Here is a 1,131,693-nt window from a genome sequence, read left to right as displayed (position 1 = left end):
ACAATTTTTGGAACTCAATTGGCTCTGAGTGGTCCAGCCGGCTCTGAGAGGTCCCTGCCACTATGTCCCAAGGATTCCTGGTTCGAGTCCCTGGTCATACTTGCTGCCATCAGCAGCTGGAGCCCAAGAGAGCACAACTTTTGGGCTCCGGCTACTGAAGTCAGGCAGCATCAAACTGAAGCAAAGTAGGGAGTGAGGGAGGCCAGTTGCTAGTAGTTGATCTGCTAGCTGGCACAGGCATCAGAGCTTGTTGTTTGCAGTTTGGCGTCAGTTCGAAAAGAGATGGTGACTGGTTGCGCATGTGTCGGAAGAGATGTGTGTTGGTCCTCACCCTACCAGTGCCGGGAGCCTTACATGTGATAGGGGGAGAAGGTAAAAAATTATACAAAAAGAAAACTTAGAACCATTAGAAAAATGACATTGAATTTGCATCCCTTATGGTTCACCGTCTCATTTTGTTCCATTTTGGAGATCTAGAAAGCCCTTATCATTTGTACACTGGATTAAGGATGAGTTGATTTCCTGTGCACCACAAGGATCCTGTATAAATGTTTCACCCAACTTTCTTCCCTTTTATTAAATATCTAAAGCATATAAAGTTATCAGGATTGAGAATCATATACGATTGGAAATTGCATCTGGCACAATACAATGGGACAGAACAATGGAAAAGTCCTCTTAAACACATGCAGATTCAAACATTAACAAGATTTGCACGGTGTGTCTATTGCCAAAGAGACCCTAAGCATAGAAGAAATTGGTTTGGATGGTCAGGAACAACCCATGAATCACCACTGGACTGGACTGCCATGAATTGGAATCTGCTGGAACACCAGTCTCACTGTTCTGCTCCAAAATCAACATCTTCAAGCTAGACAAAAGCTGACAGTTGACTGCAAGGGGGAAAAAAACCTTTGGAGACAGAGATTGAGTTGGTATGTTTAGTGGAGTAAAGATGAGCCATGTAATCCCAAGAACACTGTACCTGCTGTAAAGCATGGTGGTAGTAGCATCATGCTCTGGGGCTGTTTGGCTGCCAGTGGCACTGATACACTGCACAAATAATGGATGAAAGAATAAAGCAGGACTTTTCTTTAGCAAAAACTCACACCACTTGGACACAGTTGTATATTCCAACAGGACCTTTTCCCTCAACACACCGAAAAGATGGCTGTGAAATGGATAAATCAGGTTAACATTAGGCTTTTGGAATGGCCTTACCAAAGTCCTAAACTCTTTCTTTCTAAAATATGCGGACTTTGCTTAAAAGTCATATCCATGCTTGGAAACCAACACATTTTTCTGTAAGGAAAAGTAGTCAGATATCCAACCTGAATTCTTCCAGAAGCTTGCTGATTGCTACCGAAAGCATCTGGTCAATGTGCAACTAGCTAAGGGACAATTTTATTATTTATTATTATTAAATATTATGTATGTATATATATATGTTTGTATATTATAATGATTTCTGAAGAAAAAAAAATCTTGTGCACCAAATTATGTTTTTTATGCATGTTATGTCCCCTCATTCTGCCCCAGAAAAACAAACAATTAATTAAAGGCCCAATATTGTAATAATTTTCCTGAATTTATTTAATAATATTTGCCCTGAATGTATGTAAACGTCCAACCAACTTTTTTCTTTCTTCTAACCAGTGCACCCAAATCACGCTGTATTATGTTGTTTTCCTGGTTTGTTTCCTCATAAACCTGTTGAATGGCAGTCATAATATTTCTTTTGTCCTAATACTTATTGGCCAAACATTCATTATACTATATAATGAGCGCATTCAATTCACAAGTCCATAAATAATAAGAAGAATACACAGGGGTGTTAATAGTGCATCACATACAAAGAGCATAAGAGCAATGAATAAAGTGTATACATAAATACAAGTGTATTCAGTTAGTTCATCAGACACTCACAGTGCCATAAATTACCGCTGTCAGTCACTTACAGTTGCTCCATACTGTTTAATCGTTTATCACTACGGCCAACATTCTTCTGAATGTTCTCATCATGGAAAAGTCAGACCTCTTGCATCTTCCCCAGCGCTCTACAGCAGGCCTCTCAAATTTCACCTCTAAATCACAGTTGACCCCAGTCATAGCAGGAAGGTAGGCTGAACATATTTAAAATCACCAGGGGCCACTGCTTTCCAAATGTTATCCCGTCTAGTTTTTTGGCCTGTGAATTGGCTAAAATCCCTGAAATACCCAGACAGCATGATTCAGCCCGAGTCCAGAGCCAAAATCCAACAGGATAAAAAAAAAGACAAGCTTGTGGCCTTTGCTAGCACCTCCCTGCCAATATTTGCATGCAGTGTTGTGCAATCCTTCCACAGTGAGCGGATGGATCGAGAGAGCAAGGCGAGAGGGGAGGAGGGGGTGGGGGAGGAAAGTCAAGTCAGCCTTTCAAGCCCCTCAAATGACGGTTATTCAAATCAGGTAATAACAGCTTTACAAGGAGTGCAGTTTAGCGTGGAAGAGAGGCAGCTTGAGGCATGAAGGACATGGGAGAGAAAGGAGGAAGCACCTGGCTCAGATTCAAAGCCTCTCCACCTGGGGGCATCACTGTCTGCCCTATCTGCCCCCTCCAAACTGGTGCTAAGTGAGTTAATCCTTTGAGTTTAAAGTGATAATTTGGACCAAAATCAAATGTACATAGTATTCCCTTTTATTCACTGGGGTAGAAAACAGCAGAACACTTTGGCACGGGAGTCACACCCACAAGCAGGGCAGATTTTACTGCTTCTGTCTAGAGCCGTATACTAAATACTCCTTCACTTTAAACATCAGAACTCAACTTGTGACTAAAGCATCACAGAATCGTTCATGTGGATAACACTGTATGAAGCAGCGCACTTCTGAGGCACCAAGTGCTTACTATATTATCACTAACAGCTCCCCCTTGTGGAGAATCTTCAGTCTGCTAAATGTGAGGGGCTGATACAGCATTCGTGGCATCTGGAAGTTTGTCATTTTCCCACTGGGACTCTCCTACTTCCCAACTAAAAATGCTCATGCAACTTCAACTATTTGAAGAAAATATTCTACTAAGAGGTTGGAAATGTCCCAGTTTCCATTTGGTCATGAATGCTGCATGGTTACAAGCCATTAGAAATTTTGCATATTTAAAAAAAAGCAGGTTGCCCAACAGCTGACTGTAGTATCTAGTTTCACACTCTCATATTTTAAGATAACAATGTGCCATACAGTGTCAGAAACCACATAGACAAGTTTATTTGAGATTACAGAACAACTCCACACAGTTTGAGACAATCATGCTAAATGATGAGCTTGTTAGCTACATTAGGCTTCAGTTTAAAACTGAAGAAGCAAATGTTGGGCAGTTCATGATCAACCTTAAACCAATACATAAATTAACCAAGTCATATTTGGTGTCTGAAGTTTGTTTCTTTAGTTTTGCCTCTGGAGCTACAAGTTAATGTAGTTAACAAGCAAACTGTGTGCCAAAATTATTACAGACTAGTTAAAGTGCCCATGTTCTAGACTACATTTTACCCCCCCCCCCCCCTGTCCACTTTTATTATTAAACAGACTTTTGTTGTGTCTTTAAAACTGATTTATGTAAATGAGTTCTGTTCTGATTGGCTGTACTGTGCCACATTCAGAAAGCAGTCTGGGCTGAAATACTACATGTAGCATGGATTAGCTAAACTACTGTATGCCATCACAAAAACACTGCATTCTAAACAGGCTGTTTACATAGCTTAGTTTCCAAAATTTGGGTTATATGGACAAGGTAGTGAAACTAACAGTGTTTAGACACTCTACTAAACTCTTTTATTAAAAGAAGCATAATAAATGTTTGATTTCAATGATATCAGCCCTTTAACTAATCTCAAATATAAGCTTGATTATGTGGTTTCTGACACTGCATTATATACTATCTACATGTTTTAGTAATTCAACTACATCTGGGATAAAAGGGGAAATTGTTTAAATTTTATTTCTGGCCAACCCATCCCTGTATGAGATAAGGCCTGGTACGCTCTTAAAGTTTTTCTTTGCTTTGTTGTGTCTCTGGTTCTTGTCACTAATGCAGGCCCACACTGTGGGCTGTTAAAGGAAAAACAAGTCTTCTTCAGGGCTGAAATAAAGTAATGGGATGTTTCGACATGTAGGCTGGTGTACTTAAAGGAGCTTAACTTAATTGTTTCTAATAGAGGTTAGACTGTAGAAGCCTGTGTGGATACAATGAGTGTTGTGAAAGTTGGAATGCTGCAAACCAGTGCTTGAAATGGTAAAGAAGTGCGTTATTCACATGTTGGTGTGTGCATTGGCCGATAATAGCAAATCAAGTATTGCATTCAGAATTTGTACAGTGAATAAAATATACTAGGAGATATTCCAGATTTTTGCCTTATTTTAATAATAATAATAATAATAATTATAATAATAATCATCATCATCTGTATGATACTGTATAGCTTATTATGTATGAATGTGTGTACTGTTATGTGTGTAGTGTTGTTTTTGTATGTGTGTGTGCACGTGTGTGTATGTAAATGTAAATATGTAAATACTCACTACACTCAGTGGACAGCCTCAGTCATGCTATAGAATGCTGTTGTATATTTTGCAGCAGTAGCTTGTCTTGTACTAGACTTGTTGAGAGAACTGGAACAGGTGAGCGTTTAGTAGTACCCCCAGGAGGTGCAGATTATATGAATCTTTATTATGAATCGTCCAGGACTTGAATTGGAGTGGGCAGAAAAGAGCTTGTGAGAAGTCCCAGTACGCAAGAAAGAATTCTTGGTACAGCCAAGAGTAAAATGTGGAAGTGCCTGACTTCAAGCAATGTTCATATTGGCTTCTCAAGATGCAGTATATTCCAGACCAGAGATCTCAAAGTGAAGCACTGCATTGGAACAGAGCACAGAGAGAGACAGTTCACATTTTCACATTTGACAGTCTCATATGTTCATTATTCTTCAACGCTCCAACCATTGGAATGAAAGGTGTAAAAATTCACAAAATTTCAGAATTTGATTTGTCACAGTGATGTCTCAGTTCTCTATTGGTACAGCAAAAATGAAGAGCAGGTATAAACATGCTATATGTTAATGTGTCCATTTTTAGTTTTTTATAATATTTCACATTAAATTGCAAAAACAAATATAGAAATTACAATAAAAACACTGTAGCTTATATATTAGCCACAAAGCAGCTTTACATAATTAGTAATTAGTAAAAGACAGAGATAAAAAAAGAAATAATGTAAGACTTGAAGGATCAAAGACCCCCAGTGAGCAAGCCAACAGCGACAGTGGCAAGGAAAAACTCCCTCAGAGCTGGAGGAAGAAACCTTGGGAGGAACCAAGACTCACAAGGGGGGCCCGACCCATCCTCCTCTGATCAGAACTATTTAAACATTACTGATAAAAATGACCAAATCAGATACAACAGATAGTTAACAATGGTGATATTAATAGTGGCAGATACTTACGAGTCCATTTAAGTTTTAGCATGGTCACTACTAACAAGCTAGCATAGTCATGATACCATATAATACTCTTGCAACTCCTTAACTGTAACCCACATTTTTTAGAGATCAGATAGCTTGGTGTTGTACCATAACGTACCTTTACTTATCATATTGTATCGATGTGTCATAGCTAGTGTGGTAGTGTGTCCCAGCCAGCAGTGTTAACATTCTTGGCCCAAACCTGGTTCTCATCCTCAGCATGCTAGTACAAGACCCGCTGCTACTAGAGAATACCAAGTACCTTAGCTAAACTGGATACATACAGTAGATACATGCTGGGGAACAGAGTCAGGATTTACTGCTAAATGCTATCTTACTTATTACTTATATATTTATTTCATATATGAAACACCACTTTTATTATGTAATATAGGAAAGTATATTAAATATAATTTTATAATAAATCTGAATTGTATCTTGACTGCTTTACATAACAAAAAAACTGTTAAATATATCAAAATAATGTCAGAAATGATAAGCAAGTGGAGGATACTTATTATTATTATTATAATCTTGCATTTCTTTTTTTTTTATTATTTATTAATTATGTAAGAATATTAAAACGGTAAATATATTGTGAATCTTTTTTCATTTTATGACACCATGTTGTTCCATACTTATAGTAAAAGCCTTTTTACTATAAATATTACAACAACAAAAAAACAGTATGAACAGTATGAACAGTATGAACCATCCCCCAACCAATCGGATTGCGGAGTGGGCGTGGTTCGTCCGAAAACGGGCGGCGAAAAATGAGTTCACACTGGAGCTTCAGAGGCATTAGAGAGGAGCGAGAGGGAGCTGGAGAGTCCGGAGGCACAGGCAAGAGGGGGACTACAGCTAGAAGACTGAACATTAGCTGTTTTACCGAACTGGACATTCAATCAAACAGGCAGCAAACAGCATGAGGGTTCATTTCTCCACCAGCTGGATTTTCCGAGGATGGATCACTTGTCTGATCTTCGCCTTATGTGTCCAAGTAGGTGCTTCAGCTTTCCTCACAGAGTGTGTAGTGAACGACATGTGAGATGTGACAACTGGAGGTTTATTATCTCAGAAATGTGGAGGACCTGTATGTGTGCTGCAGCAAAAGGGCTTCCACTATTCTTGGGTGTTGGAGAGGCCCTTTAAATTCTTTATTGAACCTGTATGGTTCCACTTTTTTGTAATCAAATGGGGTTCCATCCTTTTTCATGCTTTGTAGAACCATCAAAAAGATCCTTAAAAGAACCACATGCTACATTTCTATCATAGAAAAGTCCCATTCGACAAGGCAACCATAATTATGCAGTTGTGAGTGATTCTGGTTCTTCATGGAACTGCTGAAGGATCTGAAGGATCACGTAGTGCATGTAAAGCATGTAGTGTGCAGAAGTGAGTAGAGTAGCCTGGACCCATACTCACGCTTAATGCCTCTCCAGGGAATTGATGACTGCAGTAAAAATACTGTTCCAAACAACAGCTTGAGTAGAAGAACAAAAACAGAAGCCCATAAAAACGTACTGAGCAGCCTCTGGCTCTACAGTGGAGCAAACTTCTAGTCCATCCAGCATCTCTCAGGACAGGAGCTGAAGTGTGTTAGGCTCTATTCCTCTCATTTTGACAGAGATGGACAGATAGATACTGCAGTATCGGTAGGATTAATATTGAGGAATCTATGGAGTACTGAAAAGAGGTACTTTGACTTGTGTAATGAAAGTGGAAGCATTTTTGATGTGTTACAACTCAATGCAAAGCTGTATTTCCCCAGAGTTTCTCTTAAAAAACAGATAAAATCACCAATGTGAAGAACTATTTAACCCTTTAACACAGCAAGCCTTATTACACACTATGGTGTATTACTCAGTAACTACAGGGTTGTCTGTACACACTGGTGGGGTTATTTTTTGGTAATGCTGGTCTTGCTGGTGGGCCATAGGCTGTTTAATGGGTTGATAAGGCAAAGAACCATTTAAGCTTCCAAATGGCATATTTCCATTATAAGGCCTGTATCCAAAATTTCTCTCAAAGTTTAGGTCTTAAAGGGTTCTTTAGTTACAGCGGTTGTAAATTCTGTATCTTCTTCTGTATGATGTAAAACCTGTTGAATGTGATTTTTTTAAACAACCTTTCAGAAATGGTTCCACTATTGCTATGAGCTAAAGGGAAGTCCAGTCCTGTATAAAATCCTGTTTGCTAAGAGTATAACAGTATTTAGAGATATTATTTAAAATGAAAATCAATGACATGCCTACTCTTGTGCTCTTATGCACTCCATAATACAGTAGAGCTCCAAAGTGTGCAGTGAGACTGATCTCACAGCAGTCCAGGTGATGACCCCCCACAGCAGAACAAAGTAAAACACATTAAAAGAATGAAGTGATTAAAAACTAAGACTAAAATGGTTTTAAGTGAAAGTAGATTGCTTTCCTCACTGATATACTTCACTAGCAGTTAAAGTATTTGAAAGTATATTTACACAGACAAAGTATAAAAACCTCATAATTGCGCTTCCATACATGTCACAAGCACTACCAGCCTCTACTCAGCACTGTCAGACTGTCTTTTTTATAATGCATGTCAGGATTTAGATGAAAGATGTGCTGAAATCTGTGATCTGTGTACTCTCTGTTTACTGGAAACAGTGGATTTTGGTTTCCCTCCAGGTCCCTTACTCCCCTCCTCTTCACCGCAGAGCCTGACTGCTCTTCCCCCTGTTCTCTGCATCTCTTATGCTCTCCCTTCTCTCTTCTCCTTCAGCTGGAGCACATTTCTTTAAAGGGCTACTCTGTCTTTTTTCAACTTAAACTCCATCCGCTGCTCTGTTCGTAACCACAGCATGTTTCCCTGTACGTAGTAAAAGAACAAAACAGGGATTGCTTGTAGTGAAGTTCAGTTTTCAGTCTATTGCTGCCTGTAAGGGGAACGTCTTATGGACTGGACCCTGGTTAGAGGGTGAGTGTGTGTGTGTGTGTGTGTATGTGTAAGAAAGAATGTGAGTTTTCACTTTTAAAATGGCCTTCACTACAGTCGTGTGAAAAGGTTTAGACACACAAAGCCATGTTTCATTGATGTTCGAGCTGTTAATAGGTCACTTCATTTACGGAAACCACTGTAGCTCTTTTTTATGGAATTGAACATATTGGGGAAAATAATAAACAGAAAATGTGACGTATTTAAAAGTTATGAGACATTTAATATGTTTGCTTTTTTTCCCAAAATGATAAATTCAACAAATGAACTGTAACTGTGCTCTACAGTGTCTATTTTTTTGACATTTGCATTTCCCTGATCTCAGATGGAACATGTAGAGCACCCTGGAATCACTTCCCAAAAGTGTTACCTATCCACCTTCATGTGTTCTTAGGATTTTCAGTGGTATTTATTTATATTCAGTGGGTGTGGGTTCTGTTTTCAGCTTAACGTTATAGTCTCAAGTGGGGACTATCTTGCAAAATGTGTTCAGGCTACGAATGTATGGCCTCACATTGACTTTGGTAAAAATAGAGCTGCCAAAAAGAGTTCTTTGGAGTCACGCCCTAAACCAGTGGTCACCAACCCAACTCTTGGAGAGCTGCATCCCTCAGACCTCAGATCCAGCCCTAATCGACAATGAGCAGTGCAATAGATCCACTTTTGGTTCCATAAAGAACCTTGCTTGTAATGCAGATTTAACTTGCAAAGGCTTAAAGAACCTTTAACATAAGCCAACATGAAGTTGCTTGACCAATTGAAAGGTTAATCACACTTATATCCCAATTACAAACATGTTTCTTTATGGACCCTAAGGTGCTTCTTCTATAGAATTGTCTAGAATTGTATGTCTTAAAGTTTGTGGCTAGAATGTTAAAATGTTCACATTACCAGGCTGAAATGACTCAAATCAGATTCAAATGTGACACAGATCTGATTTTGCCAGGACTGTGTGGAGATGTCAAATCCGATCTTTTCAAATCAGATTTATGTCACTTTAATATGTGGTCCGAGATCGGATATGTATTTGATTTGTGGTCATGCAACATGAAAGTGAACAGTCAGACTGGAATTCATAAATGTCTACGTGCTACTGCTATAGCTCCAGATGGCGCTCTCTCCCCTCATCGCTCTATAGGGAAGTTGGTCGGCACAGGTGTCTGTTAGCCGGTGCGGCAGAGCTGGGAATCCGGTGATTTCCTCAGAGCGCGTCGGCTGCCTGGCTGTGCTGCATCGGAACATAGATCTTCAGAAGGAGGTTTGGTGACCACTGCAATAGAAGAACCTCTTTTGCCTTCCTAATTATTAAAGTCCACTCCAGCCAATGAATAGACACTGGAAAAGGACATTGGTTCAAGAATGGCCACTATAGCTTATCCACAGGGAGGAACAGTGTCATACTCAGAATCCTCTATTGCTGCACTCCTTTAGCCATGCTATTTGTTTATCTCTTTCACCATCTCCCATCCTGCTGAGGGAAAAGTGTTAGCATGCTGAATGTTGCGACACAGACCTACAGGTCACAACTTGTGTTTTGAAAGGCAGAAACACCTTGGAGCATTGCTCTATAAGCCGAGAGAACAATTCCCACAGAATAATGGGATTCATTCATTGTGGCTAAATTGAAGGCCGTTGAGATCCAAATGTTCCAACTCATTTAGATTTCTACACATATAGCAATTTAGTCTGCTTAAAGTCTGTTTCAGCCCAGACTGATTTTGAAAAGAAGGTGCTAAACAGGGCAGCCTATCAGAGTACTTTTACTAGTAGTATATCAAATTAAAAGGAAGCAGTGAAGAAAGCTCGTAAAATGGTCTTAAAAACATAACTTATTACTGTGTATGGTCCATAAGCACCCCCCCCCCCCAAAGGGAAGAAAAAGTAAGATATGGTAATTGTTTTGAGTAGCACTAGTGAGCTAAAATCACCCGTATGTGTGAAATTGAATTTCTAGTGAAACCTTTTTAATATGTTGTGAAAATACTGTCAGATAAACAGGTTTTGTTTTTTTTAAACATAAGTCAACTCAGCAGGTGAAAATCTTCATCCCGGCAGTTATGCAAACACTGTGGTTTCAGGGAAGTTCTGTATAACTAGTAACAAACTGGTTTTCAAAACACATTATTGTTCAGTGTTCCTGCAGGAGTCGCTAAACACAGTTTACGTTCACAGTTTACTCAAATACAACTGCCAATGTGGCATGATTCTAATAGCATTATGTTCAATTATCATTATAACTTAATTATGCATGTTTTTTTTCTGACATCTAAAAAGTATCCATGACATACCGGCACATACGGTAATGATAAACATTGTTATATTTGTCAGCTCTAGTGAGCAATATGACAGTATGTAACCATTATTGTGATAAATTATTAAGAATGCACTGTCAGTGATATCGTAATCATAACATTATCAGCAGATAATTGCTTAACTTTCTACACATTTCCATTGGACATATGTTGGACAATGACTGATATTACAAGCTAATATGTGAAGATGTAATTACTGAACTGCAGAGGAGCAGAATGTTAAGATGATGCTGGGCTGCTGCACTAAAATATCTGCATTGAATTAATTTTACTTCATTTCATACCCTATTTTTATTAATGATTAGTACATTCTACGTATTAGGCCACAATACATTTTTCTTAGTGTATGCTTGTTGTGGTTTACCTGCATGGGTCGTAACACAAATTTAATCAATGAACAATCAATGTAAATGCATTCTTCTTCTTCTTCTTCTTCTTCTTATTATTATTATTATTATATTCCATGTTATTGTATTCCATAAAATGAAAATTGTTTTCAAGTATCTATAGTTATTCTATATCGCTCCAATTTGAAATGTTCAGTTCCGGAGCTGAACTGTTTTAAATAACAGATGGATCATGAAGGAGTGCACAGTGCTGGACGTTAGGACCCATTTGCTGGGCATATTTTCTAACCTGTAATTATCCAGGGCGTCACTGACCATAATCTTATATATTTAGTCCATGAAAATATTTCATGTCGCTGGTGTATACTCTCTTGTTCGGATGCAGAGGGGCCAGAAATGAGTTCTGGACATTCCTTTGGGTTTTCGGTGTCCTTTCTCACGCTTCATTTAAAGGAGCTTTATAAGCCCAGGCTGAGTAACCCACATGTACAAAAGAAACATCCTACATCCCTCAGCATACTGATGCAACCACCAAGCAACAAACTACTATTATAAAATGTTATAAATATTGTCACTCTTAGGACAGAATCTCAGAAACAGTAACTTTAACTGTAACTGTAACAGTAACTGAAGGCAAATGTTCTTAACTTTTATTGTGGGCTAAAAGGAACCGTATCCTACATCTGCTTTTCTGTATGCTATTTTTCCCCTGGCTTTGGGTTTATTTACCAAAAACAGTCATATTGTCCTATTGAATTTGTCCTTAAATATTTTCCAACCTCTCCTTACCGGTTAGAAGTTATTAAGCAATTCTTGGTTGTTGAATAATAAATCTTTAACCAATATTTCTGTCAACTGTTAAGTTTACACAGCTACTTACTATTAATGTAGTCAATCAGCCAAGCTATTTAGTCCTGTGCTGGAACTACAAGGCTAAGCCAGCAGCCAAAGAAAAACATTTATTAGCAAACGGTAATCCTTAATTTGTCCCTTATACATCATCACAAATGGCGTTTGTATTTGTGCTAATAACAGAAATTAATTTCTACATAACCATTTTCCTACTTTTCTTTATCTGACAAACAGGCTATTGTGGGCTGAAACACTCTTAAAAACACTTGTAAAACTTCAACATGAATAGGATAGAAATGAATACAAATGGTTGCTGTGACATCACAAAAACACTTTATTAAAATATGTACCTTTTTAAGGTTATATATGAAAATTATGGACTCTAATGTAACAGCTGTTTGTTATGTTCCAGTCATATAGACCACTTATATTAGGCCATTTCTATTGGTCTATTCATTACTATTTTTTTAAGTTTTTGATGTGAAACGATTATATGACTGTAATGCTATTGTATAGATTTAAACTAACATGATGTACAATACTCTCATTACTAAAGAGTAATACTGTGAGAACGAATCTTTAAGAAATGGTCTATGTATTGCATAGATACATTGTCCTTACATGCTGATCTGAGGCTGAGTTTTGAACTTTAGGCAATGAAAGAGTAAATATAGTATCATGCACTCAGGTGTTGCTAATAATAAGCCTGTATATGGAGCAAAGTGGAAAGTATAATTTGAATAAGGCTGTTTCTTCTGGACGCTCTGTTTGGTACATTTGGCTGATGTAAAGAGGAGATGTTTCCCTGTGGATTTCCACAATATATGTGATTTTCCCTCCTATATATTTGACTATAAAACCATCAGCTGTGGTCAGCCACAGAGTAATTGAATTGGAACTGGGAATATCCACTTTTCAGCGGGATTATTTTGCTTCTGTTTCTGTCATTTCTTAAAAACACTTCAGATGATAAGGGTCTACAGAGCCAGAGGCTGCTTTCTTCATATATCATGTTCTTTGCCTAAAAACGTTTCTCTGTTATTTTCCTGACAGGCAGTTGAACAGATAGCTGATGGTGCCAAACCATTTTGTTTTCTGGAATAAAACTGAACCCCAACTGTATCGTTTTCAGCTTGCTGTGAATAGACTACTAAACGAATTGTTCCTCTGCTGCTTTTCGCTGAGCTTGCCACTTTGCTGGTGACAGTTGGACTTTTTAGACCCTACCTGTGGTTTTTTACGCTGCAGATGAGAAGAGTTTTGCGTGTGAAAGCTGTGGAATGGTTTGGTGTATCAGCAGGGAAGTGGTTGGTGGCTTGTATTTTGTGAGGTTGTGACCCCTCAGGTGTTCATTTTTGGACTCTACAAGTTCTTCAGGCCATAACCTAGAGCTCTAGGGCTGTGTATCAAAAGGAAATGCTTTTATGGTCTACGAATACCATAACCATAATACACAAACAATCAGACTTACCAGCATCAGTGAGCCAAAGAGCATGTTCTTTTTCAAATCAAGACAGCTGATTGGCTGTCTGTGCTGACTGGCATGTTACTAACGTCAGTGCTTTTTAAATTCGGAACCTTTAATAACCCTACAGTGCACTGCAATATGTGCAATGAATTAAATTTTTTTATAAATAAATATTTTTTAAAGAAAATATTCATACATTTGGTTCCCCAAAAATGTTCAGTGGATGGTCCTTTAGAGAACCATTGCTTTGAATGAGTTAGTAGTAGTATAAATATTTTTAAAGAAAAAGAAGGAAAATACATTTAAAGAAAATACATAATGTATTCTAGAAAAAAACATTAAATTGGTAAATTGAGGTTATTTAAACCTTCAAAACACTAATGACATTTTGAGGTATCAGTATCTGAACATTTGAACTGATACTCTGCCTTATTAACAGTATAATAGCAGAGCTAAACAAGGGTCTGGAGGTGTACCAATACACATGTATTAAATTCTTAGGTAAAGATTAAATTTTCAATATTTGACGTGTTAAAGATGTCTTGATAATACAATGCTATATAAAATATATAGATAATTAAATATTCTTTCTTTCAGTGCCTTTCATGCCACGCTCTGACAAAACATAACCTTTGCAACTGTTGAGGAAAACTTTGAGGGTATTTGTGGCTTTGCCTACTTTACGCTGATAAACTGCACCTCGTTTTGCATTGGAAGTATATATTTGACAGATAGTACTGTAAGATAAGTATTATATAACAATGCAAATATGGCAAGTGATTCCAAACCTTAAGCCTTTCTGTGCTTCCTACTCTGGACTGAACAGATAAACTGAGCAAAACGTAAGATGCGTGTTCTACACTGCCCTGTCTATACTGTTGTAGTATGCACCAATCAGTCATCACAGTTAAACATCCTCCTCAATACTGTAGGTCCCCCCCAAAAAAAAAAAAAAAAACAAAACCCAAAAAACCAAAAACAAAACAGACATTCCACAAGACATGGTCAGCATTAACTGTTTTTAGTAGCAGTAACCAGACTGGCTGGCCTTCACTCCCCACACTCATCCATGAGCCTTTAGCAGCATAGTATGTATATCCCAACCAAAGCTCTGTATGAACCTGTTCATTTTGGACTCGCTTTGGAGCGCCCTCTAGCATCCGAACAAACTGGAGTAACAAGTGGAAGTGGTAGTTCTCCTTGCCCATCCCTCTCTTACTCACTATCACTGACTGTGTAGATATCAGATGGAGATTTGTTTGACATGCTGATGGTACAATACAGTAAACGTGTATAACAAGTATGACAGGCCTACAAGGCTAATACGCAGACTGAATGGTGTTATTGTTAAAGCTGTGTATTTTCAGCTCTGTAGGTAAACTGTGAAGGATCTGAGTGAACCTTGTTCAAATGATAGCTCATAGACAGTGTTTCCTTGTGGGATTTACTTGGTGATCCTTTTTTGGTTGCAGCGGAAGCATGCCAAACCAGCCTGCAACCCGAACCAGTACCTAAAGGACAAGAAGTGCTGTTCCAAATGTGAACCAGGTAAATAAGCCTCAGTCTTCAGCTATGTAATATTGCACACACTTCTTCTCTGTTTCTTTTTTATCTCTGTATATCAGCTGACATGGCTTTGGAGAGCTAAAAGGAGACTAATTTGAATGAAAGGATGAAATTGCCTTGCTGTGTTTTCCTTGCTGGGTTTTAAAGGGGAAGTGTGTGTTTGTGTGTGTAAAAGGGGAACACACACTGATCCTCAAAACCCGGTGGAAAATCTCAGTTTAGTGTCTGCTTCATAGACAGAGCCGTGGGTCTGCACTGATTCTGAATATTGTCAAGATTATGTGATCTACCATAGGAAGGTCGCCTTCTTCATGGGCTTGTTAGTTAACAGGAGACCATAGAAAAATGACATTTCTATTATTTGCTGAAAAAGAAAGTTGATTTCTGTTTAGACAGCAGAGTATTGCGTTACAGCTGTCGTTCTTGTCTCCACTCTGCTGCTGCTTTTGTTTGTTTGCCGCTGGTCGGATTTGAAAGCTGAACTTGAACGAGAGGAGCTACAATCGCCAATTGCATAAGAACATCACACAGTGTAGGATGCTAGACTTCAGCCCAAACTACTATGGATGGGTGGTCAAAGCTAATAATACAGATACCTGCCTTACTCAAATGAATACATGTTGTCAAATTGTGAGGAAGAGGGAATGAGATTGCACTTGAAGTAGACATTTACATTTTAACCAGGCTTAAAATAATAATAATAATAATAATAATAATAATAATAATAATGGAAAGACTAATAAAAGTTACATCAAAAGTTAATGACCATTAAATAACAGCCACTAATGAAACTCTTTCTTCTGCCCACAGGAATGTACTTGTTTAAAGAGTGCACTGGAAATGCAGACTCCATTTGCCGTCAGTGTGGAAAGAACGAGTACCAGCCAGAATACACTTCTGACACAAAGTGCATTCCACATAAGTTCTGTGATGACGGTCAGTCATTCCTCTTTATCACACCAGACATACTTTGCCCAATTTGGGATGCTCAAATCCCATTGATACGTTTGATAAGAAGAGAAATATGATGATATTATCTTAGCTGGGTAGAGTACAACAGATGAATTGACATATTTAAGGTCCACCCGTAAGTGAGTCTGTCCTTTTATAACACTTGTTGCTCAATCTCTTTTTCTCTGTCTATGTTCCTCTCTCTGTCTCTTTTTTTCTGCAGGGAAAGGGTTTTATCGCCCCACTCCCAGTAGCTTCACTGAGGCGGAGCCGTGTCAGTGTAAAGAGGGATTTCAGTGTTCCCCCCTAAACTGTGAGTTCTGTGTCCCGATCCCATTATGCCCTGCAGGCCAAGGACTTACAGGCGGTAAGACTGTCCTCTGACTTATTTGTTTAAATTTCACGTCAATGTAACAGCCTAAACTCTAAAGTTTAAACTGTCACAGTACACTGTTAAAAGTATAAGATCCTTGTGGATCTTCAGTTTAAAACTGTGGAGGAATCTCTTAAAGGTGCTTCAAGGAACCTTCACAGAACTTTTTTATTGAAGGTTCCTTAAAGCACCTTAGTAGGTTCTTCCACAGTTCCAAATTGAACGACCTCCAACGGTGTAGTTACAGAATACTGAACTGCAATACTGAAAGTATATAGGTTATTCCCTGGTTCATTTATGTGGACTAAGCTGCAGAAACAGCCGGTTTTGAAATTATGTTTGTGATATCACAACCATAGGTGCTTTTACATAGCACTTTAGCTCCACCCATTTCCACTAAGGTGATGTGGTGCGTTGTTTACTGTAGAAAGTTTGTAGCTGAGTTGTAGTGCAGGAATGTGAAAGATTCAGAAAAACAAATGTTGCTCTTTTCCTAACTGTCAGGAGGCAAATGGATTATTGCAGAAACATCAAAAAGGAGTAGCTTTATACGAAAACGCCTGAATACAAGAGCCTGGACTTGAAGCAAAGGGCATCAGTAACAAACAAGTCATTTACATACATCAGCCTTAAAAGCAGAGTACTAAAACTGTCTGTTAATTGGATAAAGCGAGGTTGGAAAATGGTTGTGTAGAGAATTATGACTGTTTTTGGTACAGGAAACCACACAAACGTCATAAGTAGAGCTCAAAAAGGAATACAACAAAAATGTTAAATATAAAAATATTATCAGTGCGCGAATAATAAGCCTGCAATTTAAAAGGTCATTTATCTATAAAGGAGAGGAGTAAAAGAGTGCCTGAATAATTTGAATATAATAATGGTTTATAAGCTAAGTTGGTTTTGCAATTTTTTTTTTTTAGTTTTGATGTGTCGCCACTGTGGTCGAGACCAGCATCAAATCTGAGCCTTTAGGTCTCATTCCTTTTCAGCACAGGAAGATAAATATGAGCGTACATGAGTCATAACTAAAAACTCTGTAAAATTAGTGCCTTCCCTTGGTTTGCGGCTGGGCGTAGTAGTTCTACACAGGAAAGAAGATTATAATGTAGCGTATAGACTCTTTAACCTCTTTCCTATTTTCAGTACCTTGACATATGCATGCTGCAGTTAAGGCTTAGTGGAGTACTGAATTGATCCAAATGTACAGGCTTACGGAAATTGTATGTCTTATGATATGTCCTATGACAGTTAAGTTCAAGAAGACGTTCTGCAAAACATCGCATTAACTCTTTAATGATATGTTTCTTTTTTCGGATGTTTTTTATTCCAGAACCAGGCAAACAGTTCTGTCAGGAGTGCAGTTATGGATATTACTCTGATGTACATTCGGCAGAACCCTGCAAGGCATGGACAGAGTGAGTATACGGAGCCACTATTTAAAGTATTTGGACAATAATTAGAGTTGTGCATAACCATTCCACCTTATTTTGTCCTGCCCATGTTTAAGAGTTTGTTTCTTCTGACTTTGTGTTTGAATTTCCAGTCATTTGGTATCAGGTCGTACTGTATCCAAAGTAAAGGCACTCTACAGTAGGCTGCTGCTGTAGTCACTGTGCTGACTCCACATTCCAATTATAACTAACTGGCTTACCAACACAACACAAAAATAAGTTGTGTGGTTGAAGGTGCTACTTTAAAACATCCATACGTCTGCTCTTACCATTTTTGTGAGGCTGTCAGGTAAGACGTTAGCCTAATAACTAGCCTTAGTTAGCCTCACAAGCACCAAATCATTTCTCATGATAAGGATGTTCTGGTGGTAAATTTCTCCTTCAAAAAATGATTAGAAATGAATCAAAGTGTGGACGTTATGTGGATTATGTGCATTATGTGGAGGTCCTCTTCTTTGGAAGGCGGTGAATATAGGTTTTATGGTGCGCCACAGCACTCATTCATTTTGTGTTGTTCAGTTCTTCTCTTTTTTCAGTGATTGTTTTTTTTTGTTTTATGTTTTTTGGAAAATCTCAACGGAAGTTCTAACACAAAGTAAATAAAGATGGTTCCCCCATTTGTTTAATGGAAAATAAGGTGGATATTGTTTGCTAATAATTATCATGGTATTGGTTTTTGCAGTATTGGCGTCACAGAAGGCTACAAAGCCCTCTAGGAAATCACATTTTGTAAACTGTTCTTATTAAACTCAGATGATTTGATGAGTCAAGGCGTTTCTATTATCAAAAAATGTAACAAATTGTAGCCAAAGTAATGCAGGCCACAATTTAACCCTGTCAGACATACTGTCTTGTAGATGAATTCAGTCTCTAGCAGTATAGCTACTAGTACTAGTCCCTGTACAATATTCACATTTTAAATGAGGCTGCTGCAACACCAGAGCAAAGTAGGCAGAGTCTGTACAGGTTATGTGGTGTTTAATGTTCTATTCTTGTATGCACATTTTGCTTACCAGACATATTTTAAGCACAGACAAAAGAAAACAAGTGTCAGCAAGCATATATATGGGAAGTGGTGTTCTGTCCTTCAAAGGCAGTAAATAGCTTTTCAGCGCTTGCATTTCTATGCACACTTTGAAACACAAATGACTTGTTTAACAAGAATACATGGACAATTGAAAGTGGTGGGTGGAGAGTGTATTGCTGCAAATTTAGCCTACCTGGGGGCATTGCATTTACACATTAGGGCTGTCACAGTACCAGAATCATGTCACATCAAGGGACTATCCAATGTGTTAAGTTGCAAGACGTGTTGCAGTGTGTAGCAGTATAATTACAATATGGCTTTTGCTCCTGACAGTAATTCAGAGCATGAGCCACAAAATGTTGGTCCACACATAGAGGCACATATAAGCACACCCACACACATACACGCCCTTTTTTCTTCGAGCTCAATTTGCGCAATCACAGTAACTCATTCTCACGAGTGCTGTTTGTCTGGCACTGCTCTCAGGTCACAGGCACACATAGTCGTTTTAAAAGCCCCCACAGTCTTACCGCACTGTGGTATTATGACTAATTTCTCCACCACTTCCCCTGGAAAGAGCCTATTTTCCTTAGCTGGCCATATTTGTGGTGAGCGTTTGCGGAGAGGATCGAGACGGATCAAAACAGAAGTATCCGGACAGCTGAGGCGTCCCGTACTGATAGACCTGATTCTTTTTCAGCTGCAAAGCCATTGGCAAGACCGAGGAAAGGCCTGGCAGCACTAAAGCAGATGTGGCATGTGGACCGCCCTTCGGTATGCCATCAAACATGTTTATGCTCTTGGTAACTTTTGAGTTACACTGTAGCTGATAGAGTTGTACTGCTACAAGCACTGACCTATCCATGATCTGCTGAAAAACGCGTTCTTTTAAAGCTACTGTCGCGAGGCTGGAAAAGCTTAATGAAATGCTGGCAGAAATTGCATTTGCACATCTGTGTCAGCAATGGGTGCCACTTCACGTAGCTGAATGCATTCATCAGAAGGGGTGTCCACAAACATTTGGACATATAGTGTTTTATCTGCAACCAAATTGATTTGTTTGAGTATAAATACATAAGCTGATTCCAAACAGTAGTGTATTTTGTATGAAAGTGTATGAAAGTTAATAATAATAGGCATTTAGTTCTATGTAGCCTATGCAAGCATCCATGATTGAAATGCTAAACGGGTGCTTATTATTTTTTTTATTTTGTCCAAAGCAATCACAGAGGAGCTTGGGACGTCATTCAATTAATTAGTTAAAAGAAAAGCTACATTTGATCCATTCTAACAGTATGAGCTTTCACACACATACACAATGTAAGTCATTTGAAATTGAGAAAGACTAAAAAATGTAGGTATTTTACCATTATTCATTTCGCAGAATGAGATTTTTTTTCTTTCAATTTTGTACAGCAGTGGCTATGAAACACTGTATGTCTAAGCAGAGCATGGGAAGGTCAAATCTGTAATGTAATATGTGCTATTCTTGTGGAATTCTCTTGTTTGTGTGTTAAAAACTTCTCTGCTAACTTTATTCTCTAGAGCCCACCACTTCCTGGGCCGTGGTGGCGGTCCCCTGTGTGATAATCGTAATATTTGTTGTCATTCTTTCCTGCTATAAGGACAAGTTGAACATCCTCTCAGGTAAACCTAACTAAGAAATGTGTTCACTTACCATGTGCTGTTGTATTTTATTTTTGAGCCACTAATAAGGTATTGTTGTCTTTTTTTTCTTGCAGTCAATCTGCGATCCTGCATCCAGAACATTAAACGGAGCAGAATTCAACAAGTGAGCTTGAGTGTCTGACAGACATTTGATTAAGACATCAACCCTTATGGACCCTAGGTTTATTAACATTAAAGTTCAGTGAATAATATTTTTATCTGGAGCCTGAAGTTCAACATTATGCAAACTGCATGCCTTGTTTCAAACCTTGCTTGGTTGCTATATAATCTCAAAAAATATCATGTATTCATGTGGATAAAAGGTCACATAGCTAAAAAAAATTCTAAATGTCTGTAATATTAACATTAAGTTAATAAGTGGCTATTATACATTATTCCGTAGCTACTACCAATGACTTAGTTTTCACTAGGAATTATTCAGTACTATAAATGACTTAGTTTTAACTGTAAATGTTACTGTATTTGCTATGAATTATTCAGCATCTACTGTGAATTATTCATTACTTTGTATTATTTAGTATCTAATAAGAATTATTGAGTGTGTACTAGGACTTTTTCAGTCTCTACTATGAATTTTTCAGTAACTATGTGACTATTAAGTTTTTAATTAAAGCCACAATATCTCTATTTTCTTTTTCAAGGAGACACTGACACCTCCATACCACAGCAATGGGTTACAGAACTGCTCTGAGATCACCTCCCACCTTATCCGTCAAGACGACAGCCCTCCAGAATACCTCAGCCTGTGCTCGAAGCCCAAGCCAGTTGGAAACCTCAGTGTCTCAGGCCCCAACGAGGACCAAGAGCCTCACTCTGTTGAGCCAGTTCGAGACAGAGCGGATGGGTCATCAGGTAGCTCCAGCGAAGTTTCTGAGGGAGGCCCAGCTTCTCCACTGTCCGGCAGCTCCTGCAGCTGCTTACCATCCATGAAGGAGCCGATGGAAGTGGGGGAAAATGAAGACTGCAGTCAACTGGTGGCCACAGGCCTGGCTGGCTGCTGTTCTTGTGGCCTGGGGGAGACTATGGAAGCCAAAGATTCCACTGCAAATGCTGCCGTGTCCCTGAAGGAACCGCCGATGTGTGGGAACTGCTACTCTGACAGTCTGCCTGGATGCCTGCAAGGCTCTCAGGAGCTCTATCTGGACTACAGCAGCCCAGTGGGGAAAGAGACCATGTCAGAAGTCAGGGGTTTCCATAGTGACGGCAGCCTGTACAAGCACAACGAGCCACGCTGTTGTAGCATAGAGTCCACTGTTCCTCCCAAGTCAGCATTTAGCGACACCAGCAACGGAGGCCTGTCGCTTATCGCCAACAACAACCTGTTGGACCCGGAAGCAGACCTGGAGGTCCAGAGCCAGTGCTCTGATGCTGCCCTTGCCTGTGGTAAGACGGCCATTTCACGTGTTTTATAAAAACAGCTCCACAGACTTTAGGCTACGTTCAGGTACTGGCACTGGCATATTAGATGTTTGCAGTCCAAGTTTTACATTAATAATTGACACAAAAATGCAAAACATTCACATACAAACTGTTGTGTTGCCAAATTTCTGCTTTGGAGAATCAGCCGAATATATGCATATTGCTTGAATATCCATAACTCAGTTTTAGTTGTTTTTAGAGATGTTAGCACCTAACACACCTAACTTGTGTTTGCAAAAAAGGTTGCACTCTCACAAAAAAGTAGTTGTTTAAGGGCTCTAAATACTCAAAGGTATGACAAAGGTATTGGGACACCTTCTGATTATTATTTTATTATTATTATTATTAATATTATTATTATTATATTTTTATTATTTTAAGGGTATTAATAGTTTATTCTGCTTGGAGTAACTGTAAGGCTTTAGATTTTTGGGAGCATTGATGTGAGAATTTGATTGCATTCAGCGACAAAAGCATTAATGAGGTCAGGATGTTGGATGATCACCACCCCACCTCATCCCTAACTCATCCCAAAAGTATTGGATGGAGCACCATTACACCTCAGTGCTGGGGGGCTTTATACCCCTCTAGCACACACCTGCCATTAGGCATGGTGCCAATAGGTAAATTTTTATCTGCTCCAAAAAGTCCTATCGGCAGTACTTCTCTACAGGGACTAGACGAGCTGTGTTAAAATAGCTGAATGCATTTCTCCAGCAGGGATGTCCACAAACATTTGGAAGACATTGGGTCCTTGCCTGGTTAAATCCTTCTAATATAGAATTGAGATCTCATATGTGCCCCTGCGATCTGAACGGTCATATCAGAACACATGCATGCTTTCCACATTTGGCCTATGATGAACTGTGTGCATACAGGACACAGGTGTGTTAACACTGATAACAGATGTTGGTCTTGTAAACCCTCAAAGTAGAAAGATCTGATCTGAGCGGAAAAAAATTGCAGAATTGTTTACAGAATTGAGCAACAAGTCTTGTGATGTAAACGCAGCCTCAGAAGAGTTTTGCAAACCAAGCTGATTATCCCAGAAACACTGTGGACACACTGGCTATGCATCTGAGGTATTTCAAGGCCAGTGACTTCAGTTTCAGCAATGTGCCACTTATACCTGGAGGGGACAGAGAGATGCCATCCAGGGTGTTTATCCCGGATTCTTCCGCATTTCAAAATAACCCCATTTAAAATTGAAACAAGATGTGCTGTAGAGTCCTGCCTATTGAGTAATGCTGCTATGCGGGGGCAATTTCTCCAGCCTCTGGAGTTAGATTGGGCAGCAGATGGCCTAACTAACGAGATGATAAACAGTCATTTCCCACAGCATTTACTAATCCCGTCCGGAAGCTGTTACAGTCTATATGCAGTGGGTGCTGTCTAGAGTTCATGACCTTTTAACTCTTGGATGTTTTAGGTAGGGAAAAAACACCCCAAAATGAAGTCCAGATGACACGACACTTACAGTAAACTTAACAGCCCAACATTTCAGAGCAGATCTCATGTCTGTGTGTGCTGTGGCATTTATATGGAGAGTTCAGGGATGATCATTAAGAAAACTCTGGCACCCGAGTAAATTATATTCCAGTAAACAGCACTGTTAAAAACGTGGCTCTCCAACACGGACAGCGGGTGTCTGGCGCGCCATAAATCACGGTTTAATGACTAAAAGATGTGTGAAATGTGATTCACTGCCAGTCTGCGTCTTTGCCGTTATGCTGGGAATATGGAGCAAATAGTTCACCCCAAACGGGAACTGCTCGAAACGTCTGTTGAAATGGCCGGCGGAAGGAAATGGTTAAGTTCTTTTTTCTTTTTCAATCGGCTGTACCCGAAATAACAGCCTTTTTTTATGCCAACTAAGCGCTTACGTAGCATTACTGGACCCAGATTTGAGCTACAGTTGCAAACTTGTAAAGATGTGAAGTTAATAAACTAGATTCAGTGCAGAAAGGAAGTGTCCCCAGTTTCTCTCCATTCAATGGAGAGCATGTGAGGTCTAATCTTGGTGCTGGTTGTATGTTAGATGAATGTGATCCTGCTAGTGGTGCGACTGTGAGTGTAATATGCAAAACATATCACACACCCCCACATTACATGTCTTATTTGACTACAGGACAGGAAGTGTTTTTACTAAAATCTATTTATGAGACTGTAGAGGCTTTATCTCTGTTTCCCATTAAAGGTGCACGTATTTGTCACTGTACAGTGTACAGCGAAATGTGTCCTCCGCATTTAACCCATCTGGTAGTGAACACACACACACAGCGGTGGGCAGCCAACTCCAGCGCCCAGGGAGCAGAGAGGGTAAAGGGCCTTGCCCAACAGTGGCAGCTTGCCGAGCCCGGGAATCGAACCCACAACCCTGTTATCGATAACCCGGCGCTCTAACCGCTGAGCCCCACTGCCCCTAACCTCATGGTATTACCTCATGGTATTCCTTGCATCATGCCTGGTATGATGTATTGATTATTAAGGGATCGAATACACATAATGCTAAATCAGATAATGTATTTATAGTAATAACAAGGTTGTTTCTATATTAAACATTTCTGTAGACTGCTGTTTTACCCTGATTATCCTGGTAGGTCTGGTGGGGTGTTGGTCAATGCATGGTTGTGATTATTTGCAGTTTTCTGTAATGAAGGGCACACTACATCCACACCCACACCATGAATGAAAACTGACTTAGCTCCAGTATTAGTCATAGTTATCGTCCAACATCAGGTTTTAATGTCAATGCTGCTGGTGGAATTGAACACATCTAACTACTACATGACCAATATTGGCACCTATAGAGGCCTATTCCCACAAGCGTTAGACTTCTAACAGTAGTAAGTCTATACAGGATGATATTAGTTGTCATGAAAAACTTGTGTAGGTGTTGTGTAGCCTTATGAAACCTGCCCATCAGGTTGTGTTGGCAGTTATTTTTCATTTATTTCAATACTTCAATACTTCATGACTTTAATATTATATATTGATTATTGATTTTATTTGGACATTTGATGGGAAACTGTGATATATTCCACTCCTAATAAATAGAGTCTGTATAATCATCCATCTGGTTTCTCTAATAATAAATAAAATAATAATAATAATAAAATAATAGAATAATAGTAATAATAATAATAATAATAATACAATTATTAATAATAATTTCTTAATAAAAAAAAATGATAATCCTAACTGAAAGAGATTGACACCTCTGTTGTCTTGTATTTGGCAGGTCAGGTGACAGGAAACAACAACACCACCTTCATCTCCACTGGCCAGGTGATGAATTTCACCGGTGATGTCATCATGGTGTACGTCAGCCAGACATCTCTGGGCAGTGGCTGCGGAGGTGACGAGCCCTATGCTAGTCCGGTTCAGGAAGAATCCAGCGAAGTCCAAAACGCGTTCAAATCCAACACACACACTCCGCAGCACGATTTCCCTGTGCAGGAGATGGCGACCAGGCGCCTACAGCAGAACATCTCCCTATGAGTTTGAGCTGGATTTTTTTTTTATTATTGATTTATTAATCAGTTTACGGCAGTGGTCACCAGCCCGACTTCTGGACAAGTTTAGCTCCAACCAGGGGTTAAAATAAGATTAAGAAGGTTGGGGAGCCCAGCTTATTCCATGGGTCCCAACAATACTGTTCATTCAGTTCAGTTCTAAATATATTTCCTAGAAATATGATCAAAACTATTTTTATTTATAAACAGTACTGGACAAAACTGAACCCAATTCTGTAAAAAAAAACTATTTCTCTGGACAGTGAGTGTTTATTTGCTTAGAAAAACACTAATATTAGAATAAATGCAAATAATATCATTACAGTTAGTAGTGATTTTATGTGTCACTGTGTTTGTTTATGGATTCCCAAAGCTCCAGAATTAGTCATAGTTACAAATCTGTGTGCTGGCTGGAGGCGTCTGAAACCAAGCTTGGTTCTTCTTACTAGCGCAAAACATGTCAACTGCTTTTTTTTAAAAAGTATATAAAGTTATGTTGTGTTTAACCAGCAAACCACAATTATTGCCCAGATAAACCCAGACCTTTGCATAGGTGCTGTACTTGCATGTCCCAAAACCGGCTGTTTTCAGATGAAAAAAAAAAAAATACTAGCAACAGCTGACTGGCAAAACTTCATTAACATCATAATCACACAAGTGACTGTCTGATTCAGTAGAAATGTATTCATGTCAAAAGGCCTACTGTATGAAGATGTATGACTTAGCTACCTCAGTGGTGATCATTTCATCTGCCTGTGTAAAAGAACGCTATGGAATTACTTTGTATTTCGTGAAGGTAGAGAAGATAATAAAGATACCAAAAGTGGTTCTTAGAAGCCATATAATACAACACCCACTTTTGATTCAATGAAGAATTTAGGTTCTGCAAATTACAGATATCAAGTTCTGTATGGCCATGCCGAGAACCTTTCAGCAACATGGTTTTCAAGCCTGTATTAGAAGATTGAGACATAATGAAGTTATTTAACCCCTGGTTATTCCTTCAGAGGACCTTTAAGAAAAATCTGGGTTGGCAAAAAGGACGAGGGCTGCTGACCACTGGTTTACTGATTTTAGCATCCAGAGTGCTATTTCATAAAAAATGCTGTGCATTTGTTGAACATGATATATGTTTTCTTTCTTGTTGTTTCCTAATCAGAAGTCTAACATGCTATAATTTTCTGAATGTCTATGATTTCTGTCTGTCATTTGTGTTGGCTCGAACTGTGTAATTAGCACACAATGCCTGTGTTGTCAAGCCAAATAAAAAGAGCATAAGAGCAGATCGGTGGGACCAGAAGTCAAATCTACTGTTGAGTAATTCTGGCCAAACGAAATCAAAACCCATCCAGAGAAAGCACAACATGCAGCCGCTGGAACAAAAGCGTGCTGTGCTTCTGTGCCGAGCCCTGCGGTTCCACCCCCTCTGTTTCTGGGCCTTTTCTGGAGAGGAACTAGTGCACAACATCTCACAGAGAGATTGCATTATGGACCATAATCACAGCTCCTAGCAGAGACTCTGGGAATGCGGAGAAGAATCAAAAAGGGCTGTTTTGCTTTTTGCTGTTTTTCATAAAAAGGAAGTTTGTATTTTGTATGTTTTTTTGTTGAGGTCTGGGGAAACGCTGATGCTCTAATTGTGTTCATTCTGTTTTTTATGGTGGCATTATTAGCCACTAATCTGACTATTCAGTCTAACTGAAATAAAATGGGAGTGTAGCCATACACGCATTACATTTGTGTGTGTGTATATATATATATATATATATATATATATATGATTCAGAATCAATGTTTGATATCTTATTGAGTTGAGCTGGAACCACCTATTACTGGAAATAAAGATCATTTGTTTGAAGCAGCGGTGAGTGTGAGACTCAGAGGTGTTTTTCTGTTTTAAGATAAGCTGTTTACAGTGAGGGCTCTGCTAATTGAACATGAAGTAAAACCTCAGTTTCTTCCCTGCACCAGTGTGTTGATGTTAAACCTGCAATTACAAGCTCTGAATGGCTACCAGCTGTCATAAGGTCAGTGAGAAACGTGGGCTGTAGCCATTGTGTTTTGCCACATAAAAGATTTCATTCTGATTACAGAGACAAAATCAGTCCACTTTTCCACAGGGATGAAAAGCCAACTCAGAGAAGTGTTGACTTTTCTGCCAAAACTGGAATTTGTGACTGGACGGCCCGTTGTTTACTTTTCTACAGACCATAGAATCCAGTCGGTGTGTGGGAGATAATGAAGATGGAGACTGTCTGCCCTCTAGAGGGTGTCAGGGTAAAGTACTGTTTGGATGAGAACTGTTCCTCCAGCACAACCCATGACTAAATGGGAGGTCTACATGGGATCTTTACCCAGAGATGTAAAAAAAAAAGAAAGTCAGAATTTGTTCATTTGTTCATGACCAGTTTCCAAACTCTCTTTAGAATTACCTACAGGCTGTTGTTGCTACTGTGAAACCTTGTATCTCAATTTTATTTATTTATTTACTTTTTATATATTTGTGTCAAAAATCCATGATGAAGGACCAATAGAAATGCTCCCAAAGAACTGTTTTGGAGATACGAGCGACGAGCAGTCCCAAGTGCTGACCCTGTCAAACCCCACAGCTGGTGGCACAACCATTGCGCTCTCTGGGTGGGTATAGGATGATGCTCCGGCTCTCTCATCACTCCCCCTGCACAATGCTGGCCAGTGAGGACATCTGTTAGGTGATGCACTAATCATGGCCGGCAGTCGTGTTCAGCTGTCTAGTGATGTTCAAAAAGAAGTGGTTGGCTGGCATGGACATAGCAGTTGGAAAATACTTAGCACTACCTAAATGTGCTTTGTGAATGTATTTAAGTTTTATTTCAGAAGATTTATTTTACTCAAATATGGTTAAAATGTAATAATGGCTTTTCAGAGCTATATGATGTGTAAATCTTTAAACCCTAAATGCTTGAGGGCCCATACTTCAATTCCTCACTCTTAAATGACTGAAGTTACAGTTTCACTGCAGTGATCCAGGGTTCAATGGGTTCTTTTTTCATTACCTGCTATTAACCTGCTAGAAAGTCTAATATGTTGTTTTTTTTCGTGTCTTTTTTTTATTGTGATTTATGTGTAATATAATATAATGTGTCCAAATGAAAAGAGAACGTTTCATTTGGTTTTTACCCCATCCAAATGACCTGTTACTGGGCCACTCACTGGGCCAATCACTTCACTGGGCCAATCACTTTTCATGGTTTTGAATGGATTGTTTTTTAATAAAACACCAAACAACATTTCAGAAGTCAGTGTAAAACTATTCTGACCATAACTACACTTATACACTAAGTACTGTCCAAATTCATCTATTGCTCCACACTTAAATGTTTAACTAACTAAGATTTTAACATGGTTCTCACGGATGTCCCTAACACGTCTACAGTGTAACACTTAATCAGTGGTCATCTCCCACTTGGGGGAAATGATGTAAACTGAGAGATCACCAGGGGGGTCATTAGTGGGGTGCTGGTACTCCTTCAGCTCGCTCTCCAAGTCCAAACAGATCATATGGGATCGAGTATCAGGGAGAAAACCAGATACGGACACAGGTGCTCCTCCTGCTTGGCTGGAAACCACCGGATTTTTTTCATGAGAAGCTGTAAAATTAAGAGTTTCCCCATGTCACCTGAGATGATGTGACTTTAAATCGCCTTTCTGAAAGGTTTGTCACATGGTCAGTGCAGGTTTTAGTTTTTTTTTTTCTCAGACAAGGCGCTAAGACTTTCTCACATATCTCCTGATGGATTATTTCCCTCTGGATCAGTTCCTTTATGGCCTACAGATGATTTCATAGAAAATTGAATTACTGAGAAATTCCATGATTGTGGCAATAATGTGGTTTGTGTCAGATGGGATGATTTGAGTATTTCTAGAACCGCTGATGTCCTGAGATTTTTTAGCACAACAGTATCTAGAGTTTACTCAGAATGGGGGAATAAAGAAAAACATCCAGGTAGTGGCAGTTCTGAGGACAGAAACACCAATAGCCAGAGCTGGCCAAAGGCTACAGTAACTCAGATAACTATTGCAGTATACACAACACAGTCTTGAGGCAAATGGGCTACAACAGCAGCAGACCACGTTCTATCAGCCAAGAACAAAAAACTGGACAGTAGAAGACTGGAAAAAAGTGCCTGGTCTTATAAACCACAATTTCTTAATCAGTGGACCTAACCTGTCTTCATTATTATCCATGGCTTGAAGGCAGGTTTAAATGGCCTTTAAATGTCTACTTCTAACACGATAATGCACAATGTCGCAAAAAAAAAGTCACCTTACATTGGCTTCATGAACATGACAATGAGTTCAGTGTTCTTCAGTGGCTTTGCAAGTCACCGGATCGGAACCCAGAACACCGCCTTTGGGATGTGGTAGATGCTGTATAATGCTGTATAAAAGTACCCATGTTAACATGGACTAGAACCTCCAACATCTTGTGGAACCTTTCCCAGAATTACCTCTTATGAAAGCCAAGGGTTACCTAGGTAAAATACACTGAGCTCTATATGAACTAGTATCTTTGTGTCTTTGTCGCCCTTAATGAAAGACGCAGATTTGCAGTCACACTGTCTCCTCCGTGAGCTGGAATTTCGAGCTGGTTTTGTGTATTACACACACATGTGTGGAATACAAAAGCAGCCCAGAGTTTATGCATAACCAGGCCGAATCCATTTGTTCTGACATCAGGGAAGGCAAAGGGGGATTTCTAAGTAACAATTTTTGGCTTGCATATAAGATGAGCTCTGGCATCATAAGACTCAATAAGTTTTTAAGTTTCCCAGAGCACAGAGTAGATCTGTTCCAGGTTGAGCACTTTCACAGACAGAAAGCATTTCAGTTCATTTTAATATATTATTCTTATCATTAATATTATTCTCACAGTGTTCCGGTGGACTTAAGTAAGAATTTAAAGGAAAATGAGTGGTTTAAGGTAAGTTTTTTTTACCATAAATTCTGGTTTTTATAATGCCAATATTATGGTATAATATATTAAACTATATTGCAACAGTAATTAATTTTCTGTCTGTTGTGGACAAGAGTTTTTTCATGTTTGTGTGTGTGTGTGTGTGTGTGTGTGTGTGTGTGTGTGTGCATATGGATGGATGTTCTTGTTTAACATTTAGGAAGCTCATAACCAAAAGCTGGTCGTCAGATGCTCGGTTAGATGGGAAAACTGCTATAGTAACTGGAGCAAACTCAGGGATTGGCAAAGAAACGGCCAAAGATCTGGCGAAGAGGGGTGAGTGCAAGCAGTGGCACCTGAATAACAGGTGGCTGTTGTTGCTTTTTCATGAAATGTTTACATCTTTTAATGATTCATAAGATGCAGTCTTTTCACGTAATTCTCCCAGTGGAGACATGTAGTCAACACCTTACACCCTTCATCTAAAAACAACTCATAACAACTTGCACTGTACTGTTGTACAAAACAACATTCCTCTTTTTTTTGAGAAGCTCCATTTGAATGGACCAATAGAAATGCTTCAGAATTTCTTGGGATCTTTTTGGGATCACTGCATTATGGGCAGTGTGCGCTGTTTGGCTGTATCAGGCTTAGTGGGCAGTGTGTGTATGTGTGACTGAAGTGTATGGTTCTACTTGGCCTAATGGCCAGTGTGTGTGTGGAGTATTTGGCTTTACTTGGCTAAACGAGCAGTGTTTGTGTTTGTGTGCGTGTGTGCATGTGTGTGTTTGTGCAGGAGCGAGAGTGATCCTGGCCTGCAGAGACATGGTCAAAGCTGAGCAGGCAGCCAGTGAAATCATTCGAGAAGTGGGCGTGTCCTCAGTGGTGCCACGCAAACTGGACCTGGCAGACACCAAATCTATCTGCGAATTCGCAGAGCTTATTTACAACAGTATAACCTGATTCACTGTCACTTTCAGACACACTCCACAAAAACACGAGACACATACACGCAGTCTGTATCCCAGTTTGTGATGAAATATTTTTCTCTTTTAGCTGAAAAGTCTCTGAATTTCCTGATTAACAACGCTGGTGTGGCAATATGTCCATACACTACAACAGAAGATGGCTTTGAGTTGCAATTTGGAGTCAACCATTTAGGTGACGTTTCAGCTGTCCATTTACTGCAACACTCTAATAAACACTCTACACTTCAAAAGTTCTGACCAATGCTTTTAAATAACATAAAACCACTTCAGCTGCATAGAAGGATTCAAATGATCGTTAGGACATTAAGAAAGATTCCTTTAGTGGCAGGAATGATGAACAAAACTGTAAAATATTGTAAAATGATCTAAGATAAAGTTAGAAGCTAATTTTAATTTCTCAAGGCTGACAAATTGACAAAAATTAGAGTAAAAAGATGATTGCAATATAGAATTTATCATTAAATCAAATTACTTCTTGTTCACAGTATTGAATAAGACATTTAAAATATTTTAAGTAAGAAAAATAGTTCATATAGCAAGCATTTTTTGTTTATATGCAAAATGATCTAAGCATAATTAAATATGATGTGATAAGTGACAGCATAAATATTTACCCTCTTCAAGTCAGTTTTAGTAACTGCACCTTGAACTGCCATGATCACAGTGTGAGTCTGTATGGATAGTTCTCAATCAGGCTTGCACATCTGGACACTGCAATTTTACTCCATTCCTCTTTGCGAAACTGCTCAAGCTCTGTCTGGGTGTGAACGGCTCTTCCAGGCACACATTGTCTATTGGATTGAGGTCAAACACATTCACCTTGTTGTCTACCATTTCTGTGTAGCTTTTGCTGTGTGCTTTTGGTCTTTTCTACCAAACTGTAGTTCTCCTGCAGACTGAATCAGATTTTCCCTATTTTTTGCTGCATTCATTTTACCCTCTACCAAAAACAAGCCTCCAGGCCACAGAATGATGCTACATCCATCACCTTGCTTAACAGTAGGGATGGTGTGTTTGTGGTGATGTGCAGGGTTTGGTGCTTGACAAACATAGCGTCTAGTCTGATGGCCATAAAAGCTTTATTTTAGTCTCATCAGACCAAACAACCTTCTTCCAGTTGAACTTTAAGCTCACCTCCCATGTTCCTTTGGGTGAACTGTAGTCAAGATTTCATTCTCCGAGAGCTGCAGCTGGTGAAGAAGTCAGGTACCATTTGTCATATGCAGAGTCTTTCCCATCTCAGCTGCAGAAGCTTTAAACTCCTTCACAATAGCCATACATGTCTTGGTGGCCTCCCTAACTAGTCTCCTTCTTGCATGGTCTTTCTTGCGCAGTTTGTGTGGATGGACTGCTCTAGACAGATTCACACATGTGCCATATTTCTTAATGCTGGATTTAACTGATCTCTGGGGGATGCCTGGAGTGTCCTTTTGTTGTAATGGTGTATTTGTATCAAGGAATATTGTTTGACCAATGACTGGACTGTCCAGACAGGTGTCTTTATACTACAATCACCTGAGTCACTGCACTCGGGTGATCTCCATTTTTCTTCACTAATTGTAAGGCTGCTAGCACCAACTGCCTGGACCTCTATTGAAGTCCGTCAGTCAAAACTTTCACTCTTTGGCCTTATATGATGACATTGTTTTTTTGTTTGCAGAAATGGCTTCCTGTACAAAGACTAAGTTTCATTTTATACTTGTTAGGTCCTACTAATCCCAAATAGGAGAAATTAAAAATGCAAAAAAAAAAGCAAATGCCCAGGTCTCAGGAGGTTAAAAGTGGGTGAATATTTATTCAGTAATTTATTTTACGTTATATATTTTTATTTATTTATTTTTTGTAAAGTCTTTTGTAAAGTATATATGGACCTTGATTCCATTTATTTAAAAAAAAAAGTAATAAAGGGGGACATTTTTATAGCCACTGTAGATACCTTCATTCAACAGAATACCAACAGAAACAATCACTAGGAGTGTTTGTAATTGGTCAAGATGCTCACAGCTCAAAAAAGTGCAATACCAGCCAGTTCCAGCTCACTGCAAAACCAGTATTGCAATAATAAACAGTGGTAACAGCTAATAAACACCATAACACATTAACATATTTATAACACATTTTCCATCCTGTGCAGGCCATTTCTTCCTCACCTTCCTTCTGATGGACTTGCTGAAACACTCAGCTCCCTCCAGGGTCATTAATGTTTCCAGTCTGGCTCACTTCATGGGCAAGATCAACTTCGAAGACATCAACAGTGAGAAGAACTACCACCCAGTGAAAGCCTATGTGCAGAGCAAGCTGGCTAATGTTCTCTTTAGCAGAGAGCTAGCCAAAAGAGTGGAAGGTAAGAGCAACACAAACACACCTGTGAAACCTATGGGCATTAACAATAGTTACCTATTAGATCATCGCTGGTCACCACATTAGTAGAACCTCTTTCTGAGGTCAGAAATGAGGTAGATAGGGGCCAGTGAGTGTAAGTACAAGGTAGAGGAATTATAATGTGACCACTGGGAGGATATACAAGGTCAAGTGATCTAGTGAATTGTTTGTGTTTGGTACGTGTAGAAGCTGTACGTTGGAATCTGACCATGACCACTTGGTACTTCATTGTGAGAAAGCCTTAAATGTCTGCTAGACATTACAGAGTATTTTTTTGTTTTCAGTGAAAATGCATGGCTAATGGATCAGTCTGATGCTACAGTGCAAGTGTCTCGTGTCTAAACCAAAAGTACTCAGAGCAGGACTAAAAAGAGGCTCTATTTATACACATGACAGCAGCAGAAGATTTAAATAGCCTTTTCATAAGGCATGGAAGATTTCATTATGTAAACAAATAATACACAAATAATACAAACATCACATGGGTACCAAGCATCTAGATGACAAATTGACTTTTACATCCAGAAAATGATGTTAAAGTATGTCTTTATTATCCAAAAAACAAAAATATATTTTAAGTTGCTGCTGATGTTATTTACAGAGCTCCTCATATGAACTCTTGCAGGACGGACAATCAGAACAGATCTTACTTACTTATATTAACCAAAGGCTAATATAGGGACTAGACAAGCTGTGTTTGTGTCTATGTCAGCAATAGATGCAACCTAAAAAAGCTGAATGCAGTCATTAGAAAGGGTGTCCACAAACATTTGGACATATAGTGAATGTAAATAACAATATATTAAGTGTATTGATGATGTACATGATCAATGATTCTTGATATTTATATAAACACTGTGCATTTCATCTCGGTAGATCTTGGAGTGACCGTGTGCGCAATCGACCCCGGGTTGGTGAATACTGCATTGATCCGACACATGAAGAAATCCTTCCAGTTCTTTATCAAAACATTTGGCTTTCTGATTCGAACTCCTGCAGAGGGAGCTTACACCAGCCTCTACTGCGCTCTGACCCCTGACCTGTCCAGCGGGGGCTACTACAGGTGAGTAAGATCAAATCCACATGCTAAAATCAATTTACTTTGTACTGCCACTCATTGCCCACTTTATGATAAGCCCCTGCTCAGTAGCTCCATTATACAGGTTGACTACACTACACAGACTGTAGTCCATCTGCTCCTGCACAATTCCTCAGCCTCCCTTTACCTCATTCATCATTGGTCAATATCTAACCACTGAGCCGCTGTTTTTTCAGATATTATTTAGGTGGTAAAATGAGTATATCAAGCACAGCAGTGTTGCTTTGTTTTTTACACATGTCAGTGTTGCTGTTAGGTTGAGAGTAGGTTCACCACCCAAAACAATCATCAGCATAGATAATGTGAGAGGACACAAAGGGAGGGGAACTCCAAGAACTTTGGGCTACAATTCAGGCAGTCTCTGCTTCAAGCTAGAAGACCAGACCCCTCCCTACTTTACATGAGCTAGGAGTGTGACAGATGACTTTGACCCTTTAAAACCTGAACCATCAAATCATTGTAATTCTTCAAAACTGTGTTTATTTGTGTTTATTTGACCCTCTGATCAATTATTTAAAACTTAATTATTAAACGAATTTATGTATTTAATTAATTATATATCATTGTGCTATATTTACATATTATTTAAAAAATATTTATTTATTAATTATCACACTGATGTTGCAGAGAGCTCAAAAACTCAAATATGATACCCTTGGCTCTAAAGGGATAAGGGGAGGAGATGGGGGGGGGTATAGAAGGTATCAATGGGAATTTGTAGGAATATCATTGGAAGGAGGAGGGACTTCAGACATGTTGCTATGTCCAAAATTCATGTCTGAACTCTGAACAGGAGAAGTCCTACTCCATGGTAAAAGATTCTAGCAATAAAAGCTTCTGCCCACTAACCTTTGTGCAAACTGCATGCCTAGATCATCACACACTCTCCTCAAATTGTGTGAAGTTGTTCAGCAACCTTTAACAGACATTCTTATGAGTTTTCTGACACTGTATGACAGTGTATGTCGCACAGCTAAAACAGTAGCACAAAATATCGTATCTTGAAGCCTGAACGACCACTTCAACCCTGAGCATCTGCCTTTTATTTGTCTCACTATGTAAGACTAAACATTTCTGATCTCATAGAAATTGACATGCAGAGTAATAAACTTGCTTTTTCATTGTGTGCCACAGTAACTGTGCCCAGGTGCCATGTTCCAGGGCTGCCAATGACGATGCTACTGCTGCCAGACTCTGGGCTGCCAGCTGCCATCTGCTGGGCATCCGTTGGAGATGAACTGCACTATGAAGGCCTGCCACTGCTGCATGTCAAACAGAAACAGAGCATTCCTAATGTGAACTTGTGATCCAAGATTTTAAAGACGTATTATCCCTATAGCCTACCACACTGCACAGTGTCTTAGGAGTTGAAGGTAAAGGGATGTGGAATGGAGTGCAGTGAATAAAGGATGTTGTATTAATGTTATATTAATTTACTGACTGTAAAAGCTTCTCCCCATTGGCACTGTTTACATGATTGGGGTTTATGGGTATCACAAGGTGAACCAAATATGCAAATAAATAAACAAACATGCTCAAATTTGAATGAAGGCTATCTGACTTTTTCTCTGAACCACCATGGACCAAAGGAATTGAAGGGCTTATATCATGAACCCTTATTTCTAAAATAAAAAAAGACTTTAATGTAGTGTGTCAACACTTAAATAAATAGCCAAATCGTTCTCCATGTGGTGCTACTGTTCATGCTCTTATCAAGCATTACCCTTTTTGTAGGACTTCCATTCAGTCTCAAAGCATGCACACAATACACATATATGCACCTACTGTAGTCAGAGACTGTAGCCTATCTGTTGATTCGCAGTTTGTGTTAGTCATCCTCTAGCCCTTCATCAGTGGTTAGTTTATGACTGCAGGGCCTCTCTTGTCTGGATTTGTTCGAGTGGTGGAGTCACTCTCAACCTAGGAGTTGCACTAACGTGTGTTAGAAACCCAGCAATACAGCAGTGCTGTGTAAAGGACAGCTTAGTCATACCCTTAGTTTCACATCAGAAACGTTCAAATACAGTACCATATAACTTTAAAAGGAAATACAGCTAATTATATGTGATTTCCACTTAAAGGGCTTACATGTATATTTACATTTAAGGCATTTAGCTGCAGAGGTGTCAAGTAACACAGTACAAATACTTAGTCACCTTAATTAAGTAGACATTATGCTTATCTATACTTTACTGGAGTAATTCTTTTTCAGTAGACTTTTTACTTCTACTCCTTACATTTTCACCCAATTATCTGTACTTTCTACTCCTTACATTTTAAAAATAGCCTCGTTACTCCTATTTTATTTCATTTGTTTAAAGAACTCAAGTGAAATGTCCCACCTAAGCCCCACATTTACATTCCAATAAAGGTTTTTGACATGCCTCTAAAGTTTGACTTTTTGACACATAGATGCTCCTTTAATATAGATGATATTACTAAAATGCATTCATTTTCAATGGGCAGATCTGCAGCTGAAACAGGCAGCCTAGTGTATCCCAACATTTTTCAACATTAACATTTTAATAACATTATAGTCATTATGGCTTTTAGAAAAATGTGTGTTGGGGAGGTGTGGTAGTGCACTATAGACCCCTGTGGTGCGGCCTAAGCCTTTGGCATTTGTTCAATACATTACTTTTACTTTTATACTTTAAGTAGTACTTTTAAACTTGTACTTGAGTAAAACGCTTCAATTGATACTTCAACTTTTATAGAAATCTTTTTGTCCACATTTCTGCCTGAGTAATGAATGTGAATACTTTTAAAACCTTTTGTTTAGACTAGGATCCAAACATACCTCTAAGCCTACTAACTGCTGAACATAGAAGTTAACATGGAGACCATATTAATTCTTGACACTACACTTCGCCCAAGTACTCTTGGTAGAGGGAGGATATATTTCCTAAAAAATGCTGTAGGCTGAACAGGCTGTTACTGTGTATGTAAATACATTAGCTTTTGTGAGATAACAGAAACAATGACCATTTTGAGGCTTAATTGCCATGTATAGACTGAATAGAGCACTACGCACTACAGTGCAGCTTGTATAATGTTTACACACCAATTCACACACATATATTATTCATTTTTCCTTGATTATGTTAATTTGATTTAAAAAAACAACTGAATATTACATTTTGTCACTACTGAAACAATCAAATCACGTCCAAAACTTTGCCAAGCGTTTCAGTGGTGACATTTTAACCTTTTTTCAGCACATTTTTAAAAAACGAACTAGCCAGTACATGGCGAGCAAACCCAGCTTTGTGGGTAAGAAAACATCCCACACATTTCTGCACTCTTGCATGATTGCTAAATTTGATTTATTTCTGAATTTAACATATTGGAGAAAAAAAAAATCTATCATGTAGAAACATTATGCACATTTTATAGCCTATGATATGTTTTATTTACCAATATGTTAAATTCTTATGTGGGATTTGTTCAGTTTATTAGAAGCATGGGATCCATTATTATAAGAGCATAACTGCAAACGTATTAATAAAGTATTAGTATAAAGTATAAAGTATTATTAGGTAGATATTAGGATGATACTGTGGAGCATTATTTCGGAGGAAGGAGAAGCATTAATGCGGTAATTGCGACATCTAGTGTCTATATCCGGCACACTTCCTTCAGTAAGAGCAATGAGTTAACTACGTTAACTTCCTCCACTGAAATTCTTTTGTGTGTGTGTGTGTGTGTGTGTGTGTGTGTGTGTGTGTGTGTGTGTGTGTGTGTGTGTGATTAAGCCCTCCTGTGTCTCCCCCTGAGCGCATTTCTTTAGCTGAGAGTGATTCAGTCGTAGTGACACAGCTGAAAGGGGCAGTGCGAAACTCTCAGTCTCATTCATCTACTCGTGGAGTGAAGATCACTCCAAGCTTTCTGGAAGGACATTTGAGGGATCATGAGCTCTGTAAGGTGAGCTGGTTCTCTTAATCCAGGCTGCCACCAGCATACACACATCTAACAACTACGCTTTAACCTGTTTATGAGCACTTTAAATTCAGCATGGGATCATTTAATGAGGACATTATTCCAGTTAAAGAAGTGACCCTGTATGATGCATAACCAAATGACTGTGCAGGGATGATGATTGCACAGGACATTTGGCTTGAAAAGATAAACTGACCAGAAACTGTCTCTCAAAACTGAATTCATGGACTCCAGAAGGTGTTGGAGATTCTGGTCCATGCTGATGAGATTGTATATTCAAGCTGATTTTGTATGAGCACTTTCATGCTGCAGTTTTACCATTCTACCACATCCCAGAGATGTTTTATTGGATTCAGATGTAGATATACATACATACATATATATTTTTATGTGTCTCCATTTATATATAAATGCTCTAAATTATGTAAAAAATAAACTCCATCCATAGAGCAGTATTGCCTTCTCCTGTAAAGTAACCATTTTAGAGTTTTTTCAATAGACAGCGACTATATATATATATATATATATATATATATATATATATATATATATATATATATATATGTTTTGTAGAGTTTGTAGATTTTGTAGAGTTTTAAAGTGTCTTTATGTGCTTTAGGTGCTTCTTCTATAGAACCTGGTCCTCGCCAGTGAGACTGGATGGGAAAACAGTGATAATCACTGGTGCTAATACCGGAATAGGCAAGGAGACAGCACGGGACCTTGCCAAAAGAGGTACAGAACATCAGTGTTATTGTTGTTACTATATAAAGCAGCACTAGTAATGGCATTAATGGTAAAATCATAATCTAATCAGCAACCCCCCACCATTATGGATTTAAACATATATTTTAGGCTGAAAGCTTACTGCAGTCTCAGAAACTGGGCAGTGTATTCATAATGATATCATATTTAATAACTATTTCTAACATTTTCAAACGTCTATTTTTGTTCACCACCACTGCAAACAATTCTGATTCTGTTTCTGATTGTCTAAAACCAACCACAACTCTTTTTTAAATACATCTAATAGTAGTAGTAGTAGTACAGTAATAACAGTAGCAGTAGGACTAGTAAATGTTGTATTAGTAATAATTGTACTGATGATCTCACAGTAGTAGTAATGCTGGTAATAGCATGCTTTACCAACAGTACTACTAAAGCTACTATGGTTATAGTAGCAATACCAATAGAAGCTGTATTGTAGTAGTTCCAGCAGCAGAAGACCTAGTAGTAGTAACAGTAGTGTTAGGTTTTAATAAAGGTTCAGGCTTTGTAGACAGATAATGTTTTCTCCCCACTTAGAGATCCAAGGGAAAGTAGTGAATGTTGTGGGGTGCAGGCAGTTAATGGTTGTTATAGTTACAGTATATTACAGTAGTCTTTTTGTGTTCTGTTTCTCTTTATTTTGTTGATTTCAGGAATTCTAATGTGATTTGGCTCATTTCTGATGGTTTCCACCTACAAGCTGTGTATTTCCCATGTGTATGAGACAGACACCAACAAGGGACTTTGATGCATGCCATACAAATAATTCTATATGGAATAATAGAAGCTTAGCACTGTAATTACGAGGCAAACAGCTATTTCGTCTCCCCATTTGTCTTTCGTCCAATAAGATTACAGCATTCATTTGTTATGCACACGGTTTACTGCCACATGCAAACTCAAAAACAACACTTACCTCATGCCCTGTGCCATATTTGTGCGAAAAAGAGTGGAAATGACTGTTACATTTTCTCTTTGTGTTGTTGTCAGGAGCTTATGTTATCATGGCCTGCAGAGATGTGGAGAAAGCAGAAGCAGCCCGAAAGGAACTGGTGGAAGATTGTGGAAATCCAAATATTGTGGTGAAGAAACTGGATCTGTCAGACAGCAGATCAATCAAAGAGTTTGCAGAGATTATAAACACGGGTATAGGAAATATGTTTCATTTCTCTTAACTTTATTAAAATATGAATAGCAGTAGTCTTGGAGAAGCAGTAACACTAATAGCAGTAGCAGAAGCAATAACAGGAGTATAGTAAATGTGTATTAACTTTGAATGAAAGTGAATGTAAAATAGTTTATTCCAAGTAATTTAGAGCATTTCTATTTGTCCATTCATCCAGAATTACTTACACAGTATACAGAGAAGCTACAAACAATAGAGAAAACTACAAACGGACAAAAATTGAGAGGTTTTAATTATATACATAATATTTAGGCCTACTAGTATGTTAAATAGGATATGCTGGTGTATAATATCATAGATAAAAAGAATGTAATAGATTTGGTTATTATAGTAATAAATAGATGATTGGTATTTTCAGCCTCTGGTCCTGTAGAATTCAGTTCTAACCTCGGCCCTGGAATACAACGCCTATAAAGGCACATAATGAACTTTCATTGCCCCATTTACTCCAGACGTTAACTAGCTTCATGCATTCACATTTAAGGGGCACTGATCATAAATTTTTATGTCCGATGCTGACGCTGATTTCTTTATAGCCAAATTGGCTAATTTTATTAACCAACCAACAGGACATGCATGCACTCAGATGAAGCATTCAGAGGGAACTGGCATTATCCTGCAGAAAAAAAAACAGCACAGAGCATCATGAAACCCATGCTGGCCTAGGCTGGTGTATGCTGGTTTATGCTGAGCTGGTGCTGGTTGACCAGCATTCCAGTATTAAAAACATAAAAAATGCTGGTGTTTTTTTTCAGCAGGGTATGCTAGCAGACAAAAAAATACTTATGAAGAATTTCAACATTAAAAAAAGATGCTTAAGAGAATGTTCATGATTATGTGACAGAGAATCATGAAGATCATGAACAGACCCAGTGGTCCTTTGAAAAGCAAGAAGGAAACGATATAAAACAGTTTTTCTTTCGGATTCTCCAGCTGGTCTATCAGCATGGCTGTTGTCAGGCTGATCATACTAGTTGACTAGTTTGGTAAAGTTGCAGTAACTGGTTGACTTAACTAGTTGACTTACTGATTTGATATCTTGCTGGTAGACCAGTTAAACCATTAAAGCTAAAGGAAAACATTCCCTATACTGGTCAAGTACTAGGTATACGCAATTAACCAGCTTGATCTAGCTGGGCAGTTCTTTCTCAGCAGGCATGGCATCTTTGGTAATGTTTGTAATGGTAGTTAGTCTGTGACTGTGCAAGAGTGTTCATAATGTAACTGGCTCACATTATGTAAATGACAAAATTATAACACAATCAGCTTATTTTTTTATATATTGACTGATATATATAATATATATATATATATATATATATATATATATATATATATATATATATATATATATATATATAATAATAATAATATAATATAATATTATATTATATAATATTATATTATATAATAATAATAATATAATATAATAATAATATATATAATACAGTTATACACAATGTTGATTGTTGCCAGTTACAGATGTGCAAAATGTTGACTTTACATTTCAGAAGAGAAACAACTTGACATCCTTATCAACAATGCTGGCATCATGATGTGCCCTTACTCAAAGACTTCAGATGGCTTTGAGATGCAGTTTGGGGTCAATCACTTGGGTAAGAACCTTTTGTGTGCACTAATTCAAAAAGACAGACTAGCTGCAGGAGGCCCTGACCATCAGCAAAATCAAATTTACTGCATCCTGCTAGTTAATCAGGTCTTTAGCCAAGTCTGTGCTTGATGAAATTGCTCAAACCAAGCAGCCACTGTGGTTAGTCTAAGTTATTGGGTATGAATAAGAATAAAGTCTTCTTAAGTACCTTTGTTAGTGAACCATGCTAATAGGAAGAGCAGCTTGCTACTAGCCATCCTTTCCCATCAGCACGGTCACATGTTTACACATTTCACATATACATCCCCTTCCATGCATTTGTGCTGTTTGGTAAGCAACTCTAAAGGAGGATATGTAAGACAATGCATTCCCCAACATGCTCCTGCCCATGTCTCTTTATTTATTTAGCCTACTGCCTTGCTCTTCAGGCCACTTCCTGCTCACCTACTTGTTGCTGGACTTATTAAAAAGGTCAGCTCCAGCCAGGATTGTGAATGTGGCCTCTGTGGCCCACACGTGGGGCCGCATCTGTCTGGACGACATCAACAGTGAGAAGAGTTACTCTCGCAGGAGGGCGTATGGACAGAGCAAACTGGCCAATATCCTTTCCACACGCTCACTGGCCAAAAGACTGCAAGGTATGTCAGGGATTTATTATTTATTTCACCTTCATATAACCTCGGTAATCCCATGGCCAAAAGAGCACTGAAAAATGAGCCCTGTTCAGCACACAAAAATACACTCCCAAAACAGTCCAAAACAGTTTTGTGATGTCACAAAAACCAACATACATTCAGTAAAACCATCCATTAAGCCTCCATTCATTTAAGTATTTTACTCTGGAATGCTTTCCAAACGAGGCACAAAGCAATACAGCAAAATAGAGGGCATTTACATATTCACTTAAAGGCACAGTAACAAAAAACATCCAAGTCTAGAGGGATTAGAAAAGAATCAGGTAAAATTCAATAAAAGTGATTTTGGTACAGAAACCCACACAGTTGTCATAGGTGGAGAAAAAATAACATTCAAGAAGAATGGTAGGATATGAGCCCTTTAAAACATCATCATTTAAACAGGACATCATTTACACAGGGTTATTTTGGTAACACTTGTGTTGGTGTAATTCATTATATTCATGTGGAAATGATGTACACTTTAAAATAATAAATTCTAAAGAAATTCAGTGCATTACATTACGTTTCATTACACACATTAGTGGAAGTATGTGGAGTCAGACATTCTGTCTATGTTACAGCACAGAATGTTTTTAAGTACTCGGAATCTAATCAAACTGAACATCATGTCACTGTACTTCTGATCAAGAAATCCTTAGTACTTCTAATAGCCAGATAATAGTTTTTCAGCTAAATATCTTAGGGCTGCATAAGACATACAGAAACTTGTGCTGTGATTATTTTACTACTTTTATTACCTTGCAGTATATTAAAATACATTAGTGAAGCACTGTGATATGGTTAATCTTGATTCATTATTGAGACCAAAATTATTGACTTCTGTTGGTTTACATGGACACCATGATTCAAAACACCCACAGAAATAGTCATTTGAAGCTGTGATTGGTCAGGATGCTTGTTTGCATATTACAGCTTTCTGCATTTTCAATACTGCAAAGGCCAGAATGGCAATAATGGATAACACATTATATATTAAGCAGGTCTACTGATAAGAAACAGGGAATTAAGGTAATGAATGAATAGTATTAATAGTTTCAATAGCGGTTCCTTGGGATATTTGTCACTGGGAACCATTTAAATTGGCAGGGTAATACCGGTCCAAAAACAACAGAGAAAAAATAAATAATAGCAATTAATTAATGCCAAACCAGAGGACATACATTTTTATTTCTTATGATGATGATGTGTAGTAATACTAAAGTGCCTTGTACTAGAGGATTCCTCTAAGAATCTTACAGTAAATTCTGGCACTTCTAGTTTAATACAGGGTATAACACGTATTATAAATGACAAATGATAAGACTTGCAGAATATTATACAGAGGAGAAACCATTAAATAATACAAATAAATGTTAATAAATGTTATGTTATATATAAATATAAATGTATTAATTTATATAAATTTAACAGTATTTTAAGATGTTTTATTCGATATTTCAGGCATTTTGATCTGCCATAACATCAGTAGAACACTGGGTTCTATCAACAATGTGCTGTCTTTGTGTAATTGTGTGTGTTGGTGTGTGTTTGTGCTGGTGTGGTGTTTTAGGCACTGGGGTGACAGTGTATTCACTCCATCCTGGCGTGGTGCGGTCAGAACTCTGGAGGAACCTCAGTAAACCCATACAGACTGCAGTGAAGATCTTCACCCCCTTCACTAAAACAACCACACAGGGGGCTCAAACCTCCATCTACTGCTCTGTGGAGCCACAGCTGGAGAAGGAGAGTGGTGGATATTACAGGTACAGAGCACAAGATAGTGTAACATGAACTAAACAGAGGCATTTGGTTTATGACTGCTTGAATCAAAATTATATTTACTGATTTTATTTAAAGGAAACCAGGAATAACTTTTTCAACAAAAAGTGTAAGCAGAAGAAAACTTTATTTATTGATTTAGTTAAAGATATTTTACATTAAGTAATATTATTACAATGCTGGAGGTATGGAATGACTAACACATCGACCATTTAAGACTTTTTTGCATAGTCTATCCATTAAGTAATTGGACAATTGACTGATAAGCAGTGCCATGGCCAGATGCTGGCTGGTCCTTCAATATTTCATGACAAATGAAGGAGATAAAATGTCTGGAGCTGATTCCGTGTGGTGAATTGCATTTGGTAGCTGTTCATGTGAACTCTAAATTTGTGGTCCACGTTTTTAATACATTTGATCATCTGGACAAATTAATCCAAAGTTGAATTATTTGGACACAGTAACAGAGGGCATATTTGTTGTAAAGCAGACAGCATTTAAGCATATAAATCCATATCAGCTGTGAAACATGGTTTGGGGCTTCTTTACTGCAGCAAGGCCTGAAAACTCTCCATTACAGAATCTACTAGGAACTCTTTATTTTATCGGAGCGAGCTTGAGGAAAATGTTCTAATTCTTTTTACATGACTGTATCATTTGTCTATGATGGTGGAGACACTGTAATGGCATGGGCATGAATGGCTATCAATGGAACTGGATAATGGTATCTGAAGTGTATAGAGCTATGCTTTCTGCTCAGATTCAGTCATCTACTGTAAAAGTACAAGCATGGCACTTCACAGTATCATTGAAAAGTTACACAAAACATTCTGTGAAAGCAAAAGAAATGCAACGTTCTTATTTCAGTACGAGTAAAAAGGGAGTAATAGAGGTTATATGAAGAAAAGGGATGTGAAAGTTGCAGTAATAATTGGGAGATAATAGCCATTAAACAGTGCTGAGTTTTATTCATCTTGTGGATCTTCTGTGTTTACAGTAACTGTGCACCAGGGAGGTGTTCCAGAGAGGCTTCTGATGATGAAATGGCTCAGAAGCTGTGGGAGCTTAGCTGTCAGATGCTTGGCATTAACTGGGACTGACACACGTTAAAAGGCAATTTGACAGTAACAAAATGGGAAATGGTTTCTTAGCATTAATATGAACATGAGAAAACACTTTTTTTGCACACATCATTTACAGTGTATTACAGTGTATTACAAAGTGCACATCAATATGTAGCTGATGCTCAAAAGATGCTCTTTTTCTTTGTAATTTGCTGCTCCATTATTTCCTGTAGTACATGATAATACTAAACTGGGATTAAACATACCAGCATATACTGTGTATTGGCACTATATCTAGCAAATAAGAGTCTTATTATTGTACAATAGCCTTATTACACAAGTAAATGAGGGTTCATTTTAACCCCCTCCCCCAGTTTATTCCTCCTTTTGGAACATTCCACAGGATTCAACAATGGATTGAAGATGGGCTTGATTGCATTGCTGGTTTGGTGGTATGTCAGACTTTTTAAGAGCAATTTGCCATCTGTGTCTTACTTAAGCCTGTAATTCACACAGCACTGACATAACTCTTAATAATTGCAAACTATATAAAAAGGGATGATTTGAGGAAAACTTATTTAGCCTGATGTCCAGTGGAATCGGATGTGTCCCTTTAGGCCTGGAGTCCATCACAGTTTGGTGATTTCCCTGCTTTAAAACATCCAGATAACCTGGCACTTGAGCTGAATCAGGTGTGTTTGAGCAGGGAAATCACCACAAAGCTGCTGAAATACGGTTCTTCCTTCCCCTGCTCAGCTGGGCTCAAAGTAAATATTCAAAATATGACGATCTTGTTCAAGTCAGTCTTGTTAGAAATCAGTAAGACATCAGTAACTTCAGTAAGTGTTTCTGAAATTTGACTGTTTGGATTTTCTCACGTTCATCAAAACATCATTATGAGCTGAATACACAAGAAAAGCTCTCATCATTTGCTTGGTCACACTTTAGAAACCCTTCAGCAGTCTGTTAGTGTTTACCTCCAAAACTTTATATTATTAATGCTCATACAAATCTCTTATTCTTCTCCTAAGGCAGGGGTGTTAACCACAGTCCTGGAGGACCTGAGTCACAGTCACAGTTTGCTCAAACAAATCTGGTTTAACTTACCCACCATGTTTTACTGGGGAAAGCATCAAACTGTGTTGGAACTGGTTCTCCAGGACAAAGAGTGAATAGCCCTGTCATAAGGCTTTTTATAATATCATTTAATTAGTAATCCCTCATTGATACAATATGCTTTATTTCTCTTGAAATAACAAAAAGTTGATGATTATAAGAAAATCATGTTTCCTTTGGACACACACACACAACAAACCTTCTACAGTCTGCAGAGAGCAGTGTTGGATGGAAGTCTAAGGTGGATTTTTGTGCTGTATGTTCTTGTAGATGCAAGAATGAAGGGAACGGATGCACCATATTTTAAACTATAAGGATATTTATCTAAAAACATCAAAATAATTCTTTTTTTTTCAGGGAAAATGTTGTTCCTTTAAAGTAGGAGAGACTTTCAGCACAAAACAGTAATGACCCGTCAATGAATCAAACATTTGATTCAGCGATTCACCGTCATCAAAACATCATTCTGAGCTGAACACTATTTACACCAAGAAATCAGATACATGGTCTCATCTTTTGCTTTAATAACTCTTAACTCTTGGTCACACTTCAGAAAACCATCAACAGTCTGTTAGTGTTGAAGAAGATCTAGTTTATCTCCTGAACTTTATATTAAATACTGTATTTCCAGGAGAGACTTTCAGCACATAACAGTTTTGAACCGTCAATGAATCAAACATTTGATTCAGTGATTCATCTTCATCAGTCTGAGCTGAATACTATTTCTACAAAAAAAGCTCTCATCATTTGCTTTCCTAACTCTTGGTCACACTTTAGAAAACCATAAACAGTCTGCTAGTATTGAAGAAGATCTAGTTTATCCCCAGAACTTTGCATTAAATGCTGGATTTCTTTTAAAGTAAGAGAGACTTTCAGCACATAACAGTTTTGAACACGTCAATGAATCAAACATTTGATTCAGTGACTCACTGATTCTTACGCCCATATAAAAGCTATTTTTCCGCGTCTTGGTCTCCTCTAGGGTATTTTTTGCGCAGTATTTTACTTTATTGACAGCTAAATAACAGAAAACAGTAAATGTTTGTCTAACATGCCTCTAAAACATGAAGAAAAGCGTTTTTCGTCGAAACGTTGTTCTCGTCCTTTAAGACAGAGGGATTTACAGTACGTAGATAATTGAGGCGGCGCCGTCTCCCGTTGAAGCACCACTCTGCGCATGCGCGCCTCTACGCTACGTCAGCCTTTTCCTCGGGTTTAGCTCTACGTGGCTTTAGAGAGCATAAAGACTCGCAGCGCCGACCTCGCTCCAGACCTTCATTTACTAACACAGGTGGGTTCGTCTGACTGCTTTCTCTTGCTCTCACAAACTGTTCTAGATACAGTATCTGCTCAGTGTGGGTGGTTTCGTATGTGGTGTCGCAGTGTGTTTAACGCGAACTGTTAGCTAGCTTCGTTTTTCGCAGTTAACGCTGGGCTAAGCTTCTCTCGACCTGAAATTCACCACTGTATAGTAGCTAGCTAGCTAGCTAATATAGTTGGTTAGTTTAGTTATTTGTCGTTAGATTGATGAGTTACTTTGGTTTAGACCCATTTTTAACGTCTTGGTTTTCTCTAAGACGAGCTGACGTTGTGAGATTTCCAGGCTGTACAGAAACCTCTGTAGGCCCAACGACAACCTCACGCTCAGGCCTCAGTTATGGGTGTTTGTTCACGGTGTAGGAGCTCAAACTTCAGTCTGAAGTACAGAGCAGAAACTGAAGTCGATACTGATACCGTGAAATCTCGTATGTCCCCCCTATTCGTTGGTCTGGGAGTAAGGTTAGCTGGCTAGCTATAGCTAATACTTGGGCTGAGTCTCGAATGGCAGCCCCTCTCTCCCTATGTAGTTATCCTAGCTAGTGCTCGACGTGGGTCTTCAAAGTTGGCTCTTCCGCCCAAATACCATTGAATGTTAACCTAGCTATTTTAAGACTTCATTTTGAGTATAATTTGTAGGTTCTGTCACAGAAACAACTCCACAGTCTTTACTAAATCAACCCAAACAGCTCTCTGGTAGAGATTTGTGGGTAAATATAATGTTTAAGGTGGAAAAGGTGAAATATAAACAAGTCAAGTCCCTTGACTGGCGGCTTTACCATCAGTCATAATGATTCCATAATAATTCCTGTTTGCTATTTAGATGAATCTACCCAGGTGAAACTTTCCTCCCCTGAGGGTTTTGTTGATGCCTGTGTTTTCTCCCCACAGCCAAAGCCAAAATGGATCAAGTCATGCAGTTCGTGGAGCCTGGGCGCCAGTTCGTGAAGGACTCCATCAGACTCGTCAAAAGATGCACAAAACCAGACAGAAAAGGTCAGTCACACACTGCTGAGAGACAGGAGCTCGGATTCCCACTTTTGATCACTCTTGTGTCCTGGTTCGGTCACTTCTTATAATTATTTTTCCTCAATTTCACCTTTATTAAGCCACAGGGTAGGGTAGTCGCAGTGTGAAAATCTTTTTACAAGTGAGCCCTGCCTGCAGCACACAAACACAGGCTACATAAACAGACAGGGCTGATCTGAGACACAAGCTAAGCTGCTTGGTCTTAACTGAGGTGACTGATGTAAGGATTCTGGGCAGATGCTTTTGGGCATTAAAATATGGCAGTGTTGATGGAGAGTTGTAGCTTGTTTGTTTCTGTAGAGTTACAAATACAGTAAAATGTAAAAATAATTTACCAGCGTCACCAAAACGTTCTGCTCTTGTGGAGTTTAATAATGACCTTAACTGTCTTTGTTTTAAGCAATTATGTGCAAAATCAAGTATGATTCTGATACCATGGTGCATCCCTAGACATTACACAGGGTGTGGGCATTTAGAGTTTGGGACTAGACTTAATCTGGTCTGCAAAAATATCCAAACAGCGTTTGACATTGTTTGATTAGATGGAATAATTAAATTACTTAAAAAAAAATCTTTCAATGTGTTGATATTAAATAAGGAACCGCAAGTTGGTGTGAAATGTAGTTTTGCTGTTCATTAACACTGTATCTGCCATTTCTACACTGTAGAATTCCAGAAGATTGCCATGGCAACAGCGATCGGATTTGCCATCATGGGTTTCATTGGTTTCTTCGTCAAACTCATCCACATCCCCATTAACAACATCATTGTGTAAGTTACACTGTCAATAAACACACACTTGGGAGTGGTTTCAGATTTTAATTGTATTATAAAGTTAGACAAGGTAAATTCGATTCATCTATTAAAGTGCATTGTACAGAAATTATGAATATTAAAATACAGTACACAGTTATGATTCAAAGTCTTGTTAAACAATTCACACTGTCCTATGGCATCAAGTGATTTGATTTTTGCTTTTCTTTCTTCAGTGGCGGCTGATTCAATCGTGTGCTGGTGCAGTCTTAACCTCAAGAGCAAGAAACAGTGTTGGGTGCTGGGATGGGAGTGAATTTGTAAATTCATTTTTCTTTTTGTTGTACAATGTTTTTGGCTGTGTTAATAAATCAAAGGAAACTGTTAATTTGTCTTTTATTAAAAGGCTGATGGTTGTGGTAAGGCACAACTAACAATTTGTCTGGATCTCCTGCAAGGGATGTCCTTTATTTTTTTTAATTTATTTTTTTAATCCCCATACTCCATAAAAGAGGCCTGTCTGTTGTAATGGTCACAGGTTTTCTCCCTTCCTGAGGGTCATGGTCCTCAAAAGTGTTTGAGGTGCTGACGATCTTTCCAAACTCGAGCACGGTGTTGTCTGAAAAGGACAATAAGCAGAATTATTATTATATATATATATTTTTTTAGTCCGATCACACCATTTCAATGATGAGTGTTTAGTCTAAATGGAAATCTGCTACACTGTAAAATGGCACTGCTTGTTGTACTCAACTGTTTGAGCTTGTGAAATCGTGAACATTAATGTCCATTCATTTAGCAGCCTGCTTAGAGGATGACTCAGAAGTACCTTGTGCCTGTTCAGCTCCTCTATAATGGCTTCAGCCATCTGGAGACAGAACCATATTCTCTCTGAGCACTGAGCAGAAACTGACAGTTGAAACAGGTTTGCTGTCACACAGACCAAGAAGAAAAAGCCTAGGGGCTGAAGTTTGTTGACCGTTACTGATGATTCCTCACAGTGAAAATGAGGGCTACTGAACCACATTAAAGACAGACTGCCATATAACAGATTAAGCCCTATGACAGATCTGTTATGGATATGTCTTTCCAGATCATACATATATAATATATTCTTGGTTTTGTTCTGTGTCAAGAGTCCAGCATAATTTGGTTTGGACTTAACTCCTCAGACAATTTGCTTTGGTTGGTGTGTTTAAGTAAGGAATGTGCTGGACCCCTTGCTTCATTTTATATCTTGTTAAGCACTGAGTAGTGCAGCAAAGTACCAGAGCTTTTTAGGGAAAATAGCAATTCCTGTAGAAATAAATCACTGGGGAAAACAATTCCATGGTGACATCTGCTGGCAAGGCTGGGTACTGCACCAATCACAGCGCTCTCAATCAGAATTTGTCTGTATAAATACACACTAAGGGCACAACAGTCTGAAACTGTGAAAACGCTTCTGTTTTTATGACGTTTAACTGCTGAAACCTAAACAAATTATCATTTGGTATGTCCTTCCCTTTTCTTTAATGATGACTTGCAAAGGTATCTGATAAGCAGATCAGATGCACCTAAGAGTCTTCTAAACACAAGCCTCAGTGGAAAAAAAACATTTAATGAACATGATTTATCATTTAAATGAAACATGAAATAGAAGATTTTCTGTGTCAGCACCACATTTGCACTAGAAATAGGCATAACAACAGCAACAAGCGAGTTTAAGAAAAGATTCGGTAAATATAAATATATAAATATTTAAGCTGAGATTGGTTACTCAACATAGCTTTTCCCCACCCAGTTGATTTCTGCATTTACAGACTGAAGTGTGTAATCACAATACATTTAAAATAAATATTGAAAAGCACATTACATATACATTTACATTTAGGGCATTTAGCAGACGCTCTTATCCAGAGCGACTTACAAAAGTGCTTCGCTATTTACTCAAGAAAACCTCAGCTAGTTTGAATAGACTAAAAGTTCAAAGATACCTCTAAGCTCTAAGACACTACGAAACACAAGTCAATATAGAGACCATAGTACTCTAGTCTTTGCCCAGGTACTCTCGGAACAGGTGGATCTTCAGTCTTTGTTTGAAGATAATAAAATCTGCATTAAATATGTCTTTATTAAAACACTCAATCCAGTTTCCGGTCTTGGATTTAGTTTTTACTGGAAGTCACATGACATATTAACAACTACAATCTTTAAAAACACAGATAGCATACTTCTGATTTACATATCACTTCAGGATTCAGGTAACTTGTAGCCACATTAAACAACACAGAATTTGACAACTTACTTTTATAGTTTTAAACACTGAGTCCAAGCACCTACAATATTACCACATGATTTTTTCCCCCATGCCCGTTAAATATACATTGTGTGTACACTAGCTTTATATCACGGTGGATTGTGGGCTTGTTACGGCACACTGTAAACTTGCCATGTTTTCAGACACCAGGACAAAATGGCAGAACCCCAAAGTAGTAGTTAGGGTGCCCAAGTGTTTTACACAGGCCACATTAATGGTTTAAATATTTATTTATTTAAAAAAAGAAAAGAAAAAAAAGAAGCCAAAATGTGTCAATTGGCCAAGGGTGCCCAAACTTTTGAATAAGACTACATATGGGAAATATCCTTATTCAAGAGAATGAAGAATCCGGAACTACAAACCTGATCATCTAACCATCCTGACTTCAGTTTCTGGACTGGCTCTCATACACAGATGCTCCTGAAGGCCTTGATGAATTGGCCCAGGTAAGCTGAATTAGGGTTGGAACGGCAGCAAAGCTTGTGACAACCTGGCAGTACATGCTGGTTAGGCTGACACTGGTTGTACACTCAATTAAATACTTTGCATTGTATGTGAAAATGTTAATGTTCATAACTATAGAAGATTAAGAGCAGCATCTAGCCAGACAGACTGTGGGTAAACAACAAAGCGCTGTCAGATCTCTGCCTCTGAATTTTTCTTCGCGCACACAGTCTATGTAAAGGGCAATGCTAATAGCATCCTTGTTTTAGTATAATTCCTGAGATTGTGTGCACTATGGAAACAAAGATAATGCAATGAAATATTAGATGAAAATCCTTAACATCTAGTTACTCGAGGCCAACGAGAGCTCACAAATAGCTCCTGCACTCCAAGGCTGTTAAACAGACTTCAAAGCCTGACAAAATGCCATTGGACTTCAAACGCTACTGTGATGAGCAAATAGCCACAAGTGACGCCAGAGTTCCGCAAATTGCTTTCTATCACTCAACCTTTCACTATCTCACAATGACCTTCATAAGTTAATCAAACGTGATGAGCTGGAATCAATTTGAGGCGAACAATGGTATCAAAGATCAAACGTCCAAAAGAAAATAAAAACTCTTTCTGATAGTTTAGCTCTGCATCCTGTTTAAAGCACACATTTGTAGGGTGAACTGAATATTTCATCAAAAAAAAGCCCTGAACCAGAATGTGCACACATCTAGGGGGCTTTTACGAAGACTTTTTGAACAGTGTCTGTTCAACAAACTCTGCTGGCTAAATCAAAATGTGGCTCAAAATGTAATACTTGAATTTTGAAGACCACAGAGTATCACTGTCTGTTTAAATGTAATATTATCTCACTGTAATAGCAATAATTGAATAACAGTATTCATGTCATCTGCACTGAATGTATTGAATATATTGTGGGAATGAGATTGGGGAGAGTAAAACACCACACTCTGGTTTTGATAAAGCATAATCATTTATACAGAATACACTGTATACAGATGTTACAACTTAGTTACTCAGTACTTACAGTAAGCGGTTGTTTGAGCTGCTAGACTCAATCCCTCTACTCTAGTTGCTGAGTGGAAAGTTACTTTTGCATTTCCTGCAGTCATTATTTCACATAAGTTACGATACATTTACTAAAGCATGGATTTATGCTGCTCCACACATCTGTTCATCTCTTTGTTCTTCCACTGTAATGCTGCCAATCTGGTGATGTGCTTATAGTGCGAGCCGTGTTCAAAGCTGACGTTCCTTCCTTTGAATACTCTGACAGAGGGCAGCATTTCCCTTTTGAGAATGGCTGCAGGTTTGGCTGCAGCTTGTTTCGATTCTCACTTACTTACTTCAGTGAAGAAGAGCGTCTTCATAAAGTGATGCCTTTATTCTGAGGGGAGATGGTGTTCTCTGAGTTATAACCAGAGGTTGTGTAGAGTAGGCTGAACCCATACTCCAGTACAACTTGTGTTACAGTTACAGCAAAATAATGACTGCAGCAAACATATCTTTCCAAAAGACAAACTTAAGTAGAGGGAAAAAAGTAGCAGCTCACAAAACTACTGTTCTGACTAACTTCTAGAACTGCAGTGGAGCTCCTTAGTCCATGCAGCATCTCTCAGCACAGGAGCTGCGGTATGTTAGACTCTGTGCTTCTTTCTTGAGGTCCTTTTGGTCTAAAATAAAATCATAAGCCTTGAAATGCAGAGGTGGGAGTACAATAAGAGAATGACATTATACACAAAGAGGAGTGAATGATTCAGTGTTACTGACTAAAAATATGGCAAAAATACTCAGCTACCTTAAGTACACAAAAACTGAGTAAATGCAACTAGTTATCACCACAAGGCCGAACGCACCATGCTGGTTTTCTATGCGTTTTTACAGAGCAATCCTCAGGTCCAAAGAAACTCCTAAAGTGCATCCAACTGGCCTTGAACTGGCCTATTTTGCATGAAAATAGCACCAGTCAACAAGGGTCCAGCCCAGTTCACTTTGCCTATTCTCATATTAACTCCAATTGCTAGAAGATTTAAAAGCTTTAAGGCTCACTATGATGTGTTGTTGTCATGGGTGAGTGTTACTTCTAGTTCAAATAAAACTCAAATCACATTGACATTTAAAATCAAATGCAATGAAATGAAATGATTTTGTTTCCTGCCTGCTCGCCCGAGGTTAACATTTACATAATACATAGTCCAGTTAAACACTTACAACAGAATAAACACAAGTAAACAAAGCGGTTGTGATTGTTGTATATGAATGTGTTAGCTGAACTATTTCCTGCCCTCTCCTGGAAGAAGGCCAGAATTTCCACTCACCATCTAGTCAACACCTAGTTTACATAATCAGTGCTTCTTTAAAGCAAATCAGGTGAGCTGCTGGTGAAACTGAACAAATCCATGCAGTGTACGCCAACACCTAACCTGTGATCATCTAACTGTGTTCTTCTAAACATCATATCAATAACTTTTTAAAGACCAACAGCACATTCTGACCATTCTGTGGACCACTGACTTTATGTTCATTTGGGTTTATTCTAATGTATTATAGGTTTATAGCTTTACATCTGTCAAACATGGTGGAGGCAGTGTTAGCGCATGGGCATGTATGTCCGCCAATGGAACTGTGTTACTGGTGTTTACTGATGTGACAGATTTTTTAAAATGATTTTTGAGCCTGTGAAAATTAAGATGCTATGCAGACTAACTGTTAAAGCAATTTTTAAACCCCCCTGTGCTTAAAAACTATGTAGATTAAAAGGTAGACATCTTAATCATTCTTTTCAGATCCACTATGGTGATAAACAGAGGCAAAATTACAAATATTGTGTCACTGTCCAAACACTTTATGCTGTCTATGACACAGGCACTATGACTGTCCAAGTACTCATAGATCTGAATGTCTACTGTTCAATATTTCTGTTCAATGCTACTGAATCTATTGAATTTTTAATAATATAAAACCATGTTAATGTAAAGAGACTGTATTTTTGGCACTTCTGTTGCTATAATTGGTACATTAATCCTAAATTTGATACATAATATAAAGAGAAGCTGGATTTTTACATATATACCCACAAATGAATTTTGATCAGAAAGCACACACACACTCCATGCTTTAGTGTTGTAAGAAATCAATTCTGGGGCTGTTCTATAATCCCTGACAGAGACCTTTTGAAGATGATAGAAGTTCATTCAAATTAAAGCGTTACAGTTTGTTAGTCCTTCAACCAAACCATTTGAACTTTTCAACAAACTCTCCAGGCAGGACTAAATGTATGCAGGATGTTCACTGTAGCATAGTACAGATAGTGAGGGAGTTTCCATGCGTGTGTGAAGTGTGGAACCAATCAGATTCCCATCCGTTTGCATCCGCATGGCAACGGCACCTGATTCTACTACGGCATAGTGTTAAGGCTGAGAATATTCATGAGCATGTAAACGCATCTTTCACCATGGAAGACGACGGCACTGGTGGAGCCGACTGCGCATGCATGCAAAGTAGAAGGCTGGCTTGACAGGCAGATGAGACGTCGACAGATGGGTCTTGAGGCATTGCCCACAGACACACAAGAGGACGTGCTAATATCTTAGCGCTACAGCTAAGCGCCAAGTCACATTAAAGCAGCAGTCAGCCTTTCTGAGGGCCCCTCTGAAGAGAGAGGGAGAAAAAGCCCAGACAGGCACGCATGCAGGGATTACAGCACTCCTTATGTATTACGCTGATTTATTCAGTGTGCTGTTCTGCAGTCACATCCTCGCCTCTTCAGAGAATCTGAGACATATGGAACAGATGTGACTTCAGCTGCATTGAACTACATGTTCTCTGTGACTTCAGGTGCAGAAGTGAACCATTAGGCTGAGATCAGTTTTGTGCACTCAGTTTTTTTATAAATAGATGGTTCAGGACGGCTGATGCCATAATCTTAAATAAGGGGGTTCTCAAAGGGTTCCTTAGTGAAAACAACAGTTACATACAATACCACTGTAAGCAGAACCATCTGACAGCTCAGCTTCTGCATTGTTCTGAAAAAGCTTATTTTTTAATGAATGTCATTCTAGCTACAATTGTCTATTCAAGGTTATGATGGTCAGTTTTGCATTAAATACAATAACAAAAACAACAACAGCAACAACAACAACAATAATAATTTATTATTATGATTATTATTATTATTATTATTATTATAAGTAGTATACATTTATAATACTACAACTACTACTAATAATAGAATAATAGTTTAATATATGACATTATTGACTATATGTTACTACTATCTTCTATATGGTGTCTATTATTATTATTATTATTAAAAGCAATCATGCTTGCAGCTCCAGAGGGCACAGTTAAGTGTGCACTACTAACTGAACTACTACTTGTGGCTGTTAGGATACTCCACACTGCTTAACAACAACAACAACAACAACAACAACAATAATAATAATAATGAACATTGTTATTACTATTATTAGGGAAATTAATATAATCACCTTAATGTATAATTATATTCAACAGCCAGGTTGTCTTCTGTTCTTTGAAGTCAAAGTTCTTCTATAGGTCTTCAAAGTTACTTGATGCTTTGGTTTTTTGGTACTAAGTAGTGCCGTTTTGTACTGAGACCAAACCTCAACATAAAGAGATTGGGACATCACAAAAAAACCTAATTAAGAATCTCCTCAGCCTGATTCCGATCAATATCCCACACTACAGTGGGAACAGGGGTGATCGCTCAGCTGTTATCGATAACAGTGGAGATGTTTGCATGCTGTAATTACGTTTTCAGCTCCAAACAGCACGCTTAAGTACTCAATATTTGCCGGACAAATTACTTGCAGCCCTAGAGATCCTCAGAGAGGTAAGAACACGCCATGGCAGTCAAGCTGCTTCAAGGTTGATAGTTTTGATGCAAAACTGCATCAAAACTCAGCTTCCTCCTCTCTTATCGTCTTTGGCGGAGGCGTGTTTGTGCTAGCCATCTGGTGCACATTGATAGCGCTCCTATTAAATGTTTACGGCTTCATTGGAGGGGGTTATAAGGCCGGAGTGACAACGCGATGCTAATTCGACCTTCAGATAAGAAAGCCTCCGGCCTCCGGTCCAGAGGGGCTAAAAGCCTCCTGCTTTAGCCAAGCAGGCAGAATGTAATGGATACGACAGGGGCTCGCAAAGCCAAATCACTTTTCCTCAGGCTGCCATCACTCGCCGTCATGAAAACCTCCAAAAATAAAAGAGTCACACTGGGGCTGTGGAGCTGAATGCAAATGGTCCATTTGAGGGTTCGGTGATGTGGACGAAGAACTATATTGCATCATGGTGCAACTGTGATATGAAAAACACATTAGTGAAACCCTGATGAGACATGGTTGGCCTGGCCTGCATTATGTTTAACTGTTGTATTATGAGACTTTGTGATTACTCATAAACTGCAGTAACATTACATTCTTCTTTCTTTCTTAACAGCAAAATGGAACATCATGTAGCACTGAAATATCCTGTGTTTATGAACTCCACTCCCAACACCTTATGGGAGCAGGCGTGGACTTATGGGTGGAGAAGCAGATTTAGGAGCAGGAGGACGCTGGGTCAAATGCCCTGGACCGCCAGGGACTACTGGTAGGGGAAAAAAAGCAACTGTGCTTTCTTGTCCCTCAACATTCACTGCTGAGGTGCCTTTGAGCACCTATTGTTATCTTAGCTGTATACCAGAACTGAATTGAAATGAATGAACATGTTAATTAATAATGAAAACAAGCTCCACATGCAGCCTTAATTTGAGGGTATTTACATTCAAATCGGGTGAACATTTTCATACATAACACCCCTCCGTTTTATGCTCTTAAAAAGATTCGGAACGTCTGCATCTTCAGATCCAATATATTGTTGTAGACAGCTAAAATAAGTGTATGGACCTGATTATTAGTGAAAACTGTCTATTGTATTATTAACAATAGAATTAGTAATAACAACAGTAGTAATTTTTATTGTCCATTTGCTTCTGTATTTGCTTGTCCTGCAGCATACCTGGTATCATTTGGTGCGAGGCAGAAATGATTAAGAATGATAAACAATAAACTTACAAACTATACTTACACTTTAATTGCTTGGTCTTCCTATGTAACATGCATGAGGTGTCCTCCTGCTAAACTGGAATAAAAACCTGCAGACCAGCAGCCGCAGTGGCCCTCTGCAGATAAAGCTGGACAGCCGTACACAATAATTTCTATGACCATCAAGTACAGCATAATAGAGACAATGATGGAGACAGCAGTGGGCATTATGGTGGGGAAAAACTATTTTTGTTGTCGTTCTAATTGTCTACATTCAAGCTGTTTATGTAATGGATTTGGGTTTTTCTTGTAAATTGTCCTTGAGTATGAGGAAGGCGCTAACCAAATAAATTATTAATATTAATCAATGCAGTCAGTAAACTATAGACAACACTATACAGTATTACCACTGAGTTCAGGTCAATACACACAGTAAACAGTGGCCAATAAGGTAGGAGAAAACAACAGCTAGCTCCAAGCTGCAATGGCTATTTGTGTATGTACTATTATCAGTGCACACTCATAGTAGGTTTTATTCCTCGGCAGCAGGTAGCATTGTTAAAAGTGCAGTCATGGCACATTGGCTGCAGGAAGTATAGTGCAACAAATGAACAGATGTCCTTCAGGCAGATCTGTTCAACAGCCTGGCTGCCTGTGGCATTAATTGTCCATGAGTCTGGATGACTGGCCAGTTTGTATGATGGACAAAAGACCAGGTTTGGGACCTGTCAGTCTATTTAATTTGCTATTGTAAGTACTTGTGCCTGAATGCAGTTCATTTGAAATGTGGACACTGACTGACTTTGATATCTTAAATACAGGAAGAGACTCTGGAATATTCATGCTGGCACGTCACTGTCTCTGACATAAACAATCCTTTAAAAAGTGTGTGTTGGGAGACAGTGAAGGTCATCAACTCATGAGTGCCTCAAGAGGAGTCAATATGCTTCAGTGAACTTTCCGATGAGAAAAAGAAAGAGAAGAAAAGAGCGAGAGCGTGAAAGGGGCTGATACATCCATTACTGAAGAAAGCGCCCATGTGATATTTGCCTTTGAGAAAAAAGCTATCAGAGGGTCCACATCTTTGTAGCTCTGTTCTTTGAAAGAGCAAAACTAAAAAAAGAAAAAAAAAGATCCATTCTCTACCCCGAGAAATAAAGACGACATCAAAGAAAAATATACGGTTTGTCTCTAGCACTTTGAGGACAGAGGACCTTTTTGAACAGGTTAGGACAATACGTCTAGACATGAAAAATGGCATTGCCTTCTTGTTCTGGCTATAAGGCAGAGAGGAAGATAACTGAAAGAAAAAAACACACTATTAAGTGAGAAACAAGACTGCAAGGGACTGCCAGATAATTACAGTCACATACACAAACAAACGGTCAAGAAGTGACCCAATGCTGACTAAGGCATCATTAATGTCCACATACTGTATACAACACAATCGCAGACCACTATCTAAGTGCTGTTATTAAATAGTGTTTAATTTTCTGCAAATGATAACAAACATGCAAAAGTTTGGGCACCCCAGTCAAGTCAAACCAAGTGTGTTACTGTGAATAGATAAGCAAGTAACGGATGATTTGATCAATTAAAGATGACATCATTCTTTAGTATTTTACACCATCTTACTTTTTCATTTCCATATTTAATATGTCAGTTTAAATGTGCATTAAGCAGACTTTACTTTCTTACACTTCTAAATCTTTTTGTTTCTTGGTCTGTCTCGCATGCATTGCTCTTTTGAGGTCTATCCAATAGTTTGGATAGATGTTTAGGTTGGGGGTTGTGAGGGCCCCAGCAATACCTTTAGCTTGCACCTCTTGAGGTAAGTCGTTGTGGATTTTGAGGTGTGTCTAGTCTCATTATCCTTCCCAAAGCATGATTGATCCAGCCCTAGGCCCTGTACTAGTGCTATTTTAATAAAATTCTTCCCTTTTTTTCTAAACACACTGTACCCTGACTCACTGTCGCTAAAGTTTAAGATTAAACAGTCCATAGTGTTCTGATGCTTTATTTTGTGACGAGGTGCAAGAAAGGTTTTTTTTTCTGATGACTTTTCAATGAAGGTGGCATTTGTACAAGTGCTGCTGCACAGTTGAAAAGAGCACCACTACACCACACTAAATCTTCCTGAAGTTTGCAGTTAAACAGGAGTTTGATTTGTCTTTCTAGCAATCCTACAAGCAGTTCTCTATCAGACCTCATCTTAAAAATAGCCACCAGAAAATGCCTTGTACAGCCCTTTCTTGCTTTGTGGGCATCAATTATTAGTATTCATTCATTTTTAGAGTATCTGGCCACTGCTTAGAGGAACCCATGGCTGCTGTTGGGACAAAGTTTATTCCGTGTTTATTCAAGTCAGAGTATTCATAAAGCATTAATATTTACATCATATGGCTTTTCTAACACCAACTGTATTAAAACCATAGTCCAAACAAGCTAATTAAGTCTAGCTAATTAATAAGTCTAAGACCTTGGTCAAGGTTAGCTCAAATGACTTGAAGTAGTCAGGTTTTGCATGGCGTTGCTTTCCTTATTTTACTCTACAATTGTACAAAACAAAAAAGAATGGATGTTTCATCTTTCGCTTTATGTTATTTGGAGACTGGTTGATGGTCTACTCATTTAACTATTTAAAGTAAATTAAAAGAAATTGAGTGCCCAAACTTTTGCATGCAATTGTAGTTCACTGAAGCAAACAAAAATATTTATAAAGTGAGGACTGCACCTTATTTGGATTGTATGTTTGTTTGTATGTTTGTGCACGAGTGTGTCCAACAGAGTATGTGCGAGAGAGAGGTTTATGATTGACACATTCCATGATGGAATCAATAACGAGTCCATGTACCATGCTGTTTGATCGTAAAACCTTTCATGGATTTGTTTTGCTCATAAAAAAACAATAAACCCTTCGGATATAGGTTTAGGATGTGGGAAGCTGCTTTCAAGCAGTTAGCTGCTGAGGTGCTGAGTGTGTGTGAAGGTATTTGGCCTGGCATAGGATTGATATCAATACAATTCAATTACGCTATTGTACATTGTACATATTGTACATATTGTGCTATAGGCGGTCAGCACACCAGTGCCAATATCCAAATATTAGCACAACTTGGAGTGTATTATTTCAATTACACCACAGTTCTAGTGCTGATATTTGGTGAAAAAGTGTTGAAAACAGAAAGGCATCAGCTGGCAGAGGGTAGAACTTCATTTTCTTTAATGGAAAGGTTTGGATTTGTCATCGATGCACACTCATGTCACTTACTGCTAGCTCATGGTGTTATTTATTGTAAGTTACATTTTTGTGGCAGGCTTGTTAACTTGAATTTTGAACTCGACTGTTTCGGCTTCTGGTCGCTGCTAGGTAACGGGTGTGCAAGGCGGACTGATACAGAGAAGTGTCCTGAGTGCTTTTATTGGGAGGCATTAAGGACTTTAAGCAGGAATGGTTGGAGGGAAGACTATGGCAAGTGCGTACAAAATTGCATTAGCACCTTATGTATGGAAACCAAGTCCCTAAGCAACAACTGTAACACAGTGGCAGACTGACATGTTCCCTCACTGGACAGCATACGCTCTCAAAAACAGGAAAAAGGAGTAAATTAACGCCCGTCTTTGAAGCTTTGAGATGAATTCACTAAAAGAGCAGCGTTTTTATCTAGTTTGGATAAAAAGTCTGTCGAAACACAACAGGAACGAGAAACTACAGTAACTACAGTAAACTGATGTCTCTGCTATGGTAGAAATGCAGGCTATGACGGCAGGAAGCCACAAGTACAATTTGCACATTGCCGTTTGTCTGCCAATAAAATAACTCACTGTAAAATAAAAATAAAAAAAATCACTGAAAAACATATTTTCTTTTTTATGTCAACTTACGTGTTGTTGACTATTAACTCTGAATGAATTCAAATGATATCTAACCAAGACCAGGATGCTGTATTTCACTCTCACTGACGATGCCGCTGAAACCACCTCACAGACACCCACACACACACACACACACACACTCAAGAAACAATAAGATGACAGACCAATCTCACGCCTCATTTCAAACCTCCCCCCAAGACACCATGGCTCAGAGATGCAGACAAGAGTGCTGATGACCAACTAGACAAAGACTAAATAAGACAAGGAAGCAAACCTTCATGTTGGCACACGTGGACAGTGATACTTAATGAGAAACATCCAACTCAGTTACTTCTTCTGACGTTCTTTTGACAGTACACTGAACAAAGTCTATATGAACATAGGCTTTGCCCTGCATCGCCAAACGCTTGTGGACGCCTTGCCTTCATTCAGCTTCACTCAGTGTCTTCCTTGATATGAGGAGCAGGTTTTGTCCTAAGTGGTAATTTGACACTTTCCCACACTATTGTTAAAAGCACAGATTGAAACTCTATTGGCCCAAAGGCGGTTTAAACACCTGGAAGGTTTGAGCACTGAGGAATGCTGACATTACAAAAAGGTTGTGACATGTTGCTTCTGGCTTTATTCATGAGGTAGCCCTTTTAGGAGATGTTCCCTTGCAAAGAAAAATAGCAAAGTAAGCAGTTACTTTTACCCTTTACAAGAGTGTTTTTTTAACAAAGTTTTTTCATAGAAATCTATTTTCGTCTTTTCAACAAGTACCTGTGAAGTTATTTGGGCGTTAGGGATGTCATGGTCCAGTTTCTCGTCCCCCTGATTCAATTAGACTACTTTAATGCTGAGTATGAGCCGATAACGATGCAGTCTTTCTGTTTGCATATAGCACAGCCACATTGTTTAGATTAGATGCGCCAGCCTGAGAATTCTCCTATTATTTTTATACACTATATGGACAAAAGTATTGGGACACCTGTTCATTTATTGTTTCTTCTAAAATCAAGGGTATTAAAAAGAGCTTAATGTCTCTACTTTACGAAGAAGGCTTTCTACTAGATTTTGGAGCACTGCTTTAAAGGTCTGATTGCATTCAGTGCAAAAGATAGTGAGGTTGGATGTTGGACGATCACCATCCCACCTCATTCCCAACTCCACAACTTTCCACAACTCTCAACATCTCTAAAGTATTGGATGTACAGTGCATCCGGAAAGTATTCACAGCGCTTCACTTTTTCCACATTTTGTTAGGTTACAGCCTTATTCCAAATTGTATTAAATTAATCTCTTTCCTCAAAATTCTACACAAAATACCCCATTATGACCATGTGAAAAAAGTTTTCTTGAGAGTTCTGAAAATGTATTAAAATTAAAAAACAAAGAAATCATATTTACATAAGTATTCACAGCCTTTGCTTAATACTTTGTAGAACCACCCTTGGCAGCAACTACAGCCTCAAGTCTTTTTGAATATGATGCCACAAGCTTGGCACACCTCTCTTTAGGCAGTTTTGCCCATTCTTCTTTGCAGTACCTCTGAAGCTCCATCAGGTTGGATGGGAGACGTCTGTGCACAGCCATTTTCAGATCTCTCCAGAGATGTTCAATCGGATTCAAGTCTGGGCTCTGGCTGGGCCACTCCAGGACATTCACAGAGTGGTCCTGAAGCCACTCCTTTGAGATCTTGGCTGTGTGCTTCGGATCGTTGTCCTGCTGAAAAATGAACCGTCGCCCCAGTCTGAGGTCAAGAGCGCTATGGAGTAGGTTTTCATCCAGGATGTCTCTGTACATTGCTGCATTCATCTTTCCCTCTATCCTGACTAGTCTGGCAGTTCCTGCTGCTGAAAAACATCCCCATAGCATGATGCTGCCACCACCATGCTTGACTGTAGGGATGGTATTGGCCTCGTGATGAGCAGTGCCTGGTTTCCTCCAAACATGACGCCTGGCATTCACACCAAAGAGTTCAATCTTTGTCTCATCAGACCAGAGAATTTTGTTTCTCATGGTCTGAGAGTCCTTCAGGTGCCTTTTGGCAAATTCCAGACGGGCTGCCTTGTGCCTTTTACTAAGGAGTGGCTTTCGCCTGGCCACTCTGCCATACAGGCCTGATTGGTGGATTGCTGCAGAGATGGTTGTCCTTCTGCAAGGTTCTCCTCTCTCCACGGAGGAACGCTGGAGCTCTGACAGAGTGACCATCGGGTTCTTGGTCACCTCCCTGACCAAGGCCCTTCTCCCCCGATCGCTCAATTTAGATGGCCGGCCAGCTCTAGGAAGAGTCCTGGTGGTTCCAAACTTCTTCCATTTACGGATGATGGAGGCCACGCTTGGTGTTTGCGCTCTGACATGCAGTCAACTGTGGGACCTTATATAGACAGGTGTGTGCCTTTCCAAATCATGTCCAATCAACTGGATTTACCACAGGGGGACTCCATTTAAGCTGTAGAAACATCTCAAGGATGATCAGTGGAAACAGGATGCACCTGAGCTCAATTTTGAGCTTCATGGCGAAGGCTGTGAATACTTACGTAAATGTGATTTCTTAGTTTTTTATTTTTAATAAATTTTCAGAACTCTCAAGAAAACTTTTTTCACATGGTCATAATGGGGTATTTTGTGTAGAATTTTGAGGAAAGAGATTAATTTAATACAATTTGGAATAAGGCTGTAACCTAACAAAATGTGGAAAAAGTGAAGCGCTGTGAATACTTTCCGGATGCACTGTAGCTCCATCATTCCAGAGACATAGTACCACTGCTCCACAGCTCAATGCTGGGGGGCTTTATACCCCTTAATATGCCTGCCATTAGGCATGGTGCTAATAGGTTCACGTTTATCTGCTCCTGAGTCATGTCCCATTATCGATACTTGACACTGTACTCGGCAGGAAATAGACAAGCTGTGGTGTGTATTTGTGTCCACAAGTATTTGGCCATATACTGTAATGCTATAGACTCTGAAAATATATCTTTGGATTTTTTGTGTAATGTCATGAATATGCTGTGATTTAAAAGCACAACAGGAAAAAATACATCATGGAAATGCTACTATACATCATAGAGAACTGCCATTTATTCATTAATTAATTATGATATCCAGTGCAGTCTCACTGTTTTACCAGTAAACAGCAAAGCAAAAACATACAACTCCAATAAAAACCACACTCCTCTTGTCTTCCAGCTCTAGTCTTATTAGTACATTCCGATTATTTTTATCTGATTTGTGAGAATGATGCTAAAATAACAAAGAATCAGAACTGGACTGTGATTAATAGTGCTGATAAACAAGCCATTACAACAGGGTGGTGCACACCTCATTTAAGTATTGTTAAAACAGCCATGTAACATTTGACTAAATCTAATACCAAAGGTTTGAGTGTTTAGTGTTTATCTAATCTTTACCTGTATTTTAGGTTTTATTATTTTTAGAAATCTGTAGATTGTTCCACAGTCCAAACTTCAGTCGTTCCGTCTTCAGGAACGACCAACTGAGGCATCCCAAACACATTTAATGATGTTGCAATCCAGCCTCTGGGTTGGTCTAAGAACAGCAGCAGCTTCAGGAGTTTGTTTTGCTTCTACTTCTCAGTAAGAACTTCTTGATCAAGTCCACATCAGACCCAAAGTGTTGAATTATCTTCTGACAGTGGAAAGACGGACGCAAACACTGGTGGATTGCTTTTATTCTAAAGCGAGAGTGAAGCTTGATTTTTACTCCTCTCTTAAAAAGTACTGTTTATCTGATGGGAGCACTTTTGATTGTCTATCAGGTCCTGCAAAGTTGTTAGTGGTAATACTTTTTCTGTACCTTATTATAATGTTTTGGCGTCCAGATTTGTAAACAACTTTGTTTGCTTATTTTCCACTGACTTTAGCCTTCCTTTTATATTCATATTCCTCATAAAAAATGAAGATCTTGAACTTACTGGAAGTTTGGACTGACTTTTGCACAGTCCTGTATGCCTTTGGATTAGGGGCATCCCTAATGACTATCCATTAGATTCGGTGTAGTTCTATCAAAGCGAAAAAAAAAAAAGTAAAAAAAAGTAGGCCGTGTTTTCACTTAACACGTCTCTGTACGAAAGTATTGCTGAACTGGGCCTGGCAGGGTTTGCAGCGCATTAGCGCAATGAGAAAAGACTCTTTTGGGACTTCCCTAAGCAGCGGCCTCTCTGAAGTCATTCTATCTGTGATTCAGCTCCTCGCTGTTTGACAGCTTAATCTTAAAACAGCTCTGCCTGCATCCCAGGCCGTTCCCGGTGATCAGAGTTACGGTGTGGTTTTAAAAAGCTGCTGAGTCATGCCCGCTTTAGCTTAACAGTGAGCATAATGCAGAATATCATTTAGCCCCTTCTGAATTACTGTCACTGCGCTGCGTGGCTGTCTGGGAAGGAGAAAAATGGGGGAAAAAAGGAACAAAAAGCTGTCAGCCCACTGCTGTATGGAGCCCAAGGCTTTCCCCCCACCTCGCAGTCAGTCTGATATGCAAATGCAGAAAGATCTGACACATTGCTCCATTAAGGGACCCTAAAAGGGGCCTTGGGGTGCATTAAAGGACAAACTGCGATTTATAGTGCGACTGCAACAGTGACAGCGCTAGAAATCGATGCTACACAAATCAATAGCACTGCAAGTTTGTTTGCAGTCATCATAGTTCACGATAACGCGGCATAACAATAGCCTGCCAATTACTGTGCTTCTTAAACAGAAAATTACTGTAGCATTCGCCTGGTAATCATAATAAGCTGTCCATTTGCTGCAGCCCATCATCTCTTAGCTTAAGCGACAGTGCACTGAAGCGCTAACCTCAGCAATTATCACCAGCCATGACTCACAGCTGTTTACCAAACAAGTGAGATGTTACCTGAGTTACTGTTATTAGATGCACTAAAGATACCAGGTAGTGTCTAGAGATTTAAATGAGCCTGAGCTTTATTTCCATCTTCAGATGTACACACAAAATAAACCAACAACTGATACACATTCTTGTGCATCTATTTTAAGCCTAAATGGTGCTACAACTCAGAATATATTTGATGTGAATTATGCTGCCTTCAAATCAATTTAAAAAAAAACAATCAGTTCCACTATTGACCGAGGAAACTTGATGTTCTGCAGGATTCAGCCAGCTTCTACATTTATTGTGCCTGTTTGAAGCCCTGTCTATGATAAGGACCCACTGCGGAGAAAGCAGCGGGGCTGTAACGTTATTAGAAACATCATGAATTTCATTCTACCTCTGGAATCCGCTTTACTGATTATATGGAAATTCCACCTGTTTGCAAGGTGCTTAGGCCGACATAGCTCCACCTTTCAAATCCCTCTATAAACCTCTCAATGTGATTTAGACTAAAAAGGATCCTTTATCAAGCCTGCAATTCCAAAACATAATCCCTGACTGTGTTATGGCGAGCACGGCTGGCCGTGAAAAAGTTCAAGCACAGCAATGTTCACTCCTGCTAAGCCAGAAACAGGGAGAAATGAGATAATCATCAGGCCTATAGCCAGAACACCTTCAAACGACCCTTTAAAACACAATGACACTAAGGAGAGGTGTAAAGCTAAGTCAGAAACCATGCTGTATTTACTGGCTGTGTTTGAAACTATTCCCTATTCTCTACGTAGTGCACTATTTTCGGGTATGTTCCAAACTACACATAATTCACTATATAGTGCACTGTTTTGGGTTATGTTCAAAACTATCAATATCAATGGTCTTTATATACATCTGAAACTATTCCCTATTCACTATATAGTGCACTACTTTCGACTGTCATATTCACTGCATAGTGCACTATTTTGGGCTGTGTCTGAAACTGTCATATTCACTGCATAGTGCACTATTTTGGTCTGTCTGAAACTGTCGTATTCACTGCATAGTGCACTATTTTGGGCTGTCTGAAACTGTCGTATTCACTGCATAGTGCACTATTTTGGGCTGTGTCTGAAACAGTCGTATTCACTGCATAGTGCACTATTTTGGGCTGTGTCTGAAACTGTCATATTCACTGCATAGTGCACTATGTTGGGCTGTGTCTGAAACTGTCATATTCACTGCATAGTGCACTATTTTGGGTTGTCTGAAACTGTCATATTCACTGCATTGTGCACTATTTTGGGTGTGTCTGAAACTGTCGCATTCACTGTATAGTGCACTTTTTTGGGCTACGTTCAAAGCTATGCCGTAGTGCACTAAAAAGTGCACTATTCTGAGCTATGTTGAAAACGATCCCATGTTCACTGTACAGATCACTCTTCTGGGCTATGTATAAAACTATTCACTATATAGTGCACTAATTTGGTATATGTCTGAAACTGTGCCATATTTACTGAATATAGCACTAATAGACCTTTATCACTTTATCACATCCTGCTCTGAATAGTAGTGTTATCGGCCTTCCACCTGCACCGTTTAACAGCGAGCTCACTGGTCTTCAACAGCCCTTAAAAGTCCTCATTGCACTTCAGCACAACAGGAGGGCAGTTAACATGGCTGGAAGTCTCTCCAACATGAATGAAAGGTTAGTTTGTGTTAGCTGATAACCGCTGCATGGAGTTAAGGTGAACGTGTTAAGTGTGGAAAGCAGCACCGTTCAGAGCGTTTCTTAATAACACACCTGACATCTTGGAATGGATGGACTAGCACTTACTGAGCTTCATTCTGGAGGAAAAAATCTGGCAGGGTTAGTTCCTTCCACTTAGTCCATGTTAACATTGGCAACATTAGCTAGCGCCCTGAACTAGCAAAGAGATACAGCCTCGTTTTTCCACATTAAACTACTCTGAGGGGTCTGTTTCTCAGGTTTTTAACCAAACCTTGCTAATAACAACTGAATGTTGAATGAATGAACATTGATCTTCGAGTTTAGCATTTTTAATCATAAGCATGAGTAAATCTGCTCCACCATTTAGTCCGCCTTGTTGCCTTGTTAAAAATGACACACGATGAAAAAGCTGTTTAACGGTACTACTGACGATTCCGCATTAACGAATCCGTAATAATGATCTATTGTCAATATCAATGGTTTTGATATGTCTGAAACTATGTCATATTTACTATTTACTGCACTATTTTATGTCTTAAACCATACCCCATTTACTACACTGTGCCCAATGTTTGGCTATGGTTGCAACTATCCATGACTCACTATACAATGCACTACTCTGGGCTGTAATTATATTTAGTTTCAAATACACAAATATGGGTGGGATAATTGTTCTTACTGCAGGGTCAATATAAAACATGTTTAACACACAAAGCTTTTGTTGTTGGGAATAATATGATGACAAACCTTTCTGGATGTTATTATAACTAATTAGAATGGATTATAAAATTCTCATATTGATGCTGTTAAATCAGCACCTGATCAATGCATTTTTACTCTCCTAATACTGAGGCATTTACCTGGCCTCTGCTCAGTAAACTGCTCTAAAATCTTAAATAACAAGGCTGGTGGTACATTAGAATGTCTGTTTCTCGATAGTATTGGCCCAGGACAGGTGCTGTGGGCATAATCGACCAGACAAAGCCATTCTGAGCTGAAAGGTGAAAAAAGGTATAAGCAACTGTCTTTAAACCCCTTAAAAAGCCTATGGCCCGCCAGAAGGCCAAAGTGCTACAATATTCAGTATTACAGCATTTCAAACTTCTATTACCAAAGAACAACCCTACCAGCTTGTACAGAAGTTACTGAAGTAGTTACTGAATAATACATCATAGTGTGTAATAAATGTTTGGTGGTTGGTGTGGCGCAACAGATAACACCACTACCTGCCAGTGAACTACCACACCATGTGGGAGATTGGGGTTTGATTCCTGGCTACACCAATAAGAGTCCTTGGGCAAGACTCCTAACACTACATTGGCCCAACTCTGTAATTCGAGAAACCTTGTAAGTCGCTTTAAGAGCGTCAGCTAAATGCCATAAATGTAAATAAGCCTTTTTACGTTAAGAGGTTAATCAGCCAAAAGTTTTAGGCTACATCAGTCGTGCGCAATATATGGGTGGCCGTTTAAAAAATATACACATTTATTATCAGTCTAATATTGGAAGTAGAGCAAAAAGCAAGTTGGAAATGCAGTTAATCCTATTCATATAATTCCCTGAATCAGCCACTTAAAAACCCATCAGTCCAGTGATTTATATCTAAAAAAAACATTAGACAGATAACATCAGCTTCACAGACATTTAACCTGTTTTACACTCACAGCACTTTATGGCTGTCAACTTTGTCACTCACAAATTAAATTCAAAACTTGCCCTTTATTTGTTTGTCAAATATTGAAATATATTTGAATTCTGAGTGCATATTTTTAAGAAGATAACATTCATGCAGTAAACAACATTTGTTTCCAAGTTCTGCGTCCTAAATGCATTAGTCAGCGCTCAAAAATCCCTACAAGTGTAGATGTTCTCAGCCTGCAGATGTGAGATGAGATTTTTACATATTTCTAAAGATGAAGATTTGTTTTTACTACAGGCCAGTGATATCAGGCTCAACATAGGTGGCATTCACCACTCGTAGTGCTTAGTCTACTTAGTCATAGCTAAGTAGAATATGCTTCTGTAAACTAACTAACTGCTTATATGTGCTTATCAGCCTTAATATTAAAACCACTCACAGGAGAACTGGATAATGTTGATTCTCTGGTTACAATGGCACCTGTCAAGGGGTGGGATTTACATATTAGGCAGCAAGTGAACAGTCAGTTCTTGGAGTTGATGTGTTGGAAGCAGAGAAAATGGGCAAGTACAAGAATCTGAGGGTCAAATTGTGATGCTAGATGACTAGATCTAAGCATCTCCAAAACATTGGGCAGGTCTTATGAGGTGTCTGGTATGCAGTGGTCAGTACATCCCAAAAGTGTTCCAAAAGACACCCGTTGAACTGAGGCCCCGCTTCCCAACTTCCTCTTTTTACTCTCTCTGCCTCTCTCTGTCACATCTGCAATCATTGGGCTGTAGTTGTGCAGGCATGTACTTCAGTGGATTTCACTGCGTATATGTGCGCTGTTAATGAATATTCAGTTTTTATATTGCTATTAAATTCTTAATTTTTTTTAATGATTTCTTTATATATATATATATATATATTTTTTTTTTTATATACTTTTTAGATATATATTTTATTGTTGCACCTGACTGGGCAGTTATCACAATTTCGCTGCTAGTTGTTTACTATGTGTCAAATAAACTTTGATTTGCTTTGAGATGGTGTTATGGCGCTAACAGAGATTGGTTATTTCATATGAGCAAAGTCACATTATTCCCTGTCCGGGTTGAGCTGGGCAAAGTGCATACGTGTGAAATCCCCTCTAAAAGTGATGGAGTCGTGTCAGGGACGATGTGACGGGGTTAAGAACTGCTTGAGCTTGCAATCTCACTTCAAATAAATTAATTTGCCCTCAGACAATCGTCCTTTAAGGAAACACAGAGAGGAGGAAGATGGGAAGTGTAATGAAAGGAAAGCGAGAAAAAAAACAACAAAGGAGGAGAAGAAGAAGAGACAATATATCCTTGACGACTGCTGGAGAACATCCACCTGAGGTAAAATAACATGCTTTAGGTTTCGTCCTTCACACATCCCCACAGCAACAACGCAAATCTAACAGCTAAGCTGTAAACTCCATACCCCGAACATAGCAATCAGAATAAAGAGTAAAATAAGCAGACTGCATCACCAGCTGTTCTACACCACCCCTGCTACGAAGCTTATTATAACACAAGTGATCACACACAGTGATGACCTTAGAGAACAGACTTTACACTGTAGTACAGCACTAACAGGACTTCATCCTTATAAAACCTTCTCTGTCTCTGAAAAGTCTGCTACTGCCATCATCAGTTACATGATCAATGAAGATAAGTGAGCCAGTACTGTACTGTGGCAACCATATAGGCACAGGCTGTAACACTCCCACCACCATGTTTTACAGATGAGGTGTAGGCCTTGTCTCTTTTTATCTCAAAATATTGCTCGTCATCACTCTGAAGTTCATCTAGACTTCATGTGTCTACAAGAACTTAGCAGAACGTGTCTTTATAAAGTACTTTTTAGCTATTTTTTAGCTAACATCCTGTTTTGGTGGCTAGCGGTTTGAACCATGCTGTGTAGCCTCTGTATTTTTGTATATGAAGTCTTCAGCAGACAGTAGCCATGGACAAATCCATGTCTGCCATCTAAAGAGTGTCTCTGGTGATCAGATATGCAGGGATTTTTCTTGTCCTTATTTCCTCATCAGCTGTAAATGTCTTCCTTGGCCTTTCACTCACTTTATGGTTACTAAATTCTGCTTCTTAACAATGTTCCAAACAGTTGCTTTTAGAAGAAGATTTGTAGATGCTTAATTACAGTGGTTCAAACAAAAACAGCTCATTTCAAAGACTGGTAGATTTCAGAAAAGAAATATTGGCCCAGTATTGGCTGCCCTCTGTACTTGGTTTTGACAAAAACTCATCTCTAATGGCTCCAGATTTGCATGGCATTCAGCAAAAGATTTCATTCAGTTCAATTGAGGACTTCTTCAATAACAGCACTGTATATAGGAAAAAAATCTTCTCTTGCCTTATCTCATATCCGTTACGCACACACATTTATATCCATTGAAGCATTCTTGAAAGAACAGCATATGGGCCTTTCTGCTTCATTCAGTTTACAGTGCCCAGCCGGACTGAAGTCTACAGGCTTGACCTGAGTCAGCTCAACATGCATACACACATACACACATTTTATCTGCCAAAGTTGCATCAAAAATAACAATGGAGCAACAATATGCAATTTGAAAAAAGGCAAGTTGTTCAAAAGGAAAAATGTGAGTGCAAGAGAGAGCTGCTCTGCAAGCTCTAATTCACCCTCTAAACAATAGCCAAACAGCTAAGGGTGGATGTTGTGGCTGATACTCAGATAAGAAATTTTCATGATACACAAGATGCATCATAAACAAACAATAGCCCTGTTTTATATCCTGTGATTTTTTTTTTTGGGGGGGGGGGGGGGGGATCAACTACTGAGGAAGGAAGAGGAAGACAAAATAAAGGTAAAAACAAATGAATAAAACAGATAATGGGGAATCCTGAATGGTGCACCCATTGGCTCAGTATTGTCCCTATCACTGGGGAAGATAGCAGGTCAGTCCATTTAGCATGTTGCATTTGCTGCCATTCAAAAATAAGCAGTGAAGCTTAATGTGACTCGGAGGAAGCATATGCTTGACCTCACCCTCCCAGCACTGGTAGCATTGTGAAAGGGGGAGAGATCTAGCTATAGTGTGGGAATTGAAAATGACTACATGAGTATAAACCATGAGTAGAGGGGCAAAAAGGCACCAACACGTTAGCAGCAGATCCATTAAGTCCTGTAAGCTGTGAGGTGGAGTCACCATTGATCGGACCTTTTTTCACAATCTCAGCAGATGCTAAATTGGCCTCAGATCTGGGGCATTTGGAGACCAGGGCACCTTGGACAGAGCATCAGAGCATCACAATCCCTCCATCAGTTCTATCTTCTTCCTGCAGTGAATTCCGGTACCTTCATTTCCCCAGGTAAATGGCATACACATTTCCCGCCATGACTGATCTTCAGCTACAAGCAGAGGCGCTGCATGTGTCTTGTGACCAGTATTAAACATTTCTGTGACTTGTGCCACAGTAGCCCTTGTCAGTTCAGACCACACAAGATAGCCTTCATTGCCATAGGGGGTTGATGCTCAGCTCAGACCACCGGGAGGTACTGGGAGGCCACCAGCAAGTCTTGTGTTTCAGGAGATGCTCTAATCTAATGACCGTCCAGCTATTATAATGAGGTATTTACCTACAGTACCTAGATTTTGTAGAAATATGTCATTTTTCTGCACACTGCAGACACAATTTCAATTTATTGGCTGAATTTAATGTTGGTCAACAATAAAACATCGTATTTAATGTACCATTACTTCTAGCCCCTGCCTCACTGCAAAACTCAATTCCAATCTGGATGTAACTTGAATATGGATGAAGTGATTCAGATTGATGAATGAGTCATGTGTTGCAGGGCCATTTCCAACAGCTATCACCCAGTAATTACCGAACTGGACATGCAGTCAGAGTGGAGTATTAAGGGACTAAGCAGGTATAAATCTTTATTGACCTCTTAAGTTTCTGCTGGGAGTCTTATTAGGTGCTCTACAGGCTTCTCATCAAAAAAAAGCTCAAATGCCACTATGATTGCCCCTCTCTAAATGCCTTTCTCTCAATGGCCCAGTGACAACCTTTAATATTTGGCCTTGATGTTCACCCAACAGCAGTCTCACAGGAATAAAACACCAATGGGCCATAAAGTCATTCCATTCCAGCTTCTATTACTAAGAATGAGAGTCAGGGGTACTAAATCACTAGAGGCCATGGTGAATGTCTATTAAACAGTGCTTTAATGAATCATCCACAACCTCTATGTGGCTTTCACCATCAATGTCATCTCTCACACAATGAGCGTTTCAGCCAATACATAATTTGAACCTGCTAACCACAAAGACTGTTTGCCAATAACAGAGGACCATGACCAGGGCAGCTTAAGAGCCATCACTGTATTGCTCAGCAATGGACACAGAGACATTCAGGGTTAAAAAGTGCTGCTTTTCCACAGAAAAATTAGTGTACTGTACTCAAATAAGAGTTTGATGGAAACATCTGGAAGCTGTTATAAAAACCAACACATTACCATCAGGCATTACTATCTGCCTGTTCATAAAAAGTAAAATAAATATATAAAGATAAAAAAAACAAAGTATGCCTTAATGCATAAAACTACACAAATGTGAGGACCCCAGGGAAAACACCTGATTTTCACCTCTTGAAACTGTAAAAAACTGCATGTGGAGGTAAACGAAGAAGCTACTAATGTGCAATAGTTTTTGTACAATCTATTAACACTGAATGGCGTAAAAGGTTACGTTAAATGGGGAAGTGATATGTACAAGTTCAGTTATAATGCTGAGCTTCCTAGGGGGACACTGGAAGCCCAGCCATTTTGCATATATGGATAAGTCAAATGTCTTCACATCTCTCTAAACTGACCCACAAATTCACCCATCTCAGACCCCATCTTCACTCTAAAAGCAGGTCAATCCATTGCAGCTGGTTCCTCTTCAGGTTCAATTTAACAGAACTGAGTTTGATTCATTTTAAAATGAACTAAATGTGAAAATACTCTTAAGTAAATAAACATGTACTATCTTTTCTGAGATCTTTATATTATCTCATCACTGTCTAGACTGGAAAATATCATGATATAAATATTTTCCGCTCATATCGTCTGCCCCTGGTGTCCGCTTGAAAATAAAGTCTTGTTTAAAAAGCTCTCAATCAATATTGTAGCGATGAAATCTGAAAGCATAGGAATTTGTCTTTATAAGCAATGTTGATTTACTTAGAGCCTTCCAGAGTCCTTCTCTTTAAAGCCCCAATCAGGATGCTCTGAGTATTGATCGTTTTTCTTTTTGCTCACGTTGCCGTAGGCATGATGTTTATCATGTTTCTCAGAGCAGACTGCAGAAGTGACAGCATCTTTGATTTGTTTGTTCCGGACCGACTCCAGCGCAGTCATTACTTATCCATGAGTTTGCTGTGATCTTCAATTCTTTTAGCCAAGGCTTGTTTTTTTTTTTTTTTTTTTTGATGCATATGGATTAGTTTGGATGATCAGTCCGCAAGTCATTTAGCTCTGAAAACATGCTGGTTAGAATGCACACTGCATTTTGGGGTGCAGTATATCCCACCCATATGAATGAAGAATATCCCATCAATATGAATAGTAGTAGTAGTAACAGACATTCTGTGGTTGGGCTCGTCGAGCCCATATTAGGAACTCTAAGCTGGTATTTTGTGTAATGGAAATAAATCGTATTATCAAAAAATCCTCATCCTTTTGCACTGTATAGCAAACAAATGTGATTTTCCTGCGTACATTTTACTCAGACATATCGCTGAATCCTCTCAATTCTGACAAGTCAAACTGCTTTCGTGAAACAAGTGGCAGCATTTTTTTTTTTTTAAACGGAAACTTACTCAGGAACTCTATGATGAACTTGCTTCTAATAGAATCCAAGTACTGGATGATAACTACCAACAATTCTGCACTTTAGAAATGGTTAAAGGAAAAGTATGGTGAAACCTCTATTGAACATGAATTATTACTTATCCTAGATGCAGTTGATCAGCATCAAGACACTTTTTGTAATCTTATCTTAGTCAAATCTCTCTCAATCCATTTAAAACACATCCAGACAAACACATTTTTTCCCGATGAGCTAAACATGTATGACATGTATGATAGCACTCTGCACGCTGTGTTCCAATTTGAAAGTTGAATATTACAAAGCGGAATGTGTGGATGAAACTGTAGTTAAATGTTTTAGCTTGTAGCAATGTAGCTTTTTGATTTCTGACAATGTAGCCTTTTGATTTCTGACAATGTAGCTTTTTGATTTTCTTTCATACATATAAAAATTTATTTTTGGCATGTGTTGGCTAATACAACATTGATAACAAGCCTAGTCCAGTGTTTCTTAGCAGCACTGGCCTAGCATCTCTGGTTGTTAAACTAAAGAAGTACATGTCAGCAATCAATCATGTTCATTATATTATTTGCCAATATAACCTTTAAACAAACACAGTGACACGTTAAACCACTACTTTCTGAATGAATGTTATTTGTATTTATGCTAATATTAGTTTTTGAGCAAATACACTTACTGGTCAGATAAACAGGTTTTTAATTCAAGCTTTTTTTTTAACTGTAGCTTTTTGGCAGGTGCCTAAAATGTTTGCACAGTACTGTGCGTACAGTAATGTGCTTAGTTAATTAGCTGGCAGTAGTCTATAATTAAGAGCATTATTTATTGTATATATTTCCAACGGACCATTGATTAGAATGATGGTACAAATGGAACAAATAGAACAAAATGGCAATGTCAACACATTTAATTATGCTGATATTTGACAATAACAGTTAATGGTCCAATAATAAAACACACACACACCCACCCAAAGGCATGTGCCTGTAGAATTCCACTTGAGCCATTCATTAGCGCGCACATGCACATATGCACTCCTACACACACATAATCTCAAAGGAACATGCCTCTAGGGCTTCACTCTACTTGAGCCACTGACATGCATTTCATGCATTCTCATACGTGAGGGATTACAGTAGGTGCACGTATTTGTCACTGTACAGTGTGGACTGTACAGCGAAATGTGTCCTCCGCATTTAACCCATCTGGTAGTGAACACACACTCACACACACACATGTGTTAGGGGCAGTGAGTACACACACACCCAGAGCGGTGGGCAGCCAACTCCAGCGCCCGGGGAGCAGAGAGGGTAAAGGGCCTTGCTCAAGGGCCCAACAGTGGCAGCTTGCCGAGCCCGGGAATCGAACCCACAACCCTGTTATTGATATCTCGGCGCTCTAACCGCTGAGCCACCACTGCCCCAGTATGTGTGTGTGTGTGTGTGTGTGTGTGTTTGAGTGCACATGTGAATCACTCCTGTTGTCTTCAATATATGCACCATATGGTGATCCATATGATGAAGCTTGTATCTTATCAGGCTGTGGATAACACACTGCGTGAACCCTCCATTACAGTTCTGCATGTCTAGTGAAGCAGCAAAGGAAAGACTAGCAGTACTAAAGAGCCACACACTCCTTCACAGCCAGCCTAACAGCAGTGCCTCCAGCTATGGTGAACAATAACACATCCTCAGGCAGCTGGGGACTAATTAAGACTGACTTTGCCCAACTTAAATCTTAAACCATAAGATGTGACGAAAAAAAAAAGGTTTTTATGGTCTTAACTGAATCTCATGAAGTGAAACAAACTCTAGCTCAAGGCGTTGCTAGTCCTGCAGAGAATTCCAATGTAACTCAAATATTCATACTGTGACTTTAACATGTAATCTGATTCAACACCATATGTCCAAACATATCCACACGTCGTCCAAAAGGTGTACAATCTCCTTAGCAAAGCACGGCCAAGGAAGTGCAATTTTTTGAGCCCAAAGTCACTTTTCCCTACTCTGAGCAAGAGCTAGAGGGGTATAATGGCCCCTGGGCCTGGGCTCTGGAGCTGTGGACCTGTGTTCTCTGGAGTGATGAAGCTCCATCTAAATCCTTTAAAATTACCTAAAGTGGTAGAACTAATTATCCAACATCAGAACTAGGACTAGGCCTAATCCATGTCTAGGAAACCGTCCCATAGTGTATTTCTGTCTCTTTATTAAAACATAATAATATGCAAACCACACTTTTGTCATTCAGCCGTAATGACATTCACACCGCAGGATTTATGAAATCTTAACTGATGTAAATGTAAGACACCCCACCCAACTCCAGCGTCCTTAGCTGTTATTCAAGCATCACAGCCTTCAAGATTCGACAGGATTTACCCAGAATTAAACACACATTTTCAGATCATGCTGACCACCCAAATGCCCTGTCTCCAAGAACTTGAGATTTCACATAATTACTGGAAACACAAAGTGACTACAGATCAAAACAGATTAAAACCGATAAAATCAATACACTGTTCTACTACACAATACCAGTACAATACTAAAGGGCACCATTTAATATTATTTAAGAAATCATAAAACTTTACAGTAAGATCAAGATTTTATAAATAGATAACACATAGAATATAGGAATATTTGATATCACATGTGTTCTCTTACTGTTGGACACTTTAAAAATGAAGCCCCATTGGCGTAATTCATTGAAACGCATTGAAGCTTTATCTTCCCCATACAGCTCTTGTAATTATCCTAAATACCTACTCTTATTCTATAGCAACAATAGAGCCCACTGGCTCTAAAATACCCTTAATCATGTATAAATTCCCCAAGGCTGTGTAATTGTAAATGATATGGGTAATTATAACTAGCGTGACGGAAAATAACAGGTTTATGTTTTATACCATCTCCTTATTATATTCAAGAGGCAGAGAGCAACAATATGTTAACAAATCACAATCACACAATCAGACTGCACAATCAACGTACAGTGCTGAAGATGCTGGCCTGCAGTTTTGCAGTCTATGATTCATATTCTGCTGTTTTGAAACTGCAAAGGGTCCAGTTTTGTGCTTTACATTTTTACGTGATTCATTAGTGTGTGGATGAGAAAAATGCAAAAATGTGTAATTGCTATGGAGTAAGGGTAGGTATTTAGGGCATTTATGAAAGCCATGTAGGTGAGATACATCCGAAATTAATTATGCCAGTGGGAGTGTATTTCTAATAGCATCTAAACACGCAGATATGTATTAACATTCAGCTGACAGCTCCTAATTACAGTTGGTGATATGCCTCAGACCTGATTTGGTAATCAAGGTCTGAGACCTTGTCAAAGAAATCTGATCCTTCACAATGCTCGGGGTGTCCAAACCTTTGCACAAGCCACATTGATTATTTTAATTTTTTATGTTATGATACATAGAGTGTATGTACATTAGGATGTGGCAGAAAATGTATATGTCTAAATAAAATACAAACATATATACACTATATGTATAACTATTGGGACACCTACACATTACACCTCCAGGAGCTTTCATCCCATCCTATTCTAAAACCATAGGCATTAATGTGGAGTCAGTTGCTCTTACAGCAGGTTTAGAACTGTGCAGTTATTGAGTCAACAGAAACTCAATGGAGACTTCTGTGACCCCACTCTGTAACTCTACATTCTGTGTTTCCTAAAGGCTTCCCCTTTTTAATAATCCCACTCACAGTTGATTATGGAATATCTAGGAGGAAAGGGGTTTCACCAACTGACTTGTTGCAGCAGTGGCTCCTATTACAGTACCACACTGGAATTCTGTGAGCTCTTTAAAACCATCCATTCGTTCACTAATGTATGTAAAGGCAGACTGCATGGCTAGGTGCTTTATACACCTGTGCCAATGGGACTACGTGAAACACCTGAATTAAATGATTAAGAGGTGTGTCCCAATACTTTTGTTCATGTAGTGTACATTCTAATATAGATTTGTGCTTTAAGCTTTTATCAATCCGCTGAGCTATAATAGCATCTAGTCTTACTATGAATCTTTTCTGGAGATCATTCTCCTTATTCTTGCATTTGATTCTTGCTTTTATTTTTTTTTATTGGTGTAATCGGGGTACTCTGCAGTTAGACTTTGTTGTTTGGTCTACTGTCACTGTTCTCACTAAAACCAGACTGGATGTAGTTGTCAGTTTTAGTTGATTTATGTGAGTAAAGAGTGAACTGGCATTGTAGCATCTAAAAAAAATGTTGAGCACCGAGTGTGCCCCGTGAATGAACCTAGTCAACTAAGTCATCAAAGCAGAGATAATAGCACACATGTAGCTTTCCTTATTTTCTCTCTCTTTTGTTTAGCATGTGGTCTAAATGTATGTATCATGTACATTCTCTTAAACAAGACATTTGACACATCTTGTCTGACAATGAACGCAATGAGAGAAGTATAAAAAGTGTAAACGTGAGTGATACCCTTCCTCCAGTCGCAAAATCCAAACGCAACTGGTCACTGGTCATGCCTTATGGAAATGTAAGTTGATGTCCACTTGTGATCAGATCCTTTGAGACAGATGTTAATACAAATCGGATATTACGCACTGAACAGTCCCTCAAGCCTGTATACTTTTTGAGGCCAAGTTCAAAGGTGATTAGCCCAAAGCATTCACAATTAAGTCAATACTTTCACCTTAAGCGCAGACTGTGAACTGGCAAGTAAACAAAGCGCAGATCCTGTATCATCCAGGGCTGCTACCTCTCCCTCCTCTCCCTGCGTAGGATTTTGTGATTTTGCGGGAGGATCAGAGAGCCTAGCTCTGCCTCCTGGACACGTTTCGAGTGATGTAAATTCCTCAACAGGACCAGCCTCCGCAGTTCCCTTCATGAAAAGCTTTCCCTGGGAATCCGGCAGAGATTATTCTAGGTGACAGCCCATGTTAGCAGATCAAAGACAGACACTCAAGCAACATTACTATTCTTTCTAATGTCTTCAGTCAACATGGCATGCTGGCGCACCTCTAACATTTAACACACGTAGGAGTCAACCTACGACATTACAAGCTGGCGTAACAGTCGTTGCTCACTTCCCTTTAAGAAGTTTATTAAAGCGAACGGTTAAAAACATGCTAGTTCTTCACTACACACATGGGTAGGATATAAACAAGGATCATTACGAGTATGTAATCTCTGGAAAATATCTGTGTAAAAAGGCATGAAATTGAGTCAAAGGACTTGCCTTAATATGAGTTGTGTCTAAATGTAGGAAATAAATAAACAAATCAAACACCCCCAGTTGATGCATCATTGGCGGTTACCTTGAGATTTAAGCTGACAGAGGAGATGCATGTTCCTGAGGCTTATCTAGGCCACTGCCATGCAAATAGAGCGAAGAGGGAGACACTCCACAGAGACAGGTCAGAGTTGCCCTGTGTGTGTGTGTGTGTGTGTGGCAAACGAGTATTCAACTCACCCAGGTTCCATTTAAGTCCAGTGGTGGTGGTGACACATGGGCCGCCCACTGGGACCAAACTGCACCAGCTGCCCTCCAGCCCCGTGTTTACACATAGCCTGTGCTGTCTGCCCTGAAAGAGTAACCCAACAGCATCACTGAGCATCACCTATCACTTAAACAGCAGCATGATTAATTATCACTTTTAGACTTTTTCAAACGTAAGACCAAACATGATGCTGCAACAGTACACAAACAACCGCTTTTCAGAGTAACAGAAGGTAACGTCAGTTTAACAGATCTTACTGACACTCAGTATGTTTATTTGTAATGTGATGTTATACTGACACTTATAGGGGCTTTATATTTGTATAGCATTATTTGAAACATGCAGAAACCTTTGTTCTAAAATTGTCAAAGTAAAGAAGGCCAGAGAAATTAATAATTTCACAATTCATATGAAAGATTGGGATGCTTTAGTTCCACAGAAAATATTCATAGTTTACCACAAATCTTGTCAAACTCTGGCAACTCTGTGTTATTTAATATTATTTGGTGACCAGCTCAAAATTAAATCTGCCCCACAGTTCTCTAGGTCTCTAGCATTGTTACTTAATGCAATTTTTGGATAAATACAATAATTATTATTTTACCATTTAATTACCATTATGTTGCCATTGCTGTTTGTACACACGTGGACAAAAATGTTGGTACCTCTTGGTTAATGAAAGAAAAACCCACAATGGTCACAGAAATAACTTGAATCTCACAAAAGTAATAATAAATAAAAATTCTATGAAAATGAACAAATTAAAATTTGATATTGATTTTGAACCATGCTTCAACAGAATTATTTTAGAAAGTAAACTCATTAAACAGGCCTGGACAAAAATCACGGTACCCCTGAAAATAATGTGACCAAAGGAACATGTTAAATCAAGGTGTGTCCACTTATTAGCATCACAGGTGTCTACAATCTTGTAATCAGTCAGTGGGCCAATATATAGTGGGCTACTGGTAGTCACTGTGTTGTTTTGTGATATGGTGTATACCACACTCAACATGGACCAGAGAAAGCAAAGGAAAGAGTTGTCTCAGGAGATTAGAAAGAAAATTATAAGACCATCTACACTCTTACAGAAATAACTTGTTTTTGTGCTTTTTTATCTAAATTTAGCATGACACTGGTAATTTTTCTAAACTGAATACATCTCTAGTGGACTTGCTTATTGTTTTTGACACGGTACAACTATTATCTATAAACATGGACAGAAGTATGTGGCAAAGCTAACAGCCACAGTGAATTTTGCCTGTTACTATTGTGTTTTTATTGATTGGGTAGGTAGGGTACGGTGGAATAAGGATCACTGGCTTATACTGGCACTAGCCTCTTAGTTACAGTGCAAAACCAAGCAGCAAACTTCAAACACCAAATTTGTCCCGGATGATCATTTTGGAATGTTTTTCAATTAACTATGACTTTAAACCCATCTAGCAGCGCTATTGGACAACACTAAATATCATTTTTAACACCAAGTTGTGGCACCAACCATGTCATGGAACATGTATATAACAACCATATAACAACTTACAATTCTTCCATCGCTGTGTAATATTAGCCCGTCACACTGTGACATTCCTGCTTCGTGTCAATCATTCAGTCAAAGAAGTGTAAACATCAGCTTATTCACACCTCGTCTTCCAGCGCCCCCCAAGCAGTGGCTTAATTAGCCATGCAGTGCTGCTCACCTGTGTGCCCCAGCATTTAACACAACTGCACTGTAACACACAGAGACTTCACTGTCTCACCACCCCCTGGAGTGCTTTTCACCACACATCTCTGAATAACATTAAACAAAAGTTCAACTATGTGCTAATGCAATTAGCACTTAGGAACACCAGCACACATGTATACAAACACAATGCTAGAAGATCAGAAGATATTCTGAGATCCTTACTAAGTTAAATCTAATTAACACCTTTTATAATAGACCTAATCTACAAAGACACACAGTTTATGAGCAAGAACAATGTTTGCCTCAAAAAATGTTCTAAAAAGATCTCAACTACACGGTTATACTGAAACAGAAACAGGCAGATGAAGTTGAAAACGACCAGGTCACTTGTAAAGATGTAACAATACATCGCAATGCAAAAATCTTAAAATAAGCATCACAGAGAATTGGCTTTATAGGCCCCATATCCTACTACACCAATAACGTGTGTATGGTCTTGTGTAAGATTTAATGTCCTCTGTTCTGATTGGCTGCCTTGTATTGTGCTTCATTCAAAAAGCAGGTCAGGCTGAAACACTCCTTATAACTTCAGTGTAAATGGATGTGGCTTAACTGATGCAGGCTGAATAGGTAGATATAATCAACACAGGCTGTTTTGCAGCTTAGTTTCTCCCTATAAACGTTATGGCATGGTGTGAAACCTATTTCATAAATAAAATAATTTCATAGTATATCAGATTTTTTTTATTAGGAACGTTCAGTTTCCCATGGTTCCCTGAAAAGAGATGTGTGGGTTTTCTATACTTTTCTATAACAAAAAAGGTACTGAAGAGAAATTATTCTTCTATGGCATCATTCAATTACCATTTAAAGCACCTTCCTTTATAGTCAGTATGAATTCTTTAATTAGGATATCTAATGTCATTTTATTATTTGAACACCAATGCAAACTTCAGCATGGTACATGTATAACGCCATTGTTTTTCCATATTAAAATTTTGTTCAATATATCGTTAGAATGTCAATCTGTCAAACCCAGAGAAGCTGTCAGGATGATTACATTTTAAAATGCAATATGTTACAATGCTTGATGCCAAACGATACAAAAACACTCATCATTGACCAAATATAGAGTACAGTTTAAGTAGCTGCCCTGTTCTATAATAGCAATACTCAAAATATGACTTGTTTAGTGACATAAGGAGAACAAACTACACAGAACAAAACACAGAGTTTGGATCATGCTTAATTACCACAGGGTGAGACAGCAGTGATTTTCAGTGAAAATCCTATTCATGTCTGTCTGATCCAGCTTCAACAGGACCTAATGTTAATTAGCTACATTGCTTGCCTAAATGAATGTTTACTGTGATGTTTGTTAAAAACTAATTAAACACTGGTGAACTTCATTAAATTACATTTTTCTTAACTGCTGTAAAATCTGTAATAATTTACATAAGTAGATAAACATCTTTCAAATAGCTTATACCATATCTATCTGAAAGAATTAGGTGAAATGCAGTGGATGAGCACAAACTAAACATAGAGCTTTTACATGATCAATGCATCTTTATGGCATCTTTCTCTGGAGTAACACAATTCATTTCCCTTTTCCGATGCGCACCACAAAACCGGATCACACTGAACCGGATGTGGGAGAGGTCATGACAGCATTTTTTCTCCCAGGCTCGCATTGTTTCGATAGTGGCCCCATGTTTGAGCAGACTGTGTGCAGAAATATCCATTTAGAAAGCTTCGGACTGGCTGGCTTTCACAGACGGCCTGGCTTCAGCTGTCTGTGTCCTTCTCTCTGCACAACACTCAAAATCACACAATCAACAGTCTGAGCATGCAGCAGAAAAGGAGCCAACAGCTCAGCTTTTGCACACAAAGCAAAACACATAGACACGCTTCTTTCCATACCTTGCCAGGACATAAGGTTACACAAAAGCCCTCCCCCCACTATATATATATATATATATATATATATATATATATATATATATAGTGGCTTGAGGTTTGAGGAAAAACGCACATAAATAGAATGTGATTAATTTAAATAACCTTATGAAAATCATTTAAACAATATTACTGTGGCAAATCATTCTAAACTAATTTTTCTAATTTGAAATGAACAAAATCAAAATGTTATTGAAGTGTGCAATTTTAATTAGGAGTATAGCAATAATATAAATAAGTACGAAAAGAAATTACAGCCCATTTTTTACATCCAGACCAGTTGTATAGCGGTAAAGGCCTATGAAAGCATTTCAAGTCAAGAGGCTTTTATTGTTGTTTCATCTGTGTACAAGCTCAGTGAAACGAAAACACATTCTTCTGGCACCATGGTGAAACACAGAGCAACACAGGAATATACAGTGTATCACAAAAGTGAGTACACCCCTCACACTTCTGCAGATATTTATGTATATCTTTTCATGGGACAACACTGACAAAATGACACTTTTTACACAATGAAAAGTAGTCTGTGTGCAGCTTACATAACAGTGTAAATGTATTCTTCCTTAAAAAAAACTCAATATACAGCCATTAATGTCTAAACCACCGGCAACCAAAGTGAGTACACCCCTAAAAGACCAAATTGAGCACTGCTTGTCATTTTCCCTCCAAAATGTCATGTGACTCGTTAGTGTTACTAGGTCTCAGGTGTGCATAGGGAGCAGGTGTGTTCAATTTTGTAGTACAGCTCTCACACTCTCTCACACTGGTCACTGAAAGTTCCAACATGGCACCTCATGGCAAAGAACTCTCTGAGGATCTTAAAAGACGAATTGTTGCACTACATGAAGATGGCCAAGGCTACAAGAAGATTGCCAACACCCTAAAACTGAGCTGCAGCACAGTGGCCAAGATCATCCAGCGTTTTAAAAAAGCAGGGTCCACTCAGAACAGACCTCGTGTTGGTCGTCCAAAGAAGTTGAGTGCATGTGCTTAGCGTCACATCCAAATGCTGTCTTTGAAAGCTGTCAGCATTGCTGCAGAGATTGAAGAGGTAGGGGTTCAGCCTGTCAGTGCTCAGACCATACGCCGCATACTACATCAAATTGGTCTGCATGGCTGTCACCCCAGAAGGAAGCCTCTTCTGAAAGCCCACAAACAGTTTGCTGAAGACATGTCAACAAAGGACATGAATTACTGGAACCATGTCCTGTGGTCTGATGAGACAAAGATTAATTTGTTTGGTTCAGATGGTCTCAAGCATGTGTGGCAGCAATTAGGTGAGGAGTACAAAGATAAGTGTGTCATGCCTACAGTCAAGCGTGGTGGTGGGAATGCCATGGTCTGGGGCTGCATGAGTGCAGCAGGTGTTGGGGAGTTACATTTCATAGAGGGACACATGAACTCCAATATGTACTGTGAAATACTGAAGCAGAGCATGATCCCCTCCCGTTGGAAACTGGGTCGCAGGGCAGTGTTCCAGTATGATAATGACCCCAAACACACCTCTAAGATGACCACTGCTTTATTGAAGAGGCTGAGGGTAAAGGTGATGGACTGGCCAAGCATGTCTCCAGACCTAAATCCAATAGAACATATTTGGGGCATCCTCAAGCGGAAGGTGGAGGAGCGCAAAGTCTCGAATATCTGCCAGCTCCGTGATGTCGTCATGGAGGAGTGGAAAAGCATTCCAGTGGCAACCTGTGAAGCTCTGGTAAACTCCATGCCCAGGAGAGTTATTTTGAGGGAAGAATAAATTTACACTTATATAAGCTGCACACAGACTACTTTTCATTGTGTCAAAATGTCATTTTGTCAGTGTTGTTCCATGAAAAGATATACTTAAATATCTTCAGAAATGCGAGGGATGTACTCACTTTTGTGATACACTGTATCAATTCTAATGTGCAAACTTGTGCAAACAAATGTGCAATTACTCAACCATACAAACATAGAGCAAAAAACAACTCAATAAATATGGGTGGTAAAAGCATGGCAAAGACATGTATAGGTATTTTGCAGTCAGTTTATAGTTGGGTTATGCAGCAGGACAATGATCCAGAGCACACAAGCAAATCCACCTCTGAATGACTCAAAAGAAACAAAATGAACGTTTTGGGTTTTGGAGTGGCCAAACAATCTCATTGAGATGCTGTGACAAGATCTTAAACAGACAATTCACGCTAGAAAACCCTACAAGGTAGTCAGATTCTGCAAAGAAGCGTGGGGCAAAATTTCCCTACAGACTGACTGCAAGTTAAAGGAAAAGCCCATGGGTTTACTTGTATTGTTTTTATCTTATATTAAGAGTAGTTGGATGGTTTGAATTGTTTAAATACAAATACAAAAATAGAAGAGACTGGAAAAGGAAATACTTTTCACAGCACTGTGTATTTATGTATATATACTTATCAGCCACAACAATAACACCACATGTCAAACATTCAGTAGGTCCTGCTTGTGCCACCAAAACAGATCTGACTATTAAATGCATGGACTCCACAAGACCTCTAAAAGTCCTATAAGCGGTGAAATGGGATGGATCATATTAATGAGCCTTAGTTGCCCATGTACCCTGTTTCAGTAGTTCAGTCCTTGTCAGAGAAGCCTTGGTCCTTGTTATGCATGCCCATTTGGCTGGCTATTCTATTTTCTATTTTTGTCTATTTTTTCTATTTTCTATTAGTCTATTTTTGGTTCACACACACACACACACACACATATATATATATATATATATATATATATATATATATATATATATATATATATATATTTATATATATATACAGTACAGGCCAAAAGTTTGGACACACCTTCTCATTCAATGTGTTTTTCATAGCTATTTACATTGTAGATTCTCACTGAAGGCATCAAAACTATAAATGAACACGTGGAGTTATGTACTTAACAAAAAAGGTGAAATAACTGAAAACATGTTTTTATTCTAGTTTCTTCAAAATAGCCACCCTTTGCTCTGATTACTGCTTTGCACACTCTTGGCATTCTCTCAATGAGCTTCAAGAGGTAGTCACCTGAAATGGTTTTCCAACAGTCTTGAAGGAGTTACCAGAGGTGTTTAGCACTTGTTGGCCCCTTTGCCTTCACTCTGCGGTCCAGCTCACCCCAAACCATCTCGATTGGGTTCAGGTCCAGTGACTGTGGAGGCCAAGTCATCTGCCGTAGCACTCCATCACTCTCCTTCTTGGTCAAACAGCCCTTACACTGCCTGGAGGTGTGAGGTTGGGGTCATTGTCCTGTTGAAAAATAAATGATGGTCCAACTAAACGCAAACCAGATGGGATGGCATGTCGCTGCAGGATGCTGTGGTAGCCATGCTGGTTCAGTGTGCCTTCAATTTTGAATAAATCCCCAACAGTGTCACAGCAAAAACACCCCCCACACCATCACAGCTCCTCCTTCATGCTTCATAGTGGGAACCAGGCATGTGGAATCCATCCGTTCACCTTTTCTGCGTCTCACAAAGACACGGCGGTTGGAACCAAAGATCTCAAATTTGGACTCATCAGACCAAAGCACAGATTTCCACTGGTCTAATGTCCATTCCTTGTGTTTTTTGGCCCAAACAAATCTCTTCTGCTTGTTGCCTCTCCTTAGCAGTGGTTTCCTAGACGCTATTTGACCATGAAGGCCTGATTTGCGCAGTCTCCTCTTAACAGTTGTTCTAGAGATGGGTCTGCTGCTAGAACTGTGTGTGACATTCAACTGGTCTGTGATCTGAGCTGCTGTTAACTTGCGATTTCTGAGGCTGGTGACTCGGGCGAACTTGTCCTGAGAAGCAGAGGTGACTCTTGGTCTTCCTTTCCTGGGTCGGTCCTGGTGTGTGCCAGTTTCGCTGTAGCGCTTGATGGTTTTTGTGACTCCACTTGGGGACACATTTAAAGTTTTTGCAATTTTCCGGACTGACTGACCTTCATTTCTTAAAGTAATGATGGCCACTCGTTTTTCTTTAGTTAGCTGATTGGTTCTTGCCATAATATGAATTTTAACAGTTGTCCAATAGGGCTGTCGGCTGTGTAGTAACCTGACTTCTGAACAAGACGACTGATGGTCCCAACCCCATTGATAAAGCAAGAAATTCCACTAATTAACCCTAATAAGGCACACCTGAAAACCACCAGGCTATTTTGAAGACACTAGAATATAAAACATGTTTTCAGTTATTTCACCTTTTTTTGTTAAGTACATAACTCCACATGTGTTCATTCATAGTTTTGATGCCTTCAGTGAGAATCTACAACGTTATTAGTCATGAAAATACAGAAAACGCATTGAATGAGAAACTTTTGGCCTGTACTGTACATATATGTATGTATATATATATATATATATATATGGTCAAAAAGACAGACAGACACATCCTTTAAAAATAACTTCAGCGCCTGTTAGCTTCAGGCTGAATACAAAGTGGTCATTTTTCTGGTGTAAATTAACACAAAGCGTAACTGTTTCTAATTGCATCTCACAAAGGCTGCAAGAAGTCCCAGGGCACCAACATGTCCTGATTTACCAATTACTCAGTTTCTTATTAGAGAGGGAAAAAGGGAAAAAAGACAACCAGATAAGAACAATAACAAATTAAAGCCATGCACTAATTTACTGCTAAAAGGTCATAAATCGAATGAGTTTAAAACTGAACTCAGATAAAGCTTTACAATACAAGATGTGCCTAATTGTTAATTTGAGTATGCAATAGCCATAAGAAGTATACAAAATGTACAGTTTGTGGTAAAAAAGAGTAGGCGTGATACTTTCTTCATAAGAAAAAATCTAAAATGGCACCATTACCGAAACAAATGATTTTATTTTATTAATTATTTTAATTATTAAACGAATGATTGTAAACAAAATGCAAGAAATTCTGTGTGACTACACACTATGCATTCTGGGACATAAATTAGTACAACTGATATAAGAATCAGTTAATCAGGTCCAAAGGTTAGGATTATAATCGTCATAAGTTTGGAGGAGACAGGAACAAATTGTAACACGTAAAAACTTAAACAGGAACAAAAATGAAGCTCCAGACTGTCAATTTTGAGATTGAAGTGTTAAGTGGTGTAATCAGTATGTCAGAAGTATGCTGTGGAGGGAAGGTGGAGTGGTGATTAAAACATCGCAATGAAATATGTGATTACCTCTTGGAGAAGACAGGCCAGAGATGAACCCTGAATGACCACCACAGGGAGTTCAGTCATCTTCTGGGCATGAAAAAGAGTTTGTACTGTGGCCATGATCTGATCAAACCGGCCCGCCAGACCACCCAGGATGACTATAGTGTCCACCTGTGAAAAGATGACATGTAAAGATGTCAGAAATGTCAATGTCAAAAATGTCAGTGCCCCCCTCTTCAGTTCTCCTTAAACACACTACAGCAACATTTTTCAATTAGAGAAGCAGATCTCTGACTATGTTGACTTTATAATGCAAACACAAGGAACCACGGGTTCCTCAAAGCAACTGTCTAAAGATCTAAAAATTATACTAATCGATATCCACAAGAATGTCCTATGAGAAGACTGACAAATGTTTCCAGCTACAGTGTCAAGTAGTTTCTGCAGTGTGGAAGATTAATAAGAAATGGCAATTGAGGGGAATTGTGGAGGTCAAAATGAGATATGAAACAACAAGGAAACGCAATTCAAAAAAACCCTGTATGCCTGCCAAGAACCTGCAGGAAGGTTTAGCTGAATCATTTTGCCAATACTGATATCTTTCATCTAAAGAACATGACTAGATTGTGTCTTACTCTTTACCTTCAGCAACCAAAATCTGTATTCATGCCTTTGTCACTCAGAATAGATTATGGCAATGCTGTCTTTAATGAGTTCCCTCCCTGGCTCAGCAACTTGTATGGAACTCAGTTACAAGGGCTCTTGCCCACACCAGATCATGAGAATATATAACTCCCACAATTGAACATTTACACTGTACTGTACTGATTCATATACATTACAAAGCCCTGCTTCTGGTCTTTAAGGCCTTGCATTGTCTGGCAGCTTCTTACCCCTTCTTTACCTCTCCTTCGTTCCTATTCACCCTCACATACGCTCCGGTTCTCAGAAACACACACTTATACTCCCTCTAGGCTCTGCAGTATGAGAGACAGGGATTTTAGTGTAGCTGGTCCTAAACACTGTAACACTGTTCTTTCACAAAGCAGCTGACAACCTTTTTCATTCAGTCTGCAGGATTTAATAATCTTTTTTTCTGAATTAACATTTTATTTGAATTATTACCACTTTATTTTTTGTCTATTTTATATTTTCGTCTCTACATTAATCTCACTGAAGAAGAATGGATACAGCAAAGCCTGTATGTAAATGTCAGGCCAACTGTTAAAAAGCTAAAGTTTCACAGCGAATAGCTTCTAAAACAGGAGAATTGTGCAAAGCAATTGTACTACTATGACATCACAGTTACTCTTCTATGACATCACAATTGCACTACTATGACATCACTGTGACACTACTGTGACATTACAGTGACACTACTGTGACATCAATGTTATACAGCTGTTACACCATTGATATACTACTGTGACATCACTATGACATCACAAAGACATCACAATTGCACTACTGTGACATCACTGTGACACTACTGTGACATCAATGTTATACAGCTGTTACACCATTGATATACTACTGTGACATCACTATGACACTACTGTGACATCAATGTTATACGGCTGTTACACCATTGATACAATACTTTGACATCACAGTTACACTACTGTGGCATCAATGTTATACAGCTGTTACACCATTGATACAATACTTTGACATCACAGTTACACTGCTGTGACATCACTGTTATACAGCTGTTACACCACTGATACACTACTGTGACATCACTAAGACACAACTGTGACATAATTATGACACTACTGTGACATCACTGTGACATTACTGTGACATCACAGTTACACTACTGTGACATCAATGTTATACGGCTTTTACACCATTGATACAATACTGTGACATCACAGTGACACTACTGTGACATCACAGTTACACTACTGTGACATCACTGTTATACAGCTTTTACACCATTGATACACTACTGTGACATCACTAGGACACTACTGTGACATCATTATGACACTACTGTGGCATCACTATGACACTACTGTGGCATCACTATGACACTACTGTGACATCACTATGACACTACTGTGACATTACTGACACTACTGTGACATCACAGTTACTCTTCTATGACATCACAATTGCACTACTATGACATCACAGTTACTCTACTATGACATCAAAATTGCACTACTGTGACATCACTGTGACACTACTGTGACATTACAGTGACACTACTGTGACATCAATGTTATACAGCTGTTACACCATTGATATACTACTGTGACATCACTATGACATCACAATGACATCACAATTGCACTACTGTGACATCACTGTGACACTACTGTGACATCAATGTTATACAGCTGTTACACCATTGATATACTACTGTGACATCACTATGACACTACTGTGACATCAATGTTATACGGCTGTTACACCATTGATACAATACTTTGACATCAGTTACACTACTGTGACATCAATGTTATACAGCTGTTACACCATTGATACAATACTTTGACATCACAGTTACACTGCTGTGACATCACTGTTATACAGCTTTTACACCATTGATACACTACTGTGACATCACTATGACACTACTGTGACATCATTATGACACTACTGTGGCATCACTATGACACTACTGTGGCATCACTATGACACTACTGTGACATCACTATGACACTACTGTGACATTACTGACACTACTGTGACATCACAGTTACTCTTCTATGACATCACAATTGCACTACTATGACATCACTGTGACATCACAGTTACTCTACTATGACATCAAAATTGCACTACTGTGACATCACTGTGACACTAATGGGACATCACAGTGACACTACTGTGACATCACTGTCATACGGCTGTTACACCATTGATACACTACTGTGACATCACTATGACACTACTGTGACATCAGTTACTCTACTATGACATCACAATTGCACTACTGTGAAATCACTGTGAAACTACTGTAACATCATTATGACAGTACTATGACATCACAATTACACTACAGTGACATCACAATTAAACTACTATGACATCACTATGACACTACTGTGACATCACAGTGACACTACTGTGACATCACAGTGACACTACTGTGACATCATTGATACACTACTGTGACATCACTATGACATCACAGTGACACTACTGTGACATAAATGTTACACTACTGTGACATCACAATTGCACTACTGTGACATCACAATTGCACTACTGTGACATCACAGTTACACTACTGTGACATCACAGTGACACTACTGTGACATCACAGTTACTCTACTGTGATATCATGATGACAGTACTGTGACATCACAATTACACTACATTGACATCACAATTAAACTACTATAACATCACTGTGACACTACTGACATCACAGTTACACTGCTGTGACACCACAGTTACACTACTGTGACACTACTGTGACATCAATGTTATACAGCTGTTACACCATTGATATACTACTGTGACATCACAGTGACACTACTGTGACATCACTGTCATACGGCTGTTACACCATTGATACACTACTGTGACATCACTATGACACTACTGTGACATCAGTTACTCTACTATGACATCACAATTGCACTACTGTGAAATCACTGTGAAACTACTGTAACATCATTATGACAGTACTATGACATCACAATTACACTACAGTGACATCACAATTAAACTACTATGACATCACTATGACACTACTGTGACATCACAGTGACACTAATGTGACATCACAGTGACACTACTGTGACATCATTGATACACTACTGTGACATCACTATGACATCACAGTGACACTACTGTGACATAAATGTTACACTACTGTGACATCACAATTGCACTACTGTGACATCACAATTGCACTACTGTGACATCACAGTTACACTACTGTGACATCACAGTGACACTACTGTGACATCACAGTTACTCTACTGTGATATCATGATGACAGTACTGTGACATCACAATTACACTACATTGACATCACAATTAAACTACTATAACATCACTGTGACACTACTGACATCACAGTTACACTGCTGTGACACCACAGTTACACTACTGTGACACTACTGTGACATCAATGTTATACAGCTGTTACACCATTGATATACTACTGTGACATCACAGTGACACTACTGTGACATCACAGTTACTCTACTATGACATCACAATTGCACTACTGTGACATCACTATGACACTACTGTGACATCACAATTGCACTACTGTGACATCACTATGACACTACTGTGACATCACAATTGCACTACTATGACATCACTGTCACATCACAGTTACTCTACTATGACATCACAATTGCACTACTGTGACATCACTGTGACACTAATGTGACATCACAGTTACACTACTGTGACATCAATGTTATACGGCTTTTACACCATTGATACAATACTGTGAGATCAGTGACACTACTGTGACATCACAGTTACACTACTGTAACATCATTGTTATACAGCTGTTATACCATTGATACACTACTGTGACATCACTAGGACACTACTGTGACATCATGACACTACTGTGACATCACTATGACACTACTGTGACATCACAGTTACTCTTCTATGACCTCACAATTGCACTACTATGACATCACTGTGACATCACAGTTACTCTACTATGACATCAAAATTGCACTACTGTGACATCACTGTCATACGGCTGTTACACCACTGATACACTACTGTGACATCACTATGACTACTGTGACATCAGTTACTCTACTATGACATCACAATTGCACTACTGTGAAATCACTGTGACACTACTGTAACATCATTATGACAGTACTGTGACATCACAATTACACTACAGTGACATCACAATTAAACTACTATGACATCACTATGACACTACTGTGACATCACAGTGACACTACAGTGACATCACAATTAAACTACTATGACATCACAGTGACACTACTGTGACATTGATACACTACTGTGACATCACTATGACATCACAGTGACACTACTGTTACATAAATGTTACACTACTGTGACATCACAGTTACTCTATTGTGATATCATGATGACAGTACTGTGACATCACAATTACACTACATTGACATCACAATTAAACTACTATGACATCACTGTGACACTACTGACATCACAGTTGCACTGCTGTGACACCACAGTGACACTACTGTGACATCACAATTGCACTACTGTGACATCACAGTTACACTACTGTGACATCACAGTTACTCTACTATGACATCACAGTTACACTACTGTGACATCATTATGACAGTACTGTGACATCACAATTACACTACAGTGACATCACATTTAAACTATTATGACATCACTATGGCACTGCTGTGACATCACAGTGACACTACTGTGAAATCAATGTTATACGGCTGTTACACCATTGATACACTACTGTGACATCACTATGACACTACTGTGACATCACAGTTACTCTTCTATGACATCACAATTTCACTACTATGACATCACTGTTATACAGCTGTTACACCATTGATATACTACTGTGACATCACTATGACACTACTGTGACATCACAGTTACTCTACTATGACATCACAAATGCACTACTGTGAAATCACAGTGACACTACGGTGACATCAATGTTATACGGCTGTTACACCATTGATACAATACTGTGACATCACAGTTACACTACTGTGACATCACAGTTACACTACTGTGACATCACAGTTACACTACTGTGACATCACTGTTATACAGCTGTTACAGCATTGATACACTACTGTGACATCACTAAGACACTACTGTGACATCATTATGACATTACTGTAACATCACAATCCCATCACAACAAAAGTTCATCTCAATACTTTGTTATATATCCTTTGTTGGCAATTACAGAGGTCAAACGTTTTCTGTAAGTCTTCACAAGGTTGGCACACACCGTTGCTGGAATGTTGGCCCATTCCTCCATGCAGATCTCCTCTAGAGCAGTGATGTTTTGGGGCTGTCGGCGGGCAACACAGACTTTCAACTCCCTCCAAAGGTTTTCTATGGGGTTGAGATCTGGTGACTGGCTAGGCCACTCCAGGACCTTGAAATGCTTCTTACGAAGACACTCCTTTGTTGCCCTGGCAGTGTGCTTGGGATCATTGTCATGCTGAAAGACCCAGCCACATTTAATCTTCAATGCCCTTGCTGATGGAAGGTTTGCACTCAAAATCTCACAATACATGGCCCCATTCATTCTTTCATGTACATGGACCAGTCGTCCTAGTCCCTTTGCAGAGAAACAGCCCCAAAGCATGATGTTGCCACCCCCATGCTTCACAGTTCGTATGGTGTTCTTTGGATGCAACTCAGCATTCACTCTCCTCCAAACACAACGAGTTGTGTTTGTACCAAACAGCTCTACTTTGGTTTCATCTGACCATAAGACATTCTCCCAATACTCTTCCGGAACATCCAAATGCTCTCTAGCAAACTTCAGACACGCCCGGATATGTACTGGCTTAAGCAGGGGAACACGTCTGGCACTGCAAGATCTGAGGCCCTGGCGGCGTAGTGTGTTACTGATGGTAGCCATTGTAACGTTGGTCCCAGCTTTCTGCAGGTCATTCACTAGGTCCCCCCGTGTGGTTCTGGGATTTTTGCTCACCGTTCTTGTGATCATTTTGACCCCACGGGCTGAGATCTTGCGTGGAGCCCCTGATTGAGGGAGATTAGCAGTGGTCTTGTAGGTCTCCCATTTTCTGATTATAGCTCCCACAATAGATTTCTTCACACCAAGACAATGTGATTTTCAGAATTTCTTTCTCATTTTGTCTCTCATAGTTGAGGTCTACCTATGATGTCAATTACAGGCCTCTCTCATCTTTTTAAGTGGGAGAACTTGCACAATTGGTGACTGACTAAATACTTTCTTCCCCACTGTATACTGCTGTTACACAATTGATACACTACTGTGACATCACAGTTACATTACAGTGACATCACAATTAAACTACTGTGACATCACAATTGCACTACTGTGACATCACTGTGACATTAATATGACATCACAATTGCACTACTGTGACATTACTGTGACACTACTGTGACATCACTGTGACACTACTGTGACATCACTGACACTACTGTGAAATCAGTTACACTACAGTGACATCACAGTTACACTGCTGTTACACCATTGATACACTACTGTGACATCACTATGAAACTACTGTGACATCACAGTTAAACTTCTGTGACATCATTATGACACTACTGTAACATCATTGACACTACTGTGACATCACAGTTAAACTTCTGTAACATCATTATGACACTACTGTAACATCATTGACACTACTGTGACATCACAATTACACTATAGTGACATCACATTTAAACTACAATGACATCACTATGACGCTACTATGACATCGCTATGACACTACTGTGACATCACTGTGACACTACTATGACATCACAATTGCGCAACTGTGACATCACAATTGCGCAACTGTGACATCACAATTGCGCAACTGTGACATCACAGTTACACTACAGTGACATCACAATTAAAGTAGTAATGTATCAATGGTGTAACAGCAGTATAACAGTGATGTCACAGTAGTGTAATAATAATGGTCAAATTTTCTAGTTTTAGTAAGGACCCTGGCTGCAGCATTTTGAACCAACTGAAGTTTAATGAGGTTCCTGCTGGAACAACCTGACAAAAGTGCATTACAGTAATCTAGCTAATAAAAGCGTGTACTAGCTTTTCTGCGTCCTGTAGAGATAAGGAGTTTCTTAGTTTAGCAATGTTCCTAAGCTGCATAAAGGCTGTCCTACTAATATCGGCTATATGTTGCTCAAATGATAAATCTGTGTCGAATGTGACAACAAGATTTTTAGCTGCTAGACCAGAAATAATGGAAGCATCAGCCAAGTCTAACATTAAGTCTGATAGTTTATTTCTAGTGTCTTTTGGACCTAAGAGGAGAACCTGGGTTTTGTCACTGTTAAGAAGAAGGAAGTTATGTGTCATCCAGAGTTTTATATCCTTTACACAGACCTCCATTTTCTGTAATCTAAATTTAGGTTTGGACCACTGTGATTTGAACCACGATAGGGCTGTTCCTGTGATTCCAACCATTTTCTGTCTTCACTGTGACATCACAGTTAAACTTCTGTGACATTATCATGACACTACTGTGACATCACAGTTACACTAGTGACATCACAATTAAACTACTGTGACATCACAGTGACACTACTATGACATCACAATTGCACTACTGTGACATCACTGTGACACTACTGTGACATCATAGTTACACTACTGTGACATTACCATTGCACTACTGTCACATCACTGTCATACTGCTGTTACACCATTGATACACTACTGTGACATCACTATGACACTACTGTGACATCACAGTTACACTACAATGACATCACACTTAAACTACAGTGACATCACTGATACACTACTGTGACATCACAATGACACTACAGTGACATCACTGTGACATTAATATGACATCACAATTGCACTACTGTGACATCACTGTGACACTACTGTGACATCACTGATAAACTACTGTGACATCACAGTTACACTACTGTGACATCAATGTTATACGGCTTTTACACCATTGATACAATACTGTGAGATCAGTGACACTACTGTGACATCACTATGAAACTACTGTGACATCACAGTTAAACTTCTGTGACATCATTATGACACTACTGTAACATCATTGACACTACTGTGACATCACAGTTAAACTTCTGTGACATCATTATGACACTACTGTGACATCATTATGACACTACTGTAACATCATTGACACTACTGTGACATCACAATTACACTATAGTGACATCACATTTAAACTACAATGACATCACTATGACGCTACTATGACATCGCTATGACACTACTGTGACATCACTGTGACACTACTATGACATCACAATTGCGCAACTGTGACATCACAATTGCGCAACTGTGACATCACAGTTACACTACAGTGACATCACAATTAAAGTAGTAATGTATCAATGGTGTAACAGCAGTATAACAGTGATGTCACAGTAGTGTAATAATAATGGTCAAATTTTCTAGTTTTAGTAAGGACCCTGGCTGCAGCATTTTGAACCAACTGAAGTTTAATGAGGTTCCTGCTGGAACAACCTGACACTGATATCACTGATAAACTACTGTGACATCACAGTTACACTACTGTGACATTACTGTTATTCGGCTGTTACACCATTGATACACTACTGTGACATCACTATGACACTACTGTGTACTCTCTCTACTCTCTCCTTTTAATTAGGCTGTTATAGTCAGACCTGCCGGAGTCATCAGATACACTCTGATACTGCTCAACATTCTCTACTCTCCATAAAATTCCTCTCAGAACTAACTCTCTCTTTTTACCTTCTCCGAGTAAAAGGCCACCCAGTCTGACCTGCTGGAAGATTGCCCGCTGAGGTCCCCTCTACCTGTGTCAAAACAGCTGCCACCTACCGGTCCAACCAGCAGGACCCCCACCCACCAACACCCATAGCAGACCAGCGGCTCACCCGCCAACCACTGCTATTTGTTTAGTGACAATGTTAAAACCTTAAAAAAAAATGGACACTGCTGTGACATCACAGTTACGCTACTGTGACATCACAGTTACGCTACATTGACATCACTGTTATGCTGCTGTTACACCATTGATACACTACTGTGACATCATTGTGACACTACTGTGACATCACAGTTACACTACTGTGACATCACAGTTACTCTACTATGACATCCCAATTGCACTACTGCAACATCACCGTGACACTACTGTGACATCACAGTTGCACTAGTGTGACATCACAGTTACACTACTATGACATCCCAATTTCTGTGACACTACTGTGGCATCACAGTTATACTGCTGTTACACCATTGATACACTACTGTGACATCACTGTGACACTACTGTGACAGTAGTGTCATAGTGATTTCACATATATATTTATATTGGTGATATTAATAGTGGAATATAGTTACGAGTCCATTTAGGTTTTAACATGGTCATTAAACAGGTAGCAGTGGAAGGAGGGTGTGCACCCATCTCACAACTCCAAGCTGGGAAACATTGCTCTAGTCAACTACAAGAAACTTTCTGCACCAGAGCTTTTGTTTTTCACAGCGGATTCAGCACTGTTGAGCCCTTTATTCCATAGCAAAAAAATAGGTGTGTGATATAAAGTGTCTTCCTTATTTATTTATTTATTTATTTATTTACTCGCTTATTTATGAGGGGACAGTCTAAGAAGAGAACGGGAAAGTGTTGACGTGGCAGAAACACAGTGATTATTACACTCGGCTCCACTCGTCTGACTGATGCGCTCGTGGCCTATCCCTGGGAGCTTTAAACACTCAGTGTGACACAGAGCTGTTTAAAATGCAGGGACGATAATCAACACATCACACATGCCCCCCTCCCACAGAGCCGTTTAAAGAGCAAGTCATTACGAGCCGGCCGACACATAAATTGTACACATTACAGTGGTGAGGTAATTACGCTGACGTTTAGGGGAAATTACTCAAAATATGAAGTACATCTCATGATGCGAGTCCTTCTGCATTCACCTAAAACTGCCTTTCTGAAGTTTCCTTTCAACCTTCTGTGAAAGTAAAGAGAACGACCTCACACTGAGTGCTGAAGAAACATCTAAAGATGCACATGATGTACTTTCAGAGATTGCTTTGCTGGAAATTCACGTTATAGTCTACCCTTAAAAGCAGCAGTTATCATCAGCATCAAGCAGAGAATTTTAGCAGATTATAAACTACGAATCTTTACCACATTTGTTTTTTTAAGTAGAAAACGTATTCAAATAAATAAATAAATATTATACGATTTCCACCAACAGATTATTTGACTGGCTTGAAGAGATAATGCTTAAAAGCAGCATTATGCGAGAATTTGCATCCATTTTGCTCCTGGGCTCCCCCTACAGTCAGGAGACAGATAGTCTAATCTGAGCTTTAAGCCATCCCTAAAGGGCATACTTTAAAATATTTGGACAGGTGTGAGATACAGAAACAACACTGAAAGTGAAAGAAGCATGTGGACTTCCGAGGTAGAGTGGAATTAATAGATTTCACACAAAAATTTTATTTCCGTTATGAAGAACCCCCCAGTTCTTGCTAGCGTTATCCAGTCTGCTTCCATAATGCAACTGCTGGCATGCCGAGCCCAGAGTAGCAATGATTGAGACGCTTTTCTCTTTAGTACAGGTCAGTGGACCATCACAATAATTTTGAAGCTGCAATTTTAAGGTTAAATGCTGTCAATCTACAAAAATGTAAATAGTATTTTGGACACTATTTTACTGTCTAATTTTAAAATACTGAAAAAAACCCCAGAACATATGTCATAATATGTACAAACATATAATTGGACCAAGAAGTCCAAAGTTTTGCACACAACTAGGTTGAACAATCTTGTAATAGTCTTACAATCTCATAATAACAAAACAGAGATGAAGTAAATAAAATAAAAGGGTGTGTGCTCTGGGGATTAGTACACACACTCTCACACAGCAGAGCAAAAGGGCATGGGCAACTGAAGGGGAGAAGGTAAGTGAGAAAAACAATAGGGGGGAAACAAGAAAAGTTAGAAAGGAAACAAAAGGACACGGTGAGTGTATGTGTCTGTGGGTGTATCTGATGGTCAGCAGACTGAGGCCCTTCAGACAGGCTGTCAAAGTTCGCAACCAGACAGAGAGCAGAGGGTGTATCTCTCATACACCCACACATAAGCATCCTCTTTGACAGCTCGCAGGACGCAAATTCACAACTATGCTAAAGTCGACAGCTCAGACACACACACACAGGTACGGATGTTAGGCGTTGCAAACACACACTTTTCTCCCAGCGGATGAAAAAAAAAAAACATTCTGGAATCACAAAGCAAACTGCCGCTCCACCTCCGGCCTGACATCTAAGCTCCTTCAGAATCCATTCTTCCACACAGCCTCTCTCTGTAGGCCCTTGGTGTACATCTTTATTTCATGTCTCTGCCCCACGGCCATCTGCTCTGATACCTCCCTGTACAACAGGATATCCAGGCGAGTGAAAGCATCTTAAATATAGAGAGTAGATCTTATATTTCTCAACATGAGATTTCCAACTCTGTCATTATGAAAACCTGCATCTTTGAAATGTGTAACATTTCGGGAGAGAGGAAGAAAACACATCTTCATGTTGTTTTTTTATCGTGTTCATTGGGCAATGTTCACTTCTGGCAATTTTAAGTGGTGAGAAAAAACTAACAGAAAGAAAACAACAATTGAAATAGAATTTCAAGGTTTTGATTAGATAGCAACAACACTTAATACACTATATGGACAAAAGTATTGGGACACAAGCTTATTCGTTGTTTCTTCAGTTTATCTTGCTTTTGTCGGAGGTCTACCAAGTGGATCTCTTTCCTTTTGACTCTTCTCCTTCATTCTCCTTAGTGAACAGTTTTATATCTCAACAAAATTCTCTGATAAAAAAATTACAAACATGTATGCAGATTACATGAATAAAGGCTGGGCTCTTACCTCTGCATAGTACTGTATTTCTAAAAATGTTCTGATATAATAAAATTATTTTACTGTACTTGCGGACAAAGAAAATCCACTAATATTAATTCAAGTTTAAATGATCTTACAATATGTGTACTTAAATATATGGTTATTTAACCTAAATACAAAGCCATACAAGATAAGATAAACTCTATGTAAGATATATTCAGTACCAGTTTTTCAGAAAGGGATTAAGCCTGGTTCTAGACTAAATTCTACTTTCAATGAAGAATCACCATTAAGAAAGCTCAGTAGTCCAAGACTAGGCTTAATCCATGTATAGGAGATCACCCCATAATGTCTATTTAACGGCAGCATTTTGTTTTTTGTTGTGTAGAAGTTATGAATGAACTACAGGGTTTGACTGGACATAAACAGAAGGTCAGGTGAGGCAGGCATTTAAGTCCCCCCGCATCACACACACACACACACGCGGTGCAGTTGGAGTAGGCGGTGACTTAGATTAGAGACAAATCTACATCATCAGCATCAGCACATTGATTTCCCACTGTTGAGCTTTGTAAAACAAAGGCAGCGCTGAGAGCTGACTGAGAGACTGAAGTCGTACCTGCACTTGCCGTCCTTTGATCTCCTCCACCATAATGGCCAGGCACTTAGTGAAGTCTGTTAGGTCCTGGTCAGCCGTTTCGATCAGCCTGCACTTCTACAAGCATGTGTGGTCAAGGAAATGGAAAAAAGGTCAGTGTTAAAACAACTCATGTATTTACCTTGGCATAGTTGAATAATAGCAGTTCTTATGACACATACAATGACACTCAGGCACTGTCCTTGTTCAAATGGAAATTGGGCATAACCAAAACAGAGCTGGTGGTTCATCTGTTCATCCTCATAAAATTACTTCATGTGGTAAAAAGCAATTGAACTGGGTTTATTCAACTTGAATAAATACTTGAAATGATACAAAAATGAAAGCTGAATAGGGTGCCTTCAGAGGTCCTGTAGAGTCTGTGCCTCGAATGCTCAGATCTGATTCTGGCACCAACTTAGGACTTGCTAAATGACTTCATATGGTGACAAGCTTCATATGAGAACAAGCAATTATTTCATTTAAAGTATTCATTTGAGTTGAATTAACCCAGTGAGCCATAATGGTGTCTTGCTGTAATCCAGCCAGTGAGAGCAGTGGTGGCTCAGCGGTTAGAGCGCCGGGGGTGGTATCGATAACAGGGTTGTGGGTTTGATTCCCGGGCTCGGCAAGCTGACACTGTTGGGCCCTTGAGCAAGGCCCTTTACCCTCTCTGCTCCCCGGGCGCTGGAGTTGGCTGCCCACCGCTCTGTGTGTGTGTGTGTACTAACTGCCCCTAACACATGTGTGAGTGTGTGTTCACTACCAGATGGGTTAAATGCGGAGGACACATTTCGCTGTACAGTGTACACTGTACAGTGACAAATACGTGCACCTTTTAAATGATTCATAAACCCACCACACAAGGAAAATCAGTATGTAAAACCTCAACTGGGCATTGTTTTTTACCCCAAAGTCACTCTAAGCAAAGGTTCTCTTACAAACAAGAGGTTTTTCCCTTGTAATCAACGCTTTATTCGAATGACCAGTACTGACTGCTGATGTTTACTTGGAAAAATGTCACAATGACTGTAAGCAACAGCAGAATACATCACTGAACACTAACGCTGTTACAGCAAGTTCAGAAACTTTTTTTAAAACTTAACAAAAGTGAAAACAGTAACCCCCTCCCTCCCCCAAAATAGTGTTTTTTGCTGTGTGTGTGTGTAAATGGTTTTGTCTCATTGGGGGAGCTGTTCAAAGTGTCAGCGAGGACTGAGGGGAACACTGCTGCTCTGTTCTGCTTCAATAGGGGCGTCTTCACGCGCCGATCCAGGTGACTTCTCATTCGCAGCAGGTAGCACAAAGCCCGGCTGGCGAGTGTCAGCTGAGGAGCTTGTTCGTGGTGCGGTGTGATCTCCCCTTTATCCCCTACAGAATACCGCTGGCTCTCTGCCTGCTTTTCTCTTCATTCACATTCAGATATGCAGCCATGCACCATCGCACTCAGGCTCTTGCGAAAGTCTGTAGACAAAATGTATCTTTGTGGGCTTTCTTGCGACGCTAAAGTGCTTCGCCTCATGTGCCCATGCCATTTTTCTTCAGAGCAACGTGCAGTTCCCACAATCAAATTTGCTGCAAGTGGAAAAAATGGCAGGGGGGATCAACCTGCGCTGTGAAATCTCCATTTCAAACAAACTGCACGCAGCTAAAATTAATTTGGCAAACAGAGCTGCGAGTGTATCTTCAATATTCAAAAAATGTATGAAGGATTATTCTAAGTAGCAGTATAACTCTGTATGAAATATTATAACGATGTCTTTTGTTTATAAGTAATTCATTACTTTTCTCTCATTAAAAAATCAGCTGATTGAAAGATGAATTTTAACGACTGTTCAAAATGTCTGTATAATGAAAACTCTCATGTGATTCTCAAGTCATTCAAAGCATTTTGGTGAAAAAGATTTTGTTCTAGACAAACTCCCCAAGTCAGAATTGCTCACAGTGGTGGTAAATGGAAGCAGAGGTCTGAAGAGATGACTGCCTCTAAAATCTACCGAGCAGACAGCAACCTAACCTAATAGAAAGTCTGCTTAAGATCACTTACAGTAGTCGTCAGATTGTTGGACTTTTCTTTGCACCACCCAACTCGTCTTGTTATCAGGAATCTTTTAGACAGTGTGGTTTGCACACTACACGACTGATCAGCGATATGGGGTTATTACACATTACAAGATCTTTTCCCAGCAAGAACAAGTATGGTCAAGAAAACAAATGTAAGATCTGATGCGCTGCCATGTACAAGAAATATTTTGTCTTTCAAAAAAACATGAGTGACGTAAGTTGTCTCAGATCATGTCTTGAATGCTCCAATCTGTTGTGGTGGCACAAGGGGGACCTAGTCAGTATCAGGCAGGTGGTCTTAAGTAATACTATACACATACATTCAGTTCCATGACAAACTCTTCTAGTACAACTCAGCCATTTTGAACGTATTTACGGAATATTAATCTTTACAGTGTAATAAGGAGTTAAAAACACTTTTGTAAATTAACCTTTGAACGTTTACAGAACCCCCACATAAAGCAAAATGTATCAGCAAAGGAATACATACATCTCAAGAAAGAACTATCTGTGGACCCTATTTTTAAAACTAAGAAGAAAAAAAAGAGAAAGCATGTTGAGGACAGTAACAATAGCAACAACAAAAAGGAGGAGTCTGGAATAATACCACAAACTAACCACATGGAAACCCTGAAAAATCTTTCAATGAAAGATCATTTAAAGAAAAACTGTTGTAAACGAGACGTGAGTTTTTTTAAAGTCTAAAGACCCAGCACATGACAAAAGGTTCTACAACAATTAAAAGATTACTTTGGAACATTAAATTCAAGTCAAGAACAATTAAGGAACCTTTTTTAAAAAATAAACAAGACAACACTTTGAAGAACCTTTCATTGGACAGATCTTTAAAGGATTGTTGCTCAAACCCACCTCAAACCACATAAGTCAAAAACATAAGACATAGGACATAAGAAGTAAAGCTGCGGACTGTCTGCAGGCTACTGAGGAATGGTTTGAGAACCACTGCTTTACAGAACCACTGTTGTAAATGATGAGATCTGTGATTCTGAAGAACCTTTTTAAAGTCGAAAAGTCCAGGACATAATGCAGTCCTATACCTATTAAACGATTTTATATAATATATATACATTCAAGCCAAACCCAATTAGGTATAATTCATTTCTAAGAATGAAGAAGGAGATAAAATACCTTTTCTGAGTAGAAAGTCTTGACATCTGACGTAATGGAATCAAAATCGCCACTTATGTAGTCTGGTAGAAAACTATACAATATGAAGGAGAGAGAGAGAGAGAAAGAGACAGATAGAAAAAGAGAGATAGAAAGAGGGGGTGGAAAATAGAAGTAGTTAAAAAAAAGTACAATTTGGGCAGTCATCAGTTCCTTTATTTAACCGGAATGAATCCGTTGCCGTGACGAGGCCGATGGAAAGCTTCAGTGACAGGCCTCCAGTAAAAGCCCTTCAGGGCCTGCCAGTCACCAAAGCTATCTGTCCTCCGACGTGACAAAGGCTGCAGACAGCCTGCCTGACACACACTGAATTGATATACACATGCTTGTCTACCTTTCGCCCCCAAATATTCACAAATGGCCATGAATGTGAGCCTGTGTAGATGCGCAAGATTTCCAGGATGCCACAAGATTGGCTGCACTTGGTTGAATTGAATATTTTTCAGAGAGAGCATGTGTAGAGCAGGCTGCAGCCTCCTCCCCTCCCCTACCACCCCGCAAAAGCTAGAAAAGAAGCAGAGCAGGGCGATATAGCTGTGCTATCTGGAGGTATTAAAGCATCACTGTTGCGATTTCACGCTCGAGTGGCTGCTGTATGTAGCCGTGAAAGGAGCAGGCCTGCAGTGGCAGGCTGCTTAAGAGTGATACCGTACAGGATTACACCGCTGCCCGTGTCTGCTTCGTGTGGCTCTGCGGCTACTCATGAGCAGCACAAAAAAACAAACCTTTGCGTCCCAATCTGGAGACAACTTTAAAGGAATACTTTCTTGGGGGATCATTTAGATGTGGGTATATATTTCCATTAAATGTTAGTAACATTAGCCTTAGCAACTACACAACTTTATTTACTTGTTTAATTATATTGGTAAAGTTAAAAATATCTTTAGGATCTCTAAAATACCTCTGAATTGATGCTTCTGTAGAGAACCATTTTGAGTTTACAAATCTAGACTCTACACACAATAAAATATCTACCTTTTCCACATGCAAACACTAAGTGAACATTTACCAATGGGACGGCTGGTGTCCAGCAAGGCAATTTAATAGCTCAAATACGTCTACCTCACTTAAGAGTTCAAATCAGGTGCATTTGATCAGATAGATCACCAAACCACTTCTTAAGAACAGCTTCAGTTCACCATGAAAAACATCAAACAATGAGCTGTCTTTGATACACAACTGCTGAATGTGTTGCCTACAGCCCAAAGCTGGGCCGTATGAACGGTTGATATGGCCCATTCAATTTCTAAACAGCTTTTTAAACATATTTAAGTAAAAACCTTTATATGTACTGAATTTTATCCTTTTTACTTTTTTTTTTCCTCAGCCCACCATAAACATTGCATATTTTGGAAAACCCTGGTTTAACACAACACTAGTCCATGTTAGATCATTCCTCAAAAAGAAATTGTTCTTTAAGGAATGCATATGGAATAACTGTGGTGGAAATAACTGGTTTCCTTCTTTACATAAAGGTCCAGTAATGTTAGACTGGGTGACTAGACCAGCCATTTAAAATATCTGACTTCACTGAAGCGTTCCTAAACCTGCTCTTTAATGCTTCAGCAGTGTTTGATGGTATTATCATCCCGGAATATGGAAATACGTCAAGGGAACAGTGTTTGCGCTATAGGGAGCTCCTTGGCCATATAGAACATGCTCATATTCCCTAGCTGTTACATTGCTATGCAGAGCAATCATCAAACCTAATGACTTTGCTGAGATGACTGCCCATGCCATTATCATCCAACATTAGTTGGCTAACATCACAGTTGGCAAGAGCCGTCTTTGGCTTTCCTCAGATGTAAATATGTAGGGGGAATGAGAAAGACGACTCATAACGGACCATATTCCTTTTCACTGCTCAGTTGGTCCAGGTTTTGCAGTCCTTGCGCTAGGTTATGAGATCTTTGTATGTTAGTCAGGGATATCAGATGCTTCCAAACAGCAGCTCTGCAAAACCCTTGTACCTGGGTAAAGTGCACAATATGGGTTCAAAATAGTGTTCATTAAATTTTTGAACATTTTGAAGATGGAATTTGCAAGCACTCTCTTTTTCTTTGCCAATAAAGCATATCCTAAATGATCCCTTTACAAAGGCTTTTTTGACCAGTGTAATTTGGCCATTGATTATTTGGCCTATTTGGAACCACGTTAGATACCTCATGGACTGCACAGCTGCCTTTTTATAGGGTGTTTCTGTTATTTTGTCAATTCCCTGTGCACCTAGATCAGAACCACTAGCCAGAAAAGTACACTTAATGCCATTCAAAGCATTTACATCAGTGTAAGGGTTTTCCCTAGTCTACAATCCAATACTAATAAGAGACTCTTTATAATATGTATTAGAGCAAGTAAGAGATTTCAACTGGTAAATCACTGCATCACTGATTTCCCATAAGGTCTTTCACCTTATTGGTACTGGTTCAGAACCATATGGTTAAACAGTTGGTTGTTTTGAAGCAGCTGTAGTGTGATAAGACTCTTTCCTTGTGTATTGCCCTTCTCATCTCACAGCTGGATGAGACAACATAAATAACCTTCAGCTCAGACAGGTCAGTGGCCACTTTAAAGTGGAGTTAAATGAGACCTTTCCTCTTGACATTTTAGCAGCAAATGACACTTCCCTCTGAATGCCCGCGAACCTCCAATTGGAGTCCAAACATGCCTTTCTCCCATTCAAATTAAAGTGTCACTTAAGGTTAATAGTAATGTGAAGACAGGACCGCCCCTGTAAACGAACTCAATTTGAGGCGGAGCAGCCCAAATTACGATATCGAAATGGAGCCGTTCCAAGAGATCGGACTGAAATAAGGCTTAAGAGCGTGACCAGAACATCTGTCGCTTCTGATGGTTGATGCTTTTTGTCACGGCACAAACAGACAGAATCAGAGACACTGGCTTCGGCTTGCTTGTTTTTCTTTGTTACTCACCTGCCAAAAGAAAGACGCAGCAGAGCAGCTATATAGAAAACTTTCCGGCCAACACCTGGGATCACATTTCAGCACGCAACTTTTTCATTTCAAGCTCATTATAGGGAATTCCATTGCTGTTCATATTGAATCTGGCTATTTTCAGCAACAGTCCTGTAAAGATTATTTAAACAGCACACAAAAAGGGTGTCCATTCCCAATCTGAGAGACTTTCATTTCTTTACAACAATGCTTCCCAACCGTTTTTCTTTGTAGTATCTAAGAAAATCTGTGTGTGGATGTAGACAGCGTATATATATATATATATATATATATATATATATATATATATATATATAATGTTTGTGTGCCTGTTTGCGTGTATATAAATATATGTAAGTTTGTATGAATAAATGTCAATAATTACTATGTTGAAAAGGAAATCATATGAATAAGATTATAACTCATACAATACCCAAAATGTAACCTAAAATGTTACCTAAACGAGCTCGAACTTTTCCAAATACCGATTACGTCACGGCAGTGCGACCAGACTGTCCTATTTTGAAGGCTCCTTTGTACAGCTATCATGTTTTTTCTAGTGATGAAAGACTTATCATTTACAGAGCAATTCAAATGTAGAAACCCAAACCTAAGCAGGGCTGGATGCCACAATAACCTTTCTGTCAAACTTAATAACATACCATTATACATTTGTTTTTGTAATGTCCTGTGCTTTGTCTCTTAGGATGAAATATACTTGGCTTTTTGGAATCAACCACATTTACAACACTGTGGACCTCATGAGCATCTGCGACTCTGACACATGCAAAACTACACTGTTTAGCTCAGTGTCATTAGCAGTGTTTGCTAGCTCTGCTGATACTCACTGTACTGGGTGGAGTGAAGTACTCTCAAAAGGGATATCTGGTAAGCAGTGTTTAAAGTCCCCTTACTCTTACTCTACTTCTTTGCCCATGAAGGTGAGTCAGATATGGTAATAAATAAATAAATAAACAAACAAACAAAAAAAAAAAAAAAAACCCTGGCTGGCAACATTCAGCACTTAAAGTTCAACACTGACTTCAATAGACTTCTGCGGTGGTGAGTGAGGCCCATATTGCCTTCTAGCTATTAAACGAAGAACTGCAGCAACTTGTGTTATATATATATGTATTCTCCCCACACTACACCCACTATACAGCTATACATGGTTATTATAAAACAAAGCACACACTTTGACACACATCTGTAAGCTCTTAAATTTTCCAACCATGGGTCATCTAATCTGAAATGCTTGAGAATTGCTGGCTTAGAGCTTCTTAATCATCAAACCAGACAATAAGGTTTTGATTTTGCCTTCAGATTGATGAGAAGCTCCTTCCCAATCAGCAAAGGTCACTGAAAAAGAGTCAAATCAACAACAAGCCTGCACCAAACAACAATTCAGAACATAAAATATGATTCAATTGTCCACGTTTGCAGGTCAGTTTCAGAATTAAGGTTAGAGTCACATGATATAACAATATTACAATATGGAGATATAAAATATTAAAGAGGATACATTAAGATGAACTTATTATAATAATAATGTATCACTCTCCAATTAATGTTAAATAAAGCTGGATCTGGGGTAACATGGTGCAATACAACATAAATAATTCAGGGAACATGGTGTAAGCCACAATATCTCTACATGCAAAATGCCTGATGTTATGGATTTTGTAACAGGATAGCATTTGGAGGAAGATGGGAGTAAGAATGAGAGTGCACAAAGATGATATACAGACTCATTACTGAATGAACAGAATGCAATAAAATAATACATTGGATTTTTGACTAGGTCATCTGAACACCGTCTGATAGGATATTACCCTCTAATGTTTTAGCGTTCCTTATGCAGCACGTTTCATTTATAGCTTCCCACTTTCTGTGCCGAGTTAATTAAACCAGATAGGAGCTCTTGCCCGTCTTCCAACAGAATGGATCTAATTCAGAGATCGAACAGCAACTTTTAGGTATGTTCACTCATTTGTCAGTGTTACTTTAATAAAACATTCATATGTGCTAAAATATTTATAACGTTACTCTCTAAGCAATTTTTAGTGAATAATCTTGGATCACTAACAAAACGATGTGTTAATTAACAGCACACTTTTTGTGCTAGCGCTATTTTAACACTTTTTGCATCAGGCCACATTAACTTAGCATATCTCTGAGAGAGAGTGTGAAATTTGAAATGTCATTACAATACCAGAATACTTAACTTTAACACTGATGTGCAGTGTAGTAACACAATGTTTCTACCTTACAGTGGCAAAAAAATCTGCATACAGTGTATACACCGTCTAAAAAGCCTATTATTGTGTCACATTTTCTTGTGGCCCCTCTCCTCCAAAGTCCACTTAAAAAATGTCATTGATTTATCATAAAACATTATTTAGAATTTCCAAATACGTGACACATTTCCAACCTTAATCAGTCTGTTTTTTGTTTGTGTGCCTTTAAGACTGATAAATTACCTTACTGATAAACTACCCTGGACTGCAACTTATTCAAAAAGCAGTTTAGGCTGAAACACTTTTCAGTTTTAATTTGAATGGGTGGGGCTATACTGCTATAGGCCGAACAGGTAAATGTAAATATGCTAATGTAATTTTTTTGTGATATCACTTTAAAACTGTTATTTCAGCTTAATTTTCATAAGTGGACCGTATAGACTGGAAAGTGACATATCACATCAAAATCTATTTTTTAAAAAATTATAAAAGTGAAACTAAAAGTGCATTTTCTATGATTTGGGACCTTTAACAGAACACTCCATTCGCTAAAGGCACATTGAGCATCCAGGCACGTTTTAGCAGGCCGCAGTAATACAGTGTTTACAGCTCCTACTCCAATAAAGCCCGGCACTCTAAAACTAATCAAAGAGCACAGAGAAAGGTCACTGCATTAATTACATTTAAAGCAATGTGAGATAATGATAGGATACGGCTCAGTCCAAGAGCAGAAACCATTGAAGATTTCCCTCGCCGTCAGTCTGCATTCGCACATAATCACTGTGGCTGGCTATAATTGGGCAAGGTTAGGGGTCGCCTAGTCTCACAAAAGGCCATTACGCATTCTCCATCGTGGCGGGGACTGGTGGGAACACATGCTAACGACAGACAAAACAAATCAACCACTCCTCGTGTGCATGCAAAACAATGGCTCGAGAGTAGCTTGATTTACAAGTGCAATTAGCAGCACATTGTGCTTTGGAGAGGGGGTCCGAAACCCGCTTGATCTCGACCATCTCTGATTGCGCTTTCCTCCCCTAAAGAGCAATTCTGCTTGGAGTGAAGCTGATTCGTTCCAAAAGAGCCTCTCCTCCATTTCCACATTATCCCCCACAATGGAGGCTTTTGTTTACTCTTCAGAACTGTTCAATCACAACAAAACCCCCTTTCCCAGTCCAGCCAGTGACGACGCGATGGAGACTGTGCACATGGCTAACTGTCAAAGAAAAAAGTGAAGGCGCAGTTATGACAGCTCGAAGGAACATTTACTGATGATGGAGGCATCAGAGGAATTGAACTTTGACAGGTACAAGTGATTTGATGGATGGTGACACGCAAGGAGAGCGGCCACGCGCACATATTCAAAACGTGGTTTGTTTTCGGGAGCATCCTTTGAGGCGTCTTTGGCAGCGCTGCAGCGAGCTGATAAGAACGACATGGATTTTTTGAGGAGCTTGCTCTAAGCGAACCTTGCCGCTAATGTGCTCAACGGATCATTAGGTCCCTTATGAATGCATCTCACACTGTTTTGATTCCCTTTAAATACTGCGTGTCCTCTATTACAAGAACACAGCTCTTTTGGAGACTAAAAGCATGTTGCTACATGTTGGACAAAATGCGCTGAACTATTTCAAATGATTGTTTTTTTTCCACAGTTTGTTTTGTTTAAAGTTTAACTGCTGAAGTTTAAGTGGTCATATTCCAGTACATTTCACAAGTATATTGTATATTTTCACATTATTTCTGTAAGTTTTACATGTGCTTTTATGAGTCTGAACAACTAATTCTCCAGTCTGGTTTGATGCTGGTTGTAGACTGACCTGCTTCCCTACATTTACACACACACACACACACACACACACACACACACACACATATATATGTGTGTGTGTGTGTGTGTGTGTGTGTGTGTGTGTAACTAATTACTATTGTTAAATGTGCCCTTTGCCCAAACAGTCAGGAATTCTAAACAAGTGGTCAGTCAAAATTCAGCCAGGTGTAAATCTGTAAAAGTTTCTTTATTTTACTTTGTTTTCCTCAAAACTTTGGAAGACATTTAACCCTTGAATCTAATCCCATCAAAGTCAAGAATTATGACTTTCATTTTGCTATGTAATTACTTATTAACATACATGCATAACTCCATTTCGAATCATAATTAATTATTATTTTGTATTAAATTACATTTAGAATCTGCATTTTCCATTCAAAGTTATTTCTCAGTTTCATTGAGCAATGAGTGAGAAATCATCAACATCAAATTATGCCATGCATTTCTTATTGCCAGTAATAATTGTGACTTCTCAGGGTTTTCTATTATTTCTATGAACGTTGGCTTTTCAAGATGCTTGACTATTACAGTTGTGCCTAAAATCAAACAAAAACACATGTAAAATACGCTCTCACACATGTTCCTACACTTCTCAATTTGGGAGCTAAGATTTCAGTCTTATTACTGGCAGAATGGAGCCACAGGGCCTCAGAAGAGAAGAAAACAATTGACAAGTGGGGCGCCAATTTAAAAAGGGGTGTGGAGATGAATTTGGCCTGTCAGTGAATGACAACAGGTGATGGATCTGGAGCTGAAGCTACAAAAAGCAGTCTGGCAGGTCGGCTCCCGCAGCAAAGCCCTATGAGTTTACCCTTCCTGAGAGTGCTCTAATGTGCGCCATGACATCAGGACCTTGACAGCACCAGATCCATCTCCGCTCAGCAGCGGCTGCCCAAGGCCCCAGCCTTTAGAGGAGTTAATAAGGAACCAAACTGGCTTACCATTCCTGCTGACCGTCAGTGAGCCGATAGAGATGGTTGGCTCCTCCGTCTGCACACGCCCGGATCGCGGCTGCAACGACACGGAAAACCCATATATGACCATTTTATTTACTATGCAAAACAACCAGTGAATGTCTTATGTCCATTCACCACCCATCACTATGAACAATTCAGATGGTCTATAAACCCACTATAAACCCACTCAGAATGACTGCTTACATCTTAACAACTGAATTATGCAGGACCTTTGACAGACTGATGGAATTCCTCTTAAAGACAGAGCATTTCCTACAGCTGCCCTTAAGAAGGAAGAGCAGAATGCAGGGACATTGTGCTGAAACATCTTCTTGGTGTTTTCCAGCCACAGACTGAGAGTATAGGACCTTGTAGTTGCAGAGCTACGGTCATTTAGGGTCATTTCAGGAACAAAGTCGGGGAAAAAAAGGCTCAGTCATTCCAAAACAACTACCCTTAACATGCTTTATTAACATGCGGAGGTGTTATGCTGAAACCCTCATTGCAGATGCATTAAAAGAGCACACAGTGTGATGGAATTTCCATCTCAGCAGGTGCCAACACATGGAAATAAAAACAAATAGATTGTTGTAGATCATGACCAGGCTGACAGTAATGGTCCCCTCGCGCTGTTCACAGAGGCACTAATCATTTGGTATGAAGGTCAGCTTGTCCTGTCAGAGTCATCATCACACTGCGGGTCCCGTCCCCTCAAGGTGAATGGTAGTGAAGGTAAATTCATGCCACAGAGTTCATAGCTGCAGGTAGTACAAGGGAGGGGGGAAGCAAGCAAATGTCAGTTTTGACTCTTTAACACATTTTAAAATGGCAGATGATGGTATTTGTTTGTCCACAACAGAGTTTGTTTTTAATATTTCAGGTATTTCAGAGGTATCTTTGAATTTTCTGTCTATTCAAACTTGCTGAGGTTTTTCTTGGGTAAATAGCAAAGCACTTTTGTAAGTCACTCTGGATAAAAGCATCTGCTAAATGCAGCTATGAATCACCTTCTTAACCATAGAAGTGTCCCTGCAAATTGCTACTGCAGCTTTGCTATACTATTCATATGTATACAATATTTAATTGCTTAGTGAATTTACACTCGGTTTAACTCGGTCATGCAGATTTCTCCTGTACAAAATCCAGAGAATTCGACCCTTCCTCTCTAGAGAGGCCGCCCAGGTGCTCGTTCAGTCTCTCGTCACTTCGAGACTTGACTACTGCAACTCTCTTCAGGCACACCATCAGAGCCCTGCAACTTATCCTGAATGTAGCGGCACGGGTCGTCTTCAACGTTTCTAAATTCAGCCACGTCACTCCACTGCTGCGTATTCCTCACTGGCTTCCTGTAGCTGCTTCCCGCATCAGATTCTAAACCCTGACTCTTGTCTACAAAGCCAAGAACGGGCCAGCCCCTCCGTACTTGATGGCAATGGTCAAAAGCCGATCCGCACCTAGAGCCCTTCGAGCTTCAAGTACGGCTCGGCTCGACCCGCCATCCCTCAAAATCCATGGAAGACAAGCGTCCAGGCTTTTTTCTGTCCTGACACCAAAGTGGTAGAACGAACTTCCCCTGGGTGTCCGAATGGCAGAGTCGCTCGCTGTCTTCAAACGCAGACTGAAGACCCTCCTCTTCCGAGAATACTTGGGCGAATAGCAGAGTGGTCTCCTTACTAACTTGTGTTTAGTAGTGTCTAAACCTAGAGATACCTTTAAATATTTGGTCTATTTAAACTAGCTGAGTTTTTTCTTGGGTACATAGCAAAGCACTTGTGTAAGTCGCTCTGGATAAGAGCATCTGCTAAATGCCTTAAATGCTAAATATACCATATGGGCTGTAAATATAGTCAGATTTTATTCTATACACATATTTGCGAAAACAGTGTGATTGTCATCGATTACTTGATTTGAGGGCAGATTTTTTCAGCGAGAGACTGTGTTTGCATTCAAAGTGCTGTTCAGTAAGTGCTTATTATTGTTGTTTTAAATCAATGTAATGATAGAGTGTGACTGGAATGTAAAACATTTTCCTGTCCATAGGTTTTTTTAATAGTTTGCACACATACAGAATAAAAAATGCTTTTTAATCACTTGTTTGAACACATTTATTACAATTATTACAATCAAAATAATTAGAACAATTTGACACCTTAATGGTAGAAATAGCTATGTTTTTATGTTTTTACATGTAGTCCTATAGTTAATATAGTAAAAAAAAAAAAAAAAAAAAAAAAAAAAAAAAAATATATATATATATATATATATATATATATATATATATACACACACACACCAGAAACAAAATTGTAGACCTGCACCAGTCTGGGAAGATAGCAAGCAAGCAGCTTGGTGTGAAGAAATCTACTGTGGGAGCAATAATAAGAAAATGGAAGACCTACAAGACCACTGCTAATCTCCCTCGATCAGGGGCCCCACGCAAGATCAGCCCGTGGGGTCAAAATGATCAAAAGAACGGTGAGCAAAAATCCCAGAACCACACGGGGGGACCTAGTGATTGACCTGCAGAAAGCTGGGACTACACCATCAGGGACTCAGATCTTGCAGTGCCAGACGTGTTCCCCTGCTTAAGCCAGTACATATCCGGGAACGTCTGAAGTTTGCTAGAGAGCATTTATATGTTCCGGAAGAGTATTGGGAGAATGTCTTACGGTCAGATGAAACCAAAGTAGAACTGTTTGGTATAAACACAACTCATTGTCTTCATATTCCGACACCTTAGGGAAAGAGGGCTGAAAAGTGGGCCACTATGTGCAGACATGTCTGAACAGTCTCAGAACCAGAAATGCCACTTTGGGTTTAGAAAATATTTGGCTTAATCATTCCAGATGAGGTCACTCCGCCCGCCAGGCTAACCACACACCCCGCTGAGAAGAGAGCAGCGCTATCTGGTAGGACCCACTGTGGTAGCCTGCATGCCTACACTAAGGCCAGATATATACTCAATGCAAGGAGGCAAACAGAAATGACAATGCTCTGCCAATGCTCAGCAAATCCACGGTCCTGCCGTACAAACTTTACGCAGGTTCTTACATTACCGTGGTGGTTAAAACACTCAGTACTCAGGGGGGTAACAGAGGACTAATCAACATCTAAAGTGGTCCGCCATGACAGCTGACTGGAAAAAAAGCACATTATGGGTACAAGACAACTTGTTGAATGTAGTTTGCGCTTGTGAGCGCTCAATCACTCCCAAATCCCAGTCTACATAGCTCGAATTTGTTTACGTTTCATTTTTGCTTGAGATATGTTTCAGGCCTAACTATTAATGGTGCATTAATAATTACAAAAAATAATCAGAAAAAAGTTGTTCATGTATTATCCATCAAAGTCCCTCAATGAAAAAAAACAAACAATCAAAACAGAGCTCATCAAATTATTCATGAGCTCACAAAAAAGGGAAAACAGTTAAATCACAGGGCTGTAAGTGGGCATGTAAAACCACATCTAGGTATTTTGGCTACAACACACTTGGATGAGAATACCAACTTCCAGTTTACATCAGCTAACAGACATCTGCACTGCTAGCATCGTGCTGAGTGATGGAGGGGTTAGGGAGGACCACCCAAGACAGCAAGACTAGTTAAAGCTCACAGATGGCTGTGGATTAAACTCTCGGCCACCTGATTGTATGGCCAACGCATAGACAATTTTGCACCAACCAAAAATCACTGCTAATTAAACACCAAAAAATCATATCAGTTAAAACACAACTAGATCTCACCTTAAAAACAAAATGTGGAGCAGAGGTTCCAGTCTTATCTCTGACAGGAAGAAGCCACAGGGGCTTCCAAAAAGATGAAAACACTTGAGAAAAGGGACATCAATTTACAAAGGGCCAAAAATAGCTCTTAAATGGCCACTGTACTCTATATTAGCCTTTTTCCTGATAGATCATCAGTCTGGTGCTTTCGTAAGGTTTAAAGAGTCTGTTGTATTGGTAAGCCAATTGTATGAGTCTATGTTCTATGAGCTATTTCAGTGCCTGAGTGTAGCGGACTGATGAGTTTGGTTCTTCTGTCATAAAACACACAACTGTAAAAAGCTTCAGGAACGAGGTTTGGGATGTTTTGGATATAAACATCAAAATGTATGTTTCCTATTCTGAAACACTATGCTTGATGTTTAAATCATAGTCCACAGTATTCAGAATACTTCACAGAAAGTTTTTTTATTTATTTATTTACTTTTATTTTTCTTTACCAGCTGAACTAAACACAGTCGGTGAGGGATTTGCTCTCAAGACGATAGCAGGTGGTTGCAAACATGAATTTTCCAACTGTGTTTCTCCACTGAATACATTAGTGATTTTAAACAAGGTATTTTGAGAGAAACGCTGTTCCTTTGATGTGTAGAAGTGTTTTTTTTTTTACCTTCATCACAGGGACATGGGGAACGAAATTGTTAAGTCTTCTATTCAATTTGAACCAAGCATTCAAAGCAGAATCCAATAAGAGTTTATTTTTTAGTGTCATTTGAATGAAAAGCAGGGCCAGGCTTTCACGGATGGATGAAACAAAAAAATAATTCAGGTGAAAATCGAACGGGTGCTGCAGGGGTGACAGCAAAGAGCGATCATTAAGCTCACGTCAAGACAAACATAATCTCAGTTAAGCTCGCTGAAGGGCTGACGACAATGGCATTGAATTTCATCATATAAGCCATGATTTCACATCCACATTTCTTAACCTGTGTGTTTGTGCGTGGGTGTGTGTGTGTATTAGTCTTGTTGGAAAGAAGAAAAATAGCTCATTATAGTGAACAGAATGAGCCTAGAAGGAACAAATGATCTAGAATGGTCATTGTTGACTGTGTTAGTATTGGAGTAATCGACAGATGTTTTTGGTTATTAGTGAGTAATAAGAGATTTATAGGATAAAACTGTTACAGTAATTAGCTTTAAAAAAGGTAAAACAAAAAAAACAGGTCTAACTAAACCATAATAAAAATTTGGAATTTGAACAAAACTTGGAAGACCTCTTTAAAATCCATAAAAACAACACTGTAAAAATACAGGGTATTCATAGTTCTTCGATAAAAGTGGCAATCAGGGTTCTCTGTGTAATGCCATAGAAAACCTGATTAATTACAACAATCTTTTCAGTCAGTCACAGTGTTGCATTTTCCATTATAAATCGGTCCATGTGTAATGTGGCCCATTACCTCAAATGAGCTTTTTAAACTGGCACAGTATCATCTACACTCCTAACAAAAGGAGCCAAAAGGGTTCTTTGTGGGATGCCACAGAAGTCCATTATGTTTTTTCAGGCAGTTCCTTTTGTTTGAAGGAAGATGCAAGTACAGTATATAAAAAAGCCATTTTTTCTCCTTCCATTTTCCCATTCTTACTGCAAAAAAACCCCAAAAAGTCCCACCGCCCTCCCAGATCCACCCCCTAGGACGTTCATTTTAAAAAAGAATGCTAAGTGCAACGACAGCCTACATGATGTACACGATCCAAATAACACTTGATTCGAGTAGAGCAAAGTCATATATATGGCAGTTAAAGTGTTAGGGGTATCAATCAAAATGTAGGCCTTATCTAACCTACCTCCAAATTTGTTTGGTTCCTCTACAGAATTACTTAAAGAATCACTTGTATAATCTAAATTACAACAAAGTGTGGCATACACCTCCACATCCATTATAAATAGAGGCCATTCTAAAAACCTTTATTATTTAGCCAATTATTTATTATTTTATACTAGCTCCATAATGGTGTGTGGTGTTCTTGGTTGATTGTCACGTGATGTAATCTGTAGACTGTGACTAAGCTTTCATACTGGTTATGGCAGTCCACAGAAACATAGAGCTTACTGTCTTGGTTGCAAATTATGATAATTTACACATATTAACCTTTTTTGCCCACTGTTATAAATCTATCGATGAAACATGGCTTTCTTCATGATTCAACACTGACATAAAGCCATAAACATGTCAAAACAGATGTCATATGCTGTAACAATCACCAGGTCTCATCACAATCACCAGGATGTGCTACAGATGACAGGTGCTACAGTGTTTGATGAACTGACTTTTACCAGTACTGGTAACATGACACTGTTTAACTATAGGATACAATCTGTTATGACAACTTTATGACATGTTTATGACATGGCTATGTCAGTGTTATGTAGCAAGGTTCAAGTTAAGAGTTGCTAGAAATTTAATTCTGCAGTTCAATAACTCATAAAGACAGCATATTCATCATTCAAATAGGCAACAAGAAGTTCAGCAAAATCCTAACTGTAATGCGGACAGCTTACAAACAACATACCTGCTACACGCCCTTCTGTTTTCTGTACATGATTGGCATGTCAACGATTGAAAAAGAGCCTTTTCTTCCGGCTCCTGAAAAATTAACGTGGCAGCTATGGTGCACTCCATCGCTGCCTATGGGCTTTTCTCTTTCTGTCTTTATAAGAGTGACTGAAAGATGCCCAGAGTCTCTCTACAAGCCGATCAGACTGACGTCCCACTCCCACAACGTCTACACAAGTAGAGACCGATTAATAATAGATTAGAATAGATCCTGAAGTATACTCAAGGTTCTGCCATTCAGGACTCATGGCCTGGTTCTTCTGGCAGGACTGACACACTCTAAACTTTTCCAGGCTTGTTTGTCCTAAGCCTTGAATGCTAAAGCAAAACGCAACAATTACTGCTTCTTCTACTATTTTCCTTTAATAGCATTTCTTAATGCTGTTGTCACACTTGCTCAATCTAAAATCCATTGTCTTTTATTTGATCAATCTCAAAATACAATTTGGGCAAGCAAACACATGAATATGAATATACTTCACACTTCAGTGGCCTTTTGGTACTCTGTTGAAGATACAATAAGCATTTCCGTAGCAATCTGAGTTGCATCCTAAATGTGTGCCATGCATGCTTAGAAAGCACTGCAGCGCAACCAACAATAAAAGCAGCATGGAGATTCTTTTATACAGTAATAGACACACAGAAGCACCCAGAAAGCTCCAATTTCACTTCCAGTTCCATTTTAAAGATCCATTTTATTTTGACCAACCATGCAGCTCAGACAGTACTCATATTTATCTGTTAAAAAAGGGCAAACACTTTAAATAGACCACTGACAAATTAGTCAAGATAGGGTTGAACAAAATCTTTGACTGGCATAAATGAAAGGGCTTTGTTTACGCACCACCTTTTTAAAGACTGCCGCCTTTTAAAGATAACAGAGGGCATCAGATAGATATAATCAGGAATATGATTCAATTTCTTTCTTTTAAATGTCTGGAATATACTGATGGAAGATCTTTTTCAACCAAAAAAAGTGTCAAGTAAGGAAAACTGCCATGTCCTCCTGGGTTGGTAAGATGGTAGAGGGTGTGACGGAGAGAATCCAAAGTGAATGGATTCCTATGGAGCTGTGTGTAGAGCTGTGATTTATTACTGGGCAATTAATATTTACATGTGGACTTGTTTTCTTAACACAAACAGAATGCAATATTTCTATGATATCTGTGATATGATCTGAACACTTTCAACTGAACACTTTCAAGGCTAATGTCAGTGGGTTTATTCAGTAAATAATTCAGCTCTCAGTAATAAGCTGTAATGCCTGATCCTCAATGCACAAAACCTGGTCTCAAAAACTGGAAAGATACTGGTATGACTTTGGGCAAGATACTGATAGATTTTCTTTTATGTAATATATTCTTCTATGTTGCAATTAAAATGAAAGCATTATTGGTTTAAACGTGCTGAATTGTTTTGTTTCTGCCATTTAGGTTCATTCACCTTTATTCATTTTGGACTTGTTCACAGATGCCCTCTAGAGTCGTGCTGTCAGTATACTGGGAGAAACAGAACTGCCAACTACTCTCTATGTATTGTGAAAGCTTCATTACAAACAGGCCAACATAAATGGTCCAAAAATGCTTAAAAAAAACCCCACTATATTAACGTACACTTTAAGTTCCAGACTTTTGTTTCAACTGTGGCAAGTTAGTGATTCCATCTAGGCTTTTGACATCTCTGCTATGTTCTTCAGAAGTGTAGCCACCAATAGGAAAAACCCATTCTGATGAGATGTAAGGCATCTGATTCTGTTAATAGTCTACCGTATTGAGCCGCTGCCAGTGGTTCCATTATCCAAGTGTTGTCAAAAGTAAGTTGAGAGCAGAATCAAAGACAAATGCTCCTATATAAAGATCTGATCAGAGGAAACGGCTCCCTTAGCTACCGCTCAGAAAGGAAAACATGAAGTGATTCGCACAGACAGTGAACACCTGCTGTGAAAAAGACTCAGAGAGACTCTACTGAATGCAAATGAATCATTAATTTTGGCACCATGCAAATTATATCCATGCCACGCTACCTGTAATTGTAGAGTTGGTAAGAACATGGCGTGTGATGCACGAAGGTGTGAAGTTGGCACACCCTTACAAAGGCACAGGTCTATTACTTAACATTAGCAGTTCTAAAAATAAGGTGAACATTTGGACATGGAACCTTTACTTAATTTGAGATGCAATTTAGTCTCACTCATCTGAGCAAACTTTCTTGTGATATCCCACAGAAAATCTCAGGTAAGAGCACAGAACACTAGCATTTTTAAAAGGGCCAAGATCATGGAAAACTTCACTTTAACTTCAATTTCCTTCACTTTACTGAAATGAAGAAGTCTGGAGTAATATGTAAACACTGCAAATGTTGTAAAAATGTACTGTTCACTCCCCCAGTCTAAATAGTCCATATCGCGAAACTATACTGTAAAGGCAGCCTCTGTTTTTGCTGTTGTCACTAGACCCACCTCATTTACACAATACCCCCTCTTCAGCCTACCAGATTAGCCACGTCCATTCATACTGCAGTTCTCAAGGGGGGTTTGAATGAGTCTCAATACAGAACAGTCATTCAGAAAAGAGCTCATTGATCTAATCAGAAACAGCCACTTTAAATCTAAAGGTTAAAATGAATTAGGACTGTATTAGGAACCACACAAATGTTGTAAGCAGACCTCAAAGGAAGAAAAAGTGAATTCACAATGTCAAAAAAAACAATCTTACACACCCCCTTAGTCTAAATGCAGCCAACACATGTTGATAGCAGTATTCCGTATTTAGTTGCATTATATAATGTTTGGTAACAATTTATTAGAAAAGGCTTTCAACACAGGAACAACACATGAATCAGACTTTCATTAAACATACTCACAAAGCAGTATTTGAATATTCATGAACATATCTTGACATTAGTTGATGTAAGATAAGATGATGTAAGATGTTTCATGACTTAAATGACACTGTATTGATAAAAGGGCCCTGACATATATTTGATAAATACATTAAAGTGTAATGAAGCATCATTTCCAAGTAATGAAACAAATCATATTCATATATATGAGGAATGAGTGTGAAAATTAAAAGAATTAATGAAATTCTTAGATCATCAAATTGGTTCTTTAAGGAAGTATTAGTTGAACAGTCCCAGTAGAACGCTTAAAAAAGGCTTTAGTATCCAAAGTGTTGTCTGTAGAGATTCACTGAGGCAACTTTCTGATGCATCTGAGGACACTGGAGAAGTAAATCACTCAGATCACAACTGTGCCCGCGGCCCAGAGCAGGATAGATAACCTTGTAAATAAACATTTCATAATCCCAGCGAGGGATGCTTACTCCATGTGTCAGAAACCCAGGCAGGCTGGGCAGTGTTTTATGGACCAGGGTATTGATAAGGCAAGACTTTGCTCCAGGTGATTTAACACATGCTGGCGGAAAAAATGAAGCCAGTCCTGTGGCCTTTTTAAATCACCAGGGGCCGAGCAGACAAATAGTGGAATGAAAAGTTAATTACTCTTGATAAAGGTTAGTTGATGACTGCACTCTGGCGAGAGGTGACTTGAAACAGTGGTTCTGGTTGGATGGGTACTGACAATGGACTACTATGGTGCTTGACCTCACTGCACATGAACACATGCTCTGTCACTTCCAGTAACCAAGCTTGTCCCAAATTTGGTCTCTACCATGGCTGACAAAATTCTTTACACAAAATGTCCTACATAGAGCAAGGAGGAGGTATCATCAAACACTGCATGTTAGACATATTGTCTAAATGATCAGGTAACCACACAGAAAACTATGCAAACTGGCTTACTCTCAAAGAGGAACGCCACTAACCTTCTACAAATTGAGCATAATTCAGTGGTTGAGATGTAAATAAATTAATTTAGAGTTGGTTTGGTGTGAAATGGTTGATTGTAGAGAAACTACTGACTTGTGGTGGTGATGAAAACCAGGCGTTACCATGACTACAGCACAAACAACGTCATTTTATTTACTTCCCAAAACCTCCAGTGAACCTACTGTGTCATCTGAGTTTTCTTTGGGGACTATTCTGCCACGCAATGCCCTGCATGTATTCCTCCACCAGGAAACGACTTTTACAATAATGCATTCTGAGCTGAAAGCTTATTGCAAAAATGTCATAAAACGATTTCCCAGACAACAGACAGGGTACGCATAACCATCTGGTGTATTAACTTTCTATGAGGGAACTTTAAGGTGCATTAAACTCTTCAGACATCTGGTTCTATAAACCACCACTGTGAAAACAGAGTTTTTGCTATACTACAAGTATCCTTTGCTCCCAGCATACTTGATCCAAATAATCAGCTAATTAACAAATAATGCCTGTGCTGAAGAGGGTATTAGGGCTGTTTTCTGGCAAAAACCTGGCGATAGGGTATGTATCACGATACAGGGGGTAACAATTTATTATATTGCCACACTGTAAGCAAGACCATATACTGGAATTTTGTTTTATCCAATTTAAGAAAATGGTCATAGTATAGAAAACACCATCATATTCACAAAAGAGTTAAAGAAAAGTTGACTTTCACTGCAGTCAGAACAGTGGGAACTAAGGGCAGAGTACAACACTGGTGATATAAACACTACACAAAATGAACCAGTGTCTGACACTAGTCTTTGCATGAAACTATTCATTAAAATTGATACTAAGTTATTGAGAATCAATGCAGTATTGCAAAACCTAATTTTACAATATTCTGATACACCATTATTCTATCTCCTAGTGGACAAGTTACAGCAAAAAACCTAAAACATGTAGGTTACGAACCTGTAAAAACATTGTGCTCTCTCTGACTGGGGATTTGAACTCTGCAACCTCCAGGGCATAGTGACAGTGCTTTAGACCGCAGAACCACTCAGAGCCATGTTTGAATGTAAAACATTACAGGGTTATGAACCTATGCTCTAAACAGTGCATTTCATGCCAAAGATCTCTAAACTTGCATGTGCATATTAAGCATTTAATTATGCAGATATTTTGAAAAACATTGAATACCCCTTTAAGTTACAAAAGTGTGAAGATTTTACTGCTGACTCCTGGTCTCTTGAAGGGTTTTACAGTAACTTAATCAAATCCCTTAAACTCTAAAACCCCTTGCGGCAGCCTGGAGGCAGAGCTGCTGCCCCCTAACCACGAGCAGAGTGCTCCTCCCCCTGATTAGGGACACCTGCAGGGAATCAGGGGAAGAATATGGACTTTAAAAAAGGAGCTTCAAGCCAGTAAGAGATAGATCTTGGAGGGAAAGCAAAGACACATTGGGAGAGAAAAACACTTCAATCAAAGTCAGCTACTTTCAATGATTTCAGTTTAGTTGGTTTTGCAGTTATGTATGAATAGAGAACACTCTGTTTTGCATTCATGCTAGTCGGTGTACATATGATCCAAACAACCAGCACTAATTCTGATCTTTCTGTACATTTTCCTTCCCTTTCTTTGTTCCCATGAGGTTCTCTTCTTATGACGCATGTATGAGGGTTTTATAAGATGTATCAACAACAGTATTAACAGGGTACAGTATTCCCTAAGAATTAAAAAGGCTGTTTTGGTACTCTGCCTTTAGGAGTAATGTACATGATCTCTCTTCTGATTGGCTGCCTAGTATTCCAACTTGTTAAAAAAGCATCTGGCTAAAACACTCCATATAACTTCTGCACAAAAAAAAAAAAAAAATCAGGGTGTATTCTTAAACTAAGTGTCCATTTAGGGACTGTACAAACTGTAGTAAAAGGTACTATTCATTTTAAGCGTCAAAAAACATTCAAACATGGCTCTGAGTGGTTCTGCGGTCTAAAGCACTGCCACTATGCCCTGGAGGTCGCAGAGTTCAAATCCGGAGTCAGAGAGAACACAATTGGTAACGCTCTCTACGGGTGGGCACATGGCGATCTCTACCCGGTATAGGCATCTGTTAGGCTAGTGTGGTGGAAGCCGGTGTTTTCCTTTGAGCGTTGGCTGCCTGGCAATTCTGCGCCGGTAATGGTTTGATGAGGGGAGATGGTGGCTAGCTTTGCATGTGTGAGGAGACATGTGTTAGGAGTCCTTAACCCCCTAGTGTCGGGAGCATTACTAGTGCTAGGGGGAGTTACAAACTGGTGGGTTAATTGGCAGTACAAAACTGAGGGAAAAGGGGATAGCAAACAAAAAAACAATGTTCACAAATTCCAACAAACTCTTTCTAAAGAAAAAGTGAAAAACTTACCATGAATCTCAGGAAAATGAGAGCAGGATCAGCGGGGTAAGCCGATGAAACCTCATTACTAATATGCCACTGTGCTCATGCACATGAGCCTTTGATTTAGGTTGGTTACTTTTTTTCCAGAATAATTCTAAGCTGTGCGTCGTTCCTGAACACTAGAAAATGTGGGCCCTACAAAGTTCTTCTCTGTAGCTGAAAGAAACAATGCATATGATGACTTTTTCCTTAAGTAGCTGACTTAAATAATCTACACACACTGTCTTCTGCCACGCTGATGCAGAGCAGCTAATCCCCACATGACCACCGCTGGGAGACTGGGAACTGAGCTTGAAGGAGGCAGCGGCGGTGGACTGTGTCCAAGAGCAGTGCCGCTATCTGAAATGAGCTGGCTTTGATCATGGGGCTCCAGTGAGCAGGCGCCGGCGGCCACACTGCCCCACAGGGCTTCACTTCTGAGGCTTTGTGAGGCGGGGCGGGGCCCCCTGCCCCGGTCCCTCCAGGCAAACCATCTGGAGAGCTGCACTCTGCTCCCAGTTCCACACACCTCTCACACCTGCTTCACCATCCACATGAAAAATACACAGTGCTTCTGAGCCAGAGAATGAATGGGTTTGGTGGGGTTTTTTTTTACTAACAAGAGCTGAATTTCGAATCATGAATGCTAGGGGTGTAAACATTCATGACTGCATCGTGATGCATCATTATTAAGCACTTAATTTACATTGAAATTTACAGCATGTAGCAGACACTTTTATCCAAAGCAACTTACCAAAGTGCTTTGTTGTTCACTCAATTTATATATTACTAATTAGTGTAAATAGGCTACACTTGAACTCAGGTACTGCAAAAACTAGTCAGCGTTGATACCCACATACAAAGACACATAATATTAGGCATATTTTTGTAAAGACTACAATAAAGAGATGCCTTCATCAATGTAAACACAGAGGATTTACTTTAAGGGTGTGTTTATACTTGGTCTGGGACAAGCAAGGAAATTATACATTGTTACAACTTGGTCCTGATTTGCTTTGCATTTTATATATATATATATATATATATTTAACATTATATATATACACATACACATATATTTTAAAACATTATGTATAATATGTATAATTATATTTATATAATTATTTATTATATTAAATATTAAATTATTATGAGTTTTTGAGTCTCTAAAACTACAAATTAAAATTTTGTCACTGTCCAAATACTTTTAGACCCAAGTGTATTGTACATATAAAATTCAATAATAAATTTGATTTGATAACTACAAAGACAAGTGAGTTTTGTAGTTTTGTATTTAGTTTATTCATATTAACTGGAGAATGAATTGCATGAATTGCATAGTTGAGCAAGTGTGAAGAGCCTATTCACAATTGAAAGATCCTTCACATAATGTAAAGGTTTTATACTAATGTTTGCAGAGAAACCAAACCAAGAATCTTTCACAACACTTTTTTAAACAAAGAGTTTAAAATCTGAAGGAGTATGAAGTTGAACATTCTCTACAGAACCTATTTTCAGTTCAAAACTGTGAAGAAAATCTGCTCACAGCCACAATCTTCAAATGGTTCAGTTGATGGCCAGGCAGTGCGCTTCATAAGGCTGAAAACACCACCAAAAAGGTCTGGCAGCTTCCAGCTGAGGTACGGCTTCTAGATATCAGACTCACCCATAGGATTTGATAGCCAAGCACCAACTGCAGGTCTGCAATTAGTCCTACATGCCATTCTCACACTGTGTTCCACTGGCTAGCTCCCCTCTTAATGTGAGCCGTCTATCAGCATGGGCATCAACTGTCACGAAGAGTCAGAGAGTTAGAACATTCCTCCAAGCAAGGCTGTGGAACACTCCTCTCTTTGACTCTTGACTTGAATAAGGGCTTATATCCTGCTAATGGCCTTTAATTTTCTAAAAAAAAGATTTCTCTAAACATTTTAACTACTTTTTATTAACTACTTTACTATTAGCCTTGTAGCATTGTTGGAAAACTAAAGAAGACATAAATTATATTCATGTTTTTTAATGACCTACTCCCTAATCTACTTAATCTGAGAATCTGTTCCAAATAAGAATAGTCCTGAAACAAAAACAGTTTATTTTGAATTGCTATGAATGTTTTTTGGAAGCTTAGAAATCTGTTTAATTAAATGTAGAAAAAGAATCACGTGTTAAAAAAGTTAAAAAAATAAACATTAGAAATCATCTTGCTATCATTTGTCTGTTTTGATCTGAAGTTTTATTTGTGCCGAAGAAATTTCTTAGATTCGAGAGGCAGGACTGCTGGATGGGAGGTGTTTCATCCTGGCTAAATCTTGTAGTATGTGTGTGTATAGGGGGCACTGATGAATTGAGGACAACTAAGGACAAAATAATCTGTGAAGCGTGTCGTTATGTGCCAGGAATGTTTCATTTCCAACACTGGTCAAGATTTACAAAAAGTGTGGGCGGAGTAAGCTGAGTGGTTCACATGGGACACAGGCTTCAAACAGCATCATATGTAAATGCAAGGCTATGAATTGAAGTCAATTACAAACAGTGGGCTTAAAACAGGGGAGTCATGTTATTTTGGTAAAAATCAAGAGTCTTTAAATTGGGTAGTGCTCCTATCACTAATTAGGCCAAGCTGACCTTTCAGAGAAACCAGACTGTGCTCTCACCTTTCCGATCTGCCAAATAGAACCAAACAGCCAAACAAACAGCAAACCAAATGCCAATGTTTGATATGCATCACAAACTGATACCTTTTCCCCACAGCGCATGGAAGACATGTGGCTCCAGAGGCTGATTTAGGATAACCAGGCAAATCTTCTGGGTTCCTGTGGGAAATAAAAACATTGTGTTTTAAGCTACATGACCATTCTCTCAATCTCATGTCAAAAAACACAAAGATTCTGTTTTCTGCAATGCTATTTTTTCTCAGTAAAAGAACAGAAAACCCATTGATTCAATACACACTTTCAATAGACGAATACATTGAATAACAAATTGTTGCACTTATATATTATTTTGCAGACAGTGACAGCTGATTTCTAGGTGTTCTGAGATCTACAACATTCTATATGAATGTCTCAGAAAGCTCGTTTCTAATTTTAGAAATTTTAAGTGGTAATAAATGTGGGGTGGCTACCTTTTTTCTCACAGGAAAACATTTTAATTTTTATTTTATTCATTAAATTTTACAAATGTAATGACATTTCTTCTGTTTTATGTGGTATATATATTGTGTATTTTAAAGTGTTATGTATATTAATATTGTGCAATATTGTTTGATGATGTCCATATGTATAAATATATTAAAAAAGACAATGACTTTCATAAGGGTGTCCTAACCTTTTTACATGATCCTATAAAAAGTGTAGAAAATGTTTCTCCAAATGCAACACAAAATGCCACTAATAATGATGACTGCAGTGTCAGAATTAGTCAACCTCTTCATGACAAGCACCTTTAGTACTTAGTGGAGCAACCATTTGCTGTTATGACCTTCTGCACTAAGTATGCTCTGTACTGTGCAAACTGAAATTTCAGTGACTGCTGCCACCAGATCTTGCTGCAAGTCTTTTGCAGACAAGAGTTTTAATCACCTGCTTCCTCAAAAATCGGGTGGCAGCTGGTAACAGGATCCTCTTTCCGCCATGTCCAAGTAGTGTAGCCAGTGGTCCTTTAGTGTAAAAACTGTGTTTCTGTGGCAATGATCTCTTCTCTGAAGCTGTTGATTTGCAAATGTGCGCTCTTTTGAGAAATTCTATTTGACATGTTGAATAACTCTGCAAAGACTGCAGCAGTCATTAAAAGTGGCATTTTGTGTTGAATTTGCAGATATTTCTTGTTAAATTATTCTTATTTGATTGGCTTATTGCAAACAGCTGAAATTCGCTAATAACATTATTTTGCAATGGGAATTTAATCATTGTGATTGCTGTGGTAATGGTAACTAGTGTCCTAATACACACTGACTGTCTATAGATGTCAGTCTTTTGATAATAAGTGTGCAGAAACAGAGACATTATACACATAAAATGAACTGCTTGATTCAGAATGATAAACCTGTATTCTGTTGCCTATAATCACAGAATTCATGTATTTAGAGATAAATTCTCATTCTCCAAAATATGCCATGATGATATGCTACTTCAAACCTTTCTTTATCGTCTGAGGTAAATATTCTGTAATCAAATCAGTTACACGTTCACTCTGCCTCCTAACCAGCAATTCACCCTGAATTTGTACATGCAAATGAACAGAAACCGGGTGAGAAAACACTGCCTCCATTTCACAGAAGTAATCAAAAGGACTGAGCTGAATCCCCAAGAGGCAAAAGCAGTTCTTCACTGTCCTACTGCTGGGATCTTGGTTGGAGTATGATGTGCAATCGGTGGGAAGAGGTCCAAGGACTCAAATGACCGTGTTTTTGCCAAAGCCTGGCAGGAACTCCTCTCCCAAGGCTAACGGAGGCAGCCTCATCGGACATCTGCATGGTCATGTGGCAGAATATAGCACACATTCTCCTCTGATCACTCTGCATAGCCAGTTAGGATGATTATGCTAACCAGTGCCTAAGCAGCCTTACATGTTATCAGTAATATAAAACCAAATAATTCACAGTGTAGAACATATCCCAAACCTTTTAAAATAAGACTAGGAAACTGTATAAAAACTACAGACAAGGTTTTATTACCATTAATGTCAAAAATGAAGCTGTAATTGCACTGATATCCAGAATAAAGTTATATTAGCATTGATAGCCAGCATGAATATCTAATACATTTTACACTCAGAATAAATTTCTAAATAAATTAAATATCCAAAATGAAGTTATAATAAAATGAATATACACAATGAAGTTATAAATGCACTGACATCTAGAATGACGTTATAGCAGTATTACTATGCAGAATGAAGGTATAACAGCAAATAATATCCAGAATGTCTCATCATTTAAACAACAACATTACAGTACATCAAACACAAAACACAAAAACATGTCTATTTGTGCATGATTATAGCCTGTAATAGTAAAATAATACATATGGAAAACAGTAATATGACAGTTTTCCAAGTAGTATGTACATAAAAATGTACATAGCATGTACATAAAAAGTTATTCTCAAACCTTAGTCTTTAAGAACACCATAGTTTTACATGTTCTTTAATATAACACAGCAGAATGAACTTGTAAGCCAATTATCAAGCCTTTCATAAGATGAATCGTGTGATGAAGCTAAACCATGCAGTGCTACCGTGGCCCTACACCTTGAAAATTTAACACCCCTGTTCTATATTAGGCAAGTCTTTAGTTAATGGAACTAATGCTTCAAGTTTGGAGGAAAAGAGACGCAAACTCATTATTAGCAAAAGTAGTTAGAGCACAGAAGAGACAAAATGTCAGCACTGTCTTATCCAGATGTTAACACACCTAAATATCCAGATGTTATCTATCTAAAGTATGTATAATACAAATTGTCCTGTCATGCAAAACCCTTGCATCTCTAAAAATAATAGTTTTACAGGGGAAAGAAAAATACCTATTAATTTTCAGCGGAAATCAATTTTAAAAGATTTTATCCCACAACTTTTGACACAATGTTAATAACAACTGCTAGATCCAAATTGTGTCACTGTGTGAAAAAGAGTGAAAACTGAGATTTAAGGATTAAAATATCATAATGTTCCTGTTCTTCAGGGTTCAGTGGGTCATGCAGGTTTGCAAGAACATTTATCGTTTCTGAAATGAGCATCTGCATATTTGCATTTTGAGGCAAACAGTTGTCCAACATCTGCATTCAGCATTTCACTCACACACTGCTGTTATGCTGGAATTTGTTAACAGTAAATGTGCAAATCTGTTACCATGCGTTTTAATACTGGATCTTCCCACACGTCTCTGATAGGAACAGCGAATTATCAATTAAAATATACCAAAATTACCATACAGCCAATTAGCCAAGGAGTTGCTGTTCATTAAGATACAACAAATTTGCAATTCAACGTAAACAATTTGGAATAAATAGGACATGAAATATAATTTCTTATTCAAAACAGAGCTTCATTGAAATAAACCTGAGCAATATTGAAATGTATTTCTTTCCAAAGTCATAAATATGCATTGCGTAAAAAAAACAAAACACTAAGCTCACTTTTATCTAATTGCAGAGTCTTTCAAGCATCAGGCGATGTGATCAATATTTCATATTGTACCCTAATTAACCTACCCTGCACTTTATTTTCATTAATATATTTGTATATTGTGTATTTTAGTATTCAAGCGTTGTCTCTAAGCCATTTTCATGCATGTGTGACAGTCAGAGCAGTTACAGTAGTAAGCATTCTTCGGCTGTGAAAGCAAATAGAAAAGTCATTCCCCCCGGCTGTATTGACAGCAGATAACAGTGATTTACTAGATGGCTTAGCTCACAAATAACTGCCTACCTGCAGAACAAGGCATGAAGTACATCCTACACCTTCCATATCTTCAACTACAACCCCTCAGCACCCCCCCACCACCACTCTGTTTTTACTCTGAGTGGTGCACCACATTTACACCCTCTCTGGAGAATGGTTAATAGGTTTTAGTTTAAAGATTGCCATGGTGAGTTAACACTATCACAGACCAATTTCAGTGCTTTAGCAATTCAGGGTTCAGAGCTTCTAGCAAGTTTGTCCTAGATACATATTCATAAGTAAACCTGTCAACACATCCTTTGCTCTCTTCTGAGTGACTCTCATTTAGGGCCTATGATGAAAACTCCAAAGAGTGACCTGGAAGGCACGTTTTTTAAAACTATTTACAGAATATACACAAAAATGTTTAAGCGCGAAAGACAAACAAATCCTTCACAGAAAAGATAAAATATGATTATGGTGCACTGCATATGTCATATTTAATTATTATATTATTACAGTGGCAAGGGAAAGTATGTGAACTCTGGAATTTTATGTTTTTCTGCATTAATTTGTCATAAAATGTGATCTGATCCTCAAGTCAAGAATACAGTGTGTGCAGAATTATTAGGCAAGTTGTATTTGAAAGGATTCTTTTTATTATTGAACAACAACTATGTTCTCAATCAACCCAAAAGACTCATAAATATCAAAGCTTAATATTTTTGGAAGTTGGAGTGTTTTTTTTAGATTTGGCTATCTTAGGAGGATATCTGTTTGTGCAGGTAACTATTACTGTGCAGAATTATTAGGCAACTTAATAAAAAACAAATACATACCCATCTCACTTGTTTATTTTCACCAGGTAAACCAATATAACAACACAAAATTTAGAAATAAACATTTCTGACATTCAAAAACAAAACCAAAAACAAATCAGTGACCAGTATAGCCACCTTTCTTTACGATGACACTCAAAAGCCTTCCATCTATAGATTTTGTCAGTTGCTTGATCTGTTTATGATTAACATTGCGTGCAGCAGACACCACAGCCTCCCAGACACTGTTCAGAGAGTTGTACTGTTTTCCCTCCCTGTATATCTCACATTTTATGAGGGACCACAGGTTCTCTATGGGGTTCAAATCAAGTGAACAAGGGGGCCATGTCATTATTTTTTCTTCTTTTAGACCCTTACTGGCCAGCCACGCTGTGGAGTATTTGGATGCATGTAATGGAGCATTGTCCTGCATGAAAATCATGTTTTTCTTGAATGATACCGACTTCTTTCTGTACCACTGCTTGAAGAAGGTGTCTTCCAGAAACTGGCAGTAGGTCTGGGAGTTGAGCTTCACTCCATCCTCAACCCAAAAAGGTCCCACAAGTTCATCTTTGATGATACCAGCCCATACCAGTACCCCACCTCCACCTTGCTGGCGTCTGAGTTGGAGTGGAGCTCTCTGCCCTTTACTGATCCAGCCTCGGGTCCATCCATCTGGCCCATCAAGAGTCACTCGCATTTCAGCAGTCCATAAAACCTTAGAAAAATCAGTCTTAAGATATTTCTTGGCCCAGTCTTGACGTTTTATCTTATGCTTCTTGTTCAAAGGTGGTCGTTTTTCAGCCTTCCTTACCTTGGCCATGTCCCTGAGTATCGCACACCTTGTGCTTTTTGATACTCCAGTAACGTTGCAGCTCTGAAATATGGCAAAACTGGTGGCAAATGGCATCTTGGCAGCTTCACGCTTGATTTTCCTCAATTCATGGGCAGTTATTTTGCGCCTTTTTTTTTCAACACGTTTCTTGCGACCCTGTTGGCAATTTGCTATGAAACGCTTGATTGTTCGGTGATCACGCTTCAAAAGTTTGGCAATTTCAAGACTGCTGCATCCCTCTGCAACACATCTCACAATTTTTCAGAGTCCGTCAAATCTCTCTTCTGACCCATTTTGCCAAAGGAACGGAAGTTGCCTAATAATTAAGCACACCTTATATAGGGTGTTGATGTCATTAGACCACAGCCCTTCTCATTACAGAGATGCACATCCCCTGATTTACTTGATTGGTAGTTGGCTTTCAAGCCTATAGAGCTTGGAGTAGGACAACATGTATAAAAAGGATGATGTGATCAAAATACTCATTTGCCTAATAATTCTGCACACAGTGTATTGACAAATATAATGGGCCTAAGATAATAATATAAAAAAATTCTGATCATTCATGTCTTCATTGAGAACAACCATTAAAAACATCATAGTGCAAGTAGATAAAGTATGTGAACCCTTGACATAATGATCTTTAAAAAGCTAATTTAGTAAGCCACTGCTTACTAAAAAGAACATTGCTGCACAGCAGAAGTTTGTGAAAGAGTACTGGCAAAATGTTTTGTGGACAGATGAAACTAAGATTGAACTAATTGGAAAGAACACAGCGCTACATCTGGTGTAAAAATGGCACTGCACATCGCCACGAAAATATTATCCCAACCATAAAGTATGGTGGAGGGAACATCATTATTTGGGCCCGCTTTGCTGCATCAGGGTCTGGCCAGGTTACAATCATTAAGGGAGAGATGAATTCCAAAATGTATCAAAAAATTCTACAGGACAATGTGAGATTCTCTGTACGTCAGCTGAAACTGTGGCAGTTGGGTGATGCAACAGGACAATGGCCCAAAACACTGGAGCAAGTCCACAACAGAATGGCTTATGAAAAACAATTAATTGTTCAATAATTAATATCAATTCTCTTACTGTTTCCACTAACACTTTGAATGTTGAATAATTTTGTTCTATAAAGACTTGCTAGATCATATTTTATGTGTTATTTTAGGCACATTACATTTGTCAATACGCTTGACTTGGATGAGGATCATATCACATTTTATGACAAAATAATGCAGAACACAATAAAATTCCAAAGGGTTCACATACTTTTTTCTTGCCACTATATATGTTTCTTTTACTATCATATTTAGTAAATAAATGGAAATTGTGTTAAAAATGCAGAACAAATGCCCTATTTTCACACTGTATATAAATACACTCAACAAAACATGTTACTTAAACAGGGTTGCCCCTTTTTTCCATACAAAGAAATGTACCCAAATTAAAACCTGTAGGTCAATGCATTTGCAAATGACATGAGCTCACACACAGTCTTCACACTGTCAGGCTTTAAACTAGTAATAAAGAGCAGTAATAGAGATTATGACCATAGCTAGTTTATGTAGTTAAAAATAAGAGATATGTGGCAATTATTGCAACTTAAACTGCATTTTCAAAAAACAATAAGGTGCTAACAAGTGGGGCAAATTGCTTAAAAACATTCTGATGAAGTTGCTTCAACTGAGGCATTTAAAGAACCACACACTGATAGGAGCAGGTGCTAAGAGTCTAGAGTTTAGAAACACCTGAATCGGAATGTGTTTATTTTGTATAAGTATTAATATGATCGGTAGTAATATGATTTGTATATATGATAAAATTTGAATTTTGAGGTTTGCAATGGACATAAAAAACTGATAATTATGTAAGATGGAAATGTAAGAATGAAAATGTATTTTTATTATATTAATTCATATAATAATTCACAAACTTTTAAAAATAACATCCAGGGAACATCTGCAGAAGCACTTATTAAGCCACACATTCACATGTTTTAACAAGAGTAAATTTAATGAGCTCATTTGTTGCTTTCTGGGGATTTATACTCATTAACACGATTTAGTTCCCAGAATAACACAACAATTTATTGAGATCTCTCTTACACAGATATTATTTTGAAACTGAATATGAAAATGTGAATTTGCAGAAAACTAACCACTTCAGTTGTACATCCTTAAGTGCGAAAAGGTTTATATATTGGTATGGCACAAATTCAAATGATATATTTGTGCATTTTGCATGATTCTAGCTCCATATCACACTTTCAGAAAGAATGGTAATAGATCAAATCAAATCCAATCAAATAAAATGTATTTGTATAGAGCTTTTTACAACTGGTGTTGTCACAAAGCAGCTTTACAGAATCAGTAGTCAGTAAAAAGACAAGAAATCAACTATATAAGAAGACATGAAAGACATGAAATATCATTCAGGTACACTTGTGTCTCCTGTGGCATAACCATGCCCTAAAGGTATAACTGTGAACTTTTACATTTGTAGACTGCATGAGAAATGAGCAGATAAGTACCTTATCTTTTGAAAATAAAAGCCTGGAGCCAAGAAAAAAACCTTTACTTGAACCCAGCTACATAATATTGACATAACCATGCCATAAAAAATGCCATAGCAGATGTCACACGTTGTCAAGACAGATTATGGCCAGTAATATATCAGTGTCATTACCAGTAACTGTCATGACAGATGCTACTACTGCTTGATATAATGACTTCAAATTTGCATGTGACAAAATCAGCCGTATGCTTGGAAACTTGCATGGAAATCATGTTATACAGGCAACTGAATGTAGTGATAGGGGTCTTACCCAGTACGGCATATGCCATTAGATGTTAATAATATTGTTATGTCATGTTATGTGGCAAGGTTCAAGTAAAACGTCAACCAATTCTGCTCCCTAACTAAAGCCACTGAAGACGTACCCTTGGAGGGAAACACTCCAGAGATAGTTAAGTCCCTTCTTTCTTAGTAAGAGTTATTGAGAACAAACACAGTTTTTGAAGGGTGCAAAAGATCAGTTACTTTCACACAGAAATTGTGTTCAAGTAAAAAAAAACAGCACTCTACGTCTATTAGTCTATTCAGAGGCAAACACAGAAAAAGGTACCTGGGGACAAAAGGCAGTCTAAAGGCGTGAATTCTTCGTCCATGACCCCGATTCTTCTCGGCAGAGTCTACTGGCTGAAAAGAAAGAACACTTATTTAGAGACACTGCAGAGACACAGCATTCATAACCCTTGTTTAATTTATAAAGGTCCTCAATATTTCTGGCTGCTTTATTATTAAAATTGAAGACTTTACTGAACAGGAACTGAATACTTCTAATAATTCTAAATATAGTCCATGAAATAATGACAGTAAAATCTTTCTTTGTAGTAATTAGCTAATGCCTGACTGACAGTGCTGGCAACTAGAGAAATGAACATGCCAATGTACGTCAGATAACCTAAACATAAAGAATATGAAGGCAGTTAACATTACTATGGGCTGCATGAACTGAACAATGCCTAGCCCAATGGCAGTAGAAAACACTGGCGCCACGAAAACTGTCTGCCATGTTGTCAAATTTGCAACCAGAATCTGTGCACTAGAGAGCAGACGCAACCCCCTTCACCCAGAACAAGCATATCAGACCGCCTTCATTGAGTTCACAGCGCAGCCCAAAGGACCAGAAGCAAAGCAGATTTTAATGTTGTAACAGTAAAAGTGCAGTTTAGTATTTTATCACAAAATAATTTTTTCTAGTATTAATTTCTCCAAGTATTTGGAGGCGGTCCAGGTCAGAAAATATATTTGCCGAAAGCGCAGTCTGAGACCGAGTACAAATAATGTTGTAAATGTCTAGTAATGCAACCAACACCACAACACAACACGTATTATAGTATGATTATCTAGCTAGTTGCCTGACAGCTCGTGGCTACTCAATGTAAACAGAAAGGTCCTGCAGAGAGGGTCTCTTCCAGCCTAGGTTGCCAATCACTTAATTCCTAAACGTAACCCTGCCTTCTTACAATATAGAAGAATAACATTTTAAATGTAATAATTTTGCACCTGATTTCTGGGGGGCAATCAAACATTTGACAAAATTAGCACATGGCAAACTAACTGTTGGAATTAGACACTGAAAATAAAAAATGGGCTGTTCTGTCCCTGAAACATACGGGGATGGGTGGAGCTACATATCATCCTGGAACCAGTCAGCAGACCTGTGATGGCTTCACTTTTGAGAGACGTTGTGTTGTCTATGCGGTTCTGCAGTCACTGGCTTAGCCTAGTACAGTCCATGTATTGCTATTTTACAGTGTAATATGGATTAACACTACCAAGCTTATTTCAGATAAAGATGTTTATCTTATTCAATTTAATATTTGTATCTGTAAGTGAATTTTATGTTAACTGCAAAGCAGAAGTGAAAAAAAAGTGTAATGGCACTGGTATTATTAGACTGACAAAAACAGTAGCAAACAAGTTATTTAGTTTATTTAGTTTAACAAGTTTATTATAAAAAAAATACTGATTTTCCAAAAGCTAATATATTTGGTCACTGCAAGTTAAACATGTTTAATGGGAAGGTTTTTGTTTTGGATAAGGCTTAAGTAAAGGCTGCCTCATCAGAAGAATGTTAACGAGCTAACGCTAAAATGAACTGTAGCAGGTTTAGATAGAGATGTGCTGTCTGCAGAAGGTCTTTTCGCTTCTGCGGATGACATGCCAGCATGTTACTTTTTTGAGTTAGACAGAATGAGAAACTTTCCTGCAGTGACTATGGCTGTGTACACAAGTCCAAACTCCACAGGTTCAGTGAGAACACTGGCAGCAGCCTTGTCTTCTGATTAGCTTCAAGCTGCTGCAAAGACAGCTGATCTTTTTTCAGTGACATTTTTTTTTCACACCAGGGCTTTAGAAAGGGCAGCAAGTTCTGTGTGATGACTAAGAAGAACAGATGGGCAAAAAAGAAACAGAAAAGGCTCAGAAATGGAAGAATTGTATCGACAGCCCAACAGTCAGCGTTGGAGCCAAAGCCAATACAGCATTAAAGACACTCTTCCATTAATCCAACGGAAACGTCAGAAAAGCAACAGATCAATGCAGCCACTAAGACACACCTGTAACACTCCATTGCAAATGGATCAGCATAGCAAGTAAAAGGTGCCAATCCATCCCGGTACATGAACACATATCGACAAAATTCCCTCACTGCTAAACCACATAGGGAGGTGGCAGAAAGTGGCTACAGACAGCTTTTTCATTAAGGCAAAAGCGTCTTATAGTTGTTTAATCCCTTAATTATAATCAGGACCCTGAGGGAGGGGAGTGCTATAATACAAATATAACATTACAATATTCTAAGGTGTTTAAGTACAATATATTTATTATGAAATTTGGTTTTCTGAGATTTGTGAACAAATTCTGAACATTATACATTGTATTGCATCAGTAATATGAATTACTTAAAAGATACCAAACAACTGCATGCTTCATTGTAAACGATGAAACGATGAACAATTTTAATACAAATCACTGTGTTAAAAAAACTCCCAATAGCAGTCTTTAAAACCCATGCATTTGCCTCTATATTAAAATATTATGATACACATAGCGCATCATGGAAATGACTCTTGATATAATGCTTCTGCCATCTTGCCCACCCCTAGTTGTAACACTGGTTGGTATAACATTTGAAATGTTGTATCGGCATGAAAATTTATTAGATTTTTTTCCACTGGCAAAACTAAAAATTGTGTAGAAAACCAAAAAATGAACAGTGGCACTATAGAACAATTTAACACTAATAAACTAATAAAAGTGCTTTCTTCAAATTCAACACAAAATGTCACTTTTAATGACAACTGCAGTCTCAGAATTATTCAACCCCTTCAAAACTAATGTTTTTAGTACCTATTAGAGCACCCTTATTCTGCCCACCCCTTAATTATATAGCTCACTAGTCTTTTAGTGCACAGGATAACTTCACTGGCTTCCAGTTTTTTCAGCTGGCCGATGAGGCACTGGCCTAGTTATCTTAAAGCATCTTTGCTATATTCTGTTCATCATAAACTGCAGAGTAAGCATCAAAGTTGACAGTTTACCTTTTCAAACATAGGTTCACATTAAAAAATGTGTCATTAAAACATACATTCACACCATGAATGCAGTAAATCTAGAGATAGCCCTGATTTACACAGTGTTATGAGGGTTGAAAGTGTTCTGGCAAAATTGTTTGGGACATGCCTGGTGATGAGCTCTCCTGAAAAAGCTGCTGTTCACTCCTCCACACTTCATTAACCCTGCAGCTGTCCTCACCAGCCCGAAGTGTCCTTCTCTAATAACACAACCTGAGCAGTTCTGCAATTCTATGTTCTGCAACCTGCAGTGTTCTTTAATGGCTAAACCCATTAAGTGAAACACACCTTCAGTGTATTTGTTTAATCATTACTTATTTACTACTCCCACCAACAATAACAATTTGTGGATTTTCCATTACCTGATCAGAATTTCCAAATCACACTATTGTCAAGACTGTAATAATTGAATGGGGGTAAGCTGCAAGTACATAGCAGCTTCTTTAGGGTCTACCCAAAACTCATCGCCATTAAGGCAGGCATGCAGGGGTTAAACATCAGGCAGGCAAGTATTTATAGGTAAATCCATATTAGAAAAAAAGCAAGGGTAAAGACAGGAAAAAACAAAAAAGGAAAGCAGAGTCAGACTCAGAGCTCAACAGAGTACCAATAAACAGCATATGGGGAATGTGGGGCGGAGCTTAAAGGGCTTGGAAGTGAAATTACACGTTCCAACATACACACTGAAGCACATTGTTTGGCCAAATGCAATGCCTAGTTGAGTCAGGAGGAGGAATTACAACTGGGAAAGTCAAAAACGAAAATTATTGGATTTTATATCGATTTAAAATTGAACTTATTTGTATTTTCTAACCATGCACTTTCTTAAAAAATAAAAATCCAACAAAATCATCCTCTCAGTTCCATAGTGGAACTGGACAAGTCTCATTTTCACAGTAGTTTAAAAAAAAAAGTGTTATTATAAACCTCTATTACAGAGGTACAGTCCAGAAGTCCATGTAGTTACTGAATAATAAACCTTAATGTTTAATAAGCCTTGGAGTGTTAAGGCGTTGAAAACAGGGATATCAGAGTCATATTGATATCTGTGAAATATTAATAATCAACACTGGACAACATTAAACTAATCAACATTGGACAGTTTATAACCCTACTGACATAAATTTGTTTGTAATGCTGATTCTGTCTCTATTTCAAGATTTAATTTTTTTTTTACATCTCACCATAAGTTGATATGTACACAATAAATAATGGATATCAGCATCAGCCTCAAAAAATAAGCCTTAAATCCATTTATACATGCTTCTGAATCACATTAGGAATTAGAATCACATTAAAATCACAATATACTGAAATAATATTTAGATGTATGCAAGACAATGTTCTACAGTACATAATTTGTCAAAATAATGAAGTAATGATAACCTCATAAGCTTTGGTTATACTGGCAGCTCAGATCTGATTTATGATACTAAATGGCAAAAAAGCTGCATGGAATCTTGAACTTTTCCCAATCAGTTTCAAATCTGATTCAAGTCAGATCTTTTCTGTGTGCTTATCGTTCATCATTTAGGCCATGCTGGTTCTTGATGTCAGAATGTGTGACAAGAAAGTCAGTAAATATGGCAATCTGATGATATTTTATTGTGATAACAAATACATCACAATACATGTTTCCGGGTATTTCATGAATTGAAGGTGCTGAATAATTGCACAGTTCATTGCAGAGACCACATTTAGTTCAATTTATTATTGTTTTGTTGATTTGTTCTTTAAAATTGTAATCATAGTCCTTGACATATGATTATGTGTGTGTGTATATATATATATATATATATATATATATGCAGAGACCACAGAAATGATGCAGAGACTGACCTTCAGTTCACAGCCAAATAAACCTTTCATTACACACAGAACAATGCAAAGATTTCAAGTGTTTATGTGGCTGTAAACACTAAAGTGACCGGTGCTCCCATCTAACTCTAGTGTTTCTAGACATCACCAAGCCTACTATACACACATATTCAAAATATTCAGCCTAGATTCTAAACAGTAAAATGTTTAGTCGCATGTGAGCGTAAATGTAAAGTGTTTGCGAATCTGCTGGAGATAAACTTTGCAGTGCAGTGGACCTCCAGTCTCTGGATTCAGCACCCCTGTGTAACAATGGTCATATTAAGTGATGGAATGACAAAATGTGGTTTGTCTGATCAGACCCTAGTCGCTTTTGCTCACATGTCCACTTTGTTTTCCACAGTAACAACCCTGGGACTTGGTACAGGTAGATAAAAAAATTGTAAACCGTATTTCTGGGCTTAGATGTTACCTGCTGATACTCAATGACAATAACCAGCCAACATAACAGTCAGGCCATATTTCAGAGCAGCATCAGCTACAGCTCGTTTTGATCTTCTTACTCATATACTGTATAAAATCCCCATAGTTATTACAAAAAACAATTACACAACTCGAGGTTGGAAAATTGTCATGTAAAAATAAATTATGTCTGTATTTGGCTCATAAACCCACACAAGTGTCAACAGTGAACCTCAGGGGAAAACCAGAACACAGGGAAAAAAGGTATGATATTAGCTTTTTAATAATAATACTGAATCATTTCATTTCCTGCACTCACAATGTGTCTTACAATAATAATGAAGATGCCAAAAATCCACAGTGCTAAATAGTTACTGACAAAAACTTAATGATTGCCTATTTAGCATCCTTTCTCCTCTGCACTTTTGGACTCCTGAGCTTTCATTTTCTACAAAAACACTGAAATAGCACCATTTTGGTATCAATGCATGTAAAGCATAAAACGATTAAAAGGGTTCTACCACGCTCAAAAATACAAGCACACACACCACACACACACACTGCTGATCAGGCGAATCAATACTAAAGTATCAACACTTCCGATCCTGATGATTTTTTTCAAGAATGAATCTTTAGACTAAAAATATCAATACCATCAATGTATCAAAGTATCTTCTTTACTAACCTGAACTGAATAAGAGTTATCTGTCTCAGTTACGGAAATCTGCATCTGATGCTGAATAATAAGTCACAATTAAATGTGTACAACAGAGAATGATTAAACTCCACAGAGAATTTAGTGAAGCAACAATTGAGGCCTTCAAACCACATTCATTACATATTAGTTTCACAGCAGTTACTGAATAACCTGTCTCAGAATTTAGACACTAAATAAGCCTGGGATTACGAGGGTTAATATGATAACAAAGTAAGACTATAAGATTATAATTAGTATCATAATTAATGCTGATACAAAAATGAATATTTATAAACTTGTAGACCCACAGTTTTATCAGTATTGGAGAAAATGTCACAATAATGAACAAATAATCAGCTGTTCTTCAGTCATGTTTTGGGAAATCAATATAAGCCCTCCAACAGACATACTGTCTGACCTACTGATTCTGAACAATAAAATCATAAATTCAAATAAAACCATGTACAGTGTAATCAAACCAAACCTTCAGCACAGAAATACTATTAACAGAAAAATGACCTTTTTATGAAGAGACGTAAAAAATGACTTCGAGGAATTCTGTGTATTTCTGTCAGCTAAGACTGTGAGGTACTAGCTATTTGTTTGAGAAATGGGAACTGACCATCATATCAGTCACAGTCATATCAGCACTGTCTGACTGAAAACTCTTGCAATAACACTGAACACTTTCACAGTACGACATTATAGTATAAAACAGAAACTTTGGGAGGATTGGTCTATATGATCAGTTCCCAGAATCTGTACCGCCTAAAATCGGTGCTGTGAGGCTATGATCTAAATTACCTTTAAAACATCTCATTTTTGCTGCCATCAGGTTATGATTTGTGATTCAGGCTGATGTTAAAAGTTATTGACCTTTTAAGAAGGTATCACCTGATATCAATTTGATAAGAAAACTAGTGTTACCCAGAGATGTGTAGTAAGCAGCTAACGACTGCAATGTGCCCAGTTATGTGTACCAGAGGGTACTCTGGACAGATCTTTAATTTCCAGTGTTTATAATTCATAATGCTGAAGTTCATTAGTGAGGAAAATAATCTACTATTCATGTTTAAGATCAAATGTATTGTGTTGTGTTGCTGCAGCTGCAGGCCTGCTTTGTGCTTTCACCTTTACTGCAGTTCAGGCAAGTGGTGACAGACCAGACTCCCTCTGCTGCTCTGAGTATGAGTTCAGGCTAGCAGTGGTCTCGTCCATCCTTCACACACACACACACACACACACAGTCTGTCACTCCGATGCTCTCTACTAAAACACACTAGCTACTCTCTTGCAGCGAGAACAGACCGCGCCGAGCTCTAGTCCTTAGTCCAGTCGTCCGCTCCACCTTAAAGGGTGCAGCAGTGGCAGGAACAGTGGCGGAGGCGCCTGGATGTAGCCCCTACACTTTTAAGGTGGACCGACAGACTGGAATAAGCAGTGAGCTTCAGCCACCTTAACAGCGCGCTATTTTCACACGTAGTTAAAATAACCCACCGCAGTCCCCCCGCCGTAACTCATCTCTGACACTGTCGTCAATAAATAAAACCTAAAATAAATTAATAAATTTTATTTGATCTCACTTTCTCAACAGCAGCTCCGCTGGCCGCTCCAGAAGACAACAATAAGCCGAAAAGAGGAGCGGAGCCGTGCGGAGAGACAGGAGGAGTTTCATAACACCGCCCCTAGCGTAGACCACCGGTACTGCACACATCAAACTCTTAGACCCAATAAATCAATGTTCAGTTAAACGATTGACCAGAGAATAAGAGTCAGCACGAGGAACTGTTTTCTGTGGAGGAAAAAGATATGCTGAATATTACAGTCCTATGCAAAAGTTTGGGCACCCCCAGGCAAAATGACTGTATGTGTTGTTGAATTTCACATCATTCACAGAAAACACGCTTCTGCAGATACTAAGGCATGATTACAGTTTATTTGATCAATTTGACAAAAAAAAAAGTGGAGTGCGCAAGAATAATGGCACATTAATTATGCTTTTTTACCTTCATTGGTTAGAACATGAATAAGAAATGTTGGAAAGTTTGTTCACTGGTGATTCATTAACGTATTAATTCTAATACAATTCAAAATGAATAATGAAATAATTATTATAAATAAGTAATTGTTGTAAAATTACACTTGGAAAATCAAGATCAAACTTAAATTTACAAGAAATGAAACACAGAGCCCAAACAGATACTGCTGAAACTGTTTATAAATGAAATCAAGACTTTGCAGACACGTTATGACAGTTATAATTAGGAAACTGGCAATATTAATTTATAATAAATAAATATACAAACAAAGTTGAAAGACCGCACAACGGAAAATGTATTTGTTTTATTTAAAAAAATAAACAAACTTTGCCACAAGAAAATATTTTGCAAAGTATTAATTCTTACATTTATATTTTCTCTGTGAGTAATATTGATACAAATGCCAGGACTCTTAATCCAAAATGAAGTATAATCATCTAAATCTAAACAACAAAAGATAATAATAAATAATCTCTTATACCTACAACTTTCCATTTCTTAGTTTTCCCTTTCCTGGAGTATGTATTCCACAGTTGTTGCTCTGGAGCCAAAATCCCCACAGTGACATACACATGGATTGTGAGGTAGTCTGCTGTGACTGTCTAGACAGCACGTCTGAAAAATATTTCTAACTCACACGTCTCTTGATTGGCTGTGTTTTGTTTCTGATAAAGTGGAAACAAAGTCTAATGTCCAATTTTTAACACAAAAGTGGCCTAAAATCAACACTGGGAATGCTGAAACATTTCCCTGCCAGAAGCTGATGAGGAAGATCAGGTTAAGGAGAGCAGAGCACTGACTAAAGCAATTTGGTATTTCCATATTTGCTCTTCTACTTTGTAATAATAATAATAATAATAAAAAAAAACGCTGTCACGCAGGACAACAGACTCTTTTTACTAATCATCAATTTTGGAGGCAGATTGTTTGTATTTATTTTGTAACAATAACTTACACCTGCATTGATTTACTAGACTTGTTAGTGACTGTTTCAATTAGAAGTTTCAAATAGAAGCTACAGTGAATCCACTTAATAATAGAATTTATATGGTATACTTTTATAATAATTTAACAAAAAAGAAAATGGCAATGGCACCTTAGCAATGAAACAGTGGAGCACAAGAATCATCACTTTCTTTCTTTTTTTTAATGTCATTATCTCAGGATTTTGAGTATTGTTATAATGGTATTATCTCAGAATGTTGGCTGAATATATCATAATATTGGCATTAAATATGAGTATCATATATATATATATATATATATATATATATATATATATATATATATATATATATATTGGCATTGTACTCATAATATTAGTATTATGAGTATTGTAATAATGGTATTATCTCAGCATTGTGAGTGTTATAATAATGGTATTATCTCAAGATGTTGACAGAATTTGTTAGAATAATGGCATTATCTCAGGATTATGAATATTGTTATAATAGTATTTTCTCAGGATGTTGACTGAATATGTCAGAATAATGGTATTATCTCAGGATTTTGAGTATTGTAATAATGGTATTATCTCAGGATGTTGACTCATTATATCACAACAGTGGTATTTATAAAGGTAGATGAGAGAAGAAAACATATAGTTAGGGATTGGGGTGGGTTGGTCTTACTCCAGCTGTAGCATACACTGAATCTAAACTACATATATATGTGAGGCCCATAGGTGTCTGTTTTTCCCAGAGGGTGTTTAAGGTTGAGCAGAAAACTCAGTGAAAATAGCAAATAGCTAACCTGAGCTCTTTGGCTGCAAATGCATAAATCACGAGTTATACACCAGCTCCCCTGCCAGTCACTCTCACTCGGAGGAAAGGGTTCGTCATTGATAGCACTCTCAGTCAGTCATGAGTAAACAAGAGAGGCTTTTAATTTGATAAGGGACACCAAGGTTGAATCCTGGCGGCGCAGGATGTGATTTAGGGGGCAGAGAGACTGTAAAAAGATGCTGCAGCCCAGCAGCTTGAGTAAGACTGATAAGACTCGCTTCTCAAAATGCGCTGGTCAGAACAGAGCAAAGAGAGAAAGTGCTGCTTAAAAGAACTGGTGTGCACTAATACACGGTTAGGCCATGGCACTTTCCATTAGGAAGCGTACACATTACTAGTGAAAAATAACCCCCTAATGCATTTACAGGCAATTCTCGTGCCACATGTCCTCGTAATCCTTGACTGACATTTGTGAACTAATAAAAAGCAAACAAAAATTATTTGGTATGGTGAGAGGGAGCTATCTCATCATGTCTCCATCCAATGGTGCAAACATGTAGTTCTTCTAAGCAGATTCAGCAGTTTGATTCGCCTGTTTGCTTTTCAGTACAAGATTCTAGATCAGCCTCACATCCTTTCTAACCCACAGAGTCATCTTCTTACAGTGGAATCATGGACACAACACCTGTGGATGTTTTCAGATCTGAAGCGTGATCAGAGGTTGATTTTCTCCTCTCTCTCAAAGATGAAATCTTTAAGTGCTGTTTATTAAATGGGGGCAGTGTTTGTGGTCTACCAGCATGGTTGTAATTTTTTTTTGGATCTTTGAAACATTCTTTGAATTGCAAGCTGTTGATGAATAATGAATAGTGAAAGATCAGCATTAAAAACCATGGAGTTGTGTGTCTGTGTGTCAACATTCTTACTGTTGGAATTTTAACTAATTGATTATTCATTAAACCCCTTCAAGATCATTTGAAACTCCATTTAGATTTATCTCACAGTGTTGAGATGTTTCCTGATGGTGGCAATTCTTATCACCATCAGGCTGCTATCACAGCTTATTACCTTTTCCATACTGATTGCATTTCTAATACTGTAAAACAATGCTGAATGTTGGAAGCCTTGGAAGGCCTTCTGTAAAAAATCAACAAGCAATATTTTATAATATTTTATAATTATATAAGTTTTGGGAACTGAAGAACATTGAATGACAGTGGCTGGGATCATATATTTAACACCTGGAGAAGCCTAGTGTCATTAAATGATTTTACCTGTTTTATAGTTTATTGAAGTATTGGTTAACCAAACCAGGCTCAATTCCATTCAATTAAATCAGACATGCTGATGGTATATTCAATTTCTCAACAATTGCATCTGATATCAGTTGTTTCAATGTTTAGTGTGTCCAGCCTTTATAGCATACTGTTGATATACAGTCATGCATGCATGATTGTAGTATGATTGTGGAAAGCAGCAACAATCTGGGTTCTACATTTGATTAAAAAAATATGGAAGTATGATAAATATTTAAAAGCATGATTGTGAGGGGGATTTTTTCAGTTCAGTTATTTCAGTATTGTATGTATAGATTATTTTCATTTCATTTGTTTTAGTTTTACCACATGCTAAACATGGAACTGTCTTGGGAATAGGAGCAGACAACACCTTGAAACATTGGGGTCTATCAACTTCACACCAGCCTCACCAGGGGGCTCAGGAAACCAGCCTTATTAGCATATGGATTTCGAAGGCGATAGAAACCAACTGATTTAAAGTGTGAATGTCACGTAATGCACGTTCATCACGTACTTGTAGGGTGTAAAAAGTATAACTGGCATTGTACTGCAAGGTTTTTGTCACACGCAGTTCTGAAGCATTCCACCGGCGTTAGGTTTACTGCAGAATTAAAGTGTGTTTTTCTACATTCCTAAGACTGACTGATTGAGTTGATTCTTTAAGTGCAGAGAACCAAATCCAACTACCACAACTAAAAGTAAACTTCCAATGGCATGTGTGTGTGTGTGTTTTGTTTTATTTTTTATGAACAAGTGAGTATTGTTTGTCAAAATGTGTAACCCACATCCTACATTTTATTTGCAGCTGTCTATCTATCTACAGCTATGTTGTTTTAAGTACCAAAACAGTACTAATAAATCTTCATATGACGATTTTTTTTTCACTCTTTACCATTTCTGTCAAACAGGCAGTGCCCTTAAGAGTGGCATATGTAAATGGTCTAATGTTCTGATTGGCAAAAGGCAAAAGGCTGAAACATGCCTTCACTGTAACTCCAAGGCTTATCTGCAAATATGCAGTATTGTATTTGTGTTATTTGTCATCACAAAAGTAGTGATTTCTAAGTGGGCTGTTTTTCCACTGCTTAGTCTCCATACATGCACTGCATGGACTGGAAAGCACACTGTATGTTTGAAACCCCAGTTTACTACAGCAAACTTTTATAGGAAATAGTTATTATTAGCTTTAGTAGTTATTCGTTTAATAGTTGTTATTAGCTTTTATATAATAGTTAATATGTCTTATTAGAACAGTCCATGATTAAAATGGTTGCTGTTCTAAATTCCTTACTACAACAGTTTTTAGATCAATGTCAACGTCTTTGTGCCAGAAAGCTGAAAACAAGGATGGACGCAGTCTGCTGGGGCTTTTGAAAGCTTTTCATCAGGTCAGTTCTGATTACTGGGAGAAGAGTGAATCTGCATGTGGGAGAACTATTTTGGTGAACACTGTCTGTGACTGAATCTTAAAAACCAATAAACAAGGCCCTGGCTGGAGAGCTTGAAAGTAAATGAAACAGGCATAGTAATGCCTCAGAGGATTCACTTTTGCAATAAAAGCACGACTGAAAATCATTTCAAAGCCCTTCTCGGCATGGCTTTTTCAAATACTTTTGCAACATTCACTTCAGAAACTTTGATTTGTTTTGTGTTACTTTTGTCACTAAGCTCAGTCCAACCACTAAAAATGAAATAATTGGGACACTCTTCAGTGCACTAGTGAATATCATCACAGACGATATCATAAGAACTCCAATTGTTCAATTTAGCACGCCTAAAGAAGTGAGACTGAATTTGCTCAGTCTATAGCTCTGAAATAACATGGGACTCTGAGGCTCGTAATGAAAATTTGCTGCTTGCTTATGTGTTCAAGAAGGCAAATTAGGCTCAGGTTAGGTGGTTTGTTTGGCAGCAAAATGAGAGTTACACTTATTGCATTTTTGCTTTCATAAGATACTTAAACACTGTGGGGCAGATTTACTAAACACTATTATGGTGTTAAAAAGTGAAGTTCTGAAGTACTGAAAACTTATTTAATGTGATGTATGTGACATTTCCAAATAAAACAGAACATGTGACCAGGAAATCATTGGGACAAGATTTATTAATTGGAATTTGACTGAATGATGAAAAGCATCATTTTTAAACATGCTAGTCTACTGTCAAACTTAAATAAGTACAAATAGTGCAGGAAAGAGGAAGGAAAAGTCTGGTTTTGTTCCAGGAGTTAAGACATATACTGTTTGAGCAGAGTACCCATGAATGGATGGAGAATATACACTTGTGATGCAACACAGTTTAGAAAAAATAATGAAGAAAGAAGAATTTTGTCTTTTGAATGAAGTGACCCAATTGATTAAGCTTGATATGGCTATAACATGACTTGACAAAAGGTCAATTCTGAGTTCAGGTTTACTTCAGGTTTAAAAATGGCTAAGACAAACTTTATAGGACGATTTCCTAGGATTTTGAAAAAGAAAATTATACAGTCTTTTATTTCCATATCCCAACCACCTGCTACGACTCTTGCTTACGACGATGCTGCCTAAGCTTGGAGGGTGAAGGCCATGTGTCAAATGAAGCCAGACAACTGTATTTTTCCAAACTGCCTCTGACACAGTGATATTGGACAGGTGAACAAATGTGGAGGAGAACACTATCTGCCAGTTCTGTTACATTAGCTAACAGATGCCTGTACTGGCTTGCATCACGCTGAGTGAGGGGGGGGGGTGTCTGGGGCAGGGATAGAGAGATCCTACCTTCTTAGAGAGAGTCAGTTCTCTGGAACTCACTGCCACAGATGGTTGTGAAAAACCATCGAACCTGCAACCTCCTGAGGAAAGGGCCAATGCTTAGGTGGCTTGCATCCATATGAGAAATGTAAATAGCACATCTTTAATTTAGGTCAGGCTGACCCACATTTTCGTATCCATAATCAAAAGGGCGGTTACTGCTTTTTTGCGGTTTCGTCTCATTCATAAGACAGTGTTCCACTCTAAGCTCAAAATACTGGGAGGAGATTAGTATTATAATCAAACTGCCACTCTGATTTATTCAGGGAGAAAGAGAGTAAAGAGGGAGAGGTTCTAAACGTATTTGTTTATTTATGATAGGGAAAAAATATGTCTCACAGAAATGCCACACACTTTCCAAATGCACTTGACATGGAGCTGAAGTTTAGCTCAAATCCGTATCCTAAAAATACTTATTTATAACTTTTTTGACTTATTATGCAGGAATGATTATGATGAAACAATCTCATACTTCATATCTCATATTTCAAAATAGAATTATATGAAATATTATTATATTTTTAAAAGATATGAAATATCTTTATATAATATATATTCATATATGATATGTTCTAATTTGAAAGATATTACATATCTTTATATGATATTTATTTAATATCATTCTATTTTGAAAGACAAAATCTCAAGAAAATAAGCCATTCTTATGACCTAATCAGTCAACCAACAGTTTGAGCACTAAATAAGCAGGTGACACAATCTTCCCCTGCTTCCTTTCTGGCGGCAAGGGGCTTCCATATGAAAAGCATGTGAGAAAACATATGCTCATATTTTGTTAAGAATATGTTAAGTTGCACCTATGCCCAAAAAAGTCAAATGTATCCAGACCTCCCTCTAACTAAGGTATAAATTGAAGGCACTTATTACTGATACAGATATTCAACTGCACACACAAAGTTTGAATAATCTCCACGCATATAGGCTGACCAATAAAACAAGATGCTCTGGAGCGCACATGAGCCAAAAATCACTATGCATATCAAGCGAGGGCTATAGGGGTGTAAAATCTCTCCGCTTTGGGCTGTGGAGCAGTGGTACTGAATTCTCTGAAGGGATGGAGCTCAAGTACAAGTACAAGAGGTTTCCCTTATATAGGAAGAACAACTGAAACGTGGCAAAGATCCAGTTAAATATTTGAAGGCTTCTTTGAGTCCTAACAAAAAATTAAAGAACCCCCATTTAAAGGTGTACATTTGGGATGGGTTTGAGTGGCATTTTGAGATCCATACCTTAGCATTCAATCTGACCTGTCTGAATGCAATCAAATCTTCACAAGGGGAGGGGAGCACTTTTTTTTTTATTAATACCTATTATTTCAGTGGAAAAACTGGATGAACAGCGCTCTACAAGTTTTTAGACATATAAGTGGAGGAGAAGTGGTTAATATATTTATTATGGATTTATTATATTAGGCCAAATCTCTTTTATGGATGATTTCTTCCATTATGGCCCAGACAATGTTGGGTCGAACAATCTCAGCTGAGCTTACAAGGTCATTCTGTTTTCATTATAGGAGTTTGCTGAAACAGCGCTTATAGCCCACCATTATTGCATTAACATAGATAAGAACTTGAATGTATTTGGCTTTTATAGAACATTTTACATTCAATTTGTCTTGTCACTCTCCTGATCATTTTTTAAAATGATGTATTTTACATGTTATAGTTTTGGGGATTATAATCTCCTTTTAATTTATTGAGGAACATTCTTTCGTACAATAATTGACAGTATTAAATTGTGTAATTTCATTTTCTGTCTAAATACACATAAGAAGGGACTGAATTAGGCGGTTGATGCACAGCTGCATTTAAGGAGACAATGTCACATTTTAAACACCACTCAGTAGTGATGAGACTGGATAATTTGTAATACTACCAGCAGATTATCACATGTCCTCTTTCTGAGCTTTCTGACAGTGGTTCTTAAGTGCTTTAGAGATTTGTTAATCTGGTGTTTTAAACCAAATAAAATATATAAAGGCAGAGTTCAAAGAGTTACTGTATTCTAGTACTGATTACTGATTACCCATTGTAACCTAATCTAAAGGTTTACCATTATTCATGACATAATACAGTTTCAGCCAATAAAAAATCATCCAATCAAATTTCCCACCCCTGTGAAATCTAGGGTAGACAGAGCCAAGTGAGCTCTACCATTAGTAAGCCCTTTTTAAGGTAAACTGGTGTGTTGAATCGTCAGACTAACCACCAACATAATCAAGACCTTACAATGAAATCAACCAATCATCTTTATTAGTTGAGACCAATTTTTATCTGAAAAACACTCTATATCATCAGGCAGTTCTAGATACATATTTCACTGTGGATATGAGCTGGAGCCTATGAACTGGGATTAGACTTAAGGTAAACCTTACCTCAATAATTCAGTGGAAAATGGTGGAAAACTGGCAGCGCTCTCCACTGAAAGACTGACTATAAAAGTGCCACAAGCTTAAATCAATCAATCACACACTGAGTTGAAATAAAAAATGAAATGTCGTCTATGCACTTTAAATGTTTGTTCAACAAGTTTCTCATCAGATTCAGGTTAGAAATTATATTATCAGTAACAAATGCTAGCATTATGATTGAGGTGTTCTTCATAGTTAATTTAACTGAGTTTATTGCTCGAATTGAAGGACTTGCTCTAATAGCCATGGTTTAGCACAGGGTTTTAATCACTTCACTTTCAGTTTTAAGATGAATAAGATAATTTCATCAGATAAAATAGCAAAAACAAATAAAATATGACAAGAAATAAGTACAGTAGTTTTATAATTAAGATCATTTACTTGCTAACATTCTGTATCATATTTGTAGTGTTTCAATACATCACATTTCATTCTTTTGACGTCCCAGTTTTAATATAACTTATGTAGCATTAGCATTTCTTGTTGCATCTCAGTGTGAGAGTGAGGTGTGAGAATTCTTATTAGGCTTTGCATCCACAAGCAAGTTGAAAAACACTTGGAATCAGAAAATCAATAACAACCTCAGATTATTTACTTAAATAAAGTGTTTGTTTCAGCCTTGTGAATTTGGCCTTCCTTTCTAGGCTTGTTTCTAGTTGCTAATGATTTTTTTAGGCTATTTATACTAAACTAACATAGCCTCAGAGTAAAAGTCATTAGTTGAAATGCATTGTTCTTTCTAATTCAATAAGGTCTAATTATAAGATGAATGTAAAACAGTAGTTAGTCTTATTGGGGGACAAACCTCTATTACACTGTCTTTGATTTAAGTTTTATAGTTTGAAGGGAACAGAAGTAACAGGTCTTACTCTGGAAAATAATGCAGTTTGCACCATAGGGGTTCGAGTTCAAGTTCAAGAGACTTTATTGTCATTTAAATCATGTGCAAGTACACAAAATATCATTCCTCCAGGACCATGGTGTATCTTAAAACAACACAACATCTATACAAGACTGCATACAGTGCAAATGTGAATACACAGTAATGAGCTGCACTGGGCTGTGGAGCAATGGAAATGCGCCCTGTAGAGTGATGGAGCTCCATACAATACCTTTAGGATAAGTTGGAATGACATAACCAATCATCCAACACTAGTGATGCTTGCATAGGGCTGAATGCAATCAAATTATCACAGCAATGTGTCAGTATCTAGTGTAAAGGCTTTCACCTCTGGGCATTTATAAGTTTGGTATAATTCATCAGTAATTTGTATTGGTCATGCATGCATGCGTGGATGTGATCAGTTTACTATTTAACTTGGGGACAATGGTAAATGTACCCTAGGCAGAGCTGTAGTGTATGTAAATGACTAATAGGTACAAATGTGAATTAACAAAATCATATGAATGAGCTAGTGTGAAAACCAAGATGTTGTTCCAGTGGAACTAGAGTTAATGAGCATGGTAAAGGCTTTTCACAAAAAGTAGTAGTATTTGCCTTGTATGGCAATGTTGTCCCTAAAACAAGAGAGTTGTGAACCTAAGTAAAGTTTTATACCAAATCCTAGAACTGTATGTCTTGAGAACCACCCAGGAACATTTACACTGGCAGTCAAAATGAACATCAGTCATGCATTGGCGTGCAGCAGCTGTGTTGGATGTGTAGGATCTATCTGTTTTTTATTGTCAGAATACCCTCAAAATATTGTCTGATTTTGATTTATTACCACTGTATTTTAAGAATGTAAGATGACTGTGGGGAACAGACCCAACAGGCTACAAATTCAATAAGTGTAAATTACATTTTTGGCAAAAAAAATGTTTAAACATAATTTAGACATTATTTTTCAGCTTACATTCACATTTTGATCCATAATTTTACACATCATAGCTAATCTGTATTTCTTAAATCGTCCCCACTTCCCAAGAGGTTAAGTTTCTGTGGCCTTCGGTTGATCTAAATCGAACTTACGATCAGATGTAAATAATGACCCACACATTCATCCTCCCACGTCTCCATCCATCTGCTCTTAGAACCAAAATGCTGACACCACTTTTCTCCAAATTGAATTTCAAAGCATAATATATTCCTCTTTTAATGTAAGCGCTTAATCATAGGCTGGAACAAGATCTTCATTCGGAGTGAACTTCAGAACCACTGCAATTACATATCTGGCAGACTTTTTTAAAGAAAAGCTGTTTAAAATGGTGAAAGACTCAGTAATCAGCAAGCTTGTAGTTCCAGTGCAACTAGTCTGATTTATTATTTAAAGCTTATCAGAGCTTGGTTGAAGCTGCTTTAGAATTATGGGGCACTAGTGACAAAACTGTGCAAAGCAGAAGGGTTCTACTGTAAAGTTCTTGTCACTTTATATTTAAAAGTTCTTTTGTCTTAATGTTGAGTTTTAGTTGATATGTAGGAGTTCATAAATACACTCTACCAACAAAAGTATTGGGACCCCTGCTTCTGAAACCAAGGGTATTAAAAAAAGAGTTTATCCTGTTTTCAACTGTCCAGGAAAGGGGTTCTAGATTTTAAAGCACAGCTGTGAGAATTTGACTGCATTCAGCTACAAGAGCATTACTGAGGTCAAGATGTTAATTGATCGCCACCAGACTTCACCCTCAACTTCCTAAACTCATCCCAATGTATTGGAGGATGGAGCACCAACATTACAGCTCATCCCCATCATTCCTCAGCTCCAGCTTAAATACTGGGGGGCTCTAGCCCACACCTGGCATTAGGGCATAGTATCAATAGGTTCATGTTTATCTGCTTCATAAAATCCTTTTCTTTTGGCAATACTTTTCTACATATACTAGACAAGCTGTGTGTTGTGTGTTTGCACATCTGTGTCAGCAATGGTTGCAACATAAAGTAGATGAATGCATTTATTACAAGGGGTGTCCACAAAAATTTGGACATAGTGTCACAAAAAACAGACAAAAATGGAGATACATGTTTTTCATTGGACAGCAGTGATGTAATGTACATCAAATAGCAAACTGCACAAAATAACTAGCTGGTTTCAACATATAAACAATATCCTTATGCAATTGTGCCTAATAATAAGACCATTAACTTCTGGAAATCAGTGACTTCTGGCATGATGCAAGGGCTTTGCAGCTAATAGTAATGTTTATACTGCTTCACTTTGAGTTTTATGCTTGCCCTCAAATAAATTGCGAAACTTAAATGCCTAAATACACAGGACTAAACTGGACCCTTCTACCTACAGCAAAACAGACATTATCGGCAAAAAGTATCTTTAGCCAGCATGATACAATGTAAAATATTAGTATACAAGAATTTGTATTTGAATGTTTAAAACATTAGTGGTCACTACAGAAGGAAGCCAACCAAACTGCTAGAAATCCCAATAGATGTTACAACCCTCATCATTCCAATGCAGAAAATGACAATAACTCATTGAGTAGCACAACAAGCTTAAAGCTAAATTTAGCAATGTAGCTAGCAGCTATCTAGATACTCTAGCCTCATTCCTCCTTTATTCCTCCCTCTAACCTCAATCCTCCTTTATTAGTGTCTTTTGTGAAAAAAGGGAAAATAATCTGCTGAGAATTAAGGAGCTTTGCTTAATGTAGCTTTGTTGTATTTGTTAACCTATGAGCTATCAGTTGAGCTATTGCTTGTGTGTCCCATGGATTTCCAATGGTTGTGTGATGTATCTAGGTAATGCACTCTGAGTAAAACATCTGTTGGACTGGAGTTATTTACTACAGATTGTTATTAGGTGGCTACATATTGGGATATGACCTGTGATATCATCACACACACTGGTATATAATGTAGTGTAGGACAAGATTACATAATTGACAAAGTACATGACAACAAATTATGCATGTTTGTTATGCTGTGTGAAAGCCTATGAGTCATCCGCACACTCTGAGAACATCTGAGACTGGTTGATCTGCACAAACAGTACATAACACTGTAACACGAAGTTCTGTCATTTGTGCTTATTGTTGTATAATGCTATCTTTTGCAATATCAAACTGCGGAGACAAATATTGCAGTTACAATCATTCTCTTTACCCTTAAGCTACAGTTTACACTTGCCACCAACACAAAGTATTTAAAAGCTCCAACCCATTGAAACCATTGGCAATTTAGGGTAAAGCGTATGTGCACTATTGGGTAACACTTATACCCTGCTATGGCAGATTGACAAAAAAATGCCATAACCCTGTTCTGGAAGATGCCATATACTCTCATGAGTTGTCATTAGAGATTATGTCCAGTAATATTACTGTGTCATGTTACCATGACTGGCAACTGATAAATGCTAAATTATCATGCATAAATGATATAAAGGTCATGGCAGTAATACACATTATATGATCTGTCATTACAGTTGCCAGTAATGGAACATGACACGTTAACATTTCTGGTCATAATAAGTAACAACAAATTATGACAACATATGACATCTACCATAACATGTTTATATCTTGGTACAAATCAAGTGTTACTTGAATCCTGCTACATAACATTGACATAACCATGTCATACATGTGTTATGTAGCAGGGTTTAAGTAAAGGGTATCCTCCTATATAACATGTTTACATCATTGTTATATCAATATTGTGTAGCAGGGTTCAACAGAAGGGATATCTACTATTGTTGTAGGACTTTGCTTTAATTATTTTTGGATCTTTATTTTGTGTGACTGTTTAAGGATGTACCAATATGGAAATTCTGGGCTGGTGTTATCTAATATGTGTATGTCTGCTATCTGCTATTTTATTTAACTAAATACCATTTATTTGTATAGGGTTAAAAATGCATATGTTTAGTGCAGTAGTCCAACGTCACTTAAACATTATGCTTTTCTGAAGGTTAATACATTTTGTCCCCTCCAAATGTATTGGAACAGAAAGTCTTGAAGTAAAAGTAAAATAACACTAGCCAAGCTAACGTGTTAGTCACAATGCAAAGATACACAATGCAAAGGGTTGGCACGATACCACTTTTTCATGTCTGAAACTCATGCCAGTACTGCAACCTTGAGTATCTACTGATACCAATAGCAATCCAATTCCCCTTTCTTATCCCTTAGACCCCTATACCAATTTTGCATGCGTTGTGAAAGTGTGATGTAACTTTATTCGCCTACAATTTCCAAAGAAATGTATAAGAGACAGCCACACATGCCATTTTATTTTTAGCAGATCCTAAGCTAGCTAAGTATGTCTAAATTTGAGGTGTAAATATTACCATAATTTAGATATTGGTACAAATTTGACCATGGTTTGATCATAAATTTACTTCAAGCTTGAAAATTGAGTTGTTGCTTGTAAAGACTACAAAAACATGGTTAGGTAGGGTACATATTGCTGCTTGTTATAATATGTATATCTGTCTGTAAGTTATACTCATGCTGAGTTATGAAGCCTTTGTAGGCTTGAACCAATTTGTAGTCTTGAACCATGCATTTACGTGCATGATAGTTGCTAAATCTTTTCATGCTAGTGTTGCCTATAGCCTTGTTCAGTGGCTAAGCAGTAAGTCACATTGTTTGCATAATTGGGCAGTTTTGAGAAAATGTAGCTGCCTGAAAATTAGTTTTTAATGTGTTTGTAATGTGTTCAGCCACAAGAAAAAGCCTAATTGAGCCCTGTAAAGTGTTTAATCGATATAAGCCCAAAGGTTAACTCTTTTTGTTGAATGAAATGTCTATTTACTGTAGTGCAGCTTTGGTACTGTACTGGTTAATGCAGAAACAGAGCTGGGCCTTTAAAAAAACTCAACTGCTTCAGCAACTAACACAGCAGATCAGTGGAACAGTGGAAACAAGAGCTTTTAATTAGAGTTTAATTTCTCGAGTTCAGAGGAACCACAAAGAAAAGCAAATCTTTTCCATTATATGAAAAAGATTTGTCTTTTGTTTGAAAATAATCTCTGCAATTAAGTAATGTACTCTTGCGACCATATTGCAAATCTGCTGTCCTCTTTTCATTCGAAAGCAAGTTGCATCCAAGTTCTAATATTTTGTTGCTGTGATGTAACGTACTCCTTTGTGATATATATATTTAATTTCCTTTGCAAAGCGCTGGTTGTTGTGCTGTCATTGTGCTCTTTTTCCAGTTCAGCTTATTGAAAACACCATTTGTAAGTAAAAGAACAATCTACAGTTATGGAAAAGAGAGCTTGAACATTATTCTCCATTACTGTTTATGTCCTCAATACTATTGAGGGTCTAGGACTGGCATTATTATTACAGGCCAAGCTCCTGTTCAGCTACTTTTGCTGCAATTTATCGCATTTATATGATCAAATTGCTAAAAAAATCTAAGGAAATGGCACTAATGTGCCAGGTTTTAGTGATCACAACTGATCAGCCAATCACTCTTAGCTTCAGGCTAAAAAGCCTCATTAAGATTTTCTTTTTTATTGCTCTGCAGTTTAGCAACAGTGCTGACTATGGTGTACTACAAACTATATTTTAACATGCCCTTTCTTTTATGGTCTAGTAGATCATCCCTGTCTTTGTCTCGATTTGTATCTCTGGTCTTGAAAAAGGTAATAAATCTCAAATAATTTTGAGATATACAATGCAAGGAGTATCGCTTGTTCCATAATGCAACCCTCCATGGGGTATTTTTTAGGAATTATATTTTGTTAATTAGATGAACAGATAAAGAGCCAGACAAAGAACCTCCAAATAATAATAGTATGTATTTACCGGTTAAAGTGATTTTATGGACCAAACACAGTCAGGATTCATTTCCCAACATTTAAGAATCACTCAGAATTCAACTGTAATTATTACTATACCTTTTCAGCCTGCTGTATATAAATAAGCTTTGTTCTAAGAGTTCTCTAAGGATGTTGTGATGTTGTAAATTGTAAATGGGCAGAAAAAAGGTTTTTGTGAAATTCTAAACATGCCATTGCTGCATCTTGGGTTTCCACATACTGACTATGGAGTGAACAGTATATTTCACTCCGTATGAAACATAAAGAGAGAAAGGCTTTTAAAGTTTTAAAGTTTAAAGCCCTTTAAAGTTTTTTTTAATCATACATCCAGGCTAAAAAAACATTCAGCAACCTTTATTTGTAAGTGTACACATTTTTGACAGCAAATAACATTATGTGCTATTAAGGTAAAAAAAAGTACAAATCTGCTTATTCCCAGATCCCAGATTCCCAGATCTGACATTGGAGTAACAAATGATACAGCATGAACAATATTAATGGTGTTCTATCTTCCTAAAATCCAGGTCACAGCCCTAATGCTCATTCAGAATGCAGGATCAGCCATCGACTGCAGCATCTCCAACTGTGTATTCAGCCGTTATGAAATATTTGCTTCTCACGCCCCACTGAGTAGTCATGTCCATGGCCAGCTGCAGTAATTGATAAGTCTTTTGTCCAGGCTTGTTGGGTCACTGTAGGACAAAACATATATTATAGGCACATGGTGGGTAGAGGAGAGAGCAGGGCACAACCGAACACATTTAGATATTTGCTAAATAATAACAATAATAATAATAATAATAATAAAGAAATGTAAAGAAATAATATTTTAATACAAGCAACCTGCACACCTTGACTGGGGAGGGGTTGGTTGCAATAAAAGTAAAACAATCAATGCAACTTAATTTTCCCACCTTAAATATATAAAAAAGAACATATACACATATAACACATATCTGCCAAATAAATATAATCAGTGAAAAGTGAATGAATACAGAATATAGAATAAAATGCACAAATAATATTGCTTTGAGAATAACATTATTTTACATTTACGGTGTCAAATCACAGACTGTTTTCATAAAACCCCAACAAAAGATGATGAAAGACATCAATGTTTAATATGTTATCAATTGTTAATAATTATCACACAAAACAATTCTTCCACCAAGCCACAGGGTTTGCTAACAGAACGCTATGGTAGCCAAGCAATGTAATGGTCAAAGATTATTTTACAACTGAAGTTAACTAATATATTATAAATCTGTGTCTTACAGCAGCAAGTGCACTCTCCTTCTCCAATGTTAACCTTTCAAAGCCCAAATGTGTTAAATATAATGAATTTAATAAAAAGCAAGAATTGACAAAACGTGAAGTTTGAATAATTCACAAGACATTGTTTAATGTCCAGAATTTATCTGAGGATTAAATATTAATTATTATTATTATTGATGGGTGCATGCCTCTTCAGATCTAACTGAATGTTGCTATACACTGTGTGCACAATTATTAGGCAAGTGAGTATTTTGACCATACTATTATTCTTAGGCATACTTTCTAACTCCAAGCTGAATAAACTTGAATGCTTAATAGATTTAAGCATAGCAGGTGATGTGTGTCTGTGTAATGAGGGTGGATGTGACCTAAGGAGATCAACAACCTAAATCAAGGTGTGCACAATTATTAGGCAGCTTTTTTTCTTTAGGCAAAATGGGCCAAAAAAGAGATTTAACTGACTCTGAAAAGTCTGAAATTACCAAAGGTCTCTCAGAGGGATACAGCACTCTTGAAATTGATACGATGTTTGAGCGTAATCACAGAACAATCAAACGTTGCAAGTAGTCAACATGGTCGCAAGAAACGTGTTCAGTAAAAAGACGCAAATTAACTACCAAGGATTTGAGAAGAATCAAGCATGAAGCTACCAGGAACCCATTATCTCCCAGTTCTGTCATATTCCAGAACTGCAACCTACCTGGAGTACCAAAGAGGTACAAGTTCAGTGCTCAGAGACATGGCCAAGGTAAGGAAGGCTGAAACCTGACCACCACTGAACAAGACACTGAAGCGTCTAGACTGGTCCAGGAAATATCTGAAGACAGATTTTTCAAAGGTTTTATCGACTGATGAAATGAGAGTGACTCTTGACAGACCAGATAGATGGGCTTGTGGCTGGATCAGTAATGGGCACAGAGCTCCACTTCGAGTCTGACACCAGAAGGTGGAGGTGGGGTACTGGAATGGGCTGGTATTATTAAAGATGAGCTGGTTGGACCTTTACGAGTTGAAGATGGGCTCAAAATCAACTCCCAAGCCTACTGCCAGTTTTCAGAAGACACTTTCTTTAAGCAGTGGTTCAGGAAGAAGACAATGATTTTTATGCAGGAAAATGCTCCATCACATGCGTCTAAGTACTACTCTGCATGCTAGCTAGTAAAGGCATTAAAAATGAAAAACATATGACATGACTCCCTTCCTCACCTGACCTGAACCCAATTTACAGTGAGATTTCCAGTGAAGGAAAACAGTACACCTCTCGGAACAGTGTCTGGGAGGCTGTGGTTGCTGCTGCACAAAAAGTTGATCATCAACAGATCAAGAAACCGACAGACTCCATGAATGGAAGGCTTATCACTGTTATTGAAAAGAAGGGTGGCTTTATCGCTTACTGATTTTTTATATGTCAGAAATGTTTATTGGAAAGTTTTAAATCTGTTTGTTTATAGTTCTCACTCGAACAGATGAAAATAAATAAAAGTGAGACGGAAAAATAATAATAAAAGCACAATAATAGCTGCCCAGTAATTGTGCACATATAGGTATTCTCCTAAAAAAAGCCCAAACCTCACTTTTACTTTCTTGTTTGAGGTTTATTAACATTTTAGATTAACCGAGAGCACTGTAGTTTAATAGATTAATAAAAATAATCCTTAAAAATAAGACTTGCCTAATAATTGTGCACACAGTGTACAGTAGTGTCTTTGGCACACATAGATGTCTAGTAGTTTTGTGCAGTTCAGGTTGTACATGATCCGCATATCAAGATCTTGTAGAGTATAACTGGATGTAAGCTGTCACAACTCATTTTAAACTCTTCGCCTGCTCTTCTGTCCCTCTGTCCTGTACCTCCTCCAGATCTCTGACAGACTTTAACATCAGCCACTGACTTATCTCTCTGAGATCTCTTCTCTGAGTGATATCAGTGCCTCTGTATAATCTTCCCTATACACCTGTAGCATAACTGCACTGTCCAGAGCAGCCCTTAGTGCTCATATACACATCATCCTTTTGAATCTTGATTCCTCTCAGTGGATCTTCCTCATGTTTTTAGAGTTTCTGCTTTTGAGTCTTGGTTCCTCCAGTGGTTCTTGAGTTTCTGATTTTGAGTCTTGATTCCTCCAGTGGTTCTTGAGTTTCTGTGTTTGAGTCTTGGTTCCTCTCAGTGGTTCTTGAGTTTCTGTGTTTGAGTCTTGGTTCCTCTCAGTGGTTCCTCCAGTGGTTCTTGAGTTTCTGCTTTTGAGTCTTGGTTCCTCTCAGTGGTTCCTCCAGTGGTTCTTGAGTTTCTGCTTTTGAGGCTTGGTTCCCCCAGTGGTTCTTGATTTTCTGCTTTTGAGTCTTGATTCCTCTCAGTGGTTCTTCCTCATGTTTCTAGAGTTTCTGCTTTTGAGTCTTAGCTCCTCCAGTGGTTCTGGAGTTTCTGCTTTTGAATCTTGGTTCCTCCAGTGGTTCTTCATCATGTTTTTACAGAATTTCTCTTTTTAAGTCTTAATTCCTTTCTGTGGTTCCTCCTTATGTTCATATACAGCTTCTTATTTTGAGTCTTGGGTCCTATCAGTACTTTTGGTGGCATTTATCAGGAGGCAACACCCAACAAAATATACATATAATTGAATTAACAGGTTTGTTAAATTTGATTTTAGTAAGCAGCCACATAAAGTGTTAGATTTTGTAGTTTCACTACTTGAATGTTTTGCTTTGTTGACTTTTGTATTCATGTCTTAATTAAATTTTCTTGTTTGTAATAACAGCAGTTGCCATGCACTTCTCCTAACATCACTGGGTTTCTAAAAGACAAACATTCTTCCAGCATTGTGGAGACACTGATATTGCTGGTTTATAAATAAACTATTGCTTCATGTAGTTAGCGGCTGTGAGAACCTTGGATAATGCACAACTCTGCTCCTTTTTGGTGGCACAATTTGCCCTTAATTTATAAACCAACATTCTCCACTCAGCGCCTGAAATGAAGCAATAGATAAAAATGCCCTATAAATGATTTATAGTAGAAATCATTACCCTTTTCCAAACCCAATCACCCAACCCTCATCTTATACAGACATCAGCACTGCACCTACACTGCTCCTGAAGACTGATACTAATACTAATATGGACATGTTGCTTTGGACGATGACTGCTGTAAGCCTAAAACACTACTACAACTAATGACATTCATGCTGTTCTAAAATATTCTGTCCATTTCTATTGTTCTACAATGTTCTCTTTATCTACAGTGTCATCGCCATTCACAATGTTCTAGAATGGCAACTTTATTCATACTGCTCAGCAACGTTCCCCTCCACTCAGGCTTTTCTTGAATATTTTCCTCCATTCCCATTCACACTGTTGTAGAATGTCCTCCCCCATTTACACTGTTCAGTTGTGTTCCCCCTACATTACCACTTCTCAAGAGCACACCATCACATACTTTTATAGAATGTTAGCTCCCCTGTATACTGTTTTAGAATGTCCTCCCAATTAATGTTCTCTCTCGTTCATTCTGTTCTTTTCTCCCAATGTATACTGTTCTGGCACTTTCATTCCACACTGTTCTAGGTAATAAACTACCCACACGCCATCAGGTTCCTGAACAAGATGTGAACCTTTCACCAACACCACTGCACTCGGACACTTTATTATTAATACTATATATATCACTGCTATGGACAAAAACACTAAGTCACTTTATATGACAGGAAGACATAAACATACATATTTATATTTAGCTCCACTCTCTCTCAGTCTATACCTGTCTCATAAATGTACATATCAAAGAATTTCTACAAATCCCTTCTGTCTTTGTATATTCTGTATTTTGTGTATGTTTTGTGTGTAATTTGTATGAATTTAATATAATTTATATAACTTTATTTTTAATATGTTTTGTATGTATACAGTTTGTCTTCCTGTAGAGCATAAACCTGAGCCTCACCACAAGCATTTCAATGCATAAATGTCCTGACATGTTGTGCAGATGACAAATAAACTTGAAACTTGAAACTTAAAACATATTGTTTAGACTGCTGTCCACATCTATACTGTTTTAGGAGGTTCCCTCCTGGCACACTGTTCCAGAAGGTTCTATGTCACACTGGACCGAACATTCTGTCCATCCATATTGTTCTAGAATGTCCTCCTCTTTCATTCTGTTCTACAATGTTCTTCTTATTCACACTGTCATAGAATAGTATCTCCCATTCATGCTGTTCTGGAAAGTTTTGGGATTTTTTTTACGCTACTCTCCAGTTTTCTCCTTCATTATTAGAAAGATCTTCAGCATTTACATTGTTCTTGAATGTCCTCCCCATTTACACATTTTTAGAATGTCCCCTATTTACACAGTTCTTGGAGCTTCTCCGTTCATTTACACAGCTCAAAAACGTTCTCCCCATTCATACAGCTCTACAGCATTCTCCTCCATTCACGCTTTCAGAACTGTCCTCCATTCACAGTAAAAAAGCCCCCCCCCCCCCTTTCCCACTGTGTGTAAAATAAAAACTGTGGAGAGAAATTTCTGACGGGTGTAAAACAATTTGAACTCAATCTGAACACCAAACAGGTGTGGACCTTCTCTAACATGTAACTGGTTCCTCTGTCCAGCTCTCAGGTTGGTTTCTACTTTGTTTATCATTTGTTAAATGAAATGTTAGCTGTGGGCAGGTTGTTTTGGAGGACATTCATCTTTGCTGTACCTCCCTCCATTACTTGTCAGCCCTGGCTGGAGGAGATGTTATGGGCAGTGTGACAAATTGGCCAGACAATTGCTTTTAACAAGCTGGAAGGAAAGTGGGGCAAAAATACTAATGCCTCACCTTGTCCATTTATTCTGCCCAACACATATTTTTCTCTTTCAATAATTCATATCATGCAGCATCATGCACAAAAAAAGCAGCTGCAGAAAACCTGAACCCCCATCTTGTTTTTTTTTTGTATGATAAATTCCGCTTTCTCTCTCTCTCTCTCTCTCTCTCTCTCTCTCTCTCTCTCTCTCTCCTCACCTACCTTTTTTAGTATTCTTGTTCTTCTCTCCTGAGAGTGGAGACAAAGGGCGATGGAGAGACACCCCTGCTCTGTTTGTAGCACACAACTGAAGCTCTGATTTTATGAATGGACCGGCTGTCCCAGGCTTGATCGTCATCACCCCAAAACCCTGCTGTCCCAGCAAGAGAAAAACCCAGCAGGCCAAATTCTCATTTTTCTTTTTTTCCTGGCTATTCTTTCTTCCCCACACCTGTGGTTTCTGGTCATATATGTTAGCCTTTCTGTGTTAATGTCTGGCAGTGGCGGTTCTAGGGCGGCCAAGGGGGTCCAGTGCCTCTCTCACAACATGCTTGGACCCCCCATTAGGACAACAGTTTGTGTTGCATATTAAGTAAGTAATTGTACAAAGCTATGTGTTTAATGTTCAGCTAGCTAGATAGATACTGTATTGATCCCGTAGGAAGTTAAGGAAAAGTTAACGCAGCAATGCCTTCATAGCGGTGGCTTGACACTTGTTTTTTGCTATGTAGTTATTTTCAAAATAAAAAGGAAAAGAGATATTTAGCACTTCTTCCAAAAAATGAAAGACTTGTGCAGATAGAGTCAGAGCCAGGTGAACATGATAAGAGTGAATATAAAAACAGTGTAAACTGTATAAATAAAATGTTGAATTAATGTTTCTTAATGCCTTCAAAGCACCATAAGCTAGAAAGCAATCGTCCATACATACAACATAACAATTGACCCCAGACTGGCCCCCCTAGTTGAAATGATCTAGAATCGCTACTGATGTCTGGATGTTTGAAATTCTTCAGTCTTGGTGTGAGTGTATTAAACAAGTTATGCTTTAAATGGGTTAAATAGGGATACGGGAAGGCCCAACATGATATTTAGACAAACTGTTTCTAAGAATCTGTTGGCTGTATTTTACAAAATATCATGAATATAATAATAGGACACAATAAACAATAAGTCAATTAGAACTGTGTAGAAAATCATCATAGAACTTTGTCAATAAGGAGAACATTGTAGAGTAATATTAATGTAGAAGACAGTAGAAGCACGTCACCTTTACATTCTAAATGTGGATTAGAGATCAGTGTGTTTAGTGTATTAGATCACATTGCTTTGAGATGCAATACTGCTGATCAAAGAATGAAAAGGTTCTTTAAAGAGTTGTAAAATAAATATATGAAGAAAGTAAAACAATGTTGTGTTAAAAGTGTCCGTTTAATTAATATCTATCAGTAGCTGGTGCCTGTGGTAAAAAATGCTTAATCTTTAAAACAATATATGTATTTATATATATTTAAGTATTTGAACACCTACACATTACACCTTTAGGAGCTTTAAAGATATCCCATTTTGAATCCATAGGTATTAATATGGATTTGGCCCTTCTTTGCAGTTATTGAATCAGCCGAGCGTTGGTGACTTGTGCACTATGTGCCTCGGCAACCCCACTATGTAACTTTACGTGGTTTACCACTTCATGCCTGAGTTGCTGAGCTTCCTAAAAGTTTCACTTCCACTTTTCAATAATAGCACTCACAACCGATCACAACTGATCATGGAGTAAGAGGAAAGAAATCTCTCCAACTGTGAAAATTCAGTAAGCTCATCAGAACAACCCATTCTTTTACTAATGTGTGTAAAGGCAGACAGCCTGGCTAGTTGCTTGATTTGCTTTTTGACACTTGGAAGCACTTTTATTTATACAATCTTTTATATTTTTATGTAACCTGTAGGCTTCCTTGTGCAGTTTTCCATTACGAATGTATCAGAATCACAGTATGATGAAGCAACACATGCTGAGATGCATCTGAATGAATGAACTGCTGTCAATTAGGATGCAGGAGGTGTGATAGCTTGCGATCATGCCAGTTAAGCCTAAAAAAAAATGTGAAAAAACATGCGCATAAGTGACATTAACTGCGGGGTGCTCTTAGTATTATCAGTGTCAGATCAGTATAGCATGAAAACACTTATGAGTATATATATATATATATATATATATATATATATATATATATATATATAATCTGACAGTTATACTGTCAGAATATAAAGCATAAAACAATGTGAATTCAGAATCAGCAGTACTGCCTAAAAGACTTAATTACATACTTACTGTTGGCAGCAGCTTTGACTGATGATTTCTATAATAAATCATTTATGTTACCACAATTATATCCACTGTACCTTTCAGATAAAATTCAGAGGACTAGAGAATGATGATGCTTATGTTACTGGAAAGTGTCAAACAGTACCATGCAGAATTGTAGTATTATCCAAGGGTTTCAAATCCCTCTATGTTATATTGTACTATATTAAGCAGTTGTTTATTTCTGAACTCATTTATCTGTATGTTCCATTTTTGCTGGGATGATGTTTGCCTTCTTCACTGTGATGTTTCAGCAACAACACCTGAAAGTTGTTCTTCATGAGTATGAAATGTCACACAAATAAAATCAAAAGAGTGAAGGATATTTTGTGTGATATCCATCATTTAAAGGAACCATTTCAGTGTATTTGCAATGCACTAAGGAGTTTTCCAGAAAATTGCATTAGCCCCCCTAATGAGAGGAACTCATTAATCTTAAAAGGTTTACTCACTCTAAGTATTATCATGTATCATTTGTAAAGGGTTTTATGTACAGTAGAATCATCTGTAAAGTTTTTTTTCAAGACATGTTGCAAACGTAACTTGGTCATGCAGATTTCCCCAGTACAGCATCCGGAGAATTCGACCCTTCCTCTCTAGAAAGGCCGCCCAGGTGCTCGTTCAGTCTCTCGTCACTTCACGTCTTGACTACTGCAACTCTCTTCTGGCTGGTCTCCCTCTGCGCACCATTAGACCCCTGCAGATGATCCAGAATGCAGCGGCACAGGTCGTCTTCAATGTCCCTAAATTCAGCCATGTCTCTCCACTGCTGCGTTCTCTTCACTGGCTTCCTGTTGCTGCTTCCCGCATCAGATTTAAAACCCTGACGCTGGCTTACAAAGCCCAGAACGGACCAGCCCCTCCTTATCTGATGGCAATGGTCAAAAGCCGATCCGCACCGAGAGCCCTTCGAGCTTCAAGTACGTCTCGGCTCGACCCGCCATCCCTCAAAATCCACGGAAGACAAGCGTCCAGGCTTTTTTCTATCCTGCACCAAAGTGGTGGAACGAGCTGCCCCTGGGTGTCCGAACGTCAGAGTCGCTCGCTGTCTTCAAACGCAGACTGAAGACCCACCTCTTCCGAGAGTACTTTGAGAGTAGTAATAAATATGAGGGGTAATAAATGTTTCCTCACAGGAAAATAGTATTTTTAATAGTTATGTTTTACAAAATATATATAAAAAAATCTTCAGTTTTAAGTGTTTAGTTAAATTACCTCCATCTTCAAATATTGTCCTAGTGAAGATTAAATGTCCATATGTTTAAATATATTAATATTAATATATAAAGACAAAGGTTTTCATTAGGTCTAACTTTTTTACATAGTCTGTAAAGTCTAAATTCTTCTTCTGCTTCTCTTTTTCTTTAACATCATGATCATCATCATAATCATCATCTGCCTTATCCTCTCCTTTTTCTGCCTCATCATCTTCTTCGTCTTCATCATTATTATTATCATCCTCTTCTTCTTTATGATCTTCTTTTATTCTATAATGAAGTTATTGTCATCCTCACAAGCCTCTTGTTGTTCTTCTTAATAATTCTCTTCCTACTCTTCATCTCATCGTTTTCTGTATTTGCAAGGTTTCCTTCTCTTATTTTTCATCTTATTTTCATCTTCCCATCTTCCCTTTTCTTTCCTTTTTCATAATCTTTTTCTTGTTTACTTTTCATCCCCTCTTTTTCCTATTTGATCTTCCATGAGTTTTCTTTGTCAACTTCTGTTTCTTTCTTTTTTTGTATTTATTTCCTTCTTTCTTCTTCTTCTTCTTCTTCTTCTTCTTCTTCTTCGTCTTCTTCATCTTTGTCTTTTTTATGTGTCTCCCCTGTTGTTTAATGTGCTGTGAGAGGTATTGGCTCAGCAAAGTCATTCATGCTGGAACATGGAGGTAAGGCAGCTTTAGGGATTTGATTTCCACCCAGAGGATTTGGACCATGTTAAAGAGAAAAACACTCAAGTACTTTGCCTTGAATTGCTCCAGAGCCCCGGACTATTGTGAAGAGCATTCAGTAGCCTTAAGCTGATTTCAGACATTCAGATCTACTAAATAACAGGAAAGCACAGGCAACGTAATGAACAAATCAGTGAAAGCTGCTTCTCCTTTCTCAGTTTGCGTGATTATGACTAATTTAGGCAATCTTTTCATTTGACCTACTTGTCAGTTTCGTAATGCCATTAACCAACTAAATTGGACAATTTACATGATGTATTCACAGTCCTTTACTCTAGTTATCATTAAATTATTTCCAAGTGGGCTGAAAGATGTTTTAAGCAGAATGTGAAGATGTTCACCATAAATGAATTTTATTAAGATGTTGAATGCAAGTGTCATTATCAATGAAGGTCACATAATAGGGCCTATAAAAGACTATTCCTCTTCATGAGCCATTATTAATTATTAGTCTTTGAATTGTTATCAGTATCGCAGAACAATGAAAAAAAGGAAAAAAACTCATACAGCTTCAGGTCCTGTCAAAGTTATGGTATTGCCCCTGAATGAATGGGTATCAAAAACTAAAATTCTACAAATACAGTGTCAACAGGATGACCCCCTCTTTTATCATGTCAAATCTGCCTGTTTAATTCATACATTAGTGTTTTGCTTGCTTTTTAAATGAATGTAAAGTTTATATCATAATGGGTACTGACTCTCAAGCCATTGATATAAATGAAAGCTGCTTTCATTTTTGAACCTCAATGAGCTCTAATAAGATGATCAATAACCTCAATGTCAATTTTAAAAGAGCCACACTGTATGTACCAAGGATTTTTCAGTTTTGTGCAATTTTTAAGTGGTTGAGAACAAAGCTTCTGTCCAGTACTTGTCTCAAAGGGTTTCCCTTTTTGCTTTGTTCTCCATTTGTCCAGTAAAAGGTACAAGACTTTTGCTCTCGGATGCTTTATGGATTTGATATAGCATTTAATTTACACTGTGTGCTATTAGGAACTCTCGCAATAAACTCGGGCTAGTGCAGCCTTTAAAGGTAGAGCTATGAAATATCACTCACTAGAACAGCAAGTTTCTGCACACACTGGAGTTTATCAAGTTACATCTGTCACTTGGTTCTCATTCAAGGACCCGGGCAGGCCGGCAATTACCTGCAATGTGGACTTGGACCAGACAATGCAGCAAATCCAAAAGTTCAGACCCATGTATAGTGTGCTGTACATGTGTCTGTATCTGTATCTGTCATTATCTGAACAAATACCAGGCTTGAAAACACATCCAGGCAGATAAATCTTGGAAAGTCAGGGGCTAAAAGAACAGATGAAAGATTCTATGTGAAAAAGAAAAATGGAAACACAGGAATCCATATAAATTAGAAAAAAAACATTTAACAGATTTTCTTCCAATTTTCTTCTTACTTATTGTTGCTTGTTTAACAAATATTTAATTTGCAGTAATGGAGGACATAATTCTGTCAGGTTATATTCAGGTCTAAACAGAATTTTGTCAGACTACAGCCTGGTTCAGACAGAAGTTTGTCAGACTACAGCCTGGTTCAGACAGAAATTTGTCAGGTTACTGTTGGGTTTACAATTTTGTGGGTCTACAGTCTACAGAGAAATTTGTTGGGATGTCGTCAGTTTGATACAGAATTGTCAAGCTACAGTCAATTTTTCTGAGGAACGTTTGATGTGTGACATATGGATTTAGTAAAGCTATTTTGTTGGGCCATAGACTATAGGATTTTGATGAAACTTAATAAAAGCATTTCCAGTGAGCTTTTATTATCTCAGACAAATTTGTCAGGTCATAGATGTATGTGTCCAACAATGTTTTCAGGGTATATTCAGGTTAGAATTCCAAACTTGGTGCTGTGGGCCAGGTCAGATTGAGGCAGAGAATGTTCTTGGCCCATTTTGATTTCAAACTGTTAAAGGACTTACTGTACAGGTGGTGATTAGTGGTGGAATAGTTAGGGTTAATATGGGCCAGACAAGTTCACATGGCATGGAGAACATGATTGACTTGATGAATGCATTTCCAGCTTTTCAATGTGCTCCTTCTGAATTCCTTACACATGGAGAAATGCCTGTACGCTGTGAGAGTCCTTCTGAACAACCACTGCTGAAAATGTATTATAGATGCTGTCATGGCGGGTTTGTTTAAGAGATGTGATCTGTGATGGTACACTCCTCCATCTCCTGCACTGGCTGACAACAGCACAGGCTGTGTCTATTGCTGCAGAATATTAATAGCATCCAGTCCTTTTCTAGGCTTTCTTAGCCAAAGGAGCAGCTCATATGGAATGGACATGGTGTTGAAAGAGCTTCAGTGTTGTCTTTCATATGTTCTTTGAACAGTGTGTCCGTTTAGATTATGCAGTATAACCTGCAGCTGGCTGTGCTAGGGTATTCCCCACAGTACAACATGTTGAACTCTGTCTGATCTCTTAGAGCTTTGGCTACAGTTTTTTTCCCTTATTTGCTGAATTAAATCAGAAAACATTATTATTAGCATCATCGGAGGTCTCTTGTGCTGGAGTAATTAAAGCTCATATCAAAACTGCAGTGAATATTTAATGTGAACAAATAATCAATTAATGGGCTATTACTAATTCATATTTGCATAGCTACAGATAGTCTGCATTGCCTGTATTTGAATCAGTGTGAAAGGAGCAAAATAACTACAAAACCATGTAGGCTGCTGCTGTTACAACTTTACATTTCTATACAAATTTGTCTTATAATGATGCAGCCCCATGTTTTGTGGTTTTTGTATTGTCATCCTATTGAGTCTGATATTAATGGACCACACTGAAACATTTGTAAAAAGAAGATCAAGCGTGAAAGAGCAATAACTAGCAGGAAGTCATTTTTTTTTTTAAATCTGCACTGTTCCAAAACAAACTCATTGAGCTGAAGCTCTGTGATTATGTGGATAGAAATCCAGAATGTGAAAAAGACCAAGTCTGATAATAGAAAATGTAGGCATGTATCTCATCAGCCAGTGCTGCAGACAATGATGCGCTATATTTGACTTCAGACTATGGTTTTAACTCTCTTTTGGGGTCCATCACTTACCATGCAACCCTGCTGAGCTTCTGCTTTTGATGCAGTGTTTTCTATGTGTTTCTCTAATGTCTATATATATATAAGCTTTAGTGTGATTAGGGCCAAAACAAATAATTGACATTGTTGATAATGTCACTAATAAATGTTTATAACTCCAGTTAAAGAATCAAATGAAGTATAAACTTCAGCTTTAATTTAATGGGCCTAACAAAATTACTGCTTAATAGTGTGGGGATTACAGCCATTTTTTAAATAGTCCCATTATTTTCACAGGCTGAAAAGTAATTGGACAATTGACTAATAAGCAGTTTCATGGTCCCTCATTATTTCATAAAAAAATAAAAAGATAAAAGGTCTAGAGTTGATTTCAGGTGTTTTGCATTTGGTAGCTGTTCATGGGAACTCTCAATATGTTATCCAAGGAAGTGTGCAAGTGAGGTATGCCATTTTATTGAAAAAATAAAACAAATTACTAATACATTAATAGTGGCCAAAACAGTTGTGTACATTTGTTTAAAAATGGAATACACTGGTGATCTCTGGATAACAAAAGTCAATGATTGCTGATTTTCTCCTTGTTGAAGAAAACCCCTTCACAACATCTAGTCAAGAACACTCTCAATGAGGTGGGTTTGTTATTGTCAAAGTCTTTAATCAAGAGACGCCTTCGTGAATTTAAATACAGAGGTGCAAGGTTCAAGATGCGAACCACTGGCAAAACACTCAAGAGCAGGAAGGTCAGATTAGATTCTTTAGATTCTTTTCAAATATCACCAAGACTTGATGATCTGAAGCATGCCACAGTGATGATCTGAAGCATGCCACAGTGATGATCTGAAGCACGCCACAGTGATGATGTAAAAGAGGAAGCAGAATTACTTTTGAAATGTACAGAGCTATGGTTTCTGCTTTGATTCAGTCAGCTGCAAAACCATAAAGTACAGCTGGATTAGGAGCCAAAACATACAAGGAAAGTAACCCAAGTGCTTAACATGGCTGAGTCACAAATCTGACCTTAACCCAATTGTTTCTTACCAAAGAGAATTTTGAAGGCGTAAAGACACTCAAACAATCAACAACTGAAGGTGGCTGCCAAAACAAGACCTGGCAAATAATCTCAACAGAGGAAACTAAGCATTTGGTGATGTCCATTATAATGACAGCAGAAGATTTAAATCCAAGTGGCATTGAAAATTTTTTATTTTGCTGTCCAAGTTCTTATGTACATAACTGTATGTACATATGCACACTCCAGTAAAATGCCATGTGAGTCGGGGGGCTAAACTGTGGTAGGCTGAATAGGTGGAGATATGTTAATCAGTTGGTTCTTGTGACATCAGTCATATGGTAATTTGAAAAATGGGCTGATTCTACAGCATATATGGATTGTTTGGGCTGGGGGATGTTTGAAAGATGTTTACATATTACATAAAACGGCTTTATTTCAATAGAACAAGGCAAATTCTGTTTATTATGACTTTAATATGTCTGTATTAGGTCTGTCTATACTGAAGTCTCATTTATGCATATATTTAACACACTGGGTCCAACTGCTAATAAAGTCCAGCTGCAAATACTCTCAGTGTGAACTGATCCCTACTGAATACACACTTGCCTATGGTCCTCTAATAATGAGAGCATGCATTAAATATGGAAGAAAGAGACAGAGAGACAGATAGAGAGAGAGAGAGATAGAGATAGAGATAGATAGAGAGAGAGAGAGAGAGAGAGAGAGATACTGGAAGAAATTGAGAAAGAGAAGGAATGAGCAAGAAAGGAGATCTGAAAGAGACAGAAAAGGGAAGCGTCAGACAAAGGTAAAGGTAAGTGAGGGAATGAGTGAGATATGAAAAGGACAGCCAGGCAGTAAGAGAAGGAGGAAGAAAGCAAGACAGAGACAAACCTGCTCTCTTTGTTTTTTCATTTTTCTTGCTGTTTTCCCAGCAGTACTTGCGGTTTGTTGTTTTCCTGGTACATATTCTCCAGTGTTTGTTGTCCTCTTGTTCTGTATTGCTCTATTCTGTGCTCTGGACAGATTCATCGCTCATCTTCGCTGCATAAACACAACCGATTCAACCTAGAACATCACCTTTCCTTTACATTACTATTCACAGCAATCTTTTAGTCAGTATTTTTGTTAAATAAATAAATATTGTTTACCCCAATAAATATTTTATACAGAACATATGTTTGGCAGAACTTATTCTATATATTAGAATATCCTTCTCGCTCTTTATCTCACACTGTTGTGTTTTTTATTCTTGCACTCTTGCTCTGTTACTCGCGCTCTCTCTCTCTGTCTCTCTCTCTCTCTCTCTCTCTCTCTAACACTCTTTCTTGCTTCTCATTTGCACACTCACTAATAAATATGATTTATGCATCTCTTTATTCAAGTCCTGCACTCTCTTTTTCTCTCACTTTAAAAATCAATAAAACATAAAATTGTTCTAGAATTACTACTACACCGTAAGCTCAGAAAGTTCACCTAACCTAAAAACTTTGAGGCAACAACATTAAGCTTTGTTGAATAAATTAAGTTACATTTATTTAAGATGCTTAATTTTGTATGTTAGAACAACTCAAATGCATTAGATCAGAATAACTCAAGAGTCTTACTACTTTTTTCTTAGAGTCTTTCATTCCTTAATTGAGTAAACATTAACTGCCAAACCCCCCCCCCAAAAAAACTGACAGTATAATCTTGTGGTAATACAAGACTGACCACTGCAGTAATTGCACATAGTTGCACTCAGCAACATCAAAAATAGTAACTTGCTTTTATGGCCTTCAACACTGAGGCCTGGCAGTTAACCACTATAGCATATAACTACTATAACATAAATGTAGCCCCAAGAGAAGGTAGCCTGCAGAAATGAGTGACTACACACTGATGGTGAGTGAGGGGGTAGGACACATCCAGTATGCCAATGGATGAAGCCAATGGGAAAAGAGTAAGTTTTACTCATCAAGGTTGCACCACCCACACCCTAAGTCACCATTTAATTGTAAAAGAGTATACTCAGTCAATACCACACAACTAAATAAATGTACTTTAACTCAAAATATAATAAAAAGTTGACCTCACACAAATGAACTGAGTGTTTCTATCAACTATTCATTTTTGCGTTAGTTTGGCTTAATCATTTTAAATGATTCCAAATCACAAAGCGCTACAACAGAATATCACTACTGTAATGAATGAGGGTTTAAAGCAGAATGTTACTTCGAAGCAATCCTTTTAATATCATTCCAGACAGAGGTCACAAAATCAAGAAGAACAGAAACATCCATGCTGGAGAAACCCACAAAAGAAAACCCAAAAACATAAGCTAAACTAACAAAACCGAGAACAAAGCAGGAACACCAAAATGACAGAAATGCAAAGCAGAAGGAAATGAAACTAATGCGAACACAGGGACCAAACACCATGAACATCAACAAGGCTAGACAACGAACAGAGCAAACACAGGGGTATAAAAGCACAAGACACAAACAGGAACACCTGGAGAGGATAACAAGAGAGCAGGGCTACAAAGGAGACACAGGTGGGAAACTAATGACTAGGCAGGGCTAGGGCGGCAACAAGAACACAGAACAGAGCTGAAGAACACATGGGGAAACCAAACCAAAACATAGACACAGACCAGGAAAACAATTCATGGGCAAGACAGAAACATATAACAACTACCAGTAATAATAGTTTTTAATACAATTTCGCCAGTAGTAGTATCAGTACTACAATTTTGCTCTCACTACTATTAGTATTACAATACAGTACCTCTACTAGAAATATTAGTATTGTTATACAAGGTCACTAATATTAGTATTACATCAGAATATTGTTAATCCTAATATTAGTATTACATCAGAATTTCGCTAACTGTAATATTAGTTTTGCCAAATAATATTGCTACTAGTAATTTTAGTATTAAAATACAATATGGCTACTCTACTAATAATATTAGTATTACACCAGAATATGACTACTAGTAGTATTAATATTAAACTACAATATCGTTACTAATAATATTAGTGTTACACCAGAATATGACTAGTAATATTAGTATTAAAATACAATATCACTACCAATAATATTGGTGTTACACCAGAATATGACTACTATTAATATTAAACTACAATATTGCTACTAATAATATTAGTGTTATACCAGAATATGATTGTACTATTAAAATACAATATCGCTACTCTACTAATAATATTAGTATTACAATACAGTTTTGCTGCTAGTATTTGCTGATACAGATATTACATAGAGCACACATAGCCTGTATCTCCATAGAAATAAAATGATCGTGGACTACTACTAATATTAGTATTAAAACACAATATTGCAACTCTACTAATAATATTGGTATTACACCAAAATATGACTACTAGTAATATTAGTATTAAACTACAATATCATCACCAATAATCTTAGTATTACACCAAAATTCTCTACTAATAATATTAGTGTTACATTACAGTTTTGCTGCTAGTAATTGCTGAGACAGATATCATGTAGAGCACCCACAGCCTGTATTTCCATAGAAATAAATTGACAGTGGAAAGGGATGCTTTAGAGCTGCCACACATGAGACTGAGGTCACGGTTGCTAATGCATGGTCTAGAGGGGTATAAACTGCCCCACCATTAGGCTGTGAAGCAAAATAACTTGTCTTTATAGTGACAAGCTCTAATACATCACTGGCAGATTCACTGTTTCCAGAAAAAAGTCAGATAACCTTATAATTATCAACAGCCCCAGAGTATTAAAAAAATCACCATTCACTAAAGAAGTGATTGTATGCTCTTTACAAGAGAATAATTAGAAAAGAAAATACATGGTCTAGTGTGAAGAGCTCACACATACACACACAATACTGACATGCTATCTGTGCCACCATCTCATTAGGTCTGTAAAGGCTGCAAAAAGATGCCAAGGTCTGATGATCTTTTTTTTTTCCTGCTATGTTTACATTTCCTTAGCTACTAGTAATAACTCAATTCTTTAGACAGTAGAAAGTGGGATTTCACAGTTTTATTATATTTACACATCTGTATTCCTTAGTTTTAACTTTACAATGCCATTACTACTAAAAGCACTGTGGACTGAGAATAATCCTCCATTAATACATTTCCTTCTGGATCAATATCTATCTATCTATAGAACTATGGAAAGCATCCCTTTGTTAAAAATGTTATAAGTTTGGGTAACATTTTGGGCAATCATCAAATTTCTAAACAGTAATAGAACATATGGATGCCACTTCTGGCCCACAGAGCTGGTTCCACACTGAACTTGACTGTATTTTATCTTTGAAAGCTGCAGCTGTCTTACTCCTACTCGCTGCAACAGGAGGAAGCTTCCTGTGTCATAGTTTAATGATGTCCATCAAAACACCATGTGGAATGCCTGGCTTGTTTGTAGATTTAGCTTTACCTTGCCTAACTGCTCCCACTGCACTCATTTGGAACTGAATCAAAGTGCTCTGAAGAAGTAATGGATTCCTAATGATTTCTATACATGTGTTACATGTGTTACATGTGTTACATGTTTTAAACTGCCTTAAACGTCAAAACAAATATTTAAGACTGAAAACATAAGACTGAGAAACTGCCTCATCACACCTAACCTATTCAATCTTGTTACACATGTCTAGGAACATAGAGCACTAAAAAATAGAACCCCCAGTAACACAGATCCCTGAAAAAACATGACACAAGGAAACATAAGATCATGGGTACAAATAGCCCTGGAAAGATGAGCTTGGGAGTATAGGGCCATGGGAACATTGGACTACAGAAACAAAATCCTGGAAACACAGGACCATGGGAATATGGAACCCTGGCAACATAGCAACAAGGCATCAAAACATTTGTACATGTACCACTAAAATGTGCCCCAAGAAATCTGGAACATTTGCAGACGTTCATTAATATTTTAAGATTCACAAGGAGCTCCTGTCGCTGGTGACGCTGTTTTGTCAAATACACACAAGCCGTGCACTCGAAGAAGACTTGGGAAAACAGGAGCACCACAGCATTCTGCTACACTCCGTTATGGAGCTTCTACAAAAGGGAATAATGAAACAGAGGTCCATGGGAACAAAATTAACCTTGGAAACAGAACCCTGGAAAAATGGCTATGGGAATATAGGAACATGTGACCCTGGGAGCATAGGGCATTGAGAACATAGCACCCTAGGAACATAAGATATAACATTGGATATTATAGCACCTGGGAACACTATAATAAATACATCATAAAAGGCCACTGGAACCATATACTCCATAGGGCACTTTGAACATAAGGACTGGTCCAGAGTGTTGGGGACCAGTGTTTGTTCAGGGTTCGTACATGTGCTGGAACGCAATTTGTTAGCCTGAAATCACTTTATTAATATGTTAAAAGTGAGATGATCTGCAATCTCATGTCTGAAAAAGAGAAGGTTGATGCCAGATTGGCAGAGCAATCCAAAAAGAGACTTTTAGCTAATTAGCTAATTAACTCTTGTACTGCTACCTAGCTGGCCTTTTAGACAATCATTTGCCCAAATAGAAGCCTTTGAGAAAAACAATTTTGTGCAATCCACTGGAATCCAGCATCAGAATGAATGCTTGTTTGGTTAACTGCGACAAAACACTTGTCTGAGTGTCTACTTTGCAAAAATAATGAACATTCAGGATTATAATAATCATCATCTTTACCACACAGCCGGTGGAAAGAAAAGACAGATAAAGCAGTGGATGTTTTGGTTGTTTGGGCTAATAATGTTCCTGCAAAGTTTATATCCTCCAAAGTATTAAGGTTTCCGTTTCCTATCACCACCAGGGGAGAAGGAGGCTTAGAAATCAATGAAATAGCAGGAATAAAGTAGGCTTAAGGAAGTTATGCAAATCCAGTCAAATCAGACAGCAAGACGCTGCTGTTCTTGAAGATTCAGACAAATGCTTCCAGCTTCCACCACTTATTGTGCTTGGGCAATGAGAAATACTTTATTCTTACATTTTTTTTTCAGCTTAATCCAGAATTTAGTTTGTGTCAGGTAGTTTTGTCTTGAGTCAGTTGTTTCAAACTTTGGGAAAAAGTTTTTTTTATTTTTTAATGTGTTCTTTTCGAATGAAATATGACTCATTGCCATTTTAATGGGCTGTTTCTAGTTATTTTATTGAGCATACAGCTCACGCTCACATCTGAGCTCACACTGTTCATTTTGCCTGCTGTGTGCTGTTGACACACTGTGGCACGTGAGCTCAGGGTGTTCTGGTGTGAACACTGCTGTTTTCTCTCTCTCTCTCTCTCTCTCTCTCTCTCTCTCTCTCTCTCATACGCTCACTACTCTGCCTATTATTTGCTTTGTAATAAGTTTAACTTTGTAACTTGGCAGACTAATCTGAACCGCTTATAAATGCATCCCTTGTCTCCTTTCTAACCTTAACCTGAAATCTGCTGGTACTCATAATTGGTTCACCTACAGTAAAGCAGGCAGGAAGCGTAAAATGGCTTTGTCGAGGTCCCTTTGCCCCAGAGATGGACTAATGGCCAAAACTATCATCTCAGCAGCCTTGCCTGTAATGCTTTGCTATACTATACTGGCCACCTGACAGTACAATATGGAATAGAAGAGACCTGCTAGAGTTGCACAACTGACACTTATATAATTTATTTATTCATCCTGGTTTTTCATTGTTTGCTTGTTTATTACGTAATCGATTTTTACATTTTCAGGAACTTTTCAGTTTCCTAACACTAGAAACTCAGAAAAGGAAGAATGAGCTCTGTGTTCCTATTAGCTGCCTTTCCAAGAGTGGCATTTATTTATTTAGAATTTTGCATTTATTTGTGCTCATGCATTAATTTTTTGATGTGATGACAGCGCTATCTGCTCCTATGCTATGGCCGCTGAAGTGCCCCTGAGCCCGAGGACGGAGGCACTGTGTGTTCTGCTGTGCTGGAGATTAGGGCGGCCTTTCCTTTGTGTTGATTCAGCACATTGGTAACCCCCTGCAGAGCAGCGTTTGAGCTCCCCTTACGGCCGCTGTTATCAGATTTGTGGTGCCAGTGGCCTCTTGCACTCTATAGCACTGCTTCATCCCAGCGTAATTTCTCAACGTCAGACTTTCTGCACTGTTGAACTTCTCTGCTCTGCTTCACTTTCAGCTCTTTAACTGAGCAATTGTGGACGCAGAGTTGGACTCTCTTGGCCTTTATCATGCCTGGCAAGACAATAACTGGCTTCAGTAATGGAGCCCACAGTGCAGTAACACACAACACATCCATGTGGCCTTTAGAAGTATCAGTATCAGAGTTTGGTCCCTAAAGTACGGACTTCTATTCACAATCAGGAATAAAGCTAGAGGTCTGGTATTAAAAGTGCCATATCCTACATTATTCTTGTATTTTATTCGTCTCATGAGGTCCACTTGCACCAACAGCAGTCAGAATTCATTTCTGTAGGACCATTTCCCAAACTCTCGGTTTCCCTTATAGCTAAACAGGCTGGTTTTGTTTTTGTGCACTTTAAGACTGATTTGTGTGAATGAGGTCGGTTCTGATTGAGTGCCCTGTGTTGTACCTCCTTTAAAAAGCAGTCCAGACTGAAACACCTCTTATACTTGCAGTGTGAATGGGCGGGGCTAAACTGCTGTGTGCTGACGATTTCAGATATATGCAAATAAACTGGTTTTGGTGGCGTCACAAAAAAAACACTAAAGAGAATTGAAAGAGGGAGAAAAAGACTCTTTTACACTGCCATTGTTTCTAAGCACCTGTTATTTAATGCCTCTTTACTGGTGTTGGAGTCAGCAATCCATTTGTGTTGCTCCTAGTGGTGTGAAAACAGAAAGAGAGAGATGGAAAAAAATAGAGAGTGCTAAAGAGGGAGGTAGGGAGGGAGAGAGAGAGAGCGTAGGAGTGGAAGGACGAGATGTATGCTTCGTTTTCCAACCCCAAGGCCTTACCACCAGGTTGCTCTCTGATGGATAATACCCGTCTAAAACTCCAGCTCAGTTTTAAGCGGTAGTTCAGCCAAATGTACACATTTACCCCAATATTCCAAATGCAGACAATCCGCCAATCTGCCTTTAGTTTTGCACCCGGGAGCGAATTATGTAGCTAAGTGAAACCATGCTAGTAGTGTGCCCCGCCAATTAGCAGTGTAAATGTACATTTGAGATATCCTAACAACTATACACAGATTGAGGAAAGTATGTGATGATTCAGACATGCAGCTTGCTAATTAGTGCAATTTGTCCAATTGCAGAAGCTAATGAAGCAAACTGCACGTCTGAATCACACGGTTGCCTCAAACGGTTAACCCAGAACTCGACAAGAGCAGAACCTTCACCAAATTATTGCTTTAAAGCAAACCCTGCTCACTGCAGCCAGCAGATGACAGGTAGTCCATGCATCATCGACACACTCAGACATGTGGGGCTCCTCCTAATGAATTTCACCAGAGGGACCAGGATAACTGGAGACAGTGCAGTTCATCGTGTTATGAAGGAATCCTAACAGGATCTAATTGCTCCCACAAGCACAGTTAACGCTTGATTGCCAAGCACGGCTGCATTCTTTCTTTCTGTTCCACCTTGTTCGATGCAAACAAAGGAGCTACAATATCATTTAGAGCTAATGTGTACCTTTTTGAAAATGTAAACATGAACAGATACCAAACCATTCAAATAAACATTATTTTGGGTCAAATTCGCCAGTCTGGGCGTGAAAGAGCATTCTTGAGATGGTTTCCTCTCGGAAATGGTCTCGAGTCTCATTTCAATTCATTTAGTTTTTAATGTTTTTGTGCAAAAGAAAAGTAAGCTCTTGGGCTGGTTGGTTTATACACAGAATAATTGGCTTCTTACAGTATCACTGTTCCTTAAAGAGATTATTCCAAATCCTGAAGTGCACATTAATGTCACACTGTCCCCTCAGTGTGCGGCCATCATCCAGTAATGCAACTGCCGCTTTCCAAATGGCAATGTGGGGTTGAAAAAAAAAAAGGAAAATACTTGAGATGCAGAAAGATATCTAGATAGCAAGTTAGCTAAATTAGGCAGTTTTTACATGCAGCCTACCTGGAAATGACACTTATATATGGTTAGGTTTATACATAGTAGCGAATAAGGGGCCCGTAACAATAGTGGAACTCTTTCCTGTCTTTTTCTACCTTTTTGTATACTATATGGACAAAAGTATTGGGACATCTATTATTAAATATGAGTATTTAAGTAAAGAGTTTATCCTGTTCTTTTTTTTGGAGTAACTACCTCTACTGGCTAGGGAAGGCTTTCTACTCAATTTTGGAGCATTGCTGTGAGTTTTTGATTGCATTCAGCATCAATAGCATTAGTGAGGTCAGGGTGTTGGATGATCACCTCCCCATCTCATTCCCAACTTTCCAACTCGACCTGATCTGATACCAGAAGTATTGGATGGAGCACCATCATTCCATAGATCACACTTCCACTGCTCCACAGATCAATGCCAATAGCCTCATGTTTATCTGTTCCAGAGTGTCCTGTTCTAATGGCAGTACTTCTCTACAGCTGTGTGTGCATTTGCACATCTGTATTAGCAATGGGTACACCTTAAAATAGCTAAATGCATTCATTAGAAGGGGCTTCCACAACTATTTGAACACATCGTCTATTTGAAGAACAGTTTTACCAGTAACCATTTAAGCATTTAAACACCCCCTAAAGTCAGACAAAAAATGTTAATTTATAACGAACTGTGAACTTTTTCCAACATGGCCGAATAGTTCATCACCTGTAAAATATTGAATAATAATGTACAATGTATATATTTATTCTACATTCAACATAGTTTTAAATATCTTCAATCACTGCACATGTTATTTTGCAGAAAAAAATATAGACAAATATAGATATATAGACAAATATAGACAACATAAAGACATGAAAAAAGACACATATATACATGTTGTTTACTTCTCACTCTAGCCACATGAACGTGACCAAGTCGGGTGAATGAGTTTAACCTTGGAGCAACCACACAACATGCACTTTAAAGCACAGTATGCTACAGACGCTATAGCTGTACTATTACATGCCAACCACTGTCACTGTAAGCAGTCCCTCCAGTCCACCCTAACTACAGCATCTCTGATGTTGAAGTTTATATTTCAAAGGAACTGAATGGTGCTTGTAGTTGTCTAAAAAATATGCGCCCACTCACTATAACCATGAAATCTGAGTCAGAGTGCCACTGTCACTGTAGGTGGCTGGTATAGATGAATTTATTTCCCAGGCCAGCGTACACCCTGTACCCATTTGTTGTTGTGCAATTTATATCAGCTACATTTAGTCGTTTCTGACTGCAGAGCTGCTCTTGGCTGGGGATGTTTTAGATGGTGGACCCACTCTAAAAACTAGCAGTGACACTGACGTGTAAGCAACACTGCAGTGCTGGATAACTACTCCACATACACTACCATGTCAGCTACAGAACAGTCCACCTCCAACAGCAGTCTTGTGGTCAGAAACTAACCAATGATGGATAGGATAAAATAAGCAGGGAGATGATTTTTTTTTTTTACTGATTCAGTATACTAGTTTGTTTAGAGTTTACACTGAGATACAGCAGCACCAAGCTCCAAACTTCCATTCGCAGGAGTATCTACAATTCTGCAAAGACAAACTGTAGAGTAAATAAATAAATAAAAAAGTAAATAAATAAACAACACAATGAATGAGATTAATAGACAGACATACAGTACACTAATACTGTTACTATTAGACTGTTATCCCTGGTCAAAGGACACATATTGTTGATTAATGCACGATTACTTTTTGTAATTTATTTCACATATTAGGGGAAAAAGCATAAAACAAGGCATCAACAAAGATCATGACACACTTGATATGGTGTTTTACATTTTCCCAACATGTTCAGCAAATACTTGTGCTAGTCTAATATATATATATATATATATATATATATATATATATGTGTGTGTGTGAATATATATATTCACATATATATATATGTGTGTGTAGAAATGAACACATAGATGTGCACAATCAAGTCAGTTCAGTGTCTCACATCTTTTAGTGCTACAGTTTCTTTGACGTTTAGGCATTTATGCATGTATTATGAGACTAAATCTGTCCAATTTAACAGCCTCTGGAAAAAGCTGAACCTGACTGCACCCTCATCTTTAGAGAATTTTTAAAGTGAGAACTGTTTTTGTGAGGCATCACTTCTTTTATGAGAAAATGTGCGTCAAGGGATCTATCGAACACCTTTATGATTTGACTCTCAGCTACTGAACCACAAAATGTGAGTCAATTTTCTTTTGTTTTTCATTCTTCCCTGTATTCACATACACACACACAAACACAAATAAATACTTTTTTTAAGTGAAGACAAGTCCACATATATCAAATCCATCAGTAAGAGGCTGTTGGAGAGTTTATGTTATTAGAGTTTATGTTATATTAATTAACATTAGATAAAACACTGGCAGTCAAAAGTAATTGTTTAAGTAAGGTGTTGCTATGCAATGATCCCTGACACACACATATTAAGAAGGAGTAAATGCTGAGATTAAACTATCTGCCAGTGGGGCAACTTTTTGTATGTTGTCTTGAAATAAACAATAATATTTAGTTATTCACCTCACCCACCTAATTGTTGAGTTCATGTGTTTCTGCCACACCCATTGAAAACAGTTGTAATGTAATATCCATAGACATACACTGGCTCAGAGGCTTAAAACTAGATATTGGATGCCCCATTTGCAATAAGTCAGTTGATGGAAATTTAGCCCTGCTAGAGCTGTCCTGGTCGACTGTAATTGCTGCTATTGTGAAACAACTGGGAGTGTCTAGGAGCAACAGCAGCTCAGCCACAAAGTGTTTTATGACCATACAAACTCAGCGAGCATTAAAACATGTAGCATATAAAAATCACCTGTCCTCTGTTGGTCTGCTTACTTCAGAATTTCAAACTGCCCTAAAAGCAACATCAGTGCCAAAAAAAAAATTCATTTCCGGCTTTTGGCTAACATTCTTATGCAAAACTGATACATACAAGCTATATTAACATATATGTTAATATTTGTTACAAGCTTTAAATAAAAGGAATGTTGTGTCTTTCACAAGCTTAGAGCAATTGTGCCCAAGGACTCTTATTGGTATCGTGTGGTGTGCTTGCCAAGCCAAGGATTCAAACCCTAGCCTGCCAAGGGGAGGGCAGGATTGTTTCTCACTACACTACACTACAACTGAGAAACTGCACACATGCCTAGGATCACTATATGCAGTGCCGAGTGCTGGAGCGGTGTAAAACCTGCTGCGCCTGGACTCTGCAGCAGTGCAAATGTGTTCTCTAGAGTGATGAATCACACTTCAGTATCTAGCAGTCTGATGGTTGAATCTGGGTTTAGCAGTTGCCAGGAGAATGCTACTTGCTGGACCTCAGAGTGCCAACAGTAAAGTTTGGTAGTGAATGATGGTCTGGCATTGTTTGGGCTCAGCCCTTTAGTTCCAGTGAAGGTTGATGGTAATGCTACAGCACATGAAGACATTTTAGACAATTATATGCTTGTAACCTTTTACAACAGCCTGGGAAACCCCTTTTATAACATAACTAAATGCTTTTCCTTTTTGTACAGTCATTAGGACTAGTTTTGAAAAAAAAACAATACAACATAGTCCTTCTGGAAGTTCTGGATATGTCACTGGCTGTAAATGTGAGCAGGTTTCAGTTATTCATTAGAAATTGAGAAACAATGGCGGCAGCTCTGTCCCAGGACATTCTTATTGAAAGTGTGACTGTAACTAATAGATGAGCAATTACATATCTATATTTTTTCTGAACCTGATGAATAGACCAATAGAAATGCTCAAAATCTACTTCCATTGAAAGTTATTTTTCCCTCTCTTGTAAAGTTGTAAAGTTTTGGAGGTTTTTGTCATATTGACAGTGGCAATATGTTAAGGCAGTGAGGGCAGCCACACCCAGGGGGTTATCTGTCTTGCTCAAGGGCATGTCAGTCATCAAAACAGTGACCTTCTGCTGCTGCCAAGACTGCCCCATACATACTAACAAAATTATTACTATTGTACAAGTGTGTTTTTTCCTCTTTTGAGTGCTTGAGTTTCAACATTTGTGACCTGAATACCTAGGTCTAATAGACAGGGTTGGGGGTTTGATACCCAGACTTGGCAAGCTGCCACTGTTGGGACCTTAAAAAACTTTTTTCATTGGCAGATAAAACAATATTTCATTTAAGCATTATACCTTGAATCAAGAAATCATCTGCCAGAGCACAACAATCTCATTTACATTTATGGCATTTAGCTGACGCTCTTATCCAGAGCGACTTACAAGGTTACTCTATTACAGAGGTGGGCCAATGTAATGTTAGGAGTCTTGCCCAAGGACTCGTATTGGTGTAGCTCAGCATAGTCAACCAGACCGGGAATCGAACCCCAGTCTCCCACGTGGTGTGGCAGCTCAGCAGCAGGTAGTGGTGTTAGTCAAATCAGAAGTATAATGTTAATTAATCTGATTAATATTACATTAATTACAATATTCTTACAATAATCCGATAATGAGAAATTTTATACATATATTTTAGTTGCAGATGTATAATTTCTTTCTGTGCAGTTTTCCTTAGTCACGTCTTATTGCAAATGTACCCATGCCAGTTTTTTTGTCATTAAGACTGAGACTAAATGCAAGCCTCTGATTAAGGTCAGTGACTTACCTCAATAGCACTTGCATTTAAAGCGAGAAGTCCTTAATTGCCTTGGGGTGTTGAGAAACTCTGTCACTTTTGTTCACTTACGCTGGCTGACTCCTTACGTTCTGCAGTATATTAGTTTGAGCGCCAATCCAGAAGAATTTAGACTAGATTCATTTGGCAGGATATAAACCTTCATGCTGTAAATCACCTATTCTACCACATCCCAAAGATTCAGATCCAGAGATTGGGAAGGCCACTAAACAGCTTACTGTACTCAGCTTACTGTTATTGGCAGACAGAAATGGAACCTGAGATGGTCCTCTGCTGTTGTAGCTCATCTGCCTCAAGGTTTGATGTGTCGAGATGCTTTTGTGCTCACCACACTACCAGCACTACAGAGAGGTTATCTGAGTTACTGTAGCCTTTCTGTTGGCTCAGACCAGTCGAACTCTTCTCCCAAAAACAAGGCTCTGTCTCCATCCACAAAACAAATTCCACTATTCTAAATAAACCATAAAGACTGTTGTCTTGAAAATACCAGGAGATCAACCATTACAGAAATACTCAAATCAGCAATAATAATGATCTGAATGTTACCTGATATGTCTGCTCTGTATCTGCATGGTTTGATGCACTGCACTGCTGCCACATTATTGGCTGAATATATAACTGCATGAATGAGTCGATGTACAGGTGTTCCTTATATGTTGCTTAGTGAGAATATTTAAATATGCTTTTTGTTTTAAAAACAATGAGCAAGTTGACACACTACATTAAACTTTATCATTTAGGGGAACGAAATATTTCACTTGAGCCTTTTAAAAAATGAAATAAGCAACTAAACCACATTCAACATGTTCTGAAGCGCAGATTAACAGTGAGGCGAGAAAATACAATATAATGTAGTATTAGTCACACTGTTTAAAACAAATGCAAAGAGTATAATACCTTATGTTGATGGTTTATGGGACCATGAGGTTACATATATCACTGCATAAAACGCTTAACTTGTATGTTTTACGTATGCTAATGAGCATATCTCTGCCCATCTGATTTAAATCAGCATTCACAACTTAAATGGGAACTTAAATGCCTTGTCAAAGTAATGTTAACTAAAAGATGACAGCAATTTGGACAATTTGGAAACATACTGTAATTTCATTTCAGACAATAAAAATAATATTTCAGTCGTTAATAAGAATGTAGGCTGGATTTGGAGGAGAAATGATGGAATGATAATCTGCTTTCAGATGGAACACCTGTTCCTCATTTCAAGACTCATTAGGATTAAATACCTCTCTGTTTGACTGTGACGTTAGCTAAGACCTGTTCCAAAAACCCCACAGCCCCACTCCAGGACTGCACTTTGGTGACATCAACAACATGTAGCCAAACAGGGCAAGCATGCTCGAGGGCTCGAGGACAGTGAGATCCTTGTTTTTTTTAATAACCTAATTTGCATACAGATCATTTTGATAACAAGCCTGCATTTTTCTCTCACACTTCTTCTACACCATGTTGGCCAGAGCTGTAAACAAACCTGTCCGCTGTGACTGGTCCTCTCCTGTATCTTCAGACATTTTGGAGTAAGAGTACACTGCTGAGGACCCCTTTGAACTGCAAGATGATAAATGGGACACTGCGGCCTCACAGTCCTCACAGGCGTGCACTATTGAGGACACCAGGACTGCAAGTGTGCCATTTGGGACAGGGTATATGTCTTTCTGTGTCTAATCAAGTTACTGACCTGTTCTTTATCCTCAATGTGGGGTTAGGTTTTCCTGACCATCACCTGTTCGTAATTTTGCCCTTGACCTGTTGCTGGTGTTTGAAGTTGGAGATCATTAGGGGTCATTTACATAAAAATGTGTCATTATGGACTTTAATGTGATGAAAGATGAGGAGCATAAACAAGCTCTGACCAATCAAACTCAACTGCTGGTGGACCCTGTGGACTTTATGAAGATGTAGATGTTCTGGTTTCAGTGACATCATAAGGTACATTAAAAGTGAAACAACCAAGGTTTGCAGCTTATTTTCCATATATGGACTTAATTTCAGTAAATCAAATTAAGCAACTACATCCTTTAAACTTGTCCTCATTCAGCAAGTTCTGAGGAACAAGAACAAAAACAAGAACAAGCAATAATGTGATATTTGTCCCACTGTTTAAAACAAATCCATCATACATAACCTTTATATCAAACCTACTCCCTCTACTCTACTCGCTTTCTGGACCAACTGGGGTGTGTTTTTCTGAACAATGACTCTGCTGAACCAGCATGCTGCAATTGACTCCCGGCCCCACTTTCTATTGTGCCTTCAATAACTGTGTATTTACTCATTAACAGTCCATATAATAAACACTATTAGGAATGTAGTCACTGTTATAGATGGATTGTAATAGGATTCCAGTAGCTTATGTAATCGTCATATATTTACGCAGGTCTATGGCAATAACTAACTGCATACACCCTTATGTGATTATACGGATATAATAAGGTTAGTGGGGGTAATTTTTTTCATTTGAGCTGCTGTTTTTCCTGTTAGGTATAATGTAACTGCAAGAGTCCAAAATAAGGCTAATTCACATGTGTACTTACAGAAGCTGTATAGCTGTTCTATAGGAACAACTAATGTCCTACTAATGACTGTTCTCCAAAACCATTACACCTCAGTTCTATGTGAACCACCACACCTTAGTTTGAATCTCCGTAGTTTACCTTTTGTTTTTAATGCCATTGAATAAACAGTCCACATTTATATGAACAGCAGCCCAGTATCATAAACAGGCATGGGCATTTAACAAACCTATAAATATTGAAAGAATAATTGTGTGAATACTAATTCATCTTTATCAAATATAATAACAAACATGCAGCTTAGTAAAGGCTGTGTTGTTTAATCACAGCACCACAGTAGTTGCAATGCTTAAGCTATATTTGACCATTATTGAGTAGGGCTGGACTGGAAACTAAATTCGGCCTAGACTTTTGTCCAGACCATCCCACTTCCCCAGTCCAAACCTCCCACTATTCTTCCAGATTAAAAGTAAAACTATGGATAGACCATGTTTAAACATTTATGCTAAAATTAAAAAGTTTACTCAACATGGCTACCTCGCTCTTGAGCTCTTTTGAGATGTTTATTTTTGTGTTTACAGACTAAAGTAAGTTATCCTGTGTCCTAAACCACATCAACCTATCTGCATGACACAAATCAGTTCTGAATGTGTTTTTTGCAGCATGAGATTGATGTTCACAGAATGTTTGTTATCAGTTTTAGCCTAGCATCTCCTGTTCTAAACGAAGAATGCAAACTTTAGATATCAAACATGTCTTGGCTGACTGATTACACCGGGAGTCAGTGATCGATAGATGTTCAGATAGATGTTCAGATGAATGTTTTGCCACACTATTCTTTAAGCTTTAAACTTAAGGTGTTTTGCAGAAGGTTTATATGTGGTTTGAACACTGATTATGCCCATAGCCTCAGCTAATGCTGAAGATTCAGCACACGCAAGCACACTCACACAAAATCCTGCCGATTTTAATGGTTGCCACTTAACTGTTAATGAGGTCAGCAGCCTTTGTCCTGGTCTTGGCTAAAAAAAGGAATCATGCTGACTGTTTATGAAAATATGTGCAAAATGTACTGATATGTTTTAGCTTGGAAAAAGTGAAAGAATGTTACTATATTACGATAGAGTGTTAAAGAAGAGAGATGGTGTGCAAGATAAGATCTAATTCATTGTGTTCATAAGTCTCAGTTTAGAGGATCTACATAGTTGCTGGTTATTATAATAAGAAAACTATATATATATATATTTAAGCCATTCAGCAACTGTTTCCATTTTAGTTGGAACAATGAAGAAGGCCTCTCTTAGACACCCGCCTACTCACATAACCAGGCAGAGGTTGCATCCCAACTGCGCGCTACACACTAATACTTTAAGGTATAGACTATAGACTAATGTAATAGTGTGGGTTTGGCTGGTTAGTATGTGAAAATATTAATATCTACTAACCTGTTTTGTACTAAGAGAAAGTGATGATGTGTTTCTATTGCAACATATGTCACTGCAAGTTCTTCTGCCGCCATTGCTGCTGCACTTGCATCATTATCCACCATATTTTTATTTTTGTTTATATTTTTCGAATTATTCCAAACTTCAGCAACTGCTCCTTTTCCATTTTGCATTACATTGTGGGATAGTAGTGTGCATCATAACTACACTGAAAAAAATACTGGATCTCAGTAAGCATATTTGGATATTTCTTGGCTATTTAAATACACTATGGTAAAAAACTAGGTAGTATTATTAATTACTATGCAATTGGGACACACCCAAAGAAAGAGGGAGGAAGTGCTTGGTCAGGTGACCGCTCCCCATTTTCATCTTTGGTGTTGAGCTTGCATTGTGTGTTTCTGGTGGTGCTGCCACCTGCTGGCTGGTTTGGAGCCTACATGTTTTTCAATGTATATGTTATTTTCCACATCCCTGGCATTCATCAAGTCATCAGTGTGACTGTACATTAAAACATGAACAGAATTTAATTTCACTGATTGAAATGTATATATATTTGCTTGTTCAGACCATGCCATCAGCATATGGTAATTTGGAGGGAGACTGTAAGAGATGGGAAAATTCTGGAGAGTTTGGGCTGATTTGGGCTGATTTGTAGTAAAAAGATAGACCACCACTTACATCACTGGTGGTAGTGATGGAAATTATAGGATGTTAAATTAGGAGGAGGGGCTTTAGTCATGTTCGCATAACACAGATTTACTTGCTTTTAGCAATTTCTATATTGACATTATTATTGCTGTGATACACTGTTAGAAACACGGTTGCTGTATATATATATAATTTAAAAGGACCCTTTTACTTTAAGGCTAGTGTTACCACTGGTGTTGTGTAGAATAATTTTTAAAAGGACCCTGTACCAAAGGTCATTTTAAAAAGTCCTAAAAGGGCCTTTTGTACATGACCCTTTCCACCAATAGAAAGAACACTTTAGCCAGACGAAAACATTTCAGCATCCAAATGGGTCTTTGACTTGTCAATTTACTAAGAAACCATTAAAATACCCCTTTAAGCGTGTATTAAAACTGTCATTTTTTAGGGCATTTCATATTAAAAGGGATCAGTAGTCAGAAATTACTAAATCGAATCTTGTTACTTTAATGTTCAATCTAAGTTATGGGTGATGCTTTTTTCTCCTGTAAAGATATTTTTTAAAGATATTTTTGTATATATATGTGGAAATGATGTACACATTTAAATCAAATGCATTGAAAGCAGCTTTTTTTCAGTGTGTGAAACAAAAAAATAAAACTTTCTGAAATTCATGCAGAAAGTGTGGGTAACAGTGAACTGGGCAGCGGGACCCCACATCTGTGTGGGTACCCTGCCAGCCCCTCAGTAGACCCATGCTGGGGGTTCTGGGCTAGAGCCTCGTTCGTCTCTGAACAGCTGTCACCAGCTGGAGATGAAAACCCTCACGCATACACACACACACACAGCTGTCATACACGATTAATAGCAATGAGCACAGACACAGTCATTCTTGCCAATAACAATATGTTGTGATCTCTGGTAATACACAGCAAACATCATTGAATTAATCCGGGTTCACTATAGCGTGCTGTTGGAGGATGTTTTTTTATTTTTTTTTTATACAGAAGTAAATATCTTGTGTGTGCTGTTTACATAGACATGATTGTGCAGATTTGGCTGTAGTTTGAGATCTAGAACATGCTGTATTTTGTCTGTTATGCAAATACTGGAATTCATATTACTGTAAGCCGAGATGAGTTTAATTAATTTTGCACCAATTTGCCCTAAACAACAATGAGGGTAAACTTTTTAAAACTTACAAGTTAATGTAATCAACTCCAACACAGGTAGGTCAGAGTAGCTCATAGGGTTAATACTTCAAATTGAACTTTTAGAGTTAATATACATAATATATAATATATATATTTTTTATGTTTTTTCATTTTTTAAACTTTTATTGAGTTAAATGACCAAGTCTTGCCAAAGCTGACAGTTTAATGGCAACATAGAGCCTCAGTCAGAAGTACAGAAAATTGTAACTTGCTTATACAGCCTACAACACTGAAGCCAGGCAAACTACAGAATACACAAAATAGAGAAAATATGTGTATGCCCAAGAGAATGTAGCCTGGGGGGAACAACAAAACACTGATGGAGAGTCAGGGTGAATGGCAGGCCCAATATGCAAATAGATGATGCCTGGAGCTAATGGGAAGATGTAGGTTTTACTTAACAAGGTATTATTGCACAACCCCAATTCACATCACTGTATATCATCGAAACAGCACAGCTGACTCTGTTGCATGTGAGAATAAGGATTAAATCCAATGTTAGTGTACTTCCTTTTTCAGTGTCTTTACGTGCTCATGGGCCAATCACTCTCCAGTTGCCAATGGCAACAGATTAACTAAATCATAAGAAGTGGGATTAAGCTCAAAGATCCAGTGTTTACATGGAAAGTCATGTCCAACTAGTTCACAATAGTGGTTATATGGGATGTTTCTAGTATTTTTTAGATCTATTAAAGGTCCTTCACACATCTCTATTACAAACATGGTTCTTAATAGAAACAAAAGGTGTTCTTCTGTGAAATTATTTAAAGAACTATTTGAAGCACATTTATTTTTAAGGGTGTAGCAGTGCTGTGTAAACCAGAAAAGCCTTTTATCTTATTTTTATATCTTAGAAATGGCTTTCTGATGGCAAATCAACCTGTCAAACCTACAACTCCAAGCCTTCTTTTCAGAGCTGAAACTGAACACCAGTGTAAAGCTAAGCTACAAGGTGTTGTCATGTGAGCTGCCTGTCACACAAGTTGCTAACTCCTAAAAACTGGTCTTCAGATACTGTTGTGGATTTGGGTTTGCTAGACCTCCTCTTGTCAGAGTTTTCAAAGGGCTTTTTAAAGGTTTAAGAAACTGTCCTTACTGACATCTTGGCTTTCTTTGCAGCTTTTCTAAAGGGAAGAGCTGTACTTTTAAGGGTTATAATGGTCTGTCTGTCATTGTTAATTGCCTTTTTTCTTGCCATGATGAGAGCTGTCCTGATGTGCAATATTGTCCAGATCCTGTCCCAGGGACTGCAATTTTACAGTCTGTTCCAACACTGCTTTTATAGAGAGGGGTTTTAAGTAATCAGCAAAGGTTGGTACTGCTCACTTATTTGCATCAACTTTAAAAGCTTACTTTACTTCCATTGCTGTGGAATTGCTGTACGTTCTCATCCAATGACTTGTTCCCTTAAAAAACTTTTTCTTTAAGCCCAGACAGTTTACCACTTATTTTTGTACCATTTCAGTTTATTTACTGGACTTGAGCTGCTTAAATGTCAATAAAACTGGAATCATTTTTTTTTTCAATTATAATAAATCCCTTTATAAAAAGGCATAAAACTATTTTAAATGGCTCATCCTCTTCAACATCACAGGACAATAAACAAACATAATTAAATGATTTCATATAGTAGTGAGAACACTATATGTCTTAAAGTTCATGGACACCTGCTTGTGCAGAATGTCCTATAAAATCCAGATAATTAATGGGGAAATTTACCTCACTGCTGCAGCCTCTACTCTTCTAGAAAGGCTCTTCACTAGAAGTTGAAACATTGCTGTGAGGCACTGGATTGCATGCATTTTTTTCCCCAAAGTCAGTTATTTTCAGAGAGGTCAGGTACTGATGTTTACTTGATTAGTTCTGCCACTTTAACTCATCTGAAAGGTACTGGATACAACTTCATCACTCCAGAGGACGCTGCTTTTGGACATATATTGTATATGTATATATAATGCAGCCCTATATATATATAATTCCATGGTCATCAAACACTCAAACTATGTTTATAGGTAGTGTCTTATAGGCAATGTTTTTAAAGCAGCTCTATGTGAGAATTGGTATTTCTCACTCCTGAACTCCCCCTACAGTCAGGAAGTGTAATTCTAACATGCATTTCTAGACAAGGTGAGAGAGATACAGAACCATCCCTTTTTTTGCCTTTCCAAAAAAGTAAACACAAAAAAGAAACATGTACTTAAGTACGGAGGTCTAGCTAAATACCCAGAAACAGAAAGAAGTACACTAATAATAAATAAACATTTTTATTCTTTGCTCACTTTGTGTGTGTGCATGTGTGTATGTGGCAGTGTGGGGTGGAGGATTTCCACCAGAAGCATCACCGAAAGTGAAAGAAGCATGTGGGCTGTTACTAGTGCTCACAGTCATTTCACAGGATTTTACACCAATATGACTCAGGTTACTCTGCATTACATAGTTGTTACTAGTGTTGTGCAACAACAATATCTCATATAATTTGTACATATACGAATGATGTGTAGCCCCAACACATCCATGACATTTGCAAAGATATTTCATACATATTTAACAATTCACAAAAGGAGCTCCTGCCCACCGTTGGCGCTGTTTTGCAGATTTTCTCACATATTGCAATATTCGCACTACAGCTCCCATCCACTGGTGGCACTGTTTTGCAAAATAACACAACCAGTCTGCAATGTAAATTTGAGAAAACATGCTGCCTTTTTTACATTGTAGAGCTTCTAAAAAAGAAACAAATAAACAGAAACTTTATACTTTATATTCTTTTATGGTGTAGTGTTAGTATTAGTGTAAGGGTTAGTGTAAGGGTTAGGGTTAGAGTTAGTTTAGGTTATGGTTATGGTTATGGTCAAGGTTAAGGTTATGTGAATAGTTAGGTTAAAGTTAGAATTAGGTTTAAATGTAGAAGTTCAAGATAAGGTTTAGGTGGAGGTGGAGGTTCAGGTAATAAAATTTCACTGGTTGCTTTGTAACATTCTCTGTTCTGATTGTTGAATCATGTTCGGTAATTTGTGCAATTTAGTACTCATTGTGTATGAATCCTGAAGTGGTCTTTTAGTAACATATGTAAAAAATTCTCATTTCTCATTTCTTGCCCGCTTCACCAGAGTTACATAGTGTAGTTAGCAGCATGCCAAGCCCAGAGTAGCAAGGCTAGAGATGCTATTCTCCCTTATACAGACAGAGGAGTATCAACATGAATTTAAGCTATTTAAGTTATTTTAAGGTAAAATTGCTTTATAATGTTGCCTTCAAAAGAGGAATACAGAATACATTTAGTCTTGAAATGATGAGTAGTGTTTAGCATGACTATGGAGATAAAATATCAAGATGAAGAAAGGTCAGTCTTCATTTTAGGTTGAATTCTAGCATTTGTTTTTAAAGTTGTGAGATTTTCTGTTTTTGTTTTCATTTATTTTTAATATTTAAACTGTTTACATTTTCATTTAGACTTATGTGCCCTATGATATATTGGTGCCCTGTCCAGTGGGTATTCTTCTCTTGTATCCAGTGATTTAAAAATTAGAGTGTCTTTTATACATTTCTAAATGTTTAGGCCATTTGTAGTACATTACCCAAGAAAATGTTATAACAATATTCCTAGAAGTGAATTTAAGTCCGGGTAGCTCCAGCATACATGGAACAACAAATGCAATTATTAACCACAAACCCTGCGTGCTGTTCAGTCGGGAGTGGGCCTAGGGTGCGTGTTTTGAGCTGTCAGGGGGAAGGTAGTAATCAATCCATCAGTGTTTCGGAGAGAAGATAGACTGCCACTACTCATCTGATGCAGCTGAGGAAACCGAGCCGGCTTGGAGCTGATAAACTCAATATCAGCAGCGTTGCCCTTTCCAAAAAAAAAAAAAGTCCATCATCGCAGAGATGAGAAGGAAGATAGAGGAGAATATTTTGTCAGGACTGTACCCTCATCTAAACTGGAACTTTCAGTTTCCATTATTTTTTCGTCAGTGTGCTTTGAGCTTAGATGGTAGAAAATACTGGAGTTTTCCCCCTGTTTTTGTGGCGTGCTGCTCTTAATCCAGCAGTCTCCTTTTTAAACAAAAACATTTGTGGCACGCATAATGCCGAAACATCTATTTGGACCATCTGTGCTTTGTCCACATGCCAAATAGCCCTCCTGTGTCAATAATGTCATTAATTACAGTGTGGTGTCTTGAGAAACAGTTAATCTTTGTAAAAGTCCCAGTATTCTACATTTCTCCTGTGATGTCCATTTTCACACATGACTATATTCAAAACCTCTACTTGTATACTGTTTTTGTTACTGGGCCTATTCAAAAAGAATTCTTGGAATCAATTTACAATTTAGACTGAAATCTTTAGGACAGTGAAGGAAAATAAACTTCAGCTGCTCCTTTTGGATGTGTGAATACTTTGGAAGCTGCAATTTGCCTCCTAACAAACAGGAACAGAAGAGCACCCCCCCCCCCCAAAAAAAAAAAAAAAAAAAAAAAAAAAAAACAGTGACACAGAGTGCCTGCAGAACAACAGTTATTCAGACAGGTTTGGGATGAAATGGTCTGTTCTAAAGACACCACATGAGAAAGAGTTTGATACCTCTAAAATCTCCCTCACAGAAAGCCATTAAACAACATTTTAGTTAGGAATGTGTTCCCTGATGCCTCATTTACATTGTATATAAGACATTATTATTAGACAAGTATTATTTGTAATTCTTTGACATATCATGTATACATTGGTAAGAAATGTCTCGTTTAGGCCCAGAAAGCATGTGTACATTCACTGGTGGTTTTGGGTAATAAAAAGGTTATATTTGTTTTGTAGTCATGGTGACTAGGTTCCTGAAGAAATCTTAGTTGGTAATTTCTCTACAATTAAAAGTTTCACAGCAAACCCACTTACAATGACTGTTTACATCTAAAATATCACAATATGGAGATATTTAGCAAAATCAGTAGATTTCCCTTTTAATTAACCCAATACACACAGTTGTGTATGTCTCCACAAGCCCAAGCAAAGGCTTCCTTCTGCTTGGTTGTAAGCAAGCAGCTCTACACATAAATCAACAGTTTGTGTTTTAAAAGCTGCAGCTGTTGCAGTAAAATGCTCAGTGACTGTTTTGTTGTTCAGCTCAAACTCGGAAGCTTCTTCTTTTCCCCTCACACACCATGTCTTGAGATTTGTCTTCTAATGGTATATGTCTGAGCCCTGCGTCAATCTGAGATATCGTTGTTCGGAGCAAATAGTCTGTGTGTTTGGAGACATAGTCCTTTACTTTGCCTTGATTCTGTTCTCAGTCAAGTGCGACTGCTGAAATGTTGTTTGAGACTGGCGTTATTTGCCAGAATGGCCTTGAGAAGAATTTCCTCCTGACCGGTGCGCTTTTGATATAGCGAGCATTGTGCTATGATGGTGGCAATTTAACTCTCAATAATAAGGAATCTGCAGACCATAAGTTCCACGATACTTATTATTATCATTCCTACTTTATCAGAAACCTCCTATTTGTAGCTCAGTTAGAGACAGTAGCCCTTCTGTTGATGCACAGGTTGGGTTAGCTATACTTCAGCCAAGTTTCTGATCAGAGAGCTGCTTTTTTCTGGCTACTTTTATGTGGTGGACCCACTCTCAACCTAGCAGTGACAGTGATCTGCTATGCTAAAAGGACTTTTCATTTGAGCAACCCAGAAAAGACAGTCATTGCCCAGCTTTCTTTTGGTAAACCCACCATCTTTTAGAAAAGAAATCCTTGTGGAGAGCAGCCAAATGTCCCTGCAACCACTAAATGTTCATTCTGGGAGGATCTGGCCCTCACAACGAGCTAAATACACACACACAAACACAAGCGGCTAGTAACCGAATGTGTGAAGATTAGCTCTTATAAACCCAGATTAATGACAATAACCTCTCAGCAAACAGTGAAAGTGCTTCTGCTGCAAATCTGCGACGCTTAGACAAACACACAAAGAGATAGTAAAGTGTTGCTAGCATTGCGAACACATCCAGACTGTTGGCCTCTGCTCAGCTAAATCCCCCTGTGTTGAATCAACACCTGCAGCTCTCATTTGGGTCCAGTTGGAACCAAATGAAACACTATAAGAGTGACTCCAACACTGGGGGATTTTGCTTGTGGAGCGCTTGTGGATTTCATTTAAATTCCTTCTCACAGCGCTTTGGTGTCCTGTTGCTTTTGGTTGTGCAAGAAATGTTGCTGGACATGCAAGCACATGCTCCAACTCAATGAAACATGGCCTGTTAATGTAGATGAATTGTCTCAAATGACCAATAAGCACCATTGGAAATATAATGAGGGTGGTTCTGTTAGAATTTTGCAAACAAACATCCATAGTCATAAAAGCTGCTTTTCATGTCTTTTCACTACAGAATGACACCTGACACCTTAACAAGTTATCATGAAAGGCTTATGTAGGTGTCATCAATGCAGTTCCCTTCAATAAAGTTTTAAGAAACATTCGGACCTGGCCATGAACATAGAATTATTAGTATTAATGATGAGTCTTAGCTCGTTCCTGCTGCTTCCAATGCACCACAGTGTGAGCAAGAATTTGAGCAAGAGTTTGTCTGGGAAGATCTAACAGAGGGTCTAATGAACTGGATCCCTCTGATTTGTTTACCGTGTGAATGAAAGCACCTGTAGAATGACCTTGGGAGCCCCAGCAGCATCAGAGGGATGGAAATAACGAGGATGATATTCAGCGGCATGGTATTTAAAGGCCAGCAATGGAGGCCTGTTATGCGCCTCTCTCTTCAGAGAGTGTACTGCTTTTTTCTTTTCTTTTTTTGGGGAGAAAATGCTGTTCTACTTGAATGCCTTTGAAATCGCTCATTTCAAAGACAAATATGTTTGTCCTCTCATCTGAACCTTGTGTAATAGGATGTAAACAAGTAAAATGAGCCACCACTGACAAAGGTGGTAGGGTATGGGAAAGAAAATGCACCTTATTAAATCACTATTGCCAAAAATCTTTTACTGCTGTCCTGCAGTAATCAAACTAAAAACTTGCAACTTTAGAATTTACAGTACTTAAATTAAAATGAATTAAATTTCAGTCAGAACTGCCTGACTGACTTATTTTCCAACAAATTAAAGATACTTGTACGATAAATAAAGATAATGGGACAATCAAAATTCGTGCAGGGCCTGGTTGACCCCAACACTTCTTCCATCAGAAAAACAGCATATAAGGGGTTAATCTGTGACAGAGAGTAGAAAATCAAGATCCACTCTCACTTCAGATCCGAAAACATCTGTGTGTATGTGTGTGTGTCCATCCTTCCACTGTGAGAAGACGACTCAACACAGTGGGTCTGAAAGGATGTGAAGCTGATTGAGAAGCTCTTACTGAGCAAAGCAAACAAACAGGTCAAACTGATGAAACTACTGCTGTTCACAGAACAATGAACTGACCATCCCAGGCTGAATGTGCTTGGGAGGACTTGGACTTCTAAAACTGAAATTTAGAGGTTTCTGAATTCTGAAAGGTTTTTGTGAAGAATGGAAGCTGCAATTAAGGTAAACAATACTGATATTAAATTTAATAGTTTTTCTGATGCTGAAAACTAACTAACAAAATAAGGGGCATTTAAGAGAGTGAGGGCACAGTAGTGTATGCTGTAGTGACTATAGCATATAGCACGTATTTTTAAAAACAGTAGGGACCAATCTATATTTCTAATCAGGATTGATCTGGGCTGTCCGTTAGAACTGGGTCAGTGATTTTGATGACTTTGTCTTCCAAGTCCTAATTTAGCAAGAAAAGTCAGCAGTTTAAAGAGGCTATGCATATCTTTCCAATTTAGCATTTAAAAGAAACCAGTTAAACAATGAATAACAACAGGTATTACTTTTGGATCCATGCTGTGCTTATAAATATGTTCTTTCATGTCAGGATGGACAGGCTTGACAGAAAGTATCCAGTTCAACCTAACAAGTAGCACACAGCTCAGTAAGTGTTGTTGTAAATGTGTCATTGCATGTTTTATCCTTTCTAGTTTAGATAATGTACACTCTTAAGAAGGGTAAAAAAAGGTAACACACAGATGCTTATTCTAGCAATGCCTTAGAATGAGCACTTTTGGTTCTTGAACCAGTCCTCATGAACCCCCAAATGGTCCTATTTTTGCACTGTCCCCATGTTATGCAAGTTGGGCTGTAGCACAAATCTGGACTTTCAAATGATTACTTTTATCAACATCTAAAATGTTTACACACACAGCTCATTTAACTGAATGCATTTGAAGGTTCTTTAGGGAAGCAAATATCACACACAATGCCATCGAAGCAAAAGTGTCTGAAGGACATTTTGCCTAGAAAGATGTTTTAATTGGAAAGAAGTATTAATTGGCAGAATTATTTTTATTTAATGTGGACAATCTTTGACCTGGTGGTGGACTAACTTGACAACCAGTGCTTGAAGGACCTAAGTGTGGTTCTTCTATTCATCCCAAGTACCCATCTATAAAGATCCTGTTAATCCAAGTTTGTGGACAAATACCACTGTGGCCTCATGAACAGCAGTGAGGAGTCTGCCTACAAAAAGAGCAACTGGTCTCTTGGTGCAGCAGCAACAACCTCCTGCTGAATGCACAAAAAAGACCCCCTGCCCAAACAGAGGCTAAAGAAGATCAAGAAGATCTTATTCTTATTACAATTAAAATAATATTAAAATATTATTAAAATATTAAAATATTAACAGTTCAGTAGTCAGTGTTTGTGTCAGCTGCCAGTTTTAATCCGGAAACCCAAGGTTATATAGCAAAGATTGCAACTTTCAGAATTTCTCCACAGGAGCTTTAAAACAATGCATTTTTTGATGCAAAATGGACACAGGTCAGCTGATGGTCCAAAAAATTTCTTAATGCAGAATTCCCATTGCAAGAATGGACACAGCATGAGAACTTGTTAAAAGTCCCAGCCAAAGTTTAACTCCGAGCTGAAGTGTGTGATCCTCAAGAAGGTGGAGAACAAACGTCAAAAAAGTCTTGAGCTGAAGAGCAAAATCTTTTATGTCATACCCCACTGGCCTTCACTCACATCTAAAAGAGTGGCTGAAGAACAGAGGTGTGAATTCCGACAAGATCAAAGAAAATGAGAGAAAAAGACCAAAAGACATCAAAAGGTCCCAGTGCCATTAATTTCATTTGAAGGCTACAAAATGCAAAATGTGGACCTGCTACTAAACATAATGTCATACTCTCCTACAAACGTCGGTGCCCAAAAAGAACTCTTTAGAAGAACCACATTTGGATAGTTTTGCAAACCTTTCCAATGGATGATTCTTTAAACGCTTAAACGTTTGAAAAGTTTTAAAAATTTTAAGAACCTCTACATAATGTAAGAGCACTAAGTAATTATTCTGCTAGAACCATACATCCAAGTCAAGAACCATTTAGTAGCCCTTATGGCTGAGCGTAGATGGTATTGGCCTATGCTTTATTTAAGTTGTCAGGATTTTATATAGAGCTATTGCCTTAATCTTCTTAATGAACCCTTGAAGAAGGCTCAATATGGTCCTACACTGTATGAATGTTTAAAGGTTGTAAAGGTACATCTTCCTGTTGGAAAGCCTCTTGTAGATGGTTCATTAAACAAGGTATTACTATTGTTATGTGTCAATAGATCCTTTTGGCAGCTTTGTTTTTAGCTTTGTCCATGAAGGAATGATGACACAGGTGTCAAAGATGAAAGGAAACTCACTCACAAGTGAATAGTGGGCAAATGCTCTGCCTAAGGTTTCAGAGCCTCCTGCCCTGTCAGTGGCCTATAGGTCTTCTGTTCTGTCTAAGGCTCCTCCACCAGTCCCTGTTCCCTGGTCAGTTCCGGTTCATCAAACTGTTTCAACTCCAGTGCCCGGATTCCTCCAGTTCTATCACTCCTGTGCCAGCCCAGTAGTTTGTATCGGTTCATACTGGTTTCAGTTCCTGCTGCCCAAGTTGATCTGCTCCCTGCTTCTTTGGCTGCTCCAGTTCCTGCTGCTCAGGTTACTCCAGTGCCTGCTCCTCTGGGTGTTCCATTTCTAGCTGTTCCAGTGCCCCATGATGTCTGCTGCTGACCAGGTTTATGCCCTTGGCCTTTTCTCTGCCCCTAAGAGGAACTTTTTCTCTTTCTCTCTGCCTCCAGTACTCCACTGGTCTCCTGTTCTACACTGGTCCCTCCTTTTTCACTTGGGCCTATCTATGGACATTCATTAGGACACTCTTATAAGCTCCAGGTTTTGTGTGTTGTTTCTGAGCCTTGTTATCTGCATGGAATGTGTGTGTTTTGTGCTTTGCATTGTTTGTTTGGTTGGATTATGGATTTACTTTTGTTAAGCCTTCCTGCCTCTTCTCTGACCCCCACTTGTCTCATGACAATGAGTATTGGTTTAGCCCAAATGAAAACACTCTGCACTTGCTGTTCGCCTCATTTCCTCATATGTTACACCAATTAAGTGTCCAGTAAGTGGAAATACGTAGGAGATGCTTCTAATAATAAAAGCCAGGGAGTGCAAATACTTAGGAGGTTTTTCTGTGCCCAGTATGTGGAAGCACAAGGTGGGTGTTTCTAATAAAGTGGCCAGTGAATAGAAGTATAAGGTAGGGGGTTCTAATAAATTGCCCAGTGAGTGGAAGCACAAGGGAGGGGTTTCTAATAAAGTGTCCAGTGAGTGGAAGTACAAGTTAGGTGTTTTGGCCCAAGTGGCCAGTGAGTGAATATACAATGTGGGGGTTCTAATAAAGGAGATTTTGAGGTGCAATTGATTTGTATGAATAAATTGAGATAATTATATGATGTGTGATTCATTGTGAAATGAATAGCATATTTCTGCATGCTCTTGAACAGTCTGTTGCTTTGTTTATTTGAGAAACTATTTGGAGCTTTGAGATGTAATTTGATGCACATCAGTTTTATTTCTTGCTGATTCATGCTACTTTCTCCTGGACCCATTCGTTAATTATGGCTATGAAACATCACAAAGCCATTACTCTCTCCAGCTAGTAAATGCTTGCATACACCGCAGCAGCAGAAGTAATTCCTTCCTTTTGGGGAAACTTGCAGATCACAGAGTGAATCTATTCAGCGTTTATAAATCCATGACATAAGCATTTTCTCTCTGCAAAAATTGGATCTTCATTCTTTGCTTCCCTCTGAATTATACGGGGCTTTATATTTAAATGCAGGGACAAGCAGAGTTCAACTTTACAATAGGTGCATTATTATACCTTTCATTATTTGATTATCAAAATGTTTTAAAAAGCACAGTGGAAATCTCTGGGCAGCTTTTCTCACTGGAAAAAAGGGTGAAGAATTGGATTTAACATTGCCACATAAATACAATATATATTTCATAAACACAATTGCCAAAAGTAAGTAACTTGAAAAAACATAACAGTGTTGGGACAAAAGGTACAGTTTTTAAAAAGACTTTATAGTTTATTTGCAGAAATAACTGAAATTATGTCCATATACAGAGTATAAACAGGGGGTCTAGATATACAGATGAATACATAGAAACACACAAAGGAACATATTCCACATAAAAAAGAAAGAAAGACAGACATTTATTCACATTGCTCACATTGTGGGATTGTGTATATGTGTGTGTGTATGCATGCATATGTGGTAGCGTGTTGTGGGGTGGAAGATTTCTAGCATGTGGTTTGGCTTTGAGGGGTTATGACTGGTAATGGTGTTTATTACTGAAGTAGCTTAATGTGGAGGCTCCAGACTGAGTTTGGTGGAGTCTGTTTTTTGTGGATTCTGACACTGAGATTGTTGGAAATGCTTTTTTTTTTTTTTACTTCCAAGTTATTAAAATGTTTTTTTTTTTGGCAATGATTAGAGCTATAGAGTATTTTGACTTGAGTATTTTGATCATTTGATTGGTTGCTGATATGTCTCAGCATGGCAGCATGATGGTGATGACTGGATAAGGCTGCTTAGGGAGTGAGAAAGGAAGGTGGTAATGTTTTGCCAAAACATGGCATGGGTATATTTATCTACTGTGTTTTGGGTGCAGTGTGTACATATTGCTGAGCCTGTAAATCCCATTTTAAACATCTTGTGGGTGGTGCTCTATACCTTTACATACTGAATGAGTTGTGGAGTAGTGCTGCTGGTTATGTGATGATTAGTATTACATAACTGAATCCAGATATCAGCATTAGGAGCCAATGATACGTCTTCACCCATTGTAAAAATCTGTGCTCCTAATGCATATTTCTGGGTTAATTTTAATTTTAATGTAAGTGATAGAAGATTAGTGTTATGAAATGTGTGTTTGAGATGTGTGAATCCATTTTCATCCAAGATTGGAAGTGTAATTTCTTTTATTATTAATTAAATCCGAATTTCGGATTGTTCCAGATGTGTGTAGATGGTTGGTGAGAATGTGGAATTTGTTAATCCACCAGGCTTTCAGAAGAAAGGATGTTTTTGAGTGCTTGGCTAATAAATAATGGGAAACGTTTGGGGCTTCTAGACCATCATAGGACTTTGAATTGGGTAAAGTGGAGAGTTTGGTTCTGGGTGGTTTATTTTTCCAGTGAAATCCAGTTCTGATAGAGATTTAAACCAGTTAGGTGGAAGTTGAATGGGAATCAATTAATATTAATAAAATGAAGGAATTATTTTTTAAATATTGTAACTGCAGCTATAGAGGTATTTTTGCCCAATGATTAAGGTTGTGGCGTTTTGAAAAGTTAAGCTTGACCAACTCTGACAGCTACAGGGATATTTTAATGACTAGATATGTGATGTAACTCAGGGGAATGGGAGGTGTTTTGATTTAAACATTATATTTATTCATATTTAATGGAAGGATTGTGGATTTTGTCCAGATGATAGAATACTCTGAGATTTTTTAATCATTTCCAATGGTTTCAGTTGTTTCTGATGTGAGTGTTTTATTAAGAAAAGTAGAATATCATCTGCATAGAGACTAATTTCATATTCCATGTTTGGTGGTTCTATTCATTTTATGTTGCTGCTTTGATATAATGCTGCTGCTAGAGGTTCAATGAAGACAGAAAAGGACCATACAGATGGAATTTGATCTCTGCTTTTAACCCATCAATGCAGGGAACACACACACATACACACACTGTGAGATGATGAGCACTAAGTAAAGGGACTACACTCTTTTAAAAGGGTTTATCAATTGTTCTGTAGAGAAATAGCAAAAAGGGTATTTAGATTAGGTTAAAGGGTGAAGAATCCTTTGTAGATGGTTCTAATATGAATCTTTTAAAAAATGGTTCTATATAACACCAAACACATGTCCGGCTATGGAGGAAACACACTGTGCTGCACCTGTATCTGCTCTGTATTGTGTCTCAGAGGTGGCACATTCTTGCACTGCCTACGAGTTGACTGAACCAGGAGAAAAAGTGAAAGGACCGGCTGTTCTCCTCCTCAGTTTGCACAGATGGTGTTTCTTTCAGGGTCTGCCGGGAGAAGGAGGGGTTAGCTTATAAAGCATGCGGGCAAAATAGCATGCCAGAATCTGCGTGTTGAATGAATAAGTCAAAACAGTCTTTTGAGAAACTACCACAGGTAACTCCCTCAGGAGGGCATCACTGAAGTGTATATTTGGTATTATGCTATTTTGCTTAAGAGCCATTTAGTCCATTAATAACACACCTAAATGAGCTACAGCAGCTCAGCTTATGGCCATGTTTCTCATATTCTGACTAACCACACAGATGAAAGTAAGCTTAGTGGAACTGTTTGAAAAGCACAACACAGGAAAATTCATATCTGACTCAGTTAGAAAGTGTTTCCATCTGTTGATGCACAGCCTGTGTTATCCTCTAGTCCTTCATTAATGGTCAGTTTCTGACAGAGCAGCTCTTGGCTGGATATTTTTAGCTGCTGGATAAACCTTGTAGCGACACTGCCATGTTTAAATAAATGATGTACCTGATACACACATTCCACCATCCCACATACAGCCATGCAAGTGTAACAATGGCAGACCACCATCCAAGCTAATAGCTAGTCAACAATATGTGAAAAATGACCAACAATGAATAAGGTGGAGGGGTAAGGGAAGGGGATAAAGTGTGCAGCAAGAGATGGACTACAGTCTGTAACTATAGAGTGGAACTATGAGGCAGGTGTTTCTAACACCTCTGGCCAGTCAGAGGAAGTACAATGTATAGGTTGCTAAAAAAGTGGCCAGTGACTGGAAGCACAAGGTAGGTGTTTCTAATAAAGTGACCAGTCAGTGGAAGTACAAGGTAGGAGTTTCTAATAAAATGACCAGTCAGTGGAAGTACAAGGTAGGTGTTTCTAATAAAGTGGCCAGTGAGTAGAAATACAAGGTAGGTGTTTCTAATAAAGTGGCCAGTTAGTGGAAATACAAGGTAGGTGTTTCTAATAAAGTGGCCAGTGAGTAGAAATACAAGGTAGATGTTTCTAATAAAGTGGCCAGTGAGTGGAAGTACAAGGTAGGTGTTTCTAATAAAGTGGCCAGTGAGTGGAAATACAAGGTAGGTGTTTCTAATAAAGTGGCCAGTGAGTGGAAATACAAGGTACGTGTTTCTAATAAAGTGGCCAGTGAGTGGAAATACAAGGTAGGTGTTTCTAATCAAGTGGCCAGTGAGTGGGAGTGCAAGGTAGGGGTTTCTAATAAAGTGGCCAGTGAGTGGGAGTGCAAGGTAGGGGTTTCTAATAAAGTGGCCAGTGAGTGGAAGTACAAGGTAGGGGTTTCTAATAAAGTGGCCAGTGAGTGGGAGTGCAAGGTAGGGGTTTCTAATAAAGTGGCCAGTGAGTGGAAGTACAAGGTAGGGGTTTCTTATAAAGTGGCCAGTGAGTGGAAACACAAGGTAAGTGTTTCTAATAAAGTGGCCAGTGAGTGGGAGTGCAAGGAAGGGATTTGCAATAATGTTAGTGGGTTCTAGTCAAGAGGCCAGCAACTGGAGTAAAGTGGCCAATGTATCTATGAAATTAGATAGAAATGCAGGTAGCAGCACTGCTGTAAATTTGTAGTGATGAGTAGAGCATTGTTCCTTTACATTGTTCTAACAGTTTTACATAAATAAAATATATCACATCAACACAGCTCTGTCTTTTTCAGTGTACTATTTATTACTGTGCGATATCAGGTTTTTATTCATGTAGAAATGGTGTTCTGAGTCAGTTCAATGCTGAGGGGAATCCCAACCAGTGTGAACAAAATCTATTTGTTTGCTGCCCATAAGAAGGCGCTCAAAGCTGTACACACCCCCCACCCCCCCGTCCCGCGAGGACTGCACTACTGTTTAGTGGACTGTACCAATGTGTGTGAGAGAGGGGTGGCTGGCTTTTGCTGTCTGTATATGAGCGGAGCGTTGGGGGAGACAGCAGCGCTGTAACTTCAGCACCTTGGACAGCGACCTCTCTGCTAGTCATGGCTTGAAGTATCGTGAGCTCATTTCTGAAAGTGGGGGCTGCCAAAACGAGTCGGGGTCTGTTTGCGCTGAAGAGTCCTGAGCTCTGAGCTCCACGTTGGCTCACCAGCGTGTTACACATCTAACAGCCCGACTTTGGAGACACTCTGCGCTCGTTTCGCTTTGCTCGACTGGTCTGGGAGGAGGACAGTGCGGTAAAGAGCCTCGAGCCAAGGCTGGAGAGGAAGAGAGCGGAGGATAGAAGGAAGGCGAGAGAGAGAAGAAGAGAGGTTCTTGGACTTCGTTTCGTCCTCGGGAGCGAGTTATAGTTATAGGCAAGGATGCAGCGCGTGGATGGCAGTCTGGCGATGCTGATGTGGATCTTCAGCCTGATCGGCAGTTCAGCTGCGGCTCTACCGTCGTCCCGTAAGTTGCACACTTGCTTTGCTCTTTCACGCGCAGTTTGCAGAGGCTGGGCGCCGGGCACTGGGTGCAGCACTGCTAAACCAGCTCGAGTTTGGCTTTCTCTGACTTTCCCCCTTTTTGTGGGTGTTGGGTTTCCTAGCGCGCCACTTTCTATAGGGTTCTTACACACAGCTTTGACTAATAACAGCCTCGCAGTTTGGTGCTTTGGCTGCAAGACCAGCTCTCGTTTGGGGAGGATGCTTGTTTTAGACTGGAAGAAAAATGCTTAGGGTGATAAGAAAACAATGACAGGCTTATGGGTAGACAGTCTATATAAACCTGAATGGATCTATCTATCTATCTATCTATCTATCTATCTATCTATCTATCTATCTATCTATCTATCCATCTATCCATCTATAAATAATGTATGTCTGTGTGTGTTAAAGTATCAATAGACGATATAGATATAGAAGGGATGTAGAAGGGATGTAGAAGGGATGCAATAATAGTACTCCGGTTTTAAGAAAGAGAGATTTTCAGGATGTTAAACCTTCAAATTTTTGTTGTACTATTTTTAACATGATTCTTCGTGGTTCACTTGGTATTGCCCAAGAACCCTGACATTCTTATATATAGAAAGCAAGAAGCATACTTGCCCTGACAACCTTATAACATGCTACATGTTCTGCTATTCCTCATTGTGTTAAACGAATCAAATAGACCATTATTGGGCATGAACATATGCAGCAGTGTGCTGTCTGTACTATGCGAATATACTTTTTTCTCATTGCATTCATGGGTGGGTGGCAATGTGCTTACTCTTTTGAGCGGCTCTTTAGGAGTTTAACAGACGTCTGCAGGCTCCGTCTGAACCAGTTGCATCTGCTGTGCCAAGTTACTGCCATGCCTAATTTCTTCTTTCTTTTTCAAATGTATCAAAATATGCAGGGTGTTTTGTGCTCAAGCAAATGACTGATAACAAAAACAATAAAATGAATGAGGACTGCATAATCACCTCATTTCTTTTATAGCCTGCAGTGTTGCTAATATAACCAACTATTTCTGTTTCTCGCTCCCTTGGGCTAATTGGAGACCTGAGAAACAGAAATGGAAAAAAGAAGAAGAAAGAAATCCACATGTTCTTTTTGAAACGCCTGGCCTTGGCTCTAGCAGTCTTCTCTTAGCTTGCACCGTGATTTTTCTTCTTTTTTTTTTTTTTTTTTGAGGTGAAATCTGGAGTGTAGCCTAAAGCATCCATCAGTTTTAAGTTACATTATTTCTTGACTGGTCTATAATTGCCTTGCAGCCAGCGAGAGAGAACCAAGCAAAAGCCACAGAGTCGGGCATGAGTGGACTGTTTTAGGTAATTGGATGGCACTTTTGTTCACATATGTAAATCGGAATCCAAGTCTGGCATGAATCCTTCCTTTAACTGCTTGACAAAGCACACAGGAACCCTGGAAGTAAGCAGTCCTGCTCGCGAAGTCATGAAAAAAAGAAAAACAACATGAATAAAAATCACATTTTGGGACTATTGACTAAGAGCTCTGTGCTACACTGATAAATGTCGCAGAGACAGAGGTGAGATGAGTCAGAGAAGTTGCCTAATAGACAGGCAGGACGCTTGTCAGGAATAATGAGATTAAGGCTCTGGAATAGTTGTCTGTTTTTTTTTTTTTTTTTTCATGGACCAGAATTAGAAGTAAGTCCAGTCTACCATGCCTGAATTGACCCGAGGCGATGTGGATTACCTTCTATATGTGTTTTAATTCCTGTGTTTATTTTGTGCTTTGTGTCCCTGAGGGATCTTTTGACAGTTTTTGTATGTTTATGACCTTTACAGTGCATTACAAGAGGTGTTATTCAAGGGTGTTTCAGTTAAGCCAATTATTTTATATAGGACTACGACAACTAGAAGAACCACTTGAGTTCTGGTTAAATCCTAAAGCTTTTTATTCAGTATGTAATGAAACTCTTGAGTTATTCTAAGGCCATAGAGGTGATAGATGGGAGCCTAGACTCACTGGAAGCTTTGGACTGCTCAAACGGTTTGTGGAAATAGTTACGTTTACAAACTCTTTCAGTCTAACATAGAACCGTTCTTTTCTGTGGAAAGAAAGACACTGGCACAACAGGCATTTTGGACATTAGCTAGTGTTTTCTCACTCCCTATGGGAGGTGACTGTAGCACTGACTGGAGGTTTCAGGTGCTAATTAAGCTGCCAGTTTTGTTTTGTCTCCCTTACTTTCCGTTCACTTACTTGCATGTTTGATCAACCTCAGTGTAACTTAAGTTCAGGTTAGCAGCAGGAAACAAAAGGGTAAATGTAAAGCAAAAAGTATCTTATTCAACAAGCAAGAAGCAAGACACCTGGAGTTTGCTTTGAGAAGCTTCTACAATGAATCAGAGGCAAAATGAAGTGTTTTTTGGGGACAACTGCCAAACTGTGGCAAATGAGACAAGCTGTGTGTGTGTTTAGCACTGTATTGGATGATGCCTTGCATACACATCATATGTGCTGTTCACGCTCCTGTGCAAAATCTGGGACTTGCTATTGTAGATATGTTATATTAAGATAAAGAAACTAACCTACCTTAATAACATATGATAATAGTGTTACATTGTGTTACATTTATTATTTAATATGCAATAACATTTACGTTATAAAGCACCCAAGGCTTGAGGTTGTTTACTTTCCCAATTTAAAGGAATAGTTTGATCAGGAGTCAAATGAAGATGATGAAATAAAGATGATCTCCACGGTGCGTAATGATGGGCAGCTGGTTTGAGCAACCAGAACCACTTTTTTTTTTCTCAAAACAATATGTGGTATAATTTTGCACTTATCACTCTTAAGTGCTTAAGAGTTTACCAGGGACCTTATTTTTGTGCTTTTATTGTTATAACTTCTAGCTAACTGCTTTACATTTTGGAAGCCCCGGATATGCCAACAAACAACTGTGGCACCTGTTTAGTGATGATCTGACATACAACATGTCCCCCCCCCCCCCCAGGTAAAGCATAAAGGTACACTGCAAATTTGTCACTGTTAAATTAACACTGATAGTGTTTACACTCACTTACACTAGTGTTAATTTAACACTATGATTGATGTATAATGGTACAGTAGTATTACACAGTCAGATGTCAATAAGATGATAATGTGGTTCCAATTTTAGCTTAAATATTTCTACTCGATAACAGAAAAACAAAAATGTCATTAACATAAAGTAAGCAACCTGCTACGGCAATAAGTGATTAGAGCAGTTCTGAGTAGCTCATGATTTACAGGTTTTCAAAAGCTGGAAGATGACCACATTAGATTAGATAGCGCTGCATTTTTCCCAAAAAATCACTGTCAATGTTTTAGTGATTGATGGTCAATTCAGGCACTAAAGTAAAATGACTGTAGAATTACAGAGAGTATGTTTTCAGTCTATATAAACAAATAGGAGTCTAATAATGGCAGTCTAACCCTTTGAGTAAAACAAGTTCTTGATACGTCTCAGGAAAACCATCAAACTGTCAGTGGGGCAGTATCTCAAGGGGACTTCAGTACCTTCAGTTAAGGAGCATAATTTGTACAACTTATTTATAAATCTGCACCTCTCTGCTGCAAAAGTGGATGTATTGGAAGTTTATACCTTGTCTTCTTCTTTGACTAGTAGCAATAGTGAAATCCTTTTTGATGCTGCATAGAAAGTTCTCCTTTAAAAGAACAATCAACCAGAAATTATCCACAATTAACCAGACAAACAGCCATTGAAACTATTACTATCAGTTCTTTGAGGTGAATGGGACCACTTTTTATACAGGTATATGAGAATAAAATGTACTGACAGTATCACTCTTTTACAACTTTATAGAACCCTATTTGAACCCTATGAGTATACATTTTGTAAAAACGTTTTATATTTAAAATCAGTAAGATTGAAAATGAAATAGCAAAGTTAAGACCCCAAACCCTTCTGTACAGTCAGGAAATGACATTGCTCCAATTTATTTAATTGCACCCAGCACACCACCACTTCTACTGGTCTCATCACTGGGCAGTGAAAAAGGAGCTGACGTCCAGACAACCTGCTCCAGCACAAAGTTATTTTAGCGGAATGTGAATGTGCCAGTGTGAATTTGTCTCAGTAGAGACACTCCTCAGAGTCCGCCGGAGGATTAACATTCATCAGCAAGGGACATTCCTATTGGGCCAGACAGGAATCAAAATTGTGTTAGCCAGGCAGTGGCCATTTCAGACTCTCCGTCATTCTGCATTGTCTGAGATTTGTTCGGTTTAGGTGTTATGAGTCATGATGGAGTGCTACTATGAGGTGGCATGTTTTGTTTTATAGAAATTTGGTATTTTTAGTTAAATTGTGGTGTGATTGGAAAATAAATACTGTTTTGACTTAAGCAGTTCAAATGTGTACATCTTTGTTATGTAAATAAAAATATAAAAGGGCATAAATTATTTTTTTTTGTTTTTGAAAATTTTTATTCAATCAAAAAATCTAATTAAAATTTGAGTTTGAAGAAGTAAACACTGCTAAGTTCCCACAATTAAGAGCGGCCAAGCAGAATATTCATTGGTCTTTTATGCAGTAACCAAAAAAAACTTTTTAATTTTAAGGGATAACAAAGTAGATGTGTTGTATGCAGGAAAAATGAGCAAGCATTTGGATCTAAGTGAATTTGTCAAGAACCAGATTGTGACGGCTAGACGACATCTCCAAAACACCAGAACAACTGGTGAATCGGCAACAGGGTCATGGGCACCTAAGGCTCACTGATGCACATGGAGGACCCACCCCACAACTAACAGGACTTACACAACTTAAAGGACCTTCTGCAAACATCTCGATGCCACATATTACAGGATGCCTTTAGAGGTCTTGTGGAGCCCATGCCTCGAATGGTCAGATCTGTTATGGAGGCACAAGGGGTTTATTCAGTATTAGGCAGGTGCGATCAATGTAATGGCTGATCAGTGTAAACCCATGCCAAAGTAATCAGACTTATATAAATTTTAAAGTAAGAAATCTGCTGAACCGTAAAGTATTGCTTGAATAGGAGTTGCTTGACTCTTTATGTTGACTTGTACATTATTTTTGTGCTTATTTGAGGCAAAAAGTACAATCAATGGTCCAATGTAATCAGCCAGTCCTGTTTTACCCCTGTGTATACTACCCGATCTCTAGTGGGGAAAAAAATCAGTCGCCACGCTTGATGCATCACTGACAACACCGAGCATGTGTGTGTGTATGTGTGTGTGTGTGTGTGTGAGTGTGTATTTGTGTTAATTAACTACTCTCCTGGTTGCCGCTGCTGGTGGGTGGATTGAATGCTGGGGAAGAACAATGAGCCTCTAAAAACGCACAACATTAAACATCCGGCTGATCAGAGCGGTCATTTATTGGTCAGATTGTCCTATTAGCTATCTTGTACCCAATGTATCATCAGTGATCCATCCACAGTCCTTGTCATTGTCCTCTGATTAAATCTTCCCTCACAGGATCAGTGTGTGGAATTGGAGCTTTCTGTGAGTTAAAGTGTTTCTATCACTGTATAAAAGCTGGACAAGCGTCCAGGCTTTTTTCTGTCCTGGCACCAAAGTGGTGGAACGAGCTGCCCCTGGGTGTCCGAACGGCCGAGTCGCTCGCTGTCTTCAAACGCAGACTGAAGACCCACCTCTTCAGAGAGTACTTGGACGAATAGTTCTATGGTCGCCTTACTGTATTGTGTTTAGCAATGTCTAAGCTTAGAGGTATCTTTTGAATTATTAGCCTATTCTAACTAGCGAAGGTTTTCTTGGGTAAATAGCAAAGCACTTTGTAAGTCGCTCTGGATAAGAGCATCTGCTAAATGCCGTAAATGTAAATGTAAATGTAAATAAAAGAAGCTCTATGCTGCCTTTATTGTTGGATGATTGAGAAGCATGATACATTCTGTATTTCAAGGGTAGGAGTAGATTAAAAAGCAGGTAAAGACATGTTTTGCACATGCATTAAAATGATAATCCCCCATTACTCTCAGAAAGATTCATTTTCCCCATTCTTTTTCATCCACTGCAAGATTTTACAATATCATGACACTGCGCTTTATTAGTTATGATTAAACCATAACTAATAAGTAAACCCCATTAAACCATTCATTCATTTTAGCAAAATGCCCTTTTAGCAATCCCAAATGGATGCTTCCTTCTGAAATTGTGTATAAATAAAAGACATGACATAAATCCCCATATATCCACAGATATGCAATCATTAGCACAGTTAGTGTTTGAAAATAAACTAAAGTTTACAACTTAGGTCAGTTGCTTGGTGACATAATGCATCAGATAGTAGTAAGCAGCTTATTTTCATAGCTTTTTTGAAATTGATGTGTGCACAGTTCATGCACAGTTCACTCCACAGTTTATGAATTAAACTACAATATATACATACACCCACATTTTCAGCCTGCAGCAGTTCAGCCCTGCCTGATAGCTGAAGTTATAAGGGATGTTTCAGCCCGGACTGCTATTTTTGGGCTATATGTATGTGCACAATTCAGGGCAGCCAACAGAACAGAGGTCATTTACATACCGTAACAGCACAGTAACCAAACACATTATGTCCAGAGATAACTGTTCATGATACAGCTTATAATGTGGTGGCCAGGTGACTTCACATCACTATGAAGGTTTTTCATTAGGCATCAGGGTCACTAATACAGTATGTATATCTAGGTTCATGTTTATGCGTGTAAAATGATCCAGTGAAGAGTTTTTGCTTCCTCTCAGCCACGGCTGAACTTTTAAACCAAACTGGCCTTTTTAAAGGTCTGAACCACTCTCAGAAAAAGATTAATTCAGTTAATCATAGTGAGTAAATTGGGTATTCAGGCAGCTTAACAAAACAAATTGAATGCATGGACGGGGTGTAATAACAGCATTTGTCTCAGTTGAAGCACGCTGCCTCTCTTCTTTTGTTTCAGACCAGCCACTTTAACGGCATTAGTGGCCGCAGTGAGCTGAATTCAGCTTGTGTTTTGGGAGACTCTGGCCAAGAAGCCGCTTCAACCATGCAGTTTGTTCCACATTAATCATGACAGCGCTGTATGTAACAACAGGAAGTCAATCTGACCTTTGAGCAGTCTTTGTAGAAATCAATCCTCCTGTAGGTTTGATGGTCTTTTGACATTAATGCAGAACCAATGGCTGTGATAATCAGGACCAGGATACAAATTAGCCTCACCAGTCCAACCACAGCAGAAATGTGAAGACATTAGCAGATTGGTGGCACACAGTTCATTAGCCTTTAGATATTAAGAGGTATTACTGTCATTTTGATACTGTCACATAACACATAACATAACACAGAACATTTTAAAGGTCTAAAGAACCTTCATTTGGTGTCAAGGTTCTTCGTATTCACTCATTCCCACACGTCTCAATAACAAACTCAATTTTTCCTCATGGAACCATAAGAGGTTCTTCTATGGCATATTACCTTGAAATGTGGGCACTATGAAGGGTTCTTTGAGAAATTCCATAGATTAACCATTTTTGGTTTCATTAAGAACCATTTACATTAAAATTATTTTTTTTCTTTATGTAAAACAAGAGTTCAATGCACACAACAATAAGTTCAGAAATAGTAAAAATAGTAAACCTCTAAAAACCAGCGTAACTGGGTGATTCCATAATTAGGATGACTAAATAAAGATAAAGGGCCTTTTAAATTATCTACAACTTGACCCAACCTTCTAAACTACACACTATCTAATTCAATGCACAATAGTATAAGCAGCATATTTTACATACTGGTAAACATAAATGAAACATGCTGAACCCACTGAACTGTTTTTTCAGTTCTCTGCCAGACCCAGTACAGATACAGAATGCCCTGTCAGAGGAGTAAAACACGTTGTAAACCTGTCTGTCTGTGCTGTCCTTATGTATATATATATATATATATATATATATATATATATATATATATATATATGTCAATGAATACCACAGAAACACAGGAAAATCTGGCAGTGTTTAGCACTGTAATACCAAGTGTGTCCCAGTACAAAACGGATTGTGTAGAAATGTGTCCCATTTCCTAGCTTCCAAAAACTGCTGTAGGTTCATCAGTATCAACAACAATGATGCGAGGAGCATCTAGTTTGTCCTGTGAACTATTAATATTTTGTCTCAGTATTTTAGTAATTACTCACAGCATTACTGAAAATGTTATGTCTGCACAATGCTCTTTGCAAATAACTCTCAAATCTTAAATAACTTTCATGATTGTTGTATGCAAAGCAACTGCCAGTTATCCACACAGAAAGTTAATTGCTAATGTGACGTAATGTTGATTTGTCCTATATATGAAACACTTTAATAGCTCATGTTTGAAACATCCCTTTTCATGAGTTCCCCATTATCGGTTATGACATTTTCAAATTTGAGTTGTCTCCCATTTCAGTTGTCCCTCAACATTCTTCCTTTTCAACCCAACACTGTTATTTACTGAAGTCACTGCAAGCATGCAAAGACATCAGGTAAAAACCAAAATATTGTAACTAATGTGACATAACACATTTTATAGTTAAAAATAGTTTCTTTTATTAATAGTAATCTTTTATAGTTAAATACAATTTTGTAGTTAAATTGTCAATTTGCTGGTGAAAACTGAAAACTGTTTTCAAATGAAACAGCATATTTTAGCTACAGGAGCTAATTGGCACCCCAATTGTGGAATTGCTCAACTGAGAACAGACACGTTCTAATAGGGGGAGACATTTCAGTGGCTGAAACTGGGAACACTCCACATAGCAGCTGTATTTTGGGCAGTCCTGTTATTCAACAAATAGAACTAATCAATTTGTTTGTAAACCCAAGGCTTAGTAATGCTAAATTCACACCAGTCGTGACATGCCAGCATCATGCAAGCGACTGCGTGTCCAATCCACCCAGCCTTCGACTCAGTTCCATCATGTAAGTGCTTTAGACAGGAACATCAGCTCTTTTATCCTCCTTTTCTTTTCTAATTACACTGTTTTTAGTCAGTTTAAAAGTTGACAGTCTGTTTCTTTTGATGAAATCAAGTTTATACTGCTGTTCATTTCAGAAAAAATGTCCTCTCCACACACAGCTGGTTCTGCTCTTTGATAAGATTTTCACATTGTAATGAATCATCATTTTAAATGTAGTTTATAATGCTGAGGAATATCTATCTATCTATCTATCTATCTATCTATATATATATATATGGACCTCTTGCATGAACTGCGTAATGCGGTGTAACCCGAGTCTTATTGCTTAGTCCTTGTTAAAGTGGCTCAGCATCTTTTGAGCTTGCCCATTTTTCCAGCTTACAACATTCCACCTTCAATAACTGACTGCTTACTGCCCAACACGTAGATCCTACTGCTTGACAGGTGCCATTGGAACCAGATATTCTACGCTTGCTAATTACTCCATTAGAGATTCATTCAAATGTTATCTTGATTATTTTATTTGGGAGGGATCTCCTATTTTAATATGACTCAATCCTACTCTGGTTCATAGGCCTCTGTACATACACAGAGATAAACCCTCACACACAGACATAGTACACACTGTACACACACACACATTGACATACTTACCCTATGCTCATGTGCACACACACATGCTCTAAAACCCACGCACACTCACAGTCCACGCATACTCTTAAGTGCATGTTCACAAACACAGTGCACATATGCCATGCACAAGTACACACACACACACACATTTACTGGTACACATGCATGCAGCTCCACACACTAGCACTCAGGCAGAAGCACGTATACATACACACTCTCTCTCCTGTGTCTGACTGAGGGAGCTGCTGTAATGACTGCAGGAGTGCAGTAACGGAGGACTGCCTCAGTGGCACTCTGGGAGGAAAAAAAACAGATAGGAAGAAGCAGAGCGGCTCATGTGAAGGTGCAGGGCGGCTATATGGAGGATGGCCTTGCTCTCAGTGTTTGTGCCGTGCTGTACATGCTGCCGAGGTGGCGGGAGAGGCTGTTTGTTAATCTCTCTTCCATGTGGAAGCATGTCATGTACTGTCAAGTCGTTTTCAAATATGTGACATGTTTTCTTATAGTTTATATAGTGTGTTTGTGTATGTATGCGTGTGTGTATATAAATGCAATTAGGTGTGTTATGCAATGGAATTATATTGTATTTGTATCGGAACCAGAACTGGACATGATCTAATGTTTAACATTCTTTAAGGAGCATTTTATTATGACTTTCCAATTTAAAAGTAACATAATATATGCAGCTGATGCTCCGCCCACTTGTAATAGTGTTAATAACATCTATATCTTTGCTACTCCAACTTTGACATGCTGCTAACCGCACTAAATAACTCTGTATCTGTATTCAACTTAATGACTCTGTATATCTCACGTCCAGAAATGCATGTGTAAACTGTGTGTCCTGTAGGATCACTTTTATTGGTCCTATTGTCATGAACAATTATGTATAGAGTCATAAAAGATCAACAACTATAGAGATACAGAACAACCATAGTATGTTCAAATCAGAGACAGATTGTGTTACTTATAATTTATAATATAATTGAATAACTTTTTATTACATTATTTTGGAATACTACATAAAACATAAAAAGCTTTTGGCATCTAATTTAAGAAATACTTATGACTATGACTATGTATGACTATGATTCTAAACTGTGGTGTGTGTGTGTGTGTGTACACTACTGGTCAAACTATTAGAAAATGTTCTAGTTTTAATTAACATTTAAGCACTTTTAATTTCAGTGTAAAAATTCAAAGGTACAATGTCCAGTAAACCTTCTGGACTTTTGAGGGAAATAAATGGGGTTTTGTATTGAATGAGTCATTGGTTACAGCTCACAGCTGGTCTGTGTCAGAGAGGGTATCCTTAATCCTGCCCTAAAATAATTACAATTTCCTTGTAAATCTGTCTGTATAAAAGCATTGTTGTAATAGACTGTGTTCCTGCACTCACTAACACAACATTTACACAACATTGCACAATCAGATTGCTACCGTTATTCTACTGTAATGACTAGAAAAACACGCTTACCAGAACAACACAGGTAGAGTATCGGAACTCTGAAACCTGAAGAGAAAACTGAAGAAGTCTGACAGACTCGAATCCACTGCAGCATCAGAAGACACGCTGCTGAGAGTCAACAGCTTGTGTGATAGGCCGCTCATATGACAACACCTTGTAGCAAAGCTCAAACACTGGACCGAGTCTCAGTTTCAACTCTGAAGAGAAGTCTTGGAGCTGTAGGTTTGACAGGCCGCAGTAAGAGAGTCATTGCAAATATTGGTAAACCAGAAAAGCAGGCTTGACATGGGGTCATGCAACTTTACCAGTGGACTACTGAAAAAACTGGCTATATCCTATAACTCTTGACCAGTAGTAGTATATATGCATGACTTAATTCTGAACTTGTAAATGAGATTAAAAATGCATTTCAAACTCAAATTCTGCATTTCTAAATCCAGTCCACTCAACAGTGCTTTATAAATATTAAAGATATTACAGAGTAATTACATATTCCTGATTCGATATGACAGCTGTGTATGTGGCCTGAAAGCCACAGTTTATTGAAGTGTGTGTTAAATAGTGTGAATAATTTGAAAGGCTAAGTTGACAAGAGTCAAAATACTTTAAATGAATTTAGGGGCCCATCAGCACCAGACTGCATTTTTGTGATAGCTCTCTCAGAGCTTAGAAGATAAACATGTCCAAAACTGTAGGCTGCATCAAAAGCGCAAAAGGACTGGTTGCATTGTGCGGCTATAATCCTGTCCGCAAATCTGAAAGGTTACAGCTAGAAAGATTAAAGTCTGTGGTTCTAGGGTGCCCTGTTCATCACCCTGCAGAAGGACTGGGACGTTTGTCCATTAAATGCAGATTTAGCTCGTTAACCTCTGTCTGAATAGAGTGCTAGACCTTGAAGTGACGCAGATACATCGAAATGTCTGTGTGAGACAAAAGCTCTTGGGCCTTCTGTTGTCTGGCTGTTATTTCTGAGAGCAGGATTTATGCACTGAGCTCAAACGTGCAGGTCAAATCCTGCACACGGTCTCTTTAGCTTTACTCAGTGCTGATGCTAACGTCCACTGCTACACTGGATACAGGCTTGCACTGTCTGCTGTCGAATAATGACCATGGATTAGAGGGCTCTGTCCCAGATGTTGATGGGGATTGGCCAAAACCCCCGGAAGGCGTCTGTGTGTGTGTCCTATAGATTTATATATATATGATCCTATGTCCTCACATTCTACAAAATGTGTGTGTGTGCAGGTTGAGGAAGTGAGAGAAAAACCATAGCTTCCATTGTAAAGAATCTGTCATGCTGTAGCTGTGTTCATTCAGGCAGCACGCTTCTATACCTCTTGGGAAATATGCAGGCTCATTTCCACAATCATAATCTGAGTGTTCAACGGGAGATTATCCATATCATTGTGCAGGAATGTCCTGCCAAGCCCTTTATTACATTCATACGGCTGCATTCGCACTCGCAATGGTATTGAACCTGCATTGAGTTGTGCCCAGCTCTGTAGCATTTTCCATTGCGCTAATACACTATGCGTTCATCCAGTGTTTGTATTTTCAGCTTTTATGATTACAGCCATGGTTCTTAATGATATTAAGGCATGTTTTGGCAACCAAATTTGGGTTACCAACCAAATGAGGAATAAAAAACTGATTTTATTCATAATCTGTGTCTCAGGCGAAATGGCTTTTCCTGAATTTCTGAGCGCCTCAGTGCTTCCAGGGCAATTTTAATCAGTATTGGGAAAACGCCTCCGTGCTGCTTTGACACGGTGTTGTGAAAAAAGGCGAAGACAATCCACTAATCCTCTAGCACCTAGTGAACAATTCAGCCGCTTCAGAGCAGCAGGCGGATGTTGGCTGGACAGGAAAGCTGTGCGGCATCTGAAATGAAGTGCTTCTAAGTGGTTACAGTGTAATCAACAACTTCAGTTTACATGAACACACTTTAGTGCACATACTGCAAACGTCCATGATGTATGCACTACTCATATCTTTAACTGTATGCTTTATATTTAAAATGCAACTGCAGATACCTCCCATTACACATTAGCATTGTGTATTATATCATTTATAAGTGTATAAACGCAAGGCAGGCAAACTGCAAATGAGCTTTGGCGAGATATCCTATATACACTATGTCTTGTAAGCATTTATTTGTGTTTTGCAGATGACAGTTGTTTACAAGTAGCTTCATGGGACTCTGAGTCTCCAGTCTTTAATAGAGAATTTCAGTTTAGCCTTATTGCTAGCTGTAGGCATTGGGCAAAGTAAATCCCTACTAAAAGCCTGTCAAGTTCAATGCAGCTTCAAATAACAAGCCTTTCATTATGGAAAAAACATCAATCTGAAGGACAGAACTGAGGCACCTTATGCAGTAAATGCTGTGCACAAAGAAAAGAGGTTAAAGAAATTTGAAATGGTTGGCTAGCATGTAATTTGGATTGCAAGTATGCTAGTTAGCGCAAAAGCTAATCCAGCTTACTACTGATTTAGTCAAAGTCATAGGCATACGCTTAGAGGCAAAACATTTAAAAGTTATTTATGCTTCCTCCTCAGATTACAATTTTATGCCTTGATTTATGTCCAAGTTGTTGACCCAGGACTTCATTTTTAATAGACTGGTGAATGGATGAATAGATAGATGTATGGGAGATGGATGAAGAAACAGATGCATGAATGCATAGATGGATGAATAGATTAAGTATTGGATGGACAGGCAGATAGATCATTTGCAGGAAGGATGGAGAAATGAATGGATGGCAGATGACTGAATTAGAGATTGTGCAACCCATTTGAGCACTAAAGATTGCTTCAGATCTCGCTGATTGGAAATATATCAAAAGCAGTTTATTTTCTAAGCACATTCCCAGCTGCAGTTTTAGCTGAATTACTTTTATTTACAGGTATTGCATAACTTAGCTTAGCGAAGTTTGTAGGCGCTGCCTGTAGGTGTATCAATTAGCTAGATTGATTTAAACTTCTTGATGATGAATGATGCTGGAGGATGTTTTGAGGATGCATGTATCAGATTAGCACTAAAAATGTATTTCTTCTTATCCCTGCAGTGTTCTCAAAGTTCTCAAGATATTTTTTTCACCTTGGAGGTTGTTCAAATTCGCTCAGAATACCTTTTAATGCAAACTTCAAGGTGTGCGTGTGGTCGGGTGTCTGGGTTATGGGGAACAAGGACAAGGACATTTTATATTGTAGCATAGAATAAAACATTGATATGACTGTGAGCATCTTGCAGAAAACAGGGGAAAACCATTCCTCTTTCCAGAGAGATATTCAGAGCTTCATGATTATCTCCAGCGATTTCATGGATGCAGTCAAATTAATCATGGCTCAGCAGATCAGGGACAGCTTCTAGCAACACTGAAACTTCTAGACAAGGTGAAGAGGAATTGTGCAAAAATAAAGTGGGCAAAACAACAGCTTTAGTGAGTTTCTGCTATAGAAAGCAGAATAGAAAGTCAATATATAATAAACATGCCTGCTTGTTCAACTGCTAGCTGGCTTCTTCGCCTTGGTTTAAAGCAGATGAGAAACAATAATGGCTTAGATTCAAAACGTCATTACAGCAGTGTATCAGACATATTTCAGCTGCTTGGCCTTTGCATCTATCTCCAATGAGTCCAGAGTCTTAAAGGGCCCAAATTTACATTGCAAAACTGTTTGTAAACATTCACTCATCCCAGACCATACAGTTAATATGGCAACTAACAAACACTTTATGAATGAACTGTCTTTGTGATTTCACAAAATAAATACACTTACATATGTTCATATATTCAGTTTATGGTAGCTTAAGCTCACCCATTCACACTAAAGTCAAAATGCATGTTTTATGCTGGAGTGCATTTAGAATGAGGCACAATACAGGACAGCCATTTAAACAAGAGGCCATTTACATATGTCAGAATGAAAAGTCTTTTCATTTTGATATATAAAGACATGTTTGAAAACAGTCATGTATAACTGGACTACAACTGTTTTGGGGACAAAAAATAAAATGAACAAAATGTAGGATATGAAAAATGTAAGGATTTTCAGACAACATCCACAGATCACCTATGTCATATTGCACTTTCTTTGAGCGAAGTATGAAAATAATCCAAAAATAGGCCCTAGTTTGCAGACTGCTGGAGTAGTGCAGTGCTGCGTATTGATTTTTTTAAATTGTACTGTCACTGGACGGTGATATCACCAAGGAAATGAGGCATCTCCAGCAGAAAGCAAGCGAATGTCAATGTGCGATATGTTTAGTAAGCTGGAGAAAACTCTGGGGAGCACAAGATTAGCCTTGCTTTTCTTTGAAACACAACTGCTTCGATGGTGAGCTTTAGAGGCAAAAAAGTCATCATGGATTGTTGAACAAGGGATCTCTAGCTAAACCTGGGGTAGACTAATGACCATTAAAAAGACCATTTTTAGAGACCTCAGTAAAAAAAAAAAAAAAAAAAAAAAAGCAGGCACAAATACTGTAGAAATACATATCCACTCTTCATTAGAAATTCCTCCCTTGTAGCTTCACCCTGCACATGTACAGTTAGATATTGTAGACCATAGGATTATGAGTGTAAGCTCTTCATCAATTACAATTGTAAGCTCTTGGCTGGATATTTTTGGATGGTGGAACCTTCCTTAATAAAGGAGTTTCCAATAAAGTGACCAGTACATGAAATTAGTCAGAGGTTTCTAGTAAAGTGGACACTGAGTAGAAGTATTAGGTCAGTGTTTCTAATAAAGTAGACATGGTACATAGTAGGGGCTTTAATAAAGTGGGGAGGTAGAAGCAAGGGCTTTCCGGGGGGGGGGGGGGGGGGTATCCAGTGATTAGAAGTACACAGCCATCACATCCAGTAAGCGGTAGCACAAAGCAGATGTGTCTAATAAAGTGGTCAGTGAGTAGGTACAAGCAAGGGGATTCTAAAAAAAAAAGGTGGCCAGTAAGTAAAGTAGCCAATGAGTGGATCTTCACAAACTGATTTATTCTGGAATTATTTCGATTTGTTCAACTCGAGCTCTGAAACCACTTGCAAACTCAAGATAACCCGCCTGGTTCTCCATTTGGAGGCGGATCACCTTTTACATTTCAAAAGGCCCTGGAAGCAATATAACAAAAGCGCTGGTTGTTTGTTTATAGACTGCCCTGTCCCCTTCATGAGTGGCTGTGACAGGGTCCCGTTTTCGCTCTCCTGTAATAATGCCTAAAGCGAGGCCCCCGCTCCTCAGCAGATGCCATCCCTGTACACAGGCCAGGGACTTTCACTTGCAAGTGGCTGCTGTTTGAATGCCAGTCCCCACGCTCTCCTCCTCCACGTTGAATGTCAGCCAGCCTTCAGCCAGAGCCGGTTTGGTTTTTTTTTCTGGGCAAGTGGAGGAAACCCGCAGACTTCAGCTCAACTCAAACTAAATTGAGCAGGGAATTACCAAACTGAACTGGAATGCAACCGTCCAGGACCAGAATTGAAGTACCCTGTTTTAAACCAGTTCAATGTGTTTTCCCTGAACTGCACATCTAAGCCAAGAACCCTTTAGCAACCTTTATTTTTAACCTTTATTTTAATTCTTTTCATCTTTAACTTTTGTCCGACTGCAACATATAGTGTCACCATGAGGGAGAAAAATGGAGCATTTGCCCTCGGCTGTACTGCCCTCATGCTGAGTGACAAATTAGCTTTAGCCAGACAATTAAGTTACCTCTTGGATTGCACTAATGATACCCACTTTCATGAAAGTCATCAGACCACTGTGATATTTTGCGAATACTTGCGCAGCATTGACAGATTTTTTCACATGCCTCTGTTAGCATTCCATGGACAGCCTGCCCGTATAAAAGCCACTTAATGGCTTTGTATCACTTACTGGGGTGGCTGGCAGGCTAGCTGTCCATTAGCTTACTGACTAATTTGCTAAGTAAACAGTGCTTTCCTGCTTGTGCCCTCCTGGGGGCAGGGAAGCACAATTCAAAGAGAGCTCCTTGACCTGTTTTTGCATCCCTGGCGGCGTTGTCCAGTGTTAGGTATTTTTAGCACTGTGGTGAGGTGGTGATAGGTTAGCATGCTGTGACTGTGCTGCATTAGAATGTAATAGGAGGTGGAAAGGCTCTTAGAGAAGTGTGGGAGTACCAAGTGACACATTTGGCCTTAGAGAAGCTCCTGCACCTCTTGATGCTAATGCTAGCTAAAGCTGCTTGACTTACTTACTCTTGCTTAACCTTCCCAGTCCACCTTGTGTAATTATGTGTAGTTTATTGAAATAAATAATATGAGGAGATATTTTATTAAGATATTAATTGAATGAATTATTGGAGAGAATATTGATTGTGATGTTATGGTTTGATTTTGGAAATATTAAAGCTTGCACACCAATTTTTTTGTTTGTTTGTTTTTTTTTTGTCTTTTGGATGCTTGTATTGTCCCAGGAAATGAACAGATTAAAGAAATCATTGAAAATATCTCCAATATGTCAACAAGGGGGGTTGTGGGTTCAATACCCGGGCTTGGCAAATTACCACTGCTGGGCCCTTGAGCAAGGCCCTTCACCCTCTCTGCTCCCCGGGCGCTGGAGTTGGCTGCCCACCGCTCTGGGTGTATGAATGCTCACTGCCCCTAATTCACTAGTGTGTGTGTGTTCACTACCACAGATGGGTCAAATGCGTAGGACACATTTCGCTGTACATAGTACAGTGACAAATACATGCACCTTTACCTTTACATGCTGGCACATTATCCACTGAGAAGAAAAGATCTTGTGTAGAAGACCTGTTAGCTCATCTGAACAAAAATTACAGATTTTCTTGAGCTAGTGCTAGTGCTATCATCTCAAAAACAATCCCCCCCCTGCAGTTAACTAAATATCTGTTCATTAACTCTTTCTTAAATTCTTAAAAAAAAAAACCCTCAAAGATTATTTTAATGTATATCAAAATTAGAGTACTGACTAAAACTGTAAGTGTGATTTCCTGGCACCAGCATGCTGTATGTGTACTGATATTTTCATGATACAGGTGGAGTGCAGACCCAGATCATATACACTACAGCTGAAGATTACAGTGATGATTTGCTTTTTGCATTTGGCAAGCTGCTCGGCTCCCACGCAGTTTCCCCTCAGGATTTTGGCTTTTGTTTGTGATTTGGAGTGAAGGCCTAAGGGATGGGGGGAGCTGCGGGGGTGGATGGATGGATAGACTCGGGATAGGATGGGTGGGTATGAAGCAAAAATCTAAAAAAAAACAAGTAAAAAACAACAAACGGTAAAAAAGCGGCAGTTTATTCACATGTACGTTTGAACAGCCTTGTTAACGCTGCAGCGTGTGGCCTGCCTTAAACCCTTTGTCTTGCTTGGCTTTTGAAGGAAATTCTCAAGGGTTCTCTTGTATGAATTGACTCGGAGGTGGCCCATTGATTGACAGATGTTTCCCTTGTATCCTGTCTCCGTGTCTGCTATCTGGCTGCCTCACTCCTTCTCCTCCACTCCTCTGTCCTTCTTTCCTCTTTTCGCTTTCCACTCTCGTCTGCCTGATCTTCTCTCTCTTCTCCTCCCCTATCTGTCTCCTCAGTCTCTCCCTCAGGGGCTGCTCTGCCCCGTCGTCCTGTGGAGTAAAGCAAACCAGTATAATAGTGTTTGAAATCTCTTGCTGTTCGTATTGTTGCTTTTGTCGTGTAACGGCCATGTTGTTCGCCAACCTGGTCAGGTATTTGCAGAAGTCGGCTCTTGTGAAACAGCTTCCTACTGTGCTTAATGTTACTGGTTGTTTTTGGTGGACACTGGTGAGTTAGCTCTTGACCAGAGACATTGAAAACAGGGGTGCAGCAATGTCTAGTGGTGGGTGTACTGTGGAATTGTGTTAGCAAATTTACCACACTTGGCAACATTAAAAGGTAGGTCATTATAATGGCCTCAAAACTTGTGTACTTGAGTACCTATAAAGGGCTCATATCATGAAAAAAAGAATTTTCTTTATTTAAAAAAATGAATTTAATGTAATATGTGAATGTTGCTCTAATCCATACAGACCAAAAAACAACAATTTAATATGTTGTTTTTTGTGATGTCATCAATGGCAACACATGTACGTATCTGTCTGTTCTTTTGTAGCCTGCATCTCCATTTGTAACGTAAATTTCTATGACAGTCCTGATGGGTTTTTGATTGAGACAGCAAGGCCAGTTTGGTCTTTAATAAGTAAGTCTCAGATTAATTTAATATTCTGCTTAATACAAACTAAAACAAATGTTTTGAAGAACAAGAATCCAGTTGCAGTCTAAGAAGTGGCCTGTTTTTGAAGATCCACTCACTGGCTACTTTATTAGAAATGTGTACCTTGTACTTCCACTCACTGGCCAACTTTTTTAAGAACCTCTTTGCTTGTTTCTATTCACTGACCACTTTATTAGACACATCTGCTTTGTGCTTCTGCTTTAGCCACTTAATAAAAAAAACATAAGTCACAGCGTAATTTGGCTTTATAACATAAAGCTTGCTAACAGCTCACGTTGTAAAATTAACTTTCTGAAAGTTGTGTCTGTAGATGGCTAAAACAATGGCGCAAGCAACTTGTAAACTGCAAAGGGGATTATATGCTTTGTGGTGAGGATCATTTTACATGGCAATTTGTAGAACAAAAGCATGACCCAAAGTATGCAATAGCAAATAAATTACACTTTTAATTTTCTCAGTGTTGCTGTAACCGTATCGTCTTTACAGTGGCCATGTAGTATTGTGTAAGCGTTGTTTATTGATAGGGTCAAACCGGAGTGTATTTAGTTTCTGCTGAGATAATCAACTATGCTGGACCATTTTCACAGAGCTCTGCCTTATTAGTCAAATTCATCCCTGTGTCTAAAAACCAGTAAGGGCCACAGAAAACTGAACGCCTGTTCTGTCTCACTCTAAAAGAAAAGCAATGAATAAACACTTGGGTGCATGGGAATACATGTCACCCCCTGAGTGGATCTGACCCACATGTGGCTCGTTAGATGTTATGTATTACTGTTAATATCACCAAGAATCCACAACAGAGCCACAGGCCACATCTGAATATGTAATCAGCTGGCATTTGTATATGTCTAAGGTAATATTTATACCAGTTATTGCTGTTTTTAAGGTGTTTCTTTCTCATAGTTTTGAAATCCAGGTTGCACAGTGGGAATTGTGACAGGAACAGGTTCAGGACACAGCTGTCAATCACACCTTCACTGCCAGCAGTGCAGGCATACAGGCATAACATATTTGTGCATCAGGATTCAGGTGTACTGCCTTTGCTCTCTAAGAGAATATTAAGACAGCAAACTCAATCTAGATTAAATACACAAATGTTTAGACTGGTTTATACTATTACACATGACCTTGAGTGTTCTGTTGTTTTTATACAACGGTTAAGAAAATAAATAAATGAGAAATAAATAAACAGTGTCGTGAAGGTAGCATTTATTACGTTTTAATGTTAGCATCTCCTTCTCACAAATTATAGTTTCTTAACAAGGGGCCTGTTGCTGTGTTACAGTAATGAACTCCACTCACTTACTGCACAGTCTGCAGTTCCTTCTCCACCTCCTTACACAGATCAACACATTAAACTCATTAATAGTTTCATTTAAGATCATTCTTGTTTTCTTTTGCTCTGGGTATTTACGACACTTCTTTAGTTTAATGGCGTTACAGTGATACAGTGTTTCTGAAAAAAAGTGATTGGCTGAGTTAACTGTGCTTTTATTTCACCACAACAGTACAGGTAAAACTCTTCTCACACACACACACACACACACACACACACACACACACACACACACATATATACAAAACTGACTCTGGATGGATTCCACAACTTTTATAAGCTGCTGGCCTTCTGTTCAGGAAACTGCAGTTGAAGACATGGCATATTATTATGCTGAAAGTAGCCATTCAAGGAAGGGGAGATTTTGGTCAAGAAGGGATGCACATGCTCAGCAACAATACTCAAATAGGCAAATTCCAATCATACCATCTGTGTGTCTCAGCAGAAATCACAATCATCAGACCAGGCTATGCTCTTTTCAATCGTCAACTGTCCAGTTTCGCAGCCTCAGCTTTCTGTTCTTGGCTGACAGAAGTGAAACCCAACATGGTCCATTGCTGTTGTAGCCCATCTGCCCAAGTATTTGAGCTGTTGTGCATTCTGAGATGCTAATCAACTCACCACAGTTGTACAGAGTGGTTATCTTAGTTACAGGAGCTCCTCTGTCAGCTCGAAGCAGTCTGGCCATTCTCTGCTGACCTCTCTCATTAACATGGTGTTTCTGTCTGCAGAAGAACTCTGGAGACTTGGGCTCAAAACCCCAGGAGATTAACAGTTATAGAAATACTCAAAATAATCTGTCTGGCATCAATAATCGTGCCATTCTTAAAATCACGGAGATCACATTTTCCCCTTATTATAAAGTTGGTTTATGACATTACCAGAAGCTTTTGACCTGTATCTGCACTACTGCAAGCAGTGAATTGCTGATTAGATAATTGCATGAATGATTTAAAAATAATTTTATAGTGTCATTAAGAAGCTCTGGATTCACATTTTACACACAGGCACAGTAGTCTGCCCCTGTCCCCTGAATGTGTTATTTCTGCTAGTACTAGTTTAATCTTGATGTGGTCAGGGGGAAATATGTAGAGAGAGTTTTGTATGTGTTCCTGGAGGCATGTCGCTGATGGTCGATGACCACGTTGTATACACCAGCTTTACTGATGTAAAGCTCTTTATAATAGCACTGAGAAATGTAAAGCTAACACTCTGCATACATTATATATGGCCAATACTCTGTGGACTCTTATTCAGCACTTTTATAGGCTTTGTACTTAAAGTTAGAACATGAGTGTGAAGATTTTGTTGTATTCAGTCATGAGAGCTTTAGAAACATACTGTTATTGGATGATTAGTTCTGGCACCCAGCCTGTCTCAAAAATATTGGATGGAGCACCATCACTGCAGAGAACACAGTCCCACTGCTCCTCAGCCTAATGCTGGGGGCTTTACACCCCTCTACCTGACACCTGGCATGAAGCACAGTGACCTTTCTCTCATTTGTGGCTGCTCCACAGTGTCTCATGCTAGCTGTGTGTGCAAAACTAAACACCTTTGTCAGCAATTGGTGGCATCTTAATGCAGCTGAATTCGCTAATAAGAAGGGGTGTCCACAAACTTATATAATGTCAGTTTCCTGGACAGGGATTAAGCCTTGCACTGAACTACACAGAATTTGAATGGAATTTTTTCAGTGAAAATAAGATCAGACAATGAGTAGATCCCTGTCCAGGAAACCGGCACATTAAATAATAATTTACCCATGTTGTCTTAAGGGTCAGAAATGACCGGCCACTATGTATAACAGCAGTATAAAACTCTGCCTTTCCTAAAGTGACCCCAACATTAGAGAAAGTAACACTACTTTGTTCATACCTCCATGAAAGCTATGCACTTTGACTTATTTTCGACCCTTAGGACAAGGGGAGTATACAGAATATTAAGACCACATGGGTTAAGTAGAGTAATGCTAAAGCTAACATAATGATTAAAGATGAACAATACATCTTTTGGGCCCTTTCATGAAGCCCAAGTGTTTGAATCCCATCCTGGCTATCGGCCGTGTAAAAAAAGTCCTGATGAATCTGAGGGTTTTGATTTAGACAGCAAGGTCAGCTTTGTAATTAATCAATACCGTAATCCCAAATGTAAAGTGATTAAAATATCTCCCTAGAAAATATAGATTTAGTCATTTATAACGAGCAGTTCTTTCAAGAGATAATTCATCAAACATGTTATTCCAATTATATCTGAAGCGCTGTCATTTCAATTTATTTTACGCCTTGGGGCTTCATTCTTAATTATGTTTAACTATAACACCTACAGGTAGAGCTAATGAAAATTAATCCAAGCAGTGAGGAGCAGATATCCAGCTGAAGGTTATCTTTTCTCTGTTGGACGAGTGTGTGGGAATTCAATTTCGAGAGTTAAAGTTAATACACTCCATTAATAAAGCTCGGCTTTGGGAGGGCAAATTTAGTCAACACATTATTCACAGAGTGTGTACCAAGCTAAAGGTGTCCAATCCCTCTGCATCGGCATGTGGGAGTCTCTCACTCTTACTCTCTTTCTTTTCAAAATGCTGCACCTCGTGAAGCGTCCTATGGCATGTCCTTATAGAATTCCATCCTGTTCCAGTAAGCGCCCACATTGTGTGTGAGTGCATATGCAATTATTCCTATGCCACAAATGTTTCAGTCACTGAGTTCTCTATCTTTGCGTTTGAACATTACTTTGGCTGCTGAGGCTGCCAGTCTAATTGCTGCACTGCGTTAATTGCAGCATTGTTTTTTTTTCCCACATTTTGATGTCAGCCTTTCCATGTCCCTGCAATTATTGCATGCTTTTTTTTGCCTGTTCTCCTTAAACCTTCTCCTTGCAAAATATGTGGACTGCTTACAGCTGAGTAAAGGGTACAGCTAAATATAAACCAACCTGTGTCAGCCTCTAGATGGTGGAGGATTGTAGTTATGGTGATTTTACATGATGAAAAAAACTTTTTTATTGTCATGGTTTTCACTGTCCTGGGTCCTGGGTCCTGCAAGACATGGTGCTTATAGCTTTACCTATTTTATTTACCTAATGAGTTAGATGCAGATTGTCAAAAAGAAAATGGTTGCAAAATTACAAAAAACTAATTTGGTTAGTCCACACAGGTTTTAAGTCATATTTTGTAATGCAGGATCTGTAAATAAGAATGTACTAATGTTGGATGTGTCCATAAAGATAACCAGAGCTGTAGATAAATCTAAAATGACTGAGAAAGCTGCATAATGCAAAATACTTATCCAGCTCTATGTTGTTAAAAAGACGCTGTTCACTATGTACGTTTTTGTTTTTTCGAGTGGGTGAAAAGACGTTGTGAGGACTTATTTCCTATGTATAGTTTTGGTAGAAAGTGAAAGTTAAAAAAGACGTCTTTTCAGTTTTCACCTTTAAACTTTAATGTCATTTTAACGAGTGCTGGGTGGGTTAGACACATGTGGGAAAGATGTAAGTACTAGTAAGTACAAGTAAAGAGATGAGTACAGTACATTATTCATGTTGAGAATGACTTCATTCACTACATATTTTTGGAATGGTTATGTCAGTATAATATAGTTAGTAGCAAAAAAAAAGCTAAATGGCTAAACACTAGCACCAAGCTAAATGGGTTCATTTCTGAACTGAATGCAAATTCCAAAATTCGAACTTTGACTCATGGGAGCTCTTTAAATGTTCTGCTTTGCACCAAACGCAACTTCGGAGGACATTTCACTCATTTAAATGACTCCTGCCACTGCCTTGCCCCTCCATTCAAAGGACCTTGCTGGGGTTCTTGGACTGCTTGCCACTGGCAGGTAGCCGATGCTCTGTTAAGCCCGCAGTAGACCCCCTCCCGTGAAGGGAAGCCGTGCAGTTCAGGCCTAAAGGCCCTGTTCAGTCCCATCCATTATTCAAAAGCAAAGCTCAGTGGAGACTGCCGTTCATTTGATAGCATCTGACTGGCCAGTGGAGCTCTGACATTAGCATGATAGACTGCTATTGTCTCTTGGTGAGAGAGAGGAAAAGCTGGGCTCTTAAGGTGGAGCCATTAGTGAAGTTGAATAGAAGCAGTGTTTGCCCTTTATATCCTGGTCAAAATTATTATAATTGATCTAAGGTAATCAAGCCTCTGAAAAGATAACCATTTCTAGAAAAACAACAGTACTATGTAGCATAATGTGTCTGATGATAGCAAGAACAATGGGCACATCTCAAGATGTTTCGGGTATTCTTTGTCAAATATTATTAGTAATATGCTTGTAGGTGTGTGTGTGAGTGCTCACTTCATAGTACAAGCTCCTAATAGATAAACATTTGACAAGCGCCTTTTGTCTTTTTCTCCTAAGCTAAGCCATACCCTAGAGTATTGTACTTCAGACATGTCAGCAAGTTGTGAAATTTCAGCTTCAACTAGGTCAGATTAGACAATGGAATGTCTTCCTCTCACTGTGAGCAGAACAATGTGTAATATTTACTGATAGTGCTGTTTTATTTGAAATTCTCTTTCCAATTCTTTAGCTGACGGCACTTCTGCATTATTGTTCGCACTTTGAGGCGATCAAGCGAACCGTGCTTGTGTGTATCTTAGCGTTCTTCACAGTATAGCACCATGGCGAAGGCAGAGGGTTTTCAGATTAGGCCCAGGGCGGACACATGAGTTTCTAGGGTAATTCTAAAGGGATTTATGTTCAAGTTAGGGATGCGCACCGTTATTTAAATACTCCATTTTACCAATAACCATTTACGGTACCAGTATTTAAATGGTAAAATCACTGCTCATGTGTTGGTAACACGGCCATTTGAAATCACATGAACCAAAATGTACATACCAAACAGAAATGGACTGTAAAATATGGTTATGTATTGCTTCAGCAATACATGGGTGCCTTAACATGAGCATATTTGCAAAGTGCTGTTAAGGATATGGCTGAGAAGGTAAAGATTGTGCAGCTGTAGCTCCTGTAGCTGATGTTTGATGGGTCTAGAAACAGAAAAACTTGTTGGCACATTGTTCTCTAAGGAGAAAAAATCTCATACAAGCCTGTAGTGTTAGCTCATTAGCTCGTTATCTGAAAAGGCAGCCTCCGTTAATAGTTACTTATCCAACATGAAAACCTACCATTTTCTTGTATACTGTTTTTGAATAATACTATAAAAAATCACCAGAAAAAGTCTACTTTATAAGAAGCCTTTTTTATCCAAATTACTACTGTGCTAGTTTTAATTTCCATTAGCTGAGACTGAGATGTTGAATATTGCACTAGTGCCAAGCTAACAATGCTGTATCATAATTTATTCAATACTTGCTGATTTAATTTTGTAGCAGTTCTGTTTTGAATGTAAAGATTGAAACCGACATATTGTTACTTGTTAATTTATTTACACTTGGTGGCTTGTTTATTAATTAATCTGTCAATAAATATAGAATGCCTTTTTTAGAATGAACCTTTTAAATTGTCCTGTTAGCAATCTGCACCTGGTCGATACAGAAAATTATTAATATGATTTGAGATATTTTACTTCATGTACGTTACATTTGTGACTGCAAGCATATATGCATTAGTGAGATTCTAATTTCTTTTCCTCTTCCATGCCTGGATGGGTGTGAGTTTACATAATGATAGTGGAAACACAGAGCCTAAAATCACTATGCACATTCTTGCTCCCCAATACCTCAGTGATAAGATTATCAGGTATGTTCCCTCATGAGCCATCAGATCAGCCACCAGAAACATGCTGGCAGCTCTGGGCTTCTGACTTGAAAGTGGCAAGGCAGCCTTTCCCCATTATTGCCTTAATCTTTAACACTCTATTCTGATCTGAGAACAATTTATGGATATTTAAGAGAAGGGTTGAGACCTATCTGTTTTATCTGTCTTGATCTTGTTGTTACTGTTATGCACCTATATTTGGCTTGCATCTTATGTTTTATTTCATTATATTCTACTCTACTTTTTCCTTCTATTTCTGTTTGTCTATATTTATTTTATTCTGTCACATTGCAAAACATAAAAAAATAAAGCCTACAAGTATTATTATTATATGCAAAGAATATTTTCACAGCCTCTAATGCTTAGTTTGCATGCTAGTTTTGGTTACCTCGCAGTGGAATTTTTGTTTATAACAGATCCTTACATTTTTTCTATGTATTGATTTACTTGATATTTCTTTCTGTAGGAGCAGTCCAGCTAAAGGCAGTGTGGCCTTGCATATCTTAGAAAAGGCAGATACACACAAAAGACAAATGCAGAAGATGTACATGCACAGTTGTCATTGGCTGTTTTTTTGAAGTTCATTTCAGATTGCAACTAGACTTCTTTTCCATGGCTAGCGGAGTCGCATATTCCCATTGTGTGATTTTGCAAATGTCAAAGTAGTTTGTTATGGGAGCGCATAGTTAGTGCCATAAGAGGGAATGTTAAATGACTGGCAGATGATGCTGAGATCTTTGCAAACTGAGAGAATCTAAAATTAACAGCACAGTGTGATTATCTCTGTTTGTTTAGAAGCTGCATGTGTGTAAATATCAGGGCAGGAACTCAGGAGGATTGGCAGTTAAATCTTTTGTAATTCCATAACAAAAAGCATGTTTGAACTGATTGCCCAATTTCTGGGTTTGGACAGTGTTTTTTTTTTTTAATGACTGCCTGTTTTACACTACAGAATGTCTTTGGACAAAGTGGTTTATAACCAAATAAATAAAAGAATAAAATAATAATGTAAAGTAAAAAATGGTTTGTTGTGTAACTCAAAAAAAGTAAAAACTAAAGAGGTAAAAACTTTAGAGGTTCTCTAGAACACTTTAGAGGTGGTGAATAGAATCAGATGTCCGAAACGTTTAATGCAGTTTCTGCACCAGATACTTATGCATAGTAAGACACTGCCTCATGCCTCATGAGACAAGATTTGTTATGTTCAGATTTGTAACATTTAGAAGACATATGTAGATTCGCTGCTGGTTTTGGATAGTTAATAAAAAGGCTACATTTGTGTTGTATAGTCCTGGTGACTGCAGGTTCCTCTCACCACCACTGTAAAGAATTTGTCGGTAAGTCTGTAAGTTTCTCTACAATCAAGCTCTTCACATCAAACACCACTCGGAATGACTCGGTTTGACATTGTGTGAAATTGCCCTTTAAGGAGTTACCCTGAAGTTCAGCAGATGGTTCAACAATTTGAGCATCTGGAGACCATCGTTAAGGGACTATGAAAATAAAGTGAGCCCAACTTTTTCAAACTGATAAAAAGACATATTACATATTGCACATTATGCAACAAGAGACACAGAGGGCCGAGAAGTTAGCTAATTAGTGACTCCACAGTTGAATCTTTTGATTAATGGAACTCAGTCAGTTTTTCTCTGCCAACAGGAAAAAAAAAGTTACCAATGAAAATAATGTTTTAAGTGATTCCAATTACTGCTGATTAAAAATGCGGCCTTTCTTGAAGAGGCGCATCTGTGGGAGAACTTGGTAGCACTTTGAACACACATAGCAAACAAATATGCTATGAAACTGTAATTATATTTAGCACATATTTGAACAGTCAAAAAAAAAAAAAAAAGATTACAACCTAAAGTGTTCTGACATGTGTTTTACAGTGTATCTAATGATCCAAACAGTTGATCAGCCTCAGGTAAACATGCACACACTGTCACTCCTTTAAAAACACATTTAAATCAGTAAAGATAATAACCAAATGACCTGTCGACTACATTGCCAACTGGTAGAAGTAGGGGGTAGTGGAAAAACGTTATAAACACAAAGCATGCTGCACAGTCAAGAGGAGTGTTTTTCAGTGGCAGTGACTACCTGAAGTCCAACCAAACAAAATCTCTCCACTAAGTTCCCTGAATAAACTGCGCCTCGTGCAAAAACTGTAGAACAAAAAACATCTGGAGCAAAGCTACATTTTTAGAAACATTTCTCCACTGAACAGATTGGCCAAATTATCAAACTGTCGGACAAAATTGGAGAAAGCCACATGTGTGCTGTGTATGAATCACCTCCCAAAAGCTGTTTCCTGTTTAATCAGCTTCTTCCAGATGTAAAGGTGTAAATAGTTATCGTGAATGTGTTTCAGTGCCATATTGTCCTGATGGTCTTGTCTTTCCCAATGTCTCGCTTTTTTTCTTTCTGTTTCTGTCAGTCTTCAAAGGCTTCTTGGTCCACAGAGTGACATGTAATACAGAAACTTTCATTTAAAGAGCCCATATCACTGTAAAATCTTTTTTTTTATTGAGAAATTATTGTACTTTGTAATTCTTAAAGTTAAAGTTTTAAAATATACCATATATTTACTTCTCAGACCATAGAGTTCATATATGGAAATATATATCTAAATATATAACAATACATATGTATATATCCATCCATATTCAGCCTACAGCAGTTGAGATAAGACTCAGGTTATCATGATAAGGAGTGTTTCAGTCATAAAAGCCCAGAAATAAAAAAGAAGTCTGTTTAATTGTACAGCCTAGAGTGGCGACAAATGGGCATGTAAAAATAAGGGTCAAAATTTGCGTACGCTTAGAGTCACTAAGGCATTTTTTCACGTGAGCCTCCGTTAAAGATGTTTTTAGGTGCGGTTGATTGAAGAAATGAATCTCATTCAAATGCAATGGCTTAGTTTTTGTACTGGGGAAACCCGGCTGCAGTTACAGCACATGTTTGCGCACACACACACATGTACTCCGTAATTTCAGGCGAAAGAGCAGGCCTCATAGGCAACTGCACAAACTCGCTTAATTAATCAGCATACAAGTAATATGCTGTCAGAGAACGTAATTACTTCCTAACTTCGCAGTGTGTGAGGATGTGCGTTAGTGAAGGAGAGGCAATTATACGAATTTGTGAAATGAAAGCGGAGCATTTTTATGAAAGGAAAATGATTCCCAGCACCTCAAAGCCCAACTGCTGAGAGAAAAGACCACTCCGGTGAACATCAGGTGGTTCAGAATGTTTATTTTGATGGATAAATGGACCTACTTATACACACACACACACACACACACACACACAGCAAGCCTCTTGCTTAGCAGTTGTCTGCAATGTTTAAATGGAGTTTCCAATGGTTCCTTTTATACATGCACAGCAATAAACCCATCTATTGTACCCTGTAGCTTCATTCTTCAGTAATGATGCCTGTTAAGTCTGAGTCGAATCTCTGGGATGTGAGTCTGAATCGAATCTCTGGGGTGGGAGTCCAAATCGAGCTTCTGGGGTGCAGGTCTGAGTCACGTTTTGAGTCTCTGGGGCAGTAAAAAAGGGGGGGGCACGAGTCTTTAGGGTGTGACTCCAAGTTGAGTCTGTGGGGGCTAGTTGAGTTTGGAGTCTCTGGGGTTTGAATTTGAGTCGATTCTTTTGAGTATGAGTCCAACCTTGAGTCTCTGGTGTGTTAGTCCTAGTCAGATATCTGGACTATGAGTCCAAATTGAGTCCCAGGGGCCAGTCGAGTCTTATGTCTCTGGAGTGTGAGTCCAAATTCAGTCTCAGGTGCAAGTCTAACATGTGAGTCTGAGTCAAGGCCAAGAAACTATGGGCTAAAAGTTTCCAAACCATGTTTGGAATCTATCTATCATGTCTGTCTCTATGAGTAAGATATCATTCATATGAAAGTTCACAACTGCTGTTTATGTATGAGAGTGTTAAGAGTTAAACTCTTCCCTGCATGTTTTTTTTAGGGGAACCGGAGTGAATTTGAGTAAATTAGTAGTCCATAGATGATTACTGAAGTTGTGCTGCCATTAAATTGCCTGGGTATCAAGATTCAGTTCATGTTAAGGTTGTTTGTTTATTCCTTTGGCTTTTAATTTGGGAATAAATTGCTTTAAGGTCTTTTTAGGTCACCTTTCACGGCAGGATTAATTGTTAGTTGCCAAATTAAATTGTAACTTCAATTACATTCGATAAACATGCCGCTCCCTCCACCAATCCGACATTCAGTCATGCTTTCTTGTTTCAATTCATTTGAAAAATATATATTTCTGGCTTTTTTGTTGCTCTGTTACACATGTGTAATTGCCTAAGACAAAATATGCAGCAACATTTTGACTCTGTCATGCAAAACCCATTTTTCTGCATCCTACATTTGTACTGATTTTTTACTGTTTTTTTTACACAGGGTTAATCTGGAAGTTGTTCTTTACATTGTGTCATACGTTCATGATAAACTGACCCATGGAAATGCTTCAACATGTCTTGGAATACAATCTTTGTTGCATTGACTTTCATTAAAAATGATTTGAAATCAAATTAAAATTGTTAATTAAGCCTTAAGATCAAGATACAGTCATTTTACACTTGTTTACTGTGTTGTACTTGTATGTGTTTGTAACATTAAGGTCTCCTTCAAGTCTACTCAGCAAGTTGTGTAGCCATTGTGGGCCATTCATTTCAATGGTGCAAATGAGATATTTTGCTGACGCAACTACACAATACACCATACACAATTAAATGCTACCCCTTAGTGTACCCTAGCACCCCTGTTGCTGCCCCATGTCTAAAGTCCTGGGCAGACCATTGATCCTGTAAACACAGTCATGCTCCAATTAAATTTACCATGATTATTATTATTATTATTTTTTTTTTTTTTTTCCAAGTAAAACTGGACATGGGATTCACATGTGACCTCCGAATACTCTCTTATTGGTCTAACGTAAGAGTGGGTCTGGTTAGAGCGACCTCATGTTGTGGCTGTATTCGTATGTCCAGTGCTTTTGTTTGGCCTGTGTTCCCTTTCAAGAGTGCACTTAAGAGAGCTGTGTAACGCACAGGAGTCCACACATGCTTTCCATTGTTTTCCCCATGTTAGCTGTGGTGAGGATGGAGTAGACACCCGCAGGCCAACAGAGTGGGCAGGGCGTGATGCACTGGGAAATGTACATCAGCAACTTTTATTGTTGGCCTGCTAGGACACACACAGATAAATGGACTCCTGTTGGTAAAAACGTTGAGCTATGCTACTGTATGTGCTCTTTGCTAAAGGGGTCAGCTGGGGCATCTGGATGTGTTGTCTGGTGTTTAGGGACACCGAAAATAAAGTTTGAAGCGTGGAGACTGTACACAAACTGTAGAATAGGCATTTCTGGACAAATCAGCTGCAGAATAAGCCCGTTCTTGGCCTTAGCAGCCCACTGTAATTAAAGGGACACTTCAGCACCTTTCAGACTTCTACCTACCTGGTAGAGGTAGCATAGAGTCAGTTACAACAGACAGTAATTTACACCTTTCCCTTTAGTAAGAAAAACACAGAAAACCCGCTGATTCAGAAGTCACTTATATAACTCCCTGTTGGCTTCTAAAACAACAACTGTATCTTACATGGCAACAGACATTGGCTGTAGACTCAACCAGAATTAACATTTAAAGGTTTAGAAACACCTCACATACTATTGGTTGCAATATTGAGTAATAATACAGCATTGATATAAATAATATAAATGGTCAGACGCCCAACAGTACCCAATAGATACACCATGTGTCAAATGCACACACAGACACAGCTTGTCTTATTACCTGTAGAGAATTATTGTCAATAGAATAGGACTGTCTGGAGCAGATGAACATGAACCTGCATGCCTAATGCCACGCATGGGCTAGAGGGCTGTGGAGCAGTGAATCTGTGTTTAAAGTAACGATGGAGCTCCGTCTTATACTTTCAGCTGAGTTGGGGAGTTGGGATGAGGATCATCCAACATCCTGACCTCACTAGCACTCTCATTACTGAATGCAGTCAAATCCTCATAGCAGTGATCCGAAATCTAGTAGAAAGCCTTCCTTAAACAAAGAAGACAGTTGTTCCAAAAAAAAAAAAGAATAAACTCTTGAATGAGCAGGTGTCCCAATACTTTTGTCCATATAGTGTAGTTTTTTTTTTTGTATTTGTAGAATTGTCTTGCTAGTCACTACCATGAGAGCTCATCACCACTTTCCAAATATACATGTTGGGCCTAATTTCTTAGTCATTTGCTTTCCCTGCAAATTAATTTGAAACTTCACAAAGTACACAAAGTAGGTGTTTCTAATAAAGGGGACCAGTGAGGGGGCGCACAAGGCAGATGTTTCTAATAAAGTGGCCAGTGAGTGGATATAGAAGGTCAGTGTTTCAGCATACAAGATAGGGGCTTCTATAAAGTGGCCACTTCTTGGAAGCACAAGGTGTGTGTTTTAATAAAGTGGCCAGTGAGTGGACATACAAGGTATGTGTTCAGCAAATGTAGAAATGGATCTCTGTTTCTAAAGGCCTCCATTCAGGCCAAATCAAGTGGTGATTTGATGTGTCCAGCTGTTGAGTGCTGGTATTAGCGCAGCATGCTATAATCGGGAGGAGGTGTGTGTGTGTCGGGGGGGAGTTTAGACACAGGGCAAATCTGTGCCATGGTGTGCCATTCTGCACCAGTAGGATGAGAAATGGAGGCCAGACAAGCAATCAGACCTCGCTAATCCACCAGGAGGGAAAAAAGAAAATATATAAATAAACTGTGACACCAGACCCGGAGACAGAGCACCCCTGCTTCCCTGTGCCACGCTGCAGTCAGCGGTGCCAGGTTGTTATTTCGTTCTCTCCAACCTGCCCTGGACCTGTTGACTTGCTTTTTTTCGTCCTCATCTCTCCACTTTAACTCAGAGTGGTGTAGAAGGCTGTTTTCAGTGCCACTTCCGTGCCTTTCTCACACCCTCAATGGTAGGCGAGACAGAGAAAGCATTTGTGTCTCTGGTTTCGGTGTGGTGTCAGCAACAATGTGACATGGTGTTGTATTGTTGGGTTTTTTTTTGTTGTTTTTTTTTTCATAAGTGCAGAAATGTAGGCAATGGTCTGAATTTGAGATACCATTCCTTTCCTCCTCACACGTGCACTTTTACCTGGAGATTTACTGGTAAGATTTCCATTGGGATCAATAAAGCATGCATCCGTTCATCAATCTGATCTAATCTAAAACATAAGGGGCTCAGTGTGAAGGAGGCAAAAGCCAGGTAAAGCTACAAATAGTTGATGTTGGCTGGTCACAGGTCCATTCCGAAGAACACACCACAGTACAGGTGTGTATCTTACTAGTCTAACTTTGGGTTGAGCGTTGGAGGAGTTAATCAGGACCTTCAAAGGTTGTTAAATAACTCCATATGTACGTACATGCAAGCAAGTTGTGATCATTGTGATCATTTTCTGCAGCACAATCGAACTAGTAAAGGACCTTTACATCAGGGGAAACCTTAGGTTCTTCACACTCACAAAAGGCTGCATCCTAGTAAGTGCTGCGTGTGTGTGCGTGAACAATGCAAAACCTGAACATTAATGGCAACAGTAATGTTCGGGTAATGTTTTGTGTTCTCAGTGTGAACGAGGTGATAGCAAAAGACAGATAGATAGATTTTAGGAATGCCTTGAGGGCATTTTAAGTACTATAAGAGCAATATGTAATATGTTATACACATATTAGACATAATTACACATATATGCATGGTAAATTTAAACACAACTAAAAATCTATTAAAATAAGTAACAATGAACCTGGATACGTATTTGTTTCTGCATTTATGCTGCATTTATTCAGAAACAGGCACTTTTTTGCTTCTGGATTAGTCTTTTGGGATGAATTTTGAGCAGAGTTTCCTTTCTATTCACACATTCAACTATCTCCACTGCATTCCTTCACAAACAAGTAGGCAACTCCCCCACTCATACACACACACGCACACAAACACACACATACTGACAGACACAGCGAGAGAGAGGGATTATAGACATTCTCTTTTTTACTAGAGCCAGCTGTCACACCCCTGCCCCCTCTTTCACTCTGTTCTTTAGGGCTTTTGCTCCCTCTCTCTCTCTCTCTCGCTCTTGCTCTCTCATACTCTTCCTCGTTCTCTCTCCCCCTCTCTTTTCTGATGGACAGTGCACACACAGGCAGCTTAAGCACAGTCTAATCAAGAGGGCTATAATCTCTCCACTTATTAGGCCACGCTGAAGAGTCACATTTTTACTCCCAGTTTCTCTCTCTCTTTCTCATTCTCTCTTTTTAAAGCTGTTTAGAGATGTGACATAGAAACACACAAACCCAGTAAGAGTAGTTCCTTTATCACTGCTCTGCTTTTTCCTGGGAGATTAACAGAACTGTTAGGCCCTGCTAGCATGCAAATAAAAGGCTGGTTTGGTGAATATACTGCATCACTCAGTCCACTGAGTGATGCAGTATATTGCACAACCAGCACTGCTCCCAACGGACCACATACACACACACTTAACTACACACACATGTTCATGTTCAGGGAATACTATGTGCAATATCCCATCCCCATGTGCAATTAAGAGTCTTTTACTGTAAATAATATTGTTTATTGCTTTTTTAATTCTTATTTATATTGTGTGTATATAGTGTAAATTATTTATCCAAATTTTTTGTAACTGAGTGTCCTGCTATCCCTTTCTGCTGCTACACTGTGAATTTCCCCACTGCGGGACTAATAAAGGATTATCTTATCTTATCTTACTGCTGGAGTCTGGTAGGGGTTTCTAATAAAGTGGCCAATGAGTGAAAATACAGTGTATTGGGTTTCTAATAAAGTGGCCAGGGAGTGGAAGTACAGTGTATGGGGTTTCTAATAAAGTGGCCAGTGAGTGGACATACAAGGAAGGTGTTTCTAATAAAGTGGCCAGTGAGTGGATGTACAAGGGAGGTGTTTCTAATAAAGTGGCCAGTGAGTGGAAGTACAAGGTATGTGTTTCTAACAAAGTGGCCAGTGAGTAAAAGTACAGTGTATGGGGTTTCTAATAAAGTGGCCAGTGAGTGGAAGTACAGTGTATGGGGTTTCTAATAAAGTGGCCAGTGAGTGGAATTACAAGGTAGGTGTTTCTAATAAAGTGACCAGTAGCCAATGGATGGAAGCACAAGATAAGTGTTTCTTATAAAGTAGCCAGTAAGTGAAAGCACAAGGTAGGTGTTTCTAATAAAGTGGCCAGTAAGTGGAAGCACAAGGTAGGTGTTTCTAATAAAGTGGCCAGTAAGTGGAAGTACAAGATAAGTGTTTCTAATAAAGTAGCCAGTAAGTGAAAGCACAAGGTAGGTGTTTCTAATAAAGTGGCCAGTAAGTGCAAGCACAAGGTAGGTGTTTCTAATAAAGTGGCCAATGAGTGGAAGGATGAGGCGAGTGTTACAGTATCAGTGAGTGCATATTTTACATTACTTCTACAGCCTCTGTTACAAATTCTAACCAACATGTTTAGAAGAGCATGTGACTCAGTTGTGTTTTTTCTAATCATGGCGGTTGTTTAAGTCTGATGCTTGGCTAACTAACCTCATCGGGCGAGACAATGAAGTAATTAAAGGTAGAATGAAGAACAGGAGAGAAAACGTTAGGATCGTCTCTTGTCAAGCAGTCTCTCTGTGTGGCTGTAAAACGTGTAACATGGTGTTTATAGATCCTGTATTGACCTTGTATGACAGCAGGCTCATTTCCTCTCTTCAGTGCACCAACAGGATCTGAGTCAGCAGCTTTTCAGCACATCCATTCACTCGAAGGAAGAGTAATTGGCTAACCTGATTCTACAATGTACAGGATTGTAGGGCATTATCTTGGGGCTGTCCAGTCACCAAAATGGCTGAAGAACTCAATAAATTGTTCGGTATATGCTGTGACACAATACAATACTCTACTGTTAATTGTATAAGAAAGTATTCTAATATCTAAAAACATAATTTTATTTGAACAATATCTATCTATCTGTCTGTCTGCCAATACGATGGAAAATGAATACATCAATCAGCCATAACATTATAACCACTTACCTAATTCTGTGTTGGTCTCTCCTCAAGGCATGGACCCCCCCAAGACCTCTGAAGGTGTGCTGTGGCAATTGTATATGACATTTTATCCCTTGAAATTGAACAGGCTATTTTGTTACTGTGCCTTTAACCCCTTATGCTCTGTGTCTCAGGATTGCTTATCGGTAACTACTTGCAAAGCAATGCAAGCGGGCTAAGCTGTTCCTGAATGGGGAAAGAAGCCAGGAACCACCAGTGATTCCAAGGAGTTTAAGATTGATATTAGAGTTGAGTTTAATATTGATTGATACATGCAGATTAACTCTGTTCTGATTGGCATCCCTACATCGTTCCTCATTTAGAAAGTTGGGCTGAAACACTCCTTGTTAGGTCAGTGTGAATGGGCGGAGCTAAACGGTTGTAGGCTGATACTGTATATTGTATGTAGATGCACATACATGTAGATGCAGAGGTTTTGTGAGCTGATATGGTGGCAGCTGTCCAATACTTTTAAGTCTCAGTACTTTCAAGATGTCAACAATGTTATTTTTCCGAATTTAAGGTTTTATAGAGCAAGCCTCCAACTCCGCTTAGAGGCAGGCTGACCGCTGCATGTGCATAAATGGTCCCGTAGCTAGAGCCAGATTTTAATCAATAAATTGCTTTCCATGAAGTAGCTTCAAAGTAATCAGCTAATTTTTAAAAGCAGCTTTCATAGATTACGTTGAAGCTTAACTACTTCCAGAGGAGGGTAACCTCTCAGTTAATTGGAGTTTCTGGCCTGACATTGCTGAAACTAAAGCAAAGTATTTTCCTTTCTACCATATTTTATCACATGTATGTGAATGTAGTAGTAAAGGTAGAATTGTATCCTATTCATGTCATATTGTACATCTTCTGGGGTGGCACTGACCACTATAGGTGCCCCCTCCTCACTAGACGCTGATTAGTTATTAGGTTTGTCAGCCCTGGGTTAGGTATCGTCTGTCGCTTGTTTTTGCTACAGGGTTCGATGAGTTTTGGTGAGGTGGTATTGCAATGGTCTGTCCTGACCGCAACCCACTGAAAACATTCAGCAGTGTCTGGCAGCAAAAATAAAGTTTTGACTGAGGAGGCTCGAATTATGACATTATGAATTTCAGATTTCATCGGAGGGGGGGTGGGGGGATGTTGGGCAACTCCACATCCATGGTTTTGGAAAGGTCCAAATCTTTTTTGCATCATCAGTATATGTACATTCATCAATCAAAAATCAATCAATGATTTAGCACTTCGTAGAATGATCAGTGTTTGTGGCATATTTATTTTACATTATTTTATGTTAAATAAATCCAGACTTTTGCACGTTTTAGATGATTTACCATCAGTTTGTCCCCTTTTGTTGTCCTTCTCTTTAGTAAAGCTTGCATTTTCCTTGATGTTACTGGGGATCTCAATCAAGCATGCCCATTTGGCTATCAGGCCGTGCCCAGACAGTGTTCAAATAGGTCTGATCAGTAAATCAGTTTTTCTGAGCTTATGTTTTTCATTCAAGCCTTGATGGATGTTTAATCTAACACTCAGGATTGGTATCACACAAGCCTCTTTAACCCTTTAATCCCGACACAAAAATGCAGCTGTTTCTGCCTTTTAATCTGCTCTTCTCCATTAGTAATGTGGCTTCATTTGCGTTTATATATTTATTTGTTATTTATAAACAATCCAGCAATAAAATCCTTAACATTTTTGTTGTGTCCCAAATGTCCGATTACTGCATGCGGTCAAATCAATAGGCATGCACAGTACTTTACTCTTCAGTGTGTTTATTATTACTCTAATGAAACAGATCAGTAATACGTGTTTCCATAGCCATATGAACTGTATTCTGAAATTACAGAGGCAGCATGGAGCTTCTTTTATACCGTGATAGAAACACAGTAACTCACAGAAAGCTCCAATTCCACATGCCGATCCATTTTACTGTGACCAGCAAGGACATGCAGCTCACACGCTGCTCTGGGGGCCCATTTAAATCAGTTAAACCAGAGACACACATACACACACACACACACACACACACACACTGAATTTGAGCCATTAAGTAAGATAGGATTAATATTGTGCACTATTTGCTTTGGGACATTAAGGGGTTAATTCTTATCATTAATCAGGCTGTATTTCGGGGTGGGGGGTGAGAAGGTCCGCTGTGTGCAGGGGGAGGAAGCTCATCGCTGCTACAGATGGCAGCGCAGTGTCTGTGCAAAGATTAAAATAGTGCAAGGCATGATGGGCCTGCCAGGCCAAGGCACTGAATTAGCACCCAGTGGGGTGAGAGAGGGACCTTACTCTACCTCTCTCCTGCTCTCACTCTTTGCCTTTTTCTGTCTCTCTCTCTCTCTCCGCCTTTTTTTCTTCTTTCTCTCTCTTGCTCTCTTTTGAGGTAAGCACTGTCTCCTTCTCTCTCCCCCCCTGTGTCTCTCTCTACCAATGCACTGAATTAGCAGCCACTTGGACAAGAGACTTGCTGCTCTCTCTCTCTCTTTCTCTCTCTCTCTCTCCCTCTCTCTCACTCTCTATCAACACGTATAGCGATTCTGTTCTCCACCTGCGTGGAATCTGACAGACTTAGCTAACGATTTCTTTTTCTGGCTTTATCTTCTTTCTCTCTCTCTCTCTCTCTCTCTCTCTCTCTCTCACACACAATGTTTTACTCTTTTTCTCTCTCTTACCCTCTTCTTCTCTCTCTCTCTTTCTCTCCCTCTCTCCCTCCCTCTCTCTCTCTCTCTCTCTCTCTCTCTCTCTCTCTCTCTCTCTCGCTCGCTCTCCCCTGTCATTCCCTCCTATTTTCTATTTTCTCTCCCTCTCTCAGGGAGTCCACATGAAGGGGTTCAGGTCAGTGTGTAGGAGATCAATGGAGTTGGGTTCATGCAGTGAGAAGCAACAGCTTTAAACTCACTCACTTATTTATTTATTTATGTTATTTTACAGGTTGCACTACAGAAACCATGAAACTCCTATTTTTGATCTTTCAGAGAGTTTCTGTCTTTAAGACATCACAAAAAGCTGATTTTTCTGCTGTTCCATGTTTTTGTTTTTTTACAGTGCCTTCTACAACAATACTCTGTGCTACACCGAGACAAAACACACAACACAGAGGAATCATGCCAGTGCTGTTGTTGCGTCTCAGTAGCAAACTGTCTAGAGCAGCCACAACAAATGTAATGCTGTGAATCATAGCTTGTTCACCACATTACATTAGGGGCATATAATTTCACAACCCAAATTACATACTACACCCAATCTGTCCTATCTATCAGTGTGACCTGCATATGTTTATATCAAATGTAGTGATAGGATAAAAAAATCTATTGCTCATTAGTACGATGGCCTGAACGTGCAAAACACATGAACAGACAATAAAATCAACGTGACCTCACATTGGAACGTCCATATAGATTGATTGTTCTATTCCAAAAATAGAACATTGAAATCGGAACATTTTTTCACCCGTCCACTGGTAGTGCTGTTGAGTAAAATACACACAAACACTCACACAACCCGTCTGCCATGTACTTGAAGAAGAATTGAAAATATAGCGCTGGAAGAAAAGAGCTGCGTTCAAAAGCCAAGGCTGTTCAAAGTGAGGCACCCTTCGTAAAAGGGTACAGTAAAAATTATTAAGAATAGGTTTAAGACAAATTCAATTTAACACACTACCACTTCAGTTGTTGTATTTTAATATTTGTTTGACCATTGTACATTAGAGCTGTACATTTTTGCCAATGTTTTGTTAAATCTGTTTAGCCTATTGCTGCAAAAGAATGTATTTCTGGCGGGAACCTGAAGCATGGATGGGTCATTTGTGCTATAACAAGACAGAGATGAGCAGCCGCCCAGCTCTGCTTGGTGCTCCTGCTTTACAAGCATCAGCCAGCTGGAGATGAAGCTGGCAAACACAGAATCCCAAATATGTGAGTAACACCAGCCGAAGAAAGGTGCTTGAGCAGACAGATATTGATGTGCATGCAAAGCATTGAGGGTCAGGCCACGGTTTCATGGGGAAATGTCGCTAATTCTGCCAGTTAATTTTAGTCAGATGTGCAGGAGGAGCTGCTCAGGTGATCAGGTGAGGCTTGTGTTGCACGATAGTGAGGCCGACTTAAGCAAAAATGTTTTTGTTCATTTGCAGATCATGGAATTCATAAATTCATGTAACAGTGTTTCTCAAACGTGTCCTCAGGGCCCTCCACATTTTGCTCTATCCCTATGTCCTGGGAGTTGAATGGAATTGGATTGGGTAAAAATGTGTCTGTAGAACTGCTGGTTTAGGGTCATATGTGGGATGCAGGGATCACAGTGAAGTACAGAAGAGCTTTTTGCTGGTTTAGTTTTTGCCAATTCCCACCCACTAGCCTGGACTCCTGTACCGCATGATGCTCTAAGCACTTGGAGGGTAAAGGCTAGTATATGCTGCCACTAACACAATATTACTGGATGATAGAATGTGCTTAAATGATACCACTTAATGCCAATTCTCTCATGTCACTAACCAGTTCCCCCACTAGTGATGGCAGAGGACTGTCTTGGACTCTTTGTCATGGTTGGGTGTAGCATCACCAGGAAACCAAACTCAAGCTCAAGATCTCTCATCATAATGCTTAGATAGGTGCGGCACCAACATACAGATGGGCAGTATATTTGATTGTAAAACTAAATCACTAAACAGTATAACTAAAAGTGTTCTTCAGATCAAAGAGTCTTCAGACCTTCTTGGCAAAAAAGAGAGAGTTTCTGAGCATAATCCAGTGAGATTAAGCTCTGAATAAAAGTTTTAGCTGCCTATGTGGCACCACATTCGCCAATCTGACTTTTTTGACATCTGTTAAAAAATGTGTGTAGTTGCTGGGACAACACTGATCTGTCATCTTGTTTGTCGCCATGCAAACATCAAAGTGAACCATAAATTCAATTTGCTAATTCATCCCATTCCATCAGCATATTTTTATGATGTGGAAGGAGACTGTATGACTGCTTTTACTTTGAGCTTAAACGCCATACCTCTCTGATAAGTGGAGCTAGAATTGAGAGACATGACTGAGTTAAAGGGAGAAGATGGGGTGGTGGTGAGGTGCGGAAACTTTGTCATGGGAAATTATAGAACAGTAGTTTGGGAGGAGGCGCTACCGACCCCTCGCTGATCAGTGGAACTAAAACCAGGAGACATGACCAAACTAAAGGGATAAATAAATTTTTATGGATATTTTATGGATTTCTTTTGGAAATTGATAATGGAAATGGAACTTTTATTGTTTATTATATTGTTACCAATAAAAGTTATCCTAACCTATTAGAAAGTTTTATTTATGAATGTGTCTGCTAGTGATAATTCTTTTGCCATGTTAAACAATATATAGGCCAGGCCACAGCTTGGGTGTCCCTCCTGTAACATGGTCAAATGGGGGTCACAAAAGGATACTCACCTTATCATGAATGCCCATGGGTCTGCTTTAAACATGTAGTTTTTGAGTGCGTATATTAGACACGTTCTTTTCATAAAGATTAGTGTTAAGCCCCCTGCATTTCTCTAGAGGTAATTGCCCCACTGCTCATCTGGGAAATGCATCCAGTCCTGCTCTTTCCCCTTTAATTGGTAATCAACAGAGACGTCCGCTTTGTTATTAAGTGCTGTGGGTTGGGTCATTCATCACGCCTGGACGTGGCCTAGTTTTGAAAACCAGAGGGGCCGCTTTGGCCTGCTAGCCGTTGGTCAGGTTAACCTACAGCAGTGTTATTGAACCGGGCTCTTCCAGCCACAACAAACTGTGTTGCTAAACACTTCCTCAAGCTACATGGGGTGTCCGAATGCTGGATGTCATCTCAGACCATGAGGTGGGTGATTGTTTAATTGTTAATTCAATAATTCCTCTCAAGTTTGATCTTTTACTAAAATCCATGTGAAAACAAGCAAATATGTAAATGGAAGAACACATATGAATGCAAAAAGAAATGCAATTAGCAGAGTGGCAGAACAAGGCATACAGGGGTGGGGGTTTGGGCTTCATTGGGCATTTCACATGTAGATTACTTTACCCTATCTGACATGCAGACCATACCTGTTATTTCGTCTCTTTCGTCGTGACTTGGCTGCACACCTACTTGCTGTGACATTTAAAACGTGGTGGTAATGGTCAGTGTAAGTGCTTTGCTGAGTGAGGGATACCACCCGCTGGTTTATAACCGGCAGTTTTGAGACAAAACACACTGCAATTATACGAATATGAGCCCTCCACAGGGCTAAAAATGTCCTAAATGGACTTTATGTGGAGAATTTTAACATTTTAAGATAAAGGATGGCGGACATTATTGACCCATGTGTGCTCTTTCCACAGACAGTAGCTCCTCTCTCTGCTCAGGCACTGTGGATTCTGCCACAATGTCTTATATCCCTGTAACTATAACGGGTACACTTTCCCTCTAATGTGTGAGGACTGCATTATTTGACTGTTTTTACTGTTCTTTTGCTTTGTATTCTTTTTCTCACTTTTAAAAATCTGAATGTTTATAAATATATAGGTTTGCAATACCGGGTGGGTAACAACCCACTCAAAACATTAGCATTTGCAAGAATGGTAAAATTGTGGTGTTTTTGGGTTGCCAAATTTCTCAGCCCAACGCACCCCCATCTGCATTTAAAAGCTGGAAAATAAGAAACTTTAAATAGGAATAGGACATTTTAAATCTAATGCTGATATATACTGAGGTATTTGTTGGTGAGTGCCAGCACCTTGGGTTTGTGTTAATGACAAATCCTTCAGTTTAATCATTCAGTGCATTTTAAAATTAAATGTAATAAAGTGCACTGATGATTAACATCTAAACAACATTCTTGCCCCTCCCCCAAAGTTAGTTTATTGGTTTGGTTGCCAGTGCATGTTTATGGGACATCCTTCTTGTTCCTCATATCATGTTATAGTTCACTTTAAATTAACTGGTTTTGTATTATTACTGTAAAGTGGTTCATTTATTATGGTAAAACCTATGAAATATTAATTTCTGAATGCAATCTGGTTTATAATAACTGGCCCTAATAAACAGCAAATTATGATTATGTTCATGATTTTTCTAATTGATGACTTATTAATGATCATTACTTTAAATTGTAAAGTATTCATTATTTCTATAATTATAACTATATTTTCTTTATAATTTTTGTTTTTATAATTTCTTTAATTCTAGATAAATGATGATTTAGAATAATGTCACTGAGAATATTATAATCAATATGCAATTTAAATATGACTTCACAATTAGAGTTATTCATTATGCTACACAAACCTATCCTTAATGCTTGTCAACCATTGTTCAGGGGTCAATATGAACAAATATACATGTATATAGTTTTTTAAGATTAATAAACATTTAATCTCCATTTGCAATGCTGTGACTGGTAACAATTCAATACTAGATTATATAAAGTATTTACACACTAATAGACAGTGATTAACATTACAAATTGATATCTATTATTATAAAATATATAGATTCAGAATTTAAGATTTCAATGTAGTGTCAAACAGGCATTTTAAAAAGTATCATTACTTGAATTAAAGTGCAGTTTTTGCTCAAAGTATTCACAGAAATCAATGATGGTCAAGTTCTGTGTGAGTTGGCATGAAATTACACATCACCCACGTTTTACAGCAATTAAAGGGATTTCCTAGAAATGTACAGTTCATATCAAGAACACTTCTTGAAGTGTGTTCCTGAAAAGTGTATGTTAACTTGTGTGAGCACGTAGATCATGCCAATGAAGTTCTTCAACTTTCTAAGTGTTCACAGCAGGAGTTTAGTGGTTGAAGTTAAACTGGGTCAAGTCAAGCCCTACACGTCTGTCAAACGTCAAGACGCATTATGTGTGTCTTATAAATGCATGAGTAGATTATTCATTGGTGCCCATTTTTGTTGTCGGTAACAGGTTTATACTGCCAAATGTGTCAATCATAAACGATGCACGACAGCATTCATCTCCATCTCGGAACCCGTGCCCTCGTCGGGATAATTGAGCGTCTCTGGACAAAGTGTGGTTCACTGAGAGCTGAGTTGCATCATCCCTGTCTCGTGGTCAATCTTGTGCTTTGATCAGGCGCTAGGCTTCAGGCTGTGTCTGCAAGAGGCCAGATCTGTGCAGAGTTGGTTATACAAAGGCCTGATATAATCAAGATCACAGCATGCAGCCGGAGGACCGTGCTCTAATGGTGCCGGATGCACAGCTCTTTAATTGATCACCCAGAGCTGTGGGTTTTTAAACTGTGTGATATAGATATCATCAGCAAACAAGCAGGTCTGCAAAGTACAGTGAGTCCAAGAAGTATTTGATCCCTTGCTGATTTTCTTCGTTGGCCCACTAATAAAGACATGATCATTCTATACTTTTAATGGTAGATGTATTCTTACATGGAGAGACAGAATATTAAAAAGAAAATCCAGAAAATAAATCTAAGGAATATATATTAATTGATTTGTATTTCATGGAGTGAAATAAGTATTTGATCCCTTAGTATTCATTAGCAGTTCTGGCTTTTACAGACCAGTTAGACACTCCCAATCAACTTGTTACCTGACCTGAAGCCACCTGTTCTCACTAATCACTTGTGTGAAAAACACCTGTCCACAGAATCAGACAGATCACACAGATTTCAAGTCTCCAACATGGGTAAAACCAAAGAGCTGTCACAGGACCTCAGAGTCAGAATTGTTGACCTTCACAAAGCTGGAATGGGCTACAAAAAGATTAGTAAGGTGTTGGATGTGAAAGTAACAACTATTGGTGCAATTATCAGAAAGTTTAAAGAGTATAACATGACAATCAACAGACCTCGGCCCGGTGCTCCAAAGAAGATTTCGCCTCGTGGGGTGGCAATGATGCTGAGAACAGTCAGAAATCGTCCTGCAACCACTCGGCAGGAGTTAGCAAATGACCTGAAGGCAGCTGGGACCACAGTTTGCAAGGAAACAATTGGCAACACTTTGCGCAACAATGGATTCACATCCTGCAGTGCCCGAAAGGTACCCCTGCTGAAGAGAGCACATGTGGAGGCGCGCCTCAAGTATGCCAATGATCATTTGAAAGATGAACCAAGTTATTGGGAGAAGGTTTTGTGGTCAGACGAGACCAAAATTGAACTTTTTGGCCTCAACTCCACCCGCCATGTGTGGAGGAAGAAAAATGCTGCCTATGACCCCAAGAACACTGTGCCCACCGTCAAGCATGGAGGTGGAAGCATAATGTTTTGGGGGTGTTTCTCTGCCAAGGGTACAGGGCTACTTCACCGCATCACTGGGAAGATGGATGGAGCCATGTACCGCACAATCCTGAGGGACAACCTCCTCCCCTCTGCCAGGGATCTGAAAATGGGCCGTGGTTGGGTCTTCCAACATGATAACGACCCTAAACATACAGCAAAGGCAACAAAGGATTGGCTCAAGAAAAATCACATTAAGGTCATGGAGTGGCCCAGCCAGTCGCCAGACCTCAATCCGATCGAAAATCTATGGAGGGAGCTGAAGGTCAGAGTTGCCAAGCGACAGCCCACCAACCTTCATGATTTAGAGAGGATCTGCAAAGAAGAGTGGGCCAAAATTCCCCCTGGTGTGTGTGCTAAACTTGTGGTTAACTACAACAAACGTCTGTTCTTTACAACAAAACCGCTGTGCTTGCAAACAAAGGCTTTGCCACTAAGTATTGAGTGTGTTTGGCAAGAGGGATCAAATACTTATTTTCCTCATTGAAATACAAATTAATTAAAATATATTCTTTAAAATTATATTCTGGATTTTTGTCTTGATATTCTGTCTCTCCATGTTAGAATATATCTACCATTAAAAGTGCAGAAGGATAGTGTCTTTATTAGTGGGCAAACAAAGAAAATCAGCAAGGGATCAAATACTTCTTGGACTCACTGTATATAGGGGTTGGAATCAGTTTTTTTTTTCATATAAAACACCAACTCTATCACTGATAAATGAATACGGTGATTGTAATATGGGAGATGTGCATCTTTACATGCTTTAAATTATTGAAAAAAATGATTGAAAGCGAAAAAGAAAATAGAAACTAGCTTGATCCAGACTGTCTCCAGAATGAAGCATAGCATCAGGAATGCCTCGTGTATTTGGTTAACCATCCACAGGATTGCCACATTCCTCCTAGCTGAGCATCTGGTTCAGGTGTTCTACATTACATTTTATTATTGTAATATAAAACAGTAACAAATTAACACTCTGAAAGTGATTCCAAACTTCTGAAGGGTAAAGTACTCTTCAAGCAGAGATAGATTAAAATGATGATGTAAATAAAGTAACATATTTGAAGTACCCAAATATTACAAAAGTATTGCCTTACTGAGAAAAACACACACTTTTCCCATTTAGCCTAGCTTGAATGTTAGCTTGCTTTATCTAAATTAGCCAGCTGAATATAGGGTGAATATAGAGTGAATATAAAATAAATAACATACATAAAACATACATAAATAACATATATAAAATAACATCAATTGTTTGGTTACAAATGGTTAGCTTGCTAATTTTGCCTTCAGGGTGGAGCTTGTCATGAAGGTTTGGAGTTTGTCGTCTTATTTAATTCTGTTAATGATGATTTCCAGTCAATCAATAGTGGAACCTGTTTTGGTTAGTTGCAGCTGTGTGTTAAACTAACCCCGCAGTGTGGAGGCTGTACTTTTACCTGGTTAGCTCTCACTGTAAGTTGTTGATCTACTTCAAAACAGTGCTCTATTACAGCCACCACAATGAAGGCTCAGTATAATACGGAATGGTGAATTCTACACAAAACCCCACAGTAGAAATAAAACTATAAATAGTGAGATTCCTTTTTCCAACATGTAACGAGCAAAGTACCTCCATAGCACTATACCTGAACCCTGCTGCATAACCATCATGACATCTGTCACAGCGTGTTTGTGGCATGGTTGTGTCATGTAATCTCATTACAGTTTGAGAGAAGTAATTAGTCATTTTGTAATGGCTTACTTCAACACTGCTGTTGAGAGAGGAGGTAGGTGTGTTGCTTGGCTCAGATTGGTGGGGATGCAGATTGGCTGGGGGTGGTCTCTCTTTCCCCACACTGGGATCTTGAGTTCTGCTGCATCCCACACGCTGACATTCACTCTACCCTTGATGCTCAACAAGCTTGTTAGGACAATATTCTTCGGGATATTGAATGCACTCGCCTTCTCCAGCTAACGACAACTCCGGCGCGCCCGTCTCTCTGCTTCTCTTTGTGTACACCTCGTTCAAATCCACTCTCTCGCCCTGACGGGAGACAGAGTCAGTAAATGAGGGGAGTTTTTATGATTTCTGCAGTGTGTGTTTGTGTGTGTGTGTAAGGTAGAGTCTGGAGGGCAGTGCTGTGATGAATGATTTATGAGTATGGAGATGAGCAGACCCGTCTGCTCTTTTCTAAGGTCACTCATAGCTGCATGCGGTGGGTGTCACAGTTTTTCCCCCAAACCACAGAAAAATCGCTGCCAAAAAGACCCCCTGCAGCTTCAGCCCACCTCCAGGGACGGAATAGGATTTGAAGAATTGGCCCTGGAGTCCAAACTGTTCAGTTGTGGGGGCCTCTAAATTAGTTCATTGTGATTACAATAGGCTTTCGGTGGCTTTGAGTCGTTTACTTTGTTAAATTGATCACATTTAGACTACCTTTATTATTCACTTTCACTTCACAGTTCCCAATATTTCCATCTATCAGAGGTGTCTTTTATAGCTTTGACACACTACACGACTTGTAGAGTTGTCAGGTCGCTGTACTGTTCAAACTACACAGCTTGATGTCTTGTAATTGTGAATGTCGTTGTGGTTTGGACATTACATGACTGTTCAACGACAGCAGGTCACACATTACATGACCGCTCCAAGAAAAAATCACAGTCTAGTCTGTCTGCTCTCATTTTGTCACAAAATCACATGCAAGAAGTGATGGAGGATGACACGATACCATGCGTGAGAAAGTCTTTTTTTTCCGAAAAACATGGATGTGGGTGTCTGCAAGAAGTGAGCGGAAAAAAGAGAAAAGAATATGGGTGAAGGAGTGGGTTGGGATGCGAGGCCAGCAGGGATCGTCTGCTCTGCAGAGGAAGTTGGAAGTTAATAATTCATTTTGCAATGAAAACGTAGGTATTATGGTTGAGTGTATGCCAATGTGTTCTGATAGAAAGTATATTATTCCCCGGCATCACACACACACACATGGATGCATGATAAGGCTGGATTTAAGGAGTCCTTTAGCTTCTTCCTCAGCTTTCTTCATCTCCTCAGTCCTCCTGCACTCACTACCAGCCATAACGTGGTCGTGACACTTTTCACACTACAGGATTTCGACTCGCAGACAGGTCCGGATATTTAACATGCTATATATTTTTCTTTACTCAGCGAGCGTTCGACAAATATGGTCGGTCACGTCTTTGAACAATTCACACAACGCGATCTTGAGCCCCGAGCAAACACGATTCTCAGCGACTTCCAAAACCTGTCAGGAAGCGGTAAAGCAAGGCTAAAAAATTGTGTAGTGTGAACTCGGCATTAGTGATGTCTTTGTTCACTTTAGTTTCAGGCTGAATATAAAATAAATCACATAAAAAGAAGCGTATAAAACAAAAGCAGTTGTTGGTTACGAATAGATAGCTTGCTAATTGTGCCGTCAGGGTCATCATGAGTGTTTTGAAGTTGTTGTTTTATCGAATTCTGTTCCCTTTATTAAACAATAAAACAGCCAAGTGTAACGCTGTGGACAAGCTATACTCACTAAGATGCTCCACAGTTTTCCCAGTGACCAAATCAGTCCAGCCCACCTCTAGCCCGAAACCTTAGCTTGCACTTAACTTTTCTGGGCTAGTAAACTCCTTCACTGTAGGTTATCTCCTTACACAGTCTCCCCGTGTGGATTTTCTGCTGTCTACAGCGCAACCTTTTGCTGACTTCAAAACGTAAGCCATTGTGTTTTATCTGGGACATCTTCTCTCTTTTTTCCAAGCTTTGAAAGCTCCATGTTCCTTGGGGAAATGTGAGGGGGGGAAAAGTGTCAGTGATGGTCATTGCTGGGCGCTTCTGACTTGAGGCAGCAATCTGTCTAAATGAAATGAAACCAGGCTCTGCCTGATAGGCCACTAATGAAGGTTGATAGAGATACAGGTTAACACAATGCAGGCTATAATTACAGCCTGAGTCTCATGATGGGGGGGCTAATGCCTGTGGGGATTAAAATAGGTACAGAACTGTGAAAAGAAGGCTAAAGTGTAGCGATGTAGTCAATCAGTCAAGGCATGTTTGATGTCTGAAGTTTGAGTCTTCAGTTTTACACTGTAGCTACGAGGAAAGTGCACATCTCCAGGCCCCAACGTTTATATATTTATATATTTTTCTCCCAGCATCTCTCTAACGCTCTCTCTCTCTGCTGATGATGATGTTTGGTGTGGTGTCCAATGATTTAGGTATGCAGTTAGCTTTAGCACTTTGCTAAATCATATTGCTCTTGTTACGTATTAGCTACATTGGCTATGTAGTTTCAGTGTAAGGGTGTTTGTTTTTTTTAGACTTGTCCTGAATACATGACTCTGCACTCACACTGAAGAATGCCATTCGGACAATGGATTGATTGCACAGTTTAAGCGAAGCTTAAGCTGAAGCGAAGAAGTAACAAGCTTTCTGGAGGCATGGCATTTCACCATGCTGGAAAGAGCCGTCCCCACGTAATTGAACGAGCAACATGACGAAATGAACCAACCACGCAACTCCACAAGGGGCACCAAGAGCGGGCAGCTTTCACACATGCAGCAGACCAAACCAGAGTCTGTTAGAAGCAAACCACAGACCACTGATTTCAGGACGACCAGAGATCGCTTGAAAACAGCTTTCACACCTGACCAAACGTTCCCAACGATCAGAGCAAGTGCTTGACAGACTTAAGTGCTTTTCTTCCAGATGAATATGTTCAGTCACAGACGATTATTTTAGAAGACTGATCCATACAGTTATTTACATCCGTAAATGTCAAGTGTTTGCGTGGGGGGAAAAAACTCAGCAGAGATAAGGGCCTCAGCTGTTGCTGCAACATTGAATTCATTTACACAAGATAGTTTAGCTGGATTTAAACACTCGCAGCCTCCTTTTGCAGTAATATTATGTTCATTTTCCACCATAGCCACCTGGTGTGTGTGTGTGTGTGTGTGTGAGCTGCATTCTCTCGTACCTGTCAGTTGTCCAGCATGGGCAGAATGAGTAATGAGGTGTTAATAAGGGCTAGCTCACGCTGGGTTTAGCCTGGTGCTCCTAAGGTGCTCCTGCTGGCTTCCCCTACTCTTTCTGCACTCTTTTATACAGTTTTGCTCACTATGGGCACTTTATTGCAATGTTGCTCAGCTACGGCTGTTCAATGCAGAGTTGCTCACTCTTTATTAGATCTTTGTTCACTACGGACTCTTTAATCCAGAGATGCTAACTACAGGTTTCTTGATGCAACTCACTGAGAACTCTTTAATTCAGCTCTGCTCACTACGGCTGCTCAATGCAATTCTGCTCACTACGGGTTTTTCAGTGCAGAGCAGCACACTGTGGGCTCTGCAGTCAGTCACGTGACAAAATGAAGCAATCCTGGGTCCGCTAGTGTGGAAAAAATAACAAAGTAACTACTGACTGCCAGCGCACTATGGGCTCTTCAGTGCAAAGCTACTCACTACCGTCTCTTTAATTCACTCTGAGTTTGTTCATTCATCAAGTGTTGACAAACCAGTGGCACTGTTAGACTGACCACTCTCTCTCTCTTACTCACTCTCACTCTCTCTTTCTGCTGATAAAGCTGTTTATAGTTGCAGTGGGATGGCTGAGTGTGTATAAGGAGCGGATGCTCAGTGTTTATGTGTGAGATGTGTCAGACAGCCAGTAGGTCTCAGACGATTCAGAGAAGAATACCTTTGAATGTGATGAACTTTATTTGGACTTGTCAACCAGAGACGTCCCTGGACATGTAGCAGTGTAACAAATACCAGTTCAGTCATGTTTAAGGTGAGGGTCATGGTTAGAGCCAGGGTTAGGCTTTGAAAGAAGAAAATTAAGAAAATGAAACTTCTTAATGTCCACTAAAAAGTCTGATGTAAACATTATTAAAGTTTCATAACCATCAACTTTTTGTTGCTGTGATATGAAAATCAGCACATTAACAATTATAGTATATCCACCCGTTCAGCCTATCACTTTAGCCCTGTCCATTCACATTGAAGATAAACTAACAAGCTTTTCAGCCCAGGCTGCTTCTTGAATGGCACAATACAGGGCAGTCAATCAGAACAGAGGCCATTTACATATATCAGTCTGAAGGGCGCAGTAACAAAGGGTAAGGAGAGGTTGGGAAAAATGAAGTGTGACTGTTTTCGGTACAGAAACCCACACAAAGTTCAACCTCATTTATTCAGCCTAGCAGTTTAGCTCAGCCCAATCATGCTGAACTTCTAAATCCATGCTCTCTGTTCCGCTGTAAAATAATTAAGCTGCCTCAAAGATGTACAGATCAGACTCTTCTCCAATCGTGTTAAAGGGCAGGATATGATCAGTGCAAACACACATTTCAAACCTCATCATAACATTCTTAACTGCAGGCACTTTCATTAAACTCCTGTTCGAGATACTTGACCAAAATGTATTTATGTCTCATTGATATTTAGAGATGGTTTAAATGGCCCATATCCTGCATTTCTCTTGGATTTTATGTTAAATGGCATTTGTGTGACTTTATGAGCCAGTAGCAGTCTTTATTAATTTCTACATAACCGCTTTCCAACCTCCTTTATAATCCTTAGAATTAAACAAGCTGCTTCTGTTATTGTCCTTAAAGACAGTGATGTTCTGCTCTGATTGGCTGTCGTATCATACATTATATTATTGCTGCTGACCAGTGAAAACCATGTATGTCCAGTCTATTTTTAGTTTTCTCCATGGTTTGAACACTTTGTCAATAATTTTGTGACGGTTCACCAAGAAAAGGCACGATGTGACCTACCTTGGGCATCAGACTACATTAAACTTTAATCATGTCAAGTTTATTTAAAATGGTCTTTATCGCTGCTAACAAGTTAAAACCATGTATCTCCAGTCTATTTTTAGTTGACTCCATGGTTTGAACCCTTTGTCAGTAATTCTGGATGAATAGACCAATAAAAATGCTTTAAATTACTTTAATAACTTTTAATAAACTCGAATTTTACATTGCTTTCCCTCAGAGGCTCAGAGGCTTTTTGCTTTCTTCTGTAAAATCACCAATGTGGAGATACATGTTTTTCACTAGACAGCGACGATGTGGAAGTTATGATTTGAACTACATCAAACTGTTTTATTTTTAAAAACCGGTCCATTAAGGCCATCTTCATTTGGACACATCCAGTATCTGAAGGAGTTTGGAAACAACCTTTTTTTACCCTCTGTTTTCACTAATGCGAGCTGGAACTGAAATCTTCCTTCACCCATTCGCGTCCTTTACCCTGAACGACCTCCTGCACAAGCAAAATGGACTCAGACCCAAGACGAGACAGCAATTTCTCTGCAGCGCTGAAAAGCTTTTATTGTTGTACTTTTCTCCCTGTGGCTCGCAAGCAGAAATGTTTTCATAAACACTTCCATTGGGTTTTTAGAGCCATATTCTTTAGTATAGTGGCAAAGCCCTCAGCACAGGCTGAGGCTGTGCTTTTAGGACACCCTGCTTGTCATGAGAAACAGGACACTCCACACTTTTTCCTTTTGTCGAGGCCTCAGAACGCTTTGCCACCTTTGTCGACTTGAACAGCAAACTACAATGTCTTTTTTTGCCACCTGTGGCTTCTGACTCAAGATAATACAGAGGTTTAAACTGATAGGTGGTCACAAAATGAAAATAATTGTTTATTTTAATGCACTTTTTGCTGCTTAAAATATTATTGTAAAGGGACGGGGTGTGATGGCATACTCTGGCATTATTGTGTGTGTCAAAGTCTGTAGCAATAGCATGTCGACTCAACATTGCAACCATGATGTTCCTACTGTGCCGGCCACTGGCCTCGCCCAGCATCACTACCATGCTGTGCTTGCTTCTTTACTTGGGTTTCATCTTTAGCTTAGATCCTGCTAATACTCTTGTATTTTGGGTTAACATAGAAGCGAACAGGATTCGATAACAGGATTGTGGGTTCGATTCCCGGGCTCGGCAAGCTGCCACTGTTGGGCCCTTGAGCAAGGCCCTTTACCCTCTCTGCTCTTCGGGCGCTGGCGTTGGCTGCCCACCGCTCTGGGTGTGTGTGTGTACTCACTGCCCCTAACACATGTCTGTGTGAGTGTGTGTTCACTACCAGATGGGTTAAATGCGGAGGACACATTTCGCTGTACAGTGTACACTGTACAGTGACAAATACGTGCACCTCACCTTACCTTACCTTTAAGCTTGGTGCTTATTAGGTGATTGAGGTGCTGGTTCAGGTGTAGTTTCAGATCAGCTAAAAGTGTGAATTGCAGAGGAGGAGCCAAGAGTCTCAATTCTTGATAAATCAGGTGTGTAGTCACTCATAAATCAGTGTGCTTGCTTCTTTACTTAGGTTTCATTTATAGCTTGTAAGGTAGGCTGGTTTTCTGAATACGGTACAAAAAACATAATAGATGTCCTTTTATGCCACAGCATCTTTTTTCAAAAGGTAATCCCCATTGGTCTCAAACTCCTCATTGTGGAAATGCCTTTGACAATTCTATGCAGCCAGTGACGGTTCTGGAAAACTAGGTGTGCCTGTGTTTCTTGTGTTATACACACCTTCATCTGATGAATTAAACAGCTTTAATTAATAAAAACTTTAAAAAAACACAACTCAGATGTTGTGGGATATCAGAAGTGTGGGTGTTTTATTTAATGTAAGGTACATTAATAAATGTTAATGGTCTGGTTTGATGTATTTGAGGTTTAAAGTGTGAAATAGTGGGGAGAATTTTCCCACTGTGGGACTAATAAAGGATTATCTTATCTTATCTTATTTGAATATGCTATGAATCAAGTTATGAATATCTGTAGATAATATGAAAAATATATGACAATTACTTGCTACCAAGGTATTGTTCACAGTTTGTAAGAGCTATAATTATATTAATTGCTGTACTGGTGGGTTAACCATTAAAAATTTTATTGTTAATGGTAAAAAGTGGTCGGTATGTCTAATATTTTATGTTATATTATTTAACTTATTTCTAGATGGTTTTACTAACAAAGCTGTTTTACCTAGCTGTGAGATCAGTTTGCTTGGTTTAAGTATGATTTCTTCAAAGATCTCGACCAACTGCATCAAATAACTAAGTTTCATATTAACTAATCGTACACAATTCTTAGCAAGTAAATAACTAAGAATTGTATTATATTCTTGCAGTAATCTCACAATTAGAATGGTAAATCTATATTTTAGTATGTTTTAAATCGTTTCTCCTGACAGGATATAATTATTTGTGCTATTTAAATGGAATAATGAATGGATTTGATTTTGTCACGGTTCACCAAGAAAAGGCATGATGTGGACTACCTTGGGCATCAGACTGCACTAAACTCTAATCATGTCCAGATAAACTTTGTCTTTGTCAGTGTGCACATTGTGTCAGATAGTTTATTAATGTAGCTCTGCTCTGCAGCTGTACTGTGTGTATAGAGCTGGAATGCTGTGTATAGAGACATGGAGGCAGTGGAGTTAATGAGGAATCTGTCTGCGGTGCTATCTTTAGTAATTGCTTTGCTTTTCTGACCGTTCTGAAGGCCAGGGCCAAACACTATTCTCTTAGCTATTACAATATCTGTCCATCTCTTTCTCTCCCTCTCTGCTGTTTCTTTTTTTCCCTGTTTTGAGATCTCTCTCTCTCTCTCTCTCTCTCTCTCTCTCTCTCTCTCTCTCTCTCTCTCTCTCGGTCTCTCTCTCCATGCTTCAGTCTCTGTGCAACTGACGGCCCTGTCATAGCTGATGGCTGTGTCAGTTTCTGTCTTTAATATGCAGGCTTGGTTTGATGTGCTGAAGTTTGCGCCACCGATCTGCCTTTTAATGTTTTTTAACAAAGCCCCCTTCAGTAAATCACCATCAATAATGCAAGTGACAGACACATGAACTTCACACAACACAGGTGATGAAACCAGGCCAACAGCAGGGAGTGTGTTAGGGTGTGCGGTATCCGTTAGGACTGAGTTTAGACCTAAACTAAAATGTCTACATACCGTAATTATTTTTATGTGATATTAGGATGGTAACATTAATGTAAAGAATGAAGTGTTTTTGAATTTACTAAAATTAATATCCAGAATGAAGTTCTAATAAAATAAATGTTAAAATAAGTATATAACAAAGTCATGCTCTGCGACTTTCATTACACCCTAAGGATTACTAACTAGCTGCAGTAACTACATGCCAAGCAATGCAAACTGTCTGTTGTTCCTGCGTTAGAACAGTAGGGAGAGAAGCCAGTTTAAGGTTGAGTAAGTAAGACTTATTTAATATTTTATGTTCAACGACATTAATATTAAGTTAATAACAAGTTATTACAGAATTAATAATTGATATAATGTAGTGATGTCTATATTAACCACAGCACAAAGCTTGTTTTCAGCACTACAGGTATTTTAGGTTAGGGGTCACTAGGCCCAGTTTACTAACACACTGTGAGTGCGTTAATGAGTGGATAAACTACACAACACAAACACCACGACCAGGTCAAAATCTGCCCCATAGCGTTGGCCACTTTTTAACCACTTTTTCCCCCCAATACTGATTTTGAAATCTTGAGTATGGACTGCATATATATGCTATGGATATGCTTAGACTACTCAGATACTCTACTACCCTATAAGGAGAAACACACAGCTAACAGTGTGCTCCCCACAACATCCGTTCCAGGATTTTCTGTGGATATCCACTCAACATCCACACCATCAGTGCTGATATGCCACCTGTAGCGCATGTGTCTGTTTCAACTCTTTCAGTGTCTATGAAATCAGGCTGTACGACAACAACTCTCAGTGTGGAGCTAGCAGTACCATTGCACGCCTTCATACACACTCAGACACATACGCAGTCACACAGGGTCCACTGTAGCACATATCTGGGCTATAAAGAAATGATACGGCAGTAGGCTTGTTGCTTGTTGCCTGGGGAAACTGGTGCCGAGCGTATTTGAGTATTCTCAGGCCGATTTAAGTCTGCAAAGTCTGCATCACACATTAGCGGCGGAATTAGAGCAACTAATAAGCTTTGATTCATCTTGACAAAATTAGTTGTGGTGTTATTGTTTCACTTCCGTGCCTTTTCTCTTGACAGAGCTTTCAAATCATAAAATGCCCTCAGGTATTGTTCTAGTTTGAGAAATGTTTGGTGCATGCAGAGAGAAACTTTGAAGACGGCTGGCTGTGTGTGGAGACATGGGCTTGTTGTGATAGCTTTAATAATGAGGTCTTTATGAGGTCGTTCAGGGCAACCATCGCGACCTTTCTTAAGCGGTGGTATTATTGCTTTGTTGAATCCTTTGAAGAAACTCTCTTAAAGTAAAACTGAAATTCATATGTTTTTTTTTTTCACTTTGATAGTTTGTGTCCTTGGTAAAATTAAATGTGAATCATCATTTCATACACTCTAAGCACAGTCCTGAAAAAGGGTTAATTACTCGTAATTAGAACTAACCATTGTTAAGAAATGTCTACATATGGTAGACGGTCCTCTAATTTGAAGAAACCTTTGACCAGGCAAAGTGCCATCTAAACAGCCAAATGTTTTTTTTTTTTTTTGTATTGTCATGGTTCTATATAGAAACACTATATGGATAAAAGTATTGGGACACCTGCTCGTTCATTGTTTTTTTTTTTTTTTAAGAGTTTATTCTGCTTTTGTATCTGAAATAAAGTCTTTACTGTCCAGAGAATGTTTTCTTCTAAGATTTAGAGCATTGCTGAGTTTTTGCATTTAGCCCCAAGAGCGTTAGTGAGGTTATGATGGTGGATGATCACCCCCCCACCTCATCATCCCCAACTCCCCAGCTTATCTCAAACGTATTGGATGGAGCACCATCATTCTACAGCTCAATGCTATGTCCTATTCTATTGGCAATACTTCTCTAGAGGGACTGAACAAGCTGTGTCAGCACTGGGAGCAACTTAAAGTAGCTGAATGCAAAAATAGCTCTATGTTTACAGGAAAATAGTATTTTACAAATGATTTGAAAGGTTTCTTTAGTTGTATGTGTTTAGTTATGTTACCTCCATCTCCCAATATTGTTAAATGATGATCAAATGTCCATATGTTTAAATACATAAAAAATACCAAGGTTTTCATGGGTTCAGTGTGTTTCAGGTCTGCCAAGGTGACATAGTGCTTGTGATGTGACATAGCCTGCCAAGCCAGGCTGGCTGCAACATTAAACCTAAGTAAGCTCTGTATGGTTTTCTGTGCTTGATATCATTAACCTCCCTATGCTTCCAACCTCCACTATCTATCATTGAGTGAGAACACTCAGCTAACCCTCCCTGTAACTGGTGCAACTATCTCATCCACATTGATTAATAGAAACCTGGGTTAGCCTTACTTTATTTTTAATTTTTATTTGTTCATTTTTTTTTTCTATTGTTTTTAGTCCCCACAGTTCAGTACTGAAACTGAACTGTTCGGTCCAAACTGCGGTGAGCGTTGAACTGTGCTGTGTGTATCGTTACACCACTACATTCCAGTGCAGTACAAGTTTTCATTCTGTATGTAAACTTTTATGTATTTTTAACTTTTGAATGTTATTTATTTTATTTGCTTTATTTGCTTGTGTTTGCAATAAAGTGTATTATTGTCACAAGGTCCCTTAACACTTCACACAAGTCACAGTTATCATCAGCATCACCAAGGAGATGCTGGAATGGAATATACATAAGTTTATTCATTTATTCATTATTACATTTATTGCATTTGACTGACTTTTAAATCAGAGCAGCTCACATTTCAATAAGGTTACACAGTTAGTCAGCTCAAAGACTCTTAGTAATGTGTTGTGACAGGTCAGGCAATAGAACCCTAGTCTTCCACAGAGAGAGCAGTGTTGTAACCCACCGAGCTACACCAACTGCTGGCTCATGGCTCCCTGAAACAAGTGGAGAAATGGTGTGGAAAGTGCAGATTCTAATCTTTCAATCCATACCATATTGTATTTATGTCTGTAGAAAGGAGGTCCTTTACTTGAATTCGATGGAGAGTCAGTGTTGTGTGTACAGTCTTGTTTTGCAGAAAGAAGGCCATCCTTTACAGTTTGCTGAAACAAATAGAAGTGCAGATGCAAAGCTGCCAATACAGCATGCAAATATCATTTGTTATATAAATGTGTTGGATGTGTTAAATATGTAATGATGTATTTGCTTTTAAACAGTATTGCAAAATGACAGAGTACAAATGTACAAAAAGCTTATTTAAGTTTTGTGAATCCTGCCCAGGGTGTTATCAGAGCTTCAGAGCTCCTTCTGACCCAATGCTTACAGGAATTCTTGTCCCACACCTGAGCACCAGTAGTACTTGTTTTAAGAGGTCGAATGATCTGCAAAGGTTCAAACGGTGTTTAATTGCAGGAGGTAAAGAAGCATAAAGCAAAATAGAAAACTCAGCGAGTTCTAGTTTAACCAGAAATTGCTTATTACTCTCCAAATTTTCCAATTTGTTTATGTAATTATTCTGTGTGTTCCACTTTGGCTTGGGCTGGGTTCACGTGCAGGACCAGTTAATAGAGTTGCACAAATCGAATTTAGGTCTCCATTTTCCACTGGGATCAATTTATTGTGAGGTATTCAATCATGGGCTGCATGACAAAAATAATTATGTCCTGGCAAGTGAAATCACCTTAAAAACAGGCAACATACAGTATGTAGTGTTTTTCCTTATGAGACTGCAGCAAGAATATTGTATGGTTATTTCTGACTATTGTTTTAGGTAAATTTAATATAGCTATCTGCCAGTGGAATCATTTCATTTGATAAAAACACTTAAAAACAAAGAATTAACAAGTTTGACTTCACTTGCCAGTATATCATTTCTTTGTAATGAGGACATGAAACGTGTTGGTGCTGAAATTGTCACACGCAAATATGCATTCCTCTGCCAAACACTGTTTGCCTTTACATTTCTTTTGGCAGCAGTGCAGTATGAAGCATTAAATGGATGATTCCATTTGCTGAAATGTGAATAAATCACTAACTTTGTATCACAACCATAACGCAGACACAGTCCAGACAGCGCAGAGCATTCCCCACCATTGGTATTCCTCTCAGAGGACTGATGGGAAATGTGTGCGAAATAAGGTGTTTTAAAATGTGCCAGAAAGCAGCTTTAAATACGGCATGACCATTTTATAAGTCGCATCGGGGAGCCGTACAAACAGGGATGACAATTTATTCATGAACAGAACCTGTTTTAGCCTCCATCTCTTCAGGTCGTGCTTCGAAAAGTGATTTGAGAAAGTAATGAGAAAATAATTTGTCCAGTACAGTGTGTTCACGTTTACAGTGACCAAAGGTCCCACGCTCCAATTTGAGGCTTAAGGCTTTTGGAGATCAGAAAGTTTTGCTAATTAATCCCCTGTTTTCACTGTTAAATATCACTGCATAAGTGTTGATGCCTTCAGCCAAACGTCTCCGAAAAAGGTGCCACGCAGAGTTCTTAGGGTGGAACAGAAGAACCACTTTTGGTTGGAGTCACTGAGGACTGGTTTCAGAACTATCGTCCTAAATATGAAGAACCTTGTGTTCAGTGTCAGCTTCAGAGCATTAAGTTAAAGGCTCTGTATATGATTTGAATCCAACACACTTTTAGAAAATGAATGTGTCCTCGCGGTTTGCTAGTGGGCTAGGGAAATATCCAGTTTTGGTACTAAACCCTGGCTCTGTAAATGGGAAACAAAGTTTGGGTTGAGTGGCTTGGGTTGAGCTACACAACATTATTCAGGCCAATCAGCCACAGAGAGTGATTGTGCTCATGCACAGTACAAGGGAAGGTGAGGGGAATTGGAGAGATGTTAAGGAGAGATGTCTGAGAAACAAACAAAAAGGAAAAGATCTGATGAGCAAAAGCTAAATAAAAAGGTCAGGCAAGGGCGAAGACACATGTAAACACTGGTGAGACCTCCGAACATTGAAAAATATGAAAAGGGATGAATATTTTGCTGTATTCCTGCTCGATCATCACAACTGGTTTGCTTAGAAGAAGCAATTGTAGCAACAGTTTGCTAACACTAACCCAGCTAAAGCTATGTTGTTGGATGAGGCCTTTAGCCGGCACGCTAAGCATACAGGAGAGTAGTTGGCCGTGGCCATTAGCCAGCATGGTAACACACAGTTGGATGCTGTGTTTGTGTTCACTGTTTTGGTCCACAAGCCCAGTGTTGGTACCTTGGCACTGCCGATGTATAACTTTTGGGGGGCGGAGCTTTTGAAGGAGAACCTGGATGGAGGCGTGTATTTGTTTTTCTGTAGAGTTAAAATATAAACTTTTTAAATTGTGACTATCAACTTTAGATGGAGGTTCTTTAAAAAGGTTCTACATACGTAAACATCTAATTTACAAAAACATTTTTCTACATCCTTAAAAAAGAGCTTCTTAAATGTCTAAATGGTTCTTTGCAGGATTTAAACGGTTCTTTATGATAGAAAAACTAGCAAACATAACTAGAAAAATAACCTTTTTGTTACTATACAGGAACTAACATTTTCAAAAGAACAATTTTCTGACAGTTATTTATTTTTAATGTCTAGTACACACTTGTATAATCTATATTGAAAAGCATTGACCAATAAAATGATGTGCTCTGGAGAAGCCATACATGCCTGATGCCAGGTGTGCGCTGAAGGGTTATATGGCCCTGCCACCACTAGGTTGTGAATCAGTGTTCTCTGGAGTGATGGAGCTCCATCCTTTAGGATGAGTTGGAGTTGCCGAACTAATCACCCAACATCAGCACCTGCCCTCACTAATACTTTCATGGCTGAATGCCATCAAATATCCACAGCAATGACGGTTGCTGCATGTTGCATAAGGCCTTCCTAGAAGAGTAGAGAATGCTATTGCAGAAAAGTGTGACAATCTCCCTATTAGCATGAGAGTGTCTACAAATTTTTGCACATGTATGGAGTGTATGTAATTATGCAACTAGGCTTCTAGGTGTGAAAAATACTATTAAAATTAAAGCTGTTATAATAAGATCCTAATAGCAGTAGTATCATGCCCCCACTCATGAAGAAGCACATTAGTGAATCTTCTTCAAAGCCCAAATTGCCTAAGCTTTGTCTTGCCAAAGCCTGTAATGCTGGTGTTGTTTACAGAGGGCTGCTGCTGGACGCCCAGTCTGTAAGCTTCAGGCATTAATCTGTCAGTGTGTGTTATACACTCCCCATAAAACTATTCCCCCCCCCCTCTCTCTCTCTCTGATTCTCTGCTCTTTCTGGATGGAGGAGGCTCTTTTCTTCTTGTCTACTACGTGAAGATTTGATATTTCCGTAATCAACTCAGCTGTGAGGCAAAGACGTCATTATGCAAAGGCAAACACTCAATCAGAATCATGGGCCAGATTTCCCAGAGCTTTCCAAGAAACAAAGAGGTGATAAAGAGGTTCATGAAAACCTTCAGATATTCTTTTTTTAACATCTTTAACAACTTTATTTAGCTATTAGCTATTAGATTACGAATCAGTCATTTATCGTTCAAGTCAAATATAAATAAGGTGTCCAGAAGTCCAGATAAATACAGCTCAATAAAAAAACCTGTCTCTTCTCAAACATTATTATTATTTTAATAAAGTCTAAAATTTACAATTACATTTACGGCATTTAGCAGACGCTCTTATCCAGAGCGACTTACAAGGTTACTCGTATTACAGAGGTGGGTCAGTGTAGTGTTAGGAGTCTAGCCCAAGGACTCTTATTGGTGTAGTGCAGCATAGTCACCCAGACCGGGAATCAAACCCCAGTCTCCCACATGGTGTAGTAGCTTAGTGGCAGGTAGTGGTGTTATCTGTTGCGCCACACCAACCACCAACCACCAAAATAAGCACAGTGTAAAAAAGTCATTTACTGTATTAGCGTAAAATTAAAAAAAACATGACTGCCTTAGAGTCACATGATGCCGCTAGTGTTTTAATGGTAAAAGACAGTATGTCCTCAACATCTTCTCAAACTGCCGCTAATCCAACTGCTAATTCTGGCTGGCTAGCATTGTGCTGAGTGATGGTGAGGAGAGGGAGGGAACTCAAAGAAAGGGAAGCCACTTGTGCTTACTGGGACTCCTGGCCACGGATGGCTATACCATCACCGGGGATCGGTAACATTTTCTGTTGCTGCTCCGCTGAATAACAAGGAATATCTGTTTTGCTGCCCTGTGTCTACCATCATAATGTGAATTCAGCATGCGTTCTGAAATGGCCCACAGTGTAGCTTACTGATATTTATTACATTTCACTCCCTGTCGGTGTCAGTGGCATAGGTACTCTCAATCCAGACCTCCTTCTGATGACTTTGAAGTTTGAAGGGGGGAGAAATTTGAAGAATGACATCCTTAAATATTTAGAAAAAGGCCAATTCAAGACCATTTCACTTCTATTTCACTTCTAATGGCACAACTACAAAACGGAAAAGCAATATTTCTTGGTGTTGTGGTCAACACAACACCAACACAACACCAACACAACACAACACAACACCGGCCAGGAGTCCCGGTGGCAGTGGTGGCTCAGCGGTTAGAGCGCCGGGATATCGATAACAGGGTTGTGGGTTCGATTCCCGGGCTCGGCAAGTTGCCACTGTTGGGTCCTTGAGCAAGGCCCTTTACCCTCTCTGCTCCCCGGGCGCTGGAGTTGGCTGCCCACTGCTCTGGGTGTGTGTGTGTGTACTCACTGCCCCTAACACATGTGTGTGTGTGAGTGTGTGTTCACTACCAGATGGGTTAAATGCGGAGGACACGTTTCGCTGTACAGTGTACAGTGACAAATACGTGCAAATACGTGCACCTTTACAACACAGTATAACTAAGATGTAGAGAGAACAGTACGAACGGATGCAATGTTTAAAAAAATGGACTTGCATGTCTTATGAAGCCTTTTACCTTCTTTTTTCTTTTCCTTTCATTCACACCAAACTGTGATTTCTGTTTTAGCTGGCTGTAGGTCAAGCACACACAATTTACTCATTTGAATTTCATAATCCTGAACAAAGCAATTGACAGAAGCCCTCCAGTAGCTCCAGTGTTGACTGCCTTGGGTCGGCCTCTTCTTTCACAGCAAAGAAAGAATGGATGAGTGCTTCTCTCATCCACCCGATGAGGAGCTAGACACTCAAAGTTCAAGTTTATTACCTTTTCATTACCATTTCCGCATCACCCACACAGGTTAAGAAAAAAGTACAATTTTAGAACTTTTTTTATTACTTCTGTGCTCAGAAGCCAACTGAAATTAAGGACATATTGTCAGTTATAGGGGAAGTGGGAGGTACCGAAATGGGCCTGTTGCATCCCCAGATATCATGGACAGTTTTACTGAAACTGCCTAAAATAATAAAATAGTCATAATCTCGACACAGTGTGGTTTGCATTTTCTTATTTTTACTTTATTTATACATGTTTAAAACCTGCAGTAGCTGCACAGTGTTTAAGTGAAGGCTGCATTTTCATCACATTAAGCTGAATCACGTTCCTTGTGGAATCACTTCCCTGGCCTAAACACTTCCCTTGTGGAATCACTTCCCTGGCCTAAGCACTTCCCTTGTGGAATCACTTTCCTCGCTGAATCACTTCCCTTACGGAATCACTTCCCTCGCAGTCAATATATAGAGGTTTAACTGCAGGTGGTGTCTATTCCCCATTCACTATTAGATTTTCACACATTGTAAAGTGCAGTTTACAGCCTTTTCAAGTTATGTCCAAAAAATGACAAACGTAAAAACACTAAGTCGTGCTTCATCAGTGATGATACAACACTAAACAAGAACCAAGAACAGATGGTGCTTCTGGGTGGATAATTTGGACATTTGGTCAATGGTGTAGTTTTATAGGTCTTGATATTTTAAGTAGTGCCAAATATAAAGGAAACCGACTAAACTATGACGGTGTAATATAGTAGGAACTATTATAGCGTTGTAAGGTGGTCCCTGTCAGTCCCAATAGGGGGTGCTAATAATTTCAGGAACAAAGATATACCACGTGTACCAGGCCTACATTAAACAGATACATTCTTGGACAGTGTCATACAAAATGCAAAATGCATTCATGCAAAAAATGTCTTTGCATATGGGATGCTACCATTGCCTTTCTTAAGGAATGCACAGGATGGATGGTTCTTATGTCTAGTTTTCAGCTTCCAAACAACAGTAGGGCTGCTGTAGTGCTGAAGCCAGTAAAAGAAACCCAGCTATTATGATACAACAATATAGGCTAGCTAAATAGCGTAGCATTGCAAACTCAATTTCATAAGATTTCTGGTCAGTGTTCTATAAAGCAACCTCTCAGCAAAAACTGCCAAAGAATGTATTAGTGGACAGAGCATGAATAGGACAATTAAAACACTTAGAAAGAACTAGCTGGTTTCAAACCTTACAGTAGCCATTTAATGGCTTGCCTAGTGAGCTGGAGGATACAGGGAAGGGTTTTACACTAAGAGCACAGCCGTCTTCACAAAACAACAGTGTTAAAACAAGAGAAGGATGCACGATTTGTTTTAAACTGATTACAGGAAAATCATAAAATGCTTTCTACTAGATTTTGGAGCATTGATGTATGAATTTGATTGAATTCAGCAACAAGAGCATTAGTGAGATCAGGATGTTCCCAAAAATATTTAATGGAGCACCTCCATCATTCCAGAGAACACAGTTCCACTGCTCCACAGCTCAATGCTGGGGGGCTTTATACCCCTCTAGACCACACCTGGTGATTGACATGGTGACACACACCTATTCTATTGCCAATACTTCTCTACAGTGAGACAAGCTATTTGGTCATATAGTGTACAGACCTCTTATATCTTAACTGCCTGCACTTGAGGCTGTCTTGAGGCAACCAGGTTTGCTTATTAGCTTGAGGGAGGCAAGGGGAGATGGTATTTTTAATGTACAACAGAAATCTGTACTCTATTGGTTGTGATGTCATCTGTAATAACGTGCAAGAAAGATGTCTCAGAGCTTGTATGAAGTCTGAATATAAATGTGAGCTGAGCGTGTGTTACTGTGAGCCGTAGAATGGAAGCCTATGGGAAGATGTGGCAGGCTGTGGGTTTTACATGTTTCAGCACATAAAGATGTGTTGCCTGTTGGTGACATTTCATTATGCAAGATGATGCACCTTTAGAGTGTGTGAACCTGGAATGTAAATTTATAAACACACACACACACACATGCACACCCCATACACATACATACAGTCACATGTGCACACAAAAAGCACAAACCCATTGTGTGTATAAGTTTCACTACTGTTTGGAATTACTCACCATATTTACAGTTAATATGCAGGGCTGTGAAAAAGTGTTCACCCTCTTTCTGTCCATTTTTTACATTCAATTTTTTGTGGATTACAGTTGTAAAATGCCCCCAAATACTCCCCAAAATACAACCAAACCAGAGAGTTAAATAGAACCAGTGATAGGTAGTGATTTAGTTAATAACCAGTCTTGCGCCAGAAATTATGATCAAAATCAGATTTTGAACCACTAAATCAGAGTGTATTTGGCACATTGGCACAGTGCACATGATATCCAGTTGTGCACATCACGACTTTCCTGAAGACCTCAAAAGAAAGTTGTGAAAAGTCAGTCTGGAAAGGTTACAAAGCCCTTTTTAAGGTTATAGAGCTTAACCTAACTACAGTCAAAGCCATACTGTCTAAATGGAGTAAGCATGAAATAGTGGTCAGTCTTCTCAACAGTGGATGCCGGCTCAATATCTTTCTAAGAGCAAAGCAGAAAGTCATCCAGGAGCTGAAAACACCCCAAAAATAACATCTAAAACTGTGCAGGCCTCTCCTGCCTCAGCTAAGGTCAGTGTTCATGACTCAAACATCAGTTGACCAAAACAACACTGGGAAGAAATAGGATCCACAGCAGAATAGCATGGTGGAAACCAAGCGTAGTAAAAAGAATAAAAAATACTTGTCTCAAGACTGCCAAGCAACACCTAGTTGATCCCCCGGAGCTCTTGAACAGAGTGTTTTGGACAGATAAAGTGGAGCTTTTGGGCAGACACAGTCCCTATTATGTTTGGCGAAAGCGTAATCCTGATTTTGAAAGTAAGTACTTCATACCAGCTGTAAAGGATGGCAGTGGTAGTGTGATGGTTTACGGATGCTGTGCTGGACCTGGATGGCCTGCTACCATCGAGGGGACTATGACCCCTGCGTTGTTCTTCAAGAGAATGTCAGGCTATCTGACTGTGATCTGAAGCTGAAGGGCAGTTGGGTCGTTCAACAAGAGAGTGATCCAAAGCAAACAAGCAAAGTCTACCTCACACCAGTTAATATATATGAAATCTGAACTTTTAGAATGGACTAGTCGAAGTCCTGACCTGATTTCCATTGAAATGTTGTGGCAGGGCCTGAAATGCACACGTTACTGAGCTGAAAGCAGTTCTGCAAGAAAGAATGGACTAAAATCCCTCCATGGCATTAAGAGACATTAATTAACAGCTACAGAAAGCATTCGGTTGCCATTATTGGGGTGACCAGTTTTTGAAAGGAAGAGGTCAATCACTTTTTCACACAGGGGATTGAGTGTTGAATATCTGTTCTTAATAAATACATTAAATGTCTATCACAATGTTGTGTTTCTTGTTCCCTGAGGAGCCCATTTTATGCATTAATAGTTTTCAGCTATGACGTCATTTAACATTAAAAATGCCTTAAAGGGCTAATGAGGCAAAATGTGCCAGTTTGGTGACCGAGGTGGTCCTCCATCAACTCCCCCCACACACACTTGCAGTGCTGGTCCCCTTGCCATCATAGATGCTGTTCTGTTGACTGAAATCACTCGCATGGATGCCTGCACTGCTAACACGTATGTCACAGATGAAATGGCTTGAAAAACATTTTTAATTTGCTCATCAGGGTGCTGCTAAAGTTAGCTACAGGCAGCTGGTGAGTAAACTAACAGTCAGAGTAATACCAGGTATCAGTCTGGAGAGAGCATTTGGGCGAGCCACAGCTCAGATAGCAGTATGATCGGGTTTTGAACCAGCGATCCTCTGGGAATAGTGACAGCTTCATTATGCTGGACCATATATACCATATGTACGCTATTCCCTACCATTATACACAGTGATGTGGGAAAAAATGTCTTTGCCCCTTTCTGTTTAGATTTTGGATCTTTGAATCAGAGAGAACTTGCCAGTGCCTGTAGGTTCACTGGATGGGTTTGGATGATAAAGAAAAGGCTTTATTTGTGTTGTATTCATGCCAACCCCTGGATCATATCCTATCACTACCACTGTAAAGAAGTTGGTAAGTTCCTCTATTATTAGCCATTTCATACCAAAATATGCTGAATGACTGCATTAAACATATATATTCAACAGCACTGTAGATTAGACAATGTCAGTGTGGCCCAGCCCAGCAAGTAGTACTGCTGAGGTCACCACAACGAATGTGCTGGTACTGCCTCTGGCATGATGCCACTTGCAATAGCCTGTGGTACATATGCCAAGGACCACTGCTACATTCACTATGCCTATAAGTGCACACACACACTCACGCATACAGATAATCTTATATATTCCTAGCAGAAGGTGCAGTGGATGTGCTGCTGTGCATTCAGGGCAGCAGGATCAGCATCGTTCAGCCTGGAGAGTTTCTAATTTTCTGTTATTTCTTGCACACACTCTAACCTAGACTAGGGTGCAACTCGCAGCTCTGGTGTTTACTGTATTACACACACACATCATTGCTCGCACACAAAAACACCCTGAAGCCACACATTCCAATTCTAACACACTGCTTCACAAAAAATGCTAATGTAATTTCAAACAATACAGGGCCCTTCTCCCTCTTGGCCTGCTCTCAGCACAGCTTCACCCGCAAACTGCTCTCACCTGACCATGTTCCAGTAAACACCAGTGCCATGTACTGCATATGATTCAATGAAACCCTTCGTCAGAGCGAGCTGTTTACTCTCCAGACTCGCCTCCTCCCAAGCCTCTTAAACATTTTCCTCCTAACTGTAAGCATTTCTTAACTCTGAATGAGCCACCAACCCGGTATCGAATCTGCTGTGTGTCGGGGAATTATTCATAATGGAACCAAATGAAAAGGCTAATCAATAAGTTAAAAGGCTCTTGGTTTATTGAATTTTGCTCCCCGTTGAGGTGCAGCACTGAATGACACGTAGTGTGTGTGTGTGTGTGTGTGTGTGTGTGTGCACAGGGACCAGCAGGCATATCCGTAGAGGATTAGGAGAATCGGTGTAAATGAGTTGGAGTGGTCTAGGAGTGTGGCAGCGGCCCACAAGTTTCTCCTCGCCCCGCCCATAAAATCATGTCAAAAATTGACTTTACAGGGACAATATACATTAATCAGTATTATTATTCATAAAGTACATGTGCTAGATTTAGCCAAAATGGCTAAATTGGTTTATGAATGGTTCTGTATTGAGTTTTATTGAGTTCCATAAACCTATTCTTTAATTAATCAATCATATAAGTAATGTAATAAATCAAGAAATATATATTTTATGATATAGTATGAGTATGACATAATATGAGTTTAACTGAAATATGCTACTGTTCAAATGTTCACAATAACTGCTTTAATTCATAGAAGAAAAAAGAATGCAGATATTCTTGACAATACAATTTATACATAAGTACAAAATACAATTTATTTTACCAACTTTTGCATACTAATAGGCCAACCACAATGGACAAGCTTTAAGCAGCAAAACATTTTTTTTAGGTTCAGATTAAAAACAAAACATTTTGTTGGTTTGAAACATTTGTTATTTAGGCATTGTGCTTTCAATAATGATCTTATAGTGGATAGTGCTGCCATTTAATATACAATAAATAAAGAAAAACTAAATTATTGTTGTGGGCCATTTCCATTAGTCCAACTGCTAAAAAATGACAGGCCACACCGTGAGCAAAAAATATTCTATGCAATGCTAAAACAACAAGCATTTACTTTTAACGGTAGTAGAACTATTCCATCTACAAAAGGATTCCCACCATTCTCTTTAACCAGGCAAATAACCACTTAAGCGCCCACGGTTTGAGCGGTCATGGGTTATTGCCTTTACTAAAGAACCCTTAAATAACCCTTAGTGTACTCCATTGTGTATTAATGTCTACCAATTAATTTTAAAAAGGTGTTTTGCTCACCAGATAAGGTTGAGGTTGTGTCTGTTCTAAACATTTAATGTGGAACACTGGACTAAAGAAACAGGTCTGTTTAGTCAGTTTTCTGGTCAGCCTTCACCTGGCACTCTGCCCTCCTCCTGTAGGCTTTGGCCTGGCTCCAGCCCAGCTGAAATCCAGCCGGCCTGCAGAGAGTAGGGCCAAGCACAACTTAAATCAGCTCCAATGAGTTCACGATAGCCCTGGAGAGCTGCATCACTGCTGAATACGTTTGCCAGTCTTTTTCCTTCAGTCAGTTATATGCTCCGATGGCTGGCCAGTATCTGTCTGATATGCTAATAGTTGCCTAATGTGAGTCTGACCCTGCTTCTCAAGAAGGGTTGAAGACCAGGTCGTTGGCCTGGAGGCTGCCTGTGTGCAGCGCTCAAGTTCTGAACAGCTCTTACTTTGAAGCCTTCATAGAGTTATTAAAGGGATACTTCAGCATTTAAAACTAATTTTACATGGCAATCAATATTACAATTTTGGACATCAGATCTTGGACAGCTTGCTCTTGTATTCTTAGATTCACAAAGTTAACTATAAACGTATGGATTGTTTTAGATCAGCTAGCCTTTAAAAAACAATGGGCCTTATTCACTAACCATTCTTCGGAAGAACTTTGGAAGAGCCCCCCGCACCCCCCCCGTGATTCCGAGCCGCCACCAACAGGCCCAAATAAGGCCAGCTTCTGCTCGGTGTTCTCATTCAGGAGCATGTCACCCTGCTATCCACGTTATCTGCAAGGTTCGCTTGCTCACTGTCAGGATTCTCATGGTTACACACGTCCCAGCTAGGCGACCCTCGCTCATGGCAGCATGCTGCGGTTCCAGGTTTGGTTGGCCTAGCCGTTGTAGCTCAGTAGCTGGTCCCCCAGCTCTCCCCCCTTAGTCATTTTAGCACCATTCGAGCGCAGTTTACGTTAACCCCTGTTTAGTCCAGGTTCTGCCAGAAGGATTCCTTTCTGGTCCCCCTTTGGTTTTGACAGCTGTGAACAGTTCTACAGTTTAAACACACATCATGAATCGGACATAGACTTTATGTTTGGACTTTTCTCAAAAACAATTTAAGAAAAATTCTTCGTAGGATCTTTGTAAATGAAGCCCCCTTTGTCACACATTTTTATTTAGCCAAATCAACTGGTTATGCAGACTCTGCAGAGTCTAATCTGTAGTCTAACCTTTTAGACTCTAATTTTATCTAAATTATAAAATATAAAATATATAAAAGCAAGATGTTATCAAGATTACTTAAATCCAGGATTTCCTGGTTATTTTTTCATGTTACATTATATTACATTTAGTAGATGCTCTTATCCAGAGCGACTTACAAAAGTGCTTCACTATTTATCCAAGAAAAACCTCAGCTAGTTTGAATAGACTGGAATTCAAATACCCCTCTAAGCCTAGCCACTACTAAACACAAAAGTCAATATGGAGACCACAATACTCGACACTACACTTCACTGAAGTATTCTCAGAAGAGGTGGGTCTTAAGTCTGTGTTTGAACTCTGCCGTTCGGACACCCAGGGAAAGCTCATTCCACCACTTCGGTGCCAGGACAGAAAAAAGCCGGGATGCTTGTCTTCGATCTTGTATGGCGAGTCAAGCCGAGCCGTACTTGAAGCTCGAAGAGCTCTTGGTACTGATGGGCTGATGTTCTGCATTATGCCCTCATGAGTTTCTGCATTCTTTATTTCTGTCCCCCTTTTTATCTCTTTGAAGAACAACCGGACGCTTGTGGATAAAACTGTTAAGTGAGGTTTTATTAACAATCAGTAATCAGCTGAGATCAAGGCTACGCACATATGATACATAGGGGAGATCCGAAGCCAGGTCAAAAAGCCAGAACCAGAGTAAATCCAAAAAACCAGAGAACACAGCCAAAACCAAAGAAAGCCAGAAATGAGGTCAAACAACACACAGGGAATAAATGCTTAGGGTACTCTGGAAAACAATGGCAATACTTTGCACAGAACATGACTAAACAGTTATCTATTTATAATTAGACTTTGACTGAAGCTTCACATCAGGTGTGGATAGTTAATATCCTGTTGACTCAGAATGCAGAAGTGACTTGCGATAGGCTGACTGATGAGGCGATGACGTAAGAAAGAGTCCAATGACTCAACGGAGTTGGCAGGTGAGGTAGATCCAGAGCGGAAAACATGACGTTATCAAGCATCTATTTCCATGCATGTGGGGTTTTCTACCCCCTCATTATGTAGAACCATTCTACTCATTATGTAGAATGTGCCTTAGTTAATTACAGTTACAGCATTGATTTAAAAAGGTAAAACTTCTATAGTGTTGATCTCGAATTTGTAGGCATTTCCATTTAACACAATTTCAGATGAAAATGCATAAAATGACTTACATTATTGAAATATTTACTGATAACATTTTGTTTTCTTAATTTTAAATAATATTTCATCATATTACCATATTGGCAGCTAAGATGCTTGATTTAATTTCCTTTGGTTTCATTTGACTTGTTGTTTGATACTGGATTGTTTGCAGTCTATTGTAAAGCAATGCAGCAAAATGGCTCCTTTTTCTGGGATGATTTCCTGGTACCAGTGGTAGTCAGGCAGTCTGAACCTCTGCAAACTCCACCCATACCACTACACTGGTAACGTGTTACACACTTCAACGTCACTGTTAGGTTGAAAGACGTCCACTAGGCAAGAACAGCTCTGTCGTCAGAAACTGACCGCTGATGAAAAATGATGCATCAGCAGATGAGCTACAGCATCTCACTGTACACCAGCAAGGTGGAGCTGACAGAAAGTATTTTCTCAAGGTTGCTAGTGAGTGTGTCCTAAAATACAATGTCCACCTAAATGGGCCCTATTTTAGCAATCTTTCAGCAAGCCGTCACTGCCAAGATAGCAATGAACGTCAATGCCAAAGTTGTCTTTAGTCAGTGGTGCACCTGTGTTCTCTGTTGCCAAGATAGCAATACGCCAGAAATTGACCTGAACACACCTCATTTTGAGACCACCACGCCCATCGGTGTAGATATATTCGCTAGCATCGCTGCAATTTAAGCGGAGCAGGCAGAAGACGTGGCAACAGACTATTGGCGGGGTGTAAGGTGGCACTGAGCATGGCTATGCACCTTGCGCAGGGTGTAAGATAGGGCAGTCTGAGTTAAATGACCTTCTTACAGTATTCCAACAGTACAGCACCAAGGCTGACCTACAAGGGAGGCGTTTCTAATAAAGTGGTCAGTTAGTGTACGAGGTATACTCAATTGAATAAAACTAGGCTAGGCCCCATAGGGTTAGCCTACAGAATATTGAAATGGATTTATCCTTTGTTTAACTTGATGTAGTCAATATAGGCCAAGCTGTAAGACAAAGCCTAGGTTTTCTATAAATATCTAAAGCATTCCTTGTGTGCTCTTCTTACAGCAAGACTGATGATCTAACATTGTTTTCTGAGAGATCATCTTGCAGTGGCATCTGTCCCTATGCAGCCAAGCTTACTGGAATTTGATCGCTGTATTATGGCTTGTCCTAATGATGCTCTGCCTCAATATTGCCAGCTGTTTCCTGGACGACAGAGAAGATGGGAATGCTAAGCTTTCCAGGGATGTAGGCCATCCTACGTATTACACAGCCTGGCTGTCGTTAGAAAACCTTCAAAGGGTGGTTTTGGGGCGGACAGATTGTGGCTTTCTTGTCATTTTGTTATTTTTCCAGCAGTGTCACTAAAGCCATGCTGGCGTTCTGGATCTGCAGTCTGTGTAGTTTTTGCTGTCTCACAGTAATACCTGTCACAAGTGACAGTATTAATTGTGGAGTGATTTTAATCCAGCATCCGGTATGAATCTGCATTGTATATAGTTTTCAGTCTGACAGTAACAATTTCAATCCTTTATAAGTCTGAAGTGTATGCACTTTTTATTCCAGTATGAATCTGCAGTAAATACATGCAATGATATAAGAATATTGTGAATACCCCAGTTTGGAATGAACTCAGCCCATTATATCAGCTCCACTTACCACAACACTGCTGTCTCTGACCCACTCGTACCAGAACAGCACACTACTAACACATCACCCCCATGTCAGTGTCACTGCAGTTCTATGCATGACCCCCCACCCAAATAATAGTAGCTCTGTGGTGGTCCCAATGACCAATGAAAAATTTGACTGGAATTTGTTCTGTGGTGAGCAGACTATTATCCTGATACATGCATACAAAAATGTCTTCCCATGGAATGATGTGACCATATTGTCCAGCCCTGCGTTTTGTGAAAGCTCTCTGAATGTTCCCTATTCTTCACTTTCCTTTTGCTCCCTCACTCTCTGTCTCCAGCCCTATCCATTAGCCTCGCACTCTGCTCCGTTTACATTTGTTTTGGCGAGCGGGGAGACGCTGCTTGCTTTGCCGGAGGCATTTGCGAAAATGTATCTGTGATTAATCCTCATAGTTCAGTTCCTTCCTCGGCGCAGGGCCGATAAGGCAGCCATTGTTTGACCCCTTGGTGTTGGGAATTTATGTTTTATGACCTGCGAGGTGTTGCACGACAAAGTTACCTGGCTTAGATTTCCCCTCTCTGTCTCACTTATTATTAATGGCACAATGAAAGTTCCAAATGGTCTTTTTATGAGCGTGGAGAGGTATCTTGTACAGCACTCTCAAAACACTCACACGCTGGTTGTGAGGACTAGAGATTTGTGTGTTTCTCTGAGAGAGCAGTGTGTGTGTGAATGCAGGGAATAGGTAGGCTGCAGGGATGCACCGATATAGAATCTCTGAGCTGATAATTTATACCATTTTATTGTTTTGCACTTAAATAATAGAAGACTGGTCTCAGAGCTGCCACATGCTGTCTTGTAGTCCCTGTTGATTGACTTGAACAGTCTGATTCAGTTTAGAAATCGCTTCACGCCTGGCCCTGAATCAAGTTCAGGGATGCACTGACAATGTAATGATAAGCAGTAGCTGTGTTCCAAAGCCTAGGCTGCTTTTCTCAGCCGCTACATCGTAGAAGACTGTTCCGAAGCGTAGGACCCTTCGTTGACAGAAATGCAGCCTACGTTCGGCGCAATTTAGAGGATGCAACTCATGTGTCCTTCCCCACCCTCAGTTATCTACAGTTCTCGGAGTACATACAATGCAGGAAAAAAGGAAAAAGCAGCATCACAAAAATGGCAGAAAATTAAACCCAAAACAGAGTTTGTTCAGAAGTGTTAATTATATGTGTTCATTATGATTCATTTCTGTGAAGAAATGAAAGAGCACAAGTTTTTGCAAGTGGTGGGACCTTTCCGGTGATATCAACACGCAGCCTGTTTAGGCTGTTCCATTTGTGTCACCAATAGGCTACTAGGAATGAGAGCCGCCCTACCTCGGCTGCAGGTGGAACGCACCTAATATGTAGTTTTGGCTGATTTTAAATAATCAGTCTTTTTGCTTTTTATATTTGAATCCATCGGAATTACAGTGAGCATAAGACAGGTTAAAACTCTGAAGATACTAGCTCTTCCAAAGCTGCCTCATTTTCTATGTAAAAATGATTTGTGAAAACCACTAATTATGTCAGCAGGTATAAGTATGCAGGGCTGCAGCTCTCGCGCACTGGCCGTGAGACTCCTGGCAAACACACCATTTCTCACGCATTTTTAATGGCCTGACTTATTCAGATTTTACACAATGGGTTTTATTATTGCTGCATGTAGCACAATGTGAGATGACCCAGGATAATCGACAGCATCAAGGGACCAATGGCATTATGTTGGTCAAAAACAAAGATACCGCTACACCGAGTAGTACTGATTATGCAAAGGAGATTCCTGCAGTCTTTGGAATTCTGTTCCTGGGGCCTTGCTTACAGTGCTGACACCAATGCTGACAGTGTTACAGGGAACATTTCCATAGCACACATTTCTCATGTATGGGCTTATTCAGGCCGTAAAGGCTTTGCTGTCATTTATGAGTGCCCCTTTAATTAGTGGCTTGTCTGATGTATGGGGCAGAATGTCTTTAATGCTGCTAACAGTGTTTTTCTACCTGTGCCCCCATCTGTCTGATTAGCATGAGCCCATGGTGGTATTTTGCCCTCCTTTCAGTATCTGGAGTCTTCTTAGTTCCATTCTCTGTTTTAAATTTGCATATGTAGCAGATATTGCAAAGGAGCATTAAACAAAAAGCACAGGCGATAGACTGGTCTCAGCATTTTGCTTCAAGTTCAGTCACAGACAAGTTCTTGGAAGTAGGTTGACCTCTTTGGTGTGAGTTTAAAAAATGTAAATTGTTTTAGAAATGTTATTTAATGATCAGACATGAGAGTTCAGGACTGCATTTTGTTCAAAAGCGAGATTTTTCATTGCAATGTCATTTCTTCCCTGTTTTTTTCTTTATCATATTGTTGTATTGTATATTAACTCTTAGGGCCCTATCTTAGACCCTGCACAAGGCGCGTTACGATGCTCATTGCTATCTTACACCCTGCCAACAGTCTATTTTCCGCCTGCGTTGTTTAAATAGCAACGGTCCTTGCCAATACATCTATGCCCATAGGGCGTGGTGGTCTCGAAAAGAGGTGTGTTCAGGTAAATTGATGATTAATTAAGAGACTTAGTCCTTCCCTTTTGCACGTTTTGAGCTAAAAGACACGGACACGCTGCCGGCTCGCCTAAAGATCGCTTAAACAGGGCCCTTAGTGTTCAGACTATATGGACCTGTGTACTCCCTGTAGTAGTCCAGTCCAGTGGCTTATTGTTCCAATTGTTCCCTTTCACAGTCTTTGAGGCAGGTGGGTTAGGACACCACTGCTATGTTGCTACCACTACTGCTGCTGTGTTGTCACAGTGTTTCTGTCAAGCTTGCCAGAGGCAAGTCAGCATTCCAGGTTTTTTTGTACACTTGAGACAGGTCAGTAAAACCTGAGGTACAGTTTAGATGTTTTAGGTAAAGCAGTTGTTGTTGTTGTTACATTACATTGTTAAAATTATTCTGTAAAATAAAACACAAAAGTCTTTGTGTTTTTAGATAATTAACTTCTTATCAGCAGCATTTATATTTTTATTAGCACTGCTTTTCTGGAATTCATTACATTGTAGCGCTGTAGGTACTGTGTCTTTGTTAAATAGATCCTAACTCATCATTAACTACATCTCTTGCCAGAAACAAACAATTCAGCCTATTACTTTAACGCAGACTGGGTTTTTGCATGTAGTTTCATTCAAAATTTCAGTGCGAGCTACAGCAAGTTGTCTTGTACCGCCAACCAGCTTTTTTCCAGTTAACTGCCACGGCGGAGCAGTTTGAGGGGTCTCTCTCTCTCGCCCCTGTGAGTACTGAGTGTTTAATTGCCACAGTGGTGTAAGAACACCTGTTGAGTGTTGCCATTTGCATTCATATCCTTGCAATGAAGTATGTGTTTCAGACCTAACATACAGTATATTGTGACTTTGTCTGATACCAGCACACAGCAGTTGGAGTAGCGAAGTGGGTAACAACACCACGTTTCCTATGGCAGATTAGGGTTCGACCTCCCAGCCAGCAGAAGCAAGCCTGCCATTCTACAACAATGAGTCTTTGGGCAAGACTCTTCAAGCTTCCTTCATCTACCTGTGTAACATCGCAGTAAGTCGCTATGCCAAAAAGCATTGACCAGGTTCCATAAATGTGAATAGAACATGGTGACCCTACATTGCCCTTCAAAACGACCTCCGGATTAATCTAACTACTGAGTTTTTTAGTGGTGAAACACTTATAATCCCAAAACCACCAAAAGAGCTATTCTAAAACCCTGTACAGCTATTAATTTACAACAGTTTTGTTTATTACACATACAAGCCCTATTTACGCACAAAGTGAGCACATTTTAGACTTTAGTTTGTAAGCGTTTTATGTCTGCGGGAATCTAAACATTACACAGATGAAAGTCTTCTGAAACACACCATTTGTAAGTCCCTATGTGGTCTTATGGATGTCTTGGGGAAAACAACTGGAGCCTACATATGCTTTTTTCCCAGACAACAAGGTGTGTGAGTTAGAATAGGCCTCATTGGTGCCTTTGTGTAATTGCCTATGGGACGCTATAAGTTGCAGGAAATTCAGCACAAGTTTGCTAGCGGTTGTGAATTAATGGCAAAATTAATCATCATCTTGTGTAAACTCCAACCCTCCCGGCCTGTGGACTGTTCTTTTTTGGGTTTTTTTTTTTGGGTAAATGGTTTGTGTAAGACGACCCTTTTCAAGAACTTCTACTTAATGTAAGGATTGCATTACCAATTAAAAGTTTTCCTAAGACATACGGATTCAAACATCTAAGCCAAGAACCAGGAGTAGGTTGTAACACTCAGTGAGAAGATGAAATATAAAATGACAGTCAAACAACATAAATCAGTCTGCAGAAAAACAGATATATGATGTTATCCCCTGTTCTCCCAGCAGAGATGACTGGCAGAGTGATAGTGGAGAAGGACAGATGCTCATGGGGGACTTTAAATCTACTTTAACTGTTTATAAATGGAGATTGGCGCATTATGCTAATCGTTTCATTATATTTTCTTCTATGCCTTTTAATTCGCAGAGCGGCCAACTGGTTAACTCTGCGTGATATTGCTTCAGTAGACATGAAACTGCAAGCTGCCTTTTTTATTTATTTATTATTATTTTTATTTAAAACAGCATGGCTGTGTGTTTAGGAGAAGTTGTCATCTTTTGTCACACACTCTCCTTTCTGGTGCACGAGGCGTGAGTGATGCTCATAGCTTGCACGCTAACGCTTGAAGCCTGACCCCCACCGCTCAAATGGACGAGCCTGGAGAGCCAGTCAGCAGTGGAGTGTTGCAGAGTACCTGGCTGGCTTTGAGGCTGTGTGGGTGTGAGTGCAGGAGGGCAAGCTAGTGACAAGTGACACTATACACTCACTGGCCACTTTATTAGAAACCCCTTCCCTGTAACTTGCTGGTGTAGATGAAATTAAAGAGTGTATCCCCTCTGTTGATGCACAGTTTGTATTAGCCCTCCTTTAGACCAGAATATTTTATTCCAGATAAACCTCCACCTCCTCTATCAGGAAAAAGTGATTTTTATATGTAATGGGTATTTCCCTTAATAGACTATTATCAGTGAGTTTCATCTAGCACCACATTTTAAGTGCATGTAGTGGTCTGTTACGAGACATTTACAGACAATCATTGAACACAGTGTTTTAATGGTCCTTCACTTTTAATGTCAGGACTTGGCAATGTTGGCTAAAAGCTACAGCTACAACAGCTAATACTTAAAGTGTCAGCCTCAATACTACACATACTCTCCAAATGGGGCAGGAAGTTATGGCAAATTCAGTCAATTATTGAGTCCCCTGTTTAAATATGTCTGTCCTTATTTATAATATCAAAAACTGTCCAATAATGAGTAAGGTAAAGGAGGTTGCTGCATTGTAGCGCCAGATGGAATACAGTCCATGTACATCTCCTGTATACAGTCAGTCTATAAGGTGTTTCTGATTAATTGGTCAGTGAGTAGAAGCACAAGGTGGGGGTTTCTGATTAATTGGTCAGTGAGTACAGGTATAAGATGGAGGTTTCTAATAAAGTGGCCCACTAAGCAGAAGCACAAAGGAAATGTTTTAAGTGCCCAGTAATTGGATGTACAAGTTAGGGGTTTCAAATAAAGTGGCCAATGAGTGGATGTACAGGGTTGGAGTTTCTAATAAAGTGGCCCACTAAACAGAAGCACAAAGGAGAGGTTTCTAATAAAGTGGCCAGTGTTAATTTTCTCCTATAGTGGTCAGACCAGTGTGCCTCAAATGACTTCAGGAAGGGCACCATTGCCACTGTTGTAAGCGTTACTGTTTGTGTGGCGTTGTTTATAAGTGCCATATAACCTTTTGATGTTTTACACATTTTCTTTGTAGTAGCCTGAATAACTGTAAGCACATAACTGTCTACATATTTCTAAGGCAGCCAGTGCTTATTCTTTATTTATGTTCATGCCCGCTTTACACAATACAGCTATAATTGTGTTGTGTTTACTCTTTAATAGCAAACCTGCACTGGTGCCCCATTACTCATGCAATGATTATAGTTTATTTTATTTTTTTTGGAAATCTGTGTAATCTGACTCACTGGAGTTTGAAAAACAATCACCCCCTTAATAAGTGAATTTCAAAAAAGTCAGTTGCATTAAATGTTCTAGATGTCTGGAAAACGTTGAGAACATGACACTCATTCAAAACTAAGAGAAGTAAACAAAACAAAACAAAACAAAAAAAAAACGTTATTTTAGAAACTATATTTTGTAGTTTTGTTGTTTTATACAACAAAATTTAGACACCCACAATTTTAGTTCACAGAGGCACAATTACTTGCCATATTAATTCCAACCATCCATCCATCCATCCATCTTCTTATCTGCTTCTTCCTGGCTTAGGGTCGCCGCACGTCCAGAGCCGACCCAGAATCGTTGGTTGTAAGACAGAAATACTCCCTGGACAGGGCACCAGTCCATCGCAGGGTACCACACATGACCACTCACTCAAACACTCGCGCCTTGGGGCAATTTAGCACAGACGATTCACCTACCTTATGTATTTAGGAGGTGGAAGGAAACCCGCACAGACACAGGTTTTTGAACAAAATAAGAGTATTGTTCAGTTATATACTGTCATTATCTATTTACATGACGTTATGTCCAGCTATCTACCTTTAGATCACTTTTGAAGCAAGATGAATTCTGTATATTAAAACTGTGCTGATTTCAGAAATCACATCACTAAAACCACTGACAGGTGAAGTGAAAAGCGTTAATTATCTGGTTACAATGATGCGTGAGGGTGGGATATTTTAGACAGCAAGTGAACAGTCAGTTCGTGAAGGTGATGTGTTGACAGCAGTAAAAATAGGCAAGCTTTAGAATCTGAGCCACTTTAACAAGGACCAAACTGTGACAGCTAAACGGCTGGCTCAGAGCATCTCCAAAACCTCAGGCAGGTCTTGTTGGCTGTTTCCAGTATGCAGTGGTCAGTTTCTACCAGGTGCTACAAGGAAGGGGGACTAATGATGTTAATGACAGGGTCATGGGCACCCAAGGCTTATTGATGTGATCTGTTTTAGCAGCATGAAGGGGGCCTTAAAAGTATTAGGCAGATGGTTTTAATGTTATGGCTAAATAGTGGGTATAAATACTTGTAAGCCTTGACTTCACTTTTCTTGCTCAAGCACACCTGATTCAACTCACCTGTTGATTGCCAGGTTTAGCGGGTCTGTTGGAGCTGGGTGATCAGCAAACTGTGCTGTACTCTGGCCTCCCGATTGCCCACCCCTGGTCTTTACCCCTGAATTAAAGAGCTTGCAGTAAATGTATTTAAAAAACTAGGATCTCTGGAGGCTTTTGAACACTAATGTGCAGAATGACCTAATAAACAAATGTATATTCCAGTGTCGAACAGTTATCTAAATACAAAAGTGGTGTGAGGTGCTAAAGTGCAGGAAATGTGTTTTTGTATATATAAATGCATAGGATGTGTTTATGTATGTTCTGATCCTTAATTCCAAGTCCTTTAAGGCACCTTTTAAGAAAAGCTTTTTTTGGAGGAAATGGGTTCCTTTAAGCTTCCTCAAAGCATCTTAAGAAGCTTTAAATTTGTGGTTTTAACTTGAAGGACCCCTAAAAGTTCCTCAAGGAATGTATACTTAATATAACATATACTCTAATGCCATTTTTGACAGAGATTCAGAAAGACTTGTGTGAAATGCCAGTCAAATATTCCTCAACGAATGTAGCATTAGGCCGCAATACGATCACAGTACTGGAAACTGCCTTTCATGATCTTTTTGATGAGCCCCCAACTCTCTGACCAAACGACATGCGTGTGCCTGGCCCGCTAGACGGTATGCGACCATGTTTTATGACTTTAATAAAAGGAACAAACTGCCACCTATAGTCATTAGAGGTGAAATTAGGCAGAGCCTACATTGTTTTGGAAGGGCTCATAATTTATGTGTGTTGCCAAAGGGAAGTGAGTTTAATTCCTGTGGGCTAATGAGCTATAAATCAGAGACGCAGCAGTGTCAGTGCGCTATCAGCATGCTATCTCCAACCACACCCACCTCTGCTCAGCTTTAGCCTTCTCTTCTCCCGCTTCATCACTCTTCCAGTCACTCTCTCGCTCCCTCGCTCACTCCTGTCACAGCGACAGATGGTACATACATCACTCATGCACATTCATATTCACCAAGACAGGAAGGATGCTGTGTGTGTGTGTGCACACGCTAGGAGATGAACGTTCGCGGTAATGCAAGCTAGCGCTTTGAAGTAGGCTGTATACTTCAGCCTCGTCTGACTTGTATGTCAAGTTCATTATAACTGCTAGCAAACAGAGCATATGTGGAATTAAGAGTTATCTGCAAGGCCGAATAAGCATGGCTACAGCTCCTCGAAAAGTAGAAGAGCCCTTGTCCACTACTAAATCTATCGGAGTCCATCTGTTAGCGTTCCTCTCCTTAAGTGATTAGCATGCCTGCCCACGCTGACCCACAGCCGGCACCGGGTCTCCTCTGAGACGGACTGCTAGAAGAAATTGATTGCATGTTTAAACTGTCAAATGAAAGCTATTTATCTTCTGCTGCTAATCATGCCAGCGCTAGCATACACGTGAAGCTTAAGAGGAAAAAAAAAACATAGATTTACTTCTGCTCTTGCTTTCTTCAGGGCAAATAATTGCAACCTTCCGGAAACCCCTCCACTCCACCCCTACACACATCACTTACAGACCACAATGCACCTGTCCTCAGGAATCTTTCCCTAATTGGCTGAATCAAAGGCTCTCTTTCTTTCTCCCACACTTGCATGTGGGCTAATCGACTGAGACTGTACTCCCTCTGACTAAAGGAGGCTAGGATAAGTGATCCATCCTGCTGGATACTTGTACTATGACTATGATTTGGCCTCAAATAACTCTCCATAACAACATTATTCAAGTATTCAACTGACTAAAAACTGTTTGGCAGAGCAGAAGGCTGGGTGGTACTGCGGAAAAGTACTATTACAGCACATGAAGGCACTTTTGACCAGCTTTTTAAAAAGGTTTGATGCATTGTAACAGACAAAAGCGCCAGTAGTGCCATATTTCGATCCCATTAAAAGATGGTATGTTCTTTAAAGAACCAAAAGCAAGATGTTTTCTGTTATAGACAAGAGCTAGTTGATCAGTCAAAGAACCATTTATGCATATTGCCATGGTTCTATATGGAACCATTGTCTTTACTATAGCACGCCTCTCCAATTTGTGGCAATCGCAGCCGATTCAAGCTAGCCAGACCTTTCCTTTTCACATGCTGTATGGACAAGAGAACTGCTCGTAACACATCGCCATAAAACGCCTCAGTACGCTTGAAGGAGAACACTAACTGCCAGTGGTACTTCAGCGGCCTCATACCAGCCCTCACTGAATTCCCCTGATAGGTTTGGAGCAAATATCTGAACCACCTCAGAGGACAGGTTTGTGAAACTCTGTGTTGAATCAGCACACAGATGCCCGCACCCCCTATAGCATAACGCTCAGTGCTGGTGGGAGGTAGGGCCATCCTCCCCACCCAGAGAGAATGAGGCCAGTTATGTCCTCTTTGACTCCAGGCCACAGATGGCTGCATCAGAGGCCCGGCAGTGGGGCCATCGCTTTGATGATTGCGCCACTCTGGAGCTTTATTTCTGTTCTATCTGTGTTTGAGATGACTTGAGTCTTGTTGTATAGCACCTCGGCCAGCACTTTTTTAATGTGCTCTATAAATAACGCCGGCTTGATGGACAACTGCATGTTGCATTTGTCAACTGAGCGAGAAATAAGCATTCAGTAGAAATGGTTCTCATTGACTGCAGGTGAAGGTAAACTCCTTTCTGGCGCAGGAGTCAGAGTCTGTGTGTGTGTGTGTTTTGGATCGCAGGGGTTAGGCAAATCCATCCGTCATGATAGACAGTCGGAAGTGAGGAGTGCAGATTTAATTTGATGCTTGACTACCCTTTTTAAAACTCACAAGGAGTTATTTTTTAAGGTCTCTCCAAAGAGTGGCTCCAAAATAAATGTGGTAGTGGAGGAGTGGGCCATTCTTTTTTTTCCTCCTGACAAGATTGTCTTTAAAAAAATAAAATAAAATAAAATAAATAAATAAAAAGAAAGAAGCTGCTCCATGAAGTAGCTATGCTAAAAAAGCCTAAAGTAAGTATAATCGTGTTCACCAGAAGCTCCGACTGCAGGGTTTTGAAGTGTCTGACAGTTGTTTTTAAGTGCAGTGCAAACATGCAGGCTTTCATGTTTTCTTAGCGCGGAGAAGAAAGTGTTGTTTTCGCTTGGTCTTAATAAGCATACAATAGAACGAGATGACAGCTCTCAGAAAATCTGGGAAGATTTTTTTTTTATTATTATTATTTTAGAGGAAAGTCTCAGGCAGAGCAGTTCCGTGTGTTGTGCCAGCTGTGTGTGTGTGTACGCAGGAGGTGCAGAAGGTGGCTTAGAAAAGCTCTAATAGCCTGTTTGTGGTCAGCAGAGGAAGCCTAATTGTACACAGTTCACTGAGTCCTTTCTGCCTTTTTGCATTTGTTTCCTTTAAAGGTGCCATCAGATGTATTTATTCAGTCTTTGTAACGGTTCTCTGATGTCTAAATAGAAAGTATGTGACTTCGTTTGGGGCAGAAAATGTCCAGATGCAGTTTTACGCTCTCATTTACAAGCCTGTGAGACGGCCTCAAAATAAAACACGCTCATTTTGCTTTTACGGTGGGTTCGTGAATATTTTGATGCTCTGTTTAGGTTATGCAGGTGTGGCATTTGAGAGACAAAACCGTGTTTGGGGGTCATTTCTGTGTACCGAACTCACATAACTCAACTATGTCAAGGTAAATACAGTTTTCCATTTTAGGGCTCCTGTAAAGGAGCCCGGTCTGGAACCCTGGTCTGAAAGCCTGGTCTGGAACCCTGGTCTGAAAGCCTGGTCTGGAACCCTGGTCTGGAAGCCTGCAGAGCGTGGGTGACTTTTATGCATCTGGAATCTGGAACTTTGCGTGGTCTGTAACTTGGTGGCTGAGTTGCTGTGGTTCCTAAGTGCTTCCACTTTTCATTAATACCACTCACAGTTGATTGTGGAATATCTAGGAGGAAAGCAGTTTAACCAACTGACTTGTTGCAATAGTAACATCCTATTTCAGTACCACACTCAAATTCAGCAAGGTCAGTTATTCTTTAGGTCCGGTATTAGTAAACACTGAAATATAAGAATGCTGAAAATTCAGTTCAATCTCTCTGGCTGATTGCTGGTTTCAGATGGTAGAACCTAGTCTTTGATGGCCAAGTGAAATCGACTCATCTTGTGCCAATACTTTCGCTATAGTACAGTTTCTGCTCTTTTGAGTTAGATTACGATACAGTGCCCATACTTTCACTATAGTACAGTTTCTGTTTTTTTAATTGAGTTAGATTAAGATACAGTACCCATACCTTCACTATAGTACAGTTTCTGCTCTTTTAATTGAGTTAGATTGTGATACAGTACCCATACTTTCACTATAGTACAGTTTCTGCTATTTTAATTGAGTTAGATTGAGATACAGTACCCATACTTTCACTATTGTACAGTTTCCGCTCTATTAATTTAGTTAGATTGTGATACAGTATCATACTTTCACTATAGTACAGTTTCTGCTCTTTTAATTGAGTTAGATTGTGATACAGTACCATGCTTTCACTATAGTACAGTTTCTGCTCTTTTAATTGAGTTAGATTGAGATACAGTGCCCATACTTTTTACTATAGTACAGTTTCTGCTCTTTTAATTGAGTTAGACTGTGATACAGTACCTTACTTTCACTATAGTACAGTTTTACCCATGTCCATTTAAAACAAAAAGCCAGTTTAACACTTTGAGCTGTATACAATTTGAAACAATAACTGACATTGTGTAAAGAAATGCACATGCTTTTACCACAGTTAATTCCTGGACAAGACAATTGTTTTTAATGTCTACAGGTTTCCAGTCCAAGCCCTGGTACATGAGTTTTCCTCCTTGCTGCTTTCTTCGGTTCTTTGCTAGAGTGGAGCAATCTGCTAACTATATGTGGTTTTAGAGGGTTTGTATAGTTTGTTAAACAGATGACACTGGCTAGTTCGGCTCGTCGGAGCAAAGCTAGAGCGACAAAGAACAACAAGACTCTTTCCTCGCTCTGGGCAAAACTGTGGCACTCTAGTCTCCGCTTCACTGCACGCTGCCCACATACTCTGGAGCGGACCCACATACGGATCCTTAGAGTTTATGAAGTTAATGGCGTATAGCTTTCTTTTTAATGGTCTAGGGCTGCTTCATGTTAGAAAGGGTTTGTGGAGCTCTGACTGCCCCGCTGGACCAGAGCTTTACCGCTGGGCTGCTGCGGCACCAGTCAGTGGAGTCCAGCCAGGACAGCTGACCTGCTCACACACCACACACACACACTTCAGCCCAGCAGCTTGGCTTTGAAGGGCCTAGGGGTCTGGACTCTTTGTGCTGCTGCTCACGAGCAAGTGCTGCTGGACAGTGAGCTCGCCGCTCAGGAGCTGCTAAACAAGAGCAGCGCGACCTCAAGATCGAACAAGGAGAGAAAAACAGCCTTTTCTACAAAAACCCTCTCAAAAAGACTGAAAGGAAGAGGAAAAAGGATGCATTCAGTAGATGTACTGCTGCGTGTTTGGTGCACAGGTACAACATCCACAAATGTTTCCTAAATGAAAGCACTTCTAGACAAAATAAAAATGTTGACTGGTGGTCCGCCACGGAGTTCACATCCTTATTGTGGTGCCCCAAAGCACCAAAGTAAAGCAGTGTGTTGTTAGAATTAGTATTTCTTGCTCCTGGGATCCAGGGAAAGTGCAATTTGTCTTAAGAATATTCTGTACATGCATTTCCGGACAAGCTGAGGCATACAGAACCATCACTAAAAGTGAAAGAAGAACGTGGACTTGCACAGTACAGTAATATGGCAGGATTTTACACAAATATGACCATACCGTTCTGCGCATTTCACCAGAGCTACATAGGCCTCTTTTCCACTTCAGGGCCCAATGATTACTAAGGTCGCACCATCCCGATCCGTGCTGGTACGGCCCATTAGCACTGAGTAATCTGCATGCATGAATCATGTGTCAAACCATGACAAGCAGGCCATTTTCTAGCTGTAGTATGCCAAATAATGTTGAAATGAATGCTCTGAACTGTTCGGCCATGCAGTGGAAAAGCAGCCATAGTGTAGATAACAGCGTGCCGATCCTGGAGTAGCAATGCTTAAGATGCTATTCTTCCTGTTACAAGTCAGAGGAGCATCACAATCATTTTGAACCTAAAGTGTGTTTAAATTAAGATACTTTCTGACTTTATATCCCAAAGAGCCAAAACATAAAATGCCTAAAATGCTAACTAAAACAGCTCACTCTGCAAGACCTAATAAGGTGCCCAGTAGTATCTGGCACTAAGACATTGCCATCAGATCCTTTTACTTAAGCAACATCTGATGCAGATCCTGCGCATCCCACAGGTTACCAACGTATGCATACCTGGCCTTCCAGGTAATAAAAAAAAAAACAGACCCATCAGACCAGGCCACCTTCTTCCCATGATGCTTGTGTGCCCATTACAGATACCTTTTTACATTAAACAGGGGTTAGCATGGGCACTCTGACTGGTGTGTTGTGAGAAAATTCCTCTCATAACCATCATTTAACATCTAATATTGTGTGCAAACAGCTGTATGTAATAGGAACAAACACACATGTGGGTTGGGCTGGTGCTGAAGCCCAGGATAGTGTCCAGGATAGCAGCTATGACTACCTGGCTTTAGATGTGGACAGCTGGTAGCAGACCGGGTCACCTAACCAGGCTTGGCAGTTCCCAGACACTGAGAGAGTCATAGTCAGAGAGGGAGAGAGAGTAATTTTAGAAGGCAATAATACAGAAAATCTTTTCCAGTCTTGAAGAGAAAGAGGGGTATCCTGTCAAAAACGAAAGGGTGACCAATAAAGCAAAGCCTCAGTGTATTAATAAAAAAAAGCCTTACCTTATTTTGTGTTTCTTAATGTAATAATCTCAAATTATTTTATGTTTGTTTCCTGTCTCTTTCTATTATTTTATGCTTATATTTGTTGTTAATGGCTTTGGCATTCATGTAACTTGTAACACTGCCAGTAAATCACAGTTGAGCTTGGATAGAGATTGATAGAAAGAGCAAGACACTGAGACTAAGAGAGCGCGAGAGTGAGGGAGAGAGAATGTCACCGCCTCTGAACATTCACCTTCACTGTTAAAAATTCTAGCCACAAGGCTGAGTGTGTTTGGGTCCTTTCTAAAATGTGGTCTTTTCTTCTGGACCAACACTGCGATCACTTGCTCACTCATGCTTTTGTCCACCGTACAGATTCTAATTCTAGTTAGATCAGTAGAGGGGCAGGTGAGGTCTTAATGAAGCTCTACTGCTTTACAGAGCTTAGTGCTTTATTAGTCTCGGAGGAGCTCTGCGTTTGCACTGGGATTGCATCATTCACATTGTGCAGTTTCACAGGGTGTGTGGGATTACTCAGAGGCCGAGCCAGATGCCAAGTTAGGTGGAATTGGTCATCCAGTGGGACGTTCTATCATATGCCAAATATACCTTTATATTTATTTGTATGTATTTATATGCATATACAGAGTTTCCCTGCATCAAACCTCTACAGATAGGTGCATGTTGTAGGTTTACACTCGCAGCTTGGAGCTCATCTGTTGCTGCACAGTTTTCAGGCGGTCATTAAAAAGGCAGATCACCACAGGGCCACTGTTGACCACATATATTTGTATTGGAATGATTTGCTAACAAATGTAAGTCTGAAGTGGTCTGCCTCGAGATGTGATCACTCTTGAAAGAAGGCTGATCTGCATCTTGTAGTGTAATTGAAGTGTAATTTAAAAACCTGAGCTTGCAGCAAGGTTTGTTATAAATAGTTATAAATTGTCCTCAGGATTGCATTTCATGACCGTCTCAAAGTGGCTGGGAAAAGTCTTTGAAAAAACGTGTGGGAAATACAGAAATGCTGTGTGTGAAGATGGAAGTCGAAGGGCACAAGTGGGGCGTCAAAGCGCATATAAGCCCAGTGCTTTGGAGCAGCACGGTGGAGAGAAGGCTTTGAAGTCATGAAAGAATGCTGTAATTTTCTGGTAATTTCCACCATTATCCTCGGCACTTAAGTACAGGTTTAAAAGAGCATCTAATACCACCCTCCAATCAATCTCTCCTAGTTATGCTATCTAATTAGATGACTTGAGTGCAATGCAGTCCATTGGCCTGTCAGTGGGGAGATTGAAGATTTGCAGCATTGCCGAAACGAAATATAGAGTAAAGTTGGAGAAGACGGCCAGGTTTGATCTGCGCCAGCACATTTACTTTTCTCTTTAAGTTCTGAACGGTGGGTTTAATGCTTCGTAATAAGAGGTTTTTTTAGGCTCCACCAGAGGGACGACTTCTACACTGAAGTGTGTTTTTTTTTTTAACTAAAGCCCTCTCAGTTTAGTAAAAAAAAACCTCTTCTAAGGGACGTGAGACAATGGTTTCAATGATCAGTCAGTGTTTCTTGTCTCTATTTTGCTTCACCAGAATTTAAACATATACTAAAATTGCGTAAACACTGGATCAGTAATCTAATCTTAAATTTACCACTTAGAACTTACTTAAGTAATCTTTATTTATATAGCACTTTTCCAAAGCATTTCTCAAAGTGCTTTACAGACAAAATAAGAGTAAATAAATGTATAAAAGTGCATAAAATAATCTAAAACAAAATCAGGGTATCACCAAGTCAATATCACAAATTTAGACACTACTAAAAACAGGAGAATAAAAATGTGTCTTTAAACGTCTGATTCAGTCAGTAGGGAGATTATTCCACAGTCTGGGAGCATAAGCTGCAAAAGCCCGGTCACCCTTTCACTTTAGTTTAGTTCGTGGAACAATCAATAACCCTTGATTGGAGGACCTCAGTGATCTTACATTATTAAGTGCACATAAAAGCTCAGTAATGTAGCCTGGAGCCTCGTTATGTACAGCCTGTTAGGTCAACACTACAATTGTAAAATCAATTCTGTATCTATATATATATTACTGGCAACCAGTGAAGAGAGGCTAGCACTGGGGTATTATGATCCTTACGTATCCCACTGGCATTGCAATAGTCCAACCGGGAGGAGACAAAAGCATGGGTGAGTATTGCAGTGTCCAAAAAGGTCAGGAAGTTTCTGGTCTTGCTGAGGAAGTTGACCAGCAAACTTTAAATGGGGATCAACCCCGCATGATCAGGGTCTAACTGCACCCCTTTTGGACACATCCTCTGGACCCACAGTAAGGACTTCAGTCTTTTCCCCTGTCCAAATGCAATTACACATTACAGTTAAATAATGTAATGAATTGGAGGGGTATAAAATTACATCCTGAAGTGAAGGCAATGCTTATATACAGCAACTCAAAGAACAGTTGACTGCCAGAATGCTTCTTTGTCATTTTAATTCAACTTTAAATGTGTTTATATCGTGCTTTTTACAACAAATGTGGCCAGAAAGCCTTTTACTCCCCATGTGAAGAAATCTTCCCCATCTGCCTAGAAATTAATGGAGCTGTGTATTTGGAGGTAATTCGGGCTGTAATTTTCTTTGGGGAGGAGAGAGAAAACCACAGATTATGCCCGTATGTCCAAATCTAAAATCAGAGAATAGCTTCTAAAGAGAATGTTACCCTAGAATCTCATGTATGAATCAGGCTTACATGTGACTTCTATAGGTAATTCTCTGCCATGTTAAACAAAAGCACCGCTGTTGGTGCCTTTAGGCCTTCCCTCTGTGCCTCTGATGCAATCCCAGCTGCTGGGAGGTCGGTAGCAGGCCGCAAGCTGAAAGAAATGCAGATACGATGGCCATTAACTATGTTTAGTCCCAGTCCCGCAGGGAGAGCGAGCGAGCGAGAGAGAGGGAGCAAGGGAAGGGAGGTATAACATGGCAGTTTCAGAGGAAACCCTTGAAGCATTCTTTGAAGGACAGTGACGGTAACTCTATATTCACCCGCTGCAGCCTTTCCCACATAAATCAGAGGTGTGAGCACATTAGGCCTGTGCCGCTAACAGAATCCTATTACTTGTAGAGGGTAATGAATCTGTCATTAGGTGTACCTAACATCCGCCTGCCTGAACACCACACAGTTCCTAGTTTAATACGTTGAGCTCATAGAAACTCGCAAAAAAAACATATAAAACATGATGGAATTCGGAAAGTTGGGCAGGACGATGAGATTGACGCAGAGTGTAAGTGAGAGTGAGGGAAAGAGAGTGTGCAACCGTGTGGAAGGGAGGTAGATGGAGAGTTCCTTTGAAATTTCATTTGATCATTTCCAGTGATTTGCTGGTTAACGGGGTGATTGAGCCGGAGTCCCTGCAGCATCTGCGCAGAGCGTTGGCCAGACGACGGAGTGAAAGCGGGGGTGTGTGGGGGGGGGGGGGGCAGGGATAGAGGTAGAGATAAAGGAGGGGAGAGAAACAGAGAGAGGAATTAAAAGAAAAGGAAAAGGGGCGGGATAAAAAGAAAATGAGTAAGAAGAAGAAAGAGTCAAAGAGAGGAAGAGAAAGAGGAGAGACAGAGAGTGAGGCAGCTAAGGGGGAAGAGAAGAGAGTGAGCTCTAGCGACATAGTGAGGGAGGGAGACACTTTGTTGTTGCGGAGGAAAAGCAGAAGAGAGAGAGTGAATTAAGCACCATTTTTAACTATTCTGTAGTCAGTGCTGTTCTGTAGTCAACTTCGATTACCCTTCCTTTAATGGTATGATGGACAAGTTTTCTGTCTTGTAAAATAGCTAAAGTTAAACTGAAATCCATGCGTTGTTTGGAATTAGTGACCCTAGAAAACAGACACCCAGGCAGGGCATCAGAAACAGGTCGTCTGGTCTTATTAAGATTGAAAATTGTCCTGCAATGATCTACTGTCTACTTTACTACTATTCCATCGTAATGGTTACATGTTTATATTATGCTTTTGCATGTAATACAGATTTTCTGGTTTACTGTAGTACTGTACTTTAGTTCTATATGATCATCAGTACAGTCTAAATGTGTAATATGTTCGTAATATCTTGCTTTAAAGGGAAGAAAGTTGAATACAAGCAAAGGCTGCTATAACATCACTGTTAGCACTGTGTTGTTGCAGTGCTTCGGTCCAAATGTAAACAAATCCTGTACCCATGAAATGTCCGTGGGCTTCGGGGGATTGGTCATTTCTGAACTGTTCACAGGCCAACCACAGTTAGTAATATCCAAGTACAAGGTTGGAGGCAGCAGTGACAGCATTCCATTCCATTCCATTGTTGTGGTCAGGTCGTCTGGATCAGTTATCTGTGTTATAAATGACAGGTTATCCATAGAGCCCTCCCATTCATCCTTCTGCTTCTGCTTCTCCAGTTTTACTGCTTTCAGTGCTACCAAAGGTTTAAACGTATGCAAGGTCTGCTGCTACTTTCACTGCACCGCTCACTGTGACATTGCCTAAAAAATAGCAGCTTAGTAACATCAAAGACAATAAACACACATAACTGACAACGGCTGGAGTGGAGGGGAAGAGAAAGGAGAAAAGAGGGGGCGAGAAAGAAAGAAGAGTAAGGGAGGAGAAGAGTGAGCGAAAGAGAGAGAGCGAGAAAGAAGAGTGAGCAAAAGAGCGAGAGCGAGAAAGAAGAGTGAGCAAAAGAGCGAGAGCAAGAAAGAAGAGTGAGCGAAAGAGAGAGAGGGAGAAAGAAGAGTGAGCGAAAGAGAGAGGGAGAAAGAAGAGTGAGCGAAAGAGAGAGAGGGAGAAAGGAAAAGAGTGAGCGAAAGAGAGGGAGAAAGGAGAAGAGTGAGTGAGAGAGGGAGAAAGGAGAAGAGTGAGCGAAAGAGGGAGAAAGGAGAAGAGTGAGCGAAAGAGAGAGGAAGAAAGGAGAAGAGTGAGCGAAAGAGGGAGGGAGAAAGGAGAAGAGTGAGCGAAAGAGGGAGAAGGGAGAAAAGTGAGTGAAAGAGAGAGAGAAAGTAGAGTGAGCAAAAGAGAGAGAGAAAGAAGAGTGAGGGAAAGAGTGAGCGAAAGGAGAGAGAAAAAGAGAGAGAGAGAGAGAGAGAGAGAGAGACAGAAGAGTGAGCAAAAGAGAGAAAGAAGAGTGAGCGAAAGAGAGAGAAAGAAGAGTGAGCAAAAGAGAGAGAGAAAGGAGAAGAGTGAGCGAAAGAGAGAGAGGGAGAAAGGAGAAGAGTGAGCAAAAGAGAAAGAGAAAGGAGAAGAGTGAGCTTGAAAAAGAGAGAGAAAGGACAAGGATGAGAGAGAGGGAGAAGAGTGAGAAAAAGAGAGAGGGAGAAAAGAGTGAGTGAGTGAAAAAGGAGAATAGTAAGTGGGAGAGAAAAGAGAAGAGTGGATGCTATGGTAGTTGAGGAGAGAAAGAAAAAGGAGAAAAGAGAAATAGAGAGGGCGAGAGAGAAAGAAAAAGAGCGGAGAAAGAAGAATGGAAATACATTCTATGGTAATTGAGGAGAGATAGGAAAAGGAGAATAAAGTGAGAGAGAAAAAAAGGAGAGGAGAGAGTGATGGATGCTACAGTAACTGTGGAAGGACAGAGAAAGAAGAAGAGTGAGCGAGAGAGAGAGAGAAAGGAGAAGAGAGCAAGATAGATGCTATGGTAACTGGAAGGAAAGAGAAAGGAGAATAGAAAGAGAGAAAGGAGTAGAGAGTGAGAGAGAGAATAGAGAGAGAGAGAGAGAGAGAGAGAGAGAGAGAGAGAGATGCTATGGTATGCTTAGATGTGCATAGATTAATGCACTCCCTGATGGCTCTGAATATGAATGACTCACGGCCACTGGTAGCTTTTTCTTTGACTCCAGCTTCTGCTCTGCTGCCCCTTCCTGTGTGTAACCGTGCATAATGTAACCACCTAAACCTGGAGCGCTCTTCCCATTTTTCTCTCCCTCTCATCCACCTCCCTCACCCCCCTCCCCTCGCTTTGAAACAGAATAAGGCTGGCTTTAAGTGAATCCTCCTGCTTTGAAATGTCGAACCTTTCTCCCCCTGTAGATCATTCCAAAGGTGACGCCTGAGTTGACCCCCCCTCCCCTCAAAGACACACACACACACCTCACAACTGTGCCGCTGTAATCTTACTGCTGTCAACTCCGACCCGTGCGCCTTTGAGATTAATGCCCAGCCGTTTTTAGTAAAGATCAGAGGCATGGACTGCTTCACAAAATGTTCACTGGAACACTCCTGCCCTCTTTACTCTCGTCTTGTCATGCCGTTACCCACACAAATCACAAGTTAAGAACGCTAAAGAAATTAATCTGTTTCCCTTGAAAAAAGAGGAACCACATTAATACAATATGTAGCTATAAAAACCTACAACGCTCTATTATTGTTCTCGATTAAACAACTAGCTACCCCCACGCCATAGTCCTGTAGGACTGACTCGATTCTGTGATCTACAGGGATGTAGTTCAGATGATCTACACAAACCAAACCAGTACAGCTTAGAGCTGGTGTGTTAGCCCTGGGCTAGCGCATTAGCTCGGGGCTAAGATCTTTGCTAGCAATTAGGGCCTTATTTCATGGTTAGCATGTTACCTTAGGGCTAGCACTTTAGCTTAAGGCTAGTGTGTTAGCTCATGGTTAGTGTGTAAGCTTAAGGCCCCATCTTTTATAGCCTCCTGTATTGTCAGTTTGCTGTAGCCACACTAGCTCATGGTTGTTCTGTGGTTAGTTTCTCTGTGAAACTAGCTGAAAACAGTTCCTGAATTTAAATTGTAATTCTAAACTCTCTAATATTGTAGTTTTACAATTTTGAATGCTCCCACATTAACACTTACTTAGCATTAATAAAAAGATGGGATCCCGTAGAGATTTCTTATCAGAAGCTTCCAATGAGTTCAGACACAGACTGTAATTTCTGGTAAATATTATATATTATTAATAAATACTATAGATAATTATAGAACTGTATATATTTGATGGAATTACAATGGTTTTTCTTAATAAGAGAGATGCATTTCTGGCATTTTAGCAGTTTGGAATTAAGTATTATCTGGAACTGTACATTTTATGAATCACTAAACCCCTATTCTTGTTGTACTGCTTACCAAAGTATTGAAAATGTATTTCTAAACCAATATTATATAGTTTCTATATGGGTTCTGTACAGGTTCTATAACAATCATATACAATAAAATTAAAAAAAAATTAAAAAAATGTGTGTATACTATAGTCACATATCTCTGTGTCGTCCTTGCTTTTCCCTCCTTTTTCTTTTTCTTACACATATCAGGTGAAATACACACTAGAGGACAAATGTTAAATGCATTGAGACAGGGCACTGTGTCCTCGTCGGACCAATAGAACATAAGAGTGATGTGTGGTGATGTGAAGATGACACACGCTGCCCAGTCTTTGATGATATATGGCAAGAAACCCTTCTCGAAAGTGATAAATGATTATAGACCGTGACAGGGAACAATACTAGTGTGCCATGACAGACAGCAGCGGACCCTCAGGGCCCAAAATTAGCTAGTCGTGCATTTTCTGTCACTTTCAAAATCAAACAAAACACATCATAAGGACTAATAAATAGAACAGTTTTGCTTGAAATTAGCCAGATGTGATTATACAAATGCCTCTTCTTGTCACTTTCATAAACAAATATAACATGCTAGGTATCTGCTGATGTAATAATCTAGCCCATAATTAGGCAGATGTGCTGATACAGATGCCTTTTCAATCACTTTCCAACTCAAACGGGACACATGCTAATGTGCAATGCCAAATACCAGTTGATCTACTCGTTTGGCCCAACATTAGCCAGATGTGCTGATTCAGATGTCTTTTCTGACTATTTCAGAAACCAACAGAACCCATGCTAATGCTCATGCTAAGGACCAGTTGATATGGTGGTGTTGCGGTGGGTCATCCTTATGTTCCAGAGGTTTTAAACAACTTGCATTGCAATGGTTGCTTAGCTGGCTAATTAGCTCACTCATCTAGCTAGCTGAGGGCAAGTGTTGAAACCATTTCATAATTTCATTCAAAATATCATATCGACACATGATAGGGTCACTCATATAGGGTTTAGAGGATGTATAGTTTTGGGAACACAGGACCCTAGGAACTTAGATTTGCTCCCATTTAGCCCAGTTTAGTCCACAATTTGCTGGCACAAATGTGCTGGCATTGCATTTTTGTGCAACTTAGAATCAAATATGCTAATTCTAAAGACCAATTGATATAACATTTCAGCCCCAAATTAGCCAGGCATGTCTATACAATGGCTTTTGCTTACACTTTTAGGACAGAACTGAACACATGCTAATGCATGTACTAAGGATCAGCTGATATAGGCCCATCCCTGTGTTCCCAGGAGCCTTTATTTACCTATTAAAACCTTTGTGTTTCCTAGATCCTAAACAGTTTGCTTAGCTACTTAATTTAGCTCACTAAGGCCAGGCTAGCTAAAGACAGTTGCATTTCTGCTGAAAAATCTGCTTGTCATTGTCCCCTGTATGACCTGCGGTAACACCAAGACCTATTTCGGAAGCAATGTCCGACTAATGTAGGATGTATTCCGTGGAGAACTTAAGGGAATGTGCATGGATGGAGTAGATTTACATTTAGCACCGTTAATCCCAAGCCCAGGCATGCTGATCATGCATTTTGTTGTCTATATTTAAAGCAAAAAAGGCCACATTAGCCTCATATTAGCTGCTTTTTCTGTCATTACCAGAACACATCTTAATTTTTAATGCTAATCAAACAATTCAGATCGTGAACATACAATATAATATGAATGTAACATAATAATGGTCAGCAGGACACTAGCTTTGTCATTTATTTATTTCCATCTCTATTGCCGTTGGATATGGTTGGTTCTTTTCAGGTGTCCCCTGACAGGCTGGGCTGTAGTTGGGACACCAGTCACTGCTTTGCCAAATCACAGGCAATCCCTGAAAGCCCCACTGTTATCGACTGCCACGGGCCAACACTGCACTATATAGCGTTAAACCTGATTAAAGAACACCAGCTGAGTCCTTTATCGGCACGGTGTCCTTTTCTTTCTCATACACACAGGTTACACAGCCACCACAGAGCAAGCCCACTGGGAGGCTGCTACAGTAGCGTTTGTGTATGGGTTATGTTTACACCCGTGTGAAGTTTGACCTTGACCTGCTTAGGTGCATTATGGGTTACTCTCAAAGGAAATTCCTTTTTTAATTATTTTTCTCACACATGCATGACCAGCTAATGCATGCCTCTACCCTGCATGTATGCTATAAAAGCACCAGACACAGTGCTATTCTGGTTGTTTGTGTTAGCTTTTGCAGCATTATGCTCAATTTTGCCATGTCAGCTCACTTTTGGCCCACTTTGTTAGAAACTAAGAGGGCTATGATGATAAATGTCACTCAGTGACACGTTTAACGATTCTTCACTATTAGTTTCAATGCTATTTGGACATGAAAGACGTACTTTTAATCACATTTTGAATTAGAAGTCCATTTTCGTGATGTAAAACCTTTATTGCATGTCAGACGATTAATCATTCATTAACTGATAATGGGCACCAGATCACGGCTCAGAGCTTTAGTGTTCGCTGTGTTGGTACATCTGATTAGCACCAAGGCCATTTCTGATATTCAGCAGTGCTATGCCGTTGCAATAAAACCACACATTGGTTAAAAGTAAGGTTGCACAATGTACAGGGGCAGCTGGCATTTTCAAAAGGAGTAAAATAAATAAAATATATGACAATATATCAGGTCAGGTTGTTCATTTGGGGCCGAGTGTAAGGACACAGTTTCTCCTGACAAAGGGTTTTGAAGGTCAGAACCCTCTTTATAAAGAACCATATAAGAAGGCCCCTTTATATAGAAGCTATAAGATGTGCAATGACCAAGCCCATTTTCAGTGAGAGAAACATAAAGCCAAACCCATTCCAGCTCTGTTATTGCAACATATCCCCCTTGCTGAAAACCCAAGCACAAAACAGCGAAAGGTCACAGGTCCTCTGATCACTGTTATCGATTTCTTCTGGAAATAAAAGGAAAAGACAAAGCATAGTGGAGCCAAAGGTGGAGAGTTTTATGAGGGGAGGAAAACAATTTAGAGATCACGGAGTTCATCTGTACAACTTTTGCTAATGAAGTTGCTATCAAAGCAATAAACATCTGCCAGATTGGGCATGCAACAGTAATTGCAGTTGAATAATTGAGGGCCTGCCTGTCGTACCTGTCATAACTACCTACCAGCAGAGGTGCTTTAACCTGCATGTGGGCCCCAGGGCTACAGGTGGTCGTGGGGCCTATGGGACTAGCTAAATTAAAAATCATTCTAATACGATAAGACTGTCTCACTCCCGCCTGATGTAGACTAACATTACTGCACACTGAACCACACACGCCATCCAAAATCTCATTATTACGCACTATTATTACTATTATTATTATTATTATTATTATTATTCTCACTAATAGTAGTAATGGCAGCAGCAGTAGGTTTAGAAGTAGGTGTTAGCATTCCACTGCAAATCCACTCCGTGGTCCATAGTACTTATATTGGGTAAGATTTTCTAAGGCTACATAAAACCTACATAAGCGTCTTAGTGACTACATAACCATTTCTAAAGTCTTATTCCAATTAGCTTTAGTTGTCATCAAGGCTTATTTGGTCAATTCTGATGTCATTATGTCTCAGCAACTGTTATGACAACTAATGTTTGTTGGAAAAGTCTTTATGGATATTTATGAAGAAATTGTGTAGGTGTCGTGTAGTACTGTAAATGTTTTACTACCTTATGAAATTCTTTTGATCAAAATGACAAGCCCTAAAATTTTGATACCAGCATCTAACCATGTATTCCGCCTTTACAAACAGGCTATGGAAGCAATGGGTGGTTCTAAAGAGCTTTCTGAATTCCAGTGTGGTACTCTAATAGGATGCCGCCACTGCCGTCAGTCCCTCCGAGATATACTCCAAGAGTAGGATTGAGACGTTGAAGCGTTTAGGAACCACAGAAACTCCGCCATCAAGTAACAGACCAGGTAAAGTTACAGAGCGGGGTCAACAAGTGCGGAGGCATAAAAGTGGCCAGTGCTCTGCAGAGTTCCTAACTTGCTGTTATAGATGCTGCAAAGTGGGGGCAACTAAATATTAATTCCTGTGGTTTTAGAATGGGATGACCTAAAAGCCTGTGTCCAATTACTTCATCCATATTGGGTAGCTAGGGATAACTCGGTAACTGCGGTAAGAACCTAGCTACCAGTAGGTGGGGCCATTTTTGCAGGACAGTTGGTCTATTTTGGCCATGTATGTGGTACAAGGGCAAAGCGATCCCCCTCTAAGCTGAAAAAGGGTCAGCCACGCAGAATAAACTGTACCATGCACTGTACTGAGTAAGCTGAGGTATACTTCAGCACACAGCTTTTCACCCCAGTAATGGCCAATTGCACCTGAGTGCAGATGGACTCTAGCGATAAGATGCTTTTGACTGGCCATGACTGGAGTTAACATCCTGCCATTTCAGCTGTCACACCACAAATGGAGAGATTTGAGATGGACACACAAAGAGCGAGCGAGAGAGATGGAGAAAAAGAAAGGGAGAGAGAGAGAGAGGTTTCAGACCCTCTAGCCGTTCAGGGTCATCTTGCTATTTGAACTGCATGATACGGTGTGGAATTTGCTATGAAAAATAGGACTTGAGGATGCACTGTGGAACTTCTTGGAAACTTGCTTGTGCAGATATAGAATGGATATGACATAGAGTACAGCAGGCCCACCAGGACTTCACAACCTTCTTTGGGATCATAGCAGTCTAAAATCCCTGATTTTTGCAGTGGCATTTTTATTTTACTTGCTTTAAATGTAGTATAGATCCAGTCAAAACACAGAGAGCCTACAAACAGATGAAGATTGAAATATACATTATAACAGTCAAACATACAAACACAAACATTGCAATAGCGCTTTTACATGAACATTGTGATGGAACTGACCAAATGCAGTATTCTTGCTGCATCTTAGCTTTGATATGAACTATAACACAGTTACGGAGTGAGACTGTGACTGTGTCCAAAACAGCATGCTGCCATGCTAAATAAAAAGAAGGTCCGTCACCATTAGTAGCACAGTCTTTATAGTATAGTTGGTATACACAGCCTGTGACTTCCTGGTACAAAGTGGCTTAATGGTGAAAATGTGTCACAGATTACACAGATTACACAGATTACTCTTTACCACCTCACCAATGTTTACACATGCCTTACATTTACATTTATGGCATTTAGCTGACGCTTATATCCAGAGCAACGTACAAGGCTACACGTATTACAGAGGTGGTTAAGAGTCTTACCCAAGAACTCATATTGGTGTAGCGCACCCAGACTGAGAATCAAACCCTGGTCTCCCACATGGTGTAATAGCTCTCTGGCAGGTAGTGGTGTTATCCCTTGTGCCACACCAACCTCTGTCTTCAGCATTGCCTGATCTAATATTTTCTAGCTTTTGTTCTTCAGATTTTCTCCCCTGCCCCTCCTCTTCCTTAGCACAGTTGTTGATTAGCTAGAATAGTGTTGTGTGGCTCGGCCTGAACCACTTTGTTTTCTTCCCATTTACAGAGCCAAGGCTGAGAATAAACACCAGACTTTTCCAGGACACAAACAGACCAGAGAGACAGCAAACCATGAGGAAGCATTTGCTAATATTTATTTATTTATTTAAAAGTGTATTAAATTGAAATCATTGACACATTTAAGTGTCAATTTAAAACTGGAAGCCCTGGAAAATACTGTGAGGATGTTTTGAATACAGTGGTAATACATGACCTTTAGTTCAGGCCACTAATTTTGTGAACCAAGGAAGTTATTTATTATTTTATTTTAAGATTGTATATATTTGTTGACTGGCTGATTCCCAGTTAGGCTACAGCTCACATTCTTAGTCTGTAACAAATCTAGTAATCAAGTCCCACACACAAAAATCTGTGATCAGCTTTTTTCCTCGTCAATTCTCAGTAATGATGTTAATCTGACCTTCAGTTCTACCAGTGAAGTCCTAACCAATGGGAAAGCTTGTATATCTGTATCGATCCTGAGTGGATAATTTAATGTTTATCTAGCTAACATGTCTATGTGAGGCCTGCATGGGGAGCTCAACTGGCTTCTAGAAAGGTTTGTCCTTGTGTTTGGGCCTCATTGACCCCAAAGATGAACCAGGAGGGGTTAAACTTGGGTCCCATCTGGGTTGTACACTGCATACAGGACCTATATGAGGTGGGCTGTAACGATGATGCAACTCCCAGTAAAAACACATGTACAAACCTACTCTGAGCCCATGCCCACCAGGAACTCACCTAGCCTGTGTTCCACCCATGTGAGCCCCAAATGAGCATGGTGGCTGAACCAAGAACCATTTTGTTGCCACCAAAACCTAATAATGGAGTTAGACTAGTACTGTATTACAGAGTGTAAAAAAAACAAGCATCGCTCTCAGAATAAATGTGAACTAAAATTACAGACATGTATTTCATAATTACGAGAAATCATTAAGTCTACTCTGAAGGCTCCCAACTGGTTGAATTTGTGTGAATTATCATGATCGTAAGATCAAAAATTCCTGGAGGGACTGATAAACACTTTGTATTCATGTAGTCTGGAAGAAATATTGGATTCAATTTGAAAACTCTAACTATGAGCAGTCTCTAACTTTCAGAGCAGCAGATAACAAAGCAGCTTTTCCAATTAGAACCACTTCGTAACTCAACAGTAATTAGCTTCACAGAAGTTAAGTTTCATTCCCGAAAAAGAGCAGGGCATGCTTTTAAAAGCCTGAGCTTTTTTTTTTTTTTTTTTTAACTATAAAAGCATGTGAGTTTCGGAGATAAAACCGAGCAAAGACAGACGCGCTCACACAAAACAGAGGAAATGCCCATTGTCACCTCCAACAAAACAAAAAAGGAAGCTAGTGACAGCGTGGGCCTGCTTTTTCTTTTGTTTCGCCCACTTCCTTTTTTGCAGGCAAACAGATGCGTCAACACAAAACCTCCGCTGTTTTTGCGTTGCGTCAGGAAGCTCGAGATTTGGCATTTCATTGGCATTTGGTGGTGCGTTCTTACAATGTAGAGAGCATATCTGCCTCCCCCCTGCATCACTGATGACTGATAGCTGCGTGCCGGCCACTGCGCAGTAATACATTCACTGACCTTGTCCCGACGACCTATGCGGAAGTAGCAGGGATGTCGACAAATTGATGCTCCATTATGCAAGCTCAATTCATTAGCAGCTCATTCGCTATTTATTTCGCCTCTGCCATGAATTCATGAATGCTGAAGCGCTTTTGACAGAAATGCCACCACTGTAGGCCTCAATTGAGAAATCCCCTCAAAGAGAACAGGATGACTGGATGACCCCTTCATGTCGAGGCAGTGGCAGTGACACAGCCTTCAGAAAGACTGTTTACACTGACGGCGTATTTTATTTTTTTTGTATGTGCTGCGGCAAACATTGGATTAGCATTGGGTGCGACATTTTCAATCAGTACCTTTTTCATAGAATGGACAATGACTGCGGTATAGCCTTCAGAACTTGCCGTCTTGCCGTCGTCCACTAAGTGTCGGTCTCGGAGTAAGTGTTGGGATGGAAAGCATTTTTAATCAGTTTGTACATGAAAGCATGGACAGTGGCAGTGAGAGCAGTGAAAGCATGACCATCGTCCCATCCGGAAGGAGCACCAATTGTGCTCTCTTGGACTCCGGTCGCTGGTGGCAAGGAGTTCATTCTTATCTAGTCTTGCTCTAGGTGCATAAACCTAGAAATCTGTAAAGCTGCATTGTGACCATGTGGTTGGTGTGGCACAACAGATAACACCACTACCTGCCAGTGAGCTACCACACCACATGGGAGACTGGGGTTCGATTCCCAGTCTGGGTGACTCTGCTGTGCTACACCAATAGCGTCCTTGGGCAAGACTCCTAACACTACATTGGCCCACCTCTGTAATACAAGAACCTTGTAAGTCGCTCTGGATAAGAGCGTCTGCTAAATGCCATAAATGTAACTGCAAATGTGACCTCCCCTATTTTAAAAAGTGCAGTACAGTGGTCCACAGCTCCAGGGACCTGAGTTTGAGCCTCACTCTGGTTCTTTGTCTGTGAGGAGTTTGGCATGTTCTTCCCGTGTCCACGTGGGTTTCCTCAGAGTACACCGGTTTCTTCCCACCTCACAAAAAACATGCTGGTTGAATCGGCTATGCTAAATTGCCCCCTCAGCATGAGTGAATGGATGTGTTTGGACTGGCACTCTGTCCAGGGGGTATTCCTGCCTTGCTCCCTATGACACCAAGCAGCAGATAAGAAGAAGAAGGAGGAGGAAGAAGAAGTGGGAGTTGTCTACAGTCTGTCAGAGTTAAGAGCAGTTCAATATGATTGTAACAGCATTTAGAGGAAATCCATTCAGAGCACCTCAAAGGGCTAGTGCTTATGAATAACGCCAACTGATCGGCCAGGGGACAGAAAGCGTCCAACAGTCATCTGGGTTATGACTCAGAGGACAACTCTATAGACCCAAGCATCTGGGTTAAGACTCAAAGGAGCACTTCTAGCCCTCAGCAGCTGCCAGAGTTTCTCTCTGCCGTCCTGTCGCGCTGTTTCTGCCTCCCTCGCTTGCTCTCAGTCAGGTTAACCTTCATGACGTTTATCTGTGTACTGAGAGGAACGCCAATTACCAGGAACCTCTGCTTGAGTGCTTGGTTTAATAGGCTTCGGCTTTAAAACGTGGCAGTGAGAAACCTTAATATGCAGCTGGCGTCTTGTTAGTTGTGCAGATAGCTTCATTTATGCAGCGATAACTTAGAATTGGGATAGCGGTATGGGTTATTTTTCATCACATGGATGGCCTAATCTCTCCCTGTGTTTTAATATGTAGATTAGATTAGAATGAGCTTTAGAAATTAGCGGGGATCGTGCTGGTTAACAGTATGACAATGACTTACACCAAATCCATAACAGTGTGCGAACACTTGTTTCAGAGATTAAAAGTTTAGCCTTTTCTAGCCAGTGACAGGGACTGAATCATAATGAAAGAATTTTGTCAGAGGCTGAAACCTTGCATGATGACTTTTTTAGTGGGTAGAGAAAAAAAGGTCTTTGATTTGCAGGTTGTACAAAAGTGTGAATATCTGAAAGACTTAATATCTGTAAGGATTCCTAAAAGTCCCCATAAATTAAGCAGCTGTAGCATCTAATGCATCTAATTCGCAATGTAAATTCAATAAATTCCTTCAATTTATGCATAAGAACAGGAATTATGAACTACATTGTAAAATTAACTGTATATCTGTAACAGAACATCTGACCTAAATAGTGGGGCTGTATTTTATACAGAAACACTGTGATCAGATTGGTGTTGATTAGAACTAGAGCTTTAAGGCACTTGGGTAGGACTGGAAGAGAAAAATAGATCCAGACCTCCATCGTGATTGATTACAATTGCTAAACTTTACAAATGGCTTTAATTTGTGATTGGAAACTTATAACCCAGGTAGCGAGCATATGTCGCTCTTCATAAGGCTTCATAAGGTCGGCACCCCACTGGCCTTTTTTTTGCCACTGCTGGTCCACCCTTGAACCACCCATATAATTGTTGTGTGTACAAAATCTAGTTTTAATCACCTAAAACAGTTTTTTTTTTAATTATTATTATTTTTTACAAACAATGGGAAAAAAATAAAACATAATAAAGACTAAGTATAAAAGATATTTATAATTTATATATACAATTTTGTTAAATGTTAAAGCTAAAAAATGATTTACTAAACTAATTTATAAAAGATACAAAAAAGGTACCAAAAAAAAAGAAGGAAAATATGTCAATTAGACTGATGGTGAAAAAGGAGTGATAAAAAGTGGCATTTTGTCTAATACTGGCTGGTCGCCTAGAAAACACTGAGCTTTGCCGTTAGTGGGCCAACAGTGGCCCGCTATCCTCTTGCTATCAGGGGAGAGACTGCTACACAATACAAAAGTATTTAGTATTGAGTAAGTCTTGTGCCGGTCATGCTAATTTTGTAATGGTTTTGTGGATATTTCAGTGAAAGCACACACTATTTGCTAATGCTAAAGGCTAAAGGCTAGGTCTTTTCGCCTTTAACCACATTGCTGTAAGCCTCAAGAATCATTTCACTACATACACTTAAATATAAAGGTGGCAGAAGAGCTGCTGAAGAATAACCACTTTCTAAAGAACTTTACTTAAGAAATGTTTAAAAAGATCTTAAGAGTTGAAGGAAGCTTTTTATAGTTCAAAGAACCACCGAATATCAAAGAACAGTTCTCCCTAGTTCTTTTTGGCCACCTTTTTGTTATGACAATGTAATGGTTGTTGACGGTTGATGTTTCACAAACCTGCATATTCCATCATAAATTGTTCTTTTTCAATGCTGACATTCAAATCCACCCTTAAGTGTTGATCAGTCAATAAGTTGTTTGCTGTTGGAGCTGGCACATCCTTTGAGTGTCTCTCCCACGGTTACAAGATGAGCATGAGAACATGGCAGATTGTCAGGCCGAATCAAAAGGCAGACTTGTTGATGAGTTGTTTGCTTCCAGAAGCTTGGGGATTTTCGCCGAGGTCTATACACAAGCGCGCGCACACACACACACACACACACACACACACACAGAGACTTGTTTCAGGCGAAGCTCGGCCGAGGGTTCAGATGTGTGCAATGGAGCTTTTTGATGTTCAGCTTTGACTACCTCAGTAGACTGCTAAAGATTTTGCCTTTTTATTTTTTATATTTAGACTATAGGTCTACATTGTCGTTCAAAGGTTTGGAAACTATGTTTTCAACAATATAACCCCAGTTGTAAATGATTGTAAGACGTTGCTCCTGAATGCCTTTACAGGGTTCGAATCATCAGTAGAACACTAGGCAGCCGCACATGAAAATAAAGAAAGGTTAAATACATCCAGAGTAACAAGAGGAACAACATGGGACGTTCCAGAAGTTTCAGAATAATTTCAGAATTATTATTTTCTCTATATTTTTTATGTTATTTTAGTGGATCTCTGATAAAGGTAAGAAAGGGTTAAGCCATTATAGTTAAAGCCGAACATTTCTCTGCGAATTCATTAATAATGAAAGGTTGTGAATCAAAAATGGCTGTATTTGTCTTCCGAGAGCAGCCTCGGTGATGCCATTACATTCGTCATAATCATAAATATTTGAATTTGTGGAAATTCATAAGGGAGTGCCAGTCCTTTGGGGGACTTTTGCGAAGTGTGATTAAAAGACCAAATGGCCGCATGGGACACATTCATAAGAGAGAAAGGCTGCTGCTATCACTTATGCATGACACGCTACGTTAGCATTAAAGGCATCTCCCCAAGTGTCTACGCGCTTGCTCAGCGTAACTGACGAAGTATGACAATCTTTGTTTTTGAACCATAACACACAAATTACAAGTGAATGAATGAGCATTAGCATCATCCACTAATTTATCGTTATTAGCGTGTTAACAATGTCCCTTCAAGCTCCCTAATCAGGACAAATATGGTTATCGGGGTACATGGTTCTCTTGGACGCTGCACGCTACATTAACAGCAAAGGCGTTCCGTAAGTCTGAACTTTTGCTCAGTGTAACTGATGAAGTATAATGTGGTTGAGCTGCACTATGTTTCTGTAGCAGATTGAGTTGGAAACAGCTAACGGTTATTAGCACAATCCACTAAGATAGCATTAATAGCTTCTACTGAATCTTCAAGCTCTTTAATCAGTACAAACATCATCATCTGGGAATGTGTTTTTATATGCAGTGCCTTGCTGTAACAGCAAAGACATCATAGGTCTACCCAGCCAACATCCACCTGGGTGGCACATGGGCTAGGTGGGTTCCAGGTGGGAATTTGCTCTGAGTGGGGTTTGTACGTACGTTTTTACTGGGACTCAGTTGGGCATCCCAAATAGGCACCATTGTTACAGCCCACCTTGATCTTACGTGGATCCCATCAAGGCCCTGTATGCAATGTACAAACCCAGATGGGTCCCACTTTGAACTGGGTTAGCTGAGTAGATTAAGATTTCTCGTTTATTTAATGTTCCCTTTGAGCTCTCTTGTCGGAACAAATATGGCCATCTCTGTAAGTGTTTATACACTTTATATCTGAACAAATGTGGTCATTTAGCTTGTGTACATTTAGTCAGTCTTAAAACGAACGCTATTGGAAGCCCATGAACACACATGGCCTTCATTTTGACAAGCACTAAGAGTCAAGTAGTAAACAGTTTGAGTGCCTGGTTAGTAGGCACTTGTAGAGCCCTTAGATGCTAATTGTCTTTGTCTTTAATGTCATTCTGTTGTGTTGGTTCAGCCCATGTACTGTTCTGTGGTTGGTCACGTCTGTCACTGTATAGCTTAGCGTTTAGTTTTTTTAAAAATATTGTATTCCATAGAAAACAGTAGACTCAATCAGACTTGAGATCATTGATGCACCGAGAAGCTCCACTTTGGAGTGTTTTACAATGCTAGGCTACTTCTACTTGAGTTGTTATTTCAATAAAGTAACATTCACCGGAGCTTGCATTTAAGCCCCTCTACCGGCTGTGGAGCACATTTCTGCACATTTCTGCACAATGAAAGTGGCCAGATCTGCTGTCTGCGCCATTATCTTCCCCTCTCTCGCAGCATATTTAACACAACTGTGTGCACTCTTTCAATCGACCTAAAAACCAAGCTATTCTGTTCCTAATGTGTGAAACAGAAAAGAAGAGTGTTTATGTGTGAGCGAGAGTCCCCTCTCCCCAAAAAAAGAAATGCCTGGAGGCAATATAAACAGTCAAGTTAACCTTTCAGACTTGATTTCTTTCAGCTAAATATAATTATGCTGTCAGTTTCCATTTTGACAATGCTGTTTGATTGAAAGTGAACCCGTGGCTGGGGGGCTGTGATGCCACCATGAGTCACTGTGAGAACGAACAAGAGGAACTGCCCTGGAAAAGAGAAAAACATCAGTCAGTGCAATAGAAACACTCCGGATGTTGAACAGTAAAGATATAAATGACTTGGTGTGGGTGTGCTGTATCTGTTGCTTGTTGAAAGCTTAAGCAGAGGCACCTCTTGGTGAGATTTAATACTTAGAAGTCTAGATTTCTGTAGTTGGCAGGGGTGTGTGAATTGGCACAGTGCTTCTAAAGTGTTTAAAACTCATCGTCCAAGAAGGTCTAAGCAATTTGTGATAAGCTGGTCAAAAGGTGACTGAACCCATGGAATCACTACGGATAACATTTTCTTTTATCCAACTACACATTGTGTCAATCATGATTGTAGTCTTTAGTCTTGTTAGTGTTCTTGTGACTTATCAGAAATGTCTAATGGACTCGTGTCTGTTGCTTGCTGCTGCTTGAGATCACGGTGGGGGGCTTTGCTAAGTAATTTTGTGGCAATATGAAGTGGCCCCATGCCCCCCATGTAGTTCACATCAAACAAAATGCTAGCCAGGAACTTTCTTACAATGACATTGAAAAACGTCCAGCACTCTATCCAGCCATCCATCCCCAGCTCTCTATCCAGCCATTCATCCCTAGCTTTCTATCCAGACATTCATCCAGCCATCCATCCCCAGCTCTCTATCCAGCCATTTATCCCCAGCTCTCTATCCAGCCATTCATCCCCAGCTCTCTATTCAGCCATTCATCCCCAGCTTTCCATATTTATTTTATATTGTGTAGCATGCTTTCAAGTAGTTTATGTTTTCATAGTTCAGTGTAGAACCAATGCCTTTACTAAAGAACCCTTAAAGAACTCCTTTTAAAGGGTGGAAAAGGAGTGAAATAAACAAGCTGTACAGTTTTGCATTAAGTAGCAGCTGCAGAGATACTCAGCTTATGCATTTTGTTACATTCTGAACCTTTCGGCTGCCCTTTAAAGAAAATTTGGCCTATAATTCTTCTCATTTCTTAGGGGTTTCATCCGCTTTTCTCTGTTTAGTGGTTTTATTATGTTCTCTTTGTTTTCTCGAGCTAGACTTTCAGCCCTCTCTTTGACTCCACCGCCCACACATTCATCTCTGGATTAGCTTTTTTTTTCTTCATGTTTCTGTGTTTAAAAATGTAGGGTTTGACTTTCAAACACATTGGAAATATATATAACCTATGGTTTGTGTGAGTTGCGGGACAAGCCTTGCCATTTATCTAGCATTCCACATTACCCAGCTAAATTTGTACCTATACCTGTCAGATCTTTTCGGAGCTAATCAACCTCCATTGCTAAGTATTCGTTTTCCCAGCATGTATTTTAAAGCCTTTGCAACCAATCCACTGCAAAACACAAATTTGTGCCTTTTTAAACTGGAGAAATAAACATGAAGTCTAGAAATGCATGAAAAGACAGTGATTGAAAGAAAAGTGAACATGGCTGATTTTGTAGGACAAATATCTGTGAGGCAACATCCTAAAACACATATTTACCGAAGCTCATAATGAGATCAAAGCCCGGGGGGTGTTGTGTGCTCGTCTCCATCATTTATTATACATTACAGTTCAGGCTACATGGTGTGGAGGAGTGTCCAGCAGAGTAAGCGCTCATATTTGATTTCCGCTGAAGCCTGAGATTAAGGCACTGTCAGCCTGGCAGCCGGTGAAAAAGCCGCTGTCGGGATGTTTTGATTAATTACTTTGCGTATGGCTTTCTCCCTGTCAAAACAGAACACGCGACTGGAACTACTTGAACTAGTTTAAAGAATAGCAGTGAAAAGTTGTGGGGTCCAGTGTGTGCTGCGGCTGACCTCACTTCAGTCTGCACTAGTGAAAGTGCCATGATGTGAGTCTGCTGTTTTATGTTCTAATGTGCTTTTGTATTTTTTCATAGTTCAGCTTTTTGTTATATTTTTTCATCTGCCTTGTTCATGCTTTCTTTTGCTTCTTACTTTTCATTGTATGTTTTATTGTCTTTATTATATTTTTGTATATATGCATATTTTGTTGCCTTTTATGTTTTTGTTTAGATTTTTATTATAATTGGCCATATTTATGGGGTTTATGATTGGATATGATGTTGTTCTGCTTATTCCTAATGTTTTTTTTTATTTACCTTATTTTTGTGTTTTTAGTCTAGCCCCCTGTTAATCATTTAGAGTGATTGTATGCATGAACAATTATTACAAGTTAACTTATTATTATTATTATTATTATTATTATTGTTGTTGTTGTTGTTAATAATAATAATAAGAATAATAATAAAAATAATAATAATAAAAAAGGTGCTGGTTAGGTTATATTAAAGGGCTTGAAGGTTGTTGGAGATGATTGAGCATAAATGAAATATAGTAAGTACACAAAGGTTCTATATACTGCCAAGACAATTGCACAATTGCTAAGACAATTAGGGGCAGTGGTGGCTCAGCAGTTAGAGCGCCAGGCCATCGATAATAGGGTTGTGGGTTCAGTTCCCGGGCTTGGCAAGCTGCCACTGTTGGGCCCTTGAGCAAGGCCCTTTACCCTCTCTGCTCCCCGGGCGCTGGAGTTGGCTGCCCACCGCTCTGGGTGTGTGTGTATTCACTGCCCCTAGTTTACTAGTGTGTGTGTGTTTGCTACCACAGATGGGTTAAATGCGGAGGACACATTTCGCTGTACAGTGACAAATATGTGCACCTTTTTTTTTACCTTCCTTTTTTTCGTGCTGTACAATATCATTTTTAGACATTTTTTTAAAAGAACCCCTTAGAAGAGGTTTTCCTTCATAGAAGGAACCCATTTAACTAGTTACAATTGCCTTGCTATGCTTGAAAAACAGTTTCTTAGAAGTGTATAAACTTTATGTATTATCAGCTTGCATCTCAAAAGTACTCCATTAGAACATCTATGTTTGATTTATGAGTTAGTGGTGGCATACAGACGCACTGAACGTCCTGAAGAGGCCGTTTAGCACTCGCATTACACTCGCTTAACTTCTTCCTAGAAGGACTACACTCTTATTGTGATTGTGATTGTTATTATTGTGTGGGGTGGGGGGTTCTATATAGGATTGGGTTCTTTAACTAGTTTCTATTTGTTGTGCTATTTAGAATCATTATGAAAGCCTTGTTAAAAAGAACCGTGTAGATGTGGTTAATCATTCAGATGGTTCTTTAAGTTGTCATGGTTCTACATTAATGGTTCTGCCCGTATTAAAGAACCCTTTAAGAACCCTTTTTAAGAGTGTAGTTAATACAGTGGGAAGTAATCCTGCTGCTCTCTGTGTTTTGGCCCGTGGCTCCTCTCGAATCTGGTTTAATGAAAGTGTAACGAAATTAATCCGCTAACGGGAAGTTGTGTACCAGGCTTCAAAAAGCTGCCAGCTTCTGAGGAAAAGCGATCATGACACCATCATATAATGTTTAAGAACGACAACGAGCTGTCCCATGTTTCAGAAGTAGTTTGGTTGATTTAATGTAATTAATTTGTCTTAGCATATTGCTGCAGTCTTTTCTTCTTTTATGAGCGGAGCAGATGGATCATCTCAGAACACCCCATACTGCGAAACATCATAGGATCATAATTAATTTTTCTTTTCTGTGTGAAAGTGATGCATAGATAATAAGGTGTCTCCTTCTTGATTTTGCATGTGGAGGGGTTGGGAAATGAGGCTCATTTTAATGCAGTAAGACGGCTTCTTTTGATCTCAGTCTTTTGATTGGCTGGAGATGAGTGATGTTCTAGCTTTAAGAGGGACTCAGCTTTTTCCACAACAGGAGGATTATTTGCGCACATTCTTTTAGTTTCATATGACACCTCCCATTTTCCTCATGCTAAATGCCAGGACGACTGTGTGCAAAGTGGACGCAGTGTCTTTAGAATGGCCAAGATCACCACCACTGTTTCTGAATAGTGTACATAGAGTAATTATCTACTTCCATAGCACCTTTTACTCTCTAAAAACCTAAAGCTTTACAGGAGGAACAGAAGCGGAACACAATCATTCTGCTTTGCTCTGTTCACAAGCAGGGTGGATTTGACTGCTTCTCTTTAGAATTATGTACAACCTTCACTCCTATGGTGTTTTCACTCCCAAAAGTAAATATTAAATACTCTAAATGAAGAAAAAGAAAAAGGAAAAAAATGAAGCTCTAAATACACGCAGAAGCATTCTCCTGTGTTGGCTATGATCTAGAATTTCTCAATAAAGTATTGGCTATCTGTTCATACATGAGCCTTCCAGGAATAATGTTGGATCTTTCTGGAATCTCAACTCTAGCATGTGTTCACACTGAACACCTTCTTGTTTAAATACCGGTCAATGCCAGGGTGAAAGTAAATGCGTAAAACAGGTTAGAGTTACATGAAAGTAAGGTTGCCTGTATCCATGCCCCCCCCACTGGTAAGACTGGTGACTGGTGTTCTGCCAGACCAGTTCTGCCACTGTCTTTCACTGTTTTTAAGCACACTGAGTAGACTACTAACCTTCCAGGATTTCTTGATCTGCATTTCAGTCAAACTTGGTGTTTCTAAACAGCTATGGTGGGCTTTATATATATATATATAAAGGGAGGGAACGAGCTTATTTGACCATGTTCTAGATATATACAGAACAAATATTTTTCAATGTTTGATATTGCAGCATAGGATATTATCGTTATTCCACCCAAGCCTACATAAAAGTACTGTGTCTGTTAATTACTTTAATATTGTTATATAAAAGTAATAATATCTTTATTAGCAGCAAAACTAATGCCAGTTAATTTTATGGCTAAGTAATTTTAAAAGTGCTTGAGAAAGATGAATTTATTCATATAAGCAATTTGCACACCTCTTTGACAAACGAGAACTTAATTATTTGGTTTATCTACTGTTTATGAAAAATTGGTACAACATTACAGCGAGTGCAGGATTAATTGTAAGAAGTTGAGGGGTAAGTTGTAACTGTTGCTGAAAAGTCTGGTAAAATGATGCAAAACAATGAACTGAATTTAGTTCTATGTTGCTAAAAGAGCTGAGCTTTCCAACCACCTAAATACATAAAAATATCAAAGTCCAAATGAATGTGAACGGTGAAAAGAGGCTGCTGTGTCAAACACTGACACATTTATATTACACCACAAAGTAGAACAGCAAATATCACCCCATCAAACTCCATTTTTTTTTTAACATCACATCTTCAATTCCTTTCTGATGCAGGTCTGCATAAAACATATCCACAAATGGAAAAAGGTTATGAATGTATATGTGAGGAAGAGGGGTATAGAGTTTCATCCTTGTCTACTTTGGGGGGTCTTGGTTGTAACAGTGTGCTAAACTAACCACATGGTGTGGAGGCTGTACTTTAGCCTGGCTAGCTTTCACTGTGAGTTGCTGATCTGCTTCAAAACAGTGCTCTATTACAGCCACCAAGAGGGAGATTCGAGTAATATAGAAGTGAGTGGAGTTAGGTTGTGCCTCTCCTTCTCACCTGTGTAGCAATATTCCTGTTTCAGCAACTGCAGCTTCATAACTAAAATGACGCTGGAGAAAACATGCAGGCTTTCAGAGCCATTCGTTAACTACTGAGCATGTCAGAGCTGATTTTTGAAAATGGCATTTTTCCCACTGAGAAATATGACTCCTGGATACTGATGACAAACTAGAGAGGACTTCTACTAGATTTTTTGGTCTTTTCAGTGTTCTGTGCTATGGAAGTTCATAAAACATGAGTTGTGCACGGTGGTGTTCAATATGTTGAATGGAATTATTTTAGCCTCTGTTCAGTAATGCCTGTTCAGGCTTGTGCAATAGCAGCTATGAAAAAATGTGTTTGTGGAGCAAAGCATGGGGTTTACAGTGTTCAGTGTTCCTTTAGAACCCTTTCGCATGAACTTGCATTCGCATGAACTTGCATTTGGAGGACTGGCAGCTGAGTGATCTGCAAATGTTCCAGCACAAGATTGATTCCTCTGCCTTTTTTTAGCTCTTTAGTTCGTGACGTCTTCTGTTTTCCATAAGCTAAACACTAGCCACTTCCCACTGTTCTGTGTTATATAAGAACAGCACTGACATGCATTTAGAAGTAGGCGCGAAAGCACTAGGCCCTTGCTGTGGATTGCATTATGTCTTTGATGGGATTGAGAGCTAGCGTAAGCGGGGCTTCTTAATGCTTTGAAGCACTTGTTAGTACCTCTGAATCTGTCTGAAACTGAAAGCCTTAGGGATTAACGGTGACATATTGCGTGGCATTGGGAAAGTTCATGTCGGCATTGTACTGCGAGAGAAACGGGTTCATGTGCGCATGTTCCTCATTGAGTTAATTGTCCTTTTGAGCACTCTATCAAAATGTCAAACAAGCTGGAGCAGCAAACAAGCGCTAGAGGCGGCCGAACACAGAGCGTGCCCTTTCCTGTGCCTGCATATTTCATCTTTTAATGGGGATCTGTCCTAATCTCTCACAAGTTACTTACATGACTTCAGCTGTTGAAGTGCTTTTATATGTTTGGGGTTTAATTGAGACCCCCATGACATGGCTAAAGGGGGTACAGATAAGGTCATTATGGGAAAAGGGCTCAGAGATTAGCTAGCTGCTTGATACCTGTGCAGGTATGAGCATGAGCAGGAAGTTGTTAGCTGCTGATTCTGATATGACACACAGCTTTAAAAGAGCAGTCTGCTCGGGGGTGAGTGATGTTTCTACATTTTTTGGTAATTGAAACCACTAGTATATTCTTCAGTCTGCATTTTCAGTTTCAACAGTTCAATACTGACCTCATTCAACTGACTGGAGCAAATATACATTTACTGATCATAATGCATGAAGTATAAAAACATAAAGCAAGCAAGCCCATACTAGACCACTTAAACTGTACACACATTTTGAAGTCAGTCCTGTAGTCCAGGCCTGTATTGGGAACCTCTAGTCTTATTTGGATTTCTAAATTGCAGAAAATTGGAAATCAGTACTATCTTTGTGGTAAATAAAAGTGTTGGGATCTGATATGATTTGCCCCGTGTTAATTTTTCCCGTGTTAATTTTTCTCTGGATCCTCTGAATTACGAGGGATGCTAGGCTAACATTGCTGCACACTGCACTGCCTTCATGATCTCAACACAATACATTTAACAAACCAGCCAGCTTTAAAAAATGAGGTTAATTGAGTGTGTTTGGCAGTAGTAGAGTACCGTTTGAGTCGCTGCTGTTGTTCTATAATAGTGTTAAAGTTAATGCTCATTTGTGTGGAAGGAATGATGGTGTGTGTGTATATATATATATATATATATATATATATATATATATATATATATATGTGTGTGTGTGTGTGTGTGTGTGTTTGTGTGCATATATGTTATGCATGTATGTGTTCACTTGGACTTTTTTCTGACTTTCTCTGCTCCATCTTCAGTGGTCATAACATCAGAGGAGTGTGTGTGTGTGGGCACAAAAAGCCGCTCAGCCTGCTTAGCAGTCAGCACAAACAGTGCAAGCGCATTATTCACTTTCCATATGACCTTTGTCACTCTCCTTTGGCATTTTGAACATGTTGAATCGTATGCAGAGCTGTATGCTCAAAGCAGAGGGGCTGTTGGGTGGGCGGGGGTTGGGTGGGTTTCAGAGGAAGGATGATAACCCCAGGGCAGGATGGAAGGGTGGTCAGATGAGGTGGCAGGCAGTCAGGTGTGACAAAGTGTCGGACTGGTCTTTATTTTGGCGAGATATAAATGTCACGGCAGCTCTAAAAATGTGCCAGCGGACTCCTGTCACATGAACAGTGGTCTCCAGTTTCAGCTGAACATGAAACGTAAAATTCAGAGCAATGGGTGCAAATAGTAGACCAAAAACCCCAAATAAACAACATTTGTGATCAGAATGTGCTGTTGGTGAGTAAAGGTATGGATATGTTGGTCAGAAGTACAGTCAGAAGAGCACATATAGTCAGATGAACACAGTTAGAAGAGCACATATAGTCAGATGAACACAGTTAGAAGACCACGAGTGCAGTCAAAAGACCATAATAGCACCGTCAGACAGACCACAGTTAGAAGAGCTCAATCAGGACACAATTCTGACACAGTCAGAAGAGCAGTCTGAAAAGCACAATAGCACAGTCAGAAAGATCAGTCAGAAAAACACTGATCACAGTCAGAAAACCACAGTTCTGACACAGTCATAAGAGCACAGTCAGAACACTGTTCACAGTTAGAAAAGCACAGTCAGAAGGACACCGATCACAGTCAGAAAACCACAGTTCTGACACAGTCAGAAGAGCACAGTCAGAAGGACACTGATCACAGTCATAAGAGCACAGTCAGAACAACACGAGTGCAGTCAGGAGAGCATCATAGCATAGCCAGAAAGATCACTGTGAGAAGACCACAGTTCTGACACAGTCAGAAGAGCACAGTCAGAAAGATCACAGTCAGAAGAACACGGTCAGAAGACCACAGTTTCGACACAGAAGGATACCGATCACAGTCCGAAGACTTCAGTTAAAAGAGCACAGTCAGAGGAACACAGGCGTGGTTGGTGACTTCTCAGTGAGCTTCAGCCACTTTATGGATTTGTTCAGTTCCACCAGCATTAGTAAAGGTGGTAAGTTGTTTTTTTGTGTAGATGAATCAGATGAATCATTTCACCATGCCACAGCAAGGTGTTGATCCTTATTCCTCTAAGCTGTAGGAAGCCAAAATGGAACTTTGGTATTATTGTACAATACATAATTGTTCATAATGGTCTCCCTTTGATTTTGAAGCTGGTTTGCAACAATTTTCAAAAAATCACTCTGATAAAGGTTGCAATATTCGGTATAAGATGTCAGTCTGTGGCTGCTCAGGAGGAGCATGTTTGCTGTTAGCTGAATTTGAATGTGCTTTTTGATTGCCACGTGCAAATCACAAGGGGGACGCGATTCATCAGCTGTGAGAAAGCAGAGAACAGGTGAGAAGTCCCCGTGGCTCACTGTTTAAACAAGCTTTGCCAAGTTTGGAAAGGAAAAATACCATGTCTCCTTCAGATTATTGCCAATGATGGGGTGGGGAGGGGGGGATTAATGCTCTGACATCATAACAACTTAAGTATGCAAACGATACCAATTTCTGTACACTTAACAAAAAGGGCTGCTGTTGCTCTAAAAAGACGTCAAATAGGAAAGAACGGCACATTCCAGTGGGTCTGTGAGGTCATGGTTCCACTACATTTCCTATAAAGTGGTTATACGTGGGTTAGGGTCAAGCTGCTGTTGGCTGGCTTGGCATGTTTACATGTTGGAGTATGTGTTTTTATTTATTTATTTTCTTTAGCAATATCACAACAACAGCTTGCTAGGTTTTGACCTATGGTTCAAAAGTTTTAACAGTGTGGACATACTATATAACCTCTATTTCAGAAAGATGTTTTCCATGCTATGGGCTCTTCACAACAAAAGCTAGCTGCATGCAGTCAGGATCTTCTCAGGTCAGTCTCTGAGTTATTATTAGTAGCCTAAGCCAGTCAGTTGAAGCGGTTACACCTATGAATTATGTAGTGGATTGATGTTAGCGATTTCTAGCCTAGCAACTCCAGATTAGTGCATGTGTAGTGAAATCTATTGACCTCCCCTGCTAGCCCTGTTAAAGGCAGCAAAGGACATTGAAAAAGGACCTGAACAGGATCCCAGCAGTTAAAAAGCAGTCTTCTCCACTATACTTTTATCTGGGTGTTAAAAAAATCATTAATTTGACTGAATTCATCTGAAATGTACTTTGTAAACATTAGCTGTCATTTTCAAGATTACCCTTTCAATTACTACTAATTGAAACCTGGAAATGACCTGATATCTTGTGACTTTGGAAGTTAAGAATGTTTGTTTGTTAATGCACCTTTTTGGAGATACACATTTTGAAGTAAGGCACCTAACCCCCAATTGCCCCCTGGGTTTTGTGGTGGCTTTGCATGTCTGTTTTCACTGCCATGTTCAGTATTGATTGTGTTAAATGGGTTAAATGTGGAGGCTAAATTTTGTTGCACTGTAATGCAGTGGCTGTATTATATCATTATCCAGATTTTTAAATGATACTATTGCTTTAATTTATAAAAAAGTGCTGTTCTAACATAACCAGTGTTACTTTCTTTTGGTCCTCATTTCACACAAGTAGCAGTTCCTTTACTGGAGTATGGAGTTAGGAGCTCTATACACATGTAATAGTAAGATTAAGAAGGAGACGTGTGCATAAATATAAGCTGATCTTGTCTAGATTTCAGGGCTGTTTCTGTTTACATGGTAATTTATGATGTTGTTTATGAGGAATGTTCAGCATAAGTAAGGATTTTTCTATCCAAATGAAATCTTCAAAGTGCTTGCTTTTCCCATCATTTGGTTGCTTAATTAATTCCCACCTACAAGATAAACACAAGCTGCACTAAATGAATCATTTGAAAAAGCCCAAATTTCTTTCCCGGAAAGTCTGTAGATGTTCTGTTTATCAGTGTTTAAACATGTTTCTCTCTCTCTCTCTCCTTCAGCTCGAGTCTGCTGTTTGAATTCTGGATGTGTGAATGTCAAACAGAATGCGGGAGTGTGGTGGGGAGCGTAGTTTATCTAATGAGAGTCGAGCAATGCACAGGAAACATCTGATTAGCTAAAGATACACAACATGATATTTAACCTAAAAACATAATTAGGAACAATATGTTAATGAGTAGAATGGAACTGGAAGCTCCTTTCCTCACTGATCTCTTTGAGTAAAAGTGAAAGTGTTATGACTTGTAAAAACTCTTAAAACTATTCATTCACTGAATAGATGGAACTAGTCACTATCCAAAGAGTGATCAAATTGATCTTTATTATATTTGCTTATTTATTAAAGAGCCCAGACTGAACCTGCTGCTTCTTTTTCAAACGCTTTGTCCTTCTCACACTCTTTTTAGTCAGCAATTTTGTGAGTCGATTAAAATAAGCACTTTTTTGGTTGGAGGCTTTGCCTTCGGAGGCTGGGAACTGTAAATGCTCCATTCACACACCTGGGAGAGATGCTTGCAAGTGCTTGACAATAGGGAATTGTTTCAGCCTGGATTTGTAAAGGTTATATTAAATGGGTGCAGTTTTAAAAGATCCGGATGGCCCCATCATAGTACCCGGTAAAAGGAGCTCAAACAGGATCTACTGTTCAGAGAATGGCAGAGAGATTTATGCTACAGGAAAGGGTTTCCTTTCAAAGTCTGTACATGAGGAAACTGCCAGCAGGAATTCTCTGACACCAAGTGTCAAATCAGCAAAAACGGATAAATCTCTATAAGGCACTCTTCGAGTAGCTCAGGTTACCAGTAAAGAGAGTATACACACACATACACACACATACACACCCACACACGCCACCACCATATAGCAGCAAGGTTTGTTATTTTGTTATAAGACTTTATTACTATCACTTTGCACTACAATTCAGATGAATTAACCCTAACCCTGCACCTAACTGTAACCCTAACCTTAAATCTAACCAGCACCAAACCCTAACCTAAACCTTAAATCATAACCAGCACCAAACCCTAACCTAAACCTTAAATCATAACCAGCACCTAACCCTAACCTAAACCTTAAATCTAACCAGCACTTAACCTAACCAGCACCTAACCTAAACCTTAAATCTAACCAGCACCTAACCCTAACCTAAACCTTAAATCATAACCAGCACCTAACCCTAACCTAAACCTTAAATCTAACCAGCACTTAACCTAACCAGCACCTAACCTAAACCTTAAATCTAACCAGCACCTAACCCTAACCTAAACCTTAAATCTATCCCTGAATCTAACCCTAACCTAAACCTTAAACCTAACCCCACAACTAACCCTAAACTAAACCTTGAATCTAACCCTGCACCTAACCCTAACCTAAACCTTAATTCTAACCCTGAATCTAACCCTAACCAGTACCTTAAATCTAACCCTACAACTAACCCTAACCTAAACCTTAAATCCAACCCTGGACCTAACCATAACCTAAACCTTAATCTTAAATCTAACCCTGCACCTAACTGTAACCCTAACCTTAAATCTAACCCTGCACCTAACCTAAACCTTAATCTTAAATCTAACCCTGCACATAATTGTAACCTAACCTTAAATCTAACCCTATACCTAACGCTAATCCTAACCTTAAATCTAACCCTGCACCTAACTCTAAACCTAACCTTAACCTTAAATCTAACCCTGCACCTAACCCTGCACCTAACCTAAACCTTAAATCTAGCTCTGCACATAACCCTAACTTAAACCTTAAATCTAACCTGAACCTTAATCTTAAATCTAACCCTGCACCTAACCCTAACCTTAATCTTAAATCTAACCCTGCATCTAACCCTAATTTAAACCTTAACCTTAAATCTAACCTAAACCTTAATCTTAAATCTAACCCTGCACCTAACCTAAACCCTAATCTTAAATCAAACCCTACAACTAACCCTAACATAAACCTTAAAATGAAAAGGATCAGGTTATGGTTAGGGTTAGTGTTTAATTGACATTCATCATTTTCATTCAACTTGTAATTCAGTTGCATTTAAGAGACATTTAGTTGAACAGCTATAAGGCATCAACAAAGAACTATCCAAGTAAAGTGTAACCTTAAATTCTAAAGTTCATAATAAAATGTTTCCTCTTTTTATTACAGACTCAAACTTGCTGTCCATTGACGTCTATGATCAGCACTTTTCAAAGGATTTCAGCTTGAATTTCAATGTTTGTCTGTTATTTCCAGAAATAGCTTGGACTTCTCAGTGTTTGTTCTGCAAGCATAATTTGGTCCTGATGCCATTTCCAGTCCCGCGGGTCACTCATAGTAAATATTATTCCATCATTAACTGCTATGAAGCAGCTGCTTGCGTGTTCGATTAGAACTGCACCCACTTTAACTGTACGAGCAGGTCTCAGTGTAACCCTCGGTGGTGGCAAAGGGCCATTCCTAGCTATGACAGCTGATCTGATTGACCTTTCGAAGCAAAATGTCTGGTCATACTGCAGTCTGATGCTGAGGTTGCTGACACAGCTCTGGCAGGCAGAAAAGCAAAGCCTGCCTCTGTCCAGCTCTCTCTTGCTCTGCATCAGCTCAAAACTCCAAGGGCAAAAAAAGCAAGGCCCATGGGCTTGGTTGCAGGCAGAGATGGCATCAAATGGAACCTTTAGAACTCTTTACCTGAGACATCATTTATGCTGAGGACACTGAAACCCAGTTTAGTCCCCTCATTTTGAAAGAGCCAAATATTTTCTAAAATAGATAATGACAGAAACTTGTCTCCTTAAAAAAAATGTTGCTAAAGGCTAATGCACCCGAGATGAAAAATGCTGCATGGCAGATTGGGATAAGTGCCCACACTGTCCCACATTGGAAGCATCGCAATGACAAAGACAATGAATGTCAAGCTGAAGTTCATTTTGCACTCTATGCCTATTGGAATAAGGCTAGGAACGTTAGCAAAGTAAGAAATATTAGCATTTGTCTGATTATCATAAAGATTTCAGATTGCTTTTCTCAGTGTAAATTTCCAACCTGAGGTCATGTCCTGTGTGCCTGTGTAGTCTTAAAATCGCACATCCTCTACATTAAATTACAGCTCTGAAAGCTGGGCAGTTTGCTAAAAACAGACAAGAAGCTCTAATCTACAGTGCTCAATTTAGGTACTGTTGATCTAGCACATGACTTGTGTAACTTGGTTCTGTATTGGCAAGTGTATGAGTGAGGTAATGGTGTCCTATTGAAGACGTCTGACAAGTATTAGATTATGTTATATATTATATTAGTCCTACTATCTACAAAACCTTTCTTAGGTACACCCTCCTGTTTATCTCCTGAACCTTGGCAGGTGCTGGGAAATTTCGATGAACGTTAATAACTAGCGATGTCAAAGTGTGGTTGACGTGGTTAGAGTTTCTGCAATGCTGATCCCTCAAGATTAATTCAAACCACAAGAAGCCTTTCAGTGCATTGTCAGAGTAAAGAGACAGAGGGGGAAAATTACATTCGGGCAAACGCTTTCCCCTGATGTCCTCAGAGCGAAGTCGCGGCGCGTAGTGGGAAAGAGCCGGTGACAGGGGATCTCCATCATGTGGGGCATCAATCAATTTGTGTCAGAGGAGCGGGGAAGCTGAAAGCACTGCCAGATGGCTGTGGGAATGCAAGAAGTAATTAAGCCCTCCAACTGAAAAGTTCCCTAATTGATCATCTGATGCTCTTTGGTCCAATCGCAGGAATAAAGATGGATACATGATAGTGTCCTCTGATTGCGGTAATATGTCAGCTGGAGATGATAAGGTAGAATTACCTGAATCGATTATAAGGTGTGTGTGTGTGTGAGTGATAGATGATGTCATTCACTGCAGCCTAGAGCCTAATGAACCAAAAAGCAGGAATTAATGAATTAAATGTACAGAACGACATTATTTAGCCTTCACTGCCCTCAGTTCAGTCAGGACAGTTTGAACATTATTTAGATTATTATTCATATACTGCGATCATTTTTGATAGCACTGACACAACTTTGCAGTGAGGTTTTAAGTAGGCGGAGCAAATGTGCAGGTCCATGTTGTATTTGTTAGTGGGTGCCCCATGTACTGGGACTGATGTGGTGGATGGCTTTTTGGATTATATGCATAAAGATAGGTGGAGCCCATGTTAAGACAGGAGAGATGTGGTGCAACTGAGGTGTCAGATTGTATGTTTACAGCTGATTGGAAATTTGGAAATTATATTTGGAAATTTGCAAAACCTTGTATCATCAAAAAATCTAATTTATAAGAGAAGAAAAAAAGCTTTTTAAATTTAGTAGACATTCATGTAAAAACACAAGTTATGTTGGAGCATTTCTATTGGTGCATTCATCATAAAATTTTGACGCATTGTAAAGAACTGCCAGTTCCGAATTATGGCAAATTATGTGAAAACAGCAAAAATAGAGTAGAGTATTTTTCCATTTGACAGTGTCAGTATGTACCTTTTTTAATTATATGTTTTGTTGTCCGTGTGTGGAAAGTTTAAATGGATAAGGTTAGAATTCACAGTATGTTTATATGCATAAAAATGGGTGATGTTCCCTGAAAAGAAAGGTTATGTATATAGTTGGATTGTGTATATACACACCCAATCAGCCATAACATTAATACCACCTTCTCGTTTTCACACGCATTGTCCCTTATATCAGCTCCACTGACCGCTTTGTAGTTCGACAATTCCAGACTGTAGTCCATATCTGTTTCTCTGCATACTGTTAGCCTCATTTCACCCGGTTCTTCAATGGTCAGTACCTCACAGGACCACCACAGAGCAGGAAGTATTTGGGTGGTGGGTCATTCTCAGCACTGCAGTGACACTGACATGGTGGTGGCGGGTTAGTGTGTGTTGCGCTAGTTGGAGTGAATCAGACACTCCTACCTAGTTGCTCCAACTTGTAGATGTAAAGTCAGAGACAGAAGCCTATCTATTGCTACACAGTCTGTGTTGGTCATCCTCTAGTTCTACGTCAGTGGTCACACGACGCTGCCCACAGGACGCTGTTGGCTGGATATTTCTGGAAGTTGGACAGTTCTCAGACCAGCAGGGATGCTGAGGTGTTTAAACCCTCTAGCAGCACTGCTGTGTCCGATCCCCATGTACCAGCACCCCACCACCATATCAGTGTCACTGCAGTGCTGAGAATGATTGTTCTCAAAACCACCTTAATATTACCATTGTGTTATAAACCATATGTGAGGCATGTCTGCTCTTTAAGCTTTTAGCAGTTTGCGCTTGGAAAGTGCTGCAGTTTGTTGAGCTCTTGGGTTAGGTGACGTGGGTGCCTGGCTTGAATTTATGATGCATTAAACTAAACCATATATTAAGGATAACTGCTCTGTCTAAAGGCTGTCTGAAGACTTTTGGAAGCCATAGTGTTTGTGGTTTTAAAGAAAACGGAGCTTCTGAATTTTACATCAAAAAATTAATACCAGGATTATGAGCGACTACTTGGGTCAGCTCTACCCTGTGGTTAATCTACTGCTTTTGTCCTCTATCCTTGATTATCCGCATGTGTTCAAACTGGCACCCTGGTCCCTTTCATTTAGTAAGCTTTTAGACCTTCTTACATTACTATTGCCTTTATTATCTGAACACTTCATATTCTGAAGAACATTTAAGGCAGAGAGAATATTCAACTGAATATGTACAGCCAGTAAACTCTATAAAAGCATTTTTTTTTGCTGAGTAGCTTTGCCTCACTCTTTCTCTAGTTTGTTGTGAGGCTGATTCTCTTTTCCCCCTTCTTTCATCAAACTGTCCTCATGCAGTGCTTTTATTACTTTGGCACATGATAAAGAGACTGTGGGAAAGACACACTGAGGATTTCCGGAACGATTAATCGGATACACTCTCTTTCATGCCTCTCTTTGAAAGCGTTGACCTCTTTCAGGTGATATTTAGTCATTTCAGCCTGAATGTCAGAACTATTGAAATTGCTGGGTGGTATTTTCTGACTGCAGTAGATATGCAGTTGACACCTGTTTAGCTGTGCTTCTGCTATTAGACTACATGTATTAAACAAGATCATTTCCTTCAGTAATGCTTTTTTGTTGTTGTTTTTGCAGTTTGGGGTTTAATCGCAGCGTGTCGCTGTGTAAATTGGTGATTTAATAGTTTCTGGAAAATATGGATGAGATAACAAAGCACGTCATTAAAGCGACATTTAGGGAGTTGGCACACCAACAAAGCGCCAGCCGTAAATTTTCCAAAGCACTGAAAGAGTGAATTACGACTCTGTTGCTCTCACAGGCTTGTACAGCAAGTACAAGAATCAACAAGAAAAAACATTCCCCCCAAATTGTTCAGTTTGTTTTATTGCAGTGAAATAAACAGTCAAGGTCCTCCAGTTTGGTTCTGTGTAAATGATGCATGTTGAAACTCCTACAGGATGTGTACTAGATTCTCTCTCTCGCTACAAATACACCATGAAGACAAAAGAACAACACACACACACACACACACACACACACAATCTAGATAGATAAATATATGTAGATGGTGTGTGTGTGTGTGTGTGTGTTGAGTGTTCTTTTGTCTTCATGGTGTATTTGTAGCCAGGACTACTGAATAACCAGTGACTGGACCTTGGTTGGTCAGACAGGTGTCCTTATACTACAATCGCTCGAGACACATTCACTGTGCTCAGGTGATCGCCATTTCACTAGTTGTGAGACTACTAGCACCACTGCCTGGACCTCTGTTGAATTCGATCAGTCACTTTAAAGGGTGAATATTTGTGCAATTACTTATTTTACATTTTATATTTTTATATATATAATTGGCTTTATTTTGTACTCTTACTTTGTAAATTATTGTAAAACGTAAAGCCAAATTACAATCAAATCCAATTTATTTGTGTAGCACTTTTTACAACTGACAGGAATTCAGCAGTATGATAAAGGGTTAACAAAACATAAAACATGGAGAAAAAAAACCTCAGGGCTGGAGGAAGAAACCTTGACTCACAAGGGGGACTCATCGTCTTCTCATCAGAACTATTTATCAATTATTGATAAAAAGTCATAATGGAGAATGGTAGGAGAAATGAATTGAATTGTGCATGTAAACTACAGTCTAGTCGGTAATGGAGGGAGGGCAACTTTGCCCCAGATAATAGCTGGAAGGTGGGCAGTTGGTTTGACAGGTGGGCAGTCATTGACTTGGTAAAAAAGGTAAAGGGATGAAATTAGATTAGTTTGGAAGTACATGGAATATGGACAGTATCAGAGTGTGGCAGCCTAACTGAAAAGACGAAGATAGAAGCTAACACAGACACAGAAGCACTGTCCTCAAACCTGAATGATCCATCGCATGCATAAAAGCAATAAAAGCGGAAAACGTCCCAGGGCATCCAACTATAAGGGCAGTAACTCACAAAAAGCTCCAGTTCCACATGCTGATCCATTTTACTATGACCAGCAGGGATATGCAGCTCACACACTGCTTTCGGCAGGGCACATTTTATAAAGAGACAAACACACACACACACACTGAATATATCCCTGTTGAGACTCCCTAGTATCTGTAGTCTTTGATTGGGTAAACCTTGTTAAGCATGTTTTGTCCTTCTTCCAGATAGTTTTGAGAGATGTAAGGTCTTGTTACTCCAGGTGGTACACATCTGTAACTCTTCATTTCTGGCTTTAGTTTACTGTTGATCTTTTCCAGCACTACTGACTGACTCCTCTTTTTTCTTCTCTCTTTGTGTCTCTGTTGCTGCCGACATCTCTAAACTGCACAGGTAAGTCCTCCCTTTACAGCATTATTGAGTAGGAAAGCACCTTTGTGTGTGTGTGTGTGTGTGTGTATTGTAGAGTGTAATTGTGAAAGGGATGAGCGCTCTTGTCAGTGTGTGTTTCTGCCCTGTGTTCTGAATTCCCTGATCTGCTCCTCAAAAGAGAACTACGTCTCCTCTGCCCAGCGGCTCACTGTACAACATACACCACATTACACTCTCTCACTCTCTCTCTCGCTCTCTCTCTCTCACTCTCTCTCTCACTCTCTCTCTCACTCTCTCTCTCTCTCTGACACACACACACTCATCTTTCTCTCTCTCTCTCTCAGACACACACACACTCATCTTTCGTTCTTTCTCTCTCTCTCTCTCTCTCTCTCTCTCTCTCTCTCTCTGACACACACATACACACTCATCTTTTGTTCTTTCTCTCTCTCTCTCTCACTCAGACACACACACTCATTTTTTGTTCTCTCTCTCTCTTTCTCTCTCTCTCAGACACACACACACTTATCTTTCGTTCTCTCTCTCTCTCTCTCTCTCTCTCTCTCTCTCTCTTTCTCTCTCTCTCTCTGAGAAGTGCTACAGCGTTGGCTGAACGTAAACATTCTGATAACCAGCTGTCGTCACTGCCGAGGTTTAGCACAAACTGAAAGCTCAGCTTTAAAAAACGAGGCAAATCAGTTTTTAAATGCTGTTCGTCTTTGCGCTTTGTGATGGTAAAGCAGAGCAGGTGTGTGTGTGTGTGTGTAGCATCAGCAGAAAAAATGCATGGAGGCTTTACATACGTTTACCCTGCGACGTGCCTCTGTTGTCAGCAGGCTGAACGCTACTGACGCAGGGAAACCGGAATGGTGTGTGACGTAAAGCCATCTGAATGCATGCTTGTGTAATTGCTGTAGCTGTTGGACTGTATTATTGATTTCTGCATCAGAGCAAACTGAATAGGCTGTTCATTCAGAACTGGAGAAGGGAGATCAAAGAGGGGAGTGTTGGCAGCTTGTGATGGATATATGATGCTGATGATGGTGTCTTTGGGTATCTTTAATGGATTTGAGTGGGTTGCCATTATTTTTGCATTTTCAGTTCAAAATCATTCAGATGACTTTCCCAACTCTTAATGACCGAACAGAATTCCCAACTTTTAATTCCCAATCTCTGACTCTTACTTTGAATTTTCAGCTCATAATTCCCACTCCAAATTCCCAGCTCATAATCATCCCCATAGCATTATGTTACAGGACAGGCATCTATGTTGAAGCTAGGATGACTGAGTAGGAAAAAGCTCTACCCACCCCCACAGCTCTACCCACCCCATTTATACATCAGCCGACCAAGTGATGGCCTACTGTAAGATTCCATTTGTTTTTGACCTCAAAGAGTTGAGGTGGTGGGAAGTAAGCAGTTCAGAACTGGGAAAATCGCAGAGATTTGAGTTATCAAGGTAGCGTTACACTCATTTGCAGGTGTGAAGCGGGAAGGGCTTGTTGGGTTCACGTCAAAATGTCAGCAATTAGATTCCATTAACAGCTGGCACTATAGACTGAGGAAGAGCACAGGTGGCGAACACCTCTTCAGACACACACACACACACACATACACTCACCCCAGCATGCGGCCAGCTCCCCTGTTCCGGACGTGTCATCTCTCTCCCAGATTCACCCTCCTCCCAGCTGCCCACTCATTAGCCATGGCACTCTGAAAACAATGCGGCCTGACGGCAACCTGTTATCATTAGCAATTGAGCAAATTACATACACTGCAGAGAGTAACGCTGCCTTCAAGAGCCTGAGGGTGTGTGTGTTTTTTTTTTTTTTTTTTTTCCCTCCTGATTCAATTAAAAAGAAGAAGGTTGTAGAAATACTGTGTCCTGCAGAGAAATGGAGAAAACCGCTCTTTTGTTTTTGATACTTTTACTTAAAATGCACCATACTGCAAAAAAATGATCCCTGTGAAAGCATCTCAAATGGAAGCAATGTAGAGTGAGGTCCAAAGGTCTGACAGCACATTGACAATCTGTGAATTTGAAGATGTTTTAAGTTATAACAAGTACACAGGCCCACAAAATTAGTTATGATGCGTTCACTTACCAATAAACCTGCTTCAGCAAGACCTTGTTTACTTTCTTGTTGTTAACTGGTGAGAGATGCAGCTCACTGCAAAAGGTTGCCAAAAGTAAAGTAGCCTAAACCCATACTTAATGAAAGGGCCTTCTGGTCTAACATCAAGATTTAATATGTTATTTCCCTGCTGAAAAATCCAGCTCAGGGCCATCCAAGTTGGACTTCTAGACATAAACTGCTGGTAAGCAAGCTGGTTACACTAGTTGGCCTGCTTAGCACTTGGCCAGTGTAGTGTATGTTTACATTGGAGTTTGATGGAGTTGTTGGTCTGTATGGCCAACTTGACCAAGCTGGTTGGCCAGTGTGGTCATGCTAGCTTTATCATGCTGGTCAACCACCTTGGTTATGCTGGTCAACCAGCTTGGAGCTAGCTTGGTCAGGTTAGTCACTAAATTAGCTAAAAAATAATTTAGTAGCTAAATTATCAAACTCAAACGAAAACCTACCCTATGCTGGTCAAGAGGTAGTAAAGAGGTTGTAAAGTTATGCAGCATTCAGTATTGCAGCATTGCTTTCTTCAGCCTCATCACTTTGACAGAGTTCACAATTTAATATTGCTGTCATTGCAGGTCTCTCACTACAATACGTACGATGCTATATATCCAGTTAAATTCAGTTCAGTATCTTGATACTCTGTTGTTTGTCTATGTTAAAGCAACATTATGTAATAATTGTACCTTAAAATAACATTCAGAATCATTTTGATGTTCCACTCACCTAGTATAGGGAGAATTGTGTCTCTGTCATTGTCACTGTGGGCTCAGCACACTGTTTTCTGCCCTATGTAACTTTGGTGGAACTGCTCAAGACCTCTCACGATAACTGCAGAACTTTAGAGTCTAGAGTCATCTTTGTGTAAAATCATGTGGTATTACTCTGCTGGGTAAATCCACATGCTTCTTGTATTTCAGATGCAGATCTGCTATTCAGCTTGTCAGCAAAGTCATGGACAGTTTTTAGTTGTTCACGTCCCATGCACCCTGAGCTGGATCATGGGCAGCCAAACTGTGGATTTTGATTTTGGAGTATTACAGATGATGGGAGAACCCAAATTCGTACTACAATCCTGATTAAGGTGGAGTCCAGGTAGGCCGTGCTCTGAGGCTTTCCTAATTAGCTCTTATTTGCAGCATGTCTGTTTTTTTGTCCTGGGAGTTTCCTCACTTTAGCAGTAATTTAACACAACAGAGCCTAATGATGGGTGAGCTCAGCTTACCATCAGAATGCAAACAGCCCCAGCCATCTCTGAAAAGCCGCACGGCTGCAGGCTAGCTTCTGCTTGGACTATCGATGCAGATTTGACTCTCCTTTGAGCCTGGACGTCTACTCAGGTTTGATGTTTTATAATGTATTTTTATATATTAATTCATTATTTCTCATGTATTCACCAGTTTGATTTGAGACCTGGCGCAGTCGTGGCCTTTGTGGATGATTATCAAAACTTGTGTAAAAATCGGAGAGATTCTCCTGACATGTCCTCACTGGCGTCTTTCCTTTCAGTGAAACACTGCTTTCATAATGATCACAACCACAGCTCACATAAACAAAGCCGGACCTCCTTTGCTTTTACCCACAAGATATAAAGCTTTAAAGCCTGCCTGGAGAACATGAGAGCGGGCGAGAGAGACAGACAGCTACAGGGAGGGATATTATTAAATGAATACAGAGCATTTCCCTTGCTGTTTGTGCTCAGTGCTCTGCTGAGCTGATTAGAAGAGGCACTTTGAATTCATCCATTAGCAGGTGCTGCCCACACTACATGATTTTATAATCCTGGAACACGTCAGTGCGTTTGGAAATGTCTGTTCTTTGTTAAATCCTTAATTTTGGGGTGGATGGTTTTCTGACTTTCATCTGCTGTGTTGCACTACCTATATTTTGGGTGAGCGCAAATGGGACGATTTCCAATGGCTGACCGTGATGGCATTTTAATTCCATGTCACAATCGTTCACGGAGAAAATAATAAATTGTTATAATAAATAGTGTGGGGGAATTGACTGTACATCGTCGTTAGCTTGGCACTAACAAGTCACTGCAAGCAGGGGGGCTAGCTGAAATGTAAAGGAGACTACTGCACACTGGAAGCACCGGGAAACACCACATAGCATACCATACAAAATGCAGCTATATCACTATATGCACTGTATGTTCAAAAGTTTGTGGACACCCCTTCTGGCTTTTGTGTGCACTTACTTACATAGTTACACACAGATCTATAGTATATAATCTTCATGGAAAAGCGTCAACCGGTAGAACAGAATGCTCACTGTGCTCTTAACACAATCAAATCCTTACAGCACATAGTTGGAAAGCCATCCCAGATTATATGAGACTAAGTGGGGGCAGAATCCATTTTTATTGCTCTTGGTTTTAGAAGAAAAGCTGGCTTTTGTTCTTGTTGGATGCACTGAGTACGAGTGAAAGCTCATTCAGCGCACAGTTCCGATCATTAAGTGCTGATTATTTGGCCTGAAGTTATAAGATATTTTTCTTGCTAGCTGAAATGTAAAGGAGACTACAGCACACTGAAAGCACCGGGAAACACCACGTAGCATACCATACAAAGTGCAGCTATATCACTATATGCACTGTATGTTCAAAAGTTTGTGGACACCCCTTCTGGCTTTTGTGTGCACTTACTTACATAGTTACACCTAAAAGATCTATAGTATATAATCTTCATGAAAAAATGTCATTCGGTATAACGGAATGCTCTGGAGCAGATGCTCTAGGCCCTAAGGTCACTGTGCCAACTGTGCATTGCCATGTGTTGGCTAGAGGGGTATAAGGGTCACCATTATTAGGTTGTGGAGTGGTAGAACTGCACTCTCTGGAGTGAAGGAGCTTCATCCAGTAAATTTAGGAAGAGTTGGAATGGCACAACTAATCATCCAGCATCAGTGTATGACCTCACTAATGCTCTTTTGAGACTGACCACAATCAAATCCTTACAGCACATAGTTGGAAAGCCTTCCCAGATGATATGAGACTATAGCTATATGAGACTAAGTGGGGGCAGAATCCATTTTCATCCCTCTTGGTTTTAGAAGAAAAGCTGGCTTTATTTATTTATCTATTTATTTTAATTTTTTTCCAACTGAGTACGAGTGCAAGCTCATTCAGCGTACAGTTCAGATCATTAAGTGCTGATTATTTAGCCTGAAGTTATAAGATCATTTTCTTTATTCTGTCACCATAACTACCTATACCGTTCTAATAGATCTCACCAGAAAACTGTGGGCCACTGTACAGAGATCAGATCACTCTAAAGTGATAACTTAAATATATATAAATCGACTTGTTTAAGCACTTCTCATACCAGATGTCTGTGTTAGCAGGAATGGTAATGGATTTACTCAGGCATGTCTGCTGAGGTTGATGCTTTTGCTTGCTATTCAACATACTGTCCTCATTGCAGGTCTGTTAAATGCAGATGTAATGGAGATGTGTGTGCCTAAGACTGAGCTTATTTTTGGGGTGATGTTTATGGTTTGAACATTAGAGAGACTGTAGATGTTTGTAAAAAAAAAAAAAAAAAAAACATTAATAAATACATGAAAAATGTAAAAAGTGATAATATAATAATAAATATTTATTAAATAAAAACATAAATAACATAACATAATAAACCTAGAAAATTGTATTTTTTTTAAATAAATAAAAGTAGTTTAATGTTGGTTCAAAGGCATGGAAAGGAGATCAGTGAGTTGCTCCTTGTTGTAATGTCTCTTGACCAATGTCACTAAAACTTTATTCACCTATTCAGCCAACAGCAGTTTAGCTCCGCCCATGTACACTGAATTCATATAGAGCGTTTCAGTCCAGAATAGAGCTCATTCACATAATAGCTTTAAAGCCATGGTAGCAAATTCTAATGAATAAAGAAAGGGTGGCTACACGAACACACTCAGATTTCATTGAAGTAGACCTGAGGGGAAAGAAAAGAGAGAATACAAAAGATGTGGACTCTTTTAATGCAACACAGCTTGCTTTTTCTGATGAACTGGCACGGAGTGTCGTCCCTCATGTTTCTTCCATCAGCTTGGACAGCCTGGTTGGTTAAGGCCCAGATTCATCTTCTGTTCAGGCTGATTTTAAATGATCTGACTGGAGGTTTTAATATGTAAATCATGGTTCGCCTACCATATCCATTTCAACAGAGAAAGCAGTGGCCTTTTGGCTGTAATTAATGAGCCTGTGATGTAGCCTATAGCAATACCTTAGCAAAGTGGTGCCCAATTAGTGCACAGTGTTATCCAAAGGCCAGTCTCATTTGCCCAGCTGGGGTGAGCTGGGATGAACTTAATGGATTGTTTAGAGAGTAACACAAAGCAAATCGGAGTAATTGTGAAAGCAACTGTATGCTATAACACTAAAGGCACAAGTATTCTGCCATAGAAGAACCACTCTCTAAATAATCTTTTGATGGATAATTCCTTATTTGAAAGTATAACAAACCATATATATATACACCACACATATAATGAGAACTATTTGGATGCTTAAATAGCTCTTTGTCTGATTAAAGGGTGGACTGTGGACTTTTGTAGATGGCCCCTTTTAAAGTCAAATAACCCTAGTCAAAGCCTAATGTACCCTACTATGTTTCCACTAGGACCTTTGTTGACCTGTAAAGAAACAATGTAAAGTTTAGACAATGAGCTTACTATACTACAATTGAAGTTTGTACATCTTAAATTCAAAGTAAATTCTTAAGTAGAGCAATACATCAATTCTAAACTGAAATTGGGATTTTATTTAATTTCTTTTCTGAAAATTATTTCTGAATGCAAGTTTGTTCAAAAAACCTTTTTAATCTGCAAAAAGGGCTTAAGAAAGGATTGGGAAAAAAACAATAACTTTCTTTAAACTTGTAATATAAAATACATTTTTATTTACAGTGTAATATTTTTTGTTCTTGGTACTCAGTCCTAGTTTGGTTGACAGTTTCCAAATACTGATATTCTTAGGTTTCAACCCCAGCTTCATCAGGAGTCTAAAATGTGCTTTCCCATAACTACTTAGTAGATACTCCAAAACAAAAGTGCTGTAATCTGAGCGCAGAATGAAAGCAGCAGTGGCTGCTAACTAGGCTATCTACTTTAGCCGGTGTTGGATAGGTTCTGACACAGTGCAAATGGATTTCTCTTCTAAAGAGAAAAGACCCTGTGTCCTGAAGACTGTACTGGTTAGTTCTGTTAGCACTGTAGCTCATCTGAAGAGGCAGCCTTTGTTTGTTAGCAGGCAATTCAGATGATGTCTTTTCAGACTCTCTCACTGTGCTTCTTTTCCATCTTACCACCAGGCAAAAACACCTTACAATAAAGCCTTACAATATGGGTTTTTTTTTTGTCTTTTGCCTTTTTGCCCGTTTCCTTCCCTGCATTAAACTGAATGTCTGTTTATTTACTCCAATGAAATGCAGTCAGATATAAAAAGATGACTTGGAATGTGCTTCCCCAGTTCTAAATGTATTATATACCCAAATGCACCCCCATACCTTAAATAAAGAAATAAAGACATAAAATTACGCAGTGAGTTTTGTGCATAGTCTAGCAATATTCTTGAGGTGGGGTGTGTGTGTGGGGGGGGGGGGCACATGCATATAAATCAACACCAACCTTGTATAAATCCTTGGTGCATTCAGATAAAAAAAAAGTAGCTCATGCAGGGAAATCCATAATCGACCACAAAAATAATGCATTAAGCGACAGTATCTGACAGCCTGTACTATGTTATATCCTAGCTGCACAACTTAACAAAATGCAGTGTAATGCAGCATGCCAAAGATAAATCAGCATCAAAGTAAAGACGACACATTTATAAAAGCTTAAATAAAGTCAGAAATGACCTCTGAAATGAGTCCAGAGAAGGTGACCATGAGCAGATGGACACGTCACAGTAACGATGACCCCTATATTTCCTTCTCACTTTCTCTTTCTCTCTTTAACACACCTGAACCCTACGTTTATTTCTCAGTTACTAGTGCAAATGCAGAAACCATTCTGAATTGTTTGGTCATCGTTGAGTTTAGTAGTTATACGCTTGAAGAATTGAAGTGTGGGACAAACAACATACAGGGTATAATGGGTTAAACAAGATACTGTAAACATCTTTAAATATTCACAGTTTGACCACCAACATGCTCTAAATATTGCTGTTGTTGATATTAGCTGACCTGGTGCTTTCACTTTCCCTTACTGGGATCAGGACAGGAGGCTGGAGGACAGGAAATGCTTAAACCCTAATCCACTCTGCACTGAAGGAAACTCAGCATTACAGTTCCAGACACAGCACGATGTGACTGCACAAACACTCAGCAGGTTTCAAGAGTACAGGGCATAACTGTGCTTCTGAAATGACTAGTGCCTCTTAATGGAAAATGAAATGACCTAATGTTAGGTATGCAGGGTGTACAGAGCAGTGGACATGTGAAGCTTTTTTTTTTTCCATTTTGCACTCTAAATTTAGTGTAATCTGAATTAATTGATGTAAAGTTACTACGATTTTCAGTAGTTAAACTTTGAAGGAACATCCAACAGCCAACATTTGATGTCTAATTTTATTATACAGTGTTTTCATACTTTAATTCACATCACATTTTAAAAGCAGTAGCTGTATGTGACCAAAATAGTGAATTTAAGTAGACAAGCCTGCATTTACTAACATTGGGGAAAGAAAGGGTGGTTCTAAAGAGTGCACCGAATTCCAGTGTGGTACTGTGATAGATAGTGTGGTGGTGTTCTTGGAAGGAATTCTTCTTAAAAGGAGACTCGTGACCACCGTCTTTCAGTTGCAATGTTAAAACATTTTAATCAGCAGTACAGTGTGGAGAGAGCCTGCCAATTCTGGGTGCCCCTCTGCTCTCTCTCCAGACAGAGAAACACCTCACATTTTATACCCTTCTACAGGTCATGCGTTGTTGCACTATTTCCATATATAGGGTGTCACTGTCTAACTCCATGAGGAGTGTAAATCAACCGTCACATTCTATATTTGTTCAGTTCATGTATGGCTTTACCAAATTAGGCCTCCTTTCTCCTTTTCAAGTCTAACCCATGGGCCTCACCATATTGTCTCTCAACTTAATTACAGTAAAAATAATAAAATGTGCATTTGAAACCAACCAGAGATAGGAAAAGGCAGTTATAAAGAATAAGGAATGAAGCAGACTGAATGAATGAATAAATATATGAATGCATATATTGGTATTTAAGTGTCTGTAGTGTCCAGGAGTACAGATGTACAGGATGTACAGTTAAGTGTAAATAGTGCAGATTAAACCTATGATTTAACACCCTCTCTGCCACCTTAACCACAGATGCCAGCAGGTAAAATTTCTTTCCTCCTAAATATTCCACCATCAGCTGAGAGTGGTATTATTGAAAGTGGAAGTGTTTAGGAACTGCAACAACTCAGCCACCACATAGCAGACCACGTAAAGTTACGGAGCGGGGTTGCCGAGTGCAGAGGAGCATACTGCATAAAAGTGGCCAACGCTCTGCTGGGTCAGTAACTGCACAGTTTCACACCTGCTGTTATGAATGCTGCAAAGAGGGAACCTACTTCCAAAAGTGTAAAAGTAATAAAGCTTAGACTACACTACCACACCTCCCCAACAAACATTTTTCTAAAAGCCATAATGACTATAATGTTCTTTTGGAATGTTATTGTTGAAAAATGTTGGGATACACTAGGCTGCCTGTTTCAGCTGCATATCTGCCCATTGAAAATGAATGCATTTTAGTTATATCACATATATTGAAGGAGCATATATGTGCACTACTGAGCATTCACATGTTTCATGGAGCAGAAAATATGATGAGTAGTTTCCTATAAGTTTTGTTATGGTGCAAAAAGTCAGCTTCAGAGGCATGTTATCAATAACCTTTATTGAAAGGTAAATGTGGGGCTTAGTTGGGTCATTTCACTTGAGTTCTCTTGAGTCTCTGCCATGGATATCTTCATACTAAGCAGAATATGTCTGCTATGTCCTTGCTGGAGTGTGACGTGATGTGCAGGTGTGATGGATTGCTAACAATAGGGTGTCCGAATGGTATATGTTTATACTTCTCATCCAACCACAATCAAATTCACACTTTCCAGATGGTGCGATTTATCTGGATAGGGTTTATTTTATTTTGTTTTGTGAGGAGTAATGAGGCTATTTTTTAAAATGTAAGGAGTAGAAAGTACAGATTCATGTGTGAAAATGTAAGGAGTAGAAATAAAGTCGTCTGGAAAACAGTTATTCCAGTAAAGTATAGCTAACCAGAATTTCTACTTAAGTGACTATGTATTTGTATTGCGTTACTTGACACTTCTGCCGACTTTATATTAACGCCTATGGGTTTAGAAGGGTTTGATTCCCTGGCGGAGCAAGCACACCACACCACCCAATAAGAGTGCCTCCTAACACTACATTCAGCTACCTGCGTGACATGATTCAAATGTAAGACACTCCGGATAAGATCATCACTTGTGCAGTGAAGGACTGCGGTTGTGCAGCTAACAATGAAAGCCACAGAGTTCGGTGTTACAGTGTGTAAACACTGGTGGGGGGAGTTTAGAGCACGCAGGTGCAGATGCAGGTCATTTGTACTAGAATGGAATTCCAGCCGAGGTAAGGTGCTGGTGAAATAAAGGGAAAGCTGCAGATCAGATGCTCTCGCTGAATGTAGGTGATGCAAACTTGCTTTCTGCCATACACTGAGCCGTGTGACTGGAATTTGTTATTGATGTGTGTGTGTGTGTGTGTGTGTGTGTGTGTGTGTGCGTGCATGTGTTTGATTTGGAGCAATGCTTGACGTTTTGCCTCACAGCCTGAAAATTGAGGTTTTAATGGGAAACTCCCTGTCAGTCATTCTTTCTCTCTTTCTCTCTCTCACACACACAGGCTGATCTATTGCTTTATATATTAATGTAACATAGAAAAGAATCAGTAAAAATATGTAAATGAAAGAATAATGAAAAAAACAGTAAAATGCAATGCACATAAGATGAATATTAGAAAATATATATTTAACAAGTATGATCAATTTAAATGAATCATTGCAGAATACAAAAAATAAGCCATTCAAAATAACAAACTGTATAAAAATGCTTAAGTTAAAAACTAAATGAATAAAAGAATACAAATAAGACATGAGAGCTACATGATATACAAGACAAGTACAAAAAAGACAAATATATAAATAATGAATAAGTGAGAAATATATGAATAATAAATCAGTAATGACAAAAATAAATAAATGCATACAGTTAAGAAGAACAAACAACATACACTCCCATTAAGATAAGGAAGATGAAACCTGGTACAAGGAAATGTGGTATAAGGAAAACAGAGCTAAATGAAAAGGCTTGAGAGTAAGTGAATATGGAAGAGTGGAGTATGGTTTATTCAGTAGTGGGGAGGAGATGGAAGATGTTCAGGAGGAGATGGAAGATCTCTGAGCTGAACGTCAACACAAGAACGCAGCTCTCAGAATAAACTGTAAAATAGGTGGGTTTTCCTCAGGCTTACACCCCCCCCCCCCTTCTCTCTCTATCTCTCTCTCTCTCTCTCTCTCTCTCTCTCTCTTACACTCACACACTAAAGTTGAGGGATTTGGAATGATGATAGTTTTCATCTTTGGAAATCCCCTGAGTTGAATAGAACAAATTTGAGGATTTTAGATGTAGCTACCCCCCCCAACACACACACACTTTGAGTCTGTTCACTCTCTAACTAGAACAATAGAGAGAGAAAGAAAGAGCAACAAAGATTGAGAAAAAGGGTGGGGGTGACTGTTGTCAGGTGTTTGGGCTCTGATGGATGATGGATGCCACTGGAGAGACGGGGTGAAGAAAGCAACAGGCTCCCATACAGCTTAAAGAGCATTCATGTGAAACGTGTGTTATCCAGGCGCTTCAGATGAAAAAAAAAAAAAAAAAAAAAAAAAAAAAAAAAAAAATATATATATATATATATATATATATATATATATATATATATATATATATATATATATCCACTTGCATAAGGAAGAAGAAAGTCCAAGAATTAAAAGAAGAGGGAAACAAAACAGGAGTTTCCAAAACACCACTGCCCATCAGATCAACAGCACTTAAAGCATTCTTCTTTCAGGAACATATATCTATATGCATCAACTATACATCCCATGTGTATTATTCGAGTACCCATAGAGTAATAACACAATAAATATTAAAAGTTTCAGTAAAACATGCAGCAATCTACTTGGTCAAAACTACAACAAAAAAATAAGGTGACAAATCAATTGGCCAACACAACAAACCTGGCACTGGGAGGAGCAGGGAGTCACAGGAACAAGACTAAGTTTCTACCCAAGGGAAAGGGAATATAAGAAACCACAAGCCTAGCTTAGGACACGGGGGAGAACTAGAACTGAAATCCAGAGCTATGCTGAGGGTAAACAATTGGCAAGCTGGAGAGCCAGCTGCCTGGCTAGATAATAAGGCAAGCCTAACCTGAGCGAGCCGTGACTGCCTTGTGAGCTGGGATCGCCAAGGAGCAAGAGCAGGAAGTGACACAATGCGCTTTCCTCTAGAATCAGAATAGGATATCTCTCAAACCAGATCAGAATACTTAACCTACATGAACACGCCACAGACGCATGGAGAGACATGGGGAATCAAGGAGAATCAATTCACGGCAGAGAGTAGCAGACAGGGAGCTCCTTAAGTGCTCCCAGTCCCAGGTGCAACACATGAACATGAATCAAACACAAAATACCGGAAACAAGGCGGAAGTCCTTCTATGGGCCTGTGGGCGGCGGCCCGGTATCGCCCCGGGGGAAGTCGCGAGAACAAGGGCCTGACAGCCAGGGCTCATTTAGAGTCAGAAATTGTCAAAATAAAAGTAGACATATCATACAAGTCTAGTGTATCAACATCAAAACCATGTATCAAACATGGACAAGTCATATGATATGCTTACAAGTACAGTTTGAGTTATTGTTTACTGGGAAGTCTATCCTATCTTTAAAACATGATTTTAATAATGATCTGTCTACCCAATATACCAAGCATATATACAAAGCATTCTGGCACCACAGCTGTATCCATTTATTTTTTATATATTTATTTATTTATTTATTGATTGATTTATTGATATAACTTCTAACTTCCTCAGTTTTGAAATCCTGTAGTTATGTCGGGCCTCCCATGGATAATGTCAACAGTATATTTGCCGAAAATGACTTTCTGTGTGAATGTAACATATTAGCTATTCTTTCTCTCTTTTCACAGTGTGTTGTCATTTGCACTGTGACTTGATCTTTATTGGATTTTAAAACTGATTTTTCTGGGCACTGCAGTCTCTTGTATTAGACACTATATTGGTATGTAATTAAATAAACTAGCTTTTTCTCCCTGCCCACGAACAGGAGAATTTAGCTCAACGCGTGGCCACTTTGTCAGAAACCCCTCTCTTGTGTCTCTACCTTGCTGGTGTACAGTTGTAGACTGTAGCCCATCTGCTGATGTACAGTTTATGTTAGCTAAGCTGTAGCTCTGAATTCAGAAATGATCGATTTCTAATCACGGAGCTGCTCTCGTATGGATATTTTTGGATGGTAAACCCAAACGGAGCTGCTCTCGTATGGATATTTTTGGATGGTAAACCCAAACTGTAAGTGTACAGCTGTACAGTGGATATATTGTTGGAGTTTGTTGAAGGTTGGGGGTTCAGTAAATGGAATTACACTATAAAAAATAAGGGTGCTACAAAAGGTTCCATAAAAGATGCCATAGAAGAACCACTTTTGGTTCCATAAAGAACCTTTTTTGTAAAGAGTTGTGATCTTTAAATTGAGAAAAAACCTTTACATCAATGGCATCCGTGAAAGAGTAACACCATGAGTAGAACCTTTGTTTTTAAGAGTGTAGGGAAATCCTTGGGAACATCTCAGCATATCAGTATAGAAACACACTTCGCAGCCATTGCACAGCAGTATTTAACCTCCACATATAACCCATCCATGGCAGTGAACACACACACACACACACACACACTCATGTCACTTCAGCAGCCAAGGAGTAGTTGAGCTGTGAATGTTGAGTGAGGAGAAAGCACTGTTCCTTCACCCCCCCCCCCCCTCACTTCTTGCCAGTCCAGGGGATCAAACCAGCCACCATCCAGTCCCAGGCCTGCAACTCTAACCTTTAGGGCACGACTGCCCCTGTTGTGTCAGTTCTGACATCAGAAGGGGATAAAATGGCATTAACCGTATCCATCTTTAATATGTACCTAACAAACAAATGATGAATTCTGATGATTTTGGCTAAAACACTGCATGTATAGTGTAGAAGTAAGCTTCACCAACTGCCTTAGGGATTTGGGGATAAGATCTGCGATCACACCAGGTCTGAGGATGTCAAGGAGTTAAGTTTGGGATAAGATGGCTTTAGTACATAGAGCCTTGCTACTGACATAAAAAATATCACTAATAGGGTGTGTTTCATGTGAACGTGTGGGAAGGTAAATTGGGGTGTGTCATTTGCAGATTTTATGCAAATTAGGTCCTGGGGGGGCGGATGATTGTTTCTGCAGCTGAAGGTGATTCATCAGCTCAAATCGCTGCTCGTTTGGGTGGCGTAGGAAACGGAAGCAGAGCACTGTGCCTGTTTCTAAGTGACTTTAATGACCGTGGGTCAGTGTCTCAGAAATGTTCAGGACCCAAGGGCAAGCAGAAGTATGATAAGAACACTAATGATCTCAATACAGTCTCAAAATATGGAAAGAAGGGACTATCACTACCACTATCAGTAACAGCATTTACATACAACTGTCCAACTATATTCTGTGTCTAAAAAAAGAAAACATGGTCTGAACCAACATGGTTACAAGAGCTGTGTCAAGGTCTTGAGCGCCTTTATTGATCCTGGTTACATTAGTCCTTGTCTGGACAACTAGAACGGGGAAGGGGGAAGGGGGAAGGGGGTCAGCTCAGCTAAAACATACCTAACTAATAGGTTAAACTGCTTCTCCTTTTAGGCTCAGTGTTTAGCTTTGTATTTAAGTAGTATGGTAGTGGTTTGCTTGGAAACCTGCATAGTAAAAAATATTATATTACCTAAATGTCTTGCCAGCGTCAGATGTCTGTGGCTGGGTTACATTTGTCTTCAGTGGTATTTAACCAAGACTGCGTCTCATTTGGCTCTGTAGCTCTGTAGTGCACTACAGTTGGAAAACTTGGTAATAGTGGTTCGAAGCCATGTGGATCCACAAGCTAGTTAACTTTGCCAGTATATTTACTGAGGCCATGAGGTCAGAATTAAGTGAGGTTAACCCCTGAACACTCCAAGTCTTATTACACATTAAGGTGTATTATTCAGTAACTACAGGGACTTCTGTACAAACTGGTGGGGCTGTTCTTTGGTAGAAGTTATATGTAATCACCATCTTTTTAAGGGGTAATGAGAACTGGAGGTTGTGCATGGAGTGGAGTTTGGACAGTAATTTAGTAAAAAGTTAAAAGTTAATTCGAGTCCTACGTTTTTAGAAATAATTGTGCTACTAAAAGGTTCTTTAAGCGATGCCATAGAAGAACCACTTTTGGTTCCAAAAGAGAAGTTAGTGTGAGGAACTTTGAGGAACTTCTACATCAAGTGCAGGTTGATCCTCACATCTTTTTCACAAACATGGTACAAACAAGGGTGTAATGCAGAACATGTGATGATGCTACAGCAGGAACTGCACTACATTTTGGAGCATCTTATGCAATATTATGAGAGTGTGACTCATAAAGGTCTTCTGTTCAGTACAAGAGGGTTTAGATTTACTGGGTTGAAGCGGGATTTCCTGAGGCGGCAGCAATTTAACTGATGCTGTCTCAATTTATCTCAAGCAGCTTCGAGAATCATCATTCATCTAGACTTGGGTAGCATACATCTGAAGATCCAGCAATATAATTCCAAACTTGGCACTGCAGTACCTTTTCATAAGCTCCATTAGATCTGTGTAATAGAGAGAGAGAGGGGGGAAAAGAGAGAGAGAGAGCAAAGACACTTACCTCCACCCCCACCATTACATTTAGACAGTAAGCGAAGTCTTTCGAGATAATCTGATAGCAGAACGGATCACAGGGAGCAAAAATGAAAGCACAGAGGAATAATTCATTTTAATGATCGATATTCTGCCACCATGCCGCACCGTTATTGAAGTAAATTAGATCAGAGAAGAGGCCATTCTTGGAACAATATGATGGTATGAAATTAATTTCCATGATAATTATAACTGCAGTCAGCTAAGATCTGATTTCAATAGAGTGTGAATTCCGATATCAATATCTTTTGTGTTATCAAGGCTGCAGATTAAAATTAACTCAAGATTGTTCAAGTATCCATGCTTCCATATTCAGTTTGAGTAGAAAGCAGATCATTTATCATCCTTTTTTTAAGCATTTTAGGTTTAACAGTCTGGCTGTACATTGCAAAAAAATAGCAGTTTGCTTATCTGCCCAGATCATTGTGCTTGATAAAATTACTTAAAACCAGTAATTTCCTTATGCCTAAATATGGCTAGATAATGTTAATGTTAATGTCTTACAACAACCTCTAATGAGAAATATTAGATACACTGTATCAACTAGTTGACACATTTTGTCCTTTCTTAATTGAAAAGTAGAGAATGGCCCCATTCTAAGGTAGTCCGCTACACAGGAAACTCGGGAAATGCTAATGCACAGATACTCTGTCAATCATAACATGAAAAACTATATAAATAAAAAATGATCAGCTCTGGCCTGTGCAAAAGCCTGGACACTCACTTTTTTTCTAAAGCAAATCAGACCTGAGGCCTAAGGCATGTTATCATTTGTAATTATGATCTGACAGCTGCATCAAATATCCAAGCTTCATAACTTCTATCTCTTGAAATGTTGCTTTGACACTCAGCAACCATGGGCTCCTTTAAGAAACTGTCTTTAGACTTAAAAATGAAAGGAACTTAAGGCAATAAGAGGACACCTACTTGTTTTCAGCTTGCAGTTATTAAGACATGGCAGGTCAAGGTAACTGTGGAGGTCATAATGAGATCTGGAAGATCAAGAAAATTATTGAAGACAACTGCTCATATGCCAATAAGGCAGGTAAACCATAACCTTCATATAAGCTATTTGATTTCTAAAGTATATTACAGAACATTTAGAGAAGCCAGATGAGTTTTGGAAACAAGATAAATTAATCGTATTTGCTCACAATTACCAAAGGTATGTTTGTAGAAACTGCATTTCATGAAAAGAGCACATTTGCAACTGTGAAGCACAGCGCCGGATCTATAATGCTTTGGGGTTGTGTTGCCACCAGTGTCCTTGGCAATACTTCACTAGTGGAGTGAAGAATGGATTGCACAAAATACCAGCAAATCCTGGATGCAAATGTCAAACCATCTGTTAAAAATGCTGAAGCTGAAAACAGGATGGCTTCTCCAACAGAATGAATGTTCAAAATATGTCACATCCTCTATGAACTGCCTGAAGAGACAGAAACTAAAGGCCTCACAGTTTCCACAGTTTTCCTAAACAAAATAGAACATTGGTGGATAGACCTAAAAGCATGCTGTGCAGCAGCACGGCCCAAGAATATCTGAGTACTAGAGGCCTTCTGCAAAGAAGAATTCCCACTTTGAGAATTGAATGACAGGGGTTTGCAGCTGTGGTTTCTGACAAAGGAAGTTTAAGTCCTGGCCCTATCAAGCAGGCCACACTGATGATTCTTTTATTTTTATGCTATGAAAACTGTATATATTTGGATTTTCCAAAAATATTGTGTTTTATGTTTTATTAGCTACAGTGACTGTGTGTACTACTACTTAATTTAAAAATGACAATGTGTCATTTCACCAAGGGTGTCCAGATTTTTGCATAAGACTGTACTTGACTGAATTAACTTCATATGACACCCCTTGTTTGTGTTCTTGGCTGAGGAATAGTTTATTTTGACTATAATTTAGACAGATACGTTTTAACAGCATCATGCCTTCTCCATGAACCCAAAAATCCAAAAAATAATAAAATGGGGGAAAAAATACAAAGCTTTTTAAGCTTTGAAATGGTTCTACACTCGCATCTCATTTATAGAAGAGGTTCCATATATAAGAAATTATAGATGTTTGGGGAACTGAAAGTGATTCTTCTATGTATTCCTGCAAATTTGGGACTTAATTATATTTAGAATTATTTTTATAATTATAAAATTATATAATCTTAAATCAGGCCAAGATTTTAGATATCATATAGTAAAATATATAATCTTATTAGATTATACATTTTATTTATTACATAGTATAATTTGGAGCCTGACTGACATGAAAATATCATAATTACAGATATACAGACATATTTAAAACATATTAACAACCTGAAATCAACATGAGCCTTCATGACTTAAGACTTTGGTACTGTGTCTCTGGTCATATTAAACATAGTACCTCATTTCGTGCCACTTAAAAGATCTGAATTCTTGTTTTGTGAATTTAATGGCGTCACCATGCAGCATCACATGCAGTGAGGACAAATAATGTTAACCATCATTCTCATTTTTCTCATCCTCTCCCACCACCCTCACCTATCCTAGAGAGAAAACGCTCTGCTGCTCCTAATACAGTAACTTGCTTATGATGATGATGATGATGATAAAATGTAAGTTATTCATCATTTTGACTAATATATTGCGAACTGATGGTGGTATAGTCTTATATGGTTTAAATAAAAGGAATAGGTCCAGTTTTAGGCTGATTGATGTCAGTTTTCAGTTCTGCTGAACAACATTAGAAACTCGCTAGAAGCTTAGAAGCTTCACAGCATTTTAGCAGTGTTTTGGTTTCTGATCATTGTCTTGTATTCATTTTTTATTCATTTTGTGTTTATTATTTAAATATTGGTTGTTGTGTACCTAGCAGTATCTGAAACAGAACAGAGCGGAGTAGAATAGTACAGAATCCTCCAGGCGGGGTTAGTTTAACACACTCTTATACTAACTGCTAATCTATACAGTGTATAATGGCTCTAACAGTGTAATCGTACAGTATTTACTCTAAGGCTGTCTGAGTTAGTCTGGATATGGGGTCATCTCATAGGCTGATTTATCCAGACAGAAATCTCCCCAAACTGTCTTCTGATTCAGAGCCAAGGACATTTCCCTCTTTTTGCACACCACACACTCATACGTTTTGAGCCTTGGTGCGTTAACACATCTCGTCTCTGGACTTTTTTTTTTTTTTTTCTCCCTAAGAATGATTAACTGCCATCCTTTATAGGCCGGGACTCGCTAGAATTTTGATTTAAAAGGACTTCCTGAATAGACCCTCTACCTACATTATAATAGGAGCGCTGCCATTGGCGGGACACACAATGACGACGGTAATCTTCAGAAGGACAGAAATGAGCGTAAAGGATGTCAATTAGGTTTTCTGGCAGTTTCTATAGTGGTGGAAACAAAAATGAGCACATTCAAGATAATTGAAAGGCCCTTGAACACGTTTTTGGGTCTGTAATAAGGAGGAGCTGAATATTCCCGACTAAGACTTAACAAAACCTCATAGCGAGTTTTACAGCACAAGTCTCTCTCAAACCAAACAGATTATGTTCCAACTGTTCTCTCTTTCCTGCATCACATGCATGGCCATCGAGTGCTGTTTGTACCCACATATTCTCTTTGATCCATTTTTAAAGGCCTAAAGTTTCAATCAGGTTTAAACTGTATTTATTTGGCGGCAGAATTAAACATGCAGTATTTTTATACTTTAAGTCTGTGGAGCCCAGCTGTCTTCCCTGTATTGATCCACGCTCGCGTAATCTATTGAGAAAATGGATTTTGTCATGAAGCCCTCTCTCTCTAATACCATTTATTTCTTCTTTGCCTGCTACTAAGATGTTATTTACCAACACATTTATTGAGTTTTTATGCATATTTGCTTTGCTTTTAGAAGAATAATGAGCACTTTATAAATCTAAATATGGCTTTATCATTGTGGCCAGTAGGTGCAAAAGTTGCAAGCTGGAGCTTGATATAATGAGGAAAAAAAAACACATAAGCCACAGCTATTCTTTCCCCCTATTTAATCACCAGCTGAATCATGCAATGTGAGTCAAACAAGCGTTTCCATTAAATTGTCAGCCGCTACCCTCTTAGACACACAAAAGCTCAATTATCCGCTTGCTTGACTCACTCTGAATAATGGTTTCAATCTCTCATCAAATCACTTACTTTTCTCTTTGACATAAGGATGTGTAGAGGAGGGAATGGCAGCTAAATAAACTTCGTCACGTCTGATTTTGAGTAATGATAACCGCCCACCGTTAAAAGCTCCGGTATGGCAGGGAGAGGGATGTCATGTCGAACATTTGGCCTGATCAAGCAATTAGCCAAGGCTCACTGGACCAGTTCAATAGTCTAATCATTGACCCCTCCATTTCTGCTGGCTGAGCAACTTGGATAAATGTGCTGGGACGTGTTCTGATAACGCTTTTCCTGCATCAGAAAGAGAGACAGAGCGTTGTAACTGCAGGTATTCTTAGCCGAGCTTAGATAATGGATGGTGCGCAAGCAATTCGGACCCTACATCAGTGCTCTGAATGCTGTGAAAGTCTTACAATATTGCGAATCCCTGGAGTGGACACCTTACGCCACAAATCGTCAAGCAAGTTCAGATTGTTGGCTCAGATATAATCTTTAACAATTTTATTTTTACAATCATTTGTGTGTGTGTATCTCTCCAAAAGAGCCCACATGAGCATATTTAGCCGCTGACCCACTGCTGTAGATGATGACCACACCATAGGGATGTAAAGAAGACTCTTGATTACATTAATCATGCTGGAGCCAGTTAAGCTGGCTTTAAAGTTAGCATGTTAGAGGTTACTGGTAGGGCATTGCTTAGAGGATAGCACATTACCTTCTGGTTAGCATCACTAACAGCCAGTACAACTTGATGAAAACGGTATATTGAATTGATAAAGTGATTTGTTTCTCTTACATCACACCACATGTGATTTAGAACCACCGGTGAAGCTACACATGTTTTCTGGGTCATATGTTTAATGTTGATTATAGTAAAATAGTGGTGTATGTCAAAGTTTCCCTTAAGGAGATGCATTCTCAAAACTATGGTAAAACAGAGGTTCAGGCATCAGACTGCATACTCGCAACCATTTGTTAAAACAACTTTCAGAGGCATTCAACTCGTCAGGCATCTGGCTCTATTCACTACCACTGTGAACAATTCTGACTCGGTACGTTTCCTAGAAAGGAGCGTTTCACACCACACCACTCTGACTGATTTACCATACATCATATCCATTTAATTATGTTGAAGTTAGCATAATGGCACGAAATGTGTTGAGGTAGATAACACAAAATGTTGTCTGTCATCTTCGAGCGCAAAGAAGAAGAAGGAAAAAAAAGGCACCTCAATGCTGTAATTTAAACACAGGCTTAATTTTAAGCCTGTACTGAAACAGCGCCTCTGTTTTACACTGGAATTGTATCAGGGAGGTTTAATTACAGCACTTGCTTAAGCTGCTCTGTTGTCCCTACAAGGTGCAGGATTTAGCAAAGCATGAATGTTCCTTTAGCGAAGAAAGGAGTTTCTCAGCGGCAGCACGACTCAAAGCTTCCTCATTCTGTGCACATCTGTGCTCTTCTGCTCAGGAGAAACGGCCTGGCAGGTGTCTGTTGTTTTGGAGGAGATTGATTCCTCAGATCGAAAGCTTATCCATCTTTCGGGTCACTGTGTGAAGTCGCGTGATTATTCAGTTTGTTAAGTTGCTTCACACAGCCAGACCACAAATAGCATGCACATTGCTTAATTTAAGGAAAACAAAGCAAATCTGAAGGGAAATAATTACCTCTCACAGTGAGGTTTCATGTGGAAATGGCCCGAAGCTTTGAAAAAAAGGGAAGAGTCAATCAATCTTTGCTGTGGGAACCATTTAAGCATTTTAAATGATGCTGCCTCCAGGCACAGCGCAGCGTTATCCTGCAACTCGCGTGCTGTGGATAATATTGTGGAGATGTCTGTAAACAAATGCAACTAACCTTGCCATTCAGCTGGTGTTTTTAGGCATCTCATTTTCTCCAGTGACACAGTTCCTGTTTTGTTGTGATGGGTTTGCGAGTGGACTGACGTAGTTTGAGGTCATAGCAGCACATTAGCATTAAATCTGGAGGCTGTTCATCTTGGGAATGGGTCATCATTTTTCTTTCCATTTCATTGAGGAGACTCAGTGTTGTAGTTTTGTACATGTCGCAGTTCTGAGGATTCACAAATAGTCAAAAATAGGGAGATTTTCACCAATTTTCTGCTTAATTTAGAGTAAAATTTTCTGATTTCTTTCAATTTTGGGCTTAGGAACCAGGGGTTGCCATGACTACAACACAAATGTGGCCATTTAACTTAAAATCTTTACCCACCAATAAACCTACACATATCATTTATATCTTCATATGAGTTTATGTTGTTTAAAAAAAAAGATCTTTGGGCACTGTTTTGCCTCTGTAACACCCTGCATGTACCCCTCCACCATGAATGGGTTTTTTAAATTGCCTTTAGATCAAAGTCTTTTATTAACTATCATAAACCTCTCAGTCTCAGACATCAGGCAGACTTTGTAATAACGTTTTGTGAGGGAGCTTTTTAGAATCTGCCACTGTAACCAGTTTTGCCAGCTCTTTCGCTGCTAACCCAGTGTTATACGTGCCTGACTCGAGACCATTTCAGATGAAGCAAGGGTTACCTGCGACTCTATTTTTAGGGCAGCGATACACCTGCTGTCCATCAGTGCCTATATTACACAGCAGCCATGCTAGCAGCATTGGTACCACTGATCTATCTGGGCGAATAAAACCTATGGCCATTAGTGGGCAGGTCATTTCTGACTGGTACAAAAAAGCCTTCCTTAATTACCTCATCTGATTTAGCACAAATGCGTCATCAATAAGCATAGCTAATAAGGTTTCCGTTTTTTTTTTATTATTTATTTCTAATTTTCCCCCATTTATGACCCAATTTGAAAGGCCCATTCATTCCCATACCCATGTTAACTCCCTCTATTACTAGCAATGCCCTAACATTAGGAGGGTGAAGACACATGGAAAGTCACCACCTCTTTTCAAACTGCCGCTGATGCAGCATAGGTATCCATCTCGCTCTGAGGAAAGCAGCTCCTTGGCTTCAATACAACAGTTAACAGGCGCCTGTGCTGACCAACATAACACTAGGAGTGATGTGAGGAGGGAGTGCCATCAACCAACCCCTGAGAGAGCAAGACCAGCTGTGCTCCCTCTGACTCCAGCTGCTGATGGCCAGCAGAATGACCTGTAAAAAAAAACCCAATGCAACGGGAAACTGCCCCACAGTCTGTGTTTGTACTGTATTAATTACTGAGGACATACACTCTACACTCCAAACGAACCCTAGATGTTCAATGCTTTCTGTTAACACAAAATTATTAACTGTTGCCAATTACACCAGTATTGCTATGGTAAAAAAAAGGTGGGAACCTATGCATGCTTAAAAAACTAGCCAGCACGGGACCTATAATTTTAAGGATATATTTTGCGCACTGTGTGTAGATACAGTGTTCGGTTTCCATGCTTCAGTGCATCACATTGTTCTGTCACGGAAGTTTTAAATGATTATCAGTAATAAATGAAAGGACGTAACAGGATACCCTGTGTTTTGATGTGGTAGACTGCATTTTCTTGTCATTCAGCCACACAATGACTGACAGGTTAATGAAATTAGATGCTCATAACATGTTAACAGCCTTCAGATAAAATAATGTAACCTAAGGAGTGTGGAGGAGCATCAAGAGATTATAGATGTAATGAATCAATATAAGGAATACATTAAAGACAATTTAATAGGCTTGTCATGGTGAAAATCATTTCCAGCTCTGACTAAACCGTGGTACAGACATGATTCCATGGTGAGGATTTGGCACAGTATGGTCCTTATTAGCAAATCTATGACCATGTCTTCAGAGACTGACCTAGAGGTGAATGTTCATAGCATTTCATTTTATTTATTAGTAGCCTGAGTCAGACTGGGAGCTAAATTCAGCCCTGGACTTTTGGCTAGACCAGCCACCACAATCTTGGTGACTCCACCCTCACAACATCATTACCACACTTCCAGTCACTGCTTGCTAGTGAACATCAACACATCAACATGTGACAATCACGCATCCCTCATTTCAGTAAGAAGCAGGCACAGGTACAGGTAGAGTAAATTAAGTAGCTGCCCAGATAGCCCGATTTAGTCCAGCACATCCCAAACGTCCGGTTGTAGTGCACACACAGTTTGAGCAGGTTTTCTTGTACGTACTATACGCATCTTTACTGACTTGGGCCAGTACTGTGGTACAGACCTTCAAAAAACTCAAGATCAAAAAACTTAAAAACAAACAAAAAAAATGTGCTGAGCAAATGCCAAAACCAGTGGACAGGTGCAAAGGGGAAAAAGGTAGTGGGCCAGATATGTAAAATAATGTTATCATTAAATTATCAGTATCATTATCATTAAAGTTGTTGTTAAAATTGAATAATGCATGCCACTGTTTTGGTCTGACAGGTTTTTGGCTTTGAGCTAGCTCCAAACTGTAGCTGACAAAGACAATTTTGATTTAACATTTAATGTTTTGTTAGCATCATGGTTATGGACATGTTAGAAAAAAGTGTTTAATTTAACTGCATTGCAAATCCTTTAACATAACACAGGAATGGAGTGTGGGTATATCAAGACACTATACATACAGTATAATTTTGGCAACGTTTTAGGCACTCCAGTTTAGAAATGAACAAATCTCCTAATAGCATAAGGTGAACATTTAAAGCAAGATTACTATTTTCTCTTTTTTTTTCCTTTTGAACAATATTACAGCTTGATTAAATTGTTAGGGCTAGGGCTTAGGAAAGGCCATGTAATGCGAATGTGATATATTTCAAACCTGTTTACTATCCAGCAACCCCTGCACAAATATGGCCTTCATTAAGTGTCTAAAGTTTTCAAAAGGCTTAAGTTAAAACAGAACTTTCAGGTCACAGTGAGCTAAGGTTTGTTTGGATAAAAGTTGGTGCAGGGTTTCATGACAAGAACACCTCGCCAACTGTTGAGCACAAGGTGGATCGACCATTGCTGTGGGCTTGTGTTGTAGCCAGTGGCACAAGGAGGCATTTAACTGGTAGAACAACACTGTATTCAATTAAATGCCAGCAAGTGCTGGAATCAAACAGCACACCGTCTGTAAAAAAGCTGAAGATGCCAAGTGTACAGCTGGGCCTGAATGAAAAGACACTAGCTTGAAAATGTAACTAGTTTCAATGAATTGTTTAGGATAGACAGTGTAGAACCAGCATCCAGTGATCCCTAACTCTGCATTTAATAAGACTTCTACATATTTTTCCCAGTTTTACTTTTAGACGTCTAAAAAGACTAATTCTGCATTATAGTTCATATTTAACACCGTCCTTACATTAATGCCTCCGCTATTGTATTTCCATCCAGAGTGAGGAGAATGGTTTCAATCAGCTGCATGCGGAACGTTGTGAATAGTCCTTGATTACACATATCGATTGACACAGATAGGCTTTCAGTGGATTATAATGGAGGAAGAGAAAGACTGCCTGACTGCTGACTGCCTCTGAACTTCATCACAATTCAGGCCATCTCTCACCCTTCACCTGCCAGCGTGCCCTCAGCTGCCCCCATTCTGTGCTTAGACTTCATATTCTATTCAGAATAATTCCTGGAGATCTCTCCATGTATGGTATATAGGCGTGGATATCAGCCTGTTCTCTTCATGCAAACGCCTCTCACTTCACTGTGTAGTCTGAAGCTAGCCTCTATGTGCAGTCTTGAGCGCTCAGATTGACTGATTGAATTTTCCTGTTAGTCCAAACATGACGTCGGAAAAGCTGTATTTGGTGTCCGAAGATTTTATTGTGTGAGCTACAAGGCTCATACAATAGACTTCTATGTCATGGCCTTCCAGTAAAAGCTTCGTTAGCCTTGAAATGAGCTCTCCATAGAGGGTATCCTAACCCATCAGTTGTAGGTGATAAATAATTCCCATATCATCCATATCACAGGATATTGTCATGTTTTCATGGTTCATTGTACAACATTTTGGCCATAATAGGAGATCCAAGTCTAAAATCCATTACACTGAAGAATATCTTCTTGACTACACATACCTGATCTGAAAAACAGGTCAGAATGTTATCAGATGGTGGCATAAAGCCAGAAGGTGAGAGGAGGGCTGTGTCTCATAGAATGAGACTTCTATCCTGTCTGTTTTCTTTGTTTTTACCGGATCGGAAGCCATGTAGTTCCAGATATCTGCTCTGCCAAAATGTAGTGAGGCTAATAAGCTACAGATCACTCAATGAAAATGGTCATATTTACAGACTCTACCTTATTTTAAAAACTTGGAAAATTACCAAATATATTGTGCAGCAATACATCAATCATTCACTTAATGTTAAACTGTCAATCTGACTGTTCTAAATCAGGACAGAGAGAAGCTGCTTAGTATTAGCTTAGTTAGCCGCACAGCTAATATCTGCTCACCAGAGAACAGTTTATACCCTATGGTTTTGAATCTGCAGCCCCCTCGCTAAGCTAGCCTTTGAGTAACTAGCTCGGCCGCAGCTCCATCGAGTACCACACAGCCCAGTGCAGCTGCTGTAGACGAACTGCTAAGCTACGGACCCAATGTTGATGATAAAAACTCATGTCTGAGAGGGAGAGAAAAGTCGAGCCACTGGAGTTGGGAGTGACAGAAAGGCGAAATGAGAGACCGGTTCTGCTGTGTTTGGACTGGCAGCTGGCTATTGAGGCTTAGATGAGTTAGATAGCTAGCAGGCTAAACACCACAGAAGTGACCATGTTCCAGTTAACTCAGGCTCAAATTGCACACGTTTGGAGGATAAAGCCTCATATCTGAGAGTGAATGTCCAACTGTTGCTGCCTCACTCTCGGACTCTCTAAGCCTGAGGCACTGTGTTCCACGCTATACTTTCACACTCCTAACAATACACTTTCTACACTCTAAATGGAACCTTTTTTGGTGCTATACTGAACCATTTTTGAGAGGTTCCTTGAAGAACCATATACATAACGTTTATCAAGCAGTCAAAGAATTCTTTAAGCATTTACATGGTTCATCAAGGTTGGCATGGTTCTTTACAGAACATTGGCTTTACTACAGATCTCTTGTAGAAAGTCAAGTGAATGGTTCATGTACATTTCAGTCAGACTTTTTAAATACTGTGGTATATGGTATTACCACTATACCGCCCAAGCCTAAAAGACACGGCACAAATTTAAGTCGACTGCTAAAATTTAACACTACGTGGGCCCTATTTTAGCGATCTTTTGGTGAGCCGCCAACCATGCACTGCGCAGCTTGATTTAGGCCCTGTTAGTCTGTCTTTGCTGTCGTAATGACTGAAAAAGTATCCCTTGTGCGACTCAAACTGTGCAAAAGGCAGGTACTAAGTCTCTTAATTAATCATGGATGTGTTTTGGGGCGTAATGTGCAATTACCCAATCAGAGCCAGGTGCGGTCTGACTTTTTTCAGTCAGAAAAACCTGTGTTTTTCTTTGCAAACATAGCGATACGCCAGAAAACACCTCCTTACCCGAACACACCTCATTATGAGACCACCACGGCCAGCGGCGTAGATATATTTGCCGGCACCGTTGGCATTTAAATATCGCATGCGGAAGGCGTGAAAATAGACTGTTGGCGGGGTGTAAGGTAGCAATGAGCATTGCAACGCACCTTGCATAGGGTGTAAGAGAGGGTCCCATGTACATAATTTTTCCTTTACCACTGCCATAGACTCTTAACTACCTTCATTTGCCAAAGCTGCTGGTTTGTTTGGGGTATTTTGGTGAGGACAATGACAATGCATTAGTGTGTAGTAAGCAGCAGTATTAGCTCACATGCTAGCTAGCAAAATTTATAGTTTGCTAGCGGAAAAAAGACAAAACGTATCTGGTCTGAAACGTGTTTGTTAACCGTAGGACATGATAGTACTGCAGTGTCTCAGAGGTCTCTGGCAAAAAGTAGCTTTATTATCACAATACTTGTATTTTGTCTACATCATGCAGCCAAAGAAAATATGCACGTAATAATGTCATGATGACAACAAAAAGGTTATTTGAGTTTAAGTGGTTAAACGGAGAGTTGCTTTTCATTCTTTAGGTCCAGTAGAAACTAGCTAAGATGGCCTGATGCACATCCTCCGTGCATTCCCCTCCAGCTCCCCTCGCCGTGTAAACTTTTGCTTCAGACAGTGGCTGCTGGGCACACTATAAAGTCCTAATTACCTGAAGGTCAGTGTGTGTGTGTGTGTGTGTCCCTGTCCTGAGGACATGAGTGAGTGTGGACAGACAGAGAGAGAGAGAGAGAGGGAGTGTTTAAACTGCTGGATAGGCCGAGCTGACCTGCTCTCGCTCTAATGAATGCAGCACGTCTGTTAGAGCAAAAGCTGAATTCAGCTTTTTTCAGAACCTGGAGGTTTTGAAGGTGTTTTTTTTCTTTATTCTCCTGCCCTGTCACAGTGAAGCGGCATGTCCAGCTGACAGTACAGCCAACTCTCTATCTCTCTCTCTCTGTGTGTGTGTGTGTGTGTTATATAAACATGAAAATCCATGGAAAAAGGGGCAGGACATGTCCAGTGTTTCGTTCATCTTCACGCTGTAAGACACAAAAATGATGGATGTGTGTGTGTGTGTGTGTGTGAGTGTGAGAGATTGTGCATTTTTCTAGCAGTCTTAGGCGAGTGAGAGAGAGGGAGAGAGAGAGAGAGAGAGGGAGAGAGAGAGATGAAGAGAAGAGAGTGAAATAAAAAAGAAAGAAGAGAAAAATAAATAAATAAATAAATAAGGAACGATAACAGAGATGCACCCCTGAGAGATCTGTGTGTGTGTATCTGTCTGTGTGTGCATGATTCTAACAACCTTAAGAGAGAGAGAATGAGAGAGAGAGAGAGAGAGAGAGAGAGAGAGAGAATATAGTGAAAAAAACTAAAGAAATCAAGCAGAAAGAAACAGATAAATAACCAAACAAATAAAAAAATGAACATACCGATATACAATAATGGAGATGCACCCCTGAGAGACAGTGTGAGTGTGTGCTGCTAATTGTGTGGATAATGCCAATGTGAATCTTTTTGTAATAATAAATGCAGCCTCATGCATTTTTAATGAGGGATATTTAATTCGACTTTCGCACAGCGAGACTCGCACAGCAGCGCTACAGATGCATGCCTGAGCTTCGTGTTTATTTGAGCGAATCTGGTTTGTCCTTCGATCTGTGGCGCGTTCAGTGTCTGACCTGTTAAGCTAACGCTAGAGTTTAACAGCAGAGTTAAACGGCAGTTCAGAGGTTAACATATTCAGGAAAGTTTACAGTGGTGTAGATCAGCTAACGCCTTCGCTGCTTTGCAGAAGGAGACGACTTGCCCACCTTGGGCACCTAAAATAATAGGTTGGTGTCCAATCAGCAGCCCTGAATCATCACACACTCTCAAATTGCATCAAGTCGAAGTTTCTAACACTAAGGCCCAGATTCATAAAGACAAGACCGCCATATTCACCATTTGTGGAATTTGGCTTCCGCCTTTAACCCATCCGTGCAGTGCACACACACACACATACACAGTAGTGACTGTTAGCACACATGCCCGGAGCGGTGGGCAGCCATTGCTTCGGCACCTGGGGAGCAGAAGGGGTGAAGGGCCTTGCTCAAGGGCCCAACAGTGGCAGCTTGCCGAGCCCGGGTATTAAACACACAAACCTGCCTTGCCCCATACCACTGCCTTTTTACCACAGTATTTGGTATTTTTACACATTACCTTAAGATCAAAATGAACATTTCGATGAACATGGTGGGGCCGGGCCTGAAACATAAAAATCGCTTAGTAGTCAAGAGGCTCAAAGTGTCAGAATGTATTGGAGCCTTTGTAATTGAGTTACAGAGACCTACATCGCTACACTGCCTTCTAAGGCAGGGATTTATGAGATAGCATGGATAGCAAGACATCAGGGCAGCTACCTTCAGAAGCAACCTTGGTGTCGCAGGTTAGTCTTGATGCACGTACACAGCCTCAGCTGATATTTTTAAAAGCTCATTCGGATCTGTTTGGGTTGAGCATCATGACATCACAACTGCAGCCTTCAGAGTTGAGGGCATCACATCAGAGCAAATATGCAGTTTGTGCAGGTTATGTTGCACACTAAAAAGGGCCTGTATATCTGGATATGTTCATTTTTCATTTTTATTTTTTGTCTTGCCATTGCTTTTGACAGTGTGTAGATGATTTTGTTGTACATTGTGTTTGTTTACCCAAGCTATTTATTAATAATATGAATATTATACAATGCTATTACAAATTGCCTCTGAATTGCCTCTGATTTTTTGGTCTAACTGAGATTACTGGTCTATTATGGCACCCAGTGGTTCTATACCAATGTAAGAGTTCCTCATACCCCTACATCACATTTACACAATCCTTTTAAAGCCATTGAAAACTTTTTTAGGAAATCAAGCATGGTTCCCCAGTTGCATCACACACCTCCTTAGAACATCTTCAATTCAAGTCAAAACTGTATCTCCTCTCAATCTTACAGTAAAGGCACCAATGAAGAAGTCTCACTGCCTCTTTGCTAGATGCTATGTGATGCAATTCTGACGCGTATGAAAAGTGTGTCATACAGTGTCAGAACCCACATAAAAGCAGGTCTGTTAGAAATGACTGAAGAATTTTAGGATTGCAGTGTTGATACTAATCAACATAAACTGTAGACCCCAAATGTGTCTTGGTTGTTCAGCTACATTTGCCAACTGTGTAAATGTGTCTCTTTAAAGAGCAAAGCTCAAATTGCCAAACAGTAAATAACATATTTCCAAGCAAGTTACAGCTTAAGTGGTGTTGAGGGAAGGGAACTTTTTATTGATATTCCACCTTTGTAAAGTGGTCCCAGACATGCTGCAATCAGCGTGGATCAATAGTGAAAATTACCCACCATTACACCCATGAAGGTTCTGGCCATGTCCTCTAACTCCACGTTTGAGTGATGTAAAAACTCGAGGAAGAGTTCAAGTCAACGCATGCAAAGTCATTTACCTCTGCATGGCTAAGGTATATCATGTAATCTGTGTCTTGAATCGAGTGCTTCTGTGACACAGTAGTATACTTACTTACTTACACTCTGGGAGGGGGGGGGGGGGTTGGCTTTTCTCTGTCTGCGGCATCATTTTAACACATTTTCCTGTAAAAGAACAGAAAAGACTCAAAACATGAGGCTACCCTTATTGTTGGTTGCCCTTGTGTGCTTGAAATACATTTGCTGCTGAAACAACTGACCATTTACTTTTAGGGTTGTTAAACCTAGATGATATGCTAGGACCATTGTACAACTTCTGGGTAGCTTGAAATTGTTTAAGAAGTGTGTGATGGTTTAGATGCTAAATGGCAGGATATAAACTTCCATTACTTAATAATAATAATAATTCCGTTATCTACACCCTTACAAAAAAGAGGGGGACATTCTCAAGAGATCTGTAGCAAAACCATTGAAGCAAATGTGCAGTTTGTGCAGGTTATGTTGCACGCAAAAAAGGGCCTATATATCTGGATATGTTAATTTTTCATTTTTATTTTTGGTCTTGCCATTGCTTTTGACAGTGGGTAGATATTACAGAGGTTTAGATGCTAAATGGCAGGATATAAACTTTCATTGCTTGTTATGTACATCCTAAAAAAGAGGGGGGGGGGGTTCTCATTGAGATCTGTAGTAAAGCCAATGGTTAATGTAAAGAACCATGCCAACTCGATGAATCATGTCAATGCTTAAAGAATTCTTTGCCTGCTTAATGGTTATGTATATGGTTCTTCAAGGAAGTGGTTCAATATAGCACCAAAAAGAGTTCCACTTGGAGTGTAGAAAGTGTATTGTTAAGAGTGTGAAAGTATAGTGTGGTACATAGTGCCTACAATTGAGACACAGGCTTAGAGTCAGAGAGTGAGGCAGATACAGATGGACATTCTCTGATGAGCCAGAGTGTGTGTGTTCTGTCTCGTTTCCCATCCAGCTGGATTATTATTCACTGTGTATAGTCTCCAAGCTCAGTCTTCGAAGCTGCAGCCCAGTAGATCTGCACCTCAATCAATTACTGAACAGCCTCAGAGGGCAAGGGGAGAACACTTCTTTAACCTTTAGAGAATGCAGATATCCACCAAGGCTACTGCTGTTACTCCTTGTGGAGTCTCTCACAAACACACAAGCATATATACATGGGACTATATGAGGAGTAACTGATGTAGACTTGTGTGTTTTAATATACCCTAATTGTTCAAAACGCTTACTTGGAGCTATAATCATTGGCCATTTTATCAGAAACATCTACCATATATAGGTACTTTTTTTTGTAGATTTGCGGTTTGTGTAGACTGCAACTCATATTTCTGAACTCATGTATTTCAGTCCCCCTCTAAACAGTCCATTAATATAAAGGGACCACCAATGACCAGTAGCTGCTAGCCTTAAGGGAAGCTCTTCTGCAGCACTTCTTTATTTTATTAAACACGGCCTATTGGTAAACACACTAATGTGCATGTAGACTAAATGAGTACTTGACCAAAGACTAATTTAGACTAGTACTCATACCGCACTGTGAAGCATTGCCTTGTGAAAAAGCTTTATAAAGGAGCCTTTATAGGAGCTATTTGGTGATATTTAAAGGGGTTTGGCATTGAGGTGATTGCCAGCTGTGGACAAATGGATAGACAGCTACTACTTACCATCTGACATTGTGAACATGCAAGTATTTCAAGAAAATAAATGGCATATTGGTGTACTTACATACTTGGTTTGCAGTTGACTGAGTCGTCATTGTGTGGAAATCAAGTTTTCTTGTTACTAATAAAAAGTACAGTTTAGTCGCTGTGTTCAGTCCCGGTATAGAGACAGGGGGAGGGCTTTCCAGTAAGAAATATGGGCAAGGACGTGTTGCCACCTGAACCCCGCCCCGCCCCGCCCTGTCTCTATACCCCGGTCTCTATAACAGTAAGAAATATGGGCGGGGTTCAGGTAGCAACATGTCCTCGCATCTCGTCTCTATTTGCCAGGGAAGTGCAAACAAGATATGTTTTGTGTTCAAACATCACGATGGGAGTGAACGGGGGCTTACTGTCCACTTTTGTATACGGTTTATAGTGTTGATGCATAATATGTTTTAGCTGTCCTCTGGCTTTCATTACCATGTAATGTGATGTACCATTGTCCTGCATTTAGGATGTGTGCAGCCTTGGCAGGTTGCTTAGATTTAAAAGAATCTTAATGGGATTTCTCTGTTAGTCAGAATGCTGCCATTCGAACCCTGGTGTGCAGCAAAAAAAATTGACTCTAGTTTTATGTAGACCCCTGAACAGGTCACTATGGTCTGCTTCTAAGTAACCTGTGCTGCAGTGTGTTTGACATATGAATGAAATAGACCAAAGACTGTGGAAAACCATGATATTGTGGTGGGTTATTTTAGAGTATCATAATACAGATAAAACGAGACATACATAAACTCCACATGCTAAGTTAGGCCAAGTACAGCATGGATCAAAAAGTTGGATATTGTTGCCAATGAAGCCAAATGTACATTATGAAAACTATCCAGTTCATATTTCACACGTGCTGTCTTAGTCCGGACCAAACTGAAAAGCCCGGAGGTCCAAACAAGGCTGGTGGAAAAGCACCCTTATACTCAAATGACTTTAGTTTCGATCTTAATGTTAAAACCCTATGTGTTATCTGAGTGAATACTGTTAAAATTACAAATACACATCATAGCTATTGCACAACAGTACAAGCAGCTTCAGTCTGCACATTTAACCAAACTCTGGCAGACACGATCTAGTGAATTAAGGGTGAGAACACACCTAGATCGGTGGGCAGTCACTTCAGCGCAACAGTTGAGGTAAAGGGGATTTGCTCAAGGGCACCTCAGCTGTGGTCACTCAAAAAATCCCTTTCCCAAAACACATCCTGGATTGGACGAGCAGCTTTGTTAGCTGGGCACTAAACTACATGTAGAAATGCACCCTGCTGTGTTTTCCTGCTGGTTCAGCTTAGGAAGGCCTTGTTAATTAGCTGAACTGGGAGCCACTACTCTAGCTCTTCTTTAGTGGTCAGTTTCTGCTCAGTGGTGGTTGAGTGTTGAGCTAATACATAATGTAGCAGATGAGTTAGTCAGCAAAACAACAACAACACACTGCACTTTTTATTATAGGTGTTTCCAATATAATGGCCAATGTATATATTTTGTTGCATATTTATGTATGCACACATTCAGAGATGTTTGTGGTCCATTGATATGATTCGGATTAAACTTTGCTCCTTACCCACTTTGTGAGCTTAATTGAGCTTAAACAAAATGAATGAAAACACTGATTAAAAAACAAACAAACAAACAATAGTCTATGTAGTTTTTTGATAGGTATAGGGGAGTAAATGTTCCTGAATGCATACATATATAATTTGAATAATAGCTCCCCAGGTTTTAGATCCCCCAACCTAATGAGCCAAATAAAAGTGATACAGCCCAAAATACACCAATAAAATGATGCCAAGGCTTGTGGGACGCCATGTTAACGCAAGCACTCTGGCCCTATAATGAACGCATTATGGGCCTTTAATACACTCTTGTAAGGTCCCTCTTACTTAGGCGCCCTCAGGGACTGTGGTTATTAGTAAACAAAGGTTTCATCTCACAGCCTCGCTGGTCCACTTCTGTTTGAATGATGGTCTTGCTGCTCCCTAGCACCAAAGCAATGCTCTGCACGTACAGCTGTGAAGGGAGTGCTCTGTGCATGCTTAATATTATATATCAGCAGCTGTGGAGGAAACTCCACAGATCAGTTATTGGGAGATCAGTTATTGGGAACTCCACCCATTCACATATACTAGTGCCAAAAGTATTAAACCCTTTGACTGAATTGTATAATATTTGTCTGGATTACTATTGACCCTGAGTCATGTTTAATGTTAAAAGACTGGCCCTCAGAATTAATAAATGTCAAGGGAATGTGGTTTTGTGCATAAGTTTTCATCCTGTGCTGTGGAAGATGCTAGTTTACACTGATGAAAGATATCGCCCCTACAAGGGCACACTTGGCTTACAGTCAACCTATAAATCATTAAAACGTTCTAGATAAAAGACCCCCTTTACTCAATTACCATTGGTCAGACTGTGAGTCTGAAGGGAAGCTGTGAAAATGAAGTCCAAAGAGCATTTTAAGGACATTGGGGATAAAGTTAGACATGCACATGATTGGCTACAACATGATGTCAAAGTGTTTAAAGATCCAAGTGAGCGCTGCTGGAGCATTTTTGAGAAAATGGAAGCTGCATCATGCCCATGCCCAGAAACTCCCCATAAAATGGTGTAAAGCAAAGGTGGCACATCCACTGCCCACCAAATAGTGAAACTAGCCTATGCACGTGCACACAGACACACATGAATTTGCACTGTTTGGCCTTAACATTGGCACCACAGACAGGTGAAGTGAAAAACTCTTCATCTACAGTGGCATCTGTCAAGGGGTGGATATATTGGGCAGCAAGTGAACAGTCAGTTCTTGAAAGTAATGTGTTGTTAAAAGCAGGAGAAATGGGCCTGCATAAGAATGTGAGCCACTTTGACAAGTACCAAATTGTGATGGCTAGGTGACCGGGTCAGAGCATCTCCAGAACATCCAGCAAGTCTTGTGCATTTTTATTTTCTGGTATACAGTGGTCAGTACCTAACAAAAGTGGTCAAAGAAAGGACAACCTAAGAAAGGATACCTAAGGCTCATTAATGGAGGCCCCACCTCACAATTTACAGGACTTAAAGGATCTGCTGCTAACGTCTTGGTACCAAATACCACAGGATACTTTCTGAGGTCTGTGTTGTAGCAGCACAAGGGGGATCTACTAGGCAGGTGATGCTAATGATAAAAAGGCATATGGCTGATCGATGTATCTTGTGTATATAAAAGCAGAAAACCTTGCATGAGTTTGCGCACTATGCAAGAGCTTATAAAAGACACCAAGATTTGTGCAACATTATATATATATATATATATATATATATATATATATATATATATATATATATATATATATATATATAATGTGTTTGTGTGTGTATGTATGTATGTGTGAGATATCATGAAAAAGTAGATTTATTTCAGTAATTCCATTCAAAAAGTGAAATTTGTATATTATATTCATTCATTACACACAGATTATTTGTAAACTAAGTGTTCATTTCTTTTAATTTTGATGCCTATAACTGACAACTAATGAAACCCCAAATTCAGTATCTCAGAAAATTAAAATATATTACTTAAGCCCAATACAAAAAAAGGATTTTAAGAAATGTTGGCCAAATGAAAAGTTTGAACATGAAAAGTATGAGCATGTACAGCCCCCAATACTTAGTTGGGGCTCCTTTAGCCTGGATTACTACAGCAATGCGGCATGGCATGGAGTCGATCAGTCTGCGGCACTGCTCAGGTGTTGTGAGAGCCTAGGTTGCTCTGATAGTGGCCCTCAGCTCTTCTACATTGTTGAGTCCTGTTGAAAAATTAAATCTGCCTTTACATATAGTTGGTCAGCAGCAGGAAGCATGAAGTGCTCTAAAACTTCCTGGTATACAGTTGCGTTGACCTTGGACCTCAGAAAACACAGTGGACCAACACCAGCAGATGACATGGTACCCCAAACCATCACTGACTGGGGAAACTTTACACTGGACCTCAAGCAACGTGGATTTTGTGCATCTCATATATTCCTCCAGATTCTGGGACCTTGATTTCCAAAGGAAATGCAAAATTTACTTTCATCAAAGAACATAACTTTGGACCACTCAGCAGCAGTCCAGTCCTTTTTGTCTTTAGCCCAGGTGAGATGCTTCTGACGCTGTCTCTTGTTCAAGAGTGTCTTGACACAAGGAACGTGACAGCTGAAACCCATGTCTGGCATATCTGTGCGTGGTGGTTCTTAAAGCACTGACTCCAGCTGCAGTCCACTCTTTGTGAATCTCCCCCACATTTTTAAACGGGTTGTGTTTCACAATCCTCTCCAGGGTGCGGTTATCCCTATCGCTTGTACGCTTTTTTTTACCACATCTTTTCCTTCCCTTTGCCTCTCTATTAATGTGCTTGGACACAGAGCTCTGTGAACAGCCAGTCTCTTTAGCAATGACCTTTTGTGTCTTGCCCTCCTTGTGCAAGGTGTCAATGGTTGTCTTTTGGACAACTGTCAAGTCTGCAGTCATGATTGTGTAGCCAACAGCACTAGACTGAGAGACCCATTAAAGGCCTTTGCAGGTGTTTTGAGTTAATTAGCTGATTAGCTGATGAGTGTGGCACCAGGTGTCTTCAATACTGAACTTTTTCACAATGTTCTAACTTTCTGAGATACCGAATTTAGTTATTAGTTGTCAGTTATAACCATCAAAATTAAAAGAAATAAACACTTGAAATATATCAGTCTGTGTGTAATGAATTAATGAATATAATATACAAGTTTACTTTTTGAATAGAATTACTGAAATAAATCAACTTTTTCATTATATTCTAATTTTATGACCAGCACCTGTATATACACAAAGAGCATGAAGTTATTCTAGTCACTATTCTAGCTGGCATCATAGCCACCAAGGCAGCATGTATTTTAACTGCAATATATGACCTTGCTCACAGTATCTCCATGTATTGTAATATATTAAATGAAACTGTATGGTGATACTTGCAGCGTTGCCAGGTTCTTGGCATCACAAAGCCCTCCTGTGCAGCACATTAGGGCTGATCAGGTTGTCTTTTCTAAGGCAGAATAAAAACTTGGGAGGCTTTGTGTAAGCAGGTCACTAGGACAAATGACTGTAGCTACAAGCTTAGGCAGCTGGTCTTCAAGGGATATGAAGCCTGAATATAAAAGATGATGAAGAGTGACCTCTTTCTAATGAACACATCAGCACCCCATAAAACACAACAGACTGTGTATTCTGATAATTAAATACAGCCTGTAATTTACACTGTTCATTTTGCAAATTCTACTGGACTGCAAATCGGGGTTGGCAATTTGTAGATATTCTTGTGCCACACTCTTTAATAAAAAAAAATATAAATAAAAATAAAAAAGGCCAATGCCAGAATGGATAGGAAGAACCTCTGGTTCACAATACAAGAACCTCTGCTGCTTGAAATAGTATTTCAGTGGATGGTCCTTACATGATTCTTTTGCTTGCCAGTAAAATAGCTTTGTTTGGTTTCCTTTAAAATCTTGCAGTGGGTGTTTTTTGAATGGTTCTAATGGTTCCCACTTGAAAAGTTTATTTTGGTTCTTTAAGAACTGTTTCAGTACATGATTCTTTAGATGGTTCTTTGATTTATACTACAAAGGCTTATTTTGGGTCTTTAATGAGTCTTTTAAAAGGTGGTTCTTTACTGTTGTTTGCTACTTCCCACTAAAAGAGCATCTTTAGGTTCCTTAAAGCAATGGTTCCTTAAGGACCCTCAGACAGCCCAAATGTTTGTTCTGTGTCTCTGAGGAAATTAGGTTGGAGCAAAGATGTCGACCGCCTGGAGGTCTCTTTGGACCAGTTTGAGAGCCTCCTTTCGGTGGAGGGCATTTTTATAAATGAGGTTTGCAAGTGTAAAGAATCTCCACATAATGTAAACATTCTGCATCAGTGAGAAGTTTAGCTGCACACCCAAGCCAAGAACCACTTAAAAACTTCCCTTTTTTATTTCCCGGCCCATTTTGGCCCAGCACAAAGACTGCAGCTGGTGAGAAAACTTCTGTGAATGATGTGTGGACTCATGTAGGTGTTTTTTGTGTTGTCAGGAAAAATTAATTGCCACTTTGTTGCTTGATATTCCACCTTTGTGAGGGGTTTTAATTAGAATTTGGGCTTCTTATTAGCGCATGTTAGGTTTTAGATTTTCCTCTGCCTTGAAGTGTAATTAGTTTCATTAAATACGCAGCAATTATTTTCATGAAATTTTGAAGAAGTGTGAAGGAAATGGAGCTCTGGCACAATTAGTCCAGCACTAATAGCTTCCGCAGTGAGAGGGAAGGTGTTAACGTAGCACAGAGGGCACCAATGCAGTTCATTTCCTAATGAAAGTATGGTCAGTATGTGCTGGAGAGACCAGACTATGTTGGGGAAGAAAATGGGGTTTTTATAGCCAGGGCTGTTTAAGGATTTCTGCAGTAAATAGTGACAGACATGCTAACAAAGCCTTGCGGCTTTAACGCTCCATACGTTAGTGTGTTGGCGTGTTAGCTTCCGCAGCCTGTGGCTCCTATTAACCCGAGCAGACCCTGAACGCTTTCTCATTATATATCAGCTGCAGCTCCGGGGCAGGAGGAGGAAGCCTATTAGAAAATGACGTTTACCTTTAATTACCTTCAATCTGAGCTGTAGGATGTGAGATATACATATTTGACTTTTTCTCTGTTGACATTGGCAGCAGTCACTTTTTCTCATTAGAAACTAGCAAAGGGATATACTCTGCTACTTTGGCTTTGGTACGGTTTGTTAGGCAGGCTGACCAATGAAACCACACTGAGAAAAGGGATGAAGGGAATTTACTTGATTCCAATGTCTACATCATTTTGCATGAATAAAATATGGGTAACACTTTACTTGAACCCTGGTACGTTACACTGACAGGCCACAAATCATGACTGAGGCCATGTTCTGTCATGAGCTAACATGACTGAGTGTATGCTCATCATATAACTGTGTCATGTTTCCAATTCTTGGTAAATTTTATGCTGGACATAATCTGTCATCAGACATGACATGTTTATGGTACAGTTACTGTATGTCAGTGTAACTAGGTTTAAGTACAGCATTACCAAAAATGGCATAATTAGTTCATCATAGTTAACAATAGTTTACAGTTTCTGCTCTTTGGGTTGAACTCTTGAACCCTTGAAGTTTAATATTCAGTTATGAATCCTAATGCAGGAACTATATTGTGATTGTTTGGTGACCATTTGGCGTAGCATTAGTCCCACAGGGTTCTATTTTAAGGCCTACGAAACTGATGTTAAAGTAGTTATGCAAGAGAAAAGCATGTGGGCTTATATACGCGGTCTAATGGGTTAAACTTGTGTTCTTTGGTAAAGTCAATGGTTCTGATTAGTTCTGTTACGTATACATACATATATATATATATATATACAGTGGGGAGAACAAGTATTTGATACACTGCTGATTTTTCAGGTTTTCCCACTTGCAAAGCATGTAGAAGACTGTAATTTTTATCATAGGTACTCTTCAACTGTGAGTGATGGAATCTAAAACAAAAATCCAGAAAAATACATTGTATGATTTTTAAATAATTAATTTCCATTTTATTGTGGGAAATAAGTATTTGATACACCAGAAAAAGAAACTTAATATTTGGTACAGAAACCTTTGTTTGCAATTACAGAGATGAGACGTTTCCTGTAGTTCTTGACAAGGTTTGCACACACTGCAGCAGGGATTTTGGCCCACTCCTCCATACAGATCTCTTCCACAGCCTTCAGGTTTCGTGGCTGTCGCTGGGCCACACGGACTTTAAGCTCCCTCCAAAGATTTTCTATTGGATTCAGGTCTGGAGACTGGCTAGGCCACTCCAGGACCTTAAGATGTTTCCTACGGAGCCACTCTTTAGTTGCCCTGGCTGTGTGTTTTGGGTCGTTATCATGCTGGAAGACCCAGCCACGACCCATCTTCAGTGCTCTTACTGAGGGAAGGAGGTTGTTGGCCAAAATCTCACGATACATGGCCCCATCCATCCTTCTCACAATACGGTGCAGTCGTCCTGTCCCCTTTGCAGAAAAGCATCCCCAAAGAATGATGTTTCCACCGCCATGCTTCACGGTTGGGATGGTGTTCTTGGGGTTGTACTCATCATTCTTCTTCTTCCAAACATGACGAGTGGAGTTTAAACCAAAAAGTTCTATTTTTGTCTCATCAGACCACATGACCTTCTCCCATTCCTCCTCTGGATCATTCAGACGGTCATTTGCAAACTTCAGACGGGCTTTGACATGCGTTGGCTTGAGGAAGGGCACCTTGCGTGCACTGCAGGATTTTAATCCTTGACGGCGTAGAGTGTTACTGATTGTTTTCTTTGAGACTGTGGTCCCAGCTCTATTCAGGTCATTGACCAGGTCCTGCCGTGTAATTCTGGGCTCATTCCTCACCTTCCTCAAGATCATTGATGCTCCACGAGGTGAGATCTTGCATGGCGCCCCAGACCGAGGGAGATTATCCGTTATTTTGCATTTCTTCCATTTTCTAATAATTGCACCAACAGTTGTTGCCTTCTCACCAAGCTGCTTGCCTATTGTCCTGTAGCCCATCCCAGCCTTGTGCAGGTCTACAATTTTATCCCTGATGTCCTTACAAAGCTCTCTGGTCTTGGGCATTGTGGAGATGCTGGAGTCTGACTGATTGAGTGTGTGGACAGGTGTCTTTTATACAGGTAACGAGTTCAAACAGGTGCAGTTAATACAGGTAATGAGTGGAGAACAGGAGGGCTTCTTAAAGAAGAAGTAACATGTCTGTGAGAGCCAAAATTCTTACTGGTTGATAGATGATCAAATACTTATTTCCCACAATAAAATGGAAATTAATTATTTAAAAATCATACAATGTATTTTTCTGGATTTTTGTTTTAGATTCCATCACTCACAGTTGAAGAGTACCTATGATAAAAATTACAGTCTTCTACATGCTTTGCAAGTGGGAAAACCTGAAAAATCAGCAGTGTATCAAATACTTGTTCTCCCCACTGTATATATATATATATATATATATATATATATATATATATATATATATATATACATATATATGTGTGTGTGTGGATATATATATATATATATATATATATATATATATATATATATATATATATAGATAGATAGATAGATAGAGATAGAGAGACAGAGAGAGAGAGAAATATTTTTGTTTAGGGTGTAGCGCGCAACAGTTAAACAATGACATCCTCTGTGACCTTCATGCTCCTAGACTACGTTTACACTGCAGGTAAAGGTAAACCCAAATTCGATTTCCTCACCAAATCTGATGCTTTTTTTAGGTTTCTATAAATAATAATAAAAAAGTCACCAGTTTTAGTGTGAACAGGTTCCGGTTTCCTCTTTGGAGACTTTATGGAGACATTGTGGAGACATAAACATACACGGTTGAATTATACATTTTGTGAATCATTACACTCTTAATAATTTAATATCTATGTTGTAATATCAGATATCTTTATTCCCTTGTATTCCCCATGTACGCTGCTAATTGATATCTAATTGCAATGCAATTTAGATCATTGGCGAAGCATGATGTCATTTTGAGCTAATTATTTTCTCACTGGTATCTAATTAAAACAAGTGGAGAGATTATGTGGAAAGTGCAGATTCTACACCACATCATACATTTTATGAGTATCTGCGTTTGATGGAGAATTGTTGTAATAGCTGTGGGGGCGAGAAGCTTTGCTGAAAGAAAGACGTCATTTTCTGAACACTAAAACAAGCAAGACAAGTCGCAAACTTGAAACTCGAGCCTGCCAATGGCGTTATGTAACTACTATTTAATTAGGAATGTAATATGTAATTACATTATAATAGTGTAATAAAGCATCAGTAGTAACTCCTAAGACTGCTAAGGGTTAAATTCAGAGTGCTGTGCAGTGTTTTATGTGTTGTGGACAGCACTGACTGAGTGGAAAGCTTTGTTTGGAAGTCTTAGTGAAAGTCTAAAGTCTTTTTCTTTTTTTTTCTTCCCCCAGCTAAAGCTGCTACACAGTGCAACACGTCCCTCCTGGGCCTAGCACTGTCAACAGCACTGATACAGGCTTGGAGAGTGTGAGAGAGACAGAGAGAGAGGAAAGCATGTGTACGCCTCGGTCAGACTGTGTGTGTGTGTATGTGTGGAAGAAAAGAGATAAAAAAAAAAGAGAGAGAGACCGAGAACAGTAGCTCAGCACTGCAAAGTGATTATCTGAGTGTGGATCTCTTCGCTGCTCCTCCAGCTTGTGTTCTCTGAGGATTCATTTGTTAATTTTGAACCATCACTGGTTAGGACACAACAATGGGCAGCTGAAAGGCCTTTATTGATCTGACAGCACTGATAGAACCGGACCTTTCTGTTTTTGCACACAGCGGAGCGGACAAGGCAAGACATATTGTGTCTCAGTGAGGAGGTTGTTTCTTAGGGAAGGCCACATCATCGCCTGCGGCAACAAAAGTCTCACTGATATCATCCAGCGCTGTCCTCTGTTTACCCTGACCATCGCTGATTACACCAATCCACTGACATCCTTTTACCCCTGTTAAATGGCCAGCTGTCGGCATTCACAGTACGCCTTAGTTTGCATTGTTTTTCCATGCATGTGCTGGATAACAGACCTCATGCTGTAATAGGTCTGGGCAGGTTGGCTTTACTGTTATGCAGCTTTTGCTGTTTGAAACGAGCACAAGTCAGCAGCAGCCGGGGCCCAGAGAGAGCACTATTGGCCTTGCTCTCTCCAGGGTAAGTAGATGGCATTTTTTCCCCCACATCACTCGACTCCAGTGCAATGCTGGCCGGCACTAGTGTGCAATGCTGGCTGATGCATCAGAGCCAAATATGAGACGCTTTCTTCAGAGCGCGTTGGTTGCTGCCTGCGCGCATGTTGGAGAAGACGTGTGTCGTCCTTCAGCCCCCCACACCCCCCAACCCCCAGTGTAGGGAGCATTGCGTGTGATAGGGGAAGAATATGTATGAGCTGGGTAACTGGCGATCCTAATTGAAGAGAAAATATGTGAAACTGAATTTCACTTGAGTTGCATAACATAGCAAGCTCTGCAATTAACTCTCAACTCAGATGCAACAGGGACAACCATAAGTATTTAAAGCTCTTTTCAAAAAACAACCGAACAAACAAAGCAATAATGAATCACATGATCATGTCGAGCGACATTGTTAAAAAAAATAAGTGATTTCAGCAGAGAGTAGTATACTGGGTGGCTAACAAAGAGATCCTCCTGATCAACCATATGACAGATTGGAAGTTCTTCATTTTTTGTCCCTGACCAGCCCCTAAATTATTGGAGCACCTTGATGTGGGCATGCAAGGGAGGGAGATGCGGCATGCAATGAATGCATCCGGTACAATTGCTTGTGTGCAGCAGCTTTTGTCACTTATTTTGTTAAAGAAAAGAACCAAAACTTTTTTTAAATCAGAAAAAAACGGCGAACGAATGTAAACCTCTCAATTTAGCAGTGACATCAATGTATACAGTATGACATTATAACACGTCAGTGCCACTGCTGTGTTGAGAATGATCTACTACCCAGATAACATACTGTTAAAAAACCTAATTGCCACTTTATCAAAGCAGTAAGTCACTTGAAAATCAGTGTAACCTCAGGAGACCGATTGTTAAGTACCTTTATTGTCATTATACTTGTACAGTACAGCGAGATACTTCTCTTCGCATATCTCAGCTTAGAAAGCCATGGTCAGAGCACAGGGTCAGCCACACTACATCACACCTGTAGCTGAGTGGGTTAAGTACCTTGCTCAAGGGCCCAAAAGTGGCAGCTTAGCAGATCTGGGTATTGAACCCACAACCCTGCCATTAATAATCCAGAGCTCTGACTACAGAGCCACCACTGCACCCCCTTTATTGAGTAGTATAGCAAAATGACTTTTATAACTCTTGAGGTTTTTACACATTTTTTTCAGTGTTTACGGCTGGAGCTGAATTTAATGAATTGACGTCTGGCATATGAGTGTTATCCTAATGAATCTCTTCTTCTGCCAGCCTGTTATGATTGTGTTGGTTCAACAACAGTGTCTGGAAGACGTGCTCCTGGTCGCTTGGCTGTTGTAATTATGGATGGCATGAATGCCCCAGACGAAGCAGGCTGAGAGTGAGAGATGCCGCCATGTTTGTGTAACCTCCTCGTTCCCCTCTCGGGGAGCTCCTCCAGTGATTTTTAATTCCATCTTTGCAAATCTTATTTATTCGCAGTGACCAAGGAACAATTTCACACATGGGTTCTCATGCCAAACAATGTGTCATCCTGCTATCACTGGAAGATGGAAGAGCAGAATTTAGGAGGGACAAAATGGGACACAATTTAATATTCATTGGAAGCTTAGGGTCTGGGCCACAGTGATATCAGGAATATCAGATGCTTTGGAGAGTGATACACGCAAGCAGAGGCCAAAATTCATTTATTTACACCTCTGATAGCAATGCGTTCATTTGTTACCCAATGTGTCTACTCTCATATGCTTTGGAAAGAAAACACTGTGAATGTAAACGCAACAGGATCATTTCATCAATATGTTCAGACCGAGGCAGAAAACAAACTGTAGACTGTAGCGTTTCAAGCACTCGCGCCGAATGCAGGCGGCTCATTGCGGGAATTCAGATGGGCAGAACATAAATCATGCATATTTAAACATCATTTGTATTGATTTTGCAAATCACATTCATGTAGAATTGGATTAGCTTCCTCACCAGCCTCGCCAGAAGTCTCATCAGCCAGTCACATAGGCACCAGTGAGTGGATGTACGAGGTAGATGTTTCCAATAAAGTGACCAGTGAGTGGAAGCGTACAACAGTGGTAATAAAGTGGGTATGGTATCTTTGGGGCTAAGTTTAAGACCCCCAAGATAAATTATGGGGGATCATACCCATCCTCTGTTTGTTGAATTTGATCTGCGTTTTAGGGTAACTTGGGCCACAATAAATATTTGAATTAAAAATTAGTTTATTCCATATAGAATTTTTCAATATGGAAAGTTATTTATTGATGAAAAGTTATTGGATGAAAATATAGCTGACTGTACTTGTACTGTCATTACTCTGATACCTGGTGGAATTAAAGCTGGTGTATGCTCTTATGTGTGTGTGTTCATGTATTGCATTTGCTTTTGTATGTACACTTATTCTACTATTTATTTTAGAAAGTGCAAACCAGTGAACCCAACAACAAATTTCCAGAAATGAACAATTACGTTTTCTATTCTTTTCAAAAGAAATGATCAGTGAGTGGAAGCTAATGACACTGGTTTCCAATTAAGTGGCCAGCGATTGGAAGAATTGGACTAGCTTTCGCACCAGCCTCGCCAGAAGTCTCATCAGCCAGTCACCAGTGAGCAGGCGTATGAGGTAGAGGTTTCCAATAAAGTGGCCATTGACTAGAAGTACAAAGCAGGGGCCTCTAATCAAGTGCCTAGTAAGGGAAAGCACAAGCTATATGTTTACATTTTAAGTGGCCAGTGAGTGAAAGCATAAGCAGGTAGGCGTTCCGTTGTAGTTGGCTTGTAAGTGGAAGTATAAGGTAGGTGTTTTCAATGCAGTGGCCAGGAGTGGAAGCATAATGTGGGAGTTCCTAATAAAGTGGCCAGTGAGTGTAACAAAATGTGCTTTGTTATTCCTGACAGGCCAGTACATAAGGGGAATTGGTTCCTTTGCACAGTGTGAAAGGCCAGCGTTGAATTTTACAAGAGGGCCATTCATAAGAAGGCTTTCCAGGTCAGGTCACTTTGTCATAGCGAGGCTAACAAAAGCATCGATTCTTGTTTATTCTTTGTTGAGGAAAAATGCTCAGATTTGTCTCAAGTATTGAAGAAATTAAGTTAAAGCAATGCTTTTATCTGCTTTGTTAGTAGAGGAGCAGAGCTTCTTTGTGTTACCCTCACTGCATTGCCTGTGTTACCCTCACTGCATTGCCTATGCTTTTAGTCCCCGGTACAGCCCATGAAATTTTCCAACATCTTACACATTCCGGGTCCATTCATCATCCATATTTAATATCTTGTTAAGGTTCTGTTATCACTGTTCTATAAATGACATAATCACATATATATATGGCTATAAAATGTGTATAATTAATTACGTCTATATATTGACATGCTTTCTGTATTGGTATGCATGTAAAAAGATATCATATAAAATGTATATGATAGTTTGTTTTTCTTCAAAACCAGAAGGTCTGCTCTTCTACTAACAAACTCAAATGTGGAAGAGATTAAAAGTTTCGAGTCTGCACTTTCCAAGCAATCTTTGCCTGCTTTAATGAGCTATGAGTCTCGAATAATTAAACTAAATATAAGGAGAGGCGGTTGGTATATTGGCTGCTGACCATGAACAAGTCCTCTGTACTATATGCGAAAAGCCTGATGATGAGTTTCTCATTTTATATGATGGTGTCTGCGTCCGCCCCCGAGCTTTAGCTCATTAATTAGAGGTGAAAACACAAGGATTAATGAATGATTAAGTGAACTTACACTTTATCATCAACCTGTGTCAGCAGTTGCCAGTTGCATAAACCGTCATCAGTTGCTTGTTCCAGCAAAGCTTTCAACCGAGACGATCCCATTGAAAAGTGCTGCAGTCCATAATGTCGACATGCTCATTTGAGAAAAAGCTTCATCAGGCTCTTTTTGCCCACCGATCTCACAGTATTGTTTGACGAGTGGTATGAAGAAGCTGTCTGTTGCTTAGTAACAAGTCTTACAGTGCAGTTGAGTGAATGTAGTGATCTGTGTTGTTCCCAAGAAACTAACCATAGAAGGTATGGTTATCACTGGCCATAACAAAAATATGGTGCAATTTTTAAAGACAGTAGTTCAGCAAAACAAGTGCAATGGAAAAAAGTGGAAAGTGCAATGTCTAAACTTTCAGTCGTATCCCTAGGTACTTCAGTATATTCATTTGTCGAATTTTGCCCTTTCTTGCCCAATTTGGTGCTGCCAATTAACCCACCCATTCACCCATAACTCCCCCTAGCACTAGCAATGCTCCCAACACTAGGCAGGTAAGGACTTAACAGGTGTCTCTTACGATACATGCAAAGCCAGCCACCACCTCTTTTTGAACTGCTGTTAGAAAAAAGGGCCGGGTCCACAGTGCCACCACACCAGCAAAGAGATGTCTGTGCCGGTCCACATGGCACAAGAGTCATGAGGGAAGTGACCATTTTCTACCTACCCAGACAGAGAGCACAGCCAGTTGTGCTCTCTCTGACTGTGGCCACTGATTGCAAAGCGGCATAGCTTGGGATTTGAACTCGTGAGCCCCAGGCTTTTGAATTTGATGAAACGATAATGGCCTAGATTCACGCTGGCAAACTGACCACTTCAGTCATGTCATCATTCTGTAGTTGGCATTATTCCCATACTACTGCTGACTAGCACCAAGACTTTTGATCAGGACCTTATTACTGTGCCACACACTTTGCGCTGTCTGTTGCAGCTAATGCTTCATGTTTCATTATGAATTTGGCCCATTGTTGTGTGCAAATACCTGAATACACCTAACAGTAATGAAAGGAAATGTTATTAATTACGTTTTAATTAACTTTCTAGGAAATACATGCATTGATTCCATTTTACAATTTGGACGCTGGCCGACTTGGTGTAGTACTACCTTAAAACGCAGATAGATAGTGATCTATTTTGGACACACTCCTGGTGTGATGTAACCCAGCCTTCACACCCAGGGTAGTGACCCTGCTGTTTGTTATCTCCCCTGCTGCGCTTGCCGCCTTTTCCAAGTCTGATCAAAGTCTCACTCTGCCGCGGTGGTCGGCGGCCTGAGGTTCTACATCAGACTGACGATTAAACCCTTACAAGAGCAAATGGTTGCATGATTTAACCATAAAGACTGGACCTACCATATCCTGGGCTGTGATTACTGTGTGTTGCTGCGGGGTATGTGTTCTTCACCTTGCCTGGTCCTATAAGGTTAATCCTGTAATTCTGAAACACGTCCATTTCAGAATTACAGATTTCTCATGTCATACGCTACATTTTATTATACCAAGCACATGGATATTGATAAACTTCTCACGTCGATCGCCTTTTATTGTTGTTTTAATCAAACAAATTAGTGCTAAGTAATCATTTCCACAATGATGTGAATTGTCAGAAACCATCACAGGGCATGGTTTAAAGGATGGTTAAGGGCATGGTTAAAATCAAGCTTTTGTTTTTAATACAGTTTTGGGAACACGGTAGCTCCTTTTTCCAAGTCTCTAAAAATCTGCAATTCTTCTTGACCTTGATGCTGTCTATCCATTAAGCTTGTGCATTGGCTCATACAGGTGCAGCTGTGACTGTTGCTGTGTGAATTATGAATGAACTCAGTTAGCCCTCTTGTCATACATTAGCATTGCTGTAATTAAAGCTTTGCATATTGTCATACATACACACACACTTCCTGAAGCACACAATGATGGATTCTTTGGAAGACTATCAGCTATTTTCTTGGACTTTGTCTGTGTCCTTCATTCCATGTGAAGAATCAGCATGGGGAAAAAAAGTCAGTCAGAAAACTCATCCCACTGTCTGACAAAAGTAAAGAATATAATGGCAGCTACAAGTATAAATCATTTCCCTACACTGTAAAAAAAAATGTCACTGTAAAAGTGGGGTTGCCAGAAACGAACTATTAAATTAACGGGATCCTACTGTTGTAAAAATATATGGTTGAAAATTGGCGTTAATTAATACAGGCTCTAACTGTAATTTAGTACTTTTATAGTATTATGCTGTTAAATTACATTTCACCACTGGTGTTCAGTGATAGAAATGGCCATTTTAAACTCTGCAGGAAATATCTCCACATTTACTCTTTATAATGTAGCACACTTACTCTAGTATTTCTTCATTCACAAATGAAGAACGCATTGGAAACAGGAGCTCTTTAAATCAAGTAAAGAACTAATGGAGTCAGTATCTCCTACAACAACCTAACACCCTTAAGTTAAGCCCACCCTCCGTGTAGCCGGAGGTCATTACTCACTCCACATGTCTTCTAAATGGTGATTGTGTGTACATTTTGTGCCTGGCAGCACCTACATATATTAAAACATGCAGCACATATTGCAACAACTTACAATAACTAGCACAGCACAGGATTTACAGAAGGTAATTGACACAGACCTCGTAAACACGCTCCTCCACGGCCACAGTCGCTTAACACTCTGGGAGTTAATCAGGAGTTAATTTTAACCTGTGTTTTTACACTTTGCTGGCTGTGAGGAAACCAATTTCTTTATGATAATTATAATTCATTATGAGGATGGATAAAAATCAAGAACTTCAACATAAAGAATTGACACCAGCTACTGCCAGACCAGCTCCATACCACATCGCTCCTGTGTCACCATGCATTCAATTCATAATAAATAACTGTTCTTTATAATAACTGGACAACACTGCTGAAAATGGCTGGTAATTTACAGCCAAAATGACTTTTACAGTAGAGCTGTTTTATAAGAATAACAGGATAATACTGTTGATATTAAGTATCTGGGTTCATAGAAAATACAACCTGCTAGAAACTTACTTGTCCAACAGTTATTTTTTATTTCCAGCTTGTATTTTTGCATTACATACCAAACATGCAAAGTGACATAAAGCATGTTTTTATATTGTTTATCTATACAACAGAACTGTGTTCGCAAGATATTTTAAGATTTTGTTAAAATATAAATATAAAAGTATGGTTTGTGAAAGAAGTGTTTGTGAGCAGAGTTTTTTCCAGGTCACCCAAAAGAATTTGAGATATTTCGCTGTTCCCTTTCAAGAAAAATGATCCAAACAAAATATGAATGGGTCTTGTAAGACTTCTGCAAGATCCTCACACACTGAAAGTAATTACTTGTGCAGTTTATTCAGATGTCAGTACATTACACCAAATTTACATAGACCAATAAATAACCAGATCATGTCAGATTTATGTCAATTTTTTGTTTTTGTTTACAGTACACAAACTCTACACCAGCTCTCTTACTCAATCATTGTTGTATTTGCTGTTGGAATGACAACAGCCAAGATGATGGATTTGCTGTATCACAACAACTAGAACATTTAACGTATGGAAAATAAGTGAAAAAAAATGGATAAATGAGAAATCATATCTGAGTTTATAGTTTTTATGTGAACAAAAATAAACCCTTCTGAATATTCAGCACTTTCTTGTCGTCCATTTGCATCAGGATTGCTGAGTAATAGCCTTATATTGAGTACTGTACCCCTGCTAATGTGAGCAATTTCATCAACATGACTGACTGAACTATATCACATACTGGCAGGGACATATTTATGTCAAAATACGTTCTGTGAAAATGTCATCTCTGGTGAACTTCAACAGACAGTGCGCAGTGCTTTGCAACGGCATCTGCTATTCGTCAGGACATTGCCGTCGTTGAAATCAATGGCGAGGTGTGTTAGAATTTAAAAAAATGAAAACCATGCTTCATGTCCTCCACGTCAAGTACTTATTCACTCATGGCTCATTTATTTTTTTCTTTTTAGGTTTAATCATTCTCAGTAATTATTGTCCTAAAATAGACACAGCAGTGTAAAATGAAATTTATAACAGTGCGGAGATAAATGATGAAATTATTTGATAATAATCTATTGTTGAATTGTCATAGAGTACAAAAAGGGGGCCATTTCTTTGAGCTTGAAATGATTGTAATTATTCTCATAGTGCTTCTTCACACTGTGTGAATTACCCTGACAGCAGCATTATTTCAAATGCTTTTAGTCCTCGAACGGTATATCCGTCATCTTCACCTGTGATACCCGTGAATCACACACACGCACACACATGGATATGCCTGTGAACTGCTGCAGCCAGACTTTTTTGTTAGACGATCAGTGAGTTAGACAGACGAAAACAAGATTTGATCTTGAATAGTGGCTGATCACACAGCGGACAGCCCAGCCAGTAGAATACTGATGTGGATTAAAATTGCACTTCCAGCATGTTCAGTTGACAGCAAAGTAGCAGAAGAAAGGAGGTCATTACCCATAGGTGGGGAAAAGGATGGGTAGGAAGAAGGGCAATGCTCACTGAGACCACCCTGCATGTCCATCTGCCATGAATAATATTTCAATACTGTTTTATAGGACAAGTCCTCAAGCTACATTCCTTTAAGAATAAAGGCACCAGAAAGGTTTTCTTTAGAGCAGTGCTGTAGATGAACCACTGTTGATTCCCTAAATAACCTTTCATTGGAACCTACACACAATGTAAACTGTCCATGTAATTTAAAGGATTACTTGTGGTGTTCTTCTTATCTGAGCATGTTGAGCTGTGGTAGCAGCAGGTTTGAAAGATTCAGTATCTCTTTACATGATTTAAGTCAAGCACCTGCAAGCCCTCACCTGTCCAGCTTGTTAGTATTGTGTGATGGGAATGATCTGGCTAGAGCGTGGAAAAGCACACAACTAAATTTGGGAGAATATTGGGCTTCTTGGAGCCTAGACTGGTCATTGTGGAGTCCGTGCCGACCCAGTCAGTGGCGATACTAGCCTCAAAGCTGGTTGGCATTTAATTGGCATGCAAATTAATATAGATGCATATTTTGGTAGATAGATATTGTAACTAGTCATAGATAGTTAGGATAGTAGGTTGTGCATGAAATTAAACTTCTAATTTATTGCAAAAACTCTGAATTAGATAATTATTTTTTTCTTAAACAGCCAACAAGATTTAGACAGAATCAGCAGAGACAGAAGTAGCAGAGACTGTAACTCGGACTTTAGTATCCACCCTGAACCGAGCCCAGTATGTGATGACACAGGGAATATGCCTTCCAGATGGCCTTTCTTGAGCTCTTTGTCAATGTTTTGAAGAAAAACATTTTGGTGTGGACACTAAATGGTGAAATAGCTGTAATCAGAAAATGACGCAAGATTACAAGTTTAGGCCAACAGAGGAGATACAACTTTAAGCTAAACTTTCAGCTAAATTGCTTTTTACACCAAGAATAGAATTCATTTGAACTTTCTCCCGCAACAAAACAAAATGCACCATAACCCAATAGTAACCACATTCTAATAGGCAATGCTAGCTTGACTGGTAACATGTCAAGTCAAGCCAAGTCAAATTTATTTGGATAGTGCTTTTTACAACTGTTGTCATCACAAAGCAGCTTTACATAATTAGTAATAAGTAAAAGACAGAGACAAAAAAGAAATAATGTAAGACATGAAGGATCAAAGACCACCAGTGAGCAAGCCAACAGCAACAGTGGCAAGGAAAAACTCCCTTAGAGCTGAAGGAAGAAACCTTGGGAGGAACCAAGACTCACAAGGGGAACCCATCTATCCTCCTCTGATCAGAACTATTTATAAATTATTGATAAAAATGACCAAACCATCTATACTATTGAACTGCTCTGATCATAATCATGGTGTAGATAGTTAATAGTGGTGATATTAATAGTGGCAGATAGTTAAGAGTCCATTTAGGTTTTAACATGGTCATTAAACAGGTAGCAGTGGTAGGAGGGTGTGGTGCTGGTCTGGTATGGGTGGTGGTGGGTGACACTGTAACACTGGTACTACATTTTGCAATGCATGGAATCGGGACATACAGAATTGTAAACACTGAGATTCAGCTTGCTAGCGTAAGGCTGATAAGTTAAGAAGGTCATTGTCCATTGTCGTTGTAAAAACACAGCCATTCATTGGGCTGGCATGACATTTGCTGCAAGGGCTAGTTACCTGAATAGAAACCAGACTGGAAGTGTTGCAGGTCAGATCACTACAGCTGTGTATGTTACTTGGAATAAAAGTGTGGCTATGCAGACTGTGTTTCCAGTCAAATCAGTCCAGCAGAACTGACTTGTTCTTGAACTACAGTAAGTTCTATAACTGTGGCCCATAGTCATTCAAATTCAAATATAACAGCGAGGGATGGATCTCCTATTATTTTCTCCTTTTTCATTGAATGCTTTGGTCTGTCTAATCACAATGGCATACATAATTATCATTGAATGTGTACGGAAATTAATTTTCTGCGTAAAATTGGCTTAAGTGGGTTTTTGAAAAAGGCAGTGTTGGCAGAATACAGAATGGCAGTGAATCTGAGAGGAGATAATGATCGTGCTGGCTATCAGCGCACTGAGACTTCCTCAGGCAAGGTGAATCAGACAGCATTTCCAATACATACTCTAAAAGCCATGTACTGTATATACAAATACAGAAAGAGAGAGAGAATGAGAGAGGCAGAGAGAGATGCTCTGTCATAAACATTATATACGTCTTTTTGTCTTGATGGATGTTTCTAAAGATCTGATAATGCTCCTCCTGTTCAGTTACAGAGTAATGACTGCAACACTGTCTGGGCCATTTAACAATACCACTAATTGAAGCTAGTCCTTCTGTCTTAAGGTAGTTTATAGTTTATAGATGTAGAGATTCCACACCAATTAGTGGTTGGTGTGGCACAACAGATAACACCACCACCTACCATTGCGTTACAACAACACCATGTGGGAGACCAGGGTTCGATTCCCGGTCTGGGTGACTATGCTGCGCTACACCAATAAGAGTCCCTGGGCAAGACTCCTAACACTACATTGGCCCACCTCTGAAATACGAGTAACCTTGTAAGTCGCTCTGGATAAGAGCGTCTGCTAAATGCTGTAAATGTAAATTAGAAATGTAGCTGCTATTTAGAGATTTGCTAAACTTTAAAAAAGTGTTATCTCTAACTGTATTTACATATACATTTGGATACTTTCTCTATATCTATGTCAGTCCTTGTTTATAGATCATTACAGTCTTAGGCTTTGCCCTCTCCAGTGTCCTCTGCAGTCTTGGCTCTTGCCCCCTTAGCTCCGCCTCCTGTTCACCTGTGCCCCTGTAATTGCTCCCAGGTGTTTTTTTGGTGTTTCCTAGTAGATATACTCTTTGTCTTCAAACCTGTCCAGACTTGCAGACTTGTTGGTTTACGCTAACAGGTCGAATTTCCAAATCGATCAAAGTGCTTGTTAAGACCCAGAGTGTGTGGATGTGTATCGAATTTTTGTGGGACAGGCAGTTGCCGACGTTGTCAATGGGTGAGACGGATGGTCAAACTATGTGCTAGAGCGTCAACTATACTTTAAACTGTGGAATATATACTTAGCCCTATCCCATTCTAATGAAGTGCACTTGGTGTAAGAGGGTGATGTGTGTTAATTTCGCATGTTTGAAAAATGGGACGTACTTGAACACTTACCAAAAAGCATGTGAATGCACACATGCACACATCAATACTAAATAATAATACATCCACAGGTGTGGGCTATAGGGACAGGCCATCTGTCTTGTTGTTTGTACAACTATTCCTTTTTACCAGTAGTAGTACATCTTTATAGATTTGCCAGTCGGTACATGCCAAGTATTTCCGAGGTGCTTCAAGAAGTGGGCACCACAAATCAGCACAGCTCTCAGAATCTTCCATCACACCCCGCTTCTGTCAGTCTGATGGGAAACGAACGACTGTGTGTCAATCAGGCTAAAAGTTTCAGAGTAAGGTATACTTGCAAACCTTGAAATGCTAGCAAGTAAACTGTAGCCTCAGTATTGTTTAACTGTCTAAAATGAAGTTGTGTTGCACTCATTTTTTCGGGCTGTGATCGGACTAAAATGTGCCTTTGCTCCTAGACTCAGTGATTCTCAAAATATACCCAGTCTGCCTTGGGAGGCTGTGCTTCAGTGTGGCCTTTCACAGCTTGCAGTGGAATTGGTTTCATTGTGTTGTTCAGTGTATTTCCAAACTGTACAATACTTCTCTGTTCTCCTCTTTAGAACATCATTCCGTTCTCTCCTTTAGCCACATCACTGCTGTTTTTTCCTCCCACTGCAGTCCACAGTGCCTACTAGTGGATCTGTTAGTCAGCTAATTAAGAAGTGTATACAACCCCTTAGTCGTTGGCTGGACATCGTTTGGTCTGTCGGCTCATTAGGCCCAGTTTCTCATCATTTTCTTAGTGTTTGTTAGCCATGTTAATTTCTCCCATTTCTTTACCTTCAGTATTTCACCTGTTTTTAAGATAGAGTCTAATAAGACTGACTTGCCTATGCTTGCTCTCCTGCTTAAATCTCATTTTATAGATTTTCCTATGTGTAGATTTGTTATCCCTGTGTTTATTTTTATATGTTTATATCTTCAGAATCTGAAGAACCTTTTAAACAAAAGAACCTGACCTGAACTGAAGTTATTTCTAGGTTTATTTAAAGACCTTAAACTATGTGGGATCAATATTGGCAAATCATATAAGTAAAAATGCTACGATTAATGACGTTGACTTATATTTTTATATGTGTGTATATCTGTACCTATTAATCAAACATGCATTAAATAAATAGGTTTGGCAATCAGGGGGTGTTTTAAGAGTCAAATCAAGCGCGGGACTGGAGAACTAGGCAGAGTTCAGTATTTTTACTCCGAGCTTTCAAGCACAATTTCCCCGTTGTTTTATTTCCTTCCTGGTCGTTGCAACTGGAGTGCGTGGCACAGATGGATAGCTGGGTAAAAACGACAACACCATTTAGGTCGCTCCACAGTGAGTGGCAGAAAGACAGCTTGCTCTTTGCTCTGGGCAGAAGTATTTGTGTAGAGGAAAATGCCACACGGACGAGTAAATCTATTTCGGTGAAACACAGCTCGTTTCCTGCCCTCGCAGGAATAAGGGGAGAATTTGTTTTTGGATTGAACGGCAATTTGCCGGTGGCCCAGTGATGTAAGCCCCCCACAATACTGCACTGAAACAAGTGATTCATTGAATTTAAATGCATGCGCCACTTCCATGTGAATAAAATATAGAATTGTATATGTTACAGATAAACAATATTCTACTCCTCGATGAGTTTTTGTAATGAAAGCATTGCTCACTTCGTGTCGCACTTTAACACATTTCATGATTGTAAGTGCAGAATGTTATAAATGAACAAATTGCCAGTCTCTTCAAGACTTTCATGCTTTATTTTAAGGCTAGTATACATACATGGACTTTATAACACATTTGTAACATATAAGCAAAAACTAATACACTTTAAAACATGTTATAAACTGCTTATGCCATCATTTGCAGAACCTTTTATGAAGTAAATAAAAAATATATGGGTCCGGCTGCACACAAGCCCATGTTATGTACAGACTATTATGTCTTTTAATGACAGTTGCACAGCCATGTCAGTATATACTCTTGTTACAAACTATTGGTAACACTTTACTTGGATGCTTTGTAGATGCTTACCTGACATTCAACTAATATTCAGCTGAATATCTCTTACATGCAACTGAACTGATTGTCTATTGAATTTACCCCTACACTTAACCCTAATACTTCCCTTACTCTGGGAACATTTAGGGTTAGGTTTACGGTTAGATTTAAGGTTTGGGTTTGGTTAGGGAATTAGAGTTGATTCAAGGGTAAGAGTAAGACCAGTTATGGGTAGGTGCAGGGTTACATTCAACAGACAGTCATTTACATTAAGCTTAGAGTTCAGTTGCATTTAATCCATATTCAGTTGGATTTCAGTTCAGATCATGCAACTTTTACATAGAATTTTCTCACTTTTACCATGTGACATGCGGCGCTAACCACTTTCTATAGTGTGATGTTTTAAATACTGGCACAATCTGTTGAGAAATGCCTAAAAATATTGTTTAAAAAATGTTTTATTAGTTTCATCTGATGCTTTTTAACCATACCATATGAAAGATTTCATAACGCTGAAATGGTAACGTCATAGATCAAAAATGAACTAGAAATGCACTGATATGGAAGGGTGAATGATATGGTAAGAAGGTTTGAAATTTTTACCTGCATTTTAGGCTTTAAAATATTTAGTGGTATGTCCCCCTTTTGCGTTAATGGATGTGAGCCTTCAACCCCAATCAGTTCTCATTAATATGAGCTTTAAATGCACATACAGTGTAAGGGACAGTGCAAATAAATAAAAAAGAGATGTGCTGAATTGATCCTCAAGAGAGAATTTGGCTTCAACAGAAGCAGAAACATAATAACATAATAAATACACAAATTACACACAGTACACATATTGACACAGGCAGACAGAGCACAGGCATCACTGCACAAACTGTTGACAGTAACATTCACATTGAGAGTGTGTGGGATGTGGGCTGTTAAAGCTCATGTGAAACCTTTAACATGGTGCAGAAAGCATTAGCATGTGTGCAAAACCAATAACTTGAAAAAATTGAATTGTGCACATTTCAATGCACAATTACTGTTTATTTGCTTAAATGAATGTATTTAAAAAAACGATAAGAATATGTTACGTAGGAAATAACCAAGAGGAATTCCCAAACTTTAGAATGCTGCTGTAGATAGGACTGTAACTGAAAGAGTTATGTGACTTTAGTAACTTATATAATTCCTGTTATATCTATAGTACCTCTTTCAGCACAGCTTTGCCTGTATCCTGCTTCAGTTGTTAGGAGCCTGATCCTTCTGCTGATAATCCAGCCATTGCTAATGAGATGTCAATGCATGCAGTAATTTTTCTCCTCCAAAGCTGAATCAACAGCCTGATGTTGGCTAAAAACAACACATTTGTCTGGCCAAGGTCTTTGCTACCCTCTCATTAAGAGAGTAAAAAGCGCTACTAATTTCTTTCATATTTTGGCCCCTCAGGCCATGTCCACTGTCTACCACCCTGTTATTTATCTGAGTATCTGAGCATGCAATGCTTTAGTACAGTCTGGCCTTATGAAAAATATACAGGGCCTTATTCTACATTTCATTTACCGTACATACATTACATTTCATTTAGATTGTGAAATAAAAAAGCAAATATCATCTTCATCATAATGTTTTGGTCTGGTAAGGTTTGCCAGATTTCAGCCTTCAGGCAAAACCTGACAGGCCAGGAGACAGGGTTGTTGAGTGGGGTGTTCAGCAAGCACCCAATGCATCTTAATCATATCAGTACACAGACCACAGTTCTTTTGTGGTGTGTTTCGTTGTGCTTTACAGTTCACTCAGACATAACATTAACACCACCTTCTTGTTTCTACACTCATTGGCCATTATATCAGCTCCACTTACACTGATGTGGGGGTGATGTGTTAGTGTGTGTTGTGCTTGTACGAGTAGATCAGATACAGCAGTGCTGCTGGAGTTTTTAAACACCTCAGCATCACTGCTGGACTCAGTGGTCCACTAACCAGAAATATCCAGCCAAGAGCATCCTGTGGGCAGCGTCCTGTGGGCAGCGTCCTGTCACCTCTGATGAAGGACTAGAGGATGACCAACACAAACTCTGCAGCAACAGATGAGCTTCTGTCTCTGCCTTCATGTCTACAAGGTGGACTAGCTAGGTAGGAGTGTCTAATAGAGTGGACAGTGAGTGGACACAGTGTGTAAAAACTCCAGCAGCACTGCTGCGTCGGAGTGCAACACACATCAACATGCCACTGCCATGTCTGTGTCACTGCAGTGCTGAGAATGACCCACTACCCAAATAACAGCTGCTCTAAGGTGGTCTTGTGGGGTCCTGACCTTTTGAAGAACAGGGTGAAAGGACTAGAAATAGGTGAAATAGACTACAGTCTGTAATTACAGAACTACAGAGTGTTCCTATATGGACAGTGTAGAAACAAGGAGGTGATGTTAATGATGGTAATGTTCTATCCAATCAGTGTATATGTTTACATTTTATTGAACATTATATTTTATGTACAATATATTGAACATTATATGTTACAGTATATAGGTTTACAATGCAAGCATCTTTACTACCATGCATGTGCCTACACATAGGCTGTGTCTCAATATGCATGATAGCCTACTAAACAGCATAGTCTTAACAGTAGTAGTACCTGGTGGTGTCCTACAGTGACCTGCGGATTAGTATGGTAAATTTGGCTTGTGATGCAGCCACAATACATTGGGCTGACATGATCACCATGTGGAACAGAAACCAGCACAAAGCCTAGATGTCACACATGAGAAGGAGAGAGGGCGAGCAGTGAGGATAGAACAGTGCTTTGTCTGCTTCCACAATTGAAAAGCATGTAGAATGAGAGGAGTAAGTAGAGCGAGGCAGGACCGACCAGATTCCAGAGAACCAAGCTCAAAACTAGGCACCAGGCACCTCTAGGCTAGGTTTGCTTTAATGCCATGTCCAGCTTCTCTGATATTTTTACTCATAGACCGCTTAGGTTATAACACTAACTATAAAATGATGTATGACTTCATAGAACTGTTGGAATATAATATCATAATTGGATCATTACCCCTCCCAGGTGTATAAATGCTTAGATTCTGCTTATCACAATCTCTTTCCATCCCTCTTTCTCTCGCTCTGTCTCCTTCTACTAATCCTGCCCTGCCCCCTTCATGCTGAAGTAAATAACACTCATGACATGTTTTCACAGACAGCATCAGTATATCTTGACCAGGGCAAATTTTGAAACTTTAAGCACATTTTTTTAGCAAATGCCTCATGCCACATGGATTGCTTGTCTTAGGCTTCAAACTCAACAGTACAAGAATAAGAAGTGCTTACTTTGTCGAAGGCTGTTTTTAAATTTGCAGTATAAGAAAGTGCTGGCATGTGCAAGCTCTGTGAGTGGTGTTATCTGGCGGTGAGTCGTTTTGAGACGTCCTCCGGGTGCTGATGTCCTTTGGGTGATGGGGTTTGTGCACTAGAATGAGAATAATAAAAGACATAGACTCTTGGTTGGTGCCAGCTTCTTAAGCGAGATTCATTTTTACTCAATACATCTGGCTGGGAGAGTGATTTAAAAAAAAAGAAAAAAAAAGAAAAGTAAATACAATCATACTGAAACATGACAGATACTCATTAGGACTGGCATGAGCTTCTCTGGCCCGTCAGCCTATTCAGCCCTTTCTCCGTATCGTCTCGGTGGACTCTCTTTTCTGCTTTTCTCTCTCTGTGTATATCCACCCCGTGTCTCTCCACACTCTCCCACTTACTGATGAAAAAACTGAATCTACTACATCTGCACATCTACAGCTGGTTAATGTAGTGGAAGATGAGAGGCGCTGTAGAGGTGCTTTTGTGGTGAAGACACCAAAACAGGCTTTATCAATTACTTCTAAGGAGTTTTTTTCCAGAAACTACGCTGTGGCTCTGAGCTCTTGATGTAAGCTGCTATAGATCTTTAGAGCTAGATTGTAGAGCTGTGGATGTGAACTGTTCACATAGATCTTAAGAGAGCTCTGGATGTGAACTTTTCTTCCAAATCTTTAGAGCTGGATTGTGCAACTCTTGCTTTGAGTTGTTCTGTTAGAACTGTGGAGTTTGGTGGTGAAGCTCTTGATTTGAGCTGTTCTTCTAGATCTTTAGAGGTGGATCTAGAGCTCTGGATGTAAACGGTTCATGTAGATTGTTAGAGTAAGACTGTAAAGCTCTGGGTGCGAACTGTTCATATAGAGCTTTAGTGTTGTGAGCTGGATGTGAGCTGTTCTTTACAGATATGTAGAGGAAGAATGTACAGCTCTGGATGTGAGCTGTTCTTCTAAATCTTTAAAGTTGGATTGTGCACCTCTATTTTTGAGTGGTTCCGTTAGATCTTTAGAGATGGATTTGATAGATAGATAGATTTGAGCAGTTTTGTTAGAACTGTGGAGTTAGATGGTAAAGCTCTTGATTTGAGCTGTTCTTCTAGATGTTTAGAGGTAGATCATGCAACTCTAGGTGTATGATGTTCTTCTAGATCTTTAGAGCTGGATTGTGCAACTCTAGATCGTTGATGTTTACAGGGCTTTATATGTGCTGTCCTTCTAGAACTTTGCAGTTGGATTGTGTGGTTCTGGGTGGGAGATGTTCACAGAGATCTTTAGAGTTAGGCTGTACAGCTCTGGGTGTAAGCTATTCTTACAGATGCTTAGTTACATCCTTCTGCTCTGTTAAGCAATATTTTTTTTTTGACAGATGCTAGATTGGCCTTTTTTATGTGCTTGGGTTTCCATCACCTGTGTTTGCACATATCACCATGTCTGTCTGTCGTCATTTGTTGCAATCTTTTCCCAGTGATATTTCACAACACAGAGGCTATGTCAACTTTGCTAGCATGAAGTAAAGTATGCTGTTCATCATGAGTTATTTATGGTGTTTTTGTTCCTAATAGAGAGGCCCAAACGTACAAAAACACCTCAACAGGCTGGTGGCCTGTCGATTGAATTCAACAGACAGCGTCTTTCCTAACCCGGTAGTTTGATAAAGACATTGACTTGGCATATTACAGAAGGAGTACAGCCTGAGTTGTAAAATGTCTACTGGGACCATTCATTTTTAAAGGAGTCCTCTAGCACTGGTTGGAAATTCTCTGTGGCATCGATTGGGTCTTCAGCCTGAGAGAGGAATTGAGTTCTAGAGCCACCTTTCAGCCTTGAGATGAGGCTGCTGTTTTAGAATGTAAATCCTCCGTACTGTTTATATCCATGGCTCTCTGGGTTTGATTTTTTTTTTTTGAGGTAGTAATTTGTGTGTCTTTCTGTTTCTTTTTTCAGAAAAGTGTGACGAAGCACTGGCCACGTCTCTTCCCCACAGTGCATTTACCAGCTCATCTGTATTCACCAGTGGCTATGCACCTGGATATGCCAAACTTAACAGGAGAGGAGGTAAGAGGCTTTATATGCACGCACACACACACACACACACACACACACACACACACACACACACACACACACACACTCTCTTACTCACACACTTTTTCACCTTTTTCATAAAAGTTGGATAGAAGCAAACCCAGACCTGGAGTGTTATATGAACTACTACAAAGTCATTCAGAAGACAAGAGAACTATATTCACCCTTAGTGTTGAACGTGCATACGTGCAGTGAACACACACAGTGACTGTGAGCACACGTGCCTGCGGCAGTGGGCAGCCATTGCTGCGGCACCCGGTAAGCCCAACAGTGGCAGCTTGCCAAACCCTGGGTATCAAACCCACAACCCTGTCATCAGTAGCCTGGAGCCACCACTGTCCCAAGTGGGTAGAGTGGGTATGGTGTAAAAGAAACTTGCTATCAAAGATTTCTTTACAGTGATGGTGATTGGAACCAGGCATCGCCATGATAGCACCTCAAATACATATTCATTTGTAACTGACCACACAGCTCCCCCCCCCCCATAATTCTTAATTACTTCAACCTTAATTGACTCACGCTGTTCCTGGTGATCAGGTTGCCATGACATTTTACCTCGGTTATGAGGATTGAACGATTTAATCATCAGATTCATGCAGCTTACAGTTTCGACAGGGCTAAATAGTGTAAATAGTTGCTTAGGGCCTTATGTAGCACTTATTAATTGATTCACTTATTTTTCAATTATTAACATGCTTTATTTATGTAATACACAATGTGAAGCACAATAAAATCACTGTTCCTATGACATCAGTGGGTTATTACATTGATCGTATAGTACAAGCAGTGGTAAACCTTGTTAGGGCTGAAAAATGAACAATTATGGAACAAACAAGTTGCTCAGTTGAGCAGTGGTGAACGTATTAACGGAAATAATTAACAATATTTATATATTTTTTTTAATGTAAAAGATTTTGTTGATTAGAAGTTCTGAATGACTGTTTTAATACATTTTTGATAAATTAGCCAGCCCTAGGAACAGCTGTCTAACTGATTTTTGGCATGAATCTTTTTGCAATATTTTAACTAGCATCATATGTATAAGGAAAAAGAACTCTTCTTCAGAATCGCATGCAATGCTTATTAAAAAGTGCTTCTAAAGGTAAGGTAAAGGTAAAGGTGCACGTTTTTGTCACTTTACAGTGTACACTGTGTCCTCTGCATTTAACCCATCTGTGGTAGTGAACACACACACACTAGTGAACTAGGGGCAGTGAGTACACACACACCCAGAGCGGTGGGCAGCCATCTCCAGTGCCCGGGGAGCAGAGAGGGTAAAGGGCCTTGCTCAAGGGCCCAACAAAAGTTTATTGTTTATTATTTGTTTATTATTGTTAATTATTGTTTATTAATGTTAATTATTGTTTATTATTTTCTTCAAAAAAGCTGTGTATTCATAATCATTTAATGTAATGGCTTTCTGTAAGAGAGCTTTTATAGGCATTAAACTCTTTAGACGTCTTGTTCCATTCACCACCACTGTGAACTGTTCTGATGTAATAATGACTATTTAACTTCTGCCACCTTTCTCCACCTAGCTGCACTCATGACCTATAGGAAGATTAGCTACACAGACTGACCTACGACAGTCACTGCATAAACAACAGCTTAAGATGCATCTAAGAGTGCTAAGCAGGTCTGTCGGAAATCTCATTTACACTAATTGAGTATAATTCTCACAGTTGATATAATTTCTTAATTTTCTGCTTTAAGCTATGTCAGCTTTTTGCCACGTTTATTATTTTTGCTTTCACTCCTCAGAGCTTTTTACTGCACTGGTGATTTAATTAAACTACAAGTCTTTGGCTTCTAATTCAGTGCCTCCATAGTTGAGGTTTGCCGATGCGGGATTGATTTTGTGATGGAAATTAAACTCAGGAACTAATATAGTGTGTCAAATGTCATGCACCCTCGTAAGCTAAAGATATACAGTGGTATATAGTTGTGTTTTTTTTTCTCTCCCCCAAACAGATGCCTTACGTACAAGAATTTTACCTCACAGTGGCTTTGGCACCTTTTTAAAGCATGTAAACAACACCCAGATGCATAATGAAGTCACTGTGTAGTTATGTGCACAATAAACTTTCATTTTAATTGCTACATCAAGCATTTCTCAGATTGTACGTGCTGAGGAGAGTTTTAATTAAGCATAGTACATGGGTACATATTAAATTTAGTGTTGTAATATGATATGCTTGACCTGTGTTGTGTTTTCGTTCTCATTTAGGCGGCCCAAACTGACAAGCTTCTTAAAATCATAACAGCAAACAATTTGAGGCTCTTTTTGATTATAATTTCTATAATCAGATTCATTCAGCTTACAATTTCGACAGGGCTGTTTCTTGCAATAAGCAGTGCAAGTAGTCGCTTAGGGCCTCAACAGCAAGTAGCAATTATTAATTGATTAACTTATTTTTCAATTATTAATGTGCTTTATATATGTAATACAGTTTAGTATTTTCTACACAGTGTGAAGCACAGTAAAATCACTGTTCCCATGACATCAGTGGGTCATTACATTGACCAAATAGCATCAAAGTACAATCAGTGGTAAACCTGGATGTTTGGGGCTAAAATGTCAAAACTCTACAATGAGAAACAAAAACGCTGCTATAATAAAGCTCATTTCTGTTAGGGTAAGGGTGTGTTCACACAAAATCACATCAAATCAGCATTGGTTTGGTGCCGGTTCAGCCGCTGGCTCTGTTGCTATGTGTAAACTGCTGAAAGACACAATCAGAGAGCTCGCCGAATGTCGCAGAGTGCCTTGCATGCCAAACGTCTAGCAGGTTTAGTGTCTGGAGGAACATTTGGTTGAACTTAGAAACACTAATTTGCCTTTTTGATAAATGGAAGAAAATACATCAGCTCTCATATGTGTTTTCGTGATACTGAGTAATTTTGGAGAGCAGACAGACCTGTCGCACGTTCCTCCTGGGGAAAGATCTTGTAATTTGTGACCTCACTGACCAGTCATGTGGTGTGTAAACCAACAACGGCTAAAAGATTCTCCATAACAAGACAACAACTTGTGTAGTGTGACGAGTTCAAGAATCTGACAACTCTGACCGTTATATAATATGTACATGGCATTTGATGTGTTTTTGCATTGGATGTTCTCTAGATGCACCGAGTAGATTTTATTTCCTCACTAATAACTACATTTTATAGTCTATTTATAGTATATTTATCTCTTTATTGTTCGCTAATTGATTTGTCTATCATTTTTCTCGAAACATAAATTGCAGAAACATGAGACTTAACAAAGGTCTACATGTTCCTGTCATGATTTGAGTCATGTAGTTGTGTGATGCTGGGGGGATGGGGCAAAGGGCCGTACTCCTGCCTTTTGATTGGTTTAAGAAATTAAATTGTGCCAGCAGAACATGCACTCTGTGGGCTTCTTTTGTTTACAGTAGCTGTTGGCTTGTCTAAGTATTCACCACTTGGAGTACGCTATTATGGGCTGTGAAAATGCTCCATTGAGAGCTCGAATCAGAGCTCATTTCTGCTCCTTGGCACTGAGAGACAGGGGTTTTGCAAGATATGGCTTAGAAGAGATAAAGCACCCTGACTATGGTTTTAATTTCTATACTGAAGTGAAAACCACTAAAACCGGTAGTTACTTTATTACCAGGAGCTTATCCACAACTGGGAACTGTACCTTTTGTTTTCCCATAGACAGATTTACAACGTTTGGGGGAGGGTTTGTTCGTGACTAACATTGTGAAATTATTTGGTAACTTCGGTAACTTCATTTAGTCTGTTTGGTGTGGTGCAGAACCTTCAGCGTTCCCTCCGGTGTCCTGTTTGTCCTGTTGATCTAGACTGTTGAATAGGCATAATGCAACTCAAATGAATTAGATTACCATACAAATGCCTCAATTTTCATCACAATGATGGAATATTTCCTTGAAAAACCTGGCCTTATCTCAATGTTGATCGTTTGATTGTGTCCAAAACAGCTGCTCTCAACATCTGGATAAACACATTCAACAAGAAACTGGCAATCTTTAGACTCCTGGAATATCTCTTCTGAAAAAGAGCATCTACAAAGTCATTTTGAGGAACATTTCGGCTACGTTCACACAACAGGTAAAAGTGACCCAAATCTGATCTTTTCCGACATACGTGACTCAGATGTGTTATCTGTGTGGCAGTGGCAAAAACACTGTCCGTCTAAACATTTTGAGTCTGAACAGCCAGGTTTTATCTGTTATCGAAATTTGCTGAGGTGGAGAAGAACTGACAAAAGCAGTGAGGGAGGTTTTCAGTGGTGGGATGGCGAGGTAACAGACTTCATAAATATTTGGGGTGATTTCTCAGTTCAAACAAAAGAAGAAGGCATATCGCTACCATTCTGTGTTTGAAGCAGTTTCTAAAGAAAATGCTTCTTCATCTTGTTAAAGTATAAAAATCTACTGAACTGTAGATGGTTCTTTGAAGAACCATTTTGAAAGTGTCTGTAATATAGCTCCCAAAAAAGGTTGCACTATTATTATGTGCCAAATAACCCCTATTTAAGTACTATACAGCATACTTTTAGCTGAGAGTGCTTACGTAGTAGACATTGTATGTAGCAGTTTTGATGCTGCTGGATCATTTTCTGCATTGCACTACTGTCACACAATTGGCTGATTAATAATAACAAGAATGAGTAGTTCTTCCTAATAAAGTGCACGGTGTAGAATGTTTTAGTATGTAGTATACAGCATTGAAGCATAAAAACAGGGACATTTGAAGTGTGCAGCGGGTGTGTCTTTGCATACTTGCAAAATATAGCCTGTACAGATGAAAGAAACACATGATTAACTCACAGGACCATACTGTACAATACAGTATGTGTGTATCAAGGGGGCAACTGGAGACATCTCTGCGTAACACAGGTGAATGTAAAGCCAGCGCTCATGTTTGACCCTCCCTTAGTGCGGGTCAGTGAGCTTTGAGCAAATAATCAATGGGACATGCCCCCAGGCGCAGCACTTTCTGTTACATTGCTGTGCTGCCGGTGGCCTGCAGGGGCCCGAGTGTGTGTTCATCAATCGCATTACCGGAGAGTATGTGTGTTCATCAACTTTTCGCACTGGCACATGGAGCTACAGTATCACTGGGACATGATTGCTTTTCCCTGCTGTTCAGGGGTGTAAAAATATCCGGCCACGCAATTATTCCATTCCATTGTGATTCTTTATGAAATCATTCAGTAAGTCATGGAATCTCCGGATTCGTCCAAAACCGTGTCTTGTTTGCTACCACTGGTAGCCCCCTAGTGAGGTCACTAACCTTCCCTATCTGAATTTGTGATTGGAAGTGACTCTATAGATTCTAATCTAGGCCCTCCTAGATTAAACACGATCATGCAAAGCTTGATTTGATGCTTGCAACAGACTTTAGCTTGTATTATACCTTGTCTGTCCTGGCACAGAGCTTCTGACTGACACCTGGATAGGCTACAACTTACATTCACAGTCAGTGACATATTCAGGACTTCTAGAAAGGCTAGAGCTTTGTTTTTTTTAAACCGGTGTAATTTGCTGGAAATCAGAACTAATAGGTTAATTCCTCTGTCAGTTCCTGTTAATGTTTCATCTGACTTGTAAAGAAGTGCCAGTCAAAAGTCTCATTTAGCTGTATCTACCCAGATACCAGTAGGGGGAAAACCCTGATTGGACATTTTTAAATAAAAATATATATATAGAGAGAGATTGAAGTGCAATTCTTGCAGAATGTAAAACTGTGTATCTATTAATAAAATAACTGGGAAATTCTTGGTCTTTGCCAGAAGACCTAGATGTTCTCTTGACTCACAACCCAGCAAACCCCACAGGGTCACAGCACAGTGTTGCTAAGTGTTGAAAGGGTTGACTTGGAAAAGCTATTATACTTTAGCTCTAGTAGAGGCTGTATGTAATGCTTGAAATGTTAATTTCATCAATCATTGGCTCATTTTACTTTCATAACTCAGAGAAAACTGTAATTAGACTGGCAGCACTTTCTAGCCCAAATGGGCCATTGTAACGCTTTGTTAGCACGCTAAGAATGCCCTGCTGTCATGGCCTAAACCCATACTCTAGTAAACATATTGAATAATGACTCAAGCAACAGTAAAGGGATCTCCCAAAGCAACTTGATTGAAAGAACAAATGTAGTAATAGGAGTAATATCTAGAACTACAGTGGATCTTCTTAAATATGAACTGTTCCAGAGCACAGAAAATGAAGTGTGTAGTTTTCTACTTTTAGATCCTTTTGGTCTGAAATCAAATGCTAAAGCTAAGCAATTTTGTGAACCACAAGTCAGTCTTAGTCAGTCAGTCAGTGGCCCTATTGTCTTTCATCATTTAGAGAAAACTGTTAGTTGTCTGTCAGTTAGCTGCTGTTCCACTTTAGCTGAAATATGCTAATGAAATGGAATTCTTCGTTAGCAAGTCAAGAGCTTCACACTGTGAGCTTGTTTCTTTCCATAAACAGTCGTAAGAGCACACACTCGATTGAATTTTCTCATGATTGGAATATAATCAGTTGTACCGTTGCTGGACAGATTTAATTTATCACAATACATTTTCTGTCTGGATCTTCAGCCCTCCCGGCCCACGGTGGTCTTCTGAAGGTTGCAGGGAGCAAAAGCACGGAGACTGACGAGACTGTGTGGTCTGGATCATATGTGCCATTTCTGCCCTGTCTTATCAGGCTTCGGGTTCTCATTATTGCTGTCATGGCCAGCTGCGTATGCTAATAATGTCTTATCTGAGGAAGAAAGAAGCTATATTTGTCACATGTGTCGCTCTGACCCAAAGTTAATAATCCTGAAGGAACAAGAAAATGCTGCACGTTCTTATTAAAACATTAGAACCCGTCATCAAGTTCGGATTTTGACCTGAAGCTAATAAAGTAGGAAATTTTAATTCGCAACAGATACTTTTTTATAGCTTATGTTAACAGGTTATACTGGCTGTACTGGAGCGAAAGCCTCAGCTGTGCTGAGATCGTGACCGAAGATTCTCACATGTTCCGCAGCCAATTAGCATCAGCTGTCATGAGGGCCATCACCGCAAGCAATTACTTTTGGATTTGATCTAACCTGGGGGTCAGAAAGTGGTGTGGATGACAGCCTGTTAGCACCTGTCAACAGATGGGTGTCTTCTAACTCACAGCTTCTCTCACTCTCAAAGTGGTCTGGGTTGCCTCGCTGTGCTGGTTAGGTTACTTACGTTAAGAGATCATATTGTGAAAAAACTAATTTGCCTCTCATTTTTTGGAAACAAAAGTTAGTTAAAACAAATTTCAGAACATACAGGTCACTCTGCGGTCAATGCTGTGTGTGTGTATATATATATGTATATAGCTAAGCTGGAAGAAACTGTCCGCTTTGAATTCTTTGTGTTGGTATTGCCACAGAAACCAACAGTTTTTACATACAGTCACCAATAAGTTTATTAGGATAGTATATTAACACTAGGTAGAGTCTCCTTCTGCTCTCCAAACAGCAAGGATTACACTAAATGTTGGAAACATCCCTGATCCTTGGTGACATGATTGCATTACGCAATACTGACAAAAAATTTCAGGACCACTTTCATGCTGAGAATCTCCAGTTCTACCACATTGCCAGAGGTGTTTTATTGGATTCAGATCTAATGAAGGCCACAGAAGAACACTGAACTCTTTTACCTATATATATATATAAACTAAACATTTCAACCGTATTTTTTTATTTACAATGACTGCACATACACCTCGTTGTGTTTTCTTAAAACAAGTGATTTGTCCAACAACAGTCAAGTTTCCTCACTATTAAATCGAGAATGTTGCTGTTCACATGTGTGACATCAGTGACATTCAAAGCAGAAAACTATCTAACTGGCTTTATATGATACCGGCATCACTGAACACTGATTGTTGGGCAAAAACAGTGGTCACTTTACTGTATGAAGTTGTATGTACAGGGAAGTCTGAAAGTCTGAGATCACTTTAATAATGTGGGATTTCTTTTTTTATTTCAACCTGGAAACAAACAACAACATATTTTTGATTTGTGGAGGAAAAAAAAGGAGCATTGAAGATTTAGCTGTATTTCTAGTTGAATATTAAAATCTATGCAGATGTGTGACACTGACTATGTCAAGGTCTTTGTACAAAAAGCGGCAATGTATTTTGCGTGTGATCTCTTCCACTGAAGCTCGTGTTCAGACGACTCTCAAGTGGATCTGATCTGCTCATGAGAGCCAAATTAAAGTAAAAGGAGACACACCACCAACTACTGAGACTTTATAGGGTAGTTAGCAATCAAATAGAACAACTTTCACCCAGTTACAGCTTACATATCCCCTAATCAAATGCAAATTCCCCTAATTCAACTTGTTTGCTTGAAATTCAGATCATCTGCAGACAAAGCCTTTACATTCCCTTCCCCGTCCATCATCCAATACTACATGCAACTATTATTGTCAGTCATAGTGGCACAGCTATTGTGTAGTTTATGTGCACACTCTGTAAATAACTGACAGATTTATTGAACTTTCCTAATCCTTAAAAATAGTAATCCATATGAAAGTAACTGTAATCTATGACCTGCTTTGGTTTTTAATCCAGATTAAATGGGGTAGTTTCCGATCTCCCTGGTGGACCCGTGTCCGATGATGTCACAGCCGCAAGCTCATTAGCTACAGTAAGACAAGCAGCATCATAAAAGTCTGCCACAGCTAATGAAGGGATCCGGATGTCCATATGCCAGCCACAGCTTTCCTCCTCCACCAGTGATGCATTGCTAAGGCCTGCAAATGATGCTCTCAGAATTGGCAAATTTGTAGCTGTGAATTTAGCCAAAACCCTTTAGTCTGGACAAAGAGATGGCACAATACAATGGCTGGCGTTTATTTGTGCTCAATAACACAGATGTTGTTTTTATATTGTGTGAAGAAATGTTGTCTTTGTGGAGGGATCGAGATTTGGTTTATTTTTAAATTAAAAAAACATTGTTGTTCAGTGCTGTAGCAACATACTTTTTGTGTCTTTATCTTTATCTTTTAATATCTCTATTAAAGCTATATCATTGTTTTCAAAGATGTAGAATGAATAAAGACGTTTCTTCTCTGATTTGGTCTAGAACACTTAGCATCTTAGTATTTAGAATTTAGTTTAGTGAAACAAATTATTTGAGACAAGATGTTGAAATTTGGACATAGATATAGCTCAAAACCAATGATTGATATTTATTTATGTTCTAGTAGGCGGCAGTAGACAGCAGACGATGAGATGTTTTTTTGAATTTTAATGGCCTCTACGATGTATTATTTATGAGTGTAATATAACAGCATGGAAATACTTAATGAAAGGAGAGCTTCACCAATGATTTTCCAAATGGCTGTAGAGGTAAAGTGCTGTGATGTAAAAGAATAACTCATTACAGAGTGAGGTTTGGTGTAAAATGGTTCATTTTAGAGAAATTTAAAGACAGCGTGCTTTTCAGAGGTGATGATGAGGACCAGGGCTCACCATGACGACAACACAAATATAGCATTTTACTTAATACTTAAACGTAAACTTAATTTAGTACTTTAATATAAAAAGGTACTTTCTTTGGGGACTATTTTTGCTTCACAACACTCTGTACCTCTCCACCATGAATAAATTAAATAGTACATCTAAAACTAAAATGTTCTCAAAACTGGAAAAAATGGGGTTTCAGGCATAACACAGTGTATTCATAACTATCTGGTTTCATTCACGAACACAGTGAGCAATTGTGACTCGGACACTTTCTCTAGAATGTAGTGTTTCACAGTCAGAATGACTTTCTTTACTTCTTATCTATTAAATAATGCAGTCATTTATATAAAATATATGTGAAAGGCCCTTTTGATGTTGTAGAGTACCGCATTACTTCTAATGGGCTAAATCTGTCTGAATTATGTTGAATAAAGATTAAAAACAGAAATGTTTTTTAAAAAAAGATTATAATCCTATATATTTGCAAAACTCTTGTATAATAGCAGCAGAACTTTCAAGGTCATAATTCATTCAATCTTATTGTTACCAACTATTTCTTTATATTATAGCCTGATATTGCTCATTTTGTGCTGCACTACATCCCATGATCTTCCTTTTTTATTTCTTTTTTTTTGTTTGTTTTGTTTTTTTCATTTGAATTGCAAGGTTTCTGACTTCTGTCTCCTGGACAAATGCCTGTTTTATTGGTCATATAATGGAAAATTAATTCGGTCAGTTCAAAACCTTCCACTTTTTCTTATTTCTCTTTTGATAAACTAGTTGAGCTCTGATCATTCATTTTATAAGTGTGAGCTGAATGAGTCTGGAGAGATTTCTGCTGAAACAGAAGCAGACGATGAGAGAGATGTTTCTTTTGCTGTTTGAATTCCTTGTACTGTGGCTTTATTCATTACATAAGCAGTACAGATGTGAGACATTCATACGTGTATCCACTGTACCTTCACTGTAATCATATTTTTACAGGTGAATCAATAAGCTTTACACAGATTCATAATACTTCCCCTTTTTCCATTTTCATATTTACTTTTTCTGTTCCTTTTCTTATAGACATGTGTGTGGGAGAAATCATGTGGGCCCCAACTCTGTAGGGTATATGAACAAGTTAATACTATCAGATGTCATGTTAGAAATGAGATTAAAAAGTGGAGTACCACTCTAGTATGAGTTACACTAAGTACAACTAGAAAGAAGTTAAAAAGTGAAAATAGAAATAGTAATAAGTTTCTCAATATCTGAAGACTTGAAACCAGCACACAAAACAAGATGAAAGAACAGAAATGAAGAATGATGCGCATGAAACATATGTTGTGTATATGAGTAAAATCAAACAGGTCATATGAATTTAATTGAAGCAAAATCATAAGCAAAACTAGTTAACATGTCCCAACAAAAGCAAACAGTGATCTAAAGCAGTAGAGTACCTGGAACCAAGCCACCTTACCAACATTTGGAGGAAAGCAGAGAAAGAGCTTTGTTGTTAACTTCAATTTTGGCCATTGCTTGAAGACTGAGGCCCAAGCTATAACCCAGTTGGGTAGTTAGCACTAGCTGATGCATAGAAATGCATGCGACTGTTACCTAACTCTTACTTGCAATGCTATATGATTTATAATGGGCTATTGAAGACAGTATCAGTTAATGAGAAAAGAAGCCCTTGTACAGTGCAGTTCTAGAGAGGTACCTTGTAGGTACCACCACCTTGTACCTTGTATAGGTAGAGACGCTTTACGTTATGTGTATTATCTGTTCACACAACTGTATTACCAAAATAATTCAAAGGATTAACCAGCCACTGAAAGGTTCTTTATAGGACAAAAATGGGTTCGTCTATGGCAAGAGTGCCCAATCCTGGTTCTAGAGATTTTTAGTCCTATACAGTTTAGTCCCAACAATCAAATCTAAGGGGTTGTAGCTGAACTCTGAATCTCCAAGTTCATGAGACAGTTTGGGCTAGTGAACAAAATAAAATATAATGAAATATAATTAGGAATATAATTCAGATTATCTAGACATTTTAACCCAAATGTTCCTTTCTGGAATTCTTACCTCTCTACATTATCTCAGGTCCAGTTATCACATTCAGAACCTGTTACTGTGCTGTACTCATTTTATTATAGCAACACTAATGCAGTGTTCAGCAGAGTATTCCTTGCCGTTGATCTTCATACAGTGTGTAGGTGCTAAAATAATTGCATCCCCTTGTTGAGGTGTGTGCATACTTATGCGGTGTGGGTTTTACTGAGAGCGGTTAGACAGAGGTAAACACTTATGAAGCACATCATAAAGTCCTTCATGATGCGGAACACAGGGTCAAGCGCTTCCAGGGCACGGGTCAGCGTGATGGTGAAAAATAAGCATCATGTGTTAGCTGACCTTGAACTCTCAGTGTAATGAGAGAACATATCTCCCTCGCTAGTATGCTTAAGATTAACGGCACGCCAGCTCACAAATGGGTCATTTTCTCCACTGGAAATATTCTGCACAGCCACAGTTGTTACAGAATGGTAACTTTAGACGTCGCTGCTTTTGCTCAAAAAACCTTATCTGTGCATTTTTGCTGTTTTTTAGTTTTTGACATGATTATGGCGGTTGGTCTTTATACTGTTCCCATAATTGATGAGGAATGGAGCAATAGAAATGCTTCATGATTATGGAAGGAAATCTTTTTACTTTGACTTCCATAGTTAGGAGGGTTCCAAGTTAGGAGGGTTGTTTTTTGTCCTGTGAAGTTGCAAGGAAATGCTAGGGGTTTGTGTGAGACGAAGTACAGGACAAACCATCAATTACCAACTGTAATTGATGTCTTGTTAGACAATCAGTTCCTATAATATGTTAATGTTAATATAATATAATATACTGTATACATCTCGATGTGAGAAAATGTGAATTGCAAAAAGGTTAGAAGCATATTTAATATTTATTTATCAGGCTTTGCAATATAATCAACATTTTTTTTAAATGAAATGACCAAAACAACTAGAAATAAGTTAGGGTGAGTTGCTGCCTTGTGGTACGTCTTGTTGTCTGCTCTTGGTCTTCCTAAAAGAATGTTAGTAAACCTATGGGTTAACTCAAGCAGTTATACCTTCAAGCTGTTATACAATCCTAAAATCCAATCATAGATCTAGTAATCTTTTAAAAAGAAGCACCCCATGCGAAGACCACCCAAATGTCTTAGTATGTATGAGGGTTTATTTATTATATGTTTGGCATGTTTGGTAAAACAATGATGTAAATACATATCATCTTATAATAACACTGCAACAGTTGCATAATGTGAAACATTTGTATTAAAACTGGTGACACAAGATTTCCTTTTCTGTTTTGATGTTATTAATACAACATCCTTGTAAGCAAGTGGATTTACATGATTCCAAGATGGCCACTCTGCTCGGTCAATTCATGTCAGCAATGTTTCTAATGAATAAAATACAGAAGCACATTAGCTGTAATTTGGCTCAGACTTTTCCACATGCTTACATGTGTGCCCCTGGTTTCTTTCACCTCTGTTTATCCATATATCTTCTGATCCACTTCTTCCTGGTCAGGGTTGCGGTGGGTCATTCCCGAAATCTTTGCAGGAATACCTAGTGGACCTGTCCATTGCAGGGACATATCTGTTTAATTAGGCTTTTATGTTTATATAGTGTCAGTGTTTGGAAAACTCCCTGAGAAGTGAGTTTCTTTTCCCTCCTAGCCTCACTTCCATGTTTTCTAGTCAGGGTAGATATTTTGAGCTTGTTTTGTTGTTGCAGATCTTTTTTTAATGCAAATTCCATACTGGTCATTCATTCATGAATGTATCCATTAGCACATTCTGAGAGCTACCATGTTTTCATTAATTACTGTTCTTGTTGGATGCACTGTGTTTTTTTTTCTAAAGTGAGTGAGTAAGCTTATTCAGAGCATATTTTTAATTGATTATTTTTGTTGATCAACTTTGTTACAGATCAAGTAAATACAGCCACATTAGGAATACACAGTCACTGTTTCTCCCACCTGAACATTTTGTCCTATTCTTCCTTAACTGTATTTATTTATTTATTTCTACATCCTTTTAAGGTGTCCTTCTTTGTATTAGTGCTTTTTATCCTTTTTTGCTTGAGAACAGTTCTTTGTATGAGCCCCTTTAGGCCTTTTCCACTTTCCTGCACATTCTTTTCTTCTCCAAAAGTTTGTGGCTTCTATTTTTATTCCTTTGAACACTTTAAACCAAACATGGACTATGATTTTACTATGTCGATGCTCAGCAGTGGTAGTGCCTCAGAGCCACTTATCACATCCACAACTTGCGTTCTGCTCCTCTGTCCTCATTCGGCAGAGGGCTGGAGCATCCATTTAGCGGCAGTTCATCTGTGAGATGGAGCCGGGGAGGGAAAAGGTCAGACCCCTCTCGAGTGGAAACCTGTTTGTCCCTCACAGCTGGAAAGGGAGCGGTCGGGCAGGCGGACAGACGGCCGGGCAGAATAGGCAGCCGGTGGGACGCTAATGAAGGAGAGAGTGGGGAAGCTATTGAGGTGAGGGAGGATTTTGGTGATTGGGGGGTGGCAGGGCCCACCTCACTCAGGCTGTAACTGGGGCTCTGCTGAATACCAATGTGGCCATGCATGAGATTGGAGTGTTAATAAGCGGCATGGACGCAGTGATCCCTGCACTTCATTTTCTCTTTATTCTCCAGCCTTCTCTCTTCCGTCTGTACTGATCCAAAATCCACATCATTTACCAGAGCGAATTAAATCCTCTCAGCTTGCGACAGAGGGACAGTGGCGTTTATAATCTGTGCAAAAGATTACCCCCCCCCATACCTTTATTATTCCTGATCTAAAATTAAAACCTTCTCTGAATTTCCTGCTCCGTTTGAATGCACTCATTTATTTTTACCATCTTCAGTTACATTAAAACTTTTTGACACTTTTCTTCTTTAATAAAAATGGAATTATGTAAACATTGTTCAAGTTTCAAAAAAACTTATTATCTCCCCATTAATATATCTGCCTATTCTGCTTATAACAGTTTCAGTCTGTTCATTCATGCTGATTATGATCTGTGTTTTAGGTAATATAAAATGACCTCCCTCTATAATGTTCGGGAAAATTCCTGTTTGTCTCTGAACTCCACAGTTGTATATGTATTTACAATCCACTTGTGGTTAAAGTGCACATTCTCCGATTTTAAAAGACACTATATACATTTATTGCTCACTTCTTTAGGAACACTATGGAAATAGTGGCTTTTGCTCTCAACGGCTTTCATTCTTTGTGGTCCATGTTGACATGATTGCAACTCTCAATTCCTGGAGAATTTTCAGGATCACTTTCATGCTACGAAACTCCTGTTCTACCACATTCCACAGGTGTTTATTTGGATTCAGATGCATGTTCATGAAACTGGTTTAAAACGACTTTTGCACTTGGTGCGTTACCATGCTAGAAGTAACCATTGATGGGTAAATAGTGGTCATGAAGGGATGCACATGGTCAGCAACAATACTCAAACAAGCTATGGCAAAGTGATGATTGATAGGTATTAAAGTATGCCAGGAAACCCTTTTCCACATCATTAAACCACCTCCTCCAGCCTATGATGATAGATGATGCGGGGCAGGTTGGGTCCATGCATTTAACCCTACCATCTGTGCGGCTTAGCAGAAATCAAGATTTATCAGACCAAGCTATGTTTTTCCAGACATCAACTCTCTAGTGTTGGTGAGCCTGCTTACTGCAGCATCAGCTTTCTGTTCTCGCCTGACAGAATTGGAACCTGATGTGGTCTTTTGCTGCTGCATCCCGTCCACTTGAAGCAGCATGATGAGATGTTTATTCTGCTCACCACCATTGAACAGAGTGGTGTAGCTTTTCTGTCAGCTCCAACCTGTCTGGCCATTTTCCATTGATCCCTGTCATCAAAAGGCATTTCTGTCCATAGAACAATATTTATATGTATATCCCTTTTCTCCCATAGATTTACAATAGATTCCCTGAATAGAAAATGTTTGCTGGTTTCTGGTTTTACTGCACCATTCTGAGAAGATAATTGCATTAAAAAGTAGGTGTTCCACATAAGGTTGACATTTTTTTCTGTTTTTGTAGTTTCATGTAGGAATAACAGCACTTTTATCTGTACACAATTTTACATGCACAATAATATTTTAGACATAGAATTTCTTTACTGTATGCTTAGAGCTTTAAGCATCTAGTCCTAACTCTCATCATTGGAGTCTGCTATTGCTGTTTGTCAACATGAGGACCAGAATTGTGCTAGTGAAAGTCAAGGAAACCAGGATAAGTCTGAGAAACAAGAAAACAGTAAGTGATCAGCCAAACCAAAAGCAGCTGTTAGCAAGAAATAGACGAGTGGTGACCTTAGTAGCCATGAAGTGATTGATAGGCCAAGAAAGACCCTCGCAACTGAGGAATTCTCACCATAATGAAGAAAAATCCCCAGACACCTCTCTGACAGACCAGGAACACTCCTCAGGAGCCAGGTGTGGATTTGTCAGTGACTACTGTCTGCTGAAGACTTCATGAACAAAAAGACAGAGCCTACACTGCATGATGCAAACCACTAGTCAGGATGGCCAACGTACAGTTTGCTATAAAGTACTTAAAGGAGCTGAAGAGTTAGGAAAAGGTCTTGTAGACTGAGACTAAGAACAAATCATATCAGAGCAAAACATTATGTAGTACATTGTAATTGTTGTACTAATGCTTGTAGTGTTGAAGTGTCTGAGACTGTAACACTGTAACGCCAGCGACTAACCAAGACAACACATTGGATTTGGGTTCTGTGGGACTAACATGTTCCACTAAGTGAATACGTCTCAAATATTACATTATCCTTCCATTCTGTGATGTATTTGTAAATGTGTTATAGTATCACACTGAAAATACTCCCTCAGATCAAGAGGAAGACCCATAAGAGGAACCAAGACTCAAAAGGGGAACCCATCCTCATCTGGTCAACACCAGATAGCATAACAAATAACAGTGCACAGTCCATAATATCAGCTCCACTGACCATATATGCACACTTTGTAGTTCTATAATTACAGACTGTAGTCCATTTGTATCTCTGTATACAAAGTGCTAGCCTCCTTCCACCCTGTACTTTAATGGTCAGGACCAGCCAACAGCGTCCTGTGACCACTGATGAAGGACTAGAGGATGACCAATACTAAATGTGCAGCAGCAGATGAGCTTCTATCTCTGACTTTACATCTACGAGGTGGAACAGCTAGGGAGGAGTGTCTAATAGGGTGGACAGTGAGCGGACACAGTTGTGTCTGATCCACTTATACCAGCACAACACACACTAACAAACCATGTCACTACAGTGCTAAGAGTAACCAACCACCCTAATACTACTTGCTCTCCGGTTGTTCTGTGGGGTTTTAACCGTTGAAGAACAAGGAAAAGGGATGATAACAAAGTCAGTTGGTGTAAATTGTGTAATTTGTCACACCGCTGTTTTACAGAGATCTGGGTGCGAGCGTCTTTTGAGCAAGCCAGGGGCAACAGCAGCAAGGAAATACTGGAAGAAATATTGGAAGAACCAATACTCAAAATGAGAACCCATTGGGCAGCAGTGGGCTTAGCACACAGCCCTGGGGGCCCCCGGTACTCAGTATGGTGGTACTGGAGATTTTGTTTCCTATCCAGAACCCAGTTACAGAGGGAGGTGTTCAGGCCCAGCACGCTTAGTTTTCCAATCAGGTGCTGAGAATTGATGGTGTTGAATGCTGAACTGAGGTCTATGAACAGCATTCTGACGCAGGTGTCCTTATAGTCCTGGTGGGGAGAGCTAGGTGGAGTGTGGTGGTGATGGCATCGTCTGTTGAACGGTTGTCTGCACGCAAACTGCAGTGGGTCCAGAGAAGGGGGGAGCTGGCCTTTAATGTAAATTAAAATAAAATTGGCATATGTGAATATGTAAATGGAAGATATATGCCATCTATATATTATAGATTAGTATACTTATATATACTGTTTTTAACATGAGAGTATCTTTCATGGTATGGGCCCTTTATGTCTCAGGCACAGTGTTTGCACAGTGTTTTTCAAATGCTGTAATTCTAGACCTCTGTGACCGAGTATGAAGCCAACAGTTGAGAGTCACATAATACTGATGATCATAACAGTCAGTATATGAAAGGTGCTAATTTTTATTTAGCACCCTTTATACATAGAGATGGAGTTAAAAAAAGTGTTTCACTAATGTTGTATAAAAACAGAGTGAAAGAATAATGAATAAAGCACACTGTATTTCACAGCTGAAATGAATAATTTAGTGATAAGGTTTTTTTTAAGCTGTCAGTAGAAGGTGTGACAGTTCTGAACAGGCAAAGAACTCTAAACTCTCTGGAGCAGAAAGCTGTTTTGCCACTCTTCCTCGATTTGTTAATGTAGACATTTTGAGTATTTCATGAGCTTTAGCTTGATTTGGAATTAAAACCTGCAAGACAGTCTGGAACGGCAGACCATTTAAGGTTTAAACAACTAATAGCGGAAATTGATTTTAAAAAGGTCCAGGTGACTCTTTTCTACTTATAAAAGCTAGTATTTTGTAGAGATTTAATCTGTCAAATATTTTTCACCAAAATAAAGATGTGTAGTATATTTAATATTGACGAATTTATACGTATCTTAAATGTCAGTTTTACTTCTACTCAAGGAGAAGGAATCAACTTTTTATTAGTTCTGTTTCAGTTGGTATTTCTTGCTCCTGGACTTCCCCTGCAGTCTTGTTGCACTTTGAACCACCACTAAAAGACACGCTTTACACAGCATTTGTTGACAAGCAAGCACATACAGAACCGCCACTAAAAGTGAAAGAAGCATGTGTGTAGTGCTAATAGATCTTACACAGTACTGAAGCTCCTTTTACAGTTTTGATCAAGTGATTCTTTTAAAAATGTACTTTCACTTGTGTCAGGAGTATCAAACTCTTCATGTCACTGGCCAAAGTCTGCACAATGCAATAGGCTGGACCATTTATTAATTAATTAATTTATTTATTTTTTATGGGTCAAAAGGATGTAGAGATGTGAAATTCTTAGCTATCCTTTTTGCTAGATAGCTCATTTAAATTAGTAGTCAGCAAAAGGTATTTACTACATTTTACTGTGGACTGCTGAATAATTTAAAATTATTTAATATTTATTTTGGTAACATTATCGTATTAACGAGTTGCAGCTCCACTCCCTGAACACAAACTTACACAGGTTATATTGCTTGAGAAAAGTCCCCTCCCCCAATTGAAATGAAGTAGTTGATTGGTTCAGCCACAGGTTACACTGTGTGTCTGTTCGTTCCTGTAGGTCAGTAAGAGAGTTGTTCAAATAATGGCTTGTGCTAAGTGGTGGGGCATTGCCTCAGTCCTTAGAAAAGTGGTGGGTGAAATTTAATCCAGAAGTGCAGCCCCACTTGACTCCCGGTCACAGACAGAATGAGGCCCAGCTTGGATTAGATCTGAGTCTGCTTTACAAGCCAAGTTTATTCTTGCACACCCATGAAGGTCTTGCATCCATTGGAAGGCTGTGTTTTTACTACACCTTTAAGTGACCTATCGTTAGATTGACCTGAGTCCTTACAGAATTGGATTCTTTTACCATTCCATTCGTTTCCTTTATTCCTCTGTTTACACCTGCCAGTTTATCAGCAGGGAGTTTACTGGGACCATTCTCTAAATGCAGGACATTTTAATAGCTGTATTGTCTTTAATGATCTGATTTTCTCTGCCCTCTGCCTGGTGGCTGTTGCAGAGGTGAGCGACACAAATAACAACATTAAATATATGACAGTATTAAAAATAAAGCAGTTATCTTACTAGATTCAATAACTGCAACTGTATTAAATGATTTAAATCTTAAACTCTTTCCTTAAATACTTCAATTAAATAAATGATAATAAAGCAAAGGAAGATGAATGTGTGTTAAATAACCCAAGACACAAACATTTAACCATAAATATATAAAATAATAATACAAATGCAATTTTCTACTGGAAAATCAGGAAAAGGTCATGAGTCTTGGGACAGTGTTCTTTGGACTGTCCATTTAGAGTCCATTTAGAGAAATGTTTATATATGTAAAGAGATAATATTTAAAAGCAATTTATTAGAAGATGAGACGCATAGAAGCTCTGGATAGGAACACAGAAGTGTCCTTCCAGTACCCTTCCTCCACTGTAGTTATCTTCTCTGAACATCTGCCTGGCAGCAGAGTGTCTGTCCCCTTGGCTCTGCTCACATCTCCACCTCCTTCAGTCATCTTCCGCTCTCCGGGCGGCCAAATCTGTCCCATAAAGTGTCTCTCTCCCTCTCTCTCTCTCTCTCTCTCTCTCTCTCTCTCTCTCTCTCCCTCTCCTCAAATGTAGCCAGAACATTGCTTATTGTGTTTTATCTCCATTTTGTATGCACTTATCAACACAGGTAGCCTTTGTGTCCACCTTTAAGATAGCATTGTGTCCCCTTAAAGTGTTCCCAAATCCTACTTCAGAAGTATTGACTTTCCACTGATATTCCTTGTTTATCCGGTCAAGGCCAAACAGCAAGTAATGGCCGTGTAATTGGATCAGATATCAGATCCCACTGGAGGCCGTGCCGCATCTTATCGGTCCAAAATCTCTGCTTTTTTTGCAGTTCCAATGCACTGGCAAAGGAACCTGTACGTTACAGTCCTCCTTCTTGGACGCTTTTGGATATATTTTTTGAAGAATGGCTTCTGCCTCGAGCATAAGACGCAAAAATGCATTTGTATGCCTCACAAGCGAAGGAAAAGACAACCGTCTACAGGCTCACAGCTCGCGGCTATGCAAAAAGTACATTTTGACAGTGCTTGGAGCTTCTTCAGGTGGAATAAAGGAACAACACAGGTGCTCTTTCTGAGCAGATCTGTCACACAGCGGTAAGAAAGTAACATTTTTCTGTTTACAACCCAGGACGTCTGAATGGAAAAAGAAATGCAGCTCTGCGACATTACTGAACACCTCAGTGCTCTTCTAGGAAAACACTAAGCAATTCATTCTGCTCGGAGACCATGCATTACATGACATCAGATTTGTAAAATTTGTTTGCACCGAAGAAAACAATCTTTTGCATTCCTGCTTAGTCGACTTAATGATTCATTAAAAATAGCCTTGATATTTCTCCACTTCAGATATAGTTGTCTCCATATAGTCCAGATAGGGAAACTAAACTGCAAAAGCAGGCTCTTTTGAGTTCCTCTCATTTATAATGTTGCCGGAAACCTGCATATTCACATATTCACATGCAGCGCCTAATACTTTAATAATGTCTTAAGCAGTGTTTCAGCCAATACTGCTTTTTGAATAAGGCATAATACACGAGAGCCAGTCAGAATTGCTGGATGGACTGTTTTTGGCAAAGAAACACAAATATTAAAACATACAAAAAAACTGAACTAAATTTTTAGGAAAATGGTATGTACCCTTTAAATGCTCTCAACTGTTTTACACTGACACACCCTTCTCTTCTGTTCTGAGTCTTTAACAGTCCCTTTTTCCACCTGTTTGGTTTTTGAGAGACAAAAAATGAAGTGTGAGAAATCCATTAAAGAAGTAATCAAATTTGCATTAGCAGGTGATTCACTGAAGGCTTATGTAGGCCTTTGTAAAACAGGCCATGTTGCACATCATTATCTCAGAGAGGATTTAGTCACACCTCCTCAAAACACACAGCGCAGAGCACACAGATTCTCACTACAACTACAGCAAAACCCTTTAATCTTCCCTGCTTTTGTCATTTTCCCCGTAGTGCTAAACAAGGCACAGAAGCTAAAAGCTAACAACCTGGCACTCACTGCTGTGTGTGTGTGTGTGTGTGTGTGTGTGTGAGTGCAGGTGCTGGAGGCTGGTCTCCTCTGGACAGTGACCATTACCAGTGGCTGCAGGTGGACCTGGGCAGCCGAAAACAGGTTACAGCCATTGCCACCCAAGGTCGATACAGCAGCTCCGATTGGATCACACGCTACCGGCTGCTTTACAGTGACACGGGCAGGAACTGGAAACCGTACCATCAGGATGGAAACATATGGGTAAATACTGCTCTGTAACACTGATCAGGCTTGCTTTGGGGGCTTTTTTACTTCACGATGACTGTTGATGTACAGACCACTGTCTTATATAAATATAGCCATGACATATTTGATTTCTGACCTTTCAGCTTCTTTAGTTTTAGCACTGCCACTACAGAGCTAATGTGGCTAATAGGTAATGGAAACGTAAACCTCTCTTCAAGGGCATAGTGGAAGGTTAGATTTGCGTAACTGAGAACAGAGGCATTATTGAAGGAGGAGACTTGTTGAAATCTGGAAATACCCAACATAGTTTGCTGTATTATGGCAAATCAGCTTCTTAGCAAACTCAAAGCCAAATCAGACTCAGAACCATGGATGCAGGGGGGTTGATATTGAGGGAAGTAAAGGGAACCAACATCAGTGGGCAGCAGCCTTCATTCAGCAATTTATACAAAAAAATAGATGAACTAGAAAAAACATATTCTTATAAAATCAATATATAAGAAGAATATATATATATATATATACATATGAAAAAAAAATGAAGATAAACTTTTAGGATTTTCTGATACACATTAATTATAGAACTTCAGGTCTAATGCCTACATGCTTTTTCCCCACTGCATGTCCCTGCATGTGGCTATAAATATTTGTGCAGAATACCTCAGTAACAACGAATATAAAGATAAACTGCTTTGCACCCGAATGATCTCCCATAAAATCAAAATGGCATGTCCGTTTCCATTACTTATGGATTAATGTCCTTACGGAATGTCACTTGTCTATTAGATTTAGAAGATCTAAAGTAAATGCTCTATGTACCACACTTGCACTGTGGTCTGCTGTGGTCAGGTTGCACAGTAGTTATTATCATGCAATCTGACCACAGCAGACCACAGTGCAAGTAGACACATTTCCTTGTATGTTTTTTACTATGCTACAAAAAGTGAATTGTGTTTAGCCGCAGATCATAACAAATCTTTCTTTAGCTGTTTAACCCCTCCAGCCCTCTTGAAAAATCTTAGTACTGATTACAAACTTCCGTTACTTCTTGGCTGGGTAATTTTGCAACTGGAGCGCCAGTTATCCCTTACGTTTTATAGCCATTTTAAAACATTTTAACAACCAAATCATCTGTGAAAAACTATAATATTTACAAAGTTTCTTTGCTGATATTGGCTTAAAAGAGTAACAGGATTGAAAGTAACATGGCTAAGTTTTTTTGTAGTGTCGAATGAACAAATACACAAAATGCATCAGTGCTAATTCTGTAAGGACATTAAGGAGTCCCTAATGTTTTACTTCATCTTCTGGAGATTCAGCTGTATATAACTTCAGGCAACTTCAGTCACCCAGCAACATTAGCCTTAGACTTCAGACACCAAACATGCCTCTGCTAATCGATTTAATGTTGACGTACTTTCAGTTTTTCCCTGTCTCATGTTCTTAACTTAGCCCATGCCTTTTTTTCTGCTACATTGGGCATTGGGATAATGCCTGCTGTAATGCTAATGGGTCTGTTCTTCAAAGCCAACGTGACAAAGTTTTTAGCAAGGACAGCTGAAGATCATGGAGTCAGGCTGCTGTCCTGATTTTTAGCATGAAGCCTTAATCAAGGCAAAGCAATCAGAGGGGCTCTAAAAGTGACTGTGAGGAGGTTGAGGAAGGTGATTTGGGGCTTAGCTGACAGGGAACAGCAGCACTACCATCTCTGCCTGAGGCCAAAAGAGGTGGGGGCGGCTTTTGCTGCTGAGCAAGTGATCTGCTCCTGTTTTAGCTCTTCTCCACAACCTATTAAAGGTTTAGTTCAGTGAAACATCAAATTTAAACAATTTTCTCTCTACAGCAAGTCAGCGGTCAGTCAGCCAAGACATGTTCGGTATGTGAAGTTTGCTTCTTTAGTTTTGCAGTGGAGCACAAGGATAATGTAGATAGCAAGCGATGCTAATTGCATGCCTGTTTGCCCCCCAAGGGGGGAATTCATGGCTTAAGGGTTAAAGAAGGGGGCTTGGGACTAAGACATCTGTTTTCATCCCCTGGAATAGTGGGAAGTGCCCTTGAGCAAAGGACCTAAACCTCAGCTGATGTCCAGGTACTGAGGTGTTAGGCCACTGTTCTGTGTGTGTGTATCTGTGTGAATATAGTGCCCATAGTGTTGGTGTGCTGTAATTGCTCACTGGTATCACAGGTTAGATTAAATGCAGCTCATTTAAATGTTATATATTACCTTAAATATAGTAAACTTTCTTATAGTACCTCAAACATTCTACAAAAATAAGAAATAATAACTTTAGAACAATGATTTTATTATTGTTGTTGTTGTTATTAAATTAAAATGATTAGCAAAATCTATTTATTTAGCATTAAAAAACTATAACACAACCACAAAATGACTATTAAAGATTGCCCACTTGTCATAAGAAATACCATATAATAATAATCCAGATTATCATGTCCAATCTGGCAACCCTGAGCAGGCTGCTGGTGCTGTTTTCCATGTCAGTGGTGCTGAAGTGAGCACAGGGGAAACATATATATTTTTAAATGATTCTATTTTTTTATGTCACATTGCTTACATTTCAAATGCTTCACATGACGCATGTGCAAATAAGTTATGATAGATACAGTCATAATAATAAACACAAAAACACAAACACAAAAAACAAACATACCCAACCCGCAACCTTCCCAAGAATGCTGCATATAAGGGGTGGGTGTACTGAGTAGATTTTGCCTAACTTCAGTCTCCTTTGAGTATTAAGGGGCTCCAGATCTTGTTATATAAATTAAGTTTATCCTTCAGAATAAACCTAATTTTCTCCAAATGTACTGTGTTTGTCATTTCTACAATCCACTGCTTAAGTGAAGGTACTTTGCTTTTTTCCAGAAATTAAGTTTTTTAGCAGTAATTAAACTATCGGATACCAGCTGTCACTGAGCTGAAGGGAGCTCCAATAAAATTGTAGATATACCAAATATGATCAGAACTGGGTCTGGCTCCAGGTGTACAGTTAACATATCGGATAAGGCTGCAAAAATGTAAATCCAAAATGTATGAATCTTAGGACATGATTGTGAGAAAGGGTGGCTTCTGTTGACTGACATTTATCACACACACACACATATATATATATATATATATATATATATATATATATATATATATATATATATATATATATATATATATGCAGTCTTACATTGGAATAATGTAGTCTGTGCAATATTTTTATCCGAATAAAACAGTGCCTGGCATTAACAGAGCAAGAATGTATATGTTTAAGACCAGCTTCCCAATCAGAAATTTCCATACTCAATTCTTCTTCCCGTGCATTTTTGACACAGAGGAAACATTTAACCTCTTTTTAACCAGCATCTTAAAAGCCTAAGACAGCTTGCTAATCAGCACACTCTCATTTACTTGGTAGTGAGCATGCTAGCGTCTTCATTAGACTGTACTGGACCATTAAAGATTAAAGTTATTGCCTCACATTAGAGCTTAAATACAGTTTGATGGTAACAGTCTCTTATTAGCTGCAGTGTGGACTATTGCATATCGGATATCACTGTGGCCATGAGCTATCTGCTTTGACCGGAAAGAACTGAACTTGACATGCATAGACATTTTTCTGTCCACTGTTTATGAGTGACGTTCACACTGGCTGATTTCTTGTTCCCTTCAAATGCCCATCCACTGCATAGTACTGGAGATTCACTAGCATTTAGCTTGTTTCCTGTCACTGTTAAGAACAGATTCACAGAGGCACAGTTTCATTGAAAGTGGCTCAAGTATTGGTTATTCTAATAGATTTTCCATGTTTTATTGAATCTCTTTAGTTTAGTAACATTTCTGATGCAGTTATTGTTATCTATAGGATAGGATGGGTAAATTACATTACATTGGTGATTACATGGGTGTAGCTACAAACAGCAGTAGCAGCTATCCTGATGCCGGAGTTTAGTTAGCATGCTTATGCTGTGTCAGAATTCACATAATCGGATTTATGAGATCTTACTGAACAACTCCACACATTTTGGTGTGTGTAATGATTTTTAGGCATGCAGTCAGTCCAGGGTGCTCATTAGTAAGGTTTAGGATGTGTCCCAATATTTTTTGAGGATGAAGTATGTAGTATGGATAAAAAAGTTGAGTATGCTCAGATATTCAAGATGCATATTTTGAGTGTGGTTACAATGGACACTATTAATGCTATGTGAAATGTCAAGGGAGGAGCTTTATATGGCTCTGTAAGGAGATCTTACAGTGATGTGTGCAGTCATAGCAACACCTCATCGCTTCCATCCATCAAAAAATGGATGAATATGCACATATTTCCATGTACTACCTGACAAACTCACCCTATAAGGATTAGTACATAGCCTATACCCTATAGTGAAAGTGTATAGTATTGAATTGGGATGCAGTCTTCAGCTTTCGTTACTTGTTGCATTTATCCTCGTAGCTGTCAAGTAGCAAACTTGTCTTGGCTGATTTACAAGCTATTTCCTTGAACGGATGTGTGCTTTTTTTTTTTTTTTTTTTTTTTGATCGTTTGTCGTTTATCGACTGTCCTCTCAGTCCCACACCTTGTCTTTTGTATTCGTTTTTCAATTGCTTTGCATTACAGAGACAGCTGCATTTGTTAGTGCTGTCATGTTGCCTGTAAAGAAAGGTGTGATTAAGGTAGAATTGAGCTTCTGCTGCATCTAAAGCCATTATTAGCGTGGAAGGTGTTACTAAAGTCATGTTGGAACTTGAGAAGGTGTGGAGATGCCTCAGATTTATCAGTCATGTGTGTAATCAGCTTCGTTGCTGGCTTTGGTTGCATTCTTTTGGCACCGGCGGGGGACGTCTCCTCCCTTCTACTCCTCTGTCTTCGGGGCTTTGTTTAAAGCAAGTTAAATGAGCCCGTGATGATGAGAGCCGAGCCAGGCGGAGCACACTCTTTTTTTTCTGATCGGATCCCAATAGATGCTGCCTGCATCAAACAAATGAATAGCGAAATACCTTTTCAAACCTCTGAAGGTTTTCATAAGAAAGAGACTAATTTACTTTTTTAAAGCTCTCAGCCGTGTCCTAGTAAATCAGCTACCTGGCTTTCTGCTCCGTGTCCTTGTGAAAAAGGAGGAATCAGACATGAGATTAGAAAACAATGAAAGGTTGTTGTTTTTTTTTCCTTTCCAAGAGATGCTCAAAGTGATCTCAATTTCCGGACCACAGCAGCAGCACTGCCGGTTAATACAATGGAAGAGAAGTACCTCTTACGTATAAAAAAAGACAGTAGAGATTCTCTGGCATGGACAATGATTACATAAAAGTCCTCATGCTAGGGGCTCAATTACAGTTGTTTTAGTATTAAATAAGCAATGAATAGACCAGACTTTACGTAACACCCTGAGGACACACGCCATTAGAATAAGAGAGTCAACTTTCCAGTCACATACATGGCCAGGGTTCTGCCTTGCATGGTGCATTCTCAATATTAAAGTATTTCTATATTATATAGCTGTATGTGTGTTTAATTGCATAGAGAGTTACACAACAAATGACACTGACTTTCTATTTACCTGTCAATCATCATCGACAGGCCCTAATCTGCTCTCATCTCCTTTTTTCCATTTTTGCATATAAACATTGGACTTTATTTTTCATTAAACAAGGCTGTACACATAACTTAAATTAACATAACATAAATTCAGATTATGTTTAAGGAAACATTTGTCTATGTAACTTGTGTGTTAAGACTTACTACATAACTTGACTTGTTTTAATTATTTGAAAATCACAACATGCTTTTGTTAAGGCTAGTTAAGGCTGTTAAAAATGTATTTTATCTCATTAAAAAGGAGGTCACACACCCAATTTCTTTGGCTCATTTGTTTCAGTAACACTAAGGCTGCATTCACACAGCAGGTAAAGTGGCCCAGATCTGATTTTCTCACCAAATCTCATTTTTTAGGCTGTTCAAACTGTATTTTTAATGTGACCTATTTTCAACAGTTCATTCTCCTTTACTGATGCACAAGCACAAAAGAGCAATGCTTCACATGAGGTTTGGTTTCATCTTTGCCAGCATCACAGGAGCCCACAAGGAGTCCCAGTGGCTGACAGCTGGGCTTGAATGTGTTCAAGCTTGCAGTAAAAAGGACACGTTGTTCGAACACAGCCACTTCTTTGGTTTGTATCCTTGGTTTCTTTAAACTTTGTTTTTTCTTTTTTAAGTTTTTAATTTTTCTTTGACACTGCAGCCATGTCCTCCTGTGGCCACGTCCGGACATTTCTTTAGAAATATCTTCAAACGCTTAGCCTTTATGTTCAGCCTTTCTGTCCAGAACATTTTTTTTTCTAAATATTTTTTAGTTTTGGTATTCATGAGGGTTATATTTTGACATTTTTTAGATGTTTATGTTTATGTTATGTTATGTTATTTTTCTTGGCCCTTTTATACTGTATAGTGTGGCTTTGCGCATCAGAAACAACAACGTAGTCACTTTTCCAACCTTTCTTTTTCCATTAAAATTAGACATGCTAAGGACAGGATTCCTTAGACTGTCCCCAGAGTAATTCATCACTCCAGTGACCATGATTCCACAGTTCAGTGGCAGTGCGCTGATGGTCTGTATAGTGCATGGTCATCTTCAGCTTGTGCACAGCTGCTCTGCCATGAAAAAAATTCCCTGAACTGAGTACAGTGCGGTGCTGTTATCTGTTTGGGGCACATAAGGTGAAGTGGACGTGGCCAAAACGTAACGGATGATTTAAGGTTGTGGCATTTTGCCAAATAATGCCTGTTAGAGTTAGGCAGATGATTAAATTAGATGAGGGAGGTTAGTGTAGGAATCATGGGGGAATATATATTAGGTTTCTTAGTATTTTACCTACTATTTTATCTACTAAGATTAAGAAATGCATAGATGGATCACTTAATGTAGCATGATCAATTTCCAAACTGTCCCTATCCTAAAGAATTAGACAGGCTAATTTGTTACTGTGCTTTTACTCGTATATGTAAAAGAGATCTGTTCTGATTGACTGTCCTGTATTGTGACTCATTCAGAAAGCAGTCTGGTCTGAATGAATCCTTGTAACTTTTGTTCGAGTGGGCGGAGCTAGATGTCATAAGAATAATGAATGTAAATTTTTGTTTCTCAGTGGTTCCATACAGCAGTTTCCATATATGTATATTTACATACTACAGCTACATCTCCTTTATTTCTGGACAGTTCTTTCTCTGACCTTTCCCATAACATTTGCTCTTCACATCGTACACAATAGGGCACATAGTGTTTACTTTTCATGTTTGGTACTGTTCCCCCTTTTTTTCCAATAAAAAAGAAAGTATGCATAAATTCAGTGTATGACTTTTTTGATTGTGTATGATTTGATGTGTTGCAGCAGGTTCTTTCAGGAGAGAATTAGGAAACCTCTGTGAATAGATTATTCTCCCCAACCCTCTTGTTTAATTAGTCTAACTTGGTTAGCTTAAGTGAATGAAGGACAGAAAGAGTGTGTGCACACACTTTTGCTAAACACCAGTTGTACACCATTTATCACAAACTGACAAGCTGTCACAATTTGTTATGAATTTTATCACCTCCTTTGTTGCTGTAATGCAGTCGTGCGCCATCCAAGCCGCAACTGCATTGGCCGCCGTATTATATTTGCCCTGCTGTGATTCCACACTGTCAGTCAGGTGTGATGGATGATAAATGGAGCCTCTGTGAGATGTGTTTGCTCTTGATCTGTGCTCGGATGTGACATCAGGCATGGATCAGAGTTTAGAATTTATGGCATGTCAGTTTCTTTTCTCCTTTAGTGCTTCAGTCTTACAGTGGAAGGTGCACTTCAGTCCACACTGTGCTATTTATTCCCTTCTCATGTTGGCGTGTCACTCAACAAGTGGAGGAATACACCAATATGTGCATATTTTACAGCTTATTTTACACTGGACTAGTCCTAGCCTGTAGGGGCCTGGTACCTACATGACATGAGGCTTTGAGTGTATGAATTGCCCCACCAGCACAGCTGCAGGGGTCATTATGTTACACAGGGTGACTGTCCAGGACAGGACTCTGGACATTAGACTGTCCCCAGAGTAATTCATCACTCCAGTGACCATGTTTCCACAGCTCCAGAGTCCAGTGGCAGCACGCTGATGGTCTGTATAGAGCATGGTGATCTTTAGCTTGTGCACAGCTGCTCTACCATGGAAAATATTCCATGAATTCTATGCATTGGGTGCAGTGCAGTGCTTTTTGGGGCATGGAAGGTCTGTATTTGTATTCAGAGTTGAACAAGAAGTGGACGTGGGCAAAAACATGAAGTTTATTAATAATTTACCCCTTCCTGTAGTTGTCATCTTTTTACAGAAACTAATTGTGCTTATACATATACAGAGTGAGAGGTCAGATGAGTTTAAATATGCTGTATTTGGTAAATCCATAACAAGTAAAAGTATTATTTTGTAGCCATAATAGTATCTTCGGTTTCAGTGCATGCATGTGCATGGATGCACCATGTTGTTCTTTGCCTCCTATAAGAAGTCACTTTGTGTGTGTGAGTTTGTAGAGGTACACACTCTGGACTAATATCTGGACTGGACTAACTTTAATCGTGGGTGAATGTTCTGTGATTTGGGTTTCTATAGCGTGTGTGTATTAGCATTAGGGTTAGACTCGATGCGGCTCCACACTGCAGACTCTTACTAAGCTCTTTTATTTACCTTCTGAGAACGCTCTGCAAATGCTCCTGGGGCAGTGGTGGCTCAACTATTAGAGCACTGGGCTATTGATGACAGGGTTGTGTCATCAATAGGGCCCAATCAAGGGCACACTGTTGGGCCCTTGAGCAAGGCTCCTCACTCTCTCTGCTCCCCAGGTGCCACACTGCATGGATAAGTTCAAGGCATGGCAAATATAGTTGTCCTGTCTTTTTACTCTCTGCTGCAGGCTGGGAATAGTGTCATGTGTTATTGGTGCCTTGAGGACACCAGATGGTGCTCTGAACACTGTGGTTAAAACAAAGACTCGGAGCTGGATTGGGATTAAAATAGACAATACCCAATCCATTAAAATATGCCTGGATCAACCCTGATCCCAAGCCACTGGATCGGATCAGGACATCCCCCAATAACAGTAATAGAGAAATTTTAGATCCTTCTAAAAAGCATTTTTATTGTTTAATTGCTGTGTCTGTGGCAATTAATTAGAAGGAGTGTCCACATACTTTTTATTCAAATAAATTAAATCAACTGTAGAATTTGTATGCTTTTCCATACAGACCTAGTATTCCTTACTTTATTCCCCTACTATTTTTCATTCACATTTCTAAAACTGAGAAATGATCACACAATATAGCCGTGTGAAACTTCAATCATGTGATGTTTCCATGGCGACAGTTCAAGTCTGAATTCCAGATGACCAGAAACGTGATCAAAACGTGAGCGCACCAATCCTAGCACCAACTCCGGGTCTAATTGAGTCATGGAGGAATGAAAGCTACTTATTACGTTTGATGCATAATTTAAAATAACATTATTGGCCTTTCACATGTTTCATACACCAGAGAGCTGCCACTCAGTGAGAGTTAAATACCATGCTTGAACAAGGGCAGCCTGAACTCACACCCTTTACCCCACTGAGCTTAATGAGGAAGAGACTTTGAGACTTTGGCTTTTGTGCTTGTATTCTCTCTATTCACAAAGCCAAATCTTACAGTGTATATTTTTCAGCCAGCCAAGCAGGAAATATTTCATAAGCATTGGTATACACTGATGAAGTCCTGCTCTCCTCTTCAAGGCTTGTGGGGGGGTGGGGGGGTCATTAGTGCCTGAGGGCAGTTATAATAAAGGTTACCTGACTGGGCTGAACTAACAGAAGGGCTGCTGTGGCACAAGTTACTGAAATGCATAGCGTTAGACCAGTCAGTGTGTCCATGCTCACCCCTGTCCACCACAGAAAGTGCCTACAGTGGACACACAAGCATCAGAACTGCACCTTGGAGCGATGGAAGAGGTTGGCCTGGTCCGATGAGTCCTGTTTTCTTTTTTGGTGCACAAGCCAGATGCATCCTGCCTAGATTCATAGCAACATTTTCTAAAACCTATTCAACCTAGCAACCCATGCTATAAACGAATGCAATCGCAATCGTGCAGAGCATGGATTGGTAAATTACAATTGGTCGCAGAGAGAACATCTGTGCATTAGTAATACTAATGCTATTAATACAGTAATACAGAGCTCCTCTATGGCTGCGTCTGAATACCTAAATGACACTCCCTTTCCTTGCTGTGTCTGTGTCCTGAACTTTGCCCGATCTGATAGCCATGTGGAACCTCATGCTAGTCAGCTATGGCAGTTAAAGCAGCATTATGTGAGAATTGGCATTTCTTGCTCCTAGGCTCCCCCTGCAGTTGGAAGTGTAAGTCATGCTTTGAGCCACCTCTAAAGGACATGCACTACACAAGTGTTTCTGGACAAGCTGAAACATAGATCCGGTGTCTCAAGTGAAAGAAGCAGGTGGACTTATGTGGTGGAGTACTATTAAAGGATGGGTGAGTATGCTGCGCTAACCAATAAGAGTCCCTGGGCAAGACTCCTAACACTACATTGGTCCACCTCTGTAATACAAGTAACCTTGTAAACCGCTCTAGATAAGAGCGTCAGCTAAATTCTATGAATGTACTTTTTTATTACAAATCACTGGAGTATCGTGGTGAGTTTGAAGCTGGTATTTTAAGGTACAAATAATACATACTGCTGCTTTAATTTACTGAGACCATGAGCTACATATCAGGCAAAACCAGCGTAAGCAGAGGAGAAAGACATTTGGACACACGCTGTTGTGTGTTGAGATGTTTTTTGCTGCTGCTTGTTTCCTGCTCTCATGCTGTGATGTCAGAGAAATCCTGTGGATATAATGCTAGCTAGCAGCTAAGTAAAATGTGGAGGTAGAGTAGAAAAGATGTGAAGTTATCACTTGCATTTCTGAAATGATGACAACACCAACAACAGCTGCCACATTTCAGTCCAGCAAATCAGTTTTGAGACCCATTCCAAGATTTTATTTCCTCATCCTTTAGCATCCTTTCACATCTGCAGAGGCCTTTCTGCTCTTTAATGTGGAATATAAAGTTAGCTGTTCTCTCAAATGGCGGTGAAGTTTTTAGGGGTCCATTAGTTTTGAACTAGTGATCTTGAAGCTTTTCATAAACATAACATTCACCTGCAGTTGTGGTATGTGTGTTGCACCGTTTGCTGAACGTTGATCCAAAAGAGTGGGTTTGAGTATTGTTTCATTTCTGAGAAATGTAAGGTACACCATGGAATCCATTCAGGTGGCTAAGTCTCTTTCAAACATAATATTTCGGTTATATATCCCTTTTTGATTGACCACAGAAAGAAGATGCCAGGTGAGTTCATTCCTCCTGATCCCCAACTGTGACTTGCAATGTTGAGGTAACATGGCAGATGTCACATTTATTACAAGAGCAGGCTTGGAGCTCGGTTCCCCTGAGACTTGGCATTTCTCTGGGCCTGTTTCGCTCTGGAGAGGATGCAGCTATTCGTTTCTGATCCCTCTGGCTTGCTAATACAGTGCCTCTGCACGTTGCATCAAATCAAATATCAGGGTTTGCTTTATTTCTTTGTTGACTGAGGCTCCTCTTTATATCCGCTCATCTGCTTTCCTTTGGCAGGGTGTTGAATAGAATAGGCTTGCAGTTTATGGTGGGATGCTCATAGTTGGATAACCATTGGAAGTCAGCAGTAACGGACATGTGGTGTATTATAGCATGAAATATTTCTCGCTCATAGTTCAAGTAGCACCTTGTGTGTGTAAGAGAACATATTTTATTAGGATTTGAATTTGATGGAGAGTTGTTTGACAATTGTAAAACTAATCCTTAATATTTTGCCATGTTAGTTTTTTCCCTAGGAAGTGAACTGAAGTAAAAACACAGTGATATCACTCAATAACCATATTAGCATGTCTGGTTTTAAAACCTGTTAATGAATAGGCTTAGATTTTTGTTATATTGTAACTGTGAATTAGATACAAAAATCAAGGGTATTAAAGGAGTTTATTCTGCTTTTATTGGTGTAACTGTCTCCGCTGTCCAGAGAAGGCTTTCTACTACTATACATATATAGGGTTACCCTCAGAGTATATATTTATATATATTTTTTTTTTTATTCCATGTTAACCAGAACAAAGAGGAACTAGAAAAAATGGATAGTTTGACCACGCCGTAGTGGGCTTTCTTTGGGCAGAGGGAGTGAAACCTGCAGAAATTTATAGTCGATTGCTGGCTCAGAAAATAGAACCATGAATGGAAACAAAAGGTTTGAGTGAAGAGAAAGATTTAAGGCAGTAACTAGTAAAGGTTGTTCTTGTCGCCCATCAACATCGCGCACACAAGAACACATCGTCAGGGGGCAAGGAATGACCGTGCATGTCCTCATCCAGCAGCAGCCACAGTAGTCTATGACCGTCTTCCACATCCGCCTTACAGCCCAGATCTGGGGCTGACTGATTATCACATCTTCATTCCACTGAGCAGAGTTACCTCTGAGGATGAAGGAAAGGAAGTGGTGCTCAGCTGGCTTGGGGAGCAGCCGAAAAGCGTCTTCTCTGTAGAAATGCAGAATCTGGCCAAATGATACAGCAAATGCGTTGACTTGCATGGGGACTGTGTGGAAATTTGATCTGTTCAGTAGAGGGGGCAGAATGAAGATTGTGGTACTTTGTGATGGTAGAGATCTCAACAATGGCTCATAACAACTCAACAAAAGACCACATAAATTGGTAATGTAATTATTATTTTTACATTTTCTTTACATTTGTTGTAGAGAATGCTAGCCTGGTCATAGGAATCGGCCTATTATGTTAGGATCAAGCTCACAGTGGGGAATTTTGGCATTTTGCAGCAACTATCCAGATCAACCGCAGACATCAGCTTACTAGGAGACATTAAATTACCATATTCTCACTGTCTTGCAAAAGACTTGTATCTCCATTTTTGCTGTTTTTTCTTTAAGTCTGAAAGTTGTTAATTACACTGTGTCAGAATTCCATGATGAATTGACCAGTAGAACTTGACTCCTTCTCCTTCTCCTGTTAAGGTGTCATTTTGGAATGTTTTTTGTCTGATGGCGACGATATTCTTCACTTCACACTGTGACAAAGAACAATAGGATAAACTGCACCAATTTACAATAAATGTCATTAGTTTTTGATCAACAATCACAATAAATAAGTAGTTTATGAACGGCAGGCTGTGATTTTCAGGTAAAAGTCAATTTATTCCATGAACAGCAAATTGGTTTTAAACAGATTGGTGCATTCATGCAGAGTTCAGTTGAGTTCAGTGTGCGGTCCTGGGTATTTTTAGAATATTTTATAGCTGTGAACATGGCTCACCCAGTCAGATTTTAGAAGCAGAACTATCCATTTTATAATAGAAATTCATTGCATCCTGCCACAGTACAAAGCTTAAACTCAGCCTGTGCACCCGTCCTTATTTCCCAGCACACACGCATGCAAAAGTGAAAAAGAGACTTTTATACGCTGCCGATGTGGCCATTTTATGCATCAGCCAGACATTTAGTGGCGATTTGTCCCCCTCCTCACCATATCTACCCCCCCCCCCCTTTGGAGTGTGACCTGTTCAGGCTTTTTTCTTGAAGTACTTTTGCTGAGAATTGAATTTTGATGGAGCCTCCGGGAGGCTCATACATTACTGATACTGCTCTCACCCCTGCAGTCAGCACTGAATGAGCTTCAAAAAAGCGTCCTCTTGTCCTAAATGAAGGCCATGGCCGAGTTCCTACACTTGCACTCTTAAAGCCCTGCAGTACTGCAGTCGTACACGCTCCACAGTGACGGAGAGAACACCACTTTGATTAATTTTCTGAAATGCGCACAGGGCCGTGCGGAAGTCCCTGCTCCGCTCCTACTCCGCTTCTGCTGAGCTGGATAAAGCGGCTAGGGCAGTTTGCTTTGAGCAATGCAGCGTACACAATAAAGGCCCCATGCCATTCAGTTGAGGTTTGCTTAGGATTTTTAACTGAGCATAGTTAAAGGCTTTATATATATTTAATTCAATACACTTTTAAAAACCTGTGTTTCAAATAATATAATATATGATCTGCACTATATGTCCTAATGTTTGTGGACACCCCCGTCTAATGAATGCATTCAGGCACCCATTGTTGACAGAGAGGTGCAAATGCATACACCCAGCTCGTCTAGTCCCTGTAGAAAAGCACTGCCAGTAGAATAGCACTCTCTGGAGCAGATAAACACGAACCTTTTGGCACCATGCCCAATGCCAGGTGTGAGCTAGAGGGGTGTAAAAGCTGAGCTGTGGAGCAGTGGAACTGTGTCCTCTGGAATGATGGTGCTCCATCCACTACTTCTGGCATGAGTTGGGGTAGAGGTGGGGTGTGATCATCCATCATTCTGACCTCACTAGCTGACGCTGAATGTAAATCAGTCCTCCCAGCAATTCACCAAAATTTAATAGAAAGCCTTCTTCCCTGCATAGTAGACAGTTACTTTAACAGTAGCAGAACAGTAAACTCTTATATACTTGATTTTAGAAGAAACCATGAATGAGCAGGGGAGCAGATGGACTTGAGCCTCTCTCTCTCTCTCTCTCTCTCTCTCTCTCTCTCTCTCTCTCTCTCTCTCTCTCACATTCACAAACACTTGTGGGTTGTTGGTACAGTGGAGGCTCTGAAAGGAAGTGGAGCTCCACTCTGCTGCTGCTGGTTTGATCCATTCACACAATGGTCAAAAGTACAGATACTTTTAGACAATGGCATACCTAATAAACAATAAAGAAATTACATATATAAAATTGACCTATAGTGTACACTGCTGCAAGACAGGTTGCAAAATGCAAGAGATTAATGTGTAATGTGAGGGCAAGTCTTGAGTTACAGTTACATGCACAACTATGCAGCATCATCCTATACATACAGTGGGGAAAAAAAGTATTTAGTCAGTCACCAATTGTGCAAGTTCTCCCACTTAAAAAGATGAGAGAGGCCTGTAATTGACATCATAGGTAGACCTCAACTATGAGAGACAAAATGAGAAAAAAAAATCAGAAAATCACATTGTCTGATTTTTAAAGACATTATTTGCAAATAACGGTGGAAACTAAGTATTTGGTCACCTACAAACAAGCAAGATTTCTGGCTGTCACAGACCTGTAACTTCTTTAAGAGGCTTCTCTGTCCTCCACTCATTACCTGTATTAATGGCACCTGTTTGAACTCGTTAACAGTATAAAAGACACCTGCCCACAACCTCAAACAGTCACACTCCAAACTCCACTATGGTGAAGACCAAAGAGCTGTCGAAGGACACCAGAAACAAAATTGTAGACCTGCACCAGGCTGGGAAGACTGAATCTGCAATAGGCAAGCAGCTGGGTGTGAAGAAATCTACTGTGGGAGCTATAATCAGAAAATGGGAAACCTACAAGACCACTGCTAATCTCCCTCGATCAGGGGCTCCACGTAAGATCTCAGCCTGTGGGGTCAAAAGGATCACAAGAACGGTGAGCAAAAATCCCAGAACCACACGGGGGGACCTAGTGAATGACCTGCAGTAAGCTGGGACCAACGTTACAAAGGCTACCGTCAGTAACACACTACGCCGCCAGGGACTCAGATCTTGCAGTGCCACACGTGGTTAAGCCAGTACATATACGGGGGCGTCTGAAGTTTGCTAGAGAGCATTTGGATGTTCCGGAGTATTGGGAGAATGTCTTATGGTCAGATGAAACCAAAGTAGAACTGGTCGTTGTGTTTGGAGGAGAGTGAATGCTGAGTTGCATCCAAAGAACACCAGGCCAACTGTGAAGCATGGGGGTGGCAACATCATGTATTGTGAGATTTTGAGTGCAAACCTCCTTCCATCAGCAAGGGCAATGAAGATGAAACATGGCTGGGTCTTTCAGCATGACAATGATCCCAAGCACACTGGTAGGGCAACAACGGAGTGGCTTCGTAAAAAGCATTTTAAGGCCCTGGAGTGGCCTAGCCAGTCACCAGATCTCAAGCCCATAGAAAACCTTTGGAGGGAGTTGAAAGTCTGTGTTGCCCGCAGACAGCCCCAAAACATCACTTCTCTAGAGGAGATCTGCATGGAGGAATGGGCCAACATACCAGCAACGGTGTATGCCAACCTTGTGAAGACTTACAGAAAACATTTGACCTCTGTCATTGCCAACAAAGGATATATAACAAAGTATTGAGATGAACTTTTGTTATTGACCAAATAGTTATTTTCCACCATTATTTGCAAATAAAGTCTTTAAAAATCAGACAATGTGATTTTCAGATTTTTTTTTTCTCATTTTGTCTCTCATAGTTGAGGTCTACCTATGATGTCAATTACAGGCCTCTCTCATCTTTTTAAGTGGGAGAACTTGCACAATTGGTGACTGACTAAATACTTTTTTCCCCCACTGTATATATGTATATATATATCATTTGAATTATTTTTATTTCCATTACAGTCATCCTGCAATGCGTTTATTTTTGTCTGACACATATCTCCTCAATCTAGGATTATTTATCTCTTTACTGTGAGGACAGATGGCGTTCTCTTTTGTAAACAAGCCCTTGTGCTTGCCCGATTACATCATCTCCATCGACCCCACTTCAGTGATTAAGCCAATCTATCCAGAGACAGGACACAGTGACCTGCAGGGAATTTTGTAAAATGACCACCCATCTCCAGTCCATTTGAAACATTTCACTTCACAGCGTGACCTCTGAGCACTCGGAGCCCCACACTTTCACAGTTTAGCTTTATAAACCTGGAGAGAGAGCTTAGCGAAGCCACCTGCACACGGATCCAGCCACTGCTGTAATTTCCTGTAAACTTTTCTGTATTATTCATGAGTACTAGGAGTGTGAACTACACTGGCCAAAGCCAGGGTTATATATGAGGATTTTGATAATGTCGAGAAAAAAAGTGCTTGGGTGCAGTTTTGAGAGCATTTGAATTTCTGTGAACATCAGTGTGGGTTATTTGATACTATCCACAGCTCCATGCTCTGTTTACAAATGAGAACTCGGTCCATACTGCAGGGCGATATATATCAAGTGTGCATACAGATGTGCATTTCTCGAGCATGCATACGATCAGATTTGGCTGGGAAAGAACAACATTGGAACAAATTCATCATTGTGAACTTCAAACTGTCAAATAACCCCTTTTTTATTTATATACAGATTCTTAAAGTCAAGGTCAGTTCGCAGTTCTTTTTAACCAATACAATGAATAACATGAAAACAAACAATGCAACATGTTGGGATGCTTCTAGCCATAACAATAAATGACCAGCCACCTATAGAGGAGAGCATCAGATTGCTCCAAATGAGAAAGTTAAAAGCGAGTCCATCTGAGAGACCTAGTCCAAATGAGTGAGACCATGTTCATCTCAAAATTTTCTGAAGAACTTTTCTGAGAAACTGACTAAAGAACCTTCCCTTGATCTAAATGTTCTTTACAAGGTTATTCATAATCATATTCTCTATTACAAACATGGTTCTTTTGAGGACCAGAAGTTTTTGTCAATGCTCAAAGCCTATTTGTGGATCCGTTTTTCTTTGTTCTAGTGTCCATAATCAACCTAAACCTGTCAACATGGCGTATTTGATTTTTATGATATAGTGTAATCGCCTGTGTGATGACTGTGTTTTCAGATTCAGTTGATCAAATCAGACACAAACAGGAATTTGCTTTTAAATTGCTTAGGTACAAGGCCTGCGCAAGGCATGTTGGTAACACTCAAAAGTAAGAAAAGCCTTTTTTTTTTTAATACCAGTTGGTCTGTGCTGAGATCAGACACCAATTTAGATGACTGAGACAAATACATCTCAGGAGTGGACTTGAGTACTACAGCACTCTAACAAACAACTATGACACCTTAATATCAAATGCTTACCTTGAAGATTCTGTCATTCATGTATATTGGGAACATGAGAAAACGGGCTCAGTTATTATAAGAGCTTAAAACACATTTAAACATGTGTGTTTAAAAACACCTTATGACTTTTCTTAAGAACAAATTTAGGAAAATTCTTAGGAAGATATTGTTGAATGAGGCCCATTAATATAGCAGGGCAGGTTGAGTAATTATAGCATAAGTTTTATGTAAAGCAATGCAGTTTGGTTTAGCGACAAGTACAAAGATCAGTTCTGATGTTTGTATGGTTTGATATACATTATACATGAGGTTTTTTTTTCTTGTAATGCAATAAGTCGGGATGACTGATTAGTCTCTGCTCTCCTGGAAATGGACTCAGGCGGCATTAGTTAGTGATTATAAAAATAAATATCATCTTTCATCTGAAGGACCAAACTGCTAGAGACCAAAGCTGTGCATATAAGTTGTTGGTGAAAACTGGAGGCTGATAAGTGGAACTAGTGCAGTACCAACACTGAGTTTTCTTAAGTAAATTCCATATAAGATTTGGATGCACTGATTTGTTTGGGTTAATATGCTGGTCTCTCTCTCTCTGTCAACACATCACCTTCAAGAACTGACGGTTCACTTGCTGCCTAAAATGTCCCACCCTGTGACGGATGATACTGTAGGTGAAGATAAGCAATGTTTTTCACTATGTATATTGAGATGGTGTACAGAGCACCTACAGGGTTCACATGATGGAGAAAACTACAAATGGACAACAATGGAGATATATGGATATATTCTACTGAACATTTCATCACTCCCTGTTATACAGTAGTTTCATGTGTGGTTCACAATATTTTATATGTTGTATAGTGTACAGTTTTTTTTTCATAATCTGTTTTAACGGTCTTGAATATCTTAGATCTTCAATATAGCCACTCTAAAGGCACCAGCACCTTAACATTTTTTATTCCAAATTCTAAAAGAAGTAAATATAATGTTTAAAAATAGAGCAGACATCAAACATTTTCTTACTGTGCACATTTGATGGTAATAAGGACCATTTTTGTAAATTGACTTCTTTAATAAATCCTATTTAAATATATCTGTTTTGCAATAACAGTTCTGTATGGAACCAAAAATGGTTATGGCATTGCTTAAAGAACTGTGTACCAGGAAGAAGAGCTTAAAACGCAGAAATGCAGAAATGCAACGAGTTTTTAAAAATAAATCGGTGTGTGTGGACAGGGCCTACGACCGGCTCTGCTCGCAAGCAGGAATCTGTCTTCACTCCTGGGATGTGTGAAGTGGAGACTGGCAGCTTTTCCCAGCTTGAGACAAAAGGGGAAACGGTGATGACGAGGAGTCAAAGCATTTATAGTAGCTGCCTCGACTCCTCGCCATCAGCGAGCAGTGTTTAAAAACAATGGGAGCGAAACGTGGTAATTAACTAAACTCGCTCTGCTGGCTTTGAACGCCTTCCTGGCACTGTGTCCTTAATGGAGGACGGACAAATCACACTAGCGTGTTGTTCTTACCCTCCTTATGTTAAAAAAACGGAGTCCTGGCAGGCTGCAGTGTGTGACATATTTCAGTTTTTAGGGACGCTCTGAGAGGATTTAACACTTCCGTGCTCTCCTGGTAGGGTGCGTGGCACTTGAAGAAATCGTGTTAGCACAGCAAAACCATCCAATTTTGCATAAGAAGCGTTCCTCCTTCCACTTATTTTCTCGCCTCGCAACTTGAAGGGCTTCCCGTATGCGTTCCTCAATAACTAAATGATATGAGCCTCTGTTTCCTGACCGGTTTGGTGCTCACGCGCTTTTCCAAAGGTCATTGGCATTCCTGCTTGGCGGTTTGAAGGACACACGTCATTGTTCAGTGTTGGTTTATTGTTGGAGATGGCCATCGGGGCTGTGGATTTGCTGCTGCACGCTGATCAAAGCTGGGTTTTCAGGCTGGGTTTTCAGACCTGTTTCGGCCCACAGGCCACACGGTAGACACCCGAAGCAGCGTATTTCCATGTGTCAGGATTGTGTGCATTTTATTTTGGGTCAGAGGCAGAAACGTCCAGCGTGTCACTGGACAGCAGGCCGCTCTTCACAGTCTCTTCTCATATACTGTATCTGTACAGAGCATTTCAACTCAGGCACTGCATCTCATATGCAGCATACATTATCTCTCTCTCTCTCTCTCTCTCTCTCTCTCTATTTCTGTCTCTCTGTCTCGCCCTGTGCCTCTGCCTCTGTCTCTCTCTGTTCTCACTTTGTTTTTTCCAAGCTGTCTCACTCTCTCTGTCTTGCTCCATCTTGCTCTATTTTGCTCTGTCTCGCTATCACTTAGTTTCACTCTCGCTCGCTCTCTCTGTCTTGCTCCATTTCTGTCTCACTCTCGCTTTGTCTAATTCTGTCTCTCTTTGTCTCCTTGTTTTACTGTCTCCCTCTGTCTCGTTCTGTCTCACACTGTATCTATTTGTCTTTGTTTTCCTCTGTCTCTGTCTTGTTCTCTTTCACCCAGTATCTCACTTCATCTCATTCTGTCTTTGTCTCACTGTCTCTCTGTCTTGTTTTGTAATGCTCTGTCTCTTTGTCTCACTGTCTCTCTGTCTTGTTCTGTATTGCTCTGTCTCATTCTGTATCTGTCTTTGTCTTGCTCTGTCTCTGTCTTGCTCTTATTCACTCTGTCTCACTCAGTCTCTTTTATCTCGTCTCTGTCTTGCTCCATTTCTCTGTCCAACTCTTGTTGTCTCTCTCTGTCTCACTTTCTTTGTCTTGCTCTGCATCGCTTTGTCTCTCGCTCTCTGTCTTGCATTGTCTCTTTCTGACTTTCTCTGTCTCTCTGTCTCCGGCTCTTCCTTGCTGTGTCTCTCTTTTTGTCTTGCTCTCTCTCTCTCTCTCTCTCTCTCTCTCTCTACCTAACTCTAACTCATCTGTCAGACATGGCCCCGAGTGGATAGAAAGTAGTGGAAGGTGCCAAATGCTCTCAGTCAGAAGATAATAGTCTCTTAAATACTCGACCACAGTCTGCTTTCGCTCTGCTGGCACGGAGACGTATTGCTCTGTCTTCCGGTGATTGCGCGGCTGGAAAAAAAACGCTGTGCACTGTGACTATGACTCAAAATAAGAGCCACCGAAAGTGTGCAGGTCATTTACAGTATCAATTACACAGCTGCTTCAGTGCTTTAAACATCTCCTGATTTAGTCCAGAGTACTGTACGAGCCCTCGTAGTAGTCGTAGTCAGGAGTTACTACTGATGGTTTGCTATACTGTAGTAATTGCTTATTAAATTACATGTGACAGCGAGTTACGTAACGTAACACGTTCATTTGTAGCTACCTAAGTGAGACCCGATTCACATGAATTGACTGCATGTATTATGTTTTTGATTAGATTTTGAGTGATGCATTTATAGTATCAACACTGCAGGAGAATAGTCATGAAGAAAGAGAGGGTTAATTCTGTGTTATCCAGACTCATTAATTAGGAGTGAAAACAACAAATGCAGTAGGTGTATTTGCATAACAACTGAAAAAACAATCCACTCTGAATGTGTGCAGATAAATTAATGTGTTGGACAGCGATGTTTGACAGCTGCACGTTTCACTATCTGCTTTGATGTAGCACCATTTTAGATGGGCTTGGCCATGGATTTTTTCTTTTATAGACTGCTCTGATGATCCTCAGGAGACAATAGGAAAGGCCACTGATTTCCCATGCTGCTATTTTCAAAGCCACAACCTCTGAACATACAATAAATTTGTTGGAAAGAGCAAAATAATAGAAACATTAAGAAAAAATTTAATGAGGGGGGAATATCCTGTCAAATTGGTGTGCTCCTACAAATGATTCTATACAGCACAAAAAGGCGGGTTGAGTCAATTGTGGAAGAAACCTTTTCTAAGGAATTATGCGTAGAACCATTTTTAAAAGGTTCTTCAGCAATCTGAGAAAAAGAAAAACATGCAAAGAACTTTGAAGCATCACAGTGGTTCATTGATTTTGTTATGGGTTTATAAAGCAGAAACATTTACCTTGTATCTACATGCAATAGCCATTTTATCTGTATATGGGTTCTGTTTGGCACACACTATAAAAAGGGTTCTATATAGTACTGAAAGGGGGGTTTGACTTATAGCAATAAGAAACCCTTTTTAATGCTATATAGAACCTTTTATATATATATAAATATTCTCCTCCAACCTGAAGAACCCATTCAAAGAACCATTACCTAAAAACCCTCAAAGAACCTGTTTTTAGAAGATAAGATAAGATAATCCTTTATTAGTCCCACAGTGGGGAAATTCTCAATGTCACAGCAGAAAAGGCATAGCAAGACACTCAGATACAAAAACGTAGATAAATTACCACTATATACACAATATAAATATTAGAAGTAAAAAAAGCAATAACAATATTATTTACAGATTATTTACAGGTAATTGTAAATTGACTCTTAATTGCACATGGGGGGGGTGTACATTGCATTTTTACGTTAAGGGACTTCTGCTTCCCGAACATGTGTGTGTAGTTTAAGTGTTTGTGTGTATGTGGTCTGCTGGGAGCAGTGCTGGTTGTGGAGTCTGACGGCAGCAGGAAAGAAGGATCTGCGAAAAAAGTGTTTATTACAGAAGCAACACTGACATAGTAGTGTGTGTGTGTGTGTGGTGCTGGTATGAGTGTCACCCAAACACATCAAACCATAAGCAGTGTTCACAAACTGACCGCTGACCACTCATATTGTAGATCACGAATCCAGTCTCGAGACCATACTTGAGCAGTCTCTTCTCCGTCTCATTTGGAATTGGTCTTGTCTCAGTCTTGAGGTGAGGTGGACTCACCTTGTTGTGGAAATTGTTGTCAAGACCAGCTTAGTCCAGAGTGTCTGTCTGAGGTACAGTTAATTAGAAACAGCTTTTTTTTCCTACGGTTATTGAATAATAGTCATGATTGAGGGTGTACAAACCAATGTGCTAAACAGTAAACTCTCTAATCTACTCTCTACTCCATTAAAGCCACCCAACGTACAGAGTGCCGATAAATACCAGGTTCAAGCTGAGCTTAATACCCTTTCTAAAGCTTGAGGTGTTCGAGATGAAAAAGACGGTAACCATTTACCTGTTTAAATATATGTGTAAATTTCAAGCCACATGTCACATGTCAATGTATATGACTTTAATTTAGTATGGTAATGGTAGAACGCTGACTGGAGCACTGAAATCGAACACACGTCAAGCATCTAATTGTTTCTTTCCATGAGTTTTTATTTGAGGGCAGATTGTAGTGTTATTTTGTGAAGGTAAAAAGGGAAAAGTGCACAAGGGCCCAACAGTGGCAGCTTGCCACAACCCTGTCATCAGCAGCCCGGAGCTCTAACCGCTGAGCCACCACTGCCCCCATTTAGCAATTGTAACTTTTGTGAAACAAACCAGACACTTGAAAGTTGTAAACAGATGGGTTGGGTATATTATAAAAGAGTGGAGACAAAAAGTGTTTTGGAAAAGCAAAACCAAAAACCAGAGTCAGGAGTCAGAGTCAAAAACCATTGGTGGGCTGGTGACCTTGTGATTGTGATGTCAGAGAGTGAAGGACTATGGGAGTTGCAGTGATTAAATGTGGCAGAGGCAGAAGGGGGGCAGTAATAAAAATGGGGGGATGGATGTTGTTGGTTTATATTATGTATTAAAGAGAAAGGGACACAGAATCATTATCATTTTTACTTCCAAAAGTTACATTGCCTAAGTTTGACTAAGACTATAATATTAATGAATAATTAGTTTAGTGTTATATAAAAATATATAATGAAATATGCTACTATCATGTAGGATGAATGATAATGAATGTACAGTGAATAACAAACAAATAACTTGATTGATTGATTGTTTATTTATATACGATGAACATTTATCTCTGCCACCACTAAAAGTCTTGGTCTTGACTCAGACTCGACTGTAGCAGCCTTGACTACAGCACTTCTGACCCCTGATGAAGGGCTAGAGAATGGCTAACACAGACTGTGCATCAACAGATGGAGGTGGGCTATAGTCTCTAACCGTATGTTCACACTAAGAGGCAACAAGCCGTTAATGTCATGCCAAGTGTGTGTATTGTGGGTGTATTTGAGGTTGTTCTTGTCATTGTATGTGGGCATGTACACTGTCCAGCTTCTGACAAGAAAATATCTCCCCTGCATGCATCACTGTTTGTATCTGTTTTGTTCATAACTACACCCTACTGTAGGTTGCTGCAGCTGAGTGGAAGGAACCATCACCCAAATAATATCTGGTCAGTGCTGGCCTTGTGTTTATCCCTTTCCATTGGTGAATGGAGTGGAGGTGGGGCTGGCAAATGCAGCAACAGATGGCCTACAGTCTGTAACTGTACACCTACAGAGTGTGTCTATATCTGATTAAATGGCCAATAACTAAAGATAGCTGGTTGCAGTTATCTGCAAAATAAGTATAGATACATGGCAGTAATTATCTGATAAAACACGTAAAGATACCTGGTAGTAATTAGCTAATAAAATGAGTGTGGATATTAGCTTGTGGTAATTATACACGTGGACAAAATTGTTGGTAGCCCTCGGTTAATGAAAGAAAAAAAACCCACAATGGTGACAGAAATAACTTGAATCTGACAAAAGCAATAAAAAATTCTATGAAAATGAACAAATAGAAATCCGACATTGATTTTGAAAAATGATGGTACCCCTGAAAATAATGTGGGACATGTTAAATCAAGGTGTGTCCACTAATTAGCACCACAGGTGTTCACAATCTTGTAATCAGTCAGTGGGCCTATATATAGAGCTACAGGTAGTCACTGTGCTGTTTGATGACATGGTGTGTACCACACTCAATATGGACCAGAGGAAGCGAAGGAATAAGTTGTCTAAGGAGATTAGAAAGAAAATTATAGACAAGCACGTTAAAGGTAAAGGTTATAAGACCATCTACACGCAGCTTGATGTTTCTGTGACTACAGTTGCACATATTATCCTGAAATTTTAGATCCATGGGACTGTAGCCTACCTCCCTGGACGTGGCTGCAGGAGGAAAATTGATGACAAATCAATGAGACGGAAAATTCGAATGGTAACAAAAGAGCCCAGAAAAACTTCTAAAGAGATTAAAGGTGAACCTGAAGCTCAAGGAACATCAGTGTCAGATCGTACCATGCGTCGTTGTTTGAGGCAAAGTGGACTTCATGGGGGATTACCAAGGAGGACACCATTGTTGAAAACAAATCATTAAAATGACTTGAAATTGTAAAATTTGCAAAACTACATGTTGACAAATCCCAAATGAAACTTTTTGCCAAGGCACATCAGCTCTATGCTCACAGATGGAAAAATGAAGCATATCAAGAAAAGAACACTGTCCCTGCTGTGAAACATGGAGGAGACTCTGTTATGTTCTGGGGCTGCTTTGCTGCATCTGGCACAGGTGTCTTGATTTGTGCAGGGTACAATGAAATCTCAAGACTATCAAGGGATTCTAGAGAGAAATGTGCTGCCCAGTGTCAAAAAGCTTGGTCTCAGCTGCAGGTCATGGGTCTTGCAACAGGATAATGACCCAAAACAAACAGCTAAAAACACCCAAGAATGGCTAAGAGGGAAACATAGGACTATTCTGAAGTGGCCTTCTATGAGCCCTGACCTAAATCATATTGAGCATATTTGGAAGGAGCTGAAACATGCCGTCTGGAAAAGGCACCCTTCAAACCTGAGACAACTGGTGCAGTTTGCTCATGAGGAGTGGGCCAAAATACCTGCTGAAAGGTGCAGAAGTCTCATTGACAGTTACAGGAATTGTTTAATTGCAGTGATTGCCTCAAAAGGTTCAACAAAATGCCCTTCAAGGGTACCATCATTTTTGTCCATTTCAGTTAAGGGTACCATCATTTCTGTCCAGGCCTGTTTAATGAGTTCACTTTTTAAAATAATTCTGTTGGTTTTAAATCAATGTCAAATTTTCATTTGTTCATTTTCATAGAATTTCTATTTATTATTACTTTGGTCAAATTCAAGTTATTTCTGTGACCATTGTGGGTTTTTCTTTCATTAACCGAGGGGTACCAACAATTTTGTCCATGTGTGTATGAGAATAATAGTAAGTGTTGTAGTAATTATCTGATCTCAAATAAGGAGATGATTACCTAATGTAATGAGTATAGACAGCTTGTAGTAATGATAAGAATAACAGTAATTGTTGTGGTAATTATCTGATAATTATCTGATCTCAAACAAGGTATAGATACCTGGTAGTAATTACCTGATAAAAACGAGTGTAGATTGTAGCTTGTAGTACTTAGCTGAGAATAATAGTAATTGTTGTGGTAATTATCTGATAATTATCTGATCTCAAACAAGGTATAGATACCTGGTAGTAATTACTTGATAAAACGAGTGTAGATTGTAGCTTGTAGTAATTAGCTGAGAATAATAATAATTGTTGTAGTAATTATCTGATAATTATCTGATCTCAAATAATGTATAGATGCCTGGTAATAATTACCTGATAAAACAAGCTTAAATACCTGGTAGTAGTTTCTAATAAACTTAAAAGTCTTCATGTATGACTGAGTATGGGCGAGATGATTGATGGTGAATAAATACAAAGCTGTTTGAAGCATACAGCATTCAGCACTGTCTCATTTGATCAGTTGCTGATTGGCTGATCGGCTTGTTCTCTATGTCCCAGCTCTTCTGGACGCGTCTGCAGAACCGAGTGACAGGATTGGGTTTTAAATTATCAAGGACTTTTGAGTGAATGAGCTTTCAAGTGAATGATTACAGGATTGATTCTGGGCCATGCTGCAGCCAAGTGGTTTTGAATGTTGCTTAGTGTTATTAGTTTAATGGTGTCCAAAGCTGCATTCACAAGTCAACTTGTACTATGTATCCCGGGTATGCTAATTCATTACGTTTGTCTTTGTGGTCCTGAACCTTTAACCCTGTAACACGAGGCACATATTTATCATCAATATCATCCTTTTTTTCATTTTTATATTGAGCAATTCCACAGATTTGAGTTATTCAGAGTTAATTTAGTGTGAAGTGGTTCATTGCAGAGAAACTACAGCTTTCTGTACAGTGCCGGTGATAGGAACCACAGGTCACCATGGCTACTGCGCAAATATAGGCATTTTATTTACTCTCTGAAACCAGTCAATTTACAGTGTTTTCTGCATTGTAATGTGGATGATAGTAAAATAGTGGCAAATTCAAACAAATATATTTTTTTCTGAATACTATTTGGGTAGCAAGCTCTGCATGTCTACCTCCATCATAAATGTGTGAAAAACCTAGGATCGTACAAACAGTGTTTCAGGCATTGAACAGCATAATCCTAATTGCTTTTGTCATGAGGCTTGAAGCTCATGAAGCCATAAGAGGCGTGAAGCCCATGAAGCCATAAGAGGCATTAATTTATTTGGACTGGTTCCACCCTTAGTGATGACTACCAGAGTTCCAGAGAGCATAATTTTACTTTCAGTGCTTTTCCACTGCCGCATCACTCAGCACAATGCTAGCTAGGGCAGTGGTGGCTCAGGTTAGAGCTCCAGCCTATTAATGATGTGGTTGTGGGTTCAATACCCAGGATTGGAAAGATGCCTCTTCTTGGTGGTCCGCTTTAAGGCTGCGGCCTGTAATCCACATCATTTCAGTCCGGTGGCAGTGGGCTGCTTATCTCTGATCCCATACGCTTCATATCGCTACTGAAGTTTGCTTCTGCTGAATGGGTGGTCAACTCAATCTCTGGCTCTTTGTGACAAAGTGGTAGTGTAGAGACTGCCGTGGGTTAAAGAGCAAGCCAACTGATCCCTATAGCCTGCTGCCCGGCACATCTACTCTGGTCTTGAGCATAATTTTACTCTCAGTGCTTTTCCACTGCCGCATCACTCAGCACAATGCTAGCTAGGGCAGTGGTGGCTCAGGTTAGAGCTCCAGCCTATTAATGATGAGGTTGTGGGTTCAATACCTGGGATCGGAAAGATGCCACTGTTAGGCCCTTGAGCAAGGCCCTTCACCCTCTGTGCTCCCTGGGCGCTGGAGTTCTGGATGTGTGTGTGCTCACTGCCCCTAGTTCACTAGTGTGTGTGTGTGTGTGTGTGTGTGTGTGTGTGTGTTTTCACTACCACAGATTGGTAAAATGCGGAGTTCGCTGTACATAGTGCAATGACAAATACATGCACCTTTACCTTTATCTTTAATGTAGGAGTCTGTAAGCTGACAGAACAAAACTAGCAGGTAGTGTTCTGCTCCAAGCTGTCTGAAGAAACCTCAATGTGAATGAAAGGCAATGTCACAAGCTAATTTAATGGGGATTTTGGATTATGTTTTTCCATTCTCTATGAAATGTTCATACCATGTAAAAGTGGCTGGTATTTTGGAATCGTATAAAAAAAAGGTCACCATCCAACAATAAAGGCAACATTGTATCTTCATATTTTTGGTGATGGACAACACAGGAGTGCACAGAAAGCTCCAGTTCAGAGCAACTGTGCACTCATCCACTACTCTGGGGGTCACATTTTAATCAGTTAATGAAGGTATGTGGGCTGACGATCCATTTGGATAAGACAGAGTTAGTTTATTTCAGTCCAGATGTGCTTTTAAAGTACAGGCCCAAAGCCAACAAGAAAACCCAGGCTCTCTGTTGGGCTCTGAAAGTGAAATAAGTTGCACCAGTATTAATTATACTGTGGAAACCAAATAAATGTGCAGCTTGTGATAGTTACAGACGGCTTGCTGTCTAAAGCCAGGCTTCAACGCTAATGAAGGAGCGTCTCTATCTCTGTTCGGCCTTTTGTCCTTTAAATTGTGAAGGTGCTTGATTAAACAACATGCCAGACAGCTAAGCTCTCACTGTGGCTTCACATTTGCCCAGTTAATTACACACTTTCTGGATATTTTAGGTTCAGGGCTCAAGTTGAAATGAACTGCAACAGATTTCAGTCATTCTAGGCTTCAGTCGGAAACTTTTTCCTCTGGGCTGATTGCAATAACTGATAATTAACACTTATACAACACTGTAATGCATGGTCTACACTACAGGATTTTTGAGATGCTGAGAACCAATGTTGAAAATGCGTGAGTCCCCACACACAATGTCACATATCTTTGCTGTGTAAGCAGATTGGAGGGGTAACGATTGGATTATGCACCTCACACCACAGGATAATCTCAGACAATAATAAATTACAACCAGCCTGAACACAATTGTCAGTAGGGGTGAACTGGTGCCAGTTTTGGCCTGATTATCCTGCAGTGTGGTCCTGTATCCTGTAGTGTGGTTATTTTACATAATCATGACATCAATAAAGATGTCATGATGAGAATTATTGTAGCAATGTTATGAACATTTTTAATTATTTTTTTAAATAGCTATAAAGCAGATGCTCTCATCCAGGACCACTTGCAATGGTTAGTGCATTTAACGCGTGCATTTAACTTTAATTGGGTATTCTAGATTGCATACAGACATTTGAACCAGACAACATGACAATGGTTTATTTGAGCTTGTATGTAACAGTTGTACAGTGTCTCTCTCAGTATACACAGCTAACAACTAACTGAAGCCTACTTATATAACTGCTGACATATTCAGAAAACTTAAAACATTGGTTGGATTGGTTGATTCCTCATTATGGTGATTATTCTGACCTACAGCTCCTGAAGGAGCTTGATTGTGAGACATAGATGCCTAGATTAAAAAGAATCTGGGACAATTTCGGACAATTTTTTAGTCAAACTTAACAATGAAATAAAGATATTACTGCAATATTTGTAAAGTTTAAATACAATAAACATGCAGAATCATCTTAATAAATATGACCCTTTTTTAATTCCCAGAAATTAGAAAATAGACATTTATAGACAAAATAGACATATTGTGCAATTTGTTGTGTCAAATGTAAAATCGTAGCCATTCTCTTCCCTTCACAAAGCAATGAAGGTAGCCAAGGCACCGATAACAGTTGCTCCAATGGAGAAAACCAGTTTGTCAAGCAAAGCCTCTTCTTGGTGGTCCGCTTTAAGGCCGCAGCCTGTAATCCACATCATTTCAGTCCGGTGGCAGTGGGCTGCTTATCTCTGATCCCATACGCTTCATATCGCTACTGAAGTTTGCTTCTGCTGAATGGGTGGTCAACTCAATCTCTGGCTCTGTGTGACACAAGTGGTAGTGTAGAGGATGACCACAGTGAGATCTTTAAAACCCACACTTGACCTGCTGTAGAGAAAAGGTATATCAACAAGGGAACAGTTTTAAAGCTACATGAAGATTATAAGGAACGCTAGCCTGACTAGTCAGAGCAGGTGAAATAAAAAGCATAAAAAAACATTGACATCTTCAGCTACAGTGGCATCTCTCAATGAGTGAATATGTCCAAGTGAAAAGAATCTGAGACACTTTGACAAGGGCCAAGATGTAAAAGTTAGATGACTGGGACAGAGCATCTCCAAAACATCAGGCAGGTCTTGTGGGTTTTTTTCTGGAATGCAGTGGTCAGTACCTACAATGAGTGGTCCACAAAAAAACCCAGCAAAGCCAGTAAACAGGAACATGGGCATCTAAGACTCATTGATATGATCCATGGAGGTCCCACCTGCTGCTAATGTCTTGGTGCCAGACCTAGAGGTCTTGTGGAGTCCATGCTTTGCATGGTCAGATCTGTTGTGGCAGCAGAAGAGGGACCTTCTTAATATTAAGCGGCTGGTCCTAATGTTATGGCTCTTTGATGTATATTACTCCAGATATTTGTGTTTAACTGAACAACTTTTTAATTACCTACATCATATAGGTCTAGAGCTGCTACTTTTATTTTGCTGTATTATTGAAATGTATTTGCATAATTACATATTCACTTACCCAAATAATTACATTGAAATTTGACATACTTTCCATTTCGACGTACGTCAAGGTATGAGGTTCTAATGTCTTTCATTTGTTTTGATGGGTTAACCAAAAGAAATTTGATAAAGAACACCCTAGTTAGAGATGACATCACCAGTCATTCCTGGCTCATGCATGCTTCCATTGTTTACTTGCCTCAACCCTTTTCACGTTTGTGAAGATAAGCAACTAACTAGCTACAGATAAGTTGCACTGAATCTGCATAATTTAGACTAATTATCAGACACTACCACAAATAATGGGAGCAGTTGACATTGTCTAGCTAACTACATTTGACAGCCGGGTTGTGAAATTTGAAGAAGTGACTATATACTATAGAGTTTGTTAGCTTACTCACTTGGGGATGTGACACAGATCTCTGTAAAGCCTCAATTTTACATCCACAAGTGCATGTCTTTAATTTGAGCCTCAGCTCAGGGTCATTAGCATGTAGACCATAGTTCTGGTGCCAGTTTTCTCAGGGCTCAGAGAGAAGAGCAAAGTGCTGAGTGTCACTAAATATTCTTCATTCTTAAAATGAGTTTTCACAATAGCCTTCTTTTCCTGCAGCGTGCAAGAAGCAGTGAGCTACACTGCAAAAGCAGCAAGCCGGAGACTCTCCCAAATGTCGTGTGCAAGATGCACATCAGTCAGTCTGCATTTGTGTTTTCTATCAAAGGATGACGTGCAAATGTCTTTTTAGTCTGTCAGCTCACTATAAACGTGTTGCCACTTGTAAATGATCAAAAAGAGTCTTTAATATAAAGAGACAGACGTGTGGTGAGCATCAGGAGCTGAGCTGAGGAACTTAGCAAGTGTTTTGCTCATGATATAAAAAAAAAGAAATAAAAATGCCAATTTTGACAACAGCCTAGCAGTAGTTGTGTTTGCAGGCTGGCCAATTAAAACAACAGCCTGAAGTGACACGATTTTCTAAATTTATTTGTATCTAAAATTATAAATGTCATCTTGAATGTACGAGTTTAACACAGCTTCTTGGTGCATGGTGTTGTGTTGTGTCCTTGCTTTAGCAATTAAGAGTACTGGCTTAGTAGGCTGTGTGTATAAAGTATGTTAGATTTCATGCAGTATCATATGCTGGGAAAGCCTTTTGAAGCTTTATATGCTAATTGGACACCTAACACTTGATGACCTTGAACTACAAAGCTCCGAAGGCATTGCCTAACACTTGTTTGGCTTTCCCCTTGCAGGCATTTACAGGTAACTCCAATACAGAAAGCGTGGTGCGTCATGACCTGCAGCATGCCATCGTTGCCCAGTACCTGCGCATCATCCCACTGGACTGGAGTGAGGAGGGTCGGATAGGCCTCCGCATTGAGATCTACGGCTGCCCATACTGTGAGTACACACCTTCTCAACACTAAAGTTTAGCTAAGACCTCCTGTTTGTTATTTTGTTTTGGGTTTTTTTGGTAACTATTGGTTGTATTTTAGTAAAATGCAACCTATCATTTGGCTCAGACTATCTCACACTTTGTGTTTGTGCAGAATCAAGTCCACAGCTTTGGAGTGGACTCAGTTTTCAAATGCCTGAATTCAGAGAATCGACTCTTTTGGTATCAACTCGATTGGTCAAAGATTTGTCCTCGAAGCACACACATAATAATGATACTATTTCAAATAAGAAGCCAGCACCAACTTTGCGTAGTCGTTTTAGACCAATCTTATGATAGAATATAAAGCAGAGAGGAAAGTCAGAGGGGTTACTCGACTAATAAGCCAACATCAGTCTCAACACATAGCAACAACAGTATGCTTGTTATAAAACAGCAAAAAAAAAAGGATGTGCGTAATTGTACCATAACCATATGCATGTGATAAACATCTGTTTGCTCAGTAAAACATTATTATTAGAAGAAATACAAATAACATTAATATAAAATGTAGTGGCTTTATGTCACTGTGTTCATTAAAACATCTCCAAAGCTCTCCTCACTGGAGTCTTGTGTTACTTGTAATTATCATCCTGCACCTGGTTTGGTAAATCAGTGCTTAATGATGTTAACTCAGGTGAGCTGGTTATGGAAAAGTAAGAAACACTTTAATTTCTGAGATAAATGCTTTTAAATAAGGAACCTATGTATCTTACAATTCTACCCAGTACTGTATATTCAGATTTGGGGTGTTTTTTTTTGAGTGTGGCTATCATTTTAGTTTTTTAACACTGGTGCCCATCAAATCCTACTTGCTGAAGTTAACAGGATGTGGTTTGCAGTCTATACAAGTTGCATTTCATAAATGACCCAAACTGTTCCACTAAAGAGAATGATGTAATGCAGAGTGTGTAGGTACTGCTGTTTGTGGTGTGTGTGTGTGTGTGTGTGTATGCTGCTTAAAATTGCCCTGCACTCTGTTATCTACACTTCAGTCATCTCCACCAGCCTGCGTGCCAAAGACATCTACTGTGACATCTAGGTGTCATCTGCTGAATAGAAGCAGCTATTTATGTTATGTTGAAGTTTTGCATAATTCATCATTACGTAAAGATAAATTTTCCATCTCCATTCTAAAGTGTGGCATATTTAAACCAAAGCAATGAATATATAATTGTCATGACCTCCTCCGTCTGATTACATTTTTTCTTGAGAAGTGATTAATTTATCCTACACTTCATGTTTTTCTGCTTACAGCACGTCATTGCATCATCATTTTCGAAAAAACTTCTCGACAGGCTTTCATTTTCTGTTTTAAATCCAGTCTTGCTTCGTGTTTGTTACGGGGATAATGCCAGCAGCCCCGGATGAAGATGGAATTATATACATGGAGCATCAACATGCAATGTTTTTGCATATAGAATAAAACCCTTGACAAACTCATCACTCTCATCTTATTAAGTGTTGCCAAAGTGATCTTGATAACAGATTTCAATTAACACCCACACCGCTTAGTGTTAGAAGTGACATGCATGTTTCTCTAATTACAGTAATGTAATTACTTTGCGCATATTTTATTTTCATATTTTGGCGTGAAGGCTCAGGTCTGCCCTTCCACTGCACAATTTGCAAACATGTGTTGACAACTTTCCGCCTGGTTTTCTGTTGTCCTCATGTTAAACGTCTTGCTGTATGCGAAAGTTAAACCCATGCTTGCTAACAGCAAATTAGAAAGAACACTTTAAATACAGCTTGCCTGCATTTGGACATTTGGACATTTGGGCGTTTACTGCCTTGTGTCAGCGGGCCAGGCTGGTGAAGGTGATGTAAGCAATTTGCAGAATGTTTTCTTGGCCCATTTAGGCCTTTTTTTAGTACCAGTCCTTCTTCACTTAAATGCCACTTCCTGTTTGAACCTCACCATGTGCATGTCCACGGCTTCTTCCAGCATGATTTTTTTTGTGCTGCCCCTAGAAATCTTAATGAACCCAGTGCAGGCAGGGCTTTTCCTTGTGTTTGTGTTTATGACAGATATGAATGAAGCCTGGGAGCGTCAGATTTGCATCATCTTTCAAAGCACTCTACGTTCTGGAGTAAAAGCTGAGGGGCTTGGCTGCTGCTGATTTTCTTGTCAGGATGCGTCTCATCCTCGTTCACTCAGCACTGCAGAATGCCTTCATATTCCTCCGTCATCTCCAACAGTCGATCAGTGACATTGATAAAGATGGCCTGCCGAGTGCTGGAGGATTACAGAAAGAAGACTTCGCTAACAGAACTTTTTTCCTCCTCACACAGAAAATATACCTTCCTTTATTATTTTTAAAGACCTCTTTTTCTTCCTTTTCTCCCAACCACTTAATGTAGTGCCTGCTGAGTAAAAAGTAAATGTGTAAAAGATGGGCATTAACAGCCACTGAGATGCTCTTTACCTCCTGGACTGTGAAAGTGCAGAAATAAAAGGAGTTGGATAAGCAGAAGTTGCAGTGGAGATGAAGGCCGGTGGAGAATAAAGCCGCAGCTTTGACCTTGTTGATCGCAGAAGAATGGATGAATGCACTGGTGATGGGGTGAAAGGGGATGGGCAGAAGGCTAGAGGTGGGGAGCGAATAGGCTAAGCAGAGGCAGCCAAACAAAACACTCCTTCTTACACATCAGGAGCGGGTTCGGAGACTTGAGTAGAAAGACAATTAAATTAGCTTTCTAAAAGACTGGTAACAAAGGCACAGGTAACAAAACATATTAGAACCCATACAGGAAAAGACATTTCTATAAGTTAAAAGGACCAGATGTCTGGAGAGGTGAATGAATCTAAAAGCTTCTTCACAGAAAGTTAATAACCCTCTGAGGTCTATGAACACATGACACGTCAAATTCAATGTTTCTCAGTATTTCTATTAATATCCATGTGGTAAAACAGCACATAAATATGGGTCAACATGTTCTGAATCTGTAGATTAAACTCTGTAGAGTTTAATTGCCATGACTCACATCCAGAATTACAAGACTATGAAGACGGGTCGAGATATTCGTCTCAGCCCTGTCTGATTGGTGGATTCGTGGGTCAGTCATCTGACTCTCAGCTGTAATTGATGGATTTGTGGGTCTGCCTATGTTTTGTGGGAAACTGACCAGTGGACGCGTTTAGAAACCCGTCTTCTGTCTCTTGCCGTTTATATATAATCATACATTCCATTGGATTTCAAAACAATTCATCCACGTGAGTAAAGGCCTGTTTTACAGGATGTTTTAAATCTGACTTCAGTTTTTCAGGTTTAGGGTCAGAGTATTTCTACACAGTGTACTAGGTCACATGGGGTTTCATTATAGAGAGAGAGCTGAGACTGTTCTGAACATTTTAATGTAAAACATGTTGGTATTATCTAATATGCGAGTTTAAAAAAGATGCCCTTAAACTCCAGAGAGTGAAACTGCCAAGACACCATTTTGCCATCGTTTTGGGATAAGATTTTGGCCCAAAAAGCATTTTTTTTTATTTATTCATGGTGGAGGTGTACATGCAGGGTGTAATGAGGCAAAATAGTGCCAGAATAAATCTTATTTTTTCACTTTTGCCAGTATTTTACCATTAGCAACATTACACTTGAAAGCCAGAAGACTGGTGTAGGCCCACTGGTGGTTTTGGATAAGACATAAAGTGGCTCAACAGTGAACCATTTCACATCAAACGACACTCTGAATGTGTTCATCTCAACCAATAAATTATGCAGAGATTTTTAAAAAGAAAATGTTGGTATTGGACCCTAATGTGACGAGCATTTCTATTGGTCCATTGATCATGAAATGGGTCGCTGGTTATATGTTTCATCAACCATACTTCTTCAGGGATGATGATCATAGATAAAATTTTTATTGGTATGATTTATGGTTATAAACTGTTTTAATTAAGCATTTTGAAATGGCTAATGGAAGTACATGTAGGTGTATTAATCTGCTTTAATTGCATGATGTGGATAGAAAGTCACCAAACTGTAACTGAAGACCAATTTCAGTCACTATTATGAGGCTCAGTAATGGTATAAAAACTAGCATTACACTTAACACATGTTGGCAGCTTTATCTCCTTTGTAGCTAACGAACTAGAATGCAGACACACATACACACACACACACACACACACACACGTAAGGCAAGTCCACATACTTCACTCTACCTGATTTGTGGTGTTTCAGAGATTTGCTCTTTCATATTTAATGCAACCCATGGGAGATGATAATTATGATAATTGCATATTGTTTTTGTAAATGTAGAAGTATAAACAGTTCATGAAGCAATCAGTCTCAATTAAGCCTTTTAAAATGGATAGTGGCATGAGATGCATGTGTTATTGTTATAGGTGTTATTTATTTATTTATTTATTTATTTATTTATTTATTTATTTATTTGCTGTTTGTCTTGAGTGACATGGATAGATTGGAAAACCGCAGTTAAAGCTCAGTTGAAGTGGTTGAAGTTGAGGCCTGACGTAAAAACAAGCACTAATCTTATCGTATTTGTGGCTTTTTCTCATAGGTGAGAGATTCTAGGCCAAGTAAAAGTAAATCTAGAGACATGTCACTTCGGAATCTGCAAGTAAAGATAAATGCACAACGTTTCTAAATTAACCAAATCTGGATAAATTTGACAAGGACAAGTCTCAAGGACTGAAAGTTCTCATCTCTAATAGCTTGGTACATTCATGTGATAGCATGCTATGCTATTAGCAGACTATACTTATATTGTGAACATTTGGCCATAATATTGGACTATAATAGCTCAGGAGACAAAAGAAATTGTCTCTAATACTTGCATTAGTAACAGTGTTAGTCCTGTTAGGTAAGGACGACACCAGTCTCTGAGAGAGATTGTATCAAGTTCTCCAAGTACTCCACTCTTTCACAGAGCTTGTACGCACTTTCTTCAGCATCTGCTGCTCCAGATTGAGGACTTGGGAACTTGGAGGTCTGCTGAGTCAAAGTGTACCAGTGTTGAACATCAGGCCTGTAGAACCAGTCAGTCATACAGATTTGGGCCTATGCACCTTGTGCATAGTCAGTGGAACTTGGAGTGATGTACTTGATTGAATCAATCCTGCCCTCCACACACTGCAGCTTTCTAGTGCCCGGGGAAGCAAAGCAGCCCAAGAGCTTCACCGAACCACTACCATGCTTCACTGTAGACAGGGTGCTCATCTCAGCTCTTGGTTCATTTATCCTCCTCAAGATGTACTGCTCATCCAAATTCTTTCTTGTGCTTTTTGGTCAGTAGAGGTGTACAGACATGGAGAACTTACAGATCTTTTTCACTTTTTCACTTGATGGTTTTTGAGTACCTGCCTCCTCAGGAACCTGGTGGCTTCCTCTTTCTGCCACGTCCAGGGAGTCTAGGCTAGTGTTTCTTTAGCTATGAACTTGTGAACCCTGCTTCCAGCTATATCTCTAGGAGCGTTCAGTGCTTTGCTATTTGTTTGTATCCTTTCCCTTGTTTGTGCAGGGCAGTGATCTCCTGTCTGAGCCATATTTATAAACTGCAGTAAAGCATCACAGTTAGCAAACTCAGAGCCAGTCTAGGTGTATGACTATTTTATCATAATGGCACCTGATGCAACTAATGAATTTGCTTCATGTGGGATTCTATTCAAGTTCGAGTTGAGTAGTAAGTCATTACAAGTGGCAGTTTGTGCTGAATTTGGAGAAAACACTTGTTATATTAGTTGTGCTAATGTTGTACTTGTTTGAATGGTTTATTGGAAACAGCTGAGAGGTGGTAAAGTTTGCCAAAAAAAACAAAAAAACAATTCAATTGGCAATCGGGGTTGAATCCTTTTGATTGCAACTGTAGAATAAATAAATAAATAAATAAAGAACCCATGAAGAACCCTTTTTTAAGGGTGTATACAGTCCCCTGTTCGCTAAGTTTCCAACATCCAAGTAAGTTCAGTAAGACCTATTAGACTGTACCATGTGTTTCTGTAGTGGAACTGTTCCATAGCCTTAAAGCAAGACAAACTTGTCTCTGTCTTTCCCTCTCACCTTTTCACTCACTCTCTCTCTCTCTCCAGGATTGAGTGCAGTCAGCATTAATCTCACTGTGAAATCAACAAGATCATTTACATTTTAATTAAGCACGGATCAAACCTAATCAATCTCTATGTAAGGCAGAGGAAAACATCACCTCAGGCATCATCTGCGGAGAATATTTCACTAATGCTTGTATAGGCTTCCGTTCAGCCTGCTCACGATTGTCCTTCGTTGCGTGGCCATATTTGAAACATTGATTAGATTTGGGAGAACAGCTGTTTCAACTTAAAGCAATTTGCCTCTTGAGCCTTTAACGTGATGATACAATCCTATAACAAGTCCAGTAAGCTGCTCTTGTGGAATCAAGTATTGACTGCTGCTGAAGGCAGACGTGCAGTTAGAAATATTGAACATTTGTTTTAACCCATCGGGACCTCCAGCAGGTCTGGTCAGGTTCAGACATCACTTATCAAATGTTTGTTGGGTTTGGGTTGAATTCGGAATTCCCATTCTATCTCTCTCGGATAACAGATTTTGTCACATTGCTTCACCTTCTGGGACTGTCTCTGTTACGTACTGTAGCTCCACCCTTAGAGAGCTGTCTTTGACACATGGCTTCTTTGACACTCTTTGACACTCTGCCTTCTGGGATTGTTAGTTACTGCATGTGGCATCTGGCGTCTTGCTCATTTGTTTGTTTGGACTGGTCACATCACTACCCGACCCTTACAGTTAATCCACACTGAAACTTTTGGGATGTTCAAACACACTGAAAAATAAATTGATTGAAGTAGAATTGAAACTTAATTCTGGATATCGGGCTACAGTCGAGTTCAGACTGAATTCTGTAGGGCTAGAATTGGGTTTAGAAGGAATTAATTTGGGCTACAGTCGCGTTTAGACAGAATTCTGTAGGACTACAGTCAGGTTTAGACAGAATTCTGTAGGACTACAGTCAGGTTTAGACAGAATTCTGTAGGGATAGAGTCGGGTTTAGTCAGAATTCTGTAGGGCTAGAGTCGGGTTTAGACAGCATTTTGTTGGGCTACAGTCGGGTTTAGACAGATTTCTGTTGGGCTACAGGCGAGATCAGACAGAATTCTGTTGGGATACATGCGAGATCAGACAGAATTCTGTTCGGCTACAGGCAAGATTAGACAGAATTCTTTTGGGCTACAGGCGAGATCAGACAGAATTCTGTTGGGCTACAGGCAAGATTAGACAGAATTCTTTTGGGCTAGAGTCGGGTTCAGACAGCTTTCTGTTGGGCTACAGTCGGGTTTAGACAGATTTCTGTTGGGCTACAGGCGAGATCAGACAGAATTCTGTTGGGCTACAGGCGAGATTAGACAGAATTCTTTTGGGCTAGAGTCGGGTTTAGACAGCTTTCTGTTGGGCTACAGTTGGGTTTAGACAGATTTCTCTTGGGCTACAGGAGAGATCAGACAGAATTCTGTTGGGCAACAGGCGAGATCAGACAGAATTCTGTTGGGCAACAGGCGAGATCAGACAGAATTCTGTTGGGCTATAGGCGAGATCAGACAGAATTCTGTTGGGCTACAGGCGAGATCAGACAGAATTCTGTTGGGCTACAGGCGAGATTAGACAGAATTCTTTTGGGCTAGAGTCGGGTTTAGACAGCATTCTGTTGGGCTACAGTCGGGTTTAGACAGATTTCTCTTGGGCTACAGGAGAGATCAGACAGAATTCTGTTGGGCTATAGGCGAGATCAGATAGAATTCTGTTGGGCTATAGGCGAGATCAGACAGAATTCTGTTGGGGTACATGCAAGATCAGACAGAATTCTGTTGGGCTACAGGCGAGATTAGACAGAATTCTTTTGGGCTATAGTCGTTTTTAGACACAATTCTGTTGGGCTACAGTCGGGTTTAGACAGAGCTGTGTTGGGCTGAGTCAGAACTTAAAGCTGGTTGCTATTTACTGCTGTAGGCAAATGTGGAGTCCATCAGGGTTATGAGTGTTTTGGTACCTGTGAGGGGAATTAGAGCGTGGAATATGAGGCAGATGGTTTGATGGACATTTACATTCATGACTTCCAGTGTGCATCAGTCAGCACTTTGACAGGGGTCAAAATGCTTCCTTTCCCAAATCGCACAATAAGCAGAACGGCTTTGTCAGCAGGTGAGGCCCTGCTGCAATTTTTCTGCTTTCTCAGTGTACTTTATCATATGATCCCAGCTGCGGTCTATCTGCGGAACCTCACCCAGCCACTTTCACACACAGTCACTCAACCCATCATTTAACTAAACTGGGTGTGACACCCAGTCGTCTTGGAAGCACTTATCTAACCCTCCCTTTCATGCTTGTCTTTCCTGCCCCCCCAACTCTCTCTTTCTCTATCTCTCTTTTTCTGTCTCTCCTCCCGCTCTATCACCACAGGGGCTGATGTGATTAACTTTGACGGCCAGGGGGTGATCTCCTACCGTTTCAAAATGAAGAAGATGAAGATCCTGAAGGACGTGATAGCTCTGAAGTTTAAGACGGCGGAGAGTGAGGGGGTGATCCTGCATGGTGAAGGCCAGCAGGGAGACTACATCACACTGGAGCTGCGAAGAGGCCGGCTGCTGCTGCAGATAAACCTTGGTATGGCCTGTGCTGATCACTACTCATTACACACTAATCATCGGCACCTTCTTTGCTGAGAGAGTAAGGTGTGGGCGATAATGTCAAGTTGGAAGGGAGTTAAAACCCATCTGTCTGTGTGTGTGTGTGTGAGATGTGTGTCCATGCGCATGTTTGTTTTCATACACAGATGATCCAAATGGTTCTCTGAGTTGTCAGGTCAGGTGATTATTTCCCTGGTGAAATAGTTCTTCTGCATAATGAAAAATCTCTTGCCTGTGATTCTTTAAAGAACCTTTTAATACGTGGTTCTACAGTATATTGCACCAAAGAATATTCCACTGTTGTCACTATTGTGAGTAAAAAAAAACCTTTCCCTGCTATATACACAGTTTTTACTTAATGTGTGTATAGGGCACATATAGGGCACATTATTATTACATGTAGTTGCATAACAGTAGTCCTATATAGGGTTTCTCTTTTGATATTGACTATATGCAGTGCATGTCATCTTATATCAATATAGTTGTTACTTCTGTAATGCAGAAAGTCAGTGACATTTAATCCAATATTGAGTTAAAGGCAGTCACAGGGAAGAGCAATATCAATCATGAACAGAGTAAATAGCTGCTACTACACAGCAAGCTCAGCATCACCAGGCTATCCTGAAGAATGCTGAGCTCACGAAAACGAATGGGCTCAATTAGTGTAATGTAAATTAATTGATATCATGAAATCAGATATTTTTCAATTAGCAAAGCTGTAGAAATGACTGTAAAGCTGCTGTAGGGATGCTGATTAGATACGGAGACCCCATTGTGATTTATTTAAATGTATACAAACAGCATAAAAGAAACTTGAAAAGAGAACCCTCGCAATAGTGAGTGATTGTAGGGTGGGATGAATGTAGGGAAACAATTATTAAATGGGCTACTCGCAAGGGTGGAGTGTTCAGCCATTGGGGATGGGGTGTGGGTCACAGGGAGTTTCCTGATGAGATTATTGTATAGAAAGTATAGCGTAAAGATTATTACATAAAGGGGATGATCATAGGAGTAGGGTTTAGAGAGAAGGAGTACAATTCAATGACTCTAATCGTTTCCTGGGAAGTGGACTACACAGAGTATTCAGGCAGTTTGAAAGAGATTCCAAACCATAGGGAGTCAGAAGTATGTTTTGAAGGTAACTTCAAGCAAGGTAGGGTGTAGAGACTAACAGTTTATTACTGCTTAGGAAGATGGCATGTCTTGTGCCTTGCCTGGTGTTTGACAGTGATGTTGCAGGATTTGGAGATTCAATCAACCCACATCCACATCCCATGATCTGTGTTTATAGAGTAATATGGTGTTTCTAAGGTATCCTCTGGATTGGAATGGAACATTGGGGATAGCTCTTAGGCAGAGGGTATTTGGAGTAGGGCATGGGGAGTAATGCATAGGATATAGGGCATTTGCATTGTAATAGTAGAGCACAGAATATAGAGAGTAGAGCTAGGGGAGTAGAGCATGGGGGGCAGTGCATAGGGAGTACAGCATAGGTGATAGGGAGTAGCGTATAGAAAGTAAAGCATAGGGCATATGAAATAGGAACTAGGCATAATTACTTCTGAATGGCGTAGGCTGAAAATGAGCTCTGATAAATAGAAATGAAATTTAAAATAAATTTAAAATGTACTCGTCTGAACCAATCATTCAAAAAAGTCTATTTCTAGTTTTTGCTGTGTTTCATTACATTTCAACCTCAGACACCTGTCCACTGTTTGATGTAAGCTAAAATCCTTTTAGAACCCAAAAGCTCTCAGAACCTTCTCTTATATGGAGAATTGCACTTCAGACTGCCCTTGCTCTGAACCCATTAGTTGACAGCTCCACTAGTCTGTGTAACCTCTTCTAATAACTAATGCATGATCAATCATTTAGGCTCTGTCAGTACATTTCCTGCTCTTTTGTGAAGTATTCTAAATTGTAATTTGTCATATATATATATATATATATATATATATATATATATATATATGTATATATATATATATATATTTATTTATTTATTTATTTTATTTTTTTTTTTTTCATGTGATTCAGGCAGCAATCAGTACGGCTCCATCCTGGGCCACACGTCAGTGACCAGTGGAAGTCTGCTGGATGACCATCACTGGCACTCGGTGGTGATTGAACGCTACAGACGAAATGTCAATTTCACCCTCGACCAGCACACTCAGCATTTCCGCACCAACGGCGAGTTTGACCATCTCGACCTGGACTATGAGGTACGCGGCACACTCATCCGGCTGGATGGTCGGCAGGACTAATGGCTTCTTACAGGCACTAAATATTTAATTTATAATTTAATTTCATATTTAAATTAGCTTTGGACACGGCAGGAAACTGGGGTCATTTACTTTAATTGCAGGACAGTAATGAAAGGGGGACTTTAAAAGCAGAAAACTGCAGACTGCAGAAAAATAAGCAGACTTTTGGTATAGTTGTGTTCTTTTACAAAAAGTTATGTTAAATAATATTCTCAAATTTAATCTACGCTGTGTGTGTGTGTATGTGAGCGAGCGAGTGAGTGAGTGTGTGAGTGATGTGACACTAGCTGGGAAACCTTCGTATCGACTTCTCTCCTTCTGCTCAAAATAGATGAGTTCTAATAGATTTGTTCTAATTATCCCTGAACTCACTGAGGAGTCTAAAGTCAATTCACACTCCGCAGTCTTCACACATTGGACACCGTGCCCACACACACTCTTATTAACCCTGTCTTACCTAATATCAAATGGGAAAGTGTGACTTGGAGATAGACCTTCAGCTCCACCCATTAATATATAAAAACAGTCAAAAAACTAAGAAAAAAACTTATCGTGTCTCCTATCGCTTTGTGAGATCATCAGTTTTTAGAGTATGCTTGATTGAGCACAGACATTTGGATCTTATAAAAGGCATTTTATATGTTTTATCTGAAAGCTGTACCAGATGCATTTTTATAAACTTGTATGCAGTAGTTTTACTGTAATTCTTTTAGTAAAGACTCCACTATCCATTTCTTACAAATGACTGAAACTTGTTTACATTACTGCTGTCAGTGATGAATCCAGAACTTCCAGGCCTAGAGTGGTGTTTATTTATATCTGCATGAAGCTTCAATATAACAAATTCATACTTGTTAACAGTCTTTTTGTTTGCTACATGTCGTGCTTGTGTTGCTCTCTCCAAGTACAATTCCTTGCATTTGTAACATACTTGGTGAAATAAAGAGATTCTTATTCTGAAATTGCTCCCATCCACTGTAAACTAAAACTGCAGATTGCGGATTCCTCTGTTAGCTCCTAAGATACTGGTGATCTGACGTGTAAGACTTTCTGACATCCTAACCAATGGGAAAACTGGTTTGTCTTTGTCTTACCTTGATTTCGCTGGAAACAAAATCCTAAGTGAGCAAGATTTTAACTGTTTATAAAATGACCAGAGTCTGCACAATAGAGATCAAAGGCAGAGACAGACTCTCCTACTTATTTGGTTAGACCAACTTCCTCTCAGATCAAGCATCTCAGACCGCCGTTTTGCTTACAGCACAGTCAGTTATGCCTTATTTTGAGTTTAAACACTTTATTTTAATTTGAACCCTCATCCTGGGCCTGACCCTAACCTTAACATCAAGCCAATGCATATTCCAAACCTTTACCTCAAACCAAAACCTATTCCTAACCCCTATCCTTGCCCTAGCCCTGACCTAAATCTTAACCCAAAACCTAATCCTAATTCTCATCCATTGATCTAACCTTAACCTCAACCCAAAACCTAATCCTGACCCATATCCTGGCCCTAACTTTACCTCAACACAAAACCTCATCCTGGCCCTAACATTGACCTCAACACAAAACCTCATCTTGGCCCTAACATTGACCTTAACACAAAACCTCATCCTTGCCCTAACATTGACCTCAACACAAAACCTCATCCTTGCCCTAACATTGACCTTAACTTAAAGTCTAATCCTAATCATCATCCCTGGCTGCAACCTTGACCTTAACGCAACACCTTATCCTGGTCCTAACCTTAACCTCAACCCAAAATCTAATCCTAACCCTCATCCCACCCCTAACCTTAACCATAACCATGACCTCAACCCAAAACCTGATTCTACCCCTCATCCCAGGTTCTAACCTTAAACTCAACCCAAAACCTAGTCTCAGCCTAATCCAGTAAAGCTCCAGTTCCAGACTGGTATCAGCAGCAGCAGCAGCTGGTTGAGGATGTTGAGAAGATCTGTATTAGAACTATTAGATAATCAGTGATTTCTCAGGTTATCATCTACAGTTTTGAACCTGGACTCTCTAAGTAAAGTGAAAAACAGCTAAATTGAGATCACTAACACAATTTATTTATGCAGTTATTTAAAAGTCTTGATAATGTACTGAATGTATTTAGAAGCTTCATTGCTGCTACGTCATTGAGATGATGTTGATATGTTGCTGATGAGTGTTTATTTCATTTAAAAGGACCACACCAAACAAAAATGGCTATTTATTGCTGTCACTTGCATCAATAAACCATCATTCTTAATTAGTGAGCATGAGTCTCTGTATCCGAAATGGACACCAGTGGTAGAAATGATCAGCTGAATATGGTCACATTCTCAAAATATCTTTATTACTTCTGTCAACAGCTTAAACATTTCAGTCATGCTTCAGATTACTTCAAATATAACGGGAGGAATTTCGACACCTGTCTACTTGCTGGTCTGATCTGAACTGATCTGATTGTTAACAGAGTTAAAATGTCAGGAAATGGCAGAAATGCCAGCACTTATATAACAGGTTGGGTTGAATGACGAGATGAACATGATGTTAAATGTACAGCGGAAACAAACACAAATGAACTTGAAGGGAGCGAGATTAGAGGTTATTTCTCACTGTGGGTTCACAAACATTTTATTACAAAATTCTTTACATTTCTATCAAATTACTGAGCCGGAGCTCAGCTCACTTTGCTCTGTTTGCCCCTGAGATAAATCATAGCTCCCATGGTCCAGTTTAACCCTGAAGCTGTTGCCTGCGAGAAGGTCAGCGCGCACCAGTGACAGAAGAAAAAAAGTGGTAAGTGGTATCTGGACTCGGCCCAGACCAGGAATTAAATTTGGCGAGAGTGCTGGCAAAGACCAAGTACAATTACTACAGAGTCCAGCACGTCTAACTACGCTAATGTTGTCTTGCTGACTAACAGCTTATTAAAACACATGGGCCATTATACAGTAAAATCAGACATACTGAAAAAAGCTGCAGAGAACTTTGTAGAGAGTGTCTGTTAACACCACAAACAGCACAGCACGACAAGCCCATCAAATGGTCCAATTTAACAGTTGTAAGAAATGATAATAGTATAATTTACTAGCTAATTACCTGACAGCTCGGGCAGCTACAGCTCAGGTCCTGTAGTTGGGCTCTTTCAGCCCACACTGTCAATCACTTCCGTCCTACTCCGCCTTTGTATGATATAGCAGAATGAGGTTTTAAACTGACACTTATTTCTTTTTTGTAGTTTTTACATTTATTCTATTTATTGTTAATATTGTAATTACTGTATTGTATTACTGTGCTGTACTATACTGTGTAATTGCTACTGGCGGCTAAAATTCCTTCGGGATCAATAAAGTATCTATCTATCTAAAAAATTATTTCTGGCGGAAATAAAAATACATGTGCCAGTAATACCACAAGGGGAACCAACTGTTGGAATTAGACACTGGAGATGGAAAGGGGGACAGTTCAGAGGAGAAAGATGAAATATGAGATGGAAAGGGGCTGTTTTTTGCCTTTGGAACAGAGGGGATGGGTGGAGCTACACATCATATTACACCAGCCAGCAGGGGCACTAGATCTGTGGAGGCTTCTTTTTGGAGAGATGTTGTCTTATGCTGTCCATGTTTTTCTACAGTCATTGTGATACATTCAAAATGTTTATCAGATGTAACAGATAAAAATTGAAAAATGTTTTTATTTATTTAATATTTTTCATTTTCTCTGGGAGTTACGTGTTTTTAATTTCCAGGTTTTCCAGATTGCCCTAAAGTGTGGGAACCCTGTTTAAGATTCTCCTAAGATGTTAGCACAACACACTGTCCCTGTGTATAAAGACAATTATTGGGGGGCATGTTAGTGTATGTATATGTAGGACAGGGGAGCTGTATGTATGTAGTGCTGACAGCTAGTTGTAGTCAGTCAGTCAGTCTGTCAGTTGACTAGTCTTGTACCAGTTAATGAAAATGTTTTGCCCCACCACTTTTGATAGGTGTCACCCCCACCACTGGTTTACAGACATGTCTCTTCTCTGTACACAGTCGCTCTGTAATACATTAAAAGGTTGTGAAAAGTAGACAGATGTGGTTGCTTTGACACTGGATATGTAAGCAAGATGCCTGTAAAGAAAAGAAAAACAGTGAGAGGAGTTGTTTGGTGATTGTACTGTATGTATAAATAATAATAATAATAATAATAATAATAATAATAATAAAATGCTGCTGATGTCTGGTAGATTAGTCAGTAAACTGTGAGCTGCTCACTGTTGCTCTGTGTGGCAACTGTGTTGATCAGTATAGTTATTTTATATACCTTTTACTATACACACTACATTTGCCATTGTCATGTCAGTTAGTCTATACAGAGACTTATTAGAACGTCTGATGGCTGTTGTCGTATTAAACCATACAGCACATTGAATATGTTTTGATCAGAATATCAGCCCTGTCTGTGCTCTGTTTTCTGTGGTGTATGCTGCTGGAAATGACATTTTTTTCTTAGCATGGTATTAATCCACATTAAGACAGTGTAGCAGGGTGTTAATGTGATCATGCAGTAATAATGCATATTAATGTGCTGAGTGGTGGGATGTACGGAAAATTGATTTTCAGCTATGAGGGGAAATATCTTGTGAAAGCGACGGATTTGAAACGCTTTTATTGTCTTCTGAATGCGGCTCCGGCTCCGTTAGCATTCATGAACAACACTGCAAAGTACGGCTGGGACGGTTGAGGACAAATGCACTCCAATTAAAGGAAAAGTGTCTAATTAACTGAGCAGAAAACAGATCAATCTGAGATGTCGAACGGGTGGGCTTTGGGTTCTGCTAAAGTAGGCGCAGTTAGTCGCAGCGAATGTGTTCTGCTGACTGAGTGGGACTTTAATATCACCTTATCGAGCCTTTATTGAATTCAGTAAAATCTGAATGCTCATTAATATCACGGGTTGGTTCACTAATAATTCAATGCAGCTTTAATTAGACAGCTGTCTTGTGTCAACACAGTGCTAGGAAAATAAACACCACTTTATTGAAACTGTTGAAGCCATTGCAATGAATTGCAGCAGGCCTGGGCAGTATTAAGAAAGAGCTGTGTGGGATGGGGACTTCATATGGGTGTCAAAGATGAACCTGTACTTACATTGCAAACATGACTAGTGAAGAGGCACATTGTGGAGACTGGTTAAGCAAATGTTTGGCAAATGTAAAAATACATGTTGTTCGAATATGATTGTGCCAAAATGTTCTGATCTGATGAATATTCCTAACTGGGAGGTACTGATCTGAATTAATTTAGGATTTAGGGATTAAGCATGACCTCTTTAGTTCTGTGAGCAAACATTATTCTGTTGTGGAGTTAGAGAACTGTGTCTCATCTAGTGGATTAAGAAGGAGACCTGGAGCAATTGGAGACAGCTGACTTACTAGCAAATTTAATTTAATTTAAGTAATCTTAATATTGATTAATATAATATAATAATATAATATAATTAATATGAGTTTTACTATACTTGTTTAGCCTCACAACTACATTAGCCATGTGACAAGGAATATTGCTAGTAATGTAAACGAGTAGAGCTGATGATATTTATAGCTAAACAAGTTGCTAACTAGTGAGCTAATGCTATCAAGCTAAGACGCAGCTTGTGGTAGATGGCCAGTAAAGACACATAGACATTTTTAATGCTGGTAACTTATCACTAACATTATATGACTTTTTGAAGAAGTTAGCTGGTTGTTAGACCATGGGTTTACAAGACAGATACTACATTAATACCAGCCTGCTTACTAGCAAGGTAGCTATTGCTAGCTAAGTTACGTAGCTACCTAGCTAGCTAGATAGGTAGCTAACAAAGTAAATACAAAACCTTGTTTTCTGGCCAAAAACTTTTTTCTAATAACATTCAGAAATAACAAGGCGAGATTTTCTTAAATGACAAATATTTTTATGAATTAGTTTGTTTGCATATTTGACATTTTTTAGCTTTGGAGCTGAATGTGTCTGTTTTGAGGTTTTTCAGAAAGTTTTATTGTTGTTGACGCCAATATATAGAACATATCTATTGCATTCATGAGACTGTTGACTACCACAGGTATGGATTGGCACGCATGTGAATTAATGTGGATTAACTGCTGGCTAAACCTGTAGGGCTTTAATGGTTTTACTGCAGCTGTAGGCTGTACCGTTTACTCAAGCAAGACACACTCATTTTTAGCTTGTATTCCAATACAAACAGAGACATGCGAACAGAAACCGCTTTCGCCCTGGACTCGTGTGTGTTGGGTCTGTTGTAAAATAAGCATCACGAAAGGGCTCCAGGCCGTCATGCATGCCCAGCCTGATGTGTGTGGCTGCAGAATTGCTGTGTTGGATTTCACTGCGTGGTCCGATAGAAAATACGCCTGCATATTTTCAGTAGAACTGAACTTCAAATTGTTTCATTTGGAAATGCAGAATGCCAGAGCCCGAGGTGAAAAGGGAGAAGTGCCTCAATGTGCTACATATGCGTTTTCTGGTAGAGCTGCAGGTGACTTTGAAACAGTCACCCGATCACAAGTCAGAAAACTGCAGAGGGTAAACAAAGCAATGCAATGTATTTGATTTATCTGGATGTCCATTTGGACACACTGTACCTGTTTGCGTTCACTTGTAGATTATTTATAACCAGTTGTGTGGACTAGACTAAGCATGTCTCAAGCTGTGATCATTTCCCCAGAGTCCATCGGAAACAGGAGCAGCAGTGTTATACTGGCAAAAAAAAAATGTCCTGAGAAAAGTCTTTTTTCTTCCTGCAGTTGAGTTTTGGAGGAATGCCCTACTCTGGCAAGCCGATCTCAGGGGGCCGGAGAAACTTCAAAGGCTGCATGGAGAGCATCAACTACAACGGAGAAAACATCACTGACCTGGCCAGGAGAAAGAAACTGGACACCTCTAGCTTTGTGAGTTGTGCTTTTTATTTGGAGGAATTTCGGAAAGCAGTAAGCAGCAGGAGGCCAGGTGTTGCATTGAGAAGTGTAATTAAGCACGACAAAAATAAAAATACATTATATATATTATATATATATATATATATATATATATATATATATATATATATATATATATATATATATTATATATAGTATGTATAATGCAATATGATAAAATGCCTCAATGTAACAAAATAATGTCATTTATTATTAAATACAATGAACAATGTTTCACTATAAGCAATATAATATAGCTTGTTAAAAGTAGGCTATGGTTGGCAAGGAATATAATAGTCACTTTGAAGAACAGCGGGTGTGCAGGCATTCTGTACGTGTCTATTATAATATCAATATAATGTCTTTTAGCAGTATATTTACATCAGGCCTGCTGGACTCAACCCTGTTCCAAGCCATTGTAAAATATTCAATATACATACTCTACATTGGCCCAATCACTTCTGTTTGAGACAAGCTATGCCATGCTAAGCTGGGTTTGGTTCACACACACACACACCCATAATCATCTCACAGTAGTAGAATTCTGAAATAGTGTGCCATGTTACTTATACAATTGTGCTCTTATGGCACTGTTATGCTGTTCCTATAGAGCATCTAAGGCAGGGATGACTAGAACCGGCCCCATAGAAGTTCTGATCTGGTCTACCAAAGTCAGAGCCCATGCGACTGTTTAATTAAGTTCAATTATTTACAAATTAATGAAAACTCACTCACACCAAAACTGAACCGTAGGAATGATTAGGAAATCAGAACCAATCAAATTCTCTATTTTTCTGATGTTTTTCAGATTTGTCAGCTACAACACTGATTGCTTAATGGTAACAAAGATTGAAGCGTATAGAGACACCAACAGAAGTTATTATGATTGTCCCAGAAGTAATAAAGTGAGCGTAAAATAATATATGTTTCTCCATTCATCACTGCTGTATTTGGATATTTTCATTATTAAATAACTAATAATTGTAATGAAAGTTGATGGAATGACTGCAACAAGCAGTCACCAAAATTCATTTAAAAAGCTGAACAATCTTGTCTCAGAAGGGACAGTTTGGCTGTTAGTTTTTATTTTAATTAACCAGGAGCTCACCTTTCTGTACTAGTTTAGCCAACTGGTCTCCAGCTTTCAACAACTGAATAGTTATATGAGATGAGCTCCAACTTGATTGATTGAACCTGCAGCCAAACCCCAGAAAAGGGGTTTGCAACCCCTGGTAAAACAAATTAGTATAACTGAGGACGTTACTACATGGAGTTCTTTTTAAAAAAGTGTGGAAGTGTTTGTTCTGATTCTGAGCTCACAAGGAAAGAAACAGAGTCCTCAGGCACATCTGACACATTTATAAAACATTAAGATACATACAGTATATGTGTACACACACATCAGTCATTCTCTGTGTTAATGCACTGTGTTTTACCATTTTCCAAAAGCTCGAGAGCAAGTGTTGCCACTGAGTTGACCGCTTGGCACTATGGAACACACCCCTCTTTAGTTTGTTAGGAAAACTGCCACAAGCCGGCAGTGAAACGATCATGAAACAGGAATGAAGTGATTATCTGCTAAATGTTAAATGCAGTTGGACTCGACAGCAATCCATCCAAATTACCAAAGAACCAATGGTCCACAACAGTAATGTGTAGCCAGAAACGTCCAGCTAACAGGCTCAAATCTTACCAATTTATAGGATAAAGCCTCATATCTGAGAGCACATAGTCAAGTGAGTGGTCACAGGAGTGTTTTTGTCCCCCCACCTGTTTTAGAGCATGGCTTTACCACTTAATGAGCTCCCTTACGCTTCGGTTCCTGGATTCCAGAAGCAGTACATTTGCTTCTCTTATCTTTATGCATTATGGGATAATAGTGTCCATCCTATTCACACTTCACAAATCACCGTTTCTGAGTGTGTATCTTGGAAATTTGGGCATACTTAACCCTGAAACATTTAATTGTGCTACATACTTCAAGCTATCTAGTATTAGTTATTAGTACACAATTGGGATGAACCTATGGCCTCTTTTGGCAGATTGGCTTATAAATTTACGAGACACATAAAACCCACAAACCAGAACACAGTGGAGTTCAGCAGTTGTGTTGAACATCATCACTGTTGTCACCAAAAAGTACCCTGTCAGTTTTTATCCTTGGGACTTCTATGTATGTGTTTTGGTTTGATTTCTTATATGTCAGGGTAGCTGCTAAGCAAACCAGAACAACCGTGATTGGTGGAGAGAGTTCAGGTCAACAGCGAAAGTTCACGAAATAGAAAAGAAGCAAATAAGATCCACATTTTGACCGTTTTAAAGATTGCATTTACTCTGCAAGATATCATTAGTTCTTCACAGATGCTATTTTATTGAAATTATGTTCGGTGAGTAATAGCCTTAACACACAGTCTCTCATGGATTATTGCTTTATTTTACAACTGATTTCAATGTGCCTTAGCCAATTAGCTGTTAGAAGTAGAACTATCCGTTTGCTAATAACTGCTTTGAAGTGACAACCTATTTATATGTCAAATACACTTGTCATTTAGAGCCTTGTTTATGCTAAAAGTGAAATATGTCTCTTTCCTTGAGTTATTCCTTTACAATTATATGGGTACGCTCTGAAAGTTTGATATATGAGATTTAAATTAGCTTGGCATTGATTTCCCCATGCTTTATCAACTTGTTCAGAGAAAAAAAAATGACAAATCTATCAGGCACGCTTGTGTTGTTTAAAAACACAAGCAGAAGCTCTATGAAACTTTCTGATGAACAAATCCAAAGCAGTTGAAATGACAGTGGCCCAAGTGCCAGAGTTAATACCGGGAAAAAAAAAGCTTCTCTTCATTTATCTTGTGCTATTTTGAAACGCCTCTTGCAAAGAGTCTGACTAATTATTCAAATTCAGGAAAAGGTGCTGATTGTAGTCCGCACTGGCGCAAGCGATTCATGCGAAGTGCTTTGAAATGGCTGGATACACTTTTCCATTTTGTTATGATGAGATTGATTAAGTTCTCTACATTTGAAACGGGGCTGAAGTGCATTTAAGGCCTCAGAATTACCATTTAGAAAGGCGAAGAGCTAGAGAGAGTCATGAATAAAAGCGCTCGACCTTGCCTCCCTACGCGCTTTTCCCTTTTTTTATGCCCTGAGGTTTTGAGGTCCAAAAATCTTCACTGTGGTTTGAACATGCTGTAGCTGCAGTTCCGAAGAGCTATCTGTAAGCCCACGTTTCGCATGAGAGAACCCATTGCAGCGCTGAACTCACGCAACAGAGCCATTTCAGACATTGATTTGCTTGCTGCCCGTTGCAAAACATTCTTCCCTTGTGTCCTTTGTATTGAATCGCAGAGCCGTGGTTTAATATGCATTGGAAACACTGCGTTTGGGAATTAAAACATAATATATCTTGATTAGAATTTGATGCCTGCAGAGTCTTTCTTGCATAAAGAATATTTGCTTACTGTATGGAGTAAAGTAGAATAAAATTAGTGTCAGTACTTTTTTCACTTTTCTACAATATAGGAAAAGAAAGCCACTGACCTCTCTTACTCTTTACCATTCAGTGTATCATAAAAACCCACATTTCCCTACAATTTTATTTAATTATTTTGCCCAATAATACATATTTTTCTAAATACTGAATACAAAAACAAATTCTAAATACAACACAATTACAATGCAATTTTTGACTACATTTTAATCTGGCTGTTGCTCTTTACTTGTATCAAAATGTCCATAATGAGTGGACCAATTGAAATAATCCAATAAAAAATAAAAAATAAATGGAAAAAAGAGTTGATTCTAATAATAACGAATAATATTGTCATTTGATCACCAGTTAGATCACCCCTACTAATGTGAGTTTTCCAATCTTCCACATGTAGCGCAACCTGACGTTCTCGTGCGTGGACTCCCACACCTTCCCCGTCTTCTTCAACGCCACCAGCTTCCTGCAGCTTTCGGGCAGGAGGGAGCACAACATGGTCTCTGTGGGCTTCCAGTTTCGAACGTGGAACCCAAGCGGCCTTTTCCTCTTCAGCTCTCTGGCCGACGGCATGCTGGAGATCACTCTGAAGGATGGAAAAGTCACGGCTCACATCAACGTCACCCAGCAGAAAAACGCACGTGTCGACATTGCATCAGGTAGGCAGGGCCTGCTCTTACTATTTCCTCCAGACTTCATCAGGTTGCATCAACTTGTTTTCCTGTTTTTCTTGGGGAAACACGGCTTAAGTCTAGTCGAGCTGTTTTGGTTATCCATTACGAAGCTGCAGCACTGAATTACAAAAACTAACATGTGGTTTACCCAATTGGCTGTCCTAAATTCACTCATTTTTGCATCATAAAAGGAAAACAGTACACTGATGCATTGAGTTGACTAGATTCTAATGTGGACATCATTTTTCACACACATGCCTTTACAAACCTAAACAGTTCATGTCTGCCAGTTTGTATTTATTCAATAGAATAAAAATGCACATTTACATTCTACAAGCCATACCAATACATTTGTTTAATTAAGTTTTTGTTGGAGACAAAAGGATTGTCAAACTCAAAAAGGCAAGCTCTCCCATTGGTTAGGTCTTCAGGAGCTGGACTGAAGGTCATACATGTCAGATTTTCTGGTAGATGCGACAAAATTTGAGTATAAAAATGTTTACAAGGAGAAACAAAAATATTTTTAACATTTACAGCATTTAGCTGACGCTTTTATCCAGAGTGACTTACAAAGGTACTCATATTGCAGAGGTGGGCCAATGTAGTGTTAGGAGTCTTGCCCAAGGACTCTTATTGGTGTAGCGCAGCATACTCAACCAGACCGGGAATCAAATCCCAGTCTCCCACATGGTGTGGTAGCTCACTGGCAGGTAGTGTTGTTATCTGTTGCACCACACCAACCACCAACCATCATAGTAAGTTCTGTGGCAATGTGGCAAAAGTAACTTTATTTCAGGTTTGTTAGGAGCATTTCTGTTTTTCCATTTATCAAGAAATTTGATATACACTACATATATTTGACATACAATTAGTTATGCACGATATATCTGCGGCCGATATATCATTTGCTAATATATGGATTTTTTTAGTTATTGTCATCGGTCCGATATAGGAATTTTGGCCGATATTGCAACCGATAACTTTCTGCCTTTTGCAGATTCACACTGACACATACACTGAGGCTCCCGTGCTGCAGAGTGAAAATGTCTGCTGTATGGAGGTTTTTAATGTTTCAGCAGAGTTTGCAATAAATGTTTGGCTGAGGTACAGCGAGGGGAAAATGCAGCAAGGGCTTTCAATACCACTAATCTAATCAGTCATTTGAGAATTCATCATGCCACTGATGTATATAAAGAATATGAAGCTGCTAGCATTAGCAAGAAAACAGGAGCAGCAGCAACCGTTGTGTCTATAAAACAGGCATTTGAAAGTGGCAGAAATTTTGCGAAAGACAGCCAAAATCATGCAGTTTATGGCTCTTCACGACCAACCGCTCTCCGTTGCGGAGGGCCGGGGATTCCGCCGACTGCTTGAGCATTTGGAACCGTGTTCTGCTCTCCCAAGTCGTTATTTTCCAGATGTTGCCCTGCCGGCTCTGTACGTGCCCTGTGGCTCGATGACGATGGGCAGTGTTGCACGCACAGGAGTTCTGTACTTCCCATACAGCGGCAGCAATCTCCGCTGCTTTTGAAGAAATGCTTGGCAAGTGGAACATAAGGAAATAGTGCACATTGTGATCAGAGATAATGCTTGTGATATGGCTAAGGCTATGGAGGAGAGTGGGGTTGCTAGCGTGGGCTGTATGGCACATACTTTACAGCTAGCCGTTAACAATGGCGTTCTAAGCCAACGTGGCATATCGGACTGCGTGTCTATCGGGAGAAAGGTAGTCGGTCATCAGATGTGATCCCCTCAATCGAGGTGTTGAAATGTCTGTTAATAAAAAGACACTGAAGTCTGATGACGAAGTGAAAACAATCAAGGAAACCGTGCTACAAGCAGTAAACGAGGGATTCCACCATGCTAGTACAGAGCCTTTGTATTTTCTTGCAGCAGTCCTGGATCCCAGATATAATAAGATAAGATAAGATAAGATAAGATAAGATAGTCCTTTATTAGTCCCGCAGTGGGGAAATTCACAGTGTAGCAGCAGAAAGGGATAGCAGGACACTCAGTTACAAAAATTTGGATAAATAATTTACACTATATACACAATATAAATAAGAATTAAAAAAGCAATAAACAATATTATCTACAGCAAAAGACTCTTAATTGCACATGGGGGTGGGATATTGCACATAGTATTCCCTGAACATGAACATGTGTGTGTAGTTAAGTGTGTGTGTATGTGGTCCGCTGGGAGCAGTGTTGGTTGTGTAGTCTGACGGCAGCAGGAAGGAAGGACCTGCGATACCGCTCCTTCACACACTTGGGGTGAAGCAGTCTGTCGCTAAAGGAGCTGCCCAGTGCTGCCAGAGTCTCATGCATGGGGTGGGAGCTGTTCTCCAGCATGGATGCCAGCTTGGTTGTCATCCTCCTGTCTCCCACCACCTGCACTGGGTCTAAGAAGCACCCCAGGACAGAGCCGGCCCTCTTTATGAGTTTGTCCAGTCTCTTCTTATCTGCCGTCGAGATGCTACTGCCCCAGCAGACCACTCCATAAAAGATGGCAGATGCCACCACTGTGTCGAAGAACGTCCTCAGGAGTGCTCCCTGCACTCCAAAGGACCTCAATCTCCTAAAAATCACCACGCTTTTGTTGTCCATTGTGCCTAGAGTCATAAACAACACTAAACTACCAAAGAAACTTAACTTAAAAACTTTTAAATTGGAAAAAAGTTAGAAAAAGCTCAGAAGTGAGCAGGAGCTGCTGCAACAGGCTGCCACCTCCGCGGCGCCATCTTGGAATGATCCCTATTTTGACTACAAAACCAAAAGCAATAGAAAAGTTGCGAGAACAAGTGGACCCACCATCACCATGACCATGACACTGCTCCAAGTAACAGCAACTCCTCTGCTGGTGACACAGCACAGGGACCACAAGGTAAAAGATACAGGTCAGATGGGAATTCCCTACTGCATATGCATTCATTGAATGAAATTATTCAGGAAAACAGTTCATTCTGAGACGAACAAAGTCCAACAACCGTGCAGATATGCTTACTTCATTCATTTCAGCCCATTTCATAGGCTTTCAGTCACACATAAATTAAACTGAACCTGAACTGAATTCAAATCTATAGTTAGCCCTGTCTCCCATTAAACAAGCATATAAAATGCAATCTAGCCACAGTAGACTGAATAGCATGAATTATGTTTGGCTGAGCTTACTGCTGAGCTTTTCTTCCCAGGAATGAAAGTCCTTTTGGATATTGGAGGAACAACAAAGGTCATTTCCCTGTCCTGGAAAATATCTGTCAGCCCTCTGGTTCTGTCAGCATTCTCTGATACTGGTCATGTGGTTGATGAGAAACGTAACAGGATTGCATGTGAGAAAGCAGAAATGCTCTTGTTTGTAAAGAAAAACCTGCCTCTTATACTAGTTGCAAAGCACTACTGTTTCCTCCTTTAAATTTTAGATGTTTTCATTGAAAAAGCAGTGAAATTAATTCTATTAATGTTTGTTTCCATTTTTATATGGGACAGGCCAGCCATAGATTCCACCTGGTTTTATGTAGGCCACAACTGTAGACTGTTTTTATAACTATAGTTCAAAGTTTTCTTTTGGTACAACCTCTGTTTGGAATAATCATCTCATGAGATGAGTTAATGTGTGATTTTTTTGGTTTTCTTTTGGCTGTTTTTCATCAATAAAAATATATTTTGTTATATATAAAGTTATATTATATATATATATATATATATATATATATATATATATATATATATATATATATATATTCTTGGAGCTTCCCATAAGCTGCCATACATGTAAGCTGTCAAACATGTAATTTTCTTGTTGCTGCCTGTACCAATTTAAGGCTAATAAAAGTTTTTGTTTTGTTTTTTTCTTTATGAGAACAACAACTTATATTTACAGTGATTGTCAGCTCTGATGGTTATTCCTATGTAAAGTGAACTACTGAAAAAGATTTTTTAAAGCAGGTCATATATGGATTCTAATGTGAACTTTAAATACTAAAAAGGTTATCGGTTTTTAATCTCGGTATTGGCCACAACAATGTGCTAATAATTAGTTAACATATCGGCCCAAGAAATTCAATATTGGTGCATCCCTACATACAATGCAATGGACAAGATTTTTTTTTATATTCAAAAAGTACAACAACAAAAAATAAGATACAAAGTCTTATTCCGACAGAAGTATTATGGTAATGCCTGTTGCAAACTAAACACTTCAAGGCTTAGAAATTTGTTACCCCCCCCCCCAGAACACCCCCCCCCAGATGTGCCATAGGCCATTTAAGGGGTTAAAAGGTGCCCCCCCCCACCTTAGATCAGAGCTACTATTACAAATAGTATCCCATAGGTCTGCAAAAATAATTACATTTTTAGTTTTGACAACAGGATAAAATCTATTACACTGACAGAATTACTTCCACAAGGACATAACCTGAAAGCATGGTTTATTTATACGTTTGTTTCCAGACAATTCATTGCATCACCTTTTTCCACTGAGGCTTTCTCTTCTGAACTAATTGGCCAACTGGCTGTCTAAAACACTCATTTTAGCATCATAAATATAAAGAAACAATAGGTACAGTGTGGTTCATTTCTGTTCAATATAAATTATACCCTTTTTCATTGACTTTGAAGTGCTCTTTCCAGAGTGTGAACTAAAAGCCTTCCTTGCACACTCACCGGACCCCTGTACTAATAGGCCATTAAGAGTGAGGCTGGATACTGTTCCATTGTTAACCTTGAGGCTAATTGGGCTCCAGCTTTTAGGAATCTTTTATCAAGAAAAGTGACTCCAAACCGATCCTCAGCATGGCAGAGGCAGGTAATAACTGGATGGCGCTCCATGCACAGTAATTTGTCAATTGAAGTCCATTCAGCAATTGAAAAAGCCACCTGCAGATTCAGTGTATTCTTATTGCATACGACTAGAGAGGAGTACACATCAGCTTCAGCCTATAAAGTTCTTGTTTTGCTACAACTATGACCTAAAAGGCTAGAGTAAAGTATATTACTGTTGTCTTTTAGTGTAATTACATACTTATTACATACTTACATATTTATATAGTCACATAGTTATATAAAGTGAACACATTTACATTCTGTATTGACAGGGTTGAGTCTAACTTTTTTTCTGATTGTTTTAATGACATACAGTGATGGAAATGTGACAAAACTAAAGGAAAGAATATCATAACTAGAGAGGGAAAGTTCATGAAGGTTGCTTTACAGTTGGGGTTGCTATACAGTTGCTGTGGTGTGTTAAAAGTGCATTTTGGAAGCATATCCCAAGTGATTGATAGGTGGTTGATCACATGTTTTAAGTGGTTATTGGTGTGTTGCTAGGCAGTTCCTGTGTTATCTTAGATGGTTGCTAGCTTGTTGCTAAACAGTTTGCTATAGTATTGCTGTTGTTGTGAGGGTTTTGGTGAGAAGTTGGTATGGTATTTTGAGCAGTTACTTGATGGCTGAAATGTTGTTCCGGGCTGTTGATATCTGGTTGCTTTGGTATTAGAAGGGGTTGCTCATGCATTGCAAGGTGATTGTTTGTTGGTTGCTAAGTTGTTGCTATGGTAATGCAAGGTTGTTGCTTTGGGATCTCAAGTATCAGACAGTGTCTGATCTATCTATTTAAAGTAATAACCTGAAATTGAGCTTTAAGGCATTAAGATGTTTTTTTTCATTCATCACCCAGTAAGTTTCAGTAGAACATTTTACACCAAACCACATGTTGACATTGTGATGCTTTTTCTTAATTTTTGTATATTTGTGTATTTTCTTGCTTACATGTGACAGCAGCACAATAATAAAAATGTTGTCCCCCAGTCACTTTACAAAAGCAATTAACAATAAAGAGACAGTAATGCAGACTGGGGAAGGGAGTTCCTAAGTCTAGGAGCTGCAGCACTGAAGGGTCTGCCACCCATAGGGCCAGTGAGTGACAGTTCAAGGATCTGAGGGTCCATATTTTATATTAAGAGATATGACAATATACAATAACATTTACCTTTAAACCGATGTATCTAGACTTTTAATTTAGACCAAATGTGCACCCCTGCATGTTGGTTACAACCCCTGAAATGCAGAAACGCAACCGTTTTTTCACCCAGATAGTTTGCAGTATAGAATATTAAAACAGGTTTATTCATTTCAGAGCTCAACAGGAGGTATCCCTCTGGCTGAGTTTGTCTTAATGGAAGCCAAATTGTTTTTTTTTGTTGTTGTTGTCGAAAGCTTGGCTCTTTATTACAGGTTATGCAGGCTGAAATTCACTCATAAGCTAGAAAATGCAAGATTACACCTGCAAATGAAGTCAGTCATTGATTGAGCCATGCCCTTCATTTACTTTAGCCTTGAGTTGTTCATGACAATAAAATACATTAGTAAATAGTGTAGACGACGGAGGCTATTGGGCTACTAATGAACTTGCAGCTATTCGTTAGAAATGGAAGTTAGACATGGAAGTAACAGTAAAGAGCGTCCTGTTAACCTGCTGAAAAGGAACGCATGTTATAGCAAATTGGTTTTTATTGATGTCAGAGTGATAGATTATTGGTCTCCAAATGAAGAACGACATAATAGCCCAATGGATGCCTGCACTCAACTGGAAACTATTCAGTCCTCGGACGCCGTAAAGTTAACCTTCCCCTTAAGATATAGGACTGGAGAGAGGGTAACACATCATGGCAGTGTTTCAAGGCTAGTTGGGTAATAGAGTAAAGCTTTCAGTGGTGATGGTGATGCTCGTCTTCACTTGTCTTTATGACGGGCCCATCTGCCTTTTCTGGATGGGGTCATAGGACCATTCTGCTTCTCCTGAGGTGTAAATTGGTTTAGGAAGTGAGAAGAAGATGCATGACAGAGCCTCTACTAAGTATAATCTTGCAACAAACTCTATTTAAGTTCAATTCCAGTGGGGATACTCATGTCCGTATCAGCCTACTGCAAAAAAAAGTGTATCTAGGAAAGTGACAATACATTTATATATATATATATATATATATATATATATATATATATATATATATATATATACAGTGAGGAAAATAAATATTTTAACACCCTGCGACTTTGCAAGTTCTCCCACTTAGAAATCATGGAGGGGTCTGAAATTTTCATCTTAGGTGCATGTCCACTGTGAGAGACATAATCTAAAAAAAAATCCGGAAATCACAATGTATGATTTTTTTATAATTTATTTGTGTGTTACTGCTGCAAATAAGTATTTGAACACCTGCCAATCCGCAAAAATTCTGGCCCTCAAAGACCTGTTAGTCCGCCTCTAAAAAGTCCACCTCCACTCCACTTATTATTCTAAATTAGAAGCACCTGTTTGAGGTCATTAGCTGCATACAGACACCTGTCCACCCCACACAATCAGTAAGACTCCAACTACTAACATGGCTAGTAGTTTTCCCATAATTTTAGACCCCTCCATGATTTCTAAGTGGGAGAACTTGCAAAGTCGCAGGGTGTTCAAATACTTATTTTCCTCACTGTATACAGATGAATAACCTTTTTACAAATTCAATGTTTTAATTAACTTTCCTGCTAATACTAAAGATGAATAAAATAGCAATATCTTTTTCTTGTCAGCATTAAAAGTAGGAGACGTAAAATATAACAAACGTCAATCAGTTTTCCCATATTTTTTTCAGATTAGCAAAAAGAAAAAATGTGTGACGAAAATGTTTGTTTAGTAACTTTTATTCTGACACGGTCAGTTTTTTCGTTGTATTACTGAATTTTATATTTTTACAGTCCATGATGTAGGGCCGCGTTAAGCAACTGCTTCTCTCTCTCTCTCTCTCTCTCTCTCTCTCTCTCTATCTGATACTCAGTTTATTTTTTTTCCTTTATTACGTTCCATGTTAAACTGCAAACTACTAAAACTACTGCTTACTTTTTCCTTAAACATTAAAATTGCTAAAGATTAAGTCAAAACTATACCCACTGGATGCCACATGACCCAAAATTCTTTTGTGCAAAAATGTTTTATATTTTAAAATACAAGCAAATGCTGATGTCAGTTCAGATACAGGTTGCTGTTTCAATAGCTAAATGAAGCTTTATGAGGACTGCCTCACAGCTTGAATGTTGGTTAAGATAGTCTAATATTGGGGACATTGTGGAAGCTAATGATATAAAATATATATACCTTGCACATGAATTTAGAGATGGAAACACGTAAAACATAGTTTCTAAACAAGCAAGAAAAAATTGCAGTACGTTTTTTTTGTGCATTTTTATTTTTTGTTTATTGCATGTAATATGCAGAGTGAATGGAAATGTAGCTACGGTGACACCCCCCCTCCCCCCCCCAAGTATTGTTAATCTCTACTACAAGTGCATTTTCATCTAAACAGGTGAGCTTTGATAGCTTAACAAAAGGTGAGCAATTAGACTCACATGCTGCATCTTATCATCTGTTGATGCTTATTTTCTCTTGCATTTTGAATTTCAGTTCACAGAAGAACCTGGACACTAGTTACTGATGACTTCCTTTAATAATATTTAATTAGTAATAATGAATAAGTTGTGGCAGGGCAATTAAATGTGATGTTAAGATATTTCCAAGATAAGGATAAGGATTTTTTTTTCAAGTGCGCTTGTTTGTCTTTTTCTCTCCTGATTGTACACGTGGAAAGTGGACTGCTGAATACAATATGAGCTATTGTAATACTAATCTCTCAGAAAAAGCTTTTCAGGACACCAGAAATGAATCCTTTGCATCAAAATGACCTGGTGTGTTAGTACCATGTTTTGAAATTCTGCTTGTTCTAATGTGTTTGTTTGTCTTTTAATCGCTGGCACTCTGAGCGAAACTAATGGGTGCTGAGAGCATTGCCGCGTATTCAATTACAAAGCGAAATTGACAGGGCGATTGAAAATTGCCAGAGATTTCCTCCTCCTGAAATCCGGGCCTGTAGAACAACAATGACAAGCCACGCTGCTGACAGGTTGATGAATCGCACCGATCACGGGCCTGTTCCATCGTGTTAATGCAATAATTTGGGGGGAAAAAACCCTTGAATTTGATATGCTTGGTGGCTTTTGTTTTCTCCCTATTACGCTCACTCAGCTGTGCCTTTTTCTGACTTTGCCAGTCAGGGACTGAAGCCTTCAAGGCAGTTTTGAAGTCTCCTGGGAAGAGACAGGCTGAATTGCCTACTGCTGTGGCCCTCTCTACCCACTGTTCTATCGCATATTGATCCACATGTATAACTAAATCTGTTTTCTCCTCAAATATATGGAGCCCCGTAGCTTTTTATGAATTTGACTCAACTTTGTGCTTTGGTCCCAAATATTTGCTTCTCAGAGGTAATTTGAGAGGCAGCCCGGGCACCTTGCCATGCCCATAAAGCAAAACAATAGGGCATTATAATCATAGTAGAGTATAGAGTTTTGCTTGGCCTACCCTGGAGGGATCTCCACTATTGTAATGCTTTTCAATTGGATCCAGACCTTTCAGTGGAAGGTGAAATGTGAAGACTTTGTGGGTTTATTTCTTCATCACTGATTTTGCTGAACTGACACACACACACACACACACACACACACGACAGTTTAAATTAGATTTCCTTTTTTACCACCTCAAGGGCTCTTGATTTAACCATCGAGTCTCCACTCATGCAGCTTGGAGGCGGTCAAATATAAATATGACCTACTAGGAATCTATTCAGTGTGCTCTCGGTATGTGACTGGCTCATGGGTAGTAATACATTGTGATTGAATGTGTAGGTAAGCTTCAAAAAATGAATTATCATTAAAATGATTAGTAATTCTAGTAATCTTTAATAATTTGTGTGTTTACTGTACTGTGTAAAAGTAGTTGGGCATATGGGATAATTATATTTAAAAGAATTTAGAATCATAGTCAGCGTTTATTTGTTTTAAAAAGACATAGTAAAAATATATCAGGCATCATATCAGTATCATATTCAGTTCACATTCATAGAGGTTTTCCGGTGTTCGTTTTTTTAAATTCCCTGTTTAGTTTGCTGACTGACTACTTTCACCAGACTTTTAAACAGGCCTGTTTCATCCTATCACATTACCACATTACATGAGTTTGACTGGCTGCTAACAAGCTTGCACGTCTTTTTTTCTCATTTGATGTCGTTTGCTCAGACAGGTATCTGTCACAGCATCACCTCAGACCTGTCACAATCCAGGGTGGGAGGCTGCAGAAGACAATGAGAAAACCAATGCAGAGAGTAGATCGTATTTCAGTTGGGTTACTAGTTTAAAATAAGACAACCCTTGTAAAGGTTAATGAATCGTTCAATTATTGTTTATTAAAGGTTATTAATTAGGTCGTACACACTTAAAAAATTGGTGCTCGTTGTGAGAACATGTTAAGAAAGGATGAGAGGATAAGGAGCTCAGGGTAGTTTGAGGCAGGTCCACAGTGGCTAGGACTGATTGGGAGTCTGTGAAGGGATCAGTCATTACCAGCCTAAGCATAAACCCTATAGCAGAAGTTCCGGAAGAAGAGGCGATGGACCGTTCTGTAAATTTTATTCAACCTCACTGCAGTAGCTATAAAGGAATGCATTTTTGGGCGGGGTCTGGATAGCACAATTGAGTTTCGCTTCACGAGACACCAGATGGTTTCAGTAAATCAGCAACCGCCACGATTTAATATAATGTTTTCCAAGTGCTGAGCATGTTTTTCCTTTGGCACATGAAATTACCTTGCCCTGACTGACTTTCCACTACAGGATTGCTTCAGTTTGTATCATTGCCAGAGTTTAAACTTAGCCATTGTAGATCCCTTGATGCCCGGACGTACATAAAAGAATGATATGCATCATTTCTGTGTTTGTGTTCACAGTGTAGAAGGAAATGTAATCACAAATTGAATCTTTTTTTATAGCTCTTTTGCTCTCAGAGAAAACCCTTAACGGTGGCTTTATTGCGGCAGGCGTAGATTGCTTTTCGGAGCTCTAGCATATTGCATAGGCGGTGTTTCTAAGTGACGGAGGAGGCCATGCATAGAATTAAGTGGAAAGAGATGCAACTCAGCTCTTCTTTATGCCTCTCTGGAGATGCCTGATGTTCATTTCCAGGGAAGGGATCCATGCGCTGAATTCCAAATAGTTGAATAATCTTGACGGCTGTTCAGGAATTGTCCATTTTGACTGTCAGAAAGGTTTGCTTATGAGGGGCTTTGAAGGTGGCACTGAATCTTTTTATTACTTGGTCCTGTGTGAATGAATGAATGTCTTCTTAACCCCCAATGTTGAGCAGTGGAGCTGCATTCTCTGGGGTGATGGAGCTCTATCCAATACTTTTAGGATGAGTCGGAGGGGCAGAACTAATCATCCAACATCAGAACCTGACCTCACTGTTGCTCTCGTGGGTGAACTCACAATCAAATCAAATCAAATTGCCCCAGCTGCCCCAGTGTGGGGGGTTAGAATTCCTGCAGCAGAGGGGGACAAACTCCCTATTAAAAGCTTTTATTTTAGAGCTGACTAAATGTTAAGTGGGGAAAACTTTAGTACCTGTAGTGTACAAAACCAGTGAACAGTTACAAGTGAATTTACTTTATATGCATGCTCAGAAAATCTAAACATAAATGATATCTGATGAGTTCTTCTTTAGGGAGAAGCTACATTGCTATCAAACGCTGGACGTAGACTAAGTCACCAATCTAATTTCAGTATGCACACATCTGTCTACAAACAGCAACATAAACACCCCCCCTCCCCATTTTTTTCGGAAAACATCATGGATTGAACTTTATTTAATCTGCACATAATATCATAGGGGATTGGACCATAATTGGTGATTTGTGTTACTCATTGTGATAAGGTAGTAATTCTGGTTATTTATGATGTTTTTGTTATTTCTGCGTTTCTAAACTAAAGTCAGTCATAGCATGTTCTAGAGATGGACCAATCCCTGTTTTAGGGCTAATACCAACTGCAGATCGTCTTTCAGCTTTATCGGCTGATCGGCTAACAATCAAGGACAGAGCTGGATGCCACATATCCAGGCATATTTGATAACATGTCACCATTCAGGGCTTTTTTAATGTCTCTCAAGATTAAATGTTCTTTTCCTTTTTAAATCAACCTCAGTTTCCATGCAGATCTGCACTGTGGAGCTGAGAGTATGGTTGGTGCTGTTTGCTAGCTCTGCTGTGTTCTGACACTCACTGTACTGGACTGAGTGTTCTTATGTGATCTGCTACATTAGCTATAGCTCTTCATTATCTATCTGTTTAGTTCTTTGTGTAATGTTATTTGTTTGTTTGTTTGTTTGTTTGTGCTGTGCGGGTCAACCTAAGTCAGATGGGTTCCTCAGACTGAGTCTTTTAGTATGAGGGAGTTTTTCCTTGCCACTGTCGCTAACACCTCCATTGTGGTGCTTGTTCATAAGAGGTGTGGACCTGGATCTCTGTAAAGCACTTTGTGACAACATTTGTTGTGAAAGGCTCTATATAAATAAACTTTGAATTGAATTGAATTGAATCTGAGCAGCTCTCAGGATCGACTAAAATATTTGGGCTGAAAATTGGCTGATACCAATACATAGCCAGTTAATGGGATGGGATGGTGGTGGTGGAGGTGCATACAGTCTCGTTACTGTTTATTTGTTTTAATTAAAAACATGAAATGTGGCATGTGCAAAAGTAATGGCACTTTAAAAATGTTATGTTTTTGATTTTTCTAAAGTGTAAATTCATGAAATAAATATACATTTTATCTAAAATGTTTAGAGTACATTTAAGTTTTCAGTAGAGCTTTACTCACGTATTCACATTTTTAAATTAAATAATGTCAGATCAAGTCTTTACTTCTAGGTAGGAACAAAACATGCTGTTGAGTTGGTCTCTATACAAAGCAGTTTCTGAAGTTTTATCTAAAGCAATTTTGAAATTATCAGCTAGGTGCTGGATGATTCACCTCTTTCAGTCAGTCTGGGTCAAATTTTATGAAGCAAAAATAAACACAGCATGCCTCTTGACCGTATGTCATCCTCAGGGCAACAATAGCTTCAAAAATCAATTTAATTTGCGGAGGTGACTGAACAGAAAAGAGTTGGCTAATGCTCAGGGCTCTTGCTGAGTTTGTGAAATCTCTCTAAAACCCCACATTCTACTTACTTTTTAATGGCCATGTTGTTATTTTGAATCTATTATAATTAAAAGTCCACAAACATAAAAACATTAAAACATTTAATAATCAAATATTATAATATATATTATATTGTTTTTCTTTTCTAATTCCTAATTCCTCTCAGTGGTTCATTCCCATGCTACCAGAGGGTTTCTCTTTAAGATTCTTGCTTCCAATCAGTGGGACAATGTCTTTTTGGGAAGAAGCTAAATTGAATTAAATTAGTCTAGGGTTTGCTTTATAGGCCCTCATTGGGTTAGTTTAGTCCCAAAAGTAAACTACAGTGTTGAAGTCCCCAGTGTGGCCTTCTTTGAAGGCAAGACGATTTTTTAGGCTTTACAGCATTCTCCCTTCTGGCAAACTGTAGTATATCGGGCCAGTGTGCTGTCTTAAATACGGCTGTAAAAACCTCCCTAGTCATTAACATTTCATTTCCTGGCATATATGCATTTTATATGCCTCATAAATGTTTGAGGAACCAATAATCTTGTATCTAATCTTAAACCCCTGGAGTCTGCCGTCTGTGGCCCAATATATGAACACAGCAACAACTAGACAAGGTCAGTAGAGAAAGACCATGTACCCATCTGCTGTTAAGAGGAATTTTGAATAGATCTGAGTGAAATTATGATTGATTAGTGTATATCCTAAAGATATGCATGAAAGTATGAAAGTGATCTGAATAACAATAAGACCTATAAAATGTGCCCGCTTGTAAGGCGGTAAGTTGATGACTTACCCCAGATACAGTTGATCAGCCAGGACATGCTATCTGGTATCTGGTATTTTAGAAAGAGGGATTCTAGGGTAACATTAGCAACACACAGCAAAAGCTTTTTGGAAAGATGTTGAAAAGACGAAGAGATTTCTTTGCATGATGGGTTAACAATGTTGATATTTGGTTGAAAAGTGAAATGTGAGAAGCCGTCTTTTTCAGGTTGTTGAAAGACATCTAGAAAAAGACATTGCATTGGACTGCATTGGACGGTGGTTTTTCACTGCTGCAGGAGTCTTTAAAAGTGACCATTTGACACGTCTCCTTCTTTTCCAAGATGTCAGTATATAACATTTTTGAACAACAGCGATTATGTTCAGAAAGTCTAGTTTGAGTTTGTACGTGACATTTTCATTTAATTATTTCCGTGGCTATATTATAGCTGCATGTGGTCCGACTGACTACATATAACCCAATTTCCAGTGTATCTTGTTGGACTAAATGAAGTCCATGACAGGCCAACCAGATTTAGCCCAAAAAACAACTTCCATATAACATTTGGTGCTGGGTGGGTTAAGTCTGAACCAAAAAAAAAATCTTCTGTTTCCTGACGTCAGATTGGTGACAGTCCAGCGTTTGTTAACGATGTTAGCCTAGCATCTCCTTTTGAAAACTAAAGACATACATGTCTGAATGAAACATGTCTTTGCTGTTCATTTGCATCCAGGGTAAATGATAAAACCTGCACCTTATATTTCTTTGCCTAAATATTTATTTAAGGTGACTGAGATGGCAGTATGGCTTTATTGTCAACTGTAAATAAAGTGGTTCTTCTTCGTGTGGTTCAGGGGATCGCCCTAATGCTAGTGGGATTTTCACCTTTGAAGGCTTGGTTCTTGGATCTCAGTGGTTCTTGCTCATGCTATACCATGCTAACTTCTATAGGAGGTGTTAGCTATGTCCTGTGTAAAATGTACTTGCCACAGGAAGACATTTTGGCATGTCATCCACTAAGGGAAAAAGATCTTGTGTAGAAGCTGATGAGTCCTTATCAGCACCCAGCATATTGGTTAGCTCTGTTAGCTCATCCAACAATCCAAAAAAAAACTGTTTTAAAAACTGTCCAAAAAAAAACAATGTTTAAATAAAAACATAGAAGTATACATTGGGCACATGGAGCATGGAGATTCTTACACAGTTTTAGAAACACAGCAGCAGATAGAAAGCTCCAATTCCATATGCCGATCCCTAATACTGTATGAATCAAAGAGCTCAAATCTGATCTGATGTTAAATTAAGAAAAACATGCATGCTAATCAGTTTGATTTGGCTTGCAGAGCATTATGATCACACAGTAAAAGGCAAAGTATTCAGGTTAGGGAAATTTTGATGACCAAGGAGAATAGGAATCTCGAAAAAAAAAATCATGTGACCTTCTGTATGACAAAAACACATTTGGGAATCATATTCAAACACAATGCAGATGGTGCAGCTGGCCCAATCAAGGCTGTTAGGACACAGGTGTGCCAGATGTACATAAACTCAAAAAGAGCAGAAATATTACAGAAGCATCTGAGTAGCATTTTCTGGCACATTTGTAAATGTGTGAAGGTCAATGTGATGTCTTAGGATTTTAATTTGATCCATCAGCATTGTTTCTCAGCAAGATTTATTCAGGATGGGCTCTGAGTGGGTCAGCGGTCTAATGCTCTGCCACTGTGGCCCTGGGGTCACGAGTTCATGCGGCTTTGCCATTAGCGTCCATAACTCGAGAGAGCAGAATTGTCTAGCTGGTGCGGCAGAGCTGAGGACCCAGCGCTGTCCTTTTCTACAGGGTGTTGGCTGCTCAACGACACTGCATTGGCGGCAGTTTTGAAGTGGAGATGGCTGGTTGCACATGTATCAGAGTAGACATGTGTTAAGTCCTTACCCTCCTATTGTTGTGACCTTTGCTAGTGTTGGGGGGAATTACAAACGGTTGGGTTAATTGGCAGTACCAAATTGGGAGAAAACATTTTGTACAGAATTAAAATAAATAAATAAATAAAAGATTAATTCAGGATTCATTCTAGGCTCTTAAGCTCACAGTCATTACATAGTAAGGACTTTACACTTTCACAGTGTAATTATAAAGTAGTAACCCAAATACATGTATTTAAATTACCCAAATGTTATTTAACAAATTTTTCCACCTAAAGGTTTCTTAAAGAACCATATGCAAGATGTTTCCAACATACAGAGGGATCATTTAAGCAGTCCAAAGGCCATTTAAACATGTGTTGTCATGGTTCTTCATACAAGCACTGTAAAGAACACTTGGGGAACAGGGTAAAAAGTTATTAAGGGTGTGCAATTTCTGGAATATCTACAACTTTCCTGTTATAGACCTCAAGGCTTGCCTGTGTGTAAAAAAAGGAGAGAGAGAGAGAGGGAGATTGAATGTGGGCACATGTAACATCAAAATATCTATTCATAGAAAACCAGAAACTTTGTGTTCCTCTTAAAGCTATGCTGGCCGAAGAGGCCGTCATTAGGCTGCCCAGACCATCATTAATCATGGCCCGGTGTCTGTTTTCCAGAAGAGAAGCCTTCCCTGCGCTCTAGTTTTTGATGACATTATTGCACCGGGAGCCTCCTGGCTCGTCGTTGTTGACCTCTCTCCTTCTCCGCTCCAGAACCACACACTCAAACATTGGCCTTACCCTGATGACGAATAGACCTAGGGGGCTTTGTATCGCCGTAATTGCATCACTGCTTTGGAAAACCCTCATGAGAATTGGCTTGCTCTTTAAAGGGCAACAGGGAAATGCCCTTCAAATGTCATTCAAGCTTTAATAGCCAAAGATGTCCAAAGCATTCTCTAAAGCATGGTAAACCACTGTGTTGTTTTCATTTTTAGTGGCATAAATGCGTCTATAAAGCTGTTGTCATAACAAGAACCAATATCTCTAAAATGGCTACTTTATTAGAGATGTGCCTGTATAAGTTTTTTTACATGTCAGTTCCTTACTCGAATAATAAATGACACATTATTACTGGATAATTTACAGTAGTTACTGACTAATTCATAGTGCTTGCAGAATATTTTCAGTAGTTACTAAATGATTTGTAGTTGACACTGAAATATGTATAATAAATTCTGAATAATCTATAGTATATACTGAATAATTTACAGTAGATTCTAAATAATTCATAGTAGATTCTGAATAATTTACAGTATATACTGTACTCAGATGGAATGACAAACACCTTTTGACGTGGATTTGACAACAATGGTGTTTTTCCTATTATTACAAAAGAGTAATATGTATTTTGTGTTTCTATATATGCTTGTGTGTGTGTGTGTACGTGTGTGTGTGTGTGTGTGTATGCGTGTGTGTGTGTGTGTATTTAGGTCTGTAGAGCTGGAGGTCAGCGTTTAAAAGCAGAGCTGATTAAGCAGGTGGATAAGCAATGAGGCTTGGTTGATGGGTCAGAGTTCGAGTCACACACACAGTGTTAACAGGGGGTTTCATCCCCTCTTAATTAATCTGCATCGGCGTGAGGTGATCGCAGGGTTTCCCATGGCGACGTGCAGGAACTCAAATGCCAGTGACCTTTCACCCTGTAAGACTCTAATTAGGTGCCACTCTGGAGGCTGAGTACAGTCAGGCTGTAGAGATGAAGAATGCACGGAGAGACTGCGCTACACCCTAGTTCATCTCTAAATGTAAACCACCTGTCAGCACACTGAGAAATGTGCTGCTCTGCATTTACTTACAAAATAGCTTTAGTCCATATTAATGTTTTTTTTTTTTTTTTGTAATATGTTACTATATAACTAAGACTAAAGGAGTTTCTCAGTTTTAAGGACAATATTGTGATGTTGTATGTAAATATAATAGAAAATTGCCACAATACTTAAAAGGCTAGTTAGAACCGAATTTATTGTTTTATATATTTTCTTTATTTTCTTCGTATTATTATTATTGTTATCATCATTAATTTTCTAGTAAAAACTTTAAATACAAGTTCTTAAAAGAAAACACAAATTTGGCCTCTACCTTTAACCCATCCATGCAGTGAACACACACAGTGACAGTGAGCACACATGCCCAAAACGTTGGGCAGCCTTTACCGTGGCACCTTGGGAGCAGAGAGGGTTTGGGGCCTTATTCAAGGGCCCAGCAGTGGCAGCTTGACGACCCAGAGTATCCCTACAACCCTACAGCCACCACTGCCCCACACTACACATACATCTGCAGTCAGAACAGTGGGAACTGAAGATAGAGTACAACACTGGAATCTAGCTGTCAGGTTTAAAACTACACAAAACCAGTCTTTACATTAAACTATTCATTAATTTAATAATATATTACATACAAACCTTGTAACTCACTTCAGAAGTAGTTGTTGTTTACAGTACCTGCTAAGATTATGCCAGCTTCCACCATTCTGGTAATAAGGATTTATCTGTTACATTAGCATTAAGCTAGCATAAAGCCACTCTCCAAAATAACTGCAGACTTTTGAAGCTCTGAACAGACAGTATTTAAGTTACATATTCTTTCCCTTAGATGTAAGTGTTTAGATGTCGGCTCCTGCTGTGAGAAACCCCAGAGCCTGTCTCTGAATATTACTGCAGTCTGTTAGCTTAGCTAAACTTACTCTACTGAGGACCGAGTATGGACCAGTTATCCCACAGAGAGCCTCTTAATGTCAGTCATTAACACACACAGTGTAATGTGTGTGATATGTGGCGCTACATCACCGTCCTACACTGTCTTTTCTGTCAGAGACGTCAGTGTGAAACATCAGCTGCTGAAAGTTTGAGAGCTGGCTGAGTGGGCATGTTTGTTTGAGTGAGGGGCAAGACGCTTGTTGGATGTGACGTAGTATTGAGCAGAAAATCTGAACTGCGTTGTAGGAGCTCCTGTCTTTTGTTAAAGAGAAATACGCAGAAATGGCAACGAGCCCACTTTTCACAGTTTCTCTGATGGTAGATACAATGACAAGCGGCATATATGCAATGTGCAAAATACCCAGCGGCAATCGGGGGTCCCCTTTGCTGACTGCCAACTCACTGACAATCATCTGCAAAACATTCAGTTCACTGTTTGGAACTGTTTCATACTCCTAGAAGAGAACTTCTTTTTCTGTTTTTCATATCAGAGCAGAGCCTCAGCAGCTTAAAGCATGTGAATGGCTCACTACGCGAAATCCCCTGCTGCTAGACTATTGTTGTGAGTGCTCGAACTACTAAAATGGTGTTGATATCAGTCAAAAATGAGAAACCTTTGCTTACAGCAATCCATTTAGGTCACATAGAAGAAAAAGAACCAGTGTTGTTACTGTGCTGGTAGGGTAGGTACATGTATGACTTACATAAAAGATAAATAGATAGATAGATACAATAATAAGGAATAATAAAGATTTAAAATACAGATAAATACATTAAAATAAAAACAAATAATAATGAACAATGGAAGAATAATGAATATATGAGTGAATAATAATGTGCAGTAGGAGTGTGTATCAGCACATATGACAATACTGAATGTGCATGTGGTGGTTGGTGTAGCACAACAGATAACACTACTACTGGCCAATGAGCTACCACACCATGTGGGAGACTGGGGTTCGATTCCCAGTCTGGGTGACTGTGCAGTGCTACACCAACAAGAGTCCTTAAGCAAGACTCCTAACACGTCGATCCATATCTGTAATACAACTACTGTAACATGTAAGTCCCTCTGGATAAGAGCGTCTGCTAAATGCCACAAAAAATAAAACGTAATGTTTTGGTATTTAAGTAAAGTGTTAAATAGTGTCCAGGAGTGCAGATGTACAGGATCTACAGTACATTGTTAATAGTGCAGATAAATAAACCTATGATTGAGCATAAAAGACTCAGTCCTCATCTGTCCTCTTCCCCCGTCCAGCCCCACTGGCGAAGAGTTGAAGAGCCTGATTGCTCTTGGAACAATAAGTGTGTATGTATGCCGTATGGGGTGCTGTGACATTTTTAGTGTTGGCCAAGCTAACAAGCAAATTTTAATAGGCTGTGCTACCATTAAAGTTTAAGAGTTATTTGGTGATTCAGTCTGTCACACTGTTTAGTCTGTTGCGCTTGGGAAACCAGTGTTTAACCCCTTAACAGAAAAAGGTTTATTCCACACTAGGTTGTATTATTCAGTAATTACAGGGACTTCTGTACAAACTGGTGGGTCTATTCTTTGGTAATAGAAGTTTGCAAGAACACTTCTAGCCTAGCTGTGGTCCATAGGCAAACAATCACAAACAATGCCATAACATATTCTGAGAGGAAAGCTTCTTGGATCCCACAGAAATTGTTTTGAAGCATACAGTAGGTTACGCCCCCCCCCCCCCCCACACACACACACACACACACACTCACACTCCTGCACTGTACTGTAGGTGTGTCCACATGTGACTTACTACACTTTTATTTACTTATGACATCTCTAAGCACGGACAGTGTGCCTGCATACAGTGTGCTGACTTTGCACATTCACCAATCACAGATCCCATCACCTTTGTGCTTGTCGCTCTCTGGGAAGCTATTACCATTAATTTCCTGTAAAATTGACTCACAGTGGCAGCTTCTGCCCAAAGCCATCTATTCTTTCCTCTCGTCGTATACTCCAGAGAGCCGGACTTTGACAACCATGTTCAGCTGAACGCACCGTCCCCCGCAACTGTCATGCAGCTGCACGAGCACAAAATGGACAGTGTGTGAGTAAGACTGATGGATGGAAACAATGAGAAGATGAATACACCTCTGTTTCATGACCAATATCTGACTTATCTCGCAGCAGGAACTGTGTTCAAGGTGGCATGCCCTTGTTCAAACCTACTAGACTGTGGCCTCTGCGTGAGAGAAAGAGAGAGGGAGGGTGGAGAAGTGAGAAAAAGAGAAAGGAAGGCAATAGCTCAGTGCCCTGTGCTGCATGACAGTGGCCAAATGGTCAGCGGGGAGCTTCGCAGAGTTAATGTCTTTTCATCCTCATATGATTAATGGTAAAAAAAGACTTCATTTTTTCACTCGCTGCTTGTTATTATGTCCTAGCAGCTTCTCGGCCTTCGCGATGACTCACAAGTAAATAACACGTGGCCGTGATTTATCGACCACGACTGTCGACTCGCCGGCTATAGTGGAAAAAGTTCACCTGGACATTGAGTCCTTCAGAATAAGCATTGGCCGCTGATTGAGATTCTAAGAGTGCCTTGTAATTTGGCACTCATCAACCTATTGACCCGCCTGATGGAGCAGTGTTGTCTGAGCTGAACGAGTGGTAATCAGACAGCTACAATAGGCAGAGCACTTGATAAAGCATTCTACTTGAATAAAGCTACAATAATCTCTGATTGCATTTTTATGAAGTCAAGCCAGTCCAGTTCTTGTTGTGTGAATGTGTGTATTGTTCAGGAGGAATTTGTTGCATGAAAATCAGGACATGACATTTTTGCAGATGGCACAGGACTGTTATTAGTTATTTATATTTGTTATTATCATGAAAAACCAACCATTTTTACATTGTTCCTGCCTTTTATGTTTTATTCTACTGTTCCAATGCTTACCCAGTAGCTGTGACTCCCCTATCAAACGATATTAACGGCATTAATAAGGGTAAAAGCTAGCATGTGCTTCCTTTTAGTCACCACCAGGCTTCACCATGCAACATCTATGGACAGCTGAAAGCACTTGGAGAACAACACTAACTGCCAGTTCTGTTCTATGAGCTAACAGGCACTGACTAGCATCGTACTGAGCAACAGTTAAAGAGCGAGGGAAAGTAGGGACCATCCTGCTCATCCAGAGGGAGCTTGGCCAGTTATGCTCTCTGAGACTCCTGGCCACAGATGACTGGGCCACTACTGGGGATTGAAGCAACAATCTCCTAAAAACAGAGCCAACATTTAGATGGTTTTAAACTCTTTGTGCTCATTCGTGTAGTAGTGAGTGGAATACTGGTTTATTCAGTATACCATTTAAAATGTGTCCTAAGGTCTGTATTTCTTCATTACCATAATACTGCTGCAAAACAGAAAAACGCAAAACTAATATTTGTGCTGTGTAATTTAGACGCATTAAAAAACGGCACAAATGCGTAGCACAAATTTGATGCTAGCAACCATAGGCTAGGATACACAAGTTCTCCCAAAGCCCCCCCACTCGGCAGTTTTCGTGTTCAGATTATTTAAAAGAAACCCATTTGTTACACTTGCTACAGTTAACTGGAGGTTACGGTCAGTAGAGGTGAGCTCTCAACCAGCTCTGTGAACCACTAAAGGGTAGCTCTTGTCTGTCACTGCCACACAAAAAAAATTTGCTCTTTTGCTCTTTACATCTCTTTTACGCACACATACAAACACACGCACACACACACACACACACACACACACACACACCTGGACAAACCTATTCAGAACAGTTAAAAAAAAAATGACAAGCTTTTTAGGTCTCTCAAACACTTCAGTGCAAATAACAAATGCTTTTCCTCATTATCACTACCTAACTGCTCCATGAGGTCAGTCATCAAAGCCACAGTTCTATAAAACAATAGAGTCCGACTCGGTCGCAAAATAGGCATCAAAAGTATGAGAACCTGAAATTAGGATGAAACCAAAGGGTGGACTGTATACTAGGCACAGTTTTTAAAGGTATACCACAGCAGCACTCGCACAATGCATGAGCACCCAATAAGAACATACATGCGCTAGTCTAGACAATCGTAACTGTTGTCTGTTCATGTTTAAGGCTGGTTCTTACCTAGTTCTTACCTTTCACGTTGCAAAAGCCAGTATTTATATGTAAAGGCATGTAAGGATTGCATAGATAACTGGGAAAAGGTGAAGTTACACGAAGGTAATTTTCTCCAGAGATCACATTATATTTGATATAAGCATAAAAAGTATGTGAATTAAAAGAAAACAGTTCCCAGTGTATACTCCACTGCACCGATGACTGTTCTGCTGAAGTCCAGCAGCCCTGATAAATGTTTCAGATCATAAATGTGTATTAATTGCAAAATAAGCCACAACCTACAAAGACAGACTTACTGTTTTCTAATAGGTTTCCAAGGGAATTGTGACTGAGCAACATCCATGTTAAGACTAAAAAATGGCTTTAACATACACAACATGTACAAATGGCTTTAACACACCTTATATTACTTAAAGCCTTCAATTTATACATGATAAAATTTTAATGTTTTAAAAGTATGCATACTCTATGAAAATAGAATAAGCCACACACCAATATAAAGTTCCAGGCATTCAAAAAAAAGCAAATAAATAAAAATACTGTGATTTGCAGTAAAACCAACAAAATCTGAATCTGAAAAATACTGTGATCATTGTTTTTGCTCATACCGCCCAGCTCTACATTCAATACATTTATGCATTATTGTAATTTATTCTTTTTCTGCTCCACATATCTCCTAAACAGCATGAAACTGGCACTGACCTCACTTCCATTGGAGGAACCCATAGGCATTGACTGAAGTTTATAGGACTGCCTTCTGCATTAGGCCACTGCAGGGTTTTATTTAAGCATTTTGCAATAGCAAGAAACATCTGGCTGAGCGTCAGTATAAACTTGGATGAGCCAGTAATGAGTGCACTCACAGCTGCTATATATACTTCTGTACTTTGAAAAGGGCTGCATGACACATGGGTGCTATAGAAGTGGGGTTTTTTTCTTCATTTGTCCAGAAATGCAGTACAAAATATGTCAGTATTCTTCAAACATCTGCCCAAATCAGTGCACTTAGATCAGGGTTATTCAGTTTCACTTTTTAATTAGTTTTTCTTTTTATTAGTTTTCAGTGTCAGCATAGTTTATGAGGTAATTAACAACGGGGCATATGCACAGGGGCCCTGGCTACTAGGGTGCCCTCAATAAGCATGGATTTCTAACAGATTAGTCAGGAGTAGAGCACAATTTCTGAAAATCTGAAATGGATTTTGGTCAGTGAGAAGCATGTGATGCAGGTTGTTGAAATATCATGATGTGTATCCTGCGTATAGTGAAGCTACATTTAGAAGATTCTATACTTGTACTGCCCCACACAACACATCTAGTTTAAAACTAATATTACCTGTAAAATTAGATTATTCCACTGTAAAATAACATTGAAAATAGCATAATTATTGGCATTACTTTGAAGTAAAATTAAAATCAGCAAAAAGATCTTATCTTACAATAAAACAACAAATAATAAAAAAAAACATAAGTAAACTAAATAAACTAACTAAGTAAAATAAATAAATAATCTCAAATGGGAAATGTTAGGGATCTTGACTAGATTTAAAACGCAATCTTGTCTTGTCAATAAAATTGGCACTATTTAGTTGTTTAGTCTTGCGTTTGTCAGTGTATGTGGTTATATTTTTTAGTGTAAACGATGATGAGTCAGATAAGCATTAACAGTTTCTTAATAAGTCAATACAGGCCACATCTACAGTAACTGGTACCTCATTCTATGCTTTTCCTACTCATGTTTCACTGAGACCTGGGCCCTGAAAGTGTTTTGCATAAGGTGGATGGTGAGCATACACTGCAGTGTGGAAGGAATGGCAGTAACGTTCTTCTTGTCTGCTTTGTCTTAGGCTCTGGGCTGAACGATGGAGAATGGCACGATGTCCGTTTCTTGGCCAAAGAGAACTTTGCCATGCTGACCATTGATGGTGATGAAGCTTCAGCTGTGAAAAGCAACACCCCCATCCAGATCACTACAGGAGGAACGTACCACTTTGGAGGCAAGTGATTCAGTGTGTCAGTCTTGGAAACCAGATAGCTATCTACAATCTATAATCTAATGCAGAGGTTTGGACACCCAAATTTAGTTAATATTCTAAGCGTAACTCTATTTTCTGAATTTAACACAACATATTTAATTGAAATGCATTTTAAATTTCATTTCATTAATTTATTGGAATGGAATGGAATGTGTTTAATAAGGTACTAAACAGTAATCATTTTATTCTCATTTTAATAAGGACTTTTGCATGTGTAGAAGTGTGTATTTATAGAGGGTGGGACCTTTTTTACACTCCTGAAATCGTGCAGTTTGTTTGTGTGGATACGGATGGGAAGTATGTCTGGGTGGATAACTTGCGGTGTAGAAGCTTATGTTAAATAGAGCCGAATATGAACGAAACTTACTGAACTAAGATTTTAAATCTGAGTGTTTTAAGAAAGTTCTGTGCCAGACCCAGTAGGGGACGCTAGTAATTTAGAAAGTATTGATATACCCTGCCTTAAGTTTGAGGAGTAACACATAAACATGGTAAAATAATGCAGTCGACTATAATGCTGAATATACTCCAGTACAGGAGTATAGTGGGTTTACGTTTTTCCCTGTTCTCCATCTTTCAAAAGCAGTTCTAGTTGCTCTAGAGCTGAAGCCAGTGAAAGAAAGTGAAAGCACCATGTTTGTTATCATCAACAATAGCAACAGCATCTAGTTGTCTTTCATCTGCAAGTCAGTTCAAGTCTCGAGTCTTGGAGGAGTACAAGTCAAATCTTAAGGATTTTATATATTTTTTTCAAGCCAAGACCAAAGTAAAAATTGTGAGTCACTCAGCCCAAGTCCACACCTCTGCCTGAAACATTTGCTGCATTTTTCACGAAGCGTGATTAGCGGAATGAAATTCAGTGTTAGCTTGCACTGCTTTTTAACACGTTGGTGAAACTTCATTGGATGTGGCAGAAGATTCTGGAGGAGAGTGTCTCAGATCTTCCCTCTTCTTCTCTCTGGTGCATTGGGAGCTGAAGTTAATGCACAAAGGCCTGTCTTTATTCACTTTACTTTTACTTTAAGTCTTGGACAGCTCCAGAGATCTGCACTATAAAGGAGATGAGAAACTTTTTTTATAGCTCTAACGCATGCATTCAGACGGCTCCAGCACACCACAAAATATTAATGTACTTTCATGTCTAATTTAATTTCTTCTGAAAATTAAAAAGAGGACGTTCTACTTAAGGAAGAGGAGTAAACTAGTTTCCTAAAGGAAAAGTTTGACTTGCTGTGGCTCAGATGGCAGATTTCTGACGGCCAGCGATGGGGCATGTAAACAGCTACAGCACGCAGGTGCTATTTAGGGACTTTCTGTTCTGGCTTAAAACATATGCAAACGTCAGAGTGTCTGTGCCCGTTACACTGTCACGAAGCATAATTCTATGTTAGACACATTAAAGGGGGTTTCCACCAATGTTTCTACATTTCAGCATACGGTAAAGATGCGAACAGTTGGGGTGTAGCGATACACAAAAGTCACAGTTCAGTACACACCAAGTTTGGACCTCACAATTTGGTAAGTTTCCAGGACAGCCAGGGGTAAAAACAACAAAACAAGGTTTTTTTTATATTTCTTTCTGTTTTCATTTTAGACATTATTCAGCTAAGCTTAGCATGACATGTTGCTAACAGGTTATAGCTTAAAGCAGGGGTTCCCAAACCTTTTATAAATAAGGCCCACCTGTATCCGCTTTAATCCAGTATTCTGTTCTTTTATAAAACAGTAAAAAAATGAGCCTTAGATATAACATATTAGATATAACATATTAATACACCTCAATGCACTTCTTACGCATGGCCATCTACTAGCACCAAATTGTGACCCCTGTACTGTGGCAGTTCAATACAAATACACATACTGTTACACCGCTAGTAAACAGTCATGCAGAGGGAAAGGGTTGCTGTGAAATGGTTCAACATAGAGAAGTTTACAGTGGTGGTGATGGAAACCAGGGGACTAAAACACATATACAGATATAGCCATTTTATTTATTGAAGTAGGTGTTTATAATAAAGTAACCAGTGAGTAGAAATACAAACTAGGTGTTTTAAATAAAGTGTCCAGAGACTGGAAGCACAAGGTAGATGTTTCTAATAAATTGATCAATGAGGGAAAGTACAAGGTTGATGTCTCTAATAAAGTGGCCAGTGAGTGTCAGTACAAAAGAGGGGTTTCTAATAAAATGGTCACCATGTGGAAGCACAAGGTATGTGTTTGTAATATAGTGAACAGTGAGTGGAAGCACAAGGTAGGGGTTTTGAATAAAATGGTCAATGAGTGGAAGTACAAGGTTGCTGTTTCTGATAAAGTGGCCAGTGAGTGAAGTACAAAAGAGGGGTTTCCACTAAACTGAATACTGACTGTGTTTATGCTGTAAATTACACAAAAGTGGGTTTCCTTGTTTCCCTGCCAGCTCAATGTGCCATCATTACAACGTATCTAGATATATTTATGTCACTTTTCCCACACACATAAACTCTGAGTACACCATTGATGCACCCACACTCACCCTTCGTCCCGCCATCTGTCCAGTCAGGCCTATTGGCAGTGGTCTAACATAAGGAGGCGTGGAGTGGCTGAGGACGGCAAGCATGCAGAGTAAAAATGGCAGTCCGTCTCCAAATGGACTGCAGTGTCTGCCACTATCCGCAGAGCTGCCAGTTAATGTTGAAGGATAGTGTGGCTGATAGCTTTATCAGCCTCACTCATCTTCAAAAAGGCTTCAATGAGGACGGAGATGCAACCTGGGCCCGGCCAGCCCTGACAGCACATTTACACACGGCGGCCCGCAAAACGAGATCAAAAAGCCTCTCCGCCGCCTCACACGCTCCTGATGGATCGCTCAGGCCCCGCCGTAATTATCAATCAATGATCCTCCATCCATTGCTGTTATTTCCAGCGGAGAAGTGATATGTCTCTGCTTTCTAATTTGTTTACGACCGATTTCTCCAGCGTGGAAAATAGTCTTCTTTACTCCAGAAGTGCAGGGCCTGTGAACTCAGAGCTCCTCTGTTTGCCCCGCCAGGGATTTTTTGACATAATCAAATAGATTATCTTCAGACCCTTTAGACTGTATACTTGACTATTCTGTAAACATGAAGCTGAATTCCTTAACTCACTTTTTATACATAACTATACATTATTTATTTACTACCTATTAACTGTTTAATTTCATTATTATTATTATTATTATTATTATTATTATTATGAAATAATCTAACTATCTAAATACACTGCGGTTTAGATTCTATAAAGACTGGACTCGGTGACACAGTGTTGCACACAGCTCCAGGGGGATGTGAATTTGATCCTTGCTCCGGTTGATGTCTGTGTGGAGTTTGGTGTGTTCCCCCCATGCCTGGGTTTGCTACAGGTACTCTGATTTCCTCCTGCTTCCCAAAACTGTAAATAGAAGGTGTATTGGACTAAATTGCCCCTAGGTGTGGAGTGTGAGTGAATGGTTGTGTGTGTGGTACCCAGCAATGAACTGGCATCCTATCTTGCCTATTCCTGTCTTGTGCCCTATGATTCTGGGTAGGCTCCGGACCAACCACAACCATGACCAGGAAGAAGTGGATAAGATGGATAAGTGGATGAATAACCTTTTCTGTTTGTATCAATAAACAATGAATAATTCATGCACAATTACATCATGCTATGATGCTGCTACTACTACTACTACATGCAGCATGCTAGTACCATAAGTTATTCTGTATCTGCTGATTATTTAGCACCTGCTAATTATTCTATTATTTACTATTATTATCTATTATGATTTTATAAGTAGCACATCTATTATGAATTATTCACAATCTGGTATGAGTTTTATGTTCAGTTCTGTAGCTGCCTTTAAAAGATTCATTCTGAATGCTGATTACTTGCTATGTACTCATCTTGTCTGACTGTAGAGGCTGCAACGCATGGCCAGGTGTTAGCCCCAGCGCTGTGCTAGCATGGCCAAGCAGCGTAATTGAGCCTGTTGATGCTAAGAGGCTAATTCAGAGGCACAGGCCAGAGCACATCAGATTTAATTGTGTATAATCATCAAATTCAAGACTCTGTCCAATCAGCGGCATGGCGACAGCAAGGTCAGCAGCACAAATCACTGGGCCAGATTGAGTTGCCCGTAGCAGCTAATGAAAAGTGTTTCATTACAGCTGTAGCTCATATGCCACCGTTCTCTCTGTCATCCGGCCCGTCATGTCCGTTCCAGCACTCTTCCATTTTAACTCACCCTGCTATTGGCTGACCCCTCTCTTGCTGTGAAAGATTTAAGCAGTTGCATAGGGCTTCTGTGTGACTAAATGTGTGTGTGTGTGTGTGTGTGTGTGTGTGTGTGTGTGTGTGTGTGTGTGTGTGTGTGTGTGTGAAGTTGCTGTCACACAAAACCCCTGTATTCGTTTTTGTATTGTGTTAGAATATTGTGATGTATGGACCAGTACAAATGCTCCAAAATGACTTGTTACTTATTAATAAATATTTTTATATTGACTTTGTACATTGACATTGATCATTAAGGAGGTTTTTTTTCTTCTTCTCTGAAGTGGCAGAGGCAAAATCTATATCAGTGCTGTCTCACGTGAAATGTTGAAATTTGTCAACTACAAAGCAAGGAAAAAAACATAGCTTTATTTTAGAAGTGTTAACACAATTATTTTGCATTCTTTTGTACTAAAAATATGAGGGATAGTGGGCTCTCTAAATGTTCAGAAATGGCCCAGGGTATGAGGAAGGCCATTTTTGCAGTTGCTATTTATTTTGAATATTTATTCATAACTGGGCATGTATTTAGTTTTATACAGTGAATACTGAGAAGGATATTTCTGAGCCTGGATTACATTTACAATATTTACCATATTTTCCAGTTTCAGCAAACTTTGTTTATCGTTCGTATTCAGATTTTCATGAGAAAGGATAACAAAATTGCACATTTTAATACTCTGCAGTTATTGCAGAGTGTACCATCTTTGTCTGGTTTGGGTTGGACAATATCCTTATCATGTGGAGATGATTACCCCCACTGAGTGAGAACATAAACATGTGTTGGAGGAAGATAAAGCACTATCTTTGGCTCTTGTATATACCTGATTCTAATTCTCATTACTGTCAGATTGACTTGGAGCAGATTGTGTTTTGCTGTAAAACCCCTGACATTTCTCAGGTTGATTCAGGTCACTCGGGAGTGATACGTGGCTTTATCACTGCCTGCTACTTTCACAAGGTCGCATATCATGCAGAGGAGGGACAGCCAAGCACTAAAACACGCCTAGGACACTGTCATGCTAAACACTGTCCTTATCTAGAATCCTTTCACACAATAAAGCATAAAAACTGAATGCAGTTCATTGTCATGCTTGTTAAAAGCGTCCATATGAATGAATGAATATGAGTTTATCAGCTTGTTTTCTCAACCTTTTTAAAGAAGGGGCTCAGGACTAGAGGTCCCCAACCTGTAACTCCTGTAACCTGTAACCCTGGTGTACCTGATTCTCTTCATCTGCTTCAGTGTTATTATCTTACCCAACATGTGAACCTTATTATGCACACAAATGATAGATGCATTCTTGATATTGCCTGCACTCCATTAGGTACTTTCCCCTCTAACTTGTGTGGCAGTGATTTTAATATCTTTAATCATAAAGCTGATCTGTTTGATCAGTTTGATTTTCTGTCCAGTGCAGCGACATCATACATGCCGTAGTATCACCTTTAGGAAATATTAAAACGCCAGCCCGTCTGCTCTTGATACGTTTTTCCCTCAGGGAAAAATAATGTCATCTCCCGAGGCTCTGGTCACTCACTATGATCACATTGTCTTAGCCACCCTAAATCAGTATGCCTCTGGTTTACCTGAGTTACAGTGTATTAGAGAGTCAACAAGAGCATCTACAAAGGAGTGTACAGGTTTAACTGGCTTATGAGTATGATGTACTTTGCTATAAGGAGAGGCTATAAAAGGCCAGTACTGACTATTATACCAGTGTCTTTAGCAACAGTCAGAGAAATTAAGCACTTTTCTCTACTATCAATAAGTTGTTGAGGTTTGATAATAACTTCGTCTTAGCCCATCCTCAGAACTTCGCAGTAAGTTCTTGACATTTTTTAATGAAAAGATTGACAATATCTATTTTACACTCCAGCAGTCTTCTAGCTCTGTGGACACACCTGCCTTATTCCCATCTCCTGTCAACAGTTATTTATCTATGTTTGCCTCAGTAGATGAAAGTTATGGTGCTAGGCTTATCAGGGTATCCAGATCTGGAGCTTGTCTCTTGAATCCCATGCCCATCCTGATAGTTAAAGCATATCTTCCCTCCCTCTGCCCTCTTATAACATATGACCTCGACGTGTCCCTTAGATCTGGTTCGGTCCCTTTCAACCTACAAATTACTACAATTCCTCTAGCTCTTAAAAAGACAGGTTTTAAGAACTACATTTCTACCCTTTCTTTTTCTATCAAACAGCGTAAGAGTGGCTGTCCATCCAGCAGCCTATTTGAGCAGTTTCAGTCACATTCAAAGCATGACTAAAACAGCATATTTTTATTCTTTCCCACTCTGTTACTGAGACCCACTCTGTTATTTTTTTTTTTTTTTACATCCAGTCTTGACTACTGCAGTTCTGTTCTCTTTGGTCTACTTGCCTGTGGGCTGAAGAAGTTGTGGTGTGTCCAGAATGCAACCGCTAGAGTTCTTACACACACATACACACACCAGACTACAAGAACATGTAACTCTAAAACTCTCAAAAACTTAGACTGACTCCCTGTCCGCTTCTACATACAGTATAAAATACTTATTTTGGGTCCTGCACAATACCTTTCTGATCTCCTTCACAGGTATTTCGCCTCAATGTTCTCTCCAGTCCTTTGACACTCACCTGCTTTCTACATACGTTTGGAGCTAGGGCTCAACCTTCCACAAAAAAATGACAAAAAGTTTCTAAAGTTTCATTCACTTCATGCTCACAGCCATGACCTTAACAGTAGTCTGTGGTTTCACTAACTGTTACTAGAGCCAGGCTGTGGAATGGCAGCACGGGTGACCTTTATTAGGACATTTATAAAAACCACAGCCAGAACAGACAGGGGTAAAGGAAAGGACAGACAGAGTAACAGGAGGATAATCAACATTCAAAATCCACACAACAGTCAACAAGGGTCACCATACCGGAACATGCTGGGGACAAAGAAACAAGGTGACGAGGAAAATACAATAACAGAGTTGAGAACAGAGAACAGCTTGAAATTGCACCCAATACATTGCAAAGAAGCAAGACATGAAGAAACGATATGCATACTAATTAGCTGGCAGACACAGACAACACTCGGGCAGAAATAAGAAAAAAATGAAAACCTTTTTTTGCTCGTAAAAACACTATTAGAATAAATATTACTGAATACTGAATACAGATGAATAAAATAACAGAACTGAATACAAAAAAGTGATTCTGTGTGCTTCCGTGTGTTTATTAAAAACAAACCTTCTCTATAGAAGTCCAGTATTGTTTGTAGTTTTCATCCAATGCCAAATAATGGTACTTTTACCATTTTACTTACTGTAATTATGTTCTTTTTCTGTTGTTATATGTTGTTTTCTATGCATAAATGCAGTTATTATCCAGATGAAACAATATATGTAGCTGCCTAAGACCTACACTATGCTGTATGTGCGGATTCTGTTAAGTATCTCTCCAATATTCACTGTCTTTAAGCAAACACAGGTTCTCAGCAGTTGATAGATATGACTGTGCAAACTCATAAAGTCATAATGCAATGCAGCCAGAATGGGACAAGAGCCAGAATTGGTGCAGAGTTATAATAAGCAGAGACATATTGGGGCATGACTGTAAAGGGACAGAGCCGAACGCTGTGATGCTATAACAGTTTAGGGAAAACAACTGGAGGAGCCAGAACATGGTAGGGGCCTTAAAGGGTAGAATCATTAAGGGGGCTTAGCCATAATGGGGTGGGGTCACAATTTGGCTGAGTTATGAAGGAGAAAACCCGTAATGAGGCAGGGTTACAATGAGACAAAGCCAGAATCATGTGGAGTCATAAAGAGGCAGAACCATAGTAGAGCAGGGACTTAACCATAACATTGGAAAAGAGTCCTAATGGGACCGAACCATAAGGGGGAGAGTCATAATGGGTTATGAGTTATAATCGGACAGGACTGGGATGGATCATAATGAGGCAAAACTGTACTGGCGTGGACTCATAATTGGGCCGACCTTAAAAGGGTGGGGTCATAAAGGGGCATACTGCAGTGGGGCGAACCCAGATTATAATGGTAGATTATGATGTGGCTTGGAAAAAGGTGGAGATTAGGACCCATTGCTGTTCGAGGGGGTTCAAGAGTGGCATCTAATATGTGGTTAGTCAACTGTGATAGAAATTGGGGAGTTTTTTTTTTTTTTGGCCAGAAAGTGATTAGAGTGATTTCTTCTCCCGTCTGCTGTTCAGTTCAGGTGGCGTCTCCAACACCCAAAACCCATTTTACAGAGGATGGTTTCACTCCTTTTTGTAATGGGCCTCACCAAAATTGACGACTGTCCGACAGTAGACAGCTGTAGATTGGTTTCTTTAGCACCTTAAGCAAAGGCAAAGCCTCACTGTTACCACACTGCAGTCTGGAAGGGTCGTACAGCACTCATCCAGCAGAAACAGAGATGCTATCATTCTTTTGTGCCTGACAGCTTTATGGTGGATTGGTATGTTCAGTATTACAAAAAGGGGCTCAGACAGGGCCCTCTGAACGGTGTGTATGGTACTTAACACCACAACAAGCTTCTGGGGGCAAAAATTGGTGAGCATCTGCTCTGGGCTTATTGATGAGGAAAAAAGTTTAACAGTGTGTAGCTCTCGAAGGAATCCCCCTGACTCCAGCCACTGGTCATGAATAAAACAACCAGCGCATAGGTACTCATTAATCTAACTGCACTTATTCTCCAGCTTTTTCAGAATCCAGCAGACACAAACACGCGCTGACACACACTTACACTGCTAAGTACCGTTTCTGCTGGGAGGAGAGTAAATTAAGACTGAATTGTTGTCCTCTTCCTCAGTTTTAAATTTAAGTTGTGAACATGCTCGAAAAGTAGGACTTAATCATGACTAATTACCCCCCGGAGATCAGCCGAGGGATAGGACTGGACACACAGCCACACCCCTAGGTTTGGAGGAGAGCTGTGATTGGATGTTGTTTGTTTTACTGTTAGTATAGACACAGTCAGAAAGGTTGGGCTGAAGGCTGTGATTGAACAGTTATTATAGCCATGGCCCCCAGGTTTGGCAGAGGACTATGATTGGCCGGTAATTATACCCGTGACCCCATGGTTTGACAGGGGACTGTGGTTTTTCCTGGCACGCCCCAAAGTTTGGCAGAGGGCTCGTATTAGGAAAAAGATTACAGCTTTACCCCTATGTTCGACAGAGGTCTGTGATTGGAGTGTTATTACACTGATAACCTTCACATTTGCCTGAGGCCTGTGATTGGAGTGTTATTACACTGATAACCTTCACATTTGCCTGAGGCCTGTGATTGGAGTGTTATTACACTGATTACCTTCACATTTGCCTGAGGCCTGTGATTGGAGTGTTATTACACTGATAACCCCCAAGTTCGACAGAGGCCTGTGATTGGAGTGTTATTACATATATAACCCCAAAGTTTGACAGAGGCCTGTGATTGGAGTGTTATTACAGATATAACCTTAAAGTTTGTCTGAGGCTTGTGATTGGAGTGTTATTACATATATAACAACCAAGTTCAACAGAGGCCTGTGAATGGAGTGTTATTTCAGATATAACCACCAAGTTTGACAGAGGCCTGTGATTGGAGTGTTATTACAGATATGACCCCCAAGATTGTCTGAGGCCTGTGATTGGAGTGTTATTACAGATATGACCCCCAAGATTGTCTGAGGCCTGTGATTGGAGTGTTATTACAGATATAACCTCCAAGTTTGTCTGAGGCCTGTGATTGGAGTGTTATTACAGATATGAACCCCAAGATTGTCTGAGGCCTGTGATTGGAGTGTTATTACAGATATGATCCCCAAGTCTGTCTGAGGCCTGTGATAAGAATGATATTACATTGATCAACAGAGGGCTGTGATTGAACTGTTATCACAGCCATGGCCCACAGATTTGGCCTTGATTTGACAGTTGTTATAGACATGAACCCTGACTTTGGCAGAGGAATATGACTGGAGTGTTATATGTTTGAAAGTCTCTGTAATGAATCTTGTAGTATGAGTTCCTTTACAACACACAGCAAATCAGCAATGAGTGGTAGCCAATGAGAGTGTGAGACAACCCTTGAGTAGGTTAAAGAGGGCGTAGAAAAATGTTTGCATTAACAGATGTTGCCACTTGCAGTTGTTGTGGTACAGTTTAGAGCTGTAAATTGAAGACTAATGGAATCTCTTTTGTCTGTGCTCCCTCGCCATGTTTGGGCGTCAGGAAGCAGCACAGAACATGCCACTGTTTGGAAATGATTGATTTTTTTTTTTTTTTCTTTCTGTGTAAGAATTACTGCACCTCACGTTTATTTGCATGTGATTAGGCATGATCTGGAAGATCTGTGTGGTGTGTGAACCTTGCTTGTGTTCGCTCATGTAATGTGCACACCATTTCATCCACATAACTTTAGTTTATAGGCAACTAGTGTTGTAAAGTGTGAGCAGTACAGCAGACCAAATTAAAAATAAATTGTTCAGTGTCCACTTAGCACGAATAAGACAATCTCTAAATTATGTTATTATGCTATTATGTTATTATGTTATTATGTTAAATGAAAATATCTAAGACAACCTTTTCATTAAAATGATATTAAATATGATTGAAGAAAGACAGACATTTGGAGATTTTGTAAACTAATGAATATGATCTTACAGTACTCGCAGCACTCAGTCACTTATATGGCTACTTTGAGAAAATGCATGCAATTTCTGATGTGTTGCCTTAAAAAAATGTAAAACTCCTGTTGTGGCCGCTTCATGGAATGGTAGCTTATAGTAGGACTTTAACTGATTCTGTGTACATCACTATCCGGCATTTGAATAAAGGGCATAAAGGAAAGAGATCAGGCAGCATCAGAATAATGTCATAAAGTTTTCACTATAAGGGTGTAACAGTGCGTCGCAAAAATCATAACATTGCCATGCAAAAACATGATAATATGCATTGTGGAAAAAGGCATTGTATTAACTATGATTTCTAATGAAGGTGCATTGCTTGAACACCAAAATCTGCACACATCCAGAACCAATCAACAACCACTCCAGCTCAGTCAGTCAGTGATGCACCACACTCTTTCCACCTCTTAACTCTTGTCCTATTTGTCATCATTGTCAGCATTTATCATTTATCTAAATTTGATCTGTTCATTCAGATTGTCCTGAGAATACTGAGGACTCACTATGTTCTGCCATGGATAATGTGGACCTGCATGTGGGACCACCTTACCCACAGATTCAAACAAGTGACTTTCTTTTTCTTTTGGGCCCAGTAATGAATCCATGGAGTGCAACAGGTTTAAAGAACAAGCCTTGGAACCTTCTTTAGGAAACCAAAAAGGATTCTTCTACAACTTCACCCCAAAAGAATCTTCATAGCTTCCTCTATTTTTAAGAATGTTGCAGCAATAACCCGCATCCAAGCACAAAAAGCTAAAGCACGTCTCCTTCTGCCTGCCTTTATTGATCACCTGTGCTCCCCTGGCAGCTTTTTCACGTACCCACACATCCTGGCAGTCATTCAGGCGCTACGCTGCTGTTCCTCTGCCTGTCTCCTCACCAGATGCTGGTTTATTTCTCTCCTTTTCGTCTTCGGAGAAGTGCATTTGCCATCGTGATCCCACCATTGGGACACCCCTCCTCCCCCTCCCTCTACACACCTACCCCACCCCACCCCCTCCTTCTCAGCTGCTCAGGCAGATAGACACTTGGACAGGTGCGCGAAGCAGACGAGACAGATGGTCCGCAAAACTTTCTCAACTTTGTTTTTTTTTTTTTTCTCATCCACTGTTTTTTTTTTTTTCTTCTTCACGGAAGCTGAAAACAAACTCCATCTTCTCCAGATGCTGTAATTTGTCTATTAATGTCAGGAGGCTTCTGGGTGAATCTCAGAAGGCCTTATTGTGGCTAACAATGGAGAGATTGTTGTTTATCTCGTACAAGCTTGAGCAGTTTGTCGGGTTTAGTGGTTCTCTAAAGCTTAGCCTGCCCATATTCACGTGGTATGCGCTCTACTGTTTCTGCAGATCGACTGGGAAAAGACCTCAAAAAAGCAGCAAGAGCTTTGCTGTAATCAAACTCCTAATTCTGGTTAAGTTGCATGGGAGATCAGAGGTCACGTGGGGTTTATCTACAGAGTGATCACTGATCATTGATCTTCACCATCACTAGGTGGTCATGTATTTCTTAGAGATACTGTATCAGTGTCTAATGACTTAAAGAAGTTCAACTTAAGGAATAATTCTTTTACAATCTTTATTATTTAAGTTATATTTAGAGTGAGTTTTGGTAGAAAAGGCTCGATTTTAGAGAAACTTTAGAGAGATTGTTCACAGTGGTGGCGACTAGAACCAGACATCTGAAGAATTGAATGTCCCTAAAGGCTTCTTCACAGAAAGGTATTGCCTCAAAATGCCTCACTGTTTTTTTTGTTTGTTTGTCTCTTCCTGCCTTGTCTCCAGGTTATTTCCTTCGAACGCAGGCCTCTCCATCCCAGCGCTCCTTCCAGGGCTGTATGCAGCTCATCCAGGTGGACGATCAGCTGGCCGATCTGACCGCTGTGGAACAGGGCAGGCTGGGAGCCTTCGAGAACGTCAGCCTGGACATGTGTGCCATCATTGACAGGTTAGAGCTTCTGCTGCATCACCTGACCACCACCTTTTTAAATGGGCATGCCAAGAAAGAGAGTGAAGTTTAGCCCGAGTCAGAAACACACACACACACACAAACACAGTTCTTGCCATAGTAAGCTAGGATCAATGGTGGTCTGGTGCCTGGCCTCTGACACCACTTAATTCATCAGCTGTTTCTGTGTTGCTGTACTGTTCAGATGTAATTACAAAAGTGAAATTATTAATAATTACATAATTATGTTCTGATTTTCATTTACAGTTAATTACTCTACTGTTCAACAGTTGAGGATTAGTGCTTTTTTCAATAATACATAACCAATATTTTGGCAAATAAAGTTTTCATAGCAATACTAAATATTTTTAGATTTATTTTTTTTTATTTATGTTAGGATGTTGGACAGCAAATGATGACACAACATACAGTTCTAATAAGATGAATAACATTACTGTACGTTTTTAAAAGGCTGATCATTTGCAGATAGTTGCAGGTTATTCTTTATCATGAAATAATTCAATAACCAATATAAAACATCTGAAAGTCATGTCTGTCTCATTTAGAGTATTACATTCTGCATTGTATAAGTAACGCAGCAAGCAAAAATCATTAGTATGTGTAGAACAGTAGTGTATTAAAACTTCTGGCTTAGTCTGCATTTCTGACTGGTGTTTTTTTATGTCTTAAAATGACAAGAATGTGGCAGAAATATAAAGTATGGTTTCACAAAACAAGACTGTACATGTTTCATTAAATTCAAATCATAATAAAAATCTGCTCTTTTCCATAAAAACCCTAATGTGATTTGGATGAGAATCGGCAGCACATAGTTACAGAGCTACATCTTAGAAATAAATAAACAATATGTAAGGAGAGGCATTCCAAGTCTTATGGGCTGTGGGCGACCTTGAAGTGTTCAACTTCAGGCATTTTATTAAATTGTTAACCTTGAAGCTTAATATTCTGTTGCTGTTATGAATTAAACAATTAAACAATTCAACATCTTTACTACAGCCTGTCAAGCATATTGCATACTTAAAAAAATACTCCAACTTTTTATTTTTCAGAAAAGAAATGTAATGAAATTTCTAGTAAATATTACTTGCAAATTACTTGCTAACTAGGCAGGTTTGCTTGCCTAGGTGCTAGGCTGGTCAGCGTGTGAACAGCTAATGTTAGCAGGTAAGTCAAAGTCAGTCAAAGTCAGATTTATTAGTATAGCGCTTTTTACAACTGTTGTCGTCACAAAGCAGCTTTACATAAATAGTGATTAATAAAAGACAGAGACAAAAAAGAAGTGATGTAAGACATGAAGGATCAAAGACCCCCAGTGAGCAGCCAACGGCGACAGTGGCAAGAAAAAACTCCCTCAGAGCTGGAGGAAGAAACCTTGGGAGGAACCAAGACTCACAAGGGGGACCCATCCTCCTCTGGTCAGAACTATTTCAACATTATTGATAAAAATTACCTAACCAGACAACAGATAGTTAATAATGGTAATATTAATACTGACAGATATTTACGAGTCCATTTAGGTTTTAAGCGGCTGGTCTGTTATGGGTGGTGGTGGGTGGGGGGCCTGATGGTCGGATTGGTAGGTGGCAGCTGGTCTGACGCAGGTTGAGGGGACCTCAGCGGGCAATCATTGTGACTGTCTCACGCCAGAGACACCTGACAGAAAAGTCCCCACCAAAATCTCACAGCACAGTTGCAACACAGCACCTTCATGGTAATCAGCTGGAAAAAAAAACAGCCAGTAAAAGTAACGGCTTTCCTGGGAATCTATATCCCACATCCCTGACGCACACACTGACACAAACCTCCTGCATTTAGCTTTATTTAAATCTGTGATTCGACTAACTTCCATCCACAAACTCCTTACCATTTGATCATTTAGGGTTGCATACACAACAAAATATGACTGTTGGAGGGCTACGACACATCACAATGACAGTTGTTTGAAACACTGCTGAAGCTTACGGAAATAATCACGACTCCAATGATTCACAAGATTCCATCCACACTTTAAATAGCAGACATTAGCATTATGATAGATGTGTTTTTCCATTATTTTGGACATATTTTGATATATAGGGCCTGAACTGAAGGCCTAGTTCTGATAGCCACTGTTCACCAGTGGACCTGTGTATTCTTCTTGTCGCAGTGTGCCTTATGGTGGAGGCTTAATTGCATGTCATGTGTTTGCACTGTACTGCACTATACTAGAATGACCAAGAAGCGTTATTAAGCCTGTTGTGGCTCAGTTCACATCAGATTTAATTTGATGCAATACAATCTGAATATATGATATAATACGACTAAATAAAATGGCAACAGGCTAAGGTTTAATCAGTGCAGCCGTTCCTCCGTGGCTCCTGTTCAGGAAGGCCTCGTCAACAAGGCTCCTTCAATTTCAGAGGAATATGAGGGCCAGATCGCTGTCATTCCGCTCAGATTGATTGATTATCCATGCATTTTTCTGTCACTGAGCCACAGCAGCCACTCATGCGCTGCGGCCCAGTTCGCACCTATTCTGCTGCTCAGGTGTGTGGTGTTCAGCATGCTGATAAACAAATGTGATTGATGAGAGAAATCCATGTTTGACGTTGTTCTCTGTGACTTAAACACAGGCTCTAATCCGAAACTGAACACTTCCCTATGAGACGTGACAAACACTCAATTCTCCTCCATTAGCCTGAGGATTTATTCGATTTTTTTTATGTTTACTGGTAAATAATCTGTAATTGAAACACGTCTAAACATGGCTTGTGTTTATGTGCCTTATTTAAAAAAAAATGTTTCTTGAAGAAATTTTGACAGTTCAATTTGTTACACTATTATTTCCAAGAAATAACATCTCATTGCCTGGGATGAAGCATTTCACACCAGACAGACCTGAATGACAATGCAGTTGTCTATTGTCATATGAGAAAACTAATTTGCCTTAATATTAAGGCAGATTGAGAAGCAGTTTGCTGTTCTAATTGGGTGTTTTTAAAAGCAATTTCTGGCAGGACCTCTAATGATTTAGCTTAATATTACCTTAACCCAGAGGTCAGCAACATGTGGCTCTGGCCCATTTACTGTCCTGGCGGAATTCTGTCTAAATAAAGTACATAAAGTGTAGATAACTGATCCCTTTTTACACCAACGGTTCCATAATGATTGGACCTAATCTCTTGAACATATCTATCTTATAATTGCAAATCTACCTACATTAAACTATAATGATTAGCACAATGAATGCTGGTCACATATCGCCAGCTAGCGTTGGCAAGCAAACAACACAGTAAAAATGAGAAAGAACGATTTAGGATGAACAGGAATACTTTTGAGACAAACAGGCTTGTTTACATTTATAAACACTCCAGATATGTTCCCACTGTGTCTAATCTGCAACAAGAAACTGTCAAACAAATGCTCACAAGATAATTTCATTAATAATGATGAATTATTAAAGTAGATCGGCTGCAAAGTAACTGATTTACACCCTACTGATTAAAGTAGGGTGTTTCTATTCATATAAACTGGTTAAGGAACCAATAAAGTTACAAATAATTCTTGTGTACCTTTATATTTTATATAGCTACAAATATTTAGTAGGACGTTATAGAAAAATAAACAAATAAACAAAGGAATTCTACAGAATATTTACTTACCAGTAATAATTACTGTAAATCTTTGCCCCACCATTTCTCTAAACTGTTCACAGAGCAATGAGAAACTGCTGTTTACAGGAAGTGGAACAGAAATGAGGTACACATTGGTGTGCTTTTTATGTGGGAAAGTAGATTCAGATCTTTTCTGGTCACACTGGAGACACATTTTAATTTTAATTTTAAGTGTAAACAATAAAGTGTATCTAAAGACTATCCACATCCATGTCCATGTTAATGCCAAGTGTAAACAGGCCCTAAATAAAATGATAAAATAATGATAAAATGATCAAATGACTATGTATTGAATAATCATATCCTATACATATCTTTAAATGTTGAAATGGTTTACAAAAGACTTATGCCATATGATTTACAGTATTAAAATCAATCTACATTATCAGACCATGAGTGTATGTTTAATAACAAAACAAATCATATGAAAAGTGATTCCAAAATTAAATTAAGAAATGCTTACATGACAAACAATGGCTGAAGACTAGTAACAACATAATGCTAACTAGTGCCTATTCACTTTCATTCCCTTTTAGCAGCATTAGCATTAGCAATTTTGACTGACCCATTTTTCTACAATCTCACAAACTGAATACTACCACTACTTCATATACTTCATTCCATAATTGGTGCATACTTCACATGCACCACAGAGAGCCACAGAAGGTTGTTCCTACCTGCGGCTGTCAAACTCTATAACTCCTCCCTCGATGTGTGACACTATGGTTCATCTGTGCAATCCTCAAATCATTTTATATATATATATATATATATATATATATATAGTTGTACATGTTTCCATTTATTCTCTCTTTATTTTAAATATATTTTGCAGAGTGGTTATTCTTACTCGAGCGGTTGCAACTGTAACAACTGCAATTTTCCTCCTGGATCAATAAAGTATTTCTGATTCTGATTGTAATTCTGATTCTAACAGAAGGGGTGCCAGAAAATGTCTGTAAAAAGAGGCAATTACCTGGCAATAGAGCTTACCATTTTATTACAGACATTTTCTGGCACCCCTGCTACAAGAAAGTTACTGTTTTTCTCTAGATATTTTTTGTCTGTCAAAAAACAGAAATGTACTGTTAGATTAAAAAGCCCACATTTAAATTTTAAAAGCCCACATTTAAATCAGAATGGTTGCAAAAAAAAATTTTATACACATGCATTCATCATCTGTCAAAATAAAACCCTTTAGTTTCTTCACATGTAGGTTAACTGTTTACTCAAAAAATGCAAATGACAAAAAAAAAAATGAATAAAGATTTGTTTGAAAATAGTTGTTCAAAGTTGTTCACTGTTTATTTTAATAGTGTACAGTTTGAGGCAATACATGCACATATATGTATATTTGTGTAGTAAATATACATGTATATGTCCATAACTGTGCTGCAGGAAAGGAAAATCAGTTTGCACCAAACTCCTTCACTGAAATCTTATGATGTTGTTACTTATACATCAGTCTGTAATACGTTTCAGGAGTATCTGATTTCTCCTTGAGGCGAAGGTCACGGAAATTCTTACAGATCATTTTATGGACAGGCTTTCACACTTAGCCAGGAGTATTATGTTAAAGATGTGGTGCACTGATGAGTTTATGTCCAGTTATGTCTGCGGTATTCTGACAGTGGGTATTGATCAGTATTTTTAGTCGGCAGTGAAACTTAATGAGTTTTTGCATAGCTAACATGCACAAACTACTATGTGGTTTACATTATGTTCACATTATAAGCCTTTTCGCTCATGTCTGATTTTTCTGCATTGACAGTCCACATCTGTTTAGGTGGGGCATTTTCAATACAGCATTGACCCTGCCATTGTATCAGTGAATCAGTCACAGCTGTGATGCTGGGGTTTATACATACTCTATTTGTCATGTTCAATTATGTTCAAAAATCTTCCAGCCTGACAAAGATGTGCAAATGCACACACCCAGCTTGTCTAGTCCCTGTAGAGAAGCATTGCCAATAGAATAGGACCCTCTTGAGCAGATAAACATGAACTTATAGGCACCAGGCTTAATGCCATCTGTGGAGCGCTGAGCTGTGGAGCAGTGGGGCTGTATTCTCTGGAATCATGGTGGTGCTCCAGCCTATACTTTTGATGGAGATGACTTGGGAGAGTTAGGGTGAGGTGGGGTGGTGATCATCTAACATCCTCGCCTCAGTTGGGTGGATATTTATGGGTAGTAGACCCACTCTTAACCAAGAGAAATACTATGACCTGCACTGGTAATTTGTTAATTCTACATCACGGTGACAATTAACCAGGAACAATTTTAAAGAGGTTCTTCAAAGAAGAAGCAGAGGAACAATAAAAACATTTAAGGCTTCTTTGATTTGTCTTGGCTCTGTATAGAATCATGCTATTCTGTAAATGCTTGCATCACTTTTTTTTTTTTTTTTTTGCTGGTTCATGCGACTGCTGCCTTTATTTATCAAAACACCCACAGACACTCATGTGTGATTGGAATTCAGGAATGCTCATAGCCTACAGCGCAACGCTGTGATTGGTTAGAGTCTCATTTGCATACGGCAGCGATATCTATATTGCAAACGCTGACATTATCATTTTACCAAACAGTGTATTGTGCAGCCCACATATACAGTATATCATGTTCGGTGTATGTACTCCTGAGCTTACTTTGTAGTGTAATAATGAAGGTGATCAAAAGATGTGACGTGCCTCTCATCCTTTTCTCTGCCAGTGTAATATCGCTCTATCGGCTAATGCCCCATCCCGTCAGCCTGGGAGAGCGTTCTCATTATCGGGATGCAGACGGGGAATACTCAGCCTCCGCCTGCCCATTGATTTTGTGTTCTCATTCATCAGGGCAGGTGCTGATGCTGTGCTCAGTTCCCTCTGCACTCCGAGTTCCTGTGTCTCACACACTGGTCTGTCGGTGTGTCTGTGTGTACCTTGTGAGCAGTGGTGTATTCTAGTCTGAAGTAGTCGGTGTACTGAGACAGACTCTTCCCCAACCCCAGACACAAACGTAAACACAACAAGTATAGGCATTGATCGCCACTTGTCCTTCAAGACTGTTCTAGCCAGTACATACAGAATGTATAGCACAATAAGAGCCATGAGACTTGCTTACAAACTTAGGTGACAGCATACATTTTAGTGTTATAACCAAATATGAAATAAAAGGGATAATACTCTCTTAACAGATACGGATACTAGGGCGAACACACAAACACATTCTCACTTTAACACAGGCTCTTTTTGACCTTATAAATCACCCATTGAGCTCAAGCTGCAAATTGAATGTGAGCCACTCTATCCTTCAGGTGAATCAGATTGTATTAGATGTCACTCTATATTCTATGAATTGGTGAATGATGGAGGAAGGTCTCTTGAATTAGAATTTCCATCTTAGCACTTTGCCAGATGGCTCACTTGATAAAGTTAAGGCTGTGTGTAGTTACTGTCGGACTAGACTTAGTTATCACCATAGTGCATCCAGCCTACAATATCTCACTAAGCCAAGCACACATCTAACACCAACAGCACTAGCCCTGGTAATATGCAACAGAGTGCAAAACAATGGACACGTCAACTTCCAGCAAACGGATTGCCACAACATTGCAGGCCAATTTATATAGTGTAGGCCGAAGGCCTGTGCAACATAATTCAGATCGTGTCCAATGGCTTAGCCCTGCAGGTAACCCTGTTCCTCTCCCTGTCTCTGGCTGCTGGCAGAGGTGAAGTTCAATACTGTCAGAAGCATTGTCAGTGCTAATGGGCTATGCAGTGCTAATGTAGATTAACTTGTGTCAGTGCTTTCAGCTGAGATAATGGCCAGTTTCTGACATGAGGATTGAGTATGACTGCCTCTATTCAGTCCTCATGTCAGTCAAACTGATGTCTAGTATTGCTTTTGTTTGTAAGAGAGAACACAAATGAATACGAGTACATCTGTATAAAGGCTGTTGTGTCTACTCTTTTTTGTATGATCTCATTATATTGAAAAGAAATTTCAGACACAACCATAGTAACTCTTCTTGCTTGTATGTATTCAAAAACTATACTGAAATCTGCATGCCTGTCTGCTTCCTTGATTCTATCTGATATGTATCTCATGGTCGCAGTAAATATACTGGTAGAGCTGACTAACCTATTGATCCACATGGCTACTAGATCAGGCAGAATCTAAGAAAGGGCCGATTCAAGTATTTGGACACAGCCAGCCGTTAGCAGTTTTCTCCAGTAGACTACATTTCTATACAAACTGACCCCAATGCACATAACAATCCGAACAAATTTGCTTTCATTCACATATTTATTGACTGAGATACAAGTTCAGCTTGGCTGTTAAAACATTTACGTTTAAAAACGCCCCCTGCCGCTTCCCTGCAGAGCCCCTCGTTCCCTATTGTCCACACAGTGAGCACAGTGCAGCAGAGCACTGTTGGGGGCTCTTATAAATACACACACAACTGTGGATTAAATATGTATGAATTTCTATGCATAAACTTGAACATCCTACACAACATAAGGCAAGTAGACAGTCATGATGTGTCCATATTCACAACTTTTTGAAACATGGAGCTTTTTTGGAGTTTCCAAGTCAGGGATATTTGGTTAGTTTTGTTGGTTAGTCCTTTTTCACATTGTGTGTGAATGAGTGTGTGAGTCTGTATGTTTTTGTAAGTGCCTGCTGTAGGAGAGGGGCATCATTGCACTTGTCTCAGAAGAAGACAAGCACATGGGGTTGTGTCCCTAAATCCTCCAGGGTCTAATCTGGTGACAGCATTTTAAGCCAAACATTATTCCACTCTCATTGTTCATAATAGCTGCATTATATAACTGTCACTTTCCATTACAGCCACTGAACTGCAGGAGTAAACAACCAAAGCAGACAAAACCACTGCCCTCAATCAGGCACTTCCTGAATACACACACTCGCACATTCACACACACACAAACACTGTATTCATACAGTGCCAGAACAGAGGCAGTCATATGTCCGTTATGTATTTTCTATATATAAAATCTGATATCTGATTAATCTGATATAAATATTTATATATGTGTGTGTGTGTGTGTGTGTGTGTGTGTAAGCATATATGTGTATATGTATAAGCGTCTAAATTTAATACTAAATATTTTATGTTCTACATATGCATCTACACTTGCAGTGGAAAAAATAATACCTCCTACTGTAGCAACATGTCCAAACTTATCTCAGAATACCACTTATTGACGACTACAGTCTCAGAATTACTCAACCCCTTTAGTGGTCCTGAGGAATTTTAGCCCATTCCTCATGGGCAGTGGCCTCCAGTTTACTAGTATTCTTGGGTTTGTGTGCTGTGACCACCATCTTTAAATCCCACCAAAGCTTTTCTATGAAGTTCAAGTCAGACGAGTGACAACCACTCCAGAATCGTCCAGGACTTCTTCACCTAGCCTTGGTGGATTATTGTCCTGTTAAAAAGTCTAATGATGTCCCAACTTCAGCTTCCTCACAGAAGGCATGACAGTTTCTCTTAGGATTTCCTGATACTGATATAATCCATCTTGCTCTGCACACACTGCAGGTTCCCAGTGCCAAAGGAAGCAAAGCAGCCCCAGAGCTTCACAGAACCACTGCCATACTTTTGAGTTTGCTTCATTCTTTCACCTTTAGACATAAAGCCAGTTTTCTGTTCTTGCACCACAGAACAGAATCTCTTCTGTAGTACTCAAGTATCTAAATAATAAGTAAGGAATAATAAATTTCATATGCACCTTAAATATGCAGGTATCTATATGCTATATAATAATACGATATTCCTTATGCATTATATATTTACCTAGATGCCCCATATGCATTTTCCTTATTAGTACGTATCCATAAATAATTATAATATATCCATATTCTGAACTTTTAAACTGTTTTTTTTGTCCTGAAAATGAAAGAAAACAAACACACACACACACACACACACACACACAGACACACACACACACACACACACACTATTGACTGTCCTATAAAATCCAGCACTCTCTTTCAGTCCCCTGGAAAAACTGATGGAAATCGGAGCTGTGCCCAGTGGCTGGAGCAGCTCAGCTAAGCCGTGTTGTTCTCGTTCAGCCTCACTGGGTCCGGTCCCTCTGCTGTGTGCATGTGCAGGTGTGTGTGTGTGCCGGTACAGTCCCTCAGCTACCGTTAGTCCTGGCCACCCGTCTCTGGGCCTGGAAAGATCGGTCGACACGCTCGGCCACAGGTGTGATCCGGAGCCTATTTCCAACCTGATTAAACCGGCCCTGATTTCCCGCAGCTCCAGAGTTGACTAAGTTGGCAAAAGCAAATACACACTTTCACAAGCGCCTCCTCGCAAATGTCAGCCTTCATTCGGCCTCAGAGTCTGACAAGGTGATTCGCATCTTATGGAAGGATGTTATCACAGTCTGTACCTTTGTCTTTATATGCCTCTGTGTCAGCACCGCCTACACACACTATCAGAGACGGCGCGCCGTGGGCTGTGACATATGACTGCAGCCGCTCACAACTCTTTTAGTCTGTGTAGGTATGAACCCCGCTGTTCATATCACTTTGTTTGGGTGATCATAATAAGCAATGTCTTTTAAGCTTGTGGCCTTTGGCTGACAGCTAGTTAGCTAACTAATGTTAAGTTAATGCTTGCAAGCTGAATTGTTAGTTAATGGTCATTTGTTATTTGGTCATTTTTTGAGAGGCCTTGACTTTTCACATGCTATTTTGAGCTATGTTTGCTGTGTTTGCTAACCATGTTGGTCAGTAATGAATGTCTTGTAATTTTAGATTTTGTAGTGTGATTAATTACAGAAATAAAATACAGAAAGATATGTTTAAAAAATATGCATAATCTGATTTTTAAAGAACATGCCACATATGACATATTGAAAAATAGAAGCGTGTTTTAGGCTGAAAATGGATGCACAGGAAATCCATCTTGTCATGAGCATGACCCATTGTTTAATTCTGTCAACAAATCAAGTATTCTTTGCTAAAACTCAAAGAACCTTAAATATTTTGCTGTTTAAATAGTGGAAAGCCTCTTGTATATGCTTCTTTAAAGAAGCCAAAAGAACCTTTTTCAGGGCACATAAGACCATTTTTGCAAACACTGTAAGGTAATGAAAGTAGATGGGATGAATACATTAAAGAGAGAAACTAAGGCTGGGTTAAATCTGTAAATGTGGAAGCTTTGAGACACCAAGCATGAAATTTGACCTCTGCCCGACACATTTGGAAGATGACATTCAGTCAGGTTTAAGCAAGTTCTGCTCCCTAAACTATATATAAAAGGGTTCTCTAAAAATAGTTCTATATAGTATTGAGGTACAATAGCTAAACCCTTTTTGGTGCTAAATAGAACCAGTCTGAGCTCTATCTATGCATTTACATGCTTCTTTGAGTGTTCGAGAGACTATTTAATTGCCTTTAATAAGGAACTCCTGAAGAATAGTTTTATTAGAACATACTGTGTTACAGTAATTCTAATATTTGAAGGCATGTAACGGTCTGTTTAAAATCATATATATTAGCCTATATCATATGCAATTCCCTCCAGCACTCCCTTCACCCCCTTCTCTAATTATTCCTGTCGTCTGACCGGGTAGGGCCTTAGGATGGTGCCTCCAGCTATATCATACTTATTGTAGATGCTGATTGCATGTATAGCATAAAATAAAGTTTCTGGGAGAGCTCCACTGCTCCAGGCGCAGATGGTCAGGGAGCTAACCCAATTAATCTGGACGTCCTGTCACAAGAGGGCCGAATTTGACAGCAAGTGTCCCGGCTGAACACCTTCTGCATCACCTCGCAGGAGAAGGTGGCACAACGGCGGTCCAGAAAGCTTCCATATTCATCGCTCTCCTTGCGTGGCACTAGCCTAACGAGCGTTAGCCGAAGGAGGATTGCTGCTTAATTTTGTTTCACGCCAGATTCGCCCGTGCTAATGGATTAGACACGCGGCAGACGAGGGAAAAAACCTTGGAAAATATTCTCCTCGTTCGCCGCCATGTCTGAGAGCAATGTGAGCGCACGCCACCATATTTCACTTCTGATCCCTCGGCTAATTTAAAGCACCTTTGAAGATGACTAATTACGGCGAGGAGTAAGGCAGTGAAGCCATTAATTGTTTTAACTTTGGTGCTTTAATTAGGACTTTCACTAGAGACGAAGATAAAGGATATGCGGGGAAAATCGCCGTAGCTTAAAAATACTAATCTTTCCTTGTGTGCTCTCTGTATGGGAATTACACAGCCTTGGTTTTTCATCTGCTTTGTGTCTGCAGCGCTGTAATCTCTGTGTGTTCAGCCTTTTTGGGAAATGCTTATCGTGTTGATTCTCAGAGTTCAGAATGATAATGGCACCAAGAAAGGCTAAAAAGAGCAGAGGTCACTCAGTGATGGGGAGCAAAAACTGAATTCTTTGTTACTGGACCATCAAAGCATAATCTTACACTGATAGTTTAGGCCTAAATCAAGGCTTTAAATGCCTCAGGTTCGTAGCTTTCTGATTCAAACGGTGATAATACATTGTCATTTCATTCTGAAATTGTTTAAAAACAGCTAAATATCTCCTACAGTCATCAGTGTGGAGGTGTGTGATGGACACAGGAGTACCCACGGGAGTACCTGATTTGAGTTTCTCATTCCCTAGTCACTTTAACTACCCGTTTCATTACTCGTTCTAACATGTGCTTGGGCCAATTCCCCTCGAGACAATCCCTGATGCCATTTTGTTACTTTATTAGCTCGAGTGGAGTTGGTTATAGGAGCCCTTAGAAGAAAGAATGAACATGCCGACTTCAGCAAGCTAAAGGTCACATGGCTGACTACAACAAAATATTACACCACTGGTTTTAAGCTTTATGGCCAGATGAAGTAATTAATCACTAAGTCTATGTATGTTATGTTTAAAAAACCATTTGCATGACTCGGGTAAAGATATCTGAAGGTGTTTTCATTGAAAACACAACACAAGCTGGTTTATGCTGCTCTGGTACTGGTGTGGTGCTGGTTGACCAGCCATTGTGGTCTCAAGAGGAATTCGTACATCTAGATTTGGACTATGTGTACTAAATATAGCCTGACTTTTGCATATACACAAAATTCTGGCTCAACCCAGACACGGCTCTAATTTGATCAAACGATTAGAACAGAGAATAATTAACCAAACCCACACCTTAAACCATAACCCTAATCATAACCATAGTAGAATGTGGAATTCTTACCAGTTCTGCAGGAGTTTATCCATTAATTCCTACTTTAGAAGCTGGCATCACAGACTGGGTGGTGTGTATTTGTCAAAACAGTGCTGCCAGTGAACGGGAGCTCCTTGTGATTTGTAAAATATGTGTGTGCAATATGTGTTTGCAAATGTTATCATATTCTTGGGGGTGCACTTTAGTGGTATATAAAGGTAAAGGTGCAAGTGTCTGTCACTGTACTATGTACAGCAAAATGTGTCCTCCGCATTTGACCCATCTGTGGTAGTGAACACACACACAAACACACACACTAGTGAACTAGGGGCAGTGAGCACACACTACAACTACAGCGCAGTGAGGGGAGCAGAGAGGGTGAAGGGCCTGCTTATCGAACCCACAACCCTGTCATCAATAGCCTGGAGCTTTAACCGCTGAGCCACCTCTGCCCACTGTATATGTACGAATTTTATGAGCCCTTGCTGGACCAGTATATCAGTGCTGGAAACACATGCTGTTTTTTGCTGGTGATCAGCATATCATTTTCTATTGCTGGTGGCCAGAATAAAAGCTTTTAAAACACAACATGTGTTGGTTTTTGGTGGGGCTGGTCTATGCCGTTTAGTTTTTAGCAGGGATTTCACCTATTGCGAGTGGCTGTCTGTGTTATGTATGGAATGTTATTACAATATATACATTAACCAAACACAATGTGATCCTTTGCCAAAACATACATTACATAGCTAGCTAATCATGTTAATATTTTCCATACAGTCAATTTTATTCACTTTTAAACTCTTCCCATGTAATTGTACTTCTGTATTACCTTCTTGTTTTTGGAGTCAAGAAAACCACTGAATGGAATTGAGTCTTGGAACTGTATTTGCCGATTCTTAACACTTAATAACAGAAAGTGTAGGTTTCTGTAACAAATTTGCATGATCCATATTGTCACTGTTGGAACAAAACCACATATTTCCAAAACTTACAGAAGGATATTTTTAAGATTTTACTCCAGTAATTGTATTTATTGGTCTGTTCGTCAGGAGGCTTTTATACCATGCCAAAGATACATTTGCAAATCATCCAAAAAAGTACCAAAACAACCAGAGAATAAGTTTTGTACAGACAGCGACAGAATGTGCAGTATATATAGCTAATGATGCCAGACTTTGTCCACTGGTACACAATAGCTAATGCACATACCTCCGGATCTAACAGCGAGGCTCTATTTCTACTGCATTCCTTCCATAATGGAACTGTCTCTGATGAAAAGAAAGGGGTTTTGCACCTTTGCTTTGTGCAGGTGCTAAGAATATATACACCTCAGAAAGATTTTTTTTTGTGTTAAATATAGGCTGGACGCTTATAGGCTGGCTAGCTTTCAGTATACCCTCCATTTTTATTCAGCCTGGCCTCTAATGATGTGTTCCAATGAGCGCTCACATCAAAACCATCATAAAGACTCTGTGAGCAGCCAGTCCCCCATGGATAAGGAGAAAGACAGACAGACAGGGATAAAAAAAGGTGCTAATTTGGCTTATTCTCCTGTGGGTGAAAAGTCATGACACTGAATAGACGGATAAGCCTGCAGTGATGTTTAATATAAGGCCAGTTTAGCCCTGATTTTCGGTTCGGCTGCTCTAATGATGCGCTGTCCTGTCTTCCAGATGTATGCCCAATCACTGCGAGCACGGAGGACGATGCACTCAAACCTGGGACAGCTTCAGCTGCTCCTGTGATGGGACGGGTTATACTGGAGCTACCTGCCACACGTGTAAGTGCCATTTCGTTCAGCTTCGCCTGAAGTTTACACTCTTTTTAATTCTTTTTAACAATAAAGACTTTAACAGCAGAAGGTGCCACAGAGATTTCACTGAGGGATGATAATTGATTTAATAAAAGAGTACATAGAACCTTTTAAACATAATGTAAAGGTTCTATACCAATTCTAGAGCTGTCGCTGCTGTTTTCCATTTCTAACAACTCACAGAAACATGCTCACACTACAGCTCACATGTATGTAACTAGAACGTCCAGAAGAACTAGATTCACATTTCTGTCATTAAAACTGGTTCCACCCATTCAAAATCTGAGTGTGTTTAGATGTTTTCACTGTTCCTTTAACTAATTTTGGTTGTTGGTTCACCTGATGTATAGTACCTTCAGTTCTTCTTGTGAGGTCCTAACCAATTGGAGAGTCTGCATTGGTTTCGTGGGAAACCTCTGACTGGACAATTGTCTGTCTGCCATTTCAATAATTTAACCCTCTTATTACCATCCAAATCTTAACAATGTGAGAAGACTAGTACTCTTAATACTTGCACACTTTGTAAACAAACATCATTTGATTGAATAAAAATTTACAAAAAATCACAGACATGTATTTTGTAGCTCACAGAAATAATTAGGCCTTTTCTAAAAGACTAGAAGACCCTGAGGGTTCCAACTATTAGAAACGACTCCAAGTACAGTGATATTATGTTTTATTATATCACCCACCTCTAATAGATCTTTTGTTGGAAGTTAATGTAAGGTTACAGACAAGGTACGCATCTCCAAAGCAACAATTATCATTAGCAAGTATAAATGAATTAGCAGTTCTCATTGACAATTATAAAGGACCAATTATCATATTAAACAGGACCATGCAAAAGAAAGATCCATAAGAAAAAGTTATATGTGACCCTGCAATGCTTGCTTTTCCCACGTAAAATTTATCCCTAGTCTTTAGGTAACAAGAAATGAAGCTTTTCCATTTTTTTCCACCTGGATGCAGGGAAGAAAGTGCACAGTTCCTTTTGTCTCCACACGTACGCTTTCAAAAATTCATGCACACGATGTGCATCTGTGTGCGTGCCACACTCACATGCCCATGTGTACACCTTAACATCTGCTTGTGTTCTTTTTTTTGTTCAGGTTCGTGCAGAGCTCCTACGCAATTAGTCCCGCAAACCCTTTGTGTGACCAAAGCGCCAGCCGCATCTGATGACGTTAGCATGCTGCTTTGAGAACAACTGAGTGGAATTGCTAGCGGTTAGACCTCTGATTCCCTCTGAGGGCAGAGAGGTTTTGAAAATGCTACATACGTAGAGCCCTTAAACCTGCCTTCATGGCCCTCTTGACTTGGACATTCTGAGTAATGTCCTTCCTGATTTCTGTGCAGTTATGAAATCCTTTATGAAACTTCACCCGGGCATTAAGTGCACTGGGCTTTCAATGGTTTCCTGTGTCCACTAGACGCAGTTTAGACATAATTAGCTTGCGCAACATGCTGCGCTATTATTTGAGAATGCTAGGCTAGCCATTATGCCATTAGCCATTTGTTCCGCCATTTAGGTAATTAGCTTTAGTAGTATGATTACATGTGGTGAATGTTAGGGGTATGACCAAGACTAAAGAATGTGAATTATGACCCCAGGCCGCTAAGTGTTCACCTCCTGGCCACTTTTTAATGGAGATTTCTCCACCTTACTGGTGTACAGTTGAAGAGACTGCCATAATGCACTGCCATGTGTCCAAAAGTATATGTCCAAATGTTTTTAGACACCTATTCATAAAGATTTACTTATAACATCAAGGGCATTAATAACCGGCTCCACTCTTCTAAGAAGGCTTTACACTAGATGCTGGAATACAGCTGTGATGATTTGACTGTTAATTTGTCCATTAAAGAGTTAGTATGATCAGACACTGAGGTTAGATGATTACTTTTGTCACTCTAGCTCATCCTAAAGGTATTGGATGGAGATCCTTCTCTCCAGAGAATGCAGATCCACTGCTCTGCAGCCCAATGCTGAGGGGCTTTATACCCTTCATGCCAATGCTTGGTATTGGACATGGTCACCTTAAGCTCTGTGAAGGCATTTAACATTTGTTCATATATAATTCTGGAAAAAGGTTCTGATCATGAGTGGTCTTATGGTGGACCCTATTGTGGGTTTGACTTGGTTGATAAATTTAACTGATAGCCTAAAGCCTGTGACTGTAAACCTGCAATGTCCACCTATAGTGTGGAGAGTTTTTTTTTTTTGAAGTTACTAGGCAAGCCACCACATTTGTAGTTTCCATTTGTAAGTTGCCCCAGTCATCATTGAAATGGCCTGGCTTTCTGGCTCCAGTGCCCCTCTAAGATTCTTTAACATTCTTCCAGTCACATCAGTCTGGGCCTCAGCTCTTTTGTCCTTGAGTCCCAAGTGGTGAAGGGCACCCCAATACATGTTTTTGAACTACATCACTACATGGTGGTTCTCATCATTTTCCCACAGGAATCCAGACAGTAGCTTCCATGAGAACAAAGTAAGCTCAACATGCACAGCCCCATTGCTTTAGAGCAGTTCTTCTAAAAACAGGCACAACCTCAACCCTGCCTTCTGCCAAGCCAAGGACTTTATTATTGATGCTAATGCTTTAACAGCTTATAGTCTATTAATTTGATGGCCCTACGTTGATATTGTTTATTATTGTATGAGTGTTAGCACTGTTTTGGATAATACAAAAAAAAAGGTTAGTGTGCAAAATAAGTCTTCTCTGCTGAATTAATTGCATTTGGAACCAACAAGTATCAACAGCATACTAAGGCTGCTATAACTAGTTGAGCTAAGTTAGTGTTAATAAGTTAGGCTGAGTTAGTAGGTTGGTTGGGACTGTTTTCTAGCTAGCACAAAAGTCTCTGCCTCAGGAGCTCCTTAATTTGTCATGGCAAATACAAATACATATTGAGTTGATTTTTTTTTATTCAAAAAGAATTAAGTAATAAATAGTTGCTTTGTAGAAGACAAATCTCAGCTTTAAATCAGTGATATCCAGTACAGAAAGCTACCTTTCAGCTGCAAGAACCAGACCTATTAAGTTACTTTTTGCATTGATCAAAATGATGATATCCTAAATATTGTGCTGTCATATGAACCCACAAATAAGGTATACTGGAGACATTTGTGGACCTCCAATATTGAAGCAGGCCAATATTATCCATATGATGAATGGCTGTACACTTCAAAATATAGCCTGCACTTCTTCTGACTGTACTGACGTGTGTTCACTCTGATGCACTGTGATCTAGTCCGTAAATCTGTCTTTGATGGTGGTCAAGGACGTATGTGAAGACAGTCGCATTTGCATTAAGATATACGCTAAAGCGCCCTGATGCATACTTGACAGCATTTAAAGATCATGCTGTTGAACAAATGCTACATTTAAGACATTAATAATCACTAAAACAAATGTGGAATGGATGCAGTTCAGTTTTTTCTCACTTCTGGCTTTCTTTCTCATGTCTGAGTCCAAGACATTTCACAGCACAATAATGACCACTGTTTATCCAATGCAGAAGGTGCTACATTAGCCTCACTGCACTGGTCTAATGATACAGCTGCAGCATGTTTAGAAAAACAGCTCCTGTACAACACTTTTCATTTGTTTTATGGAGAAATGGATAATTGCGTTGTCTCTGAAGGTCTCTCAGAATCAGCCGTCTGAGCTGAGCTTTAGTTTTACTGTTTTGAGGATTGTTTCCAGACCCCCAGGGCTTAACGGAGAACATAAACAAAGCGCTTCAGTTTGTCAGCGAGATGGAAAGTAAAACACAGGCACCAATCACACAACTGTCACTCAGAGAGTTGCTTGAATCTTCCTATTTGTTTCTTTTTTTTCACAAAGATGTAATTCTCCACCACCTTTTGGTAAACACTGCTTGCTTTATTGTAAGCTTGGAGAACAGCTAAGATACAAAAACAAACAAACAAAACCCATTTTCTTTGTCTTTCGCTTAAAAACTGTTGTGGAGCAGAGGGAAAAGTTTAAAATTCTGAATTTTCACCCTTTTAGTATTCTCTGGCTTCAGCGCTGGATTGACCTTCGCAGTGCAGATTTCTCACAAAGCCTGAAGCAAGCTCCTTCTTTATTCCATTGATTTGGAGACTACATGAGAGGCAGCTTATGTACAGTAGCTCCTCCACTGAAGCTAAATCGTTTCAGTCAAGGAGACCCGCTGGCCCGACAAGGTCACCCCGTCTCAGGGCTGTTTCGTCTGAAGGCTTCTTACGTATGAATCATACTCTTTGTTGTCACATTTATAGCCTACACATAAAAGCCTATCAGCAAGTCTGTGTAGGCCTCTCAGCTAACATAACTTATATTAAAGTCAATTGATTGCATGTTTATAGCTGCCTTCTGTTTGCAGAAGCCCTGAAGGCTGAGGTGAAACATGCTTTTCCGAATCAAATTTCCGCCTTATTTATTCTTTCAGCGTCTAAGACTTAAAAAGCAACTGAAATATATTTCCATCTCTGCCTTCAAACAATCCTTTCTCCTAGGTTTTATCCCTGTTGTAGAGGTATGGAAGTCCTGATATGCCCTCTTAAAAGAAGAAAGGGCTCTTCAAGGGTTATATGGTAAAGTCAGTGGTTCAATATAGAGTCGTGACAACTGGAAAAGCTTGGAAAATTGGAAAATGTCCAAAGAAAATGTAAAAAAGTGACAAATCTGAAACATATGCCCAACACATTAAATGTATCCCTCCTACAGGAATGCATTTGTTCTGCATGTTCTGTTTTTTACAACACACTTTTTGTGAGGGAGGTTTTTTGAGGCGCTACACTCGTAGACATGTGGTTCTATTCACTAGGACTGTATGCAAGTCTGACCTGGTTTCTGTAGAATGGAGCATTTCACAACAAACCCACTCTGAATGACTTATATGTTTATATCAGCCATTTAGTTTTGAAATAATGGTGGATTTCCCTTTAAATGTGAGGCTTAATATGATAAAAAGGCCTGACTTGGTATAGAAAATTAGCCAGTGTTTCTCTGGTAACCTCTTGGTTTGTGCTTGATTGTTTGGACCCTTCCAGAGTAGCTCTACAACAGGAAAGTGCTGGAAGTAGATATTTTCTTGTTTGTTTTTTGGGGTTGATGAAAATGTTTCTCGCTAGCGCAGAAACATATGGTGGATATTTCTCTCAGGAACACACTTTTTCTTTTCAACCTTATCCCTCCAGGGCCTGGGTAGCGGTTTGACTGCTGATGTGTGTTTGTAAAGATGCCTCTCGCTGTCTAAAAGCCACACAGTGGGGAGGCTTTACATAATACATTACACACAGTATCATGGCCGCTTCCATTGAGATCTGCTTTGGAGGAACACAGCACACCACAATGGTGTTAGATTGCACATTCATTGCAGATTGTTTTCTAGTTATATTCTGCTGCGTTTCAACGGACGGGGAATTTACTGACTGCTGTTGACATGTGATTATGGTCAGGAGGAAAACAATTTATTTCAACCACAATGGTTAAAGCAAGTTTATTTGAACCACTGTTTTTGAAGTCTGCTTAGACTCAGTCTTCTGTTTCTTCCCTTGTAGCTGTCTATGAACAGTCGTGCGAGGCCTATAAACATCTGGGCAGATCTTCGGACCTGTATTGGATTGACCCAGATGGCAGTGGACCTCTAGGACCCTTTAAAGTCATTTGCAACATGACAGGTAATTTATGTGTTATGTATTTTACCACCATAAAAGGACCAAGGTTTTTATATGATTTTATATAATTTCAAAACATACCAGTCCATACAGTACATTTACCTGTTTTAAATGTGTTTGTAAAAATAACAAACAAAAAAACAATGCATTTATAGATGTCTGTGCACTTATTTAGCCCACCACAGTTTAAATTCCACCCATTTGCTGCTCTTTTAAATGAGACACATTACAAGGCAGCCAATCGTAACAGAGGTTGTTTAAGGCACAGTAAAGAGGTTGTTAATATTACAGTAACAAAAACACTCTGGATGTTTCTGAGAGATTAAAAAAAGGTTGGGGAATAGTGTAAGAATGACTTCTGATGGTTTATGTCACAAGTTGTCCTCAGGGGAAATAAATAAAATGCCAGAAAATTGTAAATATGGGCCCTTTAATACCATTTTTTGAACCCATCTTTACTTACACTCATTAGTACTTCGTTCGTTTCCACTGCGCAGAACTGGTGTTTTGATATGCACTTAATTCACGTTAATTAAACACCCTGAGGTTTACTTTGCATTAGTGCGCAGTATGAGAAATCGCATGAGACCAGTAAGAGCAGAGCAGCTCACAGTGTTTAAATAAGGCACGCTCTTTACCCGAGGCGCCTTCCTCCAGAGAAAACTACAAACATTTCCATCCCTAAGCCAACTCGCGAGATTCAAGAGAGGCACACCATCCCCTTCTCTGGCCAAACATTTGCTTTAACATAGCAGCCCATTTGTTTCCAAGGCAACCTGGCTCCGTTACACTGCGCCAGTCTTGGACTACACTGTTAAAAGTCCCGATAGTCCAAACAAACATCAAAAATGAAATAAGTCACTTACAGAAAAGGGGTGCATGCGGATATCAGCACATGAAATGCTGAAATGCTATCAGTTTGGGCCAGACCCGGAGCCTTCTAACAGCCCGAGAAATCCCTGTGCTAATGTGATGGGCAGCAGAGATGCCAATTAAACGGAAGTGGCTCTGAGGATTCAAACAGATTCCAAGTACATTGAACACATTCCTGAGAGAGCGCACGAAAGCGCAGTGCAGGAGGATAACAGTTTTGGTCTGAACTTCTGAGAGACATCTGCGACAAAACGCATCAGAAATTATAATCCTTTAATGTGTAGAATTTGTAACAGTTATCACAGTCAAACACCACTTATGTATGCACCACTGTGCCTCAGTTTAGAGTGAAAATGTACAAACCAGATTCCAAAAAAGTTTTTATTCGTAATAGAACATAGATGACAGATCAAAAGTTTAATCTGAGTAAATGTAACATTTTAAAGGAGAAATATGTTGATTCAAAATTTCATGGTGTCAACAAATCCCAAAAAAGTTGGGACAAGGACATTTTTACCACTGTGTGGCATCCCCCCTTCTTCTTACAACACTCAACAGACGTCTGGGTACAGAGGAGACCAGTTTCTCCAGTTTAGAAATAGGAATGCTCTCCCATTCATGTCTAATACAGGCCTCTAACTGTTCAATCGCACCTTCCTCTTTATGATGCGCCAAATGTTCTCTATAGGTGAAAGATCTGGACTGCAGGCTGGCCATTTCAGTACCCAGATCTTTCTCCTACGTAGCCATGATGTTGTGATTGCTGCAGAATGTGGTCTGGCATTATCTTGTTGAAAAATGCAGGGTCTTCCCTGAAAGAGATGGGAGCATATGTTGTTTTAGAACCTGAACATAGTTCTCTGCATTAATGGTGCCTTTCCAGACATGCAAGCTGCCCATGCCACAAGCACTCATGCAACCCCATACCATCAGTGATGCAGGCTTCTGAACGGAGCATTGATAACAACTTGGGTTATCCTTGTCCTCTCTGGTCCGGATGACATGGCGTCCCAGTGTTCCATAAACAACTTCAAATTGTGACTCATCTGACCACAGAACAGTCTTCCATTTTGCCACACTCCATTTTAAAAGACCCCTGGCCCAGTGCAAACGTCTGAGCTTGTGGAGCTTGCTTAGAAATGGCTTCCTCTTTGCACTGTAGAGTTTCAGCTGGCAACGGCGGATGGCACGGTGGATTGTGTTCACTGACAATGATTTCTGGAAGTATTCCTGAGCCCATTCTGTTATTTCCTTGACAGTGGCATTCCTGTTTGAGGTGCAGTGACGTTTAAGGGCCCGGAGATCCCAAGCATCTAGTAGAGTTTTACGGCCTTGACCCTTACGCACAGCGATTGTTCCAGATTCTCTGAATCTTTTGATGATGTTAAGCACGGTTAATGATGATAACTTAAAAGTCTTTGCTATTTTACGCTGGGTAACACCATTCTGGTATCTTTCTGCGCAACAATGGCGGAATTGGTGATCCTCTTACCATCTTGGCTTCAGAGAGACACTGACACTCTGAGAAGCTCTTTTTATACCCAATCATGTTAATTGACCTAATTAGTGTTAATTGGTCTTCCAGCTGTTCGTTATATGCTCAATTTCCTTTTTCCAGCCACTTATTGCTACTTGTCCCAACTTTTTTGGGATTTGTTGACGCCATGAAATTTTGAATCAACATATTTCTCCTTTAAAATGTTACATTTACTCAGATTAAACTTTTGATCTGTCATCTATGTTCTATTACAAATAAAATATTGACATTTGCCATCTCCACATTCAGTTTTTATTCACAATTTGTTTAGTGTCCCAACTTTTTTGGAATCTGGTCTGTAGCTTGAAAATAGTAAGCATAGGCTAGGGAAGAGCAGAGGACACTTTCGGTTTCATTTTAGAAATATTTGAATAAAAATTAGTTATTAGTAATAGTTAGTAATAGCTTTCCAACTTAAAGACATTAACTGCATCTACATCTAAAATTAATGTGATCAGTGAGAAGAGGCTGCTGTGTCTTAACACGTGCCTAAACCCCAACACTTTTCTTTTACTCCACAAAGTAGGACAGCAAATATCAGCCCCATCAAACTAGATGGGTAAGAGCTAGCTTTGCTGAATGGCAGGGTGTGGAGTTTTCTCACTGTATTGAGACTGCTTTGGGGGTCTTAGTTGTAACAGTGTGTTAAACTAACCCCATGGTGTGGAGGCTGTACTTTAGCCTGGCTAGCTTTCAGTGTGCCACCAAGAGGGAGGCTCAAATTCTCATGATTCTGCATCCATGATACAGAAACAGGGGGAACAGGGGGTCTTCAGGGGGAAACGGAAGAAATATTTGTCCAATTTCTCTATGATGCAGATAACGTTGCTAAACGATGATCATTTTTTAATCTGTTTAACTCTCCAACACAGTGTTCAGTGTGTAGAGCTTAAACAGATGCATATGCTGTGATTACTAGTGAAGGGAACTAGTGAAGGGAAGAAGCTGAGGTTGTTCATCTCTGCTGGATTTTGTTCCTTCCAGCTGTGTGTGTGTAAATGTCTTGAAAGTTTAACTATATCAAATATCACAATGGCATTGATTGCATTTTACCATGTGCTGGCTTGTGTTTTTTCTCCCTTAGTTGGTTATTTATTTATTTATTTTAACTTTTTAAAAGCTTCTCCTCCTCATTATCATTATTTCTTGTCTGTTTATGTGTGTATAAAGAGTTTGTTTCCCTTTTATTATTTGTTTATTGAAGTTATTACCTTTGTATGTCTGTAGTTTTTGATATGGTGGCTTGCTCTATCCATTGGCTCATTAAATAATACTTGGCATTTAGTTTAGTTGTTTGTTTACAACAACGCAAAGTAAATTATGGTTCTATTTATAATTTGTTATTGATTTATTCTATACATATGATTTACAGTATGCCTTTAGACATTTAATTCACAGTCTATTTTCACAAGTTTGAGTCTGTATTTCTGATGTTTATCTGTTGCTTTCAATTTCACAAAATGGCAAAAAAATCTCTTCTGCTTACAAACATTAATTTGGGTTTATATCTGCGCTTTCCTCACAATTTATCTGCTTTTTTAATGATTTGCAAGTGATAAACAGTTAATAAAGCAAAATAGTAAATAAAGGTGTATTCAAGGTGTATTCACCATAGGGGACCTAGGAGTGTTAATTATGGGACAGATTTTGCAGAGCAGCGTTTGGGGCGGCTGCAACATGACAACCTGTAAACAAGTGTTTGCATGTGTGTGTGCATCTGTGTGTGTGTGTGTGTGTGTGTGTGTGTGTGTGTGTGTGTGTGAGTTTAGAGGATAAAGTGTGGACAACAGTGGTGAATAACCTCCCCGCTCAGACATCCGTGACTGGCTCCAGCAGAGAACGACGCACAGTGCTGCAGCTGAACTACAGCGCCACCATGGAGCAAATCAGCGCCATTACCAGCAGTGCCGAACACTGTGAACAGCACGTCGCCTACAGTTGCCGCATGTCACGTCTGCTCAACACACCAGGTATGGACAGATCAGATGTGTGTGTGTGTGTGTGTGTGTGTGTGTGTGTGTGTGTGTGTATGTATGTGCCTGTTCAAATGGCTTAGGATTAGCTTTAGGATCATGCTATACATACTTATATATACCGATCAGCCATAACATTAACACCACTGAGAGATGAAGTGAAAAAAACTGATTATCTTCATCTACAGTGGCATCTCTCAGGGGTTGGATATATTAGGCAGCAAATGAACAGTCAATTCTTAAAGGTCATGTGTGTATGAATCTGAGCCACTTTGACAAGGGTCAAACTGTGATGGTTAGACGACAATGTCAGAGCACCTTCAAAACATCAGGCAGGGCTTTTTTTGATGGGTTTTCTGGTTTGCAGGGATCAGTACCTACTAAAAGTGGTCCAAGAAAAGACAGCCAGTGAACCGGCAACAGGGTCAAGGACACCTAAGGCTCACTGATGCGGTTCATGAAGGCCCCACCTCACAACCTACAGGAATTAAAGGATCTGCTGCTAATGTCTTGGTGCCAGGACCCATTTAAAGGGTCTTAAAGATTCAATGCCTCGAATGCTTAGATCCTTTTTGGCAGCACAAGGGAGAACTACTCAATATTAGGCAGGTGGTATTAATGTAATGGCTGATCAGTGTACTAGTATTATTATTATTGATATAATAATATATAGGCACTATGTCCACATGCAGACATTTCTTCTAATCAACCTTCTAATCACATATGAGCCACTGTTACTGTGCTAAAAGCAGAAAGTAGTCTAGAAGGGTATAAAGCCCCCACCATTGGAACTAACTTCTCTGGAGTCACAGAGATATAAGTTGGGATAAGTTGGTGTGCCAAAACTAATCATCCAACATCGGTACCTGACCTTACTAATGCTCTTGTGTCTGAATGCAGTCAGATCCTTAAGACAGTGTTCCAGCATCTAGTGTAAAGCCTTCCCAGAAGAGTAAAGGCTGTTGAAGCAGCAAAGGAGGGCACACTTCCCAATAATACCCATCGCTGTAGAAGAAACACGTGTCTCAAAACTTTTCAAAACTTTCTGTATGCGTGCTTACCTCTGGATGGCAGCAATATGGGGTTTCATGATGTATGATGTTTAGAGCAGCTGTGTGGATTAGAAGGATTTTGGTTGTGTGTTCATGCTGCACATGTTACAGGATTAACAGTCTCATGCTATGTTTGTATTCAGAAATATAAAGGTAAAAATCCTTCGTTTGTGTAGGTCTGGAAGGGATAAACCTGGACAGTGTTCAGTGTATAGAGCTTAAACAGATGCACATGCTGTGATTTGGAACAGAACTAGTGAAGGGAAGAAGCTGAGGCTGATCATCGCTGCTGGTTTTTGAGTCCTTCCAGCTGGGTGTGTGTGTGTAAATGTCTTAAAAGTGACTTAAAAAGAACAGGATGTCATTTACAGTGAGTCCAAGAAGTATTTGATCCCTTGCTGATTTTCTTCGTTGGCCCACTAATAAAGACATGATCATTCTATACTTTTAATGGTAGATGTATTCTTACATGGAGAGACAGAATATTAAAAAGAAAATCCAGAAAATAAATCTAAGGAATATATATTAATTGATTTGTATTTCATGGAGTGAAATAAGTATTTGATCCCTTAGTATTCATTAGCAGTTCTGGCTTTTACAGACCAGTTAGACACTCCCAATCAACTTGTTACCTGACCTGAAGCCACCTGTTCTCACTAATCACTTGTGTGAAAAACACCTGTCCACAGAATCAGACAGATCACACAGATTTCAAGTCTCCAACATGGGTAAAACCAAAGAGCTGTCACAGGACCTCAGAGTCAGAATTGTTGACCTTCACAAAGCTGGAATGGGCTACAAAAAGATTAGTAAGGTGTTGGATGTGAAAGTAACAACTATTGGTGCAATTATCAGAAAGTTTAAAGAGTATAACATGACAATCAACAGACCTCGGCCCGGTGCTCCAAAGAAGATTTCGCCTCGTGGGGTGGCAATGATGCTGAGAACAGTCAGAAATCGTCCTGCAACCACTCGGCAGGAGTTAGCAAATGACCTGAAGGCAGCTGGGACCACAGTTTGCAAGGAAACAATTGGCAACACTTTGCGCAACAATGGATTCACATCCTGCAGTGCCCGAAAGGTACCCCTGCTGAAGAGAGCACATGTGGAGGCGCGCCTCAAGTATGCCAATGATCATTTGAAAGATGAACCAAGTTATTGGGAGAAGGTTTTGTGGTCAGACGAGACCAAAATTGAACTTTTTGGCCTCAACTCCACCCGCCATGTGTGGAGGAAGAAAAATGCTGCCTATGACCCCAAGAACACTGTGCCCACCGTCAAGCATGGAGGTGGAAGCATAATGTTTTGGGGGTGTTTCTCTGCCAAGGGTACAGGGCTACTTCACCGCATCACTGGGAAGATGGATGGAGCCATGTACCGCACAATCCTGAGGGACAACCTCCTCCCCTCTGCCAGGGATCTGAAAATGGGCCGTGGTTGGGTCTTCCAACATGATAACGACCCTAAACATACAGCAAAGGCAACAAAGGATTGGCTCAAGAAAAATCACATTAAGGTCATGGAGTGGCCCAGCCAGTCGCCAGACCTCAATCCGATCGAAAATCTATGGAGGGAGCTGAAGGTCAGAGTTGCCAAGCGACAGCCCACCAACCTTCATGATTTAGAGAGGATCTGCAAAGAAGAGTGGGCCAAAATTCCCCCTGGTGTGTGTGCTAAACTTGTGGTTAACTACAACAAACGTCTCACCGCTGTGCTTGCAAACAAAGGCTTTGCCACTAAGTATTGAGTGTGTTTGGCAAGAGGGATCAAATACTTATTTTCCTCATTGAAATACAAATTAATTAAAATATATTCTTTAAAATTATATTCTGGATTTTTGTCTTGATATTCTGTCTCTCCATGTTAGAATATATCTACCATTAAAAGTGCAGAAGGATAGTGTCTTTATTAGTGGGCAAACAAAGAAAATCAGCAAGGGATCAAATACTTCTTGGACTCACTGTAAGTTGTCCATGTCCATGTAACATGTCCACAATAAGAAGTTATGTCCTCACTTATGTATTGCTACAGTGTAAATGGAGACCTCCAAGCAATAACAACAGACAGGACAGAGATATCCATTGGCTGTAATCACTAAAATGTGAATTTTAAGGGAACAATTGTCACATCTCAGTATAGGCGGTCTGAGACATGCTTGACCTGGGAGGAGGGGGTAGGTCTACCAAATGAGTATGCGAGTCTAGCTCCGCCTCCAGTCTCTACTCTGCATACTCTGGTTGCAAATGTACCAACATGGCGGACAGTTTTGGCTTCTTTTGTATAGATCGGAAGGGAATGGAACCACGGCGCCCATGTTTTCTACACTCTTTAGGTTGAATGCTGTTTTCTAAATGATCACTTCTTAAAGTAGGTAGCTACCATTGACATTTTAGCATGTATGCTAGCATCCACAAAATGACAGTTTTTTCATGTTTTTTTGTGAAAATCTGTTTATTTAGGCATCTACAATCAAAGCACGCTCTACATTCCCTGTGAAAGACATGGTGACATGTGGATCCATACTAACACATGTATTTCAGGCTCTATTCCCACTCCTTTCCTCTCGAAAACCTGATGGTTTTGTTTACCAGTGGAAATTATATTCATTGTTATCCTTATAAACCACTGGTTTCCCATAGATCACATTTAGATTTCTCTAGAAAACCAACAAAAGTCACAGGTCACATGTTAAGCCAGTAGGATCCTTAACACTGCGATATGAACTCATCTGGAATGCACTAAATAGCTACCATTACTGAGAATCAGATGCTTTCAAAACAGAAAATCTCATTCACTGAGGTAACAGCTAGTTAGCAGATGCACTCTTAATATTAAAACATAGACAGAGATGCAAAATTAATCCAAGCAGACCCTTAAACTACTAACAGTGGTGACGCTGACCCCAGTTCCAGACTGTGGCTCTATAATGCTGCTAGATGCCGTTCTGCTCTACCCCTCCCGTTTTCTCCTTTTTTCTCTCTTCTTTCTCCAGTCACTATCATTTATTTATTTACTGTTGCATGCTGTTACTCGTGCTGTCTGTGTCTGCCGCCGTCCCCTGGCACTCCAGCGGCCTACTTTCTGATTACAGAAGTAATACCAATTTTGCAATGTGGCACTGTGGGGCAGGGTGCTGATGCTAATCTATTAATGGGCGTGCAGGGACCAGCCCCCACGTCCCTGCTGCTAATCTGGCTGTGGAGAATTCTTCTCCCCTTTCCCGCGAAAGCTTTTCTCCCCATGGACCTTTTCTTTTTGTGTACTTATTCTTCTTTTTAAACTGTATTTCCAGCTGTCTCTGTCTTTCACTGTCTCTGTATGCTTTCTGCTGCATCATCATTCAGTGTTGGGCTGTAAAAAGAACAACCCTACCATCCTACATGCCAATTTTTTGCTAACTATGTACGCCGGTTAGCAAGTATCCACCAATTAGCGTGATGTCATTTTCCTAATGCTAATTATGGCCAGTCCTTTTTATTCATAAGCAGAAACGTTAGCATTATAGGCCAAAGTATTCTTTTGGCCATCTCTCTTTCTCTTCTTTCTGCGGCACCATTCAATGTCATCTGTAAAAAGGACAACACAATCATTCATGCTAATGATGCGGTTAATGCCAGCAATTAGTGGCTTTTTCATAATGTTAACTGTTGGCTAGCAAAAATACAAGTATGAAAAAAAAACATTTTACTGCTTAAAAATGCAGGACATGCTTATGAGTGTGGGGTGGAGAGGTTGATGTATTGGATTAGCTAGTATTAGATTTTCATGTTCAGAGTCCAGTGTTATACAGCCGCAGGTGTTTGAAAACAGACAAAACTAGATTTTCCTCATGATGGATGACCGATTAGAAAGCATCCTCGATTCTGATTGGTCAGTCGAAAAGTTCAGTTTTTTAACTTGAAACAAGTGGTTCTACATTGGGAAGTGCTTTGCACAGGCTAGACGAGTGCTTGCAGTGGTGGTACAGAGTACAGTCAGTATATTGTAAATAAAACCTGGTGTCCTGTACGTGCTTCCCACATCAGATTCAAAACCCTGACACTGGCCTACAAAGCCAAGAACGGGCCAGCCCCTCCGTACTTGATGGCAATGGTCAAAAGCCGATCCGCACCGAGAGCCCTTTGAGCTTCAAGTACGGCTCGGCTTGAACCGCCATCCCTCAAAATCCACGGAAGACAAGCGTCCAGGCTTTTTTCTGTTCTGGCACCAAAGTGGTGGAACGAACTTCACCTGGGTGTCTGAACAGCAGAGTCGCTCGCTGTCTTCAAACGCAGACTGAAGACCCACCTCTTCAGATAATACTTGGGCGAATAGCAGAATGGTCTCCATATTGACTTGTGTTTAGTAATGTCTAAACCTAGAGATATCTTTAAATTTTAAAGGTTTTTCTTGGGTAAATTGCAAAGCACTTTTGTAAGTCGCTCTGGACAAGAGCATCTGCTAAATGCCTTAAATGTCAATGTAAAACCTCATATTAAACACATTTCTAGAGGAGGGACAATAACATTTGAGACACTTTAATGTAACTAAATTTCGTTCCAAGCTATTTTAAGCTAGCACTGAAACCGCACTAAATATCGACAAAATTTAAATGAAGCCCAAATGTCAGCAATTTCTGCTCTTCAATTTACTTTTCTCAATTTATTATGTAATGCCTTACTGATAAAAGCTACTACATTCAAGAACATGTATATGAATTACAGATTTTCCTAAAGGTCCATGTAGGGGCAGAAATGAGTGTATCGCTATAGATTTAATATTATATCAGAGATTTGTTTTCTTTATCATTTTCTATGCTCATTTATCCGTTTTTCTTAAATTAACATTAAAAGACAAAAAAATTGTCAACTAATGGATCCTATTCTGAATGAAGTAAGAATGGCCCGGTTCATGAAATATCCAGCTGAGAACTTTTATGTATATATGCAGACAGAGTAGGCAGTAATTGCCAACACAGCTCCATAAAGTATGACCTAGCGTACCAAATATTCCATGATATTAGTTCAGAAAAGCTGGTGCCGATAATCAATGTTTTCATCATTGCATGTCTCCCCTGGCCTGCAGTGGCCATCAATTTGTGTCTGTTTTTCCATGTTGTTGTTGCCTTGTGGAGCGTAACTTTCCGAACAGTCCATATGCTCCATGCAGAGGACACCGATTTGTCTTGGAAATTGAGGTTTTTATTCATTTAAACTGGCCTATCGACAAAGCTGTTAGTATACCAGCTAATAATGAGATTTATCTACGTGCCATCGCCAGACACTGCTGTGTGACTTCCTGTTGACTTTCCGCCTATGAGCCGTGATTATTCCAAAGTCGTGTGTGGAGGCTGCGGTGGATAACAGATCCATTAGCACGTTCAACTACAGTTCATTAGGGAACATACACACACTGAAGGGCAGTCTGTGAAGACTGTGGTGTTGTAGGTTTGACTGGTCAGAAAGAAGCAACCTAGAAATTGGAAGTGTCCACTTTAAAAGAAGGCAAGATTTTCTGACAGTTTGAATAATAATAATAATAATAATAATAATATATGAGATTGAAATGCCACTGAAGAAATGTTTAAAGTCAAGGTTCTATTCCAGATGAAAGGTTCTATACAGGGTGCATTGCCATTAATTACATGGCGCACAACCATTTCCCAGCCTCACTTTATCCAGTATATCCACTTTATTTATTACTGTGTCTTTAAGATTGATATATTTTCTGACTGGCAGCAAGAAAGGGTATAGCCCCTTGAACAGCCTATGTCTCGCCAGCGAGCCGAAAGTGTTATTACAAACGCTATTACCAAAGAATAGCCCCACCAGTTTGTACAAAAGTCCCTGTAGTTACTGGATAATATGCCTCGGTAGTAATAAGCCTTTCTGCATTAAGGGGTTAAACTCTCCTTTTAACTTCAGTGGGCAGATTTAAACTGCTATAGGCTGAAAGCCTGGGCAGTTAAACTGCCTATAGCCTATAGCAGTTTAACTCTTCCCACTTATACATGTAGAACTGCATTGACATAAATAAGATATATGTAAATGCAGTGTTTTGTGACATCACAAATAATGATGATTTTAAAAGAGCTCACTAACAGACAGTGTTTATAGTTTGTGCCACATTACAGAGCATCCGGCTTTGCACAGTATGGGCCCTTTAAACACCTAAAAGGCTAATGAGTGCTCACGAGTGCTGACATGAAAACAAGGGCATACAAATGCATGGCCTTTGGCTTCATTCCTAAGGTAGCACAGGAATTCTCATGTGTGAAACTGTTGCTAATTAAACCTGCCTAGACAGCTCTCAGTAAGGTCATTTGAAGGTTTTATAATTTTTTTTCATTCTCTTGTTGCAAAATGTAAAAAAGTACTCATTTGTATTAGAACCATTTTTTCGAAAGTCTGAGTGTCTCCAGATTTTTGGCAGGCAGTGATGTGTGGATGGTGTGGGTGTGTTAATGTGTTACATTAGTTTATAGATTGCTGTTTCAATATTAGAGAATATTAGGGTTGCAAATTGGTTTATTGTGGTTGAAAATTACCAGAGATCCTTTTTTTTCTCCAGTTAATGCAATTTAATTAGAGCTTGGCAATATATATTGCTTAATACACTTGGCTAATACACAAGACGAGTGAAAAAAGAAAAAAAAAAAACTATTTCCAAAAATATGCTTTCTAAACGGACTGTCAGGTTTCATCACATTACTGTGTGGGCCGGCATTCTGCTGCCAAATGAAGCGTTAAATCAAAATGGCCTCCAAGGTGCATTAAGTTCAGTAATTGGGAAGTTAAACTTTAATTCTCTTAATTTTATGATTCCTGAGCCTCTCGCAGGGGCCAAAGCTTCATCTCAATCCACTGATGCTTTGGCCTCTATTAGTCTGTTTGCAAATGATAATGCCCAAAATCGTTTAGGCTTAGAGGGTTTTTTTTTCCTTGATTGATAGGTATGTTTTTTATCAACCAATAAACACTCAGCACTGTCTCCAAGGTTGCAGTAAACCTTGCACCATCTATGTCTTAAATGCTCACCATTACTAGCTTTATTAGCCGCCAGGACGTTCATAGACCTTGCGAGAAATGTTTATTTCATAATATGAGAAGTGTCATCACTGTTAATGCAGTTATTACTGACTTTTTACAGATTGGTGACAAGGTGTCATCCAAAAGTGCATACTTTAACACATGTATTTAATGCAAGACCATGCTTAAAAAACATCCTTCTTTTTTGTTCATTAGTCAGTTTCCCTCTTACCTTTCTTTTAGGAAATAATCATGCAGACAGGGCTTGATTTGAAGTGGAATGTAAGAGATTACTATCTGTCCTCATCCTAAAAAGACCAAAATCACTCCCCTTGTAAAACTGCCAGTTTTTCCTTTTATTTTCTTTTAGGTTCATTCTATAACATCATTTCTACTACCTATATTTTAAATCATTTTAAAAGATTTGTGGCCAGTTATAAAGCTGCTGTACTTGATGTCAACATTATTATCTAAGCAGTCTTATCACAGATGATGAAATATATTTGAAGTCCACTAGAGATGGACTGATCAGAGTTTTTGAGGCTAATATTGCAATCAGCGAAATCGTCGCATTAACCTTTTCATGCAAACTTGGTAATGTATCATTGTGCAGGGCTTCTGTAATGTTGCATGCATAGTCTCTCAAGATAAAATATACTAAGGGATGTTCTTTCGAAAGGGGTATGTGGTTAGTGGTGTTAAAAGTCTTTACTCTGCTTCCCTCAGAAGCTGAATTACTTACACACATTCTACTGATATGTGAGTTTCAGTTCAGACAGCAGCATTCAGCACTTTCAAAACTGGATTTAATGGGGTTGTACAGCCGTGAGGGAGGTCCGTATTTACCATCTAGCTGTTAATCATGGATATGCAGCTTCTTGTGACCTCGTGCAACACAGCAGCAACTCCTTAAATGTAAAAAAGTCATGTGATCTGAGCAGCTCACATTTTTCGTCCGACAATGTGCCAATTGCGTATTTTGACTGAGCATATACCAAAACATTACCAGTCGATCCTTCCATCTGTACAGTCCACATTTCATAACCACCACCCTACTACTGTTTTATTACTGGACATGATCTGTAGGTCATAACATCTGCCGTGACAATTTCATGGCCGGATTATGTCAATGTTATGTAGCAGGGCTGAAGGAAAGTGTTAACACTACTATTTTGCAGATACAAGGTTTTATTTTAAGGGTTATCTTTAAGGTAATATTCTTATGCATAAGGTTTCATCTTCTGTCTTGTCATAGCCTGAAATAAACATCTGCATTATCTGCTGCCCATATCCATGTCTTCTATTGGTTTGGATGCTTTGTTCAATTCCAGCTCTTCCGTCTTGAGTGAAGCAGGCCACTGCTCTTATTTAAATTGTGCTCTTTACTGCTAAATTATCCTCTTTCTACTATGATTAATGCGCAGTTACACAACCAAAAAAACACTGGATGATGATGAATGGAATCCCCCGCACGCCTGTGATAAACAAACAGAAGATTCACAGTGGCTGATTGTATGTGCAGAGTGGATGAATAAGTACAGCGCGTGTTCTGGGATATGTGATGGTGCTGTATTGTCGCGGCGTCTGTGCCTGGGATTTTAGCATCTGAAAGCGTCTGGAGTGCGGTCTTGATTGCTAAGTGTGTTTTTAAAGGATGGATTGTGAGTTCGGTATGCCATGGGACTGGGACTTGGCATCCATGACAATAGATTACTTTGAGCACAATGCACTTGCCATGCGGAAAGTTCTTTTCTTCACATGAAATGTTGCCTAACGTCAGCGTCTATTATTAAAGTCACAATTTGGTTTGATTGTGTCAGTGTCATGGGGAGGTTGATTATTCTTCAAGATTGATACCTTAGCTCATATCGATGCTTTTAGCCCATCTCTGTAAATTACAGTTGCTTTGGATGTGTGCTTTTAAGGAATTACATGGGAAAAACATCCAGTCAAGCTTGTGAAGCGTGTAGGTTTCTCCAGTTTAGTAATAATTTTATATTCCTCAGAGGCTCAGAGGGCAGTATATGTCCACCCACATTGTTAGCTTAATTACAAATCACGCTTTATGGTCACAGTTTACTTTCAAATAAACACTCTCATGAGCATGGATTAATAAATGGTGTGCCCCATGGCAAGAACCTTTAAACGTGCACCGTCTACCCCTTTTTCCCATTCATCCTACTTTTGCGATAGTGTGTTACATCATTAGCGGCCAATGTTACCTTTTCACCATGATTGCCCTCATTAGTTCTGGCAGGTGCTTTTCGCAATAACCCCACATTTCGAGGTTATCTCTATCTCTTTAATGTAATTTTTCACTGACTGCGAGGTGTGGGTTCACAGTAATCCATGAGTGTTGAATTAATGTTGCATCGGCCAGAATTATCAGTTTACTTGCCTAATTCAGCTTCCATCAGTCGATGGTGCCATTGTAACATTTACATTTTTATTCGTTTTAGTTTATAAAGATTCAGTGCATTATGTCCTTTCAGAGATTCTTCATTTCTCATCCTGATTAAAGCTTTAGTTTTCGACTAGTCACTCTCCCTTAGACCTATGTCCAATTGTGGTGTCACATTTTACATACCTCTGTTTTGCCAAATTAATGCAGTCATATGATAAACTGATAGCTGGGGTGAACTTTTGCTGCGTAAGTAAAGCATTAATTCCACTGAAGGCCTTACAGTTGCTGCGAACAGTTGCTGATTTGGTGCTATGGACAAAAGGGGATGAAAATATGGAAAAAAAACAACCATACATGCAGTTTGTTAATAAAGCAGGGAATATCCATTCACCTATTTCTCAGTGTTGGTTGTTGCCATGGTATTATAGATAGGTATTATATATCTTAATTTAGTGGTTGAGATCTAAACAGTCATTTTGTCAGATTGTAATTTAGTGTGAAATGATTAATTCTAGACAAACTAACCGAATGTCAAATGTCATAACAGGGTGGTGATAGGAGTCACCATGACTACAACGCAGTCGTAGGGCTATTTTATTTGCTATCCAAAGCAAACAATGAAGGTTGATATGTGTCTTTTGAGTTTTATTTGTGATGATGATGGTGAAATAGATAAGGCATAGAACTTTGATGCAGAACAGTCCGCTTTAATATTAGAAATAGTCCTTGCCTGGAGTGATTAAGCATGGCCATGCCGGTTGTTTCAGACAAGAAAGGAGAAACCATGCTGGAAGATGTCTAGTTTGTGTGCCTCTTTTCACCCAGTTCCTTTTCACCTCAGCAAGTCCAGTAGACTTCAATTGCAGGATTTGACTAAAATTTTTAGCATATTAATAAGCCAAATTAAATGAATTTGTATTTAATTATTGGTTATAATTAAATAATTCTCTCAATTGAGACAGATTTGACCCCAGTCATGTATTTTTATTACTCCCCATTCGGTCAATGCCAGCTGCTCTCTAGAGTGGCAATGAACTTAAGCAGCCAGAAAGGAGTAATTAGCGCACTTTCGACTGATTCTAGCTTTAAGAAAAATTAACTGCACAATAGAAGATACATATTAGCTAGGTACACTGTGATTAGGATACAGCCTTTACAGGCTATTTTAATTACATTTTCTAACTAAAGTAAGTACATGGTTCAAGCTTGATGGGTGGTTTGTTCACCCTTTGTCATTCCTTTGGTTCACTGCCCAGTTGATCATTTACAGAATTTAATTAGTAGTTGTAACTTTGTAGAGTTGGTTTGTAAGTTTATTGGAAACAGTTTGATGTAGGGCTGCATAACACCAACATAAACTGTTCATGACAACTGACTGTCAAGTCTAATGTTATGTTGCCCCATAACATGTTGACCTCTGACTGTTGTTGTAATAAATACTGTAGTAAGTAAAATGCTGTTGTTGTTAATAATCATTTTCAACTATTTAAACATTTATTTTGTTTTTGTTTACATTGTCTATCATGTGCCACCCTTTATAATAAATATAATGCAATTGTTTGTATGAAGTTAGTTGCTATACATCTTTTTTAAAAAATTCAATGGTCCTTTAGTGAATGCAGTGATTCTGTATAGAAGGATGATTACTCAGAGAAGCATTTGGATGCTTCTTTTATGGTTCTTTGCAAATAAGAAAAAACCTTGTATATAGTTCTTTCTAGTCACATTCTTAAAAAAGAGGTCCAGATAGAACCAAAATAGAAAGAACACTTACAGCACTTTTTGGCTCAGTTTAGTGGAGTTAAATGTTTATATTCAATAGATACGTATATTATTAATGCACTCAATTACTACACTGTGGTTTTTAGCTACTTTACTAAAAGTAGTTTTTTTTAGATACTTTAACAGTACACTACGAAGTGGGGTGTGGCTTTGTTCGACATGGCCCTATTAGAAGAAGAGCCCACCTTGAATCTTTATGATCATTGAGAACCAACCAGTCATTTAAAAAAAAAAATCCTTTTGTTGACCTTCTAGTCAACAACTCCAACATTAGAAAATCTCTAATAGAGCAGTGATGTGGAGGCCCTAGACAGCTGCCTGATCTGCCGATAGTTGGCACAAGCACTGTTCACCATTATCATTTACAGTGTAGTAATGTGATACAACATGCATGTAAGAACATTATACTAAAATGCCATAATCTGATTCCATAAAAGTATTTTTATGCCCCCTTAAGCGTAATCATTTTAACAAGTGTGGGATTATATATATATATATATATATATATATATATATATATATATATATATATATATATATATATATATATGGGATTACACATTTACATATACAGGTATGGAATTATACATGTAAATATACAGGTGTGGGATTGTACATATACAGCCTGTGCCTGTTTTAGTGATTGTTATACACAGTCTTATATAATATCTCTTTCTGCCTGCTTTTATGTATGTGTGTGTATGAATGTGTGAATTCTAGTTTTATCAGGAAGGTATAAGGCTATGTGTTCTCATGAGACACCGAGGGGTTGTAGCTGATGGCTGTGTAAGAAAGCATAAAGGGCAGGTTTGAGTATGATTAACAAGATGAGATATGCAGACAGAGGGGGATGGGGATTATGCAGTCAATAGAAGCTCTCTTATCCTTTGCAAACTTTTATTCAGCTTTCTCTTTAAAGTCAGCCTGAAGTTAAAATGGATCTTTTTCACCTTGTTACTTCAAATCTCTGGTCCTATTGAACACAATCCATCATATTATATATTTAATGGTATCGTATTAGATCAGTTAAAAGGCCAGTTCAGTCTCTGTAGTCCACAGAATGTGTAGAATGTGACCCATTTTTCTGAATCACAAAAAATAAGGAAGAAAAGGAAGAAATTAATAGTATTACATTTCATTATCATCTATCACGTTTTGAGAAAATGGGCAGGAAACAGTGCTTAATTTTTCAGCTCTTTGTAAAATGTTATGCTGTTTACATTTATCATAAATAGCCCACAGGGCCCTCTAGGTCTTCAGAGAATATCTATAAAATAAATGTTTTTGTGTATTTTTAGTTTAAATTCTACAATTATCACAGTACCAGACTTAATCCGCTGTTAAGTTTTGGGTGGCAACAAAAGGGTGACATTTCAGAATCATCAAGCAGAAAACAGTTTAATCAGGATTTGTCTCCTAGGTAGATACAGCCAGACAAGCTCTCCCATTGCTTAAGCCTTCACAAGCGGATCCGAAGGCACAAATGCATTTAATTAACTGCCAACATAATTAGGAAGTGTGGATTTACCATTGGGTGGAACCAGTTTCATGAGAAAAAAGTTCTAAATATGTCTCTGACATGAATGTGAGCTGTAGTGTGTAGTTAGAAACAGTAGTGGCAGCTCTGTACCAGTACTCATTACTAAAGAAAACTGCAAAACTGATACATAAAACTAATCTCAGTTACAATGTGAAGGGCCAACAATGGCCAAATTTCAGTCTATTAGTATTAGTTTAGCATTAACATGCTACTAGTTCCATTTGAGGCTTTACATAGAAGAGGGGTGCCAAAATGAAGGCCCAGCTTACAAAGTAATGGTTCACCACTGACATTCACCAAATAACAAGATGACTTAAGATTCCCAAACTGGAAGTTCTATAGTTTCAGTCATATCAAATAGAACCTTGTTCATTTGTGACAGTTTCAATCCCTATATAAAAGATAGATGGTAAATACAGCAACATCTGGCAGGTGTTATTAAAAGTGGAAAGTAGATTAAACAGCACAAATGGCAGTAACTTGTGGGGTTTGGAAAGAGACTAAATATCCATCATATGGTATAATCTTAAAAACAGTAGTCTTGTCACTATCTAATAGCAAAACTATGATGATCTGCAGTGTTGTGATTTGTTTTAGGCTTTACGTTTTAAATTATTTTTAGAATTTAGATTCAAGATCTCAAAAGCAACATTTAAGAACATTCAGGAAGTTTTTGGTGTGACCCTGACACTGACCTGGCTTCAAGTACAGCTTGTCTTGATCCGCCATCCTTCAAGATCCACGGAAGACAAGCGTCCAGGCTTTTTTCTGTCCTGGAACCAAAGTGATGGACTTGTTGTTAGGGTTAGATTTAGGTTTACAGGACATAGAATTGATTCCATTCAGTCTAACGATGAGCTATTGTTAGTAGACATTTAGCTAAATGTTAGTTAAAGTAGTCTCTCCTTCCCTTTCCTCTCACCTTGATGGGACATGAACACACTCTCTGATACCATGTTTCACAATGTGATATGATTTCCAATTGACAAAATTAACTGTCTCATATGAGAGCTGGAATTCTTACTAGGTTATGCTGTGAGAAATCAGCATTAGATGACTTCTAAACATAAAGTGGCACAATGGATCAGTATGATTAACACTATTGTGTTCCAATACACCCTTAAAGTGGGACAAAGACCATGAATCAAAATACCATTCATGTAAACAGCATCTGTTTAATAGCAACCTAATTATGTGCACCAATTAACTATATTAACTCCTATAAAATCCCTGTTTTGTGAGGCACCACCAACTGTATTCCCAGTAGTTGCCGAAAGGTTAACTTCGACCTTTTAAAATAATATTAATGTTAAAAGTAAACGGGAAACCGAGCTGTGCGTCGAGCTATAATTGCGTTTGTGTGGCTTTAGAAACAAACAGCTTCTTTTATTAGTTAATTTATCATGTTTTCTCCTGTTAACCTTACAGCACAGCGCTGTGTGTGGGAGTGTGGATGCGTATGGGAAAAATGAGGATGAATTGCGTTGCATAAATGTGCTGTCATAGCAATCAGAGCGTGACCGAGCAGCGCCGGCTCAAAGAGAAATGGCGCCCCACATTAAAATGCAGATTGTCTTTTTGGGTTCAGAAATTATTACCAGTGCTCAAATGGCCCGCGGCCGTGACGGCCAGATAAACTCAGAGTCATTAGTTTGTTGTACATGAGCTCCATTGTTTGCCCTTCGACCACCAGAACATTTCTATCATGAGTGGGGTGGCTAAAACAAATGGGTTTGTGTATGAAACATGAAGAAATTATGCTCTTCCCTCATTAGTTGGAGGACACGCACTAAAAAGCTCCTCTGGAGACAATGAACTATATCAGGTCATTAAAAGGGCATTGTGCAAAATATTTCCTTACCGATACCAATACTAGTACTTATGAACACCTTTTCCTGCCAGGGTAGAAGAGGGTAAGCGTATTTTCTGGAAATCCTGCCATAATGAAATAACGACTTGGTTTTCTTACAGGATCTTGAAATAATCACTGACTTTCTTGAAAGCAATGTTTTAACAGTACAAATTGTCTTAGAAACACAAAATCTCAAGATAATTTGACATGATTCTGAGGCAGTAAATCATCAGTCGTAATCTCAAGACCTTTCAGCATAAAATTAATCATTATTTTGAGGATAAAATTCTGAGAAAATAAATCACTATTGCAAGACATTAAGACAAGATATCAGTATCAACATTTCTTTATGTTCATTTCCACAAGGTAAAGTATTGCATATGCCTATGGTTCTGGTCTCCTTCTTTCGTTTCTGGCCAGTACGTATTGACTTAGTATCTCATGTCCAAATCTTAAGATCCACACAGTTGTTCAGTGGGCTGTTCTGACTCTACCTGTTTGTGTGTCACATAATTGGGACATAGTTTTTGCACGGAGACTTATTAGAAAAAATAAATATCTTAACATTACAATTTAAAATCTGCAAACCTTATCCTGGCATGGAGTCAAAAAAGAGAATGACATTTCCATATACTAAAGTCAACATTTTGAAATACAGCTGCAAGCAACAGAAGGAGAAAGATTCCCCAGCATTAATTTTCTTGCTGCCCTCATTTAAATTCAAAACAAATATTAAACTATATTAAAACATTTACTGTTGAAATTAAAGTTTGAAATAAATTTACTCTTAGATGTTTTTGGAATCTTTTAAAGTCTTTCTAAAGTTCACAGCGTGATACCATTCTGTCTCAGATTTTTAAGGCTGTGCAGTAGGGAGTATCATTTGTTTGCATTTGTACTTCATCCATCCATCTAGAGAAATTATAGACATAGTTAGAGACATAACTGCAGTGTAACACGTGACTGATTAGATAACAGGTTATGGACATATGTTATTACATTGCCTTTTTTATTTATTTACCTTTTACCTCTTTGTTCACCTTTTCATTTTAACCCCTTAAGCAGCCTATAGTGCACCTGGTGGGCTATTTTATTTTATTTACTTCTACTACCAGAGAACAGCCCCACCAGTTTGTACAGAAGTCCCTGTAGTTACTGATTAATACACCTTAGTGTGTAATGAGCCTTGGAGTGTTCAGGGGTTGAAATAGTTTTCAGAAAATATTACAATCATCCTTGTTTCAAATTGTTGGCAAAAAGGATATTAGCAAGTATCATAATGCTATATTTCTGTCATATGTATGAGCAAACAGAACTTTGCATCTGTTGTATACCTGTAGGAAGGTCTATTGGGCCTGGAAAAGGATATGGTTAATGCAAGATGTCCGGTGTCAGGGGGTCAGCTTATTCATGCTGAAATGAGTACTGTATCATCATGTTTCCTCTTACATAACTGTTTGTTAAAGCCAGAGTTCTACATCAATATTTAAATCATGGCTCCTGGTGCTCCTCTGGAATTCCAATAAACACAAGGTAAACACATCCAGTTTTGCTTTCATAAGTTTGCATATGAGAATAATAACGTGATATTTGCAATTATCAGCGCAGAAAGGATCTGATTAAACTATGTTCCACAAAAAACAACAGACCCGGATATTGCTCCCCGAATCATATTGTCCAGGTGTAACCTTTAGCAAATGTTAGCTAAATCCATGCCACATTTGTTTTGGAGCACGCTGATCCTCCTCTGTGTGCTCTCTACGGCCTGTTTCGGAGGCAGTGTGTGTACTGTAAATATGCTCTGCTCCTGTGGAGCCGGGTGCTGTGGCTTCAGTTTAATTAGAGGAGGAGGTTCCCCAGAGACAGGACAAATTTACCACTGACTTTTCAAACTAACCAGCCAAGTTCTTGTGCTATAGGCTGTAATAAAGCCTTGAAGAAATGTGCTCTCCAGTGCTCTTTAGTGAAGACAGTGGGTTCATAGAGAACTGTGACAAGTCATACAAGTAGTGTTTAAAAAATATAAGGCTGCATTTGCCTCCAAAAGTTCATGACAGTCAGTTATTATGGTCTTTATGGTATCAGCAACAACACCAACAACTCAACAGTAGAACTGTATATGACAAATTTGTAATGGCCAATATTATATATTGCTGTACAAATAAATAAATATAATTTTTTAATTAAATATAATAGGTGTATTACTCAGTAGCTACAGGGACTTCTGTACAAGCTGGTGGGGCTATTCTTTAGTAATAGAAGTTTGTAATAACACTTTCAGCCCACTGGCGCTCCATAGGCCATTTAAGAGGTTAAACCATTAATACTGAACTTAAACCTTTTGTCTTTGAACTTCTTGTGTTACTATGTTGACTATGGGTTAACAGTAGATTAAAACTATTAGAAATCAAATGTTATTTACTGCTATATTTATTGAATATGAAATTGTTCTTGCACATACAAATAGTCTTAATTTGTGTAATTTTCCAGACTGCGAGCTGAGAGACTTAACAGTGTGGAGCAGTTGGTCCTGAGATGAAAGTCCCTGCATCGCAGTGGATGAGTGTAAACCGACTGTGTGAATTTCTCCCTGGTGGGGTGTGTTTCTGTGTGTGTTTGAAACTAAAATTTGGACAGGATAAATAATTAAATGTCCATTTATTATTATAAAAAACAACAAAAATTACTATTTTAGGACACTCCAGCTTGTATCTGCAAAGCAAAAGATGTGATCTGTGATCCAGTTAAGTACTGAGGGGAGTCCTGAGCTTTGGTCTGGCTTGCCTCTGGATCGGCATCTCAGCTCAGCTGCTCTTCACCTTTAGGCCAGGAGTTCTTGTGCTGGGGGTTACAGCCACAATCCTTTTCTAGATTTCTCTAAATGTCATAGATAAAAACTGAGTTTTACTCAGAAATCAGGCTTTTGAGCAGTTTTTGCCGCTGTTGGCTTGTCAACATTCAAACTACATTACTGGTAATGCTGATAAGTAGAGGATCAGGCAGAGTTAAGTGGATGTGTTTTTCCGGAGCTTTTAGGCTGCTGAATCTTAGTGCTGGTAAAAGTTCTTGTAAGGTAACTTGTCAAAAATGTCATTCCCTAAAATGTGCAAGTTGATGAGCAGGGCTAAAATATGAATTCAGCTCTGGAGCCTTTATATGGGGAAGTGTGTGTGTGTGTGTGTGTGTGTGTGTGTGTGTGTTCTAGATCATTTTCAGTATTTAGAACTATATTCATTTACAAGTCTAACCCAGTTTTGCAGTCTTGCTAACAAGCTAGTGACCTGACAGTAGCCCGTGATCGCAAATAAAAAAACTCAGCTATTTTTCTCAGTTTTATTTTTTTTTACATATATCTAGCAAATTGGCTCGGATTGTGTGCCAGTAACAAACTAGCTTGCTAGACGATACTATTAATGAGAAGTCTGCAAGTTTCCACGCTTCTCTGGGTGTAGATTTGAGTCTCTGACTCTCTGAGTTAATGATCAGGCAGCCAAGCACACGTCTTCCACATCCAATCATCTCCAGCCTGGAATACGCCTTGTACGTTTTGCATACAATAATGCATCATTACCTTCAATAATGTTGTCATATGTTGCACTGACAGCGCCGTGTGTCTTACCTCTCCACTGCAGGAGCGCCTGCCGTCGTCACAGCCACTTTTGCAGATTGAAATGAAGGAGAATTAGCTTTGGTGCCAGAACTCCTGCAGTGGAAATATCTCTCCAAAAGACTGGAGCTGACAGGAAACCCCTCACAGCTCAGTCATTTACAAGCACACAAGCACCCGGCCAACAGCAACCCACAACAGACAGAGTCAGGGCTGCCATGATTACTCAATTAAAAATCACTGATTGAAAGAAATGGATAAAAAAACCTTCAGGATCAGCAGTGATCAGTTTGCATGTTGGAAATGTACATCTTTTACAGTTTACAGACACAGTCTGATTGATGCACCTGTTAATATGTATTTTTTCTAAATACTTTTTAACATTTATAGTTTCTCTCTCTCTCTCTCTGTAAAAGACCATGTTGTTATTGTTTACTTCATTATTGTACATTATTGTACAATTGTACAATGTGACAAATTTGACTAATTTATAAAATTCATTATTCAAATAGTCAGAACATACAACAGGGCTGTAAGGTTGTCTGGAGGCAAAGCTAGCTCACTGTATCTATAGCCTGACTCCTCCCCCTCAAATCGCTGCATTGTTCTCCTGTTTTGTTTTGTTTTGTTTATCTAAAAGCCTGTTTCTATTCTTCCAGCCGGATGGCCAATGGTAGATCTAAGTAGAGCTAAGAGCTAATGGCTAATGAGTTTTTCTCCTGTAAAGTTATGTTTTGTTTATCTTAATATTTATTACACGTTGCACCTGTTTCCCTTTTGACATAGCCCCACCCTCTTGTCATGTGTCATTTGTAGCTCCTCCCTGTTATCATTGTTTGCATCTGTTTCTTTGTTTGTTTTGTTTTTTGTATTTGCTAGCCTTTGTTGTGTCATAAATCAAGTCAACTTTTAGGGCATGTATTGTTTTCATACTGAGATGTAGAGTATTAAGAATGTGCTAGCAGATGTGAACTGAATTGATGGATGTGCCATTGCTTTTGCAGGAAAACCTTTTATCCACATTGTAATTTTTTTAGATTATCATGTTCCAAAATTACTTGGGGGGAGGTCCCATTGTTACATTGACTTTAATAATAACATAAAAATAATCCTATGTAAACTAATAATAACATCTAATAATGAAAAAACTCTAATTCTGCCAAAAAAACAAACAAACAAAAACAATAATTAGCACTTGCTGATCCAAACCATGCTCTAAATGAGCTCTCCCACTCACTCAGGGAAAAATTCATAGTACCCCCAGCAATAAAGAAAGACTAGTTTATATATTAAAAGAAACTCCATAGCGCTTTTACCAGTGAATATATGCAGATTTAAACCAGTTTAAATCTGACTTCCGTCGACAGTGGTCAGTAGTGGACCCGCAGAATGAGGCTGTAACCGTAGCATTTTGGAGATATTTGAAGGATTTGCAATGATATGTAAACATGTTGATTTTCCTGACAGGGGTTTCAGTTAAGCGTCCACATGTTGACTCTATGGACTTGGACGTTGATGGTACGTCTTGAAACTTTAACAGGGTTTACACAACATTGAAAACAGTGAGAAAAATATCATACCATTATATCACCCAGCCCTACCCTGTGCTCTCCATTTTGGCTTGCATAAAGATCCAGCCTCCGCATCTCCACTTTTGAATCATTCTTTTCGGTGCTATGGAGTGAGTCATGCGTCGCCTGGTTTTATCGCCCAATCGCTGCAGGCTGATTTCTTCCTCCTTTACAGCTTCTGTGCTCGGACTAATCTCACAACTCCAGCGGATGTCGTCAGCACACCTGGCCACAGCTAATGCAACCCCTCATCGCATGAGTGCAACATTAGAGAAGGAAATAAGGGCCTTGAGCACAGGCGGCCACCTGCAGTCATCTGACGAGAGTCTGCACGGCCGGTTCCTGTGAGCTGAAATTAAAATTTTGTCATGACAGTGATCTGGGCCTTAGCTGGGATGCGCGCTCTGGCCCCCGCGCCGGCCCGTCGCTGGTGTCCAAGAGGAAGACGTGGTTAATTGCGCTGGGCAGCCACACTGCAGCCCCCCTCATGTGCTCCAGATGGTTCAGGACAACACAAGCTGCTTCATTATCAACATGGTCAGCTCTGTTTGTGTGTGCTGGCCCTGCCTCGCTTGCGATGTGACCACGCTTTGAATTAGAAACACTTCCCAAAGATAGCCTTTCTCTTTTTTAAAAAACAAAACAAAAGGGGGTCTGAATCCTAATTTCTTTGTGAGCACTTGATATGAGAGGGGTTTCATGACACCAGATTTTTGGCATTGTTTCCAATGCCAAGGAAAGATCCTATGACAAAAGTTTCAGTTTTAGAATCTGATTGGCTCCCGTTTGAACCTGTTGTAAAATACTAGTGAACTGTTGTGCAGCTAATGGACTGTGACGCTGCTCACATGGACCATTGAGTGTACTAAGAAGTAGTAAGAACTCTAGACAACTAGAACTTGGGTGATGAAATGATATGTAACAAAAAAAGCAAAACTAATTCACTGTAAAATACAAAACCTAAAGAATGCGTTACTTCAATGTCTTACCAGTTTCAGAAGCCTGCAGTTGGCTAACATTTGTCTTCAGAAGTATTAAACCAAGGCTGTTTCTTAATTGCAACCAATAGTGCACTAATGTTATGTGAGTTCAGAAAGGTTGGCTTCTATACCCTAATAGTGTTTGGGTGCAGAATCAGTTATTTCTATTTCCCAGAAGCTCTATGTAGGGAATAAATAGCTGTTTGAGTGTCAGAAGGCTAGATTTGACTAAATTACTCAGACATTTATGTTTTCAGTGCAGGTTAATGAAGGCAAATTCATCCGCCATGGATAAAACAGCTAATTACTGATTGTGTAAAGCTGCTTTGTGATAACAACAGCTGTAAACAGTGATATACAAATACATTTAACTTGACTTGATAAATGAATACACTGTAAAAGGAATACTGTGTAATGTACTGTAACTTGGAGGCAGCAATTGGCTAGTACGTTGCTGTAGTTAATTTCATAATATGCATATTGTACATTTAATCACAGTACTTCTAAACTACATTATTTTTACAATAATAATGATAGTACTAAAATCGTTATTACAGCAATTATCACAGCACTGTAATTGCTACCATTTTATTATCAGATTACTTTTAAGGCATTCGTTTAAAGACATGAGTTCAAGTTCCTTATTTTTTTGTGATTCGATAAATTGAAGGATTTTAAGCTTTCAGTGCCACTTTTCATGCTCTGTATCAGTTTACCACATCTTTACAGACTGACTGTTTACCAGCTAAAAGATAGGAGCTGAAAAAGGCTCAGCTAGTAATGGTAGCAAGCTGACGGCACAGACCACTAGCACATGTCTGTTTATCTAAAAGACTGGGAGCCTTTCTCTGTGTGGATTTCCGCAACATATCCTCTAACTTACTGTAGCTTTCTGTGTTTGTAAACAGTTATAGAGGATATTAAGACGTACTTCTTATGTTATACATCTGTGTTATATAAGGGAGTAATTGCATTATTTCTAACCTATTTAAGGGGAGAAGGACTGACGGACATTCCTATTTGACAAGGCTTAAGTTGTCTGATGAACTCCGGAAAATGTCAGGAGAATCAGGTCCAGAGTCTGGAGTTGCCCTTTCACACATGTCGTGTACAGCCGGAGATTTTCCATGTCAGGCGAGTTCTCACTACAGGAAATGTTTCTTGTGGTTTAGGCGAGGAGCAGCGCCTGTGTAGTGTGTACAGGAGGCACAGCATGACACAAAAAGCACACTGCTGAAATAGCAGGAGATCTTGGGCTGTGTCTGGAACTGGAGGTAGCTGACTTGATGCCTTGCTGCCCACACTGCCTCACAGGTCAGTGCTTTAGAAGATAGGGTAGTGATGGGGAAGGTCTCTGTAACTGAATCATGAAGGCAACAGTAGGCCCTGATGTTGCCTAAGTGTCAACAGCTCACTACTAGAATGGACTGTTTAGCTGTGTTGTCATTAGCTAGTAGCTAGTTTTGTTTTTTACTAAACTTCAATTTTGACACGACAGGATGCCTTCCTGCCTTGGTTTTGCGTCGGTCACATGAGAAATGTCAACATGTCCACTGTGAATTCTCCAAAAAATGACCTGCTTTATTCAAACATGGGCTCATTCGGACATTACCCGGACTATGTACTAGGGAGCCAGCAGGATCCAGGATCCAGTCCAGGTGATTTCCGGTACAGCTATGGACATTTGCATTCAGACATACAGCTCCTTTGGGTAAGGTCTGGAAAGAGTCTGGGTTGCTGTGCATGTCTGAAACTGGCTTCAGAAGTCTTGGTTTGTAAACCTCTCCCTCCCCGGTCAGTCAAATCATCTTGTGGGCCACAGAAGCGCTACCCCCTGTCTAACTTTGCATGTCCCTGATGGTCTTTGTGTTATATGAATGGTGTGTGGATGGAATCAGACTGTACTACCTATGCAGGTGGAATTCCTTTCATTGCTGTGAGACTTCGAGGACCCAAAGCTGGTCTCAAAGCGATCTGTTTGTGATGGTCTGGATTGCATATTCCTCTTCATGTGGTCTCCTCTGTAGCACTGAGCCTGTTGGCGCTGTCAGTAAACGCTCAGACTCAGTCTCGCCTCCGTCTGCAGGAAATGGAGAGAATTCGGTAGAAATTGCTGCCCGCTCATCGCTATTCCCCACACAAAGCGTCAAAAATGCAGTAGAAGGAAACAATGATTTTGTTTGTGTTCTCTCTCTCTCTCTCTCTCTCTCTCTCTCTCTCTCTCTCTCTTTCTCCCTCTCGCTCTCTCTCTCTCTTGCTCGCTCTCATTCTCCTTCCCTCTCTCAGTGCAGATTGACATGATTGTGCGTTTGTGGTACTAGAAACACTCTTCAGATTGTCAGCAGCATATTGTGATTCAGACAGCGGTAGGATTCTGAGATGTGAAGTGAAATTCATCTCTGGAGATGCATTTTGGCTATCTCTCGCCTCCGAAGCCATTACGCTTTGACAAACAAACATCGTTTGATTTGCTCAGTAATGATATGATTTTAGACAAGTGCATCAGCCACGTCTTTTCATATTTAAATCAAATATATCAGGATATATTTGAAGATATCACAAAGCAAATCAGGCGAGATGTGTTTTTTTTTCTATTTTCCGGAGAAAATGATTTCATCTCGAGTGCAAAACAGTCTTAACAAATCTGGCACAATCCACTAGAAAATAGACTACTGCACTACAAGCTTATCCAGCAGTGCAGTCCTGTAGTGTCTGCAGCTTTGCTGTAAAGAATATACTCATAAAGTGAGGATGAAAAAGAACACACACACATGATGGAAATGCAAAGCAGTCCTTAAAGCAACATTATGTAGCATTTTTATCAAAATCACTGAGATGCTCAAGGGAGAAAAGCGTCTCTTTCATTCCCACTCTTTGGTGAAGTGGGTGGGACAACATTCATGAGAATGTTCCTGAGAGTAATGCTGTGTAACATAGTCATATTTGTGTGAAATACTGTATTATTTATTTACCACCTCAGTCCACATGCTTCTTCCACTTTCAGTGACGGTTCTGTATCTCTCGACTTGTCCAGAAATGCATGTGTAAGGCATGTCCCTCGGAAATTATACTTTCTGACTGTAGTGCCAGTTTTCACCTAATGCTGTTGAAATGAGCCAAAGAAGAGTTTGTTTCCCTATGCTGGGAAACATATTAGCTGTTAAGTAACATACTTCAACGTTCAAGGTCCTGTAGGACAGGTTCAACCTCTGTCCCTTTGTCATTCAGTGTTGCCTAAAACCACCTTCTTTCCTGAGAAAGGGGTAATTTTACTGCCATGCAAACTGACCAACCACAGTGTGTTTTTGTGTGTTGTGTTTAAGGAGAGGAAAAGTCATTTTACACAGACATACATGTTTTATATGCAAGTATAAAAGTATAAAGAAAAATAAATGGTCTTTTAAAGTAAAGGGGGCATAGCCTAAATGTTCTGTGATGTTATGGCTTTAAGAGTGATATATATATATATATATATATATATATATATCTGCTCTGTTCTGACTGGCTGGCCTGTTTTGTGCCTCATTCAAAAATAGTCTAAGCTTAAGCACTCCAAAATTGATGTAAGCCTTTTTCTATATGAAGTGTATGCCATGGCAAAATGGAAAATGATGGTATGGTGCATATTTAATGTGCTAGTATTGATTGAAAAACTAATAATAATTATAAAATAAAGCAAAACAACTGATCGTAGGTCCCTTGTGACTCAGGGGCCCTATAAAACTCCTTATACCTCATATAGCAAAAACCTGCAAGGGGGGCATGAGTAAACAATTGCTTTGTGTATGTTGGATGTGCCGACATTTATTAGATGATATTACAAGCTGAATCATTCCTGGACACCCTGACTGGCATCAGGATGTCTGATATACTGTACTTATTTAGTGAATGATAAAATGCTTATATTCGAGTCTTGTCTGAACTTTCCCTCTAAACCCAGAAGCTTGCACTGTAATACATCAGTATGGGAGCTATTAAATGCAGAGGCAGTGAAAAGCAGGTATTAGCAGGTGGTGAAGGTCACGGATAGATTTTCCTTTTCACAATGCGCTCTGTGATCTGACACACACTTACCTTTCGGCTTAATGCGGCACATTTTGCTTTAAAAAGCGCTTTTCTGTTTGAACACTGTACATATCTGACTGAAGGCAATGTCACAGAAGCATTTGCGCCCCGTGCTCACAGCTAATAGAAAAACCGCCTTGTGTGCCCATGGTTAATCGCTCTGACAGTAATGCCATCTGTCTGTTCGGAGAATCAGACAGCAGGGCAAATGTGAGAGGAGCATTTATTCAAGCTCAAGTCTCTATTTTGAAGTTAAAGGAGGTGCTGCCATTGTGTGCTAGCAAAAGAAGAGCGGGCTCCCATTGAGAAGGCCCTCATGCTAACAGTCTGAAGCGTGCACTGCGATGTGAAAACAGCAAGAGACGGAGATTACCATCATTTCCCATATGCTCAAATCTCGTGGGGGTCCTGATAATTTCATAGCAGATCATTTCCTGCTGATTGTTATTCTCTCTTTTTTATTTATAGAAATATTGGGGCTTTACCATGGCCCTGGATGTAGGGGGCTACTGTCTCTGGGTGAAATTAGCATCATTAATCAGAGCACTCATTTGGCTATACATTGTTGATCAGTAATCATTTGGATATACACTCATCATGAAACAAAGGACAAACTCCAAAGCTCATTGCCGGCGCAGTTGTTATTGTTGTTGCTAATCTGCATTAGTCGAGAGAGGTTCAAACATAATGATCCAGTAATGGCAGTCGTTAGCACACCGCTAATGCAGTGCTCATAAACGTACCTCAGTCATGCTTAATTTTCCTAAAAAATATTTTACCCAATTTTTCCACAACCTCAACAAATAGCAATGGCACGTATAGTGTTTGAAGTTTACATCTTTTAATTTACACTGGAGCTAATGGAAGTGTATACCCTACCAATTAGTATAGCACTAACTGCATTTCTAAATCACCTGATTGCCGTAAACCTTGTTGAGTTGTTAAGTAATCTCACAAGCATCCAATAGAACAAGCATCTAAGCCAGAAGGTTTTATTGTGTTTGCAATTCCTACGGTGCAGTCAACTTTATTGCACAGGATACATTTAGGGGGGGGGGGTGTTTGTGGTATTGTAAACAAAAAAGGCTGATATTGCTTGTAACAGTTTGAGGCAGATTGAAGGTTGTTTAGCAGTTGCAAAAAAGTTCTAATTTATTTACATATTAATTTTCACGAAACAACTTTACAGAGATCCAGGCCTGTGCCAAGGGCAACAGTGGAAAGGAAAAACTCCCAAGAATAACTGGACAGCAAGAATGAGCTAAGGAAAAGTGATGTCTAATGAATGTAAGTGAAAATAGGACACATTCAGTGTTATTATGAAAGACTGGGACAGAACAGTAGGAACAGGGCATCTCAGTACATAGGGAAAGAAAAAAAAGACAGAAAGGAAGGAAAAACGGTTAGGAGGATTGTGGTAAATCTTTGAGTTTACACAGTGGTAGAGTCTGGACCAGAGGGTAGGCAGGCAGTACTCACAAGTGGACTCGCAAGTTATGCTAATCAACTCACACTACCTTTATTTTATTTTTTTGCTTTTGTGTTTTGCTATTTTCATATAAGTTGTCAATTGTAATGAGAATATGGCTATTGTCTAACGATGCTGATTAGCTAATCAGTTGTATCAGATTAGTTAAAGACTAGCGTCTGTCAACTGGCCTGAGTGTTGGCCCTTTCATTGGGATGCCACAGCCAGCAGTGGCCAAGAGTCCAACTGGCCTTACTCTCTCTGTGTTTTTAGGTCCATTGTCATTGTCTTCATGTTGTTTTTATTCAGTGTATCTGCTTTAAAACATAAACATGCTTGCTACTATTTTAGAATAATAAATGATGAACAAATGAGAAATGCAGATGTAATCTGTTATTGGAAAATATACTGTGTGGAATTTACTGACATTTAAAAAGGATATATCTTTGGTAATGTAATGTGTCATTTTGTTAATTCTAAATAAACAAGTGTTTAACATTTTAAGCCTCCATATGATTTACCAAATGGTAAAACAGTAACGGTTACAAATGAGATGAGAAGTTGAATGTAAATTCACTTAAAATCATTTTAGCAGCCCCGAATCTAAAGTAAAATTAATTCAGCTACACCAGTAAAGTCATTTACAGACTAAGCACTTTTTTTGTTGTTGTTTTATTAAACCTAAGGGGAAAACAAACTGCAAAGAAAGCATAGCACAATCACAGAGAGACAAAGCCAGATGAAGGAAATAGGACAAGTCACAAACTAAACACCAGTGGAAGCAATAATGACAAGGTGAACTAGGAAGGAGATGTGGGAGGAGGCAGAAGAGGTAGATATTAGAAGTAGGAAACCAAACTAATTAGTGTCTCATTTCTTCCTTTTCAAAATAGCTTTAGCTCTGTGTAATTTGTAGGCTACAACATTTTAGTGGGGTGTAGAACATCTATAAATGTCTGATTTCTGTATCATTGTTCTGTAGACTTGCTTGAATGATTTGGATCATTTTTTGTCGCATGGTCTTATAAACTCTCATAAATTTCTATGACGTATTTACCTTACCTTTTCTTTTAAAGACAACAAAACATTGCCTAGCTTCAACTATATAAATATCTAGCCAGTCTAGACCATGTTGTTCTTCTCCTAGATCTAGATAAACCTCAGTTTGCTGTACTTTTCACTCGCTTTCTCTGCATATTAATCTTCTGCAGACGCACACTCTTAAGCCCAGCCAGCCTTAGTTTATATATGGCTTGCACACTGTAATATTTCAGCACCCGATGATGACGAAGCTCAAATTTCATACGAAAGTGGCGTGTGCGTCCTCAGTCTTTCTGACGTATGCCTAAACCTACAGCCTCTGATTGCCTCAATGCAGCGTGAGCAACTCGCCATGGTTCATTTGGCTGCGTGTGTGTACCGTGGCACTGTCTCTTTCATTCTTGGACACACACCTACCCACACGCCCTCTCTCTCCGCGTGCCAGAGAGAACTCATTTGTCATATCCATCTGCCACCTGTAATGTACCTTGTGGAGCGGGAGCCACAGCGTTTTACCTGCCAAACATGCTCACTCTGGCACCTGGAATGGCAACCAGAGAGAAAAGCAGGAGAAAAAAAGAAAACAATCAAAGAAAAGCACTGCAAATGTGCCGGCTGCAGTTTCTCCACTGACCCAACACATGTCCAGCAGCAGCAAAACAGAGATAAGAGACCAACCAGGCCATATTACATGGATGCCAGGGATTTTTGGCTCAAAATGTTTGGCTCTGTTAAAACTGACTTCCAGGCATGCTGAAACTAAACAGAATTTTACAATTAAAAGAGCAGAAACTGTACTATAGTGAAAGTAAGGTACTGTATCACAGTCTAACTCAATTAAAAGGGCAGAAACTGTACTATAGTGAAAGTATGGGTACTTTATCTCAATCTAACTCAATTAAAAGAGTAGAAACTGTACTATAGTGAAAGCATGGTACTGTATCACAATCTAACTCAATTAAAAGAGCAGAAATTGTACTATAGTGAAAGTATGGTACTGTATCACAATCTTACTCAATTAATAGAGCAGAAACTGTACAATAGTGAAAGTATGGGTACTGTATCTCAATCTAACTCAAATAAAATAGCAGAAACTGTACTTTAGTGAAAGTATGGTACTGTATCACAATCTAACTCAATTAAAAGAGCAGAAACTGTACTATAGTGAAAGTATGGGTACTGTATCACAACCTAACTCAATTAAAAGAGTAGAAACTGTACTATAGTGAAAGTATGGGCACTGTATCTCAATCTAACTCAATTAAAAGAGCAGAAACTGTACTATAGTGAAAGTATGGGTACTGTATCACAATCTAACTCAATTAATAGAGCAGAAACTGTACAATAGTGAAAGTATGGTACTGTATCACAACCTAACTCAATTAAAAGAGTAGAAACTGTACTATAGTGAAAGTATGGGCACTGTATCTCAATCTAACTCAATTAAAAGAGCAGAAACTGTACCATAGTGAAAGTATGGGTACCATCTCTCAGTCTACCTCAATTAAAATAGCAGAAACTGTACCATAGTGAAAGTATGGGTACCATCTCTCAGTCTACCTCAATTAAAAGAGCAGAAACTGTACTATAGTGAAAGTATGGGCACTGTATCTCAATCTAACTCAATTAAAAGACCAGAAACTGTACTATAGTGAAAGTATGAGTACTGTATCACAACCTAACTCAATTAAAATTGCAGAAACTGTACTATAGTGAAAGCCTTGTCTTTGAGATTTGTTGTTTTGAAGGTTTAAATAAAAATAGAGAAGTTCATCTGTGGGGTAAATGTTCCAAATGCTTTCAACACAAATATGTCTTTATCATTGTCTTTTCACTCACCACACCTCACATGGATTATAGTGTCATTTTGTTTTCCATACTATTTGTCTATTTTGTCTAAGTTGTCATTTGATGTTTATATAGCAATACTCTGTATAGTCCAGGGGTAACTAACGTTACTAGCTATTATCTTTAGGGTCTTAACTCTTCTTCTCTTACATGTGGATTTAAAGTTGTTTGTTCAAACATAGTTACTGTTTTCTGTATCGGTCACAATGCTAATTTTTGGCCATCCTACTTTGTAGTTTATGGCGCATCTGTATTTGTTTCTTTGTGGTCTATGCTACTGATGGAACTGCAAAACTTCACACTGAAAGTCATGCATATTCATTCTGCATCTGACAATAAAGAACTTGACCTGATTTGACTGTGTGTTTACAACTCTGGCTCTGGTTTTCATGGCAGCTGCTAAGCGTAAAGTGTACATGTTCTGCCCATTGTCAGTCAGCAGACAGCTTGAGAAAAGTGTGTGTTTTCATCCGTTGTCCTTCACAGAGCAGTTGTGATTTACAGGCTTTACAGCAAATTAGCACACCTCACACAGAGGTGCCAATACACCCTCATTAACCTGTCAAAGCAGGAAACAGCTGGGCAGCAGCAAACAGCTGGCGAGGATTAATACTTGTAAGTGAAGGATTTAACCTGTTCTTTACTCTAATGATCACAGACCAGGATGGACGACCAGACTTGGATGGACAGCTTTGGACAGAGTAACACATTTCAGCTGCTTTTGAGGCTTAAGGCTCTTCCCCCTGTAGCAGTACTTTATTCTGTTTCATACACCATACAAGTTTATTTATAGTTCATTTCCGGTTCATTTAACTTGGCTGCTCTCACAATTACGGAAAACTTAACTACATGGCTCAACTTGCAAGCTAAGGAAAGCTTGCTAACTCACCTAACATGAAAAACATTATTTTAACTGTGAACTGTGAATGAGAATGAGAGATTTTGGACATGTCAGTGGTCCGAGTCGTGACTGGGTGAATGAGTGGGCAGTGGGTGGAGAGGCAGATGGTTTCTGCTGGTCAGTCTCCTGTGGGGTCTCACTGTATCACTGGCAAAATGCTGACCAGTCTGTCAGAACATGGGCTATGGCTCAACTGTATGGAAACATCTACAGCCACATGCATTTCACCACTGGTTGTTCTAAATAGGTCAGTTTCTTTTTAGAGAGACACTACTGCATATTCCAGTGTACAACACCAAATGTGGCATGTACAAAGTATGGCACATATGTTTCTGATATATTTTGTTCCAATCTGCTAAGATCAGTACATAAATAAACTACCTGTAAATGATTTGTTCACTTCTTTACACTTAGAAAATCAATATCATGCCATTTAAACAGATGTGCACAAACCTCTGCTGTCAACTATACATATTTCTATATACAGTCAAGGTCCATAAGTTCAGTGCAATCATTTTGTAATAGTAAGACTTGAGTTTCCTTGACTGCATATATATCAATGTGTGTGTGTGTGTGTTCACACAGATTTAGCAAGAATTCTGCGGTGCAAGTGTTTATCATTCCATGCACAAATGGTGTCAGAGGCACTGTTGACGGTGCTAATGAATTTGTTATAGCTAATTTTTTGTCTGCGTCTCTGAACTCTGAGCTATACGTAAAGCCTTGAAAGTTTTTTTGTGGTAGTTGGGATGCCATAGCAACTGTTCCCATCAAATCAGCAGGGAAAATAAAATTTGGATGGTTTCCAAGTTTGATGCGGAAGGTTAACTGGGTGAGAGCGATGATGAATATGCTGCAGAGAACATGTGAACATTTTCCCTTAGCTATTCAGAGAGCTGGTGAGCAGGCAGCTGGTGAAGATGCACGTACGGGAACACTTTTGTTAGATGGAGCAGGTTGACCTATAAATTAAACCATTTTAGGCTGTGCGAGCAGAAGATCACTGCCATTTAATTTCAGGGTCTGAAAAGTGCATCAGTTAGTGTGTAACGTTGCAACTGCAAAACTTCAGCTGACAGCTGTGTATTTATATCTCATAAGATTAGGCTGTTCTATTTGATTCGACTGGGTTTTCTTTTCAACTGGTTTAAAATGATGATTTGACAGGCTTCCACTTCTTTTATTTTTCCCACAGGCTAAAAAGTAATTTGACAAACTACCATAATTATACAGAGTATTTCTAATACCTAAATGCAAATCCTTTGCAGTCAATGACTGTCTGAACTTTGGAACCCATCAGCATCAAATGCTTCACCAGAGTTTATTCCAAAAAATTCTTTACCAGGCTTTACTATAGCTGCCTGCAGTTGCTGCTTGTTTGTGAGTCCTTCTGCCTTCAGTTCCATGTTTAATAAAGTAAAAAGCATGCTCAACTGGGTTGAGGTCAGGTGACGGCCATTTAGGAACATTCAAACTCTTTGCCTTGGGTTGCTTTTGCTGTATGTTGAGACTTTCAGTTTTGTAACATTTGACAGAATCTGGGCAGAAAGTGTTGCTGTACACTCTTCAGAATTCATCCTGCTACTTTTATCTGCAGCCCTATCGTCAATAAAGACCAGTGACCCAGTTCCATTGGCAGCCATGCTTTCCCATGCCCATGTTTAACAGATGATTTGGTATTCTTCAGATCATGAGCCCTCCTTTCCTTCTTCATCCTCAAGTTAATTTTGGTTTTCTGTCCAAAGAATCTTCTTCCAGAATTGGGCAGGCTTAGATGTTTTCTACCAAAGTCTAATCTGACCTGTCTGTTCTTGTTAATGTTACCAGTGGTTTGCATCTCTTGATTACAGCCTACCTCTAAGAGTGTTCTTTACTTGGCTACAAATAATGTTCAGTGACTTTCCCGGTCCTGGATCAGAATCCAGTAGGAAAACATTTCGAATCTAGTAGAACTGGAGATTCATGGCATGAAAGTGCTCCTGAAAGTTCTGAAAGAATTGCATGACACGCTCACGTTTCCAACATCTCTTAACTACTCTAGCTTGGGTCAAAAACCCTGAAATAATGTTGACACATTGTTCACTGAAAAAGATGAGCATCAGCTCTTCAACTGTAACCCAACCATAAGCTTCCAATACTTGTTAGCTATGCTTGCATTGTGGCTCCATTAAAAATCGAAAGCAGCAAACTTCACACACTAAACGTGTCTTGGCTTATTGACTACATTCAGAATACAGGTTAATAAACAAAATGAAATATGTAAGATGGTTAAACCGTCAGGAATTTAAACAGTTTACCAGCGCTGTCAACTCTAAAGCTGTTGCATTTGTTTTAATCATCATTTAAATTCATGTGGATGATGTGACAAATCGTCAGCAGGATCTTGTAAAGTATGATTTTTAAGTGGATTTCTCAAGCAGATGTGAAAAGCAAATCGATTTGCACCTTCATGGAGATGCAGTTAGTAGCTGGTGTATGTGTTTTCTGAACGGAGTGCCTGAGCCTAATTGAATCCAAAGGTTGTCATTCAGAACAGATTGTGCCCCCTTTTTCCTGATTGATGGTTGTGGCTTTGCTGTTGATTTTGCTCATTCAAAATAGAACTCTTTAGATTGCCTCTCTCCGATTTCAATGCCGAGAGATCAATGATCCATTGAATATTTATTTATTTATTTATTTATTTATTTATTTAAATGTACTCTGCAGGTACCTTGAACTGGCTTTGGATATGAATGCCGTTCTGCTTTCTTTTGTATGTGTAGCACTTGAGCATTTGTTGTTGTTGAACTGCAAGATGATGCTTCAGAGGAGCAAAACAAATAACAATTCTTTGGTTTTTTATCCTGAACTGACCTTTATCTGAAGGCTAAATCAGAGTAATTTGTGCATATGTGTGCTCTGACAGCACCCAAAAGAAGCACTTTTTGCTTCTTTTACTTGTGTTTTGTTTGTTTTTTTATAAGTTAATGTCATATTTTTATTAAGATATTTGTCGAGTCTTCTTGTATACTTGTCTGCATGCTTTATTTCACTTCCTGGGGCTGCGCAGAACTATGTTGTCTGGAGGGATGAGCTAGAGTGGCTGAACTGATCATCCAGCATCAGTTCATGATCTCGCTACTGTTCTTGAGGCTGAATGCAATCAATTCCATACAGCATTGTTCCAACATTCAGGGTAAAGCCTTGTTAAAAGTGTAAAAGCTGAGACTGCAGACAACTCCCTATTACTACCCTTGATTTCTGAAGAAACGCCGGATGAGCAGATGTCCACAAACTTGCTGATCTGAACTTTGGTTAGGTTGGAAAGTTGGTTGTAAGGGATCAGAAATAAACATATTAAGAACATGCAGATGTCATCAGTAAGAGTTGAGTGACTAATGAACTCTACATATGAGTCTACATAATGTATAACTAACAGAACTACAACATGAAGAATAGCAGGTGAGAGGTAAGAAGACTGATAGCTTGAGACATGTTTCAGTCTTTGCAGAACAAATTGTTTCTTATTGAATCTTGTGCAGAGTACAACATACATCCTGATAAAGGCAGAAGATAGGGTGCTTCTTTTCAACCTTTCTATTTATTTTTATTTATTTTTTTATTTGTGTGTGTGTGTGTGTGTGTGTGTGTGTGTGTGTGTGTGTGAGACATGTATGAATGTGACTCTTTACTGCAGCTTATTGAACCTGGGCTTGGTCTGTTTTTCTCTGGAGTGGAGGCATTCTTGTGTGTATATATATCAACATTTAGAAACATTTTTAGAAACTCCAAAACATTTATACTGAATTAAAAACACTCTACAGTTATCACTGTCAGCCTGTAAAAACTACACACACCACTGAGTCATACTAGATTAAAACCACACCAGTTATTACAGTTACACTACAGATTCATACTGGATTACATGTACTTGTAAGTTCTTGTCAGGGTGTAAAGACTAAACACACTGATGATCCATACTGGATGAAATTAGGCCACTGTTATTGTTCTTGGATTGTAAACCCATAACACACTAGCGATTCATACTGGATTAAAATAAATCCATAATTATTACAGTCAGAATATAAAAACTACATACACAACAGATTCATACTGGATGAAAACTCCACATTGGTTATTGTTGGACTGTGTGAACTTAACACACTGCAGATTCAGTTAAAATCACTGATCTTGTTAATAGTTACTCAAAGTGTGAGTAAACTCTACATATTTTAAGTACAAAAATTTCCAGGCGTACATCTTGTAGTATTTTGTTAAAACAAGTGATTTGTTTATTTATGGTGATAAAGGACATTTAGTTAAAAATGCAGTTCTGCTGTGTCTGTAGTTCCACCCTAGTTAATGATAATTGACTAAGTAATAGTAAGGACTCCGGTGGGTAACGACCTTCCAAATGTTAATGCTTGTACAAAGCCTCTGATTGGCTGCTTTCTACCCTTTCCGTGCCTGACCAACCCTCGTCTCCACACACCCGTTATTGGCCCCCTAACGTGCATTTGGCTAGTGCCAGGTCCAGGTTGACTTTCCGGTGGTCAGTGTGTGAAACCCCAAACCCCAAAAATTGGGGAGATGAGGTGGAGGTGGTTGGTCCTTCCCCCCAAATTTTTAAAATGTGCTGAGAGGTGGAGTCTCGCTGATGTTGACCTAGTAGTGGACCTACTGTTTAAATCACAGAACCTCAGATGAAAGTAATTCAGCTGAGTGGTGAACTATTCCTGGTCTATTCAGATTCTGTTTTTTTATTTGGGTGCTCTGAGATGGGTTATATCATTTGCATAGTGGTGTCGTTGACCCAGGAGAGGCATATACACAGTCGTTTATACCTAGTAGTGTGGCTCTGGCCTCCGGCATAGCTGCTGGAGCTGCCTCCTTTTGCATTGTACTGGGAGGAGCACTTCTGATGCGTTTTTAGTGTGCGAAATTGGCGGAGCACTAGTGTTTATGACGCCAGGTAGAGAAATGCCTCACAGCTACAATGGCTCTACATTCACTCCAAAGCTACGCTCAATATCACTTCAGCTGTGGCTGGAAAGCTGTACCCTGCAGCCCGACAGAGCTGAACAGGAAGCTGTTCTATTGTGTGTGAAGTTTGAATTGTAAGAAGTGTTGAAGGCCTTTTTAAGTCCTGGTACACTGTGGACTCGTTCGACACCTTGTGCCCAGCTGAACCAATTTTCAAAAGTACACAATTTTGTGTAAAGTGGAGGAAGGTGGGAAACATCTCAGGCCTTTTCCTTCTGTCATCTTTAACCCTTAATGCCTCGGCAAGACTACAGGGTAATCAGACCGATTTTGGCCTAGTCTTTTGGCCTTTATTTGAATGTGTCATTGTTGCAAGGAAGTATTATAGTCAAGAGGAACCAAGACTAAAATATGGGAAGCACCCTCCTATGTGCCCAATCAGGAACACGAGTTATGAGAATGAAGAATGGCTATTTAATAGTGAATAGGAAAAGGTAATTAGATACTTTTAACGTGTAGAAGGAGGGTTGGAGACCACTGATCTGAAAAAACTCCAAGTCTGATACTGGCTGAAGAAGGTATCAGAATGGTCTGATTGGATCTGATTTTATATGGCATGAGGCAGAGCTGCTAAATAGGTCATTTTTAACTGGATTAATTCACCACCTTCAAAAGAGCACAGCCTCTTTTGGCTGGAGCGTATGTGATAATGAGTTTATCATAAGCAGTTCGTACAGAACTGCACTACAAGCAAAATCCTGAAAGCTTTGGGCCTACACGCCGTTTCTGAATCATTCCAGTGCTTTTCATCCGTGTTTTTTTATTTTGTTTTTCGTTGTGATTAAATGGAGGATTGCACCATGTGTTTCTACACGTAGGAATAAGCCAGTGTTTTTTATTCTACTTGTAACAGCATAGCTGTGATTTCAACTAGTCATCCCACAGCTGTCCTGATTTCTCGTACCTCAGAAGAGAAGGCTTTAATCATAAACCCAGTCATTTTTAAAGAAATGAGACCGACCGTCCCCCCCACCCCCTTTTCTTTTTTTTTCTGATGAAGAAATCTCCAAACAGGAATTTGAACTAAAAATGAACTGCAGGATCGCGTTCGCCGATGATTTAATCTCAAATTTACCGCGGGTGGAGCGGACACGGCGCACACTGATTTTATTCAGAATTTCAGACAGAACCGGCCCTCAATCATTCACTTTACGCCTCCGTGGAGAAAATCCATTTGCAAGGAGGCATTTCATGAATTGTAAAAAGAAGAAAAAAGAAAAAGAGCAGAGACGACTCAACCTTTAGCAGAGGGAAGCACAGGCGCTCAAAGTCCAGCCGATAAAACCTGGCTCGTGGCTGCTGGCCTGGTGAACACAATCTTCCCTGCCGCTGTCACCCTGAAGGCTCCACACTTCATCACAATAAGCCTTGCTCCTGAGATTCCCTCCACCGGGGCAGTTTGGGGGAAATAGTGTAGGGGATGTGATGTCAGTCCGGAACAGAGGGTCATGTTTCATGTTGTCAGAAGTGTGTGGCTCCTAATGATTTTTTTTCCCTGCAAATGCAGAAAGACTGGAGAAAGCGGCTACACTATGCTGTAGTTGGGACTCAGCTATATACAACCCTGTGTTTAAGCAGTAGTTTGTAGACAAATCTAATTTGCTCAGTTTTCCCTGTACATAAGGGCATAACTTGGAGAATGTGGACAACAGGGGGTCTGGGGGAAATGCAACCACTGAAAAGAAATGCAAAAAAAAATGTAAAATAGTTTTAAAAAGGAATTGAAATATAATATACAGAAAATCACCACAGAAATTCCTACAAAAAATATACAACAGGTTTAATGGTCGAACACAACCATCTTGATAAATGATAAATCCATTAATTACAGATATGATATGTACTGAGGTGTTGAATGTCCATAGACTTTCCATATATAATCTCTTGTGGAATAGATTACTGCACTCCAAATCCAGTGCATCAAACATTATTTTCACACATATGAGCATCTGTGCTTTAAAATGTAAAAATTTACACCGTTACATCTTTGATTGAAAAACTTAAATTTGACAATGTTAAAGCTCCTGTTATCTGGATTTTAGAATTAAGGAATATTTCAATAAACATTTATTATATCCATATTTATGATATGTTTATTGACATATAACCAGACATATTTGGTTTCTGAAATTTGCTTATTTCTATATTTAACACTGGAGCTATGTAGCTAACAAGTAATGGTATGTACATCAGTTTATATACTGATGTATATACCATATATATGTATATATACAACAAGTATATACATCAGTTAGCATTGTGATAACTATATGTCTAAATCATCACAAACTCCCTACAATTTGAAACTGTTCAGTAATCTCTAATACACTTGCTTATGCGATTATGCACTGGTATCTATGCATATATAATATATAATGCATGCAAACATTTGGGCAGCCCTGGTCAAAATGTCTGTTGCTGTAAAGTAAAACACCACTTAAATTCCAAAATAACACAAAAAAGAGCAAAAGATCCTAAAACAAGCGTGGTCAGTACGTAGTAACACTCCCTTTGGCAATGATCACAGCTTTTTGTACCGTCAACTTTTTGCCCATTCTTCTCTTACAAAAGGCTTCTAGTTCTGTGAGATTCTTGTAGACACTGCTCTTTTCAGGTCAGTATACAGATTTTTGATAGTGTTTAGGTCGGGGGACTGTGAGAGTTATGGACGAACCTTCAGTTTGTGCCTCTTGAAGTAGTGCATTGTGAATATAAAAGTGTGCTTCACATCATTATATTGCTTTAAAAGTCATTATCTTTTTATGTGATGATTTTTTTTTGCAGAAATTGTAATATTTGCTTCCAGAATTTTCTAATATTTAACTCCATCCATTCTTCCTCTACCAGTAAAATGTTCCCTGTGCCACTGGCCACACAAGCCCCTTGATCCACCCCCAGCTTAACAGTTGGAAAGATGTTCTTTTCATGAAATTCTACACCTTGTTATCTAAAAAAGCAAATCTGTTAGGGCGTCCAGACTTTTTCATGGTGCACCTTTTTTGTTTTTTTATTTACTCTAAAATTGTAAAAAACAAAATAATTCATAAACACAGCTTAAAAGGGGTGCCCAAACTTTTGCATGACACTGTATGCAGTTTTAAATGGTAGGAATAGGCCAGTGTTTTCAAATTCGTAAATAAATTTAATTGCTTTTTAGCTAATTTAGCTTTGTAGCTCCAGTTCAATAGTACAGAAAATGTTGAGCTGAGCTTTTTTTTTAAGCCTCCATAGGCTACTGCTTTCTAGCAGCCGCTCTCCTCCTGCTAAAGCTAAAGATCTCTCTGTTCCTCCAGTCCCTGTTGCTCTCTGCTGCTGGAGTCACAGAGAGATGGGCATAATCCCCTATTCTTTTTCCTTTCTTTCTTCCCCGGTGTCACCTCCACAGAGCACTTGAGGGGAACTCTATTTACTGACACAAGACGTGAAGGTCAATATATTCCTTAGAGCTTTCTATCTATTCCAGAGGGATAAGAGACCCATCAGTCACCTGCTTTCTCCTTATTACACACAAATATTGCAGATGTTTATTCATGACCTCGTGCTCTAGGGTGCATCCAAGAATAAAAACCTACAATGTGACTCATCGTTGTTCCCCGTAGCAGAGTTTGACGGCAGCTTTTATGGATTTTGGGGCAGAATGGCTTCATAATTCTTCATGATTCTTCTAGAAGATATAAATGTCTCATTTGTTGTGCGTGTGTGTGTGTGTGTGTGTGTGTGTGTGAGAGAGAGAGAGAGAGAGAGAGAGAGAGAGAGAGAGAGAGATGACACTTCAGAAAGAAATAGAAACCCTGTTCAGGACTTCAGATAATTCCCAGAAAATTCCCCCTGGCCTCTTCCATTACCTTTATTACTGGAGGGGCACTACACTGCACTGTAAACGTATTAAACCAGCTGCTTAATGTGCAAACCGTATTATGGATCTTGCACTCATTACGCATGGCAAAATACACACCGGAAAAAAGGTCCAGCAGTGGGTGACTTGACAAAGGAATGATAACAAACCATATGGACGTGCTAATAGGAAAATGACAAAAGTAATTTGGCTCTTGTCTGGAGAGAAATGAGCTTTTTCAGAGGAAATACAGGGGAATTAGGACCATAAACTGTCTTGGCAAGACTCAACAAAGCCATGTTTCTCATGCTAGAGTGTTTTATGTTCTGATTATTTGATATTCATTATGCGGAAATGAAAAGATTAAATAGAAAACATCAGTAACATTGCACACTATTGTATGTGCAGTTTGAGTTTAAATGATTGACTCATCCATCTTGCAGTACTTCTACAGCATGCCGGTGCTACGAATTGAAAATGTTCATGAAGTGCCGAATAAAGTTCATTTTTAAATGCCAAAAACAGTAGCCTTTAAAAACACATCAAATGTTAGATATCTTGGTTGATATATTTCCAGCTATGCTGGATGCCAGAGAGTATGTGTGCATGTCTCTCTCTGTGCGGTAAGTGAGTGACAGCAGTTAAACTGCAAAGCCCTCATCCAGTCTGCCTCTGGAGAATATGGAAATATGTCAACATGACAACACTTTAGATGTACAAAATATATAAATGCATGATACATTTCCTACAGCAAACAGGGGAATACCAGTAGACTAATGATCCTGCTGTAGTGGGTGAACAGCAGGTCTACCAGGTCAACAGGTCTCCTTTCTGAGAGAAAAAGGTTCACGAGTGATCCTAGCAAAAAGTCAGGTTCACCGGTTGACTTTTTCTGAGGAGAACTTTTGGTAGGTACTGACCACTGCATACTGGGACACCCCACAAGACCTGTCGTTTTTTGACCCTTGTCAAAGTGGCTCAGATTCTTGGACTTGCCCATTCTTCCTTCTTTTAACACATCACCTTCAAGAACTGACTCTTCATTTGCTGCCTAATATATCCCACCCCTTGACACACACTTTTGGGTATGGGTTCTAGCTTAGCTCCTTGAGTTCCATAAGCCTCAGGTGGGTTTGTTATTATTACCCACATTCCGTTGTCACGTATTTGTTCCGTTTTTCATTTGGCCCTGTACTTTGCTGCTTTTTCGTTTACGTTATCCCCTTGTTTCTGTTAATAAAGTCTCTTGCATCGCACCGTCCCTGCGAGTGTTCATCCCTCACTGTCTGACTTAGCCAGTCATGACAGAACCGTTTGCTGCTATTTAAAGAGCATTTTAGCTATGTAAAGAACCAGTTGAGCATTCAGATGGTTCTCAAAGTTGTCATGGTCTCATATGGAATCACCACCTCTACTAAAGATCGCTTGGAGAACCCTTTTAAAGTAGTTTGTATTTAGCAATGTTTACTCTAGTGGTCCTAAACACTATACACCTATTCCATTGGAGATCCACTGCACTAGTAGATGCACATGGTGTGCAGTCTGCTGATGCACAGAGTGTGTTATCCATCTCTGACCCTTTTTGACCAAAAAGCTGTTCTTTTCTGGATATGTGTAAAAACCAGTGTAACTGTCAATGCCATGCTGAGAACAGTCCACTTAAACGGCAGTGACACTGACATTGTATGTAATGGTAGGTGTTTCTGATAAAATGGCCAGTGAGGGTGTTTTTGGGTTTCTTTTTTTTTCTGAAAAACCCCTTGGATACACATAAAGACTTGGGTTTTTTACTTTGGGATGTAATGGGATGACTCTAAGCTCTTTCATGAGCCTTGGTGTCCAGCAGCCGATTCCAACTTTTTGTCAGGCTGCACTCAAAACCTACCTTTTACTTCCCCTAAATCACAGAGCAAAGGTGTGTGTGCTTGTGTGTGTGTTTTATTAGGGACCATTGTAGCACAGTTGCCCGCTAGGCCAAAGGCAGAATGGTGAGGATGTAACTGTGGCTGAGCACTGTGTGTTCAGAGAACTGTTAGAGGTCAAATGATATTCAGCACCTTCCGGACAAACTAGTGTAAAGTTAATGACAGAAGGATGTGGTAAAATCCGGGTTTAATGTGCATTTGCTTATGATTGTGGGTGTGCGTATATATATATATATATATATATATATATATACATACATACACTGTCTTATGTGATCATTCTCAGTTACTGCTTTTCGAAGGAACTGATTGCAGAACAGGTGTTAATTACAAAAGTTGCCGCCGCTTCCTGGTGAGAATTTTGCCGCATCCTAGCAGCGCATGGAAAACAGTGGCAAAATAACACTATGCTTATAATCATAATTATCCTAATTAATTGTCATTATGATAATGTGTACCTCGCAGGATGATTAGTAATTTCCTTCAGTCAGGAATGGAGCAGTGCATTTGCATTGCTCTGCCTAGCAGCAGCTCGCACAATCATATACGTATATTAATGTGCATTTCTGGGAATAAGGTAAAAGTTTGTTTTGGGTTCATTTTGACTGCAGTTTATTCCTTTCGAGGTCGGATCAGGATCACTCATCACTAACGGCTGTCAGATCAAGATGACTCATAGGCTTTGAAGAAGATCTCTTGTACTTTGGCGGGGTAAATAAAAACAAACAGGCTGTTTATTGTGTGCTGAAACGTAACTTAAGGTACAGAAGGAGCTAAATCCAGCTGTTGTTTAAAATGCTGGGCTAGGATTGACGATGGTATTGTTGCAGTGTCAGCGTTTATATTTCACCAGTTTCCCAAAAAACTGCAAAAAACAAACATCATAGTTTGAAGGAATTTAAATGCACAAATGCAGTCACAGAATTTACTGCAGCTAAAATGGTATTCACATCGCAGAGAAAGTTCTGCAATTTCTTTCAACAATTTTGAATTTTGCCACCTTGTGAACAAATGACAAAATGTAGATTTTCATGAGGCATTGTCATCCCTAAAAAATTAAGCTTTCAAATAAAAAATAAGAAATAATAATAAACATAATGAACATAATGAACAAAATGAACAAAATGAAAAGTCAAGTATCGTAAAGTATAGTTAAATATAGGTGTTTCTGATAAAATGGCCAGTGAGGGTATTTTTGGGTTGGATACCCCTTGGATACACGTAAAGACTTGGTGTTTTTACATTGGGATGTGATGGGATGTAACCCAGTGACTTAATGCACACTTTAATCTCTTTTATGAGCCTTGGTGTCCAGCAGCCAATTCCAACTTTTTTCAGACTGCACTCAAAACCTACCTTTTACTTCCCCTAAATCACAGATTTCACCTTGTGGAAAAATGACTAAATGTAGATTTTCATGAGCCATTTGTTAAAATGTATTGTAGTTCAGGCTACATTTGTCATCCCTAAAAAAATTAAGCTTTCAAATAAAAAAAAAGAAATAATAATAAACATAATGAACAAAATGAATTAAATGAAAATCAAGTATCGTAAAGTATATTAAAATTATTCATCAGACGCTTTTAAAAGAGGAAACATTTGCATAATTAAATAATTAAGATGTAAACAAAGGCATTCAGAGTGGGTTTGGTGTGAAGCGCTGAATTCTAGAGAAACTTACAGTATTAGAATTGTGGTGGTGAAAGAAATCAGCACATTCTACAATAAACCATTTCACACCAAACCTACCCTTTTTAAATTGCAGAACTTATTAAAGAAAGATTGCTGGAAATTTGCACCAGTACATGCTACTTGTAAACTTTCTTAACTTTTTTTTTTTTTTAGGGATTTGCTTAGTATGCAGTGGATGTCTTTGATATGAAGAAAGTAATCTGAAAAAGGAAGAAGGTCACTCTCTCTCTTCTGTTTTCTGCTTCCTGTCCACTCCATGTTAAATTAAAGATTTGTAGTGGACACACTGCAGCCCAGCTCAGTCTGCAGAGATCCATCCGAACTGAACTTCAGCTCCTTGCTTCCATGCCTGGGGCAGGGCACTTTTTGTCCAGGGGCAAGGTACAGTCCAAGTCTGAGCACGTTAGAGGGTCTTTAGGGGCAGGAGAGGGTCGACCACTGACAGACTCTGACCAGCTTCATCAGGCTTAGGGGGCTTGAGCTGCTTTCACCAGTCTGTTTAACTACCGGAGTGAGTACAGTGTTCGGAGCTCTGTGGTTCTGTTTCCGTGATACACACTCGAGCTGCTTCATTCATTTATGGTGCTACAGAGATTTTGCAGAGATGAATGAATCTTTCAAAGCGCTCCATGCCGTCTTGTCATCTGAAATTTGACTGCAGAGCCTTGACGAATGGAGAATGATAATGGATGATGTATCAAATCTTGCTGAGTTTTCAGACGGCTCGATTGCAAAACCCTTTAAAAATCTTTATGGGTCCTCAATGGAGCCATCGACCCTGAAAACTGCAACAGCATCCCCGATTCTGTCAACTATTTCAAACCTTATCTTTCATTTTAATGCAAGGATACTGGACGGTACTGCATTTGAAGAGATGTGAAGATTTTTGTGTGGTATCTGTTAGCTGTCCGATTTGTTGATGCTGGATTTTTAGCATATCGGTGATGGTGTTTTCCATGACTTGTCATGAAATTGTTTCTTAACATTTCATGGGTCTTAATTTTCTGACCAATCACTCGCCTTGATTTTACATATAGCAAGCAGCACTTTTGCCATTTCATATAAGAATCAGAACAAACATTTACTGTTATGAATTAGATACGAGTTCATTTACAATATGTCCACCTCCTTTCGGGGGGCCTAAGCTTCTCCTGACTTCCCATAATTCAAACACAGATGTGATTGTTGGGTGTATAGATGACTGTTGGGTATATAGATGACTGTTGGGTGTGTGTATAGAAGTCATGTAAAATGTGGTTGTGTTATGACTGGAGGTGTAGGGATTATGTAGCGAGTAATGCACAACAAAGGCACCAATCAGGATGAAGGATGAAGGTTCTTTGGTAAAACAAAGCATGCAGAATTCATATTGAATTGAAGTTCTTTAAAATGTTATTGAATGATGAATGTCAGACAGAAATGCACACATTTTGTCTATACTTTAGTACATGTTTATACACAGTCATATCAGAATATTATGACCACCTACCTTTATAGTGGGAATAACTACACCTAGTGCTTGGATGAAACTAGCGAGACGTTGTGGCATGGGCTGTATAAGGTGGTGATTATAGAGGTTAACTGGTCCAAGGTAGTGCATTGATTGTACCACTCGCCGGAGTCGTCTGTCCCCTGCTACCGCCCTTCGCCCACTGCCACAGTAATTTCAGAGTATTATGACCGGCCTTAGTTTGCAGTGAAGTCGGCCTGGGATGTCACAAGGTCTGATGTCAGAGTTTGCTGCATGTATAAATGAGTGAGCACACCAGTCAGCAAAACGATCATCATAAGCAAAAGATGCAATTTCACTGATGTCCAAAAGGGCATGATAATAGGGTACCAGACGAACGGTGGAAGCTTCTCAGAAACCCCTCATTTTGTGGGATGTTCTAGAGAGACTTGAGGTTCATTGAGTGCATCCCAGTGGCACAGTTTTGGGACCCCACAGGCCATTGATGCCAGAGGGGAATGATGACTCTGGAGAGTGGTACAAAGCCGTCGACGTGCCACTGTGGAGCAGTTAACCTCAATAATGAACAACTTCCATCTGCCAGTACAGTCCATGCCACGGTGTCTCACTAGTGTCATCCGAGCCATGGTGGTAATTTCCACAATTAGGTAGGTGGTCATGATGTTCTAAAATGACTGTGTAGTTAACAGTGTGTTATAGAGTAGACTGAACAACTGATTTAGCATGCAGTTACAACATTAGCAACATGCTAATCTGGTGGATTTAAGCTTTCATTACTTGTTGTCTTTATTAGCTTTGTAGCTCTAGAGCAGAAGTAGATGAAGTTAAAGGATGATGCCTTGGCTGGTCGTCTATATTTGGGAGATATTTTGTATTGCCAAACCATTTTTATTGTAAAATTAACAGGTGCAAGTTTTTTGTATAGACAAAAAAAAAAAAACAAATCTCCCAGTCATCTAATATATCTAACATTTCTCATTTTCAAATTGGTGTAACATTATTATAGTATTATTTAAGTGATGTTTTAATTTTTCTCTACAAACATTTTAATTTTGTCGGTAGATAATTATGCTTAAATTGTCGATTATTAGATCTGTAAACTAGAATTAAAGGGAATTCATTGCAACAGTTCTACTTCATAAACACATTTAAACTGCCCGTAACAACATCCCAGTACGTTTCTCTAGTCACACCTGGAGACTTTGTTTAATGTGGCATCTTGCTTTGGCTACTGAAGTGTTTACCCATTGCTGTTTTGAACAAGAAAATAATTAAACGTCCTTAATTCCCTCATGTAATCCTCACTTCATAATCGAGAACAACTCTTGGCCCTGGGCTCGGGTAATTGCAGCACATTTAAGGGAAAGGAAGACTCTTATTTTTCGGCTAACGTGCCTGACCTGCCCTGGAGACTGCATTCTGCACGCGCTGACAGCACCACGGCTTCGGCACCGTGTTCATTACTGCGGCAATAGTGCTGATTAAGAGTTTACGGATTTCACACAACAGCAAGGCAGCGACGCTGCAAGCACTTATGCATCACTGCAAGTTTGTTCAGCTCGACATGTGCTGTGCTTGAAGCAGCAGCAAGCACAAGCAGGTTGGACTTATTAAGGCGATTCTTCAACTTATTGTCCTAGTCTGTGGTGGGTATTAGGAGACAGGAGGGAGCACGGTATTACAGACAAATGTAATATCTCAATTCCCAAACAGGGAAAATAAGAACATTGACAAACCTCCTGTTTCAGTACTGTTTTTAACATGCTTTTTTTTGGCTTTGCCTCAGAGTGTTGCTTTAGGGCAATTCCAGACTCTGTCTTATGCCAACCTCACACCAAAGATTTTACTGTTGCAGACAATTTTCCAATGCCCCAGTCCACTCAACTTAGTCATTTGGTGTAAGGTAGTCCGGATAGCTGCCTTTTTCTCACCTTAATGTTTCTATACAATCACGTTCTGCAGCGTTTTTCTGTTTGTTTGTTTTTCTTGCAACTAGTGTCCCTGCAGGATTCTCAGTCTATGCAAAAATCATCTATCTAGTATCAAGTACTTTATCAAGGATATCATCTCAAGTAAGGCTTGTTAGACAGTTACCAGGAGGTTTAAAGGATCCAGTGCAAAAGAGTGTTAACATCACCAACAGAATCTGTTATAAATCACAGTGAGCACAGAGCTGTTTAAACTTCATGACGATTTGCCATGTTGCGATAATGTAACTTCCACTTATCAGTCATATAGGAGTGCTAATATAACGGTATGACTGTTTAGCATGTTAAAGGCTACCCAGCTAGCAACAACAAAATGAAAATCAATATTAAACACTACATTAGCCATAACATCAATAACGTAACGTACATCATAACATCATCATGTTTAAAAACACCAGAATGACTTTTAGTACTAACACGTTAGTATTTATAGTATTTGTACTCTCAACCACTGCACTCACCAGAAATAGTCTCTAGGCCCAAGCCAAACAAACCTTCCCCCAAACGTTTCATTTTTGAATGTTTCAGTCTCCACTGCCATTTGTACACAAGCAGCTAAAACTGGGGGGTTAAACCTGGCTAGAGGGTACTGGAATAGAGAGCAGCGAATGATGTAGATGTAGATGGCAAACAGTACTTGTGAAAGTATGAGGTCAGATAAGTGGCTACATTGTTTAGAAAAGGTCATTTTGCAAGTTCAGATAAGGCATTGGTTGTATTCATTCAGAGTGGGCTATTTGAAAAGACCAAGAAATCTAGACTGTAACTAGTTGACTGGTCTTGACGCAGTCTCTCACTCACCACACATTTGGACTTAGTCTCAACCCCCTTTAGACTGTATCTTGACTCAATCTCAACAAGTCATGGGATTGGACTTGTCTCTGACTTGACAGTGGTGATCTTGACTATACTGTAGCTGGGGCTTTAAATATCTATGACAGGAAGGTCTTGGCTAAAACTGTGGAGTGCGCACTCTGCAATAGATGAGAACCATCTGAGCACACCGTTACGATGAGGTTGATGAATTGGATTGGAGCCAGGATGGGCTGAAATTGAAAAAACTGCAAATTTTGTGGCATCCTCTGTCTGCTCACCCTCTCTGTCTCTTCCACACTTGTTCTCTCTCTCTCTTGTACTCACCCACTCCCTTTGTCACTCACCATACTTCTCTCTCCACTCAGTGAGCTTCTCTCTATTGCTCTGCTGTGTTCTGTGGTTAGTGCTAGAGCTCTTCTCCCTCTAATTATCAGCAATTATTTGGGGCCTGTTAGCAACTGTGGGGCAGATGAAAGCGGTTTTCTTTCCCATTGACGCCAGGCCGCACTCTCTGCGGTAGATTCACATCTGGCCAAACAGCCTCTCCGCTGCAATATTAGCATTCATCCCAATGTGGGCCGATTTAGACCGCTGGCAGTAACAGCCTGTCTACTCATTGTTTTTGATGCACTTCAGCTAACTCCAGTCACAAGATTCGGGCGTCACGTGAGTGCGGATTACAAAGGAGGTCGAGAATAAATCTGTCGTGTCCTTTTCGAGGGGAAAAGGCAATTAACAGTGGCCAATTAATCCTCATTTTCAAACTGTTGGATTGTTTCAATTTATAAGGGATGCGGCTTTGCGGATTTATAACTCCAGGACCTTCTGAAGGTAATTATTGCAATATGCACAATGCATCACTGAAGCCGCTTTGGATCTGCAGAAGGTCGGAGACGTGGAAGTAGAATGCACGAGGCGGATTATAAATCACACCGGTGGACCTGTGCGATGCTAATAAGAACACAGGAAACAATAGCTCAACCCTTGAGGGAATGGAGAAGCTTAGACGGGTGAATGTTAAGATAGTGTTACCTAAAGAAAATATCATTGCATTGTGTAGGGATTTGCAGAAGATTCAAGTCCCCACCAGTGTTCACTCTGGTTTGACATCCTTTATCCAGTCTCTTTGGGTCAAAGCCTTTTCTACGTCTGTTTTTCATTCTTTCTTTATGTTGTTCGCAGGACAAGCTTACACGCAACTGTGTGGACTCATTATCTGATAAATCCAGTTCGTAAAATATGTTTACCACTTTTATCAACCAACTCACTTCTAAGTCTTGCTGGTCACTGGTAGCACACCAACTAATTTAATGTATGTGGTTAAAAATAACCCACAATCTGAGTTATTACAGGTTTTTATTAAAAATGGCTCTGTGTGGTAATAAAAAGGTTCTTTTTCTAGTTACAATAGTGGAACCCTTTGTGGTGTTACTGGGTATAGCATTCATTTGAAAGTGTTCTATGAAGAAACTGTACTAGGAGGATTGTCCTGCTGATAGAACAGTTATTAAGATGGCTCTATGAAGAATTGTTGTTTTTTTTACAGATACCCCTGAACAGCATATTTTAAAGAGTGAATTAAAACACACAAAAAGAAATTGTCTTGCTAGATACTCTGAAAATCCAGATTTTACTGAAGTTCTTGTTTATAGACAACAGTGTCACACAAGCCAGATTTCCATTCAAACGTTTCGCAGATGTTATGCACAGTTATGAAATTTTGCCTAAAAAAGTCTACCATGCTAAGCAACCATGCTTAGTGACAAGCGCCATGGAGAGGCTGAACTCTCTCTTTGATTTTTGTTTTTTAATGGATGTGGTGACGTGAAGTTCAGAGATGCCAGTCGAACAAATCTGCTTCTGGTTCGGTCGATTGGACCATCAGTAGGGCCAGCTATTTTCAGTCGCCGGACACCTTTTGACAACCGATAAAATAATTGTAGCGATTTATGGCTTGACATGTCATCGTTTAGTCGAAGAACCCTTTTTCATCGCTCGTTTTTTTTTTACATTTTGGATTTAGCAGTATTCTAACTTTTACACCTTGTTCTAGTGTATACATTTTTGTGATATATATATTTATTTTGGTTTTTGTTTTTGCATATTTTGCGCATCATTTGCAAAAAAACTTGCTACAGTGCCAAAAACCACATAATCTATTCTATCTAATCTAGAGATTTTTGAACTCAGTTTGAGGCGAGTGTTTGATGACTTAGGCCTGCAGTTAGCTATGCTAATTTGTGCCTAGAAAGTGAGGACTGTCATAGATCCAACAAATAGCGAGTGTGTTGAGAAAGGCACTGCTGCCAGCGGAGGACTGATCGATGACCTTGTTTGTGTCCAGGCTCTTCTTCGGGTCTGTGCGATTCCATGCCATTCCAGCACATTATGTTACTCTCCAGGTGGCCCCCTTGGAGAGAGCAATTTTCCAGTGGCACAAACTGCAGCACGGAGAGGAGCTCGCTCCCCAGGAGGCTGGATAGGAGGCACTAATGGAATCCTGAGATATCACACTGCGCTTCGAGAGTATTCATGTCAGCCGAATCCAAGCCAAAAAAAAGAAAAAGCTTTAAAAAGAAAAAGCGCCCATGATGGCATTCTACTACAACACTTTTAAACCTTTACTAGGTGAAAAATGCACTGCAGAAATATAAGAATACGGGACCATTTTCATATTAACTACATACTCATTCAGAGTCTGTGTGTTGTTGCAATACTTGCATTATGGTTTAATTTTTGTTCTTATTTACATTTCTTTACACTATTTAAACAGTTATATTATATGATTTGACAGAAATGTGACTTGGATTATGCAGCATTATGCAGTTCTCTCAAGAGGTGTCATGCATACTCTGACAAAGTTACATGTTGCAGTTAGCAGCGTTCCAGCCCGGCATGGCAATGACAGAGATTACATTTTCCCTGCCATTACAAGTCAGGGGAGCATCAAAATGAAGTTTCTATGAGGAAATAAGCTAAAAATATAGGTGGTAAAAATGCTGCATAATGTTGGTTTAAATAGGAAATCTGTCAAAGGCAAAAATATATGTTATATAATGTTTCTCACTTAAACACTTTGAGCGTGTAAACACCATTAAAATGTCCCAGTCTCTCTGCAGGCCATGTAAAAAAAAAAAAAGCTCAAAGCTCAACCTATATTAAATAGTTTTTGTGATATCACAACAACCCATGTATAACAGTTTAGTTCTAAGGAGTGTTTCACTCTGGACTGCTTACCGAATGAGGCAGTTACGCTTAGTGATACAGAGAAAAGGCTAGTTAGAATAGTTAGAAAAGTTAAAGTCCCCATTTACTTCAGAAAAGGCCTTGTTTTGTCTTGTGACTGCTGACATAAATACTCATGCATTGCTTTGTACATAATATTTATAATATGTTGTGCTACTTTTTTTTCTTTTTTTTTAAGAAATGCAGGGCTTTCTGCTGTTCAGACATACTATTTTGTCTGCTGGGTCCATGACCTCGTCTATTCCATATTAGCAGACTTCTAATGATTGCTGGAAATTGAGGCTATATAACAAGATCCATTTTTCTGTTATCTGGCCGGAGAAGAAGAGGTGGGCGATCCTTTATCTGCTGCATTACCTGTCTCTGAAAGTCCAATTAACTCAGCGGGATTGAGTAGCTAGCGGAGCGAGCGAGTCCAGTGTAAACTTACTGGAGTGTAAATCACTCTCCACGCACAGATTAAAGCCCGGCCAAGTCAAACCAGAGCCGCATCAGATTGCACCGTGGATCAATAGAGATATTGTTAAGGGAGTTCTTCTGACAGAAGCATCGCACTCCAGTGATAAAAGACAGGAGAGAGGGAGGGGCCTCAGGGCAGCCAGACGCTACACAGCGACTCAGCGTTCTGAGCGGTCAGCAGAGCTTATGGTTTGTGACTTCGGGGTCCAACTAGGTTTTATGGTGTATATTTGTCGTCACATATCTCTCACAGTACTCAGCGGAGACCTGCTAGCAAACAGCTAATGCCTTTCCATGCACATCCCCCTGTGTCCCGTTTAAGAAATGGCCATCCATAAGTCTCCGAAAGCCCCAGAAAATAGGCTCAGGCATAAAGATACATAGACAGCAGATTTTAAGGTTTTGCATTGGTGCTACAAAGCTAATGTAGCTAACAAGTAATGCAAGCTTACAGCTACCATCTTACATCAGCAAACTGCATGGGTAAATTACCACACTCTCCTCAAACTGCATGAAGTTGTTCAGTAATTTCTAACAGACTTGATTATGTGGTCTCTGACACTTTTATCTATACATACGCTACAAATCTTGTATCTTACATTTTTGGGGGCACTTTTGGCTTCCTTATTTGCATTCTCAGTCTTCGCTAGCAACACAAATATGTGGTAATTTAGACTATATAATATTGAATGCCTCTTTTACATGTATTCTTCTGTCATTTCTAACAAGGGTTACACACTTATATGAAAAGGCTTTGGCGTTAGCAGGTGTAGAGCATCTGTTAGCCATGTACAGCTTTATGGTAAAAATATATGTTGCATTTCTTTTCCATTAGAGATACAAAGCCAATGTAGGTAACATGTACTGAAACGTGCATTTTACAGATAACAACAAACACATGAGCTTCTGTAGTTATACACTGGGCTACAAGGGTGATGTATCTAACTAAACTATAACCACCAGGTCAGCATGGTGCTAACTGTATTCCTAAATCTTGCAATCGCCTCAAACTGAAGTCGTTCAGTAATGTCTAATAGACTTGCTTATGTGGTTTATAACATTGGCAGTTCATCTGTTGTCTAGATAAACATTTTTTTACTAAATTGACTGATTGGCTATGATAACTCAAATATAAACAGCTCAAAAGATTTTTCTGCTGAATTTTGATATTATAGGAGAATACTTAAATACTCCCCCATGCCTCAAACAACCAGCCCATCAACAGCAATTTTTTTTAAAGTGGCTGCCCCTTCAGATGGACAGAGGGAGTTTTATTTCCATGGCTGTTCAGAATGTTTCACATGCAATGGTAGTAATGACCAAATATGTGCTGTTGCATGTTGCAAGTGTGTACCCTCACATTTTTGTGATTTTCTTGCAGTGAATCTCGGGGGCCTTCTAGGCTATCAGAGAAGGTCTAATGTTTTCTGGGAGCTAAAAAAAAAAAAAAAACTCATGTACCATATGTATTTTTCCCAGTCTGGAAAGCAGCTTGGAGCCAGTAGCTGGGTTTCCTTCCACATACGTCCATGCATATTTATATTATATATTATATTTAAAATATTATATATAATATTTAAAAATATTTATATTTTTTGGAGTTTTTAAAACACTAATAGTAAAACTTTCAGTAAAGAGTCCCGACACAGAACTGCTGCCACTGTTTTTCATTTCTAACAACTGCCTGAAACCTGCTCACACTACCTTCACATTCACAAGAAGGGGCATATCTAGAACTTCCAGAAAAACTAGAGGAATCTTTATTCTAAAATGATAAAATTGGTCCCACCCAGTGGAAATGAAAGAACAGTTGAATCCTCAGTTCCTTATTAGGTTGATAGTTAATCTGATGCATTTAAGCTTTCAGTTCTGATTATGAAGTCCCATCTAATGAAAGTGCTTGCTTGGTTGCATCTACCTATCTTTCCTTTGGCGGATTAGACATTTAACCCTTTAGTTTTCAACCAAGACGTAACAATTGAAATAAAGCTTAGACTTATAAATAAAAAAAAAAACTCAAAAAAGAAACATTTGTCAGTGATCGATTGAATAAACGTGCACTAAAAATTACAAACATGTGTTTTCATTTTCAGAAATTAGGCACTGAGGGCTCCACACTGAATTAAAAATTGAACATTTCTTTGTAAACCCTCTGCGTAATTCTCAGAAATGCTTGTACAGACGTGATGTAGAGTTTTATTACTCTTACACAGAGCTGATGGAAACTCATTTGATGAGTGGTTGGACGTCTGTTGTGATCATAAATAAATCTAAAGCTGAATAGAGCACTGCATCAATCCATGAATTCAGAGCCAGTCCGCACTGCTGGACATGCGACTGGAGATGTATTAAACAGCGTGTTCTTTCCAGAGTTTGAAAACAGTCACACTGAAGACAAGATTTGATGAGGCTTGTCCTTCGTCTTGGACCCCTTCCATCCACACCAATTCTTCTGCTTTCAGAGTGAAGGCCCATTTCCCCAATTTAGGCTGCGTTCTCTGGTCCATGAGGCAGCAATTCCTCTAGAGAGCAGTAGACTCGCAGCAGGAGAAGGAGGCAGACAGGCGTAGCTTTGACCAGCCCGAACCAACCATGGGCTGACCACTCAGCACAGCCGCTATGGGCTCTCTGATCGGCCCAACAGGGAAATGAAGCCGTCATTCCGGCCGGGACAGTGGCTTTCCTGCGCTACAGCAGGGATTTCCCTTTATTCCATCTTACAGTTCTCTGCGCAACGCGGGTAGGTGCCAGCCTCGCTTATTTCACTTGTCAGAAGCAGACGTTGCCTCGGGGAGGGGTGCTGCGAAGGAGGTGGGACTGATAAAGATAGAGAGATATGTCCTTTGAAGTGACAGAAAGATGAAAATCGGAGAGAAGGAAAGTGGCCTACATGGGGAAGGGCCCGTCCGACACTCTGGAGATGAGTTTCTGTGTCTCTCTGATTGATTTTTCTGGGAGGGATTGAAATATTTTTGCTCGGGGGGAATTTGCTTGGGTTGTGCAAGAAGGAGTCAAAACAGAAGGGGGGAAAGCAAAATGCAGAACAGCACCAGTCAAAAGAGTCAAATGGTTGGACACACATTCATATTAGGGCTTTTTTTTTCTTTCACTTTTCATTTTATATGTTTTCAAAAAGCAGTGAGGACACAAGCTTGACCCTTGTTTAGGTTAACATTCAATGCACTCTGGTGGTGTGCAGCTAGAAATGAATTTTAAGCTGAAAAAACAAATTTATTTGTTAAGCATAATTATAAAATTCTGTACATTTAGAGCGAGTTTCTGATTGTTTTCTTGTTAATTATAAAACAAAAAAATAATCAGGTATTAAAATGTGCAGGCACGTATTTACACTTATTACAAACGACAACTTTTCAGAAGGGAAAACCCTGAACCTTCACTTGAAATCAATGTAAAAGGATAATAGACTTCATTTTTCATTAGTCATAACACAGTGATCAAAATGATGTATATGGTTAGTCAGGATTTGATTAACCAATGCAAATTATATATTATCAAATGCTTCTCTCCAAAACATACTTTTTATATTGTAATAAAAAAAAGGTAACCTATTTTCCTTCTTCTAATAATAGTGAATAGTAAAGGGTGAATTAATCATATAATGCACTGGAATATGTAAAGCTTACTTCCGCCAAGTTGTGTTTTTGAATACGTTTTGTAACCAATTGTTATTTTTGCTGTTATTTAAGACCACAGGTATTTTTTTATAATTCAGTAAATAAATACAAGTCCATTCATTTAATAATGATTTTACTATTATTATTAATCACCATTTGCATGGTGATATTTGATGGCTTTCCTTTGGTTGGCTCTTTGCTTCTTTCTTTGGTCATTAAGATAATCTCAAAGGCGCTCAATCTCAAATTGGCCAGGCTATGCATTGAAGTACATGGAGGGTGAATAAATGCAGTCTCAGGGCAGTGGCCCAGTATCACCCAACCATTGTGCTTTTCTGGAGTTCAGTAAATACATAGTTAACTATTGAAAAATCAGAACATTGTTCCTTTATGATTTATGATATGAATGTGCATAAAAAGTGTTGTTTTCAGTGACGAATATCAGTGATACTAATCAGCTAAAATGTGGTACCAACTTTAAAATAGAAGCTATTTTTGAAGCTTGAAAACAACTATCCAAACAAATTAAGCCACACCGGTGGCATCTAATTCCACAAAATTCACACTGAAGAAACCGGCGATGAGTTTAACATCTTAGAGTTGTTATATGTTAATTTCAAACATACTCACAAAAATACACACATACACACACACCTGCAAAATACCAAAAAACTCACGCTGCTTTTTTGCGCACCTGGATTTCCATGTGAATGCGGTTGAACGAGCTTCTAGAGGGAGGCACTCTCTGCATGTGTTTCAGGAACAAAAGGGTGAGGTGCAGAATCTCCTCTCCAGCTTTAGCTCTGGGTTTAAACACAAAGGCAGTTCCTTCTCTCCATAAGATTAGCTGTGGGCTCCAGTTGGAGTGAATGGGGTGATTGATTGGGTCGGTGTGAACCCAGGTGGAGGAAAGGAAGGGGTCCATGCAGATAACTCTAGCAGGCTGGCATTTGGCCCTGGAGCTTAATGAGGTGGAGCTGTGCTTGTGTGTGTGTGTGTGTGTGTGTGTGTGTGCATTATACTTTGTTTTTAGAGGGTTTTAGAGATGAAAGTTATAGTTGTGTTGTGTAAGTATGGTAAGGGGTGCAGTAGCAACAATATAGACTTTAGAACACAGCATTTATATTTCAACAAAGCAAATCCAACCTTGTCTTTCACCTGCTTTGTGGACGTGTTGCTAATGTGCAGCAAGTTTAGCTGTTCAGAATAGAAGTGAATGATTTTTGTGATTTTCTGATGATTTTCTTTGTTCGAGTTATTGTATCAATAAATCAGTACATAGTGATCATATATTTGGACGATCTTATATATATATATATATATAGAAAGAGAGAGAGAGAGAGAGAGAGCATAATTGCAGAGTTTTGTGTCACAATCAATCATTTTCAGCACATAAACACATGAATACACTTCACATTTTATTGTTACTGAAATAAATCAATATAAAATAATCTTGCTAGTGATGTCACTTGCATTTGGTGAAGTTGATCCAACAACAAAAGCAGCATGATGCTTCTTTTATACAGTGATAGAAACAAAATGGAAGCTCCAATTCTGCATGCCAATCCATTTCACAATGACCAGCAGAACACTTGCAGCTCACACACTGCTTCAGGGGATCCATTTTAATCAGGGAACAAACACAAAGGCTCTGTATATCTTGCCGGCAACACATTATGTAAGCTGAGAAAGTAGTATTTCAGAAATACAACAGTATCATTATAGACCACAACATTGTTGACCACGCAGTTTCCCCACTTTTACAAAGGACCTTAAACAGCGCTCATGAGCTCAGTACTGATCATTTGTACTGTAGACCACTGGCCATCTGTCAGTCTGACTGCTGCTCTGCTGAATTCCCTTCATTTGTTTCCCTTCTTGGCTTCCTACTGGCTCTCATTCTCCCCAAACTGCTGCTGTTGGCTTTGCCCCTCTGAGGTCTCTTTAGGCCATTGCTGGCTCTCTGCCTGCAGCTGCAGCATCAGTGTCCTCCTCCAGGACCTGTTAGAAACCAGCAGCTCTTAATTTAGGGCTCCATCTTGTAGCAGCAGGCGACTTGGAGCAGCAGGTGCTAGAGGCTGCTAATTGAGTGTCACTAAGATGATGGTGGATGACGGGTGAGTGATACGGCAAAAATCATCAAAAAAAAAAATAAACATCATCATGATACTTGTTGCGCTGCATGAAATGCGTCAAGGCATCAACATTTTCAACAGTTTGTGAAAAAACTGAAACTTGGAAGAGTGATGAGCAGCCTTCAGCAGTGTCTATAGCGTCTGGTTGAATTTTGTCAAGACGCTCAGCAATGGAATTTAAACACTTCCTTTAGAGCATCCTTCTTCTCACACATCTCAAATCAGTCTCAAAGTCAATTTTAATAGCGTGGCTTTTTTTAAATTAATTAATTTATATTTTGGTCGTTTTTGCTAATTTTGTGGCTCAGCTGGGTACATTTAGGCGATTTGAAAAAGAAAGCTGACAAGGTGTGAGGGGGGAAAAAAGTAGCATTCTCCTTGAGACCTAATTAAGAATGAGCATAACAATGTATGAAAGCTCCCATAAAATATTATGGTCCCCATTCACCCCAGACTATAATGGCTGTGCACTGTGACTTGATGACTAGAGCTGCAATGGCATGAGCCCATTCACTATTTGTCACATCATTGTCACATCAAATTGACACAATATGTGAACCTCTCCTTTAAGCCAAGCTCTGTACCATTGCATAGAACCAGTGACCATTGCATTGTATCTCTGATACCAGTTGTTTCACCCACCACTGCAGCGAAAAAGTTACTCATTTCATATTCGGTGCTCTTCTTCAATTACTCCAGCAACCACATTAGTCAAAGACATTCTGTATTGTTGCAGTGGTGCCAGTGAACACCTTAATGTTGATAAGTAATCTTTTAAATACCTGTAATAATCTGCCAAAAACAAAGTAACTCCAGAGAACTGCCATGATCCGCAGACTCTCTTCCTTCATCGAGACCTCTAAATAGCAATTCTTGCTTCCCAAGAAAAATCACACTGGCGGTGAGACTCCCTATTTTTCTCACCCTTTGTTGTGCATCTCTGTTCATTGAGCAGCACATCAATCTTTGTGTCTCCAAGCGATTTCGAAGAAGCATGCCATTCTTGCAGAATTGTGATGTTCTTGTGCAGTCTTGGTTAAGCCGCTTAAATTGTCAAATCCTGTATTACTCCACACACTGCTGCCAGTGGAAAACTGCAAACAGTCCCAGCGGCACGACTTTTAACGTTGTACCAAAACCAGTTAGCCATGAGTAACGCTCCCAGCTGCTAGCTTGAAAATGATGAATGTACCCTTTCCTTGCCTTTTCACGATATCTGTTTTTTTGTTGCATGTCCATCTTAAAATCTGTGTTGTAAAGAATTAATTGACAATCAGGAGAGTTACTAGATAGTTAGCATACTGAATGCTGCAGGCTGAAGGCAGGCACTCAGGAACGTAGGGCAGATGTACAAGGCCCAGCAAGAATGCATAAACATTCATCAAAGTTGAAGTTAAGTGGTTTTTTAACAGCTGTCTGTCTAACTAGGGGTGTAACAGTATGTGTATGTGTACCCAACCATCACAGTATGGGGGGTCATGGCTCGGTGCAAGCAGTCGCATGGAGAATACACGGTCCATGTTATTAAGGTAAACACACTAATGAGTGAGTCTGCATAGCATTGCGAGATAAAGACTGGTATTAGCCAGGCTATGTCTCTCGCGTGGGCAGAGCATGAGTGTTGTAGCGCTGCAAGGACGAGTCTGGGTTAGCTGGCTGCTCCTCTGAAAGTGTGCAGAGCTAGGTCTTGCGTAGCTCGGCAAGAGAGAGCCGGGTTATGTAACTGGGCTGTACTTCTCAGTGGTAGAGCTCCACTCAGAGCTGGATGATAACCCAAGTAGAAGCTTCTGTAGTCCAGATATGTCACATTTCTGTGAGATTAAGTCCAAGCTTGAAGCTCAAAGCAAGCTCTGTTATGTTGTGTATCTGTATATGGGCCGGTCACTCTATTACAGATATCAAAACCTCAGTAGTCCCTCACGATCTGTAAAATCACCACCACAGTTCAAAGTAAAAAGGTAAAAAAAGGACATTTTTGAGGAGTGCTTTATTATATTTCTGCTTTGTGTTTTCTATTTAAAATTTGCTAAACGTTTCACTGAACACCCACATTTAGTAGTAAATGTGTTCCCAGACTGTAGATTGCACGAATGTCTGTTTAAATTAACTGAAAAGAAACCTCGGTCAGTCTGTTTTTTCTTTCTCGTTATGCCATACTAAAACAATAAGGACCAAACCGCAGTACAGATCGAACCGTTACTGTTCCGCACCTAGTACTATTCAGTCTGTGATATGTCTGCATAGGTCTAATATAATAAATGTGGCCTAATGTAATAGACCAGCTTCACTAGCTTATCTCTTTGTGGATGGCGGTCCACCACCTGAAACTGAACCCCAGCGACACTGTTGCACATCCCTGCGACTGTTGGTCCTGACCTTGATCTTGCCACCACTTTTGAGAACTCTTTCTGGGTGAGCAGTTGTCATTCTCGGCTCATGTTGCAAGCCTGACTCGCTCATACAGGTTTATCTTCCAGGGCATCCGGAGGTTATGACCCTTCTCTTTACTCAGTTTCTTCTCATCTCAAAGCTTGACTACTGCAGCTATCTCCTGGTTAGTCTTCCAGTGCATGCCTCCCACAGTGATTTTTTTGCATTCACTTTAAACATTAAAAATAATATTTCAAATGATGATATAGAAAAAAAAAGAAAAGAAAATCTAAATCATATTTTTTGTTGTGCACTGCATGCTTTGGAAAATATAATTTTTTATGAAATTAAAATTAAAAGTAAAATTTGAAAGACCTTTCACATATATATATATATATATATATATATATATATATATATATATATATATATATATATGTATATAGTGTATAAAAGTCTTTAAAAGTTTACTCAAGTAATTTCATGCTTCAAACAAAAAATATTATATATATATATATACGTAATTGATCTGAAGGCAATTTTGGAGAATAAGAATTTTCTTTTGCAGTTATTTGAAGGTGCAGGCCTCACAGCTGCATTGAAGCACCGCTACAGGCGCATCAGTTAAAAGTGGATTGGAGAATTAAAAATAAGAAGCTGCTGAATACGAATCCAACTTATTTAGGAAAACACTGAACTTGTGTTTTACTGTATTTTTTGTAAGTTCAGGTTTTGTTGTAGGTGACCAGCCATGCCTGTCCAGGGCATTCCAGCACTGTGACTGATGAGAGATGTTCCACTGACCATCTATTTTTATTGACTAAAACTGCTTCGCTTAGACCAGATTTTCCAGGCTTTTCTGTCAAAAGACAGACAAAAAAACAAATAAATAAAAAAACTTTTCTGGCAGTATCTTAGGTCAAGGGTATTTTTGATTAACTATACATACAACATATATCACGATACATCCCTGTGCGGATGATAAAGGTTGGTTGTTCATCACTCTGGATAACAGCATCTGCTGTTAACGTAAATGCAGTATTACTAAACATTTATCACACTGTGTTAAAGCTAGTAGAAACAAGTGTTCTACCTTATGTTGACTGTTTAAAGGACCTAGAAGTCACATGTTACTCAATAAAACCACCTGAATATTTTACTTATGCGAATGAGCGTGTCCCTGTCCATCTCAGTCTGATTAGCATATGCAATTTGACTTGCCTGCAGGTTGCATACATCAAAAGAGAGTTATTTAAATGAGGAACTGAGAGTGTTCAGAGTAAGAGTACTGAGTTATGTACTGCATTGTGGTATTAAACAGCACTGATGTTTTGATACATTACAATGGTAATCAACATCACTGCGGTTTGTGCTATAGAAGAAGGTGTATTTATATGTATTTATGTATAAACCCTGTATATATACACACACACACTCTATGTCACAGTGTAATAATGGAATGCAGTGGACACAAAAAGCTAGGAAGCTCAAGAATCAGGGGAAATCACCCTGGTTGGATGCAAATGCCACTGGATGAAGTGTCCGCAAAGGTTTGCTCTGTTTACAGATCATTAAATAAAAGTGTTATTACAGAGCACACAGTATAGCCCACTTTCATTTTGAGCCAAGCAAAGGCCAGTATAACCCCTTCATTCTGACTGTTTCCTGCATATTGCAAGTATGTGCATAATCTTTAAATAGCCTGTGTCTCAATCGACTGCACTGTGACGTTGTGGGAAACAATATGGCACAACATATTAAAAAACGTCTGACCTTCCCAGAAATGTCATTCACTGAAAGGCGGAGGCCAGCGCCATTATCATTTTTCAAATACTGTTTGTTTGTTTAAATTCTGCAGGTTGGGATAGGAATGATACAGCTTGATTTGTTCCATGCACATATACATTTACTGGCCACTTTAATAGAAACCCCTACCTTGTACGTCCACTCACTGGCCACTTTAATAGAACCCCCTACCTTGTACTTTCACTCACTGGCCACTTTATTAGAAACCCCTACCTTGTACTTCCACTCACTGGCCACTTTAATAGAACCCCCTACCTTGTACTTTCATTTACTGGCCACTTTATTAGAAACCCCTACTTTGTACTTCCACTCACTGACCACTTTATTAGAAGCTCCTACCTTGTACTTTCACTCACTGGCCACTTTATTAGAAACCCCTACCTTATACTTCCACTCACTGATCACTTTATTAGAACCTCCTACCTTGTACTTTCACTCACTGGCCACTTTATTAGAAACCCCTACATTGTACTGCCACTCACTGGCCATTTTATTAGAAACCCCTACATTGTACTGCCACTCACTGGCCATTTTATTAGAAACCCCTACTTTGTACTTCCACTCACTGACCACTTTATTAGAAACCCCTACTTTGTACTTCCACTCACTGGCCACTTTATTTATAAGGGGCCTGTTTAGTGACCGTATTGTTTTCAGTAGTTACTGACCTGTTTTTGGTAGTGCAGGGGCAATTCATAGGAAGTGACTTCCTGTGTCAGGCTTGTTTTCGATAATGTCTTCTGAGAAGTGTACGCACTGTTTTGTTGTGACATCCCTGTTTTCGGAAGTAATTAGCCTTTTTTCAAGACCAATTAGCCTGTTTTCGGTCGTGACACCACTGTTTGGTTGTGACACAAAAAAAAATAGTTTTTCATATTTTTGCCTATTCATGACTAATTACATATCTTATGATGGAACTACTACATATATTACAGGATTCTGGTCAAATAAATGTAATGAATACATAACTTTCAAATATGTGTGTACTGCAGATGGCACTCCATACACCTGGTGGGTCGGAAGAGGCAATGAGAAGCACTTCTACTGGGGCGGTTCTGCGCCTGGCATCCAGAAATGTTTCTGCGGCATCGAGCGTAACTGCACTGACCCCAAATATCACTGCAACTGTGATGCTGACCAGAAACAGTGGTGAGTAGCTTTTGTATGGAAGCAGTCGTTTTTGAGTTTTAACAAGATTAACAGTTCAATCCCAGCGTTCAATCAAGTATGTTTGCTGTCTAAAACTCATTGAGTTTTTCAGCAGACCTCCAGTGCTAATGTGGCTGATCAGCACTTAGCATGGTGCCTATATTATCACAGATTATATCACTGTAACAGATTTGCTTCTGTGGTTTCTGACACTGTGTGTAGAGACAAAATTCTGTTTTAACCAAGTTACATCTTGTCTTAGTCCTCCCAGCTCACAATGTCCTGTTATGACCCCTAGCTTTTTTTTGCATCTCAGTGCATTCATTAAATGGCAGGGTTTGTTGTGATGTGCTGTTGTCTTGACCCCAGTGCTGGGACAAATGGCAGACAGATTGTTCAGGTGAAGATGCCAGCGCACAGCCAATCCCTGACATTTCCATTAGCAGATGGGTTCTGCTTAACTCTGCCTGCCTGTTTTATTATAAATGCCTGTCTCAGGAGATACTGCAGAAGAGACATGCAAGGTCACCTGTCAACAGTTCTCACAGTACACTGCCCGTATCCTTTCATATACGAGGCCATACGACATCCACTGAGGACCAGCTGGTGGCTGGTTAACATACTCTTTCTTTCGTTTTAACTAGTCTTGTAACTGATTGTTGTAGAAATTGTCCAATAAAAGGCTCATATCGTCGTTTTTAATAAGACCGTTTAAAATTACATGTTAAGAAATTAGTAACCAAATGAAACCAAATGTATGTGTGTGTATGTGGAGTATTTTAAAGTGCTATTGGATGTGCCACAGCCTCCTTTTAAGATGGATACTGTGCTTTATTATAATTTAGAGCCCGTGAAGATATGATCAAACATGTCCATGCCTCAAAACTGTGTCAGAATATCATGATCTGCACGTACCAGAGAAAGTCTGCAGAGAGGACATGGCGATTCATCCTGTGTTTGGTCCGTTTAGACATTTTTGTCTGGTGTTGTGTACATGCTAAAATCGAACTACTCTCTTGGAGTTTGTTTGATTGTGATCTGAGACCAATCTGCTTTACTGCTGTGGTTTGATTTAAGTGTGAACAACAAAACAGAGCAAACTCGTACCACACAGGACAACTCATCATCTCCTCTCTGCCGACCGGCTCTCGTTTGTGCAAAAGATTTTCTGACACCTGGATATATTTGATCATCTCTTAATGAGCTCTGGATTTTACTAGGACGGACAGTTCAGTTCTTAAACAAACACGTGGTACATATGGTGGCAATTTACACGTATGCAGAACTAGTCAGTATATCTTATATGACCACCCCGGCACATTTTATCAGCTATCAATTGTAGTTCTACCAGACTGTAGTCCATCTGTTTCTCTGCATACTTTGTTAGCCTCCTTTCATCCTGTTCTTCAATGGTCAGGACCCCACAGGCCTGATTACCACAGAGCAGCTATTATTACCGCTATTATATCTTTCTCACCGCTGCAGTGACACTGACATGGTGGTGGCGGGTTAGTGTGTGTTGCGCTGGTATGAGTGGCTCTGACGCAGCAGTGCTGCTGGAGTTTTTAAACACTGTGTCCACTCACTGTCCACTCTATTAGACACTCTTACCTACCTAGCTCATCTATTGCTTCACAATCTGTGGTGGTCATCCTCTAGTCATTCATCAGTGGTCACAGGATGCTGCCCACAGGACGCTGTTGGCTGTATATTTCTGGTTGGTGGACTATTCTCAACCCATATGTGTTTAAAGAAGTGCCTAATCCACATCTACCAGCGCAGCACACAATACTACACAATGCAGTACTGAGAATGACCCACCACCTAAATACTTCCTGCTCTGTGGTGGTCCTGTGGGGTCCTGCCCATTGAAGAACAGGGAGAAAGGAGGCTAACAAAGCATGCAGTGAAACAGACGGACTACAGTCTGTAAGTACAGAACTACACAGTGCTCCTATGGTGGTGAGTGGAGCTGATATAATGGGCCAGACTAAGTTCATTCCAAACCAGAGAGGGTTCTCATATTCTAAAATATGACGGTGTATGACCACATACTACATGATTTGTATTAAATAATTTTGCAGTCTGAACAAAAGTTGGACCTCAATGACACAATCTAAAGGGCTCCAGCCCCACGTCACATCGGGGTCCCGTCCCATCTTCTGTAATATATTTTGGATATATGAGATTTTGATCTGACAGTGATGATATATTAATGCACCACTTAATCAAAACTCAGCATCCCACTCAAAGCCCTCTTACTCACTGTAAGAAAACCATGTATCCTACAGCATCCCATGGCAAATTACTTTAAAATATCAAAAGACAGATCAAACAAGACTTGCATAAAAACTTGACAGCCCAACTAGGTCATCTGTGACTTTCTACTACTCATGTGCGTTTTGTTCCTTGTGTTGTTGTTTTTGTTATTGTTGTTGTTTTGATCAGATATGTCAGTGTGAATGTAAAACTGTAACAGGTGTCTTTGTCTCACCCTTGTGTTTTCCCTTCCTGGTCTGTGTCTCTGTTTTGCCCTGCCATGTGCACAGTGGCACATGGCTCTGTTTGTTTGTTTCTTGTCTCCTCCCCAGCCACACCTTGTCGTTAGTGTTCCCACCTGTGCCTCCTTTGTAGCCCTGCCCTCTTGCTAGTCTCAGGTGTTGCTTGTTGCTTGTTGTTGTATTGTTTCAGTGTTCCTCGTCTGGTCTTGTGCCTGCATTTACATCTGCCTCCGCCTCTAAACTCCACAACCCTTACAGAACGAGTTAGAACTAAGATGCAACTTGGAATAACTTTCTGCTACATTCTGGACTGAGAGAAACAAGTCATTTAGGTCACCCTACTTCAGAGTTATTGGAGCGGTCTATAACAAATGCCTATAACTGCTTTCACTCTGAAACGCAGCACAGTTACAAGACAGACATTCCGTTAGAGTGTATGAGAATGAATATAGAGTGCATATGTGAGTGTTTCTGTTCTACATTGAGACAAACTGGGTGATTTTGTCACTTTTAAGTATTTTTCATGAACACAAAGCAAAGAACTAGCCAAGCATAATGGATACAAATTAGGACATTAGGCTGAAATTTCCTCTTCCAATCATGTTTGTTGTTGTTTTCTTCTTTTTTTTAATCTGTGATGAATGTATGTTATTTCAGCCATGAATAATACAGTTTCCCTCCAGCCTGTGAGGCATCTAATGGATGACGATATTAAAATAATGCATGCTTGATGCTTTGCTGCCTGTCGATGCTCTAGTGTTCTAATGAGGGATTCTTTAATGTTCGTTCAGTTGGGAAAAGATTTGGGAACGCGCATTTTGTTGAGCATATTTGTGTCTTTCATTAAAGAACTAGAGAAATTCTTTACGTTCAGGACGGCACGATTTAACTGCTACTTTAAACGTCGATACAGCGACAAAAAGTGAAGCTGCAGAACACACTGCAGATGTTGGTGGATGGTTTTAGACAGCTAAAATTATTCTGATATCACTTTTGATGGAAAGGAGGTTTGGAGTGCCCATATCACATGACGAGGTCAGACATCCTTGGCCTCCGAGGAGGCTTTGATTGGTTTGTATTGATCAGATATTATCCTCCTTCATAGGCGAGAAGATTCCGGCCTGCTGGTGTATAAGGACCACTTACCTGTCAGCCAGGTCGCAGTAGGAGACACTAATCGACCCGGATCAGAGGCCAAGCTGACTGTGGGACCTCTGCGTTGTCAAGGAGACCGTGAGTTCATCCTCTCTGCCTTCACATGCAGTTTTCAGACCTCTGCACTGACACATGAAGCCCAATACACACTTAGGCTGTGATCACACTGTCTGCTTTTTACATGTCAACTAAAGAGCTGCCTGGAGCAGTTTTCATGCTGATATAAAAAAATAAACAGCTCACTGTAGTCATGTCACTGGAACAATAACAATATTATTACCAGTGGTGGTGCTATGATTGGGCCCAGCAGGCCTAGGCACACTCAGGCTTTTTCATGGCCCACTCAAAATGAAGCTTACTATCAGTATATAAATCTTTTATATAAGTAAACTGAAAACACACATACATACACAAAAAGATGTGTGTGCTAAATATATGGAACTATGTCAATACATTAATAAAAAATATGTTAATATATTCAAAAATCAATTTAACACTGTCACTTTAATTTAAGACACAACAGTTTAACCAACAACCATAACTCTAACCTGGTTGGCAAGTATTTCCCCCGGAGCCTCCAACACGCTCAGCTGCAGTTCACAGCTCTGAAACATGGAGCGTCTCAGCACAGTGTGATACTTTATCAAGTTAACAGTTTAGCAAGTCCTGCTGAACGTGTTAGTATTTCTGAGATAAATGTGAGGAGGAGAAGTACATGGATCTAAGACCTGGAAGCTTGTTTTAAGTTGTGCGGCACAATGTACAATGTAGATAAATGCAGTACACACCCACCGGCTCATTAACACAGAAGACATACAGTGCCTATAAAAAGTCTTCACCTCCTTGGCTGTTTTCCTCTTCTATTGCTTTTATTAATGGAATCATGGTCAGTATAATTTGACTTAAAAAATCACTTTACTGTCAGGGTAAAGTAATGTGAAATAGAAAAGTAATGTAAAAAGTGAAATAAAAACAGAATATAAAACGAGTGATTGCATAAATATTCACCCCCCTGTGTAGTGACTGACCTAATTTAACAGAGGTCCAGGCAATTGGTGCTAGTATTGGTGCAAGTGAATTGAAGATCATCTGAGTGCAGTGAGGGTGTCGTAGGTGGTATTTCTCAATGCTGAATTTGACTGAACTCCAGGGGTCCAGATGTTTATTGCATCAATGTGGACACGAATACTGATTAACCAGTGACTGTACCTTTCAGACATCTCTATCGAATTAGGTCAGTTACTTTAAAGGGGATAAATATTTATAAAATCACTTCGTTTACATTATACAGCTTTTGAAAAATTAAGAGACCACAATGTTTTTCTTAGATTTGCATCTCTACATTTATGGCAGCCATTTTCATGCATTTCACCAAACAAAGCAGAGTTTCCTGAATTTGCAGACTATGAATGGCATAAAGTCACCCAACAGCAATGTGAAAGACTAGTGGAGAGCCGGCCAAGACGTAAAAGCTGTGATTAGCAGTCTAGGTTATTTCACCATAGTGATTTTTAAATGCTCTCAAAGTTTAAATACAAGTACTGTGTTGTTTAAATTAACACAAATGTTAATTTCCCTAAACACATAAATAGTAAAACCAGAGAAACTGATCATGTAGGGTGGTCTCCTAGTTATTTTTCTTTATTTAATTGACATTACTTTGTAGAAAGCTGTTTTTACTTTAACAACTTTTTTTGGCACATTTGTTTATTCATTATTTGGATGGTCCATTATAGATGCCTGTTAGATGTTCCTGTGACATTCAACTAACATTCAACTGAATATGTATTAAATGCAACTGATCTCTATGCTGAATGTAAATGTAACCCTACATCTAACCCTAACCTTAACCTCAACCTAAACCTTAAATCTAACCCTAATCCTAATGGGAAAGGGTAAGCGTAAGGTTAGGGTTAGTTGCAGTGTTACATTCAAGAGACAGTCATTTACATTCAACTTAGAGTTCAGTTGAAACCGTATTGTTTTGTTTAAAAAATTACATTGACCATGATTTTATATATCAAAGTAATAAAGGGGCAAAATGTCCAAGGGGAGGAATACTTATAGGCACTAAATGTACAGTAAAGTTATATTAATCATAATTGCTTTAGTGTGCAAAGTGTGTACATGTTAAGAGTATAGTTTAACTGAATCATTCTGTAATAGTTTGTTAATAATAGTTGGCAAATATATAACTTGGCACTACTTCATTAATACATGCTCCCATTTGAATAATTTACTTAGTTGCAGGTATTATATTTAAATATTAAACTTTGCATAACAAAATATCTAGGACCTATTTAAGTGGAAACCATTTTTTCTGTTATGATATGAGTTTTATATATCTTGGCTTAGTGTCTCCTGCTTAATATTTACAGAGTTTAAACTGAACTTATGAAGCATCTTGGTTTTATTATTTTTTGTTGTTTATAGCCAATATCCCCCTTCTGTGACATAAAAATGTAAATTATTGTTTTCTTGCTGCAAAACAAAACTATAACAGTTCACAACAATGGACTTTGTATTAAAGTTTAGAATCTGTACTTTCCACACACACTTTCTCTTGCCTTACAAATCAGAAATAATTAATTATAAATACAAATATTAAAACAGGCATTTTAAAGAATCAAGGCGCCTGGAGTGTTAACAGCATGTTTTGTAGCAGTGCAGGTGTAATGGTGGTGCTAGAAAACAAGTTAGGTGTTTTTTTTCCTATGTGTATTGTTGTGATTAGAGCTCTGCTGATAGATTCATTTAATGTCATTTTAACTAGCATCTTCTCTGTGATTGTGATTGTCTGTATTGGTCTTTTCTTTAACTGCAGACCCAGAGTAGTGTGTGAGCTGCATTTTCACATTGATCATAGTACAAATGGATCAATGAGTGGAATTAGAGCTTTCTGTGAACTACAGTGTTTCTGTCACTGAATAAAGGAAGCTCCGTGCTGCCTTTTTTGTTGGATGCTCTGTGATTTCTGAGTGAGTGCAAGCACATTGATTGATCTGTTTTATCAGATCGCTCAAGATGGTGGTTTGTGACACATAGTATAAAAATATGTAAAATTTTAGAGGGTTTTTTTATTTAATTAGTGTAATTAACTACATTTATGGACAGGAATATAAGTCACACATCTGCCATGTTTTATTATTACTATGCTTAAACAAAAATACTAATAAGGGATTTCGTATTCGAACAGCACTCTGAATGTGTTTGTGCTAAAGTGATAGCAAACATGGTGTCATGCTCCACTTCCACATACTGATCCATTGTACTTAAAGCAGTTAAAAAGCTGACACTCAGCTCAATATATGACTGAAGGGCATCTTATGAAAGGGTTAAATTTCTGTCTTATTTTTGGCCGCACAGTCTGTGCATCCTAACAATAGCCACAGGACTGGAAAAGAGTTTGCAGGCGCGGAGCCTAGTCATCCCTCTGCTATCATCACCCGGCGAAATGATGCGCTTTCATGCCTCATTATTCTTGTTAATTGCAGCAGGCTTATTACTAAGATCAGCTGCATTTGATTACAATCACCTGTTTGACAAGGACGTCAGGCTGCGTTTTTCACTAAAGCTTTTTCTTCTTTCTTTTTTTTTTCCTTTTACACACCTGTTGCTTGGCTTGACAGAATTTAATGACAGTAATAGACTTTGACCATCAGAGGCCCTGCTGGAGAAGTTTGGCAATCAGTATTCATCAATTTCAGCCACACTCACTCATAAAAGAAACCAAGATGGTTCATTGACTTGCAAACTGAAAATACGCTACATGGACAAAAGTATTGGGACACCTTCCCATTCATTGTTTCTTCTAAAATCAAAGGGGATTTAAAAAGAGTTTATCTTGTTTTTAAAGGCTTTCTACTAGTTTTTGAAGCATTGCAGTGAGGAGCGTTAATCAGGATCAGATGAGGATGTTGGATGATCACTACCCTACCTCATCCCAAGCTCTCCAAGTCTTCCCAAAAGTACTGGATGGAGCACCATCATTCCAAAGAACACCGCTCAATGCTGGGGGGCTTTATACCCCTCTAGCCCATGCCCTAGAGAGTCCTATTATATTGACAGTACTTCTCTACAGAGGCTAGACAAGCTGCCTTTGTGTGTGTGTGTGTGTGTGTGTGTGTGCGCGTGTGTGTGTGTGTGTGTGAGAAGTGTATTCATTAGAAGGGGTGTCCACAAACAAATTGGACGTTTGTATCGACACTCATTGCTGATACCTGTTATGTTGAGTTAACTAACTCTGTGTGTTTATTCAGCTCTCATCAGTTGAATGGAACTGTATGTCATAGCTCCATCCTTACCAATAAAGATGGCAAACAAAGTTCTTTGAAATAAAGCCACCAACAAACCAATATTCAGGGGATGATTCTTAAGAGACCCAGTGCAGTAGATATGAGATATGAGAAGAACCCCCACATAATAGGACTGCAGTTCTGTTAACCACCTTTATTGACTCTGCTGCCCAACTGGGAGAAAGACTAGGTCAAGACTCCAAATAGAAGCAAAGCCCTCTTTGAGATTAATCATATGGTGGACAGCTAACTTGCAACAGTTCTTACTTTCCTTTAGTTGTTCTGCTTTAATAAAGTTCTACAATTAGTCGATTAATTGTAACATATGAATTACATTTTTTTTTCAACGTTGTTCACATCTTAACAGGTTCAATCTGTTGAGTATGCAATAGTTGATTTGACTGTGGTGAGACCAACGGGCAAGACAAACACAACTTGTGCATCTTGTAGACCATATGTCTAAGTCAAGAACCCTTTATTTTCTTTGTTTTCAGTCTTGTACCTTAAGTTCATAATGCAAATATATATTTTTATTAGTAGTATTATTAGTATTAATATTATTGTTGTTGTTGTTGTTGTTGCTCTTTTTTCCTAATTTCTTTCCTGCACTCCAAATTGTTTATTCCCTATTGCACACTTGCACGCTTCGTGCCTCAGGGGTTTGGGTGAATAATACCAGCACCAGCTATGTGCATGAAACCGCTATTGTGTATTCATCCGCTTATTTATTTATGAAGCTACGGTGGAAAGGAGCAGTCCAGCTGCAGATTAATGCATTAAACCAGCCTCACTATGGTAATGAAAGGAATCTGCCAGAGGAAGCTGTTTCTGGACAGTCCGAGTGGTCACCTGGGAAGTGCTTGAGGCACTTTGCTGTGCAAGGCAAGACATATCAGACATAGAGAACAGTCACCGCTTCCAGTCCTGCGGGGTGTTATGGCCCTTAAGAATGTGATTTGGAGAACCTGTGTTAAAACATTCCTTGGAAGGTGTATGTATTTAGTATTTTTATTCACATACAAGTTTGTATTCAGACAAGCCACACACACACAGGTTATAATCAGAACAATTATCTGAGTTAGAAATCACACATTTCAAACACATTTCCTGTATTAAAAAGCATAATACCATTTTTTTCCAACCTCTTTTTATCCCGTAAAAATGATGGGTGGGGCTAAACCGCAGTAGGCTGAATAGGATGTGTAAATGTGTTTGTTTTTGTGACATCAATGAAACAATGTCTGCATATGACATTTAGAGGAATTCAGTTGCACATGGCAACATATCATGTTGTCATGAACTTGACAGATGTGGTCAGAAAGAAGATGTGGCATGTGTGAACCCAATGCCTGCGGGATCAGTATTGTGCTGCTTTCTTTATTTTTCTCACTTTCCAATACTGACATATCATTAGTTATCATAAATGTAGCCAGTAAAATTCAAATTGCTGTGGCGAACCAGAATACAAATGCACAAAGCAGTGAGTTATCTGCAATAAAAAATGGAGGAAGCGCCTGTGGCAGCCTGTGGCTGCTTCATAATGTAAATGATTGATGACTTCAGTGGATTTCAGTTCCAGGCTAATGTATGGAGATCATACCTCACATTAACACACTGTAAAAAAACATCTGGTGCGTTAACAGTAGTGAGTCACCTGGAGGAAATAGTTAACGAGAAGGGCTCAGTACCTAAACTAAGTAATTTTCTTGCACCACAAAAAATTTAAAAATCACATTTCATTCAATGCTAAACTAAGCAGTAAGCACCTCATCAGCATCAGTGAGCCAATTAGCACAGTTGTTCCGAGTCTAAGTTACATTTCGGAACAATATGTTGGTGCAATATTACATTCCTAACTGCGCTCCGGTGAATACTCCTCATTCTGTCACCGTTAGTAAATACACACTTCTTGCACTTGTCAATTCAATGAGCAGCAGTGTCAACTCACATGCAACATTTCATTTTGCATTTTTTAACAACTTAATCAGCTTAAATCACTGGAAAATGCGCATATTTCTTTCAGTGTAGAAAAACAGTTCTTCAGTATAGAAAAACAGTGGGGCATGACAACATGGCATTCATTTGGACATGACATCGACCACAGTATAATGATCATTTCTGGAGTAATGGTTTGTTCTGTTTAAGCCACACCCATACAGATACAGTTTATTTATAATGTTGAACATTTACATATTGCCTACACATACAAATAGCAGTTAGTCTCATAACACCCTCACAACAGTATATATACAGTTTATATATATATATATATATATATATATATATATATATATATATACATTTATATATTTTTGCGCAGAAAGAGTACTTTTCTATTTTGTTAAATGGAATCTATTTTGTTGTTGTCTGTTTTTATTGTAGCTATACAGAATAACATACATAATTTTTAAAATATGTAATTCATTTTAATGCAATACATCACTTTTTAGTCAATATTTAATTCATTTTTTCATAATTCAATTTAATTCAGTAATTTTAGAAGTTTGAAAATAAAATTTTAGAAAGATTGAAAAATATGTAGTTTAGCAGGTATTCAGGTATTGTTGTTAAAGTTATCACTGCTGTTATCTAAACATGCTGGTTGACTTATCATGCCATTCAAAACAGCAAAAGGGATTTCTTGGGTCTATTTTTATATTCAGAATTATTTAACCAATGTTATGATTGAAGTGTGATTTTTGTTTTTTTCTGGAACATTTAAGAAAGGACAATCATTATTAGAGTTAATTAACGCTACACGTTTTAGAGTTTTACTTTGGCTCTCAGGTACGTCCTTATAAAGGTGAAAATGGAGAGTTATTAGCCTGTGGAAATGAGAAAGGTAAGGAAATTTATTGCAGTGTCACACAATGAGACGGTGGCTGCGGCTGCAGTAGAATAATTATGGTGGAGTGTTTTCCAGGTAAGTAACATAATTAATTTCCATTAATGACCGAGAGACGGAATAAAGATAACAAACAAATGATGATTTAATGATGGCACACATATGGCGCACAGTGTTTTTCTGAGGATGGCTCTCGGTTTCGATGGGCTGGCTGTTTGGTAAATTAATTGAGATAGATAACCCTGCCAGTAATAAAGGAATATAATATTCACCCGCCTTGCTTTATTAACTTAGCTCTGGATTGGAATTATAAATGAATGTGCAGGATAGGGTGTGATGGCTGCTCTTTGAGATGTAAAATATGTTACGTACATCTCATTACGATATGTTAGACATTTTACATCTGAATGGTTGCTGGGACTGATTGATAAGACTTTCTGCTCAGAATAAAATGATATCTTTCATGAGTAACTGCTCCACAACCGGTTCCTATCCAAAGTCTTTATGGCTAACTGCTGATTATGGCCTCCATCTTCAGTGCAAAAATGTTGGATTCATTTCTTCTAAACCTTGTGTAAGGGTCAGTTTGATGTGCTATTGTTTGGTCAGATAGATAGATAGATGGAGAGGTAGAGAGATGGAGATAGTTAGATAGAACCTTTATTGATCTTGAAGAACATTTTACAAAAGCAAAATGATGTACATCCAGTTGGATGAATAAAAAAATAAATTGGCTTAGTGAATAACATGACATGAACATTATTATCCAAGAACAATACTTCTACTCAGCTCATGCACCTGTGTACTTAACCATAATTATTGCACTCAGTCCATTGATACCATACGTTCCCACTCAGAAGAGTTAAAGAGCCTAATAGCTTGAGGAACAAAAGCTCTCCTCAGCCTATCCATTGAGCAGCTCTGTAACAGTAACCTGCCACTGAACTTATTCTTCCTGTCCATGATGATTCTGTGTAGTGGATGGCCCACATCATCCATGACAGAGAGCAATTTGCTCAGTGTCAAGCTCCACCTTGACCACTGACCCTGCTCTCCTGAACAATTGGTCATGCTTCAGTTTGTTAATAACGGCTTCACAGATTGAGATGCAGTTCATATGACTTCATGAGGTTTGAGTTAACACTTAACAGTGTTGACTCAACATTTGGTTTTGATGTATTTTAGAACCTTTATATTACTCCTTAGTTAAGCCATAGTCCCAAATGCAGTCAGTCAAAACATGTTTGGTGTCTTTGGTTTTGCACTGGAGCTGTGAGGCTGATGTAGTTAGGATAGGTTTATTATAAAAGCTTATTAGATGTTACAGTGTTGAGTTGTTCAGTAATTTCTAATACTATCCACACAGCAGTACTGTGGGTTTAATATTCTCTTATGTAAACTTCTATATTTGATGTAAACTTGTTATCAATGTCTGATTCTCATGTTGCTTAATTCTTAGTTCTTAGTTACTCATCATTTTAAAATAATAATCAGGAGATAGAGAGCTTCTGTTTAGCACAAAAGCACACATTTAATGCCATGTTTAGTCCCAAAGTTGAGATTTCAATGTTAATTCAGTGCCTGAATGTCCACTGTGTTCCTGGAAGGCAAAAGTGTACAAATGTGCATTCATTTAGCATGTGGTGCTGAACTCTAATTCCAATTCAATATGTATAAATATACTTATTTCTGGATTAGAATTCATGAAATGTTTTACATCAGTACAACATAGTTCTGTTACATATGTACACATGCTTTAGAGCAGTCTCTTGAAAATGACACTTTCAGTGATTATACTTCACTATGCAAGTGTTTTGGTCAGGTCATCTTAAAAAGATTTTGTGATCAACCAAACAAAAAAGTTGATTTGGACTCTTTTACCAGCCAGAAAGCACAAGTGTAAGTGTTTCAGAGATTAGTTTACAGCACATGGTTTGAGACGAGTGTGTTGTTTAGGATGCTGATATTTGGGGGGTTGAAAATCATTTGACATGTACTCTGAATGTAAAAAACTGTAGTGCAAATGCTTTACAGGATGCTCTACATGTAAAGTAGGGTACAAATGTAATTTACCCTTAAAATCAACAACACTTCATTTTGTCAGGGGTGTGCAACATTTTGACTACAATTATAAAATCAATAAAGAAAATAGAGGAAAACAATAATTACACAAGAGAACAATTTAGAAAAAGCAAAATACATCAATGTAAGAATAGATCAATAAAAAAAATTTAATGAGACAACAATGTAATTAAAAGCTGAAGTACAAAGATGTCATATGTCACATTGTCATGAGAATGAAAATGGGGCACATTATGTATTTTATATAACATTTCCCTTTAATGTCCTTTTTTGTCTGTGATAGAGTGAATAATAAGGTGTTCTTTATAAGATATTTGCACAATAACATGCAGATACCTCAATCTCTTAATTACAGCAGGGAGACTCCGAGTGCTCCTGAGAGATCATCGCCTTTTGAGGCATTTCATTTCCTCCATTCAGCACTCTGCCAAGCAAAGCATGAAATGAACCAAGAGCACACAAACACACTCAATTCTCCTCCATTCTGCTTAACAGGAAATGATGTGGCATGTAACATAAACTCAGGGGGGGGAGCTAAACTAAAAAAGGCTGTATTAGATGTTGCTCCGCTGCACTCACAATTAGATCTCCCAATCAATTTTCATTAAGGATGCAAGAGGCAACGTGCTGGGTGATTGGCAGTGGTAATGGAGTCTATGGACTTCCTCCCAGCCTCTGATTGGCTCATGCATAGAGAATATTGAGGAAGCAATTCAGACTATGATGGGTGTCACATGCTTTAATTCCCCAGAAGCACGACCTCAGATGTACCGGATCAATTAAAATCAGACCGAGCGTTTAGTACAACATCCATTCACAGCAGATAAAATGTCACACTGTAAATACCGCTCTGAGCTTTAGCTGTGTGGAACCAGGCTTGTCATAAGATAATGTCATGCTGTATTATCTTGAACTTACTGTGTATATTGTATCATAAGCTTCAGTGACACACTGTATATTGTAATGAGCAGTATTTCTGGATATCACTTTACTTGGATGGTCCAAATGCAACCGAACTCTAATCTGAAAGTAAATGCTTAACCCTAACCTTACCCTTGAATTGACCCTAAATCCTAACCCTAACCCTAAGCTTAACCATACCCTTGAATCAACCCTATATCATAACCCTAAGTTTAACCTTACTCTTGAATCAACCCTAAATGCTTACCTCAACCTTAACCCCAATCTTAAATCTAACCCTGACCCTAAACTTAACCTTACCCTTGAATCAACCCTAAATCCTTACCCTAACCCTAAGCTTAACCTTACCCTTGAATCATCCCTAAATCCTAACCCTAGCCCTAAGCTTAACCTTACCTTTGAATCAACCCTAAATCCTAACCCTAGCCCTAAGCTTAACCTTACCTTTGAATCAACCCTAAATTCTAATCCTAAGATTAACTTTACCCTTGAATCAACCCTAAATTCTAACCCTAAAATTAACTTTACCTCAACCTTAACCCCAATCTAAAACCTAACTCTAAAAGGGTATTGGTAAGGTTAATGTTAGGGTTAGGTGCAGGGTTACATTCAATAGACAATCATTTACATTTAGTTGAATGTTAGTTGAGCATCTATGAGGCATCTATAATGGACCATCCAAATAAAATGTTACCAATTTCTGTTCTTACTATTCTTCTACAATTTTAAGGATTTTGTTGTCACTCTAAAAGCAAAGCAAGCAACAATGTCTTCAAGTGTTCAGAAAAACATTTGCTCAAGACAAAAACAGTAAACTGTGACATTAGACTATTTTTTATTTTGGAAATGGGAAAGAGGCACATCATTTCAATCCCTTCTTTCAGCAGCTTACTCTTTGAGTGTTTCAGCATACATCTGATGTTCTGGAGTTTGGAGACACAACACCACATTTAACAAGGAAGATCTAATTCTTTTCACATTTTCACATTTGTTAAACATGTGTAGTTGCTGGGACACCCACGATCCATCATCTTAGTTGTTGTTGCCAACACCAGACACAGCACTGATGGATCAAGGGAGTTTATGTCGTATGTGAAAGATTTTAGGGGTGTTTGATGTACAAGAGTTAGTTATATTTGAATGTGTGTGTGAATATGAATGTGTGGAGTTTCTACATTCTGACAGTATTAATTCTAGAGTGATTTTCATTCAGTATGAATCTGCAGTGTCGGGTGTTTACAGTCAAACAGCAAAATTGAGCCTAGTATCCAGTATATATCTGAATTGTGTGTAGTTTGAATATAGTAATGTACAGTAATTATTGTTGATTAAATTGCCTTCTGTTATTGGCTGAAGTTCAGTAAACGTAATGCTGACACGAACATCCAGGATATGGCTTTTCAATAAAGGCTTTCTATATATGTATTTATGAAGTTAGGAAAATTAGATATTTAGGTTTTTCATCCTGAACCGATGGCGCATAATAGTGTTTTAGACTGTCCTCTGTGATTTTGGTGAGTAGAAGTGCCAGGAGGAATTCGCAGGCACTGCAGCTGGTAAGCTCCCAATAAAGACAGACATTAACTGCGATAATAAAGGATGACAGCTTTATAATTTATGACCTAAAATAAAACATAACTCTAAGGAAGTTAATGCCAGAGGTTCCTCTAGTCTGTCATATACCCTCTTAAATCAGGGGAAAATAGGGTGGACTCAGTGTGTGTGAGTGTGTCAAGGAAAAACACCAGACTGTTATCTCAAACACTATTGAAGTACATATCAGCAAAATCACAGCAACCATTTATCTCCTAATGGGGTGAATAGCTGTGAGAAAAGGTGCTAAATTCTGCCTGTAAACATTAACCTCGGGTTTGATTAGGCACTGCACTCATTCAGGAAATTTCACAAAGCAAGATTTCAAGCTGCGTTGGGGGGGGGGGGGGGGGGGTTCAGGGTACAAATACCCTGGGGGCTGACTGGGGTGAAGCCACCAAGGCAATGTCTTCTGTACCAGTATTTAGGGACAACAGTCACCAGTCAGTTGTGTTGACTTACAAGACACATCCGTCTAGTGAACACACGCCCGGAGCAGTGGAGCCCGGGGAGCAATGGGGAAAAGGGTGAGAAAGGGTGCAGGGCCTTCCTCAATGGGCCCAACAGTGGCAGCTTGACGAACCCAGGTATCAAACCCACAACCCTGTCACAAGTAACCCAGTGCTTTAACTATTGAGCCGCCAATGTTTTTCATTTTCTAAAAAATAACATTCACCTGGACACAATTCATTCAATGCAGTTCTGCATTCGAGACAAATGAGCTTTCCACCCTGAATACGCACCTTTATTTTACACCACAGAGTAGAACAGCAAATATCAGCCTCATCAGACTGAATCAGGTTATATTTACATCACTATCTACAGTACAGTTTCTGATCAATCATTGGATAAAAATGCCCATAATGACGTGCATGTTAATAGCAAACCAGACCAGCAGGTAGTGTCTGGGAATAGCTTTTTATTAAACCGTAGTAACATGAAAAGATACAGAGGCTATTTTGTAAACTAATTGTGACATTAAATGCAGTCATTCGTATCACAAGCAAAGTTTCCATGCTCCAGCTCTCAGCCGTTTCCCACTGATGCCGTGCTTCCATTTTAGTTGGACCATTACCTTTCTCCCAGTTCTGGACCTAGTCGAAGGTCAAGAAGCATTATTAATGAAAGTGAATGCGCAAGCAAGGGAAAAATGTAAAGTTGTTCTGCTGTAGCACCCCACAATGGCATGAGTAAGTGCATTTTAATGACCTCTCGTCCAGCAGCCATTTGTATGAGTGCCATCTGGTAAAGTTTCAGCACGGCCCATCTGCTTAAACGATGGAGCCGCCCGGCTTGATAAACAGTGCTTTGCTGAAAATGTGGGGTTTGTACATGATTTATAGGAACTGGGCACTTAGCATTATCCCTCATGATGGACTAGAGTTCACATCTAGCCTCTGAATGGAGCATATATGAGATTAGTTGAAGGTTTTAAATATAGCTTTTTATTTAATTATTTTTTTCATTTAGATGTTTAGCAGCATTCTGTATGAGTTTTACCTTAAAGTAACAGCTTCTAAATCAATTTGTTTGTACACTGGCTTGTAATACGGAGAATAGCATCTTTGTCATTGCCACTCCAGACTGGAACGCTGCTTGCAAGAACTGCATAACGCTGCACCCGCATCATATTTGTGTAAAAGGCGATTCTGCATCTCTGAGCTTGTCAAGAAATGCAAGTGTAAAATGAAAGGAAAGTTATTATTCATATTTACTGCAAGGGGGTAAAAGTGAATTACACTCCCCATGTATAGGAGGAGCCCAGTAGCAAATAAGACCAATTCATAATACTTCTGCAATAGAGCATTTTAGACTGAACATATACAGCTCAGCTTAGCTCTGTGCATGTCAGCATTATGTGCTCTGAATTGCGATTATTGAAATTCTGTCATTGACCCAAACATGTGTGCATGGACAATCATTATGCAGTCAGTTTTTAAGGAAAAATAAATACATCAATAAATCTGTAAATATAGATAATCTGTTTAAAGAATAAAGAAATCTGTTTACATCATTTTACCCCAGTTAAGTGGAGTTAAAGGCAAGCTAAGCTAGCTCACTGGTAGTCGGTCAGGCACAACTAAAGAGATTGTGGCCTGTAAGGGGCGTGGCTGTGGTGTGTGGGGCATAGTTATGTTATCTGAGCTTTTGCTGTGCTTAGGGTACTCAAACCTGTGTGTGTATTTTGACTGGATACATGGTTTCCACGTAGCAACAGTTTTTTGCAATTTTTCCCCCATAGGAACGAATGGGGTGCAACATGTAATGATGATACAAATACAGGTCTAATACAGCCACTTAGCAACACCATCGCAACCACCTAGATAACAGCATAGCACCCACTAAGCAACATTGTGGATGAAATACAGCGTCCACTTAGCAGCATTATTGCTACCAATCTGGATACCAAAGCAACCATCTGGGATCGTGACCACTTAGGAACACCATCACAGCAACTTCATAGCAACCACCTGGGATAGCATAACAACCACTTAGTAACATTATAGCAACCACCTGTAAAGCCATAGCATGCACATAGTAACAATCAAGCAACCACTTAGCAACACCAGAGCAATTGCATAAGATACCATAGTGACCACCTAGCAAAACACCAGCAGCAACCACCTAACAACCAGCTGGTAACAGCATAGCAGCCACTAAGAAAAACATAGCAACCACTTAACAGCACAATAGCCACCACCTGGGATACCATAGCAACTATTAAGAAACATCATAGCAACCAGCAAGCAAAAGCCTACCTACTGAGTCCATTTTAGCTGTGCAAGCATTCAGCTTTTCTTACAGACTATGTCATAAAAGCATGTCATTTAAGCTTATGTGTTTTAATTGACGTTTACAATTCTGAGAGCTTCTGATAAACAAAGAGCTTTCGTCATTCACAAAGCAAACGTTTGTTTTGTCTGTGTTCATTATTTAGCAGTTTGTTTAATTGCAGTGACATTTTCAGTGATAAGGTGTAGAAGATAAGGGACATCTGCAGAGTGTGTGAAAGTCTGACCCTCTGAACAATCTGCTTGACCTTTTAGTGGACGTGTAGGGAAAGAAGAACACAGCTTATCATTAGAAGTGTCTACAAGTTGCTGAATTCTAACAGTGTAGCAGCGCTTCCACTAACAACATGTGAGCACACAGTCCAGGTCTTTCGGGTCCCTGAGGTAACGTCACACTTCTATTTTGTTTTGCTTTTTCCTGGGGTCTTAAAGGTCACCGCATGTAGCTGAAATGATCAATGAGTGGGAGCAAGCAGAAAAAGTCACCCATGCATTCACACACAAGAACTTACAATGTATAGAGACAAACACACCCTCACACACTATAGGGTCAGCCTTGAGGGCAGCTAGGAGTGAGACGCAATTACTTTGCCTCATCATGGAGCTCTTGCTTTGCCTTTAGGCTTCTTCTCACATTCTGCGGAGGCCAGGGGGTACAGGAGCTTTGGCTGCTGATTGTTCTGCCCCGTGCTGACGTCCTGCCACAGAAGGGCAACGCAGCATCCATAATTAACTCTAGGGCTACAAGTCTGACCTCACAACAGTTATATTCAGTTCAGTAAAAAAAAAATGATTCAGTGCAACTGAAAATCTCAGCTTTTTCGATTCGATATTGCAACATGTCCAAATGTTCAGATTGGCCCTTCAAATTAATGCATTCAGCTACTTTAAATTGTATCCATTGACACATTAGTGCAAATGCACCAAACACAGATTGTTTACTTCCTGTACTGGCAATAGAATAGGACTCTCTGAAGCAGTTACATGAACCTATTGGTTCCATGCCTAATGCCAGGTGTGGGCTAGAGAGGTGTAAAGCCCCAGCATTGAGCTGTGAAGCACTGAAACTGCATTCTCTGGAATGATGGTGCTCTATCCAATACTTTTGGGATGCATTGAGAGCGTGGGGATGAGGTGGGATGGTGATCATCCAAATCAGAAAGCCTTCCCTGGTCAGGAAAGACAGTTACTCCCACAAAAACAAACTTTTTTAAATACCCTTGAGTTTGGAAGAAACAATGAATGAGCAATACTTTTGTCCATATAGTGCAACTTGAGTTAGGTATACACTTTCAGAAATGCATATTACTAAAAAGATTCTGTGCATAATGTGTGTTTGACATGTGTTTCAGTCTTGAGCCTATTAAATTTCTAATTAGGTTTCTCAATTTCTCGCTTCTACCCTCTTAGCCAACAGCGTTCTATATAATACAGTTCTACTAGAAGACTCGAGACATGAGGGCAGTAAATCATACATTTAATGTATTGCAACATCATGACTCTCACAGATCCTGTCAATCTTAGGCAGGGGGCTATCAGTAGGTATAGGTAGAGGACCATTGGGACCAAACTGGTGGCGGTGGGGAGGTGACATCACTTCTGAAAGCAGCAAAAAAAAACAAATCTGTAGTTAGAGCCACTAACACAAGTACTGGCTGCTGATTGGCTGAAAAAGGTGAAGCACCCATTGGTCTCCTGGTAGAACATTCGCTAGAGCTTTCTTTTCATTGGCTTGTAACAATAGTGGAATGATTTTGTTAGATATACAGTTTTCCATCAAGGAGAAGATTCATTTATACACGCGAAGAACCATACATATCTGAATGGTACTTTGAGTTTACATTAACTTTGAAAGAAACCTTGAGGAAACAAATTTTGTTAGTGTGTACAATCTTAGCAAGAAGGGTTCTATATAGTACTGGGGAACCCCTTTGGTTCCACTTCTTATGTGAAGTTTAACAGGAGGTTTTTCATTGCTGAGCAGAAGCATTCAAGAATTCACATGATTCTTTTGGTTGTTCTACATAACCATTGCCTTCACTAAAATACCCTTACATTTTCCATTTTATTAAGACTGTATAACTTTACAATAACTCAGTGTTTTCTGTGTTATTCATACTGAATAATAATTATTCTGATACAGTTAACCTTTTAGGAGTTACAGTAATTAAAGGAATTAGGAATATTTTTTATTGGAGCATCTATTTTCAAAGGCTCAAAAATTGTAATTGGAAAATGAAGTGATGAGCATGTTCATGGCCAGTCTGTAGTCCAGTATGCCAAAATTCACTATCAATCAATCACAATCAAGACACCTTCATAAATTTGAATACAGAGGGTTTAGGTATGTTATTAATTATTGGTTATACGTATAAACAAAAAGATCAATTGATAGATAGCATCTAAGAAGCGTACCCAGTTTTGGAATACGACTCTTTAGACAGATAAATCCAAGGTTAAGTGGAGCATGCAGAAGGACAGAAAGGATTCATGGTCTGATGCATACTACATCATCTGTCAAACATGGAGGAGGCACTGATATGGTATGGAAATGTATGACTGCCAATGAAACAGGGTCACTGGTGTGTACTGATGACTGTTGATAGAAGAATGAATTAAGGATGAATTATTAAGAGTATACAGCTATACTATATGATCTGATTCTGTCAAATGCTACAAAACTGATAGGATGGTCTTTTACAAGTGGATAATGACACAAAACATACTGCAATCTTCTTAATGTACCTCAGTGACCTCAACTCAACTGAGCAGCTTTTCACTTACATAAGACAAAACTACTGAAGGTAGAAAAATCCACAAACAAGCAGCAACTAAATGTAGCTGCAGTAAAGGCCTGGAAATCATGTCAGGAGAGGAAACTCAGCATTTGGTGATGTCCATGGGTTCCAGACCTCAGGGTGCCTGACAAAATTACAACAACATATAAGCTTACAAACATATAAGCCTGACTAGATAGTTTACTTTCTTTCTTTGCAGTGTTTTTCACACCCCAAATCCACTTCCAAGCATCTAGCAGTGATGTCCTTACATGAAAAATGTAAAATTGTACTGCGACAAGGCTCATTTGCATGTGTAGCTAAGCTGCATCACATGTGAAATCCTCTTGCGAGGCACATCGCCGGAGTCTGGTGCCAAGACTACCAGTCTAACACTTGTTCGAGTTGCAAATCCGCTGGTATTCTTGCAGGCATTCGACACTGTGGAAAAATGAAAGGGTTCAACTACAGAACTGTCTTCAATCTGAAGTGAAATGTAGCACTGTACAGTCTATAAAGACACTATCTACTGATCTGTCAGTCATCTGACAGAGCACAAAACTAATTGAATCCAGTACAACTTATTCTAATGCTTTCTGGCTGATGTAGAAACATAGGCCATAGAAACTGAATTAGAGTTCTGAATGCCCGCGTTTGATTTCTCTTTTTTTCCCACATTTAAGGCAGACTGGGTTTGTTCTTTACATAAATATGGACAAACGTATTGTGATAGCAGTTCATTTGTTGTGTATTAAAACAGTTTAACCTGGAGTAACTGTCTCTGCTGTCCAGAGAAGACTTTCTACTGGATTTGAGGATTTAATGCATTCAGCAGATTGCGTTCATCCTTAGCTCATCCCAATAGTACTGGATGGAGCACCATCATTCCAGAGAACACAGTTCCACTGCTCCAAGGCTCAATACTAGATACCGTTATACCCCTCTAGCCCACATCTGGCGTTAATTCAGTCATACGTTCATGTTTATCTGCTACAGAGATTCTTATTTTCTTGGTAATTCTTCTCCATGACTAGACAAGCTGTGTATGCACATCTGTGTCAGCAAAGAGTGCAACTTAAAGTAGTTGAATGCATTCATTAGAAGAGGCGCCTACAAACATTTTGATATGTAGTGTAGCTAATTATGACAATATCTTGTGAATTCTGTGTTGCATTACATTGTGTGATGAACCAACCAGTTGACTATGTCCAAAATTACATTTTTTAATTACAGTAACTATGTCAGAGATGCAGGACCTTCCTACAGCAGTGATGGTATACACTGTAGTCACCAGTTCACTTCCTTTCTCATAGACAGGCGATTTACATCACCATTCTACCAGTGCTCTTGTTACCCAGGGTGTTCCCCAGGGTTACGTTCTTGGCCCACTTTTTTTTTTTTATATAATAATTTAACTAACATGTTCTCTTTTGTAATCATAATCTGCCAAAATGTCTGTCTTTTATCAACTGTGCTCCTAATAGGGTTTTCCTTGAATTTTGTCTATAGTTGATTGAAGCCCCATTTTTGTCTTAGAAAGATACATAAAGGTGAGAAGAAACAGATCACAGGAGATTGTTTGCTTGATGCTTTTCTGATGTCATTCTTACCCTTTCTCATTCTGTTCTGTTCTGTCAGTGCATGTGTCCCTCTCTCCAGCCATCCCTTCCTTCAATCTAGCATGTCATGAAAAAAAGCAGAAAGTGGCTGAGTCTCAGTAGAGTTTGTGGTTAAATCGAGGTGTGAGAGAGCCAGGGGAGCACACTGGACGGTGTGCATCCACTGAAGCAGAAATATGAGCGAGGGAGCGAGGGGTCAAATAGCAGACAAAAGTTCCCGTGTGGTTTTTCTGATGTGCTGACGACATGGCAAGTGTGTTTGTTGCACTAATGCTGACTCAGTGGACAAGGCAGCTGTCTATTCTGGTCCTTTATGACTCTATGTGTTATGATTGGATTCAAGATTACGGATTTTTATAGATGCCTGACTTGAATAACGAGTATGTCATGATGGTGTCAGCTGAATATATCATCAATACACCTTAGGAATCTAGGCTGAGATTAAGGGTAATGATAAGGGTTAAATGCTCTAGCTGAGACAGTAATGGCACAGCAGATTTTGTAATTTCATAATATGTATAGGCCTGGCTAAACTGTTTACTTTGGTATGAATTATTGCATATTAATAATCCCACAAATTTCACGAATTTGTCTTTAGAACTCACTTGTCATTACTATTCAGGGTGGCTGACAAAGCGAGTGAAATCGAAAGTGTGTTTTTTATAACTATAGAGTGAATGTTGGGGCTTATACCATTTGAAGTCACAGTTATCGCATGGCATAATTCTGTGAAATTTAGATTTTGGGTGCTCTGGTTACACGTATGTGGGAGAGCCCAGAAACGTTGCTATGGTGTGTTGACAACTCCCGCTCTCTTTATTGTAACAGAATCTTTACAAAGTCACCCACTCATAACATTCATACCCAGATTCTGACTCCACACTGCCTAATTTTTGCACTGCATATTTATGTAGAACACTGAATAAAATATCTAGAAAGGAGTGTTACTGTGACATGTGCACGCTAACTCTTCATGCGGAGGTTATAAAAGACAGAAAGATAGAAAAGTCAATAAGTATTGACAAAGTCTGTCCAGAGTCAAGATGCTTAATGACCACCCGTGCACTGTCATTACTATACTGGGAGGAATAAAAGATTTTTCATCCAGAGAAAGAGCGTGATCAGATAGAGGGTACAGACTAATCACTGTACTGATTAAACGCTGCACTGCAAGACAAGCTGGCAAAGAGTGGTAAAAGAAAGGACAGAAACAATTAATGCCGCAGTGTGCTATAAGCAGTGTGTCTTCTTGTTCTTGGTGTCGCTTGAAACTCTTTTTACAGAAATACAAATGTATCATATTATGTCTGTTGTGTTTTTATTCATGAAGTATTATTTCAGACATTTTTTCATGCCAATTTCTTAATTCCATTATGTTATTGTAGGTCTATTTTTATATATTAAGTTTATTCATTTATTAAATTAATGCTGTCAGCATGCTACTCAAGCTACTGGGGAACACAACTCAATAACACTCACATTAGCATGCCATACCAGCACCAGGTGACCATATTTTGGAAGATTATGCATGGCAAATGCATCACTAAGATCAAGTATATTGCATGAAATAAAAATGTGATGGCGATGTTACAAGAGCAATAAGCTTGCTAAACCTGCAGGCCAGCAAACCTCTGTGATCCCATATCTCACAGGTTTAAAGTCAGTTTCTGCCAGAAAATAAGTTATCACATGGCATAATTCTGTGGAATTTTGTTTTTGGGTGACGTTGCTCTGGTTACATGTTTGGGGGAAACAGACGGCAAGTGTCCCAGAGACGTTGTTGTGGTATGTTGATAACTCCCACTTTCTTTATTTGGGGGAGACAGACAGTAAGTGGCCCAGAGATGTTGCTATGGTGTGTTGAGAACTCTCGCTCTCTTTATTGTAGCAGAGGGACCTGCTACAAGTCACCCACTCATTACCATTAACCAAGAACATTCATACCCAGATTTTCACTCCACACTGCCTATAAAACCATACCAGCTCCAGGTGATCATATTTAGTAAGATTTGATGGCAAATGCATCATGAAGATTAAGCATATTGCATGAAATATTGCATGAAAATGCATATAGGAAAAAAAAATTAGACTGAAGCAGAGGTTTTCTAACAAAGTGATGGTGGTGTTAACTTGCAGGCCAGCAAACATCTGTGATCTCACATCTCACAGGTTTGAAGTATCTGCAAAAAAATAAGCTAACTGACACTGTGGGGTATGTAATGAGTACTAAACTAAACTTGTAAACATCAGCACTGAGAGGGCAGATTGTAGCGAATCCTGTCTTACGATTGGCCTGTTGTTTTTAGGCTATGTCTGTGCTAAATGACATGTAATCATTGTGTAGAAAGAAAGAGCAGGGTCACATTTCAGTTTTCTCACAATGGATAACATTCAGACCCAGAAATACATGCCCATTCAAAAACTGATCCAGAGATAACTTGCCTAAGCTAAGACTATAGCCTAGCTCTTGGCCAAGTTTAAACACACACAGTTTATATTACACACATGTATTTCTACAGGATGAGCAGCATTGACAGTAAATTTGGTCAATTTGACCAAACCAGAGCGTCATTAAAACTAAACTAACCCTAGATATAAAGCAGCTACTAAACAATGACCAACCTCCGAGTTGTAGTGGAACTCTTATGACCTGCACTTTTACTGTTGAAACATTCCACTTACCGAACAAACTTGGAATCCAGGGAGTAAATCCGCTTTGCTTCTGTGCTGTGAGCCCAATGAAGGCAATCTGAGTGGGGGGCAGGTCTACCAAATGAGTGGCCCTGCCCCTGTCTCTAGTGCATAGACTCTGTGCACAGTGTCACAGCAAATAGTGCTAATGCTGCACATCTCCAGTTGTGATGAGTTTGGTGTGTTCTCTCCATGTCCACAGGGTTTTCCTCTAGATACTCCTCTGGAGTACCCTTCAAAAGCACATGGTAGGTAAAGTGGCTATGCTAAATTGCCCCCTAGTTGTGAGTGTATGAATGAGGGGGTATGTGTGGTACACTAGCGAAGAACTAGTTTCTTGTCCTGGGGCATTCCTGCCTTGTGCCCAATGATTCTGAGTGGGCTAGAAAATTGGGATTGAGAAAGAAAAGAAATGTTAGATCCCACAGGCTGACTACAAGGGAGAGTATAACTGCAACTTTAACTTTTCATTTTTAATTTTTTTTTTTTACAGAGATAACAGTAATATGACTATGTGCGAGGCAAACATCTGGGTTTGTCAAAAATACAGCCCACTAGAAACTTGCTTGTTCTGTGGTCATTTTAATGCCATCTGGGTGTGAAGGTTCTGTCACTGTGTAAACATTTTCTTACAGATGCCAGTCTCAAAAACGAATCCAATCTGAATAGGGCTTAGGCTGCTTTGAATTGACACAAGGTTGCTAGCCGAACTAATTAGTTTAAATTTGATTCATAAGATTAAGGTATTTAGATGGTTTGTTTACCTCTAAAGTCAGCACATGACTAATAAGTGCATCCACTGCCTTGCCAAGGACAGACGCTTCTCTGCGACTGAATAACTGTAGACTCATTTTTATTTTATTACACTAAATGCTGAATAGAACCAAATCCAACACATATCATCGCTGCGGCTCTGAATCAACCTGCTGGCATGCCAGCATCTTCCAGTGCATGTTGGGGTTTGTTTATTTAAATCATTTTCTTTTATAGCTCTTGAATACTTATCATATCCATTACAGATTTTACTTTAAAAGAATGGAAAAAGTAGATCACTTTCAGGATGTTATATGTTCAAAATCTTTCTTTTCAGATCTTCTGTGATGTTAGAAATGGGGTTAAAATGACACTTTATCTAATTCAACAAACAGAACATATTTAGAAAGAGACTCAATCTCTTTAATATCTGATCAACAGTACCAACTGAATACTAAACAGCTCATCTTGAAACTAACCACACCTGGCAACCCTAGTAGACATGCATAGTAGTCACACAAACAGAAGCTCACATTTAGATCTAAATACTAGGTGTAAAAAAAGTAAGCAAATCTGCTTGACTAGCGATTGCTAACAAACTAGGCTACAGAATTAGTTTTTTGTAATCCAGGGGATCTTTAGCACTTCTTTAGAACAATGATGAGGTTTTGCCTGTAAAACGTTATATAAAGCATTGTGTGGTCAGTGGTCAGAATGTACTGTTGGTCAGTCAAGTGAAATGTCAGTAAAGACTAACACAGTTAAAATATCATAGATGGAAAATCACAGTGAGAACAACATTCAGAAGAGCACAGGTTAAAAAAAACAGTGGAACACAGGTAAAAAAAAAAAAAAAACACAGTTAGAAGAGCACAGTCAGATGATTTTGTTCAGTTCCACAAGCAGTTCACCTGAATCTGGATCTGGCAGTACTGGCCTTTCCCTATGAGAGCACTAAAAATGGTAGAGCTAAAACACAAAACTAATCACAACAGATTGTTTTTTATTGTTTTCTTTTGTATTTATTGCAATGTTGTTGTTGTTGTTTTAAAGAAAATAAACACTGTTCAGATAAACAGCTTTCCAGCTCATTTTCGCAGATGGGTTTGTGCACAGTACTGAATGTGCTTGAATGGAAAGAAAACAACAATAGAAAAATAAATCTTTTAGGCTATTCATAACTTCTTTTATATATTTTACTTGGAAACAAGTCACTGGAGAGCTGTTTTCAGTGAGTGGAAAATGTTGGAATGTTTACAGCTACGTGTTCCCAGTGAAGGTGAACTGTAGGAGAGAATAATTCAGGGCTAAAAGGAGGATGTAAAAAATTCAATAACTTTTTAACTTTTGGCAAACCTCCTCTTAAGTCTCTTGTGTCTCTGCAGCTGATTCAACAGTGCAAAAAAAAGCTCTAATACAACTTGGCAGTTTCTCACAGCTGCTGAAAGTGTGCCATTTTCTGAGATTACCTCAACGGTGAAACCACCTTCAGAGTCCTTCAGGAAGAAAAAGCATGAAACAACAAATAATTACAGGACAAACACAGGAACAATGTGTGTTAATGAGCACTGTGTGAGAGTGTGTTAATACACAGGGCCTGTGTGAATGAAGCAGGGGTCCAGGCACTCCTGGGCTGCTGTGATAAGACCAAAAATCCCTCACGGCTCTCTGGCCTTCACTTCTTCTCCATCCCTCCATTTCCCCTTTCCCAGGCCATAGACAGCCTCTGAAGCAGCCTTTCTGGTGCAGGTATGTGTGTGTGTGTGTGTGTGTGTGTGTGTGTGTGTGTGTGTGTGTGTGTGTCTGAAGTTTGAGTTCTGTTTGTTTCTTGTGTTTGGGGAGAACCCCAGTTGAAAGCTGTGTGTGGTTTTGGAGAGCATGCGGGAGAGAGGTGGGGGATGAATGAGAGAGCAAAGGAAAGTAAATGAAAGAGATTTGATAAAAGAATAAGATATAAACTATTAGTTGTAAGAGCAAACACTTCCACATCAGCTGTGTTCAGTTTCAGAAATCATCAAATCTCCTTCTCTCTCTCTTTCATTCTTTTTCTTCTTTCTTTTTCTTCTTTCTTTCTCTCTGTTGGTCCTCAGATGACCTCAGTAGCACATTCTCTCTATCACTCTCACTTCACCTCTTTCTTCCTTTTTTAGGTACAGAAGCATATACGGGATGGTTGGATGGATATGTCGATTGGTGGATGGGTGGGTGGTTGGATGGATGGATGAATCAGTGGGTGTGAGTAGGTGGATGGATGAATATAGTTGGGAGGTAGATGGATGGATGGATGGATTGATGTGTGGGTGGGTGTTCTTTTGGATAGGTGGGTGGAAGGATGGATAGATGATTGATAGGTGGGTGGGAGCATGGATGGTTGGGTGTATGGATGGACAGATGGATAGGATGATGGATGGATTAATTTGTGGGTTGATGGATAGGTGGGATAGATACATAGGTAGGTGGATTAGGTAAAGAGATGGCTAGGTAGGTGGATGGGTGTGCATTTGGATAGGTGGGTAGAAGATTGGTCGGTAGGAGGATGGATTGATGGCTGGATGGATTGTTAGTCCAGTGGATGCATGAACAGCTGGGTGGGTGGATGGACAGATGAATGTATAGGGTGGGAGCAGGGATGGATGGATTAATGGATGGATAAGTTGGTGGATGGATAGATAAATGGATAAATAGGTTGATGGATATATGAATGCATAGGTGGGAGGAAGGATGGATTAATATATGAATAGGTCAGTGGATGGATGGATGGATGAATGCATAGGTGGGAGGTAGGATGGATTAATATATGAATAGGTCAGTGGATGGATGGATGGATGAATGCATAAGTGGGTGGAAGGATGGATTAATGGATGAATAGGTGGATGGATGGATGGATTCATGGATGAATAAGTGGGTGGGTGGATGGACAGGTGTATGTATAGGGTTAGAGCAGGAATGGATGGATGAATGGATGAATAGGTCAGTGGATGGATGGATAAATGAATAGGTGGGTGGATGGATGAATGTGGATGAGTTTACAGTTGTGCTTGAATGACTGTGCTTGAGCGAATATTTCCATTTAGTGGCGAGTTAGTCCATCTAGCAGCTGTGTGTGTGTGTCTGTGTCTGTTATGGCCTCAGTGTCCCAGATGCTGCCGCACAATAACATCCCTCAGCCCTCCCTGCCATATTTTCATTAGCATGAGGGAACAGAAGGGACAGAGCTCCGAACCTCAGTTAATCAATTACAGTCTGATAGCGCTGAGGCAAATGTTATCTTTTAATTATAAGAGGAGCAGATATTTTAGCTGTGTGCCAAAAGGCAGAAGGGGTGAGGGAATGGCGAATGCTGGTTTTCTAGAAGCACTGTGTGCTTTTTCGACACACAAAATTGAACCTGACCTACAAGTGATGGTTCTAATCTAATTAGAGCTTGCTAACTGCTGGGTTAGCAGCACAGCTAGTCACAGCTTCACGTTTTTGCTTTAACTTTAACTGCAGAACTGTGCAGTTACTGCATTCACTGTGTTCATTCACTGCGTGTTTACTGTTTATAGCTGATGAGTTGACTAGCTTGCTGTCTATCTTTAAATTCTACTGTCACTTGAATGACCACCCATATCCTCAGTGTTCACCTTCGCCCAAAATCTGTCTTCCTCGCAGCTGCTTTTCCTTCAGGAGTGGCTCGGTCAGCGCTCTGTGTGAAGCTGAATCAGTCTCTGCTCGCTTGTGATTTGGTGCAGCACCTCTATTATGGTTGGAGTGGAGGGTCAGGAAGTGGAGAGTGTTTCTAGAGGAAAGAAAACGCCAGATTTGGAGTGACTCTCAGCACAAGCTCTATTCACCTCCACTCTCCTACTCTCAAGTGGTGGTCACTCTGGTACTGTTAAAGCACTTACTGGGGAACTTTCAGTGTTTTAGGACAGCTGATCAGGCCATTCCTCTTATTTATTGTTCCTTTTCTTTAAAGTCTGTCGTATAAGCCTGACTCACACTGGTGAATCATTGAGTTCAGTGTGGGGTAAAGTACACTCTGTGGCCACTTTATCAGAAACTCCAAACCTGTACCTACACCTGTTGGCCATTCTATCAGAAACATATACTATATCAGTAGATTTACTGTAGCCCATTTATTTGGTCCTGCACATTTCACAAGCTTTCCACAACTCTGTACAGAAGTGAAAAGCACTGCCACCGGACCACTGCTGATCAGATTTGGGTGGTGGGCTGTTCACAGCATGAGGTAGGTGTTTCTATTAAGTGGCCAGTGAGTGGAAGTACAAGGTAGGGGTTTCTAATAAAGTGGCCAGTGAGTGGAAGTACAAGGTAGGGGTTTCGAATAAAGTGGCCAGTGAGTGAAAGTACAAGATGGGTGTTTCTAATAAAGTGGTCAGTGAGTGGAAAGTATAAGGTTGGGGTTTCTAATAAAGTGGCCAGTGAGTGGAAGTACAAGGTAGGGGTTTGTAATAAAGTGGCCAGTGTAATATGAGCAGAAATTATAAGCATATTACAGTAAGGATTTGTGAGAATTTAATATCAAGGCCATGTTCTTACTCGTTTTGTTCTCACTCACTTTTTTCTTCTGCAAAGTAATTAGGCACAGATTAAGGCTGCAGTTAAGGCCTGATACACTTTATTGATTATTTTTCAATTCCCTTCCCTATTTATTTATTTATTATTGTTATTATTATTGTTGTTGTTGTTGTTGTTGTTGTTATTGTTGTTGTTGTTGTTGTTATTTACACACACCTCTAGAGTGCTTTTCTTAAAAGCCTTCTGTTTAAATTTGTCTGTTGTTTTAAATGATTTCTTCCCTTTTGTTCAGAAAACAGTTGATTCTTCAATGTTAATGAATTTATTTAACAAGATGTGATTCCAAGTCATTTTGGAGCATTAACCCTGGTGTGTTCTCTTCAACATGTTCACTGAGCATAAAGAGAAGCAAAAACAGACATAAGTGTAAATGTAAAAACAATGGTCCTAACAATGGTCCCAATTTCCTTCTTATTTCTTATTTCTTATTTCTTTCCTTCTTATGCAGCTTTCACTTTTGCAGCTTTTCAGATTCTGACATTTGCCTTTTTTTTTTTTATTATTTGGGATTTGTTCAGTTTGTTCAATGAACAAAGTACATTGAGTTCTAGGATTTGTTATGACGGTGATATGTCTGAACATATTTACACCTTAAAAAGTTTATATAGTGTTGATTGCCCCCTTAAATAGAGAAGTTAATTGAGTTTGTGTGTATGTGTGTGTGTGTGTTTTTTGCAGGTAGTTATTGGAACGCTGCTTCCTTCAACACACCTTCATCCTACCTGCATTTCTCCACTTTCCAAGGAGAAACAAGTGCAGATATCTCCTTTTACTTCAAAACCTCCGCTCCCTATGGAGTCTTTCTGGAGAACCTTGGCAACACTGACTTCATCCGACTGGAGCTTAAATGTGAGTCATAGAGCCTCTCTCTCTCTTTTTCTCTCTCCCTCTCTATCTCTCGCTGTCTCTAGTTCTTCCACCTTATTGGACTATAATGAGAATAAAAATCAGAATCATAAAGACTTTATTACCAAGTATGACTGGCTCACTACGAATTTGCTTTGGCCGATACAAATATTGCTTTTGGCATCTAATATACAACTAATATACAAGGACAAGCAGGAATATAACATATAAGACACACATTGACTCTCATATATTCATTCATATCCTGGGGACGCGATTTCCAGTAGAGAAATTCAGTCTATGCAGCAGATTTCTCCACTGATGTGAAGTAGACATGTTTGAAAGCTCATAGCTGCTATTACAATACACAAGCGACAGTGTAGTGGCTGCAAATATCACATTAAAGAACACAAGGGCTAAATAAAAAGGATGAATGCATTTAAAATAGTGGTAAGAGCAGCGGATAATTGAACATTTGGGCCAAAATGGTGCTCTGTTTTACAGCAGAACTGCTGAACACTGCACAGCAGCAGTGAACAAGAACCACCTCAGCAAAGTAACATCTCGCTGGCTGAAAGCACACCGTGCTTTGAGTTCCAGCAGTGTCACGTGTGCTACTTGCTGAAGAAAACTTACAACCCTGTTTGCCCCTCCTTAACTGTGATTGGTCCAAATCACCACCTTGATTGTTCTGAGACCTCCTTCTATCTGTGATTGGTTCTAATCCCTGTCTCGTTTGTTCTGAGACCTCCCTCTATCTGTGATTGGTTCTAATCCCTGTCTCGTTTGTTATGAGACCTCCCTCTATCTGTGATTGATTGTAATCCCTGTCTCGTTTGTTATGAGACCTCCCTCTATCTGTGATTGATTCTAATCCCTGTCTCGTTTGTTCTGAGACCTCCCTCTATCTGTGATTGGTTCTAATCCCTGTCTCATTTGTTTTGAGACCTCCCTCTATCTGTGATTGGTACTAATCCCTGTCTCGTTTGTTCTGAGACATTTACATCAAGGGTATTTAGCTCTTATCCAGAGCGACTTACAAAAGTGCTTTGCTATTTACCCAAGAAAAATCTCAGCTAGTTTGAATAGGCTAAAAATTCAAAGATACCTCTAAGTTTAGACACTACTAAACACAAGTCAATAAGGAGACCACTCTGCTATTCGCCCAAGTATTCTCTGAGAGGTGGGTCTTCAGTCTGTGTTTGAAGACAGCAAGCGACTCAGACCCCCAGGGGAAGCTCGTTCCACCAGTTTGGTGCCAGAACCGAAAAGAGCCTGGACGCTTGTCTTCTGTGGATTTTGAGGGATGGCGGGTCGAGCCGAGCCGTACTTGAAGCCCGAAGGGCTCTTGGTGTGGATCGGCTTTTGACCATTGCCATCAAGTATGAAGGGGATTGCCATCAAGTACGGCGGGCCTATCTGTGATTGGTTCTAATCCCTGTCTCGTTTGTTATGAGGCCTCCCTCTAACTGTGATTGGTCCTAGTCACCACCTTGTTTGTTACGACACCTCCCTCCAGCTGCAATGTGTCCTAATCTCTGTCTCATTTGTTCTGAAATCTCCCTCTATCTGCAATTGGTCCTAATTGTCATTGGTCCTGATCACTGCCTCATTTGTTATAGACTTCTCCTGATTGTGATTGGTCCCAAATCTCCACCACACTTCACTTTGAACAAAAGTATACATTAAAGTGCCTGGCCATGGTCTTGAACAGTCTTTGTGGTGAAGACATAAATTATAGAGTGGATGGGAACACTGCCGATGTCATATTTAAACCTTATAACACTTATTTATTTATTTTTAAATATTATTATTTTTTCTCTACCTTGGGTGAACAGTTTCATATCTCAGAAAATGGCAGCTCTGTTTGTAGTTTAATGACAGCTTTTTAAACTGTTCTGCATTACAGACTTATTTAGACCTCTTTGTATAGTCAGTGATCTGTCAGTTAAGCGGAGGGCACATGAATCTCAAACTGTGGATCTAATTTTATATAGAGACATTCAACACATGCGTTAATAGTCTGAATTTACAATGCTGATCCATCCACATGAAGGAGCTGATCAAGGAGAATCAGGTATACAGAAGCCCACAATAGCCAGATCATTCATTTGACTTCCCAAAAGTTAACTTCCCAAATGAACCTGCTGAGATCCAGATTCTGTGAAGGCCTTATCGTTTAGTCATAACAACATTTGATGTACTTAAGATTACATCACAAATATATGCTACAACATGTGTGATCAGCATTTTAAGTAGATGTGAAGGGCTTCAATTTGAAGGTTCTTCACACTCACAGCTCTTTCACAAAATGGTTACTTATGGAACCAAAAAATTGTATGTCATTGTTTGGCATGGCTTAACAAAGACTTTGTGACTCTTTTATTTTTAAGAGTGTATTTGAGGGTTTACGGTCCTGCCAGCCAAAACTTCCCTCCCTCCCTTCCCTTTTGAGAACTGGAATCCCCTTCGAGGTGGTGCAGGGATTTCCCTGAGGCTAAGTGCAAAGGGAGTGTGGGAAGACTTTTCATTTGTGTAATCAGCACACAGGCCCTGGACACACTCACCATTTCCTCTCTCCCCGTGCGGCTAATGGGCCTTGGACCTCGAGGCCGGACTATTGTAGCCGCCGCTCTGTTTCCCTGGATACAATGCTCTCTCATCATGTGTCGAGCTGATTGTTCTCCCTCAAATTATGAATGCGGCCTCTCAAGGAGAGCCGACAACAGACTTAAAACAGACTCTGTAATTGCTTATAAATGTCTATTTACTGAAAGCAGCCTTTCTCGGGGCGTATGGTGGAGGATTACAGATGAGAAGGCATAATTGAGCGTTCGGAACGTCGGATGGCTTACTCGCAGCCGTCCCGAATCGACGGAGAATTAAAGGGAGAAAAGGCGGGAGACTGAGAAATCTCTCTCACGCACATTTCCTCACTCAACCCCGAGAGCCACGGCTGCTCTCTCTCCTCCACACTGTTTACCGCACAAAAGCTAATCCAAATCCGAAAGGCAAAAAAATACACAGTCTCTGGGAAATCCTGTGTTGCGCACAACGACGGCTTATTTTCTAAAGTGCTCCATTGTCATTGTGCCACAGTCTTCTTTTTTTCCACTTTTTCCCACTTCCTTTTTTGTGTGGCATAGTTGAATGCAAATGTCTGCGGATGTTTGCGAGTGTTTGCTATTCATCTTTCCCCCTCATTTCAATCTATTTATGCTCCCTTAACGTGCTGAGAGGACAGAGAGTGGGTCGGCAGTAAAGTATAGGCAGACTGAGCGCTGGAATGAGGAAGATCCAGCGCTAGACCTGTATTCAAACCCAGCATTTATGTAAACCTCTTGGAAGTCTCTTGAACATGTGTTTTTTGGTACATTGTGGCTGGGGACAGGTTGTCTTTGAAACAAAGCAAAAAGCCTTTGTCTTAACCTCTTCATCTCCCACTTTCTATTTCCTTATACAACACTCACACACACACATCCGCACACACATTTGTTTTTAGACCTTGTCAGAAGTCTGTGTTGCCAGCTTATGAGGTGTGCCTACCTTGTGTCTACACACATTGGCCATTTTATCAAAAGCACCTCCCATGTAAGAGTGCTATAGCCCATCCCTTGTAGCTCCACCTTGCTGGTATACCGTTAAAGACTGCAGCTCATCTGCCATTCTCTAACCCTTTATCAGTGGTCAGCTCTGACCAAAGAGCTGCTCTTGCCAGGACATTTCTAGGTGGTGGACCCACTCCAGAAGTGACATTGGCAGGTGGCAATGTTGACATGTGTAAAAACCCCAGCAACAACACTGACTGATGCACACTTATCAGTGCCATACACAGAACCATGCCAGTGTCACTGCTGTGCTAATATCTGGTCACTGCTGTTCCTATGGTGGTCCTATTTCATTACTTTCAATGTATACTACATTATTATCCAAGTTAACATGTTATAAGAATCACTTCTAAAGCAGGAGTTTCTGTCTTGGACAGAGCATCTCATTCCATATATATATATATATATATATATATATATATATATATATATATATATATATATATATATATATATATATATATTAAACTCTTTGACTATTGACAGTGGCACTGGTGTTCCAGCAGCTTCCAGTTCATGACAGACCTGTGTCTCGGTGGTTCTTCTGTAGATCCTGACCATCTGAACCAATTTCCTCTGAGCTGAGGGTGAAAGTTAGGGTCTTCCTCTAGACCTTGCCATTTGTTTTTATGTATGGTTGTTTGAACTGATGATCTTGAAATGGCTACAAGAGATATTCCTGACTTGTATGAATCTCTTGTCTTCCTATTAAAATCTGCACTGAACTCTTTGGGCTTCCCACTGTAGCGTGTGTTGGTCAATCCAGTCATTGTTGTCCAACAAACCCCTTTCTGTTAGCACAGAGAAGCTACCAGCTGTAGTCCATCATGACTATTAACAGGAAGTTAGGAGGTCTTGACCATGGCGAGTTCATTTTAGAACTTTCTGAATCACTGAATGAATAACTGCTGAATTAAAAATACATATATATGTGTGTATATTTTCAATTTTGGAGCATTTTTTGCACCAAATACTTGTTTTTGAAGATGTATAAACACTCATTCTGTCCCAGAAAGGAACAGTTACAAGAAACCATTGAAAGCCCACTATTGCAGTGACTTTCATGTCTATAATGAGTGTATGTACACATTCAACCACAACTGCAGACATTGCAGAGTGAGCTTATGATTAAAACCACCTGACAGAGATGGAGAGAGAAAGACATTTTTGTCCTAAAAATGTATGAATAAAAAAGCATCCTGTGGCCAGAGTGGGTGTGCGTGATGGTGTCTTTTAGGCTGCAGTGTGTCTCCAGGGCCCAGTAAAGGAGTATAGGAGAAAGAGAGCAGCTTTACTGCCTTCATTTATCAAACCTGCTCCTCCTGCTCCAGCATGTCTGCAGAGTCAGGGAGTGAAAAAGAGATAGAGGAGAGGAGGACAGAGTGTTGAGAGAAGGGCGGTCGGCGAGAGGGAGGGAGGGGGAGAGGAAGGGAAAGGTAGAGAAAGAGAGAGACCTTGTCACATCCCTTCTTTGCTCATCCCAACATACATCTCACAATCCGCAAAATACCCATTATTTTCACACCCTGCTGCTTTAGCCCAGGACCACCGGAGAGGCGGACTTGTTTTCTTTTCTCTCACTTCCTCTGAAATAAAGCGAGAGAGGGGGGTAAGCAGGTGAGGTGGAGCAGAGAAAGAGTGACTGTAGTCGATCTCGCTTTGCTTTCAGAAAGAGCAAAGACATCTAGGCATCAATCAGAGAGAAGAGAGAAGTGAGAAATGACCAGTCCGAGTGCGTTTCCAGCACTGTTCCCTCTAAGAGCTCATCTGAAGAAGAAGCACCTGCTCTGAAAGAACGGTAGATGCTGTTAGTTTTGCACAAAGTGAACCTTTACAGGGAACAGTGGTTTATAGGGCCTGTGCCCGGACACTCAGATTAATGTAGCCCCTCTCTGCTCCTGGAGGAACTCTTACTCTGCACATTTCAGTTCAGTTCAGTTCTCCCTGCTGCTGCATGCCCGGTATTGAATGAGTGCTGCTGCTAGTATTGAATAAGGTGTTGTTGAGAAAACATTCTTTACATTTTGGCCATGATGTCATTTCTGTTTTTTTTTTTTTATTAAAACACCAGAAACAGTAATTAATTGAATAAATGAGTCAGTTATTAATATTATGATCTATTATTTAGTAAAATGCTACAACTTTTTTCAGTATCCTCTATGAATAATTCTGTGCGTACTATGAATCATCGAGTTTCTACTGTGATTGTTTCTGGTTATAGTTATGAATTATTTTGTATCAGCTGTGAATTATCCAGTAAATACTATGACTTGAGTAACAACTGCTATGAATAATTCAGTCTCTACAATGAGTTATACAGTAAATACTATAAATTATTCAGTATTTAACTATGAATTATAAAGTGTCTACTATGTATTATTCAGTATCTACTATGACCTATTCAGTATATAACATTAATTATTCAGTGTGTACTATGAATTATTTTGTATCTATTATTAATTATTCAGTATCTACTATGTTATCCAGTAAATAATATAAATTATTTGGTATATACTATGACTTGTGTAGTAGCTACAATTAATTATTCAGTATCTACTAGGAATTATTCAGTATATACTATGAATTGTTGAATGTGTACTATTGATTATTCAGTATATACTATGACTTATTTAGTATATACCATGGATTATTTTGTGTCTACTACGAATTATTTAGTATCTAATATTAATTATTCAAAGTGTACTATAAATTATTCAGTAACTACTAGGATTTATTATCAACTATGAATTATTCTGTAAATACTGTGAATATTTAGGTATCAACTACACATGATTCTACTATCTATCAATAATACATTGAACATCAAATATACAGAACAGGGGTAAACCAAGAGCAGGATTTGGAAACTAACACATCTTCTTAATGTGTTTGAGTGAGGTACTGCTAGTAGCTGCTAATAAAGAGGGTCTGGTATTAGCCTGGCCATCATTAGTAGGGTGTTGAAGCTGCAGTGCATTAGTGTTTATTGCTGATCTCTCCTTGCCCAAGGAATACAATGTGCTTCTGTGGAGGTGGAATTTACTGGCTTTAGAGCAAAAAGGGAGTGATAACACCTTTCACAACTCAGTTTTACAACTGTTAGGTGTATTAAGCAAAAACACGTTTGGCTTAGTGTTTGTATCACTTTTTAGCCTGTCATTTATTCCTCTGTGAAAAACATCTCATTTGGGGGGGGGGGTGATTTTGTATATTAATGACTACTGCTCTCAGGGGTGGGATATGGGCTGGCGCTTATCTGTGCTCAGAGACCCAATACAGTCACTAAACAAACACGAGGCAGCCAAGCAAGTCATTACACAGCAATATTTAACATACAAACCATGTAATTCGCTTCAAAAGTAGCTTTTGTTTATGTGTAAGCCTCGCTGATTATGATCTTTTCTGTTAGCCTGGTAATGGGGATTTGCGGATAACATTAGCTATACATTACATTAACAGTGGAACGTTTTTGCATCTACAGATGGTAGATACTGATGAGTAGTGAATATATAAACTGGTACAGAGAATGCAGGATTGTTAACTTGGTCTCCTTTAACTTATATTTAACCCTAAAGCTGAAAAGAATCATCTGAGTTTCTCTAGAAAACGTATTACTAATATGAACAGCTTATTCAAATACAGTGGAACCAATTTCAGACACCACTATAATTCATAATTTTATTATCAGTGTTTGCTCTGAAAAAAATGTGTTACACAAACAGTTCTTACCAAAGAAAGTTGAAGCATCATAATGTGACATTTATTTACTGTTTTAAGGAATAGCTTCAAAATCATTGTGCTGCTCCACTGGCTTGGAGAGAATAATAATAGAGAGTACTAAAGAGAATAGCGTCTCTGTCTTTGCTACTCCGGGCTCCGCATGCTTCTACTGCACTATAGGATTTTGGTGAGGCATCAGGATAGTGCTCCTGAGAATTGAGGAATGCTGTTTCATATATGTGTAAAATCCTGTCATGGTACTCTACTGTGATTCTTTCACCTTCAGTGACGGTTTTGTATACCTCAGCTTGTCCAGAAATGCATGAAAAGCGTGAAATGCATAAAAGATTTGTCCTCGAGGATTAAATTCCACTTACAGACTGTAGGGGGAGCTCAGAAATGGCAAGAAATACCAGTTCTCACATAACGCTGCTTTAACTAAAAGGAAGCTGTTGATGTAACACGTTGTATTCATGTGTTTTATTCATGTTTTATTTTTGCCACTTTTTTTTTTTTCACTTTTTTTTTTACATCATTTGAACACTGTGTGACATTTAATAATGAATGGACCAATAGAAATGCTTCAAAGTTATGTGGAATTAAATGATGGAGGAGGTGAAGCGTGGCGGTAGACTGACCTGTCACTGAAATCATATATCGAATTCAGGGTGTTTCACAGTAATGAGGCCTTGTAGCTACTGCTTAGAGGGCTGCAGTGTACATAAAGAAATTGCTGTATTTGAGTGAACTTTACCCTCCACATGACGCCTTGCAGCTGTTCTTTATCTGAGTCTCTATTTTTATTTTTAGAGTTAATGTACAAACTTATAGTACCCCACCATTGTCCATTCATTTCAGTCTGCTACAGGTTGTATGACAACCTTAAGAATGTTGCATCATCTTGCCTGGATGGTGACTCCTTCCTCTGTGCTGCACACCCTGCTCATGATATCATCCGGATGAGGAGGCTGTATGATGAAATGATGAAACTTGTCAGTGAGGTGTTCTGACAGGACTGTAGGGATTTTCTGACCTCTTGCGTGATCCTTACTGCTGATTCTGGATGCGAGCCAGAGTCCTATAAAATCTGTATAAGATGTCTTTCTGTACCGTGTGGACACAGAGTGGCTGTATTACTGAATGAACATCTGCCCATTTACAGCATTTAGCAGATGCTCTTATCCAGAGTACTTCACTGTTTACTCAGACAAATACCCTTAGCCAGTTTGTATAGGCTAGGATCCAAACGATACCTCTAAGCTTAGATGCTGCTAAATACAAAAGGCAGTATGGAGACCACAATTCTCAATGTACACTCTGCTTAAGTAATCTTGGAGGAGGTACTTAGGCGATACTTTCACCCATAGAATTACTGTCTGTTTAATTCTAAGGAAGGAAGAGAGGTTAGGAAGTAGTCACATACATAATCTGCATAATCTAATAGAAATGTTACAAGTGGACCTTGAAAACCTGGGGTCTCTGAGTGGTCCAGTGGAAAAAAGGCACTGCCATTATGATCCGAGGATCACTGGATCGAATTCATGGGTTCGATGCTTGCCATCAGCAGCTACATTACATTAAATAACACTACATTGGCCCACCGCTGTAACACGAGTAACCTTGTAAGTCGCTCTGGATAAGAGCGTGAGCTAAATGCCATAAATGTAAATGTAAATCTATGGAATATGGGACTTTATATTTGTCAGTAATTGATACATTTAGTTTCCTACTCTTTTCAGTGTAGATAGACCTTATAGTCTGAGCTATACCTTAGACCGCAAAATAAGGAAAGGCAGGCACCAAGACTGGGAAACATTGAAAACTGATACCATGATCAAATGGTGTAGCGTGTGTTTTTGGGAATGTGTGCGCATGTGTTTGTGTTTTTGCCTCTGGATGTTTGTCTGTACAACTGGGAGGTCTGCCTGAGCCTCAACAGCTCAAACACATACAAACACACTCCAGCTTCGCTTTAAAACTGGATATTTACTGCCTGCATGAATCCTTCCTGACTGATGAGTAATCTGGAGCAGCTGCAGGCCGCTGGTTGAGATTAGGAGTGTATTCAGGCCAGCAGAGTGAGTGTGTGCGTGTGTATGGGGAGTCTTCTCTGGAGTCAGGAGATCAGTGGTGAAATTGAAACTCTCCAGCTTTCTCCTGGCCTCCATTACAGCTCATCGATTTCCGGCCTGCCTCCTAATCCCGCCTCCTCATTTTTGGGCCAGTCGGGTTTTTCAGTGTTACTGCCCGAAAACGAGAGCCGGCCAAATCCACTCAGAGCATGAAATAAGGCACTGCCTCTGCCAGAGAGGGTTAGCGTGGAGGGAAAGTTCATGGTATGTGTGTGTGTATGTGTTTGTTTTCATCCATTTTTAGAGGGAAGCAGTCCTGATAGCAGGACGTGCAGAGAAACGCAGGTCCAGCAAAACAGTCCAAAATAAACTTAGTGGGTAAGTTTTATCATTTTAAACACTAGGTTAGTTTAGGTATTGACCATTATGGAAAATTATTATTATTATTATTTTGCTCTGTGATCGAATCCAAGTCTCTTAATGCTGTGTATCAGCCGATACAGATCCAATCCGATGTTTGTGTTTGTATGAATAATACAGGTGATACTCAGTTTAGATCAAATGTGCTGCTGATTAATATGTTCAGTGAAATCCCTTTATTTTAAGTAGCAGTTTCTATAATGAGACATTCTGGACTGACTGATTTAGTTAAGTAGGGACTTTTCTATTATGGTTAAATATCTTATAACCCAGTCTGACTCTCCTCCCTGACCAATCAGCTCCCAGCTCCTTTACAACACTGCAGTCAAGTCACTTTCTGTGTGTGTGTGTGTGTGTGTGTGTCGGGGTATACACTCTGGACTGAAATGTAGACTGGAATAACTGTAGTTCATACCGTTCGTAATGCGGTGAATGTGCTATAATTGGGTTGTCTATAGAATGTGTATACTAGCATTAGCATTAGCCTCCTCCCGGTTCTAGGTGTGCTCACAGTTCTTCCATTTGTTTTTGTTGTTGTTGTTGTTGTTGTTGTTGTTGTTGTACATTGACACCTAAAGGAATGGAGAATTTTTTGATTGACAAAAATATTCACTGGTATTTAAGAGTTAAACCATTTTTTTAAGTAAATGTTTCCCGTCTTAAAATAAATAAATAAATAAATAGGATAGCCTCACATAAGATTACTTTGCTTCCATGTAATAATTATTTTCATTATGCATCTGCTGATTATTTTCTCCATTAATCGATTGATTGTTTAGCCTTTATTAAACAAATGTAAACAGTCTGATAACCATCAATTTCCATACCATGGAATACCTAAAACCGATATACCACTGCAACCCTAGTACAGAGGGGTTAGCTGAGTTACTGTCAGCTCCAACCAGTCTGTCCATTCTTATCAAGGTGTTATTATTTTTTTTTAGCGCTCTATTCTGAGTAAACTCTAAATACCTTTGTGCTGAAAATCCCAGGAGATCAGCAGCAGCCTCTCTGGCACCAGCAATCATACCATGTTCATGATCACATCAAGATCACCTTTTGCCCCCATTTTGATGGTTGATATCAACATTACCTGAAGCTGCTGGGCTGTGTCTGCATGATTTTATTTATGTATCAATGCAGACTTTCGTGAAAAGAACACGTCTCCAACTGTTTCCTGTTGGCATGGAGGTGGATTGGTCATGCTATAGGCTTGTGTTACTGTCAGTGGCATGGGGAATGTTTCACTGGTAGAGGATTCAATTACTGTTTGCAAAGGATGACTTCTGCAACAGGACAGTGATTCTAAACACAGATCCTCTAAATCCACAATATATACTCAAGAGACGCAAGCAAATCTCACAGGACCTGAAGCCGTTTACAAGGAGAGAAGCGTAGAAATCCCTTACAATTGCAAACCATAACTCAAAGACCCCTAACTGGCTAAAAGATGGGGGGGGGGGTAATATTTCTTAAAGTATTAAAGAAATGTATCTTCTTATCATCATAGTTTACTTTCTTAGCTATTCACAGTTACAGTTATGCAAACTTTTGCATGTCTTTGTACATAGGAAATATGGATGCCTCTATGTCCTGACAAGGTATGAAAACAAGCATGTGTGCGTGTGTGATCGCGTGTGTGGCTTAGACTGAGCTCCATTGAGTCCGCGCTCTCATATCAGCCACCCAGAGCGCTCATGCTTAGCCCAGAGCATTGTGGATTATGTTGTTTTGATAAGCGAAGCATTTCGTTGATAAAAACGTAGAGTGATGTTTTTGTCAGGTGGGATCTTCTCGCGGGTTCGACGGGGGTCAAGGGCTAACATCGCCAACCCCTGAGCTCTCCCACTGATACAGTGCAGCGTGTGATATTGAGGTGGTTATTTTCGACCTCTCTGGGTGCTGTGAGGATAATTCTGCTATTAACTCCAGCCATCCACAGCTGGACAGGCCTCAGCTCAGTTTAATGAGCTTATCGCTCTGCTCCAATTTTGTTTTCCCTAATCTCACTTCAGAGACACTTTTCAGTCTGGACCACCAATCAAGCCAGCACAACTGGGAGTGCCCATGTGTGTGTGAGCCTGTGTGTGTGTGTGTGTGTGTGTTTCACAAGCTGGAATGATCTGAGATCAGTTATTTCTCACCAGCTGCTTTTTTTCATTGAGGACACATAAAGGGAAACCTCTCTCTCTCTCTCTCTCTCTCACTCTCGCGCTCTCGCTTACTTAATTGAACTACCCATCTCTTCCCTCCTGTTTCTTTCTCTCTCTCTCTCTCTCTCTCTCTCTCTCTCTCTTTCTCTCTCTCTCTCTCTCTCTCTCTCTCACACACACACACACACACACACACTTTATGAAACTTCACTTCAAATGTTTAATCACTTTGATGTTAATTTGAACATTTTTTGTTGTTCTTTTCATGCCTGTCTCGTCTTGGTTTGATGTCGTAGGCCGAGTTCTCAGGGTGTCAAGTTCCTGCTCTCCAGTATTTTGTTCTCTTTGAGTATTGTCAGTCTCAGCAGGCGAAATAAGCTTTGGCAGTTTTTTTTAATTGACTGGGTAAAATGAGCCTTTTGGATGTTCTTTAGCTTAGAGTCTGACGAGCGAGATTCGATCACTGTGAACTTGTTGAAAGCCTTTGGTTGAATCATGGATAAAAGGCAAGTTTGGTCTTAATTAATGGTAATGCGCTTATTAATGTGTCTGCTTTTTATGTCTTGCGCCCTGTTGAAACTTTAGTCCAGGCAGCATTGTGGAACAGGCTGTTGAGTTTGAACCGCAATTCTTGGGATTGTGGGTAAAATTAAACATCTCTGCTGAGGATCTGTCAGACAGTCAATCAGTCCATCAATCCATCCGTCTGTATTAACTTGCTGATTTATTGTGCATGTTTCACATCGTTTTTCAAATACGACTGAACCCCATATCACTCCAAAGCTTATTACACTCTATGTCATATTATTCAGTAACTACAGGGGCTTCTGTACAAACCGGTGGGGATATTCCTTGGTGATAGATGTTTATAATAACATGTTCGGCCCAGCAGGCCATTGACTGTTTAAGGGGTTAAAGTACCAGTTAAACATTAAATGTGAACATCAAGTTGAGGCCATGCCCACATCCAGTTTAGATTTAATAGATAATGATATTGTGTTACACACCCAGTATAATTAGAAGTATTACTGTTGTGTGTTTTCTTCAATATAACACAAGAACTGATAAATCAACTTAACCCATTGAACCCTTGGTCTATTATTCAGTCCTTAATCCTAATGTAGAAACTATTGTAAATTATTTGGTGACCATTCGGTTTAGCACATCGTTTGGATTACCACAGGGTTCTATTTTGAGGCCTATGAAACTGATGTTAATTATGACAGTAAAATGTTTGAGAGCAGATGACATGTGGACTTACATACAGGGTCTAAGTGGTTATCAGCTGGTGTGTAGAGTGGTTTAATGTTACTTTGCTAGGGGCTGCAGATGTGGTAAGGGTCATGTTTTATTTAGGGCCATGGGATGGCAAGGACTGGCACCAAGCATCATATATTTCCACACACAGACTGATTTAATAAAAACATGGAAAGTTCAGTTTTCCATGATGCAAAGCATTTAAAAGCTCTCGCTTGCTCTCTCGCTCTCTCAAAATCTCTTGGCACATGTCTCCAGACTCCAGCTGTAGTTCTGGCTTCCTTCCATGCGGCCTCTCTGTGGGCAGAAGAGTCTTTTTTTGCGGGCCAAGTGAGCAGCGTCCACTCCACAGACAATGAGGACAGTCCTCTTCTCTGTTCTGTGCCAGGGGAGCCTGAACTGATACAGAGACGTTATGAAAGCAGGAAAGTGGTTAAAATCTGAATGGGAATGCTCAATAGGGTCAATCAGCACCCAATCAGCTTGTTCCTCTCTTGCCTAGTAAAGTTCTCTCACAAATATATTAAGCTTCCCGTGCATTTGTGACAGTTAACCTGTTTATTTATTTGTTTTTATATACAGTGAGGAAAATACGTATTTGTTCTCCCACTTAGAAATCATGGAGGGGTCTGAAATTTTCATCTTAGGTGCATGTCCACTGTGAGAGACATAATCCAAAAAAAAAATCCGGAAATCACAATGTATGATTTTTTTTGTGTGTTACTGCTGCAAATAAGTATTTGAACACCTGCCAATCAGCAAAAATTCTGGCCCTCAAAGACCTGTTAGTCTGCCTCTAAAAAGTCCACCTCCACTCCACTTATTATTCTAAATTAGAAGCACCTGTTTGAGGTCGTTAGCTGTATACAGACACCTGTCCACCCCACACAATCAGTAAGACTCCAACTACTAACATGGCTAAGACCAAAGAGCTGTCCAAAGACACCAGAGACAAAATTGTAGACCTCCACAAGGCTGGAAAGGGCTACGGGGCAATTGTCAAGCAGCTTGGTGAAAAAAGATCAACTGTTGGAGCAATTATTAGAAAATGGAAGAAGCTAAACATGACTGTCAATCTCCCTCAGACTGGGGCTCCATGCAAGATCTCACCTCGTGGCGTATCAATGATCCTAAGAAAGGTGAGGAATCAGCCCAAAACTACACGGGAGGAGCTGGTCAATGACCTGAAGAGAGCTGGCACCACTGTTTCCAAGGTTACTGTGGGTAATACACTAAGACGTCATTCCCCTGCTTAAATCAGCACACGTCCAGGCCCGTCTCAAGTTTGCCCATGACCATTTGGATGATCCAGAGGAGTCATGGGAGAAAGTTCTGTGGTCAGATGAGACCAAAATAGAACTTTTTGGTCTTAATTCCACTCGCCGTGTTTGGAGGACGAAGAATGATGAGCACCATCCGAAAAACACCATCCCTACTGTGAAGCATGGGGGTGGAAGCGTCATGCTTTGGGGGTGTTTTTCTGCATGTGGGACAGGACAACTGCACTGTGTTAAGGAGAGGATGACCGGGGCCAAGTATTGCAAGATTTTGGGTAACAACCTCCTTTCCGTCAGTTAGAGCACTGAAGATGGGTTGTGGCTGGGTCTTTCAACATGACAATGACCCAAAGCATACAGCCAGGATAACCATGGAGTGGCTCCGTAAGAAGCATATCAAGGTTCTGGAGTGGCCTAGCCAGTCTCCAGACCTAAACCCTATAGACAATCTTTGGAGGGAGCTCAAACTCTGTGTTTCTCAGCGACAGCCCAGAAACCTGGCTGATCTGGAAAAGATCTGTGTGGAGGAATGGGCCAAAATCCCTGCTGCAGTGTGTGCAAACCTGGTGAAAAACTACAGGAAACGTTTGACCACTGTAATTGCAAACAAAGGCTACTGTACCAAATATTAACATTGATTTTCACAGGTGTTCAATTTCTTATTTGCAGCAGTAACACACAAATAAATTATTTAAAAATCATATATTGTGATTTCAGGATTTTTTTTTTAGATTATGTCTCTCACAGTGGACATGCACCTATGAAAATTTCAGACCCCTCCATGATTTCTAAGTGGGAGAACTTGCAAAGTCGCAGGGTGTTCAAATACTTATTTTCCTCACTGTATATGGAGGTCCGTATGTGGGTATCCATGGATTAAATGCACTAACAATCAAGGGTGGGGTAAGGACTTTGGGAAGGCTATCCCAAAAGCTGATGTAAGCCTGCGTTTTCCTCATTTCCTGCTTTATATTATTTCACAACCACCTTTGATGTGTGTCTGGGGTCTTAGCCGTCTAACTGTATAATAAAGACTTTATAGAAAGACTTAATAAAGACTAATAAAGACTTTTGAAGTAGTCTTCCTCATTCATTATTCCATCCACTTTTCCCAGTGTGCCAGTTCACAACAGCCCCTGTGCATGATGCTACCACCACCATGTTTGCCATGTTTGTTGAAACATTGTTGAATGTTCTTTTGTCTGAATGCCTCCTTACCTTTTTGTCTTTAAACATACCAGTTCCCCAGTTCCTGCTTTCTATAAAAACTGACAAAAGTACAAAAGGTGGCCGACACTGTTTTAGCTCTGTGCCGTACTTTACTTTTGCAGAGTCATACAGTGCCAGAAACCACATAAGCAAGTCTGTCCGAGATTACTGAACAACTTCACACGGTTTGGGATGAGTGTGTGATGATTTTGGCATGCAGTTAGCACCACGCCAAGAGGAGTATAAGCTTACTTTTCTTGTTAGGGACATTAGTTTCATAGCTCCTGTGTAAAGAAAAAGCTAAATAAGCTAGAAACCAATGCAATGTACAGTATAAATCTGATGAATGTATTTATATTAATATGTTTTAGGAGAACGTATTTATTAAGCCAGTGTTCTCCTGTTGTATTTGTACAGCCCACACTTGTTGTTCTCTCTGGCACTGTTGCTCCCCACTGCCGTAGAAGCCCTGGAGTGCCTCCAAATCAAAACAGCACTTAATTACTGCAGATTTGCGCCCCGATTTTTTTACATTCAGGCTGGGTTTGGAGTTGTTTCTTCTCCAGCAGAGGGGCCTCAGTCCTCCAGCTGCTGCAGCAGAGCTGAAAGAAGGCTAATGGAAGGCGGCTGAGAGTTTCTGGCTCGTTTTAGTTCATAACTGTAATAATGTGGCGAGGAAAAAGAGGCAGGAAGGCTGCGGCTAGGACCTAATGCACTGGTGATAATTTCAGGAGCCACAGCGTGGCCTTGTTTTTTCAGAAACAGGCAGCCAAACCGAGTCTCACAGTGTGCTGGTATAGTAGAGCAGTGGTTGCTGTTGTGTCCTTTCTTAATGATGGTATTTACTCCTTTACTCCAGCCAGAAGTCAGTTCTCAGCCAGTTAGCATTGTTTTGTACTACTGTAGTACTGTATAATAAAGCTTAGGATGCAAGAAGCATGGAAATGTAAGGTGTTAATAGTCTTTTAGCAATTTTTTTCTGTCTGCTGCTTGTTCCTTTGGTCAGTTAAAAATAATATGAGAAGCCAGAATAGCTTTAAAATAGGAAGTTATCAGCTATTCGTCACCTATCAGCTATTCATCAGCTAACCCCACCAAAAACGTTCCTTATAGCCTATAATGGCTTAAATTTATCGTCTTAAACATATCCACCATCTTCATGGCATTCAAGATGTCTTTTATTTAAAATTAAAATGAGGGCATATAGGGCATTATTGATGTTATTTATGGACTAATATCTCTTATTTTTGTGAATGGGAGCATATATTAGAGTTGGGATGGACTAATATATCCTATTCTAGTGTATAGAATTGTTTGTCTGTATTTAGATGGGTAATGGAGCTTCTACACTGCTTTATCTAAGCTGGATGGTTGGTCATAGGTGAATGTGTTTGAATGCAAAATAGGCTGTAGCATTTTGAACTTTTAAACAATATTTACATATTACATTAAAAGCAAAAGCAAGGACGAGAGCCAAATGAGGCTGTAGGCCTCCACAGACGTGAATTAGAGTGAACTGAGAGCTTTTGTGATGCTCTTTGATGCCCAGATAAAGGTTTAATAAAGAGATGGCATTCTGCATAGAGAGAGTGAGATTAGGAACAGAAGGAGAGGAAGAAACTGCTATATAAATGTGTTCAGGGTTGTGACATACACTATATGGACAAAAGTATTGGGACACCTGCTCATTCATTGTTTCCTTTGAAATTAAGGGTATTAAAGTGGATCCTGCTTTTGTTGGAGTAACTGTCTGTTCAGGGAAGGCTTTCTACTAGATTTTGGAGCATTGCTGTGAGAATTTGATTGCATTCTGCGACAAGAGCAGGATGTTGGTTGATCACCACCCCACCTCATCCTCAACTCATCCTAAAAATATTGGATGGATAACCTCCATCATTCCAGAGAGTACAGATCCACTGCTCCACAGCTCAATGCTGGGTGGCTTTATACCCCTCTAACCAGTGCCTGTCATTACTCATGGTGCAAACAGATTGATGTTTACCTGCTCAAGAGAGTCCTCTATTCTATAGGCAGTAGTACTCCAAGGGGCACTCTCTACTCAAGCTGTGTGTGTGCACATCTGTGTCAGCAATGGGTGCAACTTAAAGTAGCTGAATGCATTTATTAGGAGGGGTGTCCACAAACATTTGCACATACAGTGTATATGGACTTTGTATAAGGACATTGTTAAGTCTTGACAGTGTTTACATATGTTGTATGTTTAAAGGTTTGTAGACTTCTGCTGATCTTCAAAGAAGACTTCTTTTTTATTTAACACTTCCTCAAGGAAGTAACAACCTCTCCCCTAGGAACAGTCCAGTGTTAGGGGGCTTCAGACCCCGCTAGTGCATGGTGATTTTCAACTCATGTGGAAAAGAACCCTCTAACAAATCTTCTGGCAGCTTCTCTACAGAGATATAACAAACTGTGTTTCAGCAGTGGGTGCACACTTATTAGGAGGACACTGGATTATTACAACTAAAAAGGAAACTTTTGGCTTTCCATGATACAGGCCTTTAATGCAGGACTGAAAGATTTATAAGGTCTGGCACTCGGCAGGGAGCTAAACGAGGCTCTGGGCCTCCACAGGCTCAGATTAGGGCGACCTGAGAGCTTCCATGATGTTCTTTGATAACCGCATAAATCTTTCATAAAGAGATGCCATTCTGCATAGAGAGAGAGAGAGAGTGAGAGAGAGAGATGCCAAACTCAACCATGCATGGCTCGGCTGTGTTCATCACACAAAGAAGCTCCTTCTGTTTTCATGTTTCCGTAAACACACCAAGCAGAGACACACAAACCTGTACTCAACCCCGCCTGTACTTACACAGCCCTCAGAATGACTCTCTCTCTCTCTCTCTCTCTCTCTCTCTCTCTCTCTCTCTCTTTCTCATTCATTCGTTCTTTCATTCTTCCTAACTTCTCGTCTTGTCTCATTCTTATCATCCTCTCTCTCACACACTCTCTTTGTCTCGTCCTTCCTCTCTCTCTCTTTTTAATCTCTCATCTCTTTCTCCTCCTCGTCCCCTCTCACTCCTTCTCTCTTTTTTTCTCCATGGCTGTCCCTCACTTCCCTTTCACCTGCTTATCCCTGTTTCTCTCTCTCTCTCTCTCTCTCTATCTCTCTGCTCATCTGCCTATCTTGTTCTGCGCTTCATCCTGTCTGTCTCTTCTTCCTCACTTTCAGTCTCTCTCTTCCTTTCTTTCTCTCTCTCTCTCTGCAGTAATGGATGTCTAATGTAACCATCTGCTGATGTATGGGCTGCTATTGTTCTGACATTTAGCAGAAGTGATGGCACCCCTTGTGAGATAGTGTTTACCTCAGACGCAGTGGAGATGGGAGTTATTTTGCAAGCAGGAGACGAGGCAGATTCAGGCCGGATTTAGCCGACGATCCTCAGACTGATGCACAACTTCCTGTAAATGGATGCTAAAATGTGTTTTATAATTACTGTTTCCAACAGCACAGCTGATGCTTTTGCCACTTGGAGGGAAGAAAAGAGTTGGTATGAATAAATCTATCACAGCTGTTTTTTTTTTTTTTATCACAGCTTGTGTGGCTTGCATCAAGTGTCTTGATGCACATACTTTACGTTCACTCTCTGGTCCTCTAAATTAGAATGTTTAATCTCTAAATATCACTAAATATCGTCCATCATATTTGAGCTTTTGGTTTTTAAATGGCAAACAGTCTACATTTAAAAGAATACATTTTTACATAACCATTTCACATTCTCTGTTTTTGTTAGTGTCCTTTAACCCCTTGAACCCTAGGTTTATTGTTTAGTGGGCAGTGGGCAGTGGTTGCACAGCGGTTAGAGCGCTGGGCTATCGATAACAAGGTTGTGGGTTCGATTCCCGGGCTTGGCAAGCTGCCACTGTTGGGCCCTTGTGCAAGGCCCTTTACCCTCTCTGCTCCCCGGGCGCTGGAGTTGGCTGCCCACCGCTCTGGGTGTGTGTGTAATCACTGCCCCTAGTTTACTAGTGTGTTCATGTGTGGACACATTTTGCTGTACAGTGACAAATATGTGTCCCTTTACCTTTTTTAGTAACTAATCCTGAAACATTTTGATGAATCATATCTTCTGGAGTCCCACTGGGTTCTATTTTAGGGCCTATAAAAGTAATGGTGATTATGACAGTAATGTGATTATGAAAGTGAAGAAATGTGGGCTAAAGGGTCTGAGGGGTTAACACAATATGGTAACAAGCTCTTTTCTGGTTGGCTGGGCTTTCTGAAGTGCTTGTGCTGCTGTAGGCTGAATTGGCGTGGCTAAACTGCTGAACAGGCAGGGTTAAACTGCTGTATACTGTATGGATAGGATTAAACTGATGTTACTAAATGGGTGGGACTAAACTGCTGCATACTGAATAGGTGAGGCTAAACTGCTGCATATTGAATGGGTGAGGCTAAACTGCTGCATATTGAATGGGCGAGGCTAAATTGCTGCATATTGAATGAGTGAAGCTAAACTGCTATATACTAAATGGGTGGGGCTAATCTAATATTGGTCAATACACTGGAAAAAACTGCTATTTGCCGAACATGCAGGGCTAATCTGCTGTATACTGAATGAGTGGGGCTAAATGGGTATGCTGAATGCTAAATGGGCGAATGTAAACTGATGTTGCTAAAAGTTAAGATGCTGTATGCTGAATGGGCAGGGCTAATCTGCTGTATGATGAACAGGCGGGGCTAAATTGATTTTACTATATAGGTGGTGGAATCAAATCTGTTGTATGCTAAATGGGCAGATTTAAAATTTTTGAATGGGCGGGGGAAATGTGCAGTATGCTGAATGGGTGGTACTATAGATTAAAATCAGTGTAGTAGTTTAAAATAGAGAACAACTTTGTTAGGTCTCTCTCTCTCTCTCTCTCTCTCTCTCTCTCTCTCTCTCTCAGGGTACATGTATGTTTGCCTCTTTGGTTTTGTTTGGTTTTCATGGTGTGTGTGTGTGTAGTGTTTGGCAGAGTGCCCTCTCTCTGAGTGAAGAAGCAGTCCACACACATGCACGCACGCACACACACAGTCAGGCACACACTCCTCGGGAACAGTGCAGGAGTGTGTTGACGCTCGCTGTTGGCCGGCCGAGTGCAGCAAATCCAATTACAGGGATCAGAGAGTAGAGAATGGCAGAGTGGAGAGCAGAGAGAACACTGCAAAGCCATCCACCTGCTGCACCTGCACTCGCACACGCTCACTCGCACACACTCACTCAAACAGTGCTGTGTGAAAGTCTTAGTCCATCTGAGAAACAAGGTATGTAAAGCTGCTCACCTGGACTGTAATAGATGAATTGTTTGAATAAACACTGAGATTTTAATAAGTGCAAATAAGCAATCTATTGTGATTGTGGTTGTGAGTGAGAGTGTGTTAGCTTTGCCATCTCCAGTGCTCTCTTGGAGGACAACCAGTGTTTCCAGTTCCATCCAACACCTGGTTTCCTCTTTATTAAATTAAGTCGGGGCCCATAATTACCAAACTTCACCATCTCTCACAGTGATACTCATCATATCTGAGGGTAACAATAAGCGAGGCAGAGGCTCCAGACACCTAGAAGCTGCCAAAGGATGATTGTAACACTTTCTTTTCTTTAAAATATGCTAGATCTGACCATTCAAGGCATGGACTCTGACTGGTCATACCCTCTGACTGGTCCTGTGGTATCTGACACCAAGATATTAGCAGCAGATTATTAAATCCTGTAAGTTGTGAGGTTGTGTTTTAGGTGCTTATCACCCTGTCGCTGGTTCACAGGTGGTTCCTTTCTTGAACCATTTATTGTAGGTACTGACCACTGCATACCAGAAAAAAACCCACCAGACCTGCCTGATGTTCTGGAGATGTTCTGACCAGTTGTCTACCTAACACAATCTGTCCCTTGTTAAAGTCGCCCATTTGCCCATTTGTTTCTGCTTTTAAGACATCACCTTTTCACATACTGTCTAATTGACCGCACCCCTTGACGGGATATTTTTACTTCACATGTCAGGAGTGTTAATGTTATGGCTGAACTGTTTATATACATTATATGTCCAAATGTATGCCCTAATGAATGCATTCGGCTATTTGGAGTTGCATCCATTGCTGACACAGATGTGCAAGTGCACACACACAGCTTGTCTTGATCCTGTAGAGAAGTATTGCCAATAGAATCAGACTCTCTGGAACAATAAACATGATCCTATTGGTACCATACCTAATGCCTAATGCCAGATGTGGGCTGGAGGAGTACATATCCCCCTAGCGTTAAGCTGCGGAGCAGGAAACTGTTCTCTGGAATGATCCATCCACATCCAATATGTTTGGGATGAGTTTGGGGGTTGGGGATGGATGGGGGGTGATTATCCAGCATCCTGATCTCACTAGTTCTCTTGTCACTAAATGCAGTCAAAGATCAGATAAACTCTATTTCAGTAACCTTATTTCTGGAAGAAACAATAGGAGAGCAGGTGTCCCAATACCTTTACATGACTATATATATATATATATGTCATGTATATGTATGACAAGAAAAACCCACAAACTTTACCAGACCATTATTTACATTTACATTTATGAAAGAAACCAAAAAAACATGACTGCCTTAGAATCAGGAACACAGAACTGTGTACAGTATATCCTGAGTATGTGCACAGCAGACAGAATTACAGGTCCAAGAGTAATTGCTTCACAAGATGAATATTGAAATATTTGGCATCCCCATTACTCATCTTACCTAACAGTTGTAAAATATCCCCCATAGTTCCCCCCCCCCCCCATTTCCTGCAGTAACAGCCTCAATTTTTTCTTGTAGGGCTTTATGTTAGGTTGTAACATTAGTAACTACAACAGCAGGCAGCAGAATCCTGTATTTAACAACACAGTATTATTTCAATACAGCAATTTGGCAAACGGCTGCATTATAATTAAGAATTATAAACAGCTTATGATTATTAAGCCAGACTTGACCAAAGTAACATTACTTTGGTCAGATCTGGATTAATCATCATAAACACTAGGATACTACAAACATCTGGGATTGTGACAGCCATACTGATGCTAGTTAGATAAGTAGCTTATAGACTGAATCTGTATGAATGGAAACGAAGGGATTCAAGACACTTTACACTGGGTGTAAGGGAGCTTGTTATGATCAGAAACAGAGTGTATATCACCATAAAGGAACACAACTGTCACAAAAGTCAGGTTTGTCATTGTAGTGACCTCAGTTTGTTGTATGTGAATTCATTGTATGGGTGATCACAGTCAAGTTCCAGCATCAAAACTGTGATGAAATGCTACTGACTGCAGCAGGTGCCAGTTCAAAAAGACACAAGGTTGCAAGACAACCTTACAATTGGTATTATCTTGGTATCATTGCTATTAACAAAATGTGTTTAAACAGTTGGAAATCTTGGGTGGGGTAGGCTGGCTTTCAAGTGCCCCCTGTAGCTATGCCCCTGGTTAGCTAATTAGCAGTATATAAGCTCCCAGTAGCTGAACTAAAGAAGCAAACTTTAGACACCAAGCATGTCTTGGCTGATCAGCTACTCTTGGGGTAAGAGAAGAAACTGTTTTTTTGGGGGGGGGTTTTTTGCCCGATCTTCCGCTTGAAGCCTGGTTACCCTGTGTTGTTCTGTGTATTAAGGTTCCCAGCCTGCTCCACGCTCTGATGCCCGGGTTCCACTGGTGATTTAGAGGCTGCCAGCCTGGCACTGCAGTAGCGAGTGGCACTGAGACCGAAAGTGCTGATCTGAGCTCCTCTACTCCTTCCCCAGCCATCACCACTAACTCTGTCTATCTGTCTCTCTCTATAGTGGCAATCTAGCGCTCCCTACCTGCAGCAGTGAGAGAGAGAGCGAGAGAGAGACACAGAGAGAGCGAGAAAGCATAAAGAAGAGTGATTGTAACTGCATGGCTCCTGATAGCAGGTGTTAAAGTGTCCTGCATGCGGCCTGGACGTTAGCCATGGCTTTGGCGTGATGATGTGTGGAGCGAGGAGGCTGGAGCTGGACCCCAGCAGGGCGGAAGAGTGTCAGAGAGAGGGAGAAAGTGTGTTTGGCCAGTATAGGAAGCAGAGGAAAGTGAAGGGACAGCTGCAAGTGGAGAGAAAAAGGGTCATTTGTATAGCTCTTGGACAGACGTCTGTATGGCAGAGTGAACCAAGCAGATAACTCATTCAGTTGGCATGGGATAGCCATAAATTGTGATTGGATGGCACATATTTCATTTAAATAATGCTTCATTCATGTACAAGATATTTTTGCAGCCCTGTTGAAGCCACAGCTTTCAGTTTGAGGAAGTAAATCAGGTGAGCTACTGAACAAACTAAACAAATCCATACAGTGTCTGGAGTTCACAGAGAAATCAGCAACTGTTCTTCCAACTGTGTTCTTCTGACTGTGTTCTTCTATGTTCTTCTGACTGTGTTCTTCTGACTGTGTTCTTCTATGTTCTTCTGACTGTGTTCTTCTATGTTCTTCTGACTGTCTTCTATGTTCTTCTGACTGTGTTCTTATATGTTCTTCTGACTGTCTTCTATGTTCTTCTGACTGTGTTCTTCTATGTTCTTCTGACTGTCTTCTTCTATGTTCTTCTGACTGTCTTCTATGTTCTTCTGACTGTGTTCTGAATGTGTTCTTCTGACTGTGTTCTTCTGATTGTGTTCTTCTATGTTTTTCTGACTGTCTTCTATGTTCTTCTGACTGTGTTCTTCTATGTTTTTCTGACTGTCTTCTATGTTCTTCTGACTGTGTTCTTATATGTTCTTCTGACTGTGTTCTTTTGACTGTGTTCTGAATGTGTTCTTCTGACTGTGTTCTTCTGACTGTGTTCTTCTATGTTTTTCTGACTGTCTTCTATGTTCTTCTGACTGTGTTCTTCTATGTTTTTCTGACTGTCTTCTATGTTCTTCTGACTGTGTTCTTATATGTTCTTCTGACTGTGTTCTTTTGACTGTGTTCTGAATGTGTTCTTCTGACTGTGTTCTTCTGACTGTGTTCTTCTATGTTTTTCTGACTGTCTTCTATGTTCTTCTGACTGTGTTCTTATATGTTCTTCTGACTGTGTTCTTTTGACTGTGTTCTGAATGTGTTCTTCTGACTGTGTTCTGAATGTGTTCTTCTGACTGTGTTCTTCTATGTTCTTCTGACTGTGTTCTATGTTCTTCTGACTGTGTTCTTATATGTTCTTCTGACTGTGTTCTTTTGACTGTCTTCTGACTGTGTTCTTCTATGTTTTTCTGACTGTCTTCTATGTTCTTCTGACTGTGTTCTTATATGTTCTTCTGACTGTGTTCTTTTGACTGTGTTCTGAATGTGTTCTGACTGTGTTCTGAATGTGTTCTTCTGACTGTGTTCTTCTATGTTCTTCTGATTGTCTTCTATGTTCTTCTGATTGTCTTCTATGTTCTTCTGACTGTGTTCTTCTATGTTCTTCTGACTGTGTTCTTCAATGTTCTTCTGACTGTGTTCTTCTATGTTCTTCTGACTGTGTTCTTCAATGTTCTTCTGACTGTGTTCTTCTATGTTCTTCTGACTGTGTTCTTCAATGTTCTTCTGACTGTGTTCTTTTATGTTTTTCTGACTGTGTTCTTCTGACTATGATCTGACTGTGTTCTTTTGGCTGTGATCTTCTGACTGTATTCTTCTGACTGTGTTCTTCAATGTTCTTCTGACTGTGTTCTTCAGTGTTCTTCTGACTGTGTTCTTCAATGTTCTTCTGACTGTGTTCTTCAGTGTTCTTCTGACTGTGATCTTTTGACAGTCATCTGACTGTGATCTTTTGACAGTCATCTGACTCTTCTTCTAAGTGTGATCTAACTTTGTTCTTCTGACTATGCTCTTCTGTGTTCTTCTGACTGTGTTCTTCTGACTGTGACCATCTGACTGTGCTCTTCTGTGTTCTTCTGACTGTGTTCTTCTATGTTCTTCTGACTGTGTTCTTCTGACTGTGTTCTTCTATGTTCTTCTGACTGTGTTCTTCTGACTGTAACCATCTGACTGTTCTTTTGACAGTCGTCTGACTGTTCTTCTAAGTGTGATCTAACTTTGTTCTTCTGACTGTGCTCTTCTAACTGTTTTACTAGTCCTGAATGTACATACTCTTCAGTGCATGTGTATGTGTGTGTGTTTGTGTGTGTGTGTGTGTGTGTGTGTGTGTGTGTGTGTGTGTGTGTTTAAGAGAATGGTCTGGTGATCTGGAAATACACACCTTCTTTTCCACATCACTCATTTGTCAGTTTTGGTCCCCAGTGACCTCAGATGAATCTGCAGCTCTGATTTAGCTCTTGCTTCCAGCTGCTGTTCGGCTATTACTGCAACCCAAATGAACTGGTCAGCTTAATGACCTCGTAGACTGTTTGATTCAGACCTGATTAGCATCTTTCCACACAGCAAGCAATTAAACTTCACTTCATTGTAGAAGGAGATATAGGACCTATGCTTATGCACCTGCACCACACTCTTTAATACATTATTAAGGTACTGAAGCCTTGTTTCTTGGTGAGATCTTGAGACGTAGAAGCTTTTTAATTATATAGAGGTTCTTCAAATTTGCACATCTCATGTACAAAAATGTTTCTTTAGTCTTTCTTCCTCTATAGCAGTTGCTAGTCTAGCCCTCGCTATGGTCCTTGAACTGAAGCCGTGGTATAAGCGGTTGTTTAGGTACAACAGAATAATTACTGCCTGGATTCGAGCTGTTTTCCACTCCGACTGCATTCAATTAAGGCCTATCTAACTTCCATTCCCAGAGTAATCGTATTAGCTGATCCCCCGTGTCTGGTTAGCACTGAACACTGGGAGAACGGCCTTTAACCGTCTGTTGTCTGAGGCCTCAGTGGAAGCGTTTTACCACTACAGAAGATTTTATGCTAAAAATGAACAATATGGCTGCTGTATCATCTGTACAGTGTGATTTATCATCTGTCATTCGGACCAGCCAAATCAAAACTGGTGTAAAGACAGTCTTCAAAATAAATGGTTTTCTGATAAAAGTATGAGACAGTTATAGTAGTCAGGTCCATCATTGGGAAGTAACTTTACCAAAGGCATAAAGCAAGAATTAAACCGCATCTATTTATTGGTATCCTGCATGCACCTGTGGTCATCCAACCGCCTCTCCACCATCTCTTTAGCCTTTGCCCATACATCTCTACACTTTACATACTGCATAAATGAATGCTCTTCTAGTGGCAATGCACAGTTTATTACATACCATTTAATTCAGATTTAATACATTTGAATTTAATAGTAGGCATGTAACGGTACACAGTAAAGGTTATGCTTCAGTTCCCACTGTGGCTTCCTTTTTTTGTAGCAAGCAAATGCATTTAGAATATAAATAGAAAAAAAAACAATGCTGAGCATGAAACGTTGTTTTTAGGCAGTTTGCTATTTAAATATGTTGCCCCCCCCACCCCTTAAATGATGCAGCAGCCACATTCTGCCCTTAGTATATGTACAGTACTGCAGCACCAGTTAATCTGGAACAGAAATTCGTATTTCCAACGTCTGGCCTTGTACATAGGGTCTCCTCCAGTACGTGCTGTGCAACTCCCTCTGCATTGTGTACAGATCATGCTAACTCTAGTTTGGGTCAACACAAATGGTGGTCGTGAATCTACATCTCCAAGGTAACGCGAGGGACGTTCGTAGCAGTACGCAGTAGGTTGAAGTGGTGTAGTGTGTAGTGATCTCTAGACATTTAGTGTAGCCATTTTTTAAAATTCTAAATAAAAATATTTTTATATGCCTTTTTATAATCCGCTACGAATTTGAAAGGTGTGTAGTATACCCAAGGCTTTAGGGGTCTTAGTTGTCAGTTCCAAAAACCCAAGGGGTTGCAATGGAAAAAGGCTGATTTTCACTCCTGGGGGAATGTACCTGATTACCAGGTAGTGAACGAATGAAAAAAATCTACATCTGAATTCTTCTAAAGGAAACTGGTTACCAATGCAGCTGTTTGAGGACAGGTGTAATACGTAGCTTTGTCTTTTACTGTACTTTCTTTGGCCAGTTTTTATGCTGATGTAATATATAGTCTTCTTAGTCTCGCTCAGCTGATGTGAACATTTAAATAATATAATAAAGTGTATTAAATGTAATGTAATAAAAGTTATTTCTGGACTAAAACTAGATCATGTTGTTGTAGATCATGATCACCAGAAAGTAATTTTTTTCTACTTTCTTCGTGACACAAGACTTTGTGAAACAGTACCACAGCCTGTGAGCGTGTACTGTAGAAGCATCGAGACATATTTAGTGCTGTGTCTTCTCTCACACATCCTGAGTGGCCGACTGGTGTTATTTTGTTGGCAAACACTCTTTTTAGGGTGCATTCGAGACTTATGTCTCCATTTAGCCACTGCATCTGCTGCCTTTGTTAAAGAAAGTCTTTGAGACGCTGTTCATTTACGCCTGCTTATAAAAGGTGGAGGAAAATCCATGCAAAACCAGCTTCAAATATTACCCTTCAAATGTTTCAACTAAAATGCCCTCAACTGTGCCTGAAACAGGAGCAAACTGCTCAACACATCAGGCTGTGAGTGTTGGACGCTCCTCAGTGCACATGTCTCCTGCTGACTCCCACTTCTTACAGAGGGGGAATCCAATGTCTGACCACTGTGGTAACTCCTGGCTTCAGTAATTAATGTCCTGTCATCAGTGCTGTGTGTGAAGACAGGGCCCCATGGTAAGCTAAAGTGGAGCATAGCATGTGTGTGGGTGGGCACAGGTTTGCTCAGCGGGGCTCTGATGGCAGGTAGATGAGCCTAAATCAGGACTGCGCAGGAGTGACGCCCTCAGGGAAAACATTTTACAGGGACCGAACTCTCAGGGCAGGAAATGACACATCACGACACACACTCACACTCACACACAGCTCGCTTCTCCTGCTGCTAATACCTCTGCGATTCCATCTGTCATTCATCTGCACTGATGAAGGAGAATATTCAACAGTCGCTCATTAAAAGCTCTTCAAGAATACAGAGCTGGGTTGTTGTTTTTTTTAACTTTAATTAAGGAATTCTAATTGTAGTTTTACCTGATAGGCATATTTGTGGTATATTTATCATAAATTATCTCATATGACATGAGATAAACAGTAAAAGTGGCCAAGACGGTGCCAGAGCAGCATCATACACATACAAATTGAATGGAATTCAATGTTAAAGTGGATGGTATTGGTACTGGTATCAGCTACGGACACTGCAGCTTGTAGGATTGTCTGCCTTAGGTTGATCATATGTATAGGGGAGTTTCACAGATTTCTCTACATTGGCTCAATTCAGTTGGTAAAAAGTCATTCAGTATGGGATTGGCACAGACTTGTACACAGTGGTGGTGAATGGAAACCAGACATGTGAAGAGTTTGATGCCTCTGAAAGCTTCCTCACAGAAAGTTATTACACCAGATGGTTGTAAATACACTGTGTACTGCCTGAGACATTTATTTAAATAACATGTTCTTTCAGATTGGCCACTATTTTACCATCATCAGCATCATCATTCCATATAAACCCCAGGAGACGTGTCGCTTCACTGCTGGTGTTGAATAGTAAATAAAATGGCTGATTCCCATCATCACCACTGTAAAGAAATCTGAGTCCCTAAGTCTCTCTATCCCAAACCCATTCTGAATGCCTTTTTTACACCTCAGTATTGATTTGTACAGAATTACACACAAAACAAAAAGTGCATCAAGATAATCATTTATGGTCATTTTACATCAGTGCAACGGAATTGAGCCCTTCCACAGCAGTGAACACACACAGTTTTAAGCGGTAGGCAGCCACCTCAGTATCCAGGAAGCAACAGGGGGTTAGATGCCTTGCTCAGGGGCACATCAGCTATGCCAGACCTAGGGATAGAACCAGCAACCTTTCAATCCCAATCCTGCTTCTTTAACCCTTAGGCCATGGCTTCCCAAACTGTTTGGACTCCCTGTTGGGGAAACAAACCCCGGTTTCCCACGTGACAGACAGGGCTACTTGTATAAGACTCAAAAAGCAGTAGGTGTACTAGTAGCAGTATAATAGACTCAAATAATAAATCATTAGATTTAGAATTAGTCTTCAGTCATCGCTTTTTGTTTTTGTAGACAAATTCAAATCTTGAAAAAAACATATGAAACATTATAATCAATCTAAAATCACAGCATGTTCTTGTCATCACCGGTGAAAACTGCTAAGGGTTAAGCAATTGAATTGAATGACAGGCCACAGTTTTCCGTATTCCATCCATGCTCTCTCTCAGTAACGTTGTGTTCTTTTCTCTGCAGCTCCCACAGTGGTGTCTTTCTCATTTGACGTTGGGAATGGTCCAGTGGAGCTGAACGTCCACTCACCGACCCCGCTGAACGATGACCAGTGGCACAGGGTCAGTGCAGAGAGGAACGTTAAAGAGGCTATCCTGCAGCTGGACCAGCAGTACAGAGAGGTCCGACCTGCACCAGCGCAAGGACACACTCGACTGGAGCTATACAGCCAACTGTATGTAGGTAAGGTTCACCCTTACACACACACAGACAGACACAAACACACCTGTCAGGAGAGGTCATCCATCAGCCAAAACGTTATGATTATGACCTGCCTAATATGCTGCTGTTTCACCAAAGCAGCTCCCTCTACAAAACCTATGAAAGTGGTATGTGTGGTTTCAGCCACCAAATCCTGTTACTTGTGAGGGGCACCTCCAACAAATAAACAGGACTCATCGGACCAGGCCTCCTTCTTCCATCACTCCAGGGTCTATTTACAAAGCTTGTAAGCGCTTTCACTGGTGGGCAGGGGTCCGCATGGGCACTCTGACCGGTCTGCATCTACACAATCGGGCGCTGCACAATCCTTCCTTAATCTTCATTAAACGTTTCTATGTCTTGTACTACAGTAGCCCTTCTGTCAGTTCGGCCCAGATGGGACGATACCCTGTCGCCTCCTCTTACCCTTGTTGGTAGGTACTCACCACTCCTGACTAGAAGACCCCACAATCCATTGCACTGCACAGTCATTCTGTTTCTTCTGCTTTTCCTACATTTTTCCCCACAGAAACACACACACACACACTTTTCTCAGACTCATTCATAACCCGAAGCTCAACAAACAGCTCCCCCACGCATACATATGCATGAAATATGCAGACGCACCCACTTGCTGAGGCTCTAAACACACAACTGAACATTATTTACACATGAGAAGCAACAGCTCTTTCCTCGTATTATCACACGCCAGCAGATACACACACACACTCTCCAGCAGCTACACACAAACACACACTTCGGCAGCTGCACGCACAAACAGCAGCAGATACTCACAACATGGAAATGAGTCACTGTTGAAGTTGACAGACAGAAGTGTGGGTGAAGGTAAAGGACACAAATCTGTCCTTATCATATTCAGCACATTCCGATAATACGCTCTCTCTCCCTCTCTCTCTCTCTTGCTATCTCTCTCTCTCTCTCTCTCTCTCTCACTCACTTTCCTCATGTTTTTCTCGCTCTTTCTTTCTCTCCTCTAACTCTCCTCACCTCTCTCTCACTCTCCCCTCTCTCTCGGAGTCTCTCGCTCTGATATGTTGCAGAGCAGCACTAGTGCAGTAGCGTTTCATCATTTTGGGATTGTGACTGCATGGCTGTGAGTGTGTATGGACTGTAGAGGAATACAGCTGCTTACTTGTCACCTTGACAAGTGTGTGTTTTACCTGAGCAGATGGAGCAGGGGATGCTTTCGCAGAAATACTCAACAACAAATCATGCAGGTGTAATTCCATTACACAGGGTAGCCCAGTCTGAAGACTAAGCTCAGTTTGGAGACCGGAGCATCATGTACACAGTGCTGCCATCAATTCACTTGATGCAGATCATTTTTACATGAACCCTGATCACCCTGATCATGTTACATCAACACAACTGCTAGAAGTGAGCAACTTAAAGTTGTGTTGGTATGATTGATTTTCCTGGGTGGAAAGGTTGTATGGAATGAAGGAAAGTCAGTGCAGAGTTTTTGTCTTTGGAGTATATATTTTCTGTAACTCTCAAAAATGAGATCAATAATCTTAATTCAGTTGTACCACACATTTCCATGCAATCCAATACAGCAGGGTCAGCTTAAACAGAACTTTCCAGCCCCACATCATAAAATGCAACTGTGATTAAATTGGATGTTTTCAGCTTGTAAGCCAGAGAACTCCCTTGGTTAACTCTTTTTTTTAAATGTGCTGTAGACCATGGCCTGCTTATCCAGCGTTTATTCTAAAATCAGGTGTACTACTGTAATGGGATCTTGTCCCACTGTGCTGCAGTAACAGCATGAAGGCTGTACACTCGATGCTGGAACACCACTGCGACAGTTCTCATTTTTAGAGTTGGGTTTGAGGTCACCCTTAACTTACTTTATGAACTTTGATACTAACACGTGGAATCATTTCATGTTAGGGACATATTATAAACGTACAGTGCCAGTCAGGCGTTTGGACAGACCTGGTTGAATGTGTGCTGATCATCATCTTAAAAACATTTGATCCAAATTCTTGGGTGACCATCTTTTTCTTTTCATACATGGACACACAGGTATCCAGCTTATATAGGATGTCATGCTGGACTATGCTGGTATGGTGTGTCCGCATGGTCCTCTTTTTTTGAACACAACCATATGGTCACCCTAGAATTTGGATCAAATGGTTTTTAGATGATAATCAGCACACATTCGTCCTGCTGTGTCCAAACATATTGACTGGTACTGTACATAAACACTGATTTTACATTGATTTTTGCCATCTCCTGGAAATTCTCCTCTATTTTGGAGATACATACATAATAAATGCATGAAACCCCTTAAAAAATTTTTATTCTAAGACCAATAGCAGCATTTCTATTGGTCCATCCATCCTGAAATGTTGCCTCACTGTAAAGAAGAACTGGCTCAAAAAGTATTTAGTATTTAGGGATTTTGTGCTACAGCGAGGAAATGATCTGACATATCCAGAATAATGAACAAAGCTCTAGAAAGTAAAAATAACAATTATAGTTAATGTCACAATAAATTTAATTTAATTATTCATCATGCCTTACATTCCAAAAGTGAGCACTCATCCCGAGGCTGATAACTCCATAAAACATTAGATGCTTAAATTTCATAAACACGTAAGAAGTCGCAGATGTGTACTCTGTGTCTGTTTTGGCCCTACGTCAAGAGAAATAAATATGTAAAAAAATAAATATGATGTTTAAAAATGCCTAATATGGTTTTGAAAGTATGAGCAAGTTAAGCCTATCACAGGGTAATTATCCCAGAGAAAGGATTGCTCCAGCTTTCTCTAGTGCTGTTTTGTTCCTGGGCTCACTCTGTTCAGCAAATGACTCACATGGAAAATTAAGAAAGTCTGCCGAGCAATTGCTCTCTTATCTTCAGAAAGCTAGCATAGCATGCACTCGGAGGTAAAAGCATGTTGATGAAGCAGCAGCGCTTAGCACGTAACTTCTCCTTGTCCTTTCCTTTCCATTCCAATTGCCATTAAAATTGTATTTACCTGCTGGCAAAACCTGTATTACAGCATGAGATAAAAAATCAACACATTCACAATCATACATGTAGATCAGTCTTAAAAATTAATGTTTAGTTCATTGTAATTGTACAAAACACCAAAATACATCAATGTGCAATAAATCCTTTCATTTATTATTATTAAAAATGACCCTGTGACTAGCGTCCTGTCTAGGGTGTATCCCTAGGGGGTATCCCTGCCTTGCTCTCAAAGAAAGCGGTTAGGAAGATGAATGAATGAATTAATAAATGAATAATACATCACAACAACACACAATTCTTCCACCAAACCAGGTAATTGGTTAACCATAGGTTATGGTTGCCAAGCAACATAATGGCCTGAGATTATTGCAAGATCAACAGTGAGCTTTAATACCTTTGCCCATTCATACACAATTTATATGATGTGTGCGGCTATGTACTGCCTGTGCATGTGGAGCCAATGGCTTTGAATGTGGCTCAGCCAATCAGAGGTTATGTACCATCGCATTCCATAACATCTAGGTTGGAAGGATGGTGTTCCTTTTTAAGCACATTTTAAAAAGGCGTTGAAAGTACTGCGCAACAAAATCAATTCCATGTGCTAAAATTAAATTAATTTATTATTATTATTATTATTATTAAAAGCATTACTCATGCCACACACTATGTATGGAGACAGGATGTGTTAGGAAATGCATTTAAAATGCAGTGATGTTTGATGGACTTCCCGTTTACTGTTCATAACACCTTACATAAGGCTGCTTATGTGCTCCACTCACAGGTAGCCTTTGATAGCAGCACACATTAAACACTGGGAGAAGTCCAGCTCCAGTTAGTCTCACTCTCATATCAGTGCTTCATTGATATGGAACTGTGCTATCAAGGATTTTGGCCTGGGAGCACCTGAAAATTTCATTTTTCCCCAGATTAGATCTGGAAAAAGCATGACCTGCATATCAATGGCCTCATTAAACATGCAGCTCTGCCTGTAATGAGCTTCAAGAAACCAAATGAATGCGAAAAGGTGCTCTAGTCCCTATCATTTGTTTCAGCTGAAATGTAATCTCTGGCTATGCTCTGCTAGCCAGCAAAGGGGCTCATAGTATTAGTCTTTGATCCCCCCCCCCCTCCCCAACCCCGGTGGGGTGGTAAATTTGTCTGTTTTGATGAAGCGTGCGGGCGGTTGTCCTGATAGTCGCTGCTCGACTCAGCTCAGCGTAATTCTCAGTGTTTGCGCTGCGTGTACGTCTGCTGTGGTCATTCATTAATAAAGCAGTTTGTTTTTTTTATTCCTCCCCCGCTGCAGCAGGTTCATTCCAAATTCACACGTTATGCAAGATTTAACATTTGTTTATGCGTTTACCATCACTCATTTTATATTAAACCTCAGACATACTTTTATATTTCACAGCTGCAAGCCTATTGATTTAACGTCTGCATGTTTGTTTGTGACTCTGATCACTGCACTGCCCTTAACCTGAACTCCTGTTTCAGTTGCCTTTCGATTTCCTCTCGTACATCATCATTATTATTTTTTATTTTTTTCCTCTCCACTTCAGGATTGTTTATTCTGTCATGGCATGTTTGTTTCTCATTCTCTCTTATGTTGGTTTTCTGTTGTCATTTTTTTTCTCTTTCTCTCTGTTGCCTGCCTGTGTGCTTGCTGTTTCACATGGTGCTAACGCTCCACAGGGAAGCCAGCGTCGTGGGCCTGTCAGGACAGTAGGTAACTTTTCTGTACAACATCTCCCAGCAGAAACAAATAAATCCAACTTCAGAGTGGTCATATTCCTTTTTTTCTGAAGTGGGCATTAAATAATAATGATGGTATTAAAGGGACTGTTGAGTGAAAAATCCAACTTCACAATTTTCCCCTTAACTCAGATGTAACTGATCGACCAAGACTTTTTAGTGTCTGAACGTTTGTTTTTTGGGGTTGCACTGGATTCATGAGGCTAATGTAGCTAACAAACAATGGAGGCTTATGGTCACCGATTAACATACATGTCTAAATCATCACACTTGTGTGTCAGTTTGTTTTTTGATCTTAAATAGGCTTGCTTATGTGGTCTCTGTTATCTATAGAACTGTTATCTATATACAGATATATCTATATATCTGTATAAGGACACAACGTGTGTGTTGGCTGAATGACTACATGTTGGTTTGGTGGGAAAGTGTGTTAACTTATCCTTTAAGGACAAAGCCTGATCCTATTGATTTCCCCTCAGGATGTGAGCCTACAACCTCCTGATTCTAACAATGGGGCTTGCAGTCAGTGCAACCTGTAGAGCTTTAATTCAATGAGGATTTCTAATTTCAGAAGTCCTGCACAAATTAGGACTCGGTAATGGAACTTAATAACTGTGAAGACAGTTAGTCTTTATTGACAAATGATTGATCTTGAAACAGCACAGCTCTGCAAGTAATCAGACAGGTGTGTGGTTGAGGTCAAGGATGGGAGGCTTAGGAATCTCAGAACATTACCTCTGTTGTCTTTATAAACTGTCTGCATTTGAAGAAACTTACTTAGTATTTTAGTAACTTGTTCACAACAATTTCAACTCAATGGACAAAAATATTGGGACACCTGCATCAAGGTTATCCAAGAAGAGTAATTGTCTCTACTGTCCAGGAAAGGCTTTCTACTAGATTGTGGAGCACTGTTGTGAGGATTTGATTGCTTGCTGTGACAAGAGCAGTAGTGAAGTCAAGATGTTGAATGATCACCACCCCACCTCATCCAAAAAGTATAGGATGGAGCACCATCATTTCAGAGACCATTGCTGCACAGCCCAATGCTGGGGGTCTTTATACCCCTCAGGCCTACGTCAGGTTTAAGTTAATGTTTATCTGCTCCAGAGAGTCCTATTGTACTAGCAAGGCAATAGTTCTCTAAATGGTCTAGACAAGCTGTGTGTGTGCGCATTTGCGATGTTGGATGAGACCTGTGGTATGTCCTTACTCTCACAGTGTCAGAAGCGTTGCTAGGGGGAGTTACGAAAACATGGGTTAATTAGCAGCACCAAAATCTGAGAAAATGGGAAGAAAATGTAACAAATTTATATATAAAAGAAAGAAAATAGACTTTCTAAACCATAAACTGAAATTATCAGTCCTGCCAAAGTATGTCAGTTTGAAATGCCAATAAAAAGTGTGTGTCCTGATAGTAATTGCTGTACATATCCACAGGAGTGGGCTATATAATAGAGTTAAATAGATACACTTTGCAGAGTTGATGTCTTCATGCTAGGTAGCAGGGTAGAGGAACGTGACTGATGTGTCAGAGAGCGTAATTAGGAGCAATCTGAGCTTCTGCTCTGTGACATTAATTAGCTCCTTGCTCTGAGCATGTGTATGTGTGCATGTGTGTAGAGAGGGAAAGGCGGGAAAGTAATGGGACGTCAGCTTCATAATTGTACTGGTATGATATTGATGCAGTGTACTTACTTTGGTGCTTTCCTGTGCTCTGTTAACAATGGCCTTATTGGCTTTACTTAATAGTCTTATAGCCAAGAGGTCAGCATTAGAACCCATTACCCAAAGAGTGGAGTAAAATCACAACCAAGTCCACAGTTAATCGAAACTGGGAGACAGGAGAAACCCCTCATGTGTTTTTTTAATGGAATGTTTTTCTTACCATGTCTATAAAACACTGTCAAGCAAAGCTGCATTGCCGCTAATTAGCGTTTACTGACTCTGAATGATATTATGACAGTTATCTCTGACAGTGACAAGAGAAATCATCATTTCTTTTCTTTATTTTATCCGATTTTCACCCATTTTCTCTTTAATTTGGACTGCCAGTTACAACCTGTATGTAATTTGATAAGGGGTGCACAAACTTTTGCATAATACTGTATAAATTAAATATGTAATTACATTTAAATAATAAATTATTCAAATAAAAGCTTTCTAAGTGTTAATAACGGGCAACTGCATTGTCTCTTGCTTGGCATCGCCTCACAGCTCAGTCATCAATTTATTATTTACTGTTACTTTATAATTACTGTGTTCTTGGCTGGTCACTTGCGAGTATATAAATCCAGCTTTGCAGTCTGCTGGGGTTTTTTTCAGAGTAAATGAGTGCTTTCCTATAATGGGAAAAGTGCTTGGACATTATTCGGAGCAGTTAGAGAGTAATTATTTTCACCCACAAGCAGCGCATTAATGTTGTTTGAGTCAGTCTCTCATTTCTGTGAGATCTATACTATTGAATTATGCATCTCATCATGTAGAGGTTGTTTCAGCTATAGAGAAAGAGAGAGGGAGGGAGATGGCGCATTTTATTTTAACCTCCAGCACTTCTCATTTAGGCCTCTTTATGTCCTCTGTAAGATCTTTATTTTAATTGAACAACAGGGCCATTACCCTAAAGCCTCAACAGTAGCTTATATATGCGGTAATCTCTACACAGTGGAAAAGTTCTCCTTTCGACCTGACCAGGCATTGATCATCAGTGATGTTGCACCACACTCTAATTGTTTTCCTGTTGTGCTTGCAGGTGCAGCCGGTGGTCAGCGGGGTTTTCTTGGGTGCATTCGCTCTCTGAAGATGAACGGCATGACCCTCGACCTTGAGGAGAGAGCCAAAGTCACACCAGGAGTTAAACCGGGGTGCTCTGGTCATTGTACCAGCTTTGGCATGTACTGCCGTAACGGAGGGAAGTGTGTGGAGAAATACAATGGCTATTCGTGCGACTGCAGCAGCACGGCTTACGACGGACCATTCTGCAGCAAAGGTCAGTCTCAGCTACAAATTTAACTACACCTAACACGTACAAATTTAGTGGTTAGTCGCATCGCAATATGACTAGCATTTCTACTAGCTTGTGGCTGTAGAACACTTTACTTGAACCCTGCTACATAAAACCGACATAACCATTTCATTAGCAAGTCATTACAGGTCTCATGACCGATTATGTACAGTAATGTAAGAATGACGTTGTCATTGATGATAGATATTTTAACAGACTCGTGCATGTGACAGCTGTGACAGTTACCAGTACAGGTGTAATATACAGCATATTCCATCTGCCATGACATTCTTATGGCATGGTTATGTAAATGTAATGTAGCTCAGGTTCAAGTAAAGTAAATAATAAGGGTAATGCAAATTTATGAATTCTGTGTTGTTAATACTTATAAGGTGTAATATGCCCTTCATAAGATCATATAATGCCTGACATAGACCTGTAGTAGATACGTGTAAGTGTTTTTTTGTGTGTGTTAAAATCTAAATGTACTCCAAATAAAGATTAGAGTTTTGTTAATATGTTAAATGGAAGGTCAGAGGGATGAGCAATACATAATGTTTTTTGCAGTCTTAGTTGTGTTTACCAGGGGTGCAAATATTTGCTAAATGTAAGATATTAGGATGGAAATATTATATATAAAAAATGCCATAATCATTGTACATGCCATAATTTGGGCACTATTCATAAAACATGGTGGTAATGGTCAGAAAAATATACTCAAACACTAGCTTGTTTATTTTACACTACAAAGCGGCAATTATCAGCCTCATCAAGCTTGATACATTTTATTTCGGTTACATCAACAGTACCCTTCTGATCAACCTGAGCTTAACAGTTTCCAAGCAGTTCTTTCTAAAAGTAAATGCAGAGATACGGAGTTCTGTATTTGTCTTGTACTTTGAGGGTCTTAGTTGTAACAGTGTCAAACTAACCCTGCAGTGTGGAGGATGTACTGTAGCCTGGCTAGCTGGCTAACTGAGAATTGTTGATCTGCTTCATGCTCTATTACAGCCACCAAGAGGAGATTCAAATAATATGGGAGGGAATTTGTGACTTCTACACTCAACTCAGTCATGAACTACACCATTACCATTGCCATTATTTTTACAGTACAGAAACAAGGAATCTTCAGGGAGAATCTGGAGAAATATCTGTTGCTATAGGATAGATGTTGCTATGTGAATCTGAGAAGATGACGAAAAGCACAATCTACTTCTATATTTAACTACATAAAAACGTGTTACATTAACATTTCATATTTTGCTTCATTAGTGTGAGTGTGCCCCCGCTCTCCCCTACCGGTCACATACAATGTCCAGACTTATTACGGCACCTTCCAGCACTGCATATTCAACATATAGTAGAGAAATGAACATCATTGCTCCAAGTTTGGCTTCCAGCTTCTTTCAGTGATCCATTGAAGTGGAACACATGACACTTACGAGCCTGAGAGGCATGATGGAGAGATGTCAGAATGAGTATGTATGTGTGTGTGTGCGCGGGTATGTGTTGTAGAGGTGATATACCTGACAGGTTGCCCTGCATATCGCACTCACGTCCCCTCTATTTGAATATGCTAATAGCTGCACACACTTAAAAGGCTCTGTGTCGAGCCCTCTATCAGCCTTCGTTTAAAAATGGCTGCATTTAAAAAACGCTTCTCAGCCACGGCGATCCCCCGGTGACCCAGCGATCGCATTGTTCCCTTTCAGCCTGAAACACACATACACACACCCGAGCAGCCTTGTAATTGTGACGAGTTGGAGCACATTTCCATTTTATACATATTTACATGTCCCGCCTTGGGAATAACCATCAATAACCCGGCATATTCTCACACTCGTCACCGCTGGGGCCTCGGAAATACATCTCTCCTGCAGTCCAAGAGAGAGGTTCCGCTCTCACTGACACATCAGTCCACTGCAGAATCCATTTAGAGAAGCAGTGGACATTTTTCACTGCATAAAATATTGTTCTTTAAATATTATTTTAATATTTAAAGAGCTCATATCATAGAAAAAAAAATTAATGCAGTATGTGAACATGGTTGAAGTTTCCCAGTCCATACAGCCTACAGTTCACATCTTAGCAGCCTGTTTTAAATTATCAGATGTCATATATAACATATTTACATATATATGCCTATTCAGACTACAAAGGTTTTGCACCACCTATTAACACTGTAGATATAAAGAGAAATTGAAAAAAAAACGCTCATATATATATATATATGATTTGTGAGATTTGTGACACATGAGGGAAAGAGATAAAATGCCATATAAAATATGAGAAATGTCATTTATAAATCTGTTAGTTATTAATGAATTATTGTACATAAAATAATAATAGTTACAAGTGATTCCAAACAATCCATTTAAACTGCTTTAATTATGAACTTTATATTATTATTGTTATCAATATTTTGAGAATATTGAGAGATATATATTTGAAAGAATATTGAGAGTACCTTCTGCAAACAGCTAGCATCATGACTGGCCCTCGGTAACATCTTTAAAACACACCATTATAAACAATGTAGTGCATGATGTGTGGTGCCACACTGTTGACGTTCCACCTCAAGAAATACTGTGGTTGAACTCCACCTCTTAAAACAGGGATAATCTGGCCATCAGTGTATATGCGATGCATGTGTTGGAGACGAGAGAGCTGTATGGCCCTTCCTTTAATGTGTGGTAAAAAAAAAAACAATTAGCATTAGAACCTGTGTACTGGCATTTAAAACTGTGCTGCTGATACACCCTCATTCTCTTTGAGTGTTTCTCATTCAACCATGAATAGATTTAACCTAACTAACCATTGGACAAAGCATTCTCTCAGTACTATATAGAAGCCTTTGAACGCCCTTACGACTCTAGTATATAATTAAAGCTCTGCAGACTTTGTAACTCACAGAATAGTCAGATCTTGACCTCAGAATTAAACATCAAATTGAACCTCAAACAATGTGCATCATTGCAGCCTTAGTAACTACTTAAAACCACTTGCTGTGATACTGTTATATAGGTTTTGTAGTCACAAGAGTAAAGAACCATTAATGGTTTCATACAAGTTTTAAAAGTTGAAAGTGTTAAATTGCAAAAAAATGAGTCAGCTAGAAGCCATTTACAGCATTCATCAAATCCCATCAGTGTGGAACTGTGTACAATGGATAGAGGTCAAATGTGAGAAGCTAGCCATCCCACTGACAGCTGACCCAGCCAGTGCTGGGGTCAGTTCTATCTCCCTACAGCCAGCTCAGGATATTCAGTTCAAAATGGCTGTTAGTCAGTTTGCTTCTATGCAGATTTTTTTTTTCTAAATTCAAATACAATGCATATGAAATTCTTGAAAGGCTGATATTCTGCATTTACTTAATGTATTGTTTACATACAGTTACATGCACATTGTCTAACCTTTCTTTATCCTTTAGGATTATGGAAAATGTTCATGGGATGACAAGCTTCTCACAGTTTTTTTGACTGTGCCTTTAGGACTGATATATGCAAATTACATCTGTTCTGACTGGCTGGCAGGGTCAACATTTCAGGTAGGCCAAATTGGCAGACCAAAGCGCTCCTACTAAACTAAATGGGTGGTTAGATGGGAACAAGCTAATGGTTGTGACATCATAGCCATGATGAATTCGAACCAGCTTAGTTTATATACATATTATGGGCTGGGGAGTGAATTTAACAGTGTTTACCCAGTACATTCAGTATGTGCAGAACTCCAGTTTCCTCTTATATATGGTACCTTCCTACTGAAGGCAGGAATAATTTTGCGGGAGAGTTTGCTGGTCTATAAGTCACATGAAGGTTCATTTGGTGAGTTAAGGTGTCAGTCTTGCTTAATTTCCTTCCTGAATGCCTGTGTTTGTGTGCACACCTGCTTAGCACCCCCACGCTAAGCGCACTATGGCTGCATAAATAGATGCGTAAATAGACGGCATCGTCATGGGATAAATCTGTTCCTGTCCTTTGAGCAAGAGACCAAAAGCTGAAGGTTTTGAAAGTCTCATACGTTTATTCACACAGTTCCCCCCCCCAGAGTAAATTTACTTCATTACGCTGTTTAATTTCCCATGGTTCTCTCCGTTCCGCCCCACATGCGACACTTCCAACACTGTTTATGTTTTTAGTGCTCCTGTAAGGCACGCATGCATTCGCTCTCAGTCCACAGGAGGACCTTTATTCTTCTGCTGTCATCTGGGGCTGCCATGTGTTTACAGCTTCTCCAGAAGCGTGCTCGTGAATTCAGAGCATTCACCTCAACCCAAGCAGAGCAAAGCGAACAGTTTTTATTGGCTTTCAAATTTAGTGGGCACAACAGGGGTCACAGTAAGTGCGTTCTATTAGAAATTATGCTTGAGCGCGTTCCAGCAGCTTTGCGTTTTCATGTCTGAAAGCTGGGAGATGATATTTCATCATTAAAGTAGCATTAGATTGTGTTTTATTACAACATAAATTCAAATCATCCTCTAGACTGGTGTTCTGTGTGTGTTTGTGTGTTAATGCAATATTTGAGTGGAAGGCGAATGTCAACCATATCTGAAATTAATTTGTTATGAATAAATAAAAAAACTAAAAATCTACACGTCTCAATACATGCATATCACTTAATAATAGCAATTATAAATAAGCTCAGGTGTTAATTTTCCCACCAGGTGATGCAACAAACTAATTTGCCACCCACTGTGTGCAACTGCAGGCTTGTTTTTATTAGTTGTATGTAATAAAATGCATCTCCTGCTGCAGATTGTCTTTACTGATGATTCAACACAGCAGACAATAGTAAAATAATGCATTATTGATTATAAAGTTTAAATTCTAAACATGTAATATATCGTTTACAATGTGGGGAGAGCAGGGCACAACAACAATTTTAAAGCTAGAGTATTTTATTTATATTTTATTGGAATAATGATGAAGGTAGTTCAATCCATTTGCTTATATGATGCATGAATAAGCTTTCCAAACTAAATACATGCATACATAAAAATATCTCAAATACCTACTTTTCTGAATGTAAGTGAGGATATTGAGTTCTCTGATTGTTGTACCTTAAGGGGCTTAGTTGTAACACTCCACTAACACTAACACCCAGCGGTGACCTTGGCTAGACCTAGGTAAGTTGTTGATCGGTTTAACCCTTTGAAACACCTACTGTCCTCCAGCAAGCCGAAAGTTACCAAAGAATAGCTCCACCAGTCCCTGTAGTTCCTGAGTAATACACCTTAGTGTGTTATAAGCCTTTCTGCATTAAGGGGTTAAAATGATGCCACCAAGAGGGTAATCATAAGAATGCTTTAACGTAAGGAGTGTGCAGAGAGGTAGTAAGACGGATGAAAGGTAAAGGTACAAGTAACCTAGCTAACAGAGCAGAGACAGGCAAAACTAAACTAGAAACCATTAACGATCCAAGGGTTAAAACCAGACAGACAAACTCTAAGGCAACCAAATTCAAAATCAGAAATCAGAAACGAAAGCAAACAAAGCAGCGATCAATAACACCAAGGCCAATAACAGTATGCAACAAGACTTACAAGTATAATAACAAGTATTACTTCGCAAAGTGGAAGGTGAAATATATCAAAGCAATTCTCCCTCTAAACCTAGTAATTGGTTGTGCCACCCTTGGCAGTAATGACTGTAGTCAAACGTTTGCTTTTTTTGGTTCACTGGAGAGTTTTTTGAGCACAAACTATAACTTCTCTGCTGCGTATTCTTCACTGGCTTCCTGTAGCTGCTTCCCGCATCAGATTCAAAACTCTGACGCTGGCCTACAAAGCCAAGAACGGACCAGCCCCTCCGTACTTGATGGCAATGGTCAAAAGCCGTTCCGCACCGAGAGCCCTTCGAGCTTCAAGTACGTCTCGGCTCGACCCGCCATCCCTCAAAATCCACGGAAGACCAGCGTCCAGGCTTTTTTCTATCCTGGCACCAAAGTGGTGGAATGATCTTCCTCTGAGTGTCCGAATGGCAGAGTCGCTCGCTGTCTTCAAACGCAGACTGAAGACCCTCCTCTTCCGAGAATACTTGGGCGAATAGTAGAGTGGTCTCCTTACTGACTTGTGTTTAGTAGTGTCCTAACTTAGAGGGATCTTAGAATGTTTAGCCTATTCAAACTAGCAGAGGTTATTCTTGGATAAACTGCGAAGCACTTTTGTAAGTCTGCTAAATGCCTTAAATGTAAATGTTTAAGGCCTTTCCACAGCATCTCAATAGAATTTAAGAGAGAATGTTGACTTGGCCACTTCAAACAATTGTGTCTTTTGATCCATTCAGATGTGGACTTGCTGTTGTGCAGATGCAAGACAAGCCCTTGTGTTCTGTTCGATCAGCAGTGGTTTGTGTCTTGCAACTCTTTCATGGATGCAATTTTTACCCAGTGTGTTTCTTTTTGTGGAATCGTGTAAAATTGCCCTGGAGGCAAGTGAGGCCTGCAGTTTTTGTTAGACGTTTGTCTGTGATATTTTGAGACCTCCTGGAAGCGTCATTGACTCGCTCTTAATAAAATGTTAGTAGGCTGGCCACTCCTGAGAAGGTTTCCCTCTGTACAAAGCAGTTGCTTTGTAACCTTTTCCAAATTGGTAGATTTCATTGCCGTTTGTTTCGCATTTCGGACCTCATTATGTGTGAATGTGGCATCATGTTCTGCTCTTTGAGATCTTCTACCTACACCTACTATGAAAGCAGTCTTAAGGGAGAATCTAGAGAAATGGCACTTGAAATGCTGTTCATAACCTTTAGGCCACTAGCACAGAGTATTCTAGTACATATACCCCACCAATTAGCGTGATGCTAACTGCATGCCTGAATCATCACATACTTTCTTCAATTTGTTGAGTAATCTCTAATAGACCTGATTATGTGCTTGGTAGAGTGGTAGAGTAGAGAAGTAAATTAGATTATTGGGTGAATAATTGTGTGTCCCGAATTACAAGTAGTAGAAGACATACAGAGCAATTTGCAGAAGTTTCTGCTTAAAATCAACCATGTGTTCAAACTTGGTGAATGTTGAAAGAAGCCACTGGGAATACAGCAAGAACTTTGAAGGAGGTGCATGCCGTCGTGCCAAAGAAAAGCTGTGAATCTGAATCTAAATGTGTGTTTGATTCTGGTCTGTACCAGGAGGTGCCAAATCAAGAAAAAAAAAGAAAAAAAAGCCTGAGTCCAGAGCTATTTAAGATATGCAAATCAGAGCTGCGGCACTGCATAGAAAAAGGTTTAATTGCATGACCGAGTGTTTTGGCCTGAGTGCAGAACACTGTGTTTGGCAAAGCCTGAATGCAGCCCAAGCCCGTCCCTGCTGTAAAGCGATGAGGAGGCCGTATGATTTTATGGAGATGTTTCTCTTCCGCAGGCAGAGGGTCTTTTGGGATGGAGGTGTTAATGTCCGGGCCGATGCCTTGGAAGGCACTCACTGCCCCCTAGAGGAAGGGAAGAAAGGCTGAGGCATGAAAAAATGCTGCCGAGCCACAATGAGGGAGTCTGTTGATTAAATAGTCTTGTAAAATATAAATGTTAAAGTTCTTGTTGAATGTAGCTCGTAGTTCAGATTTGCTGCCTACTGTTGAGTTTCCATCTTTACGTGCTGCGCTATTAAGCTGTAATGCATCATTGTAGCTACTTAAATCTGCATTGGATGTAAATGACAGTAATTTTGCTATACTCATTTCTGGCAAATCCTGCCTAAAACTCAGCTGACAGTGAACCCGCTGTGTTTATGTGATAAATGAGTCTTTAATGGACTAATTTTTTCATGTGTTTTTTTCCCCAGATGTTGGTGGGTTTTTTGAAGCAGGAACTTTAATCAGATATAACCTGGTGTCGGACGTGGTAGCTGCAGCCTCCAGTGTGGATGGTAAAAGTGTAGGTCCATCTCTGCCCACGGAAACCAATCTCACCAGGGAGGACGTGGCCTTCAGCTTCAGCACCTCCAGCACACCCAGCATCCTCTTCTACATCAGCTCCAAAACACAGGACTACATGGCAGTGGTGCTGCGCCAAAACGGTACGGTACAACACTGTTTACTGGTGGTGTACGTACAAGAAAACTCCAGTTTCAACCTAGGCTCTCTCTGCTGCATCTGTGTTAAAGTGTTGATTACCATAAATTTTTGATTTGCTCCCCTTTGCTTTGATAACAGAAAAGTAATGCACTCTAAAATAACTCGTAATAGCAGATAACACTTATCTGATATTACGATAACAGATAATCACACATTCAGTACAAACTTGTAAAACGCATTACATATGTCAGTCTTTACAGTGCCAGAGGAACGCAGCACTCAGAGGCTTATGAAAATTCAGCCTGCACTAACAACACTTGGAATACCAGTGGTGGTGGTTTGCCATGAAGTTGTCCTCTTTGAAATTACACACACCTTATAGTGATGACAGAAGTGTTCTACAGAAACAGTGTTCTGCTTGAGCGTTTACTGATGAGTTTCAGCAGCTGCCCAGAGGCTTCTGTTATAAGTGAGTCCAGACAATGATCATCAGTGGGAACTGATGTGGAAGATGTAAATTAGGTTGAAAATGCTGGAGTGCTCCTTTAAGCTTTAAATCATTGCCAACAGGATTTTAGTAGTGTGTGTGTTTGCTTTTTACAGTCTGGTAGTGTGCAGTTTAGTTTGGCAATAAATATCAGTAGGAATCTGCAGAATGCCAGTAGGAATCTGAGGAGAATTTTGTATGTATTCCAGTATGAATCTGCAGTCTGACAATCTGACAGTAATACCTGTGTAGTCATTTTAGTCCAGTATCAATCAGCATTACATTATATTGGGGAAACTGAGGCTGCCCTCAATTATTCTTCAATAATTCTTTCAATAATGCAAAAGTTCTAGAGTCTTTTTACTTATTTTTTTCGTGCTCAGTGTTGCTCATACGAATGAATGGAAGCTCAGTACCTGTGTTACTGTCATAAGCAGAAATTTTGCAAATAGAAAAATACTTTTTATTGAACTTTATAGAACAAGACAAAGCTTTTACAAACTTTTTTATGTCATTTGAAGATGTTACGTCTGAACATGTCTAGTCATGAAGTGGTCACTCAATGTAAAAATCTGCATTTTCAAATGGTAAAAAACAAGAATTGCAGAGTAAAAAGCTGCTCTTTTGACAGTGCAGACTGCCAGTCTGATGAATGGTCTGTCTGTTCTCCATCATGTGTGATTTTTTTCCCCTCTGCCTAAATGGCTACAACTCACTGCCTTTGTTTATTGACTTTGTCTTTCGGCACTTCATTTATTAATTTACTTTTTTAACGGAAGCAAAGTGCAGCTTTTAGAAAGCATTTAATACAACTAATTTAATGGCTGCTTTCCCTCTCTCGTTCTCTGGCGCACTTACTCACAACACACACAAATACACACAACCACAGATGCATATAAATAAATAACTACATCTAAATGCTTTCTTCTTTGTAAGTGATACTTTTAAGAAGTGTTAAAAGCAGCAAAGACCTCTGTGTGAGGTGCAATGACAAAACCTTATGCTAAAGTGAATAGAGAATAAAAATAGAGAGAACAAAGACTGTTCTCATTTGTAAACCTGAAGAAAATCACAGAATTCTTCCTGCCTGTTGGTTTTGCCGCAAGAAATCATTTTCCTGCACCCGATAAAGTGCAGGCAATCACACCCATCCTTTGCAGCGTAAACAAACAGTTCACTATAATTATAGCTTTGTTCGGTTTCAGAGCAAAAATCAGTCGTAGTTAAAAATGTAATTAAAGTGTTCACAATACATAAAGCAGTGGTTTTACAGTTGTCGTCAAAAAATTCCCATACACTCATAATAGACAAAAATGTCAGTTCATGGCATGGTCAAGTTAAGTCAAGCTTTTATTGTCATTTCAGCTCTGTACCAGTACACAGTGGAATGAACTTGTGTTTTTTCCTGAACAAAAGGTGCAACATGGAACAAAATAAGAACAAAAACAATACAGTGCAGGACAGACTGCAGAAAGTGCACCGTGCCGACGCAGGTGGCAATATTAAACTAGAAAAACAACAATAAATACGACTCATTTCTGAGCAGAGGTAGTGAGTATAAGAGTTTGGGTAGTGAGTGCTTTGAGGATTGCAATGATTGCATTGGTTGTTTCTGACCATCTGATCCAATTTCCTCTTAGCTGTTTGGGTCTTCTTCCAGAACTTGTCCAAGAGGCTTTTACAGTTCCTGACTTAAATCCACAATCATCCTTCTGCAGATATGCTTTTTAGCTTTTTAGACTTTTCCACTGTACTGTGTGTTGATCAGTCCAATGAGGTCTGTCAAACGAATTGGCATCACTTGGATGGTCCATTGTAGATTGATGCCTGGTAGATGCTTACCAGACATCAGCTAACATTATAGGGTTACATTCAACAGACAGTCATTTATATTCCACTTAGAGTTCAGTTGCATTTCAGAGATATTCAGTTGAATGTTGGCTGAAAGTCAGGTGAGCATCTACCAGTGAACTATAATGGACCATCCAAGTGAAGGGATACTGACTGTTACGTTTTCTGTTGGCACAGAGAAGCTATGTTTGGTCATGATTACTAATGACGGGAAGTTAGTGCTACTAAATAATGGGTGTATATATAATGTTAACCTTGTGTTGATTTATTTATATATATATATATATATATGTAATACACATTCAAAGAAATCTCTGAAAGCCTGATATTACCATGACATCGCCTAGGACTTGCCTTATCACACAATGCTACCACTACCACAGTTAAACCATTCAAATGGGAGTAGCATAACTCTGTTAACTGTTCCGAGAACTATTAAACTCTCAAGTCTAATGAAATCTTAGCGGCAGTGCCTACATTTCCAAACCCTGGAACTCTCTTCTCCTTCTCTTCTCCTGTACATTTTAAAGTTTTTACTTCCCTAAGAGGGACTTCCTTTCTAACCCTGACCCCTTACTCACTATCTGTTTGTCTTTCTGTGTCTCTGTGTCTCTCAGGTACACTGCAGTTGCGATACAACCTTGGCGGATTGCGTGAGCCCTTCACCGTTGATCTGGATCAGCGAAATCTAGCCAATGGTCAGCCACATAGCGTCAACATCACCCGCATAGAGAGAGACATCTATGTCCAGGTGAGAGAAAACACCATTCCCTCGCTTTCTCTTTCTCTCTCATTATGCAGCCCTGTCCTGTTTGTAGCCACATGAAATTGATCTGTTTGTGGTTTAAATCAGTTCTCTCACTGATGTTACTTAAGAAATGAATGTAACTGAGGAAAATTTAATCAGTTAAATACAGGTGTGTTGTTAGATTTGCATCTCAGTCTGTTCATCCTCTATTTGAACACTGTTTCACCTGTTTAACAAACCATCTGTTCTGTGGGCTACCTTTTCTCATGTGGGTATCTTTCTTCTACTCCTTGGTTAACAGTCTAGTCTAGTATAGGCTGTTTGTTGCTAGCTGCAAGAGCCAGTTACAGTGTACTCTGCTGCTGAGCATGTCAACTGAATCATGTAGATCTAACCTAATCTCATAACCTGCATTGTTCCTTACTTTTACATTGGTTGATCATAAGCAAATTAAGCATAAAATTAATGCATAAGTTCCTTGCAGTTCATTAGAATTTACTTAGATAATTTAATACCTTTGTATCAAGCAAGTATCTAATTGACATCCTTTTTAAGTAAATTCAACAATATTAATTCCACAGTGGCATCTGTCTAAGGCTGGGATACATTAGGCAACAGTTCGTTCTAGAAGGTGATGTGTTAAAAGTAGGATAACTGTGCAAGAATAAGAATCTGAGCCACTCTGACCCTGTTTAGACCTGGTCACTTCAAGCGTCTTGAGTATCGTCTTGACTATCAGGATAAGGCCAAGCCACATAATCAGATTTCAGTCTGATTTACAGGACTAAAAGGATCTGCTGCTAACATCTTGGTGCCAGATACCACAGGATGCCTTCAGAGGTCTTGTGCGATGGTCCATGCCTTGATTGGTCAGATATGTTAAGAAGCTTTTTCCCACGAGACTGTTGATATATTCATATCATTTGTCTCTACCGCCAAAGTTAGTGAGCTAATTAGTGGGCTAATTTGCTCTTGGTTTGTCAGTTCAACCTAAAACAAAGGACTTCATGTGATGATGAGCACTTTTACTGCAATTCAGCTCAGAGAAACACCCAGAATTAACAAATGCAGTGGAGCATTTTAGTATACATGAGCAATCGTTCCAAACCTTAAAAAAACGCTACCATCAGTGTGAAGTTTACATGCATTGTCTGTGTGTGTGTGTGAATGTTGTGGGCTGTATGTGTGATACTTCTTTGCCTGGCTGTAATACACTAAGCTCCTGAGAGGCACATATCGATCAGACAGTGCTGCAGGTTTCTACTGCTTCCTGATCAGCCAGGCCAGAGTGGCTGGGAGCTGATGAGGTTCTCGGAGCGGCATTAAAGGAGTCGTGTTGATCAGGGTTGATTTCTGTTGGCTTGTTTTTTTACTTCTAAAGAAGTCATTATGTTACTGAATAGTGCTTGAGAATGAACAGGGTATGTAATTTTGCATTCACACCCAATAGGCAACAACACACAGAAGACAATGTTCGGCCTGGTTTAACTGCTAACCTTTCCTACAGTCTCTTCAGTTTAGGAAATGAGACAGATTTTACCCTCCTCTGCAAACTGTTGGGATATCTGATCTATAGGTTCCTCACACACAGCGCTACAACAAGGTGTAAGGTTCTGACACACACACACACACCCCGCTGCTGACCGACTCAGGACACCAGTCTCTGACAGAGTTCCCTAGAGAGCATCACCCAAGATGACAGAGTCAGAAAGATAATGTCAAAGAGATGGTGGCTTTGTCATTCTCCACATCTCCATCACCACCTTGCTCTAAGCTATGGTATGTCACTGGCAATCCAGAGTGTGAAAATACTGAGTGAAAAAAATATACAGTATAGATTAAATAATCGTTCCCTGAGATGATAATAATCGTTCACATTATCTTTCCAGCCAAACCTGGTCTGGAATGAAAATCCCAAATAGTCCCACATAAACACAAACACTGTGTATAACTGTGTATAAATAATGAATATATTAGTGGTAGACTCAAATCCTAGGTTTTAGCTCTCTCACTCTCTTATCTCTCCCAGACCTCTGTCTCTCTCTTCCTAGGTCTCTCTCTCTCTCACACACACTCTTTCACTTTCTGTTTCTCCCTCTCTCTGTTCTTCTCGTCTCCCCCAGGTCTCTCTCTCTCTCTTCCTTTTTTCTGTTTTCCTCTCTCTCTTCCCCCAGGTGTCTCTCTCTCTCTTTCCTGCTCTCTCGCTCTCTCTCTCTCTGTTTTCCTCTCTCTCTTCCCCCAGGTGTCTTTCTCTCTCTTTCCTGCTCTCTCGCTCTCTCTCTCTCTGTTTCCCTCTCTCTCTTCTCCCCCAGGTGTGTGTCTTTCTCTATCTCTCTCTTTCCCTCTCTTCTCCCCCAGGTCTCTCTCTCTCTCTCTCTCTCTCTCTCTCTCTCTCTCTCTCTCTCTTCTCCTCAGGTGTATCTCTCTCTCTCTTTCTCCTTCTCTTTCTCCCCCTGTGCTGAGCTGTAGCAGTGGGTTGAAATAAGCAGAATGGCCTTTTTTATGCCCCCCCCCCATCCGTTTTTACCACTCTGACACTCCTCTGAGACTGAGTGTGCTGGTGGAGGAATCTTTGTGTGTGTATGTGTATCTGTGTGTGTAGGGCCGGCTGTGGCCCCTGGGAGTCTCTCTGACACTCCAGCAAATTGAAACCCAGAGCCATCTTTCACACCCCAGTGTCTGTGTGTGTTTGTGTGTTTGTGTGCATGTGTGCGTGCGTGCATGCTTGCCCTGTTAGCACCAGCTTATCCCCTCCCTAAATAGGTACATGGTACCTATGCTGTGTGTAATGTTAATATATCCCCTGTGTATTATATGTAGTAAATATGTAAGTATGTATATGTAACAACGTCCAGATTGTCCTGAAAACGCATGAAACACACTTTCATTAACCGCTCCTGCTCGACAGCTCGCTTTCGCAGCTCACTCGTGTGTAAATGATGTTGAAATGTGAATTAGAGGCAGCAGGCTTTTACTCATTTTGTCCACGACTGGGTCGACTTTGATCGCTCCAGTGAGTATATCCTACCGTGTGTATCTGAAAGTGATTGAGGAGACCATTAAACTCCACTTTATTCCCTTCCTAATGTCTCCACTCTGTTCACTTCTTGGCGGTTCAACAGGTTTGACATCATAACTTGGGGCTGGGTTTTCAAATGTCTGCTCATGCTTTGGCTTTCTGAGCTTCAAACATCTAGAAAGCACTAGAGAGATACCCGTATACAAACACTTTATTACTGGTGCTGGGTCCGCCTTTAGTTTGCTCTCATAACAACTTAGCATAAACGAATGCGCTGACTGCGAGCTAATGACATCAGAACACTGTATGCTAATGCACTAGCCATACATGTGGATATGAGTTAGGGAGCTGTAACGCTGAGACCAGACCCTCACGGATATGATATAAGAAACTTCATTTAATAACTACAGTCCAAATGATTACTGAACAAACCTGGTCAAAACTGAGAGGAAACATGAGGCAAAAAGAATGAGCAATGTGAAAAACAAGTGTAAGATATGTCGATATATTGAAGTATTATGATATTTATTGTCACTGTCATGCAAAAACCTCATCTTCAAAATGGCAACTTCACAGAAGAAGCAAAAAATGTCTTAACTTTCAGTGGAGGTCAGCATTATTCATTATACACATACACATACTGCCATGGTCCTACAACTCAGGCCTACTTGAAACCCCTAGCCCCCTAACTGTGGTGGATAAATTGTCCCCAGAGTCCCCTTTTTTTAACACAAAAATTATGGTCACCCTAGAATTTGGATCAAATACGTTTAAGATAATCCGGACACATTCAACCTGGTGTGTCCAAACTTTTGACCAGTATTTACACTCTCTCTCTCTCTCTCAATTTCGATTCAATTCAATTCAGGTTGGCTTTATTGGCATGACTGTCTCATCAACAATGTTGCCAAAGCACACAAAATTACATATGAACAAAATATAGTAAATACTTTAATGAACTAAATGAATTAATTAACAGTGAAAAATAAAACAATCAGCTAATAATAAACAACTATTAATGTACAGAACTAAAATAAACTCATTTTTCATTGAAACTGTAAAATTATAGTAGCTATAGGAACTATATTTATATTATTATTATTATGGGTGGGTGTAATAGGGAGTGGGTGGAGGTTGTGATGATGTCACTCATTGTCACTCTCTCTCTCTCTCTCTCTCTCTCTCTCTTTCTCTCTCTCTCCTCCCCCAGGTCTCTCTCTCTTTCCCTCTCTCTTTTTATCTCTCTGTCTCTCTCTCTCTCTTCTCCCCCAGGTATCTTTTTCTCTCTCTCTTCTCTCTCTCTTCTCTCTCTCTCTCTCTCTCTCTCTCTCTCTCTTCTTTCTCTCTCTCTCTCTCTCTCTCTCTCTCTCTGTCCCTCTTTCTCTTTTCTCACAGGTCTCTCTCTCTCTTTCTCTGTCTCTCTTTCTCTCGAGAACAGTATCAGTCTGTAGAAGTTTTTTTTTGCTCCTGAACTCTTTAACAGGGGGGTGCATTATTCATTTAGGTAAAATCAAGTCTCAAGGGCCATCACCATCTTGTCAGGTCAAGCCACTATCAAAGCTTCGTGTAGGACACAGAGCAGAGTCTTCATGTCTACATGAGTTCTCGCTGTCTTCAACTGATGATGAAAGAGTTTTAGTGTTCCTGAAAGCATCAAACGCTCCTCTTCCAAAGACCAGGAGACTTCTGAAAGCTTGAGTCCTTTTACATGCCCCTATTTCTCTCTCTCTCCCACCTGCTTTAGCCCCTACTTTACTATGTATTATATTTTATTATTATTATTATTATTATTATTATTATTATTAGTCAACTTTTGTTTAAATACACACTTTCTTTATCTCTAAGAAGTGAACTGGCTGTTTTTGAGACTGTGTTTGGGCTAAACTGCTGAAGGCTGAATATGAAGCCTGTAGGAAAATGTGCTGAATTTTGTGACATCACATGAGCAACAGCCACTGTATAATGAGCAGTTTTTTTTGTTATGAGGTTTTTTTGAGATATGATGTGAGTGATGCCATATAATAACCACTTTTGGTTTCCTGAAGAACCATGTTTGAAGAAGCCATTGGTAAGTCTAGAGAACCTTTTCAGGGTTTAAAGATGAAAGATTTCATGAAGTTTCTGTTAACTGGTTAAACTAAAGAAGAGCCGTTACAGAACCTTTATATGTATATATATATATATATATATATATATATATATATATATATATATATATATATATATATATTCTAAATTTTTAATTTCAATCAAAAGCGGTTTTAGCAGGAGGGGAGGTGGCGGGGAATGGTTGATGGAGGGTCTGTGTAGCAGGGGGTTTGGGGGGTGTGTCCTATGACAGCACCTGTAGTTCAGGTATGGGTGGGGAAGCAGTGGATGTTAATGCTGCAGGAAGGCGTGGATTGTGTCCGAAAGGCTGAGGGTCCGCCAGGCTGAAGCAGAGCCTCCGATAGTTAATCTCTGAAGGTGGAGATTAATTACACTTCTGCCACTGATCGTTACAATGAGGTGATTCTGAGAGAGCCTCAGGGAGCTTTCCCCTCTTTCTCTTTCTGTCTCTCACCCCCCCCCCCCATCTCTTGCTTCCCCCCCCTCGCTTTGTCCCTCTCCTTGTTTCTTCTATTTCTCTCTCTCTGTCTTTCTCATCTCTCATGTCTCTCGTTCTGACTCTTTCTCTCTCTCTCTCTCTCTCTCTCTCTCTCTCTGTCTTTCTTGTCTCTCGTTTTGACTCGATTTCTCTCATTCACTCTCATTCCCTCTTTCCCTCTCTCACTCTCTCTCTCTCTCTCTTTCTTGTCTCTCGTTCTGACTCTTTTTCTATCTCTCATGTCCCTCGTTCTGACTCTTTTTCTCTCTCTCTGTCTTTCTTGTCTCTCGTTCTGACTCTTTCTATCTCTCATGTCCCTCATTCTGACTCTTTTTCTCTCTCTCTGTCTTTCTTGTCCCTCGTTCTGACTCTTTTTCTCTCTCTCTGTCTTTCTTGTCCCTCGTTCTGACTCTTTTTCTCTCTCTCTGTCTTTCTTGTCTCTCGTTCTGACTCGATTTCTCTCATTCACTCTCATTCCCTCACTTTCCCTCTCTCATTCTCTCTCTCTCTCTCTCTCTCTCTCTCTCTCTCTCTTTATATTTTACTTTCTGACTCTCTCTTTCCATATCTGTTTCTAGCTCTCTCTCTGTCTCTGTTTCTCTCGCCTTTTTCTCTCTCTGTCTCTTTCACTCTCACTTCTCTCTTTCTCTCTTTCTCTCTCTCTCTCTCTCTCTCTCTCTCTCTCTCTCTCTCTCTCTCTCTCTATTAGTGTCCTCTGATAAAGGTAAATAAGCTGAAAGCAATTTAATTTTGTCACATTATCCTCAGACTCCAGGAGCACACTAACCTGTTTGACAGAGGTCCCCCGAGAGGCGATGGCGAGAATTAGATCATGTCTGGATTGGGGCGTTAAGGGGGGGGGGGGGGGGGGGGATATATTGGGCTGTTGTATTCTGGACAATTTAGCCACCCGAGCACACCTGGGAGCATGAGGAATAAACAGCCTCGCATTTATCAATCCGACACATCAGCGGAACGGATTAGCGCTGAGACGTGGCGGTGTAAAGCCCTTTGTGTTGGGTCTTCTCCTCGCGCTCCCTCAGCGGCTGATTTGTATTCATGTAGTCCTCCGCCAGAGGAGAGCGGCTCCTCCACTCACAAAGGGGACGAGCGAGAGCGAGAGCGAGAGCGAGAGCGAGGACTCGTATCTTCAAGCCCAAAAAGTCATTTGGCGGAAATGATTTTTTTAATACCAGGGCCGAGCCGCCTCACGCGCTAATTAGGAGTGCCGGGGAATCAGTAACAACGGGGTAATTAATGTTGTCAGGAAATGAAGGGGCTGTGTGTGTGTGTGTGTGTGTGTATATATGTGTGTGTGTGTGTGTGTGTGTGTGTATATATATATGTGTGTGTGTGTATGTGTGTGTGTGTGTGTGTGTGTGTGTATATATATGTGTGTGTGTGTGTATGTGTGTGTGTGTGTGTGTGTGTGTGTGTGTGTGAGTGTGTTGAAGAAAACAGACACACTAATGCCGTTCCCCATGTATCCCTAAAAACTTCTGAATCAAGTAGATTTTAATCACTAGATTTGAGAAAGTGATACATGGAATATGTTTCTTTCACACATTCATTTAAAAACGTACTGCTTTATTTATTATTTTATTGTATTATTTCATTTATATTATTTGTTTTAATTTATTTCATTGCATTTTTACAAGCAAATACACATTTACAATGAAATTTAAGCAAATATATGTTTACATTACATTGTTTAAATGTAATTTAATTTGGCAGTAATAATTAGGACTAAGAATGTTAAAACAACAATATAAAACAATATAAACAACAGTATAAATATGTATTAATTAATATATTTTATTCCTAAGTGTAAAACCAGGCTCTATTGGTATTTTATCTTTATTCTGGATTAAATGTATACAGGAATTTGTGGTACTTTTGTTATTGTACTGCTGTCCGGATTGCATGTCTGTTTGTTCTCTTTCCTCCCCTGAGAAAATTACAGTCCTCTGTTTCACCAATCTTCCATAATCATAAAAACATATGTTTTGGAAGAGTCTTTCAGCAACTTGCTTGGTCTTGGCTGTAGATCTTGGTCTACATCCTCTCCACACTGGGAGAGGAGAAAATGAAGCCAGTCAGAAAAGGCAGATCCCACAGGTACAATAAAGGGGTGACTATAACAGCAGCTGCAGCCATAAGCATTACTATATATTGATTATAGTCATTGTTTCTATGCTATCTGTGATCTAAGGATCCTATGAGATGCAAACATCTCATAGGATTTTTATAGCAAATACCACTAGGGTTGTATCACCAGGAATATGTGTAAAACTGTGATTATAGACGCAACCTGGTGAACTAATCCAGTCTGAATAGGGCTTATCAGTGTTATGCGGGCCTCACTCATCTGTCATACTGTCATGAGATGCTTCCAGCATGTTATTCACTGATGTCCACACACCTACTGTAGCATTTTCCCCCAGTCTCCACACGTTTCTGAACACAGTCCCAAAAGCTCACAAAGAGCTTTAAACTTCCTCTCTGCTTAGCTCACTCCATCACTGGATGAGCATTGTGGAGTCTCACATTGTGTGGTTAGTAGGTCATTGTTTGTGGTTCTCCACCAATAAAGAACAGATCCTTCAAGCACATCAAGCACTGCTGATCAACACCAGAGCAGGACAGTATGAAGATCTGAGTAGATCTGACTGCCAGTGTAAATTGCAAGTTGGATGTGTCTCATTCTGTACTGGTGACTGGATTTGAGTGCCAGCTAATATCAGCACCTAGTAAGCATATTGGCATTATTATTTTTGAAACGGTACCAGATTATGCAGAATATAAGAGTGTTTGTTTAAGGGCATTTTAACACATGCATGTTTTAATCCTGTTAAATCAGACCCCGGTTTGTTTTTACCCTCAGATCAATTTGACTGGGCAAGTGTGTATAAAGTAATCACCAAACCATACCGAGATCCCCCACAATAACACAGAATGCACATTCTATTTGCTTCCCACTTCCCACTACAATCTCAGTCTGTCTGATTTATTTACTGTATCCTGCCTGCTACACGTTGTCCTCTGCACTCTGTGTAATGTACTGTACTGTCTGCACTGTGTTGTGTCTTGCACCATGGTCCTGGTGGAACGTTGTTTCGACAATAAAGCCTCTTGACTTGACTTAAGAAGAGGTGGTCTCGGTCCGGTCCCAAGCAAACTCTGAAACAGTTTGTTTGTGGTGAGAACGTGATCAGATCCCACTATGATTCGAGCAGGAGCCGGAGCCTGAGACCTGGGAAAATACCAGTGTGATGTTGGCCAGCATGGGTGTCTCTTGGCTGATGTATCAGAACTGAGGGCCTGGTGCTTTCCTCCAAGTGCACAATCTGACCCCAATCCGACCAAACTGGCAGGGGTACTCTGCAAGTTTGAGCTTACCGGCTCCCATAGCCAGGTGTTGACCTGATGATAATTACTGCAGCTATAAGCAAATGCCATATCTGCTGTTGAAATCTGCACTAGTCCAGAACACATTCTTCTTTTTTGTCAACTTAATTTTTTCCCTGTGTAAAAACAAACCAAACAACTGCAAGTCTATAAGCTGTTGAACTGATTCAGCTCAGAGAAAACAAACCATAGGTGTGAACACGCACCTAAGATTCAAGAAATACCACAAGAACTGCAGAGGAAACACAAACACAAGGCACCAACATAAGGCAAAATAATCAACTCCTGTAGCACAAGATTTGGCACACTAAACAAACCATGTGGCCTGACCGAATTAGTAGTAAAGACAAAATAATATGCAGCATCTTGTATTGTATTTAATTGTTGTGTTTTTTGTTCTGTACATATTTTAATGTAATTTTATGAGCAGATCTCTGAGCAGCTTCTTGAATAGAATGTGCTGTAAAAAATAATGATTCTTAATAATATAGTAGTCACAGTAGCAGTAGATTCAAAGCAACACAAGGTGGCACTCTTCATGGTTGTGCTGAGCCAGATTGTAAGCTGTGTAAGGTAAACACTGTTCAGCAGATGGCGCTCATGTGAGCAGCAACAATGAATCTCTGCAGATCAATCTCCCACCAGGGGGAGACACCTCTTTCCACCGTTGCTGCAGATGACTTACTCCCAAGCACAAGGCCAGAAATTGTTTGGGTGGTGGGCTGTTCTCAGTTCTCAGCAAGTTTCCTTTGTATTAGTATTATCAGATGCAGTCTGTAACATATCTGTGTGTGTGTCTTTGTCTTTTTCATAGTTGGACCACTATCCCTCTGTCAGTTACACTCTTCCTGAAGCCTCAGACACTCAGTTCAACCTGGTCAAGACAGTATTTCTGGGAAAGGTTTTTGGTAAGTAACATCTCTTTCCTCTAGCACTTAAAGCTGTGACTAAGCTGACCAGCTATGCAGGTGTGGCTGGTGTAGTGGTCATTGCTGCGGGATGTGTGTGTGTGTGTGTGTGTGTGTGTGTGTGTGTGTGTGTGTGTGTGTGTGTGTGTGTGTGTGTGTGTGTGTATGTATATATGAGCACACTGTGCATGTTCTGACTCTGACTTACTGAGCTTTGAGTTTACTAACAAGCTGAAAAGTGGCACTTTCCATAATATTGCCTCCATGTTGAGCATTGCCATTCAGATTTCATCCAACAGTGGCTCTGTTCAGGTTCATGGGGGATTTGCTTCCCTCTATTGTGACCCTTGCCTCATGGTTTGCCAGTCTCTTATCACACATTCTGCACTCAGCAGTTTACTTACCCCCTAGTAATTTAAAGTGCTCCACTCTGGAGATTTCTTGGGCATTTTTGCTCTTTCATCTTTGCTGGCCGTGTGGAAAGCGGTGCAGTGGTTGAGCTTATAAGCAAGAACTGTCCTATCTAAAGACCTTTACTGATTAACTGTATTGCTGTAAATGAAAATGGCAAACAAATACAATATTAAGCGTCTAAACACTTAAAGTAAAGTATAAGTCAAAATGATGCCATCCACCCTTTAATAGTGTCACATTATTGGCTACACAGTGTGTTTGTTTATACTGTATTGAAAAGGTCAATGAAATATGTCACTGTATCTACATCTTTCTGTTGCAGTTGGTATTTTATAAAGAGGAAATGCCAACCAGTTTATGAGCTTTAGAGGATAAAATGTCTCATCATATTTGCTGTGAGTTGTTCTGCAGCCTCAGACTTCTTGTAATGCATCACTTTTGCCACTAGGTGGCGACAGGACCCTACTGTGTGCTCATACTGGCACTGGTTCGACACTTAAGAGCCACATTTTAAAGAGGCATTCTGCCCTAAAACTATTAGCACATGTGAGGCAGGAGGGCTGCAAGCATATAAAAGCATAAATGGGGGAGTGGGCTTCCGTTTAACAGACCTCCATAATGGACGCGTTGGTCCACTAGATTTGTTTGTCTGTATTTTTTTTCTTGTTTAAACGTCCTCTGCTTTCTTTTAATAATATTAGCAGAGTTAGACAGCTTGGTGGGTTCAGTGCTATCCCAGGTGGTTGCTTGGGGGTCGCTGCAGTGTTCCTATGTATGTTCCTATGTTTGATATGAAATTCCAGGTGTTGCCGAGGTGTTAATAGGTGGTTGGTATGGTATTCCGCATGGTTTATGAGGTGTTGCTATTGTACATGCATTATGGGGTAGAATGCAAACATTTTTGCCTTCCTGTTTTTATTTTTATTTATTTTTTTGCACAATAAATAACCAATGAAACATGAATATCCTCAGCATCACAACGTGATTAAATAAAATGCAAATTTACAGCTTTTCCAAAATGTAGTTAATCAGTTCAGACAAGTGAACTAAAGAAGTTTGGTTATGTTATCATTATTTTAGTTCTTAAAGTTTTGCGCTAGAGCTACAAGGCTAGTGTAGTTATTATCTAATTATCTAAAAAAATTATTTAATGTTTATAGACTACTGTGAAGATCTGTGCGTCGCACAGTTTCAGAAACCACATAAGTCTGTCAGAGATTACTGAACAACTGTGAGTCAGGTTAGAGGCAAATCACTTTTTGGTCAGTCACTATGTGTGAACTGCTGAAAGATGCAGAGTTTGCTGAACGATAGTCAATGCCTTGCAAGCCTCCGACAAATATCTAGCAGACTTGAAGCTGTCGGTGTTGACTGGAATTTAGCTACAGCCTATGAGAGTGCAAGACATGGGTTGAGGACAAAGCCGAGGATGGATAACTTCTCATCGCATTAGTTCTTGCGTGTGTTTTTGGTGAGCGGACAGGCCTGTCGCAGGTTCCTCCTGGTGAAAAATCTAGTCAATGGTGACCCCATGTTGCTGAAGAGTCATGTAGTATGCAAACCACAACGACCAAGAGACAAGACAACATGTAGTGTAGTGTGAATAGTATGATGATCTGACAACTCTGAAAGTCATGTAGTGTGAACCTGCCATACGCCTCCTATATTTGAAGAGTTGGGCAATATGGCAATATTTTATTGTATTGTGATACATTTTGTTATCGTGGTGCACAGTGTGCTTTTCTAAGCATATCGAGGATATCGTCAGTGCTTAAAGAACACTGATCAGCTGCACGTTTCATTACAAACAGTGTAATTAGTGCTGTTTAACTGGATGAAGTGCAGCAGATTTCTGAATAAAAATCACTGTACTGAGTACAGGACAATTTCTAAATAGTACTTTTAAGATTCTGTCACTACTGATGCATTTTGTCTGCGATCACATTTTTTGTGATAAATATTGTGTATCGTAAAAATGTGTTTAAATATCGTGATATGATTTTTTTTTTTTTTTTTTTATCTTATCGCCCAGCCCTAGTTTGACATAAAAGGGAAAACTGTGTTGTGTTGACTGCTATTTCTGACACAAGCTATTAAGTACAGCTGGGCAATATGACGATATTTTATCGTATTGTGATAACAATATGCTTTCCTAAGCATATCGAGGACACTGTTAGTGCTTAATAAACACTGATCACCTGCAGGTTTCATTACAAACAGTGTGATTAGACTGATTTAATTAGATGAAGAGCAGCAGAAATCACTGTACTCAGAATGGGACAGTCTTTGAATAGTAGTTTTTAAAAGATCTGTCGCTACTGATGTTTGTAGTCTGTGATTATATATATCGTGATAAATTTCGTGTATTACAATGTAGTATTTTTTTCTTTATCGTCCCAGCCCTACTATGATAGATACACAGTAGAACTCTACTGTCTACTTCTTGTCCCTTTGTGTGACGAATAGAACTCATTAAAACAGTTCATCAGCACTATTTGTCTTACAAAGACCCCAAACGCACCTTTCTAAAGGGTTAGATTTAGAGCTGCTGTTCCACAGGCCCCTGACCTTCACAGCTATGGCCGAGACATCCAGGCATACGTGGTGGTCTCTCTGGGTCCCTGGAGGTTTCCCCTGATTCATGGCTCACTGCCTGCGATCTGATACACTGCCCTACCTGTCACTTCCATGATTTACGCATGAGCATCTCGAGCTCATGAATAAAACACACACACTCTTTTGCATGCTGTGCTGGAGGCAGTGTCCACTCAGCCTTTTATAATCACACAGCTGCTGTAACAAAGTCCTGCCTTGCACATCACTGACCTGTTGATGCAGGGTTTTGTGTCCGACTTTGGTAACATCACGTCATTTAAAAAGGCTTCATTCTTGTTTTCCAGTAATCCTTAATCTAAGTGCTATGACCTTCAGCTCCTCTAAAACATTTCTTGATGACCTCATCATGCACAAGTGGGTGGAGCAAAATAATGTTGATAAATAATATCAAGTTTTTTTTTCCCTTTTCCACCAGCCCAACAGATCTGAGAAAGAAACCACTTAGCCAGCTGTAGGATGCTTCTACACAGCAAGAAATGGTTCTAAAAAGTACTGAATAAGACCTTTATTGAGTCGGTAGTAGAACCCTTTTTGGTTTTTGACCATTATTTAACAAAAAAATAATATATATATATATACAGTGCCCTCAATATTTATTGGCACCCCTGGTTAAGATGTGTTCTTTAGCTTTTAATAAATTGAGTTTTTTTCTAAATAATATAGGACCACGATGGAAAAAAGAGTAAAATCCAACCTTTAACTCAAGTGAATTTATTCAGAAGGAAAAAAATCCAACTATAAGAACAATTATTGGCACCCCTGATGTTAATACTTTGTACAACCCCCTTTTGCCAACAAAACAGCACCTAATCTTCTCTTATAATGTTTCACAAGATGGGAGAATACAGATAGAGGGATTTTTGACCATTCCTCTTTGCACAATCTCTCTAAATCATCCAGCGACCTGGGTCCTCTCCTCTGCACTCTCCTCTTCAGCTCACCCCACAGGTTTTCAATGGGGTTAAGGTCTGGGGACTGAGATGGCCATGGGAGGAGCTTGATTCTGTGTGTGGTGAACCATTTCTGTGTAGATTTGGCCATATGTTTTGGGTCATTATCTTGCTGAAAGACCCAGTGACGACCCATTCATGATGCCATGCACCCTAACAAGGTTCCCAGGGCCTTTGGAAGAGAAACAGGCCCACAGCATCACTGATCCTCCCCCATATTTCACAGTGGGCATGAGGTGCTTTTCTGCATACTCAGCTCTTGTGTTACGCCAGACCCACTTAGAGCATTTGTTGCCAAAAAGCTCTATCTTAGTTTCATCTGACCAAAGCACACGGTCCCAGTTGAAGTTCCAGTACTGCTTAGCAAACTCCAAACGTTTGCGTTTATGATTGTGAGTGAGAAAAGGTTTTTTCCGTGCATGCCTCCCAAACAGCTTGTTGGCATGCAGATAGCGCCTGATGGTTGTTTTGGAGACTTTGTGACCCCAAGAAGCTACCATTTGTTGCAATTCTGTAACAGTGAGCTTTGGAGACCTTTTTATTTCTCTTATCATCCTCCTCACTGTGCGTGGTGGCAAAATAAACTTGCGTCCTCGTCCAGGCTATATATATATAATGCTTCTATAAAGAACCGTTACCTTCGTTAAAGAACCCTTTAATTAAGGTAAAAAAAAAGGGTAGAAGCCTTTTTAAGTACTATACAGAACCTTTTTACTTTCCTTTACGAAAGCTGCCATGTGTTTAGTAAATCATGCCCTCTGAGTCTGTAAGGGAACCTCCGTCATCCTGTCTGTTTAATAAGGCTGCTGTAGTCCCAGATCATCTGATGAATTTCTGCTGCTCCGCAGTAATCTAATCAGTGCTGTTTTATGATCCAAACCCAGGCTGTGGACCTTTGTGGGCTAAATAGCTCCTGCTCATGCTCACAGTCCATCAGATAACACTCAGCATTCAGATGCCTGTCAGGATACCAGTTAGCTGCAGAACATCCTCAAGGTCACGGTTGCCATTTCTGTCTCTATGAGCTGTAAACAAAAGACCAAAAGCAGAGTGAGACAGAAAAGATACCTCTTTTATCCATTGTGTGCAGATGTAGACTATATATTTGACATTCTATTATTCTACACATATCGTTTTCAGTAGTTGTGATCCTTTTTGTGACATATTTCACAGCTAATAAGCATGATATTCATGATCTACTTGTCATAAAACTCCTATAATGTTCTTATTAAGAAGAATTTTCACTGCTTGTTTATTTGTTTCATTCTATATTAGGGATGCACCATTTCCACTTTTTCCTTACAGACAGTGATACCAGATTTTTAAGTATCTACCAATACAGAGTACCGTTACCAACTGGCTTAAAAACTCAATAGATTATATTTATAGCGTCCCACTTTTTATAGGTTTTACTGTCTTTTCCCAAATAAGATCTAATAAGCTTGACCGTTTTTGACAGTTGAGGCCTTTTACTGGTTGAGTAACTACACTTTTTTGAAAAGTTTCAGATCTATGAAAAAATCTAAATTGCCACAATACAGAAACATGTGCAAGCAGGGAAGCATCATCTTGCAAAGCTTGACCAAACTGCTTTTTAATTGGTGTTTAAAATTCAGTTGAAGTGCTTATGCAGCAATTTTACATTCAAGTTCATGTGTCCGTGTAAAAATGCTAAAACATAACCTGGTTTCAGAACCAAAGAAAACACCACATGAAAACAAAAAGTGCTAGTGTAAAAGTTCCATGTTAAATGTCTGTTTAATAGTAATAACAATGTATGACTGGCATTTATTTGTGGTTTAAACATATGGTTTCATAACAAAATATGCAAACATGTTAAAATACGTTATCTGTATCAGTGCAACACACTTCTATATTTGTGCATTCTTGGTACCCAGTACCATACAGGTAACTGCAGTGTGTGCCAATTACTGAGAGTGTTTAAAATTCATGAAAAATAAATAAGTAAGTAGTTCATATTTACAGTATAGTAAGTGTGCTCTTGGTGTCATGTTAAAAGGAGAAAACTGAATAAAACTCTCCTATTAACACATGCTATGCTAGATTTGATAAAGACATCGCTTTAGTATAAATCAGGATGCAGCCGCATGTGCTCATTGACTGTATTGATGCTAACTGATTAACTTTATTAATGTTTACTGATTTGTTTTATTAACTTTATTAATAATCACATTAACCCTAATACTGACATTAACTGTAGTCACACTAAAGTATTATTCTCATCATTACTAATGTGCTGACCTTTTAAATGGCCACTTTAGTATCCCTGTAATATTACAGACAGTGTGATTATTGAATTTCATCAATAGCACAAACAGTCCTAGTTTGGAGAGTAAATGTGCATGTATATGTGGTTCTACAAACTGTTGATATGTGGGATTTACTTGAAGTCATGAGATTCTATGGTTTTATTTTTCAGGACATAATAAAAAAAAATCGGTCCGTAGGTAAATACAACCACAGATGAACAATATCACAACAACAGATTTTCCACGCATGCAAAATCCATGTGGAAGTAAGCCCATAAATGAACAGTTTGTAGCATCACCTTTAGCCGCAATAACCTGAAGAAATGGTTTTCTGTATGACTTTATCAGTCTCTCACATTGTTCTGGAGGGATTCTGGCCCACTCTTTTGTACTGCATTGCTTCAGTTCATTAAGGTTTGTGGCATTCCTTTATGTATGTTCTCTTAAGGTCATTCAACAGCATTTGGTCTGGACTTTGGCTGGGCCACTGCAGCATCTTGACTCTTCTTTATAGCCATTTTGTTGTAGATTTGCTGGTGTGCTTGGGGTCATTGTCCTGGAGCATTATCTTTATATATAGGATAGATGGCCTCACATTTGACTCAGTCCACATTGGTGGACTAGGTGCCCAAGTCCAAATCATCACCCCTGCAACAATGTGATTCATAGTTGGTATGAGGTGGATGTGCTTTAGGTCTTTTTCTAATTGTAGCACATGAACTTGAAAACGTAACATTTTTACTGAGGCCAGTGGAGTCTGAGATGTAGCTCTTTTTTGCAGTTTCTCTGAACATTGTCTGAGATTTCACTCTGGGAAAGATTGGCAGCTTCAGTGTTCCACTTGTGAATAATCTTTCGCACTGTAGAATGATGGACTTCAAATTGTTTGGAAATGGCCACATAACCTATCTCAGATTTATGGGCAGCAACTTTGATGGGCAGCAACTTTGACAGGGCCAAATTGTTACGGCCAGATGACTGGGTCGGCAAAACGGCAAGGCTTGTTGGGTTCTCCTGGGGCTACTGTGGCACAAATCTCAGAAATGTTTAATGATGGTTATGGGAGGAGTACCTAACGCACAGTGCATCACGCTCTTCTGTGTAGCTGTAGACCAGTCATAGCCCTCTGTCAGAAGTGCCTACAATGGGCATGCGAGCATCAGGAATGGACCTTAATATAGTAATATAAAATCTCCTGGTCAGATGAGTCTTGTTTTCTTTTACATCATTTGTTTAGATGTGTACATGTGCTCTGTTTACCTGTGGGATTTATACAGGAGTTAAAGTTTCTGATGCTAATGTCTTGATACTAGATACTGCAGGACACCTTTAGAGTGAGCTGTTTTGGATCAGTATATTAGCAGGTGGTCTTCATTTTTTTGCTAATTGGTATATATGTTATATTTGGGACAAAGCCAAACAATTATAATTAACAATTATATAATGTAAATGTTTTTCTTTACAACTCAGATTCCAGATTCAGCATAAACGCCTGTGTCCGCAATACCTTACTGAAACGTCCTTTCCTGTCTGCTTTCCTTGATTCTGTCTGATCTGTATCTCATAGTCAGTAAATATACAGGCAGGGCTGAGTAGGTGATGGATCCACATGGCTACCAGATCAGGCAGAATTTAGAAAAGGAAATTTCAGTGAAGCATTCGGACACAACTAGCCTTAAGCGATTCACTGCAGTTGCTTGATGTGAACATTGCCTCACTGAGCTCCACACTAAAACCAGATTTCTATACAAACTGACCCCATATGTGTGTGTGCCTGTCCTCTCACTGAAATCTCTGAAACAGCACACTTTCTTTGTTTTGAGATATGGTGGGTATTTGATGGCTGTTCATCACAGACAGTCAGATTAGACAGACTGCAGAGTCAATACCAAAGGGAGTCTCTCTCTCCCTCCACCTTTCTCTCTACCTCCCTACTGCTGGAGCCAATCGATTCGTTTCATCAGCAGGAGCCAGTTGGATCAATACTGAACCCTTTTACCTGACAGCACAAGACTTCTGCACAAAAGCAGCAGCAGTGGAATTCAGTATAAGATTTCTTTTAAATCTGACACCCATTTATGACAGGGTTTTTCTCCTCCATCAGTGTGCAAATCATACAGTGTTATTAATAGTCTATTGAAAAATCCCCTCATAGAAGTGCATCAGGTTTAAACAGTTTGTAAAAATAATTTTACATCTGCTAATGGGCACTTTCTCTATACCATTATGAATAATTCAACTTCACAAAAGCAGAACCAAACATATAAAGGACGCTCCATCCTCTCACTATACATACACTATATTCCAGATCCGGTAAAGCATGAGTTACTCAGTTTACACTGCGGCTTTGAGGCAGTCCATCATTTAGTCCACGTTATACACCCCAAGGGTCAGCAGTCATGATTAAAAGCAGGTGCTTGGCCTTTATAATCTCATTAAGGATTAAGCAGCGGCCTCAGCAGTGACCAGTCTGTGAAAGCTGCTGAGTAAACTGGTCAAACGGTGCTAATTACAGGAAAGTAATTCTGCTAATTAAATGGATGAACAAAGTATGGCCCCAAAGGCTGCGGTGGGTTCCTCTGATAATAGAGACAGTCTGAGGTAAAGAACTTTGCCGATAACCAATATCTGCTTATAATGTATATGCATATCTTATACATATTATTGGTATGAAGAATATAATATAGATTAAAAATTAAATTTACATACTTTTTGTAATTAATTTGCTCCAGAAATCTATTGGAAAATTGAATTAGTAGAGCAAGTTTATTTTTGTGTTTATGTACTAAAGTAAGTTACACCGTCTTATAAACCATATTGATTTGTCTGCAGCAAATGAAGAACTGGATGATGCATTTTGAGTGGGTTAAAGACATCTAGTAGTGTTTGTTAGCAATGTTAGCCTATTCATTGTCCTGAATTTTTCTTTTACCTTACAGACCTACACTGCCGAAATGGTTTTCCTGCCAAGTGAAATCTATATAAAAATTTTAAAAGATGTTATGTATACATTTATTCATTGTTTGAGTTGTCTAAGCTGTGCTGTGAAAGGAGGAGAGGTAACAGCCTAAAACATGCTGTCTGCTCTGCTGCAGACGAGCCTCAGACACACAGCGCTTCACAATTTCATCCTTTCTCCAGTGTAATTTTCACACCTCTATTTGCTGAAAGGCTGTAGGCTGGAGGAGATTGTTATTGAAGCCACAGGTAGACGGCCTCAATTCTCTTTCTAATGCATAGAAAACAATTGTAGTGCCTTTCACCTGTGGTACATATATGTCAAATGCTAGGTACTAGATGTGTATTTATCGTCTAATGTAAATCTAATCTTTAAGTAAGCTTAAAGTATTCCAAAACATTCACATGAAAATAATCAGTAGCAAAACAGTAAACGGTATTCTGTAAAAGTGTATGGCTGTGTGGAAATTCTCAATGTTTTATTAGGTTTTATTAGATCATGCAGTGTGATTGGCTGAGAGGCATAGTATGAGTGCTAATATCTCCTGTATCCTAGCCATGACTACCAGACTACCAGCAGCGATTTTGCTGTTTGGACACCCAAGGGAAGCTCGTTTCACCACTTCGGTGCCAGGACATAAAGTCTGTGGATTTTGAGGGATGGCGGGTCGAGTCGAGCCATACTTAAAGCTACTTACGTACTTACGGAAAAGTGCGTAAGCATACTTACGGAGGGGCTGGTCCGTTTTTGGCTTTGTAGGCCAGGGTCAGGGTTTTGAATCTGATGCGGAAAGCGGCTACAGGAATCCATTGAAGAGAACGCAGCAGTGGAGTGACATGGCTGAGTTTAGGAACGTTGAAGATGACCTGTGCAGCTGCCTTTTGGATAAGTTGCAGGGGCCTGATGGTGCGCAAAGGGAGACCAGCCAGAAGAGTTGCAGTAGTTAAGTCTTGAAGTGACGAGCGACTGAACGAGCACCTGGTCTCCTTACTGACTTGTGTTTAGTAGTGTATAAGCTTAGAGGTATCTTTGATTTTCAGCTTATTCAAACTAGTTCTTGGGTAAATAGCAAAGCACTTTTGTAAATCGCTCTGGATAAGAGAGTCTGCTAAATCTCTCTAGAGGAAGGGTCAGATTCTCTGGATGCTGTACAGGAGGAATCTGCATGACCAAGTTACGTTTGCAACATGACTTGAGAACGATAACTGATCATCCATGACTACACCAAGGCTTCAAGCTTCTGTAGAAGGTGTGACCTGGTGATGCCATAGCCATCCATGTTTAGGAGTCTTGGAAGGCATTCTGTTAATGATGTAACTGAGTTAGCTGTTAGTGTTGAGTTTCGGTCCTAGCGGTTGGCTAGTTGGCTAGTTTAGCCACAGTGGTTGTGCAATTCAGCTAGGCAGAAAACCATGTTTATAGATAATAGTGTGTCCTGCAGTGTCATATCACATTTTGGAGCAAGCTGACTGTGTGAGTGGGGGATTATTTAGGCATGCTAATGCATTTCACTTTAATTACATGTTAGCTAAATGAGCCTCGTAGCTCCAATGTAAAAATAACAGAAGCAATCTTCAGACATCACATGACTTACCTGTGCAACTACATTTGAAAGGAGGTGGGGCTGTGCACATTTTGTCCAAACTGTTGCTTTAAGACGGCCACACAGCATCCCAGCTCCCAATGCTGTGCATACTGGAGGATTCAGTTGTTCATCTGTGGAAAATATGCTTATGCAAATGATGTTCTAGGTTTGAATAATGCTATTGTTTCCATTGTATTAGCATAGGATTGGTTCTAATGACACAAGCTGCCTTATCTGACATGTTCAAATGAGGCGAGTTATTGCAAATTCATTACAGACTTGCTTTGTGATCGGAGTTGCGCTTTTGTGCAGATCAAAAGATCAACATGATCCTTTAGAGGTTTTGCTATTTGACTCTGCATAGAACAGAGATGGAGCCTTGAGGAAAAAGCCCAGAAGCCTTGTTGCAAAGTTGATTTTTCTCTTCTCCAGAGGCTCAAATACATCAGTAGCCTGAAACGGCACAGCTCATCCCCCAGCATAACAGTGACAGCAGGAATTTGTCTCTAGTAGACATCATCTGGACAAAGTTTGATTCAACAAAGAGAAACGCTGCTTTGCATTTTGGGCAGGAAATGTAGGACACCTTTGAAGTTCCCTTCAAGCTCCTGACAGTCTCGACCTGCCGGATAATGAAGCAGGAGAGCAGAAGAAGCTCCACAGGGAAGAGCTCACTCAGCAGTGATAAATTTCTTTTGGCGAGTTTGTCTGTTTTTATCTCCCTTCTCACATGTTACATCTGGCCTGGGAGATGGATTACTCTGAATTCTGCACACACTCTGGCTCTGACAGTGATTCTTCAAGAGCCTATATTGCTGATGTGGACAAAGGAGAATTGGCCGCATAATAATAATAATAGTAATAATAGTATATATGCAGCACCTATAATGCATTTAAGATATAGTTTAAAGTGTGTGTGCAGTTATAGACATGAAATGATTTATATTAATGTGTCATACTAATTTTATTTATATATTTGACATGTACATTGTATTACTTTTAGTTGATTGTTAATTGTGACTAATCACGGCAGTCTGTGTAGGTAATCCTCTTTAACCATATTAGTTTCAGCTGTTAATTGTGATGAATGAAACCAGTTCTGTGCAGTTAATTGCTATTAGTTGAATTAGCTTGCATAATTAATTAGAAGAAAACTGCACATATTACTGGGCTTTCATGTGGAAAGCTTTGAAAGTAGTTAATTGAAAACACCAACATGTGTAAGAACACATTCCCTAAATTATTATTATTATTATTATGTATATTTATCCAAATTTTTGTATTTTTTCTGAATGTGCAAACACTAAACAATGCCTAGATGAACAGCTTTATGTGCCAAAAGGAAACTGAGTTGATTGTTCTTTCAGCTGTTCTTCTGTCCTTCTGTGACAGCAGTTGATGCAAATTGAGCTTCTCCTTTGTTTTGACATTTCCCCAAGGTTTCTACACTATAGGTAAACTAAAGCACCATACAGATCAGGGTTTACCTACTGCTAAATTAGCTGTAAAGAAGTTATACTTGTAGTAGTGTTGAGATAATGGTGCATTGTATCGGTCCCTTAAGCTATATTCTTGTGGTAATTGAGGGTTTATTTTTTTGTTTATAACACTGATCATGATCTACACCATCATATAGAGACTCTAGATGTATGAGTTGATATAAAAGTGATTAAATTAGGGTGGTTCAATAGAACTGGATGGTAATGAGGTGTGTTTTTGCAGAGCCTTCCAGTGTTTAAAGAACATAAAGGTGTGTCTTCACTATCAAAACTTGGGTCTTCACTGTTCAGGTTTATGGAAGTGTGCCATGACCCGAACAAAGGAGATTCTTGAGGACCTTTGAAAATCAAAACTCACCAGAGGTAGAAAGGGTTATTTTAAAGATTTGAAGAGTTACTCTGCACTGTATAGTGTGCAAATGAAGGAAATTCCAGAGTCTGAGAGAGCACAATTGGCCGTGCCCTCTCTGGGTGGGTAGGTGGCACATTCATCCCCTCACCTCTCGGCTGCATGAAAGTGCCACATCAGCCGCAGTTTGACTGGCTTCACATGTATTGGCAAAGATCTGTCTGTTAAGTCCTTGCCCGCCTAGTGTCGGAAGCACTGCTAGTGCTAGGGGGAGCTACGAACACGTGGCTTAAGTGGCAGTTCTGGAGAGAAACTTGGGAGAAAAAGGGAAAAAGAAAGAAAATAAAAGAATAAAATAAAGTTCTGATCATAAATCAGGTCACATTTATGCAAAAATCTATAAAACTTAAATGTAGTAACTACAACTGCTGCAAAGGCTTGTTTTAAATGAGGAATGACTTTACCCTTACCATGAAGATTACACAGTGCTGCTCTTTCATTTTTTGCTCTGTTTCTCATTTCTTGCACTTCTGCTGAATCATAAATCACACACATCTCTGTGCCCCTCAGCATTCAGACAATCAAACACAGCCTGAGACCTGTTTCTGAAGGCCTTAATGAAATTAGTGGAGCATAAGTCCTGTTCAGCAGCTGTGTGCAGAATTACTGCCCCCAGGTTTTTACATAAAGCCCAGTCCTCAGCACTGCAGTACGAGCGTGCTATAGGCTTATCGTCCATATGTGGAGGTGAAGAGGAGAGGAGGAGGATGATTCATTGTGGTCTGCGGGAGAGAAGTCATTTTGAGCAGATTTTTTATATATGTATGCGTCGCAGGCTATGTGTGTGTCCGTACAGTACCTTAAAAACGAACCAGAACCAGAGTCTCTATTAAAGCACTGAGCACAATCGGTGGCCTTACACAAGTAACAAAACGTACCTGTGTAGCAGTTTAGCCCCACCTATTCACACATGTTATAGGCAGTGTTTCAGCTAGGGCTGGGCGATATAGGAAAAATCCTCCTCAAAAAATCTCACAATATTTAAAGACATTTCTTATGATGCACAATATTTATCACGATACATGTGATCACAAATACATTCTTAAAAACTACTATTCAGAGACTCTCCTGTACTAAATACAGTGATTTTTATTCAACATCTGCTGCACTTCTTCTACCTAAACCAGTCTAATTACACTGTTTGTAATGAACCTACAGTTGTTCTTTAAGTGTTTTTTACACACTTACTTATCCTTAATATGCTTAGAAAGGTATATTGTGTATTACAATAACAAAATCTATCACAATACAGTAAAATATTGTCATATTGCCCAGCTCTACTTTTAGCCCAGACTGCTTTGTGAATGACGCATAATACAAGGCAGCCAATCAGAACAGAGCTCATGACTTTCACTCTACATTAATAAATAAATAAATAGTTTATGACTTTTTGGTGGCTAAAATCACACAGGCATTATAAGTGGACCTCGGGGAAAAACTACAGTGCACAATAAACGGAGGATAGAGGCCCTGCAAGTGCAATTGACTGTGTACACTATTTTCATGTATGTGGGTGTTCAAGAAAAGTGTGTTCTCTGTGTCAAAATCATCAGTTCAAAGTGAAAATATAGAACAAAAAAACAACACAAGCCAGGACCGACCCTTCTGTCAAAACGACCATCAAGTTGCAGATAAGATGGAAGATAATCCACTTGCATCCATTGCACTATACAGCTTCTCACCGCCCACCTGTCAATCACAGCAGTCCCTTTATAGCATCAGCTTTTACTTCAGACAGGTCATTGACTGAACAGAGAGTAATGCCCCGACAAGAATGTAGTTCCGACATCAGTAGATGCTGAATGAGCTGACCGTTTTAAAATAGTTTTCTCTAGTTTCGCTGACTCTTACCACTTTTGCGTTACGCAGTAAGCAAAGTGAGTTCAAACATTACTAGTTCCTCCATAGGCTGGGATGACTGTAACAGACTGAGGGAAGGTTGTAGCAGTCACTAAACAGTCTGGTAAATCCATATAAACCTAGTTCATTCAGTACAGTTCTATACTGTTAAAGAAGCTTACACAATAGCACATTTACACGATATGGACAAAAGTATTGGGACACCTGCTCATTCATTGTTTCTTCTGAAATCAACAGTACTAAAAAAAAGTTTCTCCTGCTTTTGTTGTTGCTTTCTACTAGATTTTAGTCATTGCTGTAAGAAAGACTGCATGTAAGAGTGATAGTGAGGTCAGGATGTCGGATGATCCCCACCCAACTTGTCCCCAACTCATCCTAAAAGTATTGGGTGGAGGACCATCATTCCAGAGAACACAGTTCACTGCTCCACAGCTCAATGCTGGGAGGATGTATATTCCTCCATTTATATTCACACGCCTGGCAATTAGGCATTGTGATAATAGGTTGCTGTTTACCTGCTCTAGGTTGTCCTATTCTGTTGGCAGTTTTTCTTAACAGTGCCTAGACAACCTAAAGTAGCTGAATGTGTTTATTAGGAAGGGTGTCCACAAACATCTGGACTGGTGTATTTTACAAAAATGTCAGTAAATTATCTGCTCCATCAAACTCAATTAGATTATATTCCCAGCTGTAGTGTTTTTGGTGAGTACATGAATAAAAACTTCCAAATAATTGGCTTTTCTGCATGTATGTGAGAGGGAATTGAGTCTTTGTCTTTTACTTTGGGAGTCTTAGTTACAGTAACAGTGTGTTACTCTAACTACCAACCCTGTGGTGTGGAGGCTGTACTTTAGCCTGGCCTGCTCTTACTGTAAGTTGCTGATCTGCTTCAAAATGGTCCTCTATTACAGCCACCAAGATTGAGATTCCAGTAATATGAAATGAGTGAATTCTGTGACTTCTACACACAACTCAGTTCTCAATTACATTCAACCACAAAGAGTTACCTTAATGCCACAGAAACTTGGCTGGCATTTCTAATGAAATGGACAAGAAGTGTACATACGAGGTAGGTTTTTCTATCAAGCTGGAAAACCACTGTACATACCTGACAAAATCTGTAGCAATATGTGTTTTCCAGCCTCGCAGCAAAGAAGCTCTGAAATTTGCAGAAGGTTGAATTGTGATTCGCGGAGTGTCTGAGGCTTGTCTGCAGCAGAGGAGAGTGCAGACAGCATTTTCGCTAGGAAGCTGCACCTTCTTTTTTTTTTTTTGGGTGTTCACACTGCGGCGGTTTATGAACACTAATTCTGGCTGCACATCTCCCTGTTGTTCAGCAACAATGCAGCGACTGCAGTCAGTAATTCTACATCTACACACTGAACCTGCTGGAAGGTAGTATGTTATTAGTGATGTTTTTAATGAAGTGGCCAGTAAGTGGAAGTTCAAGGTCAGTGAGTGTATTAACACATATTTAGTCTCTGAATGTCCATTCTGTGTAAAGGTCTGCTAATTCTGCGTGAAGGTCTTGTGTAGACAAGCAGGGGTTTTGATTAGCCTTTCTAGCAGTTCTTTGAGCTGGCAAAGGTTTCCTGGGTTTCCGAACCTAAACTTGACCTCCACTGTTGATGTTAACTGCCGTATCTTAAGTATGTTACAAACAGGGAAAAAAGCCTAGCTAAAACATGTTGAATATCTTCTTTTACTCTTCTCCTGCTGTGTGGAGATCAGTTATTTTCATTTTCTAGGTGCTAGAGTGCTAGGCAGCTGCTTAGGAGCCCAATGGCTGCTGATTTTTGAGACAAGATGAAGTCTTGTCTTAGAGTATTTAATAAGCTTTGAAATTTGCATTAGGGTCTGAGAGCTTGGTAACAGGTTACACCATATGGACAAAAGTTTTGGGACACCTGCTCATTCATTGTTTCTTTGAAATCAATGGTATTTAAACCTGAAAAAGTTGATCCTGTCTCTACTGTCCATGGAAGACTTTCTGCTGGATTGTGAAGCATTGCTGTGGAGGATATGATCATGTTTAGCGACACAGTCGTTAGTGTAGATGTTGAGGATGTTGGATAATCATCACTTTCACTGCTCTTGGCCACGCCTAGTGTTAGACATGGTACCAGTATCTGCTTCTGTGCTCCAGAGTGTCCTGTTTTGCTGGCAAGCTGTGTGTGTGCGCATTTGCACAAATGAAGCAGCTGAATGCATTCATTAGAAGGGGTGTCCACACACATTTGGCATTGTATGTGTGTATGTAGCTTAACACTCACTATGTATGCACAATGCAGATTTGCAGTGGATGTCATGAAGTAATTTCACTAATTACTGTATTTCTTTACAGCAGATTGCCGGAAAGGAATCATGCATTGCAGAGAAGGTAATAGTCATAGTGATGGGGATATGCATTCTATTGATATACTTCCTGCAAACTAGTTTATGACTTTTTGGTCGCTAAAATCACATCGACATTATAAGTGGACCTCGGGAAAAACTACAGTGCACAATAAACGTAGGATAGAGGCCCTGCAAGTGCTATTGACTGTGCACACACACACACACACACACACACACATACATACATATTCTCATTGTCAAGTCTCAGTAATGCTAATAATAATAACAGTGTGAGTAATAACAGTGTTTAGAATTAAGACTGGCATCTACTACATCTTTAAGACTGATAGTTGTAAATGAGCTGTTCTGAGTGGCTGCATTGTACTGTGACTGATTCAAAAAAGCAGTCTAGACTTATAACTTCAGTGTAAGTGGGTTAGGCTGCTGTACACTGCTGTGAAATACTGTGTGAAGATTGAAGGATACCTTTAGAAACATCCCCCATGTTTACATAATATCTTTATTAAAGTTTTCCAGGTTTTTCTATCATTTCCATGAGTGCTTTAACTAAGCAATTTAGTGTTTGCTGTCGCCCTCATGATGTTTAGGTCAAATCTGGTCAATAAAGTATTAATACACAGTATTTTGTATATCTGCGGCACCAGTGGCCACGCACCACAGATGAGAATCGTTGTAGTGCAACATTTCTGTATCTCCTGCCTTATAAGAAGCAGATCCCTTTTAGCTGCACTGTTTGATATCTTGATCAGATCCGTCTGGTCCATCTCAAAGCTTTGCCAGCAGGATGATGTCATGTGCTATTCTGCTAGGCTGTCTCAGCTTTCTGTGTGTGTGTGTGAGAGAGAGAGAGTGAGAGATCTTAGTCATGGTCCAACCTCACTGCATTATGTCTGCCTGGCATCATCAGTGGACTAGAGTGAAGTAGACTCCAGATCCATGCAGTAGTCCTATCCGCAGTCCGGGTTTTACTGTAGCTGGCTATGAATGGGAGCGGATTCAGAGAGCAGGAAACAGTCCGAGCTAAAGCACCCAGCTGCGCACGCACACACACGCAGGGACACACAGGCTGTGGAGAAGAAGTGAAGCATACACGAGGAGGTTCTGCAGAGGAACAGTCAGAGAGAGACAGGCACAGGCTTCTTGAGAGAGTTTACTCTGCTGATTCCAGCTAACATCCAGGTAACGTTTCTTTCTCATTTAAATGGGACTGGTGAAGCTGATGCTGTTGCATGGGTCAGTATTATATAGATTCAGCATAGCATGTGAGTGAGTGCTGTTTTCTTGCAAGAGTTTATTGACATTGTTACAGCCATTGTTACATTGATAGATAGTGTTACATGTACTGTCATTCTGTTACACAGATTTGCACATTCATCTAGCACATAGTTACATTAATTGTACACTATTACATTATTTTTTTCTTTACATGTAATACTTTTATTGTTATTGCGCTGACCACTGTTTATTTTAAGTCTCCTATTATCTGTACAGACCGTGTTCATCTGTCTTTTTCTGTCATGGCTCTATATTATTGGTTGACACTAGACTCAGGAGAGACTGCTCTGCAGCTGTCCTGCATTACTGGGACCCTGTGGGTGTGTGTTTGTGCATGCATATTTGTATGTGCGTGTGCATTTGTGCATTTTCAGGACAAAATAGGGGAAAGCTAGATAGTATGTTGACTATATAGCAAAACTACGTCCAAGAGAAAATAACGGTTAATATTTATAACTAACATTTTTAAAACTAAAAGGCAAAAACATTTATTTTTGGTTCCTGGAGTTAAGCTTAGGGTTAGGTGTAGGCTTAGAAAATGACTATCGCATATAGATACTTACATTTATATTACCTATGATTTAAAATATGTATGTAATAAAATGTTATATGCAAGCACTGATATACTTATATAGTGCATATGACACATATGACAGAGAGCATGGCACTGCATATATTGGCTCATGTCCTGATATTGGTGATATTGTTGAGATATTTGTATGAGAGAGAGAGACCAAGAGAGACATACATGTAGTGGAGCATCAACCCAGCTGCAGTGGGAGGTTGCTGGAAGGACAGCCAGAAACACAGGGGGAAAGACAGCTAGAGAGACCCTGTGACAATGAAGCCAAATGTAGTAGATGCCATTTATACATTTGACAATATAAATAGAATATATAGTAAAATACTTTCAGTCTTTATAAAATTTGTATGGCACCCCTATCCTATATTCTCTTTCCCCCACTTTTTTCCCTCCCTTTCATCTCCCTTTTTATTGTACCTCTCTTTCTGCCTTTTTCTATCACGAGCTGATCATACTCACACTGCTGTTCATGGATTTATTTGATCTCAGATGCTGGTCTCTCAGCACACTGCCATTATTCTGTACAGGAGATTCATTAACATGTGGCTCCATCATGCAGCAGCAGTGAGATTTTGGCCCCTCCCCCACACTAACGCCATAACACACAGCTACAGCAGATGAGTGTTCGCAGGATGGATGGCGTGAGAGAGGTGATATTTGGGCGATTTGAGGTGCTAGCCATGCTGCATTTCTCCCCATCACTCTTCCCTTTTGCCTCCGTTTGCCCTTTCCGACTGCATAAGCTTCCATTTGTTACCATGGCAACCGTCTCCATCCTGCCCCCTTTGCTGCACCTCCATTAAAGGAAAACCCCTTCATCCCTCTATCTGCTCTGTCTTCTCCCCCTCCAACACTCATTCGTCCTCTGCAATACTGGCTTTCAGTTGCAATTACAGTGTTTGTCCAAACGCCTCTAAATAATTGATCAGCTTTTATTGGGCAGGCCGAGGACCAAACGACCACATTAATATTTTTCATCAAAGTGCAGCAGCACTAACACAGCAGAAATTTGCTGCTTTGTCATCAAGGTATGCACCAGGAAGTCACTAAAGAAAAAAGTTGCTGAGTCTTAAAAGATCTAAATGTGAGTTCATTTAGGAGCTGATATTCTGCCAGGATAGTTATGAATATTAATAAGGAGTTTCTGCTGAACATCTCCACAAGCAGTGCACTTTTGCCTCATTTGTGAATCATCTAAATTACAAGTCCTAGCCAAGGAATACTGCTTCAGCAGAAGGCCTTCACAAGTGAGAGCATTTTAAATGTTAGTCATATATCTAGTGTTTCTCATTATGAAGAATAATTAGATTATTATATATTAAGAATATGTAACAATAACTTTGTGTAGATATTCGTACCTACTTTAAATAGTAATTTAACCATGTAAAAGGATCTTTCTGAGACCTTACATATACTTACAATGTGTTTAATTTGCAACATATTGTTAGTATATATACCTACTTATATATACTGTTATATAGCAGCAGATCCTTTAAGCCCTGTAAGTTGTGAGGTGTAGCCTCCATGGTTTGCATCAATGAGCCTTTGGTGCCCATCAACAGCTGTGCTTTTTTGGACCATATTTGTGGTCAGTACCTACCAAAAGTGACAGTGTGAACTGACAAGACCTGCCTGATGTTCTGGAGATGCTCTGACCCTGTCGTCTACCCATCACAATTTAGCCCTTGTCAACGTGGCTCAGATTCTTATGCTTGCTCATTAACTGTTAAATATCCCACCCCTTAATCAGTGTTTTTTGTTTATTAAATCCTTATAAATGGGTTCAGTAATATCATAACAACTATGATGAATGTACAGTATATTGCATATGTGTATATTTAAAGATACTCACTTGTTTTGCAGTGTGCATTTCTGAGGCTGTTATCTGAGGCTTCTGTTGTGTGGAAATGCTTTGGGGTTCCTCTACTTCACTGTAGTGGAACAGCTTGTAGAGCTGCTTTTGTTCTGTCGTACCTTGTTGCTGTAGTGCAGGGGCGTGGGTGTGGTTATTTGAATAATCTTTAGTATTCATCTGGGTGTTCTCATTCGGTTCGCTGCCTGTGCTGATGCAAAAGCAGGAAGGTCTATTTGAACAATGCACACGTGAAATATTGCTAATGGTTTAGATTATGCTCAAATGAAATCATTATAAAATAGCAGATTATTTGTCTATGACCATATTGCATGCAGTATTTCTGGAGAACATTTAATATAAATAATAAAAATGAGCTTTAGAATATATTAGTAGTAGTAGGAATTGGTGTTTATACTGAGTTATTGAAAAGCTTAGGCTGGTGTGCAAAATCAGTAACAGAACATATAGAAACCAAACAACAGGAATCACATGAGGCATTAGACGTGACACAGGACAGCATTACTGTTCATAATTAATTTGGCTTAAATTTATCTTATTAGCCTCAGTTTATGTTTGATTAGAAGCAATAAGTAGATCACATGTCTGCGATTTCTGCTGTTGTTCAGGGCTCTTTATTCTACACTTTAAGCTAAAAGGGATTGTTTCAAGATTTATACAAATCTAAAGAACCCTTTAACCAGGCAAAGGATCAGTTAAACATCCAAATGGTTCCTTGAGTTCTGATGATTATATAGAACCTGTATAGAACCACTGTCCTTATTAAATACATTTTGAATAACCTTCTTTGCTATGGTGTACTCAGCAATACAGTAGTGCACATTTCAGTAGAAAACCAGCATTAACACACATACTTTGTAGTGTGGATGCCTTTGTCTCAACAACCCCCCCCCTTTTCTGTTCTCCAGCGAAGGTAATGGAGCTCTATGGGAAAGGTATGGCAGGGCTGCTCTGGGCTGTTTCTGACCTTGAATCTAATTAAGTACTGTCTTAAAGCTCTCAGCTCTCTTATAAATGCAGAACAAACACAGATGCCCAAATGCAATTGTCTGAGTTCATTTACCAATCACGCCTGATGGAGCCGGGTGGTGTTCATCTTTCTCATCTCAAAAAAAAAAGAATTGTATATACCACAGGCTTCCACCATGGGTTTCACTGTACCTCCAGCATATTTTAGTGTTTTCCTGCTTGAACACACTCGCTTCCACCCAGGAGAGGTTCGCTAATTAGCTGATTTGTTGGATCAAATGAGTTTGGAGGAGGGAAAACACTTTCATGTGCAAGACAGGGAGTACTCTGAGGACCAGAGTTGGGACCCACTGCATTATATATCATTCAGAATCCAATAATACACAGATACAGATAGAGATCGGAGGAGCACTATACACTTTCTTTACTGTGTACGTTCTGGTTTTTAAATAGTAGACAAACAACCTGCAACTTACCTGTGTCTTACCTCCAGATTCACTGCAATGTCCTTCCCTGTCTGGTTCACCCTAGTTCTGCTTATCTGTATCTCATGGCCTTGGTAAATATACTGGCAGAGCTGCCTAGCTTATGGATCCACATGGCTCTGAGGTCAGGCAGAATCTTGGAGAGGACTTTTCAGCAAAGTATTAAGACACAGCCTCTCCAGCAGCCTGATCTGAACAGCCTGACTGAGCTCCAAAGTAAAACCATATTTCTGTACAAACCAAGTAATGCAGGGATGTTTCTCACTCTCTGGAGATACAGCAGCATCTAGTTGGAGTTGGGCTGCCTTTTGTTTGACTCACGACTCGCGGCTCACGCTCAGCTATGCAGCGTTTGTTTACTTCGACTGAGATGACTCAGACTAAAGTCAGATCAATTTGTGATGCTGAGAAACAAACAAAAAGAAACATTTCAGTCATCCCTGCCTCACTGCGTGTGTTATATGTGCTACAGTTTGCTCTAATTACTGTTGGCTTCAACGTGTGTGTTCTGCATTTACAAAAAATATATATTTATTTTCACCAAATACATTCTTTCAGTGCTTACCAATATATCAGCTCTGTTCAACAGCACTTTGCAGAGGATATGTATGCAGGGTTTTCTGCATCACAGTTCATATGATCAGTGAGAACCTGCACAATTGACAAAAACGAACATACATTACTGTTAAGCTTTGAATATTACATTTGGTTAATAAAGTGAATATGATTCAGATATTTCTTAGGAAACCCATCATCTGAAAATGTTGCAGGAATTCAAAATGATGAACAAATCTGTAGATCAGATGACCTTAAACATTTCGTATTATGTTTGTCTCCTTTCAAAGTGTATAATGGCCAGCAAACCTCCCCCACCAGCCCCATGAGATCCATGGCTATAGAACAAATCAAGCCTGAAGTTCTCATAAAAATCAATCCAGGTCCAAAATGACTCTGCTGAGTTTAAAAGGAGAGTTCGCAAAGAGCTCAAACTCTGTAATTATAATCAACAATGTTTCACCTCAGGAAAAACCCTGCTGCTAACACACAGCAGTCTTTCATCAAAACGTGGTTCAAAATGCCTAGAAATGAACGGGAAGAAACTAACCCATGAGTTGGAGAACGGGGAGCTGTATGACCCTTCATTAATGTTTGAGTGCTGCAGCACTGACATTCAGATCAGAGTGGTTGTAAACAAACTTTCTGTTGATCAGTATCTCAAAACTAGTGATAATCATTATTAAATAATAGCAAGATTGTAGTGTAATCACAGTAATACACTCAAGGTCATGTTATGCTATGAGATTGCAAACCCACACGTGTGAAAATATACAGTATTAAAAATTAGTAATATTAGAAAATATTAAAGAAATGTTATATACAATAAGTTTACATACACCATGCTATATGTAAACAAGCAAGCCAAAGTGATTTGAGTCAGCGCTATTGTATGTTTTCTGTACTTGCCTTGGGTCTGCAGTTGGGAACTAGTCACAATGCTAATGTGCACTGCCTCTATAAAGCTAAAAGGAATGTCAAATTCACAGAAAATAAACTGCTGCTGTATCAGCTTTTGTGGAAATAATGACCTTTTTTGTTAGATCCAGCAGCACTGCAGATTAGTCTGCAGTGATGGGCCAGAGACGGGCGTTGGTATTCAGAGACATGCTCCGAGAAAATGAAAGTGTTTTGTCTGGCAGGTTGGTGGGGGAGAGCTGAGATTCAGCATGCTGTTAGCAGCATCGTTTGGCTTTAATGTTAAAGCAGGCTAAAGCCTGGATTAATGGCAGGTGGATGGCATATGGAGCTATAGCATTTTACTGTAGATGGAAAAGGAACCTGCCTGGCATACAGATTATTGTAGCACGGAAGTGGCTGCTGAAACTGTCTGCAGCTCTGCTACCTCTGTTATTGCCTCAGGCAAACGCTGAGTGTATTGTAATCTGATGTGATATATGTGAACTATAGTTGACATTAATGGATAATGAAAACAGCTGCTTTGATAAATAGGCGACCTGTTCAGCTTGCGCATAAACACCCTACAGGTTCGGCCACTTCAGACAAAGCAAGGGAGAAAACACCTTTTTTTTTTTAAACTGGACAATATGAAAACGTACATTTATCCTAACTCAAATGAATTTGGGCCATTTAACAAAACACTTCTGACTCTAATATCATTCATTTGCTTCAGAAATCCATACGTTTATGTAAGTTAAGAATTACATTTTGTACTACTCATTCTGGGAGGCTTCCATGTGTCTGTCAGTTGTTAGAATGGGTGGGGAATTATCTGTCTTGTGTCTGGCTTTTGTGCAGGGTTTTGTAAGGGTAAAGTGTCAGTGCATGACTTGACCCCTACCTGTTATGTAATACACTTCCTAAAAGGTTCATTATCATGTACTGCTGTCACTGCAATAAGTCAAAAAAATAATGCAGTTTAGAAAAACTTTCATATTAATACTTTATGATGTTCAGTTCAATAAATATTATAAATATTAAATAATCTAGACTTTGTCACATGTTTTATTCAAGGTTTCCTTTATTTCAGCAGTAAAAAGTTATTTAATGAAGTCATACATTTATTTAAAGTCATTTTAATTAAGATTTTGGTCATTTATGATTTGTAGAAAGATTTATTTACTTTATAGGGGGAATTCTGAATGATCATTTGTTTAGAACTTCATGATGTTCTACAGCCTTCTCACTTATTTTAGAATTATTATGGATACAACCTTTTATACGTCTTTCCGGCTGGCAACCCTCAGGGCCTTCCAGGTCTTCAGAGAAGGGCTAATTCTTTCTGGCAGTTAAACAAAACACCTCTAATTCTAGTTTATTTTTGTTCAGTAAAATTGCAGTTGTGTGGTTGTAAGCTATGCAAATACTAGTCTTCAATTTTTACATTTTGTTTAGTGAGAAATAGTTGTTTAGTCAGAATAGTTGTTTCTCAGTAGTATCCAGGAACTGAATTAAAGGTATTAAAAAATAGTTTATCCTGCTTTTGTTGGTGTGTGTTCTGTTTCTACTGTCCGGGGAAGGCTTTCCACTAGATTTTGGAGCACTGCTGTGTGTTAGAGCATTAGTGAGATGTTGGATGACCACCACCCCAACTCATCCTCAACTCATCCCTAAAGTATTGAATAGAGCACCACCATCATTCCAGGGAATATGGTTCCACTGCTCCACAGCTCATTGTCAGGGGCCTATAGGCTCATGTTTATCTGCTCCAAAGAGTCTTATTTTATTGGCAATACTTCTGTACAGGGACTATACAGGCTGTGTGTGTGCGTGCATTTGCACATCTGTGACAGCACTAGGTGCAACTTAAAGTAGCTGAATGCATTCATTTGAAGGGATGTCCACAAACATGAGGACATATAGTGTAACTCACTAACTACAAGCGATACCCTGCCCAGGTTTCAGAGCAGTTATTAGAAACTGCTCAGCTCTGAATGGTAGTGTTTTATATAGCCTTTGGATGGTGATTCCAAACTTCTGAATGTTAGGAAAGTAGCTTTCTGGAGAACTTTCCCACTCCTGCGTTACCCAACTCCTCAAGGTCATAAAACAAGACTGTATTTCCTGTAATCTCTGCTATACAAAGCCACTGCAGGCTTATTACTAGAATCTTTAGTCTACTGGATCAATATCTGAAGCATAAACCTGATGATGAGTGGAATCTTCCGCAGGGCCAGCGCAGGCCGCTGAACCTGATATGGTGCTGTATCATGGCTCGGACGTGCAGTACATTTCCTGTAAATGAGCAAGAGGCTAAATGCTTGGCTATCAGGTCACACCGTGTATTCATTCTCAGCCTGACGGACATGATTACTGCAGCAGGAGGGGAAGAAAGCGCCTGGCTGTCAGCTTGGGATGGATTTATATAAGCATGAATCATTCCTGCTCTGTGGAATCGATAAAGAGGCTCTGAAATTCAAACTGCGTCCTGCAGAACAATGAAACCCATCACATTATGCAAAAAATGCACCGTGTCTCAATACACTACACAATGGGCACCATGTACTTCACTACTTCACCTGGGCTTCAGTAGGGAAGTCTCAACAGCACATCCAGTGTTTCTTCTAAGGTTATTAATAGGTATTTGTCCCACTTTGCTACAATAACATCTGCTTCTTACGCTAGATGTTGGGACGTTGCTATGAGGTGGATTTGATTGCATCCAGCTATCTAAGAGCATCAGTAATGTCAGGTACTGACTGATGTTGTATGATTTACTTCTGTCACTCACCAACTCACCTGCTGGATGAAGCACCACCATTAATCCAGAGAACACCGTTCCACTGCTCCACAGCTCAATGCTGGGGGCTTCATAGCCCTTCAGCTCATTCTTAACATTGGGCGCAGTGTTCTTGGGCTCAAGTGTTGCTGCTCCAGAGCAACTCATTTTATTGCTGTGCTTTTCTATGGAGGTTAAACAAGTTGGGTGTGACTAAACTAAGCTTTTGTCAGCAATGGATGCACCTTAAAGCAGCAAGGGCTTCTGGATACTTTAGGACATGGTGTATGCCTCAACTAAAAATATTTGGACAGTAATATACATTTTGGGTAGATTTGATTTTTTGGCTAAACCTGCTGCACAGTTGTGTTTATCTTTTAATGCACGTCTCTTTCCTGTGATCCAGCATTGCTCTTATATAGAGTACAGGTTATCTCAAATCTCTCCTTCATCAGGCAGGGTTAAAACAGTCTGTATTCAGCAGAGCAGGAGCCGTAAAGGGAAAATGAGAGAGTGAGAGGTGTGCTATTATAGAGAGGGGTTTATTTAAATACCCCACATGATTTTTTTTTATGATTTTATTGCTCTGATAATTGGATGTGTGAGGATATAAGCAGGTTAATGACCTTTAACACAGATGGCTCTGGTTTTGTCTAGTGATCTTGTTGGCATCACTGTTTATCAGCTCTTTTAATTAAATGGAATTTGAAATGGGTTTGAAAAGTTTTAGGAAGCTTTAGGTCAGATTAAGCCCAGAGTTCAGTTCAGTTTGCTGATTTCCCTGCTCTGACAGACCTACTACACCTGGCAATTAACAGGTGAGTTGAATCAGGTGTGTTTGAGCAGGAAAAGCACAAAGGTGTGCTGGAATCTGGCCCTCTGGCCATTCTAGCCAAGGATGCATATACATCTCTCTCGCTGGCATTCTGGACAACCTGCTAGATAGCCTGTTGTCCATCCAGTCTGGATGTAAATGGTATTTGCTGAAACTACACAACTTTAAATGGTGAAGCAATGTATCCTCATTTCAATCAATTTTTTATTTTAATGACATTTTCACATTCTTAATTTGCAACCATGATAGATGGCTGTACACTCTGTGTAACATAACTTAAAGGGCAAATATCCTGCATTTTCTGGTATTGAATATGATATTATTTAAGTTTTACAGTCATTATACAACTTATTTTTATCCTTTCAAACCAAATCTCTTACTACACCTAAGAATGAAATACAATAAACACGCTCTGACATGTTCTGACTGCCTGTTCTGTTTTTTTACTCATTCAAAAAGCGGTCAGAGCTGAAACACTCCTAATAAAGGGAGGGAAATTCACATCATTTTACTTTACACAAGTGAAGAGACATTGGTCATATAGTGGTCAGCGTTGTTAAATGAATATGTAGCTGGAATGTATTCATTAAAGGCTTGAGGTGTCTGTAATGACTGGGTCATTGCATATGAACTAATCCAAGCTACAACATAAGCTTATGCAGTTTATTCATCCCCTGTAGTTGCACTGTTGTTGAATGGACTGTTTATGTGTAACTACAGTTATTATGGGCACTTGATATGATGTGGAACTGAGGTGTTTAAACTGCATCTCCAGAAGCTGAAACATCCCATTCAAATGATAATTGTTCATTTTTTGAGTTTGTGTGTGTCTCTCTCCCTGTCACTCCTTTCTGCAGAGACCGGTCAGATTGATCCAGTGCTGATAGAGAAGTACAACACTCCAGGCTTTGTGGGCTGTCTGTCCAGAGTGCAGTTCAACTCCATCGCTCCGTTGAAGGCTGCTCTGAGGACGCGAACTCCAGCGCCAGTCTCACATCAGGGTAAACTAGTGGAGTCCAACTGCGGAGCATCACCACTAACCATTCCACCAATGTCCGCCGCCACTGACCCCTGGCACCTGGACGGAGGTGAGGCAGTGCATTCCCATAACCAAACAGTGTGTTCAGTAGGAGTTTTCTGTATGTGTTTTAAAGTCTGACAGTAATAATTATTCAGTTGATTTGAATCCAGTATGAATTAGTAATGTGTAGTTTTTACAGTCAGACAGTAATAAGTATGATTTTATCCAGTATGAATCTACAGCCTGTTTATGTAGTTTTACAGTCTGACAGTAATAATTGAGGAGTGGTTTTAATCCAGTATGAATCTGCAGTGTGTGTATGTATGTGTTTGTGTATTTTTTTTTTCCAATTTGGTATTAGTTATGGACAGATTTGAATCCAGTATGAATCATTTAGGTGTTGTTTTTCCATTCTGATAGGATTCATTGTGGAAGGATTTTTCAGTATTTCAGTATGGATAGATTCCAATGCAGCATGTAGCATTTCAGTAATGTTGCTTTCTGACAGTGATAATTATGGAGTGATTTTAATTCAGTATGAATTAGCAATGTATCGTTTTTTTTACAGCCTCACAGTAGTAATGGTGGATAGATTTAAATCCAGTAGAGTCTGCAGTGCACCTGGAGCTGTGAAGTAAATGCTGTTCTTTAATTGGCTAAACCTGGAGCTTTTCTAGGTCCTGTTTATGGGATGTCTATTGAGCTATTAGTAGAGATTTGAGTAAACATAGACACTTTCTTATAAAACAGTTGGTCACTTAAATCTCACACACCTCCCGTGGGAAAGGTAATCCAGGTCCAATGAGATAAGGGTGTCCTCAGTGTTTAAAATGCAGTAGTTCATATCTGACATTTTAGAAGGAAGATTGCTGTTAAGAATTGCTTGCATCGGCATGTAGAATGTCAGCTCAGTCTAAAGATACAAAGTGGCATTTAAACCAGCTGACACTGGGAGAAATTCTGCTCTCTCACAGCTGGAACACATCTGGTCTGGGCAGTTGATTTGGCTGTGTTTTCAGAGCAGAGCGCTTTTCTCAGAAGATTGCATGAAGCATTTATTTGTGCCTTATATACCCATCTCCCTCAAAAGTAGCTGTATTGCAGTGTTTCCCATAAGTTCAGTCAGCAGCTCAGCTGTTACAAGTAAGAGTATTGAGCGATTGACACGCCTTTGTTGATGTCCAGAGTAAAGAAACCTCAGTCAAGAGGCCAGTCCCCTGCAGCACTACGGGGAAAATGTCTTGTCCCTGTGATACTGTGTTGCTTTCAGAGAGTCCCTCAAAAAGGACTCAAAGATATGTCTACTAGTCCTGTGGAAAATGATTTATTGGAAAATGAAATCATAGTCTGGATATATTTGAAGGTTGTAGAAACAGTGTAATGTCTTTTTACTTGTGTTAAGTAATTAAGTACATGTATATTCATATTCATATATCAAGCATATTGTCCACCAGTAGCACAAGGCAATTTTATTATTATTCTTTTATTTATTTTTTGACTATATATTGTCACAAAAATAATTGTGGTAAACAACATTATTGTCAAATTAAGACAATTTTTATGTTATTAAAAAAATTTATGTTACTGATTTAATGATAATATAATAGCAGTAATACTTGTTTGGGAGATGTATGCTTGCTTTTGGCAATCCGTACTGCCTCTCAAAAAAACACTGCTGACATTCATTCTTATATGAACAAACACACAAGTAAACACAATGGACAGTTTCAAGCTATTGAGGTACAATTATGTAATTATAGTGACAGGCCTACATCTCCGTTGTGTGGCCTCAGTGTGGACACAATTGCTCTCTCATTGTATCTAGTCAAGGTCACAGAACACAAGAAAACAAAAACACTGACCACCACTGGCCAATATCATGTCAGTACAGTACAAAGGAAGTCCAAGGTAGGTGTTTGTAGTAAAGTGGCCAGTGAGTGGAGGATTTTTTTTTATTATATAAATCTACAATATAGAGCCTGAAGAAAGACTTGTGATGAAAGTTATTTCCATTTACTGAACTCTCCATATTCTGGGAATCTCTTCTCAGACAGTGATGTTCATGCATGTTGTTTGAAGCGTAATCACATGTGCACATGCCTCCTGCAGGTGCTGACTTTCCTTTCAATGAGGAGCGAGTCATACCGGATGGGGTCAATCGAAACTCAGCAATAATTGGAGGTAGAAAATATTGAGGATCTTCAGTCTAATGCAAAGGTTTAGGCAAAGCCTAGGTCAAATCCTGGGACATCCTGTTGGTGTTCTAAGTGAACAAGTCTTATAAACAAATAATGTGTATGGTGTGCAACTGCTTTTGCACTTGCCATAATTAATTGTTGTTTTTTTGTAATATTTTAAATTAAGCTACTGAACAGTAATTATGCTGTAAATGCTTCTGTAGTGCAGAAATGTTGCTCTGTGAAGGATGTAAAAATTAACACGTAATTTGACAAGCATGTTCAAACTTTTGCACACACACTGACTGATTTGTTTACAGTGGTGGTGCTAGGGAACCAGGGGTCACCGTGAATAAAACACACACATTGCCAACTATTACTAGTATTATGGCAAATCTGAACAAATAAGCCTTATTTTATACCTTGTCCATGAAAAAAATAATAATTAAAAAAAAGGCCAATAACTCTCAAAGCTATGATTAACTAGTATCTGAGGTATCAGACCAATTCATAGCCATATGCTATAATACCTTTCTGTGAGGGAGTCATTAAACTCTTCAGACACCTGGTTCTGTTCACCACCACTGTAAACAATTCTGACTCTAGAACAAAGTATTTTACACCAAACCCAGTTTGAATGACTTAGACTTGTGCTATTAAATTGTTTAAATTCTATAAATGTAATAAAATTATAATGAAACTGCAACCCTGTATGTGCTGTTGATGTGACTAGCTGTCTCGTTTCAGGCATTATTGCTGTGGTAATTTTTACCATCCTGTGCACTTTGGTGTTCCTCATCCGCTACATGTTCCGCCACAAAGGCACCTACCACACCAACGAGGCCAAAGGCGGGGAGTCCTCCGAGTCGGCCGACACGGCCATCATCGGAACTGACCCCAACTTCACAGAGACCATCGATGAGAGCAAGAAGGAGTGGTTCATCTAGCTGGCTGTGGTCAGAATGTACAGACTCTTTCAGACTCGATCAGAACGAGCCGAAATCTCGGCAGCGGTTTTGTGATCCGTGCTGAGAAGTGAATCGGACTGTACATAATGAATAGCTCGTCAATACTTTCTATCGTGGTTGGGCGTTTGAAGAGTCCTTTACATATTTAATCTCTGAGTCATGTGTGAACAGAGCGTGTCCTCTTCTGTTCTTTTTTTTTTTTACTTGCTTTGAATTGAGACCTTCACATTTGCCAGGTTTGTTTTTCCTTTTTACAGATTTCTTAGTTTTTGCTCAGATTTAATTGTATTACTTCTTTGTATCTCCTTCAATCTTTCAAAGCAATCTGTGCGAGTGTAGTGTTTCTGAATGACTGTAAACGCCACTATGTTGTAACATTTGCTTTATTTGACTCAGAATATATGAGACGGAAGTTTTGATTTTGCAATGACGTTGCAATGATTGTACCAGTGTTTCGATCAGTACTACAGAGGGAAACTGAGGCATGCGCTATAAGAGCATCTTGAAAAGCAGTGTTACGATTGTTCGCAAGTCCAAGTGTGCTGCTCTCTTTCTTTTGCACTCAAAAACAAAAAACAACCACGAACAAATTTGAATTACAAACTGGAAAAGTCCATATATGCTGACTCTGAATGGAAATGTGTGGCATCATTAAAACTAGCAGTTTATTTCTTTATATTCATTTAGTTTGAGAGTGAGTGCTTTCAGACTTTCTTCATGTGCGTATCCATTGCCAAACACCTCTCAGTCTTACATGCTTTCTTTCGCAGAAGAATTGCTTTACAAAGTTCTGAGATGATCTAAACATGTTAGGCTCGAAGCAACGATTGTGGATTAGGTTAGGCTCGATCCGAGGTGCCTTCAGGATTCATCCAGTGAGCCTTCTGCCTGAGAGGTATCTAACCGTTCTTATTTACACAGATAATGTGCGAAGTCAAGCCTTGTGTTGTGTTTAGCATTATAGGACTGTTGTGTAATGCACTGCGTTTGAGACAACTGGTATGAAAGCCAGTGCTGGTGCAGTGCTAGCACAGTCCATTTGGTCCCTGGTGACGTGTTCTAAAGAAGGTTGGCTGAAGACTGGGTTTGTTCTACAGGTATGCATTGGTGTTTATTCTCACAAAATGCTGTTATGTCACCGTTTTGTTTTAATTGTTTGCATTTTTTAAGCTTTTATATAAAGATACTTAAGTCATGATGGTTAAGCCAAGGCTACAGCCCCCTCTTTGTTTGTTTGATATCTAATGGACGTGATAAGGAAACACATAATGATCAAATGTTGCTGCATCTCACAGGGGAGCAGGAAGTGCAAGGGCAAGGTTGCAGCAATGCCCCCCACCGTCAGGATTGTTTAACTGACGTGCAATTACTAAAAGAAATGAGAAAAAAAACATACAAGAACTTAACTAACGATTTGTTGCCAATTGCATTAAAGCACTGTTAAAATTGACCCAAGTTAACTTGCTGCATCAGTGACTTGGCAAAGTTGAGCTAACCTGCTGTATCCGTGATTAGCTAACTTAAGCCAACATGCTGTATCAGTGACTTAGCTAACTTGTAGTCCTAATGAATGCTTGCACAGTTTGGCTACATGTGGAAATGTCATATGAGTGTATAATTAAGGTAATCCACAAACTGCAGCTGTTGGCCCTAACTCGCTAATTTGGTAACATTTGAGCTAACTCGCTGTATATTAGCTGTGTTGCGGTTTCTCTCTGCACTGTGCAAATGAACTATTATTTAAATGATACACTGCTCTCGATTTTAGCACCACCAACTAGCAAAAGGCCTTCCTGTATCCCTGACAAAACTGCAAACTCGATGCTTCATGTCTAGCTACAATATATTTGGCCATGAAAACTGTCTACAAAAGTGCGTCCAGAAACACTTCTAGCTTGGTTGGTTTGAATTTGATTTAGCAGAGGATAAATTCTTTTCAGTCTGCTCTGATGTAAAGTTGTTTATGGCTGAGATAAACAAGGTGAAGGAGTCTGATATATTTACTGAGTATTTATGCTTATAAGCTACATGCTTTAAAGGACTGTAAGGAGTGCACTTTGGTGGCGACCTCACAAAGCAGTACATTTGAATCATTATGAGTGTTTTGGAGACGAGGAGAAGGAACTGAGAGCTTTGTAGAATGTAGCAGCTGTATTTGCATGCCACAGCGATCAAACCCGCATTAAACACTGTAGATACCCTGGGATCAGTACGTCACCCCCTCAGTGTTCCATTATTGGTTTTTGTACATTGGTCAAAAATTAATATAATGTATAAATATATTTTTATGAGAATATTTTATAGATTACCTAGACATCGTCTGTGTATTTCTCTCCATGTGCGTCGGAGTGAATTGGATTGTGAATTGCTGGAAATGTCCTGAGAGTTTTAGAGATAGATACAGTTCCTAAGTGTCAGGTGTGGTGCAGAAAGCCTTGGCCATTATGATATGTTAAAACCCCCACCTAGATTAACATGTTCTCTTTTTAGTGCAAATATTATTATTATTATTACAACTATAATATTTATTAAGTTTTTATTGTTTATTTTCATGCTTCACTCCTGCTGCCTGTCATATCTCATTGTAAAATGTGATATTTCAAATGTTTATACGCCTTCAGTTTTATGTAAATACAAATGAAGGTTCTAAATAGTTTACTTTTGGGGCAAATTTTGTTTACCATGATTTTGATTTTGATTTTTTTTTTTTTAATAAATATCCACTATTCTGAGCTAAGAGTTACTGCATATGTGCATATACAACACAACATATTTACTCAGTATGTTTTCATAATAAGACTGTGCATAACTGCTTACTTATGTATTTTACTTATTGTTTTGATGCCAGCATGACCACTGTATGTGAAATTGTACATACTGTATTGTAAACTATTGTGGAATATCATACCTGTATTTAGTCTCGGGGGACATATTTTTTAAACTTTTTGTTATGATATTGAAGAGTCAGGAATGAATAGTATAATACTTTTTATATTCAGTACTACTCCGTCCCCCACTGGCTGTGTACCACCGTAAGATATTTGTAATAACCTCTTCCTTTCGTCCATCTCATCCATGTGTAAGGCCTGACTGACTGCAACGTACTGGGGGGAAAAAATATAAGTGTGGCAATTCTTATGGGGGAGGGAATAAAGAGTACTTATCAAATCTTTGTCATGATGTTTATTGGGAAATTGGCCATGCTGGCATGTAGAACTTGCTGTGTTAGATGGCAGAGATTGGAGAGAGCATAGTGTTCTAGAAGGTTGGACGTTCACACATAACTATTATTTGTGTGATTTAATTTTTTATGAATAAACTAATCATAAAGCCTATGACACTCATTTTTGCAACTTTAAAAGTCAGCTCTGTTATAGAAAACAGACTTTATTTATAAAACATTGATACACACATACTTAAAACAATCCATCCAGTGTTTTAAAAAGGGCAAAATGTAGATACAGTTTCAAGTAATTTCCAAGTAATAACCATTTCCGCTGTTCTACATTCCTATATTAGTAAGGTTACACCCCACTGATGTTGCTGCATTTATTTATTATGTAATGAAGGTGATCTTAACAGTGATACTTGACAGTATTGTTACTGTCAGGAACTCATTCTGAACAATAAAGGACATGAATAGGAGTAGAAGTCACACAGCACTCACAATTTTACACTCCTCTGATTAATAAAATAAATAAAATAAAATAATCATAATGAGCACTTCTGATCCAAACTGCATTGAATGAGCTCACAATTTTGCACACGCTAGAAAAAACACAGCGCATCCAACAAGAACAAGAGCTTTTTTATATATACAACAATAAAAACGTGAACTAACAGAAAGTGCTATTTCTGAAAGTGCTAACGGGCTAACAGAAAAGTGCTAAGTCTGATTTTACCTGATTTCAGATCAGATCAGTCTGTGTGAGTAGAGTAAAATAAACCAGATCAGTTGCGCCACCACTGTACATTCAATGTGGTATATCTTTACTATCTGATACACCATGCAGTCTTTAGAACGTCTGCATGAACCTCTCTACCCTGAATAGAATATGAAGAAGGTTTTTCAGAACTGTGCTAAAACAGTGTATCGCACATCAGGCTGCATATTCAAAACCATTTCATTAGGGGCAGTGGTAGCCCAGTCAGTTATTGTTTGCAGGGTTGTGTGGCCAATACCCGGGTTCACTAAGTTGTCATCGTTGGGCCATTGAGGGCTTGGATGCATGGCTGACTCCGGCTGTCTAAGCTGGTATATGTGAAGAATGTATTAGAATAATGACAGTGACGTTCAGCGAGGCATTCAGTTCACCATCAATGCGAACAACACCATCTTGATCATTTTCTGTAGAATACAAAATAGATTTATTTCATTACTCTTTAAGTATTGAATTATAAAGTGTGAGCATGTGACTTTCCAATTTGACATACAAACACATAAAGGGTACAATTAATTCACATGGAAATTACATTTCTATTCACTTATTTTTTAAAAGAAGCCCAGTCTTTTAACATCAGTTTCTATAGTCCTTTATGCCCCCTTGTGATAAGAGATTGTAACTGCATAGAAATGCAACTCATAACTACTATGTCTGTATCAGACTCATGTGCAGCTAGCATTTTGAATGCATAATGTATAACTGGTCAACTTAGAATTCACTCGTTTTGATATTTGTTTAATTTTTCATAGCCCAGTTTTTAGGTGAGGTATCACCTATCATAGAATATGTTGTCAGTCTGAGTGACAGTTTGTGTGTGAAAATATATATATATATATATATATATGTTAAATGCTATTTATAATATCTTCCATTTTTGGATGGGCAGTAGTAATTATTATGTAGGGGGTTCGGTCACAGTAAAAGAATTAATGATAGCAGTTTACTTTAACAAGAAAAAAAGAAATCTGAAGGATAGCTATGAATGTGATTCCTTTCACTACACTTCTGTTTTGGCAGTTTCAACCACTATTAGATCCCACATCATCTAAATAATAATAATCTACAGATAAAAGGTTTAGTTGTTTTAATGTTTTAATATTTCTCCAAACACTTCATTCAGTTATGATGAAGACGTTAAACTGGATCCTAAAAACTGAGGTTGAGGGGTGATTTTGTTGTAAAGAGCAAACCTGGGCTGACTGGACAACACAACTGACCCCACATGATCTGATTAGCAACACTGTATACATACAGTTGTTCTATATAGGCAGTCTGGTGCAAAGGCACTTCAGACAACTCTGAAACTATATATTACTGTGATTAGACTTTCATTCTGGATATGAATGTTATTAGTACTTCATTAGAATATGGTGGCATCACAGGTTGTACATGCATTGCACAGCTCTAGTGGCTCTGATCTCTGTTTGGGAGGAGTTTGGTGTGTTTTCTCTGTGTCTGTGCTAGTTTCTTCCGGGTATTCCGGTTTCCTCCTGCCTCACAAAAATGCACAGGGTGAATGAACAGTGAACTGACCATGTTAAATTGGTGTGAATGAATGTGGATGTGTGTGGTCCTCATTGGCACATTGGGACATTGACTGGGGCCCTGTCCAGGGGGTATTCCTACCCTGCGCCCAGGGATTTCAGGTAGGTACCGAACCTGCTGCGACCCTGAACAGGAAGAAGTAGGTAAGAAGATGGGTGGATGGATATTAATGTGATTAATAATGTGGTTATTTTTTATTCTAATTTAATTCTGGTTATTGATGTTATTAGAACCGTATCATTGATATTCTACAGTTTCCCCAGTCACTTGAGAATGATCTACACTTGTTTTTAATGATGAATAATTCTGATTTAAAGACAATGCAGTTTCAACAAATGTCACACACTGAAATGTCTTTTCATTTGTTCCATCAACAATTGTTTTTCTGTATGTGCTGTATGTGCTGAATCTACTCTTTATGGACTCAATGGTAGTCATTTCCAATTCCCATACAGGTGTTAGGACACCCCCCCACACACATACACACACATCATCACACAGTGCTCACAGTGCTGGGAGGGTGAAGGCTAGTATGTGCTTTCCCTGAATCACATGAGGACCCATCACATCTTTTTGAACTGCTGCTTACACAACACACATGAGCTTGTGTGCTCTGCAGATCTCACTGGTCGTCCTGATGTGAGACAAAGGGAGGTGTGTTTATAAAGCTCACTGATCACAATGGACACTGTCATGTGATCTAGTGTATGTACAGTATAGGAGTCTTTGTCTAGTTTAGTTATACTGAAAGTGGTAATTCAGTTTTCTGCAGAGAAGTCATAGCAGAAGTATACTGCTATATAATCTGCATACAGATTCTGTAGCTGCGGTTACTAACATTACTAACAGAAAATGGAAAAAGTGTTTTAATTCAAATGGACGTACTGAGTAAATAGGTGTGTATGTGACTTATAACATACACTACATGGCCAAACGTCTACAGTCACCTGCTCATTCAGGGTTTCTTTTGAGATCAGCGGTTTTAAAACATTTAACAGCTAGCTGGCATCTACAGTTGCAGTGGAGATGATTCATCCTCTATTGAAAACTAGGTTTACAGTTTGCAATAAAACCATCAAACAAGAATTTAAATAGCTCAACACACATTCAACGCACAATACCACTTTAAATGACGACTGGTGGACTTTGAGGTATGCTTTTGGTGACTGTACTGTTGGAAGGTCCAATGGTGTCCTAGCTTCAGCTTCCTCACAGAAGGCATCACATTTTCTCTTTGGATTTCCTGATTCTTGACTGAATCTGCAGATTTCCAGTGCTAGAGGATGCAAAAGTCCCCGGTCTTCACCGAGCCCCTGCCATGCCTTACTTTTCCACTTCCAGACATAAGGCTGATCGATAGGCCTGAAAAGTTCCAGTCTTGTTTTCTCGCTCCACAGAACTTCCCAAAACCTCTGTAGCTTATTTATATTTTCCACCAAATCTTGCTTCAGGTCTTTTGCAGTTACTCAATGGTTTTTGACCACCTGCCTCAGGAACCTGATGGCATCGGGTGATGACGTCCTCTTTCTGCCACATCCAGGTAGTCTAGCCAGTGTTGCTTTAACTCTGAACTTGTGAGCTCTGCTTCCAGCTGTATCTCTAGGAGCGTTCAGTGCTTTGCTATCTGTTTGTATCCTTTCCCTTGTTTGTGCAGGGCAGTGATCACTTGTCTGAGTTTTTGGACAACTCCAATGACTTTAACATGTGATCAGACGTCACAGTTAACAAACCCCTAGCCAGTCCAAGCACACCTTGAATCCTTTGATTTGACACCTGATTTGCAACTGTGTGCTCTAATGAATGACTGCTCGAGAATTCCCTCACTACAATATCCAGCATGCATTATGCAAATACATCGTACAACAAAGGGAAGACCGGTTTCCTGTTTACAAACATTACTGGATGTGCGCAAAGCTGAGGGGCAAAATCACTTTTGTTAACTAAGCCGGTCACTAGACAGTAATTGTGATTTTCCTTTTTCGCTTTTCATTTTCTACGACTTTTGGCTAAGGAATCTGATCCCCTCTGAACATTAAACATTTTCCATCCATCTTTCTTTACGCTTGATGTGGTTTACTGCACAACAACTTCTTTGTCACTGTTGCTCTCTAGCATGAGGTTGCGCTCGCATCTCTGTGATGATGTTGCACAGAAACCCGCCAAGAAATGAAAGCTCTGATGTAGAGGCCAATAAATACAGACATGATGTTCAGCTTCCTAGCAGCGATGATATCTACCTGTCTATATAAGGGCTCAGTGGTATTCACTTTTAAAAGCTCCTCCCATCGTCAAGATACATCATCAGAAGGGAGTTTTAGTCTTTAAACCACAAAATCCTCCTTTCAGGATTACCGTGGCTCTGCTGTAAATGTTGCAATGGCTACATTTGTTATGCTGTCTGATGTACCCATTTAAAGCGCCCATATCTTGGAAAGCAGATTATTCCTCCCTTTTTGTTCCTGTCTGACACATGACACGGGGCAGTGGTGGCTCAGCGGTTAGAGCGCAGAGCTATCGATAACAGGGTTGTGGGTTCGATTCCTGGGCTCGGCAAGCTGCCACTGCTGCCACCCTTTACCCTCTCTGCTCCCCGGGTGCTGGAGTTGGCTGCCCACCGCTCTGGGTGTGTGTGTACTCACTGCCCCTAGTTCACTAGTGTGTGTGTGTGTGTGTGTGTGTTCATTACCACAGATGGGTTAAACGCAGAGGACACATTTCACGGTACAGTGTTCACTGTACAGTGACAAATACGTGCACCTTTGTAATATGTAAGCACTGTTGAGGTTTCCCAGCGTACTGTTCACGTCTCCATCTATACAGCCCATGTTTGCTGCATGAACGTCCTGACTCCTTGTTTCTGTGAATTCACAAATAAGATCAAGGAGAGTCAGCTGTAACATCTCTGTTCACATACAGTCTCTACAGCAGATTTTAGCCCCGCCCATTCACCCTGGATTTTCGTCAAATGAGGCAGGATACAAGGCAGCCAATCAGAACAGAGCTCGTTTACATATATCAGTCTTAAAGACACATTAGCTAAAAACTGCTAGTGTATTTGTAACAGATAATGAGTGTGTGGGAAAATGAACTAGTGTGTTTGCTTTTTGGACATAAACACACACACACACACATATTATTATATTCAGACCACTGAGGAAATACCCTGCCAGTCAACTTCTGCGACCCAAATAAGGTCTGTAAGACCCACTCTGCAACTCTGCAGTGGGCACATAATTAATAATATTAATATTCCAGCTTCAGGACAGGAACACACGCAGTGTAGTGTGTGTGTGTGTGTGTGTGTGTGTGTGTGTGTGTGTGTTTAAGTGAGTGAGTGAGCGAGCGAGCGAGCGAGTGAGTGAGTAAGAGAGAGAGCGAGCGCTCGAGCTCCCTCAGTACAGCTTCAGGGCGGCAGAGGAGTCCAGATCCTCAGCTAAGCTGGATACCTGAGCTCGGTGGAAAATGGTAGGTTGTGGTATTTGAAATGTCTCGTTTTGAACTGTCAGCCAAGCCAACGTACCGCAGACACCGCTGTCTAACTATCCGGGTACAGATATAGTAGTAAATATGGGGCAGTTTTGTGAAGCTACATTAGCTCATAGCACTGACGCATTGAACAGGGAGCCATTTTAGCTACATCATCACTTACCTGTTAGCTTAGCTTAGCTTAGCTTACCTAGCTAGCTACCTCCGTTCTTTATTTTCCAGCTTCTCGTCTAGCTGACGCTCTTTCGGTTTCGGTTGAGAGGGTCATAGCCACCCGGCCTTCACCGCTAGCCCTGGCTTGTGGTGTGCTGGGTTATAATGTTCATAAATTGGAGTAGATTTGTTATATTTTCCGCTCGACGTCGATCTTCGTTCAGCTAGCTTAGCTTAGCATATCTACACCATAATAACAGCGTCGCTGGGCTAAGCTAGCTAGCGCTAGGGCTAGCTCACCAGTGTGTCGCCGGCGGAGTGTAAACCTCTTAACGGCGGAGTGGTGAAGCTGGATTAATATACTCTGGAAGTTGTCTGGGTGAGGTTTTAGGTGATATTCAGGGTATAGGCTTTTATTTTGGATAGTCTCACTGAGCTAGCTAACATTGTGTGTGAAGGAGCTGAAGTGTGTGTGTGTGTGTGTGTGTGTGTGTGTGTGTGTGTGTGTGTTTAGCTTCACTAAAATCCACCATACGTGTAAAATGTAGTTAGCAGACAGCAGAAAGTCGTCAAATGAACTTCTGATCAGTGTTAATCTAAGTGTGTGTGTCTATAAAGACACACTTTAACCCGACTGCAGCGCAGCCTGCTCTCAGTAGCTGACACTGATCCCTTTTTGGCTTAAATGCTACTGAGGAAGGTGGATAATTTCAGGGTTGTGTCTACTCTGGACAGAGAGCACCTTCCTGTGCTTTATTCACACTCTGAAACCCGTTTGTAAGCTAGAAAGGAGTATCTGCAGCCTATTAAATCTAACCTGGATTGGGGTGATGAATTCCCAGGTCCCCTGAATTCAGGTTGCTGAACAGTTAGTGCTGCTCTGAGTAGGGATGCACCTGTGTAGGAATTGGGGGATGATGCCAACATCTGATACTTCTTCGTGTACATATCTGCAGATGCCCATACTTGAGTGTATGAACTGTAGACATTAGTAGACTAAATCTACCTGCATCACACCCATGTATTTGTCAATAATTTTCCAGATAAAGTAAAAATGAATATGCAGACTGATTGGGCCGTTGGAATCTGTGTTTACTGGAGTGATGGAGCTCAATTCAATCCCTGTGAAATGGGTTGGAGTGACGCTTTCCTCACTAATGTTTCTGTGGCTGATTGCTATCAGATCCTTCTGCAATGTTCCAACATCTAGTGTAAAAACTTCCAGGAAGAGTAGAGGCTGCTGCTTCAGAAGAAACTCTTGAGCAGCAGGCGTCTACTAACTTTGGTCATGTAGTGTGTATAATTCTATGCTGGTCCGGTCTGTAAAACCAGATTACGTTGAATCTCTCTATGCTTTTTGTCTGGTTGTGTTTGTTGTAATGCTGAACATATTCCTTATCTCTTTCTGAAGGAAATTGAGACGTTTGTCTCGTAGGCCAGATTTGAAGGAAATGACCCTTTTGGTTTAATTGAGAACGTGTGGAAAGGCCGAATGTGGAAGTGACCTCAGATGACCTGTAGACCGCGAGACTTTGCTGAATCAGTGTTAATCTGCATGTGAGTTAACATGGGCTGAAAAATGACAGAAAATCAGTAAGAAAAATATATATAAAGTCCGTTTGGGCTGTTTTCCAGTCGCTGAATAGCATCTCAGTGAATTTCACTTTGCGTGACCTGAACTGCATTTCCATGTGAAATGCAGTTCAGATATTGTGGTGTTGAGGCAGCATTTTAATGATCTAATCAAATCAGTAAAGTGTGGTACAACAACTGTCACTAAACACAATTACACACAATCAATCATTGGCACACTCCATTTAATGGTGGGCAATATGGCCGAACTATATCATGAAAATCATAAAACGATGTATTATGCAGCCCTGTATGGGGTCAGTATCTCCTGATAATAGTACTCCGAACTAATTTCTCTACCAGTACCAACACATTGCCTGTAATGTCATAATGACCACCACCAATTAAAAAAGTAATAGCCAAGTTGAAAAGTTTCAAAAGTGCTAGCAAAAAAAAAAAATTACACAAAAATAACACAATGTGTTATATGTGCTATAGCATGAGTGAGCAGTAATGACAAAACCGAAATTAAATATACAGTTGTGGTCAAAAGACACTCAAAATGGACAGGAGTGTCACAGCAATATATAGACATATACACACATTCCACTAATTTCTTTGAACTGTTCTTTTTCCTGAGGTAAACGTATACATGTATGGTGTATATATGGCAGCTAACTTGGTTTATTTTGTAAATGTACCAAGAGGTTAGTATACCCTGTTAATCAGCAGTTATGGATGATGTGTAAAAATGATGTTGTGTTGACGGACACCTGTGCATGGCAACTCATCAACCTTATGCTGTGTTGTCCAATGTAGCCATGTGTTAGCCAATAGGAGATGGTGTGTGGCAGGGCTTCAGTCTGCCACAGAGAATTTAAATGTAATGGAGGGGAAAGTAGCCGCTACTGCCACCTCTTATTCAGAGCTGCACAGTCTATCTACACAGATGCAGTAGGACAGCAACTGATTATTTTATTTTATTTTTTTACACCCCCCCCCCCCCTTCACGAATGTCAAAAATGTTGTGTGAAAGCTGCCTTTGCGCTGCCTCTGCCTATTGTGATTAATATCGTATTGTAAAGACAAATGTCTTTAAAAAAAAAAAAAACACAAAAATCAGCCAGCTCTATGTCAGACTCAGTAAATGTGTATCCTATTCACATTCATACTCATGCATACCTGAGCTGCTGCTCTAGGAGATCTAAGAGCTCTTCTGCAATTATTTCTGTGTTTATTATTTTATTTTTTCTAAATCTGCATTTATGTAAAGGTGGAAAACTTTAATGAATACAAACCTTATTTACCCAACATTTCACTAGTTAATTAAAGATGTAGTATTAAAAACAAATGAAAGTAATAAATTAAAGTTAACATTGTGAAAAAATAAGTATGCACATCTAGGGGATATATCACAAGGCAGGCATTCTCAGTTCGCCAGATACCTCAAGCCCAAAGTTGAGGATTGTCAAATAGGAATACCCCTCAACTCTTCCTGTTGCGCTGACTTGGACTAAAGTTATTATTACTTATTGTAACATGATGCTGGTATCGCAGTACGTATTGTATTGTATCGTGAAGTTTCTTCCAAAATCCAGCCCTATATATATCCTGCAGCTCTGTCTGTGGTGGTACACAAACGTTATTGGGCAAAGCGAGCCAGCGGCCAGTACTAGGCCAGGCTGTCTAACACACACCAGGTGATGGATTAGATTGGCAAGTAGAAAGGTGACCTGATTCTCCTCTTAGATGTATGTGTGTGGATTAAAAGTCAGTGTCCTCTGAAATCTGTGTGACAGACAGTGGCCCGTCTGCTCTGATCTGTGTCACTGTAAGGCTGACTGACCCGGGTGCTGTGACGTGGTTGCAGCCTGTTTGTTTACACCACTGCAAAAAAAGATTATATAATTCTGCTGCTCGCTGACCAGTGCTGGTCCAGTAGTTGGGTTTTGTTATTGTTATTTGTACAGCTAATGCAGTCTCTCCACTAGCTAGGACTAGTTCGCCACATATTTTCAAAGTGCCACTAACGTACCGTAGTCAGACAGTTAAACATGCTTTGAGAAGAGCACTAATGGCTAATTCTGTTACCTCCGCTAACTGATACCTCTTTACCTGGGGGTATATAACAGAAGACTCTTCTGTCAATTAATGCATCAAAAACTGCCACGAAATATTGACCAAATCTAACCCTCTGTTGTGTAATCATTATATCTAAGCAAATATCTGCCAATGTAATTGTGCATTCCTTGCTGATGTTAAATAAAGTGATTTAGTTAAAATAAGCTTCTTTTAAAAGGGCTTTTTCTAAAGTTATTTTTAAGCATCAGCCAGGACTCTGCAGATGGCATATTTCGATATGTTTAAAAAGGTTTTAGGTTTTAGGAGTTTTTCAATAGCCGTCTTTAAATGGGGCACTCCTGTTTTGATTCTGCATTTAGTTTGTTAACTTGTATTGTGATATTTTTGCCTATTTCTAAGTATATTTGGGCCACTGTAGGGCTGTATTGCATACATTAGTTTTAATTGACAGGAGAACTTCTTTCTGTATTAAGTGCTCATCCAATGTGTCTTTTTTGTTGTTTTTGTTTTTTTTTGTTTTTTGGCCATTGTCTTCAGTGTTCAGTTCACTGATGCAGGTTTACTATCACCAGCTTGTGACCTTATTTCATTTACTGCCAGCTGTCTGTAAACAAGTAAGCCGGTTCGGTGTGATGATATTATTAGTAACACCGTTTACCCAATCCTGCCAGTCACGTACCTTAGATACAAAACTCCAGCCACTCTCTGTTACAGATATGCAGAGAGTCGAGACGTACAGCCTGGTAACACGTCAACAATGACCAGCAATAGTGACATGCTCGAATAACACACACTTCTGTCTCATGGACTCATGGCACAGTATAATCGGTCAATGGTTTGAGTTCACTAAACAAGGGTTTGATAGATTATGTATTTAATAGTAATTGTAGTAATATGTTTCATGGGAAACATTAAAGGCAAGAAATGTCCCTTTCATTCACTGTAAATCAAATGTGCAATACAGGGTATGAGAGAACTGTCCTTTGTAGAACACAGACAGCAAAACAACAAAAAGATGTTTAAGTGTTTACAGGAAAACAGACCAACTTTCAGACTTTGAGTTCATATAGGAATTCTCTCTGCTCTTAGTGACCAAAAAAAAACAACAACTTGTATTAGTCATATTAACAGTTGCTGACCTGCTTAATTCCACAATAATGTATTTCATTATTAAACACTTGGGTACCTGCTCATTCAGAGTTTCTTCTAAAAGCAAAAGGGATTCAAAGTTTGTATTGATTTGTATTTACTGCAGTCACAGCCTCTACTCTTTACAGTAGATGGTGCAGTGTTGGGCACAGTGACCTTAGGCTCATGCACAGCTGCTCCAGAGCATCTGGTTCTACTGTGTACACAACCTTTTTATATATAGTGACACATGCCCTGTTTACACCTGACTATCAGGATTTTATCTGGATCTCCCATAAAATGCAAGTGTATAATTCTCAGGTGTAAAAAGAGTCATAGCAAGCACACTGAATGTTTTTTAAGGTAGTCCACAAACTGTGACCCTCCAAACTGGTCAACCGTGATGTTTGGTTTGCATAGCTGACATTAGAATTGCCGCAAGAAATAATTATGCAATAAGTTTATGTAAAATGAAAAGGATGTCAAATTCCATTGGATTGCGCAAGTATCAGCAGATCATTGCTAGTCATTGGTAGCAGTATGCTTGTTTTTGACCTCTGTATGCTTCTTTTCTTTAAAGGTCACCTGGTGAAGATATTAAACGCTGTCAGTCTGCTGAAAGCACCCCAGAGTGTGTGAAGTCATCCTGTTTTCCCGTATGACCCTTGCAGACCTGTGCACTATGGAGTGTTTGTGAAATCGCCAGCATTTTTGGAGCAGGGCAGACAGGAGGGACTCATCAGACAAAAGCAGGACAGCATAGAGAAGATGTCGTCCAACAGGACCCAAAACCCCCACGGGCTCAAACAGATCGGGCTGGACCAGATTTGGGATGACCTGCGAGCGGGCATTCAGCAAGTTTACACGCGCCAAAGCATGGCCAAGTCACGCTACATGGAACTCTACACGTATCTTCATCTCAAGCACGGTTTCTCTGGGTGGGAATAAGGGCAATGATGTAACTGGGCCAGGCCGGGGTGTTACTAAACTGCTATTGATGCTATAATTGTTGATAACACAACCTAAACATGATCCAAGCACTACACACCGTATCAGTGCAAGTCCAAACTCCATAATCTGACCAGCAGTATGTTGATGGTTTGTATCTCTCTCTCTCTCACTCACACATATAAATAAATATAGGAGGAAAGTACTGATTTACACAAATTATTTCTTGTAAGCAGTGCATTTCAAACTGGTTTTCAGTGACCCCCAGACTATCTGCATTTTTGCTCTTAATGTATTGTTTCAGAAGATCCAGAGATCTTTTGGGAACCAAAAGTGGTGGTTCCTTTTTATCACCTTGGGGCATGTGCATTAAGTATATGTAAAATCAGGTAATTTTAAGTAGGCCAGCCAGACACTTCTCAGCCCACGTTAAACTCACAATAGGGCTGTTCAGAGCAGGGTGTCTCAGAAATGAAATCATGAGTTATACAGGCTCTCGATCATAACTCTCTGCTGGGTCACGATTATCGTTTTGCATTACACCCACTCCTGTTCCGCATCAGGCTGCAGCTCATAATAATTTTAGGTTATTTCAAAACCATGGATCCCAGCACTCTGAAGATCCATCTACTTGTGTTTCCCACACTTTCAAGCATTCTTAGTAGGCCTGTCATCATTCATTATGTTATGGTGAAGCAATCGCGGATTATATTGACAGTCAGTCGAGTAATCATCTTATTTTAAAAGGTCAAACTATATAAGTGGACTTACTATACTAATACCAAACTAATAATAGCCTGATTGAGCCATCAATTTATAGGCAATTTATACTATTTCTGGGGGTTGTTTCTTGCTGAACAAGATCTTAAAAAAGGTTTTGCCCTTTTTACCTTTGCCTTTGTAGGCATGATCAAATAGAAGAACTGTTTTTTGTCTCTAAAAAAAAAAATGTACACAGTTTAGTCCATGAGTGTGCTGGCACCATGCCTAATGCCAGGCATGAGCTAGAAAGGGAAAAAAATGATGGGTGTAAAAAGCCCCCCCAAAATGTAGAACCCCACCCAAGCAATGCCTTGAAACATGAACATACTGCCATTACAGGTTCTACCACAAAGAGAAATACAAAAGCAGCAGGCACGAACATCCAAAGCCACTCTAGGTTTCAAAAAACAGAGCCCTGTAGTGTTTTTACTGGCAGGTTATAGGTTACTGCTGTTTATAAACAGATTTTTATTAAAAACTGAAAATCTTTCAGTTGAACAGGCTAATTATGCTCTTTGTAATCAAACATGAGTAGTCATCAGAATACTGATATATCATCATTTTGCTAACCTCCATATCATGAAAAATCACATCATTAAATGACTGGGATCAAAAGGAGTTCTCAACACGTTATTGGTGATATGTTTGCAGCAGGTGGACCATATCAGCTGATCATAGATTTTATTAGATTTTGTCAATACATTTAATGGAAATACAGTTTCATAGTTCTGTCCAGTCACTTTAGTGCTGTCCAATTTCAGTCCATGCATGGTTTGCAGCTTGGTTATAGAAATGCTGAGCCATGAATGTCTGAACTTTTACTTTGTCTTGCTGGGTGTCTGATTTGTGAATGTGAAAATGACCGCCATCATAGATAATGGATTTCGAATGAAAGCTTGTTTTGTGTAAAGCCGTAGAAGAATGTTAAATCATTCCCAATCGGTGTAACTCCTCATGCATTTGAGATTAGTCTCCAGCTTATGAGTTGAGCTGAGAAGCATTCACAAAACCAAATCCGCTGGCTGGATTAATTTAATGCTATAACAGCGCTGTGATGTTAAGGAGAATTAGACAATGTCATCGTCTGTGGTGAATCAGGGCAAAGTCTGTTTTTAAGCTGTTTCCATTAAAAAAATCTGCTTATTCAGACATTTGGATATGAGCCAGTGCCTATATCCAATATTTGTCCTGTTCATATCTATTGATTTGTTCACTGTTCAACTGTTTTCATACTGCATTGAAATTGCTGCTCTGTTACTAAAATCCTTTCAAGAGAATTATCAAAGGTGTTCAGTCTTCTCTATGACTTCCTTAACGCTCCGTTTCAGACATGTTTATAATTACTGTACCAGTGTACATCAGTCCAACCAGGCAAGGGGCGCAGGCGTACCCCCGGCCAAACCCTCAAAAAAGTCCCCAACTCCAGGCGGAGCTCAGTTTGTCGGGCTGGAACTCTACAAGAGACTGAAGGAATTTCTAAAGAACTACTTAACAAATCTTCTTAAGGTAATGCTGTGTTGCAAAGCCTCATCTTTCATCTCATTAACTTGACTGTTCTATGTGTAAAAAAAAAAAAAATACATGAATACAGAATATGAACTCTTCAGTCAGTAACTAAACAATGATCCTTCTGTTCAAGAGGTTAGATTGACCATAGAAGACATTTGCTTTGCTTTACTATTTTTTGAGCTGATTGGGATTATATAGCAAGTCTTTAGTGTGAAAATATATAGGAACACATATTCTGCACAAGAGCATGGTTTTAAATAGAATACTAAAACTAAAATCATATTCAGTATCGAGTTGATCTATCAGTTGGGGTGTACAGATGCTCTCCTTAACAATTCTGTGCTTAATTATCTAATTTCTTATGTTCATGCTGTGTGTGTTTGCGGTAGGATGGTGAAGATTTGATGGATGAAAGTGTTCTGAAGTTCTACACGCAGCAGTGGGAGGACTATCGCTTTTCCAGTAAAGTATTAAACGGGATCTGCGCCTACCTCAACAGACACTGGGTGCGACGAGAGTGCGATGAAGGACGGAAAGGAATCTATGAAATCTATTCGGTAAGACCTCCACTTACTGAAGGCTCAGCACTGTGCTGTGTAGAGATAGAACCTAGTTCCATTATTGTACAGAGTAAGGGTTACGATGAGCATCAGTAGATGTAGGTGACATTTATTAGATGATAAAAGACTTTGTTTTTAAAACAACTTTTTACAGAGTAAATGTACCCCATTTCATCGATTACTGTCTATCTATTAAAAGTTATAGAAAGAAAATTTATAGAAATTTTTTTCTGAAGGTGATCCAAGAAGTTATTCTTAAACCTTTTTTCCTTTTTTTCCCCAGCTTGCCTTGGTAACCTGGAGAGAGTGTTTATTCAGACCTCTAAATAAACAGGTAAGGCCTGTTTATTTTATCTTTGCATGCATCGTCATTAGAGTACTAGAATTGCAATGCAGCATTATCCTATACTGTGCCTTATTTTGTACAGTGTAAAGAGTTAGCATCTGACCTGTTTGTATTCAGGTGACAAACGCTGTATTGAAACTCATTGAGAGGGAAAGAAACGGAGAAACTATCAACACCAGACTGATCAGTGGCGTTGTACAGTCCTATGGTGGGTTCCTGTTAACTTTAAATATATAACGTTTAAAGAATAAACTCTTTGGGGTCTCGTAGTGGTAGTCTCACAGTAGTCATGTGCTAAATTTAAAAATAAGTAGTTTTTATTTTTAGTGATTTATTATTGACTCTTTTACTTACAGACATACAGTTGTGCTCAAAGTAATAGCAGTCCAATATGACTAACCAGATAATCACTGTTTTTGGTATAAATTATATTACCACATGACAATGTACCAGTTGGTGCAGTAGATTCTTAGAAAACCAACAGACTCATGATATGCATGCTCTTGAGTCTGTGTATTTGAATAATTAATTGAGAGGTGTGTTCAAAATAATAGCAGCGTAGAGTTCAATTAGTGAGGTCAATCATTCTGTGAGGAAACAGGTGTGAATCAAGCAGCCCTTATTTAAGGGTGAAGGCAGCACATGCTGTACATGCATTTCTCCTTGAAAGTCTGAGAAATATGGGTCGTTTGAGACATTGTTCAGAAGAACAGCTAACTTTGATTAAAAAGTTGATTGGGTAAAACTTATAAAGAAGTGCAGACAGTAATAGGCTGTTCAGCCAAAATGATCTCCAGTGATTTAAAATACAGAGCAAAACCAGAGAGACATGGAAGAAAACGCAAGACTATTATTCGAATGGATCGAAAAATAGCCAGAATGGCAAAGGCTCAACCAATGATCAGCTCCAGGATGATTAAAGACAGTCTCAAGTTACCTGTGAGTGCTGTGACAGTTAGAAGACGCCTGTGTGAAGCTAATTTATTAGCAAGAAGTCCCTGCAAAGTCCCACTGTTAAATAAAAAAAAAAAAAAAAAAAAAGACATGTACTGAAGTGGATGCAATTTGCCAAAGAACACCTCCACTGGCCTAAAGAGAAATGGAGAAACATATTGATGAAAGTAAAATTGTTCTTTTTGGGTCCAAGGGCCGCAGACAGTTTGTCAGACGACCCCCAAACTCTGAATTCAAGCCACAGTACACTCTGAAGACAGTGAAGCATGGTGGTGCAAGCATCATGATATGGGCATGTTTCTCTTACTATGGTGCTGGGCCTATTTACCGCATACCAGGGATCATCGACCAGTTTGCATATATCAGAATACTTGAACTTGTCATGTTGCTTTACGCTGAAGAGGAAATGCCCTTGAAATGGGTGTTTCAACAAGACAACGACCCTAAACACACCAGTAAACGAGCAAAATCTTGGTTCTAGTCCAACAAAATTGAGGTTATGGAGTGGCCAGCTCAATCCCCGGACCTTAATCCGAAATAAAACTTGTGGGTTGACGACATAGATGCCGTTTCTGAAGCAAAACCAAGAAATGCTAATTAATTGTGGGATGTAGTCAAAGCATCCTGGGCTGGAATACCAGTTGACAGGTTCCAGAAATTGGTTGACTATTCAACACAGATGTGAAGCAGTTCTAAAAAACTGTGGTTATTCAACTAAATATTAGGTTAGTGATTCACAGGAATGCTAAATCCTAAAAAAAAAAGAGTACATATTTTGAGTTTGTAAAGACAAATGCAGACACTGCTATTTTTTCAACAGCCCAATTTTCATTTTTTGGTATTTTCTGTAAAGCAGTTAAAAAGTATATACATTTCTTCATGTTTTGATTTGGAAAACAGTATGCAATGTTCCCAATGCATGGAAATAAAAACTACTATAAAGATTTTCTGCTTTACTAATGTTTTTAAACACACTGCTATTATTTTGAACACAACTGTACAACTGTGGTATGAATTGAAAGTTTTAAATTTGCACTTTCTGCACAATTTCTCTGCTTGTTTTAACAAACTGTGACTTCTAAGGGTTAAAGGACTGAACTTGTTGTGAACACAGTCTAGTTTTGTTCCTTATGTTTAGTTTCACCAAGAGCTGTGTAGAAGGCACATGATTAAAAGTGAACCTCTGAACCGTCAGGTAACAGTTTTGTTGTCTCTTGCAGTCGAGCTGGGCCTGAATGAAGACGATGCCTTTGCGAAGGGGCCCACATTATCTGTGTACAAAGAGTACTTTGAGACACAGTTCTTGGCAGACACGGAACGCTTCTATACAAGAGAAAGCACAGAGTTCCTGCAACAAAACCCTGTAACTGAATACATGAAAAAGGTGGGTTATCAATGAAAACTGTTGGATTTGTGTGAGAGCAAGGAGCTGTGAAGTGTGTTTAAAAACTCCACACTAATGGGGTATGAAATCATCCCTGTGGGTTATTTTGGGGTAATGTGTGTGTTGTCCCTGATTTAAATATTGTGTAATGTAAATTTGAGCAGTGACAACATTTTATAAAACATTATAATTAAAACATTATAATAATCCCTCTTAAACAGTCAGAGATCAGTGGTCACAATGTACCTCTCTGTCTGGAAAGATATTGAAATGTTGTTTAGAAGGACACATTTGAAAGATCAGTTGGATCACCACAAATTTGGTAGCTGACCTCTCTAAAATCCTGACACTATGGATTTGTTCGGTTCCACCTGCAGCTGACCTGATGTACTTTAATTGGATGGAGTAGAGCGCAGATAAACTTTTAACTTTTAAACATGTGTAGGCAGAGGCACGGCTGTTGGAGGAACAGCGGCGGGTGCAGGTTTATCTCCATGAAAGCACACAGGATGAACTCGCTCGGAAGTGTGAGCAGGTTCTCATAGAGAAACACCTGGAGATCTTCCACACAGAGTTCCAGAACCTTCTGGATGCAGACAAGAACGAAGGTGGAGCATCCCTTACTTCATTTGAAATCATGTCACTAAAATATATTTAGCAGAACAGCTCTTTTCCTTTTCTGTCACCTTAAGGGATGTCTTTTATGCATTGTTTGAGAGATGCACTAAAAGCTTGTATTGCAAATTAGGCTTTTTGATAATCAAATGACCAGCTCATTAATGTCATACACGTTTGGTTAATGTCTTAGCTGAGTTTAATTATACATGACAGCAGAGATCTTATCCTCTTGGTTTATGGTAAAGTTTGCTTTATTGCAGTGTCGCTAGCCTAAATAGAGAAGTATTATATTAGGATAGGATATTTAAAAACAGCCACGAATGTAAAAAGTATATATTTTAATTTGTTTTTGAAACTTTCAATAAATAATCATTTTACCAGGCCAATAACTATTTAAGAATCCAAACTATTCTTTAAGTTGTCATTGCTCTTACTTAAAAAATTCTGATTAATTTTTGAGAGTACATCTTTCTCTATTATTTTAGTATCATCCATAGTGCTGCTTATCATTCTGAATATTTGACATAACTTTATTTCACATTTGAATTATATTTCATGTTCAAGTTAAATAATGGCTTGAAATGTTTAATGACAATTATGCTCATCCTTAGTTTTTACCATGACTAGCATGTATTTCATGCTTCTATTGTTTCTTCTGGTTACAGATCTTGGTCGGATGTATAATCTTGTGTCCCGCATCACGGATGGTTTAGGAGAGTTAAAGAAACTACTGGAGACTCACATTCACAACCAGGGCCTGGCAGCCATTGAGAAGTGTGGGGATTCAGCTCTCAATGTAAGTCTGAGGAATCAGCCCATTGATGCTGAAGTTTAAAGGGGTGTTTCAGTCTGGACTGCCTCTTGTCTGATGTAAAATGCAGAACAGTTCATTTGATATCAGTCTTAAAGGTGTAGTAATGCAAACAAACATTTTAAGGTTTAAGTTTTGAAAAAGGTCATCTGAAAAATAATTTTAGCACTTACACTTTAACCCTACATAAACCCACACAAATATCATAAGTGGACTTCCCCATAGGAATGGAAACAAAGCACCTGTATGTCTCCATGAGGTTAAATTGCATGCTTCTGAAATCCTTTATAACTAAATACTGCCCACACACACACACACTGACTATATTAACAACACCCTTTCTGGTCTCTATTCTTTGCTTACATAAGTCTCTGTCAATAAATACCTTTTTTGTAATTAGTTTGTAACGGTTTTTGTTTGTTTATTTTTTATTCCCTTGCAGGATCCCAAAATGTATGTGCAGACCATATTGGATGTACATAAGAAGTACAATGCATTAGTCATGTCTGCATTTAATAACGATGCTGGCTTTGTGGCTGCACTTGATAAGGTTTGTGGTTTGTATTATAGAGTAGTAATTTCTTTTCTTGCTCTGTACCTGTGTTTTTAAGTGTTGGTTCCAATAAGGTTGTGTGTATGTTTATATACCTTTTTTAGGCATGTGGAAGATTTATCAACAATAACGCTGTCACAAAAATGGCCCAGTCCTCCAGCAAATCCCCTGAGCTGTTGGCCAGATACTGTGACTCCTTACTGAAGAAGAGGTGAATTCTCACTTTCTCTCTTTCAAAATGCGGTGTAGTAGAAGTGTAAAAGTGGATTAATGAATTTTAATACCTTAAATGCCAGTTCAACCTTGCCAGTTCAACAACATCAGTTTACAGATTATTCAGTAAAGCGTACCCTATTTATTCTGGCCAAGGGCTCCCCAGCTGCCCCATGTTTAGCCTGTCATCAAGGGGAAAAAACACAAAAAAATGTCATCACATAAAACCCTCATAAAAGCTTGTTTTCTTTTTTGTTTGTTTTTTTTTTTTTATCTCTATTAGTTTGTTTACAATTGTTATTTAATTTTAACCTGTGCAGTGTGTTTATAAAGCCTGTTTTAAATATCTATTTTAAATGCTATCATTCTATCATAGGAGCTTTTTATGATGAATATTCTGCACTTCTGTCTGTTTAGTCATTTTCTGCTTGGAGATAAGAACACCACTTCTGAAATTGTGGAAACATTCAACATTTCATTCAATTGCTTTGTATTGTTAATAGGGTGGTGCGCAGGACTGTCATTAGCACCATTTAATACTTATATATGCTAGTTAATTGGTTTTATATTAAAAAAAAAAGTGATTCAAAACCTTTGTCCAGACGCATTAGTTTGTTCCATGTATTTAAAATGGGAATATCATTTGCAGTTTTTAAGCTCCAAGTTCTGTTGTCTTAATATTTAGCTCGAAGAACCCAGAGGAGGCAGAGTTGGAGGACACATTGAATCAAGTGGTGAGCATCACAAATAAGGTCTTTAAAATGCTCAGCTAGGTCAGAGTTCCAGCCTTCACTGAAGAGTTCCAGTTCATGCTGACGTTTTAAAAAAGCTTTAAAAAAACAAAAACAAAAAAAAAAACATAGATTTGATATGCTATATTCAAGTAAAAAAAAAAATAGTTAACAGATGTCCGAACTGAAAGTATTCCTTCTTGAACAGATGGTGGTTTTCAAGTACATTGAGGATAAGGACGTTTTCCAAAAGTTCTACGCCAAGATGCTAGCTAAGAGACTGGTGCACCAGAACAGTGCCAGTGACGATGCAGAGGCCAGTATGATCTCCAAACTGAAGGTTTGTGATTTTTATTCTAATTTTCACATTATAACATTTAAGAGTCATCCCTCATTGTGCTTTTCTGGTCTTCTCCTTCATCTGCAGCAAGCGTGTGGTTTCGAGTACACATCAAAATTACAGCGCATGTTCCAGGACATCGGTGTCAGTAAAGATTTGAATGAGCAGTTCAAAAAGCACCTTTCAAACTCTGAGCCTTTGGACTGTAAGTGCACTTCTCATCCTAACAGGGCTGTTTCAGTAATTTGAGACCTAAATGGCTTTAAAGTAATTTGAAAGCCCCCTTTTTGCTTCTATAGTGTACAGTGAATAATCACAGTTGTTTACTTCAGGAATGATTGTTGAACTAATTCGTGTAGGCCATTTTCTGTTTAATGTATTTTTCTATACTAAACCTGGCACAAAACATAATGAAATTTGTGTTTGGTAGATTTTTTTTTTTGTTGTAACAATGCTTCTTGGCAATAAATCTTTTTCAAGCTAGAATAAATAAATAATTTACTTTAAAGTAATTACCCAGCCAATTTAACAATAAATTGTTAAATTGCCAATATGTTTTCAAAGTTGTTTCTTCAAACTTCAGTCATTCAGTCCACCAAACGAGTCAATGGCAGAATAAGCTATTTGGTCATTTTTGATGGGCACAACCCACATACTCAGCTCTGCTGCTCACACAAATGCATGTTCCTTACAAATGTGGCAAAGGGAAATGAACAGGCTGTCCAACTGCATATGATTTATTGTCAAGAAGCTTTGTTATGACAAATTTCCTTATTTCTTATGCCAAGTTAGTTACAACATGATGGTTCATTGTCCGAAGCTTTCGTTCTGAACAAGAGAAAACATGTTTTATTGTTTCTCTAAATAAACAGTAATGAACACATAATGATCCAAACGGTGTGCTTAATCTAAGTGGAGAAAACACTGTGCATTCAACAAAACTTCAACTTATTTGTTGTTGTGCCATTTGGTGTCAACAAGAGAAGAAAGGGTTTTCGTTTGTTACGTTTGTTTTGAGGGAGGTTTTTCTTGCCACTGTTGCAATTGGATTTTCCAAAGGTGGTTTGGGACCAGTTTGCTGTAAACTGTCAGTGCCTAAAAGTGCTATACAAATGCACACATTGTACGCAAGTTAAACCAGTAAATACGTGTTGCCCTTTTTTGAAAGTAGATTAAATGATTTTGAAGGGGGACTTTCATGTTAACACAACATAACTGAAGTTCTGAAAACCTCCTAAATCTTTCTCATTCTCTCACTCTCACAGTGGACTTCAGCATTCAGGTTCTGAGCTCTGGCTCCTGGCCCTTCCAGCAGTCTTGTACATTTGCATTACCATCAGAGGTAAGACTCAGCCCTTCCGCTTCTTAAACGTCAAGCCACAGAACCACACACATCCTCATCCTGATTCCTAATTACTATCTTTCCAAACCTTTCACAGCTGGAGAGGAGTTACCAAAGATTTACAGCTTTCTACGCCAGCAGACACAGCGGCCGCAAACTGACATGGCTCTACCACTTATCCAAGGGCGAGCTGGTCACAAACTGCTTCAAAAACAGATACACTCTGCAGGTTTGTGTTCGGAGACCAATATTGAATAAAGTTCTATCAGCAACAGGCTCTTAAAAAGTCATGTGTAAAGTTGGACTTTAACTGCTTTTTAAGCTTGATAGTCATTTCATTGTTAAGCCTTTATTTAAAGTAGAGTAACAAAATAACTAAAAGTGCACTGATAAATATGTGATAAAATTGACTGACCACTAGATGGAGACAGTAATATTGTGACCTATATTTATGTACTCAAATGCATTTAAGAACAGTAAGGAGTTCTGAGTTGTTAGTTTCAAATAAATTATATTGCAAAAAGATTTGGATCAGCACTTGATCTAAATCAGCACATCATATTTTTATGTCATTTATATCAGGTGTTATTTAATTTTATGACTACTCTTTTCAGGCATCTACTTTCCAGATGGCCATTCTGCTGCAGTTTAACACAGAGAACAGCTACACAGTCCAGCAGCTGGCAGACAGCACACAGATTAAAATAGTGAGTACCTGCACCTGCACACTTACCTACATAAGACTTCGACTGTATTCCAGTTTCTAAGGTTTGTGCAGTTAATTGTTTTGATTAAAATGTGTTGTCTTCATTTCACAGGATATTTTGGTTCAGGTTTTGCAAATCCTATTGAAATCAAAGCTGCTGGTAAGTGTTGGTACTTTTTATTAAATATATTTCTGCCCTGGTTTATAAACTTGATTCTGACCACTGAGGGTGGTGGTAATGTTTAAATTGCGGTCAGTTATGTCTAAAGGCCAGTTGTTTTACACAGTGGTTGGTTAAGCTGGTTTAACAACTGCATGCTGTAAATAATGTATGTCCTTTGCAGGTCTTGGAGGATGAGAATGCAAACATTGATGAAATGGACTTCAAACCTGACACTTTGATCAAGTTGTTCTTGGGTTATAAGAAGTGAGTTATTTTTCTAATATTAGATTTTTGGTTTTTTTAAATATTGTTACTGTTTAAGCTTAGCTTCATTAAAGTGGTGAAAGGCAGATCACTGATTCCTATCTTGCCTGAAAAGCTGTATTCATTTTACAGTCAAACTTCTGTTTCTACTTCTAGACACACTCTCACCTCTTCAGTAGCAGTACATGAGTATACGGTTTCAGAGTAACCTACTTATGTTTATTTGCTCAATGTGTACTCTGTCTACAGCAAGAAGTTGCGGGTCAACATCAACGTGCCGATGAAGACGGAGCAGAAACAGGAGCAGGAGACCACGCACAAAAACATAGAAGAGGACAGGAAGCTTCTCATACAAGTGAGTATATGAGGAGTCACCAGTGTAGTATCTTCACTTTGAGCTTGATTGCGGAGGGGGGGCCCTGAACAAATAATAAACAATGATTTGATGAGAGTTTGATTATTTAGAAAATCTCAAATTTTCATCACAATATGATTTGATTAATACTCCGTGTTATTTAAACAAAGGCTCTGAATAGGCAAATGGTCCTGGAGATGTAATTTTACTAAAAAATTAAGATTTTTTAAGTTATTTTACGTGATGGTTGAATATTCTTGAATTGATTTTAGCTGGATCTGTTTACACTCCTGATTTATTTTTTTTTATTTAACTTCTCATTACTCTTTGTGTTCAGGCTGCTATCGTCAGAATCATGAAAATGAGGAAAGTTCTCAAACACCAGCAGCTCCTCGCAGAAGTGCTAAACCAGCTCTCCTCAAGATTCAAACCTCGCGTCCCTGTCATCAAAGTACGCCTAAAAACTCCACATTTGTCATGACTTGATCTTATTGATTTTATTTATTTGATCTTATTGATTATTATATATACATTGTGTGTGTGTGTGTGTGTGTGTGTGTGTGTGTGTGTGTGTATATATATATATATATATATATATATATATATATATATATATATATATATATATATATATATATATAATGTATATAATATAATAAGAAGTTTTCTAATCTTATTTAATCTATTTACAAGTATTTTACGTTTTCTGCCTCCAGATTTTTACATTTGAATTTTAATTATAATTTAACTTATTTCAGAATAATCTGTGATCATTCTAAACTCTATTAATTGGTGTTTTTGTTTATTATTTCCTACTAATTAATGGAAACTTGTGCTTGATTTAATGCACCAGAAATGTACCTTGAAATCAAATATTTAAACAAGCATGTTTCTCTTTCAGAAATGTATCGACATTTTAATAGAGAAGGAATACCTGGAGCGTGTCGATGGAGAGAAAGACACCTACAGCTACCTGGCTTAAGCATTTTTGCTCATTTTAACGTTCGGCTTGTAAATGTCATTCCTTAAGCATTTGGGCGTATGTTGTAAGGAATGTGCACACGGAAGAGAAATGACGGATGGACAGACGGACGTCTTGCAAGATCACTGCTGGCGAGTCAGCAGCAGCTGTATGTATGGACCTCCCTTTAAAAAATGGACCGCTAACGCTGCCAGCACTGTCCCGAAGTCCCATCTCAACTGCTCAGGATCGCCATCATCTTTTTGATATGTAAATAACGGACACTGAAAGGCACCCTTACCATAGTCAGACCCAGCTTCAGGGTTGCATGCTACTGCGTATCATCTAAACAGAAGAGAATAGTTGATTTAATTTAATCAAAAATGAATTAAATGACTTCAATAAATGAAATGATGGACTGACAGCTGACTTTATGGAGATTGTTGGTTGCAAAACAAAAGACAAAAGTATTTGAAAAGACATAAACTTAATTTATGAATTTTGGCAGCACTCTCAGAATATATGTCAAACTGGCCCTTGTAGAACTGTGTAACCAGCCTTTATCTGCTCCAGGAACATCATTTGTATAGTGTGGTTTGTTTTATAAATGTCATGAATAAAATTTAAAATTTTCTTTAAGCCTTTAATGTGCTCTTTTTTTCTCAAAAGTTACAATTAAGCACACCAGGTTCATAAGCTGCTGTTTTTGTTTATTTCTTTAGTAGCCTGGTAGGGGAAAAAAACTAAAACAATTCAAAACAAAGTTCTTGTCACCTAAATAATAATTTTGATTAAAGGGTAACTGGGACTTCCTGTCGATAAAGGTTATATTGTTTTGTCTACTGTTCATTTTACTAATACTCTTAAACATGAATTTAAAACACATTGAATGACTCATGGAGTGCCTGTACCTGAATACAACCTACAAAGTGTGCCCAAAGTAGATGTGCACTGCAGAGAAGAGCTTATCTTGGATCTTCTGTATCGCTTTTCAATCTTCCATGCAAACAAGTGTTTTGTTTTTTTTTTTGTGGGGAAAGGCTTGCTTTTTGACTTAAGTTGCTGCCTTAAATTCAGTCAAGTCTTTGTTGATAACTGGTAGTGGAGTGGGGAGGTTTGAGAAGGAAGTGTTGCAGAATAGAATGATTAGAAAAGTAAGGGTAGTTTGTTTTTGTTTTGTTTTTTATCCCTTCTTGTCATCCAGAGTTTCTAGAGACATTTTCTGCATTTCATTGTGTAGATCCAGCTCAGGATATGGACCAGTAATCTCTTTTTTTTGGACAGCTGTCTTTCATGTCCTTGGTGGGACTTGAACCAGAAACCCTCACAGCAACAGTTCACAGAAGAGGCAATTTCACTTTCTGACAGGGAGTTTGGAAGTTTGTCAGGTTCTCCTAGTATTGAGGATCGTGGGCTGCTTCTTTATCCTCAATTTGGGTTAAAATAATACATGTTGCGCTTTTTACGAGATAGGTTACGTGAGATTACAGACCTACAGGCGCTTCAGATTAAACAGGCTTACTGCAGTGACAACTGCTCAAATAACTTTTAAATAGACAGAATAAGAGGCTAAGAGTGAATTACATCTTAGGACAGATAAGACCCCAGCAGTCTTGGTCTACACATGACAATAACTTGCAATGAATAGTTTTAGTTTAAAATGTTTTTTAAAAGATAAAGTTTCCCCCCCAAAATCCCAAAAAACAGATTTCTAATTGTTCACCTAATCAGACCATGCAGTTAGGACTCTACTCTAACCAGATGCTTAAACTCACTGAACACAGACACCAAAACCACTGTTGGAAAAAAAAAAAAAACATTTTTTTTTCCATAGATGTAATGATTTTACTGATTTTACAGTTTGGGTCTAAACATTTTTCTCTTCATGGTGGAAGGATGAGGAATGGCAAAATAGTCCCCTCAAAATATATACTTTTTAAACATTACATATTAAACTCAAACACTTTTTTGGTAGTGAAAAATGTTTACCACCACTGAAATGAAATGTTGGTAAGTTTCTCTACATTGATTCATTTCACACCAGATCCACTCTGAATAACTTTATTTACATCTCAACCACTGAACTGTGCACATATTCTGCAGTACATATGTAAATTAAATGCCTTCTGGATCAATGCAGTACAAAAAAAAGTGTCTTGGATGAATTTAACAACAGGCTAACATTTATTTCAGTTTTATTTATGACTTTCAACAATATTCCCTGTAAACATTATAAATCAGCACCTTATACGCTCGGAGGCAGAGGGAGAAACGGAGTGGTCACAAATCCCCAGGGAAATAAAGGACAAAAAGCTGGAACAACTGTTTCCAAGGAGAAACAAACCAGTGAACAGCTATCTAACTCACAAGAAGAAAATCATGTAGTTTATCTGGCAGATCACAGCAAAGGACAGTTTAATAAATTAGAGTAGCAAAAACTGTTTACAGTCTGGTCAAATAAATACGGACAGTTTAAGATCTTAACATGATACAAGGCTGGTCATATTGCTTTGACTTTATCATGGTTGCTAGCATTTGCACACTTGATCTGATTGTATCTCGTGTTCTAGTTAACAGTATAGGTCAACTATAAGGGGAAGACCTTATCGACTGTCCAGATTTTCCTTCCTACAGTGTCAGGTCTGACTGAAAGCTGCTCAACTTTGTAGTCTTGAAAGACTCTGTGGAGACTGCGAGAAAAAAAAAAAGTATAAAACATTGAAAAGATCCCTGATTTCTACTCCATCTGAAATCTTTGTTCATGCATACACCAGATTAAAGTACACATTTACCAACATTTTCGGACATCTAACCCAATACACAATTCAGTGTGGTAATTTCAAGGCACCGCAAGTTAGATACAGAATCTAGCCTCCATGTTTTTTTGTGTTTTTTTTTTTTTTTTTTTTTTTCCTCAGTTTATTCTAAAAACATACTTATTTTACAGCATCTGGATGGAACCACTTTCCAGATAGTACTTGATACCTCTGTATTGAGATGCATGTGAGATGACATGCAAGCAGAAAAAGTGACTTTGGTTTTCATATGGAAAAAAAAATAATCAAAGTAGAGATTGTGGTAGAACAGATGTATTATATGAACATACAGCCTGTTTTTGTACTGTGAATTTGGTCCAAAATTCAAAACAATTTAGAAACAGAAAAATAAATGAAACAAAACAGAAATACTGGGAAAACAATGGCCATTAAAACACCCATCCAAGGATCTCTACTAAACTTTAAGCTGTAAACAAGTATGAATGTTCAAGTTACGGTCAAAAGAGTGTATCCCAGAGTATACCTGTTGGTACAGAAAAAAAAAAAGACAGAAAAAAGGTTGAACTCTAAAAAACTGCTAAAAATCTCCAAGTAGATACCCTCATCCTATAAAACCCAGTATATGAAAACGTGTTGGAAATGCATGTGGAGTGAAAATTCCTGAAGAGTGTAAGGCATTTGTCCCAGAGGTAGATGGCTTCATGGAATTTCCATTTCACGCTCAATGCCCACGTATTTGAGAGCATCTGCTTGACTGTATCTGAAAAGGACAAAACAAAAAGAAGACAGTGTGAGATGATGCTGTACAGTGTGACAGTGTGAGACTGTCACAGTATAATTATTCACACTTAGGACCACTATAACATTTAAGCAGACTGTGAAATAATTGCAAGTTTTGCATCGTTTGTCACATTTACACCCTTAAAATGTTGCACACCCACATTTTGTTCCCTCTTAAGAGTGTGAAAATATACAATGTGCAAATAAACTGCAGCATTACAATGTCAACATTCGTTACACAGATTAAAAACCTTTACTCAGCACACAGTTTGAAGTGTAAGATTAATGACATTCAAGTTGGTCTTTCTTTTTTACATTTATTTAATTTATTTTAAAAACCCCAACCACTACAAAAAATATATATACAGCTAAAAAGATAAACGCAGCATTATGCGACAATTAGTATATTTCGCTTCTGGGCTCCTCTCCCAGTTGTAGAGTGTAATACTCTAACTTCAACACTGCTGCAGTACATACAGCTATAAATGTGCATTTGTTGACAAGCTATGAGACACAGAAGTGTTATCTGAAGTGAAAGAAGCATGTGGACTGTGGCGGTAGAGTAACGTATTGCATGCAGCATTACACGCAGCATTACTCTGTGCTCACAAGGGCTTGTGCATTGGCCTAGAGCGGCAATAACGGACCATGCTCCCCATTGCAAGTCAGTGGAGAATCAAATGACTTAAGCTGTTATTTTAAGGTAAAATGTCTACATAATGTGGCTTTAAGCAATAAACACAACCCAGTTTAATATGTACATTAGAAGTTACTGTCTAAAACGCCTAAACAGAATGTAACTCCGACAATAAAAAGCATGTTTAAAATGTAAAGTTAATCATATTGTCTTAACTGAGCAGCTCAAACTTAAGAGGGAGAGCCAATTCTTACCTGTAGTCAAAGAACAGCTCTTCCCCAGTCTGTATGGCTCTCTTGGCAAAAATGCCTATCCTGTGATCCCCATTAACCATCATAACTGTTCATGGGAAGAAAGATGATGAAGACAGACACTTAGATCACCTTTCCAGTTTAATATTAATACATTTTCAAAGCACAGCATTTCAGATCACTCACCTTTTGCATAGCAATTGGGATTCACAGAGTGGTTGGCAAACCTGATCTTGTTGCCTTTCCTTGTGGCATCAACAACAAAATCTACGGTAAAGACAGGTGTCGTATTACAAAAAGTGTTACACTAGAAGAGCATCATTTCTGAAGAGAATAGATTGAGAGAAGACCTACCATTGTTCAGATTAAACAAGAAACTGCACATGTATTTGTCATAGACCTTGCCTCTGCGGTCAGCCTCGTCCTGGGAGATTATCTAGAGAAGTGAGCAGAAACAGGAGTGAGCTACAAGCCAGTTACAAGACTTCAACAACAACAGTAACAAGGTCAACATTTAAATGTAGTATTGAATCACTTTGATGTCCACATTAAAAAACTTATAGCTGCTGATAAACATTTGCCATTTCTAATTAAGCACTTTAGCACGCAAGTAGGGTCATGCAGGGCAATATAGCTCCCTTTTCTCCTCTTGTGCTTGTTTTAGATGGATGGCGGAAGTCCTTATTCTCAAAAGCATCTTTTAAAAGAACAGCCAGCACCTTACCTCTCCACAGTATTCGGAGATGAACTCGTTCTTCTGAACTGGCTCTTTAATAAAAATGCCCCATCCTGCTACATCAGAAGGCGCCAACAGCAAGTGCTAAACACAAAAGAGTTGGGACACATCAGGTCACATGTTGAACACATACAGTGTCTGCACTGATATTCTACGACAGCAGTCAAGTCACTAGTAGCTTTTGGAGAACCACAAGTTCTGGAGAAGTTACCACTAGTCCTTCTTAATACTTCAGATACAGCATACTGTTAGATCAATACAGTATTTAGATCAATACATGGCAGACGTGGACTGCTTTTATGAATCTTTATCACCTTGTTACTTGTCAAAAATTCCTTGAAGGTCACATTTCTATAAAACTAATAAAACCTATTCTAATTCAAAGTAAAGTGCTGACTGACCTTCTTGGCTCCTCTCTGGATGCTGCAGTTTTTGCAGGAAACGTTCTTACTGTCCCAGTGGTCTGCGGCTCCGCAGGTCAGACACAGGTCAGGGTCACACTCACGGACAGCCAGGTAACATGGACACTGTTTGGTGTTACACTGGGCTTTACAGCGGCATCCTGGGAACCGGTTCTGACCTGCATATATTAGATAGAGAACAAAAATCAGGTCTGAAAGGACATCAAATAGGTATTTTTTTTTATCTAATTGGTAGACATGTACATGATAATTTAATGGTAATTTTATTATGATTCTTTAGGAAATGTTTCAATTATTTAATAAAAAAAAAAAAAAAAAAAAAAAATAAACACACACTGAATGTACAATAGTAGACACTAAAACACTTGCCTGGTTGTCTGGGATTAGTTTTTCGCATCAACATGCCTTAATGAATATCTACATTCAATAATGTGTGTCTGTGTGTGTATACTCACACTCTGAGCTGCACTGACAGAATTTCTCACAGAAGTTTTGGGCAGTGACACAGGGGCAGGAGCTGTCACACGGCTGACGTGGGTGGTCACATGGCTGGTAGTTGTACACGTGGTTGGAGGAACCATCTGTTGGGGGGGGGGGGGGGGCAACAAGATAAATCTGCACTCTGGCTTATACATTATAATCTAGCCTTCATTTCAGTACACAATGACTTAAGAATTAAGGTTAGCGTTAATTCTATTACTGTTTTTTTTTTTTTTTTTTTTTTTTTTACAAATATTTGGTTTAATATTTGCTATTTTACATCTGAATTTTGAAATAACAATGGGCTGCCATGGCTGCTGAAGAGGCCCATCATGTATTAAATCTAATCTGAAAGAGCTCACACTCAATGACACAAACCTTTCTTCAGCTGAATTTTTCGACAGTGAGTTGCCCACAATCTACAACACACAGAAAACAGAAAACGTTACTGATCATTCCAACAGATTAACAAACAAATGCAAGGCCACTACAGCTGAAGATCCTTTCAGAAACATACCTGTGTTTTCTCTTCTTCTTCCGCGGAGGCGTGTCTTCATCTTCTGCAGGAGCACGTGCAATGATGCTTGATTCCTTTACCCTGAATTCATAGACCTAGCCAAGAAAATGAACCACTATGTTTGTGAATGACTTCTTGTGCAGTTAGGCTTGTGAAAATGAGGCTGCAATGTTGGCCACCACTGGCTTTAATGGCACATATAATACCGTTGGTCAGGAATGTAGATTCTGCAACAGTCTGTTCTGAAAAATTCTCAAGTGTCCCATCCTTCCCCAGTCGTACCAACAACCTACCTGTCTGCAGGTCTTTGTGCCGATGAGTCGAGCGATGGCGCAGAAATTGTCATAGTAAGTGCCGATGAGCACTCTAAAGAGAGAAGCCTCCGCTCCGCTCCAGTCCACGTTCTCAGGAGGCTCAGAGCTCACCTTCAGCTTCACTGGAGTCTGGCAACGTGAATTCGCCTCTACACAAAAACAGACACACAGTACAAGCATTATGAGGGCTTTCTCTATGACTTTCCAACAATGTGGACAGATCTCAAAGTACAAACCAATTCATATTTATTTATCAGAAACCCTTACAGGCCATTTTATCGAAAACACCTAATACATGGATTCACTTTGTACGTTTACAGTTCCAGACTGTAGCCCATCTGTTTCTGTACAACTCCCCCACCCCCTCCAATTACCACCCATCGACTGAAGGAAACCACCAAAGACCAGATATTACTTTAGTGCCTTAAAACTGGCCTCTATACCTGAGGAGCTAGTAGTTTCATCTTTCTTGTCATCATCATCTTTGTCATTGCAGTCGTTGCTGTCTGTGCCCCCCTCTCGGTCGCTGTCTGTGTCTTTAGTCTCTGCGCTGACTGTAGGGGTACTCGGCCTGCTGTTGCTGTTTGGGATCCGGCCCCTGCGCCTGCCGGTCGAACGCTTCAGAGGAGTCTTTGCACGCTCTGCTACGACACCGGCCGGGTACTCCCTCACAATACCATCCTGAAAAAGGATTAAATAAGAGTAACAACCACTTATTGCATTAGAAAGACCAGCCATTAGAAATATCAGCCTTTCATTAAAACAGGATAGAACATTTTACTAGCCAAGCAAGGGTCATTATTAATTATTAAAGGTATAATAATTAATACCTATTATAAAAGCAAATTGAAAACTACATTTCTGATACTACATCTAATCTCTGCAGAGCATCTCATGTAAAACTCAAGGCCTATATGTCTGGCTCGTGATTTTAACTAGAAGCATTGAAGGTGAGACCTTACCTGAACCAGATACATATAGCAGTCAATGCCACACGGTTTGCTGTCCACCAGGTTCTCCATGTTCTTTCGTTTATATGTGTTCGGAGTTGCGTGGAAAGCTGTTATGAAGAGCAAAAACGAACATATATCAAAATTACATAGAAACTGTTTAGACCTCCAAGTCCAAACACCTAAACAGAATGCAGACTTACGGTGAAGGAAGCAGTCGTATTTAAAGCAGCGTCTGCAGAAGAGGGTGTGGAAAGAGTGCAGGCTCTGTTCTCGCTGTACTGACTTTGCATTTGGTCCGTCAATGTTAGGGGTGCACTCAGGGGGAAGTGCTCCTGGGAGCTGCTGCTCAGTCAGTTCCTTATACCTGCACAGTGAAAAAAGAGAAAAACTGATACGGATTCTTGTAGTTTACTGGTACTTTCTAATACTTTCTTTAATTAGTCTCATCACACTACAGTCAACGTCAGCAAAAAACTCAGCACCAGTCAGCAGCTCCGACAGCATTGTTCCTAGGATACTTTAAAACAGATGTGCTTAAAAGTTGGATTTGTGCCAGGAAAATAACCAATTCAGCTTAACTCAAATAATGATGCCAAGAAGAGTGCTCAAAAAAACAAACAAATAAAACAAAAACAACCACAACCCTATTCACAGTAACAAATTTCAGTTTTGATTTTGCATACCACTGTATAAATTGAGTCGATGTTGATTTCAGAAAACATGTGCAAAAAAATCTGTTAAAAATGTAGAAACACTTTTTCTGCCTCAGAAAAAATATTGCTGAAAGCCCAATATTGTTTTTCTTAAAAAAACAAAAACAAAACAACAACCTGTAGATAATGAGGTTTAGCAGAATAATCTGTAGTCAAAAATTAGCATATCACAATACTTCAAATATTCAATCGTGACTTAAGCACTGTGTGCAAAATCATCTCCTTTGGTTGGACTGAATTAATTCCCCTTTATTATCAAAACACCCACAAAACACTCACAGTTGCATTAAAAAATAATAAACAAGAACAGGTTAGGACTTATTTCCATATTGCAGTTTTTATATCAGCATTACAACGGACAACTCTGCTGGCCAACTTTATTCAAACCAAAAACAAAACAGGTTTATTATGGTGCCTCAGGACAGCATTACTGGTTAATAACAAGCCACTTTATAGTGAGCTAGAAAGCATGCAGTGCACTTTCAGAACTTACTTCTCTTTAAGTTCTTCTGGTGAACCCTTATCAGGGAACATGGAGGAGATGGCTTCAAAGATTTTGTCAGAGGGGAACTTTTTGGAACAGTCGCTGCTTCGACCTGTAACAACACCTGCACACTGAGCTCCAGATCAAAGGACGGGTTATAGACAAAAGGCAGATTCCACATTCCAGGTTCACTGAAGAGTTCATCCTCTTCAACAAGCACATTGTTAATGCTTGTACAATATACATTGTTAACAGTAATTTTGCATCATGGATTTACTTCTTGGTAAACTTTATAGATGTTGTTAATGGCAATCTGCTTTTAAATACCAAAATTATATTGGAATCAGCAGATAGTTGTTCAAATAAATAAAATACCCCAAAATGTTAATGCTGGGCTACTGTACTAATATATCTGCATTTTATTCACTTTGCTGCATTTGTAATGCTGATCCAGTTTTTTAATTACGTATCAGCATAAAAGCTTACAAAAAAAAAAAAAAACCACAACATCAAGTACACTAACCTAGTGGCCAGTTTCTAATTTCTTACTAATGTTAAAAGCTTCAGCCTCAGGACACTACAATGTATTCGCTCCTGGTCCTGGAGGACTTCGACCCAGCACATACATTCTAAATCCGGCCATTGACAAAGGAATTGAACCAAAAGGTACTGTGCAGGACTACAGGCCTCCAGGAGCAAGGGTAAACACCCCTACCAGGCATAAATAGTATACCCAAATATATAAATTATTATCCAAATAGGTGTTTATTTAGATAAAACCACAATAACAAAAATAACAAATAATTTTTTGAGCTCCAGAGGCATGAAAAGCCCATTATGGGTCAAAATTTGGTAAACAAAGTTATTCTCTGGTAATAGTAAGTCATAAGAAATTTTGCACAAATTCAAACTTCAGGCTGATGCTATGAACTAATTTAAATCAAATGCTGGAAAGTAATCCTCACTCTCAGAGTTGAGAAGTTGGTCCTTCCGAGAATCGTCCATGTCGTCCTTTCCATCACACACATCCATCTTTTCCAGTTTATAATCATGCTGATCCTCTTCATCGTCATCATCCTCATTGTCACTGTACTGGTTAAGCGCGTTCACCAACTCCACAAAAATCTCATCATTTATAAACCCACATTCTACAAAGTAGAAAAAAAGAAGTCATTTTGAGCAGTTCATAGCTCTACAGATTAAACAAATATATTGCATAACACAAACTATCTGCTACTGTGAAAAAGCTTCTGTTAATAATTACTGGAAAAATCTGGTCTCCGCAATATGCAAATAATGCAAATAATTCCAGAAAAAAAAAAACATTTTGCTTTACTGTGTTCAGCGTCAAATCACAGCTCCAGATTAGAGTTTTGGTGTACGCATAAGAGGGCATATCAGTATAGATAGATCGGGTTATAACAAATCGATCCTGAAACAGCAGACTCACATTGTGTGAAGCAAAGTTACTAGCTGTTTGTCATGTAAAGTAGCAGTGCGCGCACAAGTTTAATGGTCTACTTTTAGACGCTGTTGTTAAGTGCTGAGCTTGAGCAATTTTTTTTAATAGAAGAAATATTTGAATTTCTCTGCCTCTCTATTTAAGACAATGATAAAGAAAGATTCAAAATACGGCAGGTCAGACTCTAATAGTCATATTACTGTGTTGCCTAAACTGTGCTGCTCTACTACAAATGTAGCAGTTTAAAAAATACATCTATTTTGCACAAACCTCTATCTCCATGTACTTTCCCATCATAGTTCTTAATAAGCTCTTCAATAAAGGTGCCATCCTGATCGAGGATTTCATCTCCCATATAAGGGATATTGTGCAAAACAGTCTCATCTTCAACCTGGGGAGAAATCAGAAGTTTTATATCAGGAGTTTTACATCGTTTGACACTAGTATCAATACAGAGGTAGAAGTACTGTACTTTTATTATGTAATATTGACAGTTTTAGAAACCTCTTAAGCTCAAATGTGAGAAAGATGATCAAAAATGCATATATGTGGCTTGTTCATGTTAGGAAACTCTGTTTAATATGCAAATGAGGGAAAAGTACTGAATGTTAATATGTAATGTGTACTTTACAGCTCAGTTTGCTGTCAGAAAAACAGCAAAAAAAAAAAAAAGCAAAAAAAAGCAACATCCCAGAACATTTAAATATTTCGAACATCATAAATCTCTAAATACTAAACAGATTCATACAGTGACTGTGTTGTTTTGTGGAGCCTGTAGTATTTCTACAGACGGGTAAATCCAGAGAAATCCATTATTTCCATTATTCCATTATTTATTTATCCATTTCACAGTCTCAGACAGGCCAGTCACTATCAACTGTGTTAGTAATTAAGTAATCCAACACTTATATTGACTGATTTCTTGAAAGGCCAAACAATAAAATGGACTGAACTGAACAATAAACCATGCCTTACAGTAATTCAGTTATTTGTTTTTCTAACAAATTTAACTATTCTTTGTCTATTACATTTTAACAGGTTGTTTTTGTTACAGTCTTCAAGACAGACATGTAAAAGCTGTTCTGATTGGCTTTCCTGTATCATGTCCTGCTCAAACAGCAATCCTAAATGAAACAGTCCTTGCAATTTCCTTGTGAACAGGCTAAACAGCTATTGGTTAAATCAATGGGTGTGTGTGTACATACACTGGTTTGGGACATGATACAAATCACAGTATATGGATTGTACAGGCAGGGAAGTGAACTGTACATTTTAAACATTGATTGAACAAGTTTACAAACTAAACGCTTATTTAAAATGAGTGTATAATGATATGGGCAGACTTATGACAAACATGTTTTACTTTACCATAAAATTCTGTTGGAGCGGGGACCATGAATACATCACAGGAACAGATGCTACAGCATTCAGAGTTTTGAGAGGAATGACTTGTTTGGAGAACTCTGTGAAGCCGCTGTCAACAGCGCACTGTATAAAACAAGAGTCATGTAGCATTTTAAACAACACTGCAATCTTGAGTCAGGCTAAATCACAGACACTTTGTCCCCTCAAAAACTATTCAATTATCAAACCAAACAAACTCTGTACTGAAACAAACAAACTGATGTTGGGGGAAAACCAAACAATCTGGCAAGAATGTTTCCATCCTGTGTGGGAAATTATCTTTATCCTAGTATGTAGGAGTATGCAGTATGTAGTGGCAAGAGTTGTATTAGAAGGCGAGAGCCCAAACCTCTCTGGTTCCACGTAAGGAGCTCACAGGTGTCATGATATGCACAGGCTGAATTCGCCGCAATTTCCATTCCTGATTCAGAATGTCAGTGCGCTCCAGAATCTTCTGTCTGTTGGAGTTGAACATGCTCTGTAGATAATAAAACACACTGCTTCAGAACCCTTTTATTAGTATTCACTGCAACCAACATCACGAAAAACAACAATCTGATAATATCTACGGGTACATACATACACACACACACAAAACTACTGTAGCCTGTAACAGCACAGAAATGCACTGTAGAAGTAACTGTGTAATAGTGGCATGTAACAGTAAGGATAGAGGGGTAGTGGGAGTAGTTAAAGCACTGCACATAAACACAGCACCTTGCCAGTTACCAGTTACCTTAAAAGCCATAAGAATCAGCTGTATTACAACTGGCACTAATATTGTGTGCTATGTAAACTTTCATTTTAAAAGTATTGAACCTTAGAACAATTTAATTTTAAGTGACAGTGGTTTTATGTTTTATGAACATGCATAAGTATCCTGTGAAAGATTCTAGTATACACTGATATATCACCCTAACGAGGGCACAGTTGGCTTACAAATCATTCAAAGTTATGGATAAAAGACCCCCCTAATTTAAGAACCATTGGTCAGACCGTGAATCTGAAGAAAAGCTGTGAAAATGAAGACCAAATTCTAGCATTCTAGAGGATTAGACATGCACAAGATTAGAAAGCCTACAAAAGATCACCTAAACATTTGGAGAACCCAATGAGGACGGCCAAATTAATTGTGAGGAACTGGAAACTGCATCATACCATCCAGGCAATGTTTAGACAAGGCTATCCCTCAAGCATCAGGATCTCAAAATCTCTGAATACAGCTGGCCTGTATGGGGGGCGTTTGCGCAATGGAAATGTTTCAATGCAGTGTTAAAAATGTACTTCATGCTAGCCTATGTGGCATGTCAGCTAGATACTGCTGTGTACAAACAAGCATGTTTTAAGACTCCGGTGTTTTTACTGCGTGACAAGATATGTCCTTGCAACTATTTCTTAAATATTTAGGGTTTGAATGTTTTCAACCGGCCAAAGAAAATCCTGTTTTCTGTAGTCACTTTTAGCTCATCCTGCAAGCCTACTTACTCAGCACTTTATTAGGGAACACTATACCAATACTGGGCAAGTCCCCCTTTTGCATTCAAACAGCCCAAATTCTTTAATAAATGGATTACACAAGACGTTGGAAACAATCCTCTGCATTTTTGGGCAGTGTTGACATGAGTGTCACACAGCGCCTGCAGATTTTTCAGGAGTTCTTTCCTGAGGTCTTCTCCCCACTCTACCTCTCTCCCCTCTTTGTTCTATTGAATTCTAAACTGGGAAGGCCACTGAAGAACACTGAACTCATGGTCATGTACATAGAGCTGGTTTGAGCCTGGACTGTTGACACACGGCAGGTTAGGTCCATGGATTCATGCTGCTGGTGCCAAACTGTGACCCTACCATCTGTGTGCCTTAGCAAAACTCGAGATTCAACAGACTAGCCTTTTTGTTCCAGGCTTTAACAGTCCAGGTTTGACAAGCTTGTGCCCACTGCAGCCTCAGAGTCAACCGCTGTGTTCTCCTTAGCTGTTGGAGCCCATCCACCTCAAGGTTCGACATGTTGTAGCTTTTCTGCCAGCTCGAAGCAATCTGGCCATTCTTCACTGACTGCTCCCATGAATGAGGTGTTTCTGTCTGCAGAACTGCTGCTCACTGGATGCTTATTCTTTATTACACCATTCTGAGTAAACTCTGAGTAAATCCCAGAGCATCAGCAGTTCTAGATCTCTGACAGTTGATGTGAACATTACCTGAAGCTGCTGTTCAGTATCTGCATGATTTGTATGCTTTTTACTGCTGCTACACAACTGGCAGGTGTTATAAGTACAGGTGCTCTTAATAAAGGGCTTGTATATACACATTCCCTATGTGGTGTTCTTCATGCTTACCTTCACCTCATCAGCTCTCCTGAAGCGTTTCAGCTGTCGGAGCCGCATGTACACAGACTTCACCCTCTTCCTCCAGCACACTGGGCCTTTCTCCAATTTCTTCCCAGTCAAGCCCATGGTTTCCCTAGAATAACACACAGCGGCTTAATGACAAACAGAACTGCTGCAGCAGGCTTTATACTTATTTACAAACCTCCTCAAAAAAGCACAGTTCTTTTATAGTTGGCATCCAAACCTGATTTGGTCAATCAGTCCTTCACGATTAACTAACCTTAAGTTAAAGCAGTCTTGAATTAAACAAACCCATGCGTAGGTACGAATGTCTGCAGCTACCATATTGAAGAACTCCAATGGAAAGTAGATGCGACAGACACTGACTCGGCGACAAGTAACACTGACGAATTCACAAGTACAGCTTTGTGGACAAGTTGGTCCAGGCTTTGCATCCAAACACGTATGAGAACAGGAAAAAATTGCAGTAAAAATAGAATTAGCCATCTGCAAGTCTAACATCACCGCTGAATAAGAGCCACTGAGTCAGGCCAACAATATGAGCTGGGTGCCAGACTTGTACAACACAGGACTGCTTTTTTTTTTTTTTTTACACAGTGTACAATCTGAAACTAACATCCATGCCTCCCCAAAAAATGTAAGTATACTCCACTCAGAAACTTTTAAATATTGCCCATGCTGCTATTTCTTATTCTTTTAGCAGTCGAAGATCCATAGAGGAAAGCTGATTATATCTGACCAATATCTAAGGATGTCTTTATTGGGACTTCACCTCTTAGGTAAAATGCTGACACTGGTTTTATCCGGCAAAGGGAAAAAAAATGCCAGCATGCCAGCAGAAATCAAACATTTCCGCTCCGTGCAGCTACGTGTGCATCCATGTGACCTAGACCAACCACAGAGCAAATAAGACGCGTTCTGTTTAGCAGCCGCTGCACACTTACTGCTCCTTAAAATGAGCTGATTTTAATCAAAGCTCTTCGTCTAAGATGAGAAGTTTAAAGTCAAGCTACTATGCTCAAACTACTCACATACTCTACCACCCCACAGGAAGACAGCGCGAGTGTGTGCGGTTTCAGGGAGGCGCGGTTTTCCGATATCCTATACAGCATCTTCTGTTGATATTGACCTCACATACTATATGGACAAAATGACACCTGCTTCTGTTTCTTCTGAAATCAAGGATTTTATTTATATTTATATTTTATGTTTATCCTGCTTTTGTTGGAGAGACTGTCTCCACTGTCCAGTGAAGGCTTTCTAGTAGATTTTGTAGCATTGCTGTGAGAACTTAATTGCATTCTGCTACACTCAACTCCTTAACTCGTCCCAAAAGATGGAGTACCTCCATCATTCCAGAGAGTACAGTTCCACTGCTCCACAGCTCAATGCTGGAGGGCTTTATACCCCTCTAGCCCACGCCTGGCATTAGGCATGCTACCAATAGGTTCAGTTTTCATAGTATTGATGTATCTGATGCAAGTTTCTGTTTACTAAAACAGACACATGTCCAGGGCACACTGTGATGTCACACAGCTTCTGGGAAAGTTAAACATGAACAAGACCAATCTCAGTTCACAAGACAAAGAGATCTACATCATAAAAACCATGATACACTGTAGAGAGGTTTTTCATGTGGTTTCTTTTTGGTACACTGTCCAAAAAACAAACAAACAAACAAACAAGTCGTCTGAGTCAGTCTCCACATTTCTGGCAGGGTTACTTTTAACTATTTTCATTCTTTCCAAACTGAATCAGTTCGCTTACTAACACTACATCCAGACTTCTGTCACACCAACATTAGAAACTACAAATGAGAAATTCGATTTAGACTAGTTTAGGCTCATTTTAGTATGAAAAAAAATATATATATGCCACAAAACACATTATGACTGGTTTAAGTGCTAGTTATACTGTGGATAAACACCTAGCAGTACACATCTGATTTGATAAAGTAACTTTCACTGGTTCTGTAAGCAAAATACTACATTTAAGAGAGAGAAAAGACAACATTCAGATTCAGGACTTTTACATTATATTTCTACCACAGAATAATGATATCCAATCTCTGCTAAATGAATCTTAAACTTGTATATGACATGGACATTCTCAGATAATCTATGAAGTGCACTTCCTACAATTTATGTGTTACACACAAAATAAAAAATACAAAATAGGCCATAAACTGCTTAGCTGGAGCGCAAAGGCTTACTGTGAGTTTACCAGTTAGCGTCAGCCACAGCAGCTCTCCTTCAGGAGTTCAGTCCAGCCTATATAAGAGAGAGGCACCTTCATCAACATGGTCATGTTGATCCACCAGCCTATATTAACCCCTTACTACTCATACGTGTTTTTTTTTATATTTATTATTTAGTCCATAGGGTTAAAAAAAATTAATTTACTACTGATTTTAACAAGTCATTCACACACAGTAAAACTCAATACAGCTATACAGCTAGTCTAGTCTAGGTGTACCAACATACTCTTTCATAAAAAACGCGTTTCCATCTTTAGTTTTACTATTATAAGAACAAAAACGGTTATTCCTATTTGCTTTATTATATTTTAATCCAGTTTTCACTTTATTTTGAGTACTTGTGTTAGAGATGTGCTCTATAAAGTGTGCACGGTGACACTACACACAACTTCATCCCTCGATCCCCGTCAATGCTGTAGTCTCTTGATGGACACTAACGGGTTAATCAAGCTGTAAACGCAGAGACCAAACCGGGCTGAATACTAAACACTAGCTGAAGCCGTCGTTTCTGGGCTGTTCCAGCTTTATTCAGGAAATATGAATCTGAATATTTAAGACCCCGAATACAATAACACAAAACACACTAAACACACTAGACAAAACGTTCACTATAGAAGAACCGGAGGGGGATAAACACATCCTGCCACACTTGGCTAGCTCTTGTGTGTATAAATAAACTTCCTCCGAGCAGAGGAGATCACTGTCAGTTATGACCAGAGATCAATAAGCAGATCAAAATGCAGACAGTCTGTCAATCCTGTCAGGTTTAGCTATATTTTTTACCCTGAATCAGCTCCCCACATACTACTGAGCCAACGTTACAGATGTGAAAACGGCAGCCGCATGAGGGGCTTCAGAAACGCGTTAATTCAGCGCTGATAGAGAAGCTGGAGGAGTTCTCCACCAGGTCCCCTGTGGGCTCCACTTCAACACTTATCATTAGCGCAGCCTCGGAGACTGTGGAGGAAAGAGAGCTCGATCCACATTCACATGTTGACCGCCTACCTGCCGGAGTCCAGTCCACATTAAATAAAGTGATTTCTGTGGTTTTCTGTCAGAAAAGGCTAAAGCACCCTAGAGCAGATCAGTAAGATAAGCTAAAAGCTAATGCTATTGCTAAAGCTAACCCCGCTAACAGAGGGAAGGGAGGCGCTTTCTTTCTTTCTTTTTTCGGATACCGGTGAACCAACCCGGGCTGGTAAACAAACACTAACCGCTTCCTTTTGCCGTCTCTGCGCCAGTCTGATGTCCTCGCTCTTAAAACTTCAAATTAAAGCCGGGCTTCGGTTAAATCAGGTCCGATTTGTGTTCAATAATCGCCGGTATTCCCGCTCTAACTCTGCCCGCTCTCCGCGCTTCTCTCTCCGCCTACTGCACAACCGCCGACCGCCAAACGCCTCAGCCAATCGCGTGCCGCCGCACTCAAGCTTCCCACAGACACGGACGCCCATTGGCCACGACGAACCAACGGCTCGTCCAATCGGACGTGGCTGTGCGACGGGGCCCGGAGTGGGGAACATGTGGACAAACTCTCTTTGTTCTTCATTTTTAACAAAACACACAGGTTTTACTGGAGTGCACGACGTGCACTGATTTATACCTGTTCGTTTGTAGGTGTGCACGATGTGTAGTGACTTAAACATGACCGCCTGTTGCTGTCTATGTCATACCGTTACATCGGAGTGCATGGTTATACCGGCTGAATATCGTGCATATATTATTATTTTTTATTATGGTGTTTTATAATGATATCGTGTGTTATTATATTATCGTATCGTCACCATATAACATAACCACATCTGTGCACATTTTGCCTTCGAGAGCGTCACACTGATTTCTCTCTTAAGAGAAGTGAACATTGTAGCGGGCTGCAGTTGGTGTGATTCTAAACTCGAGACTGTACTTTTGTAGGTGTTGTAGCAACATGAACACCAGGTCCTTTTTTTAATCCCAGAATTTCTGCTGGACTCACTGAACTTGGGTCATCCGGTTCGCCAAGCCCCGCCCACGTTGATACGTCGCCATACGTCAGAGTTCCATAAAGCCATTTTATGGGGATTAACAGCTTTGGTTTGGAGGGAAAACCATTCAGCTTTCACCCCGGAATCGTTATTCTCCACTGTGGTAGCTTTCAATTACGAGTCCTGGCAGACTGTAGGCTTCGCATTTCTCATTGCAAACACTGCAATGCAATTATCAGTGTGTTTTGGGGTTAATTATTGAAGATCCAGTTGAAAAATGCAAAGAGATGGTTAATCAGGGCTGGATGTCCTGAGATCATTTAGATCATCTGAGTGCAACAAGTCAATACTGCTGGAGTCCATTGCTTTTATTAATGCCCACTAAAGTAGTGCTCAGAAGTAGTCTTAAGTGCTGATAGTCCATCAAATAAAATGAAAACACATGTTTTCCTCACAAGCACAGGGTATGTTTTTGCCTGGATGACCAGTTTTTTAACCACCGTGACTTTTATATCCACCAGGATCAGCTCAGACCATCTAAAACCAGCACCTTGCCCAGAGTATCAAGATGCAGATCTTAATTACATGTGTGGCATTTGGATGGCACAGCTTAAAACTTGTATTCTCACCACTCTCATTGTGATTGATGCGTTCCAAAATCCAAAGCCCAAATTGCAGCAGAAATCACGAGATAGTTTTAAAAGCTATTTCATGGCTTTAGTTATTTCTTTTAAAAGTGTGTGAAATGACAAGAATAGGAAGAACTTAAACATTTAAGCTAAAACTAGAACAATTACTCAAAACAGCTGACCCACCCTTTCAGCCCTGCAGAGAATGTAAGCCAGACTAAACCATGTGTGAGAACACGAGCGAGATCGAATTCCAGTATTTGTTAGCAATGTTAGCCTAGCATCTCTCATTCAGAACTAAAGAAGCAAACATCAGATACCAAAATGTTTTGGCTGATCAACTGCATCACGGGCAATTGACAAATCAGGTTTATCTGATTTTTTGGGAAGCTTTTGATAGAGACCAGCCCATCTCCACCTGATTGTTATATTCCAAACCAGAGCTGTACCTAGAGCAATGTGTGGCTTGGATTGGCACGCCATCATACTCAATGCATGGAAGACAAACGTCTAGACTCTTCTCTGTCCTGGAGCCCAGGTGGTGATACGAATATCCGCTATGCAAACAGCCAAGTCCCTCACTGACCTGAAGCTGCATCACTAGTACTTTTGTTTGGTGTATTTGGTGTGGTGCAACAGATAACTCCACTACCTGCTACTGAGCTACCACACCATGTTGGAGACTGGGGTTCGATTCCCGGTTTAGGTAGCTATGCTGCGCTAATAAGAGTCCTTGGGCAAGACTCCTAACACTACATTGGCCCTCCTCTGTAATACGAGTAACCATGTAAGTTGCTCTGGATAAGAGCGTCAGCTAAATGCCATTAATGTAAATGTAATGTAAATGTTAGTTGAGCTGGAAAAGAGTGTTTGCAAATGCTATGAAGGTAATTTGAATACAACAACTAGGATTTTCTATTCTGTTTCAAGAACAGGGAAATGCATTAAAATCTTGTGTGATAACTGAGAATATGCAACCGATGCTTCTGTTTTAGCTGAAATGGTTATTACTAGAAAACTTCAACAGGACACTGGCCACTGTAACCATCAGTTCACCTGTTGTAAACATTCACCTGCAGTTCTATCTAGTGGGAGATTTTCCAGTTTAAGGTCTAAAAAGACATTTTTGAGGATGTATCTTGAAGGTAGGAGGACGTTTTTTAGGATAACTACAAATGCTTGGCATTTAAGGGTGGGGATTCCACTCACTGGCCACTTTATTGGAAACCCTTAGCTTGGTTCTCCACTCACTGGCCACTTTATATTTACATTTATGGAAATTACCTGATGCTCTTGTCCGGAGCAAATGTTGCATTAGGAGTCTTGCCTGAGGACTCAGAGTCTTGGTGTAGCATAGAGACCTGGGGAACTGAACCCTAGTGTCCTACAAGAAGGGTAATTATTGTTGTTACAATGTTGTAGCCCTCTACACTAAACCAACATTTACCACCTCCTCTTTCTCTTCCCTCTAATGGGTACTGGCCACCTACTTTGTACTTTTACTCTCTGGCCACATTATGGTTAACACCTACTTAGTACAAGTATATTAGACACAGCATAGTCACTGCTAGGTTTATAGTGAGTCCACCACTCAAAAATATACCACCAAGCAGCTCTGTGGACAGAAACTGACCATTGATGAAGGACTAGAGGATGACTTAGTTCAACTGTGCATCAACAGATGGGCTACCGTCTGTAGGGGAGTGTAGTGGCCATGCACATGCCAACACATCATGACAAAATGAAAACATTTTGTTTGTGCTCAGAACTTGAGTATCAAGATGCAGATCTTAGTTATATTTGTGGCATTTGGATGGCGCGCTCACCCAGAGTGACTTATTTGATGTGCCCTGCTGAAAAATCCAGCTTAAAACTGGCTTTTGCTGGTAAATGTAGAAGTTAGGAAGTAGAAGTTGTAGAAGAATGTAAAAGTTAGTCTATCTTAAAACTTTCTCTCATTGTGGGAAATGCATTCCAAAATCCAGCCAAAATTACCTCAGAAATCACAAGATAGTTTGTAAAGCCAGTCCACAGCTTAGTCTCCTTTTTAAAATGTGTGAAATGACAAAAATAGGCCCAATTTAAACAGAAAATTCAAGTTTTAAGTTAATGTGAAGTTGTGTGCATAAGAACAACATTAAGCCATCCATCAAATTGTCATGTCTTTGCATGAGCTAGAACAGGGCTGTTCAATCCTGGTCCTGGAGATCTTGCCACCCTGCAGAGTTGAGCTCCACCCTGAATCGAACACACCTGATCCAGACAATGAAGGCCTTCAGGAGCAACTGAACATTAGAGTCAGCTGTGTTGGATCGGAACTCTTCAGTGTGGTAGATCTCCAGGTCCAGGATTAAGCAGTTCTATGCTAGAACATTACTCCCCTACACACAACAGCGCCTCAGTCAATGCAGTCAGATTGAGATTGTGACGGAGTGACTGATTTGATTGAGTGTTACAAATTAGCCTAGCATCACATGTTGTGAAGTAATGCTCCAATCAGATACCAAACATGCCTTGGTGATCGACTTCATCTGGGGTCAGTGATCAGTGACTTAAATTATACCTTCAGGCTATAAATAAAAGACGCATGTTAGTGTGAATGGATGGGATAGAATAGATGAGCAATAAGGAAAAGGATCAGCGTGACTCACCCTAACATCATTTTTGAATTAGCTATGGAGGATGTAACAATTATATACATTGTTCAATATGGTAAAATAAGGGGTATCTGCATATGTGCCCAGAGTTCATGTTAATGTGACAATGTTTGCACCATGAGCACAGTTTACATGTAAGCACAACAGTACACATCTTGAGCTTCAGTATGTTGTTAAATTTTGAGGTCAATATTATATTCAATTTGATATTTAACTAACAAATCCCCCACCATGGACCTGGGTACAGCCTTTGATCATTGTCATAAGCCAGACTTCCATTCAGACATCACAGATTTTCAGTGATCTAAAGTGAGTGAGTAAAACAACTTGCAATTTAAGCTCAAGTTTAAGTGTTTTTCAGAACTATATGACTACAAGGATAGATTATAACATGAGAGAGAGAACAGCAATCATTTCCCATTTATATATTTTTTTATTTAAAAAGATTTTGAAAAGAAACCTAATAAACAGTGCGTGCTTTGGAATGGAAAAGAAGGATTCTGCTTCCAGGAACAATGGTTACAACAAAATTTATCCAGACTTCCACAGTCTGCTTATCAGCCACTCCAGATTACTTCCTGTATCTGAACGGGTTAAAGTTCATGATTTCTCCAAAAACCTCTAGAGTTCATCTTTTGTTTGTGATAATTTCGTGGCATGTTCCTCAATGAATTTGCTAAAGCTCTCAACATTCCTTTCACCGCCTTCAAATTTGATGGGATTCTGCTTATTGTTGCTAGGAGCAAAGTATATAGTCGGGAATCCCTCGACTTTGTAGCTGTCGTGGGGCACATCATTGGCAGTAGCGTCCATTTTGGCAATCACAAGGTTCTTCTCATTCTTGTATTTCTTTCCAAGAGCGAGGTAATCAGGCTCCAGTTTCTTACAGTGACCGCACCACGGTGCATAGAATTCAATGAGAACATCCTTCTTTGTATCCAGGACGATATCATCAAACGTTTTGCCGACGACCACCTTTACAGGTCCCTTGTTCTTGGGAATAGGCTGCGACTTGACAATAGGCTTCAGTTTGCCTGTTTGAAAGGACACAAAATACCTGGTGTCAGTAATAACATTTGGAAGGCTCTTAGCGGAGTTCCATTGTGTGAATCGTAGAGTGAATCCTAGCTTACCAATATGCAGTGACAGAGCTATAATAGATAAACGACTAGATATTTTACCATGTATACTTTAGTTAGTGCTGCATAATGTATTGCTTATTACTTGGTGATACCAGCTTCTGCTCAAGGCTGTATAGCACAAACCAATCGAAACTTATTTTACAGTAGTGTAAGCATCCTGACCAATCACAGAGTTTGAGAGTATTTTAATGACGAAGAATCACAACCAATCACAAGCACTGTGTTGGGCACAGAATTTTACTTTTCTGGGGGGCTACAGGTTTCTTATTACCATGTTGAATAACATGGTAGGTAGAAAGTCACTATGGCTATCGTGTCACACTACTTACAATCTGTACTGCATATTGTAATGTAGCAACATAAATGCAATACTGTTATTGTCCATTCTGTGTAACCCAACATTCCATAGATATTTACAGCTTGAAGCATAGCAGTGAAGCAGCTGGATCAACGAATAAAGCTACTGCTCACCTTTCTTGAAGGCCACAACAAATTCCCGAAGCACTTCTGAATCAAATTCCTCCGGTTCCATTGCGTACTTCTTTCCTCCTTCTCCAAGAATGCCAACATTCACCTCTTCCCCACTCTCACTAAGGCCAAGGCTCTTCAGCTCATCAGCGTAGTCCTCCTCATCCGCAATAGCAAAAGTGTATTCAGGGAAGTCCTTTGCCACCTCTAGAACTTTGCCTCTCCAAAACTGAGTGGCTGTGCACAAAATAAATAAATAAATAAACCCTCAGTTTCAAAAATTCAGTTTCTCACCAGTAGAGGACACTGTAGATAAGCAAAACATGCCAACTAAATACAGTGCAAGCTGGATAGCATTTTACACATTGCAATTTTTTTTGTGTTAATCACTGGTCAGATTTTTACAAAAGAAACATTTCATGATCCTTACCAGCTCTGTAGTCAAAACTGAAGTCTACTCCATAATACACAACCACCAGCGGCCGTTTTGTGTATCTCTTTGCATCATTGCTCTGTTTCCTGTGTCCAACCAATGGCAGGGTGTGTTTCTTGAAGAAATCTTGAAGTTCTGAGGCAGATGTAGAATCCTGAGGGAAAATAAAGTCAGACACCGCAAGAAAAGTTTGTGTTTTCTGTACTAAATGACATTGAAACACTTACTTTAATTGTGAAAGAGTACGATGAGGACTCATATTTTGACTTGAACTTCTCAGGCTGGAGCATGACCACCTGCCCAGATGAGGCCTTGAGGAATTTGGCTATTTCACTGCTAAAAGTGTGCCGGAACTTGTAGTCATCTCTCAGGCTGTTACCTGAACAAGACAAGTTACAAAACAATAAAAACTCTAAATCAAGTCATTGTTGTGCATGTAAATAGATTGTTTTACAAAAATTGATATTTTGTAAAACAAACTTAATTGAACAGAAAGTAGACTTACAAGCCTCCTGATAGATCTCATAGACAGCATCCTCTTCAGCGGAGAACACCCCAACTATCACTGCATCGTCGCCATCTTTCAACAATTCCTGAATTTGTTTCAGTGCCTGGACTTGTTTGGATGGAGCACCAGCTTGTTCGCTCATGTAATCAACAATACCTAGACAAAAACATTTCACAGGCAGCTTTAATATGAAAATTATTTAAAGCAATTGTCTTGCCCAGTCAACCATGTTGTGGTCCTTCTTGCTCAAAATATACCTGATCACCCTAGACAAGCTAAGAGATTAATGTAGCTTATGAGTCATGGAAGCTTATACTCCACCGATTAGCATCATGCTAACTGCAGGCCTAAAATCAAACACACGGCGTAATCTCTAAAATAACTTGCTTATATGGTTTCTGTGATTGCAGGACTCACATATCTACAAACATGGGTTAAATGACAATCTGATGCAACTAATGGTTATTTAGACAACCCTTAGACACCAAACAGGTGTCTGCTGATCACCTACATTTGGAGTAGGAAGGAAAACTGTAAAACATTGATTTTAGAATCTCAACAAGCAGACATACCAAATTTCTCTCGTGGGCCATTGTACTCGAAGACCTTTCCCTTTCTGAAGAGTTTGAGCGTTGGGTATCCAGTCACATCGAAACGTGATGCAAGGTCACTCTCGACAGTTGCATCAACTTTAGCCAGTGGTATAGGAGGAGTGCGGTTGCTGAGCTCCTTTGCAGCCTTCTCATACTCTGGAGCCAGTCGTTTACAATGACCACACCTGTTTTTTTAACACAGGACAAATGCACTAGATATACAGAGTGCCCCAAGAATCACTTAAATATCTTACATTACAAGTGTTGTAATCTGCATATCAATATCATTTTTAGCCTGAATAGTTCATTTTATGCTATTAACATTTTAAATTGACATTTAATTCAATTATGCTTTCATCCAACTCCGGAGTAATTGACAGCTGGCCACTGACCAAACATTTACAGGCAAAAGTAATTTCTTTATTTTGTATCACAAATATCTCATCTAGAACATCATCCTGTAAAGACCCAGTTTCACAGAAAGGGATTAAGCATAGTCCTAGACTACATTGCCCTTTCAATAAAGAAGCCCAATTAATAATCCAGTGTAGTCCACGATTAATCCTAAATCCTGTAAGGGAAAACTAAGAAAATGAAAAAAGTACCAACCAGGGTGCGTAGAATTCCACCAAAATGATGTCAGCTTTATTGACCACATCGTCAAAGTTGTCCTTTGTTAGTACCAGGGTTGCCTCTGGAGGAGGTTTCCAATCTGGTTTGGCAACTTCTTGAACTCGCTCAACAATTGCTGCAAGAATAAAGTTAGTAATTTTCAGTACTGGTAATACAGTTGTGAAACTGAAACTAGTAACTACACTTTCAAGCTCCATGCACTTAAATACCACGCTGTATCAAACACATTCAGTGCTCAGTAGGGCTGTAACTACCAAGGATCAGTATTGAGGAATATCTGATTTTTATGGAAAACAAACAACCAACCAAAAAACAAAAACAAACAAACAAACAAAAAACCTCAAACTAGCCTTTAAAGTAGGTAAAGTGTACAATATTGTAGATGCCATCAGCAACTTAACACTCACCATGTTTCAATAAAACAGTGTAGGTTACTGTTTCATTCCGGTTAGTTTAGCACAGTGTGTGGAATATTGAATAACAATGACTGTACACTTTGTCATTGTACTTTGATAGCATTTTCGAGCAGTACAAGTACTATATTTCTATATACTGTGATATGAATCATATTACATCAAAATGTAATAAAAAAAATAAAAAAAAGTTCATTCATTCATTTTTACAAGTTAAATGAATCAGGAGAACGGCTCACCTTTTTCTGTTCTATCTCCATCATATTCCACCGGCTCTCCCTTTTTCAAAATTTTAATGGTGGGATATCCGGACACTTCAAATCGACTAGCCACAACGGTAGCTTTAGTAGCATCCACTTTCGCCACAGGGATCGGTGGATCGCTTTCCTTGAGCACCTGAGCAATTTTCTCATACTCTGGAGCAAACTGCTTGCAGTGGCCACACCTGGAGGGGTACAGGAAGTACTGTTTGCACAGTGAAGCACTTCAAACAGGCATGATAGGATCTCTCTATTCGCAATTTACCATGGTGCATAGAACTCCACCAGCACAGTGTCTTTGCCTTCCATGAAAGTGTCAAAGTTGGAATCAGTTAGAACCAGCACTCCGTTTTCCTCTTTGACTTCGGTGCTGTCATCATCATCGTCGTCGTCATCATCAACATCATCATCTCCCTCCTCTTGACCAACCTCATCTGCTGAAATTTACATGTGAAACTTTAAGACGGTTAAGCCTACACAAAAACAGTTCACCCTATATTAAAACGATGGACAGCTAGGAATATAAATCTATAGTCTATTTTAATCTAAAAGTTGTTTTTTTTTATAATAAATATATATATATAATATAATATATATATATATATATATATATATATATATATATATAAATATAATATATATATATATAAATATAATATATATATATATAAATATAATATATATATATATATATATAAATAAAATATATATAATATAATATATATATATATAAATATATAAAATATTAATAACAAAATATTATTATTATATTTTATTTTTTTTAATAACAATACAAAAATAGCTAATAAAGCACTACATACATAAAAAATACATTTTAATATTACTTTTGAAGGGCTCAGCTTCATAAACTTCTCCAAGTATGAACATTGATCTGCAATGAGCTCATGCTTTAGCATTAGCATTTTCCATGTACCCAAACAACTCCCATATTTCACTCTGAAATACATGCTACCACTCTGGCCAAGGCAGAGATCTTTAACAGCTATATTCAGGTTCAGAAGTTCATGCATGTTATACATCCATCAACCGATCTAACTCGTGCAATCAGCGAGGCTGAACTTGGCTACTTATCAGAATTTCCAGGTCCACCTTAAAACAGTACAGCAGTCCCACACGGGCGCATGTGCGTCGCCTGCACGCGCGCTGAGCGATTTAAGGTGGACCGGAGAATTCGAACAAGGAGTCAAGTTCAGGTTCACGTTCAGACAGGCTTTAATCTGCACCGTTTACGGCCTAGATAACCATCTAACGCCATTCTTACCCTCCTCCTCACACCGACTGAGCGACATGAAGTGTGCTACCCCAAGCAACACGATTAGCAGCAGCGTGATCTTCTTCATCGTCTCAGTTCTCCACCGGCGTCCTCTGTGCCCTCCTCCTTTTCCTGATCCACACCAGCGGCCTGCACCTCTCGACGTGCTCTTTTATTGGTTTCCGAGCCTCGCACTGTTCCAGCTCACTCCTGCATTAAGGCAGAGGTAAGCGTGCAGCTGGGCGATATCAATCTGTGTGATGCTGCAGCTCTGAACTGTCTGCAGGTATTGACTTTACTCCAGCCGCTCCTTCGCTCCTCGGCCTCAACTTGTCTGACTTGCCACGCGCTGATTGGCTGCCAGGCCACCTAGACCACCTATCACACGCCGCCACTCAAGTCCGTACGTTCGGGGCTGCTATTGGTTGAGAGAAACCTTTAACGCCGAGATACTTTTTGTCTGTCAAGGAATATGTGGGTTTTGTTTTCAGCACTGATTTACTGATAACATACAGCCATAACATTAAAACCACTGATCAGTGAACTGAAGGGAATAACACTGATGATCTGCTTACAGTGGCACCCTTAAAGTGGGTGGGATGTACTGGACAGCAAGTGAACAGTCCTGTTCTTCAGTTCCTGAAGTTGATGTGTTGGAATCTGTGCCACTTAGACAAGGGCTAAACTGTGATAGACTGGGCTAGATGACTGGGTCAGAGCATCTTCAAAACGTCAAAAAGTCTTGTGGTTCAGGGAATATTAAAAGTGGCCCAAGGTCAAGGACGCTCTGGGCTCAATTGTTTGTAGCCGTGGAGGCCCCACCTCGCATCAGGACCTCGAAAGGAGGAGCTGTGTCCAGATACCTCAGGACACCCTTAGAGTCCATGTCTAGACAGGTTAGAGCTGTTTTGACCTCTGAACACTCCGAGGCTTATTATACACTCATGTGTATTACCCAGTAACTACAGCGGCTTCTGTGCAAACTGGTGGAGCTATTTTTTGGTAATAGAAGTTTGTGAGAACATTATTGGCTCGTCTGTGGGCCATAGGCTGTTTAAGGGGTTAATGTTGTGGCTGTTAGGTGTGAAATGAACATCAGTGGTGGACAAAGTACATGATTCATTTTTCTGCTGGAATTTAAGTACAAAAGTTCTTGTTTTGAAGTGTACTTAAGTATCAGAACTAAAAGTACTGTGACTTTCTTATGTTGTGTTATTTTGACCAGTATGGCTACAGATGTGAAAACTAAGTTTATTAAAAAAAATGATCTTAATCTAAAACACAAAACATCTACATTTCTACATTTTTTAAATGTAACTATTCGGAGACTCATTTTAAAGGACCCCTGACACAATGTTATGGTATGATAATAAATTCAGTAAAGCTTGTCTGAAGTGGGCCTGGCTAGTTACAGTTGCTAAGCTAGCTACAGCAGGATAATCAATATTTGGAAGCAGTTTTCTCCCACATCAGATTAAAGAGTAACGACACAGTTGTACCAAAGTAGCGGAGTGAAAAGTAGGATATTTGGGGCTAACATGTAGTGGAAAAGCCCTAATATAGTACAGAGTCTAGAAAAAATATACTTAAGTCTGGTAATGAAATATATGTACTTTGTTACTTGTATTTGTAGTTTTAGTTTAATGTTTCTCCTTAGATAAAGGTTGTAGGTACAGGGGTAGTACACTGAGATGCTGGAGCTGCCGCTTGCACGCGATCACTCAGGTTTGTGGACAGTGGAGCAGATGGACACCAGTGGTTCAGGGTGCTCCTGTGTCTGTGTTACCTTCTGGCTCTCTCCTTTTAATTAGGCTGTTATAGTCAGACCTGCCGAAGTCGTCAGACACACTCTGATACTGCTCAACATTCTCTGCTCTCTGCTCTACCTGCCTGATGACCATATTAAAATCTACATTTTCTCTTAACTTTCTGCCACTACTAATATTACCACCATTAACTATCATTACTTTTATTACTCTTACCATCACTACTGTGATTATATTAAGTTATACTACACCATGATTATTATGATTATCATCTTATGATATTATGATTATGTGGCACACCTGAGCAGTGGAACAGTCTCATGCGGTGGTTTGGTGACCTTCATCAATAATGTTGAAATAGTTCTGACCAGAGGAGGATGGGTCCCCTTTGTGAGTCTTGGTTCCTCCAAGGTTTCTTCCTCCAGCTCTGAGGCAGTTTCCCTTGTCACTGTTGCCTTTGGCTTACTCACTGGGAGTCTTAGAATTTTCTTTATCTTGTCTTCTTATATTGTTGATTTTTCTGTAAATCTGCTGCTGTCACAATGGGATAAAAGTGACGTTCTTAACAGGTGCATTTCTGAAGAAGAAACTTAAATACACTTCCAAGTGAATAGAAATAAATAAAATAAAAATAGTGCCCTATAGTATCCCCCAAACCATGCCCTCATGGGCAGGCTTTCCCAAAGTAAGCATTGTGACAACAGTCTAGGGGTGAATTTACCTCTCAAACCCTGTTCAGAAACAAAACACATTGTACTGCTGCTAACAAATCATTTCTGTGTTTTGCAAAGGTCCGATAACTTAGGCTAATATCTAGCTAGCCTTTTTCAGTGTATCCTGCTGGTTAGATTAAATTAATCTGTTAGGTTAACTGTATTTAATCATTAAAAACAAAGTAAACTGTTGTTATTGCTGGCAACATTCCCACTGTTAACCATCTACCACTTTTACATTGTCAGTTTTGGCCAAATATTTTATTTGATTTGTATTTATTGGATCATATTTGATACATCAGGAATGTGTTACAAACTAAAACATATTAACCCAAAAAATAGTTTAACCCCCTATACACTGGCCTTTAAAATCTTACTAAAGTTACTTCAAACCTCGAAATCTGTATGTATTTTTCTAGTGAATGCAGAATATGTTAGTCCTTATATTATTAATATATAACTGACATCCTACTGTGGTGTGTGAGGAGACAAGTTGTCCTTGGAGTTGTAAAGATTGAATTTAGCCTAATAATCATCAGGGATGAAGACTAGATTATCATATGTGACGCTTCATAGCTTCTGAACGTGCTGGTTGGCTGCATGTGCCCCTGTTCTTCAAACAGATTCAAAATTCATGCTACATGGATTGCATATATATAGTATAGTATATTATATATATATATATATATATATATATAGTGTTTATATGGAGGTGAATAATACATATCACTTGATTATTCCCACACTGGCATGACAGAACATTCCCTCAGCAGCACTGACCTGGAATATTTACCATTTGTTCTTCACAATAAGTCTCTGTTTTTTCTACAGCCAATTCATTCATACACAACTGTCCGCGGGGCTTTGTGTGAGATGATGGACTGGTTATATTGCCATGAGAAGACTTTAAAACTGGAGTTAGATCTGTTTGTGTGCTCTGGGCTTTAGAACAGACAGTTTTAATATTGTTCTCCCAGGCCGAACTAAAGTGTTGTGCTCTGTTCGAGCTCAGTGTGTCACTGCATTCGATTTGAACGCTGATCGTTTGAGCGCTACTTAGAAAGGTTTGTGAGTCCTTTGACTTCTTCACATGTGAGGATGTGATGTTTGTGTGGATCTTCTGGCCCATGGAAATGGGTCCGTCATAGATTGTTTCTCTGCTTCCTCCATCAGGCTGAAGAGTTTTCCACTCCGGCAGTGACCTTGTAATGAAATAAGTACATGTTTACAGAGCTGATATTTACTTTGGAATAAATGTTGATAGCACCTCAACAGAGGTTCAATTTGAATCTGAGGAGAGTTTTACCTGAGACTGCTTTCCCTACGTTCTTTATGTGTGTATGAAGAAACACTGAACACACAAGAGTGCTCATTCACTCCCATAATGTTCTCCAACTTAACAACCTATAAAGAACAAACAACTGTGATACACAAACTGTTACTAACTTATTTCATATTGCTGGCATATAAAAAGGTAGAGTCAGTGCTTGTTTTAGGTTGGGATTAGAGTAAGGGTTAGGTTTAGAGTGAGGGTTAAAGATTAGTGTTAAAGTGAGTGTTAGATTTAGGGTTAAAGATTAGTGTTAAAGTGAGTGTTAGTCTTAGTTTAGAATTAGAGTTAGAGTTTAGAGTCCTAGGTTAGTGTTAAAGTGAGTGTTTAGTCTTAGTTTAGAATTAGAGTTAAAGTTTAGAGTCTTATGTTAGTGTTAAAGTGAGTGTTATTCTTAGTTTAGAATTAGAGTTAGAGTTTAGAGTCTAGAGTTTAGAGTTTAGAGTCCTAGGTTAGTGTTAAAGTGAGTGTTTAGTCTTAGTTTAGAATTAGAGTTAGAGTTTAGAGTCTAGAGTTTAGAGTTTAGAATCCTAGGTTAGTGTTAAAGTGAGTGTTTAGTCTTAGTTTAGAATTAGAGTTAGAGTTTAGAGTCTTAGGTTAGTGGTAAAGTGAGTGTTTAGTCTTAGGTTGGGAGGTGAGTGTTAGGTGAGTGTTAGGATTAGTTTAGGTTTAGAGTAAATGTTTAGGCTAAGAGTGAGTGTTTAGGTGTTACGTTAGAGTAAGAGTGAGTGTTAGGCTTAGGTTAGGGTTAGAATGAGTGTTAGGTTTACTGCTGAATCTTACGATTAATGTTAAAGTGAATATTACGCTTAGGTTAGGATTACAATAAGTGTTGGGTTTAGGGTTAAAGGTTAATGTTAAAATGAGTGTCAGTCTTATGTTAGTATTAGAGTGAGTGTAATGTTTAGGTTTTAGGTTTGAATATTAAAGTTAGTGTTAAGGTAAGTGCTAGGCTTTAGACTTTGAATGGGGGTTAACATCAATGTGAGCATCAACTCTTCTACAGTGCCCCCTCCAAATATAGTGTTCCCAGCAGTCCTGTGAAGGATTATTGAGCTACTTTACAAAGTAATAATGTAATAAACGTAACTCCAGAATCACAGTGTTCTAAATGATATACTGGAAATAAAGTATAAATGTTTAAAGGTCAGAATAGTCACCTCTGGACTGTAGCTGTGTGCAGAACTGTGCCATCTTTGATTCTCATGGTTTTCTTGATCATCAGGGGCGTTGCTATCGGAAATCACATCGAGCCGCAACAAAAGCTCATCAACAAGATCCTCAAACTCCTCAAGGTACAAATTCTGTGCAGGGAAGGGAATTTAGTATGTCTTCAGTAATGCCTTCTACACAATCTTCACTGCAGCTTATTAACATATTGAGTAGCATCAACAAAATGATCTATATTTATATATAGATATATATTATATACAATCCATATCCATATAGAAATCTAAATATAATCATACAAGTACATGATTTCCTTTATTTCAGTATATCTTTAATGTAAAAGTTTGCCTTTATTTAATACATAGCACGATAAATTAAATATTTTACTGGTACATGTTACTGTTGAGTTACGTTACTGTGTGGCCTACCAAAGTTATACAGTATTAAAAATACAGCTTCAATAAAACATTCCTTACGTTGCTGTTAGCATGGTTATGTGCCCACTTCTGCTGACCTTTACCAATGAACATCAAAGCCATGTCCCTGGTGTGAGTGATCAGGTCAGAGACAGATATGTGAGGTCTTCTTTTGGATTTTGCTGCTGTTTTCATAAAGGAGGTGAGTACACTGGTTACCTACCAAGATAGAAAAATAGTACTTATGAATGTTGCTTGGCTGAAAAATTTAGTATACATACATTTTTGAAAGAAACATATTTTATGTATATTTCGTATTATGTATTATCTGCTGACATATGACAATAGTTTTGAGGTGGGCAAAAATGATGAGTTAGCATCTTTATTGTGCTACATTATGTTACATCACAGTTTTCTGTGTGTATCGTACATGTTTATAAAGAGCGTACATGTGTTTTTTTGGCCAGTTTAAAGGTTTTATATACAAGGAAAATATCTTGCAGAATGGATCTTTTTTAAACCACCCCCACACCCCCCACAATTGGGGTATCTAGAAGTAATACATAGTAACAAAAAATAAGCCACATATGAAGACCCCTTTTAAAGTTTCAAAAATCTTCATTTAATGTAAATGTTCTATGCAAGCTACAGGTTTCCAAGACACAAAACTAAGCCATGGACTATTTGGGAGTTCTTCATTTGAAGAGGGGCAGTTAGAATGTCACACATACCATTGCTTTTAAAGCAAAACACACTGTGCACAACAAGGCTCCATAGGCACAGAGTGTCCATGATGCTGGTGTTTTCAGATCAAGTCCACAAAGGTATCTAAGCTTTCCCAGGCCAAAACAGTGAGAGGTAATCCAATACACGGATCTTGGTAAAGTACTGAAGACAGATGAATCTGAATAGAAGAGCAAGGTCCCCAAACAAGAGAAGGCAAATGAGAGGATCACACCAGCTATCTGAAACAACAGCAGGAAACCCAATGAGCCTGTAACATCATTACACACCAGCAGTAAATAAACACACAGTGAAGAGCTGATTAATCCTTATCTCAAATGTAGTCAGTGAGCTAGGACATGCTTAGTGTCTGAGATATTTGCTTCTTTAGTTTTACACTGGAGCAATGAAGATAATATTGCAAGTAATGGAATGGAAGATTATACCCCATTGATTAGCTAACAATTAGCTAATTAATGACACTAACTGCATCACCACACGCTGTCCTTAAAACACTGGAATGTTTTTCAGTGATCTCTAACACACTTGCTTATGTGGTTTCTGTAGATACACTGTTACGATACACTGCTGAAATATGATTGATAAAAAATACTTGAGTAAAAGTATAAAGCATATATGCTTTACATTATAGTTTTTATAGTTATAGTTATTTATATTTGCTGATTTTATATAATTTTACACCATCTTAATTAATTGAAACATCGAGTGTAGACTTTCAGCTTCAATTCAAGGGGTTCAACAGTAGTATTGCATGAACTGTTTAGGAATTACAGACATTTTTACACAGTCCCTGGACAACTAGATTCATTCCGTGGTGATGAAAAACCCCTTCATTAAATCTAGTCAAATCACTGATAACTCTTAAGAACAAAAAGGCCAGACTAGACTAACAGGAAATATAAAAAAATGAGCAAATACAACAGAACAGTAGTATTTCTACTTTTCTACTTTGTTTAACCCTGTCCATAAATACCAGTGGCCAAAGCAGGTTGGTGAAGATCTGTGCTACTGCAGATACCGCAGCAGTCATCGCTTCATTCATGTTGAGCACAAAGCAACCTTTCATCAGGAGAAGGAACACAATAACGCCATGAAGCGAGCGAGAGACCTTTGAAAGACACAAATACATCTCAGACACCCCAAAGTTTGACTTAAATAACTCAATATATACAATTAGTGTTATTCTTTTCTTCTGCATAAGGGATAGACATGCTTAATCTACTGTTCATTACTCATTTAAATTACCTGCTCCCAAGAGAATACAGAACTAACGTCAACAAATTTCTTAAAATCCACCCTCTGCAGGTGTTCAACCACGTCTGTTCTGAGCGTGAAGTGGTGCAGGGTACAGAAGAAGCTTAAAATACTGATCAGAAGTGTCATCACCTGCAAGAAAAAAAAAATTTGGACAGATTCAGTATGCAGTTAGCTGCTACAATAGTTGAGAGCCAATGTGTGTGAGCTCACCTCTAGCCAGTTCCGCAAGTTTGTCCAGTAGAGCCATCCTCTCTGAGCGAGAACACACATTTGAAAGGATAACTGAAGCAGAGTGAGGAGTAGGAAGAGAAGCTGGGAGAAGAAGTGGTTCAATAAATGAAGAAACCAGTGTCACTAAAAATATATAATATATAAATAAAATATTCTACATGAAAATAAGTATTCCCAAAACATTGCCAGTGGGATGACAAACTAACCTTGTTAGAAGGATGTAATGTATAATTCCCATATTAATAAAATTATCATTTAATAATCAGCATTTCTAACTTAATGTTGCTATATCGGAAGAGTTTTATTCTTAAACACATCAGGATAATATTAATTAATTGCAATACAAACCAAAATTACAACATTATTATTATCCAACATATTGCCTTTATTATTATTATTATTATTATTATTACTACACGTTTTTTTCTTTTTTAATAAACGTGCAAACGTCACCCCCCTGCAACAGTGATTAAAAATAAATGTTTAATGAATTTTAAAATCAAAGGTTTTTTTTTTTAAACAGATCATTTCAATGCATTGTGCTGACTTTTACATATAGTGATTTTCCCAGGGCCTTTAACCACACTGTCTTGTAATATAGCAATTTATAATTAGCTCAGTTATTAATTCAGTACTCAAATTATGTTATCCTTTAATGTTTATGCAACAAGCCATTGTTTCAGATAAGAAATAACACATACTCACTGTTAGCTCTAGTATCTAATCTAACCTTTTTATAAATGAAAGCTGCTACCACCAGCCTCAACACTGCTATAACTATCAAACATCATGTGATACGGTAGATAAGATAAGAAGCAGGCTTTGTTTCCTACCTCTGCAGCCATAAGCCAGTAATCAAGGGCAGTGTCCGAGTCATAAAGTCTTGCGGAGTGTACGAAGACTGAAGGCTGAAAGGCTGCAGAGAGTGTCTGCTCTCCCAGCACACTGACTGTGGTGAAGAGGTTATAGGATGGGCTGTAAATGGTGAACTGGATCATAATGGCTTTGATTTTTGTGTCCATCCAGCCTGCAGCCCTCAGCTTCTGAAGTGTGCAGGATGCTGCAGATCTGCAGGGTAGGGACATAAAAACACTAAAAACATGAAGATCAGGACAACCACAGACACTCATGTGGAACTGTGACTGGCCAGGATGCTTAAAATACATCATTTTTGCATGGAAACCCTTTTTTTTAATTACATTTTATTTAATAATAGAAGATAATAGTGAATTTATCATCATCAGAAAGGAAGGTTTCCTAATTATGGGGCCAAAATTATGCTATGATTTTAGGGTATTGCTACATATTGTTCCTTAGAAGCTTACATTATAGCAAAGCTTATATGAACATTAGTCCACATTATGGTGCAAACACAATGTAAAAATGCTAAAACAAGAAGCATTGCAGTAAGTGTAAATATTTAAATATTTAACAAAAAAGGACAACAGTAATTGAACACACGATGTATAACATGGACTGATAAGTCAAACCTGTTTTTTCCCACATGGACGTGAGCTCCTGATCCTTCGTTACATCCCAATTGCCCACGTAGTCTGTTGATAGTTCCTGAAAATCTAAACATCTGGGCAGACTGAAAGGGAATATATTAAATGTGATATTCTTTGCATCCTGGTGAAACACACTGCATTACTACAGTACATTTAATGCTTTCATATATTTTAGTTTTTTTTTGTTTTTTTGTTTTTAATAACAGTTCATTAAATTAAAAATTAGTGTGTAGAAAAGCAATACAGGTCTATTTGAAGCCTGAAGTGTTTCCAATGGAAGTGCTTTTAAATTTGCTCCGGAGAGCTAATTATACAGACACTGGTTAATGATGTACCTGACATGATGAGTTTAAATATCCCATCTTTGTAATGACTGGTTCTCCAATTAGAGAGAAAGCTCCTCTCAAAGACTTTGCCTGTTAATAGCATTAGAGCATCAGTGCAAATCAACTTCAACAGCCAATCAAATTTTAATTTCAATCAAAATTATAAACAGCTTACAATGACAGAGGTGCACTGAGCTAAAATCACATTCATTCAAAGCTTACATTGTTTTCCATCCCATTATAAGACATGTTCGATTGATAAAGTTTGTCTAGAAGAGTGTTTTCTGTCCAGTTCCACAAGGTGTCTGGTTTCTGAATGGAGTAAAGTTGTCTGTGCAAATCCCTGCAATTTTAACAAAGCATTATGAGCTTCTTTATCAGCACTGGTTTATGCAGTACATGGATTTGCTTGGAAAGTTGTTCCACTTACCGAGTAAAGGAAGTTCTGACCACTTGATTCAGATGAAGTGTATCATTAGATGATTTTCCATAAGCCAGAAAGCCAGCAGTGAACAAGATGATTATATATAAGATCATTTTTCTGAGGAAATAAGATCAAAATCTGGATTAGCCCATAGGCTCATTATTCAGTTATTTAAATATACAAAACTTAATCATAACTGCAAAATAAATACACCACTGTGTGAAAGACCCTTAAAGAAACATATCACATATAAATATATTAACTACATAGTATTTGGGTGATTCTGGGCTTAACAATATGTTGCACAATGATTTTGTAGTTGATATATTTGATGACATGTTCAGTATCCACAGTGAATTCATTACATATAATTCGCTTTTCACTACAAATGATTCATTTTTTTACTACATATTATTCAGTTTTTACTACAAATTATCCAGTATCTACTAAGAATTATTCAGTATCTATTAGGAATTATTTAGTTAAAACTGTGAATTATTCAGTTTTTGCTATGAATTATTTAGTATCAACTATGAATTATCAAGTATCTACTATGAAGTATCCAGTATCAACTGTGAATTATATTTAGTAACTACTAGGAATTATTTAGTATCTATTATGAATTATTCAGTCTGTACTATGAATTATTCAGTATCTACTGTGAATTATTTTGTATACTATTTTAAACTATTCAGTATCTACTATGAATTATTTAGTATATATACAACGATCTGCTATGAATTATATTATTTATGATGAAGAAAGATTGTCACCTTATTGCTTTATGAATGAGTGTCCTCCTCTTAATTCGTTTTTTCAAACATTTTCGCTCTTCCAAAGTTGGCGGGCGAGCAAGTCGGAGGTATCTCGCTCTTTGACGAGCCGCCAGCACCTGTCAGTCAAACACAACACTGAGTGAATTGAATACGTTATCATGTAACAAGCAAGAATAACAAAATGAACAAATTAGGATAAAATGGGTGCTTGTTGGTCCCTGAACATATGGAAATATTGCATAATATTACATTTGCAAAATATTACACTTGGAATCATATTGCATTTTAACCAGAAAAAACACAATAGGATAAAATGCAAATTACTTATTAAGAGTAATTATGACTTTAACGTGAGTAATATGGGTAAAATTGCATATCAATTCTATCTAGGTTTGTATTTAATTTTGTAGAAATATCTACATGACAAAATCACATTTGAAGCATCGTGTTGATGTACAAGGTGTTTACCTTCTCAAAATGTGTGTTGATCTCGGGCTGATGATGGAAGCAGGATGTGAAATGTGTGTTGAAACACTCTCCACTCTGCTGCTTACGTTTCAGCAGTTCAGTGACAAGCTCATCAACATTGGAGCTTTGGTAGGAATATCCTCGTTGTTTGCATTGCAGGGATGCACAAACCGCAGTGAAAAGAATCTGCATAAAGGAAATGAAACCTGTTTCACTGCACCATCACAGCTCATTTCTAAACACACTGAGGAAAGTGATCCTTTGAATTAAATTTAATCATAATTACAGTACACATACACACCATGAACATACAATACCGTTTTCACATGAATACAATCATACATCAACCTTACTACCAAACATAAGTTAACCATATTTGTGATGATTTCACTTTCACTTTATGCATGTAGAAATGATGTACACATTTGAATTGAAAATTGTCAGTGTATAATCCTCAGAATCTATACATACAAAAAAAAATGCTGACCTTGTTTTTGAGAAAACAGATGGCTTAGACAGTTATATAACAGCACAAAATGTGGCTGAAGACTTACTATTGCTGGATGCACCACAAATCCACAGAAGGCCAGTGAGAAAAATACTGACTGAATCCAGAGAAGACTTTTTGTAGAGTTGAACCTGTCATGGGAAGCATTGGCACTTTCATTAGACGCGATGTGAAGTTTTACCATCATTTCTTTGAAATATACCATAAATACCATTTCAAATCACTAGTATTAAGGACCTACTTTAAGCCCACAGTTCCAGTGATGATTATAAACATGACACTCAAACACAGCCAAAGAGCCCATGTCATATAGTAGCAGCACACTTGCAGACTGTTGCTCCTGCTGTGACTGCAAAACTGATGGTTCTGCAAGGAATTTTCGGCTGCAGAGATAGAGTAAAGAAACGATACCACATTAAAGACTCATTACTGTTAGACTGTAAACAGTACATGTACCACAGATTCATACCGGATTAAAATCACGCTACAATATTCACTGTCAGATTGTAATATCTACACACCCTGCAGATCCATGATGGATTAAAATCACAGATAAGTAATCATTTAAATAAAGAAACATTTGGAACTGCACTGAAACCTCATGCAGCTCCAATATGGCTTTAGTCTGCTATATGATAAATAACAGAACCTTCAGAGGAGCTTGACTGGAGATCAAACTGGCTGTGCTTGAAGTTTTGGTCTTGAAGTTTGTCTTTGTGCTCAGGGATGTTTTCTTCAATAACTTCAATACAAGAGGTAGAGTCAGCAGCCATCTGCTGCTTCGAGCTGTCTGTCAGTTTGTTGCAGGTCCCACACCCAGAATCACAGGTATCCTTCCAATCCTGGACACCTTGCTTTAAAACACGTTAACAATATTTAATTGCATGGTTAGTTTCTATAGCCAAGCAAAATCAGTGAAACGCTTATTAAAATTGTTTCAGCGTTAAACCATGTTTGAAAACTACTACCTGATAAACACCTGCCAACCATAGCCCAATGTTAACAAGCTGTTTTGCTTAACCAGAAGAATTGTTTTACTGTGATTACGAGTAATAAGTTATGTACTGAACATTCGAACAATCAATAATCCAGTTGAGGCCAGTTGAGGCTGTGTGCTGCAGTGATCTTACTCTGATCTAAGCCTAACCTTGGTAATGCACAAGCCTGTGGCGAATTGCTTTGTTTTGTCAGCTTACCTCACATTTCTTCATGTTCTGTGTCCAGGTTGAAGCTCTACTCCATGAAAGGTTTGACTCAGATGCTCTGCCTCTCAACAGAAGGGCATCATGATGTTCTGTGGAATAAATAATATTTATTATTAACCTTATCAAGCTATAATACTATTAGGTGTAGAGAAAATGTTCTTAACATGCTTAAATACCTTCCACAGAGTAGACATAAGGCAACCTGACCTTATACTGATCTCCTGAATGGCTGCCATTTTTGTTAGGCTATTAATAAAATCAAGAAAAAAGTACAATCACTGATCCGATAGGAACAAAATGACAAGGCATTCTTTTACATGCTAGTTGAGTCATATAGTATGACAGACGTTAACATATAGTTAGATGTTAACAGTAGGATCATTATTTAATTATTATTTCTAAAAACTCTAATTCATTAATTACCATTACTTATTCAGATGGTACTATGAATGATTAAGTATACATTATGAAGTATTATATGTTATTCAGCATCTACTATGAATTATTAATTAACTACTATGTCAATATTCACTATTAATCATTCAGCATCAATTATAAATGATTCAGTCTCTCACAATCACTGTGAATTATTTAGTAACTGCTATGGATTATTCAGTATCTACTATAAAGCACTAACTATTGAAATTAGATATTACTAATTACAGTTTTTAATAATTTCTATTTCTAATTATTATACCATTACGGGTAATTACTATGAACTCAGCATCCACAATGAAGCTTAAGTGTAAGTTCTGTAGTTGTAAGGAAGAGGACATAAAGTGTAAAGTCCCATATCGACTCTTTAAGTGTTTAAGGTTTTAATTCTGTAAGTGTATCTGATGTCTGATGAGGCTACTTTGAACTTCTAACCTTGCTGATGCGGAACATGTAGGAAATCAGACTCCCTACTGGCAGTAGTATTAAGGCATACAGCCCTGTTACCACAGAGACCAATGACGTACCAATCAGGCCCAACTCTGAGGAGTACTGACATCAGTACAAAAGAGAACAACACATCAGTGACACAACATGGTGAAACAGAATATTACATAAAACAGGTACATTAAACATACTATCTTTAAACTCATCATTCCTGTAAACTACAAGTCCTAAAGATTGTGAGGCAGCTATTTTTAGCATCAGCGAAGTTCTAATCTTTTTCTGCTAATATTTTAGTTTAGATATGAATTACAGTGTAAATAGGTTCATACTGGATCATAAATACTTCACAGTGGGTACTATGACATTGTAAAAACACACACACACACTGCAGATTCATACTAGATTAAAATCACTGCACAACGGATACTGTTAGACTTTTAAGACTACACCGACTGCAGATACATACTGAAAAAAATGCTTTACAGTCATTTCTATTTTTAATATATGGGTTAAATATATTAGTAATTGCACATATTTATCAGTTATGCTGAGAAATTCACCTGTTCTTCCTGCAGATATACAAGCAATGCGTTAGCACACATGTAAGCCTGTAGCAGCAGAAAACACACACTCAAGCGCTGAGTGTGTCCATGTGTGCTGTTAGATGGCCGACTGTAGACGGACAGCCATGGATGAAAATCCTGTAAAAACTCCTCCAGCCTCAGATACAGAAACTGGAACAACAGGAAACACAATTAAAAAACAATTGATCACAAATGTTAACACATAATTAAAGTGATATATCAAAAGAGCATAGAAACAGGTAGGTAACCCATTATCAGTCATTATCGTCCACATCTTTAGGCTTATTTTCGGAAATAGAGAATAGTTATTATTAATATTTTTACATGGTCAAAAATATAAAACAAAATTTGTAAAGCATAGTTAAATGGTTAAGATGTAAACAACGTCTTTCAGTGTTGTAAAATGCTCTGTTCTAGAGAAACTTGCCAAGTCAAAAACTAACTCTAAAAGCTCCCTCACAGAACATTATTACAATTTATATAAATTGTTATAAATACCCTGTTTTACCACTGGAAATTATATCCATGGATTCAGTACATGCAAAAATGTACAAAAATGGTTTCCTTCATCAACAGCAGGTATAAAACTCAGAAGATACCTGTAGCATCCCTGGTGGTTCTGGATACTGAATAAAAAGGCTATATTTGTGTTGTAGTCATGCTGACCCCTGGTTCCTATCAAACCGGAGTTTCTCTACAGTGAACCTCACTCTGAATGACTGTTTCCATCTCAACCACTGCACTGCATCTTTAAGAGTTATTAACATATTATTTCCACTGCAATAAATAATACAATACAATAAACACTATACAGTTTGTCTCTACCATAACATATGTAGGTTTTTATAGTGACAGAGAGATGTATGTATGGAAGTTTGGACCAACATGCAAACATGTGAAAAATGTGATCATGCCAATAAGATTCAAGGAATCCACTTTGCTGTTTACCTCTCTGAACAAGAGTGTTCCCTCTAAAGCCTGCAGCCTTCTCTTCACCTGCCCATCACCTTCATCCACAGCTAGCCAGCAATAAGCCTGGAAGAACCAGCTGCAGCCCTGCAGCAGATCCTTCACCAGCACATGGCTCAGAAACCAACTGGGAGAGGAGCCTGAACTGTCGTGCCACAGATACACCTGCCATACCCGGCCCAGACTCTGGGGTGTACTAGAAGAGTGAAGAGGCAGCACAGATAGCAGAGGATAGTGCGACAAAGGTGGTTATTCAACTGCATTGGTTTTGAATTGTTAGAATTGATTATTGAATGTTCATTTCATTTCTTATAAGGTGTGTGCTATTTTTTTACTAAATAAAAGTCTCAGTTCATGTTCAAAGGTAACATTTCAAAAACAAGTATTTTGTTGTTATTGTCTGTATTCCATTACTGTGTAAATAGTTCCCCCAGTCAAATTATCATGATGAAATGTGACATTTCCTTAGGAGCCACAAGGAAATTGCTGTAATCTCAGAGATGGCACCCATGTTGAAGGTTACTGGTCTGCAGTAGAGGGAGCATTACCTCAGAATAAAAGTGTTTGTGGAATTGGAGGTAAAGAGTATGTGATCAGAACTGCAGAGCTCCCTGGTCTGAGAAACTCCATTCTCACCATACAACATTATATACACCTGAAACGGACAAAAGAAAAAATACTGTACAGTCTGTGGCTACTTGGAACAAGATAGGTGTTTCTAACAAAGTGGCCGGAGAGTTTAATCACAAACTCCACATTGTGGACAGCCAGGTTCTATAGTAACAGTATATTTTTCACTATTCTAACACTCATATTTAATAGATTAAAAATAAATGCTTTTGGATATCTATATGTAATATACTGACTACCCATTGCAATACATTCCACTTGTATATGGAATAATGCGCATTGTTACCTTTGCTGTCATACCGGCTCTAGACCTGAGGCCTGTGTGGATGGTAACAGCATAGAGGAATTGGTCTGAAGGATCATTATCTGGTAGGAGGAATGACCCTGAACTCCTCTCCGTACAGACATCGGCATGTTTACAAAAGATCAACAGCACAGCATAAAGAACCACGGACAGTGCTATTATAAAAGAGCAAGTCAGGCTGTCAAGATCACTGAAAAACACAACAGGACATATCACAGTTTAGGTCAGAACAGAGCCCATGAGATGAAGCCACTAAAGTTAAATGTAGATTCAGATGAGTCAGCGTTACCTTGTGTACTCAGCGACGCTGGTTATGCAGTACGTGCTGTGAATGGTCTGATGTGTAGCAGTGAATGAGGTCAGGTGATTACAACTGAAAGTTCAACAAACCAAAACCGCCGCCGTTAATTGGTGCTGGCTTTTTAATGTGTAAATATTGCAGTTACTGGACTCAACAATTTCAGACTTAAAAAAATACTGAATAAAAACAAAAAAGTAATGTAAAAAACCCTAATGCAAAGTCTTAGTCTTTCAGCTAACTTACAGTTGTGAATAACTGTGATACTGGGATATATTTTATTTATTTTGAAGTGATGTACATATATTATGTACAACTATATTAGCACATTTACCAAATCAATCAAAATGTTAATATTAATAATAAATATTGGCATAATTTAAAACAATATAAAAATTTAACAATAGCTTTTTCAAGCTTTCCTAACAGATGTCAAGTAGTGGTGCTGTAAACTCCTTATATGAGCAAATTGAGAAACTGCCTAATAAAAATGCATCCCATTATGTGATTCTTATAAACATAAGGACTAAGGCGCGTACCTGCAGTTGATTCTGGTAGAGGTAAACACTTGGAGCACAGAACAGCCATCAGGCCTCCACTCTCTCAGCCCGTCCCAGGCCAGACACTGAATGGATTCAATGCTCAGTGTGTAATTGACTGCATTAGCTGTGTATTTATTTATAGGAAGTTTATGGTAGTCTGCATTAAGGAGCATCAAATATGCTGTCCCAGCATCTACAAGATTAAACAAAAGACAATAATTATTCTTTACTAGTTTACATTTATTTACATTTAAAAATATAGTATTTAGCAGACGCTCTTATCCAGAGCGACTTACAAGGTTACCTGTGTTACGGAGGTGGGCCAGTGTAGTGTTAGGAGTCTTGCCCAAGGACTCTTATTGGTGTAGTGCAGCATAGTTACCCAGGCCGGGAATCAAACCCCAGCCTCCCATGTAGTGTGGGAACGCACCGGCAGATAGTGGTGTTATCTGTTGTGCTACACCAACCATGCTTTTAAATGCATTTCAATTTATATTTCTATTTTCTATGCGCCACTTCACTAAATAACCCCAATCTACACTGATTGTCTTTTTTTTATTTTACATGCTCCACCATCCAAATCATATCAGCGGTGGCCCTAATGAATGGGACACACTCACTTATATGGTAAGTGGACCTGTTTAAATGGGCAATGGGTGTAGATACAAGGTAAATGCCAGTGAGTGTATATTCTGCATATGTTCTTCTAAAGTCCAGGAGTGAACTGAAAAATGCAACCCAACCTTTTAAAGATGAAGCTGGTAAGAAGATCTGCGCCATCTGTCCATTCCAACTATACACTTTCTGTATGTTGTACAAAGTAGGTGTTGGTCTCTTATGCATCCTGTGACATGTCAAAAAAATAAAAACATTCTAGAGGTGCACAAAAAACACTGATGTATTATTAGCCAATAAAATGGAGAATGTAATGATGTTATATGCAATTATTATTATCATTTGGAATTAGAAATACAGCTGATAGTCAAAGCTGAAGCTACCGAGGGAAAATGATAGCAATTTGAAAGTTGGTTGGATCATACTAAAACTTTCAACATCAGTACTGTAATTGAGCTAAATCAATGTAAAGTAAATGCATTATTAATTCCTACAGCACAAATATGAAGCAGATAGCATTAGCAGAAAGCATCTTTAGAGTGACTTACACTTCACACATAGTATGTGCGTTCGGATCTGAAATTGTTTTTGAATTCCACTAATCGAATTAATCTTTTAAAAGCTCAACATATAGCTTTTTGTACACACAGCAGAATATGATACAGCTAGGGTGACCATATTTTAATTTGGAGGAAAAGGAAGAAGATGGGGTGAAGGTGGGTTCAAAGTTGTTCATCACGAAGGTATGCTGAGAGCGGAGGGTGTATTTATAGGGCTGAGGAGGAGTTTGGGGTGTGGTCCATCTCCCACATTTCAGTTATGTCATAACTCCACTTAGCACTTTCCTCCAGCTGTCTAAGAATGTTGCATTATTCGAAAATATGTACAAGGTGGAAATGACTAATTTGGTAAGAAAATTGGGAAAAATGTATGGATGTATGCAATGGCAGTTGACAGTTAAAACACTAAAAAATGACAGCACTGTTTAATCTACAGTTTAACCTTATAAAGACTTCTTTAAAATGCTAAAATGAGTTATGTATATCAGTGCAAAAATAGAATTCACATTCAACATCAGTGCACCACTGTTGAAACAAACTAAACTGATGAGATGATGGCTATGAAGGAGGTTCTTTCGGACCTGAAGAGTAGCATGATGGGAAATGCCCGCTGTACAGGCCTGCTGAACTCCACTCTGAGCTGAACGGCAGTCTGGAGGAGCTCAGGCGTAATGTTGAACATGTGTGTGTTCACCTCAGATCGAGTGAGAGTGATCTCCATGGAGTCATTCATCTTGGAAGGAAACAAACCAGATTTCAGTGTAATTTGATTATGTTATGTCAGTGTATCTGATTATGTTATATAACACACTCTTCAAAAAATGTGCCAAAAGGGTTATACTGAGCAAAGCCATACAAGCATTATGGTTTCCTAAAAAGACAGATGTTTTCTGTAGATCAAGTGTGCAAGTATAAATGACCCTCTATATACAAGGTTGTAGGAAGGACTCTTGATTTTGTATGAAACCTTTATATTCAGTGGTGGTTCTTTATATATATATATATATATATATATATATATATATATATATATATATATATATATATATATATATATATATAAAGGCTCTTCACACCCACAAAGTTTGTACTGAAGTATCTACTGTAGTAGATTTAGACTCTAGACATTAGGTGACTAAAATATGGTTGTTTAGAGAACCAGAAGTGTAGACAAAAAATTCTTTGAGGCTCTTTTTCTTAAAGTAGTTGGTGCTTTAAAAAAGTTTGCTAAATTCTTCTTAGTTTGAAAGTATGGTTGTGTGAATACTGTTAAGGTTTTCAGGTTCTCCACAGTTTAAGAACCCACTATTGAAATATTCTGTAAATATTATTCACCCATGGATTTGCTATAGAGATCCCTTTTTGGCTCGTTTATCTTTAACAGTGCTGATATACAGTTAAAGATGAGACAGAATAGAGAATGGTGAACATTAAATTACAAATAAAAAAGAAAGTGTATACATTTATCTGCTTGTGCTTCTGGAACTCAATGATGACTGGAGTGGACAGGTATCTCCTTTTGATCTCACGTCTGATAGTGCAGTTAAAGAGTCTCATGTCAGCGATGTCTCCATTCAGCTGTAAAACACCACATTAAATACATGATGGCTTCATACAGTCAGACACAGGCACCAGAATGATGTATTATGTTTAGTAGTTTACTTGTAAGGGTGTTCTGCTCCAGTGATACGGGTTCTGCTTGTATGACATAAGCACAGAGATGAAGCAGGAACTTTGTTCATCATTGTTGCTCTCTTTTTTATTGTGCATGTCCAGCATATCAGAAAGGTGAAATGTGGTTGAATTAACAGTTTCCACTGTTGCAGGTGAAGTGTAATGCTGCCAAGCAACCAGCTTTATGAATGAGGAGTTCACACTGAAGTGTGGGCCTTTTCTGGAATGCAGATACATCTGCAATGGATGAAGTTAAACAACATTAACAACATTAACATTAACAAAAAAACATTGTTAAACAAATCACTGTCTCTTTAGTATCTATTTTGCCTATTTTTTGCCTATTTATTATTGTTTTAGATTCTCAGGGAATTAAAAAAGTTAAGCTGCAGGAGATGAATATATTATAATCTCTTTATAAACAAAGGAGATATTGTCTGTTAGTCAACACCAATATTTTGAATGGTAACATATTTTAACTAACTTGCATATTACAAGGTATCAATTATTATGTTAGTAAGTCATTTTGGGCCATTTGTTTTGGTTCCCTGGTTCCTAAGACATGTTTACACAATAACAACACTACACAATAACATAATATGACAAAGTAGTATTATAGTGTAGTGAAGTGCAATGAATTAGACCGATTAACTGTAATTTAAGGGCTGAAACAATCCTGGACAGGTAACAGGATGTGAGCTTTCACTACTGTACGTACATGATATTTCACATATTAATGACTAAGTTAAAGCAGTGCAGTGTGCTGAGCATTTAAGTAGTACTCTTCTCTTACCAGCACAGAGTCTGTGATGATGTGAAGAACATGTTGTGTCAGTTGGATTCCTGGTCGGGAAGAAGGAATTGGAGCTTCCAGGATATTGGAGAGGACGACAAACACACCTTTCACAGTATTTACATCCGAAATGTGTCTCGCTGGTGAGTTTGATGATAGATGATTATATATAAATTTTGTTACCAGTTTGGTGCTGTCAAATGTGACCTAAATAGGGACATGGACATGGAAAATGATCAACATTGTTTTTCTGGGAAAATCAGTACATATGATTTGGCCATGAAAAGTCATCACGCTTTACTTACTTGATCGGAAACTTTTAAAAGATCTGCAAGAATGTGGAGGATATCAAGGAACAAATCCTGTGAGAAACAAATTCATAATAAATTAGAGAAAGTGAGTTTCCATGGCAGAATCAACAAATGTTCTGTCTTTTGTCTAAGAATGTGCTGGCTGTGTGCCAGTGTTGGCTCTCATGCTATCTCAGAATTATTCAGTGTTTGACAGTTAATTTTGTTGCAGAACTTTTTATCCTTCATTGAAGATGAATATTTAATTAGTGAAGAATGAATATTTAAGTATTTATTTAGTATTTCTACAGTATTTCTCTGCAGAACACGTAGCACTGTCACTTTATTGAAAGTGTTTGATCATAATAATTCAAGAAAAATCATGTTAATAATGGTGTTTTTGCAACAAACAAACAAAAAAATCGGTAAATGTATTGTTTTTCCACTGAACTTGAAGGGTATTTGACTTTAATTTTATGTTTTCTGTTTGGCAGCCATCCGCTGCCAGTCATTCGGCTGCTTTTTTAAAACAGTGCATACAAAGTATACATCTTTGAAAGCACCTACAGAGAAGGAAGCACAGGGTATCAGAGGTCAAAGATCAGACAAGTACCTGGTTGGTGACAGTCAGGTGACAAACAGCTGAAATGAGCTCGCCACGGGTGTAAGTGTGCAGTTTCACAGAGGATTCTGTGTCCAAATTCAGCCGGTTCAACACCAAAGTGATGAGAGAGACGTAGTTAATAAGGTCTTTGCTGCTTCTCATCAGCATCAGGTTAGTTACATTACCAAGACCATACAGCAACCTGGGAAAAAAGGGAAATATTCAACTCTTAACACAAATTTAAATAATTCATTAATGTATTAATAATTTTCTACTTGTACAAATGTAGTCTACTAACCAATATGTGTTTGGGTTCTGTTATCTACAGTATAAACATGGACAAAAACATACTAACCACCTTGAAGCCTGAGCTTAGTTTGTTCTTTTGCTTCAACACTTTAGAAACTGGGCAGATTTATGGTAGATTTGGGGTAAAGTAATGAATGCAGAAATTCTGTGAATTAGAGCTTTCATCTGACATCTGATGGTTCAAAGTAAGCCTGTCACAATAATTTAATAAAAGTTATTGACTTATTGTACAATATAGCGACATGACCTTAATATTTTGCTGACCTTGATATTGCCCATGGTGTTTACTTAATGAGGACAGCTTTTATTTATGTGGAATATTTAAATATTTACTCCAATTCCATTGTCTGAATGTTCTTAATAATTAAAAGTGCTCTTTTAAAAGCATGCAGTTGCACTATTATGCTTTTGTATTATATTAAAGCAGAGACATAAACTGGTCCTAAAATGACAACATAATTTACTGCAATTATTATTTATTAAATCTTACAGCTCCTGATCTGCATTAGAAAATGATGTCCTCTGGAAGCTTGGCAGTACTGTTACAGGCACCTGGCATGGTTTGGTAGCTGATCCAAACCTATTCTGAATTTCTATGTAGATGGTGACTGTGTTGGAAAAGGAAAGACAACATTAATTTATGTTAAATTACCAAAGGTTCAAATTATTTTACCCCCCCCCCCCCAGACACAACACAATAATATCCATTACAAAACAAGAACACTCCACATCATACCCACTTACAATAACACTACATTGCGATACTAAATACAATACGGTGTTACAGTAACTCTTGCAATTATTTACAACAATTCATTACTTGATTACTTTCATAATTGTTGGAAGGGTCTCCAGCTGGAAGGCTAAAGTAGTGCTGATTGTCTCGGCCCATGTAGAGGCGCTGCTTTGTTGAGTTTCCAATGCTGAAGCTGTACTCATACAGCAGATCCTGATAAAAAGAATGAATGTTCATGTTGGTAAGTGTCAAGAGTGTAAATAACACAAATATTGGCCACATGTTGCAAACTGACATTCTGCCGAAACCAACAGTGAAATTATAGACGCTAAAAGCAATGCAGACCTCTTGTCCTGAGGTGCAGAAGACGCCGAAGTGTGTATGTATCTCCAGGCCTGTGCTGGGCTGCACATGGCAGGTCATTCCCTCAGGAGCAGAGTATGTGTTGAGGAACAGCTGGGCTTTCCCCTGCAGAGCCTGATCAACACCTGAGAAAAGAGACGAGGACAACGGCTTGAAAACTCACCTTGTTTACTAACAGACTGAATCAGGACCTTGCAGTTAATTGCAGTACTTACTGAGCTCCATTGAATTCAGTTTGACTCAGCTTCACTGTTATTAGAGCAGAACAGCACAATAAACTGCTTACTGTTATTAAATTTACATTTACATTTAAGGCATTTAGCAGACGCTCTTATCCAGAGCGACTTACAAAGTGCTTTGCTATTTACCCAAGAAAAGCCTTAGCTAGTTAGAATAGACCAATAATTCAAAGGATACCTCTAAGTTTAGACATTACTAAACACAAGACAATAAGGTGACCATAGTACTCTAATCGTCCAAGTACTCTCGGAAGAGGTGGGTCTTCAGTCTTCAGTTAACCAAACACATGCAAAGGTTTAGGCACCCCTGGTCAAATGACATGTGTTGATGTTCTTCTAGAGGGATAGACTTCTGCCAATTTTAATACATGACTACTATTTATTTAGTGAACATACTGGAAAACACTGAACACCAACATGTGGTATGTACAAAGGGTATTTCATATTTTATATTTCTCATAATATTGAATTAAAAAAGAATTATATAAATTGTGTCTAAAGGTATAGAAAAGGTTTAATTTAATTTGTTAGCTCATTTACCCTTTAGAACAAACACATAAACAAGCCATAGTGATGACTGTGTGTGTGTATTAGACACACTTCCAGTGCCCTCTTGGAGGACGGCCAGTTTTTCCAGTCACCCATCCAACACCTATTGAATCTAACCAATCCTTCATTAAAGAAAATCAGGTAAGCTGCTGGTGGAATTCACAGTTTTAGTCTATGTTTTGTAGAGACTGTGAATGATGGTTACTGTACACTGGGACATTCCAAATATTCAATATATATAAAAATGAGTTATAGAAGAAGTATAACAACTACAAACTCAAAAGTCAATCCAGATGAACTTACTTGCTAAGACCTCCAGCATGTAAAGACTTTTGGGTTTCAGCATGGTGGGCTTAAACATGATAATGGAGGAGGAAATCCCTGAGAAACACATTTAGACAAAACAAGCCGCAAAGTGAACCAAAACACTTCCAGCTCAGATATGGACATGAAAGCTATGATCAACATGGATTTGTGTTCAGAAGCGGCTCTGTTAGCAAGCGGTGGGTCAAAAGGTGGGTGGCCTGCTGAATTTGTCCATAGTTCCAGGTTTGTGAAATTAGGTTTAAAAGAGGAGAAATTGAAAATGGAGATGACAGCATGGCCATGATGCTTTGGCTCAAGCTGATTAATTAATAAAATAAAATACACTACATGTCCAAAAGTATGTGGACATCTATTCTTCGTCTGAAACCAATGGTATTAGTAGTTTGTCCTGCCTTGCAGCAGTAACTCTACTCCTCTGGCAAGGTTTTACTCAAGATCTCAGAACATTGCTGTCAGGAGGATTGTGATTGCATTCAACCCCATGAAGGATGATTAGGATGATTAGTTAGGATGATTAGTTATGCCACTCCAACAAATTCCTATGGTGTATGGTCGATGAAGCTCCATCACTCCAGGAAAACAGTCCCATTGCTTCAGAGCCAATGCTCGGGGACACTGTACCCCTCTATCCCACGCTCAGCAGGAACAGAGTCTACTGTTCTGTTGGTCAGTGCTTTTCTATAGAGATTATATAAACTATGTGTGTGCATTTGAACTTAGATAACAGCAATGGATGCAGTTCAAAGTAGCTGAATTTGCCAGTTGAAAGAAGAGTACTTGTGAACATATGTTCCACTAGCCTAGGTAAGTAAATAAATAAAGAAAGAATGTGGTGTATTGATACCAGTAAGTGTAAAAGACTGAAACAGTGCAGGATGGACGAGCTCTCTGTCCAGGTCCAGCAAGCTTTTTTCAGACAGCACACGGCCAGCACTGCTTGGGTCAACCAGGTTATCCCCCTCGCGCTCTTTTGAGTGAGGGATCATATTCTCTAAACTGACGGGGCCTGAAAAAATAGCATGATAAAAATATAATTTCTCTATTCCTACAGTTTTCAGTGTAGCTTATTTCAGGTTGAAATTAAAGGTAACCTGTACCTGTGGGTCGTCCAACTGGTTCCCCTGCATCAGCCTCCTCTATTCCAGAATGAAAATACTCATAGTCTGCAAAAACATGCATACTAATGTTATAGTGAATGACATGAAGCAATTGAAATCATTTTTTTTAGTTCTGGATACTCAGGAGTTTTTGAAAGATTTTTAAAACGGTTTTATTAAACAACAATAATCTGCTTTATATCTGCTCTATAATCTGCTTTAACACATTGTGGCATATTATTTATCTGTTTTGAAATTGTTGTTGTTCTTTACTGGACACAGATATGTCTGGTGCCTTGCAAAAGTATTTAACTCCCTTAAAAGTCACCAGATCGAGCTGTATTACAAATGACACTTTGATACTTTGCGTGATGTGCTGTGTTTTATTTTACAAGGCTGCCATTCAAAATGAATTAATTCCAAATGAAATTTTTTTTTATGTAAGAACATATTCTAAAGCTCACTTTGAAAAGAGTTGGCTGAGTTGCTGAGACTGGAGCAAAGGTGCACCAGTCAGCAATATCAAAAGCTCTGCACACAACTGGCCTATATGGGAAAGACAAATATATGGCCCTATGGCTTTAAATGGAACAAACTGTAACTTGTACAACCGTATACTCAAATGAAATGAAAAGAAACCTGGGTTAAAATTAAGGGTTGTTCTGTATTTTCTATATCTTGTTTTGTACTGTATTTGTACCGAACTGTGACGTCCAAACTGCTGTGTGAACTGAACCGGGATGTTCATGTACCATTACAGCCCTTGTTTTGATTTTGGATATAAGGTGTTGTTCCAGCAGCAGAACCACTTAGAAGAACCACTTTTGGTTCCATAAAGAGCTACATCAGCTTTTACATCAGCTACTTTTGTAAAGATGTGTGAAGAACATTGTAAAGGTCTTTTGCAAAATTGGTCCTTCATTGAACAAAGGGTTTCGTCTATGGCACTGCTCAAAGAACACTGTATTTTTAAGCCTGTGTGTTGGACAGGAGATGTGTTTCATAGTGAGATTGTTTTGTGTAGTCACAGGACTGTTTAATGTGACATTATAATGATATTAAATGTTTTTTTTTACTTATATTTAAATATAGAGTTTCAGAAGGACAGTAAGTAATCAAATTACTTTACCTTAATATAGTAAAACCTTAGATTACATTACAGTCACATTTTTGAACAGGTAATCAGTAATCTGTAATGAATACTTATACAAGCATTTACTAGCTTTATTTAGATCTGCTTACAAATTACTTTAAGATTAGACTGGTTTGCAAATCCGATGACTAGGGTGGGTTGAAGGTTCCGTATATAGCAGTCAACACTGTTGAATGTCTGGTCTTTTGAATGACCAGCATTGCAATCTAAATACAAAAACCTGCATTCAGCAACCATTTATAATGCCCGTTTACATCCTATTCAGGGCTCTGTGTCCAATTCTCATTTCCCACCTAGATATTCCTGCATATTGGAATATTCTTGTGTGACACTGGTCTTGCTTGTGTTTTCATACAGAGGAACGTCATCTTCACTTCCAGCACCTGAGCCCTCCATAGCTGAAGCAAAACAACAGAAAAGAATTGCAGGTTTTAGAAGAAAGGCCCGGGGCTTTCACTGGTTAGCAATACAGGACCATGAAACTAGATTGCCACAAGGGGGCGCCCGTCTCCTAAAACACATAGACATGCAGACAACTATGTTTTTTTAAGGCTCAGTTCATCTGGGTAAAATTAACAGAGCCAATTGTTATTAAACATTAGGGACAATTACTTTTATGAACACAAGTGCAGTCGCATTAGCATATGTGTTATTAAACAGTCAAACAGATACACTGAAAAACACGCGTGCTATGATCAATTAGTAATATCTGTAATTCTTAACGACCGGTGCCACAAGGGGGCGCCAGGTTTCATGAAACAAATATACACGCTGATAATCATTCATTTACATTCATTTAATCATTCACACTCTAAACAAAAAGGCTCCAATCTAGAACGGAAACAGTGACGATTAATAAACCATTTTTGTTATATATTTATTTATACATGAGGAACAACGGCGGCTCCAAAAAACATTTATGCATCGAGGTGGTTCCTTAAGCCGCCAGGGTTCTTTATAAGGGTCAGCTTGGGTCAAGTGTTATAAGTCCTTTGTAATTATTTTACTATGCACAGGGAACCATGTCAAAATGACTGCCCTCCTGTAAGAAAAAGGAAATGAAACCAGACCCTACAGATGCGTCTACATCTAGACAATAGGTTGAAAAGCACTGGGTTATTTCTTTGAATGCTTCCTCTATGACATTGCTCTAACTTTATAGGGTTCTATAAGAGAAATCTTTACAGCACCATACCTGACCCACTGTCAGGTCCGGACAGAAGATCAAAAGCAGTCAGAGGTCCTCCCAGGTTGTCTACTGACCTCTCCAATCTGCTCTGCATCCAGTGAGACACATTTTTCTCAGATAAATGCGGTGGGTTATCAAGGTAATGATTAGGGATGTTAACAGAATAGCTAACAGCTAAAGTCTGAGTGGTCAGCTGTGGCTGTTGAGAGGAAAGTGTATCCTCCTCCATTTTAGAGAGTAAGCTCATGTCCACATTTCCACAGAATGGAACTGTGGGAAAAGAGAAGAGTACAAGAGTAAATTAAACTCTTTCCACAGCACATTTCATACAGAAAATAAAAGGAACATAATATTTGTTTAATAAAAGAAAGAATGTACCCTCTGGGGCGGTTTTGCTTGATGCATTTACTAAATACAGCTTCCAGGAATATGTGAGAGACCTTGGACAGTTTTCACACACAGCACTGACTGAAAACTGCTGATTCCAGCTGACAGAGTTTCCTCTGCACTCTGTGCATGACAAATGAATGATGCTGAAGAGAAATCACAATTCAATGTTTAGCATGTTACTAATAATCTCATTCTGAACAACAGTGCAGTGATTTTACCAAACCAAAATAAATGAAAATAATATATTACATCAAAGCAAACACTTTCATTTGATGAAATGTTAATAATACCAGTGGTTTAAAGGTAAAATTTGTTTAGAGTGGAATTAATTCATTTATATTTATTCATATTTGTACAATATGTTGTGGTTAGGAATACAAATACAAAAATATACTAAACTATTTTTTTATTTTTACATTTCCATTCATCTGACAGGCAGAGTGACAGATAGACTGAATACATTTTTAGTGAAATTTTTAGTATGAAGGTAACTAAGGCATAGACAACTATTCTTCAATTTACTGCAATACAGCGTTACACTGCTCAGATCTATTCCGTGAGCATAACTGTGCATTTCATTATAATGGTCTGCAATTTGTCTGATTAAAGGTATAAATGTGCACCTGGTAGGTTTTGATCTCACAGTGATGAAGATGTGGGATGATGAGGATCGGTTTGTGCTGTGTACAGTCAGGGTGAATTTGAATAGGTCACAGTTAGGCTGGAGAGCACTAGCAGGAAATGTCAGCACTGCAAATGAATCTGGGACATTCTCTCTGAAGCAAGAACTTTCAGCTGAGTTTACGAGCTGGCACATCCACCTGTAACTGTAAGAGCGGAAACAATGCAGTATGTGTACTTGTTTTGGCTACAGCATCTAAAATTCAATAAATTAGCCAAAAAATGTTTTGCTTATTCATTCATTCATTCATTCAACTAACTAATATTGTGGGCAATACATAAAAGTTTTTTTTTTTAACAAAAACAAATCTGTTCTATTCGCAACCCTTTCTTTCATACCTCATGAAACTATCTGGAAAGTCTGGGTCATATGACTTCTGTCCATCCAGAGTGATGATGTTGCTGTTGCGGCTGATAAACACATTAGTGCCTCCACTGATGACACTGACAGGAGGGCTGGACATCACCACAATCTGAACTGAATAATTGCTGTAAACTATACTGCCTATAATCTGAACCTTTAGGAAGAAAATGTAAGGGTTAGTATTTAATTAAAGAGATAGCTAATAAATTCATTTACACACATTTTAAAGACATGTTCAGTTTTGTTCCGGAGCTACAAGGCTAATGTAGCTAACACAAAATTGGAGCATTATGTGGAATTGTTCAGTGATCTCTAATAAACTTGCGGTGTTTGACACTGTATGACACAATGTCATCTACAAATATCAACTGTTGTGGTTAAAAATGTTAATACGTATCAGTTTACTTATTAGCTACATTAGCCATATAGCTCCAGTGTAAAACTAAAGAAGCAAATGTTTGACATGACTCATGCTGATCTTCTACATATGGACCTTTTCACTACAGCATTTTAACTACACAATGTGTCTGAAAATTAGTTTGTATGAGCGATGAAAGTTCTACCTTTGCTACTGCCTTGTATGTGCCGTAATGAAGCAGGTACTTCGGTAGTTCAAGGTCCTGTCTGCCTGTTTGAATGTGTGGGATATGGAGCTGACGTCCAGTTGCTTCATAGAGAGTCCAGGTGTAGAGGAGGCCCCTGGAGATGTTGCACTGAATCTGTGACTCAAAGGTCACACCTAGGGACACAGGCTGGTAACGCCACACCTGAAAGCATAAATACAGGCTTTACTTCCCCAAGTGTTAAAATAACTATCAGTGGATTTGGTTAGAGGTTTCATTGCACCCTTTTGTGTTTGGTGTGTCATATAGTCATATTTACAAAGTTTCCAGTATATTTGTACTTAATACTATACTTAATATATCTAAACATACCTAAAAATGGGCCATTTTATAAGAAACGCCTACAAGCTGCTGCACAATGGATCCTCTATCCCATCCATTGGTAGTAAGAGACCCTCAAAGAACTACCATATGACCACAACTAAATACAATATTTGAACCATACACTGAAATAAAAAGGGTGCATATTATGCATTTTTCTTGTATTTAGGGTCTGCTCTGTCCAATTATGATATAGTGGGCATCAAACATGTCATAATTAATTTTATATACCTATGTTTTGAAACTTTTGTTTACATAATACATCAACTCAATAAAGCAATGACAATTTAGTCCAATGAGGGTGCAAAGCAGGATAGAAATTTTGGAAAGTTGCCAGGTTGGGAGTGGGTTCACTGATCAAAAATGTCCAGACAAGAGTGGCTTTGCTCAGAAACCTGAATGAGAAAATGAATGGGGTACAGAATGACTAACACAAACTGTGCACAAATGGGCTACAGTCTCTAACTCTTACTACACCAGTTACAAGTGGCCAGTGACTGTATATCTACCACAGATATGGAATGAAAGAGAGAGATGTTAGTTGTTTGTGCATTTATGTATCTCCAACCTGTATCTTGCTGGGTCCCATATTCTTAACTGGTGGAGGTTGGCATGGCTTAGAAACTACAAACAGATGTCCATTTAAAGAGGCAGTGCTGATCAGGTTAAACACAGTCACTTTCACTGTGAACTCTCCAGTTCTATGAAGAAAATGAGAAGATATCATAAATAATGTGAAATATATAAACCTATCTATATACGCAGCACTACAAATTACTAATCTTCATAAACAGGTGACGGTTTCTACCTATTGAACACATGATGTTCAGTGTTCTTTCCCATTCTCTGAGTTCCATCTCCAAAATCCCACAGATAAGAGATGTTTGAGCCTGCGTTGATCCTGCAGTTAAATTGCACTGATGTGTCCAGCAGCACTGAAGGTGTGTACAGCAGTTTGTTGGGTTGGACCTCGGTTTGAATCACCACAGGATATATTTCTGATCTCACAGAGTGAAGGCCATTGGATGCACATACAGTTATGTTGTACCTGCAAATTTAGGAGGAAACAACCCAATGATTAACTTTAGTATTATTTTTATATATTTTTTATTATATTATTTTTAAGTAAACATAGTTACAACTAATTAATTCATTAAAATTAAGGCATAATGCATGTCACATTAACACAGACATATGCATTTCCATAAAGCAACTGCCCATCTACTTTAAGTATGTTTTGAGCCAGCAAGTTTTCTGTTCTTTCATAAAGTATAGAGAAACATGTCAAATGCAACTGCCCATTAATGTAACTGGAGGCAGTGAGTTCTTCTCTTTTTAAATTCAGTGTTTACATTTTTGTCAGTGGTAACTGGATGTGTGATATGGCAGATAGACATCAGGTTGAAAAAATTGAAGCATTCCTTTAAACTGTTTATTATTTGCTTATCTTATTCATTATCTACTGTGAATGATTCAGTATTAACTAGAAAAGATTCAGCATATACTATGGATTATTCAGTATCTTCTATGATTCAGTGGCTACTATGAATTATTTAGTATCTGCTATGAATGATTCAGTATTAACTAGAAATGATTCAATATTATCTACTATGGTATGTTCAATAGCTACTATAAAACTGATTAACCCCTTAAACAGCCTATGGCCCGCCGGGGGTGTTGTAGTGTAGAGCCATGTTTAAGGCATTAAGGTAAGCGTACCTATTAAGCTCACCAAAATCTACATTCAGACATTTTTCAGCAGCATAAGTGATATTAAAATGAAATATCAATACATTTTACTTTAAATAAAGACATACATTTTTAAAGGCCAAAAACATTTGTACCCTTACACAATAAGATATTTTATTAAAAATGTGAAATACTACAGAAAAATATGAAAAAAGCTTCCTGAAAAACTTATCATTTGGGTTATATAGGGCCCCAACATTCCCTTCTCACATTACAAGTACTAAATCAATAAAATCCAGCCACATAGCCAGTAAAATAGGTTAATTATTTCACTCAAAGTAAAGTGTCATTTAAACCAATTGCCTTGTGTGGTATTAACTAGATGGATTAGCTATGGTTGTTTAAGGGTATGTGTGAGTATATGCATTTGTGTGTAAACTGTTTTTTATGGGGATTTGGTGCTTTTATCTTACACTGTGTAGTTATTATGAAATTAAAAAAAAAACATTTAAAGTAACAACCATCAGTAAATATTTAAAGTCCTGTTTAAATGTGTTTATACAATTGAAACAAGACTGTAAAAAAGTCTGTTTATTAAATATTTACATAGATCATAGCTTTAGGTTCATAGATAGTTAAATGTAAGAATGCTGGACGAGAACACACTAAGCGTAACTGCAGATTTAAAAAATAAATGTATAAAAAACATTATTTTGTAACATAAATGATCTAGATTATACATTGAATTATACATTATGTTAATATGAAAAACAATAATGATATCTATTAAAATATACTTTTGCTTGTTAATGCCACCCTGTGGTTTTAGAGTACTGTCCCCTTTAAGCTCAACATATATATAGATTCTTTAAAAGTAGAGCAACCTACAACTATTGACCATTAATATACTGAAAATGTATGGTCTTATGGATTTCAAATAATGAGCACTTGTGATGTAACATTTAAATAATACTGTAGCATCTGTGCTGTGTCTTTTGACGTAACTATTTTCCACATTCAAGATCCAAGTCATAATATGAAGATTAAAACATTAACCTCTTAAGGTTAATCAAAGTATTGACACTTTCCCATATTAAAACATCTAAAAAAAGGTGAGTTTACAGGACTCCTCATTTAGTCAAAGTTTTCAGACAGTTCAAAATGATCACCAGTAGATGTAAACACATGGATTTCAATCTTCATCTTAGTACGCAGTAATTTGATTTGATTTTAAATATGTTGTGACAATGTATTTATGTAAAATATCAAATAATATCATACATTATTTTTTCTTTTAGGCTCAAAAATGATAGTGTGCTTAATGGGTAGGTTTACCCTAAAGATATATGTATACCTGTCTGGAATGAGGAATTTCTTAATAAATGTTCTGGACATGGTTGAAACAGTATAGTCTCCAATCTTCCAGTGAAACTCCAGCAGGTCAGCTTCCTCTGTGACAGCAAGGAACGTTACATCCATTCCAGTGGCATACACTTGCTTCTCAGTGTATATCTGAACAGCTGGGGAGCAAATTCAAGCTAAGAAGTTAAGAGTAAAATATTACAACATCTTTATTTGTGAGAGAGATGTGTGACATTCGATGCATGTGTCTACAGGCACACTCTACCATGGTACTGTTTCTATATCAGTCCTTGTCTTCTAAAGTGAGATAAGGATACGATAAGGATAGGCAGGTGATTTAGTCCACAGTTGAAAGCATGACCTCTACGCCCTTATACTGAAATGGACATGCAATGAATATATAAGTACAGAAATAGGACAAACAATACTCACTCAATGTTTAAATAAACGGTGAGTGGAAATAATTTAAGATTGGTTAAAATCTCAAATTGTGTTGAGTTGACGGTCCTTTATAGCTAGTTCAGGATTTGTCTCAAATTACCATTTATAGTTAGCAAAAACACTAAATAACATTACATTAGAATAAATGCATAATGCAATGTTTGCATGTTTACATTTTTATCTAAATATCCACCACAGTCTTAAATAGTTTAAATGATTCAATCTTGTATAACCTGTGCACTGTGAAGATGCAGCCTAAACACCCTTTAACTTGTAGGTGGGGCTTTCCAGCCTGTATGCTATCCATAAAAGAGTTAACAGCGCCATTATGAACAGACGACCCAACACCCAAATCATCTCCATGTGGAACACATCCACATCTACATCTGCAGCACCTGTCCAAAAATGAAGGTGGAGGAAGACGTTAAATGTGCATGTTTTTTTTAAATGAAAACTATATTTGGGTTTTTAATGCTCATTCATTTTCTCAGCCATGTTATCACAATTTATATTATGTTTTATTAAGTGTTTTTTTGAGAATTTCCCCACTGTGGGACTTATAAAGGATTATCTTATCTTATCTTATACTATTTACTACGTATTATGTATTTGTTATCACTTAATTGGTAATTCTGCTATTTTACACCAAGTGATTTTAAGCTCATTTAAATGAAACAAATTAAACACATATTTCCTATATAACTAAAAGATGATTATTTTATGTGTCCGACAGTATATGCCCAACTCCAAGAAAGATATACATCAGGGGATGGATGCAAAAACAATCCAAGTCACTGAATATCCCCTGCAGTTAAATCTATCTTTAGGAAATTGAAGGATCATTGTAAATATATATTTTAAATGGCTGTAAAATAAAGTGTGTATATAATATATATATATATATATACAGTATTTTATGTTTTTTTAGACAATAACATACTGTTAAATGTACAGTAACTTCCTGGCAAAACTGCTTACATTTCTCTCAGTTTATTTACAGTGACTTTTACACTGACTTGTATTATTGCATTATATTTTTCTTTGAGGTGATCCACCGCTGCCTGAAGGGTCAGCCAATAGGTCAGAAGAGGAGACATGCACACATAAATTGGGTGTAAAGCAAGTCTTGTTAGAGCAGTCCAAATAACAGCAGAGCACTAAAGAACATGAGAACATGTTGAACAGATCTTTCATAATCTTTACAGCTAGTTTAATTACTATTATTAAAATTGAGAGGGAGGTTGGGGTTGGCCTGGACCTTCCAAAAGAGAGAAAACATTGACCTTGGAGGAAAGGTTTACTCTCTCCACTCAGCTCTTTATTTGAAAAATGTAGAATAAATCCTGTCACATGAAGTTTGTGGCTCACTCATATTACTCATATTGAATATATAAGATTTATAATATATATTATAATTATAATTATAATTATAATATAATATATATATATTGCTTTGTCATGGCTGCAAGAGTTTTGGCATGGTTCAGGGACATTCTAAAAATATTCTTGTATTTTTTATCAATACATTTCTTGTTTAGGGTGACCTTCTAGTAAGACCCAGGGGATCCCATCTCACAAATATACACACTAATTCATAAATATATAAACAACACAACAACACATAAACAACACAAACAAAACAACAATAAATGAATAATTGGGTTCAGGAAAAAGTAATGGCCAATTTCCACATGATCAAAAGTCACAACTTATAAACACAGCAGAAAAATCATAGTAAGCATGAATATGCACCATATTAGAGAAACAGCATAGCAGCTGTATGCCTCTTACCATGCTGTGGGTTTCCTTCAGTGTGCAGCAGAAGAAGGAAGAGTAAGAGAGCACCTAGCAAGTGTTGACCTGACCCCAGCAGCTTCATACTGACCACTGCAGCACCCTCACACACCTCACACATCACAACAGGTAAATTCCTCCTTCCAGCCAAAATGCGGGGGTAGTTTAGACTTCCCTAATTAAAGCCTAAATAAGAAAATCAACATGTGTATGGTTCAATGAAGAAAAAAAAGATTTCTACAAAAATGAAAAAAGGGTCCCATTTTTATGTTGGATTATGCAAGCCTACAAAGCCTACAGGTAACAACCAGGAGGATGTTTTACTGCTGTATGTATTCACATCTCAAATCTTCATAAATTGTATATTATAAGTGTTTACTTCAATATGGCATTTCTCTGCACATTTTAGACATAACTTCTATTTACATGCTGAAGTTAGTGTATTGGACAAATATAACATAATGTAATAAATCTGCCATAACATTTGCTCATGCCAGATTTGACATTATTTTTTTTACAAATATGTTAAATTCAGTAAATAAGCAGTAATTGTATAATTTTGTAAACATATACAGTGTTAAAACATCAGGATGTTTATGAGGATTTGAGGTGAATTAAAAACTCAAGGACAAAATATATGTATAGTACTACATCTGTAACATATATAGCATTTATTATTATCATTATTATTGTTATTCAATTACATCTGTCCACTGATAATTCATGCTGACCTAATTGATATTACACTAAAGATTGATATTCAAATGCATATCAGTTAATGTAGCCCTAAAGCAAAATGTTAAAAGATACAGTTTATCCAAGAAGCCTGAGGAAGCCAAAGTTCTTCACTGTTGGTGTTAGCAGGAAGTGTGTAAAGGTAAAATTTCAGAACAGTGCTTGAGAGGTGTTTGAATATGCATTATCCTCAGTTTGCTAATGTTCTTTTTAACTCAGACAAAGAACAATGACTCTGAGCTTTCATGCTAGAAGGCTTTTCAGAGACATGTGAAGTAAAACCGTGTGTGTGTTTACCATCCTGACAAGAACTTTTCTTTTTTACTCTAGATTTGAACTATTTTCTACATTCTAGTTTCAGTTATTCACAGGGTAATCTAGTGTATTCGTGGATGCATGAATATAAGCTTACTGTAACATAAAATAAACATTTTCTAAACTACAAAGAAATGTCTTTTTTTGGCATGGCCTCCATGTAGTCTGCCTGGCCCCAGTTTTCTTATTTTGATTCTTTATTTAAAAACAATGGGCTTTTGGATTAGAATGTTTTGCAACTGTATAAATACCCTGCTTCCTTCTGGGATAGTGAATGTAGTGAACCTTTAAGAAACACATTTGGATCTAATTTCTTTTGTTTGTACCTTAGAGAACAAAAATGTATCTGTACAGTACATTTTCCTCACAGCACACAGGGCAATAACATGATGTGGATATTTGTTATACTTTAAAAAGGTTCTTCACAACAACAGGTCTTGTTTATTGCTGATTGAAACCCATTAACTTCAATATTCTTTAGGGAACTAAAAGTGGGTCTTCAAGAGTATCACACAAATCATGGTTGATGAAATTGTTGATAACCAAGTAATCCTTTGGTCATGTGATTTGATCATTTTTATTTTTCATAGAAAATTGAACTGTATTGAACTATTACAAGTATTGAAATATACCTTCCTGTCACTGTTCAACAACACATACAACTGATATCATTAAAGTGTTAAATGTGAACCAGCAAAGAAGCACGCCCTGTTTGTTGTTTGCTTGTGAAAATGTTTTTATTCTCTTTAGAACGGAACACAAAAATGGACAACGTTTTCCAAAACTAGAGTGCAAGAGTGCCTTCAGTCTTCACTGATCACATATCAGATCTGTTTTTGGTTTCTGTTCACTTCAAAGCCATGGCTGAGAAGTTTGGTGTCACACCATGCATGAATTATGGAAGTTTGTAGGTGAGGCATGACTGAGGGTTGGTGACCCACAGAAGAATGATAAGTGCTGGGCCTGCTGAAGGATATGTTCCACCAGAAGAAACGGGTGCCGTCTCATGGGAAAGTAGACACTTCCATTCTGTATGTGATGGAAGCTATTGGAATGTGCCAGTGCATTATAATGGATGACAACAGAAATGGACCATCAGTACTTTGGATCCGTAACATAGTGGATACTGAGGTTGAAGGGAAATGACTCTTACTGACAGGTATCTACTGACAAGGATGTTCTACAAGTATACCCCCCCCCCCCCCATTACAATTTGTACAAGTCTATACAATTTAAAACTGACATTTGCACCTCTTTTGATCCTCTTTTTTAAATTGTTATTCTTCCTTTTATTATTATTATTATTATTATTATTATTATTATTATTATTATTTTACAATTTGTCCACAGTTTATAACTCTAAATGAGCTAAAATATTGTTGTAAATAAACAAATAAATAAATGCACCACATTTTACAAAGGGTATGGTTCTTGAGGGACTATTCTCATGAGGATCCTGTGGAGTGAGTTCCACTATTCCCCAAGCTTTACCTAAGGCAAAGGTTTCCTGCAGAGAAACTGATTGTTGAACAGCCGTGCACCATATGAACTTGTTATGGAGTGGTTCAGTAAAAGATGTATGGATTGCGCCCCCTATGTTACACACACAATTGACATTCAAATAATTCAGTGATTTACTAATTTACACAACTAATCTGGACGGACTTTGTGCTTTTAAACAACGTATAAAGGTATGCCCACCACCGCAATGTCTCTTTACAAGCAGGGGAGGAAAGAACCAACTTTTCCTTTTAAAGTAGGCTACACACTCGGCTCTAGGATAAGTTACTAAATCATTTTAGTAAATGGTTAATAAATAAATTCTTATGAGTATACAGATATATTACCAACTATGATAGGTATTATTACTATCAATATACAAAGTATTTTCAACGTCAAATTTTCAGTCCAAAGAATGGGTATCCACACTGGGTTTCAGTAACGGAGGAATTCAGAATACAGATCCATTTCCCTGCTGCTCCTCGGTTCTGCAGAGCTCCGGTAAGCAAGCGCTACAAGCTGATATTCCGGGCTGCCGGAGCTTTGGAGAAGCTGCGGAGCTCTTTTAATTAAAATAATCAGGACGTTTTAAAATTGCACCGGAGACTTGTTTTCCACTAGTAAAAAAGCCCTTTTAACTTGCAGTAATACATACCGCGGTACAAAAATAAAGAACGCAAATAAATAAATAAACAAATAGATAGATACATGAAATACATGAATAAATGAATAAATGAATGAGTAAATGAATGTGTGAAGTTGTGGAACGCCATGACGGACTAAATTTAAACTGCCTCCAGAGCAACACTAAAATACTGTAATATGCAGCATTTAAATACCATATTTCTAGACTCTGACATCTTCTGTTCTGGGTTGATTAATTCTAATGCCAGTGGCCACTGTACCTATCTCAGCTATGATGGAACAATGAATCTTAGCCATTAACCAGTGACAGTTCTAAACCCCCCCAGACTCTTAATATAGTTCAAATAGACCAAACCCTCCTGCAAGGGGCTGGCAAAGAGGATTACCTTAATCATCCAAACAGGCCTGTTCTTTCAAATGGAAGTGGAAATCCAGTCATCATCCCTGTTTAAGAACTACCCAAACACTTACCCAAAATATCCCTTCAATCAACCGACCAACTAACGACCACAGCTAGATGAACATATCGCCCGTTAATCATTACTGGGTAATTTAATATTTTATAGTCTGTGTCTTTGGCTTAAGCAAGGTGATATATTGAGCAAAAATATATAGAGATGGAACAATAAAAAATTAGGCATTTAACTGACTACATAACCTGACCGAAACCAGAATTAATAAACAAAGAAGGGGCTACCATATGTTGAACATCTGCTCAATAACCCTTGGTTAATTTAACCACAAAACCGACAGCAGGGGGCGTCATCGAGACTAAAACAGCGCCAACCCATACACTGCACTGCGAGGTTGGAGCTTGATTGGTTTAATAGCGTCAGTTAACGTCTCAGTTAAACGTAAAGGAAACAGATTAATTAAAGTCACCCCAAAGACCGTGGGTTAGTGGCTAAGCTAAAAAAACAACTTCAAATTTTATAAACCACACATGGGGATGGTCAGAGCTACACCTCTCGAAAACGGATTGTCACAATAGGTTCTTTGAACAATGCCATATAAAAAAAACGAGAGAACTTACTTTAATGTTAAGCCTTCAGACCAATTCATGGTTTCTTTCTAGAACCTTTACATTATATGAGTGTGTGTGTGTGTGTGTGTGTGGGGGGGGGGGTCATTCTATGTAATTCAAGTTGTTATTCTATGGTATTATCACAACATTTATTTGCTATAAATAAAAAAATCTTTACTTTTACATTTTGCTACTAAGCTAAGGGTCATACAATTTTGCTCAATTATCGATGTTTTTTTTTTTTTTTACAATTTACAATTTCAGAACTATAATTGACAGTAAAACAGATGATAACAAATGTTCTGAATAGCAGTGAGTCTGGTCAGCAGTAGAGCTGACAATAGAGCCCTTTATGACAAATTAACAGAACACAGAAGATATAAATAAGTGCTGATTACAGTTGGATGGATCAAACTGATCAAAAGTAAACCAGACACATTTTCCTTGAATTCACTGATAAGTATCGGCCCTCTTCCATTATACCTTCTAGTATAGAGAACTTTTAAAAATAGCAATTAAATCCAGTTAAAATCCTGGAGTTTAAAATGGGATTACAATTACAAAATAGGAATTACAATGAAACATGAAACAATACTGTTCCCTAAATATAAGTACTGGAAAAGCACCATTGAAGGTAAGACGTCTGTTTTTCTACTCTTCAAACTACAATTTAGTATCTTTCTAATCTAATTATCTTTTCTACTTTGAGAATCTGCAGGCTTCATACCAAAATAATGTGCCATGTAAAAAAATGGATGCACTTCACTCTGTATTGAAGGATTAAGCACAGATGTGTTCTGATATGGTTTTGGTTACAAAAACAGACAGCAGCTGCCATTTAACAGAATACAGACTAACTATTTTCCAGACTTAGTCTGCAAACTTGCATCTGCATACCTGAAGTTGCAGGTGCTTAGAGCTCAGATGAGTTTTGGGAGCAGCCACAGTGCATGCATGCTCAAACGTGCACCAGCAGATTTGTCCAGACTCTGTTTGCTTTAAGCTGTGGCTCCTCCTTGGAGGAGAGGAGGTTTTGTTTAAGTGATTGAAGTGAGAAGAGAAAATGATTTAAGGTCAAATACACACATGGTTGGACAAGGTGTTATAACAAAACAAACCAACGTAGAGTAATGTATAAATGAGACATATGAAGGAAATCAAAACATTTGGGTGAAATGACTACATTTTAATAGAAGATAATGTTAATGCAGGATCAACATAAGTTCACACAACTGAAACACTTATTCAGACATATGCCATTGCAAAAACATTGTTCTTTGTGCAATGGCAAAAATTAGATTTGTGATCATGAATGATATTTTCAAGATTTAAAGAACCTTCATATAATGTAAAGCCTCTATTCCTAGAACTTTTAAATGATGTGGGGATTTTTTCAACTTTTAAATTATTTTTGTACATTCACAAATACCATTTACAATTTAAGTACAAGTAGTCATTCAGTGGCATTTTTTTAGAGTATATATAAACTGATATAGAACTGTTATCACCATGTTTTATATTTTTGTGTAAAAGTTTTGCACATCAGCACTTTTAATAAATATACATTGAATTTTAGGGAACTGAAATTGATTCTAATGTGGCAACACATTTTTGCCATGAGACATACCACCAAAGCGTAGACACGGTGACAGCCATGAGGATGTTTTGAGAGTGTGCAGCCACAGCAGACTAGCATCGTAATCTCAGGCAGACACAGGTTCTTCCTGGAGTCCCTGAGGTAGTCAATCACAGCTGCTACAACCCCAGTGCACACCACCGTCTGGGGCAACTAAAGAGGAAACAGAGAGAAGATACTATGCAGCTTGAAATGATTTAGTAGGTATGTTGTGCGTGTGGCAGGTACCTCAGGGGCGTGTTTTGTCATTTCCCAAATCAGAACATTGACGTTCCTCCTTACATACTTGCACAGCAGCCAGCCAGCACAGCTGAAAAAAATCTCAGCCAATTCATTTTCTTACACTTCAAATCAATGTATCTCGACATGCATTTTTCATTGCAGATGTTTTTAAACGGCACCTTCAAAGAGATCCAGACTGCCTGAGATCAAGAAGAACAGACATTAAATCCAAAAGCAGATGACACATTACTTAGTATAGACCACATGGCAAGAATACATATAAGGCATTATATTTGGGTTATTTTGGAGTTATATCATAAGAAGCACGTTTGAGAAGATCCCTTTTTGTAAATGAGTGTGAAGAACCATTTCAATGTTAAAAAAGCCTCTAAATAATATTAAGTCTCTTTACTAATTGTTTTACAAGAACTATTTATAAACCTTAGTTTTTTAAGGTTGTAGACACCAACAATCCCAAAGCCAAAATAAATGATGATAATAATAATAATAATAATAATAATAATAATAATATGTGCACCTTTTACCCAAGGTCACAAGATTGCAAGGGGGAGGGGGATTCTTTCAAAGAGTACTGAGTGTGAATAAGTGGAAATATTCTAAGAAAAGATTTTTTTAGTTAGGCTTTGAAGGTAGCAATGGGAAACCCGTAAGGTGGTTTCAAACAGAGTGAGATTTCTAAACTGCACACCTCTGAATGGATGCTATTGGATGAATAAAGCAAGTTGCTGTCTTTTCGTATTTAGTATGTAAATCTGCACAAATTCCAAAAAAATAAATAATAAAATAAAAAAGTGTTACATATCTAAATGAAATTCTAATTATATGTTGGTGTTTTAGGCCTGATACACTATTTACCACTTGATTTCTCTATAACTAATAAATAAGTCTTTTATTTTTTTGACAAATGTAAAATGAGTGCACAATACACAACACAGTCTCTACTAAGCTCTCTTTAGGTTACTAAGCATCTTGAATAATACAATGAAGTAGACTTTGCACATTGCAATTTTTAGGTAACTGACTGAGCCACAGCTGGTTAAACTACTGAAGGGTGGAAATATACCCAACAGGGAGGACATAATGATATAAGGGTCAAATATGTCAACCTAATTATTCACTAGGTTCAAAACATAGATCACATCAGGATTTCTCCGGATCCTCAGCTTTTCTCTGAATTCTCATCATAAAGATTAAGAAATAGTTTGTTATTGGTGGGCAATGGTTGCTGTGTTTACCACCATTACTGCAGAGAAAGTGCTTTAGCATCCAAAACTGGCTGACAATTCTGTAGAACCATCAGAGTGGACAGAAGAAAATACACAATCAGTAATGACAGAACATCAGTTACTGCAACAAGCTGTGGCATTACCCGGAATCTGCTCCAGGATCCGAAACTGCTTAAATAAATGAGGCATAATCATCCAAATGGACAGGGTAAAAAGTGTCTAGTTCACCACAGACAACCACCGCTTGGGCCAGCTCTGGTGAGTGCTTAGCAACCATCTGAAGAACAAATGCTGCTGCGTTCTTGTAGAAGCCCTGCAGAACACAATGTAATGCCAGGCTTACACAGATAAAAACCCCAGTGAAACATAAATATCAAATAACTCTTCTTTTGAGTCATGAGATTCCTTAATATTTTTTTTGTGTAAAGGCAATGCAGATTATATACATTGTGTGTATATGTGTCATGGTTTCTTTTGAACACAGCAAATGCCAATCATTGGAAAGTGTTCTACTCTTCTGAAGGGGCCTCTCAAGGCACAGAACTCTTTGCAAGGTCTAACAAAACCTCTTTTACAAAGGCTAACATTGACTAGAGGCATCAATGAGTGATTGTCTACAACATGTGTTGTTCTGTTGGCTCCAATGAATTCAGGACAAGGTGCGGTCAAGATTAAGGAGTTGATATTTAAAGGTGGGCATTAGTAATGCCTTCTCATGTTCCGTGTTTTCTATTAAGGCTAAGAAAAACTAGTCAGCTAAAATATCCAATTGAGCAAATTGAAAAAATCCTCCCTTAACCTTTAACCTTTGTGAACACAAAACAAGTAAAACATTTTATCCAAAAAACCCTCCAGTTTCCACCTTAAAAAAGATGTTCATTTCAATCTAAAGACACAGTAGTAAACCTGTTCTTCTGAGTAAAAGCTGAAAGGCTCAAATGAAATCTTACATTGTGTTCAGCCAGAGAACAGACAAGCTGAAGGAGAATGTCTCCCTTTACTGCTGCCTCAGCCAGGTCATCGTTATATTTGGCAAGCCTTCCAAGAGTCAGTGCGGCTGTCTGCTGAATAGCTGGGATCGCATCCAACAGAAGAGGCCTCAGAAGGGACATTACACCTAAGCCAGAGAGTGAGAGCACATTTGTAAGAGGAGGAAAACAGGAGTGAAGAAATACTTGAGAAAGGTTTGGCCTATCCTGTTTTTGAACTAAATGACTTGCATTACATCAAATGGCCACAAATTCTTTAAACAAAATGAATGAATCCGATTATAAAATAACATTTCAATTAGCAGCAGTCCCATTTTCTCCTAAAACAGTGTCAGCATATGTGTTTTCTCTTCATTCTGAGCAAAAAAAGTATATATAGTACTAAAAAGAATGGCTTACAAGAGTGGGAAAATGTAGCAATGACTTTTCACATCTTAAAAAAAATAGACTCAGACACCACCCAAGAGTAAGAATACACATTGATTTAACAGGGACTGAAAGGTGTTGTTTGCTATAGAGTAATTCATAAAAAGTATAGTAATAGTATATACTAGTATAGTATAACATTAGGCAAATTCATTTTCTGCAAAATATGAGTTTCATTAGCCCACTCTGCTCCCTTGAAACATAAACACAGAAGCTATAGTTGAAAGTAGATTAAGATTTGAAAAGCTATATACTGCTAAACTAATGGATCAAACTATTAAATTTAATGTGTGATTTTAGAACAGTCATTAAAAATATTCCATGTGATATTTAAGATGATTTGGTCTGAGGTCTTAATATATTCTATGTCCCTGTGAGTCTGCTGCCTTCCACAATCAGCTTTAGCAAAAAGTGTAACACAGTTAATTTGGCCAAAATTATTTTTGTATGTCTCTGCTTTTTGTCTTGTGAGATTGTACCATATTTTGTATTAATCTAAAAAAAACTATTCTGACTTCTGAGGTTGGTATTCACTGGATTAATGACAAACCATTTAATATTTGTGAGTCTTTGTGTAGTCTTTGGTGAGATTACCTAAGAACATGCTGACTTAAAACTGATTATTTGAAAACTGTTGAAAAGATCTGGTGTAAAATGCATTTAACAAAAGTAATTTGGAAAAGAAAAAAGCATTACTGCTGTTATCAGAATTGTTTTTAGCCAGGCTGGAAATCAAGGAAGGAAAAAAGAAAAGAACTGGATAGGGTACAAGTGAATATATACTCAAGACTAAGCACCAACGTTTTAAACTGGAGAGAGAATTAAACATTTATGAGAATGGATGAGAAAGTATAAGATAGTAAGTGAGTGGGGAAACAATAAATCATTAACTTTATTCATCATCTTTACCAACTATCTGACAGTTCCATCCTACAGAGTTTAGATTCAGCCCTAATCCCCATCTTCAGGAACACTGTTTAAAAACTGCGGTCGAGATCCAGTCCAGTATTACAAAAGCAAATAGAGATTTAGCATAAGGGACAAATGGAGCCCATCTCACTAACCAAGCAAGCTATGTGGATTTAGCTTAGTTAGCTAACATTAAGGACTTGAAACTTACTTTCCTCACGGTACAAAACATTTTTTTTGTGAGATAAGCTCCTCTTCCTAAACAAGGTTTGGCTGCTGTCCCGTCGATCGGCTGACTCTTTGACAGTATGGTCTGCTAGACATTCACTTCTAAAACTGCAGGTGGGATCTGTCGGAGAACTGGTGGAAAAAACAACGTCGTGGCCCCCCCACTGCTGTCACGGAAACAAACAGGAGCCATCCACACATGTTTCTGTCACGAGCTTTAACTTTTTCAACAGAAAAACGGAAGATTCATTGAGACTTTTCTACAGCTATTCTGCAGGATGCAATATTTAACTGACTCTACTGATTACTGTAAAACTGCATGTTTTTTTTAATATTACAAACGTATGGCCTACACATACGTACAGGCTACACACACATCATCAAGATATTTCATTTTCTTTTATATGTGACGACAGCAAAAAATTACGTCACTAAAAATATACAAGAGGTCTTTTTAGCCTTCATTATATCAGGTTATTTTATGATCGTGTTTATTTTTCTTTTCTACTTAGCTCTGGGTTTGAATTACACTTTGGTGTTGGACAAGAGTGGACAGAGGGTTTCATTCTCATATAGAGCGTCTGACTTAGAATAAGTTTTAGTAATTACCTGATCGTCGTTCAGCAAAATAAGGAAATACTTTGATAGTTTCTTTGAGCGATTTTTGTCTTTAAAAAACAAAATTTGATGAACGTTGTAATATTGTAGTCGGATGTACTAAATAAAATGAAAACAGAGAATGGTTAATCATGTTCTACGTTACGTTTCAGTAATAAATATTAAGCCATCACTTCAGTTCTTTTTTATACATGTACAAACACATATTTAAATATATTAAACTCTGACATGAAATGTTTGATAGACTTTTTAACTTGTTAATTATGATAAATTATTTCAAGGCACTAAAATACACTAAAATATTTGAGTGTTCCTCACAGTCACAGTGTTGTTCATTGAGAACTCTGGAAAGAAATATATATACTGCAAATCATTCTCCTCCAGACTCTTTCTTTGCCTCTAACAATGTTATTCAGCCCCTCCATCTCCTTTCAGTATATATATATATATATATATATATATATATATATATATTAAAAGGACTAGTTCAGTGACTTAAGCTTGTGGGCCTGTTGCTGTTAGTAGTACAGACACGATTTAAGCTCATTATAAACCACAAACTGATGTTTACAGTTACTTCAGTTACTGTTTTTTATTTAAAAGCACTGCAGATATAAACAAGCCTGTATAAAACACTATTAATAGCTCATGGGTCCACAGTTGCCTTACTACATGAGACAGGAGGACCCTGTAACTGAAAACTGGAAGGAATATCTACTGCACAAAGTAAGCAAAGTTTGACCTACTGGAAATTAACGTAGTTCTCTCAATTTACTGGACAAGGTGCAAAGTACTATTGTTTTGTAGCAAGAATGAATATACTCTTTACTACAAAACAGTGATCTGCTACTCGACAGGTTTGACTTTAATATATGCTATCGTTACAAAGTCACAGAATGTCTAATCTGCCACGTAGGAAAGGGTAAGAAAAACAGAATGACGTAGGACAGAGAGCTGTTAGTAAAGTCACACGTTTTTAGATTAAGAACAATATATCCGTGCAATTATTGTTATGACAATAACGATTTCAGGTCACACACCAATAAAATACACTTTTAATAAACACAAATTGAATCACATTTTCCCATGTGAATGCCACAGTTTTCGCGTTTTTTTCTTGCATTCCACATTTCGATATTTTATACTGGGTCCTCTGGATATACCCACAGAAGTAACAGTACCCGTCGAGATTTTGTCTGGGATGCCACACAGTGTTGGATCAAATGCTTTGTTAAGTTAACCATTGAAGGTGAAGGTGTCTACTTTTTCTCCGTAAATTAATCTGTGATTATCGGATAAGGAAAAAATAGCAAAATGTTGGCAACACGAAATCAAACGCAGGAAAAGTCAGAAAATAAGCGCTAATTGTTTCAGCCTACATACGGGGTTAGTTATATTTTTTAGTTATAATTATTTTAAAAATATCTGCAAAAGTGCGCTCGTTTTTAAAACGCCTATGCGTCCAGTGCCTCACAGACAGATGGCGCTGCGGCCTACCTGTGCGCCAGGTGGCAAAACTGCACCAGGAAAAATGTTTATATTTCTATACATTAAATACATATAAAAATTGTTTAATGCAGTTTTGCTAAATACGTATGGCCTACCTCACTACAAAGATGTTGACCAAGACTCAAAATGTCCTGGAAGAGAAGCTCATTTATGAAGTTTATTTTGGACTCCAACAGCATTTTTGAACAATGTTAAGAATGTTTTATAGACAAAGACGTGAACAACATCTTTATTTGAATGAAACAAATTGTTCTTGCGGTTCCATTTATCATTTCCTAAGGGATTGTTCTTTACTGAAGGCCTATAAATGAGATTCGCACATGTATAGAACCTTGGAATGTTTTAGGAATCTTCATACCTTGTCAAGTTGCCGGGGAACGGGATGGAAATAAGAACTCGACCCGTATTTGAGATTTACAAATCAATGTGCCTTGGATAGATTTGAAGAACGGCAGCGTCCGAGATTTTTATGTGATAATTTGCCCCCTTTTTGATACCAGTTAAGAGTTTCTCCTCAAAACAGGAACCATTCATCAAGAACCTTTGCATTTAAGAGTGCAGACAGCTGTGGGAAATCGTTATTTCACCCCTACAGTAAGAACAACGTAGCAAATGAAAGTGTAAAATGATTTATTCTGAGGTTTTATAATGTGCAACAGTCACAACACAACAGATACTCGTACAATCGACCAATGAGACAAATGAACACTGTGGTATTCAGAGCCTGTTGTCCACAAGGAGATGAGAGGTGATTGGGTTGGAGGATGCTGGAGTCTGCCTGTGCACGCGGCGTCTCGTAACTTTTAGCCTCTTTACTGAACCGAACATATTCACCCACAAATTTCGCGTCAAAATTAACTACAGCTTAACGTTAAAATTTCACCCTATTTTTCTCTAAAACATACAGGCCTTTATCCTCTTTTAAATGAAACTAAATATATAGATACTTTTTCTTTGATACACTGTAAATGCCAGCTGGATATATCAGGAATGTTTAGTAGGCCTAAACTACCCAAGAAAAGGCAAACCAAAGTCAAACGTCCTTATCATGCTTTTTAAGAACATACACGATTAAAAAATACAAGCAACACGTTTGGATTTGTTTTTCACTTTTTTTTTTTTTTGAAAAAAAAAAAAAAAAAAAAAGACCAAAGTAAAAACCACGTATAAAAACCAGTCTTTATGCAAAGTTGTTTTTCCTCCCCTTTCGTCCTCCAAAACACCATCGCTGTACGTCGGAGCCATACGTGAGGCCCACACTTGCTCCAGCAAATTGTTTGAAATGTGCCACTTCCACTATGTTACAGTTATACGTGTAATACGTTTATAATAATGAAGATAGGATGGCTACAAAAGACACGACGTTGGCATGGAAATCGCTGGCGTCCGCAAAAGCAGTCCCAGTCACCCCGAAGAAGTAGAGGAGCCATTCAGGGAAGGTTTGCGCACTTTATTGCCGAAGGTGAACTGTCGACTGGGGCTCGTCATGGAGGAGCCGTTGATGGGGTTTGAGATGTGGGGGAAATGGGGATGTGGAGATTGAAGCGGTGTGCTTGGACTGGGCAGCGGCGAGGAGGTGGACGGCGCTCCCGCTGGACTGCTGGCTTTGTCGCTTGCAGAGTCGCTTTCTGAACGGTTGGCACTGTTTAGACCATCTGGGGGGTGAACGAGCTTCCTCTTTTTGCAGCTGGGTCGTACCCGATACTTTAAGGGCAACGGTCCGTTCTTTGAAACAAATTTTAAACGGGAGGTTAGCATTTTAGCCATGTTAGCAACACAATTAAGAGCATATTACAAATGGTACAAAAGTCAGAAAGGAGTTGTACAAAAATGCCTGCTATTTTCTCCTTTCCCCAAACATCTGCAAAGACATGTTTGTGATCAAAATTTGCTTTTGTTTTGTACTGGAGCCCAGAGGATAAATAGTTATTTAGGTGTTTGACACCACAGGTATTTGTGTTCTGTTAAATCATCCTTTTAGATATATTGCGAGTTTAAAGCCCCAACCTAACAGAGCCTAAAAACAGGCACTAAAGATATGTTGACTAATCAACTGGAATTAGGACCAATTCCTGTTGATTAGTCGAATTAAGAGCACTTGCAGTTTCTCTGCAAGTTTCTCTGCAAGTGCTACTAGCTTAGCAAGATGCCTCAAACCTGCTAAAAACTTTTGTTATAGTCTACTCACCCTTCTCCATGTGTAAATGTAAGCAATGTCCATTAATGTGTAGTAGTCCTTCAGAGGCTCATCCTCATACATAACTTCAATCTGTGAAAAATAAGTCTGATATTCTGACATTCCACAGGGTACAGCCATTTCATCAGTTGATACTATAAAAAGTATATTCTATAAATCTATAAACCCAAGACCACCAAAGAAAGCCAAAACGAAACAAAAATGACCTAAAGTGTCTGGAAATTAGATTACCTGGAAAGCACAGGGTATATCCATTTTGCTTCGCAGAAATTTTCTCAAATGCATCACAGTCATGGCAGCAGGACATTGTAAGTACCTCTTGTTATTTATCTTTACAAGAAAAAAAAAAGTAAATATACAAACTATTACAAACTAATACATTTAGTTGCATGCATTAAAAGAGTGAAACATTTGGCATGTCAGCAAGAGATAACAAATGGAGAACACTGTCAGTCAACATTTATCATTTATCCCATGACTTCTGAAATACACACCAATGTATTTATTGTTTAATGTTAAAAATACAGTCAGACAAAAATAGATTTTTTACCTCTTCTTTTGTCTGTTTGTCTTCTGCACTGCTTTGCAGTTTGGCCCTAAAAAAAATCAAAAGGTCAGTAAAATCACACACTTGGAGAACTCAAAAAGGTTATAATTCTTTCTATAGCATTTTAAAACACATACCTAGAGTCAAAGAACTCAATCGAGAGACTGATAATCTCATCATCTGTGATGATTCTCTTGTCCTCATCTGCAACCTCTCCACGATCTTCATTTGACCCATTTGTAGCTGAAAAGAAAATATATATATATTATATATATATATATATATTTAAAGAACTAATCTTAATGACACAACTGATCATCAGACAGTGTTAATATAGATGTTTAAAGACTTACCATCTACTGATGGATGTTCAGCATAGAAGTCTCTCCTTCGCTTCATTTCATCTGCAAGGAAGGAAGTGCTTGAAATCAACATGGTACTCGTTACAAACCATTACACGCCATTCATGCTGACTGCTACACTGCCGTACAGATTATTCTACAACATTGTTCTATATAGTATATCTACCTAACCTAGCACCCAGCCCTTGATCTTTTAACATAACTTACTTTTGAAGAGCCCTGGAACCAGTTTGTACACAATGTCTTGGAGAGTTTTGTCAGACCTAGGACAGTGAAAAGCATTTTTTAGAATATTAATGTTGATCTGCAACTGGAATTAAAGAGCTGTCTAATTTGTTTAGAGTTATCAGATCATATCACTGATAAAAAAAAAATTATATACTCTATAATTATAATTTAGATAATATATGCCAGTCATTTCTGCTTCTATTACACAGTATATTATAGTATAGTATAGTATAATGCACATGCATAGCAACTACTGCTAGTCTGTACTGCTATTTTTGTCATTGCATTTATAAAAAGTGGAAAAGGAAAGTAACATGCTTAAAAATGATACCTAATATTGAGAAGAGGCTTCGTTTTGTGGACCTGGACATCACATATGGGGCAGTATTTACTGGTCTCCAGGTAGCGGACAATGCACATTTTACAAACTAAATCACAAAGAAAATATAAAATCAAGACATAAATTATGCTGTTTTTGCATCAAGTAAGTTAAAATATTCCTGGAGAACACAAATGAGCACCCAGTGGGTACTTACACGAATGCAAGCATTCTATTATTGTGGTTGCATCGATGAAATATCCCCCACATAAGACACACATCAAATGTGGGTTCAGTTCCGTGATCTTGATCCTCGTTGTGCGATGCATCGTCATGGAAGGACAAAATCTGAATAGAAATGAACACACCATGAGGACCGTCTTTGGTCAGACAAGAAATAGTGAAATGTTGAACATTTGATGAATCTAGACGGATGGTTCAATAATAAGCAAATGATCTTTTTTCTTCTGGATGGAAGGCAGTTTCTTGGGTAATCCAGATCAACAAGGGAGTTCAGCAATTCGGTTTGCATCAGTAACCAGACAGCCTTAGCCTGATGAGCCCGACACAACACAGCAAAGAGCAGCAGATGCAGCCCGGTTCTCTGTTCTCATTTGGTATTTAATTGGCATTTCCCGAATTTCCAGAGAGCTTAGAGATGCTTTCTGTTTCTATAGCAACTTCGGTCCTTTCCACGTGGCGACAAATGAAATCGCAGCATCTGAGTCGGTGTGCCTCCGCTAATGCAGATTTAAATACAAGAAAGCGTCGCTGTAAGCCAGACCCATCCAGCGTTATATTCCATCAATAAATCCATCAACACCTCAATTTAACGCTGCGCTGTTACGCAGAACGTACATTTGATCAGGCAGCAGTGTTGTGATTATGAGAACCAGACCTTCCCGTTTCCCACTTCCAGGAAAGATATATTCAATATTCCATAACCGACCAATTACACCATGAGCACGGCGAGTGCTGCTCGCGACCACCAACGAAAATACTGTACACGAAACCCAACTACATGAAGAAATTCGTTCAAATCGGTGTGTGATCAGCCATGTTACCTATAGAACCAGGATTAGGTCGGCATTAAGACAACGACGCAAACATGGGCCAACTAGTCACGACCTGAGACCAAATGTTCACGTAGGCAAGAAGATTTCAAAATGAGATTATCCTATTACTGACATTCCCCAGTCTACCAGTCGTGCATAGAAGGTATACTACAGTGAACACAAAGCCCAAAAGTAAGCCACCAAAACAGGCAAACCGGCAGAAACGGCTGGGAATCGCGTCTGATGCGCATCCAACATTATATCGGACCATGCATTCGTTTCTGCATTCGGATTAGACCGCGCTACATTGCGAGCGTGTAGTCTACAGTATTGCCTACACACACACACACACACACACACACACACGAGCTTTGTTGTACGTTTATGACTCAGAATAACGGGGAAATCACTTAACAACTGCATATTGGTCAACAGTGGTCATGTTGCACTGCCGCTGCCAGCACCACTGCCCGGGTACAGTATAGGCAGCAATGGATCAACTAGGAAGTCTACCTGAGCGACCTGCTGACAAGACTGAGTCGGGTAGCAGCAGTGCAAATTCCCTCCCAGTTCATACATTTTCATACAAAAGTCCCATCGGCCAGTAGAAGCAGCATTAAGACCAAGTGTGTTGCCAATTACGTGATTAGTTCCATATATTAAAAGATAAGCAATAAGTGGGGTGTGGTTCAACCAGCAGGGAAACCCCATTGCGTCCATACTAATGGCAAAAGGCGTTCGGGATCAAGTGCATGGATGCGGCTTGGGTTCGTTTCTCGCGCTGGTTAGGCCTGAAGGTTGAGAAACCAAGACATTCGAAGACGCACAACTAGTCATCTTCTGCCCTTCGTACAATATAAAAAACCCGCATGTCGTCTATCTGTGATGTATCTGTAGAGCAGCCAGAGCAGGCAAGGAGCCACGCGCGACCACAGAGAGGACATCAACGCTCGAGGGCAGTTTTAACGTTTCAGACTTACACTACACTTCTGAAAAGCTTTTAAAAGTGCCGTTTTAAAACTGCTTTGTTATCAGGCCACGACAAATCCGACCCCTAAGGGCTGTTAAAAGCGAAATGAAAAATCACCACATTCCTTATAAACAGTCCCAAATCGATCAGACTTCTTTAAGTGTATCAGCCAATGTGAATAGATAGGTGTAAATAGTAAGATACTGGGTGGATCACTTAACCAAACAACAACAACAACAACAACAACAACAACCAGCAGCCTGTGCTACACAGCATCAGCAAAAGCAAAAGCATAACCACATAACAGACAGGCACTAAAGCAAGGTGAACATGAACAAAGCAGCAAGCTCTCATTAACCCGAATAAGTTGCCCCCCAAAAAATGACCACAATAAGAAAGTCGAAAAAGCAAACAAGGTGCAGCGCGACAGCTCAATCAACCTCACACGTGCTGCGATATTGACAATTGAATCAACCCTACATCACCTATGTAATATCACCTATACATTTTATCCACCAAACCCAATTACCGATTCTTATTTTTAACCTCACCGCTGTCCGAAACGAGTGCACACGCTTTTTTCGCTCGAGCCTCCTATCAGCAGCACTGCAGCTGAATTTAAGTTAATCCAAGTCACACACCGGGTTCTTTCCACACTATTCGCGCGCCATCGACCTCTACACACCTTCTGCATTTCATGTCTATAAGATGAGGACACAGAGAGCCACAAGGAATAAACACCATATTCATTTGATCACAGGTTCTCGCGCACATCTGACCCGATCTAAACACCCAGCCCGATCACAACGTGTCAGAGCAACACAGTAACGCAACAGCCAGCGCGAGACTAATTTACCACCAACAGAAAGAGCCCAAAATAATGAATAATCAAACAAACCACAAAAGCGAGCCTCCGTTGTCGTAGTGAACACTCGCATCCATGTTTAAAGCTCGCTCACACACACATATATACATACACACACACACAATACGCTGAAAGCCGCGCGCGCTGCGCACTAAGCACGCGGTCAGAAGCGGACACGTACGGTACGGCGCAAAAACAACAACAGAAAGGAGACACACACCTGGCAGCTGCGCCGCGGATCCTGGAGAGCGTGGCGAGTTTTTAGACCACGAAAGTTGCAGGAGAGAGGGAGGGAGGGAAGGAGGGAGGGGGGACAGGAGGAGGAGGAGGAGGAGGAGAGGAGGGGGGAGAAAAGTCGATCAGCAGCAAACGAGTGCAAGCCGAGCGGCCATCTTGAAAACGGAACTGCTGCAGACGCTGTCAATCGCAATAAGAGCAGCAACGGCGCATTTCGGAATAACAGGAATCTGGAGAACGCTTCGTGCTGCCTCCCGCCGCGCCCGCGCCTTTGTCCCCCGTCTGGTAAAAGCTCGCGATGACTCGGTGTCTCGAGCTCGTGCGAGTTACGTAGAGCGTTGTGGAAGACGACCGTTTTTCTCGCGGCCAGTTTCGCCCCTCCACGGTCTCGGCGCTGATGGCTCGGTGCAAACTGACACCGTCCCCCAAAATGGCTTGCAGTCCGCCCGCCCCGCGCGTCACGTGGTGCTGCTCCTTAAGGGCGGCCTGGGAATATGTGTCGGTGTATTGGGGAACCAAGAAATTGGATGAAAAACGTCAGCGCCGATTGAAAAATAGGCGCGCGAAACAATTCTCATGTTGTGGTTTATTATCATTATTGCTTGTGATTTACTCTACCTTCTGTTTCTGAAAGCTTTCACATATTGGTGTTTTTTTTTTGTTTCTTCCCTATAGTGTATTTTTTTCTAATTACAGAAGATTTTTCGACTTCACCAAGAATAGTGGAACGCATTTTGGTTCTAGATAGAGCCATTTTAAAGAAACCATGTGAAACAGATTATCCGTCATAGAAGAAAACCTTTTAAATGTTCGGACGGAGGTGTTATGTTTCTATGTAGAACCGTTGCCTATACTAAAGAAGACCTTGAATAGCTATTTTGTAGCGCACTAAAATGTTTATATAACGTAACAATACCAGTGTTCTTTTTGATGCTACACAGAACAATGTTTTAATAAACCATATACAACAGATTTGCCGTCGTAGACGATACCCTCACAAATATTCAAAAAGAGTTGTCATGGTTCTGTATAGAACCGCTGTCTTTCCTAAAGGAAACTTAAATAACCATTTAACGGGTGCATAGTTCCAAAATGATGTAACAATGGAGAAGTACTTTTTCATACGTCATAGAAGAGAACCTTTAAACGTTCAGATGGAGTTGGCGTATATCTATGAAGAACCCTTGTAGAGCTCTTTTAAGTTCCAAAAACCCTTTTAATCACGTAGCAAGAGTGGAGTCTCTTTTGACACTGTATAAAAACATTGTCGAATGTGTTTTGGGTAAAGAAACATATACAGCATACCCTCAATCACACCCTCCTTAAACACTCAAATGGTTCGTTGAGCTGGCATGGTTCTATGTAGAGCCATTGCCTTGACTACAGAATTGGCAGCACTGGACGCTTGCTCTTGTCACTTCTGCAAAACTCATAAGCATGTGTATGTTTTATAAGAAGCGCTGACGTTCAGTCTAAGGGCCTCAGATGCATCTATTAACGCACACATGAGCACAGAGCGCGGTCCAAACGATCAAGCGGACACTTGTGTTTTCAACATTTTTAACTATGACATTTTAGAACGTCCTTTTAAGAGAGCGTTGTCTTCACTCATGCACACGTACTGCGTTTACGTGCTACTTAGACTGCGTTGATTGAAAGGTTGTATTTGGATCTGCTATTGTAGATTGTATTTAGCATTCATTACGGACTCCCCCGCACATTTGTACCGATCTAAACACCCAGCCTGCTCTGATACCACAGAAACCTCCGACGAAACGTGGAAGTGCAATTTAATTCACAGGCCAATGCAGAGGTCTTATAATTAGGCTTACAGTGATGCGTAGCCTTTAATACACATTTAACGACATGCATTTATAGTATCATTTTATCAGCACAGTTTATTAACTGACTGTCGTTCTCACAAGTACAGCTCAACAACACAGACTTTTCATCATGTTTTATTTTAGGAAAGCACAAACATTTAAAGAGTAGGAAGGAAAATCCCAAGCCCCTCCATATCGTCTTCGGTGGGACTGAATTGTGGGGAGGGGGCGTACCCGCCGGGGTGAGGGGCTTATAACTGGGTGGCCCGCTCCACGCTCTTCGCTGCGTCTTTCAATTTCCCCACTAAATCCTAAACAAAGTTCAAAATCATTGCTATTTTGTTAAATATTAAGATACTCCGGGATATTATTTTAATTTCATCAGAACAAACATGAATTAATTCAATTAAACATGGTCTGAAACAGGCTGGAGCACTGCTCTTGCCACACATATAACATAAAAGCAATGCATTTGTTAATTAGCCCACATTTGATTACCTAAAGTGCATCTACGTTTCTCAGTAAACAAATAAACTTCAATAGACTGTGTGCGCGCACGAGAAAATCAAGCCCTATCGCGCGCTTTGTTTAGATTATGAGTGCTAGAAGTCTTTGCACTTATTCAAAAATCCTTCAACACATTCTCTCTGTTATTAAAATGTCTCCGTTAATAAACAAACAAACAAACAAACAAAATCAAAAATGAAACACAAAGAAGGAGCAAACATAGATGCTGTACAGATACAGAGCCCGAGATTAATTGAATAGTCAACTTTCTCCCATCCGATACAGTTTCTGCATTTGTCTACACTGAAATCTGATTCGCGTCTAAGTCAAGTTTTATGTTCAAACATTGCACAAAAACGATTACTCAGACGCGAGGCCACTTCAAAATGCAAGTTTCAAAAATATGTCCTCCATCACAAGTACATTTTACTGACTCCATTGTGAGTAACAAAGCAGCGCTGTGGTAAAATTCTTTAGTTGAGCGCTTTTCTGTGTGTGTGGGTTGTTTCGCAACAACCAACTGGGATCCGATATTGATTCACCTTTAGAAAGTTTAACATACGTTAAAATGGAAATTTGCAGAACTGACATCCGTTCTTGGTTTTCTTTTAAAATGGTGAAGTCATCTTGCCCACCCTGTTTGCTCCATAGGCAAGACTGAACAGCCCGACTTACAGAAAGACCGTTAACAGTTCTACAACCAAAGGTAATAAAACACAAATTTCACAAAACGTGGCTCTTATATATCTGCCAGTTCTATGGGACGCTGCATTTGTTCGGCAGCTGTCAGGCCTACAGCGCGCTGAGAACGATATCTTGGGCTTATACCGTTTTACTGCTTCATCATGTCATCAAATGTCAATGGCATCACAATGTCTTTATTGTTACAGTTATTTGTTTCAACCCTTGGTGTACTCAAAAACGAGCAGGTAGATGCTATATTGCACCCCACATTCTCATTGTTATTTAGATCAGTTTTCACCCAGCCTATACACTTTTAATTAAATGTAAATTATCAGCATATAATGTCTAAACATAACAGCCACAGGCTCCAATCCTGCTAGGCTCTACTGTAAATGTATCTTGTATGAACATTTAATTTAAACCACATTAAATGGATTTCGTTATCATTTTAAATAAGTACCTGAAGTTGCTCCAATGTGCAACTAAAATTTACTTCTGAAGATGGGCCCCCACTTTCAGCATTCTGTAAAACAGTAGTTTTATATTTTATAAAAGAAATGGAAACAGGTGAACAAATAGCTCAGTTCTATTGTTGAGCATGACGGACACATACGCATACCTCAACATCAAATGAAATCAGGTAGGATGGCTGATTGACCTTATGGACATGGCCATTCTAATAAAAAAAAAAAAGACATGAGTCATTAAGAATGGTACTAGAAATGTCATCTTACTTAACAGTTAACAAACATGACATTATTACCTTTATGCAATATTCCAGGCGCCAAGATGCATCGGTAATGTGAGGGGGGCATCTATCAATACTAAAAACACAATCAAAATGCAACTTACCACTGATGAACTGATTATTATATTCATTGTACTAGCTACAAAAAGTGAATACATTATATAATAAACAAGTAATATTCATAACTAATTAAGACTGTTAACTATTAATCAGTGGTGTATCCATCCTACAATCAAAAAACAAACGGGCACAACATTTCATTGCTCACCTTGACAACAGATTTTCCAGGTTTCTTTTGTTTTTCTGAAAGAAATATTGATAATAAGTTCCTAAACAATATACTCCACAAATTAGCCATATCACTATAGAAAAAGTAGTCACCTGGTATGATGTATAAAATGTGTCCACTCTTTCGGAGTCAAATTTGACATCTTCAAGGCATGAACTGTAAAAACAAATGCAGGCATTTTCTTTTGGAAAGAGAACCCCAAAACAAGATTAATACATTGTAAAAAGAACATTAAACATTACCTAAGGGTTGACTTGTCTGCATTTTGCTTGACTGCTTCTAGTATAAACGTTGTTGCTGCCAAATGGCAGTGTTTTAGAAGAGCCTGATCAATGTTCTTCAATTCTGGGTGACCTGTGATGGATGGAAACACAAAGTACATACTGTTAACCACAACCCCCAGCCATCCCCACCCCAAGCTCTGAAGGAACCCAAGCCCAAGATCTACATACATGGCAATCTGGCTATATAATCTCTGAATGAAACAGCGTATTATGATCCTCAACTGTCTAGGACTAGTTATCTATCATTATGGTCTGGTTTCCTGGACACGGACTAACTCTGGTCTTAGATTAAAGTGGTAACTGCTGGAAATGGTTTGAATGTGAACACACTGCACCCACAAAGACTTCTCACTCACACCTATCCAATGTTTTTGGTAAATAGTAATGTAAACATTTCAGATTACATCAATGAATTGCTTTAAACCAGTGCAATATTGTAAATAGAGAGTATGTATAGTGTGTTTATGTAGAGTATAAGTTTATGCTTAAATATTCAGTATTTCTACTTCGTAAATATCTGTGTTTACTACCATGAGGGATGATGCACTTACGTTTTTTTCAGTCACCTTTACACCTGCGACAATAGACGTGATTTGATTTAATTTAATCTGTGTCTGGGAATCTAGCTCCAAAAGTCTAAAAGCACATAGACATCCAGGGATTTTGTGAAATAAGAAACAGACACTCATATTTACCATTTGTGATAGGCACAGATGGAATTTGGCCTATCATTTGTGCAGTGAAAACACACATACACCCGTGAGCAAACACACACACTGGACAGTGGGCAGCCCGGGAGCAGAGATGGTAAAGGCACTTGTTCAAGGGCCCAACAATGGCAACTTGCCGAGTCTGGTTCTAAGCACTGAGGCACCACTCCCCACAGTAGAGGATATTGCTACAATCTTTGCAAAAACAGCCGCCTGGGAGGGCTTTACTCTAGACATTGTGGGGAGGATTTTACTGCATTCATTATAAGAGCTTTAGAACAGTTGGATGACTTTGTCTAGATTACAAATGAGATGTACCTCATTACTAGACTAGAGTTTCTCAACACTGGTCCTGGAGGCACCCTACCCTGAATATTTTAGTGTTTCCCCTGCTTTAACACACCCACTGCAACTCTAAAAAAAAAAAAAAAAAGGGTGCTTTCAGGGCCAGGGTTGAGAAACACTGCTCTAGACACTGACCAGACAAAGCATTGGGTATGGTGACCTATGCTAGCTTTTTGAACAATGGTTTTCTCCCACAACTGAACGCCTGTGTCAGCACAGAAGGTACAGTAGGAAAATTTGCTAATGGGTGTCCAAAGGTTTGGATGCCTTTGGACATATATATAGTGTATGTGAATTTGTATATTGGACATACAAAGTGTATGTGTGAGATATGGCTATAGCATAACTTTCCAAATCAGTTCATTCTAACCCTACACTGCATATCTGGCCATTGAGATATACATGTATATTTAATAATTCCACTTCTGCTGTCAACAGTGTCAACATGTTTCTTTTACTGGCGTGTGATCACGCTACAACAGATGCTAAGATGCTAGCTAGCTTAGCCAAGTATCTAGACAGGCTGTTAGATTCATTCAGATTTAGTTTAGGGATCTCACTGCTTCCATCACAAGACACCTCTAGGGCAGTTTACTAGGCAATTGCAAATCTTGTGCATGCAAATACAGCAGGACAAGAGGCTGCAACAGACATGCACCTTCTTCTTCTTCTACCACCTCCTCTTTCTCCTCCTCCTCCATAGCTGCAACCACCCGGATAGTCTCGAAGACAAAGGAGGGGGAAAGCCGCCTTACCCAAAACCCTGTCGCTTGAGGGGGACTGTCGCAGACTGTCGAAGGCCACTTCGGTGAAAGCGGCGAAGGATTTGAAGTCGAAACAAGCCGGATCTGCCAACGTCTGCAGCCCCTTCACTACCGACTCTGACAACTCCATTTTGAGACGGGCTAGGCGCGGTCACGTGAGCGAGTCAGCTGATCCTGAAGCTGCTTCTGCGTTCTAGGGTCACCGGGGATGTTAAACATTCACTGCACATTTCAGCGTGTTCTCTGCTCTCACACCACGGTTTAACCTCGTGGAAGTGGTGGGCGTGAGCTGAAGCGTTTAACTAGGTGTGTTAGAGCTGCGTGTCCAGTGCCAGGTTAGAGAAGCTGTGTTCTGTGGATGAAAACAACCACACGGCAGCTCAAAGAGACAAGGCTCTATTATGTAGATAGCTATACAATTACCTAATGGCTATATTATAATACAGTAGCTGTGTTATATAGCTATAGCAGGTTAGGTTCTATTGTTGGTTGGCTGTTTTATTTATACCTATACTAACTCACTTTTTGCTGCATTTTTGGAGTGGAAATATATAACGGATATCTGTTGTACTGTGATTACACGGTCCATTGTTAATGTCTGTGGTCTACTAGTGGGTTTGACATGAACCCCTGATACTGTGAATGCAGTGCAGTGTGTAAATCTTAAATAAAACCAAACGAGTAAATGGGGGTTGAAAGGGGAAGGGGTGTTTTGACTAGGGAAATGGCATTCCCTCGCATGTCCCTTCAAATCTAGCTCCGAATAATAGCCTAATAATAAAAAAATAATTAGCCCAACGTAAGGATGCCCATTAGCTGCCCTCAATCTGGAAAGGCGTCCGAGAAAATCAGCTCTGTAAAAATCGCCCCAACGCATGTCATGGAGGTATAGACGGTGCTTTCAGCGTTTCCTTGCTCAAGCACGATTAAGTCATGATTTCACCCAAGTCTGTTGAGTTAAATCGTCTGTATTCACACTGAAACCTGGGAATACGATTACAATGAATCGCGTGCGCATTCGCTACATTACATGACTGAATCACAGTTCTCTAAAGGATGTGCAAATGAACTTCACTTCAGTAGGGGTCCTAAACCGGGCTCTTTGATACCGTAACATCACTAGAGCCCTTTCTGGTGCTACAAAGAACTCGTTTTTAAAAGGTTTTTAAATAATTCATATTCATCGAGGACAAACCTTAACCAGGCTGAGAACCGTTCCGAGCTGATGTTGTTTTATATGGAACCATTAAGAGTGTGTGATAGAATTGTCCAGCTAAAAAAGAGCACTTGATGTCTCAGAGAAATGCTGCTTCAGTAGTGTACTTCAGTAGTAAACTTTTCCCTGCTTTGTTCTCGTGACATCGTATTATAAAAACGTGTGTTTAGCTCGTTTAGCTCGTCAGCGTAAAACATTTAGATTCACCGCGTCTAGATTCAATATGTGCAGACTGTGATGAAACATGTTGAACATTACAGACTTAGTTTCACTGTATAATAGCTCTGAATGTTTCCAGCATGAGAACGGTTTGTGTATGGGAAACACGTTTAAAACGAATTGCCGACAACTTCGCAAGAAGGCCTTTCTGTCACCACATCGCAACATTCACTTTTGACGAGTTTAACTTCCAATTACAGACCCAGTTCCAAAGTGTGCAAAAACGTCCGGAGAAGACACAGGCTTCAGGCCAGCAGAAAAGACAGCGTTACAATCTTTATACTCTGGTCTAGGTATTCATTATTTCTAGATGGCTGCTTTCGTAGACTGATTAGTAATGACCTAGGTCTTCAGTTAGTTTACCAACCAATCCAAACATGAAAAGAATGCCCATCGTCTCTCCTAGGCCACTGGGAAATTTTAAGGCAGGCCTATGTCTGTGTTAAATCATTGGAGTTTAACGTGTAACATATTCATATGATTAAGCAGAAGACCTGTAGAAAGAAGTCAGCTGAACATGACGGCACGTCATTCCCTGACAACGCGTTTTTCAGTTTTAAGCGCTGTATTAAAATGCGAACATTTGTAAAGAAGTGTGTGTGTGTGTGTGTGACAGAGAGAGAGAGAGAGAGAGAGAGAGAGAGAGAGAGAGAGAGAGAGAAATGCAGATACAAGTACGTGTTTTCCGAACCTGATCTTTAACACCTGGTCTACTGCAGACATATTTCACATGTCGACGTCTGTATTTAGAGAGCCAAATTAAAATTAAAGTTGTTGAGTTTATCCGAATGGTTTAAGTAAATGACGGAGAATTGATGTGCAATTTGACATGTAAACTAGCTGTACATCGTATTACAAACAAAATAAAATAAAATAAAATAAAGTAAACAAGATAAAAATAAATGCCACTAATGACGCGCTTTCCTGACGCGTAAACCAAACGGGAACGACCCATAATCAACATCAGAGATGATCTTTGATCTCTGAATAAGCACACACATGTTATTTAATAATCGCATTCGGTTTATAAAGGTTTATATTTTATGGTTATCCTGTTCTGCCTATATATCATTAAAGAGGGTTAAGTTCACTTTAAGTAAACGTGTCATTTTTATCGACATCATTGCTTCGTATAATTGCATGAGCTAGCATTTCATATCAGTGAAACAGCTTCAGAAAACCCAACACTTTAACTTCTCATTTTATCCTAGAATTAAAACGTGATCACGTTCATGTTTCATTAAAAATTAGACTTTGAGACGTCTGAAATCATACAAAGGCCAGCTCAGTCATTGTTATGAGACTACTGTTGACTACCGGCCCTCATCAGTCTCTCTAAAACACCAAACGCCTTCCATGACCTTTGGTTGAGGCCTTTAACGGGATGGTTATACTGGCATTAAAAACCTTTTGTCAAATGGTGGAGGCTGTAGAATATGCATGTTGGCTGATATTTATGTCGTACACACAGCTGGATTCACACCACATGCCGAGCAAGAAAAGAAAATATTTTTTTTCTACGGAGATCACCAATCTAAACGCTAAATGTTTATTAATGACAGCGTGTCAGACTAGGGCACAGACCAGATAGATAAATAGACTGACAGATAGATTGATAAATAAATAAATAAATTAACTCGTTTAGTTATATGCTTTAGCGGTTGTGGTCTTTTCCTTTAGACAGAAAACCCGTTGACGTGTCTGAAGCTGCTTTGAAACAAACAAAGTGAATTTGTCTGAGATGTAATGCAAAGGCCAATACATTGCCATTATGAAGGCTACATCACTACATCTGAGGCCAAAAGATGTTAAAAGATTTTTAATTACGCATATTCAAACAACAATCTAATTATATATAGCTAAATAGAGCAGAGCAGCCATCTTGTTACTAGCCCAGGCTTTCCACAAAGTGGAAAGTTTTCTCTAGGCCTTCAGATGCATTGCTGGTAACAGCGAATGTTTAACAAATAGAAAATGATAGGCAGACTCACCTGCAATAAACCTTTTGCGCGATCGGGTTTTTTATTAGGGGGAGGAGCTCGTGCTTCGTTTGGAAAAGTACACCACACCTGCTTAAAATTCATCCCTGTGATAACAAGGTGATAAAAGCATGCCCCCCTGCACTAACACACACTATATTTTGCATTGTGATAAATACTCAATAATCTTACAATACATATAGTCTAAAACACTCTTGGATCCCTACTCCAATAAAATAAACATTATATTAATGCGGGAAATTAGCATCATGCTTGCATATGGGTAGCTACAAAACCGAATCCCTAACTACAGAACACGTTACAAGTAATTATTTTCACCACTATATGAAACATCCAGCATTGTACTTAGAAACTGTGGCCAAAGAGCAATGGGCTTTCTTCACTTTCTTACATTTCTTATTGAAAAGTCTTAACAAAAAGTCTACAACTGTGTGCAGATGTGCTCTTATAATTATGGATCCTCTTGTCTTCGCAAATTGAACAAACCTCAACGACAACACTGATGGATATTAGAAATAAGTGGGTTTAAAGATATTTCTTCTGAACGGTTAGGGAATAAGGCCCAATATCATCCGTGTAGGTTAGTGCTGGTGTAACTGTTTTTTTATTGTTGTTTTTTTTTTTTGGCAGTGACTGGTTTGACCACATCGTTGCTTCTCTTTTTGAAGAGAAAATAGACTGTGATAAGTAGTCTAAATCATTGTTTTCACGGGAAAAAGCCAAAGAAGCCGTGATTAGCGGGCTTCTGAACTCAAGGCCTAAAACAGTTATACAAGACCAGCCTCAATTTTGAAACTGACTATAATGTTTTATAATAAATATTTACCGTTATTGGAAACTTGGGTGAAATTCGCCCTTTATGAAAACGACTCATTATTTTGTTATTTTGGACTGCCACTTACAGCAGAACAACAGAATTGCAGCGAACTACCAGACACGCTGTTTCTACATCTGTGAACTGAAAATTAAAAACGGAAATGTCTTTATTTGTTCAGGATTGAACTAAGTACGTACTTACGTTGGCTGACGTAATAGAGCAGGCTTGGATTGAGGAGAAATAGACTGAATTTTAAAAGAAATGTCAACTATATTTTGAAGATACTAGAAAAAAAAAACAAAAAAAATCAATAGTTTGTGTACGTGGTAAATATATTGGTGTGGAATATGAAAAGAAATACGCGTTAAGAACATTAGAACATTTAAAACATTAGATTACCCAATGTTTAATACCTATATAAAGCTGTGACGTACACTCGTGGAAAATGGAGCACTTATTGTCTATTCAGTAGAAGAAGAAGACGACGACGACCAAGAAAAAGAAGAAGAAGCAATGGCGAAGTAAGAAACATGTCCACAAAAAGTAAAAAACAACAACAACTTTATTCTGAAATCAGCTGCGACTGCCTTCTATAGCCAACACCAGAAAAATCACGCACAACAGACTACTGCGGCTGGTTTTTCAAAATAGCTCAATCTCTTGCTGTGTTAATGCAGCATCCTTATAGTGTCTTAAATATATATGTCTCTTATATACATATTATATATACAGTATATATAAATTCCTTAGAGTTTGGCTTAATTTTTTACTGTTCTGAGATTCAGGTTCTGTGATAGGCCGGTGCACATAAGCTTTTCACCGTGTAAGTAAGTATGTAAATAAATAAATGAATGAATGTAAAAAATGGAAGTATGTTATCATTGATTGACCGCAATATGAACTAATTAATTACATAATTTAAATGTAAATTTATTTACTTATCTGTTTTTTTTTTGTGTTTTCAGCAATTATTTCCTCACATATATATATATATATATATATATATATATATATATATATATATATAATGTATATTAATTAATTGATTTAATATACCATGTACCTGGTTTAATAATTCAATAGTTTAAGCCAGGTAAAGAAATCTTCATTTTGGGACAAAATGGATAAGGTTTAATCGGGCTCCTTTTTAAGTAGCATAATGTTTTGCAAATCTGTTTTTATGCCCATAATTGGAACCACCACTGAAAGGTATTACTGGTTTAGCAGACCAATAGTCCAAAAACGAGGCGTGCTTTTTGAAATGCCAACGTTGAAAATGCCAACACACAATTAAAATATTAAAATATATGGACTATATTAGATATAATGATGGTGGGTAAGGTTGGAGAATATACACCAGCGGTTATTGTGGAAAGAATGGACAGTGGCATGTTGGATAATACTGAAATTAACAAAAGACACATTACTTATGTTCTCCTTCTTTTTAAGAGAACAGAAGAACTTTTTGAGTTTGCTGTTAATATGTCTCTTTCGATTGAAGTAAAAAAAAACGGTGGCAAAGACGCTTTGGTTTAGCAGTCAGAGCGTTTGGTTGAAAACGCGGTGTTTACTCCAGATGGCGCAGAGTCTTCCTTTCTTAGACATTAGCGCTGCCCTTCCACCACACTGCTATGATCGCGTTTCTGACCCTACATCTGGCCATGTTCTTCTTTGTTAAGCTTCATTGAGACTCGCTGCGCATACCTAATTAATTCTATATGTGTTTAATCTATACCCATATTTATATGGCTGCCTCATCTGCTGTTAACTAGACAAAACTACTGCATGGTGCATTATGGACATTCAGAGGGCTTACTATGCTCATTATCCATACCATTTACTTAACTGTCATGCACTAATAAAAACAGGTGTTTTTTTATTAGTTATAGTTATTGTTGCTGCAGAGCACATCATTACGGAAGTCTTATAACATTGAAACGCAGTCCATAAGAAAACAAGTAGAGAAGTAGACACTGCTTTTTCCATTAATATAGACCAGGAGAAATTCTGAACTAAATTCATGAACCCTTTTCATTAAAGGCATAGACCATAATCATGGTTGGTTTCCTGGAGAAAGTCTTACATCAAATTGCACTTTTTAGTCGAGGCTTAAATTCATCCGTCCTTTAGAATGAGATTCAGTTGGAATTTATAAAAATTCCAAGTCAAATTCATAAAGATTCAGACTTTAAGTTGATTTTAGAGAAATGCCGGGCTAACTGCAGAACAATTCCAGTCTAAATTCAGAGAGAGTTTGGTTGAGAAAGATTAAAAGCTAAATTTATAGTTTATGATAATTTTAGAGCTAAAAGACTCAGACCTCAATTCTAACATTTTCAGGGCTACATTAGAGTTAAATTAAGAGAGATTGAAAGTTAAAGCAGGGGTTTTCTGCTCCTGTGTGACAGGAACCGAATGGTAATTGCTTTGCCCCCTAAGTTTTACGAGACTCCCTGTTTTTCATCCACGGAGCTCTAAGCGCTTTATAGGCAAGTTTGAGGAAACCTGGTGTTTTTAATGCTACCCATTAAATCCCCAATCACAATCACTCCGACGACTAAACTAGAGCGAGAGATAGGAAGAGAGAGAGGGGTTTACTTTTACGAAGAAAAAAAACGTTCTCCCTCCCTTCTTCTGTATTTCACCAAATTCAATTGAAGGCCTCACTTATTAACAAAATGTTCATTTGATTAATCATTTTTACCAGCATTTTATTAATTTATTTGGTTGATTTATTTGCGCTTTTTGTTTTTAGTTGGATGGGTTTATTTATTTATTTATTTAATTAGTTGAATAGTTAGCTAGTTAGTTTGTCGGTTAATTATTTGTTACTTCCATTCTTTATTCTTATGCATGTATGTATGTATTATGTATTGTTCTCTTGCGTCTTATACGTTTTGCTCTATTCATCACTGCCCCAGCTAATGCATGTGTTAAATATTTGAGTTGGGTTTCTAATGGGTTGCTGGCCTCTTTTAGGCTGGATTCTGAAGCAGTAAAGATCCAGGATTGAGTCCAGGCCTCTGGTCACTTCTTAAATGTTCTATGTCCCAAGAGCCTCTCCTTCTTTTCATGGGCAGGAAGGCCTGAAGGTAGAAATTTAAAGCCTCTTTATTCTGGAGTTAAAGCGTGTGTAGGATGTTTGCGGGCGTTTAGAATGGATGGGGTGTGGAGGGGGTGGTATGGAGGCAGCTGATATGGAATATAAATGAAAGTCTGTGGGTGATCCTGCCCCCTATAGGTAAATATAAAGTTCTCCTTTTTCTACTGTTCTACACTAAGGCCTGAAGTCATTAAAGCAAAGTTAACACATCAATTACCTGGACGTTATGCTGTTTATAAACACAGACTACGAAGAGTGTATGTATTGCTTCATGTTGTTGGAGACTAATTAAGGTTGTACGTTATTCTATTCAAAAAGAAAATTAAGCAACTAGAGAGAATCTGAAGGGAACATAAAGAACAGGATGTTTTGACATGTCCGTTGAGCTGTGAGTTGGTCAGTCCTGATTTGGCACAGTGACCCCATTCACTGTGTTGTATAACAGCTTGACTTGAGGCTGCTGAGCTGATGAATGAAAATGCACCTTCATCAATGAATGGCATAAAATAAAAAAACTAAATTAGAACCATTATAAATAAATAAATAAATAAATATTTACCTCTATGATCACAAACAAAATGATTGTGAGCAAATGTAACTGATACAATAAGCACAAACCACAAACATACATTTACATTTACCTACACAATTTTGTGGATATATTTGGTGTTGGTAAGATGTATAGTGCTGTATTGTGGTGGCCACAGGAAAACATATTTTGTACCTCAAATTAAATTTCTTCTAGGACATCATATTGATATGTAGAGACTGCACACACTTTCTGGAGATTTAAACATTTTAAATAATACAACCAGTACAATAAATGAAATATTGGCATTGTCTTACAAATAAAATCCATGAATCATAGAAAAAGACTTTAACACGACAGAAGAATTATTCCAAAAAATAATTGGCCAAATTATGAGGAATGCTCTTTTAGATAGAAGACAGAGCCACTGGAAAAGGTAAATGCCATGTATGTGGGAAATAGGTATCCAGAGCTCACACTAGAAAGCCCAAATGATTAAAAGTAATAATAACATAATGAGTAAATAATAAGTAATAAAAGCAGCAACTGATCAAAAACCTAAGAAAGACATGGATTTCTGTGAAACATGGTGGAGATCAGATCTGGCTTATTTCACTAATGCATTAATTACAACAGAATAAAATTCAAATATATTTACCCCTAATTGTTATCAGGAACTGTTTAACGTGGAACAAGAGAAATGCTAAATGTTGAGGTTTGAATGTAAGTTGTTCTCTGTTTAATTAGTTTTTTCTTTGCATTGTTGTAGTGTTCATTCAATCAAACAAAGCTGTCGAACTTAATTGTATTGTTACACCATTTAAAAAAGTCTGTTTGGTGTTAAATGAAAAAACAAACAAAAAAAAAACAAAAAAAACAAACAAACAAAGAAAAACATAGAAAAACAAAAATAAAGAACATTTTACTGGGTCAAATCAGTTGCCCACATTCCACACAGCATACCTAACCGGCTAAAAAATGAGGATGAACGTTGAAAGCTCCCCAAATTGAATTAGTAGTAAATCACTGTCTGCCATCATAGGCTTCACATAGTAGACCAACAACACCCAAGAAAGGTAAAGACTGAATAAAATTCTTGTCTACTTAAGGCTGATGTTTTTAGCAAATGTTGCCCACGCTCACAGACATTGTCGTGATGTGTAAAACGACGGACATGCACACACTCACAGACACAAACGCACACAATACCTACGTACGCACGCACGCACACATTCATGCATACATTGTACATACATTGGTAGTGTGTGTGTGGGCGGGGCGCTGGTGTGGCCGCATGGTGGCAGTGGTGGGATTTGATTGCAGATTGTAGACAACGAGGAGGAACCAGGTTTTTAGGCCTCGAGTTCGGGCAGAGGAACAAAGACTGATAACCTGAGCACGTTTCCAGCGCACACAACACACACGTACTTTACTTACACAGCACTGCGATGCCTGTGTCTTTCCCACTGCTCGCTCCATATTGACCTGGTTCCCGTAGTAGACGAACACGCGGTCAAGCCCATAGGCCTACCCAACACGCTGACCTCATATTAGTAACACGTGTGTAGATAATCTCTCACTGGAGTTCTGTTTGTTTTCCTTTCGTTTAATACTGTACAATGAAGCTGCACGGCTGACCTCTTCTTAGAGTGAACTTGAGGGACAATGAAACCATACATAAGCGACACAGAAAGGTTAAAGTTAAAGGTTCACTATGTTAAATATATTATTTGCATGGTATTGTGTTCTTTATGTGTGGTGTTTTAATGTAACGTCCTGAGCGTCAGGAAGGTGAATAACACACACACACACACACACACACACAAACGTTTAAAACCAATATTGTAACAGCTGGATGACCCTGTTAATTTGCACCCAAAGCCAGGCCCAGATTAAAATACTGGATGCTTCGAGTGTTTGTATCACACACACACACACACACACACACACACACCGCCTGGTATGGCAAGTGGCCGATATTCGCTCATCTTCGAGTCAGTCTGTTTCCACTCATCTCTATCTTTAAATATTAAATTAATAATAACTGAGAGCGTAAAGAAGCACAAAACACTCAACAGTCAGAGTAATTTCATTTCCCACTAAATACCACACCAGACCACCACGACGCGAACTGCTCTCCGGTGTTTAGCGGCTCCTTTCTCAGCGGCATCAGCAAACCAGCAGATAGCCGCTCAGCCCGGAGTGTAATCTGTTAAAAACCCAGGGGCTGGTAGTGTGTTACAGTTAGTTTTTTAAAGTAGCTTTTCCTCAAGAGAGAACACGAGCATCTCAATAAGTATTTTCAGTATTTTAACCTAATCTTGTATAATATGATCTATCTCTCTCTCTCTCTCTCTCTCTCTCTCTCTCTCTCTCTCTCTCTCTCTCTCTCTCTGTGTGTGTGTGTGTGTGTGTGTGTGTGTGAGAGAGAGAGAGAGAGAGCATGCATTTTTTATTTTTTTACATAATGTGAATCTGGCGGATGTGGAATCTCGTTCCTTAAATTAAGTCCAATAAAATTTTAATTTTAATTAAATGTCGGACCAATAGAAATGCTGCAAAATGTCCTGAAATAAAATCTTTTCATATTGACTTCCTTAGTTTTTAAGTAGGGTTTTTAGGAAGGTAATAATATAATAGCTGAGACACACCAAACACACGATCATTGACTGTTTTTGCATATATATATATATGTGTGTGTTTGCATGTTACATTAAATAAATAAGTAGAATATTTGCTCAATAATGTTCAGAAAAATGAAAACTACAATGTTTAAAATACTCTGTATTTATGGATGTCCATACACTATATAGCCATTCGCTTAATTATTTGTTTATGACTGTGTTCAGTTCCGTGCCTCCCGACTCTAACTGTGCGTGTGTTTCCCCATGTCTACAGTGTTCAGAAGCAGCTCGTGCTGTTTGTGTTCTGACTGTGTTGTCTCCTCGTGGCTGAGCTGCAGAGAGCTGCAGGCTCTGTGGTTTGAGAGACGGCTGTCTGATTTACAGCGGTTCAGAGCTGTAGAGAGTTGAGCAGTGCTGAGGCCTGTACACGGGGAAGCTGTAATGCAGCTAAGCTGAAGCTCAGCTTTACAGCCTGGACCACATAGCTGACAAGCTCAGCGGCTGAGGAGGTGCTGTTCGCCACCGCTGTTCTCCTGGACAAGAGAGTAGAGCTGCGGTCTGTCTGACAAAGGAAGGTAACAGTTCAGTAGAAATTAGCATAGTCTGACACACACACACACACACACACACACACACACACATATATATATATATATATATATATATATATATATATATATATATATATATATGTGTGTGTGTGTGTGTGTGTGTGTATATATATATATATATATATATATATATATATATATATATATATATATATATAAAGGAATGTCTCCATATCCATTCATCAAACATTTAGATTTTCAAGGATTTCAGTATGGGCCTACAGACATTTTTTGAGGTAACTGTATTGTGGTGAAGAAGCTGAAGATGATTATCAGAATGTGCAGTGCGTATCTGCTTAGTGAGTCTTAGTATGACTGTGTATTAGATCAGTTCCTGCACATCTCACAGACTGTGCATGTGGAACTTTCACTGTGGCTGAATTATAAAGCCAAAAAAAAAAAAAAAATCAATGTTGTGTTGTGTGTGTGTAGGCTGTGTGCTAGAGTTTGTATTGTGTGTTTCACAACTGAGTGTGCGTGTATGACTGAAGGGGCGAACATTTTTTCTTCACTCCCCATCCCCCACCCCCATCTTGTTTGGGCCTCACTTTGTAATCCCTCCCATCTCTAATGCCAAGCTTCAGTCTGAAAGGCTACCTGTTTAAAACAGACCTCAGGTGACTGAATGAGAGAGTGAAATAGGGAGAGACTTTAGTCATAAATTTGTATAATTTTATCAAGTGATAAAGTGCAGCAGATAACTAGCAGATACATTTGCTTGTATAGTAAGTGTCAGTTTTCTATGCCACCTGGACAAAATTAGAATTTAGAGACTGAATAACATTATCACAGCGTCCAGTGTTGCCAATGATGCTACAAAACCTACAGCTTCTGATCTGTAATTCTATCAAGTTAGATGATTAAGCAACAAAGCACAAAAACATCTACAATCATTATAATGAAGCTAGTAATATGTGGGCTCTTTATTTAGCCATTTGGAGAGACAATTAAGGTACCCAAATAATGCCAAATGGCTTTTAGTCCTAATAACATGCAAAAGTAACTTGCTGTTACTTTGTATTACAGTAGATTAATTATACACTCTGGAGTCTTTGCACATGACTCGTAGTGCTTGATCATTGAATTACCCATTTGTGCATAAAATAAATAACAAAATGGCATTCATTTTATGGAGTGTTTTATTTAATGAGAAGTCTTTGTGAAAAATGTACGTTGGTGGATAATAAATATTGCACACCAGCAAAAAGGTACAATAAAAAAAAAAACATAAAAAAATACACAAATAAAAGAATATAAGCTTCTGGGACAGAATGACCCAAAACAGAGTACACTGCATTCAAAGACAGGAGCATATGTCACAAACACCCAGAGATGGCCTGAAACCTTTCAGCCCCCTTTCCCCTCTGTTAATTCCCCTGCAGTTGTCAACAGGCTGGAACAGGAACAAAATACTGCAAGAAGCAAATAGTTCTGTACATATCCTATACAAATATGAACTGAACTGTATAAATATATATTGCCAAAATGAATATTACTGGTTACTAGAAGAAATCCCTTATTCCTTATGTAAACGCTCCACTACATACCTTCACGAGCACTTAAACACATAACACGATATACTTGAACGAGTGAAATTGTTACTGAGGAATTTATGAACTGAATCTGTACTACATACAAGTACTCTCCTTCGAGTGGTCGCCTAAACTGTCCTCATAAATGAGACGCAGTGCTACTTTGCAAAACCTTAGCAAGCATATCCAGCCCGAAACCATTCTGCGAAACCTTCTGGCCATCATAGCCATTTTGCGGAAGATGAAATGCACACTTTGATAAACAGGTGACCGTGCCTCTACACTAGAGTATGCATACAATGAAATAGGCTTACATTTTCACACATGGCCTTCCCCAAGCCAAGCAGGGTCTCATGATGAAAAATTATGAAGTTCTTTCTATTAACATATGCTAGCATTTATAATTTCTGAATGTAATATTAAATAGTTTTTTGTTACACTTTTAGTCTTGCTTGTAAAGCATGGTCGTATTTATGATATATTACAGCATGTGCATTTTACACTTTTAGTTTGAGCATTTTGTAGAATTAATGCTTTAAGCTCAGTGTTTTTTGTGCTTGAACCTCAGAATCCTCCAAATCACATGAAGCTAGGAACCACATATTTTAAACTCCTGTTAATTCATTGTCATTGAACAGCTGAACACACTTACAGAAGAATGCTAGACAATATTTCTGACGATGTGAGTGATGGGGGAAGATGACCCACCCAGTGAGAATGAGGCCACCTTTGCCTGTATATATATTTCTGCCTCCTTTATACTCTGCATTAGCTGTTAGTCTCATAAGCTCCTGTGCCTTCTGTTTTTTGAGCAGCATTATGACAAAAAGCCACACTTTTCTTTTCTCCCGTGACAAAATCGAACAATCCCCCTTCTATCTGATTCTGTCCTTTGCACTTCAGCTATTGATCCTGTCCCCTGCCTGTGTGTGCATACGTTTCTCCATTATCCCTCTCTCCAGCCATCTCTCTTTGTCTATCACGCTCGTCTGTCCGTGTCAGAGGTTGGGCAGTGATGAAATCTTTGTCCCCGTGGCAACAGGCGGCACGTGGACTGAAGCTAGTACAAGCATAGGCCTGATCCATGGTAATGTCCATTGATAGGAGGATCAATAGATTATCGATCTGCAGCCTGGCATTCTGAGCCAGAAAATGTAGAGGAGAGCGAGAAAGATGAAAGTGTTTGGCCAGAAAACGGAAACAGGCCCAGGATGACTGAGTGAACGAAACAAGGCAGTGAGGTTTAAAAAGAAGAGGAAAACCAGAAAGTGTGCTGGGAATGAGAAATAGAGGTAGAAGGGCCTAGAGTGCTTCAGATGGCTTTGCTTTGCTTTGCTCTTTCTTTCTGTCCCAGTAAACGCCTCTCCGCTCTGGCGGCCCTTTATGTAGAAGGCCCTGCGAATCCAAATGGAGAAGAGGGGCTTCAAATGGAATTTGAAAGGAGGAGGGATGGGGAAAGAGAGAGAACAAAAAATCAATTTCCTCAGAAACTGCACAGGCTAATGGTGATCTAGAAGAGAAGTTCACATTTTTGTCCTAATTGCCTATTCCCGGAACATGGAGGTCACTCCTTAAGACCACTAGGGCAAGAGAACATCGCAATTAACTGATGGAACATGTTTAATTTTTTTTCCTTCTTGTAATACAGGAATTTATTACAGAAATGTTACTACATGTTCTTCTGGAAACCAAATATGATTATCTTACATTGAAGGGCATATCCACTGTTGATATTTCCCTTGTTTATTCTTATGCAATGAATGTTAAAATTCTATGTTAGTATTTGATTTCAATTCTCTTTCATGTAAGACCTTTCTGATTGCATGTTGGTATTTGGAACAGAAGAAGTTGAAAGACTTTTTTGAGAATCTTTCTGATTACATGTTGATATGTCTAATGGAAGGCCTTTATCACCGCCTATTTCTGTTTAAATGTAATTCCTTTAGTATAGGCCTTTCTAATAGTGTGTATTATCAGAATAACAGAATAATGCATTTAGGACCTTTCTGAGAACATATTAATATTTACAATGTTACACTTTTATTGTTCTGATAACCCTTGTCTTTACAATGTGCAATATGTAGTATGTAAAACCTTTCTGATAACATTAGTAGTTACAGTGTAAAACTGTTATTTATTATTATTATTATTATTATTATTATTATTATTATTGATACTATTATCCATAGTTCCAATGTTGCCTATACATTTCACAAAAATACATTTAAAGATTGAGGATAGATATCTGATATGTTAACGTTAAGGGTTGCACAACGTCTGAAAGCCTTTGCAGATTTCATTACATTTTTGTTCTGTGCAGGCAGTCCACCGTACAGCCGATGTACTTGTGGAGCAGAGAAGTTGCCGTGGTGAATAGCAGGTTTGCGTGGCATCTTGATCACTATGGAGACACACGGGGCTGTTTCCCCACCACACACACATGCATACACTTGCTCTCACACACTCGCTCTCCCCACTTGTGAAGTGAAAATGGGTACCATAGCAACGGCACACACTGTTTACAATATGAAGTCTCACTTCATCACTAGCTGTTGATGGCTTCAATTTGCATGTACATTCTCCGGCATCTCCTGTACACAACACAGATGATAGACAAAATTGAAGACATATAAGCTGCAGTTGTCTTTGTTTTATACTGAACAGTTATTTTAGATGGTTTTAGGCTGATTCAGAGTTGAACTGGCACCATGAAGCAGCCTGTGCTGTTCAATCAGCATGTTTTGTGTTTGATGTACAAATACTTGGATTTACATGGATTTATACAGGTCTGGGCATAATACATACCATCATTAGAAGAAATCAGAAAGTGAACCTATTATGATTGTTGTGTGTGTATGATTGTGTTAGCCTAACCATTTCCAGTACTCTTTTGGAGGTAGGCCAGTATTTCCAGTTCCCATTCAGCATCTAGGTTATCTAATCAGTCCTTTATTAATGTAAATCAGATGAGCTGCTGGTGGAACTGAATTGATCCATACAGTGTCTGGAATTCACAGAGAAGTCAGCAACTAAACCTGTGCTTGTCCAACTGTAATTATCTGTGATCTTGCAACTGTGCTCTTCTGACTGTGCTCTTCTGACTGTGCTCTTCTAACTGTGCTCTTCTGACTGTGCTCTTCTGACTGTGCTCTTCTGACTATGCTCTTCTGACTATGCTCTTCTGACTGTGCTCTTCTAACTGTGCTCTTCTAACTGTGCTCTGTTGTGTTATTGCAACTGTTTTTTCTGTGTTCTTCTGTGCTAACTGTGTTCCACTAACTGTGATCCTCTGACTGTGATCTTTTACATGTATTCTAGTAACCAACATATCAATTACTTTACAGACCAACAGCACATTCTGATCTCTGACTACTGACTTTTGTTTATTATTAAACTCTAATGTATTAATTCCTTTTGGCAGGTTAAGACTTTTGCAGTAATTTGTATGCAAAACGTTTGTGCCCCTGTTCACATAACACATGATGGATCTACAATAAACACACTTTAATATGAGAAAATAAAATTCCTCTGCATGTTTTAGACACCATTTTTATACACAATTTTCTGAACAGATTGGAAACATAAAATATAATTATTACTAGTATTAATAGTATTTAATATGCCACTACTTTATCACTACGTTGCCACATTTCAATGATTTTATTTATATAAAGTTATAATTTTAATGTTAAATTAAAACACTAAACCATAATTATAATTAAGAATGACTTTAGAATGTGCAGAAGTGTGTTTCTGGAGAGGATGTGAACTTATTTACTCTTTTCACATTTACAAAATTAACAACATGTAATATGACCAGGTGTGTATATATGTACATATGTGTACATAAACAAGACTTACCTTATATAATAGTCCTATTTTTACACAAGGCTGCTTTTACAAGGCAAGGTCAAACACTACAGCAAAAACAAGTGCAATTTCCACCTGCTCTGCTGCAATCTCTGCTGTACTCTGTCACTTTGAAATAACTTGTACTTCCCCAAAGAGAAAGACGGGATGATGGGAAAGCTGGGAAGGTGGACAGCCATGCGCTAGGCCCCACGCTGGGCACAATGTAGGCAAATGGATTCCTTACCAGGAAATCCATTAAATGATGGCACACCACTGGGCCAGAAACACGGTCACTGTCTGTTTTTAAAAATTCCTTATTAGCCGTAATTCAGAAATTACAATCAACATGGCTTGAATGTAAAATTGATAATAATAATAATGGTAATGTTGGTAATGATATAAAGGCTGGTCGAGCAGCTGGGATGAGGCTTGCCAGGATGTGTAATAGTTTGAATGGTATTGCGGCTGGCTCCATATTGAAAAATGTCTTGCAAGCAAGGCCTAATGGTTAATCTAGCCCTCTGTCCGTCCATCGAGGAGTTCTGCCCCAGGGGAAAAAAGAGAGAGCGAGAAAGAGTGAGTGTGTAGGGGGCTTTATCAGTGTGTGTGTGTGTGGGTCTGTGTGTGTGTGTCAGGGTGGGGGTGGGTGGGTTGTGGAGGGTTAATTTGCACATATTAGAGAGGGCAGAATTTCTCATTAAAAAGAGATTGAAGTTGATATATGCCTGTGTGTGTCTGACACACTGTACATTCTGATTGTGATAAGTCCTTGACAGAACAATGAGGGCCGCACACACTGAGGATTCACAGCCCATCTAACTCTCTGTCATATACACACCCACCCACACCAAACCACTACAAACCACTAACTGACACAAGCTAAAACCAAAATGTCCATACGCTAAAAGAATGAATGATAAAGAAACAATGAAAACTGAGAAGACCTGAGGAAGCACAGAACAGTATTAATACGAAATCAGCATCAAAATGATGCTGCGCAAATGCTGATTCTACTGGATCTGTTAACAGAAATACACGTTCAGGGTGAAGAACGAGGCAGTGTTGTGATAATAATATAACATAGTCATTGGACTTCATCAGCAGTGTGTGACGTAAATAAAATACTTATGAAACCACAAAATAATTATATTGTTAAAAAAATTGGAAAATAGACACAGTCTCAGACACACACATGTACACAGCTAGTTAGCAGTTAGCACCAGTAGCTGTTTATGAACACATGCACACACACAGAGTCCAGTTGTTAATGGACTCCAGCCTTTGGTCAGTGTTTCTTCCAGTGAAATTTTCTATTATAAGTTATGCAATCACATCCTTTCACACATTGTGGGGAACGTCCATTGCGGCTGTGGGCTTTATTGTTTCTCTGCTGAAAAGAGGGGTCTCTCTTTCCCTCTCCCTCTCTCTCTCCCTCTCCCTCCAGCCGTAGCTGTGGCTATTATGTGTCCTGTCTAACAGCCCAGCACAGACAAAGCTCAGCGACTGCCACTAATTGTGGTGTTGTGTAGCTGCCCATGTTAGTACAGCCCCTTCACTGCTGATGCAAAAGCACCAAAACTAGAGAGAGAGTGAGACAGAGAGACAGAGTCTTGCAAATTCTGTAACATGTCTGTATAGATACAGTACACACACACACACACACACACACACACTCATATTGTTATAGTTATAGAAAAAACAAAGGTTATGAGAGTTTACCGCCAATATAATAAACTCCCCAAGGATATTACTGTGTAAAAGTCCTAAGGCTTTGACAGTAACGAATAAGAATAGACAATAATATGAGTAGATCAACATAAATAAGCAGTTGATTACTTTTGCACTAGTTGGAGCACTCCCGAGCAGCTCGCCTGATTTAATTTAATGAAGCAGTAATTAGATAAATTACTAAGAAATGCTTGTTGGATGAACATTACAGTTAATGCTGGGCTTCACTGGGGAGAGGTTTGGAAAACCACTACTTACTATATTAATGTCATTTATACCTATTCTAACATAAATGTTTGTCTGTGGCAATAACCCAACTGCCTAGATCAACAGAGGTTTTGCAGCATAGTGGTCTCTCAGTTTTATTTAAGACATGCCTTAATTTTCAGTTTATTAGAGCAGTTTTCTAATAGATTATTTTAGGTAAGTGTACTAGTCACAAACTAATCTACACTTTCCTCCTTCCTCTTAATTTAGCGGTTAATGGTTAAAATAGGGTTAACTCTTTTGAATCTGCCTCTCATTCTGTTCTGTTGTATTCCAGTACCTCCAGTCTTTACTGTACCCCCAGTCCGTTATGAATGACCCCAAGATAGGCAGGACAACTCAGAGAGCTCTTCAGGCAGATAATCCTTCCAAACAAGTGCAGTCCACTCAGTAACACTGCAACCTGCACTGCAAGACACATCGCCAAAGAGCTGCTGCTAAAAAGAAGCACAATTCATCACTTCCCTTTTTTATGGAGGAAATAAAGAAATTGAGAAAGACATCGTGAGCCCCAGGGGGTTATTTATTTGTTTGTTTCTTTGATTGTTTGCTTATTTATTAATAGTCTGTAGTCTGAGGCTAAATATTTATTTATTTCTTAAATTTTTCTTTTTTGGAGGAAGTGCATTTGTTTCTTTACGCTGTGCAGTATTTTTGTAAGAAAAAGAAAATACAATAATATGAGTAGATATGAGAAGATCAACATAATCTGGAATTTTATTCCTCGAAATAAAATTCTAGGGAACTAGGGATTAATTTCATGATTTTATGGTTATTTTATTCCTTTTATATCCATAATAAAATACAAATGTTCATTTGTTTATTTCTTTGTTTTACGTTGTCTATATATGCAGGTCAGGGATGTAAATTTAATCTGACATTTGGATAGGCCAACGAGACTGAGTGTGTGCATGTGTGTGCTGCGTTGAAGGCTAAACGGCTTATAGATTAAACTGACAAGAAGCACACCTGGCGCCCGCTGACCTCACTCTTTCCCAATAGCACAAGCTCTTAAAGACGAAGGAGCTGCTAACAGTCTATTTTCCTCCTCTGCAAGATGTTACTGCTTTGTATAGCCAGAGCTGAATGTTTTTTCCACAGTAAACACCACCGCTGATTCTCAGCTCACTACTGGTATTTTAAGGCCACAGATAAATTAGGAGACTCTTAAGTAGTTGTGTTAAAATTTTAATTACAATAAAAATGTGGATTAGGTCTTTGGGTGTTACACACTTGTTGAAATCTGCAGAGATAATGCGTGTCTGTGTGTGGCCTTACATATAAAGTCCCTCTTAAAAACCTGCCAGTGCAATTTAATAGGCCACAGAATGTCAAAAGGCGGAACAAATGAAACCTGAATTGTCCCCCCCCCCCCCCAAAACCCCACATCACTATTGGTCTATCCTCATGTCTTAAAACTCTCCTTTTTTTCTTTATGTTCAGCAGATCTGATGCAATGTTGTAAGGAAATAACCTCAAGTTAGCCCAACGTAAGACAGTGTTTACGCAGATGAATCCATTCTTCTTTAAACACACACTCTAGAGTCTTAATTAATAATAACACTCTAAATGTAGGTATTGTGATATAAACTGAGGTGTGTGTTACAGTCTCTCATTAGGGTTGAATATTAATAACACTCTAAATGTAGGTATTGTGATATAAACTGAGGTGTGAGTTACAGTCTCTCATTAGGGTTGAATATTAATAACACTCTAAATGTAGGTATTGAGATATAAACTGAGGCGTGAGTTACAGTCTCTCATTACGGTTGAATATTAATAACACTCTAAATGTAGGTATTGAGATATAAACTGAGGTGTCTATTCAAACTAGCTATGGTTATTCTTGAGTACACAGTGAAGCACGTTTTTAAGTTGCTCTGGATAAGAGCGTCTGCTAAATGCTTAAATGTAAATGTAAATATCTCAAACTGACTCAAAGTACCTCCAATACCCCAGACTACTCTAAATTGCCCCAATCATCCTAAACTAAACCAAACTGCCTAAATAATCCCAAACTATCTTAAATATCCAACATGAACCCAAACTGCCCCAATCATCCAGAAATACCCCAAAACTAACCCTGCCTACCCTAAAAAAACCAAACTCACCCCAAGTACCAAAATCATCCCAAACTGACTGAATGTACCTAATGTATTTAATCAAAACTTTCATAATCATTTAAAAAGTCCCAAAATACCCCCAAAGTACCCCAGTCTTTCAAAAGTAACCCAAAGTACCCCATACGTCCTAATCTACCCCAAAGCACCCAATACTTCCTAAACTATCCCAAATGTTCCAGAATAACCCAAAATACCTCAAACATTTCAAACTCCAGACTACACAAAACCACTACAAACACCACACCCGCCGAAATTAATCTAATAATTACACAACTATCTAAAAACAACCCCACACTACCCATTGGATCTACCTCCAACCAGTATGCTATTATAAAACCTACATCAAAATAAGTCTAGTGAACTTTGGTGCAACAGCATAAAACCGGATACCTATGTATGATATTCTCTCTCTCTAAATATCACACATAGGTATCCAGCTTTACACACACACACACACACACACACACACACACACACACATACACACACACACACACACACACACACACACACACACACACACACACACATACATATATATATATATATATATATACATAGATAAATGTGTGTGTGTGTGTGTGTGTGTGTGTGTGTGTGTGTGTGTGTGTGTGAGTGAGTAAGAGAGACTGGGCTTCAAAGCTGAATAATGAATAAAGCTCCTGAGAGGTGAAGTGGCTCACAGCAACTACAGCCCATTTACACACACATTTATACACACACAGAAGGATGTGATTTTTCCTGTTATAATGATGATATCTAATTCTGCTGAACATTCCTCTAATTAACAGATTTGTCTGATTAGCACAAAATGAATAGAGTTTCTTGTATGAAGAAAATATGTGCAATTTACTGCTCCTCTTTAATATCACTGCAAAGAGGAATAATTGAATATAATCCATTTTATTAATGATTCTGATGAGTGCTCAAATAGGCTCATGATGTGATGGAGTAAAAGTCTATCTATTTTTACCTGATTATTTTAACCCTATATCCTGTCACATTTTTCATTTCTCTTCTAATTATAATCCATCTGTGTCACAAAGAAAGGTCTGTGTAAAAAGCTCTCAGACCTGTTTCTGCACTTTCTACAGACAAAATGTATTCTACTTTTAAAAGTCAGGAAAGAGAAAAACAAAAAACAACAGTTCCAGTGAAATAATAATAATAACAATAATAATAGTAATTATTATTGTTATTATTATCATCATTATTATTACGATTTATGTCACCAGCAACATCATCATTGCTATATTTACTATTATTATTGTCACATTTAATAATACTAATAGTCGCAATAGTAGTGACAGTAGTAGTCAAATCAGTATTATTTACAATGTTTGCAATTATTGCAGTTATATATCAGTAATAATATCAGTAATCATAGTAGTAGCAGTAAAGACAGAACTAGTCATCATAGTAGTATTAATAGCAGTAATAGTAGTAATATCAGCAGTAGTAATAGTAATAGTAATAGCAGTAGTAGTAATAATAGTAGCAATAGTACTATAGTGACAGTAATTGTAGCAGTAGAAGCAATAATAGTAATAATCGTAGAAGTAATAGCTGCAGTAGTAATGATTCTAGTCATAGTCAAAGTAGTAGTAATAACAGTAGTTGTAATAGCAGTAGTAGTAATAACATTAGCAGTAATAACAGTAGTAGTAATAACAGTACTAGTAACGATAATAGCAGTAACAGCAGTAGTAGTAATAATATTAGCAGTAATAACAGTAGTAGTAACGATAGCAGTAATAGCAGTAGCCATAACAGTAGCAGTAGTAATAGTAGTAGTAATAACAATTACAGTAGTAGTAGAAGTAAAGAAACAGTACATACAGTAGTAGTGGTAGGAGTAGCAATAGTAATAGTATTAGTAGAAAACATAGTAGTACTGCAATTGTAATATTAGTGTAATATATATTAGTAGGCTACTAATCCATATTAATTGATATCATAATGACATACTCATATCATTTAATGATTTCATTATTGTTCATTATAATTGTTAATAAATAATAATAATAATAATAATAATAATTGTTACTAACAGTATAATTAGGCGCAGTGCTGTCACTGCCATTAATGATACTACAACTACTACTACTACTACTACTACTACTACTAATAATAATAATAATAATAATAATGATAATAAACCGCAGTAGTAGTAGGGTATTAGCATTGTTATTCTCGTCATCATCAGTATTGTTAGTGTTGATTTATTCCTGCTCCTTCCGCAGTGTGTGTGTGTGTGTGTGTGTGTGAGAGAGAGAGAGAGAGAGAGAGAGAGAGAGAGAGAGAGAGAAGAGAGAGAGGGAGAGAGAGAGTCCTGTGCGTGCGGGTAAAATCAGACTTGTTTCAGCTCATTTAAATCACTCAGGAGCAAACACACCTCCGCGCTCACCGCGCTCACTTTAATCATCTGGAATTATCGATCATTATGATCAGAGCAACGAGACTGTAGCGTTGCTGCACGAGCGAGGAAAAACAGCAGCTCGAGAGAATGATGAGGCACGGGGTGTAAGGGAAGTGTGTGTGTGTGTGTGTGTGTGTGTGTGTGTGTGTGTACCCCGCTGCCGCTGTTGAATCATAGTCCACCAAATCGCCACTCACAGTAGACTTAGACTATAGTCTGTAAACGTATTTCTCTGTAGTGCTAAATATAGTGTAAAGCTATACATATGTATTCTTTTTGTAAACGTGCACATCTGTGAAAATAGTGGAAACATATACGTTTGTAATTACACTGTAAACACACACTACTGCAAATATAGTATAAACCTATACATCTTTAAACACAGTATAAAGCTATACATCTGTAAATATAGTATAAAGCTATACATCTGTAAACACAGTATAAACCTATACATCTGTAAATATAGTATAAACCTATACATCTGTAAATATAGTATAAAGCTATACATCTGTAAACACAGTATAAACCTATACATCTGTAAATATAGTATAAAGCTATACATCTGTAAACACAGTATAAACCTATACATCTGTAAATATAGTATAAACCTATACATCTGTAAATATAGTGTAGAGCTATACATCTGTAAATATAGTATAAACCTATACATCTGTAAATATAGTATAAAGCTATACATCTGTAAACACAGTATAAACCTATACATCTGTAAATATAGTATAAACCTATACATCTGTAAATATAGTGTAGAGCTATACATCTGTAAACACAGTATAAACCTATACATCTGTAAATATAGTATAAAGCTATATATCTGTAAATTTAGTGTAAAGCTATACATCTGCAAATATAATATAAACCTATACATCTTTAAACAAAGTATAAAGCTATACATCTGTAAATATAGTGTAAACCTATACATCTGTAAATATAGTGTAAACCTATACATCTGTAAATTTAGTGTAAAGCTATACATCTGTAAATATAGTGTAAAGCTATACATCTGTAAATAAAGTATAAATCTATACATCTGTAAATATAGTGTAAACCTATAAATCTGTAAATTTAGTGTAAAGCTATACATCTGTAAATATAGTGTAAACCTATACATCTGTAAATATAATGTAGACCTATACATCTGTAAATTTTGTGTAAATATACATATGTAAATACAGTGTAAACCTATACATCTGTAAATATAGTGCACACCTGTGCATTTGTAAATATAGTGTAAACATTTACACTATATAAACATGTGTATTCATGAATAGCTAATATATGAAAAATGTGTAAAAAGCAAATATAAGTATACTTATAGAGTATATTTGCAGACACGCACATATAACAACAGCAAAATACACATAGATATGTGTGCATCTATAAATGAATGGAAATACATATGCAAATATAGTTTAAGCATATACATTTGTAAATATAGTGTAAACATATGCATATGTAAATATAGTAAATATATATATATATTATAAATGCAGTGTAAATGTATTTTCATATATAGCTGATGATATATGTAAAATCTGTAATGCGCATAAAAGCGAATGTATGCATAAATAATATACATAAACATCGATGTTTCCATAAACAAATTGAACAAAAGATAATAACACTGACAACAAATAAAAATGTATTATACACAAATGTGTCTGTGTGTGTATTAAATGATATACATATATTTTTTATAATAAAACTACAAGTAACCCACATATAGGTATATTACATCATATATAAAAATGCACATATGAAAATGTAAATATATATATACTCAGTCTAGGTTTAGGCAGTAGCAGTTGTGCATTTACATAGTACTTTGTGCAGTCTTTTTGTGGTACATTAAAAAGGAATGAGGGGCAGTGTGAATATGATATGTGTGCTGACCCCAGTAGGCTGGTCCTATTGTCCAGCAGAGGAACCTGTGAGGGGTTCTGTTTGCAGATCTGTGGGGCACAGCGATGAGGAGGCAATGCTCAAACCCCCAAAACTCCCCCATCTCAACAGCCAGCCTACTGCAACCACGAGGGAGCAAATACAAAGTACGGAAGGAAAGTAACAGAGAATGTTGAGGACTGGGTTCCCTTCTGCAGCATGAAAGTGAAAGAGCAGCAGTATTAAACACACTGAGGCCTGTAAACTATACGATCATAGTGGTTGCAGAATGGTGAAGAGTCCAGTTGTTGTTCAGCATTAGAATCAACCCAACATGATATTTTTTAACAAGATTTTTAGCCATCTTTTAGTCATTATGTTAGGCTGGTTTATGTAGGCACAGTTTAGGAGAGAAATAGAAAAAGAAAATCGTATGTACATAAATAATTTGTGCATTTTTGTTTGAAAGTAAATTTTATACGTAGATATTTTTGCATGTAGACATATTTTCATATGCAGCGACATTTATCCATGTAGATATATTTTTACATAAAGGGACATTCATCCATGTAGATATATTTTTACATAAAGGGACATTTATCTATGTAGATACATTTTTACATAAAGGGACATTTATGCATGCAGATATATATTTTTACATAAAGGGACATTTATCCATGTAGATATATTTTTACATAAAGGGACATTTATGCATGCAGATATATTTTGACATACATGGCAATTTATCCAGGTAGATATATTTTACATGCAGGGACACTTATGTAAATAAATATATTTTCACATTTTGGGACATTTATGCATGTAAATATATTTTCAGATTTTGGGACATTTTGTATGTGTAAAATATTTGTGCATTTTTGTTTGTAAGTGTTTTATGTACATAGGTCTGTTTGCATGTATATTCATTTTTGCATGCAGGTATAGTTCTACATGTTAGGATATTTTAAATATTAAATATTTAGATATTTTTGTAAGTAAATAATAGCATGTAGATACATTTATGTTTATGTTTTTTGTGTGTTGATCTTTCTTTGCATGTTTTATCACAAGTAGATATTAAATTGCATTTAGATGCATTTTTTTTTATGTATGTATAGTTTTGCATGTAGATATATTTGCATGCACAATTTCTAGATATATTTGCAAGTACAGTTGTGCGCTTTCAATGATTCTTTGAACTATTCTTATTCTGGAGCAGAATAAGTGTACAATAAAACATTTTCAATACAATTATTTTAAAAATATATATAATTAAAATGTTTATTATTTATTGTAACCTGCTGAGGCCAAGGTCTCTTAACTTCCCGTTAGTGATCATGATGGACTACAGCTGGTAGCTTTCCTGTGCTAACAAAAAAGGGGTTTGTTTGACAACACTGGCTGGATTGACCAAAACACACTACATTGGGAAAGCCCAAAGAGCTCAGTGCAGATCTCAGAAGAATGACAGGAAATTTACACAAGTCAGGAATATCTCTTACAGCCATTTCTAAACAACATTGCAAGGTCTGGAAGAAGTCCCAAGCTGTCACCCTCAGCTGAGAGGAAATTGGTTCAGATAGCCAGGAACAACCCAAAAACCACCAAGACACAGTCCGGCCGTGAAGTGGCTGCTGAAACACCAGTGTCACTGTCTACAGTCAAGCAAGTTTTACATCACCATTGACTGAGAGGCTGCCATCCAAGAAAGAAGACCCTGCTTGACTAGGTATATTTTTGCTTGTGAGTAAATTATATATTTAGGTGTGCTGTGTAAAGACTGTACTTTAGCCAGGCTAGCTCTTTATCTATTACAGTCACCATGATGGAGATTTGAATAATATAGGAGTGAATTCAGGTTATTTTAGATCCGGCACTCAGCCGGACGGAGGTGGTCCTTTGCTGGCCTATAGAATGGTGGGCTGAATGAGGTCAGTTGATGATGGACGAAAGTACAGCTGGAAACAAGGCTGGGGGAAGGGAGGGTCAATCAAGCAAGAGGTGAATGAATAAAGCTGGGTAGAAGAGGTGGCACAGAGAGAGAGGGGGGGCGCAATAGAGAGTGGGTGAGGTACAGAGAGAGAGAGAGAATGAGAGAACAGAAGAAAGAGAGAGCGCAGTTGAAAAAAGAGAGAAAGGAAAATAGAGCAAACAAAAGAGAGAGCAATCAAGAGAGAGTGAGAGAGTTAGTGTGTTAGAGAGCAGAGAGAGAGTGAGAGCGAGCAGAGGGTGGCATGTTTAAACAGCGAGGACGTGACTGACAGGTCTGATAAGGAAGGCAAGGTTGGGGAGGGTGCTGGTGGGGGGTTTGGTGGGGGGTGGGCAGTTGGAGAGTGAGCTATTAATTACCAAAGCAGAAGCAGATGTAACAGAATGGTGCCCTCCGTGGGCAGCAGACAGCTGGAAATCATCAGCATGGACAGGATAGAGAGGGAGAGGCAAAGAAGGAAGGAGTGGAAGAAGAGGAAGAAGAAGAGCTGCAGGAGTGAAGCAACAGTTCAGTTAATTTCAGCTTATTGATATACAGTAAATTGCTATTAAAACATTTAAAAAATTGTAACCCATTAATATCTAAATCTGAAACGTTAAATGTCTCTCATGTCTCACTCTGTGAGTGTGTGAAAGAATGGGTACCCCCGGTTAAAGCTAATGTATTGTTGATCCTCTAAGTGTAAATATGCCTTTCAGTTGCAAATTTACATTTGTGACATTGATATAAAAAATATGAAAATAAATTGTTAGATAGTTTCATATCTTAACTTAATATCTGCACAGAATGATTTTTTTTTGCCAGGGTATATTACATTTAGGACGGTGTGACCTCTGCTCTGGAAGGCCTGGCTCTGAGGAAAAGCCCATTAAAGCTCCATCACTGCAAATAAAGCAGATCACACCACTCTGGGTGACTGAAAATAGCTGATTGCACAACTTTAAATCCCAAACACTCAAAAATATCCAGTATTTCTCAGAATGAGATGGTGGTAAGAATATTATAAGATTACTTCATATATAAAAAATAAATAAATATATATATATATATATATATATATATATATATATATATATATACATACACACACAGAGACAGACAGTTCTATAGTATTAAAAACGTCTTCTTGCATTGGCAGATCATTTCACTTGTTTCAGTTAAAAGAAGTAGAACAGTATTCCATCACAGTCAGATCACTTCACTTCATTAGGTCTCCCTATAGCAGCTGGAATAACAGTGGCATTGTCTAAGACTGATCACACCATGAGAAATACGTCTGTGTTTGTGATGCTCACTTGTCCAGATTGCAGTTTGCACAGGAGAGATCAGGGGGAGGGGATATTTTGTGAGGAGAGGAGTAAAAAGCAGAGGAATGTGTAAAGAAGGAAGGAAGAGTGAGTCAGTGTGTGAACAAATGAGTGTGGAGACATGGAGAAAAGCAGACAGGAAGGAAATCTGAATGGGAAACAACAGGGACAAAGCATATTTGTGTGCGAAAAAGAGAGATTTGAGTTTGCAGAGATTTGACCAATTAATCCTCCTCACACACTCATCTTGTTGTAGTAATTATGTGTTTCATGGAGAAAAACAACCATCAGGCTGAAGTCTGAAGCACTTACTGCATCTCTCTCTCCCACTCACACACACACATCTTTAAATACTTACGTATGATAATAATGTCCCATAAGTTTATACAGAGTTATGCAAGGGTGTGGGCATCCCAAAAGAACTCCAGTATATCTCTGCATGTTTTAGATACAATTCCTCTTTATTTTACGAAACAAATGACATTAAATAACATAACACGTGAACATATTTAATGTGCCATTACTTTTTCACACCATGCATTATTTTGTTTTTAATGTTACAGCAAATACAGCAAATAACTAGTAACTAGTTATAATGCATAGAAGTTTGCTCTATGTAGAAAACTTAATTTCTGTAAATTTACAATTTTGAGGATTTGAGGATATATATATATAAGCTTTAATGGAAAAACCTTAATTTATATGTCAATATAAAATTTGACAAAATGCAGAGACAAATATACATGTGATATCTGTAATATGTAATATTAATAATTATGGTAAATAATCGAACTAATTTCAAGAACCATTTTTTTTAAAGAGCTTTTATTAAAAGAAATTTACATAATCAGGACTAAGTCCTTTATTTTAGCCCTGTTTTTACAAAGTCAGGGCAATTCTGTCCTGAAAATGTACAAATACACTCACACACACACACACACACACACACACACACACTTAAATCTAGCAGGTGCAGCACAGCTTGCAGCCGATCCTCTGCTGATGGCACCTTGAAGGAAGATTTAGTGTCAAAACACACATTCATAGCGGATTAAAAATATTTCAGTTTGATTTGGCCGTTAGCGTTTACAGTTCCGCTGAGAGCTGACAGAAAAAGAAAAAAAGGACATAAATCAGTCAGTTTCCCCTGAAGCTCCATCAACCAGCAGCTTTTGTTACCTACCTGAAAGCTGAACCCTCTGCTCACGGGCGACTAGGGTGAAAACCAATCGTCCCTCAGGAGCTCCAGTGGGATTTTTATTTGATTCCCCTGCATCCCCACACCCTCCAGTGCACCTGGCCGAGGAGGAACGAGGGATAAGAGCGAGCGGGAAGAACAGGCCACCCTGTCCCTCTGCCTCTAACTGATCTATCTGCTCTCAGCACAAAGCCACAGCTTGGTAGGAAATCTGCACCAGACTGCACAGTGCTACCAGTGGGTTGGATGGGATGATGACTTTTAAGAACCATTGAAAAAAAACATTGGAAAAGGATCTTTACACTGACCTTGAACCTTTAAAATGTTCCTCACACATACCTCTCTTACAAAAATGGTTCTTCTGAGGCATCACTCGAATAACCCTTTGTAGCACCTTTATTTGTGTGAAAACAGTGTGCCTCACTCCCACATGACTAAAATAGAGCACACCAACCCACCTTCTCTTTCAGTATTATTACAGTCAGCCAACAACTGTATTTTGTAATGTATTTTTGTAACAACTGATGGATTTTATTCATGTGGATAACGTACACAGCTGAATCCAGTTCATTCAATGCACTCCTTTAATCAGTGTGTAGTTACAACTGATTACAGCTTCACTTCCAGTGAGTTTTACTACAATCCAGTCTCACTCTAATTTAACAGCACATATAGAATAAAAGAAGCTTCTTAAGGCGTAATATTGTAATAATGTACAGGGGGGGGGGGAAATCAGGCATATCAGAGTAAAGTAGGAATGAAGGGGGAGGGGCTTCTTCTATTTACACACCCATACTCAAATATCTGGGCTTAGATAGATCAGTTCTAGGTTGAGGTTGTCATTGTGGGGTGTAGTTTGTCAAAGGCCAGGCAGCGCTGGAAAAGCTGGGCTGGAAACGTAGTTACGGAACAGTAAGCCTGTAATTTATAGGGTTAACTAAATGCACACGCTTGACGTTCACAAATTTGCAAGTCCACTTTCATCTGACTGGAATAAAAAGTATATTATTCAAACAAGTAAAGGGTGTCAGTGCTCCATTGTGTGCGTCTTGGCCTCAGCGCTACAGGGGTCAGAGGTCAGTGGGTAGGCAGTGGTGTGGACAGCATGATGGAGCAGAGAGGCCTGCTGTTCCCACAGCAGGGACACACCGAACTGGGCAGGGAAAAGAGCTCAAGCCCATCAGGCCCGCCATCCTGAAGACTGACCATCCATCTACTCACGGCCTCTCCCAGAGTTCACACTTGTGGTTTTGTGTTCTTGTGCGAGCGTCCCTCTGTGTGTGTGTTCAGCTTCTCAAACGCAGAAAAGCACACACTGAACACACCCATTTCCCAAATACTGCACTGAAGCAATCTCGGATAGCTATCTACCTCAAGGCATTGGTAGCACTCAAGACACATTGTAGCGTCACGCATGTTTGAGAAATGTGGAAATACGTGGCGTTGGTGCACTTTTAAAGAAAAACATGAACTGAAGGATTTATTTTTTTTTCCTCTTTCGTTCTGTCCGGACAAAGAGAAAAAAGGTCCTTCTACCAATCATAGGTGAAGTGCAACCAAAATCAAACAAGGCCTGTCCAGAAAAACATAATGAAGGCCCCTCTTCAAGGCCTTCTTCAGATCCTTGTTTAAGTTATTTATTTATTTTACAGAAAGCACAGCCTCTACGTCGTCTCACAGACAAAAGCCTTTTGATTTAGTCCTTAAAAGCCTATAAGCAGAATTCAGTTTTTTGTATCTGACATTGTAATTTTTTTGCACCTCGACAAAACTAATCTATTGTAGTGTCTTTATTTACCATTTTAGAAATCACTAAATAAATACTCCAGATTTCAATACAGCAGTACTGCAAAATAATCATATATAGTGCTATTAACACTGTAATATTTCAAAGTGTTGTACAGCACTACACAAATCAGTAATATTGCAAGTATTACTACAGATGTTTTGCAAGCGATTGGTTACCAACAAAAAGTTAATCTAAATATAATCTAATTTACATTCTTTTATCACAACTGTGTTTACCTAGCAAAGTAAAGTGTTAGGTGATAATTACTCATGGCAAGCTCTGCTAAATTAATTGTAAACATCATATAATTAATTTAGAGATTTAGAACTTCAGACAGCAGCAGAGATAGTAGTCTGATGTGTCAAATGTCTACATTAGTAAAAGGTAATTTGATTTCCCCCTGTATTTACAAAACTGTACAAAACTAAAATTCCTGTAAATTTTGCACTGAAATGTTTTATATTTATTGTTATATATATATATATATATATAAATCATCTTGAAGGTGTAATGGCTAAAAAAAGTAATATTGCTTAAGCAAGAATATACTTGGGGAAAAAAAGTGTGTGTGTGTGTGTATATATATATATATATATATATATATATATATATATATATATATATATATATATATACACATACACATATATACACACACACACATACATACAATACTTTTTTATACTTACTTGTAATGCAAAGGCTCATCACCCAGACAGCTACAGTTACTGTTATTAGTTTCAGTACTTATTTGCGAATGTTACACATAACCCATCTAATTTATAGACTTGTATGTTGTCGATAAACCAGAATGAACAAAATTACAAAAGCACCTGATCACTGTAAAAAGATTTTAATCACTGAAAAAAACCTTAACGCTACAATCTCTGTGTTCAGTATTTCTCACAAACTGTTTGAAGCAGGAATTTACGTTTGGTATTTTTAAATACAAACTTTAGGGGTTTTGCATATTCCTATACATAAACATGGGGAAAGGTATAGGAGTATAAAATGACATCAATAAAACGGTGCAAAACTAAAAAAAAAAGTTCCTGTACATAGAAAAATAAATTAATACCTTGCATCATTATTTTGCCCATGACTGTTAATTAGATCTGAACACAGCAAATGAGTTTTAACACCATCAGAGGGAAAAAACACAAATACCTATTTACATCAGAAAGGAGGTAAAAATGGTGCTAACTAAAGTCCAAACAGCTTATTCTGATAGCAATATGATCTGATCTGCTTTGATTTACACGGCCAAAAAACAGAACCCAAAAACAACCATATTTACACAATGAGCCATCCGAGTAGTTTTTTTATGCTCAAATACAAGACAATTTAATAATCAAAATTCTTACAAGATCCAAAAGAACGGAGTAGTTTTTGTACAGTAGTATAAAAATTTGAGACAAACCGGGCTCTAAAATATAAGCATCTTGTGCCCGTCACACAACAGAAACACAAATAAATAAAAGAAAAAAAAAAAAAAAAAAAAGGGGGGGGGGGGGGGGGGTTTAAAGTTGGCTTCAGAAATGACAAATGCAGCACAGGTATTGTAAATGAGTTGTGGTACTGTAATGTGGTATTGCCTGAGCAACAAAGATTTGTGAAATATTGATATTGAAGGAGAAAAAACAACAACAAATGACCAAAGGAGGAAAAAAACCCACAACAAAACAAACCCCAAAACAAAAACAAACACTGGACGACTCTGAATAAAACAGGAAGAAGGGGAAGAGGGACCGGCAACGTTCTCCAGTGTGTAGCCTCTGGTCGAGAGCGTGGAGGGTGGTGCCAGGCACTTGGGTAAAGGTCCTGGTATTTTAGTCCTGGCTCTGAGAGGTAGGTTCTCGTCTACAGCAGGGTCGGCGCGTCCTTTATTTCGACTTGTGGAATGCCTTGTGTCCAGAGGAAGCTGGAGACCAGGATGCAGAGAAAGGCCTTTGCGGTGCACTGCTTTCCGAATGCTTCGTATTTGAAACTCTCACTGCTTTATGTCCTTGCTTTTTCTTTACATTAACAACCACATTAAGCTTTTTTTTCTCATGTTTTTGGAGAGCATCCTATGACTGTCCTTGTTAAAGGGGCTTCACAGAGGTAACAGCGGCGAGCAGGAACTATTCCAAAAGCATGCGCGGAAGAGCCACATAGCGAAGCTTTTCCTATTTCTGAGCCGTCCTGCGTTTCAGTCTCCAGCCAAAATCACTCAGCACCTTCCTCCCACAGTGATTCACACGAGTGTGTCACCTTTAGAACACAGAGTGTGTGTGTGTGTGTTTGTGTGTGCATGTGAGTGTGAGAGTCTGTGTCTTGGCCTCTAAAGTGGCCCCCTGGGACCCTAACGTTTACAGCAAGTGATTTATTCCAATTCAGTGCAATGTTAGACCACGAGAGGTTGTTTTTTTTGTGTGTTTTTTTTTGTGTGTGTGTGTCAGCCAAATAGAGTGCTGGGTCGGAGTACGTTGTGCAGTCTAAGGGTATGTCCGAGAGGCAGGTTAGCAATCAGGCTACGTCAGGTTTTCTCCTGCCCTGTTACAGCCATGGCCTTCTCCCCAAGCCTCTGCACAAAAGAGATGAAAAATAGAGACGTGAACTGTGGCCTAAAGCAGACATGCAATATTTTTTACGTACATATCTGCATATGCATATCTGCATCACAAAAAATCTAAACAAAAAGGCAAAAAAATAGAACAGTTATTAGTAGAGGGTAATAAATACTACAAAATATGATGCAATTGCTGCCATTTAAAGTTCTTAAAATGACAACAAAAATATAAAACTGTATGGAATAACAATTATTAATAGACTGAAATACTGAGATGTGGGGGGTGGGGGTGGGAGTACACGTAAATGTACACACACACAGGCGCATACACACACACAGGCGCACACACACACAGGCGCACACACACACAGGCGCACACACACACAGGCGCACACACACACACAGGCGCACACACACACACAGGCGCACACACACAGCTCTTCTAAAGGATTCAGTGCAGCACTGACCCCAGTTTTCTGAGCACTGCTGTCGTTGTGCATGGCCAGAAAGGGGTTGGCGGTGATTGCTCCCTGGGTGTTTGGCAGCAGGCTGTTGATGGGCAGCTGGGAGGAAGAAAGCTGCTGGAGCTGCTGCAGGTCGTGCTGCTGCTGCTGCTGCTGCTGTTGCTGCACCAGCTGGTAGAGAAGAACCTGCTGCTGCTCCTACATTACACACAAACAAAGGACATAGTCAGGAGAAAACAAATCCACACACCATAAAAAGTTGTATTAAACTATTTGCAAGTTTTCCTTACATGAACATGACAAGTTGTTTAGCTAGGCAAAAAAACATTTATGCATTTAAAGTTTAAGAGTTAGAAGGAAAACCTCTAAAATATATATCTTAAAATGACCCCATTTTTCTAGCCCAATGCTAATCAGCGGTACATTTCAGTTTTAAACGCTGACGGGGACCGGGACGGGCTACCTGGGGTAATTAGTTAATTCTATGTCAAACACCTTTACTTACGAATTACTTTATCATCCAGATTAAAAAGGTCCCAAAACGAGGGATCATCCAAAAATCATATTTACACAATCACCCCCCCCCCTTCCCTCGCCAAGACTTGATTGGGGTCTGAAGGTCAAAGCCGCAAATTCAGTTATGCACAGAATCGAGCACTAGGATCTTGTATCCCATCAATTAGCATGGTGCTAGCTGCATGGCTAAATCCTTCAATTCATTCAAAACTGTGTGGAGTTTACAGTAATCTGACAGACTTGGTTTCTGACATTGTATGACTTACATAAACTGTATAAACATGGTCTGAGGGACTATGAAAAATGATGCTTTAACACAGATGGTGCGAGTTGTTCAACCAGGCAAGGTACACTGGCAGTCAAAAAGAGTAGCTCAGATCTTCAAACTTTTTTATACCGGTGTTTATCAGCTGTGGTTAAAGGGTCTACAGGTTCTTTCTTTAGAGGGGAACCACAAACAATGATTGATCTGCCAACAAGACAATAACAGACCCCACATCGCTCATTCAGAGTAGGTAGAGCAGAGATGAATTTCAGGTGATGTCATGGAGATACAATCAGCAGATTTAAATCTCATTGAGAGCTGGTGGGACCGTGTTGGGGAAGCGCGGAGAAAATAAGCGCTACGAGAGTGGTGCGGACAGCAATGGAGAATGTACAAGAAGCATGCAGTGTGAAGCCAGAGGAGGACCTGCACAATACTGATACACACTCTTGGATGTCGGTGTTTAGATTGTCGGTGTTTTTCCATTTGGCTAAAGGGAAATCTGATTAGCACTGTCAGCACTGTGAAGAAGTCCGTAAACGTGACTGACTAAGGCCGGTACAGTCTTTTCCATAAAATGCAAAACAAGCACTGCACTATAAGCATATGGCGTGTGCGTATGTGTTACCGGTAGAGGCTGCTGGGAGTTGAAGAGCTGCTGCAGTGGGTGCTGATGGAGGAGAAGCTGCTTCTGCTGATCGGTGAGGAACCTCACCGCACTGGCAACACACACACATACAGAGTCCTGTCAGCACACTATATTCATAATGGTGCTACATAAACAGCAAACACAAACTCAACCACTCCCATCGTTATGGAAACACATTAACCATCACCAGCGAAGCAAATTATGTTCAAAAGCAAATTTCCTACTGCCATAAGCAAAAGCTGTGCTCAGCACACGTCTGCAATCATAACAAATTGGGCACATGTAAATGTGTCATTTCCTGCTGTAAAACCCTATAAATTCAAGGCGTGTTTTAACATTTAATGTAATATGTTTCCATGTTCTGTTACCAAAAAGAGAAACCAAAATAGTTATATACTATTTTTTTTTTAAATACACTTTAAAAGTAAATAGATACATTAAAACATAGATAAATTAATATAAACTGATCATTGGATTAAAAAATAATAATAATAAAAAATAAACAAACCAACCAAGCAAAAAAAAGAAAAAGAAAAAGGAAAGCAATCATGCAAGCATACATGCACCGATTCTGAGGGCCACACACACACACATTTCTCACCTGTTTTTCGCAGTGGTCACGCTGCTGCAGCAAGCACAAACGAGAGAGAGATAGAGAGATCAGAAGAAGAAGAGATGAAGGAAGTCAACATGCAGGCTATTCTAGGATGACTAAAAGCATCGGCAAAGCAGAGTAAAGCTATCCCTGAATATAAGCACGGCTCTGTCACTCTTCTAAAGTGCATGACACAGATCTAATGGGTCATACATTACTCATAAGCCTCCCATAATTTAAACTCGGGATTTATTCGAGTGAAGGCACTATAGAGCGAACATAAATTCACTGACAGCAAAAGCAAACATCCAGGCAGTTCATGATAGGAAAGCAAAGTGCATCTTTACAGCAAGCAAGAAAGAGAAAAGGTGTGCGCGCGTGTGGATGGAGACATTCCCATATTATAAATGAGCTAAAAACTGGAGTACTGATTGGGTTTTAATAAAAAAATTAAAAAAGGTTGCGTAATTAGCAACAGAGAAATGAACAGAATGATTGGAAATCTAAAACAAACAGTCTAAACACCTGGTGAGCAACCTACATACAATCACGGTTCTTTTAGTCCTTTTCTGTAATGAAATTTTTTGTTTCACAGTTGTTCATTGCAAGTCTATTAAAAATGAGCAGAAATGTTTCAGATATTTTTAATGTTCTGCAATACATACAAGCTAACAAGACTTCCACATTTTCAGCCAGTAAATGTGAAGAAACCTGTAGCATGTTTGCTTTTATACGCATCCAGCATGTGTGTGTGTTTTTAACAGTTAAACTCGATATAGAGTTAGGTTAAATTAGGTTAGGTCAAATAAATTCGGTTTATTAGCAAAATGTACAAACTGTTAGCGGCTTGTAATGAAGTGAAATATTACAGGAAGATGACAAAATCCTGCACATAACAACTGAGCTTACACAAAGGACCCAGCCCTTCCTCTTCCCCTGTACTCTAATCACCCTCTACATCTCAAGCTCCATCAGGTAGCCACCTCCCCTTCCTATGTTGCTGTGGCTGTTTATGATCCGATCAGCAGCACTTCCTCTCGTTAAACATTTAGCTTTTGAAGTGAAAAATTACACAATATAAGTTCTTACAGCTAACAATTAAGGTTGCTGTGACTGTTTATGATCCGATCAGCAACACTTCCACTAGGACTGACAAGATCCTACACCTACTAGTTGAAGTTTCACACAATAAAGCAATCAAACAAGACCAATGTGCATATCTCAACACAACTAATAAAAGTTTTTTCTCCAACTTCAACACAAAAGGCTACTTTTAAAGACTACTGCAGGCTCAGAATTATTCAGCCCCTTCATGATGAGGACCTTCAGTACTCATTTGCTGTTATGACCTGCTGCAAACGTGACACATAGACACCATAGACACCAGCTTCTGGCAACGGTCCTGAGGAATTTTAGGCCATTCCTCATGGACAGTGGTCTCCAGTTCACTAGTATTGGGTTTGTGTGCTGCAACCACCATCTTCAAATCCCACCAAAGATTTTCTTTGATTGGGTTTGTGTTATGATAGCCACACCAGAATCTTCCAGGAGTGAAACCAAGCCTTTGTGGCATGGGGTATGCTTGGGATTATTGTCTTGTTGAAAGATCCAATGACACTCAAGCTTCCGCTCCTTTAACTTTGAACTGTTTGTATCCTTTCCCTTGTTTGTGCAGGGCAGTAATCTCCTCTCCAAACCTTTTGGACAACTCTCTCAACTTATCAGCTGTATTTCTAACATGCAATCAAACGTCACAGTTAACAAACCCCTAGCCAGTCCAGGTATTTGATGTGTTTTATCTCTAGCACACCTGTTGCAACCCATGGAGCCCCTGGTTTGCCACCTGATTTTTTAAATGTGTGCTCTTATAAGGGATTATATTTAGGGGGTTGAATAAAACTGCAGTATTCATTAAAAGTGAAAATGCTTGTTATATTAGTTATCCTAGTTGTTGAGCTATTTCAAATTGTATTGTGATCATTTTAGATTGCACAGCAATCATAATTTCTGTTGCCACTGCAACATCAGAATAAACTTTAACAAAGCCAGTTGTCAGTCTTCAGGGCAGACTGTTGGTCAGTTAAGTTGCTGATACTGACTGGTGGTTAGAAGAAGACAGGTAGAACACAGGTTTTGTTGGTGTCTTATCTGTGAACTTTTACATTTGTTCAGTTCTACCAGCAGCAGCTTACCTGGTGTAATTTAATGAAGGACTGATTAGATAAACTAGGTGTTTGATGGGAGAAGGGAATAATAAACAAAAAAAAAAAAAAAACAACAGTAGTATTGTTCAGAGTAACAGCAGGAGAATGAATCAGATCTTAACCGTAACATTCTATAGTGGACATACCTGTTGTTGAGGCTGCTGGACATGGGCAGAGAGGTGGTGGTGACGGTGGAGTGGTGGGGCAGGGGGCTGGAATTTTGTCCCAGGGCGGGGGAAGTTTGTATCACTCCATTTAGGGCGCCCATGATGCCACTCATGGCAACGTGGCCGCCCTGCAGAGCACCCATCAGGCCACCCACCCCCATGCCCGGCAGAGAGGGGTTAGTGGCAGCATTGGCATTGGGCTGCAGGGCCACACCGTTAGCCTGCTGCTGCTGGGGGGGGCTGTGGGCCACCGAGGGGGGCGTGGAGAGGGAGGAAGTGCTGCTACCACTACTATGGCCACCAGACAGGAGATCCTACATGAGGTTTGGGGTCAGGGTGAAAAGGAGGGGGGAAAGAAAGAACAGCAGTATTAACAAGTCAATTCTCCTAATAAACTGTTTTTAAAAATAGTAAAAAGCAAGATAGTTCTGACATAAGAAAACCTAGTATCTCCAAAATAGTGACTTTTAAGATTGACGATACAAACAGTAGTTCTATAATCCTAATAACATAGTGTGATAGGCCCATTATAAGCCTATGTAGAAATCCTTACAAAAAAAGGTTCCCTGACCTCCAATACTTGGACGCCTAATAAATACAAATATATTTGAACTGTTGAAGTGTGTCATTTAACTCTTTGTAAACATCTCACTGTGAAAGCTCAGTATTCTTTGCAGTCATCATTTGTTAAATTAGGCATGCAAGTGATCAGTTTGAACAAATTCATGCAGTGATTGGGGGCATCAAGGAAAAATGTGAAAGCAAGCTTTTGGTTCTAGCTCACTTATAAATAGTTTACTTTCTTCCTTTTAATGATTTAAAATGGCAGACTTAAAATGTTGCTTTATATACATAAAAAAAAAGTTCTGGACCAGGTTCCTGGCATTTCAACATAAAAGAAAGCTAACATTTTCAAATAATGAAATGAAAAAAATTGGAGATACAAGGTTCTCTTATGCCAGTTAAGATATCATGACTTAAAAGGCAGCTGATACATCTAGAGTTTTGTAAAACTTAGCGTTACACGACTGCCTGCTAAAGTTATCAAATGAGGCAACTGCATTGGTTATTACATTGTAACACTAGAATGTTATACATAGTAACACTTTGACTCAACTAAACAGGTGCTCAGTCCCAGCAGATCTCATCTGCAGAGCAGGGGTAGAGGGAGTTACCTGAGTGGGCAAGGGTTGAGAGGAGTCTGTTAAAACACTGCTGCCTAGCTGAATGCTCTTGCTGTTCAGCATGTCTGGAGGAGAGAAAGATTTTGCAACTTCACATGAGAGTGGTGACCAGACAGGCTAGAGCTGGGGGAGGGAGGCTGCACCAGCAGTGCAGTGGAGGAGGGGAGAGACAGAGTGTGTGCGGGTAGGAGTGGCGTTTTGGTGTGTTTTAGTATGCTACTGACTGTGTGCGTGCGTGTGTGCATGCGTGTGAATGTGTCTAGGCTAGTGAAGATGACCTGCATGCATGTGCATAGGCCAGGGGTGCCCAATCTTTTTTTTGTGTGTGAGTGTTGAGGGGTGGGGGTGGTGGTAGTGGTGGGTGTTAATGTTATGCTTGTAAATGACGAACGCTATAGTCTTTGATCTTCAGTGGGTCCTCATATATGAAGCACACGGCTCCTATCCTAAATCTGGTCCTTTATTTTGTTCCACTTATTTGTGTGTTCATGAACAGAAACATCATGATTCATTACTACATGACCATTCACTAACCTTGCTTTATCCAGTACAACTCAGTAGGCTGGTTTTGTTACTGTGCCTTAAGGACTTGTATATGTAAACAACTTCTGTCCTGAGAGACTGATGTGGTTCAGGCTTAAACAGTCCTTAATACTGGCAGATGTGTTGGTGTTGGTTTGTGAGGCATCCCAAAAACAATTAATTAAAAATCATTGTAGTTTACTTTAGATGCATGAACTATATGTGTATGAGTGGTATGTCTGTGTCTACAGACCAAAACACAAAAATATCCATAAAAATAAATAAATAAATAAATAAATAAATAAAAAGAAAAGATTTTCCATGATATGGAGCATTCAAACTTATTAACAATGTCCATATTCTTTGGCTGATTACATTCCTGTCCTTAGCTCATTATTGGTGCTGCCACATCTTTGTTGCAGTTGTACCAATGCAACATTTTTATTTGATAACATTTCACTATATATACACAGGCAAAAATAGGTTCTCTCATTGGGAGGGGGTGTGGGGATGGGACGGGGTCAGGGGAAGTCTGGCGGGCCAAATTAAACGGCTGTGGGCCGCAGTTTGGGCAGCCCTGGTGTGGGCAATGCTACATATCATGGCCACTCCTATGAAGGCCATATTTAATAGTAACGTGTGTCTGCACTAGTTAGAGGGCTTTGTCCTGCTTTATGTCTGCATGTACTGCTGCCCTGAGTGTGTGCGAGGCTAACCTGTGTGAGTATTGCTGGGGTACAAAGGGGAAGAGACGGTGGTGGCGGTGGTGCTAGCGGGGGTGAAAGGCACAGAAAGCTGGGCGCTCAGCAGCTGCAGACGCTCCTTCTTCATAGTCAGAGTCCGGATCTGCTCCTCCAGCCGGCGGTTCTCCATCTGCAGCTGGTGCAGAGACTTCAGCATACCCAAGACTGTGCACACAAGGAAATAAAGGTGTAAATCTCTGACCTCACTGTAAATCAATTTGCATACAATTCAATGCACCATTTAACTTTAAGTATCACCATAATTCAAGTAGACTAATTGGGTATGAAGAAGAATGTTTTAGATAAATACAACGAATACATGTCACTGAATGTGAATGGAAAAATCTACTTAAAGTGAAATTAAATGCAAATAAAGTATGCTTAAAAAATACATTTAATAAAAAAAAAAAAATAATAAATAAATAATAAAAAAAAATATATATAAATATATATATATATATATATAAATTTAAAAGTGCATTATTACAATTGGTTCAACAGTAATTCCAAAAGTTATGAAGCGGAATTGCCACATTCATATGAACACAACCCTATTAAAAAAACCACAATTACACCATAAGGGCCTAAACCTTCAACAATGGGGCTGTAAATACCAATATTTCTATAACATTTCTATAACTGATTAATATATCTACTAGCCCACAGTCTACAGGGCCTTTTTCCAATCTCTCTTTGTTCCTTAGACTTTCACAGGCTGTTTTTGTTACTGTGCCTTAACGGAAATATATATTTTAAATTCTCCTTCTGTAAAGCCACCATTTTGAAGATGCAAAGTTTTTGTGTGACAGTGACGTAACACTCTAACTAGCTGCTTTCTGATTAACATACTTAAACTGTACCTGAAGGGGCAGAGCAACGTGCAACTGCAACATGTTTTTTTTCATGACAAAAATAGCGTGTTAAAAATAGGGCCTTTCCGCAGCCTATTTTCCATGCATGGACAGAGCCATGTTCCAAAACCCAGACAATATTTTACACACTTTGCTGACGTTTCATTACACTCTTTCTGCCTACACATTAAAAACCAAACAAACTGAAAAGAAAACTGCTATGCATCTAGCTAACTCTCTCCAGACAAAGGTGTGTGAAGTTAGAGACCCAGCACTTATGACTCCTGCTCAGCTGTGAGTCTGACCCCTGCTATAACTTGCCTGACTGGTTGGGTTGATATTGCTACATTAGTGCAACACAACATACATTTATTTTATTAGTTAATATTATATGGTGGGGGCATATCTATTGTCTGGGGTAAATAGCTGTCTAGTAAGTGTGCGCATCTGTTATTCTGAAATGGTAGATGTCTGTTAACTCAATGAATTTTAGTAAACCAGAGAGTAAAACAAATACCTTCTCATTCAGAAGTTACAAGAAAAACATCAAGATCTGAAGACCAAATATATTACTTTGGTATACAGCAAGACTGAAAACAAGTGGCAGAAGAGTAAAGATCATTCCTACAAGCTCCACAGTAAGTGCAGAAGACACCCTTATACAATATCAGTTATATCCAAACAAACCCAAACACTAACACACTTTGCAAGAACCACAAAACACGTTACAGATCAGCAGTAAAGGGAACCTTCAACACAACCAACACATCACTTCCTGTAGAGGCCCCTCCACCCCACTGTAACACTCCCACCCCCCCCCCTGCAGCAGCCAGAAGTATTTCCTCTCACACACAACCAACAGCTGCTACTCATAAAGAAAGGCCTCTGAAGCTCCATGTACTACAACTGACCTAAACTCAGTCAGGCTGCTGGCTAGCTTATGAGAGCTGCCTGCCTGTCCCATCCCCCCCTTCACCCCACACACAAAAATCCTGACAAAAGTAACAGACCTTATAATTACTGTGGTAAACGCAATTAATTAATTAATTGGTTAATGAAGAGAGGACTTGCATTAGAATAAGCCCTGGGACTGGATGCAATTACAGACTTCAAATGGTTGCGCGGTTTATTTGATTGACAAGCAGTGTAATGGGCCTTTTTATGACGAAAGGTGTAATTATATGTACAAAAAAAGAAAGGGGGGGGGGGGGTTGTATGGGCTCAATTATGCTGTAAGAAATTCAGAATTAGATGAAATAAAAGGCTCCAGAGGCCAGCAAGGATGTTTTATTAATATTTAGAAAAGATTTAGAAATTTTTATTGTAATTGAGTGAAAGGCAACGTGAAAAAAAAAGAAAAGTGATAGTGATACATATTTCCTAGAAATATCACTAATTACAACTTGTCTTCGGCAAATCTGTCATGACTACTTAGCAATATAAACAGTTTAAATGAGTATAGTAAAAATTTGTACAGTAAAAAGTAGGTATAACAAACAAACCCTCACTATTATTTTTAATTAAGGTTCGTTAATGTAACTAATTTGATTTTACAGAAATGTAGGGTCATTTTAATAAAAGTTGTGAAAGTAAAGAAATGCTGGAGTTTTTAAATAGTTATAAAGAGGAAACAAAAACATTTTAATAAGGAATTGAATATTTTTCTGATGAGGTATTTCAGAAAACTATTCGATTAATTGTCAGAATTATTGGTAAATTACTCATACAGTGAACAGTGACAGCCCTATTGTAGATACCTGGACACCCATAGAGCATATCACTGCTACTGTAAGCAAACCTGTCTTTAGACATGTGTCAGTGTAATATCATCTCAGAATTATGCCCATCAGGATCATTCCTTTTGGTCTATTATCCATTACACATTATGTAAAAAATATGTAAAAACAACGTTTTGAGGAGACAGCAGACATTTTTGCACATACAATATGTTTGTTTACATGCCACAGTTGTGGGTGTGCCCTTACCGTCTCCCTGCGATCCCTGCTGGAGGAGAAACTGCTGGCCCTCGTTCCATTGCCTCTCCAGCAGCTGTTCGATGCTGGTGGCCACTGGAGGCAGCGAGTCTGTGCTGGAGCCTAGTCCTGGCACCAGGGGCCCCGACGGGTCATAGCGGATATGCAGTCCGCTTAACGGCGAGCTAAGAGCACCGGGGGACACACAGGCACACAATACTGTTACTATTTAATACACGAGATCAGCGTAATGACCATGTACAAAGAGCACTGTAACCAAAAGGAGCCCTTGTGCACACAATGCATTAATTCATTCATTAAAATGCATTAAGGTGATTGGTTTGTAATCAGACCGGGACTTGTGCCAAAGGCCAAATTGCTTCCTTCAACCTTGCTTCCTCCAACATGCCTGGAAGTGTTATTTGCAGTCAGGAGGAGGTTTCTATGGAGCTGAAAAGGCCTGATTTACGAATGGACTGGCGTGCCACAAACTGCCTGATTTAGCACAGCTTCTCAATCTGCACTTATCTGAAACACAGCACTGGTATCAGGCTGATATCAGCATTAAATAAACAATGGATTAGATATCAGACCTGATCTGGCAAATCCAGACAAATCTAGGGTTCTCATGATACCAGAATCTTGATTCCAATACTGATACCAGGGGTGCACTGTCAATATCTATCCAACACACACACACAGACACACACACACACACACACACACACACACACACACACACACACACACACACACAGATGTCTGCAAATGTTTGCTGATTTTGAATATATACGCATTTTTTATCCAAAACATTTGTAATTCAACTATTTCTTAAATAAAATGTATTGTTTAAAATAAAAAAGAAAGTTACTGTATTACAGTTTGCCATGATGCAGTACTTAAAAATTTACTAAAAACTCTACACTGTACATCTCTATACACTAATATCTAACATACTATAAATAAAAGTGAAGATAACAAAAGCAGCAGCTTATATATATATATATATATATATATATATATATATATATAAAAAAAATTCTGCACATATTTGACTGATTTTTTTTAATGAGTTTAAAGACTAGAAAGACTTTGTTTTGCTTGCCACGTTGTTGGGCAGTGTGAGTACAGATTTTTAAGTTGTATGCACAGCTGAGGTGTAAACCAAGGGCATTCTGCAGCAAAATAGTCCCCAAACGTATATATTTAACACAATTACCCACATTATATATAAACCTCAGAACATTTGTGTAGGTTCACTGGTGGTGTTGGACATTTTAATGAGGGGCGGAAATCAATGTCAGCCAGTAAGAATATCATATCGATAATGCAAACTTACTGCTAAGCTAAAAACAGAGCAGCGCTGCAATTACGAGTACGTTCAGTGAGAAAGTGGCAGTCTGGACGTTTGTCTCTGAAGTTATAAATCTCAGCACGCCCTTGTTTGGACAGACAGTGATCTCTGTTACTATGAACGTGGCAAGCTCTGGGCTTCCCATCAGGGGCTTCCCCAGCTCACGTGAATCCATCTCCGGGGTAATTAGGGCTGGGCACAGACCAGCACAGAGCGCTCGTAAATCTCCACCAAGCAACCGGCAAGTCGTAATAGCCCGTGTGGCCGCTCCAGCGTGGATCAAAGACATAAAAAGACAAAGTATTCACAGTTCAAGCGCAAGTGTTGACCGAGGTGGAGGGTTTCTGTGTCATTTCTGGATTCTTGCCATTCCTCGTTGGCTGAATAGGATGTGCAAGCATGGACAGGCATGTGCAGACACATTTTTGCTGTCTGTGACGGCACTGATAGAAGTAATTCTCTATGATGACTAGCAGGCTACTGCTTTTTTCCTCTTGCTGAATAAAAGAATAAAACGCTAAACACATATGCATACCAATACATGAGCAGAAACACATTCTACAAGTAACCTTTCTTTAGCAGCTGCCGCACAGGAGAAAAGCACACTGATTTGTCGATAAGCAGTAGTGGACACAAAACAAATTACATTAGACCAACCTGACTTCCACCTACCAGAAGCAGATCACTGAATAAACTTAATTTACATCAAAACATCATCCCTGCAAAACTGCAAAAACTGAATGTAATCTGTAGTTAAATTAAATTAATAAAAAACTATTTTTCAGCATCTAAACAAACAAAAACAGGGAAAAAAATGAAAAAACATGTTCCTGACATTCCTGTCACGTCAAATCCTGCAAAACTGCTTTGTAACGGCAGTGATCGGGGAAACAGCTGAACGTTGGAAAAGCCCCCTGGCCAGACAGTGAGTAAGTGAGAGAGTGAGGCAGAATGAGCGTGGGGCCAGGAAAGGGTGGGAGAGAGAGAGAGAGAGAGAGAGAGAGAGAGAGAGAGAGAGACCGAGTGTGCCTCCAGCTTGGAGGAGGGGAGTCCAGTGCTGGAATGTAAATAGGGGCTTACCGTGGGGAGAGGTTTGCCTTTGGTGGGGTTCCTCTTCTGGGGAAGCCAAGCCCACCATCCCCCAGCTCCTGATCTGAAAGGTAAACACAGTGCGGATGATAAGGAGACGCCGCGGCGCAGATACGCTAGCCCGTTAGCACTGGAGGATCCTGGGAAATGAAGGAAAAGAAAAGATGGGGGAAAAAAATGGACGTCCCGGTCCGCTAAAGCCGCCAGAACTCCCTTGCAGAAATCCATCTTCGGGCTCGAGTGTTGTCTCTGGCAGCTCAGGCTGCACACTGACACCTCCTGAGTGTCAGCGAGATGCTTTTCCCCCCCTCTCTCGCCCTCACTCTCTTTCTCCACCCCTCCTCCTTCTCTCTCCCAGGGAGGCTCCTGCTGCCCTTGCCTGCAGGCCCCATGCCAGACACTGCTTTTCATTTTCTGCAGTGAAAGTAATGAATCACATATGCGCTTAAAGCTAAGCACCCCCCAATCCCTCCCTCCTCCTGCTCCTTTTCTCTCTCTAGTGTCTCCCAACCCCCCTCCAGTTACCGCCAGCCAATCCCATTTTTCCTCTCCCCCTCCCTCCTATTCTCTACACCCCTCCCCGCCAGGCTCCCCTCCTTTTTTCCCCCTTCATTCTTCCTTCTTCCTTTTTTCAGTTTTAACACTTTCCAGGCCAGCAGCACCTCCACTACACGAAGGCTGGCCCCTGTGCTTTTCCTCCTGACCCCCACCCCCCACCTCCGGGGGACTGAAAACACCGGACTGCGCGGCTGGAAGCATCAGGGAACGCTTTGGTGCACTGTGCGCGCATCTGTCCACGCTTCAGAATAACACAAAACAAAGACCCCTAGCATGATGGAACACTAAGCCTTTTGCAAACTTAAAGTCTGGTCTATGACTGGATTACTGTTACTGCAATAGATCTGGCTTTGCACTGTTCACACATGCAGCTCTTCAGCTGTATTTTACTAGAATGCACACATTCACACACCCCACTAAAACACACACACCACTAAAACACACACCACTAAAAAAGTCCTGTTAAACAGGACGTGGCACTTTTAACATGAATGTAAATGTAAATGAATGGTTTTGTAATTGTAAAAGATCGTTTTTCCTCTCTGAAAACTCCACTAGGGAGACAAAAGCTTTACACTGTTACTTGATTTCCTGGCTCTTTAGCACAGTAGCTCCGCCCACAAGCAGCGTAGATGTTATTGCTTCTGCCTGGAATCTTGTACTGGATCCACTCCTGCAGCATTTTCATTCCCAAAACTAAAGCACTGCAGAGCATTCCTCTCCGCTTGCTGTGATCTAGAACCTCACTGTGTTTTTGCTACTGTTCTGCTCAGACATGAGCCTCCTGCTGACTTCCCATGAATTGTGCTGGATGTCCTGCAGGTAAATTACCATGTCAATTTTACTGGGAATTCAACTCCAGTTCAAACGGAACCTTTCCTGTGTAATTACAGTTATATTCCTGAGTAAAAGGACACATATGAAAGGGGCTCCAGAGTCAGGGGATTACTAGTATTAGCAGGGGTGTAAAAATGGTGCTATTTAATTTGGATCATCAGAAATGATACTGCAATCCCTATAAAAAAACAATTACAAAAAAAACGAACATGCTTCAAGGGTTCTTTAGTCAAGGCATGGTCTTATAGAGAATAACTAGCCAGATACTTTGACTGGTACATGGTTCTTCCCTAGAATGGGAAATATTCCATATTTATTCCATATATAATTTTCCATTATTATCTACAACCCCTGTTTAAGAACAAAACTTTTAAAATACAAAATTACAAAATACAAATCAAATTATGTTGTGAAATCACAGATTTCATGAAGCAGATAGAATCGATGTATGGTCAGAGATGTACAATGAGATGTACACCCCTAAAGCTTAGTGTTACGGAGAAGACTTCAAGCAGTGTAAATGCCCGCTCAAACAACAAACATGTGCCAAGTGTGCCCTCTTGTTCAAGTGCCTGCGAGCCTGAGCACTGCTGTGAGGAAGGCCTCCAAATCACAGTTTCTCCTATTGTTCGTTAAAAGACCCTCTGACCTCCCTTTGAGGAAGGGGCATGACCGATCCATTATTTCTCAAAGGCCACATCCCTCTCTTCCGCACCACAGCCCCCAACCCCACACTGGTCATCATCATCTACATTAACCCCAACTCTTAAAAAATAAACATGAAGTTCTAGTAAAAAGCTAGGAATAACTAGGAAAAACTGACATTCATGCTTGATAAAAGAAAAACAATACAACTGCTTGTTTTATTTGTGTAGTTCGGTTGTATTTGTAAAGCTTGTCCAACTGACCAACAGTAGAATCGGTGGGCAGAGCATGAACAGATCAACAACCGTTGCATTATGTGAACAGTGCTCACTGTCATTTCATGTACTCAACTAAAACGTATCATTTAAAATTTTGTTGTAAAAGTGGTTCTTCAACGACGTCGTCCAAGAAAGCCTTTTGGCCAACTTTAATTTTTAGAGTGCTCCCATTACACAATATCCCAAAGCTCCTAGGCAAGGCTAAGACGCATTGTGGGAGGGATGAGAGGGACTCAAAGGTAGGCCTGAACCTCCCAAGTCTGGGGTATCCCCACTGTGTGACTGGCCAGATTAATGAAATGTTTGAGGGCTAACATGCTTCATTTAACAGGTATGCACACTTTCTACTCATCTGTCCCGCAGAGTTTTGTTCCCGCTCTCCCCCTCTCTTTGCAATTTGGGAGGGGGTTTTAGGGGGGTTCAGCTGACCACACATTCCAGAGGCACAGGGGAGCGGGGAGAATGAACAGAGGAGGAATAAGAGCGAGGGGTGGGGGGTGGGAAGAGGACAGATCTCAGATAGCGGACTGCGTGTTAGAGTGGGCCTGGAAGCAGCTGAAGCAGATACTGGAAACTATTCCTGGTTTCAAACTGCCATTAGATTGTGTGTCTACCAGCTTGCTGAAACACTGATACTAGAAATATAAGCTTGCTTTATACTGTAACAAACAAGGAATCATGGGAGGAGTTTATTTATTCTACTCACAGACCATAAAAATGCAATTACAGTAATAAAGAAAGTTAATACATCTAACATGTATTGCTTACTTCAAAATACTGCACATGCATGGGGATGACTAGTGAAATAAGAGCTGAAACCAGGCGAAAAGGAGCAAAAATATCGGACAATAAAAATATTGGGGTTGGAAATGTATTTGTTTACCATCTAAAATTATATAGGCCCATTTTTAGTGGGAATCATTTTTTTAGTTCCTTAACATCAGAATTGGTGACAGTAGAACAAAGTATAGTGTACATAAAGGTCAGGCTGAAAGCTACTCACCTGCTGGAGAGTTCTCAGACTGGGCGATGAGGGCAGCCATGGCGGAGTTGGGGTTTAGCCGGTTTCCAAACATATGAGACGGGGCCATGTTAAACGGTCCTGGTAATGAGTTTGACTGTGGCTATTTAAAAAATAAAAATAAAAAAAAAGAGAGAATTAATTAGGGCTATTGATTACACTGGCATTTTGACATTTGACCAACCAGACCCATCAGAATGACAAAAAATGGCCCAAGTAAACAATAAGAAACCACTTAGAGTCTTGTAAGAAATTCTTGATAGTGATGCCATTAAGCTACTTTTTCTGTTTCAAAAGTGATGCTATACAATATATCACTTCAGCATCGCCACCGCAATCTGCACATGCATAATAGTCAAAACGCAAGACGTGCAATGTCACATAAGGCAAATTAATTGCTGCTTGACACAAAAGGAAAATTCATCCTGTTCATTTGACATATTTACCAGAGGCACATTATAATCCCAATTATGATCATTTCATGAGTAATCAAGTTTGAGTAAAATGCATTCAAATTTGTGAAGAAAAAGCATTGCTAATTGTGTGTGCGAGAGAGAGAGAGAGAGAGAGAGAGAGAGAGAGAGAGAGAGAGAGAGAGAGAGTGAGAGAGAGAGTGTGAGTGAGAGAGTGAGAGATACATACACACACCCACAGACAGACAGACAGACAGACAGACAGACAATGTGAGGCTGGGGGGGTTGCTTTATTAGTTGCTTAATAAAGCACCATGCCAGCTGTATTTCCTGCAAGCCCAGAGAACTGCCGGAGCAGACGACAGCAGAACCACGGACCATGTGCTTCTATCGCTAATTATTTAATCCAATTAAACCATTTCCCTAATAAGGGGATGGGGAGGGGGGAGAGGATGGGGTGAAAGCCAGACTAATGTCAGCGCTTCTTTATTATGTCACTGAGAACTACCTGCTCCACCTGAAAGCATAAAAACAAACTGCATATCTATCATGACCTGTAAATCACTCCTGCATGAATAACAGGAGTTAATACCAATTTAATTGGTATTGATTGGTATTTTGGTAGGGTTTTTTGCACATGGACAAAACCTTTTTGATAGATAAGTGAAATGCAACACAAGCCGGCAGCATTGGGATAAAGCATATTTAACACAGTCACTTTTAAGACATAAAACAAATAACTAGATACAGTGCAGACATTTCCAATGAAGGAAGAAACCTGAGCACTGTAAACTCCAGGAATGAAGTTCTAACAATGCTAATATTATCAGAGGAGATCAAATCTAGAACACATACAGATGATTACAGTATCTTTTATTTACTTGTTTACACAACTCTTGAAATACTGCCCCCCCGAACATATTTTAATAATTACTGAAATTAATGAAACTAAGCTTTTGCTTAGTTGCACACCATTATGTTGCACATTCCATTTGCATTGCTGCATTTTATGACTCATTCCAGCATTGTACATTTCTTTTCTATTTTTTTGTAAATTTAGTTTATATATTGCCATTTTTATTTCACATATAAATTTGATATTAGCCCTGTATCGATTTTATACTTTACTTTATTTTGCTTATTTGACAAAGATGTATCTTCTTTGCTTGTTATCTTATATATTCTACTGTATATTATCATCAAATTATCAATTCCGCTGCTAGCCATACTGTGTATAATTATGTATGCGACAGATAGCTTTCAACTTCTGGGCGTTAAACCCAATACCTAATACGAAGAAAGTGCACCGTTTCCAGATATTATATATTCCAGAGCGCTTTAAGGTGATTGCCATCTTCACCTCTTTCTTACATGACTCAAACATTGAGCCTTTATTCTTATGCTCTCCAGGCCAGCATCTGGGACTTTGGCCAAAGAAGAAAGCCCAGTAGATTATGATGGGAACCCACTGGCATCTGAATTTGTTGCATAACCTGCTGCAGCAAAGATGCAGTTACTACGCACTACCTAGGGGGCGATTTATTTGGGCTGTTGTGGTTTTCATCTTCTCCCAAAAAAGCAACCAAAACCAGCTCTCTTTTCTGGTTTTGCACATTTTATTGTAAAATTACTAAGCAGAGATTCATTTTCAAGAAAATCTCAGATGTGGATTATTAGGGATGTACTAAATATTTTACTGCTGATATAGATATCTGTCTTTTGCCGATACATAAACTTACCTAAAATGTAGAAACGGACTAAAAGCACATGAATGTACAGATCTCTAACATTTGTCTTCACACTGTGATCTTTTACCTTAGCTAAGCGCAGTGTGGCCTGTTTACCTGATCACCTGCCAGACCACTCTACCTCTGAGAACATTTTCAAAATATTTCATACTGAACTATACATCTTCATGGGCTGCTCAGGTTCTTATCCCTTTCTCTCTGTAACCCTGCAGGTCTGTAGCGACGTTAGCGTCTCTAGGGAGTGGGCCGTGACACAGCAGGAGAAAGACAAAGGCGGTGCAGGGAAGAGGAAGAAAAACTGAAGCTTCACTTAGTTCAGCTTTGTGTGATTCTTAAGCACTGTGGCTCAGCATTCACTACAGGGAGAAAAAACAAACAACGCAGCCCAAAAACCAAGTACCATTAAGGACCCATCACCACTGAACAAACCACACCCCTGCCTCGGAATGTTTTGAATTACTGCGAGTCGAGCAGCGGTGGCTGAGCGCTGAATACACTGTCCTAAATGCATTCAGCACCAGAAACAGTCAGACTGTTACTGGATGTTGTTTTTGGTGGGGTTTTTTTCTGTAAGGGATTATGTCCTACTCTTTTGTACTAGATTTTTCTTCTTTAAAAATGTGCGTGTGTCAAAATGTCCATTTTTACCTCTATTTTGCCATTTTTGTTACTGTGCCTCTGTTCTGACTGGCTGTTCTGTATTGCAGTGTTTATTTTACCATTACATAATCGAAGAGAGTTCTGCTTTTAAAACACACACTCTCTTACACACACACACACACACTTTATTTCTGAACTCTGAATATGGATTCTCAATAATATCCCGCTGCATCCTAAATGGGCAAAAGCATGTCAGCTAAACAAAGTAGTCACCTATATAACCACAATCGCCATCACTCTCCATCCTTTCACTTTATCTGACCATTATTCTGCTCTTCTACACAAAAACAAAAAAGGACAAAAAATATATATAGAAAACGCAAGAATGAAATGGTGGTTAATTAAAACTATTCTCCAGGAGGTCTATAAAAATACACTAGTTATGTATACAACTATGGGGCAAAAAAAAAAATGTAATAAAAAAAAAAAAAAAAAAAAACACGTAAACATTTGAGTGTTTCTTCAGGACTGAAAACCTGTTGCCTGGTTCTTCACTGAACCTTTTCAAAAATGCTCCTATCGTTCACCAAGCGAGTGCAGGTTTTGTGATTTTCTCTCCTGTTTTTCGTTCTATTTCAGCTTTTAATAAAACCTGGAGCTAACCTGCCCCGCCCCTCCAGCTTTTCTTTCAGCGAGAGCACCAAGCGAAGGGGCGACCGTGGGGATGAAACGGAGTGTGAACAGAGCCCCTCGTCTCCCAGTGCAGGCCCCTCTGTCCAGCCTGTCAGCTCCCATTGCGTCAGAGAGTCGCGCTCAAAGCCTACGCGGGGCCGAGCCGGCCAGCCGGATTGTTTGAGGCTCAGCCTTTGCCAGGCCATTGTGGGAGGCCGAGGCGTGTGCTGGGGGTGGGGGGTGGGGGGTCAACATTGCGCTCCTTCAAGCACTAAACACGTCGCGTTTTTCAATCCTCAACCATTCAGCCGTCGACAGAGGAGGAGAGTGCGAAAGCGTGAGGGTCTGTAGTGTAAAGCTTCGTCAGCAGGATAAAGCTAGGTATATAAAAATGCACCACCTTCAGATACACTGATTTTGAAAAGCATGAACGGATTCTAATTTTACTTTTCTACTTTTTAATTCTAATCACTTCTTTTAAGTCAATTATGCATAACTTTTGTTTTAAATGACATTTGTGCAGGTTTACATACAAACCCAGCACTAATCCACTCTTTCATGACCTCTCTGAATAAGTTGGTTTTGTTGCTGTTCCTTTAAAACTGGCTGACATAAATTAGCGCCGTTCCGATTGGCTGGTCTGTATATGTCAAATTAATGCATTCAACTCAATGCATTCAAAACAAGCTATTTTTATGCAGCACAGTTTCCATGCATAAACTACATGGACTGATCAGAGCACAGCATATTCCAAAACTTATTTACACACAAACAAAAAGTTCAGAAATAAATAAATAAAGCATGTGCTGATAACCACACGCTACCTGACTGCCCAAGCTAACAAAGTGGCATTATGCTGTATTCACATACATACAGAGGCTTGTGCATACGGTGGGATACTAATAGGAAGACACTCTTGAGTGTATGTCTAGAAGAGTCGGACCCCTGAGGGCCCTTCAGCATGAAGGCCATCAGTAGCCTCTACTTCATCTCCTAATGCTGGGCCACCTTCCCTACTGTGAGGGCAGCGGCCGCACAAACAAAAAACTCGTTGCCAGGAGACGGCTCTCGGGTCAAGACAAAGATGCTGGGGATCAGAGAGCAGATGAGCTGGTGCTGCTTCGAAGAGAAGGAGGGGGGGGGGAGGGGAGAAGCACATGGCCCATCTGAAACAATCCAGCTGACGTTATGCTAAAAAGTGAATTTTGTAATAAAAACTGCAAAAACGAACAACGCTTACAGCATCTGGACTTCACAAAGTAGGGGGAAAAAGGTTTACCACCATTCTTATAACAGTCTTTCTTACTATAACACTGGTTGCTTAAAAGGACAAATCTGCTAAACGGGAGACAATAATAAATATGCTATTTTTCTGTACATTTCAAAACATTTTCATTTGTTTACTGAACTGAACAAATGTGGGGGGAAATAATATGAAGCTTTGCACACATTTTGTACTGCACCCTCGAATTTGTTTAATTAAATTAATAAATAATTGTGTATAAAATGTTTGGAATACCACAATACCATAATGTCATTTTTGCCCAAACTGTTGCATTTAACGGTATGTTGTGTAACTGTGTGTAACTTAAAAATTCTACATACAACATAAACCATCATTTTAACATGATTCATAAAATAATGCACTGACATACCCAACAACGCTGTTTAAACTTACAAAAAATAAATAATAATAATAATAATAATAAATACTACATTATAATGTGCCTTTTCAATTTAAAGTAAACTATATTACTATAAACCAAGTTCAGTCAAAGCTTAACATGATTATGATCCATAACTATTATTGTGTATTACTCATTATTAAAAATAAAAATACTACTACTACTAAAATATTATTATTATTATTAGTAGTAGTAGTAGTATTAATGTATCATTTATTTATATGTTTATTTATCATCAATAAAATATTTAAATATAAATAAATACCTTTGTCCTGCACAGACCGCATCAGCACTGTTAACACCTGGCTCATCTGGTCGGAAACCAAAACACTGCGAAAGTGACACTTCTTTTTGACAAACCTGACTATTTTACGGCAGAGCAGAAGTATGGCAGTTTCTCTTTACCAGAAATTCTAAGCTGTAATATTTTCAAGTGGTGTACAGTGTGTGTGTAGTTAATTATTTGATGTTCAGTTTGTACAGCCTATAATTAAGTGCAGTTAGGGTTGAATAAGGAATTTTAAATAAAATAATATCACAGCATGTCAAAGAGAACAAAATTTGCAGAATATCAGCACAAAATGAAAACAACATTCTAAAAATATCAATTATCGGCTATGAAATCTGCTAAAAATGTGTGTATAATTATATGTACAAAACTCAAAAAAAATGAAAAAAAGGTGTTATTCTTCATAACATTTTCTAAATTCTTTGTGCACTGTTTGGCCTTCCAGAGCTGCTCATCACTCAGCTCTGTTCTCACGGCCAGAGCACACGTCATGGATTTTATTTGGCCCCACTGCTGGCGCTCAGCTTTGCTCCGGCTGCGTAATGCAAACACAGCTTCACTTATGTCACCGCTCACCCACTGACCGAGCGCATTTATATAAACAGCCTAGTCATAAACACCCTGAATTACTCAAAACGGTGTCTGCCTGCACTGAAAAATGAGCCTTGAAACGATAAACCGATCTTCTCACGGTGTTACTCAGCTAAGGAGAACTCGTTGTCCTTGGTCTGTTAGTATGTATGTAGTTCATGCCAGATCGATACACCACAACAGATAGACAGAAATGCACACCTAAATACAGAGAAGGTAAGGGGAAAAAATGTAAAGCTAAGATGAAAAGGATCAGAAATGGCTAAAATAACTCCAGGCGGACTTCACACCCTTGCTCTGCAAAGACAACTGCTGTGTGTGCGCCATTAAGGGGCTCCTACTGTTATCTGCTGCAAGAATTTGTACAGATTTCACTCAGATAATAAGTAGAATTTTACATAATTGGATAATTTTGGACTCAAATCAAACACCAAGAATATATTAATTTAAAAAAATAAAATATCACAGCCCTTCCTAGAGTATTGCTTTTTTCCTTCAAGACAATTACCAATTTAAAAATGAAGGATTTTTGGCGTTTTCCTTTTTTAGTATTTTTATGATGATGTAATGATATTTTAATTTGTTTAGGTTTTTTTGTTTTTGTTTTTTTGTTCTGGTTTAATATATATATACACACACACACACACACACACTTTTTTGTAACAGTAACACCAAACAATATGTGTGTGCTTCTATAAGGTACAACAAGAGGTAACGGACGTGCCTTTTCTCTTTAGAGCACAATCTGAATCTTGAGTGAAACTTGATCAAGAAAAGCAGGCTCCCCCATCCCCCATCATGCTGACCAGGCCTCCGTCAGCTTTCACCAAAGGTCACAGTTCTACTGCACTGAAGCCCCTGTTTTGTGCTCACCACAATAGATAATCAATTGTTCTTTAAACAATTGTTCTGGGTTAACTGATTTCCAAGGCGATCCCATATTTTAGCATCGTCACAAATATCAGTTTATCAATACATCGATTTTGACCATTTGAAACGCCAATTCTCAATTATCCACAGTATCAAGTCTACCCTATCAGACACTGTCAAACTCGAACTGGTATACACAAGCTCACAGACAGGCCTGCCTCTCCTCTAGCTTCAGATCGTAATTTTAAGCTATGTTAAAAAAAGAGCATTTAAAATAAATAAATAAATAAATAAAAGTGAAATGTTACCTTTATAAAAATAAATAAAATAAGAAACACTGACCTTTACTGGACACAATTGTGTTTTTTAATTATTTCTAATTACTGAATTGAAGCGTACAATACCAGTCTCTCACAACTATCTTTAAAGAGAGGGCTCAGTCACGAACACACGTGTCTGAAGCTGTATTGCCAACAACATACACCAATGTATGACAATGCCATGCTAAACTGATGCTTATTAGTTTTCAAGCATGATCATGTTTGCTTCAGTTATTACTTTAAAATCAGCTCTTCAAAATCTTTTCTGTTGACAAGAAACATTGAGTTTAATATAGGACACTGTCTGTGGGTGTTTTTTTCTGCAATCAGCAGACCAGCTGTCTGGGCATCTAATTGTTCTCTCTTTCTTTTTAGTTAATTTTCAAAAAATGTTTTTAAATGTCTTTCATTAATCTGCCATATATGTACTCAGGACTGTGAGTGGGTAAGAAGTATTGCATCTCTCACCATTGAATTCATTCATGTTACTACAACAAATATATTCTATATGATTTCACACCATTACTGCTGATTAATTTAGCATGAAATGTAAAAACTGAACTAGTGTGTGTGTGTGTGTGTGTGTGTGTGTGTGTGTGTTAAAATACTCACGAGTGTGGAGGCAGTGCTGGTGAAGGGGGCTGGAGGGGGCAGGGATGTCAGGCTGGGCATTGAGGTGACCGCAGACTGCTGAGTGGGCAGTTCTGAGCTGGACACAGACAAACTGCCCCCCAGCACGGCACTGGGCAAGGGGCCGGCTACATCACTGCTGCTGGGATATGTAGCTGCAACATAGAAAGCAAGATAATGCTTTTTTAAACACTGTTACACACACCCTCGTTTCAATACAGTACTGGATCTGAGACACAGTGGGGGGGGGGGGGGGGGTGCTCAGTCTGGGATCTTAGATAGCAAAAGCGCAAGTGATTATGCAGATTTATTTTTAATATCAGCCTAAAACACAAATATGCAAATAAGCACTATAGCCAAACAGTGTTTTTCCAATTGCGCTATGAGCATCCTGACCAATCACAGCACCATGCGACATTCTGTGGTTGTTTTAATGAAACAAGACTATGTAATTCAAGGAGAATAAATTCTGGAGAAAATGATGCAGCTAGCTTTAAACTGGGCAACATTACTGATCCACCTATGTGCGTTTTTAATGAGTAGCAAATAACATTCCAACTGCAGTATGCAGTAATATAAATCACTACACTGTCCATATTCTGCAGCTCTTCACACCACTCACACCTTTCCCCACTGTAAACCTAGGTTTCACCATGCTACAAGAATAAAGTCCATCTTCCAAAGTCCACCAAATTGTTGAAGCTTATGGTAAAATTTTATTTTTTATCTGCATCAGTGAACTTTTTCTTTTTTAAAGCAGAATTAATAGACCGTTACTTTAGGACACAGCGTTGTGCCTCCTAAAAAAAAAGTAGTCAAAAAAAGTAAACACCCCTCATCACTTTAACATGGATGAGCGGGGCTAAACTGCTGTAGTTTAAATAGAAGATATATCTAAGTGCATATAAATCAGAGCCACATGGACTGAGGACTGAAAACAGTAGAATTTAAAATGTAACAATGTACATGCTCATAAAAAACAGCAGTAAAGAAAGTTCTCAGCTTTGCATGTTATGGGGAAAAATGTTTTGCCAACTCCAACTTTATCCGACGCGGTGATATTTAAAGACACTGTAGTACTATATTTAATAAATATGTAATATTCAGTAATGCTAGGCAATATTGAAATATGGTACTGTCATAATAAAATACTGTCACACTGCCCATGTTAGCAGTAAAGTAATATACGACAATACACTGCGTACCAAAGTATCTGGGAATTTAGAGCCATTTAGAATTACCACCACTCTCCTACCATCTCCCTCTCTCAGTCCCTGTGTTGAACTTTGTGGATTCTGAGTGGCTGGACCATCCAGTGCCTCTCATTACAGCAGATACATGCAGGACACAAAGCAGATCTCAATGTACACACACACACAAAAAAACACGGCCTGCCGCTGACCCAGAAAGCAGTGTTTAGAATCTGATGACTCACTGTGAGCTCTTTAGGCGGAGGGACTGGGGACGGGCTATTTACATTCATGTGATAGGCAATCACACACACATATACACACATATACACACATATACACACATATACACACATATACACACTCTGCTGTTGCTGCTGTTTTATTGATTTTTTTTTTCTCCCCTCCACAACCCCCTATCTAATATAAGCCCTGGTGATGGCCCAAGCTGACCCTTGGAGGAGCGAGAGGCCCCCTTTGGCCCACAAAAGCATGAATGGCTCGCAGCAGCGAACATTCACTACAGGAACAAGGCCACATTGTTAAGCAGAGAGGTACCACGTGAACCCATTTACAGCATCAAGCACCAACCATCTCGATACAGCCTATGTAAAATATTAGCTTATCTTGTTGGCGCTCCATCCCCTTTAAAAACGTGAGGCAATGAATGTTATAGACTGGAGAGTCACAGACGGAACTTTTACTACTGACTACATTTCAGAGACATCTTGTACACAAACAGGGTCATTTTTTTTCCTTCAACATCTAGGGCGCTTTAAAACGAGCTGTTTTTAATTATAGCTCTTCATTTAAGATGGCCATCTCAAAGTAGACCATCCTGCTCAAACTACTCACGCGCTGCCACTCCAGAGGATGAAGCACAGCTAGCATCACATCACAGTGTGCGAACTGCTTATAGAAAGATTTGTTACAGACAAGATGCATTCCTCTGCTGAGACCCGATAAGCCATCTCTGCAAAATATACAACCCATCTGACCTGTACCAGAACTCCACATAGTGATTTAAGTGATATTACAGTGAAATAAAACGGGCGATATTACATAATATAATGGAGATGTAATTAAATAAGATTATTTAACATCCATTGATCATTTTATTGGGGCATTTGTATCCTTTGACCCTAGTTTTTTGACTGAGCAAAGTAAGGACAATGGCCCACTTGCAGGATACAATAGTGTATTACAAGCTTCAAAAAATGACATTTCATAAATTGGAGACTATCAAAGACCACAAAGCATTCAATTAATCTTTAAATAATCACGTTAATCTGGAAAGCTGGTTAATAACTAACATTTCAAAAAAAGGTCAAACAAAGGAGCATTTGATTAGAGTTTACAAGACACAGGTGGACAAACAAAGCAAGGACACACAGCTTTCCCCTATCTGATGAGGATCGAACTGTCCGATCGATTGGGCCTTAAGATCTCCTACAAAACCCCTCTTATCAAATCAGGGGAGAGAGGGGAAATTTCAAATTAGATTAAGCAGCAGTTCGAGGAAAGCTGCCATCCCCCCACTGCAGAAAATCCATGCAGGTTCAGAGAGAGGTTAATGATGAAGCTAAGGACCTGATAAGAAACCTCACAACTTACTCTCAAACCTATTGGGCCGAACTCAACCATGGATGTGGCAGAAATACCACCTTGATACCACATGCATCACATTCTAGTTTTACTAAAGGTTTGCAAGCAAGTTGGAAGGGACAAAGTGCCCCAGTAATATTAATATTATATATATATATATTAGAGTGTGAGAAGCGGTCAACCAATGACATCTCAGCCAATCAACCAACCAGTTACTTGTAACCAGTCCGTTTCTACATACTGGTTGTTCACAGGCTCTCTGTATCTGGTTTAAATATGCCTTTTTATGCAGCTGCTCAGTGTTCTGAACTTATGACATATCCTTGATAAGCACATTGTGATGTACAGTACCATTCAAAAAGTTTGGAATCAATGTTTTCAATCATAAAAATAAAATGTTAATATAGAACTACACATATTTTATATAATCAGAAACATCTGAAGCAGCATCTGGAATGATTCTAAAAATAAATTCTATTAAGAAAGTGTCTTGTGTTTGCATGTCCCCAATATATTAAATATCTAATTGAACGTTGTGTCTACTTTCTTATATTTAAATTACCACTGCTCACATTAAATTTAATATAAAATGAAAAATGCATCAACTCAAATAAAATGTTTTGTTTTTGGATTTTAAATCAAGTAACTCAAGATTTAAAATGCCTCCCCGTTTTGCTAATGCAGGACTAAATGTTTTATCCACCTAGAAGTTTACTGTTATTGACTCTGTTTACTGTGCTGATTGCTCATTTTTCATGATAATACTGTCACATCCCAAATATCTTATTTGGCACTGCTGATTTTTGGCAACAGGAAATGGATTGTTCTACAAAACAGATTGCTACTGTATGCAACAGTCTGGACACCTCAGACTGTTAATAACTGTAAATAAGTCACATACAGAGAACAGACTTCCGCACAGTCACGTTCAAAGATTATGGCACATTGTTATTTTTGTTATTTTTCAGATAAATCATCAGAAAATATGTTTACTACATGTCATTCGTACAAAGATGCCCACACACCTGCAATCTTGTATACTAATGTTGAAAAGTTTACACTGGCTGTGTACGGAAACACACACTAACGCAGGGCAAAGGCTTTTACTGCTTTTAGTAAGTCTTGTTCAGAATTAGGTAACTGTGTGTGTAGTTGTGAGCACAGTGCTTTCTGGAAAAGCCGCATTTACTGGTTGGAACGCGTTGTATTTGGTTCTGTTCTTGCCTTCCACATGTGCCATTAGCATGCTAAATGCCAAGCCAGTGCACAAAACTGCCCCATGTCCGAAAAGCACGACCATTATGAGCCATCTAATGTAATGACAGAACAGAGTAGGTTGTGGTCCATGGGTGCAATTATAGAAGTAAATGCACACATTGTTCCTCACCAAGTGTGTTTATATGACTCCACAGAGCAGCGGATATAGTTTGACTTGAATGCTACTGCAGGTGAGGGAGGGAAATTGTTTGGGAGAGGTGGGGGCCTTGCTGCAGTGGTCATTGTAGAAGGAATGTTTATGATATGATCCACAATACTTGGTTTGTTTAAACATCAAGACACTTACACTCGCTCAGTTAAAAAGTCCACATCCCACCATTGTATCCTCTTTCCTCCTAGATTGCATTTACAGCAATGCAACTAATAGCTAACAGTTTTGATGAACTTCATGTAGCCTTATTGTCCTTGGACTGAAATATCGTGTCTAATCAATAAGCGAAACAAGTAGGCAGCAACAACACATGCAAAATGCTCCCAGCACATACAAAGCTTTCTCCCCCCCCCCCAGCTGCAAAGAGCTAGTTGTTGGATATTGATGTACCACTTCAACAAAAACACTACATGAAGACGAGCATCTCATTAATACAGGTGTACACTGGCCAAAAAACGGACAACGAGCACTATGGAACTGTTGATCAGCTTGTGTCTTCACGGTCAGAAAATCGAATAAATATCAGAACAGTGCCATCATTGCAATTATACACTCAAGGATGTGCTTTACTGTGAATTTTGGCAACAATGTGCTGATCTCAGCTTTTCGCCTCAGGCCTGCGGTTGCAGCACACCTGTGCCAATATCTTGCAGTGCAGCATTCCCTCTTGGGTATTATTGCGCAAGTGTGCCATCCCACGTTTTGCATTGAACACTGGGAGAGTAAATTGGAGAGTATTGGTACAGCGGCCGTCTGTTTCCTCCTCTTATACAGCACTGCCTGTCACTTAGTCCATCAGCTGTCACATAGTCCACATGTCACAGTGTCCCCTAGTCATAGTTCAGGGGTTTGTAACAGTAGGGCAACATGACTATGTTCATTTCATTCGCATCTTTATCTTGATCAACTGTGTCGTATTAGATTCATTTCTGAAGCATATGTGCCTATCCTCATTACTTATGCGCTGACCATTTTCATTTAAAAAAAAAAAAAAAAAAGAGACACCTTGGACTTAGTGCTGTTAAGAAACAGAATGGAATTTTGGGGCTGTTTTTTGGAAATTATATAGAGGCTTATTTACCATAAGAGAGATGTTGACACACCATGGGTTTATTTGGAGATTTGAAGATTTTTTTTTTATTTAACAACCACAGCTAAGAAACAGTATTGAATGGAAATCAGTCTAGTCTGTATGGTTTTATATCCATCTAATAATGTCAGTATCGGAGCATATATCAATCCAGTATATCAGACCTCACTTCATAACAGCCCACCCACCCCCACCGGGTTCTCCTCATATATCAGACAATCGCTGTTATACCAGCAGTAAATCTCTCCCCCAAACCCCCCCTCCCGCCTCAACTCCAAACAGCACACCACAAAGTCTTATGCCACAGCCCCAATGAGATGAATGTTTGCTTTTAATAATGGTCCCTGCTGTTCTGCCTGATAAAACCGTCATGCGTCAAAAAAAAAAAAAAAAAAAGGGGGGAGAAGGGGAAAAAAGGGCTGTTCACTGTTCTGGGAGGCCAAGATGAGATAGATGAGGCAGAGTACCCTCCATTAGCCCTGGCTAAATATTTACAGTCCAGCCAAAGGCCAGCAACAGGTGAGGGGCCGGAAAGGAGGGAGCATGTGGCCCCCAAACAAACAGAAAAAGGCCCAGTTGGCCAAGTGGTGGAGGGGACGGAGAGCAGGGCAGCAAGGAAGACTCTCATTCACATCTGAGGGGAACTCTGAAACATTAGCCTGGTTGCCAAGCAACAGCAAAGGAGAGAGAGGGCTCTTAAATGTAAGTGTGTGCTGGGGGTGAGGATGTGTGTGTGTGTGTGTGTGTGTGTGGGGGGGGGGGGGGGGGGGGTGCTAGTGTATGATGGTACTTATGAACACTAGGTATAGAGAACGTGAGTGTAGCAGGGATGGTACCCATCCAATACACAGTACTAATATAGGACCCTGCATTTTGGCTACTACTGACGCTACATGGGCACAATAAAGAGAAATCAAGTGTTTAAACTATGAATGTATCATTATACAAGAGATATAAAATTAAAACCTATTAAATCAGATTTTTAAAATTAATATATCTTATATAAAAGCATTTCTAAAGTGAAAAAATAAACACCTCAGAATCGTACAAGTTCATACTCAAGATTTCAGCATTGGTATTAGAAAAGAAAGCGGTACTGTGCCATCTCCACTGTGTGTATGCGCATTAGAGAGCCAGGCAGCGGGCAGCACACTCGAGAGTCGCCCTCGTTCCAGCTGAGCGGTGAAGGAGGCCAGTAGGGGTCAGGGCATTTCTAAACACCATCTTAAGCAGCTAAGTGAACTTGGCCGGCTCACTCAGGTTCTTGAGCCAAGGGGCCAGACAGGAACGAACAAATAACATTTGAACTAATTGCCTGTTATGGGCTCCTTTCCCCGCAAGCCTCCTTCGGGCTCAACAGGTTAATGTGCATCTCTATGGAGATTCAGCAGGCCCATGCCACCTCTCAATCAGGTAAACATAAGGGCACGCTTTATGGAGCACCTCCATCCACTTTAGCCCTAATGAGTTCCAGAAACACCCCTCCACCTCCCAATGCAACACAACAACAAATGTGGCCTCTTTCTAGAAATATCAACATACAGCAATTTATGCTGATCGTTTCCAGAACAATGATGACAAAGTGGCTTAAAAAAAAAATATTTTTTTTTATATATATATTTTTTTATATTTATATATATATATATTTTTTGATAGTTTTCACACCCCAATAACAGTTAACTAACAATAGCAAACAATAGCATCTATAAATATCCGCAGACATTAAATGACTCACGCTGATCATTCCAAGAAAACTACAAACTTTCTAATTTTAATAATCATAGATATCAGAATTGGCACTGAACTGTCTTAAAAAAACAGCAAGGCACATACATCTAAAATATCAATATTTCAACCTAATATTTGTTTAATGAACTGCAGAAAGAACGTATTGGTTATGCTAGACTACTGTATTAAACATCTCTCTTCACTGCACAGCAGTATAATGAATAAATGTTCAATTTCTCTGTAAAGCTGATCCAGGTGAATTTCATTCTAATTTCTACATTTTAGTATCGAATGAAAAACTGCATGATAATCTCAGAATAATCTCAAAACCATGATGAATCATTTTAAAGAACAATTATTTTCTTATGTAAGCTAATGAGTGCAAGACTGACCAGATTTTCCCATGCGTTTAGTTGTAGATAAATCTATTAAATTTATCAGATCATCCTTTTAAACTTTAGCTTTCAAATAATCAGTATCTAAAAGGTTTCAAAACAGTAGCAGAATGATCAGAGTTTTGAACTATTCTAAAAAAAAAAAAAAATTGTTACTAATTATAATTTATACTAATATTAAATATATATATATTTATATATATATATATATATATATATATATATATATATATATATATAGAGAGAGAGAGAGAGAGAGATTTTTAATTAAATGCTTATAATTAATATTTATATATTTAGATAGTAAACATTTAATGTATATAAATATTAAATATATAAATATGAATAAATTGTCATTTATTAAAAAAAATCATTAATTTCTAATATAATAATACTATCCAGAATTAAAGGTAAAGGTGCATGTATGTGTGTCCTCCGCATTTAACCCATCTGTGGTAGTGAAACACACACACACACACACACACACACACACACACACACACACACACACACACACACACACACACACACGTGAACTAGGGGCAGTGAGTACACACACACCCAGAGCGGTGGGCAGCCAACTCCAGCGCCCGGGGAGCAGAGAGGGTAAAGGGCCTTGCTCAAGGGCCCAACAGTGGCAGCTTGTCGAGCCCGGGAATCAAACCCACAACCCTGTTATCGATAGCTCTGCGTTCTTACCGCTGAGACACCACTGCCCCTCCTTCACCTCAATTAAGCTTTTGAACGGATTTGTTAACAAAACTTGAATATTCATGAATTGTGGAATAAATAAAACTTTTTATATATAAAGAATTTCATTTTTCAATGAAATGTAGTGGTCTGCGTAAAAGGCAAATGACTCAAATTGTTTAAAATGAATAATTAACAGGTTAGGAGGACAAAAAGGCTGCATTATTTAAAAAATGCTTGTGCGTGTGTATGTTTGTGTTAGCATACTCTACTTTCTTCTCATTCATTTAATTACCTGCTCCAGCAGGTGGAGAGCTAACAGTCATGCTCTGTAAGCTCCCATTCCTGAGCAGAGACGGAGACTTCTGAATGGCGAGGCTGTTGGTTCCTGCAGCCACGTTTCCAACACTGCTGGTGCTGCTGCTGCTGACCGTGCTAGGACGGCCTGCCATGGAGGAAGACGATGGTGAGGGCGAGGTGGAGGAGGGCAGTGAGGCTCCATGCTCAGGTGCTTCTGGAGTTTTACTCTCTTGGGTGGTAAAGCATGGCCCGTAACGATTCCTCCAGTTGCCCCTCTTCTTCTTCTTCACGCCGTCCTCTGCGGTGGAGGAAGACGATGCCGCTGACGAAGATGAAGACGAAGGCTGGGGCCGTTTGTACCCAGCTGAGGCCAGGCCACCTAATTCAGGCCCAGGGTGCGAGTTTTCGTAATGTTTTCCTGAGCCAGAGCTCTGGGGGAGGGACATAAGGGAGCCGAAAGTGTTTAGAGCCACCATGCCCTCCGAAGCTCCGCCCTCAGAACTGCCCTTCAGGAGGCAGCGGCCGAAAGCAGGCGTGGTGTAGGAGTCTCCGCCCCTCAGGCTGGAGTCAGAGAAGCTGAGAAAGTCTGAGGTGGGCTGAACTACCGAGCTGCTGGAAGCAGTCTTGATGCTTCCACTTCCCAACAGAATACCTGAGAGAAAAACAGAGGAGAAGCTGATTTTCACACTGACAACTACGACTCAACCAGCATCACAAACACAATTCCATAGAAGAACCACTTTCTGTAATGGAGATGTGTGATTGAAGAAAAAGCTTTAAAATATTCAAGAACCTATGAATCAACTAAAGGTTGTTTAGACCTGCAAAAGGTTCTTCACCATTATACATCTCTATTATAAACATGGTTCATCTATGGCATTGCACCAAAAAATCTATCTAGTATCTTTGTGTATATAAACTTATGTTCATTAAGTTATTTTCAAGTATGTCAAAACAAAAACAGTAACTGTATTAAAAGGTGAAATGTGTCTGCAAAAAATCCTGACTTAGCCTCAACATGTCATTTGACCAGTGCTACACATTTTCAGTGCGAATTTTATTCACAGATTCTGTGGATTTAAATTTCATGACTTGTTTAATAAGAATATCTTCATTTGACAGAGTACTACATATATACTAGACAGATTGGTTCATTAAAAACAGACTCCAGCGAAATAACCAAAAAAAAAAACAAAACAAAACAAAAAAAAAAACATAGGGGCCTGTGCATTGTGTAAGCTTCACCCATCCTCGCCTACTTCTCTCTTATTGGATTATCCAGTGTCCTGTTTTAATGAATGGCAGTGGGGTGACTGAAGGGTGCATCAGCAATACAATAAAGTTTATAATGCCAATTCACTGTACACTACAATAAACTGCATTTTTAAGATCACCAAATTATTGCACTCTTAATTTAAAACAGTTTGTTCCTTTGTTAAAAAGAAAAATGAACATTTCTGGGACTTCACTTGTCAAACATAAATCACTGGAAAACATTCTGATTAGGGTGAAAAGTAATTTTGTGCAGTTTGGAAAGCACCCCTATTTGAGAACAAAAGCTGATATATAGTAATATCCCATTATAAATTAAGGAAGAGAAAGTAATTTGATAGGGTGAAGACAGGCGTCATCAAGCCACTTGTCGTTGCACAGACAGTAATGCACAGCAGCTGGAGCGATCAACTGGACAATGGCCAAGAGGGACCAGTGCTACACTGAAGCTACTTAAGCACAGGCCTCAAGAGCCTTAATCCAGCAGTTTTTACACCTCAACACAAACCATTATCTGGGCCCGCAGCAGGAGAGGTGACCGAGGAGGCCAGGTATTGCATTAACACACGATTCTACCTCAGTCAGTAAAGTTACACCCTTTCTGATTACATTTAACAAGCACACCGTACAAGCACAAAGAAAATGTAAGGAAAATTGCATACGAGCAAAGCTAATGCAGTTTATCACTACTATTATTACTACTATACATTATTACTATTAAAATGTATTATAATTATAATTTAATATTTTAATGAACACACACACACACAAAGTAAATAGTCATTTCTTTGACACAGAAAAACCTTTACAATACTGATTCTGCTAGTAAAAAAAAAAGGATTAGTTCTAGGATTTTTGCTTATCATTTTTGTAAGAAATTGAACAACTCAATTATTAAAATAATACAATTATTAACAATAAATAAAATAACCCAGGTGTTAAACGATTCAAAACACCTACTGAGCAATAGAACGTATGAGCCTCTGAAAACTGTGAGAAAATATATTTGAAAAAAAAAATCAAGAAATGAATGCACAGTTTATCAGCCTATAATCATAATTGGCCAAACAACAAAAATAGACTGAAAAGTAATGTTTTTAATTTACAAAGATATTTACATTTATTTATTTTGAATTTAACACTAATAACTAAGCCACCTGGAATTGTCTTGCTTGTTTTCAAACTATTGAAAGAATATTGCCAATGCTATGGCCATAAACTATTTAATAAATAAAAAGTTATACTTAGCCCGTTCCAACAGTGAAATATTGTCGTCATTTCTAAGAGCTTTGCAACACCAGGATCCTGTGGTACTGCAGTAGACTACGCACAATATTGATACATTTATCTCCTTAAATAAACTTTCACTGAAAGTTAAGAACTGCCCTTCTCACATTCCTACGTTATGAATTACTATGTGTCTCAACTAAAACACAGAAAAGAAGTTTATTTTAGAATTAAGATGACATTTCAAATTAAGCAGACAATTAGTCTCTGGCGCTTTGTGCTTCAGTATGTTAATGACTGGCCTGAAATTTCCAAACATGACCTTGGTTTCCATGTCCTCATTTCCAGTAGTGAGCAGAGCAGACGTGAGCCCGCCAACGCACCCACACCCACGTGAAGACGCCCCCCGCAGCATAGTCATCTCATAGTCCCCTCACTGCTCCCGATTACAGAAGTCAGCCAGACAACGGCCTTATCTCACACACTCTGCTTACTTCTCTGCACTCCATCCAGCAGGGTCACAACACACTCGCTTAACTGTCTCTCTCTCTTTTTACACACACACACACACACACACACACACACACACACACACACACACACACACACACACACACTTTCTGCCCTTTACGCTCAGTGAGCATAAAATACAGAAACATTCAGAAATATATACATAATGCAATATTTAAAAACAGCAAAATACAAATAGTGAATATTTACACTTCTACCTGCACACATCAGCCGGAATAGGCATTAAAGCAGCAAGGTATTTAAGCCATTGTGCCAGTCATAGAATAATTTTTCAGTGTTATATTGCTGGGCAACCACAGCTCACTTAAACTACACTTAAGAGCTAGCGGAAGAACCATGATTATTAATCACCATTTACTAACAACTGGTATTTTTTTTGTTGCCATTTTTGTAAAATCACTCCAAGACATGGCCCTTTTGGGTCTAAAATCTGACTGGCTGGGCCATGTTAAAAGTCTAAATAAATTATGTCATCTGACAAAGTGTCATATGTCATTTTTGGAGACACAAGGTTTCTGCATGGCTGTAACAAAATAAAAATTAATATTAACAAATAATTTACTATTATACATTATATTATCATTACATGTTGCCACCCACTTAAGGACATCAGTGATTCTACCATGGTAAAAAAAAAAAAAAAAAAACTTTTAACCGTGGGATCAATCATTTTCATCATAAAAAATTATACAAATATTTTTACATCTGTGCAGAAGAAAAGCTCACAGAAGACGCACCTTGCTGAAAGGGGCTGGTAGAAGATGGGACAGTGGAGGAGGTCGCAATGGTAACCACAGGGCCGTGAGGTTTGCCCGGGTTGGATTTGCGACCCCTGGAGCCAGAGCTAGAGTTAGAGCTGTGGCTGCTGGACTTTTTGCTCTTGCCCTCCGAGCTCTTGCTGTCGGTGGAGCCGGCGTCTTTTGAGCTCCCACTGGAGTGAGAGGGCACTTCCTGGAAGTTAGCGTTGGTAAACCGGCCTCCGCTGTCATCCATCCGCTTCTGAGAAGAGGAGATGGAGGAGACGCTGCCACCACTGCTGCTGTTATAGCTCTGAACGAAAAAAGAAAAAGGCATGAAGATCTCACAACAGAAAAGAATGAATAATATTGTACATGAAAAACATTAAAGAGTATTTTAGAAGAAAAAAAAAAATTCTGGATTTTTGGATGGAATGCACCTTGCATTTACAGGTCAGAGCTGAGTCAATGCACCTGCAACAGGTTTTAAAGTTCATATAAACATAAACCTTTTCATTCAGTTATTCCTTTTTAAAGAGCTAGTTTTTCTTAATTTTTTGTTCCCAGAGTTCCAGTTGAAGTCATGTCTGTTTATGAAACATCAATGTTTACGCATGTTTCGCTCTCTTTTGGGCTTACTATCCAGTGACCACTATGAAACATTCCACTATGAAATATTTTCAACAGAAGTGGTCTATTCATCATGAGATCAGTACGGTCAAAAAGTAAGATTTAGAAAATCAAGTGGAGATACAAGTTTTTGTATGACAGCAATGTTGTAATATACACTCAGAGCAATTTATTAGGAACACCTAATAAAAATATCTAATAACCAGTCATGTAGCAGCAGTGACATGCATAGACCCATGCAGATACGAGCCAGCAGCTTCTTGTGACACACAAGAAGTGTCCAACAAAAATCACAAAAACCAATGCATTTACATAAATGATATATGGTCTGTTCAGGCCACGGCAGCCCACTTACACTAAAGTATTAAAAAGACTTTCTGCTCTGATCGCCTTTTGAACTAGGCCCAGTAAAAGGCAGCCAATCAGAACCAAGGGTTTGGTATTAAAGGCACAGTAACAAAAACAGCCCATCTTAAGGGGGCTAAGAGAGGCTGAGAAAGGTTCATGTTAAAATGACAGCTGACTGCTTTTGCTGTACAAACCCACATAAAATGATATTTTATTAATTATGAAAAAGGTATCCTTTTGCTATAAAGCTGCCAATTCAGAGATGGATTGGTTTAGTTGCAATGGTGATATTTACATACACACAAACACACACAATGTCAATGTGTGTGGTATAATGTCTTAAGATCAGCTTCTTTTATCTATTCACGCGCTTTACAAAGCATTGCGATAAACAGCAAGAAAAAAACACTTCAGAGTGAACTCACCTTCTCTGAGGAAACCATCAGTGCTGGAACCAGCGAAGGAGACAGCTCCAAAGTCTTTTTGTGCTTCGGTTTGTGGCGGTCTCGTTCTTTGTGTTTCTGCAGGTGACAGAAAAGAAAGAAAAAAAAAAAAAGTAGGAAGACTCATTAATGGAATGTGGTAAAAAAGCAGCAATATATGCGCGAAAAACAAAACGGTACAGATGACAAGGGACAGATCTTCAATGCACTGCGCTTTGTGAAAAACACATGACACTGGGCCACAAGAGGCGAAAAGAAAGAAGTCACAGTTGTGCTTCAGCCTGAACACGTCAATACTGCGTAAATTCAAGCCAGACAGTGACATCACCTCACCTGCGCAGCAATGCCACATAGAGAGATTCCCTTTTTAAAGGGCACATATCACTGAAAACTGAACTTTCCAGGGGGGTCGAGTTTAAAGAAGAATGTAAACTGTTAAAGAATGTGTTAAAGCTTCAGAATGTACCATTCACCCTCAGCCCATACAGTCCATCTCTGAAAACCAAACAGCCAGCTTAAAATTTCTAAATGCCATACAATCATACACACATCCACCAATGCAGCATGCAGTAGATCAGCTCCACTCATTCAGGCTGAAGTGATGAGAAGCGTTTCAAACCAAACTGCTTTTTCAATGAGACTCAATACGGGGCAGCCAATCAGAACAGACACCATTTACATAAATCACTCTTTAAAGGCACAGTAACATAATTCTAAGCAATAGAGAGGCTGGAAAATGGTCATGTTTTTGGTACACAAACATCAAAGCACCCCTAAAGAGAAACAGGGGGGATGCAGAATATGGCTCCTTTAATCATGAGTGAAACAAATAACGTCAAGATATGGAAGGTTCGCTCGATGGCGAATCCTAAACAGAGTCTCAAGCAGATCAATTTACACCCCAGGTTGGTGACGCGCACCATATAGCTCCATTTTCACCCGAGAAGAGGGAGCGCGAACAAATTTACACCTTCTGCTCCGGCGGCACACCTCCAACCTCCCCGCTTTCCGAGCCCAAATGAAGAGCTGTGAAAATATGCAGTGATCCTGAAAGACTCTGAAAGCATATTTACACGTCCCCCATAGGAGCGACATGCAAGCGGCCATCCTTTCTTTCCTTTTTCCTTTCCTCCCCCTCCCTCGTTCATTCCTTCTGCCTGTTAGAACTGTCAATTATTCGAGAGGAGCTGGGAAGGCGATAACAGTTTACACTACTCTCCTGCGCAAGTGGCAGTAACAATTCCAGAAGCCCTCAGGCCCATTCCCATTGGATAAAAATTATAATGAGCTTCCATTTCCTCACGGTCAATTACAACTTCCCACCATATAGGATTACAAATGCCATTCTTTTTAAAGAAATACTTACATACACAGAACTAGAGGCACTACTTGGCATGGCCAAACATACCCAAACCCCTGGAGATATTTTCACAATACATGATTTACACAAACATTATGATTCTTCATTGTTTACTTTTTTAGATCTATTTCAAATTTAAATGAATTAATTAAACTCTCTTATTAATGATACATGGTCAGTGTTTAAGCGTTGGCAATGTTGTGATAAATTATTCACTTACTGTAGCAATGATAAAACGTATTGCCTATAATCAGATAATGTCTAAATAGAACTGCAAAAACTAGAGCAAAACAGTATGTATGTATGTATTCATGTACACACACACACACACAGACACACACACAGACACACACACAGACACACACACAGACACACACACAGACACACACACAGACACACACACAGACACACACACAGACACACACACACACAATCAGATAAGCCTACATCAGATCACCCACACGGAACAAGTGTGTGCTGACTGAGGATAGAATCGTTGTTACAGGATCAGATTCATTGTTTTTTGCCCCTTTTAAAAATTCCATCTAGCCTTTTCTTCGTATTGCATCCTATTTCTAATACCTATAAACATCGACTCCGTCTTTGATTTCAATGGGAAGAATTTGTATTTATTTTTGTATCTATACTTGCCCAGAGGAAGGACTTCAAAAATTAAATTTATTGGGTGAAAACATACACGGTTTGACAGGTTATCTCCACATCTAACACCAGATCTACTCAGTTTTGAAGAAAATAAATGGGAGGGGAGGTGGGGGTCTTTGGTAAGGGCAATAGTCCTGTATAGAACCAAAACAGCTCAAAGGGACCTTCAAGGAAAGCCTTTAGCAGATGGTTCTGTAGAACCTTAAAAAACATGACTGACACAGCACCAAAAAGGGGTCCAAAGAAGAACCCTTTTCAGTAGTCACGGTCGCTTACGGTGTAGAATTAATGCACAGAATCGATGTGGAGGACAAACTATTTCAGTATCAATTTGGCCAACATTCCTAACTTTTGATAATTTTCCAGAGCTTTATTAAAATTAGCTAACAACCAAACTGACTCTGTATTTTTAACGTGCACTGTAATGCTAATTAATTTTAAAAACCTGAATATGTTCAATAAACAAAGCTTATACATTTACAGTTTAATAACTGTAGAAGAAATCATGTGTCCTGGAGTAATGTATACCTTTTCTGTGTTGAGAACAAACAACAATAGTTTACTTATTTTTTTAACCAATTAACAACCAACCTGGTTTGTTACTCAACAAAATGACTATTGTACTGTTTGGGATCAAGCATTATGATTCTACACCAATTAGCATTAAAATTCTAAAAATCTAAATTTTGGCATCATAGCAACCCTTTGGGAACAGATCTTAATGAAGATTTCTCTGTATACATGATTAAACTGATTAAGTCATTTTACTTGATTGGCATTTAGGTACATCTGCATCAGATACATGTTGCTTCTTCAAACACTGTTTTTCTAGGTGCGGCATCTGAGACTTTACCCAACTAAACAATATGTCCCCCAAGTGCAAAGATGGATATTTAGCTCAGGGGGGCTGCAAAGGTTGTGAACACTCGGGGCAAACATAATTACCATCATTTATCAGCGCTTATAGCAGACTGCTAAAATTCAAACAATTTTAAGACGAACAGACACCATTCTTCCTATAGCCTAAGGCAAAGTATTCAAATTCTACCCAAAAAATTGTGGGACACACACACACACACACACACACACACACACACACACACACACACACACACACACACACACACCTTCATCCACAACAGAGAAAAATCACAAACCAAACGAGCCACAAATAAGCTGAAAAATGATCAGAATTGTAAATATGTGGGTGGGTGAGTGTTGGACGGGGGGCCACATTTTATTCCCAGATGCCACTCTGGGCCGCCTCTCGTAGCACATCTGAACTGCCTGCAAATTGAGAAGCTTTTAGTCTCTATTGTTGTTTGGCCCCGGGGTTTGGAATTAGCTAGGTATACATCTGAGCCCCACGACCTTTGACCCCGGAATGTGGAGAAGGGGGGATGGGCCCCCTTTGCTAATGCAAATCAGGCGTGGTAACAATAGCCAGGGCAGAGTGCAGAGTACTCCACGACGAGCAGTTTTAAGAACACGGCTCCCACCCGCCTCACCGCTCCACTCTACACCGTCTCAATGGAAATGGGGTCAAATATTAGAATAAATTTGGTTATTAAAATAAACAAAAGTTCATAAACACCATCTGACAATTAATCCCTCTTTGACCTGCGTGACGTGGGCCGCTCCTCCAGTTCGGTGTTTACCGCTCCTGTAAACTCTTACCAAACTGATAAGGAATTCTCTACTCCACCTTAATCATCTCAAATGCCAGTTTTGTGTGTTTACATCCACAGTAAATTCTTAGCAGAGTAAACTCTGCATTTGATGTACAGTCCCAGGTCTCACCGATTTTTGTTGGACACTTCTTGTGTGTTTACATCCAGAGAAAATGCACAAAAAATACACAAAATCAAATAATTTAAAATGTTTATACTTCAGTAATACAATTCTCTAGAACACCACACCTCCTGTGCCAAAGTCGTGTGTTTTGTAAGTTTATATCCACAGTAAAACCATTTAAACTGATACATTACCTAAGCTGACATTACCAAACCTAATTGCATCCTGGCAAATGAAGACTTTCTTGCATTTGTCCACAGCAAAAAATAAATAAATAAATAACAATAAAAAATAAATAAAATAAAATAAAAATAAACACCACAAATATAATGAGGAGCATGATTTATATTAATGTTTGACACTACACCCCCAAATTATTTTTTTAAAAAGATACTCATTTTAATTATTTTCTCATAAAAAAAATCTACACTTGTTATATTACCATGTCCACTACATCCTTATTTGAAAATAAAAACAAAAGCAAAATGTAAAATATATATATATGCTCATTTTGTACACACGTATACACAAGCGCATAATGTTCCAAAGTCCTACTACCTTTAGACTAAAGACAAATAAACAATCCATCTGATTGTTGTGCATACAAATGTGTCAGCTTCATCATTTCCAGAGCTCTCCTGGAGAAAGCCCAGAATTTCCAGATCCCATCGAACACCTAGTTTTCCTAATCAATCTTTCATTAAATCAGTAAACCAGGCGAGTTGCTGGCTGCTGACCAACGACTTTGTTTATTTGGGTTTATCCCACAGTTGACTCCGTTTTAAAACGTGGGTATGCCTTTACCCATGTCGGAGCTAAAAAAAAAAGGACCATCAGTGAATAGTTTGCCATGACTATAAAAAACCAGGAAGGAATTAAAAACTTCAGTGACATTTCGGAGTCAAATGGTTTCAAATATGGGGCTAAATGATGGATGCTAGGGACAGGCAGAATGTGGTCAAAGACGAATGACGTTGGATAGGCATGATATGCTCTTCCGCACGTTTCAGACTATGAGGACCGGTGGTACAGCTGTAATCTTAGCTTCACATGTAAGTAGAAGAAGGCAATTTGCATTTATTAGCGCTAAACAAATGAGTATTAATAAATGAAGTTACATACGCTTAATTTAATTAGGTCTGAAGTCGGAGGGTAAATCGGGGTGGATAATGTTCCATGTTCTATTCCGTATGGCTGGGTTAAAAGGATCATGTAGAAAACTGCCAGAACTAATGACCACACTACCTGTAAATACTGATTAAACGCATTCGACATAACTAACAAGCACAAGTGATTATTTCCCCCGTATAAAGCAATCTTATAATGACCATTCCTTGCAATGCCAAGGCACTAATCACTTGCATGATGAATTCTATTCGTCTTAGGGTTTTTTACAGCTGAAAAGCAAGGGCAGTGTTCGCCGAGCAAAGTGACCGAGGTTCAGGTTATTTACATAAGCCTAATCAGGGCAAAGCATATTTTTGAGTTAATTATCTTTCTTGTTATTGTTTTAATTGCTGTTTACCTCATAGGCTGAATGTGCAAAAGAAGGGCATATCACTCACACATGGCACGAAGGAAGGTAGATGTGGAAGCTGCCTTACCTTCTTCTCCTTGTCATGGTGTTTATCCAAAGAGTGAGAGGAAGAATCACTTAAGCTTTGAGCCCTACTACCACGGCCTTTGCTCCTTCTCTAAAAGGTGAAAGAGGAACTTCGAGTTACTATATAGAGTATGTCCAGTTTTGTTTGTCTAGCAAGAAAAAAACCCTTACTGAGACAAAATTATTCAAAAAGAGAAAAGAGAAAAAAAAAAAAAAAAAAAAAAAAAAAAAAAGCAGCAGCAGTGATGTGCTAAGCTTGGAGATCAAAAATCGTTCCCAAAACAAAACAAAAAAAATCGTGTCAAACAAATAAATTTCTGAAAATGAAAAGCTGTTGATATTACAAGGACTTCCTGCTCATTTCTCCGATTTTCACATTGATTTGTGAACTAATGGTTGGAGACACTGCGGCTGTCACAGCGAATTAAAATAAATATATAAACAAACAAATAACTGCTCTGGATGCAGAAAGTGCTATTTGAATGTGCAGCAACATGCTGTAATTTGCATATTCTCAAACCTCTTGGCTGCCAAAGCTTACTTACACTCACACACATACACACACACTAACTATGCATCTATGCCACAACAGATTTTTTTTCTGCCTGTATTTATCTACACACGTTTGACAGCCAAACTGTCAGAAAGCATTGAAAACAAGAATATGATAACTAAAGCAATGACTGCACACGCTTTGGGTGTCAACTGGTGGCACAATTCAACAGACAATGGTAATAAAAGGCATCTGCTACATTTTAATTAGTACAGTGAATCGTTACAAAATGCAAAACTACATGAAAAAGAAAAGACTCATCACACTGATATATACTGCATTTACTACAGCTGCACACGTGAATTTCAGCATCAATATAAATAAATTAAAATATAAATAAATAAATAAAATTCAAAACACTGGGACTAAACCCAATAGCATCAGCAATAGGATCAACTAGTTTCAGAGATTAAAAAAATCAGCTAAATCAATAAAATGCAGATGCTTAGGTGGAGTAGTGCAAAAGCACCTAAAGATTATGCTCCACTGCAGTTAATGAACAAATCATTAAATGTAAAAAATATATAGATTTTTAATCAAATATGCGTCCGATATGCTTGTGCATTCATTAACATCCTACACAGGGGGGCGTTTTTGCTTTTTTTTTTGCTTTTTTTTTTTAAACATACAAAGATATATAGCAGCCCTGTTGAAAATGACGTTCCCACATTACTGTATCTAAATCCGATTTACATATATTTAAATACTGTAAAATACATGCACTGACCCTGGCATCCCTAACAAATACAACAATCTGAAGAATTAGGAAGTAAAGGGGGACAATGAACCATTTTATCTCTACTGTGCAAACATGTATGTTTCATTCATTCATACAACTTTCATTTTTCATTAATTTAGTTCAGTGGATTCAGAGTAGCAAATTTCAGTACAATATTTTTATTCAAAATAACAGTTTGTAAAACGCATACCATTTTATTAGGCCTGTGTCAGAATATCACAAATTGACTAAATGAATGTGTCAAACTCATCACCACCCACACCTACTAGGAGGTCTTTAAGTTATTTAAAAATATATATGTATAAAAACACTAGGTTGCAAAAACTGTGCGTGTGTGTGTGTGTGTGTGTGTGTCAGAATGTTTCATACTGCAAGAGAAAGCAGCAGTTTAGGCACTTAGGCACATCTCATTCGTAAAATGCAAAGGAGTATGAGGCATGGTGCTTACTTTGTATTAAAAAAATACATACATACAACCCACAACCAGAAGTCTCTTATTTCTAATAAAGTCCACTGAAACAAAGACCTATGAAGTTCAGGGTTAGTAGTGTTCTATAGATCATATTGATCCAAACTGTCAGAATAAAATAAGACAATGTACATATGTGGTTGGTGTGGCGCAACAGATAACACCACTACCTGCCAGTGAGCTACCACACCATGTGGGAGACTGGGGTTCGATTCCCAGTCTGGGTGACTATGCTGCGCTACACCAATAAGAGTCCTTGGGCAAGACTCCTTACACTACATTGGCCCGCCTCTGTAATACGAGTAACCTTGTAAGTTGCTCTGGATAAGAGCGTCAGCTAAATGCCGTAAATGTAAATGTAATGTACATGTACCACATATTACTATCAAAATTATTTTCATTTGTGTTCATAGACACCAGAAGAAAATAAAGGCTTAAAAAAAAAAAGGGGGGGGGGGGGATTTCAATTTTACTCCTCCACGCTATTTGTATTTAAGCCACAATTCAGTCCACTTTCTAACATTTGCTTTAAATAACAGACATCCATAGACTAACCTTTATTTGAAACAAAACAATTGCGTATAATATACTTAAATTACATGAAGTAACTAACAGTACAAACTATAATAAAAGTTCTTTTTTCATATTCAATTTCTGATTTCAATTTAAAGCATTACATCCTGAAATGACCTCATTCATGAACCCACTGAACTAAAACACTCAAGTCACTACTACTTGCCAGATATTAGTTTCAACAGCATTTAGCACATTTTCTCCACTGCATTAAAAAAAAAATTATATATATATAAAAAACAAACAAACACTGCAACCCCTCTCCTCTCCACTCATTACCAACCCTACAACAGGCCTTTAGCCCCACCTCCAGCCTCTCTCAAGACCTGTGGAGGACTGAAGTATGAGAGAGGCCTTTGTTGCGCGCGCGCGCGCACACACACACACACACACACACACACACACACACACACACACACACACACACACACACACACACACACACACAGAGAGAGAGAGAGAGAAACAGCAGGGGGCTGTGGCTCTAAAGCCCAGTGCAGCTCAGAGGCTTGAGTGTTAGAGTATGTACCCCCCTCAAATAATACACATACTTGTTTTAATGCAATGTCAGGACATGGGGGTCACACACGTCAACCATTATTTATATGCAAGTGCCTGTACGCCTCTGAGAAAATTAGCTAAAGCTGTTTATCTGAGAATGAACACTTTATGTGCTCAAAAAAAAATACTAATATTGGAATAAATACAAACAAACAAAAAAAAAGGTGGAAGTGTCTGTGTGTGTGTGTTTGTAGCTGAATCATGTCCAGCACTCTTCTAGAGGAAGGTTAGTATTTACAGCCCCATCCAGAGAAACTTCATTATAAAAAGTAATAAAGAATTAAGAAAAATACAGAAATATAATACAAATTACTACAGCAAGTAAATACTTAACCAACACACCTTAAATTAAATTAGGCTGGTGGAACTGAACACATCTGCGTGATCTCGGAGCAGAAAATAATTAAATGCTATATTACATATCTGAGTTACATTTTCCAAAACAGACAAAATAAAAATAGAACATATGGTCACTTTCTCAAAGAAGCTGTATTTCCTAAATTGCATAGAAGGAAAAAACCTTTTTGACTTTCAATGGAAGTCAACGAAAAAAATTATTTATTCAGAGTCGTTCTGGAGCATTCCTACAGTTTCATTCATCATGAAATTTTGACAATGTAAGTGATAAATGGAGGTACCAGGTGTTTGTGCAACAGATTATAACATTTGTACACACTACAATTAGGGTTTATGTGAGTGAAAAAATTAGGTGTAACCTCTAACAAAAAACAAGAAGTTTTGTCCTTTTTTTTGTCCTTTTAGTTTCAGTTGGTTTTCGTACAGAGATGAAACACTGTGCCCAGAAAATGCACAATAACAGACACACACACACACACACACACACACACACACACACAGTAAGGAAGGAAGGAAGGAAAACCACTGGCCGCTGGGCCTTCCCTGCAACCCCCTGAAACTCCAGCCCTTCCTCGGAATGAGGGATTAGGGGAGAGTGAAGGGGTAAAATGACGGAGGAGAGTCGTGTCCCACACAAAGGTTCAGAGAGTTGCTGCTGATTGTCAATGAGATTAGGGGGTTACAGGGGTTGCGAAGGATAGAGATGGGGTAGTGTGTGTGTGTGTGTGTGTGTGTGTGTGTGTGTGTGTGTGTGTGTGTGTGTGTGTGTTGACTATGCCACAGCTCAGCTTTCAGCAGCTGTAATTGAAGGGAGAGTGCAGGTCATTCAAGAAATTAATGGTATCCAAGGCCAAATATCTTTTAAACAGAACTGTTTGGAGAGGTTACTGACACCTTATGCTACCACAGTAGAGACAAACGTAAGGCACTCTAGTTTGGATGCTGTAACAACCAGTACCTTCCTGTAAAATAACATGAGGGGGAAAATCAACTCATCAAATGCTGATTGTCAACAATCTAAAATCCAAGCTAATGAGCAAACAGTGCGTGAACTATACCTTCAGTCCATTCAAGAATCATTCTTGATATCACTTACTGTGGTCTTCTGCTGGAAAGTCCATCAGCATCTCAGGCACATAGTCAAAGAAAATTAAACACTTAGCCTTAGGAGAATTTGCAAAAAGAGCTTACCAGTTTGCTGTAATGATACTTGCAGTATCCGCAGTATTTCACATTATCAGCGTCTGAGCCTTGTTCTTCACACAGCAACCCAGCAAACTGAGCACTGCAAGGAACAGTGAAAGAAAAAAAAATATTATTAATAATAATAATAATAATAATACAAATTATTTTGTATTTGCAATTTCTATTTTCACTATTAGTTAATACATTATTAATTGTAAAATAATCAATTGGTTAATAGATTGTAAAATTTAGAAAGGGGTTTTAGAAAGAAAAAGACCTTTCTGGGGGGAAAAAAACAGTACCAAACCTAAAATTACACAGTATATAGTATAATATAAACATTATATATTGTTGTCCAGACAGTTTGTTCATCTTTACTAAATGTAACACTGGTGTGACAAAAACAATTAATTTAATTCTATCAATAATTACATTTAATAAAAACTGTTTACATCCATATTCAAGTTTGTTTCCTGTAGAAAACAAAGAATCATTTAAATAAAACTACACAATTTACCATCTGATATCAAGCTAATAGCTAGATGACAGCCTTTGAATCTTATATAGATAATATTTGTCTTCCCATGTATATAAAATATATATATAAAAAAATGGAATCATATGCCAAGTGACTGAAGTGTAGTGCATACAGGTTAAAAGAGAGACAGCAGAAATGTATTAGTTTAGTTGTGTAATAATGCATGTTCTTTAACCCACCACGTGACATGAAAGGCTTGGCGGCAGCCATGTTTGTTGCAAGCCATGCAGGCTCCAGTGGCTGCTTTGCTCTCCCGACCTTGCTCCTCACAGATGTAGCACGTCTACAAGACACAAAAACAAAGAATCTAAGAAGTAGAAAAGACAATGTGCAAACTAAAATTTCACAGCTTTGAGAAATTAATAAAATGTATACAGCACAACGGAGTCTGATGGAGCCAACAACTTAAGTCTCTATAAAACCCTTTTTAGTACCTAGTCTTTCTAGCACTCTGATTATCAGGTGAGTAATAACTCATCCCAGACTGAATACTCAACTATTTTAAGCATGAGGTTAAACCTGGCCTCCTGATCTTTTACCATAGACCCCGACAGCTAAATGATTCAGATTTGTTCCTTCACATCATACGGAGTACAACCTGTAGAAAACATGAAAAAATTGTTTCCCCCCCCCCAAAAACACAAAGAAATGAATCAAACACAACAGCACATTTGGACAGCTTACGTGCAGCACTGTTACTAAATGAAAATAATAGGAGTAAAAATAGTTCAAAAAAAGTAGAAGAAACTAAAACTACTAAAATATTTAGGCTTCCTCCTAAAGTAAGAGGCCTACTTAAGTATTTTACTTATTATGATACACATAAAACATATCAAAACCATTGCTGAGTTAATGATGTAAGGTGGTCAAAGAACGGCCTGCAGTACACACACATTGAGAACTGTGACCGACCGGTCAGGAGACTCACAGCTGCCAAAAAAATAAAACCCCTCACACGCAATAAACTTGCCTTATTGTAACGTTCATGAGGGACCGACTGTAATACGATAGGTTCCATGGTGGCAACATTGGCAAACTCCACCTCTGGGATGTAGAGGGCACAAACCACATGGGCCCAACCTAAAAAAAGAACCAGAACACAAATAAGAATAATGCTATTGGGTTTGCTTTGTCCACACATCAAACCTTCACATTTTTATCACCACCACCACAATTACAAAAAGTGTGAAGCCGCCATTTCTTAATGACTTGAGTAAAAATATAGGCCCAAGTCTTTTCAAAGACCTGAAGATACTCTGTCCGAGCAGAGCAATTAAGCCCCCCCCCCCCCCCCGCCCCATACAATTACAAGCATTGATTCGTTTATTCATCCAACATAAAGGAGTCTCTCTCTCTCTCTCTCTCAAGACAATTGCCAACCTACATTAAGCTGTAATTTATAATGATCAAAAATTAACAATAATAACTGTTCAGGATTTTCAATTTCTATCGATCAAGTACACCTATTCTGTTAACACTGCCTTAATTAAGCTAGGCAAAGAAATCCAATGCAAGTTTACAAGAGAATTAAAGACAGTTAAAGACCTTGGTTAGTAACAGGACAAAGCCACTCAAAGAAAACCAATTTATGCAGAAACAATACTGCATTTTTCACTTCTATTAATGAGCACACAAGTGAGAGATCAAGACTGCCTTATTTTCTGAATCACCACGCGGACATTTAAATAACGACCTGCAGGTAAAATCCACACCTTTGTTTTTATTTTGTTTTTTTTATTTGAGAGATCCTAGGGCAAACTAAGACACTTTCAGATACCATCAAAAAGTCAATTCACTTCCAACACTCCAAACCTTTAGGATTTGCTCTGATGGCGGTTAAATTTTGGGTGAACATATAATAAGACCCATCTAATAGTTTCTTCTTCAATTTGTTTCCATGTCATGTAAATTTTACACTAATTTTGTTTCCTTTTCAAATAAGGATATTGCACTTTCCTGTTAAATACCAGTCATCCCATCAGAACAAAATACATAAATTGTGATAAATTAAGCATCATATGGTTTAATTAATAAAAAAGGATTAATCAAATAAAAAATAAATAATTAAACCCACCAAAGCTCAAAGCAAATAAAACCTTACATGATATTCATAATATTCAGACCAAAACAGAGAAGTGGAAGAGAGACAGCTATGTTTTTCAGATGCACCTCTAGAACACGAACATTGACAAAGAAAGATAGTACAAAGGCAAAACACAACTTCCACCCATTCATACAGCAAATCTGAATGTAATTTGGGTTTTGTCCTTCAAGTCTGGCTTTGAAAAAAAGTTAAATGAAAAGCTGCTGGTAAGCCATTGTGATCAGGGTGACCTGGGTAACGTAATGCTGGACGTGATAAAATATGATCTCTAGACATTTCACCATACACAATGTGTCAACATGAAAATTTGCTTTTTAAGAGGGTTGTTTAGCTCCAACAGAAGAAAATTTAAACAATGATTGTATTTTATACACAGAGTTGCACTAAAACCAGGAAACATAACTGCTTGTTTTATTAAAAAAAAAACAGAGTAGTTTGGTGTTCAGGTCTTAAACACATTCATAATCAAGGTTTCCAAACTTGATCACCTTATTATATTTTTTAGGTTACATCGTTTCTGAAAACGCTCTTAACAATAGAGGTCATTCTATGTCCTCACTATACAATTGCTTTTATTTACTGAATTGTACATACTGTAGAAAAATAAACAAGTGCAATTATTTTTACAATTATATTAATGTTTTGTTTGTAAATATAAGCTTAACAATGAGCCGAAGTGTGTCTGTCTAGAGGATCTGGAAGTCTTCACACCTCGAAAATCTACACCACATGTAACTTGACCAAAGGGCCCAACCTTTTGGAGAAGACTGAATGCAGACATTAAACAATTCAATAATTAAAAAAAAAAAAAAAACTATGGGGAAAAAGAAACAACACCTTTCCACCAAGTGAATGCTTACTGGGTGTTCTGGCCAGACCAAGGCACTGTCACAGGGTGTATAACAGGGTGCACAAATATTAAAATTACAGGCTAGCCCCTGCATAAACCCCTCCCTTTTCTTACAAGCCTGCATTTCAACCACAAAACCACAGGAGCACAAAACGCAGCTTCAAAACAATAGTTTACAGTGTGTGTGAGAGGAGGGAGGGTTGGTACAAAACGAAATACAGACGAAATTAATCAAGCAATGGGTCTTGTTTGTCCAGTCAGTGGGAGCAACAGCCCTAAACTTAAAAGTGAACCCATGAACTGTCTTTGACCTCAGTGTGCCAGGGACAGGGAGGTGGGTGTTGTTGTTTTGAAGTCCCTCCAAGAATCCTGCAGAAGCCTATAAAACAGGGCAATAAAAAAACCCAAGCACACCCCAAAGAACTTCTCACCCCTTCACACACAAGGCTGGCACCACTTCAGCCACAGTTCACTCAAAAAAAAAAACTTTACTTTCGACTCTAAAGCCCATTTACTTTATTAGAGCTAAGAACTAAGAAAAGAGCAAAAATAGATTTTAAAAACACTAAAAATAAAAGTGGAAAAAGGGTCCTAAAATACATTTTAATGGATAATTTCACAGAAGATTTATTAATGTGAAAGAACCTCCAGATTTACTTAAAAATAAGTACAGTGTTGTATACAGTACTGAACAGAAAAGGGATAAAGGGGTTTTCTTTGACTTTGAAAAAATTAATGAAAACCATTCTTTGGGTCCTTAATTTGTTTAAGTATTCCAAATGTTCTTGTTCAAATGTTATTTGTTTTAAATGATTCTTCTCTGCTGAAAAATCAGAATAAAGTATTTTAGCAAGGAAGAATAATTTCAAACACAAACGAAGCTTTGTTTCATCTGAGAAATCTGCCATTTTAGATATTAATATAGATATAATAAATATAAATATGTAAATATTAAACAATTTGCTTGTACAAATTTCCTGTACAAATTTACAAATTTCAATTATCAATAAATATTAGCAAAACTATCAGGTGGCCCAAATTAACTAACAGAGGTCCAAATTCTGGAAGGATCGTGGAAAATAGCACTCATTTTCCACAGAGTTAAATGAATAAGAATAACAATAAAATATCATAACGGAAGTAGATAACTTTCTACCAACCAACCACAAATATGTAATAGATGACTATGCCATTTTATTTCTTTATTCACTTCGTTTGTATTAAAAAATAATTTTAAAAAAAGGAACTTTAGAACGGTAGTGAATATCACACAACCTTACGTCTCTACTGAACTTCTAAGGAGTTAACCTAAATTTTTAACAGTAACACTGACACTCACAGATTATTTCGTTTTCTACAGGTCTCTGCAAAATGAAGAAGGGGGGAGTGAAGAAGATTACATGGTGTGAAATGACCAAAACATAAGCCCGAAGTGAACTGATGTTTCCCTCATGGCCGTTTAACAGCTTTCTCCACTACAAAGGGGGCATGGTCCTGCAGATGCATGTCCCAGGCAATGTTTACAGTCTCGGGCTTGCCCCTGCCGTGAACCCGGGCTATGAAGAGGAGAAGTCCCCTCGCAGCCCCACAATGACCCCGGCAAGACCGCCCCATCATAAAAACGAGGGGAGATAAACACACATGTTCACCCCTCCCATTTTTACGCGCAAAAATAAGCTGCAACGAACCACAGAGTGTGTGTGTGTATGTGTATGTGTGTGTGTGTGTGTGTGTGTGTGTGTGTGGGGGGGGGGGGGGGGGTCAAACCCACAAGTCCAAGTTAATAACGTTAATCACATTCAGAGGAATCCGTGTTGGTTTAACTAAAGAGCTAGCCTAAAGCGATTTCATTACCAAAACCTCTCTCAAAATACATTTTGGGTTTTAGACGGACCTGAAATCTTTAGATGTTTAAAGCACTGCTGCTACTATTCACACTTGGTGTGTCATAATTTCTATGGATTATCTTGCGGTACAAAACGATCTGGAATGTATTACGGCAGTTACGCCACAGTTCGAGTTTTGATACTTATTACATTTTTAGACAACAAATACACAAAAACTGATCAACAGGAAAGCTCCATCACATGGAGAAGAAAACTGCTCTATAAGTAAGCGCCTTAAGTAAGAAGCCTTACAGTTTGTCCACAGTTCTTTCGACAGGCTGGAGCGATACTTAAATAGTACCGTTATTGGGACATACTGGCATCTTAGCTGATCACATTGTGTAGTAAAAGAAGTGAACCAAGTGTGGAGAAATAGTAATTAAACAATTAGAGTTTAAAAAAAAAAAAAAAAAGGCCAAACACTAGAGGCCTCAGTGTACTTCTTGCAGAGACTGTGTGTTGGAAGTGTGCACAATATATATCAAATTTCAGCATAGTCAATGAGTAAATAGTCACATTGCAGGACATGCAATGCCATGTAAGGCAAATTTAATTAAATGTAGCAACTTTTTTGCAGCTTGATGTGGAAAATCAGAACCAGGTGAATTTATCTTTTACAACATATCTACCAGAGGTGAATGATATTTGGCCAATATCAGTCATTTTACTTCAATCCCTATACACAGAGTGCATTCTTAATATCGTGACATGTAGTCTTACTGACTTCTGGTGAAAGCTTTGTGTGGCAGAAAGTATACCCAACAGGTGACTTAACCAAAGCAAAAGCCCTGCAAGAGTTATTCAAAGATTTCAAAATGGGAAATAATAAACGGATTTATCAGTACCAAAAACATCTGACATTAGATGGCTTGATCAGTATTCAGGATTAATTCACAAAAATCAGCGCCACTGAAAATCACCTTTCCAGTTGAAGCAGCTCATGTTCACCCACAGAACAGAAAACAACGTACAGCCTTCTAGTCCTTGTTTTCATATGCAAACAAACCTCCCACCCCCCATGTTGAAAAATGGTTTGACCCCGTTGTGTGTTGAGTTAAATCTAGTCAAATGTTTGTTGGTAAGCGACTGCAACACAATTCAAAGCAGGAGAATCTTACAAAGAGAGTAAGAATCTTAATTCATTAAAAAAAAATTCCCTTGGGTCGAGAAAGAAGATTAAATGTAGAAGTGCAAACGATGTAAATGTAGCCTCAAAAAGGAACAAAACGGCGTCTAAGTAGTGAAAGTGTACTTTAAATGTTCACTACATTTAAAAACAATAGATAAAAGATACAAATTAAAATAGATTAAAATAAGAGTGTATAGATGCCAGTGAAACTTGATATGGACAGTTTGGATCCCCAAACATAAAGGTACTAACAGTACCACCCCAACAGAAGTTTGGTACTACTATTAGAGAGGGGGGGAGGAAAAATAATTAAATGCATCTGCAGTTTGTAAGGATGAATAAACCAATAAAAACAAAGCAGAATTTCTTGAAATAAAATGCTGTGACACACACTTGGCTTTTCTAATTTAATTTACCATTTTATGCGGTTTTCTGCAGAACTACCCTTCAGAACATGTTTCCAAAAAGCAACACCGCACAGAGCCCTCACATACAGAAACATAAGAAGCATTACCTCCATTATCTGTCCTTTTCAGAGCTCCGTCTTTGTGGGGGCACAGCTCACATCTCTGAAATAGGAAAAGACACAGCATTAAGCTATCTGTTAATCAAACAGGTTGTTATCTGGCTATGCCTACTGCATGAATAAAGAGACTAAAGGGCCTACATCACATAATATGTTTCCTGTTCAACTTTACTAACCAATAACCAACATTTCATCCAACAGTCAAGTGCATCATTTCGTAAGGCTTTATGTTCAGTTTTAGTGCAAATTACTGCAAAAATATTTCTTAATGGAAAACATTTGGTCCCAATTTTTTTTCTTTTATGCATTTTTGTTGCCAATAATAATTGGCACAGAAAGTCATTGGAATATAATTGGAATATATTTAAAAATTGTTTAAAAATTAGAGGATGAACATCAAATTGAAATAAAATCTAAAGAATACATCTAATTGTAACCACATTAATGCAGATCAGGTCATTTTCTTCCCCACTCGCACTTAGAGATGTTAAGTTATTTAAAGGTTCCTGATGTTGGCATTTTTATTTATGAGCATCCTCTAGAAATGAAGAAATATGCACAAATCAGAGTCAAGGGGTTATAAGGAAGATAAAAAGTTTGAAGGTAGAACACATCAGCTGCTAATTATCAAGCGTTGGTTTAATGAACAGGCAACATGCTTGTTAAGTGGATAGTCCCATTAAAAAAATAAAATATATATAAAATACTTAAACATACATTTTCTTCTGAATACATTCAGCTACTAAGTTGTACCCATTGCTGACACACATGTGCAAATGCACACACACAGCTTGTTTAATGCCAGATGTGGGCTAGATGGATACAAAGCCCCCCCCAAAGCAAATTTCCATTACAAATCTCCATAAAGCCCATTTTACAGTGTGTACCAGCAGACACACATGAAGTGATTGCACTGCAAGGGAGTTGAAGGGAGCTGAACGATCAGAACATCAGTCAGACTCTATTATAAGATACTGAACATGGTACAGGTTGTTTTGGGGGGTTGCTTTTTGTTTTTTTTGCTACCAAACACAAAGATCGGAGTGATAGACAATTCTTAGCAAAAAAATCTTGGATGGGGGGGCGATAAAAAGCTGAATCAGAATCTTTAAATTCTAAAATCCTAAATCCTCAAAGGCATCACGAAATGAAGACGAAGAGACAAGCATGATCATGTGGTTTACCACAGGATGCAAACCACGTGTAAGCTTCAACAACAACAAAATGGCGAAGTATGTACTGAGAATGGTACTGCTAGAACCTACTTTGAAACACGGAGGCATTGGCACGTACATCAGCAGATAACGATCCATATCAGCAGAATTCAGATCATTGCTTAAAAATTGCTATAAGACATGTTTCGATTAATTTAGTTTTAATTTCTATATTTTACAAAAGGCTTCAATCACTGATATGTATATGAAAAAGCCCAGAAACCCCATATTGGTGCACCCCTAGATGCAGTATACATGCAGCAGGCCTGGCCATTGGGATGATGTACTCAGATATTAGCACTGATTGACAATTAACACAATGAGAATGATCAATAACCTAACCTAACAAGGAAATCACAATAATTCGTTTTAGGCATCACCCAGGTCTTGAAAGCATTTCACCTTGGCCAAAACATACCTCTGATTGCCTGTTTTTTCAAACCATTTTGAAGTCGAGGACACAGATACATAAAATGAGGAGCAACTGATTACTCAAATTAAAAACTTCCTGCAGACTTTAGTTCCAACACTAATCAACTCCACCTGATCTCATTTCTGCCTTCAGTGTTTAATTAGCTGAATGTGGTGTATTATATTTGGTATGGAGGAGTTGGTGACCACTAGGCCACGCTGCCCAAGTTGGCCCAGGAGAATATTCAATTCTGCCCACCCTAACCCATCCCAACATTTTTGGCCTTGTTTAGAACATATTAAATTCTTATTTTCTGTTTTAAATTGTATTTTAAGATATAATATAACATTTTGAGACTAAACATTTGAAAACATCCTAGAAAAGATTAAATGTATTTTGGCTTCAGGAAAAATTACAGTCTATGTGACAGTAATCCGACATGAATCACCAAAGGGACGTGAAAATGATGGAAAAGGACGGTAGTGTTTGGTATTCCATAACAGCAAGCTAATCCTTGTTTACAAACAAGAAAATGTGTTAAGTCACAACTTCCTGCCAAGATCACAGTAAACCCGTAGTTTGTTTTATGAATCTGCCTTTCCAGAATTTGCAAACTAATCATTAGAATTGTATTTAGACTGTACAGATTGTCCAATCCAAGTCCACTGATCCAACACCACATAATGTATAACTGTGGCCCTGTGGTTCCTATATGATTTAGCCAATGTAGATGTAAATTACATCTGACATTCTGACTGCCCAATTACTTACAGATTGACATACGGTCAACCAAAGTAATCAAATCTGTATGGAAGCAGTTATTGCGGTCACTTTGCAATTACTAGCCCTCTAAGTCTAAACATAACAGTTGAATTGCATCTACTTTTTCTAATCATTTAAATGTAAAGCTTCCATCCTGTAAAATGCCCAAAGCCCACTAATTATCACACATTACAGCAGACTTAACAAATTAGCTACATACAAGATTAACAGTATGGAACCGGTTTTAGAATAAAAAACAGGAAAATATAAGGGAAGATAACGCATTTAATAATAATAATAATTAAAAAAAAATAATACATACAGCACACCTAATATTTAGTTAAATGTCCCTCAGCAAGTTGCCCCTTAACCTAGGGATTGGCAATATGATGATACATTGTGTTAGTGATATACAATATGCTTTACCAAGCATGTCGTGGATACTGTTTATTAAACACTAATCAACCGCAGGTTTAGTTACAAACAGTAATTAGACTGGTTTAAATTGGATAAAGTGCAGCAGATATAAAAATCACTGTACTCAGTAAGGGAGAAGTTTTGAATAGTAGTTCTAAAGATTCTGTCACTTCTGATGCATGTTGTCTGCAGTCACTTGTATATTGTCACAATAAATAGTGTAGTAAAAAATGTCGATCAATATTGCAACATAATATTTTTTACCATGTTGTCTATGCCTACCTTGACCAGACACTTACTGAAAGTCATAAAGCCATAAACAAGCTTCTGGCACAATTCCGTAAGGATATTTGACCACTCTTAACGTTTTAACCATCAAGCTGATGGTTTGAGGTTATGCTAAAGAATTCTGAGGTCACAGAATGCGACACTACCACCACCATGCTTAACAGTAGGTACAGCGTTCTAGGGGTTCAGTGCCTCAATTCTATTCCTACAAACGTACCTCTGGCCATGGAAACTTTTACCCAGAAGGCTTTCTGTTTGTGTGTGTTGTCAATTCTGGAGCAGATACTTCTGTCTTGGACGGCAGCTTCTCAGTCCATAATAACATAAAACATGGTTGACTGACACTGGTGTTCCAGTCGCTGCCAGTTCAGGCCTGTGCATTGGAGGTTTATGAGTTGTTTCTGACCTTTCGGACCATATTCCTCCAAGCTGAAAGCTGCCATAGTGGCACCCTCTCCCAATAACGTGCACCTACACACAGCCATTTGAAGTAAAGATTTTGGAATCTGCAGCTGATTAGAAATGACTTGGAGACATTTCCGACTTTCTGTAAAGCTATGATCATCCTTCTCAAATCTGCACTGAGCTTCCACTGATTGCTGTCAAACAATCATGATCACTAACAAAGTTAACAGACAGGTGGGAATTTTCAACACCACTACAAAATTTGTATATATTTGACAATGCATATATCATTTTGACCCACATACAAACATAGGCTTGTGCACAAACTTCTGTCTTTTTTTCCTATATAAAAGATGTAGGCTATGTTGCACAAGCAGAAAAGAACAGTCCAAAGAAAGAACTGTAAACAGAATAAAGTTGTGTGAACAGTCTTAATTAGGTCAAACTTACCACCCTGGCAGCTCGCTCCTGAGATTCACATTTCCTGCAGAACCAGGGACCAGTAGGGACTTGGACAATTCCATAACAAGCTAGAATGGGGGAAAAAATGAAGGCAGTTAATATAACCAGGAAATCAGGCCCAAATAAACAAGTTCTGACTTCATGCTAAACTGGTTTAACTGCAGTTTTTTGCCACCCCTGAGCTGACGCAAGTATTTTAGTAATCAGCTGCTCCGATACATAATATTATAGATAATACAATCAAACAGTACATGTAAAGCATGCAAGTCCACAATAAAAAAAGTAGTTTGTGAATATATGACTCTGATTTGATACATTTTGACGTCTGCCTATTTGTAGCATATTTAATAGTATGATCACATGCGAACACCACTTTTTTTTAAACTATTCATACAAAATAACCATTTTCCAGCATTTCAGATTTCAGTACGAGGTCATACTCCATATGAAAGCAGCTGCTCCTTTCGCTCAGTTCTGAACCTTTTCTGCTAATGCTGGTTATGAACACACAGCAAAGGAGGGTCAGAAAAGCAGAACATATCTGCCTTTGTGACTTGTGACATGCAAGGGAATCAGAATCAGAAATACCTTATTGCTCACAGGAGGGAAATTACAGTGGTGCAAAGTGGTAAAAGTATATTTTGCAGCTGAAAATGTAGTGCAAAAGTGGAGCATGCTCACTTTTCACATTCTCATGTTTATACTGAAGTCAAAACATTGGGTCAGCAGATGCCAGTTTTAATTCTCCGGTTTGCAAGTGTCTCACACTTATCTTTCCTTTTAGTTATATTATGAGAACATGCCTTAGAGCTGCATGTTATGTATAATACCAGTTTATTACACCTCTAGGATAGTTTATATAGCCAACAATTAATCCATAAAAGCTTGCCTCTATCAGTGTTGATGTCAATAACAACATTATTTCACCCAATAATGCAAGGTACACCAAAAGACTCATCTTTTCTGCAACAACTAGTTTAAACTATCAAATTCTACAAATCACTACATCACTGTACAGACTTATGACAGCAAGGCTACTCCTACTTAAATGACTTAAATGTCTTACATGCCTGATTAATTCTGATGCATTTCAATTGCATCTCTTTAAAATGAATATTTCACCATACTGTAAGCAAGAACCAGACGATGACCGCCGCAACAACAGAATTGTGATTTCGATACTGATATAAAATGTGTAAACACATCTTGGCGTGTCGATTACATCTAATCTTGGAATAGACTAGATTATATAAATAATCTTGGAATTAGTTTCAATAATGAAAGTCCATCAGAATTCATTGTAGTCTAAGCTTCCCTTTGCTGTTTACCTACTAATATCAGTAGAATTATAGTACTGAACACACTGCAGTTAACGGTCAGACCATGGAAAACATGGTACAAACAAATACTAAATAAAAATAAAAAGAGAAAGAGGGGACACCAGTATCTTATGGGCTCTGTATCATGGATATAACACCAATTATATATTAAAACTATTACTAAAATATCGCTGCAACTGTAAAGCAATATCACAGACTTAATACAATGCGAAATTGGCAAAGCCCAGCACTAATTTCGCTCCACAGTGTAATTGTGCTCATATTGAAAGACAATAAAAGCCATTAGACTTGACGATATTCTTCTTTTTTGGAGTTCAATGAACACATCAGCTTCAAATAGCAGCCACATCTCTCTGATGCAGACACTTTATGGGGAAAAAATTAAAATAATGTAACAAAGCAGTTTTTGGCATCCTGTTAACTGCAGTGTGTGTACTGAGGGAATCTGACTGTTTTGCAAGAACCGTTCAAACTACACAAAACTAAATAAGCTTTTTTTTTCAGAAAATCTGTTTCTATGGTTAAATGGTTACAATTCTGACATCATGCATCATACTGAGGTCAACGCTATTCCCACTTCATGTCCAACCTAAATTTCTCTCTGACCACAATGAGAAAATAAATGAATAAACATATTTTTTAAATCAGCACTATCACACACGGTGGTAAACACTCTTCAAACCCATGTTCTGTGTACCTTTTTTCTGAACATCACTAAATTATGAGGTTGTTAAGGAGTCAAAATATGAATATCGCTACATGCAGGCTAATGCCCCACTGACACAGGCATGTTTGTATCCATCTAAAAAAAAAAAAAAAAAAAAAAAAAAAAAAGAGGTTCTGGGTTCGTGATTCGATATTCTGAACAAAAAAATGGATCCAGGTTACTGTGTGATCTACTAACGAGAGAAAGTTCAGAGAGGGGATCAGTGCAACACATAACCTTAACATGATGACGTGGAGTGCTGGCTGTTTGCAAACTTGCATGCTGAAATGTAAATGTAAAATATCAGCAAGCAACAGCAGCAGGCATCGAAGGACATGGCCTGACACCTCTGTACACTAAGCAAGATTTAGAAAGCATGGGTTCATTAACTTGATCAATGCTAACTAATGTGACATATTTGGATTATACCGCTGGACTGGATTTTAGTAACAGAGCGCAGCACGACCCATAACCTTTCTACACGCATTACCATCGTAAAGGAAAAGCCACTGACAAAAAGGTTCAAGACACATTGATCAATTATCCAATATACTGTTAACATTAACTTACTGATGTTTCACAACCTGATTTTAACTCACTTAAGTACATAACATAACCGTGTGATTATCTTAATAAAGTGTCCACCGCAGTCCAAAAGCTTCCTGACATCCATTATAATTAGAGAGTTCAGCTACTTTAAGGCCCACAGATTTGCTGACACACGTGTATATCGTCCATCACTGATTTTTAGAAGAGGATGCTCTGCAGCAGCCACACATGCCACATGTGAGCTAGAGGGGTATATATTTCTAGAGGGATGGAGCTTCATCCAGTACCTCTGGAATGAGTTGCAGGGGCACAACTTCTCAGCCACCATCAGTACCTGACCTCACTGATGCTCTCATGGGGCTGAATACAGTCAAATCCTCCCAACACCTACTTTAAATCCTTCCCAGAAAAGCAAAAACGGTTACTGCTTTAAAGAGAGATGGGTCCATACTAAACCCCCTTGTTTTCAGAGAGAACAAATGAGGTGTCTACAGACTTTTGGACACACACACACACACACACACACGTTGCGGTTAGTGCATCAGATAAGTGGGCCAGGACAGGCTGACGGGCGTTAGCTAAACACTAATGCTGTAATTGTGTTGAGGGTAACAAGCCGTGAAACCACGAATATCACAATACAACACTCGTAACCGTCCCACTTCACTGCTACGATAAGAAAATGGCTAACTGGAGCTAAGCTGCTACACATCCCGCTCAGCTACAGCCCACATCCTGTATTAGCCGAGGAGCTTAGCGACTTAGCTAGCTGTAGCGCTACCACGTAGCTAGCTAGCACGCTAATAAGTAAGTAAGTAGGGCGCCGATAACAGTCAATATTCCCCACGTAAATCGCTAGCTAGCTACATTTACAGTTGAGTTTAGGGGCAAGACAGTCCTGTACTAACACTCTGAACTGTACCAATCTTTAATTCAGCATCGAGAACTGAAATAAAACTGTAAACAGTTTAATCTGGCCGGTGTAGCAGGGTAGGCTAATCAATGTTAGCTAGCTAGCTAGCAATGTGTTGTAACGTTTAAACCGAGATGGGCACGAAAGGTATAGCTGTGATATTTTGTAGTGGACATACGTCCAAAAATCATGTGCACAAACATGTTAGTGTTAAACCAGAATTAAAAAAAAAAAAAAAAAACGACACCGTGTCAGTTAGCTAGCTAGCTACTATAGCTAGTGTAGTGCAGCAGGAGCCAGCTTTGGCAGAGTTAGTTAGCTAGCTAGCTTAAGCTTTAGCTAATTAGCTAGCACGTTTCGCACGCAAGACATCGAGCACAGGCACCTCCAGTGTGATTAAACATCAGCAGTGTGATTTACTTAGAGAAGGGGGTTTACCTTGATGCACGGCGACGTTGCAGCCGTGTCCGTCGCAGTAAACCAGTGGGTTTTCGGCCCAGCCTCTCTCATCTGAGCAAACGCAGCAGCCTCCAATCATCTCCTTCATATTATTCACCAAGAAGTCGCTGGACACCATCTACAAGAGGAGAAAACGGTCGCGTAAAAAAGCAGCAAGACAACGGGCCGATCGCCGATCAGATCGCGTCTTCGCCTCTCCGCGGTCGCCGGTATCTAAGTCCCATTCCGATGAAAAGCCATTTTCGACCCAGGCTGACAGCCGAGAACGCTGTTTGATTTTATATTTTTATTATTGTTGTTGTTCAACGCTGGGAAAAGCCTAAAGGTTCTGGCGAAGTGAGCGGCGCTTGTGCGCATGCGCCGACCAGCCAAAGAGCGCACGGCTGATTGGCTCCAGCATGAGGGCTCTGCTGAAGCTGCTGCTAACGCTAATGTCCCCGGATAGGCTGTCCTACCAGCTAGCACTGCTAGTGCAGCAAGTTTTCCTTAGTTAGTTTATTTCGTTAGGGGTTTATTCTAATGTGTGTTCAGGATTCAGTAGTTCTACTACAGCATGCCCTGTAAGTACATACACTTACAGTGTAGGAGGGGAGGGGCTTAACAGTGTATACGACAGCAAGGTTGAGCAGGAGGCTGGCAGCGTTGAGTGAGTTTGAAGTGACAGGAAGCAGCAACTGAAACAGACAGACTGTGATATTGCATTACACTTATTGAGGGCTACCATATCTTAGTAGCTACATAACACCAGAGGGGTCCGTGAGCTGATGTACACTTTCATATGACACACAAGAAATTTATTCTGTAAATAAAATCTAAAAATAACTCTTCATTTCAAGGACAGTGATGGCTCCAGTGAGACTGGTTGTAGGGACAACACTGACAGTACACCAGAATGTAATCATCAATCTGTTTGGAAGGTTCTGGCAAACAAGGGCTTTATTCTGGTTACAAAGAACCAGCAAAACAAAAAGTCTTCATTTTCAAAACAGAACAGTGAGTCTGGACAATGTCAGTTCAGCAGATTGTGAAAAACTAAGATCCACACTCCAATCAAATAAACAGGATGCCTAATGAGCCCATCATCTGAACTGTTTAGTTGAATTTATACAATGAATCTTTTTGGGGGGGGGGGGGGGTTGTTTGTTTGTTTTTTTGTTGTTGTTTTTTTTACACAGAAAGGGGTCCCTGGCTGCAAAAGTTTAAGATAACCCTGGAATATCATCAGTCAAAAAAAGAAAAAAAAGAAAAATGTGTCTCCAAAACTGTGTCTATAGGGGGATGGGTGCTTTTGACTATATCAACGGTTTTATGCTAGTAAGAAATAAGTAATACTGTAGTGCTTTTATTGGTCCATCATGACTTTTTTACAAAATCTTAAGAGAAACAGGAATGTGTAGTATTCCAGCCTTGCGCCCAATGATTCCGGGTGGGCTCTGGACCCAGCGCAAACCTGAACAGGAAGAAGTGGAGGAGAAGATGGATGGAATAATGTATAGTAATAACGATATTGCAATATAAAAATGAAGATACAATATGTATATATTGTGCCTGATTTTCTAAGTTAAAAAAAAGACACATCCTTCACACAGAACACACATCTGCACATTTTAGACACAGTTACTGTTTATATACTGTACGTAACCTATTTAAAACCCTATAAAATATCTTTCCTAATATGGTAAATTCTGCAATATTTGAATGTGTTTTCTACTTAAATACTGTTTACTTATTTTCAAGTAGTAAATAAAATCAACACAACATACCATTTAAACCTTGTATATTGGATGGTATTTTAGTCAGTTGCACAAATATCCTTGCATTCGTCGGTTATATTTGGTACAGTGTAAAATGATATAGATATGGATGTGAGGATTCCTCCCAGTACAGTGTAAAATTATACAGTGTTAAATAATGCAATACTGTGTATGGAGTAATACAGTCTATCATGATAACACAATGTAATGCAATACAGACAAGTAATGATATGGTAAGATATGGAACCATATATACTATCGTTTATAAGTAATGAACAATTTGATAATAACAAGTGTGTGTGTGTGTTATATAGTTTGTAGAATAGTGTTATTTAAAAAAATATTCTAATTCATTAGACAATGTATGGTTTATTAAATGATAAATAATATACTGCTACCTTCTAGCAGGAGATTTAATCCCCACTGATTAAATGCGATGAATTCTGAGAGTTCCTTTTCCTTCAGCCTTCGTCTACAGCTATATACCTAACACAGCAATTACACACAACCCTGTTCACCTGAACACAACATTATCATGTGAAACCTCATGCAATTATAACAGAACTATTATACAGAGTCAAACATAGTATTAAAATACTGTTTTAATGCTGCACATTAGCAAACAATTCAATCCAAAACTTTCACTACAATTCTTTGAAGTCTAAGACTTTTGCAAAGAGATTCATTTTTAAAATGATGATTAAGTTGTAAACACTGTGACCAGTCTAACTACTGGTTTCAGTATCAAAATATGTGGGTATCATGACTGCTTTATTTACTAATTACGTGTGTGTGTGTGTGTGTGTGTGTGTGTGTGTTTTACATGATAACATTGCAGGAGAATCGTGCGATTTATTCCACATCATTTTGGAGGTCATTTTGCCTTACACATATAGTGCATATTGTACCCTATCGTACACACACACAAAATAAATATTAATATGTCAACTCACTAAGACATGGTACAACATGCATTATATGCATAAATACCTATACAGAGACACCTCATTTCGACTCACTTCTTGGACACATATAATATAGTACTGACACATATTCAAAACAAATACGACATGAACTGAAGGAAAATGGTCATTTAAGAAACGGGCAATAAACTATTACTTACAGTACAGTACAGGGTGAGATGGACATACTGTGTACAGGGGTGCCGTGTGGTACACAGTCAGATTGTACAATGAAGCAGCTTGGGCAAATATGATTCAAAAGGTTTAAACAACTTTAGAAACTTGGACACACCCACACTAAAGTCAGTAAGGCTATGTTACGCTAAGTGAACAAGGTCACCACGTTGGAGAATTGTTTAACTTTATGAAGAGGAACACTTACAAATCAGGAGGCAACACACACACACACACAAACTTTCTGTCCCTCTCTCTCTCACACACACACAAATACCTGACCAGAGCACAGATGGATCCAAATAACTTATTATTTATATTATAACTTATTATTTATTTATCTTTTAGGAAACATTAAAATGAGTGGAGAGAGGGTGTGTGTGTGTGTGTGTGTGATTGGGGGGTCTACCCTATGCATATCTCTCTCTACATGTTTTATGCAGGAGATTTGTTTATATTTGCCTTAAAACACAGTCTGAACTGAACTGCTATGCCAGTGGTTTCAGGGCTAAATGGCCCAGACCAGAGAACTGGTTGCTGCTGAATTGGCAGGGTCTAGTGTTTACATCCTGTTATTAATTAATAACTATTAACATATTAATTAGTGTTCATTTTTATTTAAACTGGTACAACTCACGTATCATAGATATGTGATAGTTATTATCAAGGACTATCCAGGTTACATCATTCATCAATATTCACCTGCATTGGAGTGCCATTTTAACCCAATTCGTTGCTGATGGTCATGTCACTTATCAATTCTACACATTTTATTATAGACTTAAATATTTATCTATCTTTACCTTTAATGTGCAGATATTTTAGGGATCTGGGAACTTTTCTCCTTATCTGGGCAATAACAATAATACAAAAACTAGTGGATTTACATCACTGGGTTCATTAAATCAATTCCAAAGCTCTCCTCATGGGAGTGCAGTATTATATATATATATATATATATATATATATATATATATATATATATGGATAAATCAGTGATATGGTAAATGACGGAAAAGAAATTATATCACAAAACTGCTTACAGTTGTTCACATACAGTATCTACACTGTGTCCTCAGTTTTAGGTCTATTTTGACATATCTTACTGGGATTCAGCACTATAGAATGCGGGCGCTTCTCTGTGGTGTTAAAGTGGTCAATAGGTTTGGATCAAACTCTAAAGAAATCCTTTTTAATGGCCTATACTTTCACCCCAGCCTTCAGCTTTTTAAGTGAGTAAGTGAGAGTCAATATCAGGCCTGTGTTCTATAAGCACTAAGAAAGCCTGCTGAGCCTACATACAGACTGCAGGTCCAGCTATGTTTTTATAAAAATATAATATTTAACATTTTGTGTAGTTTAATAGTTTTCTTCTGTTATTTACAATGTATACTATACAATATGTATAAATATTTTAAATGGCTACCGATAAATAATATAAATGAAAACAGAAGTGAACATATTGGGCAATAGAAAGCAGGCCTTCTCTATAGGCAACGTGTGTGTGTTTTGTATATGACACATATTCAGCAGCTATCATCAATACATCAATAAACACTCTCGACTTGTTTTGTATAAAAGTCCAGTTTTAAAATCAGAAACTCATCCAGGCTCAATCCTGCCTCGGAGTCAGAGATTAACACTGAAGTCATGTTCAGACTATAAACTCTCAAACAATACAGATTACCATCCTAGTTCTCGCCACACTGCATGGGAGTGATGCTGAAATCATACTGATTTTAATTTGAATTCTGATTCTAAACAAAGAAAAAAAGTACTTTAAAGTACATTTAATGGTTTAGGTATTTTAGTGTTTTTGGAAATTACTATATATTTTTAATGACTCTATTTTGTCTATTTTTTAATTGTGAACTGTGTGTGTGTGTGTGTGTGTGTGTGTGTGTGTGTGTGTGTGTGTGTTTTATTTATTTCTGAATTGTAGGACTAATATGACTGTAAACATTATTAATGTATTTATTTGTCTATCTAACCTAAAATTCTGTGCGTGCATGTGTTTTATTTTATTCTGAATCTTAGGACGATATGAGTGTAAACGTGACTCAGTTATTCATTTATTTATTTAACCAACCTAAAATTCTGTGTGTGTGTGTGTGTGTGTGTGTGTGTGTGTGTGTGTGTGTGTGTGTGTTAACCATCCATTTAAAACAATCATGATGGATGTGTTGAGCTGTATAGTCTAACTGAGCTCGAGGAGTGCCGAACAACCTATTTTGATTGGGCTCAAACTGAGAGGCATGTTCTGTTTTCAGGCCTCAGAGACCCTCAGAGACCCTCAGAGACCAGTTCGTCCAGCCTAGTTCAAATTAAAACAACTGTTCAACATTGTGTGTTTCATGTTTACCTTTCTTCTCAATAAAAGTGTAAAATATAATGTGAGATACAAATTCACCTGCAGACATGCAGATCGGACATGCCAAGAGGTGGTAGCGAGGGTCTGGGTGGACCACTGTCCAAGCTGCAGTGAGCAAGAGGCTGATTTTTGTGACTTTCCCCCTCCGTACTTTCAACCCACTGCGGGTTAACCCCTGTGTAAAGGCTATGAAATTGGGGCTGTTTTCCAAACAACAAGCAAACAAAAAGTAAAAATCTGAGATGCACCACAGAGGCAGGGAGGGGTTAAAGGGGAGTTTGCCTGTGGCACGAGCTCGGTTTGACGCAAGGGCTTGTGGGTAGCGTAGGGGGCACACACACACACACACACACACACATACACACACACAATAGACGTAGACACGACATGGCAGGGTGAAAGGTCACTCCAACCCCCCCACGTTTCAGGTTGCAAGTAATAATGCAGCCATGTGCTGCTGGACGGATCGAAGGAAAACTGCTGTTAATGTTGGGGGGGATAAAAGATCTACTCTGCTTTCTTTCACCAGCGCGTGATGAGAAAACACAGCAAAATAAAGAAGAACAAGAAGAAGATGACGGCCATGATTTGCATGTTCGAATATGTTACAAATTAATATTTTAGACTAAAAATGTAGAGTTTTTTTTTATTATTATTATTATTATTATTATTATTCCCCGCGTATTAAGTTTCGGGCTGATGTGTTTACTGTTAGTAGACCCTCACTAGCATTGACCCCCTCTGCCCTATTGCGAGTTTACCCCCCTCCAGTAAAGTTTAAGCCTCGCGTTTACTTTGTTGACAAACTACTGTGAGTTACAAACTTAGCGAGACAGTTTAAGCGCATTTAACTAGATTTTTAACCAACAAAAAAAAACAGGGCTACATTTCTCGTCTCCAAACGTTTACGCTCGGTTATATTTACGAGTGTAGTGGTGGTTCCCCGCGAGCCCGGGCTGGAGTGTGTCGGTGGAGAAAAGTGCAGTAGGGAAAGCAGCTGGAAACACACGAAGCTCTTTGTTCTGCTTTCGCTCAGAACCGCGTGCTCTTACCTTCCAGAACCGCCCTCATCCCACAGTCCTCACAGCGCTCCTCGCGGCTCCTCGTCGGGGAAGGGAAGCCGGGTTTCCTGCAGCTGATTTCCCCGGTAGAGCACGGCGGAGGAGTTCGGTTAGGGTTGGCGCGCGCGGAGGGTAGCTGTGCTGAGCGCGATGGGGGAAGAACAGCAGCCCCACAGGGGCAAGAAAGCCCTGCACACCGAGACAGCAGCTACTCACACACAATACAAGGGTCCGGTTAGAGGGGCTTAATTACGAGCTAAATCGATACATGTGTCACTCAGGCAGAAGTTTATATCATTTATAAAATAAAGGAAAATGCAGACAGCATGATTTGGATATATATATATATATTCAGCTACAATAAAATAGATAATAGTAGACATTAAACACGTATTATATATTATTATAATATAAATTATATATATTAGATTTTGCGTTTTGGGGATGATGAACTGACATCTGTGATCTGTATATATATATATATATATATATATATATATATATATATATATATATATATATATGCAACATGACATCACAGATGTAAACAAATACACATATATATTTATATACAAAATAAATAGTACAAATATACATATTTATACAATTACAAATATTTTAGAATATTTTTTATTTTACATTTGATAATTTATATATATATAAAACCTGTCAGTCCCAGAATGGACAGGCCAATACACCCCTAAACTGGGAAAGCAAAGGAGTGTAGCACAGGGCAGGGGCAAGCCCAGCTGTACAGGTCGTTGGCTGTTTGTTGTCACTGTTTTTATATCAGATCAGCGAAGCTCCAACATTCTCAGTGAACCCTCGTCCGCGATGCAGGACGTGCAAAATCAATGGTTATCATCCTGTCCCAGCTGAGGGCTTTATTCAATCCGACCTGCCGGTTGAAATACAGGGAGTGAGTGAGTTGATCTGTTGGCTGCTGAATTGGCCTCTCTTCGCTGATGTGTGCCTATAGGACACGAGGGCAGTTCTGAGAGTTGGAGGTGTGATGAAGTTGATCATCAGCGATGTAGAGCAGGGGCTTCTACAAAACCTCCCACTTGTTCGATATTAAAATTGTCCTGGATGGGTGAGCGTCTTAACCTGACAGCACGACACACACCGCACACACACACACACTTAAAGGCTACTTATAGCAATCAGAGCATGACTGCATTTGTGTTGTGTCCCAACAAGGAATTTTAGTGCTAAAAAGACACGTGTTCAAACTAATAGTTAATGGACCTCCAGGGATGCGTAGTGGCCACTGGTAGCCCGAGCAGCTGGACTATTGTGTGATATAGATCTGTCTTACGATTTTAAGGCATGTTTCTCCCATATAGCCCATATACAGGGTAACATAACAATGGTCTGTGAAGTATGTGCTCAATCAAGACGTGTTTGTGTTGATTTATCTCAGTGTTTACAGTAAACTGCTTTGTACGGTCAGTTCAGACGTTGCTCAGTCTTAATGCTGAGGGACTGAGGGAGACCCCCACTCCCTTCATTTCCCCTGAAACTAAAAGAAAATGCATTTAGGACTTTTAATTTTGACCAGCTCTACTTAGATTCCCCAAAGTAGCAGGACGTACCTGGTCGAACAGGATTAATTGAACGATGTATGAAGAAGAACACATTTGTTGCTTCAGTGTGTTGAGAATATTCAATAATACTGACTGGGGTCTGAATGAATGATTATAACACTGACCTTCTTCCACTTAGGAACACCCTCACCCTCACAAACCCATTACACACTGCACTTCAAGCACATACTTCACAATAACCACATTTAGCTATATATGCTGATGGACACCATAGAGAATAAATACTCTCACCCAAGTCTCACATTTAATATACTATACTATGTTCTTCATCTTACATTATATAAACTGGCAGTATTAGAATATATATTTTTATTACTAATATTTGTGTAATTAAACAATTATCACCAACAACAACCGCAACAATACTAATAACACTACATATTCTACTACGTCTTACTACTATCTAGTTCTAAAATATGAATTAATTATAATATCAGGAAGTTTGATAAGTGAGTATTGTTGCAGTTAAACTAGACGTCCTGTATTAGTGTTTACAGCTAGACCCGAAAGCTCAATAAAACCCCGAGTTGCTGATCTTATACATGTATTTAAACCTCTGAATAAAGACTTGAGGCTGAAATCTGGCTGATCAGACTCTCTCCTGTGTTTCAGGCCGTTTAATGGCGATGTGTGATTTGCATTGAAATGTTTAGAGATTGTTGGAAATTGATTATGGTAATGAATAAACAATTTCCATTAATTGTCCCGCAGAGCGCTCGGTGCAAATCATCGATCGCCTTCCCGGTGTGTGTGTGTGTGTGTGGGGGGGGGGTGGTCTTATACATGAATGGCGTGAATGTACTATGTGCTTCAAAATCAAATCAGCCGCACCTTCAGCCACAAAACTCACACAGGAACGAGGACAATGATGAGACTTTACTTTTTGACGTTTATTGTTGTTTTTTGTTTGATTGTTTGTTTGTTTGTTTGTTTGTTTGTTTATATTTTCCCATTATATATGTACGACTTGAGTTTTACACAAAGTGTTTTATTTTGACTGATGGTGAAGCGCAGTATGGAGTTATTCCTCATTTACTATTCATCTCTCTTTCCCCCTCTCTTTCTCTCTCTCGCTTTCTCTCTCTCCCATTGTAAAAGCGGCATATGTGAGTACAGAGACCCAATTCGGGGGAGGGGACACCCCCAGCACCGACACCACACACACACACACACACACACATATATATATAGAGAGAGAGAAGATGATGCCTGCTCTGTGTAACAGCACGCTCACACTAAACACATATATGAAACAATAATTCTCACTGTAACTTATTCACAAACACACCCACATACATACACACACAGATCTTTCCCTTCTGTCTTGTTCTGCTGCCCGTGACCGAAATCTGCTGTGGTTTTCTCGTGCTCAGGTGAAAGTGCTCCTCAGCTTCAGCCCTGCTGTAAGTTTGGACTCACCGCGTGAGAAACAGCGCAAAGAAAAGCAGCAGCGGTTCACATGCACGCGTGACTCCCCTCTCACATTCCCCCCAGAACACACTTCCTACCAAACATCCCGCTTTATCTCCTCACAGGGCATTTATTTACATTCACATCTTTAACTGTGGATCTAGAAATCCGAGGACAATCGGCCTCACGACACACACACACACACACACACACACACACACACACGCACACACAAAGAATAGAGAGAATGACAGAGCGAGAAAATGAGTTTGCTAAAAAGCCCCCCATCCACTCCCCACCCCCTACCACAACACACACAAACTACAATTGTAGTTTATTCCCATTTAAATTATAAAACGGCACGATTCCGAGAAACAACCACAAGAATTTAACCGAGTAACTAATACTTCAAATGAAATTCGAAATTCTGCAGAACAATGGAAATTCAAAAGAAATTGAAAATGACGTTTAAAAATTCAAAGCAAATTTACAAATACAAACAACAATTATAGAAATGTAAAAAAATTTAAAGTACAACAAAAAATTGCACATACATTTGGAAGAAATCTAAGCTTAAAAAACAGTGTAACAGTGTAAACACTCTACCTGCAGAAACACATATAGACACATTGTGGAAATATTCATGTGTTTGTAAATTGACCGGTTTAAACACTCTGATGATCACATCTGTCAGCGTTGGCGATTTTATTAAATTACTTTATTCACAAATATGCAAATACACACACGCACGAACAAGGCAGCGGCGCTGAAACCACCGCGTTTGAAAGCGAAATGAGTTTCCACATATTTAATCGGCAATATTTGCCAGAATCATCCGAATTATCGTCACTGCGCTTCAGAACGGCGCCTTTCTGTGCGCTCGGTGTTTTTATAAGATCCCGGTTCATAAAGTGAATCCTGGAGCATGAAACTTGTCAGGGCTGCAATTTCGACTATTTTAACAAGAGAGGTGGGAGTACAATAGTATGGTAATGACTTAGAGGGGTGTGTGTGTGTGTGTGTGTGAGTGTGTGTGGACGGGTGTGTCTGTGTGAGTATGGGAGGGGGCGTCTAATATCCATTTTGATTGCATCACCTGTCAGCAGCGTCCAATCAGCGTCCACTATGGAGGCATTAATTGATGAAGGTGTGTCCGCGCTCGCTCACTCTCTCTCTCTGTCAGTGTGTTTGGTGGCTGAACCAGCAGCAGCTGCATTTTTTGGGGGGGCTTTTTATTCCTCTCTCTCTCTCTCTCTCTCTCTCTCTCTCTCCCCTCTTTTTTCTCCTCCTCACTCTGGCCGTGCCGTTCACCTTCCTTCCTTCTTTCCTTCCTTCCTCCCTCTCCTCGTGCAGTGAACAGTGAGGGAGCGCAGGTATAAGAGCCTGCAGCCTTGTATTTTCTCTTTTTTTGTATGAGTGTGTGTGTGCGTGTGTCCACCACCACCCCGTCCTTCATCATGCTGCGCCCAGACCGGTGGATCCATTCTCGCGAACCCGTCCAAGACCCGTTTTTGGTACCCCTTGCAAACTTTTGCGCACGGACCGGACCGGTCAGCCGACGAGTGGATGCCTTGGGGCTTAAAACCAACAACTAACAAACAAACAAAACAGCCAACCAACAAACCATGCCGTTTCGTTTTTCAATGGACACACACCCACGTGGGGTTCGGTGCCGGAGCGAGCGGCGCGAGAAGGAGGGCCAGCAAAAGCAACAGCAGTGATGGGGGACGTGGAGTTTGGCTTTGAGGAGATGCAGGGGGTGAGGCTGGGCTATCTGGTCATCCAGGGCAAGCAGATGTTCGCGCTGTCCCAGGTCTTTACGGACCTGCTGAAGAACATCCCCCGCACCACTGTGCACAAGCGCATGGACCACCTGAACGTGCAGAAGCACCGCTGCGACCTGCGCCAGCTGCGCAAGCTCAAAGCCCTCAACTCGGTGGCCTTCCACGCCGCCAAATGCACGCTCATCTCGCGCGAGGACGTGGAGGCCCTGTATGTGTCCTGTAAGGCGGAGAGAGGAGGCGGCGGGCAAAGGAAGGCGAGGGAGCGTGAGGAGGAGAACGTGCAGGAGACGGTGTGGCCCGGCTGGGGCTCAGCTGAGCGCGCGCTACCTCGCCTCTACGGCGCGGCGTTCGGCCACCACCAGACCGGACTGTGCGGCAGGGTGGGCAAGCGGGTGCCCAAAAGGAAACGGCGTCACCGGGAGGCTCGTTGCTGGGGCAGGGAAGCCCGCCAGCTCGTGCTGCTGCCCGGCTGCTGCGCGCCGGAGAGCTGCTGCAGCAGCAGCGACAGCGAGTCCACGTCCAGCAACAACGACTCGGACTTCGGCTCCAGCCTGTCCACGAGCAGTACAAGCGGCACAAGCACCAGCACCAACTCGGCCACTTCAGACGAGGAAGAGGACGACGACGATGAGGAAGAAGACGACGATGAGGAAGAGTGCGTCTCGTGCTCGTCCGACGACAACAGCAGCGACGAGGAGGACAGCTCGGACTCGAGCTCGGCCAGCAGCCACGTCTCCTCGCAGAGCATCCGCTTCAGGCGCGCACGACTCGCCAAGGCGCCCCTGCTTCTGCAGCCTACCTTCCGCTACCGGGAGAACGAGCGAGGCAAGGCGCCACGGCAGCTGGACGTGGACGTGGCGAGCTGGAGGAGGGCGGTGGGCGCTTGCTTCTCGGGCAGGACCTCGCACGCCCCCCCGCTCCACCTCCACTTCGCGCACCAGCAGCCAAAGACCACAGAGACCGCCAAGAGCGGGACAGGAGTTGGGGTCGTGGGTTTCCCCTACGGCGCCGCGTGCGACAACGGAACGGCGTTTCTGGGACTCTCCAGCAGATTTCACTCGGCCTTGATCCCCAGCCCTGACCGCGTCCAGGACAAAGACAAGGCGCTCCCTCACAAGACCGAGCACGCGCCCTTCCCGCTCACGGACTCCAAGCTAGCCAGCAGCCCGGCCCCCAAGCTACCCTTGCCCCTCACCGCAAAGGAAATCAAAACAGAAGGCGAGGAACCCTCGGCCTTGGCCTCCGACCACGACAGCGGTGCGTTTCAGTTCAACCACGTCAAAATCAAAGTGGAGGACTCTCTAGACGACTATGAGTACGCCAGCCAAGGCCTCACTCACCACTGCAAAAGTAACGGCGTGGACGACTCGTGCAACGGCGGCGATATCGTGGAAAAGGAGCTCTGTAAAGATGCCAGCAAAGCAACTCCCCCTCCTCCTCTTCCTCCTCCTATGAACCAGGAACAGAGCAGCACTTTAGACACTCACTGTGCCGAGAACGGGGGGTACAACAACGGTGCGAGGGTCAGGAAAAGCCACAGGGTTCCCGTGTGGGGAAGGAAGGTGGCTAAACCCAGTCCGAAAGCAGAAAGACATCCTCGGTGTGCTGGCCACGACGGGTCCGGCGAGGAGTGGACGAGCCATAGCAAGCGCAGGAGGGCCACCGGAGGCCATGCGCCGTGCCTGAAGAGGCCCTTCAGCTTCATGGCGAATTTCCCCTCTCCGCCGTCACTCGTTGTGGGCAGTGACGGCGACCTGAGCCCAGCTTACTCTCTCAACTCTTTCAGGAACAAGCAGCTGCCCCACCGCTCGCACCCCGTGTGGACATGGCAGCTCGGTGCTTGCGTCGTACCTCCCCCTCTAAGCCAGAGACTCAGGAAAACAATCCCTTGAAACGGTGCTTGGAGGGGACATGTCTTTAAAAACACTGCCAGGCACTGATAACACGTTTGCTGTTTGTACCTTTAGATTGTTTGGAGTGACCAACGCAGGCATGTGCTGCCCAGTTGTGGAATTAATCTATTCAATAAGCTCTTCCCATCACGCAAGGCTGGATTGTTTGGTTCTGCTCCCATTGGACCTGTTGGAATTCCAGCGCGCGTGGAATTGGGATATAACGTTGTGTGCCATGGGCAGGAAGGGTTGGCTTTGACTATGGAAAGCGCCGGCGTGAAGCCCAGCGGTGTTGACTAGTCCAACTTTGTAGAATATGTACGTTGACCTTTCCCGCTTTCCTTTCTTTCTCACGGATCGTAGGTCTGTAGATAGGTATAGGTATAGTGTTCATTATTTATTTAGCCCAGTTTGGTGCTCGTTTCTGGTGCAGAGCAGCTCCACCACAGTAAAGCCTCAGTGTAGAACCAACACAAAGACCCAGCCCTGCATAACTGACAATCAGGAGAGGTTTGATTTTGCACGAAGTCCAGACGAGGAAGGAAGGGAGACATAAAATACACCAAATCGATTATGGCACACGTGAACATACTAGTTTGTGGTAGGCTGTAACGTACACCAGCTGAAGCACAATACCACCATGCATTGCACTTTGACACAATGCTGAGGCTCAGTGAAGAACTAAACAAAAAGACAGAGAGCGAGAGAGCCAGCAGTGGTAGCATATACTCCAAACATTTTTTATATGATTTTATTACTAAATGTAGTTGGTGCTGGTTTAGCTTGGGTGGGTGGGAGGTTGTGTGTGTTGGGGGATCCTTCTTTTGTGAAACATTCAGGCTCTTCATGCAGCAGCCCAGTGTTTATGCAAAGACGTAAACCAAGAACATTGAAAAATGAATGCAACCGTGGACTTTCCTCATTTTTTGGCCACGAATTGTTTTGGTCATTTTTTTTTTCAATTTTCAATTACTTTTTTTATGACCAGGGTTTGATTGTGAAACTGGACTGGATTGATTGTCACTTGGAGCCACTAGAGAGTCCTGTCGTCTCCTATCAAAGAAAAATAACGTTCAGGTGTGGACTTGGTGTTCCTCTGGTTCTCTTTTCCATGTAAATGCTTGTGAATGTACTGTGATTTGTTTACCTTCGCGCCAAGCAGACTGTCCCCCATCAGCAGGGCCTATAAAGAAACCTCAGTTGGAATGTTCAGCAGAGCAAGGCCACAAAGGACTTGAGTTGAAGCACGAGCGTGGCCCTCATACACACACACACACACACACATACACACACACACACACAGGTTCTGACTTTCTCCACAACAAGAACAAAAAGAAGACACGTACAACGCCAATGACTAGTTAGACCTTTATTTATAGTAGGCTATTTTGGTCGTGTCTGAGAGTCTGCGTGTTGTTGGCCTGTATATGTGTTTGTGTAGTTTTTTAGGCTAAATGAGGCCTAGGACGACTATATGTAGCCCATATATTGCAAATGGACCTGCAGCGATAAGACGCGAAACGCAGACCCGTGGTGTTTTTTTAAGAAGCTATTTTTGACGATAGGACCCTGTAATGTAGCCTCAGCCTTTGGCGAAACCCCGTGTCATGGTGCACTGTGAAACGACTCGGCGTCACGACTGAAAACAAAGGGAAATTTCAGTTTTGCCAGATTAGAAAAAGAATGTAACACACACACATACACACATGCGACACAAATTGTAATGGATGAGGCCTGTGGCCGCGCAGAAATTGGACAGTGAGTGGACTCCACGTCTAGCCAAAAGACGACATATAAGCCTTTCTATGTAAATGGTCGAGGTGGGAAGCGTCCACCTTCCCACCCCTCTGCTTTTGCTACAAATACTTGAGGTCAGGTTTTGACACGGACGTTTTTCTAAAAAAAAAAAAAATGAAGTCACTGGTTGTTTATAAATGCATATTTATTTTTGTGATTTTCCTGGTTTTGTATACCATTGTTGTGTAGGATAAATGCACTCGAATTGAAAACTTGAATGGTGGATTCTGAAGCACTTTCCTTTCTTCTCTAAATGATGAAATACTCATTAAATGCATTTGAGTGTATGTTGTGTTGTGCTGATTTGCTGTGCTGTGTTGAGGCTAAGATAGAAAACACTAGGCCTATTTTATTGCTCAGTATATTGGCCGCCTTTTTAACGATTGTTGGGACAATAATATGTGAGTGGACTTTGATTGAAACACCAGACTTCTCAGTAAAGGATCAAACCTGCGTGTAAGTTGTTTGTAAAGTGTGCTGGAGTGGGGGGTGGGGGGCTGCAAGCTTTCAGTTTGCCCCCTGCTTAACAAGTACACAAGTCATGCCAGTAGGTCTATGCATGAGACAGGAAGGATTCCATATAGAGAAATATACTAGTAAAGCTCACATGGACGACGGAAAACGTTCAAAAGACGTTTTAGAACTGCTGTGAGTAAGGAGGCGCCAAGCACGTCACCCAACTAGTGTTTGCAATCACACATCACACATACAAGATTATTACCGCAAAACCTTGTTGGCGCTGTCTGGATTCGGCAGAGATATAGATATGCAATAAACATCAAACAATATGGTAAAAAAAAAAAAATGAATGTGATAGAATGACAGAATGTGATAAAACTGTTATTAAAATATAACTAATATTTGACCACTAGGCCACTGGGACTTCTTGTAGTAAATTGTAAAAAAAAAATGTATATATATATATATATATATATATATATATATATATATATATAAATACTGAGAGGTAAGAGTTGAAATACACATTGAAGGTTACAAATATTTTAATTTATTAAGTCATTCTGGAGAATTTCTGACGGTCCATTCATCATGAAATTTTGATACAATGTAAAGAACTTTTGCTTTTTGCCTGGTAACGACTACATGTGTGTATGTACAGATAAACACATAAACAAACATAGATTTATCTCGAGGCCTCCAAAAGCAGCCTAAACCACCGTTCTGGACAAAGCTCTGATTCAACAAACTCTCAATCTGAATTTGGTCCAGAAGGCGGTCATTTTAAAAACCTTTAGATTTAGGCTATCTCTGAACCGGCTAAATCAGGTTCCTTCTGAAACCCATTGTTCAGCCAGACTAGCTGATCAGTTTAAAGCTCCACTCAAAATTCAGCGCACGCTACGAATATTGTGGAAGAACTCTATTATTTTTTTAACGACATATAATAAAATACATGCATTTCATCAGCGATTGTAAACAATGTACCCAAAGAGTGTTTCATTTCAATTAATTATTTTCTTTTCACCTCTAAAAAATTGGACGATTTAATGGATCTGTTATTCGTGCGTTTTGCTGTAAATACACCCAGAGTACATTTGCTGCGAATTAAATTGGTAGGCAGCACATGCAGGCCTGTAATGACCCTTGGCTGAGGCTGGGCTGTTCGTGTAGCTCCGAGCTCTTATCTCAGCCACAAAGCTCGCGCGCACTATCCCACCCAAACTATTAAGTTGTATTGAACTGCTGATGAAGCAAGCTGGCCAACTGGCACAGTGTGTGTGGTAGGGCCAGGAAAGGGCTTGTGGCTCAGGGGCTCGACTAAGGGCCGAAAAAGGTCAAATAAAGGTCTGATGGAAACTGACAAGCAAACACAGGCTAATCCAAGGAACTGGCGATTTTTTGAAGTTAATCAATAGGCAGATGAGGTATTTCACTAACACTTTTAGGCTAATGCAGCTGGCCTACGGGCCTCGCCCCAAGGCCAGGATCCAGTTTCAGCTGCTGTTTACTTAGATTGGTAGACATGTCTGTAAAATATATGAAAATATATATTTAAAATACGATGACTACAACATACTATATATTGGTTTTGTTATCCGAATTAGTATACTTCTAATATAAATTCCCTGTACTTCTGTAATCTGAATTTTATTTGGATCCTCTCGCAAACGCCCTAAGACTTTTCCATGCAGCATAAATATAATAATTTACCCAGACTAAATTACAAGCAAACACTGTAGAGTTACTGAAACACAGCTAGCCGATGGTGTGGTCAAGGAACTGGAGTGTAGGTCTGTGGATGAAGTGAAATAAACAGGTGATCGGGTGACTAAAGCACTCTAACTGCAATCTGACGTTTTACGCCCATAGTTAAATGTGAAAAAAGGACATGAAAAAAATCTAAAATTAATATGGAAAACAGACAATGGCAATCATCGCTTCCTGTGGTGGAACAGAGAGTGTTGTTAAATCTCTGTTAAAAGTTTTAAACGGGAGCAGCCTGCATCTTATATCATTTCTTTTACAGACCAGCCTGATGCAAATAGAAATAGAATAGAAGGTTCATCTGCTTTACTGAGACCACCCGCCATCCGAGCACATTCGCATCCGGCCGATTTAATACAGACGTTGTTATTTTTCAAGGTCATTTTTGTAGGTATTTTACAGATATTCTTTAAAAGACCTAATAATATCAGATTTGTTTCTATTAAACCGAATTGACGTTACATTAGCCTAACGTCTATCCAGTTTTACACTAGTCTAAAACAGTAATTGGCCTCATATGTGCATAGGTCTTAAAGGACCCCCCCCCACACACACACACACACATTCACACACTAAGCCAAGGGTGAAAGATAAAATGCTTATGCTGTAGCTGGGTTAAATTACTTGCCAAGACTAATTAGACTGCTATGATGTTGGCCAATGGCTTTAAAAAACAGTATCGGGTTTTGTTTGTAAAACATTATTCGGTTGTAAGAAGGAGAACAAATTTCCTTCAAACATCTACACATGACACCCCAGAAAAATGTAGAGAAATAAGGAACAAGTAAAGAAACAAATGACTTGTCTGGCAATCAGTAAAGTTGTATAAAACTTATATTACAATTTGCACTATATATATATATATATATATATATATATATATATATAGAGAGAGAGAGAGAGAGAGAGAGAGAGAGAGAAATTTATATATATATATATATATATATATATAGAGAGAGAGAGAGAGAGAGAGAGAGAGAGAGTGTTTTTACCTAAAAACACTACATAAAATTAGAAAATACCAAAATAAACATAAATAAAACAAGGTCAGTGAGTGTGTTTACTGTAAAACTCTATATAACATTAGAATAAACCATAATAAACATAAAGTCAGTGGTCAGTGAGTGTGTTTACTGTAAAACTCCATATAACATTAGAATAAACCCAAATAAACATAAAGTCAGTGGTCAGTGAGTGTGTTTACTGTAAAACTCTATATAACATTAGAATAAACTCTAATAAACATAAAGTCAGTGGTCAGTGAGTGTGTTTACTGTAAAACTCTATATAACATTAGAATAAACTCTAATAAACATAAAGTCAGTGGTCAGTGAGTGTGTTTACTGTAAAACTCTATATAACATTAGAATAAACTCTAATAAACATAAAGTCAGTGGTCAGTGAGTGTGTTTACTGTAAAACTCTATATAACATTAGAATAAACTCTAATAAACATAAAGTCAGTGGTCAGTGAGTGTGTTTACTGTAAAACTATATATAAAATTAGAATAAACTCTAATAAACATAAAGTCAGTGGTCAGTGAGTGTGTTTACTGTAAAACTCTATATAACATTAGAATAAACCATAATAAACATAACGTCAGTGGTCGGTAACATTAGAATAAACCATAATAAACATAAAGTCAGTGGTCAGAGAGTGTGTTTACTGTAAAACTCTATATAAAATTAGAATAAACTCTAATAAACATAAAGTCAGTGAATGTGCTTAATCACTGAAACTATTGATATGTTGGTTAGAAAAAAACAGTTAAAAGAGCACAATTAGATGAACATTTAGAGACATTCATTGGTTCCACCAGCAGCTCACCAGAGTTACTTCAGTGCAGGACTGATTAGATAGGTCGGATAGAAATTGCATAAATAAGTTAAACATTCAAACACACACAGGCAACATTTGTTTATTTGGATCTAAGTTGTGCACATTTATGTTGATTTCCCAGATAAATACCGTTTATACAATGTTAGACATACATAAAAAAAATCAGTTGAAATGTTTTTTTCCTCGTCAGAATTATATATGGTGATATATTTATTAAGATTTTATATTCATATTATTCATAAGATTAAAGGGGAAATAGGAAGTAGGTAGGTAGCTAGACATCTCAGGCGTCTAAAACGAGCTTGTTCAGACAAATCTATTCAGTGTTGAAAGCTGACTACAGGTCCTTCTGCAGAAGCTCCCATCCTCGCCCGTGTCCTACAGTAAGGCGCGCCGCACAGCTGGAGTGTCTCCTAAAATAGAAATGATTTGGTTCGTCAAACGCACAAACAGTTGTGGGTGTCTCTCGGGATAATGGTACCTCTTCTGCACGAGCTTTGTTTGGTGGGAAAGGGGGCAGAGGGGCTTAGGGGGATCCAAACAATGCCATATCTCAATCCGTTCAGTTTGATTGACACGGAGCTCCTCGTGGTGCTTAGGGCTAAAGGGCCTTGGGGGTGAATGAACACAACACGCATCCTGAACGGATATTTTGTCCTCAAACAGAGAGGAAAATGCCCTTCTCTCTTTCAGAGAAAGCCCCCACCTTCCCACAGCCACTAAGCAGGCGTCCGATAGGCCATTTTCCACAGTTTAATTTAAAGTGATTAACAACCAAAATTAGCCTAACACCGAACAAATGATATTAATCTCATGAATGATCATTTATGTTAGAAAAAACAGTTAATTGCGTATTAAAACAACTCTACAATCATTATGATTTTGTTATGATGTTTAGTCATCTCTCTTAACTAAGATCTTTATAACGTTCTTAGCGTGGACGTGAGGTTCAAAAGGAAAAAACTATTATTATAATTATAACAATTTATGTGACATGGGGTTCTTTAAGGTTCTGCACACATACAGATCTCATATTTTCCCACAAAAAAGAACCATCCATAAAATTAGTGTTTTTTAAATTCTATTTCATCTTCCAACAGTTCTGATAGGGTCTATCTGGCAGCTTTATTTTTTAACGATCTACTTGATCTACTTGATGATGAAATGACGACTGGTCTTCAGCTAAACCTCACAGCCTCTTATGGATCAGAACTGTTCATTCACAGTAAAGGTTGAGGCCTACAAATGAATTAGGTTACGATGGATAAACTAGAAGAGCTTCAATTCTTCAAAAACGATACTAAGATTTTTTCTAAAGGTTTTGGAAGGTGATTTTGCACGAACGTTCAGTTTGGACAATACAGCATTCCTGTGAGTTATTGATTTATTTCAACAGGATTAAGTGTAATTTGTGATAGATAAATACGGTGGACAGTTCGGCCATAAAATTAGAGAGAGGTCCACAGAAGAGGAGATTAAGAACTGAATGAAAAAACGCATCACACATGAACTCCCTGAGGATAGCGCATTTGGTGCGCTGGCAACAAACTGCATTACAGCTAATTACCTATTCACGTGTAATTTACACTAATCATTTTATGGGTTAAACTACAGTTTAAAGTAAACAGACTAGTTTTAGGCTCGTCTTCCTCAGTAAGTCAGAACTGAAAACTATCTAAATTCATTGCCAATTTAATTTAGAAACAGTTTCCTTTGAGCCCAAATGCAAGTGTTTCATGAAAATCAGTGGATATAATTTAGTTTCTCTTATCAGAAAAATGTGGGTTATAAAATATCTAATTCTTAGCCTGGTGTCCCACAGGTGTTAGGATGAATTAACATAAAAAATATTTAAAAAATAGATAGTAACCTCTCCATTAGAATGATCAGGAAAACCAACAATTATATTTCAGAAATGTTAGTTATCTGCAAATACAGTATGTATCCAAAACGTGGCCTAACGCCGTCTAGAAATACCCACTGCAGTAAAAGTGCCCTCACAAATAACAAAAATAAAAAATAAAAAATCTAGAAGTACAAAAGTAGCAGCTGAAAAATACCGAGCTCTTTTCCTAGAACGGCACTTTGTTTAGAACAGAAAAATTGTGGATTAGATTCTGTTCATCTCTTTTTGGATCCTTGTAGTTTAAAACATAATTATAGGCCTCGATAAAGCTAGAAACCTCGGAAAAGGTGTGCAAGTGCACTCACAAACTTAACAGAAAGAATACAACACCCACAGCGAGGAAATAAATGGTATAATAGCTGTGAAGTACATTTATTTCCCAGCTAATGTACTAGAGTAGAAGTAAACATATATTATGTAAATTCTCAGGGAAGCATAGATCCATCAACATTTCCACTAACTAGAACTGAACTTTAACCCCTATGTCAACGAATAAATACCACTGGCCTTTCTGACTAGACCGTCTATACATTTGTATCATTTTGATTCAATCTGAGGAACCTTAAAAATGATTTTTCTTGTTAGACAGAGCACTCAGTGTATACCATATAAGCACACTTTGATAATCACGATTTCTTCAGTTAACTCAGACTTGTTTATTAGTTTTTATATTCATACAGAATAAACAATGCCCTGGGTTTTAACCATCCCAACTGCAGTTAACTGCTTCCAGTAAACGTGTAGAGGGAAAATATCAGTCCTGCTTTATCAGTCCTGAGTCTGGTTTCTGCTACGCGCACTCGAGCTCGTTTAGATGCTCTTTAAATGTGAGCCGCTGCTTCTGAACCAAATCAGACAAAACCAAACAAAACCAAAATGTAGGAATCTGTTAATTGTGAAATCTGAGCAAATCGTGTGTGGAAGGCTGGAAAAAAATCCGAGGCAGGTAATCCTTATGCGAGGAAAATCATTATGCGAAGATCTGCCATTGCTGTTGGAATTTTATACCCTCTCTTTTTGGCCTTCATTCATAACGGACTAAAAATCGCTTTCATAGAGCAGTGAATACTGTGTCCTAAACTTCAAGAATGTCCCCAAGTCGGTGTTATATTGGACAAACTATATTTAAATTGGCTTGTTTTCTGGCTTCGTCGATGTGTTTGAGACCGACAAACCGACGGTCGTCGACCAGCTTCGGATTTGAGATTTAAAAATCTGATTTTGAGGAAATGATTGGATCTGAGTTCTGCAGTTGGTTCCGATCGGTCCGAGAGTAACTGCTCGGCTGTCGGTTCCGCTGTAGCCCAAATAGACCTCGCTTTTTCCTCTCCAAGGACAAAGAGCGGGCTGTGGGGGAGACTCCAACAGCGCCAATGCACAACTCTTCAGCTTCTAAACCCAATTTAGTTCAGTATTTCTCCACAAACTGTGTTTATGCTTAATAAATCAGCGTAAGAGAAGGCAGTTGCTGCTCGTGGTTGGGTTTTAAAACCCAACGAAATAAAAGAACACAGACGGACTAAAGCGGAGTGCGGCGGTGAAATGTGAGGGCAGAGTGGAAATCTGCGTTAAAAACAATCATGTTTTGTTCGTCCAAGCTGCACTTGGACCATATATTGGACCTGAAGACCACCTCAGTGGCCGTGAGTGGTCGTGTTTTAATAAGAATAAGCTGCCAGTCGCGGACACTGACAGCTCTTCAGCAAAGAGAAATTGTGGCGCACTGCCAGGTGAAAATGTCACGGGCTCGTAGCGCCCCCTATGCAGAGAAAGAAAATAGTGCCGCTTCCTCTTAAAGGGGAGGGCTGGTGGATTTAAGGTGGACCGGGCTAGTTCCACATCGCAGCTCAAACATTTCCACACAACGGTCTGAAATCATTTTTAGTGTTTCTTTTATACCAGTATTTGCTCCTCTGTTGATGTGAGTACAATTAGGTTCAGCACACATAACAGTATTAGATCACCATATAATATGCTGTTTTAAATGATTTCTAAAACCTAAAACTGCCGATAGATTTATGTCATAAAATAATAATAATAATAATAATAATAATAATAAAACGTCAAATATATCATTTTACAGCTACGATGTTTTTGGGTGTTGTTTTTTTAAATAATAAAATCTTAATCTGCATTTTTAGTTGCAGTTCCGAACAGACCCTAGGTCAGCCATATCCGCGCGCTCCAGACTGCGCTTACCTGCTCCAGGTGTGTGAAGTGGGATAAAACAATAAAACACTGTATCTCAACAGTCTAATCATGAGGAATACCAGATGTTCATCACGAGGAGCGCCTAAAATACCATGTGAATCGCACACGTCCAGACATCACAACCTGAACCTACAACATGAGCAAAAATGAATTTCTGTGGTACGGGCTGGTCCCTTCATCCAGCCTAAGCGCGCTTCTATTTAATGGAGAAAAACAGCATGTCGATTTGTTTACTAATTGGAAGCCACCAAGACTTATAGAGAATAATCACTACTGCAGCCCAAAGCGTGCACCCACTATTTTACTGCTCCGTGCAGTAAATCTGCAGGACATTCTCTACTTAAAATGCCCAAATGAGCTCATGCAGGGTTTGATGGTCACTCAAGTGCTCATGTGCGAGAAGTCTCATTTACAGAATAACGTTACTTAAGCTGCGTCCCAAACCGCGCACTAACACTACATAGGGAGTATGCACAAAATTAGAAGTGCACCCATTAGAGTGGTTAGTGTTTGGTTTGAGGGACAGAACTACACACCAAAACCCAATTTTAATGAGGTTACTAGAAAGTATCAGTAAAACTGTCGTTTCCTCTAAACTTGCTGCCTCAAACTCACCACTGCACGTCAAAGCTGGGTTTTAAAAAGATGGTACTTGCGTTAGTTTTTGCTCGTCCTCTGCTGGTAAAAAGGCAGGAACGCCGATGGTCATTATATCATCCTCTCGGACTGGACTCCCTTTACGCAGAAATAACGCAGTGGTGTTGAAGGGTTTATACTGCGCCCTGGATTCACTGGTTTAATAATGACTAAAGTAATTGCTCCCTCGATGACCAGTGGCAGAGCTGGACAAAGTACAACACCGAAAAGAAAGAATACTGGTAAAAAAAAAAAAAAAATACTTACGTGTCAAATGAAAAGTACCAAATTCTTTGCGGGCGAGTCCTGAACTAAGTGTCACGCAAAAGCCTTTTTTTTTTTTTTTCATTTTTACATTTTTCCATTTTTCCGCTGTTCGGCGATTTTAATCTGGCTGTTTTTATTTAAACATTGCATCAGAATTTCGTGATGAACGGAAACAATAAAAGCGCTCTAAAATGACTCTTTTTTAATAAATTATTTTTACGTTGACTTTGCCATGACTTGAACGTTCAGAAGGGTTTTTTTGTTTGGCTTGTAAAATTGCAATTTTGGAGACACCCCGGTATTGCGTGGCTTTTTGGATGCTGGTAAGCTGGTCAGACAGCGCCAGACCATTGGTATTTATTTATTAATTTATTTTCATTGTAATTATGGCTGTTATGTCGATTTAACCGAACATTTTGCTGGAGTGTATGCAAGGCAAATTCCACTTGACCTGAATGCGCAAAGCCAGTTCCTCATTCATTCACACAGGACACGACTACAGTCACTCCAATTGACTTTCAGATGCTGTGTAGTTATGCTGTAGTTTTATACTCCAGTGACTTTCACTGACTACAAAATTACTTATTCACTCGCTGTTTATTCCTCCAAGTTGGTGCAGGCTCAAGGACTGAAAGACATGGCGAATTTAGCATCGAGTTAAGGGGTCAAGCCCCCACCCACCCCCTCAGCTGGTCACGCTGCTGAAGACCCACCAGTAAAGACGAAGCTCTGACGCAGCCACAATTGCAAAGTGCTTTATTGTTTTGAGCGATGCTTCTGAAATGGAGTGTATTTATACTGGTTAACATCATAAACCATGAGCCAGCCTCTTCTTCTGGACTTCCACATCCACATCCACTGAGCATTCTCACACATTCACACTCACACACGGGCATGAAGGGGGGAGCTTTCCACCCGTCCATTCACTCATCCATCCATCTTTGTTTCTTTCCACATCTACGTAAACAGGACACGTTCGCCGCGTTTATAGGGCCTAAATGTGAAAAAAAAATAACAACATTAAACTCATAAAAGCACAATACAGTCTCCAAAAGCTTGTTATGTTTTTTTTTCCCAATTAAATGAACAGTGAAGAGAGATTGGGGCTTTTTGGCAAAAAAAAAAAAAAAAGAAAGAAAAGAAAAAAGAAAAGAGTAAAGAGTTCATGAAGGCAGGAGATGAAGCTGTTTCACACCCACTGCAACAGAGTGGCTTTAAAGCAGGTGGGATTTTTTTTTTGCCATTATTCTTGGTGAAGAAGTTTTTTTGTTGTTGTTTTTCCTCTTCTTTTCCCCCCAAAAAATAAACACATGAAGAAAACCAAATGATTAATAAACCACTGCGCGAGCGTTGTAAAAAAAAATAATTATAAAAAAAGAAGGAAAAGAGAAGAATTCTAACACAGATTAAATATAATAATACTGAGATTAAACTGGTTTAATAGGCTGTGAATATGATGACCAGCAAAAGAGTCTCTCCTCCCTATGGCTGTTCACCAATCACACACACCCATTGCTGGATATCTGGGCCTTATTCCATTGTGGATGACAGCAAAAGCATATTACACAGGAAAGCAATATGGGGGGAGGGGGGACAAAACCAAAGTCTGGATTATTTTTTTTTAAAACCACCCTAATATTAGAAAATAACATTTACCTCTGAAAAAAAACAAAGATTAAAAAATACAAAATTAAATAATTTGGAGTAAAAAGGCACAACTCTTGCACAGTGTATACATTGCTAACACAGTATAAAGCAGGTTTAGGACCATCTGAAATCATAGATGTTGTTTTTTTCTCTCTTTTGCAGGGGTGACCATTCCACACACGGTTTCACGACTCAACCAGGCTGGACAGGGCAAAACAAATGCAACATGCATCTTATTATTATTATTTTTTTTGTCTTTCTTTCTTTCTTTTACAGTACATACGAGTTGTACAATTTAAAAACGGAAACATTCTTCATTTATCACTTTTCCACTCAATAGTGATGTGCTGCTTAAAAAAAAAAAAAAAAAATCGGACAATTCTGTGTACAGATTAAAAAGCTAAAGGTAAAAATTGTGCATGTAATCCAAAAACAACAAAAGAAAAAAAAGTCTAAACATACATACAAAGAGGCTTATCTTTTTTTTTTTTTTGTCATATGTTACGTTATAGATTGTGTTAGCTAGTTCTATCAATGCGGTTGACAAAACTCTTCACCTTGCACAGGTGCGGGGGGATTCCCTTGTAAATACCACTTTGCAGAACCAATGGGATTATTTGAACATTTGGTTCATTAATGTGCAAAACATACAATACATTGCTGATTCTACTGCCAATTCAAAAACTGTAAAGTTCACCAGACATACACGACTTTTAAGGAAAACTGGCAAGAAAAGAAAAACCACACACACAGCACCTCCCTTCCCTCAAACATCCCCTCCCCCAAGGAACACTGTAATATTACACGCATGAGTGTGTATCGGTATGACGCGAGAGGTAAACTATGGGCTGCCTGCTGAGGACAAGCACACGCGTGTGAACACAAAACCACGGGGCTGCATTCAATAGTGCCTCATAGTGCTATTGTTGCAGTTATGTAACAGACCAAAAAAAGAAGAAGAAAAAAGAAAGAAAGAAAAAAAAGTGCAACAGTTTAAGGTGCTGATGGCAAACAAAAGGTCAATAAAAATTCTCTTTTTAACGGTCGTCATGAATGACTGAAGAGATGCCACCAATGCTGTTGCTTCGGCTTCTTTGCACTCCATGTTTTTTTGTTGCTGCGATATTAAAGAAAAACCTCCTACAGCTGGAGGGGGGACAAAAAAACAAAAAAATAAAAAACTGACCCAAAAAACAAACAAACAAACAAACAAAAAAAACACCACACTTATCTGGAACACTGTAAGGAACATGCAAAACTGTCTGATGGCTGCTATGCTCTGCAAATCCAAAGGGAATCCAGAGGTCGCTTGTTGCAGTCAAGCCAGTTCAGAGAAGGAAGAGGAGGACAGCAGATGAGCCCGGAGGAATTAGCGTGCGGTTTGACGAGTGTGCAGAGGTGTCAAGTGCTGTAGCCCACTGCTCGTTGGATATACATGCCGGAAAACACTAGTTAAAGCTGCTGGCTGCGACAGACAGAGCAAGCTGAGGCAGTGATGAGCAGGGTGAAGGACAGGTTCCTGTTGAAGTTCAGGCAGGCTGGGGTGGATTTGGGATTTCTGGATGAACAGATTGAGCCTCAGACAGGGTGGAACAGATTCCGAATCAGGTTGAAGGTCTGGTAGGACGGGATGGATTTGGAATTTTTGGATCAGATAACGCAGGGTAATGATTAGCTTTATGTTCAGATGGAGGATTCGGTGCTTGGAGACTGGCTCGCATGGAAGACAGCTTCACAGTTCCTTTTTGACCGAAGGTCTTGAGTTCTACAAGCGGCCGAAAACGCCCATCCATCTGCTTCTCCCAGAATTTGCCTCTGTTCTGAGTGACCTCATTTTATGCGTATTCTCCGTTCACCATTCGCTGAGCCGCAATCCATCGCATTTTGCTCTCTTATGCCTCTTTCACTTAAAAAGGAAGGCAAAACAACAAATAGGACAAAACAAAAAAAATAAAACAAAAACAATGCCATGAGGGACATGCATCAGAAAGCAACCAAAAAAAAAAAATCATATCTCCCCCAGAAGATTTATACTTGTTCTATTTCATCACCCTTATGGTCCCACAAAACAAAAAACAAAGAACAAACAAATAAAAAATGAAAAATGTAAACGAATGGTGGTTGTAGCTGCTGTAAGGGTGCCCCCTGCCACGAAAGGGGTGAGCGCGTTTCGGCACCCCTCCGTTAGCGTCCCTCTTTGACCCCATGGACTCTGCATGGCTCTGCCCCAGGCTAGGGCAGAATAGTGGTGATGAATTCATAGAACCTCTTCGAGTACTGCTCCGGGTTCACGGTGGAAATCTCCGCCCCAGCCTAAAACCAGAGGGGGGAAAAAGAAAAAGAAGAAGAAAAAAGCTGAAAGGGAATGTTCCTAATATGACCACAAACTGGGCTGCACAGTATACAGGGTGTCAGAAAGAACCATGAAATTAAATGCAAAACTTTTTAAAACCTTTTTGAAATAACTCCAAATGTAATTTAAGAGTAAATTCAAATGCGGAAATCACTATTCAGTTTGTAAGTCAAGCATTTAGTATGCTGCATTGGGAAAACACACACAGGCCCAACATTTTGGGAAGTTTTGCATCTGCTTGAATAAACTACAACACAGTAACTTAAAACATACTTTTTATTGATTATTATGGCTGGATTATTTTCAATCCAAAGTTATGGTTCCTTTATTGGACAAAATATTTTCTATAGACATTTTTAAATGATAAAATATTGAATTTTAAATATATATATATATCGTTTTGTGCTGCTTGATGATCTAGCTTACACAACCACACAATTCTGCGCTGTTTAGCACACATGAACACATCATATGCCTCTCAACTGAAATTTAAGGCCACATAGCTTCAACATTAAGACCAGTTTAGGCCTAAAATTTAAAAGACATTAGAGTTCGCAGACACCCCAAAATATAACTTTTTTAGTCATTAACACAGTCTTTCATTTTGCAGGTTTAATATTGTTAGTGTTTCTGATTACACACATTATGGTTACGTTCATGCTGCAAATAAAACTGACCCAAATGTGGTTTACTACCCCAAATACATAAACCTGAACCTATTGGCCACATGCCTAATGGCATATAGCGTATTTATGTACATAATTGCTGACATTCTGCAGTACTAGAAATGAACAACAGCAAAGTAATGAAAGCAACAGTGTGCTTTGTAACTGAACCAAAACATGTATTCCTCACATAAAATGAAAATTAATATGGTGAATGTGCATTTAACTATGTTTTAATCTTGAAAGTGTCCTCCTACCTATAGTAGGCAGATAAATGAAGAATTTCTGAAAATAAGATGAAGGAAAGGGATCATGTTTGCAAACACTCACTCCATGCTTGACTGTCTTGGCTGCGTGAGCTGCTTTCTTCTTGGCATCATAATGTTGCAGAATATCAATCACAGCCATGAAGTAGACTTCCTTCCTCGGTGAGTCTTTGAGAGAACAGAAAATGACCAGAGATCAATCAATCAATCAGAATGCAGAATCTTCAGCACAGCTTGTAAAATAAATAATATTAATAATAATAATAATAATAATAATAATAACAACAAGAATTTGGTAAATTAACCTACAACAAAGGTTCTGCTTTGCAGGATTACACCAGTGAAAATTGTCCCAGAAACAAAAGGTCAATAAAGTGCTTAAACATTCGCTAAAGATGCAGTGCAGAGGACGGGGGAGAGCACTGCTTAAAGCCATGTTTTTGAAATTAGCATGGAATGCAGTGCAGGTGAATACAGAAATGAAACACTAAAAAATGCTGGCATGACTGACAACAAATTACCTGCAGAAGACTTAATACCTCACCAGGAGGGCCCATGTACAAATAATACATTAGTGGGAAACTGTAATTTCAGGAATGCACACAGGCTCCCAGTAAAATACTATCTGAAAAGTATTTTAAGACTTTATATGTGAATGCTTAAATCTGAACATTAGTGTATAAACTAGACTCTGCACTCACTGTCATGACTCTTAATAGCGTAGACGTCGATAGTAGGGTCGAAGTCTCCAGGCGACAGGGGCTTGGTGCTGTCCAGAGTGTTGCTAGGGCTGTCTGGCGGAGTCCCCACAATCCCTCCATCACTCTCTCCTTCATCATCTCCTTCATTATCCTCACTCTCCACCTCTTCCTGCTCTGCCCGCTCTACATCGTGAATGCCCACCAACAGACTGTAATCCATCAACTTAAGCTGGGCCAGGAACTAAAGAGCCAGAAAGACAAATTTACTTAATCATACATATTTTTCAAAACAAAAAAAACAAAAACAAAAACAGTGTAACCAGTGCATCAATTGCATGGCAAGTCAGCTGCATTAAAAGTAATTATGAAAACAAAATGATTTATTTTTGTTTATTATTGTTTATTTATTTTAAACATGGTGACATTTAAGATGTCATGATGCACTGAATTGTTTCCTGAAGGAAATATGATCAATATGAATGGCTTTGGGAGTCACACATTTCTATCATTTCTTCATCACTATTAAAATAGTTATTTGATTATGTTCTTTAACTTCTACTTTAATACAATAACTTATGTCAACTAATTTCTCCCTTTGACTGAAGTCAAAACATAACAAAAACATAGTTAATGTACAATAAGTAAAATCACTAATACATATACGCATATAAAGGGGGAGGACATGGTAGTGGTTTCATTGGTTGTTGTCTTTACCTCCACATCCTTCCTCAGCTTGTCAAGAAAAATCTTCTTGTTTTCCTCATCAATGTATATTTTCTGGCCATCGTTGATGAAGTCATTATCTTTGTATGTGGGAAGCTCCTTGGCCTATTAGAAAAAGTGAAGAAAAGAAAACATTCACTGTCCAACGTCCAGCCACCTGCACTATTAGAGATGCTATACGTTTTTCTAACCTCAACACTTGTTGATATGCCTGTAATTACATCAGCTCATCCTGATGTGCCCCTCCCTTTTCAAAGCCTTTCACTGATAGTTGTACTGTGTATTACTGTGTATGGGACAAAAAAGTGCCTCCTCGCCCCATAGAGGGCGCTGTGGAGTCATAAAACAAGTAGGATGCTCTGTCGAATGACACTCAGGAGACGCAACAGGCCAAGAGACCCCAGCAATAGCAATGAATTCCCTAAGCGGTACACAAAATCATTCAGAAAATGTTTGTGCTGATTTTGGAATCAATCCTAAAGTCAGACGATCATCAGATTCAAAGTGTTTGGGAATTAATTATTGATTCCTTATCTTTGAGCGTAGAAGCACACACAGATGTACAAGTCTGCCTGCATCACACAAACATAGAGTGAGATATTCTGCTGTTAATCAAACAACATTTCAAAGAAAGCAAAATGTAAAATGTAAATTCATTTAGCCAACATCAGAGCTTCAAACTGATATGCTGTGGTTAAAGAGGTCACATAATTAAACTGATTCTTGTGATGCCCAGCTGAGGTGCAAGTCCATTAGGCTAAAATGTCATAGTCTTGTCATTTACACTACATTGTTATAACTGATGTTCTATACTTAACACTGTTTTTGTTCTAAAAAATCTCGGCCGGATTGATGATTGAAAAAACTAAAACGTGGAATCGAAGTCTGAAATAGACTCCACCAGTACCAATCACTTTAACTCCAAACTCTCTGGAATCCAGTGGGCCTAGAAATTGAAAGGTCCATAAACCCTCAGTAAATCTGTAGAGAGGTATTCAAATTGAATAAGATCAAGCTCGTGTGTAGAAGCGTGAGGAGCAGATCGATGCAGAATGTAGGTCACTGATTGCTGAAGGTGGCTAGAGCTGTGCTGCAGAGCGGCCGGTGTCCTTCAGGAGAGGCCATGGGCAAGCATGCCAAGCCCACATCTGATACCATCAGCAGAACAGACAGCCATCAGAGGGTGTATATTAAAAGGCCATTACTGTCTTATTATAAGATGTGTCATGCGTGGATGCCTGAAAGCCACGCAGAGGGTTTGAATTTGAATGCACTGTGAGTCACAAGGTAATGTTATCAAATAAAAGAATATTGTCTTTTAACTGATAGAATATGCTGAATCGTGTTTGTTCCAGCTGCTCAGATCTTTTTATTGTCCTGCTCTGGTGTTGATCAGCAGTGTCTGATGTGTTTGAAGGATCTGTTCTTTATTGGTGGGGAACCACAAACAATGACTTGATTTACCAACACCATAATGTGAGATCCCACAAGTGACTTAGTGGCATGAACAATGAGGAAGTTCGGGTGATGTCATGACAACACAATCAGCAGATTTAAACCTCATTAAGAGCTGGTGGGACTGTGTTGGGAAATGTGTGGAGTCAACCTAATCCCAAAACTAGGTGTGTGAAGAATGAGTGTGGAAAGCAGTTTATTCATTTAGTCATTTAGGAAGGTTGGAGAAAACATGCACAAAACTGATGCTCATGCATAGCTGCACTTTTTTCTTTTTCAAAAAAATGTTTTTATATGTTAATTTGTTTTTTTTTTTTTTTTTTTTACTTGAAGGAACAAACAGGGACATGGTTACAGACTGAGAATGAGGAACATCCTAGGGCTCTTAACCCTTAAGGGGCTTTTAACTAATCAGTGCTGGAAGAGTCCAACCAAGCACATGCTTTCTCTAATCCAGTGCAAACCATTGCAATGCTATTGGGCAGCTGGACACACTTGGAGGAGAATGTTAACTGCTAATTCTGTTATGCCAGCTAACAGATGCCCACGCTGGCCACCATGGTGCTGAGTGATTGGGAGGGCCATCCTACCCTCCTGGAGAAAGTGGGGCCAATTGTGCTCTCAAGTACTCCCAGCCATTGATGGTTATGGCTATCATTCAGTTGCATCTGTGTTTAATATTGCTAGTGTTGCCATATACAGTTCAAATTATCGCAATGTGCTGGCAATTTATCATTAGCATTCTGGACATTGTCGATACTTAAAACATATTCCACATCCAAAAGGATTTTTTTTTTTTTTGACACTTTAACAACCGCTCTGACTGAAATAATTTTCTTTCTTTGCAATTTTGACAAAATGCCACAGGACCACCTTCAAACTGAGGTAACAACAAAGTCAGCCTCTACACTGAAAATCAAAAATCAAACAGTCTATTTGTTTTGCACAAAATCTCTACAAAGCCTCTTCATTCCACATGCACACACAGCCAGAGTTATTCCAGACACAAGCTCAGACTCTGCTCATCTTAAACATTCTCAGCCTCTCTGCTCCTCATCAAACACAAGCCAGTCGACAAGCAGCTTAAATGGCAGCCATCAGAGTGAATTCTCCTGCAGAGGCAGAAGAACAGAATCTAATCCTCCTCGTGTTGCACTGACAGTGACGGGACGCACAAGTGCCAAGCAGAGTCTGCCACGTCCAAAGCCGCCTTTGGCAGCTGCTGTGAAATAGCGGCAGCGCGAGACATACGGCAGGTGAGAACAAACACAAGACCTGTCAGAAACCAGGTGCACATGTCTCAGAGCAGGAGGAAAAATAAGGAAAAAAGAAAAACATAGTAACAAACAACTCTCAAATGAGGAGACCTAAGCCAAACACCCATACCTGCAGCTTAAATCATGTGTACAATAAAATATTTTATAACAAGAACACTTCAAAACTAGGGCTGATGATCACTTATGATTACTTTAATTGATAAAATGTGATAGACTAGTTTTCTTGATTATAATGAAATTTTTAAATGAACACATATTTACTATCTAATAACATTAATATCCAGAACGAAGCTCTAATAACATTAATATCCAGAACGAAGCTCCAATAACATTAATATCCAGAATAAAGTTCTGAACATATATGAGAATGGGGTGCTAATACAATATTAGAATTAAGCGCTAATAAAATGTATATTCAGATTAACTCATGCTTTGAAAGTGCTAATTAAATCTTGTGGCAGAAAACTGGCCAGAAACCTATACATTGAACAATATTCTTTATGAATTACTTACTTAAACATGTAAAATCACCTTTACATTGCATTTGATCTTCCTAAATATAAAATAACAAATTATTAATGACAACTGTTGAACAGTAGTATATATATATATAATATATAATATGGACCTAAATAAAATTGGAATGTGCATGTCTGTGAGTGTCAGAGAGAGTGAGCGAGTGTCCGATCAGTCTTGAGTAGTTCTGGCTACTCTGAAGGCTTTGCACAGCCCTGAAAGAACCTAAGGATAGGACAGGGATTAGATGGAGTGTGTGTGTGTGTGTGTACATTGAGGAAGGGGGGTGGTGGTGACGGGATTAAAATAGGAGTGTGCTGAACTCACGCCACCTCTGACCACCTGCGGCCTAAAACCATTGCACAACCAGCTGAGTTTCAGCAGGGGTGCAAACGGGTGTAAAATAGCAGCTCTATTTAAACTAGCAGCACATTGATTACATGGTTAAAAATGTTAGCCGAAGTTAGCGGTAGACAATATGATGACACAGAGGCTTTCCATAGCATTTTTGAAGGTTGCTCTACTGTCTTCCTGGTACATTTTGTTTGACATGATATAGATTTGCACTAAAGTGTATTTGAATGTTCGTCAACCGGAATATGAATTCGGCTTTAATTAATCAAGAGAATGTGAGCACTATTAGTCTGTGGTTTTACCCAGTTCAGTTGGGATCAGAAACATTCTTACTTGTATAAGAATTAGGGATGAACCAAAACTACAGCATTTTAGGTTGGAATTTGCAATATATAGTCAATGTACTAGACATATATGCGCATACAGCCATATTTAGATGGAGGTTGTATAACTAAAATAAAACTGAAATGTCTTAAGAATCATTTGTAAAATGTAATTAACAGAAAAGCAGTTTTATATATGTAGTATCTTCATAGCTGAAATGAGTGGTACCACAAGGTCCAAAGAGCTTTCTGTGGCTTTCAGACAGAAGGCTGGAGATGCATATGAGTCATATGATTCATAACCCAGAACACTTTGAAATCAGCCGTTCCAACGTCCGCAAAATAATTTACCAGTGGAGCTGCCGCCAACATGTCCAGGTCAGGCCATTCTAGCAAGACCAACAGCAGACCAAAAGATGTTTGAAGAATTCTAAAATGTCATTACAGGATCTATAGGTAGTTCTTGCCACAGCTGAAGTCAAAGTACTCCATCTATTATCAGAAAGAGACTTCACAAGATTGATTTTCATAGAAGGTGTACAAGGAGGAAACCCTTGCTGACAAATAATATCCCTTATTCAGGGACAGCTCTGAAAGGCTGGACCCATCCTGTTTATCCCCCACCCAGTAGTGTAGCACACCTTAACCGTAGGTCTTGGCAGCCTGAAATGTGTCAACCACTCCCACAGCACCAACGTGTGAAGCAATCTTATGAAACCATCTGTTGCTTGCTCCATCAACATGCTATCTGAGCAGAGGAGAATAGGTCAGCCTGATATGAGAAGCCTCTGCATAACCAGCCTTGTGAGACAGAAGACAATGCATAGGTACGCATTGAACAACCTGACCCCAAACATGTTTCACTTCTACATATAAAGAAAATGCATTCGGAAGCCCAGCCAAAACAACATCATCATAAAAACCTTTTACCATTACTGTTATGAGTTCAGTGTATATCATTTCCTTCACTGTTTCACAATAGTAAAGTGCAGGGCAGGAAGCCACAAATTACTACGGCTTACTCAGAGTGGAACAAACTACAGGTACACTCCCAAGTGAAGCAAGATGACCCACGACTTTCCACACAGCGGCAATAAACAAAAAATAAAAATCATGGCAAATACATTCAGTGGCACTGGCAACCATTTTGTGGTCTCTGTTGGCAAACAACTCTTTAACTTAAAGGGGAAAGAAGGAATGAACAAGCTGGACTTCTTTCTGAAGGATATTTGAACATGATGACCACACTTATGTCTGGAATCGTAGGCTAATGTTCTGATGTATTAAATGACTACTCCCTCAGATTGTAATAAAGTCAATGTTAAAACACAGACACACAGAACATAATATTTATTGCAGGTCCAGCATCACCTTAATGACCTACACTAGCTCTAACTATGCCAACTGTTGAGGCCATTCTCAGCCACCAAATCCTCATGCCTGGCAACTGCTTTAAAAGTTCTTGTTGAGCCCTGCTAAACAGCATTAAAAAAATACACAACCTTCTGAATAGATGTTCAAACATGTAGTGTGCAAATAATTAGCATTATATTTTAAAATTAACATTACCTTCTCTTTGTCACTGGCCTCCCTAGCAACAGTAGATCCCTTAGGAGAAAAAGAAAAATTGAAGAAAGTCAGTGTGGTGTCAGTTCATGTTACAATCATCCAATAGTGAAGTATGTAGCTGTACAGGAAGAAGCTGTCTTTCAGTAAGTAACTTCACCAACCTTTAAGTCATACTTTTTATACACAGACAAACGGTGGCTGAAGACATTTCGTGTGACGATCATATAGGTTTCATCTCCGTCAACAGTGAGGCGGTACATGCCCAAGAACTGAGGCAGAAGAGTTGTACCGTGACATTCCACAATATACTGCAAAAAAAAAAATAATAATAATAAAGACACACTACAGGAAAAAAGACACAGTTACTGAAAGAGCAACTATAGTACCAACACAACAACAAAACATCTCCCACTTAAAATACTGACCCTGTAAAAAGTTGACAAGTGCATGACAGGAATTATCACACTGCTTTGCTTAGTATTTAAATGTATTCATTGTAGCGTGATGACAATCATAAAAGACTAGTGAATATCATGGCAGTTTTTATTAGATTGAACTAGACAAGTAGCTCAACTGCAACCTACCAGGAGAAAAAAGAAATATTCCTCAGTATCCTGCAAGTTAGAAATCCCCCAATTGCAACTGGATGTGAAAGATAATTTTAAAAATTGAAGCCAAAATGAAAGTCCTGTTTTTTCCCCCAGATCTTTCCCAAGATTTTCCAAAATCTTTTTTTGTGTTGCTATTAATCTTCTCAATTTAAGAGATGGTAAAACTAGACAAAATTTTTATTTTAAAATGCCATTATTTTGCATGTTAATGTAAATACACAGTGACCCGTGGGTCTCTGTAGAGGATGTGATTTATTTACACACAAACAAAAACATATATTAACTGGGGTACTCAAACTGTTGACTTTCAAGTATTTTCCTTCTTATATTTGTACACTGTTTAAGCTTTATGTTTTTGTGAAACACTCTGCACTGACCTGTACTTGCCTTGCTTTGCATTTCATGATCAAGTAAATTATTTGAAATCGAACTGACTGGAGGTGCATCGCCAGTGTGTGCGGCTTACCTGGTGATATTTTTTGAGGATGTTATGCATCTCTGCAACATCCTCGCTGCTGATGGTCTTGATGACGTACCTCTTGTCATAGGAAGTGTGGAAGCGAGCGCCACTCCGGCCCTGAGCCTCGCTGACCAGGGGTGCGCTGCGGGTCAGAGAGTTCTATACGAGAAGAAAAGCACATTTACTGAGAGCGCTGATGTGTTAAAGGGTTAATATCCTGCATTTTGCAACCTTGGATTTGCAACGTTTGCATCACAAATGACCATAATTCAGGTTTATCTGACTGGTCATCTTCGTTACAGTGCGTTTAAGGTACAGGTGTATGTTAATATGCTCTGTTATGATTGGCTGCCCTGCATCAGGATTAGTTTAAAAAAAAAAAAAAGGTCAGGCTAAAAGATAAAGTGCACTGTAGGCTTAGATAGCCTAGACAGATATATGCAAATGCAATAGTTTTTGTGACATCACAAAAACAATGCATTAAAAATACACTGTACAGACGGGAGTGAACGGCAGAGGTTTTAAAACTTGAAGAGTGTTTACATATGTCAAACAAATCTGGAAAAATTCATATTCATCACCATACGGGTCCATTATAACACTATAAGCACTGGGGACTGGCACCAGTGAAATGTCCAGTGGAACCATGGAAAATTCCAGTGCTGCAGAAGAAAACAACAAATCCGCAACAGCAGTGGTGGACATGGGGGTTAAAATATAACTGGTGACAGCTAAGGATTAGCCTTTCTATCCAAAGGTAGCCCCAATGACACACAGCACACACAGCTAGGCAGGCAGGCTTCAGCAGATTATAACCGAATCAATTATTCTAAATTTCCATAAAACTCCCACAGCACATCCTTTTTATACAGGATAAACACATTACCACATCATGAACAAACAAATATAAATAATCAAGCAAATAAAATGAGCATACAAGCGTATTCTCCAAAAACACTGTGATGTGATAGGGTGAACAGAAATAATGCTGATTGCTCAGTGAACTGCTATCTACAACGCAACCTGGTTTATTGCTTCTTTTCAATGGAAAGAATGGAGCGGACCATCATGCCACCACAAGGGGCTATCATGGTGTCCAATTTCATCATTAATCCTCCCACAGCTGGTGTTTAACTGCATACACTTTAAGATCAGCTTTGTCTCCCATAAAACCAAATCAACATAGGAACCTTATCAGGGTACAAAGGCACATTTTTCCATTAATGATACTAATGTTACCTTATTTACAAATAACTTCATAGCTGAGGTCAATTACACAAACTTTCAAAGCTGAGGTCACTAATGAGCAGACCATGGTCTGGGTCTGGAACGAGATACTGCCCTCTCGGTACCTGGACCTTTAATTTGGACAAAGTGTTCATTTTAACAGGTGTAAAGTTTTCAAACTTTTACAGTACAGGTTTAGCAAAACAGGAAACTCACAGACCAAACCCATGCGATGTCCATATCACATGACGCTATTCAGCTAATCAGATTTATGCATAATGTTAAGCACTGGACTGCCATATAGGGGGAACAAATGAGGAAAGTTAATTGACATGGCGGCTCTAATAAGAATAGAGAATTTGTTATTTAGAATTTACATAAAGCGTTGTTATAACTATGACTAGGCTTCCTCAATGTACAGGATATGGCACTGAATCTTAATGCAAGTTATTTTGATGGTCTGGACATTGGCTTAAGGAAATCTAACTGGGTTTTACTGAATTTTAATTAAAATACACCTGATTTATAGCATTACTGTGGGGACATTGTTAATGGACAAAAATGTATGAGTCATATTTGCCCCTGGTAATTTTTCTGACAATAAAGAGAAAATCACCCAGTAACAATGCTGTTCAAAAGTTTGGCATCACTATTTTTTAGTAAAATAAAGTCAAATCAATCATGGGTAGTAATAGGGAGTCTGTCCCTCTTTGCTGCAAGTTACAGCCTCTACTCTTTTGGGAAGGTTTTACAGTAGATGTTGGAACGTTTGCTAAAACATTGCTGTGAGGAACATTTGAATGCATTCAGCCCCATTAGTGCAAGAGTGAGGTCATATACTGATGTTTACTGATCAGTTCAGCCACTCCAGCTCACACCAAAGGTATTAAATGAAGCACCATCACTCTAGAGACCGAAGTTCCACAGCCTAGTGCTGGGGTGTCTTTATACCTCTCTAGCCCAATGCATGGAATTCAGCAAGGAAACCTCAGGCTCATGAATGACTGCCCCACTTTATTGGTCAACGGAGACTGTACAAGCTGTGCGCACAACTAAAGGCCTGTGTCAGCAATAAGGTTCACCTTAAAGCAGCTGAGTTGACTGAGTTGGGAATAGGTGTCTACACATCTACAAACAATGCACATGTGTAAAGTCATTCTATTGTTATACTACACTATACATTTTTAATAAACATTACCATCCACAATAACGCAACTCTGAAACATGATCAAATCTGGGAGTAAGAAATGACTGTAGGTTACAATATTTTGTTTATCATATAATAAAAGTCTGATGCTTTCAAAAGCATATGCTGAACAAAACCTCTTGATGTTGCTTACAGTATTTCAATCTACTGTAGGAGTTATTATTGAATGAAATACCTGTCATATGCTGTCAAATGGTGGCAAACTTTTGAACAGTAGTGTGGTAATGCTTAATAGTTCTGCAGTTTCTTGCTGAAAGTAAGGAACTCTAAACTTAGGGTATTCAACAGTTTAGACCATTGTTCTGGAATTGGACGCCTGAACTTCTTAACACAAAAACAGGATGGAAAACCGAAGTCACAGCCTTTACACAGAAAGGCCATCGGACCACTTACACTTACACAAACGCATACATTCGCGCACACACACGAGGACTCTGACAGTTTTGTGGAGCAGTCTGCTCTTGTCAGTGTGTGTGCCCCAGTTTCAGAAAAAAAAAAAACCTTTGCTGTGGAGACGTGACGTATTTGTGAGGACCACAGGGCTGGTGTCTCGTCTTAGTGTGTGTGTGTGTGTGTGTGTGTGTGTGTGTGTGTGTGTACGCATGTGTGAGTGACAGACACAGCTGCAGATGGCTAGCAAGCTCAGACGACTGCTTTTCTGTCTCACCGGCTGTCTAGCTCTACAACATGCACGCACAAACGCACACACGCACACACACACACTGTAAAATTATGCTTTGATTAGGATTCTTTAGGAAATGACTCCTTCATACATCATGAACATAAATTTTATTTTCACTCATTTTCAAATGTAGTCATTTCCAATTCCCACCCACAGAGTCATGTTCTCAGGGACTCCCAACCATGGATGGCTGGGGCATTACCAGCAACTGCATTTGTGATCTTGCTGTGAGAAATTATCGTAAGTGTCCATTGCAAGCAAAGTCGGCATCCGAAATTTCACCCTGATTTATTTAAAACGAAGAGTAGTGATAAAATGATGACAAGTGGTCCACACAGACACAAGCTTCTTAGTGTTGATGACTGTTAACCATGTGGGCTAGACACAACAGTTAAAGGCTGCAGACCAAAATAAAAGTAAACCGCAACATTAAGAATGCTAGACAGCTTCCAGGTTAAGTAGGTGAACACCACCAGGAGGACCACTGGATGTAGGGAGTTGTAAATACACAAGTTGAAAAACACAGTGCTTAAGAATAGAGTCACTGTAAAACAAACAAACAAGCAACAACAACAACAAAAACATCTGTCATTATGAGAGTATATCTATTAATCCATTCATCATGAAATACACACAGGCACAAAGTAAATAGCAGAGTCGAGATTTTTGAGTATGTGGAGAACTCATTTAGTGGAATGAATTTAAAGAGTAGTATGGCCTCTTTCTAACCTTACACTTTCCTATATTTAGGAAATATGAGATGTCTAAACTCTCTAATCCACAAGAGGGCAATGCAGAATGTGTGTCTGAAGGTTAAAGTTTAACACTTTTAAGGTTGGAGACTGGGGTCCAGCACCATTTGCATCAAATAAACACAGAGCGCAACACCAACACATAAAAATGCATCACAATGAGAGCCCCAATTCACATTAAACTTCACACACTCCCTGTTTTCAGGAGGAAGGTAGGAGAGGAAATGCAAGATTAACCCTTATACTTTTTAAGTATAAAAAGTCAGGAGTAAAGAAATGCTGATCACTTTTTTTTTTATGTGTCTGGCGGTTGTGCTGTAGTCCTTATTGTTTAATTTAGGCATTTAGGCAAATCTTAGATCTTATTATGGTATAACAGTAATTATATTATTAAAGAATTATGCATCGTAAATTTTTCCCCAAATATCAAATCTGAAATCTTGCTTACATGAAAGTTCTAGGTGGGCAATATTTCATGCTAAATCTTCTAATGGTGATGAACAACATGCTTTCTGAATATATCAGACACCGTCAGTACTTCGAGAGGACTTAGCAACTGCCTGTATCATTATAGAGAGCAGAATTACACCTGTTTAACTGAATTGTAATTCAGACATTTTCAACAAAATCATTATTTTTCAGAGATTTCTTTAAAATCTGGTACTATTAGTCTAAATAGTGGTACATATCATGCACTGTTACAATATCTAGAGAAATACAGAATGTTTTTCCTATATCACCCATCCCTAATGACAGCATTTTTTAAATAACTGTGGTCTGGTCAGAAAAGTCAGCTCATTTTGGCCCTTAAATTAAAGACCTGAATTAAAGAATTAGTACTAGTGGCTACACTACCCATGCTAGTACAGATTACTGTCTTTTTAATCACTGTACAGCAAAAAGTAAAATGTCTACTAGTAGTGCTGTGATAACTGTGCAATGCTCACAGACTCTTTAACAACAACAAGGCATCAACCAACTCTTCAAGCTTAAACTGTAAAATCAGAGTGTGTTTTTCTAATTGAAACTGTGAGGTCAGGCATGTTTCTACAGCATGTGATCTTTTGAGGAAGTCAGATGGAAACAGTGTTTCGCTATTAGGACTTCTAGAATGGTCGTAATTTACACTGTGTATTTTATATTTTTCCCCGGAAGTTCACATACACAGCCTGCTGTCGTTACTGTGCCTTTACGACTAATTTATGACAATGCGTTCAGTGCAAGATTTAATCTCTTGCCCACATCCTCCTCTTCAGTAACTACTACAGACTGTCCTCGGCACCAACACTCGGCACCAACACTCGGCGATAATCTACAGTGGGCTGAAAGGACGGGGCTGCACTGCTGTGGGCAGAGCTACTTTGCTGTAGGCTGAAAGAGTGGAGTTAAACTAATGTGGGCTAAAGGGGTGGGGCTGCACTGCTATTGGCTAAAGGTTGGTGTGGTTGGTGTGGCGCAACAGATAACACCACTACCTGCCACTGAGCTACCACACCATGTGGGAGACTGGGGTTCGATTCCCGGTCTGGGTGACTATGTTGCGCTACACCAATAAGAGTCCTTGGGCAAGACTCTTAACACTACACTGACCCACCTCTGTAATACAGGTAACCTTGTAATTCTGGATAAGAGCGTCTGCTAAATGTTGTAAATGTAAATGTAAAGGGGTAGGGCTGCACTGCTGTGGGCTGAAAGGGCAGAGCTTATTTGCTGCAAGCTAAATGGGTGGGGTAGCAGAGAACGCACTGCTATACTAAAGCAGCTCATATGGATGGGGCTATAGGCTAAATGGGCAGTTGTATGTAAATGTTAGCAAAACAAAACATACAGTTTTTTTTCATATAAGCACTTAATAATACATAAAGTGACAGGAACTATTTTTTCTAGGATTTTATTACCCTTTTATTACCCTTTCAAGAGACGATCAGATGTATACAGAAAAAAAAAATAATAAAAAGAAAATTTTATTGGTGCGATAGTGATTCAGTCAAAGGGAAAAGGGGATCCCCACCCAAACCCTTCGATAGTGTTGCTTAGTGGAACGGAGTTAGCTGTGATTTTTCCTCATTAAGTTAAGAGACGGATGAGGGGAAAAAACATCCCATCTAAAGCTTGATGATTACCACAATTCTCCACCAAGAAGAGTTTCTTTTATGTGGGAGTAAGAGATGCTGGAGGGATGCAGCGGAAACAATATGAGGACAAATTAAGAGGCCTATTTGTATGTGGGTGGCTGAGGCAGCGAAGGATTGCCCTGAAATTATGCTGTCATTATGTGGAATAATGGTCTACATTAGGACTGTGGATTGAGGGGTTAATGACTAAATTACATCTCATTAATCATGGGCTTTCCTCAGGAGGCACTGAATTCACTTTATATTGGTTGGTAGGTTTAGTAAGAGCTACCAGTTTGCCTGTAAAGCTGAAATCCTCTGTGCTGGTGTTAAAACCTCACTGTTTTTAAATGTTTGATCAGATCATGTCACATCAATTCAAAATTAAGTCAATGAGCAACGTGCAGACTAATACTTTGATAATTTCCCCTCTTGCTGGAAATGTAATTCTTCAACCAACCAAGAAACACATTTTGCACTGAATCTATGAGGTTATTGTAGCTCACAAGTAAATCATGTTCCTTTGTTCCTTCTCTGAACGTACCTGGAAGTCCTGGTCATCGATGCTGAACCTCTCTCTCAAATTACGGAAAACAAGAGGGCAGTACTCCTTGAATTTAAAATGGCTTGGCATATTCTCTCTGCAAAATAAAATGAAACAAATGGTAGCGTTTAAAAAGTAATATCACGGCGGTTGTATGATGAACATTTTAGCTATTAATACATGATTTTGTAAATTATATTAATATAAACTACAGTATTGTTCATCATGGCTGTAAAGGTTTAAATAAAAATTGCATTAAAATAAATACAACAAAAAAACATTAGAAATATTGAATTCAGCATTTTTTGTGTGTGACTGTGCCAGTACTATTCTCCCATCCAACACCTAGTTCCTCTGATTCATTAGACATTCATTACAGTAAATCAATGAGCTGCAGAAATCCATATAGTGTGTGGACAGAACACAGAAGAACTTCTGGCTGGTGTCCTTCTGATTCTGTTCCTCGAACCAACGTCTCAATAACTTTACTAACCAACAGCACATTCCAACCAGCGACATTGTTTATTTGGGTTTATTTTAATGTATAGAATTGAACGACTCAAAACACACAGTCGTCTGCACTGCACACAGCACAGCCAGTGCACATAATCAGCATCCAGAGAAATATCATGGAAAATGAATGCAGCCCAACCATTAACAAGTTGTAACATATTGTGAGGCAACTGTGCAAGGCACAGTAGCAAATGGACATGCAGCAATATAACCATAGTGTGGTAATTTATTCACACTGTGCAGTCAAACATCTAGTACATTTTAAGTGTTGAGTAAATTCTTCTAAATCTGGTTCATTCTGGAAGCAGTTGAAACTCACTTGTTAAATAGATGGTTGTCAACCTTGATCTTGGAATAAGCCTTGAAGTCATCAGGCATCAGCATGATGGGGATCTGAACATGACTCAACTCATTTATCTGTGAACACAAAGAGACAACAGAAAGTCAGGTAGTCATAAATCTAAACAAAAGTGGTGTGTCAAAAACCAACCACACAGCTGGGTAATTATACTTATCTAATCCAGCAATTAACTACTAAACCCATATTGTGGTTCATACTGGAATGCTGGGTTAATTCTCCTGCATAGTTAGGGTATTGTTTTGGCACTGTCGACATAAACTAGTGAAGTAGTGTAGATTTGTAAACTGTGAGCCAATGCTGACATTCATGTTTTTTTTTTATGTACACATCTGTCAACGTCAATACACAAACATTCCTAAAATACAGAAGCTGGGACTCAAGCCACATTGATCAGCATTACAGACAAAATGAATATTTATATCTAGAGTTATACATTCAGCATGTGACACAGCGTCCAGGCTCTTTTCTGTCCTGGCACCAAAGTGGTGGAACGAGCTGCCCCTGGGTGTCCGAACGGCCGAGTCGCTCGCTGTCTTCAAACGCAAACTGAAGACCCACCTCTTCAGAGAGTACTTGGACGAATAGTTCTATGGTCGCCTTATTGTCTTGTGTTTAGCAATGTCTAAGCTTAGAGGTATCTTTTGAATTATTAGTCTATTCTAACTAGCTAAGGTTTCTTTCTTGGGTAAATAGCAAAGCACTTTGTAAGTCGCTCTGGATAAGAGCGTCTGCTAAATGCCGTAAATGTAAATGTAATGTAAGTGTAAAATGCAGTGACGTAAAAACCTTTTGCTCTTCAATAAATGCATCACGTTTAGCTTAGAATTTATTGAAATCTTCAGTTCAATGTTGATATTTTAAGTAGCTGTCAATGCAGATTTGATTACAAGAATCCTTAGAATAATAACAAAAACACCACAATGAGTCACCAGGATCTAATCAGTGTTTTAGTAGAACAGATGACTTAGTTTGTAATTATGTCAATCCACCAGGGTATCAACAACTTTAAAAGACCAACTTCAGAAAAAAAGACCCCCTCCCCCCTTGACAGCAACCCATGCTGAAACACTCCTGGACTAGAGGTCTGCACAGGCAAAAAATATGAGGCCCGGACTTGGTCCAAACCAAGTGAGGTAGGGAAAGAGTGAAAAAGAGTGCAGAGATACAGAAATGAAGTGAAATATACATAGGTACAGTCCTTCTAACAACCACTCCTTAAAACACAAATCACTCCCTACAACCTGCGCCATTAAGCTAAACTGCTGAGGAATGCACAGATAGATTAGCAGTATATGTAAATGCATTGATTTCGCGAGGTCACGCTGATGCAGCTTAGTTTCCATACATATGGGCATGTAAAATGATATAGACTAAACCATTCATTTTCAAACTACCAATGTTTTTCCATGATGTGCCCCCTTTAAAACATGCCTTTCTGTGAGTGAACCATGGAGAGAAAACTAAGATAATCCACTCTTCTAAACAACTGTAGCATTTTTAACGCCAAAGCAAGCTGTTTGTAGTTATCACAGCCACATTTTCTCTCTAACCAGCCTATATCACAGTGCTGTTTGCAAATTAAAGCCCAAAATCTCATTTCCTCACTCACAGGCTCTCTCTCTCTCTCTCTTTCTCGCTCACACACACACACAAAGCCCTTAAGTGACAGGCACAATGATACAGTGTGAGTGATGAGCCCTGGCCATCAGAAGGCGACGTCTCTGATAAAAAACAATGCAGCGCTTTACTCGACACAAGACCCTGACACAATAGCTGCGATGTTGCACCGTTTGAAAAGCTCCTATTCTCATTTAGCGCCAGAATGCTCCAGTGGAAACACGACCAAAGCACTGAGCAATAAAACCTTAATGAAGGAGATTATGATGCCGCTGTGGTAATAAAATTTTGCATTTAAAATTGCGATCGGAAAAAAGCACTTTCATTGTATTGGTCGAGGGATTCGGTGACTCACTCGCAGGCCTTTAAAAAAATCATAATAAAGTCCATTCGGCTTCACTGAGCTCCAGTTAGACTAAAGCTCAGAGCTCAACATTAACAGTTGCCTTGGAAACCAGTTTTAAGCAATTGGAAAGCTCTCCGTGGTTGCCGTGTGATAACACTAACAACACTGTTGTTGTTTGTTTGTTTGTTTGTTTTATATGCAACAAACAAGGAATTCTGCTCCAATTTAAAGGAGAAGGAACATGCTCACTCCGCATTCGCACACTCAAACCCACTTCCCCAGCTCAGCCCCACTTAGCCCTCATCCCAATGAAACAAACACCTCCTTCCTCAGTTCCTCCCCCCACAAACACCCCTGGACTTAGTTCCACCCCTTGAAAAAACTATCCTAACTTAGCCCCACTCCAAGACACATGCCAACTCAGCCTCACCCCCACTCAAATATCCCCCGACTCTGCATCTGCCCCACAAACATCCCCAGACTTCGCTCCACCCCTCTACTTTAATAAACCCTCCCAACTCAGCCCATCTCTAAAACATGTCAACTCAGCACCTACCCCATCTCAGCACCTACCCCATCTCAGCACCTACCCCATCTCAGCACCTAACCCATCTCAGCACCTATCCCTCCTTAGACAAATTCCCCCCTTAACCCAAATGTAGTCGATCTACCAAGACATGTTTGGTGTCTAAAGTTTGCTTCTCTAGATTTACACTGGACCTATAATGCAAATACAGCTAACAAGTAATGGAAGTCTATACCCCACCAATTACCATAGTGCTAACTGCAGACCTATCGGCCCAATATCTATCCATACCGATCTGCCATCTCCACACAGAGTACTATTCATGTTTTACAAACTAAATCTTAAAGAGCCTTACACAAGGCGACCAACATGCTGAAAATTATACAATTATAAAATTACAGCTGAACAGAAATGCACAATTACAAACTATCCAAGAGAATGACAAATGACAAAGACTTAGCCTGAAGAAACACGTTTTTAATCTGGATTAAACCTGTACGCTTCCTACTCTCGGACTGCCTATTCCAGAGCATGGAGCTTAGTTAGCTGCTGAGACTGAAATAGACATGTTAGGAGTAGTGAAAATCGTGAAGTACAATGCAACCAATAAATCAACACTGGATTAATGCTTACTAGTCATGAGTGCGGTCACTTGTGTGTTTTTTTTCTTCATGAAAGGTCAATTTGTCTTTCAAAGATGGTATTGACCAGCCGCTCAGGAGCCGGACACTTCACTGCTGACTAGCATAGCAACAAGCATCCAACTAAGCTTTTGCAGGGCCTTCAGGAGCTCAAAGCATTGTAGGGCAGGAATAACACCAACAGATTTCTATTTTTTGAATATCTAATTATACCTCAGTTTGTTCTTCACCACCTCCGGTGTTTGCCTGACATGTCGCGCAGCTTTTAATCACACTGTACGATGCAGTAGTTCTATTGTTTCTTTATAAGCAGCTTTTTCTTGCTCAAAATCTGCCCTTGGAGTCATGGGTGTGTTGGATGTCCATGTCAGTCATAAACACAACCCGCGGTCATAACCCAGCTGCTGCTGTTTCGTGTATAGTATGCTTCTGGGTTGCAGTGTGTGAAGATCCACAGCTGGCCACACGGGGATGCTTTCCACTATTAGAGGCTCCTCCCCTTTGACACAACCTGGAATAACATGTCCAGACCAACCCAGCACTACTACACTTGGGGATAGGGAAGGGGCCATTATGTAAGGTCTTTTTGTTCTGGTACACGTTTTATGTTTTAGTGCAATGTTTCTCAATCATGGTCCTGGAGGCAAACTGCCCTCCACATATTACCAGTTTCCCTGCTTTTACACCCCTTGCAAATCTAAAAGGGCTATTTAATGAGCTGATTCGGTAAATCAGGTGCGTCAGAAGCAGGGAAAGCCTCCAGACCCAGGGTTGAGAAACACTGTTTGTATGGGCACAACTGCAGCCAATCTCTCTATCACTAATGGGAACATTAATGGGAATTTGGACATTTTATCACCATTACTTTTCACCACTGGAACCACCAGCAGAACAGCATTTTCCTTGCATGTCTGCACACCTGCAGCTTTTACTGTTTTTCTTTTTTCTTTTTTTACAGGCCCACACAGAGCAATACTCAAAAGCAAGGTGAGGAGATGGATGGTCTTTATGCCGTGAAGAGGACAGAGGATGTGGTTAAGACCTTGTAGCCAGTAAACGTGACAAAACCCATCACGTCAAAGGAGAATAACCTTCCTCTGTCAGTGACGCCTCTATTGCACAACCGCCGAACTCAACCAGTGTGAGTTCAAACAATCCATAGAGATCTGGTGAAGGCCACCATCCTGTACCACTGGTATACTGCAGTGTTTTTCAAACTAATCGCTGTATCTCATTTCTGTAGCAGACGACTGACAACCACACAATAAACAACTGAGACACGCTTAACAGAAAGCCAGAGGGCAGATGCTCAATTCCATCGTTCTGGTGGAATTTTGTTTTTTTATTTCGTACTTTAATGAATTCTTTAGTAAAATATAAGTAATGTATAAATGTATAAATGTATAATTACTTGGTTACCAGCGTGCTAATGAATGCAAACTTTACATAGGCTGTATCATGGACGTGAAGATCATGGCAATATTGGTCTTTTAATGATTTCAACATAAAAGCAATAATTTGGTCAAAAATATACAGACAGCAGCTAATATTTAGTTAAATGCACCTTAGCAAGATGCACACTTTATTAGCCATCAACAACCTTCTGTCAGAATGGTTGGATCTTTGACCACTCTTCTTGGCTTAACTGCTAGAGTACAGACCCGATATTTAAGCACAGTCCATAAGGTAAAAGTCAGGACCTTTGAGAAGGCCATTCCAAAAGCTTAAGTCACCTCCATGATCCTGTTTGAACACCCAAATGTGCCCACGTTTAGCTGATGCTCTGATTTTAGGCTGAACATTTCTGAAGTAGTCCTGCCTCTTCATTATGTCATACACTCTGTGCAATGTCCCAGTTCCTAAACAGCTTCAGAGAACACTGCTACCACCACCATGCTTAACAGCTGGCAAAGTGTTCTTAAGAGTTCACCACTGAGAGCCTCACCATTATTCCTCTAAACACTGTTGTTTCATCTGACCATAAAATTTTATGTTTTTTTTTTTAAAGGTTTTTTTGTCCATGTGGTCAGCTACAAGTTTAGTCAAACCAGAGGCCCCAATTTTGGAGTAGAGGGCTTCTTGGACAGCAGCCTCTCAACGTTAAACTCACTTGACTGTAGACGGTGACACTGACGTTCCAGCAGCTTAAAGTGCCTTGTTGGGTCTTGAGTTGTTCCTTACAATCCAAACAGATTTCCTCTAGCTGAGGGACAATTTGGGTCTTCTTGTATAGTAATGGTTTCAAGATATATTTCTAAGAGAGATTACCAGCTTAAGCTTTATCATGGTTACTAACAGGAACTTTCAGCGCCAGATCAAATTTAGGGTTGCGAAATCAATGTGTGTATTCAAATAGGTGTCAGTTATTTTGGTGTATTTTAAACACCCGCCCAGCAAAGTCATTTTCCTAAATCTGCTGAAGCAGTTTTATTTGTTCCGTTATCCTGTTACAGCTTAAACGTAAGAAAACATCTATATCATCAGACACAGATATCACCAGTCAGCATCAGTTCAGAATTTCCCTATTTGCTTATCCAGAGTTTACTGGCCTGCAGCTATGATTCCCTTTTCATTCAACAAGTGCAAACTCAGCATTTATCTCCGCGCACACATCTCACCAGCCAAGTTTCATACAACCACTTCCTGTTTGTCTCCATGGCAGCAAAGTCAGGTTTTCCGTTGCAGAGCCTGCATGCTCATCCTTATCGCTACAGGAAGGAGCAGAGAGAGCATATCTTCCAACAAGTAGTGCATGAAGCTACACATCTCAGCTTCATCAACAGAGACCCTGTAGTTTTAATACACTCTGTGATCAGAAGCTTAATTCTCAACAGTGAGCGATATGTTTGCCTTGAGGTGGGTGACATTTTACACTAACTTAATGATACCGTCATCCTCAAAGTAAGCTCTGGTTAGACTTTCTACAGTTGACCTTTTTGCTTTGTAAATAAGTGGATTACAGGAACTCTTAATTTGCATTACAATGTTTTCAAAATGGTCAAACAACAATGATATTAAATAAAAGTAAATGATCTCGGACTGGATTTTTTAATATGTAAATATCAGAATTTTTGGATCTAGATTTAAACTAAATGACTGAATTCTATGTAACATTTAAAGGCTTACATATGTTAAATTAAAGTTTGGAATATATATTTGTATCGGCCTCAGTAATTTATAAATAAATTCAATATAATTTAATCTATATATATATATATATATATATATATATATATATATATATATATATATATATACACACACACACACACACACACACACACACACACAGAGATTGCAATCACATAGCAATTTCTCCACCAGAAATGATTCATGCTGTTTATTTGTAATGTATTTAAGATAGTCCTCATCTTATCATGGTATTTACACCATGGTAAAACTGTATAAAAACATGTGAGCCAAACGGAAACTTTAAAAATGTCAGATATAGACAATAATGAGTTCATGTACTTCCAAGTCAAAATATGAGACATCAGACCACTAAGTCACATACACGCACCCCTGGTTTTAACCTTAAGTGCATTTTACACGGTTCCAGAAACAAAAAACCCTAGAGATGCACAGGAATGACATCATGTTTTTGAGCACCAATAACCTTTTCATTCAGTGGACGAACCGTAAGCTGTTCCTCAGATTTCAGCTGAGGCAAAACCACATAAAAGCAAGCACTGCAGAAAAGGTTACAGAAGTCTAGCTAAACAAAGTAAGTGTTTGTCTAACCCAATGGGCCGTACCACTTCTGGGAGTAGGCCAACTGGGTGCAAAACATAAAGGTCAAATTTGAGGCTATTCATAGCTTGCAACCATACATCCAAAATAAATCCACTTTAATACGGAGAGTTTTACAGCCTGCAGTGAATCAGAAGGAAGACGTCTGCTACTGTATTTCAGCATGTTGTAAGTGAGACGGCACAAAATTTTGATACCTTGACGAGCCTAGCTTCATCTGGACTCATCTCTACAAACTAATATCACTATAATAAATGGCATAATAATAAGTGGACACCTGCTCAGCCAATGTTTCTTACTAAATCAAGAGTATTAAATAGGAGGTTGTGCTCCCTTTGCTGCACCAACGGTCTCTACTCTTTTGGGAAGGCCTTCCACTAAACTCCAGAACATTGCTGTGAGCATCTGATTTCAACTACAAGAGCTCTGGCGAGGTTAGGTACGGATATTAGATGATTAGCTCTGGATCACAAACGCCACTCCAACTCCAAAGGTATTAGGTGGCAGACAACATAGTTTGGCTCCACAGTCCAACTCGCAGGGTGGCTTTACACCCCTCTAGCCGACACTCAACATTTGGCATGGTGACTATGGTCACCTCCACAGTATCTAATCCAATTGGCGATGCTTTTACATGAAGAATATAGGAGCTGTATCTGACGCCAGTGTCAGCAATAAGTGAACCTTAAAGTAGCTGAATTCACTATTATATTATATCCCAAGGGAGTATTGCAATGTGTAATAAGTACAATGTCCTTCACTGAATGGGAAATCCGCCACTGTAAACGGTAACACAAACACTTGTGAATTTGTATTTATGAATTTGGCAGCTTTGTGTGACAGGGGAAGTCCTAACTAGTGAGAATTGGGAAAAACCCCTCAGACTCTACCAAAAGGCCAAAGTGTACATTAATCCATGGTTAGACAAACTGTCCAAAAATAATTCAGAACTGCTGCTACTATCTTAAAATAGAGGAAAAAGAAGCCCAGGATAACTGGGAAAAAAGACCTACACACATAAATCTATAAATCACAAAACCCCTTGTTAATGTATCCACTATTAGAACTGAACAAGAATGTTGTTTATTACAGATGGGCTGAACAGTGTTGTGGGGCCGAGGTCAACCACTTTTCAGCACGATCAGTCGATCTTCTACACAAATTGAGGGCAGGGCTCGATGCCACGTTGACTGCTCCAAGCAAACTTGGTCAATCATTGTCGTGCAGGCCTTCTGCAATGTTCTGTACATTACAGAACGTTAACTTGTCTCTCAAGAAGAAAAGTTACTTTTTGGAATCAAATACATTTAAACCCGAGCACCAGCTAAGAGAGTCCAGGGATTCGCATACAGATCTGCATTGTGAAACACAACCAAAAAGGCTGCTTATCTAGTGCTGAAAACGCCATCACTTATTTGTGGATAAATATGGTTTGCTGGTTTGTGTGGTCAGTGTTGCTTGCTAGCTCTGCTGTGTTCTGATACTCACTGTACTGGGCTGGGATGTTCTCTCAAGAGAAATATCAGGTAAGCGGTGTTCAAAGTCTTTCCTCTGCTTCCCCCACGATACAAATATTTGAGTTTGAGTCAAATACGGTCCAAAAAAAACCCTCCAGACTGGCAAATATGTCACACGGAGCAGAATACAACTCTGGCTTTAATGGGCTTCTGTTGCTGACCGTGAGCTCTGTAGTTCCATCTAGCAGTTGAACAATGAACTTCAGCATCCTCTGACTAATGAGCCTCATGTAGAGCTGCTGTAATACTACACAACCTAAAGCATGTCTGACAGGCCTCAGACTCCAGAGGGTTAACTTGTTAATATAATCTGATCACCTCTCAGAATCGACCAAACTACAGAAATACCACGAGGGAAACAGCTGCTGTCCACATAAAACACTGCTTCTGGGAAAATGTTTTCTAGACAAATAAGTTCTAGACAAAGAGTGCAACCTTTTAGCACAAATGTGCAATGCTATGTTTATCAGAAAAAGGACACTGCACACCAAAACCTCACAACTTTGAAGCATGGTTGAGAAAACATGGTTTGTGGCTGTGGAGGCAACAATGAAGCGGTATCATCATATTTAACAGGAGAATGCCAGGGCAGTAGTCCATGACCTCAAGATGAAGAACGTATTGGAATGGCCAAATCCTGTCCTGACCCGAGTCCTGACCCGATCCCTATTGAGATGTTGTGGCATGACCTGAGGATTTCAGAAATACTGATGAACTGAAGCACATTTTCAGGGAAAAATGATCCAAATGTTTTGGTCCACCCTCAATGTTTTGCAAATCTTATTTAAGGGGATCTAACAGTGATTAAATTGAAGGGTTCACTTACTTTTTCTAGCCTGCACTGTGGATGTTTACTCAATGTGCTCAATAAAAGACAGAACAACTGCTTGTGTTCTATTAGTTTAGTTGGATTGTGTTCGTCTATGATTGTGATTATGATTTGACCCTCTCCAAAATGACAATTTAACAGGAGCAGAAAAAACCTTCTTAACTTTCAATGTAATGTCATTTCTTATTTATTTGGTCCATTAATCATAAAATGTAAAGAACACCGACTACATTCACAGTATGTTAAAAAAAAAACAACTGAAAAACAATAAGGTAAAGTAAGGTTTTGTGTGACAGCAGGGAGAGTGAATGCTATGTTTCACAACTTTCACAGTAGAATTGACTTACTGAAACTATAATGCAAAATATGGTGGTTGGTGTGGCGCAACAGATAACACCACTACCGGCCAGTAAGCTACCACATCATGTGGGAGACTGGGGTTCGAGTCCTAGTCTGGGTGACTATGCTGCGCTACACCAATAAGAGTCCCTGGGCAGAACTCCTAACACTACACTGGCCCGCCTCTGTAATTTGAGTAACCTTGTAAGTCGCTCTGGATAAGAGCGTCTGCTAAATGCAGACAATGTAAGTGTAATGTAAATAAAATCACTGGGAGGAAAAAAAAACTTTTCAAGGAGAATCATGTCTCAACCCTGAGCATACTCTAGCTCCCACTACAAAGCAAAAGCTCGCGCCTAAGAATAAACCAGTGCCAGATTTATCCCCCCCCCAAAAAAATTAAAAATCAGCAGCTGAAATGCTGATCAAAGCACTATTCCAGTGTCTGATGCAGGGCTGATCCACTAATGCTTATCAAGATATGACTTTGTGAAGAAATGCTGCGTCCATTCACTCACTGCCACACACCGCCTGCTGGATCTCAGCTAATTTTAGAAACTCTTTATGCAATCCAGACACACACAGACAGGGCAGCTCTCTTAGCCAGCAAAAGACAGTCTGGGAAACACGGAGCTCGGAGAAGGGAGAGAGAGATTAAGGCAGAGCAATATCTGTATATAGTAAGCAGAAGAGGTTACAGAAGTGACTGCTTTATTTAAACTGGAGACAAAACTTGATAAATAAAAAAGCTCTTCATCACACTGCTTGTCATTTTACTTTACAAAAGTGGACTCTCAAACTAAAGTACATTAAAATAGGCATGGGGTGGGTGGGGGTGGGTGGACTCTTTCAATTAAAGAGTATTTTCTCAACTTTATTCAAAATCGGATGCTAATTAGAAAACACTAGTTTAGGCAGATATATTCACTATACACGTTTTTTTTTATGTTATTGTGCCCTGAGACTGCATGACACCACTTTGTCTGTTTTTAATTGAAGCTCTTCTCTTAAGATAATTGTCTAAAATTAGGCTCTTACTACTCACAAACTCCCTTATACACCACAAAAAACACTGTCACATCACACAGTGGGGGTGTGTGCGATTTCTTACAGGATAAGATTTCTTCCTTTTTCACCCTCCAATATCCCATCCAGCATTTTCTGCTGATATCATCCACATCTCCAATGCCCACCCAATACACCTTCATACCCATGCACACCCCATATCCTCTCAATGCCCACCCATACCCATCCCATGCAGACCATATGTCCCATCAATGCCCACCCATGCCCATCCAATACTCACCCAAACCCTTCCAATGTTCTTCCATACCCAACCAGCCCACTCACACTCATCCAATGGCAATAGATACCCATGAGAAACCTTACTCCTACTCAAGCAGAACCCATATCCATCCAATAGCTACCATACACATCCATACAGTACAGATGTATGAGAGTTTAGATAAGTATAGCCTACTCTTATGCAAACCTATCCAATTACCAAAGGCTCACCCCTGTACTCTCTAACAGTCTAACAGTTAACTATAATGTATGTACAGTGTGCGTTTAAATCACGTGATAAAATTCAAGCACATAAACACCAAATTTACTTTTTGAAAATTACATTTTCGTCTGCTTATCTTTGGTGCAATTTTAAAAGAACAGAACAAGTTAGTCTAACCAAACAAGATATACAAGATATTTCAAATTCAGTAAGACTAACTAAATATAATCAGATACTGTTTTTTTTTTTTTTTTAAACATACACTATTTTATCTACTGCCCAGCCCTAATCCTACCGCTTTGGTGTGACAGCAAAAGGCTGTGGCTGTGCCAAAGCCATAGGGTTTTGTTGTTGTTATTTTTTAAATTAGCATCTGATTTCTGTAAACATACTGCCATAAAAATCAAACCAAACCAGTCTAAAAAATACATCCAAAGTAAGCCTCGCCACAGAAACAACTAAAGTTGCATCATGTAATCAAAATTCTGCTTGCCAGCCAAACTCAGGCACGATCCAGGGCCTGAATGGTAGGAGCTCTGTGTTTAGTGCTCTAAAATCACTAAGAGCCAACAGCTGCATGCATGATTCATTAGGTCAGCGGCGTAGGCACTCGAGAGCACTACTCAATCTCTAAACCGTTGAACCTCCTCTACTGCAGGGTCGGCGGGTGTGCGGGAAAGCAATGAATTGGGAGGCGAAAGAACAGCTCAAAACCCTCCAGCGTCTACCCCACGGCCCAGTTTCAGAGCGAAGAATGTGGCGGCGTGACTGGGGTCCAGAGAGTGGCAGTCAATGCGTTTAATAGATGGTGCTTTCAAAGATAAGGAAGGTTCTGTTTTCCAGCCTGAGCAGCATTTAATTCTCAAAATTCTTCTCTTCCCACACTCCTCCACTCCATTCCAGCCAGCGCAGGGCGGCGCTGATGAAATTCCATAAGCACAGACGAAGTTATAATGTTAATTAATGTTTGCATTAATAAACTTAATGAGTCCGTTCTTCCTGAGCGCTGCTGTGTCTTACAAATGTGTTATAGCACAGTTAACATTTGTTTCCAATGGTTTTGCTTTTTACTAAAATTAGCCTTACAGTCTTAAAATTGTTCTCCTGACATCTCCTGACATTTACAGAGAGAAGATCTGTGAATTAATAACTATTGTTTGTCAGTACTACAGGCACCCTAAATTCACTGTTGTGGTATTTAATAGGACCAGTATTTGGACCTTATAAAGTAATAAAGTGTTGTTTGTGCTGCAAGTAAATATGCATTTAAAAATTTGCCACTAAACATGAACGTGTTGTCAAAGGCATCCTGTTAAAGACATGACTAAAAAAGAGGCAGAGCTAGCACAGCTTTATTGCTATCCAGGCTATTGGTATTATTGCTCGTTGATATTAGCTTGGCACACCATCCACTAAAGGGAAAAGACCTTATATGACAAATATATGATGAATATGACACATCTTCATCAGCATCTAGAGTTAAAGAGTTAAGCTGTAGTTTTAGCTCTGTAGCTTTAGATCTGAAAAAGCAGCTGACATTTGAGTTAATCAAGTTACTCAATTCAACTTAAAATTTCCTAAACTAACTTTGAGTTGGTTTCCATTCTTAAGCAGATCAATTATTGACTTTACTCAATCTCCAGTACATGATCCACAAGTCTGGGTCTGCTTTAACTATTCTTGAGTTACCGCTAATTTATAAAATTTGGCCAAAATCATATTCATCCAGTCTTCCCCCTTTCCCTCACTTGTTGTCGATCAGGCAAGACAAGTAAACGAATAGACTTCATGTGATTTCTGACAAGTATGTGGCAGAGCTAGAAACAATTCTCAGCAAAGCTAAAGATGAGGACCTTCAACAGCTACATCCTGGAGTAAATGAGAACATTGTGAAGTTCTATCGCTTTAACAAACATAAATGAGTAATCCAAGAATTCCAAAAGACGCAGAACCCACTAGTTAACCGTTCAGCCATTTAGCATTTGTGGACCACGCTGCTCTGTTAATGAACTGCAGTGGTCAGGTCAGAAAACCACTCCACAACCTCTTTACTCTACCAACTGCATTCATTATTATCCAACTGCAACAAAAACACAGTTCAGCTACTATGGCACAAAATGTGTCATGAGTCACCACTCAGCTGAGATTCTGGGAATAAGTCATAGTTCAGAAACCTGTAACTCCACACTTCCTCTCCAAAACTCTTGCTCTTCCTGCTAAAAGTGACCACTCAGTGCTGTGCGCATTAACTGACCTCTGCATTACTAAGTTGCTATTAGTGGCTACCTAGAACGAGGGAGTTAAAAGCCAGGGGCCGGATTTACAAAGAGCTACCAGACCAAACCAAAACAAAAAAAAACCTCTTATGCAGGATCTTATGAATTATCTGTAATCTATCTATATAACTATCTATTGTTAGGGGACAAAATCTGAATAGCAAATGATGTTAGTGCCCCCACCCTACACAAAGTATTTACAGCACAACCTGTGCTTCAATTCTTTCTATAGTAATCCTACTGAGTGCTGAGTCAGGGTCAGAGGTTATACAAGTCTGAAATCATTTCTCAGCTCTATTTTGCATCTGGCAAACATTTTTAGAAGCTTCTGACCCACGCCCTGCCTCAAGTTACTCAGACATCTTGTCCCGAGTTGCTCTGATGAGTTATAGGCCTTCCCTGATAGTGTGGCAAGAGCAGTAACAGGTTAGTCCACTACAGGTATTTTAAGTGCAGGCAATTTTGTGAATAGCCTGCTGAATTATTCAGCTGAAGCTATACATACATGCTCCATATCAATAATTGGAAAAGCAAGAGCTATAGAGCTTAACCAATGAGAACGCAAGGTAGTGATACATTTTAAGGAACCGTTTGGTGAAAAGTCAAATGAACATGATTAATCTTTAACCCCAGATGCAGTCGATCAGCCGAAACATGTGTTATCTGATGTAGGTTTCTTCACTTTACAACAGGGGATGGTCAGTTGCTAACAAACACTGGATTTAGACTGTCACTAATCTCATCTCTGTAAACACACGCCCAACAATGTCTCTCAAAATGCATCAAAGTCAATGCAGTTTACAGCATGGTATGGCTTACTTCTGTCTATAAACACGAAAATGAACTCTGCAAAGCTGAATAGCGGTTATGTGAATCACAGCAGTTCAAATTGTGGCTTAAATGTTTAAGCAAGGTCAATCCTTGCCGTTTCACCAAATCCACTTTAAATGCTAAGACCTGTTAACAAACATTGGCTGTGAATTCACAGAAATAGAACTGGTCACAGTTCATCTGGGGTCAGTGATTAATCATGTTCATTTGACCTCTAGCAAAACTCTTTTAAAGGGCTGAAGCTTTTCTAACTTTTATGCTAACCAGCTACAATGTAATACTGATTAAATTTTCCTGCCCTCAAATCTAATCTAAGGACCTTATGTTGAGTATCCACTGATCTAACCCAATGTTTGTTCAAGGTTTAAGGTATAATAATAATACAGCCGAACAATTTATGTAAGATTTGCTGCTAATAAGTACTGAAGTAAAAGCACTGTTACTGGCATGCCTCTGCATAATGTGTAACTAAACATAGTACATCATCACTTTCTTTGTTCTGATACAGATACTAAAACCTCGAGAATCATCTCTAGGTTATATTTATACATCAACATAAAGCCATCATGTGATTATTGATGCTACAGTTCAAAAAAACAAAAACAAATACTGACTAGACCAGACAACGAAACGTGTCGAAAGGAAAAGCAGCACCAGGACCACGGGACTCAGCTCTTTCTTTTTTTCTGTATTGATGATGCACTCAGAAAAGCACCACAGGAAACCAAATGGTTACATACTCACAAACGATTCACTAAAATACCCACTATTTTGTAACCTCTGCACAAAAAGGACGCTGAGTATGCACAGCTATGATACATCTGCAAATGTTGCGAAACGCCCAAAGCATTTTTATAGCTGGGGAGGGTTAACTATGGCTGCACAATATATCGTTCCAGAACAGTCATCGCGATGTGGACATGCCCAAATGTCACATGATATGACATCCAATGTTAAATTAAACATGTTAAACAAGACACTTCTGCTACTTAATACAAAATGAATATTCACAAATGTTCTTATTTTCCATGACACATCCACCGAGGCAGATCATATCAGTCCAATATCATTTACTTTACTCCAATATTGGACATTGGTAATATCATGATATGCTGATATCAGAATTTTTGACTTCTGGTGAAATCTGAAAGAAAAGTACTGCAAGTATTTTCCCCTCCCCAATATCGTGTGGCCTTAATTTAAACCTAAGTAAATAATGCAATAAGCATTACACCATTTAAGCTACTTATTATATCTCTGACAATTGCAAACTCAGTAAGCAGCATACAATTTGTAATGCAGAACTCATACCCATCACGATCACTAACATTACACTCCCAAATCACACAGAAAGAAACACACAGCAAACATCATTACATCACGCAGTGTGTGTGTGTGTGTGTGTGTGTGTTATAAGTATAGATTTGATCCAGGATCAGATCAGATTTATCCTTTCCCCCCCCCCTCCACTAACCCACCCAGCATGTTCTGCTGATATTAGCCCAATACCCATTCATACAATACACACTAATACCCACCCACACTCACACCGGTACCCATAACCCACTGACACCAATACACCATATCCAGAGCTGACATGGCTTACTAAAAGTCATTTTAGACAGGGGGGGGGCATGTCTGTGCCATTAAAGCCTTTTTTTTAGCATTTTGCTGAAATCCTATCTCTAAACTATAAAAGTATAAAGGGTCTCAGGCATCAGGCGGCGTATTCACAACCATTGCTGTGAGGAAGATTTTAGAGGCATCAAACTCTTCAGGCGTCCGGTTTCATTCACCACCACTGTGAACAAGTCTGACTAGGCATGTTTCTCTAGCATGGGGTGTTTCACACCAAGCCCACCCTGAGGACCTTTGTTTACATCTTCACCGCTTCTATCTCACAGATGTGTGATGGTTCAGTGTAACTCCCCTTTACACCGAGACACACACAGACTGCTGTGTGAAGGAACTGTGGACCACTTTACTCGAGCAAAAATGTCCCACATATGACCATATATGACAGCCCATGGCTTCAGAGCAAGCCAGGATGTCATGCTGCGAGTTCAGCAGCCCCAACTCCACCTCATTAACACAACAGGGCACGTTCAGCTGAGTAACCGGCTCTGTGACCGCTGTCAGATATCAACACACAGCTAGAGCGTTGTTCAGCTGAAGGGATTAGGGCAGCTCTATGTGAACCTAACTGTGTGTCCAAAATAGGAAGCATGAAGCCCACGGTGGTTTCAAAAGGGGGGTGCCTGACAGCTCATACACACTCTCCAGTCAATCCAAAACACCAGAAGTGAAGGTAAAATCCCACTCACCGAATGGTTGACTCCCCACATCAGCACACTGAGCAGAGGGTCGCTGGCGCGAAACAGCTTCACTTTCTGAGCCACGAAGTGTTTCTTCTTCGTTTTTGTTTTGCTCGCAATCGAGGCAGCTATGCTGCTAGCCGTAGCCATCCTTGCGTTTTATTTATTCAACCCAGCAATAAATAAACTAGCTACCACCCGGTGCCAAAGTCCTCTAGAGAAAGCCAGCGGAGCTCAGACTGCCCTCTCAGTAATTGGCACTTGGCATTGCTGGGTGAAGCCAACTCACCACCTAGATTATATGGCTCGTCTGAACACTTCTTTTAAAACCAAGACCGCCAACTAACAACAAGCTAGCATTACACAGAGCAATAAGCATGAACACAACGATCTTGTCCGCCTCTCGTCATTAGTCTACCCTCGCGTCCCCCGCAGTCCGCACCCCAGCGGTGGGCCAGCAGCGCAGTTAGCTGGCTAGCCCTGCTGGCTACAACATCCAAAATAAGCGCTAAACCCCCGATAACCTGTGCGAATCCGCCATAGGAGACGAATTATTGATCAGTAGGAATACCAGTGCTTGTCCGCAGTCGAACACGAGGACGCACGGATCCAAATTAAGCCGTAACAGCGGTCCCACCCGGCGCTAGCGCCGTTAGCATCTACGCTAGCGTAACCCAAGCAGTCAGCGCTGACAGGCTAACAGGCTAACGAGCAGCCGAGAGCTGGAATCTGTCTAAAAGCGAGCCGCTCCTCCCCTCTCTGGCGCCCGTCTGTCCCTCTGTAGCAAAACAGTAGACCAAAGAGCTGCTGCAGATGTGTAGGGAGCGGCAGGGGTCGATTTAAACGTATGTGCCTCTTTACAGCTAAAATATAAAAATCTGTTCGTGTTCGTGTTTAGCTGCTGTGAGCTAGCTGGGGTTCCGGCCCCGCTCAGTGCTGCCCCCTACCGACCACAGCCTCGGGGCGGGAGGTGCAGGGGTGGGCGAGATCAACCGCCAGGTTCTCATCTGTAAAACAACAAGAGCTACCGACCCCGTGGTGCCCATTCAATAACGACAACACTGCACAGTGATACTACTACTAATAATAATAATAATGATAATAATAATAACAATAATAATAATAATAATAATAGCAATAATAATAACTCATGTTAAAACAGACCTATACATATCACCACTGTCATGCAAAATCATTATATCTCCTAAAATATTAATTTTACAGGAGACGGGGAAAAACCTTCGTAGGCTTTTAAGTTATTTTCAACATTCATGAATGAATCTGTATCCCTTTTTCTTGTTTGCTTGATTGTATGTCATGCCACTGCAATGGGGCAATGTATGTTACAATCAGTAAGAATTATAGCTGTTCTATAATAATAATAATAATAATAATAGATAGCACACATGCACATACAATCAGCTAAAAAATATGACTAAAAAACAACAAGCAAAATCAAAGCAAGACAAATATATGAAAAATAATACAATGTTTGTTTAATAGGTTTCTTAATGTTCAGTTGTTTACAGTTTAATATCATAGCATAAAAAAACAAAAACCATCACTCATTGTTGACTTGTGCTGAACCCTGAGCACATAGAGAGAATAGAGATAGTGAATGAGATAAGAAAGTGAAATATGAAGCGGTATACAGTACATAATATGAAATATGAGTATATTTAAGAACATATGGTCTTTTTTGATTACAGTGTTGATGTGTCAGTAAACAGGGTCAGATAACCACTGAAGCAATTGTGAAGAACAACAATGTAAATCCATGACTCACAGAAGGCCTACGTGAGGCCTCACAACTGAGGAAAAAGCCCATTGAAAAAATGGCAAGAAAGGCTGATGGATTTGCACTTGGTGAAGTAATACAGTATTATAAAACAATAAAGTGTTTATTTTTAGGGAAATAACGTAATGCATTAAAGGTTTATTGGTCTGATGGTGCTTAGGTAGTGAGAACCGAGGCTTGCAGTTCAGCATGACTTAGTTTGTTCTCTGTGGCGCCCGTCTGTCCCTCTGTAGCAAAACAGAAGACCAAAGAGCTGCTGCAGATGTGTAGGGAGCGGCAAAAGTCAATTTAAATGTATGTGATTCTTTACAGCTAAAATATAAACATCTGTTCAGGTTTTACCTCAGCCTTGGTTCAGGAGCTTCAGACGTGGGTGAGATCAACCGCCAGGTTCTCATCTGTTAAACAACAAGAAATACTGACCCGGTGGTCCCCATACAATAACGACAACACTGCACAGTGATAGTGATACTACTACTAATAATAACAATAATAATAATAATAACAATAATAGTAATAATAATAACAATAATAACAATAATAAGAAATAATAACAATAATAACAACAATAACAATAATAACAATAATAGTAATAATAATAATAACAATAATAAGAAATAATAATAACAATAACACTAATAATAATAATAATAACTCATTATTATGAAAAAAATAGACCTATACATATCGCCACTGTCATGCAAAAGCACCATAGCTCCAAAATATTAATTTTACAGGTGATGGGAAAAGTATTTTATGTGAGGTTTATTCATCTCATGCTTAAGCAGGGAGTTTGAGCAGGGAGAACTGTGACCTGCAGTCTAGCATCACCTGGTTTGACCATCTACAGGAGCACTTATTCTGGTTTACGACAGGTCATTGGTTTTTCACTTCCTCCCTAAAAATACTATATAATCTGCATATTCACTTAGTGTAGCATATGGGGTGCATAGGTATATCTACAGTGAGATTCATTGAAACCTTCTCTAAAATAGCAATTTTTATTTTTAAACATTTACCAATGATTTAAAAATACAGACTATCCTTACATATGTGAACATATTGCCCTTTTATTGCCCTAACATTTCCTCAATCTGCATATTAGGTATAAGAGGTTTGGTACATAAGTGTCCCAGTGGTGAATGTAAGCAATTCTGGTGATCATGTATCCCACTACATTAGTACAACCGTACATGTAACAATAATTCCTGTACTTTCCTGAAACCATTCATTAAGGTTTCCTCACTGGGGGAGCAATCTGAAAAAACCCTGCAAAAATCTGTCCATTAGACCAGGGCCAGAGGGCTGTCTCTGACTGGCTCTCATTGACCTGCTGCGTCCTTATGGAATACAGAAAGATAGCTATACAGAAGACAACAGCCTTGTTTCTGTTAGGAAAAGTAGAAATATGAATGAATGAAATATGCATTTACTCAAGCATTACTTTGCTTTCACTTAAGCACAAGGTTTGTGTGTCGATGTGAAAATGTAAGATTCAAGAAGAATCTTTCAGATCTGTCAGATTGCAGCTTTTTGTTATTCATAGATTAAAATCTAAAATGATGAACTATTACAGCTGTTATTTTAACAAATAGATGAAAGTGTTTTAATAGAAATGGTTAAAAGAAAGGTGACCCTGCAGCACACAGGCAGTACAGGCAACCACCTTCCAGCCAAACGCCGTTTCCTAGCAACCACTGCAAGCCAAACACAGTCACTCCGCTGAAGAGACGAGCTTCATGTAAGTCCTTCAGTTTACACAAGACAGCTAGCCAGCTATAGCAGCGTGTTTCTATTTACAGCATTATTATTTATTTTACAGCATTAATTAGATAATTAGCTAGAACTAGCCTTCTGCTTGTGACACGGTCTAACGCTGAGCTGAGCTTAGCTAGCTAGCTACTGGTGCTAACGTTAAAGTCGTAGCTAGCTAGCTATAACTAACTTAGCCCACTGGACTCCAACACAGGCCTCCAGTCACATTGACTTCACAGGGTGCAGTCTGAGCGTTGTAAACCATGTACATGGCGTTTCTCACACAGGATGGGGAAAAAAGTCAAGAAAGAAGCTGAACCACCACCTAAAGATGCGGTGAGGTGTTTTCTCGTTGATATCAACTGGGCTGTAACTGGACCCCTCAAGTCTACTGGTCTTTTTAGCATTATTGATTGATTGGTTGATTACAGGATGACCCCCGCGATGCAGTGTGAAATATAGCTAGTGCTACCAAGCATTTTCCTGTTTGTGTTTATTTTTACACAGTTACAACTGTGGTGGTTTCATAATATACATCAATATGCAAAAGTTTACATGAATATATACATGTTTCCTTGATTTTGTAGCTAATTGTGAAACAAGAAAAACATGAACTGTGGACGTGATTTCTATTTATTTGCTGAAAGCATATTGGGTAACAAATGGTAAACGTTGTACATGTCACACTGTAGGGTTTATGTGTTAAATACAGTCATTTTAGTGCTCTAAAATTAACCAAAATGGTATAGATATTTACACTTACATAAGACTGTATGTATTATTAATCAAATCAAATCATACATGTTACAACTACCAGTGAAATGCTTTAAGAACTGCCCGCTCACATGAAAAAGATATAGTTTCTATTGGAAAGCGAATATATATATATATATATATATATATATATATATATATATATATATATATATATATATATATACACACACACACACACATTTATTTTTGTTTGTTTTTGCTGTCCAATGAAAATGCATCTCCAAAACGGCAACTTTACAGGAGGAGGAAAAACGTTCTTAACTTTTAGTGGAAGTCAAAGTACTGTTAAAATATTTCTATTGGTCTATTCATCCAGAACAGAGCAGAGCAGCTACAAGGTTTAAACCATAGAGAAAAGTAAAAACCGATACAAAAAAGAAAAAAATTGTAAATACATGGTCATTTTCATTGGACAGCAGCGATATACAGGTGTATATTTACATATATATATGTATATATATATATATATATACATATAGATAGATAGATTTAATGTATAGATTAGTTGTAAGTGTAACGCACAAAGTGCAAAATGTGCCACAGTGAAAGTGCAGCATGATGCTAAGCAGGAGGTAATAATAATAATATATATATATATATATATATATATATATATATATATATATATATATATATATAGATAGATAGATAGATAGATAGCACTTGCTTTTTTTTTTCTTTTTTTTTCCATTTAAATTAATGGGAGGAGTTGTGTGACTATGTGTGTTACCATGTTCTTATTTTAATTCTTATTTCGACATATTGATTCTCACATGTTTGCGTTTACAATGGATTCAGTTTGACCCGTTGTCTATTGAGAGTAAGAAGGCTGCGACAGTGGTCCTCATGCTCGACTCCCCAGAAGAAGAGGTGCTGGCCAAAGCTTGTGAAGCCATCCACAGATTTGCAGAGAAAGGTTACCTAGTCCTGTGTAATTGAAAATGGCCTTTCAAGCTCACTGCCTATTCTGGTGAAGCCTTAGTGTGCTGACCTTTTTCTGTGTGTGTGTGTGTTATTTTGTTTACCTATATTTTGTAGGAGATGAGAACAGGAGCTCTCTGTTGGCTTTAGGAGCAGTGGAGCCACTTGCTCGCCTAATCTCTCACGAAGACAGGACTGTTCGCAGAAATGCTTTTATGGCTGTGGGAGTCATGTCCTCTAACAGTGAGTCAGCTGAACTGTACATTCGGCTTTATGTTTTTCAATAGCCACGAGTGCTTGATTAAATGTGATTACTTCATTTAAAAAGTAATTGCTTCAAATGGACCTTTTCGATGAATCAGCAGTGAGGGCAGCTGGCAGTTTGATGATTTTAAATTCTCCTGCTGCTACATGCATTATGTCTTTTGTAGTACTTGGTAATTCAACCCCTTTCCTTGAGTGTCAGGCCTGTCAGGTAAGGATTACATCAGTTTCTGAGAGTGTTTTTATTCATTTTACAGACACTTTTCAGCTAGAGTGTGTATCTTTTCCATCATTTCACCAGCTGCTCAAGACCTATGCAGCCAAAAGTGCATGGATGAGTGGACTACAATGGGCAGGAACGTTTTCAGAGGCTGGTAGAATGCCTACCAAACAGGACAGACACTGTCAGTGAGGCAGTAAGGGGATTCGTAGCCAAGTGTATGATGCTCCAAAATGAAAATTCCTGACTGAAAACCAAACTGAAGGGTTTTTATTTTTAAAGTATTTTTCTCAAACCCAAGGTCTTTGGACAATTATTAAGCAATGACAACAAACCAAATAGTTCAGAGTAAGCAGGGAAAAAACTCAGTCGTAGTTGGACGGTTTCTTCTCGACCACATACTTTCTTCCACATACTTTGCACAAGGTCATGTTTTGAAGTGGAATCAAACCTTAAAGACATCCTTGAGCGTTGCATCTTCTCTAGATACACAGTATGAACAGTAATTTACAGATCACTTGTTAACTGGTCCTCAAAGAAAGCCTAAATTGTTTAATGCTCCTGACTTCTTCCCCATTTTCAGTTGTAAGTTTTGGTGGCTAAAATTTCGATGCTACCCTAGATATATATAGGCAACTTTACCATGATGCTCAGGCTCATGAGTTTCACAAAACTAGAGTCAACTTGTTACACTTGACATTGTTTTATTATTTTGCCTCTGAGCAGATGATGTCAAAAGACATTTGAAGAAACTGAATATCATGCCATCAATCATCAGCAAACTGTCACCAGAAGGTACATCACATTAACGTGTCTGTCATTATGTACTATTGTGTGCTTTTTGGAAATGTATTAAATCCTGCTCTTTGTTTATTTTTGTTCTGTGTGTAGAGGATGTCGTTGTTCATGAGTTTGCCACTCTGTGTTTGGCATCTCTATCAGTTGACTTCACTTGCAAGGTCCAGATATTTGAACACAATGGACTGGAACCTCTTCTTCGTCTTTTGTCCAGCACAGATCCAGATGTGAAGAAAAATTCAGTGGAATGCATCTTTAATCTTGTTCAGGTAGGTCAGTGCCGTCACTCACTGGCCATTTCACCAGAGACACCTACATGTAAGTGCATTGCAGCCTTTCTGTTGCCACCCTCTCTACCACATTCACCAGCGGAAAAGGACCACCATAGGACCAGATATTCACCAGATATTATTTGGATGGACCACTGCCCAAATTATATCTAGTCAATGGTGACCCTTTTTCATTGATAAATGGGGTAGAGGGGGCTAGAGACAGATGAGCAACCGTCTGGTAGATGTTTCCAATTAAATGTTTATGGAGTGTAGATACAATGCAAGTGGACCTGGCCTGTATCCTAGTGGCTAGATGTCAGTCACGCTAATTATTTTCTGCACATTTAGGACCTGCCTAGTCGAGTGACAGTGCATAAGTTAAATGGACTGCCCCCGCTGCTCGATCTGCTGCGCTCAGAGTTCCCCATAATTCAGCAGCTCACTTTACACACTCTGGAGAGCATCACAACAGATGCTGAAACACGCACAGTCTTCAGAGAAGAGCAGGGATTCATCAAACTGCTGGAGTTTCTCACAACCAAAGTAAGCTCAGTAACAAACATCACTATCACCAAATTCTGTAGTTTGGAAGTTATTCTATTTCACCTTAACGGTATATGGCAAATTCTATGCATTTAAAGTGCCAGTCTGGGGGAAAAAATGACACAGGTTTCTGCTAGAAGTCCAGTAATTAAGAGAAAGTTTAGTTTAGTTTTGTACTAGAGCTACAGAGCTAATGTGTTACTGCATAACTAAGTAGCTTATGTGGTCAATCATGTACAATATAGAATTCCTTATGGCAGTATACATAACAGTGAGTCAGAAATCACCCTAGCAAGTCTGTTAGAGATTACTGAACAACATTAGGCATGCACTGCATATGCTGTTGTCAGCTCCATTATGCATAGATCTAGTTGAAAACAAAAAAAACAAACCTCATTTGTTTGGTTGGGTTAAAGGGAAAATTGTAGGAATGTGACTTTTCACTGGATGTTCGCTTTAATGCTAAATGTCGGCGTGTGCATGAGAAATTGAGCAGACTTGCAGTATTGCTGTTAGCAGCGTTCTGACTTTGCTGGCCGTTTTAAATCACCTTGTCACCTGAGACGTGGCTCTTTTTGGCAGGAGTTCAGTGACCTGCATGCAGATGCTTTGCGGGTCATTTCCAACTGCCTGGAGGACACAGAGTCCATGAAGCTTTTACAGGGGACTGGAGGACTGGAGAAACTGCTGCAGTTTGTCATCACACCCACCACACCTGAAGTGCAGAGTAATGCAGTTAAAGCCATCGTCAGAGTTGCTCAGAGCAGTACGTAGACAACCTTGAAATGCATTTAGTGCTGGGTGATAAAGAGAAGTGATTGAAATAACTAGCTACTAGATTTCCAAAATATTTGTAATATTTGCTGTTACAGAGGCATTAGTCTGCAATAGGGCATGCTGAAGATGGGTGGCATTGTAGATGATAGTCGTTATGTTTTTAGCACTGCAATGACTGCTGGATAGATTGTCCAGTAGACTTACTACTAGTCTTAGTTCTTATATCTGTACTTTCAGATACATAGTTGTTGTTATGTCTTGTCTAGGTGAGAACAGAAAAATCCTGCATGAGCAAGATGTAGAAAAGGCCCTCATCGACTTGCTTGCCTCAGAGAACAACGATGTTCACAGTGCAGTGTGCCAAGCAGTGGCAGTAATGAGCAAAAACCTGGGCAGCAAGGATACTTTCAGACATCTCAGTAAGTTTCTTATTTCTGTCAATGGCAGTACAGTTAATACAGTTCATATTTGAGCCTAACTCTATTAAGACTTTATATTTGAGCTTATTATTAATGTAATGGTTTGCAGTATATTTAATATAGAGGTGTAGCAATACACTTAGCCCATGAGTCAGTTTGATTCATAATACTGAGTTTGATATTTTGAACAGAATTTAAATGAAAAAAAGAGGCAGGAATGGTGTGGCACATGATCTAACCATGTAATCATAGTTAACAGAATGACTGTTCTCTATAATGCATTATCACATGTTTGCATTGTGGTATCACGTTGTTATACCACTATTATAAATACATAGTTGAATCCTTAATGGTACATGATGAATTCCTATATGGATAATGTATTTTTTTACAGATGACTGTATTGTGCAACCCTGCACAATATCTGCTATATAACTAATGTGTAAGTTATGTAGTTGTAAGAGTGAAGAGTGTAGCCCTGACCCTGTCTTTTTTGTTTGTAATTACATTGCATGATGCCATAGAGTGATGAGAGTATGTTTGTGTATTACAGATGGAATTAGACCTATAGTGCAGCTCCTGAACAGTGTGGGAAATGAGGTAAAGGAGGCTGCAGCTCAGGCCCTGTCCAGCCTAACCAACGGAAATCAGCTTAACGCACAGTGAGTCAAACATGCACTCCATGACACAGTACACATACACACAGTTTCAAATAAACAGCCTATATACACTGCATCTTACTCTGCCTCTTCACCTGGAGAAACAAACAGGCTGACCATTAAAGCATTGCTTTGACCAAAACTCTGACAGTTCACACATATTTGTTTTCTGAAGTTTGCTTCTTTAGTTTTACACTGGAGTTACAAGGCCTATTACACCCTGACAATTACAGTAATGCTAACTGCATGTCATCAGTCATCACACACTTCAGTACACTTACTTGGTTGGTGTGGTGCAACAGATAACACCACTACCTGCCACTGAGCTACCACACCACGGGGGCGACAGGGGTTCGATTCCCAGTCTGGGTGACTATGCTGCGCTACACCAATAAGAGTCCTTTGGCAAGACTCCTAATACTACACTGACCCTCCTCTGTAATACGGATAACCCTGTAAGTCGCTCTGGATAAGAGCGTCTGCTAAATGCCGTAAATTTAAATGTACTTATGTGGATGATATGTTTATCCTTAAACATGGACAGCAGCACTGTTTGGTAACACATTGCTCCTTGTTTGCTCTCAGTGCAATTTCTGAAGCAGATGGAGAAAAGCTTCTGGTGCAGCTTCTGCAGGACAGCTGTTCCAGGGCATTTGTGCATGCGGCGGCAGTCCTGACCAACATGGCGTCTCAAGAGGCTCTGCGCAGCAGCATTCTCACCCACAGAGCCATACAGGCGCTGCTGAAGCCACTGCAATCCACCGACAAACACACTCTCATCAGTGCCACCCAGGCTGTGGCTGCACTGACCTGTGATGCAGAGGGCAGAGCTGAGGTATTGGCTGCTGAAGTGTTATCTAAATCAACACCAGAGAATCACTGGTTTTATTCATTTTTTATAAGATTTTACACCAGGATATAAATGTACAAACATTTATAAGAACAGTGTAGTAGGTACGTGGATCTTTATGTGTTTGTGTTTCTATGGTGTTATATATCTATGCATTTTTCCACCTTGACAAATATTCTCAATTCCTTCAATGCTGGTAAGTCCTTTTTCTTGTATGTAAAATTATCTTACAATTTCAGCCTGTTGTTTTATAGTAGGAGGTTCAGTCCTATACCAATGTCTTGTTTTGCTTGTCATTAGTCATATAAATCACTGTTTGATAAATTTAATGTTTACATCAGCAAATATGTTGTTACTGAATGCAACAGTTATTTATTCGATAAGCGATTCCACACTTTTGAATGGTAGTCTACACAGACTGCTAGTTATTAAAACCAGTTATACCAATCCAATGACACAGTGTCATTGACACAAAGCACTGAAAGTTATTTGAGTACTTTCAGCACCCCCTTGTGGAGAAGCTTGTTACAAGGTCCTCCTTTATAATAAACTCAAGGTATTATGTAGCATTCTTTTCTTTGAAAGAAAGAAATCTAAGTACAGTATATTGTTAGACATGTTTTATTCAGCAAGTACACCTGTTGTTGTTTTTGTTCCTCTGCAGCTGAGAGATGCTGGAGGTCTGCCGCCACTGGTCAACCTGCTGAAATCAAACGACATTGAAATCTGTCGGAATGCATGCTGGGCTGTCAGCGTGTGTGCGAATGATGAACCAACTGCAACAGAGATGTGCAAATTAGGGTGAGGTCATGTTTAATATTCATCATTTAACATTCATAACATTCATTTAACTTTCATAATCACAAAAATATCATGCCCAAAATGAGCAGTTCTGGCTATTTGCATGCTTACGATTCAAACCTTGTCAGTCTTGCTGGAGCAAGTGTTGACATACAGCAGGTCTAATATGCAGCATGTTCCGATAGCATGACTGACTTATATTCATCTAATATCTGAAAAAATAAATACTTTATATGTCTTAAAGTATTGTGACACCTGTTTAAACAGGTAGATTCAACTATTTTAAGGTGTACCCTTTGCTGACACAGGCGTTTGTTTTACAGACAGCTTGTACAATTAAAGTCTTTACCAATTAAAACAAGACGCTCTGGAGTAGCTCATGCTAGGCCATGACTAAGGTCATGTTATGCTCTCATGTCTTAATTTTAGATGACTTTAAAACCAGGCCCAATTGCCAAATATACTATCTGTGATGTTCAAGAACAGCCAACAGATGGGGCTGAAGGTCAAACATTAGACATTCCTAGAACAGCACTGCTATGTCTGCCTTTTTGGATAGTAAGTTAAATGATTTTTCTGTGCTCTTTAGTACTTTTTTACTTGTGTCAGCATTTAATAATGTTTACCATTGATTTCTTTAATGATCATGACTTGGACATTGCAGGGCTTTGGAGATCCTCCAGGATATTAACTGCTCATTGAACCGCAGGAATAAGTTCAGTGAGGTAACGCTGCAGAGACTGCTGGATAGCAACCTTTCAATTAAATACAGCCTGACAGGACACCTCTCACACACTGATATCACTTCAGATGGCTTCTATGACCCAGGACAGGTTAATAAGTCATACCATTGACAAGATGAACTTATATTAATTCTTATTCTAGTCTCTTATACTTGCTTTCTCTTCTTGCAGGCCAAAGTGGGTCACAGGGTTCATACCCTAGAAGATATAGCCAAGCAGGTTATCAACCAGCGTCGAGCCGTCATTGCAGTTAATGGAAAACCCCAGGATCAGTATGTCAAGGCCAAGGGTTGCGGGAATAAATACAAAAGTGTTCAGCACAGCACTCATCTTAGAATGTTGTTCTGGTTTTTGAAGTTCAGTTTAAAGCAATGGTTTGGGCAACAATCAAGCATGCACAGTTTATTCTCTTACCCCAAATAGTAGTAGAAGCATGTTCACATTTTCACATTTTCCACTGGAGCTATGAGGCTAATGTAGCTAACAAGCAGTAGGAGATTCTAGCCCCCAATTAGGCATTGCTGATTGTGTAAAGCTGCTTTGTGACAACAACAGTTGTAAAAAGCGCTATACAAATACATTTGATTTGATTTGATTATTTAGGCATGCAGTTAGCACCATGTTACTTGGTGGAATATCAGCTCCTATTAGTTGTTAGCTGCATGACCTTCGTAGCTCTGCTAGCGCAAGCGTTAACTTAAGACACCAAATATGTCTCAGCTGGTAGACTGTGTCTGAGGTAAGGGGGAAAACTGTGTGGTAGATTGTTTTGCCAAACTACCTTGTTATCAGGGTGGGACACTAAAGCTACATAATTTCTAACATGATTTATGGCTCTCTGTATCTGTAGGTCCACGGTCTTCATATCTGACCAAAGTCTATTTATCTTATTTAAACTCTTTTTACTTATTTATTTTTAAATGTTGCTACCAAAACAAATTAAGTTTCACATTTTTTAGATTCATCAAGTTTTAAAGCTACAATGGTTCAGGTTTCAGGTCTGGATTTCAGTTTACTCACTTTGGGCAATAGCTGTGATGCTATAATATGTTTTATAAGCATTTAATTAGTGTTCACATTTAAAGGGCCAATACATGTATTTTATTTCTTGCACGAGGTTCACATTTGATAATGAAACTTTTTTATCTATTGGAATTAAACAGGCTGTTTATGTTCTTGTACATTTTTAAGACATATGGTATATGTAAATGGCCGTCCTGCATTAAACAAACAGTACAGGCTTAAACATTGCTTTAGTGTAAATGGGCAGGGCTAAACTGATGTTGGCTGAATATGTGGATATATGTAAATAGGTTTGTTTGGTCTAGGGAGTGAATTTTGAATCTTTAACAATATTAGCATACTACAATAAACTCTTTTCTTTCATCTTCAAAATTTCTGAGACTTCGATAGTCCTACATATGGATCCTTTAAATCAGATTATATCAATGCCTAGCTTTCTTTCTTTAGTGTAACATGGTTTCGCTGCTTATTGCTTTGTAAGCATAGTTATTTTCGCTCTGCATTGCTGTTCTCTCCCCTTTGCTCTTAAAGTCTTTGTTTTGCACTGTGAAATTGATCTTTTCAGTGCTGACCAAGTTTGCTTTAAAGGAAAAGCGGGCCCCTTTGTGTTTGGTAAAGGCTTCCACAATGAGGTTTTAAAACTCCACATTGATCTGCCACCACTGGTACACACTATCACTGGAATATTAAACTCTCCTGCGTTACGTAATAGAGGCCCGAGAGCCATAATTCACGCTCTTTGCCAGTAAAGCATGTTAATGTCTCTGCAGTGTGTCACCATGGAGGTTGTTTTGTGTGTGTGTTCTGGTTCAGTGATTACAAGGTTGGCACTGCCATCCTAATTAGCTTTCCTCTGGCAAGTCCACTTAAAGAGAGTGTGAATGCAGACATGCACTTACACACAGCTTGAAGGAAAGGTCTGTTAAAAAGTTTGATTTGAGTTAATGTTTTCAACAATGTAAAACCAGTCTGATTGCAGATAAATGTAGAAAATTATCCTAATGGGCCTTCACATTGTCTAGGTCATTAGAAGGACATGCAGTGTGAGATGTGTCCAGAGCCTTAGAAGATTCTAAAATGCCTGAGAAGGCTTTGTAACATTGAGATTTAAGGTATCGTAAATTGAAATAAAATTAATAGCCAGAATTATGTTTTTAAGGCAGATAACTGGACGAAAAAAAAAAAAGAAAAAAAAAAAATATATATATATATGTTCACAATTTGGTATTCTCACTATATTTTGAACAAAATTTGAACCTTTTTTATCCTTTATAATTAAATAGGCTGTTTATGTTCTGGCACATTTAATACACATGAATTATGTAAATGACCTGTGTTCTGCTTGGCTGTCCTGTATTGTACCTCAATCACAAAAAGGTACAGGCTGAAAGGCTCCTTATAACTTCAGTGTGAATAGGCAGGGCTAAACTGATGAAGACTAGGATAGGCAGATATTTGTAAATACGTAAATTTTTCGTAACATACTTTGGGCTGATTAATATAAACATTAAGAAATAATGGGCTGATTTTGCAACTGGCCTAGGGAGTGGATTTTGAATCTTTGAATGTAAAAAGTTTGAACAAATGACAATTATATTCATATTTGTGCATAATCGTCTAAAAAGACTAGAATTGGGAGGTTATAGATCATAATTAATAGAATGCCTGTGCACATTATTAGACAATAGAATGCACATTACACTCATATTATTTACTTATTGTTCACAGAATTCTTGAAATACTGAATAACACAATAATACCTTTTGGCAAATAAAGTCCACAAAAAATGACAAAGCATTTGGAAACAGTATTCATTTCTAGCACCTATTTGATTGCAAAATCAGTCATTAAAAACCATTTCTATGTAATGTAAAGATATGCATTATAACAGAATTCAGTGGGCAGTTGCTGAGGTGTACCATTAGTCAAAATGAGGTTTTCAGGGTTTTTTTTTTCAGGGAAATTATTGTTCAGGGTCCATTTGACTATGTAATACAGATGTAGCAGATGGAGACTGATATTCCATTAAATAACCATCTGTACAGTTCAAGCAGTGCCAGCTCTTGCTAGAGCGTAGGCACAGCTAGCCATTAACCACTGACATCCAGCAGGCCCAAAACATAACACACAACACATTCACATCTCATCACCTGGTGCTGAGGTGGCATTGTTAGTACTCAGCTGAAAGATGAGATTTGACCATCATAAAGTTTTAAAACCTATGCTTTGTGTTGTGTTTTCAGGGTGACTGCTGAGTCAGCGGAGGACAGACAGCAGGACAGTCCAACAGAACCTCGAATTTCATCTGTGCTGAACAGCAAAGGGAGTAGTAGAACAAGGTGGGCATATTTGTGTCACCCTAATAGAACCTTGATTCCCTTGAATTTGTTTTAATGCAATCATGATTAAAGTCCATAAAATCATTTTCAACATAAATAAAATGTGTGGTGTTGGATACTTTGAGTGAAAGTGGCTATTCAGCTGCATTGACTTGATTGAATGATTATAAAAAAGGCTGTATAAATTGTTTTATGAACATAAGGATTGTTTTTGAATACCTTATTCTATACTCCATGAGTTCTTATCACTGAATAAAATCAATAAGTGATTGTTTAGTCAAAGCAACCTAATTGAGAGGCTTTGAGTGGTCCAGCAAACTGGGCACTGCCACTCTGACCCGAGGATGGTTGGTTCAAATCCTGGGTCATGCTGCCTGCCATCAGCAGCTGAAACATAATTTCGAACGTTATGTTGCTTCGAAAAATAAGCCCATCATGAATAAATTACATATTTAAATATTTGAAATGCACAATGTGCAGTTGCTTGTAACTATCACATGCTTAGTAACAAGAGCAATGCATTTTGGTATACATTCAGCTCATGTAAATTACAAGTGCAGTGTGGGGGATTACAGTTCCCCCTAAAACTATGTTCAAATTCCACCTAACGGTTTGGACACTCAGTGAAAAATGGCCGACACATAAACTTGGAGCCATTCCAGTCACAGCCATGGTGAAATAATTTGCTAAAGAATCGATTTGATTTATTGGGTGCTGGGGGATCTATCTCTAACTAATTTCCCATCACCTCTCAATCCTTATTTTCAGTAAAACAAAAGGCAGAGGGCGGCAGGAGGATGAGAAGCAGAGGGATGAGGATGAGAGTAAACCAGAAGCAGCAGCAGTGGAAAAGCCGTGGACCTTGCCATACGACGCTGCTTTTCACAGCCTGATCGCAGAGGCAGCTAAGATGGTCTTGCCTAAAAATGAAGAAGCTCAGATGTACACAGCTTTGGCTAAGTGAGTTTCAAAACTTTTAATAGAGGAGGAAGAAAATTATTTTGTTTAATTATTTGAAGTCTTCAAGACAGACTTCAAAATTGGACTGTATCCATCAGTGTATTATTATGTGTATTATTACTGAATTAAACCATGTGATAAATGTTGTGTCTGCAGGTTGGTGTGTGATGCAATGGGTGGACCGGTGGATTTGGAGAAACTGCATGACTTTCCTTGGGAACTTCATGTGAGTGAGCTGAAGTTTGAACTACAGTCCAACATTATCCCCATTGGAATGATAAAAAAAGGTACCTACTACCATCGCGCCCTGCTTTTCAAGGTAATAGTCCTGCCCTGTGTGCTTTTACTACTACAAGATGCAGTGGTATGAAAATGTTTGGGCACCCCTGATAATTACGATGATTTTCCTTTATAAATCATTGGCTATCCGGATCAGCAATTTCAGTTAAATATAATAGCAGATGAACACAGTGATATTTCAGAAGTGAAATGAAGTTTATATGATTTACAGAAAGTGTGCAATAATTATTTAACCAAAATTAGGCAGGTGCATTAACTTGGGCACCCTTGTCGTTTTATTGATTAGAATACCTTTAGCACTGATTATTGGAACACAACATTTGTTTTGTAAGCTCATTGACCCTTGACCTACATACACAAGTGAATCCAGTTATAAGAAGGAGGTTAAGGTGGCTAATTGCAAGTTTTTCTCCTCTTTGCATCTTCTCAGAAGAGTGGCAACATGGGAGCCTCAAAACAACTCACAAATGACCTGAAAACAAAGATCATGGTTTAGGGGAAGGATACAAAAAGCTCTTTCAGAGATTTCAGCTGTCAGTTTCCACTGTGAGGAACATAGTGAGGAAATGGAAGATCACAGGCACAGTTCTAGTTAAGGCCCGAAGTGGCACGCCAAGAAATATCTCAGATAGGGAGAGGCGAAGGATGATGATAACAGTCATAGTCAATTCACAGACCAGCTCCAAAGACCTACAACATCATCTTGCTGCAGATGGAGTCACTGTGCATCGTTCAACTATTCAGCGCACTTTGCACAAGTAGAGGCTGTATGGGAGAGTAATGCAGAAGAAGCCTTTTGTGCACACACGCCACAGTAGCTTGAGGTCTGCTAAAGCACATTTGGACAAGCCAGCTTAATTTTGGAATTAGGTGCTGTGGACCGATAAAACTAAAATTGAGTTATTAGGACATATTAAAGGGCGGTATGCATGGCACAGCATTCCGAGACAAACACTTGCTACCCACAGTAAAATTTGGTGGCGGTCAGTGGCAGGTGCAGGTACTGGGAATCTTGTTAAAGTTGAGGGTTGCATGGATTCCAGTCAATATTAGCAGATTCTTGAGAACAATGTTCAAGAATCAGCAAGACAACAACCCTAAACACTGTTTAAAATCTACTAAGGCATTCATGCAGAGGAACGAGTACAACGTTTCCGGAATGGCCATCTCAGTCCCCAGACCTGAATATTATTGAAAATCTGTGGTGTGATTTAAAGCGGGCTATCCATGCTCGGAAACCATGAAACCTGTCTGAACTGGAGATGTTTTGTAAAGAACAATGGTCCAAAATACCTACAACCAGAATCCACACTCTCATTGGAAGCTATAGGGAGCATTTAGAGGCTGTTATTTCTGCAAAAGGATGTAATTTTTCTGTTGGGGTGGCCAAATTTATGCACCTGCCTAATTTCATTTAAATAATTATTGCATAATTTCTGTAAATCCTATAAACTTCACTTCACTTCTCAAATATCACTGTGTTCGTCTGCTATATGATATATTTAACTGAAATTGCTGATCCGAGCAACCAATGATTTAAAAGAAAAATCATTAATATTATCAGGGTACCCAAACCTTTTCATACCACTGTATATACATTGACCCTTAAAGTTATGATACAGCCAACAATCAGTTGTACAGTTCCCCAAATGTAGTCAAGGCATGTTTGGTGCCTGATGTTTGCTTCTTTACTGTTTAATTGAGCTATGCGGCTACTGTAGTTGACACACAATGAAAGCCTTTACCCCACCATTTAGCCTAAAAAATTGCAAACTTGTTTTAACCCATGTAGAATTGTTTAGTAATCTCCAACAGACTGTATGACACAGCGTTACTTTGGCTGATTTGACTACATTTGTGGTAAGGGGGCTGAATTTTGGCTGTTGGAGATTGGTGTGCACCAATCTGACTTTAGTCTTCTTCTGGCTCTGCAGGCTCTGGCAGACAGGATTGGAGTGAACTGCAGCTTGGTGAGAGGAGACTATAATCATGCCTGGAATGAGGTTCTGCTCAGCAGCCCCAGAAAAAGTGGATTCTACCCCCAACCCCAGTGTTATATTGTAGACCTCATGCACAAACCAGGAAACCTCATGAAATGCGGCACACCTGCAGCTATACAATACCAAACAATCTGAGACAGTGGAAGAATCTAAATGTTTTACAGATGTTTTCTCTATGCATGTATTTACAGAATAAAAATGTGAATGCAGAAAGGCTGTGTAAGTGCACAGCCTCCCATGCATTCTTCATTGATGTAAACACATTATCCACAGTGGTTGAATCCATCAATGGAAAGTGGAAAGAGTTCTCCACGCTGATGGTACTGTGCTACTTTATATACTGTATATGTGTGTGGTGCTAGTACAAGAGTATTGGGCGTAACGGTCAGACACTGACCACTGATGAAGGGCTTGAGGATCACTTTAACAAACTGTATCAACAGATGGGCTGCAGTCTCTGTACCGTACTGTACACCAGCAAGGTGGCACTCCAAGGTAAAGGTTTCTGCTGTGCTGAGAACATTCTAACGACCCAAATTATACAGAATACAGATCAACAGCGGTCCTGCAGTGAAAACTGAGCAATGACAAATAGGTTTCCGGCTATAGTCAATATAAAACAGGAAGTTACATGTATATTTAATATATTTAGGTTAGTAATTTTTTTAAATCAGTGACAGGTGCATCAATAAGACTAAAAGATAAGATAAAAGCTGACGGTGACTGGATGTTGTCAATTATTAATGTCAGCGGCTGCTACAACATGCCAGAACAGCAGCTTACAGCGTGGCTGGAAGTCATGGTTAGTTTTTGTTACCTTTGACCCACACTATCAGCTCTGTGAATGTTTTTGAGCTCTCTCACGTTGGTTGTTGAGCGAGGGAGGGCATGCGGAGTAAGCAGCAGTAAAAACACTCTGTGCAGAGGTGGCACAGTTCAGTCACCAAGCTTTTGTTCAGGAGGAGGGGTAAAGCTGAATTCCTCCTGCAGGATGTCCCGTTTCCTTCTGCGATTAATGCCTTTCATTTCTAAAGGAGCTGCTGCAAAATCACTTTTGTCTAAGAAGAGGATTACACTGATTCAGCCACTTTGCACAACAACTGGTAAGAGTTTGTGCTGTCTTTGTGCTGTCTTAGCTAAAGAACAGTGACTGTGTCCTGCACGATTTAGTGTTTCCATGTTCCAGCATCCACTGTTTATCTTCTTTCACGATGGGAAATTGTTCTGACCTACAGTGGCTCTACACTTCTTATTCACGTATTCTTATTCTTGTTATGTTTTTTACTTAGTTGCATGACACCCAGATAGCTGAATTTGTTCGTTATCATTGCATAATATGATTAAGTCAATGGAGTTAAACCATGAAAAGTAATCATTGCATTTATTACAGATTTACTATATCTAATAAACATAATTACATATTAATGAATATAATAAACATGTATTACAGACATTATTATAGATAATAAATAAATGAGTGACTATTTCAGTATTATAACTTATTAGCCTCAAGACAGTTAAGTTACATAATTAGTTACAGTCCAAAAGATACACAGAGTTGGGTATCAAATGAGGAGGTTCGTTCAGAAACTGACCACAACAGTACCTCAACATTAGCAATATAGGATAAGCAGGTAAAATGATAAATACCTGTAAAATGCATCCAAACCTTTAGCAAGATTGGGCATGCTATAACCCTTTATTTGAACTTGCCAAATTAGATATTTTATATTTTTGATGTTTTATTCATTTAGTTCAGCTACATAGAATCACTGATTTCTTTAATCCTACAACTTAAGAACATCTCAGCCAGTTTACACTGTTTCTTGGATAATAATCCTCAGTAATAAAATAAGTTTTGGAGTTCACAGTGCACACATTTCTTCCTTAACCAAATGTAGTCGATCCGCCCAGACGCCAGATGCAAGTTAGGACCAAAAGACAAAAGTACTGTTGTATTGCTTGTCTGGTTGAATTCATTGTCTTTACTAAATTTGGTTCACATTAGTGAGTTAAACCTTTAAGTGTGCACAAAATGTTGTATTATGAATATGAAAGCAAGAATCAGAATCCATGAACGCACAAACACAGCAGAGTTAATTCAGTACAAACTCATTTGGATCATTTGAGCATTATTTACTTAAACCTATGTCACGTGTCAGCTGCCATGAGCTTTGACCTCTGGATCAGATTCACTGTCACTGTTAAACTGATGTTGCTTCTTGGTGTTTTCTAACTGCTTAAGTTGCTAAAAACCCACCCAGTCCTCAGATATACCTACATGCCAAACTAAAGAAGTAGATGAGCCGTGCTGGATGGCAGGTGTGTTTCTGAGTCATCGAGTTTGACACTAGAGATTAGTTTATTAAGTCAGTGTTTAACTTATATGGGGATTAAATTCAGTTGTTGAGATATGAGGCATGGTGTAAGATTGTCTCAAGTTCAAAACCACCAGTAAACCTACACACATCTTCTGAGTATTAAAAGTAATGTTGACTATGTGAAAGTATTGGGACACCTGCTCCTGCTTCCTTCTTCTGAAATCAAGGGCATTAAAAAGAGTTTATCCAGCAGTGTCTGCTGTCCAGGGAAGTCTGTCTTTTAGATTTTGAGACATTGGAATTTAATTGCATTTAGCAATTTAAGTATTATTGAGGTCAGGATGTTGGGCGATCACCACCCACCTCATCCTCAACTCATTCCAATCATATTGCATGGAGCACCATCATTCCAGAGCACACAGTTCCACTCCTCCACAGGCTGTGTGTGTGTGCATTTGCACATCTATATCAGCAATATATGCAACTTGAATGCATCCATTAGCAGGGGTGTTCAAAATGAGATACTCTTGAAAATACTATAAATATTTGAACAAATATATATATTATATACTCTGCATGTACTCTTCCACCATTTATGAATATTCAAATACATATTTTAGGTCAAACTGTTTTCAAAACTGTGGTTATATCAGTGTCTGAGGCATCAGGCAGCATATTAATAAGTGTATTCACAAACATTTGGTGTAATAACTTTCTGTGAGGGGTTTTTAGAAGCATTTTGATTTGATTATGTTTACATCCTAACCATTGAAAAATGCAGGAATTTAGAAAAATCAGCTAATGTGAGATTATTGGCATCAGGGAAATGCTAACCTGTAAAATGTGTTTGGCCAAAAATAGATAATGAAAGAGTTTTTTTTATCTACAGCAGTTTCCCAAGAACATATTATGAATCAGTAATTGCTATAAATGTTTTTACTGTTATTTTAAAATGACAAACACTATCTAATTTTCCCTGCACTTTAACAATGATCTAATTTCTTATGTGTTCACAGATCTGTTATCACTAACACGTTACGATGAGTCCACTGTAGACTGGCAGAAGAAGCTCACTCCAGAGCAGTATGTGGTCACCAGAGAGAAAGGCACTGAAGTGGTGAGTATTTGGAAACTTGGTGTGAAATAACGGAGCACACTTTGGTTAGACTAGCAGCATTCATTATTCTGTGTATCCAACCCCTTAAAACCATTGGGTCCTGTATGTGGGCCAGACAGCCAGTACTGATGAATTGATTTAAATTCTTTCATGTTTCCTTTTGCACAGCCATTCAGTGGAATATACTTAAACCATAATGAAGTGGGCATGTACCACTGTGTTTGCTGTGACGCACCACTCTTCAGGTAAAAGCTTCCCTGACCTTTGTGCAGCTATGCATAATTAATAAATGAACATATTCAGCAAAATAAACACCAGTCTGGAATATTCTAAAAGTGTCTAAAAAAGTTCCCTAAACACATGCTCAAAAAAAGAGCTTCTCTTTTTTCCATTATCTTCTGTTCATTTCATTAGCTTGAAGGTGCAAATTTAAAACCTCTCCACTGTGCTGGGTTTGTTTAACTGCATCCAAAACTGCACACTGCTGCACTTCATTCACTACATTAAGTGCACTTCTAAAGGTGGGACACTATGGAGTAGACCTCTATGTCTCAAATGTCTCTAAGGATGCTAGAAAATGGGCAATGATGCAGCAATTAGAGATATGAGATCCCCACTATTTTTATAAACAATTCAGTGTGGGAGTGTGCATTCTGAGACACAGCCTTTTGGATGTGTTGTAAAATGCAGGTGAAGGAAATCTGTTACATGACACAAAATCTATATCTTTGCCACCAAAACAGCTCTGACTCGTCAAGGCATGAACTCCACAAGACCTCTGAAGGCGTCCTGTGGTGTCTGGTACCTTGACGTTAGCAGCAGATCCCTTAAGTCCTGTAAGTTGTGAGGTGGGGCCTCCATAAATTGCATCAGTGAGCTTTGGGTGCCCATGCCATGTCAGCGGTTCACAAGTTGTCCATTCTTGAAGCTCTTTTGGTAGGTACTGACCAGGGGATACCAGAAAACCCCCACAAGACCTGCTGTTTTTTGTCTGTAAATTTTTTGCCAATTTCCCATCATTTTCTCCTTAATTTGGACGTAATCCCTGTACGTAATCATGCAATGAACGGGGGAGGGGGGGGGGCATCTATCCACCCAGGATTCAAAAAGACCTGCTGTTTTAAAGATGCCATGAACCATGGCCGTCATGTAGCATCATAATTTGGCCCTTGTCAAAGCCATTTGAATACTTATACTTGACCATTTTCCCCTGCTTTTAACACATCACCTTTAAGAGCTGACTTTTCACTTGCTGCCTCATATGTATATCCCACCATATTCATGTCACTCGTTATTCACAAGATTTTGCTAGCTACTAAGTTGTCATAACTACATCCATAAATGTGTGAATCCTTAAAACATTCATCATTAAAAAATCCTTTGGATGAAATCTTAGGTAGAACAAAAGCAGCCGTTAAAAAAACTGCTTAAGTGCTGAGTAACTCTTGGAGATTTGTGGAACGTCTTAGTCCATCCAGCTTCTATCAACACAGGCACTGGAGTGTGTTAGACTCTATTGTTCTCTTTTAAAATCCTTCTGGTGTAAATGAAATGACAACGCTATGTGAGTAAATGTAACTACACAGATCTGTTTGCGAGATCTTTTTTTCCTCTTTACTTAAATTCTGAACATTTCCAAAAGCTCAGAATCAAAATATGACTCTGGAACCGGCTGGCCCTCTTTCTCTGAGGCTCATGGGACATGGGAGAGAGACGACAGTCACTCCAGCATCATCAGGCGCCCTGATAACTCCCTTGGAAGCACAGGAACTGAGGTCCTCTGTAAGCAGGTAAGTGAGAGCAGTAGAGATTTCCAAAAAGTTTCCAGATCTCTTTCATCATGATTAACAAATCCTCACACGCACATCATCTAAACTACTATGGAGATTATACAACCTGTGTGTGTGGCACTATTGGCAAACATATACATATGTATGTATCTATAATCATACTCATTGAGGATATCTCTATTCAAATAAAATGTGTTGTGCTTTCTGCAGTGTGACGCACATCTTGGTCATGTGTTTGAGGATGGTCCGGATCCAACAGGCCAGAGATTCTGCATAAACAGCGTCGCTCTGAACTTCAAACCCAGACAAATCTAACGCTTCCAACTAACAGTAACACAGATTACAGAGCTTCCCCTGCTGGTGTTCTCCTCAGACTTTGAGCTTTCACAGTAGCGTGTAACGTGTTCTTTGACTGATGTCAGTGTTAACTGAGTTTGAATGTATAGAGGTCATATTTTTGGGCTGATATCCAAAAAAGGGTAAGAGAGGGAAACGAGTGTGCTGCTTTAATGTCAGAGATTTAGTAAACCATGTTGCTTAAAATATGTACAGTTATTTGTACAGTTATAATGTACCATGATTTAACAAAGCTTTTAACATGGAGAAGTGTGATTGTGAAATTAAATATAATGTAGAACTTAGTGGTGTGTGTGTGTGTGTGTGTGTGTGTGTGTGTGTATTGCTGAAAACATGCATTAAACTGGTTTAAAACATAGTACATAAGTACATTTTTCTCTTTCAGTGTATTTATTTTTAATAATAAAGTATTTCTTTATAGACCATATTAAAAAGTGTTGTACATTAAAACTAAATATATATATATATATATATATATATATATATATATATATATATATATATATATATATTCATACTTACATACTTAGAGTACTAAAAGGGCTTTACATGGGAAGTGCAAATACTATATATATATATAGTTTTTCGGCCATATATATATACTACCAAGTATGTTGGGTTATAAATTAAAAAAAAACTCGAAATGTTTTTTTTGTCATTTTTAGTACTTTTTCATTTCATGTGTTCTTATTTTCTACTACATTTACTACAATTATTATTATTATTATGTGGAAATTATAACTGTAAAATTAGTGCAGAAAGGGGGGGGGGGGTGCTGTCTTGTCCTGTTCCAGTAAAGGGAAGTTAATGATAAACTCAGTGGGGTTGTGTTTTGTTTGTTGTGTGTGTCAGTGCTGGACTTGAGTAAGACACACTGCCTAACTACTCACACACCAACTGTGAAGATCCCCACAACATACCTACCTATGTGCTGTGAATGAAAGGGTGAAGAGGGTGGACTTCCTTTCAGGTATGATGCGGATCTGTGTGTGTGCGTTGCTGCTGGTGTTGCTGGTGCTGGGAGTGTTTGAGTCTGTGGAAGGAAGAAGGACCCGATTCAAGCCAAAGCCAAAAGACAAAAAGAAGAAGCCTGAGGAAGAGATCACACCGGCTAAGGACATCAACATCAATCAGGTACCTATCTGTCATTTATACCTGTCAAAAATGTTTACACAAATAAACAGGCTTTTGTACTAACATGTGAAGTGCTGTGCAAATGTCTTTGCTGTCAGATGTTGACTTTTCAAATGCTGGTTATAGAAAAAGTCTGACTTGGTTATCTCCACTGTGTTTAGCTATTTGACATGCATTTGTCCATTTTTAGGGATAAGTGTGTCATTAAAAGACAGTGGTGAACCACCTTCAGGATCGGCCATGTCTGTGTTTTACTCTCTTTTCCTCTGAGAAAATGACATTAACAGAATCAGCCGTATTTCATAATAATATGATAATTAACACTTTCCTACCCTTAAAACCCATAATCAAGCCAGGCTGTTTGAGAACCTTGCTTCTACCTGAAGTGAACTGAGAGCCCCGTGGACCGCTTGTCTCTTGGTCTCACCCACTGCCATTGAAACGTGATCGCTCGTCTGATGGTCTGACCAATGGGAGAGCGCGCCTATCTGGTTCTGCCTGGATACTAAAGCAAAACATATTCTGATTGGACAATTTTCTTGAATTTTAACCCCTTTGTTTCTGACCAAAATTAAACAGAAATAACAGTCAAAACACTGCAGCCCCGAGCTTAAATAAAACAATCATGAAAAAGTACAGTTTTACAAGTGAGTATTTTTGATTTCCAGATGTCAGAGCCCATGAGAAACATATATAAAACATATATAAAATATTGTATAATATATACAATATATATAACATATTGTAAATTAGACGTGTGAGTACCAAAGAGTGAAGTGACTGCCAGTAAGAAGCCTTTCCACACCCTGCATTTCTTCTAATGCTGATTCTCTTCTAGATGAATGGAAAGTGGTACCTGCTCACCGTTGCATCGAGGTGTCAGCACCTTCTAGAGAAGGGCTTTAAGGTGGAGGGCACCGTCATCACTTTAACACCCCCAACCGCCCCCAGCTCACCCCTGAAAGTGAGCACCCTTACGAAACTGTGAGTACCTGCAGTGACCACTAGAGGGAGGTGTGGCTTCGTTTGCTCGGATGGATACGGTTTGTTCTTCTGCTGGTAGTCTTACACCATCTTTACGATTTACTGATTTACTGAGGTTTCTGATTCGGTGTTCACTGGTCATTTATACCTCCAGTGTCCGATTTGAGGCTTTAAAGTAATATTTACACAGTTGCCCCATATCCCAAATGCAGTTCATCAGCCAAGGCATGGTTGCCCTGCTGGTCTACCACTACATGACCTACCACGATATGACCAAGCAGTCAGTCAGTTTGACCCAACTTGCTGACCAGCATGTCCATCCGCTTTACCGAACTACTTAACCAGTACGACCAGTTTGGTCAAGTTGGTCGTGCTGGTTGACCAGCTGGTCCATTAAGCTTAATTCACACAGACACTATGCTGGACAAGAGGTGAACAGGTTAACCAGCTGGTTTATCTGGACGACCAGTTTCCCCAACCACCTGGGCGACCATCAAAACACCAGCTTAAACCATCTGCAACCAGCTATCAGCAAAGACCCGTCTAGAATCTGGTGGACGTCTGTAGACGTCTTCAGTCTGTGTCTGTAGACAACAGTGGTGTCACACAGGGTCAGAAATCACACACACACACACACACACAAGTCTAGCAGATTACTGAACACCCCCACACAGTTGAAAAGAGTGTGTTTGGGGAAGAGGAAAAACTGAATTGTGATTTCGCTTCAGACTGTTAATTTAACATGTCTAAAATTGCCCAAGCTAATCAGCGAAATGTGTCCTCCGCATTTAACCCATCTAGTAGTGAACACACACTCACACACTCACGTGTTAGGGGCAGTGAGTACACACACACACCCAGAGCGTTGGGCAGCCAACTCCAGCGCCCGGGGAGCAGAGAGGGTAAAGGGCATTGCTCAAGGGCCCAACAGTGGCAGCTTGCCAAGCCCGGGAATCAAACCCACAACCCTGTTATCGATATCCCGGCGCTCTAACCGCTGAGCCACCACTGCCCCTCAGAATTATGTCTCTATGTTGCTGTGTCTGGCCCTCTGGCCCTCTGATTACTGGATTTACTGGATTTTTTGGTATATTTGCTTAATTTAGAATTGCTCTGGTTGCGGATCTCTGGTCTGGAATCAGATGAGATGTTCTGTTTCTGTTTTTACACATTTCCTCATAATGACCGTAACCGCTGCCAACTGGTGAGCTGTTTGCTCACAAATCTTTTATATAATCTTTACAGAGAAATGCCTTCCTCAGCAAACCCTTCAGCTAGAAAACATGGACAAGTCAGGGCACCGAATAAAAACACCAGCAGTGTTCTTTCTAAATGAAGAATATAAGACAACACAGTTTACATGTTTTTACACTGTTTTTAAAGTTCCCATAGCATTCCTGTCAGCTCAGACCAGGCTGGCCGTTCCCTGTTGACCTCCCTCTCCAACAAGGGATTTCTGAGCGCAGAACTGCTGCTCACAGGATGTCTATTCTTTATTACAGCATTGTTCTGTGATAGACTGTGGCGCATTAAAGAAAATGTACTAAATGAACTTTATGGTGAATGAAACAAAAACATCTCTCCTTCTGCCGTCAGAAATTACCAGTGTTGGGAGATCCAGCAGCACTATGAGACCACAAAGAGTACTGGACGATTTCTCCTCAAAGGTCAGTGACCCCTTCAGACCCACATGCCATGCCAGTAATTCAACCACTGGTTGATGCATACATGATTTCTGTTAAGGGATTGTGCAAAATATTTCTACATATACATAGATAATGCATATGTGTGTTTTTCTGCAAATTTATTTACCGAACTTTAGCATACAGCGTCCTCCACAATTATTGGCACCCCTCGTTAAGTATTATTTTTTTATAATGGACAACAATGCAGAAGAGAAAAATCCAACCTTTAATTCAGTAGGAAAAAAAATCCCACATTAAGAAATTATTATTTTATTTGAAATCATGTGTGCCACAATTATTGGCACCCCCTTTGTACACCCCCCTTTTGCTAATAAGACAGCACTTAATCTTCTCCTATAACTTTGCATTATAATTGCATTGTTTCTCTTAGGTGTGAAAAAAACATTTGTGAATCTGTGTCTTTTTCAGACAATCACAGATACACAGAATTTCAATGTTAATAAAATATACCTGAAATCATTAAATACCTTGATCATGCTAAAATGGCCAGACCTCTCCACAGACATGCATGCATCATCACTATTAATGTATGGCTGCGAATGACGTCCGTACTAAACCTGCTCCATTATGATTATTGTTAAATAGTCAGAAATCAAGTTTTCCTTCTGTCTGACTGTTTTGCTGAGTACTTCTTAAACGTGCACACACACAAACAAATAAACACATCCATCACACAAGCACACAATCAGCGGCTTTGGGGTTTATTATGCAATCAGAAGGGTAGTTCTGGACGGTGGCTGGACGGTTCCAGTTGTTTTTGAGGTAAAACAAAAGCATTTGAACAAACATGTTCCTGTCATCTGCATCACATTCCTGCACTAAATCACTCTGTAATTTTAGATTTCGCAGCTGACTGCAAAATAGTCTGGGCTGCTGTGGGTTTTTCTTTAAATGGCATGATGTTCCAGTGGAATTTAGTTTCATTTAGTTCATTTATTCAGCTTAGTTTAGACATAATACATGAAAATGCAACAGCGTTCACAAACGCTTTATAGCGCTACATTCTAACTGCTGTAGGAGAAAGCAGATTGGGAAAACAGGCCGCGTCATCTTATTATAGGCCTATAGCCCTGTTTTCACCAAAACACACACTAATTACACTAACATACCTGTCAGCTCACACTGCTTCTTTGACCACTATTTCTGAATTAATTAGCAACTCACACCAAAGAAAAGAAAAAAGGATTAAGTTCTTAAACGGTGCGAACAAGAAATTAAAAGTATTACATTGTTTTATGGTTATGAATAAACATTACTGAATAATACGCCTGTAACGTGTGTAATAAGCCTTCCTGCGTTAAGAGCTTAACTAGAGGAGAGTGGAGCACAATATACTGCATTTTGGTTTTGCCAAACACATAGTGTCTGAATAATTTGAACAAGTTTAATACTACATTTTTACAAGCAGTCTGCATGTCACACTAAAAAATCTACACTTCGTTTTCTGCTCTGATAGGTTTAACCACAGTTCAGCAAAAATGAGTGCAAAACTCAGGGGTACAATCAGGGGTGCTGCCAGGGATTCTGGGCCCCACAACTCTAACAATTCTACTCAATTGATTAATTCATTGTTAACTCTATCCTGACTCACCTACACGGTGCCCCTGGGTGCTCAGTTTCATGCTGTTTGAAGCAGACTAACTGTCCAACCTAAATACATAAAAATATCACTGTGCAATTAAATGTGATCAGTGAGAAGAGGCTGCGGTGTCCACAAAGAAGAACAGCAAATATCAGCTCTATCAAACTCAGCTAAATTTACAGTACAGTGCATTTGCAGTACATTTCTGATAAATAAGTGGATAAAACTGTTTGAAATGTATATGGGGGTGTGGAGTTCTCGCATGGTTTACTTAGGGAATCTTATTTGTAACTAAATAGTGTATTAAACTAACCCTGCAGTGTGGAGGCTGTACTGGCTAGCTCTCACTGTGAGTTGTTCATCAGCTTCAAAAAATCTATAAAATTATCTGTCAGACTGCTGTGAAAATTCACAAATGATGTAGGTCAAATTTTTAACTCGAACCTACAGAAAATTTCCTTTTCTTACATTTGATCCCATATTACTTCATGCCCTGCTCCTCTCTACTACACTAGTAGATACTTATTTACTACACTGGATTACTACTATTTGAAATTCTCTTTGAAAATTTAAGTCCACTAATAACACTGATGTCATCTCCATGTGTAACTGTGCTTGTGACTTGCCTGTGCCCTCACCCTGTAGGCAATGTGCCAGTGATGAATGTTGAGATTATCGTCATAGACACAGATTACAGCTCCTATGCCGTCCTGCTTTACAAGAGAATGAATAAAATCACCATGAAGCTGTATGGTATGTTGCTTAATTCATATACATATCATTACACACACCACTACACCTGTTTAGCCTATTAATACAGAATACAACACACTGGGCCAGATTCATAAAGTGCACCACCAGATTTACTGTGACGTTAACATATTCTTGTGTAGGTAGACAGGGATTACCAGTGTGTTTTACTGTTTGCATGACAAGTGGCTCTTTCCTCTCATTTACATTTGACATTAGCGATTCACAAACAACACAAAAAACATCCTGCCTGAATATTTCTGACTGTAATAATCGCCTGGTAAGAGGCCAAAGTAGATGTAATAATTGATTAATTTATCTAAAAGCTCAATATGATCTGTTTGGCTTGAGCATCATGGCGAATATCAAAGCTGCAGCTGGGAACAGCTTGACTTTTCTTGAAAAAGATTAAGTGCATTAATGCACAATTCAGTATCCAGTCTATAAAGCAGCGACTTCCAGCAGCTCAGACGATCAGATTAAACACAAATACAGATTGAGGAGAGCTCCCTCTGCTGCTCAGGATTTAAAAGAAGAATTAAAGTCATCAAATCAGAACAAACATGCAGTGGTGAAGCGCTGAGACTCCCTGTATGTCTGGATAGTTTTACTTTCACTCTTTATGTCTTGCTCTTCACAGTGGATGGACGTTACAGTTACACCACTTAGCTTCTTTCATTAGAATCTGTGACGCCAAGATTTGTAGTCCATTTTGGCCCCAAACTAGTGAAGCATTGATCATTAAAATGCATAATCTATTTATATATGTTTTGCTATTCTAATGTAACAAAACACTCTGTGTGTTAAAGGCCGCTCTGCACAGGTTCCTGAAGCTATTGTGGATCAATTTGAGGAACTTGCAAAGAAACATAATCTGGGATTGGATGTTATTTTCCAGTATCCTGATTATGGTAAGGGCTACTTTTTATTTAAAAAATGACATTGCTTTATATTTAAACACATAAACATTAGTTTTTATCTTTTAATTGCTCTGTTTTCAGGGTTTTGTGAATCTGCAGATAAAGAGCATACTCTAGGTATGAGATACCTTTTCTTTCACTAATTACTTCTAACTTTTTAGAATCAGAATCAGATTTATTGGCCAAGTATGTTCACACACACAAGGAATGTGTTTCCGGCTGTTAGTATCTCACAATATACAGAGAGCAATAGTATATACAGTATAAAAGTCTTAGTGGACATAATTCTGTAGCGTCTGCCAGACAGGAACAGCTGAAAGAGGTTGTGACCAGGGTGCGAGGAGTCTGTAATGATTAGAAACATTACAAACATTGCATCCTACCTTGTACTTTCATTTATGGCCTTTGGCTGATGGTTTTATTTGGTAAGACTTACATTTGAATCAGCATACACAGGTAGGTGAATGTAGTGTTAGGAGAAGGCTTGCCCATGGATGCTTATTGGTGTAGTGTGGTATGCATGCCTAGCCAGGAAATCAAACCCTGGTCTTCCACAGGGAGGCTGGTGTTTTTACCCACTACACTGCACACCACTGTTATATATACAGCAAGCTATGAGTGAGGGGGTTTCTATTAAAGTGACTGGGGAATTTTCTGCAAACTTTAGGAGAAAGTTTTAAAAGCTTTAAAAGGTCAGAATGTTGTCACTGAAATCTAGGAGTTTTCCTAAAAAGTGATCTTTACACCAGTGTCTTCACATTATTGATTGAAGTCATATGTCAGTCAGAGTGAGGAGATACTGATTGGTGATTTTTGGATCCGAACAAAAGGAGCCAAACGAGTCTTCCTGGCCGTGTCACTGTTTGACTACCATTTGTCCAATTGATTTCAAATAGCCTCGGCATTCTTTGACTGACCAGGGCAAACTAACTCCATCAGCACGTCTGTGATTTCCCCTCTGCTTTGGCTTTTATACCCAACTGAGAACCCACCTTTTTTCAGCAAGTTGTCTTGCTGCTGCAACTGCTGCACTTTCTCTTATGTGGTGTCCTCTGTTACTGCCTGTTATTTGCTTTCTATTTCTGACTGGTATGTGTTGCTTTTTTAGTTGGTTTGTTCTTGAGCTGGGTATGCTGTAGAGTTTAAAGACTGCATCATATTTGAGGGTTAATAGTTTTCGATTCAGCTTTATTTCGATGTATAATTATCAGGTCTACTTTATGCAAAGGAATTCACTCAAATAACTTTGCTCCCATAATGTGTTCAATAGAAGGTAAACACGCTACCACATTACATTTGGAATTCTGATTCTGCAGCCAGAAAGCAGCTGAGAAATGCACCAGCTTGTCTTTGACTGGCTCAATCAGGCCGGGGTTGGCATGCTGTCTAAACTAGCCCACATATTTGAGAATTAGGAAACCTCAGCCATGCCAAATTTGTGAATAACATCTTCTACCTTTCGCTGCTCCAGTGATGACCTGAGATACAACCAGATCCACGTGTTTCTGAGAGAGATCTTCTTACAGAAGCAACTATGAGGACTTCCCAAAAGAAAAGAGGAGCACAATAAAGTAGATCAACTCTGTAAAATGCATTATGTTTTCTTTTGCAAGTGTAAACAGATGAATAGCTTCAAGCTTCTGTGATAATTTACTGCAGATTAAACTCACCATCATGTTTATTTTGCTGGTGGTGGTTTGCTTAATCAGACACACCACATTCCTGGAGGCAGCTTTCATTGAGTCCAGATGTGAAGAGGAGGGTTCCTTACAAAACCGGGGAACAAACACGTTGTGTAAATTAGCTTACGCATGTAACTGTGTGGTGCATGTGTTTTTGTGTGATGTAACCCGAAAAAAAAAAAAAAAAAAGTGAACCTCTTTACCCGCCCCTTTTCTGAACAGCATGTGAGATGTTACACAACTGGAGCAATAAACGCACCTCACGCGCAAATGCTTTGGAAAAAGCAGTTTTTGTTGCACAACACTACTTTTTATTATAGCACCAATTAGAAAAGAAACACGTGTGCAACATGTGCTCTGGAAAACCCACCTGTATCAGGCTTCCATTTTCCTTAAAGCGGTAGTTTGGCTAAAGTCAAATTTGCCCAGTCTCCCCTTTGCCCTACTTGTTGCTTCTTTAATTTTGCACTGGAGCTACGGCACTAATGTAGCTTATACCCTACCAAATAGCATGGTGCTAGCTGCAAGTTTTTGTTGATGTCAATTTATGGGCCGTCATACAGGGCCAGCTTACCTAGACTGTCGACACAACCTGTTAAAGACTGCTGTGATAACGCAGTTGAACCTGTGGTCCTTTGTTGCTGTCGATACACATATACTGAACTGGTCTCTGTGGGTTAGGCAGGTAAAACCACCTGCCTAATATTGTATGGGTCCACCTCGTGCCACCAAAGCAGCTCTGTCACCAAAGCCATTGAGGCATGGACTCCACAAGACCTCTGGAACAAGACTTTCTGTAAGCTGTGAGGTGAGGTGAGGTGGGGCCTCCCTGGATTGCATCAATGACCTTTGGGAGCCCATGACCCTGTCGCCCTTCCTTGAAGTACTTTTGGCCAGGTATTGACCACTGCATACCAGGAACACCCCACAAGACCTGCCCGATGTTTTGGAGATATTCTGACCCAGTGCTCTAGCCATCACAGTTTGGTTATTGTCAAAGTCATTCAAATCCTTAAGCTTGCCCATTTTCCTGCTTTTAACATCATCATCACCTTCAAGAACTGACTGTTCACTTGCTGCCTAATATGTAGATCCCACCTTCTGAGAGGTGCCACTGTAACCAGATAGTCAGTGTTATTCACTTCACCTGGTTTCTGTATATTATGACTGACTGTTGTACAAGTCACATTATACTCTATAAGTAACATTCTGCAATAGGGCTGCTGTAATAACATGATTATTGTCATTACTCAGCTCAGTGTTGGTGAGTAATTTTATCTAGAAACGGGCATAATGCTAAAAACTGTAAAAAAAAAAAAAAGAAGAAAAAAAAGTGTTTTCTCAAGATAAATAAAATTCTCACCTGCAAGGTGGTAAACTGAATGAATGGAATTTTTAGATGAATCATCACTTTAACAGTCTCAAATAGATATATATGCTGAGTCACATGTGTGATTGAGAAAGCAACAGAACAATGTGAGAGTTTGGGATAACAGTCTACTGTCCTCCGTTATCAGGCAGGGGTACATGTGCGAGTTGTGCAATGACTGATTGGGAGGGGTGGGGTTAGAGAATGAGGGATGGATTAGGACACTCACTCAGGAGGATAAAAGACTCGCCCTCATCCCCAACTTTAGTCTCCTCACTTCCAGACTCACTGTTAGACGACTCTGCCTCTGATACAGCCAATACACAGCCATGCTGGGGTTCGTGGCCTTCTTGCTGTGCGTTGCAGCAGCCAGCGCAGAAATCATGCCCATGACTGGCTTCAACCTGGATGAGGTAAAGCTCACATTTATTTTACACACAAACACATAGACAAAGATATAATGCATGCACATGCTATGTGAAAGTCTTATAGTAATGAACACTGTGTAATGCTCTGTAACGTAGCAGTATTAGAATAAGCCCTAATAAACATGAAGTCAGTAGTCAGTGAGTGTGTTTACTGTAAAACTCTATATAACATTAGAATAAACTCTAATAAACATAAAGTCAGTGGTCAGTGAGTGTGTTTACTGTAAAACTCTACATAACATTAGAATAAACTCTAATAAACATAAAGTCAGTGGTCAGAATGTGCTGTTGGTCAGTAATGTTCATGATATTTTGGTCTGTAGAACAGTTAGAGGATCACAGGGTTGGTTGGTAACTGCTCTATGAACTCCAGACACTGTATGTATTTACATATTTACATGCATTACAGATAGTAATGTTATTTGTCTTAAGTAACAGTTATTTGTCTTAAGCTTTTAGCTTCACTTTTAAAAAGTGATAAAATCTATCTAGAGTATCTATTTGTGAAAACTTCAGTTCCTTCATTTTACAACATTTACAGCTCTGTTTATCATTCTGGACTCGTCTAACGTTTCTACATTTATATTTACAGCTATTTACTTACACACTGATTATTTGAAATCTTTGAAACACAGAAATGATTGCATGTTTATTTGCAACTAAATTCATGTTGATATAAATGAAAATACAGATTTTAAACTTTTAATGCAGGTCATGTTACTTTAAGTTTATTAGTTGTTATTCATTTATTATGTATTATATTTATGTATTGTTGTTGATAATTATTATTAATAATAATATATTTTACAAAGCATAAAACACAAACTTTAAGAAATTTTACAATAAACACATTTACAACAATATCCATTAAAAACTACTGTTGAATTTTCTACTACTTGTATAATCTGTGGGTTTGTAGTTTGTAAATAGAGGCTGTGTGAGCAGATCTCTAAAACTATCTAAAGATCTATAAATCTATAAAACACTTTAACAGTGGTTTCAAGCACTTCAGCCCAGGTTTCTCATCTTGCTTGTGTAAAAGCAGTTTATATGAGACTTGTAAATTAAGCATGTTTATTGTCTTTCACCTCTCAGATGAAAGGAAAGTGGCATATTGTCGGCTTTGCCACAAATGCAAACTGGTTTGTGAGTCATAAATCCAGCATGAAGATGGGAAAGGCTATACTGGAGCCGACAGCAGATGGAGATCTGGACATCACTTACACTAATCTAAAGTACAGTCTGTTTGATATTTTTATTTTATTCCCAATTGATGGCTATAAGTAGCTTTAGAGTCACTCTAAGGGTCTAGGCCCAGATCCACAATAAGAATGTTCAGTGATAATCAACAATGCTAGTAGAATTTAATGCAAAGGATAGACCCACAAAAACAGAAAATCCACAGCACATGTTCTAATAGGATCTACTGGACAGCTGCTGAACTTTTGTCATAACAAAACACTTGAGTGCTTCATTAATCCATCAGAATTTGACACTGTTTTTGTCTGTTCCCAAGTGCTGATGGCTCCTGCTGGACGATGACACATCTCGCTAAAAAGACTGACATTCCTGGACGTTTTGTTTTCCACAGCCAGCGTAAGTCTGTTAAGCTCTTTAATTACCTCTTTAATTTAACTAATTAATTAATTTCATCTATAATATAACCAAACACTGAACATCATAAAATATCCCATATCTAATAAGACACATATTAGATGCATAAGCATATGTTTAAGTAGATTTGGTTGGTACTGAACAATCCTTAGACACTGAATAATTCACAGTAGATACTGAACAATAAATAATAGATGCTGAATAATCTAGTAGATCTTCATCTGGGGAAGAAGCCCTCTGTCATTTTCTGTTAGAGCATGACCCTGGATTAGGTTGAAACAATAGTCACTGGATAATTCAGAATATATACCAAATAATGAAGAGTAGATACTGAATAAATCAAATTCCTTTCTAAATAAGGTTAATAATGAATGCTGTTTCTCAAATGGTCACATATCACACATTTGCTTTTCAAATTTTTCAGGCTGGGGGAACAATAATGACTTGCGTGTGGTTGATGCCAAATCTGATGAGTTTGCCCTTGTCCACACCATCAAGACCAAAGATGGCTCGTCCTACATACTCAACAAGCTGTATGGTAGGGTTAAAAAACATGATTTTAGTCTGGTCCAGCTCATATAATTAGCTCTTTTATTTGAGAATTTGTCTTAAACTAGTCTTTTTTTGTTTGTAGGCCGCAGCCCAGACGTGAGCGATGACCTGAAGAAGAGATTCCAGAAATTCTCTTTGGATACCGGTGTCGACCCTGAGAACATCGTCATTCTGCCACCAAACGGTAACATTTTACTTTAACATTCACCACCACAGAAAGTTGTGGTTCAGCCAAAAATGTGAAAACCCCAACATGGAGCCAACAGGACTAGACATGTTTGGTGTCTCAGCCACCTTAGCCTTGTGGCTTTAGTGTAAAACTTTACAAAGTAAAAGTCAAGACACCAAACCTTGTGGGTGATCAGCTACATTTAGGATTAGTGTGGAAAACTAGATGTAATTTTTGGTTATATGATCAAGTTATGATGATGTCAATAAAACTGGCATATATACTTGTCTTTCAGGTGAATGCTGAGATGGACAAATGTCTCATGCCCTCAAAGACAAGCTTCAGCTGCTCCTGGAGAAATTGAGTTGACTTTTTTTCTGTCTTCAACATCTCATTTTGTGCTCCTCCACAAAGAGGAAAGCCAGCAGGTTCGTCTGGAAGCGTGTAGTTGTTCACGTTTCTGTGAATCAGGTGCCCTCATCTAATGACTTAAATTAGATATTGGGTTCGATTGCGGAAAAGTTCTGCACAGACCTAACAGTCATTCCAATTCACATAACAATACTTTACCTGTGTGTCGCATCGCCACTTTGTCTACTGAGGACTGTTACTGCTGATATTGTGTACTGATCTGTCATATTAAACTTGTTTACAAATTGCAGATGCTTGCTTGATATGAAAACAAACAAGAAAACAGAACCATCAGACACAAAATACTCTATTTTTTAATCATTTTGTATTTACAAATGTTATGTACACACATTTTGCAGAATATACCTACTCAAAGTTATATGCTATGCTTTTTCATGTGCGATTCTCCTCACGTTTCTATGTCCTACCAGGCAAGAGGCCACGTTTAGTTGTCTTAAAGGTCTTAGATTTTGTCCTTAAAATCCAATGATCATCTCTGTATCTTACAACCACTGTCTGATTATAAGATCTTATAAAAAAATCCATAAGCCATAAGCCAACAGTGCCACTGTAGATAAAGGGTCAGGCTTCTGCTGAATCGGGGTGCCACCAGCAAGCTGCTCAATCTTAATTTATCAAACACAAGCAACACACACAAAACTGAAAATTGCCACAATGGAAAGAAACTTCATTTAAATGCACAATCATGACCAAGACTTGATGCCTAATCAAATAAACATACAATTCAAGTGCGCACACGAACAACAACAACATGGTGTCTGGCTCCTACATCCGTTCATGATTGACTTCAGTACAGAATTTTTATTTGCAATGAACACATACATGCTATTTTGGGCATGGTCGTGGGGGAGACACTAAAAAGCAGTTTAGCCAAAGTTTGCTGGATTTGCACAGCTAAGCCATTTCCTTCCCAGCATACCTCTACGCCCTCATTTTGTTGTAAGTTCCAGGACTTTGTTTCCATCAGTTTCTCAGCTGCACATAACAATATTAACCAATGCTTTCTGAGCCTCAGATTGTGACAACACTAAACAGAAAACTATGATTTAAATCCTGCATTTCTAGTTGGCAAAAATTACAGACTAAAAAACATTGTTTTCCATTGTACTGACCAGTTTGTCCGATTTACAAATCTGAGTGGATACCTGAAAACCATCTACCAAAACTATCTGCCACCTTTTGCAATATCACATCACAACTCGGGGGCTCATTCGCACACTGCATCCTTCGATGCTGTCAATACTGTGATGTCAAACTTGCAGCCTTCTACACTATCAGTACTGTGATCACAACAGCAGTAGAAGTGAAGGCTAAGGTCAGGACAGTGATTAATAAACGCTATATTGTGCAGCCTTGCTGACTACAGCTTTCTGGCGATCATGAAATACAGCACATCACCACATAGGGGTCACGCACATGTGCTGGGTTTAGTCTTGAGGGTCGGATGAAACCCTTTGAGCAAAAACCCACATTCTGGGCTCAGCGGTCGGTCGTCTGTATTTACACATTGTTTTCCATTTCACTGACCAGCCCATTCTGTCGAGAAATCTGAAGAGGTGCATGAAACTCCAGCCTGTGTTAGTGTGGACAATCCTATGGCAGAGTGAGCAACATGACAGAAAATGACATTTGAAACAAAAGCAATGCAAAAACGAACACTGAATTCATACCGAGTCACAGCGCAACTTGTCTCTACTACATGACCCTTTCATGTTGGCAGCAAGCTTACTGTGGTGCATCTCCAAAGCTATGCCGGACTGATCATATCAATCAGAAGCGGGAAACAAAAAGCCCAACAGAAAACTGCAAACAAAAAGAATGTAAGAATATTGGGGCATCACACAGTTTATTCCAGAGGTGCCCAGTTCAGGTCCTGGAGGATCAGAGTCTAGCACAGGTTGGTGACTGTCCTGCTCAAACACATTTACTAACTGCAGAGTTTAAAGTGTGCGTGAGCAGAGAAATCTCCACCCTGTAATGATCTCTAATCCCCCTGCCTCAAAACTGGACAGCCCTGCTTATCAAAAAAGGTATCGATTCATTCAATACTTTATTGATACAGGCTGGATTCCTTTAGCACTACAAAATATCTTCTGTGGCATTCAACACCAAATTTGAATATCACAGCAGTCTTTCTTCGTCTTTCATCAGTGAGCCAATAAGCATGCTTGTTTTAAAATCTAGGGTGGTGACTGGCTGTTTAGATGTTTAGATCACCATACATTTACTGCAGTCAGTAAATAGAAACCTCACACTCATTTCTGAGGTAAGTCACTTAAGAGAGTACAGATAATCTTTATTCTGGAATTTGTCTAGCTATCAGTACTGCATCAGTATTGAAACACTCGATATCCAGAACAATGATATCCAGGCCTGCCCTGGCCCTACTCTCTTATCGCCACTGCTATGCACTGACTATGCTATGCACTCTTGTGGACAGCCTCATCAACACAGCTAAAACAAGAAGGCGCTAAAAGCAAGGACAGCTTTTCTTGCTTTCCTTGCTTTTCTAAGCACCTTCAGGCCTGCTTACCACTAGGGCTGCACGACATGGACAAATATCACGCTGCGATGGCGCAATATCGAAATGCCTTGCAATATTTGAAGAACACATTTTACAAAGGAACCCCTGATGTGATGGGCCTGCATTTTTTCGTACGTGATATGATTAGGATATTCATAGTGAGGTGTTTAGTGATGTCACAATCAGAGAGAGGCCCATTCACATATTGCAGCTTTAGTGACACCAGAGAGAGTCATTTGCATATTGCACCCTTCAATGACAGCAGTTTAACGAAGTCATATTTAAAGACGAGTCAATGGGCAACCTTCTGTGAAAGATGTTCATTGATGTCTAAATTAGAGAGAGGCTCATTTGCATACCTCACCCTTCTCTTAAGAGGGTCATTTACACACTGCAGCGTTCAGGACTGCAAAGGCGGACACTGCATTAATGATCAACAAGCGATATATCGTGCAGCCCTACTGACAGCAGCTTTTTGAAGAACATCACACTCCAGACATTAGATCTTTGTGGTGGCGCGCTATGTGCTGGTTTTTCTCCGAAGGTCTGCGGAAGCCCTTGGAGCAGAAGTCGCAGCGGTGTGGGTAATCTTTCGTGTGGATGGATATGACATGTCTCTTGAAGCCTGAAGCATCTCCAGTATTGTAATCACAATACTGACACTGATACACTCTCCGCTCCCTGCGCACTTTAGACACCCCAGCGCTGGCCAAAACCTTCTTGCCACTGTGAGTTCCGAGCACGAAGGCTTTCTTCAACCCCTTTTTGTCCGAAATTGCCTGCTGCTCTTTGGTGTGCACAGACAGGATGTGGCGGCTGAGAACGAACGGGTCTGCGGTTCTGAAGCTGCAGTGGCGGCACTGGTGCAATTTTTTTGCCTTGTGGGCTGCAGAATGCTTTTTTAACTCAGAAGGCCGGTGGAAGCCTTTGCCGCAAACGTCGCATTTGTGTGGGTAGTCTTTGGTGTGAACGGAAATGACGTGGCGCTTCAAGTCGCTGGAGTTTGAGCTGCGGTGCTCGCAGTGGGCGCACTGGTGGCTCTTGGCCTCCTCGTGTGTAAGGGAGTGCTGCTGGAGCTCCTCAGCTTCGGCGAACGTCTGGAAGCAACGGTCGCACTTGTAGGGCATCTCCTTACTGTGTTTGGTCTTTACGTGGGTCTTTAGGTTAGAGGAATCAGCTGATTTGTAGTCGCAGTACAGGCAGGAGTAAGGCTTCTCCCCTGTATGAGTCCTCATGTGCTTTTTCAGCTCTGAAGGGTGCCGAAAGCCCTTCCCGCACTCCACACAGATGTGTGGGAAGTTTTTGCTGTGAACAGCCAGTAGGTGGCGATTGAGCAGCCCCTGCTCTGCTGTTTCATAATCGCAGAATTTACAGCAATGCATTTTGGTGGATGGCGGTGGTATCTGAAGCTTCGTCTCCCGATGATGATGCTGAAGCCGGTGGGAAAAGAGTGCCGCCTGCTGGTGGAAATCTTTACCACATGTCTCACACTCAAATGGAGCTGCCTTGCTGTTAAGTGCGTGGATCTCCATGTGGTTGTGAAGGCTGACTTTTTTGTTGGTTGTGAAATCACAGTCTGTGCACTGGTATTTCTTCTTGTTTATTACATCTTGGTGATGATTCTTGGCGTGGCGCTTTAAGAATCCGCGAGACTTAAATTTCTTTCCACACAGCATACAGGGATACACTGTAAGTGGTTGACCATAAGGTCCAATTATAATTGCTAAGAAAAAAAAACAAAAAGAAAAGAGAGCTCAGATTAGAAAATGTAGTTATTAAAAGTTGCCCAAAGTTCAGAAACCAAACAACTCCTGTAAAGGCTTTAAATAGAACTATGATTAGCTGTTTGGTGTGAGAGTGCAGACACAGTACCTGTCTGAATATGCCGAGATTCAGAGCGCTTTTTGCTCTTGCTCTTGCTTCGCTGGCGGTTGAGCTTTTCTATCATGACGGATTCTTCAATGTGCAACACAGCACTAGCCGCTCCATTTCTGTTCTCGCAACTTTCAGCCTCCTCACCACCTGAGTAAGCATTTATACATTTCAGCCTGAAATCAGTGTAGTTACTTACTGAACTAATTGTTAATATTTTTATATTATTTTAAAAGTGTGATGCATGCACAATGTCCGTGGGCTAAATGTATAGGGTGTCTCAGAAGTAAGGAAACACCCATATAAAATGAAAAAGGTTTGGCACACAATGATCCAATTTTAGACGCAACGTGTCGCTTAAAGAGGAAACCTGGAAGGCCATGTTTCATTGTGGCCATGTCTTTTTGAGACTAAAATTGGATCACTGTCTGCCAAACCGTTTTCATTTCATATTTTGAGACATGCTATGTATAACTAGACTTCAAGGTTCTGGCATAGCACCTATGTAGGTAAAAGAATTAGGGAACTCTTATGTGTTAACAAAATCTACAATGAAAAATGTGACATGATGACATTAAATCCCCTTACCAATATCCCCTTAACTATATCATATTATGAACTGGATTGGATAAATGGATGGAAAGAAAATAATGTCTGGACTGAATGCCATTAAGAGTTCTTCATTTCTTTGAGGCATTTTTGATGCAATGAAATAAGGTTAATAATATGTTTGTTAATATGTTAATAAAATGTTTTTGGTCTATGGTTAGGGGTGGATTGGGTTGACTCCAGAGTTTGGAGGTGATCTAATGGTAAAGAGAACGGAAATGTTAATGATGCCTTTGTATCAACAACTAACCGTAAGCAGCTGCCCAGGCTACAGGCATGAAGTCCTTGTTAAGCGAGGTGTTATCAAACGGCCGCTGAGGATTGGCAGGATCTTCACCCTCCACCACCACTTCCATGTACACTTCATCAGTGATCTTAGCAACATCTGTCAGGGGACATACACCATCTCACTCACAACCACCAAACACCAAGTGTTTCAATCTGTGTTTTAAACAATAAGTTGGAAAAGAAAACTACATAAAAAAACTAGATTATTTATTTATGCAAAACCTGCTGTTTATAGCAAGGAAAACATTTGGATGAACATGATGCTGAATGCTTAAGATAAATACACCTAGAAGATTAGAACAGATCTTCCTTAATGTGTATTTAAATTGCATTTTACACTGAAATCCTAGCATTACATGAAAACGATAAAAGAAGGCAAGGTGTGTGACAGGTAGAGAAGGTCTACATACAACAGAAACGGTCAGAATACAAAATAAAATAAAAAATAACTCACTGATGTCATCCTGGTTTTGATTAGCTTCACCCATTGACATGTAGACCATCTTCTCTCTGATAGGCAGCCCTGAAGGGTCCACCAGCTCCACACTGTCAGCCACATCAATATCAGCATCTCCTATATCCACAGTGCCACCTTAAAATTACATAGGGAAAAGAAATGGCGAAGAAGCCCACACAGTTCAGTGTCAAGTCAAGTAGACAAAAACATCTGCAAGAAAGTCAGAAATCTGAGGTAAATCTGAAAATATCAAACTGTTTGGTGAATCAAAATGAATCATGGGCTAAATCGTGAATCGTTACATCCCTACATTCACATTAGCTTCATAAAACACAGTGAATTTAATATTTAATTGTCCTCTGAGAGAATATTTAGACAGTTGCTATATAGTTGCTGCTCCATTCATGTACATAAATTATGCTTGAATTACATGTTACAGACAAATACACAGATGGATACTGTCATCAGATTCTATAGACATAATTTCACTGTATGATGAAGCTTGCCTCACCCAAATCATCCTCTCCTGGGTCAGCCTTAAGGATATAAACCTTGATGACCTCTTGGCCCTCATCATCCTTTTCTACATCGTCCTGAGCTTCCAGAGTGCCCTCAACTGTGACCTTAGTGTCTTCATCTGAAACAATCTTTCCAGTTTCATCCACTAGAGGAAAAAACAGATAAGCACAAACGAAGACAAATGAAGTTCAGAAAAATCCTAGCTTTCAGATATTTTACCTACAAAGTTTTTAAACATTTTATTTGAGTCATTTCAAAGAGATCAGAGAAAGATTCAATTTATATGATTGAAAGCAACAAATACAAGCACTTCTGTATGATGCACCTTCTGTGCATTTGCTAAAACCAGCCCCATCGTCCCTAATCGCAAAGGTGTAGATGCCAGACAGTCAGTTCTAGCAGATCATGAATGAATTGCATTCCTCTGGGTAGTGCCACTCACAGGAAATCATGAGGTAATCTCCACACCCGTCCGGATCCTCCTGCACCTGAGCAGCCGTCAGCACGTCCACCTGCAGGCCCTCTTCCTCCAGAGCCACACCAGGTGACATCACGCAGGTTTCCACAGCAACGGTGCCCAGGCCTTCATCGTCCTCCTGCGTACACTGAACATACTCGGCCACCACATCCTCAATGCCGTCCTGGATGACCAGCTCCTCTGGAGCAAAGCCATGCACCTCCATTCCATCATCCCCTTCTACAGTAGAGACCAGGACTGTCCCCTGCAGCTCTACGGCAACCTCGTCCTCCACAGCTTCGCCATCCCCACCTGGACCAATAATAATAAAATGTTTATGGTGTACGAAACCTTTTCAGCCCTAAGGTTGTAAAATAGTTGCACAATACAAAGAAAATGAAAAAATTAAGTAAAAGGCATGACTTGTATGTATGAGTGTCTCAGTAAATACACTAGTAAAGAACTTCTGAATAAATTAAACAAACGGAGAACAACACATAATGGTCCTAGATTTGGGACTGAGGTAAAAATAACTCCTTGGGAGATTTAGAGCTGAACCTAATATCATTACCTATTCTAAATCTAAAGGACTCTTATAAAATGTTTTGCTCAAACGTTATGCTGTGTATACACTTTCCCTCAGTACTGGTAACTTACTTGACCCATGAAATATGATCTTGGGCTGGTGGGAGTGGAAAGTGAGGGTCGTCACATCTTCATCCATTGACCCCCTTGATCATCTGCATAATAATTTAAATCCTGTGGAGAAGAATATCAAAGAAAACATGATGATTAATAAAAATCACATACTGATACTCTTCAACTATCTCAGCAGGAACAATTTTATATAATATTGGACAAAAGATTATTACAGAGGCAATTGCTTTACACACAAGTTTTTTTTCTTTTAATGTATCACTTTTGTTTATTTACTCACAGTGCAGCTGGGCACAGATTTTCCTGTGTTTCATGTGTATTTATAAAACTTCTTAAAAATATATATTTTATTTATTTGTTTATTATTTATTTTTTGCCTCAGAAGGACAGCGACTGGTGTTGCATGCTGACAGAAAAAGGGGAAAACACACCATGACAACTAATTTAATTTGTACCATTACTGATTTTTAGAAAATGGTCACAGTCAGAAATGGAAACATGTCCATTTTGCATAAAATAAGGTACCCTCTAAAGCTTGACAGACATCGACCTCAAAGTGACTGGTCATTGCTTCTGAAAAATCAACACCACACTCATCATTACCACACAGTTAGACATGCTTTAACCAAACCCACATAATATTTTTCAATACCTTACTACCTCTCCACCCACTAATCTCTAATCTAAATGTGTTTATTGACTTGTTCATGTAGCTTTTTAATGGATGTTTAAGACAAATGAAACAATTTGGGTGTATATTTCCTGAGATGAGATGCGGAGTGTCGTTAGAGTAGCATCTCCCATTCTGAACTATAGAAGCACATAATCGACTGCATCTGAGGTAAGACGTAAACTGTGGTAATCCGATTTTCCACTAAACTATTTCCCGACCCCAATATTTGCCATGTACATCTCTGTCTTTGCCCCCATGCCGACACCAATGTGTTCATATTTCAAAAATACAAAAACTAAGGCTAAATCTACCTGGACCAGGACTACATAGAAATGTAACATTTATTAGTAGGGTGTTTCAAATCCAGTATGAATAAAAATATATTTTAGATATTTTAGTGCAGTAGTCCAGTGTCACCTAAACATTCTGCTCTTCTAAATTTTCTTCTAAACTTCTAAACCATCTTTAGACATCAGTTAACCAGTTATTTTGATGACCAGCTTAGACCATCTGAAACAAGCTGCTCTTTAGCTGGATTTTTTTTCAGCAGGGATATAGCCTTCAAAATTGCTTAACCTTCAAAACCGCTTGCTTACCAACATAAAAGGTTGAGGTGGTTGAAAAGCTGGTCATCCAGGCGAAAACATACCCTATGCTGGTAAGCAAGCGGGTTAACCAGCTCTTGACCATCATTTACATTTAAGGCATTTAGCAGACTCTCTTATCCAGAGCGACTTACAAAAGTGCTTTGCTATTAACCCAAGAATAACCTCAGCTAGTTTAAATAGACTAATAATTCAAAGATACCTCTAAGTTTAGACATTACTAAACACAAGTCAGTAAGGAGACCACTCTGCTATTCGCCCAAGTATTCTCGGAAGAGGAGGGTCTTCAGTCTGCGTTTGAAAACAGCGAGCGATTCTGCCGACCATCACAGTGTTGCATTTGAGTTTGGTCACGCTTGGTCCTGCTGGTCAACCTGCACGGTCTTGTGGTCAATCAGCTTGGTCAGGTTTGTGGACCAGCTGTTTTTTCAGCAGGGATGTGCATTTATAGCACTTTACTTATTACTGAATTATTTTCACTTATTCCTTTAATTTAACATTTTATCTGTAGTTGAAGTTTTTTATAACAGCGATGAAGCATTTAATCTGAAATTCAGTTTTTATTAAACTGAACTGCACTAAAAGAATATTTTGCTGTTATTCTCAGTGCTCATAGTTTATGTGCTTTCAGAGTATTTTAACGTCATTTATTATTTTATCTGTATTTACAGGAGTTTCACCTTTTTAAAAACCATTTCATTTTTGGTGAGTATTGATTATTTTAGACTGTTTTACGTTGAATTCATTACAAAATGATCTTCTAGCATGAGTAGCTAACTTGTTTTAAGGTGTTTGTATTTTAGTTAGTCTACATTCAGTACATCTGTTTTAGGACACCTTAACTGCATTTAATAAATTCATTCATTTTCATAGAGCTAAAGTGAGTTTTTAAAATGCATTTAGAGTATTATCTGCACCATTTTACCTGATCTACAACCTAAAATGTATTAATTTAATAAATAATTATAGCTGTATATTTTGGATTTATCTGAGTGTATGCAGAGCACTTCCTCAACGGTCTAGCGGGGCGGAGCTGCGGCTGAAGCCGCCTGTAATGGCGCTAAGAGCCGCCGCCAGAGTCCCGCCCACCGCCGCACCCGCCGCCATGTTGAATTAATAAAACAATAAATTATAATCACACAAAACCCACACCAACACCTACATATGTGCATTTCTGCCTGTTTAAAAAGCATAAGGCGCATTTAACAATGCGTTAATAAGCCCTCAGCGCTCTGCAGCTCGGGTTTTCACGTGTTCGCCGCTGCGGCCTATCTCTTATCTCCAGGCCTCGACAGGGCCTCGCTACCGAAGGCCTAGCTGCAGCGACAGCGCTAATCCTATAAAAGTACACAACACACGGTCATTTGCAAAGTCGTACAGCGTTATTAGATGTTACAGCAGCAGTGCTATTCCACTGAACAGCGCCCGAGTGTGTTTTTAACCTGATACGGTTACGGAGCGGCCTACCTTTTTCCACCACTCTCCAGGCCCGCACGGTTCTCCCCCAGACTCGGGCAGAGCTCAGGCGGGACCGGGTGTGAGCAGGGCGGGCCGCCGGCCGCTGGGAGGGGCCCAAACTCTACCTCCACTAATGCGCTCCCAGAGGCGACGCAGCCTCCGGCTTAGAGCTGTTTTAGCTTTTGTTTTTAAAAATACGATTTTAAAGATCTTTGCTGCATTTCCCAAACCACACAGCTTTAAACACAGACAGGGCACGAAGCGATCAAACCGCCGATTAAAAAGCTCAAAAGGACCCAGCTGGGGAGCTGTAGGGGAAGACGTAAGGGGGGCTGCTGCTGTAGTCGGCATCCATACACATGCATTTCTTTCGCGTTATGGATTTACAGAAAGGCATTCGTATATGTATGTGAATGCCAACATCGCCAGGTTGTTATTTCGCTCTCTGATGAGGGTTTATTTCGTCTTTAATACTCAATATTTTCCCTCCGTGTTGAACGGTTAGCTAGCAGATTAGCTAGCTCCGGGGATTAGCAGGCTAGTCGAGGATATTACTCTTTAAATGGAGCCTGTGGACAAGCTTACGATACGGTCTTAGGACAGCTTTACTTTAAAATCTTTATCGTTTTCCGAATAAAATGATCGTCGTTAGCTCACGCCGTTAAGTCTTAAACCTAGCTGGCTAACATGCTATCATGGCTATGCTTGCTAGCAATCGTCGCTTGTCTTCTGTTGTGTTTTGCTTAGAGACCGTCCCATCTCTTATTTATTTCATTGTTTTATTCAATATTTCATCTCAAAGGCACTCTGACTGCTCGACTTTGCAAGATAACTATGGTCAGGTACACGTACAGGGTGATGATCAGTCATTTCAGGCAGTATTATAACCATTAGTGATAGCTAACGATTTAGCCCGTGTCGCTAACTAACTTCTCTGAGGCGTAAAGTTAGCTAGCTAATGTCTTTAAGACTAACCTTAATTATGCTTAAACTAACCCCATATCAAAACAGTTAAAAATAGCAATTCTAATAAGATAGAAACCCCTAGTTGATTATTAATCCACTTTTTTTTAACGGGTTGTACATATAGCTACATACTGTATGTAAATGTCCATTGATACTGGCCATGTTATCTAGCTAAGTGGACTGTAGGTCATGAAGCATCTTTCCAGGTGTCAGGTCATCAGTAGTAAGAGAAAGCTGCTGTATTAGGAATTTATCCTATATACAAATAATTTAGCTTTAATATTTGGGCTGTGCTGATCAATCCACTATTTTTAGTCTGCAAAACACAACCTAAAACATATTACTCAGTGACTACTGTGAGTATTCACTCAAAGTTAAGCACTAGTCACCAAAGCCAAAACCTTTCAGCCCCCTTCATGTGATCCGTATGTCCATACGTAAAATAATAAAGCATAAAGAATAAGTCACCCCCCTTACCAATGTGATAACACATTGCGCTGGCTCTGACTTGTGGAATCCCTTTTTAATTGCACAGATGTTCAAAACACTCATATCAAAAGTTTTGATCCAAAGTGTTTATTAGTCATCACTGAAATTTGTTGACAACTGTTTTGCCAAACCCAGGGGGAAAAAATGCAGTTTTCTTCTCATATTGCAGTATAAATGAAACCAGTCCTGCTACTGAGGATGGCGCACATCATAAAATTCAGGGCCAGTGCGTTCTTCTTAAGATCCCTTCCCCTGACCTCTGTGCAGCACTGACCACTGCACTAGTGTGGAAAAAATGGTTTGATATTTATGCCCTATGGTGGGACAACGTTAGCCTTTCGTTCAAATGGTTAAATCCTCAATCGTCATCCACTGTTGGTGTGATGGTCACTCCTCTCCTGATCTGACCCCAGCCAATCAGACTAGAAAGACGAAGAAAAAAAAAAAAAAAAAAAGAAAAAGGACAATGGTTATGTACAAACATAAAAAGCCAAATCAATGAGGTCATGTGAAAATCAATGGCAAAATGCCAGATTCTCTTTACATTATATGAACTTTCCACAAGGAACAGACTAACATGAATAATGCCAAATTAACATGCTTTAAAGTTAATAATTTTACACTCTATTAGGAGTGAGGACTGCCTAATGTTTTATGGTGGATTAGGAGATCACAATGTTACATTAAGAAAAAATACTACAATGTAGGGGTGCAACGGTACACAAGACATTTTGTTTGGTGTGGGCTGTAAGAAACAACCAAACTAGCTTTACCACAGGAACACTCCCAAATCCAGTAACTTTATCAATACCATGCAAATCCAAACTTTACTTGCTAACGGCTTACAGCTGCGAGGTTTCAGGTGGAACTCGTGAAACTCCGCACCGTATTACCTTCATCAATCTTCGTCCTCAGCTTAAAAGTCATCTCCATACAATGGTGAGCACTGAACCCTGACAGTTCAGTACTAATACATATACTGTTATACCTCTCCTACAACATGTTCAAACATCACATTCTGTATGTCTGTTACAAATAACAATAATGTAAATCATAAAAAAAGACATAAGTAGCCTTTAGCCATTATTCCATTCTACAGTCCTGTTTGAGTCCTATTGGTTATCAAGTGTTCATGGTCGCTCTAGAGCAGGTGTGGACTACAGGGGCCGGAGTCCAGCACAGTTTGCTGATTTTGCTAAAACAGGCAATTAACAGGCGAGTTGAATCACATACTCCTGAGCAGGAAGAGCACAAACTGTGCAGGAATCTGGCTCCCCAGGAACAAAAAAAAAAAAAAAAAAAAGTCCACCCCTGATCTAGAGCTTAAAATGTAAAACAAATTTAATATAAATCTCTGCTGAAGCTGTAACTAGCTTGTTTGACTACAGTATGGAGAAGGTATTTTAAATATACCATTTGTTATAATATTGCTGGATTTAACACGTCTTACTGACTATCTGCACTAATAATGTATTCTAATCACACAGCAACACAAATTAAGCTGAACCTCTCGCCTCTGCAGGACAAGTTTAATTGCTTAATAATTTGCTCACCGCCAATGTTTCTCCACTCGGCGACTCAGGGCAATCTTCTCTCCCACCTCTGTGCACACAGGGTTAGTGAGCACAATCTTGGCCAAATCAGCCTTTACTGCACTCACACGGCCTCCTGTCGACAAAGAGCCGATGTTGACCATCAGCACCTCATTCTTTGACAGCTTCTGAACCTGTGGTCCAAAAGGAAAAGGGTTAGCATGAAATGTTACATACAGACACTTTCACTTCAGAGATTGACAGTTCACAGTCTAATGTCTGCCCACTTGACTAGCTCTGTATTGCTGATATACAGATTGCTGCACAGCCACATTGCTGCACGGCCACATATAAGTCTAAAATGACCTCAATAACCTTAATGTCTCATATTTCAAAAATGATACTCAAATATTAAGGCAGAAACAAAAATGACTAATAATAATAATAATTACAGCATAGCTTTTTACATTTAATAACAGCTTGTACCACACACCAGAGTAAAGCTAATTCCATTCGGTAACACTGCTGTGTGAATAGGCCTGTTAGATGTGCTTCCATATCTAAAAAGTTATGTATATAGCACAGCCAAGCAGCTCAAAGTGCCCAGTGAGTGCAATTCATGAAAGGTAGAAGTTTCTAAAAAAAAAAAAAAAAAAAAAAAAAAGGTGGACAGCGAGTGTGCTTGATTATGAACACCGTACTTCACTGCTAAACTGTAAAACAGTAGAGCTCACCTTTGCTGCTTTCTTGTCGCCTTCCGTGCGGACACCAAGAAGCCTCCTCAAAAGGAAGTACGAGATCTCCAGCTCCGTGAAAATTTCAGGGAGGGCCCCCACTGCACCAAGCACCTGCCCCACCATACGGTCCGCTCTGCACAGCGTTGGGTCAATTTTGGTGCCTACACCTGCATGGAAAGAAAAAAAATGTAACTGAAATCTCTTCCTTTAGAGCCTTAAAAACATAAAAAAAACCACCAACACCTACCAATAAGGCCACCAGGTGCAGCATACTGGAGGTCGTTGTGCTCAGCGAACAGAGACACAATCTTGGAGAAAATGGGTTTGCACATGAGCTTCCCTTCATGGTCCTTAGAAACAATACCTGGTCTGACCTCAAGCTCCTGTCCCACCTTTAAAAAACAAACAGGAAAAAACATCATAAGGCTACCAATACGTCTGTGTGGCTGTCCAAGATGGTGTCCAAGCTCAGCAGCAAAGCCAGGGGAGTGGAGCTCCCTTTTAGAACCATAAACAAGACAGTAAAGCACAGCAATGACACGGAGCATACAAAGTATAAAAACATCACTTTCTCTACAGCATTGAACAATTACTGTTTATTAACTGAATTTAAATGTTATGTAAAATAGTTACAGCACATTTTACGTTGTTTTTTTTAATGTCAAATTCAGTAAATTGTCATATGTAACTGTTTCCCCTGTGGAGGACTTGTTCACTTATTGAGCCTTAGAAAAGTGACACTGCATGTTATTTGAACAAGGGTGCTGTTCAAGTTTGTTAATTTATAGTACAACCAGTCAAGCATATTTGCAGGCCAAAGGTACATTGTCTAAAATGTCAATTTAGTTAAATGAACAAATTAAATCATAAAAGATTTTAAACACAACCCACAACCCTCCAATGTCACTGAACATGGGAACCCTGGGAATTCATAACGCAGTTTGCGAAGTTAATCTTTCGGATTGTGGAATAGGACTGTATTATTCGGTAACAGGTGGTCAAGCTCATAAAAAATTAATAAATATTATACTTATTAAATATATTGAAATACTTTGATAATAAATGTTTGTAACAAAGGCATTATAACCACCTTATGTGTAATTAATAACAAGAAATAACTCACCCCCAAATCTCTAAAACCACATCTGCTTAATGAAACTGGTTAAGTGGTTAATCTCACCTTCAGCACTCCTTTTAGAATACTTCCTCCAGCTACACCTCCCTTCAGATCGTCCACTTCACAACCAGGCTTATTGACATCAAATGACCTGATTACTGCAGGTAAAAAAAAAAGAGATGGATCAAGTCCATATGATGTTCGTCAACCAAAAAGTTTTCACTTATCACCATTATTTATTTAGGTTAGTGAGAAAATTACCAATAAGTCTAGGCTCAGAGGTGAAGTCACGGACAGGCACAGGAATCTTATTTACAATGTACTCGCACACCACCTCAATGTTGTACTTGAGCTGGGCTGAAATTGGGATGATTGGAGCACCTTCCGCGACTGTGCCTGCAGAGACAGAGAGAGAGAGAAAGAGAAAGAGAGAGTCCATTTTGTTTAAATGAATAAAAATGAGTTGCTATTTTTGCTATTATCCAATTCAATGGCTGAACTAAACATGCACAAATGTGTACAGGAGGCTTATTGGATCAATTTAGTTAATGTACTGGAAGAGAGGAGAAAAAGAAAAAAGGTGTCGGAAAGACTCACCCTGCACAAAAGCCAAGATTTGTTCATACTGCTCTTTGGCTTGACTCTCTTTCACCAAGTCAATCTTATTCTGCAGGATGAGGATATGCTTTAACTTCATGATTTCAATAGCAGCCAGATGCTCTGATGTCTGAGGCTGAGGGCAGGACTCATTACCAGCTTTAAAAAAAAACAAACAAACAATAAAAAGTTATTTCAGGAGGTCACACTATATTGCTATAAAAACCAAAACATTAACTGTATTATTAATACACGGCATCAACATTATTAGCGTTAACTTTAAGTATTAAGTAATATGCATTACACTTTTACAGCCTGTATTTCCTTAACACACAAAAAAAGTATTTGTTCTGTTTATAGTGGTGTAAATATTTTGTCCTGAAGGCCATAGTAGATGGCTATTCACCACCACAACATCTTAAAACTATAAGCACATAATTAGGCATACAAATTACCTAATTATGTGCTTATAGTTTTATATAATATTTATTTATATAGTAAATAATTTATATAGTATTATAGCCTTTTTGCACCACAGCATATTATTAAAATTATTATTCAGTCACAAAGCAGCAAAAGCACACCATTTTTGGATAGAGATAGACAGGTATGAAAGCACCCACCAATCAGAAGGAGAGCAGCGTCCATAACAGCAGCGCCGTTCAGCATGGTGGCCATCAAAATGTCGTGACCCGGGCAATCAACAAATGAGACGTGTCTAACATGACAAAAAGGACAAATAATAAGGCCTACAACAACACAGGCTGTGTGAAAGTATTCAACAGCGTGCATGGAGAAACACCAGCAGCTTAAATTATAATTAAGGATGACTGACATTAAATCCCCAAGATTTAAGCGACCAAGAAAATCAAGATATAGCTCAACATATACAAACGTTTGAGCACTCTTGGTCAAATTACATGCTTTGTTGATTTGAACAAATTCTCTACAGAGAACACACCCACAAGAGTGGTACGTACAACAGTTACACCATGTTTGACACTTTACAATATATACAGAACTAGTCTGGAGAAATACAAATAGCATATTTCAGTTTGTCAATGGACACTTAGTAAGTCACACACCACATTTTGTTTAGTGCAAATGTCTGCATCCTCTGCATTTGACCGATCTGTGGTAGTGAATACACACGCACGCACGCACGTGCGCATACGAGTGAACTAGGGGCAGTAAGCACACACACCCAGAGAGCAGTGGGCAGTGAACTCCAGCGCACAGGGAACAGAGAGAGTGAAGGGCCTTGCTCAGGGGCCCAACAGTAGCAGCTTGCCAAGCCTGGGTATCGAACCCACAACCCTGTCATTAATAGCCTGGAGCGCTAACTGCTGAGCACCCACTGCTCCACGTAATTTAAACAGGGAATCCAAACATAAAAACCAAGACCGCCAACTTACCGAACTAATTTGAAGTTGCCTTTGGTGCCAGGAATGTCTGTGGGGAACTCATCCGGAGTGCTGCTGCCACATGACCTGTAACACTCAGGCCGCGGGCAGCTGGGGTCATCCAGTTTGTACACCTGACATGAAAATGAAGATCATTAAACCTCTCCAATTAAATTCATTTTTTTAAAAGAATAATTCTAATGTATTTAAAACACACAGATTAGATAGAAAAAGCTTTTAGCCACAGCGACCACCTTTTGACACCAAAGCCAAAACAACCATCTGAAATCCAGAGAATTCCTTTCACTCAAATGAACCATTAATTCTATTCATTCATTCATTTATGCACTGCGTGTGTTGGGAATGTGTATTAGGCATCATTTATGATATATGCAATAGCACAAGTAGGTAAGTACCAACAGTATCCAATATAATTCATTCACAAATCTGTCAATGTTGAATAATTACATACACAAAACATAGAAATCTGAACTACCAGAACCTACCCGAATCAACATTACACAGAAATACCATATGTACTCCTATCCCGATATTATCCTACGTTCTTAAACTTTCTTCTGGCAGTCTTAAACAGAATCAAATCAACACTGCTTAAAGCTTTTGAGATTCAGAGCAGGGTTTTCATATTAATATTCAAACAAGGCCGGTTTACTCACTTTAGCATTAGCATAGCCCAGCTTGATAGTAATATTCCTCTCCAGCTCATTCTTGAATCGGACAGTGTGCACTCCAGAAATTGCCTTTACCACTGTCGACTTTCCGTGGGCCACATGACCGATCGTTCCTGTGGTGGAAATATAAGACTTGCCAGGTGAAACTCTAGATAATTACAGTCTGAAGCAGTCACAATCTGCATGCCTATTTTTTTTTTTATAACACACACACACACACACACACACACATATATATATATATAAATAAACTTTGAAGAACACTGTGTCTGAATGTGGGACTGTTGGGTAAATACAGAGACTGTTTGAATACTGCAGAGTGCAACATGAAATGTCTAGTATTGCTTCTTTTCAACATTATTAGTACTCAATTTCATAATATTCACAGTTAAATAATACTGACAAAACAGACAGCATAATTCTACCAGAATGTAGAATCGCCATCCCCTCCAGCCCATCTGTCAAACTGTATTACTGTTACAGACACGAAAACATGTGCAGCTGTATTTTACATGCATTACATCTGTAATTATGTACAGGTAGAGCATTACAGATGCTGGAAAACTAATCAGACAAATACTTTAGTGCAGTAGTTATCATCTACTCTGCTCTGCTCTTCTGGAGTTTAGTAAAGGGTAAAGTGTACTGAACAGCTGCAAGAGCCTGACCAATACATCAGTTAGCCTGTAACGATACTCAGGACTCTCAGTTTCATTAAAAGTATCAACACAAATTTGGCCAATGACAAACCAATAACTACCCGTTTTACTTTTGGGTTACAGTATTACTGTAATTAAAAACCTGTGATCTCCCGACAATAAGGTAAACACTTGGTCTGTGGTTGTGCCTAGGAATGGGCAATAAGGCAAAAATATCACACTATTCAGACATTGGTAACACGCACAATACGTCTTTATATTTTGACGCGTAGACAAAAGGCAGTGGTGCTGGTCCTTAAATAAAATGCTTTCTTAATTCAACAATGCGGATTTGAAAGTTGTTGCACAAGATCTTGTTAAACACGTCTTAAACAAGTATCTTTTCTCTTTGTAATAAAAGACGCAGTTGGCCAGTGTTTTTTTTAATACTGCAAATATCCACTACCCTCATTTTGCTGGGATAATATTTACCACTAGTGATGAAATGGGTCATATTGCCCACCTCTAGTTGAGCCACAAAGGGACCCAAATGTGACTCATGCTCTGCTGAACTGGAGCACAAAACAGAAACACACATGTAGCTCAGCACCATGACTGCGTTTTGATGAAGACCCACGAAAAGGTTCAGTCATATGGCACATACATAGGGCCCATCAAACCCACCTATGTTGATTGTGGCTTGTCTGCTGATGATCTCCGGTGAGAGTGGAGACAATGTGCTCACATCCTGAAAGAAGAGGCATAACACCACATTACAACAGTAGTATAAGGCTGAAGTCAGTGTAGGGCACGTTTACAATGCCAGAAACCACGGATGGGGGGTGAAGGGCTTCCATTCATCCACACTTTTTGAGGTCCAGTGCTGCTTCACATGACTAAAGCCATATCTTACATCTGTGTTACTTAAAAGACCATGCATTAAAGGGTATAAACGATCAAATGGAACATATATCCGTCTGGGAAAGTGGACTGTTGTCTATAAATCCAGCCCTAGCTCCTCTGTACAGAGAGTCGAGCTGAATCTGCCTGTCAGTCATGTGATGAAGGACTCCCAGCACAAAAGCACTGAACTCAGACACGAGACCGATCACGAAGCAAGACAATTATCTCCAGAACCCTGACAGAGAAAATAAATTCACTTACTAAAGAGCCGAGATCTTGTTTAGCCAGATGCGGCTGACCCAGCGTTACTCCCTCATCACCCGCCATCTTAAAGGAAAAGAAATGAGACCGTGACCATGCGCCGCCTGAACGGTTCACCACATAAAAAGACCTTTCCAACAAATAAAAATGGGCTGAACCTTAACTAGACAACAAAATATATCTACAATAAATTCGCGAGGAATCCGAAAAATCGATAACCAACTAAAACGAAAAGGTACAAAACTCCCGGGTCCTGCACACAGGCGTGGATGATGCAATATAGCGAGGAGGAACCATGTGTTTCCCCGGGAATAATCCCAAAAACTGATCGCTGAACACGACTGTCTAGGTCATATGTGGACATAAAGCCAGAAGGCAAACGTAATGATCAATACAGAAGTATTTCAGCGATGTCTAGTTTACCTGTGCGATTTGTGAAACACGTTGAAGATGAAGCCGATAGCGATAAGGGGTCCGTCTAGTGTAAATGGCGTCATCGGTTTTGTAGTTTTTGTTAGATTTGTAGTCCTTTATTTTGTCCCTTGTGTCTGTGTTTAAAAAATCACTCTTACAGAGGGTTAGAGTAATTAAAGTATACTCGGGTCATAACTTTAAAATCCTATTTTGGAATTGTAAAGGATTTCTGGGATTAAAACGATATAAAAAAAAATACCTAAAAAAATATATTCTTCTGAAAAAGCTGTCTGAAATGGTTGTGATTTGTTTTGGTTTTAAAACTTAACATAAATGTGTGTAAATTATTAAATCATAGATAAATAAACATCTGTCCACTCTTGTTTTGTGTACGTTTCCTGTAGCATACAATTATCTTCTAAAAGTTTACATTTAATGCTTGTGTAGTCTTATATAATTTATCATAATGCATTTTGTATGATTATTTTAGAGCTGTTCTTTATCCCTTAAAATACAATAAATAGTTTTCCTACTGTGTTTTTAAGATTGATATGTCTATATAAATGATCTCTCTTTAGCTGACTGACAGCTTAGTATTGTGCTTTATTTAAAAGGCAAAAACACTCCATATATTTTTAGAAAAACAACAACAGTAAGGAAAAAAATCTTTTTTTGTTCTAAAAATAAGGGAGTATAAGAGAATGGTATTACTGAGTGGAGCTGACTGAATGCACTCTGTTCCTTTGTGGTGAGCAGAAAAGCATCTCGGAAAACACAACACTTCATATTTTGAGGCAGACGAGGCACAGCAGCAGAAGACCACTTTAGGTTGTACATCTTTCAGCCAAGAACAGAAAACTGAGGCTGCAGTGCTCACTGGCTCACCAAAGCTGGACAGTTGAGGACTGGAAAAACTTATCCTGATGGTAGGGTCAAAATTTAAATGGTAGGGAATTTTAGAATTTGACACCAACAGCATAAAGCTCCAATTGGTGCAAGTACTCTGCTCCAATCTGCAGGAACTGTGTGATGCAAACACATCAACATGGACCAGGATCAGAATTTTTTTCTATGTCTTGTGGAATCTAGGGAGGCCCTACCCAGTGGTAGTACAGTCTAAATAAAGTGCTAAGTGAGTGTATCGAAAATATGTATTGGTCTGCTGAGCTCCAAACAGTGTCTAGACTACCTGTTTTTTTTTCTTCTTTTTGGGAGTTTGTACTTTCACCATTCTTCTTGTATTTAAAGCATTTTGTGTGTGTGTGTGTGTGTAGCTTTGCTCATCTGATAAAACAGATTACATTTTGGCTCTAGCTTTACTGTAGTTGATTTACAGAGTGAAGAGTATAATGATGTGGCGAATCACATAACATACTGGTACTGGTATACATTATGGACATTATGGACCCCAAAACCAGTAACATTCCAGTACAATGAACGCGGCTGCCGCTACTGGTGCTGATTTTCATAGAAGCAAGGAGAGGAGATGAGGGCCATGCTGGTTTATACAGAGCTGAGCTGAAAGCCACACATTCGTGTACTTGATGGATAGTTGGTGGCTATAATATGAATACTATTCATATTCAACACTATGAAAAATATAAATAGCGTTGCTTTAATAATTCTTACTATTGTAGTATACTCAAACCAAAATGTAAAAAGTACATTCTTTAAAATGCCAGCATTGGATCACAAGCTTCTGAATGCTTGCTTTTTATTGGACCACTGTGAAAACATCTGTGTGAAGTAGGATGCATGTCAATTTTATGTATATGAAGACAGATTAGAGTGTGTCATTTGCAATGGATATGTTAATGAGGCTGGGGTGTCCATGCACAGAATGGATTCATAGACTGTTTTAAAATCTCAGCTCATTCGGATGTGGAAGACAGCTTTGTGAATCAGACAAGCAGTGTGTACATCTTTCACTGTGTTGATTAACTTTGAATAAGGGCCAGTGTGTAAAAAAAAATCAGCATATTTGAAAATGTACAGCGTCACTGTTATGCAAAAACTTTTTTTCAATCTCCATAATATACTTTTTGACATCATGTGAATCTGGCATTTGTACTTTGCACTGAATACCCTTTAGGCCCAATCAAACGTATGACACAATCACAATCCCTGCTATTGCTGGTCATCTGCTATTGATAACACAAAGACGTTAACCTGATATGAGGTCAGGTCATTTAGAGTCAGTGAAATGGATAAGCCACAGGTCACTATCCTCAGAACGTATCCCAAGATCAGGCTTCTCCCTGGCTCTCATTTCCCTTCTCACTCATCAAATGATGTGTTTGTTATTATCAGCAGCCCATGAGCAATACCATGTAAATGTGTGACTGAAACAGACAGCATCATGTACAGTTAGCTGCCTGTTTAGTTTTCCCAGTTACTAAATCCCATATCCTATCTAGATCATCTCTGAATTAATTTCCTCCTAGTCCTAGTCAGGCAACAGTAGTCATTTGTTTTAGCCAGAGAAAATAATGAGCCTCTGTGTTAAAATAAGAATAGGTTTAATTCAAGGACAGCCTCAAACATACAGTGCAGGGCAAATCCAGGACCATCATTTGAGCTGTGAGTGTGTGAGCTTGAATATCTAGTGGACCATTGCAGCAGGTTAAATGTTGTCAGGACCTGTGGATTTATGTGTTTACTGGTTCTGCTTTGAGCCTAGCTTTGCACTGCTATGTACATACTGTATTGTAATTTGGTGCATTCAACTTTTGACCCTTATTCAAACCTGAATCTGATCCTAGAATCAACAAACACAAATTCCACTGACAGTTTTGTTAATCATCAGTTTCATCTTTGACGTATCTGTGCAAGAACTTTTTATATCTGTGTATAAAGTTGTGTATATAAGTTAAAACAACCTGAAAAATGCTTGTGGTGAAATAATCAACATCATTATCCATATCAGCACTAATGTCAATACCCTAGAAAATAGAAAATATGCTGTATAATGTATCATGTATGCTGTGTTGTGTTGGCTCACTGTTTGAACCTCTGCATGAAACAGGGTGTGCTTCATGTGAACTGAATGTATGCAAGAGCAAATTGGGGCATTCCATTTGCAAAAGATATGTTTATTGAGAAACTGGTGCAGACTGCTTGTTCTGCACCCAGCAGCTGATTCATCAACAGCTTTAATAAAATCTCAGCTCGTTTTGAAGCAATGGGTACGTTTCTTGAATCAGACGTGGATCACTTTATACGTCTTTCCCTGCATTCCAGTTTGCAATTGGATTTTATCCAAACATTGACATATAAGTGTATTATGTGTAGTCTACCTTGTAAACAAAAAGAAAACTCTGACATTCACTTAATAAAATCATCACATTTTTGAGGTAATCAACTTCAGATTAGCCAAAGGTTCTCCTAACTCCAATGGCTACCAGGCATTTCTTTCTCTTGGGCTGGCCAGCTGTGAACAGATGTGGCCTTACTAGGGTTCAAACTAACACATCTCCTAATGGTGGGAGGTATGCTTAAACACCCAGATGATTCTGGCTCCAAATCCAAATCGGCCCAGTTAAAGCACTTAATGGTCCAGTGTAAAATAGGATTTGATGTTGCCCATGTGTAGCCTATGATGTGAAATGTTTGTACAGCATGTGTATTTCAACTGTAGCCAGCTGTGGCTGTGTTGCAGCACCCAGATTCAGACAAAATCATTGGTATCATTCTACGGAGGCATGTAGGCCAGATAAAAGTACAAGTGTGAGCCAGAACTGGGCCATGACTTGTTTGCTATCAGTGCAGTTAAACCACTTGGGAGCCCCTGACTTTACTTAAATATTTCAGTCTGAAAATGTTTAAAGGTACCGTAGATACCGCAATTGATCATCTGTTTTCTGATATTTACATGGAGGTCATGTGACTTTGGTCAGGGAGAAAAATGCACAGATGAAAAATGTTTTTTAACATGTTATGGTGGGCTCACAAATAATTTGATGAACTCTGCCTGATTGGCTGACTTACAGCAGGACATAGAAGAAGAGAAAATCTGGTAAATCTGGCTTCCTAGGGTTAGCTTTTAGCCTAACATGGATTTCCGCTCCCATCTCATGCTTTCTTGCACACTGCTATCATGTTACATTCCTTGGCCAATAGCATCAAGCAAAGCCACAGTCAGGAGGTCTGAATCATTAGGAAATAAACTCATGCAGCGCCTCCGAGAGTACATAGTACGTCCATCTCTGTACATAGTATGCCATTGGTTATTCTTTACAATACCTGCAGAACTGTTAAGGTTTTGCCTGTGCAGGTCTCTGTTAATATTGCCTGGGCTGCAACATGTACAGTGTAAATATTAATATTAATATTTTAAGACTAATTACAAAACAGTTTGGGATTGGCCCGCTGATGAATTGGGATGTTGTGCCACAAACCGTATTTGACTTTCACTTCCTTGTGCTAAACTTACGCAACTGTGCCAAAGTAAATACAGTTTTTCATGCTGTGACACATTTAATACTCTTTTAAAGAGATTTATAGTTTCGACCTATAAAAATCAGTAACAGGGTTAATGTGAAATTGAAGTTTATTGAACATTAGATAAGCTTTATTAACAAATATGCTACGTAAGCTGTTTTACAGTGTATGACTTGTTCTGCTGTCATGCTGAGGCACTGGAGGTAGTGTTTTTTTTTTATTCTACTGCCTATTTCACTGCTATTGTGGACAGATGATAAAAATGTTGAATACAACAAAACAAAAGCACAATTATATGCTCCTCACTTTGCGGCTGCAGTTTGGAGAAGATATGTTCCTATGTAACCGTGACTGTGCTCCTGTGCACAAAGCCAGCTCCATGGTTTGACGAGTTTGATGTAAAGAAACTCCAGTGGTTTGACCTTAACCCCACTAAACACTGTTGGGATATGCTGGAATACCGACTTCTTATCCAACATCAGTGCTTCACTTCACACACATCTTTAGACTGAATGGGGACATATTCCCACAAACACACTCCAACATCTTGTTGGAAGCATTCCCAGAAAAAGGTTAGAGGTTTTAGAATGCCAATAAAAAAAAGGAATTTCCAAAATATTAGTGTAATGGTCAGGCGTCTTATACACTTGGCCATAAAGTGTAAAAGGACAAAATTGTTGGTACCCCTCGGTTAATGAAAGAAAAACCCACAATGGTCACAGAAATAACTTGAATCTGACAAAAGTAATTATAAATAGAAATTCTATGAAAATTAACCAATGAAAATCCAACATTGATTTTGAACCATGCTTCAACAGAATTATTAAAAAAAAGTAAACTCATGAAACAGGCCTGGACAAAAATGATAGTACCCTTAACTTAATATTTTGTTGCAATCACACGATTCCTGTAACTGTCAGTGAGACTTCTGCACCTCTCAGTAGGTATTTTGGCCCACTCCTCATGAGCAAACTGCTCCAGTTGTCTCAGGTTTGAAGGGTGCCTTTTCCAGACGGCATGTTTCAGCTCTTTCCAAAGATGCTAAGCTTGAGGATTTAGGTCAGGGCTCATAGAAGGCCACCTCCGAATAGTCCAATGTTTTCCTCTTAACCATTCTTAGGTGTTTTAGCTGTGTTTTGGGTCATTATTCTGTTGCAAGACCCATGACCTGTGACTGAGACCAAGCTTTCTGACACTGGGCAGCACATTTCTCTCTAGAATCCCTTGATAGTCTTGAGATTTCATTGCACCCTGCACAGATTCAAGACACCCTGTGCCAGATGCAGCAAAGCAGCCCCAGAACATAACAGAGCCTCCTCCATGTTTCACAGTAGGGACAGTGTTCTTTTCTTGATATGCTTCATTTTTCTGTCTGTGAACAAAGAGCTGATGTGCCTTGACAAAAAGTCCATCTGTCCATAGGACATTCAAACATGTAGTTTGGCAAATTCCAGTCTGGCTTTTTTATGATTTGTTGTCAACAATGGTGTTCTCCTTGGTCGTCTCCCACGAAGTCTACTTTGGCTCAAACAACGACGAATGGTGCGATCTGACACTGATGTTCCTTGAAGTTCACCTTTAATCTCTTTAGATACTTTTCTTTTGTTACTATTCGTATTATCCGTCTCATTGATTTGTCATCAATCTTCCTCCTGCGGCCACGTCCAGTCAAATTACATTTCAGTCATTACAGTCAAATTATTTTCAGGGGTACCATCATTTTTGTCCAGGTCTGTTCAATGAGTTTATTTTTTTTAAATAATTCTGTTGAAGCATGGTTCAAAATCAATGTCGGATTTTCATTTGTTCATTTTCATATAATTTTTATTTATTATTACATTTTTGTCAGATTCAAGTTATTTCTGTCACCATTGTGGGTTTTTCTTTCATTAACCGAGGGGTACCAACAATTTTGTCCATGTGTGTATATTTGCAAACATACTGTAGACCTATTATACACATTTTTATATTTTGATTAGACAGAGAATTTCCATTAGGTAACAAAATGTCTACATTGCATTTTATGAAATACATGATGTTATTATTCTGGATAGTAATATTTCCTGTTTGTGTGACATATAACACTAAGATTTCATAAGAATATGGTCATTTTTGTTGACCTACTTTTGTATATAAATTGCTGTACAGTATGTGGGCTGTTGCCTACCAATGTTGGTTCCTGTCACTTGTCAGACCAAATCTGCATCAGTGGGAGATCATCAGTTTAATCCCTGTTGATGCCCCAATCATTTGTGGCTGGGAGTCCCAGAGAGCATTACTGGCCTTGCTCTCTCTGGGTGGGTAGGATGGCGATAAAGCCCCCCCCCAACCCCCCCTCCCCCCAACACTCAGTGCGAGGCTAGCCAGTCCGGGCGTCTGTTAGCCACTGTTCCAGACCTGGCAGGTAGTGTTCTCCAAACTTGCAGAGCTCTGGCGGGGTTGTGTTAGCATCCGATGACATCTTCCAGGTGGGTTAGAGAGGAGGACACTCAAGACAACCATATTCACCATTAGTGTGGGACCCCGGAGAGCAGAGAGGGTAAAGGGCCTCACTCAAGGGCCCAGCAGTGGCAGCTTGCCGAGCCTGGGTATCAACCTCTCACTCACTCCTGAGCAAGTCCAAAACAAATGAATTTATAGGTTTTATAGCTTCAATGCGAAATTATAATCTGTAAGTGATTCATCGTTTTCATGCAGACAACACAGCCAAGCAACCCAGCAAGCTGGTCCATACAACGAACAACAAAAAGAAGGGCAATGCACTTCACCTAAAGCCATGACCCAGTTACAGCCCGCAATTACTACTTTCATCCGGCCCACCTACCGTCGTTGAATGGCGCAGATGACTTTGTCCCAGTCTAGGCGCCAGGGTTTGGCCCAGCTGTAAGTGCTTTGGGTGCTGCATGGCCTAGAATCTGCTATCTGGTGGGGATCATCCTCTCACCTCTCGCTTCTGCACATTTTCTGCACGTGTTTTTCTATAACATGAGTGTGTGCGAGAAGTGGAGCGATTAAACTGTGATGGGCTGAGACCCTCAAAGACACAAATTGGGCCCTTCAGATTTAGAACAAAGACCCCCAACCAAAAAAGGTGAAAGACAGCGGGGGTCCTGTCAGGTTGCATACTAATATTTTTCAAATGGCACTCACAACCATTGACACATATTCCCAGTCATCTAAGCTGCTTAATTCGCCGTCTAAACTCTAAAGTTTGAGCTGCTAAATCCTGCACCCCCCTTCACCGCCTACAGTTCCGCCCGACCGCTTCTGCTGCCGGAAATGACGTCAGTGCAGACCATAACATGGCGTCTAGGATGGCTATGAGGGCTGCAGGGAAACACAATGTTGAAAAGCAGTCGGAAAACGGGCTGATTTAGAGACACTCGCGGACTAAAGGGTCACCGAGGGCGATGAGGGTTCAGGCGGAGCCTATGTGAGGTAGTGCGGCGCTCCATGTCGGAGGGACCCCGGGCTGCGTGGTCGAAGCGGGGCTGCGCGGAGTCCCACCGCCGAGGTAAAGCCGGACGCACACACATCTCCAACAAAACCCAGTGTTTCAGGGCGATCAGGTCATCAGCGGGTCAGTCAGCTGGGCTAGTCCGCTCTCTGCAGTCCACGTGAGGTGTTTAACCCGACCTGGGTGCCTTGCGTTTCAGTGTAATGTGCGTGAAGTGAGTCTAAGCCTGTTTACTGGACCTTTCTATTATAGTGGAGGGGGGTGGCAGCTAGCCCTATAGTAAAGTGTGGATCAGTGTATGATGATGGGGTCTTTGTTGTCTTGATGCCTGCAGGTGATCTTATGTTTAGTTTATTTAGGTGTTTAACATTACAGCACAATTCTATTGTGTTTCAGTGTGATTGTAGGAAGCTTGGTATTGACCTTTGCTCTGAGGAGTTCCAGTGAAGTGGGCCCTTCAGAGAGGGCGTCTAAGAAAGTGGGTCTGTAAAGAGTGTCTGTGAGGGTTTTCCTCCCTGTCATTAGCTACCTTTTTAGTAAATATGGGCTTAATCTTAGTACAGTGCTCGTGATCTCAGTCGTTGCTGTGAGGAAGGCTGGTGATAAAGTCTAGGTCTTCTTCTGAGTGTGGTGAGGCCCTTGTTAACGTCCGGTACTTTGAGGTGTTTAACTCTGCCTGGGTGCTTTGGGATTGAGTGCAATGTGCAAAGACCCGTTCTAAGCCTGTTTACTGGACTTTTCCACGCTAATAGGGGGTTATGATGAAGTGTGGGAGTGAGTGTAGTTGGGTTGATTAACCCCTTGATGTTTGCAGGTGTTTAACATCGTGTCTTCAGGTGTTTGACGTGAGCGGGGTACTTCGTGTTTCAGTATAATGTGCAAAGAGTCATTCTAAGCGCGTCTCATTACTTTCGTTACTTTCTTTTTCTGTTCACATGAGCTTGATTTCAGTACAGTGTGCACGAACCTGATCTTTAAGGGAAACCAAATCACCATAGGGTCAGTCAGCGGAGCTCGTTCGGCCTCTCTGGCGCACATAAGGACTGAATATGAATGTGACCTGGGTACCATGGCCTCGTTCCCCAACAGCTCCCTAATCATTTTCTTAACTAAGTTCTTGAGAAAAGTCCTGACGAAAAGGTCTACGTCAGAGTGGTGTGGGTTTTTTTTTTTTGTTTTTGTTTTTTTAAACTCCGGAATTGTTCACAGCTTTGCTCTTACAATGATTGATCCCATCGTCCTCTGCGGCACATGAACTCAGGGATCTTTGCTTTAAATAGCACTTAAGGGGTTGTAGCGAAGTGCTGACCTGAGTGTGGTGGACATTGATTAAACCCTTGATTTTTATGCTTGCACTCAGGAAAAGGGTTCTTTGACTGGTAATATGGACTTGGTGTTGTTATATAAAGCTAAGTGTATGATGATAGGGTCTACCTGAGCAGAGCAGACTCTACCTGCTGAGGAGATTGAGGTCCTTTGGAGTGCAGGGAGCACTCCTGAGGACGTTCTTCGACACAGTGGTGGCATCTGCCATCTTTTATGGAGTGGTCTGCTGGGGCAGTAGCATCTCGACGGCAGATAAGAAGAGACTGGACAAACTCATAAAGAGGGCCGGCTCTGTCCTGGGGTGCTTCTTAGACCCAGTGCAGGTGGTGGGAGACAGGAGGATGACAGCCAAGCTGGCATCCATGCTGGAGAACAGCTCCAACCCCATGCATGAGACTCTGGCAGCACTGGGCAGCTCCTTTAACGACAGGCTGCTTCACCCCAAGTGTGTGAAGGAGCGGTATCGCAGGTCCTTCCTTCCTGCTGCCGTCAGACTACACAACCAGCACTGCTCCCAGCGGACCACATACGCACACACTTAACTACACACACATGTTCATGTTCAGGGAATACTATGTGCAATACCCCCCCCCCCCCCACGTGCAATTAAGAGTCTTTTGCTGTAAATAATATTGTTTATTGCTTTTTTAATTCTTATTTATATTGTGTATATAGTGTAAATTATGTGTCTTGCTATCCCTTTCTGCTGTTACACTGGGAATTTCCCCACTGCGGGACTAATAAAGGACTATCTTATCTTATCTTATCTTAAAGGTTACTAAAAGGTTATTTAAAGAAACGTATACGAGAGGTGGGGCAAGAATCATTTAGGCATTTTAATGGCTGTTTGAGTTTTTATCGTTCTACATATTACCAATGCCTTTACTAACGAACCCTTGATAAACTTCTATTTGTAATGGTGCACTAACAATGTTTAATGGCACACTAGGGATAGGATATATGATCAATTTATATGTATTGTGATAAGTTACATCTCCGTGTGCTTGCCTGAGCAAATCATAAGAAAAAAAGTGCAATGTCTGTGGTGGCCTGGGGGCCAAAGGAATGGACATTGTTTAAATATAAATATAAATAAATATATATATATATAAGATGCTTAATAAAATAATACAACGGAAACATTTAGTAAGGTTTTGCATGTACCATAACAACTGTGAAGTTGGGGAATAACAGAAAACTGTGTGTTTCTATAAAGAGCATTGGTTGGTCTTGTGTTGGCAGTAGAGTGTGAAATGTTGAACGATTAGTTGATACCAAGGTTTTGGCTATATTATGTAAACCTCAGAAATATTGATTTATATGTTGCCCAGTCCTTTGGCATACTTTCATTAGGCCAACACTACCTGGGAGCATTGTGTACCCAAGTAATTGTAAGAAAATCAGTTTCAGCTAAGCCTGTCATGATGGTTGTTATTGACTTATTGTACAATACATGGACCTCAATCATTTTAGCTGACCTCGAGATTGCCTATTGTGTTCACTCAGTAAGATCTTCAAAATGCACAACGTTACAAGCAAGGTGTATGGTGTGTTTTTATTTATTTATTTATTTATTTTAAGAGGAGGGGGCAGTTTGGCTAGCGCAAAAGTTTTGAGCTCTCCTAAAATTTTACAGAGGTCTCTCGGACGTCTGTAGATAGCTATTATTCTTTAGTTCTTAATGTAATTCAATTCTTAATGTAATGTAATGTAATGACTGTTAACAGGATAGACAGAGATGAGATCAAGTTGAGGTCTGGACGACCACAAAAACTTTAAACTTCGAAACTACGAGAACTGCATAGGATTGCTAGACAAGATGTCCAAAACCCCTGTTTAACTGCAAGAGTCCTTCAGGAAGATTTAGAAGGGACTGGAGTGGTGGTGCACCTGCGCAAATATGACGTTCATGGAGGAGTCACTAAAAGGAAACATTCCCCATGTCTACACCACATAATTCACCATCAATAGTGCTTCTTAACGAGCCTCGTCATTTCTGGAAAGTCCTATGGACGCTTGAGGTCAAAATATACATTTTTGGCTGCAATGAACAAAGGTATTTTGGAGAGAAAAGTACAGAGTGCCAAATTTCATTAAAAAAAAAGAACACCTTCAACTGTGCACAGTTGTGAATTGATCATGTTATGGGGTTGTGTTGAATCATTACTCTCAAAAGAGCAGTGGATGCAAGATAACCCAATAATCTCACAGACCTGCAAGCCATTTGCAGGGGAGAATTGGAGAAAATCACCCCAAACATGGCTTGAACTACTCTCACCCCAAACATTTGCTTCAGACTGCTTTTTTGAAACTGTAAAAGAAATATGCAGATCAGTGCTTGATCCAGTGTAATGTACTCTAAACTTGAAATAAAGACATAGAAGAGCTATAATAACACGTGGATTGAGGGGTTATAACAGTATTTATGTACTGTGCATTTATGTACTGTACTGTGCAAACATCTACCGCTAATTAGATGTCAGTTTGTGCGTTTTTTTTTTTAATCCCTGTAGAATGTGTGTGAGCATGGTCTTTGGCATTAGAAATAAACTCTGTGCTTTTTACACATCAGAGCAGGGGAAGCACAAGCAAAGGAAATGTGAGCGGCCCCTCAGCACGCTGTCAGTGAAGCCGCCGACCGGCCAGGAGGCCGCCAAAAGGTACCAGCACAGTAGCACAAGACAATTACAACTGAAGCGTTCTCATTTTGTTTTAGATGCCTTTACTTTTTATCTAAAACTCAGTAGAGTGAACATAATGCCAATAATAGCCAAGTTGGACTGTAGGAAACCATACTCAAAAAATCATACAGACAATATATCAAGCATTGGAAGATAATCCAGCAAATAGTTTAAGCAGCTGCATGCAAAGTTCTCATCTCATTTAATGATTGTTAATAAAAAAGTTATTAATAAAATTACACACACACACACACACACACACACAGCTTGTCTAGTCCATGTAGAGAAGTACTGCCAATAAAATGGGAACTTTCCGGAGTAGATAAACATGAACATATTGGCACCATATCTAATGCCAGGCATGAGCTAGAGGGGTATAAAGGCCCTCAGCATTGAGGTGTGGAGCAGTGAAACTGTGCTCTCTGGAATGATGGATGGTCTCCATCCAGTACTTGACCAAAGGTTTGGGAACCTTTGGTCAAGCAATACAGTTATTTTTATTTATTTATTTATTTTTTTGGAACATGACCTGTGCATTTTCCACAAATTATCAGCAGATTCTGGATGTAAATGTTAAACCATCTGTTAAAAGGCTGAAGCTGAAAAGGGAATTGTTTGTACAACAGAATAAAGATCCACAGTATATGTCAAATCCACCATGGACTACCTGGAGAGATGCAAACTGGATGCTATTGTAAAGACCCTCTCAGTCCCCTCACTTAAACATCATAGACCATTTGTGGATAGACCTTAAAAAAAAGCTGTACAGCAAGACAACCCCAGTATATATCCGAGCTACAGCCCATCTGTGATGAAGTGGGGTTCAACTGCAAGAACTGAAAGACTGTTACTGAAAGCTGCTACAGTTACGATTACAAGCTGTGATGCCTGCTAATGGGGTGTTGAGTCCTAAGAGGCCTAAACTTTCGCACAGGCCATGTTGTTGATTTATTCTTTGGTTAAGAAACAGTAACTGTACATTAGGATTTGCTGACAATGTTGTGTCTTAGGTTTGATTAGCTTTTTTTGGTTTTGTTTACTACTCAAAAATAAAAAAATATATACACACACATTCATGAATCTGTGACCATCGATGGGAACATGGGATCATGTTCATTTATTGACTGAAACCAGTCTGTTAAGATCCTCTTTAAAGGGAAACGTGTAGCTGCTTAAAATGTTTGCAGGGGTTCACACAGAATAAACGTTCAGTAGTTCAGAAACAATCGAGATTTAAAGCTGCTTTTATTGTGTGTTTGAAAGAACGTAGTTGATTCTGTAGAACTGGCAGTTTCACTCTGTCATAAATTCTGTGTTCATTCATCTTAATTTTAATGGTTGGGGCGTTTTGTCATTTAGGTGAATAACTTCAGAAAAGAGTCATTTTTTCTGCGGACACAAGGGGCACTGTCCTCTGATTGGCTCGGACACCCTCCTGTGACATGCCCGTGGCCAATCAGAGGTGAGTGTGCAGTGTGTAAGTGAGTGAGTGAGTGAGTGAGAGCGAGAGAGAAAGAAAGCAAGGAAAGCAAAGTTGGCTCTGGACAACATGAGCCGATGTGCTGAGGTGTGAATGTTCTTGAAGTCCTTCCAGAAGCTTCTGTAGTGGCTTGCATGTTTTTCAGCTTCGCTTAAACTCAGTCACCTTGATCCAGAGAATATCACCAATTTCTGATTGCCGTCACTCTTTACGCTGTGGTGTCCTCTAGTGATGATTTTTTGTTTATTCACTTATGCATTTAGTTTCCCGTCCGACTTGAAGATGACCTGAAGATGAAGTAATGAGAGATGTGAATTATGAATCATAATCATTCATCTATATATTGTAAGGAAATTGTAAGGAATTTTTTTTAAGATCGTTTCCCATGAGCCATTTGGTTCAGTAACAGTAACAGTAATTATGTGCTCAAAGGACTTTTTCCTATTCCCTCTGACCCATCTGTAGTAGTTTGGGCTGAAGCCCAGCTGCTCACGTTCCTTTGTAGGTCTGTACATCACTCTGATTGCTTTCTTGTTCAAACACTGCTTTAAAACAGCTGTTAAAGTGACATCCTTCAGCACCTTCGGCTTACTGCGCCGGCCGATGCTGGCAGGATACCAGTCGATAAATCAGCTAGCAGCAAATTAACAAATGCAACAGCAGCGGAGTGGAGCTCCAGTTCTCTAGTCTACAATATGTAGCAGTATAGTTACGATATGATATTTTGTCTGTGGTGAGCAGCCCAGATGTGACCGAGTCTTCAGGCGACAAGGACAGCAAGTGACGCAGCTATGAAACTGAAACCCCTCTGTAGCAACACCATTTTTTTTCAGTGGATCCGTGAAGGATTTATTTAGAAAAACTGATCCACATAATGTCTGTTTATCTGTACTGTGTTTTTTATGAATACATTGTAGTAGGAGTGTAAATCTCTGCCCTCAGATATACCTCGGAAATGTTTTTCTTCTAAATTACCCTGAATAAAGAATACACAGTAGTATAATACAAGACAGTATAATTAAATTAAGACAATTTTTATTTATTTATTTATTTTAGATTTTGGCCTTAAAAGCATGAATGTTTAATTACATGTACATACATAATCTACTCAATGCGTTTTTACACCCCTCCTTTCAACTAATTTGTGTGTTCTTAAGTGTCCCAAAGGGATAATTGCTTTTTCACTTTTCCAGCAGGTGCCTGATGGCGGGAGATGTAGAGGTGTACCTGTCACAGGTGCATGATGGGAGCGTGTCCTCTGGCTTCCGGGCCCTGTATGAGGAGCGCCTGCTGCTGGACGTCACGCTGCTGATTGAAGAACACCACTTCCAGGTACGGTAGGAAGATGTGACAGTGGTTTATTGTAATTTTATGGCTTATGACTCTGGTCGTAGAGCAGTGGACGCTTGCATTAGTCATAAAATAAACAGATTTAGATGAAATTATATATAATTAATTCTTAAATAATGTAGTAATAAATTATTACTAATAATTTCCTGATAAAAATGCAGAACTGCTGTGCAGCTTAAGTGGACCAGGAGGTTTCTACACTGTTGCTACATGGTCACTAAGGCATGTTTTTAAGTGGTTGAGATGGTATTTTAGGTGGTTGATGAAGTGAGTACTGTGGTGTTGCTAAGGTACTTTGCTTTGTTCAACCATAGCAACATATTTATACTATTTTATAATAAAGTATTCATATATTGCCTTTTATAAAGCAAACGTTGCTGTCCAATAGCATTTAATGAGAAAGTTAATGCTAGTTAATTCAGGTGAAGTTTGTTAAAGTGTGTCTGTCTCTTTCCTTCACCAGGCGCACAAGGCCCTGCTGGCCACGCAGAGTGACTACTTCCGGGTCATGTTCACGGCCGACATGCGGGAGCGTGACCAGGACAAGATCCACATGAAGGGGCTGACTGCAGCGGGCTTCGGACATGTCCTCCGGTTTATGTACTACGGCTCCCTGGAGCTGAGCATGCCCACGGTGCAGGAGATCCTGCAGGCCGCCATGTACGTGCAGCTGACTGAGGCTGTGGAGTTCTGCTGCTCCTTCCTGCTGGCCAAGATCTGCCTGGAGAACTGCGCCGAGGTCATGCGACTGCTGGACGATTTCAGCGTGGGCGTGGAGGGCGTGCAGGAGCAACTAGACGCTTTCCTGCTTGATAACTTTGTTCCGCTGATGAGTCGGCCTGACTTTCTGTCCTACCTGAGTCTGGAGAAGCTGATGGCGTACCTGGACAGCGACCAGCTGAGCCGATTTCCAGAGATAGAGCTGTACGAGGCTGTGCAGGCCTGGCTCCGACATGACCGCCGCCGCTGGAGACACACGGATGCCGTGGTGCAGAATCTGCGCTTTTGCCTCATGACTCCCACACAAGTGTTTGAAAAGGTAACTGCTGTAGAACAGAAAGTAATTAAGTGATTTTAAACTACGACCGTATTTAAAAGACTACATTAATACTTTTATTGCAGTTTTCATTCTTATTGTTGTTGTTTATTATTATTATTATTATTATTATTATTACCAGTAGTAGTAGTTGTAGTAATAGTAGTAGTGCTAATTAATCACTACTGTGTTGTTTGGACTTGGGCTTTGGATCGTTGCCCTGCAGAAGGCTGAAGCTTCTACCATACTTTAGTGTTGTTTGCAAACTGACAGATGTCTTGCAGGCTTTGTACCATCCATTCATCCAGCCTCCAATTATAACAAGATGCCCAGTCCCTGCTAAGTAATCCCCCAAAATGATGCTACTACCCTCATGGTTCATTGTTGAGATGAGGGTTTGCTGAGGGAGTGTTAGCTTTGTTCCACATAGAGTATTTTAAATGTTTGCCTAAAGGCTCAGTTGTTGTCCTTTCTAAGCACAAAATTCTGTTTCCTCTGGACACCTATTATTTTTTTTTTCTTCTGTAATGGTTTCTTTCTGGCCATTCTCTCATACTAGCCATTTGTATTTAGATCTCTTGAATACTTGGGATGAAGGGGTATGACGCAGTACAAAATGCCTTTAATAATAAAATTAATTAAAAGTATTATTATACTTTCTGTCTTTCCTGCCTGCAGGTGAAGACCTCAGAGTTTTACCGTTACTCCCGCCAGTTAAGGCAAGATGTGGACCAGGCGCTAAACTACTTTCACGCTGTGAACGAGCAGCCTCTTGCTGAAACCAAGGCAAATCGGATCCGCTCGGTGCGGCCGCAGACAGCTGTATTTCGAGGCATGATCGGACACAGCATGGTGAACAGCAAGATCCTTCTTCTGCACCGGCCCAAAGTGTGGTGGGAACTGGAGGGTCCACAGGTGCCGCTTCGGCCCGACTGTTTGGCTATCGTCAACAACTTCGCTTTTCTGCTGGGAGGGGAGGAGCTTGGGCCGGACGGAGAGTTTCACGCCTCGTCCAAGGTGTACCGGTATGACCCCAGGCAGAACTCCTGGCTAAGGATGGCTGACATGTCTGTGCCAAGATCGGAGTTTGCCGTTGGCGTTATCGGAAAGTTCATCTATGCTGTGGCGGGACGCACGCGGGATGAAACGTTTTACTCCACGGAGCGTTACGACATCGCAGAGGACAAGTGGGAGTTTGTTGACCCGTATCCGGTCAACAAGTACGGTCACGAAGGCACTGTGCTGAATGGCAAACTCTACATCACCGGCGGCATCACCTCGTCCTCCACCTCCAAACAGGTGTGCGTTTTCGACCCCGGGCGTGAGGGGGCGTCTGAACACCGCACGCGGCGGACCCCTATCCTCACCAACTGCTGGGAAAACAAGTCCAAGATGAACTATGCCCGCTGCTTCCACAAAATGATCTCCCACAATGGGAAGCTTTACGTGTTCGGTGGGGTGTGCGTTATCCTGCGCGCATCTTTCGAATCGCAGGGCTGTCCCTCAACGGAGGTGTACAATCCGGAAACGGACGAGTGGACCATCCTGGCGTCCATGCCTATCGGCCGGAGCGGCCACGGCGTGGCGGTCCTGGACAAACAGATCATGGTGCTGGGTGGACTTTGCTACAATGGCCATTACAGCGACTCTATACTGACCTTTGATCCTGAGGAGAACAAGTGGAAGGAGGACGAGTATCCCAGAATGCCTTGCAAACTGGACGGCCTGCAGGTGTGCAGCTTGCACTTCCCGGAGTATGTTCTCGAACATGTCAGGCGCTGCAGCTGAGGGTGCGTTTTCGCAGCTCTGTGAGGGTGAAGGAGGTGAAAAAAGGAAAAAAAAAGTTTACAGATGTGAAAATAGTACTAAAATACTGAATTACTGATGCTTTTAAAAAAACAGTAGGCCAGTTGCTTATTTAAGAACAAAACAACAAAAAAAAAATCATACTTTTTAGGTCTTATTGGTAGAATGGGGTGGGTTAATACTTAATGGGGTGGTTAAGCTGAACATTTTGCCCCCAATTAGCTTTCTCATTCAAAGGGGACGTAAACAATGAAAGTTCCTGTGAACTTATGATTATCATTTTTTTGGCTCCTAAATCAGTCAGTTCTATACTCGTAATGTCCTGTATGACCATTTCCACCATGTAGTTTCTTGTGAAGTCAGGAAGTTTCCCTCGTCTTTTGTTCTAATGGTGTTTGAGGAAGTGGACTGTACAGGTATGATTGTGTGCACACGGCTAAAACAGATTTCTGCACTTAGGAAAAACTGAAAGCTCTTGTTGTAAATTTCATAAAGAAAACAGTTAGCTTATAATTTTCCTCGTTAAAGGAGAATGTCGCTGATTTTGCAAGATTTTTGCATAATGCAGTGGTTGAGATGTAAACGGTCATTCGTAGTGGGTTTGGTGTGAAGTTGATCTTTGTAGAGAAACTTACAGACTCCGATTTCTTTACAATAGTGGTGTTAGAGACCCAGAATTTATTGTCTAGAAATACTATGTATAATTTTTGCTTATTTATTTTTATTTATTTGTTTTAAAACAGTGGTGGTGACAGAAATCAGGAGTCACCATGACTACATCTGAAATATAATTTTTTTTTATATACAATATTCAAAACCACCTGTGAACCTACACGTATCTTCTGAGTTTTATATGTGACGTTGATGGTATAGGGAATTTCTTTAAGGACTATTTTACCACGCATCTCCCTGCATGTACTCCTCCGCCATACATATATTGTTATGGTCAAAATCTTCTCAAAACTATGGTAAAACAGTGTCTCAGGCATTGGCTAGTATGCACAACCATTTGCTGTAATAAACTTTCTGTGAGCTTTTAGGGGCATTAAACTTTTTTTCCAGACGTCTGGATCCATTCACCACCACTGTGAACAGTTTTAGCTGCACAGAGCGTTTCCCACCAAACCCACTCGGAACGACTTTGTTTACAGCATGGCGAATTCTCCTTTAGCAAGTCTATGTAAGCGCTTTTCTGTTGACGTTAGCGATGTGAAGAGCTACGCGGAATGGAAAATTCTGCTAGCATTTATGATTTTAACACTAACGATGATACTGACAAATGTTGCACTCTAAAGGGCGTTTCCTGCCGCTCTGCAATAACACTGGTCCGATGGAGCAGAGTAAAGGGGATATGTGTGTATGTATATGCATCTCCTTTCCAGATCTCTGCCAACTATATTTATGCTGTAACGCTGTTTAATTTATTAAAAAAAAAAACTGGTGGGGGACTCTCCTGGATCCCACCAGGACAAACCAGCTGCTGTTTTCATTTGTCTTGCTCATATGTTTCATGAGCAAAAGGGCTAAAGCACATATGCATTTCTTTCTCTTTTTTTATTTTTTTTTTGTTTTATTTCTTCTCATATTTTGGCTAAACTCACATCAAGAAACTGTCTTGGTTTATTGTCTAAAGAAGCAGACCCTTTTAAAGGTACATCCCAAGAAGAGTCCCATGATGCCACCTGGCCATCTCTTGGTAGGACAGCTCAATATGAACAGAATACTGGTATTATGATAATATTGCTACCTCTTTTGATTAGAATACACACAACAGTATATTTCCAAAACGGTTCAAAATCTGCCTGCATTATGATTGAAGTTCCAAAATATTAGGGATGCATAATGATTTTGGGAAAAGCAAATAAACAACAAAGAAAGAAACCTTATTTTTACTGATGTTTAGATATGATTGATATTTCCAGCTGATATTTGATGATGTGTTTACTGAACCGGCCTCCTGCACTAAAATACCTTCATTTTACTGCATTTGGATCCCTTTACTAATAAATGTTCTGTTTCTCTGTATTGCTGATCTAGGTGATTCTAGTCCTAGTTTGTACATTTAATGCAATACTGATCTACTGATTTCAGTTTCAGCTCCACTAATGATGATGATGATGATGATGATAAAGAATCTTAGACAGTCACGGAAATGGTTTATAGCTTAGCAGTGAATGTGTTTTACCGTGTTTCCCAGGCGTTATATAAAATAATAATAATAATAAATAAACCCAGACAGTGGTCAGAATGTGCTGTGGTCAGTAAAGTTATTGATCTGTAGGTTAGAGGAATACCAGTATGCCACATTTAGAACACAGAAGAGCACAGGTTAGGTTGCAGATCTCTTCTCAGTCTCACCAGCAGCTCGCCTGATTTTCTTTAATGAAGCACTGATTCACCACAGCTATCTGATCTACAGAAGCTTTACCGATCATATTGGTGCATCCTTCCACAATTATTAACTTCTGTTGAAGTGCGTGAGTGAGCCGATTCATCTATACGTTTACAGGAACTTCAATCTGGTGCTGTGGCTGAGTGGAGCCCTCATTGTATAATACAGCCTCATTCAGTATTTGTATTGTGAAGGAATAATTAACAATGAACAATTAGTATAAGGTGCAGCTTTTTGACTTGGTAAACTATGTAACCCATGAAACCAGGGTTAAAATGTCCTCGGTTTTCTTGTTATTAAGCAACATATGCAGCTTTTCAAAAGAAGATGAACAAATTATTGTATTTATTAACTGTGTACAGTACAGTGTTGATTAAAATAATAAAACCACATCGTAAACCAGTGGATTATTCACTGTTAAACTGGAACAACAGGTCGTTATGAGATGGAGAGAAGGAGCAGATGTTCTTTAAGCAGTGGTAATGTTCTATTTATGGGAATACTGTCACAAAATGAATGTAACTTGCTGATTGATCCAGTTTATTTCATTGATGATTCAGCATGTTTACAGCCTCCTATAAATAGTTTACACCTGTAATAATTCATATTTGCTCATGGATTTGCAGCTGAAATGGGTTTTCTATGGTTGAAAACAGTGATTCCAGACGATCAAGTATTCCACTTCATACCATCATTTCACTGAACACCTCACTTCACAGCAGCTCAGTCTGTCTCAGCTGAACTCATGGCCTCATACAGTGCTACAGGATTCTACATGGCATGTACCTTTAACTGAGTTAGTACTGCGTTTGACGCTTGTTCTTCTGTATTCGCACTTAATTCCCATGTTTTCTGCTATGCTTCAGTCCCTTCCACCCCTGATTCATCGGCTATGTATTGGATATCTTATATGGGACTGGTGTAATCTTCCTCAAATACCGACTCATAGCCTCATGTCTCTGTCTTGTGGGTCACTGTGGGTTTTTTTTTTCCGCAGCCCGTCTCAATGCCATGTACATATAGATACCAAACCGCAGTCTCTGAGTTTTTTTTTTTTTTTTTTTTTTTTTACTGTGCAGGTGAAGGGTGTGCTGCAGGTGTATCACAGTTAGAGTTCTCGTCACATTTACCCCCCCCCCCCCCCCTGCAGAATAAGGCGAGTGAACTAATCGAGTTTAATAATCCATAGCCCTATATCTTAATTGTACTTGAGCGTAATCAGATTGCTAACGTATTTATCGTAATCTGATGAATTTACTGCTATTTGGAGACTTTGTAACTTCTTTCCTGAAATAAATGTTCATATTGTTCAGATTGTCTGTGGTCGTTTTTTTGAGGGCAGGTGTTCAGCGGTGGGTAGCAGCTCCTTGGGTTAACTCAGTTCCATGTACACCAAACTCCAGCTTCTCTTCTAGTCAGGTTTTTGTGTAAATAAGACTGGGCACCAAATGAGCACCTGCTCCTCCAACATTTCTTCTGAAATCAGGGGTATTAATAGTTGTTGTTGTTGGGGGTTTTTTCATGCTTTGCTGCAGTAACAGCAAAGGTGTCAAAAAAATCACATTTGTTACTCAGGTAGAAGTGTAGATACCAGGGTTTAAAAGCCTTCTATATAAGGTGAAGGATCAACTTAAGCTTTTTACTCCAGTGCAAAAGTACTGGTTTCAAAACTACCTAAAGTATAAAAGTAAAAGTTATATAAGGAAAACAAATACCAAAAGCTTAGGCCTAAAGCCATAATTACAATAATGTTATAACAAAAAGTTAATGGTAATAAATGTTGGGATGCACTAAGCTGCCTGTTTCAGCTGCATATCTGCCCATTGAAAAATGAATGAAGTTCAGTAATATCAAATATATTAAAGTCAAGTCAAGTCAAATTTATTTGTAAAAGTTACCAAACCATCTATACTCTTGAACTGCTCTGATCATAATCATAATATATTAATCATGGTGTTAAAGGAGCATCTATGTGCACTACTGAGCATTAACGTGTTTCATTGAGCACAAAATATGATGAGTAGTTGCCTCAAGTCTCAAGTCAGTGTGAAAACAAACATAAGTGAAATAGGAGTAATGTAAGGAGTAGAAAGTACAGATAATTGGGTGAAAATGAGTAGAAGAAGTAAAATGTGTGTATATATATATATGTGTGTTGGAACATTTCTATGAGAAGTATTTGATTGAATTCAACCCCTCAAGAGCATCAGATCAGATCAGATCAATGAGGTACTGATGTTGGACGTTTAGTTCTATCACTCCTGACTCATCCCAAAGGTATTGGATGGAGCATTGGGAACCCTCAGTGATGGGACTCCAGAATGTCCTTTTCTGACGGCCATGGCTTTTCCATGGAGATTGTATAGGCTGTGTTTGCATTTGAATGCATGTCTCACTACTAAAGAAGAGGTTTCCAAAAAACATATAGAATATTTTTACTATGGTTATTAGTTAGTGTGGGTCAAATAGCTGGTCATAAGTGAAACCTCATATTGTTTAACCCCCGTGCACACATTAAAAAAATAACTAAAGACTGAATGGACATATCATGAACAGAGAAGGCGTTATTTCATGAGTTTAGTAGTGCACTGTGTATACAGCATTTTGACATGTACAAAACATGTATAAAGCCATTTGACATGCAGCCATAATGTAGCCATAATGGATTCTGTTGCTAGTGACCACTAGAGGCCGCTGTTGCACTCGAGTACAATGTGCAGCAGTTCAACAGCGACCTCTAGTGTTGGAACCACAGCAACAGGTCTCAGAGTATATGAACAGCACTACATAAGGTGCTTATCCTTTCACTTACAGTAAACCTACTCAGCCATCTGTTTACAGTGTAATATAGTTAAAGTGCATCCGTGTCTATGCAGAGAAACACACTACATATCCAGCAAGGGTCTTAATAATTAATAAATATTGGATATTGCGTTAACAGTCTCTCTACTCTTCTGAAGAGGCTTTTTGATGACGAGATGTAGATAAACATTCATGGGATTGAATGGCATTAGTGAACATTTGTGAGGTCAGGTACTGATGTTGGATGATTACTTCACTCCCAAAAATGCTGGATAGAGCTACATCCCTCCAGAGAACACATTTCCAGGTGGCATTGGGAACGGTGACCTTAGGCTCATGTGCTGCTCCAGAGCGTCCCATTCATTAGAAATCCTTTGACACATATAGTAGCAATGGGTCATACCTTAAACTAACTGAATCCACATATTAAAAGGAGGGTATGTATACTTTTGGAAATACTGGGTGGTATAAGAAAACTGACTCGTCCTGTGTTGCTATATATATATATATAAGTGCTGTGGTACATGGATGGAATTGGTCCTTATTGTGTTATACAACCCCAATTCCACAAAAAGTTGGAAACTAAATTGAAATAAAACCAGAATGCAATGATTTGCAAATTTCATATTATTCACATTTTTATTACAGAAAAAAATAGAACAGAACATATATCAGATGTTGAAAAAATACCTTGATTCGAGCTTGAGGTCAGCAACACACCTCAAAGAAAAAAAAGGACAGGGCCAACAAAAGGCTGTTAAAGTAAGTGGTACTATTTAAAACAGCTGGAGGAGCACGACTGGGTATAAAAAGAGCATTCTAGGTTCACCAATCTGTTAAAAACTGTGCCTTCAGATTGTGAAATTGTAAAAATTTTTAAAAGACTTAGGATATCCCACCATCTACATTACATAATATCATGAAAAGATTTATGGAATCTGGAGAAATCTCTGTGCACATGGGACAAGGCTGAAGGTCAATACTGAATGGTTGTGGTCTTTGGGCCCTCAGGCGGCACTGAATTACAAACAAGCATGATTGTGTACTGGAAATGACTGCATGGGCTCAGGAACACTTCCAGAAAACCAAAAAACGAGCAAAAAAAGAGGTATGATACTGAGAGCATAGCTACATGCTACTCGCTGCTTAAGGGCTGCTCCTAAACGCACGAGACACTAGAACAGCCCTGACCATGCACATATCATACACACATATTTACTACCCATCGTTAGCTGAGTGGATGAAGTGTGTGTTTATTAATCAAGGTCCTCTAATAACTTAACATCTATTCTAGGAGACTTTCGCTTAAACCTTCTACCTCAGTTAGAAACCCGTGTTCTTGTGGTTATCGAGCCACCCTGCTTTGCCCTCCTCTCACGCTAACGCTGACTACTTTTCGAGACAGATATGTGGAGTTTAATCGGGAGCTGAACGCTAATCTGAGCGGCAGCTGTGAGCTTAGAGCTGGCTGATACACACAAAAGCTTCTTCTTTGTAAATTAAGATCATTTAGCAAACAAACACAGCACTGAAAGCTGCAGCTCCTGGCCTCCTCCGATGTTCAAAAGCTGTGTATTGTCGCTCTGCCACCGCGGCGCCGTGGCTTAGTTGGTTAAAGCGCCTGTCTAGTAAACAGGAGATCCTGGGTTCGAATCCCAGCGGTGCCTTTTGCTGCAGATCACGCTTGGTCTTACAACAGCTCCACACAAAGCACAATACTGCTGTAAGTTCAACAAATATTATAGTTATTATTTATCAGAATATTGCAAATAAACGAATATTAACGTGTATTATTGCTTTTCTACATGGAAATAATTGAACAAGCGCTTTACAGAGAAATGTTTTTGCACATTTAAATGCACAATTGCTATTTATTTCCTAATTTTAATAAAGATGTGCAAAATACAACATAGAATGAGGAGTGTACAAAGGTTATGTGATGTGTGTATGTTTTGTATGTAGTTTGTTTTTGGTCCACCTTTTGCAGATCACTGCATAAATGTTGGTTTATGAATATGAAACTTAATTAAAGGAAGAAACAATTAACAAATGTATCATTTGTCCCCCAACATCTGTACCTGTACAAAGTTCAATAATATCTCATATATCATCTAGAATTAGATTACCATTTGTTTACTTTACCAATACCGATATTGAAACCTTGAGTACTGAGCAGTAAAGTGAGCTTTTTAATTGACGATCTTTATTAACTAAACACACGGCTAACAACATCACATCACTGCACACAGTGTATGTGTGTGTGCTTTTTCCGGATAGATTTGTTATATTTCATATCCACCGATATATACCCATACATACTCATCTATAGCCATTCTTATTCATCCATACACATTCATACACATCTATACCATCCATACCCTCAATACCCATCCATGACCATCTATGCCCCCACCAAAACCATCCACACCATCTATACCATCCATACCCTCTATACCCATCCATGACCATCAATGCCCCCACCAAAACCATCCACACCATCTATACCATCCATACCCTCTATACCCATCCATGACCATCTATGCCCCCACCAAAACCATCCACACCATCTATACCATCTGTACCTATCCATACCATCTATACTCATTTATACCTATATATTCATATCTATACCATACATACCATCCACACCTATTCATACCCATCTGTACCCACCTATACCATCTATACTCATTCATACTTATCTATCTATACCATACACACCCATCCGTATGACATATACCCACCCTTACTCATTCGTACACATTCATACCCACTAATACCCATCTATAGCCATCCCTACCCACCTATACCCATCCATACGACCCATACCCATCCATACCCATCTATACCATCTATATATATCTATACCATACACACCCATCCGTATGACATATACCCACCCTTACTCATTCGTACACATTCATACCCACTAATACCCATCTATAGCCATCCCTACCCACCTATACCCATCCATACGACCCATACCCATCTATATCTATACCCATCTATACCCATCCATACTCATTCATACCCATCTATACCATCTATATATATCTATACCATACACACCCATCCGTATGACATATACCCACCCTTACTCATTCGTACACATTCATACCCACTAATACCCATCTATAGCCATCCCTACCCACCTATACCCATCCATATGACCCATACCCATCTATACCTATACCCATCTATACCCATCTATACCCATCCATACTCATTCATACCCATCTATACCATCTATATATATCTATACCATACACACCCATTCTTATCACCTTTACCCACCCTTACTCATTCATACACATTCATACCCACTTATACCCATCTATAGACATCCCTACCCACCTATACCCATCCCTACCCACCTATACCCATCCATACGACCCATACCCATCCATACCCATCTATACCATCTATACATATCTATACCATACACACCCATCCATACCCATCCGTACCCATCCACAGCCCTTTGTACCCATCTGTACCCTTTCCTGCTACACTGCTACACGTGTTACTCATGAGTAAAATCACAGTAAGTCAATGAAAGGACTCTCACTTTTCCCCCAGTCGCACCCCGCCCTCAGGGGGGCGTGTCGGAGGGGCAGTTCCCTACTCGGCTTTCCTCTGTCTGCGCAGCTGCAGCATTTCCCTTCTCCGGGCTTTACTGACAGAAGCTTCACGGTAAGTGAAATAAACTCGGCACAGCCGCTCAGCGAGGCGGGTTCACCTGATACACCAGCCTGCTGACACCTCTAAAAGCACATCAGCAGGACCTGTGCAAAGTGAACGGTAGGGCAATGGCTGTCGACCCCAGCACAAGCCCAGTCAGAGTTAGTCTAGAGAAACAGCTCGCAGAGAAAAGCAGTGATGAGTGGAGTTTGATCCGGGCTTACATAAATGTGTCACATGTTGCACCAGAAGGCCTCGAGCACCACAATGCTCAGGCATTTCAGAGATCTGATATTATCTTCTCTGGTTAAACTCAGGGGGAAGTGCTTTGGGGTGGGAATTTCCCCCAAAGAAACTGAACACTGCTCATTTTGTTGCTGTATGGTGAAATGCGTCTGAATCCCTGCTGTATTTTGATCTGTAAAATCATAACCCAGTCTAGCTATAGCTGCTATTAAAGGGAAAAGGTCATTCAGAGTGGGTTTGGTCTAAAAAACCTAATTCTAGAGAAACCAGACCCTGTGAAGAGTCAGAATTCAGCAGGGGCAGGGGTCTGAAGAGGATCTCTCACAGAAAGTTACTACACCAGATGTTTATATATGCACAGCTGGATGCCTGTCCTGGGACAGTTTTGAGAAGACTTTGGTCTGGAAGATAAATATCTTTTAGATCCGTTCATGGTGCTGTGGCTGTGGTCCATGCAGAGCCTTGTCCGGTAAAACAGTCCCAGCAGAAGTGGTGTTTTCAGATGTACCACTGTTTTACCATTAACACCATTAACAACATTCTATATGAACACCAGAAGACAGCCTGTGTAAGTTCACTGGTAATTCTGGTACTGTGTGAAATGGTGGATGGTCATTGGGACTCCTATAATTAGGAGTTTGGGGTTCAGGGAATTAGGGGTTCCTATAATTACCAAGGAAAAAATTCATGGTAATTTTCTGTACAATAAACCTTTCCACACCAAAGCCACTCTTACCTGGTTTACATCTTAACCACTGAATAATTCAGGAATTAATTGTGGGAAAAAAAACCATTGATATCACTATAAACACTCTAAACATAGCATATATATTATTCCATTATATATAGTTGTGTAATAGTGTCATTAAATAGACTACATAGATTTCATTAAAAAATAATACATACTTACACTGAAACCTTTGATCATACATTCTTGTATGTTGTTTTTGTTTTTTTCCTCAGATGGCGAACGAAGCGAGGCCCTGCCCATGTGACATTGGAGATAAGATTGAGTACGGAAGTCTGGGAAAGGAGGTGCAGATTGAGCACATTAAGGCTTACATAGTGAAGCCCAAAGCTCCAGCAGAAAAAGCCATCATTGTAATTCAGGACATTTTTGGATGGCAGCTTCCCAACACCAGATACATGGCAGACATGATGGCCTCAAACGGATATATGTAATAGATTTTTTTCACAGTGTGCTAACAGACACTTCAGTCATAGCTTGTGACACTGTGTGTTAACCTGAGTTTTTTTTTTATTGCAGTGCAGTTTGTCCTGACTTCTTTGTTGGAAAAGAGCCGTGGAGTCCAAGCGATGACTGGTCGACGTTTCAGCAGTGGCTGGAGGACAGAAAACCCACTGACATTAACAGGTAGTGGTTAAAGTGTCATCAGTTCTGTTTGTTGTGATTTACCTAATTAAGCATCAATCTGGATCCAGGGAGGTGGATGTGGTCCTGAAGTACCTGAAGGAACAGTGTGGGTCCAAAAGGATTGGTGTTGTTGGGTTCTGCTGGGGTGGAGTGGCCACGCACTACATTTCCCTCCAGTATCCGGAGATCAAGGCCGGAGTTTCAGTCTATGGTAATGGAATTGTATGGTGTTGCCGTATAGATAGATATGTGCTAATATATAGATATTGTTTGTAAATATATATTCATATACATATATATTCAATCACTGTGCAGGCATCATTCGGGAGAAAGAGGACAGATATGAACTGAAAAGTCCAACACTCTTCATTTTCGGTGAGAAGGACACTGTGATCCCTCTTGAGCAGGTAAGCCCATAGAGACAATATAAAACCAGTGCTTCACATAAAATAGCAGCCTATTATGGTTATCATGTCGTCCTCTCTCGTTTCCTTATATACACCAAGGTGACAGCACTTGAGGCCAACCTGAAAGACAAGTGCGCTGTTGACTTCCAAGTGAAGATCTTCCCAGATCAGACCCATGGATTTGTTCATCGGAAAAGAGAAGACATCAACGAGGAAGATAGCCGCTACATTCAGGAGGCCAGGGGGGACTTGATTAATTGGTTAAATAAGTACATGTAAAACATGTGGAGGTCTTTGACCCACATTTGAGCAGTAATTTACCTAAAGAAGGTTGAGCAAGTAATCCAGAAAATGCAAAGGTAGTCCTGTAAGTCTGCAGCACAGTTTTATGAACTATATGTAGATTAATGACTTAAAAACTCATTTTAATGCAGGTTTAAACCTAAACACTACAGGCTTGTGCTTTGTGCTCTTGGGTGTCTTAGTGTGCAGGCTCTTACCACAAATAATGGTACATTTTTTTATAGGCAGGGAAATAAGCATCTGTGGTAAAATACACCACACAATGCTCCAGACAGATATTCTGTAGAAAAAGACCAGAGTATCCCTTCAAAATCAGTTAAATTCAGTTTACTGCTTCTAATGGTGAAAAATCCAGCTCAAGACTAGCCTTTGCTGGTAGATGGTTTTAGGTGGTCTTTGATGGTCAAGGTGGTTGAACAGCTGGTCATCCAGGCAAAAACATATCCTTTACTGGTAAGTTAGCTGGTTAACCAGCTCCTGACCAGCATAGTGTATGTTACTGTTGGTTAATTTTGGTCTTGTTGGTCAGCTAGCTTGGTCAAGGTGATCCTGCTTGTACACCAGCTAAACCATCTAAAGCAAATAAACACACTATATGCTGATCAAGAGCTAGTCATCCAGTTTGAACTGGCCATGTTTTTAGGAGAGTAATTAAACCTTGATTTCATATGTCTCTCTTTCTGCAAATACCCAGTGTACAGATCAGCTGCTTGATCACGGCCTAGATTAAGAATGAATCAGTAAAGGAAAAAAGGTTGTGATGTGCCAGTCACCTGATTCTCATGTAGAGGAGTGTTCTGTGCAGATGCAGCTTTATCCAGCTAACCCACAGCCAATATAACCTAGGGTATGCTGTAACTGTAAATCTGCAAAGTGCATCTGTAATGAAGATTTTCTGATAAAAAAAAAATGATGAGTGAAGCTATAGGTGGAGGCACTGGATAAACTGAAAACTCTGGGTAACATAAGCTATATGGCTTACAACCTCTCATCAATCTGATTCAGCAGACGTATTGACAGGATGACATCCAAAAGATTTCTCCTTATCACAATGAAATTATAATGCAAGTTAGAACCTCTAGTCATGGATCCAGGCAAATGTACAGCCTAGATGTGCAGTCAATTAAATTGCAATGAACGTAGGTCAGATGGGTTTGTTACTGTGGCGTGAGCTGTCTTGTAGTACGCTTTTGCCTTGGAAGTTCAAAGATCCTTTATTGGTATTATTCTCTGTATCGTCTAGTGCAGCCAGTTACATTTGTTTATTGATTATTTTAAAAAGGATCAAACTGAATTGAGGTAAAATTGTAACCATACTGAAGTGGTCGTATTTACATCACTAATGACCCCAATGCAAATTAAAACATATTTTGGTTTGTACAAAAAGAGCTAAAACATCAATTATGTGCACCCAATCAGCTTTCTGGCTAATCAAACAAGGGCTGATCAGTTGAGAATGCTTTCAAATCAAAACACTTGAGAGCAATTAAAGTCTAACAGATCAATATTTTAATGATCATTTCTGCTCTACACAGTGGTTGAGAAGCGTATCAAATGATAAATAACGGTGAGAAGGTTGACAACACCAATTCCGTCAAAGAGTGAGAAACACAGACTAGTCTTCAGATTCTCCAGGGTTTCTGATGTCATCTATCTTCAGGATCATCTTCACCACTTGGGTCGCCAGAGAAATCTGCTGTTTCTTTCCAATGAGCGTCTCGATCACATGCTGCTGCTTCATGTCTGCAAAAATCAGAACGTACCCCAGTTTCAGGATTCAGCACAGTAAGCTATTTCCACACAACAGTGGTCTGCTAAACACAGTCATACATATAAGTTAAAAAGCACTCATTCTGGAAGGCTCACTCTGTGCAGTAACGCCACCATGTCATGCGTGTCTATGACTATGTATGTGACAAATAAAATTTGATTTGTGTCTGTTTAGCAGCTGGAGCACATTGCACGGTACATACTTAAACCACTGCATCATCAAACAAAAAACATTGTGAGGCCTTCATTTGAAGAATACTGCCAGCTTATTTTGTAAGCCAAAAGGAGGCCACAGCACAGCCTTCTAACAATTAAAAGGTGTGTGCCAAGATTAAACATTTTTGAAAATGTTGCCATTACTTGCTGTCATTGCTAATCATGCAGAAAACTGCAGTAGCTATGTTTCCACCTAAAAGATTTTTATGAAGAAAAATAAACAAAAAAAAACCCCAAAAACAATAAAATACAAAATGTGCATATATAGCTAAAATCGCTCTATGTGAATGTGGTCTTAGACTTAAAATAAATGAGATTTCCAAAGACTATGAGGAAGAAACATCAAACAAAACACCTACAGAATTAGGAGTCATTAGGAGTGCCAAATGGAAAGTATATGTGCTACACACAAGAAATATTCTTGCATTGTAATTTGTCTAGGGTTTTAAATAATCAGTTTAAAAAAGATAAAAAAATAAATAATAATTAAGTCTGATTCAACTACGTACCGTTTGTGGACAGACGTAGGCAGTCAATTCCAAGGGCAGGGTTGCTTTCCTTCACTTGTTTGGCTCTGACCTCAGTCATCGTCTGAATGGGGTTCAGTCCACTGTTTTCAGCCAAAGCCATGGGAATGACCTCTAGAGCATCAGCAAAAGCTCTCATGGCATACTGCTCCAGAGATGGGCACTGCAGAGTAATTACAGAGTAAAAACTTTAGAGAAATGTCAAATTAAATGCAATTATATGTAGCCCTAAATATGTAAATACAACATACTTAATTTGAATTGAATGAAATGTGTTACAGTTCCACAGGAAGATTGTTATTCAATGATTTACAAAAGGTCACTTTTATCAAGTGAAATCAGTTGAATAGCCTGCAAATTTTGATACCTTATCAGCTGCCTCGTTCACAGCGAGAGCGCAGGAAATTTCAGAAGCGCCGCCACCGTAAACGATTCGGTTATCCCTAACCAGGTTCCGGATAACACACAGGGCATCATGAAGTGCTCTCTTAGCCTCTTCGATAATCTAAAGAAAAATGAACAAAACAGTGGTATGGAAGTGTAAATAGAAATTCAGCATATTGTGGATGAAGTCAACATTTAAACAGCATAATTAGTCCTGTTTCATTGTTTGCACTGCAGCAAATACTGAATAAAATGGCAGTAGTACGTTTGACAGCATATTTTAAAATGTGGCACTACTACTGCATTTCATTTGGATCAAAATAGTTTGATACATGCGATGTATAGCAAAAATGGCAGACAGTATTTTGCCATTTTCATATACTAGTTTAAGTATTCCCCAAGGACACAACAATAAAACATAAAACATGAAATATAAAAATGAAATATTTACCATTTTGTTTCCTCCACGGATAAAGACGGTAACAGCTCTGGAGTTCTTGCACTCCTCAATGATGAGCATACGGTCTTTAGTGGTACCAAAGCAGAGTTCCCTTACCAGACCAGCAGCGCCCAGCTTCTCTGGCGTCAACTCACAGAATCGTGGCACAATGCGACCACCAGTGGCAATGGCAATAAGCTGGAATTATACAGAACTGGTTAAAAGCACATTCAATTGTATTGTAAGATGGGTCAGATATGAGGTGTTTCTAAAAAAAGGAGAGAATAGTCCAGCACATCTTCCTGACTTTAGTGCTCAAACACAGCAACTGCACTTGGCACTTGAGCAGTGAAATACTCAAAGAGATGAGGAATCTGGACCTTCAGAACCCAAAGCGTCTCACTCCCTTTTTATTAGTTAATAACCATTACACATATGGTTTACTAAAGACGTGCACACTTTCTGCTCCATCAAACACACATAGCAATAAATAATCTTTAATGCAGTTTTCTTCTCCTGTTACATTTTTTTTTTCCTTCTTTGGATTCAACAAAAGGAGGGAAGCCTGACTAGGGTTCATTCAAAATACAGAAGTAAGATTTACTAACCTCAATCTCAGGCCCTCCAACCCAGCGGACAGCAGGGAGCTCGTTCTGCAGCAGCAAGTGATTCGCTTCATCATCAAAACCCCACTGGCAAATGGCAAGATTGGCACCATTCTCCTTTACCTGTTTGAAATGGTAACAAAGTATTGCGTTATTAATGATCGCATTCCTGTGCGCCGTTAACTGAATGACCAAGTTGACCAATGACAGTACAGATTATATGCGTCATATATGCAGTCAGTGGATTAGCTCGTTTGAACAAGAGCTAGATTTACGGATTATATTAGAGCAAAACAGCAGGGTGTGAGCAGCTGTGCTTCAGTATTTTGTGCGTTATGTCGCTATATTTACTAAATAATGAATAAATTAACTCACTGCTGAACCTTCGTACTTTAGAACAAAACTATCCACATTTTAGCATTCCTTCACAAGACAATGTAGCACAAGAGACAAACACGACTCCACTAACTTGCTGAATCATCTCCTGGAACTTCTCCTTCTCGTACTTCTGCAGAGCCTTATAGTCTTCAACAGAGGTGACATCAAGCTTGTGCTTGGTTTTAGGCTTGGGTGGCTCAAACGGGCAGGTGAGGATGGCAATTTTTGTGTCCTTTAACACCTGTAAGTGCAACACGTTACATAGATTACTTAAACAGCCTTGGAACACTGCACCAGTGAATTGAGAAGCAGTATTTTAAGTTTCTAAGTCAAATTGATGTATTAGTTTGCTGTATCATTTATATTTCACCACTGTGTACATGACTGCTTTTCATTTACTTAAGTCATAAATTCTGTAAGAAGACACAATGAAAATACCTTGGGCATTTGTGGATGGCTGAACTCTTTGTCCACGATCACACCTTTAATAAGCTGAGTGTCCTCCAGTTTACCTCCAACTTTGCCTTCCATCTTTATGAGTTCAAAATCAACATCCTTTCTCTCCATGTCAGCCACAGTAAGGATGGCATTCACCGCAATCTCTGCCATCTGTCTGTGGCATCGATTGATTCTGAAGAACAATACATACTAGAGAGTTAAGCAGTACTCACTTTGGCTAAACCTTTAACCAATTATACAGCTATACTGGTTTCACAGGAGAGAAACGCATCAGGCTTCCTTCAAGCTTTAAACTAGGGACAAAAGATCTCAGTTTATGATGGTTATGATGCCACTGCTTTTTTGCAATGTAGGACCATACAATAGACCATTTGGTGTCATGATCTAGTATCTATACTGAAGAAGGTTGCTATATGCAACACTAGCTTCAAATCAATTTCAACTGTTTTTATATAAAATAACTCAGGCCTTTATTTAACTATGAGACAACTGACTCAGCAATATGGTTCATTTATTACAAGGCCTTTAGCAACATAATGGCAATTACTGTCTTCATTGAGCTGTACATTTTAGGGATTTTACAATAACCTGATTATAATTAGAGGGAACTATATCTTACACTTTAGAACCAAGTGTTGTCATGGCCGTCTGAATAAGTGGCTCTGTGTTGTTGGGATCCACTGGGAAACTGTCACCGATCTTATCGAGATGTTCAATGGCGATCCGAGCAGCCTGGTCATATCCATCAGCAATTCGGATAGGGTGAATGCCTCTGTCCAGCAGCTGCTCAGCCTGCTCTAAAAGAGCTCCAGCAAGGACTAAAAGAGAACAGATGATCAGATCATAAACCACATGAAACAAGGGAGTCCTCTGATTTTTTTTTCTGACTTTCTACACTTGCAACACAACATTACACATATACATAGTTGTTAATAGCCCATTAAAGATATTTTTCTTTACAAAATTCAACCTAATTTCCAATTACATATGTCATTTTACAGGAACCATAGTGAAGCTGTATGGAATCAACATTTGGAATCCACAAAACACAGTATGTGACACAGCCCTAGTTAACAGTAACCTCACCAACTACTCCAGTGGTGCCATCTCCAATTTCATCATCTTGAGACTTGGAGAGCTCGACCATAAGCTTGGCAATCTGGTGATCTACATCCATCATGCTGAGGATTGTTGCTCCGTCGTTGGTGATAGTCACTTCACCGTCCTTATCCACCATCATCTTATCAAGCCCTGCGATTTGCAGAAAATTTATTAGGTGGTGGATTTTCTCAAACCACGTTTTACAGCACAGAACATCTGCAGTCTTCTTTGTGGTTGTCAAGAAAATGCAGCATATCCGACTTAGTCTCTGCTGATAGCATATACTTCAACATCTCAGAACATTACATTTATAATTAATTTTCTATAAACAACTGAGACTGTAGGTTACATTTATATACGAAGGACAGAATTTCATTGTTTTGCAGTGCAACAGGACTCCAGCAAGCTTGCTTTACAGAATCTTGACGTAATATTCAATCTTAAAAATATTTTTTAAAAAGCCTCGAATTCTTTAAATTGGTTAAATTTTTTCTGACTAATGTCAGGACTATGTTCACATGCACATGTGAAAATATTAACACACTTCCCAACATCTTAACAGGTACAAAGTCTGCAGCCCTGCTTTTCATAAACTTTAAAGGAAGAGTTGTGTCTTGGGATCATATTTGTATCCGCTTTAAATACAATATCTTTGATCCATGTCTTCTTACATTATTTCTTTTTTTCCTGACTAATTACTAATTACGTAAAGTTGCTTTGAGATGACAACAGTTGTAAGAACCGCTATACAAATAAATTTGACTTGACGAATATCTACATCAGAAAGATGTTTAGGAGAGGCTGGACTACTGCACTAAAATATCAGCATCATATTAATTTTACTGCATTTGTAACCCCCTTCTAATCCATGTTACATTTCTCTGAAACGCTGATCTAGGTGCAATTAGTGCAGATTCCTTAATTTTATGAATGCTGAGATCAACATTACAGATATGCACACAAATATTGGCCATCATCTTCTTCCACCATCATCAGTGCACAATTCCCATACTGGTGCATCCCCATTACATGTCGTATTTATGAGGCTGGACAGAACACAGGCTCGTGACCAAGCTGATGTCGCTCACCATTTGGACCCAGTGAAGTCTTAAGGGTGTTGGCCACTGCCTTTCCTGCCATGATATGTGACTGTAAAAACAAAAGTAAAGACATATTAGCTACAGCTTGTAAGCATTTAACACATATTTAACGGCACACTTTTGCTTCCACATTAACTGAGCTGCATGATTCACAGACAAAGATGAGCAATACATTATACTAGCTGCCACGATTGACTTAAAGAGACACTTAAAGGTAAATGTTGAGCATGCACAGCCTCTCAGATTGATCACAACAAAGGAGCAGTCTGCAGAAACGCAGGACCAGGCTGCGGTTCCTCCTCCTTCATTCAATAGAAATAACGTTAACAGCTCAAGGCCGAGCACATGGGCGACATGCCGGCCAGCCAACTCGCTTACAGACCCCATTAACCATCCAGAAAAGCTACTGAGCAGCAAACAGGACTAAACGTTGAGATTTATGTAGTTCATGAAGGACAAAAACACAATAAGGAGAAGGAGAACGAGACGTCAAAGCTAGAGGCTTTAGCTCAAACAAAGTGTTAGCTAGCATTTACCTTCAGAGCATCAAGGCCCGTGAGTCGGGATTTCTTATCCTGGTCTTTAATGATAATAAACGGCCTTCCATATTCGTCAAAGGCGAGCGTCCCCAACGTAGACATCTTAGACAGTAGCTAAACCCACACAGCTTTCAGAAGATATTTAATTTAGCGAATATTTCGGACCGAAAGCTGCGTGGTCCTGCCGGCCACTTCTGGAAGGATCTCAGGGCGGCGCGGTCCGTACCAAGTCAGTCTGGCAGCGGAAAGCGTCACCTTCATTGTTCTGTTTTTGCATACTTAAAATACATATACGATATAAATAATGTTAACACAAACATAAACATACTGTTTAAAATAAAAACTCAGTTTGTAATGTTAGAAAACAAACGTTCTATTAAACTTGAACATGAAATGAATGTAGATGGTCTGTTCCACTATCGCGATAACTCCACGCTCTCATACACGATCTGCACAGCAACGGGATTTACCATAGTCTCAGTGCGCCTATGGCGTGATTGACGTGCCGTTGAATTTATAGATCGATAATTTCCGCAGTCTGAAACACGTGTAAATCGTTTTTTTAGTCTGTATTCCGGCATGAAAGACATTTTATTCTGATTTTAAACTACCTCGGCACCCTTGTTTTCTAGGCAATGATTTAATCGTGACCAGTAGCATGAAGGTAAGATTAGACTTTGTGAGCAGTAAGCAGTGGATATCTCTGTGATTAGCACGTTTTTCACTGCTGCCTACAGTTTGCGTTGTTTGGGAGCACACTGTTGACATATCTACCCTGTACAGTTATCCTTCAGGGGCAAAGTGTTCATGTGTCACAGGCATGTCATAGTCTGTAACTAGACTACTGTCCGAAACAGTGATCGTTAGCTAGCTAGCTGGGTTTTGAGGTGAAAGGTGGATGGATTCAGGTGCTCCGTGCCACCAGAGGACATAGTGTGTTATGTAGTCTAGCACGGTGTATTAGGCAACCATGGCCTCCTGGGCCAGTGTGTAAAGTAGTCTGAAACACCCATATCATAACTTCTGAATTATAAATATATTATTTATGCACATTATCCTCACTAAACATGCTTGGTAAGGGAATCAAGCTGTATTTACTCTTTTGCTCTGTTTTAATCTGTTTGTAGACAACTGGGGATTCTTCTAAAATGAGTATTAAAAAGGCCTTTTGCTCTTTTGCCACAGTAATGGCCTCTATTTTAGGAAAAAAAATTGCAATTATTATTTTATATACTGCATCTCCTCACTTTCACAACCTTGAATCTCAAACTTTACATATAAATTGCTTAACTATCAATACACAAAAAATAAAAAGCCATTTTATAGCATTTGTATTGGTCCAACAGCACTATTGTGTCTGACCATTGAAGAACAGGATGAAAGAAGGCTAACAAAGTATGCAGAGAAACAGATGAACTACAGAGTGCTCCTATATGGACAGTGGAGCTGATATAATGGACAGCAAGTGTAGAAACAGTGTTAATGTTATGGCTGACTGGTGTATAAACATCACATATACACACACACACACACTGGGGAAAAAATTATTTAGTCGGTCACCAATTGTGCAAGTTCTCCCACTTAAAAAGATGAGAGGCCTGTATTTGACATCATAGGTAGACCAACTATGAGAGACAAAATGAGAAAAAAAAAAAGAAAAATCACATTGTCTGATTTTTAAAGACTTTATTTGCAAATAATGGTGGAAAATAACTATTTGGTCAATAACAAAAGTTCATCTCAATACTTTGTTATATATCCTTTGTTGGCAATGACAGAGGTCAAACGTTTTCTGTAAGTCTTCACAAGGTTGGCACACACCGTTGCTGGTATGTTGGCCCATTCCTCCATGCAGATCTCCTCTAGAGCAGTGATGTTTTGGGGCTGTCGGCGGGCAACACAGACTTTCAACTCCCTCCAAAGGTTTTCTATGGGGTTGAGATCTGGTGACTGGCTAGGCCACTCCAGGACCTTGAAATGCTTCTTACGAAGACACTCCTTTGTTGCCCTGGCAGTGTGCTTGGGATCATTGTCATGCTGAAAGACCCAGCCACATTTAATCTTCAATGCCCTTGCTGATGGAAGGTTTGCACTCAAAATCTCACAATACATGGCCCCATTCATTCTTTCATGTACATGGCCCCAAAGCATGATGTTGCCACCCCCATGCTTCACAGTTGGTATGGTGTTCTTTGGATGCAACTCAGCATTCACTCTCCTCCAAACACAACGAGTTGTGTTTGTACCAAACAGCTCTACTTTGGTTTCATCTGACCATAAGACATTCTCCCAATACTCTTCCGGAACATCCAAATGCTCTCTAGCAAACTTCAGACACGCCCGGATATGTACTGGCTTAAGCAGGGGAACACGTCTGGCACTGCAAGATCTGAGGCCCTGGCGGCGTAGTGTGTTACTGATGGTAGCCTTTGTAACGTTGGTCCCAGCTTTCTGCAGGTCATTCACTAGGTCCCCCCGTGTGGTTCTGGGATTTTTGCTCACCGTTCTTGTGATCATTTTGACCCCACGGGCTGAGATCTTGCGTGGAGCCCCTGATTGAGGGAGATTAGCAGTGGTCTTGTAGGTCTCCCATTTTCTGATTATTGCTCCCATAGTAAACTTCTTTACACCAAGCTGCTTGCCTATTGCAGATTCAGTCTTCCCAGCCTGGTGCTGGGAATTTTGTTTCTGGTGTCCTTCAACAGCTCTTTGGTCTTCACCATAGTGGCATTTGGCGTGTGACTGTTTGAGGTTGTGGGCAGGTGTCTTTTATACTGTTAACGAGTTCAAACAGGTGCCATTAATACAGGTAATGAGTGAAGGACAGAGAAGCCTCTTAAAGAAGTTACAGGTCTGTGACAGACAGAAATCGTGCTTGTTTGTAGGTGACCAAATACTTATTTTCCACCGTTATTTGCAAATAAAGTCTTTAAAAATCAGACAATGTGATTTTCTGATTTTTTCTTTCTCATTTTGTCTCTCATAGTTGAGGTCTACCTATGATGTCAATTACAGGCCTCTCTCATCTTTTTAAGTAGGAGAACTTGCACAATTGGTGACTGACTAAATACTTTTTTCCCCACTGTGTGTGTATATATATATATATATATATATATATTGTTATTGGCCAAGTTATATATATATATATATATATATATATATATATATATATATATATATATATATATATATATAAAATGTGTTGTATGTACGTATGCATATATAAGTGTGTTATAAAGTTACTGTTCTACTTTTATCTGAATAACATGAAGTCTTGTTTCTGTATGCAGGGTCCAGATCATGCCTTGTGGAGGTGCATCTCAGTTCCTGATCCTTTACGGCTCGCAGCGAGGTCAGGCGCAGTCTATTGCAGAGGAGATCTCTGAGCAGGCGGCTGAGCATGGATTTCTAGCTGAGATCAGCTGTTTGAGCAAAGGAGAGAAGGTATGGCATTCTGCGAGCAAAGAAGGAGGATTCTGATGGTTTGATGCACTGGGCCTGGGGCTTTTAATGCAGCTGTGCTTTGCTTAGCTGATTGAGGTATAGCTTGAAGGTTGTTGAGCTCACTGCCTGGTTTTAAAACTTTTTGTAGTATAACTTGGACAGAGAACACGGCCCTGTTGTGTTTGTTGTTTCCACAACTGGAGACGGTGAGCCTCCGGACACGGCACTGAAGTTCGTAAGGAAAATCAAGAATAAATCCTTGCCTCGTGATCACTTCTCTCATGTACACTATGCACTGTTAGGTAAGTAGCTTTTAAGATTTTTAATATAAAATTAATAAATGAATAGATTCACTGGATAGATCACTTAATTTACATTACTTTTGTACTTGATTAACCTTAGCTAGAGATCTGTTAATGAACTCAGTTCTCCCATGTTTATGCCTTGCATGCTTGGGTATGTCAGCCCAGCTTGCCCATAATTTAAACTGGCCCTGTACAAAAAAACCCAAAATCATAATATGTGTATACATTACATTTGAACAGTTGTTTAACTGCAATAGATGATTTAATTAATAACTTGCATTCTTTTTGTCATTGTCCATATGTTTGTTAGATTGGAATCAATACCTGTTAATGTTTTTGTGTGTCTTTCAGCATTGGGAGACACAAATTATGCAAACTTCTGCAACTGTGGAAAGACCATCGACAAACGATTGCAAGAACTCGGTGCAAAACATTTCTATGCAACAGGTCATGCTGATGACGGTACTGGGTAAGGACATGCTGTATACTTGGTGTCCAGTTTATTAGGGACATACTGGCTGTTTTTCAGAAACAAGTAACAACATGGAAAAACAATGATATCAGAAACCCATCTATATCAACAGATATTTGCTTTAAAAAGTAACCTGCATCAGACAGCTGTTTCAATGTGTGTGAAGCTGATATTTGCATTTATTATATTATTATTATTCATTTTACTGCATTTGTAAGTCTCTACTAATACATGGTCTGTAATGCTGAACCAGGTGGGTTTAGTCCTTTAGAAATGTTTATACATCGCCCTCCGCAGATACAGTTCGTATATGAAAAAATATTGGAAAAGCATCAGCCTGCGATTCCCATATCAGTGGATTTCTCCTTCCATATAGATGCACTTTATGTACATTAACAGGCTACAGTCCTTCTGTTGCTGCACAGTTTACCAGCCCCCCTCTACACTGCTCATCATTGGCAGGGAACTGGCATAGGACCACCAATGGCCAGACATTATTATTTGAGTGGCGGCCCGTTCGACTGTGTCAGACAGTTTGAAAAGGCTTAAATTCAGTTAGGACACTACTAAACACAAGTTAATAGGGTGAACACTCTGCTATTCGCCCAAGTATTTTCTGAAGAGGTGGGTCTTTAGTCTGTGTTTGAAGACAGCAAGTGACTCGGCCGTTTGGACATCCAGGGGAAGCTCGTTCCACCACTTTGGTGCCAGGACAGAAAAAAGTCTGGACGCTTGTCTTCCGTTGTCTTCCAGAAATGAGCACACAAGCAGCTCTGTGGTCAAATACTGGACACTGATGAAGCACTAGAGGATGACTAACTTAAATTTGGCTCCAGTCACTAACTGTACACCAGCTAGGTGGAGTGTTTCTGATAAAGTGGCCAGTAAGTGTGTACTGTAACTCGGTGATTTCCAGCTGGAGGACCCACTGCCCTACACATTTAGTTTTCCCACTCTTACACATAAGCTACACCTTAGGGAGGGCTTGTTCATTAGCATATTAGCTGGATCAGGTGTGTTGGGAGAGGGGTAAATACAGAAATGTGCTGGGACCAGAGACGGGAACAACTGCTATGTCTGATGTTATGTATAATGTTAAATATAAGATTATGTACTGTAATGTTCTAAATGAAATTTATAGGTGATTTCTTTTAAGCATGATTTGGTTTGCTTGTTTCTTTTCAGGCTGGAGGTAGTGGTGGATCCGTGGATTGAAGGACTTTGGGAAGCGCTAAAGAAAACATTTTCCAGGATGTCTGACTCAAATCAGGAGAACACTGCCCGAGATGATGTTACTAAGAAAAACATTCAACAAGGTGCAGAAATCCAAGAAAAACTAGACTCCTCTGTGGTCAGCCTTCATCTTTTGAAGCTCAGTGATGTCGAGACTCAAAAGGAAAAAGCAGAAACCTCTGTGTCCGAGAGTGAAACAGCAAAACCCTCCGGAGCCCCTTTGGAGGTGTCTTTGATTCGGTCTGTACCGCCTCTGTCTCAGTCTTCTCTCAATGTCCCTGCACTGCCGCCAGCATACCTAGAAGTGTGTCTGGAAGACGTCCCTGTTGAAGAGGTAGGATGCTCGCTGTTACATCATTAAAGCAAAACTTTAGGCAAAAACAAGTTTATCTAGTATATTCCAAACATCGGTGATCAGTGAAGACATGTTTGATTCTTTACTTTCACACTGGTGCTATGAGGCTATGTTTTATTATGTTAATACTAATCAGTGTGTCTTCATTTTAGTTAATGAATTAATCATATATTAAGTAAAACGGCACATAATACATATTTCTTTGTTTTATAACATCAATTAAATTGGACAAATGTTCATGTTTATAGATAGCAGGGTGTTACATATATGTAAGAAATCACTTATGCAAGCGATTAGAGATGACTGAAATAGACAGACACTGTATATGTAAGCATGTCTTTTTCAGCTTAGGTTCCTTATTATGTCTAATGAAAACTCTAGAAAATGTTGAGTTTACAGGAGAAGGCAAAAATGTTCTTAACTTTGAATGGAAGTCAATGTAAAATAAGTTTAAATTAATTTATTCCAAGTCATTTAGAGTATTTCTATTAGTGTATTCATTCATAATTATTTACACAGTGTTTAGAGCAGCTACAGGGTTCAAACCGTGGAGAAAACTGAAAACAGACCAAAATGGAGATGCAAGTTTTTCATTGGACAGCAGTGATATGGACTGTATGGATTAAGTGAACAGTACATAATTAAACACAATGTTTAAAGACGGCACAAAACTCTTTGAGTTCAAAAACTGAGGCAAGTTCAGTTTTCAATGATATCGACTCTTTAACAGCTCCACACAGCGCCAGAAGCATGTGTTTGTCAGATTTGTAGCTCTAGTGCAAAACTAAAGAGCAGAGAGGTCTTGGCTGATCAACTACATTTGAATAAATTTCTTTTTGCCAAATTGTTGCTTTAATGGCCAAAGATAAGGCAAGATTTGGATGGTTTAAGGGAACTTAGCATTAGATGATAATATAAAGTGAATATTAGAACACTTGTCGTTGTGCTGAACAGCTTGCCTCTGCTTGTCCCACAGGAGAGTGTCCATGTGGTGAAGGAAGGCTTTCATGAAGTGTCTGTTTCAAGAGCGCTTCATTTAACTCGAGGTGATGCGGTGAAAAGTACCATATTACTGGAGCTGGATATCTCAGTATGTTCGCATTCCTGACACTGCAGCGAGACACTTCAGACACACTCCACTTAAAAAGCGATATGAAATGTTTCACTCTATTTTTTAAGTCCCACAGCCTGCCTTTATTGTCTTGAACTTAAACACAGTTTGCGGTTATGCTTTCTTTTTGTAGTCCTTTTAAGATCCAGGTTTTAACTTGTGAGCATGTGCTCACAAACAACAAAAGTTCCAGGAAATTATTTTGAATATCCAGTTTAGGGCTTCCAGTTTAACTAATGTACTCAACATGTTCTTGCTATTAATCTGATTAAATTAATAATATAAAAAGTATGGTATGGAGTAAAAGGCGGTCAAACTACATTTCATGGTAATGTCACATCCTTAAAGGGTCCTTTTTTCTGTGGTAGGTCCACATAGTAGGTCCGTAGTATACGGTTGTATGAACCAAAAACGGTCCTAAATCATTTTTACATGACCATTTTAAGATCTCTTTTTAAATCAGAAAGGTTGTGGGTAGTTATATAGGGAAAACACACAGTACAAAAGCACTTGAAAAGCCTAGGACCAAAACTGAATCTGGATTGTTAAGAAAAGCAATGAATATTACTGTGTTTTTTTTACTGCCTAGATGTTTCAGATTTACTTTCCTGCTTAAACAGTTGACATTACAGTGAAATTTTGTGTAAGTTTGTGTGTAATTCACACTCTGTTACTTTTATTTTACTTTGTGTGTCCTTTTCTACCCCAACGACATAAAGTACTTTAAAGTCTGTACCTCACACTCTCCTGCTTAATAGCCAGTGGTGTCAGACGTACAGCCTGTGGGCTAGATCTGGCCCACCAGTGAATATCAAATCCATGTTCTCAATGGTGACGTGCTGCTGCGTTTTAATTGAGTGCAGCTGCTTATTAAATAAGACCACTCTCCCTAAACCCAAGTGACACAGACGTATAGGCAGAAACAGGGAGATGGTCAGAATTTCAATCAGAATCACAATCAGAATTTCCATTTCCAGGGAGGGACAAGGTCTTAAACAACTTAAGTGTGTTCCACCGTGTGGAATTTCCCACAGGGCAAATCACAGTATGTTTTTACTACGGTCTTCCTTGGATAGGGCCTGATGTTCTTCAGAGATGTTAGCTAGCACAGTTAGTACTGAGTAAACCTGCAAGGTCAAAGCAAACACCGCCACTGTTCATAAGTAGGTTTATTAGGACAGGTTATTGGTCTAAAAGAGGCGGTATGTAGAGCTGAAAGTCAGTCAGTCAGTGGCCCAGTTGTCTTTTATTATTCAGAGAAATTTCTCATATCTTAGTCACTGTTCTACTAGAATGATTTAACCACAATGTGCTAATGTCTTTCTTTGAAAAAGGTGATGCAATGTCTAGTTTCTCAGACATCGGGCTGTGTGTATTGTTGCTGTTTAGCTAAAACGCCTAGAATTTACAGGTACGCTGTATGTCCAAATATTTGTGGACACCCCTTCTAATGAATGTATTCAACTACTTTAAGATGTACCTGTTGCTGACACACACAGCTTGTCTTGTCCCTGTAGAGAAGTACTGCCAGTAGAATAGCAGTTAAACATCACACTATTGGTACCATGCCTAATGCCAGGTGTAGGCTAGATGGATATGAAGCCCCCCAGCATTGAGCTGTGGAGCAGTGGACCTGTGTTCTGTGGAATGATGGTGCTCCATCCAGTACTTTTGCAATTTCTGCAGCTCAGAGAACACATGTTCAGAATGAAACATTTTCACACAATGGACATTTAATGAATTACACCATTTTTCGAGATTTTAATAATGTTGATAATATACACAAGATACTGTATTGAGATGTAGTTTATCAAAAGCTGAGATAAAGAGAACTTGTAATCATTACTTGCTGATAAAACAGATTTGATGGCCTCTGAGTTATCTTGTCTCTCTTCAGGATCAGGACATGCCTTACCAGCCGGGCGACGCCTTTGATGTGCTCTGCCCTAACAGAGCCACAGAAGTGGAGGAACTGCTTTGGAGACTTGGGTTAAAAGACCAAAGGAGTCATTGTATTCATCTCCAGCTGCGCAAAGACACCAAGAAGAAAGGTGCTGGAACCTTTTTGAAGGCATATTCACTCAGCCATCCATACAAATCATTAAATTCAGGTGTTCTAATTAATTCCATGGCCACAGGTGTATAAAACCAAGCACCTAGGCATGCAGACTGCTTCTACAAACATTTGTGAAAGAATGGGTCGCTCTCAGGAGCTCAGTGAATTCCAGCATGGTACCATGATAGGATGCCACCTGTGCGACAAGTCCAGTCATGAAATGTCCTTGCTACTAAATATTCCACAACTGTCAGTGGTTTTCTAACAAAGTGGAAGCAAATGGGAACACCAGCAACTCAGCCACGAAGTAGTAGACCACGTAAAATGACTGCGCGGGGTCAGCTTTCTGCAGAGTCAGTCGCTACGGACCTCTAAACTTCATGTGGCCTTCAGATTAGCTAAAGAACAGTGCATAGAGAGCTTCATTTCCATGGCCAAGCAGCTGCAACCAAGCCTTAAATCACCAAGTGCAAAGCAAAGTGTTGAATGCAGTGGTGTAAAGCAGCCGCTACTGGGCTCTAGAGCTCTGGAGTCACTAATCGCGCTTCTCTGTCTGGCAATCTGATGGACGAGTCTGGGTTTGGTGGTTGCATTGTCTAACTGCATTGTGCCAAGTGTAAAGTTTGGTGGAGGGGGGATTATGGTGTGGGGTTGTTTTCAGGAGTTTGGTTCGGTCCCTTAGTTCCATTGAAAGGAAATCTTAATGCTTCAACATACCAAGAGATTTTGGCTAATTTCACGCTCCCAACTTTGTGGGAACAGTTTGGGGATGGCCCCTTCCTGTTCCAGCATGCACAAAGCAAAGTCCATAAAGACATAGGTGATCAAGGTTGGTGTAGAAGAACTTGCCTGGCCTGCACAAAGTCCTGACCTCAACCCGATAGAACACCTTTGGGATGAATTGGAGCGGAGACTGCGAGCCAGGCCTTCTCGTCCAACATCAGTGTCTGACCCTACAAATGTCTACAAACACACTCCTAAACCTAAAGCCTTCCCAGAAGAGTTGTAGCTGTCATAGCTGTAAAGGGTGGCCAGACATCAAAATAAATCTTATGGATTAAGAATGGGATGTCACTCAAGTTCATATGCGTGCAAAGGCAGGCGAGCAAATACTTTTGGCAATATAGTGTAACTAAAGAAGGTGTTTCTGTAACAGTGCACCAGTTTAAGTAGCGTGTAGTGTGTGAGATGCATGTCTACGTTTGTCACCGTGAAATAGTTTAGCATTGAGAATTGGAGCTTCCTGTGTGCTTTAAGGTCATACCGTCATACTAGTGTTGCAGTCACCAAGGTTACCATCTCACCTACAGTATCAATAGCTGTGCTGAGTTCTGACCTTTCATACAGGAGGTATAACTATTCACATGTTCAGAATTATTAAGATTTCCCATTCTGAGGTCAAGGTTCAGTTTGACTTGGGATTACTTGGTTCAGCAGAGCTCTAAGGCCCTGTCATGTTACTCGCACTTGCACTTTTTCACCCCTCATGTCTTTCTCAAAGTTATGGTCTGAGCATTAAAGAGTTAAAATGAAGTATTTGTGTGTTTTTGTGCATCAACAGGTGCTCAGGTTCCCTCCTACATCCCACACAAATGTACTCTGCAGTATCTTCTAACCTGGTGCTTAGAGATAAGAAGCGTACCAAAAAAGGTAAAATTCTAAACCTAATCATTAGGAATGTTTCATATGTCTTTTTGAATTGTGAGATTGTTGCAAGAATTTGAAGATATATATTTGTTTTTTTTTGTAAATGAAGTGATGTTGTACTTTCTTCAAGTTGTATCACATAAAACAAGTAAAATGAATGATGGTGCAGTAAAAGTATTCAAACTGACTGTAGTTATTCTCATAAGCATTTAGTCTCATAAGTGAACTATTAGATAGCATTAGATAGCTCAGTCTCTGTCAAAAACCTTGCATCTCCAAAAGTGCAACTTCACAGTAGAAGGAAAAAAAACTTCAGTGGAGATCAATGTAAAAAGATTTATGGAAGCATTTCTATTGGTCTATTCATTATGAAATTATGAATTAGAAAGAACAACTGCCAGATGTCAAACAGTGAAAACAACTAAAATGGAGATGCAGGTTTTTGTGCAACAGAGAGGCTATATAGTCTTTTTGCAGTATAGATATAATTGTAATAGACGTGTTGTTAACATGTTGACTGACATCGGAATAGTGTGCTGGAATAGAATGTGAGCTTCACTAGAGATGAGGTTTGTACTTTAACTCTACTTTAAAGTGATGGAAGGGTAAGGCAAGTTGTTTTTTTTTGGGGGGGGGGGGCTAAATTAATATATGGTCATTTAAAAAGGTGAGTAATTAGGTTTTGTACAATCATACTGCACATATATTTGCTATTATCTGGGCAGAGTGGTCAGTTTTGTTTGTATATTATTTTCAGGCGTTTGTGCGGGCACTTGTGGAGTGGACGCAGGACAGCACAGAGAAAAGACGCCTGCAGGAGCTGTGCAGCCGCGAGGGTTCAGCAGATTACAACAGATTTGTGAGGGACACCAATGTTTGCCTGCTGGATCTGCTCCAAGCCTTCAAATCCTGCTCACCTCCACTCAGCCTTGTCATTGGTCAGTCAGCCTTCCTCATTTAGAGTTAGAGTATGGAAGCAAGCAAGGATTTCATTTATTTATTTATTGCTCTTCAAATGTTTTACAACGAACCGCTCTCGCATGATGCTCTCGCATAATGTAGCTACTGATGTGATGTTGGATAGTGTTGTGTCACGCCTCAGTGTATATCACAATACCTACATTTAGAGTGTTATTAATGTTCAACCCTAATGAGAGACTGTAACACACACCTCAGTTTATATCACAATACCTACATTTAGAGTGTTATTAATGTTCAACCCTAATGAGAGACTGTAACACACACCTCAGTTTATATCACAATACCTACATTTAGAGTGTTATTAATATTCAACCCTAATGAGAGACTGTAGCTCACACCTCAGTTTATATCACAATACCTACATTTAGAGTGTTATTAATATTCAACCCTAATGAGAGACTGTAACACACACCAAAGTTCCATTAAAGCTGTATACACCAGGGTACATATATTCTCTTAGAGTAGGACGCAGAATGTTAAGACTACTCAGGGGTTAAGTCATACCTGAAGACTTTTACAAGTGTCCACTAGGTGGCAGTATAATCATATTTAAATCATACATGACTGTCTCCCTAGTAAATGAAGCCAACATCAGCTCTCGTGAATTCATCAGGAGACTCTGGGGAATGAACTTTCTGTTGAAAGTGAACGCATATTTGCACATATATTTGATACTGGCCTACTTGTTACTGTAGCACACAGGATAGATCATTGTTTAAATAGCAATTCTGCAGCAAGCCCGCATCAACAAGGTTATATCATCTGCACCTTAGTGTAAATGTGCCTCAGCTCTATAACACACCAAACTTGGCAGTAAGTGGCATTATTTGTGCATAGTCAAGGACTGTGCTGCATTTTTAAGACCAGATGGCATTGCAGAAAAAGTCTACTGCATCCTCCACTATTTTTAGGCATGAGGTCTTTTTTTTTTTTTTTTTTTTTTAAACGGTATTTTAGGCCATCATGATGATCATTAAATGGCAGCAACTGGCCAGTGTGGCTCCATAGCTCTTGTTGAAATATTCATCATTATGATCATTTAATGAGAGATCTTTCTGACGTTGTTGTTGTTGTTGTTGTTGAAGGATTCATTTGGCATCATATCAAATGTATCTAGTTGTTCAGTAATTTCTAATAGGCTTGCTGATGTGGTCTGACACTGTATGATGGAAGCCTCTTTTGCAAGTGTGCTCTTTCTTTCTTTATTTTTACTTTACATTTTTTACTTCAAATTTTTTCCAATTTGGTACTGCCAATTAACCCACCCCTTTGTATCTCCCCCTAGCACTAGCAATGCTCCCAAAACTAGGAGGGTAAAGCCATAACACCTGTCTCCTCCGATATATGCAAAGACAAGCACCACCTGCTTTTGCACCGCAATTGCTGCCAATGCAGCATTGCCGGGCAGCCAACGCGCTCAGAGAAAAGCACCAACATGTAGCCTTTAACTGTGAATGTTAAAGTAATTAATCTGAAAGGAACTCTGTGTGAATGCAGGCTGGAGGGGAAATCATGGTGAATCTGACATGGCAAGAGATCCATAACAATTCCAAGCAACCTGGTATAAGACCACCAAACGTGTTGACTGATTGACTGCATTTGGGGTAGGGGGCACTGTGGAAATCAGATTTTTTTACCAAACTATTCCTTTAAATTGAATGCCACTGCTGAAGGGGAAGCAGCCATGATGGGTGACGAAACGCCATGTGCTATTTATTGGACTCGCTTTCAGTGAAGAGGATCCTTGATTTACAACAGCTGCTCAGAATATTTAATCCTTAATTGTAATTCATTGGTGATGTTGGAGACCCTCAGCACTTGCATATGGCATAGTTTAGATTGATCTTGAAGCATGGGGGAGTAAACAGACTCCCACCTACCGCTGACTGATAAAACCTAATTACAATTAATAAGCATATTGTAAAGTTGTTGAAAGTGAATTTATAATACATAGCGCCTGCATTCTATACCGTAGAGCTCTACACATCCCTCACTGTGGACTGGCACAGTAACATTTTTTAATCATTAATACAACATTATCTTTCATAATACTGATGTCGGTATGCAAATGAGCCTCTAACGGATTGTTGAATGTGCCGTGTGCCGTGCAGCCTGGCCAATCATAGATGTTCTTTGGATGTTTGAATGATAACGGAACCCATTAGTCTTTCAGGTCTCTGTTGTCAGGGAGTGTGGTGGGTTTTGTCACTTGGCTTAAAGAAAAATGGCCTACTTTGACAGAACGGGGTCCTTTGACTGACATGCATAACAACCAGTCACGGCCTGTAGTTTTTGCTTGTCAAAATAGAGCTACACTCAATGGTATGTTCATAAAATACATCAGAATATTACATGGACTGCCTTATTTACTGGCATGTTGATTAGGAGTGTGTGTTTGCAAACAATTTCTTATCTGACTGTGACTGGTCAGTTTAGTTCTTTTATCATATGTCTGTGATTGTAGACAGTAGGGATGGCCAATATGATGATATTTTCTCAAAATTGTGATACATTTGTGATACATTTTGTGATTATGGATATCATCAGTGCTTAAAGGAACACTGACCAACTGCACATTTCATTACATACAGTGTAATTGATGCTGTTTATTAGATGACCGCAAATTGTGAATACAAATCAATGTAATAAGTCTAGTCTTACCATCTACTGCTACACCAGTTAGCACCAGTGTTAGCCCTAGTGTTATCTCATTAGCCCGTATGGCTATATTTTTGTTAACTGCAATTTTGTGTTGCTAGGTTTTGAACCTGCTAGTGCTAGTTTGGGTATTTTGACATGAAAGTGGAACATTTTGGGAGACTGAGATCCTGTTAGGCATGCCATACAGCTAACACAGCATTTAACAATAAGAACATTATACCAGCAGTGAAACATGGTGGTGGTAGTGTGATGTGAAACCAAGTGTGGAGTGGTCTGACAGTGGTCTGACAGTCCTGACCCCATTGAGATGCCCTGGCCGGACTTTAAGCGGGCAGTTCATGCTCAAAGGCTAGGGTAAACTTTCTACTTATCTCCAGTTATTTAAAGGAGGGTTTACTTTTTCAGAGCAATAAATGAAAAAACTGATCATTTAATAATGATATTATATGTTTATAAATATGTTAGAAATTAGTTGTGCTTCCTCATGTCCTCCTGATCTCTCATTACATTTTGTATAAGGATCTGTGGGACAAATATGCAAAAATAGAGAAAATCAGGAGGTCTGCAAATACCTTTCAAAGCACTGTATGTCCACTTCCTGCCTCTTAAACTAGTTTTTGGCTTATGTTATGCTCACTTATTTTAATAATACATTAAATAAAAAGAAATATCAATTAATACCAGGATTTGGAAAAATCCAAACAATACTGTCAGAAAGCACAAAATATTGCGATTGACCTTCTCCTCAGTTTCGTTCAGCCCCATCTGACTAACATCTGAGAATAAATTTGGCCAAAAAATTCCACCTTCATCCCTTAAGTAAAGTCAGCCAAAAACACTGTTCATCTCACAAGGCGAGGACACTGGAGACTTTCTAATACATGCTTTTCTGAACCTGTGAATATGAAATACATTCAGCAGTGGATCCAACCTACAAAAGGAGTTTAAATGGAACAAAGGTCATGTACTGTCTCCATCTGCTTTCAGACTTGCTTTCAGAAACTCTATCTGAGTTAGAACATTTCTTAGGCCTAAGCCTAAGAAATGTTAAATGTATATCTATATGGATCGATCACCATCTGTGCTCTTTTCTCTCTTTTATTACAGAACATTTACCGAAGCTTCAGCCCAGAGCCTACTCAGCTGCAAGGTAAATGGGCCTCCTTTCAAGCACCTGTGTTTTATATTAGGAGTCTGAGTAGAATCTAGGTTTTAGGTCATTATTTACAGAAACAGTCAGATGTTTTTCAGAACTGTAATGACCTTTTGATGTAAATGCTTACATTGACACAGGGAAGTTATTCATTTATTTCCACAACCAAAGATTTAAATGCAAAAAGCATTACACTTAAAGGCTCAGAGCGGTCCAGTGGACAAAGCCGCTTGACCCGAGGATCACTGGTTCAAATTCCGGGTCATGCTGCCTGCAACTGAAGATGGAGAGGCTTTGCTCTCTCTGGGTGGATAGACGGCTCTCTGTAGCCCATGCATCACAGCTGGGTAGCCGGTTCCTTTCTCTGAGTGATGGCTGGTTTTGCATCTGTCAGAGGAGGCATGTGTCAGTCCTCATCTTCCCAGTGTTGAGATCATTACATCTGATGGGGGGATAATACTAAGGAATGGGTAGTTAGTATGGGCAATTGGCTATGGAAAATTGGGTAAAAAATAACCAAAGGCTGGAAAAGCATCCCAGGAGGCTCCTCATTAAGTGAAGAAGATGGTCCACTATATAATTCCATTTGTGTTTTGTACTTTTGACATCTTCGCTATTATTTTAGACAGCCCCTGCATGTAGAGGTATGTCTAAACTTTAACTGACACTGAAAGTTTGTATACATTTTGTTTGAATAATCTCTTTCTTATGTGGTTTCTGGCACGCTATTATCTATTCACATGGACTAACATAAATACATAGATCAATATATTCTCATATTGTAATTAAAATCACTTCACAACAAATAGCAGTGTGTCATGCAGTGTCAGAAACCACCAGGGCAAGTGTATTTGCAATTTGAGGCAAGAGTGTGATGATTTAGGCATACATTTCTAAATAATAAGTTTTGGGTGATTGACTGACTTTGGGCCAAAGATTTTTTGATAGACCCACCACTTTAAACTGTGATGCTTGCAGTGTCTTCAGCAAGAGCCATTCATTCTTATCAAATCCAAGTAAAAGTGTAGCGTGTAAGGATGCTGCTTTCAGAGCAGCCTGACACACTCATTTGTTTTCTGCACATCTCCTTGGCCTGTGAGAGGCTTTGTGTCTAGACTAATGGTCGTGACGGAGTGTAATGATGCTGGTAGGGCTTTTATTTCCCAAGCAGCAACATTAGGGCTCTAAAATATTAATGTTCGGTCAGCAGGGTTCCCTAGAAGTAGACTGACCACTGAGGAAAAGATAATGATGTGTGTAGTCCAGATAGACTACACATTATTTACAGGTTCATAACTTATTGCTTTATTGAAGCTGGGCTAGTTTACTAAGAATAGGTTGCATAATCCCATTTGTTGAGATTTGAATGGCCACTTGGTCAGGATAAAGCATGTCATCTTTACAAATTCCAAAAAATGGCTTAGAAATTATTGCTGTCAGACTGTAAAATTACACACACCGTATAGTCATACTGGATTCAAATCCCTCCACAACTATTACTGTAAGACTGTAAAATTACACACGACAGATTAATGCTGGATTCAGATCCCTTTACGAATATTACTGTTAGACTGTGAAGACTACACACACTGTACGGTCATATTGGATTCAAATCAATGCCCAGTTATTACAGCAACACTGTGAAAACATGTGCTCCAGACTCATTCTGGATAAATAACTGTTCCACAATGTTTACTAACCAAATCTATTATTGCACAATTATACAATTGTTAAAATGACACATGCTGTGAATATTTCCATTTGTTTGCCATGTTTCCATGTTTTTCCATGTGACATTAAAATAGATGGAATACTGTAATGCAAACTTGAACTGGTTTGTACATAGAAACTGATTGTAGATGTAATTCACAGTGTAACTACTTAATCTTAATATATATATATATATATATATATATATATATATATATATATATATATATATATTCATTTATTTTTTTTTTTTTCCTATATTTGTGTATGTGACCGTGTAGCTCCAGTCTCTGCCACCCTGGAAAAGTTCATTTCGTGTTCAGCGAGGTGGAGTTCCCTGCTTGTGCAGAGCATCCCAAAAGGACCGGGCTGTGTACAGGGTGGCTAACGCACCATGTCTCGCCCATCCTGCAGCCCTGTGGGACAAGCACGGCTGTGAAAAAGACTGCCGACTGTTCAGCTTTACCCAAGGTGAGTGCACTCTGAGTTTGACCTTGGGGCAGCACGTCCTTCCTCTTCCTCGAGAGCCGTAATGAATCCTCTGGCTCGGAGTTTCTCCCCAAAGCACAAACATGGCTAATCACAGGCCTGGCTGAGTTTGATTTGTTCCAGAGTCCTTTAGGTACAAGCACTGGAGGGGGAGAGAAAGAGAGAGAGAAAAAGAGTTCCTCAGGAGAAATAAACATTAACTAATAAGTTATCGTTTGTTTTCATCAAGGGATGTACAGTTATGGTCACATTACAGGGTTAAAAAGTTGCAGATTATTGCCGAAATTAGACTTAAGGCTGTTGTGGTCAGAACTGTGATGTTTGGCTGCTTTACCACTGAGATATGCAAATCACCCCTCTGAGCAAAGGGGTTGGTGTGTTACAGTTGTTTAATATTCAGAGGTGTGCAGAGTACCCGAAACCTATTCTCCTCTAAAAGTGTTGTTACTGCAGTAAAATAATGAGGACGGCAGTAAAAGTTAAAGTATCATTCCAAAAAACTTTAGTAGAAGAATCAACAAAACTGCTTATGTGTTGAGTAACCTCTAGAACTTCCGTGGAGGTTCTTGGTACACCTAGCATTTCTCCACACAAGGACCTGAAGTGTGTTAGACTCTGTTCTTCCCTGTTTGGATCTTTATGGTGTCAAATAAATTACAACCTCTGAGGTGTAATAAATCAAAAAGCAGTACAGATGCTGTCACCAATGTAATGGAATTAAAATAAACCAAAAAAAGACCTCAGTAATAGATTCTGAGCATTCATTATGCTTAATATGACTTGGGTGCATGCACACAACCAATACTTCAGTATTAATAAAGAATAGGCCTGTATCTTTGCCTTAGGCTAACATAGTTAAAATATGTCTGCCCTGCTGCACTGCATGTATCATTCAACGTAGAAATTCAACCAGCACAATCGGACTAGCTCATAACCAGTCCAGAATTCTTCATCATCACAGGAGCATACAGGCTGCATAGTTACCTTGTCCAATGTGATGTAGCCTCTGTAACTCTTTGACTTTTACATGGAAGTTGTATGACTGAAACCGCTGGTGGCACTCTGTAATTTAACTCCCTAACACTTCAAGGCTTATTACACTAAGGTGTGTTATTCAGTAACTGTGAACTGGTGGTACCATTTTTTTGGTAATAGAAGTTCGTAACACACTTCTAACCCACTGGCGTGCCATAGGTATATATAAGGGGTTAAGGGGAAAGTCACTTTACATATCATACGTACATTATGAGGGGAAAACAACAGAAATATGCAGGGCACAATACAGGACAGCCAATCAGAACAGAGCATCTTGTTCTTAAAGGCACAGAATCAAAAATACTTTATTGATCTCAGGAGGGAAATTGCAGTTGCAGTTGCAACCATCTGTGTAAGAATAAATATAATGTGTAAGAATACATAAAATATGAAACAAAAAGAAAAACATTTCTAAGATAAAGAGAAGTAAAAAAAAAAAGGTCATATAAAATATATTATATTTTGGTGCCAAATAAGTTTTTGAATTAAATGTTGGTAATAAAATGTTTAGATGTGGTTGCTTACAGACACAAGTCAGTTACACAAATGTGAGGCACATTAAAATGGAAAGATCAAATAAAAGAGCACATGATAAAGAGCTGTAGTAATGGTTTCAATGTTTATGTAAACTCTGAGCCGTCAGTAGTATGAACTAAACACTAATGCTTGTGTTTTCTGTCTCAGATCCATGTGAGGTCGCGGGTCAGCAACACCTTCCACTTGCCCTCTGACCCCTCTGTTCCCTTAGTGATGGTGGGTCCTGGTACAGGCGTGGCTCCCTTTATCGGCTTCCTCCAGCAAAGGTTTGCAGTGCCAGTTAACTTGTCTTGTTATTATGTATGTATGTGAGGGGGAGGTGTGTGAAGATTACACAGATTTCACAAAACGATGTGTACAGTGTTGCAGTAAAAGTGGCAATGTTCATTTAACTTCATTTTTGGTTAAATTCCATTTGCCAAAGCAGGAAACCATCTGGTGAAAGCATCATTAACATTTACATTTACGGCTTTTGGCTGACGGTCTAACTCACTGCAATTTACAAATATTGGTCTGTCACAGGGAAGTTGATGTTGTTACACACCAACCAGGTAACACTTACAGTATATATAAAGCATTGCAAGTCATCACTACATGTCGTGACTGAATAATAAACATTATGATACAGTAAGCCACAGGGTATTACAGGATTAACGCACATAACACTAGTATGCCTTGGTAAAATGCCCGTTTACACTATAAGCTACTACCTAAGCCCAAACCTTAATCGTAACTGCCTAAAACTTAAGAGGGCCCATATCCTACATTTTCCTTAAATGTTATTTTTATCCATCTGTGATGTTTGTGTGGATTTATATTACATATCCTCTCTAATTGTCATTTACAACCTCTCTTAATCCCTTAGAATTAAACAGATAGTTTTTGTTACTGTGCCTTCAAGACTGGTGTATGTAAATAACCTCTGTCTGATTGGCTTGCCTGTATTGTGCCTCTTTAAACTTTCCTTTAAACATTCCTTTAAACTTTAGCATGAATGGGCAGAGCTAAACTTCCACAGGCTGAATGGGTGGGTGTATGTAAATGCATTATTTTTTAACTTTTTTTACAGCTTAATGTGCAATTGTGTAATGTATGGACTGGTGAGTGAACAGGGCATTTACATACCTTATCAGTACTACTATACTATATATCAAACTCTCCAGATTTTCTCAACCTTTACAATTTTCATTTATTTTGTGTTTGTATCAACACACATATGGGCCCTTTAAGTCAAAAGTGCTGGTTTTTCAGTAAGGGTGTTTCTCAGCTCTTCTCCAATTGGACAGGATTGACAGGGTTGTGCTGAAGTTATTTGGGTAACTTGAAATGACCCTCCACCCCCAGCCAAAGGCTGAGCCTAGTATCATTTTGTGCATTCTGTCTGCGACTAACTTTATATTCATGAGACAAGCTGTCACCTGTGCCTCTTAACAAGGGGAAAATATTGCCTCTAAAGGTTTGCTAACAGTCATGTGGAACAGCAAATATTAATCATGTCGGAGTAAGTTTGCACTGCTGTGGAATAATCAGTTTGGAAGCTTCTTATGCTCCATGACTGTAGTCAGAGATGTAAATGCAGCCTTCGGTGCAATAGACCTATCTGTAATTTTCTCCAGTGCTCAATAAACACAACAATCCTGTTCTATTGTATTACTGAAGGATTATCTGTATGAATGGAAGGCTACTGATGTTTAAACAACTTTTTATTTTATTATTTCCAAACATTCTTACAGACTTACTTAGTTATTTTTTGCTAAAAACTATGCTTTGGCTGTTCCAGACTTGGCTTGTGCGCCTCCAAGTGCACTTTTGCTGCGTTGGTAACTCTGTCTTATTTGATGATGAAATGGATTTTTTGCCCCACCCTCTCCTCCCCCTAATGCACTGCCTCCACATCCCTAACATGCATTTTTCAAATGTACTGCTAGCACAGAAGACCAGATATTAGGGGGGGATGTACTCTGTACAGGGATAGTTTGGCCTGATGGTTAGTATAACATAACAACAGTGTCAGGAACCACATGAGCAAGTCCAACAGAGATTACTTAACACAGACGTCTCTGACTGACAGGACAGTGTAGAAAAGCAATGTAACGCCACATTATCACATTTTCTTAGTGACTGGTGATGCGCTCTTTTTCAATGACATTAAGAGGCTCTCTGTGGGAGAACTAGACCATGTTCTGTCCTCACTGTTATTAAGCTAAGCTGATACAGGCTGCAGCAATATTTAGAGAACAGATTAAATAAAAGGAGTATGCGAACTGTAACATCCAGGAATATTTTACTTAAATGTATGTTTTGGGCCTTAAATATTTGCAGTTAATCTGAAGAGCAGCTGTAAAACACCAACATTTGCATGTGTATGGAAGTGCTTGGCGTAATGCTCATAATGTAGTGATTGTATCTGGTCAACTTTAGGCATAAACAAACCTAAAGTTGAACATGTCTGTACTTTACTATCTATACTGTGCTCTCCTCCTGTCCACCACTGCATAAAATATACAAAATCAGCACCCCGAAAATGAGCTGTTTATCACAGAGGAGGAAATGACAGACTAAAACACACCGAACACACACTGCATTTAAGGGTTACTGGTTTTACACTCGACACTGTTGTCTTTCAAAGAGCACAGGGAGGAATTATCAGTTTTGAGGTGATGGTTTCAGATTGGCAGTGGGGGGCTCCCAAAAGAGAACCTTGCCTTGGGTCCTAAAAAGCCTTGGGCCTGCCCAGAGAAAGAATGGCCAATTATGCTCTCTTGGATTTCCGGCTATGGATCGAACTCGTGACCTTCTTGATCATAGGGTCTTATGCTTAAACTGTTGAGCAATTCAAGAGCCCCAAGAGATCAGTTCTGCAGTGAGAGAATGGAGCTAAGGCAACACTTCACCTGGCCAGGTGGAAATGTCCTAATAACTCTCACTGAGGGCACTGTCAGGAGTGCTAAAGAGATGGGTATCAAAGTGATGGAAGAAATTGTGTGTGTGTGTGTGTGTGTGTGTGTGTGTGTGTGTGTGTGTGTGTGTGTGTGTGTGTGTGTGTGTGTGTAAAAGGCAGCTGGATGAAACCTGTCACCTCAGAGGAGACAATTTATGTTTTTTGCTCCAGGAGTGACGTATTTCAACCATAAGTGAAAGGAGCTGTCTGTCTGTGTTGTCTGTGGTGGGTCATTTTGTGTGTGTGTGTGTGTGTGTGTGTGTGTGTGTGTGTGTGTGTGTGTGTGTGTGTGTGTGTGTGTGTGTGTGTGTGTGTGGTAGGATACAGTAGTATTCAGAGGGGCTGGTGTTGAATGTGTGGATGATTGACAGTTTTTCCCAGTAGACGGATGGTACCACCTGTTTAAAACAGGACTTTAACACACGTACGTCAGTGTGGTGGTTTTGCAGTCTGGCTGACATGTTAACACTTGTCAGCAGGGAGCACCATGACTGCTTTGACCAGTGATAAAATGATGAATTGTTGCTGACTTGGAGTTTTAGTGACCCAAGTGGAGAAAATCTCAGTGTCAATGCTAAACCATCATTTTTTTTATTATTATATATGGTAATTTTGGTACTCCCAGTTAACCCACCTGTTCGTAGCTCCCCCTAGCACTAGCGATGCTCCTGACGCTAGGTAAAGACTTAACACCTGTCCTCTCTAATACATGTGAAGCCAATCACCACCTCTTTACGAACTGCCGCCAATACGGCATTGTAAGGCAGCTCACCCACTCGTAGGAAAGCGCTGATTCACCACACCAGCTAACAGTCGCCTGTGTCGGCCAGTTGTGCTCTTTTGCTGATTGAAGAGATTTTTTTATGATCTGAATTTGATGAAGAGTTGCTGTTGTGTCTGTAGTACTGTGTGTTCATCTGTATCTCATGGCCTCAGTAAATATACAGGCAGAACTGATTAGCTGATTATGGATCCACATCCAACCAGATCAGACAGAATCTAGAAAAGGAAATTTCAGGTATTTGGCCGCAGCCCATCGTCAGCGGTTCAATACAGTACCTTGAGCTAAACACTGCCTCACTAAGCTCCAAAATGAAATCATATTTCTACACAAACCACATATTTACTGACTAAGATATGAGTTCAGTTGAACCTATCCTGTGTAAAACCTTCCCCGTCACAGAGATCTCTGCTGGGGTCCTCAAATAAATAAGTAAATACATTTAAAATATAGGTTAACTTAAATGTTCATTGTTCATGTTTTTGATCATTCAAATCATTTAAGAATAATGAAATTACACCGACATGTCCAGTTAAATCCCAGACTTAAACAGCAACAATCACTCTTGATTCAAATCCAGATACAGAAACAGCCAGTGATATTGCATTATGTGAGGATTAGGGTAAAAATAATACAAAACATTTATTGCCAAATATTCATATTATTTAGTAGACTCTATGAAAGATCCCTATTATTTATGTGCAGCACAGACACAAACATGACATACAAAATTCTCCCAAACACCTAATCAGAGGCACTGAGAAGCAGAAAAGGCAATTTAGCCATTTAGCCACTGTCTGTCCATTATGTTGTCTGTCTGAATGACGAAGACTTGGTGCGTTTTTAGTAGATTTTAACACAAGAATTCTTCCAAACACAGCAACCTTTGATACCCAACTTCAATAAAAGATAACAATCGCCATTTTGTCAGCAGGCCACTGTTTGTGTCACAAAAGCCCAAAGCTTCCTTTTTAGCAGCAAACAGCATGAGACGCTTCGATTTCCCCTCAGCGAATCAATGCCTGTCAGCAGGCTGCTGGAGAGGCATTGTGTTCGAGAGAGAGAGAGAGCGAGAGCAAGAGTGAAAGAGAGAGAGAGACCGACCGAGACAGAGCAAGAGAGACTGATCGAGACAAAAGGTCAGGCCCAACCCAACTGTATGCAGATTGTCAGCGAGAAGCTCCATGAAATAAGTCAGGACTTCTAATGAGAGTCACGAGAAGAACAACAACAACAAAAAAATAATTGACTTGAACTCAGATAGATATCACTGATGATGACACAAGCATGCTGTAATTGTATTCAATTATTTCTGACTTGAACTGAAAGAAGTGGAAATTCAGGGTTTTAGTTTGTTTCAGTCCATCCTACGTTTATGATGAGCAACTAAGTGGAGCAACTGTCTAAGTGCAACTTGCCTCACTCTTACTGGGTGGTTAGAATGGAACTCTTTCTCTGCCTCACTCAGTGATGCTAGCCGGCATGGTTGTCTGTTCTCTAATATAGCAGAATCAGTCGTTAGATTTCTCCTTCAAGTGTGTTGAGCTTTAGTGTTGTTGTTGGCGTCACTTTGAAAATATGCTGTGGAGCTTTACATGTGTCAGAGGAAGCATGTGCTAGCCCAGATGTGAAACGTTTAATTTTTTTGCATTGCATTACATAGTTTTTTTGTTTGTTTTTTTCAAAACAAGAAATGAACAGTTTCATTTCTTGTTTTGAACAAGCCTTGCATTATGAGGTTTTGCTGCTATATGTGAGACAGTCTGGTGGACTAGTCTGGATTTGGCCAATGCCAAGAGACTGCATTGTGCCATTGGTAAAGTTTGGTGGAGGGGGCATAATGCCCCTTAGTTTCAGTGAAGGAAAATCTTAATGCTTTGGGATACCAAGACAATTTGGACAACTGTATGCTTTCAACTTTGTGGAGTTTGGGGAAGGCCATTTTCTGTTCTAGCATGACTGTGCCACAGTGCACATTGCAATGTCCATAAATACACAGTTGTGTGAGAACTTGTGGAGGAACTTGACTGGTTTGCATAGAGCTCAGACCTCAACCCTATCTAAAAACTTTGGGATGAACTAAAATGTAGATTGTGAGTCAAGCCCTCACGTAAAAGGACAAGATTAGGATTACTAGATCTACAGATCTACATAAGGTCCAGATTGAAGCTAAGCCTCTAGCTGCCTATGCTCAGTTAGCTTTTCCTGAGCCAGAAGCTGCAGGTAAAGCAGTGCAGAAAGCTGATTTAGAAGCTGGCTTATATCTTTAAAGTCAGGAAGCCACTACACAAGTAGGGTGTTTTGTAAAATGCCAAAGTCACAGGACCACCTCTGAGTGCAGCCCAAAAACACCGTCATTGAATCTGACCAGACCAAAGTCTTCAAACAAGAATACAGATACATTCAGTCGTACAGCAAAGCCCTCTGAAGAAGCTCAAGAAACGTTGTGATGAATGAGAATGGATTATTTCAGATTGGGGGTCACCTATCCCCAGCAAGCTTGTCAAGAGGAAAAAAACACCCTCTCATCCTTTCTCACAACCACTATATGTCTATCCTTTTTGTGAGATACTATCACGAGCAAATTGCACATCAGGGATGTCCCCTGGCAGAAGGAACCAAAGCAACAGGGCTTTGGATCATTGGTAGTAAATGTCATGTCTAGGCTGTCCTTTACAAATGTGTGGTGGGTCGGATGATAGCAGACTTATCCGAAGATGGACAATAGTTACGCACTGCACAAAAGGACGTTGATCAGCAATGTAAATGTTCATGTGAAAGGCTGATTGACTTACTTGCTTCACTAATTAACTTTTGAGCATTCTTCCAGCTGAGATCATAGCCGTTATAAATGTGAAACCATTGCGTTTCAGCAGCCCCAGACATACCTACGGTCCTTGCCCCAGCAATGCTTCTGACTCAAATAAGAGCTTTGTTAGCACCTTCTGGTAGACTTCATATGGCATCGAAAAGCAGGGGAATACAGTCTTGCAGGCACCTTTTGGAAGAGATCTCTACTCTCTACTTTACATCGTTGCTGGAAATTAACAAAGGAGAGGTCTGTTGGAGGTGTAGTCTTGTTGAGGGACACCCTGAGAATGCTTAAAACAAAAAATAATTAAAATATATAATATATGTTATTCATAGTTAACACTGGCACAGAGTTATTGTTCAAGATGGGTAGTTACACTTCCTTTCTTTAGGAAGTGTAATTTGTACTTTTAGCCACCTCTAGGACACACCTTTCTGGACAAGCTGATATGTACAGAAACAACACTGAAAGTGAAAAGGCATGTGCACTGAGGTGGCATAGTAGTATAACAGGGTTCTACACAAATATGACTTGTTAAATATGAGTTCTTGTGAGCGTTGTCCCACCCACTCCACCAGTGTTTCATAGTGCATTGCAGTTAGCAGCATTCCAAGCCCAAGATTTTTAAGCCTTTATTTTAGGTAAAATGCTATGTAATGCTGCATTATAGAGAAGTATAGACAATGTATATAACAGTTGTCTAAATGTATAATGGTATCTTGGAGTTTATTTGAAGTTCGTTTTTTATTTAGTTCGAAGTTTATTTGGTAGCTTCTCAGGTTACATGTAGGTTTTGGAAAACATTCGATTCACCTATGGCCCAGGCCTAATAGAATTACAGTATTGTAACTGCTGGTGCTAACTGCAATGATTAGGGTCAATAATAGGCTTATATGTAAACAATTTAATGTGTTTCCCTGTACTGAGCTGCACTTCATGAAGCCATTGCCCATTGAATTATAATTGAAATGACATTCTGATGTAATCAACTTTACATTACAAATGTGGCAATTAGAGATTAGGTTGAAAAGCTGCGTTTTTTTTTTTAAAGTGTGTGATTATATATTGTTCTGTGTAAATGTACTCCTATTAGTCCAGTGCTTCAGTAACACAGCTGCGCACTTACAACAGCTCTGATCCCAGCTTTAACCCAGAATGCCGTTTATAGACGTGTTCTTCACTCTGAGAGATGGCGACTGTGTCCCGTCTGTCGCAGAGCACTTGATTTGTATTCAGGATGAAGCCGGTTTGGTCTGCGTGGTTTCTGTTAAAATAGAACCCAGGTTTTTCATATTGGTATTGATCCCTCTGGGCAGTATAAAGCCACGCTAAAGCTGCTTTATTGAAGGCCATTTCCAGATTGGAAACTGAGCTCCCAGATGCTAATAGCATTGCTTTGGGACAGTCTCTTTGCACACTCTAGCAGGAATTCACACGCCAAACCTAATATTGCTTAGACTGGATCATTTTTACACACCCATTACAGTGTTCCAAAATTTCACCTGCACTGTTCTAGCTGTAACTGTTCATCAGACACCCACCAGTACTAAAAATGAAAAGCAGTCCAAATATTTATAATTAGTTTAATATTTTATGAGCAGCTATTTTTTATGTTCTGATTTAAGTGTTCATTTTGTATTAAATAATAGAGCTTGACTAAACCAGACACAAATATTTGACCAACTAAGCAATGGGCAAAAAGACATATCCATCACTCCCAGTGCGATTTATGGATACAAACATGGTCACGGCTCTAACCATCGCCAAGAAAACCATCCTGATGAACTGGAAATCTGAAAACACCATCACTATGACTCACTGGAGAAACTCACTGATTGATTATATATCTATAGAAAAAAACAAAAGAACAGAATACCAATCAGTCTGGACACCAGCCATTACCCTCTCTCAACAGTACTCCTCCCACCAAATTAACTACAGCAGAAAAACACTAGGATCCAATACCCAATTTCAAACCACATTATACATAACTTACATAAACACAACTCCATCTGCAATTACAACTCTTACATGCTAGCGCATGCAGCCTGCTGCCCCTATGCAACAATCATATAGAGCAAATCACAGAAATAGTTAATCAACCTTCAAAGCCTTTGGTTTATTTATTAATTTATTCTTTCTATAATTTCTGTCAGTTATTATGTAGTTTTTTCTCTCCTTCTCCCTCATTTACATGCATACCTGTTTGTTTGTTTATTTGTCCTCCCTCATGAATAATACATTACAAATTAAAAATTAATTATCTGAAGGGGGTGCTGTTTGTTTCAAGTAATGAAATAAAGAAAAGCTAAGATGTAGGTATGAGCATTTTTACATGTTTCATCTATGAAATATAGCAGTTCTTGGTTGCAAAACGGGCAGACTGGTGCTAGGTAGGCTGAATTGACAAGTGTCATGAAAGAATGCTGAGCTGGAAACATGGGTTGTGTGTTTGACGAGTCTTATTATTGAATAATAATTGAGAAATGACCATGAGGAATCTTTTGGTTTTCACAGTCTGCTATGCATGACTGTGATGATGAGCCAGTGAGCTAATGCAGGTGCAGTGGTAGGTGTTGATGGTTTGTGAAAACAGTGGGTTCTGTAGTGTTTTGAAGGTCTTTCCTTCCTGCGTTGGAATGAATACTGGAATGTTCAGAAAAACTATTGCCGAGGACGTCCAACAGTAACCGCTGCTATCTACTATCTATCTACTTCGTAAGCAAAGACATACACACCCGTATTTACATACAGTAATTACCATAGGTGCCAACAACAGAGGGTATTGGATCATTTCCCAAAATCTAAAGAAGGGCAATCCTAGTGCAGAGCATGAGAAAAGCGAACACTGTGATACTACTCTAACAGTCTGGGGGAAAAATAACAGTGACTAAAGTGAAACTGTATTGAATAATTGGAAAACAGGAATTTTAAGATACTGGGTCACTACGGCAACTACAAATGCTGAGCTGTTTACACCATGTAAAGTGGTCTTAAATGGTCTAAAAATATTGTTTTCACAATGTCAGTATGAATATTTATGAGTAATTTGCCCTGATTGAAGATTTATTTAGTCAGTCCCACTCGTTCAGTTATAGACTGTTGATCTTCTTCTAAGGCAGGCAAAAACACCAGCACAGGGTAGGAATTAGCTGAATTCATTTTTGTGTAAATAACAATTTTGTTTTAATTTGATGGTGGCGTTGTATAATTGACCATTGGCTTTTTCAAAATATGACTGCAGTGGACGGTCACCACATTCTCTTTTGTTGTATACCTTTAGATGTTTCTGGTAGTTTATGAGCTAAAAATGTAGACACCTCCTACCAACCACCTAGGAAACTGTATCAACTGCTTATCAACAGCATAGCAACCACTTAGAATACCACAGCATCTGCTCAGCAACAGTACAGCAACAGCCTAGCGACTACATTGCAACCACCTGGGACACAGTAGCAACTGCTTAGGAACACCAGCCATTTGGAACAGCATAGCAACCACCTAGGAACTATCCATGAACAACCCATCAACTACCTAGGAATAAAAGTTAGCATTTTGCATTTAGCAGACGCTCTTATCCGACTTCTATAAGCACTTACAGCTACGTACAGAACAGACACTACATTACACTACATTACACCTGAATGTCAAAGAAACCAAACGAAGACATTTAAATGAAGCACTTGCAGCATAAATTGTGTTGAGTCAAGTGTCCTTGAAAGACATGGGGCTTTAGTCTGCGTTTGAAGACCGCGAACGAAAGGAAAGATTGTTTCACCACTTCGGTGCCATAAAAGAGAAAAATTTAGATGTTTGTATTCTATATGTACGTCTTAATGGATGGTGTTTTGAGATGAGCCCAAACATGAAGCTCTGAGCGCTCCTGGTATCAATCAGGTTTTGACCATTGCCATTAGATAAAGAAGGGCTAGTCCAGTTTTGGCTTCGTAGGCCAGCGTCAGGGTTTTGAAATTGATGCAAGCAGGTATAAGAAGTCGGTTCGACAATGAGTCTGCATTTTCTTTAGGTAATGCGCTTTTCAAGCTATAATTTTTTAGGAATTAGTGTTTAACAACACAGAAACTTTCTGTGACAGTTTTGATTTCAACCAGTTGTAAAACATCACAGGGCTTTATCTTCAGTGTGGCTTTGGTGGCATGTTCGCAGTCAACAGTAAAAATAGACTTGAAGCATAACATTCACACATCGCTCACATTTTACCTGCCCATTTTTTAGACATAAAATAGCTCAAACATTGCCAAGGCAACAGGGTGGCAGATGTTATGTTTTCATTTCCACTGTAAAATAGTTCTACACTACAAGGTTTTAAACCATTTTATTATGACCGTTATTATAATAAACTATTCACCTTCTTCTCAGCATTATAGAGAAGTGGTTAAATGACTGTTTGCCTCTAATTGTTTACTTGTTTGTTAACTTTTTGTAAGTATCTATTATCTTTACTGTTTACTACTTTCATGTCAGATGTACTGCTCAAAAATCCACAGACTCTTATTCAAGAGCATCAAATGTATTTGATCACTAAAACTTGCTAAATAAGGAAGTCAGTGTTTGGAATCGAATTAGTTTGCAAACGTCAACATTTGAAGGGAAGGAGTTGCAGCCTTATACAGACATGTCAAAACAAATCTGCCATCAAGTTTTACCAATGAAATGGAGTGACCGAAGTCAGGGGCACATTTCTTTTATCTCTGTTTAACCATCAGCCTGCTGCAGGTTAAAGTACTGCACTTATTATTATTCTTTTTTTTTTAGCATCTCTACACTTTTTCTGTGATTTTTCTCTTTTTTTTTTTTTTTTTTTTAGCAGTGTCTTGTGCCATGCTTGGGCAGTTATGTAATTTCTGCTTTGTTCTGTTTCATAATGAACTGACTATCAAGAGAAGTGTGTTAATCTGGGAGTCAGATTCTGTGTGTTTTAGATTTTGTTGTTAATGGGAGTTTTTAGAGATCCCCCCACTGTTGTAGGCATCTAAATAAGCCTCCACAAAAATAGCAGAAAAAGTGAAGTGATAAATAATAAACATTAAGAGAATATCAGTCCTTCAAACCTCTGCATGATTAATGTAGTCCGAGGGGAAAAAAAGTAACTGGTAGTGTGTGTGCTGGATACATCTCACCCTTAAAAGTGCATATAGAGTCCTGCTGCAGCTGAATTAGTTTTTAGCGAACCCAGTATCTAAACCAGTATGAATCTGCAGTGTGTGACACTGACACTGATTGTGTGTAGATTGAAGAGTCTGATGGTAGTACTTATAAAGAGATTTCAATCCAGTATGAATCTGCAGTGTGACACTGATTATGTGTAGATTAAAGAGTCTGATGGTAGTACCTATAAAGAGATTTCAATCCAGTATGAATCTGCAGTGTGTGTAGATTGAACAGTCTGATGGTAACAATTATGAAGAGCTTTTGATTCAGTGTGTGTGTGTGTGTGTGTGTGTGTGTGTGTGTGTGTGTGTGTGTGTGTGTGTGTTTGAAATTGAACAGTCTGATGGTAAAACTCATGGAGAGACTTTAATCCAGTATAAATCTGCAGTTTTACAGTATGATCAGTAAAATCAGTTTTACAGTATGGCAGTAATAATTGTGGAGTAAATGGTCTTCTGTAATTGGCCGACCTTGGAGCTCCTCAGTAACAGCAGCTCTGTTCCAGTCTAGCTCAGGCTAATGAAATAACAAAACCAGCTAATAGGTACAGCAGTTTAGTGTGCTGTTATTGTCATTAAGTGTGCCCTGTGGTTTAACTCTGACTTGCACATCTGGACTATGACCTTTCAATCTGGGCTATCTGCACTGCGGAAATGGCGTATCAAACCAATCAGCCAATCAAATTCCAACAGTTTTCATTAGACATCCTCCTCAAGGGAAACTAATCTGCTTTCTGTTTTGTTCATGTCAGCCAATTGTCCATATGCAATTTACTTAATGTACTATACATGGACAAAAGCATTGGGACACACCTCACACACCTTATTTGTTGAACTTCCATCCAAAGACAAATATGGTACACAAAAGGAATTTGCCCTCCGCCTTTTACCCATCTGTGCAGTAAACACACACATACACAGTAGTAAGCAAACACACAGTAAGACAGTGAGCAGTGAGTGCCTGGGAAGTAGAGTGCCTTGCTCAAAGGTCCAACAGTGGCAGCTTTGCAAACCCACAACCTGGTCATTAATAACCCAGTGCTCTGACCACTGAGCCACCACTGCTCTAAATTGCAGGATGAACATCAGATACACGTGCATCAGCAGTTGCCTCATTTGAAAGCACCTGTTAGAAGTGAGATTTGAACCCTTGCCTCCACATGGAGACCAGAAGCATCAGCTTTTGAGAAAGTACCTGACTCTGAATCTGGCATCTTAGAACATTTACCTTTTACACACATTAGTGAAAGAATGGGTGGTTCTAAAGAGCTCACTGAATTCCAGTGTGTAATAGTTGTAATAGGATGCCACTGTTGCAACCAATCAGTTGGTGCAATTTCTTACTGAACAGCTAGAACAAGATGAACTTTAAATACATATAAATATTGTGAACATTTAGTTTTTCTTGCATAAAATATTCAATCAGTGGTATAATGGTATGCAGAAATGACAAGAGATGCACCAATCCAACCTTTTCAGTTTCAATACCAATACGTAAACTTTGCGTATCGGCCGATAACTGATACAACTAATAAACTGTACATCTCACCTTTGTAATGTAACAAATGAACACAGATGTAAATGAATTGAATTGCTGTTTATTTGTCACTAAAATAATAACAGCTGTGTTGAACCTTGGCACCGTGTTGTCTGGGCTCAGGACTTTTATTTTGAAATTTGAAGTCTGAGAGACCAAAGAGGAGCAGGCAGCTCCTCCCTTTTGGTTCTCTCCTTATATAGAAGTCCAGCTGTGGCAGTGATGTCATTAATGCATTAAATGCCCCCCCGAAACACACACACACTCCCCTGCCACCCTTTATTACAGAGTGTTTGTTGTTTTTGGAGGCTTCACGTGGTCTGTTTAGTCCGTTCAGAAGCTGAACTCTCCAAATCACAGGTGGACGTGGCAGATGGAGCAGATAGCGTCATAAACTCATAAATCACAGTCATTACAGGGAATATACTACATATTATGCAGGTAAACAAAACAACAAATCTGTTTATTTTTGTGCAGCTGATGAACTCTGCTGACCCTGACCACTCTGAGGTAGAGAATATAGGACTCATGAATAGGGCAGTAAACGTGCACTGGATATCTGCTATGGGATTTAAACTGGGATTTAATTTCTGGAAATGAGTGGATTTTAGTTAGCTGAAAATTGACATCAAAATGTCACTTTTCTTTGATGGCTGGCATGTGCTGCCATGTCAGTCTTCATTTCCATACAGAAATCATAGACTGTTGTGGTAATGATGGTTGGGGACAGTAATGTTTAAAAATATGCAACGGTTAGGTAAATGTAAATGCATTGTTCTTAAGTTTTTACAAAATGCACAAATAAATTGATCACTTATTTACTTATATAACATTTGTATGGACCATACAGGTCTGGGTTGAGGTCAAGACCAAAGGTCAGCAATGTGTTAATGTGTGTGTGTTTGTTATGGTGCAATAAATATCATATTTAATACCTAAGCTATTTATTTTGTAGTAAAGTATTTCTGACATGAATTTATAATATGGGGACAGTTTTCCTAATTGAAGAATGGGTCATATACTGATATTGGATGATTAGTTCTACCACTCCAGCTCATCCAAAAGGGATTGGATTGAGCTCCATCACTCTAGAGAGTGCAGTTACACTGCTCCACAGCCCAATACTGGGGGCTTTATAGTTTTTGTGGAGCTACTCCAGAGCATCTTGTTCTTTTGGCAATGCTTTTCAGTGGAGATTATACAAGTGTATGTGTATGTGTGTTGAATATTTACTCTTTATAGAATATTTAAAAAGTTGCTTATCTGCAGAGTATTGCTAAATGAGTGCTAAATGTAAAACTGTTGTTGGTTCTTGGACAGTGCAAAGGTTTTTGCCTGTGTGCCACCTTGGTGAAGGGCATTCTGGGGCCTTGGCCAGACATTCTGGAGGAATCACATTTTTTTTCCCCTTTTTCTTCAAATGCCTAAAAATCTCCTCTTCTTCCATCTCCCCCACAGTGTTTTTTATGGTTGTTAAAAAATGAAAAAGAAAAAGAGGACTAAAAATGGAACACTGTGTGCCAGCTAATGCATTCATAGTCCTCCTTCTTCTGAAGGCCATTGACTGAAAGACAAGAGATGAATAGCTATTGTACTGTAACATTGTGTTATAATTTTAATTAACTGAAAATCTCAGTTATTATAATTTTAAATTGTGGTATAAATGCCACAAGGACATGTTTGCTTTAAGAGTAAAGTAAGAGTTTTAGTCCTGCTTTGATTGAACAGGGAAAAGGAACGAGAAAAAAAGCAGAGTGACTCTTTCGGAGAAACGTGGCTGTTCTTCGGCTGCAGACACAAAGACCGAGACTTCATATTCAGGTATGTACTTTGTGTAAACACACACACACACACACACACACACTGTAAAGATAGAATGTCTGATGCACTGTTCCGACTGGACACAATACATTAGTGTTATGTAAGAAACACAAGCCTTAATGCACAGTTTATGGATTTTACTTGGTAATACTCAGCAGACCCCATTTACATGTGACCAATGCAGTTTTATAAGTTGTAGATTACATTTTTCATATACAATATGTATTACAAATGTTAAAACCTATTAAAATGACAATTTTAAAATACTATGTTTTGTTTATAGCTTTTTTTATAGCATTTTTAACAGAAACATCAATTTAACAACTCGGATAATGTTAGTAAATAAAAAGAATGTTTTGTGTGTGAAACCTTCTGATATTTAGCCATTGTACTTGAATCCTCTTGTAGACCTTTGTCCTCTAACTGAAGGCTGTATTTTTATTTATTTATTATTTTTTTTACAAATGCGTTTTTCATGCATTTCTTGGGGACATACTGCCTGACTTGGCTAACACAAATAACCGTTCTTTCAGTACTTGTTAAAGGACGACTCATCCTGTTGCACCATGAATGTTACCTATGGGCTCCTGTATGGTGCTGCACTTTTTGCAATCTTGGTAAAAGTCATTTGTTTTTTGTTGCACATGGCATTTGAGGATTTATCAGTCTTATTACACATTGTGCTGTATTACATGCTACCTGTCCCTCAAATGCAGCACAGCAGCAGCTCACATCATTGTTGGACTAAATAATTCCACAGCATTTATTTTCAGTTTGGTTTCTGAACAACACCTTTTTTATTCCTCATTCATTTTAATTTAATATTTAAAATTTATAGAAAAAAACTTGTGTTGTGGCACCCTGCCAAAGATCTCAAACTATTTAGGCCTTGGTCAGCAAATGCCCTCATCAGATTCAAAACCCTGATGCTGGCCCACAAAGCCAAGAATGCCTCCTTAAAGCCTCCATACTTGATGGCAGTGGTCAAAAGCCGATCTGCACCACGAGCCCTTCAAGCTTCAAGTATGGCTCGGCTCGACCCGCCATCCCTTAATATCCACGGAAGACAAGCGTCCAGGCTTTTTTCCTGTCCTGCACCGAAGTGGTGAAACAAACTTCCCCTGGGTGCCACTCGCTGTCTTCAGACGCAGTAAATGCAAATGTTATATGGCACTATATAACGTTCACAAATAAGTATATATGTAAATAAAGGCAGTTGAGAATTTCCCCACTGCGGGACTAATAAAGCATTATCTTATCTTATCTTAAGTAACAAAAATATCTTGCTTTCAAAAACGTAGTAAGTAGTTAAGCTTAAACAGAGCCTTTTCTTCGGGTAGCATTCATGCTTGGTTCTGTCTCGGTAATGCACTGTATGAAGGCATTTCCAGGACTATACAGTACTGTCCGGTTCCCGTCAGCCTGTTGCTCTTGTCCTTGAGAGCTGTGATTGAGAAAGCAATGAAATGAAAGTGCTCCCCCTGAGAATACTGGACATATGAAACAAGGCTTTATAACACGCCGCAGGCTGCCGTCCTGTAAAGCTATAGCCATAACTCACAGCACAAACACTGACTAATCACACTGCTGCTGGGATGGGGGAGTGAAGTGTATTCTGTGTGTGCAAAAAAAATATCTTGACAAAGATTTCTTTAAGAGACTGTAATAAGGATATTATGATTATCTACACACTTTTACTCATGTAAAATGATCTTATCATGTGACCTTGTTCTACTGGCAGATAATTTTTACTTTTCAGTTTCAACACAGCTACAAATAATGAGCTTTCTGTTACAGAAGAACCTTAGCCACAGCCTGAAGGACAGAACCAAAGCTTTATACACAGTAAATGTGTTTCTTAAAGGTGAAATGGTGAAATTTCATTTATTTTCATTTATCTTCTAGTACTGTGAGACTATTTTTCAATTTATTTTTTATATATATAGACTAGATTTAAGGGACTAATACAAAAGCAAATACTGGTAGTGGACAGAGGTTTCACTGGTTGTATTTAACCTTGATAAATAAAACAAATAGATTACATCAGGGTGTCAACAATATGGCCCATGAGCTAAAACCTAGCCTGATAAAGGTTCTAATCCAGCCCGCCAAATACACTTAGTACTATAGTCAGAGAACGTTATTCATCAGTCCACCAATGTTCCACTAGCACCATTAGCCAAAATGTGCTAATGATATTTAATTATCTATTATCAAACTAAGGACTGTCTCTCTCTAACAACTGTGTGCACAGTGTCTAGTTTTCCAATACAAATTGATCCGGTTAAAGGGTTGGATTAGATGAACAGCATCAACAATTCAAACAGTTTCATCATAAACTCTGCTTTGGTCCACTTTTCTCAGTGAAAGCTGCAGTCTTGTTTTTCAGTCAGAGTTTTGTAAATGATGCCACACATTTGCATATATCTATCCATTTAGCATATAGCAGTTTAGCACCTGCCCTTTCCTGCTGAAGTGATAAGGAGTGTTTCAACGCAGACTACGAATACATGGCTAATCAGAGTGCATTTAAAAATACAGTAACATAAAGAGCTTATTTCCTTTTAAAGTTGGAAAATGATCATGTTAAAAGAAATTGTGACTGTTGAAAAGTATGTGGACAAAAATGCAGAGATTTAGAGAAGCTTTAACAAGCTTTCATTTTCATTTCATTTGGCAGTATATTATGTTTACAGTGTGGGTGTGTATGTGAATGCAAACCACTGCTTGGCTCTAAGTCTTCTCTCTCCGTCAAACTGTTCATGATGAAGAATGAAATTGTTCCTCTTTGTTGTTTACTGACATTGATTTACTTGACTCAGTAAAATGAAAGTACTTGCATTAATCAAATGAATGTAAATCCCGTTCAGATGCACGGCGCATTCACTTCTATTCACATCAAGAAATACAGAGTAAATAGAAGTGATGTTTGTTCACACAAAGCAGGGTACTGAACTAATTGACTGAAGTTAATGGCTGATCTACTTGTGTAACACCTTCCTTTTCTCTCCAAAGTTCTGATAAAACAGCCAAACTAAAAAAAAAAAGTAACCAGAGTATTAGAGCTCTTGCTGGCGCTTTTGATGTCTTAGAAATTATCTGGCTCCGCTCAGAGATGAAAAGCAGACAGAAATTCTTCGTTGTCAGTTCGCCCAGGGAAAATCAGCGATCCACAATAAGTCCTAATCAAGATCAACATTTTAACATCAGTGTTAAAGGGATGAAATCCATCTAGCTGAGAGTTAGCACTGAGTGGGAAATGTTCCAGAGCAGGACAGCTTTCCTCTGCTGTTTCACAGTCTAAGATCGCACTGAAGGGAAGTAGGTGGTTTTCTCTATAAACAGTCGGTATCGCACACCAGACAAGGCCAGCACTGCAGAGAACGGAGGTCAGCAAGTACCTGTGAAACTCTGACAACGGATGTCAGTCACACAAGCAAACCTGTCACCTTTTAGCAAAATTCACTGTTTTGAATGATGAATATGTCGTTCACATGAAAGATGTGAATCTGATTTGATTTCTTTTTGGGAAATGAGGGTTCTGCTGCTTGTAGAGAATTCTGAAGACGAATACCCCCACAATTCTCTTCCTGAGAGCCAGCACAGCAGCAGCTCACGTCATTCTCGTCCAACCCATAGACATAGTATTTAATTCTTATGGGCCAATCAGAACTAAAGCAATGCCATGAGTACTCATTATCCAAATGATTTCTTTAATTATTTTCTAAACTGTGGGCAGAAAAGGATTCATGTGTGTCAGTGATCACTGTTGGCAACCAGGACATCCAGCTAATACTTAGCTTTCTATCTAAAACTGAAGTAAAACATGTTGATTTCTATGGAGCTTCAAATGATCTCAAGTGACTATTATTGGGGCCCAAACACTACGCGCCATTATGGTGTCAGTAGAGCACAATTTTTAATCAGGCCTCCATTTATAATAGATGTGGGGTCTCCAAAGATGATGTTCGGGCTTGACTTGTCCACCATGCATAATTAGTTTCTATGGGGAACCAAAAGTTGCTGTTCCATAGCATGGCTCAAAGAACTGTTTGTGGCACCCTCACTTTTAAGAGTGGCTATCTGGACAGTTCTCGATGCTCCACAACTGTCTAAACATCGGCCCTTCAAAGCCCATTTGAGTAGTATTTGTAGTGCCAAAAAAACCAGGTTGTCACACACGTGTGTCTTGTGCTTAATTGTAGGGAGGAGTTAGAGAGGTTTGTGGAGAACGAGACACTGAGTCATCTTAAAGCCTGTTTCTCTCGAGATGAGCCGGACGGAAATGAACCGGAGCCCAAACCCAAATACGTCCAGCATCAGCTGCTCCTACGTGCCAAAAACATTGTGAATATCCTAGTCAAAGAGAGCGGTTATCTCTACGTCTGCGGGTGAGTTCAGTTAAAATTGTATTTCTGGGTTAAAAGAATAGTTCAAAATGAAATACTGCATACAGTGAATACAATAGGAGAGCCACCAATTGCACCAAGAGCTTGCACACAACACTGGTACCGCTAATGGAGATCAGACCAACTCATGTTGTTTTTTAAAGCAGTAATTCATTCCAATTCAGTTCAAAATGCTAATACAGCCAACAGTATGTAGACAGTACTGCGACCACTATTCCTGTTATAATGATGTGCTGTTTTTCCTGTGATTGACACAGGATGACACGGGATGTTCAGAATGGTTCGCTCCTTTACTATTCACTACATAGCATTTACTACATAATGAACTCACTAGGGAACATACAGAGCAACCAAAGGACTTTTCAGACACTACATTCAGAACCTGCATGCATTCTCTATATATGAGTGAGGTGTACCATTGAGATTTTGAACCCTACAAAATGACTGACGCACTACATAGTGCACTATATTTGGAGTAGCGAACAATTTCAAACACAGCCTGGACTTACAGAGCCTTCTAGAATGTGCTATACATTAAGTCACTTCTGTTGCTGTATGTGTATTACACTACTGTTCCAAAGTTTAGAATCTAGTCATACTAATAATTGCTATATTTCATATATTTCATAACATTTAATGATCCTGATGCATTTTCTGCCTTGTGAATAAGCACCAATTTTCACATTTTCCAGTTAGTGTTATACTTACTTAATTATTGATGTTCTGCAGGTTTCTTAGTCATTTTAGGATCATCTCTGATAATCATTTGGTGCATTCCAAACTTTTAAACAGGAATGCGTGTGTGCCATTTGTGGCCTCTGACGGATGTGTTTGGGTTGTGTTTCAGGGATGCTAAGAACATGGCTAAAGATGTAAATGATACCCTGATAGAGATGATGGGGAATGAACTTCAGTTGGATAAACTGGAGTCTATGAAGATGGTGGCAAAACTACGAGAGGAGAAACGCTATCTACAGGACATCTGGAGCTGATGAGAGAAAACCTATAGAAGCAAAGTGTCTTATCAAAACCTTTTGATTAATTACTTTACCATTCAAAAACACCAGTTGCTCATTAAAAATGATCATACAGGTTTACTTTATTTTAGATTATTTTATAACTGTATTTACTTCTGCTGTAAAACCACCATTTTAGAAATTCAAGCATTTGTTACAACAAATCAGCCATACGCATATGGAGATATCTCTTTAATCAAATGATTTTAACCAGGTGGATTGATACAGTTTTATTAATTTTAATGTGCCTTCTGTGCATTTCTCATGGTGTGGGTAGGTGGCAGGTCATAAAATGTTCAGCATGTACAACTAATGCAGCAAATGATTTTTATTTTTCTTCTTCTCAATGTGTTGAACAATTTAGAGGATGTAAACCTGATATATATATATATATATATATATATATATATATATATATATATATATATATATATATATATATATATATATATCTATATATATATATATATATATCTATATATATATACACACACAAACAGATATCTGTCAGATTTGGTCATTTCATCTCTTGTCTGATTACCCAAATACTGTATGTGAGCACACGGTCATTCTTTATTTCAGACTGAAACAAATAAAGCATTAAGAAAAGTCTAACTGTCATGCATCTTATTTCATTCCAAGTATACTTACTACATGCTTATTATCAATAATACACAAAAGGGAGTGCTATAAAGTGAGAGGCCAATATCTCATGGTACAGCACGACCTCAGGTGTATAACTGATAATATTAGTTCTGCAGCTTGCAGAACTTCGTTATTTACTTACTCCTTTATAAGTTTATAAGCAGTCTCGTTTACCATCCTTTTAAACTTGGCTGTTACAGATATGTGCTTGGAGTGCTGTTATCCCGAGATATTAGCAATAATAGAATGCCTCTCATTTAGTCACAATGCGAGGTTTGAACCAACTGTGGTATAATTATATTATATACTTACATAATTATAGATTGTATGGTGGTTGCATAAACAATTGCATTTACATTTTATTTATTCTTTGTATGAACAGGTTTGAGTCTTTTTTTACCTTTTCTGTTTGTTTCAGTGTCAAAAAATGACGCTGTTGCAAAAATGTAAAGGAATTATTATTTTTTAAATTTATTTATTTATTTTTTTTTACTGCAAATGTTAAAGGAACAGTTTGATGAAAAGTCAAATAAATGTTTATCATTTATCTTTGACTGTAGATACAGTCAATCAGCCAAGGCATGTTTGGTGTATGACTGTGCTTCTTTAGTTTAGAACTGGGGATGCTAGGCTAATGCAAAGATGGCTCTCAATCAGCAGAAAATGCATCCAGATTTTCAGCCAGATCTTCTCTGCATAGCCGAATGGTGGGGCGGTGATTTAGAGTAACAGTTTTAGTTTAAATATTTATATAGAAGGGCGGAACAGTGGCACTGAAGTGTCTCACAGCTCCAGGGGCCTGGGGTTGTGGGTTCTGCCACTATGAGGAGTGCCTCACCATGCCTACTCTGGTTTCCTCTGGGTTCTCTCGTTTCCTCCCTTCTCCCAAAAAACTGCATGTGGTAGGTGATCTGGCCATGCTAAATTGCCCCAAGATGTGAGTGTGTGTGGGATACCCTGCGATGGTCTGGCATTGGGTCCAGGTGGTATTCCTGCTTTGCTCTCAAAGATTTTGACCCACTGTGACCCTGACCAGGTCTATAAGAATAAGAAGATGGATGGATGGATGTTGATATAAGGTTAATGCATGCCATTTTTACTAAATCCCTTCCTTTTCAAACTTATCATCGCTGTTGCACCTTGTGTCTCATTTCATGATGAATGGACTAATAAAAAAGGCTCCAAAATGGAATAAAATCTTTCTTTGAAAGTTAAGACGGATTTTGTCTCTTGTAAAGGTGCTATATTGAAGATATGAGGTTTTGGTGCAACAGCAACAATATGTAGTCTGGTGCTGAGGCTTGTTTGTTAGTAGTATTAACCGAGCATCTCCCATTTAATACTAAAGAAGCACACATCACATACCACACATCTTGGATGATCGACTGCATGTGTCATACGTCATGTTCATTTAACCAAATTCAAATCGTGATAACATAGTGTCTCTTCTACTAGACACTAATGTGGGATGGATTGAAATGTACTCTATACACATAGTTTCTCCACTGAAATGCAGGTCAGAGATCATTTGTAATTCATACAAGTTTGCTATTGTGGATGATGACTGTGACATCTGGGTAAACAGCCTAATATCTTAGCATCACAGGTTCACCTACGTTTCACAATGCTTACAGAAATTCTGTGGCTGAAGTATACATCCCCTTTATAGCTTTAATCAGACATATTTCAGGCTTCTCTTGATTAAACTGTTATTGTATGCAAGTATAAGAGTCTGTGCTGAGTGAAGTCATCACTGGAGTCTGCTAAACCCTGATTGTTCCTGGACGCTAGAAGGTAATGATTTAGTTCCACTGCCCAGCATATCAAAAGGCTAATGAGGAGTATTAATCATGACTGAACTAGCATCTAATCGCTGCTCTATATCCTTTAATACAGCTGATGAACCACACCCTTATCCCATGACATTCATGCTAACTGTAGCTCATAGACTACTGACCATGGTGGTCCCCTTGCTGAGCTGGTCCAGCTGTTCTGTTAGCTAAAATAGCCGTGCTTTATTCCTTACACAAATGTCACAGATGTTTAATTTAAATGTATTCATCAATCTAAACAAATTACCTGCTCATGTTATAAGGGTAGGTAGCGTGTGTTAACTTAGCTGTGAGGGCCCAGGGCTCAGACTCAAAACACATCTGAGCTTGCATAGTCCTTAACATGGCCAGTATCACATTGACAGATATTATAGGCAGTATAACGGGTAGTGGTTGCTCAGTGGTTACCGTTCACAGGGTTGCAGGTTCAATATTGAGGTCTAACATAAGATAAATGAATAATGAATGGGATGAATAAAGTAATTTTAGCATTTACTGTGGATCTAGAGAAGTGGTCACCAACTCTGTCCCTCGAGATCTACCTTCTTGCAGAGGTTTGCAGAGTCCAGCCCTGATTCACCCCACCTGATCCATATCATTTTTGACTATTAGAGGGCTTTAATTAGGTGAACGAGGTTTACTAGAATAGGACTGGAGAGTAAGGTATAGGGTAGATCTACAGTGGTGCCCAAAGCGAGTCACATGTTCTGCATGTTGTTGTGTATACCTTACACGACAATGAGGAGCTTGCTAGTTAGTTAATGAGCTCAATTAGGTGTGTTGAACCAAAAGAATATATAAATGGGTGGTGTATGGTGTTGAGTCCTGCTTGTGGAGGTCTCCTGTGTTGCGGAAATGACCCTAATTTAACCCTAATCTAATACACCTGCTCCATCTAATCACTATCTTCAAGTGTTGGATCAGGTTTGTTAGATGTGAGGTGGAGGCGAAACCTGCAGGGAAAGATCTTTGTGAGGAGAGTTGGTGACCACAGCATTAGTGGTTCAATGGCTATTTTTTTTTACTGTGCATTTCTATCAGTTTTCCACAGATATTAATATTATCCTGTTACTCCCTACAAATTCGTTCCTCTAGGAACCTGCCACAGAAAGTTTAAAATCAGTGTGAATGCGGGGGAAATAATAGAGTATCCGTACCCTGTGAGGAAGGATCTCTGAGCTAGCTGAGCATTATCTCTCCATGATGAGTGGGGTGGTAAGAGGAGGAGGTGGAACATTATATTGATGGTTAATATTATTTTGCTCTGCCTGCTTGCAGGTGCTTTA

The 1,131,693-nt window shown here is 39.2% G+C and overlaps 23 protein-coding genes, 1 long non-coding RNA gene and 1 other non-coding gene across 36 annotated transcripts; 15 read left to right on the top strand and 10 right to left on the bottom strand.

Annotated features, from left to right (window-relative positions):
* The first annotated feature begins 6,306 nt into the window (after positions 1-6,306).
* Positions 6,307-27,295, top strand: tnfrsf11a (tumor necrosis factor receptor superfamily, member 11a, NFKB activator). Its single transcript, XM_072688825.1, has 10 exons — positions 6,307-6,491; positions 14,916-14,991; positions 15,820-15,945; positions 16,184-16,327; positions 17,667-17,751; positions 19,515-19,588; positions 20,360-20,461; positions 20,557-20,606; positions 21,145-21,886; positions 25,164-27,295. Exons 1-10 carry the CDS (start codon positions 6,417-6,419, stop codon positions 25,421-25,423), a joined length of 1,734 nt encoding a protein of 577 aa, XP_072544926.1. The 5' UTR covers positions 6,307-6,416; the 3' UTR covers positions 25,424-27,295.
* A 3,070-nt stretch (positions 27,296-30,365) lies between these two features.
* LOC140535927 (retinol dehydrogenase 12) lies at positions 30,366-36,203 on the top strand. Its single transcript, XM_072657487.1, has 7 exons — positions 30,366-30,400; positions 30,594-30,709; positions 31,170-31,325; positions 31,430-31,534; positions 33,497-33,706; positions 34,621-34,807; positions 35,978-36,203. Exons 1-7 carry the CDS (start codon positions 30,387-30,389, stop codon positions 36,078-36,080), a joined length of 891 nt encoding a protein of 296 aa, XP_072513588.1. The 5' UTR covers positions 30,366-30,386; the 3' UTR covers positions 36,081-36,203.
* A 3,224-nt stretch (positions 36,204-39,427) lies between these two features.
* Positions 39,428-45,904, top strand: LOC140535932 (retinol dehydrogenase 12). The gene is made up of 6 exons (XM_072657502.1): positions 39,428-39,517; positions 40,541-40,696; positions 42,248-42,352; positions 42,777-42,986; positions 44,596-44,788; positions 45,802-45,904. Exons 2-6 carry the CDS (start codon positions 40,555-40,557, stop codon positions 45,902-45,904), a joined length of 753 nt encoding a protein of 250 aa, XP_072513603.1. The 5' UTR covers positions 39,428-39,517; positions 40,541-40,554.
* Positions 45,905-48,165: 2,261 nt separating this feature from the next.
* Positions 48,166-50,471, top strand: sec61g (SEC61 translocon subunit gamma). The gene is made up of 4 exons (XM_072688824.1): positions 48,166-48,275; positions 49,193-49,297; positions 49,999-50,101; positions 50,320-50,471. Exons 2-4 carry the CDS (start codon positions 49,204-49,206, stop codon positions 50,327-50,329), a joined length of 207 nt encoding a protein of 68 aa, XP_072544925.1. The 5' UTR covers positions 48,166-48,275; positions 49,193-49,203; the 3' UTR covers positions 50,330-50,471.
* tpk1 (thiamin pyrophosphokinase 1) lies at positions 50,141-146,895 on the bottom strand. 2 transcript variants are annotated; one of them, XM_072688822.1, is made up of 9 exons: positions 146,814-146,895; positions 139,238-139,311; positions 130,812-130,886; positions 115,491-115,560; positions 107,489-107,561; positions 104,258-104,353; positions 91,093-91,239; positions 82,260-82,371; positions 50,141-50,702 (listed from the first exon to the last, which is right to left on the bottom strand). In XM_072688822.1, exons 2-9 carry the CDS (start codon positions 139,278-139,280, stop codon positions 50,560-50,562), a joined length of 759 nt encoding a protein of 252 aa, XP_072544923.1. In that variant the 5' UTR covers positions 139,281-139,311; positions 146,814-146,895; the 3' UTR covers positions 50,141-50,559. The 2 variants fall into 2 exon arrangements, with proteins under 2 accessions (XP_072544923.1, XP_072544924.1); XM_072688823.1 differs by lacking the exons at positions 130,812-130,886; positions 139,238-139,311; positions 146,814-146,895 and adding an exon at positions 129,740-129,786.
* A 64,709-nt stretch (positions 146,896-211,604) lies between these two features.
* Positions 211,605-726,488, top strand: cntnap2a (contactin associated protein 2a). The gene is made up of 24 exons (XM_072688821.1): positions 211,605-212,069; positions 400,608-400,718; positions 422,116-422,309; positions 454,341-454,488; positions 462,940-463,143; positions 465,204-465,388; positions 472,212-472,355; positions 476,273-476,531; positions 500,985-501,134; positions 513,878-514,040; positions 528,576-528,682; positions 534,267-534,386; positions 538,563-538,763; positions 601,277-601,433; positions 605,040-605,167; positions 632,720-632,890; positions 662,870-663,088; positions 670,615-670,851; positions 678,646-678,879; positions 681,833-681,966; positions 691,792-691,885; positions 719,917-720,147; positions 722,190-722,261; positions 723,005-726,488. Exons 1-24 carry the CDS (start codon positions 211,985-211,987, stop codon positions 723,202-723,204), a joined length of 3,948 nt encoding a protein of 1,315 aa, XP_072544922.1. The 5' UTR covers positions 211,605-211,984; the 3' UTR covers positions 723,205-726,488.
* A 5,589-nt stretch (positions 726,489-732,077) lies between these two features.
* cul1b (cullin 1b) lies at positions 732,078-751,294 on the top strand. The gene is made up of 22 exons (XM_072688820.1): positions 732,078-732,179; positions 737,716-738,043; positions 740,174-740,351; positions 740,744-740,911; positions 741,198-741,248; positions 741,378-741,468; positions 743,435-743,598; positions 744,044-744,206; positions 744,882-745,012; positions 745,470-745,577; positions 745,685-745,791; positions 746,479-746,527; positions 746,733-746,864; positions 746,952-747,069; positions 748,130-748,206; positions 748,304-748,435; positions 748,821-748,913; positions 749,025-749,072; positions 749,257-749,339; positions 749,589-749,694; positions 750,032-750,145; positions 750,596-751,294. Exons 2-22 carry the CDS (start codon positions 737,904-737,906, stop codon positions 750,674-750,676), a joined length of 2,334 nt encoding a protein of 777 aa, XP_072544921.1. The 5' UTR covers positions 732,078-732,179; positions 737,716-737,903; the 3' UTR covers positions 750,677-751,294.
* A 1,526-nt stretch (positions 751,295-752,820) lies between these two features.
* ezh2 (enhancer of zeste 2 polycomb repressive complex 2 subunit) lies at positions 752,821-768,548 on the bottom strand. Of its 3 annotated transcripts, XM_072657466.1 has the most exons (21): positions 768,402-768,548; positions 767,143-767,200; positions 764,919-765,042; positions 762,935-763,063; positions 762,550-762,669; positions 761,452-761,572; positions 760,685-760,867; positions 759,729-759,831; positions 758,723-758,886; positions 758,532-758,629; positions 758,013-758,250; positions 757,549-757,718; positions 757,256-757,350; positions 757,117-757,157; positions 756,714-756,839; positions 756,238-756,416; positions 755,825-755,920; positions 755,455-755,536; positions 755,287-755,367; positions 755,104-755,188; positions 752,821-754,192 (listed from the first exon to the last, which is right to left on the bottom strand). In XM_072657466.1, exons 3-21 carry the CDS (start codon positions 765,033-765,035, stop codon positions 754,132-754,134), a joined length of 2,289 nt encoding a protein of 762 aa, XP_072513567.1. In that variant the 5' UTR covers positions 765,036-765,042; positions 767,143-767,200; positions 768,402-768,548; the 3' UTR covers positions 752,821-754,131. The 3 variants fall into 3 exon arrangements, with proteins under 3 accessions (XP_072513567.1, XP_072513560.1, XP_072513576.1); XM_072657459.1 differs by lacking the exon at positions 767,143-767,200; XM_072657475.1 differs by lacking the exon at positions 768,402-768,548 and having other exon boundaries at positions 767,154-767,190.
* Positions 768,549-772,855: 4,307 nt separating this feature from the next.
* Positions 772,856-778,496, bottom strand: pdia4 (protein disulfide isomerase family A, member 4). Of its 2 annotated transcripts, none has more exons than XM_072657443.1 (10): positions 778,167-778,496; positions 777,150-777,321; positions 776,864-777,069; positions 776,188-776,326; positions 775,558-775,763; positions 774,983-775,141; positions 774,705-774,856; positions 774,475-774,631; positions 774,048-774,281; positions 772,856-773,468 (listed from the first exon to the last, which is right to left on the bottom strand). In XM_072657443.1, exons 1-10 carry the CDS (start codon positions 778,243-778,245, stop codon positions 773,056-773,058), a joined length of 1,917 nt encoding a protein of 638 aa, XP_072513544.1. In that variant the 5' UTR covers positions 778,246-778,496; the 3' UTR covers positions 772,856-773,055. The 2 variants fall into 2 exon arrangements, with proteins under 2 accessions (XP_072513544.1, XP_072513551.1); XM_072657450.1 differs by having other exon boundaries at positions 777,150-777,318.
* Positions 778,497-825,987: 47,491 nt separating this feature from the next.
* On the bottom strand, positions 825,988-838,476 carry LOC140563035 (polycomb complex protein BMI-1-A-like). The gene is given in 14 exon segments (XM_072688819.1): positions 825,988-827,099; positions 827,563-827,643; positions 827,803-827,901; positions 828,122-828,167; positions 828,256-828,361; positions 828,472-828,522; positions 828,688-828,743; positions 829,040-829,136; positions 829,245-829,375; positions 835,629-835,691; positions 836,185-836,219; positions 836,298-836,361; positions 836,448-836,559; positions 838,300-838,476. Coding segments are annotated over 14 exon segments (1,401 nt in total). The 5' UTR covers positions 838,439-838,476; the 3' UTR covers positions 825,988-826,778.
* A 31,892-nt stretch (positions 838,477-870,368) lies between these two features.
* On the bottom strand, positions 870,369-934,833 carry mllt10 (MLLT10 histone lysine methyltransferase DOT1L cofactor). 2 transcript variants are annotated; one of them, XM_072688816.1, is made up of 20 exons: positions 934,227-934,833; positions 930,269-930,348; positions 926,309-926,363; positions 920,796-920,905; positions 920,005-920,108; positions 919,294-919,387; positions 909,413-909,508; positions 908,010-908,322; positions 904,238-904,894; positions 895,798-895,970; positions 887,980-888,100; positions 884,650-884,722; positions 882,228-882,400; positions 879,365-879,556; positions 878,118-878,191; positions 876,922-877,256; positions 874,578-874,601; positions 873,956-874,046; positions 872,550-872,744; positions 870,369-872,097 (listed from the first exon to the last, which is right to left on the bottom strand). In XM_072688816.1, exons 1-20 carry the CDS (start codon positions 934,363-934,365, stop codon positions 872,050-872,052), a joined length of 3,147 nt encoding a protein of 1,048 aa, XP_072544917.1. In that variant the 5' UTR covers positions 934,366-934,833; the 3' UTR covers positions 870,369-872,049. The 2 variants fall into 2 exon arrangements, with proteins under 2 accessions (XP_072544917.1, XP_072544918.1); XM_072688817.1 differs by lacking the exon at positions 874,578-874,601 and having other exon boundaries at positions 934,227-934,832.
* A 629-nt stretch (positions 934,834-935,462) lies between these two features.
* LOC140563019 (uncharacterized) lies at positions 935,463-940,595 on the bottom strand. 2 transcript variants are annotated; one of them, XR_011980261.1, is made up of 3 exons: positions 940,561-940,595; positions 936,400-936,487; positions 935,463-935,697 (listed from the first exon to the last, which is right to left on the bottom strand). It is a non-coding gene; the product is annotated as an uncharacterized lncRNA (long non-coding RNA). The 2 variants fall into 2 exon arrangements; XR_011980267.1 differs by lacking the exon at positions 940,561-940,595 and adding an exon at positions 939,548-939,745.
* A 4,569-nt stretch (positions 940,596-945,164) lies between these two features.
* skida1 (SKI/DACH domain containing 1) lies at positions 945,165-948,045 on the top strand. The gene has a single exon (XM_072657429.1). It carries the CDS (start codon positions 945,307-945,309, stop codon positions 947,260-947,262), a length of 1,956 nt encoding a protein of 651 aa, XP_072513530.1. The 5' UTR covers positions 945,165-945,306; the 3' UTR covers positions 947,263-948,045.
* Positions 948,046-959,052: 11,007 nt separating this feature from the next.
* pip4k2aa (phosphatidylinositol-5-phosphate 4-kinase, type II, alpha a) lies at positions 959,053-995,875 on the bottom strand. The gene is made up of 10 exons (XM_072688815.1): positions 994,969-995,875; positions 978,424-978,521; positions 977,592-977,688; positions 971,072-971,224; positions 970,156-970,302; positions 969,995-970,033; positions 964,492-964,605; positions 963,778-964,018; positions 963,141-963,244; positions 959,053-962,105 (listed from the first exon to the last, which is right to left on the bottom strand). Exons 1-10 carry the CDS (start codon positions 995,107-995,109, stop codon positions 962,025-962,027), a joined length of 1,215 nt encoding a protein of 404 aa, XP_072544916.1. The 5' UTR covers positions 995,110-995,875; the 3' UTR covers positions 959,053-962,024.
* Positions 995,876-998,412: 2,537 nt separating this feature from the next.
* armc3 (armadillo repeat containing 3) lies at positions 998,413-1,013,996 on the top strand. Of its 3 annotated transcripts, none has more exons than XM_072688766.1 (18): positions 998,413-998,498; positions 998,800-998,848; positions 1,000,088-1,000,205; positions 1,000,328-1,000,453; positions 1,001,421-1,001,489; positions 1,001,586-1,001,761; positions 1,002,113-1,002,307; positions 1,002,890-1,003,073; positions 1,003,351-1,003,503; positions 1,004,057-1,004,165; positions 1,004,748-1,004,997; positions 1,005,677-1,005,813; positions 1,006,478-1,006,646; positions 1,006,728-1,006,828; positions 1,009,823-1,009,918; positions 1,010,687-1,010,878; positions 1,011,035-1,011,197; positions 1,013,113-1,013,996. In XM_072688766.1, coding segments are annotated over exons 1-18 (2,490 nt in total). In that variant the 5' UTR covers positions 998,413-998,496; the 3' UTR covers positions 1,013,314-1,013,996. The 3 variants fall into 3 exon arrangements, with proteins under 3 accessions (XP_072544867.1, XP_072544871.1, XP_072544877.1); XM_072688770.1 differs by having other exon boundaries at positions 1,011,035-1,011,165; positions 1,013,113-1,013,254; XM_072688776.1 differs by lacking the exon at positions 1,000,088-1,000,205 and having other exon boundaries at positions 998,483-998,498.
* Positions 1,013,997-1,014,120: 124 nt separating this feature from the next.
* On the top strand, positions 1,014,121-1,019,132 carry msrb2 (methionine sulfoxide reductase B2). The gene is made up of 5 exons (XM_072688797.1): positions 1,014,121-1,014,281; positions 1,016,516-1,016,616; positions 1,016,785-1,016,861; positions 1,018,259-1,018,406; positions 1,018,617-1,019,132. The coding sequence occupies exons 1-5, from the start codon at positions 1,014,170-1,014,172 to the stop codon at positions 1,018,719-1,018,721; spliced, it is 543 nt and encodes a 180-aa protein (XP_072544898.1). The 5' UTR covers positions 1,014,121-1,014,169; the 3' UTR covers positions 1,018,722-1,019,132.
* Positions 1,019,133-1,019,555: 423 nt separating this feature from the next.
* On the top strand, positions 1,019,556-1,027,429 carry c8g (complement component 8, gamma polypeptide). 2 transcript variants are annotated; one of them, XM_072688813.1, is made up of 7 exons: positions 1,019,556-1,019,897; positions 1,020,736-1,020,881; positions 1,022,478-1,022,548; positions 1,024,815-1,024,922; positions 1,025,729-1,025,830; positions 1,025,921-1,025,956; positions 1,027,311-1,027,429. In XM_072688813.1, the coding sequence occupies exons 1-7, from the start codon at positions 1,019,736-1,019,738 to the stop codon at positions 1,027,319-1,027,321; spliced, it is 636 nt and encodes a 211-aa protein (XP_072544914.1). In that variant the 5' UTR covers positions 1,019,556-1,019,735; the 3' UTR covers positions 1,027,322-1,027,429. The 2 variants fall into 2 exon arrangements, with proteins under 2 accessions (XP_072544914.1, XP_072544910.1); XM_072688809.1 differs by having other exon boundaries at positions 1,025,921-1,027,429.
* Positions 1,027,430-1,029,152: 1,723 nt separating this feature from the next.
* LOC140562961 (lipocalin-like) lies at positions 1,029,153-1,032,314 on the top strand. Its single transcript, XM_072688814.1, has 6 exons — positions 1,029,153-1,029,303; positions 1,030,414-1,030,553; positions 1,030,835-1,030,914; positions 1,031,357-1,031,470; positions 1,031,567-1,031,668; positions 1,031,949-1,032,314. The coding sequence occupies exons 1-6, from the start codon at positions 1,029,220-1,029,222 to the stop codon at positions 1,031,957-1,031,959; spliced, it is 531 nt and encodes a 176-aa protein (XP_072544915.1). The 5' UTR covers positions 1,029,153-1,029,219; the 3' UTR covers positions 1,031,960-1,032,314.
* A 46-nt stretch (positions 1,032,315-1,032,360) lies between these two features.
* On the bottom strand, positions 1,032,361-1,042,301 carry zfx (zinc finger protein X-linked). The gene is made up of 8 exons (XM_072688787.1): positions 1,042,214-1,042,301; positions 1,039,469-1,039,570; positions 1,038,797-1,039,123; positions 1,038,347-1,038,499; positions 1,037,833-1,037,970; positions 1,037,341-1,037,475; positions 1,036,482-1,036,631; positions 1,032,361-1,036,332 (listed from the first exon to the last, which is right to left on the bottom strand). The coding sequence occupies exons 2-8, from the start codon at positions 1,039,533-1,039,535 to the stop codon at positions 1,035,095-1,035,097; spliced, it is 2,208 nt and encodes a 735-aa protein (XP_072544888.1). The 5' UTR covers positions 1,039,536-1,039,570; positions 1,042,214-1,042,301; the 3' UTR covers positions 1,032,361-1,035,094.
* Positions 1,042,302-1,043,730: 1,429 nt separating this feature from the next.
* On the bottom strand, positions 1,043,731-1,051,634 carry eif2s3 (eukaryotic translation initiation factor 2, subunit 3 gamma). Its single transcript, XM_072657417.1, has 12 exons — positions 1,051,540-1,051,634; positions 1,051,060-1,051,123; positions 1,049,723-1,049,850; positions 1,049,058-1,049,179; positions 1,048,266-1,048,360; positions 1,047,643-1,047,801; positions 1,047,307-1,047,441; positions 1,047,109-1,047,203; positions 1,046,176-1,046,320; positions 1,045,926-1,046,095; positions 1,045,213-1,045,385; positions 1,043,731-1,044,081 (listed from the first exon to the last, which is right to left on the bottom strand). Exons 1-12 carry the CDS (start codon positions 1,051,603-1,051,605, stop codon positions 1,044,018-1,044,020), a joined length of 1,416 nt encoding a protein of 471 aa, XP_072513518.1. The 5' UTR covers positions 1,051,606-1,051,634; the 3' UTR covers positions 1,043,731-1,044,017.
* An 8,061-nt stretch (positions 1,051,635-1,059,695) lies between these two features.
* Positions 1,059,696-1,073,231, top strand: klhl15 (kelch-like family member 15). 3 transcript variants are annotated; one of them, XM_072688717.1, is made up of 5 exons: positions 1,059,696-1,059,907; positions 1,063,749-1,063,836; positions 1,066,531-1,066,669; positions 1,067,151-1,067,726; positions 1,068,402-1,073,231. In XM_072688717.1, exons 1-5 carry the CDS (start codon positions 1,059,847-1,059,849, stop codon positions 1,069,509-1,069,511), a joined length of 1,974 nt encoding a protein of 657 aa, XP_072544818.1. In that variant the 5' UTR covers positions 1,059,696-1,059,846; the 3' UTR covers positions 1,069,512-1,073,231. The 3 variants fall into 3 exon arrangements, with proteins under 3 accessions (XP_072544818.1, XP_072544834.1, XP_072544826.1); XM_072688733.1 differs by lacking the exon at positions 1,063,749-1,063,836; XM_072688725.1 differs by lacking the exons at positions 1,059,696-1,059,907; positions 1,063,749-1,063,836 and adding an exon at positions 1,064,325-1,065,319.
* A 3,085-nt stretch (positions 1,073,232-1,076,316) lies between these two features.
* Positions 1,076,317-1,076,390, top strand: trnat-agu (transfer RNA threonine (anticodon AGU)). The gene has a single exon. It is a non-coding gene; the product is annotated as a tRNA-Thr (tRNA).
* Positions 1,076,391-1,078,312: 1,922 nt separating this feature from the next.
* Positions 1,078,313-1,081,402, top strand: cmbl (carboxymethylenebutenolidase homolog (Pseudomonas)). The gene is made up of 6 exons (XM_072688755.1): positions 1,078,313-1,078,416; positions 1,079,614-1,079,828; positions 1,079,918-1,080,025; positions 1,080,094-1,080,236; positions 1,080,341-1,080,432; positions 1,080,532-1,081,402. The coding sequence occupies exons 2-6, from the start codon at positions 1,079,614-1,079,616 to the stop codon at positions 1,080,709-1,080,711; spliced, it is 738 nt and encodes a 245-aa protein (XP_072544856.1). The 5' UTR covers positions 1,078,313-1,078,416; the 3' UTR covers positions 1,080,712-1,081,402.
* Positions 1,081,403-1,082,221: 819 nt separating this feature from the next.
* Positions 1,082,222-1,088,470, bottom strand: cct5 (chaperonin containing TCP1, subunit 5 (epsilon)). The gene is made up of 11 exons (XM_072688744.1): positions 1,088,251-1,088,470; positions 1,087,703-1,087,763; positions 1,086,600-1,086,764; positions 1,086,133-1,086,331; positions 1,085,493-1,085,685; positions 1,085,146-1,085,295; positions 1,084,680-1,084,799; positions 1,084,084-1,084,269; positions 1,083,616-1,083,753; positions 1,083,231-1,083,411; positions 1,082,222-1,082,478 (listed from the first exon to the last, which is right to left on the bottom strand). The coding sequence occupies exons 1-11, from the start codon at positions 1,088,353-1,088,355 to the stop codon at positions 1,082,351-1,082,353; spliced, it is 1,626 nt and encodes a 541-aa protein (XP_072544845.1). The 5' UTR covers positions 1,088,356-1,088,470; the 3' UTR covers positions 1,082,222-1,082,350.
* Positions 1,088,471-1,088,830: 360 nt separating this feature from the next.
* mtrr (5-methyltetrahydrofolate-homocysteine methyltransferase reductase) lies at positions 1,088,831-1,128,545 on the top strand. Its single transcript, XM_072688705.1, has 15 exons — positions 1,088,831-1,088,917; positions 1,091,544-1,091,697; positions 1,091,846-1,091,999; positions 1,092,354-1,092,471; positions 1,093,660-1,094,041; positions 1,095,039-1,095,152; positions 1,097,071-1,097,224; positions 1,098,791-1,098,879; positions 1,099,634-1,099,814; positions 1,103,626-1,103,668; positions 1,105,663-1,105,852; positions 1,107,590-1,107,708; positions 1,122,413-1,122,505; positions 1,126,711-1,126,896; positions 1,127,762-1,128,545. Exons 2-15 carry the CDS (start codon positions 1,091,554-1,091,556, stop codon positions 1,127,904-1,127,906), a joined length of 2,112 nt encoding a protein of 703 aa, XP_072544806.1. The 5' UTR covers positions 1,088,831-1,088,917; positions 1,091,544-1,091,553; the 3' UTR covers positions 1,127,907-1,128,545.
* Positions 1,128,546-1,131,693: the final 3,148 nt, after the last annotated feature.

The sequence above is a fragment of the Salminus brasiliensis genome, chromosome 1 (assembly GCF_030463535.1).
Source record: "Salminus brasiliensis chromosome 1, fSalBra1.hap2, whole genome shotgun sequence".
In the NCBI taxonomy this organism is placed as follows: Eukaryota; Metazoa; Chordata; class Actinopteri; order Characiformes; family Bryconidae; genus Salminus; species Salminus brasiliensis.
Note: the sequence above shows the minus strand (reverse complement) of the source record. Positions and strands in the feature narration are given on the sequence as shown.

Excerpts from the sequence above, each read along its gene's own strand:
- msrb2 (XM_072688797.1), top strand. The coding sequence starts at position 1,014,170 with ATGTCCCGTTTCCTTCTGCGATTAATGCCTTTCATTTCTAAAGGAGCT. Across the intron at positions 1,014,282-1,016,515 it reads GCCACTTTGCACAACAACTG|ATCTGTTATCACTAACACGT; the intron begins GTAAGAGTTTGT and ends ATGTGTTCACAG. Across the intron at positions 1,016,617-1,016,784 it reads GAGAGAAAGGCACTGAAGTG|CCATTCAGTGGAATATACTT; the intron begins GTGAGTATTTGG and ends CCTTTTGCACAG.
- mllt10 (XM_072688816.1), bottom strand. The coding sequence starts at position 934,365 with ATGGTGTCCAGCGACTTCTTGGTGAATAATATGAAGGAGATGATTGGA. Across the intron at positions 919,388-920,004 it reads CAAGCCTTTCATGTCACGTG|TGCTCAGTTTGCTGGGTTGC; the intron begins GTGGGTTAAAGA and ends TGTTCCTTGCAG. Across the intron at positions 872,745-873,955 it reads ACTCCCAGCAGCCTCTACCG|GAGCAGCAGCAGGTTCTTCT; the intron begins GTAACACATACG and ends TGTGTAATGTAG.
- cmbl (XM_072688755.1), top strand. The coding sequence starts at position 1,079,614 with ATGGCGAACGAAGCGAGGCCCTGCCCATGTGACATTGGAGATAAGATT. Across the intron at positions 1,079,829-1,079,917 it reads ATGGCCTCAAACGGATATAT|TGCAGTTTGTCCTGACTTCT; the intron begins GTAATAGATTTT and ends TTTTTATTGCAG. Across the intron at positions 1,080,237-1,080,340 it reads GGCCGGAGTTTCAGTCTATG|GCATCATTCGGGAGAAAGAG; the intron begins GTAATGGAATTG and ends ATCACTGTGCAG.
- eif2s3 (XM_072657417.1), bottom strand. The coding sequence starts at position 1,051,605 with ATGGCGGGTGATGAGGGAGTAACGCTGGGTCAGCCGCATCTGGCTAAA. Across the intron at positions 1,051,124-1,051,539 it reads AACAAGATCTCGGCTCTTTA|GATGTGAGCACATTGTCTCC; the intron begins GTAAGTGAATTT and ends CTCTTCTTTCAG. Across the intron at positions 1,048,361-1,049,057 it reads GGCAACTTCAAATTAGTTCG|ACACGTCTCATTTGTTGATT; the intron begins GTAAGTTGGCGG and ends TTGTCATGTTAG.
- skida1 (XM_072657429.1), top strand. The coding sequence starts at position 945,307 with ATGGGGGACGTGGAGTTTGGCTTTGAGGAGATGCAGGGGGTGAGGCTG.
- cul1b (XM_072688820.1), top strand. The coding sequence starts at position 737,904 with ATGTCGTCCAACAGGACCCAAAACCCCCACGGGCTCAAACAGATCGGG. Across the intron at positions 746,528-746,732 it reads AGGACACATTGAATCAAGTG|ATGGTGGTTTTCAAGTACAT; the intron begins GTGAGCATCACA and ends CTTCTTGAACAG. Across the intron at positions 749,073-749,256 it reads TATTGAAATCAAAGCTGCTG|GTCTTGGAGGATGAGAATGC; the intron begins GTAAGTGTTGGT and ends TGTCCTTTGCAG.
- armc3 (XM_072688766.1), top strand. Across the intron at positions 998,849-1,000,087 it reads AACCACCACCTAAAGATGCG|TTTGACCCGTTGTCTATTGA; the intron begins GTGAGGTGTTTT and ends CAATGGATTCAG. Across the intron at positions 1,004,998-1,005,676 it reads ATGCAGAGGGCAGAGCTGAG|CTGAGAGATGCTGGAGGTCT; the intron begins GTATTGGCTGCT and ends GTTCCTCTGCAG.
- zfx (XM_072688787.1), bottom strand. The coding sequence starts at position 1,039,535 with ATGGATGAAGATGTGACGACCCTCACTTTCCACTCCCACCAGCCCAAG. Across the intron at positions 1,039,124-1,039,468 it reads GATCATATTTCATGGGTCAA|GTGGGGATGGCGAAGCTGTG; the intron begins GTAAGTTACCAG and ends TTATTGGTCCAG. Across the intron at positions 1,038,500-1,038,796 it reads AGATTACCTCATGATTTCCT|TGGATGAAACTGGAAAGATT; the intron begins GTGAGTGGCACT and ends TTTTTCCTCTAG.
- klhl15 (XM_072688717.1), top strand. The coding sequence starts at position 1,059,847 with ATGTCGGAGGGACCCCGGGCTGCGTGGTCGAAGCGGGGCTGCGCGGAG. Across the intron at positions 1,066,670-1,067,150 it reads TTGAAGAACACCACTTCCAG|GCGCACAAGGCCCTGCTGGC; the intron begins GTACGGTAGGAA and ends TTCCTTCACCAG. Across the intron at positions 1,067,727-1,068,401 it reads CCACACAAGTGTTTGAAAAG|GTGAAGACCTCAGAGTTTTA; the intron begins GTAACTGCTGTA and ends TCCTGCCTGCAG.
- LOC140535927 (XM_072657487.1), top strand. Across the intron at positions 30,710-31,169 it reads CAAAGATCTGGCGAAGAGGG|GAGCGAGAGTGATCCTGGCC; the intron begins GTGAGTGCAAGC and ends GTGTTTGTGCAG. Across the intron at positions 33,707-34,620 it reads GCTAGCCAAAAGAGTGGAAG|ATCTTGGAGTGACCGTGTGC; the intron begins GTAAGAGCAACA and ends TCATCTCGGTAG.
- tnfrsf11a (XM_072688825.1), top strand. The coding sequence starts at position 6,417 with ATGAGGGTTCATTTCTCCACCAGCTGGATTTTCCGAGGATGGATCACT. Across the intron at positions 17,752-19,514 it reads CCCTGCAAGGCATGGACAGA|CTGCAAAGCCATTGGCAAGA; the intron begins GTGAGTATACGG and ends ATTCTTTTTCAG. Across the intron at positions 21,887-25,163 it reads TGATGCTGCCCTTGCCTGTG|GTCAGGTGACAGGAAACAAC; the intron begins GTAAGACGGCCA and ends TGTATTTGGCAG.
- ezh2 (XM_072657466.1), bottom strand. The coding sequence starts at position 765,035 with ATGGGCTTGACTGGGAAGAAATTGGAGAAAGGCCCAGTGTGCTGGAGG. Across the intron at positions 763,064-764,918 it reads GGAGAGCTGATGAGGTGAAG|AGCATGTTCAACTCCAACAG; the intron begins GTAAGCATGAAG and ends TATTATCTACAG. Across the intron at positions 755,368-755,454 it reads CTTGTTTAATCTGAACAATG|ATTTTGTTGTTGATGCCACA; the intron begins GTAGGTCTTCTC and ends TCTTTACCGTAG.
- pdia4 (XM_072657443.1), bottom strand. The coding sequence starts at position 778,245 with ATGAAGAAGATCACGCTGCTGCTAATCGTGTTGCTTGGGGTAGCACAC. Across the intron at positions 777,070-777,149 it reads GTGGAGTTCTATGCACCATG|GTGTGGCCACTGCAAGCAGT; the intron begins GTAAATTGCGAA and ends GTACCCCTCCAG. Across the intron at positions 775,142-775,557 it reads TGGCCCACGAGAGAAATTTG|GTATTGTTGATTACATGAGC; the intron begins GTATGTCTGCTT and ends GTTTTTGTCTAG.
- c8g (XM_072688809.1), top strand. The coding sequence starts at position 1,019,736 with ATGATGCGGATCTGTGTGTGTGCGTTGCTGCTGGTGTTGCTGGTGCTG. Across the intron at positions 1,024,923-1,025,728 it reads AATCACCATGAAGCTGTATG|GCCGCTCTGCACAGGTTCCT; the intron begins GTATGTTGCTTA and ends TGTGTGTTAAAG. Across the intron at positions 1,025,831-1,025,920 it reads TTTCCAGTATCCTGATTATG|GGTTTTGTGAATCTGCAGAT; the intron begins GTAAGGGCTACT and ends CTCTGTTTTCAG.
- sec61g (XM_072688824.1), top strand. The coding sequence starts at position 49,204 with ATGGATCAAGTCATGCAGTTCGTGGAGCCTGGGCGCCAGTTCGTGAAG. Across the intron at positions 49,298-49,998 it reads CACAAAACCAGACAGAAAAG|AATTCCAGAAGATTGCCATG; the intron begins GTCAGTCACACA and ends TCTACACTGTAG.
- tpk1 (XM_072688822.1), bottom strand. The coding sequence starts at position 139,280 with ATGGACGAAGAATTCACGCCTTTAGACTGCCTTTTGTCCCCAG. Across the intron at positions 115,561-130,811 it reads CCATGCGCTGTGGGGAAAAG|CCGCGATCCGGGCGTGTGCA; the intron begins GTATCAGTTTGT and ends GTGTCGTTGCAG. Across the intron at positions 82,372-91,092 it reads TGGCCTGTCTTCTCCAAGAG|GGCAGACAGCACAGGCTATG; the intron begins GTAATCACATAT and ends TTACTCTTTCAG.
- LOC140562961 (XM_072688814.1), top strand. The coding sequence starts at position 1,029,220 with ATGCTGGGGTTCGTGGCCTTCTTGCTGTGCGTTGCAGCAGCCAGCGCA. Across the intron at positions 1,029,304-1,030,413 it reads CTGGCTTCAACCTGGATGAG|ATGAAAGGAAAGTGGCATAT; the intron begins GTAAAGCTCACA and ends TTCACCTCTCAG. Across the intron at positions 1,030,915-1,031,356 it reads TTTTGTTTTCCACAGCCAGC|GCTGGGGGAACAATAATGAC; the intron begins GTAAGTCTGTTA and ends CAAATTTTTCAG.
- LOC140535932 (XM_072657502.1), top strand. The coding sequence starts at position 40,555 with ATGGCCTGCAGAGATGTGGAGAAAGCAGAAGCAGCCCGAAAGGAACTG. Across the intron at positions 42,353-42,776 it reads GTTTGGGGTCAATCACTTGG|GCCACTTCCTGCTCACCTAC; the intron begins GTAAGAACCTTT and ends CTTGCTCTTCAG. Across the intron at positions 42,987-44,595 it reads ACTGGCCAAAAGACTGCAAG|GCACTGGGGTGACAGTGTAT; the intron begins GTATGTCAGGGA and ends GTGGTGTTTTAG.
- cntnap2a (XM_072688821.1), top strand. The coding sequence starts at position 211,985 with ATGCAGCGCGTGGATGGCAGTCTGGCGATGCTGATGTGGATCTTCAGC. Across the intron at positions 528,683-534,266 it reads TGGAGCTACCTGCCACACGT|CTGTCTATGAACAGTCGTGC; the intron begins GTAAGTGCCATT and ends CTTCCCTTGTAG. Across the intron at positions 632,891-662,869 it reads CATCCGACTGGAGCTTAAAT|CTCCCACAGTGGTGTCTTTC; the intron begins GTGAGTCATAGA and ends TTTTCTCTGCAG.
- mtrr (XM_072688705.1), top strand. The coding sequence starts at position 1,091,554 with ATGCCTTGTGGAGGTGCATCTCAGTTCCTGATCCTTTACGGCTCGCAG. Across the intron at positions 1,092,472-1,093,659 it reads CATGCTGATGACGGTACTGG|GCTGGAGGTAGTGGTGGATC; the intron begins GTAAGGACATGC and ends GTTTCTTTTCAG. Across the intron at positions 1,094,042-1,095,038 it reads AAGACGTCCCTGTTGAAGAG|GAGAGTGTCCATGTGGTGAA; the intron begins GTAGGATGCTCG and ends CTTGTCCCACAG.
- cct5 (XM_072688744.1), bottom strand. The coding sequence starts at position 1,088,355 with ATGTCTACGTTGGGGACGCTCGCCTTTGACGAATATGGAAGGCCGTTT. Across the intron at positions 1,084,270-1,084,679 it reads TTGGAGGGCCTGAGATTGAG|CTTATTGCCATTGCCACTGG; the intron begins GTTAGTAAATCT and ends GTATAATTCCAG. Across the intron at positions 1,083,754-1,084,083 it reads TCCGTGGAGGAAACAAAATG|ATTATCGAAGAGGCTAAGAG; the intron begins GTAAATATTTCA and ends ATTTTTCTTTAG.
- pip4k2aa (XM_072688815.1), bottom strand. The coding sequence starts at position 995,109 with ATGGCTACGGCTAGCAGCATAGCTGCCTCGATTGCGAGCAAAACAAAA. Across the intron at positions 977,689-978,423 it reads GACAACCATCTATTTAACAA|AGAGAATATGCCAAGCCATT; the intron begins GTGAGTTTCAAC and ends TTTATTTTGCAG. Across the intron at positions 971,225-977,591 it reads TCGATGACCAGGACTTCCAG|AACTCTCTGACCCGCAGCGC; the intron begins GTACGTTCAGAG and ends CTTCTCGTATAG.